The sequence below is a fragment of the Candoia aspera genome, chromosome 8 (genome assembly GCF_035149785.1).
Source record: "Candoia aspera isolate rCanAsp1 chromosome 8, rCanAsp1.hap2, whole genome shotgun sequence".
Lineage (NCBI taxonomy): Eukaryota > Metazoa > Chordata > Lepidosauria > Squamata > Boidae > Candoia > Candoia aspera.
Genome location: NC_086160.1, coordinates 16,417,986 through 17,571,418, shown reverse-complemented (window position 1 = coordinate 17,571,418; position 1,153,433 = coordinate 16,417,986). Strand labels below are relative to the sequence as shown.

The window sequence follows — 1,153,433 nt, the reverse complement described above, 5'->3', positions numbered from 1 at the left end:
AAAAGAAGAAAAGGAAAAAGTCTAAAGAAGAAAATATCTAAAGAAGAAAAGGAAAAAAATCAGTACAAAAAATAAGTGAAAATGGCAAAATCAAAAGAAAATGCCTAGTTATGTTGTAACAAAGAAAACAAGACAGAGCTCCTATTTTGTTCAGTATTCTCCAACAGAAATGATTGTGTTCCATCAGGAAATTGGATGAAGGGACTGGAATGAAGCTTGAGACTGAGAAATATGGCCAGGGAATACCCTCATTTAAATAAAGAGACATCATAAAGAGATCCACCAGTAAACAATGCAGTAATTAGCAAGAGTGGCATGAATATGTCAAAAACAAACATTGATGCACTAGCCTTGATACATTGTGAGAGTGCTGCAGACATAAACGCTTGACTTCAGCCAAGCATTTAATAAAGTACCCCATGACATGCTGATTAATAAGCTATTAAGTGTGGCTTGGATGGCATGACAATTAGATAGATACAAAGCTGGCTGAAATATCCTATTCAAAGAGAACTCGTCAATGGTTCTTCATCACACTGGAGAGAAGTGACACAAGGAACAGTCCTGGATTCATATTCATGGCTTGGATGAAGGGGTGGAGGGAATGCTCATCAGGTGTGCAGATACTACAAGACTGAGCAGGACAGTTAAAACTAGAAGGCAGAAATAACGTTCAGTATGATTTTGATGGAGATGGCCTTAAGGGAAATATTCAGAAGCCGTTACAAAAACAAAAAGGGCAGAAGGAGGTAGTGTTAGGAGGAGGAAACTCTGGATGGGCTCTCTGAGGGAGGGGAGGAAAAACACAGCCAGATTTGAAAGATTCTGTTACTATAACCCAGTGTTTCTCAACCTTGGCAACTTTAAGCTGTGTGGACTTCAACTCCCAGAATTCCCCAGCCAGCAATACAGCACCATATGTAGTGTTCTGGTGAGTTTGTTTCCTGGTCTGGACAAGCTTGAAGGGCTGACAGTGGGTTAGAAAAATGGACCAAAAGAATGAAATTTAACAGAGGCTAGTGCAAAATCTTCACCTAGGAAAAAAAGTCAAATGTGAAAGTATAGACTAGGGCAGCCTTTCACAACTTTTGACCCTGGAAGAACCCTTGAAATATTTTTCAGGCCTTGGGGAACCCCTGCACATTCAAGCTCACATATAGGCCAGAAGTTACAAAATTATATTCATTTCATGTGAGGCCTGGATATATGCATTAACAATGTTCTTAAACTAAAAATAAAGAATGAAATTTAGCTCTTTAATGTGAAGTTGCCCAAATTTGAATTTTTAAATAAATTGTGATCTCCCAGGTAACCCCTCGTGACTTCTTGTGGAACCCTAGGGTTCCACAGAACCCTGGCTGAGAAACCAGGGCATACCTGGCTTGGTAATGGTACCTATGAAAAAGATCTTGGCACAGAAGTTTACAGCAAAGTGCATGTCAGCCAGCTGTGTGACATTGCTTCAAAAAAGAAAAACACAGTGTTATACTATATCAACAGATGCAGAAGAGTTTCCAAACAATAGAAAGTACTTATTTCACTTTATTCCACTTGAGTCAGATATCATCTTGATTACTGTGTATTGGAGACCTTAAAGGATTCAGAGATTTGTTGTCTTTCATCCTGGGGTGCAGAACATAGAATAATGGATTTAAGTTACAGGAAAGCAGATTCTGATTAAATGTTGGAGGGAAAAACATAACATGAAGAACAGTTCAACTGTGGAGCCAGCTGGCCAGAGGATTCCATTTCATTGATGTGCTCCAATGGAAGCCAGATAGCCATTGTCTGGGTCCTGCTTTAATTTGAATTCCTGCACTGAGCAGAGAGTTGGACCTGTGGGCTCAAATGACCCCTTCCCACTCTGTGATTCTAGGATCTGAACTGCTCTTCAAATGTTTATTATTGTTCTTCCCGCGTCTCATTTTAGACCAGGTAACTGAGCTTAGTGCAGTTTGCGTTCTTCCAGCCTGCCATGTTGATGTTCTGATTCATCAACAAGATCATTTGCATAATACTAGGAAAAAGTAATAATGTTCTGCTTCCTACCCCACCCTTTTTTTAAAAGTCAGCTTGTTCTGCAGTATTGCCCAGTGACTGCAGAAATGATAAAGCTGACTATATGGCAGGGCCTTCTGGGGCAGGAACTCCTTTGCCAGATCATTCTTATTTTCAACAATTAAGGAGACAAAAGGCAGCTTGTTAACAGGCCTGCTTTTGCGGCTGGCTCTTGTCCGGGCCAGACTCCTTCAATCAGGCTGTCTGTGTGGTGCCCCTAGCAGGCCAGGAAAGAGAAATCGTGACCGAGTCAGGAGCAACAAACAGGAGGGGAAGAAGTGTGGGGAGAGTAATGGGAGGGGTCTGCCTCTTTTGTGTTTCCTGTAGGTTCCTGAGAGCTTTTCCCATTCATTTCTCCTGCCCCACTCTACATTGCCTTGAATGAGATTTTGATCACCAAGAAACACAGCAGATGCACAAACAAAAGACTCTCCCCTCCCCCTTCTCAAAGCCAATGGAAAAATGTGTAGTTCAGTTCCCTGCCCCTGACCATATCTGCAGGGTATGGTCAAAAAAGTCAAGATGGCAGCTACAGTGGTGCAATTGAAGCTCTATGCAATTCACACAAAAAACAGAGCATTGATCACACTGTTGTGTAGACCCGTAACTAGGGTCAGGGCAAACATGGATTCCGCGCCCATTTTGGCGCCCCCCCAGTGCTCATTTTGGCGACCACCCCAGCGCAGCGCCAGGGGGAAAAGGCCCACTTGCCCCCCCACAGTTGTGGCCCTGCCATTGTGGTTACTATCTTGACTTTTTTGACCCCTGGCAGCATTGGTCCTGAAAAGCACTATTATATTGCTTCCAGATGGAAGTCTCCCAGCAGCTATGTGGAGCTGTGCCATTTTTTTTCTTCCTAACCAATGATGATGATGATTTTATTAGAAGAAAAGAACAGAAGAAGCGGTAGGCAACAGAAGACCATCACACATGGAAGCTGATGTTCTCTAGACACCTGTGAATAGCAGTGAATGCAAGGCAGGGTGATGGAAGGGTAAAAATCATATCTAGAAACACCTTTAGACTGGTCCCTACACAGAACAGCAATTTCATGGTCTTCTGCTCCATATCTATCAATTGCACGGAGTTGCTGAGTTTTGCTATGGTGCCCTAACTTGTATACCATAATAGTATTTTAGCCTTTTTGGAGTGAAGAACACTTTCCTTGTTTTGTGGAATGAACTAAGAAAGCTATATTATCAAAGAATTCCAGATCAAGTGCAAATATTTCCTGAACCAGCCAAAATAAGGAAGGAATCTGGCTGATGAGCTGTTGGGGGCACTAAAGCTGGGGAGAGGTATGTTCTGAAATGGCAATTATGGGACTGACAAGATGGAATTCTAAATGAAACACTCAAGCCTGCAAGATTTTGATGCAAAACCTGCCTATAGTCATTACACAGAGAAACCATCTGAACTCATTAGAACTGAGTTTATTTCCACACCGTTCATCAAGATGAATTGGAGTATATGCTTAATGCACATTAATCCCATTATTAGAAAAATATTGATTTCACATTTCTTTTGTAAAATGGGCTCATGAAGGCTGATCCCAGTGGGTTGGTTAAAATTCTTTGAAATTAGTTTGGAAAAACTTGAACATTAGCACAGATGGTGTCCAGATCAAGACTGATTGCAGACATAGACATACATGCCCATGCATACATACATACATACATGTGTATGTGTTGCTTTCATTTGGCTGAGACTCTGAGAACAGGTTCAACTATTTTCAGTGTTACATCAGCCTTAAGCTGGGGTGCCACAAAGTTGATAAATTATAACATTAACTCTTCAGAAATAATTTGATCAGGTGTTTTGAGAGGTTGGCCAAGCGTCGGCCTCACAAACTTCTTTGCACCACAAAGTTTGCCGTTGCCTATTTAATATCTCGTCATCTTATGGATGCTTCTCTCTGTGAACTCAATTTTTGTTATTACGTATCCTGTTTTTGATCTTTTTATATTGGATGTACTTCTAGGTATAGGTAAAGGTAAAGGTTTCCCTTGACGTAAAGTCCAGTCGTGTCCGACTCTAGGGGGCAGTGATCATCTCCGTTTCTAAGCCTTGGAGCCGGCGTTGTCCATAGGACACTTCCGGCTCATGTGGCCAGCATGACTCACGGAACGCCGTTACCTTCCCGCCGAAGCGGTACCTATTGATCTACTCACATTTGCATGCTTTCGAACTGCTAGGTGAGCAGGAGCTGGGACGAGCAACGGGAGCTCACCCCGCCGCGCGGTTTCGAACCGCCGACCTTCCGATCGGCAGCTCAGCGGTTTAACCCACAGCGCCACCGCGTCCCCATACATGCCGCGTCCCCCCACTTCTAGGTATAGTATGATGTTTATTTTTTATGATAGATTTCATGATTTTATTGTCATGAGCAGGAACAGGATGCAAGTGGCAGATGAATAAATACAGGGTGGGGTCCCTGACAAAACAGCCAGTTATTATGATAAAGAAAACTAGGAGACAAATGTCCCATCTTTCCTCCTACAATGGTCGCATAACTATACACTACTATGGCCTGATGTTAAACCTCAAAACCATCTTAGGGCAGAGAAGGCAAACTGCAGGACCCCAGAACCTATGTTTTGTTTTCTAAAAACCCTATTTAAAAAGTGTGTTGGAAAGAGCAGGCCAGTTGTGTCCTTGAATGAAGTGCTCTAAGGCAGTGTTCCTCAAGCTCAGCAACTTGAAGGTGTGTGGACTTCCACTCCCAGAATTCCCCAGCCAGCATTCCCAGAATTCTGGGAGTGGAAGTTCACACACCTTCAAGTTGCTGAGCTTGAGAAATGCTGATCTAAGGAGATGGTCTGCTGGGTTAACTTTTTGTCTTTCCTATAACAGTTCCCTGGCCTCAGACAAAAAACTGATTCCCCAATCCGTCTTCCTTTCATCAACCTATTTTTCTGCTGCCTCCTTAATCGCTGTGCCTGCTGAGAGAGCGAGAACTGCTCTCTGACCTCCAGCAAATCACTTGAGCATCTATTAGAAAACGACCTGGGAACTCAGGCCTCCAGGTAGACCCCAGGGACAACCTAGAGCCGGGCCGGGGGCGGGGCTTCCCTGCCAAGCTCCTCCCGCTTCCGAAACAAGAAGCGCCGCGGCCGAGCGCGGCTCTGCCGGGCTTCGCTGGACAAGACGCCTCTCGCCCTGCCGAGGGAGCGAACGCGCCGCCAGGGCTTGGCGCTGCTGCTGCTGCTGCTCCTCTCCGCGGCGGCTTCGGCTGGGGCGCGATCCTCAGAGCCCGCCGGAGCTCCGCTGGGACCCTCGGTCCGGCTCCTGCGCCGAGACGCGATGGAGTTCGCGGCTGGAGCGGGGCTGTTTCTCGCGCTGTGGTTCGCCGCGGAGCCCTGCCTGGGGGATTCGGGTAAGGGGCGCCCGTGGGCATGATCGGGGTTTGGGGGGGTGCGGGGGAGGCGCGTGTCAAGCTAGGAAAACCACGGCGGAGGCTCGGTTCCTTCTGTCCCGCTTGGCGATTAGCTGGATCCAGGGGTCGGATCGGTCCGGCTGGATTGAAATAGATTCTCCCGGGCCCGGGGGATGGCAGCGGCAACCTGTCGCCCGCAGGAGGAGTGATTGGTCTTCTCCCGCAGTCTTGGTTTTTCTATGTTTTTACTTTTATTTGTACTTTAGTTGTTTTAATTACGGTTATGCTGTTTTAATGATCACTGTGGTTGTACGCCGCCCAGAGTCACGTCCTCTGAGATGGGCGGCTATATGAATTTGCTAAACAAATAAATAAATAAAATAGATGCAGTGAAGGGACGGGAGACCCCGCAACCGCGTTCAGCGCGACAAGGGCGGCCGGCCACAGCCGTCGCGCATCTGGAGGGCGCCAGGTTGGTGGAGCTGGGACAGAGAAAGCTCCACAAAGGCTTATATCGTCTCCTGGGGCGGGGATCGGGGATGGGGAGGTGAAATGATATGGATCGTGAATTATGGATCCTGTCGTTGTCGTGGTTATAGGGGAGTGAGGGATTCAGATGTTGGGCTTGATTCTGGGAGAGCCAAGTTCAGATTCCCTCTCAGTCGTGGGAACTCACTGACTTTGGGGCAGTCTCTTTCTCTTTCCCAGCCAGTCTACCTCACAGGGTTGTTGTGGTGGGGACAGAGCTGCCCTGAACTCCTGAAGAACAGGCGAGATATTAATCTAGTACATAAAATAAATTGAATAAATAGCATAAATAATAATACTTGTATAATTAGAGTCAGAAACCCCCCCTCAAAAGCATAAACAAACTAGCCTGAGATTCATGTCATGCTTGACAAATAATTAACATTTAAGTCATTTTCTTAATAGTAGGGATAAAAGCAGATTAAGTGTTTTAGCTCTCAATATGTCTCAATTGTCTCCAAGCTGGTGCTGTCAGAGGGACTCAATGGTGAGATGGCTGTTGGTGGATTTCCAGAAGTTGCATCGTTTCATTTTAAAGGAATAATCAACTGATAACGGATAATGGAATAAAATGAGCATTTATAACGGCATCATTTGCCAGCATTTACAATTGCTCAAACGGAGAAACAGTGTGTATGTGGGTGTTTCAGCCTAGGGATCCACCCTGGGCCTCTTTTGGGCCACTTTTTGATATTCTCCCTGGGTTGCAAAACCCCTTTTCCTTCTCTGCTGTGAAATAATGCTAGCATTTTAGCACGGTCCTGCTGTAGCCAGAGAAGCAAGTCACAGGAGATGCCACTTGCTCTAGATTTTGGCCTCACGTAGGAGTGTAGCACACATGACCACTTAAAATGGTTTTTAGTCTATATTTTATACTGGAATTTTATTGTAGAGTTATTGTTTTATGCTGTAAACCACCCAGAGTCCCTCCATTCGGTGGAGATGGGCGGTGACAAATTTGATAAATAAATAAATAAATAAAAATAAATAATGCATGCGATCATCCCGGTTTGTAGATCTAGACATCAGAATTCCCACGAGGTTGGGGGCATTGGTCAAGGGACCTGTCGGGCTGGCAAAACTCTCCATGGGGCAGTCTGATCATCCATATGGGATTTCAGAAGTTTTCAGTTTATGGTACTTGCCAAGGGATCTTTGGAAAGGAGATTGACTTCCGTCCTTTTTAATGGAGTAAACAAGGAAAAGTTTCCTCACCTACAGGAAGCCAGATTAGTTGTGGCTGAAAAGTGACACACTTCCTGTGGTATCTCCTCCAGAGCCAGAGACAAGTTGGAGGTAGTGGATGGAAGGTGTAAGGAAGGGAGATGTTCCACTTTGGGGTTAAAGAAAAGTGGAGAGGCTTTGGATTGTGACTTCTTGGGAAAAGGTTTTCTCTCTCCCTTGCCAAGCAAGTGGAGGCACTTCTGAAGCAATACAAGATAAAGAAAATAATTAAGATGGCGATACGCCTCATCTGTAAATAATATGGGTGTCTGTTGCAATGGAGGTGGAGTTGCACAAAATACCCTGGGAAGCCACTGCTGGTTATTTGTGGGACAAGCGGGAGCACAAGTAAATGTTGTTTAGGCCAAATATTGTTGATCAAAATCTCATATCATTCCCATCATGCTGTGAAATATGGGAGTTGTAGTTTAGTGCATCTGGAGTACATCAGATAGGGGAAGGCTTGCTTTTGTTTCATTTCATTTGTGGTTTCAGACCCATAAAACCAAATACAAAATTTAAAATACGGGAAAACAAATGCATCAACAAACATGAAACAATTAATAAAGAGAAAAGGATATTACCTGGTTTCTGCAAGCCATAGCTACTGCTAGAAACTTGGCAGCCTTTGTAGGGGTTGTCCTAGTTAGGTCTTGCAGAAGGAAGATTGTAATTTTTTATTCAGAAAGATTAAAATTTCTGATAATTGGGTTTATAAGTGCCAGGCGCCACGGGTGGTACTATGGGCATGTAACTGTAGATGGGTTACTGATCCAACCTCTGTTTCTGAGCAGGCACGGGTATGATTGCCATGTGGGAGACTGGGACACTTGCTTATAGTCCCCATAATACAGTAAGTGGTGTGTCAATTCAAGCCAAGGTAAACATCTCTTATGTGAAATATGTAGGATGTTAGAGAGGTAGCTAGGAATTGTCCATGGAGAACCTGCAAATGTGCCATAATAGGGGTGGATGACTTTGGCCCTGCCATTTTGTAGATCTAAATTCCAAATCCCCTGCTGAAGTTCGATTAAAGGTTTATCTGGGCTGAGAGACGATGTTGCCTGGAGTGAGAGAATTCATTACGCTAGGTCAGAGGGCTATCATGGGATACCTCTTTATAGGAAATGCATATTTTATGACCTCTATTCAGTGAGTTCAACTCCTGTCAATTCTGTCCAATGGAATTTTTCCCAGACTTGGAATTTCCAGTTGTCTTCAGTTCCCAAAAACTTGACAGTAACAAAGAGAATAAACAAGTGCATTGTTATTTGCTCTTACTAGATCCTGAACATACTAGGAGATAAACATGTAAACTTCATAATGACAGTAAGAACACCAGTACCCATAGTCCTCATTTCCAATGAAATAAAGGCTGATGGTATATGCTGCCAGTCATTGGAATCACAGTGAGATTTGGACCGTGCTGTAGTGGAGCAAACTGTTTTATCCCTGTGCTTTAAGAAGAATCCATGGGCACAGCCTGGTAGTCGTGGATATCTTGATGACTGCAGGTGGTTTTTAATTTAAAATTATTCAGGCTGAGGAAGAAGTAGGTATTGTATGGAAATAGCAAAACTTTGATGCTGCCAAGAATTTGAAAGACTAAAGAAAGTTTTCTGTGCATTGGGTAGCGACTAATTATGCTGTGTAGGAGAGGTATCGTTTCTTAGCTTGGTGAGTAGAGAATCAAGGGTCTGTGAATGCTTGTCTTTCCAAATTTTCTTACTTGCAAAATGAATAATGGAGAGGAGGGGCCTCTTTTTTTATTACTAGAATCTGGAGACCCAACACCCACTTGGAATGAAAGAGAAAATTCTGAGCCAGATCAATATTCTACTGCCAGATTAGCATATATAGACTGTACCTGCACATGAGCCCCACTGAAATCAATCAAATCAAGTCTTTATTACAGTCATAGACCAGCACAGTGAAATCAATGAGACATGCGTCTGCTCATACGTTGGAGTGGCTGATAGTTATTTATGACAGATGTTCAGTGGGATTTGGAGCGACTCTAAACATGTTGAGTTCATTGGGGCTTCTTGCTGAATAAGCAGGCATTGGACTAGACTTACATAAGTAAAAGCCAAGAATATCCAGCACAGAATAGTTTATTTTAAATAATTTTCACAAATACCCAGAACAGTGTTTCTCAACCTTGGCAACTTTAAGAAGTGTGACCTCAACTCCCAAAGTTGTGATCCTATCACAGTTGTGATAGGAATCCACTTAGCGTATGCCCAGAAATGATGATGGTAATTCCAGAACTAAGCCCTAGTCAGAAAAACAAATTCAAACAAACACTTTTTTTTATTGTTTCCAACCCAATAAAATGTTGGAAAGAAATTACATACAGGTGGTTAGGAATCTCTCTGTTGGTCAGCAAGATACCTCTCCAAAAACTGAATGGAATGGGACCCAAGTTTGAAAATGGGTCAGATCTGACCAAAAGCCATGGGGGAAAAAATTGGAACATTTTCCTGTAGAGCTTCCCTAAAGAAAAGGAAGTTGGACAGTGGCTCAGATGCTGCCAACTATTCTTAAGCCTGCTCCCTCCTTCTGCCAGGTCACATGACCCAGAGTGGGGCTCCTGTTGAAGGGTTGAGAAAAATTCCTTGAGCCATACTATGCAAGCTTGCCCTACTTTGTTACTGAAGCTGTCCAAACTGGGTTATTAAGAATATTCTGCTTCAGTGAGAAATTAAATGAATTGCTTCCAATTTTTCTGATCCTAGGAATAGAAACCTGTGTGTGCCTACTTATAAGCCAGTCCCACTGAATTCATTGAACGTACTCTAAAATAAACATGTTGAAGATGTAGATGTCTCTCCACATCACTGATGCCTGTTGAGGAAACTACAGAGGTTTTTATAGTGTTAAAGAGAACATGGAAAGCTGGTTCATGACACTGATATACCGTTTAGGTCAGTGAGCCCATCTTGCTGAGTCCTGCTTGCAGTAATCATCTTTCAAACAACTTTTCAAACAGGAATCTTTTCCAGATCTACCTGGAGATATTGGAACTAAATGTCCCATATTTTGATAACACTTCTTGGTTCCCAGAAGACACCAGTGTGGTGTCATGAAAGAACAGAGTATGTATCAAGGAGGAAGAGAAACACTTTTTTCATTGAATGTTCTAAGGGAAAATCAGTAGATGAAACTAGATGTATTTCATGGAAAAATGCCTGTCAGGACTAATTGTCTCATAGAGGAACATGGGTTGAAAGTCTAAATCAGAAGTAAAGTCTCCTTTGGAACTCCTGGTGATTTCATAGACATATCTACATGGTTTTCTCTGGAACAGTACTAAACTGGTCGGCCACTGCTTTCTTCTGAGATTTTTTTTTTAATTGCCCGGTCAAGTTCTGGGATGTTTTGATGGTCTCCCATTCAATCCCAGCCAGGTTTGACTCTATGTAGCTTTTTGAGGGAAGTCAAGGTTGATTAGGTGCTACCAGCTAGATGCAGGGCCTCAACTAGGGTCTGTGTCACCCAGGGCAAACATGGATTCCATGCCCATTTTGGCGCCCCCCCAGTGTGGTGCCCGGGCCACATGCCCTGCTTGCCCCCCCGCCCCCCAGTTGTGGCCCTGGCTAGATGGACCTCAGTCAAAACTGACAGTTCCACAGAATGCTTAGAATCCATCTTTGCTCACAGTCTGCAAACCCTTAATATAAGGCTGTTTTTGCACAACTTAAAATAACAGATTTCATTGTAGGCTTCTAATAATTCTAGGCTGTTGGGTGACAAAAAGGAAACAAAATTGAGCAACAAAACTAGGTCAAAACTTCTGATTGTCTTTTGCAACGGTAGCCAAGAGAGTTTCATGAACTGCCGTTCATTTAACAGATGCTCATTTCCTCAACAACAGCAATCTCTCTCTCTCTCTCTCTCTCTGTCAGAGAGTAACCTGATCACAAAATCTAACAATACCAACTGATAACAGTTTTCTTAATTATGAAATGTTTTCAGAATCAAGAAAATGACCACTCTAAAAGTATTTATTTCAGAACACAATCATTACAATGTTGCAAAACACCTGTAATGGGATACAAGGCAATTGTCTCTTCTCAAGCCTGAAGGGAAAGAATCAATGGTGTCTACAGAGTGGTGGGTCAAAGTTGGCAAGATGATGAATGGAGGATTGTGATGCAAGCCTCACCTCTTTTGTATGGCATTGACATCACACAAACGTTCAAATGGGGTGGGTCTTGCATTGCGATGCTCTGTCCACCATCTTACTAATCCCCACCTACCCACTGGTGGTTGCTGCTGGAAAGCATCATTCCCTCCCCTCCCCTCCCCTCCCCTCCCCTCCCCTCCCCTCTTTCCTTTTTTCTTTTTATCCATTCAGTCGTGTCCGATTCTTGGAGACTGCCTGGACAAGTCCCTGCAGTTTTCTTGACAGGTTTTTCAGAAGTGGTTTGCCATTGCCTCCTTCCTAGGGCTGAGAGAAAGTGACTGGCCCAAGGTCACCCAGCTGGCTTTGTGCCTAAGGTGGGACTAGAACTCATCAACTCCCGGTTTCTAGCTGGACACCTTAACCACTACACCAAACTAAATAGAAAAAAAAAGAAAAAGAATAAACAACATTATAAAAGAAAAAAAAAGCTAAAGAAATAAAAAAAACCTACAGGTCATATACTTACAGATGTACCTATACTGTATGTATAAAGCTGTGTAGTAAACATTTCAATGAAAGGAAGAATCAATTTTTTGATCACTACTGGTCCAATTGTTCCACACTGTCCTGCAAAGTTCTGTTGTTACAGAACGGCTGCTTTCATTTCAGTAGCATAATCTTACATGGATATATTATGTGGAACCTTTCCAAGCAAACTTAATTAATCTGATCAGGTTGCAAATTACGTTTTTTTTTTTTTAACCAAGGGAAGATTTAAGTCATGCCTGAGAAAAATGAGACCATTATTAAAACCAAGTTCACTGTATTTCAATGCACATATCCTTTAGCTAGACCTTGAAGTTAGAAGTGCAACCAAACAGGAACTCCACCCTAGCTGTATGAATTGTAGAGCTGACTTGCTAGCTCCTGACCATCTGCCCATTCTTCCTGTTATGATAGCACTCATGAATTTCGGTGTCATGTGTTTCATTCTTCATAATTTAACCCTTTCAATGGACAAGTCCTCTCCTGTCGGAGTCAGAATTCCCCCTTGCATCCTGTTATTAGGCATCCTCCTAAATTTATTTGCTGGCTTAAGTTAGCTAACAAGTTCCGCATAGCAGTGGATAAAACCTGCCTATCAGTCTCATCCACAGCAGCTTCACATGCTTTCAGATACAATTCAATCACAACCCATTGCTGCAATAAAAAAGCAAAATATATATTTTTTCCTAGCTTTGTAGGCCACTTTCCCAAACTTACCCATTTTGTATGCAGTTTTGTAATTCTGAAATGCAACATTCAAAAAAGCACGCAGTCCAAGGAATAACTATATTTTGATCCATATGTTAGTCTAGGATGTGCAGGTTAAAACACTAAAAAATACAGCCCAAAATAGTTTCCTACTGTGTATTTTCCCATTTTTTTGGAATCCGTGGCTTTTTGCACATTCAGTTACTCATACATGTATATGTGTTTGCATTTTACAGGTTCATCTAGTTCATTGGATCCACCATCTCTTAGTATCCAAAAACATATGATTACTATAGCTGCAAATGATACGTTACAGATTACATGCAGGTAAGGAAGGAGCCTCAGGATGATTATCATTGGTATTTAATGCACTTCCTTGATTCCTTTCCATGATACATGACTTTCTTGGGGATATGAACACATACAAGATAGTTACAAAGAATGAAGATATAAATAAAGAATTTTAATGTGCCCCAAACATTTCCAAATGTCTCCCAGCTCAAGCATTTAAAGCGTTAGCATTCAGAAGAACAAAAGAAAAGACATCCTGTTGTCTGAGTCTTCTAGAAATTTACAAGGATGAGAGATTTTATTGACTTGGACTTCTGCTGCTGTCTTTAAAAGAGCAAATGTTCAGGCACTCCATCATACTCGATTGGCGCTTTCTATCTGTCCACAGTAGATCTACCTTTATAAACCCAGATTGTAATGTGCCAGAAATAGACAGCAGGTAATTCCAGACGATTCCTTCAAGTGATAAAAAGGCTAAAGCCGAGCTTGATTCCTGGTGGCTGCACAGATACAACTATGTAATTTTCTTAGCGACATCATATAAGTGCTTTGTTGTGGTCTTCTGAGATGTTTTCAACTTCCTGATAGAAATTCCCATCCAAGAACCAGGTCTGATCCTCCTTTGACAGTGCTGAACCAATACTGTCCAGGTTATGTATTTCAAGGAAAGGCAAAACCTTTAACAGAAGCAATAGCAATTTTTTACTGTGGAAAACTACAATTCTGCTAAAGGAATTAGGCTAAGGATTTTGTCATTGGTTATCTACTCCTGTTTTGGACAGTTTGCCCAATTCTGCCCCCCTCTGGCACCCAATTGTTATGGGGTGGTCAGGGTGACAGCACTGCAGTTGTGATGCTGTTGCCACAAATGGGAAATGGGGGCCCGTATTTAGCAACCTTCATCCCCAATTTGTAACAATCTGCCATCAGATGCTGATTAAGGAGCTTGTGTTTAGCAAGAGGACTGTCAATATTGGATATGTCCAGGTTGGCATCACATAAGTTTAGATATCTGTGTTTCCCATCTCTTGTTCTAGCATTAGTCTTCTTCCCCCTGTGTATAAAAAGGGAGGAGTCACATTTTTTATTTTTGGAATATTGCATAGCACATCTGAAATGTGGGCTTCCTGTGTAAATTGCAGCAGCATCTAAGGATACTAATCGTGCTTTCTACTTCTTCATAAAAAGCAATGCCATATATGCACACAGAAATATTTTTCATGAATATGGTTACTTTGGCCACATCATGAGAAGACAGGACACCCTGGAGAAGATGCTAATGCTGGGGAGAGCGGAGGGCAAAAGGAAGAGGGGCCGACCAAGGGCAAGGTGGATGGATGATATTCTAGAGGTGACGGACTCGTCCCTGGGGGAGCTGGGGGTGTTGACGACCGACAGGAAGTTTTGGGGTGGGCTGGTCCATGAAGTCACAAAGAGTCGGAAGTGACTAAACAAATAAACAACAACATGGTTGCATAGAAACTGACTTGATCCAGTGCAATTGTTTTAGTCATAGCTGATTTAACACCCTTTGATTTTAATGGACACACTCTAAGCCTAACTCAAACTAGACACAATCCAATGATCCGGTTTTAAAAGTTCAGATATTTCAGCTAAGGAGTCTAAGGCAGTTTAACAAACTATGGTTAGGCAAGCTTAAGGCAGATTTGGGCAGTTCACAGCAAGATCAGTAAAACAAACAAAAAAGGTAAAACAGCAATGCCCTTTATCAGCACCACACTGCACTGCATTGTGCCCCTAATAATGCTTCTACCAGTTACATCCTATATTCAATGGATTCTCTTGACTTAACCCAACACCTAACTCTTAAGACCTGTCTCTGTCCCAGGCCTGGGGTTAGGGTGGTGTGGTGGCCTATTGAGATTTTGCATATTGGGTAGTGTGGTTGTGGCCTGGGCAATTATGTGGTTTTTAATATGTTTATTAACCTATGTATTAGAGTTGTTGGAGCTAGGTGGCCTTAACAAATCAAATCAAATCAAATCAAATACCAATAACATAAAAGAGCCAGCTCTTCATGGCCTTCATGGAAGGGTAGGGGCTTTCTGGATCTTGGGCAGGGGGAAATGTTTAAGTTGAATCAGCTGCATTCTTTTTTATTATTTTTACTGCTTCTTTATAAAGACCTCCCCCAACAAATTAAACAAAAACATATATTACATATGGAAAAAATATTATTCAGCCCAATTTTTTTAAACATACCATTAAAAGTTGACCTCATGGAATAATATTGATCAGTATTTCCAGTAGACAGAAAAATAGTCATAAATAGAAAGTGAACACATATAATTGACCTCAAATATTTATTCTGAGGTCTCCCTAACTTCCCAACATCATAAAGTAATCCTTCTTGTTGCACCCTATGCTAAGCAAATCCATAATTCTTCATATAGTAATACATTCCAAATTTTGATATGTAGTTGAAGCACATTTTGATCTGAGCAATATTGAACACAGAGATGTTAAACCAAAATGGAACAATAATGACATAAGCCCATGCCATATGCAGTAAGTGTCTCTTTGTTTATTTTACATTTCCAGCATAATGAGGATATCAACCAACCCCTTTGAACTTTATCTGAGGAGTCCCAATACACATGAAAAAATGTCCATCTTTTTTTGAATGAGTCTTATCTTAAGATCATAAGACACAATTTTGTATTTTTCAAACCAATAATCACTGATATGTTAATATGGAGTATTCCAACTCTTTATTCCAGAATCCTTGGAGGTAGTTAATATTTACAATACTCTTTGTTTATAAATAATACTGTAGACTTAAAATCATCCCAAACACATACCAATATCAAGAGCAATTCATGAATTTTAGATGTTGCTAATGCGTCTGGACCCAACTATGAAATCAGAAGGTGTTTTAATTGTTTATTTTGCAATTTGGGGCAATCTAAATTTCCATGCAGTAACTCAAAAAACTCTAAATCAAATTCAGATTCCACTTCTACAAAAGTTTCAAAAAACAGCTTCAACAGAGTTAAGTTGGTCTGAGGTAAGAACATTATAAGCTGCCCAATTTATCTGCCCTCAGAAGGATTTACTTAGTATTCTTAAACTCAGATTATCCCATAATGTAAACTTTTCATAGCTAAAGGAATTTGAACTGTCTGTGCTACAACATCTTCCCGATATATCTTGTTGCATTAAGATTAAGTTGCAGACATTTCTGCTCCTCCAGACACCATTGCAGTTTGGAAATGAAAGAATTAGACAGATAGAAAATCATGCTAAGTTTCGAAAGCATGATTTGAATTGTGAAATACAGTTGTAATATTTAAAGTGAGCACTACTATTTTTGAAAACAAGTTAAAAACTGTAGTCCATATGTATGTGTACCTCATTTAGTGGATCTCAGATACATGTGTGAACACATTTCCCTAAATATTACTGTATTTGTGATGGATTCATTAAGTGATAAATGTTTGATAAATGCACCTTTGTGAATCATCCCTTAACAATGCTGATGCAGACCATTAGTATATGCTATATGGCTCAAATATCCTTAAATAGCTTACAGATTTCACTTTTTCCCCCCAGTGGCGAGAGGGCATTGGATTGGCTTTTGCCTAACAACCAGACAAGCACTGAAAACCGAGTAGCATTGACTGAATGTGCCAGTGATACCTACTGTAAGATGCTCACCCTGACGGACGTAATAGGCAATGACACAGGGTCCTACAAGTGTTTTTACCAAGACAACCATACATCATCAAGCGTTTATGTTTATGTACAAGGTAGGTGTGTATTGGGATAATGCACTTTTTCTCTTTAATGGGGAAAATGCCTTAATGTTACGTAAATGTGAACCACTTTGGATCAGAACAAAAATCCCTCTGGCCCACTGTCTTGTTCTCACCATGGCCAGCTAAATATCATCCGGAAATCCACAAATGGCCATGAGCACAACAGTCCCTTCTAACTTGTGTTCTCCAGCAATTGGTATACAGAGACATTCTCTTCGAGTTCGAAAAATATCTAACCTTTATAACAAATTTCCACTGATAGTTTGTTGATATAATTGGCTTTAAGAACCACTCAAATTGGTGGGCATTACGATAGCTTTTAAAAGCATTACCCACATTTACTTCTGGACTTCATGAAGGAGAACTTCCTTTTATTTGTTTGTTTTATTTGACTTGAATCTTCATTCAGATTTCCTGGATGACCCTGGATTCTACTAATATGAGAGAGCGCGAAAATAATCTCCTTATGCACTTGTTCAATACCATTTCCTCCCTTATCCTTTTCCAAGCTTAAAAAGTCCCAAATGTTGCAATTTTTCCCAAACAGGAAGTTTTGATTACTCTTTTCTGTAACTTCTGCTCTGGGTTTTTTTTTTTAAGTGAAGCAATCAGAATGACACACTGTGTTCCGAATGAAGTTGAATTACACGTAGATTATTCCTGGCAGCTCTACCTTCAGTTTCTTCCTAATTATCATGAGGATAATCAGGTTGTAAGAAAGTGAATTAAAGGGCCAATGGAATCTTTCAAAATTATTACCTTTTAAGATAAAAGAAACTGCTCCAGTTGCTGGGTTTTTGGGGGGGGGGGTTCTCAGCACCAGCAGTAATGCAGAAGGGTCATAGTTCAGCAGAAAACCATGGTGAGGAAACATGGATAATGGCTGGAATTAGATCTCTAATCAATCTCCAGGCCATTTGGAATACTTGCTGTCTTCAATGGTGGTACAATCTTAAAACATGTGCTGATTGGTTTGAGCATGCTGTTGGACTAGAGAAGTGCTGTGTGGTATTAAATGGTGCATGCTAGAACTCTTATTTGGCTGATCTATGGGTTTGGGGAGCCACCCCATGTCACAGTCCATCCCTGGTGGCATCAATGTCCAATCTACTATGAGTTCAGTTGGTGGACTCCAACTTACTAGGATAGAATGCTGTAAATGAATTGCTTTAAATAAGAGATTCTTGAAATTCAACGATATTTAGATTTTCTATGTTCTTCAGATTACAGATCTCCATTTGTGATGTCAGTCAGTGAGCCTGGGGCTGTATATATAACTGGAAACAAAACTGTGGTGATTCCGTGCCTTGGATCCTCATCAAACCTGAATGTATCTCTCCATTCAGTAAGGCAAACTTCTCATAATTCCTTTTGCCAGTGATTCTATCTTTTTTTCATTTTCATGCTGACATTACATATTTTACATTGGAGGCAGGGGGCCTGACAATAAGGCACTGTGTAAAAGAACATAAATAGAAAGGCGAATTCAGAAATTCTATAATTTACTAGGTTAGAGGTGCATAACCTGTAGCCCAGTACTAGATCTCTCTTCCCCAAAGTCTTGATGTGACTTCCAAAGCTCCTCCAAAAGTGATAAGTAATTGTAAATTTTAATTTGGCAGAGTAAAAACATTATTAAATGTATGGAGAATAGTCATTGCATTGCATTTAATTACTTTTAATTTTTATGACATTTCAATTGAAATTCAATTTAGGTCTTGTCCCAGCTCTATTGATCTCTTGGACTGTGACCCCTTACATGCCAGTCAAAGGTCAAATGGGGCCTTTTAGTTCTGTACCTAACTCCTAGACTATTTTAGAGAACATCAGAATTAAAGTTATTTTTGTTTTGTTGTTCATATAGAAGTATCCAGAGAAAACCTTTGTTCCTGATGGAAAGTCAGTTACATGGGATAATCAAAAGGGTTTCACAATTCCCACTAACATGATCAGTGATGTAGGAATGGTCTTCTGCAAAACTAAGATAGATGGTGAAAGCTATCAATCAGTGATGTACGTCGTGGTGGTTTTAGGTAAGTGATAGGCTTTCTTTCTTTCTTTCTTTCTTTCTTTCTTTCTTTCTTTCTTTCATTTATTTATTTGGGTGCTTATAAAATAACTATTTGGGAAAATGGGAGCTTAAAATGCCACAGTAGATTGATAATCAAAAGGGGAAGATAAAGTCCCACTCACATGGAACTTAATGATCTGATAGCTGGGACCATATTTTTTTCTTGGTACCACTTTGCTATTGCTTTTTTCTAGTATGTTTTCTCTCTTTCTCTCTTTTAATGTTTCAGTCTAATTTACAGCTGTAAGATTTTCTGGAGATTTCAGACATCAATATTTATTTTTAGACTTGCTATTTTGAGTTTTATCAATTCTAGTTAAAATGTTTAACTAGCCAATTAAGCATTCATCATCAAGAAGAAGTGCTGTTTCCATGTCCATTGATAGGGCAGGGAGTGACGCTTCAGTGTCTTTCTCCTAAGTAGCAGAACTAAATAGGGTGTGCACTATTTGCATTTTGGGACAAAAATACTGATTGTTTTACTTGTTTCTGATAGCCCACTTCCCCATATCATCCATTTATCTCACAATTTGAGAATAGGAACATTTATATATTTTCTATTTGGCTTTCAGTGGAATTTCTCTTCCGGTTTTGTCCCCCCTCCATTTAGGATATAAAATTCATGACCTTAGTATGAGCCCTCTGCACCAAGTAGAGCTGGCAGCAGGAGAGAAGCTATCCTTAAACTGTACAGCAAGGACTGAGCTGAATGTGAGAATTGAGTTTCAGTGGGACTACCCTTCAAAAAAGGTAAAGAAACCAGGAAGCTTTCTAATAAAAGAGGAATGTGTTGGACTCCAGTCCAAAGGGACCCTGTTGTATGCTATTTTTCTTTTTTAATGTTCCAAATTGCATTGATCAAAATGATCAATTTTGGGTCATCAGTCTAGTCCTTAATCAGTTGATGTCTGATTATTAGTAGCTACAGAGTTGGTTGGGCTGGATCACTGAGAGTCTGTTAGGAGGTTCCCAAGTTTCCACTTGACCAAGATTTGGTTCTACTCCCTCCTCCCCCTCTGTTTTCTAGAGACTGATGGGTTACACAAAACTTACATGAGGGCCAAGGCCATGAGAAAGACGAGAGAAAACCCTAACCCTCCCCTACCATGCGAGGGAAAGTAGGGAGTGCTGGGATGGAATGCTAAGCAGGGAAAAAATCTGGGGCGTGGCACATTAGGGAGCATGTCCTTTTTTATATATAATTTTTATTAAAGATTTTAAAAAAGGAAGATAAAAACTAATACAAACTAATATAAAATAAGGAAAAGAAAGAAACCAAAGAGAAAGCTAAAAGTGCAAGAAAGGAAAAAAAAAAGTAATAGAAAAATAGAAAAGAAAGAAAAAAGATAAGGTAGTCCTTGCTTAACAACCACAATTGGGACTGGAATTTCAGTTGCTAAGCAAAGCGGTCATTAAGGAAATCTGATCCAATTTTACAACCTTTTTTGTGGCGGCCATTAAGCAAATCACCACAGGCATTAAGTGAACCACATGGTCGTTAAGTGAATCATGTGGTTCCCATTAATTTTGCTTGCCAGAAGCCGTCCGGGAAGGTCGAAAATGGCAATCTTGTGACCATGAGACACTGTGACAGTTGTAAGTGTGAGGACCGGTTATAAGTCATTTTTTTCAGCACTGTCATAAGTCTGAACCATCACTAAAAGAATGGTTGTTGAGTGAGGACTACCTGTACAAAGAAGTAGCTTCCAATCTTCTTTCCAGCAGTTCTAAGTACAACTATAAACATATCTCTTTACTCTACGGTTACAACTTAACTCTCTTCTTTCTATAATCTATCCAGTCTAATCATCAGAACCATAAATCATTAGTTTATTTTTTTCTGTTTTCCACACAAAGTCCATAAGGGGTTTGTGCATTGGGGAGCATGTTCATGGGAGAACTCAAAGGGCAAATTGATTGGAGCCCTCTTAACCCTTATAGTACCACTGAGTTGCAGGCAAAGAAGCATTTTTATTTTCCTGGAGAGAACTGCTGGTTTTAACTCTGGTGCAATGGAAGAGAAAGGAAATTCATGGGACAGGAACCTCGTGAGCAATTGTTGAATGGGTACCTGCTCATCTGGTGTCAGAGGCTGGTGCCATTCTCTGCAGAGGGTTGGTGTCCATCAACTTCAGTGGCTACATCAGCTGAGTCTGATCCCAGTAGTCTGAGATGCCATGCTAATAAATGCATATTCCCTGTTTTCTTCCTCCTGGTCTAAGTGCCAGATTTTAAGTTAGTGGGCGAGGACATCTGCAGGGTTGTGGATCTGCAAGATGGCGGACATGGCATTGTGATGAAGCCTTGCTCTTTTGTGCATACATGTACAAAATGGGTGGGCCTTTGATTGTAATGCTTGCCCACCATCTTCACCTGAACCACCCGTCTATGGGTGAGGGAATGCCGAAAGGATGATGCTGAGTGAATGCCCTTGAACTCTGTTGCAGAAAATGAATGCTGCATTCAAGGAAGCCATGACATCCCTGGGCAGGGAAATGAAGAAGTTTGTAAGCACCCTCACCATCGAACACGTGACTTTAAGTGATGGGGGTCTGTATAGTTGCACAGCCTCCAGCAGCCAGATGACAAAGAAACACAAAATTAATGTCATTGTTCATGGTAAGGCATGAGTCTGGACGGATTTGGGCTTTACAGTCATAAAATGTGAGATATTGGGAGAAATCATGAAAATAATTGCCCACAAAATCAAGGCAAACAGGTTGAGTCAAAGTCTCTTTGATCTTAAAAATGAATCCTATAAGCCAGTGTTCCTCAACCTCGGCTGCTTTAAGATGTGTGGACCAACTCCCAGTATTCCCAGCTGGGGAATACTGGGAGTTGAAGTCCACACATCTTAAACCTGCTGAGGTTGAGGAACACTGCTGTAAGCTAATAAGTGTCCTTCTTTGTGAGGATGGCCAAAAGTAAAGTGCATGTATAGTCTATAAATAAGTGAAGCTTGTGTCTGCATAGGAAAAGAGTGCCTTGTTAGGTCACAATTGAATGTTTTCAGAAATACAAGACTTCTGTTGCAATAAATTCTTCCATCTTTAGCATTTCTCTTCAATTTGTTGCCTCGCTGCTCTGAAAAAGGTTTGCCAACGATTGGAGATAGCTCCAATCAGCGTAACATCAAGAGTCAGTTAAAATATATTAAAATGCACGAATGTCAATTTTAAATGTATAATATCAACAGTGAGGTGTACTGTAGTGGTTACAGGGTTGGGCTAGACTGAGTGGAGACTGGTTTAAATTCACCCGTAATCAGAGAACCTGAGATGGTGTCCTGGGGCCAGTATCTCTCTTTCAAGCTAACATATAGTTGCTGCTGGATAAGAATTGGAGGAGAGAGTACTATCTACATAGCCTCAAGCTCCTGAAGCAAAGGTGGAATAGAACTTTAACAAATAAAAAATGACTAAAAATATGATCTGGAATATCGCTACTTTCCCAAGTTCCTAGGCTTAACAGAAAAGCACAAAGTGAGCAGGGATATTCAGAATGAGAGTCAACAGAAGTACCATCAGCCTGAAGTCCCCCTTCTATCGAGCTTTCCTAGCTACAACTCCCATCATCTTATTTGTTTATTTATTTATTTATTTATTTATAATCACATTTATACGGCCACCCATCTTGCACAGAACTACTCTGGGCAGTGTACAACCAATCAATAAAACAACAAATACATGCAAATGAAAATACATAAAAACGGTCCTTATAAAAATATAAAAAGTCATGATTAAGAATAAGAATATTATCAAAAATTAAAATATACAAACCACAAGGAGAGAGTAAAAAAGTCAACCATAGTGGAGCCACCTAAAGAGGTTTCTGGGTCATGCTAGAATAAAGAAGCTACAGTACCTTTAAATATTAATAAGATTGATTTTGTGAGCATCAAATCTAGCTGTTGTCACTCATCCACCAACTGTGATGACCTTGATTGATAGTTGTGTGGCTTTGATGAATGGGTTCACACATATGGTAGCTAAGCTGCTGGGTCTTAGCTTAGCAGGAAATGAGAACCATGCTCCTCTGGTTTGTTTATCTGTTCAATTGTGTCCAGTTCTTGGAGACTGCCTGGAAAAGTCCCTGCAGTTTTCTTGGCAGCTTTTTCAGAAGTGGTTTGCCATTGTCTCCTTCCTAGGGCTGAGAGGGAGTGATTGGCTCAAGGTCACCCAGTTGGCTTTGTGCCTAAAGTGGGACTAGAACTCAGTCTCCCTGGTTTCTAGCCTGGTGCCTTAACCACTACACCAAATTGGCTCTCACTCTGGTTTATAATCCAAGACATATGGCTCAGTGCAAGTGTAACCAGGCTACTGTGGCTTGTTCCACAAACTATGGCTTAGCGGGATGCCTGAGCACCTCCATATTGGTCAATTCAGTGTTTTTTGTTTTTTTTACTATAGAAAGTGAGTAAAAATAAACATCATGAAATGATTGTTTTGAGAAGTTAAAGGCTGGTTTTGGTTTCCAGAGTCAATAAGCAATTTGAAAATTGCATTTCTTACTGGTGGTATTAATATCCATTATATTATTAATATTATTAACCATATCATCCATTGTTTTAAATGATTATCTTTTAAATTTTTTGACAGAAAAGCCTTTTCTCTTTTTGGGCAAAATGCCACTTTTGGTGGAGACAATTCTGAGAGAACCAGCTAAAGTGTCTGTATTATTCAAAGGGTATCCACCCCCTGAAGCAAAATGGTAAGGACCAGTGCAAATTTTATTCTTTTTTAGCTTCTCTCCCTTTCTGTATACATTGTACAATGACCAACAACATAGCAACACTGAAGGCTTAAAGGAAAATGTTGGGTGACTTCTTTGTGAGCAGCTGAAGAAGGGATAAGCCAAAATAAAGTTTTATGCTTTTGTTGTTTTTATGACGTTACTCACTGTAATTAACTATATGCTTAGTGTTTAACGGCGTCTTTTTTCTCTTCTATTTTTTTCAAACAAATAAAAATCCCTACTTAACAATGAAATTCACTGAGAGTTGCAGACAGATAACTCTTTTTTTCCCCCAACTCTAATCTAATCTTAGGAATATTGTGCAGGCAAAATTAGATTCTCTCACTGCAATGTACTGAACTTTCCAGGAGTGTGGAAAGCAGAGTGTGGTTAGATGCAAATGTATTATTTTATCTGTTCTATATCCACATCTTTCAAGCCACAGAATCGACTCTGTTTTGCAGGTATAAAAATGGAGAAGCTATAATTGCAAATCGGACCGTGAAACTTGGTTACTCCTTGATGATTGCTGAAGTGAGCGAAAGAGATGCTGGGAATTACACTGTTGTGCTGACCAATCCCATTAACAAGGAGCATGAGAAGCATACATTTCATCTGGTGGTAAATGGTAAATTCTTGTTGCCATTAAAAAATGCAGTTGCTAATAAATTGGGGGGAAGCTGGCATATCATTCTCTATTTATGTTAGAGAGATTGTTTCTAAAGTATCGTTTTCAGATAACAGGTACATGTGAAAGGGCCTACTTATCAAAAGGGTAAAGCAGGCTTAAGAGATACAGGTAGGTGGCCAAATGAAATGAAGGAAAGAGATGGAATTCAGTGGGAAGGGTTTGAATATGGAACAATCTTCTTCAGACAGTATTGTGAAGTTGCTGTGAGGATGAGAAACCTTGGGAAGGTCATTGCTAGGCCAGATCGGCCCTTTATGTTTTCCCATTGCTGTTATGGGCCACTCACCATTTCTAATAGTAGTTTTATTAAAAATTACAGTTACAACAATAAAAAAAAATCTAATGCAAACTAAAAAAAGAGAAAAGAAGAAAAAGAAGAAAATGGAAGGTGTAGAAAGGGAAAAGAAAATAGAAAAAAACAGAAAAGAAAGAAAAAATAAGAATATAGTAAAGAAAAAGAAAAGAAATATATAAAGAAATAACTTCTCCCTTCATCACAAGTATAAACAAGTTTAGTAACTTATCACCTTTATAACTTTCCAAAATCAAAATTCTAATCACCATTTTGCTGCTTATCCCCCCTCCCATTTTTTTTTAAGTCCTTAAATTTGTATTTAAAACTTCTTCTGCTAAGGATTGAAGGAAACTCACCCGGTGCTGTAAAACTTGTCAATCCAAAGGTTCCTAATAGCTGAAAAGCAGTTAACAAACGATTTCTGAAAGTGATTAGTAAAGGAAGTATGGAACCCAGTATCCTTTTGAAGGCGCCAACCACAGTTTGAGCAAGATGGCCGTTCCTTTGTCTAAATCCGCCAGAGACGCTGTGTTGTGGTCCCGTCACAAGGAGCAACTGTCTGGAGCACTTGTGGGTGATCTCAAGTCCTCTCCTTGTCCAGAGAGGAATTATGAAGAGCCGGTCTACTTGCCGGCCCTTCATTCTGCTGTGATCGTCGGAGCCATCATCAGTTCAGCATTTCTTCCCCAGAAGTCTGACCACCCACTTCTAGAGTGTGGAAGTGAACAATGTCACCCTCCATCCTTTCCTAGTCCATTGCAACTACAACCCCAGCCCATATTTTTCATCCTGAGCATCTCAAGCTTTTCTGAATGTTGGTCTATTTGTTTTCATTCCACTCTAGACGTATCCTCAGCTCTGATTGGCTACAACACCAAGTCACCCCCCACCCATCCAATGGCTGGTCACTGTCCTGTACAACTATTTCATCCAAGGCCAATGGGCTGTTATGTTCACAGCTGGGGAAGGGCTTTTTTTCTTCTTCTAGTTGATCCAATTATGGCCCATAAAGACCATGCAGTCCGTTGTGTTTCCTCATCATGTTTTCTGCCAGCTTATATCCATTCCATTGTATAATTCCCAGTGGGACTCCTTCAATTCTGGATGAAGCACATTCTCCTTTATTTCTCACCTGCACTTGTTCTGTTTCCCTTAGGAAAAAAATCATTACATTGCAACATAGGCATGTTGGAACAAAGGTTCAGAGTTTCAATGAATGGTCTTTCTTTGCTTCTATGAACCTGAGCCACAAAGTTGCTATGGACCCATAGTGGAACAAAGGAACAACCAGTTCCCTTTGTTTTAATTATTGTAGCATCACAACAATGATGCTAGAGTAAGGTGAAGGGGGGCAGGGTAAGCGCCCATGTGTGCAAAGCAAAGAAAAGGCCCAGGGACTAGTGAGGAGGGAGCAGTCCCTAAAAGGAAAAGGTAGTCACTAGTAGACTGATCTGCATGGATGGGAAGGGCAAGAGGCAGGAGAATGACCAGTTCAGGCCTGTAGTGGCCATAATCTGGACTAAATACCAACTTGGCCCCATAGCTAAACCACTGCAATCTGGACTTGAATTTAAGTTGGCTTCAGGAACAGCCTGGAGCAGCAAAGAAGACTAGCAGCTTAGGATGAAGTGCAGAAGAGCCCTTAGTCTGGTAGACGAGGGTCAGAAAGGCTGTGCTCACAGACACAGGATGCATGCAGGAAGACCAAAAAAAGTCTCCAGCTACCCTAAATAAAATAATTGGCTAAACTCTTGTGAGATTGTAAAATCTAGTTCTGGGATAAAAAGGCTAAAGTCTCATAATATTTTGGTGTTCTCATATGAGAAGTCAGGACAATTTGGTGGTCTCACCCAAGGTTTTACCTGGGATGATCAGGGCTGGAAAATGTATTAGAATCCCATAGTAGACTACATTGAACTAGGTGGCACAGACTTTTTATGACTGCCTTATTTGGCAATTGAGGAAATTAGTTAGGACAACTTTGATTCTGTGGGGTGATAGATGGTAGGGCATGTACCTTGATGGATTTTTCAGAATAGGCCAGCTCCATTGTGTGGAACACAGTCCATCAGCTGAATGGCCAAGCCAGTCACCTGTATTGCTCATTACGTTTTGCCAAAACAATAAATTGTGTTATGGCTTAGAATAATGTGGAAAACTAGCTTGTGGTTTAAAAAAAAACAATTTATGGCTTAGTTTTATGTGTAGGCCAGATTACAGTGACTCATTCAACAAACTAAGGGTAAAATAAATCATGGCTTAATGGAGGTGAGGGCATGGCATTCCAGCCTCCAGAGCACCACAGATTCTACTGCTGAAATTTGATGGCAAAACTATTGATTTTCTGGTGGCAACATTTTTGTGGGCTTTGTGTTTGATAATAATCAGGTACAACCACAAAAATTACCATCCTGATTTTGCACTGAAACCCACTTTTTTTTGCACTGTCACTGCCATTGTTTTGTTCCTCTTTCTTGGGTGGTATCTCCCAAAACAGCCATCATAACCTTTGGGATCCTTAGATGCCGGAAAAACAAATGTGGAGCCTGACTGACCATATAAAAGTTGCCTTCCATTGACTTAATGTCAACTCAGGCAGGACATTTTCTGTTTTTCAGTGCTTTGTTAGAACATGGATTTTTATAATCAGAGGCAAGCAGCACAAACAATAGGTTGATGCATGTATGACCAGATGAGTCACCATTCACTGCATTCATTTTGCTTGACTTCAGCAACCTCCTCTGTTTATTTGTTTTTGGGTGAATGGGGGAAAGAGGCAGACTTGTGAAAATCCAGTTTTGTTACAGAAAGAATGTTGTTTTCAATCTGCTGTATATTTTGGTTTGGGCTTTGTGTCCTGGTTTTTTCCTGTCTTCATGCTTCTTCTTACTCCTGGCTCACAGTGGATACTTCCCATTACCTCGCCCATCCTTCCTGCTTTCTGTTCACTGTCCTCTTCAGCTTCACCCTTTGCATTCCTCTTCCCTTTGCATCCTCAGGAAACTTCCTCATCTTTTGCTTTAAAAATAGCCATGGGGTGGAGGTGCAGGGAGAACAGCATCCTACAGTTAGCAACCACCATATCCAACTACTGCTATGGAGTGATGCTGGTCCCTTCATAAGAAATGGGTGCTGCTGGCTGAACCAATGTTCATGAGATGCTTTTGGATGGTAACAAGGAGCAAAGGGTAATCCAAAGGATAAATAAGGCAGTTTTTCACTTTCAGAATTTGACTGCACCTAAAGAAGAACCAAATATTTAAATGCCATGAATTATTGTGTGGTCATTTAACTACAGTATGTGCCAGAACAGGGCAAGGGAGCAGATTTTGTTCTCTCTGCCCCAGTGAATTCTTGTGCAACTTTCTGTCTTTTCTCCTAGAAAGGAACTAACCTTTCACTTAAATTGGAGTAAGGGAAGACAAAGACTAGTAGTTAATTAGACAAAAGAGCCATTGGTCTGGTTGGCATGTAGCACTAAGTCATAATGTGGTTGCTTATTTTCACTTAGTGTGAAGTGCAAACCAAACTTAGTTTAGCATTCTGGTTGAAGATTGAGCCCATTGTCCTGTTTTTATTCCCTAGCAATTGGTAGTTAGAAGGGTGTTGCCTCCAAAATCTAGAGACTTCTGGAGGCCTCGTAATTAGTAGCTGCTGATGAGTTCTCCTACCATAAATTTGTCAAATCCCATAGCTAACAATCTTCATCAGATCTTCTTGTAGCACAGTCCATTAATGCATTATGTGGGGAAAACTTCCTTTTTCATGTCCTGAATCTCTTGACTCATCCAGAGTTGGTGGACATAAATCTTTCCTACAATGAGACGACTTCAGTAATAGAAAGGGAACTCTAGACATTGTTTTTTGTTAGCCAGTGAAGGAGCAAAAAGGGGAAATACTGGTGACCGGCACTGGTCAAATAGATTTCTATCTGAAGTTGTGGCAATGAATGTTCCTCAAAGTTCTGAATTTCAAAGGATGTCCATCTCTTCTCTCAGAATTACTTCCTGCTGACTGCTACTCATTTATCTATTTTCTTCTCTGGCAGTTCCACCTCAGATTGGGGAGAATGCTCTTCTGTCTTCTGTGGATTCTTACAAGTATGGTTCCACCCAAACTCTTACATGTACGGTATATGCTGTTCCAGCGGTGAGCCACATTCAGTGGTACTGGCAATTTGAGGAAGAATGCACTTTCAATCCACAGTAAGTAGAACACAATTTCCCAGTTATTTCTTTTTCCACGTTTGATTTGGTACTAATATATTGTGTTAGTGATTTGTTTAGTCTCTGTCCAAATCAGTTTTTGCTGGGTTGGCTCCAGGATACCTAGGGTTAGCATTTGGGACTCCAAAAATCTAGATGATAACTAGGTGGCAGCAAACAGACTCAGAAATGCTAGCTATTTGATTCCATCTAGTGGTCATCTGGATTTTGCGTCCAGATATATTAGATCTGGACACAAAAGGGATGAACGGATCTAAGTCCCTCCAGGATCTCAAAGATCAGATGCTACAGAAGAATTAAAATTCTCAGTAGCTGCCCTGTAATGTGGATTTCCATATTTTGGATCTGTCCAAATTCATCCGCGACCATTTTTTGAGAACAATGGACATGTAATTCAGTCCTCAGATTTTACTATATATTATCCACTTAGATGGTCAGTTCAGAGGAAACCATAATTTTACGCTAGCTAATAAGCCATAACTGACTCTAGATCTCCTTCATACTTGAGATCAGAATCCATTTCTGGTTTGGGGCTAACCACAGAGTCCTCTTTGAGTTGTTTAATTAGTTTTAGGATAAGTCAGGATCTGATATTAGGGTTTGATCCTGGCTTTTTCCCATGAACCACATTTTAAACTATCAAGATGTGCTAAAATTCAATTCCAGCAGCACCGCTGTCCAGTCATTATGGGAATTGTATAATATATATTTTTTTGTTTATGGCCAAAAGACCTGAATAACATTATAGGAGTTGAAGACTAACATATCTGGGGAAGTGGGAAGCCTGAAGAAGGCTAGGTTCCACAAAAATACTATGAAGATTTGTCATTGATTGAAAGCTTACAGAGTTGTTCTTATTGATGGAAGAAGAGGAGCAAGGAATGCTTTCTTCACATACTTTTGATTCCTTTACACAATAAGAACCTCTGATTTCCAAGTATTTCTGACCTGGATCATACTTAAGTCGGCTAGAAAATTTCCTTAAACGAAACTGAGATCTTGAAGATCTGAATTCTGTATGGAGTGATCAGTTTCAAGTCTTGTGTGTGAATCATCACCAAATGAACCTTTTGATGCAAAAGAAAGCTTTCAGGGAAATTTCTTTCCCTTCTTGCCTCTCCTATTGTTTCTTCAAACCCGTTTCCTGCCCAGAGGTGTCTGCAAAGGCAGGCAAATGATGGAAGCAGCATCATGTGTACATGACACTGCAGGCATGAAAGGGGCAGAGTCTGCATCATGTACCTGCAGTGTTGCTTCTGTCACTTCGGTGAGAGCCACTGATCCTGCAGATGCCTCTCTTCCTGCCCTTTTCAGTAACTGCTGCTCTTTTTTTGTCCACTTGTTTAAATCATCCTGCGGGCAACCTGATCCCACCAAATCAAGAATCACGTTAGCAGCAGCACATAGCCAATTCATAAAGCTAATTCAGAGTGAAGGGAAAACATTCAGCCCTGGTTCTGAATGGATAATTCCAAGCAATCTCTGAGCATTTTGGCAGTCCCTCAAAACGAAGCCCCATCCACATGTATGTCATGGTCTGCTACACTTTGCAGCCTCCCCAAAGGGTTAAGGTCACTCTTTGGCCATTGTGGGTTATAGGGGATATATAAAAATACTTACTTCCATCCTTCCTGGCTGGAACCACAACTTCCTTCCCTCTCATGACTTTGTCCTTGTAAAGGCACTTGGGAATTGGATCCAGCAACAATAGGTGTTACAAACATACACAAATGACAGGGGATGTCGTCTTCTTGCCTCCTACTATGGAAAAATGTCTTGTAGTGGCAAAAGTTCTCCTCTGTTAATGATATCCATTAACCTGGATTGTATTTAAAACTTGTTTCTCTGTTTCTGGTGATTGTGTGAATATTTTTGATAATGTGGCGTACTCTGGATTGGCTGGTTGATTGAAATTAATATATATCCTACCTTTCCATTCTATTCAGACATATCCAAGATGGATGGATGGGTTGGATAGATGGAAGGAAAGGGGGAGGGGAGGGGAGGGGAGGGGAGGGAAGTCTCCTTTGAATTGAGCTTGATTCCTGGTGACTTTATCGGTATGTCCATCTACTTTCCCTTGGGAATGATACCCAAATGGTTTTCCGTTACCTTCTTCAGGGATGTTTTGGATGTTCCAGTTGTCCCTATAGCCCTGGGATTTCTGGTGCACTCCCTTGCCAGCTACCATGAGATTTGCCAGGCTAACTTGTCTAAGTCAATAAAGAAATAAAGAAAACTTTTTCTGCCCTATAACTATTGTTTGCTTTTCTATAGCCAGTTATGCAATGAGTTAAAACTGCTCAGCTTCCCTGACATTCACTGGGCTTTTGGCAGTTTAATCGTGTGCCAGATTTTCGCTGTAGGTGGCTGCTGGCTCCTAGCTTTGAAAGTTTTTATTGTTGTTGTTGATACATATGACAGATCTGTAGTCTTCTCCCCCAATTTCCTACTCTAGGGCAAACCAGGGCTTCATTTGGCTGGGTGTCTTATCTCTGTGAAAGTGCATGACAGAGGAAGCCCCTTAATTGATGGGAGGGAATGATAGAGAGAGCTCCTGACCGAGGGCCACTTCGCTTCCCTTATCTGAATTTTGCACAAGAACAGACTTCCTTTTAGAGTGAAAAAAAAAAGAAAAGAAAAAGGGGCCTGTTTTCCTGTTGTTGTTTTTAAAATAACTTCCACTGTCTTCTTCCTTTGGTGCCTAATCAACCTTCCTATCCAAGGTTCAGTAGTCCAGAGAAATATATTAGAGAGCCCAGTGATTTCCATGTTAATCTTTGTCTTTCTTTGAACAAAATTAACTCCGACTGTTGATTTTATGAATACCTTTGGTATCTAACTGGGCTGAGCTGGCCAGAATAAAGAAAGATTTTACCTTGAGGGCCTGAGAATATCTCTCTGCACATAGCAGCAAGGACTTTTAGGCATCACCTGAGTGTTTATATATTACCCTAAAATAGGAGCCACAGAAAAATATTGCAGTGTGCAAGGAATTTTCCTGTTCAGTGTTATACCCGACCAGTTGAGGATACTGTCCAATAATACCCTGGATAATTGTCTCTCTAATTGTTATGGAGAATTCTTGGGGTGAATGTTGCACAGCTGGAGGGCACAGAAGTTGAGAACGGTTGTTCTACAGAATCAGATATTCTCATTCAATCACTATGTTCATCAAGCACACATAGGCAACATCTATCCCCCCAACTCCATCTTCAAGCTGTAGAGCTCCTGTGGAGCTCAGCTGATCAGTTAGCTGCTGCATGTTGGAGGTAAGATCTTAATTAGACTCACTGGGGTGAGATGGTTTCATTTCCCTTCTCCAGATGATTCCCACAAAGCTGAGATCCCTGGCACATAGTCTTTAACCTCACCTCCCTGACAGTCCTAGCGCACTGGAGAAATTATGCTCCATGATGATGAACATTGCAACATTGCAATGGGAAAATTGTAGTTTGCCACCTGCTATTAACAGCTGTGAAACAGTAATTTTGTTATTAAAGCATACAAATAAAAGATGAAATTTCTTTGATTTTTCTCAGCCAAGCTAGAATGGGGAATAATCCCTATGCGTGTCAGAAATGGAATACCATAACAGACCGAAGAGGCGGAAATCAGATTGAAATCTTAAAAGATCAGTTTGTTGCTATTGCTGGGAAAATGAAGGTGAGACATTGATTTTCTTATTTGCTGTTTGAAAAACTGGAAAGTTTGGTGTTTGAATCTAAACTGTTGGCTTATTTATAAGATATAATCAAGAGCCTATGATCCGAAATAATACATCGCAATTCTCAGTGTGCATAAACAAAATTCCCGTATAAATGAAGAAACTGTATGAATAAAACAGAAAGTCACATAGTCCAGTGACAGAAAACTGGGGGATGATTATAAATTCCCCCTGTGCTCTAGAATACTACCAACTGGTCTCAGGTATCTCTTAGTCCCAGTAACTTAGTTGGAATATGGATTTGATAGCATTATACGACAAGCTAACAAGCTTGGCAGGTATCTTTCTTTGTTCTTTTGTACCATTATTAATCATCCCTAACATTTGTTATCATAAATGCATGCATTGAAATGCATAATTTAAAAGGGTTTACAGAGGGTTTATGCAGAGCAAAATCTAAAAGATTTTGAAACTTAGCAGTTAGGTTTGGTTAGAAATGGCATTTTAACTGTTATTGGAGGTTTTTAATATGAGAAGCAATATAGAAATGATGATGATGACATCATGGTGATGATGATGACAGTCCTATGTGTGCTTACTTGGACTTAAGCCTCATAAGATAATGGCTTTTTTCTAGTAAGTATGCAGTTTGGTTTATAGCTTCAGGCTATCTTAAGCAACATTATTTAGTGTTAATTTCCTCTATTTATATTACAGTTCTTAGGTCAAGGTATCACTTCTTAGCAGGAAAATCATTCTGAACTCAAGGGGTCTAAGTTTATATAAATCAGGGTTAAGCCTGATCAGTGGGATATGGAAAAATTCCTGGAGAAAATGTTGGTTTTTCAGCTTCACTTCATCTCTGGATTTTTATGGACAACAATAAGCTCTCTATTGACTATTGTTGCAAGAGAGTTGAGGAATGATAAACAGTTTTAACTCTATCCACCACAGAGGGTAGCCAACTGGTCGTGTAAGTTTCAGGTGCAAATAGGATACATCAAACAAGGGTGGGTTGTGTTGCAGTAGAATTAATAGCTTGGATAAACTAACATGGCCACATGTTCCATTGACTCATTTTGTGAGAGACCAGTTCAAGCCTTTAGCATTAGTCTGGCCTTAAACCACTTCACTTTTTCTCTTGTAGACTGTTAGCAGCCTCACCGTTCAAGCAGCAAATGTGTCCACCTTGTACAGATGTGTAGCAAATAATAAAGCTGGAGAGGGTGAAAGAGTCATTTCCTTTCATGTGACTAGTAAGTCTTGCTTGCCTGTGCGTTCCCACTGAACACATCTGCCTCAGTTTCTTCAAGCACATCAGGGGCATTCCTGTTCTGTAACTGTATAGAAATACGTCCTAAATGAATGTAAAAGATCATAGTGTCATCAAGGAAGAGCAGGAGGGGTCATGATGTCATCATACAAATGACACAAATGATTATTTATGTGATGACATCATGACAGGCATGATGTCATCACACAAAAAACCACTTGTGTCATTTACATGATGACATCATGACCCCCTTGCCCTCTCCTGAGGACACTCATGGTTTCAGGCAGATGCCTTTGATAATAGGGCTAGCTTATTCCTATTGCAAGTTCAGAGTAGATTTAAAAAAAGTATGCTATTTAAAAGAAATAGTGTTGTGTAATGGTTATGAAAGAGGGAGTTATTATTTTTTAGAAGTAAGTTTTAAACAGAGTTTGGGTGCTGTGTAATCTCCCTGTTTGTGGGAAAAAACCCTGTAAGTTAATGTGTAGATTTATTGTATATTTACTGAGGCTTCAAAATGATCTGCAGGATCATTCATTCATCCATTTCAGGGACTGCAGACAGCAGAGCCATCCCATAATTTAAAACCATGCTGTAATTTTCAAGGTTACAAAAGAGGAAAATTATTAAAATTTAAAATGATTAAATACTGAGGAACTCATTGACCTCTGAGGTACTGTACTTTCCAGCTCCATGCTTTTATGATTCTATGATAATCGTGCTAGCTGAATTAAATTATATTAACATGTGCATTGAATTGAATCAAATATAATTTTTGTCCTGGCTGTGCCCACTTTTTTGCCTAGCCAATAGTGATGGATGTTGGAGTTTGATTCAACGACATCTGAAAAGACATAGGGCTTAATCCGTAGCATAGGATGGGCAAGTTTCTTGGGACCAAGGAACACCCAGTCTGTTCAAAATGGGAAAAATCTTTGAGATTTGGGGATGATGCTTCAGGATTTGAAATGGATGTCTTGGGTCTCTGTGAGGCTTATGGCACCCATCCTTAAAACTTTCCTCAAAATGGGTGGAAGGTAGAATTCCGTCCACTCTGGTTGAAAGAATATTTTATGCAGCCCGTGTCCCATTCTTGAAATAGCAAGTGGAACTAGAGTCCACTCATTTTCTCAGTGATAACAGTTTCAGGAGAGTCAAGAAAGTCAAGATGGCAATCACGATTGCTTGATCAAAGCCTTTTCCCTTTTTCACACAGGTAAAAAGGGTGAGGCTTTGACTGAGTGGTTGTGGATGTTCTTGACGGATGCCTCTGAAGAGGTCTCAGAATATTTCAAGAAGAGGCCCACCAAGCGTTATTCTCTGTCAGAGCATGACAGGTGATGGATCTCTGATCTTTTCCTTTTGATCCTTTCTGACCCTTTTCCTTTTATTCCCAGGAGGCCTTGAGATCACTCTCCAGCCTCAAGGCCAGCCCACCAAGAAGCACAATGTAACCTTGCAGTGCACTGCAGACAAGCACACATTTGAAAACCTCGCCTGGTTTAAGTTCAGCCCTCGCGTTTCGGGGACTCGCCTGGACCGACTGCCTATGCCAGTTTGCAAGAATTTGGAGGCCCTCCAGAAGCTGAATGGCACCATTGCAAAGGCCAATGGGGAGAACATTACCCTGAGTCTCTTTCTCCACAATATTACCCTCCGAGATAGCGGGGAATACATGTGCATTGCTCTGGATAAAAAGAGCAAAACTCGACACTGCCTCGTCAAACATCTTGCTATTCAAGGTAAACCCTATGCTGTCTGGACAGCAAGGGGAAATATTGCATAATTTTATTCAGTTGTCACCCAAACTGAATCAATCCAACAATCAGGCAAAAAATATCAGTGTTTCACCTATGTTTCTATATATGCTCCCAGCTTTAACTGTAGTGTCCCCCTAATCTCTCTACAACAAGGATGGTTTATCCTTTTGGTAGGCAAAAGGACTGTATATGGTGGTCACAGAGAGCCATCAAGTTTTGCCCAATGCCAAGCTTGGAAATTACTCCAGAGGTTTTATGCATTTCCCAATCTTCAAATGACAGGAAATTGTGCAGTCAGTTTTCTGCAATCACTGTCTAAGGAGGCCATCCTAGAGCAATTTAACATTTAAGCAGTAATCATGATGCAACGCAAGAAAATACAGAGCAAGATGTAGCATACACAAATAAATATATTTAAGATTGTTTCCAAAGTGTGTGTTTTTCTTGCAGTTGTATTCACTGGGTAAAACATTGGTCATGGTGGTACTTCTTCTGGGCCAAAGACTATATTGGGACCTTAATGATGTGCAAGAGATCACGCTCCAAAAGCAGTGGATGGAGCTAGGGCAAAAACTGGATTTGATTTCATTAACAATTAAAGTTAGTGAAAATCAAGTTGAGTTATTATGACTGAGTTCCAGATTAGTTCCCCGTTCTTTTAGATTAACCATTAACATGTGATCATTTTTGGAAGTATCTAGGGGCTGTATTCAAGACTCCCATTGGACACGTGTTTTAGGTTGTGCACCTCTGATCTGATACGAATGGAGAAAAATGATCAATATAAATTCTGCTCTGTCACATGTAGGTGATCTTTATGTCATAAAAATCGGCATAGTAATGTTCAAGGGTCTATGAATGAAAAATCTAATTGGTAGAAACAAATTCTGTCTACTTATGCTGGAACATGTTTGTGTTCATTCTGCATCAGAGTGTTTAGGAAAGAGCTCCTAGCAAGGGTACTAACTGTTGTGTTCCTTCCATTGATTATAATGAAGCATCAGTTGCTTTCAGGTTTGCCTTTCTAGAGGGGCATTTTTCAGATCTGGCTCCTAATGTTTTTATTTCTTGCAAGCAGAACCAGCGGCACCCACAATTACAGGACACCCTCAGAATCAGACAACAAACATTGGTGAAACAATAGAAGTAGTTTGCACAGCAAGCGGGATTCCTCCTCCACACATCACTTGGTTTAAAAACAATAATTCCCTTATTGAAGATTCAGGTGAGACCCTACAGTTCTGGGTGCCAAGCTGCTTAGGTTAGATTCCCCACTGAAGTTGTAATGCTCAATGTCTTCCTTATCCAGGAATCACAGTTTCTGCCATGTCTCTTGAATGCTCCTATCAGTCCATATTGAACATTCAGTGAACAAAACTGGGATGCCATTAAGGCAGTAGGCTCTGCCCCTACATTAATTTCATGCCCAATTCTAATTCCAATGAAATCATCAATTTTATTCACAAGGGGCATTATACAATGTATTTATTACACTGAAAGGTTGCAGCATGAAAACCACTGCCAACTGATTTATTTTTTGTGATTAAACAAATCGTAGCATAATATAGCATCTGACAAAGATACAGCTCCATCAGGAAAAATAGGTGTCCAAATTCCATCCAACTATCGGTTAGTTTTACGTACAGATGTCAGATTGGTACTGAAGTTGTGCACTTTGATTGGAAGCCCCTACTAGTGCTAGAATTGCGTTGGGCTGGTTTCAGTCATATCTTATCTCCATGATCACGGTTGTATACTGTATGTCTCAGGACTGAACCTCATCACAAAAAAGTCCAGAGATCTAATCCAGATAACCTCGGGTTCAGATAAATGCTATATCCAGCTCGGTAGTTCAGTTATTCAAGAAGAAAATGTAAAGTGGAGTTTTAGAATGCCCCAATTTAGTTTTCCTACATGTTGAATGAGATGGAAGTCCAAAACTAAAAATGCATATACATCAATACCTTTATTTTAACCATAAAGTCAACCAAGTCATAGCAAAAGAAGTTATTCATACTTCTTGTGTCCTCTACAAGGTATTGTCCTGAAAGATGGGAACCAACGGCTCACCATACGAAGGGTGAGAAAGGAAGATGAAGGTCTCTACATGTGCTGTGCCTGCAATGTCCTAGGTTGTACAAAAGCAGCTGCATTTTTTGGAGTGGAAGGTTGGTGGTGATATGTATTTCCAGAGTGATTTTGGAAACTCTTACTTTCTGTGTCATTCCTCCTTAGAATTGTGTTACAAGATCTGTGGGGCAAGCCTGGATGATAGGAGATGAACTGATAGTTAAACAAAAACAGAGCTGAAGAGAAGCAAGCTTGCCAAATCTGGGGCCAGACAGGAGTCCAGAAGCTGGATGGCAGCCATGGGAGAAGTGCCAAAATCTAAGTGGAAGCGAAAAGCTTGGAATTTAGGAGGGATGCAGATTATACTACATTTACATAATTTCTGAGTGGCTCTTTTAGTTTGGGCCAAGTGTGCCAATTACTTAAATAATGCCAAAGGTCTCTCTATCACATTGTATTGAATAAAGCTATGTAGTACTTTGGGTTCTATTCAAAAAAGATGTTTTGAAGCACATGGCAATGTAAACATAATACCTGTCCTCAACTTTTTAAAGCAGCTATGTCTTTCTTGAGATTGTGCAAGATTCTGCAGCTGGCACATGATCTTAGGAAAAGATACAGCTGCTTGAGAGGGTTGCAGATGAGTGAAATATTCAGGCCTCTGCATGCTCCAAAGCATCTTTCTGGTACTGAAACCAAAGCGTTGCACAGCACTGTGATTTAATGTTTATATGTTAAATGTTAATATACTATCCCTCTATATAGTTTTTCAAAAATACTGGTTCAGTGTCACAATTGATTGTGGTTGTTGTTGTTTTTTCAAACCAAGCGTGTCAGAGTTATATCCTCTTATTCTTACAGTCTCCAGCATGAGGTTGTGCTAGGCAACTTCTTGTTGGATGAAAAATGTCTGTAAATAATCGTTTGTGCAAATATATAACATCAGTTATTTAACAAATAAGATTTGTTTCCCTAGAATCTAGCATGTTTCTTTTCTTTTTTCTTAAGTGGAAACAATTGAAAATTTTACTATATATATTGAATAGTGAACTTAGTATTAGAAATGATTGTTCACTATGGAAAATTTAATAATGATTTTATCACTAAAGTGATAAAATCCCTACATGTGGCAGGGGCAAACACATGGGAAACTTTCTTGCAATAACTCAGAGTCCTTGTTTGTCTTTTTTTAGCATTGTCTATGGTGGTCCCATCAGGGGCAAAATGCCCAAGCACAACTCAGAATGGAGGGTCCTTAATGCAGCAGTGATGCTTTACTCATTTGGAAATGAGTATCCTCAGAGTTGTTGACATTTAGAAAGGTGGACCACTCTCTACATAGCCATTTAGACTAAGACCCTTCCCTAAATAGCATCAGTGCTTAGGTCCAGAGGCTAACATCACCTGGTTGTACCAATGACAATGGACATCAGGCATGGGAAATTGGTCTTGAAGGGCCAGATTGGGTGATGGGTCAGCAGGGCAACCTTTCTGCCCTTTCTGGAGCTGATGGGTCATTGGGGTGAGATTTGCAGCAGACTTTGCATGGCTTGTTGAGACCCACACCCTAAAAGGAGGTAAAGCCAGGAACCCTTTTGGGTGATTTGGGTGAATTTTAAGGGGTAAAAGGCTACCATCTGACACCTTAATCCCACCAAAACATTAACAATAAAAATAAAAACTAGAAGCAGCAGTAGGAGGATGACATTTAATGTTTGGTTCCACCCACTCTGAGGGTCAGGTCCAGCTTAACAAGGTCAGCTTTTACTTCTAAAAAAATACTAGAATGGAATTAGCCTGTTCTGTTGAGTCTGTCCCTCATCTAACTTCATATAGGATGAGCTACAGAGTTTCCTTCATTTATCCCTGCCTGCCTTCCCCAACCTGACATGCTCAAGTGGTGTTGGAACCATAAATCCCAGAAGGCCTATTGGCTAGGAATGGGGACTTGCAATCCCCACAGATCTGGAGAAGAAGAGTTTGGGGAAGGCCAATCTATGTCCTCTGTTGATTAAAGCCACTATGTATTTGTTTATTTGTTTATTTATTTAATTTTTATCCCGCCTGTATTATTTTTATAAAGCCCCTTCTCGTTCACTTTCCCCATTCACGTTCTGTCAATAGGATTAGTTTTTCTGTTGGAGCTGGCTTATCATCTGCCTCAGCTGGATTATACCTTTTCTTCAGCCTCTTGTTTCCGATGAAATGATCCATTGCTAGCTCCTTGGCGTGTTCCATCTCCTTCATGCAGCCTGAATCTCTCACTGATATGCCTTCAGAAAGATTAGAAAACTGTCACAGTTTTCAGGAGCTGTGCAAATCTTACTGGAGCTGAGAGATTCGGGCCAACTGAAAAACCTTCTCCTGTTGTTTTAAATGGGAAAATATTTGAACATTGAATTAGATCCAGGCATGCTTTGGTTGGTTTTTATTTGTTGGTCCTTATCAATAGGTCACTATTGCTGCCATAGCTATGTGAATCTCTGGCTTATAGTTGAATAGTGAAGAAGAACTTGATGATACATTTATGACCAATCTTTGTGTTCCGTTTTTGTATGGTATAGGAAGGGGTGGTGGTGGTTGCATTTTGTGCTGAAGAAAGATATCCTGTTTTCTTGACATATTTGTGTCTTAGACTTGTTAGGTGTTGGGCATCTAAAGTTTTTCTTCCTTGGACAAGAGTGCCCTTTTAGTATTTCAGCTGATGACCTATCCCAACAGGCTTTGCATCCTATCAGTGAATCATTTCATTGTTTCTTCCCAGGCACTGATGAGAAAACAAACCTTGAGCTCATTATTCTTGTTGGAACCGCAGTCATTGCCATGTTCTTCTGGCTGCTCCTCGTAATCATTCTCCGGACTGTTAAACGGGTAATGAAACGAACTCTCCCACTGTCCTGTTGGCATTAGTCTTGCATAACAAATGGAACCTGACGGGCATTCTTTTGTCTGGTTCTTGGCTTTGTCTTGAAATCAGCAGAGGCTTTCCCCCCTTCTTGGTGCATCACATTCCTGCAGAGCACTGAAGGCATGTAAATATTTTGCTTTTAATTGGTGGAGAGAAAAAAAGTCCTCTTTTCAGATATTAATAAAGTACATTTCTAATGATGGTTGATGGGTGCATGCCCCATGAAGCAGTTATGGGAAACAGCATTCTTGCATTTCTGGAGAAAAAAAAGGACAACTACTTCAAATCTTAACAAAGGTAGTAAATGTGAGAGATGGCAAATTGCTCAATAGTAAGGATGACCTACTATTGCTGATAATATATTTCTTTCAGGCCAGTGGAGGAGAACTAAAGACTGGCTACCTATCTATCATTATGGATCCTGATGAAGTCCCTATGGATGAGCAGTGTGAACGTCTCCCTTATGATGCCAATAAATGGGAGTTTCCCCGGGACAGGCTGAAGCTAGGTGTGCTCTCTTCCTTTGGACAAATAAGTGTCTGTCCTGATAGCCATGAAACTAGAATTTTTTTGGGTGCACATTGGCTTGGGGATCACATGACACTTAGAAAGTCAACACATTTGTGCTTAGAACTTCCACTGGGAAAATTCATCAATGCAGAGAATGTGCTGGCATTCCTGAGGCTAGAAAGTAAACTTGTAGACGTTGTAGATTGTTTATAGGGTGCGTTTCAGGGTATCCTTTGTCAACGGGTTAATGTTTGAGTTTCCCAGGAGGGTTCATGGGCTTTAATTAGCACTGGAAGCCAGCCAGCTCCCAGGCTTTAGGGGAGGGAGGTCATCAGACAGTCAAAGAGAAGTGTGGCAGAATACAGAAAAAGACATGGCACATCATCAGTGATATCCACCATTCCTGAATGGTGAAGTCACTGGTAGTGTATCATGTAGAGCACTGAAATCTCAGCTGTGGCACAGCCCCAGGGAATGTACTGAAGCTATGGCTGTTGGAATCCATCTCTTAATAATGCCATTGGCCATAAAACATGCTATGAAGTAATAAAAGAAACTCTCAAGAGAAACAGAATAAACACCTTTGTCACAGAGCGGCCTGAACACACACTCAGCTTTATGCAGACGGCAGGTAGGACTTTCTCATCAGAGGAGGGCAGCCCTTCCTGGCACTTCTCCTTTCATAAAGTGACATCAGGTGGGAAGTTCTTGAGCATCATGTTTCTAATTCTGAACTATTGGGGTTGAACAAGATCATACCATCAGCTTTGCTGCTGCTTCAGAGGAGTTAACAAAAGAATGACTTTGTAGAACGGGGGCTAAGGGAATTTATTTATTTATATTTATTTATGGTATTTTAACGTTTTATCCTGGTTGTAAACTGCCCAGAGTCCCCCCTTTGGGGGGAGATGGGCGGTGGCAAAATCTGATAAATAAATAAACAAACAAGCAAAGAAACGATCAGGATATTTGTAGCTCCCATTTTGCTATAGCCACAAACTCACTTGGTGGTCCCAGCTTCAATCCCCCGATGCCATAGTACTATTGGCTGACCTCACAGGAAAGTTACCAGGGTTGTAGCTAAATAATAGAGGCTCAGTTAAGGCAAGGTCTTGGGCTTATATTCCTACCTGGGTCTCCTGAATTGGCTGCCCTCCCTAGACCAGTGGACCATAGAAAATAATCTCATATACTCAAGAATAATACTACCTTATATTTGGTTTGGTGAGACAATTTCGATGGCTAGCATAGAGATATATTTTCAGGAATCACCAACTAGCAGGCGTAATGGCTAGATTCTTCTTTTGTCTGACTGCTTTCTCTGTACTGGTGGCATTCTCAGATTCCTTCCTCCCTTCTTCTTCCTCCTCCTCAGTTGTTTTTTTTCAATGGAATGGGTAAATTTCTTTCCTGCATTTGGGGATAAATATCACTCTTTTCTTTTTCCTATGCATCCAGGTAAGCCACTTGGTCGAGGAGCATTTGGTCAGGTTATTGAAGCAGATGCATTTGGAATCGACAAAACAACTACTTGTAGAACCGTAGCAGTCAAAATGCTGAAAGGTAAGAATCAAGAATCTAAAATCACTTAGCGAGGAAGTGATGGTAAGCAAATGTAAAAGCTACACCAATTATAACTCTTGGATCGGAGAGTTGGACTGTGTTTAGCTGATGTTTAGCAGCTTCAGGGATGAAAGATGCTCTCCTGCTTTATTCTGTGGTCTGGACAATTGTGCATATTCACCAAAAGACAGCTATTGTGCACAAACTGACTGCATCAACAGATGCATTTCTGCATTTCCTGGCTAGTCTGGATAATCACTAGCTGTTGCTGGACAGTGTTTTCACATTAAGTTTTACACATCACACATCTGTCAATGTTAGCAAGCATGCATCATCTGAATGGAAAGAATACAGTTGTTTTCTGGCCAATGGACAAATTGCAGGACTGCCACCACCCCAGTCTGCACAGACTTTACTGGGAGTTATACATGATAGCCATGCAATACATCATATTCCTTACTCATGGTATTAGTATATGTAAATTCCGCAGGCCTCTTTCACATGAACTAGTGCCTAGTTCTTATGCAATTATGCACATTCTCTATGCAATTTCTAATAGCAACAAATCTCTACTAAGTTTGCCCCACAAATCTGGACAAAACACTATATTGCTCTCTCTTGTGGTGTGCCTCAAACAAAGAGCCCACCATTTAGACTTGTCTGTATTAGAAAGAAACTCAACCCACTGACAAGAGATGTTAATTGCTCCAGGTAAAGTCCAAAAGAACTCCTGGTGGAGTGGCCATTCCTATAAAATGCTTTAATAAATGTGACTCAGGGTTTAGAGCAGACTTTCAAGGGCCCCTTATGTTACTGCAAAGAAGCCAGATAGACCTTAGAGATTTTGTAATTCTTCTCCACCTTTTGGAATGGAAGTTGGCAGCTCAATTAACTGGAGGCCCTCCAGATAAATTGGACTACAATCTCCAGAATTCAGTTTGTTACTGCTACTATTTGTGTTCCTTTTCTTTTGCAGAGGGTGCAACACACAGTGAACATCGAGCGCTGATGTCTGAACTCAAAATTCTCATTCATATTGGCCATCATCTCAATGTGGTCAACCTACTTGGGGCTTGCACAAAACCAGGAGGTTAGTGTTGCTACTTAAGAGAGAACATCTCTGATTTATCTTACAAACTGTGTTAATTGATTTTACTCTGAGAGCCAACCATGAATGGATTTCGGACAACTCTTCTTGTAGACCTTTCTGAAGTTCAGCAATCAAGAAAAAGAAGCCACAAAATTAGAAATATTTAACAGAAACCTTGTAGAGGATTAGTCAGCAGGGCAGGTTGATGACTGCTTAATAACTTCCCAACTCTTGACTCTTCATATCTTAAGGCATATAAATTTCTGTCTGATGATGGTTGCCCTACTTCCATTTTAAAATTGGACATGCTTTGGTCTATTTTCATGATCTGCCATTTTTTCCCACTGTACTTTGTTCAGGTCCACTCATGGTGATTGTGGAATACTGCAAGTTTGGAAATTTGTCAGTGTACTTAAGAAGCAAGCGAAATGATTTTGTTCCATACAAGGTGAGATTTCACAACTTGGAGAGCCCTTTGGTGTCTTTATGATGAGATCTGTTGAATGTTGAGTGGTGTAGTGGTTAAGGTATTGGAATAGGAATAGAAGATTTAGGTTCTAGTCCACCATCAGCCACAGACCCTTCCTGGGTGACTTTGGGGCAGTCATACTTTTTCAGCTCAACCTATTTTACTTGGTGGTTGTTGAGGGAAAAAAAAGTAGTCTTGTACCATGCTTAAGAATAAGCACACACCAAATAAAAACACTAAGTGTTCCTAACAATGCTTCATGAAACACAAGCTTCATCAAGTTTATTGGCCTCTACTTTTGGTAAGCCCTTTTCACACTTCGTAATTATTAAGTGTACAGATGTGGAGAGCAATTCCATTCCTATTCTTTTCTCACTAGATTATACATTTAACATTTTCATCATGATGCCATTGACTAATCAGGATACAGCTTTGGGCCTCTTCCCATGTTATTCAGGTAAAATAGCATTTGCTTCCTTGTGGCTCTCTCCCATATTACTCAGTGGTCCCAAGTCAGCAAAGATAGTTATCACTAAGAGTGTAACCCTCTACTGTACATGTAAAGCTCAGACATAAATACATAGGACTGATTTCTGAGCAGAGCGATGCACGAACATTTTGCTGCCTGAGGTAGAGAGCAAAATGGTAGCCTTCCATGTACACAAGCCATCTTCAGTGTTGATGGTGGAAGAGTGTTGTCTGGGCTTGAAAACAGCTGAAGGCAGGGGTACCCCACTTTTGTTAAACCGAGGGTTATGCTAACCCTTTGACAGCATTTCTAGGCTGCGCTGCTAAAAAGGGAAAAACCACATTAAAATATGGGGTGAAAGTGACATTAGTTAAAGGGAATGATGAGGATGATTTAGATCAGATTTATAATCTTGCCTTTCATTCAGGAGCCCAAGGTGGTGTACATAGCACTCCTTCCCCTAATTTTTATCCACAACTACCCTGTGAGTAATTTGGGCTGAGAAATGGTGACTGGCCAAAGTCGCCCAGTGAGCTTCTTTGGCTGAGGGTAGACTAGAATATGGGTCTTCTCACTTCTAATCCAACAGTTTAACCCCTAACTGCACTGCCCTTTTTGCTTTTAATTAGTTTAATGATAAGATGTGGCCCTTGGACTGCAAGTTGTATACCTAAGGCTTAACGAATGAAGGACAGATTATGTGTCATAGCTGTGTCCTCTAACATCTTGCTGCCATCACTTTCCCTCTTGTCATAGAACACAGGGGACCAAATTAGTCATACTACCTTGCTCTAATACTTTGTGTACTATTTACCCACAACTTGTTTTAGCTGGAACTGCTATATGGGAAATCATGTGGCACAAGTAAGGAGCACAGTTCGTTCCCATGCCTGCTTTTGGGTTTGATTTAGGAGTTATTGTAACATTGGCTCAGGTGATTCCCTACACTAGAAGCTGCATGAATTACAGTATGTTAGATGGAGCTACCGGTAACCAGCATCCAAACTGTTCATTGCCATCTAAGAACTGGCTCCTTTTCTTCTTAGTTCAGGGAAATATCTAATAGTATCATTCCACTTACACCACTCCATGCCACAGCACAGTCACGAGAACAATGAATGAACTATGGAGAAAGTGTTGTACTTCGAACACTGATCAGATGGCCTTAACCAGTGGTATGGGATCTTTGCACATGGAAAGCAAATACATAGCTGCAGCAAAATGGGTGTTAATTCTTTCTCCATATTTTGTTGCATCTTCTGTTAAATAGTGTCCATTATTTACCTGTAACTAAAAACCGTGGGGTTGCACCCCTTTTTCTTTGCCGTAATAACAGAGAATGATACGAATTTTGATTGCCTCTTTGTTTGTTTTAAATGGCATAGACCAATAACACCAAATCTGGGCGGGGACACTGTGATGTCTCTGCAGACCTGAAGAAACGCTTGGACAGCATTACAAGTAGCCAGAGCTCAACAAGTTCAGGGTTTGGAGAGGAGCGATCCCTCAGTGATGTGGAAGAAGGAGAAGGTGAGATCTGCCTTCCATGATAGTTTAAACTCTTCAAATTTTAAGACTGAAGTTGAAATGAATAATAAATACATGAAATAAAACCATCTGTACACCCAATAATCCTAAGAAATTAACTTCTGCGAGGAGAAATCTGCTAAGGCAACTTAATAAGGCTGTTAATACTATTAATGGTATTTTCTTAGCTCCACCACCACATGGTCAGATGCTCTCAGGGTATTCATTGACTGTTAATATTTTATTAATCTGCAATGAAGTTTTTCTTACAAGTCTGTTATACACAAATAAATGTACCTGTGATCTAGACAAGGGTAGTTCCCTCGAGAACATTCCATTATGATAATTCAGCTGATGGGTAGATACAGCCTTTAGCAGTTCCCCTGGAAAATATTCCATCATCATCAGAGGCATCTGTGTTTGTTCATGTTGCTTGTAAGGTTTTATTGATCAGTGTATATTCAGAGAAGTTTGCCACTGGTTTCAGAGAGAAGTATGAACAAACACTGAGGTTAATTATATTATAGGACTGCAAGCCGAGACTGAGAGCCTGCTTTCTGAGACAGACTAACCTGGGCAACATCTTGTATTAGATAGCCTTATTAATTAGGGGGTTTGTTATTTGATGCTCTGAATATAGGCCATATCTCTTATCCCTGTGTGACATATTGTGCACCATAACACACTGATTTGTAGGTATTGGGAGGATGCTTTACAATAGCGTCCCCCAAGCTGTTGCCCTTCCAATTGGTTGGACTTCAACTCCCACAATCCTTAGCCAGACAGCCATTGGCCATCTTGACTAGGGAATATGGGAATTGACCCAATACATCTCAAAGGCATCAGAAGAGGAAAGGCTGCTCTATAGCAAAGCAGAAATTTGATGAGCTATCTGTAAGAAAAGCTGAATACTCCATAAATATAAAATTACTTCCTGAGTCTGACTGTGGTGGTCACTGTTTGGTTTACCTAACTCTCCATAAAATCATAAGAAGAATTCTGTTGGATCAGACTAAAGGCCCATCTCACCCAGCATAGTAGCCAGCCAGACCAGATGTTTTCAGAAAGCCCACCATGAAGTCATGAAGGCAATAAATATCTCAGTGATTGAAAGACTCATTTTCAGATCTAAAATAAGCTAAACCATCAATTAATTATTAATTATTGATCAAAATGAGTATTTGAAGTTCAATGTGTTTTGTGATATACCTATACAATTTAAAATTCTAAATAATTATTAAGTATGCACTAAATGGCCAAGATTGGGAGCCAATTAGGTGTAGTGGTTAAGGCATCAGGCTAGAAACCAGGAGACCATGAGTTCTAGTCTTAGGCACAAAGCCAGCTGGGTGATCTTGGGCCAGTCACTCTTTCTCAGCCCAAAGGAGGAAGAGGCAAGGGCAAGCCACTTCCAAAAAACCTTGCCAAGAAAACTGCAGGAACTTGTCCCTACAGTTGCCAGGCATCAAAGACTGACTCAAAGGTGTGCGTGCACACACACCCACACACAGCCCCACACACAAATGGCCAAGATGTTTACCTGATTTCCTTCTTCAAATCAATTCTCTTCCCCTTAAGGATTCTACAGTTATTCTCTGAACATATATTGGCACTCAGCAAAGCTTTTATACTAGTAAAAAAATGTATTGAACATACCACTTCCAGTGTGAGTTATTTCTTTTCAAATGCCCTTTTTAAATATAGCTTTTATGCTAGTTTTTCTCATTCTGATTTGCTTTTCCTCATTAGCAGCACAAACATGTATAGAAATTCTACTCAATTTCTATCCACTGAGTTTAGGAGAACATAAAGGTAAAGGTAAAGGTTTCCCTTGACGTAAAGTCCAGTCGAGTCCGACTCTAGGGGGCGGTGCTCATCTCCGTTTCTAAGCCTTGGAGCCGGCGTTGTCATAGACACTTCCGGGTCATGTGGCCAGCATGACGACTCGGAACGCCGTTACCTTCCCGCCGAAGCGGTACCTATTGATCTACTCACATTTGCATGTTTTCGAACTGCTAGGTGGGCAGGAGCTGGGATTAACAACGGGAGCTCACCCCGCTGCGCGGTTTCGAACCGCCGACCTTCCGATCAACAGCTCAGCGGTTTAACCCGCAGCGCCACCGCGTCCCTGAAGGAGAACATAAAAACATACAAATAGCTTCTGCAAGAAACTAGGATTACACCTTGAATCTCTCAGGGTAGTTTCTGTTGTATAGCTCCAATGGCAAGATCTTATAGAAGAAAATTGGAGAATGGGTCTCCTGTGTACTACAGTTTTAACCATGTTGATCAGGATGTGCAGTAGAGTATGTATTGTATATAAATCCATCTTTTTTTTTTTTTACAGTAACATCAGAAGATCCTTACAGAGTTTCACTGAGTCTAGAGGACCTTATCTGCTACAGCTTCCAGGTGGCTCGAGGGATGGAATTCCTGGCTTCCCGGAAAGTAAGGAATTTTTTCTATGGAAATGACACTTGTCAGATGACAACATCCTTCAGGAAATAATTGTAATAAGGATGATGCTTGGTGGAAGGAAACTGTAATGTTTGTGTCTGGAGTTCATTCAGAAGTTTAGAGCATTCCTAAGCTTAAGCTATTAATATTCCTAAATGCTTTGATAAAGATGTCAGCACTTGTGAATTCACCAGCAACATTCAAACACAAGTTGGAAGCTTCCTGTCCATTTCCTCTGCTCATATAATGGATCATGTTTTATTATTTATTTCATGAAAGCACACGTGCACATACATATCTAGGAGTAAGCCCTACTGATGTCATGGGACTTATTTCTGAGGAAAACTGTTGTAATGTTAATACATTTATTAAGAACCACACATTCAAACTAATATATAAGAGTGCCTTTGCTTGGAACAAGAGCTAACACCACAAGGCAGTTGGTGATAGATATCCCTGTGGGGAGGGAAGCTAAAGAGAGATCTAATGTGGTGTAGTGGTTAAGAATGTTAGACTAGGATAGGGGAGACCCAGATTCTAGTCTACCCTCAGTCACAGGGTGGTGGTTATAGAAAAAAAACCCAGAAGGAATTGGTTTATGTATGCCACCTCAAGCTCTTAAATGAAAAGCAGGATATGAATCTAGCAAACAAACAAAGGATACCCCAGCTAGAGACACTCAGAAATGTCCTCTGTTAATGTATTTGGCTCCTTCTTAGATTGGGCATAAGCAACTTTTTTAATGGGGGCCAAATTCCCTCATAGGTGGGCAGAACTAAAGCAAGAAGTGGGTAGGGCCAGAGTTTGAACTCACTGACTCCATTTCTCTTTCTGATATCCATTCTTTTAACTTGTTCACAGTAGTCTTTTTCTTCTGACTTCTTCCCTTCGTTCTTCTAATACCTTCTTCTCTTTCTACCAAGCTTCAGGAAAAATAGAGAGAACCCTTTCCAAAGATCTGACCAGATCTCTTGCAAAGGGTTTTAAAGTTAGGCTGAGGTCAACATGAATTTAGACAAAGGGCTGTATGTGATCCTAGGGCCACCTGTCATCCATATCTGTGCTGCATCAAAAATACAGTCCACTTGCCCTTATGAAACTTATCTAAACCTCTTTGGTAGCCACTGGAGCACCCCCGAGTCGGAGGAGTGAAGAAAATGTGTATTTTGTAGCTTAAGGGCAAATTTCCAGGGGTAATAGGGTTGCTTCAGGTCTCTTCCTTTAAATGGGAGAGATGGGTGGTAATAGAACTTCAACAAGTAAGTAAGTAAGTAAGTAAGTAAGTAAGTAAGTAAGTAAGTAAGTAAATAAATAAATAAATAAAACGGGACCTCAGCAGTGCACCTTCTCAGTAGCCACCCTGCCCTTTGGAATATCCTTCTCCCAAGATCCAGCAGGTCCCTACTCTCCTAGTCTTCCCAAAAGCCTTAAAGACCTGGTTTTCCCACAAGCATTGGGGTAGTGTGAAGCTGGAACCCACAAAAGTTCCTTGGGGATATGTGGAGGTACATTGTGGTGGGGGCACTAGGAGTATCTGTGTTGTTGTTTTTTTCATGTTTTTTATTGTTGTTTGTGAGCTGCCCAGGATTATGTTGCATAAGATGGGTGGCTATATAGGTTTTTTAAATAAATAAAATAAATATGGCTTCCAAGTCTTGCAGAAGCTTAAGACACCCATTTCTTCCTTTAAGAAAGTGCCAAACCTGCCAAAACTCAAGCCTACTTTGTGTCCTGACTCTTGGGCTGTGGCCCTTAATATGCTGAGGCACAGCCCTTTTGCTGCTCAAAATTGCACATACAGGATTTCTCATAAGGCTCTACTTTGTCAAGATTTGCTTGTTGGAAAGCATTCAAAATCTTTCCACGCTTTGAATAGTTAAAATCAAGCCTTCTCCCTGACATGTAACTTTTCTATCTGCAAGGAATTATAGGCATCAGATGGCTTTCCCTTCATCTGTGCAATATTTTGAGAAACCTAAACCTCAGTAGAAACAGTATGTGCAGACTGAATTCTTCAGGAATTCTTAAATGAGGGAGGAGGAGAATGAATAGGTTAGCTCAACCCCATCTCCATTTATGTTTAGGGAACTTTTGAAGCAGAGAGCTTCTGTTCTTCAATGAGATTCTCCACAAAACAAAGAGCCATACTAGTCTGAAGTATAAAGTCTGACTTGTCATAGAATCTGCTGGACTAAGTCATTGCTAAACCAAATTTGCTGTTGTGTAACTTGTAAGAGGGCCTTCTTTGGTGTGGAGTAGAATATAGAGTGGAACATGTGGAACATGAGTGCATGAGCATCTCCATGAGTGAAGGAAAAAAGTCAAGATGATGGCCATGATAGAGCGATAGAAGCCACACCTCTTTTTTACACATGTCACATGTGCGATGCATGTGAAAAGAGGTGGCTTAACTGTCATTTGGATCCTGGGAGGACAATCTTTTACTATTAGTATGATGTCATGCACAAGGAACTGAGACTTACAGAGCGTATAGCTTTTAAGATAAGGTTAGCCAGATTTTCTGGAAGAATTCAGACATCTATTGTTTATCTTGCTTCAGTGTATACATCGAGATTTGGCTGCTCGCAATATCCTCTTATCGGAGAACAATGTGGTCAAAATCTGTGATTTTGGACTGGCTCGGGACATCTACAAAGATCCAGATTATGTCAGGAAAGGAGATGTAAGTTCAGTATCTGAAATTTTGAGACATTTGAAATTGATGCTAATCATGACATCATAGGTACCTAATCCCTCCTTCACCTCATTGTTTGCAAATGTTTTGTAATTAGTTTACTGCAAGCTTTGAAGTTTTAACTTTTATGCAAACTACTATGACAATAATTTTCTTGTTATTGATTGGTGGTATCTTGTATATAATATATTGTTTCTTAAATATTTAGGCTAGACTACCTCTTAAATGGATGGCCCCAGAAACCATTTTTGATCGGGTATACACAATTCAAAGTGATGTGTGGTCTTTTGGTGTATTGTTGTGGGAGATATTTTCATTAGGTAAGTCAAATGTTGTTGCTGGAGAATTCTTCTCAGAATTTTAACATTAAAACTACTGCAATGTAATCATGTTTGTTTATTTTTAATACCCTGTCATAACAAATGTGTGGCTCTTGAGGAAAGAATATAGATTTCTATTTCTCCACCAGTGTAGAACAAGAAAGTGAATATTTAGTAGGCATTTAAGTATTTGGGATATTTTCATTTGTTGGTCCTTAATAAGACCCAAGTCCCTTGATAAGGCCCAGTTATGCTCATCAGTTTGTTTCCTGTTCATATTACTGATAAAAAGTTCCATGGATTGTAATGGGTCTGGAAGATGTAATAGGTATGTAGATGGTCTTGCCATTTAATATTGGAGGATTCCCCTTATCCCCCTACACCCCATTTAGCTGGGTCCCCTGACACCCAGGAAGCTGTTTCAGAAGATGGAGGAGAGAAGGCATCAGTTTTTTTAGACCAAGAAACCTTTCCTTCAATCCAGCCCTTAGAAAATAAATTGGTTGGACCATGATGATAAGTAATTATTGCGCTTTTTAAAATATACTATTACAGTACTCACATATTTTGGCTGGAAAATGTATCCAGACATTTTTTAAAAAAATGAATGTTGTCCCACTAGATTCATTATGGATTCTTTCTGTGTTGGAGATAGCATATTTCAGCCTTGTGGTACCTATATGCTTTTCAACCAGAAATCTGAGCTCTACCAGAGATCCATTAGAGTTGTATGCAAAAGACATGCATCTCAAAATTTAAAAATTCTGAACATAAGAGTTTGTTTGAATCCCTCCAGATGTTTGTTGTGGAATCACTCTGTTGTTCCCATTATTAAACTATTCGAAATCTTGACATTCTTGCTGATCCTCTCCAAAAGAATCAAGGGTTTACCTGCAGATTCTGATCTGTCTCCTGCCCACCTTTGGCTAAAGTGATGTCTTAAATTTGTAGTATTTTTCATATTGGAGAAATGTAGGTAAGCAGAACAATGAGACCAGAATTTTTAGCAACTTTCTAAAAGGAAACCTACTATTTTAGGGGCCTCACCATACCCGGGTGTAAAAATTGATGAAGACTTCTGTAGAAGACTGAAAAAAGGAACGAGGATGAGGCCACCAGATTATACAACACCTGAAATGTAAGAACTTTGGCTGCTGCAAACACGTTTTATAGTAGAAGTTGATCATTCATTCATTCTGTTCCATTCTATTTCATTTAGGAACACTTCAACATTAAAAATCACATTCATTAGTTGGCCAATGGGGCTTTGAAATTAATGGGAATAGAAGAGGAAACACAAAAAGGCAGATCTATTTTTTCCTGTTCTTCCTTTGTTTCTTGTAACAATAGCCATCACTAATTAGCTGAACGGGTTTAATTCTGGGGCATATTTATTTATAGTAGGTTTAATTCTCCAGGTACCAGACGATGTTGGACTGCTGGCATGGGGAACCCAAACAAAGACCTACCTTTTCAGATTTGGTGGAGCGCTTGGGAAATTTACTGCAAGCAAATGTTCACAAGGTAGAGAAATGTTCCACAGGCTGCCACCAACCCCCAGAATATTTTTTTGACTCACGCTAGCCATGCATACTGAAAAGTAAACCTATTTTTGTCTGCCTTTCACACCAGGATGGTAAAGACTATATTGTCCTTCCCCAAATTATGTTGTTCCACATTGAAGAGGATTCTGGACTCTCCCTGCCAACTTCACCTGTTTCCTGCAAGGAAGAAGAGGAAGTATGCGATTCTCAGTTCCATTATGACAGCACATCACAAACAAGGTTTGTAATAGCTGGAGCGTTCCATTGGGAGTGCTCAACAACCCCTTCCCAGAATACTTGATGAGCAGGGAGATTTAATAGCAAGGATGAGAAAGGCATTTGTGTTGCTTATTATTTCTGTGCAACCTAGTGCGCTAAGTTTGTGTCCAACCCAAGACATGAGGTGACTAATTTACGAGTAAACAGTAGATGATTGATTGTGTACAATCTCAATTAACTTCCCAGAAATGCCATCACAGTCCATGTAACAGAGACATTGCTGCTACAAGGGCCACGTTCTTTCCACACACTGAACTTGTAACAAGGGATACACCATCCTCACATTACCACAAGCACGACCCACTCCATTATTGTCTTTTCTCAGGCAGGGGTAAAAAAACCTCTGACACTCTCACAGCCCGTTTGATGAATGCAACCTCCATACAAAAGGGAGGAAGACCACTCTACACCCACCCATAGTACCTTAGGCAGGTTATCTAAAGGAAGCACATATTTGACCTCTCTCCAGGAAATGGGTTCAGGATTGTCCCTGGGAGAAAGAAACCGTTTGGTCAAGCAGCCGAAAGGGTGGATTATCTAGGAAGTACAAGAAGCAACCTTCAGGGACAGAATAGGGGGTTGCTACATGTGCCCATAATTCTGATATTGTGGCCCCTGAAGTGGGTTTTTTTTGTGGGGGGGGGAGGGGATAGCCCTTGGAGCCTCTGAAGAGCATCCAAGTTTCAAGTCCCCCAAAATTGGTAACATGGTTTTTGGCAATTTTTCATTGGAAAATTCACCAAAAATAAAAACAAAACCTGATTGCATAATTCTGTTAAAACACCCACCCACCCACCCACCCACAGAAAACCACAAAATAACTTTCAAAGCCTAGGATACCAGTATTGTCCTGTTTGGGTCTTTTCTTTTCACTACTGTGTTCTTCACTTCAGCCGTCTGCCTCTCTTAGAAAATGAGAGCAGCTACTAGTCATCTAGGGACGCGGTGGCGCTGCGGGTTAAACCGCTGAGCTGCCGATCGGAAGGTCGGCGGTTCGAAACCGCGTGGCGGGGTGAGCTCCCGTTGCTCGTCCCAGCTCCTGCACACCAAGCAGTTCGAAAACATGCAAATGTGAGTAGATTAATTGGTACCGCTTCGGCGGGAAGGTAACGGCGTTCCATGAGTCATGCTGGCCACATGACCCGGAAGTGTCTATGACAACGCCGGCTCCAAGGCTTAGAAACGGAGATGAGCACCGCCCCCTAGAGTCGGACACGACTGGACTTTACGTCAAGGGAAAACCTTTACCTTTACCTACTAGTCATCTAAAAGTTGCTCCCTTCAGACTAAGTGTTGGCGAACAGGAAAGGCTCATCAAGAGAAAGAGACGGCTGGAATAGTGTTTATGGGAATCCTCATGATTAGAAGGAAGATCGATGCTTTTGAACTGTGGTGTTGGAGGAAAATTCTGAGAGTGCCTTGGACTGCAAGAAGATCAGTCCATCCTCCAGGAAATAAAGCCAGACTGCTCACTTGAGGGAATGATATTAAAGGCAAAACTGAAATACTTTGGCCACATAATGAGAAGACAGGACACCCTGGAGAAGATGCTGATGCTAGGGAGAGTGGAGGGCAAAAGGAAGAGGGGCTGACCAAGGGCAAGGTGGATGGATGATATTCTAGAGGTGACGGACTTGTCCCTGGGGGAGCTGGGGGTGTTGATGACTGACAGAAAGCTCTGGCATGGGCTGGTCCATGAAGTCACGAAGAGTCGGAAGCGACTGACTGAATAAACAACAATCTAATTGCACTCTCAGCATCTTGGTAAAACCAGGCCATTTTTTAAGGTCAAAAGCAAGTTGTTGAGAGAACATTGAAGGGGTGTGTTCTGGTTCTCCCTTTGCAGCCCTCTTGCTAATTTTGCTCTCCAAGCCACATTTTCCTGTTATTTTGGGAATCATAAAAGGGGAAAGCCAATGCTATCCAATCAATTACCTTTTCAATAGGATCTTGGGCTGCACTTTTTTTGAAGTCAGATGAGAAACAGTCAGGAAGGAAACAGCTGCCAGATGTGTCATTATTAATTCAGTTCTAAAGCTCCTCAAAGTATCTGGCACTAAAGAGCCTACCAAGAGGCTTAATGGAGTGTGTGAACCCTCCTTGCTTTTGAATGGAGGTCTTTCTCCAGAGGCCACCACGGCCTCATCCTAACCCTTTTCTTTGGATGTCCTCCCTGTTCTGGATTCCCTCTCCAAGAAAGGCTACCCTCCAATTCTACCCATTCTGCCAGAGGCACACCCTGAATCAGGTTGCTTCTCAGTGTAATTTAACTTTTCTCCCATTGGCAAGAAGCTTTGGAGGCCCCTATCATGAAAATACGGTGTGTGGATTGACACAATATTAGGAACATTTCCAGCTCATCTGATTTTCTTTGGAAAAAAGCCTTTGGAGAAGGGGGGAGTTGTGAAATACACAGTGCAAAATCCAACAGGGGATATTTGGTGGCTGCTGCCTCCAGTCCAGGCCAAAGAAAAAGGTTGATGTGATTGATCCAACCTCCTTTGTTAACTGCTTTGAAAGAGAAGTTTGCAGGATTAAAAATTATGGAAAATGGAACTATATGCTTATCTCATTTCCTTTTTCAAAAGCAAAAAAGTACTCTCTTCATTCTTTTTAGACTAATTTTTCGCTACAGAAGAACAAGGACTCTATGTCAGGATTAGCTACTACTTTCCTTCTGACTGCATTAGAATATGCATGTGGGAAATGAGTCATCTGAAGTCCTTACCCTAAACAGAAGCCACCATTCAACCCCTAATGTATGTTTATTTGTTTAATTTACATAGCCACCCATCTCAACAAGTGACTCTGGGCGGCTGTAGAATGGATGTGGAAAATTGTGGGTCTCTTCACTCCAGACAATATGGCTAAATCATTCACCAAAAGCATAATCTAATACAGAAATTTTGGATTAGATTTTTCATATGAAATTCATGTAGATTTTGAACTCAGACACACACACACACATGCAAACACACCCTTGTACAAACCATTCTCGTAATCCAATACAAGTTGCAAAATCCATATAGCATCTAGGTGCATCAAGAGGTTGACTGTATCTACAGGAAGTACACATTTCTTCTGGATAAAATAAAATTGTAACCATCCAAATCACATGAGATTCTGGCAATTTTTCAATGATACCTGGAGCCAAAACTGATGATGACCACAGCTGGGTGGGATGCTCGTTGTACAACCTGCTGTTGAATAATAATTGCAAAAGGCAAGTGAAGTTCTGAATATCCAATCTTACTAGCTTTGGCACACTAACAAGACAATCTATTTCTTTTCTAGTCAGCATCGCACAGGGAGTAAAAGAAACAGCCGCCCTGTGAGTGTCAGAACCTTTGAATCTGTGCCCATAGAACCAACCATAAAAGTGGTTCAAGATGTAAGTCCATTTTACATCTTTATTCTCTGTGTGTGTGTGTGTGTGTTTCTACTTATTGACCAAACTGAGACCATTTTTTTCTGGGGTCTTTCAGGAAAATCAGACAGACAGTGGGATGATTCTCGCATCTGAAGAACTAAAGGCATTAGAAGAGAAATCTAAACAACTGACATTGCCCTTCAGGTACATCTGGAGAAAACAACCATTATGCCATGCCCACTTCGTAAAAAAACAAACAAAAATCAAGATGGCTTAGAGTAAAATTGACCACTTGAAAGGAAAAAGCTAGAGTTATCCACTTCTCTTTTAGACAGATTTATTCTTTTTACCCAGTAATGTTATCCTTCATTCAGTGATACCGCACTCTTGGGCTTTGCTGGGAGCTGGTGAGAAGGGGAAGAAAGGAGCCTGTCAGTGCACAGTGCCACAAGCTAAGCTTGAAATTGTCCATCAACATTTTGACTTCCTGAGGTTCCAATGTCACTTTGGGAATCACAGGTCCAGTTAAATCCTGTGCTTATTTATTTTGGCATCCTCACTGACTCCAGCTACCTTCTCTTGGCTAAGCTTCCTCCTTCTCTTTTCCCTGTGGGTGAAGTTCCATCAATTAAAATGATGATGGCCAGCAACTGTGTTGGGTATCAGGCTAGCATAATAAAGCACATCCTGCCCTTGTTGTCACCTGTCAAAGAGAAGTTTGGATGCCCTGCAGGCTGCACAGCCCCGTGCCTGCACCAATGTCTGGCCCTAATGGGACTGCTGAGTTTAGAAGAAAACACTTCAGGACTCCAGGGTAGCTGGTCTTTCAGCAGACCAGTGGAGCAGGCTCAACTTCCCCTCTCCATGAGTCGTAACTCTATCTTTATTGTAAGGTTACATTAATGAAATCTTGCAAATTCTGAAAGTATTCCTCCCCTCCTCTCCTTTTACTCTCCGGAAAACTAGGGAGGGCCCCTTCTGAAATGCTTCCCATGCCTCCTTTCCTTCTGTGGGCTGAGACATCTTATACATGACGGTTGTCCTATCCACGGCTTATACATATTCTGAATCCTGGTGCAAAATTAGCCATTTTTATTTTTATTTTTCAGTGGGCTGGTTTCCAGTAAAAGCAATGAATCTGTTATGTCTGAAGCTTCAGATCCAACCAGTGGCTACCAATCAGGCTATCATTCAGATGACATGGACATCACCATTTATCCTAGTGAAGAAACAGAACTCTTAACGCTCAGGGATGATGCTCCTCAGACCTGCTACATTGCATACGGCCCTGCTACCTCTCTGAGTTCACAGTCTGTTTAAGGACCTCTCCAAAAATGGGAACGACTGGAACTTGTACCAAACATTGCCTTTTCCTGAAACCCATTGTATTCGTATCCAGAACATAGGATGGGAGAAAAAGATGAATTTTCCTACATCTTCTATGATAAAAAGGAGACAAATTGCAATAAGGGACCCTGGAGGCAATGTCAGTGTTGGAGAGAGCTTGAAGATGCATCAGACATTACTGAGAGTCATGCACAATCACGTCATCATCAGTTTGAATATAACAACATTTTAAAATCTGTTAATGAGACCATCTTTCTATGCAGTTGTGTGAAGATGGAAAAGGGTTCAGTCAGAATCCTTTGGATTTAGGGTTTGGTCAGCAATGAAGTTTCAGCAGCACTGCTGGTGGATCCTAAGAGAGACTCTGACAGTACAGTCCTCTGCCTTTACTAAATCCTCTTTCCCTTTTATCTCTTCCATTGAAGGAACCTTCAGTCTAAATCTTGCTGTTGAAAATAAGCCACTGAATGCTGCTGAAGAGCAGAGCAACTGTCTTCTGAGAAGCTCTGTTCTGGTCACATAGGCCTTGATATACTGTGAGTCTTTCAAAGAAGGCTTCCTCCTGAAATGACTTTTATAGGCTTGACAAATCCTTAAAAAAATAGCTAAATGATCCTGGAGTTTAACCACTCTTCACCAAACTTTGGTGAACTTTGCTTTATTTGATCGATGCTGTAAGGTTCTTAAGACCCATACTACTTCTTGGAAACAGCCATCTTGATAAAATAACCCATTGTAATGCAGCCAAGCACGTTGTCCATAAAACCACTTGCCTCACTGACATGTTTCATAACTAGCCACTCAGAACGTTCTGAGATCTTTCAAATGGAAAGATTTCCAACTTGGGTCACCCAGAGCTCTAGCAACATGTGATATACACTGAAAGACTTTTCTTTACCAAAAGTATCATGAAGCTATTTTGACTAGTGTTGTTTTGGTTACTTTTATATTTTTCATTCATGGTTTTGTATTTTGTTTAATATTTCAAGCATAGCAAATCCATGAATTAACAAAAACGTAAAAGGCACAATACAGTATTTATAGTCTGAATATGTAGAAAGAATTGTAATATATTATGAAAATAAATAACTAAATAAGTAATATAATGAAAGCTAAGTGGGACTTACTCTTGAGTTCGCTGGATATTTGGCTCATAATTAAAAATGACTGCTGATCCAAAGCTCTCAACTGAACATTTTTGAATGTGGGTGATTTTCTACAGTAGCTAATGTGCAAGTTCATCACTTCACAGCAATCTTACAGCAGTCACAGCCCCAGTAGTCTGTCATGTGTATATTTCCAGTCTCCAGCATTTTTATCCAATGGACCAATAAATCAGTTCTGTGTCATTTCACATGGTCTATATTACTACATTTTTATTAGAGATTTTTTCCCCCTGCAAAATATGTTGGAAGCATTTCTGATCAGCAAAAGAACAATCCCACACCTGTTTTTGGAAAAAAAAAAACTTCTGACCTTGTTTGTTTCTGTTTGTTTTATTTTTTAATCTCCAGGAGCATGTCAGGAATCTGTTGCTCTATTAGCACTACAGTCCTTTTCTTAGAAAAACATCTGGCCTTTCAAAAATATATATTCAGTGTAAGCATTCTTGGCAAAATACCAGCTGGGTCACATCTGTTTTAGCAGATGTCAGACTACACAATATTTTAATGACACAGTAAATGGAGATGACTTTTTACACCTGCACACACATATATCCAGTACTTAATGTATATCATTAGCTTTGGGGATTTGGATGCTGAGTTTTGGGAAATGTGTGTCATGTCTCACAGCCCTGAACAAGTCTGCTTGGAAAAAAGGCCTACTAAGTGTGTTTGTGACTTAACTCCTATTTAGTTTAATGCATACAATGGCAATTTTAGTCATTAAGAGATAGTCAAATGTATCAGTGGCCATGCATGGGGTCAGCTTAGATTTAAGGGTTTCATTACTGCACAAGTGGTCAGGTCACACATTCTTTGCAAATGAATAAAGCAGTAAAAAGAAACTTAAAAGTCATTGCTTTTCCTAGATCATGTCATCCCTAGTTACAAAATATTATTGAATGGATCCTATGTCCAGTTTGGAACTTTTCTGATTTCTTCTCCTGTATAGGCCACTGCTTGATTGCCCACAAGTCAGTACCCTGAATATTAGGTATGTGTAAAAGACCTTCTAGCAGAATCACACTTTAGATCCTTTCCCCAACATTTCACAGTTGAACAAATAAGGGTATGCATTGAGTTTGACCAAGAGCCAAATGAAAAATTGCTACATTCATATTGAGGATAGATTGCGTGGCTCTTTGGAATCCTTTCGAAAGCCACCAAAACAGTATCTGGAGCTTTCTGAAGTCTGTGACTATTTTGGTCCTCTGCTGGTCTATAGAAAGGCTGTACATCTTTCTCTCTCTTCTTACAATCCTAAACGTTAAGATACTACATAGAGCAGGGGATAAGGAAGAACTTCAAAAAAGTGGAGGGCTGTATGCTCATTTACATGCCCAGCTGGTTAAAGATAACATGTTACTCAAGTCCCCAGGGATGCTGAGCTTTAGGCTAAATGTTGCTACTAAATGTGATTTAAATCCCACTCTCTCCAGCTTTTCAGATTGATTTAAGTACTGGAAAACATCATTTGGGGGTCATTTGGGGGAAGAGTAGGAGCCCTTTAACTTATGCTGCTGATAAGCATCTAAGAGAAGAAGTTGTTTAATGGTATTTGAGAAGCTTGTCCTTTGTTACTCTAAAGCTGGGCTGTGTAAAGCATAATCCACAGATGTCAACCTTCTTAGGTTCATTAGAGCCAAACCATAAACTGCAGACTATTCAGACTAACTTTGAGCATAAACCAACAGCTATTTTTGGCTGCCACACTGTATACAATATCTGAAAGCTTCCACAAATGCCAGAATTAAGAAATCTTTAATTAACAATCTAAACTGAAAGCAGATTTAACATCCTAGCCCTATGAATCACTATTCTAAAAGCATAGTCCTATTTTGCCTTTGGAATTACTGATAGATTGGGTCTGCATATCTGGGAAAGTTTCTTGGGATATATGAGCACCTTTATTTGGATGGATGGATGGATGGATGGATGGATGGATGGATGGATGGATGGATGGATGGAAGGAAGGAAGGAAGGAAGGGAGATGGAGTCCTACCACTGTCCTAAAACTGTATGGGATAGGGTTAGTTCAGAGAAGACCTGCAGTCATACCTGTATGCAAACACTGTCCATTCACACTCAATTTACCATGAATCATATGTACATATAATTTGAGATGGACATCATAATGAGCACCTTTCTCAGAAGTATGCCAGGCACTTCCATGTACCAAAATTCATTAAGTGTGATGGTATGTGGGAAAGACCTTGGGAGACTGGGCCAGGAGATGCTGCCAAGGGAACAGTCAGATAAGAGACAGCATAGCCTGCAACTGGATACTGAGTGGGGCAAGAGGCTCAGAAAGGATCCTCCCTAGTTTCTTGGGCTGTAAAGGAGACGGAGGGGAGGATTGTACTTTCAAACTTGCAAGATGGATGTTGACCTCGCATATAGGAATCACAAGCAGATGAGTTAATTCTATTTTATTGTCATGAAGAGTTGGAAGTGACTAGATGAATAAACAACAAAACATTGACAGAATCTTGCAAGTCTGATATCTGTCTCATATCTGACCGTTCCCTTGGCAGCATCTCCTGACCCAGCCTCCCAAGGCCTTTCCCACATACCATCACATTACGTGAGCTGCTGCTTTCCCAGTTATCCGACAAGTAATATGGACATTAAACAGCCATCTTAGGTTGTTTAAGGGTGCAGGGGCTTCTATCATCTTCACTGATAAGCCAGATGCACCTTTTCCTGGACTAGAGAATCCTATGTGCTGGTACCTTGACTGTTGTCTGCATCAAGCTGAATAGCTAATCTCTAAAGCTGTAACATTCTGCTGTGGACACTTTAGGAAGCTGGGAATTGGGGAAAGAGCACAGGGCCAACCTGAGACTCTTGGCTGCACATAATATCCCCAAATTAAATCAACTCATTTTGGCATCTGAGACAGACAATGTTGCAAGTATCTTTCCTGATAGTAAAAAGTCAGTACGACATAATGGTAAAGTCTTTTTCAAATCAGGCATGACTTCTGGTGACTTCAGGGACCTGTCCACATCATATTCTTCACAAGAATGTAGAAGTGGCTTTGCCATTGCCTTCTGCAGGGATGGTGTTTCTTCAACTTCCCAGTTTAGACTATACAGGCCTGGCATTCTGTAATGGCCTTCCATCCACATACTAACCAGACCAGATCTTGCTTAACTTCCACACCAAGCTAAAGTCAGCCAATTGCTGTTATTTGCTGAGACTAACCTACTGATTGGGCTGGCCATTCAGGCTGGAAAGAGAGACATACTTTTCTCCCCTGTCAGCTGTGTGGGAAGAATGGCAGAAGGTTCTCCTCCTGCACACATAAAGACAGGATGATTCCTACAAAATCTACCTTCATGCTTGTTCTTTTTGATAAATTCCCATGATAGGACAATTCAGACTGGGAGGCATAAACAGAATGGAGGAATACAGCCCTTAATTTGTACCAAAGATTATTTAATGAACTTTTGTTTCATGGCATAAAATGTGATGTTATGTGTGAACCTTCAGGGGATAATTGTACAATAACAGCTCTTTGGATGCATTTAAATGTTTAGTTTTAAATTACAGTCCCCAAGACTTCTTTACATTTTCTGATAAAACTATTAAAGTGCCAGTGGCTGTTAAGTGTCACAGCTTGGTTAAGTACTAAACCAGCATGCCATAAGCAGAAAAGGCAAATGCAATTATCAACACAAAGATCAGTCATATTATTAAATCAATGGCCTTTTCAACCATGTTCTCCCATTTATTTGGCTATTTCCTTGATGAAGATAATTAGGTTTTATTAGCAATTTGCAATTCACATTAAGTTTATGGCTACTGCAGATAGCACCATAGTATAATAATGTTGATCTTTTTTCCACAATAAATATAACCTGCTTTTAATATGTAGATCAACTTCCCCTGTCTTGTGCTTTCAAGTGTATTAGATTATGGCTCCCTTTATTTCCACCGACTGGCTGGGAGTGATGAGAATTGTAGTCCTTCATACCTGCAAGCTCCCAGAATGGGAAAGGTGCCTGTAGATTGATGAAGAACTATTGATGCTCTGAAAGCCAAAAATTGGTGGTGGAATTAAATGCTGAATGCTCCCCTCCAAATGTTGCAGAAGCCTTCAAAAATGGGGATATTCCTACATGTTCTTTTCTTTTCTTTCCTTGTGATGCTTTGTTGTTCTTCAACATTATACTGATTGACATGAGTTACAATATATGAAAAGTTATCTGGTTGCTTCACCTGTTCCACTGCAGTAAAAGCTACACTGAGATGACAGAGACCATAAACGTATTTGGCACAGTATGACTTACAATTTCAGGAGCACATATAAAATGCTTATTGCAAAGGGCACAGTGTGAATTAAATAAATTATGGAATAGCAACTAGGAAGGAAAGGCATGCACACACACACACACCATCATTATCCTGAATGTTTTATGCTGAGGAAACTATTTCCCATCTTTTTGAACAGGGGAAGAAAGTTACAGGAAAAAGAAAAGGGTTGGTTGATGGCTGATCAACCTTTGTTTCAGGTATAAGCAAGGAAGTCAAGGTGGCATCAAAGGTGGGACCTCCAGCATAATGGTCCTGCTTTTAAATCCCTAATCCCAGGACAAATGCTGGTGAAATATTTGTTATTCAGGATTTAATCCTGGATGAAAGCACTGACCTGGTTAGATTACAGAGACTTATCTGAGAGGAGAGAGAGAAGTCATTGTCACTTGTTCTATCACCCGAGTAGTCTGTGGTGCAGCAGCTTAGGGCTGGAGGTTTCAGACAACTTGTGGATGTGGCCTATAGCACTACATCCTACTGTATAGGGTTATAAAGTCAAAGTTATAAAGTCAACATAAATATTTTGTCTTGTAAATTGATGATTTTTTTGTAAATGCTGCTGGTCTTCATCTCCTTTATGTCAGATATGAACAATTCCAGGCCCTTTCCTGAAGTCACTGGTATAGTTTTCAATACTTCTCTAAATGTTGAAATTAATTTTGAATATCACAGGAGAAAATTATCAAATACAAAGGGTGTAATCATACTGAGGCTAAGATTCCCCAAAGTCAAGCTTGATTCCTGGTAATTATATGGCAATGTCTGTATTTTTTATAACTTCCCAGTCAAAACTGTAGGCCCATTGATTTACATCAAGGTAGGAACCTGATCAAATCATGTTTCAGTTTCTTGAGGTCAGCCATTGGCTAGGGGCTACCATTCACTATAATCTATTATAGTTAACTATGTTTGTTGTTTATTCGTTTAGTCGCTTCCGACTCTTCGTGACTTCATGGACCAGCCCACGCCAGAGCTTCCTGTCAGTCGTCAACACCCCCAGCTCCCCCAGGGACAAGTCCGTCACCTCTAGAATATATAGTTAACTATATTTAAGTAATTTTAAATTTCAGACTTAGGCCTGCCCTCCTTTTGGAATGTAGTAAGCACGAGATTGATTCTTAGCCCAAGAGAAGGTGTATGCTTCTATATGTTCCTTGTATGCATCTGTCTGAAACTCAAATCTAAAAGTTGAGAAAAAGGAAGGGAGATATTTGGTATAAAATGTATGATATGTATAATGATATTTAGGAACAATTATGAAGTCAATTTTCCTGACTGATGTGTAGAAACAGCTATGGAATAATCTTGGCTGAAATGCCCATGTTGACTACATTTGAAGGCAATTTCTCTACTCACTTATGGAATCCCAATGGAGACAGCACAGAATGAAATGTTTTCTCCTCAATTAGAAAACCACTTTTCCTAATCTGGCTGCTTCCACATATGTTGGGATTACATCCCCAAGAATTCTCAGCCAGACATCCATACAGATTGAAAAGGTGCCCTAAACATGCTTCAGTGTTCTCTGCAAGGCAGAGGGAAAGTTTGAAAACCATCAGTTGTCCATGACTACGACTTAACTCTGCACCAGCAAATGGGCCAATGAGCAGGAATGAGATATTTCTACAAGATTCAGCTGAGTGGCTCCCATATTTATTTATCTATTTATCAAATTTGTCACCGCCCATCTCCTCCCACTGGATGTCTAATTAATCTTTGCTTTCTTTGTTTCTTGTATCAGCTATATCATTTAAAATATTACTGCACTTGAATTGTAAATAATGCAATCTTAATATTTCAAAGAGGCAAGAAAGGAATTGGGGCACCAGCAACCTTCAACAATTGATGTAAAAGGAAATCTACTACAGATTCAGGAACCAGCTAAGTAAGTTTCCCATGCATTCTCAACAAGATGAGGAGGCGGCAACAATTCTAATTATAGATATCCTGTCCATATCTACGGTATTGGTAATGTTGTCTATTCTTAAGGGAGAAAAGAAGACTGAAGAGGAAAAAACTTAAATGTTACTGAATGAAGAGTGTAGACAAATTGCACTGCTATTTATCCTGTTTATTTGTAAATTTTAGATATAAGAAATACTGACACATCCCTCTGTACTTCGTGGCATGTGTATTACTTAAGATAGGGAATGTATGTATCTTTTGGATAATACAAACTTTTATTTCGACACACACAAACACTTTTTCAAAGATCCTCACTTTATTGGATTAGTTAATATCAGAATTAGTATTTATATGATGTTTTTTATAGGGGTACAGTGTGATCCACACATCTTCATGCACCACAGACATTGAATCCAGTTCTAAACAGGGAGCTGGACTAGATGATCGCCAAGGTCTTTGCACATCTAATATTTTATGATTCTCTTATTCTAAAATAAAGGAAGAGAAAGGGATGATTCCAACTGTCAAGTACATCTGGGGGGGTCCTCTTCTCCCTGTTTGCTGGTTATCTCCATTTGAAAGCTTTGTCATGTTTTAGATTTCAATAGTTAAGAGGATACAGAACCAGATTTGCTTCAAATTAACAAATAAATTGACACACACATGAACCCCACTTTAAATAGAATAGTTCCTTAGGTGTGAACCAGTTTGGTGTAGTGGCTAAGGCACCAGGCTAGAAACCAGGAGTCAGTGAGTTCTAGTCCTGCCTTAGGCACCAAGGCAGCTGGATCACTTTGGGCCAGTCACTTTCTCAACCTAGGAAGGATGCAATGGCAAACCACTTCTAAAAAACTTGCCAAGAAAACTGCAGGAACTAGTTCAGGCTGTTGCCAACAGTCAAGACCGACTTGAAGGTGCCTGCACGCACACACACACACATATCTCTGGGCACATCCACAATTTAATGACTGACAGACCAAATGGTGACTTAAATATATGACATTCATCATAGATCAAACATGAAAAACAAAATATATCAACTTCCCATAAATGCAAAATTTTCTGTTGGAATCAGTCTTTGTATCCAGGTTTTTAGAGATGAAGTATTCACAGCCTTTCCAATATGGTGGCTTCTAGAAGTATAAGGACTACAACTCCCAGAATTCCTTGCAGATGCTGGCATCTTTAAGTCAAATGGGCATAGCTAATGAAGATATCATAGGAGGGAAAGATCTTGGCCACTATCTTAGGAAAGCTGTGGCCAGTCAGAGTAGATAATACTGGCTTAGGTGAATAAAGAATCTAATATCAGAGTTCTTTATCACTGGAGTTTTAAAGAAGAGGTTGAAGAGCGGCCTCTCAAGAATGGTTATAATTGGTTTTCCTGCACTTTGAAGGAGGTCAGACTAGATGATCCTTGTGATACTGTCCAACTGTCCAATTCTATGATTCTATGACATCATACATGCTGGCTTTCTCTATATTGAAGCTCAATGAAACAATTTTTAGTGCTCCCAATCAATAACACTAAAAAATTGTAGTGCTCACAATCAACCACTTGATTCCCTTGAGCCAAGCACAACTCTTGATCATTTCCTGAATGCAACCCCAGAGTTTTATTGGCAACAATATAGAAATAATTTGCCATTGCCTTCTGCAACCTTTTTTAAAGTCAAGTATACTTCTGATCCTTCAGCAAAGGATCGTTACCTTGTCGTGGTGCTGGAGCTTGAGCACCTCAATGATGCCATGAGCTAAACCGTGAAGGGCCACCCAAGACGGGAAGGTCATGACAGAGAGGTCAGACCAAATGCGATCCCTGGGGAAGGTAATGGCAACCCACCCCAGTATTCTTGCCGTGAAAACTAAATGGATCAGTACAACCAGAGATATGTCGGTATACCATCGGACGATGAGAACCCCAGGTCGGAAGATGGTCAAAATGCTACTGGGGAGGGACAGAGGATGCTCAACTAGCCCCAGACGTGATGACGCAGCTAGCTCAAAGCCGAAAGGACGGCTAGCGGCCGACAGTGCTGGTGGTGAACGGCGAATCCGATGTTCTAAGGATCAACACACCATTGGAACCTGGAATGTAAGATCTATGAGCCAGGGCAAATTGGATGTGGTTATTGGTGAGATGTCAAGATTAAAGATAGACATTTTGGGCGTCAGTGAACTGAAATGGACTGGAATGGGCCACTTCACATCAAATGACCACCAGATCTACTACTGTGGACAAGAGGACCACAGAAGAAATGGAGTAGCCTTCATAATTAATAGTAAAGTGGCTAAAGCAGTGCTTGGATACAACCCAAAAAACGACAGAATGATCTCAATTCGAATTCAGGGCAAGCCATCTAACATCACAGTGATCCAAATATACGCCCCAACCACAAATGCTGAAGAAGCTGAAGTAGAGCAGTTCTATGAGGATCTGCAGCACCTACTGGACAACACGCCTAAAAGAGATGTTATTTTCATCACAGGAGACTGGAATGCTAAGGTGGGCAGTCAAATGACACCTCGAATTACAGGTAAGTATGGCCTGGGAGAACAAAATGAAGCAGGACATAAGCTGATAGAATTTTGCCAAGACAACTCACTCTGCATAACAAACACTCTCTTCCAACAACCTAAGAGACGGCTTTATACATGGACTTCACCAGATGGACAACACCGAAATCAGATTGATTACATCCTTTGCAGCCAAAGGTGGCGGACATCTGTACAGTCAGTAAAAACAAGGCCTGGAGCTGACTGTAGTTCAGATCACGAACTTCTTCTTGCACAATTTAGGATCAGACTAAAGAGATTACGGAAGACCCACAGATCAGCTAGATATAAGCTCACTAATATTCCTAAGGAATATGCAGTGGAGGTGAGGAATCGATTTAAGGGACTGGACTTAGTAGATAGGGTCCCAGAAGAATTATGGACAGAAGTTGGCAGCATTGTTCAGGAGGCGGCAACAAAATACATCCCAAAGAAAGAGAAAACCAAGAAGGCAAAATGGCTGTCTGCTGAGACACTAGAAGTAGCCCAAGAAAGAAGGAAAGCAAAAGGCAACAGTGATAGGGGGAGATATGCCCAATTAAATGCAAAATTCCAGAGGTTAGCCAGAAGAGATAAGGAATTATTTTTAAACAAGCAATGCGCGGAAGTGGAAGAAGACAATAGAATAGGAAGGACAAGAGACCTCTTCCAGAAAATTAGAAACATTGGAGGTAAATTCCAGGCCAAAATGGGTATGATCAAAAACAAAGATGGCAAGGACCTAACAGAAGAAGAAGAGATCAAGAAAAGGTGGCAAGAATATACAGAAGACCTGTATAGGAAGGATAACAATATTGGGGATAGCTTTGACGGTGTGGTCAGTGAGCTAGAGCCAGACATCCTGAAGAGTGAGGTTGAGTGGGCCTTAAGAAGCATTGCTAATAACAAGGCAGCAGGAGATGACGGCATCCCAGCTGAACTGTTCAAAATCTTGCAAGATGATGCTGTCAAGGTAATGCGTGCTATATGCCAGCAAATTTGGAAAACACAAGAATGGCCATCAGATTGGAAAAAATCAACTTATATCCCCATACCAAAAAAGGGAAACACTAAAGAATGTTCAAACTATCGAACAGTGGCACTCATTTCACATGCCAGTAAGGTAATGCTCAAGATCCTGCAAGGTAGACTTCAGCAATTCATGGAGCGAGAATTGCCAGATGTACAAGCTGGGTTTAGAAAAGGCAGAGGAACTAGAGACCAAATTGCCAATATCCGCTGGATAATGGAAAAAGCCAGGGAGTTTCAGAAAAACATCTATTTCTGTTTTATTGACTATTCTAAAGCCTTTGACTGTGTGGACCATAACAAATTGTGGCAAGTTCTTAGCGGTATGGGGATACCAAGTCATCTTGTATGCCTCCTGAAGAATCTGTATAACGACCAAGTAGCAACAGTAAGAACAGACCACGGAACAACGGACTGGTTTAAGATTGGGAAAGGAGTACGGCAGGGCTGTATCCTCTCACCCTACCTATTCAACTTGTACGCAGAACACATCATGCGACAAGCTGGCCTTGAGGAATCCAAGGCTGGAGTTAAAATCTCTGGAAGAAACATTAACAATCTCAGATATGCAGATGATACCACTTTGATGGCTGAAAGTGAAGAGGAACTGAGGAGCCTTAGATGAAGGTGAAAGAAGAAAGTGCAAAAGCTGGCTTGCAGCTAAACCTCAAAAAAACCAAGATTATGGCAACCACCTTGATTGATAACTGGCAAATAGAGGGAGAACATGTAGAAGCAGTGAAAGACTTTGTATTTCTAGGTGCGAAGATTACTGCAGATGCTGACTGCAGTCAGGAAATCAGAAGACGCTTAATCCTTGGGAGAAGAGCAATGACAAATCTCGATAAAATAGTTAAGAGCAGAGACATCACACTGACAACAAAGGCCCGCATAGTTAAAGCAATGGTGTTCCCTGTAGTAACATATGGCTGCGAGAGCTGGACCATAAGGAAGGCTGAGAGAAGGAAGATCGATGCTTTTGAACTGTGGTGTTGGAGGAAAATTCTGAGAGTGCCTTGGACTGCCAGAAGATCAAACCAGTCCACCCTCCAGGAAATAAAGCCAGACTGCTCACTTGAGGGAATGATATTAAAGGCAAAACTGAAATACTTTGGCCACATCATGAGAAGACAGGACACCCTGGAGAAGATGCTGATGCTAGGGAGAGTGGAAGGCAAAAGGAAGAGGGACCGACCAAGGGCAAGATGGATGGATGATATTCTAGAGGTGATGGACTCGTCCCTGGGGGAGCTGGGGGTGTTGACGACCGACAGGAAGCTCTGGCGTGGGCTGGTCCATGAAGTCACGAAGAGTCGGAAGCGACTAAACGAATAAACAACAACATACTTCTGATCTTACAAAGTAACACTGTTTGCTTTTTCATCTCTAACCAAATGGCACAGGGAACAGAAATAACGGATGTTTCATGGAACATCAACACAGACACATCAAAATTTGGTTCATAAAACATAAACTTTGGGGCCATCAAAATAATCCCTGACTTATAAAACATCTTGGTGCAAAAAAAAAGCTCTATGCTTTGTTGTTGTGTCAAAGGAAATGATAAAAAAGGTTTAAAAAATGATCCTAGGAAGGAGATGAAAAAGCACTGAGTATATATGAAAACCAGGTTTACATGGAAACAAAAATGCTAAAGTGTTGCCCACTGGATCATTCATTTTTCAGGTAGACTGCACTGAGTGACCATGACTGGCCCTTAAGAAATATACTGAATATGTTGTGAGGCAGAGATAAAAAGTTATCTTCAAAGAAAGCTGGTGAAATGATGATTAAAAAGATCTGGTCTATCTTCCATCCTTCTTGCTGTAGGATTTTGTCCTTGCCTGAGAGAGTATTTTGAACTTGCTGGTAATCACCATCTTCTAAAATAGGATGATCAAGGCAGATCTTTTTTCAGTAACTCTTGGTTTATTTGTAGGATTTTAGCCTCAGTGCTGCGAAATCCTCAAGAGACTTGATTTTTGGCTGGAATCTTGAATCGTGCCCTCCGACTGTTTGTTCTGAAAACAAAACTGCCAGCAAAGCTCTCCAAGAGGAGAGCCATGGATTACACAGTCACTTGATACTATAACCCAAATAAGTGCGCTTGCTGGTGTTAATTGAGGTCATCTTTAAATGCATTTGACTGGTTTCTCCAGATGCTGCTGTCCTGAACCACTTCCACTGCTGGTGCAGACATGGGCTACCAACTTTGTCACCGTAATTTTGTCCTTTGCAGGCAAAATGGGTGGGTGGGTGGGTGGGTGATGAAGGTGCATCTCCATGCTGCATAGTAAAAAAGGACACAACCTTATGCCCACTTTATTTCTGGCGTAAGATTCACCTTTCCAGGATTCCCTGCCTGCCAGGATCTTAATTTTTCTTCTTCTTGGAAAACTGGAATCCAGAATTATCTACATTAGAGTGCTTTTTGTGTGCAGCTCTGCTGGCCCTTGGCCTCCAAGGCCTAGAGTTGCAATTCTACCTAGAGCTCTGCAAGTAGATCAGAGCAATGGTAACCAATACAGACAGGATATAAACAGGAAATCCTTCATGCCAGCAAACTACCTGTTCAATATTACCTGTCCAACTGTAATGGGAAGAAGGAATGACCTTGAGGGACTGGAGGAAGAGTCACCACCAAAATGGTCAGATAAAAGAAACTTGAGTCCAGGGCAGAACTGTAATCTGAGTAAGCATCTCAGGACCCTCCCTAATTCTCATGAAGATAAAGGGAGGAAGGGAGAAGCACATTCAGACTTGCAAGATTCTGTTACTATAATGTTATATTAGAAGTAGAATTGGCCTGCATGACTTTGGTTTCCTGTCTGGTCTACCTTGAAAGGCTGACATCAACACACTCTCTTTCTCTCACTTTAATGGCTTGCCATCAGCCATATTGGAAGGAAGTATAACAGTCAAGTACAAATAACTCCCTTTGCAGCACAGACTTGCCCTTGTGATTCTGCACAGTCTAGCCCGTAAGTTCCTTCAACGTCCTTTTTATAACAACCTGCACCATACCTTCAAAACTCCGGTAGCTAACAGAAGTTCTGCTTCCTCTGAGGCTAATTTTCGTTCTTTTCTATGACTGGACCAGAACCTGGAGAGAACAGTCACAACATTTCTTACAGCCGCCATTGTTTTACCCAGGAAAATGCTGCCTTAATTTCAAGATTTTATAATTAAGTTAAATAAAAACTGTACACTTTTTAATGTTGTTTCATGTGTTTTTCTCACATGCAGCCAATCACTGATCACAATAAAGTTATACATACATACACTTCTTTATTTTGCATTTTATACTTGTTTTTTTTTAAGGCAAAAGTTCAGTCCAGACTGTCTCCTTCTGCTCTTTTTTGCTTCTGCATCATGGTATACAGTATGGATGAGGATTAAAGTTTTATGATTTAATTCTGTCACCTGTGGCCTTAGTCAAGATACCATGGTTTAATCCCTCTACAGGTGTTAATTAGTTTACAAATGGCTGGAGCTTGTGCTATCAATGCTGCATCAAGAGGGTCAATGTACAGTATTTATTTTATCTTAGACACTTCAGCTTTAAGCTAATTATCACAGCTTGTTTGCATTTCATTTCTTTTTTTTACTGATCTTTTCCCCCTTCTGTCTAACTCTCTGTATATATGTGCCTGTCACGCAAGGCTAACACTTCACTGATGTTGGCAAAATAGGTTTCACTCTGTCGAAAAAGGTGACATCTCCCTCCAGTTGAGTTGAACTCCTTGTGACTTTATGGGTATGCCAATTTCATTTACTTAGCCACAATATGGAAGTGGTTTGCCTGCTGCTTTCTTCTGGATGTAATTTTTTTAAAAAAAACATCCTGATCAAGCCTACAGCTGAGGATTTCGTAGTGGTCTCTCATCCAGTCCCAACCCTGCATACTTTTCAAGATCAGACAAGGCTGGCTGGATGCTGCTACCTACTGTAGGGACTGAACACCTGCCTAATTCTCTTTAGCTCACTTTAATGTCTTGCCATCTGCCATATTGGAAGGAAGTATAACAGTCAAGTATAACCCCTTTTGCAGCAGTCTTGCCCTTGTTTAAAAATATTATTAAAAACACAGGCTGACATTAGAAGAATACAATATTTCTCCTCCCAACAGCTTGGTGAGGTAGATGGAGCTGATTAACATTTTCCTCTCCAGTTACTACTGAACTGTAACCAGCTGAAGAACATAGAATGGAACCAAGCAATTTCTACAGGTGAGTCAAAAACTGAACTGGATCCCATGTGCGATGTTCTGTTATCAACTATGAAAGAAGAATTGTTACCAAGCCCAGGCGATAGAGGTGGAACTCTATTCTGCTCCCCGCCAACTTCCATTTCATAATCAGCAAGTCATTAATCCAGCCTTCTCTAATCCAGAGAGGCTGGTTGGAAAAAAAAGTCTGATTAATTACATCAATTTCCTTTCTGGCCACCTTGCTATCCATCTGCTGCTTTTTACTCATTTCCTGTTTTTTCTTCAGAAGTCCATCTCTTTAAGTTTGATGGAATGTGCATTAAATTTAGCCTTTAATGTTCAGAACTTTAAAAAGCAAATATTATAATGCATTGAAAGCATGGATACTTACACCCTGCCTACCATGTACACCTTTAAGACAAACCACATATTGTATTCTTCTGATGTCAGCCTGTGTTTCTAATAATATTTTTTCAGAAAATATTTTGACTTGGCAAAAGCTGAACTCATGCCAATGACAAATGATTCCCCTCCAAAATTAAGCTACAAATGTTTCAAGATCAGGTCCTTTACCCTCAGCTTGTTGACAGATCCTTTTAAAGGGAGATTGTTGTTTGCCTTTAGGGTTGTACTTCTCTTACTGAAGTTACTTGGAAGATCATCTTTCTGTAGGTAAACAGACCTATCTTAGAAACCCCTTTAGCCAGTGTTTGTCTAAACTAAAGGGGCAGGACCACACCCCATGATTTCATGGAATATTACCCTAACCCTGTAATCCTATAAACCAGGGTTTCTCAACCAGGGTTCCGTGGCACTCCAGGGTTCCATGAGAGGTCACTAGGAGTTCCCTGGGAGATCACAAGTGATTTAAAAAATTATTTCAAATTTGGGCAACTTCACATTAAAGAGGTCAGTTTCATTCTTTATTTTTAGTTCAAGAACACTATTAATGCATCTATGTAGGCCTACACATGAAACGAATATAATAATTTTGCAACTTCTGGCCTATATATGAGCCTGAATGTGCAGGGGTTCTCCAAGACCTGAAAAATATTTCAGGGGTTCCTCCAGGTCAAAAGGTTGAGAAAGGCTGCTATAAACCAAGAAGGTTCTTAGTGTCGAGTACTTCAAGCCACCGTAGAAACTGGTATAATATTTTTTAAAATATTAAGTGATGATCTGCTTTAGTTTTCTAAATAAAAATGTATTAGGATTATGAACCACCAGTGCATGAATAACATTAAAAGCAGTGCATTAGGATAACGGAAGTATATTCCTGTATAGTTGTAGGACAAACAAAGGTTTTCTTCCTGCTGGGTCACCTACGTATAGGGCTCCAGATGTCATGAAGTCATCACAGCAATGATGTGTGACTTCATGACATCTGGAGCCCCATATGTAATATACAGCAATGATGTGACATGGGGGTGTAATGATGTTCTTGAAGCCAATTTAGTGGCCTGCTAGAACCACTGAAATGGAGCAGAGCTTATAACACAGCTGAGAAGCTGGCACAGAAAAAGAAAATTATCTTAGATAGCTTCAGTGAGTATGCCAGAGAAACACAGGTTACGGATCTTACACATTCAGCCCTCCCAAGCATAAAGAATCACATGCTTAGACAGATTAGGTTAAGATAAGTAAAAGAGGGTTTTTACTCACTTTATTGTTATTTCTGTTACATCCACCTTGGTGGAAAAGATGAAGTTCCTTTGTTCTTTTCTTTCTAAATACTTAGCTTGCCCTAAACTCTCAGCCCTACAGCTGCCAAGAGCTGTGTGGAAGAAAGGAGCAGAATCCTTCATCGAGGCTCGAGCACATGGCCCTGAGGAACGGAGAGCAGAGCAGCATGCTTGCTTCTCCCTGGGTAGAAGAAGGAGAGAAGAGAGAAAGATAGGAAGTGGGAGTGGCAACAAGCAGCTTCCTCAGAGTTGCATTGTGGGACAACTCAATTTACCTGCTAATTCACATGCTAATGAGGCATGATGGATTTGCCAGGACTTCCAACAGTTCTTACTCTTGTAACATCCCTTGTCCCTATTGTTCCTGTCCCAAGGATGCTTACATAAAAGAACAGAGCTGTGGATTTTGCTTTGGGTCTAACAAGTTGCCATTTCTTGCACCTGAAAGTCAGGTATTGCTGTAGGTGGGATGTCCACAGGTGAATATAGTACACATGTTGGCTTTCTATGCAGTTAAGAGCCTTCTAGGCACCCTGTGTCTAATACATTGCATTGGGACACAGCTAAAGGGTTCAGGCAGCCAACTGTGTCCAAAATACTGGGAGAAGCAAAAGAGCCATGATAGCTACTAATGTTCTACTGGGAGTTGCAGTGGTACAAGAAACTGTATAACTGGAGGCACCCACCATATGGAGCACCTATTATGGCAACTCTGCTACAGTAACAGGGAGGGTACTAGGAGACAAGAAGCACGTCCTCCATTTTTACAGATAATTTTCAGATGATGCTTCCTCAAGTTCCTTAGTTCCTCTGGGGTTTACAGCAGACAAGGAGAGCAAGAAATGGTCCTTTAAGAAATGGGTCACCTAGGTGGATCTCACCACTCCACACGGGAAGGGCTCTCTGCTCACAACGTGTGCCCCCCCCCCCCAATCTAATAGTTGTTTAACTGAATGCAAAATCTCATGGAAAAATCTAGAAGTATTGTGAATTGGTGGTGTTGAAGCGTTGTCTGGCTGTATGTTTGCCATCCTCCACAAATCAATTCCTTAGGTATTTGGGATGCAACCCCCCTCCTCCAATCTTGGCTCTCTTTATACAATAAACCATAAAGAATCCTACCTGCCTCTTTCTTTGTCATAAGTGCCTGCTGTAATTGCATTCTTCTACTCCATCTCACTCTGATGCACAGCATCAAAGCCTTTTTTTAATTAAATGTCGCCTACTTAACTGTAAGAGGTAGCTGAACTAAAGCAGAAAGCAGTTCTGCCTGGGCAGAGATTCTGACAATAATTAATTACCTGTATCGTAACTGGAATATTTCCCCATTCAGTCATGGGAAGCAAGTAACCATGACTGATGAGAAATAAAAGCTGAGATCAGTTCCGAACTGCAGCGTAAATCTATTTGTTGCTCCTGCTGAACATACTTACATGTTAAGATTTCCAGCAAGGTTCTTTAGGAAAGAGATCAGCCTACTGGTAAAGCACAAACTTACTTTGGCTTCTCTCTCTTCCTTCAAACTCCAGGAAATAAGCTATTTCTTAGGCTTAACCCTCTAGATCCCAGACTCTTTTATGATATTTGATTATTGCTGTTGGCCAACCCATCTGGGTTTAGACTGTAAGGTCCTTGGAGATAATGGCCTAACAACTATGGCAGTGAGCTGGGTGGTGGTTCTTAGTTAGTAGACCTCCATCAAAAGGTCACCAATTGATTGCACAATCTTCTTTTTAATTAATATCAACAATACTTAGTTCAAAAGATTTGCTCCTGAACTGTTGAAACGTCTTCACCATACCAGGACAACCATTTCCTCAGTTTCTTTTTGGATTGTTGATTAAATTTCCCTAAGTTTGGGTTGAAACACTGTTTTCTGTCAGCTCTAGCAGTGAGGCAAGTATCATAAGCAAGGACAATCGTGCTGTTCTTGCGACCGTCGCTCCATATATTTGTAGGGACAATGCACTATTCAGATACTAGAGGTAAGCTTCTCCAGGGATGGCCTGAGATGTCCCCATTTTGCTGTCCTGCATCTTGCAAAAAAGGCCACTATGCTTTTGTGTGTGGCTATGTTCCAATCAAGACACTCTGGGACACCTGGAAGACAAGGCACAAGCCGACAAATAAACTCTTAATTGTCATTTCCCCATTGTTTGTACTTGAACAGATGCTACAAAAATGAGAAGGTATCAAAAAAACTGCCACATGTTTTCCTTTGACTTTTTGGGGGAGGAGGGTGGTGGCTGAGAGCTCAGTGGACAAGGGGTGTGACATGATGATGCCACATCTCTGTTGTATGGCAAATAGCCACTGAATTATGGCACCATGATTTCTGGAAGCTGTGAAAATTTGAGTGCCACAGATTCTGCAGGTCTATAGATGATCCATGGATGATCTATCCCAGGTAGAGTTGGATGACACAGTAAAGCAGTAAAAGGTAGGACACAGTGGATGAATGCTGGAAGGAGGCAAGATGGAGAAGCAGCAGGAGGGGATGGCATTTTTTAAATCACAGCCTTGGATAGTGAGCTAGGATGTCGGGAACTTACTACATATTCAGAAGTAAACCAAGTAAAAAGGCCAATTTTTGACTGAATGCATGATTTGTTAAGAGTGAATATGTAAGAAGAAGAAAACTAGGGAGCTGTTTCAGAATTGGATATAGGAGTATTATCCCATTTCCAAAGAAAAGCTCAATGAAAGTAGTAGTAATAGCAATAGTATGCACTTTGCTAGCAGGAGAACTGTAGCTGTAAGAGCCAATGCTGTGATAATGGAGACATCTAGTGTTTGAGAGGAAAACCTAGTGCAACTGCACAGCACAAGCTGCCCCCCACTTGTGAACTTCTTCCATGGTAATATAGATATTAATACTGAACACTGAAATGTTAACTTTTTTTGTAGCATGCCCTTTTAATCTTGCAGTCATGTTTCACACATTAATTTTTGAAAATCAAAGTTCTTCTTGTGCTTATTAAAAAAGGATTGGGTTGTGCTTCCATCCAAGAAATCCACTGGTTTTAAAGCCTCGGGAGACTTTTATTTGGTATGTTAAAGTGAGATTGTACATGCCCAAGGCTAGCCAGTCAGGGTTACGCTGGACTTACAGAAATGAAAGTTTCCACTGTCAATTATTTCAGTAATATGGATGCAGATTCTGCTTGTCTCCTTCCTTTACCTTTCTTAAGATCCTTGGAAAAAATTGGTGAAATCTTCTAGCGCTGGACAGAGGGGGATGTTGGGAGAAGAAGGACATGACTGAATTTCAACCTAAGTAGTTGAAACTACTACTCCTTAGCAGTTGAGGTAGCTGCAGAGAGAAATCCTGAAACATTTTCCATGCAGCTGAGATAACATCAAACCAAGCTAAGAACGACAACACACAGCATTCAAGGAAGATGCTAAAAGACCCTGCAGGTCTTTTTCTCTGAGGACTAAAGATGACTTAGTCACAGCAGGACAGACAGGTGTATAGATGACATGTATAATTCCATTATTATTTTTTTTATCAGAAGAAGGAGAAAGAGGAGTTGTTTATTAGAACATATTACAAAGACAGAGTTTGCATCTGTTGTAGTGGCCTTGATCCTCCTAATTTAATCCATGGATATCTAGACAACCAGAAACAGAAGCTCTGCCTGGCATAGAAATAAATATCAACCAGCTTATCCAATAAACCTTCAGAAGAAATTAGGGGTCCCAGTTAGGGGAATGGATTAGGTCATCCATTCCGTGCATGCTGATTTGTTAAAGGACTTCTGGTTTGAAGAATTTGAAACCCAACCCTCTCCTGCCAGGACACTTTCTATGAAGACATCACAACATATTTTCATATTACAGCTAGGTCTCGATTAGTGTGGATAATGAATCCCATGAAGTGGGTGTGTTATTCAAATTCGTACTATTCGAAGTTGTAATTATATATAAAATATGGCAATTGGGTCCAGTTTGATGGAAGTAGGCCATGAAAAATATTAAATGTAAGTTTTTATAAAAATAAAAATCTGTACTTAGAATTTATAAGAATAAAAATATGTACTTAGAATTTAAATTGTTAACAATAAATTTAAGTCACAGAGTAATTACCGAAAGCAAAATACAAATTCAGGCATTCTTACCTCTTGTCTATTTTAGAGTTGCTCTGACCACATTCACGTTGTTCAATCACATAAAATTTTTGCTCTAATGCAATACCGAGCCTCTTCTTTTTTGCCCTCGTAGTGGTTTATCGGAAGGAATCTTCATTTTGTCCGTTTTGCACACGCTAAAATGAACAAGCGTCAACTGACGTAGCAGCATCTAAAACCCCAACAGTAACCCGCTAAGCATAACTGCGCATGGGCCAGCCTTGCGCTAACCGAATTTTGGTTTGCATTAAATGCAACCTGGTAATCACTGTAAAATTTGCACCAAATCGGATGCCGCATAATTGGAACTTGCACTAATTGCAACCTAGCTGTCATTTTTAGTTGTAGGGAAGTTTGTTTCCAAGAAGCAGATCTACCATGATGGATCTTCTCAGGAATGAAAGTTCCCTAAATAAAGGTCTGAGAAATCTCAGGTTTTTGGATATGACAGAATGGGTCATCTATCATCTACAGCACTCTTACGGAGCAGAAGGCTGTTTCACATAATACACTGTGCTATCGGATTCTCTGACCAAAAATATCAGGTATTGACTCTGAAGCCTGCTCTGTGTAAAAGACATGTACGCAGAGTGAACAAATGCTGCACGATGCTATCATGATGATACGCTTTATTAGGGGTGGGTAGGAACCAAATCACTAACTTGCAATTTACAATAAACTACGCTGTCCGCTGGAGGGCTCCATTTGCCATACAAAGACGAAAAAGATTTGCCAGTTGGCCAGCCTGTCACATCCTAGTTAACTTGCTCCTATTCTACCAGAATGCTAAATTTAAATAAGAAATAATAGAAAAGAGAGAACAAATATTGTAGGTTAGGAGTGGTTAGCAGCATGCATGAACTGCAGCTTGGGCACAGATTGCAGAACATCAAGCATCATTCTGCCTTTATTAATATGTTATTTACGAGTCTGCCTTCCAGCAAATCAGCTACAGACTTAGAAAATGCATAGTAAGAACCATCAACTATCTGCAGAATCCTTGGTTTTCAGGGTATAATACATCTGTAATACATATAAAGCGAAACCGTATCTATTCATTCTACTATATTAGAATGTTCTCACTATAGCAAACTAATTAATGCACACATTAATTAGAATCTCACATTGTTCTGGATTAAATTAATTATTAACTTTGAGGAGAACTTTTCTCATCTTCTGAAATGCTGTGTTGTTCCTGTGTTGAAAAAATCTGACCCTATTGTTGGAAAAGAAAGTTCTCCCCCACCTGAGTTACGCAAAACATACACAGCAGGGATCCCAGACAGCTTCATCTGAGCCAGATCTACTAAGTTCTATTTTAAAATACTTGATTGCTTCCAATTCTACTGCATTTCTTCATGCCGCTTAAAGCTTCATCTGATTATTTCTGTTCAAGCCGTTAACAGACAGGTTTTTGTGCCTTTGCATTTCCTAGAAGTCAGATGAATATAATAACCTTTCCTGCTATGAAGTTACCGGCTACTTTGACCAGTAGGAGAGGCCCAACGTTTAATTTTAATTCCAATGGTAACTATTCATGTTGTTTTAGTTTACATTTTGTATTTTCTTATTTCTGTAACCCCCGCTTGATTGTTGAAGAAACAAAAGATATGGTAGAAGTTCAATAAATAAAATTTGAGGTATATGCAGAGTATCTTATCCAAAAGTATCTGTGGGGAGGGTCAAAAAAGTCAAGATGATAGTGTCTGATTGAAGCCCCACCTCCTTTAAAGCCCCATCCCCTTTTCTAGCCAGTTTGGTCTACCTTATTTGTAATTTCCCTCGCAACCATAGCTTGGTCTATCACCACAGAAGAACTATGCAAGATAAAAGGAGCAGAGCTTTGATTCCATAGTTATGCTTGCCATCTTGACTTTTTTGACCCACTGTAGTTGCCCCTGATCTCATCATTGAGTAATCATAGCCATTTTATACATGTTTGCACTAGAAAATAGAAGGGATTTATGCCACATAAGCATTTTCCCTATAGTCCCTACATTGAATGATCCCCATGTTCTTCAGCTGTGGGTGCTATGAGAACTCTGCTGCATTTTATTCGTGGAAGAAAGGTGGAAAATATATTTAATATATGAATGAATGATTTCCTTAAGGAACCTCATCTGGGATAATTTCTGAGACTGTTGGAAACTGTTTTGGTGTTAGGGTATCTGAAACCATAACAAAGAACACCCAAACCATAAGCAGAAGGGCTTTTCCTATACCACCAAGGAACAAAAACTACTCCATTGCCCTTGATGATGGATTTCCAAGTACGTTTGAGCCTGTTTTTATATTAGAAATTAAGCACAATGTGAGAAGCATGGAAAGAGGAGCAGGAGGATCATCAATGATTACATCACCAATTAGCTAATTAAAGTCAAGTGGAATTGCACAGTGTTGTTGTTTTTATCAAAGCTTCAGCTTCAAATGCATATGCATATAATTATATCTATTTATATTCCTGCTATTTCCTTTAATTTTCCCTGGGGGATATTAGTGAATGGCTTAGAAGCTGTGCCAACCCTACTCCACTATTAGGTTGTGCATTTTAATGGGCAGTGATACCGTGTCTTCTAGTAGCTGCACAACAACTTGACGTTAGCTGCTAAAACATCTATACTACAACTCAAGGCCAGAATGGCTTCACCTGCTGAATTGCAGTCTGCCATGCAGATACAGAAGCCCTGCAGAAAAAAGAGTTAGTAATGTTAACCAATTTGACCAAATCTAGCAGGTATGAAAAGAAGGGTGAACTTCTCCTGCAAATTTCAAACCCGCTACAAACTTTTAGACTTAATTTGCAAGTTACAGAAGGTGGGAGTACCTGGCCAAATCAAGTGCTCTGGAAAAAGTTAAGCAGGATTAGGTGTGGTTAGTACCTAAATGGTAAACCACTGTGGCATTTCAGGGCAATAAACTGGATTAGGAAGCTGAAAAAAATATTCCTGAAAAAAGGAATGGCAAACACTGCCATGTTGTTGCTTTGTAACCTGTATGCTCAACTTGAACTTTTTATCTTTTTAATGTAACTGAGTTTTAAAAGATGTCTGGATATTAATCAGCAGCACAGACAAGGAGGCACTGTATTTATGCCCAACCATGTACATTAATTTTTTTAGCCAAGGTAAATGTCTTCCAGGTCCATGCTCCCTTTAAATCTTCCTTGCACAGTTGATATTTCTTGCCATATATATCATGTGTCCTAAATACCAACATTTCCTTTCTTGATTGCATTCACAGTTTCCTTATTGTTGTCCATTGTTTGGAGAACTGTTTTATTTTGTACACATCCAGCCCATGATATTTAAAGCAATCTTCTGCAAATCCATGTTTCAAAGGTGTCTTTTCTCCAGATTGTCATTTGGTTCATTATCCATGCTTCTCCTCTGTACAAAAGAACCAGCAAGACATAATGCCAACAAAACGCTAGTCTTAAAGTCTGATAGCAAACAAATTCACCGATTAACATTTCCAGTAAATCTTGTTTTGTACTATTTTAAGAAATATTTTAAAAACGTGACACATCAAGCTTATCATATAGTGTTCATTGCCTTTTATTGTACTGTTTTAAGTAGAGTAAGAAATACAGATATTAGCTAATCGTCTGGAGTAATACATGTATCCTAAATTATATAGGTAGTCTTTGCTTAGCAACTGCCTTGTTTAGCAACCATTTGCAGTTATGACAGTGATGAAAAAGTAACTTTATGACCAATCCTCGCATTTACGACCTTCACAGGTCTGTAAAGCAAAGGAAAACTGAAGTAAGATCATAAGCACAATTGCTGGTCCCAATTGTGTTTGCTAAACAAGGACTACCTGTACTGAACAATTTTGTTAAAATGTTTATGCCAGGTTTATTACTTTTAATATTTTTGCAGAGACACCATCAGATCCCACCACCCTGCCATTCCACAATGCTTTAATTGTTTGTATTACTACTTCTCTATGTAAGGTCCAATATCTGCATTTGTATAATTATCAGGAAGAAAAACTGTTTTGCATACACTTCCCATGCATGTATGTGGTTTTCCTTTCATGTCTATTTTTCTCCATTCTTTATCTATTAGGACATTGGCGGTTCAAGTTCTCTGGGCACCTATGATTTCATGTATTTACTTGTGCGTATTGAAAGAACCTTATTTAACTTCCACTACTTCAGTTTCTTCATGCCTATCTCTTGCCCATTTTTCTTTGGAGATATATCTTGATATTAGACTGAGGCTAGCATTTGCAGCACTGGACTACTACTAGGGTCACAGACATGTTGTCTTGTCTATGACTCTTTGTTGCCATCTAGTGGTTGACTAGATTTTTACAGACCATATGATAGCCTGACAATACACCACACCTTAAAGTAGTTTGCCTGATCTGGAATCAGGGTGTTGTGTGAACCCAACCATGGTGATTGGTCACCACAGTTTATAGCTTAAAGTGATGAAGCAGCCTAAGTTTTGTCAAACAAACCATGATCTAACCAAACCATAGCGCAAAATGAGACTCTTGCAATGTAGATTCAAGAGAAGCACTCTGATATGGGGGATACTGTTAGGGTGATTTATTTGAACCCTAATATTAAGGGGACAATACTAGAGTACTTACTATATTTATTTTACGTTTGTGTGTGTGTGTGTGCGCGTGCGCCTTTGAATCAGTGATGACTCCTGGTGACTGCCTGGACAAGTCCCTGCAGTTTTGTAGGGAAGATTTCAGAAGTGGTTTGCCCTTGCCTGCTTCCCAGGGCTGTGTGTGTGTGACTGGCCCAAAGTCACCCAGCCAGCTTTGTGTCTAAGACAGGACTAGAACTCACAGTCTCCCACTTTCTAGCCTGTTGCCTCAACCACTACACCAAACCGGCCCTCTCACTTTACCTAGAACTGCATTGTTTTGATAAACAAACAGGTTTTTAGATAATTAAAAAAGCCATCACAGTCTATTAAAAAACCAAAATCCACAGTGGATATTTTTGAGATCTACTATTGAAAATATTACCACTGTGAATTTTGTGTCCAGATCTATAATTGTTTCATATGTCTTGATTTGATAATGACTACAAGGAATGAAGGAGGCATATTTTGATTGTGACACGTTTCAGGGAAGATCCTGCCACAGGGAGGCAGTCTCTACTAGTCTGAAAGCAAAGGGCACAAAAGTTCATTTCTGGCAGGAAAAAAAAAACCCTATATGAATGAGAAAATTCTGTTAAAAGTAAAACAGATTCCATGTGCTTTGTTTAAGCAAAAGTCTCTCATCTGTCTTGGATATTTATGTCTATATGTGTCATGCTGACACTATCAGGTTGTAGAATTGTCGTAAAGAAGTCAACATTCTAACACCCCAATCCTGGGTAAGTTTCCTGAAATTAAATTCCTTTTAACTGAGAGGAAAATTGCTTTGGGAGACTTGAGAGAACCTGTGAAAAACATTCCTCATCTAGACATTTTCCAGGGGCAGAAAGAGAAATAACCACATCCTCCTGTGGTTTCATGCCATCCTTCAACTGTGTATGGCACAAAATGGGGCAAAGCAATCAGAAGTGAAGTAACATTGGTCACTTACCCCAGGCCCATAGATCTTAAAACCTTTTCATTGTTGTTGACCTCCTTGAGCCTTTCTACAAACAGAAAGACAACTGGGTCCAGGAAAATAAATAATAGAAAATCCGACTGACATATTGGGAGGGATGTTGGCAAAATGTAAAAAGAGAAAAGAAAGGTTCAAAGCCTTGGATTGTTCAGAATGATCTTTCCATGATCCTGATATGCACCATTGTCTCTGCTCCTGGCTTTGATAGGAGAAAATGTTGGTTTGATTTGATCTTGAATTCCACACCATCCTATTGTCTTCTCCTTCTTTCATATAGTCTCTGTTTAGCACAGTTACAACTCCCCATGGTTCCTTGGTTTGCTACATCACAGAATCATTTCTTAAATATATATAGATGGTAGTTTCTCCCCACCTAGCCATAATCTGCAAGAAAGTTGATATTGTGCTCCTGGGTGCTTTGAGAACTTGCCATTCAGGCATACTGGCATCATTTGCCAAGAAAAGTTGGCCTGCATTCATGCAGTTTCTCGCTGGACAGATGTAAATGGCACTTGTGTTGTTAATTACTCTTCAATAGGCTTTGAAAAATAATGTTTCAAACTGCTTTTTATTTGACATTGCAAAGGTCTGTATTTAACTGTTCCTATTTTCAATTTATTTTTATTTTGTGTTGCTTGTAGTTTGTTTAATTTTACCCTGTTGGAAATGTCGAACTGCTTCTCTCATTATATATTTTTAGATTGTGGATTTGTGGACTGTTGGATGTTATCACAACATTTTATCTGTTAATAAGCTCTGACTGCCTTGGGAGGCTTAACCCTGAAAAGTAGCCTTAAAATATCACAATGAATAAATATTAATTAACCTGCTGACCCATCCGCTCAGATCCTAGTGGGATTTCTAAAAGCACGCTTTTTTTAAAGTTTGTTAAGAACTGATAAATCTATACAATAAATGTATATTGCTAGATCATGAGATGTTTCTGATGTAATGGGGTTCTGAATTCTAGTATTAATTAACAAGGAATAATGGAGCGCTCTCTTCTCTCCTCCACCCATTTAAGGGAGTTCATACATGTTAGATCTCAAATCCTATGTATTTGTACTTTTGTTTTTTTCTCTTAACATGACCCATTTTGTTCTTCGGCAACAGCATCAGAGCTAGAAGCTTGAAAGATTGCTAGGAACAAGCACAATGCCATAGAGAGCTGCAAAGAGGTCAGACCCTCATGGTTTCTGGGTATTAAATCAAAAAGAATTGCTTCCTCTGTTGGTGAAATAAAGGGAATCACATCTACAGAACTACCACTATATACAAATGCCTACATGATTATTTACAAATCATCATCCAACCCGCTACCCTATAAATTAGCTGAATTATATTGATTTAAAGACTTAGCAGGAAATATAACCAATCCTGAAGTTGCCAAGTCTCACCCCCAATCGAAATCTCATTTCTGTAATATGTATAATTATTTCTCTGTGATTATTTTTCTATTTTTTTAGTAAGGTTATTCCATACCCAAGTTAATTAATACATATTCAGGTTACTCATAGAGTCTTTGCAGCCAGGGACTCAGGAAAAAAAAAAGGTGACTGAATATACAATGAAGAAAAAAGACCTAGATATATTATAGTGATTAAAAAAATAAAACTAAATGTGATTAAAATAAACTAAATGTGACAAAGGAAAATCTAAGTAAAAGAAAAAATCCATATAGTAAGTATAGATAGCTATCTAAAGTTAATTCATCCCTTAAGCTTCTCATTAAATCTAGACAATATAACAACATTTTGCATTATCTTCTCATGTTTAAAATCAGACTATTCACAAGAAATAACCAACTTAAATCTTGAATCTATTCCTTAAAATCAGGGAGTATGTTTCTTCCCAGTTACATAAAATTATATTCTTTGCCACACCCCAGTCTTGATAGCAGGATGGCAACTGGGGGGGGGGGCAAGCGGAGCATGTGCCCCGGGCGCCATGCTGGGGGGGCATCAAAATGAGTGTGTGGGGGGCACCAAAGTGAGTGAGGAATCCATGTTTGCCCCGGGTGACACAGACCCTAGTTGCAGCCTGCTTGACAGAGCCAAAACTCTTAATAAGATGACAGATTCCATGTTTTAGGAATATACTTCAACATCACATTCCTTAAACATATTTCTCCCCAAAATTGTACTGACATATGTAGTAATTTAAAACCAAAACAAGGCTATAGCTGGACAAAACTAAATTATATGAGTTGAGGAATCTTAATTGATCCAACGCTTGCTCCAGAGAACACCCTGCTCTCTACCTTCATCCTTCGGTTGTTCTATGTGGCTTTCCAAGCAATTTTGGAAAATACGATGGGTCATTGTCTGGGAGAATGGCAAAGCCAATGCTATGCTCAACTGAAAACAAATAGTGAAGGTCCTATGGTGCCTTGCACTGATTTCAGCCATTGAGAGGTGATAGCCAAGGAACCAGGAGGCAGGACAAAGCAAGCCATTTAGACTGTCTTCTCTCAATTTCAATGTTAAAGCAGCAAAAGAATTTTTGCATCATTTTCTCTTGAGTTTCAGCTGAGTTGGAAGTTCATCAGCTCAGCTTCAGGAAAGAGATGATAGAATGAAAACAGTGCCAGTTTAGATTGGTGCAAAGTAATTATGTGGGAGGGGCCTACAATTAACTACTAAAGGCTGTTGTATACTTTTCCATTTCATCAAAATCTTTCATCCAAAATGATCTGATATATGGGGATTCCACCAGAGATGGCAATATGAATCAATCGTACACCTCCCAAAATCTAGAAAGATATTAATATAATGCATTTTTAAGGCACAGTAGTACCATTTATGAATTACCTTTATTGTCAATTCTTGACTTGCCAAAATAGATTTTAAGTGAATTTTATAACATAAAGAGTTCCAAGCTAACTAATCATATTCATATCCCAAGGCCTTTTCTCATACTTTTAAAAAGCTTTCAAGAGAATCTGTTTTACTTCATAATGGGTATTGCATAATTTTGAAGAGGTTCTTTTCATTTTTAAATGATGTGGATATATCTTTAAATGTTGTTAATGATCTTGATTGATAAAATTTCATGAATTTAGGAAGTGATTGTCTGATATGAAGCCAGGTTGAACTGCATTTTGGGGGGTGCTTTAATTATTTTGCAGAATACATTAAGAAGATATAGGTTTCTCATCAATAATCAGATATCTAATTCTGTAAAACTCCCATCTTCCCCACTGATAATTGATGATACTTATCTCTGTTTAAACCTTGGATGGTCAAGGAATATGATGACCCATGCTTTTTAAAAGCTTCATGAACCTGGAAGAATTTATCTGGAAGTTCTTTTCTATACAGTAAGGGAAGCTGTAGAACCCCTATGAAAATTCTCAGTGGCAGTTTTGGAATGAATGAAGGTAAATAATCTGAAGCTTAATTAAGACAAGAGAGAAGTGCTTTGGGTATGGAAAAATTCAGATCTGGTTACAGTGTTTGAACCAATATTGGATGAGACTGCATCTGGCTGAAGGGTTAAATCTGTAATTTAAGGATCTTCTGGGCTCACCCTAGATTGTGGAAACTCTCATGGCTGCAACTTTCACACCAAAACTATACCCCCAACTAGCCCCAAAAGGGTTAGCTTACATGCAACAAAGTTGTACCTTACCTTTCTTCACTGGAATTCCTTTGTATCTGATAGCCCCATAGGCATTTTTAGAAAATGATATATGGCTACAAATTTTAATTTTGCTTGAAAATGTGCTCACTAGCAAAGGAATAGGTCAAAGATATGAAATGATGGACATCCCTATGGAGTAATGGGGGATCAACCTCACTAATTTTCCTTGTGTAGATGGATGATTCATGACTTGCCACATCCCCTCTGAGTGTGCTTACTCATTATAGTAGACATAATGGATGTGCTCCCCAATTGGTTTAAAAGCTCCAACTGTGTCCACTATCCCCTATCCATTCTTGATGTCATCTAATAACTCCCTTATCTCAGTAACTTGCATATCCTACACACCAGGTGCACTCTTGTTTGTGGATCGTAGGTGGAATAGTCAGGGAAGGAACGTAAACCATCTTGAGAAACCGCAACCAGAATTCTCAAGCCGAGCTCAACCGTTCTGCCAGTTTTTAAATGTAGGTATGTATCAAAGTTGTAACTTACCCTTGATCTACCTATTTTCACTAAATGAGACTGTTGTGCCAGAACTTGTATCTATCATCACAGGCTCTTGCTAGATAAAGGAATCAAAACAGCTTGGGGCTGATTGTCTCTCTTGAATTAACAACTAAAAATTGGGAGACAAGAAGGAAACCTGAATACACAGCATTTTTCTAACTATTGGACCAATCCTAAGCAAAGTGTTTTATGCTCCTCTAGTTCAGGAACTAATAATTATTTTTAACCATTTATGTTCTCTTTCCCTCTTTAAACTTATTTATTCTTACCCTCTGGCCCACTATTTTTGCTAACAAATTGGAAAGTTCTGCCATTTCTATGCTGCCTTCATTCACTTCCTTATCCAGCAGATCCATTTTTCTTATCTCTATATGGGATATTAGAAATGTCCTATTACAAATAACAAGAGGGGTTCTTTCTTTTTCTTTTTTTAATGCAAGTACCTGTCAGTATGTTAAAAAATAGAGCTGGGTAGCGTGTATCTTCTAGATTTTTTTCTCTAGATATTCTAATTCAGTTTTATGCAAGAGAAATTGCTTTGGATTTAGTTACAAGGTCATGGAGGAATGTGGGTGACTATCCTTTCTCTGTGGTATAATCTTTCTGCAGCTTTGCTGCCTCCCTGGCTTCTATCTATATCCTAACATTGTGAAGGAACTTCTTCAATAGATCATATTTATATCAGGAGGCACAGGGAGGCTGCAGAGCAATGGGAGAAATTTATTAACCCTCCATACCCAACTAACAATAGCAGCAGCAACCTTCACATCTCACAATAATAAATCTCATAACAACTGTTAGGCTTACTTTAAGTTGTTTGAGATAATCTTCCTCCTGTTTATAAGTATTAATTCCCCACTTTGTTGAAGCCAAATGGATAAATCTGTCATACCTCTGGCCAACTTTCCTCATTCAAGCATCCATCTATATACACGTATTGAATGTGTGCATGTGTGTGGAAGAAGGAAATATAGTAGCATCCCACAAATGTTCTGTAATGTTGTCCTTTTTCAGAGGTGGCCTTGAGGATTGCCATTGGTACCCAGTTGAAAAACTCCTGATTCATTCCAGCTCAGAAATATTTTTCTACTTAGCAACAGGGCTAAAAAAAATATTGAGAGCCATTTTGGTGTAGTGGTTAAGGCACCAGGCTAGAAACCGGGAAACTGTGAGTTCTAGTCCTGCCTTAGGCCAGTCACTCTCTCTCAGCCAGAGGAAGGAGGCAATAGCAAACCACTTCTGAAATCTTGCCAAGAAAACTTCAGGAACTTGTCCAGGCTGTCACCAGGAGTCAACAATGACTCAAAATCACAAAATAAATAAAAAATAAAGATAATATCATGGGATCCAGGACCAAACCACTATTTCTGAGCCCCCTTTGTTTTGTTTTACAACCATCCTCCTTCTTATAATGAGAGGAGCCATTTCAAGACCATGGGAGAACTTTGAGGAATCCCTTCTCTGGAAACCGGGTTGACCAAGCCATGCCCCAACTTTTGGAAAAGGGTTGGTCAAACCACTGGGCAGTCAGCAGGAGAACCTGTTCTTAAGACAAGGGGTTTTTCCTATCTCATATCTTTCCTCTGCCCACTCCTCAGGTAAAGGACATAACTGAGAGAAGCCCTGGCAAGGGCACTCTCTGGTGAGATAGAGTAAGGCTACAACCTGGCTGTGCCAAATGTATCCCTCAGAAAGCAAGTAAAACTTACTTTTTTCAACAGTTTGGAGTTGAGTTAATCAGTTGCAACAAGAGCTTCTTGTAGAAAGCTTCCTCTTAGCCTCTCAAAACTTTGCTATTCAGCCATCAGCAGGTGAAGCTTTTCATAGCACAGAGCTGAACATTATCTGCTAATTGCAGCAGAACAAATTGCTACTAAAAGAACAGCTGCAGGTTGTTCAACATTTGGCAACCTTAGCTTTAAAGGCTAATGCAGCCTCTCCAATCTGGGTATTCTCCAAGTGTCTGATTTTAATTTTCAGAATCCCCCTGCAAAATGGGCAGAATTCTGAGAATTTCAACCCACACACCCACAGGGTCCTCAAATTCGTCCTAGAGTTGGAGGATCCTTGTAGGTAATTTAGTCCTCCCATTTGCTAAAAATGGGAAATTCAGAGCTGTAGCCTTATTAACAGGTGGCTGTTCAGTTTCTGCTAGAAGATTTCCAGAAAGGGAGAACCTGGTTTCCATTGTCAAAACACTTCTCGTACTATTCAGACAAACAGCCAATGGCTCTTCTGAGACTTCATTGTAGAACTCTGTTGCTGAGATGACTGCAGGTTCATTGAAGCAAAATAATCTTCAGGTTAGTGGACCAACCAAGTCAAGAAGTTACTCACTCCTAATGCAGACTTTTCTCATGGCTTAGCACTAAAAATCAGAGGCTATCTTTTATTTTAAAACGTGGAAAGAACAGTGGAATATTTTCCTTACGTCCTAGTGATATTCTTTAATGACTGAACCCATGAGGTCATCCTGGGCCATTCACAAGGGAAGGAATTCACAAGATTTCCACCTGCAGATCAAGGATTCTTTTTTCCTATCTACATACATGTGCCAATTAAGGTTATTCATTGTTTCAGAATACACAAGGAACAGTTAGCCTGTTGATGTCCACTGATTAAAAAAGAAAAGAAAAGGAATTAGGTAAATAAAGCTGCATACAAATTATCCCTCTTGGCAAACACCAGCTGCACAGGAAAGGGAAAACTGTTAGCCATCTCATACTGATGTGCTGTGCAGATCCAGTTGATGCCTCTTCAGTAATTACTCCAGGCGGCTGAAAGCATACTACTCAGCCTTGACAGGAAAGGACTGTGCAGGAAAACAAAGGCGGCAAAACAATGGTGTGAATTTGACCCCCTCTTAATACTGCCAACATCTGGCCTCCCAGAGATCCATTCATACATAGGCACACACATACACAATCTTCTACTAGATGACCAACTTCTCCAAATGTATTAATGCTTGTGTGTGAGAGAGGGGAAAGATTGTAGAACTCAGCTGATGGGTCCTTAAAAGAAAATAACAAAAAAACTTTTGTGACACTGGAATAGAATTCTAATGGGTGGGGGGCAAGTGGAATGGTTTAAAAAATTGCCAGCATGGTTTGCTTCTGTCCTGTGCCTTTATTAATAATTTAGTCTACGAAAATCAGCAGGTAAAGCTTTTCATAACAATGGGATTATCTGTCTGTTCCTATTTTCCTGCTTCTGTAAGGAACTGTACAAATTGGGTTCATTAGTTTAGCATGAACAAAGAAAAGTTCATGTACTAGTGCAGATGGGTTTTTTCTCCTGGTGTGTGTTTCAGAGAGAAAAGGAGGTGGTAGGAGTTCTGAAAGCAAGCTTTGGGATTGTTTTGGATGGGCAAAAAGGGAACAAGCTGAAGTTCAACCTGAATACGAGATAACTGCTGGTTGGGTATTCTGATCATGTGGGAATCCAGCCAGCCTGGGATGACAGAGCTCAGTGAAATATGTTTTTAGAGTCTATGGGCTTAAGTGGACATCTTTTAATTCTTATCTTCTGGCTGTTGACTGGGGAGGGTAGCATATGATGAAAGTAGTGTTACACTATTGTGATGTAAGCTTTGCTCCTTTTATATGTGTGTTGTGATATTACAGGCAAGTGCATCTTTCATCATGACAGCACGATGCTTCTAATATTTTGACAAAACCCTTCGATCTTGTGGATGCCCCTGGCTGTTGCGTACTCTACTAACATGAGGAATAATTGTGCTCTACACAAACTTGATAAAGGGTCTTGTAGGCCTTGAGTCTTGCCATTATATACCACCAAAGGTTTGCTTACTCTAGCAACAAAATCCCCTTACCTATTGAATTGAGGTAAATTCAATAAAGAATCAGTCCCTTTTGCTGACTGATCTCATTTCTGAGGCATATGTAACTTTAGCTATCAAGCAAAGTGAGCAAATCTGAATCCTAGATTTTTCTGAGCATATTTGTTATACAAATGCACATCAGATTTGCAGCTGTTTTATATCACACTGCAAAGAATCCTGGGAATTGATGTTTAAGAATTAATTGATAAAGTTGCCTAGCCTTCACTATAGGAGAAAGAAACGAATGGTTCTCTAGTAAATGCTGAACTCCCAGTATCATCCCTCTTGGACATCATAGCCAATTCCAGGGCAGATGGAATATGAGATTTGTGGTGAACAAATCTCTTGAGAACTGGAAAATACTGCTAAACCAGTTTATCCCTGTAGTTCAGTTGTGTTTTTAATCTCAACTTTGTGGGATACTTAGAGATGTTTTTAAAAATCTGCAGTATTTTATGAAACCTGTTCTTTCTGATAGACATATGCTAAAGCTTTCTTTGCTAAAGGGCCAGTCAGCTGACTTCCCCAAGAAAGATGAATCATTTTTTTTTGTAGCTGAGATAACAAAGCCTGGAAATATAACCATATTTATTTATTTCTCCCTAAAAAGGAACTTGAAAACTTTTCTCAAACTGATTATGTTACTGAGGTTTAGGAAAACCCTAAGTGTTTTATTATAAAATGTTTACTGCCACAGATGTCAAGGAATGGCTGACAAGTTTATTTTAAAGATTCCGGACTGTACAATTTCCCAGTTCTTGCTTCTTGTACGGAGTTGCTTCCTCTTTGCATACGGAAGGGATTAAGATAATACATTTCTGAGGACGTGGTCAGTTAACTCCTGGCTAGCAGTATTTAGGAAAATGGTATTAGTCTGAAAAAATGGATTTGAAAGCTTGTAAATATCAAAGCCAATAGGCTGCCATTGTATTTCACTTTATTTGGCTTTAACAGGCCATCTGGGTAAAAGAAGCAAGCAAAACAGTATTGAATTTCAGACGGCCTTTTTATAAAGATTAGCTCCATGTTTGAAGAGTTTCTCAAGCTTAATCTTTCCTTCATTCCAGCTGAGATTTATTTGAAACTATTGTTTTTAGCTACAATGCAGGAACATTTTAAAGCTTCCCTAAAGCTGCAAAACATGATGTGGCATTTTCATTTAACAGCCAATCATCTGTTTTCTATCACAAGCCCATTGTAGGGTTCTATAGTAATCTGTGGTCTCCAAAAGTTTTAGTTGTTGCCTCTAAAGGGACCTCCAAAGTTGACACTGAATTGTACTTCATAATGTCAAAGAAAGGGCAAATTATTACCCGTAAAGAGAAAAACCCTATCAGCTTCTTCTAATTTAATTTGATTTTTATTAATGTTTAATTAAGCAGGAGTAAAACCAGTTTTTATCTTGGCCTATCAGTTACTTTGTTCTGATTGCCCGCTTTTTGAATGGATGTTCCCAGAATGTCTGGGGTCTGAAATTCTTCAATGCCCCATTGGATTGATTCTAAACGTCTGGAAATGTGAGCCTGCCCTTAAAACAATGGCTAGAAAATGGGGAAAGTGGGCCTCAAGTTCTTTACATTTTTTGCATAGAAAGATGTTGAATCTGGGAATCCTTGCCATTCTTGCTCATTTCACAGGTTCAGATAATAATATACAGAAATGCAAAAATAAGATATTGCAAATATTAATTGCAGTTAACTCTCCAGTCCTACGCATGCTGTTCCTGGGAGTAAATCCCTGTGAAAACAGTGGGCTTTATTTCTGAGAAACATACTCTACAAATTCCACTAGTTTAATTAGCAACCAAGTCCGTTTTTACTGAACTCCCATCACGTATATCAGAAAGAAGTACACTCCTGGCAATTTTAAATACATACCACTTTTAGTTGGCATCTAGGACAATAGAATACTCTTCCAGAAAACATTACTGAGCATGTTACATATCACAGTCTTGCTTTGTTCCCCCAAAACCAATACAAATAACTCAATACACACCTTTTTATATCCCCTCCACTCCTACATGTGATTCACTTAGTAGAAAAAGTAGTGGAGAGGAAGGCAGGGGAAGAGAGAAAAAAGACAAAGGATGTAAGAAAAACACACACACAGAAACATACAGGGGCAACTTGTTTGTGTCCAAGCATTGTCTATTCTATTCTCCTACCAGGAACAAGTTACAAAATCTTCTTTTCCCAATATTTCCATTTGGTGTTTTTTCTGCCCCTGTATTAACTGTCTCTGAAAATCAGAATGTGTCTGCCTGGGTTTGAGAGAAGCATCTTGATGGCTGCAGCTGTGAAAGTATTCATTCATTCGATGTGCTGCAGGCAAACACGAAGACAGATTTCTGTGTATCTTTTGAAGATGAGAGAACACTAGATGAATAGTGGAGGGTATAACTCATGATGATGGACCCAGTGGTTTGTTTGCAGAGGAGTTCTGGTGCAATCCTTCATTGCTAAAAGAAAGATCTCTGTCTGGGATCCTGGAGAAATGCTGCTAGCTGGAATAGACAGAATTGGATTAGATAGCACAGTTTGGTTTGGTATAAAGCAACTTCCTGTGTAAATCATGGGTAGTGCATCTGAATTACATTTGTTGCCCTATCTTGATCAAGAATTCCAGCCCCTGAAACCTATTCTAACTTTTATGTTTAGAATTCAGCAAAGTTGCTAGATCTTAGGTTTGTTGGAATTATCAGGGATCAAGTAATCATTGTCTCATAAGCATAAGGGGGTCACTCCAGCAAATCGCATCTCTATTGTGCTTGTGGGATGTCACGTGGGTCACCTGACTTCCTCTTCCTCCTCCTTCTTGAATTTGGGGATTAACAGTCTCCATTACCCTTCTGGCAGACCTGCAAGCAGGAAGAGCTGCAGAATGAAGAGCTGCAGAATGCAGCTCTCCCCTTTTTCATCATCCAGTGATGATTAAGTGCTTTCTACTATGAACCTTCCTGTATCCAGATCTATTGAATAAAAGTAAGCTATCTCTATTTTTCTTCATCTAACTACAGTGTGAAGACCGAATTTATTTTCTGAATGCGATTAAGTTTAATGTGCAAGTTCTCTTTTGGTTCACGCTTCTACTCTGCAAGACTGCTGTTAGCTGCTTGGAGTTCTTTTATTAATGTTTAAAAACTCCATCAAGGTTTAGTTCCACATTTTCAAATTTGTTGTGAATCTTTAAGAGCTTGAAACAACAATAACAATTCAAATTTGTCTTTGCCTTTGATTATACACAGATTTCTTGATAAGTAGGTAACAGAAATAAAGAACAGCCTAGAAGTGTTGTTTCTATTAAGAAAGACATCATTTTGGACAAGTGTTCCCCAATCTTTGCAACTTCCAGTTGCCAACTTCCATAACGGCTGAGAACTTTAGGAACTGAAGTTCACACATCTCGAAGATGTGAGGAGGTGCACCTGAAATTGTTTAGAGAAAGGCTCCATTCACAAATAATGCTGAATTACAGTTTACATCCTCCTTTAGCCAGCATGGCCAATGATGAATTTTCCTAAGAATGGTAGTTCAATAACAGCAGCAGGGTCACCCACTGCACACTGTTACTTGGAGAGAAAATAATTACTGATGCACCATACAGGAGAGTTAGTTCTCGCTAAGTTACAAGAAAACAGCTTGCTGTCAGATTTGTCTGCTACCAGAACAAGAATCAGGTGGAACTTGAACCTCTCACCCAGAAAGAGAGGACCATCCAGACCATGGCAAAGCCTGACCAGGAAAAGGGAGCAAGGTTAAACAATGATTTCATTACAAATAATGCATTTAATACACAGCACTCACTGGAATATTTTCCTAATGGCTTCTTAGCTTTTCTATGATGAAACCACCCTGCCAGAAATTCCTGGATTTTTGTGTGGGTGTTTATCTCCAGAGAGAGGAAAATGTGAGACCTTCTTCAGAGTCATGTTCAAGAATGTGATTCCAACTCAGTTGATCCTGGACTGGTCACTGGGTTATAGGAACAACCCCTCCCTAATCTCACCAACCTCTAAAGCAGTGTTCTCAACCTTGGCAACTTTAAGATGGGGGGGCTTCAACTCCCAGAACTCCCCAGCCAGCAAGGTTAAAGTTGCCAAAGTTGAGAAACTCTGCTCTAACTTAGTGAGAGCTTCAGCACTCTTGGTGGCATTTGCTGTTCCCTTACTGAACATGTTTCAAAAGGTACGTTTGGAATAAACCTTTTCCCTCTTCCAAAGTGCCCAACCATTTCTGGCAATACAAAGAACGGATGTAACTCCCACTAAAGCCATTAGGAATCTTTCCAAGGAATTCAGTGGGACTTAGATTGGACCTGAACTGAACGATTATCATTGGGCACTAAAGAGGATTTTTGTGTGCCAAGCTTAGACAGACTAGGAAACAAATACCTGCTGTCAGTCTTTGAGGACAATTCTGCAATAATGCATATCCCTCAAGGAATAGCTCCTTTCCACAGTGGTAAATGAATGCCAGCACACTTAAGAGTATAAAATTACATTTATGTTCAGATGTGGAAGTAAGCTGTAACTGCTGCCCACTGTGGACTAAATGTTTGAACAAAAGAGTTTAGCTGTCAGATATCATCTGGCATAATAAAGCACAGTGAAATATTGATAGGAACATGGATTTTCAGTCGTACATACAAGAAGCGGAATATTCTTTGCTTCCACCTGGAACCATCCAGATGTCTTCAGACTGCTCTTCCCAGCACCTCCAGCTAGTGTGGAGTCTCAACACAATTGGAAGGTGCAAAGCTAAGGAGTGACAAAGGAATTGTATACATTTCTTTTCAAGAATAGTGTCCAGGTAAATGGTAGAGTACATCAATGGAAAAAGTAACACAATATTGGGATTTGAAAACTGAAGTTGAAAGACTTTGGAAGAAAAAGTCAAGTATAATACCAGTAGCAATTGGAGTTCTTGGAGCCATACCAACAGATTTGCCAATAACTGGAAGTTTTAAATTTACCAGACTTGACACCAGTGACTTTGCAAAAAACCACCTTGTTTGGAACTTCCTACATAGTACAGTGATACCTTCATAATTCCTAGGGTCTTGGTTGGAACCCAAATCATTGGAAAATACCCAGCCTAAATGCAGTATTTGTTGAATGAATAGGTAATAGCAGTAGTTATAATAGTAGTAACAAGAACAACAATGGAATATTCATCGTACCAAAAGAGATCAGGAGTATAAACACATAGAACAAACACAATTGAGCAAAGAAAGAAAGAAAGAAAATTTGGAAATTTTCTACCTGCTTTTGGATTGGAATTGCAATAATTCTTCTCTGGAACACAATAGATTTATAGAAGGAATTCAAAGGACCAACAGGCACAGAAGCAAAACTATAATATCCAAGATGAAAAGAAGACTTGCTTTTCTATCCATACTGGAAAATGTTACAGGATTTTTCTGCCTGAGAGTACAAGATAGCTGTAATTTTCCTTATCATCTCAAGCCACAGAAAAGGTTTTGATAGGGTCATAGAAATAGCTAGGGAAGAGAGGAAAGATAATCAGGTGGTGCAAACCTTGGTGATGTTCTGAGGGAAACTGTAAGGTGAAAGCTTAAGGGTAGGTTTAAATGGCACATTTAATTTTGGACACTCAGGAAAAAAGAATATTCAGTTTAGTGCATGTGGTTTTAGGGATGAACATGAAATGCAGTGCTTGCAGTTAACTCCTTTGATGTCTACCCACTCCTTGACATTATTAACTTTTAAAGACTCCGTTAATTAAAAGATAATAATAAATAGGAAAATGGTGTGCTGTAAAACGAAGCATCCTTTAGTATGTTCTTTATTTCAGGAAGAGCTCTGAACCCCACGCAAGCCTGACAGCGGGTTGGTGGTAGAGCAGGGTTTGGAAATGCCCCTTATACCCTGAAAAGCCCACTTTTCTTCCACTCCCATTTACCTCTGTATCTCAGCGGGCTATGGGGGGAGGCAAGTAGTGAGTTGCTGTTGGTGAATGGGTCTTTTGTGAATAGCAAGTTCCAATTATTTTTCAGTATACCCAATAAGGCTTTCTAGAATTCCAGATGTGCTGTACAACCAAAGGTGGTTTCTCTCTGAATTAAAAAATGCAGTGCATGGTCCTGAGTATCTGTCCAGAAAGCTGGGTTGATCACAGGGATTTGTTTGTTTGTTTGTTTGTTTGTTTTAATAGGGGTGGGGAAAGTAGATCCTTTTTAGTAGAGTTGCCCATCAGCTTTTAATGACAAGATCTTTAGCCAACTTAGCTAATTAGTCTAGGAATGTTCAGTGTTCCCAGTTGTTATTTTGTACTATTATACTAAAATGCATTTTAGACAATCACTTTGTACATTCATCTTACTTCACTCTGCATTCATAATTATTGGTGGATTAGTATGTGAGAATTAATAACCTATCTGTGGAGACCTTGGTGCTCCCTGAGCTTGGTTGTTTGCTTGCAGACGTTTCATTATCCAAGTAGGTAACATCAGCAGTGCTAGTGAGTGTGGGGTTTGCTCCCTGTCTATATACAGTATTGTATATAAGCAGGGAGCAAACCCCACACTCATTAGCACTGCTGATGTTACTTGGGTAATGAAATGTATACCACGGATCCTACAGTTCAAACCTGAGCTACAGACATTCTCTACTATTGTAATAACCTATCATCCATTTCATATAGTATTTCTTTTTCCTGTCTAGGAGCAATCACCTGCATATGACTTAATAGGAGATTATAAGGAGAGAGAGAAGAATGGAGAAGTATCAAAGCACTTTGACCAAAATCCCAAAATGTTATGGCAAGACAACAATTCTACAACCTTAAAACAATCATCACTGTCATTGTTAACCCACCAGTAGGATTACTGAATGTTTTTTCAGAATGACTTGATATGAAGAATGACATGATAAAACCATTTCCATGCCTCTTCTTACAAAAGTTAACTATATCCTGGCCCAAATTAAAAGTTAGGCCTAGGGAGAAGAATTTTGTTGTTGTTTATTCGTTTAGTCGCTTCTGACTCTTCGTGACTTCATGGACCAGCCCACGCCAGAGCTTCCTGTCAGTCGTCAACACCCCCAGCTCCCCCAGGGACGAATCCATCACCTCTAGAATATCATCCATCCACCTTGCCCTTGGTCGGCCCCTCTTCCTTTTGCCTTCCACTCTCCCTAGCATCAGCATCTTCTCCAGGGTGTCCTGTCTTCTCATGATGTGGCCAAAGTATTTCAGTTTTGCCTTTAATATCATTCCCTCAAGTGAGCAGTCTGGCTTTATTTCCTGGAGGATGGACTGGTTTGATCTTCTTGCAGTCCAAGGCACTCTCAGAATTTTCCTCCAACACCACAGTTCCAAAGCATCGATCTTCCTTCTCTCAGCCTTCCTTATGGTCCAGCTCTCGCAGCCATATGTTACTACAGGGAACACCATTGCTTTAACTATGCGGGCCTTTGTTGTCAGTGTGATGTCTCTGCTCTTAACTATTTTATCGAGATTTGTCATTGCTCTTCTTCCAAGGATTAAGCATCTTCTGATTTCCTGACTGCAGTCAGCATCTGCAGTAATCTTCGCACCTAGAAATACAAAGTCTTTCACTGCTTCTACATTTTCTCCCTCTATTTGCCAGTTATCAATCAAGCTGGTTGCCATAATGAAGAACTTTACAGAGGAACAAAGACAGCAAAAACATAGTGAACATAAGAATGTGTAAGTCCAGACAGCTATAATGCAAACATTACAGATATACTCAGAATTGGGCATCATAGGAAAAAAACTCTACCTCTCTAACATCTACAACAGAGATAGGCCACATGTGCTCTTCCAGTTAGAGTTGACCAAGCTTCCATTAAGCCTTGCCAATAGGCAATGGTGAAGAATGATGGAAGATGCAGCACAAAATCTGGAGGACCACTAATGGCCTATCCATCATCCTCAGAGTACCAGCAGATGCTTACATGTGCCACTGTTTCCATGTTGGAGCTGAAGTATATTTGAATGTTTTGGTCCAGTGTGATAAATAAATCTACTGCATTCATAATGCAATGTGGTAGAGGATGTTGGTGGATCAAATACTTACATTCTCCAAGAATATAGCATTTTGTCAAGTAAATGAGATGAAAGGAAAGACATCTGGCAAGAAAGTCACAACAAACTTGATGCCCTATGTTTCTTTGCCTGACATCTGGTAATACTCTGTCAACCAACCCAAAACAAGGAAGGATGCTGAAATATATGATATCTAAGTTATTAATTTATGTGTGATTCTTAGACAGCAGACCTCCAACATGCAACTGAATGTTGTAAAAAAAGAATAGAAAACAATCAGATCTCAAAATTCGGGAATATGATTTTTAAAATATTAATCTACCTTAAGAAAGTACAGGTTAATAAAAATGTTTGACACAAGAATATTATTTGATGTGAGGAAAAAAGTAGTATTATTTCAGTCTATCTGCTTATGCCTGTCAAACTGAGACATGAATTATTAAGGAAATAATTAGATTTAGGAAACGGATAAAAGAGAACTTACACAGAAACCAGTTTAGCTATCTGAAAAAGAAAGCTCAATTTCCCTTTTTTGTGTGGTTCATGTAGATCTGGTAAGCAGTTATTTTTATCAGCCTTGATGTAAAATTGTGTTAGTGATATGATCAGCAGGGTGCTATGCTACTTCATAATTTGGATAACTATGTGGGTTATTTTAATTTGTATTAGGCTTTTGTTTTAGCAAAAGAAACTCTTTGCCTCAAATTCTGATTTCACAATAAATAAGATTAAGGCATCAGGAAACACATACTCCAGGCAAGTTTGACTTACTCTTCAAAAATTCTAAATGTGTCCAGCTGTAATGGTATGTGGGAATGACCTTGAGAGACAGGAGGGAGAGCTGCAGAGTGTACAACAGGCCTGTAAAAGAGATCTCAGCCCATAGAAGGAGGGAGGGAATGGGAAGTATTTCAGAAGGGACCGCCTTCTTGTCTGGAGAGTGAAAGGAAAGGAGAGGGGGAATATTTTCAATCTTGCAGGATTCTGTTAATGTAATCACGAAGTTAGTACCCTTGGTTGTGTTTCTTGTCTGGACTACCTTGAAAGGTTGACATCAGCAAGGATGTCCATGGGGTCTGGCCAAAAAAGTAAAGATGGTAGCTGTAACTGAAGTCCTCTCTGGTTTATGTGTCGCATAGAAAAAGGGCATGGCTTCAGTCATGTGGTTGCAGCCACCATCTTTACTTTTTTGATATCTTTCCCACTGCATGGATGTCTCTAGGGCCCAGGAACTGGTAACTTAATGGCTTAGCTAAAACAAAGTCACATTAGCATTCCCCCCTCCCAATACCGCATAGAGCAATAACTCATAATAAGTAATGTAGGGATATTCATTGTAAATAAAGGCCAAATTGGGGCTCATCCAGTAAAAGATAATGAGAGAAAATCACATTATGGGTTTATGCTTCTACTAAGTGGCTATAGAGAACCAGCTTGGTCTGGTGGCTAAGGCAAGGGGCTAGAAACTGGGAGATGGTGAGTTCTAGTCCCACCTTGGGCACAAAGCCAGCTGGGTGACCTTGGGCCAGTCCCTCTCTCTCAGCCCTAGGAAGCTGGCAATGGCAACCCCCTTCTGAAAAACCTTGCCAAGAAGACTGCAGGGACTTGTCCAGGCAGTGTCTGAGAATTGGACACAATTGAACAGATTAAAGAAAAAAATGGCTATAGAGTATTCATCATCTCACCTAGCACCTCAGATATGGATGGAAGGGAGAGGAACTTTGCCACTTCATGAAGCTAAGTAACTGGGTGAATCAAATGATAGATTGGCTTCATCACACTAAAGCTCTTACCACATATTTCTGATGATAGCCAGTTTGCCTGTGGATTTGAGACCCTCCATGCAATGCAAAGGAACTGCATTAGAAGTTGCTTGCAACCATGATGGATCGCTCAGGCCAAACTGGATAGTTCTAAACCTGCCATCCGACACCAACTTTCAGTTTGCTATGGGCATTCTGAGATTGACAAGAGGACATTAAGTATAGAATTATTGATAGACTAGAAAGTAAGCAACCTGGAAAATGGAGGACTGAAGTGGGTGGGGCAACAGGAAGTTCTGATGGCCAGAAAAACATTTTAAACAACTACAGTAAAGGGGCATAAATGAAATATCTATTACTTGAACCTGTAAACATCTGTACAAATACAGTTGGACTTCTCAGCTCCTTCCCACCCATAGTAGCAATAAGTGTCCAACTGCAGTGGTATTGGTTGCCCAAAATAGTGGCTTTTCTAGTATTATTACTTTTGAGTGACAAGGTGTGTGCCTCTTGCACACATCACAAAGACCCGGTGGGTCTTTCCCTGTACTGTTTTTGTGTGCCTGCTGAACAACAAGTGTATTTTGCACAACAACAATCATAGTGGTATCTTCTGGACAGAAGCTGGACAGAAGCTTTTAGCTTCAACCAAGGTGGAGGAAAATAAAATGGAATTCTATTCAACATCTCATTTTAGCCTTCTCCAGCCTCCATAAGATCTCCAAAGCTCTTGGGAGGAAGGAATCAGGGGTGTCTTTGGAGTGAGCTAAAAAGTCAAAATTGTGGCAATGTCCCCCACCTTGACTTTTTTGATCTCTCTCCCCCTGCAGATGTTCTTGTTACTCCTACTTTTTTCACACACCAGAGGCTAAAAACCAACCTGATTTTAAGTCACAAAAATAGAGTTTGAGAACTCTTGATTTAAAGGAACAATAACCAGGAAAGTCAGTGTCCATGGGATAAAGTTAAGAGTGAGGGGGCTTAATTTCTGAACCAACAGCACAACATCAAACTTGGCTGAACATTCTTACTCTTTGGGAGAAATTAGGAACTTTTCAGTTCAGTTGCTCTCTACCCACTATTATTATTATTATTATTATTATTATTATTATTATTATTATTTTAATCAGCTTCCCCATTTGCTTGATCAGCCACGCTGATTTAGGACAAAAGCCCATTCACTCATTTATCTGCTTAGAAATTCTGACATGCCTCTTCCTGCCACATCAAATGAGGTCTCTGACCTTCCTGGCTGAGTAAGTCTGTTTCCTTCCACCCCCACCCCTCCAGCTTCCCAGTTCATTGCAAGAAAGTGAAAGAAAGACATGCTGAGAGAAAGGGGGGACAATACCAACTGATTCCATGCCTCTACGTCTTCGGAGTCCTGATGTTTCTTTTACAAATATCTTACCTGGGCTGCAAAATCTGAGATCATCATTAGATGGCAGCAAAGAGAAACTGAAGATAAATTTCTTCCCGCCATCTGGAGGTTGTCCAGATTTTTGCAGGCCATATTCAGCAAACCTGTTCTCTGCACAGCTGAAAATAACATGTAAGTGGTTCACGTGCTGCTCTTTTGAATGGGTGGCTTGCTTCTCTGAACAAGGACCTGGTATTAAGCAATGCACGAGTATCCCATAATGCTTTCCAACTCGGCCAACTCATTGCTACGTATTGCCGAGCCAAAGTGCCAGAACAGGAATGAAAAGCAAAGACCCTCTTTTTGAGACCGCTACTTATTTGCTTGGCCAGCAGCCAGTTCTGTGAAGACTGAAGCAGGAGTGAGTTGGCAAGAACGGTGGGCATGCAGAAGCTTTAGGTATAGATCTCTCTAATCAGAAACTTTTATTCTTTTCTCTTAGGCACAAAGTGTTCCCTGACACCTAATTATAGACTTCAAAGAGTTTTTACACAAACAGATAAAGATCAAAACATTGGGATATCCCAACTTCTCAAAAGTTTATTGAACTTGCAGGTATCTGTAAATTTGATAACTAAGTACAGGTCCCTGTGCAAGCACCGAGTCATGTCTGACCCTTTGGAGGGACACTGCTTTTGTGAAGTTTTCTTGGCAGACTGTAGCGGGGTGGTTTGCCATTGCCTTCCCCAGTCGTCACCTTCCCCAGCAAGCTGGGTACTCATTTTACTGACCTCGGAAGGATGGAAGGCTGAGTTGACCTGAGCTGGCTACCTGAGAATCCAGCTTCCGCTGGGATAGCTATGCTGAAACACCCGCTCCTAATGACAAAAAGCCATAGCTCAGCCTAGGGTAGGGTGCACATACTTTGCATATGGATAATCCCAGTCCCAGGCTCTGGCATTTCCTGGTAGCATTGGAGAAGTAAGTCTGTCTGATCCTCTGGAGCAGTGTTTCTCAACCTTGGTGACTTGAAGATATGTGGACTTCATCTCCCAGAATTCCCCAGCCAGCATCCCAAAGATGATAACACAAACTCTCCAAAAGGAAAATGACAATGCGAATAACTCTCCAAGCCACTCAAACTCTGCTTGAAATCTTGGCTTTGCTTTCCTGCTGTGGCATCATGGTATCCCCACAGTATTCACTGCACCCCTAAATAAATGGGAAAGCATAGATGACATTTGCAACAGTCCTTTCTAGTGTATCTTTTCTAAGATAGGTGGACTAATAGTCTGAACTGTTATAAGGCTGTGGCTATGCTGATTAGGAAATCTGGGAGTTTTGGAAAACACCCAGACTAGGGGCAGGAAGGCTAGTGTAAGGCACCACCCTAAACTTCTTGCATGATTGTTGAGAAGGTCCGCCATAAACTGCATAGCACTTCAGATTCAGAGGCAAAAAAGTGCTTTGAAGATCAGGGATCACCATGTACTACCTGTCTGCAACTCTTCAGAATAACTGTTTCTTTGTTGGCATAGTGCTGCAGCTGTAGAAAGCAGCTGGGTGAGCCCAGGAAAAGATGCAGCTGCTTTAAAGAGTTGCAAGCCAGTGTTATGTGAACATCTCCATGTGCTTCAAAACATCTTTTCAGAGACAGGGAAGCACCACTGTTGCAGTTTAGACCTGTGAAACTAGTGCTTTGAAGCAAGCATATTCTGGACAAATCATGAACCTTTAAAAACATGTAAAAATTGTGTGTGTGTATGTGTACACTATCTAAAAAAGAACCATCTGTGGATTCTTTAAAAACAGTAGTTATCCTTGGGGTTCAGGATAGGTATAACAATGAGTTTTCTTACTTCAATTTCATCCTAACTTTATAAGCCCATAATTGAGGAATCACAGAGCTTCCACAAAGACCCTCAAAAGATAAAGGTTTTCCTAAAGTAATCCTGGTTTGTTCAGTGAAATTGATTGCAGCATGGATGAGCTTTGTGAGCAGGTGTGGATGTTATCTTAACATTCTCTACCTCTTTTTTCCTTCTGATTTTGAATTCTATGCTTAATTTTCCTATCTTTTTCCTAGGACAGGAGTTTTCAAACTCCCAGGATTTCTGATCAAGAGGCAAAGCAGTGACTTGTCATGAGTACAAATGCCCTGGGGGGTGATGGGGGAGAGAGCTTTTGAATGTCAGCTGACAAACCCCAGCCTTTCTGCTATATCTTAGAAAAGTTATTGGATGCCCTTGACTGCATTCAAATGATTTTTTAAAATTGCCCTTTCATGGAACCCATCAAATTCTCATGGAGCCCTAGGGTTCTGTGAAATGCTGTTTGAAAAGCCCTGTTCTAGGATATCAGTCTGCTGATCTTCCTAGTGCAGGTAATGTAACAAAAGTATGAAGGGGATACCTATGCACGCATATGTAAAAAACTGAAATATGCAGATATTTAAAGGTCCACAGTGCGTTGTGAGCCATCCAGAGAGGTTGAGAGTTGGGCAGCATACAAGTTTAAATTAATGTTGTTGTTGTTGCTGTTGTTGTTATATAGTCAGCCAAATGTTTAGACTGGATTTGGCAGTTTTATCCACCTATCAAGTCCTTCCCAAGGACCTGGGACAGGCAGATGTTGTTGTTTAACAATATTAAAGATATTGTCGCAGGATGTAAGCTATTCCAAGTAAAGCTGCCTTTTGCAATTGACTAATGGTGATTTTGTCAATGCCGATGGTGTTCCAGTGGTGCTCCAGATGTTTTGGAATTGTACCCAAGGCATCTATTACTATTGGTACCATCTTTGATTTTTTGCCACAGTCATTCTACTTCTATTTGCAGGGTCTTTGTATTTTGTGATGATGATGATGATATTATTATTATTATTCTACTATATTACAGGGGTCTTCCAGAAACCTCAGGATAATAGTAGATGGGAATGACTTTGGGAAACAGGAGGAAGAGCCGCAGCAAAACAACAGTCTGATAAATGAAATTGGAGTCCAAAGGGTGGTGGTGGTGGAGAAAGCATCTCAGAAGGGACCCTCCCTAGTTTTCAGGAAAGTAAAAGTGAGGGACAGGAGGGGTACTTTCAACTTGCAAGATTCTGTTAATGTAACCTTACAATAAAGATAAAGCAAGTACTCCTGTGTGTCCTTGTCTGGACTACCTCGCAAGGCTGACACAGGGTCTCACCAGTGACCCAAGGCTGGAGCTAGGATGGACAAATGCTAAAGGCAAGGTGATAAGTTCATCATGTTTCTTTTCCTAGACCTTTTCAGACAATAAATGGCGGTGATGCTCAAGATAGCCAAAAGATGGTAGCCAAGAGATAGCTAAAATCTTATGTCTTTGCTACCCTCTGTCAGTGCCTGGACTTTACAGCCTTTGAGGAGACCCAGGTTGGAGCGGGCCACATATCCTGTGCTCCCCCCTCTCCTTTGGCTTTCTTTTTTTCACTTCCTCCATCCAAGGGACTGTTGCAAAAATGAGTAGCGTTTGGCTCAACCAAGAAACGTTTTGTAGCTTGGAATGCACTTGGGATTTGTGAGAGACAAGGAAGGCAGGGGGTTGGAGGGAGATTTTTGGCTGCTGAATGCTGCCTCACAATGTGATCGAAACTGACTGGCATGTGACACGGCTTGCACAAATTGGCAGGCCTGCCATATGCTCTGAAATCTGGTCCTTTCGGCACAAACAGTCCTTTTTCAAAAAGACAAGTTTTTGGCACTTAGCAATTTTCTTTCGCTGACAGCAACATTTGTCACCATAGACAACGCATGTGTCATGAGCACTGATGGTGAGCAGGAGGGGGCCCCTATCCAGGGGAGAAAATGCATGCGTAGTAGTGAGGAGTTGAGCAGCCATTCAAAGAGACACAGAACAGACCGGCCTTGACTTTTGGGGTTTATCTGTCTGGGTTTTCCCATGCTTCTTCAGTTTGTTAAGATTTTCTGTCTAATGTAGCAGTAATAAACACTAGAGACCTACTCCTCGTCTCAGCGTAGTTCCTGACTGTTAGGACCGCATGGCTTTGATCAGCTTTGGGCTCATACATGACTTGAAAATTGGGGAGGGGGGAATGCTCAGGATGAGATTATTTAATTGATTAATTCAACTTAGGTGCTGTCCAACTCCAAATCAACTTTGGCAGCTCTCAGCATAAGAACAAAATACCGAATATACAATTAAAATAAAAACATGCAATGTGAAACAATATGGCAAATCTTTAGTTGCCCCTAAATGAAAAGCATATGAATAACCCACAAGAAACATGAGATTCCTTAACTGCCCAGGTAAATTATTCAATTTGCTCTACATCTAGCAATGAATAATTGCTATTAGTGGAACATTACTGGATTAATATTGGAGCCATGGTTGCAATAAATGTACATTTAGAAAGACACATATGATATCAATATACCTTTCCAATATGGGCTCAACAATTCTTTACCAGAAATTGCCCTGAGTTTTCAAATTGGGATACAAGGGAAAACACATTCTTGGTTCTCATACCCTGCAGGTTCAAAAGCAGTTTCAAACAGTTACCTTGTTATAACTGTGAAAATATAAGGTGGCTCATGCTTAACACCTAAAAGCAGAAGAATATTGGAAAAATAAATACAGTGCAATAAATAAATAAATGCTTATACTTACCTATTGCCTACCTCTGCCAAAGATGAAACAAAAAATAAGGCTTTTTTAAAAAGGAGAATCCAGGTTCAATTTGAACTCACATCACTAAAATAATGTCATTTTTAAAAATAAAATGTCATTTTTAAAAATAATGCTTTTTTCTCCTTATTTTCTAAAAGCTAGTTATTACTTCCAAACATCCTGAATATTAGAATGAGAGGTTGCATACTATTACATTCTGGTGCTAAAATTAGTATCCACAGAGAAAGCAATGAAAGCCAAAGCCTTTCAAAAGAGACAGAAGGAACTGTATAATGCTCTTCTCCAAAAGCAATTTTTGAATTCCAATCCTGTCATTGTGAGGCCTTCTCAGTGGGTTTGTGAATGCTGAATTCCAGGTTTTTCTGGTTTATGGCTGCTTAAAATCAAACTTGGCTTTTAAAAGTCCACCTGATGTCTCAGACCAGGACTCAGAAATGGAGCAAGGCTAGAAACAATTTCCCTTGCTTTAAAGGAAGGATGTGTGTCCATCTTTATGAAGATCTGAATCTCTGGAACATCTTTATGAAGATCTCCCTACTCATAATGGGTAGGGAGGAATGTTCAATGGTAGGGAACATGTTTTATTTTGTGTGCAGAAGGTCACATTTTTAATTTGCAGCATCTCCAAATACAGCTGGACCACTAGAGCCCCAACCAGTCAAAGCTGGATGGAGCCATTGCCTGAATCAGTGCAAGGAACTGTTCCTAATATTGGTAGCTATGAAGAAGGGAAGATCCATGTCATACTGCTAAATGACCCCTATGCTGGTAAGGATAGGCATAAATGACCATGTAGAGGAAAGCTGCATTTATGGTGGGCCTGGTATTTCCATTATTGCACTCATTGGAAGACTTGTAACCGAGATTTGGAAATAGTCTGAATATTCATTTCCAATCATCCTGGAGAAAATCTATCTATGTGGTAACTAAGAGTTGATACTAGTATGATGGCACATAATGAATCAGCTCATGTCCAGAAAATGGGCAAGTTGGGTATTTGCCAAAGTGGCACTACCCCATCATTTCTTACTTGACCCAAAGGGCCCAAAAGACCAGAGAAGACTTTGGGTCTGTTCTTAATTAGTTATCACCAGTTTCCTCAAATTAATCCATAATCGTGTAGCCCATTACTTCTTACAATACTGCTGATACTACTTTGATGCAAATCCAAGACCTCCTTCCCGTGGTTTAGCGGTTGTCCCATAGGTTCCAAAGACTTTACAATCCCACCTTTGGTTGGTGAGGTCATGGTCAGCATGACCTAACTTTACAGAGGCTGGGCTCACAGATTGTACAAGACATGGTTTGTTTCCATAAGACACTGTGGCCAAATTCACATAATCTGCAAAGCTAAGCTAAGCAAAGCCAAGCCAGAACAGCCACATGATGGCTTAGTTTCAACAATAAATCCAGCTAATTCTCCTACACAGAATGATCAGGACAAAAGTTCAGTTGTCCATTTCCTATCCCTCAATTATAGTAGCAGTGACTGCACTGTTGGAAGACACATGGACAGACTTAACCATACTTTCAATGGGGAAACTGTGAGCATCCTAAACCAAGCCAAATCCCCAAACACTAGAGAATTCCTAGAAGCTTGGCACTCAGACAAAGCAGCCAGCAACAGACACATAGAGGTAAACAACATTTACATACCATTGAAAAGAGACAATAGAAAAGCCAAAAGACCAGAACACCTCCTCACCAGCAATCAACACCCACATATGCAAAGATTAACACTAGGATTAACACCAGTTGAACAATCAAACAGCACAATATACCCTAATGAAAGAACTATTAACTCAGTCAACCAATCAATAGCAAACAACAGCCTAATCAAGGAACTCCCAAGGAGAGAACAGCACCTCCACCAACACAAGCAGGACGAACTACGGTATATAAACAGAGAGCAAGGTCCACTCCCTCTTTCACTGAAGATGTTGCCTAGCTTGGCAATGAAACGTCTGCAAGAAAACAACAAGGCTCAGAGAGTACCAAGGACTCCACAGTTCAACCCTGAGCTACAAATTTTCACTTTGATTGGTACAGTTGGAAGCACTGAAAGACCAGGTTAGGGACAAATTATTATGGAGAAAATGTATGCATCTGGTGTTTAAGAGTTGACACTGACTTGATAGCACATAATCAATAAATTTGGGTAGCTACAAACATCTGGAGGACCATTAAGTGACAGCAAACAGGTAGCGTTTTCTATAGGCTTCCCTCTGGCACTTGTACAGGTTTTTGCAGCTTAGATCTGGTAGTCCTACATTAATACACCCAATCACATTTGATTTGGGGGAATATCTAGCTCCTTCTTTGAGACTGTGTATCTTATCCAGGCTGTTCTGGATTAGGAGTCTCAGTCTGCATTTGTTTTTCCAGTTCCCAGCTCTGATTTTCCAGATCCTCATCTGCCTGTGCTTTCTCCTGTCTGACCATCTGACCCACTGTGCTCTGCATCGTAACTATTTTTCTGAAGACATGAAATGAGGTTCATATTATTGTGGCTGGCTTCCCTGAGCTTCACCTTGAAAGGCTTCTTGCATTCATAATAGTTTTTCTTTGGAGAACTGAACTGGTCAACTGCTTTCAGAAGAAGTTCTGCTGATGTGTCTCTGTGCCATTATTCACATATACCTTCTAACTCTGCGTATCATTAGGATACAGCTTACTTCACAATGGGGTATCCCACTTTTTAAAATCATTGTCATTCTGTCCATATATATGTATAGTAATCCAGCTTTCTCCAACTAAGTGCCCACTTACAGTCCCCAGCCACTAAAGAAATACCCATCATACTGTATTTGACTGGGAAAAGCTGGATTCTATTATTTTAAAAGTGCTGCATCACACATCCATCAGCCTAAAATGTGTTGTTCACAAATGATACATAATGACAGAATCAATTATCTGGGGCCTATGATGAAATCCTTTTAAAAGCTCTACTTAAAAAAAAAAGAGCTGCTTTTGATGTTGGGCATAGTTACAGTATATGCAGTGGTTTGCCAAAATTACCTTTTTATTGATGGCTAGCTACCATTTGGGAGCATCTTGTCTTCCAACGTTTTCTACCCTTGTGTTGATTTTGGATCATCACTGAGCACATGCTTAGTTTACAGGATGCACACAGGAGGATTATGAGTGGTGCTCATCTTGAAAGCTTGGTTAGTCACTGATACTTACTATGATGCTCCGCAAACTACAATTTTGGCAGCTACCTCCAGTAAGCACTCAGTTTGGTACTCAAGCCAGAAGCTTCTCCCAAGACATTGTGCATTCTGAGTTTGGGGACTGGACAGAGATGTGGCTTTTTAAGGTGTCAGAGATGGTTTGATGGCAACCAACATTGTCTCTAGATTTTTCTTCCTGACCTTCTAATGTTCTGCTGAAATTAGGTGACAGAGATGGTTTGATGGCAATTATAATTACCTCCAGACTTTCTTTTCCTGACCCTCTAATGTTCTTCTGAAATTAGTCCCACAGATTGTCAGTAGATTCATGAAAAAAATCCCTTCTATCATGAAGAGAGACAAGGCTATCTCAGCTATTGTACAGCTGTTGGTGATGGCTGTTGGTGATGGCTGTTGGCAAGGGCCTATAATCTCACTGGAGCCTGAACTAGATTATACATCCCAGCAACCCATGAAAATACTATTGAAAGCATCAGCATCTCTATGGTAAATTCTCTCTCTTTCTACTGCATTCCTCTAACCTCACTTGAATCTAACTGCTTAGTTCTGCCTGAATGCAAAGCTCCTCCCTTACAAACCACAGACTGAGATCCTAAAGACCCTAGGGCCCCCTTCTAGTGTCTTTATCCTGATTGAAGGAGGACAATCTGTAAACAAAGCTAAAGATTGCATTGCAACCACAGTCTTGTCACACTGAGACCCACTTTGATGTTCTCAGCTTCTTATGAAACTTCAGAATAGCAAAAATGACCACGCTTGGGCTTCAGAATTCCAGATAGCCGCCAGATGGCAGCAATGAGCTAGGACTTTGGTATGTCTTTGTTGCCCTCCAGGGTGTCTGGATTTTTGCAGGCCAGATATGGCCTCCTAGAATAGCTATAATGCTCATTCCCTTCCATGCCGTACCTCCTATTTTAATGTGATGAGAAGTTTACTTTACAAGCATCCTTTTTTCTTGCTAGGCATTCTCTGCTTCCAATGACAGGGATCCTCTAAAATACTGCTTTTCTTTCTGCTCCCTTCTGTCTTTATCAGACAGACTTTCTGCCTGATACTTTGGGCAAAGACTTGAATTTAGAAGGGGACAGAAGGAAGAGCAGGTGGGGATTGCTGTGGGAGCCAACCCCATTATGAGCAAGACTGAATCTGAGGAGCATCTGGGCCCGAACATACTGGAGTGAGACTTCCCAGAGAACATGTCCCCAAAAAGAGAACCAGAGAAGAACACTGGTTAGATGTAAATGTAGTCTGCAGTACTGTAATTATATAGCAACCCTGTAATCTCGTCATTTTGTCTAATCGGGCCTGACAACTTCAAGACGGTCTGCTCTCCCTTATATAACTTTAATCTTAACCTGGATTTTAACTGGTCAGCCCTTGAAGGATAACTTCAGAGGTCTGTCCTCCTAGAGTTCTTTAGATAGAAGACTGCCTTGTACATTGAGAATCACAGGATGCTCATCATGGCAAGTTGGGCTCTGGGCGTCTGCTCCAAAGTCATGCCCCTGAAAGTGCCACTGTCTTAAACTCTGTTTGCTTATCCTTCATTTAATTTTATCAGCCAGATAAAATGACTCTATTTCTCTAAGCACTTCATAGCATCAGTTTCAAAGCTTTATGAGCTTCCTGAGTTTGACTTTCTCTGCTGCTACTTTAATCTTTGCTCTGCCAGGTTGCTGTTTAATTTTCTGTTAGACTGTTTTTTCTTTGTCTTAATGCTTTCATTCATAACATACTATGAAAAATATTTTTATGAGACAGAATAAATATGCATTTAAGGAACAAACTGTCCTCCTTTTTAATCTGTTTGTTTTGTTAGAATGATTCTTTTGGGATCGTTTCTCAGATTTTTTTGGAAAATTCTTTCGGAAATGTTGGGGATAGATGGTTTTTCTTCCATTATGCATCTCTTTCAGCACTGCAGCTTCTTGGACAAAGGAGGTCCCTTTCCTTGAGATTTCCTAAATGCATCCTTGGAGCCTGCAGACCACAAGCCAGTGCAAAGGAGATTGTACAGGGAAAGATAGGACAGCAATACACTCTTTTTGGACACCTCATAACTAAGGTAAGCACTCAGATCTGGACGTCATACAATTACCACCAAAATCCTCTCCTTTGAAAACGCATGTTTCCCTGTCAATTGGAATGAAGATAATTTATTTTACAGTGTTTATACCCACCCCCAAATCTGAGGGGCCAGCAGTACCTCCAAGAAAAGTGTTCTATAAAATGGGGGCCACCACGGAAAAGGCCTGTCGCATTCTTTTGAGAGAAATGCCAAAGGATTGTTCAACATAGCACTAGTTTTAAATATACGTACATACACACATGCACATACAAGTGACCTTGAAATCTCTGATGGCCATTCTTTAGCCAAAATAGCACCATCTGCTCATGTGGGAGAGATATCAGAATGTTTGGAGAAACCTAAAGGATTGTAAAACAGGCTAAACAGTCTTCAGGAAATGCCTCCATGGATAAAGACATTCCCCCAAATGACCCAGTGAGAACTAAGAATGTTCAGTGGATATATAATGTTGGGAAATAGGATGGAAAACTGAGGAAGAATAGAATGGAATATTGTGGGAAAGCAGAAACTTGAATAGCCAGATTCTACTCTGCTGTATCTTGTGATAGGCCTTTTTATAAATATCGCAATCATCATCTTAACTTTTTTTTTGTTTCTTTCCCATTTTATCAGGTTAAACTAACTCAGAATTTAACAGGCCTATACTAATATAATATAATATAATTTGCAGATTTTATTTCAAGAACTGAATAATAATAATAATAATAATAATAATAATAATAATGATTTATATGCTGCCTGACTCTCAGTAGGCAGTTTACAAATTATTAAAAACATTAAAAACCAGAAAACCACACAAAACAAAAAAGAGCAAAGATGACAGAGGTAACAAACCCAGATGGGAACAAAGAAAAAGAAGAAAAGGGGCTTCAATCACACTCACCAAAGGCCTGGCAAAGAGCTTGTAGCTTATAGCAGAGGGAAACGCCAAATCTAGCACCTGTCTGCACCTCTGTAAAGGTGCTTTCTCCCAGGATTGTGTGGCTTCTCTTCACAGCTGCCACACAACCCCAAGAAAAGGATTTGGCTTGAAGCGTTACAGGCAGGCACTACGTTTGTGCTCCTGTGGCTCTGAAGCACCTATTTGGAGTCACACCCAAAACATTACGCAGTCCTATTATGTTATATCTAGGCTACTCTTTATTTAAAATTACCCTCTGTTCTGAATCTTCCTCATATCTGGTTTGTTGTCAGTTTGTTTCCAGGTGCAGTTTGAAATGTTGGAGATCAACTTTGAAGTCCTGCATGGCTTGGGACCTGGCCATCTGAGAAACTATTTACTCCAGAGATAATCTGCCCACCCAAGGCATGCCTGCAGAGAGTGCTGGCTAGGATTCCCTATTCCTCACCCCCACAGAACAAAGGGGACTTGAAGGTGAAAATTTTCAGCAGGACTCCCCTCGTGTGAATGGTCTTCCCACCAGAAATTATATCCATGGTTTTATGACCAAATCATTGAAATGGCATAAAAGTATTCTGGTAGGTAGGTAGATGGAGGGGTGGATAGATGATAGACAGACAGACAGAATATAGACATTGTGGAGCAGACCTACATTCTCTGCTGGAAAAGACACTCAAATGGCTATGATATCTGAAAGAAACCTCGCATTAGAAATCAACATTTTTTACCATAATGTTTCACAGCTGGTTAGGGGCTGTGCCAAATGCAGCTTTGTACAATGAGAGGATGTTCTAGTATCCTTCTACTCCCGTTGAGTGATTGTAATGTAAAAGGACATTTGGGTAGAAAGTGTGATGTTTTCAAATAAAAACATCAATATCAGATCTTCTGGAATCTCTTGAAGACGTTCAATTGCATAAAAAGTTCATTTCCAAGCATCAATATCTTCTTTTCAGCTTTGTAGGGTAGAACTGCTAATCAAGTCAAACAACTGCTAAAAATAGATCATTGACCAGAACTTAGCTATATTTGGTCTCTCATAATTACAGTTCTCTGGGTGTGGAGGCTGTGGGATTGTGAATACGATAGGTAGAACGTTTAAATTGGTCATGGACGATTTAAGGAATGATGTTCTCCGTGTCACTTTCATTTATTTATTTATTTTATTTTATTTCTCAAATTTCTAACACCGCCCATCTCCCCCCGAATTTCCTTATTAAGGAAAAAAAAACTGTTTACAAGGGCCAAACTTCTCTAACTGCATCTCTCACATGGAGTGGCAGTTATGCACTGTTAATTATTTTATCCTTTCTTAAGATCCTCTGAGGTAAGTGGTTTGTTATGCAACAAAGAGTCAAATTGCCACATGCCACATGAGGGTATAAGGAAACCAGGCGATGCCTGAGATAAACTGGAATTTTGCTGGGTTACAGTTGTTGTTAGGCACATCAGTAATGAGACAACTCACCCTCCTTTTCTGAAAGGACAATATATTAGTTCAGAAGTTCCGTATAAGTAACCCACACAAGTGCCACATTTCCTGAGCATCTGTGCTTCATGACACCTCCAAACCTCCTGGATTTCCTTGTGAAGGCCTCCAGCTTCCTCCCTGTCAATTAAAAACCTAGAAAATGACTTACATTGTGCAAGATTGCAGAGGCCCCAGGATGAAATTGGATGGTTGCTACAGTTGGGCCGTATTTCAACTTGACGTAAACAACTAACATTCAGAATGTTAGTTGGTGGTGATGCTGAATCACAAGGGAGAGATTTGGGATAAGGTATGTATCAGGTCATCAATCTGGCCACTGGAGTATCTTGGTTCTCATGCCGTAGGAGGAGCACTAGAGTTGGTATCACCTTATGTGGCTTGGGTAGTAATGCTATGATTTCCAAAAGGGATGCCTTCAACTAAGTTCAGAACTAGCCCTACCATTAGACCAATTGAGGTGGTTGCCCTGGGCAGCAGTTGCTAGGGGCAACAGTGGTGGAAAGGTATTGAAGACCAGGTCTGTGTGTGCCATAAGGCACCCTGTTCTGCAACCCCAAAGCAAGTCAGTCAGTTGCTTTCCAGTGTGATAGAGAACACCATCATTTTACAGAATTGGATTCAGATGTTACTGCTAGTCAGCGCATCTTATCCTTATTTTCATGTATTGCTAATACAGCCTTAGAACTCTGTTGCAGATACAAGTCAGGGTCTACAGAGAGATGTCTCACAGCCAGTGTGGCGTTTTCTAGTAGGCTATTGAAAAGCTATTTTGGAAAATCGGGATCATCTCAAGTGGCATTCAGTAAAATGCAAGAACTTGCAGTTGGAATAGATGCATGCCTGCTCATCTGCTGTTAAGTAAACATAAACAGCTCTTTTGAGCCTGATTAAGAGCATGATCTGATGGATAGATTATTATAGATGGGAGACACATATTTAACTTATAGCTGAGCTGATGACTGAGTGGCTTGGGAAAAACAATTTTTGGTCTGTGTCACAGTAACACTTAGGAAGTTAATGTTCTTAGAAAAACAAACAGAGGTGGGATGTTGCTTTCAGTGGGAGTTTTGTGGTGAAGTTCCTGTTTCTCTCTAGCAGTTTAAATGGTATCACTTCTGCAAGATTGCATTTCTCATTCAAATGTAAAGATAGCATTTCAGTCAGCTGATAACTTTTTCTTAACTCTCACTGTGTTTACAAATTCAGCCTATGCAGTTATGAAAGGAGCACCACTGAGTTCAATGGAGTTGACTTCCAGCTAACTGTGTGTAGGACCACAACCCCATAAGGGATTTTGCAGAGTTCTTGGCTGTGGGTCTAGATGCGTCAATGGTAGGGTCAGGATGAAGGTTCAGCACCACATTCCTGATTTCGCACTGTGCCTGCTTATTAAATGCATCTTTGTCATGTGAATAATGTTAACTAAAGTCTATGTAGTCTTCCTGGTGGGATGGGTGGGAGCCATGTTATTCAAAGTTCTTTAGTGTGTTTTCTTTATAAGATGTGCTTTTATTACAGAATGTCCTTTCAGAATTCAGAGACAAATGCAAAGGAAAAAAGCACTCTATTTTGGGATATTTGTCTCCTAAGAAAGCTTAATTTATTACAAAATCATTTGCGTCATATATGTAGGACTCCAAAGTCAAGCAAGTTGATAAAGTCCATTTGCCTTTAAGCCTCTGAACTGTCCAAAGCCACACCCTTACAAATGAGACACTGGTGATATACAACATAATACATTAACAGTCTGGCAGGTATTAATTTTTATGACTGTCCTGGAGACAAGTCTAGGCTTTCCAATGAAAGAAAAGCACTGGCAAGTATCTGAAGTGATGGACATGAAGCAAGACATGAATATGGATGCAAACAGCATTGGCCAACTCTGAAAAACATGGGGCATAGTTTGAAGAGGGTATGGGCTACCTATGGGCATCTGCTGGGGGACAAGGTGGGCAAGAGGAATCACATGCACCATGATATGATGAAATGTAGGACATCACTGTGGCTTCTATTGGATGTCAATGCAACAGTTCCTACTGGAACTGTTTCCATCTAAATCTGAGTTGGATTGTTATTGAATTTCAGCTTCCATCAGCCTCAGCTAACTCTAGCTTGGTCAATGATTTGAGGATGCTTACAGTTGGAATCCAATAATATTTAAAAAATTATAAACTCCCACCTTCAATCTAAATCTAAATCCTCCCCCCTTTTAGGGGGAGATGGGCGGTGATAGAAATGTGAACAATAAATAAATACGTAATCAGGAAAGACAAACTTTTGGTGGCCAGAAAATATGTAGATATATTATTTGCAGGGAAGGCATCCATATTGGGCAATAAATTGGCACAAGTCAGTAAGTCTTGTAGGAGTCACTTGTTGAGATGGGTGGCTACAGAAATCAAATAAATAAATAAATAAATAAATACATACATACATACATACATACATACGTACGTATTTTCTCTTTTGGGGTGGGGGCTTGTTGGCATGAGATTGATATTTTTTTTTTATGATGGTAAACCTATTTTGTCTATGGCAGGTAGTGTCATGTGCGCCGTTTCAATGTATTCGATGCATCGTAACGTTTCGCATGTCATTAATTGGATGCGTGTTGCAGTTGTCTAGGGAGGATGGGAACGATGATATTTTGGCTTTGCTTTGGAATGTGTTTGTGTTATCTACTGCGCTCAAGGTTACTTTCCCAGGCTAGCAACTCTGACGATTGCTAGCACCTGTGCCGGGCGGGGCTGTTATGAGGGAGGCGGGATACGTTTGAAGCAAGGGTTTAAGTTTGTATTTGGCGCGCTTTTGCTCATTCTCAGCTTTCTCTGTAATTGCTTTTAGTACTCTAATAAATCAGATCTCATTTAGCATCCTCTTGTGAGTCTGAGTATTTGGGGCTGGGGCAATCATTACATAAAGCTGAGAATCTCAGTTCCTAACTCCGCTGGCCCCTGTCCAAGGAAGACAAGCGTCTAACTTGTGAGGGAGAGAGCCCGCGATGACCGAGCCCGAAATCGTGATGATGGAGGAAGGGGAACCGGACTCGACCGTGAGGCCGTCCGGCCGACCGTCCCAAGGAGGGGAGCTGTCCGCCATCAGAGAGGAGGCGAGCTCCGGGTCGGAGAGCGAAGCCGGGGGGCTGAAAACGGCCCCGGAGACCACCGTGAATTCTCCGGGTGAGCTGCTCACCTGGGATGAGACCCGAGGAGATGCCACAGCAGCGGGGGGCCCATCCTGGAGGCAGAGGTACCCTTTATCCCCCCACGTGGTGCAGGTGCAGCCAACGGAGGGCTCACCCACTCCGGATCGAATCAGAGTGCTGGAGTCGAAAATGGATTCGTTGGAGGCTATTCTGAAACAGCTGAGCTTGGATGTAACCTCGATGCGAGAGCTCCGGGAAGAATCCAGCCAGAGGCATTCAACCCCTTCCTCCCAGGGGCTGACCCCGGAACGGCGACGGGTGGTGCGGAGGCGCGAAGGGGACCAGTCGGTCCAGATGGAAATCGCAGCAGCGCCCGGGCGATCGCCCCGGGGCCCCGTGCCGCTCCGAGTCAGGGAAGCACCAGCCGCTGCAGCCCCGGTGGTGGGGCGCAGCCCGGCGGGAGGCGGTATGCGAGACTTCCCTGTCAAGTTTGATGGGGACCCGACCAAACTCTCGTTCTTCCTGACTAATGCGAAAGCTTATATGGAAGAATGGGGGGGGGTTTTCCAATCGGAGAAGGCAAGAATCATCACCATTGCCACCAAACTGAAGGGGAGGGCGGCAGACTGGTATGTCCAGATGTGCCAGTCGGAAGCGCCTGAACTGGAAAATCTCGAGGAGTTCCTCTGGGCGTTGAAGCAACACTTCGAGGACCCCTTAGCTAAGGAGAGAGCAAAGCGAGCCCTGAAAGAACTCAAGCAGGGGTTCCGATCAGTGGCCGATTATGCTTTGGAGTTTAAAGCGCTAGCTGGGAAGGTGGATGACTGGTCCCAAGCAACCATTATCGAGCTCTTCAAAGATGGCTTGAATACCGAGGTGCTGCGCTGGTCCCTGGGGAGGGACGACCCATACACGCTGTATGAGTGGATCCTGCTAGCAGGAAGGGCTGAACATGCCCAAGAGGTCTTTGCCCAGCGGAAGACCGTCAAGTCAGGGCGGGAGATGAAGCCCAGCCGCACATCGACCACCGGGGGAAAACCGGGACAGCGACCCTGGGACGAGGAGCGTGAGAAGCGGTATGCCAAAGGATTGTGCCTGAGATGCGGTAAGGAGGGGCATAGAGTGGCAGCATGCCCAAAGGCAAAGGTGGAGGAACGGCCCGGAAAACCGCCGGCGAAGTCCCCTGCGTTGCCGAGGAAACAGAAAGCTGCGGTGGCTGAGACCGAGGGAGACGATGTGATGTTCTACGAAATTGAAGGGGAGACCGAAATCCCGCAACCGGCAGGAAACGCCAGCCACCTGCTCTAAAGGGCGCCGCTGGGCAGGTGGTAGAAGACGGGCGCGAGCCTCCAGCGGTGAGTGGCACTTACCGCATACTCATGGTGAAATTGAAATTGGGTTCACAAGTCAAGACGGTGGAAGTATGGGCCATGATTGATTCGGGGTGTTCCCGGTGTCTGATGCACCCCGACGTGGTGGCGGCTTTGGAGCTCCCCACTTTTCCCCTACAAAGACCCATCGCATTTACTCAATTGGATGGGTCCATGGCAGGGGGCAAACCGGTCACCCACTTTACAGGGCGGGTAGCCTTGCAACTGGGCAGTCACCAGGAAGGGTTGTCTTTTGTCGTGGCTCCCGTAGGGGGCCCATTGGTGGTGTTGGGGGTACCATGGTTGGTGCAGCAAAACCCCCAAATCAACTGGGTCTACCGGACCATCACATTTAGGGATGGGTTTTATCAAGCGGCAGAGGGGAAGGGTGCCCCAGAGGAGATGGTGGGGGTTGCGGCAGCTGCGACTCCGCCTTACCCGGCCTCTCCTCTGGAGGGCTTGCCGGCCGAGTACAGGATGTTTGCTGATGTATTCGGTGAAAAGGAAGCTGACCAGTTGCCCCCCCATCGAAAGACGGACTGTGCCATAGAACTGCTGCCCAACACTCAATTGCCTAAACCAAAAATTTATTCCATGACGCAAAAGGAACTGTCTTTGTTGAGGGAATTTGTGGACAAAAATTTGGCGCGCGGATTCATTGAGCCGGCAAATTCACCCGTGGGGGCGCCGGTTCTTTTCCGCCCAAAAAAGGATGGGACATTGAGACTTTGTACGGATTTCCGCGGATTAAATGCCGTCTCAATTTCCAACAAATATCCCTTGCCATTGATAAAGGACATGTTGTCACATCTGGCCAAAGGCAAGATTTTCTCTAAACTGGATTTAAGAGAAGCCTACTATCGTGTGCGAATCAAGGAGGGAGATGAGTGGAAAACTGCATTCAATTGCCCGTTGGGAGCCTTCCAGTATAAGGTGTTGCCGTTTGGGTTGGCTGGGGCCCCTGGGGTATTTATGCAATTAATCAATGAAGTTTTGCATGAACATCTGTTTAAAGGTGTACTGGTGTATTTGGATGATGTATTGATTTATACGGAAACCATGAAAGAGCATGTAGCTCTGGTAAAGAAAGTTTTGTGTAAACTCAGATCTGCTGAATTGTATGCAAAGCTATCCAAATGTGCCTTCCATCAGACCCAAATTGACTACTTGGGGTATAGGATTTCTGAGAAAGGTATAGAAATGGACCCTGCCAAGGTACAGGCTATCATGGACTGGGAGAGTCCCCGTACCCGCAGGCAACTTCAAAGTTTCTTGGGGTTCAGCAACTATTACAGATTATTCATAAGGGGGTTCGCTGAGATTGCCTTGCCCCTAACGGACCTGCTTCGAACGAAAGGGGTGGGAGATACTAGGCGAGTCAAGAATCCCGGAGCGTTGTTGAGGTGGACGCCTGCCTGTCAGACGGCGTTTGAGCGGCTGAAAGCAGCTTTCGTCAAAGAGCCCATTTTACAACACCCTGATCCTTCAAAGCCCTTTGTTGTACAGGCTGATGCTTCCGATTATTCTATTGGCGCATTGTTGATGCAAAAAGACGAGGCAGGATGCCTCAAGCCATGTGCGTATTTATCCCGCAAGTTCTCCGAAACTGAGAGGCGTTGGCATGTTTGGGAAAAGGAGGCATTTGCAGTGAAAGCTGCATTAGAGGCTTGGCGGCATCTGCTGGAAGGGGCTAATCACCCCTTTGAGGTATGGACTGATCATAAAAACTTGGAGGCACTTAGTACCCCTCGAAAACTGAGCCCTAAACAGGTTCGTTGGGCTCAATTTTTCAATCGATTCAATTTTCAGTTCAAATTTATTCCAGGGAAAAAGAACTTCTTGGCTGATGCCTTGTCAAGGCAACCTCAAGACTCTGGGGCGGCGCCAGATGTGGTGAGCACCCTATGGTCGGCGCCCCAATTGGGCATGCAAGCTGTGACGCGTAGCCAAACGCGCGCGCAACAACCGCCCACCACAAGCGCTGCTCAGCCTAGCTCTTTGTCAATTCCCTCCCAATTGCAACAAAAGTTTTTAAAAGAATTAAAAACGGATACTTGGTTGCTGGCAAATAAAGACAATGTTACTTTTGACAGAGGCTTCGCTTGGAAATCCGACCGCCTCTACGTTCCTGAAAGCCTCCGAAAAGACGTGTTAACACGTTCACACGATGACAAACTCGCGGGTCACTTCGGTTTTGTAAAAACCTTGCACCTCGTTCGGAGGCAATTCTGGTGGCCCACATTACGTAAAGATGTCAAAGACTACATTGCTTCCTGCACTGTTTGTGCAATGTCCAAACGCAAGGTGGGCAAGCCCCAGGGGCTGTTGCAGCCGGTAGCAGCCCCCTCTTCCCCTTGGGAAGAAATCTCCATGGATTTTATTGTAGAGCTACCACCCAGCCAACGCAAAACGGTCATTTGGGTGGTCAAAGATTACTTCTCCAAACAAGCCCACTTTATTCCCTGCGTGTCCATTCCGTCAGCGCGTCAATTGGCCCGCCTATTCCTTGTACACGTGTACAGGCTACACGGATGTCCTTCCCGCTTGATTTCAGACAGAGGTACACAATTTACCTCTCAGTTTTGGCGGGCATTTCTCAAGCTGTTAGGCACGAAGCAAGCCCTCTCCACGGCTTGGCATCCTCAAACGGACGGGGCCACTGAGGCGGTTAACTCTACTCTAGAGCAGTACCTGCGCGCTTTTGTGAATTATCAGCAGGACAATTGGGTAGACCTTCTACCGTTTGCTGAAGTAGCTTACAACAATGCCGTGCATCAAAGCACTGGACAGACCCCATTTCGGGTGGCTCTGGGTAAAGACTTTGTTCCTATCACTGATCTCCCACAACCTCCGGCAGGTGCAGTCACTACAGATGATTGGTCAACACAACTAGCGGACTCTTGGCCAATGATTCAAAATGCATTGGCTGATGCTCAAGCGGATTATAAATTGTATGCTGATCGGAAGCGAGCCCCCCAACCTGCATTCCAAGTTGGGGACTCAGTGTACCTTTCTACCAAGTTTATCAAGTCATCACAACCTTCCAAGAAACTTGCACCTAAGTTTGTGGGTCCTTTCCCAATTGTAGCTCAGATCAACCCTGTGACTTTTAAACTTGATTTGCCTCATAACCTGAAACGCTTACACCCTGTTTTTCATTGCAGCTTACTCAAACCGACTATTCCTTCTGATCGTTGGCATCGGCAACCTCCACCTCCCACCCCCATCATGATTGATGGTCAGCAACACTTTGAAGTTAAAGAAATTTTGGACTCTAGACGCCTTCGCAATACTTTGCAATATTTAGTTCGTTGGAAGCACTTCCCTCATCCTGAGTGGGTCGCTGCATCAGATGTGGCTTCCCCGGTTTTAGTGGCCCGTTTCCACTCCGCTTATCCCTTGAAACCAGGTCCCTAGGGGTACTTTTGGAGGGCGGTATGTCATGTGCGCCGTTTCAATGTATTCGATGCATCGTAACGTTTCGCATGTCATTAATTGGATGCGTGTTGCAGTTGTCTAGGGAGGATGGGAACGATGATATTTTGGCTTTGCTTTGGAATGTGTTTGTGTTATCTACTGCGCTCAAGGTTACTTTCCCAGGCTAGCAACTCTGACGATTGCTAGCACCTGTGCCGGGCGGGGCTGTTATGAGGGAGGCGGGATACGTTTGAAGCAAGGGTTTAAGTTTGTATTTGGCGCGCTTTTGCTCATTCTCAGCTTTCTCTGTAATTGCTTTTAGTACTCTAATAAATCAGATCTCATTTAGCATCCTCTTGTGAGTCTGAGTATTTGGGGCTGGGGCAATCATTACAGGTAGCAGTACCTAGCAATCTTGTGTGCTCTTGAAAAAAGGCAAACCTGATTAGTACTTTGATAGAAGACCATCAGAGAATTCCAAGGCTGTAGGCTACAGTAGGAAGTTGATAAAGCATGCTGGAAGAAAACAATGGCCACTAAATTCCATCCTGTTACCCAGAATATCCATGAAATCATCAGGAATGAAGCTTGACTCAAAGAATGTTAGCTTTTAAAGATTATTTAGATTTTACACTATAGCTTCCATATCTATACAAATTGGGGAAAAGGAGACCAGCAGCTTTTAGTAAATAAAGATGGAGACAGCAGCATCTGTAACAAATCACAATGAAGTAAAAATAATGACATGCATGTGATGATGTCATCATGAAAATGACAACGTTATGTAGTGACCTGAAGTCTGATGCAAGTTCCTGATTCATGGCATTTGTATAATGGTGTAAACATGCATATGTCATCATTTGCCCCCTTTCAAAGATGGAGGGATCTCTGGACCTTCACACATGGACTTATCTTGAGAGTTCGGACTGTCATTCCTGATGCAAAGCCATTATCTAAGTCGTGGAGCCACCAAAGGATACTGTTTGCAGGAGACCAACACAGAGTTCTTCAGTTCTCATCTAAGAAAAACTCCCTTCATTGAAAAAAAATCACAGAACTGAATACTCAATAGCCTTGAAACTAAAGGAGTCATGTTGTTTGCTGTAATAAAAAGTAATATTAAGAAGCAGCATAAAAGCAATGTGTGGCTTTCTGCAACCACTTCAGAGCATGTTTGAACCTTATTTGACCAAAACCTTATTATTATCCATTTATTTTTCTAGAATTAAGGCAGCTGGTAGGCAATATTGTGAAACTGATTGCCACTAAATCACGAAATAGAACATGGGCAGAAACCCATGATGCATGTGGAAATTCATGTGCATTAAAGAGGCCCTTTGAAGATGATGCTTAGGACAGACCAATACCCAATGATGTCTATGGCCTGTGTTCTTCAAAGATCAAAGTCTGTGGTTTTGTTTTGTTTCAATTCTGTTGTCCTGTGGTAGGTGTATATAGTCATCAACCTGCTTATTCAATAACCTCATATTTCAATGAAGTGACTACACAGTGAAATGATTTAAGGCTAGAATTTGCATTCCTGAACATACAGAGAGGCTTCCCAGACTAATCTAAACTGGTGATCTTCTTCCCATGGTAGAAAAATGGGAATACATTTTGTGTATTATTCAAATCACACCTCACTTCTGAACATGCTAAACAGAGTCAGATTAGTCCATCCATGAGGCCGGCGGACTGAATCAGACCAGGATGGGCACTAGATCAAAAAACTCCACAGAATGCAGGGTGGGAAACAATGCCAAAGACAACGAGGTGACACCCTGTCTTCCAGATATTTCATGTCTTCTTGGTCTTCTTGGGCCATCCCTGAACTGAGGCAAATATCTGAGCAGAAATCAGATTTGCAAACTATTCCCCTTTTTTTCTGAAGGAAGAATCACTGCATACAAAAATTAGGACAGGTAATATTATGTACACCACCTTGAAGTCCTGGAGGAAAGTTGAAATATAAAACCAATAGCTCAATAGCAATACACACACACACACACGCACACGCACAGTGTGTGTATCTGTATCTGTATCTATATATCTATATCATCTATATCTATACCTATGTCTATATCTATATCTCTTTTGTGCAAACTTATTTTTTGAACAATAATTTTAAACTGCTGTATGTCATGAGAAAAGTTGAATTTACGAATGCAAAAAATGAGAAACAGGCTGAACTGACATAATCACCCAATCCTAAGGAGACACATTATTGGAGTAGAACGTTAGTCTGAACAGTTGGAAAAAACAAGGACATTTCTATGGTTTCATAGGACATGTTTCTACAATACCAGAGTTCTTTGTAAAAAGCAAGAGTGGCCACTGCAAGGAGGTATAAAACACTATAATAATTAGAAAGTGGCACCAGGGATGGTGGATCTAGCAGTGGTACATAAGTACGTGTTTAACTCATAAGTTATCCTATACACACACACACACACACACACACACAAACATACATACATACATACTGTATATATAAATTGCTGAGAACTTCCTTTGCCAAATGTTTCAGTTGTGGTGGGTTGGGGGACAATTCTTCAGCTAGACTGAAAAAAATGCATGAAGTTTAATTTATCAAATGAGGCCTTCAAAAAACAATATAGCATATAAAGGACCAGATGTACATATCATCATGTCTTAGTACATGTGCACATTGTCCAGCCTGCACAGGCCAGGCACGATGCATTCATCACCACCCATTTGCAAAGGTATCATACAGAGTTCCTGAAAAGTGAGAGAATTTTTCAAGGCTGAAACCAATGATTACAAAATTATACATATGAAAAAAACACATAGTTTTTCCTTATCTGATGCATTCATATACTTGTACTCTTTGCATGGTCGTCAATATAAAAAAACTGCAGAGTAATCTTGAGACCCAGTTTGGTGTAGTGGTTAAAGGCACTGTGACTGTGAGATCTAGTCCTGGTTTAGGTGCAAAGCCAGCTGGATGATTTTTAGCTAGTCACTCTCACTCATAGGAGAGATTATTTAGTTTGAAATAATACTTTCATTTGTATTTTTATATATTAAGAGTTAGATATTTTATGTATAGCGATGGATAGTAGTATTAGGGGTATATTAAGATGAAATTAAATAGATTTGGCAGAGAAGGTGAAACTGACTACAGAAATGTGTGACAATATTTAGTATAAATTTTTCCCTTTGGTAGAGAATTGCTTTTGGTTTTCTTTTGTTTGTAATTGAAAAAAATGAAGTTATAGTTTTGAATTTTGATTATTAAGTTGAAATGGACTATAGAAATAATGTTTACTATAGTTAAAACTGGAGTAAGAGATTGATGTATTTTTAATGCATATCTTTGCTGTAAAGAGTTGGAAGTCATTCTTTTTGTATCTTTTTCTATTTGTCTGTATTTTTTAGTTCTTTCCTTTTTTTTAGTTTCCTTTCAATCTTTTTCTATTTTTAAATGTTTTATCTTTACTCTGAAAATATAATAAAGTTTCTTTAAAAAAAAGAAACTTGCATGGATTTGTTCATGTAGTTGCCATGAGTCAAGACTGACTCAAAGGCACTAAATAAATAGTAATCTTATATATCTTGACTGAGAAATAAGCACTGTTGAATTCTATAGGACTTACTCTTAAGTTTATGTGTAAAAGATTGTAGATTTATAGCCCAATCATCTGTATATTTCTTTAGAAAACATCCAATGATGTTCAACAGGAGAGAGCCTCACCTGAAGTCTGAATATGGTTGCAGTCTAAATGGCTTTGTTTTGTTCCTCCTGGTTACTGGATTGCCTTTTCACAATCACCGAATTCCATTTCCCTAAAATATATTAGCAACACAGTACAGTACTAGACTGAACAACAAGGCCAGCCTACTTCTCTGCAGGAACAACCGCTTTCCCTTCTTCCTTGCAATGAACGTAACAGGTGAGGTTGCCTGTAACACCTGCTGAAACGTATCACCAGTCAGCCAAGAAGACAGGAGGAAATTAATAGCAGATTATAGTGGGCAATGGCAGGAACTTTTTCATTGTTTTGGGCTGGATGTGCTACTAAGCAATCATGGCTACACTGATATTCTGGGTTTCTGTTATTTTCTAGGGGCAGTCATAACTGCTTTGGTGGGACAGATTAAAAATTGGCTTGCAGATGAACCACAAAGTCCATTCTAACATTGCACTAGCTCAGTGTTCAGCATGGCAAATTGTACAATTTTATTGACTGAATACACTGACAATTAGAAAAAGGCTTCTTTCTCATGAAACGATTGGACAGAACAGAACCAAAGCTGTAGTACCAAGGTTGTAGTCTTTTACTATTACTTTTATTTTTTATTTTTTATATTCCTTGCAAAGCAAACTAAAAGATTAATCCAGAACTGATTTTCAAAGAAAAATGATAATCTAGGGAGATGCTACTTTGGCCTTCTTCGAGGAAGTTTAATGTGTGAATCATTTTTCATACATTATGCAATATATTTGTTTTTTCGGATTGACTGACAGTGCCACATGGATCAGCAGCCTAAAAAATAAACTCCCAAGAAACAGCATTAAAATAATGAATTGCTTTATATTTGATGCATGACACCAAGTATAAGATTTTTAACCTAAATAACTTAGGTTGCATTAGAGCTTTGGTATATGTGTGTTTGTGAGAGAAAGCGTTTTTGTGTTCCATCAAAGATAGCATTCATCTACAAGATGCTTGAAGCATTATTTTTGGGCATTTAAAAATGTGTATCTTTGAGTCAAGGTTCCCTTCTCATTAAACCAAAAACAGAGCTGGTTTTCTGTCAGTATAATGTAGAAACAGTTTTCTAAAGTATGATCCCTCCTCAGTTATAAACTGGGAGAACGTTGTGTGAATCTTTTCTTCATTCATTAGTCAGTTTATATTAACCAGATTACTGTCCCAAGAAGAGAATCTTCTTGTTATTTAGCCAGTAAGGGGTGGAAGGAAAAAACCATTTGGTCTAGATTTTCATATGAATATATCCATACAGCCTTGATATGAATAAGCCTGTTTGCTGAAGATGATGGGAACAATATTTGAATACTCAGGAACATTGTACAGTAGTGTTGCCTAATTGGCCATTACTGATGTTTCCTGCTCCAGTGGTAATATATGGTTGTGAAAGCTGGACATTAAGAAAGAAGGAGAGGAAGAAGACAAGTTCCTTTGGATTGTGGATTTGGAGATGTTTATTAAGACCATGGTCTTCAAGAAGAACCAATTAATCTGAATAGACTAAGTAAAGACTGACTGCTCTCTTGAGATAATAATCAGGAAATAGAAACTCATATACCTTGGGCATGTGAAGTGAAGTGAGTGGTGATGGACTAGAAAAAAAGGTTACTTGTACTTTTTTTGTACATTGTTGCACTTAGCAAGGATGAGAAAAGTAGAAGAAGGGAAAGAGAGGGATAAGGTGGATAGAAGAGTTCAAGGAGATCGCTGAATGATCCATGGAAGAACTACAGATTATCACAGTGGAGGTGGGCCTGATCCAAAGATGGGAACCTAACTAAATAACAAACTGATATTTCCTGCAGAGCAGACATAATGTCTCAGTGTGAAAAACTTTGCACTGAAATATTCATAATAAATACAAAGCTGGCCCATAAATGCATACAAACCATACATTATGGTTTAATCCAGAGCTGTTCTCTCTCCCACCCTTTCTTTCATCATATCCAAGTGAATTTTAAAGCCAAGTAGGGCAACATGTCTTTCTCATGTAAATTCATATTTGAATCTGGTTTATCATATGTGCCAAAAAAAATGCTCTCACAGATACTTGCCTCTCTTCCCCAAGGAATGAATATTAATAATGTATAACCATAATTTGAAGATAATGTAATAATTGCTTGCATGATTGTGTAGCCAAAAGAATCATTTCTGTGATGTTTGATTTCTACACGGTGACTGCATTTTGTATAATTTGGTGTATTTGAAGGGTAAAGACTTGGAGAAATAAAAGCAGATGCTCATCTATTTGTAATGGTCCAGAAAGCAACACTAAATTGAATTGGAACCACTTTAAATCTTTCCAAGCACCTAATTTTACTTTAAAAATAAGCAGTGTAAATAGTCTCCTACGACTTGGTGAAAATCTATGTAATGTAACGTTCATGGATGAACAGAACAATTTCCTCTACTTATCATTAAAGAATAATGTGGATCAAAAAAGAGAGAAATTTCTGAAGTATCCAATTTCCTCCCTTCAATAGTTCTTTTGGGATCACGTTATGCTTGTATTTAGTACAGTAGGAAGCGGAACCCCAGCCCAGAGGTCTAATCTGGCTCATCAAGATCATAAATTTCTCCCCTGTCAATGTTTAGTTAAAAGAAAAGATGCCCTGAGGTTTGAGGAAGTACCCTACACTGGAGCCGTACTTTGTGACATAATCCAGTGTGTAGATTATTTAGGGCTACCAGATGTGTGCTAAAATCAATATCTTCTAGGTGGCAGCAAAGAGGTGTAGAAAACTGTTTGCTGCCACCTAGAAGCCATCTGGATGTTTGCAATACAGATCTAGTAGCCCTATGAATTTTGGGAGACTGAAGGGAGACCTTAGGTGAGTTTTCCAGCCCTATAGTACAGGCCAGTGTTTCTCAACCTTGGCCACTTGAAGACACGTGGACTTCAACTCTCAGAATTCTGGGAACTCTGGGAACTGAAGTCTGGGAACTGAATTCTGGGAACTCTGGGAACTGAAGACATGTGGACTTCAACTCTCAGAATTCTGGGAATTCTCGGAACTGAAGTCCACACATCTTCAAGTAGCCAAGGTTGAGAAACACTGGTATAGGCATTCTATATAGTGAGTAACCCTAAAGATCTATGGATATGTAATACTGGATACTTAACTGGAAGTATCCAGTACTTAAATACACTAAGCTTACTTTGGATCAACATCTTCGAGAATGGGTTTTAAGGCTCAACATTTTCAATAAAGGAGGATGAAATGCACACCTAATTTCTGTCCCAGACCAGAGATGTAAAACACAGTTATCTTTAGTGTAGTTTATTGCAAGCAGTTCCTGTGTATTCAGAAGTAGTGTCACTTTAACCAGTGTGAAGAGAAGTATACATGGGACTGGAGCTGTAGGCAGCTTTGTCTCTTGAGGGAGTTACAATAGCTAAAGGCTAAAGAGAGAAGAGGCCACATTATATTTCACGATCAACCAGAATTTTTCAGAGTTTAGGATTTAGATAATATTTTGGTGTGCAGACCCCCACAGCTCTTTGCCTTGTTGTTCCTCTCGGCAGGAACAATGAACATGCTAAAGGAACCTCCATCTGCAGCTTGTTTAGCATGATGTTCACGTATGGATACATAGCTTGTTGTTTTCTTAACAAGCCAGAATCTGAATACAGGGTATATTTTAGGGTTCAGATTAATATTAAGATAGATTAAGATTTTAGATGAGCAATTTTTGAAGGGATCAGGACCTACAACTTAGTTTCCCAACCTTTAGAAGGCAGTGAGATGCCATCTGAAGACAGAGGAGTGGCCCATTTGGGGGAATTTTGTGGGATAATCAATCAAGGGGGAATGGGAGAAAGAGATCACCATGAGGCAAATTACTACCTTTCCCTCCATTACACCATCATCTAACCCTGAAAGTGGGTTCAGAATGATTCCACCATTAGAGCACACTGTCGTTCAATTTTGGCAGAACGATTTTGGATCCTGGCTTGAACCATAGATGGAAGATTCCTGATTTGTGTAGCCATAGGAGGAGGAATTTAGTAGGCTGTGTACAATCTGGTCCAATTACTTGTTACCCTACCTTATGATTTGCTTTCTGTTTTCTGCTTTCTTTCAGCAACAGCATTCAAGTAGAATAAAGAGCTTCATTCTGCCCTTTAGATGTGAATTTATGAGCTTGTCTTCTTCTAACCCACAACTGGAATGTTTTCTATAGAATGTTCTCATTTAGGTACCTGGACCTCAGTAAAGCCTTTGACAGAACATCTCTTGACATTTTCCTTCATAAAATGGTGAAAAACAATCTAGCACAGTGTTTTTCAAACTTGGCAACTTTAAGATGTGGACTTCAATTCCCAGAATTCCCCAGCCAGCATGCTGGGGAATAAGTAATTAAAAAGTAATGAACTCCTCACCTTTTTCAGTCTCCTAAAATCAGCTGCCTGGTGTGGCAGGACTGTTTTTCTTTCTACCTCCTGAACCATAAACAAGTCAAGTTCACACAGTCCCTGCCTCCCCCATGGTCACCTCTGATTACTGGCAAAAGGAAGAAGGAATCGGTACCAATTTTGCTACCCAAGCATTGTTCAAACCTCACAATCCTCTGACTGCCTTTTGGCTGCCAAGAGGATGAAGAATGTGAGAGGTGGAAGATTAAAAGCATAATTAAGGATGCATAAAAGCTCTGCAGTAATTAAATTCAGAAAAGGTGGTGGGGTTGTGGTTTAAAGGAAAAAGTTAGTTGCAGGAAGTGGCCAATCGAGTTTCATGAAGGATAGTTTCAAGTCTGTTGCTAAAAAGGGATTTGCACTGGAAATGAGAAGGTAGATAGAGAAACAAGTAATGAATTATTACCGAAGTTTGCAGGCTAAAGATAACATATGTCAAAAATGAGAGTTGATGCATCACAACTGAAATGTTGTTCTGAAACCCTAAAGCATTCCAGGAAGAGATGGTTAGAGGAAGGTACTCTGACATTTTGGGGGGCAATCCTGGTTCTTACTCTACAATTCCCTTTGGAAAGACACCTCCACAACCCCATATCCCAGAGAGACAGAAATCCTTTCCTTGCTCATTTTTTTCTGCTCCCACTTCCGCTGAACTGAGAGCCACACCAGGCTCTGTTGGGCTTATAGAGGGCTGCATTCAAAACAAGGATGGCACCAAGGGCCACTTGGGGAGGAAGAAACAAGTTATTTATTTATGTATTTATTTATCGCATTTCTTCACCGCCCATCTTGACAAACGACTCTGTTTCAATTTATGCCATGAAAACAGGATTAAGGCACTTATTTGCCATCTTTAAGCACCCCAGCTCCCCCAAGGAAATAAGTCACATTTTCAGACCCACCAACTCTGGCCAAAGTTTTGGAGCCACGAAAGGGCTGCTGATGGGCCGCACTTTTTTGAAGACATTGGCTGCCACTCTTCTAGCCCAAGGACCACAGTTAGCCTGTGGGATTGGCTTTGGCCTCCCAATTCTGTAGCTCACCAGCAGCACCCCCCTGGGGCGTCCTTCAGCCTATGATATGTGGGTCCTGTGCTGTATGAGCTGATGCCATTGCGTAAACAAGAATGGGCATTGTTGCTTCAGTTCTCACTTCAGCCATGAACTTGCTAATTGTGTATCCTACATATTTAGAGCAAAATATACAGAACCCTTAGTTCTTTTTCTGTTCGAAATGTTGGGAATATTTATGTATGTATTCAAAACATTTATATACTGCTTTGTGTTAAAAAAAAATCTCAGAGTAGTTATTTGTGCCCCTTCAGTTTTCATGATGTCTCTTGACTCTTCTCACAGCATCCCAACTTGTCTTTTGCATGTCAGTGTACTGAAACTGTTCCTCCCATTGATCATTCATCTGTATTCCCCAGGTCAAATCTTGTGACATACCTACTCTGTTTAATTTTTACATTTAACACTATATTTATGTTTAACCCATAGAATGCATACTGGCAGGAGAGGCACACTCTAGGTCCTGCTCATTGGGAGTGTTGCAAGACCCAGGAAGAGAGCCTTTTCTGTCATGACATCCACCTTCTAGAACACTATTCCCCTGGAGATTAGACTTCCCCTGACCCTGCTGGCTTTTTGCCAGGCCTTGAAGACCTGGTTTTGTCATTGAGCCTGGGGCCCTGATGGTATAGCATTAATTATGAATGATCATTAATTACAAATTATCATTAATTGTTGCTGTTGGTTGTTTTTCTCAGCTGCTATTCATGTTATTTATAGTTTTGCTGCATTGTTTTTATTCTATCTTTAAGTGATGTTAGCTGCCCAGGTCATGTACTTGAGATGGGCACCCCATTAAATCAATCAATAGATAAATAAATAAATATTGGGCATTGGTAACTAGTTAAGCATCCTGCTTGATTTCTCCATTTCTCCAATTATAATTTCATTCCAGTGTTTTTCATCCAGTAATGCCCGTATTGGCAATGTACAAAGAATTATCTTTGCATAATGCTATTAATATATCTTCTATAGTATCATTTATGCTCAACCCAAATCTTCTTGTAATTTCAAGTTCCTTCACTTCTTCAACTCTTACATTCCATCACCCAGTATTATACCATTTCTAGAAATTTCATTTAGGATTTCTTGCACTTTGCCATAGAATTCCTCAATGACTTCCACTATTGCTTATGTAGTAAATGCATATACTCGTATAACACTGACGTTCATGGGATATCCACTCATTCTAATAAACGTGACCCTGTTGTTTTTAGTTGAGTACAGACAGAGCAATGCCTTTTGAAAACCCTTGCCACTATCTCATGGCCTGAAGAGTATCTCATTTAATCAGCTGATTTAAATAGTCCACTCCAATATACCTAAGTTCATTTATTCCTAGAACATCCAATTTAGTGTGCTTCAATTCTGCTTTGATAATTTCAAGTTTTATCTGGTTTGTGCTTTTCACATTCTGTTGTATATATCCTTCTTAAAACACACACACAGTGAACACTCCTCTTCCACTAGTGGCCCAGTCGGTTGCCAGACATCCTTGAGGCTTCTGTCTATGTCAGCACCTCCAGATCATCCCATGAATATTCAGTGCTTTTCTCCAGTAATTAGAGCAGGATCTTCCAACCTGGGAATCTCATTGTCTGGTCACCCAACTCATCTGAATTTACAGCTATATCCACAGAATTTGTATGACCACCACAGAAAGCCATTCCTTCCTTCCAAACTGGAGTGTGAAGTTCTTCTAGGTCTCTCATTCATGCAGAGCTCCACCAGCCCTCAAGGGTGTTGATACTTGCCCTTAGCTTCACTCTCTACCTTTGATCTCACTAACAAGGGTGACCCTACCAGGACTTCTTTCTCCCATGGACTTCACTCTCTGGGTCACTGAAGCTTCTGAGCCCTCCTACATGTCAAGGGTGATAATCTCTAGCAGGGAAAGTCTTTAACATAGTTAAAACAAACACAAAGGAAAACCTATGAATCAAATAAACAAACAAGCAAACCAGAAAATCCTGCTTCCCTCCATGTGACTGACCCAGTTTTTCCTCCTTTGCGTCATTATCCTTGTGAGGAAGTTAGAATTCACCCAAAATTGAACCTATCCATGTGATGGGGCATTCCTTGTGCTATGTTAAATTCCTTTTTGTTCCAGATCATGGCTCAGTCCATCTGATATTAACCAACATAATTACCTTTTTTGTCACTGGTTCCTCATAAATGGACCACACAACCCTGGCCACTGCAGCCCACTTCTCAAAAGGTTAAATGCAGCCCACAGCCACCAAAAATCTATCAGCCTATTACAACATGGGCTGAGTATAGCTTCAGTGAGAAGACTGAATAGATGGGTTGAATATGTGTGTACATTCATTCATTCATTTAGCCACACATCCATTCAGCATGTACAAAGCTATACATGAATTTGCACAATATATATTTTCTTCTTGCCAGTTCAGGCGCATAAACTGATTGTCCTGTCCTAATGTATTGGAAAGGCTGAAATATAATAAAATATAAATATTTTATTAGATAAGATGTAACTTTAATCTAATAATTTTGTCCCCTGATCTGAGTTATTCTAAACCATGGTTTGAAGAAGATGTACATGATGGAACTACTAATAGCGATGGTTTCGTCACATGGATGTCCTGGTTTGCCTTTTTCTTTGAAACAAAATGTATGTCCAGCTGGCATAGATGGCTACTTTGATCCAATCATCTATTTCCAGTGGTTGCCAGCAAAAGCAGCAACATACAGGCTTATGACTCTGAAGTTGCCAAGCTGCAGTTACTTCTCGTACATTTCTTATCTATTTGCTAGTGTAATGGTTCATAGAATTGGGCCGCCAGCTAATGGAATTAATTGATTGAACAAGGCTGGTGAGAAGCATGGGAGAACTCCATTATTATAGCAACAGCAGCAAAAAGAAAAGCAATTAGGATGGGCACTATAGAAGAGATGCAGAAAATAATCAACCTAGATAATTATTTTCCAGTCACCTGTTAAAATTGGCTTCACTACCGAATAAAATCACAGAACAAGTATTAAAAGAAGGGAAAAAATATCAATAAGCACACAGAGGGGAACAAAATATTGGCTCAAAGGAATGTGTTGGACAGTAAACAAAAGGAACGTGATGGTGACAATCAATCATGAACTCCATGGAGATTTTGTACAACAGGGCACCAAGGATTTTTATTATTAATGAGCATAGACTTTGGTGTGAGCTGAAAAATAAAGGCCCCACATAGAGGGTCAGATATCATTGCTGGTAACACTGAGTCATTTAAAATACACCAAAAGGTGGGAAATGTGTAAGCATATTCATTAACCTTTACCTCCTTTGTAGATGATGATGATGATGATGATGATGATTTAAATGTGTATGCTGCCTGACTCTCAATGACTTTGGGCAGCTCACAACAACCAGAGAAATAACAATAAAATCAATAAAAGGTAAAGATAAAAAATGGCATGTGATGAAGTGAGGGCTCTCCCTCTCCCTTACCAAAGGCCTGGGTGAAGAATTTAGTATTTAACATATGAACATCAGTAGAAAATTAGGAAAAATGAAGATGATCCCACCATACTTTCTACGTTCATCTGCGCAGAAAGCTAATAGTTAAAAATAAGGAGGGTTATTGCACGAAATGAAGGGTCTGCTTTGCTTCAAGTCACATATATGCACACATGATGGGGCTCTACACACTAACTTGCCTCCAGAGTCTATCCATATTCCAGTCCTGCTCTCTGCAGCCCTTCTCTTCCTGTCTTGAATAAGGTCTTCAAAGATTACTTGAACAAAACTGGAAGACTTGTCCCTGTTGGAAACCCTGGTAAAAGTGGATTCTTAGACTACGAAGGTGAGTAAAAGACCCACACTCAGGGCTCCTGCTGAGTATGGAGGTGGCTATTTTGGGATGAAGATGTTATGTGTGGTCCTGCCCTTTTATGCTTCAACAATGAAGGTAATGATTATGATGAGGACATTAAAACCATGGAAGAAGGTAATAGTACTATTAATGTAATGCAATGGTGATGGTGATGATGATGATGAGGAGGAGGAGGAGGAGGAGGAGGAGGCAGCAGCGGCTAATAATAGTATTGAAGATGATAATGATAATGATAATAGTGTTACCACCTAGTCAAACTTCATCTTGAAAAAGCTAAGTCATGAAATGTGATTGGATGGGAGATCACTAAGATATTCCAGGGGAACAAAATATTGACTCAAAGGCATGTGTTGGACAGCAAACAAAAGGAGTGTGATGGTGACAATCAGTTATGAACTTGACTGGGAAATGAAAAAAAATCAGAAGAAATCAATAACATATTTATATTTTTGCCAAGAAAACCACTGTAATGATTGCCTATTCCAATAAAACGAGTCTCATCAGTGATTACTAGAGAAAACTAATTTATTGAATGAATAGTATGCAAAGTACGAAGACAGCTGAGAATGAGTAAAAGCGCGCCAAATACAAACTTAAAAAGCCTTGCTCCCGTTGCGAACCCTCCCCTCTGGCTAGCATAGCAACCACCCACCCCAGATGCTAGCAACCGTTAGAATCGGCCTGAGAAAGTAACCTTGAACAGCAGAGATAACCCAAACATACATTCCAGAAGATCACAAGTCAGCACAAAGGAAATTTACCAGCGTGGCCAGGCAGGCACGCAACTGCAGCTATGACATGTGAAACGTTACGAGGAACCAGAAACATCGGAACGGGAACATGACAACCACATGGAGCAGTCAATTTGAGGGCATCTCTACCTTTTACAAAATTAGAATAGTACCGATGGATCACCAATCCTTCACCCCAGCTCTGTATGCTTTTATTCAGCTCACTGATTTCTGGGTGTACAGATGCTGGCATGAGTCTGAATGCTGATGGTGATGCCTGGCCCAAAACAAGGTTGCTTATTTTTGTGGAACCCACTTATGGCATCCTGCTCAGAGCTCAAATTATGTCCTTCTGGCTCAGTCATGTATATGCAGAAATACCAAGCACATATGCACCATACTGTTTTAGAAAGCCTGGATCTGGTTGAACATTTGCCATCTTCTGGAAGACATGCCTTGGGTTTTTTTTTCTCTGATTGCTTTTCTACCTAGTCTTCAGATAGAACCTCAGCACCGTCTTATGACCAGAAGCCACAGAACTGAACATGGTTTGGCAAGCCCACAAGTGTTTCAGAGACAACATTGGAAAAAAGACCAGAAGTATGTACCCTGTAATGTACAGTATTGCCATAGAATAGTAGAATCTCTCTGTTCCATGTTCTGAGTTTTAAAATTCTTTTAACTGACTTTTCTTTGTGCTTCTCTCCATTAGGGGGTGCCCTGTGGCACCAAGATTATCTCCAGAGCATTCTGTGTGAAACAGATGAAGGGCCTGTGCCTAAGAGCATTGAGGGATGAGTTTGAAAGCTTTCCCAGATGTGGGGTGCTTGTGACTAAGAAAGGACCTTCCTTGAGAGAGTTGGAATAGATTGAAGAATGAGTACAAAGGAGGGTTCACACAGGTAGAGTCAGTCAAAAAAAAAAGACGAGGCTCTGTGCTCTGTAGGCCAGGAACTCTATACACTGGGAAAATCAAACCTGGGTTTGTATTTGATGGCTAACCAATGTACTGAAGTACAATATTTCATTGTTTGCGATCATTATTTCTTTCATGTCAGTTTCTCAGACTTTGCAGCAACAATACTGCTCCTCTCCTCATATGACAGTCATGTGCACTGATTATAACTGTAGCACTTTGATCTCCTGAAGCTTTTTTCTGTCCTTTCCTGGCATCAGGGACTTTCCCCCGAAGCAACTAGAGGCTGGGGTCTGGCCATATGATGGCAGCTTGGTCTTCTCATTAACCAATCCTTTCAAAGCCACCCCTGTTAGCAAGCTGCACTCCGGAAGCAATGGGAGAGGAGGAGATTGAGAGGGAAGGAATGGAGCGCCATTCAAACGATTTGGCATGAAAGGTTCCAAACCTGCTTCTTGTTTTCTTCTCCAACAACGTACTCTGACTTTGTTTACTATGACTTTTTCCATCCTTTGCAGGGTTGTGTGCCCAAAAATGTGAATAAAAATGTAGGTATGTGTAAGATAGATGAACTGTTGACCTCAGGAGCTTACAAATAGGATGAGCGGTAGCACCTTTTGGTGGCCAGAGGCCAAATATAAGATTGGGCAAGGGGAAATCAAGGAGGAAAGTGGGTGGACAGGACTGCATCATGCATATGGATGGAGCAAGGTCTCTCCCCACCCCAAGTTTGGGGTGAGTTTTTTACCCATTTTTTACCCATTTAAAATATATTTTAAAGCTTGTAACAAAGCTTATTAACAGTTTTTTTTAAACGTGAATACTCTCAATATATGCACTTCCACTCCCAGAATTCTCAGCAATGTCCATGCTGGCTGGGCAATTCTGGGAATTGAAGTCTCTGTATATCAAGGTACTTGCATCCCTGGAGAGGAAAATGGTTACGAGAGTAAATGGTAGGAAAATACGCAGTCAGTTTACAAGGCATGTGGGTTTTCAGGATGGACGTGAAGAAAGAGAATGTAGGCATTTGGGGACCATCAGAAAAGAAGAGGAAGAAACAAAGACAGCTGAGGCTGGTGCAGCTGAAGGATTGGAAGTCACAAGCATGAGTATGTTGGTACAATACTGCAAGAGTGTTGTAGTGGAGAGTGAGCAGCCATTCCTGGGGATGGCTAGTTTCTTAGAAGGACCCTGCTGTGCTTGCAAATCACAGAGAACTTCCAGCCATTGGGGGTTTTATCATATTTATTTTATTGTGTATTATAGTGTTTTACAGCTTTATATTTTTATTCAGGTTTTATTGTAAACCGCCCAGAGTCCCTTTTGGGAGATGGGCAGTGATAAATTTGACTGACTGACTGACTGACTGACTGGGAAAGAAAGAAAGAAAGAAAGAAAGAAAGAAAGAAAGAAAGAAAGAAAGAAAGAAAGGAAGGAAGGAAGGAAGGAAGGAAGGAAGGAAGGAAGGAAGGAAGGAAGGAAGGAAGGAAGGAAGATGGCAAGTCCTGAGAGCTTTAAGGCAAGGCTGAGGATTTTCTGTGAGATCTAAGACAGATGAAAGCCAGAAAATAGCCTAGGGGCATCTGCAAAGTCAATATAGAGGCTGTGGCCTTGCAGCCATGCCCCTTTTTTATATGTGAAGCCATGTAAAAAAAAAAAGGGGGGGTGTCAAGGCTTCAGTTGTGTGGTTGCAGCTGCCATCTTGATTTTTTTTTTTAATTCCCCTCCTCAGATGTGTGTAAAGTTGGCACTTAACAGAAAGCACCAGAGTGACCAGAGAAGCAATGAGATCTTTCAGTGACAAGATTTGGAGAGATGCAGGGGTTCAAGGTAGGGTGAAGGAGAAGGTGGGAGCAAATAACCAGAGTTTCTGCTGAGGAGGAAGAGCTGAACAAGAGAGAGACAAGACAAACTCCTCAAACTCCTGCTACAGTTACCCAATAAGCTCCTGTAAAGTGAATGATCAGCTCCTCCTAATTCACCTTCCTGTCTCCTCTTCCCCCTGAAATGTCTCAGTTGTGAATTTTCATTTCAGCCCTAGAAAGGCTGTAGCATATGGAATGGTTGTCTTCTTTTGCATCTACCTTCCTGACAACAGTTAGTGTCATCTGACACATCTGTAGGGAACGTCCATGTCAGGGAAGGCTCTTTTCCACATTCCTACCTAGATGGAAGGCTCTGGGTGCCTTGGCCAAGACTAGAGAGAGAGAGGCAGGTGCGAAGGAAAATGCCTTCTCAGAAGTCATAGGAGAACAAGTCTTCACAAAAGGTCACATGGTATTCTTGAAATGTTGTTTCATGACTAGGAAAAGATGAGAGAGCCAGTGTGGTGTAGCAGTTAAGGCACCAGGCTATAAACTAGATATCCATGAGTTTTAGTCCCACCTTAGACATAAAGCCAGCTGCGTGACCTTGGGCCAGTCACTCTCTCTCAGCCCTAGGAAGGAGACAATGGCAAACCACTTCTGAAAAAACTTGCCAAGAAAACTGTAGGGACTTGTCCAGGCAGTCACCAGGAATCAACTTTGACTTGAAGGCACCAAAAAAAAAAAGGGAAGATGAGATGAGAAAGAGGTCCTCTCCAGGTCCTGCTGGGAGCAAATGTGGATATTTCATTGCAACAGAGCCATGGTGTGGTGAAAGGTAATCACAATGAAGTCCAGCTAATGCTAATGGTTTCCATGATGATTTACATTTCTACTTCCTATGATTTTTTTTTTAAAAAAAATCACATAAAAAAAGGGAGGGGAGGAATTAAAAAAGATCAGAAACTTTGGTGACATCAAAAAAAAAGTTATTTCATAAACTTCACTGAGATGAATCAAGTTCTTTGTTTTAATGCCAAATATGGAATGAATGAATGGATGGATGAATGAATATATACATACACACACACACACACACACACACACACACACATACAAAGCAGCTCTGAAATACTATGTTCCCATGAAAGCAGCAGTGTTAGAGAGTTTAATTTGATTTATTGCTGACTTAGTAGTGGTATAGTGGAAACTATAGTAAAGTTTGATTTCACTTTTATTTTTTGTAGACACTGAGGCTTTGTTTCTCCATTAAAGGAAATTCTTGCCTCATCTTTTTTCTTGACTCTTTCTGGTCCTGTACAGAAAGATATAACTAGAGAGCATTGGTGTAATACTGCAACAGTGCAGACTAAAGAAGTGGGGGGCGGGGTGGGAGGACATTTTGTCAGATTTCACCTCTTCTTCAGTATGGGAACAGCCAACATGGAAGTGCCAGGGTACTATTCTTCCTTGTTCGTAAATACCAGAAGTTTGAATCACTGGATCATGTACTCCTTATTGTTATTTTTACTGAGACATTTATAATGAGCTACTAACACCTTTTCTTAGCCCCTTTCCAGATTGGACAGAAGAATTCTACGTGCAACTTCTTTTGACAGATAAAGATCGCAAGATAATTTCTGCTGTCACAACATTGCATTTCCAGCTTGTAGAATTTGTGTTTCCTTAATAACAAAGTAGATTTAGCTTGAGTACAGTCTCTTTTGTGATGGATGCTATGTTATATTTTGTATGATATGTTGTGTTTTCTTTTATAGAATATGGTCTGTGATCCATAATGAAGTTAAATTATTCTTCCTTGCTTTATTCTTTTCCTTTTTGTGTAGGATGAATGGATTTTTGTTGTTGCTGGACCTGCAGTAGCTCAAGGGGATCTAGTGATTTTCATGATTTGTTCTAGCATTTCAGGCCTGCAGGATGTGAAGACTATCACAGACCTCCTCCAAACCGCTTCTCAGAATTGGGCAGTAGCACTGAGGATAGTGTGCAAGTGCCCAGAGGAAATCAAAGCTGTACTGATCCTATAGAGTGTAAATAACTGAGAATAACAACCACGTTTTGTTGTATCAGCCTATTATGCACACAAGGTGAGGCTAAGTTTAAAAACCCAAATTCCACAACAGAAAGGAGAAAAAAGAAACATAAAAAATAAGAAAATATAGGAGCTCTGCATAGTTTGTGTAGATAATTATTTTCCCATCCCCACTGCTTCTCCTACAGATACCAGTCATCTAATTTTGGACCTTCTATTTCCTCCATTATGTTTCAGTACCAAGATGCCTTAGTTTTTCTCCTTAAAAATGACATATACCTGAGAAATTTTGTAACTGGACTGATGTAGTTCTAGCAGATTACCATTCAATATATGAATAGGAATAATAATAATTGCTTGTAATAGTCAGCAATGACACAAGGATATTAAGCAGGTATCTGATGTAGCAAATTCTCAATATTTCTCTGCAAAAGTGTATTGTTAACAGCCACGGTAAGATCACTACATCATTACTATAAGATTGCTTTCATTAGTTTTTCTCCATCAAAAAACTGTTGAAGTTCCTCCCACTGTTGTAGCCTACAAACCATATTATTGGGAGAAAGTTTGAAGGGAGACCGTGAAGTGAGATTGTTCTTAGTTTTTATTTAAAAGTGGAGAACATACGCTAACAAAATTAAAAGCCGTGAAACTGGGTAGATAGTGTCACTGATCTCCAGCTCAGTTCATTTTCTTTTTTTAGACCTCACAGCTAAAACAATGGATAGAATGGAACCGTGAGGCTAATATATAACATTACCAAGGTGGAAGGCAGAATAAAAGAGATAGGAAATGTAGTGTACTGTATAGAAAAATGAAGATTTCATTGTGAAGTTTGGCTCTAAGTGTTGGCTGGATCATTAGTATATATAAGCACTCATTATTCCACACATCCTTATGGTCTTGCACATATATTTTAGTGATGCCTAACATTCATTTAATTATTATTGATGTATTATTTTGTAAAGAAAATGTTAAATCCTCTGATATGAGAGATGTCTCTGAAGCATGTAGCTCTGCTGACATCATTGTAATTACAAGTGTCTGGCAGAAGCATGATGACATCACCTATGGCATGACATCATCACACACATTATATAATTCATGTCCTTTGTGAATCATTTGTGATGTCATGATGCCTGCAATGTCACTTACTCCCATTTGTTCCTCCTGTGGATGCCCGTCATGGAGATCATCATGATCATTTATACACTACTTTTCTGCCCAGCAGAAGAAAATCATGTTGTAACAGTCTACATTCCATCTAAATTCAGCAATGGAAGGATTGTCTTGAAATTTTCAAGTCATATTCCCCCCACCCTGAGAAATTATTTAGCATGATTCTAAGGATCTAATTAAGTTGGCTTGTTATTGTACTATACCTCTGTAGAGCCAACAAAGGAAATTCCATACTTATGAAGGGAATTGGACAGTTCAATCACTCTGAAGCCTCTGAAGAGTCTACTTGCATTCAAGGACTGGAGATACACGTTAGAACCACTTCCCTCCTCTTGTTATCTTCCATGTGTAGAGGACATTGGCAGGGAGTGCCTCCTCTAAGCTATGGAAGCTATCCATGCATTTTTCCAAAGATGCCTCTTGGGGAAGGAATTGTGGTGGCAGCCACGTCCTTTCATTTTTTGCAGAGATTTTTTTTTATTTCCCACCAATCTCCTGCTTTTAACAGAATCTGACTCCATTGCTGTATTCTCTTTTGAGATGACCTCCTGTTTCAGAAAAATATCCTCATCTTCCTTTTGGTAAATACTAGGGCTGCACAGCAGTAATTCAAAAGGAAAAAGGCATTTTGGAGAACACATGGATATGTATCAGCAACTCCTTAAACCAAATGTATCTTTTCCTTAGGTCATACTGGAGCCATGGAGGAGACCTATGAGGGTTCTTTGCTTTCCAGACTGGACACACCACAGTGTAGCAAATCTGTACACAATGCTTTATTGCAGCACACACCTTCCCCAACAATAGACTATTGCTCTCCACCCTTCTAGGACTTGCAAGGTGATGTTGCCATGTTAATAGGTCTTTAATATCCAGGCCTTTAATCGCAAAAGTCTGTAAGTCTGTTAAGTGGTATACAACTTTTGCTTCCTTCAAAAATTTCTTACACTAGTTGGGTTGAGGTGCTGCCTCAATGTGGTTGTTCCTCTTCTAGTTGCTACCAAGCTCCCAGCAAACATCTAGACAGGACTCCCACCAGGATATGCTACTCACTGTAGCTTGAGGTCCTGGCAGTTGACTAATAGTCCTCTTGCCTACTTGTAATAGCTGCCAATCTCCAGACATTGCCTCCGCTTCCCTGTCTGCATGCTGTTTACTTATTTCCCTTTCTCCTACACCTCCCCACTCTGTCTCAGCATTTGCTCTTATAAGCTAAGGGCCTGAGTAGGGTGAGGCTGCCTCTGGACATTGCCAAGTCCTTGAAAATGCCAGGGTGTGGCTCAATTATCACAGATAGCTGGAACACCAGCTTGGATGCTTGTGAGTAAAGTTGTGAGTGAATGAACTGAAAAAGTGTGAGAATCTTTGGTTTAAGATACTGGACATCCAGGTTCAAGTCTTCACTTCACCACTTTGCTCTCTGGGTGACATTGAACGTGTCACTCTTTCTCAACCCAATCTATGGGGGGATAAAATTAAAGGAAATTCTTACAATAGTCCCTTGAACTCTCAGAGAAAATGTGGAATATACAAGCAATCTATAAATGAATAAAATATTGGTACATTCCTACGTTGCACATGCAACATACCAATTAATTATTTTAGAACTTCACTGGTTACTTCTCCTTAGTTCTTACCTATGCATTTTTAGGCATTCACAACTCAAGGCGAGTATATATTGGCCTCATCTCCTTCACCACAGACTCCCCGAAAGAACTGAAGGTTCCCATGAAAACTGTAAATTAGCACAATCCATGCAAGTAAGTAGCTTCTGACGAAGTCCCCCCCACCCTTGTTTGGCTACAGAATCTGTAACTTGGGTTAGATGTATATCCAAATATCTCACAGAACTTGTGAATAAATGTATCTTATTTACACCTTTATTTAAACTTTTAAACAATACAACTTTCAAACATTCATGTATTTATACATACAGGCACTGTGCATATATTTATATATATATTTATATAAAAATATTTTTAACTCAGGAACCTAAGAGTTGAGAAGACTTTATTGCTACATTTTAGCATTTACATGAGACAACTGAACAAAACAGATCTGAAAGTCTCAAGCTGCTGCATAACTACATTTGAACAAAACAAAATTATAAAAATATAGCTTCTGAGACTCTTAAAAGAAAAAAAAAATCATCCAAGTGCCAATGAAGTACCGCTGTGCCTATAATTATTACAATTTTGTGTGTAACAGCTATAAAAGCCAAAGAGTATTTTTTTCTTGTTGTAGCTTTAGAAGGTATGGGAAGATAAAGTATGACACAAGGCCTGTTTTCACCTTTTGTACAGAAATATTTATTGGACTCAGGAAGATTTCCTGTCATCTCTTTATCTCCTGCACGTTCAACAAAACTGCTAGCCCTCCTTAGAGATTTGTCTGCATGAGTGATGGTTAGAAGATGGTTCTGTTCCTAGTCTTTCTCACCTCTGGGAGGTCTATAGGAAAGATGCACTCACATTCTACTTGAATATGAATTTTGCTCTGCTTGTAATTTGGGAATCTTTTTTATTGGAGTCCAAAATGGTATATACGGCTATATCCTTTGAAACAAATTGGGTAGAGCAGGCAGAATGTGTGGAAGTCAGGGAAAGTAGACTGTAGAATTCCATCTGCAGTCCCATCCTCTAGACCTCACATGAGGAACATGGCTGGAGAGTCCCTGTGAAGTGGTTCACAGAGGATATAAGCTGTATGCGTGTAGATTTTTATATGCGACTGGGAAATCTATGGGTGCAAGGTTTCCAATCATACATTTCCAAGCCTAAGAGTGTTGAGTTAACATAAGGAGGAGAGTCCCTTTCACACACCCTCTTATGGATTGGAAACTCTCAGCTGTTGACCACCATATGCCTTTTATGTGTACTGAATGTGAAACAGGGCTAATGACAGCCTTCTCCGGTCTGGTGCCATTTAGATGAGGTGGAGGCTTAGCTCTCCTAGTCCCCTCAGCAGGAATGGTCAATCCAATGACTCCACTGAATATGCAGGGTTTTGATGTACACACATACACTTTGTGTATGCAGAGGCTTCCCCATTCTCAGAATAGGAAGATCAGCTGCATATTGCAAGGAGACACCTAGTACTCATATGAAGCGTGTTCCCTTCACAGAAGAGAATGGGAATTCCCTGCACATACGCCACTTGGACCAAGCCACTCCCCCAAATCCTGGGAAAATTTAGAAAGGAGCAACAGCATAACATCTCCAGTGCAAATGTCTATAAAACTGGCTGACACACTTTTGTAGCTGTAACCCTAAACAACATAGAAGAAAACTTAATTATAGATCAGATTACAGAGCAAAGGCTAATGGCATTTAAGCTGAGGAGGACTTTAGGAGTGCATTTTAATTATCTTGCATTTGGAGAACTATTTAATAACATTGCAATAGGGCAAATAATTACTTCTAACAGAAACATATGTAAATGTAACAACACATTAAATGTAAATAACAGGATGTTGAGAGGGCTAGTGCATTCTAAATAAATAAATACTTTAGAATTTGTAGAAGACTGATTTAGAAGTCTTTTCTAGATATTTTACATTTAACAGAAAGATGCACTTTCAGGAAAAAAAAACAATGGGCATATATAACCATTGAATAGTACAACTGGCTTTTGAAATAATCAACTGCTATTTACCTACTAATACTCTGTTCGATTTTATCATGAAAATTAGTTATTATTTTGGGGATATCAATGCTGACATCCCCAAATACACAGTAACACAGATAAATAAGATTTTCCCAGATGTAATTAAGAAATGGTTTACCTCTAGTAAGTTTTCAAAGTATAGGAAAATGCACTCCTGACAATTTTTGTGGAGATTAACAAAACCATTTGACTGATTTAAATACACACAGTCATACATATACACAAATTTAACAAGTAAACCATCTTTTCGCTCATACCTGTTCAATCTACAAGAGCTACACAAAGAAATATATGACTATCTGTTTTGAAACACAAATAGACATATGTCTTCACCAGACTAGGAAATGGATTAGATGTTACATTTTCTTACACACTCTTACCGACGAAGGTATTTTGCTAACCCGGAAACCACCATATGACAGTCTATTTTTTATTCCCAATATCACTGTGGGAAACAATCAGGACTACTGTATCTGAGCTACAAATTCTGAACAACCACTAAATGGCAGCAAACAGATACAGAAAACGCTTGAACTCTTTGCTCACATCTTGTGGTTCACCTGATACTTGCCAGCCAGATACAGCAGCCCTAAACAGATACACAGACAAAAAAGCAACGAGTAAACACTATCAAATACAGAAAATACATGTGTAAGAATATGAACCCTGTAGAGAAAAATGAACCATGTAAACTCTCTTTTGTCTCTCTCACATTATCTATTTTCTGCCTAGAGTAGAAAATGTGGAAATACTGAACTAAGGGATAAGCAAGGTAGAACTGGCAGTTTTCAGTCCCCTAGCTCAAAGGTCGGGAATCTGTAGTCCTCCAGAAGATATAAGGTTACCATCTTACCATCCGTGACTAGGAGCTTGCTTCACAGCTATAAGTTCCTCAACTTTATGCTAGAAAGTGGCCCATAAGCTCTGATGTTCACTCAAGGTTTATTTCTCAAACAAGTGTTACATCCCTGCTCTTGGATTCAGAATGTCAGTTTTTGCTTGCACTTCTAACATTTTAAAGTTCGGGAAATAATAGAAATTGCTCAAATATTTGCCTTTATCCTTTTCCACACTCAATACATCAACTTTCTGGGCTCAGATCTTGATACCTTGTTTATGATGCTTTTTTAAAAAATAACCCCATACCCATTTTTTAAAATGCTATTTCCCACTCCCAAATCTGATTCTACACTACAAATGCCTATAACATAGCAATTATACAGATTCTAGCAAACAGTGTTAACAATGGTTTAACTGTCATGGGCAGTCTAATTTTGTATGTGATTAGAAATAAAACAACACATAGCAAGTACTGCAGTCCTCCTACTACCATTAGGACAACAGGTTGTCATTCTGAAACAGTACATTCTGCAGCAAGATTGGTTGAGTCTATTTTCAAACATCTTCATGCGTGAGTAGGGGCTGAGTAGATGAAGCACTGCTACCCACTGAGTTAATTCTTACTGAGTGATCTGTAGTATTTCCTTGACCACAAATGCCACTTGAAACATTTGAGTAAATCTGGAAAGGATATAAACTAGAGTCAGTACTGAGTTATTGGACACAGCACCAAACAACATATACATATTTTGCATCTAATCCATGAAAGTTAACTCTGTACTCTAGCCTTCAACAATCTGATAGAGTGTATTACAAAAGCTCAGGTCATTGTAATGTTTAGGGACTGCTTTTTGCTTGTTTAGAAGATTAATTCTGTTCACGATTTCTTTGCTTCACATACATATTAGTTTATCTGCAGGAATTTTATCTGCATTTTATGGAGATTTCAATTACCACATCATGAGAGGCAATCAACAACCACATCTCCATGTAGTTACTGTATTTCAGTGTATGTATGCAATGCTAATCAATAAGTGATGTTAGTTCATTCTGAGTGTGATAACCTCAATATTTCTTGATTTTTACAGAGGTAATGATTTACTTTAAGGATCTGTCCTCTTAGTTCTGTGAGAAGTACAGTTTCATCTATAAAATTAATAAATAAGTGTTTAACTCAAGTGTCAATTAAATGAGATTTACAGACAGAGAGATGGTCAGGGCCGAACAAATTAAGGGTTTTGTATTCACCTTTAAATACACATGTTTATATTTTGAAGTCTGTCATTTTCAGCTAATAGAAGGATATTACAAAAAACTAATTGTGTGGGAACTGGTCTTTTAGAGGGTATAAAGGCCAAGGAAATGCAAGAGTTAAAAGCCAATTAAATAAATTTATTCAGTGTATTTGGCCATCCATTCAGCATACAGCTCTGCAGAATATACAGGGAGTCCTCTGTTAATGATGGCAACTGGGACCGGAATTTCCATCACTAAGCGATGTGCTTGTAAAGCGCAATGTCGTATGACTGTGCCGCTTAGCAATGGCAGTTCCGGCACTTCCAGTTGCCATTTCTAAACAAATCCCATGATATCGTTAAACACAATGTCACATGGTCACCCTTTGCAACCTCCTGCCAGCATCCCCTGTGATTTTGCTTGTTGGAAGCTGGCAGTGAAAGTCACAAAGGGTGACCATGTGACCGTGGGATGTCGCAACATTGAATTGCAAGCTGGTTGCCAAGCTCCCGGATCATGATCACATGACTGCAGGGATGCTGCGGTGGCCGGAACTGGTTGTAAGTACCACTTGCTCAGCGCTGTTGTAAGTTCGAATGGCTGCTGAACGAGTGGTCGCTAAGTGAGGACCACCTATAGTTAAAAGTTTGTTTAAAGAAAACAAGCCTGAGTAAAGAAGCCAAGGAAACATGAAGAACATGAAACTGATTAGGAAGAAGTAAAAGAAGTAAAAGAATGGAAGCACATATTGTTGGAAATGAAGGTGATACGACCAGGAGGACAGTGAGAAACAGGGTAAATTGGGAATTCCACTAAGTGAGCTGGGCCAAATTCCTAAAGAAAAACCACCCATGTTACAGGCAGCAGGGGACGAGGAGGAAATCTTGGTGATCTGCAATAGTCTTTCTTACTCCCAACTAAGTGGTAATAGGAATGCTTTTCTAGATGTGACCTATATTTATTTGAATCTGCTTCACTGGCCATTTTCAGTCACATAAAAAAAAGCCATGCAACACATTCACACCAAAGGAAACTGTAACACTGGATCCAAACAAATTAGTGGTCAATTGAAGCAAAATAACCCAAACATGCATCCTTTCAATAGGATTCAGTTTGTTTTAGCCCCTAAACAACACCCAGCTTCACACTTTCTCCCAGCTGACTTCAAATCTGAAATGTGAAAAGTCACTGACACATCAAAACAAAACAGACAAAAACAGACAACCATGCTCAACCTGTACCCAGCTGAAATCTGTGCCTTAAGATGAGAATATAATCATACCAGCATCAGACAAAGGAGGAGCAAAAGTAATCCTTGGTAAATCAGAATATGACACCAAAATGGACAACCTAGTAAAAGACCCATTAACATTCAAGCCACCACCAAAAAATCCAGTCGACAAGACTGGGGAAGACATCAAATTGCTCATAAAGAAAATTGATTTGGAAAAGTCAGTAAGAATCAAGAATGACTGTAAGCCCCTATACCTCTATGGCCTGCCAAAAATCGACAAGCCAGAAGTTCCACTGCAGCCAATTGTCAGTCTACCCAGTGGCAAAACACCTGGTCAATATACTAAACCCACATCAGGAAAACACTGAAATCAGCCCTAAAGAACAGCAAAGGATTTATGGAAATGATAAAACCCGATATGAATAAGGCTAGGTTAGCAGCATATAAAAATGCAATAAAACCTCAAAGGATTGAAAAAAAGCAGAGTAGCTGAACACTGCGTAAAGTGCTGCTGAGCTGGGAAAACATGAAATTCCTAGCCTCTGAAGCCAGTAAACACAAAAGGAAGATCCAGAAAGCAATTTCAGTGGAAAGAACTAACTTGAAAAGATGTGGAATAAAGAAGTCCTTGGACGATTCAGAAACCAATCAGCAGGATTGATGGCATGGCCTGTCTACAGGGAATTAACCATTACTTTTAGCTTGCCTGATGACGATTAGTTTATTGCTGAAATGATGCACTGTTTTATGCTATTACGTGTGTTGTACATTAAACAATTGATTTTTTTCGTGACTGAAAATGGCAATGGAGGAGGTTCAAATAAGATTAACCAACAACCAAGCATTTCCTTCATTATTATGTGACCCACATTGCCCTCAAACTGTGCTAGGAGATAAAAGCCTCTTGTCTAATACAGTACCTAGAACTGTATACAGTTTTTTTTGCTGGAATTTTGCATAAATTATTTAATTTTAATCCCACCTTTTAATTTGTAAGGTTCTATGTAGCTTATTGAAATTTGAATGAAAATCAATTCCATAGTCCTTAGCACCTAGCATTACTACACCCAGTCATATTGGGAGTGCTGTATGTCACCTGGGATACAGCGTTGCTCTTGAATAACCACGAATCCCTAATTTGTGTTAGGCAACTATGGTGGCTTGTCTCATTTCCCTTCATCGACTTACTGAATGACTACACACACTTTCTTCCCTACTCCAATTCCTAAGATATACATTATTTGTCAGAGCAATAATGACAAACATCACACTAAGGCTTAAACTCTGTTATTCAATTAGTTGCTTACCATTTGTACTGTAGTGCAAAGAATCTACTTGGAAAGGAACTGTTTAAGTGCAAAGTGGTCTCTAGTTCTGTTAGTTTTTCAAGTCCTTGCTAGTAGACTAGTATATGCTTATAGGTAGTCCTCATTTAGCGACCACAACTGAGACCAGCAACTCAACCATTAAGCAAATTGGTTGCTAAGTGAAACCACGACTGTGCTTACAATCTTACTTCAGCTTTCTTTTGCTTCACAGACCTGCAAAGGTCATAAATGTGAGGATTGGTTGCGGAGTGACTTCTTCATCACCGTGTAACTGTGAACAGTTGCTAAACAAGGCAGTTGCTAAATGAGGACTACCTGTATTACCTTTTATTAAACACGCAGCATTTTCTCACTGAATTGAATGAAAAGTGTTAACTGCTAAGTTGGTGCGGAACTATATTGTAGTAAAATTTGCTGCCCTGTTGCCAATTCCTATCCTCCTTTTTCGTTTGCTGCCAAAAGGTAGTATCTTGATTTGGAGTGGGCAGACTGTGTTAACAGCAAAGGAATGGATTAAACCGTCTGGCTTTACTCTTTATCTTTTCTGAATGTCACTGTTGGCAGGAAACTATCTCCCAAAAAGGACAGTGATAAGGATGGGCTGGGGTTAGGGGATAAGTGAAGTTTGGGTCTGACAGGCAGTTGACCCATTATTCTACTTTAGTGCGCAAATCAGCAGAGGCAGACGGAGAACACATTTGTCAAAGCTTACCAACTGCTATGCCTGCTGAACAACTCTTTAGCAAGCATGGGGAAGCTGGTGTATTTTGACACTTATACCCTCCTGCTTTACTGTGTGTGCGGCAGAGCTGGAGAGAGTGGGTCCATTTTCCAATTCTCCAAGCTCTCAGTTTAGTGCTATTTTAAAGCTTTGCTAAACCCATACTCAATATTCAGCCTCTCCTCAAAGAATTCAGCAGGCATCAGAGGATGCTGAATAAAGATGAGGGAGCATCCCTCTTTCAAAATCCAGCCTTACCTGATGCTAAGTTTTGAAAGGGTCAGGTTCCTATTTTACCTGCAAGTTAACCAATTATCTTTTCGATGAGATGACTGGAGTGCCACACAAAACAAGATCTGTGAACAACTAAAACCCAATGTTTTCAGAAAGCTGTCAACTTTAAATCACTATGTCCTGTCTCTTAGCAAGAGCTATAGAAATAGGTTGAAAATATGCAAGAACAATATCTAAATATAACATACCTTCTTTAAAAATCTTATGTACTTAAGAAATATATGTGGTGTGGATGCACATTTGAGGTACATAACCACACTGAACATGACACTCATTGTACCCTTCGGAAGCTAGGCTGAAATGTTCAATACTTACATGATTTGTGGTATTGGAAATCTGCTGTTCAATCAGTTGCACAATTTGCTTAAAGGTTGGCCTCTTTACAGGATCAGCATCCCAACAGCTCTTCATTATCTTAAAGCTAGAGATACAGTTAGAATGAATCAAATTAAAAAAAAAAACATCAATCATAATGTTTGGAAAATTTTTAGAACTTTTAGAAAATTCAGATGCATGGAATTTGGTTCATTTTTCGAAAACAAGCCATTAGCTTAATAATAGGAAGAATGAGAATGCCTTCTCAAAAGAATTCTGAAAAATATTATGCAACATGTATCTGAAGTCCCAGCCTCGCATCTGCCAACAGCAGAAGACTTATCAAGATCGTAAATGCAAAAGTATGGATTTGAAAAGCCCAAAGAGACAGGTAAGTGATAATCATTGTGCTTTGAGAGTATACTCCTTGATAACTGAAATAATTCTACCATGGAGCTTGCGGGAATTGTTTTTGAATTTCCTATAACCAATGGGAATGAATGCTGGTATCAAAGTCTGCAAGTGATCTTATCTCCTTGAAATGAACTGTGAGGAACTCTGGAGGAGCTGAATTTTTTTAATTAAATACTGAGATAGGCATTCCTTTTTTCCTGGAATGCTCACATGATCATACAATGTTGTATAACCACATGGGCATTCTAGAAAGCGCTCCCATGGGGGAAAACAAATGAAACAGATTGACAAGCTTATTAATTTTACACACGCACTAAAATATACATACTTACAATACACATGTACAATTATAGCTCAGTTGGAAATGGATGAAACAATGATGTTTTATTTACTTTTCAATCCATTTCTGCTGACTTTTAGGAGAGAAGCTATTGACACTGGGTGAAAAACAATGAGCTACTCAATGCAAAAAAGTGCTTTGTCTCTAACATATAAATAGCACCATGTCTAATAATTGGAGAACCAATGATCAAGATCAATTCTTAAATTGATGAATTGGCTATATACAAGAGAAAACTATTCACATTGGATCATAGTGCAGTGGCCTAACTTTAGGACATAAAATTCTGTTTAACTAGAATGATGATGATGGTTGTTGTTTGTTGTTATCCAGATCACTATTTGCATAATGCATCATATAACAGCCATGTACTTTCCATGCATATGAGGTCACACACTGGGTCAATTTCAAGAGACTTGGATGTATGGGGCAATGCCTGCAAATGTGGACAAAAGTGGGATATTGACTGAGCAGGACCTGTGGTCACAATGGAACAAACAGAAGGTTCTAAGGCTACCTGTAACTCATTGCTTTTTCCTAGTATCAATTCAAACAGAATTCTACAAAACAGGCAAATACATGAAAATACAAGAAGGGACCTATGATTTATTCTCCTACTACAACTTTTCAAAGAAGAACATAAAACCAAACCAGCATTTCCATCAAAATCTGGTAATGGGTATTTTTTAACTTCAAAGAAATTCAGACTCACATTTCCGCAGGTGCAAATTCCGGACTAAACATTCTGTATCCTTCCTTAATGTTTTTATAGAACTTGGAATCCACAGGCATTCCGGGATAGGGACTGCTTCCTGTTAACCAAGATGCTGTCTATCAGTATATCGCTGTACGTATGTACGTATTTGAATTTATTAGCCACCCAACTCCAATGGCCTCTGTTTTAAATGGATTGTGTTTTAAAAATGAGAGTGGTAAAACATCCAGGAAACAAATATAAAGGATGTATTTGATTATCAGGAGCATTTTACCTAAAGAGAAAAGTTCCCAAAGCAGAATTCCGTATGACCAAACATCACTCTCAAAGGTGTACACACATTCAAAAATACTCTCAGGTGCCATCCACTTGACAGGAAGTCGTGCCTTGGTGGGCAAAGAAAGGACATGTTAAAAAATTAATGGATAAAAGATCTTTTCTTATACAAAGTGAAATTCAGCAATTATTTGGTAGCGCTTTCAACAGGCTAAACATTTAAGCTGCTCTTCAGTACATCAGCTGTTAATTAATCTTATTTTTATAAATTTGCATGTTACCAAATATTTCATGAATAAAAACAGTCACTCGTTGCTGGAAGGAACACTACAAGAATACTAAGAATCAAACTCATCCTTTGAACCCATTTGACAATTAAGAGACCAAGAGCTGCTGAGGACTTGTACTCTTTTCTTCTGGGAAGAACATCAGCAATGGGAAGAGCAGATTGGACCCATTTGTTGCCACACAAGCAATGGGAATTACTGTCTCTCCTCTCCTTTCAGAATGAACACATTTGATCCTGGACAGAATGGTCAGAAAATTAAAGATAGTGCCTAAACCTTATAAATAAATAAGGCCTTAAGTATGTTGTTAACTTCAAGCCCAGTGAACTAAAATTTAGCTTCTTGGCTTTTATTGATGAACCTACTAATGAACCCAATTAAAGCCTGCAGCTTTAATAATTATGCAGCAAACTGATTCCTATCAGATTGAATGCCCAACTCTAATGTATTTTCCATTGTCATACAATAGTAAACAATGCCAAGATACTGAAAGGAATGTTATTTCAAAAGCATTTATGAAACTTGAATCTGCGTAATAGAACTGACAATCTTCTTTTCATGAATCTGCTCTTGAATGCTTAGGATTCATTTGGGGAATGAATTCCTTTCCACGCTGTTCTTGTACATAGTTTCCTTTGAGATCTGACAATTTTGTTAAATCTATCTTTTGTATTTAGGGCAGGATAAACTAAAGTTATTTAAGACTAGCAATCCTGGTAACCCAAGAATACATTTAGAAATGTCAATAGAAAGCTAATCATATACTCAAGTAATCTTTATTTTGTTTAATTATTTAAACAAAAACTACACTCTATTCCTTCACCTGTCATGGTAGCTTTCTTAAAAGATGCCACAGCATTTGATCATGATTCAGTTTAATCGCTGTTGCATCTGAACTACAATGCCCAATTGTGTAGCCTTGCATATATTGGATTTAATTGGTCACAATCCTCCAGTTAAACTGACCAGACTTTAACTTGAGGAAAACCATTTCTCTGTGTCCTATGGTTACTGTTTTCATGTATCCCATGTTACATGCTCTGTATCTTTATTAAATTAAAATTCACATCTTCAGCCATTTGCAATTTCTTCCAAATGCAAGTCAAAATCCTGTAAGAAACACCTCTGGAATTTGGATTTGTCTAATATAGATCCATGAAACTTGTTCTACCTATAGGTTTAGGTTTTTATCACTACTATACAATTCATTTTCTTTGTTACAATTTCTATAACCAAGTGTTGATCTTTATTGTTGGCTTTGTCACAGAAGTACATGCTTAGGTTAATAATCACGCTATTTCAATGGATCTCAACATACATTTCATCCAGTGATGACCACTGCATGATACAAGAACCATAAATTTATTTTGAGGTTTAGGAATGTAATATGCATTACTGTTTCAACTAATTATATGAAGTAAAGCCTTTAAATTAGAGTGGTAAAGTTTAAGAGCTGTATCAAGAATGAATGGAATCATTCTTGCTAAAAGCCAAATGAGGTGCTGGCTACTGTCACTTTCAAGAGGGATCAGCATTTCCTTAACATCTGCTTTAAGTTAGCCCAGATACAGTGAAGGGACATCTTCTACCTTCTTAGATCCAGTTACAAATATGCTTTTCTGAATCATTCTGGCCCTAAACAGGCAATTCAAGATAGCAAAAGCTCGTAGTCTAGACCAATGAAATGCAATTTACTTACTGTCCACCTGCAAGCTGTTATCCTGCACTTTAGAACAACCAAGATGCAGATAATTAGCTGGAGGCTGGAACTTATATCTGATCTCTCCATTTGTTTATTTAGCATACACAGTTGCTATTAAGAGGCTTTCATAGACGAGTTTGCTTGCCTGCGTAATAATATTTGTTAGCTCCTGTCAAATGCCTACATCCCACTTTGAATTCTGCAGAGAAAAGCAGTGGCAGTAAAAATCTGTGCTAAAAGAAACACAGGCTTTCATGCTCCAGCCTCGGATAAGTCGGATCTTCATTATCACAGAAGACTGTTTCAACTGCATCCCCAATACACAGGAGGAGATTGCAAGTTTAATGAAGATATGATGTTGAAAAGAAGTTTATTTCAGGGGAGACCATTTGCAGTGAGCTAACGAAAGACAGGAGGAACCTCCTTCATACCTTCTGTTTGGAAAACCAGCCAAATCTCAGTGTCCCCTTCCCAAACTTCCCTGTCCTTTGAGAGAATTATTATTTACTGTAGAGCTAATTGGTGTGATTTCTGGTCCATAAACTAGAGTTTTGTATTACCCCGAGAAAGACAGATTGGATCAAACATACTTACATTCCCTTTGACTACATAATTCGAGTCATTCCTGATATCTCTTGCAAGGCCAAAGTCACAGATTTTTGTTATCCGTCCATGAGTAAGTAATATATTCCTTGCTGCCAGGTCTCGATGAATGCACTGAAGGGATAAATTTACAAAATGTACATGTAACAACAAATAAACAAAAATAATCATCAGCACTGCAAATTACTACTGTGTAGAATATGGTGGCAGCTTCAGTGGTTCACAGCAGAACTCAGGTTTTTGAAGATGAGAGTACAGGAATCCAAGAAAATACAAAGCAGGTGCATGGTGTCACAATATAAACGAGATCCTATGTTAAGAAGATACTTATTTTAATGTGGTACAAATTTCTACTCACAAGTCATGTCATTAAGATTGCAATTAGTAGTTATTTCCTTTCCTCATCCCTCTGATAGCTCAGAACATGCTTCAGAAGAATGTTCTGTAGAAACCAATGCTTCTATGTAAACATCAGGTTTGGAATGTGTTTATTCAGTGTTTCTACAATTAAAGTACAACTTATGGCTTCTGGGACAGAGTCCATGGGCCACAGAATCATTTGGTTTCCTCTTTCTGAGGTTGGAGAGAGGGTTCTGATCTCGGAGGAGTGATATCTGATTTCCTTCTCCTTTGTACGTCAACCCACAAGGCTGGACCTTGTTTAGGTTTGGAAGCCCTGATCTCAGAAATCCACAAAGGGAGTTATGGCAGATGCTGGAGAAGGGGGAATAGAAGGTGCCCTTCTCCATGCACCAACCCAAAAGACTGTTGATATCAACAGTTTTTGCTTACTTATTTCAAGCAACGTTAGGGTTCTCACAGCAAAACACTGCATTATTTGAGGCCAAGCATGCAATATAACATTTTTAGAAGTTATGTAACAGGATACACTGAAGAACTTGCAGATTTCCTACCTACCTTCAATGGGAGGTGCATTGTCAAAAATTGATGCTACACACTGCCTATTTGATGTACAGGCAAAGACTAAAACAACTCAGAGCAGAATTCCTAATGACTCTACAGGATAATAGTGGATTTTATTTATTTATTCATTTATTATTCAAATTTTGTTACCGCCCATCTCCCCCAAAAGAGGGACTCTGGGTGGTTTACAATAAAATTAATACTGTAACAATAAATATTAAAATCCCCCTAAAAAGTAAAAACAAGTTACAAGTATAAAAATACAATATAAATAAATACAGAATCCAAGTGGCTATAAACATTCCAATCCAGTGGGAGGGGCGCTAAGGGGTGACCCACCCCCAAGAATGACTACCCACCTTCCTGACCCAAGCGAGACGGCAGAGCCAAGTCTTCAGGGCCTTCTGGAAGGTCAGGAGTGAAGGGGCCTGCCTCATCTCTGGGGGCAAGATGTTCCAAAGGGCGGGGGCCACTGCAGAGAAGGCCCGCTTCCTGGACCCCGCCAGATGAAATTCTGTTACAGACGGGGTCCGTAACATGCCCTCTCTGCATGATTGGGTGGGGTGGGTTGATGTCATGGGGATGAGACGGTCCCTCAGGTAACCTGGACCCATGCCATGTAGGGCTTTAAAGGTGACAACCAACACCTTAAATTGGACCCAGAAGCAAACTGGCACCCACCCATGTTCCTTCTCTAAAAGATTTCTCAACAATGAAAGTACAGAGAACTTCATGACACTTATATGAACAGCATCTCTGGGAGGAAGTATGACAATCTACTATCTTTCTCTCTCTCCCTCTCCCTCTCTCTCTCTATACTGTATATATACTCTCTCTCTCTCTGTGTGTGTGTGTGTGTATAAATTCATTTTCCTGAGTTTCTACTTACATTTTTAGATGACAGAAAGCTCATCCCCTTTGCCACCTGATAAGAAAAACTTAATAGATCTTCAATATCCAGGGCCAGTTCATCATCTTCTAAGATGGCAACAGTGACATCCTGATTAGCCGATGATCCTAAGCACAACACGTGGGAACAAGACGTAAATGGGGAAATTATGGCCGCTTGGAAAGATAGCAGACTTTTTAGCAACGGAGCACAGCACCAAATTAACACCGAAATGCTACTCAAATACACTGCTATCAAGTTTAAAAAAACGAAACAGAACATACATTCGCCCAGCAAATGGAAAACCACAGAAGTGTTCTTTTAACCCAAATTAAATTTTAACTGGCCACACGTAAACAAATATTGAGAACTTCAGAACAAAAGTTCCCGCCCTTTTTCCAAATTACCTAGTCTTTTAGTGGGTTTGGCATGGATGACCTGAGAAACTCCTGGCTTCATGTCCATGTATTCATTGGTGGCATCACTGTGTGGAAAGCAGAGGAATTATGAGACTAATTCATACACTGGACTCTTTGCATCGCAAGCAGAGAACACTTTTTACAAGGCAAAAGGAAGCATGTAAATCTTCAAGTATTAAATAACTGAATTTCTTGAAAAGAAATGAAAATCTATTATTAACATGGTGGAAGGTAAGGATAGCTTTGTGACTGAAGACACCACTGTGAGTGCTGTGTTTGAATTCTGACATTTCACTTGAACGGATCTTAGAATTACCCATGAAAAGACATTTTGGATAATGGGTTATTTGGGTTGAAGCAGGTTAATCTTTTTTTAAGGAACCAAAACAAGTTTTCCCTCTTCTAAAAGCTATCTTGTTGCAGAAAATTCCCTTTATTAATTTACTGACCTCCTGAGAAATGAGTTATTGCTATCTTTGTTTGAATAACACAACAAATTAACAAAAATACCTGAACACAGAAAACAACACACTGTAATATATTAGGACTTTTTTGTGCACAGATAATTTTTTGTTAGAAGGAATAGTTTATCTTGACTTGATAACTTTTTAATCTTATTATTTAAACCTCCTGAAGGAATTTTTATTTCATATTGTAACACTGAGCAAAAATGATTTAAAAATTAGAAGGTTCTGATCTCGATTAGCTTGGAGCACCTGACCATAGCTATCTGCATCTTGTCTAAGCAGCTGACAGCACTAAGCCAACTTTGGCTACCTCAAAACGTTAAGATGAAATGGATTTTATTATGTATTATATTTATTCTATAGTTTTATATGTCATTTTTAATTGTGTTTTATTGTAAACCGCCCAGAGTCCCCCCTCGGGGGGAGATGGGCAGTGATAAATTTGATTGATTAATAAATAAATAAATTTGTTTAGTGCATGGATGGGAGACCATGTAATAGTAAGTATAGTTGTTGTGCCCCTGAATAATATGGGTAGTTAAATAGAATAGTATTCATGACCTGATGGTTATTTGGAAGAGATGTCCAAAGGAAATGAAGATTAACTGGACTGTGATTCCTACATAAATTTATAACTCCCGGCCTAAGCACACTGGTCACAATCCACTTCAACAAGATGCTTTGCTTTGCCTTAATACAAGGCACTCCACCTCCACAAAATGTCAAGAAAGGGCTGATCTTCCTTGAATGACCACTTCATTTTGCAAACTGTGGCTCTATATAGGCACAGAAGTCTTTGTTATCCAGCAAAGGGAAGCACTGGGGCTTCTTTTCCACTTAGAAGGGGGTCACTGCTTTACAAAATCACTCTGAAGAGGTGGTTCCCTGGAATTCCTGAAGATGCTAAATGCCCCTAGAAGACCTGTACAGCCCTGTGTATTCTTATTAACCTCTGATTACTGTGTTTAAGATATAAATACTCCCAGGTTGGGTTGCAAATTACTCAACCAGTAGTTTGTATTAAAGTGATGCGTTCCTAGAAAGATCTACTCCAGAGCTTCTGGCATCCCTATGAGGTAGACCAGATCAGGAAACCAACACCACAGGAAGACTATAGCTCTACTTTATCAAGAGAGGTTATAGTAACACACTATTACAGTCTGTTTGTGTTTTGCATTCCCTCCCTCTTATACCTCACTGATTCAGGGATGAGCCAGCCTGAGCCTCTTCTTAATTCTATCTCCTTTCTTACAATTTAAGGAATGCTTCTGCACATATTGTTTCTGTAACAGCTTCTGAATATTCCCTTCAACCCCATCTCTGTGGCTCTCTACATCTCGGCAAAGTGATAGTTACAAACTGCATGCAACCTCCAACTTTCTCTGCCTCCAAATCACAGCACTCAAATTTCCAAAGCTGTGTCCCACAAGTTTTCAATGAAAAATAAAGACAAAACTGGTGTGCAAGTTTTCATTCAAGCTTAACACACCAAAGGCACTCAAAAATATATTCCCCTGTCTGACCCACTCAATCCAGCTAAAAAGCTGACACCATTATACAACTATCTTGACATTACCTGGGCGCTGTGGCCCTCTACCACTCTCCCTCCCTTTTTAAAAAATATGGCACTTGGCCAGTGAAAGGTTGCCCAGACACAGATGAATCTATAGAAAACTTAATGATATTGTCATAAGTCAACCTGGAATAATTGAAACTTCCCATTAAATGGAAGATTGTGTGCTAGACTTGCACCACTAAATCCAGGACCTGTATCTTTGCACAGAAATCAGCTTATTCGATGGATCTGGACCCAGGCTATTTCACAAGGTTATTGTGAAGGACACGTAGAGTATCTAGATACAACCCTAAGGAAGAGTGAATTCAAACTGTATAAGTAAAAAGGACTCCCCCCTCCCCCCCAGCTGGCACACCACTCATAAGACAGGCACAAATTTGTAAAAGCCAAAAGCATACAAAAATGCACTGTGATTTCCTGGGAATAACTGCCAATTCTGGCAACACAGCCTTACTACATGTGTTCTTTTTGATAGAGAATGTTCTTGTAAACAGCAGTTTCTTCAGGCCTCGGGCAAATAAAGGAATCCCGTTTCCTCCTTAGGAAATTCAAAAGGTCACCATAGCAGCAATATTCAGTGATGACTAGAGTAGGACCTGCAGATGCAGAGGAAGTGTGAAGCAGTGGGTGAATTCTGCATTCTGGCTCAGACCTTTTTTATCAATTAAAAAAAAGATTATTTGTCTACATGTACAAAAATGGGTCTTTTCAAACCACACTATAGATTAGTGTTTCAGCTTGAAAAGTCAGAGCAAAATTACATCAGCAACATCTTTATTCAGAAGCTGGGTTTTCATCCCAATTAAAATGCTGTCATTTCCAATTAATTATTTCCACACATCAATAGTACTGCAGTGCAAACACACACAAACACACAAATTAAGTAAATCCTGTGATAATGGTGCAAACCAGATACATCTGCTTCATTTTAAAGTCCTTCCTGAAGGAACTTCTCTGTTCCCAATGCAAGCTTTTAACATTAATTCTTTTGATTTACCCTGATTACTATTCATATAGTAATGTTAGAAACAACGTTAAATATTATAGTTCTTAATGTAATAGGAAAAAAACACCCATTTGGACAGAACAGCCCATTAAGACTGAAAGGAAGATGTTTGTGACTTTTAGAAAGTATTAAAAATAATAAAAAAATAATGGCAGAATGTTGTTGTTTATAGTACAAAGTATTTTTATCTCAAAGATGTGCGTTCCCAATGCCTGGCTGCTAATAAAAAATTGGAATACATAAGAATATTGTCTGGGATTTTAACTATAGGATGCTGGTCTGGTGCAAGTAGATCACGATAACCCCCTTACTTATCCTAAAGCATATTTTAGTAACTAGACTACTAGAGTTTTTGTCACAGTAAAATTACTACTTGTTTATGTTGAGATGGATACCATAGTAAAGGTAAAGGTTTCCCTCGACATAAAGTCCAGTCATGCCCGACTCTAGAGGGCGGTGCTCATCTCTGTTTCTAAGCCGTTAGAGCCGGCGTTGTCCGTAGACCCGTCCGTGGTCATGTGGCCGGCATGACGACACGGAACGCCGTTACCTTCCCACCGAAGCGGTACTGCTCCTGATCAGTATTCTAGTCAGCCCAACGGATTCATTCTGAAAATACTCCATTTTTTTTCTCCACCCCACAAAAATTAGGTCAGCATTATATACCTATATAATGAGATCCCTCAGTTCTCCTTTGGATTGTTTCCCCAACTTCCATAGGGTTGCCCCCAATTGCTGTTTGCAGCTTTGCAAGTTTTTGTGTTACCTGAACATGCTGATGGCTCTCTTTTGTATTCAGATAACACTTTTTCTTTATGATACTTCCCAATCTTGGAGTAAAATCACAATTAGTATAGTATGCTGATTGGGTTCAAGATGAGGATCACTGATTTACTCAGGGACACACAGATGCTATGAATTCCTTGGGTCACCAGAGTAATGAACCCCAGAAGAAACGAAAAGTTTTCCCTCGATGCTTGGCACCAGATACATAGCCAGGTCCTTATTCTTAGAAACTCTGAAGTGTGAAGGGACATCCTTACTTCTCTTCTCAATTTACTCAAACACAAATCTATCAGAATCATACCTCCGACAGTACAGGCTCCAAGCAGATTCACAATATTAATGTGATTGCCAAGGTAACTCAGCACCTTCAGTTCTGACATCAAGGCTTCTTTTTCAGTGAAATGGGCACTGGCTAAAAGAGAAAGATGGGGCTCAGCAAATGTGAGAATAATGAGGGGAGTTGAAAAGTAACCTACTATGTAGTACTCCAATCGCCACGTGACACCCAGAAATGACAATGCGCTTTGAGACTGGCAAGATTGATGTCAGCCCTTTGAGGTATTTCAGACAAGAAACCATAACCATAAGTACTAACACTACCTTTATTGAAAAGTTACAGTAACAGAATCTCGCATTGATTTTAAAACCTTTTTTAGAGGCTCAAAAACACTGCAGACTGATCTTTATTTATTTTAGTGTCTGATTGTGTTTGTGAGCCAACTGCAACAAAATTTCATTTTATTATGCACTTGGTGTATAGTGGAATGACAATAAAGTAATTCTAATTCTATTCTTTATGTGCCTTAATTACTGCGATAGACACCACAACTTCAAGATGCAACCTCAGTTTGAGGTTAACAAGTATATTGACTGATTTTGAAAATGTCTTACTATATACTGTATTTTGTGCTTTGAAGCTCTTGAGGGGACAAACCTAACTCACTCCAACTGTCCTCCAGAATAAGGCAAAGATGATAGAAAAACGACCTTTCTGAGGAAATAACTTGGTTGTGCAAATTCTTCTCCAAGGAAGGTCTCCTAGCTCTTCTTTTATAGTTTTACAGAAAGCTAGTCCAGACCACCTTGTTTACAAAGGAATTTGATGCTCAAGGTGAGCTTCAGAGTTGTTGTTTTTTTTTTTTTAAAGAAAACTGAGTGTCAAATGGTTTCGAGAACAGTTGATATTTTACAGTAAACGTTGAGGGATGATGGTGACTTTATCACTTTGTCTTCCACAGGAAATAGAACATAAAACATTCTGGTTATCTCTGTCCTCCTCTTAAAAGTAAAAAGAACACTAAGAGATGTTAAGTAAGCTTCTTTATTCTCTTTGCTTCTTCACAGAAGCTTAAAGATTCTACATTCAGGATACCCAGTTTGGCTTACTCATGCTTTCAGTCTGATTACCTGTGTCCAAACATGGTCACATTCCATACAACCCCACAACTTAGGGGATGAAATGGGTGGGGTTTTTTGATATTCAGAGTTCTTCTGTTAATTGGGAACTCTCAGCAGCTTCACCTGGGAAGAAGGGAATCCTCCTTCTGAGAACAGGCTAGCTATTTCCTCAGAGAATTTTATTTCTGAACTCCTCCTGGCTAGGATGGGAAACTTTAGAGAAGCAACCTTCTTCCAGTATGGCCAATCACTGGCCTAATTTCAGTCTGTTTTCATGATTTCCTCTTTTTCCCCATTCTTCTCCTTGCCATCCAATTTAGAGACAGACACCCGTCCTCATACGGTTGCCAGGTTCATCTTCAGCCTCTGGGTCTTTGTACTACTGCCACCAACCAGACATCTATCTCTTGTTGATACCTGGCTCGGATTCTGCTAGTATTGTTAATGTCTGATTTGGTTCAGATGGCAAATCTCCATAAGAATACAGGGTTATATGAAGCTTTGGAAGCCCAAGGGAAGAGAGACATTTCAAAAATAAACAAACGGAAATCCAAGGAACTTACGCTTGAGCATTTTCACTGCCACTCTAATTGCCCCGTCAGGTTTGAACAGGCCATAGGCAGTTGCTTCAACAACTTTCCCAAAAGCTCCAGCTCCTAGAGTCTTGCCTAAAGGTTCCCAAAATACATAAAAGATAAGCACAAAGGTTCCACCAAACAGTTTATCAATAAAATTAACCACATATAAAATTGTGTGACCCAAAAGCAATTGCAGAGCTCTCTGGATTCCAAAACAAATCACCAATATGGAGTCCCACCATATCTGCACAGCAAAAGATTTAGAAACCACTAGACCAGAGTTTTTCAACCAGGGTTCTGCGAGAGGTCACTAGGGGTTCCCTGGGAGATCACGATTTACTTAAAAAAATTATTTCAAATTTGGGCAACTTCACATTAAAGAGGTAAGTTTCATTCTTTATTTTCAGTTAAGAACATTGTTAGTGCATATATACAGGCCTACCCATGAAACAAATATAATAATTTTGTACTTCTGGCCTATATTTGAGCCTGAATGTGCAGGGGTTCCCTGAGGCCTGAAAAATATTTCAAGGGTTCCTGCAGGGTCAAAAGGTTGAGAAAGGCTGTACTAGACAGCAGCAAAGAATTAGTTTTGGCAGCTCAGAAGCAGTATGCCCATCCTCTCTCCTCATTCCTTCAGCAGGAAGACAGTGGCCAGCAGTTATCTCTGGGGGGCTTCTTCCTCTCTCCCTCACACACACACACATACACCGGGCTTCCAAGGGCTGCAGTTCCAGTGCATACTATGGCTGCTGAAGTGATCATTGACTTGGAAGCAGCAATGGAGGAGGAGGTAGCAGGAGGAGCAGAAGCACCTTCCCTTCTGTTCTGTTACTACTACTACTTTTCTATTAGTCTACCATGCATACAAGTTTATTACTAGTACTATTAGTATTACTGTTACAATGATGATGATGATGATTGTGATGCAGGAAGCTGGACAATTATTGACATGCAACAAAAAGATACAAAAACTCTCCTCTTTGTTACTATTGAGAGGTCTTGCTGGTATTCGCAACTCAGATACGTAGGCTTACCATGACAGATCAGGCTACTTAAAGGCATGATGCAAGAAGTAGGCATCAAGAGACCACCCAGATGTTTTGTGCTACTTTCACTATATTTCACTCATGTGCCCTACTTTGATAGTTACTACCTAAAACATGGTTTCATGGGGAGTGTCCAGAATATTTATGAGGCCATTTCTAAATTATTCCATGAATTGCCCATAGGTGTGGGGGAAAAGGGTAGCCAAATCATAACAATTTTCTCTCAAATCCTTAATTTTTCATCTGATTGAATCTAGGACCGTGGAAGAAGTACAAACAGAGCAACTGTCTATGACTCATTGAAAAGCTGTGTCTCTTTCCAGGATCACAGGGCTACATTGGAGGCCTCCCTACAATAGCCACGTGACTCTGGAAAAAAATACGACTGCTTTAATGCAACAGAACTTACTCCTACAACTAATTGTGTTGGGGGCAGGGGTACCTACAGAATCCAGTCCTTCCATCAAAATGATAATAGCAACATCATTCTATCAGCTCTGCTGGTTTCATACATACATACAATATTAAAAGTGCATGTGCAAGACGTGGGATCTGGCACTGGGTTGGCACAATGGCATTTTTGTTATTTCCCTCCCCTTGACCTCATCCTGCATGGCAGATGCCTCTGTATTGGGATATCATAGTATGGATGCCCTTTTCTGGAATGAGCTGCTCAGTCAGAACAACAAGGAAAATTAGGTTAGGAAAAGAAGATATTTTAAAACTACGCCATCACCGATGCAAGGGTACTGAAAGTATTATTTAATTGCCAGCAAAATTAAATATATGCAAACTAACCAAAACTGAGACAGTTTCTTGGAAATTCCCATTTGTCATCATATGGAAGCTGTGTTGGATCTATGTATACGTAGTTGTTTCCATTTATTTCATCCACCACTTTCCACTGAACCTCATACTTGGGTTTCTGGAATACAGGGATAACTTTTTTAAGTTCTGGGAATGCAGTGGCAGAAAAAGTGCTGAATGGCATTCTAACCACACACACACAAACACAATTCTTACCTGGAGATACTTATAAATAAGGACTATGACTATAACACACATCAGTCCTGCTGCTACACCAAAGCCAATTAACAATGGTGTGAAAAGGCTGCGACTATTTTCTTGTTCTAGAGAGAGAGAGACACACACACACACATAAAAGTATGACTTATGAAATCTTATTAGCAACTTGAATCTTTTTTTATATACTAATTTTATTTATAAGCTGCCTTCATTCTGGCTAGTCTACAAAGCAACAAGCAAACTTTTTTTAAAAAAGCAGAATATGAACATTAGTAATATTAATTAAAACCAACACTAAATTGATACTTAAATGCTCTAAGAATTAAAAGATTGGTGAAAAAGATGGTCTTTGCAGATTTATAAAGCTGAGGCAATAGATGTCCAACATAGGTGCTGAAGGAGTGTATTCTATAGCAGTGTTTCTCAGCTTCAGCAACTTTAAGATGCATGGACTTCAACTTCCAAAATTCCCCAGCCAGCCAGCATAGGAATTCTGGAGTTGAAGTCCATGCATCTTAAAGTTGCTGGGGTTGAGAAACACTTCTGTAGTCTGAGAGTAACACAGGGAAGGCCCTCTCCAGTATGCCAGAAACAAGAGGCTTCTGACATCAGAGGCATCTTCAAAAAAGACTCTCCTTCTGGTTTTAACATTTGGGTAGAATTATTTACAGGAGATGCAGTCTCTTAGATAGTCAGACTTCAAGGCATTTAAAGTTTAAAAGATCAATACCACCATCTTACATGATGCCTGGGAAGCACCTGGCAACCAATGCAGTTTTAACATATGCATCATATGAGCCTTGTGTCTTACATTAATTTGCAACTTAAGTGCCATTTTTTGCATCAATTGCAACTTCCACTTCCACTTTCAAGGACAGTTCTATGTAGACCAGATTGTATGAATCACTATGGAATGTAACGGAGGTGTGAATATTCATTGTCAAATCCAACCAGCTCATGAAGGGTTGGAAGATGGTGCACTAGCCATAATTGTCTGAAAAAGTTCTTTGTTACAACTGCTACCTGTGAATCTTTGGATAGCTGAAGATGAAGGAGCCCTACCAGACTGTGAATCTACTTTCAGCAAAATGCAACCTTGTTGAAAACAAGTTGAACCTCAATCCTCAAAACAGTTTCTTATTTGCCAATACAATTCCCTCAATAGGCCTACTAATGTCATCCTTGGAAGAACTCCCCAATGGTTTCAAATAGATGTTGAATGGGACACAAGACTGAACTTCATGGATTACCGTAGGACACAAGCCCAGGTGCTGGACCATAGTCTCCCCAAAACCATATTCTAGATATGATCCAACAGGATAAACTCGAATCAATATAAAATAGTGTCCCCAGGGTCCAATTCTGCCAAGTGGTCCACAGACTACCATGGTTGATAATATCAACACTGCTGAGAGCTTCAGGAGAACTAACAGGGGCCTATTCCCCATTCCCAATTCTTGTACTGGTCATCCACCAAGGTGACCAAAGCAAGTACTATATCTTTTTGAAAGCTTGACTGAAATGGGTTTAGATAATCAATATTAAGATGCATCTGGAACTGCACAGCCATTACTATTTCTAGAAATGGAGTACTTGAGACAGCCTATAGCTGTACAGAATTTCTCTAGGAAGGGGTTTGTTTTTTCAATGATCTTGTAACTCCTGCTCTACAACATGGATACATTAATCACCTCTCTTAATCATAGGTGCAGCCCCTAAAAGTAGATTTAATTAGCCAGGAGAAGCAAAAGTTGAATGAGCAACTGCTATCCCTCATCTCTCCACATCTCTGACCGTATCCTTGAGATCTGATAAAAAAGATTCAAAAATAACAGGATGAGCAGATGTGCCAAAGTTTCATCTTCCTGCCCCTTCTAAGTCCAAATTGAGACAGATCCAACTGACACTGTCCACAAAGAATGATGCAAATCATTCACAGTGAGTCACTGACTCTTCTGCCTCCTCTCCTCACAATATCCTAATTCTGCAGTGTGGAAAACCAATGCTTCCCTGTTTTGTGCAGACACAACGGAGGCAGAGTAAAACACTCTTCACTGCTGCCACTACTAAAGAGCAGGATTTCAGACAAGCCCAAGTCCTGTGTGATCTGATCCATTCTTAGAGTCCCTTTACTTCTGCTTCAGCTGGCATCCAATTTGCTTTACCCTCTGCTGGCAAGTCAACCAAAGGGCTGATTGGGCTCAGGGAAGAAGGCACTTAAAGTGTTATGGTGACAATGCCTGCTTCTGTATTTCAAAAACCACCAGGCTATTGACAGTATTGCCAAAATATAATGTGGGAAATTCCCTAAATGTATTCAGGAAAGCACTCAGATCCTGGGTCAATCCATTTTAACTAGCACTCCATCCTTTCAGAGGATCACAGAAGTGATCAGAGGCAAGTTCTTCATGACAATGGGGTCATGTGAATTCCTCCAACTTCAGATCACAAGCTCCCCTCAAACAAAATACTGTGCCCTGCTGCCTCTGTGAAGCCAGGTACTAGTTAGGAAAGGTCAATGGCTGGCACAAAGGGTATGTTATCTTGAGTTACTCCTGCTTGGAGAACCTCACATGAACATGGAAATCCTCTAGGACAAGAAGCCTAAGGTTACCCAACACCACGCCCAAGATCAGCTAGCTAATTAAGGAAGAGGGACTGTCAGGCAGCGGGATGAATATTATACTAGCAGTGTTTCTACACTGTCTCAGCTGCCTAAATGCAGCAGCATCCATTCAGAATTTACTGACTGCTGAATGGAGTCCCTAGTCAGAGAGATGGAATTCTCCTAGACCATCTTCTGGCCCTCCAAGCCTAGCTTGCTGTTTAGAGAGTAGTCCAGAACTGGGAGAGATCAGTTCTTCCCTCTTCTGTCAGCCACGTGTCTGTGATATATACCAGGTCAATGCTTTCTTTCAGAATTAAATCCTTAGTAACAGAAGTTTTACTAGAAAACAACCTGGCACTGAAGAGGAGGTATTTTAAGTTGAGAAACTAACATTGTCACCTTGACTTCTTTGGTTAGATTGCAGCCAGAGATGAAGGCTCAGGCATCATCCTGCCTCTTTACCCTCCCTTGCCAGTTATTTTTTTAGAGCAGTGTTTCTCAACTTAGCAACTTCTAAGATGTGTGGGCTTCAACTCCCAGAATTCCCTAGCCAGAAAGAATTCTGGGAGTTGAAGTCCACACACCTTAAAATTGCCATGGTTGAGAAATGCCGTTTAAGAGTTTGTTCCCAGGCCATGTGACTTGCATTTCAATTTGAAGTTAAAGCAATGAACTTCCATGGAATACATACATACATGCAGACATCTCTACTTTTGACCAATACATCATTATCAAAATAAAATTCCTGTAACGGGAAAAAGAATCATCGCATTTAAAAGTGAATTTTAACATGTTTTGACTGAAGCATTTAAATACTGCTTTTCACCTCGTTCTGTAAAAAAGTCAAAATATTTATACGTTTCTTAGAATAGTTAATATAAAAAGCAAAAGACAAATACTGAAAGAAGTTGTGACAAAAAGGGTAAGTATGCATTTAGTTATCAGCATCATCAAGAAACTTGATGCTTTGTGGTTTAAGTTGAGAATACTACTTGTTTCCAACAGCTTACAGAATAAATACTGTATTCTGTTTCAGGGAATTACCTTTAATTGCAAAGTTAAAGAAAGCTGAACGTCTATCAACAGTATTGGAAGCCTCACATGTGATTGTGCTATTGTTCTTGAACATGCTGGTATCAACGGTACTTTCAACTATTATCTTTCCAAAAGAAGAAAACGCTGAATCTTTATATTTGGTTTTTACATCCGCTGGAGAAACATTTGGTGAATCTGGACACCTGGAAGAAACAAATAGTCTGGATGAAAAACAAGAAAAGGAAAACCGGTGGACAGGCACATCAGGAATTTTAATTTGGCATTTATACTTCAGCCTCATAATTTATTATGGTCTTAGGCCAGCATTTATGCCAAGCTTTTCCTCCTAGCAAATTTCCAGTTATGCAGCCATTCTTGCTGGCAAGAGAAAGGAAGTGACATGGTCAGGATACATCAGTATTCTTGCTTGGAAATTGTAAGTCAAGATTCTTGGGAATTCTAATTTACTGTTTCTGCTAATGCAGCCACTGGAGACTTAGTTGCTTTTAATCCAAATTCACTGAAATAGTCTTATGTTAATTGTGGCAATCTTAAGTCTCATTAATTTCATTGAGTTTACACTAAGTATAATTACATCTGGATCCAACTCAATATACCTCAAAGTAAATAAACCTGCTAATTTTTCATTTTAGTTCTTGTGAACTTAACCTAATTTCATTAATTTTCAAATATAAAGAAAATAAAACAATACTTGTCAGAAGCTGCTTCAGGCATATTGGTGAGGGTGGGGTTAGAGACCCTTCAAAGTGTGTGTTCTGTACCCCAAACACCATTATACATCAGCAAAATCTGTTGTGGGATTGAAAGGAAGCAGATAGTGCTAGGCATCTTGCTTGACAAAAAGTAACACAATTGTATAAGTGGTACAATTAGTAGGAATAGGATTGGGGTCCTCTTAACAACTGTTGTTTCTGGTATAAACATAACTTTGGTCACCCTAGGTACAGCTGGGAAAAATCTTCATGCTACTCTCATTATATGTCACATATAATGTCACAAATGGAGATCCTTTCAGGACTAGCTTAAGAAATGTCATGATTGCCACTATTAATTAAAAAAGCATAATTCATAAAAAATATGAACAATGTTTTGTATATGAAAAGTACTATAAACTAGCAATAATGTTCAAAACATCATCAGAATAAGCAAGTATTTATATTCCCATTTGCAAATGTGCTACCTGCAATGAAAATACATGCAATCCTCTTAGAAACGCGGGTAATTACCTTTGTAGTTAATTATTTTCATTTTTCCAAGCTTACAAGTCACATTTGCCATATAATCTACTGTGTGTAAATGGAAATCTAATTACCCTGTGTCCTGGGAAATTCTGTTATTACATGATAAAGCTGAGAGATAATAGCCAGACAGAGAAGCTATTTTGTAATTGTCATTCTATAGGGTTAAATAATTAGGGCCAAGAATATCCCAGCTGTAAATGGGTATAAATCGTGTGATGTCTCATTTGGCCCTTCATGTTTAGTCATAAATTACAATGACTCCTTCAAGAAACAAGAAGCAAGCCACAGAAACCCTTCCAGAAATAGGGGTCACTTCAAGAGCATGTCTTAGCCTAACTGCTTAGCCTAACTGTATTAGCCTAAATCTAATACAGAATGAATGAGACTAAGTGGTCTCCCAGTTGTCCACTTAAGCGCAAAAGAAGTTAGAACTGTTCAGATATATCTATACACACAGCCAATGAAGGTGTAAATGCAAACAGAACCTCACTTTCTACTACTATATAAATTCTTTTTATTGGTCATGGCCATGCATCTCCAATGCCCATGAATGCAATGCAAATTGGAAAGGTTCTTCATGGGTACTGTTTGCACCTGTAAGATTCTTCTTTGCAAGTAGGTGTAGTTATCAGGCAAGATCAGTGAACAGAGGTCCAGTCCCTTCTCCCATCTGCTGAACCTGTTTCCTCCATCCCATGTGAACCAAATGGGAGAAAATTATTTCTGTGAGAACAGAACTTACTGGCCATCTACAGTACATGGAGTAGGATGGAATTAAGACACCTCCTTCTCCAACCCACCTCTCACTTCTGATGGCAACCCCAAGAAATCTACCCTCCCATTAGGTTTCAAAACCAAGAAAAGAGCACACATTTGAACATTAGAGATGACTCTATTGATTTCTCATTCTTTACATTTAATCCGAAATCAAAATAAAAGTTTAGAATCTCTTACCTTTGCTCAGTGGCTGGGCAAACATACCAGTTTATAGTAGGAGCAGGATACCCAGTTGCCACACAGAGCAGCATGCCATTGCTAAGTCTTTCTGAAGTGACAATCTCTGGTTTGGCTAGAAGATGAATAAATGAATAATTAAAAAAAGATGAGGGGTCATTTCTACTTTGCTCACATTTCAGCACAATTCCATTAAAAATAGTGCACCATACCTCACGTTTTTTCTGTGAAAGGCTATGATCTTATGCACACTTACTTCAAAGTGAGGCTTCTTGAACCTGAGTTTGACTGTCATCTTTCTTATGTTGGAGATGCAACGAATTAGAAGGAACAGTAGTGCATACGCTCTGGACATGTCCACCAGTAGTTCTTTACTGGTTTAGATATTGCAATTTATAGTAAACCAGTTTATTGAGAGGAAAATAAGATGGAAAGATGTGAACGTATCGTTAAATTATATCTCCCCAAAATTGGTGTGTGTCTATTTATGAAGAGCTTTGGATTTTTCATGGTTGGACTGTTGCAAAAAAAGTGATCATGTATTCCTGGAAGAGCATGTCCCTCCTAGCTTAAACAGACTCATCAGATCTTAGCCTTCAATCTGGCTTTGTATCAGCAGAAAGGCAAGATCAAATAATATATTCTGTACGGACTATGCGTACAGTGTTTAAACTTCGAATTGTGGTGATTTGAATAAATATATTACTATTTTGATATTGTGGAAAAACAGTGAAATTTCAATTATAGTCTATTATTAGATTTTTTTTCTTGCTTTCTCATTTTTTTCTTCTTTCTTCTTAATCTGTATGGTTTAGCTTTCTAAGAATACAGCTTTTCTTGTAAAATTTAGAATGAAAACTGTAACTTTTGTTTTTAATTGCTATTCTACGTACTTAAAAAAAAACTCAGTAAAATTAGAATTAAAGAATTAAGGGACTGAGGTTAGCCTAAGCATGCATAAACATGCAAGCTGAGATCTAACCTTCTGCTTATCAAACTCACATTTTTCCCAGAGACTCAATGTGTTTGATACCCTTTCGCCTAAAAAGCCTTCTTAACAGCGCTTGAAAGACATGGCAACTTAATTCTGGCAAAGTCACCTTGCGTACTGAAACCTTGCACGCTGCTCTCTGTAATGCAGCAGCAAAAGAGAAAGAGCAGGCTGCAGTGGAACTAGTGGATGTCTCTTTCCCTCTCAGCATCAGATGCTTTTACCTCAGCTGGGGACCAGGTACAAGTTTTCTGGGTGTTTGGCACCCTGACTTAGGGAAAAGTGGCTTGCACAAGGGAATTACAGGACGGGGGGAAGAATTAAGTGCTCTCTATTGCTTTCCTCTTGCAAAACATCCCTTCATGATATTACTTTCTGATGCAGGAGCTGCTGGGCTTCAGAACACAAGGTGGTTATGAAACACACAGCCCAAGTCTAAGCAGGCTGATACTATTTTCCCCGTTTTAGCGAGAGTAGCTGAAAGCCAACAGTTTTCCTAAGGTAGGTTAGCGACATTTCCAGAGCCCCTGTCCAAAATCATGCCCAACTTCATGGATTTTACTAAGCTTGAGATACACCATTACTCCAGTAGATCTTGCATGAAAATACTAAATTCTCAAGACTGTTAACATCTTACAAGATTTAGTGATCTCCCAATTTTTCAGACTTTACAAAAATAGTAATACATTTGCTTTTCATATCTGAACTTAATTTAATGCTTGGGGCCGCAGATGCTGGGACAGGTGACAAATACTGTGAAATCCAAGGCTACCAATGTGTTGACTTCTGTCTTAAGGCCACTGAGCAGATCAAAGTTCAGGCGACATTTGAACAAGGGCCTCGCCTAACCACAGCATTGTGTTTGTTGTTTGTTCTCACATTAAAGGGATCTGGGATCACGTTAATACATAAGCCTCCTAGCTCTGCTTATCCTTTAGCTTAAGAGAAGGTTATTTAAAACATTTCAGGATCATCATTCATTGTTTACTGCTTTATTTAAAAGAGGTCTTCCATTAAGCAATAGGAAGACTGATGGCTTATTATGCTATTACATAGCTAAAATATATAACCTGACTTATTAAAGTTTGTGATATTCTGTTTCCTCTGCTAAGACATTACACTTTCCTGTATTACATTTCAGAAATCCCAACACTGTTGCATTTAAAAGATTATCATCTGAGCCCATGGGAAGACAGAGGCAATAAATAGGATTTGCAGACATTTACATTACCTGTCTTTGAAACAGTGTTCAAAAGAAACAGGTACACCAAGGAAGGCTTTTGACAAATTTTTCAGTAACATCCTGTAAGGATTTATTTAATGGAGCATTTGGACAGCTCTAACAGGAATCAGGGCCAATATAGTTTTTAAGTATCTAGGGATATGCCTTGACATTCACTGCCAAGTTCCCTCAGGTGCAGAAAAACAAGCTTTTAACTGTAGTTACTGTAGAGAAGAAGGACAGATGAATGTTCTGTTATTTGCCTGAAAAGGCTTCAATTTACTGTGGCCATTCCAGGTGAGCAACCACATAATGCTGGCCTGTCAGAGGTCAAGACTTACCTAGGACACAGGGTGGCCACAGACCCTAGTGCAGGGTTTCCCAAACTGTGAGGGGAGTTGTGAAGAACCTTTTAGTTGTACATTTTTATGTCTTTATTAAACATAGTTTTATTCTATTGTTTTCATTGTTCCTTTGTGCTCATTTTGGTGTTTGGATTTTTAGAAGAGGTGTGTACATTAAGATTACACTAAAGGGACGTGTGATGGTTTTAGGAACCCCTGCTCTAGTGGGGGTTGAGGATAAAGGGGGGGGGGGACAAAAACTCCTGAGAAGAAAACATGATTTCCACCAGGAAGTCTTTCTTGAAGGAATTCCAGTGGAAAAAGACATTCAGGCTTGGAACCGTCTTCTGGCACCTTCCCTGCCTTGCCCCAAATTCGCTTCTGAACCATTGAAAAAAGTGGGGAGGCAACCACAAGGGGTGCCCTGCAACTCCTCTCTGAGCACTGGGTGAGTATTTAATCTGAATTTTTTACCCCCATGAAGTTGAGACAAGGGAAGAAGCACAGCCCTCTTCCCCTCCCAGGAATATCCCTAAAAGAGCACTAGCTGTGAGCCAGGAGAGACAGCTTCAAAACTTATCTCATCCGTGAATTCATCAGATGTCCTTCCATAAGGCATTATCGGTGCATATGACACTTCAGAGTGTTTCTCAGAATCATTTTTGTTGTTATTATTTACGATGACTTTTTAAACAAAATGTTTTAAATATTGTTTAGCAGTGTAGCAGGTTCACTCTTTCGTAAGTGTAAAAATCCAAGTACTGTATTCAGATAATTAGTATTTGTGATTACTGAAACAAAGGAACTAGATACTGTGCCTATTCTCTATTCTTTTACCAGACATAACTGGTTATGTAGCAGGAACTGAAAAGAATATTCCTTTCTCTGTGTGTTTGTATTTACTATTTTGGTCAAAGCATCAAACCAAACAACCAACCTTTTGCAAAACTGCCCGTGTTAATTTGCAACATGACTCCACTGAGTGTAAAGGTAACACAGATCCTGGACAAGGCAGTGTCAGGTAAAACTGCTCTGGGCAAGTTTGACATCATTCTATTTAGCTCTCAAATAATTACAGTCAAGAACTAGCCTCTCCCCCGCCCCACATTCCCAATACTGTACTTTGACGCTCAAGAGTCCCTCTTTTTGGGAGTGATGGGCAGTAGCAAAAATTTGAAAAATAAAGAAATAGACTCCTGCAGCTGAATATGATAATGCCACTGTGAGAGTAAGATTATATAGACCATGTTAAGCATGGAATGATAAAACAGAATTCCAGAAAATTCTGGCTTACCTGTAATATGAGTAAATTTTAAATAGCCCTTCCACATGCAATTTGCTTGTCTTGCTTTGCTAGGGTGATGCTAAGCAAGAATAATTTCAACTGTGTCATCTGAACAGGGTTCTGTTTGCTATCTCCAACCAGCCAAGAATAATAAACCAATAACTCAAGAAGCAAGAATCCACAGTTCATACCATATGCTAAAAGTTGGAGTGATGTGTTATATGGTGATGTTGATAAGCCAAAATTCTCCAAAATTGTTTGATGTGAACATGACCACAGTCACTGCAAAAATAACCTGCCATCCACAATTGATTCTGTTGCTGCCATGATAGGATGCAATTTGAATCTGTTCTGTTCAACCTTTTCTTGCACTTCAAGTATTTCACGCAAGTCCTGTTCTGGCCTCCACTCCTGTTTCACATGCACACACTCTTTGTTATTACCTAAACCAAGTTGACCAACCCGTCATTAACAGCATACAGAATTCTGACAGGGGCACATCAAATTGTACACACCAATATAATAATTTTGGACTATAACAATGCAAATATTGCTAGCATTCCTGCCTTAATTTAGGGCAAGCTGAATCCATCCTTAGCTCTGCCTACCTCTTTAATGTTGGACCAAACCTTTTTCCAATGTAAATATATTATCTGCTGTTCTATCCTGAGCTAATCTAGACTCAGCAGCTTCATTCCTACGCCTCACTATTATCTTACTGTGGTTCCAAACGTTGAGAAATAAGCTTAGGAAATTGCACATTCAACATATTCTTACTTTTATCTCTAACATTCTGTATCTGCCCCATACTTGTTGCAAAGCAACTAATCACCATTTGCTCTGCACTAGCTTTGAAAACTGACCCAGGTACAGAACAGATTTTAAAAGCCCATTTTTTACTGTCAGCACTGTTATTGGTCAAAAATATTTACACACTCAGCCATTCCTACATTGTAACATAAGGTAGTGGGCACCAAGCACAGACAAGAGAGCGCTTGTTGGGTGTTTCTGTAATGGGCCCAAGCCATTATCTGCTGAAAGGGATTGTCTCTGTATGCAAAAGCCCAGCCACCTAAGCATTTCACACTCAGGTGGATGGCAATTTTGTTTAACGCCATGTTCAACATCAACTCATGCTTCTGGATCAATACTGCAAACTGAAGTCATGCTGGAACTCTTAGCCTTTATATCAAACATTAATGGGCATCTTCATTTTTGAAAATAGGTATGTGGAAAGGGCAGATCCATAACCAAAGGCTGCTGGGGGAGGGTTAAGCTTTTCCTTCTCTAATCCAGGTTGGAGTTCTTGTGGTTGCGATGGGATGGGGGGACTGTATTCATGGTCAAAGTAGTATAATATGTAGTTGGCTCTGTGTTCATAACTTGCTAGCAGGGAGTTCAGGGAAACAAATTCCCTCCAGCAGGAGATGATGGTAACATACCTACTGCCTCCATGTTTATTTGCTTCTACTAATTAGCAAGAAAAAAAGAACTGGTAATAAAAGCAATGCAAATCAACTCAATGACACTAAACTTGCAACTACTAAGAGAAGTGCAAGAGCAATTTTTTAAACCTCTCTTTAACTATGCTTGGAATCTGTCTCAGCAGCATTTAATAAAACTAATGAAATTAGAAATTTAAAGCATTTAATGGCAGATTATTGATAAGAGGATGGGAGTATGCAAAACAGCTTAATGAAACATTCAATAATTAATTGGTTGTAGTTGAAGCAGCGAGCAATATATAGCCATTAGCATCTCTTTCTTCCCTACATAATAGAGATAATTAAAAACAGTGGAGTGCTTCAAGCCCATCCTTGCAAAGCTGCTGCCAGGATAAGGTTTTGGGGTTCTTGTTAACACTGCCTGGATCAAGTTTTATCACAGTCCTTTGACTACAGTAGAGATGAAAATGTCAGCAAGGGAAACGAAGAGTCCTGGGAAATAGCAGGTTAGAAGTATTTCCATTCAAAACGTCGTTCATACAGAAAGCTCATCGTATGTGTGAGTGAGTCTATCCTAGCCAAGCCTACCTCTCAGGGATACTGTGCCTTAAAATGGAATAACCTAGTTCTTGCAAGAAGCTGGAGATACAAAGGCAGTAATGAATTATAAATATATGAAGCTGGATGTATGTGCTTTGAAATGTTTAAAGATATATAAGGGGTAGGCAATTCTTCCATGATGTAAGTATACCAAGCACTTTCTCCTTAATTAAAAAATCCCCTGTAATTGACAATCAGCGAAGTGTTCTAAAAATACTCTATACCAGGCGTGTCCAACCTGTGGCGCATGGGCCGCACGCGGCCCTGAACAGCTAGTAATGTGGCCCCCCAAAATCGTAAACTTTCAACACTATTTTGCAATTTTTTTTGTGACCGATCACAAGGCGCTCGAGCACAGACTGTGTAGGTAGAAACAACGGAACGCCGTGTAGGAGAGGGGCAGTGCAGTGCTAACACCGCCACCACCGCCTGCTACACATGTCAGCTTGTGGCGACTTGGCATTATATATAATATTTCAACCTACCTACACGTGTTCGGTGACGACAGGCGTTTATTGTTGTTGTTATTAAGTAGACATGTATGTTTTATTTGATTATTAAACCTAGCTTTATTTGCCTACCGAACAATTTACGACGGGCTTGTTGTGTTATTTCTTTAAAAATATATTTATTCCTAAATAAATTTATTCCAGCATGGCTTCAACATTGTTTCAACAGAAAACAGAACCCAAAAAAGAAAAGAAAAAAAAAGAAAAAGTGCAGATGAAGGAAGAGTATTCAACAAAAAATGGACAGATGAGTACTTTTTTGTCGAGACAAATACTAAGGCGCTGTGCTTAATTTGTAGGGAAAATGTGCCAGTTTTCAAAGACTACAATTTGAAAAGGCATTATATGGAAAGACATGCTGCCAAATTCGAAGCTGCTGAGTCTAGATTAGCTCAGGATAGAATACCAAATCATACCGATGTGTTAAAAAAAAATCAGACTGTATTCTGATTATGTCTGAATAGTAGTTCTATAAGTTTAGGATTTTTTTCCCTAGCTACTCAGTAGTAGCTTAATGGCTTAACCTCTCACAACCTTGTCTTTCAATGTGGGATATATACCTTGCATATAACACATCTTGTAGAGGAAAATGCTTTAGTATGTCAAATTTGAACTTTTAGTAGTTACACGGCCAGTGAAGATTTAAGACTGACTTTAGTAATTGCAAACTAAGGTATGTGTGTGCTTTGTTATTTATTCCTGATTTCTTTGGTACTTTTGAAATAATTTACTTTGCAAGTCACTTTGCTGAGACAAGAGATTGTCACAACCAAAGCAGGACTGATGATGAGACAAGAGGAGACTCTGGCAAACTTCATTTTGAAATAATGCGATTAACATGTAATGCTATTTACCTGTTAGTGCTAGCACATAACATTAAGACATGGTTCATGCGAAGGAAGTAAGACATGAACTGAAAACCCACTGTTTAAGGAGATTAAGTATGCAACATTAAAAGTGGGCACATATTCTTTTGTTTATTTAGGAACAAGGGACAAAAAAAATGAACCAACAAAGGTTGGTGTAACATTTCAGTGGCTCAATATTGGGGGATTTCAGGGGCTGTAAGAAAGTTGCTGAGGATCACATCCATTTGAATGATGTTGAAGGCATCTGTATACACACACCAGGGGCTAATCTGCAAATCATACTTTGTAGGATACCCTCTATTTCAGTCATTAAATCAATGGTATCTCCATGTGCAATTTGCTTTAGTTAAATGCAATGCCTGGCAATAAAAAAATATCACAGACTGCTGTTACTTACTGTTTACATAGACATTAAATGTTATAGAAGAGTTGGCATCTGAATTGGACATAAAAAATGTATAAAGACCTCCTTCTGTTTCCTTTAGCCGTGTAAGGTGAAGCTCACTGGAATATCTACAGGAAGAATAAGGCATGAACCTTCATTACTCACATCATGGCAGACAGTCTAGGTGTTTTTGTAATATACTAAAATTAAATAGATGGTTTTTGTATGGATTTGTGAAATCAGTTACAGTGAGGGCTGTAATTCTTGTCTACTTAGTCCCTTTGGATAATTTCAGTTTGCTGCATGGGAAGCTGTCTGAAAACCCCTAAACTAAAATACATTATTTTTGACAAGTCAATGTACCTCTACAATTGCACAGTTCATCTACACATTTCAGAGCATATCAGATTTAACAAACTATATGAAGTTCAAGTTCTATCCAGAGTGGAGTTTAGATCCAACAGTCCTTGTCACATGGGGCAAAATGAAAGTAACCTAGATCCTTGGCTACTGTCCAACATTTCAATGTCCACCAAACTGCCTCTGGCCCACAAAATGCAAGAGTTAAAGGGAAAATAAAATAGCATTGCTACTTCCTGGATAAGCCTCCTTTTAAACATCTAATGTCTCATACCTCTCAGGTGAAGAGGAAGAGTGGCCACCATACCATGGGGAAGAGAGGATCTATTAGGGAAGGGGGAGTTGGCAACCATTAGACTGCAAGAAAAGCAGGGAAATCTCTGCCCACCCAACTTCTGTACAGCATATCCTACAGGGAATTAACAGAATGATTCTGTGCCATTTGCCTTCCCTCTCCTTACATTGATACGTTGGTTGCACATCTTGCATTACCTGTTTTTGTCTATATTTGTGACTCTCACATAATGATCAGATGAATTTTGTAGTGTTTCATTCATGTACATCCACACTTCCTCTTCTGGCTTGGGATACGCTTCATACATTACTACCAAACCCAGATTTTCTCCGTCATTGACATACAGTGTTGTATTTGTTGAGGTTGATAAATTGACATATCCTTTACCTGGTGGAAAAATTTTAAAACCTCTCTTTAGAATCTTTGTATACTAACATTCCTAAAATGCTAAAATCAAGGTCAATGAATACAAAAGACCAACTAAATTGCAACTTGCAGAAAAGCAAACCTTATTAGTGAGTGCTAATGACATTTTACTGAATGAAGTGAACGAAGTAACTTCTCATGCTTCACACACAGAACATGTCCTTCTATACCATCATCTATATGATCAGCTACTGACCTCCACAAGATATTTAAATCAATGTATATTTATTTTTATATTTATCTCATTAATACAGCCTACTATTTGCCTATATTAGGTTCCCAACAAGGTTGGCAGTGCAAAAAGACCAATAAAAGTAAAATAATTTTTTTTTTTAACAAAAACTAGTTATCAATTACAAGGATACATTCATATTAATATAAAAGAACAATCAGTCAAATTAGGTCCAGGGCAGCAGAAATCATCCCATAATTTCTTAAATAATACATATCTACAACAGATATTTCAAAACAAATGACTATGTTGAATCTTCCCAAGAAATTTAGGGAAGGTGGTCGAGAAAGCAGTGGCACTGCAGCTCCAGAGGATCCTGGATGAAACAGATTATCTAGACCCCTTTCAGTCAGGGTTCAGGCCCGGATATGGGATGGAAACAGCTTTGGTTGCACTTATGGATGATCTCTGGCAGGAGTGGGATGGGGGCAGTACATCCATCCTGGACCTTCTTGACCTCTCAGCGGCTTTCGATACCATCAACCATGCTATCCTTTTGGGGTGGCTCAGGGAGTTGGGGGTGGGTAGTGTGGTTTTGCGTGGGTTCACCTCCTTCCTCCAGGGCCAGTCCCAATCGGTGTTGATAGGGAGCGAGAGATCTGGCCCACAGCCCCTCCTTTGTGGGGTGTCACAGGGCTCAGTGCTCTCTCCGCTCCTTTTTAACATCTACATGAAACCGCTGGCTGAGATCATCTGTTGCCATGGGGTGAGGTATCATCAATATGCTGATGATAGTTATACATCTCCATCCCAGGTGACGTAAGGGACCTGTGACCACCCTTTCTTGGTGCCTGGAGGCTGTAGGTGTCTGGATGGGGAACAACAGGCTTCAGATGAACCCTGGTACAACACAGTGGCTGTGGGTTGGGGGCTCCTGAGTATCCGGGAGTTTGTCATCTTTGGCTCTGGATAAGGTTGCCCCAGACAGATCTGGTGTGGAACCTGGGGGTTCTCCTGGACTCACGACTCCTGCCCAAAGAGCAGGTGGCAGTCGTGGCCAGGGGAGCCTTTGCACAACTTTGTGCTGTGCACCAGCAATGCCCTTTCCTGGATCAGGAGTCCTTCCGAACGGTCACTCATGCCCTGGTCATCTCCCACATAGACTACTGCAATGCACTCTACATGGAGCTACCCTTGAAAAGTATCCAGAAGCTACAGCTGGTGCAAAATGAGGCTGTGTGAGCAGTCTTGGGCGACCCTAGAAGGGCACATAAAACACTGTTGCTGCGCAAGCTGCATTGGGTGCCAGTCTGCTTCCGGGTCCAATTCAAGCTGTTGGTTTCACCTATAAAGCCCTACATGGAATGGGTCCAGGTTACCTGAGGAACCACCTGACCCCCTCTACATCCACCCATCCCACTCGCTCAGGCAGAGAAGGCATGTTACAGACCCTGTCCATGAGGGATTGCCAACTGGCAGGGTCCAGGAGGAGGCCTTCTCTGCCGTGTCACCCGCCCTCTGGAACAAGCTACCCCTGGGGTAAGACAGGCCCCCACTCTCCCGGCCTTTCGAAAGGGAATAAAAACATGGTTGTGCCTGGGATGGGAGGGGTGACAGCCATGCATGGGGGTGGTTGGCCCTGTGAGAGTGCCAGGATAAGATCTTATTTCCCATTTTGAAATTTATATTTTATATTCAATATTTATATTTTTATTTATATGCTTTTATATTTATTTTAATTCTTTGTAAGCCGCCCAGAGTTGTCATGTACGAGATGGGCGGCAGAGAAATTTAATAAAATAAAATAAAATAAAAATAAATAAAAACATTATAAAGATTGGAACAATCACTCTGAAAGTATCTCCTTGTTTTAGCTACCACACTTATCTTTGAAGACTGCAGAGTTAAAGCTCACAGGCTGATCTACATTCAAGGGGATCAGCATAAAATAGACAACTTTAGGGCTTTAATGGTAAAAATTAACATCCTGAATTTCTCCCAGGAAAAAAGAAACCAAAGAAGGTTTTTAACAATGAGGCATTCCTTTGTATTTCTGTAAATGTGCCTGTAATATTTACCGCTGATAACGAATTCAGTCTGATGGAATATCTCCATCCTCAAGAAATTCTGTAAGATGACATCTAGATTTTATTCATTTCCTATGTAAAATAATAGCATATAAGCAGCAGAGCAAGTAGGGGAAAAAACCCTTTTTGCCAATTACAGATAAAGACATGTTCAGAATACTCCTGCTAATTACAGTACATGAATATGCTCCTAATCAGTTTAGCACTTATGGTAATTTTAATATTTAAAAAGTACTACGTGTCACAGCAATCTAGCACTCTGGGTGCTTTCCTGGCTTTTCAGGAAAGCATGTTAATAAACAGCAGAGTGTAAGCACCTCTGATGGCTCCTGGCAAAGGGTGTGCAAGACACAATGGATCAAGCTTTTTAGTGAGCTCTGGAAACCAAATCTTTCACACTAAAATGAACTCTTTGGGCCAATCCAGTATAATATAAGGAGAAGCTTCTCCCACAGGTTCCTCTCTGCTCAATTACCAGATGAGGCTTATTTCATATGCTTGCCATTCTGAAAGTACATGAGAAAAATACTTTTTCACAGTGGCCACCATACATTTATAGCCTCTTCTCTTTTGTCTTCTCAAAAAATTGGACCTCAGCAACATCTGATACTGGAGGTAGTATACTGCACCCACATGACTACTAAGCACCTGTAGCCTTGTCCTTTAGCCAGTATCATCTTGTTTCTATTACTTTTTTATTATTATTCAAGGATCACATGAGTTTTTTGAGCGATGTGTCAATAGTCATGCTTCAAAGAGAAGGCAGAACCAAAACAAAAACTACTGGGGATGTGGCAAGGTCTGGATTTGAAGGACAAAATGTGATTAGATGCACATATAGCATCTGTTGGGAACACCTAGACCAGGTTTCCCAACCAGAGTTCCGTGGAACCCTAGGGTTCCACAAGAGGTCACTAGGGGTTCCCTAGGAGATCAGAGTTTATTTTAAAAAGTATTTCAAATTTGGGCAACTTCACATTAAAGAGCTAAGTTTCATTCTTTATTTTTTGTTTAAGAACACTGTTAATGCCTATATACAAGCCTACCCATGAAACGAATATAATAATTTTGTAACTTCTGGCCTATATTTGAGCCTGAATGTGCAGGGGTTCCCTGAGGCTGATAACTATTTCAAGGGTTCCTCCAGGGTCAAAAAATTGAGAAAGGCTGACCTAGACCAAACATATCTTTTCCTGGAATCACACCTCCATTGCAGAAGGCAGCCACATGAGCCCAGGAAAAGGAACAGCTACTTTCAGGCATTCATGACTGGGGCTATGTGCAACCCACCACATGCTCCTAATCGCATTTTGCCTTTCAAATCTGATTCTCTGCACAACCTAAAAAGTATATGTAATTTAATTTCCATTTAAATATTACTAGCAAGATTTATTTCCAGGTGTTTTAGATATTCCCCTTCAGTCACATTAAAAAACACAATTTAATGACAACTTTTAGAGAGACTCTGGGCCCCATGGGACCACATGCTGTTTTGGACCCTCAGGCTGGGCTCCTCTGAACTAGTTTTTTAAAAAAAATAAAACTATCTCTATTTTAAATCTAGTTCCTATGTCACAGAGCACCTTCTTTTGTTGTGGAAACACAATGTTATAAACATTAACAGATTCATAAACAAACCCCCAGCAGGAATTTCTTCACATAACCTATTGTTCTGACACAGCTCACATTCATCTCAAGGTGGATTTGAGATGAAGACCTTCCTGACTGCATCCCAGGATCAGATAAATAATAGCAAACTTTCAGAATTTCACAGAAGACACAGTACATTTCTAACACAATTACAGGTACTACTTTACACAATGTAATTTGAATGCCAAAGCCTGGGACAGTAAATAAACCTCACTGTACCTCTGTGTCTATACCAACAATTTATTCTATGTTTACAGTGTCCCATTCAAGGCTGGCCTTCTTTCTATAAAAGGAAAGTACACTTTGAATCTTCGTGCAGTATCATACAACAGGGTATATCTGGTGGAAAAAAATATGTAACATGGCAAAATACAGACCCACCACCCAGAGTCCTATTCTGCCAGTAGACTAATGAGATGCATTTATGGATTACAATCAGACTCTCTTTTTTTGGTCTGCTAAGCCTGTTTTTGGCAAATCCATGAGGCTAGCAATAGCATGGATTTTCACACCACATGAAGGTAATGTTAAAGCTAAGGGCAAAGACAAATGAGAAGGCAATTGCTAAACGTCACATCATTCTAGAAGTACTGATGTGGCCTTCAAAGGGACTTCAGCTAAAGGAATACATTCTTTATGGACTTCAAATTCTTCAGATAGGTACAGCTAAGAGCACGTTTCAGTAGCTCTGCAATGAATGGGGGGCATGTCATTCCCATTGTACATGTTTCCATGATGTTTGGGCCTAGTCCAGTTCTGCAATATGGCACCAGTATGACTGTAACAAAGCACATAGTTGGCTTCTTCACTGACAGTAGAAGCATTACTGTTAAAGGATAGAGGCATCTTTTACATGCAGCTTTGTCTTCGATCCCAATTTGTACTTTACATCCTCCAGAACAGATTTCATCTGAAAGAATTGCATGATGTTGGGATCCTGCTATCAAAATATAAACTAAGACAATTAACCCATCCTTTGGAATTGCACCATCCACAAATCCTCACATTCCAACTGCTGAGGAACTAGCCTGTCTTTCTTATGATTTAAACAGGACACTTTTTACATACATGAAAACTATGCAATTCCATTCTGAATTATTATGCACACAGTTACATATAACTCACGCAACTGTGTAAGTAGAAGCAAACAACTAACACTCAGCATGGAGGCATTTATTCCTCTAGATGGTTTATATCCCATTTTTCAACTTGAAAAGCTCTTAGGATGGCTTATCAATGAAGATCTGATCTTTGGTACTGGTTCTATGAGAAGATAAATAGGATCACCTATATTCAGAAATTTGGGATGTGAATTTCCACTAGTCCTCAGCACAAGCATCAGCAAAGGTTTGTAACAATGGCAGCTGAAAACATTTGGAAGTCCTACTCTTGCCCAATATGATCAAGTTATTTACAATTTCACAGGTGAATGTGTATGTAAATGGCACTGTCACAAGAGTTCTGATCCATTTACAATGATGGCACCATGGAAATATGACTATTACTACTGTATGATTACATACATGCCCAAATTCAAGGATATGTTCTTTTTACATGGACTTTGCTTTTACACAGAAATATATCTGTATTGCAAAACTGGAACTGAGAGGGTGGAGTTAAAAACATACTGTGACATATATCCCAACAACGTATACAGCTTTTTCCTTAGCCATGGCACTACATATGCCTGCTATATTACTATTTACCTATTACTTTCAAGGTTAGAGTGACATTGGCTGTTCCAAAAGCATTGGTTCCTTGGCACGTGAATGCTCCAGAATCATTAACTCCCACTGAACGGATGCTCAGTGTTAATTTTCGTTCATATTCATAATCACGCATATTCTTGCTTTTGCTGGAAAGAATCTGTCGGCAAGGGAGGGGAAAATTAACATCTAAGATACAGTGTACATAGCATCATTCTCAAATAAATTAAAAATAGATGTAATTATAACTTCACCATATTAATATTCATAACTTAAAACCAGAATAATAAGCCGTCATGACAAACCTGTCACTGGAACCTTTCCATAGAAAACAACTATATCCTTAAAGCTCTCTTTGGTGGGGTGGGAGGAGGAAGGAAGAAAAAATGACGAAGCCCGTCTTAGAACTGTTCTTATTCTCCTTGCCTTGCACTAGATTCTGTATTTTTTATGTCTGGTGGCCTTTTCAGATAATATACTCAGAATGAAATTTGTTCTTAAAACATTCAGTATCATGAGGTTCTTTCCAAATTAACTTTGCAACATGGAAGTCATCATAAGATGGGGGAAGGGGGGTGTCTGTTTCTTAAAACTGGTATGTGGATTTCTTATAATTGGTAGTAAGTGGTATTAGAGAAGAACAGAGGAAGTCCAGTAGCTTCTACAATGCTACTGAGGGAATTCCTACTGAAGGAATTCCAGACTTAAAATTGGGATTCCTGGTCAAGAAAACAGAGCTGTCAAACAACTGTGATTTTTTGAAAAGTCAACATTGGCCAATGGCCCCTACTGTGGAGGTAACAAAAGAAGAATGTTCTGTTCAAGGAAGGAAAGATCCTATTGAGTTGGAATATCTATTTAGAAACTAAGCTTTTGACTTCCTAACTGCATTCAGCAGAGAATCTGAATGTTACCAGCCTAGTGCTGAACGTATCTTCTAGATGTCAAGATCATTTTTTAATCATTTCCAATTTAGCAGGCTGCTCCCCTTCATGCTACTTCTTTTACACAATGTCAATTTCAACTCTAGCCAAATATTCCGATAGCTTTTTATTAACATGTGCTAAAGCAAATTTAGTTTTAAACAAAGCTAAAAGGAAGCTCCCAACTGAAAACTGATTTTTGAATGAAATATTCAAAATTATATTGGAACTGTTTCAAACCTCCCAGATGTAGGCCCTGTATGGACCACATACTACGGAGGTCTGCTTTACCTTCAGAATGGGTGACTTGGATTGGTCAATAAATAAGCACTTAAGAGACAGGAATTATGCCAGCACCAGTGGATTAGTGGAGAATGGCCTGTAGGACTCAAGGGACATATTATCCAAGACATATTTTCCTGAGGCTGTATAATTTCTCCAGCATTGCAACACTGCACCAGTCTTTTTCTATTGACATGAGCTGCTGATTATATATTTTAATCATTGCCATTACAGTTGTCAATTAAGACTGAAATGGTTGTACTCAGCGAGGTTAGTTGGACTCCTTGGGAGAATTTTTTCTATACAGATAAGTTTAACTATCTACAGATTTTTAAACTACAGGTGATTCAAGTCTAATTCAAATCCAGTCTAACTTAGGAACAAGAATGGCTATTATTATTAATATTTATTCAAAAATAGGCCCTTCATAGGTACCATATTGGAACTGGACTCCTTACATATATATCTTAGCCAAAAGGCCAAGCAGCCTTATTCCCTTCTGAGCCAACTCAAACTTGCCTCATGGTTGATTTGAGTTTGGCTTGGGTAACCAAATCTTTTCATTAAGAACTACAGACATACACATAAACACACACACGTTTCAGCTGCCCTACCACAAGGACAATCCAGAGCCATCAAGGCCAAGTCTGTCTTACCTATCCCCACCCAGATTCCTACCTGTATGTATTTTTTTTTAATCTGTTCAATCATGTCTTATTTTCAGAGACTACCTGGGCAAGTCCCTGCAGTTTTCTTTGTCAAGGTTTTTCAGAAGTGGTTTGCCATTGCCTTCTTCCTGGGGCTGAGAGAAAGTGACTGGCCCAAGGTCACCCAGCAGGCTTCATGCCAAAGGTGGGACTAGAACTTACGGTCTCCCAGTTTCTAGCCTGGTGCCTTAACCACTACACCAAACTGGCTCTCACCTGTATGAATACCCATCCTGAAATTCCTTTTCAGGATAAACAACATTATGCCAAGTGCTTAAAAGATGTAAGCAACAGCAAGCCAATGAAATTAAAGCTACGAGGTAGCATAGCTAAAGCTACTTTACAACAACATTCATTGGACTTCTCCAAACTTTGTTCACTTTGCAAATCATTCTTGCTTCCATTATGCTCCATGCACCACTTCATACGCTGCCTTTTGTTTTTTAAACTTCTCATATTTTTTTGAGGATCTTATCAGCTCCAGCCGGCCACAACTTTCTCAATCTTCCTTTTGACGCGTTTGCTCTTCCTTCACAAATTTGCTTTGGAATTAAATCCTCAATTATTCTCCATATATTTTCAACATACTTCTTTCATACTGGTCACTCAGTTCTGTATCCAATTTTCATCCATTAAATGAATCCAAAAATATTTCATCCAAAAATGAATATTTATTCATTTTTGACCTTATTTATTCTTGTTTTACTGCACACAGTGTTTGTTTCTCCTGACATACCCAACTCTCACTTCCATATACAGCAAATGGACAGAATGCCCTCTAATGAATGTCAAGATTCATTCCTTGAAACTGACCACATACTTGCCAGGATGCGCATATCTTAAAATTTCTGTACCCTTTCCCCCATTTCAGTAAACATTCTATCATTCTGTATTTATTTTCCCATTTTTGGTGTTTGTTTTACCAAGGTACACAAATTCATCTCCTTGTTCTACTTTTCCACCATTTATCTTTTGGGTTTACAACATGACATTAATCTACAAACATCCACCCCAAGACAGCTGGAATGTTGCCGCAAACAATCCTTATCCATAAACTCCTTATCCATAAATACATAACACAGTGTGTGGGATATGACATACCCTCATTTTCATTTTCTTGTACTCTTTCAATCATAATTCTACGAAACACTGTCCCAGGCACACTTAAGGAAGTTATCCTGCTATAGTTTTTGAATTCACTCTTGCTATCTTTCCCTTAATATAGGGAAACAAAAACAACATTCTTCCAGTCATCACCCAGAGCCGTTACCTGCACATATGCATTAAACAAGTCGTAGCCACTCTATGAGTAAACTACACCCAATTTTAATACTTCTCCAGTTATACCATCTCCACCTGCACCCTTACTATTTTTCAACGTTCTCTGTGTTTAGGACATTTTAATCATTTTTTTCTTGAATGCCAACATTTATAGCATTTATAGCATTCAATTGGGCCGCCCCCGGCAACTGATGGACCCAGTGAGGTTTCAGAGGGAGCTGGGGGTTATACCCGAGGATCTGCTGCACGGTCCAGTGGAGGCCCTGGCTGCTGCCTGGAATAGGGAGGTGGCCGGGGCCTTGGACAGGATCGTGCCTGTGCGGTCTCTCTTGCCTCATCCAACCTGACACTCCCCGTGGTTCACGGAGGAGCTGAGGGTTTTGAAGAGGCATAAGAGACGTCTAGAGCGCCACTGGAGGAAGACAAGGACCGAATCCGACCGAACACAAGCTAGAGCCACTATTAAGGCCTACCTTGTGGTGGTAAGAGTGGAGAAATGGCAGTATTTCTCTGCTCTTATTGCATCCGCAGATTGCCATCCGACGGCCCTGTTTAAGATCACACATACCCTTTTGGGGAAGGTGGGCCCAGTGACCCACCTACAGGGCCATGCAGAAGAGTTTCCTGAGCATCTGCAGGATAAAATCACTGAGATCCGTTCTAAGTTGGACTCCATGCGTGAAGCAGAGTCTGAGGAGATGCCGAGGGAACGTTTTAGCCTTGTTATCTGGGAGCAGTTTGATCCTGTTGGACCCGAGGAAGTGGACAGGATTCTCCAGATTGTGAATGGAACCACCTGTCAGTTAGATCCATGCCCCTCCTGGCTGGTGAAGGCAGCTCGGGAGGTGACATGTGGTTGGGTCCAAGCAATGGTAAATACATCCTTGAGTGAGGGAGTGGTGCACCTTGAGGAGGCACTGGTGCACCCCCTCCTCAAGAAGCCATCGCTGGACCCAACTGTGCTGGACAATTTTCATCCAGTCTCCCACCTCCCCTTTTTGGGGAAGGTGGTTGAGAAGGTGGTGGCATTGCAACTCCAGAGGATTCTGAATGAAACGGATTATCTGGACCCCTTTCAGTCAGGTTTCAGGCCAGGATATGGGACAGAAACTGCATTGGTCACACTTATGGATGATCTCTGGCGGGAGCAGGATGGAGGCAGTGCATCCATCCTTGCTCTCCTTCACCTCTAAGCGGCTTTTGATACCATCGACCATGGTATCCTTTTGGAACGGCTCAGGGAGTTGGGGGTGGGCGGCGCAGTTCTGCGCTGGTTCACCTCCTTCCTCCAGGGCCAATCCCAATCAGTGGTGATAGGAGAGGAGAGATCCGATGCTCGACCCCTCTACTGTGGTGTGCCGCAGGGTTCAGTTCTCTCTCCTCTCTTATTTAACATCTACATGAAACCACTGGGTGAGATCATCCGTCACCACGGGATGAGGTGTCATCAGTATGCCGATGATACCCAATTATACATCTCCATCCCAGGTGAGGTAAGTGATGCAGTGACTGCCCTCTCCAGGTGCCTGGAGGCTGTGGGGGCCTGGATGGGGAACAACAGGCTTCAGCTGAACGCTGGTAAGACGGAGTGGCTGTGGATTGATGGTGCCTCGCCTTCCGGGAAATTGTCATCTTTAGTTCTGGATGGGGTCGCACTGCCCCAGACAGACTCAGTGCGTAATCTGGGGGTTCTCCTGGACTCAAGACTCCTGCTCGAAGAGCAGGTAGCAGTCGTGGCCAGGAGGTCCTTTGCAGTAGTCTATATGGGAGATGACTTCGGGTTGTGCGCCAGTTACGCCCGTTCCTGAAACGGGAAGCCCTCCGAACAGTCACTCACGCCCTGGTCATCTCCCATATAGACTACTGCAATGAGCCCTACATGGGGCTACCCTTGAAGAGTATCCAGAAGCTTCAGCGGGTCCAGAATGCAGCTGCGCAGGCCATTTTTGGTGCCTAGGTTGGCACATATAACACCTTTGCTGCATGAGCTGCACTAGGTGCCAGTTTGCTTCCGGGTCCAATTTAAGGTGTTGGTTATCACCTTTAAAGCCCTACATGGCATGGGGCCAGGTTACCTGAGGGACCGTCTCATTCCCATTACATCGGCCTGCCCCACCCGATCATCCAGAGAGGGCATGTTACGGACCCCGTCTGTAAGAGAATTTCATCTGGCGGGGTCCAGGAAACGGGCCCCCTCTGGAACATCTTGCCCCTGGAGGTGAGGCAGGCCCCTTCACTCCTGACCTTCCGGAAGGCCCTGAAGACTTGGTTCTGCCATCTCGCCTGGGGCGGGAAAGTGGGTAACCATTCTTGGGGGTGGCTCGCACCCTAGAGGCCCTCCCACCAGCTTGGAATTTTACACCCTCTTGGATTTTACATGTATTTATTGCATTTTATAATAATTGTAATGGGTCTGGTTTTATGAGATTTTAACATTTCTGATTGGAGTTTGATTTTATTGTAAACCGCCCAGAGTCCCTCTTTTGGGGGAGATGGGCGGTAATTAAATTTGAATGATAAATAAATAAATATTTCAATTCTACTCTTTGACATATCACTAACATTACATAAACATTTCTAACATATTTCTTCCAGCACTTCATTTGTTTCATTCAAAATCATTTTATCACTTATATATTTATGCCAGAGACTCCTGTTTCCAAAACTATTAATTTCAATCAAAACTTCTCTGCATTTTCTCTGCCTCTTTTAATCCTGACCATTCCCTACATTCTTTGCAACTATCTTTGTGCTCTGTATACACATTATATTTTCTCATCATTTACTGCAGCAATTGTTTTCTAATATGCATCTTTTTCTCATCCACATCCTCTTTTGTTTCTTCATTGTGCCAAAAATTCTTTTTCAATTTCTTACTTCCCACTACTGTATTACTTTTTCTTTCTGCAGCTGTTCTTTCACTTCCATTCAAGATTTGTCACTGCTATTACTCTAGCAAATAATGCTTAGCATGAATATTACTTTATCACAGCTAATGTATACATCTCAGATGTGTTCCTGTGTTATTTTTCAATGTTCTTTCAAGTACATTGGTAAAGACTTACAGGGTATACTGAACTCACCGCATTGCCTTGAAAAATCCAATAAGCTTGCAGAGTGCTATCTATATCCCTGATTGTACATGTAACTTCAAATTCTTCACCTTCTTTGAGAAGCTGGTTCGTTTTGGATAAGGTGATGGATGGCAGGGATTTGTGAACTGAAAAACAATTCAGATGCACATTATTTTCATTATATGCAAAGCCTTCAGAAAAGGGGTTGAAATCACTTCCGGTGGGGACATGGTGGACTGAACAGCTATGCCCGCGGGCTCAGTGGGCAGAACTGACAATGCAGCAGTTTTTTCGGGCTCAGACAGGTTTTTCCTGAAGCCCAGGAGTGTTTTTCTAGAAAAAGGAAAACACTTGGAATCACCCCATCCATCCTGAGGATGGCTGCTTGCAGCCAGAAGATCACAAACAATGTTCGCATTTGACTGGTAAGAGCATCCGGGAGGCTGGGACATCACCATTTTCCAAGCCACGCTATAGCCTTAAAGGGACACTAGGACAGGCCACCCCATTTCAAAATCACCCAATTTATATTTCTTTTAAGTACGTGTACCCTAAGCGAGGCTTTTTACAGCAAGCAGAAATGGGTTCTCTTGGTGCTTATCGTTAGTTTTGGGGTCAATTTTTTTAAAAATTCTTTTTTTGGACTTTGTTTTCCATCCAAATATTAAGGAGGATTGAGAGTAAATAATTGTCTCCCTGTTATTATTTTTGTACTAAATTTGAAGATATTAGCATTTTCCTACACATTGAATCAGCTGTTTCGAACTTTCAGTTTTCTGCTTCCACTTTCCCTGGAGAACTGTCTGCTATCTCACTTTCACTTATGTAAACACATTTCGGAATTCTTTCACCTCTTTGACTTTTGCTGGTTAAGCTCTTAGGGGGCACCATAGTCTACTGCTTGAGACATGGAGGATTCTAAACAGACTTTCTCTGACTTCCAACAAGATTTTAAACAGATTCTTTCTGATTCCTACCAAGTTTTTATGCAAGGCATCCTCATGGACAACATGAGGTCTAAAATGTGTCATCTGGTTGGAGAGGTCATGGATGAAAGTGAGGAATTTAACAGAGACAGAAATGTCTAAGAGTGAGATCAGGACTTCGGTTGAAATGCTGGATGAAGATTGGATAGTCAAACTGAAGAAATTAAAGGGAGAGGTCTAGTTGCAAGCCACAAGTGAAGTTGATCTTCTGATGGAACACCATGGAAAAGAAGGGGTTATTATGTATGGGAGGTCTCCTGAAGAGAAGTTGGGAGTTTCTGAGGGGGGCAGTTGGGCCGTTTGATGCTTTAAAGAAAAAAGCGTTGTACGCATTGTGGGGATATGTAAATACACTGGTTAATTTTGGAGTGGGATAAGGGTTTAAGAATATTTATCTGGATTGCTTTTAGGGTTTGGCTGATTTCATTTACCTTTAACCATTTGGATTAAGATGATTAAGGTATAATAAAAAATAATAAATGTCTGGTTTTGGGTTTAATATCATTAAGATTATTAAAATTGTTTATTATTAAGTACAATGGCAGACAATTTATATGTTTTTTAGTTTGATCTTTATTATAGTAGACAGGAATGAATAGAGTAGTAGTAGGAAGGAAATAATTAAATAAATGTTATCTTTGGGGGGAAGTTAATTAGGAGGTGTGTGTTTATATACACACACACACACACACACACATATATATTAAGGGGAGGGAGCAACTGTATTTAGTGGTTTTTATAATGTGCCAATGGAATGATTTATAGAAATAATGTGATTTTGGTTTAATACAGAGTAAGGGATTGATTATGGAATACTGTTGTATATCCTTGCTGTTAAAAGTCGGAAGTCACCTCTTTTTGTAATTTTGAAAAAATTTTCTCTTGTGTTTCCTTTGTAGTTTTTTTTTCTGTAGCTTTTATCTTTGCTTGAAACTTAATAAAATTCTTATTTAAAAAAAGAGAAATGGGGTTGGAATCAACAGTTCCTAATCTTCCAATAAAGTATCAGATTGGCTAACAGTGTTTTAAATATCAGAACATATCACAGTCGTACTTTCATTCAAGTAGAAGTATAAAAACATTTATTGGCACTACGTAACATACACAGATAACCCTATCCTGTATTTAATCTTGCAAAGATTGAAGGCCAGTTAAAAAACTTCTTCTACTGCCATTTTATATGGCTATTATTCACAACCTTGACATCCATTGATGGAATCTGAGAATATCCATTAGCATGAAATAATTTCCTAATTCTCTTACCTTTATATAAACTACAGATAGTCCTTGGTTAATGACCATAATTGGGACTAGAATTTCGGTTGCTAAGCAAAGTAGTCATTAAGTGAATCTGACCCAATTTTACCTTTTTTGCAGCGGTCATTAAGCAAATCACTGCAGTCATTAAGCAAACCACGTGGTTCCCCAATGATTTTGCTTGTCAGAAGCTGGCCGGGAAGGTAGAAAATGATGATCGCATGACCATGGGATGCTGCGATGGTCATCATTGCGAACCAGTTGCCAAGCACCCAAATTGTGATCAGGTGACCATGGGGAGGCTGTGACAGTCATAAGTGTGAGCACTGGTTGTAAGTCATTTTTTTTCCAGCACCGTCGTAGGTCTTAATTATCACTAAATTAATGGTCATTAAGTGAGGACTACCTGTAGATATAGTTTGCCATGCTGTACAAGAAAAGAGATTGTACCTATGTAGTTATTAATATGACTATAATAGATATTTAAGTTCAGAAAAATATATTTTTACCTGCTCTCACAATAAGTGTTATATCTTTTGACTTTTTTTCAACTCCATCTTGTTGTGCCACACACCAGTAACAACCTAGAAATGATCTCTGTACATTTTTTATGGTGATTCCTTTCTGAGGATCAGGGACTAATGTCATATTTGCAGGCAGAGGTTTGAAATGACATCTTTTCAAAGTGAAATTTGTAACATCTGGATCTGTCACTGGGCACACAATAAGAGCATCACTGTCTTCCCTTCCAAATATTGTGGTCTTATGAAAGAACAGAACCTTTGGATCTGTAATAAAAAAAAAATAGACATTAAATCAGAGTAATTCCTGCAAAAATGTAATGAGCCATGTCTAGATTCATATGACATCTTGAAAAATAAAATCTAACATGGATCCACGTGTTTTTTTGTACATTTTCATGTTCTTCCATCATGCGGTGATAGTTGCATTAGAAGCAACATTTTTATATGCACATATTTAACATTTCATCCATATGGAGAATCAGTGAAATGACGTGAGAATTTTCTGGAAATTCTTCATTGACTTTGTGGTCTTGCAGAAAAGATCTCCCCTAGAGAAACAGTTCCAAGGAAGAGATAACTAAGCTAGCTAGCTAGCTAGCTTGCTTATGTATGTATGTATGTATGTATTTATTAATTAATCAATCAACCAATCAATCAAATTTAGCCACTGCCCATCTACCCCAAAAGAGGGACTCTGGGCGGTTTACAATAAAATCAAGCATGAAATACAGACATTATCTTTGGCAAATGAGGAGCAATTAGGAAAGTAAATGTTTTAACAAAGATAGCTTCTAAAATTTAGAAGAATATAGCTAACAATGCTACATCCAACTACCCACTCCTTTCATCCAGCAAGTCTTGCCGCTTTCTCTTAGCCATGCAGTGTGGACATTCTTGGAGTTGAGTCCCAAGGATGTGGGAAACCGTCATAGAGTGACTCCTCAAAAACACAGGGAAAAAAACCACTAAATGCAATAAGCAACCTAGGTGGAAAGCAGTCTAAAAAATGCCTAGATGTATTATGGTTCAAACCAATTTGGGAAATGATCTCTTTTGCTATACAGCAAGTCCCTGGTTTAAGCACATCTTGGTTTACGTAAGACTCCTAGTTAAGAATGGACTGCCACAAAACTATTAAACTAAAAATTTGAATTAAGTACAATGTTTCAAGTTAAAAACACAATACTACTTTGTGTATTATTATGTGTAAGATGTTTTGGTGTATTTGGAAATGTTTCTTAAGTGTTTTCTATGCATAAGAAAGGTAAAATGTATACTATATACTAAGACAGACATTTGGCTAATAGATGCTAAATAACTGTTCCGACTTACATACAAATTCAACTTAAGGACAGACTTAGGAATTGAACTTGTTCTTAAACCGGGGACCAGCTGTATAATTTATTTCAGCCAATTACTGAAAGCTTCCAAGGGCAGACTTTGCTTCTAGAATGCATCAAAATTTTCCTGGACAAGTGAAGGGAGAGAGGGAGGAGGGACTTGGATTGGTGGTAATATTGGTGAGAAATGGAGGACAGCTGAATGAACAAATGAGAGGGTACCAACATGAGAAGGAGCACAGAATGGAGGATTCTAGTTGGGGTGATCATGGAGGGAATAGCTATAGAACAAGGAAAAATAGCTTAAGGTGAACTAAATCATTGCTTACTGATAATTGCTATCTTATCTACTGTACCACTTGCAGTTTGAACGCTCTGGAGCTACCTTTCCTGTACAGCATCTTCATTTATATTGAGATCACAAAGCACCATACCAACCATTCTTTAGTTCTGAAGAAGTAACAGCCTGCCAGGTGCTGCTTTAAGGTTAGATCTGATTATCTTTTAGCACTCTGAAAGCCAGAGTTCTATAAATTGTGCAAATGTGAATCCCACTTGTTTCGGCAGTGCTAATGGGACATGCATTTGTTAAGTCTAACTATTACAACAGTGCTGAAGTGCCTTTTTTACGTAAAAAATATATAGGCAATTCAAACCTTTGCACACATACACATACACAATCCTCAACCAGTTGTTAATCCTAGTTAAAATCCTTCCTTTTCTAATTGAAAAATTGGGGGGGGGGGAAAAGTGTCAGAGCATGCCTTTTCTTATTCTGTCACCAATATATAACAAGCATAGTGTAAACATGCAGTGTTTGGGGAAAAATCTACAAGATATTTAAGGGCATTCTCCCCTACAATTCCCATAACTGTGTGCTCATTCATATTTGTGTCGTAGTTGAGCACACCTGGAAGCATTAAGTTGGAGAAGATAAAGAGGTTGATACGATATTTAGGAAGAAGGCTCTGAACATCTTCTCCAACCCAATGCCTCCCAGTGTACTCAATTACAACCAATGAGCAGGCTGGCTGAGAATTATGGGAATTGTAGGTGAGGATACTCCAATTCCACCTCTGTGATAATTTCCTGGTTCTCTGATCTCAGTAACAGGCTGTAGTTGCTGATTCATGTTTTGCTCAGAACCAGAAGATTCCATGGTTCTGTCTGATCCTAAAATTTTCCTTCTCTTAATATTACAGAGGGCTTATGTATGTATGCCATGCATATTTGCCAGCATGTAGGGGAGAATGATACAAACAGCACTATAATGTGGTGATGCGAACCCCGCCCCTTTTCTTCCCCAATGTCACAGCCTGCCCCAAAGGGTGGTGCTTTAGGATGATGCTGCCATACTGCTTTCTTCATTCTAACAAAGCAGAAAGACCTAGTAGAATACCACTGTGCATTGTCTTACAAGTCAGCCAGCTAATCCCTAGTCTTAAGTCTGAAAGTGTAATGACAGAAAGATCTCATGCAAATCTCTTGGCCACAATCAATTTTAAGTCCTATTCAGACATTAGACAAAGGATTAAAAGTCACCATGGGACTAGTGAAGATGAACCATCCCACTAACTTGAACTGGCCATCTTTGATTTTCAAAAGCATCCTCACTTTCAGCAATGATGTCCGCCAGAAGCAGGACGTACACAAGAGCCCCCCGTCGTGATAGTGCCATTCCATGTGCGTCCAGGTCCTGACGCAGAAAGCTGAAAGCAAAGATGGCTTTGAAGGTGAACCTCATCTGTGTCACTTTCAGTGGATCAGGCTTATCCCTGCTGCCCACATCCTTATGTTAACTCTAATGCCTGAGCAGTGTTATCTTTGGGGTCTGACAAGGGCTCTCAGTTCTCCGACCAGAAATCTGTCTGCTTTAGCAAAATGGGAGAAATTGAATGACTGCTTGTCCAAGGTCTGAGAAGAATTCCCACTAAGTGAAAAGAATCTATTAATGACTATGATTTCAGCTTTTGAATTTCAACAGAAATAAACGTTTTAAGCAGAGGGTGTCTTAGGTTGTTGCTCATGCTATGCCAACTCAAGATCAGAAGCAATACTAGAACTGTATCTTTCCTCTCCTAGAAATCAATGGGCCGTCTTGAACTACTACTGGGACAGCATCACAGATTAAATGGTTTGGTTCTGATACACACGCCCAAGCACAAGCAATTAATCATTTTGCTTCCACTTTTTAAATCATCCCAATTTGTCTGCATGCTCTAAAGGTGGTGGCAGGAAATAGGCTAAACATTCCCAACAAGGTTCAATTCCCTTCTGTCGGTTTAGACTTTGGTTAGAAATGTAGCCTACACAATAAAATTCACATTTCTGTACATTGCTATGAATAGATTTTTCCATTTCACAGATGTTTAATCCCTCCTTAATTGAGCAGAGCATTAATAGAATTTCTTAATTGGCAACAAAGTTGTATTCTATCTGACAAACCACTCTCTTCCCAACCCACAGCCTCAGGTTTTCAACAAAGTGCTGAGATCTCTTGTAATTGCCTTTATTATTTATTTGTTGGTTTGTTGGTTTGCCTGGGGTGGCGAGGTGGGACATGTATGTGTGCTTACTGATACTTTATACTTTTTAATCTAATTTGCACATGATTTGTGGAAAAGCAGTATAGAAATATTGTTAAATAGTAAAAAAATGGAATCTAGAACTTCTGTTAATAAGATTCTCACACTCATACATTTGTTTGACTGTTAACAGCCTTCTAGACTCAGCACCACAGACAATGGTTTTTCCTATGTTTTAATTATTCAATCAGCTGAATGCTATACCCAAGTATCGCCAAAGGGCAGTTTCCAATAGTGGTAAAAAAATGTCAGTATCAGAAAATATGGATATTCAAGCAAAATACCATCAGGTTCTCATACCCAGGAACTGCTAAATGATGTATTAACTTATGAGAAAAAAAAAAATCAGATTGAAGTCTACTAATAAATGTTCCAGATTATTTCATATCACTAAAACAATTTTTTTTCAGTGCAATCTGTTCATTCATTCAAAAGCCGATTACTGGCTGTTGAAGAACTGTAAAAGTGCACACATGTGCGGACCAATCGTTAAACTATGCCAGCAGAAGATTATGGATGTTTTGGCAAAACACAGAATTTACTTTTGTTGATGCTTCCAAAAATCCCTTTAGTACTATAAAAGCCCACAGAACAGCTGCCCACTGCCTCAGAGGACTCATCAGAAACCCATATTCCAGATCTTCTCATTTTTTATTTCATTCTAGTCTCAAAAGCCTTTGGCCTCACTGGGGCATCTTTCCAAGCCTGTATAGGGAGACAGATACAGTCTGAATGTCAACAAGAAGAACGAGTCTCAACAGGATCTTTTTGGAGCCACACTGCTCAAGGCAATTTTAGAATAAAATATTATGGACTTAGTTCCTTCTGGATGCCAGTATGATAACAAATGGGAGCTATGTAGTAGCAAGGGGAAGACATGCTACTCAGATGCATTTCTACAGTGGGCATCTAGTGGCACTGTTCCATGGGTGCCCCTACCTTAAGGGACACCCTCTTCCCTGGTGATCCAGAAGGCCCCCATCTGGAAGGCCATCAACACCTGGCTTTTTACCCAGGTGCTGAGGTAGAGTGAGGAAGTTCGGGGTTGGTTGTTGGGGCATCCCAAGGGATGACTGAGGCAGCAGGTTTCAGTTGTGTTTTTTGGTTTGTGATTTATAGGTTGGGTCTTTATTATTGTTGTGAGCCATCCAGAGTTAGGTTTTAAGATGGGTTTTGTTGTTGTTGTTTATTCGTTTAGTCGCTTCCGACTCTTCGTGACTTCATGGACCAGCCCACGCCAGAGCTTCCTGTCGGTCGTCAACACCCCCAGCTCTCCCACGGACAAGTCCGTCACCTCACCACCAGCACCGTCGGCCGCTAGCCGTCCTTTCGGCTTTGAGCTAGCTGCGTCATCACGTCTGGGGCTAGTTGAACTCATCCTCTGTTCCTCCCCAGTAGCATTTTGACCATCTTCCGACCTGGGGGTCTCATCTTCCGATGGTATACCGACATCTCTCTGGTTGTACTGATCCATTTAGTTTTCACGGCAAGAATACTGGGGTGGGTTGCCATTACCTTCCCCAGGGATCGCATTTAGTCTGACTTCTCTGTCATGACCTTCCCGTCTTGGGTGGCCCTTCACGGTTTAGCTCATGGCATCATTGAGGTGCTCAAGTAAACAAACAAACAGATCCCAGGACTCAGTCCTGAAATTTAACTTGGGTCAAATAACACCTTTCGACATCGTTGACAGAGAAAGGATGGGTGATCAATGTCAATAACTTCCCTTGCAGGGATGTGTCCTAAATAGGAGTTCCTTATTTCAGAATAAATGGGTTACTGGCTCATGTTCTTCCTACCTAATATATCAGTCCATTTTGTTGCTATTTGAGATAACACCACCTACCAGATTTGGCAGGGTAAATATGCTCCAGGTCCCTTCCTGAAACAGTGTAATCTTATGGGACCCAGGAGGTATGCCTTCTGTGTCAATACACCTGCCCTACAGAGCCCTCTGAGAATTTGGATGGCCCTGACTTTGTTGGCATTTTGGAAGGCCTTAAAAACCTAGCTCTTCTCTCAGGCTTTAGAATCAGGATATCAGTGGAATACAGTTTGTTTGTGCATTTTGATTGAGGAATCCAGCATTTTACCTGGCATCTTTTATTGTTCTTTGTATTGTTTGTATATGTCTGATTTTGTTTTTATACCTTTGTTAGCTGCCTACAGTTCTTTGATTAAGATGGGTGGCTGTATAAATTTGCAGAATCAATAAATAAATTGCAGAATCATCAGAATCTCTTCTGTGTCTTATTTGTAAGTGTTTGTGGGTGGAGGGGTTAGTGATGATACAAATGGTTTGTGCCCATGTCATTTTGTAATGTACAAAATGACACAAGTGCATAATTCACATGACTTGATGATGGTGATGGTGTCACGTTGCTCATATTGCTGTTTTGAAATCATCATAGCTTGCAATAGACACCGCTAGTCTCATTTAAGGTGTGGGCTTGTCTGATGGGCTGTAATCTTTCTCTAAGAATCTTTGAAAAATTAAAAACAAGGCTGACTTGTGAGGTAGTGAAAGTCTTATCTGAGATGGCAGATTTTGATTTAAAAACTGACTCACACTTGCTACTGTTTACATCTCTGGGCCATCTCCAGTGTCAAACGGCAGTTTCAGAAAGAGAAGATATTTTTATTAGGGCCATGGTGTAGAGCAAAAAGAATTAAACCGCTCTTCTCATGATCCTGAATGGAGTGAGGAAGACTCTTGGTTAGAAGAATATTTAAAATAAATATTCATTGTCACTCTACAATTTTCCATGTTATCTGCCTTCAATATCCAGAAAGAGATACTGTTGATTATGTTACAGATATTCACATACAAAAATACTTTCCTCCACACAGCACCTTGAAACTGATACCATCTTAAATCAACATTTTGCCAATGTATGCAACTGTGCAAGAAGGCATTTATCTTGCTTTTGGAGGATGGAGCTTCCACTAGAAGTAATGGCTATCTTTCCCAACCTGGTGCTGCCCAAATGGATTGGACTGCTATGACCATACTAGCTAGAACAACTGTGCAATCGAAGCTCTGCCTGCTTTTTATTTTCATGTAATATGCATAAGAAAGAGGTGGAATTTTGATCACACTGTCATGGCCATGTCTTGGCTTTTTTGACCATGCCCTGAGGACACCCCTGATGCACAGCTAAGCATTTATTCAGATATTCTGCTTACTTTATGAGGAAGAGCTACAGATAGTAGCTCAAAAGTATTTTATTTGACATGCTGCTTTCTTAGGATGTGGAAAAACACACTGTAGGTATTAATGGGATCAGTATAAATGTGAACCTGAACCTAGCCTTCATATCTGGTACATTTTAGAGGATGCCTTCTTGGGATTAAGAAAGGGAAAGAAAATGAATGAAAATAAATTACCTTTAACAAAAACATAAATGGAGCTGTTCAAGTTTTTTTTGTTCTTGCATATATAGGTTCCTGTGTCAGTAGGTCCTGCTTTAACAACACGCAATTCCTTATTTTTGAACGTCTTTAGCTTCACTGATGGGTCAGCACTGTAAAAGTCCCAGCTCACCGGGCTATTATCAGTACATGTCAGCTTAAGTTCTTGCCCGCTATTCACAACCAAACGAGATTCTGGTGGAAAAATGGATGGCTGTGTACCACCTGCCAAAAACAAAATGATATGATTAGTGATTTGTTAATCTCCACTGATTTTTAAAGAAGGTTTCAGACTTAGGCACATTTAATTTGTTAGATCTCTTTAAAGATGAGTAAGGAATAACAGTTTTAACAAGTATGGGCCAAGTGTATTTTCTTGGCTGTCCCAATATTTTTATCCTACTCACTATTTCTTTCAACCCAAACTGATCAAAATCTATCCAGCACAAAAAAGCACTATGCCTTTATGTGATGCCTTGACATATCATTATCATTCTTATATAGATCTCTAAACTCCTTTCAGCATTTCAGTAGAATTCCAAATAATTTAATCACTTTTATTGTCAGTTCCATTCACTCTGTTAGCGGCTCCTTGTTTAACATCTTCACCAATTCCAAAACAGTTTTTCCTCTGTCTCTTTTAATATTCACTATCCCTTTTTCTCTTTGACTATATTTCTCTTTACACTGTGTATAATATCTTTCTTTCCACCTTTTTTTGCAGCAATCATTTTCTTATATGCATTTTTTCTTATCCACAGACCCTTTCACTTCATCATTCCATCTAGCATCCTATTTTATAATTCAAGCATTTCCATAGCCTTTTTCCCTTCACCCACTTTCCATTTCCACGCATTCATTGAGAGAACAATCTCTCATCTAATGTTTTTGTACAGGGTTCATACCTTCCCATATGGAGTGGTCCTGCTTTCACTCTCATTTCTGTTCCTTCTTTCCTATCTTTTATGTTCCTCTTTCCACTAACACTATCAGGAAATGGTGTGCCTCATATTGGGAAGTTCTAAGTACTCTTGTCTCCTTATATTAATCCTCTCACATCTTTCATCATAAACAATTAACTGAATCATGGCTTTTAGATTTGTTATTATACTGTCATGCATACTTACGCTTAAACCACAAATTTGAAAGAAAAATACTTTTTTTTTCTAAGCAGACAATCACCAAACAGTCACCATTCTCATTCATTCCTGGGTCTCTGAATAGCTCAGTTACTTTTTCTGTACCGTCTCCTCTCATTCCCATCCATAAATTCATTCATTCATGTATGCATGCATGTGTGACCCCTAGCAGAGTAACTTTACCTCCCAGATCACATTCATTCAGAAAGTTGCAGTTATTCCCAAGACTCAACATCAGTTCTTCCGTTATCTCCATTCACTGGAGTAGAATATGCAATTATCACCAATCTATGAATTCCTATTTCCATAGATTCCCACAAGAACCAAAATGACACCAATTCATACCTACTGACATACCTTTAGCAATTTCATTCACAGTTAAGACTACATTTTCACTTCCCTGCAAATATTCATCAACTCCATTCCACAATACCAGACCACTTTAATTTAGCTCTAAAAGCCATACAAACTGCATTTTCAAAGCAGTTAGCAACTTTTGAGCTAAAGTGCAAACTGCTTGTGCATCTGCAAACATGATCTAACCTGCTTATGTATTATCTGTTTGTGGTACTTCCTACAAAGACCAACCACCTATCAGCATATTATGCAAATCCCGTTTGTTTATTCCAACCGTCTGTGACAAAATATTTTTCGACGTGTAGATATACAGTATTCCTACTTGATCGGCAATGAAGACAATGGAGAAGTATCACTCAATAATTGCTTACCAGTTACTGCCATCCAATGAGCACAGACATTTCTCAATTAATCATGGCTTAACTACTAGCTAGTGTAAGAATCACTGCCCCTCTTCAGTTTCACACTGCAAAACAGATCTGTTTCACGTAAGCAAATCCAACAGTAAAAGACTGTAGGCCTCTTGTCTCCCTGCCATGATGGCCTGCCATAGTGGCATGCATGACAGTTATCTGCTCTTTACTCAGCAAGATGAAGGAAAATGGGAGGGGGCAGGCCAGGCATTCTTTCCAATGACTGCAAAGGCTGCCTTGCATGGAACACTGTGGCAATTCATTTCTGCTTCTGCAACAATACTCAAAACCTCGCAACCACAGGAAGAGGAAGCTAGGACCAAGCCTCACTGGAAGTGCCTAACAGAATGCCAACAGGGGGATCAAATAGCTTTATAAATGGATCTCAGTTCTTGTCCAGTAATTTGTTTGTCCAACACAGAGAGAACAGATCAATTAATTCTTTCTTTCCAAAGCTGATTTTTCTCCCTATTAGAGACAAAGTCTACAAATGGAGTTTGCAGAGACAATAGCCCAGTCTCAGATGTATTACCTTACCACCTTAGCCACTCTTAAATACACATACTGTAGGTATTAAGAGGATGTCAGATAAGAATTTTGGATGGTGGGAAATCCAATGAAAGTAAATTACAGTAAGATGCAGAGGGAAGATCAGATTCTCAAAAGAATCTAATCAACCTAGTCAATAAAGGGCTTTTCAAATCAACAACCAAGTATGGCAAACTGTAATATAGTATATTGAATTTGGAAGGTTGGAGTTTAAATTCCAGCAGAAATATGAAATGCAAGAGGGCCCATAATACATTTGGTCCAAATGGAAAAGCCCCCAGTGTCACTGCGGCTTCCAGAGAAAGATAAATGACTCAGACACGCAACACTAATAACAGATCACAAGTAGCACCACCTCAAAATGCAAAGCAGGATGAGATCTGGTTAGTACTCAGAGGGGAATCAGCCAAGAAATGCATTCTGCTATTATGTGATGCATGCACAGTAAGAAAAGAGACAGAAGCATTGCTATCCAGGGCTACCGACTAGACCAGGAAGTCAAAACAACAACAACAACATCAACACCCTGAAGGAAAGCAACGACAGGCCATATCATTATTTTAACTGTTACCATCAACATTATTGTGCTTATAAAAAAATAACGACACTCTTGAATCTGGCTTGAAATTTTGGTTTTCTCAGCAACAATATGGAAGTGATTTGCCATAGTATTCTTCCAGGAGTTTTTTTTTTTTCCAACTTTCCAATCTAACCTACAATTCTTGTATTACCTGGAGGTCTGCATCCAAGTGCTAGCCAGGCCCAACTTTGCTCAGCGGCCCAGGTACTTCCAGTTACTGAGATAAATGCATCACAGAAATACAATTAAAAGGAATTACTGCAATGTTTCATACTTTCAAGTTGGTGTCATTCAAGAATGTATTCCTCTTGTTATTTCTCTATTAATATTAAACTTCTTCTAAAGAGCAGAATAGTTTGCCTCAAATGGATGCTTATTTTATCTATCTATCAATCAATCAATCAATCAATCAATCAATCTTCTATTACTGCCCATCTCCCCCCAGAGGGGATGCACATACTGAAAAGGTGCCACTGGCTTCTAGACAAGCAGTACAAACCATTCTATTCCACTGGATTTTTCATACCCCTTGTACTGTCACTATTTTAGTGCCCTTCTTGGATGTTATTGCATGGATTCTGTTTTGCTTTGCTTTGCTTTGCTTTGCATTGCATTGCTTGTGGAGAAGTTATAATATTGTGCTTTGCCCTTGGTGCATGTAAAGGCTGCAATAAAATAAATGTATGGATGAAATACACTGTTTTCTCCTGTTTCTACATATTCTTATATCTAATGTTTTAACAACCCATATGGAGCCAGCGTCTTCTTTTACTCTCTAATTTTCAAATAATACATTCAAAGATTACTATTCTGCTGGCAACAAATCTCCTCTTTCAAGTGAAAGTGCATCGCTAACAAGGTGCTCAACATAAACACACGTCTCCTAGTGATCATGAATCCCAAGTCACAAGACTGGGCTCTGTGTCTGCTATTAATCATATATCCATTGATATTGCTTGAGAAAGAAAGCCAAAAGAAACTATTCTAAACAACACAAGCTACCTATGAAAATTGCCCAGTCAAAACAGATTTCTGCAATCTGTGATTTAGCTTGAAACCTACATGCTATGTATACAATGTGCTACATCAACCAACTACCAAAAATTAGGAAGATTAGTTCCTTGCTTACGTTGCTCTGAATTAGCAGGATCAGCCCTCAGCAGAAAGGTGTTACCAGTGTTGAGTAGATGCCCATATTCACCTGACATTTGTTGCTGTGTGTCTCAGTGAATACATGGCACCATACAGCTGGCTGTTGGACATCAAAATACAGACTTCCTTCTTTTCCCCTTAAAGTCTCTAGATCAGCATTTCCCAACTTTCTGCTAAGGGGTGTTCAGCACCGGGATGGGTAAGTCTGCCTTAGTCAGGGATACACAATTTCCATTGATTTAAAGGCTATATCATGCTTGACATAGCATGTTGAGAGTTACATTCCAGTTCACTGGATTCAATTTAAAGATGATTTGATAGTCTCTGAATCAAATTGATTTTCTGAATTGTTAATCTGAATCAAATCAATTGTGCCTAAAAGATCCAATCATCAGATGGCCTTGTGTGCATTGGCAAAAAGGGGGGGGGGTTCTTTCTGAATCTACTTCCTGAATTTAATCAATGCGATCATCCGGTACAAAATCTAAATTGAACTGATTTGCAAATCCAAATCAACATTTTGAATCAGAGCTGATCCAATCTGTGTATCCCTAATGACTATGCACAGTTTTAAAGCCTAGGAGGTTTTTTGGGTGGAGGGGGGGGAACTGAACCAGCTTGTTCAATTGTGGTGGAACGGAAGACATACCAGAGAAACATTCATTTACTCACTAATGCTAGTAGCAGGAGTGGGCTTACAACTAAGCCAATGATATCTAAATCTAGGACTATATTTTCTCACTCACCGCAGATTCCAAGTTCTGTCCTTGCAGACAGCAAGAAAAAAGGGAGAATCATCACAACTTGCAGATGTGCAGTAAGGCTGGAAATGAGCTATGAACAGTCTTGGCTGTTTCCAAAAATAATATCCAAATTTAGGTTCAATGTCAAAATGAGCTAAATGGAGCCCAGCATTTGTTCTTGTACATACAAGGACTTGGGCATGACCAACAATGCTCATTAAGCTATCAACTCTCTAGCTCTTTTTAAAAGAAAAAGGAAAAAACCTCAAGGCCCATAATACCTGCAGAAAGGTTGCTGGCAGAGCATAACTGAACCAGCAGATGAGTCCCAGGGTTAGATATCTACAAAACTACAATATACACAAAATCACTGTTACATTAGTTACAATTTTGATTGAAGTATTATATCTTTAAACCGAAAAATGTATGTTGTAACTACATCACAGAAATGTAATGACAAATAAAGGAGTTGCAAGCCCTGATAGGACTAACGTAGTAAGTTGTAAATACATGCAGTCTTGCACCATGTAACTTAGTCATCTATTGGTCAAATAACACAGTGCTTTCCACCAAACCAGCATTTTCAGCTGTTCCCGAATGCCACAAGTTGGCACAGTTCTCTCCTCTCCTCTGCAGTAGCACTGCACCTGTGCTGCATTTTGCACATGACTAACCAAAGACAATGTTATCAGAGAGTGATTATCACCAGGGTTTCTCCCTTGAGCCAAGGAGGGGCTTTCTAAGATCTGGGCTTTGATAGTCCTTAATACATTCTCAGTACTGGTGAACAGGGACAACAAAGACCACAATGCCTCTTCACTGTTTATAGGGACATACTCCCTAGGAAGTCTTCCCTGAGAACAAAGCGCTCTGTTGCTAGTTAATAAATCAGGTAATTATCCTTTACAATTACTGTTCCCAACTATCCTAACATTTGCAGATCAACAGTGCTTTCTTTAGCAACTCTTAGGCAGGAAGAAGATAAAGAGACACTATTAACAAAAGCTCTGCTGTTTACCAAACAGGGATGTTTACGCCATTTGTGAAGGTAATGTGATCATAATCACACACACCCTCTTTTAACACGGCCTTTATCTTTAAAACTCTGAAGCACAAATGACCATATTCCAAATTACAAAACAAACAAACAAACAAACAGAGAGAGAAATAGAAAGTCACTGTCCTAACAACCAGGAAACACATTGAGACAATGAACTGGTCTCTAATATTTATTGCTAGTACTTAACAGGAATCCTAACAAACTGAAGAAGCATGGGAAAAACCCCGACATATAACCCCCCAGGGTTAAGGCGGTCCCGATCTGTGTCTCTTTGAATGGCTGAACAATTCCTCAGTGCTACGCATGCGCTTGACAGTCTGGATGGGAGCCCCCTGCTCGCCATCCTTACTCATGACAGTCACCATACTTGAGAATATCGATTTTGCAAACTAAGCTAAATAAAAATGATGGCAACTTAACTTGAAATCATCTTGAGATCTACTTTTTCCAAATTGGTACCCTCCTGATGTGTTGGACTAAAGCTCTCATCATCCTATCTGGATTAGACTTTTAGACCAAGATGTTTGATTGGTGGTGGGTTGTTGCCTTTGGTATGGTTGCTTAGATGGTGCCATAAGAGACCTTTCGTGTGTCATCAACACATAGAGACAGAAATAGGAGGCAGGCAGGAAGAAGCATCATGAAGAAGGGTAAGAGGTTAGGTGGCCAAAAATGCTATGGAACAAGAGGAGGTATGGCAAAATGATAGCAGCCTGAGCAATCAGTCCCTTGGAGTGGCTTGGATGAGAACAGCTGCCCAGAGTCATGTATATGAGATGGACAGCCTATAAGTAAGTAAGTAAGTAATAAGACTTTTCTACGTCACAGCTTAGGGATGACCTAAGGTTTCCAGAATGCTACATCTGCAACAGCTTCTTAGATTCCAGTTAGAATATTTCAGCTGAACAGAGAGTCTCCCCAGCTGTGGATAAGGAACAGTTCTACACTGATCACTGTCTTAGATTTAATTCAGTTACATCAATCCTCACCTCTTGTACATTTTGAAAGCATGTAAACCACCCTTTTTGGGGGAGATGGGCGGTGACGGAAATTTGAAATATAATAAATAAATAAATTTGTACAATTGAGAGGTTAAAAAAGAACTGCAGATACAGCAAAGTGGTTAGTAATATACCACTGATGGGTGTCTAGGTGTCCTTTGCACCCTAAAACTGGGTCAGCAGCCCATAAATTGCATATATACAATTTCACCACTCTTGCATAAAACAGCATGAGTTCTGACTACTAGAAATGACATCCAGGCATTGTGTGAGATAATATAAAGGTTCTCGACCTGATACATCATTAAAAAAATAAAAGGATGCACTTTCTGGTCTCACCAAGTCCACACATTCTACATTACACAGCAGTTTACTGCATATAAATCATAACATCTGGCTGAAAATTCTTCTGTTTATCCTAATGAGTGGATCTGTGGCTGGCATGAAACCAATATTTTATTTTATTTTATTAGAAGACAAAATTTTATCAACGTGCATTTGTCATGTGTCACAGGGACAACTTAATAAATGCCATGTATTTAACCCTGTGCCACTCTGTTCTCCTGTACTTTTAATGGAGTAGAGGACATGCTATGTCTGCCACTTGCATTTAATCGTTTAATTTTCATACTGATGGTTTAATATGATGACTTCTTTGAAATCTATCTTGAGAACATCAGGCCAAAAAGTGAGAAATAGGTAAAGAATCATAGATAAATAGAATGGAAAATCAAATGGAAAACTGCTTCATATTTTGCTTAAGCCCAAGAATTATATTAAGGGCACACTGCTGCCATATTAATTTTCTGGTCAATGCTAGTTAACTTGGTAACTAAATGTTACAGCTTATCCTCACCTCCTGGCAGAATTGCACATAATCAAGGTTCCTGCAGACCATCTTCTGAGATCTTGGGAAAAGTTAAAGAAGATCATTTCACCACGCCCGCTTGTCCATCTGTGTTCTTTTCCAAATGATCCTCCATATTCACTGGCCACTGAGTAGAATCAGTTCCCATCACGCTAGTGTGGAAACTTCAAAGTTCCTTCAGGGAAGCTGATTCATTTCTCACCCACACATTCTTACCTGCTGGCACTCACTACCTGACCCTGCTATTAAAAGAACAATATAGCAAAGAGATAGTGAATGTCTGAACCACTCAAGCAACATTTTGTTCAAGCAAGATTCCGCCTGCATAGAACAGCGTCCCATTTAAAACAAAGTTCATGTTGCTTTCTAAAATACACTAGGGTTTTTTCTTTTCTTTTAAGGAACTATAAATTAGGTAACTGCTCTGTTACCTTTTCATCCATTATATACTTAAATATAGAAAACATCAAATAATTAAATTAGATCAAATAAAACAGACCAGAATGCACCCAAATGCAAAGTTCAGTATGCAAATATGTTGGGTTTTTGCTTTTTCCATTTCTTATAACCTTTACTGGACATTTTGCTTAACAGTTCATTATTCCCCACTGTAACTTCTCTTATGAAACATTTTTAAAAGTCTATTTCCTTTTTATTTATTTCAATGGATGCACCAGGTGGATACGAAGTAAAAGTCACTAGATTTCTATAAGAAAGGCAAGCAAGAAAGCTGGAATCGACACAGCGTTTCCCACCAATGCCACCATTTGAATCCCAACCACTTAAAAAACATGGAACCAAAATGAACTGCAGCTTTCTTAGTAATATGAATGCTAATTATTTCAAGGGCTGGCAGCAATTTAATCAAGATATTGAAATTTCATTAAAGATATTCTGATAGTCTCCTAGATAAAGCCTGTATAAGAAGGAAAAATAGCAATAACTACATAATTATTCTACTGTTGCTATTTTGCTATCTCTCGAATTTTTTTTTCCACAGCAGTATCTCATTTCGAGAGAAATGTGACAATGAATAATACATGCAGATTAAAATAATCTACACAGCTAAATTGAGGACAAAAGAATGCTAATATTGTATCCCAAGTAAAATCGACAATGGGTGGTCTCAAAGAAAGCAACTCTATCACTGAGGCTTTCACAGCAGTAAAAAATTCAGAAGTGGGAAGTCATTAGGGCTGAGCAGTGCTTCAGATTCAATTCCTGACAGGGACTCCAGAGTGCATGGGGCCACAAACATAATACCTGTTGGTAGCATCTTAAAGCTGAGCATATTCAATCCTGAAAAAAAGATGCAGCTGCTTTAAACAGCTGTAAACAGGTGCTATGTTTGTGCTGCCACACTTTTTAAAGTGCTGCACTAGAAACTCTTCCAAGGCAGTTCATGGACCCATAGTCTTTCTAGAGCAGTGATCTTCAAACCTGAGGAATGCTTCTTACTGTGAAAAATCAGTGTGGAACCCACTAATACATACACCTCATGTAATACCTTGTCACAGACTTCATTTTAAACAAAACAAAGGAACGAATATCTTACCATTTCACTGTAATCGTAAGAGTAAGTGGAACCCCTGGATGATTTTCATGGAACCTGGGGTTCCAGGGAACAGAGTTTGAATGCCGTGGTTCTTGAGTATAAGAGTATCATACTGCCCAGGAATGTTTTAATCTGTAGCTCAGTGGCTTGGCAAAAGGAATAAGCTAGCACAGACTTGAAAAGTCCTGGATTCAGCAGCACAGGCTGAAGGCAACCATACCAGCAACTCAATCTCCAAACATGTCAGTCTAGAAATAAGCACCATTGGGGTCAATGGAATTCACTCCCAAATGGGTACAGGACTGTAGCATAGCTGCAGTAGCATTACTGTTGCTCAGTTTTCAACTAGGAATATGGATTACTCTAATTAGTAATTTAGGATGTATTGTGGACTCTAGCTGAGTGGTGCTTTGGATTCAAAGGCAAAAAGGTGTCCCAGATCATGTGTCTACAACTCCTTCAAGCAGCTACATCTTTTCCCAGGGTTCTATGACTGCTCTCCATAGCTTCCAAGCAATCCCAGGGAAAGAAATACTTGTTTGTGGCAGCTGTGGGTTGTGACCAAATCTCAGGAGGGTCACATTCATTCCTGCTCTGTCTAGATGTGGGTGACATTCACCAAGCTTCAGGGACAGGGCTAGGCCATATGAGGGATCCAGCATTGGTAATCTCCTTGAGTGGGATTTTTGCTCACAGCAATTTCTGCGGCAGCCCCACCCTGCTCCTAAGCATCACTCAAGGTGACTTGGCCAGGATTGAGGTGCTCTTGCCTAGTCTCAGCTTCCCCTTCTTCCAAGGATGACTGTTCCTGGGAGCATCATGCTAGATCCTGACACCAAGCCTGCATGCTCCTCCAAGCATCCAGAGCATGCTGGTCTCCTATCACAGGCATCTTCCTCCTGCAAGAAAAGAAGAGTTGCAGTGCTCAGGTTGCCATGAGCAGGCATGTAGGCTTAGTGTCAGGATCCAGCATGATATTCCATCAGGAAGCAGCCCAGGAAGAGCTGCCCTTGAAATAGGGGGAAGGCAAGGCTGGACTTCAACCTGGCTAGATCAACGTGGCCAGCACTCAGGAGTGGGGCTGTTGCAGGAGCTGTTGCTGTGAGCACAAAGGCCATTTAGCTGGGAGCAACTTCTAATAGCAATTCAATTTTGGGTGGGCCATGGTCCTGCTCTGCCTGGATATCCTATCCACTGGTTTCTCCAGATAGTGGGTGACTCTGGCTGACAGCAGGAGCTGTCACACAAATTTATTATTTTAGGGTTACAGAAAACACAGTGTTTGAGAACTGATTAAAGGAGCTGCTGACAGGTACTGTAAACCCCCTCCACAGCTCCAGAGCATCTTTGTCTTCGAATCCAAGTAATGCACAACCCTATTGGATACTAAATACCACTTCCATAGATTTTATCTCTAGCTCATGCTACGACTTTTGTCATAAACGGTTCTGTCCTGTTGCCTTGCATGCTAGAATGACTATATACTAGGAAGTCTGGAAATCTAGAAGTTCCAAAGCATCTGTATCAATAGTAAGGATGCCAGACACTGTGAAAATTACATGTCTAAGAGTTACTTGAACTAAAATGCTACTGAATACGTATCAATGCAATAAGAAACCCTGTTCTAGTACCATCTGGATATGATAAGGAATCAGCATGTCTCACGGGTCAGATGGCTGTTGACGTTGGCTGTAATCTGACACAATTGGAAGTTGCCAAAACATAAATGTTTGTTTCAGTCCAAGGAGTCAAAATATCAAAATTCTGGAAAATATCCAGAACACTGGAAGATGGGAAGCATTTTCAGGCATTCCTGGTAGTCATTCCAAAATGTTGGGACTGACGGGGGAAAAAAACCAAGGAATATTTCAATGTTTGGGATCAAGTAGTTTCCCAAGCCAAATGTTAGCCTGTTACAAAAGTAAGTTCACCCATCACTAGCCTCTCTGAAAAACAAGTCACTGGTGAAGATTCAAACTTAATAATTGACTGTGACATCACAGACACATACTGTATAACTGCATGCAAATGTTTAGGCACCCCTGGTAAATCAACAGATTTCAATGAATGCCTAAGTAAACAGAAGCTGACACAACCTCTACATGGTACAAAGTAAAACACATCTTTCTGCAAATTTGAGTTTATACTTACTATTATTGGGCAGTTGTTTACAGATTCAAAATAAGAAAACTGTGCATATGGCAGGTGATAAAGTTTGGACACCCTTTCAAGTCACCACTTTGTAGCACCTCCTTCAGCAGAAATAACAGCTTCTAAACACTTGAGGCTACACACTCTTGCTTAGAACCGTTGCACGGTTAACATCTCTCCACAGATTTTCAGTAATATTCAAGGCAGGGGACTATGAAGGGCATTCCAAAATCTTTATTTTTCTTTCCTACATGTATTTCATGGTTGATTTAAAAGTATGTTTCCAATTGTCTTTCTGAAATATCAAACCACTTCAGTTTCTTCTGCACTCAAATGGTATTTTTCCTTATAGAAGGCAAAGATAGTGTTCCCTTCAATTCCATTAGGGATTCACCGAAACATACAATCCAAGCAGGGATGCCTAAAGTTTTACATGCAACTGAACTATATATGGTTTAACATGGTTTCATGGTTATTATTAAACTTTTTAAAAAACATTTTTTTTCAGAGACATACATATATTCAAATGGGAGGTGCATTAAAAAATGCCTCTTGTGCTATGGTGCAATCTATCTTGGCAGATCTTGAAAATACCCTTCTGTAGAAATTTGTAATATTTACAGTACATCCCAAACTGGAAGATGGAATTTGGCTTAGCTGGTTACAAGTTTTGAAAGCCTGATTACTGGAATAAGCATGCCAAAGATGAATTTGACTCCTTCAATATGACAGCATCTAGAAACAGCTTCATCCATTTAAGATTATTATAACATTAAAAAAAAAAAAGGCTGCTGCGTTAATCTATCAAAGTAAAAAAAAAAGATGTTCAATAATATTTAATACTCGATTCATAGTTTGAGTTACAGAATGGACTTTCAGTGATCTTCTCACTGACATAACTAATGAAGCAGTAGACTTTGTGCATATATATATATTGCATTTGCACAATGTACAGGAACCACCTTTTTCAGTCCTATTGGTGTCTATTCTCCCTGGAAGGGCAACAGCCAGAAACTTTCTCTATGAAGACCAACCAATGAAAACATAATTAATTCAAATAGTATTTGAGCCAACCACGGAAAACATCTCTTTGTGAGGAGTCCCCCCATTTGATCTGTTTTTGTCACATAGTCAAAGGCTCTACTCTTATTTTGGGAAACTGACAAGTCATTATTTCTGGAAACAGTCAAGATAGTTCATGGCTCCTTCCCAACTTCACTGCACATCTGCAAATTGCAAAACTACTTCATACAATATATACATTGTGGGCTGTTTCCTAGGCACAAACTAGAGTAAATCTGGAGCATCCCAGCAAGTATCTCCAGAGGTGACTAGCTTACTTGAAGCACCAGTATCAAATGGGCTTTGGGAAAGAATGGCAGCTAGAAAAAGCATTTTCCAAGCTTGCATTTTTTATGGAAATCCCAAATTACCTTCTCTGTCTTCTGCCAACACCCACATTAATGCAGCAGTCTCAGTTAAGAATAAATAGCAGTACTCTCTTGCTTTCAAAAAGCTTGGTCAGAAAGCAGAATGATTCCATTCCATTCTGCACAGAGTCTAACATGAATTCTGGAATCTGCAGAAGGATGATCTGGTTCTTTTTGTAGAGATTGTTTTGTAAGGTAAAAAGATTAGCAAAATAATCCCTGTCTTAGCTGGACAGCTGCACCTCATGCACCCTGGAAGTGTTAGGAGAATCTGTCACTGCTATTACGTCGCAGCTCAGCAGGCAAGGTGGAGGCTTAGCACCAGTGGGGAATGGTGCTGAGTCGTGGTAGTTCTTCACCTTTGGTGCCATTTATGGGAAAAGCCCAGAATTTCCAAACCAATCCAGAAAGAAGGTAGGAAGATAAAAAGTTACATGAATGCAAAGTGGCATTATAGGCAGACATCATTAGCTGAGCCAAAGCAAATAAAATGTTTTAGAACATAATATGAGTCACTTACAAGGAGGGGCGTCAGATTTTAGTTTAGACGGTTGTGTCTTATTGGTGGTCAGAAAGAAAGAGAGGAAATTGCCTTATAGTCAGTCAGACCACTGGTCCACTAGCTCAATGCTGTCAAAACTAACTAGTAATGGCTGTTCTGGGCTTCAGATAGGGGTTTTCCCAAGCCCACCTGCAGATGTATCCTGTTTGTCAGGACACTGCACCTACCTCCTAGTTGGTGATATGCAGCAAGAGTATGCTGGCTTGAAAAGTACTTGTTAGATTATAGATCCTAACTTGCATAGAGTAGTGTGAACATGCTTTGAGTAAAACTGGCCTCTAGTTGTGCTTATGCAGACTGGCCAAAATGTGCCCAAACTGTCTTCAGTGTTAGCAGTTGTGAGAGATTGTGGGGAGGCTGCAAATAAAGGGAAAATAACACAGTCATAAACTGTCATGAGATAATGGGTTGAGTCAGTTGACAGCTTATCTCACAAATGGCAACTTAGCACAGGTGAAGAGAAACCTGGGAAGAACCCTTTCAAAGCAGTCATTCTGCTTTAATTAATCCATTATAAATGAGGTTGGGAAATTCCCATTACAGTTTCCAATATCCTGTATTCACCCCAGGCTAGTAGTAAAGATACCTCACTGAAATCTGTATAGTTCTTGCTTCCTTGACCTTGCCTAGCTGCATAGGGTTGTCAGCAAGGAATGCTGCACGTGGCACATGTACAACATAGTCTACACCTTTTTTATCTATTTATTTATTAATCAAATTTATCACCGCCCATCTCCCAAAAGGGACTCTTTTTACTATCTTCGTAAAAAGAATGATGTGACAGTAATTAGCTGATCCTACTCCCTTGATCTGAAAGTCATCTCTTCTCAAATCTATGAGCAATATCTTTGACAGCTATACACAACCTGTAATCTGACATACCCACTAACAGAACTGCTCTGACTAATCAATCAATCTGATTCATTATTTGGAAATGACTGCCTTATTTAATTATCCTTTAGCTTAAAAAAAAAGAAGTCAAATCATGTTGTGACTGGCACCTTTCATGACAGATATTTACACTTCAATGGATTCCTCATGAGCATCCTTTCATAATTTTATTCCAAAATGACGATACTTAGGCAGGTGGCTAGTAGGCAGCCCTTTTGATGAGGAAATGTACTTTGATTCATAAATGATGCCCAAACAGATGGAAAACCTCAGAACCTATAAACAGTTGGTTACATTAAAAGCGAGGCTTTACTCCACCTCTTCATATTATGTAGAAGTTTCAAAATCAGAAATCTTAAAGACATTGAGACAGCTATTGCAGAGGAAACATTCATTTTTGACACAGTATGTAATAAATAACAGCAGAAAATTTCAGACAGAAAACAGCAGACAGAAAATTTCATTTCAATCATGCAAGGTAGACAACACCTTATCCTATCAAAATTCTAAACTCCAGGAATTTTTCACCAATATTCTTTTTTTTTAAGTCTTATTTTGACACTACAGGCTGTAAACAACTACTATTCAGCCTTCAGCTGTTATTAACTTTAACTCATATTTCCTTGCAAAAAACGACTAAGTGCTCTTTAGATATGACAGTCAACTGGGTTTATTCCTTCAGCTCTGTGTTTCCATCGGGTCTTTGTTTGTAAGAGCATCAAGTGAGCTATGAGGAACATCCGTTCTCCGTCTGTCACAAGTTGCGAAGTGCCAAGCTGCAATTACTATCCACAGGAAAGAAAAGGCCCAGCACATCCGAATACCTTTGTTATCTCTCCTTCCAAACAGTGCAACTCATCTGTCATGTTTCCAAAGAGAAATGTTCAATAGAAAGGGAAAAAAACCCTTGAAGCTGCTAAGACGTGAAGCTAAATTCTTCAATCAGATAATTTTTCCTAATGTAATTGTAAGAATAAGAACACAGAAGTGATACATTAGTAGTGTGTTGATCACCGCTTCCTTCTTCAAAAGTAAACTTCAGATGCGTCTATGAGATCAACAGAATGTGGTTTTCCTATTGTCAAGCAGTTCAAACAACAGCTAAAGTGAAGAAACAGAATGGATCAACATCTGTCCAGTCTCATTGGATGAAGTTCCTGTTGCACTCTAAACAATCACACTGATTATGTAAAATTCAGAGTTGAAAATGCTAACCTTATTCTTTTAATGAAATAAACGTAATAAATTATGTTCACGATTGGTTTCCGTTACTAAAATAATTCTGACAGAATTGCCGTATCTAGAATTGAACCTTCTATTTACATTTAAAGAAAAGGTTTTTAAAAATCTTTTTATCTGTCCTATCATTTACAAAGATTCACCATATTGGTTTAGAAAGAGGAGGAATTAATTCCTTGGCGTTTATTACGCAACCTGGTTTTATGTAACCATGAAGGATAAACCCACAATCTTTCTTAAGATTTGCATTCATATCCTAACCACATCTATGAAATTGTCCTACTGATTTCAGAAAAGCCTTCTTTCAAGTTAAATCTAAATCTCAAGAATCACAGAACACTAGAACAGGCATGTGTCTTAAAGGGCATCTAGTTAACTCCTGCTCAGTACAAGATTCAACAGACATCTCTGACAGATGACTATTCAGGCTTTGTTTGAACACTTCTAGCAAAGGAGAACTCATCCCTATATATAGTAGCCTGTTCCACTGGCTGAGAGCTCATACAGACAGGAGATTATTTATCAGGTCCAGCCTCATCCTACTGCATTGTAGTTTTAATCCAGTGGTCCATTTCTGGTCCAGCCCTCTGGGACAATCAAGAATGTCTGTTCCTTCTTGTGACAACTCTTCAGCTATTTGAAGACTGCTACCATATCTCCCCTCAAGTTCCTTATGTAGGCTAAACACACCCAGATAATTTAACCATTCCTCATAGGGCTTGGCTTCCAGACCCCTCACCATTTTGGTAGTCCCATCTTCATCCCTATCCCTTTTGAACTGTGGTGCCCAGAAATGGACACTGTACTCTAAGTGGGGTTTGGAATGAAACAATTACTTCCTATGATCTGGACTGGCCATACACACCAAAGCATTTACTCTGGGGTTATGTTTCATTTCATTATGTTTCATCTGTGGTCAACAAAAACACCCAGATCATTTTCATATGTACTGTTGCTAAACCAGGTCTTCCCCTTCCTGCACTTGTGCCTTTAAAATGCAGAACTTTACATTTCTCCTTGCTAAGTTCCATTCTGTTCAGCTCGCTGATCAATTTTTGAATCTCCTCTTTCTCCTCTAAAGTTTTAGCCAAACCTCCCAGCTTTGTGTCATCTGCAGCGCCTTCAAGTTGAACTCAAATCTTGGTAATTTCAATTCTATGTCATTTTCTTGAGTTGTCATTGTCTTCCTCCAGGATTTTTGTTTGTTTTACTTCCAGTCTATCATATAACCCTAGGACTCCTTACCCTAATCATCTCATTCCCAAAGCCAAACAAGGACAGACAGGTGCTGCCACCTATTAAATATGAGTGTCTTTCTTTTATATTGGCAGCCTGTAATAATCCTTGTGTGTTTTCTACAGACATGACAGTCTTTCAAGAGAACTATTCCCTCTGACAAGTGTCCTCAATAGTCATATGATTTGTGTATTTCTGAGAAAACATATACAGTAGATAAATATTACTGGTAGCTTATGTTAAAGGAAAATGTAAGTACAGATAAATTTGCATCAGTGCCACGACCGCAGTTTTCAACGAAGTCTGAGCAGGCTTGCAAGATATAGTGCAGGATCACATGACACCTGAATCCTAGGCTCAGCTTTCTTCCAATTCTGACTGACCAGAACTGTGTGTGGTGCAACCCTGGAAAAAGTATTTTCCATTCCAGGCCTATTATGTTCTGGAGTAGAACAAAACCATCCTGACAATCTAGTATGGTGAGAAACAGTATCAAATACAGAAGACCCAAGTGGTGCTCTGCTCCAGGTTCAATTCCTGTCTGAAACACTGAAGAACTGACATCCCATGCAGAACAGAAACAGATCATCTAGTGCCCTTGCTTTGCATTTCAACTCACATCAGCAAGCCCAAAGGCAGATGACTGTGAAGTTCATTCATTTATATACTTATTTATGTTTCAAATTTCTATCACCACCCATCTCCCCCAAAAGGGGACTCTGGGCGGTTTAAAATAAAATCAGAATTAAAACATATAAATTACAATATAATAGACCAATAAATAAAGATAAAATAAATATCAAATCCAAGCGGTGAAGGTCTTATTCGTTGGGGAGAAATCTATGGTGCTAGCCACCCCCAAGAAGAACTGGTGCCCCCCCCCCAAGCAAGGCGGCAGAACCAGGTTTTATAGTTCTTCTGGAAGGCCAGAAGCGAAGGGGCCTGTCTCACCTCCGGGGGCAGAACGTTCCAGAGGGTGGGTGCCACTGCAGAGAAGGCTCGCCTCCTGGACCCCGCCAGGTGGAAGGCCCATACTGGCGGGGTTCGTACCATGCCCTTTCTGCATGACCGGGGTGGGATTGGTTGATGTTAAGGGGATGAGGTGGTCCCTCAACTGGTCCCATGCCATATACGGCTTTAAAGGTCATAACCAACACCTTGAATTGGACCTGGAAGCATACTGGTACTCAGTGCAGCTCGCGCAGCAGTGGTGTCACACATGCCGATCTTGGGGCACCACTAACTGCTCATGTGACTGCATTCTGGACCAGTTGAAGCTTCTGGATACTCTTCAGGGGTAGCCCCATGTAGAGTGCATTATAATAGTCTATGTAGGAGATGACCAGGGCATGAGTGACTGTTCGGAAGGCTTCTTGATCCAGGAAAGGGTGTAACTGGCGCACAACATGGAGTTGAGCAAAGGCCCTTCTGGCCATGACTGCCACCTGCTCTTTGAGCAGGAGTTGTGAGTCCAGAAGAACCCCCAAGTTACACACCAGGTCTGAACGGGGCAGTGCAACCCCATCCAGAACCAAAGATGACAAAATCCCGGATACGGCAGAGCCCTTAATGCACAGCCACTCCGTCTTACCAGGGTTCAACTGAAGCCTGTTGTTCCCCACCCAGACCCCCACAGCCCCCAGGCACTGAGAGAGGGCAGCTACCGCATCACCTCACCCAGGATGGAGATATATAACTGAGTATCATCCGCGTATTGGTGATACCTCATCCCGTGGTGACGAATGATCTCACCCAGTGGCTTCATGTAGATGTTGAATAGGAGAGGAGAGAGAACCGAACCTGCAGCACCCCGCAATGCAGGGGTCGAGGAGTGATCTCTCCTTTCCTATCACCACCGATTGGGATCAGCCCTGGAGGAAGGAGGTAAACCAGCATAAGACTATGCCACCCATCCTCAACTCCCTGAGATGACCCAAAAGGATACCATGGTCGATGGTATCAAAAGCTGCTGAGAGGTAAAGAAGAGCCAGGATGGATGCACTCCCTCCATTCTGCTCTCGCCAGAGATCATCCATAAGTGCAACCAATGCAGTCTCTGTCCCATATCTCAGCCTGAAACCTGACTGAAAGGGGTTCAGATTTCTCAACCACCTTTCCCAAAAAGGCAAGGTGGGAGACAGGGAGAGAATTGCCCCATGTAGTAAGGTCCAGGGATGGCTTCTTGAGGAGGGGGTGCACTAGCGCTCCTTGAAGGCAGCTGGAAACACCCCCTACCTCAAGGATGCATTAACCATCACCTGGACCCAACCACAAGTCACCTCCCGGGCTGATTTTACCAGCCAGGAAGGGCATGGGTCAAGATGTCATGTGGTTGCATTTGCAGTCCAGAGGATCCTGTCCACTTCCTCAGGCCCAACAGGATCAAACTGTTTCCAGATAACAGGGTAAATATGTTCCCTAGGCATCTCCCCAGATTATGCTTCACACTTAAGAGTCCAACTTAGAACGGATCTGAGCGATTTTATCCTGCAAATGCTCAGAAAACACCTCCACACGTCCCTGTAGGTGGATCACTGAATACCCCTTACCCAAGAGGTATAGGGTAATCCTAAACAGGGCCGCCAGGCAGCATTCTGCAGATCCAGTAAGAGCAGAGAAATATTGATGTTTTGCCACTCTTACTGCCACAAGGTAGGCCTTAATAGTGGCTCTAGCTTGTGTTCAGTCGGATTCGGTCCTTGTCTTCCTCCAGCACCGCTCTAGATGTCTCTTGATCCTCTTCAAAACCTGTAGCTCCTCCATAAACCATGGGAAGTGTCGGGTTGGATGAGGCAAGAGAGGCTGCACAGGTGCGATCCTGTCCAAGGCCCCGGCCACCTCCTTATTCCAGGCTGTGGCCAGGACCTCCACTGGACCATGCAGTAGATCCTCAGGTATAACCTCCAGCTCCTTCTGAAACCCCACAGGGTCCATCAGTCGCCAGGAGGGACCAGTCGAATGGGTCCTGCCTCCCTGCGGAGTGGGGCAGCACCAGAGAATCTCAAGGCCACCAGGGTGTGAAGTTGTAGGATAAAACATCTGGAGAGCATCAGATTACCTATCTCTATTACAGACAGTACTGAAATAGATGGATCAATGCTTTGTTTTCATATAAGGTAGCTTCTACTAGTCAATAACTCTGACTAGAAATCAATGGGAGATAAGGAAGAGGAAAGAGCTGAAGGCACAAGAAATTCACTATGGTACAGGCTGAACCCCAAGTACATAAACTTATTTGGCTTATTGTGTCAGTAATGAATTGACTGACACAAGAAGCCATCTAAATCTACGTTAATTCTGATCAAGGACTCCCAATTTAGAAAGCAAAAAGAGGAATAAACTCTTCAGACTCCAAAACACTGGGTTGTTCATAGCTTTCACTTGAGGTCATACTTGTGTGTCAATCTGAGCACAGATGGGGACCTTCTAGATTTCACCACAGTGATTTATACATAATGATTTCGTATACATTTTGTATCATCCCCCCCAAAAGAATAAAATATGAAAACACACGAGCAGTACATGAATTCTGTGTAACTCAGCTGCAACTCTTAGTTCATCATTTTTGTCACAATGATTATGTTCAGAAAGTTGTGAATTACACTCTTCTATTGCAATCCTAGGACTACCGCAGTCCTAGATCCAACCCCAGAGCACATCCAATTATCACTGTTAAGATAGCAGAACAAAAAAAAAAAATGATTTTAATATACAAGGAGTAATTTTATTAACAATTTTTAATTTATTGTAATTAAATTTCAATACAGCCTAAATTAAATCAAATGTGGGGTTTCTCTTGGACTCACTCATGTCTTTGTTAGAATTTCTAGTCCAAGGACCTGCATGGTACTGAAAACATAATATGGCCCTAGAATCAAAACCGGCTGCAAGTTCCTCCTCTTAAAATATACCTGTCTTTTGACCCAATTCTCAGCTGAATCAGAAATGTAAACTCTGGATAGAATTCAGAAGAAGCGGGAAACGTGTATTTTGGAAAAAAGAAAACCCAAAAGATGGTGTGGGAATAATTGCATTTCAATAAACCATGGACTGCATATTTTGTTTGTTTTTTTTAAAAGAAAGGTTCCTTTCAGGATATTAGAGATAATTTCCTCTTGTCCTTTTAGAATTGCTAAAAGGGACTTGAGGAAGTGAGTCAAAGTCCTGGAAGATGTTTGTACTATATTAAAAAGAAAAACAACATCTGTAAATTGGTATACAAATATAAAGAATAAGGCTGTGTTGGGATGGAGAACTGAAAACGATAGAAGAACAAGGAAAAGACCTGCTTGAAGTAGTTTATTATGCAATATTATACACAGATATCTGAAAGAAAATTTCACAAGAGCTCTGCACTTACAGACACATTCTTAACTCTGAGATATGAACATCTCCATTTATAAAATGTTTTCTGTAAATTAATAGTCCAATGGTCCATACATTAATATTCCAAAATGAGACCACCTGGAATTCAATCCCCTTGACTTTAAGGCTGAAAGCCAAAACATAAGAAAGTAAATTGTATTAAATATAGTGGGAGTAATTTTTGAATAAAATGGATGAAAAATGCCATATTTGATTTAAATTATTAGAATATTTTGGTACTGCTAAAGCTTTTATGGTTTATGTGTATATTTATATTTTGATTTCTGATCCTAAAACTGCCCTTACCCGAATACATCCCACTGAATTTAGCAGCATTGATTTCTGAGATGTGTAAGGTAACAGTTTTTTTAAAGATAGACATATCAACACACAAACAAACAGAGCTTTTAAAGGATTCATAAGAAAAGCAGATTCTATAGACCAATGGTGGCCAACCATTTTCTGGCAAATGTGCCAAATGTTGTATCTAGAGTCTATGATGGGAAATTCCTACAAATGCTACTCTACACACTGTTCCTGCAACAAAGCATTAAGACTGTGTGAAACAGCACTGCTTCACTTCTAGAGGTGTCTTGACTGTGATCGCTGAAGTGGTGTCAGAACCCAGAAATGCAAGGTGCTCTCCCGCAGAGGAAAGAGGGAGGCAAGTTCCTATGTTTTGTCCAGCCACTTCATATCAGCGGAAATTACTTTGGTTCATGGGCACAGAAACCAAGAAAGAGGCCGCTTTGGGGCAGTATATATAAAGAAGGGCATTGCTTTGCATGGCATTGCAGGAGCAGCTTGCTGAAGGCCAATGAAGCAGCAACTTTCCTGGAGAGCATCAAATGCAGCTAAAAGTCAGTAGTACTTTACTTTGCAGAGCTGCACTGAAGGGCTGCACAATGAAAGCAAAGACCCCCGTGAGGGCTTCACACAGGCTTACTACACACATAAGCAAGTTTAAAAACACAGAATTGAAACAATCATGTCATAGTTTCTCCGACTTCCCAAGCATCCACTTTCTTCTCCTGGTTCTGAATTTTAGATTGGAAGCCCCATGAGCCAAGACCGTTTTCCTGTTCTCTACAGAATGCCATGCGCTTGCTGCTAAAACTCTATAAAAATACATTATTAGGAATTATTATAGGCCTTGTGGATTTTGCATCTGCACTGCATTCCTACTATCACTGATCAAAGATTTAAGTACAACTCAGGGAAAATTCTCTTCTCTAAAGAGGAGGAAGTTATAAAACAAAGCAGCTTAAACAAAGACAGGGAAAGGTGGGAACTCTGGTAAGAAGAGAGTGAACTCATTATTTGCAGGACAGCTGAACTTCTTTCCTCTGAAGCAGCAGCTGCTACCTGGAGTCAGATTTTTTTCTTCCCCTTAGAGGAACTCCTCACATTATGGTACAAGTGACCTAAAGACACAAAGTGGATGAATTACAAAGGGAGAAATATCTACTCAGCCTTGATTCAAGACGTATTTTGAAGGCATAAGAAGGGATCACTAGATTATCTACGCAAGTGTTTCTCAGCCTTGGGAACTTTAAGATGTGTGGACTTCAACTCCCAGAATTCCCCAGCCAGCACGGGTTGAGAAATGCTGATCTAGACAGTGGATTTGCCTCTTTCTCTCTGCTCTACTCTTTCCCCTTTTTTCCTTTATCAAATTTTGTGTTTTGTCTTCCTGCATTATGGTGACTAACTAACTAGGGCTTCTGTTGAAAAAGAGGAGGCCTGTTTATATGTTTTCTCTCCTCACGGGTTTAAAATTCAGTGAGAAGTTTGCAATTATGCAGCAGGAATTACCTTAGCTGTCTCTACTTGTTGATGACAAAATACATGAACATACAGAGTGAATAAACCAAGATCCAAGGTGGGGAATACATTAAAAAAAGGCACCCACAAAAGCATCCATCAGTTCACAAATGGGAAGTATCTTTGAACTTCTGACAAGTTGGGTATCTGACAGATCTCTCTCTCCAGTCTCCCAGGTTCCCACATGCACCACGTCTTTGAGAATGTTTGGGAAAATGATAAAATTTCCCACTGTGTCCCAACATCCTAGAATTCAATGGAAGCAGGAGAAACTAGTAAAAGTAAAAATTGTGGGAAATATATGCCAGGTAAATATCTGAAAAAGTAGAGAGGGAAAGAAAATCAGTGATCATGTTAGGGAAATCCCAGATGGTTGGTTACGAGGCTGCCGGGATTGCCTGCATACTTGAAACATCTATTAAGCCTTATTTTTTCCACTGTCTTTTCCAATACCTTTCCCCCCCAATTTTCTTCCACTCTTCTGTCCTAGACTGTCTATCAGGCAACCAGCAAGGCACAGCAGGAGACACAAAGGATATAAAAACATGTCAACAGACATAAATTAGGTCTCCCTTGAGTTGAACTTGACTCCTGACAACTATATGGACACAATGTCAGAAGCTAAGCAGGGTCAGTACTTGGTTGGGGGAATTCCAGGGCTGTTGGCCAGACTGGAAAACTGGGAGGAAAAAATCAGAAGGTGGCAATGACAAGCCCCTTCTCTCAGCACTGCCAAGAAAACTGCAGGTAGGCAGTCATCAGGAGTCAAGCCTGACTTGAAGGCATCTTTACCTTTTTGCATTTTCCACAAAACTAAAATCCTTGCCTGCAATCATGCAGCACAGCAGGTAAGATGAAATAAAAATGACTAAGTGGGGCAAGTGGCAGCTGCCTCCAACCGACTCATGGTAATAGCATTCACAGAGTTTTCCAGCTTCATCAACACGACTACTGTACACTGGCAGGAATGAAGAGACTGTGCCTCACTCAAGGTCGCCCAGTGAGACACCACACAAGCTGGAAGGCAGGCAGAAGCTATAGTAGGATAAAAGGAAGCCCATGGAATGCAACCCTCCAGTGAAAGTGTAAACGGAAGGAATTGTATAGGAAGACCAGAAGTCCAGCCACCATGCCGTGTGAAGCTATTTAAAAAGGCAGCAAATGCAAAGCAAAAAGTACAACAGCTGAAAATCTGAACAACTCCATTTCACAGGAAGGCTATATCTGAAGTTCAGTCTGATTCCAATTCTCCTCTGCTGGAAAGAGTGAAGCAGAACAGTAAACAAAGAACCTAAGCTTTATGTAAATGTCTGTCTTATATTTGCTTACGTAGAGATCTATTAGAGCAGTGTTATCTCTTTTGAATCATGCTTCTCAGTACTAATAAATTAATCAAATGTGTCACTCTCAGCAAACAAACAAGCGTTCTCTTCTGTGGGACTCAAGAAGTCAATCCAACATTGGCATATAAGCAAACAAAGAAATGGGAGGCAGGAATAACTACTCCAGTAAACTCTAGTTTTTAGTACAATAATGAGTACACTAATGAGTTCTGATGAGTACACTAATGAGTTTTGATCTTCCAAAGAAGCTGTTAAGGCTGGACATGATTTCCCAAGTTTTCTCTGAACAATATCCTATGGAGAAATTATAAGGTAGCTAATCCTTCACTGGAAAATAAATCAGGAAGATATTTTTAATGCCTCTGACCTAAAAGACTCTGATTTCATCTTTACAATAATAAGCTATTATCAGTGGCAATAATGTTCTGAGAGAAAATATTCAGAAATGCATTAAAACTGATTTCAGAAGAGCCTCTGGAGCTTTCACCATGAATAGGGAAGTCAATAGATAGAAAGAACGAACTGAAGAAATCAACTATGTCTTATTTTCTTCTATGAACGGTTTGCAAGTATACACGAAGTCTCATTTGCTTCTTAGCCTCCCCTTCCTTCTCAGACAGTTCTACATCTCCCCTTTCTAGTATGAAGGTCAGACAGAACTTGGAGATTAGAAAGGGAAGGAAGGAGAATTCTAGCTCAGTGCTTTTCATCTTCTTGGAAATGACTGCCCAAGGGAATCAGCTTTTCCTGCATTCTACCCAAATTTCTTCTTAGGTAGCAGTCTTTGTGCAAAAGTAGATATATGAAGGTGGGATAAACCTGGTTCACAAGGCCACACAATTTGCATGGAAGAGCCACAAATGAGCACCTCTCTCATGCAAGGACATTGTGAGATGTATTCTTCTTAGCTTTATCCAAACTGGTGCCTTCAAGAAATGTTAGGACAAAAACACCAGGACTCTTAAACAAAGGCCATGCTGGTTGAGGAGTTCAGAAATTGTAGTCCCAACATACCTGGAAAGGCGCAAGTTGGGGAAGCGGAGACTAAATCCTAATTGGCATAATTTCACATATATCTCTCAAACTATGTCTGAGCTTCCAAATAATCCTAAACCGCAATATGGTACGTGTGTCTTATTTATATATATTGTGTGTATATATATATTAAATTTATATATTGTGGCTTATTTAACAAATGCATTCTAGTTAGTACTATGTGTGAGCTCATCTAGTAACTTGAAAATGCCTATTTTTTCATCATTAAAGCTGTAAACTGAAGTATGAGAACTGGAACATAGGATGGTACAACTTGTTGCACTGAGGAACTTGTACATGTAAAAGGAGATCTACAGAGAAAGACACAAACAGAGAAAGCCCTTCATTATGTAGGAATGCTTTCACAGCTTCTATTATCTAAAGCTAGGAAAACATTACAATTCAAGCCCAGAAAAGTTCAGATGTCTTACGAAACATCTAGGTGCTAAGCTCTATTTCGATGGATGGCTGACTTCAATTGGACTTACATATGTTTAACTCCTTCTCGTTCGTACTCTTGATTTGACTTTCACAGCAGTTGCTATAGCAGCCTGCTTTGAAAGACCAGATGTCAATTGTAATCTAGTCATAGCAGCTTGCTACAGTACACTGGATTCTCAGGGCTCACCTAACTGAAAAAACAGTGTCTAAAGACTTTCAAGATGCAACATAGGGAAGTCTTTCTCCTTATCTGTGGACTCTGCTATCACCACCCCTCATTTCTCCAGCTACCTCTGTGCTGCACAGATACTTTGCTCATTGCCATTATTTCAAGTGGAGCATAATATTTCTGCCTTCAGGTGCCACTGGAAGCTAATAAGCAGAGCATGATTGAGATTGTCTTCTGCCCCACAGAGATGGAATAGCTCATAATATGAGCCCACTTCAGTTATTCTAAACGCACGGATACCAAACATTGGTTAGTCCTACCCAATACACATTTGCCTGCAACTGGTAGCAATCTCAAGATATCCTCACATGAAAGATTTCCACCACAAGCACAAGAATCAAGGTTCTTGATCAGGATCCGCTGTACGGAGCCCAATGTACATACATTTTACACCTATGGAGTGTCTTTCAACTCAACCTTGCATTAACTGAGAGCCCAAGTAATGCACATTAGGGCTGCCCGGCACTTCAGATGTGAAGACGAAAAAGTGTTTTAGAGCATGTGGGAGCACTCAGGAAGCACCTGCCTTCAATTCCTTCAAGCAGCTGCAACTATTCCTGTCTGTCCTCGGATGATGATGCAGCACAATCCTGGGAAAAGATGCATTTGGCTTAAAGAGTTGGAGAGAGTTACTATGTCCACATCTTACCACTCCAAAATCTTCAACCACAATGCACTGCACAGCCCTAACGCACATCAATACATTCAGGGCAGAGCTAACTGATGCTTTTTTACAAGTGTCTTCACAACTCTGTAACTCAAACTTTGCAACACCACAATTCCCTTCCATGAATGAATTGGTATGATTCCCGGTCCATGAATTAAATGATGTTATTGTTGTAAGGGATAGGCAATAAATAAACCTACCACTTCCTTTTAATAATTACATTTTAATCTATATAACATGAGGTCCTCCAACTTTGTACTACAGCAACCGCCCACTCTGAGTCTGCCCAAGCAAAATGAGCTACAAAGTCCATAGTGCGTTTTGACAGTGTTCCTCTTTTGCCTGCGCAAGCCAGATCAAATTAAAAAAAGTTGTGATCCCCCAGTTGCTTGTGACCCCCCCAAAGGAATCCCAACCCACAGTTTGCAAGTCCTGTTATAATGGAATGTCTGCAAGTTCTGCTCTGCAGTCAGATTTGCTATCATCAACAGCTCTTTAACAATACAGGTTCCATGGGCTGGTTTAACTTTGGAGGAACAATGACCATTACTGCTAATTTAGTATCACTGATCTTTGAAACTGCTTGCACTAATGGTGCAAGTACACAAACAGTGGTGGTGTACTAGTGCAGCTGTTTATGCCCCCAGAGCTATCACAAATTAGTTTCAAACTAATGGCCCATAATTCTAAGAATTTATTGACCGATGGATTTTTGTGCTAAGAAATCACTCCCAAACTAAATAATGATACAGTAACATTTGGCTAGCGGAGCACAAATGATGTCCTCTTGAAGACCGGCTTGGTTTTGACCCAAAGCTGTACTTAAAATATGTGTACTCAGAATAAATAGCACTTTTGGTGTCTCTTCTCAACCCACATACAGACACGTGCATACAAAAAGGTGTCACATGAACCAGCTTCAAGAACGTGTCAAAAAATGGGTACTCAACGCAGTGCTCCGAAGGAACTGAGCCAAAAGATCTTTGCAAACTGGGGCCAACTGTGACAAAGAGGCCAGGTAACCTCACAGAACCATTAAGACATCTTTAATACTGGAAATACAGAAGCCAGTTACAAATTCTGCAGCCTCCATCATGTGCATTTTCATGGCTGTTATATTGCTTGGATAATCTCTTGGACCACAAAAACTTGACATACTGAGCGAGGGATACAGTGAACCTCAAAAACAGCCTGGGAAAAGATATTGGTACTCCCTCCTTCTGACAGAAGCATAGATCAGTTTGCCAGGGGCAAAAGAAAAAAACTCCCTAAGGCTTATTAGCATAGGCAACTTTACAACTGAATAGGAGTGATGAGTGTGAATGAGTAACATCTCCTCTTAGTGGCAAATTCTGAAACTGCAGTTACTATCATGCAGCTCACTGTCTGTCAAATACTGTATCTTTAGCAAAGGTGTTAGATGCCTGGGCAGTATTTTAAGGCACCCATTCATATGTTGGAAATAACTGAAGTCTGCAAGGTGATTGCAGAGTTGTTTTTTTAGGCAGACTACCCCAGAGAGATACAGTGCATGTGACTGTGTTTTGGGCACAAAGCAGAACACTACACTAAGTGCATCTTGGAGTTCTATAATGGTCCAAAGCCATTCCAGTTGTTTTTTTTATGTCTATCACTGAGTTTTGCTAGTAGCGATTTCTGTAAGAAGTTAATTATTGGAAAGAATCAACAATTTCACTGTACTATAACTAAAATAACTATTTTGTGGGGGCTTCAGACTTGTGCCTACCCACAGCAGAGTCTCTCTCTTTTTTTTAAGCAGATTGGATATGGTTAAAGGACAACATACATGGCCAATCTAGCCCTTGTGGATGACTTAAGAAAATAACTTGATGGAGGGGATCTAATCTATCAAGCCAGGGAGCCACAAGAACAATTTAAACATACTGAGCTTTGGCCCCCAGCAGTGAGTGGTACACAACTGCTGTCCTATGTATGGTCTCTTTTCAGCCTACATTGGAAGGCACTTGAAATGAGCTTTTGAGATGGCACACTCAAAGGCAGCTCTCGCATGGGACAGTTAATGTGCAGGATTAACCACCCATGGGCTGAGTGTTGGTGTGACAAAGATTTTTAAGCAGCACCCAGAGAGTGGTGTAAATCCACTCAAATTACTACCTCAATTCACTAAAGACTGTGTTGGTAAAAGTGACTGCTTTGCAAAGGTTAGCACAAAAAACCTTGCAAAACTGAAGAGACATGTAGTAGTCCACCTCAATTTCTCATGGGGTTACTCTCGAATCTTCAAAGCAAAGGTTTTCCACATTGATCCTTTCTTAAATAATGCCATCCAATTTATCTCCCATACCACCACTGATGTTTTCCATCTCTATTTTTTTCCCAACGGGGTCTACCCAAGTCACAGACTTTGAAAATCTTGATGCTTATTTCAAACCAACTCCACGGTTTTAATTGTGCGGTGCAATCCTATATTAGCCTTCTGAGAATTCAGTTTCACTGAATTAAATGGAGCATACTCCCAGCTAAGGGAGTAAAGGACTTTAAAGATATACATTTGAACAGAGGTACATAGGCTATATATTTTTAAAGTTTTACTAGAGCAGTAAAGCCATGCACTTTACACTTGGGTGAAAATATCACTAAATTCAGTTGTATCTAAGCTGCAGTCCTGCGCACATTTATCTGGGGGTGTGTTCCAATGAAATGAAAGGATCGTGAAGCTTAGTAGACATGCACGGATTGGAGGCATAGAATGGAGCTGCGCGGTCCCAATGATTTCAATAGGTCTTTCGTTTCCCTGCAAGGTATGGGCGTGTTCCTTCAACAAGTTCTCCACGTTTTCAGATCACTGGGACACGGCCCCCTGGTGCGATCCAGAGAAGCGCCGATTTGACTCCTCAAACACCACACTTGTCAAATCTCCCTCGAAATCAATGGAATGTAACTTAAAATTAACGCATTAGGCAACCCAAACTTCCAACCTCTTACTTGCAATCGCTTAAGGGATTTGGGGAGCGGAGCGTAAAGAAACACGCACCTCAAGATTGATCTGGGAACTGCACTCCCAGTTAAGACCTAGCTTAAAAATACAGTACTTCTGAATGGGGATGGGGGAGAAAATCATTCAGCTACCCAAATGCGAGTCGGCCAAACGTCTGAGAGAGAGGGAGGAGTGAACAGTTTCCACCTAAACTTGCGCCAACTCTACGGAAATTCGCCGCGTTCCAAGCAAACTGCACACGTTTTTTCACGTCCTCCTCCGCCACCTCGCTTTCTCCTTGCCCTCCCCGCCTAACCTGAGGCGGGGACCTATTTCGTACCCATTGATCCTCAGGCTTACTACTCCCAGGGCCATTCTGCAGGGAGAGGCGCAAAACCCAAGGACGCCTCGTGCGCCTCTCTCCTCCGCCGTTCTGAGCTCGGCTGCTCCGCGGTCGCGCCTTCAGCTTTCCAGGTAGCGCCGCGTGCGGGTTTCCCGTCCACTCCACTCCACCCCACCCCACCCCACCCCACCCACAAGAAGCCGCTCGATGCCCACCTGTTGGTGCGCCCAGAAGCGCCAGCAAAGCGAACCTAAGTGCCCAGCAGCCTTCCATGGTGGGGCGTCCCTCCAGACTGACCTTTCAGGCGAAGCCTCCCGGCTCACATAAAGAGCGAGCGAGACGCACACGCGTCAAGGCAGGCTCCGCGAGCGAGCAGCCCCGTTCCCCCCACCTCCCCCTCCCCCTCCCCCTCCCCCGGCCACGCCTCTGCCCCTCCTTCTCCTGCAGCCCGCTGGCTCCAGCCGCCAATATTCACGCTTCAAACGCCGGAGGCTTGGGGGGGGGGAGGGGTTGCCGCGAGCTCGAAGGTGCTCCTGCGAGCTCCGTTTGTCTTGAGCGGTTTGGCGAACTTAAGCCGTTTGTTTTCTCTGTACGAGTTACCGAAAAGCCAACCAACAATCCGAGCTGGCTCTGCCGTATCGCTCGTAGACTCAAGAAATAGAGTTTAATTACCAGTTGTTTTTTATGGGGAGGGAGAGAGACACCATAGTCGAGTGCTTCTCTTACTCCCCTCAGAACGCTGTGAGGAGAACGTGTATGATAAAAATGAAGGATTTAACCGTTTTTGTTTGGTAGTTTTTCAGCCTCAGAATCCAAAGCAGAAAAAGAGTTTTAGCCTGAAACAGAAGTTCCCTGGCCCTGAAAAGTTAACCGGCTTGACTTTTCTTTACGGAAATCAATGGTCTTTAAGGATGCTTAAGTTTGGTGGCTCGAGGCCATTTTTTTAAAAAAACCTGACGTTACTGTATTACTGACTTTTACTGAAGAAGTACCGGTGTTTAAGACCACCAGATCAGCTTGTCATTAATGTGTGTGGAGCCAATACTTTTGCAGAGCATCTGGCTTTGTGCGAGGAACTGGTTGTGCGTTGGGACCGTCCTCCTGAAGTGTTTTTTCTCATTGCCAAAGAAACGCAGGCAGGGCCAAGAGGTGACTTCACCTGCTCTCCCACACAGTTTGTGCAAGGAAACATCAAGGAAAGAAGTGCGAATCCATGGCTTTGTTGGCAGGGTCCTTACCCATGATCAGGTTAGACCTGGCCACATTGGCAGGATTCACCCAACCTGAATTGTACTAACATTGCACTGACTAGTTTGTGGCTTGATGCACTGTGTGTGCAAACCCAGCGTATGACTCTATCAAAACTCATTTGGAAAATCTGAAGGGCTTATTAATAAAAATCTGAGTATAGGCAAATTAAGTCTGATTATACACCTGGATATGGTTTACTTAATTGTATCCCAGTGTAATTTCGTAACACCCATCATCATTCCAATCTAGACACTTTAGGCTACAGCTCTCATCATCCATTTGCCAAGGAAGCTGGAACTGGTAGCAGTTGTACTTCAGAAGTAGGCTGGAGTAATAGCAGCAGCCATGATTAAACCTTTTTATTCTTCCTGATTTTTAAAAGTTATAGATTTGTGCAGTAAACAGGCAGCACACCTGACTGATAAATGCCTGGGCTTTGCCTCCCTATAGCTGCTCTATGCAGAAGTCAGTCCAGCAGAATTAAGTGTCATAGGACTGCAGCCATAATCAATTATAATGTGGTTTTCAAACTCTGTGTCTAGGAATACTACAGAAAGGATGACATTTTATTTGACATGATTGTTGATCTTCCTTATAACATGCAGCTACAGAGGGACAGTATACTGTACTCACTGCGCTACTTTAAGGTTCACTTTCAGCAAAAAGCATTCTGACAACACTACATCAAACCCATCCTAGTCTGTGATTGCAGACTAGGGTGGGTATTCTGAGCCCCTGGGCCTAATTTTATACGCTGTCAGCATGTGAAGGGTTCACTTTTCCGACAAGAACAATCTGTCACTCCCACCGCAGCCCACTGGTAGGAAGGAAGAAGGAATGAGAAAACAGATGGCCCAAAACAGAGAGAGGTGGAAGAGCATGTTATTAGGTATGGGCAACCTTTTTTCTGTGGATAAGTACATCCCTTCAGGCATAATCTTTTGGGGCTCTCATGTTAGGCAAAGCTGAAACGGGATCTAAAAGTTGATGGGAACGTTTATTATCTCTCTGACATATTCCTTTTTAACATCCTCTTTTAAGAGAGATCTGACTTTTTGGAAGGTGTTTCAAAATTATATCAAGAAGGACCACATTAAATCAACTTGAGAACTTCTTATGGCCCACTCCTGGCATATATTTTTCCTTCAGGATAATACAGACTGTGAGATATGCCAAGTTTTTGCATCATTTCATTTTTTTGGGGAATGAGCATCCAGGTTTGTTGTGTTAAGAATCAGAACTATAAGGCTCAAGGGCAAAGTAAAAATGGTTATCCCACAATTCCCAGTCAATGTTCTGAATGGTTTCAATAAAATATCTGGTAAACTTGGCTTAGCTGTCAGGGGAAAGTCATGTGTGGACGTTCCATCTTCTTGTCAGAAATATATCAAAAAGGGCCAATGCAATACCAGAATAAGTTAATATCCCTCTACTTTCCATTTTATTAAGAATATCAGCTCTAGGAAAAAAACTGCTGTTGGGATGAGTTTAGGTACTTCTGCTGTTGCCTCAAACAGCTATTTCCCCCCCAAAACCCATATCCACCATGGTTTGGCAAAATGAGATGAAAATCTTGTGTATGATTAAAATGGCCATCTCACAATTTCTTTGCTTGTTTTCATCCCTGACAGTAAATCTCCTTTGCCTTCTGGTTCCATCTTTTTCCTCTAAAAAGAATATAGGAACAGTAGATATGTTTGGTATAGTGGTTAAAGGCACCAGGTTAGAAACAGGCAGACTGAGAGTCCTGCCTAGGCACAAAGCCAGCTGGGTGGCCTTGGGCCAGTCACACTCTCTTAGCCCTAGGAAGGAAGCAAGGGCAAACCACTTCTGAAAAACCTTGCCAAGAAAACTGCAGGGACTTCTCCACTGTAGTCACCAGGAGTCAAGAGTGACTTGAAAGCGGAAAAAAAAATTACATCAAATATTTTATTTAAAAGCCCATTTCAGTTAGTAGCAGTCGCTCTCTTTCTTTTTTTCTTTCTCTCTCTCTCTCTTATTTTTATTTAGAAAAAAAAGATTTTGGGAAAAAGAATTGGAACTTCCCTCCCACCAAACCTATTTAATCACTCTCATTTTGTAGCTGTTTATTCTTGATTCTGCACAGTTAAGGTAAATTTATTCAGAATTAAAATAAATCATTTCAGCCTGTCTCCTGTGGTGTACAAGTCCTAATGACATGCATATCTTCCTTTTCATTTAAATCTGTGGTAGTATCATAAAATTTAGTTGTGCACTCATTTTTTCCTGTTATATAAACAACAGAAAAACTATAATAACTTCAAGCATTGGGGAGTTGGAAGCATCTGAAAGACAGCTGTGACTCAATCAAAATGCAACTGTAGATGGCCATTCCAAAGTCTCTCACCATGGCATGAATAAACATCTGGAATGCAAAGCCAATATAATGCTAGCAGGGTGTACCTGGAAAAATGAGGAAAGGGTGGGCCTGTCACCTGGCTTCACTACCACAATATTTGGGTGATGCCATGCATTCAGCTTGACAGGTCAAGCATGATGTGAGTAGAGTCACTTAAAGCCATGAAGAGCAGGGATATAGCACACCAGTGTGATGTCCAAATTAAGTAGGTCATTTAAATAGAAGGGATAAGTTAAAGCAAATATATACTGTAGTTTTTAGACTGGACGATCTCTCACCTTAGAGTTTTCTTCCCATTCTTTAATATATTATATATAGGGAAAACCCTAAGAGTTGGGGAGGAGAAGCCGCATAAAAACCCAACTTGTTTTGATACAGCACAGGCATTAGATTCATCCAAATATGAGACTCGCTCTTTTTAAACAGATATTTCCTTTTTCTAAGTATTCCTTCTTAATACATTCTTATTTTTCTTATTTCCTATAGAGTGATAGCCAGCAACTAGCTTAAGCGGGGAATGACTATGAGGAAGAAATGGAGCAGGATATGCCAGGGCACCATCCATTGGCCAAAGTGGATATATAATAACTTAATAATCCTGTTCATAACTGAGCCACTAGGGAACTTCTTGGATTGAGCCGCACATATGTCTTAGTAAACAAACAAGTCCATAGTTTCTCCAGGTTAGCACTTGGAGAATCCCAGTTGGCACTTTGTTCCTGGGATTTCCAATTCTGAGCAGTTCTGACTAGCCTGCTTCAGTTGCTCATCTGAACATATGAAAGGCTCAAATCTGGGTAAGGAATGGGGTCTATATGCTATGCGGCCCCTTTCTTTTCCCATTTTCTATAAACTCCATCAGGAGGTCAGAATGTCTGCTCTCCTGCTTTATTAGGGTCCCAGAAGATGGAGAGATATTCCCACATACAAGGCATGGTGAGTATAATTTCAGATATCACACCCAAAATTGTGGAGCATGAAGAAAATGGAGTTAAGTTTAGCATCATTGTCTACTGAATTTTAAGGCATTCACATGTAGGTGAGTGCATGAAGATAATTACTAGTTCTTTTCTGTACAGGACATTTCCAGACAGATTTGACTTCTGGTAACTTCTTTGACATGTTGATACAGTTTTCTTAGTGACAAAACAGAAGTGGGTTGTTGTTGCCTTCTTCTGAGCTTTCTTCTTCCTACTTTCCCTATGTAGCCTATAATTCTGTACTTTTCTGGTGGTCTCTCATCCATGTACTAACCTTGTAGTTTATTCGTTTAGTCGCTTCCGACTCTTCGTGACTTCATGGACCAGCCCACGCCAGAGCTTCCTGTCGGTCGTCAACACCCCCCAGCTCCCCCAGGGACAAATCCATCACCTCTAGAATATCATCCATCCACCTTGCCCTTGGTCGGCCCCTCTTCCTTTTGCCCTCCACTCTCCCTAACATCAGCATCTTCTCCAGGGTGTCCTGTCTTCTCATTATGTGGCCAAAGTATTTCAATTTTGCCTTTAATATCGTTCCCTCAAGTGAGCAGTCTGGCTTTATTTCCTGGAGGATGGACTGGTTTGATCTTCTTGCAGTCCAAGGCACTCTCAGAATTTTCCTCCAACACCACAGTTCAAAAGTATCAATCTTCCTTCTCTCAGCCTTCCTTATGGTCCAGCTCTCGCAGCCATATGTCACTACAGGGAACACCATTGCTTTAACTATGCGGACCTTTGTTGTCAGTGTGATGTCTCTGCTCTTAACTATTTTATCGAGATTTGTCATTGCTCTTCTCCCAAGGATTAAGCGTCTTCTGATTTCCTGACTGCAGTCAGCATCTGCAGTAATCTTCGCACCTAGAAATACAAAGTCTTTCACTGCTTCTACATGTTCTCCCTCTATTTGCCAGTTATCAATCAAGGTGGTTGCCATAATCTTGGTTTTTTTGAGGTTTAGCTGCAAGCCAGCTTTTGCACTTTCTTCTTTCACCTTCATCATAAGGCTCCTCAGTTCCTCTTCGCTTTCAGCCATCAAAGTGGTATCATCTGCATATCTGAGATAGTTAATGTTTCTTCCAGCGATTTTAACTCCAGCCTTGGATTCCTCAAGCCCAGCATGTCACATGATGTGTTCTGCATACAAGTTGAATAGGTAGGGTGAGAGTATACAGCCCTGCCGTACTCCTTTCCCAATCTTAAACCAGTCCGTTCTTCCGTGGTCTGTTCTTACTGTTGCTACTTGGTCGTTATACAGATTCTTCAGGAGGCAGACAAGATGACTTGGTATCCCCATACCACTAAGAACTTGCCACAATTTGTTATGGTCCACACAGTCAAAGGCTTTAGAATAGTCAATAAAACAGAAATAGATGTTTTTCTGAAACTCCCTGGCTTTTTCCATTATCCATCGGATATTGGCAATTTGGTCCCTAGTTCCTCTGCCTTTTCTAAACCCAGCTTGTACATCTGGCAATTCTCGCTCCATGAGTTGCTGAAGTCTACCTTGCAGGATCTTGAGCAATACCTTACTGGCATGTGAAATGAGTGCCACTGTTCAATAGTTTGAACATTCTTTAGTGTTTCCCTTTTTTGGTATGGGGATATAAATTGATTTTTTCCAGTCTTATGGCCATTCTTGTGTTTTCCAAATTTGCTGGCATATAGCATGCATTACCTTGACAGCATCATCTTGCAAGATTTTGAACAGTTCAGCTGGGATGCCATCGTCTCCTGCTGCCTTGTTATTAGCAATGCTTCTTAAGGCCCATTCAACCTCACTCTTCAGGATGTCTGGCTCTAGCTCACTGACCACACCGTCAAAGCTATCCCTGATATTGTTATCCTTCCTATACAGGTCTTCCGTATATTCTTGCCACTTTTTCTTGATCTCTTCTTCTTCTGTTAGGTCCTTGCCATCTTTGTTTTTGATCATACCCATTTTTGCCTGGAATTTACCTCCAATGTTTCTAATTTTCTGGAAGAGGTCTCTTGTCCTTCCTATTCTATTGTCTTCTTCCACTTCCACGCATTGTTTGTTTAAAAATAATTCCTTATCTCTTCTGGCTAACCTCTGGAATTTTGCATTTAATTGGGCATATCTCCCCCTATCACTGTTGCCTTTTGCTTTCCTTCTTTCTTGGGCTACTTCTAGTGTCTCAGCAGGCAGCCATTTTGCCTTCTTGGTTTTCTCTTTCTTTGGGATGTATTTTGTTGCCGCCTCTTGAACAATGTTGCGGACTTCTGTCCATAGTTCTTCTGGGACCCTATCTACTAAGTCCAGTCCCTTAAATCTGTTCTTCACCTCCACTGCATATTCCTTAGGAATATTAGTGAGCTCATATCTAGCTGATCTGTGGGTCTTCCCTAATCTCTTTAGTCTGATCCTAAATTGTGCAAGAAGAAGTTCGTGATCTGAACTACAGTCAGCTCCAGGTCTTGTTTTTACCGACTGTATAGATGTCCGCCACCTTTGGCTGCAAAGGATGTAGTCAATCTGATTTCGGTGTTGTCCATCTGGTGAAGTCCACCTATAAAGCCGTCTCTTAGGTTGTTGGAAGAGAGTGTTTGTTATGCAGAGTGAGTTGTCTTGGCAAAATTCTATCAGCCTATGTCCTGCTTCGTTTTGTTCTCCCAGGCCATGACGCCCAGAATGTCTATCTTGAATCTTGACATCTCACCAATAACCACATCCAATTTGCCCTGGCTCATAGATCTTACATTCCAGGTTCCAGTGGTGTGTTGATCCTTAGAACATTGGATTCGCCGTTCACCACCAGCACCGTCAGCCGCTAGCCATCCTTTCGGCTTTGAGCTAGCTGTGTCATCACGTCTGGGGCTAGTTGAACTCATCCTCTGTTCCTCCCCAGTAGCATTTTGACCATCTTCCGGCCTGGGGGTCTCATCTTCCAATGGTATACTGACATATCTCTGGTTGTACTGATCCATTTAGTTTTCACGGCAAGAATACTGGGGTGGGTTGCCATTACCTTCCCCAGGGATCGCATTTAGTCTGACCTCTCTGTCATGACCTTCCCATCTTGGGTGGCCCTTCACAGTTTAGCTCATGGCATCATTGAGGTGCTCAAGCTCCAGCACCACGACAAGGTAACAATCCTTTGCTGAAGATGTACTAACCTACTTAGCTTTTTGATATCAGCCAAAATAGATCAAGTGCTGCCACCTAACTAGGCTCCCTACATAGCAGAATTAGGCAAAACTTGGGCATATCTTCACCGGACTTCAAAACAGATTATCCTATCCTCATAGGAAAATAGTAGGGTATATTCTTCTGCAAGCAGAAAACTGCAGTGAGCAAAGTTTTTTACATTGATATAGCCACTAATGGAAAAATTAAAAATCTATTCTGAAATCTACCACTTCTTGCTCTGAATCTATGTTTTTGTTTCATGTAAAGTATGAAATCAGCAGGTTAGCTCTCTTAGAATTTGCAGACAAAAGTACATTTATAAGAACTGTGGAGGGAATTTTTATAAATAGATTCACATATGCCTGCAACTTACTCATAACTTTTGCTCATGATAAGCAGGGCTTTCTCATAAGCAGAAAGAAAAGCAGTGAAAAATACTTTTTATGCTGTTTATTTGCTTAGCTAAATCACACATGTACCTGGTAACTGCAACCATAAGGAAGTAATATCACAGCTCTAATATCAATTCAAGCAAATAGAAAAGTCAAACACAGAGCAATTGCTTAAAAAAAACTTATCACTATTCAGCTGCAAAGATGCATCAGACTAGCTTTCATGAATGTACAAACTGTATGCCTGTTGTTTGCAAGCTGTCCTGCAGTCTGAAAACAACTAAGATTCCAGGAGGCCAAAAATGCCAAGACCACTGGTGCTTGCAGAGAGAGCAAAAGAAAAATTAGATAATATGATATTGTTTGCAATATGGCATTATGCAATGCTTTTCAATGCTGCCTTTTGAATTTGTTGAGGATTTTGGTGTATACAGTACATTTAAATGGATCACTGAGTTTGATCAACTCTCTCTGGGTTAATAGTAGCCATTTGGATGGAATAAGTGGTAATTCACCCTTAGGCTGCTAATTTTTTTCAATTGCCAAATACTGGCAGAATGTTCGCTCTGGAACAGCCTACCCCAGCTAGGCCATGCAAAGGAATCATCTTGAGGAAGTCTGCTGTAGAGTCTCATATTGCTATTTATGGAACTGGTACTGCCAAGTGAAGCTGTGGTGAGTTGGTACCAGAACTGGTCAGCCTGAAGCCCAGGAGATACATGCAGTCCCCAAACTGCATTGTTAGTGGGGTTTTTTTTATTTTTTTGCTGTTCTGATTCCTGAAAACTATGGACTTGTATTTTGAGACAGGAAACACATGAAAACAGTGCTGTAAAGTTACCTACAATAGTTTTAGCAAAGGAAAGAAACCAGTGAAACTTTTCTCTAAAATTCAGGAGAAATTAAGCAATCCTGGTCCTGCCTGCAGGTCACACTGTGCTCCAGACTCTTGGCTCAAGTTTGTACTAGCCAGAACAGAGAAGTCTCACTTAAAACAAGTCTCTTGTCCAAAGGAATGCTTATTCTTGGTGCTCCCCAGAAAGAGTTTTGATAAGTTGAGCTTCACAATCTGCTGAGGCCAGTTTGCAGAGTGGAAAACATTTGGTGCTCTGTTTCAACCTCTATCTTAGCACAAAAGCCATTTCTGTGGGATTTCTTCCCAGGTCCTTTAGTGTCTTGTCCCATCTCAGAACTATGTAGATAAGAGAAGCAATGTTGTTGAGATGGTCAGCATGGAAAATGTGTCTGTTATTAGACTGACATGATGGGGGCCCCACATCAATTATTCATACTTGATTTCAGATTTCACTAGGTTTATGTGAATGAAGTCAAACAGTGAGTCTGGCATGTTGGAATGATCAGGGGTCAACTCAGCATTGTCTCATAAGCATAAGGGGATCTTTCTAGTAAACGCATCTCTATTGTGCTTGTGGAGTGTCACATGGGTCACCTGATTTCCACTTCCTCCTCCTCCTTGGGTTTGGGGATTAACAATCTTCATTACCTCTTGGGCACACCTGCAAGCAGGAGGTGCTGCAGAATGCAGCTCTTGTCCTTTTATCTCGCTTGCACACAGACATTTCTATTCCACGTAGAAATGTGTCTACAAAGAACCAGGGATGAATAAGTGCTTTCTACTATGAATCTACTTGTATCCAGATCTACTGAATAAATAGATTCAGTAGATTTTTATTTTTTTTCATCTTCATCTAACTACTGTGTGAAGACTGAATTATTTTCTGAACGTAATTAAGTTAAATGTGCAAGTTTTGGTTCATGCTTCTACTTTGCAAGATTGTTGTTAGCTGCTTGGAGTTCTTTTATTAACCTTTAAAAACTTCATCATGGCATAGACAAACCACATTAAGTACTGAAAGAATCATATGGGTCAAATTTATTATCAATCCCACATACGATATTTTACGGTCCTTAGGAGTGAAACGTGGCAAAATCTATTGGCCAGAATCTGAAACTAATTAGTTCATTAGACTTCTATCATGTGTTAGATTAACATTTTTTGTCAAATTCAGTCATTCTAATGCTATCTAGGTTCTCACTCTTCACTGCATTGTACAACAAATTTGGTTTACGTTGCTTGATATCTTGCTTTACTAATAACTTAATTCAGGATATGACTTGAATTGTATCATTTGCTGGCGTCTCATCACAAACAAAAATAAAATGCTTACCCCTGAGTTGAATGGAACTTTCATTAATCTGTAAGGAGAGGAAACCAAAATATCTCTGTGATCAAAATGCTTATCACTAATATCAAAATGGCTCACAGATTTTCATATTGCTTGGTTTGGCTAAGTAGCAGAAATAATTTGCAGTTCATGGCTAAGACTTCAAGGTTCAAAGGAAATAAGTATTTTTGTGGTGTGACACATCCACACTGAATGGCTTTTTTAATTATCCCGAGAAGCAGTTTAGAAACACTTAAAAAAATCCCCATGTGTCTAATTCCTGTGTCCAATCAAACCAGACAGCACTGGAAATTGTATGCCTTTAAAGTAAAGGAACATTCTGTGTGGTCATGACACATGAAAACAACCCGGTCTTCTAAGATAGGGTTCTGAAAAATAAGATTACTGCAAGATGATGGGTAAGACACTGAACACACAATTCAGGAAATTCAGCAGAATACTTCCTTCAACAACGGCTCGGTCTGTTTTCTTATTTTATGTGCTTGTAAATATTAGGTGTGCTTACTTATTAGGCAGAGGGAATGGATCAGCAGTGAAAAACATTACTTTTTTTAATTTCCTGACTTTGGTGATATTAAATGTTCAGCTTCTGTATTTCATATATACCATATTCCTCTTTGGAATTTAAAAGCAGCCTACAAAAGGGCATATCAGGCATCTTTCGAGTCATTCTAGGAGTTTGTGTAAGGGCTGAGCCAATGAATTTACTCAGTGATGTCTGAGTAACTGGTAAAGCCACGATGTGCATTAAACAGAGAAAAAGCAAGACTTTGGCTTGATGTGAGGAACTACAGTTGTAGCTGAAATTATTCAACCCCCATTGCAAATCAGGTTGATTGTCAAAATGTACAAACTTTCAGCTGTTTGCAATGAACAAATCAAACAAAAGCAATTGAAATAGCTCAACACAATGAATGCTTCAAGTGGTGTCCCCAAAGTCAACTGAAAATGCAATTTATAATGACTTCTCCAGTCTCAAAATTATTCAACCCCTTCATGGCAAGCATCTTCAGTACTTAGTAGAGCACCCTTTTGCTGTTATGACCTGCTGCAAATGAGATGCATAGCCAGACACCAGCTTCTGGAAGCATTCCTGAGGAATCTTAGCCCATTCCTCATGAGCAATGGCCTCCAGTTCAGTAATATTCTTGGGTTTGCGTGCTGCATCTGCCTTCTTCAAATCCCACCAGAGATTTTCTATGGGGTTCAAGTCAGGTGACTGTGATGGCCATTGTAGAATCTTCCAGGACTTCTTCTGCATCCAAACCTTAGTGGAATTTGAGGTATGCTTGGGATCATTGTCCTGTTGGAAGGTCCAATGGCGCCCAAGCTTCAGCTTCCTTACAGACGGCATGTCGTTTTCCCATAGGATTTCCTGATACTTCAATGAATCCATCTTGCCGTCCACACGCTGCAGGTTTCCAGTGCCAGAGGATGCAAATCTGCCCCAGAGCATCACTGAGCCACCACAATGCTTAACTGTAGGCAGAATGTTCTTTTCAGAGTATGCTTCATACTTCTTCCTCCAGATATAACGCTGATCCATCTGGCTGAAAAGTTCCAGTTTTGTTTCATCACTCCACAGAACAGAATCCCAAAACCTTTGTGCTTATTTATATGATTTTGAGCTTATTGGAACTGACTTTTCTTGTGCTTTTGGGTCAGTAGTGGTGTACCTCTTGGAGTTCTGGCATGGAAACCTTCTGTGTTTAGTATGCGCCTTATTGTGCCTTTTGCCACCAAGTCTTGCTGCAGATCTTTTGCAGTCACTCGAGGGTTTCTCTCCACTTGCCTTCTCAGAAATCTGGTTGCAGCCATTGACAGCTTCCTTTTTCTGCCTCGTCCAGGAAGTGTCACCACTGTTCCTTTAACTTTGAACTTGCAAACTATGCTTCCAATGGCGTCTCTAGGAACATTCAGTGCCTTTGCTATATTTTTGTATCCTGTTCCTTGTTTGTGAAGGGTGATGATCTCCTCTCTTACCTTTCTGGACCATTCTTTTGACTTAGCCATACTGTATTTCTAAGATGCAGTCAAATGTGACACTCAACAAACCCCTAGCCAGTTCAGGTATTTCATGTGTTCCAGCTCAAGCACACCTGGTGCAACTAATGAAGCCCTTGATTAGTTGCATCAGGTATGCTTGACACAACACCTGTTTTGCTTACTGCATGTGTGCTGTTGTGACAGATTCTATTCAGGGGGTTGAATAATTTTGAGACTGGAGAAGTCATTCTAAGTTGCATTTTCAGTTGAATTTGGGGACACCACTTGAAGCATTCGTTGTGTTGAGCTATTTTCATTGCTTTTGTTTGATTTGTTCATTGCAAACAGCTGAAAGTTTGTACATTTTGACAATCAACCTGATTTGCAATGGTGGTTGAATAATATCAATTACAACTGTACTTGCATTTCTTCTACTCCTCCTTCTCCCAATCTACATTTCTTTGTGTTTTCTACCCATGGACAAATATTAGATCTGCAGAAATAATAATTATTTCTGTCTGTCTACCGTGATGCAGCTGTAACAATGGACACATACAAAGAATAACTTCACAGAAAGCATGCTTTTGAATGGCATTGAGACATTTTCTAGCAACAGGCACAGACTTTCCACTTGCTGTGGATTTTGAATAAATTAGAAGCACAGCAAGACTTTTAAGCCAGAGCGGCAATAGCCAGAGAATACTCTTACACAATTAGTTTTAAAGGCAGTTGCACTGTGCAGATTTAGAGGCTGGGGTCAAACTATGCATTTTAAATAAAGCCCTATGGACATTATTTTGGTTTTGATCTCTAGAGTAAGATAAAATGGTGTTATTTCTTTGGACCTATCAGCTCCTCCTCCTCAATAGCATCAACCCCAAGGTGTTGTTGACAACTGCTACTAATGGTAAATAGAGGGAGACCATCCTGTCCTTTCAACTATGTCTTTTGTTTTGGTTTTGAAACTTGGTATCCAGTTCTTCTTAGTACCCAGAGGCTTCAGGGAAACTGGATGATCTTATTTCTTCCTTCTGAGTTACCTGGAAAAAGCAGGTCCTTTAAAAAAAACTATCAGAAAGGACAAACAGGTTTGTCTGATCTTAGCTTACTTTGAATTATACAAGGAACAAAAAGATCCTCACCCATATGCTAAGTAAGGCTAGATCTTCTTACTCTTGAGGTCAGGAAGAACAAGCCTGTTCTTTTCTGTGGAACATCATCCAAAAGTAGTATGAAAAAATGACCAGTCCTTTAAGTGGAAGCTAGTTGTTAAGGTGTTGGTTTACGAATAGATAGAATCAGATTCAAATTTACCCTTAGCCATGGACGTTTGCTGGATGATTTTGAACCAGTCACTATCTCTCAGCCCACCAACCTCACAGCATAATTGGTGGGGAGAAAAAAATGGAGGAGGTCATGTTATCTTCACAACTGTGAACTTAAGAAAGGCAGAATATAAATCTAGCAAATACATAAGAAGTAATTAAAATGTAATGTAGGCTGATCATTGAGATCAAAAAATTTACTGGTTTTCCTGTTAATCTTTTGTTTAATCTCATCATATTGTTTCTATTATAAATTTGTTATGTTTATATTTGCTGGAGATGAAAAAAGTTAAACATATTATTAATAATATGAGGAATTATAATATGCCCAGGTCAAGTGATGTTCTACAACATGGTAAAAAGAATTTGAAGATATTTTTGCTCCACAGCTTTTAATTTTATCAGAATATGTTTGGATCTGGTATTCTGTCAGCTTCTCTAAGCTTATATTATGGTACTTTTTAAACCAGATAAAGTTCATACATGCTGTGCTTATTATAGATATCTTTCATTAATGAATGTCAGTGTTAAAATAACATCTGGGATTCTTTCTAACCTCCTCCAGAAGTTCTAATAAATTTACTAACTACATGATCATGCAGGATTTATTCACCATAGATAAGCAGCTGACAATGTGAGATTATTAATACATCTTGCAGTTTAAATAATATTAAGGTGGATCCTGCTAATATCATTTCACTGGATGCAGAGAAGGCCTTTGATAAAATCTATTGGCAATATCTATTGTTTATTCTTTATTTTTTCTTCAGAAATGTTTTAAATGGATTACACTTTTATTCTTCTCCAAAAAGACAAGGAAGAATAAATGCGACTTTATCCAAGCCCTTTTTATTTAAGCTATATTTATTGCCACAATAATTGGGATATAATTGCATTTATTTGATGATATCACTGCAAAGATGTCATCACTTTGCTGTCACTGAGGTTTGATTTGTGTTTGGATCTTTAGCCTGTGCATTAGGAAAAGTAGTCAGGTTCATGGTTTGATATATAATGCAATCCTATTTACAGATTACACATTTGGCATTTCTTGATAAATCTGAATTTTCTACACTAATTACATTAATTGAAGGTTTTGGAGGCCTACCTAACTATAATGTTAATTGTATTGTTTGTGTCTACGCCATCCTTCACCATCAGCCTGAGGACGTATGAGATTGCTTTATGAAAATTTCAGTCTTATTACTCAGCTCCTTAATGCCAAGGAGTCTGTTTTGACCTAATCTCACACCCAAAGTACAGATTTCATGCCACTGGATCTATGTGAGAAGATCCATCTGTACTCATATTTGCAAAGCATATCGTATATTCAGCCACTTACTAAAAGGAAGACATAGATCTGCAAAACTGAATTAGAATGCTAATGGATGGAGAACTGGCAGGATGTAGTGGCTAAGAAACCACTGAAAATCGTTTTTTTATTGCTGTAGGATATAAATGTAATAAAACTAAACTCACTTCTGAATTTCAAGTCCATTTGGAATCTTGCTTTGGCCATGAGTTCACTAGGTGTCTGTTAAATAAGATACAGCCTCTCATCCCCAATTTCTCCATCTACAGGAGGGTGAAAAATAACACTGACAGGATTATTATAAAGATTACACTTGTTGAGTATTATTGGAGGTGCTATTTCTCTCTACTTCAAAATATGTAAGTTCTCAGAGGAGAGAGAGAGAGAGAGAGAATAACATAATATAAATGTAAACACTTTCTTGGAAGGCATTCTGAACTTTTCAGCATAAAAATCAGGAAAGTAAGTCTAGGGGCTTTTTCGAATGGCAGCCTTAAGCTCCTTGACTCCAGCACTGAAACTGGCTGGAAATGAAGCTGGCTTAAGAGATTGCTGTCCTCTTTAAAATCCATTCTTTAACTCTAGCAACAATGCTGACCAGGAGTTCTGTCTGAAAGGCAGTTACCACAGGACCTTGGTTTGTGGATTCTCCCACTTCCTACTTGTCAGGAAAGCAAGCACCAATCACTTTTCTTTCCATGGATGGGTCTTTAAGGACACCCAGTTTCCACTGACAGACTTTTGTATGAGACCCACTTTGTGATGCCTTCTTGACTTGATACCTTTCTGTCTGGCACATCTACCCATAGACTAGTGGAGGAAAAAAATGATCCAGAGAAGAAAATTATATAAAGCAGATTCTTCAACTGACCCACATTAGAAAAATGGTTAGTTTTCCAAAATAGATATCAATTTAAGGATCACATTTTTCTTATTTAAAAAAATGGTCTGGAGACCAGAATGTTCTAGTGAAATCTGCATAGTAAGTATCCAAGCTGAGTTCTAAAAGATTGTGAAGATCCTGAAAAAGATTTAGGTGAATAATGCTTCACTCTTTTCAATTTAATATTTTGGCTGCCCTTTTTCATTATTTCTGCCCATTTCTTATATTATTTATGAAGATGTTCAGTTTCATCACAACTGTAGCAAATGTTGTACAGAAATATTCATTTGCTCCAGTGTCATTTATAAGTGACACTGCAACTACTGAAGTTGTTTCAGATTGGGTACATTTTAAAATAGCTTTGATCATTTCACTGAACTAGTTTGGTCCCAGACAGACAAAGAATATTGGAGGTTGTAGTGAATTTTCAGACATCCTTAGACCATCAGCTTTGAAAAGTAGGTGATGAAGTGATCTCCAGAACCTGTTCTCTCTCCTCAAGTACTGGTGGTTCACTTAAAGTTACACGTTATGTGTGCTAAAAGGAGTCTAGATCCAGATCAAACCTGCAAAATTTCCCTCAAGATCCACATATCTGCAACATTCATATTAATTTTGATCAAGTTTAAAGACAACAACAGACTTCCATTTGTTCTCTGAAAGAATTAACAAATGGAAGAATACATGCATAACTTGAGCCAAAAGGACACAGATACATTATCTCAAGGGCATATTTGATTTTTCTTGTATCTTACATATTGCATTAATGACATTCACAAAGGTGGGCAGAAATCAAAGGTATTTTATTTTTTATTTCCATGTGGGATGCAGGACTGTCCAATGTACAGCCCTCCAGATGTTGTTAAACTACAACTCCCAGCATTGTTCATGCTGCCTGAGGCTAGAGGGCCAGAGGTTGCTTATGCTGTTTTTGCTACTCTTCAGCCAAACAAGCTCCCAAATGGCATCAATAATCAATTCAGCTTTCTCTGCAGTGGAGCTTATGTTGTAAAATAATAGGTCATGGGAAGTGAAGCAAACCTTATTACAATTTAGAAGGGGCTGAAAATGTATTTCTTCATTCCAGCCTTTTAAAGTGTTTTAGTTGGTGAGCTAAAAACTGTTATATCTGGCTTGCTTTTAATCCCATTTTTAAAGGTGTTTTGGTTGTGTTCCTTTTATTGTGCCCATAGTTTAGCATGGTGTGTAAATTTTCTAAAGAAAAAGATCCAACAGGAGAGGTGAGCTGATAGGATCCTAGTCCCAAGTTCTTTAGAGTCTTATGTGCCAACAAAAAAAGCTTCAACCTAGGTCAGGAGCTAACTGACAGCTAGTGCCATTGCTTCAACAAACACCTACGAAGTGCACGACCAGAGGCCGCACCTAACAAGTTGGCTGTTATATATTGGATCTGCTGCAGCTTCTGGGCCAAGCATCAGAAAGCCTATTATGAAGTTCACAACCCTCTCTCCCACAGAATGTCATCCCTCAAGGTGACCAAGTCTGGTTCTGTCCCTAAACTAACCTGAAGATTGAAAAGGGAGAGCTGTAGCATAAGCACTACCCTGGATCCCCAAAGCAATATTTGTTACTGGGGGTTAGTTAGTATAAACTTCAAGATCCAGGGAGGGCTTTTTCAGGAGCAGGAGCATAACTTCTTTAAAGTAACGAAGAATGGCAATTCTACCTTCATGGTACCTCACAAATTGGTGATACAGGCTTCTGAACAGTCCAGAAGATGACAACAAATGCTTAAGTGCTCGGCAGTCACTTGAGGCTGCAAAGTAAGGTGCACCTGATCAACCTTATGAGTGGTCTTAAACCACTTGCATTGTCTTTTTTTTATGGCTGGAATTCTTCAGAACACAAGGGGGAAGCCTACCTACTGCTAGGAAGAGGACTTAAGGGTGACAGTTGTGTTTCATTATTCCCTAGTTGAACAAGGGACTTAGTAGATCACTGTCTCTTGCTTCTGAGAGTGTTTCCCTTGAAGAATCTGCCAGATTCCATAAGGTTGTGGGAGCAGACCATCTTATTAGATCCCCCACTTCTACAGAAGGGGAATGAAGGTGTGGAGAGCAAACTTCACCAGGTGGTGGTTTGGCTATATTACCAAAGTAAAGTTAAACTCCCCCATATCAAGGTCTTCTTTCTCACAGACCAAAAACTAGGGGGAGACTTAATGTTGACCTGGCGACAGTATTCTCAGCAAGAAAGCTGACATTCCCCAAGAACCACCGTCCAGGAGTTCTCCAGTACTATGTGACAAATCACTACAGACAGTTCAGTCAAGGAGGCTATTCAGCAGCAGGCTGAAGAGTACAGCAACAGTATTCAGCTCGGTCTTGCAGATCTTTTGCTACATAAAGCCTGTTGTGGCCTACCCCATTTGGAGGGGTTTTCTAATTAGCAGTATCTCTGTGGCCCACTGCAATTCCCATGACTACTCATCCTAGCCAGGAAGCTTCTGGGTTACTGCACTTTAATTTTCCTAATAATACCTGTTATGGAAATAAAGCAAAGTCAAGGTTGGTTAGTATTTGGATTGAAGACTGCCAGGGAATACCAGGACTGTAGGGTAGACTAGGAAGTTGAAACCCTTCCCTGAAGAAGGCAATGGGAAACCATTTCAGTAGTCAAGAAAAATGGCATGCTGTATAGTATTGTAACCCAGAAACTATACAGTATTTAGTCTTGGGAACGTGACCACAATCAGGCTGAAGGAGGGAGAAGACTGCTAAAAGCAATTCTAGTTTGACTTTAAATACAGACAAGACAAAGAGATAGGGATGGGTGAGAATTTCATTTACATTTTGATATGCATTTATTAGAATTCATATATTTCAGTAAATAAATGGGTAGAATTTGAGATTCTTTTTGTAAAAAAGGGAATGTGACAGAAAGTGAAATTGACTAATTGGTCCATTCAAACAGAAGGCACTGAGGACTCAGCACTTAAGGTATGAATTCCACTTAAGGTATGAATTCCATCAAGGTTGCCATTTTTTTTCTAATGGACTCTTTTTTAAATTTTAGATTATAACAAGTGCAACAAGGTCATCTTCATGCTGGAAATAGTTGATCCAGCTAAACTTACTTACTTACAACGGATGGTGATAATTTTGTTTGGCTTGGGGTTTGTGTGTGTGTGTGTGTGTGTGTGCGTGTGCGTGTGCGTGCAGTTGATTTATTTTGTTTTGATGAGGAATGGCAATTTTCTTCAATGATATGGGAAGAGCTTGATATTTAAACAATTCTGAATGTGGGAGAAGCAAAATTTAGACAAATTTAGAAATTTGGTTTTAGCTGGAGTTAGCAAGACAGGAAACAATAGGAGTCATGAGGATTCAATTCAATTGTTTTGAGAATATAGTGCAGGCTTGGTGGTTTTCTGCCCATTGTTAAGAATCAGTTTTGGTTATTCTATGTTCTGCTTGTTAGTTTTGTAAACAGGTTAGATATTGTAAAGACAAACTCTCTTATTCAAAGAAATTAAGCTATCAATCTCCACCCATGATCCTCTCACTGTTTCGGGATTAAACCGTTGAGGGTTTAAGTATATTTTCTCTCATTCTGTACCTGAATAGAATGGTACAGAAGTAGGTAGACTTTGGATTTGCTAGATTTTATTTTTAAAAAAAAAAATATTTATTGCATTTAGTGCCTGCCGGACTCTAGACCTCTCTGGACGGCTTACATAATCAGATACACAACACACACACACACAGAGTATATTCATAAAAACATCCAGAAGGAAAAACAACACTCTCTCCAAACCCCAAAGAAAAACTGACAGGGGCTCCACAGCTACCCTACCCTCAGGCCTGGGAGCAAAGCCAAGTTTTCAATGACTTTCAGAACACGATCAGAGTAGGGGCCAGTCCAGAAGTGTACCAGGACTGACAGTACTGAAAGCTGCTGAGAGATTGTAATGGTATGTAGGAATGACCCTGGGGGACAGGAGGAAGAGCCGCAGATTACACAATGGTGAGATAAGAAGCAGCTGAGTCCCCAGAAGGAATAACGGCAGCTCAGAAGGGGTCCTCCCTAGTTTCTTAGTCTGTAAAGGCGAGGGGAGAGAGATGTACTTTCAGACTTGCAAGTTTGTTGTCAGTCTTGTGAGGCAGTCCAGACAAGAAGCACACCCAGAAGTACTAGCTCTAACATTAACAGAATCATGCAAGTCTGAAAGTACAGTAGGGAGGGTCCCTCCTGAGACTTTGCCACTCCCCATTCCTTCTGTGGACTCAGCTGCCTCTTACCTGACCATTGTTTAGTCTGTGGCTCTTCCTCCAGTCTCCCAAGGTCATTCCCACCTATCATTACAGAAATAAAGGAACACAAAGATGGACACACCACCCCCATACTGGGTCTGCCAAAGATCAGCAGCCAGCATGACCAATGCTGTCTCCATATTATACACCAGCCTGAAACCCACATGAAATGGGTCCAGATAATCTTCCTCCACTTCCTCAAACATCTTCTAACCACCTTCTGTGGTGGCACCCACCCTCTGGAATGAGGTTCCCCCTGAAATCTATGTTCCTTCTACCCTGATGGCAATCTGGAAGGCTTAAAGAACCTAGCTGTTCTCCCAGGCCTTGGGCTAGGGTAGATGGAGCCCCTTGTAGGATATTTTTTGTGTGATGTTGGCCACCATCTTGTTCTTGTTCTTTATTTTTCTTGCCCTATTTTTCTTGCTCTTAATTTATTATTCATATTGTATTTTATTGTTTTTCTATTGTGAGCTGTCCAGAGCCATCTGGAGTTGGGCAGTGCCAAAACTGAATAAATTAAATTAAATTCCAACGATCTTCCCTAAAAAAGGAAGGTTGGAAACTGGCGGCTAGTTGTTCAGAATTATTGGGTCCAGCAATGGCTTCTTGAAGACAGGGTGCATCACCACTTCCTTCAAGGAGAAGGAATCACCCCCTCTCTCAAGGAAGCCAGCACCACCACATGCATCCAACTACAGGATGCCTTCTGAGGCAGCCTTAACAACCCAGGAGGGCCTCTAACTAACAAACAGTCAGCTGAACTTGCAGACTGAAGATCTTGTCCATGTCATAGGGGGCCACAGATTCAAATTCGGTCCAGATAACCCCACAAGACCATGCCCCAGGCATCTCACTTGCACCTGCCCAGTCAGAGTCCATCTCCGAGCAGGTCTGAATGACTTTATCTGCCATATAGTTTAAATATTATTCACAGAAGCCCTGAAGGTGTTCCTGTGGCCTGTCCCTTCCCAACAAGGAGTGAATCACTCTAAACTGGGCTGCTAGACAGCTGCAGGGTGGAAAAGGGCACTGTGATGAAATTTTGTGATCCTTATTGCCACAGTGTGATCCTAAATGTGGGTTCTTACTCTTCTTCAGTCAGATTTGCTCTTTATCTTCCTCCAGTGGTGTTCCAAGCATTGCTTCATTTCCTGGAGCTCCTTGGAGAATCAAAGCGCACAGGGATTGGTGCACAGGGAGAAGCCGCATAGTAGCAATGCAGTTCAAGGCCTTTACTGCATGCCCATTCCAGGCTGGGATTAAGGTGTTGGCTGAACTGGCCATCAGATCTTCCAGAAAAACTCCAGGCTCCCTCTGGAACAGTTTCCATATGTCACCTGGGGTGGGCAGATCCAACATACCTGTTCTCCCCAAAGAGACGCGCTGGCTAGTAATCAGAGAGTGAAATGTCCACTGCAATGGACTGATGCTAATGTTCTCCAAAACCAGATCACCCTGCAACTGCCCTGAAGCAAAAATTTGATCTAAAGTATGACCTCCAGTAGGCTTCAAGCCTTCAGTGACTTGGGGCAGGTTCATGGTTGCCAGGTCAATGGAATTATGAGCACATTCTCACCCCAGAACTTGTAATTAGTACAGGAATTCATTTCTCCTCTTTATCACAAAATGATCCATTGCTAGTTGCTCCCCAAATGTTCTGTGTTAACAGCTACTTTTGTTGCTGTGCTTGTTTGACACTTAGGAAGCATAAATCCATGGGTGGTTCTGCAAATTACCCAACAGTTCTGGAACTACCTTCTGTCCACTTCTGGTCTATTATTGGACTACATTATAATAAATGCCTTGAAAATTAAAGCTTTAGTTGTCAACAGATGTTTTTACTAAGACACCAGGAAGTCATATAAATGAAATTGCTCTAAAATCCAAATGGAGGCATTATTAGCCATTAATAGTCCTTTCCTTCAACAGGCATGATGTCATATAACTTGATGCAAATGATTGTTTTGTTTGCTGAAATATCTGCAGTTCCTGCGCAATTGCAATCCATATTTCCATGATTCTATTTGCCAAGGTTGCTTCCTGCTTAATACTGGAAGAAATATAACACAAATATACCAAGCATAAAGCATGTTAAAGATAATCATAACACCATGTTGTATTGTGGAGTCCTTGGTGCTCTTTCAGCTTGGTTATTTGCCTGCAGATGTTTCATTACCCAACCATGTTGTATTCTCATTTGTATTCTCATTACCCAACCATGTTGTATTCTCAGAAATTCCCTTTGCTTCTAAAAGCACATAAACTAAGGAGGTATACCCTCATTTTCATTATCTTTGGATGCTCAGTGGACCATATTAATAAATCGTGCTCATGCTTGCTTCATTTACCATAGAGCATGCTTTATCTATCTATCTATCTATCTATCTATCTATCTATCTATCTATCTATCTATCTATCTATCTATCTATTTATTTTCCCACCTTTATTATTTTTTCCCCACAACAGCAACCCAAATAGAAAACATTTCACTTGAAAATGGTAGAAAAAAATGTGGAGAAACAAGATCCATAACTCAGTTAGGATCCTAGTGTTCTTGTATTTGGTGGTCCCATTTCCTAACATGTAGGCTGTTAGGAGATGACCAGCTCATTCCATTATCTGAGCTTTGGAAGTGAAAACCAATTAGTTTTTGGATGCCCATATCTTCTTGCTATTCTGAATTCATAAAACTGTCTTCCATCTACAGGAATGGCAGGCTGTTTCCTGATGGTGACGAGATGGAGGAGGATTCTGCCAATCCACAGAGACATCTGTTTGACTTGTAAATACAGCACAAGCTCTTTGGAAACTATCCAGGTAAGTCTGAAATCATGAAATCATACAATGTATGGACTGCTCTGTGTTTCACTGAGTTGTCCCATCCAGGCCCCATTAATAAGTCTGTACTGAGGAGAAGGCCATCACTGTTCTAAGCAGGCTGCTCTGCTGATGCTTAATATTGAGCCTAAATCTTCTTTTGTTTCATTCCAGTGCATTACTTTTGGTTCAAACAGAGAACAAGTCAAGATGTCTTGCATATGACAACCTTTCTGATAGCTGAAGAATTATATTTGATCAGCCTTCTCTTCTGCAGCTTAAACATGCTCATACCTTTAAGCATTCTTCATAGGGCCTAGTTTCTAGGTCTCTTAGCATCCTGGTAGCTCTCCTCTGAACCTCCTCTAGTTTTTCCATGTGCCCTGTGTGGTACCCAGAAATGTCTGTTGGAAAGATGCAGGGATCAAGTAGATTTCTGAGGAAAAAACTGTGACTTGAATTGGGGAAATACTCAGAGGACACTTAAATATCAAATTTCATACTGATGACAGGATGCCTAATCCTTTTTACATAAATAGATCATTTTGATGGCTTCATAAAATGGTCATCCAGAAAAATTCTCAGACTTCAGTGGAGGGGTCTGCAAGGAGTTTTAGCCCTTGCATTCATCTGAACATCAGGAACTTCCCCGCTCCCCCCAGCCCCATTTTGCCTTGCGAACTTTGGGAATATGGAGGCAGCTCCAGTTTCAAAGCTCCTTTCTTTCTTTATACGTTTCTGTAACATTGGGACTGGATTAAAATTAATTTGATCGTAAAATTCTCTTGCAAAGGGAAAATAGACCACACCTCTAGAGCTGAACTTTGAGCCCAAACTGCAGGACCACACACCCCAGAGGGTGAAAGGATGGATATTTATGCAGAGAGTGCCAAATGATGGCGCTGACAACAAAAAGGCCACTTCAAAGAAAAAAAACTGAAAAACCAAATACAGCATTTTATTGCTGTGTGTGACCATCTCCTCATGACTATGTTGTTCAAATTATCAAGGCTGTTTTATACATATATTAAATAAACTGCTTTCTTCGGAGTATGTGTGTTTTAATTAAATTTATTTTTCAACAAACCTCCATAATGTAAGGTTTAGTAACCCAGGATAGCCTGTCTTAAACCTTGATATGTCAGGTAGATTTGTTAATAGTACCTTGATAATAGATATGAAAACAAAGAATGCCAGGTCAAAGCTTACCTGTTTTTCATTGCATACTATAATTTTAATCTCAAAATGTTTTTCCAAAGAAAACAAACCAACCAGACAAGGGAAAAAACAAACTAACAGGGGAAAACCTCATGAATTTAAAGCCAGCCACACAATCTAGAAGGAAATATCATTATTTTTTCTCCTGTAGGCAAGCTGCTTTAATACTGTATGATTGCAAAATCATATTTAATGCACATTATCCCGAGTACTGACAAATTTACACACGCTTAGGGCATTGTTTATATAAAATTATGAATATTGGGGAATTATGTCCATTTGCATATGAACCAAAAGATCATCAAAACCTTTGAAGAAACAGATGGCTGGCCAAGCCACATCTCATGGCATAATCAGTTTGAGTCAAATTTAAATGTAACCCATAATGAGAAAAGCATACTTTTGCTCATTGTTTTTTCTGCCTTGTCAAATGAATTCTCAATAGACTGTAAGTGCATTGTATTTCTACTGTTACTATACAAATTGCCCACATTGCAGACTGCCTGTAATGCTAGGAATGATCATGTTATATTTACATAGTCTCTAAGACAAGGGGAGCTTATAGCTAAGATGAATCTCTCTAACGTTAAAGCAGACGTCCCCAATCCGGTTCTCCCGAAATGGATAAGACTTTGCTTACCCTAACCCTCAGTTGATATGGCAACTTGCTATTCATCATGGTTGAAAAGACACTACGAGGTTAATCACTGGCCTGACTGTATATCCAAGGATTCCTAGTACACAGCATTTAATCTCCTCTGATGCAAGATACTTCATGACAAGGAAAAGAAACCCTGCAGCTCTCCAAAAACAATATCAGTTCCTGGCTGCTCACTGCTGATGCAACTGACTCCTGAACTGGGAGCCATAACTGCACCATATAGTTCTGGTTCCTTGCTCACTGCTGGGATGAAGTGAAACAGGACATCACAATGATATCTCAGCAGATGGCAGGGCCTGGTTGACTTTGGGCTGAGAAGATAAGAAGGGTTGGATCTGCTTATGACTTGATTGGACACCTTCAGGAAATTCCAGGACTACATTGGGAAAAACATCTTGGAAGAAGGCAGTGGCAACTATTTCTATATTATATGGACATGGAGCAGGCCTGAGTTCAGCTCAAAGGAGATTTTTCTGTGTGTGTCATCATGCTATGTAACCAACTCGCTTTGGCTATAGCAGAGAAAGTAAACAAAAGCCTGTCAAAGGGAGGCCAATTCTTGATTTCTCTTTTGTGGCTACAACCTTAGAATTATTAAAAGAGAAAGCATATCTTGGTAGAAATGTCCACAGCTCTTCAGATTGTAAAAACATGTATTGAGCAGTCTTTAAAATTGTTGGGAGGAGGAGCATTTAAATTAAAGCACGAGCTATGCAATGGACTGTTTTAAGACATGGCTTCTCAAACTTTGTGATCCAGTGACCCCCAAACCATATATTAATTTCTGTGACCCCTCCCATGCATAAAATTAGTAAGGTGCTCCATAGCAGGCGTGAGTGTGCCAGCTATCAGATTAACATGATTTTGCTTCCTTATCCCATGCATTATCTCCTTTCTGCAGGCAAGGTGGAGCCGTATTAGAACGCGGTCCCACGGGCAGCATGTCCAGGCAGAACAGGACCAAATTCTGGTAGGAACCCAACTTTGCAAGTACAAGCCATCAGTTCTCCATTTGGCATGCAAAGCTGGCCTCACCCCTGAGAAACATTGCTCAGCCTTGCAACTCCTGTGTGTTGAACCAATTGAGGAGGGAGCACAGGCGTATGCTAACTTTCTCAGCCATCAGGCTTGTGCAGAGAAAGCTGGAACTTTGAAAACTCAGTTCCACTCTGCCTGATCAAGTAGGGACATAGTGACTTGTCATAATCCAATTTCATGAGGCAAATGTCCCCCAATTGTGACCCTCCTCACATTTGCTTACAATCATCCTCATTTAAGAACCTCTGGTTTTAAGGCAGGAGAAATAACAATAGCACTGGGGACAATGTTATCTTGAGATCAGTGGGTGCAAGATAATATTTTCTCCAGCGGTGAGCAGCGGCAGGCAGCAAGGAACCCTGGTTGGCCCCTTTGGACTGCAGCTTGATAGCAGCTACCTACCTTGATGGCAGCTACCTCTAACATCGTTGGAGGAGGAAGCTCCCTGCCTTTGCTGGAGCTTTTCCTCCTCTCCAGCCTGGCAGCGCGATGAGCAGCGGAGCAGCGGAGCAGCGGGCCAGTCCTGCTGGAGCTACTTTTGAGTAGCTGTGTGGCTCAGGAGCAAGCCCCAACGAGGGCCCCCCACCCAGGGGGAAGATCGATCCCAGCAGTGTGGTATGAGGAGGGCTGATCGGGGCAGTGTGACAAATGGCTCGACAAATGGTCGGCCCTGGCGGAGATGGAGCGGTAGACTGAACTGGTCTTGGCCACCAGATGAGCCCCGTGACAGCAATTTGGCTGGGTGTGGTGGAGGACGGAACCTGGACTTTGTCATTATCCTGGACTTTGTGGACAGCTGGCTGCATAGAGGGACTTTTGAGGTCTCTGTTGGCAACATCATGGACAACGCAGGGGAAACTGCCTGGGGCCTTTGACCTATAGACTGTAAAATCGCTAGAGTTTGGCTATCCCCTCCCAATTTCCTTATTCTTTCAACGGGGTGTGGTAGAGATTAATAAGGTCCCTCCAAGGTGAATGGGGGCTCCTTCCCTGTGTGTGAGAGACGGGGGTGGAGTCCGAGTGTGAATGCACTGGTGTGTTAGAGCACTCTGCCCCTGAGTGAGAGATGGGGGGGAGGGGTAGTGGATGTGATGCCCCCTGCTGCCTAGTGAGAGAGACTTGGGGGGAATAGTGAGTATCTGGGTGATGCTTGGGCCTATCAGTGCTGAGAGTGAGAGCTGGTGTGCTGGTGGGCCCACCATCCCCTCACGGTTGTGGGAAGTGTGTATGGTTGTATGATTGTGTGAGAGAATGAAGGGACCCTTACCTCAAACCAGGAATTCTAGAGGTCTAGAAATGGAGGCAGCTGGACTGGTGGAGCCTGGGGGATATAGGGCGGGACGCTCCATTGAGGTGGTGACGGGCAGGGGATGTTATGACAGGAGCCGGAGGGTGAGTCATCATAGAGGAAGACACTCCAGGTGTTTATTACCTGTGGTGTGTTCTGACCCTCCGGGCTTAAACCCAGGCCCTGGACAGCACACTCATAGGGGCCCTGGCCTCCGGCTGCTGCTTCTTAATGCCAGGTCAGTGAACAACAAGGCCCCCCTTATATGTGACTTGATCACACAGGAGGGGGCAGACCTGGTGTGTATTACTGAAACCTGGCTGGGCCCTGAAGGAGGAGTAGCTTTGTCAGAGATGTGCCAGGTTGGATTTCAGGTGTGGCACCAGCCAAGATGCCGGGGCAGGGGAGGAGGGGTGGCAGTTGTCATCAGAGAGTCTCTAGTGACCTTCAGGAGCCCAGCTCCACAAGTAGCTGGTTGTGAGACCCTGTTTTTCAAGTTGGGTGCCAGAGAGCAGTTGGGAGTGTTGCTGCTGTACCAGCCTCCCTGCTGCGTAGCAACCCCTCTGCCTGAGCTGCTGGAGGCGGTCTCAGGGTTGGCGGTGGAGTTCCCCAGGCTTATGGTTCTGGGGGACTTCAACTTGCTGTCCCTGGGGCAGGCCTCAGAGGCAGCTCGGGAGTTCATGGCCACCATGGCGGCCATGGGCCTGACTCAGATTATTCAGGACCCGACTCAAGACAGTGGCCTCACACCAGACTTAGTTTTCTTGTCAGAGCAGTGGCAATGTAATCTGAGGGGAGAGTTACATCTTTCCCCGTTGTCATGGTCAGATCACGCCCTGGTGACCTTGGGATTCTCATATGCCACCCACCTCTGCAGGGAGGCAGGACCTACTCGATCGGTCCGCCCCCGGCGACTGATGGACCCAATGCGGTTTCAGAGGGAGCTGGGGGTTATACCCAAGGATCTGCTGCATGGTCCAGCAGAGGTCCTGGCTGCTCCCTGGAATAGGGAGATGGCCGGGGCCTTGGATAGGATCGCGCCTGTGTGGCCTCTCTTAACCTATTGAACCCAACACTCCCCGTGGTTCACGGAGGAGCTGAGGGTTCTGAAGAGGATTAAGAGACACCTGGAGCACCGCTGGAGAAAGACAAAGACAGAACCCGACTGAACACAAGCTAGAGCCGTGATTAAAGCCTACCTTGTGGCGGTAAGAGCGGCGAAACGCCAGTATTTCTCTGCTCTTATTGCATCCGCAGAATGCTGCCCAGCAGCCCTGTTTAGGGTCACCCGATCCCTGTTGGGGAAAGGGGATCCAGAAAATCATCTACAGGGCCATGCTGAGGAATTTTCGGGTCATCTGCAGGATAAAATCGCTCGGATTCGCCCTAAGTTGGACTCCAAGCGTGGGATGGAGTCTGGGGAGATGCCTGGGGTGCGTACTTACCCAGTTATCTGGGAACAGTTTGATCCTGTTGGACCTGAGGAAGTGGACAAGATCCTTCAGACTGTAAATGCCACCACCTGTCAATTAGACCCATGTCCCTCCTGGCTGGTGAAGGCAGCTCGGGAGGTGACGTGTGGTTGGGCCCAGTCAATGGTAAATACATCCTTGCAGGAGGGGGTGTTCCGGCAGCCTTTAAGGAGGCGTTGGTATGCCCCCTCCTCAAGAAACCATCACTGGACCTACCGTGCTGGATAACTTTCATCCAGTCTCCCACCTCCCCTTTATGGGGAAGGTAGTTGAGAAGGTGGTGGCACTGCAGCTCCAGAGGATCCTGTAGGAAGCGGATTATCTAGACCCCTTTCAGTCAGGTTTCAGGCCAGGATATGGGACAGAAATTGCATTGGTCGCTCTTATGGATGATCTCTGGTGGGAGCAGGATGGAGGCAGTGTATCCATCCTTGCTCTCCTTGACCTCTCAGCAGGTCAAGGTATCTTCGATACCATCAACCATGGTATCCTTTTGGGTCGGCTCAGGGAGTTGGGGGTGGGTGGCGGAGTTTTATGCTGGTTCACCTCCTTCCTCCAGGGCCAGTCCCAGTCGGTGTTAATAGGGGAGGAGAGATCGGGCTCACAGGCCCTCCTTTGTGGGGTGCCACAGGGTTCGGTTCTCTCTCCTCTCCTATTCAACATCTACATAAAACCGCTGGGTGAGATCATCCTTCTCCACGAATGAGGTATCATCAATATGCTGATGATACTCAGTTATATATCTCCATCCCGGGGAAAGTAAGTGATGCTGTGACTGCCCTCTCCAGGTGCCTGGGGGCTGTGGGGGCCTGGATGGGGAACAACAGGCTTCAGCTGGACCCTGGTAAGATGGAGTGGCTATGGGTTAATGGCCCCTCTGCTCCAAGGAACTTGCCATCTTTAGTCTTGGATGGGGTGGCACTGCCCCAGACAGACCCGGTGCGTAACTTGGGAGTCCTCTTGGACTCACGACTCCTGCTCGAAGAGCAGGTGGCAGTCATGTCCAGAAGGGCCTTTGCGCAACTTTGTGTTGTGCGCCAGTTACACCCCTTCCTGAAGCGAGAGGCCCTTCGAACGGTCACTCATGCCCTGGTCATCTCCCATATAGACTACTGTAATGCGCTCTACATGGGGGTACCCTTGAAGAGTATCTGGAAGCTACAGCTGGTCCAAAATGCAGCTGTGCAGGCGATTTTGGGTGCTCCAAGATTAGCACATATTACCCTGTTGCTGCGCGAGCTGCCCTGGGTGCCAGTTTGCTTCAGGGTCCAATTCAAGGTGTTGGTTATCACCTTTAAAGCCCTACATGGCATGGGGCCAGGTTACCTAAAGGACCGTCTCATCCCCGTTACATCAACCCGTCCCACCCGGTCATGCAGAGAGGGCATGTTGCGGACCCCGTCTGCACGAGAATTCCATCTGGCGGGGTCTCTGCAGCAGCTCCCGCCCTTTGGAACACTCTTCCCCTGGAAGTGAGGCTAGCCTCATCTCTTTTGGACTTCAGGAAACGATTGAAGACCTGGCTTTGTCACCATGCTGGAGGGGGGAGAGGAAGAGCCACTCTTGGGGTTGGTTGGCTCCTTAGTCCTGCCGAGGTCGATCTTGCTCCCCTCTGGGTGGTATTAGATCTCCCATTACTTGAATCTCATTACATTTTATATTTATTTATTGATATAGATATTTGTAGATTAATGATATTATTATGATTTTATTAATTTATTAAATTGTTTTATGGTGAGCCGCCCAGAGTCCCCCATATGAGGGAGATGGGCGGTGATAAAAATATGATAAATAAATAAAATAAAATAAAATATTTGCATAAGTCAGGTAAGGCTTAAAGACAGCAGGATACTGTTGGATGTTGGTGGTTGGTAAAACCAGCTATGCAAATATAGTTAGATCCTGTCAACAGCTGAATAAAGGCCAATAACGGTAGTCTTTGTTTAACCTTTCCTTTCTCTCATAGTTTCTATTAAGATGTCACCTGTGGCATTGTGCTCCAAAATAAATAGATGGTGTTTGTCTATTGCATTTCTGTGATACGTTTCAGCTTCTTGAAGCATACGCATTAAAATTTTTATGAGTGCAAATCTTTATCACTGGGCAGGATAAAAACCTTACTTTCCAAATGGGAAAGTAACAGGATTCTCTTTCTTACTGCCTATTGTGGGATAGATAAATCTCCAAACCTGGTAGAGGGAGACTGCTGGTCAAAAAAATTAGATACCCTATAAGAAAGCTACATGATAGCAAAATTCAAAAATTAAAACGGGAGGAAATGTCTTCTGCCTAAATTCTTGAATTACCTTCCTACTTGTATAAGTTACCTCATGCTGTCTTTTGTATGATATCAGCAACTTTGCACTGGATCCGGTGCCTGGACAGCACCCATGCCCCAAAAGGAAATAGCACAAATATTTGCTTTTTTTTTTTTTTTGGTCCTCTCACAAGAATAGTTCAGTATGCCAGAGATCAAAAACTCATATTAAAAGGAAGGCTTCTCAGGCAGAAAACTTGCTCTGTGCTTAATCCACACCTTCAGCAAACAAAAGCCCACCCCTTTCCAGTTTCAAACAGTCTGTGCTATTAGAAAGTTTTCCCCAATATTTATCTGAAACCCACCTCGCTGACATTGTTGTCCCTTTATTCTAGTCCTGCTGTCTAAAGTAACAAAGAAATTACCATAGCAAGTAACATTTCAAAATGAATGCATGCTCTTTTCTATTAATGCTTAATGCTTTCTGTGCCATTTTATGATAGGAGAAATAATGATAAAGTCTCCTTCAAAGTAAGCTTGAGTATATTCAAACAGGCTGCCTGGCAGTGATATGGACATGATGCCTGCCTGCCTTCCTTCCTTCCTCCCGCCTGTTGCCTTCTGACTCCAAAGGGATCTTCATCCCAGTACTAACCCTTCTTAGTTTCCAAGATCAGCCAAGATTGCTTCAGTGCTGCCACCTGCTGAGGCAATAAAACATATGTATGTATGTATGTATGTATGTATGTATGTATGTGTGAATTATATAAATACGTAACTTTATTTTATGTCCTGTCCTGTACATATAAATCAATATTCTGACTTACTTTCATTTTCTTACCTATGGAAAAGTACACTGTCCATCTTCTATTTGACCTAAGGACTGAAAAAAACACACCTCTTCCTAAACAATTATATCCTTGAAAAGTAGATTTTGCATGTTTCAATGATTTTCCATGGTAAATAAAACTGATTCTAAACTTCTGCTGCATTCTGATTGAAGAACCGAATCTATGGGTTGACTTCAACAGGGAGAGCTTCTAATTTATTTAGTTCTTTGAAATATTTATGGACCACTTGACACACCAAGCATCCCAGGGTGATGTGGAACTTAAAAAAAATAATCACTAATTATTTAATATATGATCCAAATAACAATATAAAATAAATGATAATAATGCAGTCATAGACTTCCCTTGCCCTTGGGGCCAATGGGGGATTTCTTCCCAAGAAAGGAAAGTCCCACTGCAAGAGGCATTGGGGACAGGAGGGACTGCAGTAGGGTTAAACATTTCATTTCCTACCTGCTGTGATACGGATCATTCCCTACTTGCAACTGCTGATGAGCTATTTACATTTTTTAAAATGGTCCTAGTGAATACACATTGATTTTCCACTGTATTAAAACATAAGCTGTTTCTCTCTGGTTTCTTCTTCTTTTATATAGCTATTCATCTCCTGACTATTTTTTGCAGTCATGGGTATTTTAAGATGCAAACTCTTACGTTGCAAAACAACCAATTTTTCAATTTTCTGTTGGTTGTAATCAAAACGTTTTTCTCAACCGCAATACAAGATAAAGGCTGGCAGTTATTAATTACAACAACATATTAAACAATACAGAAGTGGTGCATTTACTTTCACCCCATGATGCATTTGTATATCTCAGGAAGCGTTGGTATAATTGGAAGAACATGATGTTTTCAGTGAAAGGCAATTTTGGCGGCCAAATGATTGTTGTTGTCTCGATTAGACACTGACAGTGTTCTTTTGGTTCAGATCCTTGGGACTTTGCCATAGAACCTGCCCTTTTGTGGATATTGGGCTGAAGCCTCATGTTGTTGTTTCTTCGTTTAGTCGCTTCCGACTCTTCGTGACTTCATGGACCAGCCCACGCCAGAGCTTCCTGTCAGTCGTCAACACCCCCAGCTCCCCCAGGGACAAGTCTGTCACCTCTAGAATATCATCCATCCATCTTGCCCTTGGTCGGCCCCTCTTCCTTTTGCCCTCCACTCTCCCTAACATGAGCATCTTCTCCAGGGTGTCCTGTCTTCTCATTATGTGGCCAAAGTATTTCAGTTTTGCCTTTAATATCGTTCCCTCAAGTGAGCAGTCTGGCTTTATTTCCTGGAGGATGGACTGGTTTGATCTTCTTGCAGTCCAAGGCACTCTCAGAATTTTCCTCCAACACCACAGTTCCAAAGCATCGATCTTCCTTCTCTCAGCCTTCCTTATGGTCCAGCTCTCACAGCCATATGTTACTATGGGGAACACCATTGCTTTAACTATGCAGGCCTTTGTTGTCAGTGTGATGTCTCTGCTCTTAACTATTTTATCGAGATTTGTCATTGCTCTTCTCCCAAGGATTAAGTGTCTTCTGATTTCCTGACTGCAGTCAGCATCTGCAGTAATCTTCGCACCTAGAAATACAAAGTCTTTCACTGCTTCTACATGTTCTCCCTCTATTTGCCAGTTATCAATCAAGGTGGTTGCCATAATCTTGGTTTTTTTGAGGTTTAGCTGCGAGCCAGCTTTTGCACTTTCTTCTTTCACCTTCATCATAAGGCTCCTCAGTTCCTCTTCGCTTTCAGCCATCAAAGTGGTATCATCTGCATATCTGAGATAGTTAATGTTTCTTCCAGCGATTTTAACTCCAGCCTTGGATTCCTCAAGCTCAGCAGGTCGCATGATGTGTTCTGCGTACAAGTTGAATAGGTAGGGTGAGAGTATACAGCCCTGCCGTACTCCTTTCCCAATCTTAAACCAGTCCGTTCTTCGGTGGTCTGTTCTTACTGTTGCTACTTGGTCGTTATACAGATTCTTCAGGAGGCAGACAAGATGACTTGGTATCCCCATACCACTAAGAACTTGCCACAATTTGTTATGGTCCACACAGTCAAAGGCTTCAGAATAGTCAATAAAACAGAAATAGATGTTTTTCTGAAACTCCCTGGCTTTTCCCATTATCCATCGGATATTGGCAATTTGGTCCCTAGTTCCTCTGCCTTTTCTAAACCCAGCTTGTACATCTGGCAATTCTCACTCCATGAATTGCTGAAGTCTACCTTGCAGGATCTTGAGCATTACCTTACTGGCATGTGAAATGAGTGCCACTGTTTGATAGTTTGAACATTCTTTAGTGTTTCCCTTTTTTGGTATGGGGATATAAGTTGATTTTTTCCAATCTGATGGCCATTCCTGTGTTTTCCAAATTTGCTGGCATATAGCATGCATTACCGTGACAGCATCATCTTGCAAGATTTTGAACAGTTCAGCTGGGATGCTGTCATCTCCTGCTGCCTTGTTCTTAGCAATGCTTCTTAAGGCCCATTCAACCTCACTCTTCAGGATGTCTGGCTCTAGCTCACTGACCACACCATCAAAGCTATCCCCGATATTGTTATCCTTCCTATACAGGTCTTCCGTATATTCTTGCCACCTCTTCTTGATCTCTTCTTCTTCTGTTAGGTCCTTGCCATCTTTGTTTTTGATCATACTCATTTTTGCCTGGAATTTACCTCCGATGTTTCTAATTTTCTGGAAGAGGTCTCTTGTCCTTCCTATTCTATTGTCTTCTTCCACTTCCGCACATTGCTTGTTTAAAAATAATTGCTTATCTCTTCTGGCTAACCTCTGGAATTTTGCATTTAATTGGGCGTATCTCCCCCTATCACTGTTGCCTTTTGCTTTCCTTCTTTCTTGGGCTACTTCTAATGTCTCAGCAGACAGCCATTTTGCCTTCTTGGTTTTCTCTTTCTTTGGGATGTATTTTGTTGCCGCCTCCTAAACAATGTTGAGAACTTCTGTCCATAGTTCTTCCGGGACCCTATCTACTAAGTCCAGTCCCTTAAATTGATTCTTCACCTCCACTGCATATTCCTTAGGAATATTAGTGAGCTCGTATCTAGCTGATCTGTGGGTCTTCCCTAATCTCTTTAGTCTGATCCTAAATTGTGCAAGAAGAAGTTCATGATCTGAACTACAGTCAGCTCCAGGTCTTCTTTTTACCGACTGTATAGATGTCCGCCACCTTTGGCTGCAAAGGATGTAGTCAATCTGATTTCGGTGTTGTCCATCTGGTGAAGTCCACCTATAAAGCCGTCTCTTAGGTTGCTGGAAGAGAGTGTTTGTTATGCAGAGTGAGTTGTCTTGGCAAAATTCTATCAGCCTATGTCCTGCTTCATTTTGTTCTCCCAGGCCATGACGCCCAGAATGTCTATCTTGAATCTTGACATCTCACCAATAACCACATCCAATTTGCCCTGCCTCATAGATCTTACATTCCAGGTTCCAATGGTGTGTTGATCCTTAGAACATTGGATTCGCCGTTCACCACCAGCACCGTCGGCCGCTAGCCGTCCTTCTGGCTTTGAGCTAGCTGTGTCATCACGTCTGGGGCTAGTTGAACTCATCCTCTGTTCCTCCCCAGTAGCATTTTGACCATCTTCCGACCTGGGGGTCTCATCTTCCAATGGTATACTGACATATCTCTGGTTGTACTGATCCATTTAGTTTTCACGGCAAGAATACTGGGGTGGGTTGCCATTACCTTCCCCAGGGATCACATTTAGTCTGACCTCTCTGTCATGACCTTCCCATTTTGGGTGTCCCTTCACAGTTTAGCTCATGGCATCATTGAGGTGCTCAAGCTCCAGCACCACGACAAGGTAACGATCCTTTGCTGAAGGAAGCCTCATACCAGCCCCTAAAGACTAGGGCTACAGATCTAGGCTGCAAAGCTCTGAGCAACTACTAGATGGCAACCCAGATATACTGTCAGCCTTTTGAGGTAGTCCAGACAAGAAGCACCAGGCATGATTACTAACCTTACCTTTATTGTAAGGTTACAGTAACAGAATCTTGCAAATCTGACAGCACCTCTCCCTTACTTTTACTCTTCCGAAAACTAGGGAGGGTCCCTTCTGAGACACTTTCTCCATTCCCACCCCTCCTTCAGACTCAGATTTCATTTATCACACCATTGTCTAGGCTCTTCCTCCCGTCTGCCAAGGTCATTCCCACATACCATTACAGATACGAATAGCTCTAACTCTTTCAACCTTCTAGTGGACATCTAGAATTTTGCAATCCACATCCTGGCTAATCCAGGATTGGGGGGAAAAGTCTGCCTGGAATCTTAGGTGATAGAATCTTCCCCATTACCAAGTAAAAGTGCTGTCCACCCATCCTTTCAAAGAACACTAGACCATGTAGAGGAGGAATTATGAGGAACATCAAGGGCTCCCTCTCTTCACTCTGTGCCTCTCTTCTGTGCCTCTGACTTGTCCATTTGGCTAACAGACATGGAGGAGTGTCTGTCCCAAAGAAAAAAAAAATGAAGAAATACATTTTTCTTTGGCACAGATTTCATGATATTTAAAACAATAGAGTAGTACTATCACATTAGTTTTTTCCCCTGTATTTATAATAATTTATAAAATATTTTTCTATAAACTAGTGATTTCAATACAACATTTCATATATGATATATAAGTTATATATTTAGATATGTAGGGTTTTTTTTTATTGTGGATGTGTTCTCTGTTCTGTTTAGGTTTTTGTTGTCTAATCGTTTTTTTTTTGGTATTTCATTGTTGTTTATCTTTTGTATTTTCATTTATTTTTGTTATGCAACATGGGGAAAAAACAGACATGGAGAAGGAGTGTGGGAGGAAGTGGAAGGGAAAGATTAAACGCCACTGGCAGCAAATGGCTATGGCTTGCAGTCCCTGGAATTAGTCCCTTGAGTTAGCAAAACTGCATAGGAATAAGTGAAATGGCACCCACGAGTCCCAACAAAATCATAAATACAGTAAATACAGCCACAGAAAACTCCTTATTGACAGAAGTAATGGAAGTCTGCAATGCACTCAGTGGTGACGGTAACACAGAACCAGCAGAACCTAGCCCTTCTCCCTAGTTTCAGTTGACCTTTGTACTATAGGAATGCAACCATGGATTTCAGATGAATGCCTCGCACTGATAAACAAACAAAAACCATGGAAATTCAAAGGTGATACACAGTATTGACAGATTAATGAGGAAGTCCGTACCAGTCTCAAAGCAGAATGGAATGCCTATTGGAAAAGCATTGCAGCAGAACTTGAAGAAGTTGTACGTTGCTGAGAGTATTGCAGTATCTCCATCACATTATGCCATCTCAGAAGTGAATTTCAGTGCTTGAATCACAACACCAGAAAGGCAGATGGCACTTTTGTGTGCTCTGAACAACTGAATCACTGGCGCAAGTACTTCCAACTCTTTTACAATGGCCCTGTTCTGGAAGACACCCCAGTAGAACCACCAACTTATGATGGCCCAGATGGAACCACTGAAGAACATGAACCCATAATCCCTGAAATAAAACTGCCACCCCTCAAATAAAAAGCTGCTGGAGCAGATGAAGTCACAGCAGAAGCACTAGAGGCTGTTAATGATTCACTAAATTTTCAGCTCCACTCACTCCTTCAGATGATTTGGCAGTCTGAGGAAATACCAAATTCATGAGAATAGGCAATAACAGTGTTGACTTTCAAGGAAGGAGATAATCAGAAATGCAAGAATCATTGTAGGATTAGGCTGTTGTGAAGTGCAAACAAGGTACTTATAAAAGTAATCCAACAAAGAGAAGAACACCTGGTTTCTGGCCTGGAAGAGGATGCTATGACCCAAGATTTGTACTATGGCAATAGCTCAAGGAACTCATCAGATACTGAAAGAAACTTCTCCCTTTATTCACTGACTTTGCAGCAGCATTTGACAGTGCTGAAGTGTGCCTGATAAAAAATCTGCCTCCTGCAACAGGAGGGATACGAGGGATCCTGAAGTTTTGTTTAAGTTAATGGTGAAATGTCCAAAGATTTCCCTGTGTTTACTAGTGTGAGGAAAGGCTAAATTGCATCTCCCTTGCTCTTCAACACTATATTTGATGCAAACATCTAGAAAGTTTTGCTGGTCAGCATGGTGTTAAATTTGAACATGAGGTTATGGCTGTAGAAGACTCTGGATTTAGTTTTGGGTCGGATTAATCTGACTGAACATTTACTGTGATGGTTACTATTTTGTTCAGCATAATATCCAGAGCCATAGGAAACGTTTATGCTATGCTCCTCTTAAATGACTATTTGTGTATTTATCCAGTAGCCTGAGAGCAGTGGCTGCTTTACAGAAGTGCCTGTTTGCTTTTCATTTCACTGGAGGATTGTCGCCTTTTCTAAATGCAGTGTAAACACTATAATGTGGCTTCAGAAAATGTGTACAAAGCTAGACTTGTCAATTGCTTAAAGCTGTCTATAGAAAAGAACCAGCCCTGTTAGCCAGGAAAATCACAAGACCCACCACTCTCGTTTCAAAGACTTCAAGTGTCAGTCCTTTCTCTTGATTGAGTTATCTTCCTAAATGAAACATCTGTTTTGCTTTTAATGACATACAAATATTCTCCCACACCAAAACCTAGATATATGACTCATCCTCCCTCCCATGGTATCCTCACAACAACTTGAGCCTAAAAGCTGGTGACCAGGACACTTCCAGATGAGGATACCCTACCATTTTGAAAAAGCTCTGGACCTCTGCACTATTATCAGAACTGGAGAACTGAGCTGCAAAGTTAGATATAATTGAAATTACTGAAAAGCAGAGAGTTTTTAAACAGATACTGTAGTTTTTTCTCACCATTGGAGGGAATTCTTGTTTCATCTCCTCCCAACTCCTGACCGTCAGGTGCTATAAGGGAAATGCAAACTTGCTGGCTTTGCAGCTCCCTTTCATAGCCAAGATTGGTATTGTCCATTTTCACTTCTCTTCCACAGGGAAGGAGACAAAGCTCCAGATACTGGGATTGGATTGGATTGGATTGGATTGGATCAGATCGGATCAGATCTGTTCTGCTCTGCTTTGGAGTAGGAAATACTCATTGCTGCAGAATTTACTTCAGGACTCCATGGAGCACTTCAGGACTCCATGTTCTCAGAATTTGTGAGTCAGCAAAAGGGAAGACAATCAAATATTGCCTTCAAAATGCTTCTGAGGGTTTGGGCAATGGGAGGGCTTCTTCCGACTTCATCTCCCACTGCTGCTGCACAAACCCCATTTTAAAACACAAGTTTGGAGTTCTTCTGAAACAACACTAAACACATGTTTAAACTCCCAAACCTGACAGTGCCTCAGGCACCATGTGGGAAGAAGGATTTCTCTTGCTTCTGCTGGGAGGGGTAGTAGGAGAGTCTGTGGGGGTGAGGTAATGTTGTACAGCACAACAGGAGAGGCTTCTCCCTGCCAGACAAGATCCAGGTAGCAGAGGACAGCTTCCCCAAATGCCAAGTGCTGGACTTTCATCCAACCCATGGAGTGGTTTAGTCAGACGCCTAGCCCGCCCCACAGATTAGCTGCAACTCCTATCAGCTAATATTAGCTGAACATGCAAAAACTTGCCCCAAACCAGAACGAGCCTTGACAGACAGCTAAACCCACCAAATTGCCATTTCCCAAAATTTGCGTCTCCTCAGCCTCCACCCTACCCCATTAAGCAGAGTGATTGGTGGATGGTTTTCCCACTGGCTACTGATGCTTGGAGCAAATATAGCAAATCAAGGCAAGGGAACCACTAACCATAGGTGTCAGCAGGGAAACAAGAGGGAACAAACAACAGGTGTGTGATGACATTTGGAATGTGCATGATGATGTGGGACATAACAATGGAATAGCAACATTCATATGATAATGTCATGACATGCATCATCATTTTGACATCATGTTGCTTCCATCAATCACCTTCTTTAACTTGGCCTAGTTAACGATGGGGTGGTATAATCTATGAGGGACATATTTTTCTTCTGGCTCAAGTTGGGAGAAGGGGATATTAACATGGCCATGAAGAGGCAACCTTCATTTCACTTTCCAACTGTGACATCCAGTTGGCTAGTTATACTGACCGATTCCCTGTTGCTTCTCTTGCATCTACATTAGATACTGAGTAGGTTTTGGGAGGGTGGATTTTCTCTTTTTGAGAAGGAATCTGCTTACGAACCTTGATTTTTGCTGGCCTGAATCTACAGTTGGTCCTTGTAGATTTTTGCTTTACTTAAGCAGTTGGAGGAAATGAAGATGTAAAAGCACTCATTGTCTGCTTATCCTTGTGACTTAACTATTTGCCAAAAGCCCTGGAAGGCTTAAAGTGAAACACTGCTGTCCAATGAGCCTTTCACAATTTTTACATTTTATGGTTTCAGTGCAGGATTTAGAGACATCAGCTATTGCAGAAGGATGAAAGGAAACTAATGCAAAACCACTCAGTACAAGAGAAAAATCCATTAGTCGGTTTAGACCAAAATTAGACCCACATTGATATTTTGTGACCAAGACTCATAAAACCAAAAAGCAAAAACGTAAAGTCAAGACAGAGATGCCTGGCACAAAATCCACACTCCAATCCTTAAGATACCTTTGGGAATCAGATGTTTTTACATATGCATACATGTGTGCATGTATCTGCAAATGCTAGCACCTGGCTGACCTCTGGGCTTGGAAGCTAAGCAGGGTCAGGTTTGGATGGGAGAGTATAAGGATATCCCAGGGCAATAGGCTAGACAGAGAAGACAAAAACACATTATTCATTCCTAGTGAACCACTTTTACCACAACTAGTGCAAAGGCCTTCTGTCCGTATTGCAGACACCAAAAGCTTTAGATCAGACTCTAATTTCTACTCAGAAAACAGTATCTCTCTGTCCAATTCCTCTTGGGAACCCCAATTTCAATCTCAGTTCATAAAGCTAACTCTCCCATGATTATAATTAAATATATTTTTTTACATAATCAGCTGAAAGCTTTGAGAACGGGAATCCTTTTATTAGAGGATGAAACATTATAAACATCAACAAAAGGGTGCAAGGATCTCTGTCTTAAATACTTTTGAATTTAGATTTTTTTAAAGTAGTCTGCTGATACCTTTTAAAAAACTTGCCAGAATTGAGTGAAATTTGCTCACAAAGTTGAATGGGTCTTAGCCTGCTACAGCCAGCCAACCAACCAACCATTTCATCAGTTTTGCCGGAGTCTCAGATTAATGGGAATGTAGCAAACAAGTTCAGAAAGGAGAAATAAGGGATGGTAAAGGAGGGAGAAAAGGAAAGAAAGAGAATGAATGAATGAATGAATGAATGAATGAATGAATGAATGAATGAATGAAAAAGGAGTCTGGAAAGAAAAAAAGGAAGCTAACATAAATATTACAGTAGCAATGAGTGCACCACTGGAAAAGCTGAAGGGCCAAGTTAGGGACAGATTATAATGGAAACAATTTATCTATGTGGTCTCTAAGAGCCGACAGCGACTTGATGGCACCTAATCATGATCAATCATGATATAGAGAACAGATGGCAAATGGAATGAAGACAAGGATATCCCATGCAGTGAAAAAAGAGTGTAAGGGGTGCAGAATGAACCAAAGTGATCTGTGGAAGAACAGAACAGAAGAAAAGAGGAGGACAGAGATTTATTTATTTATGTTATTGCTCACATTTATATGGCTGCCCATCTCACACAAGGCAACTCTGGGCAGCGTACAACAATGAGATAAAAACAGTGAATAAATAAAAATCATTATAAAAAGATAAAATTATTATTAAAAGAATATTATCACAAAGTTACAAAATATACCAACCCCACGGACAGAGCAAGAATGTCAGTCATAGTGGAGCCATCTAACAATGTCGCCCATTCCCAAAGACCTAACAACATAACCAGGTCTTGAGGGACTTCCTAAACGATAGCAGGGAAGGAGCTAGCCTAATTTCAGGGAGGAGAATGTTCCACAAGGAGGGAGCCAGAGCAGAGAAGGCCTGCCTCCTGGGACCCACTAAATGCAAGCCCCTGGCGGATGGAACCCGTGACATGTCTTCCCTGCTTGATCTAATGGGATGGGCTTATGTAATCAATGATGGGGACTTACCTGCAACTGTGCAGAGAGAAAGATGAGGGGGTATAGTGAAGTGTTAATGCAGTACAGGGGGTACAGAGATACCTACAGCTGCATGGAAGAAAATTAGATAGACTTCCTTCCTTGTTTGCTTCCTTCCTCCCTCATGGGTGTAACAGAGAAAATAGGACTCAATAGAGGATTAATTAAAAATAACACCTGCATTAAAGCAGTAACAATCATATTTAGCCAGGCTGATCTAGCCAAATGGCATTTTTGAGTTTAAGAAATTTAATAAACTAACCCCCAGAAAATGAGTTGTATTTCCATGTTTTACAGAGGCCACTGTAAACTAGAATAGTATCTCTAATACAAATGTGAATAGGAAGTCACTGACTTGAACACTCTTAGTGTTCCAGATAGAGAGTCCAACACATCTAGAGAACAAGAGGATAAAGCAGGATAGATTACCTTCCTGTACATCCAAGCTATTTTTAAGTAATACAGGTCTCTAGTCATGTCCTATTGAGAAGGCAAAAAAAGTAGCCAATGAAAAAAAATCCCTCTCCTACCAAAACATTAGAGCAAAGGTGAACTTTCAGTCACCCTCCAAGTCCTTTTCATTCTTTCTCAAAGCCCCCTTTGACTGTCTGCCAAATTTGGGTACTAAAATGGCTGAAAATTAGCAATGTAATTTTCTGCCTGTTGAATTGGTGTAGAGAGTAAGGAAGATGACCTTGACAGAGATATGCAGGTGCCATTGCCTAGCAAAAGGGGCTAAAGCATTTTTAAGTCCAGAATGCCCCTATAATGTTCAGAAGCAGCTGAGACAGACACTTCCCTAATTCACAGAACTATAAAAAGGAGGAGCAGATACAGCACAATCAGACTCTCAAGATTCTGCTGTTATTGCCACTCTCAATAAAAGAAGTTTTAGATGTCCTAGGAGTAGATTTCATGGTCTGGTCTACCTAGAGGAGCTGACAGATGAGAAATACATAAAAACTAATGTAAGTTCTCTAAAACTAAGAGAAGGTCAAACTGGGTAGTTCTTGGATGGAAAGCCACCAGCAAAATTCAAGGCAGTAGCCAGCACTAGGAAGTTAAAGAAAACAACTTGGAAGAGGGTGATAGATGATAAAGTGCATTCAAACTATTGCCAAGAAAACTACATGGGCAGGGATGCCCTCGCTGCCACAACCCTTATTAACAATTCTTCCTCTTCCTGGAAAACTAGAATCAAGAATGGTCGATGTCAGAGCTGCTTTTCAAGTCAAGCTTTGCTGGCCTTGGGGCTCCTAAGAGTTAAAGCCACAATTCTATGTAGAGCTCTCCTGGTAGATCATGAAGTATCCTATCCTATCCTATCCTATCCTATCCATTCCATTCCATTCCATTCCATTCCATTCCATTCCATACTGGTAGCATATAAACTGGAAAGCCTTCAGGTGTAGAGAGTAAGAGAGGTAACTTTGACAGAAATATGCAAGGACTGTTACCTAGGGAAAGAGGGATGAAACATTCCTTAAGTCCTGGGAAACAATATTCAGAAGTGGATCAGGCAAACGCCTCCTTGATTCACTGGAGTATAAGAAGGAAGGAAAGTACAGCACACTCAGACTTGCAAGATTTGGTTATCATAGCCAATCTCAATAAGTGTAGTTCTGGTCTTCTAATGGAGTTGATCCTCTGCTCTGGTCTCCCTAATGTGGCTGACATCACACCAGCAAGTTACATATTCAATATCATGTCCAATACACTGAAGAGTTCTTTCTTTGGGCCACTTTAATGTCTTGCCATCTGTGATATTCCAGGGTAGTATAACAATATCTCTTTTGCAAAGCAAATTTGTCCTTGTGCTTGGGAGGAACCTGAGACTAGCCCTTTCTATAACAGTTATCCACTACTCTCGTCACTCCACTTGCTCACCAGTTTAACCTCTTCTGAGAATAATTTAATTTTTTTATATTACTGGTCTAGAACATTAATGTCTCCAGAACAGTCACAACATGTCTCACAGCTGCAGGAAAATGCCTTAATTTTAGGACTTTTTTTGGGGGGTCACACGTGACTGGTCATTGACTGCAATATAAGTTGTGGTCATGAAGTCATCAGTAATCAAGCGGAACTTGCGGGAATTTTTGCTGCTGCTCTTTTAAAAATAGGCTTAATGTGGTTTAAAACAATGAAGGAGAAAGCTTACCCATTCAACAACCACCCCCAAATCCCAATCCTATAAATAAGTGAGACAAAACCCATTATTCATGATCTTCCCTCTTTCCCCAAAAAGTTAACCCTTGCCCTAGCACTTCAACTTCATGAGACCACAAAGAAGAGACCGGGCCCATTCTCATTTTCCTTTTTTTAAAAAAAAAAGTATTATTTTTCTCCTATGATCTAAATACACTTTAGATGCTGTCTTAAAAGCACTTAAAAGCGGCGTGTCTTCATTTCCTCAGTGAGATGGACATGGGTGTCAGAGTCAGAACTTGATTCTCTATGGATGATTTAAACAGAGGCTGCGTTGTCCTTTTTCACTGAAAGCACAATATTTTTTTTAGCTGTTGAACTTAATAGCTGAAAAATATTCTGAACTGTATTTATCATAACGTATCTCACTGTATTTCTTGCAGGCATGTTTTGCCTCATATAGAACTGTTAAATACATAGAAATCTGTTGAATTAACAAAACTGTCATCTCTGAATAAAATCAAGGAAAGATCGCTTGGAATCGTTAATACGTTTTGTTAATGCATAGGATTCTTGCCTTGAGTTTGGTGAGATGGATGACCAAGCTGAAAAAAGATGTCCTGTTGAATAAAGGAAAACGAATGAGTGTATTATCATATCATCCAGCAGATTCCAAGGTTCTGTGGTTTTGTTTACAGCTGTAAAAGATGGATTCAAACCAGGGAGAAATTTAACGCAGCCATATCTTCAAAGCTGTTTTCCTTATGTAAGTCGAGACATATTGTTTTCCCTCACAGTGGTGGTTGTGTTTTAAAGATCACACTGTTTCAGACTTCCCTAATGGAATTTTTGTACCAGTGCAGATTCATAAAATGCTTTTAGATGACACTTTAATTACGTAATTCTCCTCCTGCTGCTGCTGCTGCTTTCCCAAAACTTTACAGAGGGCAGAGTTTTAGGCAGGTGTCATTAACTTCTGTTTCCAATGCTTTTTGACAGCTTCATTTGGCTTTTGCTGTTGCACACACAGACCCCCAAAAATGCAAACAACAGAAATAATCCCCCAACACCATTTGATTGATAGCTTCGGAGCAGTTCAGCTAAGAGCATCCATTGTCTCCAGTAAATTTAGAACTCATTTTACAAGAAAAAGGAAAATGTTCCTGTTCCTCATTTTGATACTGGGCATTCATTTCCCTTGCCTCGTTCATATACATGACAAACGCAAACCATGTTACTAACTCGCAGTTATCCACTCTCCATCTGACACTGCATATAATTAAAAAGTGTCAAGATTTCGGAGCAGCAGTCAAGGCAATCCATTGTAGCACCTGGACAAATACAGGATTTTATCTTATTTGTTTGACGTTTTAATGTTTCTCTGGGCTTTGCTGCCTTTTGTGGAAAAATTGAGGATATCTTCCACTTTTCTCTTTATATGCCAGACTTCAGGTTTTGAATCTTTACTTTTCCAGAAATTCAAACCACATTTTGAAACTTTAAGTACTTGATATTACAAGCTAAGTTCTTTACTGCAGACAAGAGACAAGTCATATAAATGCTGAGCATCTGCCTCCCACAGAACAAAGAAATCAAGAAGGGTGTGTGTATGAGTGCCAGGGTTTAAATGCTAAAATGTTTGCCCCTGCCATCTCAAGCCAATTGGTTCTTGGCTGTTCTTTTCCCAGCCTGAGATTGGAGTGCACCTACTCCTTGCTTACACAACAGTTCTGCCTGGCCTGAGCACTGCTGGTTCCCACCTCACCAATATCTGGTTAATATTATCAGTGCCTCACTGAGAAGGACTTTTACATCCCTTCGCCTGCAAACCATGCCTTCAGCATATCTTGAAGGGAGGTTTTGTAAGCACCCTATTAAACAACATCTCTGTCCTTGTGATGTTGGTCAAGTAGAGGACATTATCCAGTGTGTCCTCCACTGCCCCATTTACAATGAGATTAGGGCCATATCATTGATAGTAGGTGAACTCAAGGACTTGGACCTCAAAAAATTCTTAGTTCCTAAAAAGTTCTTAGTTGTAGGTCTGGCTTTATCTTGTTTTCTTACATCAGATACTCTTTCTTTTTTATTATTATTTCATTTTACTATTTCATTTTATTTTATGGTATGTTATAGGTTATAACCTGTGGTTACAACAATAAATTTACTTACTTACCTCACCAGCTTTAGCCCTTTTCAATCAATTTCCAAAGCACCAATTAAAAGTTCACCTGGTTCTCAAACATCCTCCCTGTTGGAGATGTTAACAAATCAGCATGCCTCAATTAGCATATAGTGAGTTGATCCCATGATGCAATTCTCTATGTGTAAGGAAGCTGTTTCTTGCCACTCCCACTTCCTCTCTCTCTCTTCCTCCTTCTTCACCATCTGGGAAGAAGCATGCTTTGCTTCTCTCTCCATCCTGGGCCTAAAGCCATGTGCTTGCCCCTTTCTACACACAGCTCTGAGCAGCTATAGGGCTAAGAGTTCATTAAGTTTAGGGGAAGAATAGAAGAAACAAGGAACTTCATTTTTCCACTGAAGATGGATGTAACTGAACCAAGAATAAAGTCAGTAAGACTCTTTTTACTTATCTTAAACCTACTTTGTCTAAGTGTGTAATTCTTTATACTTGGGAGGGCTAAGTGTGTAAGATCAATAACCTATGTTTCTCTAACATGCTCATTAAAGCTATTTAAAATAATATTCTTTTTCTGTGTGCAGCTTCCCCACTGTGTTAAGCTCTGCTCCATTCAGTGGTCCTAACTGTCCACTAATGGCTTCATTCCCATCCCTATCAAAATGGCTGTTGTGGCAGCTTGTACCTTAACATCTCAGTCTTTCTGGATGCTTCTATGATATTAGTACACTTCTGATTTTGTGGGTGTCACTCACAAGAGGAAGGATTAAGGTTAGGAGCTGAAATAACCCCTTGTAGAAGTGCCCTGACAGACTGCTTAAAAATACCTGGAGCTCAGAGTTTAATCTGGTGGCAAAATACTCAGCTATTAATTATTGTGGAAGTCAAAAAAGAGATAATTCAGTGGAAAGAAAAGAACCATCAAATGTACAATCACAGAATGAAACAACAAAAGTAAGAAGAATTTTTAAAAGATGTGGAAGGAAAAAGAAAAGAAACAGTCTTCTGAAGACAAGAATGGTGGTTGAATGGAATCTGAGGCAGGCACAGGAAGGCCTAAGAGAAGGGAAGTGTGGCTTTCCTTCAGTTCTACAGCTGATATGGAAGCAGGGCAGCATTATGGTCACATGTGATGGTATATTGGATAGCACACTGGTTAAGTGTGCTATCCAATATACTGGTTACAAGCATGCTAGGAGCAGAGGGACAAAACAAAAGGGAGAGAGAGGGGGAAAGGGACAGAGAAAGATCTTACAACCTGATGAGCAACAAAGGGGGGTACTGATAACCCTGGAGGTATTCCAGTTGGAAGGACTTTTTTGTGTGATGTGGAAACTGATGTGATCTGGAAAGCAAGAGCTGTGAAAGTGGCAAATGTGTGTTGGTTTTTGCTATCAGATCTGCAGCTGCCACCATTATTGAACCTCCAGCCATCATCATTAGGTAGAAGTGGTCCATTGCAATTCTGAATAAGTGGGTTGCCAGGCGGAAAAAGAGATGACAGCATAATAGGAGGGATGAGTAACAGCATTAGCCAATTGGAACCTCCTGCCTCGTCACAGATTCTGGGCAATTTTCATCCATTCCCCAATTTTCCTTTTCTGGGTAAGATTGTTGGAAGGTGGTTGGACAATGGTTTCAGTCAGCTTTAAAAGAAGTAAATTATCTTGACCTGTTTCAGTCAGGTTTCAGGCCAGGCCATAGTATGGATATAGCATCAATCACATGTCTTGATTACTTTTTGCAGACCCAGAGTGGGGGTGGTGGATTCTCTTTGCTCTCAGTAGCTTTTGATACCATCAAACATGGTATCCTTCTGGATCAGCTACAGGAGTAGAAGGCACGGCGTTGTGGTTCTCCTCCTTTCCCCATGGGTGGTTCCAGTGAGCAATAAGTGGGGAGAGATCAAGTCTCGTATTTGGGGTGTCTCAGGACTCAGTGCTCTTGTCCCTCCTGTTTAACATCTACACAAAAGCACTGTGTGAGGTCATTCATTGACATGGGGCCAGGTGTCATCAGTATGTTGTTGATACTCAGTTATCTCAACCCCAGCTAAGAGCTTTTGTTGAGGTCTTGTCCCACTGCCTGGAGGCTGTTCATGTCTGGATTGGGAGGAACAGATGTAAACTCAACCCTGACAAGACCAAGTGGCTATGAGTGCATGGTTACTCCAGTGCCAGAAATTCTCCATTTTTGGTTCTGCATGGGATGGCACTTCCACTTACAGAACTGGTGCACAATTTGAGGGTTCTCCTGGACTCAACATGAAGAACAAGTGCCAGCTGTGGCTAGGAAGATCTTCACACAGATTCATTTGATGTGACAGTTAAACCCCTTCTTGGACCAAGAGTCCTTTCTCATGGGCACTCATGCCTTGGTTGCCTCACTTGTGGATTCTTGCAGTGTGTTTTATACCGGGCTGCCATCAGAAGCTACAGCTGGCCAGACAGCAGTGGCAGAAGCAGTTATGGGCACATCTCAGTTTGGCCATGTAACATAACTGCTATGCAAGCTGTACTGGTTACCAATGAACTTCCTGGTGCAACTCAAGCTGCTGGTTATCACCAACAGTATAAAGCCCTTCATAGCATAGAGTCTGCCTGTCTCAGAGACCACCTCTCTCCCATCAATTTTGGGCTTTTTGACTGCTTTAGACATTGGGCATGAACATAGTCCTTATTTTTGCTGATCCTTCCTCACCAATATGTACCCCATCACCTGTACCTTCATCTGAATACCTGGGACATCTCAGCTGAAAAAAACAGGGGAACAAATGTGACAGTTTTATATACGTAGGGCCAGAGTATAAAACAGGATAATGATTTGTTTATCTTTCCGAAAGAAGACATCAGGCCAAATATTGTCAGAAGAATTAATACTGATGTAGCAGTTAACTTAGCAAGATATATTTTTCTGGCCCATCATTTTATACAGCATTATATGTCTAGCCAATTACCAATCAGTACAGGCAAACTGTTCTAACTTTAAGTGATGTGGATGATGTGGAACTTAGCTTATTATCTTACGAAGCAGTGCAGTGGAAAGTGGTGGGCCATGTTGTTTTACACTGAGAAGTCATAATCTTTCTGCAGTTCAAAACAATCCCACCACATGTTTTAAAACAAATAAATATGACATTTTGACTATTTAGTTAGGGTAAAATGCTGTCACTCCATGTAGCTCCAAGGAGAACTTTATCATGCAATAATGGTGAGATGAAGTGGCATCAGTGTGCAGTTAAATTGCATTGTCTGTTCTTAAAACTTGTGCTAATTTGCTCAGAAGATGCTGGAATCTGTGTTGCCAAGACCAAGTAGTGCTCCCCCAAAGGCAAAGAAATATATCCTTGTTAAAATGCAATAAAGCAGATTTGAAAATAGCAGCAGCAGACAGGAATTCGAACAAATGAACACACACTTTTATTATGGCCACTAACCAGAAGTTCTGGGCTATCATATATATTGTGTGAGCTTCCATTCTTATATTTCTGGAGTGAGAGTCAGCTTGATCGCTGTGAAGAACACTGGGCTTCTACTTGAGGACAGGCCATCCTAACAGTGCCCTCACTGTCAAAATAGGCAAGGTAGCAGAATGTCATAATGCAAGACCCACCCTTTGTACATCTGTTGACATCACATGTATATTCAAAAGCGATGGAGTTTGTAGCACAATGCTCCATTTGCGTTCTTCGGAGTTTCATTCCTCTCTGTGGTTGCTGCTAGTCCATCCTTATTTTACTAAGTATAAAGGTTCTACCTGACCTACCTACAAAGTTAGGGAGGAAAAATCAAATATGAGGAAAGAAAGTTGACTATGAGAGGCAAGGAGCTCTAACAACAGGATAATATGTACATATTGCACAATGGCACAGAATGTAGCCAGCCAAACGTTACTAGATTTTATGAAACCAAGTAACAAATTCCTTTGTCTACTGAAATGCGTGGATATTGTTGAGTAAAAGAGTCAACAAACAGCAGAGCTTCAGTTATCTATCCCTGCACCCACAGCAAAATTAAATCACATATAAGGCCAGAACTGAAGAACAATCAACATAAAAGAAAACAACGCCAACACAGAGTTCAGTTTTTCTTGGTTCGGAATCCGAATTTTCCAATGGTAAAACTACATTCTATTTCTGTGCTTGATTGCTTTAACATAAAGAACACATGACTCTACTTAAGAGTAGCACCATCCTCCAATACACGAATAGATATCCATTACCACTTCCCTCTGTCCATCATACCTTGAATTAGTCCACAGGGAAGTGGAAAGTGCTTTATATATTTAATAATCTCCTCTCCCCTTCATCCCAGCAGCTTTCCTCTCCCTCCAATCTTTCACCTCAACCAATCCTTCATTATTGGTTTTCCTTTATGTCCAATACCTCATTTATGTTTTCTTAATTGCAACATTTGCATCTGCTCTTTTCTATTGTGCCTAGTGTTCACGCTAAACAAACATATCAGCTGCACAGATACATTTGTATGAATTTATTTTTCATCGCTAAACTTTTTTTCTCAGGTCAGCAGCTGTTTCTGTTACACACTTTTCTGGATCTTCCATCTTTGATGATTTTGTTTCCCAGAAATTTGAAAGCATATACATGTTCAGGTTTTTCCAATATGTCATAAACGGAAGTTAACTTGTCACTAACAGACCTGTATTATTCTCATTTATTTCTTGGCCATCACTGTGGCTGTTTGGGGGATCTATTTTTTTTCTAGCTATAAGGTGGATTTTTTTTAAAAGACAAAATAATTTATCACTATTTCACAACATTTTTTTCACTTACAAAACATATAGCACAATCCTGTGTAGTCCTCTCAGAAGTTAATCTAACTGAAAATATAAGATAATGAATACATTTGACTAAACTTACTTCCAGGTAAATATATGAAAGATTGCAGATATAATTTACAGTATTTACCTATATTTTCAGTATGTATCTTTAACAGGGCAGGGATCACTCATATGCATTTTGGAATTTTTTATTAATTTTGGCTAGAGATGTTCAGTAAAGTTCATATTCCTGTCTGGAATATGAAGCTCAGCAATTAATAATGCTTGTTTTCAGTATGAATTATGATTCTATAATTGTTCATAATTTTTAACAGAGCCAAGCAAGAAACCTTTCCATGTTCCAAGCCACTATGTTCCTCCATCATCAGCGTTCCCTTAAGCCTAGCTATGTTGTTTTGGGCCATGGTTATGTGGATTACATCATGTCAGTATGACAGCTGCCTTAGTCATGGAGGACATAATGCATGCTCCAGCTATTTCTCTTTTTCAAAAATGTAGGTATTCTTTTTCCGTGACTGTTTTTTCTGACTTGGGTCTTTCAGGCAATCACAGCCTGAAAACAAGATAGTTAGGGTGCTATTAGTTTTACTTGTGGGACTCTGCTAGGGAAGAGTACATACAAAACCTGGGAAAATCAGGTAGCAGAGTTTATATTGGCAAACAAAGTTTTCAGTTTTGTGCAGTTGACTATAAGTGCCAAGGTTGCTCTGGAAAAGAGGGGGCCTTTCTGTTCTCTTACTGGTGGGCAGGAAAGAATTGACTTCTTTCAAACAACCTACTTCCAATGAGCAGGAACAAAGGGATGATGGTTCAAACCTGGGCAACTGGATTAACTGGATTAAACTGGATTAAAAATAAATAAGCAAATGTGGCAGCAATTTAAACCTGCAACTTGAACCTACATTGCAGGAAGGAGCACTAATAGAGCTGCCAGCTGTATTCAGCCAATAGGGATTCTCTGTCTGGCCTGTGGCTTCTGACTTTTTCACAGCATCACAGTAGAGATAAATTGGGTGTGTGTGTGTCATAGGTAGACAGGATCCCGTTTACTTCCCAAAAGCTGTCCTGCTTTTGTTGTCACAAATAGCTTTTTAATGTCTCAGGAAGGAGTTTAGGGAAAGGGAAAAATGAATTACACTTGGAGGAAAGAGTTAACTCTTCTTTCCCCACTGTAAGCTCTGTGAGTGTCACTCCCCACACAGTCATTGGCATCCCCAGGAATTTTTCCAGGAAAGAGTAAATCTGCAATAAGGCTGAGATTATAGTGTATACCAATACAACAAACACATCCACACACCACATTTCTATGTGTGCTATGGGATATTTTTGGATAATACCACTGCTTTTTGTCAATCTGAAAACATTCTACAAAATGAACATGGGAAACTGTCTTGTACTGAATCAGACTAAGCCCAGTGTTTTCAAACTTGTTAACTTTAAGATGTGTGGACTTCAACTCCCAGAATTCCCCAGCCAGCATGTTAGACCAATATTCATGGACTGGCAGCAGCTTTCTGGGTGTTCATAGTGTGATCTTTCCCAGCCCTACCAGGAGAAAGTTGGATCTTCTGCATGGAAAGCAGAGGCATTACCACTACGCTTCATCTTAGAAACCTAGATGGATATTCTGCAGAGGGAAGCAGTAGAGTTTGAGGGGAATGTATTTTGCAGTAGAAACTGAGAAATGGGAAGAAACAGAGAAACGCTTGGACAGAGTTTGGACTTGGCTTCTCTCTGCTTTTACACTGCTGGTCAGTTATTTTCACCAGCTAAAACAATTCACTGTTTGCATGCATTAATGTGCTGCTTGCATGACCTGAATTTTATATTACATCAAAAACCTGGAACTTCATGCTTGTTCCTGGAACTGCATCTTTTATGTCTGGTTGCAGGGTTTTTTTTTTTCTTTTTCTTTTAAGGCCTGATAGCATAAAGGAACAGATCTTCAGTTCTGTGACAGCTTGAGCTGGCAAGGTGGGAACTGACCATACATCAGGCAGGACCAGTGTGTAGATACAGGTCAGGTGCAAATAGAGGGACAGATGAGAAGTGGACTGCAACCAGTCCATTAGAAAAGGGCAGGAAAAAGTATCTTAGGATTCTTGGGATAGCACTTGGCAGCAACCTTCTAACAAGTTCTCCAGGACTCCTGGTGACTGATCAACCTGGGCAGTAGGTTTTACCCAGGTAGTCCGATCCTGACAAATTCATAGCTTAGGTCTGTTTCTTCTTTTTCAATGGGTAACTTTGAATCTGGATTGTATTTTTCCATCAGTGGCTAAAACCCTCCAGAGTTGAAATCCAAAGATATTGTTCAAGTCTTAATTTTGATGGTCTGGAAGATGGAAAAAAAAATAAATTGCTTAGAATAAACAGCTTCTCCTGATCAGTCAAAATACAGATCAGGTTATAGGTGGGAAAGGCATGATCTAAACCTACTCAGCAAATGAATTCTGGCTTCCTTGGCTTTCTTCAACTGCATAATACAAGTCAGTCTAGCCTGCTCCTAAGCTTTGCTTGGTAAACAGCACAAGGGATCAGGTTACCTTCAATACACAGTATACAGGAAGATACTGATTTCTGGGCAGCTCTGTGCCAAATTATCTCAGCACCAAGGCCTGTTCCAAGAGTGAGGGAGAGGCCCTACTGAGGAGATGAGAGAGAGAATGAGAGAGAGAGAGAAGTTCATACTGTACTGTACATATACAGGAACAAGCCCTTCCAGTCCTTGATAAAATTCATCGCTACTCCATCCAACTTCAATCTCCACTACTACCACCACCATGAGCACCATATTTCTCAAAACACGCACACGCACATGCACACGCACACACACCAGACCAGAAAGAGACTAGATAACAATCTTGGATTACTCTACAGGGTTGTCATTGTACATTATTCAATCCATCCCCTTAATATTTTACTAACCTTCAGTACCAGCATAACTCGTTGTCTCTCAAATGGACTTTATCTACATTCATTAGCAGAATAACTTTTAAAACCATTTAGATTCTCAAATAAATGACCATGCATTCAATCATCTGGGTTAGAAATATTACAAATTTCTCTTTTGACTCCTTTCCTTTGTAAAAGATGGAGTGTGCAGTGCCAGTAGCTACATGACCTTGGCTGATTTCAGCACCTAATCCAGAGTCATGTACTGAGATAGGCGACTATATAAATCGATTACATGAATGAATGAATGAATGAATGAATGAGAAGGTCAGACCAGGTTAGTATTTGAATAGGGGATTGTAGGTAATCCCAAGTCTGAGAAGTAAAATCCTTCTCCTTCTCCTTCTCCTTCTCCTTCTCCTTCTCCTTCTCCTTCTCCTTCTCCTTCTTCATTCTCCTGGAAGAAGGACATGGCAAAATACCTCTATAACAATGTCAAGAAAACTGCATGGATGCAGGCACCAGGAATCCATGGTCATCTCTTACTGTTCAATCGCAGCTTCACCAAAAGTCTCATTTTCTGAATTTAAGAAGCAATCATCATTTCCCAAAATGGAGAATGAAAATCCTCCTGGTAGGGCTGGGAAAAATTGCACTCTAAACACCTGGAGAGCTGCTCCTAGTCCATGAGTATCGGGCTACATCAGTGTTTTTCAAACTTGGCAACTTTAAGATGCGTCAAGCATTGTATAGATGGCTTGCTCCTGAGAAGAACTGTTAAAAAGCAGGCTTTCTTTAGAAACTGGGCAGAGCAGTGACTTCACCTAGGCAGGCTAGAGACTAGCTCTTCTTCTTTCAAGAACAGCTGTGAATCTGGAGGTGGCAGATCAGGGGCACAGGACACGTGTCCTCTTTGTAGATGCCTATGCTTAGAGCAGTTGGGCTTTAAAAGCAAGCTTGTCACAGATGTCAGTGAGTGGCTACTTTCAAGTCTATTTGCTGTGAAAGGAGATTATTTGCATTTTTATCTATATGTGTTATGGGTGAGAAAGGGTGTGGATGGGTATTTTTAAATATGTGTTTGGATGTGGAGAATGAGTGTTTTTTCAACTTATGAGAATATGCAGTCTGCAGGATAAATGCAGTTTTCAGAAATGTCATAAATCATAGAAATTTGTGGAAGCTATAATTCCAGTTGGAATGTGACAAAAAAGGCAGACTTCCTCAAAATGCAAAAGATGACAAAGTATGTTTAGCAGCACAGATCCCAAGTCTTCCTTTTGATCTAGCACAAAGCCATGCAAGGCAGTTTTAGCCATGCTCAAATTAATGGCCTTATTCACCTAGAATTTGGCTTGCTAGTAGATTAATGAGTTGAAACTTCTTTACATTACATTATTGTATTGCATCATGTAATTGCCCCATTTCTTGTCCTCCCCCTCCCTGCAAATGTTGTGTCATTAAGACCAATTTGAAATAATGGTTTGATGTGAGTTTGCTTATTGCCATTTTAGTGTTTAACTATCTAGCATTCTCACATGTTACACAGATCGCTCCGTGGTTCATCTCAGTCACACAGGGAGGATTTCCATGGGAGCTTCCTTTAATGTGAGGCCCCCTGGAACAATATTTTTCCAAAATGCAATTGCTGCCCAAAGAGGCATGAGACAAAATAGGCTGCTGCATCTGCTCTATTTAATATGCGAGCACTAAGCAGACACCACGCAAAGTGTCCTAACTGTGGAAGAAGCAGAAAGTGCCAGAAAAATCATAGGAATGTATAATCGTTTGCACAGTGATTGCTTTTTCCAATGGCTGCTGTATTTGTTTTCAATCCAGTAGTTTCTGCAATTCCGTGCAACTAAAATATTTAAAGGAAACAATCCACATGTGTTTGAATACAGTATATTTGAATTCCGCTTCTTCATATTTTAAATGCCACCCCCCAGGTCCACTTATCTCTTCTTCCCTTCTTGCCCTCAATCATACTAGACATGTTTCTTCATTTTGTTAGTCCCTTCTCAGCAGCCTTCTCTGTGGCACTCAGAAGAGAGGCAGCTTTCTTAGCTCAACTAAATTCTGTCCCTCCAGCAATCTTCATCACAGATGCCATTCCTACCAGGCAGTTAAAATTCCAAGGCCGGGAAAACTTTTCCCAGCAGCAGACAGAAGCTTCAAAGAATCATCATAAAAGCAGGCAAAGAAACAAATGTTATCTCCAGAGAAATAGTGCCAGAATGACAGGTTGGAGAGTGTGTCATATGCATGGAGAGTGAGATACTGTAGATGTCTTGATGCCAGGATAGAACACTTTTGTAGATCTACCAACAGGCACAGAAGTTGCACTCCCACCACTTCCAAGTCCCCAAGTGCAGTTTTTTAATCTTCTCAACATGAGAAAATAGAATTTTTGTAAGGTTAAGTCATTCTTCTTATTCAGTTCAGTCTGTAATTCAAATAACCTTTACAATCACAAAAGAGCCCACTCAGAACCTTCCTTTCTGCTTAGTGCTTGCCTTCCATTGTGTAATTCTTGGATAGGCACCTTGACAATCACCCAAGGTGTTCTCCTCTGGTCCCAAGCCAATAAGCATAAATTGTAATACAAAGAATCACAGGGATTTCTTCACTCATTATTTTAAAAAAAATACAGTTAGGAGACTTGTGATAATTATGTAGCATTCTTGCACTACATCTTCATTCTTTACTTACCATAAAAGCAGCAAAGTCATCCCCTCTAACCTGAAGATGGGTCATACCACCTGAGCTCCAATTTAGGAGGAAATTAAATGAGTATTTTGAGCCCTTCATTTCTTTTTGATCTGTTCACTTCAGGGATTATTCTAAGGGACATAATGTATTTCTCCCCCAAATATTTCCCATTTCCCCATTCATCTGATTGGGACTTTTGCCAGAGTGTCCCTATCCACAAGAAGCCAAGGTTGCTAGGCTGCTATGCATAGAAGAACTCTCCAGGAGCCAGAGCATCATCTGATCATCCTTCTTGATCAGAAACTGGTCTGGATGGGTCCATAGATAGAGGGGCATCCCTTTATCTATGGACCCATCCAGAATTAAGATGTACTTCTTAATCACAACAGTACAGGAATTCTACGTCATATATAAAGGAAATCAACTAACAATATTCATTATTTTACCCTTATAAATATTTAATGGGTAGTGAGATTCCCAATAACATTTTAACTCCTTCTTTGTTTCCCCAGCAGAGTCGTTGTTGGTTCAGCTGCAGCTTTTAATTATAACCATTGGTTTTCCTTTTGAGTTGTGAGCTTTCCTCCGGGAAGCAGTGAAATAGTGAATTGCCAAATTTCTTCCCTGTCTCTGGACCTCAGAAATCCTAGAACCAGCAGGAGAAAAATGATGGCCCTTCCCAAATCCCTCAAGAAGATCAAGAGATCAGACAAATCACACAGAGGTTAAGAGCTAGTTTCAAGGCACTTCAGCCTAATTGCATTCCAGCAAAGCACTTAAACCTCATGCTTAACCTTGAGTTTAAAGAGATGACATATTCTCAAGTCTGAACTTCAACACATGCTTCCTTCTTGTTCCCTGAGCAAATAAGCCTATTTACTTTATTGTGATGACTAAACGTTTTGTTGCCAAGGAGTTTGGCTCTGCTGTCTTTGAAGAGCACTCTTTTCACCTTGAATCTGAAGCCCGTATGGGCTCAAGTGAGTCAACTCAAAAAGGAGTTTGGAGATGCCAGGGCATGACAGATCAGCATAATGTAATGATTCTTCAGCTACAGTACACTTAAGCTGTTCTTGGTTGACAACTCATACAAAAGCCTTCACCTTTCCATCTTCCTGTGTTGGTGGCTATCCTTGCTTGCACCATGACCATAATCCACTTTATACATTGTCTTTTGTCTTCCCATCTTTCTCTTTTTGAGAACCTCATCAACTCTATCCGATCACCTCTTTTCTTCTACTCTTTCCTTATATATTGTTTTGTAGTGTTATCCTCGTTCATTTACTCAATACAACCAAACCACATCAACATACTTCTTTCATACTGGTCATTCAGTCAGCACCTGATCATTCGAGCATTCACACATACACAGTCAGGAGGCTGGGATTCGTTTAACTGTTTTAATGAAGCGTAATGAACGGTACAGAAGGCAAGCTGCGAATAAAGATTTCCTGCTCAAACCTCATTTAAAACTACATCCCCTTAGTTAGTCCCCTTTCCCATGAAACACGTCACTCCCCCTTCCATCCAGATGGTATTCCTGGCATATCTCAACCTCGTGTCCTTGATGTGCTCCATAGCCATAATAAACCACTTTACACTCCAACTTCACACCCTCCTCCCATCTGGCAACATGGGAGAATGAAATGATGGGAGATGCCCTGATAAGGGTTTCTGTGAAACCTTTGATTGGGGGATCTCACACATCTTGGTGTTCAGTTCACATTCCTTCAGCAGTTCATTTTTGACCCACTTCTTCCTGTTTTACCACAACACACATACCTTTAAGTATCCCATTCATATTACATTCAACTTAACATTATGCTTTTCCTGACATACCCAGTTTTCATCCAGTTTCTAATACTTTTCATACAGGACTCATACTTCTTTTTACTGTAGGACTCATACTTCCTTTTATAGTTTCACTCTCATTTTTTTCCTTCTTTCATTTTCTTCCATATGCATTTTTCCCAAGATCCACTCTTGATATTACCAAATAATGATCCATCCCACATACAGAAACTTTCATTATCACTAATTGTCTAAATCCTTCATCATGAACAATCATGCTTTTAGATTTATACTCATTTCTTTGCCAACTGTATGTCTGAACAGAATTCTGCTTAAATCAAAAACTTGAATCAGAAACATTTTTAAGTGGTTACTCAGTAAATAGTTTAGAATTTTTAATAAATGGGAAAAAATCCTAATTGTTTCTGTGGTACATTGACAGTGTTATTGTAGTTCCATGGTGAGACAATGAAAGATGTTTCTGCCCATCCCTGTGTTGTTTTTGTCAGGGGGTGCAGGAGATGGATTAAACTGCTGAGTGCTTCAAATATGGGCTTTAATTTGGCTTGTATCACTTTTTCCTTTTGCTCTGTCTTTATTTCTTATTACAACCCAGAGTTCACACTTGAGGTACAAATGACCAGACTCAAATTATCTTACTTCAAACACATTATGTGAAGACTCAGGTCTCTGGAGAAGACTCTAATGCTGGGAAAGGTGGAAGGAAAGAGCAGCAAGATGGATGGACTCAGTCACAGGGGCAATGGGTGTGCCATTGGAAGACCTGACGGACCAGGTTAGGGACAGATCATCATGGAGAAAATTTATCTATGGGATAATTAAGAATTTACACTGACTTGATGGGACATAATCAATCATTTGACTTGATGGCACATAATCAGTCACTGACTTGATGGCACATTGATCAATCATTTCTTATTAGTTAGTAATTTGATGGCAAATTACTAACCAATTAGATAATATTATCATGCTATCTAGCTTGCTCCAAAGCACGGCCCTGAGTTAAAACTCCCCACTAAAATATTCTTTTAAAAAGTCCTTGAACTTACCAGTGAACAAAAATGGTGCTTGCTTTCTCCTTCACATTTCCTTCCATCAGTGGGAAAGACAGAAGATCCAGCCAGAGTTTTTCTAGTGAAGAAACCCAGAGCCCAACTGGACATGGAAGTGAGTCAGTCCAGAACTAAATTAATTATATGAGATGTCAGTGAGACAGTGATGGGAAAGTACTGAATTTCCAGAAAGAAATATTATCCATGAAAAGCAACCATTCCTTTCTTATGTGCGACTGAGAGAGGCTAATAACAAGTTGCATAATATATTAATAATGAATGGCTATTTTGTGAAAATGCAAATACTCAGAACCAAGTTATGCTAGCAAGGACATAAAACGTATCTGATATGAACTTAATGATGCTAACTAAGACATTTAATGGTTTGATGCTAATAATAATTAGGGCTTTAATGAGAATTAATAAATATGAAGATACTTAGTAATAACAAAATCCATCAGATATAAATGTAATGATGACATGTGATATATTAAATGGTGAAGAGGAAGCAGAAGGAGAAAATAGTGACTATTATAGCCCTAAATACTAACTCTTTTTTCTCCCAAGACCCATTCACTTTTCCTCCCAGGCTCCATCCATTTCATGCAGTGAAATCCTGAGTTTTCCGAGACGATCAGAACATCCAGTACAGAGCCCAGTTTGAACAAAAAAACAATCCCCTCTAAGTAGTCATTTCTAAAAAAACACTACAAGAAAATTGATTTTTTATATTGATGTGGACTATAACACAGTATCCTCTACATCAGCCTCTCCAAAACCGATGTGTTCCAGCTATATTAGGACTGTAAGTTCTAGATTTTCCAATGTGCAGTAAAACTGCATTGTTGTTTTGTTGTTAGTTGCCATCGAGTCGCTTACGACTCATGGCGACCCTACGTATAACAGAACGAAATGCTGTTTGGTCTTGCACCATATGCCTGACTGTTCCAATGTTTGCATCCATTGTTGCTGTGATTGTATCAATCCATTGCATCGAAGGTCTTCCTCTTTAGGGTTGTCCTTTTCAAGCAATCGGTCTTTCCTGACGATGTGCCCAAAGTATGATAGTCTAAGCCTAGTTATCTTCGCCTCTAGAGAGCATTCTGGTTGTGTTTCTTCTAAAACTGATTTGTTTGTTCTTCTGGCAGTCCATGTTATTTTCAATAATCTTCGCCAACACCACAATTCGAATGCATCGATTCTTCTATCTTCCTTTTTTAATGTCCAACTTTCTCGGGCATATGCGGCAATTGAAAAGACCATGGTGTGAGTCATTGCATTAATGAACAAAAAGTACAGAAGAAAACTATGGGCACATCTACGTTTACCATTTAAGATGCTTCTGTTTTCTGCTAAACTGGCTTAAGAAAAACCTGGCTGGCTGGCAACAAGTAACAGGCATTCAGTTTAGATAGCAGATTACCACATCCTCAGATTGGGCAATTCCCAATGGGAGTTGCTGTTTGCTTGCAAATTGTACTCTTCCTTCCTATTATACCCTGACTCTTAATTGGAATCACTATATTAGGGAGTGTTTCTGAAGTCAGTCATGTTTTCAGTGGTTTTTACTTTTCTTCCTTTTCTTTTTACTATATTAATAGTCCCTTTTTTCTTTAAAAAAAGAGAAATTATCCCAGTTTATAATTTGATTGTACAATTTATACTGGGCTGTCTGTTGATCCTGATATTTGAATTCCGTGTAGAGTTCAATCGTGATTTTGGGGTTTTAAATTATATTTCAGGTATTTTTAATCACTTATTGAAATGTTGAACAATTACAACTTTATCACACTTGTAAATCTCTTGATTATTCATCTGATTGTATTCCTTTACCTCTATTTTTGTTTTGCTTTATTTTATTTTTTTTCCTAAATTGTTCAGTCTAAAAAAAGACAATTCCCTGTTCCCACCAATAGTGAATTACTTTCCTTCCTGTGGGTGGGTCTTTCCGGATATAGATACTTTTATGTATAACCACGTGCAGTATGTTCAAAAAATATATCAATACAAAGTAAAGTTACATTTTATATACATAATGAAAACATCAGAATAGATGCAGGCTTACCTAATTGCCACTCTTAGAAAAAAAATTCCATTCTTTTCACTCTAGTGAAGTCTAGATCTTCTCTTTATCTTTAATGCTATAATAGAACAGTGACTGACAGTTTTTGCCTCCTATGCAGGATGGTGTGCATAAAAATCCAGTAGAAATCTTTTTTTTAAAAAAAACAACCTTAATTCTCTTTCCTTTTTTTCTTTCTTTTGTGAAAGCTAAGGATAGTTTGTTAGCTTTCACAATTCAGCTGAAGGTCTTTTTTTTTTTAACTATTTTACTTCAAGTCACAGAAGAAAGAATGAAACACTGGAGCCCTGCACTTACTATACACACAGATAATGTATATGCCTATGCATATAACCCTCAGCTAGCTAAGAAAGGAAGCTAACTAGCTGAAGGAAAGGAAAACTTTTTTTTTTTGTTGGCCAAACCAGCAAGTTACATATGAGCATGGCTGGCTGGGGAATTCTGGGAGTTGAAGTCCACACATCTGAAAGTTGCCAAGGCTGAGAAACGCTGATCTAGCTAGTAGCAGAAGCTTCCCTGATACAACACAAGAGAAGCTACTTTATTGCAGACAAGAAAGAATATATATATATATATATATATATATATATATATATATATATATGCATGCATGCATGCATGCATGCATGCATGCAAACACATACATGTTTGTGTGTGTGTGTGTCACACAAGCATATATGCTAGCCCCAAGATTTAAATCCTATGGCTTTTCCTCCCATGTTTTTTGAGTCAGCAGACTTGGGCTGCTCTTCTCTCAACCTTGTGATTAGTGGGTAAGAATTGATAACGGGCACAGCCAATTCTATCATGCCAATATAGATTTCTGCTAACTCAAGGAAGGAAGAGCACAGCATTATCTGCTTCCATATGGGGACTTTTGAGCCCTCTAAAGCAGTAATTTTATCAAATTCATCCAAATACATTTGCCTTGTCCTTCCTGCTTTTCATTAAGTGCTACTGCATTGTACATGAATCCCACCTTTGGATTCTCTTTTATAATGGACCTAGAATTCATCTGGTTTCTTTGTTGAGCTTAGAGCTTATTGACTACTAGCAACTACTGTAGACATGAAGTATGAGAAATCAGCTGAAATATAATGAGGGAAAATAAGTTTCTTCCAGAGTAGTAGATAAATTAATATACATTTACGGTATAAAATGACCCTGGTGGTTTGTCTTGTCTCTTAAAAAATTTGTCACTTGCATGATACATGTCATGATCACCGTTGCGATGCTTGTGACATCGCAACGGCTCGCATGACAATGCAGGGAAATGGGTCCCTGGTGGATTAAGGGAAAAGGCAACTAGGTAACAAAAGAAAGCAACAGGTGCTGGCAACAAAGTATCAACTCTAGCCAGCGGCACGGAAGAGAAAGATACAATGTTGCAAAGAAAGCAATTGACAAGACCAGACCAAGAGGCGCGCCCAAGCTGTCAAAGAGATTACGAACCTGATCGCCCGCAATGAACCATCACCGGCCAGGAAAGCAATCGAGGAAACGCCCGGAGCACAGGAGGGGCTCCACGACCCCTCACCTACCGACGACGGAACCGGCGGGGCTTGGGGGTGCACCCAGAGTAAGGAGGGGTGGAGCGCTGACCGGCGCAGGCTATTTAAATCCCGTTCCGGCGCGCTCCACTCACTCTCAGCTTTCTTAAAGGGCACGCATACTGTTACTCAAATAAATCCAGAACCTAAGCCTACACTAGCATCTGTGTTTTTACTGGGTAGCAGGCAGAGCCTGACATAAAGCTGAGAGTCACCAAACCAAATTCGCCAAGCTCCACCGGACGAAAATTTTCCGCGGGAGAGATCCACTGGTGATAACGGAACCGTTGGAGCCATGGAGTCAGCACTTCGCACCAGAGGCGTGAAGGACGGCCCGCAGGAGGCAGAGACGACCCGACAGCTGCTGGAGGCGGCGCACCAAGATGGGACACGGGCACCCTCCCTGCCCACACTGCACCCCAGTTCCAGACCTGGAGCTCCAGCCCAGATGGGAGAGCCGCGACGGAAGACGAAGTCAGGGGCCAACAACTCCTCACATGGGCCGGCGGAGCAGGACCCCAGACGGGAACACCCTGCTCCACCTGGAGGCTCCACTACCCCCAAATTCCCGAGCAGGAAGGCGCAAGACTACAGACCGGACAGCATCTGGCAGCACCGACGTCGGATGACCAGGGCACGCCAGACAGGGTCACAGCCCTGGAAGCCAAGGTACGAGATCTGGAACACATGCTCCAGTCCCTGACATTGGCAGACCAGGGCACGCCAGACAGGGTCACGGCCCTGGAAGCCAAGGTACGAGATCTGGAACACATGCTCCAGTCCCTGACATTGGCAGACCAGGGCACGCCAGACAGGGTCACGGCCCTGGAAGCCAAGGTACGAGATCTGGAACACATGCTCCAGTCCCTGGCATCGATAGTAGGCGAGCGCTCAAAGACTGAGGTGGCACAGGGGGCAAGAGAAGATTGGGGCACCCTACCCACCCCGTCAACAACCCCGAGCGGAAGGGGCCAAGCACGAGACTCTGTCACAGGGCTTCGTGGCCCCAGGCCAGTGGGGGCCATCCCTAACCACCCACAGGTAGGGGTCCCACAAATTGGGGGGTTCGCCAAAGACTTCCCCATAAAATTTGACGGAGACCCCACGAACCTGTCCTTCTTTCTTACGAATGCGAGGGACTACATGGCCCAATACAGCCATTCCTTCAGCACAGAAGCAGCCAAAATCTTGGCAGTGGCCACTAAGCTCAAAGGCAGGGCTGTGGACTGGTACTTGCAGATGTCCGAGTCCGGAGCCCCAGCCTTGGCCAATTTCCACGACTTCCTAGCCGAGCTGAAGCATTACTTCAAGGACCCCCTGGCGAAGGAAAGGGCCAAGAGCACACTCAAAGCGCTTCGCCAAGGAAGAAAAGTGGCTGACTACGCCCTCGAGTTCAAGGTCCTCGCAGGCAAAATCCCAGAATGGTCTGAGGCCACCTTGATCAACATGTTCAAGGGTGGCCTCAACCGGGAGGTGCTACAATGGGCACTCTACAGGGACGACCCAGCCTCCCTTCATGGGTGGATTTGCCTAGCCGGAAAAGCGGAGCACGCTCAGCGCACGTTCCTGCTCATGACCGCAAATGACAAAATCCCTCCCAGCACAAGAGGACCAGTCCCACAGTCGGGCCCGACCTGGGATGCAGACCAACAACGGAGGCTTGCCCGCGGGCAATGTACCAGGTGTGGGAAGATGGGCCACCGAGCAGCGGACTGTTTTAAAGACAGGACAATGGATCACCCGCCCAGACCAACACCGAAGACACCGCACAAGCCATCCAACCCCCCCAGACATCTGACAGGAGTGCTAGCAACCCCGGATGAGGAAGCGGACGCCTACCTCACAGGGGACGCGATCGACGCCCAAGAACAGCTGGTGGAAAACGCCCCCCACCTGCTCTAAGCAGCACCGCTGGGCAGGTGGTAAAGAAGGGGCGCAACAACCCCAGGGTGAGTGACGATTGCTCCATCCTGGCAGGGACAATTGAACTCTCGTATGGCCCTAGAGCCATTGTGGTGGAGGCTCTGGTGGACTCTGGGTGCTCCAGAAATCTGATCCACCCAGACATTGTCGCCGCACTAAAACTGCCCTGCTCCCCCCTCCCTAAACCGCTGGCGTTCCAACAACTCGACGGCTCTACAGCGGGGGGGGGGGACCGGCCACCCAGGGGACCAGAAAGGTCACCCTGTCAATGGGCACCCACAAGGAATCCATAGACTTTGTGGTAACCCAGGTAGGGAAACCCATAGTAGTGCTGGGGATCCCCTGGCTAGCACGCCACAACCCACACATAGATTGGAGGACACGCTCCATCACGTTCAAAGACGGGGTCTACCAGGCACCGACGCTGGACAAATCATCTGCTCTGATGGTGGGGAGGGCAGAGGTCATCGACCAAACCCACGACCCCCCCACCCCAGAAGGACTGCCGGAGCAATACGTGGACTTTGCAGATGTCTTCGGAGAAGAGGAGGCGGACCAATTACCCTCCCACTGCAAGACGGACTGCACAATTGAACTGCTCCCAGACGTCCCATTACCCAAGCCCAAGATCTACCCCATGACCCAGAGAGAATTAGCGGCGCTGAGGGAATTCTTGGACAAAAACCTCTCCAGGGGCTTCATAGAACCAGTGAACTCGCCGGTTGGAGCACCCGTCCTATTTGGTGAAAAGAAGGACGGCACCCTGAGACTATGCACCGATTACCGCGGATTAAATTCCGCTTCCCTATCCAACAAATACCCCCTACCCCTCGTAAAGGACATGCTGGCACACTTGTCAAAGGGAAGGGTGTTTTCCAAACTCGACCTCTGCAAGGTGTATTACAGAATTCGCATCAGGGGGGGGTACGAGTGGAAAACAGCATTCAACTGCCCCTTGGGCTCCTTCCAATACAAGGTACTGCCTTTCGGTCTGGCGGGGGCCCCGGGGTTCTTCATGCAACTCATCAATGAGGTACTGCATGAACATCTGTTCAAGGGTGTACTAGTATACCTGGATGATGTCCTCATCTACACGAGGACGCAGAGGGAACACGAGAGGTTAGTGAGGCAAGTCCTCACTAAACTCCGGAAAGCTAAACTTTACGCCAAGCTGTCCAAGTGCGAGTTCCACAAGTCGCGCTTGGACTACTTAGGCTACAGAATCTCTGACAAGGGCATAGAGATGGACCCAGCGAAGGTTCAGGCAGTTTTGAGCTGGGAGCGCCCACACACCAGGCGCCAGCTTCAAAGCTTCCTTGGGTTTGCAAACTTCTATAGGTCGTTCGCGAGGGGGTTCACGGAAATTGCCCTGCCCTTAACTGATTTACTGAAAACCAAAGGCGTCGGGGAGACGCGCAAGGTAAAAAACCCAGGGGCCATGCTTAATTGGACTCCCGCCTGTCAAACCGCGTTTGACAGGTTAAAAGCGCTCTTTACAGCAGAGCCAATTCTATCCCACCCGGACCCCGAACGGCCTTTTGTAGTGCAGGTGGACGCTTCCGACTTCTCCATAGGGGCCATCCTGCTGCAAAAGGATTCTGCTGGAAACCTGAAGCCATGCGCCTATCTCTCCAGAAAATTTTCAGAGACAGAGAGGCACTGGCACGTGTGGGAAAAGGAAGCCTTTGCAGTTAAAGCAGCACTGGAAGCTTGGCGCCACCTGTTGGAAGGGGCAACCTGCCCATTTGAGGTCTGGACAGACCACTGCAACCTTGAGGTGCTCCGCACACCCTGACGCCTCAGCCCCAAACATATCCGCTGGGCTCAGTTCTTCAGCCGGTTCAACTTCCAGCTGAAGTTCATCCCAGGGAAAAAGAATTTCCTGGCAGACGCACTCTCCTGACTGCCACAGGATGCGGAGCCCATCTCCGACATCGTGGGGACGGTGCTCTCTGATTTCCAGCTGGGTCTGGCGGCGGTCACCTGGGGGCGCGCTCGGGGACAGCCTGGCCCCCCCTCACGAGCAACCCTGGCGCAACCCACCCCTAGACGCAGGCAACCGCAAATGCCAGGTGGGTTACGGTCCGATTTTGCAACGGCGTTAAAATCAGACCCCTGGCTCCTTGCCAACCCCAACAAGGTCACTATGGACCAGGACCTCGCGTGGGCAGAGGGAAGGTTATACGTACCCGACTCTCAATGACAGGTGATCCTCAACAGATCGCACGACAGCAAACAGGCTGGTCACTTTGGGTTCTTGAAAACCCTACATCTAACTCGGAGGCAGTTTTGATGGGCCTCGCTGAGGAAGGACGTCAAGCAGTATGTGGCATCCTGCCCAGTGTGCGCAATGGCCAAGCGGCCAGCTGGCAAACCCCAGGGGCTGCTGCAACCCGTGGCTGAACCCTCCTGCCCATGGGATGAAATCTCAATGGATTTCATTGTGGACTTACCGCCTAGCCAAAAGAAAATGGTCATATGGGTAGTAAAAGACTACTTCTCAAAACAAGCCCACTTCATCCCCTGCGCCTTGATCCCATCAGCACAACAGCTGGCAAACCTGTTCCTAGTTCACATGTACCGCCTACACGGCTGCCCCTCCCACTTGGTGACCGATAGGGGCACACAATTTACCTCGAGGTTCTGGCGGGCTTTTTTAAAACTGATAGGTACCCAGCAAGCCCTGTCAACCTCCTGGCATCCCCAGACAGATGGATCTATGGAGATCCTTAATGCCACACTGGAACAATTCCTCCGCTCCTATATCAATTACCACCAGGACGATTGGGTAGACTTACTCCCGTTTGCAGAGGTCACATACAATAGCGCGATACATCAAAGCACGAGACAAACCCCCTTTGGGGTGGTGTCGGGTCGGGAGTTCGTCCCCATCCCCGAGTTACCCCAACCCCCATCCCCAGCAGTAGCCGCCTGTGAGTGGGGTACAAAACTTGCAGATTCCTGGCCGATCATCAAAGACGTGCTTAAAGAGGCACAAACCGCCTACAAAATACAAGCGGACAAACACCGGCGCCAACAACCAACGTTTCGGGTGGGGGACATGGTCTACCTATCCACCAGATTCATAAAATCACCGCAACCGTCCAAAAAACTGGCCCCCAAGTTTATTGGGCCATTCCAGGTGACACAGATCATGAACCCAGTCACGGTGCGCTTGGACCTGCCCCATAATTTAAAGAGACTGCACCCGGTGTTCCACTGCAGCTTACTCAAGCCAGCAAGTGACCCCTCCCGGTGGCACCCGCGCACGCCCCCCCCACCAGTGATGATAGACGGGCAGCAACACTTCAAAGTAAAGGAGGTACTTGACTCCCGCAAGCTACGGGGCTCCCTCCAATACTTAATCAAATGGAAACACTTCCCACACCCTGAGTGGGCTGCTGCCCGCGACATCCAGGATCCAGACCTGATCCGCACCTTCCATGCCGCCTATCCCTCCAAACCCGCGGCTTAACCTTCTCAAAGGGGGGCAGCATGTCATGATCACCGTTGTGATGCTTGTGACATCTCAACGGCTCGCATGACAATGCAGGGAAATGGGTCCCTGGCGGATTAAGGGAAAAGGCAACTAGGTAACAAAAGAGAGCAACAGGTGCTGGCAACAAAGTATCAACTCTAGCCGGTGGCACGGAAGAGAAAGATACAATGTTGCAAAGAAAGCAATTGACAAGACCAGACCAAGAGGCGCGCCCGAGCTGTCAAAGAGATTACAAACCTGATCGCCCGCAATGAACCATCACCGGCCAGGAAAGCAATCGAGGAAACACCCGGAGCACAGGAGGGGCTCCACAACCCCTCACCTACTGACGACGGAACCGGCGGGGCTCGGGGGCACACCCGGAGTAAGGAGGGGTGGAGCGCTGACCGGCGCAGGCTATTTAAATCCCATTCCGGCGCGCTCCACTCACTCTCAGCTTTCTTAAAGGGCACGCATACTGTTACTCAAATAAATCCAGAACCTAAGCCTACACTAGCGTCTGTGTTTTTACTGGGTAGCAGGCAGAGCCTGACAATACAGTTCAGTGGACACTAATGGCAGGCCATTTTCTAATGGTTTTCAATGGTCACTTCTAGAGTTTCGCAGAATAGCTGTCATGAGTAAGGATGGCGAGCAGGGGGCTCCCATCCAGACTGTCAAGCGCATGCGTAGCACTGAGGAACTGTTCAGCCATTCAAAGAGACACAGATCGGGACCGCCTTAACCCTTGGGGGTTATATGTCTGGGTTTTTCCCACGCTTCTTCAGTTTGTTAGGATTCTTGTTAAGTACTAGTAATAAATATTAGAGACCAGTTCATTGTCTCAGTGTGTTTCCTGGTAGTTAGGACAATAGCAGGTTGTGATGTCCAGGCTATTTCTGTTCAGGAGTGCCACACCAGTGTATCTCTTTTTTATGTGTGTTGCTTACCCTACCAACATCCCTGTTGTGAGGAATAAATGATGAAGCAAATGCTAATAATAGCTGGTAACCTTTTTAAATTTCCCAACCACTGAGCAAATAGAACTTGCTTCTGTTTGTCTGTTCATTTGTTTCTTGAGTGTGTACATGGGCTTTTAACTATGTTTAATTTGCCATGGTAATTTTACCAAAAGGCAGCCAGTTTCACTTTAACTTCATGCTCATTTTGACATTAAAACAAACTTAATAAAGTCCTTCTGAATTTGGTTTGATAGCTAATATAAATAAAACAGCACTTTTAATCCCTCTGAAGCTGATGAACCAGACTCCCTCCCCAATAAGGCTTTGGCGTTTTAACAAACAAGGTCGTCTAATTACAGCTTGTAAATAAGATTATGGGGCTTTGAAAAGGCTAATTTACAAGTTTCTGCATCTGGGAAGAACAGCCTTTCTTAACTGCTCATTGTGCTGTCTCCCAGCTATATCAGGGATCCCCTATTCTCAGAATATGCATGCAAACTTTGGAAAAGGAAAAAAACATGTCAAATTATCAAAGATACATGAAATCTTTTTAAGATTTCCATCTGGGATTTAACTAAGCATAAATAGATATATGCTTAGTTAAATGCTGGTTTTCTTGTTGTAATGACTGGTTTGTTAATAGTGATTGAGACTGGTATATTATTAATCTATTTAAGTTGATGAATAGTGATAATGATGATGCTACTACTGTTACTACTACCAGAAATAATATGCTATTATAGAACTTTGCACACAGAAGAATGAAATCAAACACTAAACTACTAATAAATGAAAAAAGCAAATAGTCAGCTTCAGCATAGTAATATAAAGGGATACACCAGGCTTTGAAAATGTCTAATTCAATATTCAGCCACTTCTCTTCCAACATGAACAAATGGCAGCTTTGATTAAATGTGCTGCATTCACACAATATTCTTAACCTGGTTAATCGATTAATTAATTAATTGGTTTTTCTGGGTTTCTGGGGAATACATGGAACTAGAAACTAATCAAGCAGGATGGATTTGCAGTACATGTTAGCTGCTAAAACAAAAGAAATTCTCAAGATTCATGATAACTTTCTGTAGTATTTTGATTACGTGTAAATATGTTGTGTGAACATAGACAGTGGTTTGTCAGGTAGATTAAACAATAATTTGGTTTGGTTTAGTATTTAGTGTGAACTTAGCCATTCTGGTTTGTACACAAAGGCTTAGCATGATTTATCCTGTTGCATAAATCCAGTTGTAAACTTCATTTCAGAGTCCAGTCCCTCTATTTTATGGAGTGATAAAACACAGTCTGGGTTCCCTTTGTTTATTCTGACAAGAGGACAGGCACAGAGCTGGTGTTTTCTTCAGGGCCACAGAGTGTGAGCAATTTTGGTGGCTGGGTTTTGTGTTAATCGGTCAAGTACTGTCACTTGTTAAGGCCAAAGTTTAGTGTTGGCCTTAACAAGTGACAGTACTTGACTGATTCCATCTGGTTTGGATACTAAACAGTCTTGGCATTGTTAGGAGCCCTAGATAGGTTGGGCCTAAGGTCCTGGGAAACTGAGAGTTGAGGGTTGTAATGATTGCCTATTCAAAATCAGTATCAGACTCACACAAGGCTTTCATGGGTATCTGATTTAATGATGAACAGTATGCAGGATCACAAGCAAAGGTGAGAATAGTGAAAGTGTGAGATGTCTCCCAATAAACCCCCAAGCAGCTTCCAGTCCCTCCCCCCAAAGCAGTACAATTCCATTCCCTGCAGGTGCCCCTAACGGTTCCTGCCAGTCTGCGGGAAAAGACCTTGACCAGGCAAGATAACCCAAACATGCGTTCTCCACTCCTCACATCGCAGCCTGGTACAAGGAACAGGAGCAGCCCCCTCCTGTACAGCAACTCATGTCAGCCCCATGGCATGGGAACCTGTTACGATGTTTTCCAGGAACATTGGAACAGGGACCATGACATCAGTTAGATTAGGAAACAGAAAAAGAGTCCAAAACAAGGCAGGGGCAAACCACTATTGCCCAGAAAACTAAGCTTATGAAATCATCCCCTTGGCAATATATACAATTAAAGCCTATCTTGACAAAACAATATGGGCTGGATGTCTTAGGAGTTTCAGAGATACCTGGAATATTAAGAACTTTAGGAGACATTATGTTTGAAGTGACACCAACAATCCTTTTTATAAGAAATATTCTAAAATGCAATACTATATTTCTCTGAGGTCCATATTTAATAATATGTTGAAGAATTGTTGAATGATTGACTTGTTCATTAATCATAGGCTGGCATAGGATTGATCTACTTATGTATTCATATCACATAGGTCTCTTTTTTTATTTCATTCTTTCCTTCCGCCCCCCATGTTTTAGTGTATTTTAATCACTATTATGTATATTTTTATTTGCATATTTTATTTATATTGTATGGTTGTTGTTTTAATCGATTATTGTAAACCGCCCAGAGTCCCCTGATGGGAGGAGATGGGCAGGGACAAATTAATTAATTAAATAAATAAATATTTCTATTGTGTTCTATAATACAGTAATAATTGTATTAGGACCCTTTTTTCTTTTCTCTTCTTTTAGAAAATTTATGTAACTGCCCATCTTGAATACATAACTCTGGGTGATGCACAGTACATACAAAACAATATAAAAACCCATAACCAATTAAAATAATATAATAGAAGAAAAAATAACTAAGGCACCACAAAATAATTTCATAAACATACACACACACACACATACACACACACACACACACACACATATATATATATATATATATATCCTGGCCCTAACACTTGTGGGAAGAGGGACGCGGTGGCGCTGCGGGTTAAACTGCTGAGCTGCCGATCGGAAGGTCGGCGGTTCGAAACCGCGCGGCGGGGTGAGCTCCCGTTGCTCGTCCCAGCTCCTGCTCACCTAGCAGTTCGAAAACATGCAAATGTGAGTAGATCAATAGGTACCGCTTCGGCGGGAAGGTAACGGCGTTCCGAGTCGTCATGCTGGCCACATGACCCGGAAGTGTCTATGACAATGCTGGCTCCAAGGCTTAGAAACGGAGATGAGCACCGCCCCCTAGAGTCGGACACGACTGGACTTTACGTCGAGGGAAACCTTTACCTTTACCTAACACTTGTGGGAAAAGTCTAACAGCCATCTGGAAGGCCAAGAGAGTTGGGGCCATCCAAATCTCTTTGTATTTATGTGTGTATTTGTTATATTTCACTAATACAGGTGAACCCGAACTGGGACCAGCAACTCTGTTGCTAAGCACTATGGTCATTAAGCAGAAAATCATATGACTGTGACATACTTATGACACTACTTGCCATTCAGTCATTAAACAAGTCACTGCGGTTGTTAAGCAAAACATCACATGACTGTGACTTGCAATTTTACTTCTGCATTCTACATTAACTCTGCTTGTCGCAAGCCAGTTGGGAAGCACGCAAACGGCAGTCACTCTCTCTCAGCCCAACTCACCTCAAAGGGTTGTTGTTGTGGGGAAAATAGGAGAAGGAAGGAGTATTAGGTATGTTTGCCACCTTGGGTTATTTATAAAAATAATAAAGTCAGGATAGAAAATAAATAAATAAATAAATAAATAAATAAATAAATAATCACATGGCTGGGGCACTGCGACCGTCATATATGTGCACCGGATGTAAAGTGCCTGAATGGCAATCACATGATTGCGGGATGCTGCAATGGTCATAAATGTGAGGATTGGTCACAAAGCTGTTTATTTACACCGTCATAATTTTGAACAGTCACTAAACAAGGCAGTCGGTAAGTGAGGACTACCTGTAATTAAAAACAAAATTAAACTATTTGGATGTGTCTATGAAATCACAAGAAACCGAGCATGACCTGAGGGTGCTTTACTTTTTACCTAATATACCTAATTTATTGGGGTTTTCCCCCCTTGCCTGAATATGGCAGGAAACCAGGCCACTGTAACTCACTGATTCCCTTCCAAATTTTTGGAGTGTGGTAGTTTCCAGGGCTACAAAAATAGATTGTGATCCATGGGTGCTTACTTTGGGTTTATGGCCTGTCTATGTAAGGGATCACTTCTTTTGTTATGAATCTGCCTGATTATCAAGATATCCAGGGGAGGCTTCTTTTATGTGCAGAATTGTAAGAAAGTGTTTCTTCCCTGCTTCTCCCAAATAATACACGGCATTCACTTCCAGATGGCAATTGGCTGCTTCATTCTCTGCTTTTAGAAGAAAAGGGAAGACTTCTCTTTTTCACTCTGGTCTTCTAAACTGTTCTGATGGCTTTATTGCTGTTTCTAATGTTGAAGGATGCTTTTATGCTGGTATAATGATTCTTGTTACTGTTTTTTTAAACTACCTGTGTTTGATAGCTGAGTCTGTAAAGTGGAAGGCTAGAAGTCTCAAACTGCCTTCCAAGAAGCCCTCTGTTTCTTTTTTCACCCATTGCAATTACCTATTTTCACAGGGGAACCTCTTCTGGTGCTCACCCCATTTTCTCATAATCTGTGCTGTCTTTCTGATGATTTAAAGATAAAAATGCTATTATTATTATTATTATTATTATTATTATTAATATTATTTCAGTAGTGCAACCTGCTAGCTATATAGCATAGAGGCATGTGACTAGGTGATACAGCCCTTCCTTCCCTCCATGGAAAACAGGCCAATCTCACCTGAGACAAAGAAAACCAAATTTATATAAAAAGGTAAAACATTATGTACTTCAAATATAAAATGCAGACATTCAAAGAGGAAGAGCATAGAGTCATGCGTTTGGAAAGGACCTTGGGGGGTCTTCTAGTCCAACTCCCTGCCCAGTGCAGGAATCTTCAGACCCTCCCAGACAAATGGCTGTCCAATCTTTTCTTGAAAACTTCCAGTGATGGAGCACCCCTGGTTCCAGAAGGCAAACTATTCAACTGCTTAATAGCTCTCACGGTCAGGAAATTCCTCCTTAGTTCAAGTTTGGATCTTTCAATGTAAAGCTTCTACCCTTGGTTCCTGTCTTACCTTCTTTTAAAAAGCTGTTTAAAAGAAACATATAAAAGGAAATGAAGTGCCACAGGGAGACTAAAATATGTGGTGGTCTGCTACAAATCATCATTCTTCTCCCCAAAGTCTTAAAATGTTTCAAGTTAATATTGCAAATTAGAAGAAAATTATAAGGAAAAATCTGACATCTTCCTACACGATACCATAATTTATACAGAGTAATAAGAAATTAGACTTGTGCAACACAGAAAAATACAGAAGTGCTTAATGCATGTTCCTGGTTCAACTTTTATGTATTTCTGCTAAAATAGCAGTAACTGAAAGATCTCTTGCTCTGTTTCAATTTTCTCGCACTGCCCTTTTCTCAGAAATGCCAACCCTTAACAAGAGGCTGTGGGGGTTTGGTAAACACCACTCTTTCTAGTGTTGATCCACTACTACTCTTGAGGCACTAGTGCAGTGTTTCTCAACCTCGGCAACTTTAAGATGTGTGGACTTCAACTCCCAGAATTCCCCAGCCAGCATGAAGTCCACACAACTTAAAAGTTGCCAAGGTTGAGAAACACTGCACTAGGGTTTTGTTTTTTTCCCACAAAGGAAAGGACGAAGTAATCTCTCTTCCTATGTGACTAGGAGCCATGTTTCGCTCCTGGGAATACGGACTGTGGCTTTCTGCAGTCTGAACAAGGGGATATGTATATGCCAGAGTATACAAAACTACCTTGGGGGTGTGGGGGGTTGTTTGCTTGTTTTGCAGAAAACAATGTAATTTTTTCCTTTGGCATTAAAATAAAATCAATTTTCTTAGCTGTAAAATCAGTTTTAAAAATCCCCCTTATTTTAAAAACTGAATTCTTCTTTCCTAGTTACACTTAGTTTCATTTTATGTGTTAGACTTTAACTTAAGTCATAAACAATGAAAAACAAGGAAAGGTATTTTAGATATTTCCGGCATTAAAACACAAGTGAAGAGGGGTTTTTATAAAAGCAGGTTGATATAATTTACATTAAGAAGTGTTAAAATGCAAGGCAAATTCTGAGGTTCTTTTGTACTTTGCTTTTAGCAAAAAAAGAGACTTGAAAGCCAAATAACTTTGCAAATATATGGAAAGAATTAGCCAAATCAGGTCATTTTGTTGTCAGTATACCATTTAGTATAAAGATATGGTGATCCTTGTGGTTTTCTTAGGAAAAAGTAGGCCTCTGTTTTGTTGATCAAGTAAAATGTCAAATCTAATTATTCAAACTGATATCCTACGGAAACCTTTATGAAAATTGGGATTGCTCTGCAGGTGGGCATAATGATCACATCTTCATTTGCAAGGCCAAATGTGGCTCAGGCTCCTAGAAATGCTCAGCTGATGTCAACTGAATTGTATTAACAGAATTAACCCTATTGTTCATTATGGGTTTGTGTAGGATTGGACTAGTATATTATTATTTTAAAAGAGTATATGCATATGACGAGCCAGTTTTGTATGGTGGTTAAGGCACCAGGCTAGAAACCAGGAGACTGTGAATTCTAGTCCCGCCTGAGGTATGAAAGCCAGCTGGGTGACCTTGGGCCAGTCCCTCTCTCTCAGCCCTAGGGAGGAAGCAATGGTAAACCACTTCTGAAATCTTGCCAAGAAAACTGCAGGGGTTTGCAATCGCACAAAATTGTGCACATATGAAAGGCACAAAAATATATTATTATTATTATTATTAATGATAATACTAATAATTTATTAAACTTGTATGCCACCCAACTCTCAAGGAAATTACAATCAAATCAATAAATCATAAAAGGTAAAAATAAAATATGGCAAGTGTGATGAAGCAATGGTCTCACTCTCCCTTGCCAAAGGCCTGGGTGAAGAGCCAGGTCTTCATGACTCTTCTAAATAACAGCAGAGTGGGCACCATCCAGATCTCGAGGAGAACCTCATTCCAGAGGGCAGGCGCTGCTGCAGAGAAAGTGCGCTTTCAGGGTCCCAATAGATGACACTGTTTAATATAAACTGTTTTGTATAGATGTTTTGTACTGAAACTGTTTTGTACTGAAACTGTTTTGAATAGATCATCATCCTTGCAGAGATCGTTCTTCTCATTCAATACTCAAGATAACTTATCTCTTAACTAACAGTCTGTGTCCTGGATCATTAATGTGCTAGTTAAGCTAATTTGCCTGCTGTCAGCCTCACTGGGTAGACATATGAAATCGGCTCCCCAGGACGGCTAAACTACTTTTATTGAGATTGGCTATAATAACAGTATCTTACAAATCTGATTGTGGTGTACCTCCTCCTCTTTCTTATACAACTAGTTTGCGATTAATGCAAGTTCAAATAATGCAATATTTGATTTACTACAAATTGTAAATTGCTACCAGGTTGCATTTAATATGACCCAAAATTCAGTTAACGCAAGGCTAGCGTGTGCACAGTGGAGGATAATGCATGTGCAGCTGTGATTGGGGTTTTAGATGCTGCTAATCTTCATGTGTGCAAAATGGGGAAAAGGAAGATTTCATCAGAGGAAAACAGTACAAGCTCAAAAAAGAAGAGGATTGGTATTACAGGAGAGCAAACATTTGATGTAAATGAATGGCATGAACATGGTTATAGCAACGCTGAATAGGCTGAGATGTTGGAATGCCTGAATCTATGGTACGCAATATTTTAAAACATGCCAGGGAAATAAAATAACAATGTAATGTTGCATCAGCTTTTTGTGGTTTCAAACATGTACAAGGAATAGAAGTATTACAATGATAGAAACAGAGCATCTTTTGAGGATTGCAATCCATATTAATATTTCATTAAAATACATATAAACATTTACGTTTAAAAAATTCCATTGCCTATTTCTATCAAGCTGGAACCAATTACTGTATTTTCCATAGAAATATCACTTTGAATAGGGTGAATTCGAATAATGCGACCATTTTGTGGGATTCATTATCTGCACTAATCGAGACCTATCTGTGGTTCAGTGAATTAGGGAGGTGTCTGTCTGAGCTACTTCCTAATGTTATCTGGATGTTCTGGACTTAAAAAATGCTTTAGCCCCTTTTGCCTAAGCAATTGTACCTGCATATCTCCATCAGGATGACCTTCCTTACTCTCTACACTCTCTACAAAATACAGAACCTCTCTTGGTGCTTCTCAGACTTGCTACTCCACTTGATCACTCTTTTTAAAAATAGTTAAAAACTATTTTTTAATAAAAACTCCTCCAATAGAAGAATCATGCTACAAAATAGCATAGCAGAGGAACAGGAATAGGAAATGCCGTTCCTTCTGTATGCTATTAAAAGTAACCAATATAGCAGTGTGTCTCAACCTCGGATATGTGGACTTCAACCCCCAGAATTCCCCAGCCAGCCACCCTGGGGTAAGCATTTACAGTTTGACATACAATCAGAAAGATGGGAAACAGTCCTGAGAAAATTAAGTATCTCCCCTCCACCAAAGATTCCTCTATCCTGTTTCACAGGCAGATGTCACAACTTGGCGGCCTACAGTTAGCTTATTAACAACATGGACAAGAGGAGTATCCTTCTCAACTACAACCATTTGTGAGCACAGACTATGAGAACCGGATATGCTGAAGTGGTGTCCTGTGTTTTTAGATGTGCTTTTTCCTCAAACCAGTTCATCTTGCTGGCAAATTATCTATCCTCAGAAGAAATTTCCATCATCCTGGCCAAGCGGGAAAGAGGCTTGAGGTAGAAGGTGTATAAATATTTATTTTATTTGCTAACAGTTGCTAATTCTGCCCTGTTCTTTCCTTTCTTGCAGCTGCGTATCTAATTCACTGGACAGACAGGTGAAGAAACCTTTGTTGCTTGATTGGAGTATGCGTAAGTTGCATTGAAAATATAATTTTTGAAGTTCACTGTTTGCTCATAGGTAGCAACAGAATAATTTAGGACAACAAATCAGTATTGATTGTATATAGCTAGCATCTGCCACTGAAGATGAAAGAAGAAATGCTATTGAAATTGATTATATCATATTATTTTGACGTTGCTAGATTCACATTGCCCTTTTTACCCACAGATTAAATTATTGGGCTAAGCATTATTTATAGTAAACTTGTATTTTATGTTCTCCATCTTTCCTCTTCCTAGAAAGGGCAATGGTCTTAGAATTCCTAAACCTCCAAAACCTCAAGCTGAAAAGCAAATAAACGAATACACATGAAGTTTCCAACCATGTTAGAGAGAAAAGCCAATTGAAGAGATGCAAAGCCTTAATTAAACAAGAAGAGCTTGCTTGCTTAAACTTTGGTTATTTAATTTTTTAATTCCAAGTGTCAAGTATTACAAGGCTGTGCAGTTTATACATTTTGATGTGCATTAAAAATATTCTCTTTGTTCCTCTAGTGCATTTCTATGGATAGGCACTAAAATCTAAGAATGAGGATCTCTTCCTTTTACACTTTTACAATATTAACTATTGGTGTTTTCATAAACAAATATTTGCTTATTTTTGTTTTTGTATTTTATTGCTTTTTGTTTTGTTCTTGTACATCACTTTGAAATTTACTATAAGGAAAGTTAGTACATATAACTTCTTACTACATGAGAAAGGAAGTAAAAAATCCCAATTGAGCCATGCAAAACAAATGCTACAGAAGACTGTGATTTTGAGTTTTTATTAGGGTTAATGATACAAAAAGATTAGGAACAGGGGAGGGGGGGATTCCAGAACTGGACAAATGTGACCATGAAGTTGCAATTTAGGCTCACATTGAAAATGGACACTGCAGACTGAAGGCCTATCAACAATGCCAGGTTGTATCATCATGAGTACAGGCCCCTAACAAGGTCTGGAGGACAGGCACAGGCAATGTCATCTTCTCCTTTCCCACAGCCCATGTGAATATGACCTCCGTCCATGATTTCCTGCTCCAAGTTGAAAGTATTGTAGTATTTTCTGGTTTATGCCAGCTTAAGGGTCACTGCCTGGTTTGTCTGCTGAACATTACTTTCTTCTAGGCAGCCTGTTGCTGGTGGGTCGATAGTCACTTGCCTGTAGCTCTCCAGTCTCTGCAGCAGCCAGTGTTATCAATGGTATTCCAGTAGCATAACAGTTGTAGCCCTTGACTGACATGCAAAACATCACAGGTTCAAAATCTGGCAGTTTTTTTTTAATTACTATTTTTCTTTTCCTGAGCTATCTACTTTACTGCTGGGCTTCCTTCCTTCCTTCCTTCCTTCCTTCCTTCCTTCCTTCCTTCCTTCCTTCCTTCCTTCCTTCCTTCCTTCCTTCCTTCCTTCCTTTCTCCTCTTCCAGTTTTTGTTAAGACATATTAGACGTGAGACCCACTTGAAGGGAACAGATTGGGACAGGACTCTATCTACGTAGATTGCATACTTTTTGTTTTGTTTTGTAGACAAGAAATTTTTAAAAATCACTAACAACCATCCCATCTTTGAAGAAGCAATCCCATTCAGTCTTGAGAGGATGGGCATATGGGTTTATGAAAGAAGCTTTACTATTCCTTTTCTATGGATGAAAAATAATGGCCCTTCCATGGGAGCAGTCCATTTGAAACAAAGCCTTAACATAAAAAGATTTAACACACAAGTTTCTAACTTTAAATATTTATAGGAAAATGACACCTGCACTGTATCAGTAAAACATGGTATTCCATTCAAGTTTATGAAGGAATTCATCAGCTTGTTTCATTCAATTATTTAGGGATCCTTTGAGGAGCTAGTTTATCTATTAATATGGTTTAGATATTTTTTTCAGCTTCGCAGAACAGCACTGAAAGCAGTCAAGGATTTTTGTCTATATTACATGACATAAGGTTACAGAAGGAACAGGAAAGGATGTGTATTTTAGATATTGCAATCTGGTTTATATCTGATGTATTTTTAGATGTTAATGCTAGTGTGCTCTCAATCAAAAACATGACTGATATTTAACATTGTGAAAAAGAGTAATACATGCTCCAGCCAGCCGATAAGACAGTGATTTGAACATAATGCTTGGTTACAACTTAGAAGAGGGTTAGCAACTTTTAGAGTGTCATTGCCCAATACTGTGCAACTATGTCAGATCCACAGCATAAAATTTAAAAATAAATTTAAATAAAAATATTTTTTTTAATTGCTGATTTAGTGAGGTTTAAGTAATCTTACCTATAAAATCACATGTGAGAATAATTTCAGGCAAGAACACCACAATGCTTTGGGAATTTAAATTATCATTATTATTATTATTATTGTTATTATTATTTAAAGTTGGGATTCCATTTATACAATTGAGGGATGCCAGAGGCAGCTTGGCATTCACAAGCATGGTATTATTAAGCCCTGGTTTAGTAGTATGAGTGCAAGAAGTACCAGGCAGATTCCTGAGTGAAACTTCAGGTTTGAATACTTCTCCAGGTTTCCCCAACACATCCAGAAGGACAAATAAACCAAAATTTAGTCTTGCTTTACCCAATTCTTGGCTTGTTGATATGTATGTTATATGTTTTCCATTTCCACTATTCTATTTTTCACAATTCTCACCTCCCCTGTATGATGAGGAGGAATATTTGAAGTGAAGCAGGCAGCTTCTATGAGCCTGAAATGACATCCTTTGGCATCCATCAAATTCTCCATCTCACCCAACTGTAGTTTTTTTTTTTAAAGGTGGAAAGGAGAAAATTGATGTAATACTAAGCAAAGTTCTAATTTCCAGGATTGTTCTTATTTCCAAAAATTCCTCTGGGTTTAATGTAGACCCTATCAGTAAAAAATAAAACACATTACTATAGATTTGCTCAATGCTTTCTTTGAAGCTGTGCCCACCACCTGCCCAGAAAAATGCCTAGAGTCCATCAATCCATCATTTGGTGGTGGAAAAACCTCATAAATAAATAGATAAAGGTAAGCACACCATGGAAGCCTAGATGATATGCAGAAAAGCAACCCAGCAATATAATTGCCTTCTTGTATTTTGTGAGAGTGCTCATGACTTGCTTTAAAATAGTAAAATGTGTGTATCAGTCCAAAAATGTTGCCCTCTTTTGGTCTGAAGTGTAATCATGTTCAGCTGAATGTGGTTGTAAGCCACTGGGTAGTTAGCAAGCTTGGTTAATTTCCAATCCCATGAAGCCATAATGTTTATATCATAATGAAAGTCTGTGCTGCCTTCAGGTACTCATGACTCTCTTGTTTATGAGTAACTCAGGAAACTCTCTGGAAATTAATGTTAAAAATTCTGCATTTATTGAAATCAAGAATATGTTCAGGGAACATTCATCAATATATGGATGGTCCTCGTTTATCAACCACTCTTTTAGTAACCATTTGAACTTATGATGGCACTTAATGAGCGATACTTATGACCAGTCCTCGAAGTTCTGGCTGTCACAGCATCCTGCAGTCACGTGATCACAATTTGCGACCTTCCCTGCTGGCTTCTCACAAGCAAAATCAATGGGGAAGTCAATAGGAAGTCAGTAGTTGCAGTCATGTGAGGTCCTTGCTTTACAACCAGTGGTGATTTGCTTAATGATGGTAACTGGGGACCGCAGGGACTGTCGTTGCTAAGTGGTGCAGTCACATGATGTGCTTTACAATGCATTGCTTAGCGATGGAGTGGCTGGTCCCAGTTACCATTGTTAAAGAAGGACTACCTGTAGAATCATAGAACAAAAAGGTTGGAAGAGATATTGCAGATAATTTAGCCCATATAATCTGACTTGCAAGAGAGCCAATTTGGTGAAGTGGTTAAGGCACTGGGCTAGACACTGGGAGACTGTGAGTTCTAATCCTGCTTACCTTGGGCCAGTCCTTCTCTCTCGGCCCTAGAAAGAAGATCATGGCAAACCAGTTCCAAAATCTTGCCAGGAAAACTGCAGGGACTTGTCCATGCAGTTTCCAGGGATCAAAAACTGACTTGAAGACACAATAAATAAATAAATCTGACTTGCAGATTATGTAGTCTATCTAGTGCAGGAATCTTCTATTATAAAGGATGCTGTAAGATCCTTTAAATCACCAGTGAGGAAATGGCTATTGTCTCATTATATTTTTTATTTATTTTTCCACTTTTTCTAGTTCAGACATTGTCAGATATTTAAAAACAAACATCATTACTGTTCATAACAGGAGGTCTTGAAACACATGGATTGTTTAAAGAAAGCTTGAGCTAGCATTACATCTTGTTTTTCAGCAAGCCACGTATGGCACAGTAAAGGCACTGCTAGCCATGTTTCAGATGCCTCTTGCTTTTGCTGGCTGTTGAAGGTCAGGGCAGAGCAGACAGGGATGGCATGTTAGCAGCCCGGAGAATTTTCCTTCACTATCAGGAGTCTCCAGTAGTGGCAGGGAATGGATAATGTGAGTTACACAGTTTGAATCAAGGGATCCAAAATCTCTTCCTGAGCAAGAGATATGCAGCAGAGCAAAACCCCAAAAAACAGATTTAATATAGGATTTCTGCAGCCCAGGTCTGATACTCCTAATTTCCTATGTGCCCATTGTCACTCAGATCTGTCAGTTGAATAACTGAGCCTCACAGAAGGAGCACATCATTTGATATACTGTACAACACAATGCATTCTGTCAGGGCTAATATATAGTTGGTTGAGGCATTGGCAAACAGGTAATAGAAGGGGGAACTACTGATAAATAGTTATAAGGATTGCAATATTCTGTAGTATCTATAATAAAGATATGTATATTGCAAAGGAAAGAAGGAGAAACAGAGGGCACAGATTTCCATCCAATTGGCAGCCATAATTTAGGGCTAATTTTGGTGGCTGTAATAATTAAAGCTGTAGAGCCATTAAAGGAACAAGCAACAGATACATTTTCTGAATGAAAATAGTTAAAATATATAATGGCTGTACTTTAGAATCCTATGGTTCTTAAGGCTAAGCTAAGTTTAAAGGGAGAACTTTTGTGGGTGTATCTGAATCAAATTTCCTCCCTCATTCTTTCTGCTTCATGGTCTACATTACATATAGGAGTGTTGTGTGTTTTTCAAAAACTTCTTCAAGCCCATGTTTGTTTTTTGTTCTTTGGTTCCTTACTGTTCATGTTTTATGATCTTGAACTGTTGGGACTCACTCACTGCTACTTTAGGAGCAGATGAGCAGCAGGAAGTTTGAGCACAGACTTTGCTGATACTGATTATTATAATATTTGATCGTTTGAGATAGTTAATAATCTTACAGGAAGTCTGAGTAGAATTACATGCATTGGAGACACTGAATCCACCACGTAACAGTATTTATTTTCAACCTTCTGCTTTAATCTTTGGGTTGATTTATGCTCTGCAGTATTTCGTAGCAAGTGCCACAACTGATACGGTCGCCCAAGGGAAAGGTCTTTTAAAGAGATAGAGGTTTTCGGTTGGAACTTGTAACACAAATCAAAAGTTGTGTATTTCTCTTGAGAGTGATTCTTCTTTTAAAAGATGCCAGCAACACATTCATGAAAGCAAGAGGCAGAATGTAAATGCAGTAGAAATAGCCCATAACCATCATTAGAAATTCATGCTTGACTATTTAGCAACCATAATGATTAGCACTGAGCACAGGTTCTCTTGCCTAAATATATGACTGCATGGAAAGTAAGAGAGAATATTTGTGTCCCATTATTGCTACAAACATGCTCTTTTAAATATTGATAATGATTGTAACATCTGCTTACTAAAATGCACTTATAAGTCTTGGCAGAATAATTCTAAAATAATTAGAATTTAGAAGAGCTTTGTGGATCTCATAAGGTCTCCATTTAGATATAGGCTTTGATTGATCATTTACTTCCATGGGGACAGAAGTTGGCCACAGTTTCCATCCAAATTTCACCTATTGGTGGAGCATGTTTGTCCGTATGATAAACTGCAATACAACAGCTTGTAGCTGAGTTTTCTGGATTCTTTGCATTTATTTACAGAACAACTCTATGTAAGTTGACTCAGAAAAAAAACTCTACTGAAGTCAATGGGACCTATTCCCAAATATGTGTGCATACAATTCCATTATTATTATTATTATTATTATTATTATTATTATTATTATTATTATTATTATTATATAATATAAAGAGATCTGACTTAGGGGCTTCCAGGATCATGTTGTTGTTGTTGTTAGTTGCCATCGAGTCATTTATGACTCATGGCGACCCTATGTATAACAGAATGAAATGCTGTTTGGTCTTGCACCATATGCCTGACTGTTCGAATGTTTGCATCCATTGTTGCTGTAACTGTATCAATCCATCGCATTGAAGGTCCTCCTCTTTTCTGCTGGCCCTCGACTTTACCAAACATGATGTCCTTTTCAAGCGATTGGTCTTTTCTGACAATGTGCCCAAAGTATGAGAGTCTAAGCCTAGTTATCTTCGCCTCTAGGGAGGATTCTGGTTGTATTTCTTCTAAAACTGATTTGTTGACAATCATATAGTATACTGTGCTGGGAATGAAAAATCAAAGAGGAACAGTGTGGCATTCATCATTAAGAAGAATATTTCAAGATCAATTCTAAAGTACAATGCCGCCAGTGATAGACTAATATCTATACGCCTACAAGGAAGACCAGTTAATACTACTGTTATTCAAAGTTATGCACCAACTACGAATGCTGAAGATGAAGAAATTGAAAACTTTTATGAAATGCTGAAATCTGAAATTGATCAAACATGCAGTCAAGATGCTTTGTTAATTATTGGCGACTGGATCACAAAAGTTAGAAACAAAGAAGGATCAGTAGTTGGAAAATATGGCCTTGGTGACAGAAACGACACTGGAGATCGCATGATAGAATTCTGTAAGACCAATGATTTATTTATTTGCAATACTTCTTTCCAAGAACACAGTCAACAACTATACACATGGACCTTGCCAGATGGATTACACAGAAATCAAATTGATTACGTTTGTGGAAGGAGAAGATGGAGAAGCTCCAGGATCATAACCTATACTAAAATAAGAAAATGTTGTTGTAAGAATTCTCAGTTGCTGCTATGGGGGTAATGTATAGCATTACTTATTTAACTCTATTTTATTGTAAGCCGCCCAGAGTCCCTCCTTGGGAGGGAGATGGGTGGTGATAAAATTTGATCAATAAAATTTAAAAAAAACTTGATCAAACTTACGACTTTTAATAATTGCTGTTTATTTCAATACTTAGGCCAAGCCTTATATCTTAGCTAGATCTTCTACCTCCTTTTCAAGGGCTAGCAGATCCGTGCTGCCAAAATCTGGACAATCACTAAATGGCAGCAAAGAGATACCAAGGCCTCTAACTCTTGGTTGCTATCAAATGAGCATCCAGATTTTTGCATCCAAAATCTGGTAGCCCTAATCAACTTCTCTCTTTGTGGCAGTTGGTAAACTGAATATGATCTGTATCCATGAATTTATCTAGGGCTACCAGATAAAGGCTCCAAAAATCCAGATACCATTAGATGGCAGCAAAGAGTTAGATCCCCTAGGGATCCAGAAGAGGTCACTACGGGTTCCTGGGAGATCATGCTTTATTTAAAACATTATTTCAAATTCAGGCAACTTGACATTAAAGAAGTAAGTTTCATTCTTTATTTTTATTTTAAGAACACTGTTAATGCATATATGCAGGCCTACACATGAAATGAATAAACTAATTTTTTAACTTCTGGCCTATATTTGAGCCTGAATGTGCAGGGGTTCCCCAAGGCCTGAAAAATATTTCAAGGGTTCCTCCAGAGTCAAAAAAGTTGAGAAGGGCTGAGTGAGAGTCTTTTTATCTCTTTGCACCCTAACCAGGGCTTCATCTGGTGGGAAGAATGCTTTCTTACTTAGGTGAAATCTAAGTCTTTTAAAGACAATTCTTTATTGCACAAGGAAGGTCTCAGTTAATCATGTTGTTGCTTTAGGTCAGACATGTTCCTTTGCTGAGCATTGCAGTAATGGTCATTCCTGAAGAATACAAGAAATTGATGGTTAGGGCAGAACTGACAGAGAAGGTTTGCACACACAGTTAGCCTATGACAGTGTTTTTCAACCTTGGCAGCCTGAAGATGTGTGGATTTCAATTCCTGTAATGATTGCCTATTCCAATAAAAGGAGTCTCATCAGTAATTACTAGAGAAAACTAATTTATTGAATGAATAGTATGCAAAGTACGAAGAAAGCTGAGAATGAGCAAAAGCGCGCCAATTACAAACTTAAAAAGCCTTGCTCCCGTTGCGAACCCTCCCCTCAGGCTAGCATAGCAACCACCCACCCCAGATGCTAGCAACCGTTAGAATCGGCCTGAGAAAGTAACCTTGAACAGCAGAGATAACCCAAACATACATTCCAGAAGATCACAAGTCAGCACAAAGGAAATTTACCAGCGTGGCCAGGCAGGCACGCAACTGCAGATATGACATGTGAAACGTTACGAGGAACCATAAACATCGGAACGGGAACATGACAATTCCTAGAATTCCCCAGCCAGTGTTGCTGGCTGGGGTATTCTGGGAATTGAAGTCCACATATCTTCAAGTTGCCAAGGTTGAGAAACGCTGGCCTATGGCAACAGTGAAGATGCTTCCAGATGAAACTTTCATTATACAATTGATATACCTTATTTATGAGATTTTATGCAGTAGGAGGAGAACTACAAGGGTAACTGCTCATGCAGTTCCTTCTGAGCTTCCTGTCTTGGTAATCAGAGCAATCAGACCACATAGTCAGACGGAGCCCCCAGAATACCCTGCCCCAGGAAATGCTGTCACATAGCTGACAATCTTGAAAACTTCTGCAGGTAGAATGAGAGCACAGTCTTCTCCTTTGCTTTAGTGAAGAGAACGGCTGTTTGATCGACATGGAGGCAGGAAGTAGAAATAGCAACTGAAAAATAAAATCCAATAAAAGAAGGAACTGGCACACCAAAGCAGCCATCTGCAGACAGATCCATGTTGGACCAGGAACGGTTCACACAGACTGAATTGGGATATACATTCAGCTGTGCACCCTTCCCATCTGTTTGTGCCTGCAGGTACAAATAGACTTCCAAATCCATCTGTATGTTAGGATATTCATTGTATTTGTTGCATGGGACAATAAAAACAACAACAATTGGGGTCAGCAAGTTATCTAATCCCTTGGAAAAGAACATTTCTACCAAACACAGGCTTTGGGATTAGATAGGAAGTCTGTGTGCTGAAACATATATTTCATTTACTCATAGTTCACAGCAGCAGGTGAGAAGTAAACAGGAAGAATAGTGTTTAAAATATACTCCAAACTTCCTCAGCTTTTCTGTATCTCACTTTATACATGTAAAATACATGCCTCAAGACTATAAATGTAGGGGATATAGGCCAGATATGGAAAGATTCCAATTAGCAAAAACTAGAGCTTGACATTTTTAATGAAAGGAAATACTCATGATTGTTTATATTTTCAGGATATGGTAGTTGAGAATTAATTTTAAGAAATATATAGTTTGGATCTATCCCAAGCAGGGTTAATCTTGCATAAACCCTGTTGAAAACAACTGCACTGCTGTTAATCAAAACTAATTTGACCTACTGATGTATTACGACCTGCAAAATATTCATTCCAGATACAGAAATAGGTAAGGAAGATCTGTGAGTTTAGATGGGATTCAACATGCATATATCTGCATATGTGGGAAGTCTTGACAGATTTCAGCAAAAGTGACTGGCAACATCTGGAGGGCTACATGGGATGTCAGGGGGCATTGGGTTCATTCCTAATCCTGCGTTCCATGTATTTCTTCCCATATGGAATGAATCTTTTCACCAGGGAGTTGGTTCAAAAAGTATTAAGACCTTTGTTTGCAGAAATCACGCATTCACTGAAAAGAAGGATGAGGACTAATATGTACATATTTTTTGAGGATTCTCTAGGTTAAGGGTATGAGTAGGCCACACATACTCTGAACCATAACGATGGAAATACTTGCTGGTTGTGCTCATACAACTTACTGAACCACAGTGTGGTTTGCTTGGTTTTAGTTTTCCATGTCATGAGAAGATAGCTGTTGTAGTTTATAAACCAGAGTTCATGGCTTCATGTGTGGTATGAACCCAGTCACAATTTTATTCAGTAAACCATATTTAAAGGAAATAAGGGATTTGTGCATCTAGCAGTTTAGGGAAGCTTCCCACCCTTACAAGTAAAAAAGCCTACAAAGTAATGTATATAAAAGAGATTTCCCAGTAATGAGTAGTTTGGATTTAAAATCTATTAAATGATTTATTTCTTGATAAGCATGAAAAAGCCCAAGCTGCGTGGATTAATACAACTGTTACATTGTTTGGATGTATTGTTGCTGCCATGGGATGGGGGTACAATGGGTTTTGTATTTGGGATTTTAGTTTTGTAAGCCGCCCAGAGTCACCGTGAGTTGGGTGGCCATATAAATCTCTTTAATAAATAATCTTTAATAAATAAATGTTTACTCATGGTTATTTAAATCCCGCACATTCCAAGGTATTTCTGCAACAGAAATCTCAACCCCCCCCCCCCCCGATTATTTAAATCATGCATTCACTCAATTTTCTGGTTGCACAGAACACACAACTGAGTAAACTGATGCTATTGGCACAATTTGCACAGCATGCTAGCTTATAATGTGGTTGGTGCCTTGGTAGTTTTGAGGGCCATGTGAACATGGCAACCATAGATCATCCATCATCATGCAATATCTTTTCTTGAATACATTCCTTTTAAGCAGTGACTGCTAGCTTTTAAAAACTAAATTGTTCAATTATTTTGCACTAACTTCCATCAACAGCTCAGCTGAGGATCTGGTAAAATAGAAAAAAATAGTTCTTTGACTTCTTAATCGGTTAAAGGGCAGTGGCTTAATCAACTTCAAAAATCTTTTATCTGTTGAAAGTCTTAAAGCGTATGTTGACTGGAGAGAAATTAATAGGCTGTATAAAATCTTTGATAGCTGTGTGTGCTCTCTGTCTTTCTTTTTCATTTAAGAAACCAGTACATTGGTTTCTGATGAATAAAGGAGACTTATCTTAGACCTAGACAGTCACATGGTTTTCATCAAGGAGAAGAAACTGCATCTCCATAGAGACACACTATGGCTTAAAAGGTATAGAAATCAGAATAAAGTCTACTCCAGCTGTGTCTTCTGTAGCAGTATCAGTTTGTAGGCGAGTGAGTCATTGCTCCGGCAGGATGGATAGAGAAGGAGTTCAAACCAATTTGGCACATTGTGAGGGCCTCTGCAGGTTAAATAAAAAAGACCACAGGCTGGTGGTAACATGGTCCTGAGATTTGGAAAGGCGTGGACACCGCAAGCATTTTGCTAGATGTGACGTTTTCATTCTGAAGCAGAGCAGCCCTTTGTTGCTATACAGTTTTGTTGTTAAGTAAAAGACATCTGACCACAGACTTTCTATTTAATTTCTAAGTTATCTACCATAAATGTAGCATTTTATGCAGAACAGAAAAATCTTCAGATCTGACCCAGCAGGTTCTGCCCCCCTTGCTGTAAGGATTATAGAGCATGTTGTATGAAATATTTGAACATGCTGATCTTGTTCATACAGCATGTTAAAGCATGGCTGGTTTAACCATGACTGAATCAGCCAAAATTGGCTGGGTTTGTGTAATACACTCAGTCATAAACCATAGTTTGTGAGCCATAATTCATACTCTAAGCTACAAAAAAGCAAGTAAGTGTTTGATCTAACATGTTATAGAAACCAGGCTTTAGTGGTTCTATGAGGATGCTATTCTAAGAATAATAATGCCATATATTGGGAGGTGTAGGGATATTTTTAAAAAGGCTGAAAAATGGGGAGGAAAACTTACTTGTGCTACCCCAAATTCTTATTTGAATTAGGATTATATTTTTCTTTCTAATTCTCTTATATTTTTCCTCTGGACCTCTACATTCATAATATAAGTACCTTAAAAATAACTTGCGCAACACTTCTCTGATATGCATTAATTAACGTGGCCTGTCATTTTCCAGTGTGAGCCTTGGGTGGAAAAAAGTTGCACTGTTTTAAGAGTTGCAGTGATTGACTCTTTAAAGCAGCTCTATTTTCCAAGCTCACAAAGAAAAATTTCATACTGCCTTAACAAATATTGGGGAGGTGCTGTGTTGATGCAGGACAAAATACTTCTACCTAATTGGTTTTTAAGCCTGCACAGCCCTCCTTAATAGTACAACTGCAGACTGTGTCTGCGTTAGCCTTTGCTCATCTTACGGGCTTTTAATTCCTTGAAATTCTTTCCTCAGTGCAAACTGAGCCCACTGTTCTTTCCTTTTGAACAGCAACCTTATTTAATTCAGAATATATGTACTCCTGTGGTAATAGAGGAAGACCAGTATTTTGTCAGAAATGACAGCACTGGTTCTCAGATGACATGGAGACCACAGGATGGCTGAGTAAAGTTAACTCCCACACTGCCATCAACTGATTTAGAAACTTGAGTCAAAACAAATTTATCCAGCATTGTGTGCAAGTTGGCAATAAGTCCATGTCAAATAAAAGAGTGAACCATTAGGGAATGTGGGGCTCATATAGCATTTTTCACTATCCTAGCGAAAGATGAAGGCATAGAAACCTTTAATAAAAAACTTATTGCCAACTTGCACACAATGCTGGATAAATTTGTTTTGACTCAAGTTTCTAAATCAGTTGATGGCAGTGTGGGAGTTAACTTTACTCGGCCATCCTGTGGTCTCCATGTCATCTGAGAGCCATTGGATAGATATAAGGTTGGCTGGTTGCTAATAGAGTTGATAAACACCTGTGGATTGATACCATCTTTGGGAGAAAATTCCATTAAATTTACTGTAGCTGGTTTATGAGTAGAGATGCAAAGGAACGCACATCCAAACATTTTTGAAAGTGCCTTCCCTTTAGCATGTAGTGAATCTTCTTACATCTACATCACACACTTGCCAGGCTACCTCAATCAGTGGCATGTAACATGCTAGGACTCTCTGCCTAGTAGTTGAAAGTTTAGCAGAAGATATTCAGTCTTGCTTAGTTTGAAGGCCACCCTCCACATTAGAGTGAGGTGCCAGGGGCCACCTTCCCCAAAATGGGTTGGGCTAGAACAGGAAAATAATTGAGTCTAAACTTCTGATTAATGAAAAATAACTAAAATGTAGTTCATAGGATTGCTCACCTGGACTTAACATCTTCCCTGTTTTCCCATTAAATATTACAATTTGGAAGCACATTTTGGAGCTCTTGGGGGTGAGGGTATGTGAAATTTTGAGACTTCTGCATTTGCAGTTTGAGAAGCACATGGGTACAAGCCAGTGGGTTGTTGGGTGCAGCCAATGCCCTTGAAATGGATCTACCTTTGAGAAATTAGCTTAAACATTCAAAGAAACCCAGCCAGATAAAATATCATCCTCCCACCCACCCACCCACCCACCCACCCCTTTTTTTTTTGCAGTATTCTCTTAGTGCTCTTTTTTCCAAACATTCAACCTATTCTATTCTCTTTCCCAAGAAGTGTTACCCATTCTTCTGGCAGACCATACCATTGTGCCTTGCACAGCAGCTTCAGAGGTTGAGATCAGAAAGCAATTTAAAAGAAAACCTTTACCTAAACATTTACTACTAATACAAGGTAGGAGGAAAGCTGTATTAGTAAAAAATCAGGAGGAGTCTGGTAGCACCTTTTCCAACCAACACATGCTATTTAAAGGCATAAAATACATTTGGATTGGAAGAAGGAGAAATAGTATTGTATTTTGTACAATTCAAAACAGTAGACGTAATGCTCCTGCCTTGTATTTTTGCCACAACAACTTTGTGATAGGCCCAAAGCCGCCCAGCTGGCTTTCATGTCTAAGGGAAGACTAGAACTCAGTACTTCTGCTTAATGTTTATAAATCATCTGGATTTATCAGTCTGGGGTAGCTCAGTGAATACTAATGATAGGGAATCGAATGAAGCTTCTAAGAAAAAAAGGTGGGGGGGCATATCAGTATGGTTAGAACTCCAGTATTTGTGGGTGTGCATGCATGGGTGTGTAAACACACATGCTTCTGCATGCGTACAAAAGGAACTGACCTCACCCCAAAACGGATCTGCTCAGTAAGGGTTGAGCATTTTCGGTAGTCACAGACCATTGAATAAACTGGAAAACGAAAACAGACAACTGGGAATGGAGTCTGCTGTAGGTGGGCATAGCTAGCAGGCAGGACTTTGAATAATACAAAGCTTTCCTTTTTGCAGTGAGGATGTTTTTCAACTGGGGTGTATGCATGTGTGTTTTGTTTTTGCTTTTGCAGAATCCAATAGTTAATATCTTATTTCCTCTGAGTCTGGTGGAAATTTCTCAAAGATCATAACTGATGACAGAGTGGAGCCCTTTTTTAAAAAAAAAATATTTGCCTTCACAACAATCTGGTCAGAGAGATGCATTGTTTCATTTTCAAAAAAAAAAAAAGAGAGAGAGAAAGCTGTCTTTAAATGCTTTTTGAAGAATGGATGGGGCCAATTTATGGATTTGGCATACAAGCGCAGAAATTGTTTTGCAGATCTCTGGAGTCCTCCCCACCACCCACCCAGCACGTGCTTGTGTGCTTCTGCTGATTATTTACTGAAGTCCCTTCTGAAAATCATCCCCCTCTGCTGGGCTGATCTTGAGCCAGTCTGAATGCCACGTTGAAGCAGCTGAGCCCAAGCAAAGCAAACAAGACATTTTGTTGAAACACTTGTTTTCTGTAAGCCAAGGGATCTCTGAGGCATTCACCCTGGACTTTAAGGGGAGCGAGTTGGCATGGAAGAGGCAATGGCTTTAGTACAGCTTCAAGGCACTGACAGTGTGTTTCCCACACTTCTGATAGCCAAGAAGGCACATATTTTGTCTAACTTGATATTCATTCTGATAGCTGGGGGTGGAAAATGCTTTTGATCAGTGTTTCTCAACCTCAGCAACTTGAATGGGTATGGACTTCAATTCCCAGAATTCCCCAGATGGCATGCTAGCTGGGGAATTCTGGGAGTTGAAGCCCATACCTGTTCAAGTTGCTGAGGCTGAGAAACACTGCTTTAGATTTATCAGGTCTGGAGTTAGAAAATGGGCCAGGCATACAGTAGCTTGGTCAGGGCACTCAGTCCTTTTTGCCTGTTAGCCCAGTGCTGACCGGTTGCCTCTTCTGCCCATTTCTCTGGCTCCGGGTGCAAGGCTTTGCATGCTGCTAATTGGTTGGCCCTTATGTCAGTCATATTCTCAACTTCCTTCCCTTGGAGCATTTTTAAGTCTTGCATAGAACTGTGCAAATGCTGACAAAAATAAAATTACAAGCTGAACAAACATTTGATCAGTTAGCCACAGCAGGCAATAAAAAAACTAAAGTAAACAAACATGCTTACAAGCACGCAGCTTACCCAAAGCATGGCTAAGCACGGTGCTTCCTGGCCCTTTCCCAGAGAACAGGAGAGAATGTCAGTTTTATGTCTATGTCTGTGTTTCCAAGACCAAAAGTGAGATAGTAGTGAAGAGCTCATTCCACAGCCCAAAAAACACACATTCCATTTCTGTTCATAGCCTTCGTAGGTACATCAGTCTTCCCCCTAAAGCAGTGTTTCTCAGCCTTGGCAGCTTGGAGATGTGTGGACTTCAACTCCCAGAATTCCCCAGGCAGCAAGACTGGCTGGGGAATTCTGGAAATTGAAGTCCACACATCTTCAGGCTGCCAAGTTTGAGAAACCCTGCCCTAAAGGATTAACCATCTCCAGTGGGTGATGTTGTGCATTTCCTGATTGAAAGGACAGCTTGCCTTCATGTATAGATGCAAAGGGACACCTCAGCGGGGAGCAGTTGTGCGGCATCTTTAGGCACTGGATTTTACTCTCTTTCAGGGTTAGTATTTTTGACCTGGGGTAAGCCAACTGAGTTGTGCTTGAAATCATGTTGCTCATTCTTCTGGGCAGGGCTCAGGAGAGCAGCTATCACTTTCACACTCATTTCTTGATCAAGCCTTCTTGTGCAACTGTTCTTGTTGTTTGCTACATCAAAAGAAAATCCTTTGGGGTATAGAGAAGGCCCTTAGCTATCCTAAGAGCTCTTTCGCCCCCACCCCCGCCACCCCCAGAGAAAAGCTCAGATCCTTGGAAATATAAGCAGCCTTCAAATCCAACTGATCTCAGCTATTTTGCAGAAAGAAGAAAATATTCCTATCTAAGCTTCTAGACCACTCAGATCTGAAGGCTTTCAAGCAAATACCCTCATATTCTTCTATTACAGTCATTTTATGCAAAGCTTTTAAAAGCATGCATTTAGGAAAAAGGTATCCTGTTTTTCCTTTTTCCTTGGGTTTCTTTGTTATTTTTTTGTATGATTTTAATTATAGATCAAGTAGTTGGAACAGAGTTTAAAAAAAAGTCCAAGTTCATGGATAGACTGCAATGTTTTGCAAATGTATTTGGAAATAACCACCATTTTATTTAGTGGCTCTTTCTTCAAATAAGCATGTGTGATATCTGGCTTATTTAACTCTCCCTTCTGGATTCTCAAACATTGGTAAATATTATTGAATATAGGATGCAAACTGTCTAAAAAGAACTGATTATGGATTTACTGAAACTTTCAGTTAGCGAACTACTTAGAGAAAATTTTAAACGTTTTTTTCCTTATAGTTGATCTTAACTAGGAAGTTAGTCAAAAGCAAATTGGCTTTAGCTATATACTTTCATATAAGGTTTTTATGAGTTATGAGACAACTCATGGATATCTAGTGGTGTGGTAGGAAAGAGTGAGGTAGGGTACAAGTGAGAAAGGACAGAATCTATCAAGAGATAAAAGGATTCTCAGAAGAAGACTTCTGAGTGCCAGCAGCATCCATGGTGGTGGTGACTCTAAAAATATCTGAAATAGACAATGACTCATTCTCCATATGCTGAACAGCTGACAGATGGTTTAATGTCCATTTCATTACTGTTATTTGTATTGGCAAACTGGTTTGGCTCTGCGCAGCTGATATGCCATCTAGTCTCTTATTATGGCTCTGTCTCCGCTACCACATTTAAATAAAATTATCCCTCTTTTCAGTTTAGAGATGTGAGGGTACAAGAGCCATTGGATAAATATGACATGTACTGGCTGAGGAAGAATGACTAGTTCCTAGAGCCTTGTGAGGATCATGGGGAAAGCAGGGAGAACAAAGGACAATGCAAGGGCTTGTAAAAACGATAGAGGGATTTTTCATCACCCTTGATGGTCTTTGCTGCCTGTCTTTCAGGAATAATTCATATCCTGTCAGGCCCTCCCATCATTTCCAGCTGTTAGTGATGCTGCCTGGAGATCTTGGGTGGTATAAACTGGAAGCGCACAATTTCTTTGAGCTTCAGGTCTATAGCAGCCTTTGCACAGCACGTTGAGGGCTACACTAAAAAAGGGGTGGGCCCAGGGCTTGTTCTTGGATTTTTTAAGAGCAACGGGGTCTCAAGCATTTTCAAGGTATAAGGCATCAATATGGCTCCTTAGTTTCCACCAAATAAAAAAAGGGGACAATTCTGGACTTTTTTTCATCTTTAGAAACCATCATGTGGAGAAAACTAGTGAAGTCCTACAGGCATTTCATCAGAGGTCTCTTTCAATCCTACCAAGAGGACAAATAATGGAACTTTCTCTCTGTAGGGTACATACTTAGTCTTTGAGCTATAGATCTCCCCTTGAACATACAGTATACAGTGTGGCAATTAAAAACAAAAATTAAATTGGTAGAGCATCCCCCATCTCAACCTATTGGCAGGAGTGGCTTAATGTCTCTTGTTGTTAATATGGCTTCCACAAGTACAAGATCTCTATGAACCCAGAAAAGATGTTCGTGCTAGGTATGGACATCAGTCCTAACAGTGGAACTTGAAGCTTCATTCTGATATTACCACAGTACAGTGATACAATGGTGGGAGTAATTAGTATATTGGCAAGCTATTCTTTGGGGAGGAAGGCAGTGCCTTACTCTTCTCTGAATGAGAAGCTGGCGTTCTTGAAGAGGCCAATTTTGGGTAGAAATAAACTAAAATCTTCAACCCTTTTCAAGTCCATACCTGTTCTGGGAGTTGAGTCCATACCTGTTCAAGTTGCCCCACCTCCTCTTAGTAGCTTTTAGACCATCATCTAAATATTACAACAAACCCTTGATGAATTTATTCTAAGGTCGTGGCTTCAAAACTGGAGGCTGTAGCTGCTATCTAGATTTGATCTTCAGCATTTTTTTTTTGAAATCATTGAACTACCCACATATTTGCTGAACTTGTTTGGATTTGGGGTGAAATGAATAGTAGAAAGGAAAACTTGTTCTGCCTAGATGCATTTCCTAAGATTGCTGGCTTAGCTTCAGTTTCTACAGCATGTCAAGCTAGATTCATCCAGACTATCTTGTAGTTCAACTGGAGAGAAAGTCAAAGATGTTGATTACTGTAAACAAGACTTAAAGAAATGATCACCAGGAATAGTTGGATGCAAAAAGACAATCACATTGCAAGAACTGACCACTGTTCACACAGATACTTTGTCCCAATCTGATAAATCTAAACAGTAAATTTTTGCTATCTGAAATGGGGGGGAGTGAGAAGTGACCAAGAGCAGCTCAGTTTAATTATGAAGAAGCGTGAAGGATAAGGCTTTAAAACAGAACGTTCTACATCTCAGTCACTGTCATACCAGAAAATAGGATTTACTTCAACATGTTTATTTGACCAAATATTTAGGAAACAATTTGCATGTACTAAAATACCCATTTTGGCAAGATGTCTGTGACTTTAAGGGCTTGCGGTCTCTCTAATTATTCATTTTCTTTCTGATTGAAAATAAGAGTGACCACTTTGCTTGCTGTCAAGGGATAACTGACTTCTATTTGACACATTAATTATTGGCAATTGTTTTAGATTACCCATAAGCAGATGTACAATGCCCATCACACTATTTCCAGTAAAGGTACATATGAATTAATGCTATATAAGATTAGTCAGTGGGTTTTTTTTCTTTCTTTCTAAAAGGGGGAAGGTGAAGTTATTAAGATAGGGACATCCCAGCCTTTAAAGTTCTGCAGTAGGATAATCCTTCTTAAACTAAATCTTCACTTATTTTGGGAGCTGGGGATCCTAACTATGATCGGGCCAGTATGCATTTCAGAATTGCAAAAAATTGACATTAGGTATCATTAAGTATTGTTACTGTTGTTTTTTTGCCCTTCTTCATAAATCATGAAGCTTCAGACCTCATACACATTCATTTAATGTCTTAATTGGTAAAAGAAGAAAATACCAGGATTGGGGTGAATTAAGCTGTTGCTTTTTCATCATTTTTGGTGGAAACTAGAGATATCCCTGAAGATAACCCAGTTTGGACTGATTTCAGTGGTGTGCTATCCAGATCAAAAGGTTTTGTGCAAGAAGAATATTTGGAGGTTTCTCTGATCATGTAATGGTTCCTTATGTAAGCTCATGTCTTAACCAAGATATTGGTCATGCCATCTTAAGAGTCTGCTTCAATTATAAGGAAAGAATTTGGGGAATATTTCTATAATGCAGATGTATGTCAGTTCATACCAGTTCTACTGCTTTGGTTTCTCTTTTAGAATCTTAGCAGCTCTAGTAGACTGAGAGTCCTGTGGATCTCAGTGGTTACAGTGGAGCAGGACATGGGATAGTACAGTAGATTTTTAATCATAGCAACAGATGGCCATAGGAAAGGAGGAGCCATCATTTCTGAAGAAGAGTTAGTGTTTTTCTGACTATGTTGAGACTGCACGCCCATTGTTGAATGAGTCTAAGTTAGAAGTTTGATGAGATAACAGAGGAAACTAGGCAATGGGAAAAAGAACCATTGAGTTAGTTGCAAGAGCTGAATGTCCAGTCCTCTGGAGAAAAAAAAATGATAATAACAAATGCAAAGAGAATGACAAATGCAAAGGTCAAGCTTGATTCTTGGTGACTTCACAGCCACATCCACAAGGTTTTATCAGCAACAGTATGGCTTGCTGTCGCATTCTTCCAGGATTTGTTTTAACTTCCTAATCTAGCCCTGGGATTTCTTGATAGCTTCCCATCTAAGATCTGACTCTACTTTGCTTCTTTGAGATCAGTGAGGTAGAACCATCACTGTATGGAAAATAGCACATACAGGTTCTGTAATGGTAAGGTCCACTGCAGGAGACAGAAAAAATGTGGACAGGGGGACAAGAAAAAATATTTTTCTGTAATTTGCTTGAAAGCCTGGAATCAAAGCCTTTACATTTCTGTGCAGCAGAGTCTTAATGTTTATTTATTTTGTCTGAATCAACTGTCAGTCTATTGGCCTTTTCAACCCCTGTTTCAGAAACTCATGCTTCCATTTGAAAATGGGAAACTAAAATGGGTTCATGTTGGAATAAATCATTTTTCCCATGATTTTGTGGGTATCTTGAATTCTTGAACAATTATCTATATGCCTGGGTAAAAGGAATTTCAGAAGACTAAGCAAACCAGGATATAATTTCTTGGTTGTGAACTTGTTATTTTCCAGATAACTACCTGGAATTGTGGGGGGGAGGGGGGAGTAGAAAAAACTAAGTGCTTTAAGATTAATTAATTCTTGTACAATAGCTCCACCATGTGGGTGATGAAAAAGCAACTTATCAGCGCTGCAGATTTTTTAAAGGTTGATTAGGACACAATAGGGGAAGGATCAAGAAATAGCTCAAAATCTACAACTGTCCCCAAAGGAGAAAAAGCATCTCATTTATTTATTTCTATATATGCATCCAAAATAAAATAAAAACACCTTTCTTTCTATGTATATGAGATTCCTCCTCTTCTCTATTTTTCTCCAGAATAGCTCTGTAAGGTCAGTGAGGTCAGTGAGCTCTGTAAGGTGAGACTGAAAGAGCAATTTCAGTGCTTAGCACCGGGATTCAGGAAATCAGATGGGTACTTTGAAGGTCTGGTTATGTGGCTGAGGTCTGCCATCCACTCTAGCCCAAAGCCTGGGGAAGAGCTGTGTTTTAAGGACTTGTTTAAATAAGACCCAAGTAGATGCCACACAAATCTCAGGGGGAACATTGTTCCAGATGGCAGACACCATGATAGAAAAGGCCTGCTTTCTGGGTTCTATCAGATGACTCTGTCTAATCAATGGGACCTGGAGCACACCAATTCTGTCAGATCATATAGGACAGGCAGAGATAATCGGATAATCAGTGCCTCAGATAATCAGGCCCTATGCCATGAAGCGCTCTGTAGGTGATAACCAGCTCTTTGAGCTATACCTGGAAGCCTACAAATAACTAGTGCAGCTCACAGAACAGAGATATTATATGACCATACCCCAAAATGCCCATGCTACCACATTCTGGACCAGGAAGCTTCTGAGTGATCTTCAAGGGCAGTCCCATGTACAGCACATTGCAATAGCCCAAGCGTGAGGTGATCAAACATGAGCACCTGTCCTAAGGGTTTCCCAGTCCAGGACTGGGCACAAGTGGTACACTAGATTAATTTGTATGAAGGCTTTCCTGGTCATAGCTGCCACTTGGTTCTCAAGCAGGAGCCATATGCCTAAGTTATGCACCAGTTCTGAAGCGGGAAGTGCAACCCCATTCAAGATTAAAGATGGAACAATTCCAGACCTGGCTGGTCCAGACACCCACAGCACTTGGTCTTGTCAGGGCTGAGCCTAAGGCTGTTCCTCCCCATCCAGGCATTGAAACAAGACCTCAACAGCATCACCTGGTGGCCTGGGTATCATCAGCATACTGATGATAATGGATCCTAAACTGATGGATGAACTTCCCTGGCAGCCTCATTTGCATGATAAAACTGGAGAGGTGAGATCTTGTATTTTACCAGACATCTTAAAACCCTGTCTTGGCTACAATGCAACTCATACTGTTTTTATGCTCCAGGAGTAGTCATACTGAAGGCTGGAATATAAATGTTTAAGATAAATAAATAGTAAAAGGACAATCCTGTATGCTCTTGGGGAATGCTGCATCAATCACAAGATTTACCTCCGAGTTAATATGCACAGGAAATCAAGGATCAAGTTGTTCAGACTGGAGCAAATTGGTCTATTAGCAAATTACTGCTATTTTAGAATAAATAAGGTGAATCAAATCGTGTCTAGCACCAAAGTAGAGGAAATGGTGGATTGCTTTGAGTAAGAGTAAAAACTTCTTAGGTATCTTTAAATTATATATCATTTATTGAAATATAAAGATCTTAATTTACATGTTTTTAAAGACAAAAATAAGAAAAGGGGCATTTGTATTACATTTTGTACCTTTAGTCACTCTTCCAGCTTCTTCTTCCCAAACATTTCCCAATACTACCATCCTGAACACTCTTATGCGCTTTTATCATTCTAAAATACAAATTTTGGACATTTAAAAGTGCAACAGTTTGCGTGCCTGTGGAGTATATCACAGTAAAAAAATATTAACAAAGGCAGTGATACAGCTTGTCATAAATGTTTTGGCAGTACTCCTCAAAATTGATATAAAAATACATATATACATATTGATGTATAACATCACCTTATCTTATGTCCTTCATTATATCATAGGACTGTTTTGTATAATTGCAGACAACATCTTAAGGAATAGGTAAGCCATTCAAACTGAGAAAGTTGTGTTTCACAGGCAGATTTGATTGTCATATAAATATGGAACAGATAGAAACTGGGCATTTTTTTCTAAAAGCTTCTTGAAACTGAGCCATAATGTAGAAAATAGTAGGCATGATTTTTCATCAGTTACTACAGTACTAAAATCCAATGCAATCCTAAACACATCTATTAAAAAATAGCTCAATTTAATTCTATGGAGTCTACTCTCACATAGAAGGGCATAGGATTGCAATCTAACTGCAAAAAGTAGCTCTTGGATTAAGGTTGACTTAAGGTCTTTTGAATGTGCAGTCCATTGCAGTGTTTGAAGCTATAATTTTCAGAAGATTGTAAAGATAAGAAAGATTTTGGTCCATATCTAGATCTTGATCCCATAACAAGTATTGCCAAGAGGTGTTAGGCATGGCTAGCAAGAGAGAGCAGACAACAGTATACATTCCCATTTGCGCTGTAATGCAGAAAGGAATTAATATCAACACAGACACATAATGTGTAGCTTTCTGGCAACAGCACAGAACTAGTTCACCATTGGCTTCTTCAGGTTCTTTTCTTTTCTTTTTTTACTTCCAAATCTATCCTACAACCCTAGTATTTTATGGTAGCCTCCCATCCACGTATTAACCAGGTCTGACCCAGTGCAGCTTCTGAGCCCATGTAGGCCAGGTGCTACCTCATAGGATGTGAGAGCAATGTGATCTGTCCACAAAATAGCAAACTACGCACCTTTTGGATTAGGGCACATTTTGTGAGATAAAAAAGAAAGGCAAGACTATTACCATTAACAAGGCAAGAATATTGCAGCCCGTTTAATGCTCCGTGAAACATGAAGGTCTGTGGAACATAAAAAGACCCAAACCATATTTTTATCATTTATAGAATTTCTATCCCACTTTTCTGCTCAGGATGCAACTATGTGCAGTAATGCATGCGAAATCACTTGATGAATGCACATGCTAATAAGATATTTGGGCTCTCCATCTTGTCTCAGCCCACTTGTAATTAATCAGAATCAAGAGACAAATGCCAGTGCTAGGTCACTAGAAAGTCTGGGTTTACTTATTTGGTATAATGATATTGGGCATATCCAGATACACAAAGGAATATTTACCATTACATCAGCCATAGAAAAGCACATTGAAACCTCTTTGATTTCCATGGGACACCCTTCAGCATGCATGCTACTATCCCCTATTGAAATCAACATCTTTCAAGAACTTAACGTTGGCTGAATCATGCTTGGTGTTTGAAGAGACTGCTTATCCCACTGAAGCATCACTTGGCATTTCATGTAATATTCAGCCTCAAGTGAGTAGGTGTGATGCTGAATCATCAGTGGGCCAGCCCAAAGCACTGATTCACATTGTAGATTAATCTGATTGGGTGTTTCTCAGCCACTGTGATCAAATACAAAGCTTAGCATTAACACAATACTGTCTCTAAGACAGCCTCTGCCAACTCAGTGCCTTCTTTATATTCTGGTCTTCAACTTTCATAAATTCTGGCCAGAGAAACTATTGACGTATTGCTCCAAGTGATCACCACTCTGGGGCCTTTGCAATATGTTTAAGGGTACCTAGGGAACACAGACTTCACAGGAGATCCATCAGGCCTTCACATTGGCACATATGCAAGATTTTCTTAATGCCAAGTCTCTGCTCCAACTACTGGTTTGGAGCCTTGCAGTGAGTGTAATTATATGCCAAATGCCTCTCAAAACATGCCAGGTTTCTTTGCTTTCACTGTTGAGCAACTTCAGCAAGTTGCACATATAGATACCCACACAACTTGGCTTTTGGAACCAAGAGCAGATTTTCTAAGCAAGTTTGCCTTCTTATATTTCTCTTTGCAGGAATCATGACTGGATTTTTGATAATTAAAGTTATGGAATTTCTTCTTGTGCACCATATGCTCCCAGCCTTTATTTGTACAGACTGATTCCAGTTTATGATTTCCATAGATTCTGTGACAAAATCACAGCCTAAAAGCTACAATCCTATACACACTGATCTGGAAGTAAGCCACAAAACTTATTGGGGCTTACTTTTAAGTAGGCATAAACAGGATTCCACTATAAATCATAAAATAATTTGACACTCTATCACACATATTAAGAATGCAAATTAAGAAAGGAATAATATTAAACTTATTTCAGAATATATAAAAAAAGAGTTTATGCTACCTGATTGACATTTTACAATTGTAATGACATACTTTTCCCACTAAATGTACAGGAATTAGGCAGACCTGTGTTTTAAGTGTAATGCAAGGAAAGGTTTTACTCTTAATTCAATGCCCATTGGAGTAATTGCAAAAAAAAACAAACCATACTAATTTTTAAGGAAAATTTGTTTAGAACAACAACAAAAAAAACCCCTACATTTTTGCACAAAGTAGCTACATACTTAATTGGAAATTTCAGGCTCAGAAAGAAGCTTTTTCAGAAAGGCAATTGGTGTATCCAACCTAACCAGTCACTTGTACACCCAAAAAAACCCTTTCGAATGTGCACCATAATTCTTCAATGCTCCAAGCAGCCTTACTGATTGATCACCTATATCTATTATACAATAATTTGAGAAGCTTGGTTGTAAATTTATTAAAAATACATTTCAAATTTCTATATTTTGCAGAATCAATTCTGCTAGTGAAGCTCCGCTAGCATATCAACCCACTGTATTAAAAAAGCTCTTCTCCCAAGGATGGAAAATTACATCTGGATGCCTTAGAAAACATTTGCTAGTCCTATTTCCTAAACTAGGTTTAATTCACCAAAACAGTCAAACAGAAGAGATTTTTGTGTAAATATTTAAACCCTAAAATGATTTAGTTTGTTAGTAATGACTTAAGTACTGTGTTTTAACAAAGGACAAGAAGTAGTTATAAACTATACTTAGTAATACTGAGAACAGTAGATAAAGGACTATTCCTCTAGGTTATGAAAAATCTCATTTGATTTAATAAACGATTGAATACATTTTGGAAATACCTATCATTCCCTTTTGCTTGCATTATCTGTAAAAATAAAACATTACTTAGTGTTAATCCATTTCATGCTTTTCAAAAGTGGTTTCTTTTTGATATGTAATTCATCTCAGGTGATAATCCACCAGCAGCTTATATAAACCTAAGGAAGTAAATATGCCAAAATCTTAAGTGGTCTTCTTTTTAAAAAATCCATAAAATATCCTGATAGGAATAGGTATTTACACAGTCACACTGACAATGATTCACCATGGTAGAAATGTTATCCATCTGAGTTATGAATGCCCTTGAAACACAAATTGAACTGTCCATGGCCTTTTCCTTTATTCCTCCATCGACTGAAATGGCAAATGATATTGAGATGCTGTCGAAGTACTTCAAGGAATGATGCTTGAAAACTGGCTTCTCGAAGTCTTTCATTGACCAAGGGAGATTCTGAGGCCACTTGCTGAGACATGAGGCATTGACAGGTCTTTACCATCTGCTTTGAAGTGGTTTTCCTTACAGAATTGGAAGTCCATGAGTTATATCTTGAGCTTCCCTTTTTTTGTTTGTGACATAGCTCAAAAGATGTCCACTCAATCTTCCAGAGTTACAGGAAGCTGTCCTCAACTAGTTCTGAGGAATCCATTCCGATATCATCAATAATGTCAATGTCGTCAATGGTTTCACCTTCTCGCTTCACAAATGTAGAACTGCTGGATCCGGTTTCAATGGCACTTTCCTCAGATGTCTGAGAACTGTGTAAGAACACAGAAGAAAAAAGTTAGGAAGATAACAAAGCACTGCAAGGAACACATTATTCAGTTCTACATAGTGGCAGCAGAAGGACTATAATGTAATCTTGGAATCTAAGCTTCCAGATCTTTTAAGTTTGCAGATGTAGTCACAGATTTCTGAGGCTACTGCCTGCTAATCCAACAATGAATCAAGTAGCTCCATTCTCAAAGGATGTTTAGTGCAGTGGATGTCAAGCTTCTAAACTCCAATAAAAATTTTCATGTTGACTTCTCTTGGATGCCTCCCTGTTCATTTCCCATAACTTGTCCTTTAGCCTTGCAAAACGGATTTTTAACATTTCCTTGTATAGGAATGAAGTAATTCTAGCTCCATTCTGCATCTGATCAGAAATCTGGGCAAAATCATAATGTGTAATAATGGCAAACAGGAGCCATATTTAAAGACCGAAAACAACAATAAAAATGAGTTAGTTAACAGTAACTGCAGAGCTAAGCTGAATGTACTACCTCACATGACCAAAAGTAACAACATGAAGTTGTCTTCTATGTTTACCTGTGCCTGTTCCTTTTCCCAAGTTCATCTTCTGATACAGGGTCAATATCAGGCAGTGGAATTATGTAGCCACTGTCTGCACTGAGTCTTTGTTCATCAAATCCACTCTCCCTGTCTTTCAGTTTGTCCTCATTCTTGTAAGTGACACCAATATATGCATTGTCACAGTCCACTCTCATGCGTGTGACAGCAGGATGGTCACTCTTTAAGAAATCCAAGTGAATTCTATCATAACTCTGGAAAAAAAAGTTTTGCAAAAATTGGTTAGAACTCTCTAACATTCCTCCTTACTGTCCTGGAGCCTTCCTATAAATTGTGCTGCAGTGAGGTTTCCTTTCGTTATTCAAGGTTCATGCTTTACATGTAGGGTGTTTGCAAAGAAAAAATAATTCCAGAAACGATCAATGTTTAGGTCTATTAATTGAAGCCCTGCAGCAGAAATGGCTATGAAGTTATAGCAGGCAACAACAGCAACCTTTTCAGATATTGTCAAGAATTTAATTAGGGATCAAGGGTGGCTCAACACTTTTGGAAGCCTGAAGAATTAATACTAAAATTATAGTCCATAATGACAATAATAAACCAAACAACCTATGAACTTCAACAGCATTTCCTAGATCTGCCATTTGATATATCATCTCTCCCTTTTAGTAGAGGTGGCACAAAGTAGACAGTACTCTATGGAAAGGGGCTAAAAGGCATGTATGTTGTCCATCCTACTGTAACATTTGTCAAATTTGTCCCAGGCATCTCAACTGTTTATCTCCACACTGCCATCTTTCTCTAGAACATAATTTTAAAACACATAATTTACCCCAGAGATCATAAACAAAATATATTTTTGAAATCCTAAAAGCAATACCCAATTTCCGAAAAGACTAACCTTCTTGTATTCACCAGGCAACAAATTCTCAACTATTTCACTCAAGTGGTAAAAAGAAGGTCTCTTTTCAGGTTCACTATTCCAGCATTTCACCATGATGTCATACCTGAGAATCGTACAGGAGAAAATTGCTTCATTATCTGAGATTGGGAAATTTCATAAGTAAATTAATGACAAGATATAAGGCTGATGAAAAATGGGGGGACAGCTAATGACAAATATGCATCTCAATAAAATGAACATTGATTCAGCTATCAGCCTTCATGCTTCAGCTAGGTTCTCTACTTTATACTTAAAAGTATCTCAGGAATTCATGATTTCCATTAATTTGTCACCTAATTGTTTTATCAAATAGCATCTTTTTCTTAAAGTGCAACACTGTTTTTTGGGAGGAGTAATATTGCAGGGGGCAGGCCAATCCATAGCTAGAGCTCTACTGCAAATTTCAGAATTCAGCCTTGAAATATTTTGGACTGAACGTTGCGAGAACACCAGCTGAAGAAGTTCACTCATGTTATGTGAAAGCAGAAATGTTATAGAAAGAAGATACAAGAGAATACATACACCTCAGAGGTAGCATGATCTGGTTTTGCCATCCGATAGCCACTTTTTATTTTATTATAGAAGGTAGAGTCAACCATCATGCCTGGGTATGGGGTGCCACCTGAAAGACAAGAGCAGAGAGTTGACCTCCCATTTTCTGGTTCAAGAAGCAACTACAAAAAAACTTTTAATAAGTACCAAGCAGTATCTTACAAAGTACTGTAAAGTATGACTTGTTCAACAGATGTCAAAGATAAAAGTCAAGTACTTCCCCCCCACAAACATTTTTAGAAAGCAGGTAAGTCAAGGTAAAGTGGGGGAGATGGGTGGTAATTAAATTTGAATAATAAATAAATAAATAAATAAATAAATAAATAAACAAAGTGAAGTTATGATCTGGTCACATCCTTCAAGCATTCACATAACTTCAGCAGCTGCACGACTTCTAAACAAGTTACATCTTCTTCATAAATATGTGCTTTCAGCGGATGGGAGAATCAGTCTAGGCTGGAGATTCAGCATGCTGTGGGTATCATCACTCTAAATATTTTGAAGTCTATAATAGTATACATAAATCACTGGCTAAGGATGGGGAGGATTTTTTTACAGATATCAAAATATATAGGAAAATATATGTTTTACTGTAATCCAACTATAAACCCACTTAATTCTGTGGCATAAAGTGAATCTGGAGTTACTGGTTTTCTGATCAAATATCTATATCAAACCACTTACAAAAGATGTTCTGCTGGTGACTGACTGTCCAATCATAAAACTGTGTTTATATATTATTTAAAGGAATATGTGGATGCACAATTTCTTTTCACTTAAGAAATAACAATTAAATTGAGTATTACACATTGCTAATAAGCATCAAAAACACAGAATTATGGATCAGCGTTGGAGAATGTGAAAATGAATATCCTTTACAAAATTAACCTATGAGAATTCTAATTATAAAAATTCACACAAAATTTGTTATAATTTGTGAAGTTTGGAAATGATCAATTACAGGATACAACCTTTCCTGTAATGTAGCTGTCAGCAATGTATACTTGCTGATACTATGTTGTGATTTTTATGATTGTCTGTACCACAAGTACATACCAAATAAAAATACTAATGCTGCTACAATTTTGATTAACATGCCTCTAAACACAAGTTTCAACCATAATGTCTTGTAGATGTCTAATTATTTATCAGGCTCAATTCTTTCATACACCAAAAAAATTAGTTTGCCTACCAAGAGAAAATATTTCCCACAACAGAATGCCATAGGACCAGACATCGCTTAATGTAGTGTACAGGTTGTCAAAAATGCTTTCAGGTGCCATCCATTTCACTGGAAGAAAGGTCTGAAAAATCAAAGAGTTAATTAGAAGATATGCAAGAGTTGTCATAAATGAAATATTCACTACCAGTGTATCTTTCAACTTCATTTGTACACACAAGAATTTGGGTAGGTAGCAAAAACATTATAGTTGGCCATCCAAGGCCATTTTTTGAATGCTGTGGATTGCTTCTCACCTACCCCATGCAACTAGCATCCCCAATTAAAAGCAACAATAGCAATACATACACTGCCTTTGGATACATAGTTTGAATCATGCATGATGTCTCTTGCAAGCCCAAAGTCACAGATCTTCACAATTTTCCCTTGAGCTAGGAGGACATTTCGTGCTGCTAGATCACGGTGTACACACTGTAAAAATCATACATTCTGTTAATAATGTTTAGAATAATACTGTGCCTTCAGTATATACAGCACATGGCTGCTACTAGTAAGCAAAACTGCAATGATCCCTAGGCTAAGGGGTATACATTTGAAATGTTAAAGGTGGAAAAGACATCTAAGAGAGTGGAGGAAAGGGGAAAGGAAGGATGATTGTAATGTAATTCTGCATTAACAATGAGAAAACCAATCATCTAGCCCAGTGTTTTTCAACCTCAGCAACTTTAGGACATGTAGACTGCAACACTGAGCAGGCTGGCTGGGGAATTCTGGGAGTTGAAACCCACATGTCTTAATGTTGCTGAGGTTGAGAAAGACTGATCTAGTCAACTCAATCTGATATGCGTAAACTGGTTATTAATTTTTCTCAGTTTGTCCTGGTTTCCTTCTGGACAGCCATTATGCTAGATCCTGCTGCTGATCCTAATGCTCCAAGGATCCCTAATGCTGTGCCTCCTGTGCCTCTTCCTTTTATTGTAGGAGGATGACACTTCATTATAGGAAGCTAGCCTGCTGGCAATGTGGAATAATAATGCTTTTATTAGGTGGCATGAGAGCTTTCAGTCCTCGTATAATAAAGCAGTGTCTCTCAACCTCAGCAACTTTAAGCTGTGTGGACTTCAACTCCCAGAATTCCCCAGCCAGCCCTGGCTACACTGTAATAAAGTGTAGGGCAAGGATGCAGAGAGAAGAAACTGGAGCTAATCTTTTGTGTTCCTTGGTGGTGGAAATAGAGAGAGCAGAGCCCAGTGACTAATTATTGTTGGAACTGGTCATTGCCTAATTTAGATAACACCCCTGTTACTAATCTTGCTAGGGAATGGCATTAGTGTAATTTTTGTTTTCTAGAATTTAATAGGAAACTTTAGATCTAAATATACTGGATTTATGAGAGAATTGGCTGTTTGTGTTTATGCTTTTAGTGTGATTGCCTTGGAATGGACAACTGTGTGGAAAACGCCAGCTGTCTCAAAATATTCATACAGTATAAATAATCCATTTTCTCATGCACATTCTGTTGATTGTTCCTTTTATAAGACGTCTCTGCAAAGCCTCAGAGATAAACATTGTTTAAAATGAAGCCACCCTTCATGCCTTTCCACTCACATTTTTTGAAGCCAGGAACTCCATTCCTCGTGCCACCTGGTATGTGAAGCTCAGCAGATCCAACAGACTGAGGCCTTCTGAATTATCATCAGAAAGGAGGTTCTTAACATCTAGTTTCATTGAGAGGAGGAAAAATGAAAAGAAATGAAAATTCTTCTGCTACATCCTAACACCAGAGGAATAAATCCACCAGCCAGTTTGAGTTTGGCATCACAGTGAAAGGCCTTTGAACAGGTTGTGTCTTTCTGAAGGAGGCAGTATCTCCAGCAGTCTGATTTAACTATGAAAACCCATTTCCCTGCATAAAATTCTTATTTCAAACTTCCTTAGAGGCAATGTTTTTCTACCCAGCTGCTGCTGCTGTTTCCCTTTACCAAATGCAATGGCCTTTCCTCTGCATTCCATGACATTGAGTTGACAGCTATACCTCCAAAACATTTCTGCAAAACAAGCTACTCATACATTTGTATCCATCAATAATAGACAAGAGTATTTTTTTTAAAAAAATCCAAATACTAAATATAGTTTTATTTCTCCTTTAATTATAGACATTTTTCCAAGAAATTGCAGGATTAAAGAAGTACCACCTACACATTATAGGCTTGTTGTTACTTTATTCCAGTGTGGTTTAAATCAAAAGCCATCATTTAGAAATGGCATGGAGTCATCCACTTGTTTTCTACATATATCCATTTTTCTCCTGTTTAGCTTTGCTAGGCTGACTTATGCTCTTTGGTAATGGGGGCTACCCAAGACTGTCAAAGGATCAATGGGTCTACAGCATGGGTCTTATTATGCTCTGAAAAATGACAGCGGCAACCGGCCTAAAATATAAATATTTGGTTGCTCATTGACCCAGTAAAGCTATAGTGGACAGGCCTCTGCCAATGGAATTGGGTCTGGAAGAGAATCAGGTTCAGGGACTAAGAATCAGGAGAGAGCAAATCTGCTCTATAAGCCATGGATCAGATTTCTCTTTAATAGTACAGTAAAAGGATGGCCCTTCACTAACCGTCAATTTGGTACTCTACAAATCACTTCTGTTTAAGGCCAGTTAACTCCTTGGAATGAATCCTAATCTAAGAAAAAGCACAGACAAGGGGCTCAAAATCCAGCTAAATACAAAAAGATGGAAAACCATTTGTACCACCTATGATACTGGCTCTCATTAAGCCTAAGAAACACCATCGATCAATTCTGTGGATAGAGGTAAATGTTGGCATTATCATGTGCTGTGTAGAAGAGGATAAAGAAAAGATAGAAAATCTTTCATTCCAGAGGTCATCCTGAATACCTGCCTCATTTTGAATTATAAATAGCAACTGATGCTTTCTCCACCAGCTTAGGTAATTAGCTGAATTATAAGAAACAATATAATTGTTGTTTGCAGAAAGAAAGGCTCCACTGGGTGTATTTTTGCCTTCACTGTACCCTGAAGTAGGAAATGTTACATCTAATATGACTCTGCCTTTTGTAGCATTCTTCAAGATACAGAAGCTTTCTGAGACTCCATATTTGGGAATCTTATTAAGAAGTCTCTATTTGCATAGAACATTCGAATTGCTTTAATGCTGCATTTTCAATTCTTCCTAAACCCAGAGTGTTCACTGAAATTGAACCTAAATTATTACCAAATAGTGTACAAAATGTCTACTAGTGTGCAAAGGTGCTGCAATTCATATCTGAAGTGTGTTAATACTATTTGGATTTCTCATTATGCAAAAATGTAGTTTTAAGTAAAGACTCCCTTGAATTGAGCTTTATTATGGGTTACTATATGGATACATCCATGTGTTTTTCTGGCAGCAGTATGGAAAGTAATTTACCACTGCCTTCTTCCATATGTTTTTGACTTTCCAATCTACCCTATCCTCTGGGATTTCTGATGGTCTCCCATCCAAGTACTAACCAGATCCAGCCCTGCTTAGTTTTGGGGACTTGCTTTAAGTTACCTAGATGCTATCGTGACCCAGCTGATTTTACAGAATGAAATACCTTTTGTTCTTGATCAAACAGTTATAATTCAGATTATAATCAAGGAGGTACCATTGTAATATTTCAGAAATTGTTTCTCTGATCTCCAAAACCAAGCTGAAATACTTCTATTTTTTGGAAAATTAGATGCCCAAATGGCCATAAGCCCTGGCCCTTAACCACCCTTCTGCACATAAAGATAACTGAACACAGGAAGAATAGACCATTGCAATCAAGCCTGAAAGACACAAAACCTAAGGTTGATTACTTCTGCCATGAACTTGAGCATAAAAGAACTAAACGGTGTAGATGTTAGGGACAATGCAGAACCACATCTCCCACAGTATAGTCAAAACCATAAAAGTTATGGAACAGAGAGATGACCAGAGCCATGGCACAAAATCTTTGACTTTTTCTCCTGCAAGATTTCCAGCAACTTCAAATTATTTTGGTCAGAAATAGTGCAGGGAGAAAACTTAACCCATTCCTTTAAGTGAAGCATTCCAGTTTGGAAAAAGTCATTGGAAAATCTAGTCTGATCCTTTCCAGAATAAAATTACTTAGCTATATATTCTAAGACTGATACACACATACAAGTGGACTTACCCAACACATATTTTTTCTTATATGAAGCAGGGCGATCATACAAAGATCTTTGGATGTCAGAGTATTTTGACCTGTCTTTTCTTTCTAACATGGGCACATACTGAGTTGTCTCTGCTTGTTTCATATCCATATATTCGCCGTTATTTTCAAAGGACAGGATGACATAGCTGGAATTAAAAGCATAGTGGCAAAGTAAAAAAATAAGTGCAAAATTGGGATTTGCAATACTTACTTAACATACTGATCTCTTGTTTGTTGAGTATAGAACAGAGGATGGATATTGTAGACATCACAGTAAAGTCTGGGCAATTTGTGGGCCATTCCCAAAGCTACTCTTCAGTGATTTTCTGATTCACTGATTCTTTAAAATCATGATCAGTAAATCTACCCTGCACTTCTTCATCCCATTAGAAACCTTTTTTTCTTTGTCCTTATGAAAAAGACACCATGGCAGATTATCTATAAACTTTCCACAATATTATTAAATACACAGAGCTATATGATAACTCAGATGGACGTTATGTCTTAGAAGTGAGTTTTGGCAACGTACAATACAGTAGTAAGTGTGGCTTGGGTAACAATCTGTAAGCCTTCCATCCAAGGGAAGCTATGATGCTCACCATAAAAAGTTCCTGCACAGCATAAATGGTGGCCTCAAACCAACTTTGGGAAAATGAGGGTGAGGGGGTAACATTGCTGCTAGAAGTCACTTGAAACCTAGAATGCCATTCCTATGGCATTCACATTTACCATTTTTGCAGCTAATTCTAGATCTAAGAAACTGAATTAAGTACTGTACAGCTTTATCTCATTAATATATTAAGTATTTCCAGCGTGGCCTGGGAGTATAAAGAAGAGTCCATGCTGAACCAGTTGGAAGGATGGACCTACTAAGCTCTAGGGTAGTTTCCTCAGCCTCATGACCTCCATATCTGAGTATCATTAGATTAATACTGCCCCTTCGATTACTTTATAGCTAAAGCCTACCTTCTAGTGTTTTCATCTGCAGAGTTCATACCAAAGATGTCCAGGTCCTTCTTGGCCTTTTCAGGATGTCGGCTCAGAAAGTTATCCCTATTTTTATGCAGGTAGTTCACCAAGTCTCCATAAAAGCAGTATTCTGTTATGATGTATATTGGGCCTAAGGACAACAGGAGGGGGGAAAAAGCAAAACTATACTTAATGACTCATGGGAGTCATGTTTGGAAACTAATTAGAGACCACTGTCCCAGTGATAGTGATTGCATCCCAGTAATAATGCTGCTTTCTCAGTGCACAAACCCCAGGAAGTATGAAGAAATTGTTTGAATTCATCTTCCATCTTTGTCAGCTAAAGCAAACCCCTGAGAGTCCTAGGTGCTCTCCTGGATATAAGATCTGCCTTTTGAGGCACACTCAGTGGTCATTAGAGACTTTTCTACATTGAATCCTACACATAAACACCATGTCCTTACAGGTTGTTAGAAGGGCTCTGAAACCTGAAAGAACGGCGAATGATAACTTGCCAGGTTCATAACAACCCTTCTGCACTTGGAAGTCCTTTTTGGATTCTTTCTATGGCTAAAGAGGCTGCATTTGGTTTAGCAGGTCTTAAATTATGCAATCCTGATAATACAGATTTGCAATAATTATAGAATAATTATGGTGTAATGCTACCTCCTGAACTTGGCGCCTTCCAGATGTGTTTGCCATGCTGGTAATTCATGGAGTTGTAATCTGAGCAGATCTGGAGTTGTAGCACCAGCATATCTGAAGAGCATCATGCTGGGAAGGCTTGTGTAATGAATCACAACAGTGATAAGAGGATGACCACCATTTGATCTGTTTTAAATTATAGCCTAGCCTTCTAAATACTAGCTCAATGGGAACAACCAGGCCAGCTTATCCCTTTCTTTGTTTCAGCAGCTGAGAAAGAAGACTGCTAGAGAAATTTACCTGATTTTGTGCAAGCTCCTAAAAGGTTGACTATGTTCAAGTGGGGACCGAGATGAGTCATTATCTTTAATTCAGACATGAGAGCCTGCTTTTCACTGGATCTTGCAGTTGCTGGTGGGAAAATACATTACATGGAGAATTAGAGTGTGTTTTTCTAGAAATCCGCACAGTATTGAAAAGAACTGACCCACAATGGCCACTACTTCCTTGTGACAGGAGTCTTCTGTGGAAAAAACTTTTCAAAAGAAGGTCTGCTCGGGAAAGAAAACTCTTTTCATTTTATTCACTGATTTATTAACTAGGACACACACCTTGTTTAACAAATAAAGCAACCGTCTCTTCATATAGTGGGCATTTGTTTGAATTCTTCCCAATTTAGATTGCTTTCTGAATCAGACTGTTGGCACTTAAAAATTATTATTTTGCACCATTTTGGGATCAGATCCAGAACGGATTGAGCTCATCATATCACTTGTTTAGAGGAAATGACTTAATTTGCTGTAAACCTCAACAAGCCAGCCATTACTCCACATCATTCCACAGTTTCAGCATCTTCTTCTTATCTTATTTAGAAAATATCTCTCCTCTCTTCACAGTCTAGCTGACATGCTACCTTGTTCCACTTTCTGTGAAAAGCACCCAGCTGCAAATGGCCAAATTTTATCATTTTGCTTTCACAATTCACAGGGGCTTTTAAATGCAACAGAGGAATGGTGCCAGAGCAACCATTTGGGTGATTTCTTACAAATCACCATACAATCGCACCTAAATATATATGCTAGAAAGCATGGAGAAAGGCACAAGCAAATTATTTTATTTTCTTCTCTTGGAGTGGCAAAGTATTTTTCTCTGTATTTTGAGATGGACAGAACTGAAGGTGATCCATGGGTGAGATTCAAACTACTTTGGGAGGCAGCAGATATAAACCTGCTGGTATGGAAGTGTCCTGTGTTATATTCACTGCTCATGCTTTGTTTATTTCACACAGTGTTAATAAATTATAATTTGAAACTTCTTGAGTACTTAATGGTCACCAAATTTGATGGCAAAATACTGCAATTAAATAATTACAGATTTTCTCAGTTCTGCTACTATTGGACTCAAGCTGTTAAATTATAAACGTGTAACTTTATCCAATCCTTTTTTTAAAGGTACCTCGTCACATTAAATATTAATTTTATAGGAAATATACCGAGCTAATTAATTTTTTTTTCAAGTTCAAATGCTAACGGTATGGCATTAAAGAGAATGATGCAGTGCATTAGTTGTAAATTGAAAAATGCTTACGTTTCAGCATTTTCACAGCTACTTTCATCACTGGTTGTGACCGGCTTAATCCATATGCAGTTCCTTCAACTACTTTCCCAAAAGCTCCAGAACCAAGGATTCGGCCTATGGACAAGAGAATATGGTTACTGAGAATTAAGTCATATCTTAACTCATTGGCTGTGGAAATCTTTATATAACTGCACTGAAATGCATTTCAGAGTGAACCTAGTAAACTGATTTGGTCATCTAATTAAAACATAATTTTGCTTTGCTCAATGTAACCTATTTCCCCCAGTGAAGTAAATAGGAAATAAGAATTAGAAAAAGAGCAACATGAATATAAATCCTAATAAGGACTTTTGGGGAGAGGCGCCTTCAAGTCAGTCTTGCCTCCTGGCAACTGCCTGGACAAGTCCCTGCATTTTTGATTGGCAAAATAAGAAGTGGTTTGCCATTGCCTCCTTCCTAGGGCTGAGACAGAGTGACTGGCCCAAGGTCACCCAGCTGACTTTATGCATAAGGCGGGACTAGAACTCACAGTCTCCCGGTTTCTAGCCTGGTGCCTTAACCACTACGCCAAGTTGGCTCAATAGTGACTACAAAGATAATAAAACAATACATTAAGATGCCAGTTCAAATAGCCACTAACATCCTTCATGGAGATGCCAGTTACTATGCTTCTATATTTGATTTCTCTGTGTTTCAGCGAAATTTTCATTAATTTCATATTTATACAGCCAGATCAGGTCATAAAAATTAAACAGTTCTACAGTATTCATCTACCACTATACCAGTCTCACAGTACAATTTATGTTTACAAACAAAGCTCAAGAATTGAGTCGCAATTCAGGAATCAATACAACCTTAGAAATCTTTCTGCAAATTCTGAATTATGCTCAGAAGATTGGATTAATATTTATTTCATTAAAGCATTTCGTCAGCTCTAATGATGAACCTAGGAGAAGCTTAACCTAATTTTTCTGCATTATTTAATTGGCTTTAATGGAAGCACAGTTGTATCCATTATCAAAAAGCCCACAAAGTAATTTTCTACAGTTCTTTGGCAAATAAAACTGTGATCTGGCTTCTTGATATAAAACCAGGATGAAGAAAGCCCGTGCTAACCAAAGCCCCGAAGCTCTTTGTGACTTAAGATCTGTGGACCATGTGGCAGGATGCAGCTCCTTTAAAGATTTGTTGGTGTGGCTTGATTTAGTCATCATTCAGTGCCCATATCAGTGTCATGATGATGTATCTTCAACATGAGAAATACTTCCTATTTTGTTTAATCTGCTGCTAAATATGTGCAGAGAACACTGAGTGAACTTCCTGAGAATCAAGGATTTATCACTGAATTGTCTATTTCACCCTTCTCATGTCCTTTGAAGGCTGTGTGTGTGCGCGTAACATTTGCAGATTAAATGTCTGGAATAAGATTAGTATATCTTGTTTCTGCAGGCTACAGCCAATCTATATGAAAGGAAAAAACTTTGTATATTATCAGATACAGTCCTCTCTTATTAGTCTAAATCCTCTAAGGCTGTCAATAAAAATTGAAATAGGATTCAGTGCTGAGCTCTGCAGAAAGGTTTCTATAACTTTTTTCATACTTTCTAAAAATATGTGAAAGAAAATAAATAAGCCAATCATTATCTAGCAGTTGCCTCTCTCTAACTTGGACCTTTGGGACTACTGTTCTAAGCAAATTAGATGTTGAAATGGGTTAATGGATTGAAACAAGTTGATTCGTTTCAGCTTTGCAAGAATAGATCATATAAATACAATTTACAGTAGTTGCAGATCTATAATTAAAACTCTGTTTTTCCATTAGCCCATAAATAGTAGCAATATCATTCACCTTGACTGAAAACTAGATATCCTTTAGCTTTTATATGATTGATGGGATATTTTCCCATTGTACTGAAGATAACTAAAGTAGTTCAGGTTACATGGAAATCAAAGGGCCTTTGGTTCTTTGATTTCTTTCTTTCTTTTTGTTATCAGAAAGAACTCTTGAAAGATGAAAGCCAGCTGGGGATATGATGTGGAGGGCAGTAATATACATGAGACAGTTGATCATCTGTCTGACTACCTACCTACCCATTCATTCATTTATATATGGCTTTATATACAATGGGATATGCAATGAGTGTTGCAATGTACAGTTCTTTAGTTCTAGATTCATCCAGCCTTATCTTTTTCCAGGACACTCTATTCCATGCTGGCTGGGGAATTTTGGGAATTGAAGTCGACACAGCTTGAAGTTGCCAAGGTTGAGAAACACTGCTCTGTTCCATTCAGTTGGCCATCACTCTGTGACAGTGAACCCCATCTGGGATTGTTTCTCCTTTTTAAGAGTTTTTCTTAAAAAATTGAGGTGGATACTTCTGTAAACCTTCTAGTAAAATTTACTGATATCTCCATTCTTGAGCACTGGGACCCCTGTTTTTATTATACAAGGATTCAAACTCAGAGAAAATGTTCCTGCCCAAATATGATGCAGGATGCCCATCTACCTACAGTCTGAAGTAATGAAGTTGAGAATTCTACCACCTCAAATTATTACTTTAGTAAAGTAAGCACGAGAATACAGTAGGTTGGTAGGAAGATGCCCTGAGCAAGCAGGAAAGCCCCAGTTCTCTGTTTTCATCATATCACTATCAACTATTTCATTAGTTCCTGGCCAGGGAGTAGAAACAGCATGAGCTGCTCCAGTGTTACTGGAATTTCTCATGAAGCCTCATAAAAGAAGAAAAAAATACTTTCCATGCCACTTACATTTCACCACCCTAAGAACCATCATCCATGATCTGAGAGGCTGTAGCAGTCACACCTGTAGCATTTTGAGCTGTTTAGGATGAAGGCATTGTTGCTAAGAGGAGCAAGACCTTTTCTGGAACATAATTAATTAATGGTGATAATAATTCTGAGGTTCCCTATGCAAACATCAAGACTCCTTTCTTGGCAGCAGCAACAAACAAAAGCCTCTTTTTCATCCTTACCTAACACTAATCCATCTCTAGGAAATTCCCATCTTGAGTCATAGGGCAGTTGCATTGGATCCACGTAGATGTATTCATGGCCATCAGGACTAATGGACTCAATGACTCGCCATCTGATCTCATATCTGGGTTTCTGTGCAATAGAAGACATGGAAGTCAATGCATCAGCCCCATCCTAACTAAGTAATCATGCGGAATTTGGTTTAGAAAAATGAATTTCTCATTACCTGTTTCCATATGATTACCAGGACGATCAATGCAATTATGACAATCACAAGGAGTACCAGGACAGCAGCTGCCACAGTTAGTTCCGATCTTAATGCTGTTAAGGAGAAGCACATAGGATTCTTTCATTTCTTTTTTTAAGCAAAATAACTTTTTCATTATGATTTGCTGTGAGATATCACTGGCACTAACACAGGAGTAAGGCAGAGACATTGAAATTAATCTGTAAAAACTCATGTAATCTTCCTGTAATGTGGATTGCACGTCGGCAAAAAAACAAAACAAAACCCAATAGTTCCAGATTAAGCCATTAAAAAAATTCACTATATGGACCACGTCTCTTCTGTTTCTATCCTCTGTAATCCTTGTTAAAAACAACATCAAAGGAAATGTGTGAGGACAATCTAGATGAAGTAAAAGAGAAGACAAACCCTCTATTTTCTAAGAGGGTTATATTTGCTACTGTTTCTTTGGCAGATGCATTGCAAAAGAAGAAGACTGTCATATCTAAACATGCTTAGTTTATTATGTTATAAATGCTAGCCTTGGTCTAAATATGTTTTTATTTTCAGTGTATATTTATTTTCAGATATACAGTATGTGCTACTTCAAATAGATTTTTTCTAGTTTTAATGATATCTTCTTAAAAAATCTGAAGTTGTTTTGTTTTGGGGTTGAGGAAGTACTTTAATCTTTTGTTCTTGAATGTTCTCGTTAAGTTCAGTTGGACTTATTCCCAGGGAAGTGTACAGAGTATTGTCATCTTTGCCCCATTGATTCTGATGGAAAAGTTAAACATGAACGTGTTTACTCAGAAATAAATCCCAATGTGTTCAACAGATCTTCCTTATATACAGTTATCTCACAGTAGATACCATGAACTCAGTAAGGTCTACTCGTTCTGGAACAGAATTCTCTTCATCATCCTATTTGTTTGTTTGTTTATTTATTATTCAAATTTTGCTACCGCCCATCTCCCCCAAAAGAGGGACTCTGGGCGGTTTACAATAAAATTAAAACTATAATAATAAACAATTAAGATCCTATAAAAACAATTTACAAATATAAAATACAATATAAATAAGTATAAAATCCAAGAGGTTAAAAAATGTTAATCAGGTGGAAGGGGCTCTAAGGCACGAGCCAACCCCATGAATGGTTGCCCACCTTCCCACCCCACGCGAGATGGCAGAACCAAGTTTTCAGGGTACTCCTGAAGGTCAGAAGTGAAGGTGCCTGCTTCATCTCTGGGGCAAGATGTTCCAAAGGGCAGGGGCAACTGCAGAGAAGGCCCTCTTCCTGGACCCAGCCAGATGAAGTTCTCTTACAGACGGGGTCCGTAACATGCCGTCTCTGCCTGACCGGGTGGGATGGGTTGATTAATGGGGATGAGACGGTCCCTCAGGTCCTTTTTATTACAGTAGGAAAGATTTAAGAGAGAATTCTGTTCCAGAAGTAGTACTTAATTTTAGCTGAATAATTAAGTACTTAATTTTCATAATTATTTAGTACTTAACTTAGTAATAATTCGGTACTTAATTTTAGCTGAATTGAATTCTCATTTTTTATCTGTGTACATCCACCTCTTAACTATGTTGATGCTCTGTTTGAGATTAAAGTCTCATGTCAATATTTTTTCTATTTTTCTTTAAAAAAAATCTGAGGTTCAGCTCAACTTAGAAACTTCATTACCAGCTAAAGTTTCAAAAGTTTTATAACAACATAGATATAAACAGCAGTCAGAAGTTGTTTTCAATCTGTCATCCAACTCTCTGTCTATTCTTGTATACTTTTTTTTTTTAGCAAATACAGTTTAGCTCCACTTGGGAAATGAAGAAAATTATTGAGATATTTTTATGGCCTACAAGCATGTGTTTGTGGAAGATATTTTTCTACTTTCCTACCAAAGAGTGTTCAAAGCAGCAAATAAGCAGTAATGAAGACAAGATTAAAAGAGAACTGTAGACATTTAGAAAGCCAACGAAAAGATAAAAATTATCAGTCAACTAAGACAGCTTGGCAAAGGTAATGGAAAGGAGACAGATTTTTCCCTTTTACCATAAAACTGAAAAAGTTATCATATGGAAATTAGCCACAGTATAGGAGTTGTCCCTCAAAAAGTGGAGATATCAGACTGGCTTCAGATGAGTAGTACTGCAATATTTATAGTACTTATAAAAACTTCAGTGCACAAAATATTTTATGGCACTGCTTTCTTTGTGATATGTTGTTAACCTTCTAAATATATAATAGAGGCATCATGCATTATTACAACCTCACACACTGGCTTTGAATAATAAATTGTTATTACATTAATATATTTGATTTGGTGTCTGTAATAGGTGAATGTAAATGCAAGCTGAACTAATGAAACAAAATCAAACCAAGTTAACTTACTAGGAGCCACAAGCTTTAGTTCCCTTGTAACAGTACGGAGGTCATTCTTTGCCATACATCGAACAGCCATTATTTCTTCCACCTTTTGAAAAGTCACCTGGCTGGCTACCATGTTTCTCTCATCAAGGTAAGTCTCCACCGTAACATCAGAGATATTGTTGGTCAGGAGAGTCCATGAGGTATCATTGTTGCATCTAGAAAGAAGTAGCTTTTTGATTGATCATGCCAAAGAATCTTCTTTTACTGAGAACTATTTAGTGAACAAATACCTTTATGTGCACCAGTGTCATGTTCGCCGTTTCAATGTCTTTGATGCATCGTAACGTTTCGCATGTCATTAAATGGATGCGTGTTTCATCTTTCTCGGGAGGATGGGAACGGTTATCTTTTGGCTTTGCTTTGGAATGTATTTGTATTATCTACTGCGCTCAAGGTTACTTTCCCAGGCTAGCAACTCTGACGATTGCTAGCACCTGTGCCGGGCGGGGCTGTTACGAGGGAGGCGGGATACGTTTGCACCAAGGGTTTAAGTTTGTATTTGGCGCGCTTTTGCTCATTCTCAGCTTTCTCTGTATTTGCCTTTAGTACTCTAAATAAATCAGATTTCATTTAGCAGCCTCTTGTGAGTCTGAGTATTTGGGGCTAGGGCAACCATTACATAAAGCTGAGAATCCTAAGTTCCTAACTCCGCTGGCCCCTGTCCAGGAAAGACAAGCGTCTAACCCTGTGAGGGAGAGAGCCCGCGATGACTGAACCCGACATCATGATGATGGAGGAAGGGGAACCGGACTCGACCGTGAGGCAGTCCGGCCGACCGTCCCAAGGAGGGGAGCTGTCAGCCATCCGAGAGGAGGCGAGCTCCGAGTCGGAGAGTGAAGCCGGGGGGCTGAAAACGGCCCCAGAGACCACCGTAAATTCTCCGGGCGAGCTGCTCACCTGGGATACGACCCAAGGAGATGCCACGGCAGCGGGGGGTCCCTCCTGGAGGCAGAGATACCCATTGTCCCCCAACGTGGTGCAGGTGCAGCCAACGGAGGGCTCACCCACTCCGGATCGGATCCGAGTGTTGGAGTCCAAAATGGATTCGTTGGAGGCTATATTGAAACAGCTGAGCTTGGATGTGACCTCGTTGCGAGAGGTCCGGGAAGAATCAAGCCAAAGGCATTCAACCCCCTCTTCCCAGGGGCTGTCCCCAGAACGGCGAAGGGTGGTGCGGAGGCGCGAAGGGGACCAGTCGGTCCGGATGGAAATCGCAGCATCGCCAGGGCGATCGCCCCGGGGCCCCGTGCCGCCCCAAGCCAGGGGAACACAAGCCGCGGCAGCACCGGTGGTGGGGCGCAGCGCGGCGGGAGGCGGCATGCGAGACTTCCCTGTCAAGTTTGATGGGGACCCGACCAAACTCTCGTTCTTCCTGACGAACGCGAAAGCCTATATGGAAGAATGGGGGGCGTTTTTCCAATCGGAAAAGGCAAGGATCATCACCATTGCCACCAAACTGAAGGGGAGGGCGGCAGACTGGTATGTCCAGATGTGCCAGTCGGAGGCGCCTGAACTGGAAAGTCTCGAGGAGTTCCTCTGGGCGTTGAAGCAACACTTCGAGGACCCCTTAGCAAAGGAGAGAGCAAAGCGAGCCCTGAAGGAACTCAAGCAGGGGTTCAGATCAGTGGCCGATTATGCTTTGGAGTTTAAAGCGCTAGCTGGGAAAGTGGATGACTGGTCCCAAGCAACCATTATCGAGCTCTTCAAGGATGGCTTGAATACAGAGGTGCTGCGCTGGTCCCTGGGGAGGGACGACCCATACACGCTGTATGAGTGGATCCTGCTGGCGGGGAGGGCTGAACATGCCCAGGAGATCTTTGCCCAGCGGAAGACCGCCAAGTCGGGGCGGGAGGTGAAGCCCAGCCGCCCATCGACCACCGGGGGGAAACCGGGACAACGGCCCTGGGACGAGGAGCGGGAGAAGCGATACGCAAAAGGCTTGTGCCTGAGATGTGGTAAGGAGGGGCATAGAGTGGCAGCATGCCCGAAGGCAAAGGTGGAGGAACGGCCCGGAAAACCGCCAGCCAAGTCCCCTGCATTGCCGAGGAAGCAGAAAGCTGCGGTGGCTGAAACCGAGGGAGACGATGTGATGTTCTTCGAAATTGAGGGGGAGACCGAAATCCCGCAGCCGGCGGGAAACGCCAGCCACCTGCTCTAAAGGGCGCCGCTGGGCAGGTGGTAGAGGATGGGCGCGAGCCTCCATCGGTGAGTGGCACTTACCGCATACTCATGGTGAAATTGAAATTGGGCTCCCAATCCAAGACTGTGGAAGTATGGGCCATGATTGATTCGGGGTGTTCCCGGTGTCTTATGCACCCCGACGTGGTGGCGGCTTTGGAGCTCCCCACGTTCCCTTTACAGCGACCCATCGCTTTTACTCAGCTGGATGGGTCCGTGGCAGGGGGCCAACCGGTCACCCATTTTACAGGGCGTGTAGCCTTGCAACTGGGCAGTCACCAGGAAGGGCTGTCTTTTGTCGTGGCTCCGGTTGGGGGGCCATTGGTGGTGTTGGGGGTACCCTGGTTGGTGCAGCAAAACCCCCACATAAACTGGGTCTACCGAACTATCACGTTTAGGGATGGGTTTTATCAAGCGGCCGAGGGTAAGGGTGCCCCAGAGGAGATGGTGGGGGTTGCGGCAGCTGCGACTCCGCCTTACCCGGCCTCTCCTCTGGAAGGCTTGCCGGCCGAGTACTGGATGTTTGCTGATGTATTCGGTGAAAAGGAAGCCGATCAGTTGCCCCCCCATCGAAAGACGGACTGTGCCATAGAACTGTTGCCCAACACCCAATTGCCTAAACCAAAAATTTATTCCATGACGCAGAAGGAACTGACTCTGTTGAGGGAATTTGTGGACAAAAATCTGGCGCGCGGATTTATTGAGCCGGCGAATTCACCTGTGGGGGCGCCGGTTCTTTTTCGCCCAAAAAAGGACGGGACATTGAGACTTTGTACGGATTTCCGCGGATTAAATGCCGTCTCAATTTCCAACAAATATCCCTTGCCATTGATAAAGGACATGTTGTCACATCTGGCCAAGGGCAAGATCTTCTCTAAGCTTGATTTAAGAGAAGCCTACTATCGTGTACGGATCAAGGAGGGGGATGAGTGGAAAACCGCATTCAATTGCCCGTTGGGAGCTTTCCAGTATAAGGTGTTGCCGTTTGGGTTGGCTGGGGCCCCTGGGGTATTTATGCAATTAATCAATGAGGTTTTACATGAACATCTGTTCAAAGGTGTACTTGTGTATTTGGATGATGTATTGATTTATACTGAAACCATGAAAGAGCATGTAGCTCTGGTAAAGCAGGTATTGTGTAAACTCAGATCGGCTGAATTGTATGCTAAGCTGTCGAAATGTGCCTTTCATCAGACCCAAATTGACTACTTGGGGTATAGAATTTCGGATAAAGGCATAGAAATGGACCCTGCCAAGGTGCAGGCTATCATGGACTGGGAGAGTCCCCGCACCCGCAGGCAACTTCAAAGTTTCCTGGGGTTCAGCAACTATTACAGATTGTTCATAAGGGGATTCGCTGAGATTGCCTTGCCCCTAACTGAGCTGCTGCGAACCAAAGGGGTGGGAGATACTAGGAGAGTCAAGAATCCCGGAGCGCTGTTGAGGTGGACGCCTGCTTGTCAGACGGCGTTTGAGCGCCTGAAAGCAGCTTTTGTCAAAGAGCCAATTTTACAGCATCCTGATCCCTCCAAGCCGTTTGTTGTACAGGCAGATGCTTCCGATTATTCTATTGGGGCATTGTTGATGCAGAAGGATGAGGCAGGATGCCTCAAGCCCTGTGCCTACCTATCCCGCAAATTCTCTGAGACTGAGAGGCGTTGGCATGTTTGGGAGAAGGAGGCATTTGCAGTAAAAGCTGCATTAGAAGCTTGGCGGCATCTGTTGGAAGGGGCAAATCATCCCTTTGAAGTATGGACTGACCATAAAAACTTGGAGGCTCTTAGTACCCCTCGAAAACTGAGCCCCAAACAGGTTCGTTGGGCTCAATTTTTCAATCGATTCAATTTTCAGTTTAAATTTATTCCAGGGAAAAAGAACTTCTTGGCTGATGCCTTGTCAAGGCAACCTCAGGACTCTGGGGCAGCGCCAGATGTGGTAAGCACCCTATGGACGGCGCCCCAATTGGGCATGCAGGCTGTGACGCGAAGCCAAACGCGCGCGCAGCAGCCGCCCACCACAAGCGCTGTTCAGCCAAGTCCTTTGTCAATTCCCTCCCAGTTGCAACAAAAGTTTCTAAAAGAACTGAAAACGGATACTTGGTTGCTTGCAAATAAAGACAATGTTACTTTTGACAGAGGCTTTGCTTGGAAATCCGACCGCCTCTACGTTCCTGAAAGCCTCAGAAAAGATGTGTTACTACGTTCACACGATGACAAACTTGCAGGTCATTTCGGGTTTGTAAAAACCTTGCACCTCGTTCGGAGGCAATTCTGGTGGCCCACATTACGTAAAGATGTCAAAGACTACATTGCCTCCTGCACTGTTTGTGCAATGTCCAAGCGCAAGGTGGGCAAGCCCCAAGGACTGCTGCAACCGGTGGCAGCCCCTTCTTCCCCTTGGGAGGAAATCTCCATGGACTTTATTGTCGAGCTCCCGCCCAGCCAACGCAAAACGGTCATTTGGGTGGTCAAAGACTATTTCTCCAAACAGGCTCACTTCATCCCTTGCGTGTCCATTCCGTCGGCACGTCAATTGGCTCGCCTATTCCTTGTACACGTGTACAGGTTACACGGATGTCCCTCCCGCTTGATTTCGGACAGAGGTACACAATTTACCTCGCAATTTTGGCGGGCGTTTCTCAAGCTGTTAGGCACGAAGCAAGCCCTATCCACGGCTTGGCATCCTCAGACGGACGGGGCCACTGAGGCGCTTAACTCGACTCTAGAACAGTACCTTCGAGCTTTTGTGAATTACCAGCAGGACAATTGGGTAGACCTCCTACCGTTTGCTGAAGTGGCTTACAACAATGCAGTGCATCAAAGCACTGGCCAAACCCCCTTTCGGGTAGCCCTCGGTAAGGACTTTGTACCTATCTCTGATCTACCGCAACCTCCGGCTGGTGCAGTTACTCCAGATGATTGGACAACACAACTGGCTGACTCCTGGCCAATGATTCAAAAGGCATTGGCAGATGCACAAGCAGACTATAAACTGTATGCTGATCGGAAGCGGGCCCCCCAACCGGCATTCCAAGTGGGGGACTCTGTGTACCTTTCAACAAAGTTTATCAAGTCATCCCAACCTTCAAAGAAACTTGCGCCTAAGTTTGTGGGTCCTTTCCCGATTATCGCTCAGATTAACCCTGTGACTTTTAAACTTGACTTGCCTCATAACCTTAAACGCTTACACCCTGTTTTTCATTGCAGCTTACTCAAACCGACTATTCCTTCTGACCGTTGGCATCGTCAACCTCCACCTCCCACCCCCATCATGATTGATGGTCAGCAACACTTCGAAGTTAAAGAAATTCTGGACTCTAGACGCCTTCGCAATTCTTTGCAATACTTAGTTCGTTGGAAACATTTCCCTCATCCTGAGTGGGTCGCTGCACCAGATGTAGCTTCCCCTGTTTTGGTGGCCCGCTTCCACTCTGCTTACCCCACAAAACCGGGTCCCTAAGTGTATTTTTAGGAGGGCGGTATGTCATGTTCGCCGTTTCAATGTCTTTGATGCATCGTAACGTTTCGCATGTCATTAAATGGATGCGTGTTTCATCTTTCTCGGGAGGATGGGAACGGTTATCTTTTGGCTTTGCTTTGGAATGTATTTGTATTATCTACTGTGCTCAAGGTTACTTTCCCAGGCTAGCAACTCTGACGATTGCTAGCACCTGTGCCGGGCGGGGCTGTTACGAGGGAGGCGGGATACGTTTGCACCAAGGGTTTAAGTTTGTATTTGGCGCGCTTTTGCTCATTCTCAGCTTTCTCTGTATTTGCCTTTAGTACTCTAAATAAATCAGATTTCATTTAGCAGCCTCTTGTGAGTCTGAGTATTTGGGGCTAGGGCAACCATTACAACCAGGACACACTGCCCAAGCAATATCAAAATTCTCCTTGAACATTAGCCTATTTGTATTACAATCAGCACTTCAGGAGTATTAATACCAAGCACATGGAGAAATCTCAACTTGTATCCTTTATTCCAAATTATTTGATGGATTTATACTGCTTTTCACACAAAAACTCAATGCCTTCTCCCATTTTCCCACAATAACAACTCTGTGAGGTAGGTTGGGCTGAAAGAGAGTGATTAGCTCAAGGTCACCAAGTGACCAAGTTTCTATAGCAAAATGTAGACAAGGACCTGGGTCTTCTTGATGCCAGTCCAACACTTTTTTTTATACCACACTGGCTCTCAGAAAAGTATTATTCTTGTCTTGGTCCCACATGTTTTCAAATTAGGAAAATTTAAGCTTATAAAATATTGTTAGATACATTTTATAAGGTCAACTTATTAGCAACAACTAAATTTGAGTTTTAAATTATATACTGTATAACTACAACATACAATGGGTTTCCCGCTTCTTTCAGGAAGCAAATAACAGCTCTGGAGGAGATACCGTGTAAGAGAAAATGGTTAACCATTCCTGTTGGTCCAGCTCTGATTAAGAAATCTCATGGCTTGGGTTGATTAAAGGTAGAGGCATCCACACATTTAACAATACACTGATTGCACCTAAGAGCCAGCATTAAAAATTCAAGAGGTATTTTAATCAACAAAATCATATTTCCACTCCCAAATCTGAAAACTTTACACAAGTGGTCTCAAACCTATTTTCAAATGATTTCAACACCCATAACCCTTTAGCCACTCGCCATTCTGACTGCCCAATACCATTTTCTATTATTTATTTATTTAATTTTTATCCCGCCTTTATTATTTTTATAAATAACTCAAGGTGGGGAACATACCTAATACTCCCTCCTCCTCCTATTTTCCCCACAACAGCAACCCTGTGAGGTGAGTTGGGCTGAGAGAGAGTGACTGGCCCAAGGTCACCCAGCCGGCTTTCATGCCCAAGGCGGGACTAGAACTCTCAGACTCCTGGTTTCTAGCCCAGCACCTTAACCATAACCCTAAAACTAAAGTAATAATATAATAATACAGTACTGAAAAGAAAGAGAAACTAAAAAGCAAAATTTAAAACATTTAACATCTAATTAATAATAAAAATAAAAATAAAAATAATAATGAAATAATATATGAGAGTAGAATACATATATGAAGAAATATATACATTTCTCTAGAGGAGGAATGGAAACAATTTAAACATCCATATTCAATAAGTTTATCCAAATTGCCATTCACCCAGGTAAGGATAATCTTTTAAGAAAAACATTGTTAATATTGCTAATAAGTGAAGACCAATTTTGGAGTTATGGGAGTTGAAATCCAATACATCTGGAAGGCACCCAATTGAGGAACATATATATTATGAAAAGCATAGTAAGCATATTATTATACCATCCAGCTAAAGCCACTCAAAGGCAGCCAAAATCAAAGACCTTACTTTTTAATGTCCTTGCAAACCAGCCATTCCACATCGGGGAGGGGTGTCCCTTCTGCCAAACATTTTACTGTCTGCCCAGCAGAGCCATGGTGATTATCTACCAGGTCTCGAATTAAAGCTGGAACTGGAAAGGAATAAATTGCGAAGAGCATGTAAGAGGTCTGTGTACTGGAGATGGTTTCTTCAGAGCCAGACTATTTCTGAATTCACATCTGCCTGGCAGACACAGTTGTTCCTTGAGGAAACCCAGCTTCAGAAACTGAGGCATTTTTTGCATGTTTTCCCTGAGACAGGTTAGTCTTCTGCATTATATGAATTATCTATGCCTATTTACCTGAAATAAATTTCTCTTAATGAGATGAACTTTAACTAAACAGCCATAAGATTAGACTGTAAGCTGCAATACTATGAATGCTTGCCTAAAAGTGAGAGTAATTCAATGTAACTTACTTCTAAGTAAGAAGACTGCATTACTAGAAGGCAATACATTGCACATTTTCCTGGAAGGACCTCCAGCTAAACTCATTCACCAGTTGCATAACACAGCCTTCTCAAATCTGGTGGGTTCTGGATCTGTTGAACTTCCCTTATCCTCAGCCAATATGGCCCAACATCCAAGGTGCTTGGGAATCATGAGAATTGAAATCCAATATATATAGAAAACACCATCATGGATCCAGCTGGTGTAAGATCAAGCTACTTCTTCCTTTTCAGTAGGAACTAATAGTTTACAGGTAGTCCTCTTTTAGCAACCAAAATTGGAACTAGCAACTCAGTCATTAAATGAAGTAGTCACTAAGTGACACCACAACTTTGCTTATGATCATACTTCAGCTTTCCTTTGCTTTACAGACCTGTGAAGGTCGTAAATGTGAGGATTGGTCATAAAGTTACTTTTTCATTACCGTTATAACTGCAGTCACCAAACAAGGTAGTTGCTAAGCAAGGACTACTTGTACTGACTGCAGTGGGAATTGCACCTTCTTAGTTAGCAATATTCTGCTGTTGGATACAGAATACCTGGGACTATTCTGAGTGTTGTACGCCACCCAGAGCCACCTTCTTGTGAGATGGGTGGCTATACAAATATGATTAATAAATAAATAAGATAATAATATAGGCAGCTGGAAAGGAGATTATGTTTAACAGATCTTCTGCACCCATGTTTCTATGAAAGAAAAAGTGATGAATCAACTCTTCAATTGACTATTTCAACTTAAAATTGGCTATTTCAATTTTAAATCTTAACAAAGCACTCCTTATCTCAGAGCTTAGGCTGCGAGTAGTCATTATTACTTGATAAACCATCTGTCAATTAAATTATGTAAATCATTTGACATACAGTATTACCAAAACTTCAGTATAAGTGTCTTCAGAGGAGAAAGTTTTTTTAATCCGAAAAAAGAATTTTCATTCTCTATCACAGTGGTATAGCATAGTAAATATATCTTCTTATTTACTAATTGAAGCTTGCAGCACTACTTCAAATATTATCTAAATTGGGAGTTAGTCCCATTGAACTCAGTGTAACTTACTTTTTAATAAAGGTTCACCTAGATTTACCCAGTTACTAGCTACAAATTGAGAACTTTGCAATACGTCCAACCAGTATGAGTAGCTAATGACCCTCTTATTACCAGATTTCTATCACCAGTCAGTTTGTCAATCAGTTAATTTTACAGATGAATAAATTCAATAGTTCAGAGGCAAACTGGTTTTAGTTAAAGCACTGTGCATTGTTATAGCAGACCCTGTGATAAAAAGCACACACTCCACTCCATGTCAAAGAGAAGAAGGAAGAGCTCTCCTAAAACAGCATTTACCATCTGCAGTTATTAAAGAAGTTGTATTAAAACATTTATAATCTATGACCCAATCAACTGAAGCCCTTTTTAAGGATACAAGTAAATAAAAAAGTATCTGATAGCACTGATGAAAACCAGATCTGTATGAACTCTTTCCAAATTTCTTCCTTAAAAACTCACTAAACAATGGTCATCAGGATAAGTTCTCCACTAAATGCTTATTTTGTTCTGTGATTCCTTATCCCTTTAATGTGCCCCTTCCCCTTCCTCTCTCCAAATTAAATCCATATGGATGGGACCACTTCTGCCTTTCAGCCAAGCACAACAGATGTTTAAGTATGTCGATTGAAATAATCCCCTGACTATCATCCACCGATAGCAGCAAGCAAGCAAGATTTTCCTACATAATTTGCCATATTACTGGCTGAATTTCAGAGGTATTATTCATACCAATGCTGCAACTTGAGAGAATGTAAATGTTGAATATATTAATAACAAATGGCAAAGCTGAGTTGTAACAGTGAGGATGTAGATGGAGGCAAGGTTATTTATACTACCAAGGCCCTACAGTATAGCTGAAACCATGTGGTTCTAGCTATCTTAAGGTTGACTTTCACATATGGAATGAGGTGGTAAAACTATTCCTGGGCTACATCATTTCAGGTTACAGGCAGAAATGGAATCATATGGCTGGATGCTCCCCATCAGTAGCCTCACATAAAGAAAAAGCTTCATTACAAAGAAAACTAGATCTCAGCCAGACAGGTTCTAGTTTAACTTTCCCCTTGACTTGCTTGTTTCCCATGATCAGGAATTGTGTTTGTCATGGGGCTGTGTTCAAGTCGTTGTATCCCCAGAATGGTGTGCTTGTATGCTGTAGTCACCATTATTGTTTTACTCACTCTGTAAATCAGAAGTGCACGTTCTGCCGCCTATAGACTGCACTCCAAGAACCCCCAAAGATTTTATTTGTTTGTTTATTTATTAAATTTATATGTTGCCCATCTCACTGTTTCAGTGACTCTAGGCAGTCACTGTATAAGTGACTTTTGCTACTGAAATTTGGCAGATGTCCAGTACAGCTTGCTTCTTCCAAAAACCTTTGTGCTCTCCTCTGATTCTTGCTCTGTGCTCACCTGACCCTGTTCAACTCTTTCTTGCTAGCAAGACAGTTTGCAGTGGAGGATATAAACTTCCTGTTTTCTCATTCAATGTCTTTGCAAGATGCTCTGCCTGCAATGAGCCATTCACATCCCCTCTTTTTCCTTGAGATCTCCTTGCTTATGGTCACTGAAGTTTGCACTGAGGAGAAACAAATGCCTCTCATTTTTACTTTCACATTATTGCCTCATTAATTCTGATCATCTGCTGTATTCCATGTTCTTCCTTGTCAATGTTACGGTCCACAAGGAAATGGAAGATGAAAGGTAGTTCCTCCTCCAGACAAATTTCTTCTGGATAAGTGTGTCTGAGTACCAGAGTGTCCTCCAGTAGGGCACTTAGACTCAGGGATCACAGGTCAGTTGGCCAAACATCCTCAAATGCAGGTAATGCTTTCTGCTTCCATGCAGAATGTGGTGGAAGAGTACGTGCACATGATTTATTGTGTGAGGGGATGGTAAGTGATAGGTCAATGAGATATAATAATTAACTTATCTCATGGCACATGATCTGAATGGGGGGAGTCAGTTGAAGTTATTATTGGTGGAAAGGTGCAAAGCGAATCTATTTCACTCATGAATTGATTTTACAGCAGCCATTTGATGGGAGGAAAGGCAAACTATTCTGCATTACTATTTATTTTTCTTAATATGTCCAGTTCATCTGTACACATCTACTTTTACTTTTCTGACGTACCTACTTCAACGTGCTACTAAACCAATTTGGTAAACAGAAAGTAAGACTTAAATTCCTCTTCAGATATGTTGCACATAGGAGTGGTTTCCCTCATTTTATCATCAAAAGAACTTTGTGAGATGACTTTCATAGCTGATCTAGAGTTTGAAATCACTGGCTTTCATAGCTGATCCGGAGTCTGAACCCAAGTCTTCATAATTTGGGCATTCTAAACTGTTCCTTGTTATTACATTTACATATTGGACTTGATGTTATATTTACACCTCATGTGCTTTCCACGTAATGTATTATAATATTGGCTTGTCCCATTTTACAGGCTTACCTTGTATGAGCAGAGAGAAAGTGTATCTTTGAATTTCATCTTCATTCTGTGCTACGAGTGTATAGTATCCACTGTCTTCTTCCTTGGCACGAATTAATTTTAATATACTCTGATATCTGTGGAGAATAGTAAAAATACTGGTAAAAATAGTTCAGCACAGTAGGAAGCAAGTAATTCCTTTAATGGAAACCAAAGTGTATGTATCAGAAAAGACTCATTAGACCAAAATGTCACAATTCTGAAGTAATTCTTCTCTCTGATCCTCAATCAATTTATAACATTTATATCCTGTTTTCCACTGACAGAATTAACTGTCAGTGTGCTTAATCACTGTGCTTACTTCTCTTCAACCAAAGAAAATTGGGGGTGTTGGGAGCTACAATCTGACTCATCAGAAGATAGGCAGCAGATAGATTACACAGAAAGATAACCATGCAAGTGTGCAATTCTGAACTCATGAGATTTAGAACTGGTTTAATTACTGTTACAGTGAAAGATGTAGCAGAAGAGGAAGAAAACAGGGAGGGCAGGAATGGAGGGTCCAGATTATAAACATGTTGCAAGTATAGAGCCAATATTTTCAATTGATTTGAAAATGAAAAGGGTTAATATTTTGGGAAGGAAAACACAAGAAGCTGCATGTTTTTTATGGAGTATCTACTTGACACTGGCTGACAAGAAACAAGGAATAAACCAGAATCATTCTGTGTTGTGTTCAACCAGCACTTCTTCTTTGTCAAATGATATGTAAGGCATGACAGAATGATAATGGAAAGTTTTTAAAAACTGGTCAAAATAGAGTGGAAAGTATAGACTGAGAAAACTAGAGAAAGTTTTCAGAAAGGTGCATCATGGAATGGAATTATTCAGTGGGGAGAATGAACAATTACTGAGGAGAAACCTTGGTTCACGAATGGAGAATTTAGAAGTGAAGAAACCCATCAATACTATGCCAGACTTTTTCCTTTACCTCGTTTCTTGGATTTGCTTGGAACTGGTGACAATCTCTGTGAGATTCTCCATCAGAGTGACATTGTCTTTCAGCCAAAACAGTTTTGGCTCTGGGTATGCATAAACATGAATTACAAAGTTTTTAACTTCATGTAGATTGACAGCTTCTGTGGGCTTGAAATGGGGTTCCAAATGAATGAATCCTTTATCTGTAGGAAGACAATGATTCCATAAGTACCTCTGTTGCCATTCTCGTGGGCAATAGTGTGAAAAAAGAGAAACAGATTCTACCATGAACATAGATGACTATTCTCTCAGTTTTCTTAAAATCTTTGGTCACATGTCGAACAGAACATTCATAATCTCCACTGTCTTTCACTGATGCATCTGGAATGGTTAAATTATAAATCAGCTTCTGGGCTGGAACCTTGATGTCTTCAAGGGTGATTATTCCTTTATTCTTCTGCATTTGGGAGAGAGGGAGTGAAATGGGTAGTCAGAAGAGAAATCTTTTTAAAATAAGGTAACTACAGAAAATATGATTATCTCTTGTCAATCTTTATGTACACAAGGATTTTCAGAGGAAGTCCTATTCTGGATTCCATATTTATCAAAGGTGTTTAATTATGCAGGTTGGGGAATATGAAGTCCAAACCTTTTGGGAGAGACCTGGGTACAGAAGGCTGCTTTTGATTATGAATTTGAAGACATTTGTAAATAATCATACTCTTTCATCAACACAAGTGTAACATGTGAGCAACTATACAAAAACCATTGTTGTTGTATTATATTTTCCAGGTTTGTGGAAGTATTATTACTTTCCTGTCCCACTTCCTGTCAAACTCATATGTTACTCATCTCCCCCATAACATCTTGCAAAGCTCTGCATGCTTGCTAACTATTAATCTTGACTGTTGACCAAGCAAATGCAATTAACAATTGGACTTTCTTCCAAATGTCTTTATCCCAACATTTTCTTTTAAAAATAAGGAATTAAAGCCTCACCCACTGTATTCTCCAGTCATTTAGTCAACAACAAAAAGGGATATTTACCGCTTTCCCTGGATAATTCCACTCCAAGTTCACCACTTCATTATCCAAGACCACACAAGTAACAGTAATGGTTTCTCCTGTTTTATACACAGTCTTGAGGGACTCAATTTCAACATGAAGGTATGATGGAGCTGGAAGAGGATTAAACATCTTTAGGAAATAATATGCGTAGAACATACGTTCTTTATTTTTCTCTGTATATTAAGGAGAACATCAACCATAAATAAGTGTGGGAAGAAATTTATCAAAATAAACCATAGTACTTTCAAAATATGTCATTCACAGGGCTGACTCAAGACATTTTGCTTCTTGAGGTGAAAGAAGAGATGGTGTTCAGCATCCCATTCTACATAATTAAACTTACATTTGAATCTTAAGAAGGATGAAACAGCGTTCTCTTTTGCATTCAAAAGCAGAAATCTAGCTGCAGATGTAGAATAGGACACACTGTTGCCTCAGTTATTCTCCTGGCACCTGCTGCCTGAAGTGTCCTGCTCAATCTGCCTGACAGTAGGGAATGCACAATCTTTTCCAGATAAAATTCCATAAGAAACATGTTGCAATATGTTTCTTATGGAAACTTATTGCATATAGGATAGGCAGAGGGGGAATGGCCTTTGTCAAAGTGGGAGTGGTTAACATAAACTAAATTTACCAATAAATTGTTCTCTGAACACAATCAGGTTTGTTAAAGACTTGCATTTGAACAATAAATTCAGTGTACTGTAGTTAATATTAACCTGGAGCATGAGGCTTGGTATGATATGTGAACCAAGCTTCTTTGATGAGTTTATAGGTCAATGTATTGTACAAACATAGAAAATGAATTAATTCAGTAACCAGGTTCAGTGGGTTGTGTGATAACCTTTCTTACTGTTTTTGATGGCTTTTGTTGATATTATGGTTTATCTGACAAGATTTCTATTGAGATTTTTGTATACCACCCAGAATCATGAAATTGGGGCAAAATAACAATTACATTCATAAGCAATAAATAACGCTGTCCTTGTCCCTCTCATTTAAAAATTGATTGATTCCCCCTCCCCAAAGATGTTCAAAATAAATTATTTACCCAATCTATCTTGAAACTGTTAAATTCTCCAGTACAACATCATTTTCATTTGTACGAGCTGTCTGAATGATCACTGAGTTCTAACTATGCCAACTATAGCATCTAATGAATGTTTGTCAGGCACATTCAGAAATTAGGAAAAATGGAAATTGGGGATTAGGAAGAAAGGAAGGATCTGCGCCTGTAGTAAGACTGGAAAGCAGTAGGGAGGAAAACTCACAGGCATGAGAGAAGGTTAGGGAAATCTTGATGCCACACCCAAGGTTTTAGGAAGGGCTGGCTGTGGTCTGTGGGTCTCTGGTAGCCCTAATCACATGGCTAATCCTACCATTAGACCAGAGATGAACTATTTATGCCTCACAGACCACATGACAGAAGACTTTTTTCTTGTTGGGCTTTAATTGGTAGACAGGACTGGAACCAACTAGGCAAGTTCAAAGAATTTCAAGACTTTTGATAAGTACCTTTTATTGAAGTAAAGTTAGAAATCCATAACTAAAGAATTCCAATGGCCACAGTATTTCAAGTACAAGGCCTTTCTATAAAATAAATATTCAAACCTTTTTGCACCTCTTTCTCTTCCTCGCCCTACATAACAGGCTGCTCAGCCTCTCTTTTGCACAGAAGTTCCCATTTCCATCTGTATTTTGGGGGGGGGGGCTAACAGTTGTTTTCCTCGGACCATGTGAAAACTAACTCTCACATTTCCAATCTGTACTGATATGATGACCATATCTTTGACTAGAAGCAATTAGATCCTTTCCACAGGGCATTTAAGAGACTCAAGATTGTTATTTATCCATTTCAGTTAAAAAGCACATAGAGCTGTACCTTTGTAAACATAGATGAAAAATTCACCAGACTCGAATTCTACTGCTTTGACAGTGGTCTTGCAAATATAGGACCCTGAAGAGAAGTTTCCGATGAAGCCGAGCCTATTGTCATAAGAGGCATATGGGACTTTTCCTTCACTGTTCATTAGAGTGACTTGAGCTTTAGGATCAGTTGTGCGACATGGGATAATTGAAGAATTGTCTTCCTCACTGACAACAATGAACAAATCTTCCGGGGAGGTTGGAACAAAGGGAACAGCTGGATCTGTTGAGAAGGAGATACTCTGATGTATCAATAGGGTTAGAGGAATATATATTTATGTTAATAGATTCAGTCTGAAGTCTGCATTCCATGTGTCTAAATATGGGTTATTCCATTTGGGCCTTCTCTTACCCAGACAAGCTGATGCCACCCAAAACACACTGCTATTTTCCAAGGTCTTTGAAACATAGCCAGGAGAACGTAGGTGTCACAGCCAGGTGGATCTATTCAAGGCCACATGACTTGCTCCACATGACTTGTCATGTAGATCCAGGGCTGTTGCAAGAGGCAAAGCAGCAAACAGCTTTGTTTCCGCAACCCCAACAAATTAAGGTGGGTACTACTGAAGGGTGGTCAAGTTATTTTAACTACTGCAGGAAGAAACTTCAAAGATTCTTCTCTTGTTCCTTCCTTAGAGATACTAAAATTAGTAAATGAAACACTGGTGATTCAGGACCCTTTCATGACACCCAAAATCTTCTGCTCAAGGTTCTGTATTAGATCTTTACTGGAGGAGGAGGAGGAGCTTTCCTGGGAGAGAAAGGTCAAAGTGAGATGCTCAGCAACTCCATATACTGGGGTATGTTTGCATATGCATCTGTTTGGGGCTATTGATAAACATAACACAGATAACATACATCATATATACATCATTTTAAGTCAGCAGTCCTCAATATATTTGAAAATAGGTGAGCTTCACTGAACACAATGGGACTGAATTGTGAGAATACTGATGTACAGAACCATCTTGTCAAATGGTAGGCATCTCTGCTGCTAAACTGTTCACTTATATTAATGAAATGGGACCTTATCCAGAGGGCTGGAGGTAGGGTACAATAGAACCTATCTCCAAAAAAAGAGATGCATATAAAATGCAATAACCAGGTTTGGAAGGCACCACTGGGGAAAAGTGCAATAGATCAAGTCATGATAAAGTTGTACACAAACAGAAGATTAAAAATTATGTCTGATGAGACACATTCCTGGGCAAAGTTGAATTTATGCTTTAATAAAGACTACATTTCTTTCTTATCAATAATATTTTCTGTCACTTGGTGAATCTGGCTAACATGATATATATAATACAAAAGCATTTTTAAACTCAAATAATAGCTCCCATAAATCCCATAAAACTCTTTTTGTTCCATTCTATGTTCTGTGAGGTATCCATTAGTCTGTTCCTGAAGATAGGAGTCATTTAAATGACTTTCATTGGAGTTTAAAAATGCTTTTGTATGTTATATACATTCTCAATAGTTGCTCTCCATGGGCACCATAGAAGAATACCCCATCTGGACTCGATTTCTGGATTGGCCTCCTTTACAGTAGAATCCAGAAATTGTGGCATTTTAAGAAGAAAAGAAGTGAGCAACTGGACAAGGCAGGTGGAAAGGATCTAAATTTAGAAAAATCTAAATTCAGCAATTGTTGATATTTTGAATTCAAGGTTTCAGAAATCATGTGGAAGTTTATTTTGCTTTTCCAGAGGAGCATTGAAAATGTTATAAAATTCAAATTCCCACATAAATCTAATCCTGAAAAATATCAGTTTCTTCTGTTTTTCTTCTAAGAACAATTTTCCAGCCACATTGGCAAAAATGGTTGCAAAATGTATGCTTAAACGCATGTTACTATTTGCATAAATACACTTTTTTTGCTAGTTATGAACCTTGGGAACAAGGAGATGGTTGATCTCCAAGGTCCTCTTAATCAGTGCAACTTTCTGCCAAATGTGTCATCACATGGTGTCATCAACATCCTTTTTATGGTCTCAGGAAGGGGAACCAAAAATTGCACGCACACCCTTTTTTTTTGCATTAAGGGTATGGACTTTATTATTCATCCACTGCTTCAGTCTGGATGAACTCCAGATTTACAGATACTAATAACAACAGTAAAGCAACATTCCAGCAATTGATTAAAACTAACATAAAATGAATATATTGTAGGTACTAATAATTCCAGAGCCTTTTGGAACAGCTTGATTTTTACCAGCTTCCAGAAGGCCATGAGAATCAGGACCATCCTCACCTTGGTGAACAGACTGTTCCACAGAAGGAGAGCTCACAGAGAACACCCAGTGTTGGCTCCCTCCTATCACAATTAGAAGACGGGGTCCCTTAATAAAGACACATGGATCATGCAGGCAAAATCTACCTGGGAGAGGCAGTCTGTTAGATATCCAAGCCCTGAGCCATACTGAATTTAGAATATAGTGTCCAGGACCTCGAACTGTACTCAGAAACACAGTGGTAACCAAAGCAGCTCTCGTAACAGCAGTGTAATGAGGTAATACTGTGACTGGCCAGTGAGCATGCCAGCCATTGCATTCTGACCATCTGAAGTTTCTGAGTGATCTTCAGCAGTAGTCCGGTGTGGAATGAATTTTAGTAATCTAACCAAGAGATGACAAAGGCATGATTCTGTCCTTAGCACATTCTGTTCCAGGTAAGGCTCAACTGCACGCCAGCTAAAGCTTCTATCTGCTCTTCCACCTACTCCTTTAGTACAAGATGGGTATCCTGGAAGATCCCAGACTGTGAGCCTATGGGAGCACAACCCAACTGATAATCAAAGTTGGAAACTTGGAACAGTCATGGAATCTGAATTAACAGCAATTCTGTCTTGTTTGGGTTGAGTATGAACCTGTTTTTCCCCCATGCAGACCTTGACAGCCTCCAGGATTTCTACTATGTCTCTCATTGGCCCCAGGATGAAGATATACAGCTGGATATCATCAGTATATTGATGGTACCTCATTCTAAACTGACAGATAACTTCTCCTTTCCTTCTCACAGCCTCCTGGTTTCTAGCCCAGCACCTTAACCACTAGACCAAACTGAGAATGTACCTGGCACTATTTTCTTCCCCAAGAACCCCCAGATGTTCATTAGAAAGAGGACAAAATTAATTAATGCTGTACAGCTGCAGCATTTAAAAAGTGAGATCTTACCCAAATTTTGCTCTATTACATTTCTATTTGGGTCAGAATTAGTCACAGTATCTTTTTTTCCACTGCAGGATTTGTGCATCTATGTAAAGGTTGGTGATTCCAGTTAGGGAAGAAATGGCATTCTAACTTTAAAATCAAAAGGCAAATTTAAAAATCTAGTTTTGATAATGTTACTACTGTATAATACCTTCTTGTAAAAGGTGTATCTGCTGCAAAATTGGGATGTGTGATAGGGGAAAAAGAGGTCCAGAACTCAGCCAACAAAAGAATGTGTGAGACCCTGTAACTATCACTCACATATAGCAGCATATGAACTTGCATTCCATAAATGAATGCGTTTGCTTTCCTCCCGAAGAGATTTTGATAGCTCCTATTTCTCCCATTCCCCAACTTTCTGCTTTGGAACTGATTTAGTACGTGGACTTTAAAAGCTTTCTGCTTTTAATAAAGAAAATGGCTTCCACCTGTGCTTTCAAAATTCTTTGAGAAAATAATACCTTCCTATAGAGATAGACTGTTCATAATGAAAAAAACCACCCACCCCTCATTTTCATTGGAATAATAAAGAATGAAATAATTTAAAGCTTGCCTGTCTGCCAGCTAATTCTATAATCCACTGAGAATGTTTCAAACAAGGGATCAATCATGCCTGTGGTCAAATAAAACTGCCAAAGTACAATTATTTTATTAAGCCATGGTACAAAAGCAGTATGGATTTTAGATTGGTGCCCTGCAATTAAAAGGACCAAGCCTTAGACATTTTAGCTGGTTCTGTCAATCAGTAATGATTGATTGATTGATGTTGATTATGTATTCAATTGCTCTAAGTCACAGGCATCCAACAGAAGCTGCAAAAACACCACACTTGTCTCTCTAACCGAAAGCCTTCTTGGTGACCTGCCAGAGATAGGATGAACTCAATCAACTCACCTGGCACATAGACGTAGATCTCTCTCCCCTCAACCTCCCCATCTTCTTCTTGAGAATGATTATAATAACAAATGTATAATCCAGTGAGAGAAGCCGAAGCGTTTGCCACTTCAAGGACAGTCACAAAAAGGCCACTGTTGTTCTCTTCATTTCTGATGATTATAGAATGGTTGCCTTCTGGGACTGGATGCTGCCAGCTCACTTCACTGTCTCCAGAACATTTCAGAGTGAAGGGGGCATTCAGCTGCACAACCATTTCCTCTTCATTTGGAAGAATAATGGGAAGCAAAGACTGGCAAGAGATTATGCATGACCCTATGAAAATAAAGCATGATGTGTTACCAGGAAGAACAAGTTTAACCTCAACTTCTCAAGGAAGTGACGATCAGCTCCTTTGGACCATTTCAAGCACTACCTCTCTAAAAGAAATCAACAGGAACACTACCAGCAAGAAAAGGGAAGGAAGTTAAATATCCTTCCAAGATAAAGGCTTCTGGAATCTGTTCAGGTTAGAGAAAATTTTCAATATTTGCTTGCTGCAATTACAAGTAGTTCAGAAGCATTCACAAGCAACATAGTAAATACATTTCTTTGGGAGCACTTTATACATTTGGGAAGCTTGGCTTTTCTGTCCATCTAAACTTTGTTTTTATTATATTGTTCCTAATAGTTTTTGTATAAGTCAAGCCCAGGGTGGTAAATGATAATCATTTGTTTCAATAAACAAAAAATAAAAAGAGAAGTTTTGAAATTTAGTGTTATTTTGTGCAAAGTCCGTCTCCCGATGCTGCAAGTTTCAAACTGAATGTGGCAGTAGCACATTTCTCATATTGAAGAGATGGTCAGGTCCTCCCCAGAACCCAAGGAACCTACTGTGCACTCTCTATGAGTTGAGAGCCTGCCAAAGAAATCAATACATATTTTACCCCAGGCCAAACTTAGCTATTAGCTTCACCTTTCTCTAAAGTTCCTGGTGGAGCTTTTCCAGCCCTGGCCAGGAAAATGTATGAAATTCCTATCTTGTTGTCTTTGAGTCTGAGTGGGACATGCTTAACATTCTTGAAGATCTGCACCCATAATCTCCCTTCTGGGAAGAGAAATAATAGATGCATCATGATAAAAATCAAAGCAGCTTTTTTCACGCAATGTCCATAGATAAATACATTTCTGATGCTGTTTCTGTGATCAGAATCACTGTACAAGAAAGAGAGCAAAATGAATTGAATGTTTCCTCAAGCAATAGACTAGAACCCTGGAATGGGACAGCTCTCACAATTCCCCACTGACTGGAGGTGCTGGCAACTGAGATCTAAAGTATCTGGAGGAAGCATCAGCCTGCCTACTCCAGGTTTAAGCCGGGTAGGGTATAACCAAAGAGACTATCTTGACAAATGCTGAACCTGGCAAAAATCTTTAATTGAAGATAAATCTTACCTGCAAGGAGGTAACCCAAGATCAAGAATTCTTTTCGGAAAGGACCCATAGTAAAGGTCAACTGAAAACAGAACATAAAATAAGAAAATAATGATTGCATAGAAAACGCATATGACACATCTGCAATACATGTTAGTATGCTGAAAATATCTATTAATGATCTTAATTATTCTCGGCTGCCAAAATGACAAGTAATCCTGTATACCTTAAACTCTGGCCTGTTCACCTTTATATTCAGATCTATAGTATGTATCCCAAGAGCCAGGTTGATGTAGTGGTTAAAGCACCAGAGCCAGCTGGGTGACCTTGGTCCAGCCACTGTCTCTCAGCTCTAGGAAGGAGGCGATGGCAGACCACTTCCAAAATCTTGCCAAGAAAACTGCAGGGGCTCGTCCAGGCAATCACCAGGAGTCAAGGCTAACTCAAAGGTGCACACACACACATAATAAGTATCCCAGGTATTATGTTCGCATGAGGATCCTGTGTTTCAGAATACCACTTAAATTCATCACACATAAAATGACTACTACTGCAAATGCTCTTAAAGGTGTAGAAAACAACACCCTGCATGATGAATCAGATAACAAGTTACCTTGGATACCATGGCCATTAATTCAGCATCATCAATAGTATGGTGCAAAGGTCTTACAAATTCCAAACATCAGTGTCTGAATCAAAATCTTAAGGGAAAAGAGGTTATATGCAGCTCTAGAAGTCATCAGTAGTGTGAAGTAGGAAAAGAATAAAAAGGGGGAAAGATTCTGAGATCTTGATTAGCCTGTCTCAAAATTAGCACCATTTGGTGATACTCTTCTCCAGATGTCCTTTGTTAGTAACGAAGACCTTAACCTCAAGATACAGGAATTTCTTGTAAAAATAGATAAAAATAAATACCACCTATGCTTTGACCTAGTTTAGTTCAGTGGTGAAAATCTAGGGTGAAACAAGAAGTAGCACTTACAAGAAGTAACATTTCTAAACCTCTGCACACAAAGCTGAGATTAATCTTGAAAGAAGGAAGACAAATGGCATGCAGAATTTAAAAGTTGGCAGAAGACAAACATCCATCATTGAGAAGGCTAAAGTCTACATCAAATCTTAAGGTTCTACTACAATAATAATTAAGCATTTAGTTTGTTCAAAACTCTTCACATACATAGTCATATTTTTAATTTTATTGGGATAGCAGCTGGTAAAGTGAAAATTAAACCAGCCCTGCCTAAACACTGTAGCCCTGCCAGGTATTTATTTGTTTGCTTTTAATTTACATGGTTTCCTTCAAAGGCTTTTGATCTGCATCTAATTTGACTCTGAGAGGTTCATTTAACACTCTCTAATGCATCAATTGCATTAACAGATTTAAAACTCTACTTTTTTATTAAAAGAAGCCACTCAATCAGCTTTCAGATAAAATATTTTCCACTTTGAAGTCTGAATTTCAGATATGTAATTTCTGTTCAAAATATGAATTTTGGTAGGTCCCATTAAAAATAAACCCTCACTTTTAACTTTGCACTTTGCCAGACAAGAACTGCATACATGAAATATGAACTGATATGGAAATTTGCATGGGAGACATAAATCCTAGCATTAATATGAAAGCCAGTTTGGTCTAGCAGTTAAGGCAATGGCTAGAAACTAGAAGTCTGTGAGTTTTAGTCCTGCCTTAGGCATGAAAGCTGGCTGGGTGACCTTGGGCCAGTCCCTCTCTCTCAGCCCAACTCACCTCACAGGGTTGTTGTTGTGGAGAAAATAGGAGGAGGAAGGAGTATTAGGTATGTTCACCGCCTTGAGTTATTTATAAAAATAATAAAGGCTGGATAGAAAATAAATTAAAAAAATTTAAAAATATATCTCTTCCATGTCAGAAATGGTACTTAGGTTGGGCTACACACCACAGTTCAGTTTCTTTACAAATGCAGACATTCTGTTACGCAGACTTCCCCAACCAGGTGCCCCCCAGCTTCAGGCTGGCTTGAAATTTTGAGAGTTGCGCTGTAGTTGAATGTCCCAGAAGCCCATCAGGTAGGGAAGGCTGATGTTGCAGACTGGTTATCTTGTAGCAATGCATTTGCATTATGGGAATGAAGTCAAAGGTCAGCCTTTACAAATGGGGTGGGTAGGCAGCAGCATGTTTGCAGGGTGTGGTCAAAAAAAGTGAAGATGGCAGCCACAGCAGTGCGATGAAGGCACTGCCCCTCTCCCCATTCCTGAAGGCAAAAAGATCCCACTTAATATGCCCACATTCTTAAATGCGATCAAGTCATTCTTGGACCCCAGTTGATGACACTTTGCTAAATATCACAATTCCTAGGGACCTCAGCAGTCAACCAAGGTAACAGATGGCTTAGAAGCAATGTGGTAGCACAGTTGCAAAAAGTTAAGGAACATGGCCTTTCAACTGAAAACTCAGTACACCTCTCCTTATAGCTACGTCCTAGTGAAAAGGTGCATTGCTTTAACTCCAGAGGCATCCATGCAAACATTCCTTGTCTTGCATAAGCTCAGAATGCTATAGCCAGTGTAGCAGTCAAATCTTAGGGCTACTGAAGCTTATTTCTTAGTATAGGAATGGACAGAACATCTGTTAGATCTCTGTGTGTTTTGCAACAGATCATCATCCTTTTCTGACTTCTACTTGTTTAAGAATACCAACAAGCCAAGGTCTATTCTATCCCTCTCGCACGCCCACTAAATTATATTGAGGAAATGGAAATAGTCTGCAGTTACTGAGTGTCCACTTTTCTATGGACACTGTAAGGATTGTGACCTGAGTCCCCAGTATTCAGCAAGCAGATACCAATGTGGTCAGCCACCCTTGGCAATCTTCCATGCTCCACAGCTATCTAGTTTATTACTTTATATAATTTATATACACAACACAGCCTCAAGCCTCATAATTTTGGACCATACATTGATCTCTCTCTGGGACACCCCTTGGTAAATAAATAAAAATGGTGGGTATGCAGGCAGGTTTGCAGGGTATGGTAAAAAAAAAAGGTAAAGATGGAAAGCACTGCCTGTTTTTTATGTGCAACACAGTGTAGAAAACATCCCAAGGAAGCTAAAGGGGGTAACAGGGAGCATTTTCTACAAAATATGTGGGTTCACAGTTTTTAAATGGTACCAGGCTATGGTTGGTGAATCTTTAGCTGCTAGAAAAAACAATGAGATTTTGCAGTTCTGAAGGTTCCTTTGCCTAGTCTTGGGAAATATATTTAGGATCCATTGCCATTCTACTTTTTACAGTATCATATGCAAGGGAAATCTTGCATGTTCCAAGCATGCATCTATAGAACTGCTGCCTATGTTTTTATGTAAATGCCCACCAAACCTGTTTGTTTTTAAGGGCTGGGAATTCTGGCATTTTTACTCTCACGAGCACCAGGTTGAGAAATCTGCGCTAAAGTACGCACTGTTACCATCTGTGGGAAACAAGTTTTAGCTGATGTAGCAGCATGGACAGACCATAATCTGTGGGCCATACTGTCTTGTGAAGTTAAAAGCAGAGCAATCTGGAGTCTTAAATTGGTCTATAGCAGGACCAGAAGGAGTGATTTACTGACTAGTGGCTGGCAGGACCTCAACTGGGCTGGCTTTTTATAAGTGGGGAATGAATCACTAGCCCCATTCCACCACCAGGCCTGACAAACGATTAGCAAACAGGCACCAGCACAGCAACTTCAGAAACTCAGCAGATGGCATTCTTGCAGAAACAAGTCATTTGCCTTGGTTTTTCAATTAGCAATAATAGCCATGTGTTTATGTAAGTGCCTCCCACTGATAACAGGCTCTTGGACATCAAAGCCATCTTCCCTTCCAGCCTTCTTCTTCACCCCTTTGCCCCCTTTTTATCACAGTTCTATCCTGTATTTTTTTTCTAGATAAAGAATCCTCAGTGCATACGTCTTTCAAGAATTCCTGTACTCATCTTTGATTTGTCGGCCTCAAATGTTTCTAGCTGCTGCTGCCCTCTATAATTGCAGGCTGGACTTCATGTTTTCTTAACAGGAAGAATTCAGTGAAACTTACGCAGGTCAGTGCCTTAAGAATCCCAAAGTCATCTTTAAAAAGAACAAATAAAAAGAAGCAGAGGTTGGATGAAAATGGGAAAGCAGGCTGGATAATTAAAAAGAAAGAGATGTCCCTGGGTTCTATGATAGAAAGCAAGCAGGAATGAAGTCTGCCCAGAGTCCCCCTTTCTTGGGGGAGATGGGCGGTAATAGAAGTTTGATTGATTGATTGGATAGATAACCCTCTATTTCTGATCTTCAGTCTGTCAGTACAATACATGGTGCTATGAACTTGCAAGGGAAATTCATCAATAAGTTGGCAATTTATACACATTTTAAAAAGAGAAAGAAGCAGGACAAGAGTAAATTGGAGCAAAAGGGGACTTTAATTGGTGAAATCTTGAGCAGCCCAGGTTGCAACATTCAGTTGTTGATCCCATTTGTTTAAAATGCATCAATATTTGGAATACCTGTTCAGATGCCATATTTGGGGGGAAAGGGGACAACCAGATTTCCACAAATAAGTGAATTTATAGGGAGAGGGAAAATTACTAGGATGGAATAAGAGCTTTCAAACAGTGATTTTTGATGGGCCCGGTTCTGTTCAGTGGGATTTACTTTGTTTTACTTTGTTTATTCTCTTTTGCATGTCAGTATCATATTTGCCTCAAATAGCTAAGAGCAGCGTTTCTCAACCTTGGCAACTTTAAGATGGGTGGACTTCAAGATGGCTGGGGAATTCTGGGAGTTGAAGTCCACCCATCTTAAAGTTGCCAAGGTTGAGAAACGCTGGCTTAGGGTGACTGAGATCATTTAGTCCTAATCAAATTAACTGATGTATTTGTCCTTCTGGTAATCATTATAATGATACTGTAAAATAGCAAAAACAGATACTTCCTAATCAATGTTTTTCTTCTTCAAACCATTCTATAACATATAATTATATTTCTTATTGGTTCTATTCACTATGGGTTGTCCAGGAAGCTTAAAGTTGATCTGCCATCTGCCAAGTCTTGTTAAAGAAGAATAAAACTGGGTGGTGGGGCAACAGTATCTTAGTATTAACATTGAAAAAATAATAACTCCACAGTGGTCACATTGTAATTTCTTAGAAGAGAAACCATATCTTCTCTTATGCATTTATCTTATTTATTTATCCAATTTGTCACCGCCCATCTCCTCTGAACGGAGGGACTCTGGGAGGTTTACAGCATAAAACAATAACTATACAATAAAATTCCAATATAAAATATAGACTAAAACAATTTTTAAAACTACCAAATATAATAAAATCCTGATGGCTATGGTCTCATTCAATCCTTGTGTAGGAGGGGCACTTCAGGGCACTAGCCAACCCCAAGTATGATTATTCTCCTCCCTGCCCCAAGCCTGATGGCAGAGCCAGGTCTTCAATTCCCTCCGGAAGGCTAGGAGCGATGGGGCTAATCTCACCTCTGGGGGCAAGATGTTCCAAAGGGCGGGAGCCCAGAGAAGGCCCACCTCCTGGGCCCCACCAGATGGAATTCTCTTGCAGACGGGGTCCGCAGCATGCCCTCTCTGCATGACCGGGTGGGACAGGCTGATGAAGCGGGGAAGAGGCGGTCCCTCAGGTAACCTATAACTTATGCACTTATATTCCCAAAGAAATACTTATTCACAAGTGAACTGCTGCCATCATCCAAATATCCATAGGATTGCTCGCTATGCAACCTTTTTTGAAAGGAAGCCCCATCGAACTCAACGGGACTTTCTTCTAAGCTGAACAAAGAATTGGGCACTCAAAAGTATTAATGATTGTTTTCTCTCAGGAGGATGCATCAGTTATAGGAACCTAATCTCTTTAACTCATGATTAAATCTATATACTACTACAACTATCATTTATTTATTTATTATTCAAATTTTGCTACCGCCCATCTCCCCCAAAAGAGGGAGTCTGTCTGTTTGTTTGTAACCTTTAACTGGGTGAAATGGTGCATCATAGGACAACAATTTTTGAACCAAGGTGCCTCCAGTGGGCTTACATGCAGATACATATCCAAAATCTGGGACCCATGACTCCCAAAGAATAGCAATTTAGCAAATTTTTATAAAACATTTTATGACTTAAAAATTATCATAAAACATTTTATGACATAATACAAAATGTCATAAAACATTTCCTGTGGTTAGCTCCTGATGTTTGACTGGGCTATACAGTTCAACATTAGCTACTTTCAAGGCAGATACATCTCTGAATATCTCCCTGAATTTTTAAGAACTGTTCCAGTGAACATAGTGCATTAGAAGCTCTGCCATCATTGAAGGCATTGAGGAATCTGGTAAGGAAATATCTCTGAAATGATGACCCAACAGGTCATGGGTTGTCTAGTTATATCTATTTGCTGTCTTCTAATAGCAACATTGAGGGACGCGGTGGCACTGCGGGTTAAACCGCTGAGCTGCTGAGCTTGCCGATCAGAAGGTCGGCGGTTCGAAACCGTGTGATGGGGTGAACTCCCATTGCTAGTCTCAGCTCCTGCCAACCTAGCAGTTTGAAAACATGCAAATGTGAGTAGATTAATAGGTACCGCTTCGGCAGGCAGGTAACGGCGTTCCGTGTAGTCATGCCAGCCACATGACCACGGAAGTGTCTACGGACAAACGCCGGCTCTTTGGCTTTGAAATGGAGATGAGCACCGCCCCCTAGAGTCAGACACAACTGGACTTGATGTCAAGGGAAACCTTTACCTTTACCTAATAGCAACATGATCGATGTGATGGATTATTAGTCAGAAAAATTGACTTGGGAAGTGGGGAGAAAGAACAGAATAAAGTTGAGGATGATAGGTGGGTACAAAAAAGCACATGGGAAAATAAACTGTATTTTTCCTTCCCAATGGTACCACCCTTCTATCCATCCTCTAGAATTTTATCAAGAAGATCTCTTGTTATACATAGCTTTCCCATCCCCCAATTTGATATGCATGCATTTATTCCAACAGATGGCAGTGTTGAACCACACAAACGCAGGACATTACTAACTGAAAGTTTTGTCTAGAGGTAGCAGTCAGTTTTTGAGTGGATCCAGACTACCTAAACAACATCTGCTAGAAAACTGCAATTTTAAAATGGAAATCATTCATATTTCTGTGTGGCTCAATCCTGCAGCCCTAGAACAACCCTGGTATAATGACGATTTAAGAGAAAACTTTTTTTTCATTTTCTGTTGTGTAACAGCAATATGGTCCACCTTTGCAGGGACTGAAATGTTTACTGTAGTTCATAGTATGTTAATAAACTGATCCTCCCAGGGAAAAAGGTTTTATGGAAGCCTAGTAAAAAAACAGAAAATAGTGTTAAAGAAAGCTGTGTGCTTTGCAAGCTTAATTCAGCCATATGGACAAGGCCTTTGCAGATTTCAGTGCCATGGGCTCTTTTCCTTTACAAAGTTCCACCCAAAAACAAAAACACCCTGGGAGAATTTGCAGTTTAGTTTTGGAAGAATCTGCAGCTTGTAGTAGCTTTCCAAGACAGAGAAGCAAACATACAATACTTGTTTTGCTAGAAACATTTTAAAATAGGAATCGCTCAAGGCTGTTAAACCCAGAGTGAGTTACTGAACAAAATATACCATATGGGTTTAAGACTTAGTTTTTTCTTGAGTTAGTGGACATCAATTGTCCTTCTTAGTCTGCCACCCCCTGCAATATTTCACTTGCTGGAGGCTATGCCTGACAAGGAAATGTTGAATGGGCAGGCGTGAAAAAAATAAATCCTTCTCTCCTGCCTACTTCCTTCAATGCCCCATTGCAAGGAATCCTTGGGTGCAGAGCTCTGTAAGTGCACAAGCTGATTACCAGAGCAAATGAGAGCAGTTCTGAGTTACACATCAGCTTTCAAGCTTTCCACCTGAAGTTGAACTGCACGGAGCATGGGTGTGACGTGCAGCATTGAAACTTCCTGAGGAAAGAATAGATTTTTTTATGCACAAAGTTGCTCTCCTGCTTTTTAAATCATCCTTGAACATGAAGCATCTAGCCAGCCTTGGCGGAGTTTGAAAAAGCTAAGCAGAATAAACACTTGTAATACTTGGATTAGAGACTACAGGAAATCCCAGGTCTGTAAACTAGATGGGATTTTTTGTTTTTACATCCCTGTCTAGCTTTTAAAAGAGACTTGCCCATAACACAGGGACTTTGGGGGAGGGGAGCAATTGCCCTGCAACTCACACATGTAAGAATCCATATCTGAAGTACTGTACAATTTGGTATCTAAAATGATTAGATGGATGAATAATATTCATTCGAGGCAGCAAAACTAACTCATTGAAGTATAATTAATGGCAAGAAATATTGCGCTATTACAGGTTCCCCCACATTTCTAATTAGTGAGTTACTGACTTTTATGTCCTCAAAACAACAAAGAGGAAAAAAATGCATTGAAGAAGGAAGCAATGGGAAGAAAGTGGGTAGGAGAGATGCACTTCAGTGAAAATGTCCTTGGGCCTCTCAAAGACTTACATATAACATCAGCTAGCTTTGATTAGTGTCACTGCATCTGGCCTGCACAAATGCAGACAACCACTAGATGACAGCAAAGAGATACAAGATACAGATTCACTAATGGCAAGGGAACCAGAATTTCAAGTAAGTTAAGTAGCAGTGAAATAGAAATGGAGTTATTTAACCAAACCATCATAATATTTTAGTTATAGCAAACATCCTCCAATGAAGACAGCCTTTCCTAACCTGGTGTTCTGCCAGAGATCTTCCAGAGGTGCTGCACCACTTTGGAAAAAGGGACATTGGGATATATCACAGAGGAAGAAAGAAAGAGAGTTACAGCAGGCTGGAAATTCTGCTGGAATTGACAGTTTAGGCAAGCAGAACGTTATTGTTGTGTGAGCCCCACAGTAAAGCAAAAATATTCCAGAATCAATAGTCAACTTGGCCTGGGAGGAAACCATTTTTATTCAGCCCTGCACACTGCATAGTCAAACCGACAGTAGAAGCAGAATTTGTGTAAAGGTGTGAATATGCACAATGGGTACATTTTTGTTTTATTTCATAGCATATTCAACTTTGTTTCCTTCCCCATTGTTGCCTTCCAGTTAATGGCTGTTTTGTGGCTGGTCAAGATCACCACTACCATCATACTTAAATAAGCAAGCCCCATGGCAGCCATTTTGTGACAGCACCCCTGACATGCTCTCCAAATTCCAAATATTCCCATCCTTTAAAGAGCATGCCTTACTCTGAATTAGGGAATTGACTAGAATTTAGCAAAAGTTCAGGGACTGCAAAATGCCACAGTCCTCCAAATACTTAAGTATTTACAGGAAAAGGCTCCCCAATCTGTACTACAAAAATCCAGAGAACCACAAGATGGCAGCAAAGAGATGCAGAAAACTTTTTATTGCCATCCAGTGGGTGACTACCGTTTTGCAGCCCCAATCTGGTAGCCCTAAATCGATTTTGCAGCAGGCTGGCTGGGGAATTCTGGGAGTTCAAGTTCATACATCTTAAAGTTGCCAAGTTTGGAAAATACTGGTGTAGGGCTTGCTTCTGCTCAAGGTTCCCTGGTGCATGCAGCGTTTAAACGAGATAAATTCACTAAGGCAGCAGTTTTCAAAGTGTGGTCTGGGGACCCCTGGGGGGTCCCCAAGACCCTTTCAAGGGGTCCACAAAGTCAAATAAATATTTTAACATTTCCCACTTTTAATTTCTAATACGGTAAATATTTCTAATATGGTAAAGATATAACCCCCATAAGGCAAAGCTCTTTGGGGTCTTCAACCATTTTTAAGAAGTCCTGAAACCAAAATGTTTGAGAACCACTTGGCTAAGGAAACCTCATGCCGGGATTCTCTTCGACTGTCAGGCGCAATGGACCTGCTATTCATGAAAACCATCACTTGGGGGCGGCAGAGGACCGCGAAGGCGACAGGCTGACCTGACCCAGCAGTTCTCATTTACAAGTCTCTGGCAAGATCCAGATTATCCGCCCCGCCACATCACACAACCATCTCAGCAAACCTCAAGGCATCTAGGTTCCTCCATATCCAGCGCCCTACATTTCTGGCCGCTCAGCAAATCAACGAATCAGCCCCTCTCGCCCACCCCTAATCTGCCAAGGTCTAAGAAGCGGGTGATCCCCAATCTCGGCGGCCCCTATTCCTTGACATCTTTGCCACGAAACCTCCCGGGTCTTTGCTGGCCCGTGCAGGCGTTTACGCCGCGCTCTTCCCCTTGGAGAGGCTCGGAAGGAGAGAAAATTCCCGCAGCGTCAACATGTTTTATTTGAAGAATATGATTATAGTGCCAAGCTAACCACATGCAGTAGTCTCTGCCAGCCCCGTCTCTGCTCAGCGATTTAAATACCGTTATTTTCCATCTCCCTGGGAATCGCCAGGATCCTGCGTCTGCGTAAGCAAAGCAAAGCAAAGCAAACGTGGAGTTTTCTGCCTTGGCCCCTCTGAGCCCAGCACAAACGGGGGCCAAAGGAGAGCGCATTTTATCCTGGGGTCTTTCCAAAGAGCAGCATGGAAGGGTTTCCACGACGCACATTTCTCTTGAAACCATCAGAAGAGTCCAATTCTGTTGTATGGCAGGGTGCAAGATCCTTACGGAGCATTCTTGCTTCCAACTGATGAATCCATTTCCAAATTCCGTCTCTCCCCACCAGCTTGTACTGCGCTTTGCTCCGGTTTCAGGACCAGAGCTAGAGGATTATTCATTCTGAGAGTTGGCTTCCCGCCTTTCAAATATTGAGAGAAGGCAGACTCTCCTACGGCCTGAGTCAATGCAGGCCACACCTCGCAGGCACGACTCTCCTGCCTCGTCCCCGGCATAATCCCGAACAGGACTCAGCCCTCTGTTCGGGTCCACACACTCTTCTGAAACATACTTCCCTTCAGCCATCCTTCGTTGCTCAGGCCTTGGGCTAACTAGATGTGGGTTCACACTACATCATAGCTTCGGAAGATTCTGAACCCATGCCATCCCGGCGCCTAGGCAAAAAGCCACGCATTTCCCAGGCCCTTCACCTCCCAGATTGTTTGCAAAAGGCCTGAGAAACGGTTCCAATGTAAATGTCACAGCGCAGCTATTCTGCCCCCTCTCCCCCCCCGCCCTTTAAATAATGCTCTGTGTCAGGAAAGCACCTTTGAAAAAGCTAGCAAGGATTGCAAATCGAAACACCTGGAAAACTCCCTCCCTCCCACACAACACGCCTGCATATCGCGCCACAACCGCGGGTAGACAACGCTATAGATTGTGCTCACACGCGCCTCCCACGCTCACCCGGGTGCAGGCGCTCCTGGCTCTCGGCTGGAAGAGCTCCGAGCCTTCAGCCCCCGGCGCTGCAGCTCAGCCTTTCTGGAAGGAGGCCAAGGGCCCGCTCAAGGTCTTTTGCCCCAGCAGGAGCTCCGAAGGAAGGCAACGAAGGCGGAAGCGAAGATCCCACACCGCTGGCAGCCCTTTTCGGGGAAGGGGCTCTTTTCAATTCCAGAAAACGGCTAGGTGGGCGGTTCCCCCAGAGGAGGGACACTTAATACACCTGGCTATCCAATCACCGAGTCAAGCTTTCTGAGATCCCGGAGAGCGTAGAGATCCCTCCAGGACGCTTGCTCTAAGGGTGGACTAGATCCCAGGGACCTGCGAAGTTCCCTCCGCTGCAGGTCCAGACACTAATGGGCGTCGTCTGTCGGGGTCAGCTCCATCTCTTGCGGGGGAAGAAGTCCAGAGAGGTATTTGGGCAGCGTCGCCCCACCTCGCGGATCCAGAGAAGACGCGCGTCCCCCCAACGTTGCAGCTCTTTCAAAGCCGGGTCTGGGACGGCCCCATACCAAGATTAGGAGGAAAAGAGTGAATCCATCCGGAGAAGAGGACGTCTCCGCCTGCAAGAGGGCCCTGAAGGGGAGGCTGGTGCCGAGCCTAGACCGACGACGAGGGCGGCAATCTCAGGGGCTGCCCGACTCCCCGCTCTTCTCTCCTCCCCGCTTCCTGCCCTCCGGACACCAGAAGCACTGGTCGTTCGGCCCAGAAGGGCCGCGCAGGCGCTTTGGGAGGGGGCAGCCGGTCCACTCCGGAGCGTCGGCTCGGTGGAGAGTCGCTTCTTGACTCCGCTGGAAGCCCTGCTAACAAGCCCGGGGGCGGTACTCCGGTCACTTCTCGCCGCCCTGCCTCGCTGGACTGGCGGGGGGAGCCCGCGGGAGAGTCAGGAAGGCAGCCCTCGGCCGTCTTCCGACCCGCTCCCGCCTCCCTCCCTCACCCTCCCGCCTTCTGGTTGGGGCTCTTTCGATCTGGATAATCCCGCTCCAAGGCAAACGGCGGGCCCCCATCTAGAGCCGTCCAAGACTTTCCCAAGACGGCGTCGGCAAGGAGGCTGCACCCCAAGAGGCAGCCCTCTGCCTTTTCCCGCAGCAACCACGTCCATTCTCCCATCCCTGCGTCCCTCCAGCTTCCCTGGTGCCCCGACGGGCAGCCCCAGTTCTGGGCGCAAGGCCGGGCTGGGGAGACCCGGGAGGGCGGGGGGGGGGGGCGAGAATGTCTTCGCTGTCCCCAGAAGGTGGGTCTCCCCCGTCTCCGGGACAGGTCGGGTCCCTCTGAGAGCAGGTAGGGCGGAATCTGAAGGGATGGAATGGGGAATGGGCGGGAAAGAAGGCGAAGGAGCAAAGATCGAAATGGGGAGGAGGAGAATTTGACGGGGAAGCGAGAACATTGGACTAAAGGTGTGTGGAGGGAGAGAGAGCAGAAAGGAGGAGGGACAGACTCGGGTTCGAGCAAAGCCCCCTCTTTCTTACCTTTCTTAAGAAGCTCCGAGCGGCAGTTCCCGAATTCCGACCTCCCAGCCCGACGCCTCCTGGACGCCGGCGAGCCCGAGAGGCGGCGCCTTTCCCGTTCGGCGATTCATCCGCCGCGGATTGCCCTCTCGCAAGAGAGACGCTCCGAGGGGCTTCCCTCCAGTTTGGGGCAGGCGCGCAAGCCCTCCTCCCCACACCGTGGCCCGCCCGCCGTCCCCTCCTCCCAGCCCAGCTGCTGGAATGCCGCACCGCGGCCCCTCTGCCAAATCTGGTTGTCATTAGCGCAGCCCGAGCAGGCAGCGGCTTTCCGCCAGCGCCTCAGCCTCCTTTCAGACCCGAGTGAGCTAACGGTCTCCCGGGGAGCGACCCTCGGTTGCAAGCCGAACTCATCTCGCCCGCTGGGCTGCCGGGCGGCGGGACGGGCACAGACGGGCACTGGCGTTCGCTCCGCTGGGCAAGAAAAGCGCGCCCAGCGCGGGTCCGCGGTTCTCTCCCGCAACACCTCGATCGCAGCCTCGGGGCTGCCCCACAACCTTCCCGATCCGCAAGCGCTGGAGGGCAATGCGAGACCCGACTCCCCTGGCAGGAAAAAGGCTCGCGGTTTCACCCTCTCCGGCGGGGACCTCGGGACGAACTCCAGGCTTCCCTGCGTCCTGAGATGGGAAGCCGATTAGCTTGGTAGTGAGCCCTCGAGATCGAAGGAGGGGTTACTTCTGATTAAACCAAAAGAAGACCGGATTGTCAAAACTCGGAGCCGGGGGAAGCCACCGGGCCCTTGTGCCTGGGTCCCGGAGGCTCGTTTTTCTTATCTCTTCCAAAGGCTTTTGCCGGACTCCAACTTCGAAAAATTCCCGACGGAGAGAGAAAGAGAAGCAGAATAAATACATAAAGAGCTCCCTTCCTTTACCTTCCTGAATCTTGGTTAATAATCCGCAACCGCCAAAATAAATGCAATTTTAAAAATCCAACAAGGGAACCCAGGTCTCCCCTCTTCGGTTTTCCTCTCTGCGACGGCCTCAGAAAACGACTCCCGTAACTGATTCAACTCCAGGATCCATCCTGCCCCGACGAATCAACGGTTTCAAGTAAATAGTTGTCAGGAAATGGTCCCCCCACCCATCTCCAGCTCCAGCTCCTCCACAATAAAAGCCTCTCTCGCTGATTTGACGCCTGGGGCCCTCGTGCCAGCCTCTTAAACTGGCGGGGGGTGGTCAGACAAGCCTTCCAAACTTCATCTGGAACGGGGGCGGGGAAGTGTGCGTGCGCTCGTGCGTGTGCGCGGGTGCTGGTGGTGGTGTTGGTGCTGGGTAGAGCTTGACCATATGGCACGGACTGGGGAGGGGAGGGGTCTCTTCCCCTGAAGGGGTGAACTGATTCCTGTCCCCTCCCCCCTTTCCAATTGATCCCAATCTCAGCAATGTCCCCAGAGAGGGACGCTGTCTGCCGCACAGACTTGAGCCCATTGTGGGATCGCGGCTGGGGTGTGTGTGTGTGATTAACATTGCCACCGCTTCACTCGCGGCTGGGCTGGGGGACCTCGGCGTAGAAAGAGAAGCGGGAATGGAACTGACTACTTAACCCCTTTGGGGAGTACTGGGGACTCGGAAAGAGTAGCCTTCCCCCAAGCTGGAGCCCTCTAGGCAGCGTTGCCCTAGAACGCCCAGTCCCTACGCCCACCCCCGGTGGCGCTGATCAGGGCATCTCTGGGAGGCACCGCTTGCGCCAGGTATGGCCGGAAAAAGGAGAAAGGCGCTGTTCTCCCTTGCTTTGCAAAAGAGACCGGCGCATTGTTTTCGGTTTTGCGAACAGTACGGGCGCGACAAACGTTTCCACCGGAAAGAAAGGCGGTGAGGGAAAGGCGGTGAGGATGGACCCCGTACAAGCCTTTCCAGGGTCCAAAGCAGAACTGGCCGGGGAGGCAAGCGCCACCGGGGCTCCGCTTTGGCTTCTGTCCTGGCGGAAGGCGAGCGTTGAGGCTGTGCCCCAGAGGCACTCTAGGAGCCCGCGGGCGCTGCAGTGCAGGAGAGAAGAGAGGGGGACGGGGTTCGGGGTGTGTGGGGAGGCTCAAGGCGATTTAGGTGGGATGCCAGGAGTCAAGAGGGGCTGCTGTTGATTTTCTGTCTAGTTTGTAGGAAATGAGGCATGGAGCGCGCGCAGCTTCTTGGACCTCAGAGCTGTTCAGCTTTGGGGGCCAAGGGGGCACTCGAGCTCCAGGAAAGAAAACAGCTCGACTGCGAGGCGCAGCTGAAACTTCCAGGAGAAGCAGCGAGAGAGCGTAACCCGGGGCCAAGGAGAGATGCGCCCAGTTCGCTTCGGCTACCTTTCGCTCGCCCTTCCGTCCACTTCTTCCCCATCTATAAGAAGGAGCGGGATGCTTAGGATCCTTCACCAGGCGGGGTTCCATTGCTCCCCTGCCGGCGTCTTTGGCCGATCCGTCTGAATGCAACGCCGGGCATTCAGCACAAGCCCGTGAGGCACCCGGAAGCTTTCCGGCGGCGGCAGCGGCGGCAGCTTTTCCTTCGCGCTCCAGATAGGTCGGGAGACGCCCTCTCTCCCCACAAACCTTTCGGAGTAGCCCGCCTTCTGGGGACGGAGGAAAATGTGGGGATTCTCCCCCCGCCCACTCTTGCTCCCGCCACGCGGCCCCCCTAGAGTCCGCCAGGGCGCTGAACCGAGGTCCCTCGGAGTCGGGGATGAAACAGAGCACGGCGCGCGCGGTTGGTGGCGCTGGCGCTGCTGCCGCTGGCCAGCAGTCCGCTCGGGCGCCGTGGGGATCTGAGCTCCCCTCCCGCCGGCCTTCTTTCTGGGATCCCGCCGCCCGCCGCCTTTCGCGCTCACTTTCCCCTCCCGCAGCTTCAACTCGGCCGAGCGCGCAGCCCCGGCTATTGCTTCCATCTGTTTTTGCCGGAGGCCGCGCTCGGGAACAGCAGCCCCTTGTTCGGCCGGCGGACGGGATACCGTAGGGCTTGGACGCGAGGCGCAGCCGGCAAGGCGGCGCGGCAGAAAAGGGGCCCCGCGCGCTCACCTTGGGGAAGGGTGCCAGGAAGGGAGGAAGCGGTTTCTCCTGCAGCCCCTGACTCGACCAGCCCGCGGCGGGTTGTGAATGGCGGCCGAAAGGAAAAACTTGGGTGGCCAAACGCGAGAACCGGGTTGACAGCCAGAAGGCGTCGCGGGCATTAAGTCTGCACTCCTCCTTCGGGTTCCTTGTGAGTAAGCCTCGAGGCTGCTTGCTTCTGGGGAGGCCCAGGAAGACTGGCTTTCGGGGGCTGCGGGAAATGTCGTCCCCTCTGGAGTCTTTCCCGTGCGTTCCCCCGGCCGCCCAGCGCGCGGGGTCCTCTTGGCCCCGCTTGGGATGAGTGGCGTTCGACCTGCCCCATCCCGGGGGCTACGCTCGGGGACCACGGTGAACCTCCCCCCGCCTATGAGGAATCGGAGAGAAAGCGGGGGCGGTGGCTGCTCTTGCCGATAAAGCCTGGAAGCTGATAAAGGGGAGTTTTGTTCCCGGACCGCTCGTCAGAGCCAGATGGAAATTAACTCCTGCTCTGGAAAACAGAGCGAGGAAGATAAGCAGGAAAGGGGAAGAAAGGAAGACGGGACGGGAGGCAGGAGAACTGGAGAGAAAAGCATCTTCTGATTGTAACTAGATCTCGGGTTTGAATAACGCCTTTGTGACGATCCAAAAAGGCAAGTCTAAACCGGGAGAGCGCCACGCGAATACAGACGAGTACGCAAGAGTACGGAAGAGTGCAAGTTGATGCAGAAAAGCGTGCAAGCTTCCCGCTTCCCCGTAAATCTGAATAAAGCGGGAAGGGGGATTGGAAAACTGGCAACTGTCTGGCGTCCCCTTGGTTGGTCCCCAATCAGGATCCGATGCACTGGGAAATGTGTTAGGGATCCTGATGAGCCACAGAGCTGAATATTCTCCAGGGGAATTGGGACAGAAGGGTGGTCCGCCACCATTCTGCGGCTGTTGATGTCGAGGAGAAATCGGGGGGGAGATGGTATGCTCTAGAGGGGAAGCTTGCCTGCCCCGGGCCCCCTCTGCTTCTCTGCAAGGCTTTCTGGGGAAGGGCAAGAAACGGCGTTGGGGCCAACCTCTGTTCAGAAGATTCGACAAGAAAGTGCTGCCCCATGATGAGCGGGGGTGGGGGAGACCACCTGTGTGAACCTTAGGAACAGGACGAGCATGTCCTTCTCTCCCCTTTCCCCTCGCCAGCCTGGCTATTTGTTTTTTGCCTTATCTGGGGAACTGGAAGTTGATAGAAAGCAGGGAATATTCGCACCAGATGTGCCTTGGGCGGGAGAGTCCCGCCCGCCCTCTTCCCAGCATACAACCGTCGCCTGGCCATTTGCTGGGAGAGGCACCCCACTGGGGGGAAATTAACTACCCTCCCCGCCCACCCTCCTCCCCATCTCGCCGCGAAGGAAAGCCGCTAGGTGCCCTTTCTATCCTGGCTGGAGAAGCGAGGCAAGAAACCCCAGAGAAGGGTAACCGGACCGCCCCCCCCGCAACCGGTGGGAGGCGAGGAGCAGGGGGGGCAAGTTTTTCGAGGACCCCACCACCCTCGCTCTCTTTCCCTTCCTCTCTCTCCGAAGGAGGTTGAAATCCCCGGAATATCCCCCTTGAAGCTCCACCCACTTGCAGCTTCAAGAGCTGTCACCTGGTTTTAGCCCAGCCATCCCAAGGAAACTAGGAGCTGCCTGAGGTGAAGAAGATGTGCTTGTTGGATAGGCGGTTGCCTAAAAAAGTACCGAGGGGTCAGCCCCAATCCTTTTTTCTGGGGAGTCGGGGAGACCATCCGAGCTTAAAGTAGGTCAAGACTCTTCGAACAAGACCTGTTAGTGCAGAAACGCGCATCCGTAAGTCAGGCTTGATGACCCTCTCAGCTGAAAAGTCATACACGGCTCCCCAGAATTACTCAAGGGTAGAGCTGAGCTTTTATCCATTCTTGTCATATCGATGCCTATAGATTTTCTGATAAATTGCCACTGACAATTTAGTTAGAAACCATCCCGCTGAGGCTGATATGCCTATTCTTTGAGGGCTCATTCACACGTGCACATTTTGATACGTTCAGACGCGTGAACTCCTGCAACCGTCTATAGAAGTGCCTCATACAGTTTTAGATACTGGCGATTGTCTTGATTTTTTTTCCCCCTGCCATACTTGAAGCTATTCTTTTTTTTTCTTAAAATATGGATCAGTTCCTCAGAATTCATGCCTCTCATTTGGAGTAGATATTAGTCTGAACTGCTGTAGAAAAGTGTGCAGTGATACAATACTGACATTCTTCAAAGGAGCTGTTTACTTCCTGATTTGTAATGCAAATAGAGATGTCCCCTCTCTTACTATATCTCTGCAAAATGTTTTTTTCATAGAAATATAATAAACTGATCTTTTCTATGAAGTGACTTCAGTTCTTTTTGGTTAATTACTGTATAAAGCTACATTCCTATAAAACGCTACTGGGGATTAAAAACCAGTAAAGTCAGCGGATCTTATTTCTGCAATTATTAGGATTACGATGTAGTTATTGTACAGTCCTCTATATGCCTCTCAGAAATCAGTCCCAATGAGACGGATCTATTCCCAAATTGAATACATAAGTAATATCTCTTCTTTAGTTCTAGAATGAGGAACTTGCTTGGAATTTTGCAATGGAACCGACTTGATATGTGCTGCCAAATACATGCGACGCTCTTGGGATCACAGCAAACTCCTTTAATAGTCAAGACTAATTCCTATTCTTCCCCTGAACAGAACTGTTTTCTGTCTAACAAGATTCGTTGTCCTTACAGATTTTTTAAAAAAAACTTAACTACCAAACGGTACGAGTGAGGTCCAAGACATTAGGCAGATTTTAACACACCGAACTGGATCCATTCAGTCATAGGACGAAGGCTGGTTTTAAACCTGACCTTTCAGGCTTTTTACTGGCAAACGTCATTTTCAGAAGAGCTGCATCAGATCAAAAATCCATCTGATCTCACCATTTCCGTCCTACAATAAACAACCAGGGGGTCATACCAGGTACAATTCCCAAAGATGCCCCCTACATCTGGAGAGCACCAGGTTGGGGAAGCCGAATGTATATCATGCAGCATTCCCCTTGTCTTTGAGCCCGCTGGAGTTCGTGTGGTGGGGTGGCCGTTAATGTTTCGAAATCTGGGACGGATCGAAGGAAGATTGGAATTAATCCTTTCCAGACGCCCTTGTAACTTCTTCCTCTGCCCTGCCATTCATTTAACCACATGCTCCATTTTGGCTCCGCCGGTTGCCTCGCCGTGGATTCACAGCAACGCTTAGAGTCACCCCACCGTCGCTGTGGCGAGATGAAGTTTGTCTCCGTTGCCGTTATACCGCAACTACAGTCCTTGGACGATGCAAGAAAACGCTATCAGTCTTGGTGGCCCATAACCCAGTGGGTTTGCGTATTCTGGGCGGGAGTGGACGCCTCCCTTTGCAACTTCGTTTGAGGCGTCCAAAAGGACTCCGTGTCCAGCCACGCGGGGCGGAATAAGAGGGAAAGGGGAGGCAGACCAAGCGGGGCGTTGACTTGCCCAAAGGCTCAACCGCATTTAGTCCCGCCCCGTCCTTAACTTTATTTCCCGTTCATCTTAACCACCTTTGTGCATCTAACTCAGTTCTTTTAATTTTAAGGCGAAGCACGGAGGCAGCGAAGGAGAAAGGGGGTTCCCAAAAAGCGGGTGAGGGGCTGCAGGCGGCTGCAGTCCAGCCCCAGGGGCAACAGGAGGAACGGAAGCAGGCAGGAGGCCAAAATAAGCGCCTCGCCCGCAATCCGAGCCATTCCCAATTCCCGACTTTTTGCCGGCCATGGCAGCCGTGCAAAGCGAGTATAAGTTCTCGCTCACGTTCTTCCGAGAATGTCGAGGAGCTGGGCCGGGCCTTTTTTCCCCATGGACCCTTCCAGTCGGAGATTTGCCTCCCGGACGCTGGCCTGGATTGGTAGCTGCTGGGAGAGACAGATTCAACTTCTGCTGCAGGGCAGATATGTTGACTTTACCTAATCCCCAAGGCACATAACCAAAACACTACCTATATAGAGCAGTGTTCCTTTGCCTTGGCCGCTTTAAGATGTGTGGACTTCAACTCCCAGAATTCCCCAACCATGGGGAATTCTGGGAGTTGAAGTCCACACATCTTAAAGCGGCCAAGGCAAAGGAACACTGCTCTAGAGACCTCTTGGTCGCATAAGGCTGGAGTAGTCAAACCTGTCAGGTAAGGGGGCATCCCCAGATAGCATTTCCTTGTTCATGATTTCTAGTGTCACTAACATCCCTTTGCTCATATGTCAGCAAAGAAGACAGGGTGGTGTGTCACAAGAAAACAGGCAGAGCTTCACTTGCAGCATTGTGTCTGCCATCTTGACTTTTTTTACCACACCCTGTTGACCCCCTGCTTTAGGTACATCTTCAGGTCCCTCCAACCCAGCTAACTCATTCTCAGCCTGCAGCAGAAGGAGCTTAAAGCCCCCTTTAACTGTTCCATTTTAAGAGATGTTGTTCATCCTTTTTGGGGGGCTGGGGCACCCTTCACTGATAATGTGGTTGATGGTGCACTTAGGAATTGGGATCTGCCTGGTTTCTATTGGCCATTTTAAGGCACCCCAGCCTAGTCCCTGGGGATTAAAAGACTGGATTCAAGCTTCTGTAAAGGCCTGGATCCAGCACTTCCTGAAGTGCTTGTGAGATGTTGGGGGCTCCTTACATACACAGGTATAGTGTTCTTTTGAAAGTGTGGTAGACTGGTGTTTGATAAACAGGTCCAGCACTCTCTTGAGACACTGCTAGACTTGTGTGGCGCACAAGGTTGATTACACTGAGAAAGAGATGTCCAGCTATGCATTGTTAGCATTATGACTATTAGGTACATTAGAAAGTTTCTGCTGCTTCTCCTGACAAAGAAGTTCACATGGCTTTCTTTTAAAGTAGGATTTTATTAGTACAAGTAATTAGTGGTTGTTTTGCCAGCTAGCTGGTAGCACTCAGTGGGATGCAGGGGAATCTTCTAAATGCCATCCTTAAGGTGAGGGCAGCACAATTTGCCAGCATCGTTCTTGAATAGGTCTCAGCTGCTGGGGTAACACAATCTGCTGCCCCCTCCAGGTTTGTTAACTCTTTAACACAGCTAGGACTACTTGCACCCATCTCATTGATGGTTTGGCAGTAAGACAAAGACGAAAACGGGGACATAGTAGAGAAAAAACATTGCCAGGGCATCTGTGTGCAGTGGTTGGATTCCAACAGGGGAAAAGCACCTGCTGAAGCAGCCATGAAAAGCAAGCAACAGCAACTTCCTGACAGTCATTGTTTTAGCAGTCAGTGGCCACTATTTTGACCAGGGTTTCTCAGGCTGGACCACTTGAAGATGTGTGGACTGCAACTCCCAGAATTCCTCAGCCAGCCTTGCAGTCCACACGTCTTCAAGTGGCCCAGGCTGAGAAACCCTGATTTAGACAATGTCTCAGGGCATAAAGAGGCAAATTTCCCAAAGCAGCACCTTCCAGCCATGTTGGACTACAGCTCCCATTGGGGAGTGATGGGAGTTGTAGGCCATTATGTCTGGAGGGTGCCAGAACAGGGGAGGGGTGGAGGTGTGAGGAGCCCACTCTAAAGGGAGGGAGAAGGCCTGATGGCCAGCAGCAGTTTCTTTTCTGTGACTGCTCATTACAGTCTCTGCTGTTTATTGGGTTGAGGGTCTTCGACCAGCCCACTCCTGGAGCAGGTTTTGTTCCCTGACATTGAAATATGCTCCCCTCCCTCCCATCCTAGTAAGTGAAGCTAGCACATCTGAGGCTGCCTCTAACCAGTTTGTTAATTTAGGGCTCTTTTGTTTTGACTGAGTCTGTGGCAAGGCAAGGGAGGCGTTGCTGCATTTCCTTGGAGGGGCTGGCCTTGAGTTCAGAGCCCTCGCCCTCCCCTCCATCTTGATCTCACCTTCCTGACATCACTGATTAATTTTTATTAACTTACTTAATTTGCCAAGGGGGGAGGGACGGGAGGGTGTTGGAGATAGAAATGAAGGGAGGCGGTGCGGGTGGGGGGGGGAGGCCCTGCTCTGCAGACAAGTCCCTAAGGCAAGCTGGAGTCTTTTGTCTTGCTCCGTGGAAGGTCTGGCATCAATTATGGTGGGGCCTGTTTATGCATTTTTTGCAGCAAATAGATTTGCACACTCTGGTTTCTCTGAAAATCTTGCTCCAAGTTCCTCCTCTATGTTCTAGAGAGTCTCTTTCCAAACTGGCTCACTGTTTCGAGGTTAACCGGACAACCTTTCAGCTCTCCTCCCCTCCCCCACCCCCAGGTCAATTAGGACAAACCGTGAGGAGCCTCTTCATGTAATTTGCCTCCTTTCCTACCCCTTTTCCAACACTCTCCTGTAACTGGTGTCATTAGGGCTGGGGGCAGGGGAGCAAAGAAGGAGGGAGATAAACATCTTGGAAACCTAAAGGGTATGTAGTATTTTCCCCTCCCATTTAGAAGAGGCACCATTCTTCTCCTGAGGTCTAGTGGTCTTTCAGAAAGGTGTGAAAGTTTTCCCAACTCCCTGTAAACATCAAAGAGAAAAAAAGGAAGCCTTTCCTAAGTGATTCCTTATCATCAGAGTGAACCTACCTAGCAGCACGTTCCCTGGGAGCTGGCTAGAAAGAACATAGTTTGCAGTTCTTGTTCTTTTTTTATCAAGAGGCAAAAGATGGCCCTAATGGATAGGGGATGGGTAGTAAGGGACGGGCCATTAATCTGCGCATTCTACCTCTTCCCTCTCTCCAACTAGCAACTGAAGATTGGTCCATACTATCATTTAGAGTCACCCTTTGGATCTCACAATGTATATTCTATGTGGGAATTGTAAATAGATAACAGAGCCAATAACAGTTTGATCTAGTGGTTAAGGCAACAGGCAAGAAACCAGGAGATTGAGAGTTCTAGTCCCGCCTTAGGCATGAAAGCCAGCTGGGTGGCCTTGGGCCAGTCACTCTCTCTCAGCCCAAGAGCCAATCAGGTGTGGTATGAGAGTTCTAGTCCCGCCTTAGGCATGAAAGCCAGCTGGGTGGCCTTGGGCCAGTCACTCTCTCTCAGCCCAAGAGCCAATCAGGTGTGGTATGAGAGTTCTAGTCCCGCCTTAGGCATGAAAGCCAGCTGGGTGGCCTTGGGCCAGTCACTCTCTCTCAGCCCAAGAGCCAATCAGGTGTGGTATGAGAGTTCTAGTCCCGCCTTAGGCATGAAAGCCAGCTGGGTGGCCTTGGGCCAGTCACTCTCTCTCAGCCCAAGAGCCAATCAGGTGTGGTATGAGAGTTCTAGTCCCGCCTTAGGCATGAAAGCCAGCTGGGTGGCCTTGGGCCAGTCACTCTCTCTCAGCCCAAGAGCCAATCAGGTGTGGTATGAGAGTTCTAGTCCCGCCTTAGGCATGAAAGCCAGCTGGGTGGCCTTGGGCCAGTCACTCTCTCTCAGCCCAAGAGCCAATCAGGTGTGGTATGAGAGTTCTAGTCCCGCCTTAGGCATGAAAGCCAGCTGGGTGGCCTTGGGCCAGTCACTCTCTCTCAGCCCAACCCACCTCACAGGGTGGTTGTTGTGGGGAAAAGAGGAGGAGGAGGGAGTAATAGGTATGTTTGCCGCCTTGAGTTATTTATAAAAGTAAGAAAGGTGGGATAGAAATAAATAAATAAATAAATGTGTTGCCCTTGATAGGCAAATGTTGTGACTTTCCAACCCCCCCCCATATATATATATATATATATATATAGTAAACTGTGGGATTAAGCCCACCCATCTACCTCCACCAATAACAAAAATGCAACATATTCCGTCTTCTTTCTTTTCCTCCATCTGTGGGGCACCAAAAAAGGCACTTCTGCTCCCTCTTTCTCATATACATGCAGGAGTAAAAGCCAACAGCCAGGCCAGTTACAGATGCATCCCCCACAATGTTAGCAGGTCAGCAGTAGGCACGGAAGGGTTGAGTGATACTGTGCCACAGTGTTCCGAGTTAAGCAGATAAAAATCTATTACGTCGCCCACCTGCTTTTGTGGGTCCTCTAATATTGCATACACTCGAGGGCTCTGCCTATTTAGAAAGCTTGCATGCTCTTTCAACAATGTCACTTGATTCAAAGAAAAATGGTATCTGGTCTCATTTTATTTATCAGCTCTCATTCCATGAGGCAAAGATGGTGGATAAAGAAAGATAAAGGGATTAGTTTTAGCATAAATTCACTCTAGTGATAACCATCAGATTGTTGCTGAGAAACAATGAAATCATGTTGACAAACCCACCCAGTTCTGCTATTACTAAAGAGGTATATAATAGAGTCTCTTTTCTTAAGGTGAATTACCCCACTCTCCCCCAAAAAGCTTCCTCCATTTTAACCCTCAAAATTATTTTGGAATTTGACGTTCATTTTTGAATGCCCCAGTTTTACCTTCTGGGTGTTCTTCAAAAGCAGCCCCATGTAGAGTGAATTGCAGCTGCTCAACCATGAGGTGACAAGGGCACGAGTGGCTGTGCAATACATCATGCATTTTCCTGACTCGTCACAACTACTAACAGCCACTGCTGCCAAAGCTATTTTCTGCATGTTCTGTTTCATCCTGAAGCTAGAATGCTGCCAGTAACTCAGCATTTGGAGAAAGAAAGACTCTGTTCTGTCTAGAAAATATAATAGGTTCCCTATATGTCTATTTCATTCATTATAGAATGTATCTCTGTAGATTCAAGCTACTCTTTAATACAGTTTTGGTTTCCTTCAAGATGCTTTAAAGTAAAGGAGATTCTGGGAAGGACCTGAAATTGGGGAAGTGACAGGGCGAGTGAACAGAACACCAGCTGGGGAGCAGAATGGTATTGCCATAGACTGTAGCCTCTTACAGCATTCTGCAGCGGGACTTCTGTGGCCAGAGAAGGACAGGCTGTGTCTGTAGACTGGTCTATGGCCATATTCCAGCACTTGCCATGCTAGCTGAGACTTCTGGGGGCTGCATCCCACGACCTCTGAAAGTTGCACCCTAAATCCTCACTAATACTAGATAATGTCAGTTGTACTTTGTTTAATGGTACTTAGGATCTAGGAAGACAGAACAGAATTACAGGCTCCCTTTGTTTCCTACGCCATTCATTATAAATCACAGAAAAGATTTAAATTCTCTTGTCCTAAAAGGAGAATTTTTCCTATTTTTCCTTAGATAGCAAAGAGACTAAAAAGAGAATGTTCCTATCTTTGCCTAGATAGCAAAAAGCCTAAGGAAGCTGCTTTGAAGTTGTCTAGATGATAATTTTGGTTGTTAATGCTGTTGTGCTATGAGTCCATTGTCCTTTCTGCTTTCAATGGGGCTTTATGTTCTAGGATCAGAGTTTACTGTGGACTTTTTAATGTGGTTCCACTGTACTCCTGGTAAGCTGTCATTAGATTGTGGCAGGGTACAAGCTCAGCGATTAATTAATTAATAAAAGTAACATCTGTTATTCTAATTTGTTCTAATTAGCAAAAATGATTGCTTGCATTTGTTTGAGGCAGATCTCTTTTTTAAAAAATGTGTTCCTTTAAATGAAACAATTATTGCAATTACTTAATCCCATTTGCAGTACACCGTGAGAGAATAACTTGGCAGAGCATTATCTTTATTTAATATCAGAGCTAAGGTTGTGTGACCGAAAGCCATCGCTGAAAGCAAAGGCTAACCCCTGAACAGGCACGTACTATGATTTGTAGTGTTAAGCAAATTTGCAATTTGTGCTTCATTTCTTCTGTATATCTACAACTTTTTTGGGGGGCGGGGCAATGTTTCAGGTCCAAATTCCGATAGGGAGTACTGTAGTCTTGTGCCTTGAACACTTTTTCTGTGCAGTTGCATTCATAAGAAAAAAAATATCAAAATATCAAATATTTTTGTGAATCTGGTACAGTTCTTGGACAGCATGAAGCAGTTTGTTTCAGACAGCACTGGGAAAGGTAGTAATACTAGGTATTCCCATATGGTGCTCAGTGGCACGAATATACCCATAAATGCTTCCCACAATATCTGCTAAAGCCCTGGTCCAGCTGATCTTAATTTTTTTATAGAAGCTTCTTTAAGAAAATTTAAAAATGGTGTCTATGTGGGTGTGTGTGATATGCAAGCCACAAAGCAAAGTGCCAACCTCCAGTGTGATATTTATTTAAAAGAATGCTTGGGGCCACACATAGATGTTCTTTAAAAGTCAAGCTGGCAGTAGCATAGTGGTTTACTAGAAAGTGTTTCTACCTGCTTAGGCCATAGTTCAGATGCCTTGGGTTACCACTGTGTACCTTTGCTAGAAAAAGGACTTTAGGGATATCCTTATTATCTGTCTTAGGAGATATGTTATTTGCCACACTGTCCATCTTGAAATGGGGAACAATGAATATTTTTTCAGTTTTGGGATTCTGTGCAGCTGCTTGTGCTGTTCTGGGCAGGAGGAACCGAGGGATAATAACCTGTCATCAGAAATGCAACATGGCTATGATAGACGGAGGCTTGCAGATGTTAGCACAGAAAATTTTATGTCAATGTCATCCAATGTAAATTCTTCTGGAAGAACAAAGACAACATCATTCACTAAGGGACAATGGGCACTCCCTTATTTTAATTTGGACATTGTTATTCTAAAGCTGACACCAGCATCCCAGTGGTGGCTGGAGAAAGGTGCGCAAAAGAACTTAATCTCCTTGTTTTCCTTGGACACCCTATTTTGACAGAGCGAAAACCAGGGATGTTTGTTCGGACAGGATACACAACGGTCAAAGCCTGTACGTGAAATTCCCAAGCGTGCTCTTCCCAGAGAGACCCAAAGCCCTGGCCTTTGTGGAGGCAAATGAACCGAAGAGCCAGGACCGCTCCCCATCTCAGCCATCAGCAGCCCAAGCCTGACAAGGTTGGGCAGCTCTTTTGCTGACGTGCTCACACAAACAGCCTCTTCCTCTGCACCAGCCTCTTCATTCTGTTTGCTCAACATAATTTGGCTCTGAATAGCCAGACTCCAGCGAGGGGAGGGAGCCCAGAGAGGAGTCCACTAGAGACAAAAGAAGTTAAAAGTTAGTTTTCCCACCCCTTCCCTCCCCCTCCCTTTGTTTTACTCACAACATTGCTGTTTAGCTTGGCGTAATTGATTATGTTCTTTGCTAGTTTTACTGTGCCTGCAGTTGCAATCTCAAGAGAGTTTTTTCTTCACTATTGTTGCTTCCCTGGTCCCCCCACCCCACCCCACCCCACCCCTTTTGCTTCACTTCTTTTCTCCCCTCATGCAAGTTCTCTTCTAAAAAGTTAAACATGGCCATTTTTGTTTTCCTGGAAACAAATTTAGTTCTCTTGAGCTCTGGAGTTTGACTCTTCTGGCAACCAGCGTACCTCAGGCCCTTACAGCTGACCTAGCAACTCCCGTTTGGAATGCAGTCATAGAGCCAAATGCTTCATGTTACAGCTGGAGTTCTGAGTGTGCACATATTTATGGATATAATTGTACACGAGTTTGCAAGCATGCGGTTGATTATCAGTGGCCCCCAGTCAGCTCAAAAGCCTTTAAAAAGGGTCCACATGTATACCTTTCTCCAATCATTCCCCTTATCATAATTCACAAACTGCAGATTAGTATAATCTTAGTTTAGGTGGCAATCCATTGCAAAGTTATGAGATTGCTTGACACATTCTGTCCCCTGAGCAATAAGAAGTTCCCACACCTGTAAAGAGGCTGTTTCCTTGTGAGCAAAAAGAAAACATATGTGGCAGGCTTTGGGTGTTTTTTAAGCAATTTATATTCAGATTAACACAATGGGAAATAAATGAGCATGTCGTCAACCATATGTCCCAGACATTATGAATCCAGCAGCAGCCTTGGATTCTAAAAAAGCAACAGCAAACCTCAGATTTGTTCACACATTACATTAAGCCATAGTATAGTTTGCCAGTCTAGGCTTAAGTGCGTTGTGTCATCCTAGTTATTAGGTTTGTATATAATGGTTTATGACCTAGCAGAAATCACAAAAACCAAAGCAGAAAAAAATGGATTCCATAAGGGCCCCTCCACTCTCCTCATTGCCTAACCTTCCCAACTATAAAGTGAAAACCCCAGTGCCGTTCCTTGTATTTGACCCTTAGAGCTGTCAATAATTTCAGCAAATGGCTATAGAGACAAAGGTGTCCTTGTTTTCTGGCACAGAAAACACACATAAAAACATGGGTTGAGATGGATCATGAGGGCAGAAATTGTGTTGATTCTATTCATTTAACAAATACTCGGATTACTTTTGAATTATTTTGTGACTCATGGACAATCAAATAACGTACTACTGAACTGTAATTATTTTGAAGTCCTCAGCTTTGGAGAGCATCAGGCCATGTAATTCAAGTATCTAAATATGGGGCTTTATTGATCATATTTATATATACAGTAACAAATCTGGAAACAAAGGGAGTATTTAGCTTCAGTGTAAGCATATCTGAATTCAAAAGAGCATTTATGCATCATTCTAGGGTAAGTCCTATGGAGTAGAGTGGCACATGCTACTAGGTAGCCCTGTGGGCTGAACTTTGCACAGACTGTGCTAACTGTTTTTGTTTCCTTGTAACAAACAATAACATTTAGCATGGTTTGTGCAATGCTTAACCCACCAAGTAGAATGAAAGTGACCTACCATCTCTCTTGAATTGGCAAGTACTTAACTATCTCCATTGTTTCCAGTCTAAGGCAGGTAGTAAAAAGAAGTTCATTGCACTCATCCTGAGTCATCAGACATGGTGTAGCGTGTAAGCTATAGTCATAGAAAGTATGAGTTGGAAGGGACCTTATAAGTCGTCAGGTCCAATCATCTACTCAGTGCAGGAATCCACTAAACTAACCCCAACAAGTGGCCCGTTAGAAAACCTATATGAGAGTAAGTCTACTACAGTTCCAGGCTTAACAATTCCACTGCTTAACAATTCTTATGATCAGGAAATTCCTTCTGAGTGTCCCTCTATACCAGTGTTTCTCAACTTTGGCAACTTTGAGGTGTGTGGACTTCAACTCCCAAATTCCCTAGACAGCATGGCTGGAGAATTCTGGGAGTTGGTCAACACATCTTAAAGTTGTCAAGCTTGAGAAACACTACTTTATACTGAACCAGGAAAAAAATTCCAGGGCATAAGTATTTTTCAGTTATGGAGATGCCTCTCTGCATGTACTGTATACATATTCAGTGCAGCCTGGCAATATCAGTACAAACCTGTATCTGCCTTATGCCTACTATGCTGAAAGATTTTGGAATGTCTTTCTTCTGTGAGCCGAAAGAATGAGCAGACTTTTCTGAATGTTAATAAAGAGAGAAAGTCCATTACAATCCTGATTGCCTCAGCTCAACTGTCACCACTATCTGTATGGGCTTGGTGACTGTAATAGATATACTGTACCTCTTGAAAGTGTCAAGGAAAGCCCATGGGCATGAAGGAAATTGATGTTTTGCAACACAAAAAATAACTGCTATTTTTTGTGTTGGTATAAACAAACTTCTTATGGTAACTCTTGTGGAGCTTAGTAAGTGGCAATGTGAGAGAACAGAATTTTACTTGTTTAAAAAATCTTATTTGATTTAGTCTTATGTGGCTATTTTTTAAATAACTGCCATCAAATGACTGTATAGCCTATGTCTTAATGCTGCCAACCTGTAAATCATAGAATCGCAGTTAGAAGGGGCCTTTTGTTTTTTATGTGCATTGCCATTTTGACTTTTTTGACCATATCCTGGTAATTGGTTAAATTGCAGACTTGCTCTTAGTAGTAGGAAGCTTGATGTTTAAGACACTTGCTCAAAGTGCTTTCAGGATGACCATGGAAGAGGCAGAAAGCAGACCAGATTGCTAAATGAGCAGGCAGGAATGCATGTGTGTATGAGCCACAGCCTAATATTGTCCATAAAAACATTTGGATACCAAAGCCTTCTAGGTGATTTTGAGCTTGGGGCATTAAATCCTAATCATTGGGGATAGATTGCTAGTCAGCTAAAGAATTATTAATATCCTTTGCGCTCTGAGGATTTCCAAATGTCACTACACAAACATCTGTTCAGTGATGGAGGGCATGGGGAAGGGAAGAGAGACTTCCTCTGCAGATTGTGCTGTTGGCTCTAATGTTGCACAATGTGGGCCGGGTTTGGTTGTTGTTGAAATAGTTTGGTTTGCTATGGCGCTGTTTGTGCGCAACCCAGAAGAGGCCTGTCTGCAGTTTCATTAAAAACAAACACACACAGATTGCTCTGCCACCAATACAGTCACATAGCAACACCCTATTGCTTTCCTAGCAAGCAATTTAAGAGCAAATGAAATATGGAAAAGTTTAAACTAACACGGAACAATTGGGGAAAAAAAATTCCTGATGGCCTTGAGTGAAGCCACTAGGAGGCACTCAAGTCCAAGCCAGCAAAACTAAATTATTTCAAGGCAGCTTGGCAGGAGTCCAAGAAAAATCAGCTGAACTGGGGACCAAAGTATTCACATTTCACCTCTGCAGAAAACATGCCGCCCCGTTCAGTGTAAATGTGTCTCTGTGTTGCTTTTGTAAACTTTATGCAATGAAAAAAAAGACTCCTATTTTTTTTATAAATCCCCCAAACCTTAGAGTGAGGGTAAATGCCTCTCATCTCCAGCCAATTCCATTTTATGAACATTTTCTATTTACTGTCTCAAAGAACACTGTTGATTTTAGTTAACCTCTGCAATGTTAAGTATTGGGGAATGGGAGAATGTCACTGGGGAGAACGAGACACAATTGCTTCCAAATGTGCCCCAGTTTTCCTCAAGTTCTGTGATCTACAGCCTTGTCTTTTTTTAATCCAGCAACTTATAAAAGGTAAAGTGTTAATAACAAGAAGCTGCTGGTTCATATATAGCAAATTTTAAAAGAAGCTTGCATAACTTACGACCTGAGAGACCAAACATTGTTGGGGGGAGGAAGAGACAAAAGAGGGGGGGAGGATAATAAAATACCCAGAAAGTCTGGAATGTACATCTGCTCATGGAAAGCTATGCCTTGCCATTAATGTAGTTATGTGAGATTGCATCATTTTAGTGCTTAATTTAATTTAATAAATATGTATATATGCTTCAGGAGCTCCAGCCCCGTTAAATGCCATACTGTCTGCCTTCAATTCCTGAGCAGAACTGCAGGCAAAATTCTGCCATTTTTAACATGACTGGCATATTATACTGGAAGAGCCACAGCAATAGAATTTTGCTGGTGTAAAATTAAGATGCATTGTGTTTAGATAAATCCAGTGGTCTGTCTTGTAAACACCGAAGCCTCTCTCATTAGAAATAAGCGCCTCACAGTTTGGTCACACCTGTTGGTGTCTTATGTGGTCACAGCTTCTAAAAGTCCTCCAGAGATCTCTTCCATCTGTTGGGCTTTTTTCTTCTGTTTGAACAATCCCACTATTTACTCCAGGAAAAAAAGGAAGTTAAAAGTAAACTTTTCTTTTGTGGCAAAAATCTGGCAGACTTTCTGCCTCACTTGGCTTTGAGATATTGGAATGATAGCATCAAGTTCAGAAAAATTTGATTGTCCCAATAGAAGTGAATGGTCTAAGAGTGTGTTTCTCATCATGCTGGCTGGGGAATTCTGGGAGGTGAAGTCCACACATCTTAAAGTTGCCAAGGTTGAGAAACACTGGTCTAAGAAAGAAATGCTGTTGTGTAAGCAGCAAATCTGAACATTGAACACAGACTTAAATTGTAAAGAGAAAATACCTTGAATTGGGGTACATGACAGAACTCTTCCAGTAAATTATTCCTTAAGAATAAATTCACTCCCTGAATGGAAATTAAATCTGGACTAATGAAATAATTCACCTTGGGTTAAAACCTTTGTTCTCATCCTGGATTCTGTCATTTATTTCAAACTATAGGGAAGAGAATTGTAAGTCCTGAATATATCTCTCTATGAACAAGAATATTCGTCCATATATAAAATAAGTAAGAGAACGAGCAAGATAGATGTCCCTTCTCTTGACTACATCACTTGGAAACCTGAGTCTAGAAAATTTCAGTGACAAAAACTGAGGCATGGAGAACTTTTTCCTGCCAGCCAGCTAATCAGTCTAATCAACTGAATGGCAGGACCCTGTTTTGTTGGTTTCTGGCCACCTTCAGATTTTGACATGGAGGAAACATGTTAAGAATCAGTGAACAATCATATGATTCCATATCCAAAGGAGTCAGTCCAGTCTGAACAGTTTTATCTCACGATGAGCTGTTTATCTAACTGTGTGAGTTAAGTTGGACTGAAAGAGAGCGTTTATCCTGAAGTCACCTAGTGAGATCCATGGTTGAATGAAGTCCTAGGAAATCTGGATCTCCTCAGTCCACATCTGACAATTTAACAGTATACTATCTTGGCTCTCTCTGATTATCTCTGATTTGGGCACAAATAAATGAAGGTTTAGTCAAATGGCTTAGAATTAAGTTTTTTGGAAGGATGAATGCAGTTAAGTTTAATTACAGTAATTCTACAGTTGATTTATGTTTTAATACACATTCTATTTTTATGTCTTCGTTCTATTTTAAAGATGTTTACAAGCTATTGGCATTGTCTTTGACCAGTTCATTTTGTTTGTTGTTTGGACTTGTTTTTCTCTGATACTACTTGGATTTTTACAATCACAGATATTACTATTATCTTTGAATTACATGTTTGTTAAAAGTCTTGGAAGACATAGTGGAGAAATTGAGGGAAGTAGATGAAATTGATATTGTTTCTTTGTTCTTTGGAATAATGAAAATGTAAGTGATGTTTTCCTAAAACCATCTAAATCAGATTGTTTTAAAGAATCTAAAACTAGCCTCTTGATCGTAGAATACTTTTAATAGATCAAAAAGTCTTGTTTGATCACCATACTCTTACAGATACATGTCATGTTCACCGTTCCGGTGTTTGTCTACATCGTAATGGTTCGCTTGCCAAGGTGCTGATACGTGTGCTGGCTGGGAGGGTGCTGCTGAGAGCCTTGTACAGGAGACGTGCTGGACTGTGCCAGGAGGAATGTGTTTAGGCTATCTCTGAAATGTCAAGGTCTTTTTGCCCGTTGATCAGCAGAGCTCGTTAGGAGCACCTGGGAATGTGGGACGAACTGTATGTGAGGGAGGGGGTGGGGTGTTGTTTGCAAAGACGCTATTTAGTTTGAGTTTAGGCGCGCTTTTCTCATTCTCAGCTTTTTACCTGTTTGCACTCTTTTCTAAATAAATCCAGAACCTGAATTGACATTTTGAGTCTGAGAGTTTTATTTAGAGTAAGGCAATCATCACATAAAGCTGAAAATCATTTTTCAAACCAACCTCACTACTCTTTACTGGAAAATTTTCTTGTGAAAGAGGAACTAGAGATGGCTGAAGGGGGAAAGGATCCCACGGAGTTCAAGGAGCAGGTGGAACAACTCCCTGAGTCGACGTTCCCGAGCAGGGACCCAAGCCCTGTCCCAGCCCAAGCCACACCTCAGTCGGGGGACTCCTACTCTACTGCAGGGTCGAAGAAACCCCCGCCAGACAACGTGGCAGCACAGGAACAATTTTTATGGGATGCCCTGGTGGACCCCCGACCAGGCACGTCCTGCTCCACATGGAAGCTCCGCTGGCCCAACACTCCGAGAGAGATGCGACCAGATGTATCAGGGAGCCCACCGCCAGAAGGTCCAGCGCTGGAGGACTCCGCTACACCTGACAGGATTAGGGTCCTAGAGTCCAAGATCGAATCCATGGAACACGTCTTGCATTCCATGTTGGCTGCCTTTGGGGACCTAGTATGGATCGTCCAAGGTCCTGAGGCAATGAGGCCACCTAGCCTCCCACCTTCCCCCTCACCGGCTACTGGAGGAGGAATCCCACCACGAGTTTTTCCACCGGGTCCACATGGATCCACTCCCATAGGGGTGACCCCAAGGCAACCATCAGGGGGGGTCCCGCAGGTTGGGAGAACCCCCCGGGACTTCCCGGTGAAATTTGATGGTGACCCCGCTAACCTGTCCTTCTTTCTCACCAATGCCGCCAGCTTCATGAGATGGCATGGCCACCTCTTTCCTTCGGAGGAAGAGAAGATAGCTGCAGTGGCCATGAAGTTGAAAGGCAGGGCTGCTGACTGGTATGTACAACTGTCGGAGATTGGGGCCCCTGCCCTGGACACATTTGATGCTTTTTTGGCTGTGCTGAAGTGCTACTTTGAAGATCCCTTGGCTAAAGAGAGGGCTAAGGACGCTCTTAAAGAACTGGTTCAGGGACAGAAGCCTCTTGAATTCAAGGTTGCACTTGAATTCAAGGTTTTGGCAGGAAAAGTTCCTGAATGGTCTGAGGCCACCTTAATTGATCGCTTTAAGGATGGACTCAATTGCGAAGTTTTGCACTGGGCACTTGGCCGGGATGATCCCAACTCATTACATGATTGGATTTGCCTTGCTGGTAAAGCAGAACATGCCCAGCGCACTTTTATGATGGCCACCAAAGAAGACAAGCCTGTCTCCACTACCCGAGCTCTGGTTCTTCCGTCGACCTCTAGATGGGATGCGGAGAAGCAACGCCGCTTTGTCCGCGGGCAATGCATCACCTGTGGAAAACCGGATCACCGTGCTGTTGACTGCCCCAAAGCTAAGGCACCGGATCGTTCCACAAAAGTGCCTCAAAAACCAACCAAAAAACTGACCAACCCTCCTCGTCGGTTGACGGGGGCGCTGGCTACTGCGGACGACGATGATATCTACACCCCGGGAGATGAATTAGAGGCTTTGGAACAGCTGGCGGGAAACAACTTCCACCTGTCTTAACCGGTGCCATGGGGCAGGTGGTTCGATCCGGGCGCAATCCTAACATGGTGAGTGCTGATTGCCCTATCCTCGCTGTCAAAATTGAATTGGGATTTCAATCCAAATCCCTCGAGGTCTGGGCTTTATTGGACTCAGGCTGTTCTCGATGTTTAATCCATCCTGACTTGGTCAAAGCATTGGATTTGCCCTGCTTCCCTCTCCCAAAGCCGCTGCTTTTTCAACAGCTTGATGGCTCCACAGCGGGGGGGGTGGGGTGGCTACCCAGTTTACTGGGGAAGTCACTTTGCGTATGGGGTCCCATTTCGAACTCATTCAGTTCATCGTGACCCCCGTAGGGAATCCTTTGGTTGTGTTAGGGATTCCCTGGTTCTCCTCGCACAAGCCCTACATCAATTGGCGGTCCCGCTCCATTACCTTTCAGGATGGCTTCTATCAAGCTCCCCTTCTGGGCCTTGCCATGCCTCTGATGGCTGGGCAAGCAGAGGTTGTTGATTCTCTGCCTTCCCCATCCCCCTTGGAAGGTCTTCCAGCCACGTACTTGGACTTTGCCGATGTTTTTGGGGAGGAGGAGGCTGACCAGTTCCCCCCCCATCGCAAGACTGACTGTTCCATTGAACTTCTGCCGGACGTCCCCTTGCCGAAGCCAAAGATTTACCCTATGACTAAGAAAGAACTTGCTGCTTTGTGGGAGTTCATTGACAAGAACCTGGCTCGGGGCTTCATTGAGCCAGCGAACTCGCCGGTTGGGGCTCCTGTTTTGTTTCGGGAGAAGAAGGATGGCAGCCTGAGACTTTGCACGGACTACTGTGGATTAAATTCCGCCTCCCTTTCCAACAAGTACCCTCTGCCTCTCGTCAAAGACATGCTCGCACATCTGTCCACTGGCAGGGTTTTCTCAAAGTTGGATCTCCGTGAAGCCTACTACCGCATTCGCATTCAGGAGGGGGATGAATGGAAAATGGCTTTTAATTGCCCTTTGGGCTCTTTTCAGTATAAGGTTCTACCTTTTGGTCTGGCGGGGACACCGGGGGTATTTATGCAGCTGATCAATGAAGTTTTGCATGACCACTTGTTTAAGGGGGTTTTGGTGTATTTGGATGATGTACTCATTTATACTAAAACCTTAAGGGAACACGAACGGCTTCTTAAACAGGTTCTTACCAAGCTGAGGGCTGCCAAACTTTATGCTAAGCTGTCTAAATGTGAGTTCCATAAGTCTTGCTTGGATTACCTTGGTTACAGGATTTCCGAGAAGGGCATTGAAATGGATCCTGTTAAGATTCAAGCTGTGCTTACTTGGGAACGACCCAGGACCTGGCACCAACTTCAAAGTTTCCTTGGGTTTGCAAATTTTTACAGATCCTTTGTCAGGGGGTTCGCTGAGATTGCCCTACCTCTTACTGATTTGTTATGGACTAAGGGGGTGGGGGAGACCCAAAAAGTTAAGAACCCGGGGGCCGTGCTCAATTGGACTCCTGCCTGTCAGACTGCATTTGATCGGCTGAAGGCTCTTTTTACTGAGGAGCCCATCCTCTCCCACCCTGACCCTGACCTTCCTTTTGTCATTCAGGTTGATGCTTCTGGTTTTTCAATTGGAGCTATTTTGTTGCAGAAAGATTCTGCTGGGCTTTTAAAGCCCTGTGCATATCTGTCTCAAAAATTTTCCGAGACAGAGAGACGCTGGAATGTTTGGGAAAAGGAGGCTTTTGCTGTTAAAACTGCCTTGGAGAATTGGAGGCATCTCTTGGAAGGTGCTTCCTCCCCTTTTGAAGTTTGGACTGATCACCGCAACCTCGAGGCGCTCCATACACCCAGGCGCCTCAGCCCAAAGCAGATTCGATGGGCTCAATTTTTCAGCCGTTTTAATTTCCAACTTAAATTTATACCTGGCAAGAAGAATTTTCTGGCTGATGCCCTTTCCAGGTTGCCACAAGATGAGAGCCCTGTTTCCGATGTAATTGGCACTGTCCTCTCGGGGCCGCAACTGGGTTTGGTGGCTGTCATGCGTAGCAGCGCTCGGGGCCAGCCCCCGCCTCCTTCCTCACTGGTTCGCAAGCCGCCTCCATTGTCCGCGGCTTTGCACTCTACTTTTGTTTCTGCGCTGCGTTCTGATCCCTGGCTGCTTGCTAATCCTGACAAGGTGTCCATGGAGCATGACCTTGCTTGGGTTAAGGGGTGGTTATATGTACCTGACTCTCAACGTCCTGCTATACTGGCTCGTTCTCATGACAGTAAGCAGGCTGGTCACTTTGGGTTTTTGAAGTCCCTACATTTGATCCGAAGGCAATTCTGGTGGTCCACCCTATGTAAGGATGTCAAAGCCTATGTGGCTTCTTGTCCTGTCTGTGCGATGTCCAAACGTTCTGTTGATAAACCACAGGGACTCCTACAGCCGGTGGCTGACCCTGCACACCCCTGGGATGTGATTTCCATGGATTTCATTGTAGACTTACCCCCCAGTCAGAAGAAAACTGTCATTTGGGTGGTCAAGGACTATTTTTCTAAGCAAGCTCATTTTGTACCCTGCGCTTCTATTCCCTCCACGCAACAGCTAGCTAAACTTTTTTTGGTACACGTGTACCATCCTCACGGCTGCCCCTCTCGTTTGGTGACTGATAGGGGCACACAATTTACCTCGAAGTTTTGGTGGGCTTTTTTGAAATTTATTGGCACTGAGCAGGCTTTATCCACCACTTGGCACCCCCAGACTGACGGATCCACTGAGGTCCTTAATGCCACTTTGGAGCAATTCCTTCGCTCTTATATAAACTATCATCAGGATGATTGGGTTGACTTGCTCCCTTTCACTGAAGTGGCTTACAATAATGCTGTTCACAAGAGCATGGGGCAAACCCCATTTCACATTGTTTCTGGTAGGGATTTTGTTCCCATTCCAGAGTTTCCCCAGCCTCCTGCTCCAGCTGTTGCCGCTTGCGATTGGGGCTCTAGGCTGGCTGATTCCTGGCCCGTTATTCACACCGCTCTTCGTGAGGCTCAAGAGGCTTATAAACGGCATGCTGATAGGCATCGCCGCTGCCAACCGGCTTTTCGAGTAGGGGATTTGGTCTATCTCTCTACAAAGTTTATAAAGTCCCCTCAGCCCTCTAGGAAGCTGGCTCCTAAGTTTATTGGGCCATTTCCAATTACTGCCGTGCTCAATCCTGTCACTGTTCTTTTGCATCTGCCTCATAATTTGAAGCATTTGCATCCTGTTTTTCACTGCAGCTTACTCAAGCCTGCTCAGGATTCAGCTCACTGGCATCCCCGCTCGCCTCCCCCTCCACCGATCGTGATTGATGGCCAGCAACACTTTGAGGTTAAAGAAGTGCTCGACTCTCGCCAACTGCGTGGGTCTCTGCAGTACCTCGTTCGCTGGAAACACTTTCCCCATCCTGAATGGGTTGCTGCACGCGATGTTCTTGCCCCTGATTTAACACGTGCTTTTCATATTGCCTACCCTTCCCTCTGATAAGTGATTTTTTTTAAGGGGGGTGGTATGTCATGTTCACTGTTCCAGTGTTTGTCTACATTGTAACGGTTCGCTTGCCAAGGTGCTGATACGTGTCCGGGCTGGGAAGGTGCTGCTGAGAGCCTTGTACAGGAGACGTGCTGGACTGTGCCAGGAGGAATGTGTTTAGGCTATCTCTGAAATGTCAAGGTCTTTTTGCCCATTGATCAGCAGAGCTTGTTAGGAGCACCTGGGAATGTGGGACGAACTGTATGTGAGGGAGGGGGTGGGGTGTTGTTTGCAAAGACACTATTTAGTTTGAGTTTAGGCGCGCTTTTCTCATTTTCAGCTTTTTACCTGTTTGCACTCTTTTCTAAATAAATCCAGAACCTGAATTGACATTTTGAGTCTGAGAGTTTTATTTAGAGTAAGGCAATCATCACAATACAATTCAGGAGTTACAACATTTACTCACATGATTTAGTTTTCTTCTGCTATTGGCCATAGTTTGTTCTGAATTCATAGAATTCCTAACAAGATTTTAGAGTGACTGATATTTATCAAAGTCTTATATGTCCCTCTTGGCTATATACCCATTATTTGGAATTTATCAAGGCATCAAGAGTTATGGACTCTGTATGAATGAGAGTGGAGACTGTATGAATGTGTTAAATTATTCAATGAATAATTTAACACATTCAGAAGATATATCTAATTTTATGTAGATTGCTGATATACGCTACATGTCTACATTGAAACAGTATTTTTGCTGCATTGTTTTATCAAAGATAAATGTTCAAGCTTTCTCTCTTATTTATTTCAGTTTCTACTGCATGTATTATTTATACTATTGATACTATTTTGGTTAAAGTAGTTATACAAATAACATTAAAAAATGAATATGACATTGTATTTTTTGTTTGTACCATTATCATTATTATTATCAACATCGTTATTTTGTTGGTTGTTCATTAATTTAAAAAAGGATTCTGTACAAACCTAAGTGGGTAAGTTTCACTTCATTATGTGCTTCCAAGACAAAAACTACTCACCAAATACACTAAGTCCTGAACTGTGTCAGCAGATGCATTCTCAGAAGTTTCATATTATATTAACTAGAAAGAGTTGCATGAGTATAATCAGACTTCAGTTAATCTTATTTAAAGTTCCGGAAACCCAAGTGTTTAAATGTGCTGATTTCTAAATTAAATACATAAATAGGTGATAAATAGATAGGAATTGTGGTACGAAATTATAGTATGTAGTATAGTATGAAAATTTCAGAGTTTTAATGTCTTATATGGTACTCTTCTTACATACTTATTTACAAAAAAGTCATATGGATATTTAACCAAATGTACTTTCTTGTGATTTAGGATTTCTGTGTTACTCAGTATGACCTTTTCAGTTAAATGGATGATTTAACATCATTTAAACTCATTGTATAAACATAATAGTTTGAGTAATACATTGCTAGAAAAGCGTGTTGCAGACCTGCTGTTAGTTGGCTGACTAGGTTAGCTATGGCAGTCTGATCCAGAAAGAGAATGTATCCCATCAACAAGATACAATGCTCATTATTGAGTACATTGCCTTGGTATGTTATATCACCTAATTTATTATACGTTTCTTCTACCATCCAGCTTTTTGAAATTCTAAAACATTCTTGAAAGTATACAGTGTATATTGAAAAAAAAGGGAAATTGCAGAGATGCATGATATAATTTCATTGTACTTGGGTTTTGGGGAAATGCATGAGAAAAGAGAGGTGACAAAAGATAAACCACTATGATTGTAACAGAACAGCATAATACCATACAATGGAATGGAATGATAGAATCATGAAGTTGGAAAGTGACTCCACAATAGCTGTCTAGCTTCCATTTGAACACATCCCATGACATGTCACCCATTAACTCTCTGGATAGTGGGATCATACTATAATGAAGGTTTTCCTAACCTTCAATCAGAAAGTGCCTTTCTATGCCTTGAATTCCATCCCTATATTCTGGGCCAATATAAAGCAAATGTTGACCTCATTCATCCTTTCAATTTTTAAAAGAATGCTGTCATACTTTTCTTCACTCTTCTCAGGGCAAAATATATACAGCTCCCTAAAACTTGCTTCATAGGACTTAGTTTCTAATTCTCTGATCACCCTCATTGCCCTTCTCTGAACCCATCCTAGTTTCTTTGAATCCTTAAACTATAATGTTCAGAACTAGGCACAATATTTCAGATGGGATATAACCAAAGCATATTTTAAAAGTCATGTAGCATTCATACCAAACCAAGTTCATTTCAGAGTTTCCAAACAATTCAGTAATTGAGGTTGTATATTTTTAAATATATAACATATTATTAAAATATTTCTTTTTGCCAGGTAATTAGGAATTTCTCAATATAAAATAAATTTGACAAAAATAAAAGCCAAAATGATTTGTTTATTGCCCAGCAGAATCTTTTTGAATACTTTGAAAGGTTAATCAAAATTAAAACAAAAATAAAATGATCTTGTAGATATAGTTAATCCTTCAAAATAGTTTTGATATATTTTTTATTAATGATGTGCCATCAAGTAAATGTTGATTCTTAGCAACCACACAGATAGATTTTCTCCAGGAGAATTTGTTCCTTCCACTTTTCCCATCATTATAGATTTTTCTAGAGAACTAGGCCTTCACATAATGTGTCTAAGTATGATAATTTGAGCCTGGTCATTTGTGCCTCAAGTGAGAACACTGGGTTGTTTTGTTGAATGACCCGTTCATTTGTTTTCTTGGCTGCCCATATTATTCTCCAACTCCAAAGTTCAAAAGCATCAATATTCTTTCTATACTGCTTCATCAAAGTCCAATTAGAGCATCATAGGGAAAACTATTGCCTGCACAGTTCTGATGCTTGTTGGTGTGGACATAATCTGGCACCTGAATATCTTTTCCAAGGCCTTCATGGCTATTCTTCCAAATGGTAGACTTGAGATGAATTCTTGACTGCTGGTTTCTTTACTGTTGATAGCCAGTCCGAAAAAGCAGAAGCTATCCATCACTTCAGTATTTCCATTATCAGTTCTAAGGCTGGTTGCTGTACCTATTGGCATTAGTTTGGTCTTCTTTATATTTAATCTTAGTCCAATTTTTTCACTGTGCTCCTTGACTTTCATTACTGAAGCTTGCTGATCATTTGCTTTATCAGCTATCAGAACTGAGTTATCTGCATAGTGCAGGTTAATGATTTTTCTTTCTCCAATTTTAAAGCCACACATCTTCTTCCAATCCAGCTTCCCTCACTATACAGTATATTCCATGTATATGGGGAGAATATACTGCTTTGCCAACCTGGAACCAGTCTGTTTCACCATGTTCTGTCCATACTGTGGCTTCCTGATCTGTATATACAGTAGGCTTTGCATGAGGACAATAAGATGTCCCGGGATTCCCATTCTTCTAAGCACATTATGCAGCTTGACATGTAACGGCCTTTCTTTAATCAATGAAGCACATACTGATTTCTTTTTGGGACTCTTTGGCATTCTCAATTATCCAGCATGCATCAGCAATAATGACTCCTGTTCATCAACCTTTTCTAAAGCTAGCTTAAACATCTGGCATCTGATTTTCCATGTAGGGCTCCAATCTGTATTGGATGATCCTAAACTTTATTTTGCTATCATGTGAAATTAAAAATATTGTACAATAGATTACATACTTTGTTAAATCTCTTTTCTTTTGTATTGGTATGTCAATCGACCTCTTCCAATCTATTGGCTACTGTGTAATTTTTCAGCTTGCTTAGAACTTTCACTGATTCTTCCTCTGTTGCTTGACATACTTTTGTAGATAAATTTCTATAGCCTTCTGACTTGGTAATGACTAGAGTGCTGCCCTAATTTCATCTTCTATTACTAGAGGTTCTTATATGTAGGGAATATCTTCTAAGATGTCTTGGATATTGACATCTCTGTTGTACAGAATTTCAGCATACTCCTTCCATCTTTGTTTGATCTCCTTTGAATCAGTTACTATCTGCCCATTGCCATCCTTTAGCATATCAATTTGAGGTTGGAACTTCCTTCTGAGTTCAGAAATGTTTTGGAAGACTTTACTTGTTTTTCTATGTATATTTACATCTTCAGCATCTTTACAGATGAGGTTGCAGTACTGCTTCTTGTCTCTTCTAATAGCTCTTTGAAATTATTTGTTAAGTTCCATCCTGAGATCTTTGTTTTTCTTGGGTTTTGGCTTCTCTTCTCGGCAATTTCTATGGTTTGTTCTGACATTAGTTTACTTTCTTCTGTGTCTTCATCTTTGGCAGTCTGTCTTCACATCAATCCTTAACTTATTTAAGTTCATTCCACAGTCTCTTTGGTTCTCTATCAACGAAGTTCAAGACTTCAAAGTGATTCCTGATGTTCTCCTTGAAAATGGTGCATGTGTACTCAGTATGATATTGTGGAAACTGACTGGCTTTCTTCTTCTGCTTTAGCTTAACTTAGAACTTCCACACAAATAATTCATGTTCTGTTCCACAGCCAGTTTGATTTCCATGTGCTCTATGTGGCAATGTCTACGTATATTGGCATCATTTTGATTGTTTGAAAACCATGTTAGCAATGAAGAAATCATTGGATTGGCAGAAATTTATAATTTGTTCTCCTGCTTCATTTAGTTTCCTAGGCCAGCTACATTTTCCACTTAATATTTCCAACTTTGGCATTCCAGTCTCCAACCTCAAGCAGCACAAAAGGCTTCTAAGAAAATTTGGTCTACCCTCTGTCTCCCTCCGTCTAACTTGATTAAGACTGAACACTTTCATTTTCAGAAAAAAATATGAATGAATTAAAGGATGCAGTTCTCCAGACATGTATGTATTTCAAAGAGAAAACTATTCCTCATGGAAATTACAAAGAATAGTTTTTAAAATGTAGTGTATTCAGAACAAAATTTAAAATAGGTGAGAAATGTATATGTGAGATTAGTTATAATTAGTATTTTTGCAGTCCTTCGTTATACTAATGAAGCAACTGAGCAATTGCTTTGGAAGTTCTAAAATGAGATGGCTAAGTTGGCTCAATGAAATACAGAGAATAGAGGTTCAGTATATGAATGAATATTTGGTTTTACTCTCCAGTTATCTGAGCTGGTTCTGTTTAATTCTAGTTATTCCGGGGTTCCAGTGAAAATTCTAAAGACAAACATTTTAGCATCATAGCAACTGTTAGAAGTTCTTCAAAGATGCCAATAGGAAAAAAAGAAAGAAAATAACAGTGGTTTCAGATTACACAGTATTTTGAAAAGTCATGTATACAGAATAATTAACTATGGAATCCTCAGGCTCATAATGTTACTGAAAAGCAGATGTTTATGTTTGAGAAAACCATGAGCAAATTATTTAATCTTGCTGTATTTCAAGAATGTCCACAGCAGAAAACTATACAGCCCCAAATTCCAGAAAGCAAAATGCAACATTCCTCTGTCAGGTCCTAAACACAAAATCCTGCAACTTCTGTACTGATTTCAAAGCCAGCCGCCGTTGGTACTCTGCTGAAATCATCAAGTGATACGGTGCTTGTCAGCATTTTAAATGAGTTACACAATTACATCAAATCAGTTATTGGGCATGATTATTTATAATGAAAGGCAGAGACAACAGCTGAAAGATACAAGGATGATGAGAAGTTCTGAATGTGGGACTGACCACTTTTGGGAGTATCAAGAATGAATCTTTGGGAAAAACTGAACAGGACAGGAAAGGAAAGAAGTGAAAGTAAAACCACTGCAGGAAGCAAAACTACTAGTATTGTATGAACAAGTATTAGAGAGTAGATTAATATTTAACTGAATGAATAAGGAAAAGATAGATAGATAGATAGATAGACAGACAGACAGACAGGAAAGAGGACATGGAAACTGCTGCTATTAAACAACAAGCAATCTGGATCCCACCAGCCAGCTGATCATCTGAGTGGCAAGGACCATATTGTTGATTTTCCAATGCTGAGGGTAAAAGGAAACCAGCAATATGAACTTGGTTGATGGAAAGTCCTGAAAGGAGATGATGTGTGGACTGGTGCATGGGCATATGAGGCTTTGACCCAGCAATCTGTGGAACTCTTAAGGACTAAAAGAATCCCTCTCCCAGTAATATGGAAGATGCAAAGAAAAAAACAACCCCACTGTTCAAGATCGATATGCATATGAATTGATGGGGGATAGAATAATTTGATTGCAAACTGTATTCCAGAAGGACATCTGAAGGCAATAGTGTGGAAACTGATACAGCTTTTAATTACTGAGTTCTAAGTGCTTACTTGCAGCTTGCCTACTTACCTGCAGTATTTATGTTCCATTTACCAATACCCAGCCAAATTTTATTTGAAGCCAAAGGCTTGCCTAGAGGATCTGTCCACTAATCTACATGTATCTGAAGTTTCTCTATATGATTTACTGTATTTTTCAGATAAGAAACTTTAGCCATATGTATCGGACATTGACCTAACGTTTATTTGAGATGCTGATTCTGTTTATGGTCAGCAGTACTTAAAGGCTGCTATCTGGTCAATATTTAATGCAATAATTACTTACCTCCGTTCCATTAAAAGAGGAAGGGACATAATGTTGCTTAACTTTGGATTGCCTTAAAAGTCATTTTCACATCAAATCCAATTGAGGAGTTATCTCTTTAAGAAAGCAGCTATTTTTCTTGGGTTAGGAAACAAAAACATGACTCAGACCATTGGAGAACTAAAATGAGAAACTCAATTTATAATGTTATCTGCATGGAAGATAAGAGTACTGTAACAATCCTCTGTTCTGTGGTTAATGGCAGGCTCAATTTTTAAAAGATGGTAGAAAAGAAAAAATGGAAAAGCCCATGAGAACCTGCATAACAATGGAGTGCATGCTGAAGAAGCAGTATTCCTGAAATTGCCTGTTAAAAAGAGTAATCCCTTTGTAATTCACATATACTGTGTTGTTTATTCATTCAGTCGCTTCCGACTCTTCGTGACTTCATGGACCAGCCCACTCCAGAGCTTCCTGTTAGTCGTCACCACCCCCAGCAACCCCAAGGTCGAGTCCATCACCTCTAGAATATCATCCATCCATCTTGCCCTTGGTCGGTCCCTCTTCCTTTTGCCTTCCACTTTCCCTAGCATCAGCATCTTCTCCAGGGTGTTCTGTCTTCTCATTATGTGGCCAAAGTACTTCAGTTTTGCCTTTAATATCATTCCCTCAAGTGAGCAGTCTGGCTTTATTTCCTGGAGGATGGACTGGTTTGATCTTCTGGCAGTCCAAGGCACTCTCAGAATTTTCCTCCAACACCACCATTCCAAAGCATCTACTGTATCTTCCTTCTCTCAGCCTTCCTTATGGTCCAGCTCTCACAGCCATGTTACTACAGGGAACACCATTGCTTTAACTATGTGGACCTTTGTTGTCAGTGTGATGTCTCTGCTCTTAACTATTTTATCGAGATTTGTCATTGCTCTTCTCCCAAGGATTAAGCGTCTTCTGATTTCCTGGCTGCAGTCAGCATCTGCAGTAATCTTTGCACCTAGAAATACAAAGTCTTTCACTGCCTCTACGTTTTCTCCCTCTATTTGCCAGTTATCAGTCAAGCTGGTTGCCATAATCTTGGTTTTTTTTGAGGTTTAGCTGCAAACCAGCTTTTGCACTTTCTTCTTTCACCTTGATCATAAGGCTCCTCAGTTCCTCTTCGCTTTCAGCCATCAAAGTGGTATCATCTGCATATCTGAGATAGTTAATGTTTCTTCCAGTGATTTTAACTCCAGCCTTGGATTCCTCAAGCCCAGCATGTCGCATGATGTGTTCTGCGTACAAGTTGAATAGGTAGGGTGAGAGTATACAGCCCTGCCGTACTCCTTTCCCAATCTTAAACCAGTCCGTTGTTCTGTGGTCTGTTCTTACCATTCACATATACTGTACATTCGGGGAAAAAGTGTGTATTTATGAGGCCAGTGAAATTGCATGAAGCTGTGGTTTGTTTTGAACATGATGTTTCAGTTAGCCATAATGACTAGGCTTATATAATCCTAAGCTATAAATATCAGCCCTTCAGGTGTCCCTCATGGCCATCCCCTTTTCCCTCTACAATAAATCATGATTTACAATTAAAATGAAATAAATCACATTGGTTTTATATCATGCTTAGGCATGATTAGTTTAACCAAAGTTTATTAAATAAACCACAATGGATGAGGTTTATATAACAACCTAAGCCATAAGCTATTGCTTATAAATCATAATGGCTAGAATCACAGTATACCAAGCTAAAACAAACCACAATCTGTTTTGTTGTCACATGTGAACCCAGCATAGAAAATGTGGCCTGGCTATCCTTTCTGCAACCCTCATACTAGTAGGAAGAGGGCAAACTTTTGGGGGCCTTTTTCTTCATCATCTTTGGAATTCAAAGGTTGGTGAAGGGCAGAATATAAGAGCCAGTCTGGTGTAGTGGTTAAGGCATCAGGCTAGAAACCAGGAGACTGTGAGTTCTAGTCCCACCTTGGGCACAAAGTCAGCTGGGTGACCTTGGGCAAGTCACTCTCTCTTTCAGCATTAGAAAGAAGCAGGCAATGGAAAACCACTTCTGAAATCTTGCCAAGAAAACTGCAGGGACTTGTCAGGGTAGTTGCCAGTTATTAACACTGACTTGAAGGCACAAAAAACCAACAAACCAAACAAACCAAGGCAAAATACAGTCCCTCATCCTTGCAAAAACTATTTATTAAATGTATATTCTACCTCTCTTCTCTATAACATTCATAGTGGCTTTCAGCAATTACAAATACAACTTAATACAAACATAAAGGCACAAACAATATAGTTAAAATCAAGGCAGAGTTAAAGGCAGCATAAGTAAAATCAAAATAAATTTACCTCCCAATTGAAAGCTTGGTGAAAGGGATGGATTTTCACCATATTCCTAAATCCTGGAAAAGTGGGGTCACTTGGGAGTGCATTTCATAGCAGGGAGAAGAAAAGGGAAGAGAAAGAGAGGTTTACATAGAAGCATGGGTGAATAGCTAGAGTTTGTTGTATTATTATACTCTGTGTGTTTGTGTGTGTGTGTGTGTGATACGTGATATGAATGATGACAAATTGAAGTTGGTCCTCTGTTACAAAAAAGAATTAAAGTTAAAACTAGATTTGAAAAGGTTGAAACTTTTACTGCTTTAAACCATATTTTAATTCATTCTACAACAAGAGGTTTGTAGGAAAAATGCAGTGTTATTAGAAAAGATACTTGTTCCATTCTTACTCCCTCTGATTTTCTGTTTTGCCCAACAATCTGAAATTTAGATAGGAATCTCCCTCTGTTCTCCAGTATGAAGTCCCACTGTATCAGTGGGTAGAGAAAAACCGATGCTGCCATTGATGGATTTTAACTGGAAGATACTAGCTGTCCCATCAGATGTTCTTTCCACACCCCAACATGATTTGACCATGTAAAGGTGCTGTTCTCCATAGAGGTTGGCCCGATCAAAGAACTCTAACTTAGCTAGCAAGCGGTTGCTGTAGTCAACAGGAATAGAACCAGAGCTCCTGTAGAAAGCAGACACCATGCCATCTTAGCAGAGAAAACGTTAGGAACTCCAGAAGTCCAATATCTGGCCAGAAGTCACCTTCTCAAAGACAGATATGGCACCCTCTGATCACCAGAAGTACATAATTTTGAACATTATTTCAAATAGCCAATGCTCTGGCAGAGAGCAACATGAAGTGTATGCTACAAACAATCTTCCACCATCCATTGGATAACACTTCCAGAGAATGTTACCTGTGGCAATAGCACCTACGCTCCAGACCTATGTCAAAGGAGAGTCCAGGTAGAGAAAGTCATGTTGGACAGCATACCCCAAGAAGTATGTGTTGGCAGAGTGCTAGGAAAGCATTTGGCCCAGGAGAGATCAGAAAAGTCACACACTAGGCATTTCTATAAAAATAATTTGATTTACAGAAAGCAAACATATTTAAAAGCTTCTGCATTCTTACAGGCTCTCAGTGAGAGCTGCTTAACTCTCTACATGCCTACACAGAAGGGAAACTGAACCTAAAACAAGTCCAGGCAAGTTCTTCTCCTCCCTCCCCCAGTGCAATAATTAACAACTGAAAAGGGGACAATTAAATTCAACCTCTTCACTGGCCAAAATGATTAGTTACCATAGTAACCTTAATCTGTAGTAGAAAACATTAACACTCCCCTTTTATACTACAGAATAAGATGCAAACCAATTTTCTTTGACAACTCTGTATGTCTTTCCATTCACAATATTTTAACATTATCTCTCCTTTGGTTTAACAGAAAGCTACCATCCTTCTTCCTGTGTATTTCCAAACCTAGGTAATTTGTTACAGTTCCAAGGCTTTTTAATGTGAAATGGCTTTTCATGCAGGCTTCAAAATCAAGCCTTTGTTTTTCTGTTGGCGTGAACAGCAGCAAATCATCAACATAAATGCACAGATACATACAGCCTTGTTTGTCTTTCTTCACATATACACATGAATCTGCTTTTCCTTTTTCAAAACCAAAATTCTGCAGTTTTTCATCTAATTTTTGGTTCCAGGATCTAGCAGCTTGTTTTAACCCATAGATTGACTTCTGCAGTTCACAGACTAGATTCTCCCTTTTTTCGTAGCCAGGGGTTGCTGCATGTATAATTTGTGGTCTAAATCACCATAGAGAAATGCAGTTTGAATGTCATAGTGGTGAACTGACATTCCTTTGAGTGCAGCAATTTTTAACAGTAATCTAATTGATTCACCTTTAGTAACTGGTGCAAAAGTCTTGTCAAAGTCTAAATCTTTCCTTTGAGTGAACCCTTTTGCAACCAACCTTGCTTTATATTTTTGGATTTTGCCATCAGCATCCTTTTTCAGTTTGAAAACCCACCTGCAACCTAGACAGCGTTCATTGGGAGGTAGATTTACCAGTTTCCATGTTTTATTTTCTTTCAAGGATGCTAACTCCTGTTGCATGGCAGAATGCCATTTTTGTGCAATCTCAGGTGGTAAAGCATTCACTGGTTCTAAAGACTCAGGTTCTGTGAATATGTGAAATGCCTTTACTGTTTCAGCCTGAAAACGTGATGGAGGAACGCCTTTATTACTTCTCTGAGATCTGCAAGGTAATACAGGGCTTAAATTTTGACTCCTATCACTTTCCTGAGAAGCATCTGTCTCATCAGACAGATCTTCAGTTTGCTTTTCTGGTTTAATGTCCTCATCAGGCAAAAGATCACCATCAGCAAGTCCTTGCTGTTCTCTTGTGGTGGTCAGATCAACTGGAGAGCTAGAATTTAATCTCCCCCAGTTCTGTTCAGCAAAAGAAGCGCTTTTGCTAATTATTAATTTCTCTCCCATTATGAACCTGTAGCTCCTTTGGCTTTGTTCATAGCCAACACAGATGGCTTTCTTTGTTGTGGGGCCTCCTTTCCTTCTCTGTTGTTTTGGTATATGAACCCATGCAGTGCTACCAAACACTCTAAGATGGTTTACCTTTGGTTTCACACCATAAAACAAGTGGAATGGAGTGTCCTGAATGACAGAGTTATACAATCTGTTTTGTACATAACAGGCAGTAGATATTGCTTCTTCCCAATACTTAAAAGATAAATGTGAATCTTTAAGCATGCATTTCATTGCATTTTGCAAGGTTCTGCCCTTTCTTTCAGCAACACCATTTTGCTGAGGGGTGTAAGGGTTAGAAAGAATTTGTTCTATCCCCTTTTCTGCTAGGAACCTTTTGAATTTATGAGAAAGGTACTCTCCTCCTCTATCACATTGGAGTGCAGATACAGGCCTAGGGAATTTTCCATTTGCCCATGTCACAAAACCTTTAAATTTCTCAAATGCCTCATCTTTATGTTTTAAGATGTAGATAAATGTGTATCTTGAGAAATCATCAGTGATGGTCATTGCATACCTTGCTTGTCCAAGACTTGGAGCAAAAGGACCAATAATGTCAGAGTGTACAATTTCCAAAGGTCTAGTTGTAACTCTGTCACTGTGCTTACTCACAGAAGCTTTTAGTGTTTTGCATTCTTTGCAAACTACACAATCTAAGTATTTGTCACAGGGTTTTATCTTTAGGTCAGCACACAGCTGTGGCATTTGTGCTATATACTTGAAATTAGCATGATCAAATCTCCTGTGCATCAGGTGTACACATTGGTCATCATATGGCATGTTGCCAACTGCAGCCTTGCAGCCTGGCTTCCTTGCATTTTGCACAATGTACAAGGAGTCTTTTAATATACCAGTAGCACACAATTTCCCATTTTTACGTATCTCACAACCATTTTTCTTAAATGTTATGACATACCGTGTTGCAGCCAATTGTGCCACAGATAAAAGGTTTGATTGTAAATTTGGCACATACAACACACCTTTTACAGTTTCTCCTAAGCAGGATAAATATAAGTCACCTTGTCCCATAATTTTGGTCACAGACCCATCAGCCAAAGATACACTTTGTCTTTCAGTTTTAGACAGTGACACAAAAGAGCTTTTACAATTACATAAATGACAATTGGCCCCAGAATCTAACACCCATACATCAGAATTACCCTTCTCAGCAACCTGTGCAATTTGGGTTGTCTGAAGAGCCTTCTTCTGTGTTGTCCTTGTGTTTTTCTTCTCTGTCTTTCTACTCTTGGGTCTCAAGGCACAGTCTTTCTGCAAATGTCCAGCTGAACCACAAGTGAAGCATCACTGGCTGGCTAGCACTGTGGCCTCAGCTTCTTTTCCCTTCTTTTCCCTTGTTTTCTGGTACTGCAGCTTTCCAGAAGAGATGGGGGGGGGGATCTTTCCTCTCTCTTCTCCCATTCAGCGAGTAAGCGCTGTGTAACATACGATGGGGTGAGGTCTGCTTCAGGCATAGCCTCCAGGGTACAAATCAGTGTGTCCCACGATTCATTCAATGAGGACAGGAGGATATAGGATTTTGTGAGAGGTGTAAATTCCATTCCTCTCTCCTGCAACTCAACAAACAGCTGCTGAATATAATGCAGGTGCTCAGGAAGGCTATCTCCTTCTGCAAGGTAGGCTTTGTACAGCTTTTTTGTCAGGGTAACTTTACTCCCTGCTGTTGCCTTTACATACAAGTCTCTCAAAGCGTCCCAAAGTTGCTTTGCAGACTGCATATCTCGCACGTGGACTAGCTGATTGTCCTCAACTCCCAGGATAATGGTGGCTCTAGCCTGCTCATCCTGTCTCAGCCATTCAGCACTGGGATTTTTTGGGGGGTTGCTCACCAATTGGCAGCCAAAGATTCTCTCTGCGAAGATACATCTCCATCTTCAGGGCCCAATTCAAATAGTTGGTCTCTGATAGGCACTCTAGAGGCATCGCTGAGGGCTGGGAGGTAGCCATGGCTTCTTCCTTCTTTTGCAAGTCACCTCAGCTGGCTTCTTTGTCCTGTAGACTGGGAGTTGCTGGAAAATCTCCAGGCAGCTCCAAAGAAAATCTTCACAGGTCTTTGCTACCTGCCTTTAAATTGTGCATGAGGTGTGGAGCTGATCTCTCTTTTCTCTCTGGGTTTTACTGGGTTTACTGGGCTGCTTACTGGGCCCATAACCTGTTGGCAGAGTGCTAGGAAAGCCTTTGGCCCAGGAGAGATCAGAAAAGTCACACACTAGGCATTTCTATAAAAATAATTTTATTTACAGAAAGCAAACATATTTAAAAGCTTCTGCATTCTTACAGGCTCTCAGTGAGAGCTGCTTAACTCTCTACATGCCTACACAGAAGGGAAACTGAACCTAAAACAAGTCCAGGCAAGTTCTTCTCCTCCCTCCCCCAGTGCAACAATTAACAACTGAAAAGGGGACAATTAAATTCAACCTCTTCACTGGCCAAAATGATTAGTTACCATAGTAACCTTAATCTGTAGTAGAAAACATATTAACAGGATGCCCAACAGAGATCAAACATGACGTGGAAAAGAAGAATGTTCCTCACAACAGCCTCTGATCAAGTTGATTCCTTTCTCAACAAAGATGGTTCCTTTGGAAAAGTGCAACCCCCAGACTATCTGAAACCTTAATCTGCTCTATAATGGCCTTACTTTACTAAGCATTACACTGCTTCACTTAGTAGGACTTGTAGCAGCATGACACATACAGCCATACTGTCATGTTAGGTATTAGCAATATTGTTCATCGTGTTAATTGTAACCAACATGGTATACAGTATATGTGGCAAAACCACACAACATTTCAAATTCCTGTTGGGGGAATATTCTGCTACTGCATATCTCTTACTGCACATGTTATTTCAGACCTTGTAATCTACCCTTGCCCTGTTGATAGTAATAGCTGTGACCAATCCACATCTCAGCCACTTAAATCCTAAAATTCTCCAGTGCTAAGCTAATCCTGGATGCAACCTGATCCAAAGAGTTTCCAGAGTGCTCTGTGTGCATTCGCTAGGTGTCCTGGAATCCTCCAATAGTGGGTTGTGTTCACCCGGGACAGAAAGCTGTCCATGCCTGCTAAGCTACAGTCTCTTTTTACTTTATCATTCTTTCTCATTTTACCACCTCTTGCCTGTCCCTTTATCTGAAGCAATCTGCAGCTGTTATGGAAAGAGAAGATTTCCATTTCTACTGTACTGTGAATCGAACTCCTTCTCTTTGGCTTGTACTTGCTAAAAAATACTTTGGACATTAAGAAAACCTTGGAATGATATGAATTTTGTGCTGTCTGATTAACAAGATTCCAAATCCATATTCTCATGAGAACAGAATAAGTGACTTGGCAGCTTTTTAACCTCCCCACTCCCACCCCCCGAAATTACTCTGATTTTCTTTTTAATTTGAGCAGAAAAATGCACAAAACATGGATAAAAATGGAGGGTGCAAGTGAATTATTTCATTTCCTTCAATGAAAGGAAAGAGCACAGAGGGCATGTTACGGACCCCGTCCATGAGGGATTGATGATTGGTGGGGTCCAGGAAGAAGGCCTTCTCTGCCATAGCACCTGCCCTTTGGAACAAGCTACCCCCAGAGGTAAGACAAGCCACCACGCTCCCGGCCTTTCGGAAGGGAGTAAAAACATGGCTATGCCACCTGGCCTGGGGTAAGAGGGGGGACAGCCATTCATGGGGGTGGTAGGCCCCATGAAGGTGCCAAGATTAAGAGCTTCCCATCTTGAATTGTATATTTTATATGCTATATTTTATATTTTAGACTTTGTATTTGTATTTTTATGTATTTATATGGAATTGTTTTAGTGATTCCCTACTTTTAGTATGTGTAAGCCTCCCAGGGTCATCGTGTGTGAGATGGGCAGCAGAGGAAATAAATAAATACATACATACATACATACATACATACTAAATTCTTGTTCATGGAATAAGACTTTTCTCTCTCCCCCTTCCTTCTGTTGCTCCATATGCTTCTCCAAAATACACTTTTCAGATTGGAGGACTCTGAGAATAGAAACAATAAGCTAACAAAAAAAGAAAAAAAATTGAAGATACGTTTCCTCAAGTCTCTATTTAATAGCATCAAGGTGCATGTGCTCTTTCTAACATCTATCAACATCTTACTGAAATTGGTTGCATATGGAAACCCTGACTGTAACTTATTTGCCATTTAAACCTCATTCCCAGGACTTACTTTCCCTTTCAGTTGTAGTTACTTCTGAATCATGATGTTGATTGCAGCCTTACTCATTGAGTAAGCTCTAGTTTCAGCTATGGAAGAATTAGTACCCCAAACTAAGCTGTCTGTGCTTTAAAAATACAATAAAATACATTTGGTAATTGCAAACTTTGATTGTGCAGACCCAAGCTCCTTATATTGGGACTTATTTGCGTAATCAGTACAGACTGCCCACGACCATATTAGACCCATGCCATGAGCCCGGGGGGATGTTCTCCCCCCCGCTCTCCAGACAAACAAGGGTGCATTTTGCAGAGTCCTGAGTGCCGAGAAATGAATCTGCCATGATGAGTGCCTCTTGTTAACTCTGATATCACTTTCATGATGCTGTAATAATGTGGCCGAAGAAGTTTACTGATCAACATCCATTTGATTAAAGTGGGAGCTGATAGCCTTTAAACGTGAATCAGAGGTTGCTAAAATGCAGCTTGGCGGTGATGTATAGCATGCACTTGTTCTGCCAAAGAAACCCAAAGGTTGTACAAAATAAAGAGCAGAAGGGTATTAGGCCATCCAAGGAAGACCACACAAGATTACTTTATTGAGGCTGTAATGGGTTACCTTTGTGCCGTTCCCATTCTCATTACAATCAGTGCCACTAGAATGGATTCACGTTGTGCCATTTTCTGCTCTAGTTGCACTAAGAATGAAGTATTTAAGCCCACATACAATCTGTGATTGGTTGATCACTCCTCCTGTACTCTCTTTCATGAAGGCCTGGCAGCTTGAAATAGTGAAATTGTCAGAGGATCAAAATGCACATTTGGGAGGGAAATTTTCATTCTTTGTTTTCTTTTCTTTTTCCCCCTCCTTTTTTAAAAATTCAGTTTTTCTGTTCACAATATCTCCAAATGAATTTAAAAAAAGCCAACTACTTCCCCTTAATTATGTTAATATTACTTTACAATTTCCTGGGTGGAACTGTTTTACAGATTGCATGGTGTGTATCAAGTGTTTTCTCCCTGTCCACTAGAGGGCCTTAAGTCTAGAAAGGAAGTTCACTTGTTCTTCATGCCCTTCCCACCACATTGCTCCACAGCAATCATTAGAGTTGAAACAAACGGGAAACTTTTTTAAACAACTTTTTGGGAGCTCAACACCAACTGACCCTTCTCTATATCCTACAACTAAATGAACCTTTGGCAATTATTTAGGGACTATTTTTAAAGGGGCTGAAAAAGTTTGCTCACTCAGAGTGAGGAGAACTTTTCTGAATTTGTTTTGCTTGTCCTATATTTTATTGGTGTGCAGCCAGTTCTGGTGTAGCATGTGTTCTCATGATAGCATCTTGTTCTGTACATGATTTCTGCATGATCATTCATATGATTAAACCAATTAGAAGAAAAATGAAGGATAAAAGTGCCTTGGAAGAAAGTAGGGGTGCTGCAGAATGGGGTCAAAATTCTGTGTACCATAGTGGCCAAGTGCTTCCCAGTAACAGGTATTTTTAGGACATAATACTAGGATTAGTAGCCACTAATAACTCTATCTTCCATGAAATTGTCTAGATTGCTTTTAAAACTGTTAAATCAATGGCGGCCATGGTCTTATCCAATAGCAGCCAATTCCATAGTTCTGTGGCATGTGTTCTATGATTCTTCCCCTCATAAGTTCTGAATTTCACTAATTTAGTTTTCATTGGATGATCCAAGATTCTAATATTATGAATGGTCAGAAAGAATTTGTTCCCATTCCATAAATGATACAAAATTCTTTTGTCTTACCTGCCTTCTTTCTAAAATGTTGCAGTTATTCTTTTCAGCATTTTTCCAATCCAGTAGTATTTTTTTAGCTGTGTCGATCAGAACAATATATAATATTGCAAGTGTTGTTGTACCATAGATTTATATAAGAGTATTATTATATTCATCTTTTAAAAATCCCTTTTCTCATTATTCGTCTTCGTTTTTGTTTTTGTTTTTTTACAGATCTCACACACTAGATTGACATTTCATGGAGCTGTCCACCATGACTCCAAGGTCTTTGTCCTGGTCAGTTACAGCGATATTACTGTATACCAAGTTTCTGTTTCTTTTATTCCAATCTGTACCACTTGACTTTTTAATGTCTGTTCACCCTGTTTGAAGAGTTATTTTTCATTCTCTTTCATCTTTTGATCTTTTACTCTGGAGTGGGTATCTGTTAGGGTCAGACTGACATTGGCAGACTCATGCTTTTGCAGTGCAAACCTTGCTCCCATTCTACATGCATCACCACATAACACTCATGGCCAACAATGTCAATCTGACAAAAGCAACAAATTCCTGTGGATGCCCCACTTATTCATAATGTTAATAATTTGGTGCCTCAGCAAAGCTGGCTGTTTCACTGCTAACCCCTAAATAAGTTAAAAAGTACTGGTCTCCAAACAGTGGGGAAAATCACTTTGTATATTTCTCTGTTGTGAAAATTGCTCTTTCTTTTCCTTCTCTTTTTCCTATGGTTTAATCAGTTTCAAAACCATGTGATGTCACATCCCATGGCCCCTGAATTTCTTCAGAAGCTTTTGAGTGAGGGAGTTTGTCAATTACTTCTTAAAGATCCAGATATACAGCTTTTGGATCATCACTATGAATAGTGTTTTTCTTCAATAGGTCTTACTATTTTGTACACTTAAGGTATACAAGATCAATAATACTTTCTCCCAATTTACCTCCAGCCAAAATATTAGACAGTATTTTCCCCCTCAGTCCCTTTTTAAAAAACAGATTACTTTGGCCCTTCTATTCTTTGGAATGAATGACATTTAGAGAGTTTTTCATTTGTGTTATAAACTCAGCAATTTTATATTTGTGTTCTGAAAGAACTCAGATGGAATCTATCTAGAACTAAGATTTATTTTTATTCTTTCAATAAAGCCTATACTTTAATCTCACCTTCAGAGTGCTCACCTTGAAAAGCCAGATCAGGTGTGGACATCTGCCTTAAATCTTCAGCAATGAAAACCAATTATTCATTTAGCTTCTCTGCAGTTTCCTTATCCTTCTTTAGCATAACTTTAACACTTATCACCCAAAGAATCAACTGTATTTGACTGGTTTCTTGCTTCAAATATATTTTTATTCTTAAGCATATGAAAAGTATTTTGCTGTAAAGTCTCCATTTTTATTTTCAGTCAGTCAATCTTTGTTTTGGTCAATGATCAGCATAAAATAAAATAAAAACAGAGGTAGTCAAACAAACATATAAAAGGAAAAACACATCAGAGATTATTTTAAGTGACATCCTAGATATGAACATATAATACTCTAACAAAATAATGTTAATACTAAAGATATAATTCTAAAGTTAAATGTCATAATATCATTTGAAACTAAAGTTATAACCCTAGTCAAAAACCTGGGAAAACATTGTATACCTTTGTTATCCTTAAGCATATGGAAAATCTCTTGCCATAAACTCTTCTTTTTCTTTTTATTCTCCTCATGTGATTAAATTATCCTCTTTTTTACCTACTCATGAGCTTCATTAACATCCACTTAGATACAGTGACACTTTTCAAGAGTATAGCTGAGATTATCCATATGACCCTCAAAAGTAAAAACAAAGCCCCAACCTTCTGTCGATGGTGATTGAAGAGAACTTGGCACCATTCTTGGAAGTGTTCAGTGAAAAGTTGGAAGTAGGAAGTGGATAATTTCAATTCCTTAACTTAATGCTAAAGTGATAAGTCTTTTGCTGCTTGGTGCCCAATTTTGGGCTTACTTTCTGTCTCAGAGCTTTTTAATCAGATTCAAACGAGGAACTCTGTTATATAGCATTAATACTTGAACTGGCTTATGTGTAACAAAACAGGCTTAAGATCTTTCAGGCTTCACAAGCATTTTGAACTGTGCATCCCTAGCTAGACTGGCAGCCAATATAATTATCTGGGAACTGGTGAGATGTATCCTTGTGTTAGAAATCTTTATTGTGTACATGTGATGGTTCTAGAAAGTCATCAAATAAACTGCAAATCTAGCTAAATGGTTACAGCATAAGTCAATCCTGACCAAGCTATCAGTCTTCTAACCCAGTCTTAGTCAATTAATCTTATGGTAATCACATTCAGGTTGGACTATTTATTTGTTAAATTGATATTCCAGATTTCCTCCAGGAACTCAGGATGGCATAAATAGCACTCCCTTTTAGCATTCAATTTTTAATAGTTTTGGGGAGATGAATTTCTTCAAACTCTGTGAAAACGGTCAGAAAATGAAAATATAGCTCTTGTAAGAATGGTGAAAAATTACAGCAGGATGGCACAAAAATTCTGCATCTTCGTTTCTCTCTCATACATATTATACAAGCAGCAGATGAAAAATATCTTAGACACATTCAAGTTGTTCAGTGGTTTTGAATACAAAAAGAAGACATTTGAGAAAGTACCAGTTTCTCATCAACACAAACTGGTATAATGTTGACCGTAAAGATTATCTGTTAAAGAGTATGCTTTAATAATACTGCATATACAGACTGAATCTGCTATAGTCATATTAGAATCTGTAAAATAAAATTCACACTCAACTTGCACAATAAAGAAAACCACACAGCACAAAGTTTACAGTGAAAGAATCCCAGAGTCATTGGGAGTCAGATGGCATATAAATTCAGTAAATAAGGATAATGGTAATAAACTACTATATCAAATTACACACAAACACACACACAGGTGAGTGAATCCAGTATTCTCAGATCTCAAAATAAAGCCAAACCTATAGAATTAGGGTCGAATATGTGTGGTGGGGGAGAGGGGTAGTGGACGTGGGAAAGGAAGGTGACTGTTCTTGTCACTTTGGTGAAAATATCTCTGAAAAAGACCAGCTTGACTATTGCTTCATGCTTTGCTTGAATTCAGCTGTCATCTCTAAAAAAAATCAGCCACTTCAAAGCAAAACCCAGCCTCTTCTTTTTAGCTGGTTATAATAAGCATAAACTTCAAAAAGATATTTGTTCTGCGTAAGGGAGAAGATGATAGCAATACTTCTTGTAATTGTGTTCTTACACGAACAACATTAATGCTTATTTGGAAGAGCACCTTTTTAATAGTTTGTAATTTGGAGAGAAGGAATTGTGGCCAGACGTTACCTCCTATTTCAAAGAAGGCTTTATCCACACATGGGAAATGTTGCAGCCCTACTAGTTACCCTGAATTTTCAAGCGTTATGATGAAACAGACTGGTTTCTGTCTTGAAGAAGCCATGGCAGAAGGGTGTAAGTGCAATGAGATGCACACATAACTTGACAGCGAATCCTTTCTAGCATTGTCAGATATTCTTTTTAATAAACATGCAGGGAGCGGGGGCTACACATTATGGAATTAAACCTCACAGTTGGATCCTAACCATCCTGTCTGAAAGCCAGCCCCTGTTTAAAGGCATTGTCACTGGTGTAGGAAAAGTGGCTTGGTGTTCATCCCATTTTTAAGGCTGACATCTTATTCATTCTTAACTGTCCTGAATAAAATGGGGGCCACTTCTGTATAGACGTCCAGAGAATAACTTGCTTCTAATAGTAGCACATCCTTAGATTCAACATGTTACCTACCTAGAAATAGGTGCAACAGCACCACTACTTCCATATTTCTGTGCACCCTGATCTTTTCCTTTTCAGCCAAATCCTCCAAATGTTCCATAAGATAACTTGATGTAAGAAGTCGCTAACAACCAATACATAATTGGGCAAGTTAGGGAACATCTCCATGAGGGCTTGTTGGGCAAGACAAGGCCGAAGGTTCCAAATAATTGAAAAACAGACGATTTTTTGTCTACCTGGAAAAGCCTGTGCGGCGCAGTGGTTAAATTGCTGGACTTCACTCAGACACGGACGGCCACTGAATAACTGTCCAGCTACTCATCACCCTTCAGCCCAGCCTACCTGACAGGGCCGTTGTGGTGGGGATAAATTCGCTCTCTTGGAGGAAAGGCGAGTTATCGATCAAAGGATCGAACAAAAGAAGGGGGGACGCAGGCGGCGAAAGGCGTCCTCGGCGCGTTTAATGGCTCCTCTTGTGCTACTGGGGGACCCGGCCCAGCTCCCCGCCCCGATCCGAGCGAGCGTCATTCCGACGCAGCCTCGCGTTTCGCAGAGCAGCTCCTCAAGCTGCAGCCCGTCCATCACCTGCCCGGCTGCGCCGCGCCGCGCCCGCCCCCTCCCCGCTCCAGGCCTTTCTCCGAGGCTGACCCACGTGCGGGGCGGCTCTGCCTCGCCTCCTGCCCCCGGCCCCCCAGGCTCCCCTCCCTCGCTTCTCCGCTGGGCGCCAGGACAGTTGCGGCCGCGGGCGGGAGGAGAGGCGGGCCGGGGGCGTGCGCTGGCCTGCGGGGGCTTTTGACTCCGCACCCTCTGAAGCCGCGGAGGGGGCAAGGGGGGGACGGTGTTCCCCTCCCAGGAAGCGCCCTTCCGCGGGTGCCTTGGCCGGGAAGGCAGGCGGCCGGCCGGCTTCGCGCGAAGGAGCCTTGATCCGTGACGAGCGCGCCCTTCTTCAACGTGGGAAGGGGCGAGATTGTTCTCGGAGAGCCCTCTTCCTCCCCCTCCTCTTTCGGGGACGGGAAACTTTTGCCCCCCCCCCTAATATATTCGCGTTGCCTCCCACTTTCCCAATGGGCTACCAGCTGCAACGCTCCTGAATAGCAAGCTTAATTGTGTTTTGTCATGCAGAATACTTCCCTTTTCTCTCCGCGGGACAAAGGGGCGGGAGGGCCGAAGCAGCTTTGGGGCGATTTGGCTAAGTTCTTTCGCGGCTCCTGCAGCTGATTTGCACGGATCGCCTCTTCGCCTGCCAGACCCAGGTACCTCTTCGGAGACGGCGCCGTCTCGGGGTCCCGGAACGTATTTCACGAGGCTGGTGATGTTGAGAGGTTTTTAAAGAGACCCCCGTTTCAAGCCGCTTGAAAGGGAAACGGAAAGCGCTGCCTCTCTGGGTGTTGAAGTCCTTTTTCTCACAGGAGAAATCCTTTTCAGTGAAAGGAAAATCCCTGATAAGCGTGTGCGGATGCACATCCACACTGCGGGGAGATCGGACACGCATTCCCCGGCTCGCTTGCGCCCCTTCAGACGGGCGCAGGAGTTCGCCTCGCCGGTTCCTGGCTGTCGGATCCGGCGCGCACCGGGGGGCCCAGGGCCTGGGGATCCACGGGCGGAGACTCGCCGCTAACCATCCTTGGCGGGTAATAATCAGCTGCCACCTGCTCCTCTTCCTCCTTTCCCGCCCGTTGTGCGGACGCCTGGAGCCAGGACCGTGCGGCGGACGCAGCTCCTGAATGCTCGTGTAATTGTTGATCTGCCTTCACGACCGCAGGCCTCGGGGAGGATAGACTTTTGCACAATTCTCCCCGTGACAGGGAATCACGCCATTAATAATCCCAGCGATGTATTTCAAGTCAACATATTCACGGCCAGGGATTCCCAACCGCGAAGGAGCCCGCCTGACCCACTGCTTCCACCTGCCTTCCTGGCTCGAAGAGGCGCCAAATTAACCGTGGGCGAATTTTATTTCCTTTGCCCGGCTGGTCCTCAGAAATCACCGCAGGATGCGGGGTTGAAGCGGCCCCAATGCCACAGCCCCTAAACCCCTCCGCCGCCCGCCCGCCTGCCAAAGAGTCCCTGAAAGCCGCTGGGGAGGGGGGGACACACCTGGCTAGAGGATGCCCCTCTCTGGAGCACCCGCCGCCTGCGCAAGGAGCACTTTCTCTCCACACGCGCGCGGAACTTTCTCTCCTTCCGGAGCTAGTTCTCACTTTCTAATTCTCGGCTTAGCTTCCGAAAGAAGAAGCCAGTGCCGTTCCCTCGCTTGTTCCTGTTCTTTCTTCGCGGACAGTCTTTCTTAATTGCGTCGTTTTTACTGCTGCCATTAACGACGTCCACCCTCCGCTAATACTGGTTTCCTCTGCTCGGCTCACAACATCCTTCTCATGTGCTCCTTTGCACTCGCTCTTCCTCACCTGCTGTTCCTCACCCGCCCTTTCATAGTCTGACACATGCAGGTTTTTGCAATGGAGGCCGGGAGCTCTGTTCATGCCACACACCCAAATGCTGGGCCTAGACACACAGGCTAGCTTCACCCTTACCTCTCATCCATGGAAGGATGTGTGAACTCAGCCATCCTAGTTTTTAAACTGTGATCCACTGCTTAGCATGATCAGTGAACTCAGCCTTTGTGGCTTGTTCACAAACCACAACTGGAACACAATTTAGCACAATGTGTGAATCCATCCATTTCTCACAGTGGTCCTTTCATTCCTATAGTGCTGCTTTATTCTGAATGCAGAAAAGCTTGCATTTCTTCTATTGCTGTTAATTAGAGATAAATGTGGTAGACAATTACTCCCATGATATCTTTTCTGCTCAGGAAGATGGTGAAGGTCCATCCTATCTGACTGCGGAAAGATGAAGTTTAGCCTAAAGCTTTACACACACACAACTTGCTTCCTTGTGTGGGAATATCTCCTCTTTTCTCATCAGCACTGATGCAACCTTTTTCTCATTAGCACTATCTTTCACACACTTCTGCATAAATTCATTCGTTTTCCACCTTCCACTTCCAGCATATTCCCCCCTGCCTTTGGTGCATCCCCATACATTCACTTTGCACCCGGTCCCAAGCCTTGGACTAAGCATATTTTGGCCATTTCCTCACTAGCAATTTATGGCATCTTCTGAATGCAGCAGCACTGATACAGGCAGGTTTTATATCTCTCCAGTGATGACCAGGTGTTGCTCTATCAGTTATGATGGAGGAATGACCTTGGAATCCAAACCTGAGAAGTGGGAGGAAAGTGTGAGTGAAATCAACCAACCTGGGCACCTGCCTGGGAATGACAGAAGGTGAAGAACAGAAGTGCAATACATTCGAACTTCTTTAGTTTGAGGAGGGAGGGAGGGAGGGAGAAGGAAGCAAGGAAGGAGAAATGCTCCTTTTCGAGTTTAGAGTTAAAAGGCCCCCATGAACAAGAGAGGAGAAGTGAGAAAAATCCAAGCTGCAGGTCTCCTTCCTTGAGGCCAAACTTCCCCCAGAAACACTGTTTAGAGGCACCTTTGGGGTTTGAGAAAAGCACAAGAGCACATCTGATCTCCCTAAACCAGTTGAGCCAGGCTGTGTGCACTTCAGGCAGCCTTCCTTCCCAAACAAAGGCAACCCTACCTGCTTAAAGGCAGCATTCGACCCCTGCTTTCTCCAAAGCCATCCTATAGGGCTGAGTGACTTAAGGGTTTGCATCCCACTTTATTGTTCAACTCTGAATCCCTGCATTTTGTTTGACTTTGGGAAGCAAAACTAAATGAAACCTGCAGGTCAAGTCCCCCATCTGAGTCCTTTCTTTCCCTAAGCGGATTTTCGTCCTGGAGTGCCCTGGTTAAGGCAGCTTCGCTTGAAGTGTCATCCCCTTGAATTGCCTTTCAGCTCTAGGCCTCTAGGGAGCCACGCAGGAGTCACTTACTGGGAGCCAGGATGCTTAATACAAAGTCATCAAAGCACTCCTCTGCTTCTTGTCTTAAAGTGACAGGCCTCTTTTATTGGCCTGTTTGAAATACGCCTCCTGCCTTTCAGGGTCCCTCTATCCATCTTTGTCTGCTCATCAGGGAAAAAGCAGACATTAAAAAGCAAAGCCTCGGGCAGTGCCAACTCTGGCTCCCCAGCAGATTGAATTTGTCACCTCTTCATTAATCTGGAGTGACTTCTTTTCCACAAGGTGAAAATGTGTGTCCTGGGTGGGAGGTTCTCTCTGAATAGGTAGATTTTGCAACACACATTAAAGATGTTTATTAACCGAGCTAGTGCAGGAGACCATAACTGGCTGCCCCTGGAAACTAAGCAGGATCAGAGGTCTGATTAGTGCTTGGATGGGAGGTGGCCCAGGAACTGCAGTCCCTGGGCTAAACTGGGAAGTCAGTATAAATGTGTGTGTGTGTATCCCAGAATAAAGCAAAGGTAAAACACTTTCATGTTGCCACCAACAATGCTACATGAAATTGCCAGGAGTGGAGTCTCCTTGAAGGAGACTTGACTTTAACAATGACTCCATAGGAACTAGAATGATTCATTTTGGTACTATAATTCCCCCTTCATCCACAAGTTGTTCTCAGTATGACAGGCTCATAAAAATCTGAATTGCAAATACAATTTAGCATTTGCATGGCTGCATTCTTAAACCTGTTGGTTACAGAGGACCGTTTTCCAAATAGTATAAACATATTTAGGAGCCATCTAGATTTCAACTGGTTCATTTGGACCGTGGGTAGGGATTTGTAAAAGGCTCTCCATATGATTCAGAACATCCAGTTAATCAAGTGAGTGATCTCCTATCGAAAGGTTTCCTTTCAAACTGATTCAAAACCAGCTAGCACATTTGGATGCTTGTTTCTTCTCAGTGCAGTGAAGACAGAGACTAGAATCTATGCAGTTAAGGTTCTCTGCGTTGTTAATGAGGTCAGCCTTTTCACCCAGGTGCAGTGCCTGTGCAGCTGAAATCTGCTTTTTCAGGGAGATCTTCCTTTTAAGCATGTTTAGGAATCCTTGCAGCAACTGATGGTAACTACTAGAAGCCGCCTGAAATTTGTAATTAAATTCAGCATGGAGTTTCATAACTGTCTTCTATCTGAAAGTATTTTTATATGCGGTGAGCAATATAAACTGGAGAACCCTTTCAGTAGTAAATCCAAGCTACACTTCCTGTAACTTTTATTGCTTTCAGAAAGAGAATCAACCATCTGAACAATCTCCAATTGAAACTAAAGGCACTGAAAGTGTTTGATTATGGCTAATGGGTGTCAATTATAATCTGAATGATTTATATTAGGGTTCAACAAACCATAGATTAAAAAAGTGGATACAAATTGAAACTTGTTTGCACGTCAACCCCACTGACTTAGTTACATTTTGTCACTAATAACGTTACAAATTATTAGAGAAAAATAATTCAAATAATAGAGAAAAACTTCTTTGAAGATAAATGCCTGCATAAAGAGTAGCCTTAAGTTATGAGCTGAATTAAATTTTGTGAAAGCTTTTCATATATATGAAGCTCCCCCCCTATATCTATTGTAATTAAGTTATAATAGGTAATTAGTTGTCTGCTGACAACCTCTTACCAGAGTGGGAATGTGATTACTATTTAGAAAAGAGTTTGGCAACTAGAAAAGAAGTTCACAACTCAGACCATGAGACAAAAACAACTTTTGGATGTATGCCCAGGGGCAACTAAATTGGCTTTCTAATGGTGAGAGATACAGAGAATAGCTGCCTCCCCATAACTTGCTGGTAACACATGTTGAGGCTGGAGATTGAGGGGTTGGACCACCATCCTTCTTTCTCAAACTGGCCACACAGGAGTTCTTGGACATGGTGCTAATTGTTGCCTAAAACTTGGCCTTCTCGTTGATGCTGGACTAAATTCTCATCCCTATTCACCATGCTGGCTGGATATACGGACTGCAACAAGATCAGGACTGCCGCAGGCTCCTATCGTTGAATTAAGGTTTTGAAGAAAGGGTCTGTGGCTCTTCTCAGGGATTCTAGAGAACTAATTCTGCTCTGATTTTAGAGAAATGATGGCAAACTCAGAATAGCAGGTTGGAGGTTTAAGGAAGAGGAAGCTAACGCAAAATAAGAGCCAGTTTGGTTCAGGGGTTAAGGCAATGGGCTAGAAACCAGGAGACTGGGAGTTCTAGTCCCACCTTAGGCATGAAAACTGGCTGGGTGACCTTGGGCCAGTCCCTCTCTCTTAGCCCAACTCACCTCACAGGGTTGTTGTTGTGGGGAAAATAGGAGGAGGAAGGAGTATTAGGTATGTTCCCCGCCTTGAGTTATTTATAAAAACAATAAAGGCGGGATGATGATGATGATGATGATGATGATGATGATGATGATGATAATAATAATAATAATAATAATAATAATAATAATAATAATAATAATAATAGACTAGCTCAGCCTTCACTGCTCTGGTGCCCTCCAGATTTAGAAAAAGATAATCTAAATCTAGCTTGGCTTATAGATGTGATTAGATGCAATTATACAGTATGATGGCTTTTTTGTGAACGTAGTAATTTCTCCTTCCTGTCGTATTAGACATTCCAAGCTGGTGGTAGCTTTGTAGGGGGAGAGGCTCTGGGGGCACACCATACTTTTGAAGTGTCAGTTCCACTTGTCTTGAAAGGGAGCCCCCACATGGTCTGGGAAATGGGGACAATGTAGCATGTTTTAGCAAACTCCGCTTGCACGTTGAATCAAAAATAGGGGGGGACGGGGAGAAACACATGATATGTTCGAAAACGTCATGAAGGTGGCCACAACAGTGTGAAAGAACCTCTGCCAGGGTTTTATGTGCATAAAAAGCAACTGGAGCTTCCATCAGACCATCATGCTTGCCTACCATCTTGACCTTTTTAAACCACCTCCTGCAGACACCCCTGAATTAAGCAACTTTGTACAGTTCTTAAGTAGTTTCTGATGTCCAGAAAAGGCAGACAAAAAGTCTCCTGAGTATAAATTACTTGAACAAATGAAAATAATGGCCTTTGTGGCTAGTAGTCACCCCTCGATGGAAGTGGATTCACTCCATGAATTTGGCTAACTTGGAAATAGTCTCCTTGGGTAAAGAACAGGGAGAAGTCTGCAAAGTCTTTACAGCAGTGTTTCTCGACCTTGGCAGCTTTCAGATGTGTAGATTCCAACTCCCAGAATTCCCCAGCCAGCTCTGGCTGGAGAATTCTGGGAGTTGGAATCCACACATCTGAAAGCTGCCAAGGTTGAGAAACACTGCTGTAAAGACTTCTCTACAAAGGCCAGTATTTCCCACCTTTTGTTTTACAAAGCTGCCGGCTTAGGGTACCTTTCTTGCCCCCCTTTAAAAAAAAAAGCAGATGCCACCCCCACTTCTGGTCCGACCTCATTTATTTAAATAAATATAAATATACATTTGATATAAAACTATTCCCCTACAAACCAGAACATTCAAGCGGCCCTCCAGAGGATTCTTCACCCCGCCCCACCCATTTCGGATAAAGATCGGTACAAAAGAGTTTCAGTCGAACTTTTTCTCTTCTACTCTTTGATCCCTCTAAATCTTCTCTCCTAATTTTGGGGTGGAGGAGGCTGGGAGCGCTTTCCCCCGCCGCTGACGGGGCAGGGGGGTGACTCGGGCTGTGGGTCTCGCGGGCTTGGGGAGCAACAGGAAAGGCTGCTGTTTGGGGTACGAAAAATACCGTGAGCTCGGATCAAAACAACCGAGCCCGGAGGAAAGGGGAACTTTTTATTGTTTTCGTCTTTTCGGAGTCCGGCAGGGCTCTGGCCTTCGTGATCGTCCGCGGAAGCCCAGGGCAGCGGAGCGCTTCGAGTCCGGCGGGGCCCCCTCACAACGGGGAGACCTCCTTGTCTTCGTTCGCCGAGGCCGGAGAGAGCGACTCTTCGTCCTCGGATCTGGGGAACCGACCCGGGTTGCCGGCGCAGCTGCAGCCTCCGTGCGTGTTCCGCTGGGCGCCCTTGCCTTCCTTCTTGTGCTTCACCCTGCGGTTCTGGAACCAGATCTTCACCTGCTTCTCGGACAGGTTGAGGTACGTGGCGATCTCGATCCGCCGCAGCCGCGACAGGTACATGTTGGCCGAAAATTCCCGCTCCAACTCCAGCAGCTGCGTGCTGGTGAAGGCCGTGCGCATCCGCTTGCCGTTCTGCAGCTGTCCGGCGCTGTCCGAGCCTCCTGGAGGGGAGCCGAGAAAGGGCCCGGTTAAACCTCGACCAAAGCTTAAATCAGCCTTCCCCTCCACCCGTCCTTTCTGGCATCCTGGACCACAAATCCCATCGTCCCGGCAGGGGCGGGACACTTCCTTGGACGCGTTCTGCTTCCACATCCGCCCACCTCGGCCAATCAGACCCGAAGGCCGGACCCCACCCCCCAAGTCTCCCGAGGCTGCTTCCCAATTCCTGTCAATAACAGCGAGAGTGCCTCTGAACATGGAGGCTTCACCCAACCTTCTTGGCTGGTCGCCGTTGTGGAAATGGAGCTCTGCGGTCGATGTGGCTACGGCCCCCTTCTCCGCCATGGAAGTTAGATATTACTCGCCCGTGGCCTGAAGAAAGACTTACGCCCGGATCTCACATCCACCGCTCCAGTGTGGAGGGTGCGAATTTTGCTCCGGTGCACCAGGGAGGGGAAGTATCTATTTCCGTCTTAGATTCACCCATAGCTTCTCTCTTTTGCCAGACGGAGATGGCGAGCAAATTCTCTGATTCCTTTATTTATTCCAAGAAGAGAGGCCCCACCTTAAGCCCCACCACCTTCTTTCTCGAAAGCTAGAGTCTGGAGTTGTTCGATGGGAAGCAGCAAGACACGCTTCGTTTCTTAAATCTTCCAGCAGGTTGCCTTCGGGGGTTTGGGATGACAACGCCCGAAGTCTGCACGTCCTAGGATGGCTGGGGCTATGGAATTTGAAATCCAAAAGATCTGTTCACCTTTCCTCGGTTCAGAGGGGCCCTGCTTCCGGGTAGTGATGCTCTTTGTGGAACTGGCCAGGGATTATTGAGCGGCAGCTCCGGCCGAAGGGAAAACAGGAGCCCCGAGCCGCTCCTCCGCAGCCAGCCCCTTTGCCAGGCTCCCTGCTCCCCCGGGACGTCCCGGTGAACTTCGGCCTCAGGTTCCCAGGATCTCCACGGAGCACAAGGGATCCCAAAGGAGCCCGGAGCAAAGAGGTTCTCCTTAGGACAAGGACCCCTCCGGCAGATTAACGGGCTAGGAAGCGAAGAGCGGGAAGTCGCGCCAGTCCCTCCAGAGACGAGGCCCTGGGAGGCGCGACCCTTCCGAGGGGGCAGGGCAGCAGGGGCATGGCCGTCGGGGCCCGGGGCCCAGGTCCCGAAGAGCTGAACGAGCGCGGATTGCCCACCCTCCCTCCCTCCCTCCCTCCCACATCCCGGGGGAGGACCTACCCAGGCCGAGGCAGTGGAAACGCCGGGGGTCGCTCATGCCGTAGGCTGCTGCTGCGCAGACAGGTGGGTGGGCCAACGCTTGAGCCGCCGCCGCCGCCGCCGCCGCCGCGGATGCCACCGAGCTGGGCGGTGGTTGCTGCTGCTGCGGGGCCGGCTGCTGCTGGGCATGGCTCATCCGGGGGCAGAACTGGCCCTCTCCTCCCGCCGCGGCGCTGGCAGGAGCGAAGTGGCCCTTGAGCAGCGGGAGGGAGGCGGCGGCGCCTCCTCCGCCCGTCGCGCCCGCCCGCGCCGAGGCGTGCAGGTGCGAGGTGACACAGAGCGGGCAGACGCAGAAGGAGCCGCCGCTCTTGCGCGACGGGCAGGCGGGCCCGCCGGCTACGGACATGACCAGCGGCGCCGGCACGCCCAGGGGAATGAGGAAGTCCTGCCCGGGGGGCGGCGGGGGCGGCTCCGGCATGGAGGGCACCGGCCGCGCCGCCGCGTCCTTGACGATGAGCGAGTCCACATAGAAGGAGCGCGACATGGCGGGCAGGTGCTCGGGCAGCCGGGCCGGCTCCTCTCTGGGGCCGCTCGCCTCTGCGAAGTCCCTGGGGCGAGCTCGGAAGGTGCTTATGGCTGGGAGGCGAACAAAGGGGGGCTCGCGAGAGGGCTGGTCTTAAAAGCGACCCCCCTTTCTCTTCTCGCTAGACCTCCCCTGGATCTCCCCCCCCCCCATCGCCTACTCCGGTGCCGCGATTTATAGTAACTATTTCACGCACGTGATGCCTGGAAATCGACGCGCCTCCAAAGCTGCTCGGGCTGCTCGTTCGGAGCCCTTTCAGAGGATCCCCCTCCCCCCCTGAAACAAAGCGGAGGAAGGAGGGGGGCTTGGCGAGAGGCGGGTGTGTGTTTTGTTAATTCACTGGGGCTCCCGAGGGGCGGCCTCCCCGCCTCTGCCCTCCTTTGCCCCTGCAGAGCGGCCGGGAGGCGGCCAGTTCCGACTTCGCCGCTTCCTTCAGGAACGCCGCCGGCCCCAGCGGGATTCGAGGCCGGAGGCGTCTCCTTCCACGCCCCCCCCACCTCCCGCTTTTCTCCCTGCCCTCTTCGGTTGCCTACCTTGTAGACCGGCGATCGCGGGCGCGCTCGCCTTAGCTACTGAATCAACCACACGCCGCACCAATTCCGCCACACGCCGCACCATACAGAAAGGAAAGCGACTGGGTTCAGTATACTAAGTCACCCCCCCCCCAAAACAAATCCTAATCAAGTGAAAACTAACCAAACTTCTCGTCACGGGCCGATGCGGCCACCACGTCTTTAATCGCCCGCGATGTGTGGTGGCCGTTCCCTCAACAGCGCCGCTGTGTATACTTCAGAGGTGCGGCTATAAGTTCCCTCGCTAGAATGTTTCTCGGTCTGATTCCAGGGTGATCCAGCAGAACTCACTTTGCCGTCCAACCCACCCCCTTACCTCGTATCTTCTCTGCAAGGGGGCGCCGTGTCGAAAGAAAGTCAACCTGTGTTTCCAGGGCTGCCTTTCCTACCAGGGTGCTGTGCTGAAGGCGAAAAGTCCTCCAGTTCAGCTGAGCACCCAATTCGGAAAAGCGGTTCCGGAAAGCCCAGCCTCGCGCGTGTTCTTCTTTTCGGCCCGCCGCGCTTTCGGTTGGTGGAGTGCCCTGGCTCCGGGCGAAAGGCCTCCCTCGATACGCGGGTGCTGCGCTTGATTACACCGCGGTAGGGAGTCCATATCCGCGCCCATTGGGAACAAGCCCTTTTGATTTCAATGGGATTTACTTCCGAGTAAACTGCATAGGATAGGCTTTGTGCGTTCAGACTGGACGTTTCCAAGAGTAGCCCAGAATAGGGTACAAAAGTAGCGATGATCTTTTATCGCCACAGTAAATTCAGAATATCATTCTGAAGATGTCACAATTATATGTAATTTCTTTCATTTTCGAAGTTAATAAAGTTTTTGTTTTTTTTAAAAAAAGATATCATTCTGAAGATGTAAGGGATACAGCTCTTCCTTGCAGGTAATTCCGAAGCTCCTTTGCTCGTCTTGACACGCGTTCACACCCAGAGTTCACCAGCGAGCTAGGCGCAAATGAATGCCTTGCTCCTTCCTTTTCTTAGTTACCCATTGCTTTTTTTCAGCATGTGGCAATTAGCTCTCATGAATGCAGTGCAAGGCTGGAACCTTATTCCCTTTTATTCCGGAGTGGGTCCCGTTCACACTGACCTCTACATCGGAGCAAATGTAGATAAAATCAGCGCGAGTAGGATCCGCTGTTTGAAATGATCAGATGGATCACTGTTTTTCATTCAGGGCCAAAAGCATATAGAAAAAGGCCCTTCGCAATTAAAGGATAATCCCAAGAATTACTTCAGTGTATAGGAGTCCTCACATTCTCCGGTTTACTGGAAAATGGACTTCAACGGGCAAAAAGAATTGACTAAAACCCAGCGCGAGGAACGCAAAGATAGACACCCAGTTGATTCCCGCTGACTTCCTGGATGCAACCAGAGAGTTTTCTTGACAACGGTGCGGAAGTCGCTTCCACTGTCTTTATTTGGCCGGACCTCCCAGCCTTGGCTCCAGATTAGCGCGTGGTCTCCCATCCATCTACCGCCTAAGTCAGTTTCTCAACCTTGGCAACTTTCAGATGTGTGGATTTACTGGCTGGGGAATTCTGGGAGTTTCACGTATCTGAAAGTTGCCAAGATTGAGAAACACTGCTCACCCTTGCTTAGCTTCAGAGTTCAGACAAAATCGACTGGGGGCTGCGACCTGTTGACGTGGAGGGATCAAATGCACGGTTGGCTCTCGCGCCGCACCCTCACTGAAAGGCTAAAAACTTGTTCAGACAAGTCTGATGGAAGACGGTAAAAGTTATGTGTGCTTTAGCATGCTTTGCTTGCACATTCCACAGGGCACCGTATTGCCACTTGGTGTAGCGAAGCGATCCCTTGAAGAAAAACTGGATCTGGTTATAGCTCTAAGATTAACCTTAAGAGGAAGAAAGCCGCACGGGCAGAGAAGGGCCGCAACCCAAACCTGCCCCGTAAACCAAGCGCCCAGAGACTCCCTGGAGATCAGCGCAGATCCTCGCAGCCCACAAGCAGGCTTGAGAAAGGCGGAGAAGCACGTTGCGTTCTGGGAGAATTGCTGCTCAGCCCAGGGAGGGTTTGGGAGTCCAGGCCGAGGGAATAATTGCAGCGGGCACGATCCCCTGCATATTTCTTCAGCAGGAACGGAAGGAGGCTTATTTCCACCGTGGACTAAGCCTAGCCAACCGTTTCGACAGAAGCTCCTCCCGAAACGCCCATTGCATTGCGCCATTTACTTTGAAATTAATCCCAGGAAAACGAGCCTGGGATTGAACCTAGGAATCGGCCCGAGTCCCCGGAAAGGTGGCGTAAGCCTTCTTTCACACGCATGCATTAGGCGTGCAGGCGCACGAGTTTGTAGGGCCAGGTTTAAGGCCTCGGAAGAAAGGCGCAAAGTAAGAAAGAGGCGGCATCCGTCAAGCGGGCCATTCGTTCCGCGCCCGGAGCCTCAACTCCTCCTCCCTCCGCCGCTGGGCCCGAAGACGGCTCTCCAGGCAGAGGCTGGCCCGCGCGGATTCCGAAGACTTCCTGCCAAGAGACAGTCAGCGGCCGCCCGGGCGATCCGGCCGAGGGAGCTCGGCTGAAGGGCGAGAAGGCGGGAATTCCAACCAGGAGCTTCTGGCAAACGCCCCGGCCAGCTGCCCGCCCCGCTTCTGCTCGACTCGGGCCCAATCTTGGCCAGTTGCTTTGGGCGGCGTGACGCCGGGCAGGAACCTCCGGCTGGAAGAATAAGCCCAAGGCGGTTGAGGTCTTGGCGCTTTTGTTGGGGAGTAAGTCCCCTTGCGTGGAGTGGGGCTACGTGCGAGGCGGTCGGGATGTCGGGAAGAGTTTCGCAGGAAGGAGACACGGGCCCCTCGCTCTTCTGGGGCCATCAAAGGCTTTTCCAACCGGGGACTGGACCTTGGAGCTCAGGTCAAGGGCCCCACGGGCCCCTGCAGTTTAGGAAGGGCAAATGACCTAAGAGCTGGAGTGCTGGGGCTACTACAGCAAATATTCCAGCATCATACCTGTCTGATCAGCTGATTGTAAATGATCCTTCTAATTACCTTGTTCTTCCTTCCAACAGAACCCCATTATTTCCAACTGGCTGTGCACTTCTAGTTGAAAAGTTACTTATAAATGGCTGTCTAACGGTTGGGTCCCCTTTAAATCCAAAGTCTAAACTTACCTAATTGCATTACTAGTCCTATATTAGGTTACTTGGAAGTATACTGCATTGATAGTGTCCACCCAACACAGGAGCCTGGGGGCAGGGACAGCAACATCTGTGCCATGACATCCTGATGCAACTAACATGGCCTACATTCTTGTGTCAGATGTTGTGCCACAAGTACAAAGTTGCATCCTTTCCACATTATGTCACATTTACATGTCATCACTTTGATGTCATCATATATCAAGTTACCCACACTGATTGAACTGTGATTTACTTAATCTAGTTGCAGGATGCACTGAGCCATAAATGAATCATATTGGGGTTGGCACAATACAGTATTGTGAATTTACACAATACTGTAAGTCCTAAACTAGTGTTAACACAATTGCTATGTTCATATAACACACAATGGCCAAACAAATCAATTATATTATTATTGTGATAGCTGGTTCAAATGACTTGTTAAACCAACGATAGGGTTTGCTTCTACATGTTGAACCACAGATTACCTAAAGCCATTTTGGCTTAGCATAGCATGTTGTGTGAACCTAGCCAAAAGCTCATGGCCTTTTTCCAGGTAAATGCACATAGAATGATAACCTGGTGAACTATATTTTAAGAGAGGTAAGACTGGGCTGTCAAACTTTAATATGCAGCTCAGTTCTCAGTTTGAATGTTTGTCTTCTTTTAATTGTGTAACTGCATCAAAATGAGATCTATTTGCCTTCTCCCCTAGATGGATCTGCAGGTTCACACCTTTCTTTTCCTTCCTTCTGTAGGTAAGCAAAAATCATATAGTTGCCAATGATATCAACAGGCCATGAAACTCACTTGGGCTTCTATAGCAATGATGATTCTAGGGCAGTGTTTCTTAACCTTGGCAACTTGAAAATGTGTTGACTTCAACTCCCCAGAATTCCCCAGCCAGCCAAGGTTGAAAAACACTGCTCTAGAGGCACCTCCAAGTTACATACCTGTTCTTTGTGAGGGAGTGAGACCTTATTCGGATCAAATAAGCTCCCCAATTCCTGAATCTGAGGACCACCCATTACAATATCTCCATCTTATTGGGATTCTCAATCCGTGCACTCACTGCAGTCTCCTAACTTCACATAAGTGACAATGCCTAACAGGTTTAGCCACCTTGAGCGTATCTTTGGATTGTTTGGGAGAAAGCAGGAGAATCTACTTCAATATCAGTACAGCTAAGGGTGACTTAAGACTGTCTCACTTAAGGCTCAGGGTATAAGATGAATGCAACCTTCTGAGACACATCACAAGAAAGAGGTTGCCAAGACATAGTGGTGCAATGGTTAGATACAAATGGGAAATGGCTTGAAACTAAAGGTACTAGGGAGAGAATAAGATCCAAACCACTGGTATCTTACGTATACACAGAATTCTCCATGTAAGTCCTGTTTAAGTCAGTGGGTTGTACCATTATATCTAAGAGTGAAAATGGTGGCTGGATCCACATGAAATACTGCACCACTAATAGGCTAAACACATTTTATCTTATTGTGTGGTGACTACCCAGCCAATGAAATTAGATTAATGTATGTCCTGCAAACTCAGAAAATTGGGTTAAGTAAGCAAAAGGATGCAAACACTGGAACAGTCAGGCATATGGAGCAAGACCAAACAGCATTTTGTTCTATTATACATAGGGTCTCTGTGAGTCGTAAACGACTCGACGGCAACTAACAACAACAACAACAAGCAAAAGGTGGTTCAGTTATCCATGGATAAGAATGTAATAGGAACAGAACTAGTGAGTGTAGCTGATTTGCCATTCACTCCTGAAGAAGAGGCCCACGTGTGAATGAAAAGAAAAAGGCTAAAAGCCAAGTGGCATTTATAGAGGGAAGCAAGTAAATGTTCTCCAGCTGGAATATCAGGTATTACTTTTTCCTCCTTGACTTCCAAGGAGTTCAAGACAGTTTACATGATATTTCCTTACTTTTCTCTTACACAGCAGCTCTATGAAGCAGGTTAGGCTGAGAGACAGTAAGTGGCCCAAGAATAGGCAATGCGATGTCCTCCAGGTTTTGCAACTATAGCTCTTACAATCTCTTGCTACTAGCCATGCTGCCCAGGGCTGATGGGAGAGTCCAAAACCTCTAGAGCAGTGTTTCTCCACCTTGGCAGCTTTAGGACGTATGGACTTCAACTCCCAGAATTCCCCAATCAGCATGCTGGCTAGGGAATTCTGGGAGCTGAAGTCCACACATCTTAAAGTTGCCAAGGTCGAGAAACACTGTTCTAGAGGTTACCAGATTGTTTATCTTGGTTGAGATGTGATCAGAACCAGGGCCTTCCATGTCCCAATCTAACATCTAGCCTTGCCAACACTTCTTCTTTTGCTCACATTATACTTTTATAATACATTAAAAAGAAACATTGGCCAGACTAGATAGATTTTTAAAAACCATTAATTAAAAGTAGGTAAAAAGGAGTTGGTAGCTTGGTTAATATTTGATAGGAGACCATCAGGAAATCCCTGAGTTTTAGGCTAGTTGAAAAATACATTCAGATGGCTGTCGGGAAAACTGCATTGATACATCCCTGAAGTCACCTGGAATGGTGCTCACATTGGAGGAGATGTTACTTTCTTTTTGCATTCTTTTCAACCCAACAGAACATTGGAAAGAAATTATTTACAGGAACTTTGTCCATCCATCGGCATGATAATTCTCTGAAAACAGAAAAGAACCAAATTTGGTTTGGAGAAAGAAACTGAGAAAAGAAATTTTGATTTAAAGAATGGGCTAGATCCAGCTGGGAGCTGCAAAGAAAACATTCTGGGGAAAAATCCCCCCTCAGTCCCTAGGGGGGAGGTAGTTGGGCATAGTCTCCTTGCTCTGTTCTTAAGCCTCCTTCTTTTCCAGATATATGACCCTAAGCAAAATGGCCATTAAGGGGTTGGGAAGAATTGCAGAAACTGTGCTCTGCCTGTTTTCCATATCTTGTTTTTGAATCACAAGGTGCAGCTCTTTTTAGATGGAAGTCAGGCTTGACATTTGAGTGGCATTTAGGGACTCATTACAAATACTGGACAGGGAGGGACAAATCCTTAATCTACAGTAAATGGAATTAACATGAAATGAGTGAATTATAGTTCAGATTCCCCATCTATTTAATGTATACCCCATGTATTAAATAATTGTCGTCTTCTGTCACCTCAGTAGTGAAGTATGGAAACTGTTGGGAAGGGCAGAAAAGGGTTCTGGGGAGGCAGCTAGATTGTGCACCCCATTTTAAAAGTTCAGGTGCTCCAGCCTACCATGAGCTCCTAAAGGAAAGTCAGGAGATAAATGTAATCATCATCATCATCATCGACATCATCAACATCCTCTGAAATGAGCTACCTAAAGTAGGGCCAGATGACAACCTATCCATTGCAGGCTGCAGTCTTCTCAGAGGGTTGCTCAGCATCACAGAAGTAAGCAATCCCAGATCCTGGATTATTGGGATCTTACTCCAACCACCTAGACCCTGTTATGACACATGGCCAGTTCAAAATCACTCTGGAAACTCCCAACTTGCCCATGCCTGGGCGACCCCAGCACTCACTCGCACCCAAGAGAAGGAGAGCTGGGTCATTGAACGATTTATGGGTGGCAAGCAGAGCTGGATGCCAGACCGCTATTCGAAGGCAATTAGGATACAATTAGAAAAGGATTCCTGGACGGTGGGGTCCCTGGAGGGTAAACAGGCAGCTATTCCAGAAATGTGCTAATCCCAGGTCTTGTGACAACCATCAGGCCAGCCCAGCAGCACGGATCAGCCAGGGTGAGCCCAGCTGCGGCTTGCAAAGCCCACACGAGACCAGCCAGAGGAGGGAGGTTTTCAGCCCATCAGTCTCTGTCCCTCCTTAGGCTTCTTCCTGGTATAAGGATAGCACGTATTGCAATTGGGTTTTCATGTCTGGGTCAGCCTTATCGATATTCCTTTAAGGAACCTGGGCATGAATGCGGTACATTCAGCTGACCAGAGCCCGTCCATCTTAGGGAGACAAAATTGATCCTTGCAGGTGCAGTTAAATTACAACTTCTGGATGTAATCCCAGGCCCCAAAGGGATGCCGTTTCTGAATCCCGACTCCTCTGAAAACAGATTCAGATGTTCAGTTCATGCAGCCCCACTTCATTTGGACCGTCTTCCAAACTAAATGCCCTGAAAACCTTTTCTGCAGACCCATCGGGTCCAGCAAATGGTTCAGGGTGGTTCGTAAACAGGGTCTCAGCAGCTGTTCCCTTCCACTCCTGTTCCCTGTACTGGACTCACCCATAGAGCTCCTTATACAACAAAACCCCCAAATTACTCAATTCTGCAAGAATGCCTTTAGACCTTCTATTCTGGATAGCATTTCTAGTTTTTGTAGTATAGCGTTTCACTTGTTTATAACAGAATGTATTGAGGAGAGGGGAAATATGGACATTTAGCTTACAGGAATTGTATTTGTGTAAACTGAATTCAGGGGGATCAGCAGAGAGGTGCCCATTTCCTTGGAGAATTCTCAAAGGCAGCAAGAAATGTGGATCATCAGCATTTGAAGGTGTAATTGTTCTGACAAACCAAGTGCAGCGAGCAAAAGAGAAAATAGGAACCAGCCCAAGATATTTCCAACCCAGGCGGAATGATGTAAGGCGTGCGCCCGCATCACACTGGCCTCCCCATATTTTTATTTTTGAAGAATTCTGTCCGATAAAATTTCATTGTCCATTAAGTAATCCCCGAAACGAGCCTATAATGAGCTCTAATTGCTACAACTAGTCGAGCCACGTGGAAGGATTTAGAAGGTATTAAGGCAGTTGGGTACAGAGCGCCGGTTGTTACCTCGCCATTACTTTCATAATTCAAGGAGAAAATTAGTCCTTTTAAGGGAAAATCCTTTGATTCCCCTTCATCCTGCTCGGGGTGACAGAATATAGCTTTGTCTGCTTTCAGTTCAAGACGGTGTAACAAATGAGAATGTAACAAAATCTCTCCCCTGTTTTATCACTAAAAGAAGAGAGAAGAAGAAAAGAAAGAAAAAGAACCAGAGCTGTTTAAAAGGAACATCAGCAATTCCTGCATTGGCTCATTCACACAAATCATGTTGTTTCTGGGAAAAGAACAAACCGACAGCTGGCCTGGAAACTTATCTCCTTATGAGCAGGTTGATGGGGCTTCCCAAAGGGATCCATGGAGGGATATGATACTTCTGGGATGGATGTTCAGTGAAAATATGCAAAGAAAGAAGAAAAACTTGTCCAGGCTGTTGCCAGGAGTCCAGAATGACACAAAGGCACAAAAATAAAATGAAATCATCAAAGGAAGCAAGCACAATCCAACAGGCATGTATGGAGGGGAGTCAGTCCACTGACTCATGAGGATCTCTTTTGAGCGTTGTTCCCTCCTCAGTGTAACCCACTGTTTTTCAACCTTGGCAAATTTAAGATGTGTGGACATCAACTCGCAGAATTCCCCAGCCAGCATGTTGCCAAGGTTGAAAAACGCTGGTCAAGGTTGAAAAGTTGCCAAGTTGCCAAGGTTGAAAAATGCTGGTCTAACCTAACCTTGGCACAAACATGCCCTGGTGACCACCTGGTTCTGCCATGTTCCCATTGCCTTCACCTTATTCGCAGCTTGTGACTAAGTCAGCCTTAACTGTACCAGTGCTAAAGGAATGTTTTGCTCCCATGCTGATACCATCCAAGGACAACCTCCAGATGTATAAAATCTGTCCCCATTATCTTGGAGGAAGGCCAGAGAATTTGAAGCAGAGGCAAGAGGGGCAGGATGGAGATTGTCAAGGAAATACCATGCCAGTATTGTTCTCAGCCAATTCAAGGACAGGCAGAGGCTCTTCAGCTATTGGTGGTGGGCTCAGCTTTTATTGTAATGCCATAAAGTCTGTCCTCATTTATCTAAGCATAAATTTCCCTCAAGTCAAGCCAGACTCCTGGTGACTTGCAGGGATAAGTATCTTCACATGACACAGAAATGATTTGATATTGCCTTTTTGGATGTCCCAATGTATAGGATGCCACCTATTTCTAGTGAGGAAATGACCTTTGAAGGAGGCCCCTTAAGGGTGGGGCCTGGGACAACTGTTCCCATTCTCCCATGGGTGCTCCTATTGGAGGGGGGGGCATGGTTCTGGAAAATATTGCACAGGTAGAGAAGATCAAGTGGGAGCTCCCACTCACTCCCCAATTACACATGTGATATGCTTGTGTATCCCATTTGCTAGCTCCACATGATCTCCTCTGATCATATGTACTTGAAAGAAAGGTCAAATACAGGTTGCACTGAAAGTCAGGCTCCATAGGCCAATCACAATATGCTTTATTATTTTTTTTTCCTGAGAAAATATTACTGTACTCAGGAATGATCAAAGGTCATGAGTCAAACAGGTAAGGAAGTGTTCCAAATAAAATGGCAACCAATTCAAACATTTAATGTAATTTATTAATTACATTATAAGTAATACATTATAATTGTCTATAGGGCCTGACTTTTGACACACCCTGTTTAAAAGGGTTTATCTCAAGCAAGGAAAACTCACAGTCCCCTTCTATCAGCCCAACCTACCTGCCAGGGTTGCTGTGAGAAAAAAACAGAGGAGAAGCACTAAGTATGCAACCATTAGCTTTTGTACAGATGACAGGATATAAATCAGACACTATAGATGATGATGATGATGATGATGATGACGATGATGATGATGGATAGATGATAGATGATAGATAGAGGTGATGGATAGATGTCTTCAGTATGAGCTCCAGCCTTCATCTTCTTCAAAGAAGTCTCAGGGAGAGGATGTCATTAACAGGAGCTCCAGAGCTTTCTGTCCCATTGAAAGAACCCTATCTCGGTTAGCAGGATCTAAGCTCTTCAAAGGCCATGGTTTCAGGAATGTGTAACTGTGCTCAGAAGAAACAAGTCTGACTTCTAGTATGTGCTTGGGAATTACATTTTCCAGCAGGTACCCTCCACCTATATTGGAAGTACAACTCTCAGAATTCCCAGACAGTTGGTAATGCTGGCTAGGAATTTTAGGAGTACAGAGCACTAGGTTATAGTTATATATTGCTTTGTTTCATTAGTTTTCTAAGGACCTATCAACAAGACTAGCCTTACCATCAACCAGACCACTTGGGCTGCATTGGCAGTTTCCAGGTTAGTCCTTATAAACTCTTCCGCTGGGGAGCAGAATTCTGTATTATCTCATGACATATCCTGGATAATGCTAAACTCCCCCCCTCCCATTTCTTATTTGGATGATCAGTACAAGGAATATAATTGACGTATTATATATATGTAATATTTACATAGGAAAATTCTGAGAGTGCCTTGGACTGCAAGAAGATCAAACCAGTCCATCCTCCAGGAAATAAAGCCAGACTGCTCACTTCAGGGACTGGTATTAAAGGCAAAAATGAAATACTTTGGCCACATAATGAGAAGACAGGACACCTTGGAGAAGATGCTGATGCTAGGGAGAGTGGAGGGCAAAAGGAAGAGGGGCCGACCAAGGGCAGGGTGGATGGATGATATTCTAGAGATGATGGACTCGTCCCTGGGGGAGCTGGGGGTGTTGGCGACCGACAGGAAGCTCTGGCGTGGGCTGGTCCATGAAGTCACGAAGAGTCAGAAGCGACAACGAATAAACAACAATATTTACATATAGTCTGCACCTCAAACCAAGAGTACCATTCTGGTTTTGGTGATGCTAGGTGCATGATGATGACTGTTGTTATTACACATGAGGCAATCACAACTGTATGTTCTTCATGGCCATCCATTGGCTGGGTCCAAGTTCTGCCAACCATGAGGTTAGAAATGCACTCTTTGGTCGCTTGCTACCAGCATTGGCTTTCCCTTGCAGCCCTAGTCAAAGATGGAGCTCACTCAATTGCTTTTTCCTGCTTTGCTCTGCAACACCTCCACACCTGTGACTTGGCAGCTGGGCTATTTCTGAAAAGTGGTTTAGCATCCATAGGCATTAAGGAGCTGTGCAGGAACATTAAGAGAACTCCCTCCTACTTTACCCCACACTTTTTCTCCACATCTGTGGCCTGTCAGTTAGGCTATTTTTGAACAGGGCTTTAATACTTTTTCAGAAGAGCTGTGTTCAGAAGTAGCTTCTGATATGTAATAGGCATGGAGGAAGCAAGCTCTGGCCCACTTCCCCATGTGTCCACCCCTTTTGCACCTGCCATCTGATACTCAAACAATGTGACAAGTGACTAAATCCACAATTTCAATCACCTGCCTACAGTTGTCCAACCCTGTCCCACCACACATCTAGGAAAGTAGTAGTGGTTGTGGTTGTTCTTCCCACTGGAAGCTGATGCTTGGTGAGAGGAGAGAAGAAGCAAGGGAACTGACCAATCACTTTTCTTAACTTGGCCTACATTAAGTCAGAAAGAACCACTCCATTTTGTTGGCCTTCTTATTGTGGTAGAATAGGGATTGGCTATGGAGGCAGCCCAGTTTATACCAGCAGATATTTTTTTTTGATAGACCAAGGAATGCTGGATACACTTAAATGTGGCCCTAAGCACCAACAGTCCTAAGTATAGGGCTACGTATCTGCGTATCCTATTATCTCCCAGATAGGAGTGTTTTCCCTAGCAGAGAAAGCTTGCTTTCTCACTGAAATCATTTTTCCACAAGACAAAATTTGGCCTGATAACCACAAATGAAAATTACAAAGGAACAACTGGAGTTTACAGGTCACCAACTCTAATTGGGAACTTTCCTGCAAATAAGGACTTAAGAACTGGTAAATGTTGACATTGTCTCTCTCGAACCTCCAAGGATTTGTTCTACTGGAAGTGCTGCAGTAGGAGACAATTGCCCATCTGCAAGACAGGATTGTAGAGGATCCCTATAGATCCCCTCCACAGTGCCTTCCAACCTCATGATTCTATGATCCCTCACCTGGCTCAGGTGCCAAAAGTTTTGGGGTGAACAGGTCAGGCTTGCCTGTGGTCTGCAACCCACTCAGGTTAGTTGGTTCCAAGATCCAAGGGGGATCTTGGTGGTGCACCCTAGAAGACCCTACTGCTTTTATTCCCTGGGTGGGTGTGATGGTAGTGGTTTTATTTTTCTTGTCAGAAAGTTTGCAAAACTAGTAGCTGTCTCTTCCTCACTGCACTCCTCCTGGTGTGTATTGTGTGTGTGTGTGTGCGTGTGTGCGTGCATGCCTGTGCACCCGCTTGCCCCACCTCCCCTTAATGAGGCCATTCTCAAAGCGTGAACAAGCCCCGGAATGTTTTATTGAATGCTCATAGTTGACTTGTAGCCATCCTTTTTCTCCTAAGCGTGGCATTGTGATATGGCTGCTGTGGCACCTCTTACCCAATCTAGCCCCCTGATTTCTCCATTCTCCGTAACCAGGCAACACTTTCTGAATACCCAAAATTGAAAAGAACCGCTTAGTCTTCAAGAAAGTCCTCAATAATAGTGGGGAAAAGAACAAAGATCCAGGAGACAACAAAATGCCACAGGGGTGACTTTTCAAGAGCAATTATCTCTCATTAATCAGAAGAACAGCTGCAATATTAATTTTCTCGCTTTCTTCCTCGCTTTTCAAAGTGTTCTCTCCCCTTCCCCCCCAGCCCTCCCGACATTTGAATAATCATAGATTTTTGACTTCATAGAGAAGCCACAGTTTCAGGGGCTGCAAACTGCATGGCCAACATTGAAGGAATAGTTGGAGGCTTTAAGGTTCGGGAAGGGAAAGACAGTGAAAATATTACTCTCACCCCCCTTTAAAAAAAAATGCTTTGTATAAGACCTATCCCTTCTTCTTCCCCTTCCCCTGCCTCATTTTTGCCCTTTTCAAAATGAAGAAATGAACAAACAACCCAGAGGGAAATGGCAGTGCAGGGTCTCCATGGGTTCAAGCAAGCGTGGGAGTGTAAGTAATTGTGCTGTCCATTTCACTTGCAGCCTTTGAGGAAGAAGCTGGGTACTGTCGATCTCTCCAGAGGGACCTTCTTGGAGCAGGATGCACTGAGTGACACATCAAAAGGTCCACTGTGTCCTGGGAAGTGGGACATTCATTCAGCAGAAAGTAGAACAAGAGGTCCTCTTCTCTCCCCTCGTCCTCTTCCCCTCCTAGATTTCTTTTTTAAACTGTGTAAAAAATGTCTGATGTTATGCTCCAGGAGATGAAACTGGAGATGAGTAACAAAACAAGGGGTCCCCCTAAAGAGGAGGCAACATGCAACGTTGTGTGAACAAATGTGTTTGTGATTTATGGATTCATGCCATGCCATGCCAGTGATTTTCAAATTAAGGGCTGTTTCAACATCCACTTATATCTGCTAGGTGCCAAAGGACTAAGAGCTCATTATGAACATAAAAATGGGAAGTGAGAAATTGGGATCTATATGAAGTGTTAAGAAAACAATTGTAGCATCAACCTTATTTAGTGAAGTTACAGGTAACAGGGAAGCAGTGAGGCAAAATCCAATTTAGAAAACACATAAAGGATAACAATAATTGAATGACAATAAAGATCAGAATAATGAAAGCAGTCCTTTTCCAGTGACAGTGTTTACTGAAAGAGTGAGAGAAATAAGGTAGAGGCTGTTGAATGGCACATTTACAGATGGTTAGTGGCAATGCTTAACAGAGACAGAACTTCACTCCATTGCTATCACCACTTTTTTGACCAGTTCCTGTGGACACTCCTGTCCAGAGTTGAACCTCACTCTAATGGAACTAATTAGAACCAAAAAAGCCCAGGATGTTCATGGATATATTTTAGCGCCTACACTTCACTTGCTAGTCTACTAAAGGGCATTTTTAATAGAGAGCCTAAACTAATATTCTCCCTCAAACAGAGAGAATTTTTAAGATTGAGATACTTGGGGGCAGAATGATCATTTCAGTGTCCCCTCATACAGACTTTCTTCTCGCATACATCATACATCCTATGTAGAGATGTAATTTTTACCATATATCATACATTCTATGTACAGATGTAATTTTTTCCCATTATTTTCTTCCCATTGAGGTTAATGTTCCACTAAATTGGAATCTATGGGAAAACTCAAAATAATGAAATCATTTCTGGGATCATATTTTAGCTGAATATGTTTATTGCCTTAAATGAAAAGTATTGATCTACCTGAACAGATTCCGAATCATATTTTACAGTAAGTAGATCAGGGGATTTTTTTTTTTTAAAAAAAGGATTGGTTCCAAGCATTAATAGTGGTGAAGAAGGGATCTTCTAAGGAAATTGGTCCAAAATTTTCCTCTGAAGAATTTCTTTGAAAACAGCTGTTTTGGAGTGACAGAAGGGTTGACTTCACATCATTTGGGTTTTCACTTGATTACTAAATTGTCAGAGAGAGTAAGCATCATCCCTCTAATTTCTTAAGAAATATAAGCTAATGTGATCTTCCAGATGAATTAGGATGGGTATAATACCTGGTAAAGATGGGAACTGTAGTTCAACTGCATCTAGATGGCACAGGTTTAGGGAAGCTTGAGCTATTTTTTTTTCTTCACAGTGACAAGGAGAAAATTTAATATACCTGTTGACTTTGGGCCTAGTTGAGATTTGAGCTGATCTGAGGTTCATGGAAGAATCATGTTTATGAAATAATGGGATGTTTCACTTTTATTAAGAAATGAAGGAAAAATAGGCATTTATTTATAAAGGTATATTCTGCCGTGCCCCAAATGGCTCTGGATGAGTTACAAGAGATCAGGTTTAACTATTGAATAATCCACAGCTTATTGTTTATTCTGTAAATCTGAACCCACCTCTTCACTGCTTTTGAAGAAGCATGAAAGCTAATTGGTGTAAATCATATCTATGTTGTTTTACTCAGAGCTGATGCCAAGAGCCAATATAACAGGGCATCTGCTGAGGCCATACCTCATATCTGTGGGGGAGAATTATGACTAGAGGAAATGTCTAGTTGTTCCCTTTGTTATTGCCATCTATTTCCCTCCTCTATCTGGCCAGAGAAGCAGAGAAATTAGCAGTTCTGGATGACAGCTGCCTCTCGCTCACTTTTTTGCCCTTTTTCTTTGCGTAGTAGTGGGTTTCACAGATGAGAAAGGCAAAAAATCCCTTTTGTTTCAATACTCCAAAGATCCAGAGGTGGCACTCCTTCTGCTCTTTCAAGGTTGTGGAGCTTGAAATGTTGGGTTAATTGTTTTCTCATTGTTTACATTTTGCATGATGCATTGACATTTACAGATAGCAAGATGTGTTATCAGTATATGTAAGCGTTCTGTTTGCTCATGAATTTTAATCTGGGAGGAGGAATGAAACAGATGTTATTCAGAGAGAGGATCCCAATAGAAACCAAGTCAGTAATAATAACCATATCAAAAATGGAGCCAAGAGTGGCTCAAACACAAATTCTACTTTTTTATTCGGACTGTGGTGGCTTTTTACACTGTACCAAGCAATAACGCAATCTGCATCCTTTTGGTTAGTATGTTATGCAAGACACTGTGATTTATGACACTTACTCAGTGAAAGTATCAATAAAAAGACTTCAGTAGGCATCCAAAAGATTTAATAATAAATGCTTTATAGATATTGGAGGAAGAATGTTTCTGAGAACAGGTGCCACCATGGAGAAAGCCCACCTGCAAATAACTACAAGACCTTGTTCTGCCAAACTTTGCCCACTAATTGGATCTCCTCAAGTGATTTAATAGAATGGCAAAGGTGAGGTGATCTGTCAGGAATCCTGGCCTCAAATTGATTATGTATAAACCATCAGCAAAACTATGGACTTGCCTAAGCAGTGCAGTTGTTTCTACAGAAGTGAAATATGTATACTGTATGACCAGATGCAATGTGGCTGCTGTATTTTCGACCAAGGGCTTGAATTGAGGAGTGGCTGTCTAACCCTAGGATTCCACGCTGAGGCAAGATTTTAGTTTTAAGATTTATCTATCTATCTATCTATCTATCTATCTATCTATCTATCTATCTATCTATCTATCATCTATCTATCAAATTTCTATCACTGCCCATCTCTCCCGAAAAGGGGACTCTGGGCAGTTTCTTAGTTTTAGTTTGACTCTGACCAGGTAATGGCATGCATGGATAATATGTTAGGAGACAGAGTTCAGCCCTGTTCATTCTTCTTGCTCTCTTGGCAACATCTGACACCACCACCTTAGGATGGGCTATCAAAAGGAATTCTGAGAAGGTGCAATCACAGAATGGTGATGGGAGATTGCCCTATTTGAAATTAGTCTCCTTCTTGCTTTAAAGAGGACTGGAGAATACACAGCTACAGGGCAACAGGTGACCCCTCCCCCACACACACACACAGTTTTTTTGTAGTTTCAGAATCCTCCCCACTTTGCCTTTCCTCAAAAGCCTTGAAATTCATCATCAAACTGCAGAAAACTGATTTTTTCCCCAGTTTTAGGTTGGACACCATAAATTATTATTCAAACAGAGAATATGCTTAAAACAGGCAACACACTTCTCAAACGGAAAATATAAAAATGTTCAGAGAATCTCATCCCATCCCCTTTCATGACACTGACCTTTCTAGTTTGTATCACCATCCTGTTCCTTTACATGATAATATTTTATTATTTCCACTGATCACTGTTTGGGTCGGACCCGATTTCTGATCCAAATACTAACCAGGTTTGATTGATCTTAAGCTTTGGATCCACACAAGAGTATCTTTATGCTGTATGCCATACCTTTAATTCAACTCCTTTCCTGCTGTTTAACTTCTTACGGCTTTTATTATTATGCCTTTTTAGCTGCTGTTTTGAATTTTAAATTTTTAGCTTAAATTTTAAATTGTGATTCTAAGATGGTAGAAGCTGTCCTGAGAAATGTTTGCTTTGAATGGTAGCAAATAATTTAAGTTAAAAAATAATCACTGCAGCTAAACACGCCAAAAGGAGAAACAGAACCACCATTCCCCAGAAATGCCACCCCCCCTCACCATTGTTTTAACGGCTACTACACTAATATGGGAAAAAGGAATTAAGTCTGCACAATAACAAAGTTCCTTTGAGCATGCACAGAAGGACCTTATGCTAAGTCTCCACTGGAGTGCTGGTGCAGTTCTTCCACAGCTTCAGCTGTCTGGGATCAAGAATTTCTAGTGTAAAAGGTGGGGGAGGGGTTAACTGGACTTTCCCTTCCCCTCCAGCAGGCTTTAAACTTAAACCAGAATGTCGTAACTTGAATTTCCTTCACACATAATTTAATTATGCATTTAATTTAAACATAAAAGTCCAGCATATTGAGAAACAGTTCAAACTGCAAATCGATGCCCTTTTTAATAAAACAAGAAAATACAGGTTTGTCTGTCTGGGAGAATTTTGTCAACTGTTTCAGAAAATACAATTTAATTAGGGGATAAAAATGGCATAGATTTAAAGGGTACAGATATTTTCCCCACCATTAGTAACAAAATGAAGCTTATGACAAAGAGCAGATGTGATTGTTTTGACACTTTTGAAATAAGTTACCTTTTGTGATTTTCTCAAGGTCAAAATTTGTCATAGAGGAAGGGATAAGAGATATATGATGTAATCTTTCTTCATTGTGACAAATGCATGGGGGAAATTGATTGTTCAGTGTTCAGTGGAAAGGACCCCCATAAAATACAAGTTTTTACTTTAATAAGGCAAGGTAATTGGCAAGTCTCTGGTGATTTAGGCACTACCTCTGATCTGTAAGGCCAGGGGGACATGGGTGTCTGTGCGTGGAACAGTGACATCACAGACATCAGTGCACAAATGATGTCGTGTGGTGTCAGTGTGGTTTTTACTGGACTCCTATACAGGTTAGCCCAGGTGAGTTGCAGCCTGAAGCCTTCCCTTCAGCCCAGGGATACAGTCTTATAACTCAAGGCCCACAGATAGAAAATCCTGGGAGAAAAGAATGTGCTAACAACAATTATTATTTAAATAGTCAACACTAATTTGCCTTGCCATGTATATAGAACTGCCTAGGCCGTTCTTTGCCTCATGATAGGCAAGGGACCACCTTGGTAAAACCACAGCTTAATGTGGGGTATAAAACCAAGGCTTTTCTTCTTCTTTTTTCTTTTGAGGAATGGTGAATGCTCTCTGGACAGTGCAGTTCTCTTTAAAAACATTTTTAATAAACAAAAGGAGAGAAACATTGATCAAATACATGGGAAATAAGTAAAAGGAACATTAAAAAAGAGAAGCAAAAGGAAAAAAAACAAAGAATCGCAGAAGAACCCCAAAACCGATGAGTCAAAGTCCCTTCAGAAATAGCAAACTGCACCATTCCCAGCTTGAAACCCAACCCTTGCTACACATTCCTTGGGACGTCCAACAAAAAGAACCTTTTGTTGAGTTAATCACATTTTAAGATAACAGGATATAAATTTAACATTTTTTAAAACTCTAGCCCATTAATTTGTTAAAACAGGATGTTCCAGCTCTTTATTCCAGCGTTCTTGCATGGTTCCCATTTCTTAGAAATATTTTTCAACTGTTAACTGTAGATTTCGAAACCCACATACCTTTTCTCAGTAATAGTGTAATTTTGGAGCTTCAAACACTGCTCATGCATGGGACGGTTAGGCCGAACTATGTTTTATTCGACTATATTGTCATTCAGTAGTTCTAGGGAATCCAGATTATTTTTGTAATATATCAAGTGTTTTTAAAGACTTTGATCAAGTGTTCCAATAGCAGCAGCAGTAGTAATTTCATTTAGTTTTAAGCGCAGTATAAGGTAAATCAAATTTATATGCAATCTAAATAAGTATTACAATAAAATAATATAATTCATGTAAGACATTTCCTAATATGTTTACTATATTGTAAGCAATTAACCAATACCAGCACAATGTTAGCATAAATCTACAGTGAATAATGAAGATTATCCCATAGCATCAATTTCTCATGGGAATTAGGATCAAATTTAAGCTTTCTTCCCAACATCATCCCTGCGTGTTCTGATCTGTAAGGACAGTGGCCACTCAGAAGCAAGCTCAATTCAGACGACTGTATCTAATATCCTTTTGACTGTTATAAAGCTCCAACTAAAGGAATGTCATTTGCAGAATGGGAAAGGTTTGAGTTTTTGTCTTTTGCAGGGGTTTTGCTGATCTTCTCTATGGGAAAGTCTAGGAGATTAGGTGGAAACCTTCAGTGGTAGGTAGCTAAGTAGATTGATTGATTGATTGATTTACAGGACTTATAAGGCCACCTATCTCATATGATGACTCTAGGCAGCTCACAACAATTCATAACAAATATAGCTAAAAACAGAAGTACCCTTTCCCTCAAGTGCCAGACCAATCATCCTCTCAGGTCAACCCCCATCCTAGCCCAATGCTTGCGGGAAGAGCCAGGTCTTCACAGCCCTCCGGAAGGCTAAAAGGGGAGAAAATTTTGCCAAAAATCATCACAATACCGGTAGAAACAATAAACCTTAATGATAAATGTCACAACTAAAACTCCTTTAGGTTATTAAGAACTGCTTGTGATTGGGTAACTGCAAGAATGGAAGTAACATGTGAGGACGTCTCTCTCAAAATGTTCAGTTTATTATAGTTTCAGGAGAAATAACCCAGTGCTGCTTTAAAATAACAGACAAAAATCTCTCCCTTTCAGAATGGGCAGCACAGCAAATAATTAAGAAAACCTTCCACATAATTGCAACCTTATATACAAAGGTTCTCGGCCTTTTGGCAAAGATCAAGTGTAGTATATAAGGTTGAGAGCCAGTTTGGTGTAGTGGTTAAGGCACTGGTCTAGAAACTGGGGGACCATGAGTTCTAGTCCCGCCTTGGGCACAAAGCCAACTGCGTGACCTTGGGCCAGTCCCTCTCTCTCAGCCCTGAGAAGGCAGCAATGGCAAACCACTTCTGAAATCTTGCCAAGAAAACTGCAGGGACTTGTCCAGGCAAGTCTCCAAGAATCAGACACAACTGAACTGATTAAAAAAAAACAAACTACAAAAGTGATTACAAGGGCAGAGGGTATTGTTTAAAATCTGATTTGGGAAAAATCAGTGCAAGATTTTTGTAAAGTCACTCTACAATGATTTGTTTTTACTGAAAATTACCATATGAATAAGAACCAAAATTGGAGTTCCCATCTGGAGGAAGGTGGGGAGATCCTTGGTTGCCTATTAACATCTGTTGGATGTTACTTGGGATCGTTTCTCTTGTTTTATTTTTCCCCTTTGCTTTGTTGTACATTGCCCAGAGTTGCAGTTTTTGAGTTGGGCAGCCCAATAAACAAACAAACATCACAGCCCTTTATTATATCGTGTTCATAAATCCAGTATCTCAGGCCAAGGTGAGAATTATCTGCCAAAAATGGTTTCCACGCCCAGATTCAGCAGCCACTTTGGCTCATAGATTACAGCTTGCTCTCTTAGTCACTGGGCATCTGGCTATATTTATGAGATGGTCAAAGTCTGGATAATATTAGATTTCTAACATATAATAATATTGTGTTAATTCGATATGTTGTTGTTTATTCGTTTAGTCGCTTCCGACTCTTCGTGACTTCATGGACCAGCCCACGCCAGAGCTTCCTGTCGGTCGTCAACACCCCCAGCTCCCCCAGGGACGAGTCCGTCACCTCTAGAATATCATCCGTCCATCTTGCCCTTGGTCGGCCCCTCTTCCTTTTGCCTTCCACTCTCCCTAGCATCAGCATCTTCTCCAGGGTGTCCTGTCTTCTCATTATGTGGCCAAAGTATTTCAGTTTTGCCTTTAATATCATTCCCTCAAGTGAGCAGTCTGGCTTTATTTCCTGGAGGATGGACTGGTTGGATCTTCTTGCAGTCCAAGGCACTCTCAGAATTTTCCTCCAACACCACAGTTCAAAAGCATCGATCTTCCTTCGCTCAGCCTTCCTTATGGTCCAGCTCTCGCAGCCATATGTTACTACAGGGAACACCATTGCTTTAACTATGCGGGCCTTTGTTGTCAGTGTGATGTCTCTGCTCTTAACTATTTTATCGAGATTTGTCATTGCTCTTCTCCCCAGGATTAAGCGTCTTCTGATTTCCTGACTGCAGTCAGCATCTGCAGTAATCTTTGCACCTAGGAATACAAAGTCTTTCACTGCTTCTACATTTTCTCCCTCTATTTGCCAGTTATCAATCAAGCTGGTTGCCATAATCTTGGTTTTTTTGAGGTTTAGCTGCAAACCAGCTTTTGCACTTTCTTCTTTCACCTTCATCATAAGGCTCCTCAGTTCCTCTTCACTTTCAGCCATCAAAGTGGTATCATCTGCATATCTGAGATTGTTAATGTTTCTTCCAGAGATTTTAACTCCAGCCTTGGATTCCTCAAGGCCAGCTTGTCGCATGATGTGTTCTGCATACAAGTTGAATAGGTAGGGTGAGAGTATACAGCCCTGCCGTACTCCTTTCCCAATCTTAAACCAGTCTGTTGTTCCGTGGTCTGTTCTTACTGTTGCTACTTGGTCGTTATACAGATTCTTCAGGAGGCATACAAGATGACTTGGTATCCCCATACCACTAAGAACTTGCCACAATTTGTTATGGTCCACACAGTCAAAGGCTTTAGAATAGTCAATAAAACAGAAATAGATGTTTTTCTGAAACTCCCTGGCTTTTTCCATTATCCAGCGGATATTGGCAATTTGGTCTCTAGTTCCTCTGCCTTTTCTAAACCCAGCTTGTACATCTGGCAATTCTCGCTCCATGAACTGCTGAAGTCTACCTTGCAGGATCTTGAGCATTACCTTACTGGCATGTGAAATGAGTGCCACTGTTCGATAGTTTGAACATTCTTTAGTGTTTCCCTTTTTTGGTATGGGGATATAAGTTGATTTTTTCCAGTCTGATGGCCATTCTTGTGTTTTCCAAATTTGCTGGCATATAGCATGCATTACCTTGACAGCATCATCTTGCAAGATTTTGAACAGTTCAGCTGGGATGCCGTCGTCTCCTGTTGCCTTGTTATTAGCAATGCTTCTTAAGGCCCACTCAACCTCACTCTTCAGGATGTCTGGCTCTAGCTCACTGACCACACTGTCAAAGCTATCCCCGATATTGTTATCCTTCCTATACAGGTTTTCTGTATATTCTTGCCACCTTTTCTTGATCTCTTCTTCTTCTGTTAGGTCCTTGCCATCTTTGTTTTTGATCATACCCATTTTGGCCTGGAATTTACCTCCAATGTTTCTAATTTTCTGGAAGAGGTCTCTTGTCCTTCCTATTCTATTGTCTTCTTCCACTTCCGCGCATTGCTTGTTTAAAAATAATTCCTTATCTCTTCTGGCTAACCTCTGGAATTTTGCATTTAATTGGGCATATCTCCCCCTATCACTGTTGCCTTTTGCTTTCCTTCTTTCTTGGGCTACTTCTAGTGTCTCAGCAGACAGCCATTTTGCCTTCTTGGTTTTCTCTTTCTTTGGGATGTATTTTGTTGCCGCCTCCTGAACAATGCTGCCAACTTCTGTCCAGAGTTCTTCCGGGACCCTATCTACTAAGTCCAGTCCCTTAAATCTATTCTTCACCTCCACTGCATATTCCTTAGGAATATTAGTGAGCTCATATCTAGCTGATCTGTGGGTCTTCCCTAATCTCTTTAGTCTGATCCTAAATTGTGCAAGAAGAAGTTCGTGATCTGAACTACAGTCAGCTCCAGGCCTTGTTTTTACTGACTGTACAGATGTCCGCCACCTTTGGCTGCAAAGGATGTAATCAATCTGATTTCGGTGTTGTCCATCTGGTGAAGTCCATGTATAAAGCCGTCTCTTAGGTTGTTGGAAGAGAGTGTTTGTTATGCAGAGTGAATTGTCTTGGCAAAATTCTATCAGCCTGTGTCCTGCTTCGTTTTGTTCTCCCAGGCCATGCTTACCTGTAATTCCAAGTGTCATTTGACTGCCCACCTTAGCATTCCAGTCTCCTGTGATGAAAATAACATCTCTTTTAGGCGTGTTGTCCAGTAGGTGCTGCAGATCCTCATAGAACTGCTCTACTTCAGCTTCTTCAGCATTTGTGGTTGGGGCGTATATTTGGATCACTGTGATGTTAGATGGCTTGCCCTGAATTCGAATTGAGATCATTCTGTCGTTTTTTGGGTTGTATCCAAGCACTGCTTTAGCCACTTTACTATTAATTATGAAGGCTACTCCATTTCTTCTGTGGTCCTCTTGTCCGCAGTAGTAGATCTGGTGGTCATTTGATGTGAAGTGGCCCATTCCAGTCCATTTCAGTTCACTGACGCCCAGAATGTCTATCTTTAATCTTGTCATCTCACCAATAACCACATCCAATTTGCCCTGGCTCATAGATCTTACATTCCAGGTTCCGATGGTGTGTTGATCCTTAGAACATCGGATTCGCCGTTCACCACCAGCACCGTCGGCCGCTAGCCGTCCTTTCGGCTTTGAGCTAGCTGCGTCATCACGTCTGGGGCTAGTTGAGCTCATCCTCTGTTCCTCCCCAGTAGCATTTTGACCATCTTCCGACCTGGGGGTCTCATCTTCCGATGGTATACCGACATATCTCTGGTTGTACTGATCCATTTAGTTTTCATGGCAAGAATACTGGGGTGGGTTGCCATTACCTTCCCCAGGGATCGCATTTAGTCTGACCTCTCTGTCATGACCTTCCCGTCTTGGGTGGCCCTTCACGGTTTAGCTCATGGCATCATTGAGGTGCTCAAGCTCCAGCACCACGACAAGGTAACGATCCTTTGCTGAAGTAATTCGATATATACTATTTAATTCATATCCTGTAGTTAAAATAAATTACATTTGGATATTAAGAATGATATAGTTCTGATATAGGTTGTATAGTTTCCTGGGGGTTTTATAAAGTGGGTTTTCACTAATTGATTCCCCCAATCTTTTATATATTAGGTAAGTAAGAGGGTAGGATACTTATGTCAGAAACTTCTTTTCCAACTCTTCATTCTTTAATACAAACATTTGGTATCCATAAACTAGGATAAATCAGCCTTGGGTATTAGTAATAATTCTAGCAAGTTTAGGACTATGTCCAGAAGACCATGAATGTTTCTTATACTAGGAGGGACATTTCCAGAAAAATACTGTCTCAGCCAAGCCTACTTAACTGTTTTTGTACGGATCAAATGAGATGTACATCATCTGGAGTTCTCAAGAGAAATGCTGAAATGTAATTGCAACAATAAATAAATAAAAGCCAGAGGTAGGACGGAGAGAACACTTAGCATTAAAATTCAGCTGCAGCAAGATTTGCTTCACAGGCATTGGAAGTAGACCCACGGTAATCCCTGCATTCCCACCCTCCCTATAGCGTTTCAGGAAACACCTTGGTTTCTTTCCTTAAACCAGTGTTTCTCAAGCACAGCAACTTTTAAGATGTGTGGACTTCAATTCCCAGAATTCCCCAGCCAGCGTGGCGTTGAAGTCTACCCGTCTTAAAGTTGCCAAGCTTGAAAAGCACTGCTCCAGAAGAAGGTAAAGGCAAATTGTAATACTGCAGTCAAGTCCACGAAGTCACCCGGGCTGAGCTCGACGCTGGAGCAAAGCTGGCCGGGCTCGGCTCCACTGCCAGGATTGCCTCCCAAACGAAGGCACCGAGAAGCCCGTCCGAAAGAGCCACTCGGGGCTCGCGCTCAGAGCCCGGCAAGGCCGAGCCCTCTCCCAGCCCACCCTTACAAGTGGAGTCGCTCTCTTCCTTCCCCCTCGCCGGCCGAGCAAAGAGCGGCGACTGCCCCCTTCCCCACTGGCCCAGCCGGCGCGAGCCGGCGCATGCGTGCAGGGGCTTCCCTTGAGCAGGCGGGGAAGAGGGCGGGGCCTGACGGCCGGTGCTCCTCAGCCAGTGGCTGCCGCGGCCCCGGCGAGCGGATGTTGTGATTGTGGCTGTTCCTGTCCGTCCCCTTCCGGGGGATCTCGACGGGCGCTTCCTCCCGGCGGCTGTGAGGGGAGACTTCGGCGGCCCTTTCGGCTGGGGTGTCGGCGGCGGCTTGGGCGCCTGGGCTGGCCGACTCCCCCGCCTCTCTGTCTCTCCTTCTTCCCGCGGGTGCTCGGGAGCGTCATCGTGGCCCGGCCTCGGTCATGGCGGACTTCGATGAGATTTACGAGGAAGAGGAAGACGAGGAACGGGCCTTGGAGGAACAGCTGCTGAAGCACTCGCCAGACCCGGTGGTGGTGCGCGGCTCCGGCCATGTCACTGTGTAAGCAGGACCGGGGGGAAAGGGCAAGGGGGCGGGCAGGGGCAGAGGGCCGGGAGCCTCTCTGGGGCTCGCCCCACTCTTCCCTTCCCGACCTTTAATGCGACTTCCTTTAATCCGGCTTGGGGAACCGTCCTCTCACTTCCAAACAAGAAGGTTCACAGTGGAGAACCACCGTCCCGCAGTATGCACGGTCGCCTTCCGTTGCAAAGGCTTATAGGCTGCATTTCGGATTTCCCCGAGTTTGCCAACCATTTCCCTTTTGCTTCAGCCTCTTTACAACTCCTCCATTAAGCGAGTCCGGTGCCATTATTCCGGCACCGGATACGTGGGAGAGGCTAAAGTGGAGACCTGACTAGTGGTTTGGTCTTAAGGTACAGAATAAAACCTACACGAAGCGACATTTGAAGGAGAGACGTCTTTATCTTCTCCCTAGTTGTTACGCTATGTCAGCGTCTGTGGTGTTTTGTAAGATCTAATAAAAGGTGTGAGAGAATGTCAGTGTGTGTGTGTGTGTGTGGAGTTCCTTTGAAGAATAGATATTTATTTCATGAGAACAGGGAAAATAAATTTAAACACTAGTTTGTATAGTATTTTTTCCTCTGTTATTGATGGGAAGTAAGGCATATTTGATTCCTTTTTTACCGTAGAAGATGAGGAACTGAGATGAAGAAATTGTGTTGCAAGCTTGCATTGTAGATCCAGGTTTGAAGGAAGGCAGGTCTTGAACGTATAGTTTTAAACTCTTATCTTGCCCAAGTTTGTAACAGGTTAATTACTCTGAAGAGTATCCTTGGGAATAAAGAACTTTAACTTATTATATTACGTTCCAGTTTTATTCTTAAGAACTTCATGTTTGCTTTTTTCTTCATCTCTTCTTTTGAATTGTTGAAATAAAACATAAGATACTCTAATTATGATTTGCTGAATCTCTGTCTGTTCCTCTCTCCGTCCCACTCCCTCTTGTGGTTTTAGAGCAGGTAAACCAGATTAGATCAAAATATTGAATATTGTATTTACTCCATATTCAACATTAACTTACAGTTTATATAACTTCAAGTGCACTGTGATGCACAAATACTAGATAGTTTGTTCCTTATGCATAGGACTTACATATTTCTCCAACAGATCAAGTTGGATACTCTGTTTTGGAGTACTCTTCAATTAATGTATTAAATATTGGGCATGAAGACAAAAAGTTCTTTGCTATGAACTATCTTGCAATCCTGGGAAAAGGTGTTTGATTTAAGGAATTGCAGACAGGTGCTATGTTTCATAGACTACCTTTTTGCTATTGAATCCAAAGCATTATTTCATATAGCTCATGAAGACTTAAGTAGCAAGTTGCAGGATCTAACTGACCTGGGCTGATATTGAAAAATCTAAGCAGCATCAGACTAGGCTAGAACTTGGGTAGAGACCACTACGAATCCCAGAGTTGTAGATTAGAGCGAAAAGTTTTTTTTAAAAATCTGGAAATCTGGAAGAAGGCAATAGTAAATCTCTTCTGTATTGTTGAATGTGTCCATGTTGAATTTGCCTTGAAGGAAACTACTTAAAGAATACTTGTGTCATTTTGTTTAAGATTCAGAGTATATAATGTGTATGCCTGTGTACACTTGCATTCTAATTGTTCCCTCTGTGCTAAGCCTTAAGAGTGACTGTATGATTTATCTGATTGTCTAGAGTAGGCTAAGGAATATTAGGTTCCCCTTTATTTCCTCAAATCCATTACTACCAGATTGAGTTCCTTTTTTTTTCAGTTTTTGTTTCTTCACACTAACTAGGGCACAGTGTCTGGGCCAACAAGGAAATTCAGCTACTTAGATTAATTATGACTAATACCAACATGTAAAGTATTAAAACAAAATAATGATGACTTGTCAGGAAGTGGAATGCTTGGAATCAGTATATCAACAGCAGTGCTATAGCTAAATGTAAGAAGTTAATGCTTCTGTTAATCACAGTCTTGACCTACTCATGTAATAACAAGTTTTACCTTTTTGCTAAGGTATGAAGTATTCCCTTTAATATACAGTTAGTAATTAGGACATGCTTGGTTAGTTCAACATGATTGCCCTTATTATATGGAATATAATGTGTATAACTTAATCTGTCCTTTCTTTTAATTTGGACTCATTTCTTGTGGCTTTATTAGTATTGTTTCCCATGATCCTTAGCTGAAGCACTTCCAGGATGTTAAAAGGTATAAGAAATAGTGCATAATTATAGTGGTAATAACTCAGTGTGGGTTGCTTGAAATTATTCTGGAAGATGACTAATTTAAATTTTTAGTTTAAATCATATTTCTAATACTTTAATTTCTGAAATAGCATTGGTTGGCATCACAAATAAAATATAATGGCTTGCATCTAAACATGCCCTTAATAATATCTAGGAACACAGTAAAATATTGATTAGGCAACCCATTTGCTTGTGCACTGTATAAAGTATTTGTGGAAATGAGTTTGGGGGATTACACTAAAATGTTTTCTGTTTTGCTGTGTATATATATAGTGACTAATAGCAAGAACATGTATTTTTATCTAGATCATTTAATTTATTAAAAGTATAGGAACAAAAATACATTATTGATATGCAGTCTCATACTTCATTTGAGAGTTCAGTTCTTATCAGAACTAACACTAACTAACACGATCATTGACTAGAAATTGTGGGTAATATAGTCCAAAATTAGGTTATTTGCACCAGGTAGTGGGGAAAGAGAATGTGTATTATATAACTTTAGTTTTAGGAAATGGACTAGGAGGCTAATAATGAAAACAGGAAAATCATATATTTTTTTAAAGAAGAAACAAGAATACCCAGGAATAATAACATAGTCTGATGGAATGCTTGCTGGAATGAAAATATCTTAATGAGGCAACAAAATTATATGAAGGAAGTTTAAAGTCAAAAGTATTTCACTTGGATACAATTGGCCAGCTGGACTGTCCTGAATCCCACCAGCTTCTCCCCATTGATTTTAGAGGCAAGCAACGAGGAAACAGGAGGGCCGATCTTCCAGGTGAATAGAGTAGAATTTTTATTATGGTCATTGACCAGAATTGCAAACAAACACATTAAAAATAAATCTTCCAGGTGTCATTTTGGGTTTCTAACATAATCACCAGAGCTTTAGATGAACTCAAAAACAGATTGGTAATTGGGAAAGGACTCACTCATGCCAGAGATCCAGTCATCAGAACTTTTGTTGCAGCGCTTTGCAAGCCAGAACAGTTTTCATGATAGTAGTCTGACCTTGAGGTAACTGAGATACGTTTCACCCTAGCCATGTCAGCCTTTGTGAAGAGTAAATGCATTTGGTGTACCTTCCTAAACTTAATATCTGAAATTCAGTAACAAGAAATTAACTGATTGCAAATGTGTTTTCAGAGGGAGTGCTACTGCAATTTAAAAAGGCTGAAAAGCTATTCTCTGATCTAGTTTCTACAACAAGTTTTCTGAACTAGGTTTGATTTATTAGTCACAGCACCTTTTCTTGATATCAGAAACTATTCAGATCCTGGATATCCAGCTTGGGAAAAATGGGAAGAATAGATTGAGTGTCAACAGTTCTGGGTGACATTCTTTAGCAATAATTTTCTGGTTTAGGCTGTACAATCAGATATTTAGAAGTTAGAATTGGGTGTTTGAAATCCTGCTCTTTCACATTTGAAGTGGACTCTTTATCATTTTGGATGCACTGTATTTTGAGCTGAAAAAAATCCCTGATTATAAATATTTTGCATTCTAGTAGTAGTACAATTTTCTAAGGTGGAAATGCTTCAGTATCCTGAATAGCTCTTACAAAGGCCAGAGTATTTGCTCCTTTTTCTTATATTGAGATAAATATACATTATTTGCAAAGTCTATTGTAAACCAGAGTATTTTTAAAGTTATATTTACTGCATTTGAAATACTAAAACAACCCTTTTATTACCCTGTTGCTGCTAGATTATTGTGTCTTAGAGCACAACTATATGTTTCTGTGGACACTACTACCCTTAAGTCTCCATGGAATGCAAATATACCACAGAAATGCTCTTGTACTATTCTATAGCATGGCTATCTTCTGGCTGTTTGGACAAAAGGAATTGCAGAGGTTGCCCAAAATTCTGCCAGCAATAAGGGAAGTGAATAGAAAAAAATAAAGGTTTGTAGTGTATTCATGTACATTTGTACAGTTCTGTCCAACACTAATTTTATACATTTTCTCTTTATTTTTCTCTGACAAATGTGTATCTTGATTCCTTGAAGTTGACATGGAAAAAAATACCTTGAAGGCCTTAAGCAATAGTTTTCTAATTAAAACCCTGTTTCTATTTTCTTAAGAATAGATAACACATACCATGTTTCATGAGGGACGCGGTGGCGCTGCGGGTTAAACCGCTGAGCTGTCGATCGGAAGGTCGGCGGTTCGAAACCGCGCGGCGGGGTGAGCTCCCGTTGTTAATCCCGGCTCCTGCTCACCTAGCAGTTCGAAAACATGCCAATGTGAGTAGATCAATAGGTACCGCTTCGGCGGGAAGGTAACGGTGTTCCGAGTCGTCATGCTGGCCACATGACCCGGAAGTGTCTATGACAATGCCGGCTCCAAGGCTTAGAAACGGAGATGAGCACCGCCCCCTAGAGTCGGATTCGACTGGACTTTACGTCAAGGAAAACCTTTACCTACCATGTTTCATATATGATTTTCCACTGCTAATACTATATACTGAATCATGATGCTGGGCTTTAACGGGCAGGGAAATTTTGAATTACAAGATTATCGTCGTCATCATTATCGTGTGTAACCCCAAGAATTCTGTACAGAATTTACTAATCCCTATGTTGGAGTTTCAGTGTAGGCTGAGAATAGAGATAAGCCACTAAGCAGTATACTTGTTCTGAAAGTTGCCATTGATATAAAATATAACATTTGTCTTTGGGGGAATTTGTCCTTAGAACAGCTTTACAAAGTCATTTATATTCTAAACTGTTGCTTATAAATTGTTGGAGTATATTTTGGAGCTTATTTCTTTAAAAACTTTTTGCTGTTCTTTCAGCTGAAAAAGGTTCTCCAAATGCCTTATAACAGTGACATCTTTGCCCTCAAGCTTACAGTCAGGGTGACCTGGGCAAAAGTAAAAGGCACTGAGGAGGAGGAAGAGAAGGCAGTGTTTTTAGTTACAAAATCCTTGTAGCAATCAGCTTAAATGGCCTGGCTCTGGCCTTGCAGTGCAGTCATTCTGCTTTCCTGTCCTCCCTCTGGTACAGCCTTATGACGTGGCCGCTGCCAGGAGACTGTTGCTGGAGCGGAGAAGCTGGCTGCTTTGCAGGACTAGTGCTGTGGCACAATTCCCTTATTGCAGTCTCACAGATTAGCAGCTGCAAGGTTTTGTCACTGATTCTGTTTGACCTCTTCCTTGATTGCTTAGATCTCTGCACCACAGTGCTGCTGTAATGTTCTACGGGCAAAGACCTATTCAGATTCCCAGTGTCTCCTGTTACGGCCTGGTCCTTGTCTTCTACTGTCAGTATAAATTGTACCATTTTGGCAAATTCTGGAGAGGTAACTGTGATGGTGTATTATAAGTACAGTAAACATACATATGCCCTGCAAATATAAAAGATTGCAAATTGCTGTAACTTTTGTAGTCCACCTCATGAAATAGGTTTCTTTTCATTTGGCAAAGTTATATATATACACGGAGGAGAAAGTATGGAATGTTTCATATTTCATGCCTTTGGGCCATGCTGTTCAGTCCGTAAGAAATTTTTGCATAGCTCAGTTGTGTGTAAAGTGCAGCGAGCATGTACAGGAGTAGAACGTGGCAATATTACATTTTTCTAGCTCTGATGCTATTTTAACATCTATAGTAAAACAAATGTTTTTTTCCTCCCTCAGTACTGATCCTTTTGCAGGATTAGAGTTATACTTTGAACAATTTAAAGAAATGTGGAAATATAAGAAATACAACTGCAGGTCAAAATTATACTCTAATGTAAGTATAAGTGGTACCTCATCAAATTGGAGAGACCTATCTATAGGTATGCCTCAGTTACCAGTCCTATGCCTTATACTTTTCAATAATTTTATGAATGATAGATAAAAGAAGTGAATGAAATGCTTATCACATTTGCAGATAATAAAAATTGTGTGGGAAAAAATGGGCAGGATAGCTAATATCCAAGAAAACAGAAATAACATTCAATAAGATCTTGCTAGGTTGATGAAATGGGGTCACTGTAGCAGAATGAAAGATAACTGGTAATAGTGGAAGAAAAAAACTTGAAATATCAGTTGACTGAAAGTTGATGAGCCAGCTGGGTGATACGGCTGCAGAAAAAAATCTATTATTATTCCACTTTATTCTGCTTTGCTCAGATCCTACCTCAAATATGTGTTCAGTTCTGGCTACCACATTTTAAGTAGGATTCATAGATATTGGAATATATTTCAGATAAGGGTAATGAGGATTATTGGGGGAAAATAAATTAAATCTTAAAAAGTCAAAGAAAGGATATGATAGCACTTTTCATATACTGTACCTGAAGAGATTAGAAAATCAAGAACTTTGTTCTGGAGTGGAGGACATTGAATAATGGATTTAAGTTACAAGAATGGAAATTCCAGTGGAATGTTAGAAAAAAGAAGTCCTAACAGTTCTCCATTGTAATCAATTACACAGAGAGGTGAGGGGCTCCCTTTCATTGGACATATTCAAGAGGAGACGAGTGAGCCATCAGTTTAGGATGCTTTAATTTGGATTCTTGCATTGAGCAAGGGTTGGACTTGATTGGCTAAATGGCTCCTTCCAACTCTGTGATTCTCTAATTCTAAAAAGTGTACCATATTCATTAAGGAAGGCTAGTGAGGGCCATTGCTTGCTGCCTTCAGCAGATCACACTGGATTAACAGAGTTAGTATCACCCCTGTATTGCTCAGCAGAATTGCCAAAGGAAGTTGCATTCCACTATGCACCAATTTATTAGAATTCTATCTGCCACACTTTTTCTTACTGTCCTCTTCCTATTTACCCTTTTTATTTTCTGAATGGATGCACATATTTCCAAACTCTGGCTGCCCATTTATTTTTTATATCATAAGGAAGCTTGAAGCCATTTGTGGCTGAGATATTATTGTGGCACGTAACCAGTAAGTTCTATGATTCCAAGACAATAGGCTTATACCATGATAAATGTCAAAGATTAAGTATAGTTTAAGAGAGTTATAGTAGAAAAATATACATTCCTTTTGCATATCAGGAACCCTAGAAATGACAGCAAATGGACCTTCTGAAGCCAGCTGGCTAATTGTAGTGTCTTCCCATGTATTCTGGTCTATGCCGAGGTTCAAGATACTTAGGAGGTCTTGCCATCCTTTATACTTTCTCAGACTGGGTGTTTGTGTGTATGTGTAAATAATACAATACTTGGGGATGCTTTGATGATACATCCTGTTGATAGCTTGGATGAAACCAAAAGTTTTGAATAATTGTCAAGAACATTCCAATTAAGATATCATCCTTGATGTACATCTAGCTATCCTCCTGTCTTCATTTTTTAATTAAGGAATATATGTTAGGATAAACATTATTTCTGCTTATTTTGTATCAAGTCATACAGATATGACGTGCAAAATATAAATGCAGAAATAAAAGTGGTAAGACTTTTTTGGGGGGAAATACAATATATAATTTTATAAAGTTCAATATGTAACCTTTTATGTATACAGATATAAGGAATTTATACAATTTTACGTGTGCAGAGGGAAAAACCGGACCACACCACTATGCCTCCTTCCCATTTCTTCCGCTGTAATACTACGGAGGTATTTTTAGAAATAATATGTGCTGAAGCCTGTCACTTTGCTCTATAGCATGACAACAGCTTTTTGCTTTTTACGTTAAACATTTTTAATGAAAACTTTTGGGAAAAACTTGGAATTGGTGAGTACTGACAGAAGTATTGGGCACAATTGCATCCCTGGATGCCAAGTTGGGTGCCCAATTTTAGGTTGTTTTCAAGCATTATAGCTTTGTAGGGTTACTTGCATAAGGTATAACAGGAAGGGAAGATCTGTTTGCTGCTGGTAAATCAGTCATATTTTCTGATTGGGAGGTTGTAATGCATGGAGTGAAGTTCATTCCATTACATTCAAATGCTGAAAGAGTTGAAGGAAAGCCAAAGCTTTCAATCCAGCACTGGACAGAGACACCTGAAACCTGGGAAAGTCAGACTCTAAAGAACCAGTCAAGAATGGGAGGGTTCCCCTCTGAGGAGGCATTTTAAAAAGAAGAAGATCCTCTTTTGTCTTTCCCCCTTTGGAGATTTCCTTCATAGTAGGCTGAAAGCCTTGTTTTAAAAAAAAGTGCCTCAATCTTCAGATACCTGGTTGGAGATTAGGAAATTTGGTCACAGTTTAGGAAGACTAAATCTGGATGTGGTATGGATTTTGCTTTATTTTATGGACAGTGACCTGGGTTCTTGTGACTGTGTGTTTGGGGCAGTAGGGTGGAATCCTGGACTGATGGAACAGCTGTCTGAGATAATGTCCTCCTTTTTCTTCTTGTTTTCCTTTTTCTTTCCAATTTGCTCTATTTATTAAAGATTTTAACTTTTTAATGAATTAGTGATGCTCATTCTGGGAAAAGGGACTAGCCTTGAACATATGCTTTTTTTTTGTGGTCAGGCTCCTGAAGGAAGAAGGATCACAACTTGCCTTCTCATGATGAAACCAGTGACCAAACCAGAATTTCTCTAGATAAGGTGGCTGGTGTCACCATTACAAGGTTGGCTTTTCCCAAGAATTTGGGGGGTGGGTGCCAGACCCCACCATATCCATATCCCAATAAAGAAATAGATATCCTAATGCAGTACAGGACTGTCCTATTTTTAAGCTATTAAAATGCAGCAGTATTGTTCTGAACAGCTGTATTATTTGAAGCCCCCTTTCTATTTAATTTAATCTTTTCCCCCAGGACAGTAAGATTTGAAATTTTCCTGCTGTAAGGTCCAGCTGGAATGAGGTCTTATGAAGAAGCTCAGTATATTCCCAGTCATCATATGATTTATAAGGCTTGATATTAGCTTTGGAGCTGAACATAAATGTTAAATGTTTTTGCAATTTGAATTCTTTGCTGAGGTTTGCAAGACTTGTTCCTCCTAGGAAGCATTCTTGTGAACGTTCCTTAAGAAAAAAAGAATGGGGTGGGGCTTTATTTATTTATTCTAGGCTCATAGTTTGGAAAGTACAAGGCACTGTTGATAACTTAGACCAAGTTGCACTTGAGTTAATATGATTAAGATCCTGTACAATCCTAACCATGTTTACCGAGAAGTAGGTCATACTGAGTTCATTAAAGCTTATGCAGCCTTACTCTAGATGCAATCTATTTATGTTTTACCATAAGGCATGAAAAATAAGTAATAAAATAACATTATGGATTCATAAAATGGAGTTAATACTGCTTGCTATTTAAGGAGTAAGGGTGTGCTGTTATTCAGCACAAACTGAAAACAAAATGGGACAATTTGGAGTGGTTGTTAACTCAATGGTTGTGAAAAGCTTAATGTGCTATATGGAAAGGCAGCACCGTGTGCCCCTGAAAAGTAAAAAAATAGGATGTTTAAGTATGATCATTTAGTGCTTCCTAGCTTGGTGTGTCCGATTCTCAGAGACTGCCTGGACAAGTCCCTGCACTTTTCTTGGCAAGGTTTTTGAGAAGTGGTTTGCCATTGCCTCCGATTGAACGGATTTTTTTTTCTTTAAAAAAAAAAAGCTTGGTGTGTAGGAATATTGGATTCAGTGATTTACTAATCTGCCCTCACATCTGAGTGAGCTTTGTAATCAGATAAACAGGGTGCTCTTTTCACAGCATCCTGGGTATGAATGTGGAGACAACTTAAGAAACTATCTTAATTTGACCATTACTTCACTTCACTGTCTCCCATCATCTATCCTTAGAATTTGTAATAGCTTATATACTTGATTGGCTTAAGGACAGTATTTTGTTTTATGGAAAAACAAGTATAATTCTCCTGTTCTCTACCCTGTCATCTCCAATCTTCAGCCTCTGTTTTAATTTGCCATAGATATTTCTTATTTTTGCTATAGATTTCATTACATTGTCTCAAAATGTAAAACATATGCACATCTCTCTAATAGAATCAAAATGTAAAGGAGCATACTTTGGAAACCTCTGTGTTATTGTGTTTCCTCAATAGTATTTTAGCTTTCCAGTACGTTAAGTTCCATTTTGTTAAAAAACAAAAAGATTGTGGGCATTTTAAAATTGTGTAGCTCAAAAGTCCCTGAACTGATTTTTGTTCGATTTCTTCTATATACAATATAATGTTCTGGCTCCCTGTATATTTCTTCTTGTTCTGGTTAAAAACTTACAGTTGTTTATTTATGTTTTCCACATGCCAGATAAAGGGAGGGCTTCAGATTTTTCAGTTAATGCCTAAGAACTGGGGATAGGTTAGGATGCAGTGCTCCAGAACCAGTGCAAGGTAGATTGGGCCACTTCCTGAGCTGAGTACCCAGCTGCAGACTGGCTCAGGCAGTTGTACATGCATACCAGACTTTTGTTGGCGTGCTATGGTGCATATAGGAAGTTGACCTTTGTTCAAACTTCCCAATTTATTTCAGATTATATCTCGAGCCTTGGAATGGCTGAGGTCAATACAGGATGTGGCACTGGAGTGGTGACTTGTATAGGCAGTGTCTGCTAACAGTTGTCACCGTCCTTGGATATATCCTATTTTAAAAGCTGTTAGGTAGAGATCATTCTTCTAAGTAGCGTTCCAACATCTTTTAGTCATGTTAGTATAGCTTTTTCATGCACGTGTACTAATAAAATGTACTTTCTCTAAACATCAATAACTTTCTAGATACCCTTTTTTAGAACTGGGGAATTGCTGGTGTGAGAAACAGGAATGTACTAATGATCTCTCTTGATTGGTTTTCACTGTGGAGTATTGGCTACTGTATAGAGTGATTTTAAATAAGATTTCTTGTTTTGTAAATTATACATTCACTGAATGAATAAAATATTGGTCTGAAAATTATGTAGCCTTCCTACCATATAAGAAATCAAAATATTTTATTGCTGTACCTACAGCTATAAATACTTAGTGAAAGTGAAGCAATTATAAAATTGATGATTTGGAATTCATGTAAATCAAGTACAGTTTACTTGTACTTTACCTTTACCTTTAATCCATTCAGTGAAATTCTGTAGCTTGTTCTATTGATGGCTGCAATAGGAAAAAGTAGGTGGGACTAGAACAACTTATGAGAGGACAATGTATGGAGTGGCTGTGATAAGATCTCGAGAACTCCCGTTTCCCTCACTCACATTCATTCCCCTTCTCTCCCTCTCTCGAGTACAGATTATTTCTGAAGTAGATCTTGGTTAAATGTTTCAAAGAGTACACAGTTTGACTTTCCTCCTTTTTCCCCCCTTTTTCCCCTTACCCCCCTCTGTTTCATTGAATGCATCCAGACTGCATTAATCTAAGAAAGCAAGAGAGATGGGAGATAGGCAGGTGTTTGCAAGAGCCTGGAAAACTAACAACAAAGCATAATTATAATATATTTCTGAAGGATGCTACGCAGCTCTGCCATTCAGCTTGGCTTTCTGAACTCACATGCTCTTGGCTGCTGCTCTTTTATTCTCTATGACAGTGGAAGCACGTGGATATGTGGATGTTTAGAGGAGTGACCACAGTAGCTAGAACATTTTTTGAAGGTTCATGGTTGTGCCTGCAAGTTTGTGTGCACATCTGTGTACTTATTCTGAAGACTGACTGACTGTTCATGTGGCATATCTTTCTCCATGTTCAGTTCTATTCTTTGTAAGGTCCTCAACAAAATGTTTCTTATGTGAGGAATCCGTGTAATTCTTCAGTAATCTGCATATTGTTTTGCATCTCTCTTCTTCAGAATCGGCATGTCCACCAACCTTCCTATCTCTAGGCCACATGTTCCATAATTGTTGATGTTAGAATTGTAAGTGCTTTAACTGCTTCTTCTCCTAAAGCTTTAAAACTTCTGTGGATATTTCTTCTAAGCCTGATACTTTCCTCTTTGATAGGTAGTTTATTTTATTTTCTAGTAAAGTTGATTACTGAATATAGATGCACTCTATAAATGATTGTATCATTCTGTAATTCTGTTTGTAAACTGGTGCAGTACAATCTTTCCTTTTCCTTTAGCCTCATTTGTCTCTATCTTATCTAATCCATTATTTCTATCTTACTTGGAGTTTCTCATTTCTGATTAAAAATAGATCTTATTTTCCTTTTCTTATTATTTGTTAACATTCTTGACTGAAATATTTTTCACTGTCTTTTCTTGTTTGATTATGCAAGTCTGGGTTCATTCATTATACATACATCTTACTGCCCAAGGCTGTTGTCCTCTGTCTTTCCTGGCTATCATGATAGCTTGCTCTGAAAGCACTGGGATCTTTTCTCCTTTGAAATGTTAGGAATAATCACCTCCTGCTTTGAATTTTCACATGGACTCTTATCTATTCCATATCACCTCAGATTCTCTTTCATATAAGTTTAGTGCAGGAAATAGGTTAGTAATACTTTACTGCCAGTGCTTTGAGCAATGTAAATGCAGGTCTTACACATCACTGGATGGATAATACTGGAATTCAATAAACTGTGTAATAGAAAGTAGAAAATTATGAAGTTCAATCTAATCAGCCAGGACATACTCATTTGAAGATTGTGGAATATACCATAAATTATTAGTGTCCAATACATAGATTGAACTTAGAAAGATGGAATGTTCAATAGATGTTGATAAACTCAGGTTTAGAAGTAAATAACTTCAGCATTACATTTTAAGACCAGTTGGCTTTTAAACATCACTATATACATATCCTTTTTAAAATAAAAAATAGGACTTTTTAAGTGATTGAGATGTATTAGGTTTTCTATATTGTAGAAGCTTTTAATACTTCATCAGTGACACATGAGTTGCAACATGTATTCAAAACTTGAAGGTATTGAGCCTCAGTTCTTACAGCATGAAATTGCTTATAGTCCTTAAAAGCAGTAGTTGTTCACTGAGTCTGGGGATAAAACAAAAATGATAACAAAAAAATAATGATATGGTAATGCAGCACCAGTTCCTGAGCTCTTGCTCATATTTTAGTATTTTGCAAAGCACTTATCATAGTTCCTATGTTCTTATTCTCAGCACGGGACTTATTAGTGGCTAATTATCAGGCCATCATGGTTCATTATGAATCTTTTATTATGGTATAATCTCTTCTCCACAGTTAATTGTGTTCTTGGGAGCAAAAGGTCAGCCTTTTTTGCCTACTAGAAAAAGGGAGGTCAAGATGAGAGAATAACACATGCCCTAAAAGCTTAAGATACTTCGAATGAAGTTGCTTGACCTTGCAGAGTCACTTATAGTTAAGGATGACATGATTACTTCCAGAACTTCTCCTGAAGTTCCTTGGTTTATTCTTTAGATACTCTCTTCATAAGCCTGATTAACAGCTTGGGTGGATATGATTTAAAAATATGCTTTATTTTATGGAGCTTTGAAAGAAATGTAAACTGTACAATTACAATACTGTAACTCTTTTCATCTCATTTAATATTTTTAAGACTCTCGCTTGTCTCTGTGTTTGAACACTGTTTTCAGAGGCATTACAATTTTTCAGAGTTCGCTGCCCACCCACCCCTGCAGCTGTCCTTCATCTTTACAATTTTTTATGGTGCAAATATAATGAAGAATTTGCAAACTGTTTTCTGATTTCTGAGTTCTGTATTGTCAACTGCAGATTTTCTGCCTTCTAAGGGAGTCAGCAAGCTATACTTTTTTCCAGGATACGGTGATCTCTAAAGGCTCCAACAAGCCAATTTGCTTCCCCCTCCCTCCTTTTGTGTGTGGGGGATGAGGCTTTTTTTTTTAAACTAAGTAGGGCTAATCCTTGTTAAACTGTGTCTTGGTTTCATCCCCATTAAAAAAAATGTAGTGCATATCTTTGGTCTAGGTTCATCTGAGGCTATTTCTATCTTTTTTCCTATTTTGTAATGATCCCACTTTTTCCAGTTATATTAGGACTCAACCACCTGAGTTTGCTATTATAGGGAAACTAACTACACAGGAGTACTTTAGACTCTATAAATACGAGTGGAAATATTTTCTGAGGGTCTGATCTTATAAGTATAATAATCCCAGACTTTTGAAAGCTGTAAAGGAGATTGAGCTGTACTCTGAGCGGAACTGAAAGCTAAGTAGAACTGGACTGAAAGTTTAGTGCAGTTGGAAGTACTCCTGGCTTCCTTCTCAGTATGCTAGGCACATGTTGGGAAATTGTACTTAACTAATAGGTGTTGATCATACACTTGCTGAAACAAGACTCCTTATCCAGCGTTCATCTTATCGAACGGCTTAAATCAGTTATTTCTGCTTTCTTGTTTGTGATACCTTGCACAAGATTGATTTACTTTTATATTGCTGCACTCCACAAAGACACACACACTCTATATATGTAGAAGTCCTTGTGGAGTGTAGCAGTGTATACAGGTAAATGCATATATTTCAGCATAGCATCATCAAACAAATACAACTATAGTAAAGTCAGTAAACCCATTAAATATCACCATCATCGATTCCCAGCTGTTAAGATGTTAGGCATCTTAATGGCCAGATCTTAACTAAAAGCCCTTCTGAACTCTGTTTTTATTGCTTTTTTAGGAGTGAGCAGTGATGGTGCCATCCAGATTTCTGGTAGAAGGCTGTTTGATAGAGTAGATGCTACCAGAAAAACATAATCATCGTATAGCTGCTGGACTCCATCCTGCTGGTTGCTGCTTCACTTGAGACTATTGCTCAGGGCCATGGTCTTTCAGTAAATAACACTATATAGTTGTTGAGGTGGTGAGGTAAAAATGTTTTCAACTTGAGCTTCACTCTGGGTGACTACACGGTCACATCTCTGCTGTTTAATTGGCAACAATGCAATGCAGCATGCATTTGTTTCGTTCTTTGTTTTGCTTCACTGCATCGCCTACAGCCAGTGGCATCTGCAATGAATTAGAATGACGTTATCATGCAAGTGACATTACATATACTGTATACTCTGAAGTCATAGAATATTTCTGATCCTGTTGTCACATGTTCCCTCTTCCCCAAAGCTCCTTCCTATAGGCCTGTTACTCTCTTTTGATTTCCCATCCACATACTAACCAGACCCAACCCTGCTTAATTTCCCAACTCATGCAAGGTTAGTTAGGTGCTTCCACCTTTTGAGACAGGTCCAGCAAACACAGGCGAACTTAGCAATAAAAAATTAGCTAGCTGGATGAGATTTCAAGCTATCACATTAGCTAATGAAATATGGGAAGAGTTATTTATGCATAAAGGAACATGTAAGAACATCCTGCAATTATGAGGGTTGAATGAAAAGTAATGTTTCCTCATTACAACTCATCAACAGATGGGAATCTCGATGCTCTAGAGCAGTGTTTCTCAACGTTGGCAACTTGAAGATGTAGGGACTTCAACTCCCAGAATTCCCCAGCCAGCATGAGAAAGGTTGATGAACAGGTTAGGTACAATTCAGCAAAAGGACGTTGATGTCAAGTTTGGCATTTCACAGGAATGCATGCGTGATTTTTTTTTAAAATAAATTTATTAATATTTCAAAGTAAAGTTAAAATACAAAATATAGAGTATAGAAAAGCTTGAATATAGAACTAAAGAAAAAAGAAAAACTAAGAAAGCATAGAAATAGAAGGAAAATATAAAAAAGTGACTTCTGACCTTCTCCAACACAGATATAAATGCTTATTATATAAATTTAATCTCTTACCATTAGTTAAATTTTTGCTAACATTATTTCTATAAAACAAACAATTTAATCGTCAAAGCCCAAAATCAAAACTTCATTTTTTTTCCATTTGTTGTTTATTTGTTTAGTCGCTTCCGACTCTTCGTGACTTCATGGACCAGCCCACGCCAGAGTTTCCTGTCGGTCGTCAACACCCCCAGCTCCCCCAGGGACAAGTCCGTCACCTCTAGAATACCATCCATCCACCTTGCCCTTGGTCGGCCCCTCTTCCTTTTGCCCTCCACTCTCCCTAACATCAGCATCTTCTCCAGGGTGTCCTGTCTTCTCATTATGTGGCCAAAGTATTTCAGTTTTGCCTTTAATATCATGCCCTCAAGTGAACAGTCTGGCTTTTATTTCCTGGAGTATGGACTGGTTTGATCTTGCAGTCCAAGGCGCTCTCAGAATTTTCCTCCAACACCACAGATCAAAAGCATCGATCTTCCTTCTCTCAGCCTTCCTTATGGTCCAGCTCTCGCAGCCATGTGTTACTACGGGGAACACCATTGCTTTAACTATGCGGACCTTTGTTGTCAGTGTGATGTCTCTGCTCTTAACTATTTTATCGAGATTTGTCATTGCTCTTCTTCCAAGGATTAAGCGTCTTCTGATTTCCTGACTGCAGTCAGCATCTGCAGTAATCTTCGCACCTAGAAATACAAAGTCTTTCACTGCTTCTACATTTTCTCCCTCTATTTGCCAGTTATCAATCAAGGTGGTTGCCATAATCTTGGTTTTTTTGAGGTTTAGCTGCAAGCCAGCTTTTGCACTTTCTTCTTTCACCTTCATCATAAGGCTCCTCAGTTCCTCTTCGCTTTCAGCCATCAAAGTGGTATCATCTGCATATCTGAGATTGTTAATGTTTCCTCCAGCAATTTAAATCCAGCCTTGGATTCCTCAAGCCCAGCATGTCGCATGATGTGTTCTGCGTACAAGTTGAATAGGTAGGGTGAGAGTATACAGCCCTGCCGTACTCCTTTCCCAATCTTAAACCAGTCCGTTGTTCCGTGGTCTGTTCTTACTGTTGCTACTTGGTCGTTATACAGATTCTTCAGGAGGCAGACAAGATGACTTGGTATCCCTGTACCACTAAGAACTTGCCACAATTTGTTATGGTCCACACAGTCAAAGGCTTTAGATTAGTCAATCAAACAGAAATAGATGTTTTTCTGAAACTCCCTGGCTTTTTCCATTATCCAGCGGATATTGGCAATTTGGTCCCTAGTTCCTCTGCCTTTTCTAAACTCAGCTTGCGCATCTGGCAATTCTCGCTCCATGAATTGCTGAAGTCTACCTTGCAGGATCTTGAGCATTACCTTACTGGCATGTGAAATGAGTGCCACTGTTCGATAGTTTGAACATACTTTAGTGTTTCCCTTTTTTGGTATGGGGATATAAGTTGATTTTTTCCAGTCTGATGGCCATTCTTGTGTTTTCCAAATTTGCTGGCATATAGCGTGCATTTCCTTGACAGCATCATCTCGCAAGATTTTGAACAGTTCAGCTGGGATGCTGTCGTCTCCTGCTGCCTTGTTATTAGCAATGCTTCTTAAGGCCCATTCAACCTCACTCTTCAGGATGTCTGGCTCTAGCTCACTGACCACACCGTCAAAGCTATCCCCGATATTGTTATCCTTCCTATACAGGTCTTCCGTATATTCTTGCCACCTTTTCTTGATCTCTTCTTCTTCTGTTAGGTCCTTGCCATCTTTGTTTTTGATCATACCCATTTTTGCCTGGAATTTACCTCTGATGTTTCTAATTTTCTGGAAGAGGTCTCTTGTCCTTCCTATTCTATTGTCTTCTTCCACTTCCGCGCATTGCTTGTTTAAAAATAATTCCTTATCTCTTCTGGCTAACCTCTGCAATTTTGCATTTAATTGGGTATATCTCCCCCTATCACTGTTGCCTTTTGCTTTCCTTCTTTCTTGGGCTACTTGTAGTGTCTCAGCAGACAGCCATTTTGCCTTCTTGGTTTTCTTTTTCTTTGGGATGTATTTTGTTGCTGCCTCCTGAAAAATGTTGCAAACTTCTGTCCAGAGTTCTTCCGGGACCCTATCTACTAAGTCCAGTCCCTTAAATCTGTTCTTCACCTCCACTGCATATTCCTTAGGAATATTAGTGAGCTCATATCTAGCTGATCTGTGGGTCTTCCCTAATTTCTTTAAGGTAAAGGTAAAGGTTTCCCTGGATGTAAAGTCCAGTCGTGTCCGACTCTAGGGGACGGTGCTCATCTCCGTTTCTAAGCCTTAGAGCCAGCGTTGTCCGTAGACACTTCCGGGTCATGTGGCCAGCATGACGACACGGAACGCCGTTACCTTCCCGCCGAAGCGGTACCTATTGATCTACTCACATTTGCATGTTTTCGAACTGCTAGGTGAGCAGGAGCTGGGACTAGCAACGGGAGCTCACCCCACCGCGCGGTTTCGAACCGCCGACCTTCCGATCGGCAGCTCAGCGGTTTAACCCGCAGTGCCACCGCGTCCCTAAATCTCTTTAGTCTGATCCTAAATTGTGCAAGAAGTTCCTGATCTGAACTACAGTCAGCTCCAGGTCTTGTTTTACCGACTGTATAGATGTCCGCCACCTTTGGCTGCAAAGGATGTAGTCAATCTGATTTCAGTGTTGTCCATCTGGTGAAGTCCACATATAAAGCCGTCTCTTAGGTTGTTGGAAGAGAGTGTTTGTTATGCAGAGTGAGTTGTCTTGGCAAAATTCTATCAGCCTATGTCCTGCTTCGTTTTGTTCTCCCAGGCCATGCTTACCTGTAATTCCAGGTATCATTTGACTGCCCACCTTAGCATTCCAGTCTCCTGTGATGAAAACAACATCTCTTTTAGGCGTGTTGTCCAGTAGGTGCTGCAGATCCTCATAGAACTGCTCTACTTCAGCTTCTTCAGCATCTGTGGTTGGGGCGTATATTTGGATCACTGTGATGTTAGATGGCTTGCCCTGAATTCGAATTGAGATCATTCTATCATTTTTTGGATTGTATCCAAGCACTGCTTTAGCCACTTTACTATTAATTATGAAGGCTACTCCATTTCTTCTGTGGTCCTCTTGTCCACAGTAGTAGATCTGGTGGTCATTTGATGTGAAGTGGCCCATTCCAGTCCATTTCAGTTCACTGATGCCCAAAATGTCTATCTTGAATCTTGACATCTCACCAATAACCACATCCAATTTGCCCTGGCTCATAGATCTTACATTCCAGGTTCCAATGGTGTGTTGATCCTTAGAACATCGGATTCGCCGTTCACCACCAGCACCGTCGGCCGCTAGCCGTCCTTTCGGCTTTGAGCTAGCTGCATCATCACGTCTGGGGCTAGTTGAACTCATCCTCTGTTCCTCCCCAGTAGCATTTTGACCATCTTCTGACCTGGGGGTCTCATCTTCCGATGGTATACCGACATATCTCTGGTTGTACTGATCCGTTTAGTTTTCATGGCAAGAATACTGGGGTGAGTTGCCATTACCTTCCCCAGGGATTGCATTTAGTCTGACCTCTCTGTCATGACCTTCCTGTCTTGGGTGGTCCTTCACAGTTTAGCTCATGGCATCATTGAGGTGCTCAAGCTCCATTACCAGCAAATAATCCAAAAGCGGTTTCCAAGTAGAAACAAATTCAGTCACGGTATTTTCTCTTATCAATGCTGTGAATTTTGCCGTGTGTGCCAGTTCCATTAGTTTAACCATCTGCTCTTCCATTTTGGGAATTTGTGCATCTTCCCATCTTTGTGCATATAAAAGTCTTGCTGCTGTTATTATATACAAGAACAAAGTCCCATATTGTTTCTCAAACTGTTGGCCGATCAAACCCAGAAGAAACAGTTCTGGTTTCAGGAGTGTGTGGGTGACATAATTGATGTTCTTCAGCACTGGAAGATTTGGGCAAGATGGGACCCTCACACACTGACAGCAGAAACGAAACCTTCAAGAGCTGAAGTTTACCAGCAGTTGTTGTTACACTACAAGAATGAAGATGGGAAATCCCTTCATAGCTTCATGACAGTTGATGAACAATGGGTTCATCACTATGATCCAGAAACAAAGCATCAGTCCATGGAATATCATCACAAAGCTTCACCTGTAGAAAAAATGTCAAAACCTGAATTTTCTTGAACCTGTGCACCATTGTCAGCTCAGAGCACTACATTGCAACACTCAAAACTTTGAAACAATGACTGAGCAAAATTCAGAAGCACAAGAAGGAAATTTTGCTGCAACATGATAACGCTAGGTCTCACACTTCGTGAACCAGGTTGGATCTCATTATCTTACCATCTTAGCACACAGTCTAAACTTAGCAACATGTAACTTCTACCTTTTTCCAGAATTGAAAGAATATCTTCATGGGCATCTGACTGAAATGAAGAAGTGGAAAGGACTGTCAAGACCTGGTTGAAGAGGCAAAGTATGGAGTTCTTTCATGATGCCTCTAAAAAACTTGTCCATCACTGGCAAAATTGTGCAGTGAATGGTGGTGATTATGGGTAGAAATAAATACAGGTAACATAAAATCTCATTTCAATTTATTGTGTGTGTGTGTTCATGTATGTATGTGTATGTATGATGCTGCCTATATTGCTATAAAAACAAAACGCCGAAGTCGAATGGTCTGTAAATAAAAATAAACAGAAGCAATTGGTTGTTTAAGGAGAATTCTTCAGCAGTTTATAGGACCCAGCATAAACTGAAGCTGGTCTAATCTACTGGAACAGCTCTCAGATGCTGCCACCATCTCTGCATGCCTGAGGAATCCAACTGCTGATCTTAAAGGACGGAATGATTCACACAGGAATAGGTGGTCCTTTAAGTAACCGAATTCCAAATTATTCAGTGTTTTAAGAGAAAAAAATACCATATTAAATTGTACTCTGAAACAAATTGATCGTTCCTGCAGCTGATAAGTGGGTATATATGATTCTAGTATTTCTTCCAATCTAAAGATAAGCAGCAACAGAGTGTATTGCAAATAATCCAGCCAAGGTATATCTAATGCATTCAGGACCGTTTTCAAGTATGTCTGCAACAGGTCAGCTGGTGCATTAGCTGGAGCTAAGCCAAAGCCCTTAGGCTGCACGTGTAAATTTTTAAATTAAGGTTTTGTTTGAGAAGATGTTCCATTTAGAATTGCTTCACAATTTTATGCATCAGTTGTGTTTAATAATTGCACTTGCTGCACTAAGATACGTAAAGTGTGCGAGAAGGCAGACGTCTTCCCTTGGTTTCCTGTTTGGGTAACAGTTTATACAACGTGGTTCCTTGGCAGATGTTTTCCAAATATGTCTTGGGTATTGCCATAAATGCCAGTACGCTAAAAAAAAAATATTAAGAATCTCTTTGTCCCAGCATGTGGAGTGAAAAATATGTTTATTTTGTTTGTAGGTTTGGGCTGAGCAACAAATTTGAAGCAGAGTTTCCTTCATCACTGACAGGAAAAGTAAGTATCCTGGAAGAATATAAGTTAATAAAACTCCTGACTTATTACCATACATTCAATTTGATGTTGCTTCTAGAGCAGGAAAATGGTTTCTTAATGCAAATCAAGCATTAGAAATATATTTACCATCCTGCTTTCTGGGTTCATTCTTAAAGGTTGCACCTGAAGAGTTTAAAGCCAGCATCAGCCGAGTGAACAGCTGTCTTAAGAAGAATCTTCCAGTTAATGTCCGGTGGTTACTCTGCGGCTGCCTTTGCTGCTGTTGCACCTTAGGCTGTAGTATGTGGCCTGTGATTTGCCTCAGTAAAAGAGTAAGTTAGACCCCACTTATTACTGTAAATGCCCTAGACCATGTGATTGCTTTAATGACTGGGAGGTCATGAGCAACTCTGTGTGTGGGGGCGGGTGGGTAGGGGTCTTTAAACCCCAATCAGCCTTGCACAGGCAGAGTGCAAGCACTGTAAAAATGTGTCCCTGGCTTAGCTCCAGACTCTGCCTGTCCACGCTCCAGTGAGCAGTTGCAGCACCACAAAATTTGATATAGTTTAAAATCTAATTATTAAAAGTAAGTAGTATATTTACTTCTTAACTAACCCTGCTGTGAAATTTTTAGTTTTTTGGGGGGAGGGTTCACACATTTTCATTTATTATTTTAGAGGGGGGGTGCAGTTTGAAAATCCTTGCCCTAATGAGTTGTAATTTAATCTCTGCTTTTGTTACTAGTATCTTTTGCACCTTTTTTTCCCCTTGCAGGGCAATTTTCTAAGTAAAAACAAACTAGAATAACTGTCATTTGCTTAATACTGTATTTGGTTAATATTTCTGAGGCTGGAATCCAAGATAGTGACAAGAAAATTGACCTGTACCTTTAAATCCCCCTTCCAAAAAAGAGTACTGTATTTCAGAGTTCCTTCAGTTTGATTTTGTAACATACAGTATCGAATGTGGTCTAAACCTTGTTATCTGTTCTGTGGTGAACTGCAAGAGTATTGTGATGTACACCATTTTCCTAGGTTACAGTCTAATGTTAATAATTAATTGCTTGTAATTATACTCAGGATCAGGTAAAGTTTGTCTGCCACCATTCCCTGTTTACCAGATTTTTCTAGCCACATGGTAAGCACTGTTGTTCTTAAGATAATCACGAACAATAATCAGAATTAAGGAGATAGTGTAGTAGGGTAGTGTGCAGGATCAGATTCTCTAAAACAGGCATAAGCAAACTTTTGATGCCCAAGGGTGTGTGCTCAGATATCAGCTCAGATCTTCAATGGTGCATCTAAGAGTATTCATGTGCATATGGTCTCACTCAATTGTGCACATACAGATACACACAAACACTCAAATAGATACATAAAATTTCCTTCTTTATCCATATAGCAAGATTACTCTGTTCTCTATGAACAGATGCACACACACACACACACACACACTTCCCATTATAGACACACAGACATTTTTCCATGTAGCACTAAAATTGCTGCATTGTGCAGCTATTGGCAAGGCAGTTTTGAGTACCATCCTCCAGATATTCTGCCGATTTTGATGGTGCCCTTCCTTTGGCTGTCTTCTGCTATCCAGCTTATGCTCTCATTGCTTAGCTCTCAGTGAAGCCCAGTGGCTGCTACTGCTGTGCCCTCTGCTGCATCAGCCATGTTTTCTCTCCTTCACCACTGCCACATCTTTCTCAGTGGTGGTTGTACAAACCAAAAGTACATTATCTGACTAGTCCAGTTCATGTAGAAAAAGGCCCATGTGCATTTCTCAGAATATGTGTCAGGCAGCTGGCATCAGATATCCCCTCAAGCTATCATCATTCTTGGTTGCTGTTTCCGATACTGCAGTCAGAATATCCTCTGTGATAGTCAGCAAGGAAGGACCTCTCTTCTGATGGACAACTTCTCAGGCTGTGAAACCTGTCATTGTCATATCATCCTGTGGCAATTAAATAAGACCATCTTTTCAGTGGTGTAAAATTTAGTTATTATCATTTGTTATTATAAAAATAATTCACATAGTGCAAAATACGCTACTTAAGATTTGCAGCACTTAATGTGTTGAAGTTACACTTTCTCAAATTTTGCTTCCTTAGTGTTTCATGGTATCTTATCCCATTTTACCATAAGGTAGTCAGGTTTTTAATGTTCAGAATATACTTCTGGGTTCTTGATCCATGCTTGATGACAAATATGTCAAGTTGTGGGAGGCAGAGAAGAAGTTGAGAACATTGGGTTAAATGCAAACTAAATGTTCTGACTAAGCAAGAACCACGCCAAGATAAGGAAGAAGTCTCTAATGCTTTATCAATGCTATTGTAGACAGGAAATCCTACCAAACTGAAGAAGCGTGGGAAAACCCAGACAGATAAACCCCAAAAGTCAGGGCGGGTCTGTTCTGGCTTTCTTTGAATGACAGCTCAAAGTCTCTAAACTACGCATGAGTTTTCCCCCCTGGATAGGGGCCCCCTCCTGCTCACCATCAGTACTCATGACACTAAATGCTTGAATGTACTTCCAGTGGTGTAGTAGACATTTCTGTTTGCTCCTCCCCACACACCCACCACATCTATTTTGGAGGATCCCCTAATTCATTGATGTACCTACTAGTTCATATACTGAAGGCATATTAAAAAAAACACTAGACTAAATTAATGCAGAACATTTAATTGTTATACAGTGTAGTAAATTGTGTATTGTGTTTGTTCCTGTAATCGACAGCACTAGCGATGAGTGAGCTAATCTTGCCATATTCATGACTTGCTTAACTAGTTACAAATACAACACTTTAAGGCTAAGTTCCATTTTAGAAGATGTTAAAATTATTAATTTAAGGTAATATCCATTGGTCCATGGGCTTTCAAATATTTTTTTAGAAAATTATTTTCTAAAAATATTAGAGGAAAAAACCTTTTTCCCTCTTTCAGTACAGTTCATGGAAAGAGTGCCATGATCATCTTTCTAAGGAATAATTTTGACTCCAATTGAAAAGGCACAGCGGGAGTTGCTGCTTCAAACATCTCCAAAAGGTCCCTGCCTTTAATTTAAAAAATAGTCAAAAAGTCTTCCTAGCACATGTTATTACTTTAAAGTTTACAAGGAAGCCTTTCTCCCCAATTTAGTTAAAACTGCAAGAGTTTTCAGAGGTGCAGAATGAGGGCTTTCTATGTCCAGTATTTTCTGATAGAGAAATAGTTCAGATGTATAAAAACAAAACTATAGCACACATATAGTTGTTCCTATCATCAGAAAAAATGTGGTGCAATTTTACAGATGTGCTTATCCTCACACACCCATACTTTCCATTAGTCTTCCAGGCCCAGATCCAGATTTGAAGGGTATAGTGTTTTAGACCCTAAATTGACAGCTTAATATTTATTTATGAATGAATCATCTTCAAGATAGAATTACATTTAAACCAGCCCTTAACATTTTTATTGTATAATTTTTAAACTGATTCATTAAGCTTCTCTGAGTAATAGAAAATTTTTGAAGAGGAAGAAGTTGCAGTCCATTGTACACAAACCAGGGAGTTACTTCCACTGAACTCACTGAATTTAATCCTCAGTAAACCTGCCTAGGATAAAGTGGCTTCTGTGTTGTGATACACTGTAGGCCTTTTATTTATTTAAGAACTGTCTTTCCTATTTGGTTGAAGTGGCTTACATAAATAATCATACCTTGTCCCCGAATAAGTAGTATTAACCTGGCTAAATACTGGTTTTAAAGAAAAACATACTTGACAGTGTTAAAGATCTGCCTACTAAGTTCTCTTCCCCTTCCCCTGTGTTTTGTGTTACCAAATGTTCTTTGAATGTTTTCTGTATGCCTGTGATTGAAAATCTATGGGGTTCTCATCCTAGTGTGGCGCTCAAATCAAGCGCCCCTCTTGGGCTGTGAATGTCCTCACCTGCTCCTCACTGTAAACCACTGAGCTGTCAAGTACCATGATTAATTAAGCTGCACATGCAAGTCTCTTTTTTCACCTGTCAAATAGACAGAAAGGAGATTTGGTCTAAGAACCCGGTGATGCTCTTTAAGTCACCTTCTCTTCCTCCGCCTGAGAGGTATTTGCTAATGTTTATTTAAATGTTCATTCACCTTTTGTTTAGCAGCCAGGGGCTGAGGTTTGACTGAGCAGGTTTAAATACTGCAAGCTTTAAGTAATGATGAAATTATTTACAAAAAGGAATGTTTTTATAGAGGGGAACTTCGGTGCTAGCTACACTGAACCTTAGGATGGGATAAATTGACATAAAAGTATAAAAACAAAGTTTGTTTTCTACATATTTACTGCTGGTTTAATGTTAACTATTTAGGTTTTTTTTTTAAAGGGCTTATATGTTTCTTTAAACCCGGGACGCTGTTCAATTTGTGCTTAAGACTTCCTCCAAACAAGAGTAACAGTAATTAAATGTTAAATTTGTTTCTTTGAAATGTACAGAAGGCCCCTTTGGAGTGTTGTATTGAGTCTTCCGTATTCAGTTTTCTATTTATAATGTAAAGTGTTTAATTGTACTAGTATTTGGGAAGCTGGTTTCTTTGCCATCTTTTCTCCTTCCCCTCCATGCAAGCAATGAAATTTAAATTGTACCGCAGTCGTAATCTATTATTTAAAAGGCTCTGGCAAGAAAGATTACAAGGTAGCTTCACATTTTTGAATCGGTTTTGCCATTGGTTTAGCAGCGGGTGGGCAGGCAGATGCCTGCTCGGAGTAGAACCTATTGCCATTTTTCACCATTGATAGAGTAGCCTTTCAGAGTCAATGAGCTCTGTCAATGTGAGCTTGTCAAGGCTACAACTTCATAGACCTGAGAGGCGGTTTGAGAGGTCAGCCCTTTTCAGGTTTGCTGTGATGCAAATGAGCTTTAATGCTTAAACAACTATTGGAATTTTTATGTCTGCTCCTTGTTCTTTTTTCTTCACAAAGTCATTGACGAGACATTCAGTGCTTTTTAAATTGGAAGTTGCATTGTGCTAAAGACCTAGTACAGATTTACTGAGGGCTGAAAGCAGTTAGATCATGTTCTTTTCATGGTGCGATTAGAATCAAATCGATTTCCCTACAGCCTTCAGCATTCAGATGGCAATTTTAACAAAGCTTAGGGGGCTAGACAAGGGACAAAACGACTGAACTGAATGTTAATTACACTCTGCAGCCTTATTTTCTTTTGATTTGGAGCTGACTGGCAACTAAATTAACAAAAGTGTGACCATAACTGCTGCCCTATTTTCATTTAAAAGGAGAGCAGACTCTAAAAGGCTATCTTTACAAAGAAACAAGAGAGGTCTGCTGATCATTGTTAGAGGGCAGGGACTGTCTTTCACAAAATAAAATAAAAAGTATTAGCCAAAAGTAACAGAACTTCAAAAACTACAATGCGGTAATTTAGTCACTGCTATTAAAAGGTGACTCAGAGTTCTTGGAATCCCTTCTTTTTAGGAAAAAGATGGTGCAAAAACTTAAAATTCATGCGCAATAGTTCATTCTTTCATGTAGGCACAGCTGAAGTTTATGCCTTTGTGTTGGTTGGAAATGCCAAGCATCTCTTTTTTCTCCTTATATTAGTGTATGTATGTGTATATATGTGTGTGTGTGTGTGTGTGTGTGTTCACAGGTATGTGTGTATATAAGTGTGTATTTGTATGTGTGTATGTATGTATAAATGTTTGTGTGTGTCTGTGTGTGTGTATATATATATAGCAATACATGTACTATTTTGTTTTTTCAGTACATTCAGTAAATTTGGGGAATAAGTTTAAATAAAAAATCTTAAAATCTTGCTGGCCCAGGATGCAGTTTGTAACACCTCTTGTTTAGCTTCAGTTGAAGTGCAGGATGCTTTCCACCCCCCTTCTCCCTCGCCTGCCCGCCCCCCTGCCTTATAAGGAAACTGCAGCTGTACAAAGTTGAATTTGCCACAAGGCTCAGTGATCCATGCCTTTGCACCTGCAACACTGGTCTCATCTCAACACCTGGTGTCATGATTTATCCTTCCTTATTCATAAAGGCTAGTAAATCCCATCTCATTGCTGTGTGGTTGATGATACGGCAGTCAAGTGACCATAAACAGCAGGATGTATTTCTGGCATAATATAACTCAATCAGAATGCTTACTGCATTTTTAAAGCGGCAGGTTTACTGGAAGATTTAATTCTCATGTTTAAAACTGAGAACTTAGATGCAAGCGGTTTAAGGATCCATCAGTTTCAAATGTTTTTGCCATATTTTTACACGAAGTGTTAAATGAGAAAGCATAGATTTAGGACTTCATATATTTATATATTTATGTATATATTTTATGTGGAAATTCCTATTGTTGATGTGCAGGTTGCTTGAGAGTGAGTCCCGTTAGATTCAGTGGGTTGTGAATGAATGACTCTGTTCCTAAAAACTTTTGTTAATCTATAGCTTCATAAGTTTTCCAACTATTTAGGTATTTCCTAAAGTTGCTTTGCTTCCATTTTACTCTCTATAAACACAGATACCTCTTATTACTATGACTCCAACAAGTAAATGTAGAGTGCAGCAGACCACCCTTTACTGAGTCCCCCTCCTTTGCTTCTTTCCACCAAAATGGTTTCCACATCAAGGCAGCTGCAACACAAACTTTTTTCTAAAGCAACTCGGGAGTAAAATCCTTTTTATTTGCCTTCTAGACACGAAGATCGATTGAGAAGTTATTAGAATGGGAAAACAATAGATTGTACCACAAGGTGAGTACCACAGGGAGCAGCTTCGTACTGCTGGGGCTAGAGTTGCACAGTATGGAAACAGATGCTTTTGTTGAACGCAAAATATGAAAGGTGGACAAATGGGGGAGTCTCAGCACTGGCAATAAAATACGGCTCATTTTTCTCCTTCCCCTTTCTCCCTGTTGTCTAGCTGTGCTTGCATTGGAGGCTAAGCAAAAGGAAATGTGAATCGAATAACATGATGGAATATGTAAGTTAAAGGGCTGTTTTGTGCATTTCGCTATTAAATGATCATTTATTTTGCTTCTGATCTTATTCTTTCCACGATTATTAATCAGCAAAGGTGTCAGGAGGCTTAATCGCCTGAGTGGCAAGGATTTTCTACGGTTCACAGATGTATGGTTTCATGCACAGGGCTGATTTATAAAGTTATGAATGACTTGAAAACAAGGCTTCACTGTGTCCCTGAAAAAATAATAAATTAATTGCCAAGATAAAATGGCTTGCACATGTGCTGATGGAGTGTGAAATTTTCAAATGCTGTATCAAAAGAATAACTGCAACTTTGGTTAAGCAGCGAATTAGACGTGGGCTGTTTTATATAATGCTAATCAAGCCTTGGCGTATGGAAAAGACCTTTCAACTGAGCGGCTGGAGCTCAGGAACTCTAAAGACTTTGTAGATTTTAACTGCTCTCATACCTCAGCAGCCCTGAAAGTGCTGGCTTCACTCTAACGGTTTAAAAGCCTTAATTGTAAGAAAGGAAGTTTAGGTCTTCTTCCTGCTGCTGAAGCAGAACTTTGTGATTTTTATAAAGACGTGTGAAGACGCACAAGTTCTTCCTTTTGCAGCCTTTGTAATCCAAATCATTTTGCTTTGTTGTTCTTTGTATTTTTCTGGGGGGCACAGGGGAAGGGACTGTCTTGTTTGCTTTCTAACAAATACACTATTGCAAAATATACCAACATTATGAAAATTTAAGATATAAGCAGGGGTTAACAAATTTAAGACTCACCTGCAGAAGTATCTTGCTCTAGCTATTTCTAACACATCCATGCCTTTTAATTATATATCTTGTCTATTATTTAACACAATGCACACATTATAGACAGTATGTTAGAAGATTGATTTAAAACAGTGCTTAAATAGTTACAAATTATCTTAAAATCATCTTTTCTGTTAGCACTGAAAAAAGAGGAAATACTAAGGCCTATATCTAGCCTAAAACATAAAAGACTGCCTAAAATGCCCTTTTTACAGAGTAGCTCTATTCAACAAACTGTTTCTTTTTAACATCTATTATACTTAACATGTTAATTTATGATCATCTATTATAGCGAACATGTTAATTTATGATTGCAGACACATGATAACTTTGCAGTAATTGAAGGCAAGAAAAGAATTTTGGCACTGGTTTTTAAGATTGGCTATGTAAAGAATTCAGCACTTTATTTTAATAATTACTTCAAGCTTCTGGCCTTTATAAGGCCATAATGAAAAATCGTAGACTTTTTGCATGCTCATATAGAGAGATACTGTGATTAAAATTACCATTTTCCAGTAAGGTGTTCAAAGGGTAATAAGTTAATATTATAAACCTTTAAGTCCATTGTAATAGCATAAAGCATACAACAAATTCCAGGTTTATTTCCGTTTAGAAAGCAGCTATGCAGAACTTCAGATTTGAAGAGGGAAAAGGTGTTTTGGGGCACATGAGTGTACATGTAGCACCTGATGGCAGCTCCCTTAAACCACACACACATTGCACAGGATCATGCTGCAGTGGTGGAGGCAGACAGACGATCCTGGGAAAAGATGCAGCTGCTTTAAGCAGTTGCTGGAAGGTTGTATGAGGGTGCTACTATGTGCTTCAAAGTGCCATTTTCCCTTTGAATATGAAATGCTGCACAGCTTTAGTAGTTACCACTGCATTTTAAAAAATGAGAATATAGTGAATGGCACAAGTCATTAATTTTTATATTGGCATAACGTAGACTGCACATTTACTACACATGCTTCCCTGGTGGTCACATATATTTGTACCCCAAAGTATGTGTGAATGGCAAAAGGAGTCCTGCTTGTAGTGGGACCTGTTTCTATGTAACCTGTGATCCAGTAGATTGCTTGAGATGACCTACATGTTTCTGCAACTTCCCATGTCATACAGTTGGTTTGCAATACTTAAGCAAATTATTCTCAGATATAAAAATGATTTCAGAAGCTGAAATATTTCAACTTAACATTAATCTTTGACAGTATCTTTAAGTATAGTAAACATTCTAGTCAGACAAGAGACTTACAAGAGCAAGTTTGTTGCAAGGACATAGGACAAGCATTCCATGATGTTTTGTAGCCTTCCATAATATTCTGTAGTTTCCAGAAACTTGTACTTTCTCACTTGGGAGATAAAATACACTGAAAGAAGCAGATTACTTGGCCTCTTTAGGAAGTATGAATGGCTTGTTAGACATAAATATTGTTGTCTTAACAATTAAAATTAATTTTGCATTCTGGTATAAACTTTTCTTTGTACATTACAGAACAAAACCACCTATATCTGATGGCATACTGTATATTTTTAACAATGCAACCCTTTCACTAATCTAAGTTGCAGGTATATTTCCAGCCCTCCCACCAAGCCACAAACTGAAATTCTTTTGGATGAAATGCCTCTCTCCCTGCTATGAATAACTTACTATTGAAAACTAGCAGGCTTTAAAGACCAGTTTGGAAGAGAAGGCAGGAGTGAAGATGAAAATATTGATGAAAGCTGTTGCAATTTAGTTACTTTGAGCTAAATGGCAATAGCTTTGATATCGGAACCACTTTTTTTCATATTAGTCTCCCTTCAGAATTAATTGCCCTGAAATGATTGGTAGTTCTTTGGCAAGGAGAGACCTGCTTTTAGGCATTGTAAGATGGGCATGTACACACAGCCGGCATTTTCTGTCTAAGGATGCCCTGTCCTGTTGCAGCTTTTATACATGGAACAGTTTGGAAGCACTTTGACTCTCTTCAAGGGCATGTCTTGTTATGACCTTGGCCAAACTTGTTCAGAAATGATGAAGGATGTAGGCACATCTACTGAGTTTTTTTTCTCTGTTTTGACATTCCTTTCAGGCATAGAAAATATTTCTCACGTGGCATTGGGCATTGCTCTTTGAAAAATACAAAACCAAACTCTTTTTGGCCATATAGGATTAGCTGCATCTTTCTTTGGATCAAGGCCTGCAATGATATTTTTGTATAACTATCCATGTGTGTTTTTATCTGAGTAAAACCAATGAACCAAGCAATCGGTTTTCTGAGAAATGCATATGCATGTAGCGTGTCGTTCATTATCGTGGCTGCAAGGAACAGGACAGCTATTTCTGAGTGTCCAAATAAGGCTTGGAACATACGTTTCTCAGTCTTTAGCCACATATATCCAGGGAGTTCACAAATTTGGGATTGCCATTATCTCAGCTTTCCATTGGACACTGGAGAAAGGAGAAACATTTCACCTATCATAGGCAACCAGTGGGAGGGGGTTATAGTTACTCCATTGGGGGAGATGGGCGGTAATATAAATTTAAATAATAAATAAATAGTTGCCAAGTGGGCAGCTAGCACCGATAGCTGGGTAGCAGAGCTCATGTGCTGTATGCATGAGTCCCAGGTTCCTTCCTTCTATTTCCAGTTAAAAGGATCACACTGGAATTGTAAGAATGTAAGATACATTCCAGGGGCCTTGGAGAGATGCTGTCCTGCTGAAAAAATGCTGGGATAGTTAAACAGAGAGCCAGTTTGGTGTAGTGGTTAAGGTATTAAGCTTGAAACTGGGAGACCCTGAGTTCTAATCTCACCTTAGATATGAAGCCTGCTGGGTGACCTTGGGCCAGTCCCTCTCTCTCAGTCCTAGGAAGGAGGCAATGGCAAACCACTTCTGAAATTTTGCCAAGAAAACTGCAGGGGCTTGTCCAGGCAGTTGCCAGGAGTCAACGCTGACTTGAAGGTGCCCCCTCCCCAGTTAAACAAAGAGACTAACTTAGGTAAAAGTAACTACCTTTGTTCCTGACTACATATGTATCTCAGTTGCCTATATATAATGGTAAACATGGTTTTAAACTGGGAGGAATTTAAAAAACAACTGCTTGTGTGGCATAAGAGAGCAGCATTTAAAGGAAATTAAAAGCTCTCCTGGGTTTGCCTGAAGTTTGGATTCTGGCCATGGGTGATTCCCTTATCATACTGAAAGCTTTTGCTGAGAAACTTTGAAATTAACAGTGCTGTCCATAACTAATTCTTTTTCTTTCTCTTTTAACAGGTCATTCTTATAGAATTTTTACCAAAGACACCAATTTTCCAACCAGATTAGCATTTGCTTTACATAGAGACTTCCTGAGTATGTTTTATTTCCAACGGTGCCTTGCTTGGTGCTCTCCTCGTGATGATACAGAGTTGGTTCTACAGAATCTTGTGGTGTTCTTCGTTCTTTTCTCTTTCGCTCTCTCCGGTTTTGTTTGTTTTTTTTTGAACAGCATGTTCAAAGTGCATTTTTGTCAAATTTGGCAGATAACATTTTGTGTGGTTTAAATTATTACCTTCCCCCTTTCTGTTAATGAACCCTGGTTTTCAGAGTCTTGAGGTATGGGTATACGTGTGGGTATGTGTTTGAATATGCACACACAGACATACAGGCGTGTGTGTTTATGTATATATACATATATAGCTATTATATACAAATGAAAATAGCTATAAGTATTCTAACCCCCAGATAGACATGTGAAAATTGGCAATCATTTTAACCTATGCACTTGCATCTTGTCTAAATCTCACCATATTTGGCTGGTGATGATAATCTGTTTATCAGATTTTTTCCCCCTCCTCCTCTCTGGGATGTAAAATCAGCCTCTTCTGAGCCAACAAGCAGTATTCCTTCAAAGCTCTAACATCCATTCCCTTTCTACTTTTTCCTGTTTCTTGAAGAAATCCTGTCTGCTCAGAAGATGTTCCTCCTCCAGAAACTTGAACATGGATTGCTGTTTCTCCACTGGAAGACTCAGTGGCAGATTTGCGGGTGTCCAATGGCTAATCCTGCTCAGGATTGTAAAATTGACTAGTATTTCCTAAGAGGGCTGGTGCACGTATAACAGTGGGTAATTTTCCTATGGCTAAGAGATTCGAAGTGGCCGAATAGAACCTAGGGTTTTACAGTCTACTCCTAATCTCTTAATCATGGTGAAAAAATAAAGTGATATTTTGTTTATACCAACTCCATATGTGTTTGTATGGGTGCTTGTGAGGGGGGGGAGTGAGTGAGTGAATATGTGTATGTTGGTGTGCAAGCCAGCATGTATTGTGGTTCATGACATGTAACAGCTTTCCTGTTCCTACTGTTTACCTGATTGAATAGTACACAAGGATGCAAGATGCACAGAACTATATTTGTTAATATTTCAGTAGTTTGAGTTATTGAATGTTACAGTGTTTGGCTCCAACCCACAGAAAGCTGTATTTAAATCCCATTAAAATCATTGGGCTTCGTTAGTTGTTGCTACTGCTATTAAGTTCTATTTATTTCATTAGGGCTTAAGTGCAACTAATATTCTCCTTTCTTTATTTTGAAGCTTTCCCTTGGGTTGGGGCCTTTGTGTGTAAAACATTAACAGCATTGTACCAGAAGCTAGCGATGTGTTGTTAATGTCTTGATTTTTACATCTGTACATCAGATGGATGAATTTTAAAAATGGTTATTTGAATTAATAGTTTACTGAATGTCTGGAGTAAATACTTACTGCATTCTAGCTTCTAAATTTTTTGTTTACATGGTTAGCTTTCTGTTTCATTTTTATTATTTGCACAAGGAAACTTTTTAAGAATATGAATATGTAATAATACGCTGTGGTCAGGCCAGTTTTTAGTTTCTTGGCTGTGCATATCTTCATGTATTTAATGCCTGTTGAATGCAGTTATTTCTGAAACATTGTTTCTGGATTTTAATGTAGGTGAACTATAACATATTTTAAGGGCCTGTTCTTCATGTAGCAGAGCAATAATGTGAATAGCCAACAAATACAGTTTGCATAATATTTGTATTAATGAAATGTTTATCCCACTACAAGAATATCAGTTTTTTTCATTTAAATATGTGTTTTGCTTTACTGTCATATACAGATATGTTTATTGTGTATTTGCCAATGTTTGCTACTCATAGCAGATCGCTAATATATTTTGAATATATTTTGAGACAATTTAAAGCTCTGTTGGCATATCACACCATATAGTGGCTCCAGTACTGTACTTTTATTGGTTAATCTTGTCATGATTCAGCCAGAGTCTGGCATTTTTGAATCTCACTGAGTTCAATGGGAGAGAGTTGAAGCATATGCTTAGCCCCTCTCTGTTACAAAAAACAATACAACTGGCTTTGATTGGATGACATGCATTGTTCTTTGCTTGAAATATGTATCTGGATTCTTTTTAAAATAGGCTAGGTTCCCCTATTACTTTAAGCCATAATATAGTTTGCTTGATTGGGCTGAGTGTGTTGTGCGAATGAAATCATGGTTTGTTTTAGGGCATTAAACTATAGGTTGAAACCATGGTTTATTGTCGGCTTACTGACTACAACCATGGCTTTGTGTGGAAAATGACCAGGTATATATGGATGGATGGTTTCCTGATTTATTTTTGGTTTGATTCTGTACCCCACTGAAACCTTTAACCAGGCCTCAGAAACACGAGTAGACGAAAACAAGGAAAACAAATCAAAATTGCCCCAAAAGCTAAAATTACTTTGCCCATCTAACTTGGTTAAGAAATCATAGTAGGACCATCCCATGGTTGATTACAATACATGAATGCAGCCTATGAAACAGCTTTAAAATGTATATGTAGTTTTAGTCAGGTATTCCAAAACTATTTCCTATCATTCGTGATCTGCTTTTTTCTTAACAAGAGAAACTGTAAAGCGTTTTTCTCCTCTTCTGTGAATGTTCCATAATGTCTTAGAACATATGCACTTTTTAGACACATATTTATAATAAAGACTTGGGCGTTCTCCAACACAGTGCACTTACTGATTTGAATGGGCTTAATTGTGCCTATATCTGTGTTGGCATGGAGCCTTTAAGATAAGAACACACACAAGATGTAAAATTCACTGTTGTTCCTAAATGGAGAGAAAATTGCTGTTAACCCTTAGCTTCTTAGGTCTATCTCTTCACTTCTGTGAAGGTAGGACCTCTTTCCAAGGATCTCTTTTGCATTGTTTAGTTTTCCTGGGGAAAGAAATGGGTAACTCTTTCCGTGTGCAAGAGCTTGGCCTGCATGCTAGAGCTCCTGTATGTGCATATAACCGCTGAATAGATTGAACGTTTGATTCATTATATTAGAAAACTTGGCTTATAAGTATTTTATTCCTCAAAGTTTTTGTCAATCAGAACTTTACATGGACAGTTTTACAGCCTACTTGCAATAGCATAGATGTTTTTGTGATCAGGCCTGCATATAATGCTCATTAGGGCTACAAAGACACTAATGAAATGAGGAGTATGTCAATATTATCCTTCCCTCTTAGTTAAGTGTTGTGTCTGATATAATTTGGGTAATCTGTTGGATGGTAGTACAGCCCCATAACTACTTCTGTGAGTGATCTACTTGTTGAGCTGCCTATTCTGAGAAGAAGGGTTTAGCATGACATGGCAATTCCTTCTTTAATTCAAAAGTCATGCACAGAATTGCAGACGTTGCAGGAAGAGAGCCATGGTAGTCTATGGCAGTGTTTCTCAACCTTGGCAACTCTAAGATGTCTGGACTTCAGCTCCCAGAGTTCCTCAGCCAGCATGGCTGGCTGGGGAGTTCTGGGAGCTGAAGTCCAGACATCTTAGAGGTGCCAAGGTTGAGAAACACTGGTCTATTGTGGCAAAAAATTGAGAATATAGTCACACTTTTTCCAGCTAGCAAGTTTTATTAAAAGGCATAAGCTTTCATGAGCTGGGGCTCACTTCGCAGATGCATAGAGTCACTAGAGTGATGTGGGATTTAAATAGGGGTGAGGTGATGATGTGAAAGATCTTGCCTTTTAAAATTGCTCTAATAAATAGACTTTTTGCATAACAGTGATTTACCTGAATCTAGAAACTGAGGTTGGCTGATCACCCTCTAAATCCATGGATACCTTTGGCTAGATTCACAACGATTTATACAACTGTGTTATTTGGCAGTCTTTTTAATAAGCATGTCCACTCATTTGATTTGGGTTGCTTTATATACATTTACCACCATATCTTTTCTCTTTGGGATTGGTGGGCTGGGTTGGATTTACTTGAGTTACAAGCACAAAACTAAGAGATTGCTAATTTCTTCGTGCATGTCTATGTAATTGATAACAGATTTACATCCCACATGGCGGTGGCATCATGTATAGTAAAGCTGATAATAAAAATGAAATGCGAAGAGTAATGAGGCAAGGAAAAGTATAATATCATTATTGTTCAGATCTTGCATCCACAGAAAGAGTTTTCAGACAGAATTCACATTTATTCAGTTATGAGTGTAACAGAATTACAGCTGGTCCTCAAAACATTGCTTTGCATTTACATTGCTCATTTAAAATAATCGTATGGTTACATGCCTCTATATATGCAAATTACTTGATGTTCTTCCTGCTTGTATATAATTCCCCTCTGAACCAGAGGTACTTGAAGGTACTAAAAGTGGCAGGAAACCCACCCTAACCACGAAGGACTTGTCAGTGCCCTTGTTTTTGCAGTATCAGACAAGTAGCAAAAAGGGTTTCACTGGTTCCTTGATGGGCCAGTATATGGGGCTGATTTTTTTCATCCTAAACTGAAACTATTTTATAATTGTGCAGGTCTACATTTAGAAACGTGTGTTCTTTATGAAATTATCAAAAAAGTTTAAGGCTATACGTACCAAGGTTAATCTTACTAAAGAGTAAGCGGTCCTGAACACATTTAGTAAGCATAAGACTGTAATGTAACCCTAACTTTTTGGACTGCTAATAAAAACAGAACCTCTTATGAGGATTAAGAAAATGCAACTCCGGTTAATCAAGCATTTGTGTGTGTGTGTGTGTGTGTGTGTGTGTGTGTACACACGCGTATCTGTGTATGTGTATTACTTCAAGTATATTCTTCACTAACTGATGATTCAGTCCAGAGACTGAACACCATTCTGCGTCACAAAATACATGTTAGAGACCTACAAATAAAGAAGTCAATAAAATGCTACACGAACAAATAGACGAACAAACTTTTGCATTGGACACACTATCTGCTTTTAGTTTAAAGAAAATTGTAACCCTGGCCATCTTTCCAAATTAATTTTAAATGCTATCTAGATTGTTCCTCTAAGATAGGAGATCTAAGAGTAAGTTCTGCTAAAAAAAAGTCTTGAGTCGTGTCTGACTCTAGGGGGCGATGCTCATCTCCATTTCAAAGCTGAAGAGCCGGCGTTTGTCCGTAGACACTTCTGTGGTCATGTGGCCAGCATGACTAAAGGGAACACCGTTACCTGCCCGCCAAAGCGGTACCTATTAATCTACTCACATTTGCATGTTTTCGAACTGCTAGGTTGGCAGGAGCTGGGACTAGCAACGGGAGCTCACTCCGTCACGCAGATTTGAACCGCCGACCTTCTGATCGGCAAGCTCAGCAGCTCAGCGGTTTAACCCACAGCGCCACCATGTCCCTTGTCTATATAAAGGAGATAGCAAATAATATTTTTAAAAATTTTGGAGTAATTCTTCATTTCTGGGTTCATGGCATCTAGCTGCATTTGCTAATTTTGAATTTAGCCATGTGTTTCAATTGTACCTTTGAACAAAAATAGACCTTTTTAAAAACTCAAATATACTGACAAAATGTCCTTTGAAGACATTTAAAAAGCTTAAGTTGGTTTTAGAATTGAATTGTGTAGTGTTTGATTAATTCCTAGATTATCACGTAATTAAACATCCTTAAAAGGATATTAGGATGTGTTCTTAGTCTGTTAAAGTGCATACTTCTGTAAGAGATATTTTTCACAATATGACTTCTGGCTTGACATCAAGATTTAGGGGATAATGGCTCTTAACCATTTTGAGAAGTTTGTATATCAGAAGTTTCACCAGCATCCCATGATGAATTATATTAGTTTTGTAATATGGCAAAGATGTTACAGTAAAGCTGAAAATTGATTTTTAGCATTCAGCATCAGGTCTTGACATACTGTAACTTTATTCCTGGTCATTTCATAAGGTGGTAGTGGAACTATCTTAGCAGAATTATCTAGACTAGGAAGTTTTAGTTTGGCACCACAAGGTCCTGAAGGCGCACACCAATTCTGCCCAAATAAATTCTGAAATACTGTGAGTTCATTTGAAGTGGTTTATGGTGCTTCAGGCTGGAAAAATGCTGTTGACTGCATTGTTTAGACTCGTGTTTCTTAACTGTGGCAACTTTAAGACATGTGGACTTAAACTCCCAGAATTCCCCAGCCAGGATGGATGCCTGTGACCTCTCCACCAAAGAATCAAAGTGCAAGGTGGCCTTCCCAACAACCATGAGTATTGTAACCTCCCTGAAAGACAACAGGTTGGGAAATGCAGCTGTTACATGATTACATTTTCCACCCCATTGTTGTGCCCAGTTGCGCTTGCCTTCCGCTCTTTTTCCTCTCCATACTTACCCATGAAAGCAGATCCTTTAATTCTGCATATCACTGGTAAACTGCCACTTAGCAATCTTTTAAGGGCATTCCCATGACAAAGAAACTGGGTGAGTTGCCAGCTAGATAAAGGCAAAAAGTGGCAAGTAAGAACTTGGGTAGTTCTTGGAATAGAAATAAAAGAACAGAAGCAGCAAATCCTTGGCAGCAAGGATAAATTAGGAAAGTGCTTTCTGGTTAAGATGTTCATTGCACTGGAATATTGGTGTATAATTCCAGAAACTTGGGAGTATTAACAGTTAAATATACTAACATAACACTTCTTTTTAAAGTGCATTCAGTAGAACAGTAATCCCATGCAGGAGTTGTTCACATTACTGCATGGGAATACTGAACACAGAACTCACTATAAAGCCCTTTAGGCTGATTAAGGTTGGATTTTAATGCGATTCAGAGAGCCCTTCATTTTTCCAGATTTCTTCATGTATGAAAGAGTCTCATCTTACTATAGATACATTTCAAAGAATCTAACTTGTCAGTTCAAGAGCAGCCTCCCATGTCATACAAAATGGCAAACACTTTAGAAATAGAATTTCAAAAACCATTTCTCATCTAGTATGGTGGTCTGCTATTCAAAGAGAACTTTTTAAAAAGGCATATGAATGCCCTTGGGCATGCCTAAAGTGGTGGGTGGGTGGGTGGGGTATGGTGGTGTTTTCTTTCTGGATCTCAGCCATGCTGTTTAGCCTTGTCTTACCCAGCTAATGGGAGCTCTACACTTGTGGCCTTTTGGATTATCATCATTGTATGTCACTGTTGATTTTTCTAGATAACTGATAAACAGGGCACATTTGACTATTTGTGGAAAATCATTTTAATCTGGAATTAACCTTAATGTTCCAATATATTTTAGAGCATAGATATGAAATAATGACGTCTCTCCTTTGCCAATAAAATGCTTAGCATAAAAGATAGGGTGAATCAGTGCTATTGAAGTAATACATTTTAGCTTATTATATGGAGGCCTGATAAAATTGGATAAGGACGTCTTAAGAAAATACGAGTATTTGTTAATCCCTTTTTCTCCTGAAAAATGCTTTTAAAATTCTTTAAAATATGTAGCTGATAATGTGTATATATTCAGACAAATGGAAAGGAGGATTAATAGGGTGGGTTTTTAAAACACACAAAATACACACATTTTAAAACAAATATGATATGGTTGTTTTAAATTGATCCACTCACCAACATTTCATAACTTTGCCTAAATATCAAATAACCATTTCCTGACCTGATCCAGCCTTAGAATGTATTCCACTTAGAAATCTCTCTAGAAAAAAAATGTATGTGTTACAAAGGAATAAAATTGCAAAGCTATCTTATAAAGGCTTGTTTTCCTTTCCTAACTGAATGAACTTTGCATGATTTCACCAGAATGCTTTTAATCGACAGTTTTATTCTTTAGCAACATAGGAAGTTTTCTTCTCCTCAGCTGAGTCTTTAGTCCAGGTAATTCAGTATAGTCTCGCTAGAGCTCTGCATGGCTTCCCAAGCTTAATGAGATGCCAGAAATTGAATTAGAGGCTCTACCACCGTGCTGTGGCCCTTTTCTGGTAGAAAGGTATCTTACTGACTTGAATGACAGGCTATGCTCTTGGGAGGCTAAGCCTTGCTGAATTCGGCGGTGATTACTTTGAGTAGCTACCCACAGGGTTGCACTACCTTATGGTTAGCTGTATAGCATGGTAGGGAACTAAATTTAATGCACATTAATAGTGGGGGGCGGTAAGTCTAGCTTAAATTTTTAAAAATAGGTTGAAAAATGTGTTATGGGCATATGCTAAAAATTCAGAGGATATTCTGATTGGGTGACGGTGTGAATAAAGTTTCTATAAGCAAACATCTTCATACTTTCTCTTAACTTCCTGTTCTTTTTAAGCATAGGTTTCTCTGCATGCTGCCTGACCTGTTCAGAAAAACAGAAGGAACTTTTGATGAAGAAGGTTCTCTTATATGGAATGGAATGCCTTAACAAACTTTTTGCATGCAATTCGTGGGAAGCTGGGGGCAGCAGAGGGAAATCAAAATTATTTTAAAAGTTAAAACTTTTGAAGGATTGAATCAACTAGAGCTGAAAAACCCTGATATGATGCTCAGCAAAATTGTGTGGGAAATTTTTTTTTAGAAGAGGGGTAGAATTAATTCGCAGATGAGAGTCTTCCAAATTCTGTCTTCCAAGCTTAGGTAGAAAAGCATGAGTAGGTATGTAATCAGACATAAGCCGCAACAAGAGCTTTATCGCCAGTGAAATATGTAAAACATTAGATCACGGAATGTTTTTAAACACGGGGAACTCCTATTATTAGCGAAAGTCCAAGAGCATCTGAAATTGGGGTGTCTGCAGAATTCCCAAAGTCTAGCATTAAACTCTTTGTGTACATCTTTCCCATTTTTAGAGTCTCTTTAGATGTGGTCTTCAGAAAGCAACCACCAAGAAAACCCTGCTAACAGTCTCTTTATATGTATAATTAAAAAAAACCCTGGAGCTGCTCTGAACCATGCAGGCTGTTGTAATTTCAGTTTGCAAAGCAGTATGATACAATGTTGCTGAGCAGAAAAGATAGATTTAATGTAGCCAATTGTGCACTCCTCAGAAAAAGAGTAACTGTTCAGCGTGAGTTAATTTTGGATTTTTTCAGCATCTCCCTTTTAGGCTTTGTGCCACATTCTTCCAGACAAATGTGTATTCCGTGCGGACCACTGTTCTGCTAAATGCTCTCAGTTCTCCCTTTGCAATCAAGATTATGTTGCTAAGGAGATCTTGCTTTTATTGGTGCCATTGATTTGTGTTAATACGTTTTGAATACCTCTTGGTATTCTTCCGTAGACAAGGCCAAAAGAAAAACTTCCCCGAGTTTCCCAATTTACATGACAAATGGAGCGGTGGTGTAATGAAGCCGATATAAAGTGGGCAGTTGAAAAGCAACCAAAGAAGGCCACTCAAGTGAGAAATGAAGAAATGTGCCGGGTACAGTCTGGCCTGCCTTTGCTCCAGCTGCAGGAACTGGCTTGGGCTCCAGCAAGATGCAGAGGGCGAAGGGAGAGCGCCTCCATCTGCAAAGACCACCCACTTCTGCAGCCCCGGCTTTCCTTGGATTACCTCACTGGCTTAATACAAACGATCACAAAGCAAAGAGTCTAACTGGGAACGAAGACTCTTCCTCCTTGGGAAAGCGGAGAGAAGCCATAATCTTCCTCATTCTCTTCCTCCAGGACCGTCCCAGCTTTGAACTTGAAGCTAAGCCCTGATGCAGTCCTTGAGAAGTATGAAGCAGTGACGGTGGTAGGGGGATATGAAGCGCAGGTTGAGTTAGACCCACCTGTTCTTCCAAAATGGAAAAACGGCCGGTGCTCAGCTTTGGGACCACTTAGTTCTGATCGTTAGCTTCATTTGGTAGATGGGTAAATGATTGTGATTCTGCCTGCTATCTAGAAGAGATGATTGTGTTGTTAAGTAGTACCGGTTATGCAGGAATACGGCTCAGTTGTAACTTGCAGGAATCGCTACCTGGGAGAGAGGAAACGTGTACCTTGTGCCAGAAAACACACAAGGAACATACATCTCTAAAAAGAGAAAAGGCCGGGGGAGGGGATCATGTAAATTTACTCTTTGTGGGGGACTTCATATGTTGTGAGAAGGGAAGGATTTAGGCAGCTCTGACCTTGCAGAGGCCTGGTGAGTATGAAGTGAGACTGGATAGCATATAAAAATATCTCAGAGTACTTCAGTTGGCATAACAAAACAAAACGGGGGACGATGGCTCTTTTCTTTTGCTTATATGTTTAAAAATAACATGCACTTAAATAATGAAACATCCCAAATAACATCTCACAACATGAGCTAACCCCATGATGCAGCTGCTAAAAAAAGGTAAATGCTATTTTGGGATGTATTAGTGATCCTAGAGTCCAGATTGAAGGGGAAAAAATGGTCCCACTCTGCCTTGGGGAGGCTCTACTTGGAAAAATGTGTCCTGGTTGGGATCAACTGTCCAGACAGGAGATTGACGAACTAGAGTGAGTTGGTAGCGCTCCCAAGATAGCAAAGGGACTAAGAATGAGGTCCTATGAATAATGATGAAATGGTTATGTTTGGCTTTCAGAAGAAAGGACTGAGTTGTGACTGTAGTCTTCAACTGTGTAAAGGGTTGTACAGACGAGGGAACGGACTTTGGAAGTACCAATACCAATGGGTTGAAACTACCAGGAAGTAGTTTCAGATTAGTTATTAGAAGGAATTTCCAGATTATAAAAGCTGTCAATCCACCAGTAGAATAGGTTGTCTCATGCAGTGGTCTGTTTGCATTCACTGGAGGTCTTCAAGAGAGTCTGAAATGCTTTAGTAGGTCCTACAGGGAGCACGAAGTGACCTCTGAGGCACCCTTCAATTCTATGATCCTACTTGGTATCATTCTTCTAATATAGGTGGCGAATTAAAATCCAAACACAAGCATTCTTGAGCTTTTTTTTTTTTTAAGAAATTGAGTTCTAGAGCCAGGTTCCACCTTAATTAACACATTCAGATTAACATGGCTGTACTTTGAAAAAATTACCACTTGGGGCTCCAACCATGAAACATGTCAGAGAAGTGTTTAACAGGGCTCTTTAATTTGCCAGGGAAAATGAAATTTAAGCACTGAAAACTTTCATGACTATGGTGAAAAATAGGCCATGTCAATGAAACTGCAGGTACAATTCTCATTTTATGTTGACATCTTGTTCCAAATGTTGAAGGTAAAAGATAACTTCATCTGGTATGCCAGTGAAGTGTGGAGGTTAAAGTGTTAGAGTTTATCATTTTAACAGGAGGGGGAAGATGCCCAAGTTGCAATGACCCTCAAACCGGTCATCTGACATGAAGATCAATTAAACAAGGGGAAAAGGTCTGTAGAGAACAGGCAGGATACAAACATAAAATTAGGATTTTTATGGGCGCATTTCTAACTAGCATGCCTGTGGGCTTTATTAAACCCTTTCCTAAAAGTAAAATAATATACTGGCTGCTTTTTCTTCCTGCTATAAAAATATTCCCTGAAATAAGGTTGAGGGACCGGACTTGCTTTTCAGGAAATAGTGTTGAGACGTATAATTTACTGAAATTTCTTGTAATTCATGCAATACAGTTATAGTATGATAGAAATGCATCCTGAGTAAAACTTTTGTATGGGGAATTCAGTGCATGATACAGCTACATAAGGAACATGTATACTGTAATGCCCTTGACATACATGCCTTTCTTTTTCCTTAATAATCTGGTAGTATCTAAATTTCCCTATACCAAGTGGCAAGATTTTTCAAACTCTTATCTTGTTGAGCTATAATCTTTCTTTTCTGGTATGTATGACCTTGAAGTTTCCACACTCCAGTTAAGAAATGTAACATCTGGACTTTCTAGAATATGGGGGCGAGTCTATAATGCCAATAGATCACACTAGCTATCTATATATAAATTTCTGAAAGTAGTCATTTTAAATGACTCATCTGATTTGAACAAAAGGCAAAGAGGTAAATGTTCCATTAAAAACCACTGCCAACGTAATGTTACCATTAACTTTTATTCTCAGCCTTTATTCCACCCTTTCCATTAGCACGTTGATTGCCTTAATTAAGGACCTTCCCTTCCATATGCAGAGATAATCTTTCTGAATGGCTTTCAAAGTACGTGAAACAAAGTCTGTTGTGCGCTTTGAAGATATAAATATATATTCTTCTCCTCTTTCTAGAAAAGGCCTGATCCTGCAATCACAACATTGCTTGCAAGTGATTTCAGTGGTTTTCTTCAAACGAGCAGTTGCCAATTAAAACTTAAACTGTTGTAAGACATTAGAAAAACCAAAGCAAGCAGTAGGGAGTGGCAACTGGACAACTGAGGATCAAATCTGGATTGGATCTCTTAGTATCTCACTAGGACAGTGGGAATGTGTGACATACTACATACTATCCATTGAAGCAATGAGGAGAAGAAGGGGCATGAGAAGCTGAAATAAACCATTAGGGCTTTTGGAAGCCATAATTGTCCCGATACAAACCATTTGAAACACTTGGCACTTGACTAATTGCAGAGCAAAGCATTCACATGACAGATGGAACTATTCCAGAGCCAACTCTGTGTAGGATTATACATTTTTCCTAGCTGTCCCAATTCAAAAGCCTTGTTTTCATCCCAAATAGTACAAGACAAATTGGAAGTTTCTCTTTTGAAATGTTTTCTTTTTGCTAACTATGTTGTATGTGTCTCAGTTTTGAATATTCTTATGCTACTTAAAAAAAAAAAACTACTTGTTTGCCTCTATTCTTTGAAGAAAAACTGTCTACACTTGGGAATGGATTTTGTATGTAGGACAGCAGACTTCTCCAACTGGGTGCTCTCCAAATATATTAGGGTTCCAACTCCCTGACCTCTTAGCCAGGACTGGTCCAAGTCTATGCATGGAGATGGGGCAGCCCAGCACAACTGGAAGGACATTGGAGGAAAGAAAAGACTGCTTTTATATATTTGTATATTTGCATTTGTTTTATGTTTTGTATATTGATGTTGTCCTGCATTTTGATAAAGTCAATTGACTAATCAAAGTGAATGGAATGGACTGCTTCCACCTACTACACGTTGAGCTTAAGGCAGCTTTCTCAAACTTCTGGGAAATTACAACCAAAGGCATGCTTCCTTCTTGTACCTAAGAACGTTTAATTTTAGACTACATAGAGGAAAGAATTACCCAGCTTCAAAAGAATTCATCCTTGTCAGCTGGGAAAAAGAAAAGGAATGGGTTCTTTCCTCCCTCCCTTTGGGATTCTCTGCACATCAATGAGAAATGGGCCTCTACACATGCAGTCCACCTCATAGGGTGTTTTTTTTTCTTTATTGAAGATCCGTTAAATAAGTTCACAAAATGAAAGTTCCTTTGTCCATCCCATACTTTCCCCATAAGGGTTTTCTGAGGGTTGGGAGAACTTTTCTAAATAAAATGGGAGATGGAAAATTTCCTCTCATTTGGGATAGTTCTGCTGTCTCTTCCCACATTTTTCAAGAGAGCCCCTAGTGTCTGCAGTGTAAATCATGGAAGCCAGAGAAACCAGCTAAAAGCTGCATTAGCCATTGGCAGAACAAGAAGACTACTCCTGGCACCAGATTTTGGAAACTTTAGTGCAGAAAGACGATTGATGATAGGGTTGTGTGTCTCTCAAGCTGGTCCCTCAACTCATAGTACCAGTGCAATTTGTTTAACAAAGTCTCCCTTCTACTCATTTAACCCCAACATTTAGCTGTCTCCAGCATTTAAGTAAGATGTTGCTTCTAAAAATGTCTGTCCAAATGTGCGAGCACCCTTGACAACCAGCAATAGGATGGAGTCCTTTGAAGGCAACTTCAAATGCCACTGAGAGACAGAGAAGAAAGCAAGATTTTGAATTTTCTTAGTGATGCTTCCATCCAGTTCCTAAGAGAAGACTTAAGAATGCTATCAAAAACCACTCAGAAAGAGTGCCACTTCCCAAAGAGATAATCTCTGGTATTCTTGTCCCTTCACCCCACCTCCAAATGTTTGTTTTGACAAATCGGTTCTTTTCCTTTATCTCTCTTTAAACAAAAGAAGGTTTTAAAAGCTTAGAAGTCTGAGCCCTCTGAGAATTCAAAAGTTCAGGCTTTGGAACTTGCACTGAGTATATTTATCAAAGATTTATGACAAATCCCCTAGAAGTAGGGAGAATGCTAAATACATTTCAAATAGGCTGGAATTTAGCTAAATAACTATGGATCTATACCATCTCTAGTTCCTTGGCAATAGACATCGCTAATCTCAACAAGAAAGGAAAAAAGTGAAAATCCTGTCTTTCCCAGGATGAAAGTGACATTTCAGAAGTTAGGCCGCACACATCCAAAGCTGTTTTCTCATTCTTTTCTCAGCAACTTTATTCCTTGTTATTTTCCACAATGAAGATTCCATCTTTACCAGTTGTGCATTGTACTTATACACGTCCTCTTGTTTGAAATGTATAGGCTTGAGATGGTAGAATTGGCATGACTCTAATAAAACACTAATTTTTACCAGACTGCCAGAATTGTAGAGAATTGATATTCTCATATTTGAAGCACAAACCATACACACATGTACATCTCCATGTTCTAGAGATCAAGAGCTCTTTTCCCAACCTACTTTTTCAAAGAAAAAGGAATCTCACGTATCTGCCCCACTATGTAATTTTAAAGTCTCCCTGGGTGGGGGGAATTAACTGATTTTTCTGTGCCCCCATTTTCTCCTTGATTAGTTGATTATGTGCCATCAAGTTGGTGTTGACTCCTAGTGACTACATAGATAGATTTTCTCCAGGTTGATCTGTCCCTAGCCTGGTCTTTCAGGTCTTCCTATGGCACACCCATTGCCACTGTGACTGAGTCCTTCCATCTCGCTGGTCATCCTCTTCTCTTTCCTTCTACCTTTCCCAGCATTAGAGCCTTCTCCAGATACCTGGGTCTTCTCATAATGTGCCAGAAGGGGGATAATTTGAACCTGATCATTTGTGCCTGGAGTGAGAACTCTGGGTTGATTTGTTCAATGATCCATTGATTTGTTTTCTTGGCTGCCCATGGTATTCTCAGGAGTTTTCTCCAACACCAAAGTTCACATGCATCATTACTTTTTCTATCCCACTTCTTCAAAGTCCAACTTCCCTTTCCATAGAGAATACCATTGCCTGTGCTATTCTGATTGTTGTAGGTATAGACACATCACGGCAACTGAATATCTGTCATGTTCACTGTTTCAACGTACAGTATACATCATAACGTTTCACACGCCATGGCGCTGACACGCATTTCTGTTTGGGAAGGAGCCGCTGTGAAACCTTGTACCAAGCTCTGTATCTGTATTCATTACAATGGAATGTGTTTGGGTTATTGTTATCTGTTCAAGGCCTTTTCACGCAGACCATCAGAAACCGTTAGGAGAACCTGGGATTGTGAACGTGGGAAGATTCTACGGGGGGGAGGGATTTCATTTGCACCGAGGGTTTTTAGTTTGTATTTGGCGTGCTTTTATCATTCTCAGCTTTCTTAGTGATCCTGCACACTATTCTTTAATAAATCAGATATCTTTGAATTCCTGCTTATGAGTCTGATAGTGTTCTAGAATAGGCAACCATTACAATAACTTTTCCAAGGCCTGAATGGCTGCTCTACCAAGTGCTAGCCTGAAGTATATTTCTTGACTGCCGGTTCCTTTACTGTTGATGGTTGATCCTAAAAGGCAGAAACTACCTACCATTTCAATATATTCACTGTCACATTTCCCCCTTACAATGATCATTATTTCATAATGGAACAGCTAATCCAGTTTGTAAACATTTCCCTATCTTGCTTATATCAAGAAATAACCTCTTGTGGACTCATTGTGAGAGAACTAGGCTGAATAGGCAACCTGAAAATGATAATTGAGATCAACCAGTATAGCTTCTAAAATCCTGAAGCACTTCCCTCTGTCAGTTATTTATAATAGCTACTATTGAGACTGCTACATGCAATCAGGACTTCACGATCAACAAGAAGAATTTTATCTAAATCCATAGATTATGCTGGTGTCGGTGCTTAATTGTAACACTTTGGTCTTTGAAGAGTTGCCATTGTAGTACAGCGTTGCCATCTGTAGAACATATTTTTGTAGCATGCTGATAATCAGTGAATGTTCAGGTTTTTCCAGTCTAGCAGATGTTCTCTTTCTTTTCTTTTCCATCACCAGAATTCAAGCCTAGTCAAAAATCTCTTTACTGAAGGCCCAGTGGAGAGGACATGTTAACCCTGCCACACCCAAACTATGTTTCTATAAATGTCCTTCTATGTAATCAGTGGCACCGTTCAAGCAACCAAAGAGCACATTGCCTTATAACAACAGCAAAACTCTGATACACTGACTCTCTTACCCACTTTCTTCTTTTGCAATCACAAAGAAGAAATTAAAAGTCCTCCATTTTTGCCTTTGTTTTAACCACAAGGCACTCTGATAATTGTCTATTCAGTTTATGGCTGTGATAGCTCTTGGAATCTCATATCATCCATCTGTAGAGAGCTAGTAATAAATGCTGCAATAAATGCTGCAAAGTGAGGATCAGTGGCCAAGATGGACCCAGGGGTTGCTTGTGAAGCCAAGTAGGGGCCTGCTAGAACCACCTAATGGAGCAGAGCTTAACACAAGTTCCAAAGTAAAGTAAAAGAATATCTTACTCATTTTCATTCTTGGTTGTTACACCCATCTTCAGTGGAAAATGAAGTTCCTTGTATCTTCTGTTCTTTCTAAACTTAATTCACCCTAAACTCTCAGCCCTAATTGCGGCCAAGAGCTGCATGGAAGAAAGTGGGAATTCCAGGCCCACCACATGGCTCCCAGAGATAGAGAGAGAGCAGCACACAGCTGTGTGCTTTGCTCCCAGTGGAGAAGGAGGAAGAGAGAGAGAGGAAGTGGGTGTGGCAACAAACAACTTCCTCAGAGTTGCATCGTGGGATGAACTCAATTTCGATGCTAATGCACATGCTAATGAGACATGCTGGATTTGCCAGGACCTCCAACAGCTTGTAGGTTGCTTGTAGACTTACTATAGGCAGGTCACCTTCCTTGATAGTTGCACCTCCATGTATCCAAGATCCTAAAATCTGAGGTAACCCAGGAAGGATATAAGCAGGCTGAGTTTGTAAGTGGTTTGGACCATCTCTGGTGCAACTATTTGATTTAAGATGCTTTCATTCTGCTGTGGGGTGGCTGGAATGGACAATAGGATTCCCTCCTGGATTTATACTAGCCTGTCATGGTGAATATTTTCAGTTTCTGTCTGGGGAGGCTCCTTACCATTAAGGGTTCCCAGGCAGTCTGATACTTGAATGTAGAGAAACAGTGGTTTGTTGAAACTCTCAGAATAAGAAAGGGAATAAGAAAAGATCTGAACTTAAAGTTTAATTCTGATTCGTTCTCAGCAGCCATGGTCTAGGCAAACCACCCTCCCCTCAATATAGGAAACACAGGGAAATATTGTTTATTTTGAGAGTAAGTACTTAGTCCCCCTTCTGGTGGACAAACCATGGTTTCAGGATTGGGAAAATGTTCTTTTTAGAGGTTGACATCTTTTCCACTGTTCTGAGAAAGTGGGTGGTGGTGGGGACCCTGAAAAAGAAATGCTGCATTTGCCATGTTATTATAAATTTGTCCTTTTAGTTACAAATAGTTTGGTAGTACACAAAGATGAAATTTCAGTGGGCTTAAGCTCCACAGGTAGAATAACTTGCCTTTAGAATAGAGAGATTCATAGATAAATAAGAAAAGCACATAATTCCACTAACTAAAATAAACTACACTGATCTGAGTTCAGTACACCAGTCCCCACAAGCTTGGCCATGTCATATGTCTGTTTCACCTTAAGTCCCATGTCTGACTGGTTCAATGCATATCAAGTATTTATTCGGCCACGACTAAGTCATGTGACTGTGGTGCACAGTATAATGCTGATAAGTCTTGAAAAAAATGTACTCATACAACCAAGGCCACATTTCTTCCAGCTGAGGCTCAGCATAGATCTGCTGAGTATGCATAAGATACAAGAGTCCAAGATCCTGTTTATTAGATATAAGTGGGTCTGATTTGGATGGGTGGGAACATGGATTCAACAGTCCAGTCACTCACAATCCTAAGGCAAAGGAAGCCCATACAAGTAACAATTAGTTAGAGGGAAGTGAATTGTTAAATGGTTTATTGTTGAATGAATATATTTTACTTGGTTATGACTGTTCAGGTAGAAGGTCGTAAGGTCAATTTTTTTTAATCAGTTCAGTTGTGTCTGATTCTCAGAGACTGCCTGGACAAGTCCCTGCAGTTTTCTTGGCAAGTTTTTTCAGAAGTGGTTTGCCATTGCCTCCTTCCTGGGGCTGAGAGAGTGTCATTGGCTCAAGGTCACCCAGCTGATGTTGCGCCTAAGGCAGGACTAGAACTCACAGTCTCTGGTTTCTAGCCCAGTACCTTAACCACTACAACAAACTGGCTCTCAGTTTGTCAACAGTCAAAGGCTTTTGAAGTGTCTCTGAAAAGATCCACCAAACATGGCCACGCCTTGTCTCTAAGGGAGAATGGGAAGGGCAATCTCTTTGCACTTCCGGTGTGTGGTAATTTGTGAGATTTATGGAACCGTGCAAAAATGAGTCACTGGTGAATTAGGAGAACTCTAATCCTCCTAGCTCCCAGCAGAGAAATTAGGAAGACAGTTGCACTGAGTAGCAAGCACCCCAATATCTCCCATTTTGCATTTCACCTGGGGATGGGTTGCCCAACTGAAGGGAAAAAAATACTTTGAAATAAACATTTCCAATAGTATTACAGTGACTTACTAATATTTAGGCACCCACTGTTTTCCTTCCTGGCTTCAACAAACAGTATTTGGCAAAGTTCTCTGTTTTTCTGAAATTGATAGGAAGTTAAGAAATGATAGAACTGAGGGCATCTGCAAGGACGGGGGTGGTTTAAAAAAAGTCAAGATAGTAGCTGTGATGATGCAAGTGAAGCCCTGTCCGTTTTTAACATGTGTCGTTTGTGCTTCAATTACACAATCACAGCTACCATCTTGACATTTTTTATCTCCCCCGTTTGGATGTCCCTGAATAGGTTATTTATCAAAACTGTCCCTTAAGGAAAACTGAAGTGAATATATTGGTCTCTAGCCGATAAAAAGCTATTCTTTTGCCTACCATGTATCTAATTTTTCAGAGGGAGGTAACAAGACTCCCTGCTACTACCAAGCACCCCAGGAAATGCTTGACAGCCTAGTGGCAAGGAGTTTGCAAGGGGATCAAGTCCCCGTATCTGTAAGAAGAACCTTGAAGAACAGGAGGAAGAGCCATAACCAAGACAATGGTCAGATAAAAGAAATTTGAGTCCGAGGCAGAAATGTAATTTGAGAAAGCATCTCAGACTTGACCCTCCCTAGTTCTCGCGAAGATAAAGGGAGGGAGGGGGGAAGCTTATTCAGACTCGCAAGATTCTGTTACTGTAACCTTATAATAAAAGTAATATTAGCATTCATAACTTTGGTTTCCTAGTCTGGTCTACCTCAAAAGGCTGACAGTATCCCATTATCCTTACATGGCCTGACTGCTTGCAGGTATGTAGTGATTAGATTCCCACCTACTGCCCACGGCATCGTCAAGCCTAGATGAGCTTTGCATGGCACTGAGATTATTGGAGGTATTTTGTTAGAATCTGGGCTGACATTTTTTAAGTGCTAGGTTCAAGGGAAATAGCAAGCTTTTAATTTGGATTAACTATTTTTGGTTTTACATCAGCCTGTAATCTAAATTTAGCATGCTTTAGCTGAATGGCTGTTTTTTGCAAAGAAAGGGGGGCCCGCTCCCACCCCAGGCCAAATATTTCTGATATTTCTCATTCAAAACAAGTTGAGCTAGTCTTTGTTAGTGAGGGGGAAGCCTGCCTAGTCTGCTTCAGTATTACTGAGACTGGATCTGGAGTAGATTAAGCTAAAATTGCATCCCTGCCAGGATGTGGCCTCCTTCAATCAGTGCAAATTGCTGAAAGGGTGGGGTGGGAGAGATTAGGTCACTGCAAGTGATCTGGGTCCTGATCCAAAGCAGTGTTAGTGTTAGTTGGGAGAGGTGGACAATCTTGTGCCTGACCCATCTGTTCCACTTCCATTTCCATTCGGCTTCGTTCCTGGGATTTCCCACTATAACCTAAAGGATGTAGAAAGAAGAAATCATACCAAATATGTACAGTCACTTCATGTGATTGGCTGGGCAGCAAGCCTCTGAAATCTCTGGAGGCTTGTTAGTCCTGATGTTAGAGGCATTTCCCCCTCTGCTTTGGGCAGGCAGCCCGCAAAGTAATCTCTAGAGACACCCTTGAAATTGGTGGTCACTTGCATGTCATATGGCATGGAAGTAAACTTGTGGTTAAAGCCTCCCTCCTGGGATCAAGAAGGTCCAAAGTTGAAAATAATGATCTTCCATAAACACAACACAGCAACTGCTTTGATTAAGAAAACATGTGTAGTCTTCAAGTGAAAGCAGATGGACATCAAAATGGCAATGGTAAATGTGATCAGTTTTGAAGCAACCCAACCAAAAGTCTTGGCTTGGGTAGATTGAACTAGCTTTTTCCATGCTTTAGAGAAAGTAAGGACAAATTTGTTTTTTTATAGCTGGGAATCCTCCAAGCGCATGCGTGCACATGGACACACACACACACACTCTGTACTCTTGCCAAACTTTAGTTAACAGAGATGAAAACAGTAATTAAAGTATTCTGCTATAAACACCAGAAATGCAAAGCACCTATACTTGCATATTTTCATTCTGACTCATTGTTTTCCAAAACAAAGCATCATTTTACAAAGCAAAGCATTGTTTTTCCAAAGCAAAGCATTGTTTTTCCAAAGCAAAGCACCACAAACATGAAGAGCATTGTTATGTCACTACTTTTTAAAAAAATAAAAGTACTTCACAGAAGGTGTGGCTTGATTTTATTTACATATGTATTGATGTTTATATTGTTGTTATCTACATGGTCTTCCAGGAGGTTGTTGTCAAATCCTGGTCTGTGTGTGTGTCTGTGTATGTATGTCTGTGTGTGTGATTCATCTATCATGGTGAATAGAGTAGATCAGTGTTTCTCAACCTTGGCAACTTTCAGATGTGTTGACTTCATCATTCCCAGAATTCCCCAGCCAGCAAAAAAACACTAAACCTTTTATTTTCAGAAAAGTGTTGACATTTGGCAATGTATATTGGTGAATGGAAGAGGTGATGAATGTCTGAAAAGCGGCATGTCTTCTCTATCTGAGGCAAATGGATAAACTTATGATGCTGTCTTAAAATGATTTGGCAAGAGCAGTTCACATGAGGGATTCCACATAGATCAAAAGGTCTTTTCTCTGATAATCATTCAAACTTAAAAAGCAATAAATGTTCTGTTTCAGTTAAACCTACTTACAGAGGTGTGTGCAGACCATCAAATCTGGTTTAAAGACATGGATCTGGAATTCAAGAAACAGACAAATTCAAACTGGATCATTCCAGAGGTAGCCTGATCTCATTCAAAACCCCAACCCATTGTTTTTCAACCTTGGCTACCTTAAGATGTGTGGACTTCAACTTCCATAATTCCCCAGAATTACCTTGCTGGCTGGGTAATTCTGGGAGCTGAAGTCCACACATCTTAAAGTAGCCAAGGTTGAAAAACACTGGAGTACATGATCTACTATTATGGTGAAACTTCTGAATTTCCCAGTCTATGATGAGCATTTTACTGTGACATTTCTCCCCACCTTTGTAGGCTGGCTGAAAAGGACTCCAGGACTTTCCATCCTTGTCTATCATCTACTAGTAGGCAAAATTAAAAGTGGGAATGGTCTTAGCAGGTGAGGGCAGAGAATCAGTAGAGTAAGAGATGAGGACTTCTTTGTTCTGGGCCTTTAAGCAGTTCAACTGTTGCATACAAACACATGGATATAAAGCAAGGAGTATATCCTTTCCATCTGGTGGGTGGGTTGTAGAATTTCCATTCCTAAAGAGGAGACTGTTGCCCCAAAATTTCCAAGACCTGAAAAGAAAAATTCAGACCCTGGACTAAGCCCAGCTTGAGTGTAGAAGCTTTGTGATCATGACTCAGAGACAAGAGGCAAATCTGGTTTCCTGTTTGTTAGTTGGTTTCAATTTATATGTCCACCCATCTCAAATACATGACTCTGGGCAGCTTACAACAGTGGTTAGTACAGTCAGTCCAGGAGCTGCTCATCAGGAACAGTGGCAGTGGCAACTTCCTTTTTGGGTCACTAACTAAAAGAGGGCATTCACACCTGGTCTGTTTCTGTCGCTTAGATGGCTCTTCTTCCTACTAGGGTTGCCTGTAGACTAGAAAAAAAATAAAAATCTTGCCCAAAGGGATGAATGTGTGCTGGCATCAGTAAATAAATCACTTTTGGAGCATGGAGAGGGGTTGGTGAATATTGGACCAGATGGGGATTACTGGGCAAAACAGTTTGTGGGAGGAGAGCTGTGTCAGTCTATGATGGCAAAAAATCAGGAATCTGGTAGCACTTTTTCCGACCGACAAATTTTATTATAAAACTTTTAATAAAAGGTGTCTGTTGGAAAAGGTGCTACCAAACTCCTGGGCAAAAGACAGTGGACTAAATTTCAAGATCAAAAAGACAGAAAACTTAACAGATTCCCAGCCGATTTGTACGTTGCCAACTTACCCTATTGCATGTTCATCCCTTTGATGACCCAGAATACTGGCATTTTGTAGCCTTGTTATGGCTCCTTACAGGGGTGCAAACAGAATAATCAGATTTACTTGTAGCCTTTCTTCTAGGAACTCCAAGCTGCACATGTGGTGACAGGCCAAAGTCACAGGAAGGCCATGGCTCAGCTGAAATGTGAAGTTGGGTGTCCATGCTCCCAGACCAACTCATAGAAGAACATTAATCAAAGATGCACCTTTCCCTTTCCCAAAACAACTGAATTCCCCTTTTATTTTGGAGGGCTTCTCAGTAGGGGTACTAATATGAGCAGAGTAAGCTTGCCACATTCCTAGATGGTGTTTGTGTTGTTGTTTATTCGTTTAGTCGCTTCCAACTCTTCGCGACTTCATGGACCCACGCCAGAGCTTCCTGTCGGTCGTCAACACCCCTGGCTCCCCCAGGGACGAGTCCGTCACCTCTAGAATACCATCCATCCACCTTGCCCTTGGTCGGCCCCTCTTCCTTTTGCCCTCCACTCTCCCTAGCATCAGCATCTTCTCCAGGGTGTCCTGTCTTCTCATTATGTGTCCAAAGTATTTCAGTTTTGCCTTTAATATCATTCCCTCAAGTGAGCAGTCTGGCTTTATTTCCTGGAGGATGGACTGGTTTGATCTTCTTGCAGTCCAAGGCACTCTCAGAATTTTCCTCCAACACCACCATTCCAAAGCATCGATCTTCCTTCTCTCAGCCTTCCTTATGGTCCAGCTCTCGCAGCCATATGTTACTACAGGGAACACCATTGCTTTAACTATGCGGACCTTTGTTGTCAGTGTGATGTCTCTGCTCTTAACTATTTTATCGAGATTTGTCATTGCTCTTCTCCCAAGGATTAAGCGACTTCTGATTTCCTGACTGCAGTCAGCATCTGCAGTAATCTTCGCACCTAGAAATACAAAGTCTTTCACTGCTTCTACATTTTCTCCCTCTATTTGCCAGTTATCAATCAAGCTGGTTGCCATAATCTTGGTTTTTTTTTTGAGGTTTAGCTGCAAGCCAGCTTTTGCACTCTCTTGTTTCACCTTCATCATAAGGCTCCTCGGTTCCTCTTCGCTTTCAGCCATCAAAGTGGTATCATCTGCATATCTGAGATTGTTAATGTTTCTTCCAGCAATTTTAACTCCAGCCTTGGATTCCTCAAGCCCAGCATGTCGTATGATGTGTTCTGCATACAAATTGAATAGGTCGGGTGAGAGTATACAGCCCTGCCGTACTCCTTTCCCAATCTTAAACCAGTCCGTTGTTCCGTGGTCTGTTCTTACTGTTGCTACTTGGTCGTTATACAGATTCTTCAGGAGGCAGACAAGATGACTTGGTATCCCCATACCGCTAAGAACTTGCCACAATTTGTTATGGTCCACACAGTCAAAGGCTTTAGAATAGTCAATCAAACAGAAATAGATGTTTTTCTGAAACTCCCTGGCTTTTTCCATTATCCAGCGGATATTGGCAATTTGGTCCCTAGTTCCTCTGCCTTTTCTAAACCCAGCTTGTGCATCTGGCAATTCTCGCTCCATGAATTGCTGAAGTCTACCTTGCAGGATCTTGAGCATTACCTTACTGGCATGTGAAATGAGTGCCACTGTTCGATAGTTTGAACATTCTTTAGTGTTTCCCTTTTTTGGTATGGGGATATAAGTTGATTTTTTCCAGTCTGATGGCCATTCTTGTGTTTTCCAAATTTGCTGGCATATAGCGTGCATTTCCTTGACAGCATCATCTTGCAAGATTTTGAACAGTTCAGCTGGGATGCCGTCATCTCCTGCTGCCTTGTTATTAGCAATGCTTCTTAAGGCCCATTCAACCTCACTCTTCAGGATGTCTGGCTCTAGCTCACTGACCACACTGTCAAAGCTATCCCCGATATTGTTATCCTTCCTATACAGGTCTTCTGTATATTCTTGCCACCTTTTCTTGATCTCTTCTTCTTCTGTTAGGTTCTTGCCATCTTTGTTTTTGATCATACCCATTTTTGCCTGGAATTTACCTCTGATGTTTCTAATTTTCTGGAAGAGGTCTTATTTTCTGGAAAATTTTGCATTTAATTGGTCATATCTCCCCCTATCACTGTTGCCTTTTGCTTTCCTTCTTTCTTGGGCTACTTCTAGTGTCTCAGCAGACAGCCATTTTGCCTTCTTGGTTTTCTCTTTCTTTGGGATGTATTTTGTTGCCGCCTCTTGGACAATGTTGCGGACTTCTGTCCGTAGTTCTTCCGGGACCCTATCTACTAAGTCCAGTCCCTTAAATCTATTCTTCACCTCCACTGCATATTCCTTAGGAATATTAGTGAGCTCATATCTAGCTGATCTGTGGGTCTTCCCTAATCTCTTTAGTCTAATCCTAAATCGTGCAAGAAGAAGTTCGTGATCTGAACTACAGTCAGCTCCAGGTCTTGTTTTTACTGACTGTATAGATGTCCGCCACCTTTGGCTGCAAAGGATGTAGTCAATCTGGTTTCGGTGTTGTCCATCTGGTGAAGTCCATGTATAAAGCTGTCTCTTAGGTTGTTGGAAGAGAGTGTTTGTGATGCAGAGTGAGTTGTCTTGGCAAAATTCTATCAGCCTATGTCCTGCTTCGTTTTGTTCTCCCAGGCCACGCTTACCTGTAATTCCAGGTGTCATTTGACTGCCCACCTTAGCATTCCAGTCTCCTGTGATGAAAACAACATCTCTTTTAGGCGTGTTGTCCAGTAGGTGCTGCAGATCCTCATAGAACTGCTCTACTTCAGCTTCTTCAGCATCTGTGGTTGGGGCGTATATTTGGATCACTGTGATGTTAGATGGCTTGTCCTGAATTTGAATTGAGGTCATTCTATCGTTTTTTGGATTGTATCCAAGCACTGCTTTTAGCCACTTTACTATTAATTATGAAGGCTACTCCATTTCTTCTGTGGTCCTCTTGTCCACAGTAGTAGATCTGGTGGTCATTTGATGTGAAGTGGCCCATTCCAGTCCATTTCAGTTCACTGACGCCCAAAATGTCTATCTTGAATCTTGACATCTCACCAATAACCACATCCAATTTGCCCTGGCTCATAGATCTTACATTCCAGGTTCCAATGGTGTGTTGATCCTTAGAACATCGGATTCGCCGTTCACCACCAGCACCGTCGGCCGCTAGCCGTCCTTTCGGCTTTGAGCTAGCTGCGTCATCACGTCTGGGGCTAGTTGAACTCATCCTCTGTTCCTCCCCAGTAGCATTTTGACCATCTTCCGACCTGGGGGTCTCATCTTCCGATGGTATACCACCATATCTCTGGTTGTACTGATCCATTTAGTTTTCACGGCAAGAATACTGGGGTGGGTTGCCATTACCTTCCCCAGGGATTGCATTTAGTCTGACCTCTCTGTCATGACCTTCCCATCTTGGGTGGCCCTTCACAGTTTAGCTCATGGCATCATTGAGGTGCTCAAGCTCCAGCACCACGACAAGGTAACGATCCTTTGCTGAAGTAGATGGTGTTACTATCTGGGAATATCTTAATTAACCTGGTTTTAGTGGCACATTTACAGTAGCTCATTCAAAAGTTGGCAACCCTCATCAATCGGGTTGCCTGTCCACTGAACCTTGAACAGGGTGATGTGCGGTCTGGCGGAGGGAGGCTTAATGCCCCTCTGCTGCAAATAAGCAGCCAAGGTCAAGACATAAAATTACCATCTATTATCTTTTCACCTGCTCTTGCCTGGGGGTGGGTGTCCTTTGGTTGTGGGGAGGAGCGGCCAGCTGCTAGGACACTTAGAAGTCAAAATCTTCAAAGTTGTCCTCTCCCTCTTGCCTTTTCCTGCTTAAGGTCCCTATTTCTAAAATGTAAGTGGTCAAACATTGCAAAGAAAAATTCACGCAGACTAAGGTGGCCTGATCAAACTGTAACAAATTTCCCTGAAGTGTAGCCAGGCCTCAGTAGACTTCTTATATTTGACTGCAAAATAAGATTGCTCACTAAGAATTCAAAGATGCTATTGAAAGAGAGAGGGAATATTTCGCAGATCTGTATTCTTTGAGCTTAAACTGAAAAGCCACCAATTAAGCAATATAAAGAGCAAAGAATAGTAGCTATTTGTTGCAAGCTTGTTATATGGCCAGCTACCAAAGTCTCTATATAATCTGCAACTAACATGATAGGTTTTGAATAAGTGGCTCTGACAGGGATGTCTGCAGGGTGTGGTTAAGTCAAAATGGTGCCCATGATGATGGAGTCAAAGGTCCACCTGGTTTTCAATGTGTATCACACCATCATGATCACTTTTTTAACTTTTTGACCATTCCTTGTGGACACCTCTGCATTCTGTTAGAAAGCCAAAGTCCTTTTATCCCACAGAGCTAACATTTGGGATGGGACACCCAAAAGACTAACAACTTTAATCTTGGATCTATGCAAAGTGAGCGTGATCCTCCTGGGGGCTTCACTTCAGGTGTCATAGGTGATCTCATTTGCCTTTGTGTGTGTGAAGTGAAGCATGAAAGGCAATGCCGTCTGTTCCATGCGGTGGAGAGACAGAGTTGATCCACCTTGGCCAGCTGCTTCCCTTTCAGGCAAGTGGCTTCTGTGCATGTACAGAAAACCACTCAAAGATCAGAGAAGGAAAGAGAACTATAGTAGCTGCTCCATAAGTAACCCCACCACCATGTGGCTCTGCAGGTATGCTTTGATGGGGTGATCTGATTGATAATTGTGCTGCTGTTTGCACAGCTTGGTTTATTAGAAACTTCTGATTCACAATAAATACCTCAATATGTTTGCGGATCTTCAGGATACTGTGAGATTCTCTTTTTGCTGCAACAGTACTCTCAAACAGGCCAGATGCTCAATGTGTCAAGAGCTCCTGGAAATCTCCTGATTCATATGTCGAGATGGTGGCTGCAATTGCATGATCAAAACTTTGCCCCCGTAAAAACAAGAAGGACTTCACTCATGCAGTCATTAGATGCCATCTTGACTATTTTAACCCCTCTGTGGAGGCTTCTGCCCTGAAATTACAAATGTTGTTCTAACTTCTGCAGGCATCAGAGAGTCTTTGCATGTCCAGCTGCACACACCTAACCTTTTTCCCTGTAGACTTCATTTGACCAATGTTGGCAGGGATGGAATATAACTGGAATGCTCACCATAGGATATCTTCAGAGTGTTCCTGCTCTTCTGGTGGTGTCTCCATTAAAAGAAGCGTCTAGGAAGGGAGTCTAGTGTGGGTGCATTAACTCCTCTATGCTGGGACCCTGTAGGATTAGGACAGTTGGCACAGATTGCTAATTTTATACCCTGGACAACAGTCTTTCAGAAGCTTTAAAAGGCCCTATATATTATGTGGGAACAAGCACACCAGCTTGTCCTGGGAAAGAATGATATATTTTTAATAGTCCTAAAACCATGGCAAGCAATAGCTTTTAATTTGGGGAGAGTCTGTGTGAGGACTGGGAATTAGAACTGTCAATCAAAGCATGGTAATGCAGGGCACTTCCTCCCAGTTTATATTCCAGAGGGAGAGGGAAGTGAGGGAGGGAGCTGGGAGCTGTGGGGAGAAGGACAGGTCTGATGAAGCTTGGAGTCCTCACCCTAGGAAATCCTCCATCTGTCAAAGTGACAGGTTTATGACTGTATATTTAGTGCCAGGAAGGCAAAGACTGACAGCCTACAGGTATGCTGTAATATTAAAGGGACCTCTTCGTGGCAAGATTATGATCCAGGAAAGGCTTCAACGGCCCACAAGAAAGAATTGGGCAAAGGTCCTCCTGGTTACCTGCTTTTCAAACAGCACACAAACACCACCTTTGACTTGTCATGAGGGATCCCTGGTTGACTTGGCCCTGAACTTTTCATCTAAGATCCAACCCTGCACCATCAGTTAGAGGAGAGGCTACTCAAGGTCATTAGGTTCCCACCTACTGGGATCTCCATGTAGCCATAGTTGATGGGCTGGAATTCAACTAGACTCCTGCATGCCCACTGATGACTAGGTGTTTGCTGCTTAGTTGGTCAAACTCTTTGTTTTTTTCAGTACTGGTACAACCACCACAGTATTATTTTAAATTTCACATAATCTGGTTAAATTCAATGCAGTTTAGGCCTCTGCATTCAGACCTGTATAACCTGTGAAGCATCAAAACACAACAGTATACCCAGTCTGCAAAAGTGGGAGATATACAGTACCTCCCAGCTGCAATGCAGAGATATCCTTCTGATTGCCTTCAGGATTTAATTTGTTGATTTGTTTGATCCATTTATATTCAGCCACAGGAATCCTTCTGTACAGTATGGGCTTCTATATGCAGTCAAGATGTAGTAAATCTCCAGATAAACAGCTTCCTATTCACAAAGCCCTAGCAAGGAAGTCTCAGGTAGGACCCTTATCGCCTCATTATTATAGCTTTTGACATGCACAGAGGTTTTCATGGATGACCGTTCACCAGATCTAGGCTTCCTATGCATGTTTTAATGAGCTTGGGAGAGGCAGAACAAACTGCGATTGGAAATAATGGTTTGTTTACTTGTTGCATTTATAGCTCACTTTTCCTCCAGAAGCTCAAAGCAACAGAGAGAGAACACCTGTGGGAATCTGGGAGATGGGGGAGAGGACAAGTGACAACATATGCCACCACACAAATGATGCAAATTACATACTTTGTGTTTATTTTTGTGATATCATGATCTGGGTAGCATCATTTTGACCTCCATGGGATGCCTATGAGGACACCCCCTTAAATTTCATTCTCACACAAATCCTGGGAGGCAGGCTGGTTCATGATTTGTGCTGGCTGCCTTATATTTGTGAGCTTGAGATCTTGTTGTAACACTTAGCAATAAGTTAAACTTATTCCAGCTGGACTGAACGTGTCTATTGCACGTGTACATCTGTACTTAAGACACTCCACTTCTAATTCCACTAAGTGTGGGACCACTTTAGCTACCAGTAATATGCTTTTATTACAATAGTAATTAATTGCTGAGGGATGAATTGAAGCACGTTATTTAATTCTTCTTTAATAATAGCTAATTACATTGTTGTCTTTGCATAATTTGTATTTAGACTGTACAGCAAATGCATTTGTTGACAACTTGGCTTTATTTTATGCTGGCCTGACCCAATTACCCTTTTGCTGGTTATCCTACAGGAATAGACTGGCCTTGAAATCTATGGCACTTGTTCACAGGTACATTGCAAATGCCTGTGACTAACATCATAAAGGTTTATCATTAGTAATATGGATTCCCTGGCGGTCAATCCATTTTGGTTTAATAACAAGTTCATTGCGGAAGGAATGATGAATAATGCAAAATGCAGTGTTGTTGATAGCAAACTGGATTCTGTTTTCTTTGACCCTCTGCCAGATCCTCAGCTGCAAAATTATAGTACTATCCATCTTCATAAAGGATTCCTTTGAAAGCATTATTAAACAGCAGGGAAGGAATGCAGCACAACAGTTTCATTAGGAGGTAAATCTGACCAATTTCCTATTGGGAATTCCTCACACACTTCCAAACAATCTTGTATTGCTTGGTTCAACAAACAACAGCAAGCCTTTGGAGATGACTTCATCCTAGCCCAGCATGGACTTCATGTTCTCTATTAAATCTTTTTTTTTTTTCCAAATTACTTAATCTTTAAACTTGGATTTTAGAGGCACTGATACTATGTACGTTCCATATGTGTGAAGGACCATCAACAAAACAGCTTTTTTCCCCCTTTGCAATCAGCCTCTGCTGGGGAAAAGCCACCCCGCCATCACTTACAACAAGGCAGATACCTAAGGCAGCAGTGATATGGAGTGGTAGAGGAATGGAGAAACATGAGAACAGGACTAAGGGTGTCATATACAATCTGTTCTACATTTCTTAAACTAGCTTGCTACTTTGAAATATGGCCAGAGTTACCTGGCAGTCTAATTTCTGTATATAGAATTGGGATGAAGATTGAGGTCTCCTTAACCTTTATCTGATGCTGCGCAGTATCTTGCACTGGTCCAAGGACTTGGATAATATCTATATTTCTGTTATAGCTGGATCATTCAAGATGCAGTAGAATTTCTGAGAGTCCTTTTTAGAGCAATAATCCACACAGGTACTATTCCTTGCCAAAATAGGTAACCCCTATTCAACCTTCTCAAAAGCATCAGTAATAATGTTTGCTAATTTATTTCAGGGAGAAATCTTAAACCAGTAAAAATACAGAGCAAAGCCTTCTTCACCAAGATGCTGAAAGGGGGGCATGGGAACATTGACATCTCATGTTGAAGTTTAGCATCATTTTTGTGGGTAGTGTTTAAATCTGTTTAAAATTGGATTTAAAATAGTGTTTTGTGGGTAGTGTTCAGATCTGTTTAAAATTGGATTCCAGTGTTGGGACAGGTCAGTGTTGGAATTATCAGGGGTCAACTCAGCATTGTCTCATAAGCACAAGGGGGTCTTTCTAGTAAACACATCTCTATTGTGCTTGTGGGATGTCACATGGGTCACCTGATTTCCACTTCCTCCTCCTTCTTGTGTTTGGGGATTAACAATCTCCATTTTTACCTTTTGGCACACCTGCAAGCAGGAGGTGCTGCAGAATGCAGCTCTCATCCTTTCATCTCGCTTGCATGCAGACATTTCTATTTCCATAAGAATGTCTACAAAGAACCAGTGATGAATAAGTGCTTTCTACTGTGAAGCTACCTGTATCCAGATCTACTGAATAAATGTAAGCTACCTTTTTTTTTCTCTTCATCTAACTACTGTGTGAAGACTGAATTCTTTTTCCGAATGTAATTAAGCTTAATGTGCAAGTTTCTTTTTGGTTCACACTTCTACTTTGCAAGATTGTTGTTAGCTGCTTGGAGTTATTAACCTTTAAAAACTCCATAAAGACTGATATGACCTTGGCAAATGATTAACCATTTCAGGTTGAAGAGCTTAAGGCGAGTTCTTCAGAGGTGAAAGATTCCAACCACTTACTCAAATTTTGCTTTTCCTGGCTGAAGTCACCCACAGTAGAACTGGCCCCTTGGGTCAAAGTAATTCCTCTTTGCAAAAAAGAAATGTTACTGATCACTAAAAGATTTAGTTATAACATTTTTATTCAATAAATTTTTCTTTTACTCCAATGTACAGAGCAATCATAACCCCAGTTCAGAAAGTTTATTTCCTTTCAAGGCAATTGAAAAAATGGGCAGCTTTGCACATGTGGAAGGAACTGATTTTCAGCATCAGTTACAACTGAATTTGGGAGACTATCCTGATTTTCTCTGTGGTGCCTTACTCCCAGATCTGGATGGAGGAAAAACAACATTTTACAGTGGTGCTTAAAAGTTTGTGAACCCTTTTGAATTTTCAACATTTCTGCATAAATATGACCTAAAACATGACCTGTTCTTCACTCAAGACCTGAAATGAAATAAAGAGAACCCAGTTAAACAAATGAGTAAAAAACTTTATATTTGTTCATTTATTTATTGAGGAAAATGATCCAAAGCTATGTATTTGCATGTATGTAGTTCTCAACCCACCTCACCTGAAGCAGATTCTCCCAGGCAACAAGAAACAACAGAACAATGATGCCAACATGGGAACCTACTTTGCCCCCACATCTACACCAAAAACACCATCACAGGCCCCAACAAGAACACCCACAAGATTAGAAGTGACTTCACACATGCTCTTCATCCAATGTGATACATGCCATCATCTGCCAGCAATTTCCCTTTGGATTTCACACAGGAGAAACAGGACAAACTTTGCACAAAAGAATTGATGGACACAAGTTTCACCTCAGGACTCAAAACAAGGGCAAAGAAGTAGCAGAGCATTTGAATCTCCCAGGACACTCCACATCAAAGCTCCAAGTGACTGTTTTAGAAAAGCAGTGCTTTAACCACACTGTCCAGGGAGAGATTGTTGAACTCACAGACATAATAATAAAGGCGGGATAGAAAATAAATAAATAAACAAAACAAAACAAAACAAAACAAAACAAAACAAAACAAAACAAAACAAAACAAAACAAAACAAAACATTTCCGGCAATCTCAGAAGGACTCAACAAATACATTGATAGAATTGATAACTGATAAGGCACATGTAATCTGCATCTGCATAACCAACTGGTCTTCCTCTCCTCCCCCTCCCCCTTTCCCACTTCACTCCAGTGTAAATCCTTTTTCAGTCTAGCCCAGGGTTTCTGAACCTCAGCAACTTTAAGATGTCTGGACTTCAACTCCCAGAATGCCCCAGGCAGGCTGGCTGGGGCATTCTGGGAATTGAAGTCCACACATCTTAAAGTTGCTGAGGTTCAGAAACCCTGGGCTAGCCACTCTGTGCGTCTGATGAAGTAAACTGCAGCTCATGAAAATTTATGCCTTTTGATAAAATCTGTTAGCCAGAAAGGTGCTACCAGACTCCTGATGTTTTGCCACCATACAGCGCTCCTGCAATTAACCACGACAGAAGTACTTCTATGTTTCATAAAGCAAGGGAGATTCCATGCATCGGACCAGGTAACCTTAAGAAAACTAGAAGCACTGCCAGTATCTATAAACTTCGAGCTAGGTACAGTACAGCAGGCACTCCTGATCTGGCACCCCCAGATGTACTGTGATGATGGGGCAGTACGTGTTTAAACAGCTCCCTCTAGCCATAACAGCCTTTTCCCAGAGCAGACTAAATCATATGGTGGACATTTGTGTGGTGGGAGGTCAGACTAAAGCATATCACTAATGTGGACTGGCCTTTATAAAGTAGCTGCTTCTTTGCTGACTTGAGGTCCAAAAGCTCTTATTCTGTTCCAGCAGTTGCTTGTCAGCTGTTGTTTTCCACTGCATGGGTACATGGTAGCCATGCCCCTTAGCTGCCCCAGTTTTCTGAAAAGAAAAGGACCAGCAGTTCCATGCCTTCCCTAAAGAATGTTGTTTCTAAAAGGAATGGAGCATCTGCTTTTCTCATCAATATTGCCTTCCCCCCCCCCATGTTTGGATGTGCTCCCATCTGCTTTTCAGAGGAGAGACATCAATCAGTGGGAGCTGATGCTTCAGAGCCCAGCAAATCATTCTGAGGCAAAAGACCTGTTGAATCAGACCACAACCAACTTCCTGTTTCTCCCCATGACCAGCTCGACACCCAAGGGAAACTTACCAGCCAGACAAACATATACCAAGTTAAACGTAAACCAAGTTATACATAATATTTTTAAAGTATGATATAACTGGCTAAGGGTGTTAAATACTATTACATATATTTCTTTATTTTCAAAACTTTTATTTCCTCCTCCTTTTTGAAAAAAGATTTCCATTATTTCAAAATTTCAAGAAATTTTACATCTCTACTATTTACTTGAGTTCCTGGGAAGAAGGTAGGATATACATCTAACAAAATTTTAGAAAAACAAAACAAATTCGTTATGGCATAAAGATGAAGATTTGATAGGAATTGTTATAGACCTTCAGGTTTTGAGAAGGCTTGATTGGTGCAGACATAGTGGACTATCATTTTGTAACCCATCCATCCATTATCTCTATATCTATCTATTTCTATCATCTATCTACCTGGCTGGGGAATTCTGGGAGCTGAAGTCCGCACATCTTAAATTTGCCAAGGTTGAGAAACCCTGTCTTAACCACTCCAACTGCTAATGGATGATACATCTGGATGGGGAAGAATCAGGTGGTGGCTGATCCTTATGGGTTGATAGAAAGCCACCATTCAATTTTCCCCCATCCAGATCTGTCCCAGTTGGCTGCAGGCAAAGGGGCCTGGCCCATTTGGACATGGCTGATGCTATCAAAACATTGCAGGGCAGAACCTTGTGTTTCCATGTGTGACCCTCTCTGGAAACAATCCACTCAGTATGCTCAGCTTTTGATGGGACCACAAAATCTCCCTTTGAGGGCTGAAGTGATGAAGTACAGAACCAGCCTTGTACTGATGGTGGGTGTGACTGTTCCTGCTCTTGGATTTCTCCATATGCTTCTCCTTTTTGGCAGGCTTCTGAGCAAAGGTTTCCCATTTTGGAAATGGGTTTGAAGCCTTTCCAAATACCAGCCGTGACAAGAACTGATGGCACTTGAGATAAGGAGGTGTGCAAGAAACCATTTTTTCCCCTGTAATAAGTCATGACCCTTTGAGAGCAACATAAAACCCTTTGGAGAAGAGAATGTGGAAAGATTAACTGACTGAGGTGACTGATATTGCAAATGAGTGAAAAAGCCATTTTGTTGCACCTCATTTCTTTTCAATGTACGTTCTTCTTCTTTTGTCTGTGCAGCATTTCAGCTGAAGTATCTTTCTGCCATTTTGGCTTTTTCCTATAAAATACAGAACAACCCCGGTGAAGAAATTATTAGCCCAAGTAGATATCATCACAGCTGTACCACTAAATCTTTTCTAAAAACATTAGAGGTTTTGTTAAAACAAAGGCTAGTCTTTTGGTATAAACTTGAATAGTATTTTTTTTTAAAAGGGTTTATATTGTACTGTAAAAAGGGGCAGGCAGACCTGAGTGAGAAAAATTAAATCCAAATGCATGAGGAAAAATATTTTCCCCCCACCTCATCCTGACAACAACCTTGTCAGGTAACTCTGACTTAAAGGTAGTGATTCTTTTAAAAACACCCAGTAAATTTAGTCTTGCAGCTCTAATCTCATATTTTAACCACTCCATTATGTTGGCTATCCAAAGAGGCAAATAAAGGAGATTTTTATAATGTATTGATGTATTGATATAAATATAAACCTTAAAAGAATACAGTCTACTTTATATCATGATTTTAAGCCCCTTTCTTTGGTAAGAACTGGAATGCTAGAATGATAGCACTTATAAAATAGCATGAAACAGAACACAGTTTTAAAACTGAGATTGTACGCTGTGCGGACCAACCCTTGGTTTACTTCAAACTAAGTCCCATTGCATTCTACGTGGCTTATTTTCAGGGGTGGGCAACCCACAATCTGCCAATGAGGGGTACCCACAGGGAGGGAGTCACAGAAATCAAGATGGTGGCTGTGCCTGCATGCTCAAAACCTCACCCTTCTTTTTATTGTTTGGTATTTTAATTCTTGTTAAAATTGTTTTGTTTATCTATTTTTCCTTTTATTAATGTGTATGTGTGTGTGTGTATATATATATGTGTGTGTGTATGTATATAGTAACAACACAATGGAGATTTTAACACCAAGTAATCAGCTGAAAACTTGAAATACAACAAATCCTTTGATGCAATCTGCATCAGGTTTTTTTTCCTAATGTTAAACTCAACTCTGGATAAACAAGTCAAATAATTTTATGCTTGTAATATCAACATCCTAAATTTTAATTAATATTGATAGAATACTTCTTTCTCTTTTTTCTATTTCCAGTACTCTAAGTTACCAAATCAATAAAATGTCAATAATGTTCATCTGATAGTGTATAAATATCATTGTATTGAAATGATACAATATATTAAGATTTACAACAACATAATAAGAAGGAAAAAAACCCCACCCTTCTTTATGTACATTGCAGATGCTTCCCCAACCCCTTTGAATTTCTTTGCCCCTCGCCCCCCCCTTTTTTTTAATGTTTCCTGGGCCTTCCAAAGGCTATACAGAATTATTGTGTGCTGCCAAATAATGGTAATATAATTTACATTGAACTTTGGTGAGAAAATAGAGAAAATGCTAGTTGCATTAAGCCTCTAATAAGCTCGGTGGACTTAAAAATTGGAGGGAAAACCCTAAGAACCCTTTCTCACTATTTTATTATTTGCATGAAACAGATTTGCGTGAAATATTTGGAAAACTACTTGGCAGATAATGTTGCCTGGACCTGAAACAGTGAAATAGTGCAATGTCAGAATAGTGGAACAGCACAAAAATGAAATAGTGTAGAAGGCCAAAATGGTGTTCAGTAACAGCAAATGCGAAGGCCAAGTTTTCCAACCCTACCTTCTCTACCCAACATAGAGGAATCTGCAGATTGGCAATTGGTCATTATATAGAAGAAGAAAAAGGAGGGGGGAGAAATCAGAAGTCAGTGTTCTCTCCAAGAATGGCTGCCAACAACTTAGTTCATTCAAAAAAATTTTCCACACTTTATCTGGGGTTTGAGGCAAAACAGGGTCTAGAAGAGGGTCCTAAAGATGCCTGGCAGAATCTCGCAGGTGTCAGTCCCACTCTTTTCCTGCTGCAGACTTGTGATTGATGGATAGTTTTCCAGCTTGCCAGTAATGGTGGAAGGGCAGCAAAACTAGAAAACTTGACCAATAATTTTGCTTATCACACACTGTGCACACAGAGTCAGGACAGGACATTCTGGCAATAAATGGGAACAAGGCATTAGAGGTGGGGCAAGGATCAGCAGTGTGGGACAGCAAGTTTTCCTGTCAGCTCAAAGATGGGTAGAGAGAACTTTACCACCATAGTGGGGAAAGGCCACATGTCCAAGGACTTACTTCTGAATAAATATTTATTTATTAAGAGGAGTTCACAATAGATTAATGGTGGGAGCTAATTGTGATCATTAAGCTCTATTGCAGCAGGGTATAAAAGTGATAGACGAATAAATAAATAAATACAGAAGATACAAAGAATCATCCTGGTTTCAAAACATATAAACAAATGAAATTCTATATGTGCTTGGTTCTTCTCGGATGAAAGATTTTTTAAAAAAATAATAGAGAATCTTTAGAACAAAATGCTTGGTTGTATAAAAGGATAGTAACCACTAATGAAAATGTTATTCTCTGGCTTTATAAAAAATAAAGAAGCAGTTATATATTGGGCAAAGCTCTAAAAATTATACAGGACAATCTTAATCTTGGAACCTGCTGTGATGTTATTGGAATTAATTAAGAGTGGTATAGAATTCAAATCCCTGGTACTTACCCATGATCCTCATAGCAGCCAATCTAATTTTGGCAGGGAACTAGGAAAAGAGATATCTAGAATTATTAGACAGCTGTAAAAGAGTTGAAATATTACCTATACCAATACTGTGGGTTTTCAAAAGCAGGTCACCTTTAAGCCCTTCAATGTAATCAAACTTTATGTTGATTATTGTTACAAATACTATGAAGAGTGTAAATCCACCTTCCTTGACTGTGTGTCTTTCAGAGGTCTTGGACTACAATATCCTTAAGTTACAGCCAGAGCCCTGGGAGATTACCTGTGGAGAGGCGGATTACCTAGAAGGAGGGAGTGTGTTCTTTTCCAACCTAGCAGATCTTTCTGCAACATTTGATGTCCTCAACCATAGTATCCTTCTGGGCTGCTTACAAAGTGGGGTCTAGGAGACACTGTTCTGCGCTTCTTTCTAAGTGGGTGGTTCCAGTCAATGGTGATGGCAGATAAGCAATAGACCTCTTGGTCACTCCTGTATGGATTGCCACAGACAGGGCTCAGTTTTTGCTCCCATGTTGTTTAACTTTATATTAAACCCCTGGGAGAGGTCATTTCTCATTTGGTGGGAAAATATCATCCATTAGATGTTCTAACACAATGTCTGGAAGCTGTAAGGCTTTGGATGGGACAAAGCAAGCTGAAAAAGGAATCCCAGAAAGACTTCATTGTTCTGCCCTAAACCACCTGGTGCCCTGATGGCTTCACTCTCCCTGAAGAACTTGGGGGACACCTGGATTCATGGCTCTCTTATTGGATTATCAAATGGAGTCCATGTCTGGGGAGCCTGGGCCCAGCTTTGACTGGTGTGCAAGTCACAGCCTTTTTAAGAGTGGGAGGTCCTAGTGACGGTGACATGCCCTCATTACTCTGAGACTGGGTTACTGCAGTATGAATACCTAGGGCTGCCTTTGAAGACTACTTGGAAAGTGGCAGCTCAAATCCTGCAGGGCAAAATCTGCTTCAACAGTGTGATACTTATATTGTGGATGCTGCATTGGTTGCAAATATTTTTCAGGGTAGCTCTTGTATGGCTTGGTTCAGTCTTATTCACTACACTGACTTCTCCAAATAGAGCCTGTATCTTGGCAAGTGATGTTCTGTGGCTGCATCTCAGACAGTATCAGAGGGATGGAAGCTCAGAAACAGGCCTTCCCTGTGATAACCCTGGCTTTCTGCAATAATTTATCCCTTGAGTAGATCCAGGTGGCCTCCATACTTTTAGGATTCAGGACAGGGTCAAAGAGTTAAGGGCCAGTTAAGGGCCTGAGATTCCAGCAGTTAAGGGCCTGAGATGTCTGTCTTCTTTATGCTTTTATTGAGCTGTCTTCTTTATGATATTATAATTGTACGTGAGCTGCCCAGAGTTCATGCAATCTTGAAGGGATATAAGCTATATAACTAAAATGAGTGAATGCATGAATGAATGCATGAAATGACTACTTTGAATTGAAAAGAGTTCTAGTGAAGAAAAGAGCTCTAGAATTCTAGAAAAATTCTGGCCCTCCATTTATTGATGAATTACAACTCCCAGAATCCTTCACCACTGACAATGCTTAGAGTCATATTCAGCAACATCTGGGAGGAGAGGAAAGGCTTCTCAACTCTTTGGAGGGCCAGCCAAACTATTTTTAAAGGAGATGCTCCTTGATTGCCAAGCAGTGATCATCACCTCGAAGCTATTTCTAAACCAGTGTTTCTCAACCTTGGCAACTTGAAGATGTGTGGACTTCAACTCCCAGAATTCCCCATTCCACACATCTTCACGCTGCCAAGGTTAAGAAACACTGTTCTAAACTATACTGCAAATCAGAAACTGGGCATTAATGTGTTGCCTTCATGGTTTGAATTAAAAGTTAACTACCTTTCAGTCATAATCCTTTGGGAATTGTCTCTTTGTATATCCATAGCCCTCTTCAGTTTCATTCTGTGTAATTGGGTTGAGTGTGTTGGTTACAACTTTTTTCTTTTCTTTTTTTCTGTTTTGGTTAAGTGCCCAGGTGAAAGCTGAGATAGCTAAAAGAGTTACTATACCTGGCTTGTGTCCTGTGCAGTTCTGTAATTCATGCAGCCAAGATTCCCATTGCCTGGCTAGTCCTTGGGGTCAATGAATGACTTCAGAGTGATGGGGCATGCCAGTTACAATGGGTGTTGCCTCTGCATATCCAAATTCCCCATTAATCCTCCAACTCCCTGGTGGCCAAGTTATTGTAAAATGAAACCATGTGTCTTTTATTAAGAGAATGCTGCCAAAAGCTTAGAAAGAAAGAAAAAAATCCCAATTTATATTCAGAACTGACTTCACTTTCCAATCTGGTAAGTGAATGAAAGTCACAAACATACTTTCACTTGAATGAATCAGAACCTTGGCCTCAATAGGTATGGCATGCGTCAGGGACAGGAACGGATACATTTTACCTTCTTGTTCAAAGACTGACTGAAGGTGCAAACTTATGATCAGGAGATGAGGCAGTGGGTATGTCTCATAAGCCATTATACTGAAGGTATCTGATACAAGTACAGGTTTGCTATGAGTTGCCACTGATGAGCTAAATTTTCTAGATGTGCAGTGCTAGCCAAGGGCAGCCAATTAATAGTTCTGTTCCAGAGGAGTGGAGCACTGGGGATAAGAGGCACTTGACACACTAAAATTTGCCAGGTGGTTGGCTTTGTTGAAAGCCCATTTCCTAAACCTGGGTGGTTCAAGTAGGTGCCCTCCAGATGAATGGGATTTCAATGCTGCCTCCCAATCTACTGGCTTGGCATTCTGGGAATCGCATCCCGCCACATCTAAAGAACACACCTTGGGGAAAGCTGACTGACCTAGAAATTTGGATATACCTTTTGTTCATTTACAACACCTGCTAGGTAGGTCCAGCATAAAATGGCTGTAGATCGTGGTTTGTGACAAACAGGCAGTCTTAAAAAGAGGGCAGCCCATGAATGTGCAGCCCATGATCCTATATAGACAGATGGTTCAGCAGGAGAAAGTTTACGCTACCCACTCTCTAGCGTGGAAGAATATGCACACAGTGGAGAAAACAGGCTCACAGAGTTTGGCTGATCTTTGGGCACACTGATTTTGCGAAGTATATGGAGTAATATCACTTGCAGACAAACAATGCTTAAATTTCCCTCTATATGTGTTTACAAGCAATGCAATCCCTCTTCTGTCGCCAATCTCCATGTAACTTGACTCTCATTATCTGTGAGACAAATAAAACGTATAACTCTGGAGGCGCTCCCCCCACCCCCGTCGACCCCCATCCAGTGCAGCATCATAAAAAACACTGAATCAAATCACCTACCGTGTGCAAAACTTTAATTGAAACCAGAAATCTTGTTTTGTCTAGAAATGGGATTTTTGACTCACATTTGGTGAATGTAGCACTAAATATCTAATCACAAACCCACTTCCTGCTTTATGAAATGCTGGAAGCTGCACAGCTTGTAATTGCTTTTATTATTTACAGCCTCTAGCTTTAAGCCAGCTTCTCTCCTAGACAGAAAGCCAAACAGCGCCCTCTTTTGTCCACACAACCTCTTCGGGGTTCTCTGCAAAAAAGGTGGATGCCAAAGATATTCAACAGGAGCAGGGTTACTTCAGAATGAGAGATGGGAGTAGATGCTGGGCAATGCTCTGCTTTGTGTCAGTTTCATGCCCTTGTTTAAAATATTGCCCCATTAATTGGTTCATATGTTTTATTTATATACTGATGTAACAATTACTAGTTTTAATCAGAATTGTTGTGAGATGTTAATGATGTTAGGATGTTATGTTGGTATCTGGTAAAGATGTCCAAATCAGTAACTTAATTGCTACTCAGACATTAAAATTTGATCAGGGGAAGGGAATCATAGCAATGTGATTCTTGAAATGAGTTAGTCTTAAACAGACTTGTTTGAATGATAGATACACACACACAACACCTCTTTCTTCTTTTTGGTACAATCCAGTTAGTCAAAGAACCCCTCATTAACTATGGCTTCTTGTTATGAGCAGACAGAGATATAGTTTCCAAATTTGGAGCAAGCAAAAATCTTGAAAAATTGCTTGAAGTTGTTTGATAACTTGACTGGTTCAAAGCTTTTTAATCATAGATTTCTGCTTCACATATAATTGTAAATTAGGGTTTACTGAAGTTCTCTTGGTTTATCCCAGTGCTTTGGGGAGAGGGGCAGTGTGAGATAGAATATGTTGGCAAAAATGTATGCATTGTGGTTTATAAACTAAGTTTTAGCATTATGTGTAGCGTGCACTATGGCTTGTGCAGCAAACTATCCTTAAAACTAACTGTGGTCCTGAAGAATTTGTGAATGCATCCTACATAGCAAATAGCACTTGGTATTTCTGATTTTTTAAGTCACCATGTTGTTGTTGTTGAACTTTGCTCTGTGAATAATTAATTACAGGAGTGAATTATGTTGTTTGATTCTATCTTTTGGAATAACAAGGGGCTTGTTTTAGAACCTTGTGTAAAAACACAACCTGAAGTCTTGACTGTAAAATGTGAGTTTTAAACTATGCAAAGTTGTGCTTCAGCTTAACATTATCTGGCTGGCATGTGGGGCAGCTTGGAGCAAAAGTGTGAGTTTTGTTAAAAAGTTATCCAATTCATGTGATTGGATTAGTTCCATTGTTTGCTACTCATCTTCTACAATGAGACAGATAACAAATAATGACAGTACAATGGCAGAACTTAAGACTTAAGCTGTAGTAAACAAACGTTGAGTAGCAATGTTGACCGGGAACAGATTGCTCTGCATTTGTCAAACAAGGAATACAGATTGAAGTCTTGCAAGTCAACTAAGCTATCACCTCTGCTCAAACAGATCCTGCCATGCTGGGTGCAGCTTAGAATCTTCCCTTCAATTCAGAGAATGCATGGACAATCTAAAAATATACACTACTAGATAACCAATATACCTATATTACATGTCTTAGTTTATACTACAGCTGCCATTACCTGAGCTGCAAAAATCATTAGAGCTAACTGCTGCCACTTAGTTGCTGTCCATATTTTTGCAGCCAGGAATGGAAGCCATAGTTCACACATTAAATCAAAATGTAGTTTGTTTTTGTTTGCATAGTGTGTGAACACAGTCACTTTAGTCTGTAAGCCATGGCTGACAGCTTGCAAGCTGAGTGAAATCAAGTAATATATGGGCAGAGTAATTAAAGTTGTATTTCAGTCTTCTCCATCGTGGTGTCCTCCAAATGTCCTAGAAATATAAAAGCCAAAAGTTCCAACAGATGGGGAAAGTCTGTCATAACTCATATATGTTTAATTTACTGATACTTAATCTGTTGTACTTCAATCTGGTAGCTTTAGCTGAATTTTGGTTTTGATCACTCTTGCTTTCTTGGATGAATGAAGGCGAAACAATATTTATATATTAGGGCAAATGTGGAACTGGCAAGATGTAGCCCTGAAATGTTTCTGGTGCTCAATCCCAGCTGTAAAACAGCAATAAAGAATGCCTTTGTATACATGGACCATTTATTTTGCTCCTACTAACATTATTATAAACCATCTCTTCTGTGCAGTGAGATTAGGCTAAAGGAAATGCTAATTCTATCTAAACTGATAAACTAGCTAGGCTTGAAACCCAGAAGCCTCTCTTTTAAACAGAAGGACTGCTAATGATGAATAATGCTGGCTGGTTAGTTCACTTAGTACGGCACTCTTCACCCTGGCTTAAATTCCTCAAGAGAATCAGACAGTTCCTTCTTGCAGACTTAATTTTTTTAGAAAGAACAAAAAGGGGTAAGGAAACAACTATGCCATTTGAAATTAACCCAAACCCACTACCAAAATTCAGCAAAACCTACCAAATTGTAGAGGTTCAACTTTCAACTGATTTTTGGATGGGTGTGATAGAAATGTTGAAAGCTTTCAGATGGACAGGATGCATCAAAATAAATAACTCTCATAAACACCCACAAGTCTGCCAGAAAATCCATCCCCATTGACTGGCAGAGATGCTCAACTGATGGAATTAAGTCAGGCACTCAGGTGACTGAACTACTCATCCAGCAGGATCAATAGATGAATCAATAGAGCCAGATCGATCCCCAGGGAGGACCTACTATAAGACAGAAAGCCACAAGAAACAGAACAACAGAACACTTTTGGCTGTCGCTTACAGCTGCCAGCTCCCTCCCTCCCTTCGTTCCTTTCTTTCATGGCCACTCATCTCATATACATGACTCTGGGCAGTTAACAGTTAAAAAACAGATTAAAATGTAGTAAAAACAAGTTTTAAAACAACAACAATAACATAGCAGCACCTGCTTCTATGCTCAGCCATTGAAGAAACACCAGAAAAATGTGAAAGTGAGCCCCATTCAAAATTATATTTAGATATATTGTGAATGATCCATACTTATCCCACCCATTTTCTCAGCTTGTTTCTTGCTGCTTTGCATTTCACATGTGAAATACAGCATGAAATGTTTGTTTTTTCAGGAGCACATGGGACAGAGTAGATCCATATCTGGTAATATACACAATAAAACAATAAAATTAAGATGCACATTTTTTCCTACATAAGTAAAGATACGATATCCATCTCTCCACCTTGATGGGCAAATGAGAGAAGAGGACATGTTCTTGGAAGTCATCTCCATTGTCCTAAAACTTTTTGGCCTCTTTGACACTGATATTTTTGGATAACACAGCTAAATAACTATTTTCTTTATGTTTTAGTAACTGTGTAGCTATGGCCCAAATAATAACAGAAATATAGGTCCAATAAATACAGGTTTCCCTTAGCCACCTTGCCCCAGAGTCTGTGCTAGTTTTCAAGTTTTAGTATCCTTTTGCCAAAATATTTGGCTAGTCTTTCCCTTGCAGTCTATGCCTTGCCACAATAAAGATATGAATAAAGTAGCATCTGTGAAAGAGTAAACGTTAAATCTGGCCAAGCGTAAGATGAGTCATTGGATACTGAAAGCCCTCTGAAGCTCTAACAGCAAGCGGTCCCATCTGACTAAACAGATTTTATCCTCTGACTGTGAACTTAATGGCCATGAGCAGATGGAAGAGTGTGGGAATATGAGCTCTGAAGGTGAGGCCTACCTTGCCCCTCAGAGGCTGATGGACATTTTTGGTTCTGCACTTCAGCCGTCGCAATTTACTTATTTATTTATTAGAGCTGCCCACTCCAGCAGACTCTGGACAGCTTTGGCAACAGGGAACCTTCCAGATGCCCTGAAAGTTCTTCAGAACTTTGCATCATTCAGCTCATATTTATATTTTCAATGTTTAGTTGCCTTTCCTTTGCCCACAACAATTTCAACTTGGGGGGGGGAACCCTAAAACTAAATACATTGCAGGAACTGTGGTCAGTGCTGTGGAGATTGGTGAACCACTATAAACTATCCAGAGTACAATAGTTTTGAACTTTGAGGATTTAAAAAAAAATGGGGGATATGTCCTTTGAAGAACAGAACTATGTCTAGGACATAAACATATCCCACATCAGACAAAAGCATTGTTCGCTGAAATGGAGTTCCCACCTAGGGGAATGTTGGGGTAATAAATGGCCCTTAAAGCTGGATTTATCAGGGCTTTCTTGGCCAAAGAATGTTGATACAGCTGCTGTATTGCTTGGGTGTTATCCCCACAACTTCAGAAAGTTTGATAAAATCTTTTGTCTGGTCCTCACCTCTCTTGCCTTTAATCTTTATTCATCTTCTCAAACTGCATGCGCTGGGTTTCCTCTCTGCTGCTGTTTCTGGCAGCTCAATGGGGCAACCTGAAGGAACCCAAAAATCATACAAGACCCCTTATGGAACTTTTTGGTCCTCTCCCCAGGGCTGTCCATGGGAGGGGGTTCAAAAAAGTTAGGGTGGCCACCACAGACATGATGAAAGCCCCACCCCTTTTTACATGCATTACATGGGGTGAGGCTTTCATCACATGGTTGTGGCTGACAATTTGACTTTTTTGAACCCCGCAGACACCCCTACCTCTTCCACATCAAAGCAGACTGCTCCGACCTTTCTAAATCAGCAATGCCACACTGGTTCTGTAGTCCTCAGTGGTCTGAATGCATACTCATCATTATATTCTCTGTTATCTCCCCTGCTTGTGACATCTTATCATGCCATCAAATATGCCCAGAGCTGCGGTTGATATTAGTTAGGTTCAATTAATCAGCTAAACATCTTTTGACAGAATAAGGCTTTGATCAATCTTTTAACCTTGTAATTTCAAGAATAACTATAATAATGCCATGTGTTGCCTTTGGCAAGCTCTTCTTGCTCATGGAAGAAGAATAGGCCTCTTGTAATATTTTTCTTGTTGTGTTGAGTCCAACAAGCACCACCCAGGGCCAACACACAGTACTCTTGTGCATATGAAAACTTAAGGAAATTTGTAGCACAATCTCATTCATTTCTACCTAGAAGTCTCACATGGTTCAATGGAGTTTACTGCCAGGGAGGGACATATATGATCACTGCCTTCACAAACTGAGATGCTTCTGACTCACTGAAAGCTCCTCCTAAGCTGATGGCTATTTGCCCATTCTGGGGTGGGGGGAAGTTGCATTGGATTGCAATGTTTCTGATGCATTTTTCAATTCTGCATAGGGAGTTTAGTTCCTTTAGTATCCCACACTTTAGTGGATTTCTTTCAAGTTAGGAATATCTTCCTGCTCCTTTGTGCATTAGACATCACAGCTACTATGACCAAGTCCAGGGGCATCTTCAGGGCGGTCTGAAAATGGCATCCATGACCATGTGATCAAAGCCCTGCTCCTTTTGATGTGCTTTATGTCACATGGCAGTTGTGACTTGACCATCAAAGACCCACCCCCTTTTCACACACACCCCTGTGGGTGCCCTGGCCATGTCTCCTAATACTCCACTATTGTAAGAAGATCCTCATAGAGATTGGCCCCTTCTTGATTGTTCCCAGTGATATGTGGACTCTCTGAGTTCTCTGACTCTGAGGTATGTCTGTTTTAAAACACTTATACGTTGTTGACCTTCAACCAATCATGTTTCAGAGTTTTCGTTGTAGAATTCTGAGCACTACAACTACCTGCTTTGTGCCTTCCGTAAGAGTTGCAAGTTACTCAGACCTCCAGAGACATCTTGAAACCAGGTCGCAATATGTTAACTCTCCCTTGATGATTTAAACAAATGAACTATGCCAAAAGTGCCAGCTGAACTTCATGGCAGTAAATCACTTCCTCTCCCTCTTGTAGTGGAATTATTATCTTGATATATGAGAATAGCCATGAAATGTGTCATTTTTGGAAAGATCTGGCAGACTTAGAGCAGCTTGTGAGGAATACAGCATTGCCAGTATGTTTCCTTATTAACAATTTGTTTGTCCAATACAAAATACTTGCCCATATTATAATCCTGCTGTGAAAGCTATAAAGTCTCCTCAAAGCTGAACTCAATTTTTGGTGCCTTCACAGACACGGATGTATTTTTCTGGGCAGCAATACAAAAGTGGCTTGTAAAGCACCAGCGTAGAAACTCATAAACTGTGAATTCTAGTCCTACCTTGAGCATGAAACCAGCAGATTGACCTTGGACCAGTCACTCTCTCTTGGCCCTGGAAATGGCAAAACAATTCTGGAAATTTTCCAGAGAAAACCACAGGGACTTTTCTAGGCAGTTGCGAGGAGTCAGGATTGACTCAAAGGCACAATCAATCAATCAATCAATCAAATAATTAAATATATCTAGCCTAAAGCCCTGAGAATTCCTGGTGGCCTCTCATCCCAATACTAACAGGTCAGACCCTGCTTAGCTTTTTGAGAACAACCAAGATTGGCTAGGAACTGCTCACTAGCTAGGCAACTGTAATGGTATGTGGGAATGACCTTGGGAGACAGGGGAAATAGCCACAGCCAGGGGAACAGTCAGACCAGAGGCATCTTAGCCCACAAAAGAAATCTGAGCCTGGCAAACATCTCAGAAGAGACCCTCCCTAGTTTCTTGGGCTGTAAAGGTGACAGGGAGAAATGTAGTTTCAGACTTGTGAGATTGATGTCAGCCTTGCAAGGTAGTCCAGAGAGGAAGCACAACCCGATGGACTAATTCTACTTTATTGTAAGGCTACATTAACAAAGTCTTGCAAGTCTGAAAGTACATTTCTCCCCCGTTGCCTTTACAGCATTCCTTTTGCAGGCTAAGCTGCCTCTTGGCCAACTGTTCCCCTGGCTGTGGCTTTTCCCCCTGTCTCCCACGGTCATTCCCACAAACCATTACAGCAACAGCCAGGCTTAAATAGCTACTGTGGACTGGATTAAAAAGGACAAAATAAATAGTACTTTTTCTGAAAATTTATGAAAGCAAAATGCTTTGTCATCGAAGACTGTTAACAAAGTTGGATTGTTTATATGCAAGATGGGTTAATTTAGCTGATTCAGTCAAGCCATTAAGCTGATTTGTCAAGCCATTAAATGTTGCATGAATCTTCTTTGGACCCTGGAAAACTGGCTTTAAAAGTGATGGATGAGGGTCTTTGCCATTCTTTGAGTTCTGTCAAAGTTCTGCTCCTCTTTCCTTCTCTTTTTTTTTCATAATTTTTATAAAAGATTTTAGTTACAAAGATAAAAGCAAACTAAACTCAGAAAAAGAAGGAGAAACAGAAAGAAATAATAAAATATGCAGAAAAAGAAAAAAGTAGTGTTATAGTGTTTTGTGTTATTTTATAAATCCCCATACTAACTGAAAACCAAAGGCAAATGTACATCGTTTTTCCCCCTTTTCCTTTTTGCCTGGACACTTTAGTCCCCTCTAGTGTCCAATTTCTGAAATCGTAAAATCTCAAGGTTCTATTTTGACTTCATATGGACAAAACAATTTGGTTCTCAAGAGATGCCATTTATTTTATTTAATTATTTCCAAAATCTTATAGTAAAAGTCTCAGTGTTCCAAATTTGTCTGGACCCTTAATTCATGTATAACTTTCTTAGATCAAAATCTTATTTAGTCTTTTGCCATTTATTTCCAAGTCTTTAAATGCTTAAGCTTATAGTTAATTTTCCTTTTGTTCAAGAAGGAAGGTAGACTCTACAGGTGGCTTTTCAAACTTGTTGTTCCAAAGATCTCTAATAGTCTTAGAATAGTAAATAAGCCATTTCCAAAAGTGATTAGAAAGTGAGGTTAGCAAACTCAGGGCCCTTTAAAAGGCTCTGCGGCAGTGTTGATATGATGGCTGATCCCTTTATCTCCCAGCACTCAGACCCATGGGAGACCACTATCCTGCAAGTGGGCAATCTCCCATCCTCTCCTTGTCTGGACAGGTTCTGAAGAACCGGGCTACTCACCGGGTCCTTGGGCTTTGCCACAGTCATCATCTCTACTCTCTGAGGAGATGTATTTAGTTCACCATGCTTCCCCTGGAAATCCTCCTCAATCTTTCCCTATCTGTTCCTCTCCATCAGACTCTTATATAGCACTTTTCAGATGTGTTGGACCACAACTCCCATTATTCCCATAATAGGAATTGCAGCCCCACACAACTGGAGCATGCCAAGCCTGACAGACTGCTGAATAAAAGCAGCCGCAATTGTAGTGATTTCATTTCTCATTAATTATATGGAACGTTTCATTCATATCATGATTTCCTTCTTCAGATGATTTCTTGGTTCACGGAGGAAGGGAAGGCTAGGCGAAATTTTGTACCTTTTGCTTGCTGAATGGTTTCTCCTAATGTCCCCAAAGAGGCTTCACTGATATAATAGTTCAGGGCAGTTTTCATATCTTAGCTAAGAAATAGACGAATTATTACCTGCAAGCACAAATCTGATCACAGGCATCTTCTTTGATCGATAGTTATGATTTGATTCTTACAGAACAGGGAAAGACCTAGGTATAGAAGACATGAAGGGATGAAAGATGAAAAGATCAGAAAGAAGAAGAGAAGGATGGAAAGGCAAGAAAGGTATTCATTGGCTCATGAGGTGTCATGAGTTCCAGCTGTTGTTGGCTCTAGTACTTTATTCCATATGTATTGTTAGAAAACTGCCCAATCTTCTGGAATATGCCCTCTTTTAATAGAGAAACTCTTCATCCAGGAAAATCGGTATCAAAAGGGCAGCCTAAATTTAATCCCAGAGCCTTCCTTCTTCAAGTCACAGTGTTGTTTTGCTGTCACCCCCTGCTGACTGATTTAAACTCTGCGGCCTGCTTAGTGCTGAAAAACACTTCCACATGGCAGTTACTCCATGCAGAGGAAAAACATCTGAGAATCCCTTTTCTGTGCATCAACCCGCTCGGGATAGAACTGTGTCTGCAATTAACCTTAGGAAGATCTATTCTGTGCCACGTGAATATGATTTTCCTGTAAAATGAAGCCACATATTATGTGCATTTAAACTATAATTAGGATTTTTTCAAGCTTTCAGTGTTTGTTTTCTCCATGAAAATCCATGTTTATTTTGTGCCTATTATGACTCAACCACTGCCTGACTGACTGGCAATTCTTATTTTTCTCCAGTCTAAATAAGCTTACTATTTTCTAACCCAACTGTTCAACCTAGTAAAAAAAATGTTGGGGAAATAAAAGTCACAAGGAATATAAGAATTCCTCTACTCTCTTTTTAAAATCCTTTCTTTAATTATGTCAAGTTATAAAAGTTATTTCAGGCAAAAATAAATATTTAGACTCCTACCCCACAGATCCACAGTAGTATCTAACCTGCAAATGCACAGATGGTTCTACAGCATATAACAAATACAGACTGAATGAAGTTAGATTTTATAGCACCAATAACTTAATTGTGGGACACATTCTGGAGGTCTAGGTTCAGCCCCTCCCTATTTCTCTAAACACTTGATTGGCACCATTCAATCTGAAAGTCAGTGTCAATGGCGGAGCATGCCATTCCATCATGTTAAGCTAGAACTTTGAATTTTCTTCTCCAAAAACTAGGATCCTGCTTTCTAGCAATCCTATTCAAGATTATGGAATCACAGGGTCAAAGAAATACATTCCATGGCTTCTTATCCTTCTAGTATTCTGAACATACCCCTTTGGGATAGCCTACTTTCAGAACCTGTGCTTCTGAACAGGGAGGAAGAGGGGGAAAAAACTTCCATTTTGCTACACTGAAGAACTCCACTGTTCTTGTTCTTTTGCTACTGCTCTAAAGGTATTACAGGCTCTTTGACTCTGTGAAATAGGGTGCTTGTAGTCTGGGATTGTATGTCACGGAACATTATCTCCTGTATACATTACAGTAGACCAGGGTTTCTCAACCAGGGCTCCATGAGAGGCCTCTAGGGGTTCCCTGGGAGATCACAATTTATTTAAAAAATTATTTCAAATTCGGGCAACTTCACATTAAAGAGGTAGGTTTCATCCTTTATTTTCAGTTTAAGAACACTGTGAATGCACATTTACAGGCCTGCCCATGAAACCAATATAATAGTTTTGTAACTTCTGGCCTCGATTTGAGCCTGAATGTGCAGGGGTTCCCCCAGTCCTGAAAAATATTTCAAGGGTTCCTCCAGGGTCAAAAGGTTGAGAAGGGCTGCTGTAAACTATCAGATGTATTAATCCACTCAAGTAATTTTCTAAAAAATAGTTTAAATTGGCATGTCCTTAACAGGTAATCAACAGTTAGGAAATGCGACATATGCACAAAGTTTGCCGAGGACAGAAAAACTACCTTAGCAGAACTAACTAGAATGCCATATAAAAGAATCCTTTGAAAAAATAAATAAATAAAACACGCAAGTTCTAGCGAGCGAGAAGCTCTCCAAAACGTTAGCCTCCACCATGTATGCACCACCAACTGACGGAAATTACAACAATTTTTCTACACTAATCTCAAATAGCATTGCTGGATTTGATTTGTGTTACCAAAAGAAAGTAGGAATGAAAACGCTAATATTATGTAATGAAAAATAAGCAGTCAACGTGTTGCATCCATATCAGTTAACTACTGTACTTTCTAAGTTTAATGGCAAGGAAGTATTTTACTTTTCAGAACATCTTCTGTAATTTACTTCTCATGCTTCCAACATTTCATGGATGAAAATAGGAAGGGGGCATTCTGGGCTGACTCTTGAGTAGAGAGTTGCACAGTGGCAGAGGGCCAAAATTACCCAGGAACTAGTCTGAATAGCCAATGTTTGCAATGCTAGCTGAGAAGTCTTTTTAAGAAATAGTGCTACATTATCTGTTTGTAGGTACCCAGCCTTCATAAGGTTACAGCCTATGTTGTAGAGCATCTTGCCCTCCTCATGCAAGAAGAAAGCATTCCTTGCATTAGTCCTCATGATATATGAACCCCCACACACACCATTTTTCACCCCCTTTCTCCATACATTGATCTCATGGTTGTGTCCATCCTCCTGACTTTTTGCACCCTTCTGCAGGTACCCTTTGAAGCTAAGAACTGGGCCTGGTTAGTACACGAAAGGGACAGTGCTAAGAAATGCTATGGTTGTTTGCTAGAATGAAAGTATAAATACATCCTGGAAGTAGCAAATCGTTATACTGTGGTCAAGAAAATAACATGGGCTTCAAGGTCACCCAATCCTTCATCCATAACAAATAACAGGCAGCAAAATACAATTTCAAATCAGGCAAACCTAGACTTCCTCATTCTTTGGCATCTTGTAACAATTTATATTTGATTCTTGGTTTCTTCCCTTGACAAATGAACTTAGAGATATCTTTCTGCCATTGTTTAAATGGTAGATCTATTGTCAAAATTGGTATTCTGTTGGTCTTACATTTTGCGTTGTGTGTCTTAATTGTATCTTCAAAAATTAATAATTAATTTTTTAAAAAGGAAAACAAAAGAAGATAACTTGGACTTATTTTTGCCATTGCCAGGAGACCTTATTTTTATTCTGTTAATACTTACATCTCTTACTCTGTAAGTACTTGCAATGGGAAAGAGGATTTGGATACACAGTGTAGAATAAACTGTAGCCTGAAACTTTCTGAGCAAATCAGAAGTAGTTATGGGTACTTCAGAAATTTCAGCCTTCAAGCTCGGCTTCCAATAAGTTCCAAGTGATATAAGCACTCAAACTAATATACAAGATGGTTATATAATCATTTAGGTGGAAAAAATGCCAACTTAAAAAAGTTCATTGTATCTGAACATCAGATCATGGAAGTCAATATGATCTTTCACCCATGAGCTGGGGTGCAGGCAATCAGATGTCAGATCCTATAAGGGCAAACGAATGGGCTTGTGCAGCATTTTAACTCCGCATTGGCCAGTAGATTGCAAACACAGGTAAGAAGGGACCTAGAGTGAAATGGCTAAAAAATATGAATTTTGTGAAGGATCTAATCCAAGAATCAAAAAAGCAAGCCCTACTTGCAATGGCTAATCTATATAAATCAACCCAGGCCTCATTCACATCTAGTAACATAAATATGCAAAGAGAATTAAAGGATCAACTGAATAGTTCTGGATATGACCAAACTACAACCAGCTACACTTTTGAGCTATTCCAAATAAGAGTTTGATAACTAAAAGCAATTGCATTCTAAGAAAAAAAACATTTTCTTTTTTCTTTTTCTTTTATTAATTTTCAGCCCCTTGAATAACATTTGGTCATGCTGGTTAAAACTGATCGTCCTGAACAAATCTGTAGGCTTCAGCTGAATAATGTGCATTTTTAAACTGATTAAGCTTTGCAGCTCTACCTAGGAAATGTTGCAAGTATTTCACTGGGTGACCTGGTTTTTTTCTAGTAAAGTATGTTGTGCTGATTTTATATATGTGTCTGATAACATATCAGTGGGATTTCTTAAAAGAACCAGGAGAATTAAGCAACTGAAGCCTTTGTATTTTTAAAAAGCTCATTGGTATGTTGTTTTTTATGATCTTCTTGACCACATCCTGATAAGATGTTTCACTGAATTCTTCTTCATATTATGGATTTGAATCATCAGCTGTGCAATGAAAGGAATTTTTTTTTTTAACATACCAAACTATGTTAATAGTGATTTTTAAAATAATCTTGGCAGCATTAAACCAATCAGCAGAGCAACATCTTTTAAAATACAGATTTGGACTTTGCCGTGCCAGTGGCAAAGTCCCTGCTGCTTATGGTAGACCCATCCCGTTTGGCAGTGGGCACAAGCAACAGCAAGCCAGCTTTCTGTATACAGAAGAGTATTTATTGTGTAATTGAAACAGCTGAGGAATCTCCACTGCCAGATGTCAGTAATTGCTTTGAAAACCAAAGCAACTACATAATTCAACATTATAATTTCTCTGTATGATTTTCAGCCTCTGACCATATACTGAGAGGGAAATGGTGGAGTCAGCCCCATCATTTATTAGGTAGGGTACAAAAGCATATGGTAAAGTACAGAAGCTCTTTTGAACAGAAACAGAAAAGCACACTGTTCAAATGTACAGAAATATTGTTCTGGGAAAAACTCTGCCATGGAACCAGAAGTAAGATCAAGCAATTCAGTGTCAGAGGTTTCTGAGGCAAAGGGCCACACTCAGCCTTGGAGTAGCATCCTTAGACACGGTCTCCAACTGCTCACAGTTACTCATGCTCTGGTCACCTCCCAAATGGACTACTGTAGCACACTCTACATGGGGCTGCCCTTGAAGATTATCTGAAAGCTTCAGCTGGTTCAAAATGAGGTGGCACAGGCAGTTATGCATGACCCTAGATGAATACATGTTACACCTCTGCACCTGAGCTGCACGGTTGCCAGTTTGCTTCCAGGTCCAATTCAAGGTGCTGCTTCTGACCTTTAAAGCCCTATATGGCATGGGGCAAGGTTAACTGAGGGACCGCCTCTTCCCAATGACATCTACCCATCCCATCAGGTCCAGCAGGAGGGGCATGCTGTGGGTCCCGTCTGCAAAGGAGTTCCATCTGACAGGACCTAGGAGGCGAGCCTTTTTTGCTATGGCCCCTGCCCTCTGGAACATCATCCCTCCCCAGGTGAGGTTAGCCCCAGCCCTGATGACCTTCCAGAAAGCCCCTAAAATGTGTTTTTTTCCACCAAGCCTGGGGATCCCCTGGTAATTGGGAGCCGGAGTGCTGGCTGCATTATGTGTAATATCTTTTCTCTCATGATCTTACTTTATTTGTTCTTATTGCTTTAATGGGTTTGTGCAATGTTTTGATTCCTGGTTTTATTATACACCCCCCAGAGTTACTTCGTGTGAGATGGGCGGCCATGTAAATTTGACAAGAGAGAGAGAGAGAGAAGGACAGCTCCCCATGTTTTTAATAATTCTTTTCTTCTGCCATACTACCCATTAAAACCAGGTGGCAAGTTTATAATGGCAGTGGAAGCCACATCCAAGGTGTTGGGGAAACCACACGCACAACTCTGCACTCCACCTCAGGGTAGTCTCCCTGGCCACCAGCCCTGGCAGCAGGTGTGCATTTTGACATTATACTGTACATTTCTTTACGCACAACCCTGTTTCCAAAGATCTCCAAACGGCTTACATATGGCTTCCAGTTGTTTCCAACAAACGCGGCTTTTAGGGTGAGATTTCCTTTAATGTAATTTCAGATTCCTCTCGTGATTCCCTGCAAGCCCCATGTGGCTTTGTGAGAATCCTGGCTATAGATTCAAAGCTCTGGTGACACAGCTGCGAAAGAGCAGAGAGGAACGTTCATTTGGGAGAGAAAGAACATTTCAAGACTAGCCAAAAAGAGCTACATGAAGGCCTGTGCAACAGCTTAACCTCTTGAAGACCCACCTCAGAGCGTTGTATTTACTCTAGTTGAATCTATGACCCTAGACAACCCAACACACTTGAAAAGTTGTTAAAGTTCAATTTGGTTCAGAGAGAAAGGGCTCAGGTATTTTTTTTTTTCCTTTGTGGGGGTTGACAGAATGACATCTGCTCGGCATGACTTGCTGGGTTGGCCACACAAACCGTTTTAGTGCTCAAAATACTATAATAGCTTCTTTGATTTGTTGCTGCCTTCCACACCTGATTTAATGGCAATCAACTTTCTACCATGATTTTTTTTTCTTTTTGTGAAAAAAAAGCGCTTAAACATGTCTAATTCTCAAAGTGATTTCATTTCACTGGCAGCAGTAAGTATTTCTTTTGCACAATTTCCAAAAATGCTTAAACTTTCAAAATCCTCTTCATGCCAGCACCCTGACATTTGAAAAGATATTAAATGCCATTATGGACGAGTGTGGAAAGGGGGCTTTTCCTACTCCGTTACTGCAGAGTGGGCTTTTATTGTTTATCCTCATGAATATGATGCTTGTTGAGAAACTACTAATATAAGGAGTCATGAAGACCATTTAAATTAGCTGTTGACATGGTAAACCTCTGATCAGTTGCTTGCACGTTCATGCAATTACCTCTCCTTTTTTAGCAACTGGACCTCAAAATTAAGTCAGGCACTTATCCATTTCATTTGTTATGTGTTAGGAATGCATTGATAACCTCCCTATTTTATGAAGGGAGCTGATACTGAGGGTCTCTGGATGTCTACTTCTTTCACTACAGGTAGTCCTCGACTTATGACCATTTGTTTAGTGGCCGTTTGAAGTTACAATGGCACTGGAAAAAGTGACTTACGATTGGTCCTTGCACTTAAAACCATCACAGTGTCCCTGAGATCAAGTGATCAAAATTCAGGCACTTGGCAACCAGCTCATACTTACAATGGTTGCAGTATTCTGGGATCACGTGATCACCATTTGCAACCTTCTGAGCCAGCTTCCAACAAGCAAAGTCAGTGGGATAAGCTGAATTCACTTAATGACCGTGGTGGTTTGCTTAACAACCACAGCAAAGAGGTCGCAAAATTGGGCATGAATTACGTAACAACCGCCTCGCTTAGCAACAGAAGTTCCAGTCCCAGTCATGGTCATAAATCAAGGACTACCCATATAAGCATCCTTGACTAGGTTCATTTGAAATATCCCAGCCCCACAGCTGATGGCAAGCTGTCAGACATAAACACTTCCTTTCTCCAGGGTACAAGTGTAGATCTTGCTAACAACAACAAAAAAATGGTTTGAGTATGTATGTGTATATATGTGTGTGTAAATACACACACACACACACACACATTGTGTGTGTGTGTATTCCTCAAGAGAAAGATCACATTTCTTTCAGTATTTTCAAAAAGGGATCTCTATTGAGTTATTGGCAAGGCCAAAGCCAAGTTGAATTTATTTGGCTTTCAGCTGCAAGCAACTGAATTATCTTTAATGAGCTGACAGCCCTAATTTCAAATAGATCAAGTTTTCTGGGGTTATTTTAGTGCTTAACATAATGGGCTGATGTAAAATCCTCATACTGTGCGGTATTGTGTTTCATTTATAAGTCTAAAAACAGACACAACCAGTTAAATTGATTAAGGTCTGCAGTGGTGGTGGGAATTCTCTTAAGACATACTAGCAACATTCCCAGGGGGGCCATCAATTGCATTAGATCAGCCCTAACTCTTTTTCTTCCCCAGTTGTGTATGTAACATACTAAAATCTGCTTAAATGTCCTTTCTTACTTATTGGCCTCTTAATGGCTATTTCACAATGAGTCGATCAGGATTTAATTTATGCTTGCTTGCTATCTATCCCAACTTTAAGGTGATTGTTCCCTAGAACTAGAAAAGCTCACATTCCCATTCCCCCATTGAACAAATATCACTAAAACAGCCATAGAAAGGGGAAACACAGCAACCATATGGAGGGAAGAACATGGGAATACAATTTGGCTCCAGAATCACATCTTTCGGCCTTTGCTGAAAGGTCAACACAATCTTTGCGATGGGGAGAAGGAAGCTGGCACACCATCCTTTTTGCGAAGAGTAAATTGGCCATTTAGGTGGGTTTACATTGTTGGAAGAACTGAAAAAGTGGTTTTCAACCAGTGGATGTATCCTCACACAACAAAACTGCCTCTGCAATACTTAAGGCTTTAGATCAATGTTTTTCAAACTTTGCCACTTTAAGATAGCCTCAAGGAGATCCAGCCAAGTACAGGATTAAACCAACCCCATCCAATCAATTGTATTGTGGGAAAACCCACATTCAGTCAATTAGCCTATTTTGCATATCTGCTGTAGTTTTCCAAGAGTAAGAAACTGACTAAGCAAAACCAAGTAGATTTCTTAAGTTTTGCTGCTGAAATTAAATTCCTCCAATTCTCTAATAGCCTACCTTTTCTTTAGCTTCAAAAGGTCTTCATAATTTGTTGTGGTTGTAGAAAATCTTGTCAGGGAGACTTGGAAATTAACAATAATTGACTGAGACAGTCAATTTATTCATCACTTTTTATAATGCTAATTTTTATTTTATTATATATTTATTTTTAGATCCTCCTATACTCATTGTTTTTCTGTTTGTTTATACACACACACACACGTGTGTGTATATACAGCTCTATTATTGGATATTTTATATCTGGCCTTATGGCTGCAATAAACCGGTTTGATTTGACTGAGCAAGTCATTACTGACCTCACTGCATGGAACACTGAGTGGCTGCAGTAGCCAGTCTACAGTTACTGCTGCCTATCCGGCCAGGGTGGAAAGGACAGGGGTTGTAATGAAGCCTTACCAGTCCTCTCTTACACATACTAGGCACTTCCTGGAGACTCTTTAATCCCCAGATGGCACATTTTGATCTGGTTGGTATGATAGTGTACCACCAGAATAACCAGTAAGGTAATTTGCCTGGGTTACTAGCTGACTAGGTCAAGTGTGTAATGGGAACAAAGCTGAGGAACGTTCTTATGGGCTAAAACCTACTTCATTATCTGGTAATGATATTAGTTCATGAAAATTAAGACGTTCATTTCTACAATGATCATAGTTTGTTGTCTTTGTATAAACATTTTATAATACTTGAAAAAGAGGGTTAAATAACAAGCATTTCTTTTAAAAAATGATCACCTTCACGTGGTAATTTTTGACTCAGGCTCCCTCAGCAAAAACAATTGTTTTCTTTGAAATAATCTTGGAGGTATCCTTTATCTTATTCACCATAGGAAGAGGTGGTGAATAAACTTGGCACAAGGGAAACCAAATCACTTTTGTGAAATTTCTGTGAAATTGATCTTAATTTATTTAACCCGCTGAAACTCCCCCTGTGCTCATTGGTTGTGCATAATCTTAGGAAGAGTAACACTGACCTGGCATTAAAATGAAAGTAATGGCATGTCATCATGACAAGGAGCAAGCCCACCTTGAAAGCCATGACATTACAGCCACACCACTCATTCACTTCTGGACAAAGGAAGATGTGGTTTATATTAGTGACCTGTAGAAGGTTCATGCCCTCTGGGAAGGGTTTCTTCCAGGGAACAGCGGTGTGATTAATGGTTTATTTACAGCCCTGACATCCAGGCTGTCAGAACCCTTCATCGGCCTTTGATGTAGAACACGCTAAAAGGTCCTCCGTCAGTCTTATCAGCTCACAGGAGAAGAGCAGCAAGAGAAGGATGAGTCGATATGGTTAACATTCTGGTACTGACAGTCTCCCCTCCATGGACCATAATGCAAAAAAGCTACCAGGTCACTTATCCATCACTGCTCTGAGTGGTAAAAAGATATGGCTGGAGCAGGCAATGCATCATTCCTTCTGAAAGCATTATTGCATCTATGGCAGAACAGGAGGTGCTGATATTATGATTTGAGAAATTGGCACTGGAGCAGGGCCAAACTACAGGAGATCTTCAGACTGTTGGTCCATGGCCTCAAAAACATCCTGGGAAGCAATTATTGGGAACTATTGCCCTGCATTGATCACCAGAAACCACGAGGGAGAAAAACCCTCAAGGTTCATGCTTTCGCTATTGTCTATCCCTGAAAATGACTAATTGCTCACATTCTTGGCTAACAGTGACTCTAGCATCTGGCTTTTATTGTGTGTCAAGAGGAGCAGTGGCTATGTCAGGAGAAGTGCCAGCACTGCTGAAGCCCATGTCTTGGACCCAGAGGTCCTTATCTGATGGATTTTCTCCAGGGCTGTATTATGCCATAGTATTTGATACTTGAGTAACTTTCTGACTAATGATGAAACAATAGCTGCTGTTCTTAGCCTTATTCCCATCTTCCTGATGTTCTAGTTGGATTCTTCATCTCATTCTTTCTTCTGAGTTGAGCCACATGATTCTGAACTGCTGCCAAAGTGTTATTCCCCGAATCAGCTTAGTTCAGGAACTTTAAAAATTCTCAGTAGCTGGCAGTAGTGGTTCCATGGCGGCCTGTAAAGCAGAATGTGGTCACAAAAGAGTACTGTACATGCCACTTGAAACCTACATTTCAGTTTTTGCCCTATGTTGGATAACCTTTTGATGGCTGGGCCAAACACATGTATTTGGGTGGCTTGGGTGAGGTGATGATGGAAAGTGTGTAGGACCAAACATTTTCTTGAGGGTGTTCTGTGAACTTTGGAGAAATTTAGGGGTTATGGTTTGTTGCTCTCCTAAAACAAGTCAATCCTACTTTAGAATTACTAAAGTCAATCCTACAATAAAATTTATTTATTTATTTATTATTCACATTTCTATCACCGCCCATCTCCCCGTAAAATTACTATTGATAGCTTAGCTTTCTACCTTTTTGAGATGACAGATACTGGAGTATCTGCCATCTCAAAAGATAGGAAACTAAGCTATCAATTTTCTATTGTAGTCAGAGGAAGCTCTGGGTAACATGCAGCCCAGGTCTTCTGATTATCCATCCCCACTCCAGGGTCCACACCCTATTTTAGAAAAGTCAGGTGGTGTCCTATCATTCATCTCTCTTCCTGCTAACTTGATGGATAGTTAATTGGATCTCTCCCCTTAATTTTGCTATTGCCTTTAGGAAGAAGAACAACATCCAAGGTTCCCATAAAAAAGACACTACTTTACTTTTTAAAACATATATTAGGTGCATGTTAAAGGGCCCAGTCCAGTTGGAAGCCCTCTCTGTGTACTTCCTACTCTCCTATCAAATAGCATGCATGCATGCATTCATGCATTCATTCATTCATTCAATCAGCCATCCATTCCAACAGGATTGAATCCTGGTGAGTTGAGCAACAACAAATTTAATTTGAAACAGCTGGTTTTCTAAAATGGCTTTACTCTCTTCCAAACAGTTGGGCTGACTTATGACTAACCCTCACTTTCCTGGCTTGAGGTAGAATGACTGTGATTAGTTCTCCCAACTGGGTCATCATAGTACATGCAATTCCTTCTCAAAGCTGTGTGTTTTGCATTACAAATCTTTTGCCCAACAACTTTTTTCATGGGGGTAAAGTTGATGCTCTGGCTAAGAGTAGCTGGTTCATTTCTATTTTTCCTGAAGTTATTTCATAATAGGAGAGGCTAAGAATTCTCAGCCTAATTCAAATACCTGAAAGGATGTCATACAGAAGAAGATGAAATTCTGTTCTCCATTGTCCTAAAATGCAAGAGCCAGAATAATGAGTTGAGGTTAGAAGAAAGGGGATTCCAACTGAATGTTAGGAAAATTAACCCCCACATCTTAACAGTAGGAGCAGTTTAAGATTGCAACAAATAAATATGGGGAGGGGGTGGTCTCCCTTTCATTGCATGTGCCAAAGTAGAGACTAGACATCTATCTGTCTCAGATGCTTTAATTTGGATTCCAGCCCTACACGGGGGATTGAATGCAGTGGCCCAGTGGCCTCTTTCAACTCTATGACTGTATAATTCCAGGCCATTCAATGAACACAAAGAATTTGCCACTCACTTTCTATTAGAATTTGGGAATTATTGAGTACAATTGATAGTGAGTTCTGAATGGAGAAGGAAGAAGCATTTCTTCACATAGTGTACAATTAAGGTATGGAATCTACTACCAGAAAATTGGTGACAACCATGAGCTTCATTAACAAAAAAAGAAGTTTTCAAGGCATTCACCTTAAAAAAATAGCTGAAAGGGGAACATGCTTTGATATTGACATTGGTGAAAATCTCCTCCCCTCCAAATTTTAATCAAACATTATGTAAGATATTTGATCTCCATTCTTAGCTGCTATGCATTTAATTAGCACTGCTTTCTTAGCCAGACTGAAACTTCCCCTCACTAGGAGCTAGAATAAGAATTTATCTCTAGCCAAAAACAGATTTTAAAACGCAGTTCTCACATTTTATGTTACTATGCTTTGTAATCTGTTTACCTGACATGATCCTGTTGACTATATAACCCAATTAGCATGGAATGTTTGCAAATCAGCTTTCCATGTAACTGCATTAGATTAAATGATGTGGCAATACACATTTTCCAGCACAGACTATGATGGAAGCTAGCCAAAATGGGAACAGATCTATGCTATTTAGATAGAGTGAATGTAACTTCTAAAATGCTACTTCTAAATCTGAGGCAGCAGATATCTCCCTTAAAAAAGAACACTAAACCTTTTATCTTCAGAAAAGTGTTGACATTTGACAATGTATATTGGTGAATGGAATTGCTGATGAATGTCTGAAAAGCGGCATGTCTTCTCTATCTGAGGCAAATGGATAAACTTATGATGCTGTCTTAAAATGATTTGGCAAGAGCAGTTCACATGAGGGATTCCACATGGATCAAAAGGTCTTTTCTCTTTGCTGGTAATCATTCAGCCTTAAAGAGCAATAAATGTTCTGTTTCAGTTAAACCTACTTAATAGAGTTGTGTGCAGACCATCAAATCTGGTTTAAAGATATGGATCTGGAATTCAAGAAGCAGACAGATCCAAACTGGATCATTCCAGAGATAGCCTGATCCCAGCCAGCCATGCTGGTTGGGGAATTCTGGAAGTTGAAGTCCACATATCTTAAGGTAGCCAAGGTTGAAAAACACTGCCCCAACCCAAGGCAAGATTCTCCATTCTCCAATAGTGCACTTTTTTTAGCCATGTTCCTTTAACAACTCAGACCTTTTAAGAGCCACAACGCTTTATATGGCTTTACCTATTCAGTGGTTTGCAGAACTGATTAATATAGATCAGCTATGGATGACTGTAATAAATCATGGCTTCAGGTTATTGATGTTGGTAAATACGTATCTTGTATGCTTTTATTTTGTTTTTTGTTTTTTAGCTTTTTCTTCTTTTATAATTTTGTATATTTCTTTTTCCTTTCCTTTTTTTTTAGTCTAGTAATTCTTAAATACCTATCAGGAAAATAAGAGTCACAAAGCTTTCTTTAGCACAGAATTTGATGCCACTGGTAGTGATGGTAGCCTTGCTAATGGGAAACCCCTCATGTCAGATTTCACACAGATACGATGGAGATACTTTTGGAAAAAAAAGTTTGTAAGGAATTATGCTCTTTACTGCATGAGTTGTAGCAGATAACAGGAGCTGCAGCAAATACAAGGGATGAACTCATTTAACTTTTCCATAAAATAAATCAGTAATTAAGACAGGCTGCAGTTCAACTGGTTGTGATTATGACCTTGGCAACAAGAGTGAATTTTAAAACTAAATATCTCTCTCAAGTCCCATGTTCTCTCAATTTACAAGATGCTGTGATTGGTTTAACCAATTACCATCTCCTTGCTAGGATTGTTCTTATTTGAGGTCAGCCCTGTCAATCATCCCCACCCCATCATCATTCCTTTCCCATTATAGCAATTTACATCAGCGATAAATGTAGTTTTTGTTTCATTGTGGTGTTGTAGGCAACACAAAACACCCCATTTCCTAGCATATCAAAGACCTGGAGAAATGGATTGGGAGCAGAGTTTTATGGACTTCCAGGACCAGAAAGGAACAGATTCAGACCTGTCCATTCTAATCAGAACAGATGAAAAAAATACATATTTCCATTTTTCTTCTCTGCATTTTGTATTATCCAGAAAACCAGTATCCAGATAATAGGTAATGACCCTCTTACCTTAAATGTAATTTTTCTCAGTTAGTTTGTGCATTCAGCTGGGTCACTCATCAAATGCTGAGAAATCAAGCAGGGCTAATATGTGAGCCAGTCTTTATTTTTTGAAGACTCAAGGCTGGCCTGCCCCCCCACCCCTGCCAATCCCCACTCCCATTTGTTTCTGCTTATTTATTTTGGCCATGGAGAATAAAGACCATTATGCTTTTTAAGGCAGACTTACTAGGACCATTTCAAGATGTCGCAGTACAGCTTGGACCCAACCTTTGTCCAAATTTAAGGTGCTCTGGACTGGACCAGCACTCATAATATGTGGGAAAAGATAGCTTGTTTCTCGCCTTCTGCTACAGAAGTCGTTCCCTGAAGAACTGTGCTGTGTATATTTTACGTAGAAATGAATGTTAAGCGTACAGCCCCCCACCACATTTTTGACTGTGTTCAGAAAGACTGTAATCTGATTGTCAGTCCAAAAGTTTGGGTGCAAAAATAAATAAATACAATGGATGAGGAAATGTGACATGTTAAGCATAGTGCTTTTTAATTAATTACCAAAAGCCACTGACCTTTTATAAAAAAACAGAAAAAGGAGAATATTGTATATAGCCAATAACTATAAACTCATGAAAAGTTTTGTATATTTTTGTCTTCAGATGTAGTCACATGCCCTCAGTTTTTGGTCCTTTCCATTGGCCTTTTTTTTAAAAAGAAAAATAAATTACAATAAAGGAAATGGACAATTCATATTGAAAAGGCTAGAATTTCCAAAGTAATTTCTATCTGCTGTTTCTGCTTTTTTTTTGTTTCATCCTGGGTTAAGGGTTTTTGCTGTTTTTAAAATGAGGGGTTTTTAAAAATAGTTTTTCAAATTATGACATGGTTTTACTGCAAATTGTTTTAATTTGCTGTATCCATCCTTTGGAATTAGGAATGAAAACGGCTGATAAATGTTATACATAAATAATAATGCAACTCTCCAAAAACCTCTATTAAAATCTTGTCCTGCAGCAATGATCAGCTATAAGCTGGAACAAACACTGAAACCAAGGTTACGGTGACTTTTTATGAATTTCCCCAAAAGAGGACATATGTTACCGAAGACACCTGAAGAAGATAACAGATTTGCCTAAAGTTTGCTTATGTGAATTTATAGGATCTCATGCAGAGTTAGAACAAATGTCTGTAAGAGTAGTTTGATAGACATCTCCATAAGAAGAAAGACCAAGAGTTTATTTATTTAGAGTGTTTATATGGCTGCCCACCTCAAACAAATGACTCTGGGTGGCATACAAAAATCACTAGACAAAATAGAAAAGAAAAACAGCACATGCCACTCAAGGAAAATAGGACAATTAGGTGGCAATCAGAAACTAAAATTTATTGAACATCCCCCTCCCCGCACACACACACACACACACGATAGGAACTTTGCTCCTCTTGACCAATATGCCTGGAGAAAAAGCCAGGCCTTGACTGCCTTTCTAAAGACCTGCAAGGTCAGGCCACCCATATATTAATCTACATGTCTTCTCTGGTTGCTATTCACATGCCAATTTTTGAAAAGCACATTAAGCCGTGGTATTCCCTGTGACACTTTATGGAGTATTGACACCTTTGAACTTTGGTGTTTGAGAAGACTTCTGAGAATAATGTGGACAGCCAAGAAAGCAAACCAATGGATCATCGAACAAGTCAACCCAAAGTTCTCCCTTGAGGCACAAATGACCAGGCTCAAATCATCCTACTTCAGACACATTATGGAAAGACCGAGCCCTCTGGAAAAGGTTCTAATGCTGGGAAAGGTGGAAGGAAAGAGAAGAAGAGGATGACCAGCAGCAAGATGGTTGGACTCAATGAGTACACTGTTGGAAGACCTGAAAGACCAGATTAGGGATAGATTATCATGGAGAAAATCTATCTATGTGGACACTAGGAGTTGAAAATGACTTGATGGCACATAATCTATTAATTATGTTCGATGCACCACCAACTCAACACTGTCTGGATCTGGCCTTAGTATTTGGATGGGAATTCCCACAAGGGAATTCTCAGGGTTGTAGGCTGGGTAGGGAAATTGAAAAATAGTCCTGGAAAAAGGAATAGCAAACCACTTCCATACCATTGCTAGAAAAACTACATAGCCACACCCTTTATAGACACTAACAGTCATACCAGCTCAAGAGCATCTTTACGTTTAAATTGGACACACCAAAGGCATTCCAGTAAGGATGCCTTCGATAGATGATGGTACTCTAACAAGATATTATTGTGAAATAGGACAGTTAGCTGATTCTTTACTCATTTAACTACATATCTGGCCCAGTGGCATTGCTGTTGAGTAAAAATGTATAGGACTGTATCATAACAGTAGCAGGTATGGTCAGATGGTTCCTTTTATTGGTCTATCTCTGGGTGATTAGCAGAGTTGTCCAAGAATCCCAGATTGCAAGATATTTAATAATGAAAGCTAAAGAATATACCTGCCCCTAAATTCTGCTGCTGAAACAAGGAAACATGGAATAATCAGGAATGGAATTTTAATGGGTGAATATGAATGATATTTGCCGACTCTTTAGCACCTTACAGCTTACTGTGGAGGAGGAGGAAGAGGAGTGGAGTGTCTTCAAAACAACTCTGGCTGAAAATGACTGTTCAGAAATAATACATATTGTAAAAGGGGTGTATTGCCTGTCTTGCCCCAAAGTAGTTGCTTCACAATATTTAACAGGCATTGAAGATTAGCTGTGATCCTTTGTCTGGAGAACAGCATTGCAGATTGGGCAAGAGATCATAGCTCTGTAGTTGCATTTGCAAAAAAAACCCTGCTTCAATACCAGCACCTCCAGATAAAGAAAAACCATAATAATTCCTTGGCACTCTGGAGAGCAGCTACCAGTATTGTCAACTGGGGTTTATTAGAGGTTTTCATTCTACAGCCCAAGGTGGCATGTTGAAGTAGAAAAGATGCAAAATGCAAAGAATAGAATAGAATAGAATAGAATAGAATAGAATAGAAAACTACATTGTCATTCCACTATACACTATACGCCAAGTGCATAATAAAATGAAATTTCATTGCAGTTGGCAATGCAGTAGGGTAATCTCTCTAATAAGAAAGCCAGTTTGGTGTAGTGGTTAAAGGCATCAGGCTAGAAACTGGGAGACCGTGAGTTCTAGTCCTCCCTTAGGCACCAAGTCAGCTGAGTGACTTTGAGCCAGTCATTCTCTCTCAACCTTAGGAAGAAGAAGGTAATGGCAAACCACTTCTGAAAATGTTGGTGAGAAAAGTGCAGGGACTTGTCCATGTAATCACCAAGAATCAGGACTGACTGGATGGTACCCCCTCCTGCCCCCAAAAATCTCTAGTGAAGGAAATATACCTTGAAACCTCAAGCAAAAATATTGAGAATCAACCATGTAGTATGTAACCCCATAAACCTTGCAAGTGGTCTTATGACTGACTACTGCAAACTTTGCCCCCTCCCATTCCCCAGCTATCAAAACTTATCCTAAACCTGAACAGTATAGACCAACATCCTATGTTGTTTCAACCAAATATATCTATGCTGAAATAGTATATTCTTTATTTAGTTAAATTTAAAAGGCCATAAGAACTCTGGGTGAGGTACCATAAAGTCAATCCTAAAATGCAATTAAAACCCCAAAAGTCTGGGGAAAAAACATTCAAAAACAATAAAGCACACAGGGTTAAAAGAGGATATAAATAAGTAGAATCAATCATGCTGGCAGTTACAAGGTCTTTTGGATTGTGGTACCACCCTTTTGTGTATAGAATTTTGAGCAGGCTGGCCAGGAATTCTGAAAGTTGTAAGTTTCAAAATATCTGAAGGGTATCAAAGTGGGCAAAACTTGCTGTAAGATCTTGGCCTGGTTCAAGAAAACATTAGGGAATACTAAATCTCATAGTTTGGCAGGTGTGGTGTAAACCAGATGTGCAAACATGCTAGCAAATACTCCAGTGGGAGTTCTAATTCACAAGAGACCATTGCATTCTCCAGCAAGGATCCCTCTGGAAAAATCTCATCGTCTGTTCATGACCGCAGAGAAACATACTTCTAACCCCTGCAACTTTACTAGTCCCAGATTCTAATAAATCTGAGACAAGCTCCCCAAAATAAGATTGGTTTCAAGTTAATGAAACTTGAAATTAAATATGTTTGGTTTGTATTTGGCTGTCACTTTTGGAGTGTGTTGTCCCATGTCAAACATGGTTCTGCATCATCAAATTGTTACTTAAGTCAGCTGGGTGTGGGGAATTGTGTTCCAACATCCGGCTGAACTTGTGCACAGCCACCCTTCCCCAAATCCTTACTTCTATTAGTAGAGCAATTAGGTAATTTTAGAATCTGTGTTTAATGGTCTTCTGGGCGGCTTTCTCTGGCCCTGTCAGAATTCCCCTTCATACAAGCCAGCTGTACTCATATTTAGTTCCTTCTATCTCTTTTCAGATGTTTTCAGGCAGGACACAAAACTCTACATTGAACAGTCAGAGGACTATAGTTGCTAAGTCTACTTGGACTGGGTGGAGAAAGCCACAGCAGAGACAAGATGGATGCTTGAGGTTCTAGCTGATCAGGCCTTGCTCATAGCCAGCAACAAACAGGCTCTCACCACTGAGGCCTTTCCTCAAAGAATCCATTGTTTGCTAAGAATCAGTCTACTTTTGTCTTCCTCTTCAATTACTTGCTGCATCCCAAGCAAGTCCATTAGGCTGGATAACTACAATGCTCTTTCATGAGATGGCCCTGAAGTAGGCCCACGTGGCCTTGATCATATCTATTCTACACCTTTTCTCTTAGATCACTGGCAGGGTGACTTTTGCAGATCCAACCTTCTAAGATCAATGATGGATTCTGATTTTTCCATAGCAAAGTCTATAAAAGGGAAATCACTGCCATTGGAGAAGCAGGCCCACCGTTTATTAGAACACAGGAAAAGCCTGAACATGTATCTCTGCGCATGGCCCTTTCAGAGTTTTATTTCATTTTTATGGATTTTATGGCTGTGATAGTAGATTATATTTTTGTTAAGATGCCCATAGTGGTTGAGGTTGCATGGCCTATACATTTTTGAAACAGACAAGTAAATAGAAGACCAATCCATGAGAAAACTCTAACCATAAAAATTTGCAATTTTTAAAACCTCTATAACAAATCAGCATATGTTACAACTCTCCAAAATTCCTTCCTTCACTAACTGTAAAACATTCTTATACATTAACAGCATAATGGTGTTCCATCCCCAGGTAAGAATTCAGTGGCCATCAACCTAAGAACACCCTCTTTTTGAGTGAAATAGACTAGCTTCCAGGCCCCTTAACTGGAAAACCTAGTTAAACAAACAAGCATTTCTGCTGCACTGCCAACATGAACAGCTATGACTGTCCTGGCAACCTGGCAGACATTTAGTTTTGGACTTCCTCAGAAGCCATAAATAGCAACTGTTCAGCCCCAAAAAATTAGAATGAAAAAAGACACTGAGTATTTATCTAGAACAGAGGTGTTTGTGGGGAGGAGAAATCTTTTGCATACAGTTTGGATGCTTTCTTCCAACCTCTGTTACCACTTTATTTATTTATTTATTTTCTATCCTGCCTTTATTATTTTTATAAATAACTCAAGGCGGCGAACATACCTAATACTCCTTCCTCCTCCTATTTTCCCCACAACAACAACCCTGTGAGGTGAGTTGGGCTAAGAGAGAGTGACTGGCCCAAGGTCACCCAGCTGGCTTTCATGCCCAAGGCGGGACTAGAACTCACTGTCTCCTCGTTTCTAGCCCATTGCCTTAACCACTATACCAAACTGGCTCAAGGCCATGTGCATCATTATCTCCATCCATATTTTGCTTTTGGTCTTCAAAAATACTTCTTTTGGGATATCGGAGAAAACACCCATGTGACACTATTCATGATATAGTGCTGCTGTTCAAGCAATAGGTAACTTAGAATTGTCAGATGTGACCCATCCTGCTTTGTTTGGTTGCTTATTTCATTTGATGTCTAACTTGATTGCAATACTACATCATCGACTCACAAAATTAAAACCCTGGAGAGGAAAAAAGAATATGGCATAGTACTACATAATATAAGCTGACTCCATATTTTTGTGCAAAAATAGTGTGTCATTGTCAGGCCCTCATGGCCTTCTGTCTGGACTACTACACTCCGCTCTATATGCGGCTGCCCCTGGAGAGCGTTCAGAACCTTCAACTTGTGCAGAATGTGGCAGCACAGGCAACACCACTATTCCGTGAGCTGCCTTGGTTACCAGTGTTCTTCTGGGTGTGATTCAAGGTGCTGGTTGGCCTTTAAAGCTCTTCATGGCTTGGGACTGGTTACCTGAGAGACTGTCTCTCCCAGTTATTTCTACCTGTTCAATCCGGTCAGGCAGGGTGGGCTTGCTCCAGGTCCCATTGGCCAGGAAATTCCAGCTGGTGGAGCCTAGAAGAAGTGCCTTTTCTGCCATAGCACCTGCCCTATGGAACATTCTCCCTCTGGAGATCAGGGTGGCCCTGACTCTGCTGGCTTTTGATAGGTCCTTAAAGACCTGGTTCTGTGCCTGGTCCTGGGGCCCTGAGTGCATGCAGGGACCCGTTTCTTGGTTATATTAGCCATTATGGTCTATGATTTATTCTCAGCTGTTATGTATTTTAATTTTTGTATTATTGTGATTGTTGTCATTTTCTTTTTAATCTTGTTCACCACCCAGAGTCACTTGCTAAGATGGGCCATATAAATTGAAGATGGACAGATGGACGGAAGGAAGGAAGGAAGGAAGGAAGGAAGGAAGGAAGGAAGGAAGGAAGGAAGGAAGGAAGGAAGGAAGGATTAAAGTTGCCATTCCCTCTCTCAAGTCTACTCAGAAGGACATTACTGCATGATAATTTTGTGGAATGTGGAGCTACCTACACAGATGCAACAGTGTCCTTAACTGAGCTATATCCAGACATTAATGCCTTGGATCTGCTAGGACTTTTTGATACTAAGGCTTTGCCTTCCACTTATAACCAAGCAGAAAATAAAGGTGAAATATGAGTCAGTATAAAACTGGCTGCAGTCCAAGTTGCATAGTTCCTTCAACATATGCAGCTGGATTCAGCTGAAATTCCTGCCTGGTTAGGACCTAGATTGCTTTGCAGAAGCTTGTATGAGGCCTCTGTGGTCCAGTGAGCGATAATACAATAACCGCAAGAGTTGAGGTCACTCAAATCTGGCATTTTGACTGTGACTGATGCACTAAGGCGATCTACAACAGCTAATGGCAAGATGCAGCTACGGTTAGGGACTGCAGTTGTCCTATTCAGTACAAATTTTGGAATGAGTCCTTTTGATATGCAAAATGCACTGACATTTCACCAGAGCAAGAAGGTGGTAGATTAAGAGCTGAGCATCCACAGGTGTTGCTGGATATGATAAAAAGAGTCAAGGTGACAGCTAGGACGGTGCGATCAAAGCACCCCCTGTTTTTAATGGGCAGCATCTTCTGTGAGCATTGATGGAAAAGTTCATTGCTAGGTTCACACATTTTCACAGTTCTTCTGCTGTTAACTTAGTTATTCTGCTATGTTAGAATAATTCAAAACTTTCTTGAGAGAATGCTTTATGTCCAAAATATCAGAAAATGCTCTATGTTCCTTCTTTCATTGTTTTTCTAGTTATAGCAACGATACTCTTATCTATGCAGCCATGGTTTCTGTGACATCCTATTCTGAACTAAGCCAGCTTCTCCTATCTGATGCACCTCCTCCTCAAAGCAAAATGCCCAAACTGAGATAAGGCCAGAATTCATAAGCAGAGTCACTCAAAGAAAGGTTAGAGAGGAAATCAAAGTCATTCCTGAGCAAACTAGGAAAGTTAGATGATGGCATCAGGAGGAAGTTACCCAAGACAGAACACGGTAGGCTGAGAAGCTCCGTCAAGGGTGTCCATGGATTCAAACAAGTCAAGTTTGTGGCCACAACAGTGTGATCAAAGCACGTAAAAACCAAAGTGGTGCTTCAATCACACCATTGCGGCTGCCATCTTGATTTGTTTGTCCTTAACCTGCAGACATCCCTGGAAGCTGTCATGTGGCGTGCTTAGCCAATCAGAAAAAAGCAAGTGCTGATGACCCCTAAAACTTTCTGCTTCTTTTCTTGGTCCGTCCCATCGATACAACTTTGACATTGGACCTGCTGAAACTTTAATTCCATTCTTTTTTTCATATTCCACTGCTGGCCCTTGATGGCTTGCATTCACTCATGGGTGAGCCAACCTTGGGAATCAAGTAAAACAGTAGCCTGTTCACTCAGTGGCAATTTTCCCTCTTAAAATGGTGAAAAATTATTCTTCACTCCAATAGAATATCTTTATGGCACGTGTCCTGTGCTTCCCCAACTGTATATTTATCCGAGCTTGGTCTGTGCAGGATGGAAAGGGTCTTTCAAAAAGACCCAGAGACATAAGTCATAGCTAAGAGGAAATAACAGTTTTGGGTTCACCATTTCATTTATTATAAACAAAAAGATACAGTGAAGGTGGGAGTCGGATAGACAGCACCTAAACTTAAAAAAAAAAGCACGGTAGTTAAAATGTTCTTTTGGAGTATCTAGAGTAGCTCCCATAAATATTTGACTTATACAGATACCACTAATAAATCTGTTTAGAATGCTGCTATATTGTTTATACAAAGGAAAGCAATGGACTTTCTTTGTCCAGATAGTTCTAAGTAAAAGGAATCCTGCTTTTTAGCACCTTACATAAATATTTGCAGTGCCTTTATACAATCAACCTAACCTTGCCTGCGTTTAAGAAGATATTTATTACTTTTAAAATATCCATTGCCAGATGTCCCCTGTTGGGACTATAGGGCCATTTGAATGATGAGCTTACACATTTGGAGGTCTCTGTGGCCCAATGTTGTGCCAGCAGCAGAAGATTGCAGTTTCTATACAGCCTTGTTGTATATCCATAGACAACGTTCCTCCTATTTTTTCACTTAAAATGAGATGGATTTGGCACATAAGTTGGATGAATATGAAATCAAATCTCTTCTAGGAGATACCCACTGTAAGAATCTCAGAGTTTAACACAGAATCAGCAAACCACTGCAAAAACAGAATACTTGTGGTAGGGGTGTCTGCAGGAAGGGTAAAAAAAAAAAGGCACCATAAGAAATATTAAAACTCTACTTTATTGAGACAGGCTATCATAACAGAATCTTGAAAGCCTGACAGCGTTTCCCCTTCCCTCCTTCTTATATGAAAGAGAATCAAGGAAGGGCAAACTTGAATTTCTTTCTCATATTTTCTTGTTTTCCTGGGCTAAGCTCAAGTTTTGCTAATGGTCCCTGCATACCTTCTCCAAGGTCATCTCCTCTGCAGAATCAGGCCATCACATTAAATCATAATGTGGTTTATACGTTTTGGCTTAGCTACGGTGGTTTGTTAACCAGAGTCATGGTTTACTGTACTGTGTGAATGCTGCCATACATTTGGCGTTGTATCTCCTATCCACTGCATTATCCCCCATTCTTGCTAGTCATCTGGGCAATATAACTGCTTCCATTCTTTAGAACACATTGTTTGCCAACAAACATTGTTTGCTGCAACCCATTGATCAGCTCACTGTGTTAATATCACTGAAGTCTAGCATTCCCATACCTAGTACTCTAGCCTGGGTCTTATAGCTAAAATAGCTATTTCATTATGGATGGTAGCAACTTGAAATCATTGTAGTATGACTTTACATGCTTTGAAAATGTTTTAGAAGAAGTGCTTTGGATTGCATAAAAGCATAAACACAGCATTTCTTTAACTCAGCTGCATCTTTTTCAGGTTTCCATGTAAGCCTAAAAAAAGTCACATTCATTTTAATGGACACATTAAAGACATAGCCGCTTTAATGAGTTATGTTAAAGACCCAGTGTCTTTTTCTATCCCATACAGCTGTTTTAAAGAAGTGCTATGCTTGCATTCCTGCACATTCTAAAGCACCATTTCTGAACCATTTTAGAAGACATCTCACCATACATTATAGCTTCTAGTTTCTCTAATACACAGCATGCCGCTCATAAGCATCATTTCCCACATAACATGGCATAAGTTCAAGTTTAAAAGAGGAAGGGAATTCAGTATGGGGGAAGGAAGCAGTGATATAAGGATTGTGCTATTTACTGAACAAGCAGTACAAATTATAAAGCTTGATGCCTTCTGCTTGTGAAGCAACTTAAGGAGGAAAGATCATCTGGAGAGGGAAAATTTGTAGAAAGAAGTGGAGGATGTGAGTAATCCTTTCCTCACATCCTTTCTTTCATTTTCTTTTATCCTTGCAACTCCTTGATCCCCATGTTGCTTTCCTCCAAGCGTTGAAAGGAAAGGCAATGCCTAAGCACTAACATGACCTTTCTACAGTTCTACAAATCACCCCTTCCTAGAACTTCTTTGCCTACTGGTACCATTGAAGAAGTAAATAGGGAATTTACAGCACATGGTTCCACATAAAATGTAGCTCAGGCCTGGGGGATTGGGTTCTGGTTGAGGCAAAGGTAAAATGAGACAGAAAGACTCAGTGTTTATTTGCAACGCTACCTTGATTGAAAAAAGGAGTACATACTGATATAACTGCCATTTCTGTTATATTTTCATTCTTAGAGATAAGTCTGAGGGTTAATGGCAGGGTATGCATGCTAAAAGAGAGGGCAATATAGTTCTTTTCCAAAAAAAGAGGTGGGAGTGTATGTCCTCCAAAATACTTGATCTTCATTATCTACTGTCTGAAAATTAATCCGAAACTCAAGGTTCTTTTGTTGTTTAAAGAGCCCTTCATCTGCCTAAATCTAAAGAATCAAAGCTGCTTCTTGTGGGCTAAAGCCTCACATCTGGACCAAGGAGAGAAATCTCTCTCTTTCTCCTTCCCTCTGTGTATGCGCTTCTGTGTGCATATATGTAACGGATGGTTGGCTATGCTCTAAAGCAGGAAGTGGTGACTCTGTATTCTGGAAAAACACTTCCAGTCTCTTCCAAATCGATTTGTCCTATTGTGGGCAGGATCAAGATAACCATGAGAAGGAACACAACAATATTATGAAAGGGCAGCAAACTGTTAGTATTTAAATTCCTTATTTCTTCTTCTTTTTTTTTTTTAAAAAGGTGTATATTCAAAAAAGATAATGTCTATAAATGGACAGATAATTACTGAAGTTATACAAGTAGTGCTCAATATAACATCAGTAAAAGATAAACCATACCAAGCAAAGTTCACTGAGTTGTTTTCATGATATAAAAAATAAGCCTAAATTTTTGAGCTTAATGTCAACATCTCCACTATAGTATTACCTGTAAATGTTAAAAAAATGAAAAAAGAAAAAGAAAAGAAAAGCACCCCTTAAAATAATGTAGATGCTGTATATATTTAATTTCTGATTTCCCCCTTCTTTGTACTCTATCCAGTTTGCAGTACCTATTTGCGTAAACTTTAGAAAACATACCCTAAGTGTTTGTATTTACCTTGCTGAATAATATATAATATATATTGAAGCCATTCTTGCTTAAATTTCGTTCAACTTCTGTTATGTATATACGGTTAGTTTTGCCATTGCTGCATGTTCTCCAAGTTTAAGCTCCCAATCAGATATTGTCAGCGCTATGTCTTGTTTCCAAAATTCCTTATTTCTGAATTGTTACCAAGAAGTATGAGCAAAGTTCCTTTTGGCGTTTTCTGCCTGTTGTCTCAAAATAACTTGATTGTCTTTAAGTCTTAACAAGGGTGGGTAGAAGGCTGGAAGGTCCCATCTGCTACTAGGCCTTGGGCAAATTTATCTGAAGGTCTTGATATGTGATGTCAGTTGCCACTGTGTCTTGGGGGTCTTTCCATCTTTGCCCTCTCCCTCTTCTTTTACTTCCCATGGGGTGATGTTGGAGACTACTTGGCTAAAAGAAGGTAGAAAAAGAGGGTGGGTGAGAGGACCAAGAAAGATGGTAGGTTCAATGGAAGTTGCCTTGTTAGATGTCTCAGCACATCTAAATTTAACTTTGTAGCCTCTAGGCAAAACATTGTCTAACATTGATATACTGTATTTCCACTCATCCCTTTCCCACTGTACTACGTAAAGAATCACCATAAAATAAATGCAGCATAAAAATGGAGTATACTAGTCTGCAAAAAAAAAAAAAAAAGCTGATGCTAATTTATACCTGTATGGGCACATTCAGAAACAGTAATGAGAACTGGCAACCTGCACTTCTGTCTCTATTCATCTGACTTAAACTGGACTGTGTAACTCTTCAAACAGAGAATGCTATCAAGTAAAATACTGTCCTATATCTATCTCTCTATCTCTCTATCTTTATCACTATCTACCAGCATGTATCATTCATCTATCTGTCATCTCGTCATCTATCTGTCATCTCGTCATCTATCTATCTATCTATCTATCTATCTATCTATCTATCTATCTATCTATCTATCTATCATCATCTATCTCCATCCATCCATCCATCCATCCATCCTTCCATGTCAGGTAGGACATGCGGTCACCCTACAAGCTACCATAAAGGTAACACATCCAGTCTTTCATTGAGCTCAATGCACAAGCCCCACATTTCCTACACATCATAGTGAACATTTGGTATTGATTATCTTTCAGTGTTGCTGTTTTCAAAATCTATAACTCTTTAGATTCCCACTCAGCTCCTAGCGACTCTGTGGCCAGACCCATGTAGTTTTCATGGGCAGCAATTTGGAAGTGGTTCGCCATTGATTCCTTTCAAGATTTTTTTTAAAAACATCCCTGTCTAGTCTCCAACCCTGCAATTTCCTGAGATCAGCCAAGCCTAGCTAGATGCCACTGTTTTAGGAGCCATTTAATATTTAAATGAAAGGATTAAAATGATTTTAACTCTTTGTTCACTATCAGAACTGTGAACAGCAGCATCCAGAGCAAGCCACAAGCCAGAATGATGGCATTTGCAAAAGGACCCCATCAACAAATCCACCGTGACATAGTTGTTGATGTCTGATGCATGTATACAAGTCATAGTGTTTGTGCAATGATAGCATCACTCATCATCTTGCAGGCCTATGAGTATAAATAAGTTTTAAAAATCATATTATATTTGCCTGAAATATTCAGAAATCTATTGATAATGCCATGGATCTTCTAATACCAATTGGGACAATGGAAGCCAGGGTTCCCCTACAAAGAGGTAGGTACAACAAATGCTGGGATAGGGACCTTGAGAGAAGAACAGCAGCTCAGAGGTGTCCTTAAAGGAGGTGGTCAAAAATACAAAATGGCAGTCATGGCTACCATCATAACCTTTTTCAGCCCTGCTCCCCTCCCCGGACCCCCTTGCCAGCAGCTTGTTGACTTATACAAGCATGTTGAAGATTCAACAAATATATTCTGTATAATCTGAAGTTTGCAAGTAATTGTCACAGTTTTGGATCATCTGACCTTGGCAACTAGGATTCTCTTCTGCAGCACCATCATCTTTCCCTGCATCTTTCCTATGCCTTTATTTTGTTAGCACTTTACAGCATCAGCCACTAGATGTCGTAAGTATTGGTACAGCGCCCGTGAAGGGAACTGAGAAATATGAGCATTTTGTTCACAAAGAAGAGGAAAGGATAATGAGAGAATGAAAACCAGATGTTGTAGACAAACAGGAGACAGTGACTGCTTCCATGCCCTGCTCCCAAACTTCCCAGAGTCTCTGGCTGGCCACTATTACAAACAGGATACTGGATTAGACAGGCCCTCAGCCTGAGCCAACAGGACCCTATTGATGTTCTACTAAACATATCTGGCACAGTCAGTATATTTCTGAAGATTTCATTGCTGAGTGAATGGGTGGAATCACATTTTTAATAGCAAACCAAACCAAACCCAGAAATGCAGAGGCCCAGGTCCACATTCTCTGACTGGAGAGTTCCCTCTTTTAATCCTGCAACAACTATTAGTGACTTCTAAGGGACCACTCTGTGTGTTTGCAGGTGCTAATCCATGGTTAACTGGACCATGGTTCACTGAATTAACCTAATTTGTCTGAGTTCATGCAAGATGCATAACCACAAATCAGCCATACTAGCTGGGTTTCCACAACACACTAGCCAGCCAACTACATTTTAGCCTAAGGTACTGTACATACCCAATGTAGATTTCAGCAGAGAGGCCTAAGTTCTTGTTAAGCCAGGCCTTTTCCTCTCTTGTTAAGCCTAATGCTACAGATAAAGGGTGATTCAAGGCAATTTGCATAAAGAATAGAACTTCAGCCTGTTAAAACTGGGGGAATCAACCTGTTAAACTGTTAAATCAACTTCAGCCTGTTAAAACCGGGGGATATCATGTCTTATGTTGATTCTCCTTCCTTCCTTCCTTCCTTCCTTCCTTCCTTCCTTCCTTCCTTCCTTCCTTCCTTCCTTCCTTCCTTCCTTCCTTCCTTCCTTCCTTCTTCCCCAGCTTCTCATCTGGATGGAATCATCTATAGTCTATTTCTTATCCACTTGATGGATAGTTTCCTGAATCTCCTGTTGCAAAGCAATCTGGGGAACAGAGTTTCCCCCTGGAGAGGCAGCCAAAATGTTTCATTTTTCTTAAACGGAATTACATAAGAACCTTCTCTGCTGCCCAGTGGGTTAAGCTTTTATGGCTGCTTCCCTTAGATCCTTCCTCCACAGTCTGTGCATTGCCAACTTTCCAGGTGCTGAGGTTTCTTTTGTTTTGGTAAATCCTCCAGACAAATGGTCTTGTTAGAACTGTTTACCCAACGGAGATGTTGCTGGTGTCATGCCCGAGCTCTTTGTATATAATGTAGCTTCTCCCCTATGGACAAGGCACTGCAGAGAAGAAACTGTAGTTAAACAAGTATTCATTTCTATCGTTAATTTGGCTGATTTCCATGATTGCATCTGTTCTTTCTGGCTGCAGTACAACCTCAAGCCTGCATGTATGATAGAGATCTGGATGAACTAATTCTATCAGACTTTCATCTCAGTCAAGCTGCAGAGATGATCATGCTCTCCCTGGATGACCTGACACTTAGCAATGCATCAGTGAGTTGCTATATTTGAATGTTGCTTTTCAAATAATAATTGTTGCCTTCAAAGTGGTAGATTCTCAGCTCTTCTCGGAACTGTTTGAAGCTTGGGGAACGGATGGTCTAAGTGATGTCAAAATCTGATATGCTGTACTTGGAAGTAAATTTAATGATTTTTAATGGTGCTTATTTCCTGATATGTATATAGAATTGCAGCCAAAGATGCTTTGTAGATCCCCTTGATATTATGGGCTGGCTGGATAAAAGTGTAGCCATTAAGTAGACTAACTTAAGACCTATTGATTTCAATGCTTCTATGCTAAATACAATGAAGGGCTGTTCTACACAACCAGCTTGTTCCAGTACATGTGTGGATCACTGACCATTTCTCAACTCATCATGCCATCCCCTATCTGCACCTAGCTCACCAGAAGGCAGCCCTCCATCTTTTAGCATTATGTGTTGAAAGTAGTATTTTCTGATATGGGCTGCCTTAGGTGTACTGTCTGCTGTACTTCATTTCATTTAGGCAAAGACCTCCATGCCAGTTGGTTCCTGTGCAGTGGGCAGGAACCCTCCCTTCCCTTCAGTCACTGGTCCTGTCCATTAGCCATTTTCACTGGTGGAACAGCACAAAGCTGGGCTTGATCTAGGAGAGGTAAACAAGCAGGGGAATCCACCAATGAGAGGCTGGAGTAAACATGGTCCAGACAGGATATCAGGCCATCACTGACAGGAAAAGGTTGAAATCCAAAAGGGATTTCTTAAGCCAGCTTCATTTTCAGGGGTTTTCATATGGGAGACAAGCAGGGTTGTAGAAAACACTGTCATCTTGCGGGACCCAGGAAGCATGCCTTCTTGGTGGTGGCCCCTGCCCTTTGGAATGACATCCTCCCGGAGATTTGTACTGCTCCCACCTTATTGACTTTCTGGAAACTGTTAAAACTGTTATTTCCTTTTAATTGTGAGCTGCTCAGAGTCGTTGAGGACTCTGGCAGCCTCAACGTTGAACACAATAAATAAATAAATAAATAAATAAGCAAGCAAGCACGCACTCAGTTCAGTGGCATCTGCAAGGGAGGTTCACAAAAGGCAAGATGCTGAAAGCCTCACATCCTTGAACAACTTGTACAAAAGGGGTGAGGCTGCATCACAGATGCTGCTTCTGCCACCTTGCCTTTCTTTAGCACCCTCCCCCACCCAACACACATGTTACTGCCTCTACCTAGATCTAACTGACTTGGCCACTGAAGCTTTTTTTTTTTTAACAAGTTCCCCATTAAAGCAGACACTTGGCTTTGAGAACTAAGAAACATGTGTGATGCTCATAAGAAAGGATGGGGCTTTAGTCACACAGTCATGACCACCATCTTGACTTTTATGATCCCTCTGTGGGTGCCCCTGAGCAGGTTAGCCTCTAACTTGCTCTCAAGCCTTTAACATAAGAGGTAGTGATTTGAAGTCAACTGTATCAGTAAGTGACACAAATCATAAAAAGTCTGTTTGAAAAGTCCTAGCAGCTGATTGGAAATGGTCATGTTACAAGTTCTCCAGTAGAGAGGATGTTCTAACTGCTTCCTACAACTTAGGGATGACCCCACACACACACACACACACAAAGAAAAACCTTTCAGGAGGAACTGGTGGACAGGTCAACTTGCATTGTCAGTGACACAGACACATAAATATGAGTCAAATATTGGACCCCTGCTAGCTCCATGGGCTGTTAGAATACACAATAAAACTTTGGTACTCTTTGGCCATCATAATCAAACTAGTACCTGGGACCATATGTCACATTAAGCCACATTGTAAGCTGCTTGGTTTTGGTTTAGCAAGCCATGGTTCATGGTGCTGTGATGAGAACAATCTGCCTTAGTGCAATGTGTGACTCCAGTGTTCAGTGTGCATAAGCATTGTCAACCCCCTGCAGGTACACCATAGCTTTCCCACTCCCAGTGGGGCAAAACATTCAGAAAGGTTTTATTTAATTGCAAACTGGTTTTCTGTTGATTTGTTTTAAAGAAAGCTATAATTAAGATTACCGTTGTTGAGCAGGACAAGCTCAGATTTAAAAAACTAAGCACAGAGCACATCAGATCAAGACACATTAGGTCTTTCTGCATGCCAGGTTTGCAGTGTTCTCTACTCATCCACAAGCCAGCAGAACACTACACTGGCCTAAAATTTGTGGTCCACACTAGTAAGCCTTAACCTGCCTTTCTTGCCTCTGTTCCCAGTCACTTCCAATCACTGACTCCCCTCCAAAATGACAAGGTAGATTTTTTTGAGGTTATCTTTGGATGATGTTGGAATAAGGGGGGAAATTCTCCTTTAACATGATCCAGTTAAGGACAACTTAAGTCTATCCTGAGAGCCAGTTTGGTGTAGTGGTTAATGCACTGGTATGAAACCAGGAGACCGTGAGTTCTAGTATCGCCTTAGGCATGAAGCCAGCTGGGTGACCTTGGGCCAGTCACTTTCTCTCAGCCTTAGGAAGGAGGCAATGGCAAACCACTTCCGAAAATCTTGCCAAGAAAACTGTAGGGATTTGTCCAGGCAGTCTCTGAGAATTGGACATGATTGAACGGATTTAACCCCCCCCCCCAAATCTATCTCACTCATGGTTTAGGGTTAGTTGCAGGTGGCCCCCCTGGGACATTTCTGGCTGATTTGTGTCATACTTACTTGGTACAGCTCTCAGACCAATCTGTAAAGTCTTCTGCAAAAAGCAATTCAGACTTCTTATAAGAGTGACTAGTCATTGTTCTTGTCCAAAGGGAAAATTGAAAGGAAGGGGAAGAATGAGAGACAAAGGAGTATGAGAAAGGGAGAAAAGAAGGGGGAGGTATCTGGAAGAGTCAGAGGGTTAATGGGGGGCCCTTCCTATTCCTGGTGCTGGCCACACCTACTGCTTGCTTCAGCCCCGCTGGTCACTGGGTCATGCTAAGTGGGACTCAAGAGAAAAAGGTTGCCCTAAAGGTTGTGGAGCAAATTTCATAGCATCTGTTAAATGTCACTGACATTTCTCAACTTAGATAATAAATCCATCACTGAGGGAGTTGAGGAAGGAATTCCTTCTACCTCCACTTTTAGGAAATAAACAGTGATCCCCACAAGTTTCATGTTAACACAGGAGTTCTATTTTCTAAAGTAAGCTATCTATTCTAAAGTAAGATATCTCTAAAATAGTCAGTAAATGCTCACATTTGTTGCAGTAAACCTAGAATTATTGTTATACTGTGAGAATCACTCATTTCTAACAATCTTGGATGGGATTGCTGAAAATATCAAGTTATATAAACAAATACTGCATAAGAACCAATGAAATTGTAGACTTCCTTGGGAATATTCAGCTTTCCTCAAAAATTAATAAGGAGAGACATATCCAGATCTAGAAATTGGGAAAGTGCTTTGGTCCTGCACCCAGACCTAATGTAGAATGGCTGAGAATTTGCTACAGCCAAATGGTTTCAAGCAGTGACATAATGGCCCACTTGCCAAGGTTAAGTGGTAGCTAATCAGAGTTTGACTTGCTGAAAATTTGAATGAAAGATTACCAGGAAATTCCAAAGCTATAAGCTAGATATCCTAGAACAGAGTTTCTCAATCTTGGCAACTTTCAGATGTGTGGACTTCAACTCCCAGAATTCCCCAACTAGCAATTCTTGAAGTTGAAGTCCACACATCTGAAAGTTGCCAAGGTTGAGAAACTCTGTTTTCCATATTGTGATTAAGAGAACTTCATGCACGTGGATCTTAAGTTGAGGGAGCCTTAGCGGCATACTTAATTCTGAGAGGTGCATTTTGCATTTCTATTTTTCTACCATAAGCAGGTAAATTAGCCAAGATTCATCACATCACCATCAGTGGTCTGCTTTCTTGGCAAATGGAGAATTTTATGTCACCAGGTAGATGTGAAAGCCTTGGTTTCATAACAGGTCATCAAAGTTATTGAACAACTGACCTTCAAAGAGGTTTTGCTCAAAAAAAGCAGAGAGAGAGAAAGCTCTTTAAAAGCCTTTTAAGACAGTGTTTCTCAACTTCAGCAACATTAAGATGTGTCCACTTCAGTTCCCAGAATTCCCTAGCCACATTCTGGGAATTAAAGTCCACACATCTTAAAGTTGCTGAGGTTGAGAACACTGTTCTCTAAGGAATAGATTCTCGTGTGTACTAGAATCAGCTGCTTCTATGTGATATCCCAATCCATATCTCTGGACCAGGATTTCTCAGCCAGGGTTCCATGGAACTCTGAGGTTCCGTGAGAGGTCACTAGGGGATCCCTGGGAGGTCACGATTTATTTAAAAATTTATTTCAAATTCAGACAACTTCACATTAAAGAGGTAATTTCATTCTTTATTTTTAGTTTAAGAACACTGTTAATGCATATATACTGGCCTACACATGAAACAAATATGATACTTTTGCAACTTGTGGCCTCTATTTGAGCCTGAATGTGCAGGGGTTTCCTGAGGCCTGAAAAATATTTCAAGGGTTCCTGCAGGGTCAAAAAGGTCGAGAAAGGCTGCCTGGACTATACCCAGTAACCCTGACCCACTCCATTTTACGAGGGTTATCTGAGGACTCACATCAGTGAATGGGATTAAGATTAATCTGGTTACTCACAGCAGGCCTCTCTTCCCCTATTCCCTCCCCCTTTCCATCAAATTTAGGGTCCCTCTAAGATGAGCAAGGGCAGAGTTCTTGCTTATCTTTAAACTCTCATCACAGATAAACAATTTGCTACGTTACCTGGGCAAACCTTTTGCCATTCTGAAGCAGCTCATTTTCAAGCCATGGGAGAAAGCTTTTAAAACTGAATATGATACCAGCTTTACTAATCAGAGCTTGGTTAACAAGATTTCTGGTGCTATGCAGAGTTGATTTCATTGATTGAAATTGGACTCAAATCTGTCTGCAAACGATTACAGAAATGAAAGGAGCAAAAGGGTGTATTACTTTGGATTGCTACAAATAATAATCCAAATTGCAGTCATTTTAAGATGAGCAGGGTAAAAGACTATTAAAGTTGTGCAGCTGGTTTATATCGTGTGTTTAGCCAACATACATAAAGGGCTTCTTTCACTTTATAATCAGTTTCCCTGTTTATGAATCACAAATACGGAAAAAGATTCTTGAAAGTAAAAGAGCTCTTTATGACAGCAACCATATGAATATTTATTGGGATTACAGTCCTGCTACAGTATATTTCCAGGGATAAATGCCTATAGTTTGGCAGCCTAAATTACATAATCATAGACTCAATAGAAACTTGAAATTGGATTTAGATTGAACCTGGACTGTTACATGATATTTTACGTTTCTTTCCTAACTGTTCTGCAATCATGTTTTCTTTGTTTCCTGAAGAGTTCAAGAAACGGTATTTTTGACTAATTACAAGTCTCATGCATCCATCTTAATTTCTTTTTTGTTTGTTTTAACAGTAGGCATCCACAGGGGGAGGATCGAAAAAGTTAAGATGGTAGCAACTGCTTTATCAAAACCCTATCCCTGTGTGTTGCATGTGAAAAAGGGGTGGGGCTTTGATAGCATAGTTATGGCTGCCATCTTGACCTTTTTGATCCCCCCCGTTCCCCAGGGGATGCTGCTGCTACTGGAAGGAAGTTTGAAGCGAATTACCAATGTACTATGAATAGGGGTCCTCACTGTTAATTTGTCCTTCTACCTACAGCTATTGCAGAGGCTTAAAAGGCCAATGATTCCCTCCCACCCTACTGCATAAATCGGAATGCACAGTGCACAGGACTGTGAGGCATATTAAACAAACATCAGCTTTTCCCACACTGAGACCCAGGGCATCTAAGAGAAAACCTTTGGGTACCCACAAGGTGCTGGATATGTTATCCTTGCCCATCAAATTATTCCTTTACAGTGTGGAATAGAGAAGAGATCACCTGGTGGCCTACATTCCAACTCTATTTGGTTATTCCAGCTGTAACTCTTGTATGTACAGCTGGAATAAACAAAGGCCACTCTCTTTGGGACTGTCCATGCTAATTACCCACAGTATTGTTGTCAGTGGCATTGGAAAGTTGTGTTCTTTTGATAAGTAATATTTTACAGAATACAGATTGTTCTAAGTCCTCTTTCCTTTTTTATGTCTCCTGCCAGTTTTTCATGTTTCTCCCTCACCCTGTTTCTGTCCCATTTTGCCCATTAACTGTTTTGAAGTTTGCTGATGTTTAATAAATAAAGATCAAGTGGTATTTTTGGCTAGCCGTACCGAATTGTATGAGTTGTATGCTTGCTCTGATCTGGATACAAGGATCGACTGGGAGTGAGCTGAGTGCAAGATAAACTGGGAATTACCCGCAGGCACTTTCCAGCCGGCGTGACTGGAAGAGCATTGCTAGAAACCTGCAGCTTGCCCGAGTGAGATAAGAGCAGTAGCAGGAGAAATGCATCCTGGTTTTTATGGAGATTAATTTGTTAATGCCTCTAAAGAAGTTTAATGATGGAAATGGCACATATTTAATACAAGCAGATTTACGTGACTGATGCTCCTGCCAAACTGGGGAGGGGGCGTGCAGGAGGCTAAGGAGTAGATCTTCAGCAAACATGCATAGGGTAGCTCTGTGAAATTTCTTCTACTAAAATCAATACGATTCAGCATTTAATTTTGGCTCAATGTTGTCATTTGCGTTAAGGAAGAAAAATCAGGGAAGGTGTCCACTTTTATCCCCGGCAACTTCATTCACATACCTGTTTTTCTAATCACCAGGATGAGACTTGAAAGCAATTCAGTCTAAATGGGGACAAGAGTTATTTCCTTCTGACTATCTAGAACAGTGTTTCCCAACCTTGGCAACTTTAGGACGTGTGGACTTCAACTCCCAGAATCCCCTGGGCAGCCTTGCTGGCTGGGGAATTCTGGGAGTTGAAGTCCACACGTCTTAAAGTTGCCAAGGCTGAGAAACACTGGCAGAGAATGATGAGAACCAGTTTGGCTAAAGCACCAGGCTAGAAACCAGGAGACCATGAGTTCCAGTCTTGCCTTAGAGATGAAGCCAGCTGGGTGACCTTGGGTCACTCCTCTCTCTCAGCCCTAGGAAGCAAGCAAGGGCAAACTACTACAAAAAACCCTTGCCAAGAAAACTGCAGGGACTTGTTCAAGTCAAGACTTGAAAGCACAAATGTCTGTCTGTCTGTCTGTATGTTTCTGTTTGTGTACAATGTTGTGAACACTGAGAGAAAAACTTGTCTTAAAGAAATCCATATCTGTGAAAGCTGATAAATGAATTGGATGCCCAGGAATTTAAGCATACTGTTTTCTGATCATACCAAAACATTCTTGGTTTACAACCAAGCTCCCTGTGTTTTATATTTTATTCTTTTAAAACAGGCTGGACAATTATTTTTGGAGCTGGGGGACTCGCTTTCTGTTTTGTAAACCTCTTTTGGCCTTCAGTGATTGATGGGTGACCCAATGATTTCTCTGGAGGGATTTTGCCCTTCACTCTATCTTTAGGAGGTTGCAGTGAACTTAAGGTATTAGTCCAGAATCAGGTCGATCTAGCTTCAAATCTTCAGCCAGACGCTCACTGAGAGATTTTGGGCTAGTCGCTAATCCTCAGCCCAACCTATCTCACAGGGTTGCCGTTGTAAGGAAAATAGGGGAAAGGGCTGCCTAACCCTTTTGGTCTTGGAAGACAGGCAGGGTATTGAATGAATGAATGAATGAATGAATGAATGAATGAATGAATGAATGAATGAACGGTGGAGTCCTTGGTGTTCTCTGAGTTTGGCTGCTTGCAGACGTTTCATTACCCACCTTGGTAACAGCATCAGTGCTGGTGAGTGTGGGGTTTGCTCCCTGTTTATATACAGTGGCTGCACTGCCAGTGTTGGTGGGGGTGTGGTTTTATCCTTGGTAGTTCCTTGATTAGGGTATTGTTTTTTGTCTGATTGTTTGTCTGGTGTTAATCCCTGCTTATCTGGGTGTTGGCTGCTGGTCTTTTTGTTTCCTTCTTAGCTTTTTTTATTGTCTCTTTTGAATGGTGTATAAATATGGTTTATATCTATTGATGGCTGATTTGTCTGAATGCCAGGCTTCCAGGAATTCCCTAGCATTTTTGGATTTAGCTTGGTCTAGGATGCTGACAGTTTTCCAGCTGAAACTATGGCTGAATCTGTCCATGTGTTGTGAGATAAAGGAGTTTTCATCATGTCTTCTGACTGCTAGTTGGTGTTGATGGATGCACTCTAGAAGACTAGCAGTCTTCTGCCTGTCGGCCCTACATAGTGGCTGTTACAGTCCTTACACTATATGTTGTAGATGACTCCTATTTTTTCAACACCAGATAAGCAGGGATTAACAGGGAGCAAACCCCACTCTCGCTTGCACTGATGATGTTACCTAGTTGGGTAATGAAACGTCTGCAAGCAAACAGCCCAGCTCGGAGAGCACCAAGGTCTCCACAGTTCAACCCTGAGCTACAGATATTCTCTTCTAATGAATGAATGAATGAATTAGCCATGAGGCTCCTTAAAAATTAGCCATAAGGCTCCTCATGGAGCCTTAACACACCTATCTTGCATTTTGTGTTGCTGTTTCAATGTGGGAAAACCACGCCCAAGGTGCTGCAAAATTTCAGCAGCCCTGAAAAACTTCACTAGCATGAAGGATAACAGTTGGAATAATAGAATAATATGAGCTCTCAGCACATTTATCAATAAAAATCACAACCAATCACAATGTGATGCCATGTACAGTAGATTCAGTTCTCAAAAGAGTAGGTGATTCTGCTGTTTTCATTGCACCAGATTACCCAGCTATTTTTCTGGGGCCTCACCAATATGATGGAGACGGTCAGTACATTGTCCTTGTCTTACTTTGCTGAGCCATCCAGTTTCTCACAGGATCGTACTTGCAGAGATACAGTCAGATGGAGGCAAGGTGGACTGGGTTGTATGTGTGGGAAGTAGCAGTCATTTTCCGATTTGTGACTAGATTTTTGAATCACAATCGTAAGATGGCTGCTTACTCCTGTCTTTCCCCATTCGACCAGTCGGGTCTCCATGTTACGAGCCATCGGGGAGTTTCAGCAAGTCAAAGTCTCAGTTTTGCAAGCCCTGCGCTCAGATGAGAAGTCAACCTGTATCCAAATTTCACAGGGGCTCTTAGGAGCAATACGACAAGCTGGGGTTCCTGTGGAGAGATTAGTTTTTAATACAGCAAAACATTTATACTTGTTGCTAGTAAACCATGCTACATGATTTATTGCCTGACAAATAGTTTGGAGCACCTCCTCCTAGATCTGCAACCTGCCTCAACCTATGCTTTTATGTCTCTCTGTTACTCTGCTGTTTTGCTAGTTGGATCATTGATTTCTGAATGAAAGAGAAGACAGATGTTTCCGATTATACTCTCTGTAAGAGGATGAGTCTGGGGAGAGGGAAGAAGAAACTTGGCATTGCTTGCTACCTGAAGCTGTTACCAGATGTCCCCCCACACAAAACCATACTGCGTACGGCTGTTCTTGCTAGCAGTCCTCAATAGTGCTAGAACCGATGATGTATTTTTCCACTCAAGCCCCAAAATACAAAGTAGTTTGATAAATTTCATGGAGCTGGGTTGGGGATTTCAACTTGAAAGAAAACACATTTTCTGATGAATGATGCCCAAGAGGATTGCTTTCAGGAGGCCATACCATTATTAAGGGTGTCCTAGGTTTGGCTCAAAGTCAGTTGTAGCCATCTGGAAGTCCTGCTACGTACCCCAGACCAGGGTGAAAGGTTAGGCTGCAAAATTATAGAGTGACTTGGAAGGAGGGAGAGATGAAGGGCCAAGGGCAGCGGTGACTAAGCCAATTCTGGTCTTTCAGAAGTGGTCTTCACTCTCATGCTGCTTTCCTCTGTGACAGTGTTTCTCAACCTTGGCAACTTTAAGCTGTGTGGACTTCAACTCCCAGAATTCCCCAGCCAGTGTATGCTGGCTGGGGAATTCTGGGAGTTGAGGTCCACACAGCTTAAAGTTGCCAAGGTTGAGAAACACTGCTCTATGATATTTCTTACTGGAAGAACCCCAGACAGCCAAGGCACAAGCTGACCTGGAAATCATAACATCTGACAATGTCCAGCTGCTGGTTTGCGATTAGGAAATTAAAGAAATAGGAAAGGGAGATTGCAGACACAACAAGGACTCTAGGAGGAGAACTTTGCCCTCTATCCTGAGGCCAATTTCTTAAGCAAGTGGTCTCTTAAGTATTTTGTTATTGGTGATTCTGACCTAGCCAACCATTCGTTCACTTCTTTCATTGTTGCCTGAGGACAGATAAGGACTAGAAGAATGTACTCAGCGAAATAATGGTTTATTTAACCATGGTTTATTGAATAAACCATAATAAGCTGGGTTGATGCACAATTCAGCCAAAACTGAACAAACATACCATAACTGATAGAGTCATACATCATGCTGGCCAGGAAGACTGTCTAGTCATAGTTTATATTTGTAACCACCTTCTGTTATGGCTACTCCTAGCCAATGCAAAGCATATCAGCTACAGTAGCCAGCCAAGCCATTCTTATCCAGGCAGGAAATGGCATGTGTGCAGCTTATGGACACCAAGATTCTGGAGAGATAGATAAATCAATCAATCAAAGTCTAGGGCATTCTCTCTTCTTCTTACATGGATGTTGTTTGCGCACAGCTATCGATCTGGTCCATACAACCTGCTGACACAAAATGTACTTTGTTTTGTCGTGTCTTAGCATATTATGTCAACCTACCATTGTGGTTTTTAAACCATGATTTATGACTTAGCCTGTTGTGCAAACCCGGCCCATTGCATTTATTCAGTGAATCATCATTAAAGAAAGCATGGCTTTATTCAGTGAACCCGGTCATTATCTGTGCTTTCCCAGCAAAAATCGCTGTACTCCCCTGTTCTTAAAGTTAGCTAAACATTTCTCATAAGTCAAAAGTTTCTCCCCTGCAGGGGACGTGTATTAGTTTAAAGGTATTTGAATTTATTTTTCTATTCATATACTGGAGGATCTGTGGTTTTACAAGGCAAATCTATTTCTTGTAAATCTGTTATCTCTGTAGCATTGCCCGTTGGGCCATTTCTCTCTGAGTTGAAGAAAGAACATCTGTGGATGATTATATTCTGATGGGGTGGGGGGAGTAAGAGTCTGGCATGGGTCAATGGGGAGAAGTTTTTCTCTCTTGAAACCCTAGAACAGCATTTCTCAACCCTGGCAACTTTAAGATGTGTGGACTTCAGCTCCCAGAATTCCCCAGTCAGCGTATGCGTAGGTTGAAAAACTGTCCTAGAATCAAGGCTCCCCAATGAAGTTCTTTGGAAGGAGTTTTACAACAGACAAAAGAAAGTCCTTCTTCACCCAGTACATAATTAACCTGTGGGGTTTAGTGCCACAAGGCATTATGATGGGTACCTGGGGCCTGGGGGGAAGGGGACCTTTGTTTTTAACTATGTTTTATGGATTGTTGTGAGCTCCCTAGAGTCATTGGACGAGATAGGCAGCCATATTAGTCCTATAAATAAATAAATACTTACATACACTAGGACAGTGTTTCTCAGCAAGTTTAAGATGTGTGGACTTCAACTCTCAGAATTCTGGGAGTTGAAGTCCACACATCTTCAAGTTTCCAAGTTTGAAAAATATTTTTAAAATCTTCGCTCCTCATCGAAGTTACTAGTTGGGGGTAAACTGTATTCAAACAGCTCTAGAGAATGCTAGATAGGGTAAGATTTACCCAAAGGGTTATGTTTTGTTTTGTTTTGTTTATTGGCAGAATGGGACAAACACATTTTCTCCTTAATTTTTGGTTCAGCCTAAAAACAAAAAAGATAGTCTGCCTGATGCTTTTTCACCAGTTGATTTGTGATTTGTCAATATAAGGATAAATTGAACATGATCACAGGCTTTTTTATTTGGTGTGTTGCCTTGCTTTTTCATTGGATGGGTCTGTGGCCCATAATAAAGATACCTACTTACTTCCTTGCATAAAACAGGGGTACCTGATTTCATACTACAGTTCCTAAAATCTCCAGCCAAGATGGAATTTGGAATCAATGGGGCAATAGACTCAAACAATGGAAAGGAGGGGGAAGGCAGATGTCCTTTCTCCTGTATTGTTTTCTCCTGCACCATTTTACCACCTCTCTTCTACTGGGCAGCTCAGCTTATTAGCATTTTGAATTCAAAACACACATTTTAAATTTAAAAGGCCCCACTCTGAATGCAAAATGGCTGTTTCAAGAGCAGGGTGAGCTGCTTCAAACATTTTGGAAGAGTTTTGATCTCAAAACAGCACGTTTTCCACTTGAAATAGTGTTTTGGATTTGAATGTGCAACTGAAGCCCCACCCCCTTTTCCCATATATTGTGGCACACATAAGAAAGGAGCAGAGCTTTGATCAAGCAGTAGTGGCTGCCATTTTTACTTTTTGGGCCCAATCCCCAGGGATGTTTCTGCTTTATAATAGCTTCCTTTTACTCTGGTTTGTACAATCTGGACTGGCATGTTATATAAATGGCATAAAATCAATCAATCGTGCAGTGCCATGGTTTTAATTCTGCTTGGTTGAACACGCCATAATGGTCTAGTCCACCCCAATGCTATATTACAAACCATGACTGGAAGACCATCTTGTCTGGATTCCAAAAATACATCAAGCCCACCCAACCAAACCACATTTGGGTATCTTATACTGTATGAGCCAAATTCAGTGTTCAACATTCCATCTGAGTAGCAAACAACTGATTTGTGTAACTCTGACACATTTTTACTCAGATGTTCATTCTACAAAACATGTGGAATTTATCTGCAAGTCAAACTACAGAGGACTATGGTTTTAAATATATGGTAAAGGATATTAGTAGAAACAGGTTGCAAGCCTATGTATGCCATCCTGGTATGATGTCTTTGTTGAATATAGTCACTGTTAATACATAATTAATTAAATACAGTAGGACAAATACATAACTTGGGTTAAGTCATGTCAGAAATAATTATTTAGAGGTGTTTTGGAGGCCAAAATTATTACTGCCCTGTGAGGAATGATTATAGCACAGACATATGTGATATCCAACCAACAGGAGTTTAAGTCAGTGATTTCAATTCATCATGGAAAAATCAGCCATTGGTGTCTATTTTAGGAAGTTCATGATCAACATCCAATAACACTGAGTGAAATATAGACTGATTTCTTCTTTCATTTTAATTAAATGTGCAAATTGAGTTTGATATGGAAAATAATAAAGCAGATTATTCTGAGTCACACCCAGTATAGTATCTTGGAAGAAGCAATAGACTCTGTTCAGTTACTTGTGTTACATGGCTATGATACAAGTTGTTAGACAAGATGAAATCCATGAGAAAATTTTGAGTTCCTCCATTTTAATCACAATTCCTCCTCTACCTTCAAGTTTCTAGTTCATGCTGATACAGGACAAATCTAAAGTGTGATGGGGTAGTACTGAAAAAATTGGTTAGATTACTTAAAGTCAAGATGGCACATTGTAGTCTAAATGGTTCCAAGATTTTCTTAGACGAAGTCAATTGAAAACTATCCAAATAACTAGAATCAACAGGTGCTAAGGCAGGGAACAGCCTCCTTTTTCATGTAACAAGTATCACTGCACAATAAAGCAATACACCACAATATTATTTTAAAGCAAAATTAAAAATTATTTTAAACATTGAAGCGTCCAATTTCTATTCTGTAATTTGGCTTATTTTATAAACATGGAGCCAGTTTTCATTTTTTAGAACACCTGATTTTATTTTTGAGCTCATTGCTGTCCCTTGTTCTAAGGAGATTTCAACAGACTAAGCTAATTGGTAGTCTTAGGTTCAGATCCTGAGGCTAGGATTTTTAAAGGATTTCTGGAAACAAAGCGAAGAATTTGGCCTCACTATCCTGGGTATGATAGGAACGGTAGGACACCAGATTGATTTAACTGCTTTGACAGTTTGAGTGGTCTGGGACTTTTTTTTTTTCCAACAGCCTAGAATAGGGATGTACAGATTCTCCAAAAATGGTGTTATTTGTACTTTCCACTTTGACAGGACAACTTTTAGTCTAGCATTTAGTCCTATCTTTTAAAAAAATGTTACAGCAAACAGTGGCAGATGTGGGCTGCACTTAGAAGTAGAAGATGGCTAAAAGATGCCTTCCAGCAGTGCTGAATTCCTAAAAAGCCTCTTTGCAGAAGCACCCCTTCCTTTCTTCGATGATCATTCCAGGAAGCACTGGAGAAGACAAGAGGACATCTAGAAAAGGTACAGGATTGCTGGAGAAGACCTGGCGTTTGAAATTAAAGAACCTCAAAGCAAGAGGACTCTGGGCCATTTCCCCAGTCTTTACAGTGACAAGGATTTGGCCTGGCATGGAATTCTTTGGGGCGAAAGACCCAAATCTGCTCTCCAGAGGAATTGGTGATGGCATTCTTTTATAGTCCTAACACAGAATTTGTCTTGACCTGGGAAGATCTCTTGAGCTTCCAGACAGCTTCCTCCCACCATTGGCCGATGCTCAGTGCACAGCTGCTTCATTAGGTAGGATAAACAAAGAAAGTGGTCTTTTGTCCATTATTTTACCAACATGTTCCATATAAGCCAAATAGTCATCTATTACAGCTGCAAGGCACAGTAATGAAACAGAGTTCAAGTTTGGGTGGATCATCTGGCGGTTGGCCAAGAGGCCCAAAGACAAGTGGGTGGATAAAATAATATTTTCTCTTACAGTAACCCTTTAAAAATGTACTAAGTTTGCCTAATTCCCTCAGGTTCAGACAAAAATGCAAACTGTTCCAATTGCCAAGAGTTTCTCATTCTATGTTTATTTCAGTTAAGTTTCCTGCCAGGCATCGCCACTACAGTTCCTATGGTAAAGAATAAAATTCCATTCTACTTTTTCACACTGAGTTGTAACAGACATGAAGAAGTCCTACTGATTCAAGATGGGTCGCATATGAGATATTGCTCAACATGAATACAGAAAGAAAGAAAGGTCCTAGCATTTACTGGTAGTAGATCCAAACCACAGAGGTAGCAGATCTGGTCCGCAACACATTGGTGACCACTAGATGGCTGCAAAGGGATAGAATTGTATGCAATTCTTTGCGGCCACCTAATGGCCACCCAAAGAGTTACAACCAAGATATGGGAGTCCTAACTTGATTCATGCTCAGTGTCATAGGATTCCATGGCAGGGTTTCTAAAAATGATCTCTCCATCATGATGAAAAAAAAAATAGAGATTAAAGTACTATGTGCTCTTTCGTGGATACACCCCAAAGGAACTATGGCTTTCTAACCCTAGTTGTACTTTATTATCAACTATTTTTTCTGTCTCTGAACCCTATAAATTTCTCCTATGAAACAGCTGCATCAAACAAGAGAAGCAATTCAATAAAGACTCTCTCCTTAAAAATAAAATAAAATTGTATGTGAAAGATGAAAAAACGAAAAGTAGATTTTATAGACAGTATAAAGTGTTTGTTTGCCTCTGTGTTTGCTTGGGTATTCCCTGTATTATAAAAAAACATAGCTTTAACATTCAAGTAAGTCCATAGATTATGAACAAAATCTTAGTATGTTTTATTATGTTTCTTGTTTGCTTGTTCTATGAATCAAATCTTTGGAACAAAGTTAAGGGTATATTGTTGATCATGTCTCCCAGGTCTATTTTTAGAAAGGCCATCATATTTTATATACAATCTACTCATCAACACTGGGCATAGATTCCTTTTAAAATGATTTATTTATTGACTTAATTAAGTGCTTTTGTAGCCTTTCTCTATGACAGCTAACAATATATGGTCCTAAGAAAGTCAGTCCCATAAATACCAAAAAATCTAGCATTTTAATTTGTAAATAGCAACTTCAGGGGAGGTATGCTGACTCAACCCCTATACAGAAACAAATCTTGAATGTTTGAATGCTTAGTTATAATTTTGCTGGAAAAACTTATTTCCTTCGAAGTTCCAGGCATGTGCTAATAATATAGTGCTCTGAGATTTTCCAGCACCTCGTGTTCCATAAGGGATGCACATCCACCCACACGGAACATAATTAAGATGACATGTACAAGAGTGTGCAACGAAGTGTTTGTTTTTAGAGCAGAGCAAAGAAGTTAGCAAAGAGGTCTGTTAACTTCTGAACAGTTTAATATTGAAGTTTATCTGGCCCTTTTTCAAAATGGTCCTCACCATCATATATTTTTATAATCATTATGACATGTTTCCTGATATGCTTGTGTCAGCTCTTTCAGTGTTGTGTTGAGGCACGATGCATCACCACTTTAGGTTTCCAATTTTCTATCTCAACCTAAGGTGAAAGGACTACAAGACGGTTAAAACGGAGGTCAAATATGGTACAGAAGTTCAATTTTCGGGCCAGATGGGAAGACCTATCCGTGCAGGGATTGTAAATCAACCTTGCTGAGGAACATGAGAAGAGATCTAAGAGAGAAATGCAGCCACCCTCTTGACTTTTTGATCCCCACCAGGGATGTCCACAGAGGGTGGTCAAAAAGTCAAGGTGGTGGTTGTGATGGTGCAATCAAAGCTCCAGGTGGAGCTTTGATTGCACCATCACAGCCACCATCTTGAATTGCTTTTTTACCATACCCTGTGGATACCCCTGTCCCCCATCTACAAACACCACTAGAAAGAAGTGTAGGCTACCAGAGAGTAAAACCCACATGATCTGCCAGCAAATTAGTTGAGATACCTCTGTCAGCCATTTCGGAAGTAAAAATCACTTCTCCCAAGGACGCTTTCTAAAGCAGGGAAAGTTGCATCAAGACTTCATTATATCTGGCTGTAATATAAAGCAGTACATGATCCTCTGAAGTTTCTATATTCAGGATGAATCTCTGCCATATTTAGCAAGTTCTACTTCACTTAATGTTCCCTGCCTTAAACTTTTCTTTCTTTCTGTATCCTTTTTTAAGCAGAATGACTCCCTGCACTTACAAGCCACAAAAGCTGAAAACCAACAAAACCTTTTGCAACCAATACAACATTTAGGAAACATGGGGTGTAAAGTAAGAGCTAGGATTTGATTACCCTTTTAGGCTGATGTGCATGTAAATCTTCAGATACCTCCACACAGAGTCTTTTGCAGAAGATGTTTATTTCTGTGTGTCATCCTTGTTCAGGGCCCCACTAATCTCTCGATCGTTCCAATTTTCATGTATATGCTGCAGAAGTGAGTTCTAGTTTTTGCTGGACACTATCATAAAATCCATAAATGGCAAATTAATGGGACTCCAAGTGAGCTGATCCACACCTATAAATACTTTGGAGGGCTGTTCCACACCTCTTTAACTTCGAGCACACATCTTTCGTACCAGGCTAGTGTGGTCCAGCATAGCTCCACAGCTGTGAGATTCTTTTCATTCAAAGGGAGCTCATGATATCCCTGCAGCCTCTAAGCAAGGCTGTTCCTCGGCATTTTTATGATACTCCAATCTGCTCTCTGACCAAGTTCACTTGTCTTGAAGTTGTTCAGACTAAGTTGATTGGAGCCATTCTTGCAGTCCCCAGATGTATTAAGAATGCCGTTGCACATTTGGAGATGGGTTTGGTGTCTGTAGATGCTAGAGCTTGGTTCCTACTCTTCAGTTTTGAGTTAAAATTAATTCTCTTCGCTATAGGTTTGATCCCCTTGGTCCTTAGTGACCACTTTAAATCTACACAGCTTAGGACAGCTATTGACAAAATCCACTCACTGGGTTTCTATTTAGGCTATGAAAATGCCAGAAGTGCTCTCAAGCAACAGATCTGGGATACTGAACTTCAAACCAGTCTAAGCCTAGTCCTACAATTTGGGGGATTCTTCCAAAAGAGTTTGTACCTGCTGCCTCCTATTTAATGCAATCCATTACAATACTGAAATTTCTTAAGGCCTTTCCTTAGCCAGGCTAAACCCACTGCCCCCAAGAATGCTCTTTGGACACTATAGGGATACACCTGTGTACCAGTGTCTATGGCAGCATGAGGATGGCGCAGAAGAGTCCCTGAGTCATACGCTCCTTTGTTGTTCCCTTTACAATGACTCTCGAATGACCCTCATCTGCCCCTCCTAAAGAAGTTTCTGGGAGACAGCCCAACTACTATTAGTTGCTCCTGCTCAGAACTCAGGAATATCCTCCCAGGTTGCCCGGTTTTGTGCCTCCATTTGTTCTACTCATCTTACTTGTAACTAAAGGTTTTGACTTCCATCTACTTACTTGTGTTTTTTGTTATTGTACTTTGCTATTACTGTACTCTTCATCTTGTACTCTTCATATTTTTATCCTTTGCTATGTATTTATTTCTTGTAAACTTCACACACACACACACACTGTATATACTGTATATGTGAGTGTGTGTATTTGTTGATTTTATATTGCCATTTTCTGGCCTTGTGGCTGTAATAAATGATTTGAGTTGAGTTAATTTCCAGTTCCACACTTATTTATCTGAAAGGAAAGCAAAGTTTTAATTTGCAGTGCTCTAGTGCTACAGAAAAGGTGGGTGGTTCATTTTCCCATTGGTAGGAACTTATATCACCCTGCCACTTGGGCTTCATCCACCTCTGCACTATTATTTCTCAACTCTTTTAAGAGAAAGGCAATGCTTTGCAGCTCTCCCTTATAACAATAGTTCTTTTTTTCCCATTTTGTTTTGTGTACAATCGATCAGATGTACACAGAATGTGAAAGATGGGAGTTCCGTTCCTCCAGGATCTTCAAAAGCTTTGGTTGACGTCCTTACTGAAGACTGTTTCTTTACGCTCTGCTTCAAAATTTCAAGACTGACTGAAGTGAGGATGATCACAAGTCAGCTTCAAACTGCTTTGGAATGAAAATGGTAACAACATGCTCCAATGGAAGAATGATGACAGGTGATCACTTGGAACCCAGGGAGAACTTTGTGGGAAGTTCTGTCGCTCTTTTATGATCTGCAGCATGAGCAAGTTCAAAATCAATGCATGCCAACCTCTAGGAATTTTCATCAGCTTATTAGCTATTTTTTCCTGGTGGACAGGGGAACCTTCATGATCAAATCTCCCAGTACGAATTTTTTAATCTCCATGGCACAAGTTCTTGATTCTTTCTAAACTGCAGGTAATGCAAAGATGTCTCTGAGAAAGGAACTGAGCCAAGAGGGAAGTCTCTTTGTTCTCCCTTTCCAAGCTCAGTTTCATCCAGATATGTTTCACTTCAAAACCCATCAACCCCAGCAGCACATATAGTTGGGATCTTGTAGTCTAAACTGTCTGGACAGTGCCAGATTAGAAAAGCTGGTATAGCATGGAGGACTGGTGGTTGATCCTATTGATGCTTTATCACTTTTTGGTTTGGCTGAAAGGGAGGCAACAAAGAAGTCTGTTTTATATTTCATCACACAATGTATTCTGTTTATTCCTCACTTAATAATAAAGAAAACTTCTCCTTGTAATGTGGGAATTCCCAAAGTTTCCAAATCCTCAAATAACTCTTCCTGAATGCTTAAGCGTTTCCATATTTTGTTGATGACAAAAATTACATTAAAAGGCCTACATTATGTTGCTAGAGGAATTGCTACATTTTATTATTTATGTGTTCCAAATATTTTTCTGTTGCCTTTTGAGACATCTCATCAAGCCAACAGAAAAACATTTAGAATAACTGCAAGAGTTAAGACAAGATAAAATGGATGCTCCACTTATTTAAAAGCAGAGTGGAACAGCCAGGTTTTTAAGAGCCTTGTAAAAACATCCTGAAGCTATGGGATCTACAAGGCATCCGCCATCTTGCTTGCTTTGACACACCCCACCCCCTGCACACGTCTGGATGGAACTTTGTTCATAGCTGCATAGATATTGAGGTACTGTCTAGTTTAGAGCTAGAAATTTACAGTATATGCTACTTGGGTTGCTCAAATTATGGTCTAGCCCAGTCTTTAAGATAAAAAAGGCTTCATGTCACATGATAATGTGCATACCAAATTCAGCAGTAGTAACTCCTTCCAAGAGAGGCTCATTAAAATTCAAGACAGAATATTTTCTGCATACACCGGAAAATTTTAAGTCTTGGCTGAAAAGAAGAAAAAGAAGAGAACCAGCAGAAAGGTGGATGGACTTGATTGCAGCAGTGATGGGTGCATCTTTAGAAGATCTGAAGGGTCATCCTGGAGAAGGTCTGTCTATGTGGTTGCTATGAGTTGGCACCAACTTTGATGGACATCATCACTTCCTGAATTTTTCTGAATTCCTTGGGCAAGTGAAGGGGAGAATTCCAAGACTGTTTCTGCAAAGCAGGGGGTAGGATTTCTCAACTCTTACCTTACTATGAGAAGGGTTTTTTTTAGAGAACTTTATTAAAACATTTTCAAAATATACATAAAAACTAAAAAGATTGAAATAAAGAAACCTACAAAGAAAAAGAAGCAGAACTAAAAAGGTGTGAAAAAAAACCCACAAAATGAACTACTACAAAGTGACTTCCAACTTTCTACAGCAAAGATATACATGCATCAATATCACTCTCTTACTCCAATTCATATTATGGTAAATATTATTTCTATGAAGCATTTAGATTCTCATTATTCTCATTATTATTCTCATTATTTAAATTCTCATTATTCTCATTATTTCTATAAAGCATTTAGATTCTCATGATTACATTCCCTTCTAAAACAAGATCACCCTCCCAATTAAAGAAAAAGATATAAAACCCTTCAAACATAATTTGGAACCTAATATAGTAACAAACACCATCCTTCTTCACTATAATTTGCTCTTATCTTTCAACTAAACTAACACTGACCAAAAATATAAGGATTATCCAAACAGCATTAACATTCATCTAAAACCTTAAAAAACCATCCTGATAACCTCATTTAAACAATAACTTAAGCATTTGCCAAAAACGTAGGACTTTTCAAAACAGCATAACCATTTATCCAAACCTTTAAGAAACCGTCCTGATAAACACATTTAGACCATTATCCCACTTCAAAGTAAACCAAGGCATTTACATGTCTCAGTATTATGTACAGAGCTTTCTTCTTGTCAGTTCCAAATTCTACAACCTGCTTTAAAAAGCTCTAATGTTTGTCCAACATCTTCCAGCCTCTAGAGTTTAATTCTCTTTCTTGATCGTGGTGTGGTGGCAACACAGTCTTCCTATCTCCAACTTTCAACAACTCAAGTTTCCTCTGATTATTTAAACGTAAGTCACCAATTCTCATCTTTTTCTTTGGAGAACCACTTTACTCTTAAGGTAATTTTCAGCCTTATCAGTTTCTCTCGATTCTTGTGACACTTTGGACTCCACAGATCTGAGAAATGCTCCAAGACTTGAATAACAGCATTGTAGAGATCTTTAGATATCAAATTAATTTCCTCCATATTTCTTAACAGTAAGATAGATTGTGGCACCCTCTAGTGCCTCAGAAAGGTGAAGTCATTAATGCTGTAACTGAACACTCTCTTCAGCCTTTTTATCTCCAGTGTGGCCAATCAGGAAAATAAAAAGTAATAACAAACAGCATTCCCATCGGAAGGTGAAAGCAAATAGATCAGAACTCCAATCTGCAGATTCAACGAAGAAGAGAAAGTTTTATATTCCTCAAAAATCACTCTAATAAAAAAATAATTAAAAAAAACCAAAATTCTTTAAATCTCAATTTATCAAATTATATATAAAAAGCCAAATTACCAAGTTAATAATTCTCAAAAATAATGAGAGTCACCAAGAGATGCCACATTTCTTTGTTGTAGAAAGCCTCTCTTTGGTAAAATTCTAACAAAACCCCCCAAATGCTATAGAAATGGGGTGGGCAGCTTTAAGATCCATTTTGGCTTCAGAGAGGCTTGGGAAGAAGATGATGGCCCCACCTCCCAGCTGATGGCTTACCAGTCGATCGCAAAACACCATTCTGCAGTCTTCTGGCTGTGACCAGCCATCTGGAGAACACGTGGGGTGATTCCTTGGGTTCTCCTTAATCTGGAGAACACTTCTGGGCTCCAAGGAAGCCTGCCTGAGCTCAAGAAAAAAAGCCGCTCTGACAGGTCCATCTGCAGACAGCGGAAGAAACCAGATCAATCCGCTACTGTCCCCACGGAAGTCCTTTATGAGAAGGTTGAAGTGAGGGAGTGTCTTTGTTTTCTGTAAAATGCTTTGTTGCCTTCTTGAGGACTTTGTTATAATAGAAAATCTTCATGAGTATAATGGTACATCACGTTCTGCTTACAAGACTGATCATATATCTAGCATTGTCCTACAGCTCTTCAGATGGTAGACTTCAACTATGGATTGTGCCTTTAATCTCAACTCAACCCTCAATAATTTATGACTTAATGCAATGATGTGCAAACTCAGCCAAGTAGCATATGCAATAAACCACAACGAAGCAAATCATGTCACATGTGAATTAGGCCTTGATTACTCAGGGTGATGCATCATTCCTCTCTGGATCTGCTTGATGGTTTGGCATGGCTGCTTTGCAAGCCCCCTTCTCCCAAAGTCTTATATGCCTCAGGAGAAGGAGGATCTCCCTGATAGCTCTGTAGCTTTGAGAAGTGGATCTGGCCATCCTCAAATGATCACAACCGGACTAGTGTGAACTCAGTTATGCTAAACCATGGTTCCTTCAATCATGCTTTGTTGAATAAACCACAATTAGCTAGACTTGTACAACACGCTACGTCATAAATTACAGTTTATAATCTAGGTAAATAGTTCCTTGGGACCCAGTTTGCGAGTTCACATAATCTGTTAAACCAAACCTAGACAACATTATGGTTTAATGGAGTATCTGAATCCAACCAAAGAGTTACGTTGTGACAGCACTTATTCTGGCATATTTTGGCATCATAATGTCAACTCAAATGCCATGATTTATGTATACAGGGACATAAGTATGTAATTTCTGCCTGTGTTGTCACCATAGAGTGTTGCGATCATGCTGGAAAAGATCCAGCTTTGATTACAAAGCTCACTGGATCTCTTTAGACTAGGCACTTTCTCTCAATCTAATCAACCTCACAGGGTTATCATGGAGATAAAATTAGAGGACGATCCCATGTATGCTGTTTTGCTCCCAGGGTAGAGATGGAATAAGAAATGGAACAAATATACATCTCTCACACATACACACATACTGTACATAAGCTTGACTGAAGTCCAATTCCAGACCTGGGTGCATTTCTTCACAGCAAACTCCTTCGAACTTTGTAATGAATGCATTTTGGATGGAAAAGTCTGTTGAGAAAAATGTTAGCAGCATTGTTCATGTCACAAAAATGATTCATAGTTACAGAGGAAGCAAAAGCTTATTTTGAAGTTGATTCAAAATGTTTTCTGTGCTTGTTGTCATTCAGTTAATTGGGCTAATTATACAGTTCCCATGGTATCTCTAGGAGTGGTGCACTTGGAATGACACTGAAGTTAGAACTACCATTTCTAGTATATTTGTCAGATTTGTTTCTGTGATTAATTTTTTTAGTGTATCAGTGCTTAGTTGATAGGATATATACATGTACTCCTGATTCTGTTGTCACAGCTGATTGTGCTCCAGGAACACTATTAATTGTGAAAAGAAAAATCTGCTGCCTGGTGACGTAGACACCAGGATAGTGCCAGAGTTCATGGCCTCCATGGCAACCATGGACCTGTGTCATCCCATCAAGGTAATCCAGACCAGAAAACCGAAGTTATGAATGCTAATACTAACTTTCATTATAAGGTTACAGTAACAGAATCTTGCAAGTCTGAATGCACCTCTCCCCTCCCTGCCTTTAAGTTCAAGAGAACTAGGGACAGTCAAGTCTGGGATGCTTTTTCAAATTACATTTCTGCTTTGCATTCAAATTTCTCTTATGTGACCATTGCCTTGGCTGCAGTTCTTCCTGTTCCTCAAGATTATTCTCACAAGTTAGCAATGGCCCAACACATAGAGGAGGTTGAACGCTCAATCTGACTTTTGTCTTGGGGCAGTTGCGACATGATCCAATGGTGGAGGACATTGACATCAGTCCATTGCCATGGATAGATCACTTTGACTGCTTTCTGGCTGACTGGTGCCAACCTCCCCTGTAGGGAGATAAGGTCTGTTTGATGGACCCTATGGGGTTCCAGAGGGAGCTTGGAGTTTTTCCTGAGGATCTGGTGGGTGGTTCAGCTGAGGCTGAGTCACTGACTGGAATGGGTAGGTGGTTGGATCCTTGGACTGCATCACCCCTATGTGGCCTTCCCCAGTGTGCTGATCCAGGGGGTATATTGGTTTACTTAGGAGCTCCAGGAGATACCTGGAGCACCATTGGAGAAAGACTTGGATGACTCCCACCTTGTTGGCATTGGTGAGATGTTTTGGGGTTTTCTGGGTTCTTCAACTTGCTCTTCTCTCTTTTAATTTGTCTGAGTTTGGTTTTGCTTTGTTTGCTTTCCTTTTATATTGCTCTTGTGTGCTATGAGCCACCCAGAGTCGTTTGGAATTGGCTGGCATCAAATTTAATAAATAAATAAACATCCTATCTTTTCAAAAAGTTATTTAAATACCTCTTGAAAGGATCCAGTTTTATAAAACAGAAAAACAAGATATTGACTTGTTTTTCAGACAATCTGCCAGTTTAATGGATGTTTGGAATAGTTGTGAGATGTATTCACAGCTGCAATATTGTGTAAGCTTCGTGGAAATTAAGCAAGATAGTCTGGAAAATAAGGCTAAAGAACTTTGAGTATATGTACAAGACAAGTAATATCACTATTATATCAAGATTTGGTCTGCTAAACTGGAGCTTAATTCCCGTTATGCACCTGATATTAACTGAGGCTTATACAGTAAAGCTATTGGAAATGAGGGATACATTATTGGTACATATAATAAATTATTGGCCCCTCAACAGCAACAACAGCTTAGTATCATTTCTATTATTAAAGACCAAGTTGTTTATCTAACTTCAGCTTTATGTCTTCAGATAACTTTACTGTATGCTATTACATCTAGCAAAGCAGTAGAAGTTGCCAATGACTATCCTACTTAGTGGCAAATCTTTCTTATTTTTGCTCTAGTCTTGTTGCAAGTTTGTAACAATGCTTTTTTGAATAAGGCTTTAATGAGGTTTACGTAACTATGACTTTGAAGGCTGCTATTGCGAAAGCTGAATTCTTTGTTAAATGATAAATATTAGATCGTTAATTAATACTTTAGATTTACATTTTAAAAACCTGGAATTAGCAGTGATGGTTTTGTCGGACATAGAAAAGGCCTTCAGTACAATGGAGCAATGGAGTCTTAGATTAATATGGTCTTCCTTCTTTTTATTAATTGGATTATGAGTGTATTACAAATGGAATTATCTTATATTTAATTTGATGTTGGAAACATTAGTTTGCCTTGTTAGGCAAGCGTAAGACATTCTGAGCTTGAAAGCAACTGGACCTGAAGACAACTGCTACTATATGTTGATGATATATTATGTATTATTAAGAATTAAAAACATTCTGCTTCAGAATTTATTTACATCTGATTGGTAAAATAGATTTCTTAATTAATTGGAGTAAGTCTCACATACCTTCTTTAGGCTTTATGGAAATCTGTAAAAATTAATGTTTCTCTTGATGTTTTAATTTTTTGAAATATCTTGGAATAAAAATCCTAAGAAAAATGTTATGTGTAGATGCAAATATTTCACTGTTTACCTCAGATTAATACTGATATAAACAGATGGTTAAAAATCCCAATGAACTAATGGGAAAAATGAAGCATTGTAGAAATGAATATTACATGACTAAAATATGCACTTAGAGAATTCAAGTATTAATACTTTTAAGGTATTTCAAGCAGATTGATAAGAAATGTTTATAGGAAGGATACATTTCTTGATTTTTTAAAATCTAACAGTTATCATATGATAATAGGGATTTTAATGTTTCTGACTTTTAGCTTTACCACTGGGCATATGTTTTGACTTCTACTTCTCTATGAAATTCAAGGCATCAGGTTAAATATTATGATGGGACAATTAGAAAGTTATTATGTGACCCCCTTGGACAATGTGGTTGGGGCCTGGCTTCCATTTTAGCCATCATTCTGCAGGGTTTTTAACCCATTATTAAAAGCTGTGAGGCAAATTTGAAAATTATGTTGGAATGGGAACACAGTTTTGATTCTTGTTCATCTGATAAAGTTGTACTTTGGGATAATCCCAATGTGAAAAGAATAATTCTTTTTAAAATAATGGGCTAACAGGGATTTTAATAGTTTGAATCATCTTACTGCCAAAAAATCTTTTCAGTTATGAGAGTTATTGTAAGAAAATTTTGGATTATCTAAAACTTCAGAATAGCAGTGCAATCAAATAAAAGATGTTGTGATTTTACACTGGGCCAGATATATTAGCCCAGTGTAAAATCATTAATATTGAATGTTTTTAAATCTACAGTTTTTTTTACATACAGATTATATTAAGGTGGACATAAATTATTTTCAAGAATTTTGCAATAAAGACTTGGAATCCCCATATTAGCAAATCAGGGATTAATGGACAATAATTTTAGGTATGTTTCTTGTGATCTTAAAATGAGATTAATCCAACAAAAGGTTTTTTTTTCTTGTTTATTGTACACATAAAGGTATGTTTAAAAAGCCTAGCTGTCAACTTCATTATGCTTGGCTGCACTTTTTCCCAGTTGTATTTTATGCTGGTCTATGACTGAAATAAATACTTGATCTGATTTGATTCATGATGCTGGAAGTGTATAATAATGGTGGGGATACTTACACATATGATACGAGTTTGCCCCACAATTGTTCCATTTTAGTTTAATATCCATACGTTTGTTAATATAGTTTGTACAGTTTAATGATGTGAATGTGACTGAGTTACACAGACAAAATTTCAAACTTATCAAACTATGGATTTGTCAAGTCCAGGGGAAAGGAAAAAGGTAACGCTTTTACAGTAGAAAAACAATGCTACCCCAAATGCATAATCCTGGATTGATAACATGTGATGGTTCTCTGCTTCTGAACAGGCTTTTTATTGACAGAAGGGAAAAACTGATCAGTAACTCTGTGTGATCAGGCTTAGTGCATTGTTTAAAAACTGAACGGTTCTGTTTTATGTCTCTCTTCTGTGTGTAATATATACATAGACACATGGATGTACTTTGTCTCTTTTTGCTTTTGATTATTTGTTTCCTCCTTATCTTTTGTCTTCTGTTTCCCTTTATTTAAAGCAATGCAAAATAAAATAGAAAAGCTTTCTGTATCTGGACTGCAACATTCCAGATGAGCGGAGTTAGAAGGTTCTACGGTCCTCCGTTGCCCTGTAGCGGGTGTCTGTATTTTTGCAGCTCAGATCCAGTAGCTCTAACAAGTCCTGGACCCAAAGTCCTAGGGGCTATTTGTCACAAAAAGGAATACCATCAAGTGTTGGAGGAGTGTGTGTGTTCTTATTTTAATTCATCTATTTCAGAGGAAAGAGTAGAGAGCCAGCAAGTCTTTTGCTGCTTATTCAGTGACAGCATTATCTGTATTATAGATGGTTGAAAATGCACACTCTCTCTCAGGGGGACTGTATTTCTGTATTTCCGGGGGATAATGAGGGATCTCTTAGTGGTAATTCTTGGCATCCACATAAACTCAAGCTAAAAGTCCAGTAATTCTTGGAAGGAAGTTGTGACTATAAATTACAAACAACATAAGTCGGTCACGCAGATAAGTCCGTTGTTGTGAAAGGAGGCCTCTCCAGAAGAATGCTTGATACAACACATCTGCCATTCATTGCAATCTAGACAGAATTTTGTGAACCTCAACAACCCACATTATGTCAGTACCACAGCATTATGGAACTCCTGCTTGAATTGGCTGACTCCACTGACAGGAAACTCAACTTCTTCTTTCCATGGCTGGCTTTGTTCTATTTGGCAAGGACACTGGAATCAAATTGGCGGGAGGGTTGTTGGGTTGCTGCTATTTGAAGAGGACTAATACATTAGGAGAAGATAAATCAACATTCAATAAAACATATTAAATAAAGAGGCAGAAGGGGAAAAACTTTCTTCCAGTGTTCATACTACAGTAGTGAGGCCTTAATCAGTTTTTAAAAGGGCCTAAAACGTGCTATAGTAATTGCCTCCTGAATTTCTGAAGAGCAGTCCTGACCATGGACCATACCACACTGAAGTGTCCTGCCTGCCAGCAAATGGCATTCAGCTGTTCTCAGTGCACCCTTTGAGGGGCTCAGTGACCAGAAAGGTCTATAATGGCGAAGTAAGGTTAGGTTAAAGGGACGCGGTGGCGTTGCAGGTTAAACCGCTGAGCTGCTGAGCTTGCCGATCGGAAGGTCGGCGGTTCAAATCTGCGTGACGGGGTGAGCTCCCGTTGCTAGTCCCAGCTCCTGCCAACCTAGCAGTTCGAAAACATGCAAATGTGAGTAGATTAATAGATACCGCTTCGGCGGGCAGGTAACGGCGTTCCGTTTAGTCATGCTGGCCACATGACCATGGAAGTGTCTACGGACAAACGCTGGCTCTTCAGCTTTGAAATGGAGATGAGCACTGAATCGGACATGACTGGACTTAATGTCAAGGGAAACCTTTACCTTTACAAAGGTTAGGTTAGGTTAAGTTAGGTTGATCCAATAAGAAGCTTCTGGCATGTTCAAGGGAGATTTTGACGCAGCAAATAAGTATCTCTGCACTTTTCATCTTGATTCCTCCATTCTAAACTCAGTCTACTTTCCAAGGCCTGATTTGTTAGTGGGTATGTGGAAACAATTGGAATCCATATCCTTTTATGTCTAAGAATTTATAGACTTGTGTAGATAAATGATTTCAGCAAGTCTGCTATCTTCTTTCACATATTCTTTTCCAGCAGTAAGGCCATGCTAGTCAGGGTGCAATAAATAATTCATAGTTATTGCACAAGTTGGGTAACTGAAACATAATATATTGTCTTTTTATTGTGCTTAATTTTATTATTTGTTCAAGGAAGAATAAAGAACAATAAATAAAGGATGAGCTTACAAAGACATGTCCCACTCATAGCGTACTAAATTAGTCTTACACATATGCTCATAATATATGATACATTTATCTGTTGATATTTAAGCCAGTTTGCCTGGCTTTACAAGAAAAAAATGGAAAATTAAACATATAAAATAGTTTAAGCAGATCAGATTCATCAACCATTCTCCAGCGGAGACTTCCAGTGATAGAAAACTTGTTCAAACATAGAAAAAGAGGTAGTTTCTCAGACAGGTTCATAACTGATGGGAAATAGCTATCCTTCTGTCCTTGTATTGTTACTGTCACTACATTATTTCACAATCATAAGAACAAGAAGTATCCATTTCCTTTGTCCTCTTGTTAGCTCCCACATGCATTCAAAAGATAGCTATCCACAAGACCCAACAAGTCTTCCAAATGAAGTGTTGGAAGTAGAGTGAATCCTAAAAATGAGGGTAGACGTAAGTTTCCACCAGTAGGAAATTGCCTTTCCTTACAATTCCAGATGAAGAGTTGCCTTTGGTTGTAGCCTCGTGGCATCATAGGACAAGCAAAGATGCCACCACTAATCTTGGATTGGTGTGTCCTTTTCATGTGGAGTGGATAGTATGTTCCCAAAATACAATGATATAATGAAAGATGTGCCTTAGCATTAAGCTGTTAATATCTTCTTTCTGCTCTGTCCTTTTGTGCATGTGAAAAGGCAGTAATTGAAATCTTGTGAATCACCTTTCAGCTGAATAAGTATGAGCTCTTCAAGCTGAATTCACATTTTCATTGGCTTTCATCATTTATGTTTACTCATGTATTTAATCATGTATTTGGGACTACATATCCACCCCAACAGAGTGGGCTTTTGCCATGCAATCATATAATGCATTGGTCTTTAATAAACTTTTTTATTCAGTAAGGTAATCGTTCCTTTTTTTTCAGGGTTTCCTCTGAAGGTGATGTGGAAGATTATAGAAAGTAACCTTCAGAATAATTGGATGATGTTTACAGTAGCCAGGCCAACCACCAAAGTCATACGCCTATCCTACTGTGCAAATGCTAATCAGTCCTATATTTCCATACCACTGTCATGTGAAAATAAAATGATCCCAGTTTAAGTGTTAACAATTTAACTCAATCATTTACATTTTAAACCTCCTAATGGCCAAGGAGCATGCAAAAGGAGATCTGAAAGTTGAGCTTTTGTCAATCCTGGCTCATTACAGAGTGACCAGCTCCCAATGTGCATAAAATACCTGTGATTATTTCAGAAGGGTGGTGAAAAGCAGACCTGACATGAAAATATGGCTTGAGGGGAGAGAAGAGGCATGAACATGAATAATTTACTTTTGTGCGAAGCCGTACATGCTGTGCTTGCTATAGTTTGCCATTAGTTATGGCAACTTCCCCTGACCTATTCTTTCTAATCTTTTGGATTACCACAGACGTCATCACTAGACTGGCACAGTCATTGATCAAGTTGGCTGAGGATAATGGGAATCAATCTGGAAAAGGCTAAGTTAGAGAATTTCTTTTCCTTGGCTGTGAGATAATAGAGCTTGTATATTTATTGTGTATTTATCTTGCTTTTACAGTATTCATACCTCAGTTTCCTGTCTTCACTCTTTTTTCAATTAGAGGACAAGAGTAAATAGGAAGTTTTTCAAGGCTAATGAAAAAACAATATATACTACTCTACATTCCAGGACCAATGGCTTCAGCTTGCAAGTTAAAGAGCTATGCTTTACAAGTTTCACTCAGGTTAAAAGCAGAATTTGTCAATGTAGAGAACCCTGGGAATTAGATGTAGCTTCATGCAATTCCAAATCTGCCAATCTCATTGGTTAGTAAGATGGACATGGAAGCCAGGCTGTTAATAATTGCACTGGCCATATTACCCATCAGCCTTGGATATTAAAGCAGTGCATCTAGGAAAAGGCTGAGGTTTAACATCAGCTGTCACCATCCCTCCCTATTACATTTGTTAGTAATGAGTTGAACATTATGAGGGCAACTTAGTACCGTTGGTGTCTGGTAGAAACCAGAGTGATGTCGCATATGTCATGACATCATTAGGCAAATGATGGGAATTATGTAATTTGTGACAGTTGTCCAATGGTGTAATGATGGGTGTGACATCATTTCTTCCTTTCTACCTTGTTTTGGATATGCAAGTTTGTAGCTCATCCCTGTTCTGAGGACTAATCAAGTTCTTGCCAGAAGTCCTGCTGCTAACACTGTCAGGTTAATTTGGGTCAGGAGAAGAAAGGGGATGTTGCAAGGTTGGATTGATGGATAATTCAAGACCTATTCCAAACCATGGTATCAGTGGTTTTACATTATCCCCTGTGGAGTCCTTGGTGCTCTCTAAGCTTGGTTGTTTGCTTTCAGATGTTTCATTACCCAATTAGGTAACATCATCTCAAAATCTGGAACACACAACAGAAGCTAGCCACAAACATCAATACATCACATTCTCTTAGAATGTCCTTGTTGCAGGAAGTCATCTGACATGTATGTTAATGCAAGGTTTCCAACCTTAAAAGGATATACTTGAAGAAGGTATTTCAAAAATTTCAATTATTGCTTCCAGCCTAGAATGATGTTCCAGTAAGTGGCTGCTTCTAACATCTACCAAGAACCCATGCATTTCCTAATGAGCTAGTAGCTTAACTCCAGGTGCTCCAGGTTGTGAGAAACTTATAAAGCAACTGTTTTATTTTCAATTTTTGAGACATTTAGAAAATGCCATGAAAGTCCATGAATATAATGCTGTTTTTCCATTGCATTTTAATGTGATATTTATTGTTATGAGTAGATTTCCTACAGCTGGGAACATTTGTATAAGCTCATTACTTTCAGAGTGAATACACTCAAGAATGGTGTACTGTGGACTTTAATTTTATTGCTAAATTAATAAACTCATGAGAGCACTTAGCAAGCAAGAAATGGATAAAATTAGGGCACTCATTTGTACTTAGAGCAATTGACGGTGTTGCCTTCTTTTCTTCTTTTTCACTTTTGATGCCAACTTCCATAACTCCACAACTAAGAATGCTTTATTAAAAATGGATTGAGGTATTACTGCATTTTGTAACGAAAGCTGTGGGATCAGCACAATGAACTGGAGCAATACCAAACACGTGTCTCCATTTCTAGAACGTTACGGCAACAGAACAGGAAGTTTTTTTATTAGCAGAATTAAACGCTTAGCCCAATTTCCCTGGGTGTCCACAGACAGGCTCAATATCTGCAGGATGGTAGACTAACCCTTACTTGACCCCCCCATCCTCTTTCGAAATTATACTGCCTGCTTCATTATAGACGCTTTTCATATGCATGTTTTTGAGAATGAATATGTATATTGATGTGTTGGAAAATACAAAGACTTATAGGACCTGTCATGAGTAAGGATGGCGAGCAGGGGGCTCCCATCCAGACTGTCAAGCACATGCGTAGCACTGAGGAATTGGGCAACCATTCAAAGAGACACAGATCGGGACCGCCTTAACCTTTGGGGTTTATATGTCTGGGTTTTTCCCACGCTTCTTCAGTTTGTTAGGATTCCTGTTATGTACAAGCAATAAAACATTAGAGACCAGTTCCTTGTCTCAGCGTGGTTCCTGGCTGTTAGGACAGGATCCCTGGGAATAGTAGAAATAGAGGATCTATTCTCTAATCAAAGCTGTCAATTTCTCTATCTCTTCCAACTCCATTAACTTTACCGTCTGTTCTTCCATTGTTGATAATATGGAGTCTTTCCACCTTTGAGCATATAAAAGCTGCGGTTATCTTATATAAAAACAAAGTTCCATACAATTTTTCCAATTGTTTATCCATCAGTCCCAAAAGGAATGTCTCTGGTTTTGATTGTATATTAATCTTTAAATCTTCTGGATTAATATATGTATTTGAGTCCAAATTTTTTAATCTTTTTTACACATCCACCAAAGATGATAAAAAGTCAAGAGTTTATTTTACAGTAGTTGGCACATGCAGCAACAGAGAAGGCAGACCACTTAGGCCCCAAAGATGGCACCTGGAGCATGCCCACCCTGGGTGGCCTGGTGGGATGGACAGAGTCAACTGGAGAGAGGTGGTTCATATATATTCCAATATCAACATTGTAAAATATACTGGGGTATATTTTTACATATAAAAATGTAACATGTACTGTGTTTAATGTTCTTTTTCTTTTTTAAAACTAGGATTAAAAAAACGTATTTTTCCTGATCTTCGACACTGTTCACCCTGATATAGATATACACTATACACATAGTATTCCAGATTCAGCCCTGGATTAACCATTAAGCCAAATAATCACAGGGTTAGGGCACTAAGGGAAGAGGGGCACCACAGAGTTTTTTCCCCTAGTTATCATGCCATTAACTTTTTCACTGCCACGTTTGTTCATCCCTTATTGAGTCTGAAAGTCTTGTCAGATTCACAATGGAAGGGCCGAGGGGCACCATTGTTGGACTGTGCCTAGGGTGTCAACTGGCCTTAATTGGGCCCTGTCCAGATTACATTCTTTCTGTTTCTCTCTCTCTCTTGATCTAGATCCTGATCTAGAGTAATCCAGATCCTAGGCATACCCCTCAATGACAAAAATATGGCTTTGAGGCTGCTATAGCTTGCTCCTTCCTGCTTAAGAAATAGACGAGGAATTGATAGTGAATAAGCTACCTTTACCAACTGGAACCAAAAAGAAGGAAAAGAACGCAGTACAAGCAGAAGGAAAGAAAAATTCATTTATTTTATAAACATAACCTTTAAGGATTTCACTTTTACAGTGGAGTATACTTGAAATTCTCCTGGTTACTTCCAGAGGTCTGTTGAAGGAAGTGGGGACCATCTGTCTTCCACTGAAGAAACAATCATGGTGACATGACCTAGGAATTCCAGTGACTTGGGGAAATAAAGAACAAAAATGAAAAAACTCCAAAGGGGGTCATGTTGTTGACAGGTCTTGAGGGAAGTGTCATTATTCTGAAACGTCCTAATGACTTTTGCAGTGGAATCCCAAGGAACTTGGAAATTTTATCCAAACAAAAGCCACTTTTGTAAAATATGATGAATAAAATGAAGATAGTTCTAAATTAGGATTGGGCGCTTGACCTCACTGGATTATTTATATAACTGGTGGAAGTTTGAGGTTCAACTCTAGATGTGAAGAACCATGTTTTAGCTGCTTGCTCTATCAAATCTCTGGCAGTGGGAATGGAAGTTATTCTATTTGTGCATGCTATGCTATACTTTAGATTGTTAAATTACAAAATAAAAGAACCAGAAATGCTTGTATTAAAAAAAAGACACTGCATGCCAACCTGTCAATTTTCTATCTAGCATAATGTAACACTGATGATATAACACTCCCTTCTGCCCTTTGTTGTATCCTCAATTTGTTTTGCTCTGGTTATTTTATTTCTTTATTTTACTTCTACACTCTACTTAGAGTTTCTGGACAGCCCTCTAGAACAGTGTTTCTCAACCTTGGCAACTTTAAGATGTGTGGACTTCAATTCCCAGAATTCACTGCTCTAGAAGCTATAACAATGTCTATAAGGATAGAACCATAGACTAATTCATTTTAACTAAAAGGAAGACAAACTAAAATGCCTTCAGTACCTGATTCTTTTAATCTGAAATACATGTTTGGGGGGAGACAGTTCCAGAGCATATAGCCATCAATGGAATGGTATATGGGAAGCCATCGATGGAAAAAACTCTTGCTATATATACACAACCAGCAAACTTTTCCCTCCCATCCACTGATGAAATTATCTATTCTGGTAATGCAGGAACAGCTCGCAGGGCAGCATGAACCGCAAAATTATGTCCTTTATATCCTCAGGTTTATTTATTCTTATTCACAGGAATACAAGCAGAGCCTTGTATGTAGTTTGATGGAGCTTGGTCCCAGACTGTTAAGAGCTTTAAACATGAATACCAGCATTAATATGAATTGAATGTGGAAGTCAACAGGGCTGATGCAGGGTTGGAATACTGTAAGTCACATCCTGCCTAGCATCAAGGTAGTTATTCTACCTCTAAATTATCTTCAAAACCAACTCTCAAAGAAAAGTGCTGCAGGTAGACAAGCCTTGATGTAACCAGCATGTAAATGAAACAAGTTCAGTTGTGTCTAAATACAATATTCAATCTACATTGATTCTTCACCCATCGTTCTGGAACCTACCTTTTCTTGTTCTATTAATAATAATAATAATAATAATAATAATAATAATAATGTGCCTTCAAGTCAATCTTGACTCCTGATGACTGCCTGGACAAATTCCTGCAGTTATTTTGGCAAGGTTTCAGAAGGGGTTTGCCCTTGCCTGCTTCCTAGGGCTGAGAGAGAGTGACTGGCCCATGGTCACCCAGTGGTCTTGTACCTAAGGCAGGATTAGAACTCATGGTCTCCTGGTTTCTGGTTAACAACAACAACAGAACAAGAAAAGGTAGGTTCCAGAATGATGGAGACCATGATGCCTTAACCACTACACGATACTGGCTCTGTTTTACAATACACGCTTAAGTAGCATATGCCTACTGCATTCAACTTACTTTTAGTCTGCTCCTGATATATCCAAATCTCCATTCCATATAACTAAATGGGCAGAGGTACACTCTTATACACAGCCAGTTTTGCTTCTTCAAGCAACATCCATTCCTCACAACTCCCATGCTACTCACCACACTTCTACCCACATTAACATTTCTCCATCCATTATCCTATTTTTCTACCAAGGTACACAAATTCATTTACTTGCTCTGTTTGGGCATCTTGCCCCATAAAATTTATCTAACATTTGCTATACTTCCTTTGGGTTCTCAGCCAACAGCACAGCATACAAAATTCTAAATGTATTTATGTCCCTAACTAACATAACTCTAGCATCATTACATCATTTGTAATGGTGTAATAAATAAAATTATTTATCTATCTATCAATACAGTTATCAACCACAGGAACAGTACATGATTTTGTCTTGCTGTCTGCTCAGTGTCGAACCATTTGCTCAGCATTCCATTTAATTGCAGGCATGCTTTACTTCCATCACATGCCATTCTTACTGCATTCAACAACCAACCATCAACTCCATATTGGTGCAAAAGTTCCATTAGTTGAATCTGTTCATGTTATCAGATGCTTTCTCTAACTCAAATTTACAGTACACTTTCTCACATACCTACATTTTCTCAATGACTTGCTGTGGAGTAAAAACCCGTGTCTGAGGAGAAAGCAGTTTTGCTACTGGTGCTACCAATCAAGACGTTGTACAAATACTGTCCCACCTTTTCCTCATCAATGGATGCATGTTTGTAGCTAGATTTAAACACTGTCCTAAGCCACACCGCTTAGGAGCATTCAGGCTTGTTCCTCTATTGCTGGCATGTTCACCTTCCCGCTTCTAATTAGCCCAACAATGTGTGGCCTACATGCAATTCCACTAAGGCATTCTTGAGAGTGACTCACTCAAGCTGTAACTTGATGAATACAGATGACAATATGAGGCACCCAGATGGCATGTTCTGTTGCATAAAAATAAAAGAAAGCAAACAATCATAGAACTATTATTTATACAAGCTTCTGATCTGTCTAGGCACAAACATCCTTAGGCCTTTGTGGCAGCAATTTATGACTAATGGACCCAGTTCTTTAACTGATTCACTATGAGCCAAATCAGCCCTTGTGTAACTATTTCCACCTATACAAGGTGAGTCAGATACACCCAATCAGTACCATCTATTTCTGGGAACAAGAGAAAGAAAGAAAGAAAGAAAAGAAAGAAAGAAAGAAAGGAAGGAAGGAAGGAAGGAAGGAAGGAAGGAAGGAAGGAAGGAAGGAAGGAAGAAAGGAAGAAAGGAAGAAAGGAAGAAAGAGGGAAGGTCGGTCACAAACTACTGGAAAAATATCAAAAACCAACATTGAAAGGTGTTGTCATGGAATAAAAAAAGACTTTTGTTCATTTTTTCCTCTGGGCTATAAATTTACTATGAAATGCTCTTTGCAGAGAAAACTGTCTGGCACCTCTTTTAGTGTTTTCTCAGAATTTGAAAATAGAGCCAGCCCCCCACCCGCCGCCTCCCCTTTCTTTTATTTTCCCAGGCTTTTGAAAACATGCTACAGCTTTTAACACAGTTCTAGCATTGTAATTTCAGTTCTCTCATCTGTTTCCTCCAGTCTCTAAAATCTTGTGGCCTTCTAATTAACAGTGTGCTTTTAACTGCATTTTGTGACGTTTGAGTTGTTTTCAATTTTTTATCATAATTTGGTGACTAGCAAATTTTATTAAAAGGCAAAAGCTTTTGTAAGCTGCAGCTCACTTCATCATCAGTTCATCATGCTGCAGCTCACAGAAGGTTATGCCTTTTATTAAAATTTGTTAGAAAAGGTGCTACCAGACTCCTGATTTTTTGCTACTGTGGACTAACACGACTCTCCCTCTACAATGCATGAATATGATCGTTCTATCTTTGATCCAGTAATTATATACACCTTATTTCACTATCAAAAGATATCTCCCCCCACTACCAAGTCAGCTTGCATTAATTTCTCCCTGCCAGCTCAGAACTGATGCACCCTCTCTCTTTGGTTAGATGAAATAGTGCTTTGGTTTATGCAAACTCTTGTTTGAATGTGGGCTTTGCAGCTTTGACCTGATGCACTGCAGTGTCCCTGGCAATGGGCAGTCATTTTTAACACAGAATTAATTATATGATAAGGCCCTGGCTCCTGCAAGCTAATTTCTGTTATTCTAATCTTTGTTTGACCTTGCCAAACCTGTTTGACCAGAGATAACAATAGGGTGAGTGCACACAATTCTTCTACCTTCAACTCTCTCCTTTGCCTTGTTAGGACTTACTTCTGTTGCAAAGTTCCACTTCAAACTTTCTGAATGAACAGCCCCTTGGTTCCTGGTTATCTGATTTGTTTTCTTTGCAGGAGAAGGATACTCTGGTGCCCTCGTCCTCTTTTTCTCTGCTGTGGAAGACTGTTCTTCTAGACCCAGGAGTATATCAACAGCTCCTGGAAATGTACAGGACTGAAACCAATTTAACCAGGGCAGCAAGGTACGCTTTATGCTGTTCGTCTGCTTTAGTCATTTCTTTGGCATTTCGTTTCTGAGAGGGCAAGTTAACTCTGTCCTTACCAGCAGCTATGTATTGCTCCCTTTCCTTTCCCAGGGTTTCATTAGAGCCAGGGCTAAATTAGATACTATAAATTAGGGGTCAACTTCTGCTGGCATCCCTGAGGGCAACAGCAGATTTCCAGAACATTACAGATTGTTTATTTATTTATGTGTTAGGTTCATATCCTCCCTTTATTTCAAAGGATCAAAGTGGATTACATGGGTTTTATCCCCCCACCCCACCCCACCCCACCCCAAACAATCCTGTGCTGTGAGGGAGGTTGGTCTGAGAGTGGATTTGAGTCTGAATTTCTCCAGGCTCAGTCCAACCCAATCACTGCATCACACTGGCTTTAGAAGGGATTTAAAATAATGTAACCTGCCAAACTGTTGTGAGAGAGTTAAGGATTTTGTGTGAAATTGTATGAGATTTTGGCATTCTTGCACAAGCTCTAACAGGAGTAGAATGGTTAGATTGGGATGAGGGAGACCCAGATTTAAGTCCCCAACACAACCACCAGGCTCAGTGGGTGATGTTGGGCCAACCACTTTCTCTTACCCCAAGTTGTCTCACAAAGTTTTTGTGGTGAGGATAACTGGGTATGCCACCTTGTATTCCTCAGAGGAATGGTGGGCTATAAAAGTTACAAATATATAAACAAAGGAACAAACAGGTAAAGAAAGTCTTATGAGAGTTTGCAATCATGCAGACTTTCTGGGAATCAGGGCCATTGCTTGAGAATGCACAGTGACCACTATGCCAGGAAATGTAGTTGACCCCCCTGGTAATCAGTTTCCTGCAATATTCTCTTAATGACCTTTTAAAAATAACCAAGGAAAGTAATTTTGGATGAGTGAAATCTGGAGTAGAAAAGAGAGCTTATTCCTTAATCCTTCTCCACTTGTTACTCTTCTACTTAAAACCACTCCTTCCTTAGAACCTAATAACATAAGCTGTGCCCCACTGGATCAGTCCCCTGGCCCATCTAGTCCAGCAGTCTGCTCTCACAGTGACCAAGGACTGCATAAGGAAGCCCACCAGTCTCTCCTAGCAAAAGGTCTTCAGAGGCAGTCCCACTGCCGTCAAGGCTAATAGCCTGTAATGGTATGTGGGAATGACTTTGGGAAACTGGGCAAAGAGATGCTGCCTAGGGAGTGATCAGATAAGAGAGAACATAGCCCGTAGCTGCATAGTGGGAGGAACAAGAGGCTCAGAAGGGACCCTCCCTAATTTCTCAGGCTGTAAAGGTGATGGCGGGAGAATTGTACTTTCAGACTTGCAAGATTCTGTTAATGTAGCCTTACAGTACAGTAGAATTAGCTTACCTGGGCGTGCTTCTGTCTGGTCTACCTGGTAAGGCTGACATAGCCATTGATCCCCAGGACTTTCCATGAATTGGAGCAACCCCTTCTAAATCATCACTATCACAGCAGTTTAAAAAACCTGCATATCTGTCTTTTACTACCTGGCCTAAGAAAAATAGAAAATATAGATCATTTCTGAGAAGGAAAATAGTCTGGAGAAAAACATTTCTGTAGTGCTGGACCGCAGCTTCCAAACATTTACTTTTGGAGAAAGAGGGTAGCATTTACTCTCCAGGTATAGTCCTGGTCAGATGGACAGCTAGAATGTGGATATTTTAGTCTCAGCATTTTGTTAATGGCCCAGATGATCTCATGCTAGCCCCAGTGCAGGGGTGGGCAAAACAGATGTGCTCAGCATTTCAAGGCAGTTTGAGAACTGTTGTGTGGATGGGGCTTGCTCTTAGAAGGAGTTTGGTGGCTTTATTTTTCATTTTTCTTTTTTTTCTTTGCATTCGTCAGATACCTATTTTAGGGCTTGCATGACTACTTTCACTTGGCTCCCACTTCAAAATGGCTGAAAAATATACTATCAGTTTTTGGCCATCATGATCAAAAGGGAAAGTTTGGCTCATTCGTTCGTTCATTCATTCATTCATTCATTCATTCATTCATTCATTCATTCATTCAGCGACTCCTACATAATCACCACTGAGAGCTCACAACACATCCTGAGATTGCATAGTAAAGGTGAGTCAGTGAATCACTACCTCCTTATCAGTGTGTGTGTGTGTGTGCATGTGTGCACACACCTTTACAGTTTGCCTGAACATGGTAGTTTAGCTTGATCCCTGATGAGTTGGGAAGAACATGCTGGCAAACTCTACCACTGGTTCTGAAAGTCAATTTGCTAAACCCCTAAAATCAAATTATGTGACCTTTGTGCCTTTTCGATGGTGTGCTGAACCCCTGCTAGTTGGCACCGCTGGGTCACCCAGCCTATCTGGAATGCATGCAATTTTTGTGGAGACCCTGGTACATATATTCTCTTCTATTGGATACAATTTTTACATTTGTCACAAAGTTCTGCAATATCCCACACAGATTGGAATCATGCAGATCCAGTTCCATTTTGGAATTCAAACCTCCTGAATGGGTGTTAACATGAAAATAGTCCAATATCTTCCTTTTTCTTGTGTAACTTCCTCCTTTGGGTGTAAAAGTAAAGTGTACTACTTTCTTAACAGAATGGGGACATACATCAAGTCAGACTGAAAGGAATTTTCCTGCCTGGGTGTAAACCTCTGTCCCGATGACTATAAACACTGAATTAAGGAAATAAACTTAATCCAAATCCCCACCTCAAATAATTGCATGTGTTCCATTTTTTTCAATTTCTCTACAATTTTCAACATATAGGGCTGACTTGTATAAGGCTGTCAGCCTTCCGCTTGACACAATGCAATTACCTTCTGCAGCATTATATTAAATGAGAGGCAGACAGCTTGCAGATAACAGCATGCCAAATCACTTAAATCTATTTCTGACAGGTGTTCTAGTTACTAACTTGGTAGTAAAATAGATATGCAACAATAATTATTATGGGAAATAAAATGGTGGCAAAAATGTCTGTTGCATTATGAGAATGATAGAAGTGTCTGTTTGAAATAAAACATCAGGGGTATCTTAATGTGGGCGAAAACTCAGATCTCTGATAGCTTTCAGAATGTACTACAAGAAGAAATGAGGCTTCAAGCCTGAGTTAAAAGACAGCCAGGATAAGGTTGTGGTTAAGGAACTGGACTTTGAGTAGAGAAACCCAACTGCAAATCCACCCTGAAAACCCACCAGGTCTCAGCCCCACCCTATCACACAGGATTGTTGCTGTTGCAGCAAAACATTGGAGGAGAGAATTCAATATGTCCCTTACGTTTCTGGAAGAAAGCTGAGTTATCTATTTTTTGCACAAGCAAACAAATCAATATTAAAATGGTGGGCAAAATAATTAAAATAATTAAAATTAATTGCTATTAGTTAATAAGTTAATGTGGAGTTCTAAAGTTGCCATGTCATTATGCAAAATCTAATTTTCTCCCTGTTTTTCTTTTCATTGCCTGTCTTTTTCCAAGGAGTTGGAAGGCATCTACATGGCTTTCTCCTCTTTCTTTTTATCGATGCTTATCCTACAGTGTGGGTAAGGATGAGAAATAATGGCTGGCTTGAATCAGGATTTGGATCACTCTAAAACAACCTCAAGTGATACATTACAATAAATCTGCTTTCCCTGGTTTTCCACCCTGCCACTGGGTTGAGTGGGCTGCCTGACAATTGTGATCATTATTTTTTGTCCCAACCAAACTTCAGGAGGAGATTGGTTTGCTCTAAACCAGTGTTTCTCAACCTTAGCAACTTTAAAACACGGGGACTTCAACTCCCAGAATTCCCCAGCCAATCCTGAGAGTTGAAGTCCCCACATCTTAAAGTGGCCAAGGTTGAGAAACATGCTCTAAACAATACAACCTTGATTAATGTATCTGTGATGGCCAAGGAGTTACTCCAAGGATGTGTGATATTATTTGATTTATTAAATTTATCACTATGCTTAAGGAAGGACACAGGCTGCAAGAATGACTGATATTAATATAACTACTATAAATACACAACTATGATGTACACAGATGCTCATGATGTCTTGCTGAAGAGCAATTTAAGTTTATAGAATGGGGCAACAAGTCCATTTACTTACGCCAGCATTTCCCAATCCTGTGCTTTCCACATGTGCTGGGTCTATCAATTCCATTGTGCCCAAGGGCAGAGCATGAAAGCAGTAATAGTCTAACCATCAGGAACACATTAGTGTAAGGTTGCCTTGTCCCATATCTTACCCCTGTCCAGTGTCATCAGCTTTGCATAGTCATCCGTGTTGGGAATAGCGCCTCTTAATCAGTTCCAGGGTTAGAATTTACTCAGATTCAAACAAATTGCTTTCTCAGTAGGCCATTTCAGGCAGGATGGATATCATTAGTTGTAACTGGCAACTTGCAGGACTACAACATAATGTTAGTCTTCAACAAGATGATGAAAAACAGATATAGGATGAGTTGTTTTTCCCGCTAAAAAGTTTTCTTCCAAGATCCTGCTCCCTCCCAGTGACTGTAGCTGCTGTTGCCTTGGGATGTTATGACAATATTCCAGCAGAGTTTTTAAAGAATCTGTACTTTTTGCTAGGTTAGTTCCTGCCCAGGGTGAGACTTATTCTCTAGACCAAAAGAAGCTCTTTTCTGTAACACTGTTGATTGAAGAATCGATAACTGGCTTTGGCAAAATAGTTGTGAAACTGAAGGAAGATTTCATAAATTTCCTTTTTTTAAAAAGGAAAGAAACAGTTACTGCCAGCTGATTTTTTCCCTTTCGTCCACATCAGATACGAATGGGAAGAATCAACCCCTCTCCCCTTCCAAACACTGTTCACCAGAGTGCCTGGTTCCAGCTGGCTGGTTAGCAGAGTGTGAAGAAAAGTCCATCTGTCTTTCTGATTCTAAAATAAAACCATACTTTAAGCCAGACTCCAACCAGAAAAGTTTTCAAAGAACAAACCACTCTCAAGCTGATCCTTGAAAACTGGTAAGTAAATGCACTTGGGGAGCAAAGCCAAGACAAAATGCATGTTATTTTCTTTTTGACAAAACAGAGAACATGCATTTTGTCAAGCACATGAGACGTCAAATTGCGCAGTTGTTCAAAAGGGGTTTCGTCTACTCTCCTCCATGCACATTCAAAAAGAATGAGAAAGTAAGGTGCTGTCTTTTACCCACTCAGACAACAGGATATCTCAGAGCTCACCACCAATGTGACTTCTTCTGGATCTCTGGATGGGAGGAAAGTGGGTTGGTATACTCCTGCTCCCACCACTGCTTACTCAGATACAAGGTTGGTTAGTGGCCTGAAGTTGCCAAGGTTGGTTAGTTGGTTAGCTGGAAGTTGCCAATACTGGTTAGTTTCAGGGCAGTGCTTGGTGGGGTCCCTGCTGGTTCCCCCCTCTCTCCCTGCATCACCATTTGATTCCATAAATTAGAGAGATCAACACCTGGGCAAGCAAGCCCTGCCATGGGAGTTAGGGCTGATACTCGTGGACTCCTTTTAAAAAAAATTAACCAAAGGAAGTTACGTTCCAATGGCTAAAACTTTTCTGCAATTTCAAGCCCTCCCACCACTCCATTGCCCTACTGCAGAAGGGCAGGACATCAGGGCAGATTCTCCTTTCACTCAGCAAACTTCACTTTTACTTCCATCCACATCTAGGCAGAGTAAGCCCGATCAACATCACCCTCTCCTCTTACCCCTACAGCTTGTTTTCCTCCTTTGGAAAAAGGCCTGATTGGGGGAAGGGGGAAATTGTCCAGGCAACCCAGATCCTACCTAGAATGGGAATCAGGAAGTGCTAAATTAGCACTTGACCTGCCCTTTTTGCTGCATACATATTCTCCCAGTGTAAGCTCTGCAGAGCAGTGTTTCTCAACCTTGGCAACTTCAAGCTTCACTCATGCTGGCTGGGGAATTCTGGCAGCTGAAGTCCACCCAGCATGACGTTGCCAAAGTTGAGAAAGGCTGCTCTGCAGAGTTCTGAGAAGAACCAAAGGGCTGCATCTGTTGCTGCAGCAAATGCCATGGGCACCCAGCTTCGGGGCTCCTAAACCTCCACAGAGGGAGGAGAGAAAAAAAGCTCATTCTGATCAATGGACCAGGCTTACACAGAAACAAAATGCTACATGTTTAACTGGACACGTTGTTCAGTAATTCAGACAATCCATTTCTTTCCTTTCTATTCATTCCCTCTTCATACACCCCTATTGAGACTAGCAGCAGACAATATCTTGAATTTGCTCTGTATTATTTTGCCATGCTGAGTCTGAATCTGGTGCAACCTGCCACTGAGGACTCTCAAAATGCCTTCTCTCTGGAAGACCTCTTATCAGAGGGTTATGGCCTAGCAGGATCTATGCAGGAACTTCCTAAGGATATGTGTAAGTTCTCTGGATTTTTGAAAGTAACTTTTTGTTCCTTCTACTAACAAGAATTCCCCCTCTGGGATATTCCTTTTACTTGCTGCCGTTTCAGCAGCCCCTGAGGGTATAACAGGATGCCAAGTATGGATTTAGACTGTGTTCAAATAAAATGTCATGTTTGTTTGTTTAATCTTGTTAAATAAGCCCCAGTTGGCTGGGTTTACATGGCACAATTTATATAATACAATAAGCCAATCATCACCATCATCACCATCTATTAGTATGATTTTCTATCTAGGTAGCAGGATTCATACTAAGTCAAAGATAAAACTCATTAAAGTACAGAGTGTGAACCAGACATTACTATGGCTCTGGAGTCCTTAAGATTCAGAGGCTCAAAGATGCTTCAAGTGGTCACTCAAGTGGTCAGCTTTTTAAACCAGGTAACTCTTTTCCCTGGATTGGGGGAACTGCCATCCCTGGAAAAGATGCAGCTGCTTTAAGGAGTTGGACAGTGATGTTGAATCAGCATCTGTCAAGCACTTTATGCCTTCACATCCTAAGTCTTGGTCCCTGGTCAGGTTTACAGTCAGAATGTGGTCAAATTCATTTTGTCCTCTTCCTCTGTGAAATTTATGGGAGAAGTTAATTGTAGCCAGTTTAAACGGGTCTTAAATGACTAACTTTCTCAAATTGTGAAGTACAGGTAGTCCTTTACAACCATATGTTTAGTGACCATTAAAAGCTATAACAGTACTGAAAAAAGTGACTTATGACTTTTTTCAGTACTGTCGCAACATCCGTACAGTCACGTGATCAAACTTTAGGTGCTTGGCAACCAGCATGTATTTACAATGGTTGCAGCATTCCAGGGTCACATGACCTTCCCAGCCAGCTTCTGACAAGCAAAGTCAATGGGGGAAGCTAGATTTGCTTAATGACCATGGTGATTCACTTAATGACCATGGCAAAAAAGGTTGTAAAATCAGGCATGACTCACTTAACAGCTGCCTCACTTAGCAATGGAACTTCTGGTCTCAATTGTGGTCGTAAGTCAAGGACTACCTGTAATGGATGTTAAATGTTTGCATTTCAGTTAAAAGGCTGCCCCAAAGAAGAAAGATGAGGAACTGTGTATGAATTGTCTTTTGACTTACCATCTCATATAATGGCAAGCCACAGAGAGATTGTGGAGGAGATACTTTAATCCTGAAAGATCTTTGGTAGTCCCAGCCTTGGTCATCTTCAGAAATGAGGCCTTAACCATTTGTCTCCCCATGAAAGAAAACACATTCCTACTCTCATACAAACAACCAAAGAATTACTAAGAAAAGGAAGACAGCTTTACCACATCAGGAGCTCTATATGAGATCAAATATACTTTAGCTAGAGGCTCAGCAGAATGAGAAAGAGAGCTTGAAATATTATTTTAGGGATGTGGTATAGATGCCCTGAAAATGAAAAAGTAAGCTTTCTGTAATTTCAGACACGTCTGCTCAAACTGTTTTTGTTAATACTTAAGTAAGCAAATTGAATGTTTTTTTTTATTGGAGAACTCAAGTTCTTACTTCCTTAAAAGAGAACCATTTAAAAAGGAGCCATCATATAGTTCCAGCTTCGGGATGATATTGTTGCATAAGAACTTAATTTGCAACAGTCGTCCTGGTGCCATGATTTATGTTGCTGCCATATACAGTATTTATTATGGTTACCTATTAGCTTGACTGTATAACAAAAACTTCATATTCTAGTTGGGGCTGGGGGCCAGATAGGGAGAGAGGGGAGATGGTCGGGGAGGGCATTGCAATAGTGATGGGCACGGGGAGGCATGGCAGGAGACAGGGGGCAGGCCGCTCTCGGGGAAGGTGTTTAATATCAGTACCGCATTCTGGTCCCCTGTGCTCGGCTCCAGGATATGGTTTCTGGAATTTTCGTGGCTCTGATCTCCGGCTGCTGCTGCTTAAAGCCAGGTCGACCTGCAGTAAACCTCAGCTCATCCACGATCTGATTGTGGCAAGCTGACCTGGCTTGTATCACTGAGACCTGGTTGGGCACTGAAGGGGGGGAGGTCCACTCTCTGAAATGTGCCCTCCTGGGTTTCGAGTATGGCATTAGCCACAACTCCAGGACACAGGTAGGGGTGTGGCGATTGTGATTTGTGAGTCTCTGGTGACCTCCAGGGGCCTTACCCCAGACATCACTGGATGTGAGACCCTCTTTGTGAGGCTGGGCCGTAGGGATCGGTGGGGACCGCTGCTCACTTACCTTCCTCCCTGCAGTGTAGCTGCATCCTTGCCTGTGCTCTTGGACTCTGTGTCTGAGCTGGCTTATAGCTCTGGGGGATTTCAACCTGCCGTCTCTGGGCCCGGGGTCTGAGGCAGCACAGGAATTTATGGCCACCATGGCAGCCACAGACTTGGTTCCACTTATTCATGGCCCAACTCACATGGGGCCACACACTGGATCGGGTGTTTGCCTCAGGGCAGTGGCATCGTGATCTGGATTTGGGGGGGGGGGCATTAACATCAGTCCCAACAGGGATAGACCACTCCCTGTTGGCCCTGGAGTTCTCAGCAGCTGCCCCTCACCACAGGAAGGTGGTGCCTATTAGATCGGCCTGCCCCAGGTGCCTGATGGACCCAGGGCAGTTTCAGAGGGAATGGGGTTTTTGCCCCAAAGGTCTGGCACGCTGTTTGGCCAATGCCCTCATTGCTGATTGGAATGAGAAGGTGACAGGAGCACTGGACTGAATTGTGCCTGTGTGGACTCTCCATGTGTGCGGATCTCATAGAGCTCCATGGTTTACCAAGCAGATCCGAGAGATGAAGTGAAACAAGAGACGCCTGGAGCCCCGCTGGATGAAGACAAAGAGTGAAGCCAACCAAGCACAGGTAAGAGCCTATATTAGGACTTACCTTGTGGCAATAAGGGTGGCGAAGTGTACTTATTTCTCAGCCCTTATTGCATCTGCAGATTGCTGTCCAGCACCCCTGTTTTGGGTGACCAGGTCCCTCCTGGGTAAGGAGGAGCTGGGCATGCTCCTGTGAGGAATATTCTTGGCAACTGTCAAATACAGTTGCTTGACTTTGCTCGGAGTTGGGCTGGGAAGTGACTGAGACATGTCTGAGCCCTGTTATCTGGGAGCAGTTTGAGCCAGTTGATCCTGAGGAAGTGGACATGGCTGTGAGCTTGGCCACATGTGTTCTGGACCCATGCCCCTCCTGGTTGTTTAAGGCCTCCCACGAGGTGGCATGTGGCTGGGTCCAAGAGGTAGTTAATGTCTCTTTGCAGGTGGGGGTGGTGCTGCCTGCTTTGAAGGAGGTGGTGGTGTGCCTCCTTCTCAAGAGGCCATCCTTGGACCCAGCCGTGTTAGACAACTCTTGTGCAGTCTCCAACCTTCCCTTTTTGGGGAAGGTTATTGAGAGGGTAGTTGGCACACAGCATCAGAGGGCCCTGGATGAAGCAGATTCCATATCTGGGCCCTTTTCAGTCTGGGTTTAGGCCAGGGTATAGCACTGAGGCAGTGTTGGTTGCGCTTGCTGATGACCTTTCAAGGGCTCGGGACAGGGGTGGTGCAACTGTCCTGGCTCTCTGGGACCTCTTGGAGCTTTCAATACCATCAACTATTGTATCATTCTGAACTGGCTCCGGGGGTTGGGAGTGGGAGGCACTGTTTTACACTGGTTCTCCTCCTTTCTCCATGGCCAGTTCCAGTTGGTGTTAGTGGGAGAGGAGAGGTCAAGCCCTGCAGTGTGGGGTGCTTCAGGGCTCAAGTCTCTCCCCTCTCCTCTTTAACATCTATGTGAAACCACTGGGTGAGGTCACCTGACAACATGGGGTACAGTATCGTCAGCATGCTGAGGATACCCAGCTATACATCGCTACCCGTCTGGGCAGATAATGCTGTTGCAGTGCTGTCCAAGTGCCTGGAGGCTGTAAGAGTCTGGATGGGGAGGAACCAACTTCAGATCAACCCTGGAAAGATGGAGAGGCTCTGGGTTTTTGGCCCCCCAGGGTCTGGTGACTTGGATGGGGTTGTGCTTCCCCAGACTGAGCTCATGTGCAATTTGGGAGTCCTCCTGGACTCCTGGCTCATGAGCAGGTGGCAGCCATGGCTATGGGGGCCTTTTCACAGATCTGTCTTGTGCACCAATTGTGCCCTTTCCTGGACTGGGAGGCTTTGCTCGTGGTCACTCATGCCTTAGTCACTTCCCGTTTGGATTGCTGCAATGCACTTTACATGGGAGACCACTCAGAAGTTACAACTGGTCCAGAATGCAGTGGTGCACACAGTATTGGGTATTCATAGGTTTGCCCACATTACAGCTCTGTTGTGCAAGATGCACTGGCTCCCAGTGTCCTTCCGGGTGCAATTCAAGGTGCCGGTTATCACCTTTAAAGCCCTACATGGCATGGGATCTGGTTATTTGCAGGGACGCCTTTACCTAAGAATATCTGCCTGTCCCACTAGATCAGATAGCGTGGGCCCACTCCAGATCCCATCCCTGAAATTCTGCCACCTAGTGGGACTTTGGATGCGTGCCTTTTCCATGGCTGCCCCTACCTTATGGAACACCCTCCCCCCGGCGATTTGGCATGCCCTCACCCTTTTAGCCGTTCAGAAGGCCATCAAGACCTGGCTTTTTACTGAGGCGCTGGGATAGGGTAGGGTAGGGTAGGGTAGGGTAGGGTAGGGTAGGATAGGATAGGATAGGATAGGATAGGATAGGATAGGATAGGATAGGATAGGAAGAATGAAATGAGGGTACAGTAATTGGAGTTTGCTGCGGGGCATCTGCAAGGGATGATTAAGGTGTAGGGTTTTTGGTCTTGTTCAATTGTTTTATGGCTATGTTTTATACTTGCTGGTTTTACTGCTGTTGTGAGCCTCCCAGAGTTGTTTAAGATGGGTGGCCAAATAAACAAACAAACAAAGGTATCTTTAAGAAAGTCCCATTTCACTCAGTAGAGTTACTCCTTAGTGGCTATGAAAAGAATTGAAATCCTATATCAACTAAAATTGAAGGAACACACCTTGAGTTTAGTGGGGGTTATTTTAAGACAATGAGCACAAGATTGCCCTGGAAATGAATTTGTCTCTCTATAGCATTCACTTATTTAAGTTTACAATTTTCCAAAAAAACCCTTTCAACTGCCTATATGCTGCAATTTGCAGTTCCCATGGTTTTACATCCAAGTGAAATAATCTCACTTGTCAGCTGTGCTTCATTCTTCTTAAACTTTGTAATGAAAACACAGCAACTCTTCTGGAAATGGTTAGCATAATAGTCCGCATTCTCCAGATGTGTGGGGACTACATTCTCCATCATTCACAGCCGGAAAGACCCCAAAACATCTGGAAAGCACCTGGTGAGTGGCTGCTTCTGAATACATTTCTGTCAAAATAAATTTTGAGGCTGTCGAGAGAACTCGCATAGGAGCCCTTAGATCAGCTTTTTAGCTAACAAGTTGTGATGCAAAAATTAGCATGTTTAAGATTGCATTTGGGGGGGGGAAATAGAACAAGTAGGCGTGTTACATTTTTGGTCTGCAAAATAATCTCTCGGTGGCTCCTCTTTTTAAAGGAAAAGAGCAGTTTGCCCTTTTGAGCTACTCCCTTAGGGTGTCATTTTGTTTCTGCTATAAAAGATGGATCGATCTGGCCTTTAATCGGTCACCTCTAGCATTGGATAAACAAGCCAAATCAATAGCTCTTTCATGCATTTTATCTCTTAAGGACCAAGGCAACCTCTTACAACCTTCCCAATTGCTGTTGTCTTTTCCACTGCCTGTCTTCATAAACGTGACAAATGATTCTTTGCCATACATAACTCGTTCTGTCACATTAAGTGAATCTACAGCCAGAATGGTCTTTGCAGAAATATTCCTGGAAGTGATGGCTATTCTTCGAGACAATGTTTTGGTTTCAGCCTTTTGGAACCAGGAGTTTAAAACACAACTTCTACAACAATTCTGTGTTTGAAGTGGGAATCATAGGATAAACAAAGGAGATCTGAGTCCTGAAAAGAATCACAGCAAACATACAAGTAAATCTGCAACAGTTATTAGAATTAGTTATTAATAGAATTCCAGCTAGTCTACCTAAGTTTATATTCTTAGGTTAAAAGGAGGAGATGTACAAGAATTCCTTAGTGATCAGCCCAAAGATCCCAAAGCTTCTTTTGTTGGATAAGCTGGAGCAATGCCATTCTCTAGAAAATAGGCAGAATTGGTAAATTATGACAGAAAATGACTGTATTGTTCCATAAGATGTACTGGGACTCAGTGTTCATCTCTCTGTCCCCAAATCTATTCATATTGAGCTGGGGAAGAACAGAGGGGAAGACTCCGTGTTAGCTTAAGGGCCGATTATAGTTTTCCTTCTGATTAACAGATGATGGTGGTGGTGATGGTGATGATGATGATGGTGGTGGTGGTGGTGGTGGTAACAGTGATTGTGATGAGCTTTGATCAAAGACTAGATGGGTTACAAGGATCAGCTGGGTTGCTGTGAGAAATTGTGGGGAGCTGGGGAAGGGAAAGAAAAGAACACCAACATAAACCATCAAGGGATGGCAGGCAAGTCAGCTGACTGCTTATCTCATAAACTCAGGCCAAGTGGGGGGAAATTTGAGAAAAAGCATTTCAAAGTATTCAAAGGGGCTCTACCCTAATTAACTCACTGCAGATGAAACAGGAAATTCCTATGATAGTTTCCAAGATTCTGTATGTACCCCTGACAAGCGTTATTGGATTGAAATTTGGGTAGTGTTGCTTTCTTCCAGTTGTATAGGGCTTAATATCTGCTTGTTTAGGTGCTATGCGTGGCGATGCGCAGGAACACATATGCACATCCCACATCTTTGTAGAGGGGTTGCCGGGGCAGAGAAGGAAGACTAGTTTTACATCTTGCAAGTGATTCTGATACAGGGGAGGGTGGGTTAGGTCATTGATCTTACCCATTGATCCTACTTGTCAGGCCCCAAACACAAACCACAATCAAGGAAGCAAGAATCACAGACTCCAATAAGATGTTTTAATGTAAGAATTAGGGGTGACGTTCAGAATCTTGGAAGCTGAAACAGCAATCTCCAGCCCTTATTTAATTGTGAACTCACTAATGGAATTCTCTCTGAATGTTTGGAATCTCTTCTTCCTGGGCATCTTGCAACATAAGCTGCTGTTTACGAGATAAGCTACTAACAAACTCCTCTTCCATCTTTGGTTGTTCATGCCTAACAAGGTTCCATTACTCTCCAGTTTCCTCACAATCTCTCACCCTACTTAATATTGCTGATTTCCCATTGCCAATAACAGTCTAAAACCAAGGACCATGGTCAGAAGTTCTCCCCTTTTTTTCAAAGAGCTCTGATGCAGATTGCTGGTTTCTTGCTAGCATCAGCAGGAAACCAGTGATTTCCATCAGGAGCAGTGGCAGCAGGAGAGCCACATCATTCCCCATCACTCCCAGCGATCGGTCTTGTGGAAAAGGAGCAGTCAACTGCTCAGCTGGATGGAGAAGAAAAGTGGGTGGTGCTCTCAGGAGCCCCTCAAAATGCAGCCTAAGACACCTCGTTGTACACAGTCCATTGACTGGTCATTCATTAATTAAACCTTGTTGCTTTATTTGATAAAAAGAAAAGGGGTTGCTGAAAAATCCAAGGGTTGATTACTTTATCTGTGTATTATTTCAGCAAAAAACAGAGTTGCCTTGGCAAGATCAGTGGCAATATAATTCAAATTCATAATAGTAGTCGTAGTAGATTAGCAATAGATTTAGGTTTATCAAAAAGATTTAACTTATATTGTGATTATATTGTGGCCACCCTTCTCTTTTCCTATATATTTGGGTCAGAACATTTGATTCATTTTTTTATCCTACAGCTTATGTAGCTTATCTTCAAAATACACTGTATTTTACATAAAGTACATATTCTGCATCAAATTCCTTTGGCCCCACATTTGGCCCCACATAATACATAAGCTGTTTTGGTTTGGTTTGTTTCTGTACTTAGCTATAGGCTGATTATATTTTGGTTTCAGATTCATATGGCAAACAGAGAGCTTCTAATTTGTCTCATTATTTTACTGCTGATATATTTGGGTGGGTTCCAAGAAACTGAGATTCCATCCTCAAGTAAAGCCATACGTAGAGATTCTCCTAATTTTCCCATGAGAAATACATCTAAATATACATCTGAGGATCTTTGTATATGCCAGTCAGAAGGGTGTATCCCTGAATTTAATCCTAGGCGTGTCATATTATGTTTTAGTCTTATATATCTTATACGAGCAGAAAATGTATTTGTCCTCCAGGAGAATTGTGGCCTGTGGTTCCTGAAATGTAGAGGATTGCCTTTATTCATCAATTCTGGTCCTCAAAGTACCTTCCAATAAAGGGGTCATGGTGTACCAAACAATAATTCAGATCAGATGTCAAGATCAAAAACAGCAATTTGCCTTTGTTTTCATAATGTCCAGTGGGAGGAATTCTATAAATAGAGTGTATTTTTCTGTAAACAATGTTTTAGATGCATGCACAAACTACCATCATATCATTCTCTAGTTTTCATCTTGTAGTTAACTTAAACTAAATATATTTTATACTGATAACTTTTTAATCCAATACCATTATTGAACCTCACTTAAGTCACAGCAGCTTGAACAATGTCAACTGTGCCTACCCAACAGAATCCTCAGCGAGCCACCAAAACACCAAAATAACAACGTGCATCCAATGACACCAATATGCACATGTCACTATTATATATTTGCTTCCTGATATCTGACAAAAGTATCTAAGTTGTGACAGTTGCATGATGACATTGTCCTCCCCCCTTGGGCCCAGCATACCCCTATCTACCTACACATAGTCTGAGCTATAGTTAGCTTCCTCCAGGATGCAAAGTAGCTCTGTTTCATTACCCCATGGTACCTTCAACAATGTGTAAGTTGGCTGAAGCCCCTGAAACATGTGGAGAGTTGAGATGAGGTGGATTGCACAAAGGCATCCATATTTAGAAATAATGCCACAGGCTCATCTTTGGTTGTTCACTGGTTCTTGTTAGCAGTTTACAGTAGTCTTCTTTACTTTATATTGTGTCATTAGTCATTGTAATTTAGTATGGAAACAATGACAACAACTCTACATATGTCTGATACAATCTTTAACATTGTAGAGTTATTGATGTAAACTGCTTTATTGCCCAATGTACTTTTGGAGGTCATTAACATGCTGCCCAGGAGGACACCAGCATACTCCTGGCCTTGGTTTCTGCCAAGCTTTAGGCCACATGTGATACTTTACATTAAAAGAAAATAATTTTAATTAAGAAAATAAGAAGCTTGCATGGGATAGAGAGCAATGCCAGTTTCCACCATCGTTCTTTCCAAGAATGCCCCTAGTCCCAAATGGGCCCCATAAACCTGCTTCAAAAATAAATACTATGGACAGCTGCAGATCATTGTTTGGGTTAGAAATGTGTCCACTTGCCAGCCACAATTACACAGATAAACAACAGAGATATAAAGTGTTTTGCAAGAGCACTCACAACAAGATTTTGGAAATAAACACCCTTTCCCAACAAGGTTGAGAATCACCAGGTTGAGATAGAACCATCATAAATAGACTTGCCCACCAGATGCAGAAATAATTCGCCATCCAGAACTGATTCACCTGAGTAGAGAGAACATCATATTTTTCTACTCTCATCACTAAAGAACATAAGGAAACCACATTTAAATCAAAATGAGCCTTGTTGGTCTTTGTTTCCCCCACTAACCAGTATTTAGAAGCATGGTACCTCTTCAAAGAACCATGCAAAGTATAGCCTTATCAGGATTAACAGCCTTATATCCAGTGAATTTGTCCAGTCCCCTTTTAAACAATCTAAGATGGTGATGATTTTAGGCTTGGGGTGGTGTTTTCCATGGACTAAACACTGAGTGAAGCAATGGGGGAGATGGGCGGTGATATAAATTTAATAAATAAATAAAGGCTCTGGATGAATTCTAAATGCAGAATCAAATTTTATTTCTTATTTAATTGATAGGCTGCCTGACTCTCGAACAACTCTGGGTGGCTTACAACTAAAAAGCCAACATTCTTAAAAGAAAAATATAACAGACCGGAATAGCACAGTACAAAGAACCAAAAACAAAACATTTTTTTAAAAAAGGGGAGGTGCCAAAATTACCCTGTCCCCAAGGCCTGGGAGAACTTTTGGAAGGAGAACTTAATTAGGCTCCTTCCAAAGCTTTGGGAGCAATTTTGAGTTTCAAGATGCAGAAGTAGAAGCTATGCATCTGCAAATCCCACTTCCTCAAAGCTGTGCATATAAGGAAAGAGGAGAATCAGAGGGGGCATAGCTTAATGATGACTTTGTGATGCACATCAATAGCATATTCTCTTTTTGTAATCCCCCAAACACTTTAAGGACAGGTCAACATTCCTACTCTGAAATTTCACAGGCTTCATCTTCTCAGACAAGGCAACTATACAGCACTTGCAAATTTAATCTTATTCTGCCAAATTGCAAAAAGCAAAAAAACTAACAAGAGCCCCATAAATTAAAGCTGAGAATTTAAAGATTACACAGATGAAAAAAGCCTGCTTGTATTTATCTTAAATCTGCTTGTTCTGAATCCCTACTTTCACTGAAAGACCTTGAATTTCAGGGCTACAAAAGAGGGAGTAATAACCCACTTTTTCTACATCATACATTCATTTATAATGTTTTGACATGTCTTTCCTTGCTGACATTTTTTCTTAAATTAAAAAGTTCCAAACGTTACAATCTTTTCTCATGAGCTACAACTCTGATTATTCTTCCTGTGTGCGATGTTGTCACTCATTCAAATGCAGTGCTTTATAGAAGCCTCCAGAATAAAATAAAAAGGGTAAATATAGACACTTACTTTATTCTTCATACATTATTGTGAAAATGGAAAAATACAAACAATATATTTATACTTCTATTAATCTTCCCCCATATAGACAGTTAAAAGTACTTCCTGTTAATTAAATTAAGTGTGACCATGGGTTGGATCAAGACTTAGGCATACTGAAATGGATTCATTGAAATAAATGGACTTAAGTTATTTATTATGAACTAAAGTATCAGAGGTTTTAACAGGGCAAACTCAAGACAGTGTGAAATCTGAGGAGGAATAGCTATGTATATCCCTTCCTAGTTACTAATTCTTGCACAAGTATCATTTATTTCAGTGCAGCTTCAACGATACAGAGAAGATAACAGTTTATTGAGGTTTTGAAAAGATTACTGAGATAACCTACCTGAAGCACTTAGAACATTTGACGTGCTATACATAATTTTTAGACATTAAGTGAGTTGAGGTGTCTCCAGTGTGGGATCTTAAAGACATTTCATCCATCGGGCTTTTTGGAATCTTTTTGTAGTTTGGGGAAAACATGAAAAAAGCAGAGAATCTTTCCAAAAATGTCAAGTATTCTGGTGTGCAAGATATATCCTTGATAATCTAGTAGCCTGAACAGCGGATGGATGGATGGAATTGATGAATGTACTTTTGAGACTGGTATCCCATTATATGGCTTTAAGGGAATTCTCAGAGAAACTCAATCACTGAGAACTGCATTACATAGAACTTTTTGGAAAATACACATTCTCCCTCTGTAGAAGTACACGTCAAGCATAAACTTTCTAATCATCTATTTGCTCTACTTTTAAGTTGATTCTCTCTTATTTTCCTGAGGGTTTTTTTGTTTTATTTTGTTTACATTGTGCCTTTGACATTCTCTACCTCATCCCCTCTTCTTGTTTTCCTTTACTGTATCCTGTTTTAATATTCCCTGTGGAAAGTCTTTTGTAGAGTATTTTTATACAGATTTTTCAAAACTTCCTTCCTGGCCGTTGCATCCTCTCTTCTTATGTCAGAATGAGAGTCCTTTGGCTAAACTTCTCAGGAGATGAGCAGGACTTTGCAGTCCCACACATTTTACAAACCAACTTCCTTTATTTGTGATGTATATAAAACCGCATGTGTTAATAAACAGTACCTTACTGTTTGCCATTAATGAAGAGAGGACATTAATAGTCAAGAAAAGCTTTTACAAGATTGACAGCATTTACAGATTGGTTTTCCCAGTTGAAAAGTAGACCAAGTTTCCAAGTGGTTTGGGGTAATCTGACAAACTCAGAATTTAAATGAAAGTGTAGAATGCTCTTTTTTATAGCTTTTCATTGGAATGCATTTTATATAATATTAATTAGTGTATTACAGAAACAGAATCAAGTGGATTTCTATGGCTGGTGGATGGAAGAAGAATTACATTTTTAAGCTAGATTCTCTGGGAATTGTTTTAAAGAACAAGGAGGGGGTTATGCAGTAGATTAATTGTAGGAGGAGAGCCGTGGCCAAAAATAAATAAATAAATAAATAAAATCAGAAGCAGTCTGGTAGCACCTTTTCCAACCAAAAAATTTCATTATAAGGCATCAGCCTTCATGAGCTTCAGCTTACTTCATCATCACTTCATCAGCTGGAGCTCACAAACACTTAGGTCTTGTAATAAAATTTGTTAGTCTGAAGAGATGCTTCTGATTCAGTGGATTAATGTAACTCCCTCACCTGGGCCTACCATTCTCCCAGACTATCCCCATGGGTTTCCACTAATCTTATCTTCCTACTAGTATTACTACTACGTTACCCGTTCCCTTTGCAATATGTCAATGTAGCTTCTGCTATTTAAATAGCACTGAGAGTTCCATAGAGTTCCACTTAACCAAAAGCTCTTTGGTTAAATCATGTATCTTCCAGGTACATGATTTAATATTTTTATTTAGTATACACTCATTTCTAAGTGTAGTAGAAAACCTACTACAAAACAATTCCCATCGTACTTAGCCCCAATGACTATTGGCCAGGGGTGATGGGCATCTTACATGTGTGGAGAGCACCAGGTTGGGGAACTGAGCAACCAGAATAAACTTTCACAAGTATTCACAATCCCTCCCACACCCCACGCACAATTATTCCTTGGGCTGGAAACAAAGCATAGGAAAATTAAGCCCCGAAATAAATTGTTTTCCTTTCGAAACTCTTTTGATCTCTGTGGGTTGTTGTTGTTTTCTCTGCTGCCTGGTGGAGTTTCAAAACCTTCAATACTCCAGCTGTGTGTGTGTTTTATCATACTTGAAGTCTGGAAGTGGTGTTCATAGATAACTATAGGTCACTTTTCAAGGTTTTTGTTCATGTTTAACCCCCAAGTTTTTCTTACAAAGGTGGGGGGGGGGAACCATTTTCCCAAATGTGTTCCTGTGTGAGAATGAAAAATGCCTTGTCCCTACAGTCCAGTTCTGTTCTCCCTTCTACACCCTGAGTCAATAGCCTTGAACCCTCTCAGAGTCCCTCTTTGGGGGGAGATGGGCAGTGGTACAAATTTGAGAAACAAACAAATAAATAAATAAAATAAACCCAAGCTAGCTGATGGCAGACATTCTTCCACATGATTGTCCTCAAAGGCCAGATTTAAAATTGTCTGTAGCTGGAGAGAAAATGGCAGAGGGAGGGTGGTCGGGGAGATGAGTCAAAATTGGTAAGATGGAGCTTCGCCATTCACTCCCTGTCCCTTTTGGGCATGCACAATGCACGTACAAAGGGGGCAGGGCCATCTTGCCAATTTTGATCCTTCCCTCTTCTATACACTGCTGTATTCAGCTTTCCTATGTCTTCATCTTGCTACCCACGCACCATGTCCCACTGCAAATATTTACCCAACTGTAGTATGGTAGAAGAAGGGGTCAGAGATACTGCACTGTAAACATTTTCCACATTTATAAAGTGTGTGCATCTTCATGAGCAATATGTTTTATTAAAACCAGATGCGACGTGCCATCATTATTATTGTGGTCAGCCATTCTAAAGGAAACAAGGCAAGGAGGCGTTAAAATGAAAGACCCACAGAAATGCAGCAATGGACTTTTCCATGCAGCCAATAAATGTCAAAATAGTTTCTCAGAGCATCTTCCCAGTATCCTTGCCCATTTTGAAACCTAAAGTATGTAATAGAGTTTTGTTTTGTTTTTTGAATTTCAGTCAGGATTGAATCAAAGGGGTTGGACCACTTTTAATTAGTCCAGTGCAGAAGTGTGATTTGTCTGTTCATAACACAGTTCAAGGCAATTCGTTCTCAGTGTTCAAACTGGGTGGCTGTCCAGGCAGACTGTTTCGGAGTCATTGGGAAAGACAAAATACCACAGGAAATGTGATCTTAGTTAACCACTTTTGGAGTCTATGGGGTTTAGTGAGTTCTGAACATAGCTGGAAGCAAAAACAATGTATTTAAATAAGCATTAAGCAGAGGCTGCTTTTGGAATATGTTAACAATTGTTTTGCATTGCATGAATGTAACACTTTTCATTAAATGTTTTGTTTCCTGGAATCCTGAACCCTTTCCACTGTTTTTATAAATGGCAGATGAGGAGCAACCACAAAGATATTAGTTGTATAGTAATGTGTCAGGACGTATCAGGTAAAAGAATGTTTGCCTTTCTCCTACAATTGTCCATCTGGATTCACCCAAGTCCAGGGCCCTCTACTGACTAAACTATATGATAGCAGTATTCACAGAGTCTTTTGGAAGTGCTACAGGGGGGAAAAAACAGGTCTTTTCAGTAATTATATTCAGCAGGAAACACAGAGGTTGGGAAGACTCACAAGGCATAATTTATTGGATGATGACCTGTGCAATAAACTAGATTTAATGAGCACCTAGTTCACAATATTGGAGTGCCTTGTAACTTGATAGATATAGTCTTCCATATACTAACCTTTTATGCTCCCCTAGACCCATCTAAACTCCTAGCCCTTCCTTTAGGTTTTTTTAGATTCTTATTTTTATACTGTATATACTTTGTTTTTAATTCATATATCTTTTATATCTTCTAGCTTTTCATATATTCTTTAGATTTTTATTTTTACTCTGATGTATCCTCTATGCTTTTTTAATGACTGTACCCCACCTTATGCTGGTCTTTGACCATAATAAAGATTTCATTTGAATTTGATTTATGTTATGGAGATTATCCTGAACGTCATTGCCTACCAATTTATTTTTGATTTCCAGTATAGAACTGCCTTTAGATTCACTGCTGTGGGCATTCAATATTTTTGCACACAGAGATAAGAACAGAGAAGCAGTGGGGTTTCACATAGGCATCTATTTATGAATGCCTTCTGGTACACAGATGGCTGAAAGACCAGCTTCATTTTTTCCTGCCCTTTCACCAGCCTTCTTAATGAAATGTTTTGGAAACTGAAAGCTGTTTATAAAGCTTCCATATTGCCTCTTTATATTTTTTTTACTTTTCCCATCTCCTATGCTTTTTAGAGTATTGTTATATCTGAAATATGCAAAGAAAAACATTGTTATTATTACCAAATGAAACTCAAAGGGCAAATCACAAAAGAGAGCAGTAAAAGAGTCCTATGAAATCTAATAAAATTAATATGAAATCCCGTCATCCTGGGCGTAGCTCATTTCTGACTAGCATCAACTCAATTCAAAAGGGCAAGGCAAGGTTAATAATATAAAATAGCAATTAAAGAATGACAATTACTTTGCAGTGAATCTGCCACTCCCAAGATTTGTGTGTTCAAGTTGCTCACAAGTACTATGCACTTTGTATAGTAAGTGACACACCTGCTTGCTGTTTGTTGCAGTGCACAACCTTTGGGACTCAACTAGTTACTGCTTCTTGAACTTGCCCATGGTATTGTATCCTTGAAGGTAAATGGTGACTACTAAATGCATCTGATCAAGTGGCCCTTAAGAGCTTATGTTGTCCTTAAAGTTTCAGTCTTTACTACACAGCAAGATAATTTGTTGCAAGGTTATCTCACCTGAGGTTCTTCAGAAGTTGGTCCCCTCTCTTTGGAAGTAAATTGCACGTACTTTTCAGATTACCTTCTTTTTGGTGGACCTGTTTTTCATCTAGGCATAGTCTTTCAGAAAAAAAGGGGCATTTGGGGTTGAGAAAAGTGCCAGATGTGTGAAATCCATGTAAAAACTCTTCTTTTTAGCTCTTCTTCTAATACATTTCTCCTTGGCACTTCTCTATAACAGATTTGTTTTTCTTCACATCAGCTCTGACTATATGTTTGCACTGATGATGATGATGATGATGTGCCATCCAGTTGGCATCAACTCTTAGCAACCACATAGATTTTTTTCAGGAGGTTCTGTCCCCAGCTTGGTCCTTCAGGTATTCCAATGGTGATATTTGCACAAGGCCCGCAACTAGGGTCTATGTCACCCAGGGCAAACATGGATTCTGCGCCCATTTTGGCACACACACACACCCAGTGCTCATTTTGGCATCCCCCCAGCGCAGCGCCTGGGGAACATGCCCCGGTTGCCCCCCCCCCCCCAATTGCAGCCCTGATTTGCACTAAAGAAGTCCAAATAAGAGAAAAGTTACAATTGTTAGGCAACCATTTTCTAAAACTAAACTACTTCCTGGTTAAAACTAAGGGATGATTGGTTTACATATTTTTTAATGGGAGCCACATCTAGAGATGTTTTCTTGAACATCAGTTGATGTGCAGGCTTCAATCAGAAATCAGTCATGTCCTTAGTTCACACATCATACCAAACCATGCTTTATTTTTCAAAACGTTCATGGTTTGATAAGTCAGTCTCTGGGTTCACACATATGTGTGGGTTCAAGACACATATATGTATATACTTGGCATGGACTTTTCATCACTCATGAAAATACAGACTGCATCATGGCATGTTACTTTCATAAATTATTGAGCTGATCCCAGATTTTTATGGTGTCATCCTGTTAGTCTTTAGTTTAGTCTTGCCCATTCCCACTTAGACTAAACAACTTCAGTTTATTCCTTCAACTGTCCTTAATCAGCAATCCTCAATGTTTTTCTGAACTAAAGGAGAAGAGTAGAAAGCACAGATTGAACATCAAACCAAATTTAGCTCTTGGCTTGTTGGATTTTTCAAATATGTTATGATCAGCCTAAATTCAAAGAAATTCAAAGAAAGACACACCTGGTCTCTGCACTGATGCCCTTGTGGCAATTCACCCAAACCTGGAGGTTTGAAGAATTAATATTTCTCCTATAACCAGACCTTATACATAAGATCATGCTTGGATACTTGGCTGTCCTATAGCTTACACTAGACTTCCTCCAGTCTAGTGTGGTAAACAGCACCCCCTTAAACATTTCTGTGGCTTTGTTCATACAACCCAATGAGCCACACACTAGCCCGTGTGTGTGAACCTGATTTATAACAAATTTGTACTACTTACAGCTAAAGAGTCTGCAGGAACAGCCAACTTACTTTTTTTTGATGAATTTTTAGCATTTTCCAAACTATGTCAGCGAGTATACAGTAAAAAGTTACCCCATATCCTTGATGAGTTCTAGAAGTGCTTCATACTTTTGCTTTTAACTGTTGTTAGGAGATGATCCTTCTCTTTAAAATCTGTGGGACGTCTTCATAATCACTCGAGATAAAAGATGATAATGAAAATGTCTTGCTTGAAAAATAAACTTATATGTGATGTGATTGTATACATTGCTGGCAAGTACACACAGTGTCTCCTCCCTGGGAGTCATGACAGATCAGGTGTGGCCAACTGCTGCTTTAAATCACTCAGGTGAATGCAGCAAAGTTTGTCTTTCCAGCCATTTGTGATGTCACGCATTTCCTTGAGCCGAACGCCCAATTGAAATTTTCTTTCCTGCAAGCATCAGATTAGAAGCTGCATGTCGGGTTGAACATCTGTTAATGAACCCTGGTTTCTTTTTCTCTTCTTCCCCCCCAACCCCCAATACAGTGGTTGGGAGACATTCTATGTCTTCGTAAATATATGCAGGAACTAAGAGTTTATACAGATAGCAAAGGTGAATTAAGCTGTTTTGTTCTGACTTTCACTCAGCCTCACAGAGCCTCAGGCGACTGCAAAGAAGCAAATCCACAACAGAAAGAAGTGAGTTGTCCTGAACAAATATTTGCGTGTTTTTAAAAGAATGAGATAATGGAAAAGCTTTTATCGCTACAGCAGTTCTTTACCAGACATTCTCTTACGGTGTGAATGTATGTTTTTTTTTAATGGTTGGAAGGGCATCAGTTTGAAAGTTTATAGCACTTGACTGGAAAACTTAATTCGCTGAAGTTGGACACGGCTGTTTGCGTACTGATGGGAGAAAAAAGACCAATGAATTTGTACAGTATCCCATAAAAAGGAAGAGAGCAATGTTCATACAGATTGATCTGCTAAAGTCCAGATGAGAATATCTAAATTAGTATGTGATTTAAGACCTATTTGAATGCATCTGGAATGTCCATATTTTCTAGGGATAGCTTTAAATCCTCCTTTATGAATTAAGTGGCATTTTTCTGGATACTAGCTATAATTGCTTTGTCTATTGTTCCTCTTAGTTGTTAAAAATAATTGGTTTGCTGCACATAACTTACATCATGAACCTCAGATTCCCAGTGATAATGTTTTTCTGTTTTCCCCGTTGTTATATGTTAATCAGTGAGAACAAGCCCCCTTGAGTCCTTAGACTTACTGTATGGTATAAAGAGTTATATGAATACAGATTGCCACAGATTGTAAAGAAGTATTTATAGTACAGTTGCATACTTTTTCAGAAGACAATCACACTATGTTCAGTGAAGTCAACTCCCCAGGATGTTTAGAACTGCAGCTTGAGATTCTGTTTGTCGGTTTTGAGAATGGCTTATTCAGGTTGCGGTGGCTGTTTCGTGATAGAGTGGCTGTAACAAGTTGGTGTGCCAGTCTGATCAAACCACTTTTGACTCTTTCTTGGCTTTAGATGGCTGCTGTAGGCATCCTCAGCAAACTGAGATTACATCATAATGGTGACACTTTTTTTTTTTTGGCCCAGTATACGTGTGTCCCAATATACTTGTCCCAATATACTTGTCCCAATATACTTGTGTCTGATGCAGAACATACATCACAAGCAGATGCCAACGTTGGCAGCAAAAACTATGTAACAAGGCTAAACAGCTTGTGATCCAGGACATTTAATCCAGCCATTTATAGGCTCTTTGGTGGCACTGTTTAACTCTGTTTTTCCTTGCTCAGCTGGACACTGGTGGGTTTGGTAGGCTGTTAATTGTGCAATTAAACAGAGCTGAAAAAATAAGTTTCATGATGGAATTTTGCAAAGCGTCTTCAGAGGTATTGTTATTCAAAGTGCCTTTTGTCAAAATAATTGGCAGTTTCTGAACTGCCAATTATACTGATTTTTTCACTGATCCAATGTTGTAAAACACACTTGAGTGATTTGTGATGGGGATCAAAGGAAACCCAATTAAATCATGATTAACAATGCACATGCTTATTTTCAAAGGACTCCTATTTAATCTATAACATTAAGTATTAAGGATGAATGTTTAAAGTGGAAGTAATGTCTTCCCTTGTAAATTCATCTGCATTCCTGTGCTTTCCCTTTCAGCTTAAGTGCAAGTAGGCAAACTTCATCTTTTGTTGTCTTCATCATCAAATTGTTCTGATTGTCTAATACCTTATCTTCAAAACCAAAAACTTTGTAGTATTTTAAAAACTAACAGATTTATTAAGGCATTAATTTTTCTGGTCTAGAACACACTCTATCAGCTAGTTTCACCCTGGTGATATAATATGATTATCATTATTATGCTAGGCAACATATCTTAAAATCTGTGTCAAGGCAGAACTGTTGAATTGTGAAAGGACTTTTGATCATCTCAGGATATATCATAAGTATGCAGCATTTTTTTCTCCGTTATCTTTAGGATTAACAAAACATTACCATGGGGCTGTGTGTAAGGACACACAATGGAGCACGATGGACTCGCTATTTTATGGCCGGAGGATGAAATGAGAGTTAAGAAAAAAGTATTATCTCTATATTGCTTTGCATTCAGTTGTGATAGAAATGTTTGTGTGGTTATGTAATCTGTTAATAGATCAGTATTTTGTATTTTAGAGAGCCAGTTTGGTTCAGTGGTTAAGGCATCTGAAACCGGGAGACCGTGAGTTCTAGTCCCACCTTAGCCATGAACCCAGCTGAGTGACCTTGGGATGGTCCCTCTCTCTGAGCCCTAGGAAGCAGGCAGTGGCAAACCACTTCTGAAATCTTCCCAGGAAAACTGCAGGGACTAGTCCAGGCAGTCACCAGGAGTCAACGCTGACTCAAAGGAACAATTTTGAAGATTTAAACATCTTCAAAAAAGTAAACATCCAAACCAGCTAGGTGTGTGGATGTCAATATAAATATGAAAATATACCTATTTAAATTCCTTCTGCCAATATATTATTTCCATTAGTGTGGTAATCTTCTCCTTCTCTTTCTTCTTTGTTAGAGTTTTTCTGGATCCATGTTTCTGGGTCTTATACAATTTATGTTAGTTAGATGATCCTCTAAACAGTATATGGTTATAGAGAAATAAAATTTATGCTTTATTACATTATATGAGAACTCTGAAAAAAAGCACTGTGACTCCCCACTTTTTTAAAGAAGAAATTCTAATAACATGGATATGATAAAATATTAGATTCATTCTACTGGATTAGAAAAATGTATTATGTAAAATGTAACCCATCAAAATCCAAGAGTTTTTTTCCAGATGAGAAATATAATAAAAAGGCTCTCCCAACTAAGATGTCCAAATTTTCTGTTCCTGCTTGACCTTTCCACACTGCCAAGTGCACAATCCTTCTCATTATAAAGATATCCCATTTGTAGTGATGCACGTAAACACATAGCATATTATATACTTCTAAAGCTGTTGTTTTTTTTAAGAAAAAAATGCTCCCTTGTAGCAAAAGAACTGGACTGTCCTGCCTAAATAACTTGGATTCCACTTGCATGGAACACTTCATTGGGCTGATTCCAAGGTAAAATCAGTTGAAGACAAGTCCATTTGATCTAAGTTTCTTGTGTGAATATTAACCAGGAGGGGAGAGGATTGAGACAAAGAGAGTAACTGACAGTACAGGTAGTCCTCGCTTAACAACCATTCATTTAGTGATGGTTCGGACTTACAACAGAGCTGAAAAAACAGACTTATGACTGGTCCTCACACTTAAGACTGTTGCAGTGTCCCCACAGTCACGTGATCACGATTCGGGCGCATGGCAACTGGTTCGCATTTATGACCATCACACTGTCCCATAGTCATGTGATTGCTGTTTTCGACCTTTCCAGCCAGTTTCTGGCAAGCAAAAGCAATGGTTCGCTTAATGACCACATGGTTCGCTTAACGCCTGTGGTGATTCACTTAACAACTGCCAGAAAAAAGGTCGTAAAATAGGGTTGAATTTGCTTAATGACCACTTCGCTTAGCAACCGAAATTCCAGTCTCAATTGTGGTCGTTAAGCAAGGACTACCTGTAACTTACCATTTTTCCCTTGGGACTGGTTAATAGGCAGTTACTAATTATAACTCAAATATTAGGAATGTGATAGGATTACATGACAATTTATTTATATTCTGTTCCTTAACTCCCACGTATTGTTGAAATAATCAGATTGCACCATAGGGGCTAGATTTTCAGGACAGATTTCATGGAGTTGGACATTAACTTAACATATTTTGGTTGATTCCAGACAAGGGACTGATAGCAAAAGTAGCAGTCAGATATCATGGCAGCTATTCTGTCTTTCCCTTCTTAATGGATTTTTTGTTTTAATGAAAAGGGAGGATGGGAAGAACACAGGAGGGTTATGAGTGAAAGTCATGGTTGTCTAGACCCTCCATAATGTTTTGTGAATGAGGCAAAACGATTGCACAATGAAAGCTGTGTTGGGTATTGTCTCGTCCATCCATTAGGAGTTTGCCACTTGTGCCAGACAGACACTAAGAGCTTTCTTCAGTATGAGTATCATGAGAACGTATCAAATGCTTTGCAGTCCAAACACTCTCACCAAAATGAGTAGTCTGACTCCTGATGACTCCATGCACATCCATGGAGTTTTCTCAATGCAATTATGGAGGTGGCCCCTGCCTTCATCTGGCGTGTGTCCTCATCTTCTGAGTACAGACTACAACCCTGACCTTTATTACTCATTTGCTTATTTATTTATTTTTATTATGGCCATCCATTCCAATCGACTTTGAGTGGTAATATCCTGGTAGTCTTCCATTCTAACATGTCCAGTCCTACTTTTTAAACAGCCAAGATCGACTCAGTGCTCTTACCTAATACAGAAAATAATGGCAGTTATGTAACACTGTTTACGAAGGGTTATCAAGCCATTGAAGTGTGTGTTGCTATTTGCAAGCTAAAAGGTGTTCTGGATGGATGAGTTTACAGGTAACCTTAAGAGGAGATGCTGCTTCCTTCTTGCACAAAGCATTCTGTGTTATACCTGGGCAAATATTATTATTATTATTACAGCTATACACCATCTTTATTTCGTAATGCTCCTGCCTCCTACTTTCCCCGCTACAGCAATCCTGTGAGTTGGGTTGGGCTGAGAGAGAGAGACCCACCCAAAGTCACCAACTGGCTTTCATGCATTCGGGACAACTAAAATTCACAGTTTCCCAGTTTCTAGTCCAGCAAACTGGCTCTCACACCCATGCAAATAAAGCAACACCCTATTTATTAGAACAATGATTAGGCAGTGCTGATAATCTGATTTCACAATACAAATCCAGTGAAATAAACACATGTTTAAGTTTACTCAAAGCCACAGCAGCAAACAGTGCACAGATCAATGGGGTAAAGGAAAGTGGTGCTTCCCAATGGACAACTTCTAGTGCTACTGATCAAGTGTTTGTGGCTCTTCAATTTTCCATTCCAGGTTTTTCTGAGTTAAGGAAAAAGAGGAAAGAAGATGTGAAATAGCAGGAAGGTTAAAAATGGGAAACAATGGAATTTGGAAAGTTTCACTGGCCCTTGGTAGAATTCCATGTTTGCCCATGTTCAATAAAAGCTGTATCTGGAAGTACCCTGAAACATCAGACCATGTGGATTGTCCACTTTGTGGCTTGATGTCACTTTGTGAGTTTCCTCAGCTACGGCTCTTCATGGCATGGACAGAAAGCTTTTTAGATTGGACAGATGATCCACTAGCAAGTCGCTCTCCACAAAAATGATTTCAAGTGTGCTGTGTCATTATTGCCTGTAGTTGGAGCGCACATTGGTCATGATTGTGTGGGAACAATAATCTTGTTATGACAGCCACCCATCCTCCAAACTCATCTGCAGAATTTCTCCATGCATCTCTGCTCCATAAAATCCATATATTCCCCAAGTGATTATTTAGGGTATTATGATCTAATACAAATATTCCCAACTATTTCCATCTTCCCCAGCAGAATTCCGGCTCACCATCACCTTCTTTCACCAACTATTTCACGGTCATTTAAAAAATGGAAAGATGCTCTTGAGTTGATTTCTTCCATGCAATCTTTTGGCAGGAAGTGGTTACAGGAGTAGTTTGCCCTTGCTGCTTGGCAGGGTAGTTCTTGACTTCCCATAAAGTGAGCTGCATGGGGTGCCAGTGTGCTCCCGGGTCCAATTCAAGGTGTTGGTTATCACCTTTAAAGCCCTCCATGGCATGGGTCCAGGTTACCTGAGGGACCGTCTCATCCCCATGATATTGACCCATCCCACCCGATCATGCAGAGAGGGCATGTTATGGACCCTGTCCGTAAGAGAATTTTGTTTGGTGGGGTCCAGGAAGCTGGTCTTCTCTGCAGTGGCTCCCACCCTCTGGAATATTCTGCCCCCAGAGGTGAGGCAAGCCCCATCACTCCTGGCCTTCAGGAAGAACCTGAAAACTTGGTTCTGCCGCCTCGCTTGGGGCGGGAAAGGGAATAGTGGTTCCTGGGATGGCTGGTGCCTTAGAGCTCCCCTCAGCAACTTAAGTCTTATAGCCACTTGGATTTTACATGTTACATTTATATTTATTCTTAGTAATTGTAATTGTGTTCTAGATGTTATTTATGATTGTTGTTTTAATGTCTTGGTCTTATTGTAAACTGCCCAGAGTCCTTCTTTTCGGGGGAGATGGGTGGTAGCAAAAATTTGAAAAATAAATAAAAAAAAAATAAAAAAAAAATAAAAAAATAAACCTTAAGCCCTCAGGAGGTCCCCCATCCAAGGGTTGGCCCTGCTTTATTTCTGAGCCCAGAAAAAAATGTGTCAGGTGCCGCCATATGCTAAGTCAAAGAAAATGAAACTGTCACCCTTGGCTTTTCTTTAATTACTATTTATGATAAAGATAAGCAAGTCTTCTAAAGCAAGTCTTAGGATCTTACTGAGGAAGTTGCTCCACAGTGGACGCATCCATACATTTCCGCAGTTCTTTTGGCCGTATTACTTCTTCCAGACAATGGTGTGTATTTATTTCTAGCCTACAGTCCTGGGATTATCATCCAAGTACAAAATCAGAGTTGACTCTGTTGAAGTTCCCAAGTCAGCCAAGATCAACTGGTGTCACAATTCCATCAGGCCATGGCAGTGAACCTGTGTCTAGAAGCTCAACCAGCACTAAGAAGGGAGCAGTGGAAAAGTCCAGGACAAACCATGGATAGATAACTTATTCTTATGGCTGACACAAGAAGCCTTAATAATGAAGATCAGCTACTGCAGACTAGCAATAGCAACACTTGGGCTTAAAGCTTGCTTCTTTCTTCTGCCTGAAAGTGGAACTGGAGTTCTTGCTACTCACTTTTCAGCCTCGAATGCGGAGGATACCTGCACCATGTTTTAATAATGGTCCTGTCTGTTCTTATGTTCTTTGCTTCTCTTCTTGACAGCTTCAGCTGCTGTAGCTAGATGTTGCCTTTAATTCACCCCATTTATCAATTGAAAGAGAACAGAAAAAGTGTGTGAACTCTATCCGGAACTGCATAATTGAAAAGTAGGCCTTTTCTTCCCACTCTTAAGATCATTTTATTCCCCATGAAAGATGAAAATCTGAGGACCAGGTTTGGGTCATCTTTAGTTATAACAGGGACTGCCATCAAGATGAAAAGATGGAACATATGCTATCCTTGTATTTATGCTAGAAAAGGTAGATACAACGATCCATCATGTTCTTGATTTGATGAAAACCAACTGAAAAACCAGGCTATTGAAGGCGTGTGAGATAATTAAGGCTCTGAACTGAAAAATATATTTCTTAAGCAAATATACTAGAAAAGGGAATATAATTCAATCTTTTGCAGATAGATTCCAGGTTTAATACTGAAGTAGGCTTTTGGGGTGGGGGGGACAGAAAGCCCTGTCTGAAAACTTGAGTTGCTGTCACTCATGAAAAACAGTTCTGAGACAAACTGATTAGTGGCTGGCTCAGCTTCCTATGTTCTTGTTCACTCAAACATGTCTTAGTCCTACTAGACAGTCATCCAGGAATATGTGATTATGGAGTATGCATCAGATGGAGCACACAGTTGCTGATCGGTGAGATTAGTTGAGATGTGACAGCATAAAGCTTCATGTAACAATACTTAGAAGCCTTTAGATTAAAGGACAGCACAGCCCTATTGTATAATTAAAAGATAATATGGTAATTGCTGTACAATTAAAATACGTTGTTAATAATCACGTCTTGAATTATATAATCAAGCTGCTGAATAATATTGAAGGATTGTGTCACAGTACTTCTGAAAACTGCCCATAGCTTTTTACCATTGCTGATAGTAAGCCTTACAGTTTTTCATCTACTTGGTAGATGGGAATCAGCCATAGCCGTATAAGAACAAGATTAATTTAGAGAATAAACTGCAGGGTTATTTGTGTACTACCTTGTTAGCATTTTGTGTTGGAAAATGATGTATGGATTTCTGAGAGAAAATCCATCTGCATCTTTCTGGAACACACAGAGATCTATAAGCAATTGCCTGGGAATAACTCATATTGAATTAGCCTCTGAGTAAATGTGCATAGGATCAGCTTACAGAAGCCCTGGGATCCGAATAATCTTAATGAATTGGGAAGGGAGGAAAGATGAAAGGTTCGGTTGCTGACTATATGTCAGCCGTCTTACGAGGCTGGCAAGGAAGACTTTTTCCATTCTTCCTGATGTCCAGGAGTACTGATGCCAGGTAGGACAGCATTCTTTTAATAGGCAAATAGAGAAAGTCCCCACAAAAGGGGTCTGATTCCAGCTGCTTTTACTGGGATGTGAGACTTTACCACGCTGCAAACCTGTGTTCCTTTGCCATTATCCCTGCCGTCTAGCTGAGCCACAAAAATTCCCAGGTTTTAGCTTGCAGTGCGGAAATCTGTGGAGGTTGTAGGTGAGGTGTTTTCCCGGTAGCAGGCACACCCTTCTTACTCTGCCTCCTGGATCCTTAGCTATCTTCCTTGCAGCTGGGGAGCTATCGTAGTGTGACCGTAAGCTCGTACCAGGCACCTAAACTGATCAGAGGGATGGCTTCACAGATCCCCTAATTGTACAGCTACCCTACTGGGGCTACAACACTCTGGACGAGCACTACGATGCCACATCCAGATCGCAAAGGTCTGTTTGCTGCCATCTCTGTGGTTGTCTGGGTTGCAGCCTAGATACAGGAGCCCTGGCTCGTGGCCCCTGCCTTTTCTTTTTATTCCCTGTGAAAACAAAGGCAGTGAAATAAGGGCAGGACTGGAATATGGCTGCTGCCAAATTCAGTGCTCCCTGTCTGGTCAGCTGGAAGAAGAACTGATCGACTTGGAGGGAGTTGCGAGGATGGCAGCGGTGAGGACGTTTATGGAGCAGCTCAGGAATGTTTTTGAGACTGGGTGGGGGGGATGAAGCCAGTAGACATACTGTACAGAGATACAATTTTACGCCCCAGAATTCTTCCCACGCTGGCTTGGAATCAGCTCCCCTTTGGCTTTTGGAAATCATTCTGAGTCTGCCAATAACCCTTTTTGCTTTTGGCAACTGTAGAAAGGCTACAGTTCATTGGACTGAAATTACCTATTCTAAATGTGGCAACAGACATGGAGCCACACAGCTGGTTTATGCAACACAGAGAGCTACAAATTAGCCAAGTGCATTAAGTCTAGCCCAAGTCCTTCCCATTCTACACCATGGTTTTCAAAGCTGTGGATTCTCCTGGCCAGTAGGCACAGTCTTGCTTCTTTCTTTTTCTCCTCACAGCTTTATCTGGGTCCAGTATCCCATAATTCATTTCAGCTGCAGCAAAACCTGTTGGGTCTCTTTCTGCTTTATGTCCCTGTTTCTCTGGAGATCATGTTTTCTCTGGCAGACCAGCCTTTTTCCTCCAACCATTATACTTTCAACCATTATACTTTCCAGTTTATCACTCAACCGTGGTGTCGTGCCATAATTCCCATCTCTGCTACACTGCAATATGCATGCATTACTTCAAAGCGCAGACAATCCTCAACAACCCTGGCCATAGAGTCCAGCTTCCTGAGAATTTCTGGATTTTGCAATACTTCTCACATAGAGGAACGTCAGTTTGAACCTGCATCCAAAAAATCAATTTGTCTGAATTGATTCTAGGGTGTGCAGATCAATTCGGTATTACATTAACTGTAACTATTAGAGTCCAATATGAAATTTACAGGCTGGGGTTACCATAACAGTTAGGATGTTAGTTTTTCTTAGCCCAGAATTGTTGTTTGTTTAGCCTGGCTACCCAAATCAAATTAACCAAAGGGTTCAATTATCAATTAAATGTCTGAGGAAAACTACAGTTTTTATGATACTTGAGTTCCAGGAATATAAAGCCTACAGTTGGGAAACCAGCTGAACCAGTTGGCACTGAAAATAAAACTGCTTCTGGTTAACGTCTTACCAAAAAAGAAAAAGAAATCATAGTTACATGTAATGTATCCCTCCCCCCCCCCCTCACTGGAAGAGAAGCCTTCCTTTAAAGGGCCAACAGAAAAGTTATGCCACCCACAGCTACACACAATAATTGTGTCACATATTCAGAACAGTTACTCCTATGACTTACCGGTTTTCCTTTCAAATTTGTTCCTTCGGCCCTCCAATATCTTTCTCACAGCACAACACCGTCAGCAGTGTTAAATACGTAATAAAAGCTTAAATCCTCTGCTCTGGGATGAACACTTAGGTTATCGTGTGTGCAGTCTTCTCTCTCGATTATCAAGTTCAGGAGGACCAAATTTTGCCCCACGGAAGCAGGAAAGCTGTGCAACGTACAGATTGGTTGGTTCCTACTCCATCTCTACCCAGAGCAACTTGTCAGTTTAGAAGAAAGTGCTTTTAGAAAGCAAAACAAGTTAGGAAGTGTAAATAAGCAATTGTATATTCACGCAAAGAGAAAGTTCAGAATTTTTCAGAAATGGGAGGTGGAAAATGTTGAGGAAATCTGTGGTCACTATGGCGATACATAAATATATATATGTCAGTCATGGAGCAGAAATAAGAGAAAGCTCAGCTTCTCCAATGGACATAAGTTGTTCTTTGGCTCCTGTTTTTCTTACATCTGTTGCAGTTGGCTTTGCTAAACTGTTGGATAGGGTTTTTTAAACAAAAAAGTTGCAATTTTATAAATCTGGATTTGATTCAGCTAGAACTGAAGGAAAAAGAAAACTTGTAAGAGACAATGAACTCATCACTCAGAGAGGAGAATGATCCCATTTTACCTGCAGGGAGACTCAGTTGCCTACAGATCTCATCTTTCACTTTAAAACTTCCCTGGCATTGGCAGAGTCACAGGAAAAATTTGCAGACTCAAATTCTCAAGAGAGCATTTGTCAGAGCTTCCCACGGTCAGGTTGGTTGTGTATCACGTGACATGCCTACCACAATTAATTTTATTGTGTGGTATGGAGTTCATCCAATTTTCTGCGTTTGCATAATACCTTGCACCATAATGTACCACACAGACTGAGTTCTCACAACACTCAGCCCTAAAATATGGTTGACTAGCTTGTAGCATTCAGCTTTGGAGTCCATCTTTGTATTTCTTCCATCCCATGGGAAAAGGTTTCTGATTTACTTCCCCTTTTTTCTACATCTGAGGTTGGCACCTTTCCTTATTTTGTACCACCTTGCTTTTTTAATAAGTTTAGTTTCCTGTAACTTCCATCCCAAGTAGTAACTATTATCATTGGAAATCTTCTTGACACACATATGTGTACATTAACTTCTAATTGATGGAGTTTTTAATTGTTAATAAAAGAACTCCAAGCAGCTAACAGCAATCTTGCAGAAGAGAAGTGTGGACCAAAAAAGAGAACTTGCACATCAAGCTTAATTATGTTCAGAAATAAATTCAGTCTTCACACAGCAGTTTGATGAAGAAAAGTAGAGGTAGCTTACTTTTATTCAGTAGATCTTGATACAGGTAGGTTCATAGTAGAAAGCACTTAATCATCACTGGTTCTTTGTGGACACTTTCTATGTGGAATAGAAAGTCTGTGTGCAAGCAAGATGTCAGAGGACAAGGCCTGCATTATGCAGCCCTCCTGCCTGCATGTCTGCCCATGAGCTAAAGATGGAGACTGTGAATCTCTCAGACTCAAGGAGGAGGAGAAGAGGAAATCATGTGACCCATGTGACTTCCCACAAGCACAATAGAGACACGCCAACAGATAAGCCCTCTTACTATGCTTATGAGACGATGCTGAGTTGATCCCTGATAATTCCAACACTAATAACCTATTATAGAATGTACTGTAGAATGTACTCTAAAATCTTTAATATTGTCCTTTGCCTATTTCCTCATGCCTCTTAACCTCCTGTTGGATAAGCTTAAAGCAATATCATTCTGATTGAATATCTCCCTCCTGAGATATCCTCCTGGCTGAAGAGAAAGCTGGCCACCTACTGAATAACAGTCATGAAATAACAGTTCTGGGATGTGCTACAAGCTACCAGCAGTCACAGTTTTGCTTTCAGTTTTGGTGGATGATAATTTTTTTTAATTTTTTAATATATAATTTCAAGTAAGAATTTTGATTATAATAGTAAAATCTAATACAAACTAAACTTAAAGAAAGAGAAGAGAAATAAAGAGTAAAAAAAGTGCTAGGAAAAAGGAAAAAAGAGAGAGAAGAAAGAGAAGAAGGTGAAAGATGTAAAGAAGTGACTTCCAACCTTTATCACAAGTATAAACAAATTTAGTGACTCTTCACCCTCTCTAAGGTTACAGTTACCTCTTCATCCCATGTCCCATCCCTTATTTTTAGGCAAATCTATAAAACATCATATTTTCAGTTCTGGTGTCAGCAGAAAGTCCATAAAGGGTTGCCAGAAGTAACAACAGCTCTTGTTTTAACCTTGATCAAATAAAGCAACTTTATATTCCTTCCTTTTACTTCAAAGAGTCTTAATCTTTAGTTCATTGTAGTAGTATCTTAGGATTTGATTTCTCTTCATTTCTCTTTTATCCCACGGCACCGAGTTCTTCAGGTCTTTAACAGGCCTCTTTTGTAAATCCAATATGAAAAAATTGTATAGATCACTTTCACGGTTTATCATTTGTACTTCCCTTTTGATTTTTAAAACATCAGCCAATTTCTTTTGTATATCCAGTGAGACATCCTTTTCAAGTCATTCTTTTGACCTGTCATTTGTAAATCCACTTTTGGCACCATCTGTCTTGTCCAATAAAATTGGTTTCTCATCTGTCATTTCTTCAATAACATCTTTTGGACATAGTCTATCTGTCGAGGCAGACCTCATGACCAATACCATTGATATTGTGGCTACTAATTTCTGGCTCCATTCTTCAAAACCCTCCTTTAATATTTTCAATGTTATAACATTTTGCATCATTTTATTAATCTCAGTTAATTAACACAAAAGGTAGGGTTGTGTTTCTTTTTCTATGCCTAGAATCTTTAGTCCCCTCTAGTGTCCACATTTTAAAATAAAAAAATTACTTATCTTTGTTATGTCTTGCAAAAACCAAAACAGATCTATTTCCCATCAGAAGCTGTTTGTTCTTTATAAATTCCAAAATCTTATTTTAAAAGTTTCTATGTTCCAAATTTATCTAGACCCTTAGTCCATTTATAACTTTCCAAGATCAAAATCTTTTTTAGCTTTTTGCTGTTTATTTCAAATTCTTTAAATTCTTAAGCTTATTATTAAAATTTTCTTTCAGGATTGAAGGCAAACTGTCCCGTGTTTTCAAACTTGGCATTCCAAAGGTCTCTAATACTTTAAAAGGAGTTAATAAGCAATTTCCAAAAGTGATTAGAAAGTGAGATCAGCGAACTTAATGTCCTTTAAAAGACACCGACTGGGGTTACAAGCAAGATGGCTATTTTTATCTCCCAGTGCTCACACCCATAGGAGACCACTGTCTTGCGGTCTCCTCCCAAGGAGCAGCTATCCAGAGCACCTGTGGGCAATCTCCCATCCACTCCTTATCTGGAGAATTTCCAAGGAAATATCTACTCACTGATTCCTTGGTCTTTGCCATGGTCATTGTCTCTGCTTGCACGGAGAAGTCTTCACTCCACCATTCCTCCCCTGGAAGGCTGGTGGCCAATGAATGTTTGTAGTAGCTAAGTTAGTTAGGAGAATGCCAGGAGCAAAACTCTAAAAGCTCAGATGTTTTTATTAGCCTCCTGCCTTATCCTATTGAGTAATTTTTTGTAGCCAATGAACTGGGTAAAGGTAATGAGTGTATTTTATTCCAAGTTTGAATTCTCTTCCAAATTTTGCAGATTTAATACTTAAAGATGTGATGCTTCTGTAACTCTATATTGGGGAGTATCCTGCCAAGGGACATTTTTGTGGGCTGTACGGTCTCATGGGTTCAGGATATACACTTCTTCCCACCACTAAGTATGGTAGATATACAGCCCAGTCTCCAGTAGATTTAGTTGGAGGTCCAACTGAGCTCAGTGTATTTAGCTTTCCATATACATAGGAGGGTAAAGAAGCTGTTCTGCTCCCTGCCCTCCTCACCCACCCGTATAAAATCATCACAATAAGCATGTTTTCTGAAAGGTTGTTTTCTGATGCTTAGAAATTGGATTTTACTGCTCCTTTGGCTTTCACCACCCATAAATGTGATTGCCAGAGCAACAGTCTTGTGAAGTAATCATTCCTAGAGACAGTGCCTTGTTCAAAGCCAGAAACTCAGTGAGGATTTGATGCAACGGGTTACTGAGAGCCGATGTAAGACACCCTGAGGCTTTCAAAACTTTTGCCCACAAAGGGACTATTAATTACCAAACGAGTGTGCCGACGGTTCGATAGAGCCCTGTCATTTGCCCTTTAGCAGCTGACCCACCTGTCTGAAAAAGAGACATTCAGAGCTGCAAGCATTTATAACTGTCGCCACTTGCATAATAAGATTGATTACATGCTGTGCCACTGCATTTATGAGGGCAATTAGGAGCAATGCATATTTTAAGGACTGGTTCAGGAGCAGTGGGGCACCTGATCTGCTTCATATGCATGACTGTCTCCGGATGTATAGAAGAGAAGCCTGCTGGCAAAGCAGTTCACCTCGAACCGCTGCCATTACCTGGTGTCTTGGCTCCTGAATCTTCCTCCTGGGGATTAGCCACAGACATAGTTCTCCCAAAGGTCAGCATCACTTGGTACCAAATAGTTGGAAACTCCAGTAGCTTTTATTTGGGGGTGGTTTGGAAAGGGATGGGGGTTTTGGTGGTGGGGGAGAACTGGAATACTGTGCAGTCACAAAATTCTCAGCATCCGAAACCTCCCAAGGCATTACTGAAGATGACTTCTAGTGCCAAGGTAAGCTTTTTCACCTGTGACACGCAGGATATAGCCGCAGACTTAAAAGTCTGGAGCATGTGGAATACAGTTGAATATGCAAGTTGCTACGTGCACAAAACTTGTTTCTATAACCTTCTAGAAAGCACACATAAAGTTTGCTGCTAAATGCTTCTGTGTATATATAGCATCTTTTGTTCTGGAGCAGGTGCACTTCCAGAAGTATACATATAACCAAATTATAAATTAATGGCTGGTCCTTCCTTCCTTCCTTCCTTCCTTCCTTCCTTCCTTCCTTCCTTCCTTGCATCCAGTAGTTCTATTAATATATCAAGACAATTTTCCGGGGTGGAAGTTGTATCTGTTAATGGAGGCTGCACTGCATTTTCTTAAAATAAAAACACTAGCAGATTTGTAATGTATGTATAAAAAATGCATTGTTTTCTGAACTAGGAAATGCTTAATTTCTGGTTCTGTAGATTAATATGTAAAAGGGAAGGGGTATATTCCACTGTGTGTGGTGGTGCTGATGGACCTGTGTCATGCAGTTTCTTTGAAATGAGGCCCAGTGGGACTGGCTGAGAAGAAAGTTGCATAATATTTTAGTTAGAATGTAAGATGTGCATATTTTGTCTTTCAGCATATACACAACTACTACAAGCCCTTGGTGTTAATTTTATTATAACTATTGCCAAAATAAATGCATGAAGTGCGGAAGATTTATAGCCTTTTTCAAATCCAAGCTCTCTGCAGGAAAATAACTAGATCCCTCCAAGTTTAAGTATATGCATGCTCATCTTCTATTTTTAAAATTTCATAAGAGAAAGGAATGAAAAAGTCTCTCTACACCTTTAATAGTAGGAAAACTACCTCCCAAGCAGCATAATGATGCTGGTCATTTCAGTTTAAATCAGAGAGAGTGTGGGAAAATCTGTGTGTAGATAGCTGGTGCTTTTTGTCGTAAGTAAATACTGTAGATTTTCACCTGGTGGAAGATACAGTTTGGAAGGGCCTTTCTCTAGTCAAACTACAAATCACTCTAGATAGGCACAATCTACTTACTTTAAAGTGGAATAAAACATTATCAACATGATTCCAAAACCTAGAAGAATATAATGCATGAGACATCTCTTAATATACACTGGAGGGGGATAGGAGACAAAGACCTAATTTAGACTATTTCGAAGGCTTAAATCAGTGTTTCTCAACCTTAACAACTTTAAGATGTGTGGACTTCAACTTCCCAATGCTGGCTGGGGAATTCTGGGAGTTGAAATCCACACATCTTAAAGTTGTTAAGATTGAGAAACACTGGCTTAAATAATGGAAAGGTGAAACAAATCTACTAAATAAATGAATAAATTAGTTTAAAAATAGCTCTCAGGATTTGCTGAAATACTTTTAGGCCTTTTCTCAATGCATTTTACACTTGACATTGCTTTGAGTACTTTAGTGATCAAAATGATAAAGGTTGCAAGCTTGTGCATACGTATTTGTGACTATGTTCTAATTGGACTTGGTGAATTTTATTTGTGAGTGCTTAAGAATGAGCATGTAACGTACTTAGGCAAGAATTATGGCTATTTGTGAATAGAGAGATAAGAATGGTTTAGAAAACATTGCTATAGATTTGAAAAACATTGTATACCATTGTATAACTTTCTATTTAAATGTCCCATAAGGCAGGGTTCCTTATGGTTCAAGCTTTGCTGGCTGGGGAATTCTGGGAGTTGAAGTCCACACAGCTTAGAGTTGCCAAGGTTGAGGAACCCTGCCACAGAGCACAGAGGTTTGTTATATATCTTTGCTTAATTTATGTAACTGGTGTTAGCACTGGTCCAAGAACCTTTTTTTTTTTTTTAACAAAAAGGCAAATTGCTCTGCTTTTCTTCTTTGATATGTAAGTTTAGTGCAGGCCTTTGAAATCAAAATCTCCCTTGTAAGTTATTTTTTAAAATGTAATTGCCGCTGTGTTCATGCAACTTTCTATAACATATCCTTTTTCAAGTGCAGCTTTAGGTGGATTTTTCTTTGGGGCAAGTGGTTGTTTCATTTCAAAGTCTGGTGGGAGTGGAACATCCAAATGTACCTACAGTGGCACTCAAGGCAGACTTCTTTTATGTAACTGCCTTCAAGTAAGTCTCATAAGGACACAGAGCTTACTTCTCTGAGTAAGAATTAAATGGTTAAGTATATCATTATCAGTAATTGTAGGCCTGTAGCAGGTATATGTTTAGAGTACGACCATTTATGACATGGTTTTCAAGGTATGAATTGCAGTAGAATGACTTTTCTATGGGGCTTTATTACTAGATACCTGGCTTCAAACAAACTTAAGTAGCCATTTCTAATATTTATTTGTTAGAATGTCACGTCTTCTTCTGAACTGTTATACTTTCTCCAGTGGAATTTTGATCTCTACTGGACACCCCATTTAGCTGAGTTATTGTCTTATTAAAGTTACCATCATAGCTAAGATTAGAGAGACAGAAGGGGGACCTTTTGCAGTTGACTAAATGCTTAAAATTCCAACATCTTCCAGTTATATATGAACTCTAGACTGAGGTGCTTGTTGTATGTACAAGACTGTGGGAATGTATTTATTACCACAAGTCATCACAAAGGAGGATTCTGTTGCTCTATTTAGACTTCAGACAAATGTAAGCAGCATATAAATAGAAAACCAGCTGAACACAGCTTAGTAATGCTTCAGTGTTAAAACCCACAAAATCACAGTATGATCAGGCAAATCAAGATGCTCTTAAAGTCTTTCACAACAGCTTGTATGATACAGTTACAGTTAATTAGATATGGTTTTGTTTATATTTTTTTAGTGGCTAAGACCAACAATGCCACCTTCTAAATAACAAGACAAATTGAAACTTTCTGAACATATCTGAACTTTGCTATTTCATAGAAAGTCCAGCAGTAACATATTATTGAGAAAAACAATGATTGTGCTCTGTACATATTTAACTGCAATTTTGGGAGTAAAATTCATTGAACTCAGAAGTTATTTCTGAGTGATCAGCCATAGAGTTGAGCTGTAAGGATGCAATCCTTTGTACATTTCCTAGGGAATAAGATCACTGAACAAAGTAGAACTAGATTTTAAATAAATATGGGCTCAGGCTGAATGGGGTTTTTTTAGACTGAACTTGAAATATTACTATCCTGGCTTCTCATGGTTTGTGTAATAATCACACAAGTCTTTAGTCTGGTGCCATTCTTGGGCATCTGCAGCAACTAGAGTCCTCTTCAAAATAATGAAACATGCATTGTGATGTCATGATGTAGGCTTATATATTTGCATGTTATGTCACAATGCAAGTACAATATAGGTGAAGTTTGGGGTCATGACATGGTGACAACCATTTCATCATTTGCCCCCTTCTGACATCCAGGATGTCACTGAATCAGATTTATGCTTGGTAAATGCACCACCTCACTAAGCTTTCTAAGATATTCCCATAGATCGTTCTGACTGCTTCCGTTCAACTTACTGTCTTTCCCTTCACTCTCTCTGTCTTCAGTGACTATCTTGAAATATATACCGTAGTGCTGACTAATAAACTCATTAACAATATTCAGTGAAACAGACTACTAATGAAAACAACATTTGCATTTTCTTTAGCTAGCAATAAATATAATATGAATTTGCATGTTGGGCTGAAACCCATTTTTCATGCCCCCTCATCCCAGTGGTCCATAACGTGCATGTGCTGTATGTATAATATGCAGAATTACAACCATATATAATTTTATCATAGTAAAAAGAGCTGTATTCCCAACTGACTTAATAGCCTTGTTTTGGGGAAAAAAACAAGGAAAACAAAATTCCTTAAATTATTAGAAAGAGAAACTGCCTTTCCCATACTAAAGTTATGCTAGGCTACCACCTTCTTAATGGCCATTTTGGGAAGATTTTTTTATTCATTGTAGCATTTGTTTAATTGGAAATATTTTTTGAAAAATGCCTGTTATATCAGCCTGCTTTGTTTTGTATTTTATCTATTCTGTCCTTGAGTACAGGGACATCAGTGGGGTCAAGATGGTAGCTGGGACCATGTGATTAAATCCAAGATCTTGACTTTTTTTATCCCTCCCCCAATGCCCCAGTTAGTTGCCTTGAATAGTATGTTTGTACTAGTAAGGAAGGATATAAATTAATACGCAAGTAAATAAAATACTTTTTCTCTATTGACCAAGATCACATCACAATTATTTCTACCCATAATTCTATAGTATTTGAAGAATTGTTAGTTAATTTGCCAAAATAGTACCATTCATTCACAAGAGGTAGATATTCAGGGCTAAGTATGCAGGTATTAAAAAAAAGAAATAGAAAATTGTAAAAGAGGCTCCAAAAATCTGGAACCTTTCAAAAGATGAAGAACTTTGTTGTTGTTTATTTGTTTAGTCACTTCCAACTCTTTGTGACTTCATGGACCAGCCCACGCCAGAGCTTCCTGTCAGTCGTCAACACCCCCAGCTCCCCAGGGACGAATCCATCTAGAATATCATCCATCCATCTTGCCCTTGGTCGGCCCCTCTTCCTTTTGCCTTCCACTCTCCCTAGCATCAACATCTTCTCCAGGCTGTCCTGTCTTCTCATTATGTGGCCAAAGTATTTCAGTTTGGCCTTTAATATCGTTCCCTCAAGTGAGCAGTCTGGCTTTATTTCCTGGAGGATGGACTGGTTTGATCTTCTTGCAGTCCAAGGCACTCTCAGAATTTTCCTCCAACACCACAGTTCAAAAGCATCGATCTTCCTTCTCTCAGCCTTCCTTATGGTCCAGCTCTCTCAGCCATATGTTACTACAGGGAACACCATTGCTTTAACTATGCTGGCCTTTGTTGTCAGTGTGATGTCTCTGCTCTTAACTATTTTATCAAGATTTGTCATTGCTCTTCTCCCAAGGATTAAGCATCTTCTGATTTCCTGACTGCAGTCAGCAACTGCAGTAATCTTCGCACCTAGAAATACAAAGTCTTTCACTGCTTCTACATTTTCTCCCTCTATTTGCCAGTTATCAATCAAGCTGGTTGCCATAATCTTGGTTTTTTTGAGGTTTAGCTGCAAGCCAGCTTTTGCACTTTCTTCTTTCACCTTCATCATAAGGCTCCTCAGTTCCTCTTCGCTTTCAGCCATCAAAGTGGTATCATCTGCATATCTGAGATTGTTAATGTTTCTTCCAGCGATTTTAACTCCAGCCTTGGATTCCTCAAGCCCAGCATGTCGCATGATGTGTTCTGCGTACAAGTTGAATAGGTAGGGTGAGAGTATACAGCCCTGCCGTACTCCTTTCCCAATCTTAAACCAGTCCGTTGTTCCGTGGTCTGTTCTTACTGTTGCTACTTGGTCGTTATACAGATTCTTCAGGAGGCAGACAAGATGACTTGGGATCCCCATACCGCTAAGAACTTGCCACAATGTGTTATGGTCCACACAGTCAGAGGCTTTAGAATAGTCAATCAAACAGAAATAGATGTTTTTCTGAAACTCCCTGGCTTTTTCCATTATCCAGCGGATATTGGCAATTTGGTCCCTAGTTCCTCTGCCTTTTCTAAACCCAGCTTGTACATCTGGCAATTCTCGCTCCATGAATTGCTGAAGTCTACCTTGCAGGATCTTGAGCATTACCTTACTGGCATGTGAAATGAGTGCCACTGTTCGATAGAAGAACTTTGGACATACCAAATTTGAACTGTTGTGAAAATGGTAATTATGTACTCATGGAAGAATTCTTGCATCTCGGACTCTAAAAGTTGGTCTCACAAAGTTTGTCATTGGATGTAGGGTTGAGCTGGAGGAGAGACAAGAGTGGACAATGAGGTTTCATATGGTCTAGGTTTAATTCATTGTTTAAAAATGAATCATAATGTTGAACTTCAAGGAAGTTATGTTATTTTTTTATTTTGATATTTTTTTTATTTTGCATTTCTCTTCTTTAGGGAGAAACAAAGAATTAGGTCTGGTGTAGACTTTATTTCTTTTTTCTTTTTGAGTTTTTCATTCTATTTAGTTTTTAGGTTTTTTATTTATTTTATAAATTTTATTGCTTTTTGATTAATTAAAAAAAGAAAAACAAAACACAGTAATAATAATAAATACACATACACTATCAAGAAGAAGAAGAAAAATTAAAAAGTGCTATTACAAAAAGTGAAAAAATACAACAAAGGAAAAAAAAACTTGGCATAGTATATCGCTATAACAGTTAACAGTTACAAATTTATATATATTTACGTTTCGCAGGATGACTCTGTCTCAAATTCTCCTTGTAAATCCTATTTAGAAATTCAGTTTTATATCTATAAAGGCATAATGATGGTGAACATACAGTGTATATGCATAAACATCTTAACTACCAGTAACAAACATGTTGGCTTCACTAAGGATGGATCTGTTCCATATGGACAAACTCCCTGGGAACAAGGCTAAGGCATATGATTTCTTACCATCTTTTATGACATCTAAGAGCCCAGCTTTTCCCCTCTGCTCAAGCTTTGCCATTGCTTTCCCCTTCTCTTTTGGATATACAGTATACAGTATCTCCCCAGAAGCTGACTCCCACCACCAGGGAACTACCAGCAGCTTTTCCCCCTCCTTGCTAAATCAGTTCTCCATTGTTCGCCCCAGAATAGGAATTGTTGTTTGTAGTTCACAGAAGCTGTGATTATCTAGCAGGATACACAAGGTTAGCCAGGAGGTTCAAGGGGAATCTGCCCCCTGTTTCTGCATCTTCGGCCCAGGCCCTCAGCCAGAAAACCTTACAGTCCACATTCCATGTGGCTCAAACATACTGACACATCAATTTCCTTTTGACAAACAGCAAAAAGTGGCCTGAAGAAAGAGGACATGTTAGACTGCAAATTGTAGAACAGAGAATCATACGCCTGGTGTCAGTTGGATAAAGCACTCGGGATTAGAATGAAGTGAATCTGCATCTTGTTCCACCCCCCTGACACTGACTCATTAAGATGACTGTCCAAATAAGTATGAATGCTTTGCATGTCCAACATCCTCTCTTGCAAAATGGTATTGACATTTAGCAGCCTGTAATAAATGTTGATGAGTTTTTGGACAGCTCATTGGAATCATTTGAAGCCTCAGGAATGAGCATGTGGATTGGTTCTGCATGTTCTCCCTGGAAGCTTCAGCTGTTGGAGGCTATGCATGCTTATATATTTGGCTAGACCTGACATGTCAGATTATCTTGGAAGAATATTAGCATAAGTTATTAGAACCCTGCTATAACACAAGGTGCCTTCAGGTTCTTTTTTCACAGATCCAAGGTAGCAGGAAGGAATGATTGAAATTCAAGCTTGCAGATAGTAAAACGGAGGGTCTGTAATTCCTTCTTCATGATATAATTACGATAATGCCTATTTTGTTCAACTTGCATTCAATATTGGTCAAAACAACAAAAACTCATCGTGCACCCTATTCAGTATTTAAAAAGAAGAAGAAAAGTAAAATCTCTTGCTAAGTTGACTTCATAAATATGTCCATGTAGTTTTCTTAACGACAATAAGGACATGGTTTGCCACTGCCACCTTCTGGGAAGCTTTTTCCAACTCTCTGTCTAGTCTACAGCTTTGGTACTCTCTGAAGATGTCCCATCCAAGTATGAATCAGGACCACTCTGCTTAGCTTCCACACCCAGGTAAGATCAGGCAAGGACTGCCACCTGCTGAGACATCCAGTATTTACAGTGGCAAATAGTTTGTGCCTCACCACTAACAGTGCCATCAGGACCATCTTCTCTCGGGACGTTGTCCTGTCCACTTTGTCTCCAGGTGTCTCCTCTTGAATTCCATAACCTTTCCCTGCCGTCACATGTTAAGTTCAGAACTATTTCTTTAATTCTGGACAGCCATCCCTTGCTTTCAGTGGAACCACAGTTTCTATAAACCATTTTGTTTGCAAGCTACAAATGTGGGAAGTACAAGAGGAAAGAATTCAATAGACATGTTTAGGCTGCACTCCCAAATATGCTTAGTAGATCATAAGATCACTAAACCCACTAGGAGTAAATTCTGAATAAATACAATCCTTGTTCATAACTTGAAACCAATGTGAAGAAGCATTGGTAGAAGTCTTCTCCTTCTCAATATTTAAATATGTATGCAGCAGAATTACATTTAACAGCGATGACAGAATGAAGTACAGCATACAGAAGTTACTTCCATTATAAACACAGGCTGTGGATAACATAAATATATTTTGACCCTTATCCTTCTCTGTCTTTCTCTTGTACTGGATATATAAATGGTATATCAAGAGAGGATTTCCCCTGCTCCCTCTTTCCCCACCCACTGAAATTAATGAAATTGTCATGTAATCTTTTAGAGTTTGGATAGCAATGCTTTGCCACACATAATCCTGACTGTTCAGAACTCAATGTCACCCAAGAGAAATGAGTCTATAGAGAACCAGCAAGCACTGATTTTTAATTTTATTGTTTGTTTGTTTGTTTGTTTGTTTGCAACAAAAGGAGTTGTAATGATTGCCTATTCTAAAACACTCTCAGACTCATGAGCAGGAATGCAAAGATATCTGATTTATTCAAGAATAGTATGCAGGATCAGAAAGAAAGCTGAGAATAATAAAAGCGCGCCAAATGCAAACTAAAAACCCTCGGTACAAATGAGATCCCTCCCCCCGTAGAATCTTCCCAAGCTCACAATCCCAGGTGCTCCTAATGGCTTCTGATGGTCCGCAGGAAAAGTCCTTGAGCAGAGCACATAACCCAAACACATTCCATTGAAATGAACATAGATACAGAGCTTGGTACAAGGTTTCACAGCAGCTCCCTCCCAAACAGAAACGCGCATCAGCGCCATGGCATGTGAAATGTTACGATGTACATTGCACATTGAAACAGTGAACATGACATACTGCCCCCCCAAAAGAAAGAAAATATTAAGCAGCAGGCTTCAAAGGGTACGCCAAGTGGAAACAGCGAATTAAATCAGGAGCATTAACGTGGCGAGCAGACACCCATTCAGGATGAGGAAAGTGTTTCCATCAGACCAGATACTGGAGGGTGCCACAAAGCTTGTGAGAATCAACAACCTCCTTGACTTCAAAGTGCTGCTGGCTATCAATCATGATCAGAGCAGGAGGAGGAGGTTGGGGATGCCAGCAGGAAGAGTGGTGGACAGGCTTGAGCAAGCTGCAATGGAAAACAGGGTGCAAGCATTTCAAATTGTGAGGCAGGTCTAACTTAACAGTGACTGGATTGACAAGACCAACAATAGGAAAAGGACCAATGAACTTGGGAGCAAGTTTTTTTGAGGGTTGTGGGGACTTGATGAATTTGGTAGATAGATGATCCCCAATCTTGAAATCGTGTTGCAAAGAACGATGCTTATTGGCTTGAAACTTGTAAGCAGCCTGGGTGTCTGCCAAAGCCTCTTGAATCACTGGCCAAGAATCAGCAAGCTTAACAGCCCAGTCAGAGGCAGAACATGTTTGTGGAGGGGGTTGTGGCAGCTCAGGGATGGGAACAAAGTCGTGACCAGAAACCACACGAAAAGGGGTTTGCCCGGTACTCTGACGGACAGCATTGTTGTAAGCCACTTCAGCAAAAGGCAGCAAGTCCACCCAATTGTCCTGATGGTAGTTAATGTATGCTCTAAGGAATTGTTCAAGGGTGGAGTTCAAAATCTCAGTAGATCCGTCAGTCTCAGGATGGGACGATGTGGACAGCGCCTGTCTGGTGCCAATCAACTTTAAAAATAATTTCCAAAACTGGGAAGTAAACTCTGTCCCGTGGTCACTGACCAAACGGGATGGGCTACCATGGAGATGGTAGATGTGGATGAGAAAGAGGCGCGCCAATTGCAGGGCCGACGGGATGGATGCACATGGAATGAAATGGGCTTGTTTGGAAAAAAAATCTTTTACAACCCAAATGACAGTTTTCTTCTGACTGGGAGGAAGATCCACAATAAAATCCATAGAACTCTCGTCCCAGGGACGGGACGGGCTGGCCACAGGCTGCAGAAGCCCCTGCGGTTTCCCCCCTTTTCGCTTTGACATTACACAAACAGGACAGGAAGCCACATAGTCTTTTACATCACGTCTCAAGGTGGGCCACCAGAATTGACAACGAATCAAATGCAATGTTTTAACAAAACCAAAATGCCCAGCGAGTTTATCATCATGGGAACGCTGTAAAATGTCAGGTCATAAAGTTTTGGGTACATAAAGGTGGTGTTGCACCCATGCCAGACCGTTTTCAAAAGAAACATAATCTTTATTAGCTAGCAACCAAGTGTCAGATTTCAGTGCCTGGAGAAAGTCTTTTTGTAATTGGCAAGGAACTTTCACTTTCCGCTTCCCAGAGTGGGCTGGGGGCGGGGATGCCTGTGCATGGGTCTGGCTCTGGGTGACAGCAACTAAGCCCAGTTGTGGTTCAGTGAGAACAGTCCCAACCACATCTGCCACATGGTCAAGGTCCTGAGGTAAACATGACAAAGCATCGGCCAGAAAGTTTTTCTTTCCAGGAATAAATTTTAACTGGAAGTTAAAGTGACTGAAAAATTGAGCCCAGTGAATTTGTTTAGGACTGAGATGCCGGGGGGTGTGGAGGGCTTCCAAATTCCTGTGATCGGTCCAAACCTCGAAAGGGCATTTAGCGCCTTCCAGGAGGTGACACCAGGCTTCCAAAGTGGCTTTCACAGCAAAAGCCTCCTTTTCCCAAACATGCCACTGGCGTTCAGTTTCAGAAAATTTTCTGGACAAATAAGCACAGAGTTTTATGTGATTTTCAGAATCTCTCTGTAACAATATAGCCCCAACTGAGGTGTCAGAAGCATCAACTTGGACCACAAAGGGGCGTTCAGGATCGGGGTGCTGTAGAATAGGCTCAGCAGTAAAGAGGGTTTTTAACTTCTCAAATGCTGCCTGGCATTCAGGCGTCCAATTCAGCACTGCCCCAGGGTTTTTTACTTTGCGTGTCTCCCCCAAGTCCTTGGTACGGAGTAAATCAGTGAGGGGCAAAGCAATCTCAGTGAACCCCTGGATAAATTGGCGATAGTAATTACTGAACCCGAGGAAACTTTGCAATTGCCTCCGGGTGCAGGGATGTTCCCAACTTAAAATCGCTTGAATTTTTGCAGGGTCCATTTCAATGCCCTTGACAGACACCCTATAGCCTAGATAGTCAAGTTGGGTCTTGTGAAACTCACATTTGGAAAACTTGGCATAAAGTTTGGCATCTCTCAGTTTGCTTAACACCTGTTTGACGAGGCGTTCATGTTCCTCCTCGGTTTCAGTGTAAATGAGAACATTGTCTAAATAAACCAGGACCCCTTTAAACAAATGATTATGTAATACTTCATTAATCAATTGCATGAAGACTCTGGGTGCCCCTGCCAACCCAAAAGGGAGGACTTTGTACTGAAATGAACCCAGTGGACAGTTAAAAGCAGTTTTCCACTCATCTCCAGCTCGTATGCGGATGCGGAAATAGGCTTCACAAAGATCGAGCTTGGAGAAAATCTTGCCCTTAGACAAGTGAGCTAACATGTCCTTCATGAGCGGCAGAGGGTACTTGTTGGAAACTGAGATGGAATTTAACCCCCGATAGTCTGTACAGAGTCGAAGCGTGCCATCTTTCTTTTCCCGGAATAGCACGGGCCCTAACTGGGGAATTTGCAGGTTCAATAAACCCCCTTGACAGATTTTTCTCAAAAAAGTCCTGTAATGCCTCAAGCTCCTTCTGAGTCATTGGATAAATTTTCGGCTTGGGCAATTGAGTGTTGGGAACCAACTCTATTGCACAGTCAGTTTGCTGATGGGGTAGCTGATCTGCTTCCATTTCCCCAAAGATGTCTGCAAAGCCTTGGTATTGATCGGGCAAGCCTTCTAAACGTGCCAAACTTGGGTGCGGCGTGGCGATTGTGGCCCTTCCAACCCCCGCACATGAAGCTCTCTCTGCTGTAGGGGCTTGGTAAAACCCATCCTTAAAAGTCAGAGTTCTGTGTTCCCAATTTATATGTGGGCTTCGATAGGTCAACCAGGGGATCCCCAGAATTACCAAGGAATTGCCAACAGGTGCCACTACAAATTTTAAAGTCTCACAGTGGCTGCCCATTTGCATTGCGACAGTTCCAATGAAATGGGTTGCCGCCGCCCCCCCCTCCCCCTGCCGTTGAACCATCCAACTGTGTAAAGATCAAAGGCTGCTGGAGGGGAAAGCTAGGCAGGTCCAAAGCAGCAACCAGATCAGGGTGAATTAGACACCTGGAACACCCAGAGTCAACTAAAGCCCAGACCTCTGTAGTCTTTGTGCGGGAGCCCAATTTCACTTTTACTGCTAAAGTGGGACAGTCAGCACTCACCATAGCATCCTCGCGCCCATCCTCCTCCACCTGCCCGCAGGCGCTCTTCATGGCAGGTGGCTGGCATTTCCCACTGGCTCCTTAGGGTCATCTTCAGCCTCTCCCGAGAAGTAGAATACTTCCTCAGCGTCGGCTGCGCCCTTGGCTGCTGTCATTCACAGTGAGGGGGGGTGGCAATTTGGCCAGCAGCTTGCCTGCTCGATCTCCAGCCTTGCTTTTGGGCAATCAGCTGCTCGAATCCCTTCCTTTCCGCATCGGAGACACTGACCCCTCGCATGGCGCCGATCTCTCTCCTCTTCCCAGGCTCTATAGCCTGGCTGGGCAGCAGTTGCGGCACTTCGGGGTCCCCTCGGGGGCTGGTGGTTTTTCAGGTTGTCTGGTTTGCATGAAGGTATGCTGGGCGTGCTCAGCCTTGCCGGCCAGACAGATCCATTCATACAATGACTCTGGGTCATCTCTACACAACGCCCATCGTAGGATGTCCCGGTTGAGTCCCTCTTTAAACCGTTCTATTAAGGTTGACTGAGTCCAGTCGGGGATTTTCCCAGCTAAAGCTTTAAACTCCAGGGTGTAATCAGCTACAGACAGCTGGCCCTGGGTAAGATCCTTCAGTGCCTTCTTAGCTCTTGCCTTGGCCAGAGGATCCTCAAAATGCAGCTTTAACACCCCCATAAAGTCCTCGAAATACTCCAGTTCAGGGGAGTCAGCCTCACTTAATTGAACATACCAGTCAGCTGCTCGACCCTTCAACTTGGTGGCAATGGCAGTTATCTTAACCTCTTCGGAAGGGAAGTATGCTCCAAACTGATTCATGTAACTTTTAACATTGGTTAGAAAAAAAGATAACTTGGTTGGATCCCCATCAAACTTGATGGAAAAGTCTTTCACCCCCACTCCTGTTGGAGTGGAACCAGCAGCTGCTTGAGTGGTTGGGCCCCAGGTTACGGTAGTTGGTGCTCTGCGCGGTGGAGATTCATCCCGGAGCCATCTCGCCGGCAGTCTGGGTGGGAGGATGGGGGATGGTTGTGTGAAGCTGGGACCTCCGTCGTGCCTCCCCTGCCCCCCCAATGATAGAGACAGGTTTCTTAACATGTACATCACTTCTATTTTGGCCTCCACCACTCTTAGCCTTTCAGGGGTTTGAGATTCCTCCCTCCCTTGCGTGTTAGGCTGTCTCTCCGTTGATACCGTGGTAGATTCCACGTCTGGGGTCAGCGGGAACCGATGCTTCCAGGACGCCTGGGATGTCCCTGGCTGGGGTTCTCCCATTGCATCCCAGGTGATCAACTCTGCGGGCGATTCGCTGGGTGCCAGTTGCTCTAGTTCTCCCCCATCGTTAGATTCCTCCACCTCAGAGCTGGAGCTTGAATCCTGCCTGAACTCTGACGGTTCTGGGGTGAGGCTCAGTTCTCCATTCTTGACCGTTGACTCAGGCATCGAGCTAGCCGGCTCCTCAAGTCCCCCGGTCATGAATTTGGACTCGGCCATCGTTAACTATTTTCCCTCACAAGAAATTGATCTTGGTAGGAGCTAACGGTACAATTTTGGTGATTCTCAGCTTTATGTAATGATTGCCTATTCTAAAACACTCTCAGACTCATGAGCAGGAATGCAAAGACATCTGATTTATTCAAGAATAGTATGCAGGATCACAAAGCTGAGAATGATAAAAGCGCGCCAAATGCAAACTAAAAACCCTCGGTACAAATGAGATCCCTCCCCCCCGTAGAATCTTCCCAAGCTCACAATCCCAGGTGCTCCTAACGGCTTCTGATGGTCTGCGGGAAAAGACCTTGAACAGAGAACATAACCCAAACACATTCCATTGTAATGAACTCAGATACAGAGCTTGGTACAAGGTTTCACAGCAGCTCCCTCCCAAACAGAAACGCGCATCAGCGCCATGGCATGTGAAACGTTACGATGTACAGTGCACATTGAAACAGTGAACATGACAGGAGTACTCCAGAATTTAGGAATGATAGGAGGACTTTTTAAATTTTGTTTTTGGATTTTGCAGCATGGGGGGAAAGGTTGAATGCCCTTGAAATTGTGGTGATTGCCTTAATGTTCTCCAAGTTCAATGGTTACACATCAGTCAGTGTTCTCCAATGTGGTGTTTTTTGGACATGTTGGAACTACACTGGGAGTTGTAGTCCCCACATTTCTGTAGGAAGCCAAGTGGAGAACAGCTGCCTTCAAGAGTTTTTAACAGGCATTTCAGATCAAATCAAAATTATGATTATAAGGCCAGCTGTTAGAAAAAAATTAAAATGGAGCTGTAGAAAACTAAAAAGAAGGAAAATTAATACCAAGTTTCCAGATCAAGGAGAGATGGATCATACATACAGAACTATGCAGGTCTGTGCAGAACTGTGCATACTAAAAGGATATACTCCCCCACCCCACCCCAAAATGGCCAGAGAGGAGAAAAGGCAAAGAGAAGTCACCACCACCCTTAGTGTTAGAGTTGAGAAGAAGACTGCATGTGGCTTCTGCAAACTTTGGCTCCTGTCCTCCAGAATCTCTACAAATTTCCTGCCAAAAGGAAAAATTTTAAGTACATTCATGAGGAGTCATGTTAAAGGAATTTAATTTCTGAGTGTAAATGAAATCAGATGTACTGTAGGTTTCACCCTGACCCCGCCTACCACTTTTCCCTAAGGTTATAGCTTGGTGCTACTTCTAAAGCTGTATTCCAGGAGAAAGATCTTTGAAGAAGCAGACAAGAACTGGGATAACTATTAAGGTGGTACATCTGGCTCATGTCATCCTTACTTCAGTGGTCTTTAAAGTCAGTGTTCTTTCACCAAGGTAATAATATGGATGTGGATCTATCCTTGTAGGATGAGAACATCTGTCCATTCATTGATTCCCAATATGGACCCCTGCTAGATCCTGGATGGTTTCACTCTGATAAATGCCAAAGCTTTTCTGGAGTGGGCCCCTGCTTTTAAAAGCTGCACAGAGAGCAAAAAAGCATCAAGTTAAGCTTTTGGAGCATGGATGTACAATGATATGTCAAGCTTTACCTGCAGCGGAGGTCAAAACAGTAAAAATGGCAACTGCAACCACACCTGAATACCCATATTTACTTGCTAATTTCAGTGTGCAAGAGCAGATCAAAGGCCAATGAACATTATCAGGGTTCCTATGCTCTGCATATTTTACTCACATTTTAATGCATATTTTAATCCTGCCAACTGTTTCAACTGCAAATAGAGATACTTCCCACCCCCAGCACCCCCGTTGGTCAGCAATTTTGTGAGAATGCAACTACATGCTCTCAAAATTTCAAAGGCAGTCTCTAAGCCTACAAGGATTGCATGTCCCAGGGTCAGACTAAGGGTGGAGAAAGCTGAGATTCTTATTCAGTCATTGGCTGACTTTATATCAGTAATTTTCAGAGCACTGGAACTTGCAAAGATCATGTGTCCATAAAATGAACAGGGAAGGGGAGTTTGAGCTTTGGGGAAGAAGATCAAGATGTACCCCTAATACATATTACAATATTGCAAATCTCCATGTTAGAAATGTATTTAGTAGTAATAATTACCAATGCATGCAGCATATAGATCCTATAATACTGTATGAACTAAAAGAAGAGAGGAATGGAGAGGTATATATCAACAGTCTTCAAAAAACACCATTCAGTGGCTAGGTTCACACATCACATAAGCCCTAATGTACTGTAGTTCATTTGGGTTTGGCTTGATAGATTGTGTGAACCTAGGCTTTATGGTTTATAAACCAGGGTATATGGCCTAGCTTGTTTGTTTGTTTGTTTGTCAGATTTATCACCGCCCATCTCCCCCTCAAGGAGGGACTCTGGGCGGTTTACAGTAAAAAAACAACCACCATGTAATATAAATACTATACAATAATATAATATAAATAAGCTATAAAATATAAATATACTAAAATGTAATAGAATCCAGATGGCAAAGTTCTATCTCAATCCATAAGCAAAACAGGGCAATTCTAGGGACCTAGCCATCCCCAAGGGGAGCTGTTCTCCCAGCCCAGGCATGATGACAAAACCAGGTTTTTAAGTTTTCGTGGAAGTCCAGAAGTGAGGGGGCTTGTCTCAACTCGGGGGGAGAATGTTCCAAAGGGCAGGAGCAGCTGCAGAGAAGGCACGCTTCTGCAACCCCACCAGATGGAACTCTCTAGCAGATGGGATCCGTAGCATGCCCTGTCTGCATGCCCAGGTGGGATGGGTCGATTTAATGAGGATGTGACGGTCCCTCAGTTAGCCTGGCCCCATGCCATGTAGGGCTTTAAAGGTCATAACCAACACCTTGAATTGGACACGGAAGCAAACTGGAAGCAAAATGTTGCAGAGATCCAACCATTTCCAGTTTATTCAACAAACTGCAGTTCAACCATGGCTTAGTGTGACATGTGGATTGAGCCAATGTGTCCTTTAGTTTAATCCAACTCTGTCTATCACACTTCAACTTATTTCCAACCTGGTGGTGGTACATGTGTCTGTGGCAAGTGAGTAAATATTGTAGAAGCCATTTTTATTTAACTTTCTTTATTTCTTTGGTACACAGGTGATTTATATAGCACTTGAGAACCTGTATTTCTTTGTTCTGTTATGCTAGCTATAATACTTTCCTGAAGGAGAAATTCCTAGCATCTTCATACAAGCTTGGTTTTCTCTTAAAAAGGATGTAACTTTTTGAGATGTTTGCATTTCAGTTGTTTCACACTAGGGTTCTGTTGTGTGATAATATTGCCTCACTCACAGAATTTTTCTTAGGACTGGTCTCCTTTGTTACTATGCTGTTTTTTCACTGCTTCATCCATCATTTTTTCTTTCCAAGGAAAATCTACTGATTGAAAGAAGGAATGGCTGCATGCTATTTTTTGGCTGATAGAAACAAGATTTTAGAAGCATATTGCAAAAAAACCCAAAAGTGTTTCCACTGGGGAGAGATTGAATCCATTTTTTCCTATTAATCATTACAGTAATCTGAGTCTTTCAATATATTTCATCCTGGTTTATTGATTTGTGCAATAAAGTTTGGTTGACTGTTGGGTGCTATATCATGAAATGAACAATATAGCATTTGAATATCAACACAGATTTATTGACCTTTGTGTGGCTTCCCTCCAGGTCTGAAGACTCTCAGGAACAGCAAACTCATAATTCTAGATAGAGATAAATTCTGATAGAAACCGAGCATCCTCTCCTCTCTTTGGTGACACGGGAACATACAATTATGAATCCAAAAGATCCATTGGAAGAGACAGAAGGAAGCTCCGTTTCATTATGCTTGGTCTGTGGCCAGATGCATTTTCCAGAAGAGAACCATATATACACCTACACGGAAGATGTGGATGATGACCTAATCTGCCACATTTGCTTGCAGCCTTTGCTTCAGCCTCTGGATACACCCTGTGGACATACGTACTGTACAGTTTGCCTTACAGATTTCCTAGTGGAAAAAGACTTCTGCCCTATGGACCGCAAAACTCTCGCTCTACAGATGTGCAGAAAGTCAAGCATCCTAGTAAATAAACTCCTGGATAAGCTAATGGTTAGCTGCCCTTTCACAGAACACTGTTCAGAAATTCTGCAACGCTGTAATCTTGAACATCATTTTCAAAATGGGTGAGTCCTTTTGGTCTTGTTTATGTGCCTGCCTGTGTTTTGCATAAGGCAAAAGCTGGATAACGTTTTCAACAATACATTCTCATTCTTCCTTATGATATACTGTAAATAAATCTGGTTATCAACTTGGTTATTAAATAGAAGGTAGACTTCTAGTAGCTTTATATTCTATGATATTTTTGTTGAATGTATCCTCCACCTTTCAGCTACATAAACACTCAAGGCAGCTTACAACAATAAAACCAAATTCAGATGCTTCCTTACATAAGGCTTCATGCAAATATTTCCATGAGGCATACCTAAGATGCATAAGCATTTGCATTATGCACACAGTATAATGTAGTATGGGATGCTAGTAAATAGGTGACTTATGCAAAAACCGGGTTATGCAAAGCTTTCTGGAATAGAATCATTATATAAGTTGGGGAAGGTTGTAAATCGTGACAGTAGAATCAATACAATGAAGCCACCACTGACATTAAAATCAATATCATTAAGTTCAATTAGCAGTTAAAAGCTTGATGCAAGAGAAGAGGTTTTGCTATTTTTCTAACGACAGGGAAAGTGGGGGCCTAGGTGATGTCCTGGGAGCCTCATAGGGTGAAGATCTCTTTGCACAGCAGATAGCTGCACTTCTGGCAGAAGAGACATCTTCCAGGGGACCTTGCCTGATTTAAGTCATTGGGGAAGTAATTGTTGATTTAAGTCATTGAGAAAGTTCATAGCAAGGAACATAGTCTGGTCCTAAGCTGTTTAGAGGGCTTTAAAGTGAATGCCAGCACTTTAAATGACCAGGGTTTAATTTTGCTTCTTTTCTTGCTTCCCAAAGGGAAAAGTTCAGGTGGCAAAATTTGACTTCTTCATTGAATCTAAGGAGGGGAAGAGGACATTATAGTGCGGTGAAAAATACTCACAGGAAAATGTATTTTGTTAAGTTTTTAACCTGTACATGCTTTCTCAGCTTGCTTAAATCTTAGAATGATACTCAGCATGTAGAGGCTGAATGTAATATATGACTAATGGATGACAAATCTGTCTAATTTATAGCAAGCTACGCATTTCCCATTAGATACCCAAATGCTGATTTTACTGAGGGATCAGGTGATCCTAAACCCTTAAAATGAAGTGATTCCAAGTTATAACCATGAGCATGTCAGAAATGATTTAGATATACTGTAATAGTTTTGATGGATTGGAAGGCAATCTCAAAACATCATGAAGATGCTCGATTTATCTCAGCTGGGTGGGAAACACAGTTCCTATTAGCCAAATCCTACTATGACATGATCCAACTGTAGAAAGGAGGAAAATCAATCTTCAATGATTTTGCCAAGTGGTTGTAAAAGCTAGTAAAATAAATAGCTTGCAATAACAACTCCTGAAATAGTTTTGGTTTTATTCCTATGGTGCTATTGTCTTGAAGCCTATCCAGTCTTTAGATCACTACTGAGATAATCTTGGAGAATAAATGCAATAGTTAGCAAAATGATTTAAGGCCAGGAAAAGAACAGTAGCAAGAAACTTAAATTGTAGCTATATATTTACATGTACATAACTATGATGATTCAGAGTAGGGCTTTGGTTTGCTTTCCATTACATTTGAAAAGTATTTTTGTAATGTCAGGTAGGATGGAGAACTTAAGGAGCATGGAGAGAAGCATCTATCGCCAAGTTCCTGTACACTGCCTGCCTGGTTCCATCTAGAGCAATGTTGAGTCTACCAGGAGTTGCACTACTCAATATTTTTGGAGCAAGGCACATCATTTTTTTCTCTTCTCGAAAGAGTGATACAGAGAGAAAATTCATGACAGACAGTATCATTTCCTTGTGCCTATATCTGAGTGATTCACAAAACCTACCACTTCACCACACGTATAGGTGCAAGACATTATCATTGCCACTGGAAGCTGTTGACTTAATGGGGAAAACTGAGTAAATGCATGTATTGGTGATTATAATCTTAATGGCATTTACTCAAATTGTAAAACTGGAGAGAAGGACCTGCCTATACAATTTGTCAAAATTCAGTCAAGTTTTCATCACCAAGAGCTTTAATATTTCATGGCTTCCCACTCCCCTCCGCCCGGTTGAAACCGATCAAATGGGATCCTGACTGAAAAAATAGTCTCTGTTCATGATATATCTAACATTAGCTGCTCCCAGCCTGCATCCCTTCTGCTGCATTCAGATTCCTTCCTTGCCTCTTCTCTTATGCAGCTCAGCCCATCACCTGTCTGCCTTTCTGACCAATGATGTCAATGTATCAGCTGCTTCTGAAGAACCATTCTGAAGAGTGCAGAAAGACGCAGGTCTCACTCCTGTGTGCATCAGCCTGGGCTTCTTGCTGTGTTTTTTCTTTTTTCCAGCTCTAAGCACTGCTCTGCCTCACGCTGCTCTGCTCTCCCTAAAACCCTCATATCTAACCTTCACTGGAAAATCAGATCAAATCATCTTGCAGGTCGATGAGCTTTCTTCCAGCATAGCTTCATTTAAGTGACTTCATTTGTTCATAATATTCTCTTGACTGTGTTGAAAAGGAAAGGCTTGTAGAAAGGAAACAGGGAGGGGAGGACTAGAATAGGCTGACATTAAAAAAAAAAAAAGGAAGCTTGAAGTTCTACATCCCATCACAGAGAAGCTGAGACAGAGAGCAAGGGGCAAAGAGGAGACTTAGGAGCAGCTTGAAAACACACGCTTGGAAAATGAAGGCTCTCCTGTTACTGGTCCTTCCTTGGCTAAGTCCTGCAAACTACACAGACAGTGTGGGAAATCTGCACTTCCTGTACTCAGAGCTGTGAGTACTCGCAGTTGTGTTTTGATGGTGTCTCTGTCGTGTGTCTGTGGCCTCTTTTAAAAATGGGCACTACTTGTTGTTACTTCACTTTAGTGCCTCTGCTGTGGGTGTATTTGTATATATAAATGACCAAGTTTGCTAAACCTATGTTGTTCACCTGCACTGAAATTTGGAAAATAGGAATTGACTTCTCAGTGCTGGAAACAGCTGAGATAAGCCTGTTATTTTTAGTTTTCTTCTCTGGTCCCCTTCTTTGAGTTTAAATGTGGGGTCAGGTTCATTTCTAAACAGACACCCTGTAAATGAACAGGTGTTAAGTCTCCCTGCTGTCTGAGTTCTTGAGGACTTTTTCACAGTGTATTGTTTCTGCAAGAGCTTGAAAATATAAATATCCTGTTTCTGGCCATCCTCAGAATGGTAATATCTGTATTATATGAAATATAATTGCAGAACTGTCATTTTGTTTGTGTGAAAATATGAAAGCCATTTTCTATTGGTTGCAATTATTTTTGCCAGTATAGCATGTAGATAAATGTTCACAGGATGAGCTCACCCATGTTGTCATGAATAGCCTTCAGAATGCAGAAGATATCCTCTAAAGTTTTTTTCTTTTTTTAATACCAACCCATACCCTGTAAAATACATTCTGAAGTTTCAAAAAAAGTTAGTGAAGCAGGTATTTGCAGGGTGACAAATGAAGTAGATGCATATGGTAAGCACCCAATTTGTCTTTAAAATAACAGATAATAATGGGCTGTGAAGAGGGTAATTGAATAATTGGTATGCTTTTTGGGTGTGGGAATGGGGATTGCCTAGCAAGTTGCTTGCTGGAATGGGTAAAATTTTAAGAAAACCATGTTAAAAAGCTTGAATAGTCAGAAGCCTTTCCACCATCAGAACTCTACCTCGAAAGCTCCCTCTGGGTTAGCATTCTCCATCCTGATGCAGATGTGTTGGCCTAGAATTGGCCTGCACCAGCACAGGTGGGTGGGAGTTGTAGTGCAAGTCATCTGAAGAGCAGGAGACTAGAACATTTTGCTGAAGGCAGTATGCTTTCTTTTCTCCTCAAAAACGTTCCAAATGAACTGGTCTAAAATGCAGGATTTAACTATTTATTAAATTAAATTAACTATTTAAGGAGTATCTATAGAGAATCATAAGAAGAGCAGGAGTCTGTGACCACAAATGACAAAGTGAGCACACTCAGAGCAGATACAGTTTCAAAATTAAGACAATGGCTACTGGGACATCCAGTTTCCAGAAGAACAAACAGAGGAAATTAATCAGAGTACAAATGCAGAAAACCACCCATTGTTGCTGTTTCCTGAACATTCTGATTCATTTCTCCTGCGTAGTGAATGCTACGATGCACAGTAGCTATTCAACTTGAATTGATTTTGCCCTCTAACCTATGAAACTCTCAGCTGCAGTTTGATTGCTATTCTTGTTGACATGCTGTTTACCCAATTGGTTTGCTACTGGATGTGCTGCTTCTGCTATCAGCAGTATAAAAATCTGTTTAGTGGTCCATTCTCCTGGGGGAAGGGAGGGGAGCAACGATAACAAAAGCATTACATGGAATTGCCTGTGAACTGGGTCAGCGCATCCAAATTAGAGCATGAAATCAGCAGATGTGAGTTGCAGCAGTTTTCAGTCAGTCCATGATGGTTAAAATGAGACACTTTATCTCCTCCTCTTCCCAAAGGTTTGTTAATTCTCATAGTTAATAGTTACAGTACAAGATGAACGCAACAGGCTAATCCATTTTGTTAAGCTGTATTTGATTTGTTTTGAGGAGAATATGAGGCACCCTAGAGAGGTGTGTGTGTTTTAATTTGCTGCCTTTGTTAAACAGCAATGCCTGAGATATAAGCATGCTTTGTGAAAATCAGTGATATGTAGAGCAGGCTAAAATTAGTAAAGGCTCCCAGCTACAGTAGCGGCATCTCTCTAAAGTTGAATGCAAAACATCTTCTCTATGTTTTCCTACCAGACCACCTTGGAGCTAGCAATGGCAGAGATTGCACTGGGGAACATGTATCCTGTCTTGAATGGTTCTTCTCTCTTCATTATGAATCTAGAACAATAGCAAGTTGATCATAATATACATTTGTAGAAATTTCAGATGTTGCCCAAAACTGCTCTGCATGATCCAGATGTACAAGTGCAGTGTTTGCTAAGTTGCAAACTCTTGGATCAAAAAGCAGTTGGGATTAATACAGTTTTAATGGAGACTCAGTTGACTGATGGCCAGCTCTGGGAAATCCTACATTGTTTGCGTCTAAACTCTTAAGCAAGAGAATTGCACTTGAGGAATGTTGCTCAGCAGCTGTGTAGGACCTAGGAGAGCTCCCAGAGAAGATCGGTTATATGCCAGAACACATGACGTTGTCCTCAAGGCTTAATGGCTGCCAAAGGGTCCCCTGTCAACTGAAGTTATAAACTATCTGAAGGAAGATGCTCTGAATGGGCTGGTCAAAGTGGTGGGGTTAGATAGACTTGCAAGGTGTTTTCTACAGTGTGCACAATGCACTGAGAAGACTCAGGCTACTCATCTGGTGGCCCTGGACTTCCTGTTTGTTATTTGGAGCTTGACAACATGTTGTTGTCTTGAACAGTTCTGTTGCGTAAAGCTCTGGAGGGTCCTCTGTCATTAAATCTTGGCTCCCTTTGGCTCCAAATCATTATCTGAAGGGTTACTGTGGGAAAAAATGAGGGGTTGAAACACACTTATTATGAGCCATAAACCTGTGCATCCCTAGAATAAGCTCAGGTGGCATTTGATATTTAAGAATAAGCATTATTCATAAAAATAATTTTATTTTTAATTTAACTTAATATTAAAATTGTAACTCTAATGTTAAAATTTTATCTAATTGTGTTTTTTAATTTTGACATATAATTTAAACATTAATGTTTTAATTTTTAAATGTACGTAATAAATTATTTTTAAATTTAATTTTTTTAAATGCAATTTTAAAACTTTAATTTTAAAGTTATTTTTAAAATGAATTTTAATTTTTTAAAAAAGAATTCTTTAAATGCTATTTAATTTTAAAAAACATTTTAAACTTTGTTTAAAATAATTCTATTTCTGTCCATTGTTCGTTGCACTGGAGCTGAATTTTAGAATATATGCATTTAGGACCATAAAGCTTTTTATCTTAATGTCATAAAAAGTAAAGCTATAATTGCTTCTTTGTATATTTCTTCAGAAGTAATTTCTATCTTGGTAAAGTATCAAGATAGACTTGTATATGTAAACAGTCCTGAAAATGTTCAGATGCTCCAGTTGTCCACAGGGAAGAAACACTGGGCTCATTTCTCCAGTAGTTCTAGTAATCCAAATTAATAAGAGAGAGAAAAATGTATAAATTAAAAATTGTAGAAAAACTATAATCAGTGTCTACTCCTCCCCTCTCTGCTTTGCACTGTCTATTCTGTGAGATAGGATCAAGCACACACTTCCTCTGCTCTGTCAACTCATGGTATACGCTTGCTGGTGAATCCAAGGGTTGCCATGTGGCTGCTACATAAATCTGTGAACCCCGAAGCTTTTCTGCAGACAATGGTCAAAATAGTCAAGATGGCAGCCGTGATGGTGCAATCAATGAGCAACACACATTTTTCTGTGCAATGCACATAAAAGGCAGAGCTTCAGTCATGACCTTTTTTTTTTTACACCATACTCCATGGACACCCCTGGTCTGCAAGGGACAGGTAAAGAAAGAGTGTCCTTTGGTCATTCAATCCAGCATTCATGACTTTCTGAATTGGCTTTGTCATCCTTATTCCTGCACTTTCAGCTACCAGGCAAAGGAGGAAGTGAAAAACTGCCCACTCAGAGGTAATTTCTTCTTTATTAGTCCTTCACGGAGTCCAAGTTGAGTTTTAGGCCTGGAAACAGCAAAGGATAGAGTATTAGCATAAAGTCCTCAAAATGACACTGGCAGTGGTACCCATTTTATCACACTATAAATGCCAGTTGAATTCTGCCCGTTCATGATGAAATCAACTGTGAACAATGTGCAATTATAATATGGTTGCATTTGGAACTCAACTCTCATTCAAGGCTTTGCAATTAGGCTGAGAGTTAGGAACTGACCTATCACGTTCTTTCATAGAAGTCAAACTGTATTTCCTTAGATTATTTGTATTTTTCCTCCCTGACAACTCTATTATGATATTCTTTGGCTTATGTTCAAAGGAGGAATGTTGTGACTAATGCCATTTAAATGATAACTTTTTAAAAAAGTAAAATAGAAATCTTCCATGAACAGAATAGGGCTTGACTGTATTCCATTTTACATGTCGTATTTGCTCATGACAGTGTTCTGAAACACAACCACAACAGAAAGTCAATTAGAGTCAGAACTTCAGTAGTAAACCATCAGAACTGGCAATGAAAAGTTAAAGTGCACCAAGGTAAAAAGTAGTATGCTGACTATGGACTGGCACAAAAAGTTTCTGTTGCATTTATAAGCAATCCTTAGATGTGTTTAAGTTTTGTGACAGCTGCTTGAAGAAAACTGCCTCTCCTGTTTTTTGTCTAGGTAACGTGACCAGAGGAAACTTCTCAATGCAATTGTGGAAAGCATGTTGATATAGAATAAGGGGATATCTGCTAAACTCTTTCCTTAATCATGAAACTCTATTTATTTCAGCCTCATCTGTTTTCTAGGCTGTGGGGGTAATCTTGCCTACGCTATCAAGACTAAGGGTGAAGTAGGGTTTTTTTCCATTTGTATTTTGATAAAAAATGATCACATTCCCACTTTGTGAATTAATCTGTGTATCAGAATATAGTAAACTTTCAATACTGATACTTTGCAAAATATTGCAATGCAAGTACATTAGAAATGCCCTGGACAAAAAAAAAATTATGGAAAAGAACACAAAGAAATATTTATACATTTATATTTATGCAAATATATTTATGCATAACTAGTGGAAATAAATATATTGGGGTTCTGAAAATAAAATTAGAAAAATGCAGGGGGTATAATTTACAAATAAACATTTTGCATTAATAAAAGCAAAAAAATAGATATGGAGAAAGAAATAAGGATGAAATTTAATATGGATTTCATGCTGAGAAAGACCAAAATTAGTTCTTCCAACTCTGGCTTCCAATTCCCTGCAGAGAAAATGCAATACAAGTGTGCTAAACAATTTGCAGTAAGCTATGTTAGAAAGGAAAGGATTGATGGCATTATAAAGAATAATTAGTCTTCATGGAAGTATTTGTGATACATAATCCCAGTATCCCATTTATTAAAAGCATGGGAAAATCTTGAAAGGGACAGAAAATATGAATGGTTGATGTAGATAAATCTGCATCTTTTCTCAGAAGGAAATCCTATACAACGTTCAACTTAATCTCAAAGCGAAAGATTGCAGATTTAGGCTCAGGCAGAAAAGAAATCTGGAAATATCGGTAAGACTTTATTTTGCCAAATGCCCTTTTACCATGCCAGTTCAATCCTTGCTGTAGTGAGCAAGATTGCTGATGGAACCTGGGTCACGCTGGCTGCATAGACTGCTAGTGAATGATGTGGCTTTATTTTTATACCTGTCTGCCACATTAGATTCTCTCTCACACATACACATTTTCACAGCCTGACAAGATTCTGGCAAGAAGTTAAAAAGAGCAGCATACTGTGGAGTCCTTGGTGCTCTCTGAGCTTGATTGTTTGCTTGCAGACATTTCATTGCCTGAGTAGGTAACATCATCAGTGCGAGTGAGGGTGGGGTTTGCTCCCTGTTTATATACAGTAGCTGCCCTGCTAGTGTCGGTGGGGGTGCGGTTTTCTCCTTGGTAGTTCCTTGATTAGGGTATCGTTTTCTGCTTGATTGTTTGCCTGGTGTTAATCCCTGCTTATCTGGGTGTTGGCTGCTGGAGAGGATGTGTTCTAGACTCTTTATCTCCTTCTTAGTTTTTTTATTGTCTCTTTTGAATGGTCTGTAAATATGATTATTTATTTATTTGTTTGTTCGTTAAATTTATATTACCGCCCATCTCCCCTGATGGGGGACTCTGGGCGGTTTACAATAAAAGCAATAATAAAAACATCTAAGTTTTTATTACTGCTTTTATTGTAAACCGCTCTGGTTATGTCTATGTGTCTGTTGATGGCTGATTTGTCTGAATGCCAAGCTTCCAGGAATTAGCATAAGGCAGGCCATAACCCCTGTCAAGCCAGGTCATAAACTCAGAAATCTGTCCCTAGCCTTTCATCAGTACTGCAAGGGCCAGGCAGTGGCAGTATCCAGAACTTCAGCAAACAGTGCAATGTCAGAAGCCCAAGGGGTGAAATGCAAATTGTGGTCAAGTCAATCTATGTTTAGAAGAGAATGATGGAATACCAGATAGGTATGAAGTGAAGCAGGGAGCTGGAGATTGAATGCATTGGACTTGACTTGAGCTATGATGGAGAATGATATGATGTCATAGGTTTTCAGTTTCATATTTGAGCCATCCTAGGCAGATGCTTTGCGGATAGTCAGATCTCCTAGCCTACCTGAAGGAATGGGTCTGATTGCTCACGCACACATGAACACAAAGACATCTAGACAAGTGCTTAGTCAGAGAGAAGAAGAAGGCTAGAGTAGAACAAGAATAATGGGAATTATTCTGATACCAGGGGACTTACTTTGTTACTAAAAGCCTTTCTGGACTGAACCTGAGCTACTTATGTCAGCAACTCACCCAGCCCTCCCTCCCCCGCTATATTACAATTAACTTAGTTTGGCAGAAACACTCCTAGATGTTGCCATCTTTGCTTGAAAGCTAGCAATAATTGCTTCCATATTCTCCCAACTTCCAACTCTCCCCAATTTATCTATAATAGACCAAAGGAGGACTTGATTCCCAACCCTTGAGATTGCCTATAGGTCTGACCTTATAATATTGAAGCATGCCATCTAGGTTGTTTATTTTTCATAAAACATCTTTGACATTTCTCTTGAATCTGCCTCCAAGCTTCTAGGAACGGAGCAGCTGGTGCCTGTTTAGTGACCTTCACCATAACCTATTTTATCTTTTGAGTTGATTCTCTGCATCTTGGCATATAGCTGAGTTTCCAAAGTGTTCCCCTGTGGGTTGTGCACGTGTGTGCCTGTGCAGACACAAACAAAAGCACTGAGAATGCAGACCCATAACACTGCAGTTGCCTGATGTTTTTAAGTGAAGTCTGAATGAGTGTATACCTGGACCTTTGTTAAGGTAACAAACAGACCTAAGAAACTTATTCCTAGATGCCATCAGCATCACCAACCACTATAAGCAGCAAATACAAACTATGGGTGTGCCATGAATGGTAAATTGAATCATAATTTAAAGTTAAGTTGGACTGATCTTTTGATGCAGAGATATTTGACTGTGGAAATAACTCCATATTATGGCAGACAGAATCAGGAGGACACAGCAAGCAAACTTACCAAAAGCACCTTGAATTTTCTCAGACCTTTGTCTTCTATGAACCACCATCCTATTCCTCCAAAAGTATTACATTTTGGAGAAAAGGAGTGACATGGCCCACCAGATGTTGTGATAGACAGACAGCCTTTATGTCAGTCACTGACCAGCTTGGATATTGCTGAACATCTAGCATCTCTCCCTGTTGGCCCTGCTGGTTGGGACTGCTGATGTCATTCAGGAACAGCTGAAAGGCCATAGCTCCCCCATTTCTGGTGTATAAATCCAATGAAACTGGAGGCTCACATTCAACTGCCCATAATGAAGGATATCAAGGCTTGGTTACAATGCTGCTGATTTCCTATCAGGAAATGACGGTATCTGTTGGAGTTGGAGGAACAACCCATTGGATCTTCCCATTATATATCTGAACTCTCTGTGGATTAATTCTGCTTCTTTGTAGTTGAGTGTTCAGTTTTTGAAGAAGAGGTAGCTGGAGCTGGCTGGCATTGCCCTCTCCAAGTACTGAACGTTTTTTAAGATACTCCACAAGTGTCTGGGACTGTGAGGACAAATAGAACTCTTTTGTGGATTTATTGCTCAATGAAGGAAGGTCCAGGAGGAAAGGAGGGATCCCTCTATCCACTTTAAGTCTTCACACATTTCCCAGAACATCTTAATAGGATTTATGTCTCTTGTCTACAGGGGAAATCTCCCTGTTAAGGTTACTAATTTGGTTTTTTTTTTTTTTTTTTTTACAGAATGTACACATTGAATATGTTTACACTTTTTGCTGGAAGGGGGAATAGCTTAATTATTTGAATGATACAATTTGAGTCTCCAATTTAGTTGAAGAAATGTAAAAAATATGTGTTGCATTTTTCAAAGATTTTTTTGTTTCAAATAATCAGATTGTTTTGAACTCCTCTTTGTGCCAAAATACGTGATTCTGGCTTGCCAGGAAGCATTCTAATATTTCTGATACTCTCAAGAGTCAACGAAGCTTTACCAGATGTCTGTAAGGCTGCTATATCTCCAGGAAAGAAGCAATAGGATTAATTCTTTCTTTCCATATATTATCTGAAGCAACTCAGTTTGTTCCTGATGAATATCTGCAAACATTACTCCTGTAGCATCAACAACAGGAGACAATTATTTTGGGTGGGGAAGGAAAGAAACATCTGCAAACTATCTATGCTCAAGAGCTAAATGCTCATTCAGCCTTGATATGCACCTATAATGATTAAAGATTTCCAGGTCAAATGCTTTTTCATTTTATTTTCATAACCTGTAAGATCCCCTTCTTAGGCCAAATCCGAACAAACACACAGGAATTCAAGCAGAAGGAAAACATGATTTTATGTGCTGTATGTGCCAATTTTTGGGGATCACTCTTTGCACAAGACTTAAGAGATGCCAGGCAATGATCAGGGAATGTTGTGTTTATCTCCTTCCAGGACCCAATTTTTTCTCATACTAACCTTGATATTGTATACATGGAAAACATTGTATTGGTCATGCTTTTTCTTGAAACGAATTATATATAAGTTATTTTGACAAGTGATCCAAAATGCCAGAAAAGGCAAGTCTGTTGACATCTTGTTTGTGTGATTTGAGATTAAACAGGAAACATTACAACTGGAGCATCATTCCAATGTCAAAAATTGTATTGTGGGTAGGGGCCTCTATATGAGGAATTTTTAGAAAAACAAGAAGATGGCAGCTGCAAGATGAGCAAAGCCCCACCCTTCTTTCTACTGTATGCTGTGCATACAATGCTTGTAAAAAAGGAGTGGGCTTTAATTATGCAGCCACCATCTTGACATTTTCAGACTTTCCATGCCCCTGATTAGGGATTTTCTGTTTGTTCTAGGAAAAAATAGTACATGTTGAGATGTAAATACTGAAGTCTTTAATATCATTTTTCTATATTAAGGTTACGATTGTAAAAATTAATCCTTCTTATCTCTATATCACAGTTTTGGAATGACCTTTATGATCAGAGGCACCGTGCTTCTGAGGACCAGTTGTTGGGACAGTAGTATACTTCCCTGTCCTGTTTCTGGACCTTCCATAACACCTGGTTACAATACAATAGTTTATTGCGGTCTTAGACCAGTACAAGGATGATGCTCTGTGAAAGTATACATCATCTGTCTTAAAATGATAACAGTCTAGAATAAAATAAAATTAAAAGTTAAAATACATTTATAGAACTACCTAGCTAAACTCTATGGCTACAATCTAAGGTGCAGCCTATACTAGATGATAATATAGTCACTATAATTATGTTAAATATAAAATGTAAAATGTAGCTATCTAAAATTACAACTATGTTAATATATAAAAATTTAAATGAATTACTGTTAAATAAGGTACATTACAAAAATTAGCCCATTGGGGTCTGGCGAATCTTCGCTGCTGCTGTGCTTTTCATCTGTAAGCAGCATTTGAGTATAGCCTGAATTGGGGAGACCAGGATATTTTCTAATCAGAGGTGAGATGCGTCTGGTTCGGAGATCTCTGTAAAAGATGGAGTGAAGAAGGACATGGTCTGTGGCTTCCACCTCTCCGGAGTCACAGGGACAGAGACTTACGGCCAATGGTATTTTATATTTGCCCTCCAGTACTGCAGAGGGGAGAGTGTGGCATCAAGCTAGAGAAAAGGCTTTCCGATGGCTGGGTGTTTCGAGCTGTGTGATATAACATCTGGTTGGCCACCATGGGAAACAAGTTCTGAAGTAGAAAGTCCTTTGTCCCAGGGAGTAGACATTTCACGGTCACATCTATCTGATGTAGTGGCTAAGATGGCTAAACTGGCTAAGCTACTAAACTGGCACCACAAAGACCCACATTCCCATCCACAAAAGTTCACTGGGTGATTTTAAGACTCTCTCTGTCTGTCTCTCAGCCAACCTACTTCACCGGGTCATTGTTGTGGGGAAAAGCGGCTACATAGTGGCCTTGAATTTCAAAACTCTAGTGGGTGAAGAGAATTCCTAAGCCAGCTGGCTGGAGAATTCTGGGAGTTGAAGTCCACACTTCTTAAAGTTGCTGAGATTGAGAAACACTGCTGTAGAGGAAAGGTGGGGCAGAATTTGAATTAAATAAATAAATTCACCCTTGTGTGGAGAAGAAGATGCTTTGAGTGACAACATCCCTCAGATAAAATGTAACTAGTCAGGAGAGTTTCATGTGATATTCTCCAGCCTTCGGTGAGTTTAGATAATGTAAAGATAGATACAGGAAGGACTGTGTTTGTGTGAACCCATGAGGCTCCATGTGTGAGACAGAGAGGTGATGAAAGAGTGACCCCAAAGCATACATTTTATCCACAGTCACACTAACCATGTTTGTTTATACAATCCACCCCTGGGATAGTGAAAAAGTGAGTGTGGGTGACAAGTCTGCGAAACAATGCCCATCAAATAATATTACTTGGAGATGGGCTGTATGCATAATCCATGCAACGTTTCTTTCAAAACTGGGGTGGGGGATCCACCTTTCAGGCATACAGGACTGTGCACGGTGAAGCTGTCTCAGTCACATTATTATTTGTATTGTAATTTGTGTAGCAGAACAAGAGAATGAGTTGCAAATTACAGTACAACCTGTAAGGATGCTTGCATGACACGAAGGCAGTACATCTTGTTCTCTTTGCTATTTTGCTCAAAATGCATCTCACAGAATGTAAAAGCAACAGCAGAAGTGTCTCTAAGGATGAATATATCTGTCAGTGCTGTTTGTCTCGTGTTCTCTGTCTTCTATTTAGTTCCAATATCACGAGTTTGCCATTTCTGAAGCTGGGCTGAAAATTCACAGAACCTTCACATGCATTCTCCTAAAATATACATAAACAGTTTGGCTTGATGTATACTTCTTTTTTAAAGCTATTTTCCTCTAACAAAATGCACTGCTGTCCCAAAATATTTTGCTGCCATTAATTGGGTCATCGTACAAACCAAGTCATGTGCCCCAGAGTCCTCTGTAAGATAGCAAGAAGTGTTGGGTTACAGTTACCAGATGAGATGCTCCTTAACTGACAGCCCAAATGGGTTGTGATTCTACCTGATCCCCTGCTGTTTATCTGGGCCATGTCTGAATTAGAGAGGCTTTGGGGCTGCATTTGTAGTGTCTGTACACTTAGAAATTTAATTTCTACAAACTTTGTAAATCACTTACTGTATTCCTTTAGGCATACAAAGTGCAGCTGTTCCCAACAGCTGTGGGATTGAAGAGACAGCTACATGTTCTGGCCATGTCAAGTACACGTAACTCTTGTGCCTTGAACTTTGGTCTCCATGCCTGAAGGTTCTCCAATACCAGCTGTTTTCGTGCGTTAGAAGCCAAGAATCTAGACCAGTGTTTCTCAACCGTGGCACCTTTAAGATGTGCAGACTTCAACTCCCAGAGTCAACTCCCAGCACTCGCCATGCTGTCTGGGGAATTCTGGAAGTTGAAGTCCACACATCTTAAAGTTGTCAAGTTTGAGAAACACTGATCTAGATCAGAATGTGTGTCTTTGATAATGTATGTGGCTGAGAAGATCCTTTTTTCTCAACTTATATGACAGTGTATACATTTTGGAGGATTGCTTAGCTTTAAAAATTTGGAATGTTGCTTAGCTTTAACCCTTCCACCATCACCAGTGAGTCTTTTCTTGCCCACCTTTTCTCCTCCCAAAAGAGATTAAATTATAGTACATTCTTGCTTTTTCCCTTCCAAGACAATAATAGGTTGCATAGGTATAGTTGCTACATTGCACCTTGTGTCTGTCTGCACGTACTTTGTTTCTAACAATATGTTTCTAGATTCAAGCACCTGTAATTTTTGAAAGCACTTCAAAATTTTGAAGGCATCACAGGTTTTGAATTTGAAATAAGCTGAACTGAAGAGAGTACTTGATGAGAGTGTATGCTCAAAGTTGCCTTGATTACACCTCTGACTCATTTTCAACCATCGGCAAGAGTAATTTCCAGGCATTTTATTATCAGAGGCTGAGTAAAACAGGATGTTTTCATTCTAAAGAATGCAACTGCAGGGGGTTTGAGCCATTGCTATTTTTCAAGCATGGTGACAGAGACCTCCAACTAACACCTCCAGTTGCTCACCCTGCGAACAACAACTGAAATGGGGATTTATTTCCCTTTTCCTGCTGCATATACGGAGCATGAGTGATGGTCACTTTGAATCTGCATGCCAGTCACCTACGATACCATTCACCACAATAATGGGAATACACTGTTAAATAGAAAGGGATGTTCTGAACCCTGAAAAAATACTTACAGAAGCAGGTCTGTCCTAAGTTAGGCATTGGTTAAGAGTTACAAACTATAATTCAAACCAGACACTTCAGGAATGCATTCTCCCTTTCCCCAAGACAATACTATGCTGGCTTCTTTATGTTATCAAGTTTCTTCATTATAATTCATCTGCAACATCCTGGCTTGGGTAGCGCTCTTTGAAATATCTGAAGAGGTCTTTTGCTGATACTTTTGGTTTCAATAAATGCCAACTATAGTTAGGGAGGCTTTGTTCCCCTCCAGCACCTCATACCTCTTCAAATGTTTCAGCTGCTCAGTAAATATATGTTGACAAGCAATTTAAAGATCTATTCTCTGGGATGGTCCTCTGTGCCCCATCATGCCACTGAACACCAGAGGCAGTCTGCAGACAGACAACTGTGAGGATTTCTGTTTAATGGAAATAGACCGCTTGGTGTGTCTCTTGATGTGGAAGGCCAGGACAACCAACCAAAATAGCATTTGGTGTACATATAAAATTTTACCACTTCAGAACAGTTTGTAAACATCAGTTAATGCTTCATAACTCCTCTTTTACCCTCACAACTGTGGGTGCAACATTTGTTTATCTTTTGAATAAGAAAAGATGCAAGAATGAAACCAAAAAGGGACTCTGTTGCCTTTGAACAAGGTCTGGCAGTTTCAAAATGTTGCTTGCAAAAGAATAATTAAATTATGGACATATCTAGAGGCTCAGAATGGTTGAACCAACTTGCCCACATCCTAAATAACTCTGGGATTGCATTACTTTGAGCTATTAGGTGTCATTAAGTCAGGCAAATGCATGAAGAAATGCATGGGCAATCATTTGCTCTGTTGACCTGCGTCCAGCAATAATTTAGTTTTTCCAAGGACGTTTCTGTATTTTCTTTGATTCTATCTAGCCACCTCATCTGTTAGCTTTCCTTTTTTTTTTTTTTTGCTTTCTCTACTTCTTTCACTCTAGCCAAGAACAGTTGTTTTTTTTTGTCCATCATCTGCTTCCATCACAAGCCCAAAGGATGTTAATTTATGCTTGTTAATCATCATCTCAAGGGAGCAATCAGACTTTTATTTATTCCAGGCTTGATGGATTGGTGGTTCCTTCAATCCATGATATTCTCAGTAACTGTCTCCAAATCCATAAATAATTTGGAAGTATCTTTCTCAAAGTCCAGCCTTCACAACCATACATTACCACTGGAAAGACCATGTAACTTTCTGATTTTTGTTGTCAAAGACATATCCTTATTCTTCATGATCTTGTCTAAGCTTGTCATTGCTTTTCTCCCTAGGATTAATCTCTTCTATCAGTCCATCTTTATCAACTCTTTTTCCCTTTTCCAGTCTGCACAGTCTTGTTCCATATTTGTGGACCTAGGGATGTTTCACTGCCTCTTCTCCTGATGCTTTGAACAGATTAATCAGCACTTTCTATGTCCCAGGAGACTTTGCTATTGAAATCTGGTCTGTTGCTGCCATCCCCACTTTCTACTGGAGTTTGTTCCTGAATCTATTTGCTCCTTGCAAATATTTTTGTCGTTCTATAGCCTTATTTGTAAAGGACTTTGGTGTAGTCTTTGCATCTTCTTTTAATCTCATTTACCTCTATTAAATAGATTTCTTCCAAGATTGCTCCTATAAGCTATATCTTACAATAGCTTTAAACTTTCCTTTGATTTCTGTTTTCTTAAAAGGAGCTCTCATTTTCTTTTTCTGGTAATTTCCTCTGTGGATTGACACTGCTGGTGAAACACCTTTGTTCCATTGTTGTATATCCTTCTTATTGTCTAAGGGTTTCATTTGCTGTCTTTTTTTGGTTCACGTGAGAACCAGAGACCTGTTTTTTCTAAAAGGAAATCTAAGTTTCTCAGAGGAAGCTTTCTTAGTTGAGACATTACAAGGCACAGTCTTTTGCGGTGTCATCTTTGTTTACTGTACAAACACTGATCATTTTGTAAGAATTAACCGTCTGTATTGATGTACTCTTACAGCACTATTTACAAAATACAAGCTGGATTTATTTTGAACATTCTTCAGCGCACCCATTGCTTGATGTATGTGGTGTGTAGAGAATAAGAATAAAAGCACAAATGAAAAACCAACAACAAATGCTGTCAAGGATTGGCCTGCACCCATGAATGGAATAGCACTCGAACAGTAGTTGAGGGTACTTGGTACATTGTGAACCTCAAACATATCCTAGGTATAATCAGCCTGGTGTTCCCCAGATGTTTTGGATTATTCCTTGCACAATCCATTGCCAGGTGCCTAATGGAAGCTGGAGTCCAAAACATTTAGGGTTACAAAATTGTCTATCCCTAATCTTAGCACTGTTTGGAAGAGAGGCCTTTTATGAGACCTATATAAACTGCTCTGCGTTCCCACAGCATATATGTGTACATACATATAATAAATAGAGTAGAATTGTTGATTTTCTGAATAGCTTTGCTCACTTGTGAAGCTTTTCAAATAAACAGTCATAAGTACTTGAGTCTGCAAGACTTTTCATAACCATTAAAGAAGGAGCACTTTTTTGTATTGGTTTTATCCCTACTTTTTATCTTTCTTTTTACTTTGCTTAGTAAAGCCACCAAGAAAGCAAGTGAATGTATAAAATGTGTACAGTATTATGCCTCACAACTACACAGGAGATACTGAAACTGAGTAAAGATCTATAAACTTTAAAAATGGGACACAAGAATCTAATCATGCCAAAGAGAAACTGATCTTGGATTTCTTATCTTGAAGATCTTATCTTGAAGATTGCTGAAAATTATAGTTGGGCTTGTGTTTTTTGGTAATTTTAATATGTGAATCTATCAGAAGAAGACTTACAGGTAGTCTTCACTTAATGACCATTCATTTAGTGATGTTTCAGATTTATGTCAATGCTGAAAAAAAAAAGACTTATGACCAGTCCTCATACTTATGACTGTCACAGTGTCCCACGATACATTATCACAATTTGGGTGCTTGCCAACTGGTTCACATTTATGACCATCACAGTGTCCCGTGGTCACGCGATAGCCATTTTTGACCTTCCCAGCTGGCTTCTGGCAAGCAAAATCAATGGGGAACCACGTGATTCGCTTAACAAACATGTTGTTCACTTAATGCCCACAGTTATTCACTTAATGACCACTGCAAAAAAGTCATAAAATCGGGTCAGATTTGCTTAATGATCACTTCGTTTAGCGACTTTAATTCTGGTCCCAATTGTGGTCATTAAGCGAGGACTACCTGTACTGCTGGCCCCATTTGGATAGTCATGCAGTATTTTGGTTTTATAAGCAAAGATAGCCACAGTGCTCATAAGCATCTAGAAGAAGCCACAACGACATGGAAATGATGACACGCAGGTTCATGACCCCTGTTGTGCAAATGACACAGTTATGTAATTGCATCATGATGCAAGTACGTAAGTTACATCATTTGCAAGATAGCATCACAATGTGCATCCTATCCATCATCATCCTCCCTACCTGTGCCTCACAGATACTTGTAATGAAACCTAACCTTGTCCTTACGTGTTCTTTCCTTTCCTCTTGAAGTGCCATAAGAAGCCAGGATATTTTCAGTTAATCATCGTTTCTTATTAACTAGTCAAAAGTGGATTAAATAAGAAATTATGGTCACTTGAAGGCCTTTGAGTTTAATTGCAGCAAGTTTTGAGAGTTGTGTGCTTAGGCATGTGACAAGTTCATGTCCCAGTTAATTCATCCTAATTAACTAGGTACCACCTAGTCAATGATAACTCGCCTGTGAGATGAAAAAAATAGTTCAGAAATGTGTTTCCTATCTAAAGCCAACCTGTGCCCCTTTGATAACATCTGCAGCCTATATGGCACTGTTTAGATGATTATTAACTGATTGCCTTCCCTCTGACCAATATATAGAATTATACTGTTCATTTTTGCATTTGGCCATAAGAACTTTGATAGGTGAAATGCAAACACTTCTTCAGACATTTGGCAAAACAAAACGTGTAGAGATTGTAATTCATGGTACTTAGTGCACCTCTTCTGCATGTTTTATTTTTGTTCAGTGGCCTTCACATTTATTGATATATTTGAATGTATAGCCTACCCATTCCAAAGGCCTGAGGAAGATAATGAAAATAAGATAAAAGAACCCATGGTATTATCAAAACAAAAGATACTTTCATTAAACTCTTCTAGCTCCAAACAGTAGCACAAACTGCTACGTTTTATTATATATACAGGTTTGGACTTCAGCAAGTCTGATTGCATGGTAGACTATCCTAGCTGAACAGTTAGGTATTTCCATCTGTTCTCCTCCTTTATTCATAAGCCTTAACACATAGAGGATTCTCTCTCAAAGGAAACAGGTTGATAGGAGAACATAATACAGCAAGGGCATCCTGTCTCTGCTCAGTGCTTTGGTGCACCCTTCCTGCTCCATCATCCAGACCAACTTTCCTCAGCTTCTTGAGATGTACCCTGATAGAGGTAAACTGCAGTAGACTGTGCTCATAGACTCAGCTGCTTTAGTAATGTAAAGGTTGACCTATAGCAGTGTTTCTCAATCTTGGCAACTTTAAGATGGGTGGACTTCACCTCCCAGAATTCCTATGCTGGCTGGGGAATTCTGGGAGTTGAAGTTCACCCATCTTAAAGTTGTCACAGATGAGAAACACTGTCCTATAGATTCGTACAGTCCAACAAATCTACTAAAACCATGGTTGTTTTATTCATCTAAACTAGAATGAGTTATCTGGACAAATTTTGGGGCAACATGGTATAATTTTTAAAAGGCAATGTTCAAGGCAAAACCATAAAGGCAAAGAGAAACTTACTCAAGTATGATTTTAAGGTGCAGTCCTGAGTCCACTTAGGGTGCATTCTCATGTCCTTAGGAGTGGAACGGGAGTCTACTGTTTTAAGGCCTCCAGTGTGCTAGTAGTGAGGTCTAGAAAAGTCAGCTCTGAAAACCAAATATAAGTGAGACGGGGAAATGACTTCTAAGCACACCCCACAGTGTCAGTGTTATAGGTACACCCTGCTTTTCATTTTTCTTCTAAAGATTCTTTACAAGTTGTGAAAGGTCAGCCTGCAAATTTAACAGGTCAAAAAGAATCACAGTCCATCTTACTGATTCTTTTTCTGTTTTAATTAGAAATCTTTCTTTCCAATATTCCCTTTCCATCCATCTAGCATCCTTCACACCAGTAACTGGACAAATGACTGACCTCTTTTAAATTTTTAACAAACCCCTGGCAGAATTTAATGTGGTTTCTTTGGACTGTGCGGATTATTTACTGCTGGTGTCTCGTCAGGATATGCTGTCCATTGTAATGTGCATACCTAAAAGAGCCAGTGGGTGATTAAGGTCTGAGGCTTTTAGGTCACAAAGGTCAGAGTTAAATGTCAGTAAATCCAGACTTCTGGGAGGCTATTAACACCATGTTCCATCAAATACAGAGGTGTAAAGACAGTGTTCAATTGTTTTCAGTGATCAGCCTTAGGCGTCTCTCAGCATTCTCAAGGGAGCAAAGCCAGGCTGTCAATGGAATCTGGAGTCTCACCTCTAAAATTCCTCAGGCCCAAAACACAGCATTTTAAGCTGTTGGGTTTGGTTAACAATAGCTACTCCAGGAGTACTAAGGAGAATTTAAAGCTTACATGGCCACCACAATTTTTCCCAGAAAGGCAATGGGAATCTGGAAGGAAAGAGTGTAGCTTTTCTAATGGGGCTGTGCATTGTTCAAAAATGATTTGGAGCAAGTGCTTTAGATATTATTCTATTTTAAGTACAACAACTCTGTGCTCCACTTTTTTCAGTGCTGCTGCTTTGAGAGACCCATTAACCTTAATAAATAGATTCCTTAAAGCATCTGCTTCTTCTTTTCTGGTTTGCTCAGAAGTTTGAAAGAGTGTGGTTACGTTAATGCATATAGAGAAATATTATGCTTGTGCAAAGGAAATTACAGTCCAACTAGGTTACCAGATCTGGACTGCAAAAGTCTAGATGCCCACAAGGTGGCAATGGAGAGTTCACAACTTATGTATCTCTTTGCACCCATCTAGTGGCCACATTTGGTTGCCTTACTCTTGAGTGTAATTAGTATTGTAGCTGCAAAATACTTCTGATAATATAATGGTGCTAGTGACACTAAGTCAGGGAATAAAAATATGGATATTAACCTTGGGCTCAAGTGCTTCCCACTCTCTTCTCTTCCTCCGCTCAAAATATCAGAATAATCAAAATATTTTACCTTTACCTCTCAACTGTAAAGTAAGCTAATCTGAACTGTGGTTCAAGGAAAGAAGCCAATTCTATTGGCCTGAGTTCAGACATAATGATTTACTTTTAAATATAGAAGTAAATGCATTTGGCTTTACAGATGCACTGGAAGAAAAGAGGCAGCCACACAGGGGCCCAAAGCTTATGTATTTAACACTAATTGATTGTGCATTATGGACAGACCAGATCAATAGGTGGTGGGTTTGTGGATGGTAACACAATTAAGTATAGGATTATAGCTGTGGCAGCATCCATGGTGACAACCCAAAGGCCTTGGGCACACATGGGACTTTTGACCTTTTGAATAGTTTCTTTCTCCACATCCTGCAGTACAAATTACTTTTAGAAACTCTTGCTCTCTAATCTGAAACACTTTCAAGTTCTGTTTCTTTTGCTGGGTGGATAAGTTGGCTAGATCATGCCTTCATACAAAATGTTTAGAATTAGTAGCACCATCTCTCTGGATTGCAGAGTAAATCATTTAGCGTTTTGGATGGGCTCCTCCCCATCCAGAATAGTTCTATTCCCCACCCCACCTCAGGGATTATCTAACAGCACAGCTTCATGTCCAAACATGCATAATATTAAGAGCCATCAAATTATATTGGCAATATATTCTGGAAAGAAAGCCATGGTATTTTAAGAACAATTGTTTCAATATCTCCCATTTCCTATTCTGCATAATAATTGTGGAAACATTGTTACCATAAGCAGACACACCTAAGTGTATATGTCTTCATTTTATTTTTCTTATTAGTAGTCTCTTGCAAATATATATCTAATACATCAGTTCTTTAACTAGTAAGTTACAGTTATCTTCTGAAAGACAACATGGAAACCCATAAAGAAAGACAGAAAGAATGTTGCCATAGTCTATAAAATCAATGTATAGTGTCCTGGGAATTTCTGAGCCACAACTGTATTTGCATATTTTTAGATGTTGCAAATGAGAGCAGTGGGCACCCCCTTTATACCATTCTTCATAAACAGAGTCCTGCTGGGGTAAAAGTTTAGTGCCTTAACAAAGAAAATAAGGAACCCCATATGCATGCCTGTTTTATAACTTCAGTATCTTATGCACACTGTGGAGATAATATTACTAGCAGACTTAATAAAAGCCTCACCCAAATTGGTGTTCTCTAAATGTATTGAGACTAGAATTCCTGGAAATTTTAGGAAGGATGAACAATTTCTAGGGCAACAGGTTAAGGAAGGCTACCTTGTAAATGAGAGGTGAGATGAACCTTATCAGGGACACTAAAATTTCATTAGAAAAACCCTAGTGGTCCAGTGATGAGATCTTGCTGAGAATGGTATTAATGCATTCAGATTTCACAGTCTTATCAAGTGAGAAATCTCCCACCGTCCCTATTTACTGCCTGAGTAATTAAGGCAGGCCCTTCCTAATTTTCTTTCTCTGGCTGTTATTCTGTTGTGGACTCCTCCCCCTTTTATCTGATCATTCCCTAGGCAGCATCTCTTCCCCATCCTCCTGTCTTCCAGCATTTCACACTATGCCTTCCATACAAAAAAGCAACTTTGTCCTGTTACTATTTCATGTTGCCTTCCTGAAGGACATTTATAGAAGTCATTGGCTAATCTTAATCAATGGAAGAAAGTACAGCAAGCCCATTAGAGACTCATTAAAAAGCAGAATGCACTATAAGCAGAAAAATGTTTTGAACTTCTGCACTGGCATAAAGGAATTGGTTCTGGAAACAAGGGACAGGCCATTTTTTCAGATGTGGTTCTCACTAGGTGTACAATTAATATTTAATGTTCCTCATAGTACAATAATCAGGAACTCCTTAGACAGACTGTGAACAAACTGACTGTAAATGCATGTGCTACGTGAGCCATTTTGCAGTGGAGATGTACATAATGAATTGTTTATTTGCTATGAAACTACCAAGAAGTCCCCAGGGCTGTAGGTGTAGATTAGGAAGTTAACCAAACATCTAAGAAGAAGGTAATCTCATTGTACTTCTGTGCATCCTGTTGCCAAGAAAACTGCATGATCATATCCATGTGGTCACCAAGAATCAAGCTCAACTCTAAGGTGTATTAGTTTATCATCATTGTTAATTTACTCTGAACTCTTTAAAAATAGAAGGTAACAAATGAAGAATACGTGAATTAATTCAAGTAATAATTTGTGAAAATTGCTGCATTTTTGCCAAAAAAAAAAAAAGAATTTGCTCCACCTGAGTTACGTTATACCAGTGTGTTCCCATTCTTGATAGAAGGCCCTTTGCACATTGGTAGATTATAAATCCTGCAGCCTGGATTTAACCTTTTCCTGTCTAAGTAGCTTCTGTTCTGGAATTAAAATTATGTGGTTCCCAGAATTTTAACCATCGTTGTTCGACTTAGGTTAGGGCAAACAAAGAGTCAGACACAACTTAATGACTGAACAACAACAACAACAAAAGTAATAAAGTTACATTACATTACATTTTATATTTATTGATATTGATATTTATGGTTTAATGACATTATTTGTGATTTTATTGAATTTTAAACTGTTTTATTGTGAACCACCCAGAGTCCCCCATATGAGGGAGATGGGCGGTGATAAAAATATGATAAATAAAATAAATAAATAAAGTGTACCATGTATTTTCTGTTCCAACCCGGAACCAAGTAACTGGTATGGTCCATTAGGTGAAAATTATCATAGCTAATAGATAGTAGATAGTAGATAGACAGTAGTTTCTACTAGATTACCTTGCTATCTTTTGATGCTGTTCACTTGCTGCTTATATATCTACCTGTCAGCATCCTAAGAATATTTATACTGAAAGTTGTTTATATTAATGAGTGAGTGTGCAAACATTGCCCTAAAATTGTGTTCAGGATCCAAGAATCTGTGGGGGAAAGAAGAATTGGGGGGTGGGGTTAAGTCAGCAACAAAAATGCAAGCCTTGCACTTGAATCGCCAGAAACAGAAGCATGTTTTAAAAGCAATGATGACTGTGTATATTTTACAGCTCCCAATAGATGTAGAAGCCTCATGAAGAACAAAGGTTGTGCTTTGAAAACTTGAAAGAAGTAAGAAACATAAAAATAAGCATCTGAGCTCTGGAAAAGGGGTTGGACTCTACACGAGGGTCCTTTGTTAGCTGGCCTAAATCTGCATCCTAATTCTGCCCAGCAAACAGATTTATTTCCAATTGTTTCTGGAAAAGTCTTTTGGAAAGGCACTGGGAATCCCAAACGTGGTGGGCAGCTGTCAGGCCCCTGGTGAAGTCACGGCTGTTATGACAGTCCCTGTTTGTCATGGTGGGGGACTTGGCGGCCCCCGATATGAGTGGCTTTATTCTTCCCCCCAAACATCAGCTGACACAATCAAGCTTCGTGCCACACATTGCCCTCTTTCATTAGCCGGAGACAAAAGACTGATTATAACCCTCTTCTTTGTTTGGATCAGTCACCTGCCAGGCTAGCTTAGTCTCTCTGTTTCCGATCCAGTGAAACTACAGCCACAAATAGGCATGTGTTCACCGAATCGATCTCTTCACTAAAAGGAGGTTTTCGGTGTGAATTAATCATTTAATTCATTCTTGCTGGACCTACTGTACCTTTCCCTGTTCTTCCACTCCTGCTAAAGCCTAGGAAACGATGCCATGCCCTCCAGCTTTTCTCCCATTCACTGCTGGCTATCATACATACGTGCTTTTCATAGGGAACAATGTTGTGCAAAGTGCAGAGAAAACAGTGCAAAATAAATAAAGCAAAATAAAGGAAGGAGGGACATAAGAGAAAAAGGAAATACAGCTAAAACTAATTTACACCAATACCCCTTCATATCTTGCCATCCTTGCAAACCATCATTGCTTCTACTACATTAATGCACTGTTTCACAATTTGCCTTTTGTTCTTTAAACTTCTCACCTCTCCCTTTTTTCAAGATCTTGGCAACTCCATTCAAGCCCAACTTTTTTAGGCTTTCCCTTCTTTTTTCTTCTTGACCCATTAATTCTTCCTTGCTTCATATATTTGTTTTGCAATTCAATCCTCAGTCATTCTGTCCATATGATCTCCATGTACTTCTTTTGTACTAATAGTTTCATAAAATAAATCAGTGTTGTCTGCTAGACTTCTTAATGCTTCTTCATTTGGGCACTGTTTAGAAAACTGAAAATGGGAAACTAATTTAGTCTTGTTTTCGAAATTTTGACTTTCTGAAAGAAGTTTCCTGTCTCCATTTATTTTAGCAGTTTTGTTTTGTTTTGTTTTGAGTTCTGTCATCTTTACTTTTCCTTAGGTGCAAAGGGGCATCTCATTATGGCTTTACCAAAGAGAGAAAGAGATGTCCACCAGCTGGTTCTCCTGATTCAAATGCTACTTTAACAGTATCTGCTGTTGGATCTGAGTTCTCCGCTGCTGCCACAATTGCCTTAATGACCGATGAACCGGGGCTAATTAATCCTGCCTTCAACGCCACATTTGAGGACAGCCCACCAGGAACCAATTCCACCAACCTTTACCGAAACCACCAATCTAGAGGTAAGAGCAACAACAGGGAAGCATTTTGGATGCAGCAGGCCTGGTTCTAAATGGCCACTTTCTGTTAAATTTGCAGGCCAGAAAACATTTTGTGCTATTTTTATGCAATGCAATACATTATGAATGTGCCAAACGCAGCTTTTCAAAAAGAAAAAAAAAAGAATCAGGAGGAGGAAGTAGTTATTCACGAAGAACAAGTATTTGGGATCAAATTCTTATAGCCATGTGTGAAAATTACTTCAAATATTATGATTTGGGGGTGCTTAGGACTATAAATACATCACAGTAATTCTATACATGAAGCAAGATCCAGGAAATGTTGTGCTGGACTGGCAGGGTGTGAGTAATACACTGCTAAAACTCCTTTCGTGTGTGTGTGTATGTGCCTTTGAGTCAGTTTTGACTCCTGGCAACTGCCTGGACCAGTCCCTGCAGTTTTCATGGCAAGATTTTCAGAAGTGGTTTGCCATTATACGTAATCCTTGGTGAATGACCACTCATTCAGTGACCATTTGAAGTTATGATGGCACTGAACAGGGGGGACTTACAACCATTCCTCATAGTTGCGGCGGTCGCAGCGTCCCCACAGTCACGTGATCGCGATTTGGGCACTTGGCAACCAACTCGCAATTAAAATGGTCACAGCATCCCACGGTCACATGATTGCCATTTGTGACCTTCACTGCCAGCTTCCGACAAAGTCAATTGCTTGTCAGGGAAGTTGGCAAGAGGTCGCAAATGGCCATCATGTGCCTGCATGACGTTGCAACCGCACGGGATATGCCTAACAATGAATCGGGGACTGGGACTGCTGCAACTGCCATCGTAAGTCAATGCAGTCATGTGATGTTGCATGTTATGACCACGTCACTTAGCGACAGAGTTGCCAGTCCCAATTACCATTGTTAAGCGAGGACTACCTGTACCTTCTTCCTGGGGCTGAGAGAGAGTGACTGGCCCAAGGTTACCTTGCTGGCTTCATGCCTAAGGTAGGACTAAAACTCACAGTCTCCCAGTTTCTAGCCTGGTGCCTCAACCACTACACCAAACTGACACTTACATTAAAACTATGTTAGAAGCTTTGAAAGAATATGTCTCCTCTAACCTTTCAGACCGTACAAATAAATTTACATTCACTTATTTGATTTCCTTTTTCACTCTTCGCTCTACATGCTTTCCATTTGACATCTAACAATATAAAATACATTTTTTTAATTTATTCAGGCCTAGTGTTAGCCATCATCACATACCACTACATCATTCTCTCCAGCTTTCTACACAATCTAAAGTTGGCTTATAGGCTCATATGGTGTTGTGGTTTAAGAAATTGGACAGAGTAAACACACATTTAAATTCACCCTCATCTGTGGAAATTCACTGAGTGACTTTGGGTTAGTCACTCTCTCTTAGCCCTAACCATTTTCCGAGGCTGTTTTGAGAATAAAATGAAGGAAAAACCCCATGTAAGTACCTTGAACTTTTGAAGGAAAGGTGGGATTTAAATATAACTACTAAAGAAATAGATAAATCACTTGGAGTCCTCTCCTTCTGTTTATAGCCCCTGTGGTCTTCAAAACCATGCTCTAGGAGGTCCCACCTCTCTTCCAAGTTGATTTGTTGCATATACAAAAGCCTGGAAGAAACAGAAAGTTTATTCCAAATGCCACTTGAAGTTCAAATTTTTATTTGCATGTTGTTATTTCTCTGAGCTGAGAACTGCCTTCCAAACCTTGGACAAATGCAAAATGCAAACCAGAACTGCATTCTAACCCTGCAGATCTGATCAGTTCACTTTGAAATGCAGACTGGGCAGAATTCTTGAACATACATAACGATCACATATATTATTTGAAAAATAATATTGAAAAGCATGGAGATGTATTATAATTTGCTGGAATTATTTTGAAGGATAAGGGGATATTCCAGTGCATTCTTTCATATGACCTTTCCTTAATTTAATATAATTTAAATATATATTAGGGAGCCAGTTTGGTGTAGTGGTTAAGGCACCAAGCTAGAAAGAGGGAGACTGTGAGTTCTAGTCCTGCCTTAGGCACGAAGCCAGCTGGGTCACCTTGGGCCAGTCACTCTCTCTCAGCCCTAGGAAGGAGGCAATGGCAAACTACTTCTGAAAAACCTGCCAAGAAAACTACAGGGACTTGTTCAGAAAGTCTCCGAGAATCAGACATGATTGAATGGATTATATACACACGCGCGCACGCACGCACACACTAGGAAACTTTAACTGTAACATATACTCCAATCATATTCCTGTTTATTGATGATGGCCAAAATAACATTCTACTTGGTCATTGCAAGATATTACTTTTGGAAATTACTGTGTAATTTATTTATTTATACATTCATTCATTCATTCATTCATTCATTCAATTTCCTCAATGCAGTTTTATATAGTACTCTCCTTCAATTTTGTGGCTCAGGAGGGAGATACGTTATCCTAAAAGACATGTATGGCTTGGCAACACCCATTGAGTTTCAGTGAATAAGTGTTGATTTGAACCTACTTCTTGTCCAAGTCTAATACCCAAACTACTTTGCCATGCTGACTTTCCACTGGTTAACATATACCAAGGTTTGTATGCAATGATGGAATAAGGGTTAAAGCAGACAGATCTTATTTCTAGGTTATCTTCATTTAGCAGTTCTTGGAATAAGTAAGATTTTCTGGTGGTCCAGCCCAAGCCTAAAAATTCTCTGTCTTCTTCCTCTTCAGCCACAGTTTCACATTTTGAGCGTTCTACTGTACGAAATAGGTCTTTTAAAAAGATAAACAGAGCTCTCAATGTTCTTCGAAGGACAAAAAGTGGCAGTGCTGTTGCTAACCATGTTGAACGGGAACGAGAAAATGTTGAAAATCTGATAGCTTCAGAGGCAGGTAATCATTTTTTCTCAGCTTATTTATTTATTTAGCTTTTTTGAAAATAAAATCATAAAGTCTCCCATGAGCCAGGCTTTACAGCGGAGGACATATTGGACCCAACCAGGTAGTTTTCTGCACAGCAGTTCAGAAATGATTCACCCCTCCCTTCTACTGCTTGTTTGTTTTACTTCCCAAGCTAGCCTACAAACCTAGAACATCCTTACAATCATCCAAGATCAACTAGGGGTTTCCACCTTATTATGGCCCTCCTTTGAAACTTAAATGCTATTTAATTATATGTTTTAAAATAATTCCTTGCTTAGTTTTAATTTTTTAAAAGCAATTGTGTGATTAATTGAATAGGAATTTTACCAAAAATAAAAGTAAAAGAAAGAAAACAATCCACTGAAAAATTCCAGAAATAATTTTCTTCCAGGCATTGAGCAATTAGTGCATTCATGCATACACTCAACAGTTAATTGTATATATGCAGAGCAGGATGTATGGTCTTGATTTACACCCCAAGGCCTATGAGAGCTTTATGTCAACTTCATGGGCAACTTGCACATTGCTACGAAATTGGGCAAACAAGTTGGGCAACAAAGTGATTCATAGGAAGACCAGAGCTTTCCTCAGATCCATACATTTTGAATGTTTGACTCCTCAAGAGAATGATACATGTTGCACATCTGCTATGAAGAATCAATGGCAGATCAAAACTGGGCCCCATTATAGCTGCACTGTCTGCACAATCTATGGTTTTACAGAGGGAACTCCTGTTGAGCTAGACTTTGAAGAAAACAATACTTAAGTAGGGTCCAAATGCCTTTTGGCTGTCAGCTGTTATCATCTGGTTTCTGGAGTCATCTGCATCCATTATGATTGGTATTCATTTAATCCTGTCAAGGTTCAAGAGTAGGCTGTTTCTAAAATTATATTTCCTATTTCATGTTTTCACTGAGGTCAGCTGCAGTTCAAATGGTTTAACTGCCAGTATTATTTTAACTTTCCTTTTGGTAGCTGTCAGCCTAGTTTCAATTTATGTCTAGACATACATCATCTGACACTAAACATATATTCAAAGCATAAAAATCCAGATTCATCCTTTATATCAAGGTCCATATAAAAGGGAGAAACCACCAAGGAACAAAAACAGTTCAAGATTTCTTAAGCCATTGTCCAACCTAAGAAGTCTCCATGTCAGACCAACCACAGCAGAGACTATTGTTTGTTTCTAAAGGTAGCCCTGTTCAATTGTTTAAAACAATCTGGAAATCATCTGTTCATATTTTGTGCAACTGGAAATGAGAAAAGTAGACTCACAGTTTTGGGTCATTCTTGCATCCATTGCATAGCTAGAGAAGGTTCTTTGTTACCAATATTTGCTCTTTATATGTGGAGGGTGGTACAAAAGTGTTACTAGCACTCTTATAACTCACTGTCTTTTTTGCAAGTAACTGTTGCCGGATTTAAGAAAAGTCCATTTGAACTGAGTTTAACTTTTGTTAACTTCATGGACATATCCATATAGGTTTTTGGCAACAGCTTCCATTGTCTTCTTCTCAGATGTTTTTCAGCATCTCATTCTAGCCTACAGTAGAAGTTCTTGGTGTCCTCTCACCCAGTAACTAACAAGATCTAACTCTGCATACCTTTTTCAAGATTAAAGTTCAGAAGATACCTACCTGGGCCTTGCTGATCTCATGATGACTAAACATGATTACATTTGTTTGGGAAAAACATAGTCCTCCCTCTACCATCTTGATCTTCAGCCTGGCTTCATTCTGTCTGCCACTGTCATTTTACAGATCACATATTCCTGATTAATTAGCGGACAACCGGTGCAAAATATTTCTCAAGGAATTGCATTGATGAGAGTTAGTCTATTGATGGAAGCCATGTTTTCGCTCTATTATGTCCTCATCACAACAAATGGCATGTGTTTTTTTTAATATCCTGCCTTCTTTCAAGAGTAGTGCTACATACTCTGATCTCCCTCCACTAATTTTATCTCAAGAAAAATTTAAAATAAATTAGTCTGAGAAAATAATTAGCCCAAGTCTATTCCATGGCTTTCACAACTGAGTGAAGACTGGAATGTGGCTCTTTTCAGCCCATCTTCCAAACTCCAAACACCACATTGTTTCTCATCTTTGAAAATGTTCCTGATTTATAATGGACTCCACGAAAGGAATTGTCAAGGCAGGTATCAGTTACCATTCTTGGACTGATGGAAAGCTGTTGTAGCAACAGTAGTGGGACTGACAGAGGTGAGCCTTGTCCAGTATTGTCTACCTTTTGGCACTAGGTGAAAACCCACATTTTTATTCTCGTATTTGGGATTTAGTGTCTGTGGTCTAGCCCTACTCCCCCCTCCCACCCCCCCAGCACCTTTCTGGCATTGCTAAGACTACTAACGTATGTTTCTTTTACTTGGTTTTGCTATTTTATCTTGCTTTTTATTCTTTCCAACCCAAAAGAATTTTGGTAGGAAAATTATGTAAAGAGGCTTAAGACTCTTGTCTGTCTGTCAGCAGGATAGTTCTCCAAAGGCTGAATGGAATGGGGCAAAATGTGGTAAGGAGAGAAGACAGTAAAAGAAAAGTCAAGTTTGAAAATGGGCCAGGTCAGGCTGGGGACTGTGAGGAAAATAATCCAGATAAAGTTACCTCAGTGCATTCCTCTGGGTAGTAGATTGGAAGGCTGCTGAATCCTCTACTCTAAGTCCCCTTCACACCTCCTTTCTGGGTACACAGCCAGAGTGGAGCACATGCAGCTTGCTGTGTTTCTTAGTGCATGTTTACACTGAAGCCAATTTAGTGGCCTGCTAGAACCACTGAAATGGAGCAGAGCTTATAACACAGCTAAGAAGCTGGTACAGAAAAAGAATATTATCTTAAAATAGTTTCAATGAGCATGTCAGAGAAACACAGGTTATTAATCTTACACATTCAGCCCTCCCAAGCATAAAGAATTACATGCTTAGACATATTAGGTTAAGATGAGTAAAAGAATATCTTATTGACTTTATTGTTGCTTCTGTTACATCCATCTTGGTGAAAAGATTTATTTATTTATTTATTTTCTATCCTGCCTTTATTATTTTTATAAATAACTCAAGGCAGCAAACATACCTAATACTCCTTCCTCTTCCTATTTTCCCCACAACAGCAACCCTGTGAGGTGGGTTGGGCTGAGAGAGACTGGCCCAAGGTCACCCAGCCGGCTTTCATGCCTAAGGCAGGACTAGAACTCACAGTCTCCTGGTTTCTATCCCATTGCCTTAACCTCTATGAAGCTCCTTTGTTCTTCTTTTCGTTCTAAATACTTAGTTTGCCCTAAACCCTCAGCCCTATTTGCTGCCAAGGGCTGTGTGGAAGAAAGGGGCAGAATCCTTCATCAAGGCCCGAGCACATAGCCCTGATGAATAGAGAGCAGAGCAGCATGCTTGCTTCTTCCTGGGTGGAAGAAGGGGAAAGAGGAGAAAGAGGAAGTGGGAATGGGAATGGCAACAAACAGCTTCCTCAGAGTTGCATTGTGGGACAACTCAATTTACATGCTAATTCACATGCTAATGAGGCATGCTGGATTTGCCAGGACTTCCAACATACACACTAACGCACACAGATACAACACGAAGAGAGACCCTAAACAGATGTACACAAGCAACCCATATCACTCATCTCGTCCCAATTAGACCCTCATGCACACAAACACACAGAGACAACACATACAGTATGTGCACACTCTGATGAGTCCCTGGGAGGCAAAGTGCGCATACATTTACACAGATGCAATGCATTACTTTGTTACACAGAAGAAAATGCAGACAGCTCCTATGGCCCCTGCTGGTAAGGGGTTTGGAAAGAATTCCAGAAACCATGCTCTGCAGGGTTTTCCTACCTTGGTATGGATTATAACCAACCATGAGATCTTTTAGATAACAATCAGGTTATAAATATTTCAACCAACCAACCAACCAGATGTATTGTTCAGTGAGAACTTCCCGGGGGATCTGGCCTATATCCATTGGGATGGGACAGGCTGAACTGAGAATATCCCAGTGCATCTTGAGAATGAGCACTGCAGGGAATTATTTGTCACTGTTTTATCTTGGTCTTCTAGAATCAATGAAACATCACATTTATTTCATTGCAACTGTATGGTTTATTTTATTTTTACAAATGAGTGGTAAGAATATGTGAATGAGGGTGGTAAACAAAAAGGATAATGAAACCTAAGAATCAAAAATAGAGCAAACCTGATGGTTTATTCTAGGGACTCATCAAAATAGAGGCCACCAGAGAAGGCCTGTGGAGATAGTTTTAATTCTGAATAGGGTGTGCAGTCCTAATAAGGCAAAACTCTGCTTGTAGGAAACCTCGGTCAAGCAGGCAGATGAGTTGGTGATAAGAAGAACATAAATAGCTAGATAAGTTAACTTCGTGGAGAGATCTGGTTGGGTTTCCGCTGTGTAATATCAGTCATTGATTTAGCTTGTTTTTACAAAGCAAAGGAACAGAAAAAAGAAGGGATGTAATTAGTGAGCTAACTACTTTTAATTAAAACTATAAATAAAATTTTAGCCTATCATAGTTCTCAGTATGGTGTGTTTAAAACTGAACTCTGGAATTAATAAAAGTAAAGAAAATGAAGGCAAACATTAAATAATATCTTACTCAAATAAAAGAACAGTAACTTTTAAGCAATTCTAGCAAACTGTTTTCAAAAAAACAAGGATATCAGTGGAATGTATCAAAAATGGAAATAGCAGGATCCTATCGTCACCCCCCTGGAATCCACTTCATATGAGAATTTGGAAATAGGCATAGTGTTTTCCATGCCAGCATAATAGTTGGCAATCTTTAGGCAAACACAGTAGTAAAACTTCCTTCCAGAAATACAAATGTGACTGAATAATGTCAACACAAAGGCTAAATTAGTATAATCTCATATGTGGGGGCTTATTTTACACGTTTGGTAGTTTTTTCTCATTGCTCACCCCTTGTAATACTCCAAATTCAAGAGAAATCAGGAAAAGATCATGATTATTCCTGATCAATAAGCAGGATGACATACCACTCTTCTATCTTTGTAGAGGTCTGCCTTCAAATAAGGATTGAAATAATGTAAGTAAAATGTTACACATTCTAAAGCCAGAATCAGAACTTTTGAAGATGTTGGTAGGTTTTTTTAAGTGATTTTTATTGGTGAAATATAACTAAGAAAAAAGTAAAAAAGGAAATTCAAAACTAAGGCTGAAAAAAGATCTGCTGCTTTCACAAATAGCAGAGATGCTGTACTTGTGCAACTTTGAAGTGCTTTTTCCAAATCATTTTTATAGCCTGCACAAACCTAGTGTTTTCTTATTACTGTTGACAGATCCAGCCATCCCACACCCCTCCCCCTGAAAAAAACACAAATGTGTGCAGAAAATGTCTGAAGTAAGATTAGGAAAAACAAGAGAGAAAAAATACATCTAGGCCTGGCATCTGCAGTTTATCACTATGTAAGCAGTGGAAGTTTAAGGAAGAAAATATGCAACGGCCAGGATGTTGCTTCCCTGGAAAACTTTGGCAACAAGATATAGTAACTGAAGAGATTAGAAGACCAGATACAGGTAGATGAGGGTGCTTTGGATAGCATCTAGGGCTTAAGACTGTCTCTGGCATTGGGTAAGAAACTCAACCCACACTGATCTGGTGGTCATGGCAGCACAGTTTCATAGTCAAATGTCAGAATGACTACACTGAAATTAATAAGAGCAGTGGTTTTGAATTTGGTCGTGAAATGCCTTCCTTTTCATGTGAGAACTGAGTCACGCATGCAGCATCTTGAAGCTCCTACCAGGGTCTCTCTTTTCAGCAGATCCATTGCTAATATCTTTCTATCCTGAGTGCTGACTCACTATTTTAATTTCCCACAGTGCTGCTTTCAATCATTGGGGGAATTAAAATGATCATTCTGCTGTTACCAGAGGCTCTTCAGATCCCCCCAATATCAGGAGGAGTCCCAATACACAGCATTTTACTGAGGGTCCCCTAACCTATAGACACCACTTTTATTTAAATTTGTTCCTAAATCTTCAGAGTGGGAACGTAGAAGACTTCAGTTGCCAACACGCTGACCACAAAGAGATCCACTCATCAAAAAGACAACTCTTAAAAGATCAACTCTGATACGTTGTGCAATTGAAGGCCAGCAAATTCATCTTCGCAGCCACATAATTTGTTAAATGATTCACAGAGGCAGCTAATGGGAATCATATTGATTGTGACATCTAATGGATAATATTAGATGATGCAATGTGTATTGTTGGTACAACTCTGATAAAATATGCTGTTAGAACTATAGTCCAGCTTTCCGTCCTTTAACAGGGGGACGGTTGGGTAAGGATGAAACTAATTGTCATAACTCTGGGGTTTCAAATTAATAACTGGATCCCAGTAAGATAACCAGATTTTTGAAAAGGCAAGGCAGCATTAAAACCAAAATGCAGTGAAATGAGTCTATTAACGTTAACATTAATATTAATACTAATATTTCTCGTAAACCCCTTTGCATTTTTTTTTCTGAATGAGAAGTGGCATACCAATTATTCAAATAAGCAAATAAATTAAAACATTCTAATCTATTATGATAGGAATGCATAATAAAATTCTGTAGCCAGGCATGGATAGCAGAAGAAGAGTAAAAATATCTTGAAATCATATTATGGTAACAGAAGGAACTGGTTTTGCTCCCGCTAAATGTGTTCTGTAGACCTACAGGCAGGAAATTGTGAAGTAGAAGGAATTTTAAATTATTTTTCCTCTTCAAAAAGTAGCTTTATTCAGCCTAGACAGTAAACTATGAATTTCAAAGCTTTATTCTGAATTACGAGTGTACAGCTCTTCATTTTTCTTTCCCTCCACCTCTCTTCTGGCTTTGGAATAAGAAAAACATTCCTTGTGACAACATTCAGAATAACGTTCTTCAGAAATACGATCTTTTCTTGGAAAGCTCTTGAGTTTAAATAGATCATAAGTGGGCAGTTGATGTTCTTCAGCCCCTCATTCTGCAATATTCTACATAGCCTTACCCAGGTTTCTCTACTGCAAGAATATCCCATTGGGATAGGGGTATTACTGATCTGGGAAAGAGCAATCTGGATCAGGATGGTTGGGGGAGGCTTTAACCTTTCCTCCCCGTAATACCATTTGCTAAGAAGGGACCATGAGTGTCCATAGGACGTGGTCCAAATAGTCAAGGTGGTTGCCATGATTGTGCAATTGAAGTTCCACTTTTATGCAAAACATCTAAAAAACTGGCAGAGGTTCAACACACTGTCCTGGCTATATCTTAATTTTTTTTTTACTGAACCCTGTGGACACAGCCGAAAAGGAGTCTGCATGCCTGTAAAAAGTACGTGTGTGTGCATGAATGTGTATATTCAGTAAAGCGTATTGTTTGATGAAAGTTTGTGTGTTGATCTTATAAGGGGAAGGAATGCATGTTCCTACCCCATTTCCCCACTCATCTGTGGGTCCTCCAAAGGATTCCACAGCCATCAAGAGAGACAGAAGGAGAATAATCCTGTAAGAAAAAAAGTGTAAAAATGAAGGATCATAACTCACCACTGATTAATTAGAAATAAAATGAGGCTTCTTTTAAAGCACAGGTATTCTTGAATAATGAAATGTAGACAGAAGAGATCTAGTATTATTTGGGCTACTATTTAGCCAATAATTCCCATGAATTTTGGTGTCTCTGCATTATTTCATATATTCTTTGTTGGCTAGATTTGTTCCCAGGGCCATTTTTTACCCTCTCAAAAAAAACTGGGGAAGCACGTAGGAGCAACCAAGAACCTGGAAAGATGAAGGATATATTTTACTTGGGCTCAAAATCCCAATCTCAAAAATGAGATTAAATTGTTTTAAATTATTTATGGAAACTTGCATCCTATTGTTCAAGACTTGTGAGATTTGCCTGATGTATCTGGAAGATGTGTTGGAGAGAAACATTTGAAGGATGCTCATCATGGAGACCGAGTTTGGGTGCAGTGGTTAAGGCATCAGGCTAGAAACCAAGAGACCATGCGTTCTAGTCCTGCCTTAGGCACAAAGTCACTCTTTCTCAGCCCTGGGAAGAAGGAGGCAAGGGCAAACTGCTTCCTAAATCCGCCAAGAAAACTGCAGGGCCTTGTCCAGGCAGTCACCAGGAATCAACACTGACTTGAAGGCACACGCACAAACATCATACAGTTAGAACTGCCAGCAATATTTAGAGGCCCAGGTCTTTCTCTAGAATAGAAAACATACTCATAAAGGACTCTTCATTTTGAAAGGAATTTCAATGAACAGCTAAGAAAGGGGAAAAGTAGTATGGTAATCCAAGGCACTGATTCCAGAAAGAGTAGAAGGTAATGCTTCATTGATAAAATCTACAGGGATAGCAATTAATATATGCCTAATGTAGTTCACATATTGATTTTCAATGGAATGTGAATTTTGAACAGGCCATGAAGTTGAAAACAATTTCAGAACTACCCAAGACCCCAAGCATAATCCTACACCTTCATAGTTATGCTGTCTGGAATGGGGTTACCTAGGGACAAAAGAGGCCCTTGCTTTGGCTGTTTTGTGTGGTTTTTTTTTTTTTTTTTTAATCAGGCTCTCTAGAACAGTGTTCCTCAACCTTAGCAACTTTAGGATGTGTGGACTTCAAGGGCTGGGAGGATTCTGGGAGTTGAAGTCCACACATTTTAAAGTTTCTGAGGTTGAGAAACACTGCTCTAGGGTTAAAGATACCGATAAGATCATGTCTGTACCAGCCTTTGCTAAATAAAGAACATTTACTGCTCAATTTTAGATTACTGAAGGCATTTTGTTGCAATTTTTCCAGAAGTTATGCCCTTTATCTAAATCACTGTTTAGATAAAGATTTAATATCTATGTGTTTTTTTAATATGGTGTTATTAAAATCTTGAATATTCTTTTGATTATATAGCAGACATTTGGACCTTAATACTATATGAAGAATAATGGATTACATTTGGGTCAGCAAAAAAAAAATTACTCTCCAGGGTTGGAAAGATAATACAACCTCAGATTTGCAATAATGGATCACCAATATTTTGCTTTCTGGTTATGAGTCATATCTCTATCAACGTCATGAAAAGAGCAGATCAATATTATTTTGGGTGGTTGAGGTTTTAATAATGTATTTAAAAACTAGGAATTATTTTGTATATGTAATACTTGATGTTTACTGTATATTGTTCCTTTTTTCTGTTGGTTTTTGTTTGTGTGTTTCTTTTTCTTTGTTCTCTTTTTTTCTACATTAAATCAACACAAAACTTAAATATAACAAGAATCACTGTGGGAATTCAGTTGTGCTATGCCCCATGAAATTATCATTTTAACATGAAGGTGTTTTACATCATCGTACGTAACAGAAGAAAGAGTTGATGTTAAAAGTATAAAGATTCACATTATTGCTTTTAGCTTTCGAAAAACTAAACTCTTTCTAACACCACCAACAGGGCATCTCTTAGTCCTTTTGATAAGTACCATGCCTCTCAAAATCTAGCTCTAACAACTCTGGAAATGTATCATGTTTTGTGTTTTTGTTTAAAAAAACCCCTCCATTTCAAATCCAACCCTTTTTTTCATCGGTTTCAGCCTTTCCAAGGTTGCATCACCTCATTCCAGATGGAGAAATTACCAGCATTAAGATCAACCGCAGCAATCCCCACGAAGCCCTTGCCATTAGAGTAGTTGGAGGCAGTGAAACACCGTTGGTTCACATAATCATCCAGCACATCTATCGAGATGGGATCGTTTTCAGGGATGGAAGGTTATTGCCGGGAGATATGATTCTGAAGGTAAAAGCTCAAGAGAAGTGGGCATGAACGTAAAGGGGCTTCAACAGTTGAAGTTCTGGCACAGGTTTCAAGAAAGGTCTCTAATGTGATCTGAGATCATGCTTGGAAAACAACCAGCTGAGGCTTTACGAAGAGGAGGTGACCGAAGGTAAAATGGAAGGAGTGCGTTTCTTTTTTGACAAGCTAATTAAGATAGACTTGTTCTGAAATCAAGCATACAGAGGCCTTTTCAACAACGATCTAGATCAGTGCTTCTCAACCTTGGCCACTTTAAGATATGTGGACTTCAACTCCCAGAATTCCCCAGCCAGCCATGCTGGCTGGGGAATTCTGGGAGTTGAAGTCCACATATCTTAAAGTGGCCAAGGTTGAGAAGCACTGATTTAGAGCCAGGCTATTTGCATTTAAGTTGGCTTTCTTTCTGCTGTCTCTATAAAAAACAAAGTTCATTTTCTATGAAAATGAAAAAATTCTATTCAGCAATTAAGGCTTACATGTCCAGTCTACCACCTACATGGCGACCAGTGGCATAGGCAATGGAGGTTTGGGGTGTGAGTGACCCTAAGCAATGCTGTATGAACACATTTGTAATCAATGTTGTGTGAACACATCAACTGTTTCAGAGCTTGGAAGGGAGGCAGTGAGCAGAAGGGTAAATAGAAGAATCAGTCCACTTTCTAGCACTGAAACATGAACACATTTCCTTAGGATTAACAGACTTTAGGAACACTCTGTCTCCAACATCATTGCTGAAACTTCCTTACATCTTTTTTTTAATTCTAGAGTAGAATAACTTTAGTTGCCGGGGAAAAGTTTATGTTTGACAGAACCTTTTTAGAGAGTTAATTGCTATACCATGAAACTGTATCGCTAGATCTTTTATTTATTTTTCTTAATAGCATTGGAAGAGGTAGGGCACATATCCTAGCAAACCATATGAAAACAGCTTAAACAAATCATGGATATGAAATGTTTTGGTTGGGAGCCATTTCAACTGTATGTGACTTCCTGAACGTTTAAACCCAAGACCTTCTGCAAGGTAACACCCACGCCCTCACTCCGGCGTCAGTTCCACTAGTTGTCCGGTCTGGAAACCAAAAGAAGCCATGGACCCCAATCGGCACTCACAGTGCCTTTTTATTTTTAGTTTAGAAGACTGGTAAGCAGTTCCCATTTAACCCAAATGACATTGAGTTGAGAGATTATATATGTACAGATACAGATACTAGAGAAAAAAGGGGAGAGAACACAGCATTCTTAAGGAAGTACAGGTAGTCTTCACTTAACCACACTTCGGCCTGGAATTTCAGTTGCTGAGTGGAGCGGTCATTAAGTGAGTCTGACCCAATTTTACAATCTTTTTTGCGGAACTCATTAAGTGAATCACTGCGGGCATTAAGCAAATTATGTGGTCGTTAAGCGAATCACGCAGTTCCCCATTGGTTTTGCTTGCCAGAAGCTGGCTGGGATGGTAGAAAATGGTGATCACATGATCACCAAATGCTGTGAGGGTCATAAATGTGAACAGGTTGCCAAGCACCCAAATCGTGATCATGTGTCTGTGGGGACACTGCAACGGTCATAAGTATGAGGACCGGTTGTAAGTCGTTTTTTTCTGGCACTGTTGTAAGCCTGAACCATCACTAAATGAATGGTTGTTAAGTGAGGACTACCTGTAAACTCAAAGTAAGACAAGTGAGGATCTGTTGGACTAGTCTAACGAAAATAAAAAATAGCCATCATAACCAGCAAGAAAGGAAGAAAGCAGTGAGGGAGGGGTGTGTCAGAGAGAGTGCATTGTATAAGGAGAACCTGGTTTGTGTGATGGAAGCTGTCACTGCAACAAGAAGTCATCTGGGTAGACAGCATGGCAGTGTGCAGTTCAGCCTCAGTCATATATGGCTGACTTACGGTTCTGTCTTCCAGGTCAATGGCATAGATATCAGAAATGTGCCTCACAACTATGCCTTGTTCGTCCTGAGACAGCCTTGCCAAGTTCTCCGTCTCACTGTGCTCAGAGAGCAAAGGCACCGGTGCAGAAATTCTGGACTTTTTCTTGATGTTCCCTGCCACAGGGATGAGAACTTGCACATTATTCTGAACAAAAGCAGCCCAGAGCAACAGCTGGGCATCAAGTTGATCCGTAAGGCCAATGAAGATGGAGTCTTTGTGTTCAACCTGCTGGAAGGAGGCATTGCTGCCCGTGATGGGGAACTTCAAGAGAATGATAAGGTTTTAGCAATTAACGGGCATGACCTACAGTACGGAAGTCCAGAAGGTGCTGCCCAGTTGATACAGGTATGTTGAAACAGCTTCCTCAGAACAGTTCGGAGAAATGGTGTTGAGATTTGGTTGAGATAAGGAGCGCATATCATCATGTCTGCACAGAAAGGGAAACATCTGCCATACTTTTGTTGTTGCCAACTTAGTTATGCTCATTCCCTAAATTCAAACCCTTTGTTCATATTGCTGGACAAGTGAAGATTTAAAAAAAAACCCAAAGGTGATCACCACTTCTAATGTCTGCAGACTATGACGATTATATTTCATTTGGCTGAACGCAATTATACTGTACTCCCATTCAATACCATATTCCCCAGGTGTAATAAAGAGTTCTTGAGGATGCAGTGTAGAATTTTATGGATATAAAAAGATTGGCTTTGCTTACAGGTAGTCCTTGTTTAGTAACCACAATTGGGACTGGCAGCTTGGTCATTAAGCAAAGCAGTTGCTAAGTGAAATAGCAACAGTGCTTATAGTCTGACTTCAGCTTTCCTTTGCTTTCCAGACCTGCGAAGGTCATAAATGCAAGGATTGGTTGCGAAGTTACTTTTTCATCACTGTCGTAACTGTGAACAGTCGCTAAATGGGGCAGTTGTTATATGAAGAATACTTGTATGCGCACAGCAGAATTAGCATCCTCCGTGCTTGGAAGCAGACTAGAAGACCTGGGATTAGAGCCACAGGTAGTTTTAAAAGAAGATCAGGCAGTTTCATGGACGAGAAAGCTTTTATGGATAGTGCCAGGATTATAAACACCAAACCTCTGGACATCTGTTCTTGTGGATGTCTGCAAGAGGCCCAGGGAAGCACATGTCAATGCCTGTGTGATAATGTAATTACGCTAATGCCAGAACTTTATATTTGCATCAGATATCCTAATATAGATACATAAACATGACATTTGCATGATTAAATAATGACATGTCATACAGGGATCATCATGGATTGCTGTGAGTGCCACTGCTGCAAAATAGCAAAGAGAACTGACTCTTTCTTTCCTGTAAGCCATATTGACCTCTTTTACGCTTGGGTTGATCACTGTGAGAAACAGAATGCTGGAAATAGGCAAATGTATACACTTTCCTTATGTAGCAAAGCAGAGCTTTGATCCACTGAGCATGAAAGCAGATGTCCTGATGGGCAAGGGCTCATCAGGATATCTTTAGGTAAAAAGGGGGTGGGGTTTCGATCATACAATTGTGGCTGCCTTCTTAACTCTTTTGACACACACACCCCCACAGACACCCCTGGCTGGAATCTTGCATTTATGCTTTTTAATAAGCCCTCAGCCACTTACAAAAATCTAGCTGAAGGAAATAAAAAAGTGAGTTTTGGGAAAAATAAAACTGTTATGTTTTGAACTAGCACCTCCTGACTTAGGAAGCACAATTGTTTGGAATGTGCTATTGCAACCTTGGTGGTAAAAATGGGAGGTCTGGACTTTATTAGAGTGGAAAAGAACTAGCATATTTTATTTATCTATTTACTTATTTATGCTGGTTATTTATTTTAATATTTATTTTAAAGGTGGTTATTGGGTGTGTCTACATATATGTGTGTCTTGATGTTTTAACTTTATATATATAACAATTTACCTTTTGTTGTATCGATATATTGTTATCCATCTGGACATATATATTGAACACATATAACAGTATCCATGTCCTGGAAAGCCCACATACAGGAAGGAAAGTGATTGGTCATTGCTTTCCTGGAACAGAAAGGTGGGAGGGCTCAGCAGCAAGGAATTGTCCAATGGGAGGGCATGATAGCCTGCTGTCCAGACAGGATTTTCTTAAACCAGTTTAGAGTCAATCTGGTATGAGCACAGCCATTTGTGAATGTGTATTTCTCAGCAAACTGAAAATTCGGTTTTGCAACCAATTAACCAGGAGGGCTTCCGTCTGTGTCTCAATATGCAGGCTAGCAAGAAGCAAGTTCACTTCAGCATTTCCAGGCAAACCAGGCGACAGACCCCAGATATCTTGCAGGAAACTGGCTGGGATTGCCACAGTAGCCATCTGCCCTTCCTTGCTCAGAGGAACAATCCTAACAAGGTAAGGCCTGCGCTCCTCATCCTCATTATGGTTTATATAGTGAAAGGGAAGAAAAATGGGTTCTGGTGCACACTGACTAATGTGTTAATGTCTCTGAGTATGATCTCTGGACAGTATCGCCCAAAGAAACACATTTTAAGTTTGCAGTGTAAACACAGAAACGGTGGTCTTCATTGTTTATATACCTTGAGGAAGCACTGCTGTCTTCTGGATGAGTAGTAGAGGGAGCGCAGCGGAAAGAGAAAGCAATGCTGGAGGAAAAAGATTCAGAGCAAAATGTTTTGTATATGTGTGTTCCCTCCAGGGCTCTGGGCTTTCCAGCAAAACACAATCCATGTTAATAGTAATTTTAAACATAAGAAGCTAACCTGCTATCCCTTCATCTGAAACAAAATATGAAGGGAAGACTTCAGAGTGGCTTCAGAGATTCCTGCAACCTGGCAGAAGATTAACAGGATTATCATCCTGACTCTCAGTTTAAGGTTAATGATAATCAAGAGAGGGATGTTAGGTTGGAGGGTCAGTGGGCTGCCAATGTTTTGCATTTTTAACAGCATCTAAAGGACACCACTGCTCTGATTTACTAAGTGCATCAACAGAAAGCAGGAAAGGCTCTAATTCTTTAATGGCATTGTTGCACTCCCCTTTTTGGACTCTGAATTATAGCTACGACTGAAAGTCAACAGAGTTGGGCCTCATAAGGCAATACAGTTCCCAGTGCTAAATTCATCCTGGCATCTTAAGTGTGACAGATAAGGGTGAGGTTGCGGGTAGTAACCCAACTAGCACAAGGGTTCCTTGTCTGATTTCTCCCAACCTTCCTTTTCAACAACAGAATATTGATGTCTGCTGTCATCTTTTCTACCATAACATCGAATCACTATAAAGCAAGACATGGCATTACACCTATTAGACAAACTCTAATTTTTAGGCACTTAGATTCTCTCTCTCTCCAACCATCCATCCTGCTCATGGCTAAACATTTCCCAGAGCTAGCTAGTAGCTTAAAAACATAAAGCCCAATCCACATATAAAAAAGCTGCAGAAAATTTCACCAAGCCAGATTTTAAATATTCAGCGTATCAGAGGCCTGGGCAAATAAAATGGTCTTTGCTGATGCTGCAATGATATCAGATACCAAATACAGTATTTCCACAGCTTTATTTTAAGCTTTGCTCTGCTTGGGACAGTGGTACCAGTAGGATATGGATTGTCTGGATTAGGATCAACCACACATGCTCTTCCCTGACCCACCGACATGATGGTTGTTACAGACCATCGGTTGAACTTTGAGACCTACCGTAGTGTCTTCTCCCTTTGTTTATTTTAATTTCTCTAGGGGTTAATAGCTTTAGCTCCTTTGGCACTGGAAAGGGTGTTTGTGCAGAATAATGAAAGCAAGGTCATGCCATTGCGATACAAACCCCACCCCTTTTGTGTGAGTGTTGTGATGTCACGTGTGCATAGAAAAGGAGCAGAGCTGGTGGTGGGAAAGCTGCAAGATCCTGCGGAGGCCCATGCAGTGATTTTTCCCCCCTTTGTTTTCTTGTGTTTTATTTCTATTTTACATTTTAATCTCTTGCTATATACTTCCTAAATCCATACAACAGAAATATGGTTGCATTTGTAGTTCAATGGTACCTCTTCAGATGAACTCAATATTCCTCAAATCCTGAGATTTGAGAGACGTTTAGGCTCATTAAACTGAAGTAGTTTTTCAGTCGATTTTGTGACTGCACAATGACAAGTTAATAGCTGGTGCTCCATCTCTATAGAAGAGTTTGCCTTAATTTCCCATGTTTGCCTTATTGAACTAGAAAGAGAAGAAAAAAAGATCCTTTTTCTACTGCTCACAAATGGATCCCCTTTCTGTTTATCTGCGGCACAACTCTGTGGATAATGCGGTAGCTTTCTTGCCTTTTCATCTTTCTGCAGGTTGCTAAAAATCTGCTTTGGGGAATCTGCAAGAGGGCAGGCTGATGTATGTAACGATTTTCCACTTTCCTACTTGAAGTGGCACCCACAGGGGTCAGGGATCAAAAACATCAAGATGGCGGCCACAACCATACGATGAAAGCCCCACCCCATTTTACATGTGTTGCATGAAAAGGGGGCAGGGCTTCAATCACACAGTGGTGGGTGCCATCTTGACTCTTCTGACCTGCCTCAGCACACCTCTGCCAGCCAGTGTGCCTCCTTTTTTTAAATTGAACACTTTAAAGACAGTATATAAACAAATACAAGGAAGAACATGAGAAAAGAATAAAAGAATACAAATGAATAAACCAGTGGTTGAAACATGTCATGGAGGTTTTAACTTTCTGGACTGGCTTAAAAGGTCTGGGGTGGAGACATTTCTAGATTGGCAAAACAAGCTTGGTGGCACCAGATGGGATCAAAGACGTTGTTTGCTGTTATTGCTGATGTTATTAATATATCATTGGCTATTTTGGGATTATTGTTAGTAATGGATTATGGTTTCCTGTGTCTCTTTGCTGCCACCTAGTGGTCATGTGGATATTTACCGATCTAGCAGTTCTGTATACAGATCCTGCCTGAAAACGTTATAAATGAAACTATGAGACAACTGCTAAACAAATTGATGAATAAAGCTGTCTCGGGACTTTTCAACAGCTCTCTGCTGATCTAATGCATATCATCTGATGGCTGCTGGAACTGTGTAGGGAACTCACTATGTGTATGAATTATTTTCTTTACACTGTTACCTGAAAAAATCTCTGCTCTGCTCTTTCAAAATTGCTTGAGTGTGAGTTCTTTTGAAGGGATTTGTTTCACAGTCATTATGTATTAGATCTTATCCCAACTTTATAGGGTTTTGGGGAGACTTTAGTGCTCCAGATCAAAATGCCCTACACTGAGGCATTGGTCTAATGAAATTGACATCTGTGTGATAGAAGCAAAAAGAAATTGATTGCACAATCCATACTCATCACCTCCAGGTCATTATATAGGCCATTATCATGTTTAATATTTCCACTCTGTAGGATACTTCGATTTAAATGTCCCCATCCCTCTCTCTCTCTTTTAACTTTGAGGGCCAACTCTCTGATTAGAAATTTCTAGGACACAGATGTAAATGTGGGGCCATATCGCTTTCAAGTTTCTAATATCCAGTGCCAAGAATAAGCTTCAGCCTTCAACATCATTTGTTATTATAAAGCAGTTCAGCCGTCCCTTTCGGCGATGAAAACCTGTGACATCCTGCCTCTATGAGGAAAGAGCCTGACTCTGAAGCCAACGACAATTGTAAACATTGGCCTGTCCAGTGCCAAAGATCAGGGAAGCTGGGAGGCACTCAAACGATTGCAATTCCAGAATTCATTAACTCCCATTTGGAGTGAATTGTGCAATGTCTGAAAGCAATCGGACATTCTACGCTGTGCATGAAGCAAGATGCCAATGGATCAACTGAAGGGAACCTTAACATCATCTAACATTTGCATCTGCAGGTGACCTTCCCAAGACACTCCCAATAGAATGTCTTGCTTAACATCCTTAATTCCTGTTCATAAACAGGGCTGTGCAGAAATCTGGATTTAAAGGGCAAAATGTGATCCAGAGCTGACTTGGGCATGCATGTAGCATGTCGGGAACACCTTAAAGCAGCTGTATCTTTTTCTGGGCATGGGTGGCTGCCCTCCACAGCTGACACATGATCTTGGAAAAAGATGGAATTAAGGTATTACTGAGCCCTCCTGCAATCACATATGGCCCTTTAAATCCAGAATGCTGTACAGCTCTAGTGTTCAGTTTAAATCAGCTACTAATTGTCCTTTTTTCAAGTGTCAGTGTTACTAACACTTGGTGCTCCTGAGTGATGGAGTGGTAGGATCCTGGGATGTCATTAGGAAGAATTGCCTAATGACAAGAGATGTCAATCAATCAAGTGGACTAGGTTGCCTCATGAAGTGGAGGTCTTTCTTTTACTGGAGGTCTCCAAAGAGAAGCTGGATAGCCATCTGTCTGAAATACTTCCTGAACGGAGCAGGAAGTTGGACAAGTGACCTCTGTGGTCCCTTCCTACTCAGTGATCTATGATATTTTTTCCAGTCTTCAAAGACAAGGGCTTTAGTGCTGAGGAACACAAAATTCCTATAGTTGACAGAATAGCTTCAGATAATTAAAACTCTACATTGCCCCCCAGACAGCCATCAGTGCATTAAACTAAAAAGAAACTGCTGCCAATATTTACCTTACAATGAATATTAAAAAGGAGGCAATCTGTTGGGATCTCCCTATCAGTGGAGCCCCCGTGGTAATGTTATAAACCTAGATGGAATTGGTTATTTTAAAAATACCACCACTAAAAAACATTTCTTTGTAACTGGTGGCCTTGGTTATCAGCAATAAGACTAAGTAAAGCACAGAAGACATTTCAGTTTCTTCCACTTTCCCCCACTATCCCCATTTTAAATGTTACTTTATATGTAAAAAGAAAGGGAAAAAAAACTATTCACAAGCATCCTTTTTGAGCCTTCAAGGTTGCTTTGTATTTATTGCAACCTAAATGAGAAGTCATTCCGCTGTATCTTTTGAGAAACTTCTGAAAAGGTTTTGCTCATGACCTAAGGAGAAATCTGTTATTTCCTCCCTCTCCTAACAGATGTAGTAGGTGACAGCACTTCAGTCTTGAACAGATCAACATTATCTTCTTTGTAGAAGAGTTTTTAAGAATAGCCTACTTTAGCAGCCACATTACTGATAAGTGAGACAGAGGAAATAGAATTTGCACGCTTAGGTTCAAAGTCAAAAGTTTGCTGACTTGCAAAAAAGACATTTCCTTTCAAACCAGCACACTTGCCAGTGAGAAGAATTGCAAAAATGGAAATGAAGTCAGCTGGATTACTTTAATGTTAAGGAGGTGAAGAAATTGCTTCCTGACAAGAATAGCTTAATCAGCACACAGAATCCTTCCACACAGGAGTATCTGCAGGTGTGATCAAAAAAGTCAGGATGGGCAGCCACAATAGTGTAATCAAAGATCTGCCTATATTTTTTGTGCAATGCACAGAAAAAACTGGCAGGGCTTTGATTGCCCTGATGCAACCACCATCTTGACTTTTTTGACCACACCCTGCAGCCACCCCTATTCCACAAGCATCTGGGATGTATAAGAATCCAAGAGGATTTGGGCTTTTCACTGCAACAAGCAAAGTTCCTGAAACTCTAGATTTTGGTAATTTTGCTCTTGCAAACAGGTATTTTGAATCTTTAAAAAAATCATCAAATATATTTCAGCAGTTACAGAGGTCCTAGCTTCATGAAACTGGTTTTCTGTACATTTCCTGGAATGGATCTATTGATTTTATTAATCTTCAACAATCTTAACCTGGGTCTTGATGCCTGACTGTGAGAGTTTACCCCCAGGTACATGTGTCCAAAAATGGAACAGTCACTAGTAACAATACGTCTTGCAGCCAATTATTTTGTCCATAATTTAGTGTGCAAAAGACATGCCATCATTATGGACTGCTTTGTATATATCCATGAGCTACTCTTTCACAAGAAATGTTCTTCATAGGCTCTTCAAAGATAAAGTGCATCAACAAATGGCTGTGAAGGCCAACATGCCCATCAGCAAATACGTCAAGCAACCAATTTTCAGCTTTAGTTTTAGCTGTAATTTTACTGCAAGTATTCTTTTTAAAAAATCACATTGGATTAAACAACATGTTCTATGGCCCAGTGTGAGAGATAGTATTTTTGGTATAAAATACACAGTTCCAAAGTTCTGCTTGATGATTTCTGTTTCTTTATTATGTGTGGTGGAACTTTTCCCCAACTATATGGCACAGGTAGTGAAGGAAGTTAAGTTAAGAGGGTGTACAATGAAACAACCAGTGAACGAATGACCAACTGGTCATAATTAACCTATAAGAGAAGTCCTTTGCCCAGTGACTGAATTTATGTTTGTTATTTCTCCTTTGCAGAGTGCCCTCCATGCAGTTACCTGTCATGAAAAAGTAGTGATTGTCCGAAAAGATAATGCAGAGTCCCTGGGAATGACTGTGGCAGGAGGTCCATCCTCCCACAGGGAATGGGATTTACCTATCTATGTTTTAAGTGTTGAACCAGGTGGAGTCATCAGCAGAGATGGCAGAATAAAAACAGGTGCTTCCAGCAGAGTTCAGAGCATATTTTGAGATGGGATTCCATCTAGCTCAGCTCAGGGCAACTTCAACTTTCTTCCCTTACTGTGTGGTTGAGTTAAAAAAAATGTTCTTAATACTGTTACAACTCAGAGAAGCCCAACAGTACATTAATTATATAAATGCTACCCAAAGAATAAGATGGCATGAGGCTGCTATCTTCAGACATTTGGCAGGCCTATTGGACTTTTTGATGTTCTGTTTGAAGCGGGGGCGGGGCAGGCATAGGGACCACATTTACTTTAAAATGCAATAGAGTTCATTAACTCTTCATAATACAAATGACTTTTTTAGATTTAAATAGCAACCACTATAAATTTCCCTGTGTGATGCCAAATGGGCAATTTTAAAGAACTCTAATCTGAATTCATTAACCAGCCTAAGGAAACAATGATTCATAGCTTTATCTCATTCCATATAGTGGCAGCTTGAAAGAATCCTGTTTTTCAGATGGGGACTAATAAGGAAATAGGTTTATTGTGTGAAAGACTGCAGAATCAGCAGTATGGTCCACCTCCTACATTTACTGGCATGGTCGAACAAGGTCTTACTTGACTAAAATTGATAACAGCCAGATGTGGCCCAAGGGAAATGGAGATGTTTCCTGGTTTATTAGAAATAAAGCTCCTGAAACACCAGTCTCCACTCACTCCCATCCACTTCTAACCTAGCTTCATGGCATTCATTTCAATCAGGAGTTTATTTCCCTAATGCTCCAGATTTTTCCCATGAAAAAAGGGAAGTCAAAAGCTGGGGAAAAAAATGAGTCACTGTGTGTATAGTGATTAGAGTTTTGGATTAGGTCTATGGAGACCCTCTTTCAAATCCCCATTCTGCTATAAAACTAATTGGGTACTAAGTGGTCATTCACTATCTCTCAGTCTGATCTTACCTCAAATAGCAGCTATAAAAAATTGCCGTAAGCTGTGCTTTTATACTTCTGAACCATGAGGCAGCGCCACTGAACTCAATGGAATTTAATTTTGAATATGCATACATTCTGCTATTATTAAAAATAATATCTGATCTTCCTGTCAGCTTTTTAGCTTTATTTTTTACCCTGATGTCTACATATGTTACCCAGCTCCAGCGTTACCTATCCCCAAGTGGGAGTCACCATCTAAAATGGCTGAAGATAAATTGAGAACAGAGAAGAAACGACCTTATAATTTGTTCCAGATGCCAGAAGTATCTGTAAAAACTTGGCACTTTTTTCTAGGGTTCTCCCTGCTTTCAGACGTGTTTTCAGTGCTCACAGATGTTAGCTTTGTACACTGTTCTCATGATAGCTTGCTATGAATTAGCCACGTTGACAACATGGGGGCTTTAACATGCAAGATACCTCACTCCTTCAGCTATATGCATATCGTCTTTCAGTGCAGGATTGTGAATCCTATTGCATATTTACCCTTAAACTATAATTAAATATGATTAACAACTTGATAATTAAAATTATCTCTCTTTTGGGGGAGATGGGCGGTAATTAAATTTGAATAATAGATAAATAAATAATATGGAATACCCTCTAAAGGATGTTGGCCCTTCTCTCATCCCAAATACATAGGAGATGTATGATTATATACCAATTAGCTCATACTCATAGTCTTGCATATGTTAGTCGGGACAGGATTGTCTATTCAGCATTAGACCCTTTAAATATTTAAGACCATATAAATATGATAGATAGATAAATAGTCAACTACTTGTTTAATGGATATAGGATGCCAACCATAGAGTTCTTTTTGATTTTCTGTTCAGTTATTGCCAGTGACAGCATATGGAGGTTAGTGAAAACACTAGACAGCTTAGCTTTATATATTTGAATTTTTCAAACCTGATTTTTTATTTGTGGATTAATTGGCATTTGGAGGTTAGCACTTCCCAAGAGCACACCAACCTAGAATTAGTCATGATAGTACTAACAATGGATTATAGGAATATTCAAAAAGGAACGGGAAGAGGCAAACCAGTGAAGTTCACAACTACTTAATTTTCCATTTTTTTCCACACATACATCTGCATGCACACTTACACACATTTTGTTGCGATATTCACAGGGCAACAGATATATTGTCATTAACTCCAGATAGCAGGTGCATCTCCTTTGCCCAAAACAATTGATTTTCATTTTATAGATCAGTGTTCCTCAACCTTGGCAGCCTTCAGATGTGTGGACTTTTTGAATCCACAAGCTGGCTGGGGAATTCTGGGAGTTGAAGTCCACACATCTGAAAGCTGCCAAGGTTGAGAAACACTGTTATAGATGGTTGACTGAAGCCCAGAGTTAACAAGATGTCCAAAACTAAGTTTCTGACTGACCAGGAAACTAAGTGTAGATCCATATGCAGTAGCCTATCAGTTGCTCTGATAGTACAACTAGAAGAACTTAAGCTTCCTGGTGGTAGTGTTGTTCTAAAAATGGGTTTCAGGGCAGAGTACATACAAAACCCAAAGAAAAATGTAATATTAATATGCGGGACTAGGATCTCTCCTTAAAAAAATTATCTGAGAGCCATGGTCACATCCGATTCATAAAACAGCCTGAGTTTGTTTATTTATTTAATTTATTTTTAATTTTTATCCCACCTTTATTATTTTTATAAATAACTCAAGGCAGCGAACATACCTAATACTCCTTCCTCCTCCTATTTTCCCCACACAACAACCCTGTGAGGTGGGTTGGGCTGAGAGAAAGTGACTGGTCCAAGGTCACCCAGCCGGCTTTCATGCCTAAGGCGGAACTAGAACTCACAGACTCCCGGTTTCTAGCCCAGCACCTTAACCACTAGACCAAAGTAATGAGTACAGCTCTGAGTGAAAAACTGTTCCACTATTTTGTTTTCCGTGTCCACTAGGAGATATTCTTCTCAGCGTGAATGGAATTGATCTGACAGGGGTGAGCCGTGGAGAGGTGGTAGCCCATTTGAAAAATGTCTCCTCTTCGGTTGTATTCAAAGCACTAGAACTGAAAGCATGTGGGACCACGGAAGGAGTAAGTGGGGACCTGTTGCGTGATGCCAACTTGAACCCATCCAGTCAGAATGAGTGGTCTCCTTCCTGGGTGATGTGGCTTGAATTACCAAGGTGAGTAAGAGTAAGGCAAAGGGTCCTGAAAGGAACTGGGAAGGAAGGTTTACAAAACTTATGTGACTTTGCTCAGCTTGGTGTATTGCCCAGATATTTTAATTAAATTCAGGCTCTTTCAAATCTCTTCTGCTTTCCCCATACACCATCTGAAGTAGCTAAAGATATATATGGAGGAAGGACATACTGATCTGGTTTAAGGGACCAAGAAGATCCTGAGCAGCCCCCCCCCCCTTTTCTTTTTTCTTTTTAATGTGCCCAGCCATTTACACCAGTAAGGAAAACCCCGCATGAATACCTAGCTTTAGAATCTGGGTCACCTTGTATCCTCACAAACAATCCATGCAGTTTGCAGATTTCACAGGCACCATTTTAGTTCTGTGTTGTTTTAAATTGTTTGTCTTTGCCCAGATGTTCAAAACCTCTGCACACAGTGGTGGTGAAATTGTCCAAACTGCTTTCCCCTTCACCCTCAGCCAGTCTTGAAAATTGTTCTAATGGGCTAAAAGCAGCTGTGTTGTATGTTTTTGTAGGAAGAAAGAAAAAAACCAAACAAAACGAAACCGCAAAGTACATAGTTTGTCACCCACTCACATAATGCATTTAAATGTCTTCTTAGGATATGATTTCTGCCTCATTGCAACATTTGTCTCAACCTGAATTTTTAAAATGAGATATTGCCAGGATGACACACTATTAGATTTACCCTCAGGCTGAACCTTAGCAGCCCATAAAATAAGGAAAATCAGTTACACAAGACTCTCTTGAACAGATTTGCCCACAAGCCTCTTGTTTTATTTAGTCTTATTCATATTTATCTAAATACGTAAGATTATACTCAGTCTTGTGGGCTAGAATGCAAGTATTTTTTTTTCCGGTTGTACATTATATGTATGCAAGGGTTATTTTTCAAGCCATTTTCTGGGAACACTGTATGTCCTCAGAAATTTTTCAGGTATTCCTCAAAAAAACGTCAGAATTGGCAAACAGGCAGAGAAAGAAAAAGAAAGAAAAGCTTGTTCTTCCTTGTGAGAAGTTGCAAGGTTTGGTTGGTGTGTCCTACTTAGGTGAATCTCCAATTCATCTCAGGGAGCCTAATTGGTTTTGAAAGCTCATGGAGAATAAGGCTCTCAGTGTCTGCCTATAGTAGCATGATAACTGTAAATTATTTCTCACATTGCACATATTTTTTTAAAATCCCTGTTGCTGGGGATGAAATAGGAGGATCCAGTAGCACATATGTCCTGTTTTGGGGCTTCTAAGTAGGGCCAAATATAAGCAAAAAGTGGTAGATCAGCTTTTGATCTGATTCAGCATAGGTCTGCCTCTCCAAAATGAAGTCCAATAGGGTTTGCTTGTTTTTGCAATAACTAAATGTTTACTCCCCAATACTTCATCAAAGCCATCCTGCAATTCTGTGGCATATGCATAGAGTTCAGGAGCAGACCAGTTGACAGAGAACATTTGGAAATAGTTACAACTGTGAACTGTATATTGTGATGAGACAATTGAGATACATTGGAGTAGACTTCCAGTGACATAATGCCCCCAGACTGATTTCGGACCTCCCCCTACAGTATTTATAGATAAGGAGTTTTACAGACGTTTCTTGCTTCTTTATGAAGCCTATCAAGCTGAAGTATGAATAGAATTTACGCTATTCATTTCCCAGAAATAAGGAAGAGATTTTAAGCAGAGTCAGACCTGAGAAATTATATGACAAAAGCTGGGGTCAACTCAGAGGATACTTAAGAGATTGTAGATTCAGCAGCAGTGTTTCTCAACTGTGGCAACTTTAAGATGTGTGGACTTCAACTCCTAGAATTCCCCAGCCAGCCATGCTGGGGTATTGGATAGAAGGATTGGAGAGAAAAGAGTCAAGCACAGAGTACAGACACAAAGGAAGAAATGTTACACACATGAGTCCAGAGAGGCCTATAATAGTGTTGAGCAGAAATGGAGAACCTGTGGCCTTTTAATTATTAGCAAGCTTACCTTTAGTCAATGACTGAAGTTGCTGGAAACCTTAGCTCAACAACAACTGAAGCTTCACAGGTTCCTCACCCCAAAATATGGAGGCATGAGTGTATGTATTATGGGACACCAGAGAAAGAGCGAGGTCAGCGAGAATCAGATTAAACTGTTTAAATGCTGGCTTACATTTGTAACCAAAAATGTGGTCCTCAACATCCATCATTCAGACAGGAAATGTGGTAACGCTCAGTTAGAACATTCTCTATCCTCTTTATCTTATAATAAAGAAACAACACTACCATATTGCTTTCTGGGGAATTTTAACAGTTGCATGGTATTCAGCAATAGCATGGCAATTGTTGAGTCACTTGCTGAGATGGGCAGCTATAGAAATTAAATAAATAAAAATAAAATAAAATAAAATAAAATCACTTTCCTTATTCCCGCCTTATTGGGGTATGAAAAGTTTCACCTACTGAATTGCTCAAAAGAGGGCAACCTTTGCCTGGCTTATTATTATTTTGCACAGAATTTGGAAACGGGGTGCTTTAATTCCTGTGTCCTCAAAGAAAGATTTTGCTTTCTTAACACTAGCCGCAAATTTTACTGGGACTCCTTCTTCCCATGCTAAACTATACATGTACTGGTTTCTCTATCCTTCCCCTTTCTCTATGGCCTCTTTTACTGAAGGAAAATTACGCACCATGTCAGCAGGTTTGGAAACAGGAAATTCATTGTAATCATATCTCCAGCTGCAGCATCACTCACAGAAAGGGACCACAGTGTATATGAAAACCTAAGGGAATTAGTATGCTGAACTAGTACGTTGGTCTTCAAAAGTTCAGATTAAAGGGGAAAGAGGCAAAAGCTGATTATAATTGACAGGAACAGAGGTGTATTTCTTATTAGTGCTTGCTTGTTTGGCAAGGCACTCAGAATTCAGTATTTGGATTTACTTGCTCAACAAAACAGATTATCACATACTTCAATCTTGCCTTGTGAGTTGTATTGACTGCCTTATTTTTCCATTCTTGCCTTTCTGAGCTTTGCGTGCCACATCTGGAAGCCCTTTAAGCAGGTCCTTTCACCAGAATATGCATCACATTAATACACATTAACTCATTTCCCCTTCGTCTAAGAATGTAACCTCTTAGGACCAGAGTTCCCATTTGGTGCTAGGAAGGGCAACTAACTGTCCAGCCAAACCTGAAGAAGGGTTAGATAGGCCTCAAGGATATTTTCTTTTTTCTCTTGTTATTAAACTGTCTTGGGAGAAATAAGGATCTTATTAAATGTATATTTCAGGCTGGAAATCTTTTGTGAATTATTTAACTTGGGTTGATTGTCTTTCCAAAGCCACCTTCAAAAACAGTAAATAGTTCTTAAGGACAAATCCATGCAAGAAAGAAAAATTTGCAACAGAGAGGACAGGGGATGGAGAAGGCAATTTAGAAGAAAAAGGAAAGGGCCCTGTTGCTTCTCTTATAGCTTGTAGCAGTATCACTGGAACTTCATATACAGTCAGCTGAAGGTTGGTAACAGAAATGCCATTGCTTAATGCAAATTCAAGGCTGCACCACCACTAAAGAACTGTAAAAGAGAAGATCCTCATAGACTTACGGCTCCTGCTGGAAGAGCAGGTGGCAGCCGTGGCTAGGAGGGCCTTTGCACACCTTCGGGTTGTGCACCAGCTGCGCCCATTCCTAGACCGAGAGGCTTTGCTCACAGTCACTCATGCCCTCGTGACCTCCTGTCTGGACTACTGTAATGCGCTCTACATGGGGCTGCCCTTGAAGAGCATTTGGAAGCTACGTGAGCTGCATTGGTTGCCAGTGTGCTTCCGGGTGCAATTCAAGGTGCTGGTTGTCACCTTTAAAGCCCTTCATGGCTTGGGGCCGGGTTACCTAAGGGACTGCCTTCTCCCAGTTGTTTCTGCCCATCCAATTCAATCTAGTAGGTTGGGTATGCTGCGGGTCCCATCAGCCAGGGAGTGTCGGTTGGTGGGAATGAGAAGGTGTGCCTTCTCTTCTGTAGCACCTGCCCTCTGGAACATCCTCCCTCCAGAAATTAGGATGTCCCCGACCCTGTTGGCCTTTCGTAAGGCTGTGAAGACCTGGCTTTGTGCCCGGGCCTGGGGCCTCGCGTGTGTGGATGGTCCCGTCTCTTGGCTGTATTAACATCCATACATTGCTCACTTGGCAGCCATGTATATTTATTTTGTATTTATTTTATATTTTAACTGTTGTAATTGTTGTAATTGTTTTATGGTTTTATTGTTGTAAGCCACCCAGAGTCACTTGCTGAGATGGGCGGCTATAGAAATCAAATAAATAAATAGATAAATAAATAAGATGTTCTAAAGCAGCCTTTCTCAACCTTTTGACCCTGGAGGGACCCTTAAAATATATTTCAGGCCTCGGGGAACTCCTGCACATTCAGGCTCAAATATAAGCCAGACGTTACAAAATTATTATACTTGTTTCACGTGGAGGCCTGTATATATGCATTAACATTTTCTTACACTGAAAATCAAGAATGAAACTTACCTCTTTGATGTGAAGTTGCTCAAATTTGAAATAATGTTTTAAATAAATTGTGATGTCCCAGGGAACCCCTCCTGCCCTCTCGCGGAACCCTAGGGTGCCACGGAACCCTGGTTGAGAAACCCAGGGTTATAGAGTCAAAGTACTAGTGAGGCACACATAATTGAGAATTCAATAAAAGCCAGCTATAGAAGCAAAGCTTTTTTTGTGTGTGTGGTAATCCTGACACTTTTTTTATTTTTTGACGTCTTGCACTTCAAGAGGCAAAGAGAAAAGTAACACTCCGTTAACATAACGTGGCCTCTCATGGAACCCTAGGGTGCCACGGAACCCTGGTTGAGAAGCGCTGCTCTAAAGTATCACACTGACCCTTCCTCAGGCCATTCTGATCCATCTGCAATTAGGCTGGAGCTAGTGATTGTGAGTAACAGCTAGAGCTGCTCAGTATACTTCACAGATTTGCTAGATGGTATTTATTTCAATTTGCCCTTTCCAAACACAGCTTTTCCCAGGGGACCTTTAAAACTCCAGTAGGGAAAACAACCCATTAAAATCCCCCAAATGTTCATTATAGAATTATAAATTAAGCAAAATTATCAAAATGACAGGAACTCACAAATGTTACTAATAAAAGAATGGCAGTGCTTTGGTGCTAATGTCTATCAAATGATGTATTCTTCCTGTAGCACTATGGGAGCTATTTATAAATACCTGCCTTAGCCTTTTCTGAGTAAGTGATTCTTTTCCCTGTCTTTCTCTACTTAACCCATTTCGCTCACCCAGCATCCAGGGAAGCAAAGTACAGTCTCCAGTATGAACACTGACAATGTTTTGTAGCAGCATTTATTTTACCCATGCTAGAGGGAGGACAGGCAGTACTTCACTTACACAATACAAGAACATCTAAATAATGACTCACTAAAGACCAGTTGAGACATTCCATCCCAATGAAACTTCTGCCTTGAAGCCATGCAGGCACCAGAACCATTGCCCAAGCAAGTTCCAGTCCTGAAAGAGCTAGACTTTTGTCATCTCCAAAGCACATGGACACAGGCTCTGGGTGTGTCACTGCTCTGATTCATTCCAACTTTCCTGGAGTATCTAAAAGGTTTTCAGAGAGACCATGCAGTGGTGTTTTGCTTGCTTTTCACTCAGTGGAAGTGACTCATGAGTCTGCTGGTCTTTCTTTTCACCTCATTTATACAGAACATAGAAGTTGCACATGCACCCATCTCTCTCTCTCACCAACTTGCTTTTTTGTGACGTGGGAGAGGGCTGAGGCCAGGAAGCATTGTTGTGCTTTGTTGCCTTCTCAACTGAATTCTTCAGAGGTCATTTAGAGATTGAGGGGTGGGTGTTCTCTGTGTTTAATGCTGCAGGTTGTTTACATTTTATTGTGGACTTTTAATGTTTTCTTACTGTTTTATTGTTGTAAGCAGCAGGGAGTCTGGAATAGTCTGGCAGCATACAAGTCTAATAAACACAGTCCTTTGTTCTCCTCACTCTTAAGATTAAGCCTCAAGATCATGTAGGGGTGGGCCTCCTTGTAACCTCTAGAATTGTTAGTGTTTCTCAACCTTGGCCACTTTAAGATGTGTGGACAACCTCCTAGAATTCCCCAGCCAGCTATGCTGGCTGGGGAATTCTGGGAGTTGAAGTCCACACATATTAAAGTTATTGGTCAATGACCAAAATAAAGTTTCATTCAATCATTCATATCTTAAAGTGGCCAAGGTTGAGAAATACTGCTTTAGATTATCGTGCATAGATTGTCTATCAAATGTTCCGTAGCTTCCAATTTTAATAAATTAAAACACACTGTAGTTCAGAAAATACAATAAAATACTAAAACACACATCTTGTGATTAGATGCAACCTGGTGACTTCCTAGTACCAAAGTGGCTAAGAGCACTACTTGTCAGCCAAAAAGCATTTACTTAAAATCTATTAAGCAATTATTGTGAGCACATTAAATGCACTATTTTAACACACACAATGACGGTAACTGTGAAACTGTTCAGGTGTAGGCTGTTTCACATGCAGTAGATGTGCAGCTTAGTAATAGCTATCAATAATGAAACCCTGGCAACCTTGGATCATGACCTTGGTAAGCACTGTTAAACCTGGTGCATTTACAACTGTATGAAAAACGGAGTTCAGAATGCTGAAAGCCCCATACAGATGGTAAACTAATCAAACCAGAGCCACGAAGAAGAGCCAACAGGCACCTGCTTTTCACATTAGGAGCCAGATAGCTATTACACAAACATTTTACCTTATATTCTGCCAGCAGGTGAATATTTGTAGTTCTCAAGGGCCTAATCTAGCAGTACTATAAAAATCCTGCAGAAGAACAGAGCAAAAATCTGTTCCCTTAAAAAGATGTTTTCATGTCTAACTTACTCCTCCCAATTTAAAGAAAAAGCCCTGAGTGCTGCCAGTATTAAAGAACAAAAATAGAAATGTGAATGGGGAAGTTTGGTTAATCAGTGATGTTGACAGTGCAGTGCTACAAGTTCTGAGGTGCACAGAATCTTTAATAAGCTTTAACAGCACTACTAAATGTATTTTAATCTGTATGGCATCCAAACAGATGATTTAAGGCATGCTGTGGGTAAGAAGCAAGCAAGCAAAATTAAGTAGTGAACATCTATAATTTTAAGGTAGAAATGGGACTTAAGGTCTTATTTTTATTAGTCCCTCCTGTGGGAGGAGATGGGCGGTGACAAATTTGATAAATAAAATAATAAATACGTATCTGATAATCTTTTCTTCTAGGTCTTTGTACAGTTGCAAAGAAATTGTATTGCGAAGGAACACAGCAGGAAGTCTTGGCTTCAGTATAGTGGGAGGTTATGAAGAAAACAGTGGAAACAAGCCATTCTTTATCAAATCCATTGTTGAAGGGACACCGGCATATAATGATGGAAGAATCAGGTAATAAAAACATACTGATAAAACGTGAACTCTCTCTTACACACGAAGCTGCCTTTCATCAAATTAGGCCCTTGAAGCATCTCGCTCTGTACTGTCTACACTGAAAACTGTTTTCCGAGGTTGCAAACAAAAACATTCCGTTTTTACTTGCAGATTGTAGGGATTGGATCTAGGAGCTTTTGTATTCAAAGGATGATCCCCTTAACATCTGCACCATTTCTGAGGGACATATTTGGTACATTGCAAAATTCGTGGTCTGATCTACAGAAGCTACCTCCTTTGATTATAGTGGTGAAAGTTCTCTCACAGTGTTACCAAACAAGGAATGGATGGAAACAGTATATCTTGCCCAAAAGAGAATCACTACTAGCTCTTTATGTAGGGCTAGAGAAAGACAATAAATTCAACATTGATTTTAGTGTAAAAGGAATTCACATTTTATACACAGCAGTTGGATTCTTTTGTAACAACTTGTTTTACTGTAAGTCTGCTTACCTGAGCCTTTGTTTCCTGGGAAATACGTTTTTGCCAACCCAAGAGGTAAAACGATAGTTTACACTGGCCCATAGTGAGAATACATGCCTCTGGGAGCAAAGTAGTGTCCTCCTCCCACAGGAGCAGAGGGGGGCTGAGACTCAAAGGAACTGTTGCTCTCGGATGGTCCCTCCCCATCAAGGCACAATTAGCGCTATTGCTAAAGTCTTCCAGAAGCCACTTAAGCTACGGGAAGAACTGTGACATTGTCAGAAGTGTGTCATGTGATTCTAATTTAAACTTTACCTCACTGCAAACAGGTTGTTGTTGTATTTTATAATTGTTGTGAACTGCCAAGAATCTGAGGAAGTGGCCGTTTATAAATGAAATACATAAATACGTGTGACCTTACTTTGCATCTCCTGAATGGTAGTGTGTGAGTCTAAGGTTCAGGCATATCTTCCACAATCGTTTAACTCACCTGGATGGTGTGTGAATGAGGCAAAACAAACCATCTTATGCTGCTGGGTATCATCCTCCAAGAGCAAAGTATCAGGCATGCTGTGACAGGGCTTCCAATTACATGGAAATGGAAGTGACTTAAAGATGAGGACACTGACCCTGTCCAATGGCTTCAACAGGGATAAGATCCTCAAGGAATGATTATGCATCAAAATAGGTTCAATTTTATACCAGTGCAATAAAGAACATCTGAAGCAATTCTTAAATAACAGCTGGGTTCTCGTGCAAGCTGGAGGTGATCAGTTTTGATTAAATACCAGTAGAAAAGCTCCTTAATAAATACGAGAACTTTGGCAATACAGAACTCCAAACGTTTGCAAAATAAAGTGGTATTAAGAAGTAGGACCCTTACTTAGGTGCATTGTTAGAGAAAGTAATTTAAAACATTATGTAAGAATGCATGGCCTATGTTAACTGAGTGATACTTTTCTGTTTGCCTCTTGAAGTACAAGATGTCAAAAAAACAAGTGTCAGGATTACCACAAAAAAAAAACAGCTTTGCTTCTATAGCTGGCTTTTATTGAATTCTCAATTATGTGTGCCTCTTTAGTACTTTTGACCCTATAACCCAGGGTTTCTCAACCAGGGTTCCATGGCACCCTAGGGTTCCACGAGATGATTCCCTGGGAGATCACGATTTATTTAAAAAATTATTTCAAATTTGGGTAACTTCACATTAAAGAGGTTTCATTCCTGATTTTCAGTTTAAGACCACTGTTAATGTATACATACAGGCCTACACACAAAACAAATGTAATAATTTTGTAACTTCTGGCCTACATTTGAGCCTGAATCTGCAGGGGTTCCCCGAGGCCTGAAAAATATTTCAAGAGTCCCTCCAGGGTCAAAAGGTTGAGAAAGGCTGCTATAGCCTCTCTGCAGAATTGGCAAGGAAAACTCCTGTCCTGAAATCGCAGATGTGTCCATAACTAGTTTTATTTGTTCCTCCCTCCCCTTACCAGGTGTGGCGACATCCTCCTCGCAGTGAATGGCAGGAATATCTCAGGAATGGTACATGCCTGTCTGGCAAGGATGCTAAAAGAACGGAAGGGGAAACTTACTCTCACCATAGTATCTTGGCCTGGCACGTTTTTATAAAGATGCGTTTCAACTGGAAACAAATGAATCATCTACCCAGACACTTCCTATGTACTTGTCCGCCCCTCCCCACCAAAAAGTAGAGAAATATAAATGTGCATTACATAAGCAGAATAGTCATAAAAATGCTCCATGGTATGTGTTTGAGAAAAACATGCTCTTAAACTATGGAAAGCTACCAAGGTAAATTAAGGTACACAACTTACTGCATTACGTTTCATGTTTGTATTTTTATATCTATGTTTCACCTGCTCTTTGTATTAAGGAAAAAACTTTACCTAATTTGAAAATGATTTCAGAAACCTTGACGTGATATAATACTTTTCTAATGATTATGCCCACAGCATCTATGCAAGACATGGGAGGCTGCCTGATGAATCTATTAAATTCCTTTTTGTGCTCAGTAAAAGACAGTTTTTCAAAACATTTTTCTTCCTATTATAATTGTGCATTTTCTTTCTACTATTAAATTAATTGTCATTTGTAAAGCCCGATTAATTTAATTAAAAAAGGACAAAAATACTCATTTTGCATGCAACTTTCTACTTCATGGAATCAACCATTTAATTTGAGTGTTCTGTTTTACTCAGTTTTCATCCTTCCATTCGGTGTTGGGCTCTTCTAAATCAGCATCCTAATGACAAGAATACGGTGCAGTGATTCACCTGGATAAGCAAAGAATAAAGCAAGAAACTGACTGGTTTATCTGCACTGAACTACCAATAAAAAGGCCAGTCTGATCTAACACAGGAGAGCATCACATCTGGATGCTACTGACACACTATGGAGTACTAGCCAAGATACACTAACTTTTTATTACAGTTATTGTATAAGCAAAGGAAAAACAAGTTTGTCATATGGAAGTTTGCCTTTTAAATAAGAAACAATATACATTTATTTATCCGAAGGGCTAAACAAAATTCTGGTTCCAATTCATCCTTCAGAGGACAGTCTGTTGAGTGCCCAGAATAACTGCAGCGTGTGAAATAATTATCTTATATGAGAAGCCTTTGTATTAGTTCTGCATTTTCCACTTTAATTTCTTCACTGTTCCAATGGCATAGACAAGACAAAACAATCTGCTTTAACATGAAAAAATTCACTCTCTTTATTTTCAAAAATCCAAATTAAATGTAGGCTTTTCTACTAACAGAACAAAATTAAGAGCAATATTTTAAGACCCAGAAAAATAATTAGATTTAGAGCAATCTATTTCTGGCATTAATATAAGCAAGTAGGCAAAAACATCACATGCCTATTCTGCAGGGGCAGCTTCAGTGTTTTCCTGTTCAGGGGCAGGTTCACCGCCACCTGTTTCTTTTCCTTCTTTGCTCTTCTTTGACTTTTTATGTTTATGCCTCCTGTGGCTGTCTCCCTCTTCACTATCATGGCGACGCCTGCTGTTACTAGGGAGGGAAAGGGGGGTGGGGGGAACAGAGACAAAAAGATTTAACAGAGTCTCAAACTGAGTGCCACCACCCTGCTTCTCAAGCTCTTCGTGTTATAAAACTAATTATTTAGTCTATGCGGTGCTGTCATCTCCCAAGCCTCCCTCATCATGGGCAAATCAGAACCAGAAAGGGACTGAAGAAACACTCTGCTGATAATAAGCTTCCCCGGGATTTTCACCTGCCATTGTTTATTTTGAGCAGAGACTGGCAGCTCATTTAACATCAATAACTGCACTGAAATTTAAGTACATGCCTGCAATGAAGAGGCCAGAATTTTTCTGCAAATGGGAAGTCACAGTTTTAACAGGATTTTCATTTACAAAGATAGACTTAAAATAGTTCTACAGCCATGCTCTTGAGAAATTTTTGGGATTTTTCTTTTTTGTTTTTAACACAAATCTGTTACATTATCACAGGCCTTCAATAGGAAATGCTCTTGACAGAGCAGGAGCGTATGAGTTTTTCACAGAGCCACAATAAGCAGGGACAACTATGGCTCTCCTGACCAACTGCAAGACCTGTGCCAAAATTGGACAAGGCAGAGGTGAAGAAGTGGGCAAGATCTGGCAACTGAATTAAGCAATTATAGTTCACAGAATTTCCCCCCTTGCATTCAATCTTTCTATTGCCTTCAAAATGACAGTTTGGAAGCAACATTTGGAAACTTTCTGGAGCTGCGCCTGGGCAGGAACTGCATATGGCCTTGGGGTCTCAGGTTCTTTGCTCTGGCTGTGCAGTAACTGAGAGCAGTCAGTCCAGGCTTTTAGTTTCCGTTCCTAACTAATATTACTGGCTAACTATCCGACACTGGGTTTTTGCCACTGTTATTGTTTAAATAGCCCTTACGTGATCTTGCTGTCTTCAACCCTAAAACCAAGAATTAGGGGGCAACTGAAAAAAACACTTCACTTGCTGGCCTCCGCTTTACTTCTGGGAAATAGATATATTTATTAAATAGAGGCGAGCAAGTGGAGATGTTTCACTGGGCAAGTAAGCAAAGGACATTAATAAGGCTGCTGCTCTCTCTGCCCTTCTCTGCACAGAGACAAGGAAAAGGAGCGGTACCAGACTTTTAGGTGAACAACAAATGGATGCTGCTGCTAAGAGCAGCCCACACTCCCTCTCCCCCAAGGACATCACCGCCCAGGGATCGTGTCTGCTGTAAATGGCCCACCGAGGCAAATAAACAGAACCTTTCACTAAAAAGTTCAGATGACTGATCTAAGAATTTTAACGATTCTAACTATCACCTACGGTCAGAACACTTCAATGAGCTGAAACTTCTTTCTACTTTGGGCTCCATTTTTCAGCAGAAATTCGGGGGGAGATATTACAGGTTAGCCAACATTTTCATTTGACACTTCTGCACAACCCATAAAAACCCTTTGACAGCTTACTAAGCAGCTGACCTTCGTGAAGATTTATGTCTCGTCTCTTCCTTCTCTCGGTGTCTCCTTTCTCGGTGCCGTTCTTCTTTCTCTCGACTTGTCCTGTGTCGCTCATAGCCTCTGTCTGCATATTCTCGGTATCGGTATCGTTCCTCATCACTAAGAACAAAAGAACATTCCTCCAGTGCACAAGTCAAGCCGAAGCAACATTTGCAACCCTTGGCTTCTCCCACATACCCTAAAGCACAGAGAGAAGACTGTCAGGAGTCTTTTCTTGACTTTCTGCGTTCAGCAAAGAATAATTCTGAAAGGCTGATGCAAGCCAGAATGTATAACCTAAGGATACCACACAAACTATTAGTAATAGCTGGCACCGTCAAGCTCATGGCATAAGCCAACGTTCCAGCATCAAGAAGCTGAGATTTAATTACGAGCGTGTCAACATCCTTTTATACTGCATGATTGTTCAACTGATCGGAAGAGGATCAATCAATCAACCCTTAAGAAAGGGACAGTATTTATGGGCAGTCTTGAATGTTTCGGCAAATGTACTGTTAAGCCATTAACTGAACACTAAAAAATAAGAATCAAGACAGAGAAGTATGTGTGTGTTTTTAAGTAATGCTCATTTGTAAGTTTTTCTATACATAAACATAAGGGTATAAAAATAGCCCCTGGAGCAGTGTTTCTCAATCTCAGCAACTTTATGATGTGTGGATGTCAACTCCCAGAATTGTCCAGCCAGCTGCCATAAAGAAAGGAAATCGATCACTACTTTATTATGAATTTTACAATTGTGTGTGTTTGCGTGTGTGTGTGTTAATCTGTTCAATTGTGTCTGATTCTCAGAGACTGCCTGGACAAGTCCCTGCAGTCTTCTTGGCAAGGTTTTTCAGAAGTGGTTTGCCACTGCCTTCTTCCCAGGGCTGAGAGTGTGTGACTGGCCCAGGGTCACCCAGCTGCTTTGTGACTAAGGTGGGACTAGAACTCATGGTCTCCTGGTTTCTAGCCAGATGCCTTAACCACTACTCCAAACTGGCTCTCGTAACTCAAAATATTAAGGTATTATTAATAAACACAAAACGATACATTTATTCTTCTGCAATTGGTATCTGTGGAGTAGTTCAAATTGTCCACTAATACTTACTGTGTGGCAGTATAATCTGTTTATAAAATGATTCAGTTCAATACCTTTTATTGCAAATCACAAAAAGTTTGGATGTTTTGGCCTTCAGAAGGCAGAGTAAAGGAAAAGCCTCCTGGCTCTTTCAAGACATGGCACTCTTTCCAGGGTTAAACTAGGGCAGACACCACACAGTGAGCTTTCGCTAAGATCTTGTCTGGGTTCAGAAATTAAGGAGAAACAGGTTGGTTAGTAGATGGACAGGAGGAAATCTCAGGTTGTAGGTTATTCTAGGTAGCTGGGAAAAAAATATCCCACAATACAGCAATAGCAAACCACTTCTGTAACCCTGCCAATAAAGTTACATGATGAGTCCACAAGGTCACCAGCGTTGAGTTGGACTTGACCTTTTTACCAGAACAAAATCTTAATACCCGCTTACAGTGCATGGCCAGTCATATAGGCACAAAACGGTATTTTTCCATCTGTTGGATGCATTTTCATAAGCCACTGAAAAATTGTTAAAAGACTCATAATATTGTTCAAGAATATTGTACCTGAATAATTTGTGACTCCCGAACTTCCCACTTTCTCTATTATTCCACAAATCATGGTTTTACTTCGCTAAGGGCTTCCTGGCTCTTCACACTGTCATATGGCAGCAGCTTTGCTGCAGATGTCAGATAATTTAGTCACATTAAAAAAAAGAAAAGAAAAGAGAGAAGAAAAACTTTCTTCTCCCTCCTTTTCTGATAAGTCTGGCAGCAACAAGGAATCCTCCCTAGGCCTGGAAATCATTAAGGTTCATTTCAGGCACCCTTGAATGACCAGAATTTTTTGTGCTTTCAATCAAGGTGCCTAAGAAACAGATGTTAAATTGATCTTAATGCCTAAGACACTGACCCTGTAATTTGTAACACAAAACATACAAAGTACAGAACATTAGCACAAAGCCTCTATAAGAACAAACATTATGGTAATATATTTAAAACTCAGTTTAACACTTAACGTATATAGCATTTTGAAGCTGAAGAAATAATTATTAAAAATAGCACAATTCTCTTTACCAATTAGAAAAAACAGGCCTCTGTATGAATATTTTGAAAAGGTGATTCTACTCCTTTCTGTGACTTAATAAAATTCACCATCTTAGCAAAGTTTTGAGTCTTTTGCGTGTAACTATTTATTTTTGCAATTCTGGTTTGAATTTGAATTAGCTGGCTAGCTTTCAGCAAGAAAACAAAAACAAAGCCCAACCCTTGTCCCCTAAGAATATACAGCTGCATGTGAAGTTTGAAACACATTTCTTAAGCAGGCCCTGAACTCTCTCTGCACAACCTTGGATTTAGCCCCGATACCCACCTATTGAACACACTCGTAGTTGGACTGTGATCCCGTTCACGCTCTCTGTCTCGGGTCCGCTCCCGCTCTCTGTCACGATCTCGATCCCGTTCTCGGTCTCGATCTCTTTCACGCTCTCGGTCTTTCTCTCTTCTGGAATAATAATCCCACTGCTTGCTTGTGTCCATGAGACTAGTCCATGATGGGGCAGAACCTGTAAGGTGCGGAAAGGTGACTAAAGAAAAAAATTCCAGTATTAGAAAACAAAAAAGTTTGAAACATTTGAAAAGTGTAAAAAGAATCACACTGGGATTATTCCCTATTTTATAAATTTAGCAGCCTAGGAGGTAATGTCAACGGTAAAACCCACTTTGAATGATGATTTGAATAAAACTTATAAATTAATTGCTTCCCCTTCCCAGTTGTGAATTCCACATCTAGTTGCAATTTCAAAAGTAGTCTCAATATCACTGGTTCCGTTACGTTGTTTTATTTAAAATTCATCTTTGTATTCTTTTGTAATTGCAGCTGTACTTATTTACCTCACAGAGTAAATTGTTACTCTGGACTTTAAAAGGATAAAAACAGAGAGCCTCAGATGTCTGCAGAACGTTCCAAGCTTGGCAGATGTGTTTAAAGTGTTCTGAGCTAATAACAAAACATCTTATGTTCTGCAGTTTCGACTCAAGCCCAGGACAAAATGGGTTTTTTTAATTCATGTTGTTTCGAGTATTCTGGCATCTGGCAATTAGCATTTGCTGGCTAGGCAGGAAGAGACTGGGAGAATCCCATAGCCCATAAAATGCCAGGAATAGCATCCACTCCTGCTCCATTACTGGAGCTGGCTGAGGGGAGATGGTGAGCAAGAATGAGGGAGAGACAATTAAGAACCCATTAAATGAGAGAGCCATTTTGAAAATAAGACAACTGCTGTCTCCTGGCAAGCAAGTTTATTGTTGGATTTAAAAACTTTGGCATGGAGAAGTTGTAATTCCCAGACTGCAATGTAGTATCACTGTCGCTGGGTTCGCTAAGTGAGCCCCCCGCAAACCACTAAGTCGGCTGCATAATAGCAAAAGGGTGCATTTCAAACAAGCCTGAACTCAAGGATTGAAGGGGTGTTAATTTTATTGTTGCTTACAGCCTGTGTTGAAGTGGATCTATTGCAGCTCTTTCAAAACTGAGGCTGGCTGTGCAAAGAGGCTCCAAAAAGGATGCTCATCTGTTTCTTCCATTATTTGCTATGGGAACTTTGAAAAGGTTTAATTTTTTTTTTTAATACATATATTCCTTGACCAATTTTTCTGTAGGAACAGTGGTGGGCAGCACTCAACACAAATGATCATCTCACCTAGTTGTGTGGTTTTAGGACAAAAACCAGATACTTATTTTGATTTCTTTCTGTGCCCTAAGGAAGAATCTGGAAACATTTTTTTTTAGTTTCTCCTGCCAGAACTGACTTTATTCAAAATATTCCAAGTTGCTTTGCTCTCAAGCTTGGAACAAAACAGGTTTTTCATTCTGTACTCACCCAAACCAATTTACGAGGCACTGAGTATTTAAAACCAAAACAACACACTAATAAAGAGAGGTTCTACTCTAGGTCAGGGTTTCTCAACCAGGGTTCCATGGAACCCCAGGATTCTGTGAAAGGTTACTAGGGGTTCCCTGGGAGATTGCAATTTATTTAAAAAATTATTTCAAATTTGGACTTCACATTAAAGAGGTAAGTTTCATTCTTGATTTTTTAGTTTAAGAACACTGTTAATGCATATATATAGGCCTACCCATGAAACAAATATAATAATTTTGTGACTTCTGGCCTACATTTGAGCCTGAATGTGCAAGAGTTTCCCAAGGCCTGAAAAATATTTCAAGGGTCCCTCCAGGGTCAAAAGGTTGAGAAAGGCTGCTCTAGGTTCTGAAAATGCATGAATATACTTAGATGGGAAAAAGTTACTTCAAAAGTAATTACATCACATTTGTTAATTTTGGCCTTATTGTAAGAAGAAAAAAGTGATTTTGCTTTCAGAAGACAAAGTAATTCCTATTATCAGGAGTTTGTGGTAAAATATGCATTACTGCAAAAGGCAAAATGTATCCAAGCAAGGATACATATCCCACCAAAGCAGTTGGGTCCTACCCGCAACAGACCTTCTTTCTATGTGCAGAGAGGCATTTTTGGATGCTGCCTGATGCTCTGAACTGCTGTAGATCACTGCTTAACTGACATCACTACTGGGTCACTGAAAAGTTATTTGCATACAAAGCTTTTCAAATTGCTGACTGAAATTGTACCAAATACTAAAACATGTTTACAGCATCATGTTTACCTAAAAGCAAATACCAGCCTTACCTAAAATGGAAAGCAATGAACTTATTTCCAAATGGCACGAACCTGAGGTGTCCAGAAGTTGTATATAATAAAGCATTTGGATTTCTTTTTACTATTTCACTTTAGCAGTCGCACTCATAAAAATGCACACAGATAATCATCCTGACCAATGTGTTTAGGACAAAGCCATTAATTAAAAGCTACTGAACTTTCTCACAAGACATCTCCCTAGCAGTAGAAAGTGAGTTTGACAATAGTTAAACTAAGACAAGGAAAGGAACAAGCCACTTGTTTCTTCTGTTTGAAGGACAGGAATTTCTGAACACCAGGAATTTCTAATTGCTTAGAGTGCAATCCTTGTTATTCAATTAGAAACATCACTATTACAAAATAGGACAGCACCAACAAAGGATTCTTTCTAATGCTATCTCAGGAATGTGGCGAGGTTCACAAGTCTGAATGAAATGCAATTGCCCAGAAGAACTATGTTTAAAAGAAAAAGGGGGAAAAAATCTACATCGGAGATTATGATGGGAGCTACATTCAGGAACTGCACTTGAAACATTATGAAAAGGCATTAAGCGATTTACCTGTAACAACGAAAGTTAAAAAAACATACTGATGATGCGTAAAACAAAAATTGCAAGAACACTCATTTTTTTACCTCAGCCTTACCACCATTAACCACAAGAGGGGAAAAACATTTAGGTTTAAAGAGGAGAGTAAAGTGTTTTTTAAAAAATTAATCCTGAGAGAAGTTCAAGGAATAGATAGCTTTATGTTACTCATATATCCACAGTTTCTTCTATTATTAAAAAAGGCATCAATTCATAAAATATGTATTACAGATCTTTGTACTATATAGTATTGAATCAGACTGCTCAAGGTAACAGTTCTGAATTCTTCTGTCAATAATCCAAAATCAAAATGGAGTAACAAAATAAAATTTTGAATTGTAGATATGCTCAGGTATATATTTGCGTGTGTGTGTGTGTGTGTGTGTGTATATGCATGCAAATATCTAATTTTGAAAAAATTTCCAGGTAGGGAATGTGATTTCTATTTAATGCTACTTCTTTTGGACAAGGATTCAAAAATATCCTCCCAAGTTGCCCAATTTTGTGCTACCATCTGTACAATATGCAGCACATTACTTAGGTTTAAAATTTCTTAAAATAGTATTTTATTTTGATTTATTTTAGTATTTTTATTCTTAATTATTTTTAGCTCTTATACTTATTGACAGATTGAGAGATAGACAGACAGACAGATATGCATGCATGGTATTATTAGATATTTTGATTGTATCTGGCCTCAGGGCTGTAATAAATTTGATGATGCAAATCCTGCGTGTCTTCTTATGTTATAATGAGATTGGTAACAGTCTGGTTCTATTTTTATTCTAGCTATTCTTACCAGATTAGTAATGAGCTAGCTTTTAAATATATGCCTCAAGTTAAATCCACAAGATTAGAATTTGCCACTCTAGAGTGCATTACATATTCTGAATCCTCAAACCTTGTACAGTCTCCTCTTTGAAAAAGGTACTAAAGAGGAAAGCAAGGAAGGAAATTGCTTGACTAACATACCGAACAGGCCTTTTCTGCTCCAGATGAAGTAAGTTATACATTTCTCTATCAAAAGCCATTTGCCAATAATGCAGGGTGGCAATCTACAGTATACTATAATTTACATTCTACTCTTTCCAAATATCTTGTCAAAAACAGATTGTGTTGAATTATGCAAGCTAAAGAATTATAGTGAATATGCCATCGTTTACTTGCAGTATCCCTCTCATGAAGAAGAATCTAATTTAAGCAGACCATTATCCTTTCAAAAAGATTCTGGGCCAGGCTATGCTACAATCTTGCCACAAGGGCATTTTGTTTTTCCACATAACAATCAGCATTCACTGGAAAATATAAAACCGAAAATCCATGTACTCCTTGTTTAAAAACTAGTTTATGTTTTCTTTCTGATACAGACATTTAATTTAAGGCATTTCACCTTCATTTTCATTACCCCATTCCTTTATCTACATTCTCTAGACATAATCTATCCATGAGGTCATTTAGAGGTGACACAAACCTGATGGCACTTAATAACTACATGGATATTTTGGATGAAGGAAGAAGAGCATTATCAATGTTATCCTATGGCTGGCCTCAGCACTCCCTACACTGGGTTTATTTAGCTGTAACAGTTTAACTTTTGAAGTCTGAGCAGCCTGTATCCGAAATTTAAAAACATATACAGATTGTGGCAAGAGATGACTGAATAAAGAATTTTTAAGCATGTTTATTAGTCATAGACATTATGTTTGCACTATTTTCAGTAATGTATCATATGGTGAATTTTCTGCTATGGCTGCAAAAAAAGATTGAAAAGATATTCCCAAAACCATCTGTAGTTAAACATACTGAAATAGATACACTATAATGTTGCCTTCCTAACAGGCCGTCAACAATGAATCAGATCCACTGAAAACTTTAAGAAATGCACTAGTAGTAGGTATTGCTTACAATTATTTTCAGATGTGCTAAATCTAAACTCTTGTTATTGGCAGTCTCAAAGCATAACAAACAATTAAAATATTGCTTTGATCAATTTAACTATTCACTCGTAGAAAGGTTTAACCAAATTCCTAAATATTTTACGAATTTTAGGGATTAAAATTGCACAGAAGCCAGTAGGCAAACTTATACATCAAATTTAAATTCTCTAGCAGAACAGTATTAAAAATCAAGCCTCCCTTTGGCCATTTTCTTTCTAAATTTAAATCATCACAAGGATTAAAGTTGCATCTCCATATGATGAAAGGTTTTTTTTATAGTGCCATCTTATGCAAAAAAATATGAATAAAAAGAATCTGAAAAAAAAACCTATTTAAACACTAACACAGATATTATACCATTTTCAAATCCATGTTCTTTGAATTTTTTTTTCACATGAAATTTGTGATAGGCAGATCTGAAACAATACTGACAATATGTTTAAGATCTGATTTAAGAATCTGCAAGAATATTTTTAGAATATTTCTTCTTGCATTGCAGAAATTTTATTTCAGAAAAAAATAAATATTTGTAACCAACTGTGGTACATGGTACATGTATATAATTCCACTTAAACTATTAAAGATAATTTTGTACTATTCCAGTTGACTTCTGAAAAAGTTCAGTTTCCAAGGGCTCACTTTCAGCCAGCATGTAAATGAAAGAAAGACTGACCATAATACCTTGTCTGAGAAGGAGAACAAAAAGGGCAAGACCCACTCAAACATGCAAGAGGAGGAGGACATTTAAGAGACATGTGCTTATACATGGATCAAGAATCTGCACGGTCAGACACCATTCAGCAATGGGGCCACCTTAGAAGGAAGACAATGTTTTTTACTGGAAATTGGTGCCTGCCAATGCATGCTTGACAAACGAAAGATGCCACACATAATAGATAAATTTAGGAAACCAACAATATATTAAGTTATTAGTTTTTCTATGGGCAATAAGAAACTTTAGATCACATGAAAATATAGCAAGCCAAGTCACATTTTCAAGCAGTGAATTGAAGACACTTACCACCACCATATGGAAATGCACGAGCAGAACGGCCATCATAACCAGAGGAATGTCCACTGTTGGGAAATAAATATAATCAAGCCTCTTTCCTACTCAAGTTTCTGTTCAAAATAACCAATTTCTATTGCATTACGGATCCAGTTACCGTATTGTGTGTTTATGTTTGCAAACATATAAAATGATTAATCATCAACATGCTGTATTAAATCAGTGTTTGCTGCCACTGTGAACTGGATGGCAGGGCCGTGAACATGCTATGCCTTCATGTCTGCAGCAATGAATTAAAGCAACTAGCCACCTGGTCCATCTTGGCATGTGTACATTTAAAGAGGTTTATTAATGTCTTCTATGCTCCCTGTGATTAGCTTCATGTAAGGAGTGAGGGTCAGAAGTAAGCCTGTTTGGGTCCTTCATGCACAACCTTGTTGGTTTTGCACCCTCTATACATTCTGCTGACATTCTGCAACGGAAAGCTTTGGGAAACTGCACGTTAAGACAAGCAATATACCCAAACCTCTGCTTTTTGTTTACACTACAACTTGGATGAATTTACCTTTGACCTATCAGCCCAATAAGACTCCTTCCTCTTCCAAATTCCTACAAACACTACTGTCCTGCTTTGCTGATATCCTGCCTTTCCATCTTACAGACCAGACTGATGCAGTCAGCTATACTAGGAAGGTAATCACCAGACAAAATGGTTATCTACATGGAAAGGAACATGGGAAAAACAGTTCTTCTATTAGAAAACTTTTAATGTCAGGAGCCTGGACACTGAATCTTGCCCCTGGTATCATCTAGCCAGTCATATGAGGTGGAAAAGGTAGATCTGGCTTTTTGGCCAAATCCAATCTTCCCACTCCTAAAACACAGTAATACCATGCCATTCTAATTCAGATCAGAATTAATGTGTGTAGTTTGGGTTAAACCTTTCCCCACACTGGCTGTTTTTATTCAGAATTTCCCACTCCCATCTATTCTAGGTAGTGTCTATTATTAATTCTAATAGTGATTGAGGAAACAATAGAAATGGAGGCAAAAAACGATCCACGGAGAACAAGGGAGGTATGAACCCTCAAGGCGGTGAATATCCTAACATTCCTGCCTCCTATGTTCCCCGCAACAACAACCCTGTGAGGTGAGTTCAGCTGAGAGAGTGCTACTGGCCCAAAGTCACCCAGATGGCTTGCATGCCTAAGGCAGGCCTAGAACTCAGAGGCTCCTGTTTTCTAGGCTAGGACCTTAACTGCCACACTAAACTGGCTCTCTAAATGCCATAATATGAACCCCATGAGGACTGAGGATACTGAAAATGTTGAGCAGTCATTAGGAAAAAAAAAAACTGAAAAAGAAGAAAGGAAATTAAACGCCCTGCCCGATTTCCTTTGGGCTTTTTGTATCTTAGCGAAGATTGACAGGAATTCTGAACAAGAACATCCCATATGGAAGTTATAATACTCTCTGTCCCTCTTTTGTCTTGCTCATTTTTGCATATTCTAAGGTTAGTTCTTTAAGCTGAAAGGGGGAAATGTTTTATCTGGAAAATTATATAAATACAATTTAAATCAATGTCCATAACTTTTGATATATCTTCTCACTTGCCATATAGGTTGAATTAATTAAAGCTTTCATCATGAGATCAAATATGCTATTGCCTCCTTGAAAACAGCAGGTTGCTTAAATAAAACATTTTTGGATCAATTAGATTTTATAAACAGGATAATGAAACGCCTAATAATGTAAATCAGCCACTTGGGACAGTGAAAGCCTAACATGAGGTAATAGGATAACCAAAAGCAAGGAAGTTATTAGAATGTATTCAGAGCTTAGAATTCTTAAGAAAAAACAAAACAAAGCTAAAGATACTTTCATCTAACTGAAAATACAGCATGCAGAATAAAAAGTACCATACTTGGAGGGTCCAGCTTTCTACCAGCTGGAATCCAAAGACCTTCCAGAACAACAACAAAAAATCCAAACATCTGGAAGGCACCCAAATTACCTATTCCTGAATCAGAAATATACAATGATTAAATGTCATATACATGGACAGGTTGTTATTATCTTGTTTAGACCTTTTCCAAGCTTTTTTCACCAATAAGAGGGAAACAAAATGCGTAAGAATTGCTCCACTGATCCCTTGCTTCAGACCTCAAATCTCACTTGCTGTCCTCAATAGTTTTATCTTTCCCCATCCCTATCCCATTCATCTCTACAACTATTCCAAGTAGCCCTGCTTTTCATTATACCTACCCCAAACTGGCCACTGAAACCACAAATTTATAAAGCAGGTTTTTGTCTAGTTCAAGGAAATTAAAACAGTCAAAAACAGTCAAAAATACATTAAACGGTATTTTTGTTCAAATTCACATCACAGCAATTATTAAAATAAAGAAGGTCCTTGTGATGTTAGATTACTATACAAAATAAAATTTACCTTTCTATAGTTGGTATGAGGGAAGGCGGTGGTCCTCCAGGTGGGGGAGGAAAGCCTGAAATATTCAATTAAGAACCAAGAGGTTGGTTTAAATTGAAAATGAAGTCAAAATTAAGTTAATGCACATTAGCTGTGTCCCAGCAGTAAACCAATGCAGCAACTTTTAGTAAACCTCTGCAGCAACAAATGACAGAATAATTAAACAGCGTGCGTAGCTTATTTTTATAATCTTGTATACTTAATATATTCTAAGGTATTCTTCAATTACTTTGAGCAAGTTGGCAACTCAAATCATTCTGACTATTAATGATGTCCTCCAAAGAAAACTGAGTGCATTTTTTAAAAAGTGGGATATACTCAAATGTCCCCTATACCAAAAAGGAATTCACAGTAAGTTTCATGCTACTTTTAGAATAAATAAATGTACCTGGCGGTGGCACAGTTATTGGTATACCTAAAAACAAAAAAGATGCACCCAGTCATTTCAGTAGTGAGTTTATATTGTCTCATTCCCATATTACCAGAACAGGCACTATGGCATCCATGCCAACAACATATTATTAAACAACCAGTAAGAACTGGCAGTGAGTTAATTTCAGCTACCACCAATCCATATTGGTTTCAGTCCAGAAAGGTTCTGAGTGTAAATCTACACAAACAGCAGAACCTGATCATTTGTGGCCATGTCCATGCAAATAAATAAATAAAAAAAAGCTCTACGGCATGCACCCACGTTAAAATGTGTGCCCAACAGATCTGCTGGCACTGTTTCCATATTAATAACCTTAAATCTTTTCTGCAAGAGTAGATGATAACATCATTTAAATAGTAAGGTCACAATACAATTAGAATCTTCTGATTATATTAAAAGAAGACTCTCCATATTTATGTATCATTGAACTCCAGGACCCATATCATCTGGATAGGAAATTATGTTACCAATAATAAACATGTTACAAAAAAGTAACTCTATAAATATCAGTTTAAATAGCACCTTAACCAATTGTTCTTTTCTTTGTAAGAATACACATGCACATTCCAATGGAAAAAACCCACCTGTGCCTTTATATCCTCAATGTTAACAGACAAGACAGCAAGTTCAAAATGTAAAATGACAGGTTAATGTTAACTGGGCCATACGGTTCTCATTAAAAGAACTTAAAAAACAAGAACTTAAAAAACAATCTTCCTATCGATACACCATACCAATCATGGCTTTTGTATAAAATTAACTTTAGTAATGTTGAAATGCCTGACCTCTTACTATTTATTTTACTTGAGAAAATGGGAATTAGACCAGTAGACCACATTCATATTAGAAAATATGTCATTTGTAAAATAGGAACAAGTACATTAATATAGTTAATTTAATTCCTGTCAATTAAATTGTTTTGCCCATTTTGTTCGTAAATCCTGAAAAACATAGTTCAGTCATTCCTCTATACCATTCAGTTTCAGCAACTATTCTCAGAATATTCTCTTTATATTTTTAAACAACAATGTTTCTTTTGGTCTCCAAAGGTATTTCCATCACAAATGGCTAAGTGAACACAGAACCAGAACTTCAAAGTAAAATCCCTTTTCAAAGGATCATCAGAAGGATGTTTTATATTTGAATATATAAAAACCTTCCGGGCAGAAGTTCCAGTTAATATTGGCTAACGAGAAACTAATAAGAAACTTCTCTACCCCAACAGAGGAGGAATGGGCAGATTTTAATTTTGGTTTGTGCTTTAAAGATGAAATGCTGGCAGAGGCGCCATTAAAACAAACCTGAAAGAGCCAGAGCTACTAGGACCCACAGTTACTTCCGAATGTATGAAACTACAAGTGATACAAAAGGAAATCCTCAGGGCAGACTCACGTCATAAACCTGTGCATCTCTCTTCTGCTCTCACCAATGTGCTTGACTGAATTATAGCACATGCAGATGTGACAACACTGAACTTCAGTGAAAATCTGACCTCATGCTGCCTAAAGTTTGGTATAGTGTTTTATTCTTCTCATTCCTCCCACCTTCATGAAGGTAACTCATCTCAGGTTTCATCAACCAATTACAAGTGCAGACGTAGTTATGCCGTGACCACCCTCTCCGAGTGTCTGGGGGCTGTGGGGGCCTGGATGGGGAACAACAGGCTTCAACTGAACCCTGGTAAGACCGAGTGGCTGTGGGTTAAGGGCTCTTCCGTATCCGGGACTTTGTCATCTTTGGTTCTGGATGGGGTTGCACTGCCCCAGACAGACCCGGTGTGTAACTTGGGGGTCCTCCTGGACTCACAGCTCCTGCTCGAAGAGCAGGTGGCAGCTGTGGCCAGGAGAGCCTTTGTGCAGCTATGTGCTGTGCACCAGTTACGTCCCTTCCTGGACCGGGAGACCCTTTGAACAGTCACTCATGCCCTTGTTATCTCTCAGATAGACTAGTGCAATGCGCTCTACATGGGGCTACCCTTGAAAAGTATCCGGAAGCTCCAGCTGGTCCAGAATGCAGCTGCACAAGCTGTTTTTGGTGCCCCCAGAAGGGCACATGTAACACCACTGCTGCGTGAGCTGCATTGGGTACCAGTTTGCTTCTGGGTCCAATTCAAGGTGTTGGTTATTACCTTTAAAGCCCTACATGGCATGGGCCAGGTTACCTGAGGGACCACCTCTTCCCCATTACATCAACCCATCCCACCCGATCTTGCAGAGAGGGCACGCTACGGACCCCGTCTGTAAGAGAATTTCATCCGGCGGGGTCCAAGAAGCAGGCCTTCTCTGCAGTAGCTCCCGCCCTGTGGAACATGCTGCCCCCAGAGGTGAGATTGGCCCCATCGCTCCTGGCCTTTCGGCAGAGTCTGAAGACCTGGTTCTGCCACCTCGCTTGGGGTAGAGAGGGGAATAGATCTACATGGGGATGGTTGCTATAGACCACTCCTCCCACACTTGGACTCTTTTAGATTCTTCACCACCTGGATTCTTTATTTTTATTTTTACTTTTATTTATATTATTTATTATTGTATTTTATTCTGTGTATTTTATTGTCTTTAATCGATTGTTGTAAACCGCCCAGAGTCCCCCGATGGGAGGAGATGGGCAGGAACAAATTAGATAAAATAAATAAATGTACTCCCTCAAATATCATTATTGTTCAAGTTCAAAAGATTCCATGTGCAATTATGTGACAAGCTGGTTGTGTGTTAACTCCGCAATTATGTTTGCAGAAGACAATTACAATCCTAAATATCAATGCTACAAAGTAAGTGCAATGAATTCAGTGAAGTTCATCCTGAAGTGCACTTGCTTAGGATTCTACTTAAGAATGTGTGCAGTTGTTCAATTTTGCGCAGCTTGAATATATTTAAGCACACAATGACAAAAGCTACTTGCCATAGACAAGTCAAAAGTGTCAGAAATGGGAGGGAAACATTTCCTGTTTGGAGAAAAACAGGATAAATAACAAAGAATGGAAAATATATATTGGTAATATTTTAATCTGTATTTTGGGGGGAAGAGCATGCAATTATTGGGGATGGAGGGGAGAACACAGGCAAGAGAAGAAACACTGAATGATCTCAAGGCTATTCTTAGGCAACCTCCCTAAGAAGCTTTCAAGGGTAATAATTCAACGGTCACAGTGATCTTTTTAGAGGGTACCAGTGCCAGCACCTTCCAAACACATCAATTCTGTTAAACACACTATGCCAATAATTAAATGTCATCACATTATTGTAGACAGACTGTGGTTTATAGTTGGTGTAACTTTCATCCTTCTATATTCTAATAAATTATAATTTTTGACTAAATATCTGCATTCATTGTACATAGTTAATACTCAGCTGTTTTCTTTCTGACCATTCTCCACAAGCACTTTTCTACCGTTCTACAATTTCTTTTATTCATAGTATAGCCTTAAGTTCAAATCAGCATTCCTCAATAATAAAGTTTGTAATACAACCTTAGTTTCAGACACTAACTACAAGTGAAAACTTACTATTATGTAAATATTCATTTTATGAACGCTAAAGAGCTTATTTTACTTCAAAAACCAAACATATAGCAGATTATATAATTGTTTATAACAATGTTGATTCTTTTAAATGAAATAATTTTAAATTTTATTCTTTCTTACTTTCCAGCTCTCAGAAAATTCTATTTCAGCTACCAGATATGTTACTGTTGTAGCTATGGTGTGAACTATAAGGAAAGTATACTGTATTCCACTAATCAATACTCTATCTGATGTTAACTAAATCACCCATATTGATCTGGAGCTCTTCTTCAAGTGTTCCTGCCAAATGAAACAGGCCAGATAACCACAAAAAGTGGTTTCAGTAGTGATTCCTTGTTTGTAGAACACTATCCCTAGAAAGGCTCACCTGGTGCCACATACATTATGATCTTTCTAGAACCAAGCAAGTATCTTGTTTCCTAGGCACATTCTATCAATTTGGAGTATTACTAATTTACTGGTTGTTTTATTACAAGTTCAAGTGCTCTGTTGTTGTTTTTTTGGTGTTGTTTTTATAGGTTACTGTCTCTGATATGCTGCTGTTTCTGCTTTATATTATATAATTTTAATTAATTTGTGTACCAAGAATATTATGACTGCTGGATTGTCTGAAACTGAAACAAATGACTAATAAAAGACATCCTGCAAATACCCACAGTGCATAATACCTATTCATCAAGGGCTAAAATGATTCAAAATTTGCAAAAATTTTTATGCTGTCCTGTTTTAATTTTAAGGTGGTGATCGGAAGATGGCTAGTCTAATAACCTTATTTGTACTTTTGTAAATTCAACTCCACTTGAAGCAAATTACAGCTGAATAAAATTCCCCCAAAGACAAGACATTTACTTCGAAAGGAGAGAACACAAATAATTATGTTTCAGGAAAAGAGGGGAAATGTAACAACTACTTCATAAATGAGGAGATACTGGTACCCTTTGAGAGAAACAATTATTAGAAGCCACACAGAATATTAAATAGTTTCCAAATAAATTGAATTTTGCTGAGAAGAACATATCTAATTCTAAATAAACAGAGGCACAACTTCATGATTTCAGGTGCAGGCAAGGAAAATAAATTGCAATTGAAACATTGTCCTTTTTTCCACTTTTCTTTTTACCTGGAGGAGGAATTAGAGGAGGAGCAGTACTGACTGATGGAGGTGGTGGAAGGAATGGAGGTGGAGGAAGATGGGTGGGAGGAGCTCCTGGAGGAAAAAACGGAGGCGGCTTGGAAAAACTGTTGTCTACATCACTGCTGGAGCGTTCAGAAAGAACCTACAAATAAAACCAATTTTATATTTGCCTTTGGACAATGAGGAGTGGAAAATATAGTTTCCTCCCCTTAGGGGCTTTCTACATCTAACTAGCATTTACATTTGTCCTCTTACATTCAATGGATTAATCAAGAGCTGGGGGTGGGGGACAAGCAAAGTTTTGTAATAAAAATTAGAGAAAGATCAAATTAGTTTATGTCCCACAAATCATTGTTCTTTTTGAAATTTCTACATTGCATAAAGAAAGCCATATACCTTTGGGGACGGCAATGATCACATGGGATACTTTCATGAAAGATTCCTTCACTAGAAGCAGACTCATCTTTCAATTTGAAATTCTCTCCAATTTCTTCTATTCAATATACTGGATATTATGAATGGCTTGATCATAAGTCATATTTGCTGTTTTTTTTTTTAAATTTTATGCATCAACTGTAACATATAGCGTAATTTCAACTCCTGTACTAATGTAAGATGGAAACATATATTTGGGATGGGGGTGGAGATTATTTTTTCATTTATTAAACAAACCTGAATATTGCTATTCTCATTGGCACGCCGTCTTCCCTCTACCCGGCTGATTGTGATGGTCTGCCCAATCACATCTATTGTCCCAGATAGCCGTCTGAAAAAAAAAAAACTAAGTGCAAAAAGTATTTCTTAAAACACATTTAGAGGAATTTAACCATTATACAGATAGGATTCACAAGGATCTTATCTTGGCTTATGAAAGCACAGGCAGTATAGTTTCTCTAATGGAGCTACTCAAACTTGGTGCCCTCCAGATGTGTTGGACTTCAATCTCTCAAATCCTTAGCCAGCACTGCTGGATAAGAATTTGGGGAACTGAAGTACAATACCTCTGAGGGGTACCAGGTCAGGGAAGGCTGCTATAATAGGTAGTATGAAATCCCCAAGAAAAGATAATGTATGTATCTGCTTCAATCAGGATTGTTACCACCAAAGAATATTATGTACTTGCTAAAGTGGAAACATTTGATCTATTCAAGTATTTGCTTATGTATTGACAGGAAAATTCTTGAAATTCAAGGTTAGGTAGGGACCTAAAGTGAATTTACAGAATATTATTTAAGAAAGCAAAAAGGACAAAGTGAATAACCCACTGATGAACTAGTGTTATTCTGATCTATAGGCAGCAGATAATTTATATAAAAGTGTATTAATTAATTCTTTAATAACATAGGAGTGCAAATGGAACAAGCCATGAACTGCCTCCTACTGAATCCTTCTGGCACTGTGGACAAGCACGGAGTCTCAAAATGTAAGAGTCGGAAGGGATCATCTAGTCCAACGGCCTGCCCAATGCAGAAATGTACTACTACAATGACCTCAAGAGATGACCTCCAAGCTTCTTTTAAAATGCCTCCAGCAAAGGAGAGCTCACCACCTCTCAAGCCAGTCTGTTCTATTGCTGAACAGCTCTTCCAGTTAGGATTTTTTTCCTGATGTCCAACCAAAATCTACTCCCTTGCAATTTAAATCCATTTGTCTATTCAATTTTACAGCTACCCACCTGCACACAACTTTTGATCTGTGTTCTGGAACAGCTCTGAACAATTCTGCCCCTTTTTCTACATAACAGCTGTTCACAGCTGACATGTCAGAAGCATGTTACTGCTCCCAAAACCACTTTTGACCCAAAGTAGGCAAGTAATTCATTCTAGCAAGCCAGATTCAGTTTCCAACACTTGGTTGCTGATTTCCATTCAAAAACTTAATTGTAACAACCCCCCATTATTTCTAAACAAGAGTTAGGGAGAACCTTTCTTGAACTGTCAGTTATGCTTCATCTCCAAATGATTTTGATGCAATGACCGAAGAATTTTTCCACAACTGCTGTATTATACCCTTATGACAGACACACAAAGGAAGCAAGCTCTAACTTCTACTGTAGATAGTTCCTCTACAAAATGCTACAGCTTCCATCTCCCTAAAACAAATGGCAAGAATCCCATACTTTTTTAACAGGACTGTATCTCATTTAAAACAAATAATAAAATACTATTCTTTCTTTTTCTCAGGAATTATTCTTACCTCCCAGTATTCAGATGGCTGGGGTTGAAATAGCAAAGATTTGAATATGCTGATATATCCATCATAAAACTACATACCTACAATTTTGTGCAAATTTTCAACTATTAGTCCTGACTGCCATTTAAAAATCACTATCTACCTTTGCATTTCTAAAGCTGAAGAAATGAAATATTTTGGCAACAACAATGTAGGATTTTAAAAGCATTAAAACAAAGAGCAACTAATCAAAACATTGATTTCATGCAAAGAATCATGCAACTGTTGAATACAAAGCTTAAAACATCTCAAATTTTTCAAAAACATTTCAAATAACCATGCAACGAACTTAACTCAGAAGATAAACACAATTTTTCATATAGCTGTTGAGATGTTAGAAAAAGATCTTTAGCTTGTCATATGGGATAGGCAACACTAGCTAGAGAAAAGATTAAACTGCATTCTTCCACCAGCAACAGCCATGGAAAAGCAGCAAGCATAAAAGGCAGACTGTATATTAGAAAGTTTAAGCCATTATTCCTAACTCTATAATTATTAATTTTGTGTGAAATTCATGAAAATCAACATAAAAACAAATTATGTCTGACTTAAACTATAACACCATGGATCATACTACTACTCAACATGATGGCAAGATGAGCCATTGCCCTCTGGAAAATCCAATAAATTCCACCTTCCTCCTATTTGTAGCCAATATTTATATCTACAAGACAGAAACATTATAATATTTCTCTGAGCACATCAAGAATGACTTTCCTTTTCATATAGTAACTGATCATCCTGAATCAGGCACATCAAACTTTGTTATAAGCCGAGGCAGACTTTTTTTTTTCAGTTGGGAATCGCTCTTTCTTCAGCTTACAAGTGCTCATCTGGGACTCCTAGTGACATCATCAGGAGTGGGCTGGTACTAATTTTTGCAGTACTTTTTTGTTCTTTCTGGGAAGGCTGGGCATTAGGGCTGAATAGGCACATTAAGCCTGGCAAAGGCTTTGCAGACTTATTACAGCTTTTATTTAATTAAAAATTCATCATGTTGATGCCAAGTTTCATCAATGCAATCTTAGGAGGTTCTGGGGACTGCAAATTTTTATTTTTATTTTATTTGAAAGATTTGTAATTTCCCTTTTAAAAAAATCTTTGGTCTTGGGTTAACTCATTCCTACTGTAAGGTATCAAAGCACATAACCCCTAGCTTGCTTCTTTACAAAGGCTGTTTGCTCTCACTTTGCTCCTATGCTTTTGTATAAGGCTGGGTATCACCAGAACACAGAATGCAATGAAGCAACTGCACCCAGTTCCACTGGCACTTGCCATTTTGGCAATGTAATCCAAAGTGGAGCTTTGGAAATGATGTGCAACTTTTCTTTAGGTCTAAACCATACAAGAGCAAGAAGAATCCCAAATCTTCTGCTGCTTTTCAGCACCGAAGTACTAGGCCAAGGACAAGAGCCTGCCTTTTGGAAGAGACCATCAAAGCTAGCTAGCTTGTGGGCCCCGTGCAAAACAAATCTGAAGCAAGCACCAAGGAACCAAATAGCATTTTTTCCCCTGGAAGTCACAATTCAAACTAAGCTAATCTCTGGCCTGCAGCACTTGGCCTAAGAAGCAAAAGGACTCCAGTACAAACTAACAGAGCCTAGAGACCAGCAGAATGACACATCTGTATTCACCTGCATTTCCCTCCCATGGTAAATCCTCTCGGAATCAATTATTTCATTTGGAAAGCAGGAGAAATGTATGCCTACTATAATAGCACTTATAGTAAGGACACAAGTAGTTACTTGCAGAGCAAGGATCCAGCCCATTAGCAACTGTTGAGGAAAAAAATGGCATCACAATTTTTAAAAGGATCATGTCCTTTAAAATTTTCTTACCTTAGTTCAGGTGACTCAGCCCTCCCATATCGATCCTGCCACTTCCCGATGCCTGAACTGGTTTTTCTGACTGCAGTGCTCGTCTGCGACTGAGAAGAGGCGCTGTTTCTGGTGAGATAAATGTTCTAGGTCTTTCTTTTCTTATGTTTCTACCTTTTCCTATTATCAGACATTATTTTCTACCCTCACTCTCTCATATTAATTTCCCCCCAGCCACCCTATCCAGGGATACTGGCAGGCAGGATCATTCTAATAATGGTCTGGAGATACCCTTAACAAGGTTCGCTAACTGGAGTCTGCATATGAAGTCATGCTAAGCGAAAGCACAAACACACATCACTGCTGACTTCTCCAGCAAGATGCAGTTAACCAAATGGAGATGTCTCTATCCATGATTCACTCAAGGTACCATGCAAATCCAGGACTCAGAGAAAGAAGCTATGATTTGCTTTTGGCTTATTCCTCTGGCTTGTTCAAGAAAAACAATCCAGATTCCCTGGTTAACCATTACCACAAACACAGACAAAGCCGCTCAAAAGCACACTTGAGAAGTTAAAGGTAACAATTATATATATTAATGGTGAAACAATCTTAATGTTTAAAGACCAGGAACTAAATATATTGATCACTGTTTTAAGTTGTTGTTTAAATATCTACATCCTACATAACAAAGTTAGTGAAACTGCCACCATTTTCAAAATCATATTCAAAGTTGTAACAACTACACAGCAAGATTTTCCAATTTAAAGACTTTGGAAAAAAAATAATCCAGAATACAGTAGTATCTATAAAATTATTACAATGTGAATGAAAATATACATTATATAAAACTATTCCAAAGCTTAGCTTCCTCACCTCTTCACTCAAAGAAACGCATAATGGCCCAAAGAGGACCCTTACTGTACTATTCGTATTCATCTGTGGACTTAAAATCTTTTACAATAATATACTGTCAAATAAAAAGCCATTATTTCCCATTTGAAAATCCCATAATATTTTTATGTCAGTAGAAATTGGTATTCCCCCCCTCCCCAGAAAGTGACAATATATAAAATGATGGCCAGTGCTTTCAATATTGGTAATGTAATGCAAAAAAATAATCTTGTTTCTCTTACTTATAGAGACAGAAAAATCTAAGATGTAATCTTATGATCATCTACTTGAGAAAATCGAAATGAATTCAGCAGAGGCCAACATTGATCAGATAAGACAGGACTGTTAGCTTTCAAGATTTCAAGCTTGTGATCAAACTATCTTGCTAGATAATAATTGACAAGAATTTCAGCAAAATCAGTTAGTCTCAAAGCATCTTGAAAGAGATTAAGCAAGTTGCAAGAAAATAATGGATTAAAAGAAAAACAACAATATAATCCTAATTACATTTTTCTCTGATTGTATTATTTTGCCTTACCTAATATTTCATTCAGCTACATGTGCAATACATATTGATTGTATATATATGGCCAATGATAGGCAAGTCTTGTCCTAACAGCCAGGAACCACGCTGAGACAAGGAACTGGTCTCTAATGTTTTATTGCTTGTACATAACAGGAATCCTAACAAACTGAAGAAGCGTGGGAAAAACCCAGCCATATAAACCCCAAAGGTTAAGGGGGTCCCGATCTGTCTCTCTTTGAATGGCTACCCAATTCCTCAGTGCTATGCATGCGCTTAACAGCCTGGATGGGAGCCCCCTGTTCGCCATCCTTACTCATGACAAGTCTTATGGCCTCTTCAAAACTAAGTTTGCTATTTTTTAATGGATCAAATACAAAAAGAGCCTTGGCTACAGCCTACTCCAAACAGGTCTGATCCAACCACAGAAATTACCACTGTAGATATTTAAGTTGAAGGTGCCAGACAACATTCGTTTACAGATATATCTGCTTAACAATGTATGAGTAACACTATGGAAGTCAAATTAGTCTACCCACAACAAAAAGGCATAGTATAAACCTTAGTAAAAATATGTAATCAAAATCATCTGGCTTCTAAACATACTTAAAATACCATCAATATGTTATTTAGATGTAGAACATCCCTGTCTACTACCACTGAGTACCAACTTGGAGGTTTTGCAAACCAGTGATTGCCACTCAATCTCTGTACCTCAAATTATATCATGATTTACAACCAAAGGATGAAAAACACAATGTATGAGAAGATGAAAATTTACTTTGTTCAGTTTTAAAAAGAGATGATAGCAACCTGGAAACATTTTCTCTCTATAGCAATTCAAAAGTGTGATTCTCCAACTGACCTGTTTGATGGGATTCCTGTCTTGAATAAGGGTGGGGGAGATGTAAACTCAGCTTTGGTTGGTGGCAGTGGTATTTCTTTCTCCATGTTTCCAGTTCTGCCCTGCTGCACCTTCAGAATAAAGTTTCTTCATTAGCATTACCTACGCTAAAATAAAGGATCTCTTCCAATAAATTATAGAAAAAAACAATAACAACATCCTATAACTCCTAAAATAATACAGATGCTCACACTACCAAACTTGCATAGAGATATTGTGGCTTCTATGCAAAGACCCTCCCTGTTTCATTTATTCAAGGAAGTGTCATTTCTCAAAAGTAAGTCCCAATGGCCAACCTCAAGATAAACTGTCTTCAAAATAAGAAAGGAGACGACAATTTCAAATTTAGTCTGTAACATGGCATGAGGACTTACAGAATCACCAGCAGGAAAAAAAAAATCAAAGTAACACTTTGAATCCCCCAAAGATTTGTGTTGTTATGCTTCAGCCCCTACAAAGCATTCAGTAAAAGTGTAGTTCCTCAATATGGAAGCAGTCCAACATGGCATGTCTAGGGGGGAAAAAAGCTAAGTATCTGGAGCTCTATTTCCATCAATCCCAACACCACTTTTCTGAAGCATTAGAAAGGCAAAAGTGTAAAGAATGAATACTTTAAAAATCAGTTATTAAGCAAAGTCAATAAAAATGTAGACTAATATTTTCCTGCAGACTGATACGGTTCACATTTTTTTTTTACAAAAAGCTTCTACTTGCTATTAAGCAAATTAATAGCATATATACAAACATATGTAAATAAAGAAACAAAAACTATGCAATTGACAAGGACATTAGTCACCTGCCTAGGGAAACCAAAAATTATTGCTCCCCAGGTGAGGGGGGAAAAAAGCACAGACACTGCAGTGCTATAAGCATAGTTTCTGGGTTTTTTTTTTTAAGAAGGAATTGTTTTGGATAGGACTGGCAAAATATCCTGTGCTAATGCTAGCTGGGGGAAGAGTTTCACACTTCTTTCTCTATGTTGAGAAAAAACATTAGAAGCTATAATAATGTTCTTTTCCAGTCCTTTAAGAGCACCAGACTTGTTAATCCTATGCCTATTTTGAAAAAGCATAAGGTGATCAACAGATTATGATGGACCATTAGGCTACGTAGAGTTCTACTTCTATCTAACAAAAATTGATAGGTTTCATATTTCTCATCAGATTATATTGGTGAAAAGCATGAGTGGGCATTGCAGCATTAGAGAATGTTACAGAAAAGCATCACAACTCTGCTTATATACCCTATATTGGTGATAGATCTGGAGCTGAATGTAGGAAATGTAGGTTCAAATCCTCCATTATGAGATAGCCTTGATCAACGAGTCTTAGGTAATAGTGCATAGGTACAAATAAAAAAGTAGTACATAGTACATGATTTTGAACAGCAGGGTTAACAAAGGAATAAGAGGAAGCCAACTCAAATCTTCATATTAGCTTTGTTTAGATTTTGCTTAAATTCTTCAGTATCAAATGTTGAACTTCACAGTGATTAAAACCGAAAAACTTGGCTTCCCACCCTAAATTTCTGTACATATTCCCCCATAAGCATAAAGTATGTAACCTGGGCAAGAAGGCTACAGATGTTAAACTGACTGATGGTATTTACATCTCTCCTAATAAAAGGCTAAAATACTCCAACCTATTTCAGGGAGGAGAATAAAAAAGAACAATTGTTTTGCAAAATAGGAAGTGTCACATGGCAGCCAACTACGTGGCAGATCCACCCTACAACACAACCTCTACCAGGTCCCTTTTCTGCCATTTCCAATGAAATTTCATTAAAAAAACAAAATAACTGAAGTTTCTCTTCATGGAAAAATAAGCATATATGCTATCTATTAGTGTAAAAAAAACAAAGCATCAGCATTAAGGCAAAATTGAGACAATTTTCTCAAAAATACATTGATTTCTGAGTACCTACCCACTTCTTTATACCATGTAAGTGAGACCATATATTCACTTATGTGCATTTCCTTCCTCAGGCATTCTCAAATACAGTTGTCAATGGTAACCATATATCCAGTTGGTAACTTCTTACACTGGCATGAAGCAGTTCTCAACACAGCAGAGAATTCAAGTCCTGCCAGAACAAGGTCTTTTCTGGACTTGCTTCAGCCTTAGAGGGACTCAAGAAAAAGCTAGAATTTGCTGCTTCATAGCACCACTGACCTAACAAAATGCTTCCCCTCTCCCTAGAGTCCCCCAGGCATATTAGAGGTTGGTAATGACTATACATGGCTGATAAGCAAGTTTGTGATCCTGATTTCTAACAATAGTCTGTATATGAAGGTAGGGATGTGCAAAAATATTTGGACATGAACTGTTCATGGAATAGCTAGTTTCAGGTGGTTTGTGTCTAAAACAAAATGTGGGTAATTGATTCAGCTATGTAGCACAACAGGGCTGTTTTGGTCTGGATATGGGCTGAAACAGCTGTTACGGAAAAAAGTATTTCAGGCAAGGAGGAGAAGAGCAAGAAAAAGCCAAGAACATCAACAGCAGCTCAGGGGAACAGAGGAGGGAGAAAAATGAAGACATTGCGGTGGGGAGGGCACAATGGGATATGCAGCAATGCTAGCTGCTTGAAGGCAGGAGAGAGAGTGTGCCACACATCAGCCTTGTCCTACCCACTCTCTAAAATCACTCCAGGATCCCTGTGCATTTTGTTTCAGCAGAAATAAAGAATAAAAGAAACATTCCAGGTTGTGTTTCCACCAAACTGTGCCCCCCTCCACCAATATTTTGGCAAAACTTTCAGAATGTTATGGTAGCTTGTTTCAGATTCAAAACTACACACATTTTCAGTTTCGTGCACATTCTTACATAGGGAATAATTTCTTTAGGCAGCAGAATTTTGCCTGAACCTCATTTCTGAGTCAGGCCGCCGAGAAAGAGGAAGTGGAGGACATAAATTAATCTGATTATGCGCATATTCTGATACTTGATCAAATACTAGACCAAGAATGATATATGAAATTTGTAAAGGAGTAACACATCTCACTGAAGGAATGCAGCATACACATTAAATAACTGTCACAGCAATCATTAGTACATTAGGCCATCAAATCACAGGCTTGCAACAACAAAGATAAAGTAAGTGATTCTACATGCATCTGGAGAATATATTTTTTAAAACTTGGAAAAAACAGCTATGTCCACTTTTGTGTTTAGACTCAAACTTGGAAGTGGTATGGCAAACAGTAATTAGAGTGACTAAGGAAAGTTTACCAACATTCACCTTAAAAAGACTGTATGTGCCATCTGGAATCTCTGTCCCTGGCGTTACTTCCATAGCAATGTCTTCGGCCTAAGTTAAATAACACATTGCCCATTAAAACACCACATTATGGACTGATGGGCTACATCACAACTAACAACAGGTTACAAGCTAGTTGTAGCTTGGTGGTTCCACATTATCAACACAAAGGCCAACAAAGAAATGGAGCAAAATGGCTGGATGACGGGAAAGAGGAAGGAAGGGAATGAACTTTTGAACCACACAAGGGTTTCTAACACTGTGTGTGGAATCTAACTTTTGAAGGAAAAGCATTTCTACAATTGTGAAATCAGAGATTCTCTTCATTACCGTAATTTTATTTGTAGTTGAGGTAACAGGCAAAATTTCAAGTCCCATTCGTATCCGCTTTTGTTTTTCACAGTATGCTTTCCAGGTGTCTTCGTTAAACCCATAATTGAAATAATCTGAGAGATCCGCACCTTAAAAGAAAATAACAAATATTCTAGGGGTTAAATGCAACTACTTTAAAAATATGGAAGAATCCTACCCTCCACAAGGCTTTCTAGCTACTGTTTTTCAAAAACAGCTGAATAACCATTCTGAGAAACACCCTTTTCTGACAGCAGTCTCATCTGTTTACTTCCCACAACCACTTAGCTGTGATTACTTAGCTGTGCTTCAAAGGGAAGGAAACTTTTCCCTATCTTAGATAAGCCAGCATAGCTAAAAAATCAAAATATTCCTAGTAAAAAATTTAAAAGGCAAAGATGTAAAACATGCAATTACATATTCTCATGCATCAAATCCAACTAATACTTATATTTTGTCTATCTACTGGAGGCAGCTTTTTACAAATAATATTGTCTATAACATGCTGTGAACATTTAAATTTCTTCTGAAAATGGAATTAGGCATGCATGTCATGTACAGTAAAAAATAATCAAATTTCTGCTCACCTGTGGAGTTTTACTGACAAGTTTTTACAATGACATACATTTCCGTGCAAAATTTTCTACCTGGTTTTCTCCAAGGTTTATCCTCAAAGGAATCCAAATCAACTTCTAATAGCGGAACACCATTAATGCTTCCTGGTGCATCAAGATCAACTCCTTTCACCTTTGCTCCTATAAAAAGGAATACTTACTTCATGAGTTCACAATGAGCGACATATCATTAAGGGTTTTTACACTGAAATTAAAATGCTTATTTCCTGTACACTGGCCCTCATGAGTATGACAGTTACTGTTTTTCTAAACTTTCTCTTATACTGTAACCATGCAATATAGAATCTTATGAGATAATGCAGTACAGAACACTGCATTATTTTTTCTGATTCTGTCTTTGAGCTCACAGTAAATGCTTACCAGAGGATCCGTAAGATCGTCCTCCTGTTTTAATATTGAGATTCACTGGTGCTGCTCCATACCTAAAACATAACATTTTAATAGTAAATGGTAAAAGATGAACAAGAGGGCTGAGGAAAGCATTCAAAAGTGCAGTGGTGTGAGCCAAGCATCTCTCACTGAAGTGTCAAGCTGCTGCAACTTCTGGCTCAGCACAGATACCTCAAAGCCTTTCCCCAGTTGTCCATACATGCACATACAGGTAGTTAACAATGGCAATTGGGACCGGAATTTCCATCGCTAAGCGCTGTGATTAAGCACGATGTCACGTGACTGCTGCTTGGCAGTTCCGGCACTTCTGGTTAAGCAAGGACCACCTGTACATGTGCAACTGCTTCACGTTGCTGAATGTATTTTGGAAAAATGGTCACAATTTCCATCTTGTTTTTTAATGAGGCAAGTCAAATTGTGTCTTTTAAAGTTATTCAGATCAAATCCTTTTCTGTTGTTAATATTTGTGTATGGTCCCAATAGAAGAGAATATCTGTAGCTCAGGTTGAACTGCAGAGTCCTTGGTGCTTTCTGAGCTTGGCTGTTTGCTTGCAGACGTTTCATTACCTGACTATGCAACATCATCAGTGCTAGTGAGTGTGGGGCTTGTTCCCTATTTATATACAGTAACTTGCCCTGACAGTTTCCCATGACCAGAACTGGCAGGGCAAGCTACTGTATATAAACAAACCCCACACTTACTAGCACTGATGATTTATGTATGGTGTCTATCTACTTCATTTACATTCAAAGAAATTTTATTATTAAAGAAATATCAACTGTGACAAGTACTGCTAAAGTATTAAAAAGCTTAAGATGATTTGGGATATAAAATAATTAGTTTAGCATTCTTTAGAGCATAAAACTTCCTTCAAATCTATTTCAGCAAAGTAAACAAAAATTAATTGTATAGACAGTATCAGACTTCTCTAAAAGTGACATGTTAATTGAATAATTCTGAATTCCACTTGAGGATACATTTTACTATGTATGGTAGCAAAGCCCATTTAATTATTTTGTCTGAAATTTTTTGAGGAAATTGGGAAAATTACTTAGTAAACTTTGGTAATTAACTGCATTGTCAGGAAATATAGTAGGAATGAATACAGAAATAAAGATTAGTTTAAGCATGCTGGAAAAGTACTTGGCAGGATTATTAAAAGGGCTCTATCTGTATATATATGGTACATACATCTATATAAAATATATACTTATTGCATGTGTGTTAGTACAATTTGGGCATTTTGTTATAGCTTTACAGGTAGTCCTCAACTTACAACAGCAATTGGGATTGGAATTTCTGTCGCTAAGCGATGTGGTCATAAAGCCTGACGGCACTGCTTAGCAACGGCAATCCCTGAAGTGCCTGTTGCTGTCGTTATCTGAATTCCATGGTCATTAGGCGAGGCAACTTCCTGCTGGCTTTCCACAACCAAGTCAGTGGGGAAGCCAGCAGGAAGTTGCAAGTCCCAGGCCCACAGCCAGGTAGGTGACTGCTGCTGGGTGGGGGAAGGAGCGAAGGGTGCGAGAGGGTGGGTTGGGGTGTGTGTGAGGTGTGGTGCAGGTGCATGAGGGTGTGTGAGAGGTGTAGGTCAGGAAGTGTGCACAAGAGGAGCTATGCAGGTCAGGGAGGGTGCACAAGGGTGCGTGCATGAGGCGCAGCATAGTTTGGGGTAGTTTGGGGAGGGTGCACAAGGGTGCGAGGGTGTGAACAAGAGGTGCTGTGCGGGTCGGGGAAGGTGCATGAGGGTCTACAAGAGGCACTGATTGGGGAGCGTATGCAAGAGGCTGCATGGGTTGGGGAGGGTGTGCAAGAGGCACCATGCGGGTTGGTGATGGTGGACAAGGGTTAGAGAGAAGTGCTGTGCAGGTTAGGGAGGGTGACCAAGGGTACAAGGCAGTGGCAGCGAAAGAGGGAACATGGTGGTGCATGAGTGGCCAGCACGGTGTGAAGGCAGAGGGGTTGGGGGAGGGTGTGCGGGTAGGGGAGACTTATCCCAGCAACCTGCGACCTTCCCTGTCAGCCTCCCCATTGACTTTCTGGGGAAGCCAGCAGGGAAGGCTGCAAATGGCGCTCACATGATTGCAGGGCGCTTGGCAACTGATCATAAGGACTCCTAGGGCCTGTTGTAACCACCATTCGTTAAGTGCCGTTGTAACTTGGAACGGTCACTGACTGGTCATAGGTTGAAGAATACCTGTACGTCTGTCAGAGGTGTCCTGATCAATTCACTGAGAAATATATGAATGGGAAAGGGAATGTTTATTGCATGTTTGTTGATTTAGAGAAAGCACGTGATAAAATGAATAGGCCTGAATTATAGAGTATTTTGTACAAATATGGAATAGAAGACTAGTTTCAGCATGTGATGAGGGCAGTATATGCTTGACAAAAATCATTGACAGAGGATATTTTAAGGTGTGCAAATGCTGGTGGAAAGGACAATATTTATTTGCTTATTAGTTCAAGTTTTCTTGCACTTTCTAAAATGTAGCTTACTCCAAAATGGAATAGAACGATACCTATTTTCATGATTTTTGTTTTTGCTCTTTTTGCTTTTAAGGTATAGGCTTCCTTAGCTGGAAGCAACTGTTACTTGCCACAGGTAACAAAGGAAAAGACTTTTCACAAGTCTGCTTTAACTCAGAACCTGAAATCCAGATGATTGGGCAGCAGACAACTTACCCATACTGCGGTGCTCCTGTTTTAATGTCACCAATAGTGACCTGAACATCATCTTCATCATCATCACTGTCACTGTCACTGTCATCTTCAGCCTCTGTCACTTTCTACAAGGAAAAGGCTATAATTAGGAATTACATACGATTCAATTAAAGTACAAGTACCTTTCTTGATACTATTTGAAAAGGCAACTATATTATTGTAAATTTACAGCATTTCAAAATATGTGGTATATAATTCAAATTTATAAAGAGTCATAAAAACAAAACACACCCACCCAAAGTATTAAGGGGACCATAAGTCTCCACCATTAAAATCAATGTTAATTTTCAGTGACTTGCAATTCAGTGGAAACCAATTTGTATTGTACATCCTCATTCACTCACCACTATGAAATTAGTGAACCACAACAAGAGGCAAAGTTTGAGCGTAAGTTCAAAATACATAAAAATATTAATAGGCATAAACCCAAAACGGTGTCAGCATCCATTATTAAGTTAATTTTTTTTAGTTTTAGTTTTCATACCATGTACCTAAATAAAACCTTTAGATGAATTATTCACAGATAATCTTTTCAACACTGGTGATTATTTAAATCTTTCAATTTAGCTCTAATGGTTGATAGGAAAAAGAAAAGTGTCTATTTGCCACAAACACATCTGCAAAAAACCCCCAAGATTAACTACATGTGGTTTTTTCCCCCCCCTTTGAATCAAACTTGACTCCTTGCTACTACATGGACAAGTCCATATACTGTAGTTTTCAGGCAGCATTTTCAGAAGTGGCTTTCCAATGCCTTCTTAAGGCTGACAGGGAACCATCTGCCTAATCCAGCTGTCTCTTGTGTCTAAGGCAGAACTAGAACTCAGATGTCCTGCTTTTAATCCAGCACCTCAACCACTAGACCAAACTGGCTCTCACTTGTTAAGATATAATTGTGCAAAATACAGCCCTGATAAGCATTTTTTTAAGCAAAAAACTTAAAAGCAGCACTGGAATTATTTGCACACAGAAATGGAAAATAGGGAGATTGCTTAGCTGTTTCTCTGCTTCAAATTGTACTCTCAAGAGATCTGAAACACAAGTAGATATGTACAGAGGTGCTTAAAAGTTTGTGAACACTTTTTTTTCAATATTTCTGCATAAATATGACCTAAAACATGATCTGTTCTGCACACAAGCCCTAAAACTAGATAAAGAGGACCCAGTTAAATTACTAGATAAAAAAACTAGATAAAGAGGACCCAGAAATATTGAAAATTCAAAAGGGTTCACAAACTTTTAAGCAGTACTGTACTTAGAACACTACTGTCAGGGAACACCGAGTGAACAGCAAGCTGCCAGCAATCTGGAACGATAATAGCTATTGGGGGAAGTGCTGTATTCTTTTCTAGCACATCATTTAATCACTCAGAATTAGCCTTGCAAAGTTATCCTCATACTCTCAAGGCTGAGGACAATTTCAGTATCATTAACATTTGTGTTTTGGAATTAATTTATCAGATAGTTAAGTCTCGTAAAATAACAAATTAATAATAAACTATAGGAATGTGCAAAATATTCCATTTTGGGGACAAAATGTTCCAGGGAAATAAATAGATTAGTTTTTCTTCTGTACTATGCCAATCTAGGGATGGCCTGAAAGTTTTTTGAACTGCCTTTCAAAAGGGGAAATGATGCAACACAGTAGTATTGCAGGCATGGAAGAAAATCATAATGTTTCCCAAAATGTTCTGTTTCCAAAATAGACACACCCCTAACAAATTAGCACACCCAGTGCCTATAACCCATTGGTCCTCAGAAATGGCTTGCTCAAAATCAAAGAGTACATATAGATTTCTATAGTGCTTGTTTTATAAGTAATACCATTTTCACTACACCATTTTCAGCTGCCGCTTCTTCTTCATTTCCCGTTGGGGGTGGAACACTTAAAGATAAAATAAAAGGCATTAGCTGGTTGACAGGCACTGGTATTGGTTTAAAAAATAAATGTAATTTAAATTTATTTAATAGAAACTACTGTTTTATCATAATTATGGTTTTGCTAGGAAAAAAGCCAACTTTTTTTTTCTAGCAAAACCTTTATTTCTGGGAAATAAGGATACATCCAGTAATTAAGCAGAGCAATACTTCGTTTCATTTAATTTGATTTCTCAGTGTTATTATACATTATTTGTTGTACTGTCTTTCATTATCCCCATTATGAAAGTAAAGTAACCAGGATAAAAAGCTTGCAGAGCATATATTTATTTTGAGGTATACAACCCAGTGGTGTTTTATACACTATATATAATTAACCTAATGTTAGAAATGACACATATTTTAGTTTTAACATACATGATATATATTTTCATTTTACCATACACAGAAAATTATAGCACATGGTATTGAGATATTTAGAAGATAGTCATAAACAGGGTCATGGATAAAATCTATCTATATGGTCACTAAGAGTTGATGGCACATATTCAATCAGTCATGAAGAGGGTACTCTCCTAACAAAGCCAGAGTAGAATAGGATTTTAATCACATTGATTTATCTTATTAATTACAAAAGTAAATCAGAAAAAAACTCATTAAAGTTCTTCATTTTTTTTCAGCCCATAAGGATCCAATTCAGCTAGGTTATGAAATAAAATTAGCATAGATGACATTACCTAGTAATTATTTTCAGCTGAATAACAGCTCTAACAACAAAACATGCCATCCCTGAGCTATGCATGTGTTCTACTACTGCAAGTATATATAGCTGTGAAATTATTTAAACTACTTCCCCAAAAATGTTCTCAACAAGAAAGTACTATTAGAACAGCACTACAATGATGCACAATAAACTCTCCCTTCAAAGTCTATTGAAATCATGTTCCTTCCTTTCATACTCTATAAAATGATGATCTTGTACCAAGTTCCTTGTATGGCTATCTATTTACCAAAAAACCCTGTGAAACAATTAATACAGAATCAAGAATATCTTTGTAACAAGAAACTTCCAAAGGACATTATTATAATCCAGCTACACCAATTCACACCCAAAAAGCTTATGAATATGTAGGTTCTGCTGGACAGAATGACAGAATGGAACTATGAAAACTAAAACATATTTTACATTGCATATGTATTGCCCCCTGCCAATATTTTTGAATGAACTATTTAATAATTTCACATATATAACACAATATATTTTGATGACTGTGAGTTCTACTGTTATCATCTGGAAATGGTTAACATTCCTGAACACTGTCTGAATTTAATGACAGAATACAAGCTCAAGTTAAGACAGAAGTATTAGGTGCCAGTAGAAATCTTTTACTGAGATTCAACCTGATCCTATATTTGTATCAGATTCATAGTCATGAGTGTGGCTATGCTATCCCTGGATTCCCCTGGACAAAGAATGTTTGTAGTCACATTCAGCATTCCCATCACACTAAATACCTGACAAATACAGATTAAGTAATTTCAAATTTCATGAAGTAAATGATCTTCCATAGTCCAGTTCAAAATGTTCTTATCTTTTAATGACCTGGACAACTCCTATCCTGGGTATCTGCCTTATTTGGACTTTTAGGAAATCCTTCATGCACACCTGCCGACTGAAAAAAGATTTCACCTTTGTGACTCCAAAACTGATATTTGTTTCTTTAGGAAGGTTCAATGGATGCCACTCTCTCCTCTTTCAGAAAGGGTGTTAAGACATTTCTTATAGCTTTACATCAACTTATTTGCATTAACTTATAACTGGTTTAACTTATAATTTTAATATTGCAATTATTAAATTTAATATTCATTTCTTATCAACGACTTGGATGTTTTCAGAAAAACAGTATAAAAACAGTTTAAAATAAACCCTAAAGACAAGTGCAGAAAACTTGGTTCAGCTGCTTCCAGACGTTCAATTCAAAACTGGACAATAGGAATAATACTGACTCCACCAACCTCACAACTAATGTTACAAAAATGCTCACCTAACAGGCGTTTCCTCTGGTCTTTCTTCTTCATTTTCATCTTCAAGAAATGACAAAATCAAATCAAAATTCTCTCTCAAAACAGTGGTATTATCAACAGGAATCATTTAACATTCTGTAGAAAATACATCCATTCATTTTCATGCTAATTGAACAGACTTTGCACAGTTTCAGTATACTTTCAACTCTATGGCTCCTCAAATTCCAAAAGAACTTATATTCCAACAGAAGGACACAAATCCTTACTGTTAATCCTTCAAAGAAAGTTTTCCTGGACATCTTTCCTTTGAACATGTAGTTACTACCAGGAAACATCCTTTGCCGCTAATTTAGAATCTGGGCTGCATATACTGACATATACTTAATTGCCCTCTCTAAACACTATACAACTTAATACAACCTATATTCCCCTTTTCATAACTTTCTCTTCAGCCTCATGAATTATACATTTCCCTTTCATCTTAACCCAACACATCTTCCCATACTAGGTTTGCAATATCTCTAATGAAAAACACAAATCCACACAAGATTCAATAAACAAATATATTTAGAGTGGGGTGGTCTCTTAGGCAAACAATGAGACAACCCAGACAGGTGAGGAACTTCCCAATCTCCCCCTTACCAAAAAAAAAAAAGTAACACAGGATTACCACTTTTAATTTCGGGGCCGGTCCAAAGCTTTTGCTCACCGCCTCAGAAACAGGGACTACGCTACACAATTGTAGATAATGGGGGAAGGGGGGATGTCAAAAATCTACCCGCCATTCCCTTCCAAGGACATGACGCCTCAAATAGGCCGTTTTCTAAACCCCGAAGCTGCCTAATAGGCGTCCAGGCCCGCCCTTGGTGTCACCTGAGCCCCCACCCCGCAGCGCCCCGCAAAGGGCCCTTTCTTGGGAAGGGTCGCCGCTTTCAAGGGGGCTCCATCTACACACCCAAGGGTTCGCGCTCTAGTAAGGTGGCCGCAGGGAAGGGAAGGGAAGCGAGCGAAACCTCCCCCAGACAGGGAGAGGCGGGCTGGGAAGAGAGGAGGCTAATCGAGTCGCCGGCTCCGCGGCCTGCTGGGGGCCCAGAGGCCTCTCTGGAGAAGCGGGGCTTGGCAGAAGCAGGCCCCGGGCAGGCCTTGCCCCCAGCAGGCCGCCGCTGCGCCCCCCCAGCCGAGGCCTGGCCCGATTCTCCAACCGGCCCGGCCTCAATTGCTTCGCGCTCTGCGAGAGAGACACAGCGCGACACACACACACACACACACACACACAGAGGTGGAGGGGGGGCTCGAGAGCGTGGGAGGCAGCGGGGAAGAGAGCCGTACCGCCATAGAGCCACTCCTCTTCTTCATCGCCGGCGCCAGCCCCGCTCAGGTCCGCCGCCAGTCGCTCCACCTCACCGCCCGCCGACATGGCCGATTCCCCTCCCTGTACACGCGCTCCACGGACCCGCCGCGCGAGGCCGGGCTACGCAGCGCGCTTGCGCACAACAACAACACCCACAGCTCCCGCGCGGCAGTCAGAGGAGCTGAGCAGAGGGGCGGCGGGGGGAGTCGTGACGGCAGAGTGGCCTCTTTCCTCCGCCTCGCGTCTCTGCCTGACAGGGGCGGGCGCTGGAGGCCTCCGCTTCCCCCGAGGCCTAGAGGGGCTGTAGGGAGAACAGGCGACGCGACGAATCTTCTTCCGACCCTGAGACGACTCGGCGCCGTCCTGAGCGCGCCGGCACGGAAGCCAGGCCCAACACGTTCAGCCTTCCCCAACGCGGCGCCCTCCAGGTGCGTCGCTCCACCCGCCCAGCCCGAAGCGGGGCATTCTGGGAAATGCGTTTCCACTTGGCTGGACGGTCTGTCCGGGTCCGCTTAGGCTGAGCCTTCCGCCTGAAGTTATTTCGGTCTGTGTCTTAAAGTATTAAGGAAGAGGTCCCAGAAAGCATAAAGGTTTCTCGCCTAATTCCCGTTTCAGAGACTAAAAATAAAACTTCCCAGGCTGTAGCCCTAATTCCGATGATGATAATATAACAGGGTCACCAGCCACAAGTTACTATTGGATTTATTGCAACGAAGATGAGCATGTTATTCACTTGCTTCTACGCAACACACCTAAACGGACATCCCACCGGAGATAATCAGCTCTCCAAGGATGTTTGGCCTCACACCCAAGAAAGATGCTCCAGTGCAACTGGTGCACAGGTCTTGGATTATTAAATTTCTCAACCCTAAAACCATTTTAAAGTTGTTCTCTCCCTGCAAAAAGAAAAGGAGAAAATATTGGGGACTTTCTGGCATAAGTGTTTTTCTCTCTTAACTTGAATAATACAATATCAAAAAAGTTTTTCACTCACTAACAGCTCATAATTCCCTTACTATTTATGAGGCATCAGCATGGTATTTTGCAACTTCTGATGCTTAAGACCAAAGTTGTCACTTTATCTTACCATTTTTTTTCACATCACAGACATAATCCCTTAGCCTTTAAACATTACCTTTATAACTTTTCATTCTGAAAGTCCCTTCTGTATACTGCTGCTCGTCTGTTTCTTTCTCCCTGTCATTATCTTCAACTTTCCATGCTGCTCAGTGAAACTAGATCACACAGGGTATATAACTTTTGAAATCAACTGTTCTTTTCTAAAATGAGAGGAACAGAACGCAAGACTGCCAAAAAAGCCTGATTCTTTGGCTTTGAAAGATCTCCAGGTGTGTATGAGTTGATTATGATCAGGTCACAATGAGTCAGTAACATTCTGTGTATACTTACATTCCCTGTATAGTTTTATACTGTATAGCTTTCCAAGACTGAACCCTGGCATTAAACATAGTTTAGCCTTGGTGAATGACCCCTGGATCAAATAAAACTATTTCTGTACTAGCAGTCTTGCACCAGTCCCTTATAAAAGAATGTGGAATCTGGTTATCTTTACTAAAGACTATTTTACTGTAAATAAAATACGTAAGCTACAGTGTTTTAGAGCCATGCTGCCTAATCTTGGCAACTTCCAGATGTGTGGGCTTCAACTCCCAGAATTCCTCAACTGGCATGGCATTGCTGAGAATTCTGGGAATTGAAGTCCACACAGTTAGAAATAGCTAGGAAATGCTAGCAACATTTAATCCCAGACTACACACCACTGGCCATAGGTGCTTTGTAGTATGGTGCACTTTGCCTGAGTGATCTAGAGCTATGGATTATCATACCTGTTCTTTAATTTGCATGTGTTTGGCTCACCTAGACAGTTCAGACTGAAATCTATCTAAACTTCATGTCTCCTTGACTTGATAAATATTTTGCACTTGTTACTTGTAATAATATTCTCTGGTCTATAAAGATGTATGCACTTACTTTACTATGTTACCTGATTTCCATGTCAATCTGTTGGGGGTAAAAAAACCCATAACCTAGTCCTTTCTTTTAAAACTCCCAAACCTCCAGGTATCATTTTTATTATGTAAGTTTTAAAAACAATCTCACCAATCAGTCTCTTGGAACTGTAAAATAACTAATGATATAAGTAAAATAAAATCCTTAATTTTATCTATTAAAATAATCTTCTCTAGAAATGAAGATATCCAGCTTTCGTAATACTGAATAATGATGATGGTGATATTCTACATATAAGGAATCTGTAATACAATAATTATTTGGAGATTAATCCCACGATCAGACCACAAGCAATCTTCTGACGTTGTTATTATCGCTGTATCATTATCACCACATAAAAACAACTAGCTATTCTATGTTGTGCCAAGTTTTAGATAACCATTACAATATTAATTCAGATTTAGGAAGCGGAGGTTTGAAGTGAAGTGGGAAAGTATCGAGATAGAAAAAAAGCCTTAAAACAAACAAGAGAGCAAGGACAACGAGCTGCTCCGAAGTCCTGTCCGCACCACACATGTTACAGTCTTTTATTTCTCCCTCACTCTGTCCGCGAATTAAACGGTTAAGCTTCGGGCTTCCAAACTTCCGACACCTGAGTCCGTCCTCGGCTCACCCTTAAAGAGCCAATCAGCGGTGGGCCCTGGAAAAGGGTGACGTCATCTCTCCGCGCCCGCCTTGCAAATAGGAATGCGTGGATGTTGTGGCAGGTGATGCTGGGTTCTCCGGGTCACCCCGGCTGCGCTGTCTTGCTCGAGAGGCGGTGGTCTTCTGTCAGCCTGCCCCCCTCCCCCGGGATTTGAGCCCGACCTGTTTTTGTTGCCAATCTCGGCGAGCTCCGCGGTGGCGCATAGTAACAAGTTTCCTGAGCAATGGAGGTCAAAGGGCTTCTTCCCCCGCCTTACTGCCTCGCTTGCTAGCCTGGGGGTGCCCGCTTCCCGGGGGCCGTTTGACTGCTGCCTTTTGAGGCCTGAAGGGGGATTTCCAGGTGTTCCGGCTCCACGATGTGTGCAGCCACCGCCCTTCCTAAATCCCCAGCTGGGGCGTCTTCTTTTTGCCAGCAAGCTTGGGGACAGGTATTCACTAAGGTCAAGCGAGCCGTTGTGTTCATGGACTCAGCTTGTGCGGAAAGCCTCCACTGGTCCTGTGGCGGAGTTAGCCGGCTCTTACAGGCCGGGGCCCTCAACGTCAAGGAGTTCTCCAGCTTTGAGTCGGGGGAGGCCAAGCAACCCAAGGCAGTCTTCGTGGTCAGCACCTTGTTGAAAGGCTGGACTGTGGACGTCATTCGTGACATTGTGAGCCTCAGCAATTTCCAGTACTGTGTGGTTTTCACTGGTGTCAACCACACAGTGCACTTGCAAGCGTATAATACACCCAACAGTGCTGAGACCGAAAGCTCTGGCCAGGCCGTCTTCGAGCAGTTTGAAGAGAAGCTTTGCCAGTGGATGGGCAACATGAACTACACAGCAGAGGTGCACCATGCTGCTTTGTTTCTGGCGCCCATCTTACCCCACCTCTTTGTAACACCTGCCTTTTCCACACTTTTCCCTTTGATGGCTGAGGATTTGACTCAAATCAATAGTGCTAGGCCAGAGAAGAAAAAAATTGCTCACTTGAGTGATGTGGACTTCTCCTCTCTGCCTTCAGACTTGCAGCTTGAGATCAGATCACTGGTGTCTGATCTCAATACCTTATTTGAGTATCTTAGTGTTCGGGAGGAATGTTTTGCTATTGGACCACTGAGCAAAATTATTGCAGGGGATCTGGCAAATTATTTTCAGGCCAAGATCAGGAGGAAAAATGCACAAAATAAAGCTTCTGTCATTTTTGTGGACCGGACATTAGATTTGACAGGTAAGAATCCTGAAGTTTATTTAAAAATATTGTCAGGCTGATCCAAGAATTATAATATTTTATTAACTGCCTATTATGATGATTTAGGAGGTTTTTTAAAAGATTAACTAGATAGAATCATTATTTTAAAAGCACGATCATAGGATAGTGACACTAAAGCTTTCTTTGGAAGTTGGGCCTAAAACAACTAAATACCAGTGCTTAGTAGGCAGACCAGACTCCCATCAAACATTGTGCTGGGAGTGGAGTGTCTTTTTTTTAAAGTTTTGCTGAGCACAATGTCACTGTCAATGCCTGAGTGCTACTTGGCTTATGTACTTCGAAATCATACCATAAATGCTATGGATGCTTCAAGGTTGAAACCATTACATCCACACTTTGTCATTCTTGTTCAAAAGTAAGAACTTTGAGTCGTATACTGTATATCAGGCCTCTAGTCTTTTGACAGAGTTATCAAAAATATTATTGAGGCTCTACTAGGCTGTCTTGCTTCCCTGAGTCTTTTGCAAGGTTTTAAAAAGTATTATTAAGCAGTGGAAATAATGTTTCTTTCAAACAGAGTTATTAGATTTTGTCTTCCTATGGTTCCTCCATATGTTAGGAAGCCACGGAATTCAGCATGGCATAAGTCATGATTTATACTGATTGTATTGGTAATCACTGATCTCATCTGGTATCTAAACTGTATTTTTTATCAATATTGCAGATGCTTATTAGCAAGATATGAGGTAATATATAATGCACATAAATATTTTAATAATCAAATTAAATTAAAAACAAATAAAAATAGCTGAATCGCTAAAGGGAGAGAGAAAGTAATATGTTAATATGGTATAAAATTTGGACAATACAAGTTTTTACCCGTAGGCCCTGGACCTCAAATCCAGACATTGTTCATTATTAAACTGTATCTGCAGCAGCATGCTGGCTAGCAATCTGAATAGTTTAAAATATTTGGTGGATGCTTCTGTATGTCAGAAAGAACCTGAGTTTTATACTCATGGCTGCTAAGCAACAGTTGGTTACCGAATGTGTAAAGTTGGTCTGCCAGGAGAAGTGAGGTATATAACTCATCTTCTCTACCTTTTGGAAGAAGTGTGATTAAGCAGCTGAAGCATGGTAAAACATGGGCTAGCTCTTCTCTTGCATGAGACGCACAAAGGCAGAAATATTCTGAAGAGGGGGACCTACTATATCTACCGCCAATAGCAGCTGAAGGTAATGCATCAAGCCAGACTAAAGAACAGGTTCTGTGATTTCTGGCAGTCGTCAGCTGGAGAGCTACTGCAGGAGTACGTTGACAATTTAAGTTATCTTGGGTCAGTACTAATCACTTGGTGCCACTTTATATCCAGAATCTTTTGTTTCACAACTTTTCTAGCTTGCTGGTATCCCAGCTATCATAAACATCCAGGAAAAACCATAAGGAGCCATACGTATCTTTAATGACTGTCTTCCGTGATGGACAGAAACTGCCTCTTCTTATCAGGACAACCAGGCAGATTGTACTAAACATCAGTTCCAACAAGTAACTAAAAATAGTGATTCAAATCTGGGCTCCGATCTTGTGATGCCCAATTTCAATCTTAGAGCTCTATTAGAAACACATTTGGATGGCTCTGACCCTGTTGGCCTTCCAAAAGAGCATGAGAACCTGGCTTTAGCCTCAAGCCTTAGGGCTAGGCTGCTAATGGAGCCTGATATGCGTATTTTTGGGGTTGTGAGTAGTTTGTGATGTGTCTTAGCTTTTGTATTCTATCATGATTACTTTTAATTGTACATTTCTGTTCTGTTTATTTTTAATTTTTGTATTGTTATTAGCCCAGAGTGATTGATTTAAGTTGGGTGCCACATACATTTTCTAAATAAATTTGGTGGCTTGCGAAATTGATCTCAGCAATTTTGATTGCTCCCTCTCTACTGAAATGAAGTTGGAACTTATTTGCACATCATATAATAACAATGCCTCAAATCATTTCTGTGCAGTAAGGAATGTATTATCTTCCCTTGGTATAGAAAAGGGTTAAAATAGCTGTAGCACTTCCCTGTTATACATAATCTGAATGAGCGTTTCTCCACCCAGATGAATGGAAGGTTATCCCCAAGTAATTAAAATGTTTGTCCTGCTCTAATTTGTTGCCGTTAATAATCCAACTACTGTATACTCTTTCACCCTCCTGGTGAACTTTTAAAAAAAATAAATTTTATTACAAATTATAAGGAAGAAATGGAAAAACAACTGCACTAAACCTTCCCCCCCACACTCACAATTAAACTTAGAGAAAAAATAACTAAAAAAAAGTTTAGGAAAAAAACCCAAACTAAGAGACAAAAGGGGAAAAGTCTAGTAGTAGTATAAGTACCATGTACGACTGTAATATTTTTAAGGGCATGAATCCATTGATGGGGCATTATCAGATATTCCTGTCAGAACTTTTAAGTTTTTGATAATTTACTGTATTAGCAATTTTTGATATTCACTATATTGGACAAGGGCTTTTAATGTTCTTCTCAAACCAATAACTGACCATGGTAGAATGGCTAAATCATTGGCTTACAGAAATACCAAAATATGCCCCTCAGGTAGCTCAGGGAGGTGGAACTTCTTTAATTAATGTGCCATACCTCTGTATCTATAAAGACATTAAATAATAATGGAGTAAGGAGTTATCCGTGTTCTACTCCCTGTATTACAGAAATTGGATCATTTAGTTGGCTGCAGGAATAACATCTGACTCTCATACCGGGGTTACTATAAAACTTATACATCAATAATAAGAATTTCTTGTCAACAGTAATTGCTGTCAATTTCTTTCATAGATTCTCTCTGGAGACTGAATCAAATGCCCATTTCAGGTCTACAAAGGCTACATGAAATGGATTTTTAAAGCCATGGGTATATTTCTCTATAAAGTGATATAAAATATTTGCTTGATCTTCAGGAGAACTACATTTCCTAAATCCAACTTGTTCAACTGCTAAAATATTGTCTTTTGTCCAGATTAGAAGTCTGATAGCATCTTTTTCAACTAACATATTTTATCAAAAGGCATAAGCTTTGGTGAGCTGCAGCTCATTTTGTCAGTTGCATCTTAAAAATGGAGATTACTGCCTGTAATTTTAGTAAGGGTTGTCTAGCTACTGGGTCTCATGTAGGTTCCATCATAAATTTTGATCCTCCCTCTTGGAAAATATATTTACAGTGGGAGTGGTAGTTAGGTCAGAGGGAGATGATCTTGCTTTTGTTCCATTTTATGCTGTAGGGAGGAAGTACGTTTTAGTAATTGTTGTTTTTCAAGTGGCTTGAAAGTTCCAGTTCAATAAATCATGTTTATTGAGTGCATATGAGTTTTAAATTTCTACAAGTTTCCTGTTTGGCAGATGATCATCCACTTTTGTTTGTTTCTTGTGTAGGATGATGCATTTGAGTTTGTCTTTATCTTTTCTTTTTCTTTCCCATTCTTATTTTATGAACTAATTCACTTCCAACAGTTGTTCTTTATAACACTTAAACCTGAGAGAACAACAGAGAAATGTTCCCTTAGATATGCTACTTATGAGGGTTAAAAGAGGAGAAGAAAGTTAAAAATATTTAATCTCTTCAGGAGAATACCAAGGAAAGCATATGCTTGTTGCCACTTTGCCCCAGCAGTGGTGCTGAGATCTCTAAAGATTTTAATTCTGTTTGGGGCAGGTTGGGATTTCATGGTTATCATGACAACTGTGGACCTACCTCAACTTCTATTTGGACCCAAACATTTAGTTAATGCAATTTATTTACTGCCTGATACCTGCTAGATTCTAGGTGACGTACACAGTTAACAATATCAAGCACAAAACACAAAACTGTTAAAAATTAGCTAAATAACAATATCCATTATCTAATCCATAAATAAAATGCATCAAATGAAATGGAGGCAGAAGAAGAACCCATCTCTGTTCAGGCCGTGCAGCTCCAATCTCTGATACTGTGAAAGTAAATCTGTAAATCTGGCCTTGGGATGGGGGAAGAGAGCACTGAACCATTATGGGAGTAGAAACAGCAATTAGTCCTGAGAAAGTAGAAATCTTGAAAAAGAAATTAAAAATAATCCCACTTTGATTTTGTTTGGATATAAGATGGGACAGAGAGAAGCTCTGTCAGGCTTTCAAGATTCTGTAATCCAACCGTATCCTAATAATAAAGGTTATTCCTACATTCCTGCTGCTTCTGTTCTTGACATATCTTAAAGGACTGACAGCCACTGAATCCTAAAGAGTCTCACCACTCCTGGGTGAAGGAGCAGAGAAGTACCAGAAGGCAGTGTCAGGCTCCCTAGGAGAAACAATGATAAGTACTAGTTGAGGCTGGGATGCTTGGGACCTGAGTCTATAAATTGTTTTCCTAGGTATACTGACCTCTTCAACCATAATCATTCATCTAGTCTGATCCTTTTTATATTCAACAGAGTGCTCATTGACTTTCCCAATAAAAGTCTTTGTCTCTGGTGCTCAGTAGGACTGGTTTACTCAGTAGGACTGGTTTACTACTGAGCACCAGAGACAGACTCTTATTTTCCTCTTGATCCCTATACCTCCATTGGTCCTCAGTTTGTGTCATACAGGAGCAAAATTACCAGATATTTATTTTTATTTATTTTTGTTCATTTTTATTTTATAAATTTATTCATCGCCCATCTCCCCCTCATGGGGGGACTTGATATTCATCAAGTGCCTTATGTGCCTCATATGCATCAACTCACAACTTAGTTCTGGAAATTCAGTCAGGACCAGAAATATTGGAACAAGGATAACTGTTTTGGCATTTGGCCTCTGTACACCACCACATTGAAGTTGAAAGGAAACACACCCAGATGGGAGCGAAGTCAGGACTTTCAGCTGTAATTCAAGGGGTTTGACAAAAGTGGGGCACTAACCATTCAGGAAGTACAGCCAGTGGTGTACACATACCCCCATCGTTGGTGGCTTATAAGTAATGGAATGAATGACTGACAAGCAGCTGCATGTCCAGGTGTGGCCTGTTTCCTGTGTACCCCATGATCAATCAAGCAGATAAAAGGCCTGGAAGTGGTTCTGAGTGTTACATTTGCATTTGGTAGCTGTTCACTGGAACGCTCAACATGAGGTCCAAAGAGGTGTCCATGCGAGTAAAGGAGGCCATCACTAGGCTGAGAAAACAAACCCATCAGACAGATAGCAGAAACATTGGGAGTGGCCAATACAACAGTTTGGAACATCCTGAAAAAGTAGGAATTAACTGGCAAGCTCAGCAACAGCAAAAGGCCTGGAAGACCACAGAAGGCAACTAAAGTGGATGACCGCAGAATTTTGCTCATGATGAAGAAGCCTTTCACAACATCTAGCCAGGTCAAGAATGCTCTTGAGGCAGGCATGTCACTGTCAACATCTACAGTCAAGAGATGGCTTTATGAATGTAAATATAGAGGCTTCACAACAAGGTGCAAATAACTGGTAACGCTCAAGAACAGAAAGGCCAGATTAGACTTTGCCAGCAAACACCTCAAAAAGCCTGCCCAGTTCTGGAATAAGATTCTTTGGACTGATGAAACCAAGATTAACTTGCACCAGAATGATAGGATAAGTATGGAGAAGGAAAGGAACAGCCCATGATCCAAAGCATACCACATCATCTGTCAAACATGGTGGAGGCAGTGTTACGGCATGGGCATGTATGGCTGCCAATGGAACTGGGTCACTGGTGTCTCTTGATGACCTGACTGCTGATAAAAGCAGGATGAATTCTGAAGTGTATAGGGTTATACTTTCTGCTCAGATTTAGCCAAATGCTGCCAAACTGATAGGACACCGCTTCATATTGCAAAACATACAGCAAAAGCTACCCAAGAGTTTCTCAAGGCAAAGAAGTGGGATGTTCTTCAGTGGCTAAGTTAGTCACCTGATCTCAACCCAATAGAGCATGCTTTTTACTGATTGAAGGCAGAAAGACCCACAAACAAGCAGCAGCTGAAGGCAGCTGCAGTAAAGGCCTGGCAAAGCATCTTTAGGGAGGAAACTCAGCATTTGGTCATGTCCATGGGTTCCAGACTTCAGGCAGTCATTGACTGCAAAGGATTTTCATCCAGGTATTAAAGGCGATCCTTATGTTTGTAATGATGTTGGTTTGTTCCATTACTTATGAGCCACCAACGATGGGTGTGTGTGTATGCCACTGGCTGTACTTCCTGAATGGTTAGTGCCCCACTTTTGTCAAACCCCTTGAATTACAGCTGAAAGTCCTGACTCCCATCTGGGTGTGTTTCCTCTCAAGTTCAGTGTGGTGGCATACAGAGGCCAAATGCCAGAACAATTATCATTCCAATATTTCTGGTCCTGACTGTATTTGTGTGACTAACAAAGGTCCCAACAGCAGAGCTGTTTTCTTTCCACTGGAATTTGCAGTAAAATAACATCTACTGGGGCTATGGACAATCTCCAAATGTGATATTTCACAATGTGTGAAAGCATGAATGAAGCACCAGTCATTAAAGCAACAGTGTCTTTTGCAAAGTTCACACAGCGCCTTTGAAAACTGCTTCTGACTGTCTCTGCGTATGTGTGAGTGCAGTGCCACTTCACTTTCTTCCCAGCACATGCCTTATGCATATGGAAACACCTGAGGGCAGTCTCTGAAGCAGCCTGTGAAGCTAGGAAAAGATGCAGCTGCTTTAAGTATTCAAAGAGAAGTGCTTCATTTGTCTTTCCATGTGTTGCAAAAGATTTGCACCATCCTATTACCCATCAATATTGGCATTATTCCTTACCACATTAAATAGAGAATACAGGTGGAATGTCTTTACCAAATAAGATCCTGCATAGATCTCAAATGGATGGCATTTCAACATGCCATGGTGTGACAGTCCCTGGTCTGCTTTCTTTGTTAGAATCAGACTTTTATTTAGAAATATAAGCCTTATTGCAGAACTTAAGTTTAGAAGGAAACTACCTAATTATCATCCATCTGCAAAATTGCTGACCAGTTTAATGAATGAAAGACAGACATTTAGTGGAGGCATTAATTTTGATTGCCTAACATTTTAAAAGGTCTTTCAGATGCAATAAACGCAAACCATATGAATGTATGATTTATGGATCCTAAGTTATTTAGCAGTGAATTTTTGAGATGTGGTGACTAGTAAAATTGGTGGGTTCTGTGATCCCAATTCTTTTGTAAAAGATTTGTAGCAATAAAGGTTTAGACACCTCAGAGTAGTTATATTGCTTATTGCTTTTCCATTGTTTAATAGGTATGTGAATTTATTTTACATACTTATTATACTTAGCATTACTTTTTAGGACAGAACTAAAATACTTTCTTTTGAGATTTATTATTTTATTCTTATTTTATTTACTATTACAGTAAATAATTACAGTGGGATTGGTTTTTAAAAGCCCATTCTAAACTCTTTTCCTTTGTAATCAGTTGAGATCAGATTATTCGTAGGAAATATTCCACTACCTTAGAGAAATATATGACTACTTTTCATTGGGATGGATTTTTTTTTTTTCAGGAGCAGTTGGGCATCATGGTGACAACTTAGCAGAGAAGATTCTCTCGATACTTCCGAAGCTACGAGGTCATACAAATGATGTGATGGTCAACATGGTGGAGCTCACAAGCCTGCACACTAATGAGACAAGTTGCAATATTATAGCGCCAGGCTGCTTGGCACAACCAACGTAAGACTGCATCTGTCAGAAATGTGGGGTGGGGAATGGAGGAGATGGTTATGAGGATATAGTAATCAGAAGTCACACTTGTTGTGAAATTCTTTACTTTTACTTTAGTGTAGCGTGAGAAAAGTTTGCTTGGAAGTGTTATATGCAGATACCCTTGCTAATTGAAACCTCAAATGCATGCATCTGCACTGTGATTCTGACCATACTTTATGCATTTGTTTGCTAGAGATTTCAAGTTTCTTATAGATCTAGTATGGGATTGATCATTTAATAATTTGAACGCTGCTGTGGGAGATAGTTCTTAAAATGTCAGAAGCAAGCAACAGTAGACTAATTCATGTTAGCACCGCAAGGTGGGCAGAGCGAAGGAACAGACAAGGCTGGGATTCCAGGAATTGTTCGTTGTTGTAAGGTATATTAATGGTATCTTGAAAACTGGTCCAAAACCTTGTCCACTGCCTCTCTCCTTTGTCCTCATATTTCTCTCTTGTTCTGTTACCTTTCTGCCTCATCTTCCCATAAGGAGGTGCCCAGTTAACCCTTTGCTTATTTTTGTAGAACACAAGCAATTTATAACTGCAGCACACAAGGTTCCATGGCTCTATCTAGATAGGCTTGGAAGGATCCTGTATCTGGAATCTAGAGCGCAGTTGCAGGCTGGCATAGACAATACTTAGTTAAATGCTCCAATTGTCTGGTGCATAACAGTAGTAGAGAAATATACTGGGTGCTGAAATCATGCTCACCATGATGCTTGTTGCTTGTTCTTTATCCAAGAGAAAGGTTGAGTTTGTAAGAAGAAGAACAGCCTTAGCGAAATGCAGGTATTAAATGAGATGACGATGGCATGAATTTGTGAGAACAATGTCTGTGCAGACCGGCTGGGATAATTGGGGACATCTTCAATGCATTTCTGATATCTGGAACAGTGACCACTCTGCCATCAAAACAGCTGGAGTTTGGATGATGGTGAATGATTTGGTCTGCCTCCTGTGCCAAGCCTTGTTTTAATGCTAGATCCTCAAATGCGATGTCTGCACGAAGTTATGCCAAACATAAGGATGAAGTTATTGATGGGTATCTATGACAAGTTCTTCCAGTACTGTGACACAGAATTTGGCAACTTCTTCTGTTCCCAAGAAAGAAGAAACTGCAGATAGTGACTAGTTGATTTGGCAGGTTAAGTAGAAAGTTGTTACTGTCTGAGATCAAGAGAAGAGCAGATATCAAAGAAAGAATGAGAAAAAGAAATGGTTACTTAAGGAAAGGAGAAAAATGGGTCTGAAGAAGCAGCAGACGGGGGAAACAAGAGCCAAGGAAAGGCTGTTGAAAGAGGAGAGGTCTTTCCCCATCTGGTAGCCTTCTGATTTGTCACACTATATAATGCCTATCCTTTCTAGTCAGTATGGCCAATGAACGTGCTGGCTGGAGATGATGTGCCTTGTAGCTCAACTTGTGTGAAATGTACAATATTGGGGTAAGATCATTAAGAAGAAAGATGGGACTAGTAGAAGATTTGCAAGAAATCTAAAAGGGTAAAGAAGAGTGAGAATATGCTGGGATTCACAATACCAGCAAATGAAAGTTTAAATTTCAGATATTAATTTGAAATCACTTGCTGAATGCTTGGCTGCAACCTCCTCATTACATAAGATTGTTAAAATGGACCTGAATTTTAAACATGATTGAACAATTGTAAAATGTAATTTGCAAAAGGAAGTCCATTTATATAAGGTCAGAAAATATTTGTTTTCAGCAGTAAGACTTTAGAATTAAGGGGGTTTTCTTCCTTTGAAAGTATGTGTACTATACTTTCAGTCAATTTTTTTTCAATCAATGATGAGATTGTACAGAAAAATCAAGTTAAAAAAGAGTTGTAATTAAAATGTATAAATAAATTAGGGGAGGAAGAACCAGAACATCCTACATGGATAAGCCTAGCCATAGGCTAGGCTTGTTCTAATCTTTTGTGGTATAGTACAGTGGCAATAAATAAGAATGCAACTCTTCTAGTGATCTCGGGAGGTGGATATAATCCTCAGGGCTGCAACTAGTGGGGGGCAACCGGGGCATGTGCCCTGGGCGCCGCGCTGGGGGGGCGCCAAAATGAGTGCTGGGGGGGCGCCAAAGTGGGCGCGGAATCCATGTTTGCCCTGGGTGACACAGACCCTAGTTGTGGCCCTGATAATCCTTTGTGTTTTGAGGTCTGTTAGATACAAGGGGAGTTATAAGGTCTGAGCATGAAATCTTACAGAAATGGTAGCATAGAAGAACATGAGCTCCATTTCTTAAACTTCAGCAGGGCACAGTATCTCTGAGATAGGAATGTTGTGATTCCTTCACTCTAGTACCATCAACAGTGGAGCATTAATGTCAGCTAGGGAGAAAACGTTGTGGTGGCTTAATCATATAAAATCATATTTGTACTTTGCCATGACGAGCAGCCTTCTATTAATTCCTAGCCTGCAGAGGCTCCCTCATCTCTTTGGAGATATAGTACCTGGGATGATGACGATGATGATGATGATGATGATGATGATGATGATGATTTCAATTGTGGCCCTATCAAACCTCAGTGGAGAAATTGCTCAAAAAGCTACCTTGACAAATATACTTCTGAAGCAGAACCTTCCAGTTGATTTGAAATTATCAAAGAGAATCAGAGCAGTTATCTTTATATTTCTAGCAAAATTTATTAATCCCTAGCAAAATTGATTTGGCAAGTACAGGCCTTTTCAACAAGGGAAATCAACCTAGATAGTAGATGTGTTTCCATTAGATTTAATTTTTTTGTAATCGTGAATCTTTTAGTAGTTTAAAGTAACATTTGTTAAATTTAGTAATATCTCAGATTTTAAGATGGCTTTTTCTTATTTATATCAGAGGATATAGCTGATAGAAAAAGGTGACTTCTTTCTACAGCTTTACTATGTTTAACTTTTAAAAAACTGATTTCTATCTAAAACATCTGGATAAAAAATAGGCTTAATGAATATTTATGACTGGAATAGTGATATAAAGCAGAATCTTTCCTTAAACCCAGAAAAACAACAAACTGTGATGAAAAGTGCTGAATGCTTTTAAAGTTATTGGAGTTTGAAGACAACCACATAACAAAGAATGAAAGAATATTGTTACATTTCTAATATTATTAGTTAGAATTAGAATTGCTAATACACTGTTCTTTGAGGAGAAATGAGTTGCAGGCAGACTTGTTTTGTTTGAAAAAGTATTTTAAAATGCCTTTCTTCTTTAGACAAAACTGTTTATAATTCTGACCTTAATAAACAACCAGTGCAATGTTGCAGATACTGATTAAGTAACTTTTACATAGCTATGAAATAATATGATGGTAACAAAACTGACAATACATCTTACATGGTGGCCTATTCAGAAATACTGCTAAGTCAAAATGTGGAAGATCATGCTAAATCAAAAACAAACCTACCATATTATAGTTTAGCATGATGCGTGTGCTTCTCTTGATCTTAACTATTATTCTGTTTGTATTGTTTGTGAATCCCATACTCTATTGTTCCTGTAGGACACAGATGGGCAACATGTGGCATTCTAAAGTTAATGAACTCCAACTTCTAACTCAGCATGGTTAGGGATGGTATGAGCTGCAGTACAAAATCATCTGGGGCCCAGTTCTGCTCTTCAGTCTTCACAGCTGCTTACATATACTTTCCATGCAATAACCAACCCAAGCAGTACAAAGACCAGATCTACTTTTACTGTTAGAATCTGCTATGTGCTTTCAGAAGTTATATTCTAGCTCCCCTGCTTCTGATTTAGCCAACTGGAGTCTCCTCTAGCATTATGCCTTGGAAACCTGTTTATATTTTATCAGCTCCATTTCCCCAAAAGTGTTCAAAGCAAGTACAATATGTATTATAATACAAAAATATTAAAATGTGAGGAATAAAAGACACCTGACAAGGTATTAGTAAATCAAGCAAATAGTTTTAAAATCATAAAAATAAAACGGTGACATTAGTAATTTGGGATGAAGTAGAATGGTTATTCTGATGAATTGAAAGGTATATCAGGGAGATGACATGTACCAAGGCCAGCAGGGTTTTCCCATTATAAATAACTGATTGAGAGTGTGCCATCAAGTTGGTGTCGGCGCGTAGCAGCCACATAGGTACACCTTCAGGAACATCTGTCCTCAGCGTTGCCCTCCAGGTCTCCAAATGGTAAACCCATTACCACTGTAATTGAGTCCATCTACCTTGCTCTTGGTCATCTACTTCTTCACTTTCCTTCCACCTCTCCCAGCATTAGGGACTTCTCAAGGGAACTGGGACTGTGTCTAAAAGGTGATAATTTGAGTTGGTCATTTGTGACTCAACTCTGGATTGTTTTGTTCTGTGATCAATCTAGTGTCATCACATAGCACAAGTTATTCATGTTTCTTCTTCCGATATTAAAACCACACCCATCTTCTTCCAGTCCAGCCTCCTTTAATATATATCCATCACTCAGGTTGAATAAGTAAAGAGAGAATGTACAGTTTTGCCTAACTTCTCTGCTGACCTGGACCCAGTCTGTTTCAATACGTTCCGTCTGGACTGTGGCTTCCTGTTCAGTATATAGCAGGGTTTCCCAAACTGTAAGGTGTAATTCCCACACACAGGGAGTGTGTGAAGAACCTTTTAGTTACATTGTTACAATCCACCTTTCCCAAAGTTTCAATGTAGTGTTTTCATTGTTCATTTGTGTTCATTTTGGTGTTTGGCTTTTTAGGGGAGGTGTATACATTAAGTTTAGAACTAAAGGGAGGTGTGATGGCAAAACGTTTAGAAACCCCTGGTATATAGGTTTCACAGGAGGACACTGAGAAAGTTCTAGGACTTGCATTTTCCTAAGGACATTCCACAGCTTGACATGGTTGGCACATCTGAAGGCTCTTTTGTATTCAGTCAAGTACATATTGACTTCTTTGGGGTATTCTTTGGCTTTCTTAATTTTCCAGGGTGCGTTAGCAGTAATGTTCCTCTGCCTTTTCTGAAACAAGGTTGAACATCTGGTATCTCCCTTTCCAGGTAGGGCTATAATTTGCATTGGATGATCCTGTTATTTTGCTAGCATGTGAAATTAAAGTTATTGTGCAATAATTTGCACACTTTGTTAAGTCTTCTTTCTTTGCTATTGGTATGTAGACTGACCTTTTCCCATGTGTTAGCCAGTGTGTTGTGCAGTATAGTGCAATGTATTTCTGTACTCCATGCCTACATCTCTTCATCCCTTTGTGTTGATAGCTGATGTTTACATTAAAACATTACTGCTACTACAGAGAGGTTCTCTCCATTTTCTTACTGTTAATAAAGACAATTTTTAGCCAGTCTTTTGGTAGAACCTTTAGAGTTAAGAATCTGTATTAGGACTGTTTCCAAAGAATCTTATAAAAAAAGCCTGTTTGTAATGGTTCTCAGCATTCCCCTTGATGCCTTGTGATTTGAACCTCTGAATTCATTCTAATTCTGTAGAAGCTTTGGTCTGGCTGAAGCAGTTATCAATTCTGACTGGTATCTCCTTGAGAAGGTTTGTATTCTTGCCCTGCTAAGCTTCTCTAGAAAGCAGAAAGGAAGCAGAAAGGGCTGTGCCTCTTTTCTCATTTCTGAAGCGGCTGGGTGGCATATCCAACCTTCCATGTAGTTCTTTAAGCTCAGATCCCAATTTGCAAGTCATGGGAAATAACAGTAGATGTTACGAAGGCAAATGTCTTCCATGAAGTCAATTGCACAAGTGGAGATTGAAGGAGCAGGAGGGCACTAACTTATTCCCAGTGGGATGGACCATAGTTTGCCAAACTAGGATCTTAGCTCAGAACTATTAAATTCAAATCTTGAAGTCTTTAAACTAATTATAAAGGCACAAGTTCATTTTTGTTTAATTGTAAGTAGGCTGCTTCTTTGTTCACTTTGCTTTTAATTACTGCAAGTGTATTAGTTCTATTCTCATGCTCTTATTAAGTATATGATGTTTAAATACATCTATGTGTTCATTAGATTTGTATCCTGCCTTTCCTGTGTCAGTTCAAGGCAGCTTATATAGTACTTCCTCTTTCAATGTTATTTCTATAACAACAATTCTGTGAGATTGTTTGGGCTGTCATAAGTGGCCCAAAATTTCTTAATGAACTTCCATATCTGAGTGTGAAACAGGGTCTTCCCAGTCCCAGTCCAAGACCCTGGTTACTGCAACAAATATTTGTAACAGTTTGCTATCAAAAACACTGATAGTGTTCATAATGTGTGATGGATATGTCATTCAGTATAGGTTGGGTATACAAACAGGTGAAGTAAATTAAGCTACACTGTAGAGAAGAAATGGAAGGGGTCAAGGAGTTGTGCACCAAAAGACCATTCTTTTCAAATTAAAGATATCCAAATGAAATCAGAATTTTTGTTTCAATTTTAAAAATGAAAGAAAGCAGTTAGAAATAAAATTTGCCTTTACTGAATATAGAATCTCTGAATAGAGATTCAACACCAATCATGTGCTCTTTCATCACTTTTTCTTTCTGTTAAGTTTGTATTTTTAAAACAAAGAAATAGAGTGATTGATATAACTCATTATATATGCAATATATGTTTTGCATATATAATGAATTATCAAGTAAACTTGTTACAAGGATTAGGACTTTATTGTAACTTGATTTTTACAGCATTCCATAGGGATCCCTAATGACAGACAGTGTAATTCTTTAATCAGTGGTCTAAATCTAGATGCCAGTTTAGAGCCAGTGTAGTTAAGGTTTTGGACTAAGAATGGAGAGACCTAAGTTCTAGTCCACTGCCAGCCATGGATTTGGATGCAAGCATCTACCAAAACAAAAGTGCTACTATTGCTAATTGGGCAGAGGCTTGCAAGGTAAGTGGGGTCACATCTTATAATGTTAAGTGGGATTTTTTGAGCTTGTGGAAGCTGAGGAAGTAGATAGGATGTACGAGCTCTGATGACTTTGGGTTGGATGATCTAGAGGAGTGACACCTAGGCTTTCCAAAAACATTCATTCTGGTGATTGCTTTTGATAGAGATTTGGGAGTCCTTCTGGATTTGTAGCTCCTGCTTGAATCCGGTTTGAAGACACAACCGGGAGTGGAGGCCTTTGCCTGGCTTTGGTTGGTTCTCAAATTACAGCCTTACCTGGTCCAGGAAGCCTTGGCAGTAGCCACTCACATCGTTATCACCATGCATCTGGACTGTTGCAGTGCATTTTATGGGAGTTACATTTGAAAACAATTTAAAAACTGCAGCTAGAACAGAATGCAGCCACCAGACTTCTAGTGCATAAAATCTGCTATTGCAGGACAATATTTATTCTACAGTTGGTGCGCTGGTTGCCAGTAGGCTTCTGGGGCCAATTCATAGTGCTCATTATTACCTAAAAATTATTACCTTATATTGCATATTTTGGGGAATACCATATCCAACATGATTCTGCCTACCCTGTGAGGGCTCTAGAAAGGTGCTTCACCCCTTACTCTTCCATGTTAGCTGGCTTCCATGCTCAAGATCCTGACTTAGTGTGAGATGGGAACAGCATGGACCAGAAGGCATTCTCAGTCATTGAACCTCATTATGGAATAGGCTTCCCCCAGAGATGCTCCAGGCCCTTTCAATTCTGGAGGTCAAGGAGATATTGAACAACCTTCTTTTTAAACAACATTTAACTCCTAGCATTGAGTCTTCAGTATATATGAAGGTACTATCATGAAATATGTCTTTTTTAGATCTCGGCTTGATTGCTACAAACACATGTATATTTATTCAGTCAAGATAGTCATCAGCCATGCTCCCAGTGGCCTCGAAGGCTATAATAATAACAGCAAAAATGTTTGTCTCCCAGGCCAAAAAAGCTTACTTCTTTTCTTTTATATAGCAACCCAAACCAATTCCTGTTATTCTAAATCACAGTGTCTTTGTCCATCAGCTTACATCTCAGCAAGGCTGGCCAACAGTTACCCCAACCTCACACTTATCTGTCCACTTTTATTTATTCATTTGTATCTCTCCTTTTTGCTTATGGTTTTCACCCAAAATTTAAAAAACCAAAATTGAAAGTACCAGCAAAACCAAGCACAAGTTTTGTTTTGTTTTGTTTTTAAACCCATGCGTAGCCGAGAAAAGCAGGGAAAAATAGTTCAAACATTGAGACAGGCTGTTGATGAAATACTTTCAGATGATAAAGAAATGTACGTAGGAATACCAATGATGGGGCAGTGGTGCCCACCAATGGAGTAAAGGAAAGTCAGTTTTTGCTTGTTTGTAAAGCTATGTTAAAGATTTATAAGGCTGTGCTTTTATTGCATTCACACATTTCTTGCTTGAAAATAGTGGCAAATACTGGAATTATTTGCCTTTTTGGAGCTCTTCACTGTTTCATGAGTTTGGTCCCATATCACTAAAATAATCTGGGGGATTTTGGAGGGCCAATTTGGAAATGTTGGAACAGTTCCACAGTGGCATCAGATATGCTAAAGAGATCTCATAGGAATGTAATACCATCCTCAGGCCACAAACAAGTTTAGTACCTGAAACACTTGGGGAATCTCTCTCTCTCTCTGTGGTTATTTATTTATTATTCAAATTTCTGTCACCACTCATCTCCCCGCAAAAGCCACAACAAACATAGAAAGTACTGAGAAAGAGAAATGTAATACACAGGTAGGCTTTACTAGTAGTTTGCAGATTACACCAGGAATAGAAAGCCACTCACCCACACACTTTCTGAGCTCTTATCCACTCATTTCATTCTGCTGACAATACAATATTGTACTGCCATCCATAACCTGACACCAGCCATGCCATTTAACTCTTCTCTCTCCTTGTATAAGGAACAAAAGACCTTACAGCCATTGCGCAGAACATAAATGGGCAAGTGTTGTTCCCAGATGGAGAGCTAATTGTGTGTTCATTGGGGAATGCTGCCACCTACTGAGAACGGCAACACTCTGCAAATAAAGAAGACTATTTAGCTGTATCCTGATATCTCTAGTTTGCACTTCTTAACATTCTGGCTTTGCAGATTTAAAGTCGGATTTTCCTTAGTGGATCATATCCTACAGTTGGGTTAAACACAAGTCCTGTATGCTTATCAATTTCCTTGGAACAGTGGGTTGGTTAAAAGCTTGTGGAGAATAGGGGGAAGGAAACAGAAGTGTTGTAGAGTGTAAGGAAGGATCTAAAAAAGTTGAAGATTGTTAAGTTAAATGACTATTATCAGTTACATTTCCTAGGTTTAGGGCCAGGGGAGATTCTCAAGACCGGCTGTAAGAAGCAACTGCTAATATTGGGGAGTTTAGTAGACAGAGGTGAAATATTTTTCCTATGTGACCATTTTGTTTTCTGGGCAGCTGAGTTATGTTTCACACATTCCACAACTAAGTATATAAATGTCTTGTTATCACGGACATTAAAGTGTGTCTTAAAATTGCATATGGTATTCTGAATCCAGAAAATATTTTGTGATAGTTTATCTGAATTGTGTATATGTGTGTATATTCATTTTAAGTCAGAGTTAAATAGTCTTCAGATACTTGTCCTTTGCTGCAGTCTTACAAGATGTTGGGTTGCAGGAAATGCCTGCTTCAAGTTTAAGATATGTGTTTACTTTTGTGGGTTTGGCAAGTTAAAGTACTACTTTGGACAATGGTTGACCACAGCAGGCAGGCCTGTGTGCATTTTAGGCGGTCTGACATCTCCAGCTGTTCTGTGTGCATCTCGTCACATTTAGGTTACCCAGAAACCTAATTCTTGGCGTAATTCCTATCATCTGACATGCGTAAGCATCATATCCCATCTTTTTGTAATTAAGATTTATTTTGCTATATGTTGGCTCACTATTTTGACAAAAATTGAGTGATTTAGAGAGTGAATTTGCCATTTCACTTGCCATCTTTGTTATGGAAAACACTTGTCTTCTGTATGTAACAAAAGCAGTGGTTCTCCATTTCTGACTGGAAGCTAGAAGAGGACAGAGATCATTCCTGTAGTTGTTCTGAGCTTTTGATGATTGATGTTTACTTCAAATCTTAAGAAAGCATCTATCCTTCCTGGTCACAGCCTTACACTAAATATGAATTAACTGGGTTTGCTCAGCCACAAAATAAGCAAACAAAACTTTCTCCCCAAAGTGCAGGAGAAATTTCACAGTTGTCTCCTGAAATAGAGCACAGATGCAGAAATCGTATTTGCTTATATCTCTTTCTAGTTACAAAACTTGGGTGTCAAGGAGGGAGGAAAATGTAGAGGAGCACAGAGATCACCTTGGAGAAGGTATGTAGAGACCATTAGTAAAACTTGAGCTTAGCCCAGGAAAACAAAGTGTGAGAAAGAAACCCAAGGTTGCTCTGCCTTGACTCTATTTGGTATAAGAGGGTGGGAAGGGAAAATGCTCTCATGCTTTCAAGAGTCAGTTATTATAGTCTGTATCAATAAAGTAGAGTTTTAGTATTTCTTGTGTCTGTTTCCTGACCTTGCCTACCTCGAAGGGCTGACAGAAAGGGATTGTGCTTGACCCCACAGTGTAATGCAGCATGCAGTCAAATAACAGGAATCCACAGTTTTTGGCTGGTCATCACTACCCATCAGACAGGTATCTTTCTTCCCTGATCGCCTTCCTTGCTCCTGAGCAGGAAAGATCTATTGGCATAGTAATTTCCTAGCTTGTTTCAGTAATCAGAGAGTGGTCCCTATTGGGACAAAAGGAGAGTTCGGGTTCTGTGAAGCACAAATGTTGGCTTGTCTGCCAAGAATACTCAACATTTAAGAGAAATTGTGTGAACTTTATAAATGTGCAATTCCCTCCTCTGGTGTTTGTTTGAAAGCATATTTTCTAGAGAAATAAATCACAGTGCATCAGTATAACTTAAAGAAACAGGCTTTTGCTTTATGCATCCATTTTTACCTTCCACTGAAAAAAGCAATACTACTTCCCAACACACATGCACCCTCCCAAACATACAAGCTATTGTTAGCACTTGGGTCTGGAAGAACTCCAGGAATGTTATATAGCTTAGGGATATACCCAGATGTTTTCAGTTGAAAACCCACTGTCTGCAAACACCAAGCCCTGGAAACATATGTCTTAACCATTTTATGCATCTGTATTTTAAAAAAAAAAAAGTGTTACCCTAGAGAAGAAATTGAGGCCACTAGATATTTTAAGACCAACTGATGCAACTCCCTTTTGCTTCTTGTAAGCATCTATTGACATTTTTCCTTAAAACTATTAATAAAACGTTGATCACTGTATCATTGACCTGAGAGAGAGAGATCAGTAAGTGATCATGTATCTCTTTCCTTTCAGCAAATGAACTTTTTAAACTATGAAGGACAGTTACAGCTATTAATCATTGAAATCCATATTAAACCTGTCAGCTTGTTCAACCAATTAAGCCAAAAATGTGCAAGATTGTGCAATCTGTATTCCCTTCTGAACCATAATATTTTTTGCTTGTTTGCAAGAAGCTCTTTTTGCAAGATTAGTTTTATCTCTAAGAAAAACTATATCCTTGGCAAAACTGATCAGTTCAACTGATCCTTAGTGTGTAAGATCAAGGTAGCGTCATTCTTTTGCCCATAAAATATCTTAGGTAACTTGTCATTTCAAACATGCTTGATAACGCAGCAAATGTTTTCAAAACTTCCTTACAGTTTCTGATCTTTTTAATTCAAGGTCATTGAATTAGAATTAATTAGTGACAAAATACTGGTGGCACTTTATTGTGTTGTTTTCATTTTGTAAGCTTGTTTTGCAGTTTATAAAGTGTCACATCTATAAATAGTTTTAATGACGAAAAATAAATATTTGTATCTTTCTTGAAAATCTCTTTTGGAAAAATGATTTTATGTAGTTCTAATTGAAAGACTTGCTAAGCAGTAAAAAAACAAACAAACAACCCTCTATGTAGAATTAAACATGTATATACCAAAAATTAGTTTGCCACTTAGATCTAATTCTATGACTAGAAAAAAAATATTTAAAATTGGAGGAACCAGTATTGTGCTTCAAATATCTCTCAAATTAACTGTTGCCATATCAAACTCTTGATAATCTGTATAAACAAAATATGTATTTTTCTGTAATCTGTAGATAATCCGTACTTAAAGTACCTATATTTGCATATATTATTTAATCCAAGGTAATTACTGTACTCATGGACAGGCCTTCTACTGATCTACTGTGAATAAAGTTTCTTAACAGTTTCTTATTAACTGTATCACAGATAGTGGAGGCAGGTAGACTATTAAAAGCTATTTACGAACTAATATCTTACGAAATAATTTGCACAGCTGAACCAAATAAAAAGCTTCTCCAAACCTCTCAGGGAGAAAGACTGAAACCATTGCTCTGATTTTGTGCTATAACTCTTTTTGGCATTTGAATCAGCTTATAATCACAAGCTTCTGAGTGTGCCAAAATACACAGCTAAAGATGAGTCTGCTATCAAAGTAGTTTGAGGGGTTAGAATAAAATAGGGAAATAAGCTTAAGTTACTGAAAAAAAAAACCCTTACATTCTTTAGTGTTGACTGTCTGGTTTTTTAGAATATGGATTTGCATGTTGTGTTTTGTAAGATTGTGGGGATTTAAATACCATTGATCATGAGATGATAATGTGTTGTGAATGAGAAGCTGGAAAATGTTTGCTGTATCAGGTTGCAGTTTTTAATGTTTGTGAAAACAATTCCATCAAATATTTTCAGTCTCTTCTTTTGTCCTTTTCACAATGGCCATTGTCATGGTCCTAAGTCTTTAATACCAAAACATTCTTCATGTTTTGTCCGCTGCACTGGCAGGTTATAACCTCCCTGAGATTCTGGGTGCTGGCCCATTATATCCAGGCTGGTCGCCTACCCATTGCATGATGCAGTGGGAGTCTCCTCCTGCTACACCGCGCAACCTCTCCCCTGCCTGCCAGCTGACAGACCTCAGGAGCTTGTGCAGCACAATGGGAGAGGAAACGTCTGGTGGCCTGTGGGGTCTCCCTTCCCAGGTTATACATTACAATGGAGTCTGAGTCTCCCTGCTGCTGCAGCACCCAATGAGCATCCCCATGTACTTGGAAGAACTGAACTCTCCAGGTGCCGAAAGCAGAATGGGCATGCAGGACAGCTCCCAGGGGCAACAGTAGAGGGGATGTGCCCACAGCATCTTAATGTGGCCAGTGGGAGTTGGGCTGATCCCACTCCCTAGCAGTCATTTGACTATGCCATTGATGTAATAATGGTCAGTGAAGCTTATCAGAATGTATCCACGCCATAAATAAGAGTGAAAAGTCTACTATAACCTTGATACAGCTAAAGACGATTTAACAAATAACAAGGAGGATGATTTAAGGTTCCTGAGATACAGGGTTGAGATCAGACAAAGCCAAAATCATGGGGAAACGGCAATAAAAATAGATTATTGCAACATGTTTGCGCTATGGCTAGATAATGCTTGTTTGGTTGCATCTCAGGATATGAGCCAGGTGAAGGTGGTAACCCTGGCTATAGTATATATAAAACCTACTGTCTTCCTACCCAAAGCAAATTTTACCATTAGGCAGAGGTAAATACACAAATTAATCCAGATTTCTGAGACCCTAATTTGAATTAGGTGCTACTGAATTATTGAGTTCAGTTCAAACAAAGAAGCAAAGCCTTCTCTGCCCAGATACATAATGGTGAATGTAGCCATATATAACGCAGTATGGAAATGTTGGGAAAGAAAAATCTATCACCAGCTCAATCAGTGCTATAAAATTTGTGTTCTAGATTAGCTGATATCCTGAATAAGCACACAGCATTAGTAGCTGAGGGTACACTACACATTTTAAAATACAACATTTAAGAAGTACAAATAACGATGCTTTATTATTCTAACTTTATCATGCATTTGTGAAATAGGTTACCATGCCACAATTTTATAGATAATAATTTTTTCAATCTCTCCAGTAGTTTATACTGAGGTTTATACATATGCATATGTATTTTGATTTAACCAGTTAAAGGAGATAAGTAATCAGTTCCATCTTCTACAGCCCTACTTTGCTGAGATTACCTCTGAGCAATTGCTTGGGCATTGTTTTATTGGAAATTCATCCAGAGTTTTGTGATCTTCCATTGTAACTATAAAGCTACAGCCTGCACTGGGAACAGTTACATTAACCAGAAAGGGAAAAAAGGAAGGGGCATGGGTATTTTCAAAGAGATGCAGGTTGAGCTAATGAACAGCCTGTCAAATTCAACAAGCCAGGGAGAGGACGGAAGTTCCACTCTTTCTCTACCCCATTTACATTTACCATCATGCTGAAGTGAAGATTTAGTACAACAGTGTTCTGACAGATTATTAATAAATGCTTAGAGCAGGATAGGCAAGCTGATGTTCTCCAGCTGGTTTGAACTACAATTCCTACCATTGTAAATTGTTGTGAGACTGGAAGTAGGCAGCATGGTAACTTTTTAAATCATCATCTTTGTCTTCATCATCCCTTGCCTTGGTTGGCAAAACATCTGGAAGGCAGCAGGTTGTCTACCTCTAGGCTATCAAACGTTCAGCTTTCTCCTCATAAGGCAGGTATATCTGGAGCAAAGGCCTCTATATTACCTTGGCATAGAATAGGTTTCTCCAACCTGATGTCCTCCACATGTGTTGGGCCTAAATTCTCAGTTAGTGTGACAATCTGGAGGGTGCCTCCTGATGGAAGCCAGACTGCTTGCTGTCAGATTGTCAGCACGTTTGATGCATTGTCACCAATAAAGATGACATAGACAGATGGTCCAGTATTCCTTTGAGTATTTTGTGTAAGATAAATGTGATCAAGATGAATTTAACATCCAGGCTGATTTTTATGTTTTAAGAGGTCTTTCTACTTTTATTTCTGCATACCATTTCAAGCTAATTGTATAGCATTAAATTACTTTCTCTGGAAGAAGCATCCCTTAAAATTGTATTGCGTAAATTATCATCACCTTTTAGGAAAGGTGGTTTTCATTTTTCATAATTTCGGGTTTGTCACTGGGTCTTATTTAGCTTCAGCTATTGGCTGGTATAAGGAACTTCAGAATTCAGCCCCTTTGTGGGCTAAACCTAAAAGCTTTTATGTAACACCCACCCACCCCAAAATTCCTGACAAATATTGGGGTTATTTACTTGTTCGGGGATCACACTTAATATGGGATATACTCTAAAAAAAGGAAATGACTTGTGGTGACTTCAAAGACATGTTTGTGTCCTTCACTTGGTAACAGCACAGAAGCAGTTTGTCTTTGCCTTTTGGGACGCTTTAACTGGGATGCTTTATTACCTTCCCAGTCTAGCTTACAGCCTGATATTCACTGGGTCGGAGTAGTAATGAGCCTTAAGCCTTCACATCCCAGACAATGTTGACCCAGTGGGGCGACTGCTGACGTTATATATATTAGGCTATGGAGAGAATTGTGATTCTTTTAGTCATGAAAAGCTGGTATTAGAGGATACTCTTGTTTAAAAATAGCTGGTAAAACTGTTCTTTTGAGTGAATTGGCCTCTCACAACTTTGCTGTTTTGGACTCACTTAGTTCTGATGTGTTTTAAAACACTTTATATAATTTAAAGTTTTGTTTACCTGAGAGTGGGCAGTTTTTTGGGGGAACGTTACTCAACTTGACCTTTTAGTCAAGATGCCATTGCTGCCTCTGAAGATCCACAGTTCTTGAGGCTCTGTAGGCTCAAATTTCCTAAGCTGGAAATTTAGTTTTGTAAGAAATTGAAAGAAATTTACAAGAATTCAATTTACAAGAAAATGTTTCCATTTTACAAGAAATTCAAAGAAGTTAATTAAATTAAAATTGACAATTTATATGAATGTTCTGCTAATCAGCTTGAACATTCTGGGTTTTTTAATCAATAGGTCAGTATAAAAACCATGACATTTTTAAAAAAGTTAATCTTAATGAAGTTAATACACCAGAAAATTCTATTTTGTATATCTTGAACATGTATATTTAACAAGGGCTCAATGGCAGTTGCCATATCCTTGATGGAGTTACAGTTTAGAAGTTAGAATCCTACTGTTGCTATATTTGGGGCTGAAATCCCTACAGATACATACATATCCTTCATATATACTGTTCATGAATACTATATTATGGCCAAAGGCCAGAAGCCAAAAATATTACTAAAAACAGTAAGATAAAACAAAAACATTGGATATCCCCAAGGTGGTCAGCAAGTAAACTGTGTTATAACTATGGGAGGCCTTGCAACAGACTGATGCCTCATTTTTGCTGCCACTGATCAATATTTTGCTACAATTCAAGTAGAGAGTGTAAAATCATCTGTTCTTCCATTTTGCGGACAAAGTGGAGCTAAGATATAGGCATTATATCTGTATTCATAGTACAGTAAAATATCACATGCTGGGTGGCTTTCACATTCCTAGTTCTACATGGGTTTCTCATATATTTCTCATATGGGATCTTAGAATATTTTTGCATGTAATAATGCTGAGGGCAAAATATTATGCCTAGCCCAGACAAAGTTTTCCTTAACTTTAGAAATATAAGTAGAGAGAATAGCTGACCACTTTCCCAAAACCCTTTGTCATACAAGTCCTGTTCCTTTGTGCCAAGCTGTTTATTTCTGTCTAGAACTCAGGATCATTTAATCTTTGTAAAAATAAGTTTGCCATGATCATTCTCCAAGGATCATACAAACTATACGTTATTAGTTTTTGTTCTGTGACATTAGCCCAATGTACTGTTCCATGCAGAATGCATATAGGGCTTTAAAGGTGACTACCAGCACCTTGAATTGCACCCGGAAGCGAACTGGTAGCCAAAGCAGCTCACGAACCAGTGGTGTCACATAGCGTATGCCGAATAACTGGGACCATTAACTGCCTGTGCCTCTGCATGCTGCACCGGCTAAAGCTCTTCAAGGGCAGCCCCATGTAGAGAGCGTTGTTCTAGTCCAAACGGGAGGTCATGAGGGCATGAGTGACTGCGAGCAGGGCCCCCTCCAGGAACAGGCACAACTGGCGCACATCACAAAGTTGTGCAAAGGCCCTCCTAGCCATTGCTCCCACTGGCTCTTCAAGCAGGAACCGCAAGTCCAGGAGATTGTGCACTGGCTCTGTCTGAGGCAACGCTACCCCATGCAGAAGCAAAGACTGAAGGTCTCTAGAACCAGAATGTCTAAAGACCCAAAGCCATTTGGTCCTTCTTGGGTTTAGCCGAGCCCTGTTGTGCGCCATCCAGGCCCCCACAGCCTCCAGGCACTGAGATAAGTGTTCAGCAGCATCTCTCAGACATCCTGGGGTAGAGATATACAGCTGGGTATCATCAGCATACTGATGATACTTCATCCCAGACTGTCGGATCACCTCATCCATTTTTGCCATTTATGAGTAACTCATATTTTTTTACTCCATTTCACCTGTCAAGCACTATTACCTTCAGTATATTACTTTTCAAATCCATCTCATTGCATCATCCAGTATATAATATTAGCTGGAAATGACCTTTCTTCTCTGCCAGCAACTCAGCATTTTCTCCATACAATACAAACAATAATTGTTGTTAAGTATATTTAGCTTGTCAGTATACCCAAGCATTCTGAAATTAACAAGATACCAAGACATCAAGAATGATGGATCTTTTGTGCTTAGGGGATGGCCAAAAGAATAAGTATATAACATTGGGAGAACATCTGACTTGCAGCAATAGATTACTTACATTTGTGAACTGTCAACTTTTGTTTGTTTGCAACAATGGTCGAAGAAGAGGACTTTCAAGCAATTTGATCAAATCTTTTGAATCTGTACTTGAGGTAAAAGGGGGGGAGAGTAAACATGGGTGCTTTGTTAACTTTTTAATGTATGTATTTTTCTTTATGTAATAAAAATATGTAATAAATTTATGTAATCAATGTAATTTTTTTTCTAATGATTTTATCCAATAAAAAATGTTGCTCCCATTTCAGTATAGATCCCAAAGAAATAAAAAGCAATCATTTGCTTTGATTGGTGAAATTAAAAGCCTATACTTGCGGGTCACTTTGATGCTTGGTCTGAACCAGCTTCGTTCCTTTGTTTGCTAGATTAATTAAGAATCAAATCTGTTTCTAAGTGGGAAGTTCTGTCTTTTATTTGTTTCTTGGCTGCACTGGAGCTTGACAGAATATTGGAAATGTATATGCAGAGACAGTGCTGTATTTTGATATTTTCTTATCACGATCCCTTTCTTATCTATAAGTTTGACTAAGACATAGATTTATTATGCAAATCTGTAAATGTGTCAAGCCCATGCCAGAAATAAGTAATCATATACTTACTGCGTCTTTTGGGAAGGTTCACTTCACAGGGATGTGAACATATTTCCCTAAACAATTTTCTATTTTACATTTAATTAAATCATAATCACTGTTCAGCACATAACTCCCTTTTACATTAAAACAGCTTCAGTTTATCATAAGATTAGGTTTCCTGTTAGTTTCCAGGGAACTCCAGTTGACATTTAGTTCAAACCAGGATAAATTCTAGTTAAGATGCTATTTGAAACAAAAGTCAAGTTGGCAAGGGAAATAATCTGAAATAAAGCACAGGACAAAAAGCTGATCTAACATATTGTAATCTTCAGAAAACATCTTTAAAATATTTGAGAATTATTCACTATCATTTGCTAAAATGTTAATTCCTGGACTGAATCCCTTTTATCTGGCTAAGGACCTCAGAACTTGGCAATTGTACTGAAAAATGTCATTTCTGTGCTTTCAGAATTGTCCTTTGAAAGCTTTCCCCAGTTTGATGTCCTCCAGAATTCTTTTATAGCCAAAGTGCAGTCAATCTGCTCCAGTAAAGTCAATCAGAACACAAATACAAGGTCTTTGGGTCATTTAAACCAGGCTGGGTTTATCTAGATGGTTGCTAAAATAACCAGATCACATCTAATAATGCAAATGGAGTTTTCTAAGACATCAAGAGTTGAGTTCAAGTGATATTTTCTATCAGACTGTTTCTTGTCAGTTTTGCAGACAGTGCACTTGGAATGTGCTGTTTGTGAGAGCTGAAGTTGGCAAGGTGGGAAGCAAAGAGATGTACATGTGCATGTCTGCATGTAAAGATGGTGCACGTTCCATTCTGGGAAAAGCACAGCCTAAACTCTGTTAGGTAACTCTGTTACCCCAAAACAGCAGGAGACCTAAGATTCAAGCCAGGAATTGACAGACACACATACTGTACAGCTAGAATCCTGTATCCTGTAGTAGCTAATTTTCTGCATGGATACGACTGTTCCTAGTTTCCGGTAATGCTTTTATCTAATCATGCTGAGTCCATGAAGGTTCATGGGATGAGGCAAGTATCTGCAAAGTAATGAATCAAGTGGTGGGGAAAGCATTTACCTAAATGGTAAAAATAGCTAGCCAAAATCATTTAACGTATTGACCACAGACCGTACAAATCAACACAGAAGAATTGCTGGAAATAGCTGGTTAACTCAGAATTAAGACTTACTGAGGTCTATGGGGCTTATTCCCCATAGCTGTATATAGAATTGCTATCTTAGCAAGTTATCTAAAGCAGATAGAGATCACTGTAATTGATTTATTAAGAGTTATTGCAAAAAGATGTCATTATGGTGATACTATTCAGTTCAGAGTGGTCACTGTAATTGAAATTAGTATTCCTTGCTGGAATTATTTTCCTTTCAAATATTCTTTGTGGAATGAAGATGTTGCAAGGAACATGACATGGTATTTTGCCTTCTGGAATAAAATGGAAATTGAGATGGATGTGTATTGCAGTCTATTCATCTGACTAAAAGTAAATTAAGTTATAACAATCCTTTAAAAAAACCCCATGAGGTAAGACACTTTATTTGTTCAAACAGGGACTGACATTTGCTGTTGAGTCAAGAAGTTAAGTGTGAACGTCTGTGACTTGTTTTGTAAGCATGACTGACTTGGATCCCTTCTCAAATTCAGTTTCACAGGATTGCTCATGTCTTTGAAAAATGAAGACAAGCAAGAGGCAAATCAGTTTTTTGAACCCATTTTATATATAAAAACCAAATGTTTCCTGGAAAGTTTTTATTTGCTTTTTCACTGTTCATTAAAAACATTCCAGAAAGATCCTGGCCCTAATCCTCACAATGTGATGTTCATGCTTAAAGCAGCACATATACATGCTGATTGCAGTCTGGTATATTTTCATTTTCAAACCAGAATCCTTAAGGAAGTTCCTAGAAATTTTGGTGCAATGTAAATCAGGAAAGCAACCAGTCTTCAAATAGTAAGTAGAGGAGGGATAGTAAATTAGAAACGCTGGTCTTCAACCTGACCTTGGTCTTAAGTTGCTGCTAGTAAATGCCCCATTTGTAATAAAACTATGCTTATCTGCTAACCATGTTATCGGTCCCTAGATTCTTACAGACAAAAGCAGGGCAACTATTATTTTAAAAGTTGGACAATATTTCTACACTTAAAAATATATAGGCATACTATTCAATTCAGTTCAATTGATTTTATTACAGTCACTGACCAGTACAAGATACAATTCTATGAAAATGTGCACATTAGCCATTAGCCATAAAATATGAGCATCTAAATTAAAATAATTTTAGATTTGAGTTTACAAGTTCCAATTAAGTGTTAAAATACGTTTGGATCACAATGTAAATGAGCCCCTTAATCAAGTTTAAAAACCATCTTATTAATTTGCATTATCATGACTAATATTCTATCAGGTATAAGTGTCTATAAAAATATATGTAAAATATTAAAAGGAGTGATAAAAAGAGTAAAATATCATATATAAAATGTGTTATATAGACCACAAAGTTATTACAAGGGATGCATTACTACATTTTTCCAATCATAATCTGACGTATCTTCATAGCAGCTGCGCAGAATCTGGCTACTTGCGCCGTGACAGTTGGATATTCATCTATAAGTAACATTTGCATACAATCTATATCTTTCCATCTAGGGCATTTACTAATCAGAGGTAATATTAGTTTACTCCTGAGCTCTTTATAAAAAGGACAACGGAGAAGCATGTGGTCTGTAGTTTCTATCTCTCCATTGTTACAAGGGCACCGCCTTGCAGCTATTGGGATTTTTTTCTATCTGCCTTCCAAGACTGCAGAAGGGAGTGCATGGCTTCGAGCTAGAGAGAAAGCTTTCCGCTGGCTAGGAATTTCAAGTTGAGAAAGGTAGTTAGCAGCATTGACAATATATTTATTATGCTCTGAAGATAGGAAATGAGGGGCCTTCTGTAAGTCCATTTGTGTCTCTGTATCCTTTATCCTTTGCTTCAGGGTCAATTTTTCCTGTTTGTAATCCATCCTAAGAATTGAATCTGTAGAAAATCCTAGCTTTGCGAGGCTAAATTCAGTGTCCTTTAACCAAGAGGATTGGAAGTAATCTTGAAAAATGAGTGGTGCTAGATCTTGGGGATAATGCTTGAGTTTTAGCCAAAGGTTCAGGACGCACTCTTGCCTCGACTTTTATCATGCCGACTTCCAATCGAAGTTGAGCGTTTGTCACACATTTGGGCAATTGCAGTACTGCTCTAATAAATTTAGACTGTACTCTTTCCAGATGTGTAATGCTTGAAGTCGGAGAACCAACGCAGGACCCGTAAAGGAGCTGGGCTAATGACTTCGCCTGGAAGAGCTTAAGAGCTGCTGGAATATAGTGTCCGCCTTTGCTTCGGAAAAACTTTAGAATGGCATTGGCTGATTTTTGTCCAGAATCAGCTGCATAATCAAAGTGAGGTTTCCTAGATCCAGTGGCATGCACAACTACCCCTAGGTATTTGAAGCTTGTCACTTGCTCTATTCTGTGCCCATTTATATGCCAGGAGAGAAGTTTCGGCCTTTTAGCGAAGGTCATTATCTTTGTTTTCTGATAATTTATTTCTAACTGATTATTAGTACAATGTTGGGCCAAGGATGTCAAAGCTCTCTTGAGACCTATAGGAGTCCTAGAGAGTATGACCGCATCGTCTGCATACAGCAGCAGGGCAATACTTCGGTCCCCTAATTTAGGAGGATGAAAGTCTGGGTGACTTAGGCATCTTACCATATCATTAATGTAAAAGTTAAAAAGTAGGGGAGCCAAAATGCAACACTGTTTCACCCCCTTATGTACTTTAATTGGCTTGGACAGTGACCCAGATCTATTGCACCTGACCTTCAAGGCCGTGTCAGAGTGTAGGGCACGTATTAGGTAGAGAAGCCTGCTATCTATTGAGGTGGCTTCCAACTTCTCCCAAAGCTTAGGCCTAGATATAGAATCAAAAGCTGCCTTTAAGTCTATGTAAGCAGCATACAATGATGTTATCTTGTTGGAACAATATTTTTCAATCAAGTGTTGAAGAATCAGACATTGTTCAATCGTTCCTCTGCCCTCTCTAAAGCCAGCCTGTTTGTCTGCTATAAGGTTTCTCTGGTCCAGCCAGTCTTTGAGTTTTCCTTGCAAATGTCTAGCATATAGCTTGCTAATTATATTCAGTAGACTAACAGGTTGGTAATTGGCAGGATCATTTCTCTTCCCTTTTTTAAAAATCGGGACTATAATAGCCAGGCCCCAATCCTCTGGGATTCTCCCCGAATTATCAATATAGGTAAAAAGTGATGCTAAAATTGGGGACCCCCATTCAACATTATTCTTTAATACTTCCGCTGAAATAAAATCCATTCCCGGAGCCTTCCCTTTTCTAAGTTGTCCAATAAGAAATTTGATTTCAGCCATCAAGACTGGGGGCCACTCGGTTAGACCTTCGTTCATTTGTGTCAACATCGCATTGTTAGGATCCTCATACATTTTCTGGAAATAGTATTCCCACACCTCTGGTGAAACGTGAGAGTCTAGAATAGTAGATGATCTGACAGTCTGACTGGATAATAGTTGCCAAAAGAGAGAGGCGTTCTTCAGTTTGGCAGCTTCAATAAGACGTTTCCACGTGGTTTTCATGTCCTGCTTCTTCTTATCAGCCACCAGTCTCTTATACTGTTTTTTGCTAGCAAGGAGGCGTTCAAGAGATTTTGTATTTGCATTGATAATAGACTCTGTCTCAGATTTATATAAGCGATAAGCTGCAGTGAGGGCTTTCTTAGCTTCAACACATTCTTTGTCGAATCATGTCTTAGAGAAAGTCACAACCCTTTTACTGTCAGGATTAGTAATGCGAGTCAATACCGGTTGTAATTTTTGTATTAAATTTTTATACAAAATCAATGGGTCTTGTAAGGTATTGGGAGACATAAACGATGATTGAATTGTTTGTAAATCATCCTCTGCCAATGTCTTCCTCACCCTTTGATCAAGTTGTAAGGTCCATCTGGCACGACAGCTTACTTGTCCTGCTGGTACAATGACGGGTAAAATATGTCTCTGGCCGCATCTGACTAGTAGGTATCTTCAAATGGAGACATAAAGGAAGATGGTCATTTTCTAGATGCGGAAGCACCTTAAAGGACTCCACTGAATGTAATGAGTTAAGAGAGACTAGCATATAATCAATAGTACTTTTCCTAGTTCCAGCCATAAATGTATATTCTCCTGGGTGATCACTTTTCATGGAGCCATTTAGTATGTATAGATTAAACTTGTTTGCAAACTTGGCCAGACAAATCCCAGCACAGTTAGATCTTTTATCTTTGAAGAGTCATACAAGAGTGGCATCAGGTAAATTAGGAGCATGGGTTGGCTGATACTGCTGAAATTTAGAGAACAGTGTTTGGTCATCAGGACCTAGTCTGGCATTAAAATCCCCCCCCCCCCGAGTAGTACCAAGGCACTAGGATATTCCAAAAGGAGGTTATCCACGTACTGCTCTAGATCTGACCACATTGCCTCTATTTCAGCTCTTCTTTGTATTGGCGGGAAATACATTAATAATTAATAAGGAAATATTTCCCAGATCTAAGAGTACAGCCATAGTTATTTGATTAAGTGGCTGAATTGATTTATGGCCTACTCTCAGAGCAGTAGAAATAAGAATTCCCAGTCCACCTTTCATCCGCCCTGGCCCTCTGCCAGTGGTTGCCTCCAACTTGTACGAATAATAGCCATTGAATACAAGATCATCGGCTGTCCAAGTTTCCTGAAGCAAAAGGACATCTGTATCTAACAAATGATCTAAATGGTTAAGGCCTTTGTTACGATACCATCCGGCGATATTCCACGAAATAATTTTCAGGAGATTTATCTTACACTGGTCTGTGTACCGTCAGGCCATATGCGTTAATATCCTTGATCTAGACAAACCCTCTTTATGACCCAAATGGGTCCCATCCATATCCCCATCTTCTAAAGAGCCAAGGTTGGAAATTTCTAAGGGTTGCTCATGAACTTGGGCCACTGTAATAATTTTTGTTTTAGTTGTTTCCATTTGCTTCTGTGTGATATTAATACTTGTAGTGAGATCCGTCTAAAGCTGCCTCTGGCTGGTAGCCAGTCTGTCTTTTGTAAATCCACAAATCATTTCTCACATCGTAGTAACTGACTTAATGATTGCAGTATAGCTCTTTTCGACACCCATTTGTCTCCATTAATTCTATTAGTTTGTATTTGAAGGGCTATCTTATTGGGTTGTAAGTAACATTTCCCTAATACGGGGTTTTTACCCTTTTCATCCATTTCTATACAGATGTTTGTCATTTTCTTATCTTCCCTTTTAGCTCCTAATATAGGGTTAACTTCAGAGGTTGAAACTTCCTTTCCTCCGCAGCCTGACTGAGAGGAGCGGTGCAGGTGTAAGCCCTTAGCTTTATCAGAGGCCTCAGTTTGATTTGCAAGACTCGTGCCAAATTCAACCAGGGAGTCTCTTAAAGAATCACCTTGAGTTTTGATCATAGTCAGTAAATCAAAGATTGAGAGAACTGTCTGTGCCGTCAATAGACTGTGTCTGGTTATAAATTCCAATGTGTTTTGGACTTCCAAGCTTTTATGATCAAGGAGTCCTTCCTTATTTAATTGTTCAGCAGCTGTGCAGACAGTAACAGCCTCTGGAGAAGAAGCATTTTCTAGCAATGAAGAAGAAAACTCCAACAATTGCTGACTCTCTATCTCAGCCTGTAAGTCCCACTCCAAAGAATCCTTTCTATTCAATAAGTAAGTTGGGGAATCATAGTTTACTGACGAGGTTCGCTTACTTGTAACAAATCTGTCCACCTTCTGTCATTTCAGCGGTTTAGAAGAGGGTTGCGTTGCCGAGGGAGTACTTTGTCTCTTCCTCCTTTTCCCCATATCAAGAGATAAGTGGTATAAGTAAAATATAAATAAGCAAGGGAGGCTCCGTAGTAGGATAAAAAGTTGGATGGTGAGTTTAAAATGTGGTAAAATAAAAATAAAAGGAACTTGTTAGAGGAGCTCATTACAAGACGTTGCAAGTAGGAGGCATTCCTATAGGCATACTATTATATGGAAGTCACTAAGCTTGGAGAAACTTGTTTGATTTTAACAGATGTTTAGTGTAAACTTAGCCACTTTTCCTTTTTTTTAACAGAGATCCAGCTGCTAGAGCTCTGTGGGAGTCTTTAATGAATCTAAAACAGAAGGAAGGCATGATGGAAGTTAGAAGACACCTAGTGGAAGCCGCAAGCAGAGAAAATTTGCCAATCAAGATGAGCATGGGTGAGCCCATATGCCATTAACTAACTCTAATGCGAAATCTGCTATCGTAGCATGACTTCATAATGGTTATCCATTTGATAAGTTGAATTATTCTCATTGGGCAAGAAACTAGATTTTCTGAAGTCATTTGGATTTTAATGATCATTGTTGTTACATGGAGCCCATTTCTATGGATTCTGCAGCCCTGTGGTCAACAACCAGTTTTATTTTTTTAATGGAATTAGAACAGTCATGCCGTCGTATTAATCTGCATGATTAATAATATGCTGAAATAAATGTATCATATCAGCTTGGGGAATTTGTATGATGAATCTTTTGGCTGGGATATACAATCCTAAACCACTTGAATTTTTTTGAAGGCCACTTGTACCTGCAGTTTCCCATAGCAACGTTCATAGTATTTATGTTGATTTCTTTGCTCTCTATCTCCAATATTGTAGTAGCATGCAATTGTAAAAGAGCAAACTGGATATCATTTCATGTGCAAGAATGGGATTCTCAAGTGTTTTGTACTTCTACCTTAATGTTTCTGGCTCCAGACACCTCGCCACCCCCATTAAAAATAGCCAAACCTTCATGTGCAACTGCCAAATATTATTTTAATTATGTTAAAAGTTTGAAGTAGTATTGCAGGGAAACATTTTTTAGGTCTAACAGAGACCCTGTTCCCTGCAAGTATTGCACTGATATCCCCTAATCTAGACATATGGAAATTCATAACACTACCTCCAGATGGAAGAAATGTGGGACTCTATTCTGAGAGCAATGTATGGACAAAGAGGAAATACAGAATCTTCACACATCCTATTTCTGTAGGTCTTCTAAGAATACCACAAGATCATTTCCTGTCCATGTTTCAGAAGATTAAAGAGAGTATGTTTCCATAATTATTTTCTAACAGATAAAGAGGATTATATGTACCCAGTGGTTATGACTTATTGATGGTTTTGTCCTTTTTATTTATCCACTATTGGAGAGGGGAAACTGTGGATCCAGTAGAGCCTTAGATTCTTCTTCAAGCCCAGAAAAGAATAGCAATATGCAGTGTTGGCTCTCCCTGTTGGAAGATAGTATGAAGTCTCTTAATTGGCCAGTGCAGCTTCCTCTTTTTCCTGATAAATTGAAGATTGCTTTTCTTTGCAGTACCGCAAGCTTTAGCATCTTTTAATCATGCTGATGTTATAAATTCCTCTTGATGTCAACCTCTATAGCCTGAAGAAAGTTGAGGCAGCTAGAAATAGAAAATGTATTTCTACTGATAATATAACTTGAGACAGAATATGTTAATAGATTCCTCTCTTCCAGATGTCTTTAATTCATTCATAATAGTACCCAATACCAATATGATTGTGAACATGGAAATGAAAATGTTTAGAACTCTTTGATGGCTGAATGTCTGTCCTCCCAGTTATTCATTCTACAACACTATGCAAAGGTGGGCAACCAAGGAAGTCCCCTAGCATCCCATCCCATCCAATGTATCCCTAGCATTGCCCCACTGAAATTTAGTAGCAAAAAGCCAAATTTCAGCAGCACAATTTTACCCTTTTGGAGATATTTTAAGGATGGGAATAGAAGTCATAGATTTACAGAGATTTCAATTCTAGGAATAGAAAAACAAAAGCTCTTGTATTGGATCAGTGTAGATCCTTGCTGCTTCCAGAGGCAACTATTTTTTTATTTATTTATAACATTGATTACCCACTTTCCATCATAACTGTGATAATCTCAAATTAAGCATACAGAATCTAATTAAACCTATAACATTATAACATCTGAAAACAATAACAGGTTCTGCTGGGAGTGACATACTATCCCAGTCTAGTATTGCCATCCAAATAGTTTGGTAATAAAGCTTCCCAGGAATCCCAGTTAGCATAATCTTTACTAGCTGAACTTTTTGAGACTTGTAGTGACAGACTTCACTGATCAAAGACTTGTGTTACGACATAAGAGATTGCACAGCAGAAGCCTTAGAAGGATAGATGAGGGCTGAAAGATGAGCAGAAATAGATCGTGTTGTCAGAAGGCATCTGTCCCTCAACATGTTTAGCAATTGTACAGACTTTGTTATTCAACAATTGTTGAATAACAAAGCTGAGCTGTGAAGTAGTCAGGCCATGTGGCACTCCTACATTAACTCAGTCTTCCCTGAAGATAGCTAATGCTAACTGGGTTTGTATTTTCTGAAAGTATCTTTGGTTTTTTCTTTGGCTGTTGGATTGTTGCTTCTTATTTTTCAAGCAGCTTTGAGTGGCACAGGACTTTTGGCAGCCAGTTCTAGTTCTAGTCCTCTTTGTGGCAAATAGTTATTACAGTTTTACTTCAATGTCTTAAACATAGTTTGTAGCATTAACTAACATATTGACTGTTCATAATTTTGCTGTGAAAGCTGCAAAAGAACCAGAACTCTCCAATTAACATTTTAGCAAGAATCACATAAGGTGGATTTCAGTATTTGGTTTTTGAAAACATCTTAATGCCTGAGTTTAAAAAGTATTTACATTTCAGCTGACAGTTGGTGAACATGGTTAGAGGGAGACTAAGCTGGTAGGTGATTCTGGCCTTGCCAGCTGAGTGAATGAAGAAGCTGGGTATTGAGTAGGTGAGCAGTATGATCTGTTCAGCTGATTGATGGTGAATGCATAGAAGTTGTGGCAGATCACCTGGTAGATCTCCAGTGGTCAGTGGACCACAGGCTGAACATATCCTTAAACATATCTTGGCCTCCCTTGGAACACCCACCTAGAGCTATTAGTGGTATATACATTTATAACCACAATATGGCTTAAAGAAGCTGAAATCATCAACGTTACTGGAGGAGGTACAGTAACTATTCTCATGTAAGGAGCTGAATGAGTTTAGACGTGTTCATTCTCCCTGAGCATTTATTTTTTTGCTCCTATACGAATGGTATGCATTCCGATAGCAAAGAATGAAGTACTGTACCTGGGTGTTCCACTGAAATTGGAAACCTTCGGCCATAATTTCAGGAACACCCAGGTACAGTACTTCATTCTTTGCTATCGGAATGCATACCATTCGTATAGGAGCAAAAAAATAAATGCTCAGGCAAACTGGAAACCCTGCACCATAATTTCAAGGTCTTTCTGGGTAGAACATTATGCCCCTCCAGAGATCCTCACAAAATGTACTCTCCTCTGGATACTGTCTATAAGGTCTGACTAGCAGTTAACTTCAGTCTGAACACAGCATACATATATATTTTATTGTAAGCCTCCCAGAGTCCCCCCGTTGGGGAGAGATTGGCGGTGAATAAATTTATAAATAAATAAATAAATAAAATAAAATAAAATAAATATTGAAATATGAGATTAGATTACTATTTCCCAATTAGATATTTAGCATTTCAGACAATCAAGATGGTCACTTTATAATATAGAGTCAGTTAAAACTGGTTTAGGTTTTATCGTTTTTATGCAGTAGTCCCTTTTTTTTTTAAGGAACTACAATGGACTACCTCCCTTATTTTCTCCCTGCATTTGACCACTTATACCAGGGTTTCTCAACCTTGGCAACTTGTGGACTTCTTTAAGCATGTATGCTGGCTGGGGAATTCTGGGAGTTGAAGTCCACATGTCTTAAAGTTGCCAAGGTTGAGAAACACTGACTTACGCTATTTTTAACATAGTTGAGGACATTCTTAAAACAAAGAAGTGGTGTTTTTTCAATGGGAGTGCTGCTGCTGCTGCTTTACCAGTCTTCCCTTTCTTCCCATCCTCTTTTGGTGATCCGATGCATATCTCTGAAAGCTTCTGAAAGTGAAGATTCATAATGCTTTTGTTTGAAGCTTTGCTATTAACATATTATTGGGCAACCAAAGATACTATGCCACCAATGTCATAGTTTGACTTCAGAAATAGCCTGCCTTGCTTGGCAGTTTTAACAGAGGACAGTAAATCTGAATGGAGCCCGAATCCTTTTATTATGTCCCTTTATTGGCATGTTGAATTATAAAAGCTGAAACGCCAGGAGGGTAAGAGAAACAAATGCTCTCTTCTATTGCCCCACTCCTCCACTAATGGAAAAGAGCCTCCTTCGTTCTTCCTTAGTAAACTATGCAGAATGAAACGTGAATGGCTAAAGGATCTCATTAAAAAAACACAAGGCAGATCTAGCCTACAGTAACAATATACTGATACAGCAGCCTTTGTTGAAGAGGCCAGAGTAAGGCTACTGTAAATCCTTTAAACAGTGTTGTAACCACATAGGGGAAAAAACTTCAAAGGAAAGAACAGATTTATTGAGATAAGGTATGTCTGAACTTTGTCCAGAACATGAAAGAACATCCAAGATATGAGAAAAGGCAGAAGTGTGACCATCTTTGGACATTGTGAAATGGGAGAAATGGGAAGCATTTATATGTGCCTCATATTCCCAACAGTTTTATATGTTTGAATTGGAACTTAATTATCTCTGTATACAGGATGTACCACATCCATCATGAGGAAATACATATTGGGAATTTAGATTGAATATTACATAAACCCTATTTAGGCATTTCTTTATAAAATGGGCTTTGAGAGTGAAATAAATGTCCCTTTAACCTGTATGCTCATTGACACTATGAAGGAACTGTAAAGGATTGCAGTAGTGAGACTTGTCTTTGCAGGAGTCATACTGATTTTCCTTCTGCCAAGTTTGATCTTCTGACTGTGAGATGGTATCTGAAATCAAGAAGTCTGTCAATGCATTAAGAACATATTCAAGCTAGCAGGCATATAATTTCCCAGATCCTTTAAAAAAAAGCAGTACATGGACTACTTTCTTGTTACAGAGCATATTACTTATTTTGGTTAAATTGATAGTTCCTTCAGTATTTTAGTGGCTGTCATCTGAACTTTGATTGCAATTGGTCAGTAAATTCAAATGAGCACCTTACGTTTCCCCTATTTGTCCCTGAAACTTCCTTTCTAATAATGCTAGTTAACCATTCTCCATGGTTTTACTATTGTCATTTTGTATCATTTAATTCACAATTGTTCTTCAATTGTCTAAATACATCTCTAGAAGTGGACTTGCTTGATTACATTTAAAGAATTTTGTAAATGCTAGGCTTCATATTTTTAGAGGCATGTTCTTCAAAAATTATTTTTCGAGCATTTTTTGGTGCAGGTTTTTGTTCCTTTCTGTTTTCTAATACTTTGCATTTTTTAACATCTGATACTTCTCTAACGGTGAAGTATGATAGCTTAACAGAGATATGGCTGCCACTGAAAACAGCTATCCCATATCTCTCTCCCCCTCCCGCCCCATCCATAATACTTGACAAATAAAAATATGTGCTAGGATATCATTCTACTGGGTTGCCCTGGCCTCACAATTGGCAACTCAAAAACTGAAGGCAGAAAAACTTTCTGGTGATGTCAGGTCATGTGGTTTTATTCACTAGCTTTTACTACTGCTGTTTTTGATGGCAGTCACGGTCTCGTGTTAATGTCTATTCTGTAAGCTTCAAGGTCATGTCCCTTTCTGCTTTAATCTTGTACTTGTTGGCAAGAAAGTATGGAATGCAGTACATTATGTTATATAAATGCTTAGCTTTACTTAAGCTTTATTTATGGTCAGAGACCAGCTGTTAACAAAGTATAGCATCCGAAGAAAGAAATAGAACAGTTGAAGAGTTAAAAAAATAAAAGCTTTGGAAGGGTCTATAAAAATTCTTAACTTCTTATGTGGCATGAAAGAAATTGACATTAATCGTTATTGACTGATTAATAATTATCGAGAAAGCCTCAATCTCTTCTAATGTTCTGGAAGCTATTGAATATGGAAATTTTCTCAGGAGTATTTGGTTGAATAGCTTACTCTCACAATCTTTAATTTATTCCACTTTTAATTGCTTACATTGATATATTTCTTGATATCACATTATTTGGTTTTGTTATGATTTGTTTTTGTTAGTTTTCATTATCACTACTATAATTTACCTTTGTATTGTTATTACTTTGATTAGTTACTGGTTGTTTTGATTTATTTATATTTACTCTGGATGTTTTATATTGTAATGCCATGAGTCCATAGTAATTCAGTGATATACAAGTAGAATAAATAAACAGTCCCCCCCCCCCTTCCATGACAATAATTGCCCAAAAGTTGGTTACCTTTCTAAATATTTAGACAGACACATTGGCTGAAAGGAGACAAGTGCTTTCCATAGCAGACCAACCACACTAATTTAATAGCAGTTGGGTTAGGGAGCCAAGTTGTGTAAAATGGGCATTGTAATAAGTGGTACAAAACAGACTGAAAATCCTCAACAGGCAAGGATGCTGATTGGAATGTTGTTGAATCTTCCTTCGGTCAACATAGACGGCAGGGTTTTAATCTCAGTGTGGAGAAAGGCTTTCCAGTATGGCACACATGTGATGTTGTTTGATAATTAAGGTGGAATAAATAATCTTCCATCCAGACCACCACCACCTCTCCATAATAGGGAGCATTGTGCTGCAATTGCTGTTGAGATCAATGTAAAGTTTTTTTTTTCAATATAAAGTTGGTTCTTTTGAACTTTAATTGGACCAAATTAAGGCCATAAATTTGATGTTTTTTTCCAAGATGACTGGAAACTATTCAAAGTGTCAAGGAGGACAAAGAGTCCTAATCAACAGTCAGTTTTGCCCAGTATATAAGGAGGCAAAGCGTCATACCAGCTCCTAAAAGGACAAGTCCTGATTCCATGGGTAAAAAGGAATTGGATACATTCTGAGGCACTTGGAGTGTAGTTCTTAAAAATTTGCACTGCACTGCTTCAAGGGGTCCAGGGTCTTTATAGGAGCAACTCTGGGAGTCATGAAGCAAATGAAGTAAAATAAGGGTCCATACCAGCTCTCCTCCCTTTTAATTTTTATATCAATTCGGTAATCCATGTTTTGGAAATTAGTAAATTTAGACCCTCCTAAACAGGCAAATCTATTTCAGTTGTCTTTTATATTAGGTATGTTCGCCACCTTGAGTTATTTATAAAAAATAATAAAGGTGGGATAAAAATAAACAAACAAATAAATAAAGATGACACAGCCATCCTCACCACAACCTAAGCAGTTGAGGCAGAGCCTTCACACTTTTGCATTGTATTGTGAAGAGGAAATACTTAATATACTGAGACAGAAGTAAAGGTCTTCATATCCCTCATTGGGAAATAACTATAGAACAAACCAAGGACTTTAAATATCTGGGAATTACTTTCAGTCTTCGGTGAATGCTGATGCAATAAATAGCATAAAACAAATTGTGTGGTTGTAACAGAATTTAGTAGCAGTGGAATACCAGATTTGTGCCTCTAGTTAAATCATCTATGACTTATCCTTATATACCATTAAAAAAAAAAAAAAACTAAAAACACTACTATGAAAAGGGCCATGCTGTGAGACATTTATAAGCCTTTATAGTACACTATGTTTACATATCAAATTATGTTGGTGAAAATACTATTTGGCTGGCTTTAATGTTATCAAGGAAAATTATTGACAGTGGCCTTTCTGTATGTTCACGTGTAGCTTTTGGGATGATGCTGTAACTCTAGTCAAAACTTTTGTTAGCAGCAGGAAACCTACATTCTTAAACATGAATTGAAGTCCAGGTATTTGACTGGCTGTGATTATTTATTTAAACATTTATTAAAACATTTAATATTTAAGCAATAAAGTGGAAACTTTCTTTTATCTTGAAAAAAATCTTTTAAATTATTTAACTCACGTTTTCTATGTATAGAACAGTAAAAAACAAAAATTAGTGAGCTGCATCAATAAATAGTACAAGAAAGAAAAACAAATGAAAATAAAAATATACAGTGAAGCACCTCTCTCAGCATAATGGAGACATGAAAATTAAATATTTGGTGGTCTTGTAACTTTGCAAGTACAGAAATCTGAGCCCATTATTTGCTTGTTAATGAACATCTGTTCACATTATTAGTCCTTCATGAAAGTGCAAAGATTATTCATAATATTAAAGTGATGATGGTGCTTGAGTGTTCTTCATAATGCTTTGTGTTAATAGTATCTAAAGTTGTGTTAAAAACCACAGTTATTAGTGGAAAGATCTTCATAATTCCAATATGAACTTGAACCATTTTAGGTAACTTTTTATAGCCATGTGATTTCAGAATGTAAGTGTTCTGTGATAATGGAATAAAAATGCATGGCTGGGCAGTAACAGAGCCTGCAAATAATTATCTAATTTAGGAAGGGCATAATATGGAGGCAGAAGTTCCATGGCAGCTGAAGTAGAGACAAAATGAATGTGAGAAGCAACAGAGCTTCCTCTTATCAAGGGAAAGAGAATTACTGCCTCGTTCTTCTTTCTTCATTCCATTTCTTAGATCTTTGCAACAATTCTTCAGTGACTTGTTGACTAATTGTCCTGTTTATTTGTTTTGTATTCTCTGCATTCATGTGTAGAAAAGGAATGCTGTGATATATGAGTATTGTGTGGTGGAGCTCCACTGCCATGATCAGAAATGCAGAGGACTTTTCCACCACCTTGGCACCTAGATGCCATTATGAACAGTGTTAACTCTCCAGTAGTATTTATTATCATGATAGCATTCCACCAAGTTCTACTTTCAACTTTGCAAAATCGAAGATATCTGAGGCAAACATAAGGAATCACTTAATTTGAAAGTCAGCTGAAAGCTGGGGATTATTGCGTTCAAGCACCAACAAAAATTGAACTGAATTCAACACATTTGGCAAGACTTTCCTCAGAAAAGGGGCTATTGCATTTCTCCAAATTTGCTCCCTATGAATTGATCCCAGAAGTCATCATGAATTAGAAATAAGGTCCAGAAAACTTACAGCTATTCAAACACCTTCAGCCGTGCTCTCTTGAGATTCTGTTCATCCTTAAAGTTTAGAGTAAAAAAACTGTGCTGTGGGATAATGAATTTTAGAGACACTACATTTTTAACACCAATCTGTCAATCAATCTCAGAGCTTATAGTTTTCTGGTAATAATGTCTGTCCTATGGGATTAGGAGAAGGCTACCATGGAAATTTAACATCACAAGGGTTTTTTGCATTATGATGAAAGAACATGAATTCAGTGTGCATTTTCCCGAATGAGGAGTATGTTTCAAATGCAGGTTTCAAAATATACTCAGTCAAAAATGCAGAAACACTCATGGCCCACTATTTTGATTTTTTTTTTAACTACAAAAAACAGCCTCATTTACAACATCCCTGTGTGCCATTTGCATTTAATTGAGTCCACATGTTTATGTATTTAGAAATTCAAGCTCAAATAAGAGGTAGCTTTTAGTAATATCCCTTTAAAAATATTAGTAAAGGAGCAAAGATTTTTATCTTGGTTTTTCCCTTTGTCTTTCTCAAGACAGCACACACTCACTCACACAAACACATTTCAAGAGAACAGAATTTTTGCAAATCACCTATGACCCCAGTATGGTGAAAATGTATACGATTCACCTCATTATTATCCACAAATTAACAAGGCAGAAGTGTTTGGTGGACATTTTCTTAACATGTTTTTTCCCTTGCTGTTTTACAGTGAATTTCCTTAGAAGAGCTTTATGAATATCTTGCCCAGACCTCTAGTTTATGTAGGATTGGTGTGTTCGAACCTGGGAATTTGTGGCCAGCTGAAACAGTAGACTCTAAAACCTGCTGGAAGTGAGAATAAATTCAGATGTAACCTCATGCAGTCTTATTCCTCACTGGACAAGTTTAACTCTTAAAACCTGGACGTGCCTTATTTTTCTCTGCATATAACTGACCTCTGGGAAGATATTCTTCTGTTGTATGGAAACAACAGACCAAGAAAGTTTCATCATTCTGAAGCTGATTTCCTTTCCCCTTTCCCCTTTCCCCTTTCGTTTCCTTTCTTTGGGAGGGGGGAATCCAGAGTCTTGTGAACAATGGGAAATATCTCTCATGCTAGGTCTGTTAAAAAAACAAAACATCCAAAGATGGGGCTTCCTATTCTGCAGGAAAGAGAATTTGATATTTACTATATTTATTGTTGTTGTTGTTATTATTATGTATCTTTGAGTCCATCTTGACTCCTGGTAATTGCTTGGACAAGTCTCATCTCCATATATATAATGCTACAGTATAGTAATTATAATATTGAGACTATTTTAAACATAAATGCAGTACAGAAATTGCTTATCAGTGTTTTAGCTGTAATGATTGCTAAATCTATTTTTTTAGTTGCATTTGTTTTCATTGTTCATAATTTGCCTGTGTATTTTGCTTGTTTCGAAAAACAAATGGTGAGCAGCATTCCAGTGTTAAAACAAAGGAATAAAAAAAAACCCTCTGAACGGTTGCATAAATATTTCCGAAGTAATACTAGTGCCTGTTTTTCTTCTTTTCATAATTGATCAGATCCAGCCATTATATTTGAAGGAAAACATTTCTGAACACTCAGTTTGAAGTTCAAAAGAAAAATTCCTATTGTAGTGTCAACAAGAGTGGTATCTTTTTTGCATTGTAGTGAGATTTGGAAGGATCTGGAGAAATCACTTCCCAACTACTGTATACCCATGCTGCAGGAAGAGGATATAATTATTATATACAATTCCTTCTTTTAGATATGGGATTTATGTATCATCTGTATGGTAGCTAAATTTTGATTTGCTGCAGTGAAATCAGTGCAACAATGGAATACTATTGTTTTTCTTTTAAAATACGTTTCATGTAATTTTCTGGTTCTTGAATGAAATAACGCCAAATGGAATTCTGTAACCAAGTGTTGTGGGATATTGTTCATCTGCCCATATGCAAATGAATTCAGTCCTTCTCTCTATGGTCTCTTTTAACTGGACTGTGTTTCGTATTGTAGATTTATGCACTGCTAGTTTTGCTATTTGTAAATTAGCCAGTTCTAACTCGAAAGTGGGAGTAATTGGGTGAAGGAGTATGGCGGCAGGACGAGCACTGTGAGAGCTCGAGATTTTCAGTACAGCGCGGAAAAGAGGTGGTTTTGCGGAGTCAGAGAGACGAGCAATCCGCGGAGACAGCGCTAGAAGAAGAGCGCTGCCAGCGAAGAGCTTCAGCGGCTTTGGAGGGGCAGGCGAAAGCTTCAATTTCTTCTACTTTCACCATAACAAAAGCAGTGTTAAAGGTTAAAGGGTTTTTTAATAGATTATTTTACCCAAGCAAATAAAAAGATGCAGGAAATTCACTTTACAAGAAGAAAATAATTTAGTTACCATGGTCACTATTCAGTATGTGGACTGGTACTTCCCTGTCGATTACCTGAAATTAAAGATAAAAAAGATGTAGAGAAAGGAAATTGTGATCATTAAATATGGAATGGAAGGTGGTGCTGGAGAAATTGATTAATTGATTGATTGGTTATGTGCCATCAAGTCACTGTCGACCCTTAGTGATCATATAAATAGATTTTCTCCATGGCAATCTGTCCCTAACCTGGTCTTTCAGATGTTCTAACAGTGTGCTCATCACTGCTATAACTGAGTCTATCCACCTTGCTGCTTGTTGTCCTCTTCCTCTCTTTCCTTCCTGCTGGGGAAATATTGGGGTTATATGTTGGAGTATTAAAGGGAAGTTTGGGTGCTAGTGAAGACAAAAGCATAAATCCAATACAATAGATAAAGCAGATAAAAAGAAATACAGGAGAAGCACTGAATAACCGTATCTTGTATGAAGTGTTCTACAAGATGGCTTTACTTTTTGACAATTCAAAGGAACTGATGTATACAGCACACTGTTTTTGAGCTAAAATGTATATGAAGCTAAATAAAGTGAAGCCTGTAGAGATATACTCCGTAGCTGTTTGGGAGCCAAGAAGCAGTTTTCTGTACAGAATTCTGTAACAATGATGGAGACTGTGGTAATGTAATGTTTGCCTACCCTAACAAAAGTAGACTCACAAGTAGAAGCTTAATGATATCTGATTTATTAAAGAATAGTATGCAAATACAGAGAAAGCTGAGAATGAGGAAAAGCGCACCAAATACAAACTAAAAACCCTCGGCACAAACATAATCCCTCCCCTCGCCCAACCATTTCAAATTCCCACCCCAGGTGCTGGTAACAATTTCTGCTGATGTCCTGGGAAGAAAACCTTGAACACACAAGATAACCCAAACACGTTCCAACCCTGCTGAATACAGATAACATCCCAGGCAACAGAGTCCTCCTCCCCTCCCAACCGAAACACGCATCAGCCAAATGACATGTGAACTGTTACAATGCACTTTAACATTGAAACGACCATGACATACCGCTCCCCCCAAAATAACCAACTATCAGGGAGCAGGTTTCAGAGGATAAGCCAAATGAAAGCGTCTAACTAAAACAGGAGAATTAACATCACGGGCAAACACCCACTCAGGGTGAGGGAAGTGCTTCCAATGAACCAGGTACTGTAAAATTCCACGAAGCCTGCGAGAATCAAGGATCTCCTTCACCTCAAAATGCTCCTGCCCGTCAATCATGATCAGAGCAGGAGGTGGAGGCTGCGGATGCCAACGGGACGAGTGGCTGACAGGCTTGAGCAAACTGCAATGAAACAGGATGCAAACATTTCAGATTGTGAGGTAAATCCAATTTAAACGTAACAGGGTTCACAATCCCGACAATGGGAAAAGGACTCACAAACTTAGGGGCCAACTTTCGTGATGGTTGTGGAGACTTAATAAATTTGGTGGACAGATAGACCTGGTCCCCAATTTTAAAATCAGGCTGAAGGGCTCTCCGTTTGTCTGCATGCAGCTTATAGGCAGATTGAGCATCAGCCAACGCCTGCTGAATCACTGGCCACGAATCAGCCAGTTTAGCAGCCCAATCCGAAGCAGAGCAGGGTTGGGTAGTAGGTTGTGGCAACTCAGGGATAGGCACAAAATCCCTTCCAAAAACAACACGGAAAGGGGTGTGCCCTGTGCTCTGATGGACAGCATTGTTGTATGCAACTTCAGCAAAAGGCAGGAGATCAACCCAATTGTCCTGCTGATAGTTTACAAACGACCTTAAGAATTGTTCAAGGGTCGAATTAAAAACCTCTGTAGATCCGTCAGTCTCTGGATGCGACGCAGTGGACAGCACCTGTTTGGTGCCAACCAGTTTCAAAAATGCCCTCCAAAACTGGGAAGTAAACTGTGTCCCGTGGTCCGTGACCAAGTGGGAGGGGCTACCGTGAATCCTGTAGATGTGGATTAGGAAAAGACATGCCAATTGTGGGGCAGAAGGAATGGAAGCACATGGAATGAAATGGGCTTGCTTTGAAAAATAATCCTTAACCACCCAAATCACAGTCTTTTTCTGACTAGGAGGGAGGTCCACAATAAAATCCATTGAAACCTCCTCCCATGGGCCAGAAGGGCTTGCAACAGGCTGCAAAAGCCCCTGTGGTCTACCCCCCTTCCTCTTTGACATGGCACAAACAGGGCAAGAAGCAACATAATCCTTAACATCACGCCTCAAAGTAGGCCACCAAAACTGGCGTCTCACCAAATGTAACGTTTTCACAAAGCCAAAATGCCCAGCCAGTTTATCATCGTGAGACCTGGTCAAAATTTCCTTTCGCAAGTTTTCAGGCACATAGAGTCAGTTTTGCATCCAAGCCAACCCCTTGTCAAAAGTAACATTGTTTCTATTCGCCTGCAACCAAGTATCAGATTTCAGTTCCTGGAGAAAGTGTTGTTGCAATTGAGAGGAAACTGACATTTTCCTCCCCGCCCGGTTAGGGCGAAGCTGTCAGCTGCTGCACACGGGTTTGGCTGCGAGTGACAGCTTGGAGCCCCAGTTGGGGCTCCATCCACACAGTACCCACTATTTCAGCCGCTTGGACTGAATCTTTGGGTAAGCGAGACAGAGCATCAGCCAGGAAGTTTTTCTTGCCTGGAATAAACTTCAGCTGAAAGTCAAAATGACTAAAGAACTGAGCCCAACGAATCTGCTTAGGACTGAGCTTGCGAGGGGTGCGGAGCGCTTCTAAATTTTTATGGTCAGTCCAAACCTCAAAAGGGCATTTAGCCCCCTCTAAGAGGTGACGCCAGGCTTCCAAAGCTGCTTTGACTGCAAAAGCCTCCTTTTCCCAAACGTGCCACCTCCGCTCAGTTTCAGAAAACTTCCTGGACAAGGCTTCAACCGATTGTCAGAATCACTCTGCAGCAGGAGCGTCCCAATTGAAAAGTCAGAAGCATCCACCTGCACCACAAAGGGTCGCGTGCTGCAAAATGGGTTCAGCCGTGAAAAGGCTTTTAAGTTTGTCAAACGCTGCCTGGCATTCAGGAGTCCAATTGAGTACCGCCCCCGGGTTTCTCACCTTGTGTGTGTCACCCAACCCCTTGGTGCGTAGTAAATCAGTAAGGGGCAATGCAATTTCAGCGAACCCCTGGATGAACTGGCGGTAATAATTAGCAAAACCAAGGAAACTTTGGAGGTGCCTTCGGGTACGAGGGCGCTCCCACCCCAAAATGGCTTGAACCTTCCCAGGGTCCATCTCAATGCCCTTGTCAGAGATCCTGTACCCCAGGTAGTCAAGCTGAGTCTGATGAAATTCACACTTAGAAAGCTTAGCATAGAGCTCAGCCTTTCTCAGTTTGCTAAGCACCTGTTTCACCAAGCGCTCATGTTCCTCTTCCGTTTCAGTATAAATCAAAACATCATCCAAATAGACCAGTACACCCTTGAACAAATGTTCATGTAACACTTCATTTATCAGTTGCATAAACACCCTGGGTGCCCCCACCAACCCAAAAGGTAAGACCTTATACTGGAAAGAACCCAGTGGACAATTGAAAGCGGTTTTCCACTCATCCCCCTCCCATATGCGGATGCGAAAATAGGCTTCCCACAGATCTAATTTGGAAAAGATTTTCCCCTTTGACAGATGTGCTAACATGTCTTTATTAGCGGCAAAGGGTACTTGTTTGATATGGAGACCGCATTTAATCCGCGGTAATCTGTACAGAGTCTTAGAGTCCCATCCTTCTTTTCCTGGAACAACATGGGGGCGCCAACCGGCGAATTTGCTGGTTCGATGAAACCCCTGGCCAAGTTCTTATCCACAAAATCCCTCAATGCCGCAAGCTCCTTCTGAGTCATGGCGTAAATCTTCGGCTTAGACAGCTGAGCGTTGGGGACCAACTCAATTGCACAGTTTTCCGATGTGGCGGGAGTTGGTCCGCTTCCATCTCACCAAACACATCTGCAAAGTCCTGGTATCTCTCCAGCAAGCCCTCCAGTGGTGTCACATTGAAATGCGGGGTAGCTGCCGCAGCCCTCCCCACCGCAGAAGACGGCACTTGTTCCGCTGCAGGAGCTTGGTAAAAGCCATCAGAAAAAGTCAAAGTCCTGTGGACCCAATTTATGTGGGGGTTTTGCTGGACTAACCAGGGAATCCCCAAGATGACAAAGGGATGACCTACAGGTGCCACCACAAATTGTAACCCCTCATGATGACTGCCCAATTGCAACGCCACTGTTCCCGTGAAGTGGGTCACCAGTTTCCCTCCCGCCATTGAACCATCCAATTGGGTGAAGATCATGGGCCGCTGCAATGGGAAGCTGGGTAATTTCAAAGCAGCCACCACATCAGGGTGCATTAAACATCTGGAGCACCCCGAGTCGATTAACGCCCAAACCTCAACGGTCCTGGTGCGGGAGCCTAACTTCACTTTCACATTCAGCATGAGACAATTTGCACTCACCGAAACATCTTCGCGCCCATCATCCACCACCTGCCCACAGGCGCTTTTTAGAGCAGGTGGCTGGTGTTTTCCGCCGGCTCTGTTAGGTCGTGTTCCTCCTCTCCCCCGAAGTATGGAACCTCCTCCGCCTTGGTCTCTGCCTTGGCTGCCTTCATTTTCCTGGGCAGTGATGGCGATTTGCCTGCTGCTCTTCCGGGCTAATCGTCTGGCCTGGGCTTTGGACAAGCAGCCGCCCTGTGGCCCTCCTTCCCGCACTGAAGGCACTGCCCTTTAGCATAATGGCACTCCCTCTCCTCCTCCCAGGCACGCTTCCCGGGTTTTCCAGTTGTGGTAGTGGATTTGGACCCCTTACTGAGCGCCGCATGTCTCAACGCCTTCCTACTATGCGCAAAAGTCTCATGGGCATGTTCAGCCTTCCCTGCCAACTGTATCCATTCATACAAAGTATTCGGGTCGTCTCTACCCAACGACCACCGCAGGACCTCCATGTTCAGCCCGTCCTTAAACAACTCTATTAAGGTGGCCTGGGACCAGTCCTCAACCTTTCCAGCCAAAGCCTTGAATTCCAGAGCGTAATCGGCTACAGATCTTTGCCCCTGGCTGAGCTCTTTTAGAGCCCTCTTCGCCCTTTCCTTGGCTAACGGGTCCACAAAGTGCAGTTTTAATGCCCAGAGAAATTCTTCGAAATCGTCCAGCTCAGGGGCGTCCGCCTCATTTAACTGGACAAACCAGTCAGCAGCCCGCCCCTTTAGTTTGGTGGCAATAGCATTGATCTTGGCCCTTTCGGAACGGAAATACGGTCCGAATTCATCCATATAGCTGCTTGCATTGGTTAGAAAGAATGACAGCTTAGTTGGATCCCCGTCAAATTTGACTGTAAAGTCTTTGACCCCCGCTCCCGGCGGGCCCCTCGCCCCATCTGGGTGGTCTGACTTCCTTCTGGGTACTGGGGATCTCCGCTCTCGAAGAGGAGACCTCAAAATTCTCACTCTGGGAGATTCTGGCTCAGCCCTGTGCCGTCTCCTTTCTCTTTCCACCGATCAAGGAGGGGAAGAAGGAGACGAATCCCTGGGGCTGTGCAGTTGTGGCTCCCCCTGGTGCCTTCTCCTGCCTCTTTCCTCCGAGCGAAGCGGAGGAGGAGAAGGGGATGAATACCTGGGGCTGTGCAGTTGGGGCTCAGCCCGGTGCCTTCTCCTGCCTCTTTCCCCTGAGCGAGGAGGAGGAGGGGAAAGGGACGAATACCTGGTGCTTGATTCTCCTCTCCCCCTCTCCCAAGGACCCCAGTCCATTGACAGTTTCTTTAACATATATTCCATTGACTCAAATTTGGCCTCCAATAGTCTTATCCTGTCAGGGGTTTGAGAATCCTCTTTCCCTCCCCCGTCCTGCCTCACAACAATTGGGGACGTTGGATACCGCTGCTTCCAAGATGTCTTTGACGTCCCTGGTAGGAGTCCCCGTGCTTCATCCCAAGTTATCATCTCGCCCGGCGATCCTTCGGTAGGCTCAGAAGCTCCTTTTCCTCCAACCAACTCTTCTTCCGGACTGGAACATGACAACTCATGTATCACCGATAATTCTCGAGTAGGGACCCTCTCCGTTCTCCTCACCGTGGAGTCAGGTTCTCCATCGCTCGGGTCCTCGCGTTCCCCGGTTTGGGGTTTTGGTTCAGTCATCGCTAGCACTACTCCCTCACAAGATAAATCCGGAAAGGGGCTAACGGTAAATTTTTTAAGATTCTCAGCTTTATGTAATGTTTGCCTACCCTAACAAAAGCAGACTCACAAGTAGAAGCTTAATGATATCTGATTTATTAAAGAATAGTATGCAAATACAGAGAAAGCTGAGAATGAGGAAAAGCGCGCCAAATACAAACTAAAAACCTTCGGCAAAAATGTAATCCCTCTCCTCGCCCAATCATTTCAAATTCCCCACCCCAGGTGCTGGTAACAATTTCTGCTGATGTCCTGGGAAGAAAACCTTGAACACGCAAGATAACCCAAACGCATTCCAACCTAGCTGAATACAGATAACATCCCAGGCAACAGAGTCCTCCTCCCCTCCCAACCGAAACACGCATCAGCCAAATGACATACAAAACGTTACGATGCACTTTAACATTGAAACGATGAACATGACAGGTAAATTCTTATTAGGGATTTTCCTGTTCTTCCTTGAAGCTTGATTAAAACAACATGAAAATTACCCAATAGTTACATTTGGCAACCAGTCATGCCAAAATATGGAACTAGCAAATAGACTCAGTGGGTAGGTTATCAGAGAATTTATTTATGTATTTGCTTGTTCATTCTAGCAGTTTGGAGGGTGCCTCCCTTTTGACTCTGGGTAGCTTACAATTGAAAAAGCAAAAACAATACCAAAAAAAAAAGTGGCCTAAGTCAGACATATAAACAAACCCCCATTCAACAGGGCTCTACCCTCAGCCTACAACCCGGCCTAGGAGAACAACCAGGTCTTCAATAGCTTCCTGAACATCATCAGGGTGGGAGCCATCCAGATCTCTGGGGGGATATCATTCCAGCAGGCAGGTGCTGTGACAGAGAAGGCTTGCTCCCTGGGTCCTGCTAGGCAACCTTGCTTAATTGATGGGACTCGAAGCATGCCCACTCTGCCCAATCTCATCAGACAGGCAGAAACAGCTGGAGACAGGTGCTACCTCAAATAAATTGGCTCTGTGCCATGATAGGCTTTATAGGTGATAACCAGTACTTTGAATTGTACCTGGAAGACTGCTAGTAAGCAGTGGTTCGCGTGAGCATAATGAAGCATGCACATCACTTCCCACACCACTGCATTCTGGACCAGCTGTACCTCTCAAGTGGTCTTCAAGGGAAGCCCCATGAATAGCATATTACAATAGTCCATTTGTGAGGTGACCAGGGCATGACTAACTGTCTGAAGGTCATCCAGGAAAGGATGCAACTGGCACACTAGATGTGCCTATGCAAAGGCCTTCTTGGCCATGGTTGCCACCTGCTGCTTGAATAAAGTACTCAAGATCTTTCTCAGTAGAAATTATGTGAGTCAATAAAAGAAGCAAAGGTTCTGATCTGGAAAGATGAATTACTACCCAGTTTATGGCAAAGGAAATTCTACATAGATTGAATAGGAACTAATGAGGGAATGCCAAGTCAGTTTCTTAAGCCCAGTGTGTACAGGTTTGGGCAAGGCATGGGTAAGAAGAGAAATATTAGAAAAAGACCTTATACCCAAGTGGTAGTCACAGTTTTTTGAAAAAAGGCTTTAACAAAGGACTTAATAAGTCTGTACTGTATTCAAGATTGGTCCAAACAAGGTTAACTTAGATACAGTACATTGTGGGTACTAATCCTTCCTCCATGAAGTTACTTGTTCCTGTATCAGATAGGGTTTGCAACCCATGAATGAAATTAGCATTTCAAAGGTTTTCCTTATGATTTGTAGGCAGGTTGGTTGCTTGTGCTTAGACAAAATTTGACCATAAACAAACTCTAACTTAATTAGTAGAAGAATGCATACCCTTGTCTTTAATTCAGTCAATAGAAATATGTAAGCTGTAATAATTGAGACATTTTGTTCCTTGCAATCTTACCAACTTTTCCTAGTTGGGCTGCCAGACCAAAATGAACTTTTTAAGATTTTGGGTAGTATTTAAGCAAAATAAAAAGCAGTAAAATACCAGGAAACAAATCAAACATACATTCCTCTGTAACATGGCTTTGGATTTATTTTGTCCATATTGGAGCACCCAGAGCAGTTACAGGGTTCATACTTCTTTTGTCCTTGGGAATCATCACTTAAGTTATAATGGGCTCACAGATATACTGCTTTCTGTTGTTGGCCTGTTCAATAGAATCAGTGTGTGTGTGTCCCTCCCTCCCTCCCTCCCTCCCTTCCACTGGTGGCGAAGGGATTTCAGGGGATGTGTGCTGATTTACATCTTGAAAACCATCTGATGATTATTGAGGAATTACACTTTTATAAAGTGTCAGAAGAGGGCCATGAAGAAAGACTTATATTGAATAAATGAGAAATATTATTTTCTGCATGAAAATTATTGCCTAAGTATATTTGGCCATGGGTGACATTTCCCATTTGCTTCATCCATATGCTCTTGAGAATGACTGTGATGTATTTTTTTCCCCCTGCACCACAGGGAGAGTCACCCCAGAACAGCTCAGCTCATATATCCAGCTCTTCAAAAAGAAATTTGATGCTCTTGAAAGTCATTGTGGGATTCTGCAGATTGCACTGGCTGTTGTACAGACTCTAAAAGACCCTCAGAATGCCAAATGGGACAACTTCTTAGCCTTTGAACGGCTCTTTGTACAGGTACAGTATAATCTGAACTTTATAACATTTTAGGAGTAGATAATGCTTATCTACTATCCACTATCTTATTTTCCTACTAATGTGTAGGCAGTAATTCAGGCTCTTATTTCTTTTCTTCCTTTAAGTAGGCAGTACTTAAAAGTCTCACTTTTTAAATACTTCTTCACACACACACCAATTTTCGTTCTTGCACAAACTCAGAGCTCTTCAGCACCACCAGTTTTTCCATTCCCCAGCCCTTAAAAGCCGAAGTGGAGATGGCCTGAGTTGCCTACCTCAAAAGGGAGAGGTTAAACACCACAAAAAGCCAGAGGAGAGTCCCTGCCAATGGTGGATGAGAAGTAGAATGACGTAAGAGTTCCTGCCAGTCCAGAATGGATTACAGTGAGGTTTTGCAGAGCTGCAGCACTTCAGGGAAAAAAAATTAGCTTTCCTGAAGTTTGCATACACTGCAGCAGATCTAATGATAACTGGGGTTATTCTGGATACTCTGGAGCATGGTTTGCCTGAAGTCCTTCTCACTCTCTGGAATAAGAGGGCAACTTAATTCCCAGACTTTGCCAATATTGTGAGAACGGGCTGGTCCAGACTGATTTCAAACTGCCACAAAGACCCATATAAAAATACTCTTGGAGAGACAGTCTATCATCAAACACTGTCCAGTTCCCAAGTTCGTTTCTGTAAGATCTTCAGTATTTAGAAAAATCACTGGGCTCAATCTCATCTAGGTAAATCTGTTTGAAGTCCAATTAAACTCAGTGGGAGAGTTAAGCTTGTACTTAAATCCCTACCACTAAAATCCATCCAGCTCATCCTGCAGTTCTATATTAAGTACTTTTGAACTTAACAGAGCTTCTTTCCAAACATTCATGCATAGAATTAGGTTGCCTGGCTTTGGCTGGACCATGCTAATGTTGAAGCATGAGTATTCTGTTTAAGTTTTATTTGAACAAATGTGAACATACAGTACTGTGTAAACAACTCATTAAAAAAAACCCAACAGCAGTGTTTTTGCATTTACAAGTGAAGAAAAATACAGAAAAAAGAAAAGTAGTACCAAATATTTTCTTAATCATCTGTCTCTGGGTTTATACCCATTATGTTTCATTTTTTTTAATAGGCCAGGAATTGCAACTGAAGTCAGCTTTCCTATTCAGCATTGTAATTACCTCCTGTGTACATGTTCATTTTCTTTAGTCAAACGTTGCATTACATGATTCATAAGGCTTGCAATTTTCTATGTTTTGAAGTAGGACACAGCACTATTTCAAGTCTAGAGTAGGGAAGCGTGTGGCTAAAAGGAAAAAAAAATCAAGCTTAGTAATTGGATAGTCCATCTCTAAAAAATTCTGGGTCATAGAAAGCTTCCTTATGAATATAAACTGTTAGCAGGAGCAGTGTCAGCAGGGAAAAAGGACATATTGATCAATATTGTTATTATTTTGTAGGATTGTTATCTTTAGTATTAATATGCACTGATTCTTGTAGTTGCCTTGCACAAATTTGGTTTCGTTATTTGCCTTGAATATAGTGATGAAGAAGCAGGGTAATCATAATGGTGCATAGCATTTATTTGTACAAAATTTTGATACTGCTCCACATGAGAAAATTGAAGGTGGTGCTGTTACCTCTTTACATTCCTTCCTCTTGATAATTCAAGAAGAAGAAGAAGAAGTGATAAACTTGGTAATTCCATAACTAGAACTTTACATGAGAAGATGCATGGCCATCAATCATTCCAAATTCTGGTTTTCAAGAAAGAAGAAAAATTATATAGAAAGATCATGGTGACCAGGGAATCACTGGAAAAGTAAAGCTTGAGTCAGAAATAGAGCTGTCATAGCCAGACCCTAGAGTCCAGCAGAAAAATCTGTTTTTAACAGAGTGCTGTATTCAAAATGTCACAAGGTACTTTGGAATAGCACTCATCAGAATTTGAACTAGATGATATCTGAGGGCTTCTAAGTTATATGGACATACCTGAAAGCCATACAGCATCTGGCAGCAAGTATCTTCTTCCCTTCTTTAGTATGAAAGAAGCCCCAGTTTGGCCTTAGCAATGTTGTTGGCCTTATCAGAAAGATACTTAATTTGTTTGTGCCAGTTTCCAGAGGGTTTTTATGCAACGTCAAGATCCTTGAAGGAGGAAACTGGGTCTGTATGATTATCTCTTTGAGAAACCATGATTTGGGTTTTAGAATAGTTAGTTCTGAGCCTTTCCTCCTTGCGGTAGTCCATTAGAGCCCACAGGCTTCTAAGACCAACCTAAATTAAGGAGTGAATGGCTGCATGGTCAGCATAGAGAAGCACAGCCAGCCGTTTATTGTTGAGTTTAGGGGGATGGAATTCTGCTTTGGTTAAGATAATGACCTCTGAATTGACCTAAATATTGAAGAGAAGAGGGGCCTGTTTCACTCCTTTCTAAATTGAGATATCAGCAGAGATGGCCATTACTACACATCTAAACTATGTAACTGTATTTTTGTGCAACATACTAATTAAGTAAAATAATGTTCAATTTATGGGTGAATTAAATGACTTCCATCAGAATATTTCTCCAGAGGTAGAGTCAAAAGCTGTTTCTAAATCAAAGGCAAAAAATAAGGCATGGTGGGGGTATATCTCAACTAGGAGCAATAAGAGCACATTGATCTATAGTTGACCTGCCCTTCTTAAAACCTTGGATCCTGCTAGGTTTATTGGCTAGAATTTTTTTCTGTTCTTGCCAGCCCTGAAATGTACAGAACAGAAAGTGTGCATATAGTTTGCTGGGATTGCTTAGAAGATGGATTGGGTGGTAATTGGAAAGGTTCGTGCTGTTACTCTTCTTAACAAGTAGGAAAATAATTGAATGTTTTCAATCTTTAGCCATTTGGAATGTGTTGTTAATATGTGGGAATAGGAAGGCCAAAGCGGAATCTACCAATTGATGATATTTTTCATCAGTTCAAGAGGTAACAAATCACTACTGGAGGCTTTACCATTTTTAATTGATTAATTTAACCACTTCCAGGTGCTCAGTATATGGATTTGTATCACATCCAGAATTTGGCTTCTTTCTGCATAAAGTCTATGTTTCAATTGTATAGGACTTCTAAATTAGAACAGAATTCAAGTAGTATGGATAGGATTTATTGTAATTCATATTTATACTGCACTGACCGTGTTCCTGATATTTATGCTTTGCTTAGAGTTTAGGATTTTCAGGCTTTGAAATTATCTCAGTTATTCACAATTAATTAAAGGTAAAGATATACTTGAAAATTATCTCTATGACATTTGCTTTTTTATTCATTTGTATCCTACTTTTTATCCCTTTCTTTTGTTCTTTTACTTTCCCTGTTTCTATATTTTCTGTAAAATGGCTAAGACTAGCATTTGAATGTTTCCAGAAATGTATCAAGAAAGAGAGCTTTCCAATTTATCTGATCCAGCATTCATTAAAAAAGCAACCTACATGGGGGAAGGCAGACGTTTGTAATTAGAATGTTGTATCCAGCTAGGTTGAATCTAGAAGCTAATGCCATGTGCTGATATGACTCCAACTGGGGACAATAAATTGTTTGATATCAGTGTTCAAACACCAGGCAACACTCCTTGTGAAATGGAAATAGCATTAATGGAGTGTGTCAAATAACCTTATAGTACTGGGAGCTGTGGAGACCAAGTCTTCTGTAACAAAATCAAATCATGTTTGTGAATTAAGTCTTAGAAGTTACAATTGTCATTTTTGACCTTCCAACTAGTGATGTTCCAAGAAACAAAGGAGCTCCCTCTTTGGTCCCTCAGTGAGTCTGATGGTTGACTGCAGGATTGGACCAGCAGTTGAAGGAGGTTAGGCCTGTTGGGGGTGAGATGAATTTGTCATTTGGGCACTATGGTCCACTTTAGATGGGGATTGAGGCCCATCCAGGTGATCCTTATTGGTGGTAGTACATGAAGTTGGAGGTGTAGAATCCATCTGAGGGGAAGAAATGGTTTCAAGTTGTGATACAGTATATCTAGTGGGAGTCCAGGCCAGTAAATGGCAGACATTATTCAGGTGGTGAACATTTTCCCTGGGATCCTCAGTGAAACCAGCTTGAGAACTGTGTCTAGTATCAATGTGTCTGGAGCTGGAATTTGTCATAAAAAAGAATACATCACATGTGGAGGAAACACCAATGTTTGTAGAATGTCTAAGATTTTATTTGGATTGATTGATGAAACAGGTTTGGAGGCATAAGAGGAAGGAGAAGAATCTGGCGGGCCAGAGTTGTGGGTGTTCTGTGATAACACATCCTGTTCCCAGCTGTTCGTTCTGTTGTGGCAGGTTTCCAGTGATGTAAGCATGCTCACAGGATAGCTGGTGCCAATGGAATTGAGAGGACACTGACGGATAATTCAGTGTCCTGTCTTTCAAGGACATCAGATGGGGAAAGGCAGACAGCTTGCATGCGGTTGTTAGGCAAGATGTCAGTCTGAACTTCCTGCCCTGGGATTGCCAGTACCCATCAAAGTTGTCCTTAATTGATGGAGAAACAGTGCCTTTGGAGTCTGGCCATTTCCCTGTTGACCTTAATTGCCATTCTGTGTTAAGGGCAAGATCAGCTGCTTCATTAAACAGCAGGTGGCATTGCTGACTTGTGGATCAGGTTTATTAGCAACATGTAGTTAATTAATAAGTACCTTATAATTAGTATTTAAGAAGGAAAAGCATTAATTCTGCAGGTGGATAGTCTTGAAAGGCTAGAAATTTGATGGTCTTAAGAAAGAAAAATTAATCTGAATAATCAGCTTTACTATGTGTATAACCTTTTTTTAACTGGTTAGTATCATATACTAATTCTATTACAGTCAAGCTTCTAGACACATTGACTTACAAGGAATAGACACATGTGCATTACATCTGGGAAACATCTAGTGACTTTTGGAAAAAAAAAAAACCATTACATTTTTATGCTTGATAGTGTGTACTAATGCCCTTGTGTTAACTTCTACTGCAGATAATAAGTTGAAATGGCAAAACTTCCAGAGATAACAGAAATATGTTTTACATAATTAGGAATGACTGTCTTGCAGCAAGTCATGTTGTGTTTTTGTATCTCTGTGTGGATGACTGTTTGATTCATGCTTTGATTGCCATTCCCATATTTGTAAAGGAGATGCAATGCTTTTTCCTTTGATCTGGATAGATATTAATTAAGCTAATACTGCAGTCCAAAATACATTCATATTAGTTATCAATGGCTACTAATAACAGAATATAGTTAAAGACAAATTATTTCTTTTTGCAACAATGTAACAGCACATGGAGTTCCAGATTAACTGGCATGATAAACTCAACTTGATACCATAAAATACGTATACAAATAACATTCAACAACTAACACAATAGACATATCCCATTTCAACTGTTCAGATTCCTCTACTTTCCATAAACTACAAAACAATTAAATTGATAGGAAATAATGGCAGTCCTTCTACTGGCATCAAATAATAATATTTTAGCTTCTTTTAGAAATTTTATTAACTCGAAGTTTAACTGATGGGCCATATCAGTTCCACAGAACTGGCACCAGGTACCTGAAAACCCAATGACAAGATATTGCTGTCTTGGTGAATGGAATGAGAGTATCTTCTGATCTACTTACCTGGTTACTTGTCCAGGCAGATAAGGAATCAATAAAAGGTAAGTGTAGAAAAGTGCTTGTACAGGAAACTGGAATGCCAAAAATGAAGTCTAAATTGGATTGAAAGCCATGGAGCAATTGCCTCAAAGGAGAAGTTCAAGGAAAGCAGAAAATATTCAAAACAACTTTCATAGCACTGTTTTTGACCCAAATCAGAGGGCAAAGAGCAAGACAGGAAGCCCATTGTCCAGATGTGGAATAATCAGAGCATGAATCACCTGTTTTGCAGTCTGAGAGGTCAGAACTGGCAGATTCAGTGAATGTTCCTATGTTGGACGTTACAGATTTTTAGATAGTTTTGGTGAGTGGTTTCTTAATTAGTTTTTGTCCATCAGAACCCCCAGATTTCAGTTCCCCAGAATGCAGACAACTGAAAGCAAAAGAGCAGTAAACAACAAAAAGGCAGAGTGGTAAAGATTAAAAAAAAATCTTCATCTTGTCCATGTTGAGTTTAAGCTAGTGGGATGACATTCGAGCCAAGATGTCTTGCAAAGCAGTCTTACAAAAAGTTCATTGGGCCATATCATCTAAAACAGGAACAGAGACGTTCAGGTGTCATTGGCAAGGATGCCTAAAAGAAGAGTCAAGAAGACCGAACTTTAAGGAACATTAATTATTAACAGAAAAGAACAGGAAGTAACATCACACCAGCTGATGGAAAAATGCAACCTGAAAGGCAGTATTGAAACCATGAAAGTGAACAATTCAAGTAAAACAACAAACTGTTGTAGTCCAAAGCATGAAAAGCTGCCAGAAGATCAGGCACAGATGATCAGTGATTCACCTTAGATGAATCATTTAAAATACAAGATATTGTTGACATAGTTGAATGTCCCATTCAAAAACCTGACTGCAAGGTTATTGTCAGGAAAATGAAGGAGCAAATGAGAGAGTGCAATTCTGTGAAGAGTTTTGGAAAGGAATGAAAGTAGGGGCACTGGAGAAAACCTGGAGCACAGAGCAAGTTCAAGAGAGGCTTTTAAAAAAAACAATAGAGAGAACATAGAGAAACAGGCTGTGGAGTGCCAGAGCAGCTTAATCCCACTGCTTCTTAAAACCTCATAATCTTAACAGTAAAATAATAAATCAAAATGACCTGCAGTAAGAGAAAGAAGTTTCACAACAATTTATGGAGGATGGTGGTACTGGAAGAACTTAAAATGGAAAAAAAAAAGCTCATGGTATAGTCTACTTTGCAGAGGGATAGTTTTCCGTCATTGGGTACTGCATGTCATGACTAACCAGATGTGGATGGATGGATGAAGATGCTTAGAAGGTATTTGCTTGACTGTGGGAAGAGTCAGTGAGCCAATTGCTGACTTGGTAGCCAGGTTAAAGGAATCATATTCTGCTAATTCTGCTGTCCCTCCAATATTAATATCTGACAACTATAGGATTGCAGGCTATGCCAAAGATGTGGAAGAAAATTGAATTGCTGGCCATTGTATAAAATATCAGAGGGGATGTTGATAACTGTTGGGGGGAAAATTGAAATGCTGTAAATAAATCTTTAAATTTCAAAATCTTATAAGACCAGACAAGATTCAAAACATTGCCTTGTTCATGTGTTGGGGTGGCAGAGAAGTTCAAGAAAAGTGAAATTATTAAAAGCTAAAGAGCCAAAAAAATTCCATCCAGACTTAATGGTTCTTGGATTTGGGCATACTAAGTGGTTCTAGACAGTCAGACAATCTTTTTTGTTTTGCTTTTTTCTGCATCAGATATTTGCAACACAGCTTGTTTTTTAAAGCCCCAGTTTCAAGGACAGTTTACAAGTATGGTAAGTAGAGGAGCACTGCTAGATACAATATAGATATAGATATAGATATATAGTAACTAGAACTGATTATGTAGTGGGCTTCCTTCTTCTCTTTGGCTTTCTCTCTTGTTTGCATTTTGGCCATCTAGAAGGTAATGACAAACATCTTCCATCTTGTTGCCAAGAAGACTACATTAATGTATCCTTAAAATAATCAAGGGCCAAATTCCATTTGAGCAGACTTTACAAAATGTTCGAACAGGAGAGGATTAGTAAATCCTAAAATAATGTCTCTTCTTCCATAACACTTTGCTTGTAGTCAAAAATTATACTATTGTGCTGCATTTTTAAAAACTGTTTTGTTTAATTTGCAAGGAAAATCACATGCATTGGCCTCAGGCTGAAGAAGCAAATTTGCTCATTGATGGATTAATGTTGAGAGTACAATTTTGAACTTGAGAGAAGGAAGGATTTACAAAGACTACCTTGGTAACAAGAAGTCATTAACTTCTCCTAAAACTCCTCTTAATGGTGAAGTAATTCCTTCCCTTCCACCCTCACCCCAGAGTAACATTCAGAGCCTGGAAGAACAAAATAAGTGAAAGCAGACACACTTGCAGGGGAGTATTGACAGATGGCTAGAGGAAGCTCCTCTATCTGCTAATTGCCTCATGTAAGAGGTCCTATGGATTCCCTTATAAGGTCATTTGCTTTGTCTTTGCACTGAAGCTGTTCTATCCACTTTGAATTGTATATGCTGCAGGTATGCTAGATATCCACTTGTATGTACTTAGGTATTTAAATAATGTTACTGATTTTAATTTTTAATCGATTTATAGGTAACACCATCTTATTTGGTGATTCAGAATGTTAAAAGCATGCTTGATTATGGTCATATTGAAGAAATGATCAGGGGAGAGAACTTCTTCCTGATTTAATAATAATTTAAATTCCCTTTTGCAACCTGACTTTTGACACAGCAAGGAGTCCAGAATGAAAATCAGAGTGGAAAGAAGGTCTTGACAGAAATGTGTGTTTAATTAGCTCCTATAAAAGAGCTTTTTCAGGTTAAAAAAAAAATCAGGTTGAAAAGTTCACATAGAACATCTCAGTTCTTCTAGCTTGCATTTGGGATCTTGGTATATTCAAGCATCCATTTCTGTACAGTTAATGTCAAGGGCACCTGTTAACATAACTTCAGTAAACTAAACCACTTTCCAACATTTAATTTATTGCATCTCTGCAGTTTGGGTGGCAAGACACTTCAAGAAGCTAGCCAATGGAAAACATAACGTTTCCCTCTTTTTCATGTGGGCATATATAGACTTCGAACAATATGTACTGTATGAATTGTATCTGCTGAATACAAAAATATAGGATACAATTAGTGTAGCAGTAATGAATAGCTTTATTGACTTTACCTGTAAATTTTGCAGCAAGGACGAAATAGCTAGTTGAGCAGGGAAAGAACCATAGTTCAATAGTACAGCTTAAGTTCCGGCTGCAATATCCTTACACAAAGCTGGGGGAAAAAACTTGTCTGAAATCCTGTAGAGCTGATCCCAATAAATGTTGACCATGCTGGGCAAGATGGGCCAATTATTTCATTCAGTTTAATGTAGTACATTCTATTCATAGGTAGCTATTTCTCCTTATTTTGGTCTGTGCATACTGTAAAATGTGAGTAATTAAAAGTATAGGATACTATATTTGTTGTGCGTATACAAATGGACCATCCCTCTTGAGCAGGGTGTTGAATGTTGCTAATGCCCAATTTGTCAAAGTCTGGAAATACACATTAGATATTTTCAGCTGGCATTTTTAGCTGTATGCCCAGTATATGACAAATTGCACAGTAATCTCATTCATTAAAAAGACAATTTGAACTTGTTTCTCAGCTTTTATCCTCTATCATTATATCCAGCTTGCTGGCTTTGAAAAGGAGGTGTGCTTCAAAAGTTTGTTGGTAATGTGATGTCTGAAGGGGATAAGTTGAAAAGCTTACGAGGCAAACATAGTATGGCACTGTCGCTGCCAAATATAATTCTTCGGAATTAGGCATAGGTGGTTTACTTCAAAGGGATAATAGACCTGAAGAGCTTGTGGGTGTAGATGTAGAAGAATTTTCCCTGGGCAGACAATGCTACATGCTGTCACTTGTACAGTATTTCTTTTATTGTTAATGAGTTGGTTGCAAGGTATCCTCTCTGAAGGATTCATGCTTATTTATTCAACATTCATGTCAGAGTTCAGGAAATTGTTGAAGATGTAGAACACCATAAATGAAAGGTTCAGATTTTATGGCCTGAGATTTGTCTGAATCTCAGATATAGGAGAGAGCATAAGGAACCCTTGGGTTGTATCCCACTACTTCTAAGATAAACTCTTTCCCATGATCATAAAATAAGTAAGATTTGTTTTATTTAGCTGACTAATTGTGCAAGAAAATGCTGCACTTTTTTAAAAAAAGACTTGAATAGAACCACAAGGGAGTAAGAGGTCCTTGAGCTCTGAATTTCTATCAAGTTCAGTTTTCAGTGCAAGAATGTTTTAGGGGAGAAGCATCCAATATTGCAAAACTCCCTTATCTTTTCCTCCGTATACATGTTTACAACTCAATTTCAACAGATTTGACTTTAAAAAGAAATTCAAAGAGCATCTTCAGCTCATGATCCCATTCAATCAGTGATTGCAGTATGACTATGACAGTGACAACCCAGGGATAACTATCTAGGGTATCATTTAGAATCCATGATTCCACCATTCTTTGCATGAATGGGAATCAAGAGGGAAAGAATCCCTGTTGTCTAGATAGCTGTGCAAATATGCCTCTCTTGAATTACTATCCTTGCAGGACACTGTATCAGGGTGTTCATTTAAATCCTGCTACTAATTTATGTAGTTGAACATGACTGAAATAGAAAATAGGAGAAGGGAGTGCTATTTATGGTATCTTCAGCTCCTGAACAAAAGAGAAGATACAAACCTAGCTAGCAAGCAAGCAAGCAAAGAAATATATAGATATAGATATATAGATATATAGATATGCATGCATGCATGCATGCATGCTTTTTGTCACCATAATAATGACTTACAACTACATTTGGTTGCATGCTCAAATCTCATGTTTTACCCCCATTAATTATGTGGGACTGAGTAAAGAAGCATTGACAAAAGTTGCCTTGGCAATGGTACGTATTGTCTTTCCTCTGACACTTATTCCTTTGTAGTTGTTCTGTGTATACTTTATTTATGGTCAAAAATCAGCTATCCCTTAAATATTGCATACAATTAAAAAGAGATAATATTAAAAGAAGAAAAAAGATAGCATAATTCAGTCAGTGTAGTAGATTAGGTGGACTATTCCATAGCCTAAATCAGTGTTTCTCCACCTTGGCAACTTTAAGATCTGTGGACTTCAACTCCCAGAATTCCCCAGCCAGCATGCTGGCTGGGGAATTCAGGGAGTTGAAGTCCACACATCTTAAAAGTTGCCAAGGTGGAGAAACACTGGTCTAGATGGTGTGTGTACTTCCAGGATATGAGAAGAGCCAAAACTAGCTGGACTGCTTTTCTGTGGTAGTGCCATTGCCTTGGAATGCCCTTCCCTTGGAGATCAGACCAGCCCCCTCCCTGCCACCTCTCTGGAAATTATTGAAAACCAAATTATTTTGGAGGGCTTATTATTGAAGTACTGCATTGCACCATTTTGACTATTTTTTTATTTTTCTTGGACTTTCTTGTGTTTTTACCATGGCTGTTTTAGTTGTTACTATGTTGTATATCTTGTAGGCTACCAAGAGTAGCTTGATAGCAGCGGGATATAAATTTAATTAATTAATGGAGGCAGAAATTTGCAGAATGTAATGGAGTACGTTTTAAGAAAAGTGCTTTTAGGGCTTATGGGGGAGGGCAAAACATTTCTGTACCCGTGTTCATTATCATCACTTATTGACTAGACCAGATGCATCTTTTTGATGCCAGTCTAGAAATTTGTGGAAAGTGGGACAGGTTAAGATAAAGACAAGTTGCCCACCATTGTTGGAGAAAATCAGTGAATTTTTGGCTATACTCATGATAATTGAATGCCTGTTTTGTTTGGAATTATAAACACACACAGTGACACACAATCGTTTAAAAAACTTTTTTCTCCTTAAATTATGTTTCTGCTCTTCTGAACTGTTTTTATGTTCACAAAACTTTAATTGGTTTATATTTTGGGTTAATGGTACAATAATTAATTCTCCTTCATCCTCCCTACGTTTCAGAGAATCCAAGAATGGAATCCGAGAATGAGAAAGAGGAGAGCAATTAGCCCTGCAGAAGTCAAAACTAAGCATTACTGTTTGTGCTAGAACATATGCCCTTTGTCTATTATACAGATTCATCAGTAGACTGATTCTAGTATCCAGACGGGGCAATGAGGGATTTTTTTCCCTTCTCAAAGGGAATGAAAAGCATTTGTGATGGCAGTGCTTACTAATGCCAATTCGTTTCCTTACTTGACACTTCTGCCAAGGGACATAAAACATTAAAAAAAAACTCTGAGGAAGAAAATTGTGGCACTTAAAAATATTTGCCTGTGCAAAATCTTTTGCAAACTCCTCCCACTTCCCTTAAAATATAAAGAACATATTTTATTTGAAAGATTACATATGGAATGTATGTGTGTGTACTAGAAATAATTCGTTTCCAGATTCTTACTGTTATGTGGCTGGTATTAGTCGTGCACACACACTCACACACATACACTCCTTCTGACTAATATCAGCCACATAACAGTGACTAATGCCTTTTGCCCATTATGGTTAGTCAAGCTCTACAGTGTGTAGTAAAGAGTTAATGAAAGCAAGGGGGGAAAAAAAGAATGCATTCCTGCTGAAATTTAACATCAAGTTTATTATGTCTGGAAAATTATGCTACAACAGAAATTTAATATAAAGAAATATTTTTCCTTCATTGAGCTTACTTTGTCATGGGAGCAACTTGGTGCAACACTGCCATCTCCTGACTTCGTTCTTTTTAAGGAAGACGAAAGATTCATTCACCTCTGAATGGGGTTTTCGTAACAACCACACATATTTCACTTGCAGAAAGGGAGAATAGGTATGTTTTATTGGAAAAAGTTAAAGAATGCAAGAAAACAGTACTGTTGTTAATATAACTTGCACTCCATTACACACATGTGCATGATGTGCTAATGTGTGTAATTAACTGGTTTGGGGGTAATCCTTTTCAGATAATCATTGTGGAAGCAACAGGAACAGAATGGCTAACAGTACAGAAAACTGTAATTTGATTCGCTTTCCCTTGTACTCGTTTGTGCTTTTCTACAGGAAAAAAAAATAGAGCTGCGCAGAATGTTACACAACTACTGCCAAAGCAAATAAAGCCATTTGCAAAACCTTTTGTCCTGTTTCTCTCAAGACTACAAGTCTTAGTCCTGTATAAGAGTTTTAGAATTATTTTGTGCATGCAACGTAGGTTCCTGATATTGTGCTTTCCGCTTCTGTTTTGAACGAGGATTGTTTCCCTTTCAACAACCATTGATGGCATTTTTGTTGGCGATGCATCATTTTTGCAATGGCAAAACAAGCCAAACCCCACTTTTCACATGAATCATTGTTAAAGTCAGCAGTAATCCACTGTGTAAAATCTACTCATAAAAGCCAGGAGGAGGGAATGAGGATCAAGCCTGGAACACATTAAATTAGTTCCAGTGTGTCCAGGGCAAGGCTCCGCGTTACTTGCTCGAGCAGGCGAAACGGAAACAGGCAGTTTATAACAAGCAGTCTGGTTCAAGAACAGTGGGGTTCATTTGAAAAAGATTTATATCCCTCACTTACATAAACATGACAAATACAGGCTGCAAGGACGAAGGCAAATCTTCATCAAAATCTCTCTTAAGAACTTTTTCATAGTGAATAAAGGACAACACGTCCTCTTGTCTGAAGAGTCGCCAGTATTTGCACAACAATCTGTTTCAGAGTGCTTGGCTAATTAAAACTTCTTTTTTTACACAGTGATTGTGGACCACCCACTGCTAATTTTATTCAATTGCTGAAAATATTCACATTTGACAGCAGAATAGGCAGAGAACAGAGATAGCAGTTTTGCCCGCATGGTAATTACATAATAGAAATTATTATTATTATTATTATTATATAAAAAGAATACGGTAAGTGTGCATATGTATCTCACATATTCTCAGCTATTAGGCAAAAGGCGGTGCATTTGTTTACTGTTAAATGGCACTAAAAGAAAATCTGAATTACCTGATTATGGGTTGAGTAGGTGGATTATGAGCCTGGAAGTCTCTGGTTGCAATTTAATCTCTTACATGAAATCTTTAGGGTGAACATAGGCAAGCCAAGGGCAATCTCAGGGAGGGTCAAAAAAGTCAAGATGGTGGTTGCGACCATGGAATCAAAGCCCCATTTTTATGTGTGTCATATAAAAGGGAGCAGGGCTTCAACTTGACAGGCATAGCTGCCGTTTTGACTTTTTTGACCACCTTTCCCATTCACGTGACTCCAGACAAGGCCCTACCTTATAGCTGCTGTTTTCATATCTGTAATAGAGGTGATAATATTTTGAACCATCCCAAAGCAATATATTGCTCCTATGTTCTTTTTATCAAAAACAATACCATTTCCTGATGACTTAGGTAGGCATAAAATATTTTGTAGGGTCATGCTATCTTTTTTAACTTGATACTTATTTCTAGAAATACTCCTTATCTCTCGAGATCTGAGAAGAGAGATGTTGGTTGCCAGGATCAGAGTAGGAAAAAGTCTTGCCAATGAAAGATGCTAAACGTTGGAGCTGAAATCCCTTGTGGCTTCTTTGTTGCCTATCCCACCAGTCCTCTGCTTTATTCCCACCCACCATCACTAATATTTGCAGTGTACAAGCTGAGGATTTTAGGGTGCTGTCTTGCTCTTCTCCCACTGCCCCATCCCCTAGGGAACATATCTGGCTTAGTAAGTGTGCAGAAAGGGGTACATCAGGGATGTATTCTTGCCCCCACACTTTTTAATCTATACATTAACTCCTTGATTGATCTTCTTTATAATCTGGATTCCCATCCTCCCAATCTAGCACAGCGTAAAGTACCAATACTTCTTTATGCTGATGATGCCGTTATTATCTCACCCTATTGGATTGAAAAGAGCCATAGCAGCAACACTAAACTACGGGAGACAAAACAATTTGGCTCTTAATTTTGACAAATCAAAAATCCTAGTCTTTGCTGAAAGAGCTGTTCAATATTCTTGGAGAGTAGGAGGGCGTAATTTAGAACAAGTTAATGCATTTAAATGCCTTGGAGTGATTTTTCACTCGAAAGGTACTTGAAATGCTCATTTGAAATATGCGGTGCAATCAGCCCTTAGGTCCTCAAATGCTATCAAACGCTTTTTTTCCACAGGCAGGGGACAATCAGTCCCTGCAGCCTTAAAACTTTTTGAGGCCAAAACATTGACACAAATTCTCTATGGGGCACAAACAGGATTTTTTTTTTTAAAGAAAGAATCACAGGAAACTCTACAAACAAAATTCCTGTGATCAGTTTTAGCTGCACATAGTGGAACATCAAATGCCCAGTTGAGACTAGAAACAGGAATGCCTCAAATTCAGGTTAGGACCTGGAAGCTGCTGCTAACTTTTTGGTTGAAAATCCAATTCTTTCCAGTTGGCTTGACCCCTCTAGTCCTGACTGATAACTTTTCCTCTTCCCTGGAAACAGGCGATAGAGCATAAGCTGGCTTTATATGGGCTTTCCTCATTATTCTTAAAATCTCTAGGTTATGATCAAGCCGAGCAATTGGTTATGGATAGAATAAGAGATATGGAATTCCAGTTAGAAGTTAATAGGGTACCTCTGCACAGTAGAAATTGGATAAGATGGGGTACATGGGAACCAGCAAGTTATCTGAAAGACCGAACCTTTCCCAAGATTGGAATAGCATTTTTTAGAGCTAGATTTAATATCCTTCCATCAGCACTCCTGCAAGGCAGGTATAATAAAAAAAACAAAACCCTTAGCAGAGAGAATTTGTACATGTGGCAATAAGGAAGCTGAAAACAACTCTCATGTTTTATTGTGCTGTAAATATGACAGGGATATCAGATTAATATACATTAACTCCCTAATAGAAAGATTTCCAGGGAGACCAGACAGTTTTTACGAGAACCATCTTCTTCAGGACTCAAAACCAGCCATCACACGTGCAGTAGCTAAATTTTGTGCTGCCACAATGATAATGAGGCAAAACCAGTTAAAGAAATTGGGATTTTTGCTTACTTTTCTATTTTTATCAATATTTTGTTTAGTTATCTTTTAATAAATTTTTGAGGATATATTTTACAATATAGTATTACAATATAGTATTAATATATTGGATCTACTAATGTTTAGGTAAAGGTAAAGGTTTCCCTTGACATTAAGTCCAGTCGTGTCTGACTCTAGGGGGCGGTGCTCATCTCCGTTTCACAGCCGAAGAGCTGGCGTTTGTCCGTAGACACTTCCGTGGTCATGTGGCCAGCATGACAGTCACAGAATGCCGTTACCTGCCCGCCGAAGCAGTACCTATTAATCTACTCACATTTGCATGTTTTCGTACTGCTAGGTTGGCAGGAGCTGGGACTAGCAACGGGAGCTCACCCCGTCATGCGGATTCGAACCGCCGACTTTCCGATCGGCAAGCTCAGCAGCTCAGCGGTTTAACCTGCAGCGCCACAAATAAATATGTCATTATTGTAATAGGGAACTATAGATTATATTATAATTGTTTTAATTTCCTGTTGTCCATATATATATATAATTGTACTCCCCCTGCCCCCCCCTGCTTTTTTCCTAGTATTTCCAAAATAAGCTTCTGCCTCATTAAGAGAACTGAAGGGGAAACCGGCTTTTCCAGAGGCCTATTTTTGGTACACTAAAAGCATTTTCTCTTGTGTTGCTCCCAATGCACTTCCTTCAGAATCACAATTGGAATTGCTTATAGACATAGATTATATGTGGATGATCTCAATGAAATATGGTCCTCCTTTATTGAAGCATTCATATAAAATTTCCTATATAAGTATGAGAAGGTCATATGTATGTATGTATGTTTATATACTGTACAGTATGTTTGAGAAACTCATATATGTATGTATGTATGTATGTATGTATGTATAAAAAAAGAATATTAAAAAAAATTCCCTCCTTATCCTATGGGTGGTATGTGTCCTCTTCAACCTTGGGTCCTCTACCAGAGGCCTGGGAGTTTGAGGGTTCTGCACAGTATCTTAGCTGTTCCTAGCATTGCACTCTTCTGGACAGAGAGCTCTGATGTTGCTCCTGGGATCTGTTGGAGCCACTGTCCCAGTTTGGGGGTCAAGTCCCCGAGTGCCCCTACCACCACTGGGACCACTTTGGCCTTCACTTTCCACATCCTCTCTAATTACTCTTTATCAAGGCAGATAATGGCAAAATACAATAATCCAATATAGTAAGTTATTAGAAAATGGCACAGTAACAATAGCTGATATTCTTGTAGGATTTTTATCCTTGAGATAGTAAATAATTGGTGGAATACATAGTACCATTGTAATGACCAGTGAAACCATAGATAGTAAAGGTAAAGGTTTCCCTTGACATTAAGTCCAGTCGTGTCCCACTCTAGGGGGCAGTGCTCATCTCCATTTCAAAGCCGAAGAGCCAGTGTTTGTCTGTAGACCCTTTCATGGTCATGACTAAACAGAACGCCGTTACCTGCCCGCCGAAGCGGTGCCTATTAATCTACTCACATTTGCATGTTTTCGAACTGCTAGGTTGGCAGGAGCTGGGACTAGCAACGGCAGCTCACCCCATCACACGGATTCAAACCGCCGACCTTCCGATCGGCAAGCTCGGTAGCTCAGCGGTTTAACCCGCAGTGCCACCGTGTCCCTATGAAACCATAGATACCAATGAGTAAATCACAAAGAAGTATTATTGGTCTGTTAGGATCACTGAAGTAGTTTCATGGCTGCTTCACTTCCAGTAAGGTGTTTCCACACCATCTGCTATACCCAACAGTGTATATAATGTATATAATAGTGTATATAAAGAGTGTATATTATGGAATTAGTTGATAGTTCTACCATACAATCATGCTAATAAAATACTTTGATTTGGTTGAGAGTAAGGACACTATGTTTTATCTAACAAATCCAAATCAAGGTTTTTACACTGTTGAAATACAGTCAACTTTCCAAAATCTGTAAATTTTAGCAGTAACTAAAATTCTGCGCCAAGGGGCAATGACATTGCTTTATGGACAGCTAATTCTCCTGGTCAGCCCACCTAATGCAGAAGTTCTCTACCTGTCAGTTCAATACATTTTCCGCTAAAGTAGGTATTACTGCTCCCTGACATTCTCATGGACTCAGTAATGGTTACTTTGTGCCAATTGTTAAAGGTTTATAAAAGTAAAGTCTCACATAGTTGAGCTTTACTCCTGGTTATATGAACACATCTGTGGAGTTCTTTCTAAGTTGGACTTACTGCTTAACATCCTTTTTCTGAAATGTCTGCCTTGGATTTTCAAAGGAACTGACTAAACTGCTGTAACTTTTGCAGATATTCATGTTATAATATCCAGTCTTGTGTTATATGTTTCGGGTGCTGCCTTAACATCCTATTTTTGTTGGCCTACCACCAAGCCAATAAAACAGCTGAAGCAGCAAAACAGCTGAAGAATTATGTTTGTTTGGCCCCAAATGTAATGATAGCCCAGCTTGAGAAGCTTGGTGGATTGAGTGTGTGTTTATATGACTTGGTACTTGGCAATTATAGGTATCTAATTTGTTATTAGAGTTGGGTCGTTTTTGTTTAAGCCTTCCTTTTATGGCATAATAAAATCAACAGCAGAATCTGACAAATTCCATGGAGAAGAAACCAGAGCAATCAAATGGCTGAACGTTTAACTGAGGCAGGAAATCGCCTTTCAAAAGGGAGGATGGATCCTGAGGAGGGTGTACATAGCTGTTGGGCAGAGGAAAGAAATGATGAAGGCTTTCTGTAGCATCTCCATCTCTGAAATAACCCAGAAAATGAGAATTAAACATTTCTGATATACACACTTGCTGAGATTCTTGTGGTCTCTACTTCACTATTTGAACACCCATTTCAAGAAAAACACATTTTCATCTTTAGAATAAACTAGACTTAATTTAGGAACAAAAATTGATTTTACTGACTTATTAATTTATATTCAATCCTGTTTTTAAAACAGGCAGTAGGAAATATAACTGACTCCAAAATCCACCTCCATTTTCTAAAGTTATTTGAATTTCAAAGTAATCTTGTCCCTCGTGTATTTTAAAAAATTTAAGGATATAGAAGATACTGTCTTTTTCATATGGCTCAAATCTTTTATTTCTTTCAGCACATTCTGGTATGATACTATAATAAAGTTAGGTCTGAGGGATATTTTAAGTAGTTATGTAGAATTTTTATTCTTAATCGCTGAAGTGATTGATTGATTTTCAGCCAAAATTCTGTTCTGAGTTATTTAATTTTAAGCCTGGAAAATTACAATGGGCTGTCAGCTCCATAGCTTCCTGTCTTAAATTCTTACTGAAATTTGTTTTGGCGCATACATCTTTTATTGTTTTGAATGAAGTGCAAGGATATCTTATAATTTAATTAAAACACTCATATTAAGAGTAGTGGATGGACACATTTGCATGGAAAGTAACAATTCAGGAATCACTCTAGCTTAAAATAGTAACTTGAACGTTCATGTAAATAAATTGACACAAATGACCAGCTTGTACAGAAAAAGGAAAAAAGACAGTAGTTGTTGGGAAGAGAGAAGGGTGTAGGTCTTCTCTCTCTAGCAAGTTATTTAGTTTTTATTTAGAAAATACTAGCTTGCCCAAGTGCAATTCAGTGCGTTTACCTTCATTCAGTTTTTGCTATGATTGCCAAGCTAATACTTAAATACAAAGCTGTGCAAGAATTAATACATTACCAGTGGGATAGGCAAAGGAGCAAGCACTTATGTTTATATTAATAGAACAAGTAGGTGTGGATTAAATATGAAAAGTATGAAGTATTACTTTAGTTACAAAGTACAGTGATTGATTGATTGAGGTTGCAATAATTGTAACCCACCGTAGTTGAAAACTGCTGTTTAGTACACAAGAAATCAGATCACGTCAACCCATCCTAGATATCCATCCCCACAATGAGTTAGTGATCTTAATTTGTTTTTAGGTACAGGGTGGCCTCAAGTACAACTTTATCCTTTATACTGGAGTCCATGGCATGGTTATGTTTTATTTCATAATATAACTGTTTCATATTTCTAATACTGTTCACAGTTAGAAAATTTGTGTTCAGGTGCCAGGAACAGAAATACTCCCAAAGCGACCTTTCTCTCTGATGTTTAATATGAATTCCTTCCCCCCTCCCCCAAGTGAAAAAGCAGGCAGTTTTTAATCATATAATGTTGAACCTCTGGTGTACTTTTTTGGCATAAACTCTTTGTCAATGCTTAATTCTAAATTACATTCTGCAGAACTGAAGGGAAACCACTGTCTTAATCAGAGTGGCACATTAAGCGCAACGTAGGCAGAATTATACTACTTAGGAAAATATGTATTCATCTTCTTTCCTTTATACCTACCAACTGGCCAAAACAGTCTGCAGAAGTCTGCAAATTGACACCACCAAATTCACAGATTATTCTTTTTTTCCTCCAATATAACACATACTGTACAGGGAGAAAGAAAGGGGTGGCATCTAGGATAAGAAAGAACTACAAGGGGAATTTTCTCTCCCTTTCATTAGCAATCTTACCATGTGAAGACAATGCTAAGATAATTAATGAAAGGGAGAGAAAATTACAAGAGGTTGCCTGCGAAGACAAAGGGATAGAGTGGTCTTCTTTGGAGCCATCTTAGGCAGTCCAACTGTTTTTGTAAGCATTTTCAAAAGCTCAGAACTGAGATATTTTTTTATTATTTTTACTGGCCCCCTTGATGATAGGTAAACAAGTCTAACCCGAGGCCAACATAACCAGCAGGAAATTTGAGTCATGGGTGGTTTCTTTTTCAAATCTTGTGCTTTAAGGGCTATTCAATCAGTGTAATTGATTGATTTGTAATTGCACCGAGAGCCCCTAAATCATTAGAAGTGGCTAGTTAATGACAAACCGCTAGATGGGTTTTGTTTGAGGCAAATTTCCTAACTCTCTGTGGTGTTCAACGGCACTCCAAGAGAGCTGCCTTATTGACTGTTTTCATTTGTACTATAGCCCAGCGGGCTTATTCACATAAAATACTTCTCCCCACAAAGCACAAAAGGGAGAAGAGAAGGACAGCCAGCAATAACAGCGACTAAAACCAAAAGAGGAAGAGTTCAGGACCTTAATATTATGAAGAATCCTCATTATCCCTGCTTGATTCTAGGTCAATGATCAAAACGTGGGGCCTTCATAAATATCATGGTTTCCCATTCACTTTCTCCGCTTCTCTAGTTCTTCTGCAAAAGCCAATGTAATTGTCCTTCGTTAGTTATATTCCTTACGTACTCTTTTGTTTTAAAATAGAATCCGAAGCAGTTTGATTCCTTTTCAGTTGAAAGAAGTGTGAGTTTCTCCAGTGACAACTGCCTTGGTAATGAAGGGTGCTCAGCACTAATTCAGAAGAGTATTTGTTTAATATGTTAGTTTAATTAATTTGTTTATTTAAAGAGTTATGAACATCTGAAAAAGATGTTTTAGGCATCTGAGCTGCAGGAGCCTTTATTTTGTTCTGAGAGAAAGATGCTATTGATTTAAAAATGATAACCTTTAAACCAGATTAGAGTCTACAGCTGAGGCTCTTGTTCTTTCTTCTTCTTTTTTTACTTTTTTACCCACAGAAGATGATCAAAGTGCAAGGACTAAGGCAGTGCTTATAATACAAGCTCTTTATCCTGGTAACCTCTTTGATCGGGCAATAAAGCAGATTCTTATTTTCTCTTTTAAGTATATACTAGTTTTAAAGAAACTGGAAGTTGGAAATAAACTGGAAACTACCACACTAATGAAACAACTGGCTTTGTCTCCCAGTCTTCTCCCGCCTGGCACCCTCCAGATATGGGTTGGACTAGGGCTGTGTCTGCTGCCACTGGGTTAACAAAGAATTCTTCAGTCACAAGTGGCAGTGAGGGCAAGAAAAATTCATCCTGTTTTTCTCTCTTTCCTGCTGTTCATCTGGAACCAAGATGAGGGAGATGAGAGTGATTAACACCACCAGGCAGCAATACGCCTGCCCTTGTTTAGGTCTCCCACAAGCGCTCTCTCTCTCTCTTTCTCTCTCTCTCCTGCCTGGTGTCCCTATGTTTGATCAAGCTGCAAGCCATGTTACATCTACCTTAGTTCTTCCATTCTACCAGATGCAGCCAATTGTGAGCAATCCTTCCTGGTGCTCCTTTCTGCCTTATCTCACTACCCTCCATGGTCTCGACATTACATTTTATGGAATTAATTTTTTTAGCAAGGTGCTATGATAATCCCACCCAACTTTAACAAAGGGTTCCTGTGAGTTTCTTCTAAAACACCCCTGTGTGGGGTTGCATTTGGTGGGGTTCTCCAAGTTGGCATACCAGAATACAAGCACAACCAAGTTCCAATATATACAGGAAGTGCCGTTTGGGGAAGACTGCTGGTTGGATCTATCCTTTTTTTTTTGTTTTCCACTGTATCCAGTTTGCCAATAAGTCAGCATTTTTCCTTGAAATAGATCCAGCATCTCAGAGGGAAGGGGGCAGAGTCAGATTACAACTCTGATAAATTTATCTTTAATACTGTGGCTTGACAAAAAAGCTAGACTTTTAAGGAGGTGGTAGTGATGGTACTTATTATAAATAAATACACAGAGAGAAAAGACATGCAAGGAAAGGAGACAGATTTGTTTTAAGGATATTTTCTCTGCCAAATGTAAGTATTTTCTGTGTGCATCCATTAAAAAATAGTCACAATTTCAAACAAATCAGACCCCCTAATTATAGTCCAGTTTGGCTGAAGCCCCATATGGAAAACATTATAACTCAATTTTTATATCCAGTCTCCACTAAGTCATGAGGCTTCAGGAAGATTTGCCCTATAATGTTATATTTAAACACTATCCTTGAAATAGTTAAGAGAATGTATAATGAAGTTATTTTATGAATGGACTTGGCAGCAATGATATAAAATAGCACGCCCCATCCTTGGGCCTGGCCTCTGTGAAATCATTTTGCTGGGGAAGATGGGATTTATAGATCAATGTGTCTGGCTGTAAAACCCAGTTACATCCTAGAATGTAAGAAGAATGTAATCTAGAAGGCTCTCCTAGAATGTTTATGTTCCAAGGCAATAACTATTAACTTTAACCATTGATCTTTCTGGCTAGGGATGATAGAAATTGCAACACTGTTTGGAAAGGGTTACCATACAGTAAAAGGAATCCAGCTCTGTAATAGCAGTGTTTGAATTTGTACCTCCTAAAATCAGTTGAAAATGTGTAGGCCTTTGTCCCATGATTCATCCTTGACTTACTCTTTGTAAAAAGTGTTTATTTTATACTGTGAAATTAAAGAAAATTTCTTTTGTTTTCTGTTTTCAGAATATTGGTGAGTCAACATTATTTAATGCACTGAACCAACTGCTACCTATGATCAAGTCTTACAGTAACAGGACAGATGATGATTATACTCCCCAAGAACTGCTTCTATTATTGGTATATATTTACTCCATAGTTGGAGAAGTCAAAACTGGAAAAGAATTAAGTGAAGCTGAAAGTCAAGTGAAGGAAGCCCTTGTCCAAGCTATTTGTGATGAACCAGAGCTACCAGCTTTGCTGCAGAAAATAATAGGTAAGTGAACACTGCATATACCTCCTACAGGGGTAATTCCTTTTTAATTCAAGTAGGCAATGTTTTCAGATAGGATTTCAATACAGAATTCTACCGCCTAAATTAGACTTAGTGTGCTAAAGCATGCAGGATATGCATTAAGATTTATGTTGGTTACTCTATGGTTATTAATGTAGAGAAATAAATATAACAATAGCAAGTGATGGGTACAATATGTCCATTTTTCAGGCAAGTAAAATACATTTAATAAGACCTACTTTTCAATAAATGTATGAATGATTGTGTTGTAAAAAATAAAGTAATCCTAGCCATGTCTGTTCAGAGGTAATTTCTTTCACAGAGTTGCTATCTGTGTGGGACAGCAACCTAAAAAGATTTGGTAATGTATTTGAACTTTAAATATGTGTATATTGTTAAAATGATGAACAGAAGGAATGTTGTAATCTTACTTGTAGTGCATTAATTGAGGTAGTACCACTAATAAGCATTAGTCGCTTTTTTGCTGAAACATTCACAAGCAGAGAAAAGTGCCTCCCTTTCTAGCCATTTTTAAGGAAGGCTACAAATATAACGAGGATATTGCCCTCACTTGGAACTGAAATGGTAACTATGACTAGTTGCTAAATCAGATTGGCTACAACAAGTTTAAGAAGCAATGGTGGATACAGCATGAACCTGTATCACCAATACCTCTACCCTGAAGGAAAACGAAAAGTTAGTGGTATCTTTTGGACACGCTCACAGTCTGCCAGTTTGCTTGGAGGAAACTCAACACAAGCTGTTTACAATTAAAGCAATATGATGGGGTGGTATATGGTATACGGCACAGATCTTTGAACCTGGTTTGGTGTTTTAATTTGATATTTGAAGAGGTAGGTGAGAAACTAAGCTCAATATACTATTTTGTTACCTTACCAGCCTGGTAAGTTAATTCTGCAGAGAACAGAAATAAAGATAAGAACTGTGAAGAAAATTGTGGGCTCCTGGAAAATGTGGACTCTTTGGACTTCACCTGACTGTAGGATTGCCCTCCAGGGAGGGAAAAACATTTGGAGATATCCTGATATTTAAAAGATCCGTCAAATAGGTTGCTTACTGGAAAAAAAAAATGGATTTTTCAAGTACAGAAAATAATGTGATCGAGAAGTCTTATCGTGGTTTGAATGTGGATTGAGAGGTGTTTCGTGGGGATGGTTGGAAAATTTAAGCTTAACAAAGCAGCTCTCTTGAGTAGAAAGACTCTTGAACTGTTTGCTTCTTTTAAAATATGATAGGTAAAATCAGGTGATGAAAGAACTTGACCAATTTTGTTGCTTGTTGATTCCCCCTACCTAAAGTAGGGGCTCTAGTAGAATAAAATACTCTAGTAGAATAAAATACTTTACCAGTATGTTATAATACAACAAAGTGCTTTACTCAGAATTGTGTCTACTTCTACATCTGTCTTCTCTGGCACTACCACTAAAAACATGTCTAAAATAAACATTTTATCTATTTAATATGAGTGTTAGCTAATTAAAAGGGAAGCTGCACTAGAGCTTCGTCTACGTTTTGGTAATTCCTGAGATAAGTCATGTGAGGCAGTGTAGTGTCATTAATCCAGTTTCATTCGGTTTAAAGAACAGAACAGTGCAGTAATATTGAAGTTAGCAGAGCCCTTGTAAGTGGACATTGTGTGTCCATACTCTCTGTAGAGATGGTTAGTTTTTTCATGCAACTGTGGTCTGCTCTTCACTTGGAGATCCATCAGACTTCTTGTATAAATACTGGTAATTGAAAAAGTTTGCTGTTGGCCTGCTTTGGTTTGCAATTTATTAAGGCTTATCTTTCTACTCAACGTACATTTTTATTAAATTCTGGTTAGATAACATAAATCTTTGAAGGAGAGATGGAAAGTTACATAGTCAAGTTTACAAGCAGGTTTTACATGTGCATTATTACAGATGCTTTAATTTAGGAGATGAGACAGCCTATGACAAATAACACCAATATGCCCTTACTCAGTTTTTCCATGGGAATAGTAGATGTTCATTTGTAAACTTGTACATGTTGCCAGGACTGAATAAGACAGCATCCAATGAAGCTGTTTACTGTATGCAGAACGTACAAAATAAACAATATTTAGAGAACACGGTATAACTTGATTGTTTACATCATGATGGAAAAAGCTGATGTATTGGAAAGCTAAAATACATAGCTATCATGTATTAGTTTTCTGATATATAGAATGATTTTTTTCCTATTGTGCCTGAACAGGAGATTTCACAATACAAATTAAACTCTTCCTTTGTGATTCATTTCTGCACATCAGACATTTATAGATGTTACCCTCATCAAGATGTAAGTGCACATTACAGAGAAATGCAGATGACAGCCTCATACTGAATTTGTCCTTTCACCTCCATAAATGTCTGAAAAAGGGTTGCTCTCATTAGCACATTTCTCCATCCCCCTGCAAGCAACAGCCAGTGATGAGGAACCAATTGGAGAAATTGGCTTCCCAATTAATGTGGGACACAGATTAAGTTGAACCAGCTGTACTTTTAACAGTATTTAGGCAGTCTCCACATTTTTGTATGAAAAAAATAATGTGCAGTGAGTTCATCCTGTCACATGCACTGCAAGGCTGTCAATTGGCAACAATCTTCAGACAAAAAGGTTTATTAAGCCTTCATTGAGCAGTAATAATACCTGTTTTCACTTGGTGAGAACTGTGTGGAAACTTGTCGGGTCTGTAAAATATTTTAGTGACAATATCGGGAAGACCCTTCATTTTATCCTGTTAAAGTTGGAGTTATGCCTCCTCACCACATAGCCATCTAGAAGGAAAAAAAATAGTAAGTTCAATTTCCAATATTTCAGATAGCCTCTTAAGTAGCCAAGGCTGTGCTGCTATAGCCCTCCTTAGCAAATTAATCATGTTCTAGGAAGCTGGAAGTAGCCTGGATTATCTGATGGTGATTATATGTATGCATTGTGTTAAAATAACCCTTAAATGAAATCTTCAGAATACAAATTGTCCTCACACACGGGCTAAAGGCATAACCTTTATTGCTATCTGCACATAAAATTCAGTTGGATCTCTTTAAAATAGGTATGTGACTCATAAGGTTCTAAAACACCTCCCATAGCTAGGAATTACAGAGTTGTATTTTCCTGGAAAAACCAAGCAGGGTTAGACCTGGTTAGTGCATGGTTGGGAAACTTCCAGGAAATCACAAGGCCATGAGTTAGACTGAAGAGAAACCATTTCCATAATGTTATCAAGAGAATGACATGGATATGCTCATGAAGTCAATGGGAGTCAAGCTTGGAGCAAAGGACACATCTAGGCATTCCCAGACCAAACACTTTCCTGAATCCATATTCCAAAATGATTTTCCCATGACTCAAATACAGTATATGCTAAACATTAGGGATATGCAAAACTCAACTGGTTTTGAAATGTTCTATTCCAGAGTATTCCAATTTCCCTCCAGTCCAAGCGTGAGGGGGAAGTTTGGAGTTTTTCAGAAATAAATTATGTGAACCAGGAACATGCACAGTTATTCTGAATACATGCAAATGTGAGTAGATTAATAGGTACCGCTTCGGCGGGCAGGTAATGGCGTTCCGTTTAGTCATGCCGGCCACATGACCACGGAAGTGTCTACGGACAAATGCCAGCTCTTCGGCTTTGAAATGGAGATGAGCACCGCCCCCTAGAGTCAAACACGACTGGACTTAATGTCAAGGGAAACCTTTACCTTTATCCCTGGAGTACAGGTAGTACTTGCTTAACGATGCTAATTGGGACTGGCAACTTCATTGCTAAGCAACATGGTTGTAAAGTCAACATTGCATGACTGTGTCAACTTATGACGGCAGTTGTGGCAGTCCCAGTTACCATCATTAGGTGAATCCCATGCAGTCGCAACGTCCTATGGTCACATGATTGCCATTTGCAACCTCCTGCTGACTTCCCCATTGACTGTGGAACAGTCATAAGTCCCCTCATTCAGCAACATCGTAACTTTGAACGGTCGCTGAATGAGTGGTCCCTGAAGGACTACTACCCGTACCTGAAACTGCTTCTGGAACACCATCTAGGTCAGTGTTGTTTCAAACTTGGCAATTTTAAGATGTGTGGACTTCAACTCCCAGAATTCCCCAGCCAGCATGTATGCTAGGTCACATATGGTGGCAGTGTAAAAAGGGTCTGGGAGCCTATCCTACTTGCAAGATTGGAGCTCAGCCCCCCCCCCCCACACACACACACAACACCAGGTTTTTTTACTGACAGTAATTCTAGTCTTCATCACAAAAACGATGCTTTATGAAAGTGGGAATAAGGATCAAGGCTTCTCCTTATAATTTGCTTTTAGACTTCGTTGAAAAGCTTGGCTTACAAGACTAAGAAATTCCAACTATCAAGGACAAAAAAATCAGAATATATTGCCTTGAACTGAATTTCATGGTCGGCATTCCAAATGGCCAATGCATTCAAACAGAGGAATTTTCAAAACAAATATTTTTTAGCACAATGTCAGATATTCTAAATATGCATGCTAGAATACAGTTTCTGGTACCTCAGAAGCTCACATCCTCCATAATGACAGCATAAGATTTATGGTTCTGAAATGAAAGTATTTAGGAAATTGGCAGCTCCAAAAGATTCTAAACTTGAATTAGAGATAAAACAGTAGGATGTATTTTCTCTTTGTAACCACATCAGTTTGAGAGCTACCGTATTTTATAGAGGATTAATTTTATTGTTCAGCAAAGCAGATTCTCCAGCTTTTTCATACATAGTCACATCTGCTGGATTCTTCTTGAAAATGATTGTCCTGGTATTTTTAAAATTATATAGGGGTGTATGTGTGTGTGCCTGTGCGTGTGTGTTTGTGCGAGAGAGAGAGAGGGAGAGAGAGACTTAACTGAGAAAGAACAGTCTGAATATGCTGTTTTGCCTTACTGCTTCTGAAATGTAACCCTGTTAGTGTTATAGCATGTTTCACAATGTAACAGATGGTCATTCATCATAGCTGCTAATGCACTAATTGAATCAGGAAAAGCATTACTGCCTGCAGTATTATTTGTAAACTGCTTTGAGGTGGACCTGGACCTGGCTTTCCTCAGTCCCAGTCCCACACTTTAAAAACTGTACCACATGGCTTCTTATGCTGCTGTGCTTCATCAGCTTCTGGATTAGATTGAGGCAGTACGATATCACTGTACTGGATTAGACTGAGGCAGTACTATGCCATTATTGTGGTTGTCACTCCCCAAAACAATTGAGAAATGTAGTTAGGCAATTCCCTGGCCTTTTTGGACTGACAAGCACATTTTGAAATGTGAGAATCTCTTGTGGGCACCACCACATAATAATTGTTATAGCAAAAGTTGAATCACAGGCCCAGATAAGAGAATATGAGTCAGGTATGGGGTATGAGCCCAAGTGCCAAACTTCCTATTCAACTTTGCATAAACGAAAGAAAATAACCATTGGTGCCCAGCATGCCAGCTGGCCCTTTGGATGGCAGCATCTACATTTCTTAGCAGGAAAACTGAAGAAGAAAATTGAAGAAGCCAGTGCAGGGAACCAAGTATAACGCTGTTTTGAATGTGAACATCTCCAGCTTATGCCCGTATCTACTTATGTAAAACAAGTCAAGTTAAACTTCCACCCTGTTCAAGATAAGCCCCACTGCCTTCTTTTACCTCTTAGCTTACCATGTATCCTTTTCTATGTCTTCTCATGATAAGGCAGCTTGGTTGACAGCACTGGAAAGTAAAGAACCATCTGCTATTGATGATTCTCTTCTTTTTATTTTTAAAATACTGTTTCTAGTCTCTGCAAAAGTCATAGCTAGGGCCATTCATAAAGAAAGAAACATAGCTGGTGATTGGAAGCTGAAACTTGCCTTCAAAAGGTTTGGATGGATGGATGGATGGATGGATGGATGGATGGATGGATGGATGGATGGACAGACGGATGGACAGATGGCTGGACAGACTATATATATGTATGTGTTAAAGTGAGGGATGGCAAGGGAGACTTTGGAATTTATTTACTCTTACTTAACCCTTATTGCATGAATTACTACTGATCAAAATAGACCAAATAAATAAACTATAAATGTGCAACCTGCTTATCAGCCAATTAATCAGTTTTGATTGAAGAGCCGGGGATCAAACTATTCTTTGAATTTCTATGTAGTATTGTTGAGTTTGTTCTGAGTGATTTTTCAGGGAGGAGGGCAAACAAAACAAAATGGCAAAAGCAAAAATTAATCTTCCACACAACACCCTAAGTTTCTGAAATGTTGTAAATCGTGGCACCTTACTTGGATGCAAATGATTGTATTTTTGTCAAATGTTTACTAGCACCAGGAGCAACTGCAGAAAGCCAATATTTGGTCAAAATGACCAAATGAGCATCATGACATCATGATGCAAGGTCTGCCCCTTACGTACTTCTGTGTAACAATGCAACACAAGTACAGAAGGGGTGAGTTTGTATTGTAACCTCATGATGTATGTTTCATTATTTGCCCTCCTTGCCCCCTCACAGGTGCCCATAACTAGGGCTCTGCCAAACATACCAAACAGGAGCTTCACTACGTGTGCAAACCTTGCAAAAGGCCCAGCTGCTTTAATAATTTGAAGGGACAGCCTCTCTTTGCACTCCTCTGCGTTGCAAATCGCCTCTTTCAAGTGCCTTGCACAGCTGTCACATTTATACTTCCTATAGAAGGTCGGATAATTCAGCAATTAAAAATGACAACAATGTTGCTAGAGTCTGTTCGGTAGGAGTTGCTTCACTATCATGGGTCAGTGTGGATACATTTCCACTTTGTGCTGTATTTCTGAAGATGATTCAAACCATGGCTAGGAAATTAGGAACATTATTTATTTAATTTTATTAAAAAATTTATCCGTCTTTATTATTTTTTTATAAATAACTCAAGGCAGGGAACATACCTAATACTCCTTCCTCCTCCTGTTTTCCCCACAACAACAACTCTGAGGGGTGAGTTGGGCTAAGACAGAGTGACTGGCCCAAGGTCACCCAGCCGGCTTTCATGCCTAAGGCGGGACTAGAATTCTCAGTCTCCTGGTTTCTAGCCCAGCATCTTAATCACTAGACCAAACTGGCTCTCCTTTTATGCTCTTATCATTATGCTCTCATCATTATGCTCTCATCAGGCTAATAATTGGTAATTGGCAAGGTTGAGTTTGTCAGTTCAGATGTGGAGTGGGGGGATACTTATTCTGCTTTCCTAAAACGTAGCCTTATACCCCTTCACTTGTAGCAATTTGTGTTTTTTCTTTAGTATTAATGTTGCATGTGAGCAGCATTATAAATCCATATTAATATTCCTGATTATAACATGGAATAAGATACCTTTTATTCCGATATCTTATATGAAGTGTATTTTATTTTTTGTTCTTAAATGAATGATGAATGCAAGCTTATCAAGATGTTTTATATTGCAATTTTAAGGTCTCAATATCTGAAGTTGCATACTTTTAGCTTGGCAGTGTGAGAACCTATTAAAGCCATCCCAGATGTTTCTCCACTTATAGCCCATTGCTATCTAGTCTAATAAAGCTTTGGCCTTTGTGTTAAAAGATATATCTGGGCTACAGTCCAGAATACTCTTTTAGGTGTCACTAAGGATTTATACTGTACATGCCCTGTGTGATTTGCTCTGAATAGCATCTTCTGATGCTATTATCACAAACTTAATTGAAACTCACATTACATTTTTTACATGGGTTGTTAGTAGTAAAGAGCAATGTGCAAAGAGTAAAGATCTCTTGGACATGCAGAGACAATTGTGCTATTTGTTGGACTATAGCTCTGGAACAAACATAGGAAATCTCCATCTAGTGGCTCATTTCTGCTGTATCCAAAATTATGGGCTATGGAAGACAAGTTTCCAGGCTGCCTTTAATAACTGTTTTGAGAAAAAGTAGCATAAATAAGTAGAGGTTGTTGTACTTCAAGGTCTTAGACTAAAACAAGATTTACATGAAAGGAGGATGACAGTGTGTGTGTGTGTGTATAAATACATACATACATACATACATATATACATACATACAGTACAGGTAAAAAACCTATACAGTACCCAGATTTCCTTCTCAGAGATGATTCAGATTGGACCAGTTGCTAAATTCTGTTAAATAAGTCTAGAGTGGCCAATTCCTGTTGAAACCAATCCTGGAATTTTTCTTCTTCCCAACAAAGGGTTTCATTTATCTTAATTTATTAATCTAATCACCCCAGCTTTTGAAGACAGCCAAAATCTCCACAATGTCATGGGAAGTGCAAGACTAGCACTGATTTCAGATCAGCACATTGCTTGAGTGTAAAAGCCATTTTCGGCATAATTCCCACTGCAAATTACATATTTATGGAGACAGAGAGTCTACAGTTCCTGCATGTCATTTAAACACATGGCTGTGGAACCTGAATGGCATGTTGTGTGGAATACATGGTATGGGAAGAGTATTTATCCCCACTGTCTAGCACTTCAAGCAGCTTTTGGATGAACCAATGGGAATATTAATTACTTGGTACCATGTTGTATATTATTAATTGTGCACTTAAGACACTTTATGGAAGTAACCCACAAGAGCCTTAGTGTGGACATTTAAAGTAAAGTAAATAGTACTAATTTTCTGCATACCAATTGTTTGGTTAACTGTTCATTTAACAGATCTAGGATTTTTGAATGTTAGATTTATTACACTTCTTTACCTAAGCCAATTATTTAAATATTTCAGAAGTGAAAATTGTGAGATCGTATTTGCTCTGGAAATATTCTATTCTGATATAAAACAAGTTGGAATAAATCCATTTTTCTAGTTAGAAAAAGTTCTGAGATGGGTTTATTTTTGTTTGTTTTTTGCCATTTATGCAATATGTAACTACTGTTAATATGTAATAAAACATAGACAAGAAATGAAATATATTTTCTTGCCAGTGTTACTTTTTTCTGACAGTAGCACAATACTATATCATGGCTATCTGAAAGTTTATTCAAGATTTAAAATGATTAGTATGGTAATCAACACTACAGTTAAAAGATCAAACTAAAAAATCCTGTTAGTTAGACATTGTTTGCTGGTTTAGATCAGCTGTATAGTTCATTGGATTTTATGCAGGCAGATTTTAAGAGAAGCAGCTTAATGTTATTCTGTGAAACCTAAGAAAAATGATGGATGAGCTAGATCATTTTCTGTATGCTCTGCTACTGTCCGGACAGTTTTAATACACAACTTTCCAAGAACCATGATTGGTGGTTCTCTTGGCTGAAATCCCAGGACCTCCCCACATCATCCACCATAAGAAAACCTACTTCAATTGATGTGCACAATGCTTTGGTTGCTCTGTCCACTGCAATTTTCTTTTCTTTTTTTCTTTCTCGTTGTACCATTGACTGATTTAGATGTAGATTTTTAATGTCTTTTCTCTGACATCTACTGGTCATCCAGATTTGTGCAGCCAAGATGCTTCTGTGGATGTGTTGTTGAAGAGATAGCTTGAGAAAGGGGGTTAGCTGTGGGGATTTGTACAGGAACTATAAACTATTTTAAGAATATGTGGGGAGAGTAGGCAAGGACGCAGGGCTTCACTGCCAGTAGTGGCCATTGGGAAGGGTTGTAGCCAGGCAGGCTATAGAATTACCATAGCCAAACCTTTCAGTTACATGCATTAAGCCAAGGATGGACTAGTCACTTTTAGTCTACTCTCAAACTCTCTAGATTAACCTGTCAACCAACCCATTTGAAAAAGAAAAAAAAAGTGATTGCAGAAGCTGGCGTTCTCGTTTTCTTTGCAGCTAAACCAGCAATGCAGAACAGGTGCTGAGCTCTGGGACAGGACAGATGGGGGCAATCCGACAGCAGACAGTCTATAACAATTGGGGTTGAACAAATCACCACCTCTGACTACATCATCTCAAACCTCCTATTCCATGCTCCGTGGATTGTCCAGATGGAAGAACTTGAGTCAGTGTAAGAGGGAAAACACCACTTACCAAATGGAGCACCTAAAGCTGTCTTCAGGCTACCCAGCCACAGGCTAATGATGAGATAAGGCAGAAGCATGACATGTCCTCTTGAATGTTACTGAGACATCTTTGCCGTGGGCTAAGGAGGCTCTGTGGATGTAGTCTCCAAGGTGCCATATCAGTATAATAACAATGAAAGTTCCTTTTCTACCATAAAAAACAGTTTGGACTTTGGTACCTAAGTAGTTTTAGTACATATTAGTATAAATTCCTAAAATCATATATAATGTTCCTCAAAAAAAAATATCCTTCTTTCAGCTTCAGTTCTCTTTTATTCAAGTTAAATCTGTAACAAGATGTGACTAATGCAAGACAGACAAAGAGAGTTTATAAGGGTTTAAAAACTTTTTTTTTCTTCCATTACAAAGACTGATTGATAATCACATATGTGTTTTCTTAAGTTGTATAAATCAATAATGATTAACCATTTTACCACAAAATAACAGGAAAAGGAGGGGGGCAGCTATCTATCAGGGCTGATCCTTGTTGTATAAATAGAGTTAAGATGTCTCATATATAACTTTGATGTATTACTTTAAATGAAAGATTAGTAAGATGTGTCTAGTAGAGTAACAATTTATGACACCTTTTTTTAAAAAAAAACTGGTTTGGATTACAATTCCTTCCCATACTTTTAAATCCTATTGAATAGAAATTAAACAGTCTGCCTACACTGTACTTTAAGCCTGTATAGTAAACCAATGGCTGAGTGTACTTTTGTGAAAGAGAATTCTCTCTACTCCCATCTGCCCCACATCTGAACAGAGTGGGAAGAGGGCACTTCAGCTGGAATATGAACAGGTGATTCATAAGCCCTAGATCCTCCAAAGTGGTATCCATGGGAAACATAGCATCTACATTCCTAGATTGCACCCAATGACACTATTCTTAAAAAAAAAAATTAAAATAGCCCAAGCTTTCAAAAAAAAACCCTTTTAATTTATATTTTATTTTATAATATACCTCTTTGACATATAATATACCTTTTTTTTGTGCCGCTGCTTCAAAGAAGTTATGCGATAGTGCCCTCTAGATTAAGAAATGCTGGGTACTCTATATATCCCTTTGTAAAACATCACTTTATTGGGAAATAGCTGTGCCAAAGATACAGTTGCAATCGAAATTATTCAGCCCGCATTGCAAATCAGGTTGATTGTCAAAATGTACAGACTTTCAGCTGTTTGCAATGAACAAATCAAACAAAAGCAATGGAAATAGCTCAACACAACGAATGCTTCAAGTGGTGTCCCCAAATTCAACTGAAAATGCAACTTAGAATGACTTCTCCAGTCTCAAAATTATTCAACCCCCTGAATAGAATCTGTCACAACAGCACACATACAGTATGCAAAACAGGTGTTGTGTCAAGCATACCTGATGCAACTAATCAAGGGCTTCATTAGTTGCACCAGGTGTGCTTGAGCTGGAACACATGAAATACCTGAACTGGCTAGGGGTTTGTTGAGTGTCACATTTGACTGCATCTTAGAAATACAGTATGGCTAAGTCAAAAGAATGGTCCAGAAAGGTAAGAGAGGAGATCATCGCCCTTCACAAACAAGGAACAGGATACAAAAATATAGCAAAGGCACTGAATGTTCCTAGAGACGCCGTTGGAAGCATAGTTTGCAAATTCAAAGTTAAAGGAACAGTGGTGACACTACCTGGACGGGGCAGAAAAAGGAAGCTGTCAATGGCTGCAACCAGATTTCTGAGAAGGCAGGTGGAGAGAAACCCTCGAGTGACTGCAAAAGACCTGCAGCAAGACTTGGTGGCAACAGGCACAATAAAGCGCATACTAAACACAGAAGGTTTCCATGCCAGAACTCCAAGATGTACACCACTACTGACCCAAAAGCACAAGAAAAGTCAGCTCCAATATGCTCAAAATCATATAAATAAGCCACAGAAGTTTTGGGATTCTGTTCTGTGCAGCGATGAAACAAAACTGGAACTTTTCAGCCCGATGGATCAGCGGTATGTCTGAAGAAAGAAGAATGAAGCATACTCTGAAAAGAACACTCTGCCTACAGTTAAGCATTGTGGTGGCTCGGTCATGCTCTGGGGCTGCTTCGCATCCTCTGGCACTGGAAACCTGCAGCGTGTGGACGGCAAGATGGATTCATTGAAGTATCAGGAAATCCTAGGAGAAAACCTCATGCCATCTGTAAGGAAGCTGAAGCTTGGGCGCCATTGGACCTTCCAACAGGACAATGATCCCAAGCATACCTCAAATTCCACTAAGGTTTGGATGCAGAAGTAGTCCTGGAAGATTCTACAGTGGCCATCACAGTCGCCTGACTTGAACCCCATAGAAGATCTCTGGTGGGATTTGAAGAAAGCGGTTGCAGCACGCAAACCCAAGAATATTACTGAACTGGAGGCAATTGCTCATGAGGAATGGGCTAAGATTCCTCAGGAACGCTGCCAGAAGCTGGTGTCTGGCTGTGCATCCCATTTGCAGCAGGTCATGACAGCAAAAGGGTGCTCTACTAAGTACTGAAGATGCTTGCCATGAAGGGGTTGAATAATTTTGAGACTGGAGAAGTCATTATAAATTGCATTTTCAGTTGAATTTGGGGACACAAAGCATTCGTTGTGTTGAGCTATTTCAATTGCTTTTGTTTGATTTGTTCATTGCAAACAGCTGGAAGTCTGTACATTTTGACAATCAACCTGATTTGCAATGGGGGTTGAATAATTTTGATTGCAACTGTAATCCTGAAGCCAGTGCAGGACGGCTAATAACTAGGAAGTGTTTCATTTGATGTTTCTTCTGACCTAAATGATATGCATAGACTTTAAATATATGTTTTGTTTTTTAACTGCATATTTCATTCTGAAAGCAAATTCAGAACTTTGTGTAGTTTGATAAGAGCTTTTTACACCATCTTGCTGAATATTGAATTACAGATTAACATATCTTTCTTCAAATAGTAGAACTCAACTATGTATACAGATAGTCCTCGATTAGCGATGGCAATTGGGACCAGAATTTCCATCAGTAAGTGGTGCAGTCATAAAGTGTAATGTGACATGACCACATCGCTTGGGGACAGCAATCCCAACACTCCCCATTGCTGTTGTTAAGCGAGGACCACAGGTCATTAAGTGAGTCCCAGGTGGCTTGCAAACAGGGAGGCAGGTAAGGTATGGTGTGCGGCGCAAGCATGGTGGGACCCAGGATGGCTGTTGCCTGGTGGGGGAGGGTGCAAGTGACTTACCAGAGTGACTTGTGAACTTCCCTGCCAGCTTCCCCATTGACTTTGCTTGTGGGGAAGCCAGCTGGGAAGGTTGCAAATGGCGATCACATGACTGTAGGATGCTGTAACCGTCTAAGTACGAGCCAGTTGCCAAGTGCCCTGATTGTAATCACATGACTGCGGGGCTGCTGTGTCAGCTGGAACATCGAGGACCGGTCATAAGTCCCCTTTTTCAGCATCGTTGTAACTTCAAAAGGTTGCTGATCGAGTGGTCGCTAAGTGAGGACTACCTGTATATGCTTCTGAATGTGTGCTTGCATATATAGACATTAGTGCTTTCATAACAGAGACTCCATAGCTTTCAGTCATTATGAGATGCCAAAGTGACCTTTAAAGCAAAATAAAACAGAAGTATATATGTTCCCCAAAGTACTGTAATTCAACTTTAATTTTGGCAATAAGGTTGCCTGATTGACAAGTTTATTGTAGTGTGGGTGTCCTTAAAAAAATATTTCAAACATTGTTTCTGCAGAACGTCTGACTTTTTTTTGAAAAAAAGAAGGAATGTCTAGGCTTCCTTCATATTTTTTGTGGGATTGTCTTAAAAGTGTCCCCTCATAAGACACCAAAGAAAAGATGATAAGGACTAAATATTTTCTACTGCAAAAGATGTGTATAATGGAAAGTGATGTTTTCTTCTGTAACTATTCTTTAATTGGTTTTTATAATTCCCTACTAATTGTTTTATTGTTGTTTCATTCTTACATTTACATTGAAAGGTGAAATATAATTTAAATAAATACCTAAAATAACAGAATATCTGATGCAAAAATATAATGCTGTTATGAAACAGCAAAAAAAAAAAATTTGTAAGCCACCCAGAGTCGTGCACGAGATGGGCGGCAGAGAACTTGAATAAATAAAATAAAATAAACGTTGCTTTTCTGTTGTATAGCTATTCAAATGGCTATCTGGATCCAAAGGGGGGTTCTTGCTATTTACAAATGAGACCATTTGAGAGCTGGATTTGAATATTTGGAGTTTGGAGGTCAAGCCAGATAGCATCAGGTGACCCTAACAAGTTGGCCAAAATGGTTTAGGATGTCGTTGAATGCTTTTCTTCTATTCAAGCTGAATGTCCAAAGGAGCTGTCTGATTTCTGAACACTCATCCCACTTCCCATTCAACAGGCAGAAGCTTTTCCAAAGAGATTTTCCACAGTTCTTTCTTTTTTATGTTGCTTGGTTTTGCAGTGAAGAGGCATCTTGATGCTTTTGAATATTTGTGAGTCCAGATCAGTGAGGCCAGCCTATATGGCTGCACCTTATTTCTGCCCCTGCTCCAAAATCCCAGCAATTAATTTCAGTCGCACCTCGACACGTGACGGTTGCAAGAGCCGCAGTCTGGGCGAGGTGCTTGCAAGCTCATGGGCTGAGCAGCCGAGTTCTTGACAAATGGCCAAGTTCAGAGTCTTTCCATGAATAATGACTTAACTTTGTCAGTTGTTTTGGCCTCTGCTGCACAGTTATATGTTTCCAGAACAGATGGAGCAGCTCTCATATGCCATTTTCTGTCTTTTGAACTTCCTGTTCGGCGGTATGGTTCTCATCAACACAGATTCTGCTGAGAGCACCTACTTTTTAATACCGAAATATCTGGTCTTCCCCCTTCGCCAGAGGCAAAAGAATGGAATTTTTCTCTAATGAGCGGCAAATGCAAAAGTGCTTGTTTTTCAGCTGAAAAATGTGTCCCCAAGACATGGGATTTTAATTGATAGCAATTAGAGATCGGGCAGGACAAAAACAAGGTTTGGATTTCACTGCCCCCCATTTTTTTTTTCCTTTTAATTGCTTTGCAGTCACTTGCTGATCAGGGTATGTCAGCAAGATACCAAGCAGACTGGAAGGTCAGACTTCTGTGTAATGTGGCAACTAGCTTTACACAGTGGTGGAACATTACCTGCATCTGCAGGAAGACAAGCTCAAACCCACAACCTTGAGAGCAGAAAGGAGCTTAAACTATGATATGCAGCACACCCTAAAGAACACCTTGGGACATTTACGCAAGCATAATATCATTAATGAGCTGAGCAACAGCAGCATCCCATCACCACCAGTATTTTTCCCCCTCCTGGACTGTTTGCTAATCTCCTCTGCTTGCTATTATGCAAATGAGCTTTGCAGGTTGTGCTGCACAAAGCTGACAGCCTTTGCAGGTAGGACAAAATGTAGTATTAAGACTCATACTTCCCTCCTCCTAAAGTGCAGTTGGAGTCTGCTGTTTTACTGTTGGAGCCACCCTTTGTGCTGCATAGACAAATAACATTAAACAGGCCCCTTGAACATTGACAAGAACGTCGCAGCTTTTAAAAACTGTCCCGTGTATGAAGCTGCAGCAGTGAAGGAATGTCTCTGGATAGAGGGCAAGGGGGCTGGGGAAGAAGAGGTTTTGCTAACTAAAGCTCTGATAGAGGCGTTAAACTGAAAATACGCTTCTCAAGATTGATGGCCCAAAAGAGCACAGCATATTTTTAAAACAGCATATCAGTGCATCAGGGATATTTGCAACTAAAAATTCCCTTCATCTTCATCATCGTCTTTTGAAGAAAGCATTGTGATGGAAATTGTTGTTGTTACTATTAAACTTGTATACTGTCCGACTCTTCAGTGACTCTGGGCAGCTCACAACAATCAAACAAGGGAATTACAGTAAAATCAATAAAAAATAAAGTTAAAAAAAAGCAAGCGCAATGAAACAAGCGGGTCTCTCTCTCCCTCTCTGAAGGCCTGGGTGAAGCACCAGCTCTTCACAGCTCTTCTAAACAACAGCAAAGTGGGGGCTACCTGGATCTTGGGGGGGACCTCATTCTAGAGGGCAGATGCTACCACAGAGAAGGCACACTTCCAGGGTCTTGACAGATGGCATTGTTTAATCTAAAATCTGGAACGTGCCAACCCTGCAGGATCGAATCATCTGGGCAGATGTTATGGGAGACAGGCAGTCACTCGGGTAACCAGGCCCTGTGCCATGATGGGCTTTATAGCGAAAGACACACAAAAACTTTGGTGCAGTTTTCTTTTAAATGTTTATCATATCAGAACTATTTTAATTCCTTCCCCCGCATTATATCTGGCATTAAATGAAGGATTCACAGAGCTACCTAGTCATACGTGCTTGGCTGGAAGTATATTGTAAAAAACTATTTACAAAGCTTTCCATCATCCCTTGCTACTTCATCATGATGTTTATCTCCATTTTTGGGACAGTGGGGTGTCAAAAAAATCAAAATGGTAGCTGCAACCACGCAATTGAAACCCAGCCCATTTTTTTACATGCTGCACATATACATTAGCAATTTATATATACTGGAAACAACTGAAAAAGCTCTCAATAACTCTAATACTCTTTCATTTCATTATGAGCTGGCAGGCAGTTTAAATCATCTTAAATCTTGGAAGTCAGTTCCACTGATCCTGATTTACTTTACCTCCAAGAAGGGGTAGTTCCTGCAGTTGTTTCAGGCCAATCTGAGCTTATTTCAAAATATTTTCCTCTTTCATTGCCTGGATTCTTTTCAAGTCGGTCTGTTTTCTGTGCAACCATATATTGGAATTTATTTTGACTATTCTGTGAAAAAAAAGTGCTGGAATGTGACAGTGCTTGAACCTAAACCCATGACTGGATATTGTAGACTTCTTCAATCCATAGGTTGTCAGAGAAGAAGTAAGCTGGGTGTAAAAAAAGACTGAATAAAGGACACAGATGGCGCTGGCTCATGATAATAAAGTGAAAAATACCCATGTCAGTCACCTCTCTGCAAAATTTACTAGATCTTGTGTGCCAAGCTGGTTATATATAAAGCATGCCTAAATCTATTTAGGATGCAGGTACAAGGTCAGGATATCTGCATAACATTGTCTAGTTGCCCAATGTGTATTTAAAATTTAGTTTTCTCTTCACTCATCAACATTCCTATAAACCTCAATAATGAAACAGAAGCACTCACAAGAGGGGCATTTTAATCATTTGATTTAGAGTGGCAGTTGCTGTTAATTTGTATCTAAGTATCTGTGATCTTTCCCACAGTGTAAAAATTCGCCAGTGCCTTTCCTAGTGAATCAGTCAACCTCTTTGTTCCCTGTGAAGAAGTGAACACACTGGCTATTTTAACCGAAGCCCGAGCTTCCCCTTTTCTGGTTTACCCCCACAGATCTTTGGAGATGAATCTGCTCGTGAAATAAAGCCACTTTTTATGCTTCTTAGTACAGGCAGAGCATTTGCCAAAGAAGTATCTGTGAACTTACAGGGAGACAGCATCCTCCTCTTCCCCTGTTTCCTGTTCTGAATAGCTAAAATTAACGATAAACTGCAGTGCTGCTCAAGGTAGGAAGAATTCTCTGCCAGAACCTATTTATCACTTCACTGGCTTTGTACCATGAGCATCCGTCTGAAGTTAAAGGGAAGGCACAGAAGAAGAGTTGACTATTCTCTCTTCCTTCAACTCTGCCAGCAACAGTGTCTTGTTTAAAGATCAAAATAGATGCTCAGTGTTTATCCATTAGATTTTCCCATCTATCTAAAAGGCAGCGGACGGGATATTTGATTTCGGCTCAGGTGCTTGCTGCTACTTAGTACTAATATTGGTCTGTCCATTCAGACAAGAAAACAAAGGAGACTTAAGCAGCTGATTTGGAATGTAAAGAAACACTTTTTGCTGGGAGTTTTTAAATGGTTTCTGAAAGATTGCAGCACCATTACAGCCCAGGAATGCAGATTTATATTAATGTGGCTTATCTGTTTCATATCTGTTTTGAACCTGGTTTCCATTCCACCTAGGAAGCAGAACTATAATCGATCATATTAAAATAGTAATATTATTGATTAGAGAGATTAAGGCAAATACTTCTTTATTTCTAACCAAAAAGCATACATTTGAAAATACTGTAGTAGTAATTATATCCCATGATAAATGGGAGAATTATTGTTTTCTACACAGGAGGAACCATTCATACAGTGGTTCATGCATAGTTATTTTACTATCAGGAAAAGCATAGCCCTTCTACCTTAACAAATGTTGGGATTATAAAATCTACTTTGGTTCATTTGCTGGACTGTCACCAGAGACTGAAAGAGTAGGATCTGCATATGATTCCCACATTATCATAGGAATCTGTAGACTCCTCTAATAACCTGTTCAATATCAGGATGCAATTCTTAAGGGGATTTTTTTTAATAGTTCATAATCATCCTACCAGATTTTAACGCTATATAGAACCACTAGCTGTTGCATATAGGATTCAGTCTTTCTTCAGTAGGGTAAGGCAGGAACAGAAAGTGGGCATTTGTAGCAGAGTCTGCCATCAAGGGGGCCAGTTTGAATACCAAATCCATTTTCTTACAGAAAACCAATAAACTATAGGTAGTCCTCGTTTAGCGACCACAATTGGGATTGGCAACTTGGTCATTGAGCAGTTGCTAAGTGAAACTGACTGGGCTTATGATCTTACTTCAGCTTTCCTTGGCTTTACAGGTGGTCGTCGCTTAACAATGACTTGTTTAGCAACCGTTTGAAGTTACAATGGCAATGAACAAGTGGTATTTACGACCGGTACTCAAAGTTCCAACTGTCAAAATGTCCCCATGGTCACGTGATTACGATCTGGGTGCTCGGTGACTGGCTCTCAATTACGATGTCGCAGCATCCCATGGTCGTGTGATCACCATTTGTGACCTCTAGTGCTGGCTTCTAATAAGCAAAGTCAATGGGGAAGCTGTCAGGAGGTGACCATGTGACATCTCACTTAACAACAGTGTGGGATTTGCTTAACAATGGCAACTGGAAGTACTGGAACCGCTGTTGCTAAGCAGCGGAGTCACATAATGTCACACTTTACGACTGCATCTCTTAGTGATAGAAATTACCCAATTGCCGTTGTTAACTGAGGACTACCTGTACAGATCTTTGAAGTCTTAAATGTGAGGATTGGTTGTAAAGTTACTATTTCATCACTGTTGAAACTGTGAATGGCCATGAAATGAGGCAGTCGCTAAATGAAGACTACCTTTAAATTGAAGATCATGCTTGAGAATGCTTATGCAGTCTAATTTTCCTGAATCTATAAAACATTGAGAATTTTTGGTATTTGCTGAAGAAAATTAGAAGTAATTTTAGAACAGAAAAGGCAGAATTTTGAATATCAGTGGTTGGCTCAACCCTCCTCCTGCTCAGAGATGGACAATATTAGCATTAGGATCTTGTAGTTCATAAGATAAATATGTATGTCACTCTTTGTGACATGCTGCCTTGTGAACTACAAGTCAAAGAATTGGTTGCTTCTGCTAATGTCTCCTGTGTACAAGAAGGAGAAATCATCAAGGTTTGACAGCAGTAGCAAAGGACAAGCAGTATAAAATAATTGATGGTATGGAAAGTGGGGACCAGAATCTCACTGATTAATAGAAGTCCTAGCTTCCAGGCATACATGAGTTGATGAATTAGACTCTGCCTTCAAAAGAATGTAGAAGATAATGCAGTCGACTCCAGGGACAGGAAGAATGCCTGAAAGGAATGTGTCAATAATTGAATGTGTCAATGTATAATATACAGACTTGGTTTTACATATCACGCTAAGCCATCATTGCCATCAACTTCCTTACTGATGTATCTCTGGAGCGAAGGGCAGAAGGGCCTTCCCCACCTCCAAACTGCCTTGTGAAGGGAATCCTACTTAGTAGTTTGTTTTTAAATAATATTGATTATATATTTTTTTTAATTTTTATATTGCTGTAGGCACTTTGGATAGAATGTTATTCTAAAAGGAAAGATATAAATGTGATAAATGAATTAATAACTAAATAACTTCAGTTGATATTTATTTGGGAATAAGTCCCATTCAACTCAGTGGAGTTTGCTTATGAATAGGTATGTATAGCATTGCTGTAAACACATTTTACCTAAAGTTCAGGGAACTGCACGAGGTAGTTATAGTAACTATTTAATGAGCCTACAAGATGAATTAATAAAGAGTAGTGAAATTGTGTCTTATAGCAGTATTTTTATATTTATGTGAGGATGTGAATAATTTCATAAAACGATCATGACCACATTATTTTTTGGTATTTCGCAGGGATGCTGGTAACTGGCCTTGAGATTACTAAATTATTCTGACAATTTAGCAGTCCTAAACTGGGGGTGGGGGTGTTATAAAAACATCCCTCTACATCAGCAGATATGACCAAGTAGAGTTGGCTTTGTGGAATCCTGAGCCGCATGTTCCCCTGTTCTACAGGGAATCTTGGATGACATTCATCTATCCAATTCTAAAGAAATACCCTGGCAGAGAGTGTGAAGACTATTTGTCGCTTCTTCTGTCTGACCAGGACTCTGATGTATTCTTCCAGTTTGCTTGATTTTGTAGCTCTCTTAGTTCTGTTTCTCCCACATACCGTAGGCTGTAATAAAGATTAACCATTTAACGAATAGCTGGATTGCACCATGTTGGTTCAATTAACATGTTTTCCCTCAATGATTCATTTTTTTATTTCACCTGATAGAAGCTTTTCATTAAGTAAAAACATAGATCTACCATGCTAGAACATAATAATCTCCCTCCCTCTGTTTTGTTCTGTTTTTTTTAACAAAAAGTTCATTTTTATATTATTCTTGAGAAGCATCAGAAGTTGTTGGTCTCAACTTTTTCTTTGATACAGGAAAGTTTTATATGAATATATTTTGGTGTGAAAAGCTTGTCATAAAGAAAACATGTTCAGACAGTGAATGTTTGCTTCTTTTCAGTATATCTTTTCAGTATTTGCTTTTTTTATTCATACTAACGAGATTAAACAAATACAGTAGCACAGAAGTCAATGGAAAACATATGTGGTTACTCTTGAGTTCAGCTCAATGTTTTTCATCCAGAACTTTTTAATTAAGACTATAATCCTATACTCAGTTACATGGGAATAAACCCTATTTACTTTATTGGGGCTTGTGTTTCCATCAGAATCTATAGGGATTGCACTGTAATTTATGAAGCCATTTAATCTGAGCAGTCATCTATACAGTTATATATGCCTCTTTAAGTTCTATTCATCCCATGTACAACTGACGATTAGTGCTAATCTTGCTAATTGCCACTGTTATTTATATTAATTTTATTAGAATATTAGAATATTATTTTGTTGTATATTATGCTAACTTTTCATTTGTATCTATAGATTTTAGGGGTGTGTGTGTATGATATGCATATATAATATATATTTATTGTGATCAAAGGTCATAATAAAGAAGAATACAGCTATATATAACCTCAAAAAAACCAAGATTATGGCAACCAGCTTGATTGATAACTGGCAAATAGAGGGAGAAAATGTAGAAGCAGTGAAAGACTTTGTATTCCTAGGTGCAAAGATTACTGCAGATGCTGACTGCAGTCAGGAAATCAGAAGATGCTTAATCCTTGGGAGAAGAGCAATGACAAATCTCGATAAAATAGTTAAGAGCAGAGACATCACACTGACAACAAAGGCCCGCATAGTTAAAGCAATGGTGTTCCCTGTAGTAACATATGGCTGCGAGAGCTGGACCATAAGGAAGGCTGAGCGAAGGAAGATCGATGCTTTTGAACTGTGGTGTTGGAGGAAAATTCTGAAAGTGCCTTGGACTGCAAGAAGATCCAACCAGTCCATCCTCCAGGAAATAAAGCCAGACTGCTCACTTGAGGGAATGATATTAAAGGCAAAACTGAAATACTTTGGCCACATAATGAGAAGACAGGACAGCCTGGAGAAGATGTTGATGCTAGGGAGAGTGGAAGGCAAAAGGAAGAGGGGCCGACCAAGGGCAAGATGGATGGATGATATTCTAGAGGTGACGGACTCGTCCCTGGGGGAGCTCGGGGTGTTGACGACCGACAGGAAGCTCTGGCGTGGGCTGGTCCATGAAGTCACGAAGAGTCGGAAGCGACTAAATGAATAAACAACAACAAAACAGCTATATATGTTAATTTATTTCTGGTATCTACAATTGAAGAGTTCAAGTTTTAATTAAGCATTATTTGAAAGTTACTCTTATGTAATACACAATGTCAGAACAGTTTTGTTCCACAGCTCCCAGAATACCCGTTTAACACTTCCATGTATGTGCAGTCCCAACAATCCTAGGGAAAAGCTGCATCACATTTTTGTTTATAGTGGCTGCCAATTTCTTTTGCTGCCCCTCTAGGAAGTCCGTAATCATCTATGAAGGTGGAACCACCACTCCCAACTTGGTAGTCAGCAAAAAGTTGAAGATAGTATTATCTAAACCACATAGAAATATCTTCCCCTTCTTCATCATTAGCCATTAGCCATTGGATGAGGATCATATCATTCTTTCTCATCAACCTTGGGGCCAAATTCCAGGGTCCTATAGATGAGGCTGCTAAGGGAACTGTAATGATGGAAGTCAACAGCAAATAGGCCTGGGGTCAATTTATGAACTGATGTGGATTTGTGCACAGCTTTCCTCCTTCCCTCCCTCCTTCCTGGTAGATGTGTACAGTACACAGAACACTTACTATATTACTTTAAAATTACATTTTGCACTCTAGTGCTTATTCCCAAGTAATGTACGTAGCTGCCTAAAGACAGGCAGCTTGCTAGTTTAATAATAAATATGATTAAAAGGTTGTCTCATTACATAAGTGCCCTTGTCAGGGAAAAAAGAACTAGTAAGGACATCCTGTGAATTGGCCCCACTTCAAAGACCATAGTTAGAATCTTGAAGTATGATTCCTTTGCTATTAGTAGTGCCCTTTAGTTAAGTACAAGAGTAAGAAATGAATTGGGGAGAATATCCAAGAAGTTTGTGGTTTTTCCCGTGGTGGTCCCTTTTTTGCTAAGTATTTATTATCCTGTTTATAGTTTGACCAAAGAGATAGGTTTATTCTGATGAACATGACTTTTAAGTAGGCACAGATAATATACTATCCCTTGGAATCACCAAAAATAAATGGTCTTGGGCTTCACTCTGCCAGTGTAGTTAATAGTTAGGTTCCCATAACTAGTGTTTTGTTTCTTTCAAAGCTTTTATAATTGGGCTGGCTGTGTGTTTTTCTGTGGATGGTGAAGGTTTTTATGGACCTGCTCTTTTCATTTGTGGTTTCTTGGCAGCCAGGATGGATGGAGCTGTATAGGTATGGCTGGTCCTGGCAGGTTAGTTTATATATCTAAAGCATATTAATGCTATTTAATCTAAATCAGTCTTTTAATCTAATCTAAATTATGGATCTGTAGGGAAACATGTAGGTAGCTCTTTGGATGATCACCATCTTAAAGCACATCTCCAGCTATAGCTCTCATCAGACTCTAAGAACCAACTGCCTAATATCTCAGTTGTGCTTTCAGGAAAATCTTTTGTAGCAAGCCATGATACTTAACTTTTTTGCTTGGATGTACATGTATTTCCAGGAGAGATGGGTCACTTAAGAACACAAAACAGACCATACAATACCAATGTAGATTATTTAATTTATAATATGATGTATATATTATTATTCTGTTCAACGGTATGTATTATCTTCAGCTGGGAGGGTGTGGCTGTTTTCAATATATGTAGGGGAGAGAGAGAGAGAGATAATAGTCTTTGTGATGGCTATACAAGGAGTGAGTTGAACGATGCTGGAAAAATTACACTTAAAATCCTAAAAGAATTGACATTGCTGGAACTATATTAAAATTCCATTTTCTTGTCTTCTAAACATTGACGTCAGTCTGATGTCTTAACTGATTCATACTTCTGTTGCTCAGCTGTTCATTTCTCAGTTTCTAGACCTGCGGTCACCCATATTGGTATAGTTCCTTTAGCTGATTTAAAGTGAGAGCTCTACAATCAGGGAACTGAACAGGTCCAAATGGAAGAACTCACAAGCAGCATCTTGATAATGACCAAAAAGCTTGGAGCAGAAGCAGAAGCTGATTTAAAACACATTTTGTAGTTGCACAGACTTTACATTTAGATTTTAAAACCGATGCATTTTAGTCAGAATATTGCTGCCCAACAGCATCTCTGGATTCATCCAACCACATTAAATGCTCCTGACCCTAGCTTAAGTAATTTGTCTTTTTCCTCTGTCATTTTGTAGCTACATGAAAGACTATTGTTTTATATGCTTAACATGATAGAATGTACTAAAATTACATTTTGCTTGTCCCAGTAATAAATGGCTCATCAGAATGTAGGGGGAAAAAAACATCTTTAGCCAAAGGGATCTGAAGCACTGGCATAGTGGCTGCTGCTGTTGATGTTGTTGTGGTTCTCTATGTCATATTCCATATTCCAGGGCAGAGCTCTCCATGCGAAAATATACATGCAACCGAAACAGACTTTTTAAATAAGAAGAAAAGCCTCTATATAAAATAAAAGATTCGGTATTATAGTGAGTGATAAATCCTGGGCCTTTATTTTTTTGTCTGTCTTCCAAATAATTAGGCAGGGTACAGTTTGGCAGCTTGCCCTGCAACCATTGGTGAGTTAGGTAATTTAGATAGCAGTGTGTTCCCTGCTTCATCAGCGGGTTGGAACCGATTACCTTTGACCCTTTCTGTCTCTTTAGTCCCTCTTCAAAAGGTGTTGAATAGCCTTGGTTTCTTAGAGGTCCTCCTATTCCTTTTGCTGACATATAGGCATCTTTTATGGAGTGTGAGATTTTTGCTTGTACTTTTCCTGGGAGAGATAAGGCTACAATATGTGTAGGATATGAAGTACAGTCAGAGAGCTACAGATTCAGTGGAAAGTTCAGTTTGTAATGAAAAGCTTGGAACAATATAATTGAAAGACAGGAGTTAGACATGGGATAGAGTGGGATTATTATGAATAATAATACAAAATATTCTGAATATTTAATACTGCGAGCCAAGTTGTTACAGAAAAAGCTGAATTCTGATCTTGGGCCAGTAACAGTTTTAAAAATGTTCTTTCTTCTACTGAAGGAGTTGATAATTATTAATGGAAATATCTTGTGAGATTTCTCTTGATGAAGACTGAAACTATGTGCTGTAAAAATGAAGATTCAGCGATTCCAACTTCAGTGTGAGAAGAAACTCACTGTGAAACATATTAGTGTAGTGCTGACTAATTTGCAGGGAGCAGTACAAATGCAATTCATGGGGGAAAAGAATTGGGATAATGCATCTATTTCTTTTTCTAAGCTATTCTATATTACATGATGAATTTCTAGGCTCCAGTGTTTTGCAATGAAGAGGGTGGATAAACATTTTGGGTTGTTGGGTTATTTATCTGTGAAAGAGAAATGCAGGAAATTATGAACAGGCTTTCATATATGGGGACATAACTTAGTCAGATGTATTTAATACTAAGTTCTTCATGATCTGAGAGATTGTGGGGAGGCTGGGAAAGGAATGGGAAAGAGGGCAGACGTAAACAATCAAGAGATAGTGGGTGAGTCAGCTGATAGCTTATCTCACAAATGGCAGCTTAGTCTAACTGTCAAGAAATGTGGGAAGAAGGATTTTAAATCATTCAAAGAGAATCCACCTTGATTAACTCACTATAAATGGGTATTTACCCCAGACTAGCAGTAAAAGTACTTTATTGAAGTCTGTATTGTTCTTGCATTCTTGATCTGGCCCAACTGTATGGGGCCTGATACATGACCGTGGCCATCTAGCACAGGCCACCTAGAGCACATAGGCTTTGTTGCACCAAGTTCCTAGGCTTGAAGCTGACAGCATCCTGTTCCTGTTGACAATGCAACCCATGTCTGTCTTGTTTTTATCATCTCTTCTTATAAACATTATTTCTTTAAACAATATTTTTTTAGCTTATCTTTTCCAATTTATTTTTAGATAGTTTCTCTCCAGTAAAAATAAGCTGGAGGCTCACATGTTTAAGGCATATCTCTTTTTTAAGGCTCAGGCATAGTTGCTTTCTTGAGTTTTTATTTATTTGTTTATCTATCCTATTTTTACACCGCTCATCTTGAAAACGACTCTTTGGAGTTGTCTGGCTTATTACATTAAATTCATTTCTTATAGTACTTAATAACATTGCCCAGAATCCCAGAATAGTTATAGGGAAAGAAGTCCAAGAGGATCCAATATTAAATACAAAATTAAGTTTGAATGGGATATGTTCTATCAGTTGTACAGAAAGTAGTCAAACAGAAAGTAGTCAAACTAAGAAAGCCTTCCCTCATTTATTTATTAGTTAGTTGGTTAGTTTGCATGCCACCCATTCCCAAAGGCCCTATTCAGCTCACAATAATCACACACAAAATAATGCCCCCCCCAAAAAAACTCAATTACATATAAAATAGAAAGATAAAAACCAGAAGATACACCTTGAATCTCACCCAGAAGCCAGCTGGCAGCCAATGCAGATCCTGAAGCAGTAGGCTGATCCTCATATATCAGTATGTACCCATCACTGGCTAGGCCACTGCATTCTGTATCAGCTGTAGCTTGTGAACAGTCTGAACATTTTTCGAGGGTAGAAGTGCATTATTGTAGAAAATAAGGAAGATGACCTTGACAGATGGGCCAGATCCGTTAACAAAATGACAAGGATAAAAACATGACTTAAGCCCAAGACAAGAAAAAGGTATGCACAAGCAACTCAGGCAGATACCTCCCTAACTCACATGAGTATAAGGGGTAGGGGTGGGGAGTAAAACACAGTCAGACTTGCAAGAGTCTGTTACTATAACCAATATTAATAAAAGTGGACTTCTTGTGCAGTTGATTTCTTGGTGTGGTCTACATAGTGGGGCTGACAGTTACAGTACTGTAGTCCAGATGGGACATGATTAGGACATGAATGGTCACATTTGGCACACAAGATGTAGCTGTACAAAAGCCCTCCTACCCTCAGCAGCCACCTGCTCTTCAAGCAGGAGCCATGAGTCTAGAACTCCTAGATTGCAGACCACCTCTGTGTCAGGCCATCCTGTTTAGTCAGAGATGGAATTTTACTGGAATCATTAGGCCCACAAATCCAGAGCCACTCCCATATTGGAGGGATCTAGTCCGATTCTGATTTTCCCAGTCCAGACCCTGACAACTTCAGACACTACATTTCCACTGCATCATCTGTTTACCTGGGGATAAGATGTATAACTGGGTATCATCAGCATATTGATGATGCCAAACCCTATGGAGACAGATGACCTCCCCCAGAGCTTTCATGTAGATGTTAAAAAGGAGTGGAGAGAGGAAAGAGCCCTGAGGCATTCCCTGGGCAGATCTCTCCTCTTCCACCATCACCAGCTGGAACCATCTCTTCAGGAAGCAGCGTACGAATTTGATGAATAAATCAATCTTTCCCTTTTCTTTATCAGTCTTTCTGCCACTGTATTCCAGGGGGAGGGCAATCCCAAGTTCTGTCTGCTTCCCCTTCCTGAATTCATCTGTCACTGAGCCAGAAGATACATGTTAGCAGAGATATGTTGGGGGACGTTTGGAATGGCAGGAATGGAGAAGAGGAGGACTCCAACTACGAAAAGGCCCAAACTTAGTAGGACCCTTGGGCCTATGACAACCAATTGCAGGTTGCGTAAAACTTACTACAGAAGAACCAACAAAACCAACCAACTTTCATCCCCAATTCTATTAACCTTTTTACCAATTATAGCACTAACATTTGCACTAGTTACTTGAGACCCATACCAATGCCATTTCCACTAAACTCCAAAATTTATGTTAAATGATGTGTTATAGTGGATAATCTGGGTTTACTCTCAAAGAGAAGGACTTTCCCATTTTCTTAAAACATGGTAATTCTGGGTATGCTTTCTGTACACATACAGGTACATGTAGAACAGTTCAGTGAAACATTTATTCCTAAATACATTTATTCAAGGTGGAGATATATAGAGTTATAAGCTTAGTAAAGAATTAAGTTCCATCTTGCTCCAGGAAAGTCACAAAGTGGACACTCCTTAATTTTTGGTAGAATAATTTGTTGGCACTTCCATGACAAACAACAAAATGGTTCTCCTTGGAAGTTGCTACAGAAATCCTGGCAGCTACACTATCCACTTCTGTAGTACACAACGCTTCGCAGAATGATAAAATTATTTTATTTGGCCATAAAATTGTTTTTGGCAATTGGAATACTGAAAAACCTCAATAAAAAGAAAGGAATGACGCACTGTGGGTGTGAAGTTAAAAACAAATTTATTTTGGAAATGAGGCAAACTTGAATTGAAGAGACATTTAAAATATTGCTTGAACAGTAAATCTTATCAAGTAAGAAAAAATATGCAGGACATTCTTATTTGAAGATAAAGTAGTACTAGAAGTGCATAGGGTGAAGACGTTGAAAGAAAATTACCAATTCGTCTTTTAACTATTGAAGAAAGAAACAGAATTCCTAATTATATGGGTAGAAACTTCCTGGAGAGATGCTTTCAGTAGCATAGGACACTCATATTGTGGAAGGGCACGTTGCAGGTCCCATCCACAAAGGAATATCATCTGATGGGACCCAGGAGGAGAGTCTTTTCTGCCGTGGCACCCACCCTTTGGAATGTCATTCCCCCTGAGGTCAGATTGGCCCTGACCTTGTTGGCCTTCCGGAAGGGCCTGAAGACATGGCTTTGCAGTCTAGCCTGGGGATCTGGGAACATGGGTATGGGCCTGCAAAGTGGCTAAATTACTAGGGAAACTGTGCTCTCCTTCAAATTATGTTGTTTTAATGGTTTTTAATGTATTTTATTGTTTTCAATGTTCTTTAAAATGATTTTCATTGCATGTTTTTGGTTGTTCTGTTATATTGCTTTTTGTGTTTTTTTACCTTTGTATAAACTAAAAGGGATGTGGTGGCGCTGCAGGTTAAACCGCTGAGCTGCCGATCGGAAGGTCGGCGGTTCGAAACCGCGCGGCGGGGTGAGCTCCCGTTGTTAATCCCAGCTCCTGCTCACCTAGCAGTTCGAAAACATGCAAATGTGAGTAGATCAATAGGTACCGCTTCGGCGGGAAGGTAACGGCGTTCCGTGTCGTCATACTGGCCACATGACCCGGAAGTGTCTGCGGACAACGCCAGCTCTAACGGCTTAGAAACGGAGATGAGCACCACCCCCTAGAGTCGGACACGACTGGACTTTACGTCAAGGGAAACCTTTACCTTTACTATACCACCCAGAGTCACATATGTGAGATGGGCAGCTATCTAGGTTTACCAAATAAATAAATATTGGGGGGGGGGGAATCAACATTACACATTTAGATTGTATTCACATGCACAATAAGCCTGAGTTTGTCAACATTTTGGCTGAGACGAAAACAGCCAGTTTCTCTGTGTGCTACTCTAGTTCTTCACATTAAAGGTCATGTCTAGTGCTTTAATCTTTTCTAGAATTGCTAGAAGAGGAATTGTTTCACGGTATTCTGAGAATAAAATAGAACATTGACTGAGTTTCGTACATCTCTAGCAAGTACTGGACTGTGCAAGGTATAGGACTCTCATAAAGTGAGATCCAGAATTATGCATAGAGCTGTACGCGTCTTTAAATGAACATGGTGGTAGCATCTCTTCAGATCTGCCAACTGAACTGTGGAGGCCAGGGAGAGTAGGGAGATGATGCTGGAAGCTGGTGCTTTGTTTTGTAGCCTTCAACTTGTATTAATTGAAATGGCTTTTAGAAAGGTAAATAGTCAGGCGGGGTGGGATACTTGGGGCAAGGAAGATGTCTATCAGCTTTCACTGGTAGACCAGACAGGAAACACGACCAGATGAGCTACTTCTACTTTATTGTAAGGCTACATTAACAGAAACTTGCAAGTCTGAAAATGCAAGTCTCCCACTGTCTCCTTTACAGCCTGAGAAGTTAGGGAGGGTCCCTTCTGAGCCTCTTTCTCTTTCCATTATGCAGCTGTGGGCTATGCCCTCTCTTATCTGACCGTTCCCTAGGCAGCATCTCCCCGGCACCCCCATCTCCCTAGGCAATCCCCACATACCATTGCAATGTCCCAGGGCACCGGCGTGGAGAGTTGTCAGAAAAAGTGAAACACTTCCCATCTTCATATGACAGTCTTCTACATATTAATAAACAGTTAAGGAAATAGTGTACAAACGGAAAGATACAATGATAGACATGGCAGAAAAAGTAATACAAAGAACGCTTGAGCTTCGGATGACAATCGAGTTACACAGTTTACCTATTAAAAAAATAAAACAGAAAAAAGTCCTTACACTTCAGAGGTGAAGAAGAAGTTGAAAATCTAGAGTCACACATGGAGTAAGAAATCTCAGGAGTAGAAAAGATTACTCTTGGAAGGGACTTGGAGAGGTCAGTGGAAGAGGCCAGATCTCTCTCAAAAGAGGGCTGAGGAGGACAGAACAAGATGGGGCTGCTGGCCACAAATTCCCCTGGTGAATGTTTTTCACTGGAATTGTTTGTTTTCATTGATCTTTGGAAGCATGTTTTGCCACTGTTAGGAGGGAGACTTTATGAATGGTTTGTTCCGCTCGTCTGTGGGTGAATTCAAGAGACCCTGCAGACTACATAGTCAAAATATCTAAACATTCTTTTAAACCACATAAATAGGCATTTAAAGCTGGCTTCTTTGTTCATATACCATTTTGATCACTCACATTATTATTATTATTATTATTATTATTATTATTATTATTATTATTATTATTATTTCTACATTGTGATTTATGTAACTCAAACTTGTAGGTTTACTTCCAAGAGATGATTAAGCTTAAGATACTAGCCATGAGAAAAAGTTTAAACTACATGGTGGTGATACAAAGAAAATTAAATTGTTTCTCAAACGGTTTCTGAAAATGTGGTAGAAATAGATTCTGATGTCCAGAGCAGGAGCATTTGGGTGCTTCCATGCAGTGGGTTCATGATTCAGTCAATTAAAAGGCATTGTGCAACTATTTCCTGTTTTCTTCCTTAGTGGAGTTTTTTCTTCTCTCTCAAGAAAAAATGTGGATGAAAGAGTAGGAAAGCACAGAAAAGTTGCAAATCAAATGATGTCTAGACTCCCTGTAAAATTCTACAAATGAGGCATTCATAGATTACAGATAAAAGCCACATCTGGAAGAATTGTATAATTAAGAAAAACATAAACACTAACTTCTTAATTTTTTTTATACTTCTTTGGTATTACAATCTGGCAAATTCACATCTCTCTCTCCAGCTTCAGATGTTCATCACACTTTAATATAACCAGGACACTGGAGTAATTTTAGCTGAAGAGGTATATCTTGACATAAACTGTACCATTTATTATGGTCACAGACCAAAATATGAAGACATAAAAACCAAAAATATGCTTAAGAAATTATGAAAACATCTAATAAAACATTTAAAAGAGGTACATGGAGGAGATGGCATCTTCTGGAATTATGTTCCCTTTGGAGTGAATGCCTTCCAAAAAAGGAGGATCTTGACCTCTGGGGCAGAACATGAGCAAAGGAATGCCAACATGGTCTCCAAAGGGCTGGAATTCCACAGTTTAGCTGTAATAGTTGAGAGTAGCTCAACCAAAGGTCTCTCTACCACATGAAGAAGGGCCTCTCCATCAGATCTTATGGAATGACCAAGCTACTTTGGGAGAACCTCGGCCTTTTAAGTCATCTCTAACACTTTGAATTCTGCCTGAAAACCACCTGATAATCAGTGAAGCTCCTGCAGGACCAGTGGAAAATTCTTTTCTGAAAGCACCCACAAACATTCTCACCTCTGCATTCTAGGCCAGTTAAAGTTTCCAAAACGTCTTCTAAGTGACACCAAATAAAGCACCTTCCAGTACTGTAATCCAATTTGTTTGTAAGTAAAACGTGTGTTACTGGAGTCAGGTTTGACCTCATCAGAAGCAGATGCAGTTGGTGCCTCAGTAGGCAAGAGCAAATTCCTGGAGCTTCTGGGAATAAAACTAATCCTAGAAGCATTCCTAGGCTATATGCTTGTGGTTGCTAGCCATCCTAATGGGGTAAAGAAAGTATTTAATATTGTTCTCCTATGAGCAAAACCCTTCCTCTATCAGGGCCGTCTTCAACTTAGTGTTTCTGGAAGATACCAAGTTCCTGGTGTACCAGGATATCTGGAAGATAACCAGTAAACTGCTCAGTAGGGTAAGTTCACCTTAATAGGAAAGGACTGTAGGCTGAGTGATAGAGCACATGTATGGTATTCAGAAGGGTCAGCTTCAGTCCCAGGACCCTTGATAGGGCTGGAAATTTACTACCAGCCAAAGCTGATAGTACTGAGTTAGATGAATCCATGGCTTGGTATGAAGGAAAGTTCCTACTGTCAGGAATTCCACAGAAAGTATGGGGATTATGCATGTGTTTTCAGGGCTCAAAAACATGCCAAGTACCTCCCAAGAATTTTAGTGATTTTTAATTGAGCAGAATAACTACAGTCCTAACTTTTAACTCCCATGAGGCTGCTTCGTATTTGTTTGCTTCCCTGCTGTGAATCAAAAGCATTCCTTAGGAAACTTTGATCAGCTACCTAGAGTTGAGTGCTTGAAATTACAAGTTGCACACCATTGTTGTTAGTCATGCTTTTTCTTAAATTTGTTTCTCTGCATAGCTCCATGTTTGCTGGGATGGCTTGGAAAACAAGAACTTTGGGAGTACTGATGGTAATTCTCTTCATAATATTGTAACTGCTTCTTTAAGAAATAGACTGCTTTCCATATGTGGTGAGACTTGTATAAAGACACGGATCAGGCAACTGATGTTTCTAAATTTAACTATTTTATGCCTTGTCCAGGGCAGTCAATTTAGAGGATTCTATTGGACAATATTGTTTTATGAGGTGATCTTGATATCCCTCAATATAAACAGACTTGGCATTGGCGATATTCATGAAATGTGAGCTCTCACAGTAATAGTTCTTGACCCATGTGCAAGCAAGAGTGCTTGCTTTAATTTAATTTTACTTGAGACTTTCATAACCATTGCCAGGGAATTTACTTCCCAGATTTACTCTGAATATGCAAAAATAAAACAATGGTTATTTGTGGATCCTTTTTTTTTTTTAATATGTGGCAGTGCTGAGAATGAAAGACAGCTTTGCAAGCATATTTATATTTGGCTGCCTGGTACTTGATCGTGGCTCCTGCCAGAAAGCTGAATTACTGATTCTGTGAGGCAGACTCTGACTCTTACGTACTTGCATGGGATGTCACAATGCAAGTAGGGAAGGGGAGAGCTTGTATTGTGATGTCCTGATACACCTTTTATCACATTGGTGCCATCATCGTTTGGAACAGGCAGGGATGCAATTTGTTAAAAAACCTCGTGCAGGATAAATCTGATCTTTACCTTAAGAACTCACAGTATTTCTTCTTATTAGGTACACTTGAAACGCCTAAGTGGTCTCAGAAGAATTCTGTAGAACGATGGTGGGCCAAATTAGGGTTTAAGAATACTTAGTTTGCTTGAGGAAATAGCCACATTAGCAGTGCAGTAGTAACAACAACAACAACAACAACAACAATAACAATAAATTAAAAATGTATGCTACCCGACTCTCAATGACAATAGGCAGTACAGGGTTCTTATTCTTCCCCATTGCTAGATTTTGAATGAACTTAAAAACAAGGAAAAAATCTGAAAGTCCTATAATATATTTATTGTCTTAATTTTGGAGGAAAAAACATGACATACAATTAGGTTTTACTATTGCATATTCTTACATCCCAGTTTACCTGGTTTTCTTAATATTCATTCAGCCTCAGTCTCACTTTTCTGAGTACATGAGGTAAGAGCTTTTGTTTGAGTGTTAGAAGAATGCAAGATTAGGCAAATTTCCAAAAGTCACCAAAATGGCTTTTAAATAATGGACCCTCCAGCCTGCAAAGACATGTTAGTTCGTGTTTTATACAATACATTGTCCTTTAACCTTTCTTTACTTTTACCATGGGATCCTGGCAAACAAGTGTTTAAATAGCATTGTCCCAGTTCTGTAATGTGTTCCATCTGTTGACTTGGCACCATTATCTAAAAGGTGTCACTTAGTTTCTGTGTGTAATAGTTCACAAAGCCAAGACTGGGGACTTTGCAAAGGAGTAGGCTATCCATTTCATCTCTTGGCAAAGTTTATTTTATGCTAGCAAAACAAGATTGCATTGATTTATGGGAAAGGATGGTGTCTGTATATATTTTAAATAACAGGACTCTCATGCACACTTTTTTTTTGCGTACTCAAGGAACACAGCATTATAATGCAAAACAGTTGTACAGCACTATTATCCAAAAACAGAGACTATATCTGACTAATATAATATTGGATTAAATGGAGTAACTTTATTTCATGGTGCAGTCAAGTCTTTTATCTTTTTACAAATAGCAGAGCTTCAGATTTTGATTGCTACTGTTGAAGAATCAACAGTAGTACTAAGAGGAAGCTTCAATATTTCTTCTGGAAATCAACCTACTTTGATGTCTTGCATGAATAAATAATCTGGGAATGTTAAAAGTGTGCTGCTTGAATTTTATTAGAATAAATGGAAAAATGTATTAATATGATTATTTCATGGTTAACATTAACTTACTTTAAAAGATATGTATTTCAGTTTTCCACCAATGATTCCCTTGGGTATTTTATATTTGAAACAATAAAACATAATATAGAAGTAACCTTATTAACAAATTTAAAAAGACACACAGAGTGTAGCACTTATGCTCTTAGAGAAGCCCAAGAGAATAAAATACTTTTTTATTTGATATCTTATAGTTTGTTCCAATCTGTAAATTTCGAGGTGGAGTTAATTAAGGCAGTGCAATAGAGGAAAAATATCCTATTCCAAACTCTGAAAACCATCTTCAAGTAACTAGCTATAGTTTCAGACTATTTGACAAACCTACCACATTAATATCCTTAGTGCTTTTTGTGTCGTAGACATCATAGAATAAGCATTTGATCTGTTATATGTGTCAGGAAGACCCATAACTTTCAAGGCAGTCATTAATTCATGAGTCATCTCTGATAAGGGGGATTCAGCATGAAAATAAAAGTCCCCAAAACTAAAAATATGGACTACTGGCATTGGCAAGCAATCTTAGGCAGTGGAATAAATATTAAACTTGAAAATATTCCATGTTTCTAAGAACAAGAACTGACACTACAGGTTGGAGCACTGCCATTCAGTGAAGTTCAAGAGAGAGATAGAACAGCAATTCTAAATTTCTGACCATTGAATTTTTGCTAATAATGCCCCCCTCACCCAAATCTGATGGGTGATAAGCCATAAGATCTTTATCATAAAAGCGTTGTTTCCATGTAGTTTACTATCTGCTCTGATTGCCAGCAGCTCTTATTCTAACCTTATTTGAATATGCTGCAAGTTAAATTAAGTCAGTGGTAGAAGGTCTTTATGTCCTTTCCCAGAATGTGGATAATTGAGTTAGTATTAAATATAAAGAAGACGAAACTAATAATAACAGATACAGCATCAAGCTTTAGAACTACCAATGAAGCTTTTGAAGTGGTGGATAGCTTTTGCCTTTTAGGATCAACTATCAACAATAAAGGAAGCAGCTGTCAAGAAATACCCTGCAGACTAGAACTTGGTACAGTAGCCATGAAGGCCTTTGGAAAAGATATTCAAATGCTGTGCTGTATCTTTACCTACCAAGATCAGAATCATGCAAGTATTGATTTTCCTTGTGACATTCTATGGAAGTAAAAGTTGGACTTCAAAGAAGCAGGATAGAAAGAATATTGATGCTTTCAAATGTTGGTATTGGAGAAGATTCCTGAGATTCCTGAGTTGTTGTTTGTATTATGATGAAAGTGTCATCTACATACTGGATCCATACTTTGGATTGTATGTATACAATATACAACCCAAAGTATGGATCCGGTATGTAGATGACACTTCTGTCATAATACAAAAGAAACAACTGGAAGAAACCCACAAAACCATCAATAACATTTTTAATGGAATAAAATTCACAAGGGAGGAAGAAAACAACAACTCACTACCATTCCTGGACATCCTCATCGGTAGAGGAAATGACAGTAAGTTAGAAACACAAGTCTACAGGAAAGCTACCCACACCAACCAAGTGCTCCACTACCAGAGTAACAATCCAACCTCCCACAAGAGAAGCTGTGTAAGAACATTATTCAGATGAGCACCTACACACTGCAGCAACCCAGAACACCAGAAAAAAGAAAAAGATCATCTGCACAGCATCTTCCAACAAAATGGAAACCCGCTCAACTTTATCAAAAAGTGCCTCACCACCCAACCCACTACAACCCAACCAATGGAAACTATGAAAAGGATAACACTGCCATACATCAGAAACATCTCAGAAACCACCAACAGACTGTTACAACCACATGGCATCACCGTAGCACATAAACCAACTAAAACTCTTCAAAACATATTAAGCAACCCAAAAGATCCAATAGCCCAAGAAGAAAAAACAGGAGTTATTTACAACATACAATTCAAAGACTGTAACAGCCACTATGTAGGACAGACAGGCAGAAGACTAGCAGAGCGCATCCACAAACGCCAAATAGCAGTCAGAAGACACGATGAGGACTCCTTAATCTCACAACACATGGACAGAATCAACCATAGTTTCAACTGGGAAACTGTGAGCATCCTAAACCAAGCCAAATCCAAAAATGCCAGAGAATTCCTGGAAGCCTGGCACTCAGACCAAGCAGCCATCAACAGACACATAGAGGTAAACAACATTTACATACCATTCAAAAGAGACAATAGAAAAGCCAAAAGACCAGTATGCTCCCTTGCCAGCAATCAACAGCCAGATATGCAAAAATCAACATTAGGATTAACACCAGATGAACCATCAAACAGCACAATACGCCCTAATCAAGGAACTATTAACTCAGGCAATCAACCAAGCAGCAAACAACAGCCCAATCAACTCCCAAGGAGAGAACAACACCCCTACCAACACAAGAAGGGCAAGTATATAAAATGAGAGCAAGGCCCACTCCCTCTTTGCACTGAAGATGTTGCCTAGTCTGGCAATGAAACGTCTGCAAGAAAGCAACAAGGCTCAGAGAGCACCAAGGACTCCACATTCCTGAGAATATCATGGATAGCCACGAAAAAAAAGCAAATGGATCATAGAAGAAATCACAGTTCTCACTTGAGGCACAAATGACCAGGCTCAAATGATCACATGTTTGATACATTATGCAAAGACCTAGCTGTCTGGAGAAGTCTGTAATGCTGCAAGAGATGGAAAGGAAAGGAAAGGAAAGGAAAGGAAAGGAAAGGAAAGGAAAGGAAAGGGGATGATCAGCAGCAAGATGAATGGACTCAGTTAAGCGGCAATTGGTATACCATTGGAATATCTGAAGGACCAGGTTGGGGACAGAATGTCCTGAACAAAATCTATCTTTGTGATTGCTATGAGTTGACACTGACTTGGTGGCACATAATTAAACACAGTCAAAAATGTGGTTCTCTTGTGTTGGAAGGCAGCTGTTTTTCCAGAGATCAGGAATAGGAAGCCTGTTGCTGATCAGCTATTGCTGAAATACAGCTTCTAGCATTTTTCACTGTCAGTTATGGGACTGGGAATTGAAGTCCAACTACATCCTTGCTGTAGACTGAACTGGCAATTTAACATCAACATCCTCTCAATGATTTGCTGATATCATAATCTTGACTCTGTGAGGGAAAGACAATAAATAGGTGACCATATTTCTCCTTCTGTTCTGAACCCATTGTATGAGCTATTGGAACATCATCCCTCAAAATCAACATACTGTATGCTCTCATCTGTATGAAGTCCATAAATAGTGACAAAACAGTGATCCACCACCACTTTTTGAAAGATAGAACACATAATGATTATGTGCCATCAAGTTGGTTGAGTCCAACAACTACATAGATGGATCTTCAGCAGGATGATCTGAACCCAGCATGGTCCTTCAGGTCTTCCAATTGTGTACCCATTGCTACTGTAACTGAATCCATCCACCTTGATGCTGGTCATCCTCTTCTTTTTCCTTCCATCTTTCCCAATATGGGGCAGGTGTATGTATGCATGTACAGTATGTATGTATGTATGTATGTTCAGAGGAACTGGTCTTTGTGTAATGTGTTCAAAATATGATAATTTGACCCTATTCACTTGTGCTTCAAGTGAGAACTTTGAATTGATTTGTTTGATGATCCATTTGTTTTCTTGGCTGTCCAGGGATTCTCAAGAGTCTTCTCCAACACCAAAGATCAAAAGCATCGATATTCTTTCTATCCTGCTTCTCAAAATCCAACTTTTACTTCCATAAAGTGTCATAGAGAAAACCATTGCCAGCACAAGTTTGATCTGTGAAGGCTTAAACATCTTACAGCATCTGAATACATTTTCCAAGGCCTTCACTGCCTCCTGCCAAGTGCTAGTCTGCAGTGTATTTCTTAACTACTGCTTACTTTACTGCTGATAGTCTGTCCTAAAAAGCAAAAGGACAGGCAAAAACCAGATAAAACCTTTAGAAAGGTAAAGAAGAAGAAATGAGATGTATAACCTTCACTACCTATTATCCTGGCAGCTGTATTCTGAACAAATTTATTCTAACCCCATCCAATGTTTTAAGTTCCACAGTGGAACACAGATAGTACAACATGCTATTTTGCTTTAATAAAAAGCCACAATGGACTTCGTTTACAGTTCTGTCCTGAATTAGTTTGGCTAGCTTTCAGCACTAAGTTTCCTTCATGTCATATGGCCATTAGTGAAAAACATGAAGAAATAACAAAAATAAATAAAACTGGTTCTGGCTTGCCTAAGAAAGCATCTGGAAATTTCTCAGGATGTCCCTATAGATCTTATACTGAGTCAACCATTGATCCACCCATGTCAGCATTGTCTACTCTGTACATAATGATAAGCAGGGTTTCAGTCAGCAGCTTCTCCAAGGTTTATGTGAAGAACCACTGAAGTATGTGTATGCGTGTGTTTGTGGGGACACACACACATGCAAACACACATACATATAGGAGGATATGTGGATTGCAATAAATTTAATCAAATTTAGTACCCATTTTGCCAAATCTTCACTCCAGCCAATTTCTATCCAGATTTTTAATAAAAGATCTGGACATATTTTTTTTCATCCATTTAGGGAAAGAAGCAGGTTGTTCTTACTTTGAAAAGATACAAGTTGGCTAGGGTGCTTTGCACTGTTGCATGATGACACGGTCATGTCTGTTGCAGAAGAGAAGTAGCCTCTGCTACCTAACAGAAACAGGACATTTTTAATGTGAAAAGAAAGAAAAACCCAAGTATCTATACATCTCATACATTTTGAAAAGTAGATCCATTCTTTTTCTGTGAAAAGTCAAATATTAGATAGATTACCTCCTCGCTAGCCTTTATTCTGCCATGGTTCTGCTGAGAGCAAAAAAATAGAAATTCAGTCCCACCAGAATACATGGTGAAATTCCTTTAGATCCCTCACTACATCAAGTTACAGCTCAGTAAATTTTAATCACACCATGGAAGTAACTTGATAGGGCTTTTGTTATTCAACTGGCTACTTTTGGGTTTAGGCTTAGCAGGGTTTCACTTTCAGCTTGGCAATCAAACCTTTTTATAGACAGACAGGCATTTTATTTCCCATTTTTGTTTTCCAAGTACTACAGTCAGGGTGTCTCATTGGAGTTCTGTTCTAGTCCAGTTTTTTTTATTTGATCATGCTTCTAATTTGCTAAAGGCTGATGCAGCATTTTTAAACAGGAGATATTGTGATGAATGCGCAAAACCAAAAAACATCACCTCATGAAGACCTAACTGTTTTGGAAAGTCTTCAGAGATTGGTTGAGGTTGATACCCAACATGGTCGTTTTTAAATGTAAAATAGTCGTACTTAACATAATACCTTTATTATTCATTGATATATTTTGCATTCATATACAGGTAGTCCTCAGGTTACAACAGCAATTGGGACCGGCATAGCTGTCACTAAGTGATGTGGTAGTAAAGCACAACATCATATGACCACATCGCTTAGCAATGGCAATCCCAGCAGTCCTGGTGCTGTCATAACCCCAGGACCGCCTGGGTCATTAAGCGGGAAGAGGCGGGAGTCCCTGGTAAGGAGCGCAGGGGTGTGCAGCTGTTGCAGGGGGTTAGGAGAGGCATTAGGAAGTGCGGGTGGCCTGACAGGCTGCAGGCAGGCCACTATGGGTTGCTTTGGAGTACGAGATCCCTGGGATCTCGTACTCGGTACTGGGGCTCCTGAGGAAAAAAAATCGACAGAAGCAAATTATGGGAATGGCTTGCGACCTTCCCTGCCAGATTCCCCATTGAGTTTGCTTGTTGGAAGCTGGCAGGGAAGGCCACAAATGGTGATCATGTGACCGTGGCTCACTGGGATGTCGTAATCGCAAGCCGGGCGCCCAAGCATGTTATTGCTCTAATTGTACATCACTGAGAATTGTTCAGACTGAAGCAGTATATTAATCTTATCAATAAACTACTGAATAAACTAAATTCATAAATAAATTCATGAACTTACAAATCACTTTCATTCAAAAGTGGGAGTTACTTCATAAACAGTAACATTAAGGATTGATGGATTAAGTGCCACCAAGTTAGTCTTAACTCTTAGCAACCACATAGACGGACTTTTTCCAGCATGATCTGACTGTGCCATATGTGCCACACTCTAGAGTGGTGAAACCAGCGCAATTATTAGCAGCACTTGAAGATTCTTAGCTAATTGTTTTTTCTACTTATACTTCTGGTATGTCGGGACCAGGACAGCTTTTCACTCACATGGGCCACATATAGCCTCAGGAACAGGTTGAAATTATTCCTGTGCTCTCCTGATATATTTAACTCGTGGTTTACTGAATTAACCTAATGGCCTAAGTTTGTACAGTATCTGAACCATAAACTAACCATATTAGCTGACTTCACAGGTACTAAGCCAAAAATTAATTGTGTTTAAGTTTAACACGTTGTGTAAATTTTGTTCCAGTTTGTCTTTACCTGAATCTAGATTTTGAGGATGGATTCTCCATCTTAAGGTCAGTGAAATTAGTTTTGAGGACCAAAAAAAATAACCCACGGGTGCTGAAACCTTAATGCAACTTTGTAAATCTGATCATGGCAGAAGTTCTCCAGGCTTGACCAAGAATCCATGCTGTATTTCCTGTTCCACTCAGTAAATACTACATTGCATCTAGAAAGTTTTCAAATAGAAGACATCCATTCTTTGAGTTTAAATATTAACCCATATATGCTTTGCTACTTTATGCCCTGGCACAATTTTATCATTGTATTAGTGTTCAAAAACATGCATGTCTTTCACATTTCTGCTCATATCATAATATACATTACAGATACTTCTTCTGTTTCCAGGGCAAAAAAACAATAGTTCATTCAGAGCTGATATTACAGTAAACATTACCATAAAGGCAGTGTAGCTTAGCTGAACAAAAATTAGTAGTATAGGGAAGATAATTCAAGTCAAAACACGTAACATTATCAAAGCTATATGGGAAAGTAATGGTTGCATAAACTATTCGTATTTTATTTGTCTCTGTTATGCACTCTTCCTAAAGTTACTAAAAATCTGTTAGCAAAATAAGCACAAGAATAGCACTAAGTTTTACCCTTGTCCAGTGATCTGTAAACAGCTGCTAAGCGTGTAAACTGTATCTGACTAGCATCTATTCCAGAGAGGCTAATTATTTTAACATTATTAGAGAAGGCTCCATATATTTTACAGAAAACTGCATCAAGAGACTCATTCAAACAAGATGTGTTCGAATTTTCTTTTTTAATCTATTAGTGTAGGGTGCCTTCTTGTGGCCATCCTGGGTTGATACTACTTTGAAACATTATCTACTTTAAAACAACAAGGGTTTCCTTTTTTTCTGTTAAAACAAAAAGCAGTCTTGTCCAGATCTAATAATATCAGAGCACCTACCATGTGAGCATTCTGGATAATACTGTATTGTCTACCAAGGAATTGGTTTTCCTGAACATGTGGACATTTGCAGGAGGAACATCTCGTTGATAAAGTGTGGCAAGCACGCCAGTTAAGATGATACTTGAAAAGGGGTTAGGATTCCTCCTAATGTCATGAAATATGTCAACTGTGTTTAAGGAGATTATATTACAATATAAAAAGAGATTAAACATATGTTAAACTCTTAAGGTAGTAATATTTGTAGTATCGTTCACCTTCTGAGATATTTGTTTAAAGTGCAGGTGTTTAAAGGAGGTTCTGTTCCTTCTAGAGTAGTCAGTCGTGGCAGAGACTGGGATGCCCCCTTGCTCTAAATCACAATGTGATTTGCTTTTTACAGCTTAATATATTGAGTTTATAGACCTGACCATCTCAATCCAATTTATAATTTAGAATCCAATCAGATTTTATTTAGTTTATGGCTTAATCCATATGTGAACTTGAACATTGTGGCTTAGTTAACAAGCCATGATTAAATCATGCATTGCCTGTTGCATGAACTTAGCCATAGATTGCATCTAGCTTTTTATACACTGAAGCGCTCACCTCAGCTGTCTGCAGACAGTCAGGTATTCAGCTACATTTGTCTGCAGGAAGAAAAATTTTACGTGCCTGGATATACACACCTTGGTTCCCTATGAAAAAGGAACCAGTAATATTAGGGTCTTCTTTCATGTGGAAGGTAACATGTACAACTGTACGCGCAAACCTTCTTCTTCAGGCATTCACACTGAACGTCCAGATGCCTACAAAATGCTGATATCATTTATGTGATGGAGGAAGGAGGCTTGACACGCATGCTCACATGATGAGCACCCTTAGTTATAGATTGCCATACAGGGCTTTTATGTAATTGAAAAGTTGCCAGGGTTTCTACATATTGTCTCAAATTAGGGTTTCCTGGAGCAGAAGTCGTGCTTTCTGCTACATCACTGCCGACTGTTTTTTAAAATTATTATTACCGAAGTGTTGGATCCAGCACCAGCTTGATCAATCCCTTTTCACTAATTGGCTTTGAAGTTAACTGCTTTTGGTTTTGCTCAAACAGAAGCCGGATCTTCAGCAGTGTGGAATAATCAGCAGTAGAGAATACAAAATTCTACGTAGTGTGAACTAGTGTTCATCTGTACATCTATGGAGATTGTTAGAAGAGGAACTCTGGGCTTTGATCTCCTTTCCTTACCTAAAAGGAGTTACCCTGCATGTCTTTATATACCTGTTGCTTAGAGTGAAAGTCTGAAGGCTTCATCCCTTCCTCCCTCTCTCCGTTCAGTTCAGTTTAATGGTTTTTCTCTTCTGTCTCTTCTGTCTCTGACCTGTGCAGTTGAGTTGACTCATTCTCTCCATAATGTAGGAGAGCACAGTCCAGCTTATGAACGGTACATAGGCGTCAGGCTTTTCTCTTAGTAAGTTATTTCCTACATAAATGTTATTACTTTCACACAAGCCCCAGTCTCAGGTAAACTTTTTTTTACCAAAGTTATATTCCTCACTTTAGTGCTTCTTCCTACACTCATTAATTCGCTGAGCAAAGCTGCCTGCTAACCAACACAACACAATGCCCCATTCTGGTAATAAAGAAGTTTGCCAGTATAGGTAAACTTCTTTATTATCTGGAAGTGCCAACCAACATAAGGAATATGTGCTGCAGAAGGAAACTTAAAGTAAGTGGGAGTTCTCAGTTCAAATGTATTGCCACCACTTCTGCGTTCTGCTCAAAAGCATCTCTGTCCATTTGGCATACCAAAGGATTTTTTCCTCTCCATAGATTTTTTTAATCTGTCAGTTGCAAAGATAAGACTTCTATTTGAGAGTAAGTTTCTACAGATTTGCAGCTTTTCTCATACTGCCAGTATGAGTCCAAGTGTGTTGGAGTTCAGGCCTCTTCCTGTCATAAATAAGATCACTTTCATTTTACTTGCGCAGTGCGTTATTCCTCAGAGTAATGAATTTCCTCTGTGCCTTGCAGCACGTAAACGTGGTTTTCATTAGGATTCTCTTGGAGGGGGAAGTGAGAAAGCCCAAGAAAAATTAATAAGATGACAATTAACTCCACAAACGCAGATGTGTTTTTACTGTACAGCTGAAACAGGCAACTCACTACTTCATGCATGCAGACTAAACAGCAAATAGAAGGAAGTGACTCTTCTGAGATCTGAGCTTTTTCTTTGAAAGGAAGAAAAAAATCTTGCAAAATGTTACGTGTAATCATGTGTTGGGGGGGAAAAGAATATAGCGGTGGAAAAGCCACTTTTTTCATTCCATATGTAGATCCTGTGAATATTATAAATCAGTTAAAAAATGGAATTAAGGCTGGCGTGCTGTGAGTGCAATACATTCAGACTTGAGCCATGAGACTGTTATTTTGTTAAAAGGTTCTGGTCAGAAAGTTATTTTTCTTGATCTGCCTTTTAGCCTGTATGGCCAGCATGATTGAGTCTTCCAGCTTGCTTACCACACTTTTAAACTGCTACATGGGGTTTGTCCTGCTCATGGAAGAAAGGCGGAGCAGCCTCAATTGAATGAGAGATACAAACTAAATTCTGAGTGACAGTATATCTAATCAGAGGGTATATTTTGAATTGAGTCAGCACTGATGGCCTGGTACATCAGTGCTCCCAGCTGCAAGGACTTAAAACACAGCCAAATAACTTTTTAAGTCATTGGTTTCTAATGCTTGAGTCAAATGAGAATGAGTTAATACTGTTAAATACTGGTAAGATGTGTTGAACACTCCTTTACTTGTGTCAGAGTATACTGCTAAGAATCCTAGGAAAGATGATCGGATGTCCTTGATAACACAATGAAATTGAAAATTCCTGCTGGCCAGATTGAGCCTTTGAATGCTAATAAAGAAAAAAAAACCTATTTAAAAAAGAAGCATGGGGCATGAATCAGTCTTAATTTTCAACAATTTCTGATGAAGGGGAAAATCCATTGCTAAAAGTAATCCATTAAAAGTGACGGTATCAGAAATCAATACTTTGGCTGCCTTCATTTTGCACAGTCATATTTGAGTTACGGAGAATAGCGTTCTAACAGGCAGACCGTCTTTTTGCACATTTTCAGCTCTTGAGTTTGCTGCTGTTAAATTCATTACTCACGTCTCTGATTGTCTCCATCGTTAGTTCAACTCACTAATCAGGAAAATGTTTCCAGTTCTAAGTGAGAGATGATTTTAACCCAGGCTAGTTTTATGAATATGATCATTTTGCGGCGTAAGGACAGCATTTCATTTGGCGTTAAAGAACATTTGGTTTTTATATAACATTGTAACTAACATGGTTTAAGGGGCCTTTCTTAGTGATGGGACAAAAGTTACTGAATCAAAAACTCAGCAACAGCGGAAGAGACATTTAAATTCGCCTTTCGATTTCCTTTGGCTTGGGAGCAAGGACCTAATTTTGTTATTGCAAAGGAACCACTGCAGATTAAAATTTCCCTGCCGTTTCTCTGTAGCATACTGTTCTCTAATCAGACCTCTCTAGACTGTAAATCACGCTGACTGTGTCACTGTTTTGATTGGAAGCATGAGCTGGACCGCTGCAAATCTCTAAGGAGACGTAACCTTTGCAGCTGTGGAAAGTTGGAACTTTTGGCTGCTATTATTAAAAGATCTGGGGAGTGCGTGGAGGGGGAACTTGGGTAAAGATGCAGTGAAATACACAAGGTGCGCAGAAACTTAGTACGAAGGTTTAATTACTAGCTAGCCCCCAATGATGCTGAGATGGTAATGCAGATGGAGTGCTTCTCCTTGTCAAAACAATAAACATGACATACTAGAACTCCTTTCCTTCCCCTTCCTTTTATCTTGGGAAAAGCAAAATGGAAAGAACCAGACATGGTTTTTAAACGTCAAATATTTAGTAAGACTACTTTGAAGTAAAAATATTCTTATGGAAAAGCTGTGTTTTCATTGTTTTCTCTAGGGCACGACATGGAATCCTTTTTGTGTCCTATGTTCACCACGACTTAGGAATTGCTTTGGCAGGGGGGATGGGATGGGAATTAACATACGGTTCGGGATAGTCAAGTTTCAGGGCAGTTTTATGCATGTCTACTTAGAAGTAAGCACTACTTATTTATGGAGTCCTCAGTGCTCTCTGAGCCTGGTTGTTTTCTTGCAGACATTTCATTGCCAGACTAGGCAACATCTTCAGTGCAAAGAGGGAGCGGGCCTTGCTCTCAGTTTATATACTGTGGCTTGCCTTGCTTGTGTTGGTAGGGGTGTTGTTCTCTCCTTGGGAGTTCCTTGCTTGGGCTGTTAACTCAGTATATAAACTGAGAGCAAGGCCCGCTCCCTCTTCGCACTGAAGATGTTGCCTAGTCTGGCAATGAAACGTCTACAAGAAAACAATGGACTCCACAGTTCAACTCTGAGCTACAAATATTCTCTTCGATTGGTACTACTTATTTAATCAGACATTTCCAGACTACCCTGAAATTTGTAGGAATTGCAATCTACAGACTGCATATAGTCCTATTGGAATGTATTTTTACTTTGATTCTAAAAGATAGGTTAAAAAAAAACCTTACTGCTCAACCCTATATGTGTCTTTTCTGAATTGATTCTCATTTAGTTCAGTGCAGCTTACTTCTGGAATATAAAACCTGGCTTTGGTCCCAGGCCTGGGGTTGATGTTTATTATTTGTTCAGTGGCCCCCATTTTGTTCTGTTGATTTTGTTATTTATTAGATTATTTTAGTCTGGGCTGTTTGATTTAATATTTTAGCTGGGTTTTTTTTGTTTTGCTTTGCTTTGCTCTGGTTTGCTTTGTCTTGTTTTGTTTTAGTTTTAGTTTTGTAAGCCACCCAGAGACCACTGGAGTTGGGTGGCCAATAAATTTAAATAAAATAAAATAAAATAAATAAAGGGTTGCAGCTGCAATTTACAGTGTTTTGCATACTGCTGCAAGTTAAAGTTGATTTTCAAGGAAAAGAAACATCTAAAACATCTAGCAAGTCCTTTTCTTTGTATCTACGTGTAGGTAAAGGTACAGGTAAAGTACAATTATGGATAAAAAAACTGAGTATACTAGTGGCATACAAAACTTGCTAAATGCAAACCATTTCAAATTTTGGAACAGTTGGTTTGCATTCATAACAGCTGTTTCAATCATTTTGGAAGTTTTTTGAGCAAAAACACTTCCATGAAGGCTGATGCAGCCTACTTACAATGCTAAGCAGTTGTTTCGGACCTGAAATGAGTTGTTTCAAATTTGAAATATTTCTGATTCAAAATGTTTTGCATATCCCCAAGGCATGTGCTGCACAAAGAAAATAGAATGAATGGTATGAGCATAAAGCATGTACCATCTGCAGCCAATACTTAGAATTAAGTATTTTCAAGTCTATCTTAAAGTATGTTTAAGAAAATAAATTGGGAAGTGTTGCTTGCTATTTGAATTTGCAGTTTATGGTAACATATGGTCTATTGGTCTAATTGAGGATGCTTGCTTTAGCATATATTTTTTAAAATTCTTATGTGTATTTTTTTCAAGGAAGGAAAGTAAGAATAAATTTTAACTGTTAGGTGAATACAATCCTCAATTTTACATGGTACTTCCCATCATCTTTGTTTCTTATTTTCTCCAGTATTTTTTTTCATTCCACACACTTAATTTCTTGAACTGATCTGTTCCCTTCCATAATCTGCTAGCCTCCCTGGACCAAGCCAAATTACAATATATCTTACATGTGCCTTTTCTAGTACCCCACCCAAGGTTAGATGTTCTTATTGCCCTGAACAGTTGTTCCTGATCTCACAAGGAAGGATTCCATAGATTCAGGGCAAGCACAGATTCAGGATCCAACATGTTAAAGTCCAGATACTGGCTTTTTGGGGGGGTGGAGGGGAGGGATGCGGCTTTTTTTTTTTTACTAGAACGAAAGGATTGTGCAATGGACATTTGATCAACTCATCTGTTTTATGATGATGCATCTTTGTGTGTATTGAACCACCCTCAGTCCTTGTGCACTGTTCTAGGCCTTACTAGTTCAAGATCTCTGACTCATGTTTTTTTGTACTTCACAAAATCCCTTTAGGGCAATTACAGTAAAAGGATCTCTCTCCAGAGTTCATGGTAAAATCTGCAACTATTCAATTCTACTCGAATTTGAACCACATGAGCATCAAGGACAGACAAATCACTCTTTTAGGCACCAGTAGTATCACCAATTCCCTGGGCCTCTAAAGTCCACCCACTGGTCAACTTCTAAGCTGCCTTTAAATAATAGGACTCTCAGACAGACAGGCAGCTCAAAAACAGGCACAATAAAATCATAAAGACAAGAACTCAGAGTCACAAAAATGGCCCCAAACCACTAAAATTCAGCAAAATTTGGATTGGGAGGGGGGAAAAACCCCTTACCAAGGATTTCAGGTTATGTTCACTGTTTCACTGTTTTGTTTTGTATATCGTCTATGTTGCTTTGAAAAAGAGAAAAAGAAAAGAATACAAATTTTTTTGAAAAAAGTGTGTGTGTATGTGTGGTGTGTTGGACTATGAGGACGGAGACCCACATTCTAGTCCACCGTTAGCCATGGAAAGTTTCTGGGAGACTTCGGACTAGTCCAGAAGGCTAATAGGAATAGCAAGTTCTATATAAGCCACACTGAGCAACTGAATAAAAGGTGGGATATACATCTAATGAATAAGTAAAGCATATTACAGGAGAATCCTCCTTTAGCAAAGAATCCCCATATACCTGTCCCTCTACTCTTTTTCTCAGAGCTGTTTTTCAGGCTGCAAATAGCTCCTAAGTGGGTGGAAGTATTTTCTCCCCAACCTGAAGAGTGATCAATTGAACAGTAGGACAGTCTATACAACATCAGAGTCTCTGGTTCTGTTTAAAGGTTGTGTGTGTGTGTGTGTGTGTGTGTGTGTGTGTTAATTCCAAAGTGAGGCTGGTTTAGAAAAGGGAAAAATAGGAAAAAACCCAGGGTATTTATCTGGATCAGTTAAAATATAACAAAACAATGGGCAGCTTTTGAGTTCTCCAGAATTCTTCATTAAGGAAGGCTCTAAAAATCAAGGCTTAGAAGAATCCAAAAATTTGACCAGGTGCTGTTGCTATGAAGTCTACTGTTTAGAGTCACTCTGTAATTAATATCTTGGATGGCAAGAGGTTCATCTGAAAATGAAGCAGTTTTCAGAACTAGTTAACTTTTACTTCTTCATCCCAAAATACTAGGTGTTGCTTGATATCCGCAATACCTATTTGTGAATAATGTGTTTAGTCCATATTAAAACCACCTGTAAGCTACAGGTTTCATAGCTACATTCTGCCTCCTCGCCATCTCCTGATTTTCGTGATGGATAGTGAGCTATTCAGCTATTCCCTCTCCTGATGTCCCTCCTAGATGAGTTATAGCTTCCATCATCCATGTAATTGATTGTGGTGTCTGGGTGATGAAATTGCAGTACAATTAAACTGTCAAAAAATAAAACTATGGCTTCAATCTCCATATCTGCAAGTAAATAAACCTCATTCAATTCAGTGACATTTGTTTTGAACAGACATAGTATAGCAATTTTCATCAGTTGATTAACATAGCTTTTTATCTATTTAATTACATTTAAATAATTTTCATATGATGAAAAATGCCACAGATGCATTTCTGAGGTATGGAAGAACACCATTCCTCAATCCTGTTGGAAAAGGAGACAGTTCAGGGATTAAAAGCAATAAGAAAAATCCAAAGTATTGCTGGCACATTTAACCATTGCAATCACAAGTGGGGAGGGGGGGCATAAATAGATAATTTAAGGAAATGGTATAGGATACAGATGGATATAGAAGCAAATTAAGCAATTTGTAATAAGCAAAATGTAGACCTCATAGAACCCCAATTTTGATTGGAAGTATTGACAAGATATACCATGTTTAAAAGCATGATTTTCACAGTCACTTTGTGATTAGGATGGCATACAAGCTGATAGTTAGGCAAGTAGGTAGATGATTGAGAAGGGGGTTATTCATTCAGTTGCAGAGGTCAGTTTGGGTGTGTTCACCTTTAACAAGATAAAACGCTCATGTATTTTTATTGGAAAAAGTCATTCAAGTTCTCAGCTGATGTCCCATCACACCCACATAATGTGGGCATACAGTAGTAATCATAGCAACAACTGCTATATTGTTTACAATTAACATCCCACTTAGTTAAAAACATGACACGTGCAGTTAGAGGCCTTATCAGGTAGTTTCAAGATCATTTGTCTTAAAACCTCTCCTACTGTGCTAATGGCAAAAACTGGGTAGACAAACAACTAATTGGCTGCCTACACCCAGCCTCTGCTGGCAATCTGTTTATAATGTGTAGAAAAGTGTTCTTTCATTCCCTTTTCCTGAAAGGAGGAAGAGTTGACAACTTTAAGATAGGGCTGGGGAATTCTGGGAGTTGAAGTCCGCCTATCTTCAGTTGCCAATGAGAAACACTGCATTAAGGCATCCACCGGAAGGAGAGGGGGAGCCCAAAAGTCAGAATGGTAGACACAACTGCACAACCAAAGCCCCATTCCTATTTTGCATGCTTGCAATGCACGTTTAAAAGGGGTGGGACTTTGATTGCGCCATTGCATCCACCATCTTGACTCCCACCCCACCCCATGGATGTCCTTGTTAGGCATTGGTAAATGTAGAAGTTATTTGTATTGCAATTTGAATCTCAAACTTATGTGATAAGGAATTGATATCTTAAAAGTTAGTAGCTTAGTGTGATCTATTCATGTCTGATTTCTAGAAAAGTACCATATTATCCACAAGGGAACAGGATCTATGTGGGAACTAAAAGGAGGAGTAAGGTCATTTATTTTATAGTACTAAGGAACTTCAATCATTGCATTTCATTTTGTCATTTTTTGACGTTTTCTATTTTACTCTGTTAAGAAACATACACACCATGGGATTAGCAGGAGTTTGGTTTCTGCAACTAAGCAGAAGCTTTGAGCCTGGAACAGTATCACCTTGTTCACCCAGCTTTGAAGCACAGCACTCTTTAATGTGGTCTAGCTTATTTGAAATAAATATAATTGGAATTTTTTTTTTTACTTTATTTGTCATAAACTTTATCAGTTCCAGTGCTTCTCAGAATTGTAAGATTTATGTCCAGACAGCAGAGGTCACTATTAGTATTATGGGAGAAGAAACCTTATGTCTGTCTAGCATTTTGAAATGTTAGTATGACTGTCACAGACCGTCATATATACACAGATGTATGTATGTATGTATGTATGTCTTGGTCGTTCTTAACCGGAACCATTTGCAATAGCGTATTTCCAGGAGATGTTTGCAGGCCTAAGCATCTGGCTGACATTTCTTTGTTCATGCTTAGAAGAATCATGATGCCATATCATGATGAAGATGAATCAATAGCAGCAGAGAAATGTGTGCACCCTCTAGAGAAATTTGGAGAACCATCCACTCAATTCTCTGTTCACAATTATGGTAGAGAATTTTAAAAAGACTGGGCACACTTCTTTTTGTAATAGAGTCCTTCCCCCTGCCCCCGTGCATTACTAGTCTCATTTTTCTTTCAACCAAAAGAACAAAATCTCTAAGCGGGAAAAGCTAGAATAGTTGGGTAGTGCTTTCTGATCAGAAGTATTAGGAGCCTTCCATCTGGAAGCACTGTCAGTCTCAGAGCAATACTAAGTAGATGAGGCTAAATGTTATGGAGTTCAGGACTGATAGATCTCTGCTCTTAATAAGACAGGCATTAAGAATTGTGTGTCCATCTGTTTTAAAAAAAATAGAACAAGTAGTGGGAAGATACTAGTGACAGTCAATGTTACTGGACCCCTCTTAAAATTCTATGAATAAGGTAGTGTATGTACGTATGTATGTATATCCTGCCCCATTGACAAGACTCTGGGCAGCACACACAAAGCTGCAAATTCATAATCCTCAAGCAATGTTAAATTCACAAATCAGTTAAACTCATAATTAAAATTAACTTAAAATTGACCTAAAAATGAAACCTAAAAAAAAAGCTGCCTTGGAGATCACTTGTTAAGCCCCAGACACTTAGCAGAAAAGCCTAATCTTTGCCTAATCTTATGAAATGCTGGAAATGTGGGGGCAGTTCAGACCTTGCCGAGGGCAGAGGGTCCCAGAGAGACAGGGCAGCTGCTGAAAATTATATGGTGAAAGCCTTGTCTGGAAACCGCTGGGTGTCTTGATCAGAGAAGGCGTACATTTTTCAGACTTTATGGTGCAAAAAGTTCCATACACTTCCATCTTCCAGGAGTTAATGTACAATTTTAAATACAATTTTGAACAATTAAGACTTGATATTAAGTTTCATACCAAAGAGCATACTTTGTTTACTGTTCTGTCTTGGTTTAATTATACATGCATGCATGCATGCATACATATAAAAATTCCCTCCTTACCCTATGGGTGGTATGTGTCCTCTTCAACCTCGGGTCCTCTACCAGAGGCCTGGGAGTTTGAGGGTTCTGCACAGTATCTTAGCTGTTCCTAGCATTGCACTCGTCTGGACAGAGAGCTCTGATGTTGTTCCCAGGATCTGTTGGAGCCACTCTCCCAGCTTGGGAGTCCCAGCCCCAAGTGCTCCTACCACCACTGGGACCACTTTGGCCTTCACTTTCCACATCCTCTCTAGTTCTTCCTTCAGGCCCTGGTACTTCTCCAGCTTCTCATACTCCTCCTTCCTGATGTTGCTGTCACTTGATACTGCTACATCTATCACCACTGCTGTCTTCTGCTCTTTGTCTACTACCACAATGTCTGGTTGATTGGCCAGTACCTGCCCATACATACATAGGTAAAGGGTAAAGGTTTCCCTTGACGTAAAGTCCAGTCGTGTCCGACTCTAGGGGGCGGTGCTCATCTCCGTTTCTAAGCCTTAGAGCCGGCGTTGTCCGTAGACACTTCCAGGTCATGTGGCCAGCATGACGACACGGAACGCCGTTACCTTCCTGCCGAAGCGGTACCTATTGATCTACTCACATTTGCATGTTTTCGAACTGCTAGGTGAGCAGGAGCTGGGACTAGCAACGGGAGCTCACCCCGCCGCGCGGTTTTGAACCGCCGACCTTCCGATCGGCAGCTCAGCGGTTTAACCCGCAGCACCACCGCGTCCCTCATACATACATACATACATACATACATACATACATACATACAATTTTATTGGAAGTTTTAAAAAGGAAGATAAAAACTAATACAGACTAATATAATGTAGGGAATAAAAAGGAAAGAAAACAAAGCTAAAGCTAAAAGTGCAAGAAAGGAAAAAAGAAAAAGAAAAATAGAAAAGGAAGAAAAACGATACAAAGAAGTGGCTTCCAATCTTCTTTACAGCAGTTATAAGTATGATTATAAATTTACCTCTTTCTCTAAAGTTACAACATGACTCTCTTCTTTCTGTAATCTATCCTAACCATTAGAACCATAAATCATAAGTTCATTTTTTTCTGTTTTATGCAAAAGGTCCCTGAGGGGTTTTCAGTCAGCAGTAAACATAGATATTGTCTTCTCTAATCAAAGAAGGCAATTTGACCATCTCAGCATGTTCCATCATCTTCACCAACCATTCCTCCATTGTAATTGCAAGGGAAAGAGCTTTCCCCCCTTTTTTTGCTCTACTTGTACCCTTAATACTTTCATCTCAAATGGCACTCTGTAGTTACAGTCAGCATCACAGTCTGGCTCATATTACCTTTATCTTTTGTTTGTAAAATCCACCAATTATCTGCACTCTTTAATAGTGAACAAAAAACATTACCACGAAGGTCTGGTTCATTTGTCTATTTTAATTCCAATTTATTCAAAAGCACTTTCACCAAAAAAAATCTTTCAAAATAACTATCCCTTTTATCGCTTTTAAACTTTCTTATATCTACTCCTTGTTGAGTTTTTTGCCAAAAGTTTTTAAATCTTTGAAACCCCTTTTTTCCTGTTACTAATTGAGAAACAATGTTGACTCAACAAGTGGAATTCTCTTATCCTGACACTCAGAAAATCTCTCTTCAACTGTAAATTAATTACATCTGAAAGTGTATAAGAAATGAGGCTTGTGCGAACCTTGTGTCCATATAGGCTGCATTACAGCTGTGAGCTTCATTGAAATCCCTCGACTCCCAGCTACTCAACTCACAAGCCAACTGCAAAAACCTCAGTTCCTGCGGTCTACTCACGAGGAGCAGCTGTCCGGAGTGCAAGTGGGCAATCTCACAATCTCTCCTTTATCCGGAAAGACTGCGCTGGTCAGAATTCACTGTCTGGCTGCCAATATCCGCCACAGTGCTGCCCCACTCCTTCAGGGATGTCTAATCCGCCATAGATCCTCACCCAGAAGCCTCAGTTTAATATTTGAAACCTGCCATTCTTCACTAAACAGACAGATTTTCAGTGTTAAACGTAAGATAAATACTGGCTCAGTTTGTACAGTAATAGAGATCCAAGATAAGCATACACACTCTTGGATCTGTTAACTGTTAATTGTTAACCTTGCTGGTTTCTCACTAATTAATATAAATTGGGGTGAATAAGTCATAGTTTCAGACTTAAGGAGCCAGCTGATTTGCCTCCCAAGATAAAGTCTGGAATTCATAATGGATTCTGGGAAATTCAGAACAATGTATTACCTACACCAGATACAGGATCATGATCCCATAAGTTTTGTATATTGATTGATTGATTGCATGCCATCAGACCAGTGTTGGCTACATTCAGAATAGAAGCAACAGAATCCCTTTGCTGAGGGACTGAGTTTAAACATCTCTCTTACTAAGGCTTCTCTTTTTTGCATAACCCTGATTACTTAAGTTAGCTCCACTAAAGGAGTGGAATGGTTTACATACCAGTTGCTATTTTACAAATGTACATTAGAGGGCAGTGGAGCAGTGCTTGTCTTTTGAAAACAATATACATCTTTGTAAGAGGGGAATGTTAGGAAAGCTTGGCAGAGAATTTGAGAATTAAGCTTGCATCTTTCATCTCTGCTTTAAAAGATAGTAGTAGTGATTTCAACTCCCACAAAGCTATTTTCTGTGGCTTCCTAGTTCTCGATCTGATGGTAAAGTTCAGGACTTGAGCATTTTAGGCCTTTCAAGGGACAAATGCCTGACGAGGAACCGATTTTTTTCCATACCAGGAGGAAAAGGAAAGCTTTAATATGATATATATTTGAAACATATGAAACATGGTAACAGAAGTTCCAGTTGTTTTGAACTACAATATATTATTTCAGTTCCAAATCCTTGTTCCACTTGCATTTAAATTTAGCAAAAAACTAGGAGGCGCAATAAGACTGAACTTGTGAACTCTTCCTTAACTTTGGAATAAGCAGACGTAGGGTGGCCAAGTCCCAGATTATACCTGGAAACCATGGGTGGTAATATGGGAGTCTATTCTCCAAACCCAGAAAAAGGTGAGGCTTACTAACTGGGGAGAGAGATTCATTGTCCATATACTGTTTTCAGAACTGAATCTTCAGATGTGCCAAGAACTTAGGTTTTGATTTACACTTACCCATGCCTGCAGGTCTGTTGACGTTTCCTACAGTCAACAGTACATTGTTAAGTTTGCTTCTGCCCCTTCACCCTTTGATTTTAATATGATGGGATTTATCTCTGGCACAACTGAAGATTCAGTTTTGAAAACAGCATATGGACAATGAAAACTGAAGATAATTGGGACATCAGAATTACTTATCTCCAAGGTCTCATAGGTAGCAGAGTCTGAACACCAGTATTCATAGATAGCAACATTTAAACAACAGCAGAATATTTAGCTCAGTATTTTATAAGGAAATTATTGTCAGCAAACTGTCAAATAATCTTGCCCACATCTGGTGCATATTGTGGAGTAAAGGATTTCTAGAAATAGTTCCAAAGTTTTTCTGGCAAGCCCTTTAGAAAAATACTTTTGATTGTTTCACCTTAATTGGTACATGTGGCTAAGATTGCTTAACAATTGTGTTAAGTCATTGTTTATACGTCTCCTTTGTTTTCCATGAAAATATTCCACAGTGGTGAGTTTAACCAGAAGTAACCACAGGAACCAAAGGAATAACAGATGCTCCTGAACATTTAGTATTCATAGGTTGGTGAGCCGCGTAAGAGCAACTGGGTCAAGCTAAGATCCAAATTTAGTCTCCAGACTTGCCTGCAAACAAGAAGCATTTTTCACCCTCAACACAGAATGTTACAGTGCAGTGTTTCTTGTCTCCAGCATTTGTAAAGGATTGTAAAGGATATGAATGTAAAATGGCCAAGGAGGACATAATGCAGTCCACTCAGCCAGACCCCATTTACAGTGTCCCTGCCATACACCAAAGGCCTTCTCCCTCCATAGTAAGCAAGGTCAAAGAGCCAGATGTAGGCATCCATTCCCTGCCAGAGTAACCTTTAGTATTCAAAATTTATATTGGAATTAGTGTAAAGGTAGGGGTTGAGTTAAACTTCCTTGGGCAAGGAGGTTTAAAATGGTGTGAGAGTTATCTTTCCAGCAAGCTTTTATGATCAGTGGCAGTCTAACAGTTATTTTACATGGGAATGGCCTTTCAGGGTAGGCTGACCATACGTCCCGTTTTGAATGGGACAGTCCCTTTTTTTAACATTTCTAGACCATCCCATCGTTTTAATATAAATGTCCATTTTGTCCCGTTTTCTTAAAAACCTTACTTAAAAATTTGAAAGTTCCTGCAAACCTGTCAGAATGCAGTCTGACTTTGAGTAGAAGGAGGGGGAGCTCAGTAGAAACGGTGGGGAAAAAGCCGCAGAGCTCAACCTGGCAGGAAACTTAAAAATAAAAAAACAGGATCAGCTGATAGTCAGTGATCAAAGGGCGAGCCGATTGGCTCCTGCCTTGAGATGACAGGAAGAAAAGCACGTAAAAGCACAGCCAGAGGAGGAATGGCTTGTTAGGGACAACTGTTCACTAGACTATCCACCCCAGCCTTGCCTCTCACAAACAAAGGAATCCGAAGATTCCCAGCCTGAGAAAACCGGAAAAGTTCCCGCCTGCTGATCCAGCCTGTCGCTCAGCCCTACCCCGTTTTGCCAATGTCCTGTTTTTAACCCCATCTCGTTTTGCCATCCCAATGTCCCATTTTTGTCTCAAGGAAATATGGTCAGCCTATTTCAGGGTAACTGTTAAGGTTAAAAATGAATTTTTGGGATCAGGGTTCCTTGACTTCTTTGGTTAAATGTAATTGGTAGATAGCTTTCAGGTAGATCTTAATGATGAGAGGTAGTCCTTTATTTATATCAGTTGGAACCACATTCCAGCGTACAGGCTAAAAAATTATATTGGCCTTAGGGTGAAATTAGGTTAGGATTAGCTCCCCTAAATGTGCTTGTTAAATTTAGTGAGAGATTTAGCTTTCAAGCAAGTTTAATTAATAGTAACCTTAGATTCATATTATGTTGTAATTCTAACATAATTAGTATATTAGTACATCATTTAGGGTTAAAAATGTATATTGGAAGCAGGGTGAAGTTAGAGTTAGGCTTCCTTGAAGTTTGTCATTAAATTCTGTCACAGCTTTGGCTTTCAGATGAGATTTTATAGTTAGAGGTGGTCTTAGATTTACGTTATGCGTGTGCAGAATGCCTGCTGGGGTAACATTCAGAGTTAAACATTTCCACTGTATTTGGCGCAAACAGGGTTAGGCTTTCTTGAGGTCTGTGGATCAAAATATAGTGAGGGATCTTGTGCAGATGAATTTTCATGAATAACTGTAGCCTCTCAGTTGGTAATGTCAGGCATAATTGCCAAGAGTAACTTTTAGGGTTAAAAATTTCTGTTGGATAAAGGTAAAGATAGCATCAGCATTAGGCTTCCTTGAGTTTTGTGGTTAAATTTAATAACAAGGTTAGCTTTAGGGTGAGTTTTTATAGTTAGTGGTACCCTTAGAGTTGTGTTATGTGGGGACTGCCTACCAGGGGATCTTTTAGGGTTAAATATTTGCATTACAATAAGTGTGAAGTTTGGATTAGCATTAAGCTTCCTTGAATTGCATGCTTAACCCTAATTGCAGGGTTTACTTTCAAGTGACTCTTGCGAGACAGTGGTAGAGTTATGTTGTGTGGGGGCTGCCTTAAGGCTAACTTTCAGGGTAAAAATTATTTTAGGATTTAATGTGAAGAAATGGTTAGAGTTAAGCTTCCTTGGGGTATGTAATTCAAAACATAACGGACAAGTTTTTATGAATAGTGGTAATATTTGAATTAGATATGTCAAGAATGCCATATATCGATCTTTAAGGCCCCTGCAACTCAAAACCAACCCTAATTGCAGTGGGGCTAGCAACTGGCACATTCCTGACTACCTACTAATCCTATAATAGTGCACCAGTCCATAATCTTCCTCTTCCAATGACCAGTTGTGTAAGCAGTCCCAACAGCAGTCCAGCAAGCTCACTCTGTGAGCAGTGAATAGAAAATTGTCCTCCAGGGTGGCAGCTACAGACAGGACCCACGCTGTACACATGGGAAGCCAACACCTGGACATTTGCAGGGCTCAGGTGACTCCAGCACTCACACTCAGTCATACTCCCATCTCCTTACCAGAGCACCACCAAAAGTCTGCATGTTCCAGAGGACCTGTACAGCTTTGAATGGTCCTCCATTACCATGATGAGCCAGACTCCCTGATGCCAATAGAAACATGCCAAATGCAGCCAGATGCCTATCTGAAGGCCAGTCTCTCCATCACTGCAAGGCTGCCGATCCACTCTCACCATGCACTGACTTGAACTTGCTCTAGAGCACAATCCAACATTCCAGCACACATATGTCTTCCAAAATCTGTCCAGACTTGTCAAAACAAAAATCAACCTACAAACATTGACTAATCTAGTGCCCAGCAGCATTTGACTCCTCTCCCACCCCAATAATCTTCTTGGGGGAAAAATATATTATGTTGGGATTGCCTTTACGGGTAACTTTTTGTGTTAAAAAATTGTATTGCAAGTACAGTGAAGTGAGAGCTAGGCTTCCTTGAGGTCTGTGGTTAAATTTAATGGCAGGGTTATCTTTTAAGTGAAATTTTATGTTTAATATAGCTGTAGAACCATATTATCAGTGGAGTGCCTGTCAGGATAATTTTTAGGTTTTTCTTATTATTTTTATTGGGATGAGGGTGAAATTAGGGTTAGGTTTCAGATTTCTTGAGGTTTGTGGTTCCTTATATAATGAAAGATAGTTTGTGGTCATTTTAAGAATGGTGGTAATGTTTGGGCTGGTTATATAGGGAATTTCTACTCAAAATATCTTTTGGATTTATTGGGTTCTGCTTCATTGATTTTTATTATTAGATATAATGGAAAGATTAGTTTTGGGGTTAGTTTTTATAGTTAGTGGTAGGGTTAAAGTTTGTTATATTGGGGTTACTTTAAAGTAAACTTTTAGGGTTAATTATTTGTATTAGGAGGAGGTTGAATTTAGACCTAGGGTTAGGCTTTTCTAGATTTCTGTGGTTAAATCTAATAGCAAAGTTAGCCTTTAGGTGAATTTTTAGGGTTAATGGTTGCCTTAGAATTGTGTAATGGGGAAAATTTATTTATTTATTTATCAAATTTCGCCACCACCCATCTCCTCCCCCCCACCCCGAGAGAGGGACTCTGGGCAGTTTACAATAGTGCTAAAAAATTAAAATACAATAAAATCACAATTAATACATAAAATACAAATATAAATACAAAATATAAGTATAAAATAGAATCCAGATGGCAGTAAAAAGTTTAGAGTGTGAAGGTTTCTATTAGATTTACTCTTAGGCCCCCTCAAGGTTTTTGTATGAGTTTGAGGATTTGCTTTCAAGAGAATGTTTATGGTTTATTTTAGTTCTAGAGTTACATTATGAGGGGATTGCTAAATGTGGTGACTCTTAGTGTTAAATGTTAGTGTGGATTGGAATTAGTGTGGAGATGAGGTTTGGGTTAGGTTCTCTTGAGGTATCTGACTGAAAATGGTTCAAGACGTGGCTTTTTTCAAGTTTTTATTATTTGTGGTTGTGTTAGAGTTATGTTATGTGGGGATTGCTTTCCAAGGTAAATTTTAGGTTTAAAAACTGACATTGGGGTTAGGTTGAAGGTAGGATTACGTACATAGGCTTCCTTGAGGTATGTGATTCAAAATGGCGGTGGGGTCAAGTTTGTATGGTAAGTGGTAGTCTTAAGGGTTGGTTATATAGGGATCGTTTTTCAAAGTAGCTTTTAGGGTTCAAATCTTATCTGGGTGATTAGGGAGAAATTAGGGCTAGGCTTGGATTTCTTTGAGGTCTCTGGATAAATGTAAAGGCAGGGTTAGCTTTCAGGCACATTTTTATGAGCATTGGGCCACACCTCTTTCAAAGGTTCTTTGTAACCTTTAATGCACGAAATGCAATAGGATGATGTCCCTGAATGGGGCCAAGTGCCAACATGCTATCAGAGATGTCACATTATAATGTCTAAGCCTAAGGATCTGTGGAGAAAGATCTGGAAAAAATCATTATTTTCTTTGGTTTCCATTCAGGAGTGTCTCCACTGAAAGATTGCTTTTAGCCTTGTTTACCAGCTGTACCCTCTTTATAGCAAAAATGCAACTTCTTCAAAACAGCCTGAAAACCTGAATTGGCTAGATGAATCACTTTCTAACAATAGTTCTATATATCTCAATGTATTGGATGTCTTCCAGTCTTGTGTTGAGCCTTGGCTTGGAGAATACCTGCTGACTCACTTTAAATTGACATCAGTGACATTTTAGTCCGTATCTCTGATTTTCTCAATGACTTTTATGCATTGCCGTAATGTAAAGGCAAGTTTTGTTGTTGTTGTTTATTCATTTAGTCGCTTCCGACTCTTCGTGACTTCATGGACCAGCCCACGCCAGAGCTTCCTGTCGGTCGTCGACACCCCCAGCTCCCCCAGGGACGAGTCCGTCACCTCTAGAATATCATCCATCCATCTTGCCCTTGGTCGGTCCCTCTTCCTTTTGCCTTCCACTCTCCCTAGCATCAGCATCTTCTCCAGGCTGTCCTGTCTTCTTATTATGTGGCCAAAGTATTTCAGTTTTGCCTTTAATATCATTCCCTCAAGTGAGCAGTCTGGCTTTATTTCCTGGAGGATGGACTGGTTTGATCTTCTTGCAGTCCAAGGCACTCACAGAATTTTCCTCCAACACCACAGTTCAAAAGCATCGATCTTCCTTCTCTCAGCCTTCCTTATGGTCCAGCTCTTGCAGCCATATGTTACTACGGAGAACACCATTGCTTTAACTATGCGGGCCTTTGTTGTCAGTGTGATGTCTCTGCTCTTAACTATTTTATCGAGATTTGTCATTGCTCTTCTCCCAAGGATTAAGCGTCTTCTGATTTCCTGACTGCAGTCAGCATCTGCAGTAATCTTTGCACCTAGAAATACAAAGTCTTTCACTGCTTCTACATTTTCTCCCTCTATTTGCCAGTTATCAATCAAGCTGGTTGCCATAATCTTGGTTTTTTTGAGGTTTAGCTGCAAGCCAGCTTTTGCACTTTCTTCTTTCACCTTCATCATAAGGCTCCTCAGTTCCTCTTGACTTTCAGCCATCAAAGTGGTATCATCTGCATATCTGAGATTGTTAATGTTTCTTCCAGAGATTTTAACTCCAGCCTTGGATTCCTCAAGCCCAGCTTGTCGCATGATGTGTTCTGCATACAAGTTGAATAGGTAGGGTGAGAGTATACAGCCCTGCCGTACTCCTTTCCCAATCTTAAACCAGTCCGTTGTTCCATGGTCTGTTCTTACTGTTGCTACTTGGTCGTTATACAGATTCTTCAGGAGGCAGACAAGATGACTTGGTATCCCCATACCACTAAGAACTTGCCACAATTTGTTATGGTCCACACAGTCAAAGGCTTCAGAATAGTCAATAAAACAGAAATAGATGTTTTTCTGAAACTCCCTGGCTTTTTCCATTATCCAGCGGATATTTGCAATTTGGTCTCTAGTTCCTCTGCCTTTTCTAAAGCCAGCTTGTACATCTGGCAATTCTCGCTCCATGAACTGCTGAAGTCTACCTTGAAGGATCTTGAGCATTACCTTACTGGCATGTGAAATGAGTGCCACTGTTTGATAGTTTGAACATTCTTTAGTGTTTCCCTTTTTTGGTATGGGGATATAAGTTGATTTTTTCCAATCTGATGGCCATTCTTGTGTTTTCCAAATTTGCTGGCATATAGCATGCATTACCTTGACAGTATCATCTTGTAAGGTTTTGAACAGTTCAGCTGGGATGCCATCATCTGCTGCCTTCTTATTAGCAATGCTCCTTAAGGCCCACTCAACCTCACTCTTCAGGATGTCTAGCTCTAGCTCACTGACCACACCGTCAAAACTATCCCCGATATTGTTATCCTTTCTATACAGGTCTTCTGTATATTCTTGCCACCTTTTCTTGATCTCTTCTTCTTCTGTTAGGTCCTTGCCATCTTTGTTTTTGATCATACCCATTTTGGCCTGGAATTTACCTCAAATGTTTCTAATTTTCTGGAAGAGGTCTCTTGTCCTTCCTATTCTATTGTCTTCTTCCACTTCCACGCATTGCTTGTTTAAAAATAATTCCTTATCTCTTCTGGCTAACCTCTGGAATTTTGCATTTAATTGGGCATATCTCCCCCTATCACTGTTGCCTTTTGCTTTGCAAGTAGTTGAGCAATAATTCCTCAGCTCAGTGGCATCTAAAGGGGCAGAGGAGGGTCGAAAAAGTAAAAATAGTAGTCATGGTAGTATATCCATCAACATCATACCACACCTTTTGTGTGGTGATTGGGCTGCTGCAACCACCATCTTCACTTCTTTGACTCTCTGCCACTGCCCCAGCTCTGCCTCCTGGAACCACCCATCCAAATAGGAAAGGGACCGTTGCAATGCATATCTGTGCAGAGGGATGCAAGGCTAGATAGAACTGACTTGCTTTTGAGAGAAACAGCGAGTCACCAAGATTTCTGTTCCAACAGTGCATTAGAATAATTCTAGAAAATCAGGTTCAACCTAGAATTACAGGAGATGCCCAATAGCCAACTGTGTCAACCATTTTCTTAAGAAGGGGTGTTAGCAACCAGCTTGAGTTGTTCATATCTTGGGGTGTTTTTTTTGCAAGAGACTGACTTTATATTTACACAACCGCACGTTGTACTGATAGTGAATTTAAAACAATGTTTTCAGCTCAGCTCTCCAAAGTAAAAATAGCTTGAGAGAGTTATAGCATCTATAAAAGTTCAAATAAACACTTACACAGTATTGTTATGAAGAGACCAGCAATGTTCTGACTTTGTTTTCAAAGACTAGTTCAAACTAGCCAAAGGCTGCTGCTGCTGAATGGTGGTGGTTCTGTTTCTGTCCTGATACATGATTCAGTAGGTTGCAAAGGTCCTGGGCAGTCTGAACATTTTAGTCTTATTAGTTGAAAGATGTCACATGTTAGAAATAATGGCAGAAAAATATCCTCACGCAGTGCTATTTTAACATTTCCTCCCCTTCCCACAGTTGTAACATAAATACTTGGGTTGTTGATATGGTGACAGGAAAGTGATGATTCTCAGGAAAATGGCAGATGAACCACTTGCTGCTGGCCCTTAACTTTTTTTTTAATACTGGTGAATACATTTTAATGATCTGAGCTATGTGGGTTGTCTTAGTATTGGCAAGATCTGCCTCTGTACTGTTTCTGAATTGAAAGTGGGGGTGAACTGTTGGATTAAGGCAGCCTTCGTCAACCTTTTGACCCTAGAGCAACCCTTGAAATATTTTTCAGGACTGGGGGAACCCCTGCACATTCAGGCTCAAATATAGGCCAGAAGTTACAAAATTATTATATTCATTTCATGTGCAGACCTGTATATATGCATTCACAGTGTTCTTAAACTGAAAATCAAGACTGAAACTTACCTCTTTAATGTGAAGTTGCCCAAATTTGAAATAATTTTTTAAATAAATCGTGATCTCCCAGGGAACCCCTAGTGACCTCTCACAGAACCCTAGGGTGCCACAGAACCCTGGTTGAGAAACCCTGGATTAAGGGAAGGGAGCATTTAAATAAACAATAGAGCAAACTCTATAATGCATAATAATACATAACAGTAAGAGAGAGAGCAAGCTTTGTGAAGAGAATACATGGAACCAAATTTGCTATCAGATCTTTGATATGAAAGTACTAAATCCCATGTAAAAGAGATGTAGTAATAGTGCTGTAGTTTTTTTATTACAGTGAAAGACCAACACTATATAAATCAGAAAATTAATAAAATCATTAAAATTTACAAGGTCAATAAAACATGAATAGTAGTTGACTGTACAAATTCTACAGACAATATAGAAGAATGCAGTGACAGTTAGAGAAATCAAACCTTTCTGATCTGATAATAGGTTCTGAGGATTAAATAAGCTTGAGCACCCTGAAAAATTAACTATTAATGGAATTATATAACATGGATGGATGTCCTTATAGAGAATACAATATAAAAGAAAATAGGATATGGCTTTAATAAGACTCTCCTCACATGAATAGAGCTGGTTTTCATATGGGATTTTCCTATATTTCCCATCCAGCACAATTGTTAGTAACACATTAAACATGCTAATATTAAAGAGATGTGGGAAGACAGATGATGGAGTATGTGAATTAGTTATTTTAAAGCAAGAATTGCAACTCACATAATATGAGGTGTAATAAATGCATTGGCTCTATTAAGTAAGATCTTCTCTGGAGGAAAAAAAAAGATGGGAAAACATGGAAGCAAAAAATGCTGGGAGATCTCTTACAGCTGAGCATTCCCATCATGTCAGCCTCCTTTCACAGCTTAAGCTGATCTTTTTCCAGCTCCAAAAGATTTGGTCTGAGCCACTGCTTTTTTATGATTTTTTCAGAACTCTTAGGTCACCTCTCTGAATGTGGAGCTCTCTAATAGATTATCAGTGAACCTATCTTGATACTTTTCTAATCAGATTCACAAATCCTTGCAACAAAGCTGCTAAGCTGGCTTTTCCCTGCTGATATGAGCAGCATGCACCAAAGTATTACTTCACCTTTCTTCCTAGGCTTCCTTCTTCCCATCCCACCCCACCCCACCCCACCCCACCCCACCTCCCATGAGAAACAGAGGCTTCTATGCAACCTTCAACCATAATAGATGCTGTAAGGAAAAGTGTCAGGCTCCATAACTATGGTGTAATGCGATCACCTCAGCTTTCAGTGGAACTTCAGATAGAAAAAGCATTTAAAAAATGGGTCTTGACAGCCAGGGAGCTTTCCTATCATAACAACTTGGATGTTAGTTTTGGCTCATTTTGCAAAACAGTCAGTGTTGGTCAGTTGGAGGGGACACTGATTGGCTCATTGCATTCCTTGCCTGACTTAAGGTTCTGAGTTCAGCAAGAGAGAACTCAGTGAAAATGATTGCATGACCTACTTCTGTTATAACTTACCACAATTAGAGCAAAACATCAATCACTGAGTTGGGTGTAGTGGGCAAATGTTTCTCAGAAGATACCTGACTCCTCATAGATCCAAGGCAGGAGAGAGGAAAGAATCCACAAATTTGATGTTCATGCAGTCTTATTTTTCTAATGACAACAGACATATCATCAGGCCTGGATTAAAATCAGGAGGCTGTCTGGGGAATTGGATCTGAGAGGCAACTGAGCAATTACCTACTCAACAGATGTAATAGTTGGATGCCAACTGTTAGAAGATATTGTCATCCTTGGATCTGGCTGAAGACTTGCTTCTCCAGGTCAGCCACACAGCTACCTTCTTTCCTGGCTGGCTGGCATGACTTCTTTTTAACCTTCTAACGCTGACCTAGCCACCCCACCCCAAATATCTTATTTTCCATGCAGGCTCTTACTTGCAGTGAAGACACAATGGTCTCTGTGTCAGCAGCTGCTTGTTTATGAAATGCTAGCACACTGTGAGAAAATCTTATTGTTCAGAACCTGATCCCCAATATTATACCTTTCCATGTGTAGATGGTTTGGGAGAAGGGGGAAGGAAGGAACTTAACGATGTGATTTCCTATCCAATGTCTAAAAAGTATACTATCTATAAAGACCATGAGGTTCCCAATCTGTGAGATTTCAGTTATGAGGATTATGCCTGAAAGTGAGCTAAATAATGAGGCCTTCTAACAATTCACATGTTTTAATAAATTCAGACAGATGTTCATTGCCATCATGCATTTCTGCATTTTGCAAAATGCAAGTTCTAGTTTATATGTATATGGATGTTAAATCCACTAACTTTATTTCAGGGTTTATGGTATCCTGTTTCAATTACCTTTTTAGACTGTCATCTTCTGACACACTAAATCATGATAAGAAAAGCATATACGCTATTTCACTGTTCAGAAATCTTTAAAAGGTTTACAATGCATTAATAGCAGGTACATATTTGCAATTGTTTAAGCGTAAGTGTTGTATCATATTTTCTGAGATCCACTTCATACTGGCTTTTCCCCTTAGCTCTGATAAAGTGTTCTCCTCCTGTCTGTGAGCCAGCTGAAAACTAAACTGGAATTGATTGTGTTGTCTCCATTGCCAGTCCCAGTTGCCTCTGTTCAGGCTTGCAAGGATAGTGTCCTCATTTCCTGTACAGAGAAGGTTGTCTCCCCCACCTTCTCAACATCACCAGCCTAGCAGGAAAACCACCCATCCATTACAGCAGAGAAGTTTTAACAGATGGCTTGACTTACGAGTTTAGTGATCTGTCAGAACATTTCTTCCCCCTTCCCCTTCAGATCAATTGCCCAGGCCAGAAAAGGTGGCTTTTTAATCTGCTAGGTCTCCAAGCCAATCCCTAACTAAGACGCCCAGATCATCCTGAATAGCTCAAATCTCTGTCAATCATTTCAAAGCCCAATCCTCCTTTGACACCTTTTGTTCAGGCTGGTTTTTCGGGAAAGGGCACTAAACCTGTGTTTAGTAGCACCCAATACATGCTGGAATGGAGTTATGCTGTAGAATGGCTCAGAGAGGGAGGGAGGGAGGGAGGGAGGGAGAGAGAGATCATACACACACATTTCACCATGCAGCCTCCATGGCTGAGTCAGGTATCAACTTGGAAATCTCTCAGGTATAGGAGAAGAACACAGTTTGAAAGCCACAAGTGGCCAGCAGGTGCCATGTCAGTTTCAACTCCTGTGGGTCACTGACAGTCCAGAGACAAAATGGTAGGTGAAGCATTTCAGATAACACCCACAGCAAAACTATTTGGTTGACTGCTAACAGTGGGACAGCTTAAACCTATGGCTGGGGACAGGAGGACAGCAACATCGTAAACAGAAAAAAGAGGTTGTTGGCACGTAGTCATGCCATGGTTCAGAGGAAATGGAGAATGGTCCTTAGAATTTCAGTAATAGCAGTATTTAAACATTAGAAGTGCAGTTTAACAAGATTGGCTCCAGAATATGGTAATACTGTAATTTTGTATGAAGGAAAAGGGCATATATATTTCATAGACTTACTGCTTGATATAAAGAAGCCTATGAACTTGCCACAACTTGTTCATGATTATCAGAAAATAACATCAGAATTGCCAGCATAATCCCTGAGCCTGTGTTACCCTTTCAAAACTGTACCTAAAATAAAATGCCCTTCTGTGTTCTCTGGGAATGCAAAACCTTTCATTCTTGCTACACGAAAATTACTGTTCATTTTCAGGGCATGGGTAGTCATAGTGAGGGGCGTGGTCATGAGTTTTGAACCTTGCTGTTGAACATAAGGTTACAAGATACTTCAAATATGCTCTGGTGTCTCTGCAAAATTAACCAGCACTGCCAAATTCGTTACCTTAATTCTTAGGTACAATTCAGGGGACAGGTTTTAAGGCTCTAAAAATGTAAAATACATTTGAAGCAAAAATTGAAACCAAGCCTCTGGAATGAGAAATCCATTCTTGAGCACTTGTGATCCATACCTCATGAGATATTGCACAGATCACACTTCTCAAAATTCTTATGTTGCACTTCTCATCTCAAAATATGTACCAACACACTATATAAGGGTAAAATAAATTGGTCAAATTTACTTTATGGGAAAATTCATTCAAAAATACATATTTAAGTAGATGTTCAGCTGTGAATTTTGGTAGATTTTTAAAAAATCAGTGGCTGATGCAAAAATGGGGCAGAAAGACCTTATGAATGTATGTGTATAAGACTGTTAGACAAACTGGGGTCTAAAGAAAACTAAAATGTCATCTGTAAAAGGTATCAGATTGTGCCTTTCCTCAGGGTAAAACTCGTGACGTCTCATTTCTGATAACTTAAATAGATGTCAGTTATCTTTTCTTAATTTTTTGTAGCTGAAAATATAAGCTGGTGATTCTTTAAAAATTCTCTAGGCAAAATAAAGAGATTTGTTTCCACTCTGTGCCATAACTTATCAAATGTGGTGTTCAAACTGATTGTTGGCTTTCTTATGGAGTTTGGCAGGTTTGCCAGACCCCAGCAGGAGAACAGAGAAAACCCCAAAAATATTTAAGTTGTATGAGCATGCCAGCTTTAAACAATTTCCCTCCAACTCATCTTCCCTTTCCTCTTTGTTTTTTTTTTTAACTCAAAGAAGTTAAAGTTATTTGGTTTTATGGAGTAAAGGTATTTCTGCATTGTTTCAGGCGGTGAGTCTTCCATCAATGTTACATTTCAAAAAGCCACAGCTGCAGTGAATAAGATCTTTAAGAGCCTAAGGGACATTACAACAGCTCGGGCACAGATGAAACAGTTTAATTCTGTACATATCCCGGGAAGCCACAGCCAGCAGGCAAGTTGACATGTGTTTTTCTAATCAGTTTTCATCTTTTTTACTCTGGCACGCAACCAAATTTACATTTTGCTGAACGTGACCAATTGTGTGGTGTTCAAATATAAAATACATTCTGCTCCCCATAAGTGGGTTTTTCTTGCCTCCACGTGCCATCACATTTTTTTTAGAGTAATTGCTTAAACTGAAGTAATTGATTTGAATGTTGGCAGCTTTACAACTGCCATCCAAGCAGCATTCCCATAAACTTCTGAAAGCATACAGATTAAAGAATAAAATCTTTCTTTCTTTCTTTCTTTCTTTCTTTCTTTCTTTCTTTCTTTCTTTCTTTCTTTCTGTTTGTTATACCTTGCCTTTCTGCTCTGGTGAACACTCGCTGTGACTTCAGAACTAAAAATGAAAATGGAACACTAAAAGTTATATTTATTTAAACAAATAAAAATTAAAACAAAAGAGATGTGTCTGTACAAACGTTCTAAACCCTGAGCAAGTGAAAACCACATGGGGGAGAGCCTTCTGAGTAACAGAGGGAAGAACCCCTCCCATCTGCCCAAAAGACAGATCTCTCACAGCAGGGGCATCTTCAGAAGGACCTCTCCTGCTGATCTTAATAACAGTATAAGTTCATAAGAAGAGAAGTGGACCAGGATAGTCAGGCCCTAAACTATTCGGGGCTTTTGAAGCAACACCCTAACTTGTGTCCAGGGCAGATCTGTCCCTTTCCCCAGTTAGCAGCTTTCTGCACAGACTGAAGGTTCTAGGTACTTTTCAAAGGTAGTCCGTGTAAAACATGTTGCAGCAGTCAAGAGAGGATGGAAATCAGATGCAAATGATCTGATTGGCTCAGGAGCAGACGCACGTCATGCATCAGGCATAATTGTATGAAAACACCCCTTGTCACAGCTGCCATATGCAGAAACAGCTACAGCTGAGGATCAAGGAGTAGCCCAGACTGCAAAGCTGCTCTTTTGGAAGAATTGTAACCCCATTCAAAGCAGGATGAACCTAAATCCCCAAAGTCAGCCTCCTGCTTATCAACAGCACTCCCATCTTTTTTGGATTTAATTTCGGTTTCTTCTCTCCCATCCAGCCCATTAGAGAATTTAAGCAGGGTGTAAAGGTACCAATTGCTTCCTTGGAGTTTGCTGTCAATGAATAATAGAGCTGGACATCATCAGCATATTGATGATACTCTACTCCAAACTGTTGGATGACCTTTTTTAGTGGTTTTATATAGATTTTGAACAACATGGTGGGCATGATGGAGTCCTGTGGAACAGCATAGATCAGCACCATCAGTGTTGAATATTGATCTTGACCCCACCTCTCCAATGATGTCACTATGTTTGCACCTTATCCCCTCCCAGCCCTTAGAGGGCAAAAAAATAAATTGCAGCATAAAGCCAGAAAAGATAACCCACCCTGCATTACAACAAAGGCAGAATATTTTATGCTGTCACCTTGATAGGGTGGCAAATTCCAGGTACAGAAGCTTCAGGTGAGATTAAGCTGGACCAAAGGTGATAAGATTACTTTAATTTTAGTATAATTTATACTCAAGCTGTATATGGAGCATGTGACCATCCTTAGTGGATCGTTAACCAACTGTTGCAGGAACTGAAGCCTCAGTGATAAATCACTGCTAATATGTTCCATTTGTTAAATAGGACTTACTTTTCCAAACAGTTCTTCATTATATCACAAAAACTAGTTGATGATTCTTTTTCATTTCATACATTTGCTGTTTTGGTATCTTGTCCAAATGCCTCATATTGCATCAATATGCTTCTTACTGAGTTTACAAAACAAACACTACAAAAAAGATTTGCATCCCCTAGGATGAATGTAAAAATGTGTGCATCATAGAAAGTTTTGGCTAGTGCATCTAAATTTTTATTTCTACCCTGGGTAGAAATAAAAAAAAGATGTCAATGTTCTAAGATGCTGGATGAGGAAGTAAATTTTGATGGCCATATTTGTTTTTGAGAATGATTTTTTCTTCAAGTTGTCTAGATTAAGCGGTTAGTTTTTCATTTGCTTTTCATTTCTTTCCTCTAAGGTAAGTGGCACTTCCATTTATAATTTCCACAGCTTGAGCCTGCATTTTTTTTTCTAAGAACACTAGAGAGGGGCTTTCTTGGAATAGCAAAACTAAGAAAATGTTGCCTCCACTAATTTTTCTAAATCATGAAGCTTCCTACTTAAATTATTGTTGTTCATTGTTTAATATTTTAGATTTACAGTACAGTAATTGTATAAATCCATAGAACTGAATAAAGTAGCTTTTTTCATTAAAAGCTTTTAATTATGTTGCAATTTAATCCTGCATCATTCTAGTAATGTTGTGTACATTTATGTCACTACAGATATTTATTTTAATCATGGGTATACTGCTGTTCAAATGTACAATCTTCCACAGTGATTTTCAGGGAATTTAAACCATCCAGCTTCAGTAATAATTAATACAGCACAATTGAAGAATATTACAAAAGAAGAGCATTTTGTAATCATCAGTGAAATTAATTATCTAGCAACCAGCTATATTATATGTTTATAATTAATGGATGTAATCCCTTATGGATGATGGAGGAGCTGCAGAAATGGGTAGGCAGTCAACAAATTGGTCAGAAGGCCAGATTTCCTCAGCCTTTTGTCTCAACTAAATGGCACAATTTCCTATGATAAATGAATAGACACTCCAGATGTGCTTCTGTTTATTTCAGGATAATGTTTTCACATTTAATATCCCTTTTTGGAAGAGTTGGGATGTTCAAGTAAACAACTCTCAAGAGAAAGTGGGTGATTCCACTAGCCTTGAAGGAAGTGTGGTATGCTCCCTCCTGAAGAGGCATCTCTGGACCTAATCATCCTGGATAGTTTTTGTCCAGTTTCAGACCTTCCCTTTTAGGGAAGGTTGTTGAGAAAATGGTCTGGTTTTAGTTACAGAGGATGTGTCATGTTCACCGTTGCAATGTCTGATTTACATCACAACGGCTCGCATGCCATGGTGCAGACGCGCACTCAGGTGGGAGGGAGCTGCTAGGAGACCTTGTACCAGGCTGTATGTCTGTTTTCTTACCGAAGGAATGTGTTTGGGTTATCGTTGGTGTCCAAGGTCTTTTACCCGTTGATTAGCTGAACTCGTTAGGGTTGCTAGAACAAGCAGGTTTCAAGTCTGGACATAGTACTGAGATAGCATTGATTCCAATTGTTGATGACCTATGGTGGAGCTGGGATTTTGCTGGTGCAACTATCCTAGATTTCTCAGAGGCTTTCAGTACCATCAATCATGGTATTCTTCTGGACCAGCTGCAAGGAATGGGGTTATGGTGTTGTGCTGGTTGTCCTTTCTCCACATCTGGTTCCAGCTGGTGTGCAGGGAAGGAAGTCAAGCCCAAAGCCACTGATTTAGAGGTGCCTTAGGGGTTGACACTCTCACCCTTTCTGTTTAACATCTACATGAGGCTACTGGGAGAAGTCATCCATAAATTAGGGGTCAAGTATCAGTATGCTGATCATACTTACAGTAGCTGGCTAAACCAGGCGATAGTGTCAAGGTCTTGTCTAGTGCCTGGAGGCTGTTAAGAATTTGGATGGGGAGAAATAGACCCAGACAAACCATAGCAAGACCAAGTGGCTGTGGTGCTTGGTTATCCTGGTTCTTGGGACCTTCCATTCATTAGTCCTGAATGGCACTTGACTGGTATATAATCTGGGGGTCTTCCTGGACTTTCAGCTCCTGCTTGACGAACTGATGGCAGCTGTGGCCAGGAAAGCCTTTGCATGTGTTCAGATTGTGAGCTATTTGCACCCATTCCTGGATTGAGAGGCCCTAGTCACCTCAGTAGACAGGTCCAGGAGACAAAATGGCATTTAACTCATATTTAAATTTAGTTTAATTTTATTTGATTTGTCCCAATGAATTCACTATGCTGCCAATAAGTTCTCAATAGATTAATGATTTTCTCTTTCTATCACTTTAAAAGATTTAATAATTTTCCTCTAGCCCTGGAGGGTCCATCCAATTGTTTGTGGGGGGGAGGTTAGGGGGCATACACATGGCCCAGGATCTGCAGGTTGTATCCTGTTACTTAAAGTATGAAGAAATCTGAATCTCCTTGATTTAATACAGATACTGAGTATTAAATAAGAGGATGATGGCCAGGCAGAAGTTTTTTCAAGGGGTCTGTCCTGAAGCAGTTGCTTCTTAGCGCATGCTTTGGCAATATCTGACACCTGTCATTTATACTTGTTAAACCCTGAATATATAATTTGAATATGAATGGTATTCAATCTCCTTATTGCGTAAACACATTAACTGATGTAATGGATTCCCATTCTTGGCAATAGGAGGCAAACTGACTCCAGTCTTGCATAAGCCTGGAATGAAATGAATGAATGCTATTTCAGACCTATTGTTTGAGCAAAGGCAGCTATTTCAGACTATATTCTTTTTTATTCAGTTTTTCCCACTTCAAATTTCACCTAAGTTGAAAGGGATAACTACATTTTCAGAGAAGCTCAACAATCACATCTTTTATAGAGCCACCTACTAGAAATGAACATTTAGATTGATACTTGGAGGTGAAAGGTGAAAGGTCCCCTGTGCAAGCACCAAGTCATGTCTGACCCTTTGGAGGGATGCTGCTTTCGCAACGTTTTCTTGGCAGACTATAGTGGGGTGGTTCATTGTCAGTTAGAGATTGAATTTTTTTTGCAATACAGGTAGGAGAATAAATATGAATTAGTTTACCTCAAATTGGAAGCACAGTTTAAACATCTGTTGGGAGCCTACCCTCTCTGACTCACTATCTTTTCATTAAAAATACTAACAAGGCACTATCCTTCAATTACTTAGATGAAAACAGTCTTCTGTTTGTCCATTTGTTTAATAGTTTTCATGTTTATCTTGAAAAATGTAATACATTTAACAAGTAGGGGTGATTTTTTTTAAAGGCCTCTTATAGACCATTGATGAAGCAAGTGGTGGAAGAAATATATAATCCTGATCGACCTGACCCTGCTGATATTGAACACATGTCTTCTGGGCTTACAGATCTCCTGAAAACAGGATTCAGCATGTTTATGAAGGTAAAGCAACCATATGTATGATCACAATGACATTTTACTAAAATGTGCAGCATTTTATTAAGAAGCAGATAAAACTATTTACCCAGCTCTATTTATTTCCTAGCTGAAATTTGTATTTTTGGGGTGACATTGCAAGAAGATCAGTGATAAAGTATATAACATTATCAGATGATGATCAGTGATGGGAGTGGAGGGACTCACTCCCTAATGGCCCAACTTCTACATCCTGCGTCTGGGAGTTGTTGTTTTTCGTTCCTTTAACTAATAGAATTACAGTCGTCTATTGGGTATGTTGAGAATTTTAAGAGACATATTACAGGTAGTACTCACTTAGCAACCACAATTGGGACCAGAATTTCAGTTGCTAAATGAAGTGGTCATTAAGCAAATCCAACCCACTTTTACGAGCTTTTTTGCAGGGGTCGTTAAGTGAATCACTGCAGGCATTAAGTAAACCATATGGTCGTTAAGCAAATCACACAGTTCCCCTTGGTTTTGCTTTCCAGAAGCTAGCCAGGAAGGTTGAAAATGGTGACCGTGTGACCATGGGACACTGTGATAGTCATAAGTGCAAACTGGTTGCCAAGTGCCCAAATCATGATCATGTGACCATGGGGATGCTATGATGGTCATAAGTGTGAAGACCAGTTGTAAGTCAGTTTTTTCAGCACTGTCATAAGTCTGAACCGTCACTAAATGAATGGGTGTTAAGCGAGGACTACCACTATTGGAATTAAATGTCCACTCCAATATGCTCTGTTTTCCTCATATCTACCTCAGCTCCTAGAAGAAAGATGAGATACAAATCTAACAAAGAAATAAATAATAATGATTTTATACATTCACATTTCCATATTGTAATTAACATAATTTCACTGTTTTGTAAAAATGAGTCCTCATTTTTTTCTGGATTGAAAAATAAAGCAAATCTGCCATTTTCCTGCATCATAAATATCAAACCTCTTAGAGTTCATCAGATTCCATCTGTAAAGTGGCACTTAGGCTGCTTCCTGCAGCTTACAGGTGGCGGTAGGTTTTCTCCTTGTCATTAAGTGAGAGAAAGCACTTCACTTCCCAAGTACTATTTCTCTCCATGAATTGAAAGACAAGAATATTGGGGGGGGGGGAAACCCTCAAGGAGATGTCCAGGTACCTCTGCATGTTTTGTGATCTAGATTATTTTATTGAAAGATTAGTGAATATATGTTATTTGCAAAATGGTACCATAAATTTCTTTTGCACTAGAAAAAAATGTTAATTCCTTTTGCTACGCTGATGTCCACATGTATTTCCCAAATATAAATGTATAGTTTTTCGTTGTCACATTTGCTACCCTTCAAGTTGAATGTTGATGTGGAAAGTTATACTAGGTTGTCAAAATGTGAAAAGCATTCCTTGTTCTTTTTTCAAATCTTGCACGGTGGAGACAGAGAAGCATAGTGTTGAAAGATTCTTCTGTCTTCTTCCTTCTCCCCTGCTTCCTTCCTCCCAAAAAACAGGACAAAATTTGTGCGCATGCATTTCATCTATGTCACAGAAAATACCCCAGCACCACAGGACAACTGTGACCTGCTGGAGTGAAAGAAACTGCAGTGTATTTTAAGCAGTGCATATTTTAAGCAATGGTCATATATATGAAAAGGATTTAAGCTTTTAAGAACAGGCATAGAAGATAATGAATTATACAGTGAATTGTAAGTAATAATGACTGTGTTCAAAAGATTTCTCAAAATAGCTTCCTGAGGAGAGAAAAACAAAATCAAGCATAACTGTTTCTAAATTAGAAAAGAAAAAGTTATTTACCTCTTAGCCAATTGTGAATCGCTTACTTTTCACTGCCTACACTAGTTATCTTCTCCATACACTAGTTATCTTCAAGAGGTATGCCTTTTGGGACCAGAAGAAGAGCATTAGGATATGCTGCCCTTTCAGGTTATGCACCCTTTGAAAATTATTCACAAGTGCTTCCAAGCACAGCTTTGCTGATTGTCAAAGTAGCCTATTTCCTTGATGCTTCTGCACAAGCCAGAAAAAAAAAGTGCTGTGGATATTTTAAGAATCACATTCACTTTAACAAACTGATTCCTTAAAACAGTGCCATCTATTTTCAGGCTTGATTAGAAGCTTGAAAAAAGTTGGGCTACTTTCATGAAGACAGAGCCAGTTTGGTGTAGTTGTTAAGGAAGCAGGCTAGAAACTGGGAGACTGGAGACCGTGAGTTCTAGTCCTGCCTTAAGCATAAAACCAGCTGGGTGACCTTGGGCCAGTCACTCTCTCTCAGCCCTAGGAAGGAGGCAATGGCAAACCACTTCCAAAAAACCTTGCCAAGAAAACTGGAGGGCAGTTTGTCCAGGCAGTCGCCAGGAGTCAAAAACTGACTCGAAGCCGCCTCCCCCCAAAAAAACTTTCATGAAGAGCAGAGATGGGTTATAAGCAGAAACATCTATGGGGTGGGGGGAGTGTCAAAGAAGTCAAGAGGACAGCCATGACTATGCAATTGAAGCCCCACTCCTTATTACATGGTACACATTTCAAAGTGGTAGGGCTTCAGTCACATAGCCATGACCACCATCTTGGGGTTTTGGAACTCTCCTTACCACCATCATGGACAGCTCTAGTTGTGCAAGATCAGGAGCACTTTTTCTGAATTATTTGACAAAGTATGGATAGTCTTACACTCCAAACTCTCAGTTGACCTTTAGATCCTCACACAAAAAAACAGAAGTTCATGGAAGGTGGTGGTAGACTTGACTCATAAGAAATCTTTTAGTACAATATTTCTCTGTTCCGGATATGGAATGCAGAAGAAATTCCAACTTAACTAATTTGCACTTCCTGAGCTGACTTGCACTTACACTGTATTTTTAATTCTTAAATGTTCCAGTTGTGTTCCCCAGTGAAAATAAAGTAGCCTACAAAAATGCATATGTTAGTGGGAAGCATGCAGAAAATCTCATTATATTATTTTATTTATTCAATTTATTATGTATTTACTTCATTTGTTTTATTTATAAGATCAATATCCTGTCTTCTTATTACTCCAGAAAACTAATGCCAAGAACCGTTGAAGCAAAATAAATTTAAGGCTGGAAAAAATGAGAAATGGAGCAAAATCACCATTCATAGATTTGTCTCTCTCTCTGTCTCAAGATCCTGTAATTGTATCCAGCTGTTTTTCATTACAACTGTAGTCAAAGTTTCTCCTGAGGCCAGATCCAGGCTGTGTTTGTCTCCCTCTTTTTGAATCCAAATAATGAGAATCCACTCTATGGTATTCACAAGGCAAGGTAGAGTGGGGGGGGGGGAAACATGCTGCAGAAATCCTTCTCATCAGTCTGGATTTCATTCCAAGAACACATACCTACACCCAAAGCCATTGTTTCTAAATATGACTTTTTTTCTTAGTGAACTTGAATTTAAAATTAAGGGTGGGCAGTGCCTAGGATGTAAAATATTCTTATTTTCTAGCTACATTGCATTTCACAAAGCAATGACTATCGTCTGTAGACTAAATATTCTTTAATGCGGCCTCAAAAATAAGGGGCAAAATTATTGGCCTACAGAAAAAGTATTAATAGTAGATGGATGGGGAGATCAACCTAATTTCCAGCATTTCTGTTATTGCATGCGGAAGAGACACTTCCTTCCAGCTACAAAAAAGATGCCTCTTCTGGCAGGTTGTGGGGTTTTTTTAAAGATTTTTTTATCCTGCCTTTATTATTTTTATAAATAACTCAAGGCAGGGAACATACCTAATACTCCTTTCTCTTCCTATTTTCCCCACAAGGGTTTCAAATACAGTTCTCTTATTATTCAGTGATGAAGATATTCTTATTTTAAGTTCTATCCTGACAAGGATATACTGTAGGCACTGAATTTTCTAGAATACTTTGCATTTTGTAATGAAGCAGTGATTTTCCTTTGGTGGCAGTTTACAATAGGCTGAAGATTCTTGGACGGACTTAATGCCAGGGATGGGCAATTTGGAGGCAGTAGAGATGACATTCGCTCTTTTGAATCATGTGGGCCATATTCCATGAATTGTGTGGGACCTGGGTGAAAAGTAGATGGGCATGGTAGATGGCCATATCAATCTATAGATGATAAATTTGACATTCCTAAAATAGACTGGTAGGTGATATTTAGTTACTTACTAGTTAGTTAGTTAGTTAATTTGTGTATCCATCCATCCAATATATAAATTGGTTAACTGCAAACCAACTCAAGGCAACATATAAAAATTTAACAACACATCATAAAACCAAACCAAGAGAGACCAATCATAATAACAATACCTCACATGGAGGAATTAAAGGATCACATATCTAATACAGAGTCACAAGTTACCCTGCCCCAGGACAGCTGGAAAAGCAGGGATTTATATCTTTCCTGAAAGACAGCATGGTCAGAGATCCAGAGGAGTGCTATTCCAAAAGGTAGAGCTGGTGACTGAGCAGGCACATTTCCAAGGTCCTATAAGATAGCGTAGTTTTGTTGATGGGATGTAGAGCAAGCCAATCCTACCAGATCGTATATATTATTTACATACAGGTGCTTTCAAGCCATTCTTGACTCCTGGATAAATCCATGCAGTTTTCTTGGCAACATTTTGGAAAGTGGTTTGCCCTTGCCTTCTTCCCAGGCCTGAGAGAGAATAACTGGCCCAAAGTCACCCAACTGACTTCGTGCCTAAGGCAGGATAAGAACTCACAGTCTCCCAGTTTCTGGCCTGGTGCCTTAACCACTACGCTAAACTGGCTCTCACCAGATCTTATAGGATGGCAGAACCAACTAGAGAGAGATATTCCTCTAGTTATCCAGGCTTTATAGGCAAATCCACAAAGGGCTTTATAGATGAAAACAAGCAACTTGAATTGCACCACCTGGTAGCCCATGCAGCCCACAAAGTAGAAGTGTCACATGAGCAAACTGAAGTGTGCCCATATCTCCTTGGACCACAGCATTCTGGACCAACTGTGGCTTCTGGATGGTCTTTAAAGGCAACCCATGTAAGACACATTGTAATCATACAGACAGGGGTGACCATGGCATCAATAGCAATTAGAAGAGTTCTCCCAAGTTAGGAAGGGACATATTTGAAGCACAAGATAGAACCATGCATAGATGATATCAAAGATGATATCAAATGATTGGTAGTGCCACCAAAATTCACTAATAATTTCAGAGGGACTTTAGAGGCCAAATAAAACATTTCAAGGAGCACATGTTGACCATGAAGTTGGGGTATTGAAATCAGGAGAGCATCAGGTTGGAAAAGACTGGTTTGTGAGATTTAAAAAATTGCATATATTCTATCCTGGGACTTTCCCATTCCTGTTAAGCTTGCTTGTGCTCCCTTGCTCCCTTACAAAGATTATGTGTTGTTTGTTTTTCCCTTACATGCCCCTTATGTATTGCCCCATACACACACACACACTTTTGCTGTGGAGTCCTTGGTGCTCTCTGAGCCTTGTTGTTTTCTTGCAGGCGTTTCATTGCCAAACTAGGCAACAGCTTCAGTGCAAAGAGGGAGTGGGCCTTGCTCTCAGTTTATATACCATGGCTTGCCCTGCTTGTGTTGGTGGGGGTGTTGTTCTCTCCTTGGGAGTTCTTTGGGCTGTTGTTTGCTGCTTGGTTGATTGCCTGGGTTAATAGTTCCTTGCTTAGGGTGTATTGTGCTGTTTGATGGTTCATCTGGTATTAATCCTAGTGTTGATTTTTGCATATCTGGGTGTTGATTGCTGGCAAGGGAGTGTACTTGTCAGATCCCCCCGATCAAAGGATTCACAGAACCCCTTATCAGAGAATCTGCCATCATTTGCTTGTCAATGATGTAGACTCTGTGTCACCAGATGGGAGGGGGTGTGAGGTTGGAGTGTGAAAAGGATTATTATGGCTATGGCAGACAACAAGGACAATGGGTTGAGATACACCAGGAACACCACCTGGATGGGAGTGTGTGTGTGTGGGGGGGGGTAACATGCTTTCATGGGAAAGGGAACAAACTAAGGGAATGTAGTTTTAAATCTAGGCTTGAGTGGGAACTCTCCATTCGCAGCTTTACTTCTGTACCGTTCATTTTGCTTCATTAAACAGTTAAAGGAATCCCAGCCTCTTGACTGTGATTGTGTGAATGCTCGAATGACCAGGTGCTGACATTAAGCTGCGAATCTCGTTTTGTTTGAAAACTCTTCCTGAGAAAGTAACTCAGTTGAGAGTTAACGGATCATGCCTAAACATGGAAAATCCCAAGCCAAGCAGCCATCTCCTCTACCGTCATCGGAGAGGACAGTGCTGTACGCCAAGGTGGAAGAGGAAAAAGTTGAGTCAGAGGAGAGCTCCGGGAGCGGGGACAGCGAGTGTGAGATGGAACCCCAGCTCAACACTACGGAGTTGGAAAGTGCTCTTCTCTCCCTCAATTTCGAGAGAGCCTCAGACATCAAGCGTGATCATAGAAGAGCCACCGCAGTCCGGTGCCAGGGAAGAGGGAGGAAGAGCTCCTCCACCTGTAGAGGCACAAGTAAGAGTGCAGAGCCTGGGATCTCATGGGACTATCTCAGACCACAATGGGACTCCACAAGAAATGTGAGGTTTGGAGGCGAGGATATCTGCCATGGAAGTGGTGTTGCAACAAGTGTCAAAAACCCTTGAAACCATGACATACCCCTTAGCAGAGATCTTGACCCAGCTCTCCAGAGTGGCATCGCCGGACTCGCGGGGAAGACAACGCACCCTAACACCGACCCGGGACTTCAAATCCCCAGTGAGGCTCCAGAGGAGTGGAGGCCACCAGGAGAGACAAGGCGAGTGGGGGACAGCTGCACTCAGCGAGGTGATGCCAGCAGTGACCCCGAAAGAGATACAAGTTAAATTCAGTGGCAATCCATGACAGCTGGCGTTCTTCTTGACCAACATGTCCATTTACCTGAAAGAATATGGGTCCTGCTTTCCCACTGAGTACAAGAAAGTGAGCCAGGTGGGTGCCAGGCTTCAGGGAACTGCAGCGGAATGGTTTGTGCAACTGCAAGATGCCATGGCCCCGGAGCTGAACAACCTGCGAGACTTCATGAGAGCCTTGAGAGAGCAGTTCGAAGACCCACTCAACAAGATGAAAGCGAAGGCAGGCATCCAGCAACTTAGGCAAGGGGGGAGGACCATGGCGGAGTATGCCATGGAGTTCAGAGCCCTTGCCGGGAAAGTTGTGGACTGGTCGGAGATCACCAAAATTGACTATTTCAAGGGGGATTTGCAGCCAGAGATCCTGAGGTGGGCACTATGCCGCAGAGGCCCCCCTACCTTAAAAGAATGGATTTGCCTAGCATGGGAGGTCAAGAACACTCAATACCAATTCTGTAGGCAAATCCGAGTGCAAGCAACAGGGAAGAATACCAGAGCCCTGGGGCAGTTTCCCTTTGCCCAGCGGAAGCTATTCCATGACAAAGAAGACTTAAAGAACTACACCTGGAAGAGAGGCAGCTGTTTCAAGTGCGGTAAGGACACCCACCAAGCAGCAGAATGTCCCCACAGAGAGCCCGATGCACCTAAAGGAGGAACCAAGCTGACTAAGACCCCACCAACCAGGCGCAAGGCGACCGCTGCATCAGCGCTGGCATGCCAAGACCCAGATGTGAAGCCCCTAATGAAGTCAAGCAAAGACTCTGACCAGGAGGAGCAAAAACCGGCGGAAAACGACTTTCACCTGTTCTAAATTGAGCCCGCGAGCAGGTAGAGACTTCTGGGCGTAACATGCCTTCATCGGAAGAAGAAGACAAAGAAGACCCTTTGGTGAGTGATGATTGCCCCACCTTGTTGGTCAAAGTAGAGATAAAAAACTTAAGAACCGGACACAAAGCCAATTTGACAGCGATGTTAGACTTGGGGTGTACAAAATGCTTAATACACCCTGCTTTAATTGACATGCTGAACCTCAAAACTAAGAGACTTAAGCAACCAATTGTTTTTACCTGGATGGTTCTATTGCCCACGGGGTCCTGTTGAATTCTGAACCGAGACTGTAGCCATGAGGTTGGGGGGGCATAAAGAAACCCTGCAATTCATTGTTGCCCCTATTGCCAACTATTCCATCATCCTGGGACTCCCTTGGCTAAAGAGTAGGAAACCACAAATAGACTGGGAATCTGGTGCCTTTTTGTTTAAAGAAGGCACCAGCAACCTTTTCTCTGTGCCATGAAATGGACAGAATGTAGCGGGCATTCTCCTCAACCAAATTCCAACAGGGACACCTGATGCCCCCTTAGACGTTCCATCCGATTACTCCGATTTCCTTGATCTGTTTGACAAAAAAGAATGTGACCAACTGCCTCCTCACAGGAAAACCGATTGTGCCGTTGAAATTGACCCGAAAGCTAAGCTACCCAAACCAAAGATGTATGCAATGACAGAAACGGAGAAAAAGGTTCCCAGGGAATTTATAGACAAAAACTTGGAGAGAGGTTTCGTTGAGCCTGCTAACTCTCCCTTAGCCACCCCACTACTTTTCTGGGCAAAGAAAGATGGCTCTCTTAGACTTTGCACCGATTACTGTGGAATAAATGCAATCTCAATAAGCAATCAGTACCCTCTCCCCTTAGTGAAAGACATGCTAGCACATCTATCAAAGGGAAGGGTGTTCACCAAACTTGATCTCAGAGAAGCCTACTTTAGAATCCAAATCCGGGAGGGGGATGAATGGAAAACTGCCTTTAACTGCCCTTTGGGTTCCTACCAATACAAAGTGCTCCCATTTGGATTGGCTGGGGCCCCTGGAGTATTTATGCAATATATTAATGAGGTCCTCCATGAGCATTTGTATAAAGGAGTCTTAGTTTATTTGAATGACATCTTAATCTATTCTGCCAGTTTGGAGGAACACATTCCTTTTGTTAGGAAAGTCTTGAAGAAGCTGAGAAATGCCAAACTATATGCTAAGCTCTCTAAATGCGAGTTTCACAGGTCCCAGTTGGACTATTTGGGCTATCGTATTTCTTGGCATCGATATGGACCCTGCCAAAATACAGGACATAATTGGGTGGGAACCCCCTAGTACAAGGAGACAACTTCAAAGTTTCCTAGGTTTCACCAACTTCTATAGAAATTTTATTCCCCAATTTTCGCAAATTGCTTTGCCCGTTACAGACTTGCTTAAAACTAGAGGGAGGGGAGAAACAGGAAAGATCAGCCTCCCCGGGGGCTAAACCTGCCTGGACTCCTGATTGTCAAAACTGCTTTAGACCGTTTAAAGCTTCTTTTCACCAGAGAACCTATTCTAGCCCACCCAGACCCAAGCCGCCACTTCATTGTTCAGGCTGATGCCTCTGACACAGCTGTTGGGGCCATCTTGGTTCAAAAAGATGAGACCGGCTTCCCCCGCCCATGCTCATACCTCTCGCGCAAGTTCTCAGATTCTGAGCGCAACTGGCCTATTTGGGAAAAGGAAGCTTTTGCTGTAAAAACTGCTCTTACACAATGGAGGCATTTGCTAGAGGGAGCTGAGCATCCCTTTGTAGTTTGGACTGATCATAAGAACCTGCAGGCTTTACAAACTCCTAGAAAATTAAATGGCAAACCAATTCTCTGAGCTCAATTTTTTAGCCATTTTAATTTCACCCTGTACTTCCTCCCTGGGAAGAGGAACTTCCTTGCTGATGCACTTTCTTGCCTTCTGCAATATAATGCTGTACAGACTGAAATTGTAGACACAGTCTTCTTTCAAAAACAGCTTGGAATGGCATGTGTAACACGCAAACAAACAGTAGCGGAGAAAGTGAAAGTGCAGACAGACCTGAAAGAGGACTGCTTCAGGCGCTCCCTACGATCCCTGGCTACAATGTAACAAAGTCCAATTGACTGAAATTGACAATGTCTGGTATTGCAACGGTAAGATCTATGTGCCTGAGTCTCTTCACCAGACGATTTTACAACGTTCCCATGATGTTAAATCTGCAGGGCATTTTGCCTTCACAAAAACTCTATACACTTGATGAGGTGCCAGTTTTGGTGGCCCTCCCTTCGCTCTGACGTACAGTCCTACATCACCTCATGCCAAGTTGGTCCCAAGCAAAGAAAAAGGGGAGGAAACCGCAAGGACTGTTACAAACCATCGCCTCCCCCAAAGCCCCATGGAAAGAAATCACCATGGATTTCATCATGGATTTACCTGAGAGTAAAAATAAAACAGTTATTTGGACTGTGATTGATTTATTTTCCAAACAAGCTCATTTTATACCTTGCACCAAGATCCCAACTGCTCAACAGTTAGCAAAATTATTTCTCACTCACATCTACTGGATCCACGGGTGTCCCATGCGTGTAATTTCACATAGAGGCATCCTGTCATGAGCACTGATGGTGAGCAGGAGGGGGCCCCTATCCAGGGGGGAAAACGCATGCGTAGTAGAGAGAATTTGAGCTGTCATTCAAAGAGACACAGAACAGACCCGCCTTAACTTTTGGGGTTTATCTGTATGAGTTTTATCCTGCTTCTTCAGTTTGGTAGGATTTTCTGTCTACTGTAGCAGTAATAAAACACTAGAGACTTATTCCTCGTCTCAGCGTGGTTCCTACTTGTCAGGACACGTCCAATTTACTTCAAATTTTTGGCGAGCATTTTGAAATTAATTGGAGTCCAACAGTCCCTCAGCTTGTCAAACCATCTGGAAATGGACGGAGCGACTGAACGAGCTCATTCTACTCTAGAGCAATTTTTACTTTGTTACATCAGCTTTCAGCAGGATGATTGGGTTGACCTCCTCCTGTTTGCTGAAGTTGCTTATAATAATGCTGTACATCAAAGCACTGGCTTTTCCCCATTTCATATTGTGTATGGCCAGAACTTTGTTCCCATTCCGGAACTTCAACTGCAATCTTTGCCTGATTCCTCCGTGGCTGACTGGGCTGCCCAGATCGCCACAAACTGGCCTGTCATTCGCAGTGCTTTGGATCATGCACACGACGCCCACAAAAAAATTGCTGATCGCCATAGGCACCCAGAAAAGAAATTTAAAGTTGGGGACTTGGTGTATTTGTCCACTAAATTTTTACTCTCCCAACAACCTTCTAAGAAGCTTGCCCCTAAATTTCTTGGACCGTTTCCCATCACCAAAATCATTAATCCTGTGACTGTACAATTACAATTACGTCCCACTCTTAAGCAACTGCATCCTGTTTTTCATTGCAGCTTGCTTAAACCTGCCCCGGAACATTCTAAGTGGCACCAGCCTGCAGCAGCCCCTCCACCCATCATGATCGATGGCCATCAACACTTCGAAGTTAAAGACATTCTCAGTTTTTTTGCAAATCTCTACAGTATTTAGTTCAATGGAAACATTTTCCAGATCCTGAGTGGGTTGATGCATGTGATGTTAATGCTCCTATTTTAACAAGAAAATTTCATTCCAGATATCCTGCAAAGCCCTCACCTTACTAAACATGTTCTTATTTTGCCTCCATTTATTGGTCTTTTGCCTTTTCTATTGTCTCTTTTGAATGGTATGTAAATGTTGTTTACCTCTATGTGTCTGTTGATGGCTGCTTGGTCTGAGTGCCAGGCTTCCAGGAATTCTCTGGCATTTTTGGATTTGGCTTGGTTTAGGATGCTCACAGTTTCCCAGTTGAAACTATGGTTGAGTCTGTCCATGTGTTGTGAGATTAAGGAGTTCTTATCATGTCTTCTGACTGCTAGTTGGTATTCGTGGATGCACTCTACTAGTCTTCTGCCTGTCTGTCCTACATAGTGGCTGTTACAGTCTTTGCACTGTATGTTGTAGATAACTCCTGTTTTTTCTTCTTGGGCTATTATTGGGTCTTTTGGGTTGCTTAATATGTTTTGAAGAGTTTTAGTTGGTTTATGTGCTACGGTGATGCCATGTGGTTGTAACAGTCTGTTGGTGGTTTCTGAGATGTTTCTGATGTATGGCAGTGTTATCCTTTTCATAGTTTCCATTGGTTGGGTTGTAGTGGGTTGGGTGGTGAGGCACTTTTTGATAAAGTTGAGCGGGTTTCCATTTTGTTGGAAGATGCTGTGCAGATGTTCTTTTTCTTTTTTCTGGTGTTCTGGGTTGCTGCAGTGTGTAAGTGCTCATCTGAATAATGTTCTTACACAGCTTCTCTTGTGGGAGGTTGGATTGTTACTTTGGTAGTGGAGCACCTGGTTGGTATGGGTAGCTTTCCTGTAGACTTGTGTTTCACTTTTGCTTAATCACGTTCCCTTTCCTGGCTAATGAAGTTCAACAACTTATGGGAATCATTAGCAAATCAAGTCCAGGAAAATGGCAGGCAACAAATAGTCATACATCTTCCAGAGCTTAGCCCAGTTTTTACTTTGTCAGCCACAGTTTATTTAGAGTTGAACTGCACTAGAGAGACGAGAAGGAGGAAGAAGTTGATGAAGAAGGATGGTTACCACTGTGAGCAGTACAAGAGAACCCACAAAAGTGTATTGTAGTTAGAAAATTCATCATTAATCAATATACAGCTATAGATGTTATCCAAGGTTGAAGAAATGTATTTTGCTTGAGCAGACACCAACAACTGTCAGGGCAGGAAACTCTACCAATAAATTACTATAAGTTTAACATTTTAAAGCATCCCCAAGAGATATTCTGCAAACTGTGTTCTCAGCCACTAACAGAAATACTATGCCTTCATGCTGCTTCATGTTTTGTGGATCAGTTGGGCTCCTGACTGGAAGTTGTCTCCTATCCGTGGTCTTTCAGATTCCTTCCTTTTTTATCCTAATGAGTCCTAAGTATAGACTAAATAATGTTCACGAGTACAGCTCTTACACTGGAATTGGAATTCTCAAAAAGAGCTAACCTGGAGCCATCTTACCAATTAATAATTTCATTTTGTGTTATTTCTATTTGAAAATAGTAAATCAGTATTTCTGAGCAAGAGAAAATGTGTTTCACAATAAATTGCTTTTACTTCTCACCTGTATTGGTGGATTCTCCTCTCTCCTCCAACGATTTGAAGTTCTGCAATCAGAAGCCCATTCAGATACAATTCCAGATGTTCTCAGCACAAGTGATTTGTGTTGATTGACATTTATAAATATGTAAGTACACATTCTGGCAAGCTAAGAAATAATCATGGAATCAGAAACTGATTGGGTTAAGACATCATTTTCAAATAATGGAGTTACTTTTAATCAATTTTTAAATATGTCATCCACTCCCAAATGCCTCTCTCTGTGTGTATTTGTATATATATGTGTGTGTGCATCACTTTGGATTTGAGGGGGAAATGCTGCTTTGGATGGGGGTGGGGAGTGGCTCATGTAGCCCCTGTTCGTAGGTCCTTAAAGCAGATGCATGTTGTGTGGTGTAGTTGTCCTCTGCACCTACAGTGTGATCCGAGGGGGGGAGGGGACACAGGTTTGGAATCCACCCATATGCATTCCAAAACATCTTTTTCCCTTGCACTCTAAAGCACTGTACAGCCCACATACAGACATGTATGAAAAGCATTAAAGACCTGGATAAAAATTAGATTTGAAGCCTCCTTCTGTAATAAAGAGAGACCTCTCAATTCCAAGGGTAGTTTGAACCATATTAAAGGGCTTGTCTTGGATAACACTCTCAGTGTCAGGTGTATCCATGGCAGGACCTGCAAAAGGTGCCCATTGAAGACCTGGAAGTGTGGCATCAATTTCATGGGTGTAAGCAGTCTTGTGAATTGAGTTGAGCCTAGTCCAGTGTTCTGTTATTTCTACTGCTTTCCAATATCCACAACAGACCTCGCTTCCACCAGTCCCTGCCATCTCCTTTTATAGGTGATATCTCCCACTTGCAGGCCAGCCAAGATGGGATGCCGCCAGGTCAGGCTCAGTAATTCCTTGGTGAAGGGCAAACAGGCTCTGCTGGGGAGGGTAGTCTTGAAAAGGCAGCTTTTATTGCCAGAAGGAAAACGTTTTTCAGACTGATGAGACCTCTCTGCAGTTGAGATGGAAGGATGCATGGCAAACCCAACTCTCAACTAGCTTCTTCCAGCCATAAAACAGTTGACAATTCATAGCACACACAAACCTGAAGCAAAGCAACCACTCTTTGCACTTGGAGGCCACTATTGTAGCCTTAACACTGCCCGTGAAATGATGACATCACTGAAATGAATCATGCCAAAATTCTCTGGCCTTTTTTAAGAAAGGTTGGGGGTTTTAAGGAGCTAAATTCATGGCTTAAAGCTAGCAGAGGCTTAAAGCTCTCATTTTGATTTGGGCCAGATGTGTCTAAAAACCATGCCCCTTAAAGTTAGCTCAGTGTTGAATTTTAGTAGCATGATCCAGGACTGCTCTGGGAACTGCAAGACTGATTCTGGAATGCACGCAATACCTCATTGGGCAGGGAGTTGCCAAGCCCTGGCTTAATGCAATGTGTGAACCCAGCTGGTGCATAAGCTCTTGTTTGTAGTCCCTTCACTCTCATAGTAGGGCACACGTAATCATGTTCCTTATCCAACATCAGGCATTGCAGAGCAAAAAGTTGCCTTTTTGCTTTATCCTCTCTCTTCCTCCTCAGCCACTATCCTTGCCAGCCATCACAGATGGATGTGAAACAGCTAGAATTACTCACTAATTGCTAATGTGTATAAAAAGTTTAGCACAAAACGTCATTCCTCTGTTTGAACCACAAAGGCTTGCTATGTAAATGTTGAAGTAGGTCTTAGTAATGGATTTGCAGAAATGTTTTTCCCATTAGGAGGCACATACTTTCAAAAATCAAGCCCACATGAAATTCATAATTGGTATTTTATTTTTTTGTTTATTTATTTTTATGTCGAGCGGCCCTGGAGATCTATTCACTGGTGGTTGTCAGTACCTGAGAATCACAGCTGTGTAGGAATCTGGAAGGTCTCAAGATTCTTACCAGTAGCACCGTATTTGTGCACATCAGAGAAATAAGGTGGCATTTTGACATAACATTAATCTCTACTGTGTGGAAGGGGGAGAGAGAACTTCTTTGTGGCTGAGGCCTGCATTTTTTTTTTTAAAGTTAGCCTCAGAGTCATAGGAGTTCATGCTTTGGAAACATGCATTTCGGATTTAATGCATGTTACCAGAGACAGCAGGGGATAGAGAAATGTGGGTGGGAGGTTGGAAGTGGGAGAGTTATACACTGTAATGTATGTATGTATGTATGCTTTGAATCCCAAAAGAGAGAGGGGAATAACACCACTGAAATTGCTTATTTTGCCAGCAAATTTTAGAAGGATGATCAGCGAATTAGGGGCATAAAAAATTAGGCTGAAGGTCATTTGTAATCCTTGAATTGCATGTTTTCCACCCCTAATGTAATATCAGGTTCTCAGATTTCACATACTCTCCTGCTCCATCCTCCATTGCAGCCATGGATTGGAAACTTTTATTTCTGTTAAGATTATCCCTTATTGCTCCAAATTTATAATACATGGCAAGCTGCAGTTAATCAAAATGAAGAAAAAAGTATCAACTCTCCTTATAGTCACGTCAGAGGAAGAAAAAATGGGGAAAGTGTATAGGCCCAAAACTCATTATAGTTCACCCTTATGACATTAAGCTATGGTTAATGTTACATCTGATCAGTCTATATCAGGAGATGAAGTTGCTCCAGTAACTTATTCCAGATGGTATCTGCTAACATTTCTATTTTCACTCAGTTTTAAAGGAAATCTAATTTATTACATGTATTTTTACAAGTAACAGAGTACTATTGAATCAAGAGATTTTCTAATTCAGTGATGGGGATCATAAGTATATCAATCAATCAATTAAATATATCTTTATTTCAACATAGACCAGGGTAGACCATATGTAGGCAGCTTTTGGACATAATGCTAGAAACAAGAAACAGCCATAATTCTGCACATGTTTATTTGGTAGAATGCCCCATTGAAATGACTGAATGCTGTATCTGTTATATCCTTTCATAATGTGCTGGAAGAAAATTCAGCTGGAAGAAACTTGCAGAGAATTACATGTATACAGTATGTGCGTGCACACACACATACACACATGCATGTGCATATTCTTATCTCTTACCAACTCACACTACACCAGCATGGTAGATTATAGTCCATAACTTTTAATGAAGAGGTCTCCATCTTGCAGTTTATTGATTCAGGATAACAACAACGTCATCTCTTTAGGCCCAGAAGCCAGCTGATTATCCCTGGGTCAGTCAATCTCTCTCAGTTGTAGACTGAGAAGTCAAGAAAGATTGATCTATCAGTCTGTACTGGACCAGTATGATAGATTATGCTCCATAACCTTCAAGGAAGAGGCCTTCATACTTCAATGGATTGATTTGGGATACCAACTATGATGATGATGATGATGATGATGATGATGATGATGATGATGAAGAAGAAGAAGAAGAAGAAGAAGAAGAAGAAGAAGAATCACTTTATTAAAGCTACTACTGTAGTGACAAGAGTCAAATGAAAACTCAACCTCAAGTGATGTGTATGCAACAATGAACAGTGGTGAATGTTGAACACTAATGGTAGAACCAATGTTGGAATCAGAATGTAGATAGAATTGGGTATGATCAAAGAAGTGTGTTCTAAAGATGCAGAACTCTGTGCTGTATTGAAGCTTGTAGCTGTACTTTTATTTCCAGATTCATTACATTTTAATTCTGACCTTCCTCCAAGGAACTGAACCCAGAACAGGTAGACATATCTCCACACATGGATCTGAATATTGTTTTTCCAAACAATACATCTGTGAGGTAGTGCTACAAACATATTCAGTGCACTACATTTGCAGGTTGAGTAATACTGTTTAATATGAAACAAATTCTACCAATAATTGGGCATATTGTATTTAGTAAGAGAGGATGGAAACTGCTCAGAATAGCCAACGTCAATAAATGCAACATCCCATTGTAGCCTCAACGATGATAACAGATTTATAAAGTCTTGCCGCTGAGGATCTGATTTCACTGCTCTGCATGGAAATTGTTGCATTTATGCACATAGAGAAGGAGGAAGATTTGCATGATACATTTAGATGCAAACTTATTTTGGGCTTAGACTAGTTTCTATGTTAGTATGATCATCAGTCAATCAATTAAATAATATGTTTTCCTGCCTTTTCATTTGGTAGCCTTAAACCCCTTTTTTCAATGATACATACATATCACTGTTGGGATTTCCAGTGCAGTCTTCTGCAGTAGCCTTTACTCAAGTGATTTATAAATTCATATATATATTTTAAAAAGAAAAAAAATGTATTCAGAAGAAATCCCTATTGGATTCAGTGGGATTTACTAATACTCTTACTGAACATGATTATTCAGAAGTTGATTAAGTATTAGATTTCTTGAAGCCTTTGTGAAGTCTCTCCAAAATCTACAAATAATAATGGCTACAACCGTTCCTGTAGAGCTGTATATAACTAAGGCCTTCTCTTCATTAAATATCTACAGCATCTTCATAACACTACCCAGCCATCACTGGAGTGATACAAAACCTAGTGTAATGGTATGAGAGAAATTCACACCCTGACCATGCAGACATTCCACTTTTATCAGTTAAGAAGACAGCCTCCTCATCATTTCACACAGGGACCATGAGTAAGATACTGAGAAAGTCTCCATCTTAAGAACCTGGGAGATTAATTGGGAAAGACAATTTAGTTGCAGATATTTCTGTCGTGCTGTTCGTGTTAAAGAAACCGTGGAAGAATCTTGCTTTCTGTGAAGGTGGGCAGCAAAGAACATGACACCTCTTCCCATTCTAATTTTGAACAGTGAAGATTGGACAATTCAAGAAGATGCTACAAGTCATTAGTGGGGAAATGTCCTAAGTTAAAAAAAAATCTAGAATCTTTGTTTGAATTCAGAAGGATCCAGCTTCCTTTTAGTATGTATTTTAAAAGCTGTGCGTGCACTCAAGACAGTCCTCCAAATAAATCTGGTAGTGTGTTAACAGAGGACCCTAGATCCAAGATAAGAGCTATTCCGTTAACCTAACTAGGACATGTTTTTGAGTTTCTTAGGTTTGGAATGTAAATTTGCATCTGAGCATATGCTCCAGGAAGTTATATAAAAGAAAATACGATTTTTATAGTTACATCATTGTAATATTGATATTGACTTCAAATGTACCTCTAGAGAATTTTCTTGTAATTTACAGTTCCAGATAAAAAATTGTAATAAGAATACAAAACCTAAACCAAATACTTATCCTATTGATTCAAATCTAAAAGTATTAATATAGTCCTAATTATAGGAATCTTTATTTCATGCATCCTCAACAGAGAAGCAAATATATAAACCTCACTTATGAAGAATTCAAAATGTCATCAAGACCTATAGTCATGATTGTTGCCTCCTGCAGAATTCATTTAGGAAAAAATATGGGAACAGAGACAATTGCCTGCAATTAATAGGCTGAGAAACTGGCACATCATGGGAATGAATACGCTTAGATTCTAAAACTGCCTGTGGGAAGGGTGGGACTTTCTCAGGAGATTTGTTCTAAGAACACAGCCTCCTTTCATGATGTGCTGGAAGAGGGTTCAGCTGGAATAAAATCTTAAGATATTTGCTATAAATGATGACTTTGTGAGAATTGATCTTACACATATTGAATTACTTTAATGCTTTCCTAAAAATTAAATAAATTGCCTGATTGAAACTTATTCATTGCACACTATTTGAAACTGGCCCTGTAGAGAATTAAGGGTATGCTATGGATCTGGCAAATAGAGGGAGAAAATGTAGAAGCAGTGAAAGACTTTGTATTTCTAGGTGCGAAGATTACTGCAGATGCTGACTGCAGTCAGGAAATCAGAAGACGCTTAATCCTTGGGAGAAGAGCAATGACAAATCTCGATAAAATAGTTAAGAGCAGAGACATCACACTGACAACAAAGGCCTGCATAGTTAAAGCAATGGTGTTCCCTGTAGTAACATATGGCTGCGAGAGCTGGACCATAAGGAAGGCTGAGCGAAGGAAGATCGATGCTTTTGAACTGTGGTGTTGGAGGAAAATTCTGAGAGTGCCTTGGACTGCAAGAAGGTCAAACCAGTCCATCCTCCAGGAAATAAAGCCAGACTGCTCACTTGAGGGAATGATATTAAAGGCAAAACTGAAATACTTTGGCCACATAATGAGAAGACAGGACACCCTGGAGAAGATGCTGATGCTAGGGAGAGTGGAGGGCAAAAGGAAGAGGGGCCGACCAAGGGCAAGGTGGATGGATGATATTCTAGAGGTGACGGACTCGTCCCTGGGGGAGCTGGGGGTGCTGACGACCGACAGGAAGCTCTGGCGTGGGCTGGTCCATGAAGTCACGAAGAGTCGGAAGCGACTAAACGAATAAACAACAACAAAATGGATCAGAATATTTTTGTTTTTTCTCCATGGTTGCATAAAATAAAAGCTTTAAAATGGGATAGGATAGAGAGCTTGAAGGACTGCAAGATTGGATGAATGGACACATAGCAGCAGAATAACTATCATCAAAAGTATGTAAATGTAAATGGTGGCAGGATTTTAATAATGTAAGGGCTTCCACTATTTCAAAAATAGTTATAGAGTTATTCATTATTGCTTTCTGTGACTGTGAGAGTTTTGGTAAATTTTGTTTATTCAGATATTCATCTATCTTTTCCAAGGAAACATTGTTTTTTTATACAAAGAAAAAAACTATGACATTATTTCTTAATCCTCTCATTATCCAATCATTCCAATCCAATCCAATCATTCCAATCCAATCCAATCCAATCATTATCCATTGACCCAGGAGGTCAAAAACGTCAATATAGCGGCCACTGCTGTGCATTCAAAGCCCTATCTCTTTTTTTACATGTGTCATAGGTGTGACGTGTAGAGCTTTGATGTGTGGTTGTAGCTGCCATGTTGACTCTCTTGCCCTCCCTTATATTACCTCCTGGGTAATAGGAAGATCTGAATAATGTGCAGGATTGACCATATTTAGATGATGGTTGCTCTAGATTTTATTGAGAACCTTAGCTTAGGGGATGATTCTGATGGTATCATTCAAAGCCATATTTAGACTAAAGACCTCAGGCTTCTGACCTCTAGATCAGATATTCTAGCCCTGGTTTTAGTATCTAATATTTATGTTTATAGTATTCATGTCTGTAAGTGTGTAAAATATTCTTAAATCTATGTCACTACAGTATACCAAGGCACTGATTAGTACATTGCTTTATGTTTCTGTACTGCATAGCAATTTTAGAGTCTCATTCGACCTACTTTTGTATGTGCCTACCTAATTAAGGCCTCTTCTGGACTGTATGCTTTTATATACACTGTAGAAAAATTACAGTTCTTGCTGGAACAATTAATCAAGCTAATGCTGCTATTCCATATAGCATTTTGCAGTGAAAATGACATAGAAGGCAAGGGGAGAGCAGATGTAGATCCTTGAGCTATACTTTTCAGAATGTTCAAAGTCATCACCAACACTTCGGATGCTTCACATCAAAGATGGATTTCAAAAGGACAGCATAACAGGAACTGTATTTATAGATCTTACGGCCGCATATGATAACATCAATCTCAGGAGACTGAAGTATATGATATGACTAAAGATTTTAAACTTACAATCATCATCAGAAATCTGCTTCAGAACCATATGTTTTTCGTGGAGTTCCAGGGAAGACGAAGTAGGTGGAGGAATCAGAGGAATGGCTTACCACAGCATAGTGTATTAGCCCCAACTCTTTTCAATATTTATACCAATGATCAGCCGCTTCCTGCAGGCACTAACAACTATATATATGCTGATGATCGAGCAATGGCTGTACAGGGGTAGAACAATGCCTAACTGAAGCCCTAGAAGAGCTGGATCGATACTATTGTGATACCCAGCTAAGGCCAAACCCAGCAAAAACTCAGGTATGTGCCTTCCATCTTCGCAATAAGCAGGCTGCTAGGAAGCTGCAAATTACATGGAAAGGAGTGTTATTGGAGCATTGCTACAACCCTAAATACTTAGGGGTTACTTTAGATAGGGCCCTAACATATAAACAGCACTGTATCAATACTAAATTGAAGGTCAGTGGAAGAAATAACATTCTCAGGAAATCAACGAGTTCTATTTGGGGTGCCAAACCAAAGGTCCTTAAAACAACAGCATTAGCCCTTTGCTTCTTGGCAGGTGAATATGCCTGCCCAGTTTGGTACAAATCAGCTCATGCTGCGAAAGTAGACATTGCTTTGAATGAAACTAGCAGAAGTATTACCGGATGTCTAAAACCTACCTCTCTAGATAAGATCTACCACCTAGCCGGCATTGCCCCGCCTGCTGTCCGTAGAGAAGCAGCAGCATATAGAGAGAGGCTTAAATCATCACTACCCAAACAACACCCTCTGTATGGCCTACAACCAGCTCCTCAGAGATTAAAATCCAGGAAAAGTTTCCTTAGGTCGACAGAAGATTTTGATGAATTTAAAAGTAGAGTGGACCTATGGAAAGCTACAAAAAGCCAACACTGGATGGAACCAGCAGAGGAGCTGGCACCTGGGTCTGTTGAAAGTTGGGAAGTATGGAAATCATTGAACAGACTGCGCACAGGCATAACAAGATCCAGAGATACTCTGAACAAATGGGGCTATCCGGTAGCCTCTGCCCTTTGTGACTGTGGAGACATGCAGACGACAACACACATGTACACTTGTCCTTTGTGCACATTTGAGGACCTCATGACAGCATGACAGAATGCAATTAATGTTGCCAGTTTCTGGGCAAGATCTGTTTAACTTTTATATATATTAACTTTTATATTTTAAATTCTATGTTTTACAGTATGCCTTATTTTAATTGTGATGCTTCTGACACGAATAAATAAAAATCACCAACACTTTGACTTATAACTGGGGGGAAAAGAAACTAGCATTTTTAACCATTTTTAAAATCAATCTATGATGACCTAATCTGCACATCACACAAAACGTCTCCAATCTGGTGCCCAACAGGTCCCATTCTAATAATTTATACTTTTTTAAAAAGTTTTAATTTTAAACAAAATTTAAAAGGAGAATGTCATGCAGCTCACCAAGACATTAACTTCCAAAAGGAGGTCCATGGAATTCATGCTATAGAAGTTTTTAGAAACACTGTGGTTAGTGGCTGAAGCCAGTGCTTGCTTTGTACATTTGTACATCTGCCCAGAAAAAAGAACAAAGTAAGCTGAAGATTCATAATAAGTATCCTGGAGAGCTAGAGATCACTTTGGTTTACTTCAGCCATCATTTTTCTGTAAAGCAGAATTTATCATAGGTTCAGGTCCAGATTTATGGAAATGCAAAATAATGGCCATTTAGAATTTCAGAACATGGTAAGCCACAATACAAATGAAGCTTTTTTATATACCTTTTTTTTTTTTTTTTGCTATTGAACACTGACAGTACTCCAAAGCCAACTGAGATTTTAGTTTTGATAAATCTTTCCTCCTTTCTCCTTTGTCTCCCCCAGTGTAATCAGACCGCCCATATAATCTCTAAAGTTATTATACAAAGATTTTCCATTTCTTTAATGGATTTTAATGTGAAGGGGAAAAATGGGAAAAGCATTGGTAAAACACAGAAGGGTCACAAAATTGAAGGCCATTATTTTACAGACCGAGAGCCCTGTAAAAATCCTAGAGTGAGACACAGTGACTGCACACATTTCAAACATTCAGCCTTAAGCCAGCAATAGAGTCTCAATATGGGCAATTTATATCATCCCTGCCTTAGGCCATGGTTACGCGGATAATCACATTGAGTTTCGGATGGTATACAAGTTTACGTTATTATGGTTGATTGCACAGTCAGCCAGATGTTTAGACTGGATTTGGCGTTTTTGTCCATCGAGTCCTTCCCAAGGACCTGGGATAGACAGATGTTGTTTAATAATATTAAAGGCATCATCGCAGGATGTAAGCTGTTCCAACTAAAGCTGCCTTTTGCAATTGCAATATTGCAAATTATTATTATTATTATTATTATTATTATTATATAGGGCAAGGGTAGATATCAGTTTGCCTTGTGTCTTGGAGATAGACAAGAGGGAAGTATTTAATGTTGTATATTATAACTGAATTTTGTTAGGTTTAGTATTAAAAAAAGGGAAACACAGAGGAATGAAAAATGCTTTCATATTATCTACCCTTCCTTCCTGCCCAGTAAATTGCCAATCAGGTTTGTTAATTTCAGACTCCATAGGAGTTCGAGAGCTATGCACCTGGAATGATCACTTGACTGGGACTTGCTAAAAACAATACTGTCAAGAGACCAAAAGAGGGGAAAAAATTGCTGTATGAACCCTTTTTTATTTTAAAGATGGCAATTAGCTTTTGAGGATCATGAAACAGAAAACGCAAGGACTGACCCTCAGGGGTTTCAAATGGATTTGTCTGTGGTAGGTAGATTTTCAGTGAAACCCTGCAAAAGTCAAACTACATTGTGATTTTATTTAGCTAGTTCAACCACTCAGTCGCACTATTATTTGTAAAGCATAGGAAATAAGGTACATGTCTTCCTCTGCAACCTGCTGCCCCAGATAAAGGCATCTTTGGCCATCATTACAGAAAGCATTTCATCCATTCGTGGAAGTGTTAAAGGCTTTTCATCTGTAGAACAAACCCCAGTGCAGAACTGGGGTAGTAATTGAAGTTTTCAGTATGTGTGGTAGAATCTGAGAGCCAGTTTGGTGTAGTGGTTAAGGCACCAGGCTAGAAACCGGGTAACGGTGAGTTCTAGTCCCACCTCAGGCACGAAGCCAGCTGGGTGACCTTGGGCCAGTCCATCTCTCTCAGCCCTGGGAAGGAGGCAATGGCAAACCACTTCCAAAAAACCTTGCCAAGAAAACTGCAGGGACTTGTCCAGGCAGTTGCCAGGAGCCAGCCCTGACTCAAAGGCGTGCACACACACACAAAAGATAGAATCTCTCTAAAGAGGAAGATGCCAGAGGAGTGTAGCTTTATCTCATCTTTACTTCTCTTTCTGTAGGACGCATTTGTCAATCTGCTCCACTCAGGCTGATAAGTAAAACTGTCATTGTCAGCTCAGTTGATGTAAACCTTTCATAACATAGCTTTTTCTAGTGCATACAAAATCTGAATATAGTCCAAAAAGCTGTACTGTTCTGGGGATTCTTCATGCAGTGAGTTCATAAAATAACTACAAGACATTAAGGAAGCAGTTGGCCATGAGGAAGTGTTTAGGATGACAGACATAGAAACTGAATATTTATGTGTGCATTAGGCCTCTAGCAATATCGTAGATGCAGGCATGCGGATGTGATGAAACAAGTTTGTTGTTTGGTTAGAATGCAAATAAAGGATTAGCTGGCCACTTCGTTATGAGAGAGGCATCCAGGAAGTTAAGAGAATGTGCAGTGCCAGGCAGTTAAGAGAGAGGGGGGCAATAGACAATTGTACAGAGCAAAAAGAAAGAAAAGGATATACAATCAGGACCAGAAATACTGGAACAAGGACAACTGTTTTGGCATTTGACCTCTACACCACCACACTGAAGTTGAAAGGAAACACACCCAGATGGGAGCGAAGTCAGGACTTTCAGCTGTAATTCAAGGGGGTTGACAAAAGTGGGGCACTGACCATTCAGGAAGTACAGCCAGTGGTATACACCCCCACCCAAGAGGGTGACCATAAACTAGGGCAGTGTTTCTCAACCTTAGCAACTTTAAGATGTGTGGACTTCAACTCCCAGAATTCCCCAATCCGCTGATCGCGGGTTACCAAATCTAGGGTGGCAAGACTCCAAATGACCATCAGATGGCCGTATAGGGTTATAGGCTTTTTTGTATCCCTCTCTAGTGTAATCTGGTGCTCGTTGGGATATTGGCAATCCATCTCCAGTAGCTTTATATAATCAGCAAATAAAAAAAATTAAAAAAGAGGAATACAGGTAGCCCTTTTGACAAACAGAGGGAAGGAGGAATGTTGTTGATGGGTCTCTTTCAAGAGAAATAAATGACATGTTACCTGTTCAGACAATGTCTTGTTGAAGTGTTAATTGTTCATAATCTTCTGACTGTATAAGAGAGAGAATGTAAGAACAGATACTTTAAGAGATAAGAAAGGAGGTAGCATCAACATAAAACCCACATTTCAATGTCAGAGCGGTCCCAAATGTATCGTTTTGAGGGGATGGCTGAGAGATTTTAAAATACAGTTATTTATCCCCAAAATAAATGTGGCAGTATAGGGCCACAAAAAAGATTTTGACAATAGAGATTATGACGCTTCCGATCAAATGAGCCCAGTTTTGCTGCAAAGGTAAAGATAGATCTTTTTGTCATTTTGCCTTTTTTTTCTGGCTCTTGAGATTGTGGGAAGGTTTGAAGAGGATTTTTTTTCTCTTTGACCTGGAAAGGCTGAACAAAGATAAAATAAAGAGATCTCTTCTACAAAATGGGTTAAATAATTGGCACATTCTTGAAATATCAACAGTGTGCTAACAACCCCCCCCCCCCACCTTGTCTGTAATTATAATCTTCTCTTCTGTGTCACACTTCCGTGCAGACGTTTACTGTTGTTAAGCCTTTTAAAATCAATAAACGGAAGCGCATGTAGGTCTGTATTGGATCTTAACCTGTGCATTATAGCACATTGTCATCTTTAAAGAAACATTGTAAGTAGGTCACAGTTATTCCCACTTTAGAAATGAGAGCAGATGCCGATTATGATCTTATCAGAAACACGCAACGTCTATACCTGAGCTAGTCTCCTGGGGCCATTTCTAATGTAGTTGTCCTCTGAACCCACCTAAGTTCTGGTGCCATATTTTTTGATATAACTTTATTAAGGTTCTGGTTCTGCTTCCAGGAGTTTAGTGTTAGCCATCAAAATACGAGAGAAAGCAGTCCAAGCTAAAAGTTCAAACCTATTCATTTATTTTTTAAAAAACAGAAAATATTAGCAGCAAAACTGAAGATTTGCCATTGATAATACTAGGCAACAGGATCATTGTTAGGTGTGTCCAGCCTAGCTTTAGGTTGCTCTATATCTTTATAGAAAGACAATATGAATTTTTCAAAAAAAGATTAGTTATTTTTAGTAGCTGTATATTGTGTGAATATCAGAAAGTTTTTAAATAAACCTGCCATATTTTTCACTGAAGGAAGTGAGCAAGCAAGAAATCCGCAAGCGAAAGACATTTTATTTAAATGTTTGCTATGTCTAGAGAATGAAAGGTGTCCTTGCTTTCTTTTGTTATTTAGTTTTCATCACCATGCTAGAGGTGAATTAAAAGATAGTCATGTGAGTGAAGGATAGCATCGTTCTCCTGTAGATCTGGCCAGCAGTTTTCGGACTAAAGCTACAAAAATAGCAATGATAGATAGATGAAAGTGGAAAGTAGATAGCAGAGTAAAATATTTTGTGATGTTAAAAGAGTAGCCTTGTTCTGAAATTCTTGCCTAGGAATTGCATTGAACAGGGGCAACATATTGGTGGTGGTGGGAACCCCTCAGTTCTTCATGCTCAGCGGGCTGCTAGAAGAGAGATGTCACCTTCAGTTCTCTTTTGGTGGTCCCCACCAGGCCAGAGAAAATGTTTTTGTGGGCTTAATGATCAGATTCTATAAACATGTTATTCTCTTTCTTGGTTAGGTGAGCCGCCCTCACCCAAGTGATCATCCTGTGCTGGTCATCTTCATGGTTGGTGGCGTAACAGTATCTGAAGTCCGAACGATAAAGGATCTTGTAGCGGCACACAAGCCTGGAGTAGAGGTATGGAACAGATGATAAAGTAGTAAATAATAAAATAGCTGGTATGAAAATGAGGACAATTGGTTTAGACTAGTGTTTCTCAAATTGGCAACTTTAAGATGTGTGGACTTCAACTCCCAGAATTCCCCAGCCAGAGGGGTTTAAGAAAGATTCAGGGCAATGCCACTCCATGTGGATGAGGAATGAGGAGATCTGAAGTGAAGTTATTTAGCAATATAGAAGAGACTATATTGCAAATTAGTTTCGTTGTGGGACTTTCAAGGAAGTTCTTTGAACTAGTGGTGCTCTCAAGCAAACCTTCATAGCAGAAGTTCAAAACCCTCTGAGATTAATAAAGCAGGTCCTGGGTTATCAGATTTGGAAGTGAAGTAATTCATGAAAGATCCTGAAAGGAAGGGTCTAAAATACATTAATGGTTTTGAACTCTTTGGAACTTGTTTGTCTGCCCTTAGGAACTTTATGAGCTGGACAGAGGTTGCTTGAGAAATCTAGTAAACAGCATGGCACTGTTTTTCAGGCTTCTGAGTGTGGATTGTTCAGCATTTTTCTTGTGTGAGGACCACTTTAGATATCTATAAACACTTCATATAAACACTTCTATATTTATGCAGAAAATATAGATATTTTCTGCATAAATCAGTGGCTCCAACTCTAAACCATCATAGAAAGGTGCTAAGAGTTTCCCATCTTTTTCCTCCAAATTCAATGCCGTCAGCAGCATTAGGAATTCAGATAGACACCATCCTTCCTTCCCACTTAAGCTCCCTTATTTCTTAAATTACATATACTTTACATATGGAATGCATCATAAAGCATGCTGCCCATTTTACTCACTTTACTTTTGCTAAGTAAAACTAGTGGAGCTGTTGCAGGAGGATCCACATAATGCTGAGTACCTACAGGCCTGGATTAAATGCCTTCTCTGTGTTAATGGCATTCTTGACTTCAGACCTCATTTAATTGTTCCTGAGATTTAAATGCCTTCTCTAGAAACACATTTTCATCTGATACCATGCTTTCTTTTTTTTCTTTTTCTTTTTTCTTTTTGCACTTAACCTCCCAATTATCTCCTTAGAGTAGTGAATCAACTTCTTTGCTGTCCAGGGCAGGCCTTGAATTTGTGGTACACTGATGGACAAGTTAATCCAGACTCCAAATGTATTACCATGGCTTGAAAGATAAGCAGAAGTTTAATGAGTGATGAGAGAGAAAATGGTGTAGCCAAGCTTTGGGCTTCCTATCTGAGAGGGATTGAGGTTTGACAAGGAATGACGCTGAATTGGCTGTTGCCTTGCTTGGGCTTGACCCTGGTGGTGATGGGTCAGCCTATGAGAAAAAGAATTCAGAACTCACTCGGTGGCTTTTGCCATCACATTTCCTCTGTACAAAGCTGTTACACTAGAGGCTAAAGAGCTTTAGAATGGGAGAGAAGAAGAATTCTGAAGTTTGTTATTTAAAACAAAAATAAATAAATATTTGCTGGGCCTTTTAGGCAAAAATAGTTTCAAAGTTGCCTGGATTTAAGCTGCGTTTCTCTAGGTCTCTAAGTATTTACATCCTGTTCAAGATGATGTTTTCAAAAAGCTAGGCGTTTTAAATATGAAGCAAAAAAGTTTATTATTAAGCAAAAAAAGTTTATTATTTATTTATATACAATACGGCTGCCCATCTTAACATATGAACTCTGGGCAGCTAACAATAATCAACAAAAACAATATAATGAAATCTCAATAATTCAGGCAAAAAAAATGAACTAACATAGTCATAATACAGGTAGTCCTTGGATTACTACAGCAGTTGGGACTGGAATTGCCATTGCTAAGCGATGTAGTCATAATGTGTGGTGTGATATGACCTTGTTGCTTAGCAACAGCAATTCCGGCAGTCCCAGTTGCCATTGTTAAATGAGGACCACGCGGGTTGTTAAGCAAGGACCTAACATCACCACGATTTATGACTTCCTGCCGGGTTCCCATTGACTTTGCTTGTGGGAAGCCAGTATGGAACATTGGAAGCTGTGACTGCAGGGATGCTGCAATGGCTGGAACTCCAAGGACCAGTCATAAGTCCCCCTTGTTCAGCCAGGTTTTCACAGCCTTCCAGAAGGCTTAGATGTTGTGTCCCACAATTAAGGCCAATGTCCCTTTAAACAGGAATTGGATTAAAGATATAAAACTGAAGTATTTTTAGCAAGAACTGAAACAGTTGTTGATAGATATAGATCACTTCCAATGTCTGACTGGAATGCAAGCAAATTATAACTAGCTGTAGAGACATAGAACTTAACAGTAATTCACATGATAGATCTGGATTCATGCTGATAATGTAAATGAACCATGTTTGTGACACAACTTTTTTAAAGGGATGAACACAATTCTTGTTGGTATTTCAGAGACAGAAAGAGTCAGCCTACAAAAATGGAAGTTATAATCTGATGATTATAGTAATAACTACAATGAGTTATAAATACATGAGAATATATTATATCTGTTGTGCCTTAGAACATTAAACACATCTGAATATTAATGTTAAAACTAATCAATAGACCAATGAAAATATTAGTTGATTAGTTGGTGTGACAAATTTTAATCAGAGAAATAACGGTACATTTTCATTTTTAGTTTTACATGTTGCTATGCTATTTCATATATTACTGTGATGAAAAATATTAAGTGTGGCTTTACTTTCTAGCAGCGAATGGGAGCTTCTGATTATTAATTCATGCATTTCTCAGGAATTATACTGAGATTTGATAATATTCAAAGTTTAATCAATTAAAAAGGAGGTCTTCAATCAACTAAAGTGCGTAATAGCTTGATAGCCTTACTGCATATATAAACAAAATCTTGATCATGAGTCTTTGAGCTCCGTATAAAGTATTACTTGATAACACTTGTCAAGGCAGAAGCCCTAATGCCAGGATCAGCCTGTGACAGATATTCCTCCCGGGGGTTCTGGATGGGGGAATGTGATGGCCCCTCTTTCTCAGTAGTGAATTGCCTAAATAATGGAACAGGTTGGAGCTGAAGAGAAGCAACAGCTGTCCAAGACCACCAGAAGCCTGTACTGCAGTGTTAGTATCTCTGTATGAAGGCTAAGCTAGATGAAGGCTCAGAGATGTCTAGTCTCAACATACATAGGCATCTATCTGGTATAAGCCATGATGGTCCCTCCCATTAATGTCAGTCACTGGCAGCCCTACAAGGCAGACCAAATCAAGAAACAAACACTGCATAGGTCTACAACTACCTTTACTGGAATGGCTATAGTAACAGAATCTTGAAAGTCTGAATGTTTTTCCCCTCTTCCCTCTTTTATTTTCATGTGAATTAAAGGGCACCCATCTTAGACATTTTTGTAAATCTCTATTTTTGTATGGGCTTAAGCCCTGTTTATTTGTTCATTGCCTTGGTAACAGATCTTCTCTCTCTCCATCAAGGCTATCCTCTATACTCTCTGCGGTCACAACTGATGCAAATTACATCATTTTTGTCATGCGTGCCCTGATGTTATGGCACACATGACTTCACTTGCATCACCTTTCATCCTCCTGTGTATGCTCGTGCCAGCACATTAGGAGGACATCAAATTGGCAGAGGCTCCCCTGGGATTTCTTTTTTTTACCAGTAGCAAGGATGGCATAGGAGATCACAAAGTGAATTTTCTTACTCAGATTCTACAACACTGAAAGCATATTAGAGAAGCAACATTGGCTTCCATCCGAATAGGAAAAGGCCGACATTGGCTGCCATCCACTGAGCACATGATGGGGAAAAACTGTAAGGGTAATCCATTAAAAAATAATAATAATAAACATCAACCCCTACCACTAACTTAGTGAATTATAGGGCAACTGCACAATGCTGATGATTGAAATGCTTCCACTAGTAGAAAGCTCACCTATAAATTGTATGCTGAGGACATAACCATCTTAGTTAGGCTGTATTTGCTCACAGAACCACACGTCTTTATCACTGAGAGTTGCCGTCACTAGTGGAGGTGGCAAAAGTTGGTCATCCTAACCATATATGTATATATCTTGCTTTCCAGGTAATTGTTCTCTCTACAACTCTCCTGACACCACTTAACATTCTGGAGCTGCTTTTTGCAACAGACCGTCTCAAGCCAGACATTGGTATCTGAAGTTGTCAAAGCAGGCATCTGGCCCAACTTGCGGAAAATACCCAAACCTCTCGCCTTCTGGCTTTCAAGACCATTCCTCTAAAACAGAAAGGCTCTGAAATTGCCCATAATGTTAATCTCAGGAGTAATTTTAAAATGGGAAACAAATAATGAGCTCACTTTTTGTGAAGAAAAGTACCTATCTTAGCAGATTGCTTCAAAGTCATTTCTTCAGGGATGTCAAACTGACCTTCCTCTCCCTGCTGAAATCCTTTACCTCCAGCTTATTAGCAGTGATGGTTGTTGCTGGCAGCTGCAGAGCATTACTGTACCATTGCCTGTAACAGCTTCAGAGAACAGTGTAGAACCATCAAGAAGGCCTCCATTTTTAGACTAAGCCTTAGCTGCATTTTCTTGAGCACCATTGTTCACAGCTTTTCTTTAGCAAGGGAGATAAAAGATGCCACTAGAAAAAGACATGATTCTATATGAGTGACAGATTTGATCTGAAATGTCCTGTATCTCTGGGAGGATCTATACTTCTTGACAAATTGTTATGGAGGTGGGAACAATGCTAATATTGGCAAGATTCAGCTGCATCCGCAGGGGTGTGTTAAAAAAGCAAAATGATGGTTGTGAATTTGCAATCCAAGCATTGCCCCTTTGTAAGTGCACAGGTAGGAAAGGGGTAGGACTTCAGTTGTGTTGTTGTTACTGCCATCTTGCCTTTTTTGATCCCCCTCAAGTCCACACTGGCTAGATTATATATTAATAGCCTAGTTACAAGGCAAAAGTCATCTCTGTGGGAAGGATCAAGAGGTGGGAATTTGAAGCTAAGTGGTTTTCCCCAAGATCTCCATTTTCCATTCCTCTAACATAAAATCACTGTCCTGTTCCCCTTCAACAGCGTGAAATATGTGACTCGCAACACCATTGGATTCCCACTTCCACCAGTCTCAGTCATCAAAGACAGCACTCCAAATTTGTCTGAGGTGCTGCAAGTTCTCTAACCCTTATTTTGAACTCGGTGCTCCATAAAAGTAAAGCCAAACTCTTCGATAAATAGCTGGTGCATTCATGTATTCCAAAATTATCCTGGGCCAGAGTACCAAAAATGTGTGAAATTGCTTCAGAAATAATCTAAAGAGAACGTCCGTATCATTGTCATGCAGGCCCCGTATTATAGCATTCCAGGAGGGAGGAATGTATACAGTCATGGTATGGCATCTCCTAGCATTTCCATCTTCAGCTCCAACTCTTCACTTAAAACTCAGGGTGTCAGGGAGAAGATGTTTGCCTAATGTTTCTGACGTGTTTTCTGTATGAAGAGTCTGATGGCATTTATTGGATAGAGCCTGCCCCATGTAGGATATTCAGAGAAGGATCCGCAGGGGAAATGTTGTCGTCCATTTCTTTAACATCACATACACCGACAAGACTCACACACACACTCACACAGTCTTTACGTGTTTAATGCCAAGGGCATGGCTAATGTTTTTCTTCCAGTTCATTTTCTGAATACTGCATGATTTAAGATCAGGGAGCAGTGCCTAAAATGTCAAGCCAATTTGTGACATGGTTTTTCTGATTTTGCTTCATCAGCCCTTGACTCTTTGTTTTCATAGTACTAGAATATAGCTAGATGCTGCCTTCTTCGATGTAACCAAATCCAGCAGTTTTGTCTGATAACGTTTTCCAAGGATGCGGATTCAGGTCTGCCCCAGTCTAGCAGATGCAGAATAGCCCTTTTTAAAAGACTCTTCATTTCATGGCCCCTGCTGAAGATCATCTAAATTGGGCTGCAGTCTGAGACTTCAGCAAACAGAAGGCAAGACAGCCAGTTTATGGAACATGCTTTGTAGAAAAAGGGCAAACTTCTGAGCATTTACTTATGATCATAATCAATGGATGAGCTGACAAGCCAGATTGATCTGCTATTTAATTGAAGCACTTAGAGGGGAAATACAGTCCCCATGGTTACCAGGCCAGAACTGTCACACTGCACTTATGGGCTAAATTCTCTATTAAATGAGGGATACCGGTATGGGCTTCCTCTCTCGTATACGTAACAATGGGAATGCGGGCTCAAAACTGGGAGTGCACAGCGAGGGCGGAATTACGTGGATGTTGTACTTAGCAGAAAGGTTGCACTGCACTCCATTAATGCAAAATTCCACACAGTGGTCACTTGCCATCTTTTATTGCCTTCATCAAAGTAGAAATGGATTTAGCCACCAGTTCAGAATTGTCCAAGCAGGGGAAGGTGTCAAAAAGCCAAAATGGCAACAAATGTTAAAAAGGGGGCAGACTTTGTCCATGCAGTCATGCCTGCTATCTTGACTTTTTTGCCACGCCCACATGGATGCCCTTGCATCCAGCTGTAGGTCTTGCTGCACAATGGAAGCAGAGCCTAACAACAAGGGAGGGTCTCTCCTTTCCTTGGGTACTACACCTACTGAGGATGCTCTGATGTTTTGGCTATGTTGTGCTAGATGGACTTTTTTGGGAGTTGTGGCAAAATAGCAATGCCCATGGGTACTTCTTTTGGCAGTGATGGGAGTGACCAGAGCCAGGGTGCAGTCAGAAAAGCATTTGAGAAGCAGGTGGCTTTGTACAGCTGTGCAACTGTTGGTAGTATAGAAATGTATACTTGCAAGACAGAAGGGGTTGCTGGCTGGGTGTGTAGCATTCTTGAAATCAGTGAACCTGCATCCCTGCATGATCCATTTGCCCCCCACCCCCGTAACGCTTGTTGTTTCCATGCTTCACAGACAATAGAAATCTTCCCATTTTTCCTATTCGCGCTGCCCAGAAACTGGATAGAAAAATACAACACATTCTTGAGAAAACATTGTTTAATTTAATGATGAAACAAAATACAGACATTGTATCCTGGTAATGTTGCCAACAACATAAAATAAATAAGTTACAGCTTAAGGGGAAAGCACAGTGTTGCTTTTTGTTAAACTGCATCAGTGTCATGTTTGCATCTCTTATTTTAAATGTGGTTTGCTTTATGGGACAAGCCTGATGGTTCAGCATTTGGCAAATTAATCACAAAAGGCAGATTTATGTAACAGTTGAAATGTCCCATGTGCCCTAGCTAGACATTCGGCTCAGCCACGAAAGACCTGCTCCCCACGCAGCAGAAAAAAGAAGTGAGTTGAAACAGTGTGAAGTCCAATCCATATTCAGGTCAGTTAATATGGATTGATCTGAAAGTAAACTCAGCATTGCATCAGATGACTGACCATCTTCAGAGTATCTCAAAACAGTAAACTTTATGCAGTTGTAAAAATTACACTGAATATTTGTGGCACAGCATGTCTCATCACAATCAGAGTCCCTTAATAATGCCCAGACGGTTTACACCAAAGACTGTTACTGCTCTATAGGAACAGAGATACTTGTACCTCGTGAACTAAAGAAAGAAATCAAAGGCTAGTGAGGTTTGTAAAAGAAAGCAGTCTTAATTCAATTGCGTAAGAATATATGTTTCCAATTAAAAAGGTGGCACTCTGAGTACTTTTCCCTATCTTCTTCTACAATTAAAGTGACAGGATAGCAAATACTAAGCTATCCTAATTCCATCACAGAATATGGCAACGTTTCGGACATAGTCAAACGTTCTGCTTTCAGCATAAAAGTACGTGATGTATCCTTTCTTTAGGAACTTACTCAAGTTTTTGCTGGAGTTCCTCCATTACACAATGCTTTATACTCACAACTATTCATATATCCCCTGAACACATACACTCTCTCTCTCTCGGATCGTGCTTCAGTTGCCGTGGTGTCCCCAGAAGGTTCCACAGTTGGAACTAATGGACTGTCCACTGAAAAGAGGCAGCAGGAAAACCCTTCTTCCATCTCTCAGACAGAGGTGACCGTTCTCACTTTGGCAGACAAGGCTTGCTTAAACCTTCTCTTCAGGTCTTGCATGTTGGGCGACTTTGGCCTTGAAATGAGAGAACTTCTCCGCTTCTCCGGGGTGCCACTGGTTTGTCGCTTACTGACTTCTTTGCACAAGCTGTGGAAGGCACAGAAGACCTCTTTGTAGTTCTCACTGACAGACACTTCGTAGAAATTACAGCCCAACATGCTGGCCAGCTGAAGTCCATGTTGAGGTTCCACCTCTTTAATATGGAGCAAGTCTGCCTTGTTGGCTACAATGACCACAGGCACTCGATTTCCCGGGTGCACCTGCCGTATGTGCTGGTGGAAGCAGCCAAGGAGTTCATAACTTTTATAATCTGTAATCGAAAAGACGACTACAACTGCATCCGCCCAGCGAAGGCACTTGTTCAGCTGTTCATTACAATGCAGGCTATGTCTCTGCATCTGTAAAAGAAAAAAAAGGGGGGGGGGAGAATGAGAAAATTATTTGGCTGCAAAGGATGAAATGAAGGCAGCGGAGCTTTGGGGCACAGCCCCTATTGAATTTTACTTATGAGTTTACACTGTCCCTGCTCATTATCCCACTCCCAAGTTTAATCTCTCTCCTTTCTGTTGCTTGGACAAACAAAAACTCAGGCTAAACTAAGTTATTCCAAAGTTTGCCATATTCAGGTGGAAAACTGACCCACATCACTTTATGTAAAGTAAAATAATTTGTGGTGCCAAAGAATGGGAAATTAACTGGCTAGACAGCACGTCGGGAATGGAGGGGGAAGAGAATAAAGGTATGAGCTGGAAACAGTTGGAGACTTGCCCAGTTCAAAAAGGCAAATTTTGACCTTACACATGTCTATCGGTTTAAACTCTCCATAATATAAAATCCACTCCAAAGTAATTTTAATGAGTACAGCTGCTGGTGCTGTGACTTTTTGTTTCAATTATGTGCCTATTAAACCAAACTTGATTGGGCTGCAGCAATAAAATATGAAAATATTTCTAGTGCACTTTGCTAGGGAAATAAAAACAAAATGTTTCTTAATTTGCCAAGAAACATCTCTGTACCCATTAGCAGCATTTCTGTTTTATTTAGAAAGGCAGCCTCCTTAAACAAGAGTGCTGCATTTTCAAGTGGACAAAAGTTTAATTGAAATGGTGGGTTGTTTTCTTTTACTGTCAGGAGACTATATACAGTCCATTTATCAAGCATTGACTGTTTACAACCATTCCTAGCACAAAAAGAATTTTCAATGACTCCACTGCCTAAAGCTGGCCTGCTTTTCAGCAAACATGTACAACCCTGGTCTTGAAAGTGAGTAACAATGAGGCTCCCTTTTAAATTATGGAATGCAAGGGAAAGCACTCACCTGTACTCCAGGTGTATCTTGTACTTGAATTGCAAACACCTCTCCATCAATTTCAATCTGTCTGCTGTACAGATTACCTAGCAACAGAAATGCACTCCATTATACTAAAGTCAGAGATGGCATTCTAACATAGGGTTTACAAAACTAAAAACACCTCTTTAAAAAAACTGGCAGTGAATAGATTTGCCATTTCTTACTTTGAAATTGGGGTGGGGGAAACCATTCTAACTTTATTAGACACACAGTTCCATTACAGAAAATAATTAGCAGCATAATCCTAGGCATCTTATTTAGTCATTCAGTGGGACTAAATTCCAGGTGAGTATGCATAACTTTATGTGCAAAGTTACAGGTAAAGCCAGGTGCAAGAGAATTTATTGAGCTGCCTGGGCCCTTTGTACAGGGCAATGTTTCCCAACCTTGGCAACTTTAAGACATGTGGACTTCATCTCCCAGAATTCCCCAACTGGCTGGGGAATTCTGGGCGATGAAATCCACACACCTTAAAGTTGCCAAGGTTGAGAATCGCTGGTACAGGGTAACAGGGCCCCTTGCAGCTAAAAGTAAATTTATTGAACAATTATACTGTACCAGGAGAATTAAGCATGTGTTTAGAATTTTCTTCCACAAGAATAAATAAGGATTGTAAAGGGCTGCACTTTGGTTGCCATGCTTCTACTTCGATGATGCAGGCTTTTATCTGCCAGTAAAATCTCTTCCATCCCATCAGCTATAAGAAAACCTTCAATTTTATTAATTTCCCACCTATATCACATATAGTTTTCTTCTTCTTTTGCCTTGGCTGCCAGGAAGTGGCTTATTTAGTTATGATCAAGACAAGGTTGCCATGGCATCAGCGGGTGGACACATCTCAGGTTTTGGCAAAACTATAGACTGGATTGGTTACTCTGGATGTTTAACTGCTTCACTTAAGCTTACGTTGTTGTGTTATTTGCGAGAAAGTGTGGAAAATCACATCTCTGCTTTTTAGCACTTTACAGTAGAAATCCAGTGGTGAAATTTGCTCTAATACAAACACGTTTTGCTGCAATTAGATCTATTTCTCTATTTCTAGTATTTTTAGCTTACTGGTACTACTGGATCAAATGTTCATGGGATACGCCTGTGTGCATAATTAGTGAATGAATGCTACCAGGGGTGTCCACTGGGCATGGTCAAAAAATCAAGGTGGAGGCCACAACAGTGCGATAGGAGCTCCACCTGTTTTGCCTGCAGAGTTTCAGTCACATGGTTGTGCTCACCACCTTGATTTTTCTGACCAGACCTTCTGAATGCTAATTAATCAGTATTTCCAGGGAGGAAGTCAGCTGCACCTTCCTGGTAGCAAAAGCTGAATTTGAGACTCCATCAGAAATATTGCTCCCGCCTCTGCCATGTATTGAAAGCTGCTTTTTCATTTGGTTTAATCTGCATTAGAGAGAATTACTCCCCAACACCTGCCATCAATTTACTTTCCTGCAGTTTCCTTTGCTTGTCTGCCTTTTCAGGAGAATAACCACTTTAGAGTTCAGTCCAAAGCCTATTTGCATAAGTACCTTGATTATACATAAAGATAGGAGCGGAACTGAGTGTTAGAGCTTAAAGCCACATCCTTTAACTTGGAATGCATTTCATGATGCTGATGCCTGTGGGTGGCAGAAGCCAAGGAAAAGATTTCAAAAGTCAAAGCGTGTGAGGGATTTGAGCCCCAGCTCGGGTGAAATGAGCCCAAAAATAGCAGAGGGCTTTTGTTCAAAGGCAGATTATCAATGACTGGTGTAAAGTAAGGCTGTGTATGAAATCTCTTTGTTCTCTTGCTAAAATGATGAATGCCCCCCTCCAACAGTGAGCACATTCACTGAGCTTGCAGGATTTCAAAGCCAGTTTGCCAAATGATGTTCTATTGGCTCATTGCATTGTAGTATTTAGCTTTCTGGAAGCAAAATGCTAAAGACTTTATTCCCAGGGATGAAAATACATTGTAATGCACTGCCTGAGAATACTGTTGAGGGAAAGCTATTATTTCGGACCATTTCTTACCTGCATTGCGTTCATAGTCTCCAATGAATCGCTTAGTGAGAAATCTCACTACGAGGGCTGTAATTAACAAAAAGATGCCATTTATCAAGAGGAGAGAAAAAGTCATCTCTATTTTAAGGCTCATTAAACCCCACTGCTGTCTGCCGCCCCAGTCCAAGAGAGGGTGTGTGTCTGGAAAGAGCCGCTTTGCTAACAGTAAGCAACAGATAGCAGATCAGTAGCCCAAGGGAATTCGGCACTTCTCCTTCAAGGAAAAATGCCTGGAAGCCAGGGTAGTGGCTGCAGGGTAAATAGATCAATGAAGGTAGAGGTAAATCTAAACTAGTTCCTTCCAGCTTTCTCCTTAAACCTCTAGGCCAGTGTTTCTCAACCTTGGCAACTTTAAGATGTGCGGACTTCAACTTCCAGAATTCTGGGAGTTGAAGTCCGCACATCTTAAAGCTGCCAAGGTTGAGAAACACTGCTCTAGGCTTAGATGACTGGGGTGCAGTTTGCTTCTGTCCCTCACCCAACTCTTAAAAACCCAGTAAGAATCAGCCTAACAACTCTAATAGAAGTGTGCCTAGAGTGAATGTGTACCTATCATCCTCTTTATTTGGGGGGGGGGGGGGATGTCAATTTTTTTCGGGCTTTGTGCCTTTCGGTGTCCATCCCCAATCTGGCAGCAGGTGCGTGTGGAACAGCGGTAGGATGCTACAGCCGTCTTCTTCTATTCAAATTGATATTAATTCAAATTACCATATAGCGCCCCCCCGTTTTGGAAATGAAATGCAGAGCGGGGGTGCCTGTTCGCTCCCTTTTCACTCTGAAGGGCGCTTTCTGCTGGAGGAGGAATCTCCTTCGCGAGCCACCGAAGTCGGCGTGAAAGGGGCCTAGTGAGGGGCTTCCGTCCCCCAAAGCAAAAAAAAAAAAGCTCCCTCCCCCACCAGCCGCCCACAACACTTACCGGTCTTGCCCACCCCGCTGGCGCCCACCACAGCGATCTTGATGAGGCGGGGGCGGCCGGAGGCGCAGATCTCTCCGCTGCTGGCGTTCTCTGCCTGGGGGTACTCGGCGATCGTCCCCATGTTCTGGATCAGGCGCATCGCAGCTGCTCCGGGGAAGGCGTGCAGAGCTTCAGGAATGCCGCCGGGAACGAGAAAAGCCGAGGGGAACCGAGGCGGTAGGCTCAGAAGCGCCGCCGCGAGTCGCCGACCGTGGCCAGCGGCTGCTATGCCCAGCCTCGCCTCTCCAGCACCTTTTTCTCCTCCTCCTCCCCCCACACACAGTTCCCGGGAAAAGCTCCGCCCCGCCTCTTTCCTCCTCCGCACAACCAATGGAGTGCAGCTGCCACGCACCGGCCGCCCCTCCACCCCACTTTTGGCCCCGCCTTTCGGCTCGCCTGGGCGTGCGTTAGTGCCCAGGTTTCGGTGTACGCGTGCGGTGCGGCTCCGTTGAATGGGGGCTCAGTGTGAGGGTCCCCACGTGATTGCTTTCCTTCCCCCCCCCCGTTCCTGCTGCCCCTTAAGCCGTCCCCACTTCCGTGCCCGTTAAATGGGACTTCTAACCAAGACTGCACCTGATTCCTAGCCGTGATGCGTGTACTTAAATCACTTAGCGCAGGATGAAATCAGTAAGAACACCGCCATCTGTTTCTGCCGTGGGCAACGTGAATCGTAGTTCCTGGGTGGGCAGGAAAGTTTTACCCAATCTTGGGCTCTTTGGATGCATGTTCACAATGTACCTTCTGCCATTTTCATCAAATTGCCCCTTTCCCACCCAAAGTACTGCTATGGGTGAAGACAGAAGGTTTTACAAGGCCATTTGAGATGTTCCCAAATGCTTTCATTAGGACATTAAAGGTCAGGTACAGCCTGGTCTTCTTTACTATCCTCACAGAAGGACTTCATCTCTTCCATACAATCTGGATAGAAATTAAGTACTTTTGTCAATCCTAGATGTTCACAGGGCTGTGTCTTGTGCACTTTGCATGTTAGAAAAGAAGCTAAATTCAATTAATACGCTCATAACATACCAATGGTTGTCCTGCATCAGCTCCAGTGACATGAACGGGAGCCAAATGCACACAGACATTTGCCTCTTACTTCCTGGGTTTTCAGAGTGTGCAGATCAGCGTTTCTCACCCTCAACACCATTAAGATGTATGGACTTCAACTCCCAGAATTCCCCAGCCAGCCATGCTGGCTGGGGAATTCTGGGAGTTGAAGTCCATACATCTTAAAGCTAGAAACACTGGTGTAGATCGTTTTCAAAGCCTGTCTGAGTTGTGGTGACAGAGGGACTGTTTCATCATGAAACCTGAATCCTCTCTGACGATCTACTATGTCCACCATGGATGCTGTTTTTATCATTGTGGCATACAGCACATTGTCCTGCTAGCAGGGCTCAGAAGTATCTAACCATCTATGTTGGAAGCAGATCATCCGGTGAAATCTGTACATTTTCAATGAGGACCGACAGACTTAAGTCCTTTTGGTTTAAAAGTATCATCTCTAAAGATGGTCAAGCCTGGCTCCAGCTTTGTTATAATGTTATTCTAATGCTCGCAACAACTTGTCCTAAACTGAAGCCTTTAATCAGCCTGCTGTGTTTGTCTAACAATGATTTCTACGTGGAGCTGTTTCATCTTCCAAAAGATGAGCAAAAGTTCAAAGTAGATGTGTCAGAGTCTCAGAGTCTCTTGCAAGGACTTTGTTGTTGAACCTCTGTTTTAATGGAGAAGCCAGAGGAACGGACCACACGTGGGCTGATTCCTCCTGTGTCATCCCTGGAGGGGCGGAGGGGGAAGGCTCCTTCAACAACCTGTAAGTTCTGTGCAAAAATGTCCAGAGTTGCAGCAGCCAGCCAACATGGGGATTTTCCGGCATCTTTCTCCAAGCTGAGCCAGATCAGAAACCACAGGCAAAAGCTGCTCTATAATTGCTGCTGCAGCAGAAAGCTGCTTCATTCAAACAACTGTAGGACAAAGAAGGATGGGAGCCAAAACTGAAAAGAACTTAAATACAAAGGAACTCAAAGCAACGTTGCTTTGTACTAGGGTAGATCAGCTGGTTGGCAGGGTTGAGCTTATTGTGCAAGATAAGATCTTCATTAGGAGAAGGGCAGGGGGGTGGAGGAGGGGGAAGGAGAGAGCTCAGGAAAACACGTACACATAAAAGCTGCTTGGCTCTTAAGGCAGTCTGAAAGCAGGCCTTTTTTCCTTCTCCTTTCCACAAAAAAGGCTGACTAATGTTCTGCAGCTACATTAAGATTTTTATCACTTTTGAAAGCTTTTGTGGCTTGCTCGCTTTATTCCCAGTTCCAATTTTCTTTCTTATGTAATACGTGTCTGTTGGGCCCGAGAGTGGCAAAGCTGGTTGGGCTCTTGCAGGCTGTCCAGAGAGACATCCATCCTGTCTTACCTTGCTAAGGCTTTGGAGGGAGACGAAAGCAGGTTTCCAAGTTCAATTTCAAAGGGAGGGAGGGAGGGAGGGAGGGAGGGAGGGAGGGCGGGCACTTTAGGGTGGACAAAAAAGGCCAACCTGCTATAAACTGATTATTGCCATCTTCATCGGCTCACCTCATGTAACCTTCAATCTCCGCAAATCTCAAATCTCATTCCTGGCTCTGAGTACCGTGTTAGATTGCTGCTGGAAATCAGCATACAGCGCAGCAATGTACAAACCTTAAAAAGAACTCATTCCTGTATCTATTGTAAGTTTGTTTATTTGATTTATCCTGCTTTTATTTTTGGTCAACTCAAGGCAGCGTATATACCTAATGCTTCCTCCTCCTATTTTCCCCCACAACAACAACCCTGTGAGGTGGGTTGGGCTGAGAGAGAGTGACTGGCCCAGCTGTCATGCCTAAAGGAAGCCAGAACTCACAGTCTCCTGGTTTCTAGCCCATCACTTTAGCCTCTACACCAGACTGGCTTTGGGCATATGGCTGGATCTTGCCTTATGCTTCTACTTCAGTTGATTTTCATTCCTCCTCTGAAGCAGGAAAGGAGTCTGGCTGAGGGTCTCAGTTGTGTCCAGTTAGTTTCATCCCATGTAATATTGCCTTGGAACATTTGTATGGTGTTGACTGTTTCTGACAGATATCCAGTTTTATTCTGGTTCTGTGGATTCTCCCACCTGAGGTCCTCTTTCTGACAAATTGCAACTACATATAAGTTGGGCTAATTTTCCTGATATGTATGTTACTCCTGTGCTTATTTTACTAGCAGGATTGCTCAGAGCCATCATTTTCCATATAAGAATTTAAGGGAGTTTGAGGGAGGGAGTACAAGACAACAGGAGAAAAAAAAATGGCTTAAAATACCAAGTAGAAGACAAAAAAAAAAACTTCAAAACATAAGACATTCAAAGGATTGTTCTCTTTCTCAGGAAACACTTAAAAGAAAACATTGCTTTCTGCTAGCACATGTCAAGCAAATATTAAATGTGTTTTTTCCCTAAATAACTGCATCTGTTCATTATAATCTTTTATTCCGAGAGGAAAGAATGCCACAATCCTTTCAAATATAAGATTTTCCATCATTATGAAGGGGCATCAGAATCTAATCCCTGCATAACCATTTTTTGATGAAAACCAGAAAACATACAATGGACAGATGGACAGAAATCATAACTTGTTTTGTTTTTCTCAAAGCGGCACAGGACACAGAGTCAAAGTTGTGTTATTATTTTAACACCTGAGGCAGAAAATGCCATAGTATCTTCTCCCGGGCTTAAAAATATACTAGTAATGAAAGGAAGGAGCATCATGGATGCCATCTGGAGCTCCTGAAGAAAAAGTGGGATGTCAGTCTAATAAATCACAAAGCAATAACTGACACTGTATCCAGAAGACAGCCACCTCATTGTCCCTAATTAAGATTGCCAGGCCAGAGAAAGGCTGTGAGAAGCCACAGCTATCCTTGTTTAATTGCTCCGAAGTACAGTATTCACTTATGGGAGTACCTGCTGGAAATCACTTTAAATGGCAGTTTTCCCCTCCCATACTATAAGTTGCTGGAATTTTCAGTGCTGTCACATGCAGAAGACATCAGTCCACATGGCTTTGGAGCAGAAGTGGGAAGCACCCCAAGACGTGGTCATGTGAGGTCAATGAAATCACACCAGGAACCAAATTGTTGCAATTCTATCAAAATCTTGGATGACAAACCCATATCAATGCAAGATCAATAAAGCCACCAGGGCCATCATGCTTTCTTACATTTTTGTTTGCTTAAACTGTGGGTTTGGATCAAAGACATCTGCAGATTTTCATCAAAAACAATGAAAGCAGTGTTGGGCTGCTGTGACACAAGCTCAGCCCCTTCTGTATATGCGTGTAACGTCATGGCACAGGGGCAAAAAGGGTGGAGCTTACAGAGGAATGCCTCTTTGTCACTTGTGCCCTTTACCCTGCCCACCTCCCAACCTGTGGATCCCTCTGGTCAGGGGTGTCTGCAGAGATTTAAAAAAAATCGAGTGGTGGTCAAAACCCATGTAAAAAGGGGTAGGGATCCAATTGTGGACTTTTTTGACACACACACACACGCACACTCCATAGATGCCCCAGCAGGTAGAAAGTTGAACATCTCCAGTTTATGAGAATGTATGCTGAGTTTCACCAAATTTTCTCCCATAGATGATAGATAGGTAGACAGAGACAGAGACAGAGACAGAGATAGAGATAGAGATAGAGATAGAGATAGAGATAGACTAAACAATTAATCATCTTTGTGTTGAGAGGCTTTGGAGAAGCAGAATGTCAGTTGCCCTGCTATTTTTCTCTATGAATATGTGCAGAAGCCATCTGTTACTTTGTTCTTCAAAACACCACTGTTTACAAGAGAAGGATTTGCACATACTCAGTATTTAAACTTGTTCACCTTCCCAGATAATCTGTCACTGTATAGTGTTTCATTCAAACTAGAAAATACGCCCTTATAACTGGAAGTTCCAGGCTTTGCCAGTTCAGTAAAATAATCTGATTATTAAAAGGAGTTGGCTCCAGACCAGAAGAGTCATTCTTGGTTCTAATGGTAAAGATACAGGTCGTAACAAAATATTCATACTATTTCCATGGGGCATAAATTCTGTTCCCCTACTCCTGCCCCAGCTCTTTTTGAATCATTCCTCCCACATCCTCCCTCTAGTGTTGCTCTTCTCTGGTTCCTGCAGCCAACCATGCAGATCCAAGGCCCCAAAGGCATTATTCTAAGAGGGTCCTCAGCACTTTACATTACATCCAAATATAAGGCCTGTTTTTTTAATTTGTTGACTTAATGCAGTTGCACAGTCATTTCTGAAGTTTCTTGTGTTTGTGCCTGGAAATGATAAATTTAGCAAACATAGGAATGCCATAAAATGTGACTAAGATTGCTTAGATTTACATTCAGGGGTATCCATGGGTTAAAAAAATCAAGATGCCACTGCACATTTTAATAGGCAGAGGTTCAATCCCAGCCATGTTGGCTGTCATCTTGACTTCTTTTTTTTTTAACTATACCTTGTAGACATCCCTGGCACAAGCTGAGGAATGTGGCAGAATATGGCATGGGGCCAGGCTACCTGAGGGTCCGCCTCTTCCCCATTACATCAGCCCACCCCACCCGATCGTGCAGAGAGGGCATGCTGTGGACCCCATCTGCAAGGGAATTTCATCTGGCGGGGTCCAGGAGGCGGGCCTTCTCCGCAGTAGCTCCCGCCCTGTGGAACATGCTGCCCCCGGAGGTGAGACTGGCCCCCTCGCTCCTGGCCTTTCGGCGGAGTCTGAAGACCTGGTTCTGCCACCTCGCTTGGGGTAGAGAGGGGAATAGATCTACATGGGGATGGCTGCTATAGACCACTCCTCCCACACTTGGACTGTTTTAGATTCTTTCGCCACTTGGACCCTTTACTTTTTTACTCTTACTTATATTTATTTATTAGAATAATTTATATTTGTATATTTTATTGTGTGGTTGTTGTTTTAATTGATTATTGTAAACCCCCCCGAGTCCCCCGATGGGAGGAGATGGGCGGGGACAAATTGAATAAATAAATAAGTAAGTAAGTAAGTAAGTTCTTCTGGGAGTCATGTTTGTTTATTGATTCAGCCCTAAAGTGAAGTTCAAGGTAGCCAGTCTATGAGTTTATGTATCTGATTGAGTGGTGCTCAACCCATGATGGAAGAGGTTATGTTCTCACTAATGATATGTTCAAATCTTGGGCGTGCATTTAGAACTAATTACCATTAGAGGCTCCAGTATAGCCAGCACATTTTACCAAGTGAGACTGCTAGCCCAGCACTGGCCCTACTATAACTTCTTGTTTAGATTACTACATTCTTTCCTACAGGTCCATCCTTGAACATTATCTAGTATCTTCAGTTGGTGGCTAAGTAAATAGGAGACTTCCTGGTTTCTCAGTAGCTCAGGGAAGAATGAAACTAACTAGATGCTTGTGAAAGCCAATGCAAATTCTTTTTTCTGTATTTCCTTCTATCTGAACTGTCTCTATAAGCTTGCTTAATCTCGTGCTTGGAGTCTTGGCCAAGGAAGCATGGCTAAGTACAGTATGTTCTTTATGGGCTTGACCAGACTCTACAAACTCTTAATAAAGGCACTGAAGACTTCATGAATTATGTCCTCATGGAGTAATGGGATGGACCTAAACCTCATCACTTAGGTGACTGAATAGGGAGAAGAGTGCTGAGGGAACTCAGACATTTTTCTCTAACACGTGCTGGTCCACCACAGTATCTGAAGAAACTCTTGAACTTCATCTGTGGAAACTTTGCTCCAAATACCTGGCTATGCAAAAGTGCAATTAGTGGCTTTTTCAGTGCTTCTCTGATTCTTGCACATCCTCTCAAAATAGCTCACTTGGTACCTACATAAGTGTTTCTTCAGCTCCAGGCAAACTTACATTTTACATGGCATTTTAATGTTGACTATTTATGCTTCTGTGGTGCTAAACCCTAAATATAATATACTTTTTCAATAGGGGTTTTAAATGGCTAAAATTTCACAGTATTCTCACTTGACATCTCACAAGATCCTAACATTGAGAACTGAGCTGCTGCTGCTGCTGCTGCTGCTGATTATTATTATTATTATTATTATTATACTTTTTATGCTGCTATTTGTAATTTAATTTTTTGTAATGACAGGTTTCTAAAAGTTTGCAAGCTGCCTTGAGAAAATTGCCACATAAATATTAAAAAAAATGAATTCATAAATAGAAAATATGGTACATTCTACTCACACGGACTTCCTGTATAAACAGGGTAATAAGAGCTGGCATGCATGATCTGACAGAGTTCTGAAAGGAGCCAAGCACTTTTTGAAGTCTATAGTGATTAAGGAAGCCACATGAAACACATGGCCTTTATTCTCATTGAATCTGTGCCCAGATAACTATTATTCAGACAATTCCTTACATGTAATACAAATCCATAGCACTCTCTTTTATGGACAAGCATAGGAAACTACAATCCACACCCCAGCTGGAGGCAGGCACATTAAGCACCCGTTTAACATGTGCATCAAATGAGAGAGCATTACATCAAAATATTTCTGCCCCGTATATTCTTTCTTAGCTTTACCATGCTGCGATCTCATAGAGAGGAATATCATGGTTTTAGATAACAACATGAGTCATATAGTCGCCTATAACTTGGGGGAAAAAAGCACTCATTTTCTATATAAAGAACAGACCTCATCCAAAAATAGAAGTAATGCTTAAAAGAATCCTGCTGCTGGAGGACCTGCAAATTCCAAACACCAAAAACACAAAGGTTGGAATGCAGGGTCATTTCTGCAGAGAGTATAGTGTGAAAACGCATTGCGTCTGGAATGTAAACTTAAGCAATCTTAACCACATTTTAAGGCATTCCTGGGTTGGTTAGTTTTATGATCTCCTCTATTCTTGTTAAGTTCATGATTATCTTGCTAAGGATTTCAGAATTTGTGCTGCATTGGCACAAACACAATAAACTTCAGTAATGAACATGCAAGTGTGTTAAATCAACACATTAAAAAAAAACACAGGCCTTGCATTTGAATCTAATTATAAATTAAGTAGGTGAACAGGCACTTTTCATCACATGGTCTTGCAGCCTGAATTATATACATGAACATAAAAGCCCCGGCAGCTTTTACAAGTATCAAGACGCTGTCAAAAGAAGAACAACATGTAATTAACTAGAGGTGTTGTCTTGCACACAGGAAAATCCAATTAGCAAACTGACATCATATACCATTGGCCTCTAATAGGAAAGCCTAATGTGCAACCCACGTTTATGCTTGCAGAGGTCATCCAGCAGAACAGAGGTCACCAACCTTTACCAGCTGGCCATCCCACTGTACACTGTTGAAAGTATGTGGTTGAAGTTCTCACAAAACACCTGCCTGTGTGGGGTTTGCACATTCCCCAAAGGGCTGCAGTGATGGGTATGGCCCGTTTATCAAAAGGGCTGCCTCCACCAACTCTGCAACCCTGTGGGATGCTTCTTACCAACCTCAGCTTAGCTTTGCCTTTTCCTCCGTAAAAGTGGGCATGCTTTCAAAAGTGTTAGGTTGGAGCCACCAAACACTTCTATTCTCTGGAGAGGATATTCTAGAGCAGGGTTTCTCAACCTTGGCAACTTCAACTCCCAGAATTCCCCAGCCAGCATGAGGAATTCTGGGAGTTGAAGTCCACACAGCTTGAAGTTGCCAGGGTTGAGAAACACTGCTCTAGAGATATTCGTGAGGAACAACAACAAAAAGGTAAATATTAGAGACTGGCATCTCATTTTATAGCTTGGAAGTTATTTCAATTAAAATGAGTTTTATTAACTCTAAGTAAAGTAACTTGAAAAATTTAATAATTGCAAAAATAACATATAAATAAAGTGGGGGGTTGCCTAGAGTCATCTCTGTCAATGGAGGCCCAAGTGGCCCATGAGACTAGGAGTGGCTGTTACTAGCTTTTGATGGTTATATTAATGACTCCCTTTCCTGTGCCAACTGTTCTCCACAGTTACAGTAATATTCCCACCATCAAGTGCTACTTTATACTTGATCCAGAAACTATATTTGGTGCCTGTTGAGATGCTGAGGCTGCTGAGTGGGACACCCAATCCTGCATGTCATCCTTTTGCTGAAGGAGCTGTGCTGGTTGCCAATAACCTACTGATCGAGGTTCAAAAGTTTGTTTTTACAGGATATGGTCCTAAATAACTTGGTACCAGGATCTCTGATAGACAACATTCTTCATTTTGAACTTGGACAATGCCTAGACCATCTGAGTGAGTCTGTCATTTGATATTTAACTTGCAAGCAGATACTTTCTGTGGTGGAACTTGCCATCTAGAATCTGAAATTTGAGAGGTGCCTACAGAAACATCTTTTAAGAGCCTATGGAAGACCTGTCTCTTCAGCCAGGCCTTCTCTGTGTGAAAGTTAAGGGTACATGATTTTGCTTTGTTTTGTTTTCCTTTTACTTCCCTCCACCCACATTTTAATTAGTGTCTTAATATTGTTTTAATTAACTTACACATCAAGTGCAAGAAACCAAACTTGACAGATTTGCAAAAATGAAAACTGATACAAGCCAAAATCCTTGATAGAATCACCCATTCTTACTTTGAAATATGTATTAGTCCTGAGGCATTTATTTATTTATATTTAATTTATTTATTTTCTATCCCACCTTTATTATTTTTATAAATAACTCAAGGAGGGGAACATCTCTAATACTCCTTCCTCTTCCTCTTTTCCCCACAGCAACCACCCTGTGAGGTGAGTTGGGCTGAGAGAGAGGGACTGGCCCAAGGTCACCCAGCTGGCTTTCATGCCCAAGGCGGGACTAGAACTCTCATACCATGCCTGATTGGCTCTTGGGCTGAGAGAGAGTGACTGGCCCAAGGTCACCCAGCCAGCTTTCATGACCAAGGTGGGGCTAGAACTCTCATACCACACCTGATTGGCTCTTGGGCTGAGAGAGAGTGACTGGCCCAAGGTCACCCAGCCAGCTTTCATGACCAAGGCGGGGCTAGAACTCTCATACCACACCTGATTGGCTCTTGGACTGAGAGAGAGTGACTGGCCCGAGGTCACCCAGCCGGCTTTCATGCCTAAGGCAGGACTAGAACTCTCATAACACGCCTGATTGGCTCTTGGGCTGAGAGAGAGTGACTGGCCCAAGGTCACCCGGCCAGCTTTCATGCCTAAGGAGGGACTAGTACTTTCAGTCTCCTGGCCTCCTAAGGCCTGGAGCCTTAACCACTAGACTAAACTGCTCTCTTTATAGGTCCGAGTAAATCACTCACTTCATTTTAGGTTTGCAAAATTGCCTTTTATTGATAAACCTAAGAGTAATGCAATCAGTATTACTGTTACCATTATTCAACCCAGATTTAAAAAAAAATCAGGAGAGCTTGATACAAACCAATAGGAAGGAGACATCTAAGAATCTGAGACCTGGATGGTATTTGACATTAATACATTTTAAATGGATTAAAATATGCTTTCATTACCAAAGGATATTTTAATCTGGGTTGACCTGAGAAATCTGTTAGGGGTCTGGTACAATTTCAGCTGATCTGCATTATTAAACTACTGAAAATCACGGAGATTAAATATTTAGCAAATTGAAAATAATGAGAGTATAAGGCAGGAATTTGTATAATAAGAAAGCATTTCTAATTAGGATGCTCACAAATGCACCAGCAAATATTTTGTCCTTGCTGTTTATAAGAACAAAAGTTAAAATTCACACTTTTAACCCCATGGAGCAGTGTTCCTCAATCTTAGCAACTTTAAGATGTGTGGACTTCATCTCCCAGAATTCCCCAGCCAGCCATGCAGTATAGAAAGTCAGTCTTCATTTATAAAGACAGTTTGACCAGCATTCTTTCGGATGGACACTTTTTTCAGTTTCTTGTAAGATCATCCATGTACTGTATGTATCATTTGTTTTTCCTACAGAACTTTATCAAGCCATTGCACTATCTAGGTAGTTCATACAGTACCAATAGAAGAGAATACACAGGATTGAACTGTGGAGTCCTTGGTGCTCTCTGAGCTTCTTTGAAGACCAGAACACATCTTCTCCAACAGCCAACACCCAGATCAGCAGGGATTAACTCTAAGCCGTCAGCCAGAAAACAATACCCTAATCAAGGAACTACCAAGGAGAAAACCACATCCCAACCAACACTGGCAAGGCACGCCACTAAATATAAACAGGGAGCAAACCCCACACTCACTCGCACTGATGATGTTGCCTAGTTGGGTAATGAAACGTCTGCAAGCAAACAACCCAGCTCAGACAGCACCAAGGGCTCCAAGGTTCATACAGTACTTCGTTCATGTCTTTTCTTTTTTTTTCCCCTCATTCAGATGCTTCAGACCAGTCACAATACAGGGGATGGTGCTAGTAGTTTTTTAGTAGCTTTCTTTAGTGTGTGCTTATGACTAAGTGTAGTACAGGTAAATCAAAATTATATCCAATATAAACCAACAGCATAATAAAATAATGTAATAATCTATATAATCTCTAATTGTGTATAATAACCAACATAAACAATTCCCAATACTAGTACTTTAGTATAAATCTACACTAAGGAGAAAGAAGGTTTTTCTAGCTCCATAAAGGTCCTGTGAAAAGAAGTATTTTAAGAGTTTTTTCAACCCCCAGAGACTGGACTACAGATGTAATGCAAAATGAGTTGGCTCCAGACAGTAGGAGCTAAATGGAAAAAGCCCTAAATGGCAATGAAAGTGCGACGAAAAGCTAATTGACCTTGTTTATACTAGTGAGCTGAATGCACAGGAATTTTTCTTAAGTGCACCCCAAGAGTTTCAAAAACTCAGTGTTCCTATATGCAGGGCCTGAAAGGTCAGTACCTGCAATTTTAAGGGATACTATTCCTGAAGACCCAGCTTTCAGACTCAGCCTAAAGACTCAGGCTTTAGGCATGAGAGAAACAGTAGAAAAACCAAAATGGACTAGCATTAAATAATCAACAGTGATTAAGATCACCCATGAAACTCTTTGTTTAATTCATTTCATGCAATTACATCTTTATTTGTATGTATGTTTGTTTTCTGGGCGGTTCTGGCTCCATTTGGCCCTAAAAATGAATCCATATTAACTAATTGGCTGTTAATTAGCGAACTGAATGTAATTGAGATTTGCTAGCAAACGAGTATAAAGTTAGGTATAGTTCTCTCCACTGAACAGCCTCCAAGTTGGAGGCTGGATAGTTAGATCTGCAAAAAAGAAGATGCATCTGTCGGTTTCTATTTGTGTGTTCTGAAAGGGCTGAGGTTTAATATGGTGAAAAATTGTTTGTTTATTTTTCAATCTATATGGCCACGCATCTCAAATTCATGACTCTGGGTAGCTAACATCAGTTAAAATGCCATACAACAACATACAGTATAACAATAAAAGTAATGCATATAATTGGCAAACAACCAACAAACAAATCACACATCCAGGTCCCCAAGCTTGGTGATAAAACCGTATCATATTACGTATTACATTTCCAAGTATTAAAAGTACTGCAGAGTGCCAATTTCATGAACCATGACAAAAGTAGTGTAAAACAGGTTAACTGCGGCAATGGAGTTAAGTGGTATGACTTGGTTAAATTAATGCAGATGCTGTGTTGCTATCCTTTGAATCTTTTGCAGTGTTTCTTACGCTTGGCAACTTTAAGACATGTGGACTTCAACTCCCAAAATTCCCCTGCCACTGTAAGGCTTCTCATCGGTACAGTGGATATCCAAAAGTGCATAACCTCCCTCCCCAAAGTATAGATGTATGGTGGTATATTAAAAAAAAATCCAGATTGGCCCCATCACCAACTTCAAACTTCAAGTAGCCAAGACCTCATAAAATTCCTCATTTGCTTCAGACTGGTTGAGTTCAAACAGTTTGCATTATTATTGCAAGAAACTATGCATCAGACAAGAACATCTGGAATTTTTTTATGCCTTCAAGTCAGTTCTTGACTCCTGGTGACCACCTGGACTAGTCCCTGCAGTTTTCTTGGCAAGGTTTCTCAGAAGTGGTTTGTCACGGCCTCCTTCCTAGGGCTGAGAGAGAGTGACTGGCCAGGGTCACCCCTAAGGCAGGACTAGAACTCACAAGTCTCCCAGTTTTTTAGCCTGATGCCTTAACCACTACACCACACTGGCTCTCTAATTTGAAATACCTTCTTGTTTTCATTAGCTAGCTGCTCTTTTAACACTTTTTAAAGCATATATAGTTTCTGCACTTTTAGAAAAAAAAAAAGTAAGTACACGTGTTGTTCTTTGCTCTGAGAAACCCAAAGAAAAGGCCCAAGTTAGTGTTTTCTGTTTTTGAAGCCATCGAAGTACACACTATCCAGGTTAGGACTGAAAGAAGAAAATCTAGCCCTAAACGTTGAAGACAAGGGTCTGCCGACTAATACAAAGCAGTCCATTATAAATAGAATGGCATAATATCCCGCTACTATTTGCAGATAGTATTGAATTATTCTTTGTGGGTTAAGAAAGAAATTATAACCATTTTCATAGGAAATAATTAATACAATTATTAATTATAATTAATGATTCCCTGTTCAATGCTACATACTGTTGTCAAAGGAGAAAGTGCTGTTTTTAGTTAGATTAAGCAATAAAGCATATTTTTACATCTTGGAAACTCTCCGGCAGATCATCTCTAATGTCTTGCCCTGTGAACTTTCCTTTGGAACAAGCTGTTCTGTATTAACATTAAGTTTTCAAAGGAGGACGTGCATTGTGTGTATCATGTTTTGCTGCTTTGCCAGAAATATGGGGGGTGGGAGGTGGTAGAAAACAACGGGCCACCTCAGAATATGACGAATGTTTTGTAAAACGAGACTGGCCTCGTTTTAAAAAGAAATTAATACAGCTACTATTTAAGGTAGCAGGTCTGTGGAACACTGTTTGTTTGTTCCTTTATTTATTTATTTGTTGGCTTTAGACGGCCACCCATCTCAAATACATGATTCCGTTCAAGATCTTAGGAGTATTTATATATCTTGGAATTCACTGGTTCTACAAACTTCTTTTTCTCCAAACTTTTATATATCTCCACATTGGTTTATTTATTAGTTTACTAAGATTTCTATGCCACCCTACTTCCAGTGGCCCAGAGCAGCATACATAGAAAAAAACAGGAATCTAAAAACAGGACAGTAATACACAGTAGTATGCATTATAATGGCAGTGACCAATATGGGTAGATACCAACACCAAATATGCCTCAAATGTTCTCTCCCACAACTACATTTTTACTACTTTACATAAACTCATTAGGGAGAAAGTATTTTGTATTTATGAGGACAAACTGTTCATAAGAGGAGTACCATGACGGAGAAGGCCCTGCTATGGGGTCCCTGTAGGTGGACCCCTCTCTCTCAGAGATGAGGCCTTCAGCAGGGCCACCCTTCCAGGTCTTACCAGATGGGCAGATTCACTTCAGAGTAGCTGGACTCAGAGATGATCAGGCTGTGAGCCCTGTGGGGCTTTAAAGGTCATAATAAGCAAAATACTAGTTTCCTTGATCAATCCAGACTGACTACTGTTAACAATTGAACTATTTTCAAGATGCTTATAAATCAATGTAATTATTTTGTGAACTGTTCTCGGCTCTTCCCAGTTATTAATGTCAGTATGTCTATTCTGTCATTTGCTGGATCTTTCTTTTCCACCTTCAAGAGATTTGCTCTCCTCTAGTTATCTGGCACCGCACCTGTTTTCCAGGATATCTCAATATGTAAGAGTTCAGTTAGACCTTCCGCTAGTTCATTCAGTACCTAAGGATGGAGGTTTAAACTCAATCAGAGTACAGAGGTATTCCTTCTGTTTCTGTCAGACTCAAGCATCAGTCCTACCACTTTCAGTCTGCTCTTCACCACTTCCTGGCAGAATACAACATTTTTTGCTGGAGGACTGACCAAAAATAAGGGTTGAATAGCTCTGCCTTTTCTTTGTTGCCTTTTAGCACTTGGCCATCTTAATGGAACAGCTAGTATATTCTTTTCCTTATAGTTTGAACATATCTAAAGAAGCCCTTTTAAGCATCTTTTTCTAACTTCAGTTCATTCTGAGCTTTTTCTGCTATCCTGATATCAGCTCTGTGGCTCCAGGATAAGCATCTGTACTGCTCATATATTACCTGGTCTTTTTTCCATTTCCTATATTCATTCTTTTTGTTCTCATATCTTCACTAAGCTTTTTGTGAAGCCATATGGGACCTTTTCTGCTGTCCTCCATTTCTTTTTCTTTATTGTTTACATTTAGGAACTCCCACTTACCTCTTCTGGATTCTCTTGTCATGAGATCCTACTTAACATTGCTCTGAATTTATTAAAATCTGCTTGTTCAAAATTCCATGATACATATTTGAATACACTTGATTTTATTTTCCTTTAAAATCAAATCTTTTATGGTGACTTTCTCACAATGTTTTTGTTACGTCCACTTCCACAATTAAGTTTTCCCTGTTAGTTAGGATCAAGTCAAGAATAGCCCATCTTTTTGTACCTTCTTCCACACTTTCATTACTTGGTGTGCACTTGGCAAGAATTCTTTCTTTATTTGTACATAATTGTAAAAAATATTAGGATCATAGTACCCATATAGTATAAACAAAAGGAAAGTTACATATAGCACACCTGAAACATTACATTTACATTTTTCAATTAAAATAATTCATTAATATTATTTGAGTCTCCAAAGATGCTTAAAGGGTACAAATGGAATTAATATTAGATGCCCAAGTAATATAATTCTTCCTAATACTAAACAACTAACATCTACTATCACAAATCCGTATTTAAATCTTACCTCAGAAACCTGGAAAAGATGGTCCCTGACCTTTCTCTAATTTTCCCATGCTTTGATCACCTGGTTTTTAAATGTAAATTTTTCTGTGCAACTACTTGCCATATCTCCCAAAGCGGATATGGAAGTACCCCTAAAGATCACTTAACCACATCATGGGAGCTTCCATATCTGAAGCCAACCACATGGGCTGTCCGGCTTGGGCACAAGAGGATAATTGAAACGAGACAGGAACCCTCTCCATCTTCAGGGCAGAAGCATGGTACAACAGTGAATCTCATCCCTTTTTTCCCATCCTCTTTTCCCTTCAGTTTCTATTCTGCTTTTTTTTAAAAAAAAGACTTGATAGAGAGAATGAGCTTCCAGCCTCACAGGCTTATTGCCCATAAATAGTGTCCTTCAATTTCAGGAAGATCATGTTTATTTGTAGTGGTTTTTGGCTTTCTGAAGTAGGAAGAACCAGACCAGAGATGATCCTGTTTCCCAATTTTACCTAAAGCAGTCAAAGAGGGGTAGGGGAAGACAATGCTGCATATTCCCATTAAAACCTAAAGATGAGTGAACGGGACCATAGTGTATAAATATATAGATGTAGCACTCATGTCCCACTCCCTGGTTTTGTGCTTATTTGAGGAAGCCAGAACTGAACAAGACATTTCTCATCCTGGGCAAACTGAAATAGTCCTAAAAGCAGTGATGGGAAAATAATGGAAAGGGGGAGTAGCTGTCATAATCCCCATCCTGAGGCCCTCCAGATGCATTGGCCTACAGTTGTCATTCTTCTCAGCTAGGAATAATGGGAGTGACAGTCCAATACATCTGAACGACTCCAATTGGGAATGCCAAATTATGCTTTCTCAGGGTCTTGCTTCTCTGGAATATAATTTATGCCACTACTTTTGTGCTGTTGCCACTTAAGACTTTAGTTGAATAAAACAGAAGTTGGCAACATCATTGGCTGTTGTATTTAAAGCTGGAGAAATGCTATACTCAGAACTGGCTCCCATTAAATACATTCAGTGTTAGGACTGTTTGGCTCTCTGAAGCAATCAACCAGAAAAATCTTTAAGCAGTTCTATTACATCACCAAGGGTAGGCAACCTAGAGCACTCCCTAAGCCAGACTTCCCAGTCAACTTGCCTAATGGCAAGGGAATTATAGTTGAAAATTGATGTAGGGTTCTATGTTACCCACCATTGCTAAAGGGTATATATAATGTTAGGCAACAGGCATGCCATCTGCATCTGCACGATAAGTTAGGAATTGTGTTTCTAGGTCAGTGTTTCTCAACCTTGGCAACTTGAAGATGGGTGGACTTCAACTCTCAGAATTCCCCAGCCAGCATGCTGGCTGGGAAATTCTGGGAGTTGAAGTCCACCCATCTTCAAGTTGCCAAGGTTGAGAAACACTGACCTAGGTTGTTTAAAAGCCTTATTTAGTATATGCTCTGGAAATAAAAACGGGGAAATGTGATTACACCAGGACTGGCTCATCTCTTGAACTATATGCCAAAGCTTTGGAATTTGACTGGTTATCAGGAATTACAACTGTATTGAGCATGGAGAATGGAAAAAAGAATCATACTGAGAAATTGGAAATGTGATATTATTCCAGATGTCAAGGAATGGTTGTTGGAAATGTGTGATCTATCTGTTTCGGAAAAGGCAAAAGTTTCTACTAATCAAAGGCTGCAGCAATATGTGTTTACCATGGCAGAGTTTTTGTGATAATTTACAATAATATTTTGTACTGTTCATATTATAGTAGTGTATTCATTAGTAAACCAGTAACTATTGATAAATATAAAATATAAGGTAGATTTTCTCTCTCTTTTTTTTCTTTCTTAGTTTGTATTTTTAGTTTGCTTGGGGTTGTCTCTTTTCTCTTTTTTATTTTTTATGTTTAAAGATTGTTTTGTTAATTGTGTATGCATAAAATAAATATAAAAAAAAAGACTGGCACATCGAAGCAATTTAGCTGTCACCCATTACTTAGCTGTTATTTTTTGGCTTAGCCTTAGCCTTAGGGAAGACAGTTACCACAGCCAGAAATACTTCTGTAACCCCAGATCCTAATGTCTTGGTCGGTTGGATTTATCTCTTTGCAGCTGGACTAGAAAGTGTATAGGGAAGAGGGGCAAAAAACAAACACCTTTTGTGCTGTGCTGTTTGCTTAACACACTGAACAGATCATGTCCCTTTTCTGATCCTTACTTGTTGGCAGACATGTTGTTGTATTGTTTTGTGAAGAGCCCCTGAACTTATTTCACAAATTGCTAAAACGTTTTTGTCCAATGGAGCCTTTCCAAGTCATACCATATCTGGGCTGGTATGCCCTGCATATATTGGGTTACGTCTATGCCCTACGTATTTGGGGCTACAGTTTCCATCATCCCCAGTGGCTGGGGCTAGCAGGAATTGTAGTCTATTACGTGAGACTGCTCTGTAAAGTTACACAGCAGAAGACTCAATGGCATTATGTTATTCTCAGTGGGAGAGTTGCCAGAATATTTTAAGGGTCACAATCTGAATTAGAGTTAGCATTCCAAAAAGGCCTTGCTTATAATTTCCAAATGGCCTTTGTTGGCTTGCCAAGTTTGCCTGCCTTGTGCTGCTCCACAGTCCTTTGTGAAGAAAGAGCGGCATACCAAGAGCCTTCTGGTGGGGCAGAACTAATGGATATATTTGAGACCTAGGAAAAATTCAGGGCACTGGGGGAAAGGAAATAAAAGTAGCTTAATCATCAAACATTTCAAATTAGTTTGGCAGACAAAAAGAACATGGGGAAAAAAGGAAGCTATCTTGGAATTGTGCCTGAATGTTTTTTGGGAAATGATGCTGGTTTTCCTAGCAAGCCTCAAGTGGGATGCAGTGAGGAATCAAAACAAGCTAAACACCACATGAACCAGGAAGAAAGACAATCTTGAATTTAGGGTGACCTAGATTGGACAGAAAGAAAAGTGATTGATAAACACACAACCCCCGCCCCCACCCCACATTTCTACAAGAAATCCCTGAAATACAAAAACAGCTTTCTACTTGTCTTTGGACAGATATTGCGCCCCACCCCAAGCTCTGGAATTCCCAGCATTATTAACTTGTAGGATATCACTGTATGATTGCTCTGCCCTCTGCATTTATTGGTGCCAGAGCCCTGCATAAGTGTTTTAGATGGGGCCTTTGGCCATCAAAAACTTGAACATTCCTCATCACTCTTGCCTAGCATTAATTCTGCTACGTTCTGGATCTTTCTACCCATTTTCTGCACTATGCGTTGCACCACCAATTCCATCAATAGCAGTAGCAGCGGCTGTGACACACGATCAGTGGGCACTCTGGCTCCACAGAGGGTGCCAAGGGTCACAGCTCTTCATTCTGCCATTTCAGTGTTGCATGTGCTTGACAGTAGGAGAAGCTCATCTAAGAAACTTGCATTATTCGACAAGTTCTAAATATGATAAACACAGACAAGGAATTAATTCTAAGCAAAGTTGCAGAAATGGGTGTTTGCAACAGGCGCTTTAATAAGTCTCTATATGCAAAATGTTTTAAGATCCTTCTTAGAAGAGTGATATTGTCAAGGAATATCAGAAGAGAAAAGGGATTCTAAATTCTGTTTAATTGTTAATGAACGTAGATTGCTAGGCTGTTGTAATGTGAATCCTTATGTCTGATCACTATTAGGAAATGGTACCGAGAAAGGGAAGATGGGCAAACAAACATCATGATAACAAGGCTTTTTACTAGCCAGAAATGAGAAGTCCTGGTGGTTTCAAAATTGACTCAAGAAGTACATAATGTAATATTGGCCATAGATTTTTTTTCTTCCCTGAACTCTATTTCGAAATTTGGAAACTCCCATCTCAGTCTTGATTACATCATGAAGAATAAAACCAGGACTTGCATTTCTTGGAAAGCTGCATGCACTGATGTTCCAAGTATTGACTTGGACAAGAGCAGAAATTAACATTAGAGAAGACTGTCATGGGAACAGAGGCTAATTTTGGACATACAGTATGTATGTTACGTATGTATGTGTATAGATGATATAGATATAGGTATTCCAAGTTATGTCAAGATTAACTTTGATGAATCACTACTCTAATTTCCAGATTAGGCAGACAAAATTCCTAGCCCGAAATCAATGGCCCTAAATTTCACTTTATCAGAATCAGTTACTACTAAGATGCAACATGAAGTGTGTCCATTTTGGTGTATGTGAACAGATATAAATCTTTACACATGAGGAATGTATTGCAAGTGTAGGAAACATTAATGTGTGACAGTTGCAAATACAGGTAATGATGGGTGTGAATACTGAGATTTTGTTAGCTGATTTAGCATGAATTAGTGTGCCGGCATTTTTCCACCCATGTGAACCTTTCTTCTTACACTTACACGCCTTGCCTCTGTTCATAAAATAGATGCCTAAATAACTAAAACCACCAATTAAGTCTTTGAAAGGGCTCCTTTGATGCTCTTGAACATTGATGAAATTGATGAAATCGAGCACTGATGGGTTGTTTAGAGCTGGCTGGGGAATTCTGGGAAGTGAAGTCCAGACATCTTAAAGGCTGAGTTTGAGAAATAGTGGTTTAGAGTATCACTGCTGGAAAGTACTGCCCCAATATTGGCCTAATTCAGCAACAGAACTGTCACACTAGGAGAGGCCTAGATGATCACTGCAGTCCTCATTTAGTGACTGCCTCATTCGGTGACCATTGTCAGTTATGATGGTGATGGAGAAGTCACTTTGTGACCAATCCTCGCATTTACGACCTTTGCAGATCGGTAAAGCAAAGAAAAGCTGAAGTAGGATTGTGAGCACAGTCACAGTTTCACTTAGCAACCACTTCACCTAACGACTGAGTTGCTGGTCTCAATTGTGGTCGCTAAATGAGGACCACCTGTACTCCTCCTCTTCCTCCACATCAGGAATATAGTCTTAATTTTCCTGCGCGATGTTTAATTTCTAAAGCAAATAATATTTGACCCTAAGCATGCATTTTGTGTAATGTCCTGGCTGTTACCAGTTTAAAGGAAATTTAATGTGGTCACTGTCATTACTGAATATGAAAGCTTCCTGCCTTTCCATGTGCATGGTCCATGTCTCCTTCCCTTGCTGGCCCTGACTGCACACAGCTCTAAATGGATGGCTATTCTGTTTCAGATAGTTCCCTTAAAATGCATATTAACATTCCAGGCTGGTCTAGCCCCGATCCCCTGTTATGAAAGCAACAGCTTTGGTATTGAAAGTTCCCAAAATCTGCTACCTGGGAGAGCACTGCCTTCAACTGAACTTTGGTCTCAAAGTAGTTTCGTGCATTTCACAATAGCTTTGCCACTTATTGCACCAGGCAACACAGAGCTGAAGCCAACACTGATGAGTGTATTTCTATGATTCATGAAGAATGTCTTGATATGAGACACATTTCCCTTCACTACAGCTATTCACGCTTTCAGATATAGCCACCAAGAGAGTCCTATTCTATTGTGGCAGGATATAAACGGAATGAATGCATGAATATACATCTAAGACATTCAGTGTGTGAATGTGAACATGGAACCCTGGACAGACTGTTTAGCCCTGTAATCTTCATGGTTCAGTCCACTTTAGTTTGATGCTACTTTATGTAGGCTTCAGATGGCAAAACTCTGAGAAAAAGAACATTCTCTCCTCCCAGTTTCCCTTTATTTTATTACACCATTTTGACAAGGGAGAATTTGTTTTTGGGATCCTCAAGCTGCTGGCCAAGTTCTGCAGCAGCCAATCACGTGCAAGCTTTCTGTTAGTGTGTTAGAACCTAGAGGGCTGGATAGCTGCATTCCAGTCCCCATTAGCATTCTAGGCCAGTGTTTCTCAACCTTGGCAACTTTAAGAAGTGTGGACTTCAACTCCCAGAATTCCCCAGCCAGCCATGCTCGCTGGGGAATTCTGGGAGTTGAAGTCCACACATCTTAAAGTTGCCAAGGTTGAGAAACACTGGTCTAGACATTACTTACAAATGGATGCTGTCAGACTCCATCGGCCTTCCATGCATGTTGCTGAGAGAGTCCCATCCGGATTCTTAGAATTGATGGTGACCTGGGCCTCACCTCTGAGGGCCCTCAGATCAATTACATGTCATGTCACTTCAGTCTCACCCTCCTCTGAAATCCTTTTACCTACTTAATAAGCTTTTCAGTTAGAAAAGGCAACCCTGTGACTTATTACAGTGTAAATATTGTAATAGGAGGGATGCATGAAAGGGTTCTATTGTGGTTTTAAAAAGTCTCATTAGTACATTAAAATGGGTAGGCAAAGAGTAATGGGATATTTGGGGAGACTGTTAACATGTATTTAACTTCAGGAAACAGGGGAACAAATGCATATCCATTTGAGTAGTTTAGCCCTTTTGGCCAGCAAGATCTAGGGTTCAACACCTTCCGAGGACAACATGTAGTGGGGAGGGTAGCAAGCAGCCTTAGGTCTTCCAGCACAGGTCAGTAACACGTACTAAGACAGGATAGGATTAGATACAAATCTACAAAGAAAAGGGAAAATAAGCTCACTATTTAGAAAGCTTGTGGTGGTAAAGCAAGGCAGTAGTGGGGAAAAGGTTCAACCAACCCCCCATTTCTTCCCTGATGGAAATTACATCCTGCTTTTCTGCTCACTACCATTATCTTCCCATGTCATGTATAATTCTGTCCTCAGAGTTAAGTACTTCCCGATAGAAAGATAAATGCTGTAGATGTGCAGAGTTCCCTGGGAGGGTAGATTCCCTGGGCAGAGTGACTGAATCACCTCATCCTGAGACTAGAGAAATACACTAGAGGAATAAAGTCCATGAATGGCTACAACCTTCAACATCTGAGCGACCCTGTGCTTGTTATCTGAAAGGTCTCAGACCTTGTGATCTGGCCCAAATGTATCAGAGCACAGATGGTACGGCACTGGCATCAGAACACGCTAACTTTGTAAACAGCATTAGTTTGGGACTTCTTTCTGACTTCATATACTGTAGATAGAATTGCAGGGTTTCAGTTCATGTGATTTATTTTCAGGAAATAAATAATCCTTTGGTTAATTGGATTTTCATCAAAATACACAGACAAAATTGCCTCTTTAATATAAGCAGCCTTAATACATATCTGTCTCAAAAACTCTTCTGGTCCTCAGTGAAATAAGTCTCATGACTGAGTGGCCTTACTTTAACTGTTGAAACCTCAATATTTGAAAGAACAATTTTAGAAGACCACATGCGCCTTCATTAGAACACGTTGGCCTTCTGTGGTTCCAACTGTGCAGTAATTTCCAGGCACTTGTATCCCTTTGAAATGTTACAGCTCCTATAATGTGAAATCCTCAAAAGTTTAGGTGGATCATGCTGATCCAATTCAGCGTTAACTTGTTTAAAGGTTGCAGCCTGCAGGCTATTTCACAGCAAGACCTCTATTAAGTTATTTTTGGATGACTTTTGCAAATAGGAACATTGGCTTGGAATAGAAAGGCTTTGGGTTACGTCGCTTGGGAAATACATTTCTAGGAGTCAATGCTTGCTTCATCTCACAATGGTTAAATAGTACATTAATGAGCATGGAAATATTCCTTAAAAACTCAAGAGTGGAGAGTCTGCTGCCACTGTATGCTGTTTCAGAGCTGCAGTCTTATGTGTATTTTCTTCATCTGGACTTAAACATAGATCTGATTGCTCTACATTTTAAGAAGCTATGCTGAATTATCAGTTTTCCTCTGCAGGAGCTCCATGCCTTTAATTTCTGTATACTGGGAAGAAAGTCTACTGCAATAGGAAAAAACTCCACATGGGGAAAGATCCATCAGTGGAGTCTTTGGCAGGAAAATCCATGACTTAATAAGAGGTCATATTATTTTTGCCAAATGGCCATAATTCTTTCAGCAGAAGGAAAAAAATATCAGCTGCTAAGGGTTTTGTAATTTAGCTCTATTGTGAAATAAAAGACATTTAAAAGATGCTTTGGCTCTTTGCTATGTACTGTATTCTACAAAGTAATTTTTACAACAGTTTAAACCTAATAAACATTCCCAGGGTGACTGATTTTCTACAAAGATGACATATTCTTTCCAATACAGGTGTCATCCAAAGAAAAAAAGAATGAAAGCTTCAGTTCAAAATCCATAGTGAGGGACTTCGGGAGGAAGAAATGGTGGACTGGTGCGACCAACAGAAGCGAAGAATGAAAAGCCAGTGAGTAGACCTGCCAGTGAGTAGACCTGCTCTTCGAAACTTCTCTGGACAAGGAGAGGACTTGAGAGCATCCACAAGTGCTCCAGACAGTTGGTCCTTTGAGGAGACCGCAAGACAGTGGTCTCCAGTGGGTTTTGAGCTCTGGAAGATGTGGGAATAGCCATCTTGTTCAAACTGCAGTCAGTGCCTTTAAAAGGACCCTAAGTATGCATACTTCCTTTTCTAATCACATTCACAGATTGCTTATTAACAATAGCTTTTCAACTATTAGAAACCTTTGGACCGGCAAGTCTGAAAACATTGGGTGAGTGTGTCTTCAATCCTTAATGAAAGAAAATTTTAACTACAAGCTTAAGAACTTTAAAAAAATGAAATAAACAGCAAAAACCTAATTAAGACTTTGATTTTAGAAAGTTATAATTTGATTAAGGGTCTAGCTAAATTTGAAATAAGATTTTGGAATTAATCATAAAGAATCCTTCCCATGGGAAAGTTGACTTGTTCTGAATTTTTTCTAAGACATAAAAGAGATAAACAATTTTAAAAATTGTACACTAGAGGGAACTAAATATTTTAATTAAAGGAGAAGAATCCATAAACCTGATTAATAGCCACAGATGATGCAAAATATTGTAACACTGGAAATACTGAAGAATACTTTTGAAAAATGGAATCAGAAGTTAATATCAAGTTAGTATCAATAGTGATGTTTGCTTCTATGGATAGACAGTGCCCAAAGTATGTTTTAGAAAAAATAGCAGGAGAGGAACACATTTTATCTGACAAGAAAGAGACAGAGTTGACACTGAAAGTGGATCTACAAATGACAGGTTACAAGAATGACATGAAAAAGAATGTTTCATTGGACACACTAAAGACATAGGTTGATGCTTTAAAAATCAAAAGGGAATTGCAAATAATACATCAAGAGAAGGACCCGGATAATTCTTTTATATTGGAATTAAAAAGAGGTTTGTTAAAACTTGGATGAAATTTGTGAGAAGGGGTAAAAAAGAAATGAAAAGAAATCAAGTTCATTGACATTACTTAAATGGACTGAAGATTGTTAGAAGTAAAAGAAAGGAATATAAAGTTGGTTTATTTGATCAAGGTTAAAATAGATATGCTGTTATTTCTGACAATGCTTAATGGACTTTTATTGACTCTAGGACTGAAATGACAATGCTTTATGGATTTGTTTATAGATAAGAGATGGGATATGGAAGAAGAGATAATTTGCTGTATTTTAAAGGAAGGTGATAAGTTACTAGAATTGTTTATACTTGTGATGAAGGTTGGAAGTCACTTCTTTATATATTTCTTTTCTCTTTATTATATTGCTTGCTTGCTTCCTTCCTTCCTTCCTTCCTTTTTCTTTTTCTTTCTTTCTTTTCTCAACATTTTTTCTTTTCCTTTGCACTTTTTACTCATTCTCCTCTTCTTTTAGTTTGTATTAGTTTTTACTACTGCAATTATAATCTTTAAAAAAATGATTTTAAAAAAATCCATAGCTAGGAAAGTCTGTGTTTCATACAGAAAGCCAGCCAAAATATTTTCTTTACTTGTTATCAGAATTTATTCATAGAATGTTTGCTAAATTGATAATTGCAGAAATAGCCAGTTTAGATCAGACATATAGGCACAATTACAGATTCAGGCACAATTAAAAAGATGATTTCCTATGCAAAGAGATAGGAACTGTTCAAATGCGTGATGGCATGAGACATAGGTGGCTGTGAGTCTTCAGGTGGATTAAGAACACTACTGGGCATTCCTTCTAGCTGGATAGACCACTGGGGATTAGCTATACAACAAATAATGCTATCCATTAAGAAAAATGCAAACAGCCCCCCATGCTTTTGAAATCTCTCACAGAAAAAGGAGAAATTTCTCCCATTTAGTTAACTAACTGGGGCATTTTTGCCAGGAAATGTACACATTGCTTTTTGTTCATCTGTTCTACTTTCTTATTTATGCTACTTCCACCTTTTTTGAAGTTTGGGACAGTACTGTATTTCCATCTCTCCCTCCTTGTGGCACCACATGTTCTCCAGGAATTTTCAAAAAGTATACACAAAATTTCCAAGAGTACATCTGCTAATTCTTTTGTATCCTAAGACACAAGTAGCCTGGCTTTATTAAACTAAAATTAACATAAGATAGCCAATTATTCCTGACCATTCCTGACCAGACTTATTACTATTTGAGGTTGCACCTTCAGAGAAGTTGATGGCAAAAATACTGTAGACGTCATCTGTCTTATCTTATTTTCTATTTCAGTTTGCACAGTAAATGTCTTTTCTCTTGTTGGGATGTATCTGAAAGTCCTAGCTGTAGCATCTTCATCAGATTCAGCTTTCATATATATATATATATATATATATATATATACACACACACACACACACACACACACGCACACGCACATACACATGCACATACATACATACACACACATACACACACACACATACATACACATACATACATACACAGTATGTATGTATGTGTGTGTGTGTATGTATGTATGTATGTGTGTATACACACACACACACACACAAACACACACATATATCATTCCAACATTGGAGTTATTCTTTTGCACCTTTTCTTCTATTTCTTATGTACGTCTTTCAAAAGATTAGCCAAGCTTTCTGATCTACCACTTGGGTTTTATGGAAGTTGTCAAGTCAAGTCTCCATCTCTATCTATCTATCATCATCATCATCATCATCATCTATCTAGTGTTCTTCATTATACTTTTGGAATGTCTTCAGGGTTCTAGCCATCTTGAAAACTTTCCCCATTAATATTGTATATCTAACTACATTTCTACTGAACATTTCTCTGAGCTTACTGCTTGTGTTTGTTTTTTCTAAATCTAATACTTGATCATGCTTACCTTTGGTTTTACATAAGACCACAAAGGCCGGAGTTGCAATCACTTTCCCCTCAAATTGCCAGCAATTTGATGCTCATTCATAAATCTTCTCTATTGGCTAACATCAAGCCAAAGCTGTGGAGAAGAAACAACCTAAGAAATGACTGGATGAAGTCATAAACCAGCAAACATTCCAACAGAAAGTCAAAATCATAACTCCAAAGGAAGAGAGGCAGCAGCCTAAGATTTTTGCAGGAACCAGGTGCCCAGCTATCTGGTTGAACAGTGGCTATGGGTTTATGGCCCCCATTTTTAAAAAAGCCAAAGGAGGAGAGCAATTGCCATAAAATGTGCACATGCTCCTGGGTATGTATAGATGCAAATTCATCAGTGCTATTTTAAATGGCAGTGCATCTTATCACAGCAGAGAGATGTGACTAGGCATGTCCGCTTAGTCTGCAGGATGGGTGTGAACTCTCTTTGGCATTTTTAAGACGCTAAACCTGGATGCTACAGGTATTCAAACTGAGGATGCCTTCAAATGGAGGGCTGAGAGTTCCTTTCTCTCTAAAGCTGCCTCTGGCTGATTCCAACTGCCTCCATTGTTCTTTCTAGATGTAGATTGCCTCCTCATCTGTAGCTAAGATGGGCAAAAAAATGGCATCCCCTTTCATCTAATATAGTTCTTGCCTTCCAAATGAGTCCTCATCTATGTCCTAGTTAGCATTCTGGGCCAACAATGGAGATAAAACAAGTATCTGGCTCCCTTCTGTCTAAATTCATTGAAAATGTCAGCTTGGTGTCTAGCTGTCATGAAAAAGACAAATTGCATATAGGAGATCATTAGGAAAGGAAATGAACATTATATGTGACTATGGATGTTTTCATTTGTTCTATTTATATTCTGTGTAAGCCACTGAAAACTATTTTCATTGTGATGGAGTAGAAATGTAATGGTAGATAAATAGACAGACAGACAGACAGATATGACTCCCAATATCATACATTTGCTGTTACACACATTTATAGTGCATAAATAAGTGAAACCGTATTACATACGTTTCTGATCCCAACATCTCACAAAGGTAAAACTGCAAAGGTTGCAGAATTGGGCTACCAAAATGAGAAAGGCACTAGAACAGTGTTTCTCAACCTTGGCAACTTTAAGATGGGAGGACTCCTGGGAGTTGAAGTCCACCCATCTTAAAGTCACCAAGGTTGAGAAACAGGGCACTAGAGTGTTCTTCTATGTGAGAAAAGCTTACAACGTTTGGAGATTTTGAGGTTATACAGTAGGCAGCTAGCAATGGAATACCATGATCAGTTGGATAAAATTATCCATAGTGTTGGGAAAATAAACATTTTTCTCTCCTGTTCTGGAGCACTATAATTTGGCATCATCCAATAAAGCTGGAAGGTGGAAGACTCAGTGTGGTGGTTAGGATGTGGGACTGGGGCAAGGCATCTGTGGGGGGGGGAGTATCAAAATTAGCAAGATGGTGGATGGAGTGTCACACTGCAAGTCTTACCCCTATGTGTATGACACACATACACAAGGGTTAGAGCATGCATCTGCACTATCTTGCTGATTTTGATTCCCCATCCCCATGGAAGTTGGAGATTCATGTTTAAATTCCCAATCTGTTGCAGAATACATTGGATGATTATTTTTAATCATTTCAACTCCCTGAGGTCAGTTTACCTCACAGGAGAGTTGCGGGGAGAACATTAAAGTAGATCCCCATATATACTGTCTTGAGCTATAGCAGGATCTATTAATTAATTAATTAGGGTGAGATAATATGTGCATAATTAATCAATCAAGCTTAGGAATTAGACAAATTGAAAAGCTCATAATGGTTAAAAATGTGCCCCATATATGTTTCAACAGGGACCGTGAACACGGGGTGGACAAGGTAGCCTTTTGTGTTTAAGTCCTCATATTGTAGTTTCATCTGCATCTCACAGCGCAATGTTAAGAACTCTACAGAGTAAAAGCCATTTGGTGCCATGAGTGCCCATGAGACCCACACACCCCGTCCCCAGACTCAAAGGGTGTACGAATCCATTTCAACCTCTTCCTGCTCAGCAGTGAATGTTACTCTGTGCAGACGCTGTATTGTTTTTCTACCAAGATGTTTTTGTTTAAGCCAACTGCTCGCCAGTTACCTTCTTCATCATGGAAAAAATAATTCTCTGCATGCATTATGGAAAGTTGCATGACTCACAGACAGAGCAGTGGCACTTGTAACCTTCATCTTTGTCATGCAATGCCTTGGCATTATATCTTTGCAACCTCAGTAGAAGCAGGATCATCTAAAATCTAGTAATAAAAATGTTCTGCTCAGATTTCTCTAAAACCAGTAAATTACAGTAGCAATTTGCCAGGGAAAAACTAGATGACAAAAACTCCCCGTTCATTTTATTAGCAAGGGTACATGGATTTATTCAAGAGTACAGATAAGCTTGGATCTTTATTTAGCTCCCTTTGAGCATCTGCTCACAATAGAAGATACACAACATATAAAAGTTCTCCAAGCTGAGGTTGACTCATCTCGGGCTGTCATTCAGAAGAACAGATGGTTTATATAAGACTTATGAATTATAAGCTAACAGTAGCACCAAACCAAGCTAAAAATGGATTGTGGGGTTCAGTGCCAACTATGAGAGAAAAAACAGTCATCAGCTCAGCAGAACATACTCTGAAGTAAGCACCTCCCCTTTCTGAGACTGACCTCTGAGTAGAAGATTTCATCAATTACCAATTAGAAGGGTTAAAAAATGAAATAAAAATGGGTGCCGTCGCTGAGGTTATGGCTGGCCCAACTCTGATTTAGTGGATTCTGCTGTAAGATTAATAGCATGGATCATTTTAGTGCACACAGACTATGATGCTGCCCTTTGCGGTCTTTGTACATTGTAAATGATAAATATTTGTGGGTTCTTTCAGTCATAAATCAGGCTTCTTTCTGTGCAGAAATGTGGTTCCTCAAAACAGTAATATTATCTTTATCGCAGTTATTATCATTATTAGAATCATGGACTTATGAAGGTGGGACCACAAAGATCAGCTGGCCCAAACTTCTGTTATGGCAGGAAAATCAACTCAGCCATCCCCTGAGAATGGCTTTCCAGACACTTTTTTAAAAACCTGTAGGTTCTGCCGCCATCACCACCACCACCACCACCATATTTCAGTCCAAACTACACATTATCATAAAGTAGCTTTTCTAAACTTGCTTCAGTCTTGCCAAGGAACAGGATGACACAGCAACCACTGTGAGGGTTAGATTAACGAAGTGCAACAAAATCCTTTCTTGTCTAAAATGTTGGCTCAAGCAACAGAAGTCAGAGACATCCTTTGGGCCCCTTCAGGCCAAATAATGTTTTGGGCCAAAATTGCAGGAGGGAACAACTGTCCTCATTCATAACCTGTGGGGTAGTAGAAATTTTGTTCCAAGTTGGGATTCCCATGCTGACATGCATGTTCAGGTGCAAGACAACCAGACATATTTTTCTTTTAAATATGCATGCAGGTGCAGTGAAGAATGTGCTTCTTCTCAGATAAAATGGCTCAGTTGATGTGATAGTTCCAGAGAAACATAGAAAATCAATGCATTCTGATCCATTCATCTCTATAAATAACATCATTCGCTGATGTAAAGTGGAACTTTTTTGATGCTTTGATTGTGTTCCTTGCCTTGCCAATTTTTTTTTAAATCTTACAAAGACACCATTGTTTAGCAATCTGTGAAAGAAACAGACTGTTATGACAGAAACAGGGAGAGACGAAAAGGGAGTGAAACTCTGTTCCTGGCATTAATGTGTGTGCACATCTGTAATGCTTACCCAAATTCCTTGGGAGCAGTTAATGAACACAGGCCAGATGGTTATGGTGGAATCAGGGTAGCATCAGGTAGACACAAGTTTAACTCTGCATAATTGTTTTCTCTAGTTCTAGTGCCCCTTCTGTGGTACTGTTATTTTCTTCAGTGGGAACATCAGAAATATTACAGTGGAGTGGCAGCAATTACAGTCCAAGCGTTCTGTGTATTCTGCAATGTTAATGCCAGAGCAGAAGGACCATACTAGAATGAATCTGTAGGCAGCTACTGTATGTCTGCAGCCCTATGGCCACACAAATGACACTAAACCCTATTCGAGCCAGAGACTTACTTTCCATGCATAGATATAACTGCATCTGTGCTTCCCATTTGCCTTCATAAGTGATCACAACTGATCCCTCCGGCATTACAAAGATGCATGCTGAAAGGATAGACCCACAGTGGCATTCAAAGAAAGATGGAAGACACTGCATTGCTGGGAGTGGCAGCACTACTACAATTAATAATAATTTTCAACAAGGTGTGTAACAACCAATTCACAGACAATTAAAATCTCAGAATATCCACTATTATATGCAAATCTTTACACATTAAATTACAAAGCAGAATAGCCTGATAAAACCCAACAATTTACAATCACCCAAACAGCATAGTCTATGGGCAACCCCAGGGGGAAGGACAAATGACAAAATGAACGTCACAATACAAATTCTGCCCCTTTTGTACATGAGTTGTGACATCACATGCATCTATGTAAGGGGCAGAGCTTGTATGAGACATCTTGGTGCACGTTTCATAATTCGGAGGAAATCTCTGGATTCAGTGGATGCCGTTGGCAAAACCCGCCAAACATGCAGTCCTGACCCTTACTATAAATGTCAAAATCAATGAAATAAAGAATCCATAAACTATAAAAATTAATATGGATGAGATTTTGCAATATTGCCTAAGTTATGGACAGATACTTTTTCTACCACCCTGGACGGAGATATTTATTTTAAATTGTTCTTAAAATTGGTGGTTGTCCAAAAAGTAATAGGGAATTGATTCCATAGCCTGATATATAAAGCTTAAATGAACCAACAGTAGCTTAGTAGACTTCTATTCTTAGTATGATTCATATCTGCAGTATGAGGGCAGATATATTAACAGGATGATACTTTCAGATTTAACTGACACCTTGAGATTTTTAGCCATGATAGAGTTGGTCCCATGTTCAGCTGGGGTCAAAATGAAAAGCTTTTTCTTTTGGTCCTTACACTTCTCTACTGGATTGGCAAAGCCAGTTTACTATTTGAGGGAGATCCTACCTAGGTTGCCTTCTCCAGGCCTTCTCCAGAGTTACCTGCTGCTGAAAGCCATAACAACGTCACTGCAATCTGCAGTGATGAGCCACCAGCTGTTTCTATTACCCATAGTGCTCCCAACCCAGCATCATTCTGGGGACAACATAGGAAATTAAAACTGCAAGGGAGACTCTGGATAATTAATATAATGAGCACCTTGGGAACTGAGACACCCACATGGCAAGTCTTGGCTGCTGCCCAAGGATATCACTTCCTGTTGTCTGGAGATCAACACAATCTTCACATGACTTGTACATTTAAACACACCAAATCAGCATACTGTATGTGCTGCTTTTAACTCCCTCTATACGGGAGAACTACAGAGGTGGAAAACTACTTTGCAAATTACATACATCACATTCTTGTCTTAATAATGTCTAATTCTGGTATTAAATATGTAGAATAAGCCCAGTAGAACACTCACTAAAGTTGTCTAAAGCAGCCTTCCCATACCTGTTGCACTGTAACTTCCCAAATTCTTAACCCACCCTACCAAAAGTTACCCTGGCTAAGAATTCTCAGGGGCAATTCTGGAGCATTCAGGGTTGGGAGAGGCTAGCCTAGAACATTTTGCTGGCAAGGGCTGGCCACCACCACAGGCTAGAACTTCTCGGCACTAGTGAGTGTCCACAACTGACAGTAACAGGGACTGCCATCTTGAGTCCCACTTGACTCCACTGGTTTGGATCAAAGGCAGCACATCCTGACTCCATCATGCCTGGGCTTTAGGCCAAGTAAGACACAGCCTGTTGGTAACCTTCAATGTGCTTTCCTTCCCACGCCTATGCTAATGAAGTTTTTTTCCCCTCACATCACATTTATGTTTGTCTTGTGGCTGCATCTTTCTGATGTAGAAGCCCAGTCCTCCTCCCACTTATTGTTCCACCCAGTCCTCACTGTCCTCTATTAGTCTTATATCCTGCGGAGCCATTGCACTTCACAACTTGAGGCCCAGCCCAGCAGATGGGTAGCAGGTGAGAAAGAGATGAATCATGTTATAAGGAGGCTTTTCCAAGCTGAGGACTATGCATGGAGCCTGAATTCTGCATCCTGTCCTCCTTTCGTGGCTTTTAGATTTAGCAGCTTATGCAACAAGACCAAACTCAAACACCATCACTTCCCCAGCTGTTGAGCACAGTTACCATCCCAAAACCCTTGACCAGTATACAAAAGGACTACAGGTAGTCCTCTCTTACCAACGGTAATTGGGACCAGGAATTCCATTGCTAAGTGATGTGGTCATAATGTGTAATGTTGTGTGACTGCACCGACTTACAACAGCAGTTCCAGCAGTCCCAGTTGCCATCGTTAAGTGAATCCTGCGCAGTCGCAGTGTCCCATGGTCACATGATCACCATTTATGACCTCCTGCCGGCTTCCCCATTGACTTTGCTTATTGGAAGCCAGCAGTGAAGGTTACAAATGGTGATCATGTGATGACGGCTATGACATCATCATTGCAAGCTGGTTGCCAAGCACCCAAATCACAATCACGTGACCACGGGGATGCTGCAATGACCGCAACTACATAAGTACCCCTTGTTCAGTGCTGTCAAAACTTCAGTTGGTCACTGAATGAGCGGATGTTAAACAAGGACTACCTGCAATGCCTCTCCTGCAGTCTGGTTAACTGCAGAATTAGTATACCATTGTCATGTCTATTGAGATATGTGACATAATTAACTCTACTAACGTATACCCCTGGGACAGCCCATGGAGAAGAAGAGAGGAGTCCATGCACCACTCCAAAAGTGTGCAAATATCAGTCTCTGTCATGAGCACTGATGGTGAGCAGGAGGGGGCCCCTATCCAGGGGGGAAAACGCACGTGTAGTACTGAGGAGTTAAGCAGCCATTCAAAGAGACACAGATCAGACCCGCCTTGACTTTTGGGGTTTATCTGTCTGGGTTTTTCCCACGCTTCTTCAGTTTGTTAGGATTTTCTGTCTAATGTAGCAGTAATAAACACTAGAGACCTACTCCTCATCTCAGTGTGATTTCTGACTGTTAGGACATCAATCCTAACAAACTGAAGAAGCGTGGGAAAAACCCAGACAGATAAACCCCAAAAGTCAAGGCGGGTCTGATCTGTGTCTCTTTGAATGGCTGCTTAATTCCTCAGTACTACGCGTGCGTTTTCCCCCCTGGATAGGGGCCCCCTCCTGCTCACCATCAGTGCTCATGACAGTCTCACTAGGTAGACCAGGCCAAGAAATCAACTCCATGGTAAGACTAGAACTGTATTTTATTGAGATAAACAGCCCAACTTGAGAATTCACAATCTCCATGCCAAATACTTATTTGAATTTGTTTCTATAGTTTTGATGTAAGCTTTGAATAATTATTTCAGTTGCTATGAGTAACTGAGTCACAAAATGACAAACCCTAAGTTTTTATCTTTGACACAACTTCAAGAATAGTCATTCTGTGTGTAACTCAAGAGTATTAATTTTAAAAAAAGACAAAGTTGCATACACACAGACACAGACACACACACACACTCGGACTTTCTAGCAAATTCTGAATGAAAAAGGTGATGAGGGAATTTGATGGAAATGCCCCCTACCAGGGCTTTGCCTCTTTTGTTTTGAAAAACACATCTTTGCTAGCTGTCTTTGAACAAAAGCAGAATATTATTCTCTCTCGATTCTCAACAATACTGTGTTTCAAGACAATGAGCTCAGTGATGTATGTGGTTAAATTAAGGCTTTTAATCATTCCTTTTCTTACATTTCTCCAGTGATTGACTGTTTCCAAGAAAATGAGGGAAACTGTGCATGATGAACACAACAAAACAGCCCTGGATTAACCATTAAGCAAAATAAGCATGTGCTTAGGGCACAAGGGCACTCCAGAGTTTTTTCCCCTAGCTATCACGCCCTTAACTTACTTTGCTTTATAATCTTTGGGAGGGTGACTAAAAATAGTTTTCAATACTTTTTTGTCATTGCACTTTTCCCTTATTCCCATATCCCCTTATTCCCCTTATTCCCTTACAATTTTATTTTAAAAGGCAGGAAAAAGTTTTGAAAATTTGCATTTTTTTTTCTGTTGCCCTAGTTATAAGTAAGTAATTTGCTTATATTACTAACTGCTATTTAGTGTTAAATAAACAAAACATTTTTAAAGGTTTATATTTAATATAGTTGTGGTGCCTGACCTGAGGGATGGCCTGGAAGAAAACTGAATTTTTAATCTTTCATTTCCCCTTCAGCACTTCTCAAGTCTGAATGTTTTGCCAGTTAAGCAATAGAATTGCTGAGGGGCACCATTGTTGGGCTGGGCCTGTGGCATCATCTGCCTTCCTTATTCTGGTCCTGTAACAAAGATTTAATTGCTCACAAAGGTACATTTCCCAGCTGAGGAAAAAAAACCCAATATAGGTAGACTTCATTATCTTACTATCTGACTTAGACTGGGATAAATTGCCACTTAGATTGCTCTACTGTAAAACACTTGTTTTGTCGAAGCTGGCTACAGGTGGAAGAAATCACCTCTTAAGATGATGACGTTTGCTGCAGAGTTTTCAGAGAATCTTCAAAGAAGAGAGGAGCAGTCACTGTTTCTTCTATTTACTGTAGCATCTCAGTTTTTGACTTGTTTACAATCCTTCCATCTATAGATTTTTATTGGCTGTAAATTGAGCACACACAGCTGTAGTTCTTCTCTGTCATTTATCAAACTTCTCATCCCAATTGTCTCTCTGTGTTCCTTTCATTATGTATGTGTGCCCTTTGTCTTTGTGAAGTCCCTTCACTGCTCCTGCAATTATAATTATAATTATATATTGTGTATATCTCTATCTCTATCTCCATCCATCCATCCATCCTTCTCACACCTATGGGTGGTATGCTTCAACCTCGGGTCCTCTACCAGAGGCCTGGGAGCTTGAGGGTTCTGCACAGTAACTTAGCTGTTCCTAGCACTGCACTCTTCTGGACAGAGAGGTCTGATGTTGCTCCTGGGATCTGTTGGAGCCACTCTCCCAGCTTAGGAGTCACAGCCCCAAGTGCTCCTGCCACCACTGGGACCACTGTGGCCTTCACTTTTCTCTTTCAGCCCTGGTACTTCTCCAGCTTCACATACTCTTTCTTCCTGATGTTGCTGTCACTTGGCACCACTACATCTATCACCACTGCTGTCTTCTGGTCCTTGTCTACTACCAGGATGTACTGCCATTCTTCTTGATCATGTAGCCAAGCATATCCAGGATTACAGCAGCTGTTGCGTATACCAGTTCATTGGTTTGAGTTATGATGGTAGTCGGGATTGTCATGAGGGGTCTATTGACATCTTCTAACATACTACTTCCCACTGAGCCTTGGTAATCAGTCTCAAGGGTTGACTGTAGCTAGTTTATCCATGATCTTGTGCCTCATATCAGCTGCTGTGCTCTGTAATGGAGGGGGTGGCACTGAAGTTCCAGCTTCAGGTATTGGCTGCACATCCAGTTGTTCTTCCAGGTCTTCTTAAGTCCAGAATGTAATGTGTAGTTGGTCTATCTCAAGTTGTGAGAGCAGCTTCCTCTTCACTATGTTGAAGCAACTAGCTGTCTCTCAGTGTGGATGTAGTCTTCCGTCCATCCATAGTTCCCTCATATGTTTCATATATATATCATATAACAGGTCTACTGTTGTGATAGCATTTCATCAGCTCCAGGTTTTCTTGTCTTGTCCATGTATGGTTTCTTCCAGTAGCCCACTTATTGTCAGACTGTCCTGGCTCCCCAACATCTGGTGTGGGCCTTGTTAATTGGGGCAACATCCAACCTGGGATGACTCTCTTAGTCTGTATTATTCTCATATCTGAGGTAGGCAGGTGAAAGGCCCCCTACTGGTAAGGTAGGTGCCATCCAGGGTTCGAACCTGCTCTCCCATGTCAAAGGGCAGCACTCTAACCATTACACTATCTAGCCGTGCAGGTGCGCACATGTGTACACACACACACACTTGTGCCTTCAAGTCAGTGTTGATTCCTAGTGACTGCCTGGATTAATCCCTGCAGTTTTCTTGGCAAGATGTCAGAAGTGGTTTGCCATTGCCTCCTTCCTAAGGTTGAGAGAGAGTGACTGGTCCAAGATCACTCAGCTGGCTTTGTGCCTAATTCATGGTCTCCCGCTTTCTAGCCTGATGCCTTAGCCACTACACCATTTTGGCTCTATAATAATGATGATGTTTATTTATTTATTTATTTACTTGCTTACTTACTTACAAAGCTGATGTATAGATCTCTTCCCTGCTTAAGTTTCACAGGTAAGACCACATGAAAATTACTGATGAATAATCACTACATTTACTGGGCAAAATTCTCATCAAGTGTATTACTGTTGATCAGGTAAGTACATACATTGTATGTGAAATACAGACCTTAGTAAGAATGACTCACCAATCATACCTGGCTAGTATTTAGACAGGAGGAATCAGGAAATCTTATGGCTATAAACTTAATTGGGAAGTAAAAAACCAGAAGGCATGGCAAACTACTGTATTTCCATGCTGTCACCATGCCAACTGTATGAGTCACCAGGAGTCAAACTCAGTTTGAAGAAGACTATACTATTGTATTGCATTTTTAAAAAAATACACATGCTGTTTTCTGATTAGTGGCTGCTTGTAATTGAATTTGTTGTCTCCTTTATCCCTACAAAAGCAGAGATACTTCTGTGAAGTCAAAATGTGAGATAAATATTGTAAGACATGGAGCTTCGCCATGTAGTTATTTATTTGTTTCACAGTGTTTGTATGTCACCATACTAAAAAAAACTCCAGACAATTCTTGTAAAATTCTTGTAAATATGTGTCTGAAACTATCCTAGCGGTAACAAGAACCATATTTCTCTGTACAGTCACAACTAAAAATTGTAAGTGTGGGGTATGCGTAGAATCATAGAAACAGAGTTGGAAGGACTTCAGCTAGTCTAACTCCCTGCTCAGTCCCAGGAGTTAGCAGTTTGGGCAGATGGTCACCCAGGCTCTCTTTGAGGACATCTAGTGAAGGTAACAGACCATTTCATGAGGCATCCTATTCCACTGATTGACAGCTCTGACCATCAGGACATTCCTCTCAATATCTCATCTGAATCTGTTCCCTGCACTTTCAACTCACTGGTTCTGGTCCTGCCTTCCAAGGTGACAGAGAGCAAACCCGCTCCCTTCCCCTTATGACAACCCTTCATATCTCCTTATGCCACCTCAACAAGGTAGGCCAGACTAAGAAACCAATGCCAAATAGATCAGGCTATTTTTATGGTAACAGTATATGAACAGAATCTTGCAAGTCAGAATGTGCTTCTCCCTCCCTCACTTTATCTTTGTGTGAGCCAGGAACGGGCTTGTCTGAAACATTTTCTCACATTGTTTTCTTGGCCCAGGCTCAAGCCTCCCTTATCTGGCCATTGCCTTGTTAGCAGCTCTTCCCCCTGTCTTTCCAAGTCATTCCCTATGCCTTCTACACCTTGCAGGGAGCTATTTTCTTCTGCAGGTTAAGCATACGCAGATCCTGTAACTGTTCCTCATAGGTCTTGTTTCCAGTCCCCTCACCTTCTGAACTTGCTCCAGTTTATGGATGTCCTTTTAGGACTGTGGAGCCCCAAACTGAACATGCTGTTCCAAGCAGGGCTTGTCTAAGGCAGAGCAGAGTCATTCATCATTTCATTAATCTGGATTCTGTGCTTCTGATAATACATTCCAGCATTTGCCTTTTTTAGCAGCTGAATCACATTGTTGGGTTATGTTCCACTTGGGATCTACTAGAACACCCAGATCCTTTCCCCATGCATTACTGCCAAGCCAGATCTTCTATACTTGTGCCTTTCTTTTCATTTACATTTCTCCTCTACTAAATTTAATCAGTTTCAGCAGTTCAAGCCTATATAATTCTTTATGAATTCTTTTTGTCTTCTAAAATGTTAGCATCTGCTCCTAGTTTTGAGTCAACTACAACTTTATTAAGCTTTCCCTCAACCTCTTCATCAAGGTCACTAATAAAAATGTTGACTGGCTCAAAGCCCAGGTAGAGCCCCCTGGCCTTCCATTGGATACTATCTCCAAAAAGATATGAAGCCATTTATGAATAGTCTCTGGATGCAGTCATTCAGCCAATTATGGATCCATCTAATAGTTCTATCATCTATTCCATACTGCTATTAGAGAAGGATTTCAGCTTTTATTGTTCCCCTGTGTCACAGTTTCAAAATAATTCCATTTTTCTGGTATTTAAATGGACAAATGTTAGCTAACTGCCAGATTTTTCAGACCATTTGTCAATTTGTCCTTCTAAGGAAGTTAGACAGCATAATAAATACTTCTGTAAATAACCATGCATTGCATTGTGATGTTCTGTTCCCCTGGAAAATAGTGGCCTATTTAAAATTAGTAGCATTTGGTAGCTTTTTGCATGAAACAGCACACAATGTACTGTTCTACATCTTTTCAATTAAATGAAGGCATCCTTTAAGAATTGGGTTACAGCTGAATTCACGTCCAGAATTTATATCCAGCAACTTTACAACTTCCTAAATTGAGTGATAAGACTCCATAGCTATGAAGATCTCAAAATGTGTGATGTGTTTGGTTGTTGTGCTGCAGTTTAACTAAACTGCCCAAAGTCTTGCAGGGACTTGAACTTGTTTTCTGCCTCACAACTCTAGCTGATGAAACACATTAAAGAAATAATATATGGGAGTCTGTTGGCTTAAAACATATAAAACCTGTCAACTTAAGGCTATTGTGTGACTGAACTGAAACCCACCAAAGGACAAAATGTTTCTCACTAGTTTAGGCCAGACATTTGACAGTAGGGTTGAGACTCTCACATTGTATAATATGAGGATTCATGTTTTTCTCCTGTCCTTCCATATGTTTGCAAAATCAGAAGCAAATAAAGGTGATTCAGTTAAGATACCCGTCATATTTTCTTGATTCTATGTGACTAGGTACACTTGTTTGCTTAATCTACAGGCCTCTTGGAATGGCTGACCACCATAACTCCTTAGTTGAGGACCTGAGCCTGAACATTTTGTCTACTTCAGTGACATGAATGACATGGTTCATACAGTGGTGGCATCACAACCTTTTTTAGAAATTCTCTTTGCTAACAGTGTTCCCAAGTCTCTACATATTTGTGAAGGACCAAACCTACTAAATACGCAATGCTCTTGCAACAGAAAAAGCATGTGTGTTCAATCTTCCTTTCACACACTCATTCTTTCTTTGAAAAAAACTAAGTTCATACTGTATCGGTACACTTTCAGATAGGAGAGAAATGCTTGCATTCATCTACAGAGGGACAGATGACACTGGGAGACTAAGAAATTTTTATTCAGAACTAAATTAAATATGTTAACAGCTGGTGATTGTACAGGTTTTGGTCCAGGCTCAAGACAGGAAGACCTTAAGAAGCTCCCTGGTATCTCATCTTGGTATTTGTTTAAATATATCCAGTTGGATGCTGGTGTAGAAATGTGCGACCAGCTGGCATAAACAGACTTCCTTGCTCCTTGCAATCTTACCAAAAACACTATGGGGCAGGGTGGAGGGACATCAGTGAGAATAATCCTTAGCAATTTACAGCTGTCTCTAAGGGCAAATTACCTTTTTTTTCACAGCTGAAATTTGCAGACTTACAAATTTGTCCAGTGATGATCTCGTCAAACAGGTTTAGGTGCTTGTGCATCCAGCTTTACTGGAAAAAAGCTTAAGAGCTGTATCCAGTTCAAGTTCAGGTTAAAAAAATCCTAAGAATGGAGATCAGAGATCCTGATTCTGCACCCATATAGTAAGCAGATGGCAGTTGTTTTTCAGTGTAACATGATACATTATATTTCTACTTAAATTGCAGAAATTAGTGGGAAAATAATTAATTTGCATCTATACACATAAATTATCCCATGCCAATTGGATGAAAATCTGGAGCTTTTTGAGTGGTGCATTTGGTATTTTTTTACAGTTAGATACTCCGGAATGATACCAAATTAAAAATGGTGAGCAAGAAGGGAATCTCTAAGGGTTGACTCTTTCATTTTGCCAGATTCTTGTCCCCATCATCCATCTGACTTTGTAAGAAATCTACTTGTGTGGCTTCTTTAAAGGCAGTGACATTCACAAAGATATTGTAATTCCTTTGCCTGTTCCTCAGTGACTGTGAGGACACCATCTTCTTAAGACACAGGTTCAGGTGACAAGAATATATTAGGGATATGCATCAGATTCAGTAGCAGGGTGATTTCCAAGATGGAGCAGTATAATTTGGAATAAACCTTCATTTACTGGAGGCAATCTGAACTCTTTTCATTCTACATTTGGCATCAACAAGGTTCTAGTCCCAGCCGGCATCTCAGAACCATCAGCACTATAGTATCATTGTGGTATTGTAGCAGTTGAACTCCCTGAAAGGAGAGGAAATGTTTGGAATTTATTTATATAATGTACCATGGTAGGGAAAGGGAAGAAACATAGTATTTGATTCAGTAATTGGCAGGTTGGTTCTTGTGATTAACCCACAATCAGAATGTTACTGGTCACTCCAGATGCAGTCTTGGATGTCTGCTCCTAAGGAGAGGAAGGTGGTTATCCGTACTTAAAATACGGAGACATTCTGGAAATCAGTGAAGCAGCTCACTAGTGTTCCTGGTGCTGTGATAATCTGAATCCTTCTTGGCCTGAGAACAGCCTGAAAACAAACCTATGAGTAGAGAAGAAATGATAAAAGTATTTGATGATACCTTGACAAAAAGCAATTTGATCTTTGGTGATGCAGTTATGGTAGCCCTAGAGGTCCTTTAAGGTAAAGGTAAAGGTTTCCCTTGACATTAAGTCCAGTCATGTCCGACTCTAGGGGGCGGTGCTCATCTCCGTTTCAAAGCCGAAGAGCCGGCGTTTGTCCGTAGACACTTCCGTGGTTGGCTGGCATGACTAAACAGAATGCTGTTACCTGCCCGCCGAAGCGGTACCTATTAATCTACTCACATTTGCGTGTTTTCGAACTGCTAGGTTGGCAGGAGCTGGGACTAGCAATGGGAGCTCACCAGAAAGATTTTGTTGTTGTTACTGCTGAGAGTCACCATAAGCTCTTATGCTGTATCACAAATGGATTTTGAATCTGTCAGAATTTTTAAGAGTTATTTTTTACAAAGAAACTACTCTTCAAAAACAAAATCAAAGTCTTCTGAGGTTCATCAACCAGCTGCACGGTAAGCAGCATTTTTGTCATAGGGTAGAAGAAAATCATACCTAATTCCAGTTCAGCTGCCCTAATAATATTAGCAAAGGTTGTCATTTCAGAACAAAAGAAGGGAGACAGCACAGTTATAGTTTATGGTACAGAAGCAGCGGCTTATCTTCCTCCAGGATTTGTTGCAGAAATCAGCTGCTTATTGAATCGCCTCCAATGAGGTTTGTCACAGTAGGGACTTGCCACTTAATAGGAGAGCAAGCATGAAGGAATAGTATGGTTTTCAGAAAACTTTGAAAGCATTCTTTAATTAAATATCAGGCTGGCCTGAGGGATTGTATAGTAATTCTCTCTTTCCAGGCAATGAGGCAAGGCATTCTGAAGATTTATTTTTCCCAACAAGAATGCAAAAAATTGCATTTTGGGTCCCTAATTATATAAAAAAAACTTTTTAAAAAACCATTCAAGTGGTAAATCTGATTTTGAGCTAATAAAAGCATAGATAACTAATTTCAGGGTCTGGCACAAAAAGAAATGAATGCAGCTCTACTGTTGTGCCTGTAACTAACGTAAAAAAGTGAAAACTGCAAACTTATCTCCAATTCTCTCCTACCCTATTGAGTGCTCAAATTACTCCTAATGTCATATAATCTAAAGTGGGAATCTGATTTACCCATTTCAAAGTGAACTATGTGAAGCATTCCAGAGTGTGCAAAGCAACAGAGGGCATTTTAAATGATTGCTGTTTGGCTGAATGGTGTTTCCATCAAGAAGTTTATATCAAGGTGTTGCATTGCTGCTGAAATTGATTCCAGCACCTCTCATGATAAGCCACACTTCCATCCTTACTATAAAGTACCCTTTACAGTAAGAGAGAATACAAGGAAATGGCAATGAAAAACATGAGGTGATCAATAATCAATAGGTCTTTGACTGCTGTTATATGGAGTCTGAGAAAAAGACTTGAAATTCAACTTTAGGTTGAGTAATTCCCCAATTCATAGTTCCTATTCTGCAAGATTGGGCACCAGCACTTTTGGCACCAAAGAATTTGGGCAACTGCTGTGATTAAAAAACTAAGTCTTATATATAGAGACATACTCTGATAGCCGAAAATGCAAAGGATCTGCAAACTCTGGAAATAAGCTTGCTCAAGTTCAAAAGTCAACAAGAGGAACCAAGCCCATGATCATATAAGGTTTATCTTTATGACTGGTTGATTATGTGCCATCAAGCCATTGTTGATTCTTAGTGACCACATAGAAAATAAGTGTCATTGCCCACAGAGAAAGAAAATTAGCCATACTATTGCATTTTAGAGTTGCATTGTATAAGCTCTCTCTGTCCACTAACTGAAATGATTTGCTACTGTAAACAGTCTTATTAAATACTTCTACACCATTTTTAGACATTCTTTGGGGAATAAAAGGCTGCATAGCAACATATGAACACACTTTTCTTAGCTAACTCATGTATTATTTAAAAAAGAAAATATTAGGAGATATATAATAATCTTCTTCCCAAACCATGCTGGGGGGAAAAATAATAAAAATGGAGAAAAAAAGGAAGTCTCAATTTTTTCTCAATTGTTTCCTTCACCTTCACATTTATAGTTGGCTTACATTCACCTTCCTTCCCTGATAGGTATTCGCCTACCAATGATCTAAATACAAGAATCTAATGCACAACATATTGACCGTTCCACATCAGAGCAAGGTTATTTATTTACTGTATTTTTAAATTTTATCCATTAAATGGATAGGCCGTCTGACACCATCATGATTCTGGGCAGTTTATGTTTTCCAACAACGCAATACAGTGATACAAAACACACACACACAGAGAGAAAGAGAGAGAGAGAGAGAGAGAGAGAGAAAAGTAACGGAAATTCAGACTCACCCATCATCCCTGCTGTCATGAGTAAGGATGGCGAGCAGGGGGCTCCCATCCAGACTGTCAAGTGCATGCGTAGCACTGATGAATTGTTCAGCCATTCAAAGAGACACAGATCGGGACCGCCTTAACCCTTGGGGGTTATATGTCTGGGTTTTCCCACGCTTCTTCAGTTTGTTGGGATTCCTGTTAAGTACTAGCAATAACTATTAGAGACTAGTTCCTTGTCTCAGTGTGTTTCCTGGTTGTTAGGACACCTGCAATGGACTAGGGGAAGAGCCAGGTTTAAGGGCTTGTTTAAATAAAGTCAATGTGGGGGTCATGTGAATTTCTGGGGGGATCTAGTTCTAGGGGACAGGCACTGTGACAAAGAAGGCCCACTTCCTGGGTCCCATCAGGTGACCCTGTTTAATTCATGAGATCCAGAGCATACTGACTCTCCAGATCATATAGCACAGGCAGAAATGACAGAAGGCAGATGGCCCCTCAGATAACCAGGCCGTTGTTTTACGCAAGCATCCAACAGTGGAAGTCCCAAACTGGATCTTTGACTCACAAACAAGCAGTTACAAATTGCTCCATTGCCCTCAGGAAATGCCCAAATTACATCCTTGAGGAGTTTAAGGAGTTAAAGTTGGGTTTGCAGTTGCACTTGGACTGGGGAGGTCCAGGGTGAGTTCCACCCTCAGCCAGGTCAACTATCCTGCAAGGTTGTTCTTGTGGAAATTCAGAAAAAGTTTCCCATAAAAGCTGTGTGAGCTCCTGTAAGAAGCTGCAGGATATTAACTTGTTAACTCAAGCAATAAGCCACCTGTGTTTTGCTCCAGCTAAAGTTAAAGCTAAAGTGGAAGGCAAACGGAAAGGGGCCGACCAAGGGCAAGGAGGATGGATGATATTCTAGAGGTGACGGACTCGTCCCTGGGGGAGCTGGGGGTGTTGACGACCGACAGGAAGCTCTGGCGTGGGCTGGTCCATGAAGTCACGAAGAGTCGGAAGCGACTAAACGAATAAACAAAAAGTTTTCCTACTGTTGAAAAAAAATGAGCTGGCAATCAAACATTTTTCTCTAGAAAAGTAACTGTTTCCAGCAGCATCCGAGCAATTTGCCGATTTGCGCAACACACTGAACTGGGACACTTAAGGGGTCAGCCTGTTGTACAAACCAAGGAATAGTGGGAGGCAGCCAGGTTGTGTGAACACGACCTATGAGGAGCCATACTACAGAAAACGATTGTTTGTATTGCAAGACACCATGTTACTAAACCACAGGATGATTTCTGAAGCTCAAGCTGGATGAAGACCATTTCTTCCCATCAAAGTCACCTTTTTAGAGTCCCCGTATAATCTAAATATTATTGTGAGTGTAAACACAGGATGACCACCACAAGAGATGGGTCTTTGCATAGGTATCGCTCAAGAAGCAAGAAAAGACACCGTTTTCGGTCAACTTTTCACAGTCTGCAACATTTCCTAACCTTCACCATCACCTCCACAATCAGTCTGGGAGGGAACCGGATGCCCTCTCAATGTTTAGCATTCAAACTCCCCCAGTCACTTGCCATCAAACCAGGCTGGCCATGGCTGATCAGAACGGGACTCCCATCTTCCAAGTCCTTCAAAAAAGTACTGTCACGTTCACTGATCCAATGTAGTTTATACATCGTAATGTTTCACATGCCATGGCGCTGACACGCGTTTCTGTTTGGGAGGGAGCTGCTGTGAAACCTTGTACCAAGCTCTGTATCTGAATTCATTACAATGGAATGTGTTTGGGTTATGTTATCTGTTCAAGGCCTTTTCACACAGACCATCAGAAGCCATTAGGAGCACCTGGGATTGTGAACTTGAGAAGATTCTACAGGGGGAGGGATTTCATTTGTACGGAGGGTTTTTAGTTTGACTTTGGCGCGCTTTCATCATTCTCAGCTTTCTCTGTGATCCTGCATACTATTCTTTAATAAATCAGATATCTTTGAATTCCTGCTCATGAGTCTGATGGTGTTTTAGAATAGGCAACCATTACATAAAGCTGAGAATCCCAAAGTTGTACCGTTAGCTCCTACCAAGATCAGTTTCTTGCGAGGGAAAATAGTTAACACTGAGTCCAAGCTCACAACCGGGAGACTTAAGGAGATGGCTAGCTTGATGCCCGAGTCAACGGTCAAGAGCAGAGAACTGAACCTCACCCCAGAACCGTCAGACTCCCTGGATGAATCGAGTTCCAATTCTGATGTGGAGGACTCTAACGATGGGGAAGAGCCAGAGCAACCGGCACCCAGCGAATTGCTCACAGAGTTGATCACCTTGGATGAAGTAGGGGAACCCCAGCCAGGGACGTCGGGGGCGTCCTGGAAGTATCGGTTCCCGCTAACCCCAGACAAAGAATCTACTACGGTGTCAACAGAGAGAAAGCCGAACACATGAGGGAGGGAGGACTCTCAAACCTCTGAAAGACTAAGAGTGATGGAAGCCAAAATAGAATCGATAGAGTACATACTAAGAAACCTGTCTCTGTCACTGGAGGGGCAGGGGAGGCGCGGAGGAGATCCCAGCTTCCCGCAACCATCCCCCATCCTCCCATCCAGACCGCCGGCAGAGTGGGACCGGAGACGGCTCCGGGATGAATCTCCACCCTGCAGGGCTCAATCACCAGTGTCCCCACCTTGAAGAGGGAAAGCTACTGTAACCTGGGGCCCAACCACTCAAGTGGCTGCCGATTCCACTCCAACCGGAGTGTGGGTGAGAGACTTTTCTGTCAAATTTGATGGGGATCCAACAAAGTTATCTTTCTTTTTAACTAATGCTAAAAGTTACATGAGGCAGTTTGGAGCATGCTTCCCTTCTGAAGAGGCTAAGATAACTGCCATTGCCACCAAGCTGAAGGGCAGAGTGGCTGACTGGTATGTTCAATTAAGTGATGCTGACTCCCCTGCACTTGATTATTTCAATGATTTCATGTGGGCATTAAAGCTGCATTTTGAAGATCCTCTGGCCAAGGCAAGAGCTAAGAAGGCACTGAAGGATCTTACCCAGGGCCAAATGTCCATAGCTGATTACGCCCTAGAGTTTAAGGCTCTAGCTGGGAAGATCCCTGACTGGTCTCAGTCAACCCTAATAGAACGGTTTAAAGAGGGACTCAACCGGGACGTCCTATGGTGGGCATTGTGTAGAGACGACCCAGAGTCATTGTACGACTGGATCTGCCTGGCCGGAAAGGCTGAGCATGCTCAACATACCTTCATGCAAACCAGAAAATCTGAAAAACCTCCCGCCACCATAAGGGGACCCCGAAGTGCTGCGACTGCTGCCCGGCCAAGCTATAGAGCCTGGGATGGGGAAAGAGAGTGGCGCTATGTGAGGGGTCAATGTCTTCAATGCGGAAAAGAGGGCCATCGGGCAGCTGATTGCCCAAAAGCCAAAGCTGGAGATCGAGCTGGGAAGCCACTGGCCAAATCGCCCCCTCCCCTCACGGCAGATGACAGCGGCTGAAGGGACAGCCGATGCTGAAGAAGTACTATACTTCTCCCAAATTCATTGGTCCCTTTCCTATTGTTCAGCTTAGCAATCCAGTTACTGTTAAATTGGACCTGCCGCACAATTTGAAACGCTTGCACCCTGTTTTCCATTGCAGCTTGCTTAAGCCTGTGCACCACTCCTCACGCTGGCACCCTTCATCTCCTCCTCCTGCTCCAATTATGATTGATGGCCAACAACACTTTGAAGTCAAGGACATCGTTGATTCCCACAAACTTCGAGGCACCCTGCAGTATCTCATCCAATGGAAACATTTTCCTCATCCTGAATGAGTGTCTGCTCACCGTGTTAACGCTCCTGATTTAGTTAACCGTTTCCTCCTTGCTTATCCTTTAAAGCCTGCTGCTTGATGTAATCTTTATTTTGGGGGGGGCAGTATGTCATGTTCACTGATTCAATATAGTTTATATAACGTAACGTTTCACCTGCCATGGCGCTGACGCGTGCTTCTGTTTGGGAGGGAGCTGCTGTGAGACCTTGTACCAAGCTCTCTATCTATGTTCATTACAACGGAATGTGTTTGGGTTATGTGCTCTGTCCAAGGACTTTTCCCGCAGACCATCAGAAGCCGTTAGGAGCACCTGGGATTGTGAATTTGAGAAGATTCTTCGGGGGGAGGGATTTCATTTGCACCCAGGGTTTTTAGGTTGAATTTGGTGCGCTTTCATCATTCTCAGCTTTCTCTGTGATCCTGCATACTATTCTTTAATAAATCAGATATCTTTGAATTCCTGCTCATGAGTCTGATGGTGTTTTAGAATAGGCAACCATTACAAGTACATTATACAGAAATAACAGTGTTGCTGAGCAGGCCTGGTTTCCGTACAAACGTCGCTCTTTTTTCGGGGGGGGGGGGGGGGGAGGGGGGAGGACAGAGCAATAGTGCAATATATTATATAAACTGCTTTGTCCGTTTTCCTCTGCTTATGCAATTGTTAAAGGGACTAACTATTTTCGAATACATACTGATCAATGAAATTGGCTACTAACCCCCAATCGAGATCTCGGCACCTGAAGCAGAGGAGGGATCTACTGTGGACCTAACAGGCAACAGCGCAGGAAATGAATGTATTTATTAGCAGCCGGCTCTTCCCGCGCCAAAGGAAGACACGCGACTTGCACTCAGCCAAGAAAGCGTTTCCCACGACAAGATCCGAAAGCGGAAACCCTCCATCCTGCCGCAGGTTCCAGGGAGGAACGCTGTGCGGGGCCTCCCCGTTTCTGTACGGGGAATGCAAAATTTAAGGGGCTCAGAAAGCGCGCCAGCGGAAAGGGGAGGCCCGCCCCGCTCCACCGCCCTCCCCGCAGCGGAGGGCAGCCCCTTTCCTTAGCCGGGGGAGGTGGGTCTGTTTGCGAGCGTTTTCTCTCTGCTCTTTCCCCGCCTGGTTTTGCCCTGGGAAAACGGAAAAGACGGGAGCCAACCCAGAGGCGGACCACCAGTCCCACGAGACGGCGGTGGCGGCCGCGCGCGCGTGCCGGGATGGAGGGAAGCGCCCCGAAGAGGCTGCCGAGCCGGGCGGAGGAAGAACCGGCTCTCCACCCGCCACTGCCTTTCCCCGCTGGGGCTGCGCGGCTCGGAGGCGGAGGGGGAGCGTCGGTCTCCCGCGGGAAGGAAGAAGACCTCGGGGCGGGAGCGCAGCCGGTTGCACCTGTGCCCATCCCAGAGCAGAAGCGGGTTCAGAAGGAGGCGTTGCTCCGACTCCGCACCTTCAGCGGGGAGCGGAGCAACCGCGAGGTGGGCTTTTATTTTTTTTATAGATATATTTCTCTTTTCAAAATAACGTGCTCTGGTGCTGTAGTTAGCCGGGTCGGAGTTAAACTCCAATTCGACGGTGATCTTCACCGTCCCTGGAGAGAACCCAGGCTGGAATCGGTACGGTGTTTGGAATGGAGGCGTTGCCTTCTAAGCAGTTGTAGGCTGCGGACTGAATTTGCAGTGGGGCTTCAGCAACTGTGTATCAGCTGGATTAAGCTTTGGACTTTGCTGGGATTTGGGTCCGTGTGGATTCTGGTGGAATCCTGTATGTAGATTTTTTAGCCAGACTGACTTGAAACACTGTCCGAGGCTTAGAAAGCGCCAGGACAATCCAGGCTCTGACACTTTAGGATAGCCTTTCTCAACCTTTTGACCCTGGAGGAACCCCTGAAATATTTTTCAGGCCTGGGCAACCCTGCACATTCAAGGTATTTAGGCCAGAAGTTACAAAATTATTATACTCCTTTCATGAGTAGGCCTGTATATATGCATTAACGGTGTTCTTAAACTAAACATAAAGAATGAAACTTACCTCTTTAATGTGAAGTTGCCTGAATTTGAAATAATTTTTTTAATAAATCGTGATCTCCCAGGGAACCCCTACTGAGCTCTTGTCGAACCCTAGGGTGCCACAGAACCCTGGTGGAGAAACCCTGCTCTAGGACATCAAGATGCTAAAGTCTGAATGCAAAACACATCAGATCTGCCTGCATAGAATAATATATTACAGTCATGGGTCCAACAGGTTTTGGTCCAGAACATTGATTTGGGTCATAAAACTTGGTGGATTTTCAAAGTTTTTATACAAAATCTACCGCAAACCATGGCAATGTCATGTTATTGGTTAATTGACTACTACTAACCAATGTTAACATTATTATTGTATTACATATATTTGATTAAACTAAGAGTGTTAAGGAGGACAAACTTTTAACCAGTAAATATATAAATGAATTCCCAAGGGATAGTCTTTTGCGGCAAAAATGACCCAAAAAAGTGTTTTAGGGTACCTCGAAGAGTAGCAAATTGCTATTCCATAACCTTTTCTCTATCAAACTAGCTTTTCCCAGGAAGGATTTGCTAAGGCAGCTGAAGCGCAGAAGATGGGAAGCAGGATGAGGCAAGAGTTCTTGCAGAAAATCCATACCGCTGTAGCATTTTGAAGAAAAAACTATGCCACAGCTTAGCCAGGAGTAGATTGGCTCACCTCTTAAACCCTGCTGATGTCATGGTTAATGAGATCCAAAGCTGCTGTCAAGCTCACAGAGATCTTACCCTGGTATCTCCTTGCCCGGGTGACCTGCTAACCATTTGCTGGGGATGTCGTCACAACAGAGTCTCCATCTCGGTGCCACTACAGCCAGATCAAAGGAATCCAGCAGGAAAGTGGTGTTGTCTGTTGGAAGCACACAAATGTTCTGATTCACATGGAAGAGGAACCTGAGGGAGATCCGCAAGCTGCAGGATTCCAGTTGGCCCACTGCAGGACCACCACCTGACCACATGACTCTGGGCCTCCGTAGCTGTTTTTGCTTTGGATGTCAGAACAGAACATCCCCAATCCAAGTCTTTTCTTCCTTTTAGGCTCAGGTAGGAATAGCGATCTTGTGGAAGGCATTCCTGAGGTTGGGGTTCCTACTGGTAGCCCCCTCTGCCACTTCCCACTTTCAGTCCCCATCTCCCTAGAGCAGAGGCCTGCCAAAGAGGAGAAAAAGCATCCCGGGTTTTCTTTGGCAAGCATGGCTCCTTCATACTTCCCCTTTAAGTGAGAACAGACATGTTGCTGGCCTCGTGTGGGGGATGGGGGGCAGTTTTCAAATTGTCATGTTTTCTTCCCATCTCAAGAAAAAGCCCCAAGAATGGAAAAGCCCATAGAGAAGTTTTCACCAAGTACTTGTATCAATTTAGCTTCAAGAGCCGTATCAGATGTCTTCAGACAGTTCTGCGTATGGGTTAACAGCACAGGAGGATGCCAAAGTCCCACCTAGCCATAATCTTGGTTTGGGACTTTCAGCAAGTCTTTTCAACAAATGATAAAATGGGATGACTCTGCACACACCATGGAGCCATGAAATAAATGTAATGAAAAAGAAAGCATGAATCCCAATTTTGATTTGGAACCACTGGTTCCTGCTAGTGCATGGATTTATCACTAACTGTATAAATACAGGTTTTATTACATGTTGAAAATAGTTCAAGTTCCCTTGCCTGCCTACATGGCTGTCACAGCAACCCACAATTTGACTTCTACAATGCCAGCGCTTTGCAATTAACACTTCTAGCTTCCCCTATTAAAAATATTGGAGGTAAGAGCAGGCAGATGCACTATATATTTAACAAGCCAGAGGCACCATTTTGCATTTTAATAATCGCACAGCAAAGATAATGCCCGTTTTTTTTTAAAATTTCTTAAAAGCCATTTTCAAACAGTTATTACACATCCCCCCTTACCAGATGTTGGGGTTGGGGGAGCACACAGATGTGAGAGCTTTGAAATTGGAGTCATTTCTTAAAAATAAACTGGCTTTTTCACAGATTTACAACCAGAGTAATTCACTTCTCCAAGGTGGATGATCACAAGGACTGATTCAAAGGCAGCACTCTAATCCCAGCTACCCTCAACCTCTTTCCGTCCTATCATTTGTTGGCATGTTCATTGCACACTGCATTTTGTCATTTTTCTGCCCCGGCTTCTTTTGACCCAAGTTGGCCAAGCCTGTGCAAGAGATGGCTATTCTGTAAGGGTGGAAGTGTGGATGGAACCTCTGTTATGAGTCCAGCTTCCCCCAGATGAAATATTGACTACTCATCCTGAGCATTCAGTCAGCTTTATGAAAGGTAGTTAACTAGCAGGTGAATAAAGGGCTATTTCAGAAGAACTCCAGCAAAGTTAGCTGGATGTGGAAAAAGAGCCCACGGGGTCAGATCACATTTTGTGGTCATCGACTTTAGCAGAAGCCAGACATATTTGAGCAAGCTAAAATTGAGGCCTGTAAGCAGGACCAGCCCATCCTCAGTACTGTATATGGATATTATTTCTGGATATTTATTTCATTTACTTATACTGGGTAATGGCTCCTGCCAGCCCCTTGAATTTAGCAGCCTTTTTCTTAGATTGCAGAGCATTTTTTTTCCTTTTAAGCGTTTTTCCCACTTTTTGCATGTTTTAGCATTTTATAGGGTAAGTGGCAAAAAACAAGATTATTTGCTTGAGAAAAAGAGTCATACTTTGTATTTCCCCAGTTTCAGTGGCTTTTCCACTGAATGGGTTATCAAAAGGATGACGCCACAGCTGCAATGTTATGCAAGATTTAACACCACAGAAGGCAGGGAACATTTTCTAACCAGCTAACGGCTATAATGAAGACAAATATTATGTACACAAGGAGAGCTGAGCTCTGCGTGCAAAGTCTGTCTCTTTGTGACTCTTTCTACAAAGGCACTAATTTACATTGGAATTACATCTTTATGAAATGTAATTAAGCAGCAAGGTAGGAAAGAGCCCTGCTTTATAATATAATCACACTCCAATGAGTTACTTAGGGGGAATTGAACTGACTGTAAAAGCTGCTGTAAATAATCTGGCTGTGAATGAAAACCAATCAATTTCTATCAGCATAATGGGTTAACCCATCTTGTGAATTTGGTGATAGCTTATTCAGTTTGATGAATATGAGCTGTCATTGTGACATTACAAACACTTGAATTTCTAAGCTCAGCAAAACTAAAAACATCCTTGGCAACTCTCCTTTAATGGGAGAAAATACTACTGTGAATCCCCATCATCTGAGGATCACTGTGGGCCTTTCTTAATTATTAGAGGTGGCAACAAAGTAGGTGTGAACAGTAGGAAGTACAATAAAATTGTTGTTCTAGGATGTAAAATAAAAGGAAAGTCTTCACTGAGTTCAGCTGGTGACTCCATGGATACACCCATATTGTTTTCTTATTGCAGGATGTTTTTCCAACTTTCTAGTCCAGCCTGCAACCCTTGGTCTCCCATCCAAGTACCAGCCAGGTTCAACCTGCCTAGCTTTTTTAAGATCAGCCAAGGTGGGCGGAGTGCTGCCACCTTTTGTGAAAGAAAAAATTCCTCAAATCAAGGCCAAACAACTGAGATATGTTCTTAGAAGTGTGACCAATGCTGAGTTCCTTTAAAAAAGGTAATTGAGGGAGCAACCCTACTTTTTCCTGCCTTTTTTTTTTTTACAAGCTCTATATATAACCTAACCAGATCCGCCATGCTCTTCTGATTTGTCAGTCTCTGCTCCTGGCCAATCAGGTTGATGGATCGATCGATTAGCGGGATTTATATCTTTTGTAGAGGCATCCTACACAATGCTCCCTCCTGTTTTTCTCCACAACAACCCTATGAAGTAGATTCAGGTTCCACCTAGCCTCATCCTGCTTGGTCAAGCTCTGTTGTGATTCGGTTCAGAGAATTGCCAGGCTGGGAAAGAGCTAATACCATTCTGATTTAAGTTCCTCCCTGCAAGGAAATCCTCTGCTTCTTCATTTGGAGGCTGTCTTTGTATACACACAGCACCATCACTTAAGGAATCAGAGTTTGGCCTTGCATGTTGTTCAACCTGTGTGGTTTGTTTATGGTTCAGTGTGTTTTATGAACCCAGAAAAATGGAGTAAGTCAACCGTGGTTTATGTCAGGGTTCCCCCAAGTGGTCAATATCGACCACCTAGGGTTGATGAGACTATCCAAGGGGTCGATAAATGGCTGGGGGTCAAAAGGGGGTCAGTAAATGGCTGGGGGTCCATAGATGGTTGATAAATGATGGCAGGTCAGTTGGGGTCAATAAATCATTTGGGGTCTCTGTAGAGCTCCACACCAGTCCCTAGCCCTGAAGGTGAGGTGGCTGGTGGCGAAACTGTGTTACCCAGGGTTGAATGGTCAGCCATTGGCCAGAGCGGCCTTGAGTTCTCTATTATTATTATTATTATTATTAAATTATTTTCATATAATAAATGTTTGGGGGTTGATGAGCTGAAGAGTTTGGGGACCCCTGCTCTAAACCCACCATCATGTACTTTCCAGATATATTGAACTTAAAACTTACGAAAGTCCTGGCTACTAAAATCTTTGGACGTGCTGGTTAAAAGGTTTGAGAACTGAAATCCATTCTGTCTGATTTCCATCCTTAGATTAGGGAAGGTTGCCTTATACTTTTGTCACATGTCCTCCACTCTCATTCATTCATTCATTCATTCATTCATTCATTCATTCATTCATTCATTCAATTTGTATAGCTGTCCATTTCAAACAAGTGACTCTGTGGTGAATAATCATAAATCCATGGTAGACAACTTGGTTTGCAACAGACATTTTGGACCACAACTCTCAGAACCTGTGACCATTAGCCAGTTGAGGCATCTTGGAATTACAGTACAGCCGAACTTATCAATGACCTGAAGAGTTTAAGGAACTCTGGTTTACGTTAACCCTGGTAAAGGTGTCACTTGAATTGATGGGGAGAGATGGCCTGGGGGTAACCTGAATGGAACAATAGCTTAATAGCAGTGTTAGTTAAGCTGGACAGCAGCCTAACTGTTGGAATTTCCCTCATCCACATAACAAAATGGAAAGTTTATGGTGATATTTGGTTGGCTGTATTGGCCACCAAAGGATCAGTAAACTACTAAAAGGAAATGCAGTGCCTTCGTTTGACCGTTCAATATAATTATATAAGCACAGTTGAGTTATAAATAGTTCTTTTGACCTTACCACCGACAGGAAACACAGGGCTGTTTGTCATGAAGGAATACAATGGGAACAATTGTTCTGTGTTCTTAGCCTCCCTATCCTTTCCCAGCATTCATTTTCCAACCATTAAAAGCGGGAGAGAGAGAATACATCCGTGTGATTTATACCCTGCCCTGCCTGTTTTTATTGTGACTTGCTATCTAGGGTATTCTTTTGCAACAAAACTTGCAAAAAGTTGAACTGCACTTTAAAAAAAATGAAAAAAAATTGATTGCTGTCCAAGCTGTTATGGATCCAAGTCCATTTTAATACTTTTGAGATAACAGTTTTAAAAAGTATAGCTTAGGGTCAGTGAAGCAATGCAGTTAAATCTGTACATCCAATCCTTCATGAGGGTTTGAAAAAGATACATAATTTAGGAAGAAGTTCTATAGCCACTTTTATTTTCTAACCTGGGCAGATTCTGGATAAATGGGCTTCAACTCTCCAAATTCCCAAGCAAGCATGACTATGTTAAGAATTCTGGGAATTGAAGTCCACATCTCTGAAAGCTGCCAGTGTTGGAAAATATAGTTCCAGACTTATCCAACCAAAAGTAATGAGAATTACCAGAAGATGCTGTAAGTGACAAGTGGGGGAAATGGCTGCAGACAGATTTCCCCATTGCCCTCTTCCAGGACATCGTATCCAGCATTCGTGATGATAAAAATCTAAACATCAGTGAAAAAAAGTCTGGGAGGCCAAATGAACAAAAATTGGATAAAAAGAAAATTTTCACTGTTGACAGCATGCTTGATAGCTACAGGTAAGAAGAAATTCCTGGTAACTGAATTCCAGGGAAGGTAGTGGCCAGACTAATAAAAGAAGGGGGCAATTTTACACCAGTCTTGTGCCAACTCAATGGCAGGTGCAGATTTTATTCTCCTGTTGGTTATTATCCAGGTAAGTATTTTGGGTTTCTAAAGGATATGGAGAAAAAGACTTCCATTCTGCTATGGCTGTCATGGAGGATATTGACTTTAAACAGGTTTGTTAAAAAGTAACTTCAGTGGACATATTTACAAGGCCAGTATAGAAAACAAGACAATAAGATTATTAAAAGGTAGATCACCTAGAGCAGTGTTTCTTAAAGCGTGGTCCGAGGACTCCTGGGGGTCCCCCAAGACTTTCTCAGGGGTCTGCAAAATCAAAATTATTTGCCAGATATTGAAGATATTTGCAAAAATTTAAAACTGTCACTTCTCATTTTTTATTTGTTAAAAATTATAGGGCTTTTCGTGAAAAATATTTTGAGTTAATATATAATGGGTTTAATATTGTTATTTTTACTTGATTCAATAAATATTCTGCAAATGTGTCAGTTTTAATTTTTAATATTAATAATATTAAAATATAAATAAATATAACCCATGCAAACAAAAGCTCTTCTGGGGTCCTCCATGATTTTAAAAAGTGGGAAGGGGACCTGAAAACAAATTGTTTAAGAAACACTGAGTAAGAATTCTATTTGCTTTATTTCTGCAGGTCATTTATCAAGATCTGTGGCATCAGTGGGGAAGCTATTGGAATGTTCAGGATGATGCATTAGGCTGAGCCAGAAGGACATGCAATTTTCATGGGGGGTGGGGGGCAGGCCTATCATCTTCCTTTCCCTCCATACATTTAGCTCTATACATGGAAAGCGACTTCAGATGAAAGGTTATATAATGGTAAAAACAAGAGTCATAAAGATAAGCATCTGTCAATGAAACAATATTTTAAGTTATTTATTTATTTAGCATATTTCTATGGCTAACGTAACAACCACACCTGCACCCCATATCAGAATGACTTTGTACCCAGCTGAATAGCCAGATCTTCACAGCCTTCCAGAAGTGAGAAACAGTGACGCTAGAAGGAAAATAAATGCAAATAAGAGACAATCTGTTTGCTTAAATACATATAAAATAGTTGCCATGCCCATTTACAAAGTAGTGCTGATGATGACACAAGTACTCTTAGTATGATAAATATCAACACACACCCCTCCCAATCTTCAATCTCTTATCCCTGTTCGGGCCAAAGATGGTAGAAATCAATTTCTCTGTTATTCAGTTTCACACTGTTCAAGAAAAGTCATTGCAAGAATTTTAAAAAATCAGACCTGGGAGATTGAAATATGCTCCTTCCTGTCTCTGAAGCTTTTCTTTTCTTTATTCTCTTTTAAAAGTATGTTATTGAAGTACAAATAAAGAATAAAAATAATATTTGTATAATACAATTTATAACCAAGAGAAGCACAAAGATTTCCAAAGCAGATTAAATCTTTTCTGATGTCAGATTCATATTTATTTATTCCTTTGCATAGATTGAAATACAGAAAAGTTTTATGGGTAGCATATCTTATTTTAATATCTCAGTTCTGGTGAAGTCTGTGCTCCAGTTCTACCTGTTGGACTGGGTGGAATGACTAGTAAAACATTTTATGTAGTGGAACACCCAGCAGGCTGAACTGACAGCATGAATTTACTCTTGTGGTAGTGAAAGCTGATGGCAGGTGGCCACAAATTGAAAGAATAAATGGAATTAGGAATCCCTGGTTATCGAGCACAACCCCAGTTTTGCATCTGTGTAATGGGAAAAGTATATCCAACATACACACACGCACACAGAGTTCCCATTTGGATTCAGGGACAGTCCCAGATTCCATTAACTTTAGAGCATAAATTGCTGATTAGGCAATGAAAATGTTGAAGATGCATTGACCAAATCGTGCATTAGTATTAGGCTGTACTGTAGGATTAGAACAAGGAAACGCTGCTCAACTGCAGTTTTAGGGAACCTTTACTCGAGAATAAGTATACCCCTATGAAAAACGAGCTGTGAAAACAACATCCAGAGAATTGCGCAGCAAGAGCACCATTCTGCAGACGCTTAAGACCTCTCCATTTGCGCACAAGATCAATAAAAGGCACAGCAGCTCTGGGGAACTGCCCAGGGCACCTGTATGCTGGTGCTGTCGAGAGAAAATCGTATTTACTTCTTGCAGCAGCGCTGCCTGGAATTCTTGTTACTGGAAAAGGTTGTGTGTGGCTAGTGTGTTTTTATAAGCACGCACTTCCCACGATTTTTCAGTCCTTGATTACGCAAAGGCAATTGCTCTAGAAGTGAAGCGGGGGAAAAGAAGTTTCTCTCGGGGAGAGGTCCCACCCCAGCAGCCAAAACTTCAGTGCCACGCTTTCAGGCGTGCATAAGGAGCCTTTGATGCATAGCTGTGTAAAAGCGTTGCAGCTTTGAGCAGGACGCGCGACCAAAGCGACTGCAAAATGCGCGACGCAGAGCCCCACTGCGCAGGGAGAGAACGGCGCACCCCAATCCGGGCGCCGCTTTCCGCGCCGCTCGACCTCCCCCCACAAAAAGGCTGGCCTGGTGGGCGGGACCGCCTTTGACTCGCCAGCCGCTGCATTGGCAGTAGGGCGCTGCCTTCCCGAGGGGCGGCGCGGCGATTGGTCGGTGGGCACGCCATGAACCAGGATTGACCAGCCCCAACCCCGCCGCTGTCAAAGTGGATCCCGGGCGCCGCGCTGCAATGGAGGGACGGGAAGCGGAGCGCCCGGCGCGGGGGAAGGAGGAGGAGGAGCGGGAAGAAGAAGAAAGAGGGAAAGCGGCGAAGTGAGAGCAGGGCGGTCCCGGCTGGCGGAGGCAGCGAAGCGCGGCTGCAGCGGAGCCCGCGTGCGCGCGCGTGCCGAAGCCCCCCGCCAGCCATGCTCTCCGAGGCGCTCTGCAGCTGATCCGACCCGCGCAGGCAACGCCGGGAGCCGGCCGATGCCCTCTCGGCGCCTGCCTGCTTGCCTCGCCCTCCTGCCTGCTGCAACCTGGGGGGCCGCCGCTCTCGTTCCTGCCCGGCCGCCTGCGCCTCTCCCCGGTCCTCCCGCCGCGGCCATGCCGGCTTTCCCCTTCTAAAGATGGCGGTGGGGAATCGCTGCAACCTTTAGACTCATGACTGTCAGAAACATCGCCTCCATTTGTAATATGGTGAGTGCCCGGCGCGGAGACGGGCCGCGGCTGGCGAGGGTGGCGGCCAGCAGGAGAGGCCGGGCGGCGGGGGTGGGGCGCCGGCTTCGCTGCGTGGAAGGGGCCCTCGGCGGCGGCGGGGCAGGGCTGGGGCCTGGGGGGCGCCGCTGCCCGGGGGGACGGGCTTCGGAGCGAGGGGCGTCGCAGGAGCGAGCCGCGGGCGCGTCGCGGGGCCGGTGCTTGCGCCAGAGCCTCCTGTGGGCGGAGTGGCGTCGGAGAGGGGGGTCCGGCCAAGTTTACCTCCAGCTGTTGTGCATCTGTTGAGATGGGGGTGGATCTGCATCAAGGAATTTGGGGGGCAAGGGGAAAGGCTGCGTTTCCGGGTTGGTCCAATGCAAAGGTTGCCAGGAACAAAAAAACAGTGAATTCAAATTGGACTATACTCTTTCCTTTTGAGGCTGCGTCTGCTGCAGAAGGAGCTGACCCCAGATCAGCAGTTGGAAGCAAGGCAGGAGGGGGGCTTTAACCCTTCTTTATTTTCTGAAATGGCTCCAGGCAGGGTTGGGCCGAGTTGTTTCGGTGCCACTGGCTCAGACTTTCAGTTCTGAACATCTGCTTCCTGGCCATCAAGATGCTCTCCTCTCTTTTTCACCCCTTTTCAAGTTAGACTCCTGAATTTGCAGCAGGGTGTCCAAAAGTTTTTTTTAAGGAAGATGGGTGGAATAATGAGTCAAGGATTGCAAGACCTGCCCTGAGAAAACTTGTCACTCTTTAATGACATGCAGAGTTTTGAATGGAGAGCGGAGTAGTGTTAAAGTGGGGCATTAATCACAATGTTGAGAGGATCTGTTGTGGTATTAGAAACTTACTGGTGTATCTAAATAACTTGGATGTAGAATGCTATTGCCCTTCTTTTTTGGGGGAGCACTGTTTCCCAACTTGAGCAACTTCCAGATGTGTGGACTTTGACTCCCAGAATTCCCCAGCCAGCATGTCTGGGGAATTCTGGGAATTGAAATCCAGACTTCTGGCAGTTACCAGGTTGAGGAATGTTGCTCTAAAACAAGCACATTGTAGCTGTCCTGGATTAGGCCCACCACATAGGGAAACTTTAAACCTTAACCCACACTTGATTAGCATCACCTTCTTTTACTGGTGTCCAATAATAATAGGAGAAGGCTGTGTGAATCTTTCGCAATGATAGCTGCATGTGATAGGACTTGTGTTTTGAGGCAGGCCCAGGCCCAGATGTCATTGCTAGTAGCCATGGGGCACAAGACTTGTAGTCTAAATCTTATAGAGATGCAACATTGGGAAAAATAGAAAAGGCTCTCCAACTATCTGTGATGCAGTTGAAAAGTGTATGGTGGAATATATCTATAATTAAAGGGACTGGTAGCATAAAACATGATTGTACATCGGGATCAGCATCACAAATATTTATAAACAGGGAGTATAAAACTCCATTCCTCCTCAGTTTGATTCACTATTGAGCCAATTCATTGATGACATTTTCCTATTTTTTGGCACTGTTGTGAATCATGGCACATCTGAATATAATGAAAAATATACTTTGGGAAGCTGAACCGTAAAAGTATTTACATAATATTTTTCCTCTGGGTTCAAACCTCTTATCTCACAGTAATCCTTATGATTATTTTAAACAATGGTGGCTTATGGCTTGCCCAGCCAAAATTTTCCCTTTCCCCTAAGTAGGCCTCTATTTAGATATATTATGACAGAAGCTTTCATAGACTAGAATCCATTTCATCACTTGTGTGGTTATGCTTGTTTGCTGATACACCTCTCCCTCTCTAAGTCTTTCACACATGCATGCACACATACATACACACACACCACCACTCATAAAAGGGCAGGAGGGGAAAAACATGGTCAAATGGCAGTGAAATATGAACAGGAAAATCTGCGAGATTGTGCGTAAAGCTGGAGATAAGCAGAATGACCATTACAAAAAGGAATAGATGGTACCTGCACGCAATCCTAATATCCCTAGTGGAACAGGCATGGAGGTTTTTTGTTTGAGCTTAAATGGGTAGAACCCAACATGACATAAAATGCAACAATAAATAAAAGTTCCTGCTCATTTATGCTGTAATAAAGGTATTATGGTTTGGCTTCCATTTTGCTGTTATGCCCTTACCACGGTTATGTCTCTGGGAGTTATCCCAGTCTTATAGGCCAGGGGGATATATACTTAATGTAATATAATTAATGTGTTATACAATTTTAGCTGTATGATCAACTGAAGCCAAGAGAGTACAGTAGACTCTAAGCCATATAGGTTTAGGGTATAATAAATGTGTTAGTTTTTAAGGGGTTGCCACATTACCCAAAGCCACTCAGAAATTTCATGAGAGGTTTAAATAGAATTACTCCGCTCTACTAGCTCAGCAGAGAGAAATCAGTTACCTCTGTGGCATTCTAGATTTGGTCTTTTTTGCCCAAGGCTCATGTATTGTGTTTCTGGTTGGGGAATTCTGGGAGTTGAGGTTCACCTATCTTAAACTTGCCAGGGTTGAGAAACACTGTCCTAGGGTGATGGATTTGATCATAGACCTGCTCCTCTGTTACTTACCCTTGTCTCTATATCAGTGCTTCTCAACCTCAGCAACGTTCAGATATGTGGACTTCACCTCCCAGAGTTCCGCAGCCAGCATTGCTGGCTGGGGAACTCTGGGAGGTGAAGTCCACACATCTGAACGTTGCTGAGGTTGAGAAACACTGCTCTATATCATCAGTTGCAAACAGCATAATATTGGTGACTTTGTGCTTCCCTGCATGTACTCCTTGTTGCGCCTGGAAGTTCAACCACAGCAAGAGAGTCACCTTTCTTCCTTTGAAGCAAGAGAACAAAACCTTGAAGCAGTAGAGGGGCCAAACAGGTCTTCAAGGCCTTCCGGAAGGCCAATAGCGTAGCAGTATATAAGGTTGCATGTATGTTTGAGTGGCGATACCGGGTAGTCAGAGCAGGATCCCAAGTATGATCTAAACTCTAGTATATATCATGCTTCTTCCATAGTGTAGTCCAGTGTTTGAAAACCTCAGGAACTTTAAGACATGTGGACTTCAGCTCCCAGAATTCCCCAGCCAGCATGCTGGCTGGCTGGGGAGGTCTGGGAGTTGAAGTCCACACAGCAGAAACGCCTTGGGGTAAACTGATCCTCACTTAAGAATTTTGTGGCTGACTGTGAACAAGCTGTTATTTCTCAGTGTTTCATCCCTTTATGCCTCTGTATAGTGGCACTAATTTTCTTGACCTGCCATAAAGGGTTGTATTAGGGCAGCCTTTCCGCACCCTGGTAGCATCCAGATATATTGGATCTATGTCTCCCAGAATTAATAAGCCAGGATTAATGAGATAATAGATAATTTCAAGGAAAGGCCTATTGAAATTAATTGGACATTATTAGGTCATGACTAAGATAGTATGTTGTGTTTCGGGGAGCTTAAGCATTGTCTTTCAATTTGCCCAGTGCATATAAAGTGGTGTAAGCACTGAAGAGAAGGACTGTGCAATTTCAGAGTGTTGTTATTGTTGGGCAGCCAACACAGAGTTATTGGACTCAGTTCCGTAGAGATTTTATTGTGCGTGAAGCAGCCTCTAGAAAAATGTTTATTGTCTACACATTCAACAGGAGGTGAGAAAATTACTGTTATCACCATTGTTTCGATTGTAAAATTTAGCTGGGAGAGGAACAAGAGAAATGCTGAAGCATGGCAAATATTGAAAGAGTTTAACCACACAATCAAGTATTACTGGTTTGAGTATCTGGAGAGTAGACAATTAATTCAGCATCTGAAAGCTGTCACTGTATTATATTGCTGGTCCTAAATTCCGGAGCTTAAATGCTTCATTTCTATTTGCGAAATACAATTCCAAAGATTTTAATCTTTATTAGCTTATATGCTTATATACCAACCTAGCTATCTGATGTTAGAGGGCCCAGTGGATGTAGAGGCTGAATGTTCCTCGGTAAACTAGAAGATACAGATCAGAAAGGCCTGGACCATTTTTGTCTCTTTTGGACATCTTTTGGAGACTTCGAGACGGATAGAGCAGAGGGAGGGAGAAAAAATAAACTTCCTAGAAGTGTTACACCAAACCTGGAGGTTCTTTTACCTACAGATGATGAAGATGATGATGATTTATTCAGTTTGTTATAGCTGTCCAAGAGACTCTGGGCAGAATACAAAACCAAAACCAACCAACCAAACAAATAAATAATAAAATAAAATAAAAACAATGAAAACATAAAGCTACACAGACAGCCCAGACTAAAATGATCTTAAAGGCAACACAGATCACAACAGCAGCACCCCCCCCCCCCAAACATTAATACATTAATCCCAGGCCTGGGACTAAGGCAGGTTTTAAGAGTTTACCGGAACCCCAAGAGAGTGGGTGCCATCCTCGTCTCTGGAGGGATGCTGTTCCAAAGGGTGGGGGCCACAACAGAAGGCAAGCTCCCTTGGTCCCGCAAGATGACGAAGTTTAATAGAGGGGACCTGGAGAGCACCTGCTGTTTTGGAACTCTTGGAGAATCCTGTATGAGATGAAAAACAGAGATTTCCAACTGAGAGTTATTTGATTTTGTACTGCACTCATTTTAAAATTTCCACTGTCTTCTTTTGCAATAAAGTTTAGGAGGAAAGCAAATAAGCAAGCAGATTAATGAAATAGCATGATGTCATCAGTGGCTTTTATAAAATGGAATCCAAGTTCAGAGACTTCTGTATTTATACTTACTGGTTCTCCACCAGGACCTGGCTGGCCCCTGTAGGAAGAGGATTAGAGAGTGTTTCATGTAGGACAATCTTCCATTGTTTCCTGATTGTCACCCAAATCCCCTGCAGTGCGTGTCTCTCCAGTTCATGCATAATCTCCCAGTTCACTTCTCACTGTGTTACGTGATTGCTGAAGTTCAGGGAAATTATATTTTACTGCCATTAATAATCTCCTCTTGGAGTAATCTGTCATGCCTTCCCCACTACCCTCTTTCCCAGGGTCCTGAACTACACCTAAAATCATTTATTGGAATTCAGTGTAAAATTTCAACCTACTGCATTGGCTTCTGATGGTATCTCACATGTTAGAGCTACTTGGAGGCTGAGATGATCCAATTGTCCAGCTTCCCACCAGGCACAGCTGTAAATCTCATCTCCCCAAACACATAATCCCTTATTCAAGACTTACTTTACTTGGCAGAAATCTCAAATGCTACTCAGCAAAAATTAGTCTCTTTACTGCAGACAAGATTAGAGCTGAATAAACACTGAAGATACTGCAGTACATAGAAGTCAAGGCCTATATATAGGACTGCACTATTGGATTTAAAATCTAAGATTTTTCCTTCCACCTTTCCAAGTCAAGAGATACTTGGCTGTTCTCTTGACGGCTTTAGAAGGCATCTCATCTATATTTCTCATCTGTGACCTAACAGTTTTTTCTACTCTGGGAAGCACTGATTCCTACCTCAGCAGCTTTGTTCCTACACAGGTGCTTGCCATTTCCTGTGATAAGAATATAAATAAATCCCATAATTTTTTGTACAGTGACCTAATGATGGAGTGTTGGCCGTTAGAGGTAGACCAGACTAGAGACCAAAGTTATGAACGCAAGTACTGTTTTTATTATAAGGTTACAGTAACAAAATTTTGCAAGTCTGAATACGTTTCCCCCTCACTCCCTTATCTTTGTGAGAACTAGGGAGGGTCAAGTCTGAGGCGCTTTCTCAAATTACATTTCTGCCCCAGACTTAAATTTATATTATCTGACTCTTGTCTTATTTGTGTCTGTTTCTCCTGTTCCTTAAGGTTATTCCTACTGCCCATTTTATGGAGCCTCTGAATTTTTCCAGTATTTGCTTTAGCCAACCTTGCAGCAGCCATCATGAGTTGAACAGTTATATTTTCAGTTCCTTGAGTTGTCTCACTAAATTATGACAGTAAGCTTATCTTGGGACCGTAATCATATTTTCCGATATCCATACTATTAATCTCTTACGGAAAATTATTGTTATGGAAAAATTGACATATAAAAGATGGGGGGTATTGGCATATATCAGAAAAATTACCTTTGATTCGGTTTGGGAAAAAAATGTCCTTTTTGCAAAACTTAATAGGCCGAATTCTTCTTTCTGTTTACCCTAGTACTTATAACTGTTGTTTTTGGAATCTTGATTTGTTCTTAGCTCTTTTTAATATGTTTGCTTTTAAATAAATAATGATTTTTAAAAAGAGGATAAATAAATTCCCAGCTGATCCTGCTGGGTATCTTCTATAGCAGTGTTTCTCAACCTTGGCAACTCTAAGATGTGTGGACTTCAACTCCCAGAATCCTAGCCAGCATGGGAGAATTCTGGGAGTTGAAGTCCACATATCTTAGAGTTGCTAAGATTGAGAAACACAGTTCTACAGTATTAAAAGCCAGTTTGGGAAATGGATGTTTTGTGTATGTATTTGTACAATGCCTGAATGTCAACTCTGATTGGTTCCCAGCTCCATTGACTATATCTGAAGCTAAGAGCTTTGGACCTGTGAAGTCATACAGAGCAGTGACAATTCCCCTAGATGCTCTACTAAGATGTGGGTTCACCCTTTTTTTCCGTGAGAGCAAATTTAGCATCACAAGAGAATGAGTGAGTTATTTGAGTATAAAAGGCAGAGGAGTGTTAAGAATGGCATATACCCACTGAGTCTGAAAATGGCAATGCCTTCCTCAGATTGGGAAGTTTGGAAACAAAAATGAATTCTGTGCATTACTAACCAACAGAATTGGAAAGTCACACTTGCTAGTCACTAGCCATTTGTTTTGCAGGAACAAATGGCTGTTGGTTGAAGAGATCATAGCCATCTGGTTTTTATGAGCTGGGGTAGTCAAGAAATTGTTTTGGTTTTTAATGGGATTTTATTGGAATTGTATTGTGTTTTTATTTGAGTTTTTATTGTATATTTATTCTGTGTTGTAAACCGCCCAGAGGAGATGAGCGGTGACAAATTTGATAGATAGATAGATAGATAGATAAAAAGAGTAATAGTTGGAGCTACAGAAATGTGTGGTTTAGTAATACATGAAGTCTCCCTCTTGTATGGAGTGCTATTTCTGACTTTACTGGGAAGTTGTGAAGGACAAGATCATCTAGGTTAGACACATTAGAAAAGAAAGGTTGAGAATATTTGTGGCTCTTTTTAGATCCACTGACTGCCAGGAAAAGCTTTGTGGGATAATGATGGGAATGTCGATTTTACTTTGGACATAATTTTAAGTAATCCATATGTAAATAAATTTCCCAATTTTTGTTAGCCTGCTGGGGACTGGCACTAAAAAGATGTACAGTTGCATGCAAAAGCTTAGATGCCTATGGACAAATTATCTATTTCAATGAACCCCTAAGTGAAACAAAGCTAATAACGCCTCTACGCAGTACAGAATTAAATGCAGTATCTTTCCATAAATTTGAATACATACTTACCATTTCTATGCAGTTGTTTACATATTCAAAATAGTGAATTGGTGAATATGGCAGGTGCAAAAGTTTGGATATCCTTTCAGTCAATATTTTATAACACATCCTTCAGCAGAAATAACAGCTTCCAAACATTTCCTGTAGCCAGCTAAGCGTCTTTCTGTTCTTGTTTCTCGAATTTTTCCCACTCTTCCTTGCAGAACTCTTCTAGCTCAGAAATATCCTCGGTTCTTCTTGTATGTGCTGCATGCTTGGAACTTCACCACCAAGTTTTTAATAATATTCAAATCTGGGGATTGTGAAAGCCATTCTACAAAGCTTTATTTTTCTCTCCTTTAAGTACTTCATGATTGATTTAGAGATATGTTTTGGATTGTTCTCTTGCTGAACAATCTTTTCAGCTTCTGTTCACTCATGGAATTCATGCATGTATACAGTTTTACCTTGGGTACCTAAAGTTTTGCATGCAACTGTATTTCTGCACTAACCGCAGAAGAGGGGTAAATCAACCCACCCTGGTTCCATCAGCCAACTCATTCACTTGAATCCCATTCTGGATTGCTTATATCTTCCAGGCTAGTATGTAAAAACAAAGCTCACTGTGATTCTTTGGAATTAGTGGAAAACATCAAAAGAAATGGTATTCCTAATTGCACACACACATCCCCAAAACAAGGACAAAACTATTTCTTGAAACTTCTTTCTCCTGCATTATAGTGCTGCAAGAGTGAAAAATGTGTTTTAAAAATTAACAATCAAGTCTATGGGAGATGTGTGTAGGTGTGTGTGTATGTAATATATTCATTCAAAAGAAGAGAAAAAGAAATGCATCCAGAAAGAGAACACTTAAAAGAATAATGCTGCAACTGATAAAAAGGATGAAATAGCAAGCTGCAATAACTGCAGTACCAGAAAGATAGCCAGCTACAATAATAAGAAAAGGAACAAACAAGAAGATAACTTGACTTAGATCTTGGTGTAGTTTAAGTTAGCCGATGATATAAATGGGACAGAAACGGAAGAAAAAGTTGCTGACATGGGATTCTGCTCTTAGGGTAGATAAAAATTTCCAGAGGAGTTGCCATAAAACTTAATTTGTTTGACTCAAGTTTTGGTAGATTAGACTCTGTCATCAGATCCATTACATATTGTCCACAGTTGATGGTTGTGAGTATGTCCTCCATGCCAAAAACATCAGAAAGCAATGGCACCAGTGAAGCCATTATGCCATAGAGATGCATTGTGGCACTTTTGAAGGTGGATCATTCTAGTAAATGCAGCAAAAGTTTATAGCAATGGCAGTTAGCCTAGAGGCATTAGCTACTGTTTTTACATTACTATTACTATTACTATTATTATTATATCTGCATTCAAAGAGCAACAGAACTTTTTGCTTTGCAGGGCTGAGGTGAAATCTGACAATAAAAACTTCATTATACCTACTATCATTTGAAGTTAAGGCTGTCACATCTTGGCTGCAAAAATCCAGAAGACCACTAGACGGGAGAAGAGCTTCATGTCTCCGTTACATGCCACCTAGTAGTCATGTGGAACATGGCAACCCAGATATGATAGCATACAGTACATGGAATCAAGCATGTGAAGAATATCCACAGTGGGCTGTTGTGGTATGATGCCAGCCCTTCTAGGTAGACCAGACCAAGAAATCAACTCTACAGGAAGGCTAAAACTACTTTTTACTGAGAATGGCTATAATAACAGGATCTGGCAAGTCTGATTATGTTGTACCTCTCCTCCTGCTTATAGTTCAGTGAATTAGGGAGGTGTCTGTCTGAGCCACTTCCAGATATTATCTGTCTGTTGTGGACTTAAAGTATGTATTGACCCTTGTCGCTTTGGCAACAGAGCTGGCACAACTCCATCAAGGTCATCTTCCTTACTTTCTACATGAGGCCAGGTGGGACTTCTAGTTGGCCAGGTGGGGCTCAGCAGGACAGAGAGCTTTGCTTGGCTTGAAGATACTCAGTAAAGGCTTTTATTTTCAATTGGAATTGCTGGAAGCAGGGGTGTCTGCTGGGTGCAGAAACTCAAGATGATAACCACAGCTCCACCTGGTTTTTTAATGTGCCACCAAGTCAGGTTTTTTGACCCTACCTTGTAGATGCTCCTGGCTGGAAGGAATGACACATATAAAAGCTTAGGTAGCCTAAATCTCACAAATATCTTCTGACAGCAAGATGAAATTTAAAGAAACACATGTAATGTTATTTTGAGCTCCCACCTGCATGCAAGTTGACTTTATTTTTTAAAGCCTGCACACTCTTTGCAATTATCTGGTTTCTCTCTCATTCTGGCATTCAACTCTCTGAAAGCATTCTCTTACTGGAAAAAAAAAATCAGAGTTTCTTTCTTAATCTAAGCAAGTGAAAAACATCTCATTCCCCTTTCTCTGCCCTTGCAACTTAGGCAAACAAAATAGTAGATAGGAAACAGATAAGATTGCAAAACTAAAACCTGGATAGCATCAGTAAGACTGAGGGAGTGTTTATTTTTGTAGGTTATTCTGGGAAATGGTTGATGGCAGGCTAATGGATTTGGTGGGGGAAGGCAAATAAACCGCCTTCCTTAGTGATCCATTCCAGCTTCGTTCTTCAAAAAAGAATGGATCCTGTGCTCTCCTAATTTACAGTCGCTGGCACTCTTGTGTGCTTTATGGTTATGCTATGGATAAAAACACCTTTTGTGAAAATTTTTTGAAGGCCATATTGTGGGGTGTCAGAGGGTGAGAGCATTCATAACCTTTGCATCAGCCTCATGCCACCAATGGCATAGAGAGAGGGCGCGGGAGTGCACAGCTCTGTAAAGCATCGCCTGGGGGGTCCACAGTGTGCAACTTTTGGTGAAGCTAGAAAGCTGCCCTTTCTGGGAACACATTTGTCCCTCTCTGGTCCTATCTGAATTTGCAGGAGAATAATTGGCTGTTTCTTTTCCCCAGGGCACCAATGCCTCTGCTCTGGAAAAAGACATTGGGCCAGAGCAGTTTCCACTCAATGAACACTACTTTGGGCTGGTCAATGTAAGTATTATTACTCCATTCTGCCTTCCCCAACTTGGGCCCTTCAGATGTGTCAGATGTCAACTCCCCACATCCTTAGCTAGCGATCTTTAGCCAAGCTGGGAGGAATCTGTATGCAGCATAACCAAAAGGCACCAGGTTGGGGAACGTTGATTCTAGAGATTATTGTCCTCTGCAAAGGATCGCTTTGCAGGTATGAAGGTTAAAATGGGACAGGCATCTGCCTGCAAGTTCAGGAATCTATTAAAAATTTGTAAACAGGTTTGACCGAATGTGGATGTGAGTTCAGGACAATTGAGACAGAGAGTGTAGATGTATATGCAAGTTGCATTTTCATGTCCTTGCAAGGAACATACTGTACTTACTATGAAGGTCTGAAAGGGCAGCAAGGGCATTTACCAATTCTTTAAGGGACCCTTCTGATCAAAAACAGAGAGCAACTTAATCGCCATTTGATTGCCAAATCAAATGGCAATTAAGACAGCCTGTAATCTTAATTCATTGATTGATTACTTGAGTAATTAATTGGCAGGGGTACGGTAATGAGGAGCAAGCCGGATTGATACTCTGATGTTGCACTACCCATTTCTCCATTACTTACTTATCTGTACACTTATTTGCAGTTTGGCAACACGTGCTACTGTAACTCCGTCCTGCAAGCCCTGTACTTCTGCCGGCCATTTCGGGAAAATGTGCTGGCATATAAGGCCCAGCAGAAAAAAAAGGAAAATCTTCTGACTTGTCTAGCAGACCTTTTCCATAGCATTGCTACACAGAAGAAGAAGGTTGGGGTGATTCCTCCCAAAAAATTCATCTCAAGGTTACGGAAGGAGAATGGTATGTGTAGATCCAAGCAATCCAAGCCAATGGTCGGTGGACCAACCCCCATAACTTTTCAGGGTGCTGGTCTGATACACGTCATAGTTTAGGTGTACCATATCTGAGCTGCAAAAAACTGGATGGTCACTAGTGGGAGGCATAGAGCTTTCTGAACCATTTTCCTCTCATGTAGCAGCTATTTGTGCTTTTACAGCCCAGGTGTTGTTTGTGCCTTCGAGTCAGGTTTTTGACTCCTGGCGACTGTAAGCTTTTTCAGAAGTGGTTTGCCCTTGCCTGCTTCCTAGGGCTGAGAGAGAGTGACTGGCCCAAGGTCACCCAGCTGGCTTTGTGCCTAAGGCGGGACTAGAACTCACAGACTCCTGGTTTCTAGCCTGGTACTTTAACCACTACTCCAAACTGGCTCAGCATTAGTGGCATACAGCCCAGGTATGCTTCTGATACTTGTGCAGTCTTGGCCAGTTTGTCCCGGCTTAGATCTCTGCCCCACCTAGGCCAGGGAACATGAGACAGTCAACTGCAGGAAGTGACTGCTCCTGCAAAGAGCTGCAGTACGCACCCTTCCTGTCTTTGGGGCCCTGGGTCCACTCTTCCCCAGTGCCCTTTGAGGAGAGCTGACAGAGGCAGCATTTTGCATTTCCCGTTGGGTGCATGCTGGAGCCCAGTCTTCTTTGCTGTGTTGCATACATTGGGATGTAAAAGAATTGAGCCACAGATTATGCTAGGACTGAATTTAGATCATCTTCTCTCATTGGATCCAAGGTGGGACAAATCCTAGCAGGAACAAAATCCTTTTTGACATGCATGAAGTGGCTTAGACATTTCTTCCTTTTGCTGTGAAAAATGTCCTTCGCCCAGAGGTTGCCTCACCCAACGCACTTCTTGGAAAACATCATGAGACCCCCATGGCATCCGTATGCAGAATTCATGATCTGCCATTGAGCCACGGCTCATAGGATCCTAAAGTTTGCCAACTGTCCTGGCTCCTGATGCCAGCCACAGCCTTAGGCACTGGGACAGTAAGGTTGGAGCCTGGGGACTGAAGAGATGAATGGGTATACAGGTCGTCCTCGCTTAACAGCCACAATTGGTACTGGAATTTCAGTTGCTAAGCAATGTGGTCATTAAGTGAATCCAACCCAATTTCACCACCATTTTTGCAGTGGTCACTAAGCGAATTACCATGGTCATTAAGCAAGCCATGTGGTCATTAAACAAATCATGTACCCCATTGATTTTGCTTGCCAGAAGCTGGCTGGGAAGGTCAAAAATGGTGATCACATGACCGTGGGACGCTGTGACAGTCATAAATGTGAACTGGTTGCTGAGCACCCAAATCACGATCACGTGACCATGTGAATGTTGTCACTGTCGTAAGTGCAAGGACACACCTGTAGTTATGGGTTGAGCACCTGGTTTTTCTTTATTTTATTTTTTTCCTTTCATTCCTTTCTTTCTGTATTGGTTTTATTTGTGTCTTAATCACTATTGTTAGCTGCCCAGAGTTGTGTGTGCTACAAGATGGGCGGCTCCATTCATCTTTTAAATAAATCAGTAAAAATACGCCCTTTCCTCTCCTCTTTTTTTTACAGATCTCTTTGACAACTACATGCAGCAGGATGCTCACGAGTTTTTGAACTACTTACTAAACACCGTTGCCGACATTCTGCAAGAGGAGAAGAAGCAGGAGAAACAAAATGGCAAACTGAAAAACGGAAACATGAACGAAGCAGAAGAGGACAACAAGCAGGAGCTCACCTGGGTGCACGAGATTTTTCAGGGAACCTTGACCAATGAAACGAGATGCCTGAACTGTGAAACTGTAAGCACTGGCAGGGTTAGCACAAGAGTTACTGGTGAACGACTAGATAATCTGCGCCTAGTCAGAGAAATCTCTACATTTATGAAGTCACTGAAATGCAGGTGGCTTTAGTTGGTGAAGTCAGTATTTGTTTATTCATTTCGTGTGTGTTTGGGGCCGTTTATCTAGTTCACTGTCCCCATTTATTGCAAATACTATTTTTAAAAGGACTGCTGATCTCCCAGTCCAGTCTCCTTATACATGCAAAGAGCATGTGCACATAATTTTAATATAAATATCTTTTAATATGCAAATATCTATGCAAACAGCATGCGTACATATCTTTAATATGCAAATATCTATGCAAACAGCATGTGTACATACCTTTAATATATCAGTCTACAACTTTGGAAAAGGTATATAGATTAAGTCTGTGCACACCGGAAAGTGCTTTGGAAGATGTGCCTCAGACTTTGCACAAAGGCAGCCCTTGTCTCCTGCTAAGTGAAGCAGCCATGTCTTTTTCAGGCTTCTGCATGAAAAGAGATGCCACCAATTTAAGAAGTCAACCCATTTAAGTGTATCTTAAGCAGAGTTGCCTTTCTTCAGGTGTTTGGGCAGTCTGAACAAAATTGTGGCTGCTTTAATCAGAGCAACAGATCTAAGGCAGCCGCTAGATGGCCACAAAGAGATATGGAGAAATCGAACTTTCTGATGTCATCTAGCGTTACCCAGATTTTTTTCAGCTCTGATGTGGCCACAGTGCTTTAAGAAGAGCAGAGAAGGGCTGTGTTTGCTTGAAGTTCAGAATCATTTCTGAAGTATGTAGCTTCAAATCCAAAGAACTTGTTTTTGCTATGACACTGGGCTGGCTTTGGCACCTGATGGAAAAGCAGACTCTTACAGAGCCACTCCTTTCTGTATGTCAGATACAGAATTAAGTTAGAATTATTTATCTTCAGTGAAAGTTGACTGAAAGGAATAATAGCCAGAGGAGTGCTTCAAATTGAAAAGCAGTAGGTATGAAACTTTAATGCTGTAATGAACTAACTTCTTGCCATTCCCTAGATCAGTGGTTCTTAAACTGGGGGTAATTTGGACATATCTCAGGGGTAATGAAGCAATTTGTAATTGCTCATTTATGAGTCAAAGACCAATTTGGGACTTGTGGTTGTGTGAAACAACAGAATCTGGGTGTTTATTTTAGAGGGGGGTTAATTACATTATTCAAGATTGGGAAAAGGGTTAATTGGGTCAAACAGCTTAAGAACTACTGCCCTAGACATTTCCTTTTATTTACTTCAGATCTTTTAAGCTATTCTTTCTGGTTTTGCCCTCTGTGAAGCAGCACACCAATATAACTTAACACAACCTATATTTCCTTAACCTGCTTCAGGATATGGCTTTATAGTCCTTCATTATGGCCAGTCAGTCATCATAACTGAAGGATTCAGAATGTAACATTCGGTCCTGAGTCACACTTTAAGCCATAGCAGGATTTATTTCTTTTGGGATGGATGGAATGTGGGAATCCATTTGTTCTGGCTTGAAGGAAGGAGAGCGATCTTGGCATGGCCTCTTAACTTCAGTGGGAAAAGGGGGAAAGGGGGATACAAAGGCTACCACGAGGGTGAGGCTTTAGGACCCGGGAATGGGCAACATTTTCTGGACCTCCAGAGAATTCAGTGTGACCTTTTCTTCAGTTTCTAAATCAACAGCGCTTTGGGATTTACATTGCACCTTGTTTTGGTTTCTGATCTGAAAGTGGCAGGGAATCATAGCACAGAATTTGGACGCATGGTCTGAGAAGGCTTCTGGTTGTGTCTGTGCTGCAAAAATCTGGATGAGCTCTAAACCACCATACTCTGGCTTGATCAGGAGCAAATAGGATAGATAAATAAAGGCCAATAAAAAGATGCAGAAAACGGTGTTTGCTGCTTACCTATCCCTGGCTGCTATATATACAGTAACCATACATCCTTGATTGTAAAGGATGGCCCTTTATTTCAGAAAGCTGTCCTTTAAGTTTATTTAATTTAATTATTTATTTTCTTGGTTTTGCTCATGAATTTTCCTTTGTAAAACAACGTTATAAATATAAACAATTAACTTTTTTTTTAAAACCCTTATGAACTTATTTCAGATTTGCCCCTTTTTCAGGTTTGTCCTTTATTTTTTCCAAGAAAATATGATCACTGTAGCTATATGTGAACCTCTATGGATGATGACGACGACAATGATGATGATGATAACAATGACTTTATCTCACCTTTTTTATATCGCTAAGGTGGCAAGCACACCTAATACTCCTGCCTCCTATTTTCCCCACAGCAACAACCCTGTGATGTGGGCTGGGCTGAGAGAATGACTGGCCCAAGGTCACCCAGCCGGTTTTCACGTTTAATTATAAAAGTATAAAATAAAATTTGGATTAGAGTTATGTTGAATACACAATTATAATTACAAAATCTGAACCATGGTTAGATGTTACCTCTGCATTGGACCACAAATACAAACCTGTGTCCCTAGAAATTAATTTGGTAATAATTTGCATTGGGAAAATTGCCTGCCCCACTGCTTCAGTGCTTCTGTAAGATTTGGCAAGCTCTTCCTGATGTATTGACAGGATGGGAATCATTCTTCTAAGATATCTACCCTTAAATTAAGATGCTGTAATGCTTTAAAATGCTATTAAATCTTGTTTTTGTGGCAGGTTAGTAGCAAAGATGAAGATTTTCTCGATCTATCTGTTGATGTAGAACAGAACACGTCAATAACTCACTGTTTAAGGTAAATGCGTTTTCACAATGGGGAGCATCTTTTTTGCTTCATGGTCATTAAAGATTTGCGGGATGTGAAAAGCAAAAAGTTATATGGTGTTTCAGAACAATGTAGCATAAGTCAAATAAAGAAATATAAATGAAGCTTTCCTTGGCAGGCAGGAAGTCAGAATATACATGACATAACAGAATATTTGGCAAAAGACTGATGCCTCTGTTATTGCTTCAGAGAAGTCCCATCAGCTGTAATAGGATTAGTCAGAAGCAAATAGTTTGAGAATAATATACACAAAAAAGAAACCAACTGGGAAGGTCATCTATTATTTGTAAATCCAAGAGCCTTCTATTAAATAATATAAAGTATTTGCTCCCAAGCTTTAGAAACTGTACTTATCACAGCATTTAATTATACAAAAAGTTCTTAGCATCCATTAAATCCTGTTGAATTAAATACAGCATTTAATTTATATAGATTTACCAGAGTAGTACTGACATAAGAAGAGACATGTTAAAGTCTTTCTAAGCTAAACACCTGTTTAAGTTTTCTTGTCGGAATCAAACTTGGGCAATACTAGTGTTCCTTCTTCCCAGTTGATCAATTGATTTTCCTGCTTGATTTTATTTCCCGCTTGATCAATTGCTTTAGCTCCTTGGGCAGGTAAGTTACCTGGCCTTATCTGAAAGGACACATTTTATTCTGGGCTTAATTGTGAATACAGTAGGCTCCTTCATCCAGATGCTTTGATGTCCTTAGGTAGGGTTGATGCATGATGCAATATTTGCTCAATCGGCTGCAGCTTGAAGTATTGATAATCTGGGACACTGCTTTGTCTAGCTCAGTGTTTTTCAGTGTTTAAACTTGGCAACTTTAAGATGTGTGGACTTCAACTCCCAGAATTCCCCAGCCAGCTAACGCTGGGGAAGTTGCCAAGTTTGAAAAACACTGGTGGAAGCCCTAAAACAGGCTTCAAGCAATTTAAAGAAACAAGCAAACCTTCTTCTCCCCGCCTCCCCCACCTCCAAGGCAAAACAGCGAAACAAAACAAATCTCTGAAATCTTGAAACTTACATAGGGGAAAAAATCACAGGAAAAAAACCAGGTGGTCTTTATGCTGCCCACACCTTACCATTCACCAGTTGACATTGCCTGTTTGGAAAAGACCACAGAAAGTGGTAAGCATAGCCTTTTTTTAAGGCCCAGTTTGGGAAATCATGGGCTGTAGTAACAGACTTCCCTTACCCCAGGAAGTTAAATGGAGACAGTTTGAGTTTCTTTCTAATGTTTTCTCCCTTCCTGGGCTTCGTTCATGCTTTTGTAACTGTTACCTCGTAGCTTCTCCTAGGCCATCTCTGGGGCTTTCTACAGTTTGTCAGTCTTGGGAAGATGCTGGCCATTTTTACCTGGCATCTTTTATTGCTTCTTACTGTTTTTATGTGCAGGTTTCTGTTTTATGCCTTGCCAGCCGCCCCAAGTTGGGTGGCCGTATGCATTTGTCAAATAAATGAATAGATAAAGATATTGCAGAAAGGGGGGGAGCACTTCTACCCATGCACTGGCATCTGTGTAATGGCATCCCAGCCTTGCTGTTGGTGTGTGGACAAGTGTTGAGTGACTCAAGGTAATTTCCCTGCTTAACAGCTGATCTGAAGCTACAGTAAAGACAGGCACAATAATTCACAACCAGATCTGTGCTATCCAAAAAGGTCTAAAAATTGTTACCTTTGCTACTTTTCAGAGACTTCAGCAACACAGAAACATTGTGTAGCGAACAGAAATACTACTGTGAGACCTGCTGTAGCAAACAGGAGGCTCAGAAACGGTACGTGAAAGATGGTTGTCTCATCTCTGTGCAGCTTAAGCTGCCTTCTTGGGGCAGATTTTAAAGCAGCAATTAAAACAAGTTGGAATCTTTTTGGCTTTAGATCCCTGCTGAAGAGAGAGTATTTTTACTGTATAGTTTCCTCGACAGATGTTGGAATAAAATTTCAGATAAAGCACAGTGCTGCCTGTTTTGTTAAAATAAAGTTTCTGTTTACAGAAAGGTTTTGTTTATTTCTGCCTGTATTCATCCAGAATCTCTTCCTGCTCAGCCTCTAAACACAGCTTGTTCCCGTCACACAATTCCCTAATCTCTTCTGGATCCTGGATCTCTAGATCTGTTACTTCAGATTATAGATCTAGTCATTATGCTGCACTCCATAACAAACTTTGCATACACCCAGAATGGAAGGTGCACATGATAGTCATCCAGAACCTCCGTTGATGCATTTACTGGTCCATGGACTGCAGTAAATGTCCATCTTGTTTTCTTCAGGGCACAAACACATATACAGTCACTAGAACTGCTAAATTTATAATTCAGCTGAGAACATGTTTTATAGAACACATTGGGTAGCATGTAAAAGTGATGCATTTATCTAAACACACATGGTTTAGCATTTTTTAGTATTCATACTATTGTATTCTATTTTATCTTTCTTTTTTTCATTCATCTTATCTTACTCTATTTTACCTCATCTTACTTCATTTTACCTTATTTTATTCTCCTTTATTGCAGCTGATGCCCATCCTTTCTTTTTTTTTAATAAGAATTTTATTAGTTTTCCATATATAATTCAAATACAAAATACAGAATATAGAACAAAGAGAGTACAGGTCTAAAGAAAAAAGAAAAACTATAAAAGTGCAGAACAGAGAGAGCAGAAACAGAAAGTGACTTCTGACCTTCTCCAATACAGATACGAATACATTTACAAGGATGCCCATTGTTTCTTGATATGCTCAATTGACTAGTCAAGCTATCCAATACGATACGATGCCAGTCCATGGAAAGTTGTAGGAGGAACAGAAACACAAATATTTCCTTCCTTCCCTTGATGGTAATAACTGGTCCATGTGAAAATCCAGCATATTTCTCCTTGCAGGTGGTTCTCAAAAGTTGGTTCTCCACAAACAGGAGAATGAGATAGTAGAGTCATAAAATCACAGTTTGCAGACTGGGCATACCATTTGACTTCCCCCTCATGCTAATGCATTTTCTTCAGGAACTATGTGTTTATGGTTAATTTCCAGCTCAAGTTTTCTTCCATGGATCATGCGTAGTTCTTTCTGCTCCCTTTTTTTTAATCCTCACATCCCTGTAAGGTAGGTTAGGAATGTTGCTGGTTCTCCTTGCAAGCAGAAAGCCAGCATGTCCAAGAAAGACTGGCCCACTCTCTCCTCATAGTGCTACCATGAGAGTCTTTTTTCCTATGTTTAATTTTGTAAACACAGGAACTTTCACTTAACAGTATCTTCCAACTATAGTGTGGAGCAATACAGTCCTTGCTCTGTTTTGGGGCTCTGCGATCTTATTCTCATCTTTGTTCTGCTGCATATCCCGAAACAGTTGAGCAGGACTCATCAGTTTCCTGCATAATGGATTCCCCAAAGATCTGTGCATGGATCCAGTTTCCCTACTAGGAACCAAGAAGCTGTTCAATCCTTTGAATGTTCAAGTTGATTCACATCTCTCATAACTGTGATCCTTTGTCGGGGGTGGGGGGATGAGGACAGAGGATAAGCATTTTATTGTTCTGAACAGCCATAGATTCTGTTTTAAAAGAAGTGGGGCAGGGGGAGTTGAACAACTTTTTCTAAGTAAAAGTGCTAATTATTATTGGGAGGAGGAGAAAAGAGTCAAGTTTGAAGTATAAGTTTAGTGACAGATAATTGTAAATTATTCCCCCACCCACCTGTAGAATAAAATGCTGTCTGTGTGCCCTCCAGGTATGTTGGGATTGCACCATTCAGAATTCCCAGTCACCATGCCCAGGATGCCTCATGGTTAGGGGAGTCCCAAGACACCTAGAGGATCTCCAGTTAGGGGAAGGCAGATCAGAGGGCACCATCCTTCATTCCGTATCCTCTTTTGCCTTTGTAGGATGAGGGTTAAGAAGCTGCCAATGATCCTTGCCTTGCACCTGAAGCGGTTCAAGTACATGGAGCAGCTACACCGGTACACCAAGCTGTCTTACCGGGTGGTCTTCCCTCTGGAGCTGCGACTCTTCAACACATCGGGGGAGGCCATCAACCTGGACCGCATGTATGACTTGGTGGCTGTTGTCGTTCACTGTGGCAGGTAAATTGCACTCTGTGCTCTGCCAGGAAGTAAACCTGACGTAAGGGATGAGGGATAGTCTTCTCTCTAAGGTTAAACTCAGCTGATCAAGTGCCTATCAATCTGGAAGCCAAATAAAGTTCCCTTTTCCTGCCCAGAAGAGTTTTTTTATATATCCAGGCATTCCTAAAGCATTCGAAAGTAGGCAATCATTGATTGATTGATTGATTGATTGACTATGAAAATAAATTGGTTGTGTAGAAAGGGAGAAAGAAAAGGGAATTAAGTTGCTCAAGTTTTCAGAAGGAGGAGATAAGGCTGCTGGATTGGTCTTTAAAAAAAAGTCCCATCTGCATTTTAGTGGGAAAGAAAGGAATGAGAAGGGTGCTTCTCTTTTCCACCTTCCAGATTCTTTTTCATCAGTATACGAATAGTCCCAACATATGTCACTGTTCTGTTCCTGGACTTTTGCATAGATGAGTCACCAATTTTGTGCATAGAAAATTGAAAAAGGAGACTGTGAGTTCTAGTCCTGCCTTAGGCATAAAAGCCGGCTGGGTGACCTTGGGCCAGTCCCTTTCTCTCAGCCCAAGAGCCAATCAGGTGTGGTATGAGAGTTCTAGTCCCGCCTTAGGCATGAAAGCCAGCTGGGTGACCTTGGGCCAGTCCCTTTCTCTCAGCCCAAGAGCCAATCAGGTGTGGTATGAGAGTTCTAGTCCCGCCTTAGGCATGAAAGCCAGCTGGGTGACCTTGGGCCAGTCCCTTTCTCTCAGCCCAAGAGCCAATCAGGTGTGGTATGAGAGTTCTAGTCCCGCCTTAGGCATGAAAGCCAGCTGGGTGACTTGGGGCCAGTCCCTTTCTCTCAGCCCAAGAGCCAATCAGGTGTGGTATGAGAGTTCTAGTCCCGCCTTAGGCATGAAAGCTGGCTCGGTGACTTTGGGCCAGTCCCTCTCTCTCAGCCCAACTCACCTTACAGGGTTGTTGTTGTGGGGAAAATAGGAGGAGGAAGGAGTAGTAGGTATGTTCCCCGCCTTGAGTTATTTATGAAAAATAATAAAGGTGGAACAAAAACAAAAATAAATAAAATACCCAAACAATTGCTCACCATTTATGTTACTTTCTTAACATAAAAACGCGGTCACATTAAACATGTCTCGTGTAACCCAAACATTACCCTCATATACTGTACCTGTAAAACGCTCAGGTTTGGAAATGAACCTTCTCATGGGAGTGGCTGATCTCTTTTGTACATTCCCCTCATGAAAGCATTGCATGGGGCCTTCTACCTAGTCCAGGAGCATGGCTTAGCTGATAACAGCTGTCAGAGAGATGTTTTCTTCATCAACTGCTATCTTATCTTTTAAAGGACTACAGACTGATTTGGTAAGAAGGAAAGAAATATTTGTCTGTGCCGGAGACAAATAGTTGAGGAAATAAACACTTATTTGTACTCTGTTTTTAAGCTTCGTCAGACAACTGATGGCTAATTGATAGGTGCAGAATGCTGGACTAGACATTCTGGTCTCATCCTGCCGAACAGGGGAACACAGCTATTTCAGTTTCTGAGCAGTTTGTTAATTTAGGAACACTTCTGATACTCAGTCCAAGATGTGTTACTGTATGTTTCTCCAGGTCACATTTTTTTATTGGCTGGGGTGGGGCTTAGGGGCTCAAGAGTTTTGCAAATTTGCCTCAGATGCTTTGGATAATCACCCGTGATGTTTGGTGTCTTTAATGGCAAGAATAAGACGGTGGAGATTTGAATTCATTAAGGGCCCTTGTTAGAAAATATGCTCCTGTGCATAAGCTGAGGGCTGAAAGAATAGTGAGGAATGAAGTTGCAGAACCTCCCATTAAAAGTAAAATAAAATGCTCATGATAATAGTTGATCTGGATGCAGGTAGCTCACCTATCATCCAATGGTAGCAGATGTTCATTGTATTCAAAGTAAAAGTAAAAGCTTTGAGTAAAAGGTTTATGAAGACAGAGAAAACTCACTTCTGTCTAAACTACATCTTGAGGAGAGACAGGACATTTCCTTTGGTTCTTAAATTCAGAGATTCCTTTCACTAGCAATAGGCCAGGTGAGAAATAGACACAGGACCAGCATGTGAAGATCCTGCCCTTGATCTGTCTCTCATCATTGGCCCTGTTGCCCCAAACAGCCCCTAGGTGCAAAGAGATTATTCAATCCCCACAGAAATAGGGGTTGAAACATAGTTTTTCAGTGAAGGAATTTTCTGTTCGTTTTAAATGTATAAGGCAATGTGCAGAAGTCCACATCGTCTTTTAAAGTGATCAGGAAGTCTTATGGCCTGCCTGCATGACATGGAAAATCAGCACCTGGGAGGGGGCCTTGAATTTTTTGACCGCCTTCCCTGCAGACACTCCTGGTGGTAAGCAAACAGTTGATAGAAATAATGAGAAAGTGGGGGATGCATTTGTTTTATTTATTTATTGTACAACTTTTCTATATCGCCCACTTAAACAACTCGGCGTTGAAGCACAACTGACACCAACTGATGATGGCCAACAGCTAAAGTGGCAAGAAGGTAGATTCTCCAAGGGAAAGGCCTGCGCAGGGCTCGTTGCAAATGCTAGAGCCGGCTCTGGGCGGAAAACAAGATTAACAGCTGAATCTGTTTGCAAATGGTTGCTTAGTGCAGTAGGAAGACTGGGAGAAAGCTGGCTTCACACTCTGGCTGTATACACTGCGTTTGAAAAAGGGTGGCTGAATATTCTATATAAAAATGTTCCACCATGCTGAAAACTAGATGCTGGGTGTCATGTTTGAAGATCAGTTTTTTTGTTTGTTTGTTTGTTTGTTTTTAGCATACCCAATCTGGACTGCACAGCAGAGCCCCCCTCTCCTTATTCCACTCAGCCTGGTAGGCAGTCCTGAAGCCGTGTGGTGGTGCTTTTTCCAGACCCTTGAAAAATGTTGATTCTAGCAGGAGGACCCTACTTTATGCTCCCTGCATGTGTCTGATATATTCATGGGACTGCTTGGTAGGCTTTAGTCATACAAAGTCCCAGAGAAAAATGAATCCCTGCCTCTTCTACCATCCCAGATCACTGCTGTCTAAACAGCTCTTTCAGTGTATTTAGATATCCTCTTTGTCCGTACGTTAACTCTATGGAGCCTGGAACTGAGGTGGAGGAAGAAAGGCGTGCCAATGAGAGCTCACCTCCTCTTGCAGGAGGGCAGCAGGAGAAGAAATGAGGTCTATAAATGCAAATGGTCTGGAGAGCCAGTTGGTTGTGGCTCAGGCACCAAGTTAGAAACCAGCAGGCCGTGAGTTCTAGTCCCACCTTGGACATAAAGCTAGCTAGCTGGGTAACTTTGGACCAGTCACTCTCTCCCAGCCCTAGGAAGAAGGCCATGGCAAACCACTTCCAATATTGCCAAGAGAAATGCAGGGGCTTGTCCAGGTGGGTGCCAGGAGTCAAGACTGACTTGAAGGCACCCATACAAACCACTTCCCACACCTTCCCTCCTGTGTCTTCCCTACTTCTTCCCTTTTTTGGTCCACTTGCCATTAGAGCATTGGTGGCATCAGTTGAACTTGGAGGCTTGCATGGAGAATGTTCACCTCCAGGACTCTACGCGTGTGAGGAGGAGGGAGGGAGAAGGGGCTTCACTGTCACCCTTGGCTTCTGCGACAACCTTCTAGGAAGAACAGGATGTCAGCGTGGATGTTTCTTACGTTACTTCTATGTTTAGGAAATTCTCCAGGATCTCTCCCTGTTTTTTAAATTTGTGGGTTTTTTCTTCCTTCCTTCCTTCCTTTTTAGTGGCCCTAACCGTGGACACTATATCACCATTGTGAAAAGTCACGGCTTCTGGCTTTTGTTTGATGATGATATCGTAGAGGTTAGTACACCGATGATTTTAAGCAAAACTGCAGAGCCTTAGTTCAGCCTGTTTATCTGATACAACATTTCACTTGCTGAAAGTAAAGTCTTCATTGTTAACTTTTAAGACATATGGACTTCAACTCCCAGAATTCCCCAGCCAGCATGGAAGGAAGTACAACAATATCCCTCTTTTGCAGAGCAAACTTTTCCTTGTGATTTGGAGGAACCCATGTCTTCCTTCCATGTTTTTTTCAGGGGCATCTTCAGGGAGTGATTAAAAAAAGTCAAGATGGCAGCCACAATAGTGCAATCAAAGCAGACACATATAAAACCCAGGTGGAACATTGGTCACACTGCTGTGGCCATCATCTTGACTTTTTTGACCAGGTAGTCCTTGCTTAATGACCATTCATTCGGTGATAGTTTGGACTTACAAAAGCACTAAACCCAACTTGTGAGTGGTCCTTGCACTTACGGCCGTCACAGCATCCCTGCAGTCACACAATTGCGACTTGGGCACTTGGCAACTGTTTCACATTTACAGCCATTGCAGCATCCCACAGTCACGTGATAGCCATTTTCAACCTTCCCAGCCAGCTTCTGGCAAGCAAAATCAATGGAGAACTGCGTGATTTGTTTAATGACCACCACAAAAGTGGTCGTAAAATCGGGTTGGATTCACTTAACGACTGCATCACTTAGCAACCAAAATTCTGGTCCCAATTGTGGTCATTAAACAAAGACTACCTGTACCATGTGGATACTGCTGGCCCTTTACAGCAATTTGTACATTACAAATTATAACTCCTCTTGCTAATGAAGGTTCCACCTCAGAAATTCTGAGGATGATTTTATTTGCTTTACATTATCAGATCACAATCTTAACATTTGCAGAAAAGCTGCAGAATTTCTTATGGCTGCTATTGCTTCACACAGGAAAATACTATCTTCATTTAAGGATTATGTAAAAAAATGCTTTTTGTGTTGTTTTATGTCTTTTTGTCACATGTTACTGACTGCATTAATGTTACCGAATCAGGAATCATTATACCAAGATGTTGTTATGAAGGGAGAAGAGGCAAAAGAAATTTATGCCAAGAATCAGTTGAATTCACATAAAAGAGACTTGGAGGAAACAAAGCTTAACGAAGCTTGAGTTGTAAGACTTTCAGACCTGAGACACTCCAGAGATCTCAGCTGATCACAATCTTTCCAACAGTGAGGGACAAATATATGCACACATTAAATTAAGTTTCTCTTAATTCTCAATTTCAGCAGTCTTGAACTTTTTGATAGCTTCTCTTTTTTTGTGGAGCCCTCGGTGCTCTCTGAGCCTGGTTGTTTTCTTGCAGACTTTTCATTGCCAGACTAGGCAACATTTTCAGTGCGAGAAGGGAGGGGGGGGTTGCTCTCTGTTTAATACCGTGGCTTGCCCTGCTTGTGTTGGTGGAGGTGCTGTTCTCCCTTGGGAGTTCCTTGATTGGGCTGCTGTTTGCTGCTTGGTTGATTGCCTGAGTTATTCTGTCGCAGGCATTCATGCAGAAAGAACAGCTGTTGTTTGGTCGAAGTTTGCATGCATTGCAGCTGTTCTGCAAAGTTTGCATTGCATGAATGCCTGCGACAGAATAACTCAGGCAATCAACCAAGCAGCAAACAGCAGCCCAATCAAAGAACTCCCAAGGAGAGAACAACACCCCTACCAACACAAGCAGGGCAAGCCACAGTATATAAACTGAGAGCAAGGCCCACTCCCTCTTCGCACTGAAGATGTTGCCTAGTCTGGCAATGAAACGTCTGCAAGAAAACAACCAGGCTCAGAGAGTACCAAGGACTCCATAGTTCAACCCTGAGCTACAAATATTCGCTTCTCTTTTTTTCTTTTCTCCTCCCAGAAAATTGATGCACAAGCTATTGAAGAATTCTACGGCCTGACTTCTGATATATCAAAAAATTCAGAATCTGGATATATTTTATTTTATCAGTCAAGAGAATGATTGAGAAGACTGTGACTTTCTCCGTACTAGAGGGGATCCTGACCAACACTGTTAACTGACTACTCCATAGACCCATCCAATACAGCCCATGCAGGAACATTGCTTAATTATTGACTCAAACTCCTAACTTATGACTGGAAAATTCTCCCATCCTAAGTTATCAAGAAGAAAGAAAAAATGTATAGAGACTCATTTCATCAGCTGAATCCCGCTGAATTGAGTTATAATGTTGGATAGGTGTTTGCATCACCATTAAGGACCATTTCTTCACTATTTCTGAAGCTCCATTCCTTTTCACCAGTGATTTGCAGACAGTCCTGTGTGGAGTTCTTGAGTTTCTTAGATGCTTCATGAGTGTTCCTCAACAATAAGATCACACATAATGAGAGCAATCTATAAGGTAGCTGCTAAGGTCCCTATCAGAGCAGGTGGCTGATCATTGATCCCCAGAAGGATGGAGAGAGGAAGGAAGGAGCGTTTAAAGAAGCAAGAATATGTTCCTCTGCAAGGAATAGGACCAGCTGAAGATTTTCACTCAAGCCACCTCTCCCAAATAAGAAACTATAATTGATACCAATTCCTTAAAGCAACATTTCTCAGCCTGTATACTTCTAGATGCTTTGGGCTGCAACTTCCTTCATCCTTGAACTTTTCACATGCTGTTGAGGGCCAGTGGGAGTTATTGCCTAAAACATCTGGGGCCCCCAGCTCAGGGAATGCTGATTTTTTCCATCTGATTTGCCCCATAACTATAGTACTGATTTTTGACTGAAGGTGTAAGTGTATTTTAAAGTGCACACATGCCGTTTTTAATTGCTGAATCCCAGTGAGCCTAGCCAGCACATTATATAAATGAGTTTAAAGGGGTCTTGTGCTAAGTGCTTATGAAAAGTGAGCAATGGATGCGAAAAGGGTTTTTGTGTCGTAGGAAATCTGAAATCACTGCTTTAAAGGTAACTGCTGCTCATGATAGGGGGAAATGAAAGGTAAACATTTTTCCCAGGTTTCCCGAACTGGGATTGGACGTGGATTATTTCACATGGTATCCTCCTTTAGAAAGCTGTTCTTCCCCTGATCCTTCTAAGCCTTGGGTTATTGGAAAAGAAATCGAATTGGCAACTTTAAGACATACCTTCACTCAAAGGGATTTTGGTCTTTCTTGAATCAAATCATGCTGTGGATCCAATTTCCCTGGATTTATTGTTCATTGTGGGACAGCACAGATGAACCAAGCTGGCCGTTCGGATTCTAACCTAATAAAAGATTTAGGAGATTTGGCACTAAAGAAGAGGAGAAGCTATTTCTCCATATTAGTTTCATTGCAAAAGTTACAGCTTTGTTCCTCACCCAAAGAGATACCCAAAATTTGGTTCTTGCTTGTTCAGATCTGTGCTTGTATCAGTGTCATGCACGTTGCCCAAGAGTTATGGTCCAGTTAAGCAATAATGATCACAATCCAAAGTTCCATAAGATTTAAACACACAAGCAGAATCCCATATGGGCAGGGATTTTCAGTTCTCTTTTGGAAGATTCAACAAGTGTGCATATGAGATCCTGCATGCTGCTAGATTTAATGGTGCTGGGTTCTACAGAGTGCTAGATTTCAATAAATTTCCTAGACTGCACAGAGGGCAAAATGGGATGGCATCTTCTGGAGTTTCCCAGGTTCTGTAGTATATTTCACATTTGCAGTAAGAGCCAATTCTTAGGTTGTCTCTTTGCATTTCTGTGTGACCAAGAAATTGAAATTTGGACAAGTAAAATAGATTCCAGTTTTGAATGCTCCCTTTCAGTTCAGTGTGATAAAGTAAATGGAGGATAACTGGCAAGATTGCTAAGGGAGGGACAGTACCACTGATACTTGAGTGCTTTTCAGTGCTAAAAGGTAAATTTAGCATCAATACTTTTGGTGTCCTTATAATCCTGCCTGAACTTTCTGTCCTAAGAACTAGAGGGCTGGTTTGCAGTGGTCCCCATCATGTTGTATGTCATAGAATGGGCTGCAATTGACAAGTGGGCTATGAAGATACAAAACTATCCTTCCTTCAAAACTATATGGTCACTACAGGTGCAGGACAGCTTTAGTTCTGACCCCAAATACGTTCCTGAATGAACCCTTGCACTTTCCTCCTGTAGACGTGAAGAACTGGCAATCAGATCCAAGGGAAAAATAAAATGCTGTAGTACCTTTGATGTAGCAGCTAAATACTGGGCTATCTTCATGCATCCCCAGCAGAACCTGTCATTTTTCTGATGTGATAATTAAAATCAGTCCTCTTTGCAGGGATGAACCATGATTAGAATCAACTGTCCTGAATATTAGCTACCACAAATTTGTGATCTTTTTATGATAACTTCCTTAATAACTATAAATAAATAAATAACTATAATAAATAAATAACTATAAATAAATAAATAACTATAAATAACTAAAGAGGAAAGGAAAGGACTTCTAGTTTGCTAAATTAATGGCTCTAAAATTAGGGTGTTGAATTGTCTTTACTGATAACATTTAAGTGGTGGTGTACTGCATACTAGGAACAGATGTTGATTCAAGCAAATAGGGGTGTCCATAAGAGATCAAAAAAGTAAAAAATGGCAACCACATAAAAATTGGGTAGATGGCTGCCACTTTGATTTTTTTGACCCCTTCCCCTGGATGCCCCTTCCAGCAAAATAGAGGACATAGAATGGAATCCATTGAACTCGCGTGCAAGAGGTCTGTTGGATTTGTGGATCTAGGTAGGGATCTATGTTTCAATTCAAGAGAAGAAATTCTAGAAGGGACACAAGCTCACAGCATTTCTTCCCCGTGGAAGAAAGTGCATGTAATTATTAGAAAACAAGACTGTTTAGCGCTTTCTGACTAGAGATCTAACGTGACTTACTGCTGTGCTGCTTATCCCCTCGTTAATTACTGTTGGAGTTTTCATCTTGGTTTGTCTTCTGAGAGAAAATCCTCCTTTGGTGCATGTAGTAGTTACCTTTTTCACATAATGAGGATTTTATAGAATTAGTTCTTGCTAGATCTTGCATTTTGAACATCAGAAGAATTCTGTGAAGCACTTTACTTTGGTGAAGAACCAAATCAGATACGTTTTTATCTTTAAGATCCAGTTAAATGTTTATTTCTCTTGTGATCCAACAGAAGAAAACCAAGTCTAACTTTCATTGGTTCATCCAGCTCTGCATACAGACACCAATATATTGTCATGAAATGGTGACTCTCAGCTCAATTCCAGGTCAGGCATAATGATTTTAGCAAGTATTGCACACATATTTCCCCAAATGTCCATGTTCAGAAGAACTAGAAATATATTTTTTCTGTTTCCCAAAGAACAAGCATATCTCATACTGGCATAATACTGTCGAAGATGCAAAGATAGCATATACTAAGTGTGGAATATAACTTACAAGCCCTAGTGTACAGCTGAAATAAAAAGACATATAGTATTCATATCAAAAAGACCTCAGTTTTTATCTGTAGCTCATAAGCCACAGAGAATCATCCATATATACAGACACATCACTTGATTATTCAGTGTTCAATTGCTGGCAGCTGAACATGTGAATGGACTCAGGCCTGCTTGAGATAAAATGAGAAACTAGGATGTCACGCTGTACACTTCAGGTTTGCATTCTTTTTTATTTCCACTGGGGCCAAAAGGAACAGAAAACGGGACCCCAGTTCCAGCTTAAACAAATCATAGTTCCCCAGGATATAAAACTCTTAAGAATTATACTTCATTTAAATTATAGTTAGGGAGCCAGCTAAGATGGTTTGATCCTGATTTGAATTAGAGTTTTAGAGAAATCACTTTCTGAGTTTGAATATACAGGGGAACTGTGGTTTGTTTAAAACCGAACACGGCCTTTGGTCTCCCCCTGCAATAAGAGAGGAGTGGGTGGGAAAGGGACGGGTTGCTCCTAAAATTGATCATGGCTCATTTACTTGGCAGGAAACTATGGTTTCCTGTGTCATCTACAGGCCTCTGTAAGCATTGTACTTGAATCTTTGATGTGAAAATTGTATATCTGGTGTCCATTCACACATGCAAAGAACCCCTTGATGTAGCAGTCATCAGGCTACCAGCAAGCCTGTGTAAACCAGTTCACAGCTAGTGTATTCCCGATCCACTTCTTGCATCAAAGGGCATAAGCACGATGCTGCTTCTTACGTAGGTACTGAAATGATAAACGATGATGACCCTGTTTCACCAGGAACCAGAATCAAGGAGGTTGTGTGCACCAAAGGACACCTGAGCGAACAGGCAGTGTAGCGTTGACCATGATGGGGTTGGGGTGTTGTCCTTTTGTGACTAAGACCTTTCGCTTGCGTTGCTACATTGCACAGCATTTTCTGAGATGGAGCCATCACTTTTCTGGCTGGCCAGCTCTCTGGTTGTGATGAGTAAATGCACTTTCTGGTTTGGTGTTGATCAATGTAATACAGATGTTTTGTATGCTGCAAAGGTTGCTGCCAAACATTTTTAGAATATCTGTTCAACAATTTTTTAAAAAAAATTTAAAAAGCTACCCTTGCTGCATAACTTGAATATTTGGAGTGGATGTTTTATGAACAAGTTTTGCATTACTGGAGTTTAAAAGAAGAAAAGGTGAAAATTGGGAGCCAGGGTACATTTGTGACTTACAGTGAATAAGATATTATTTTTGTGCTATATAAGAAAGCTAGAAGAGCGAAATAACACTTAAATATAATATACCAATTCCACGTTTGTCTTTCTGTTTCTCTGTCTCACAATTTGAGGATAATAAATTATGGCATTATTATTATTATTATTATTATTATTACTATTACTATTACTGTATTATTATTTCAGGAGTAAATTTGAAGTGCTTGGTTCCTCAGGATATACATGAACTTCCTGACTCTTGTCTATGAGCATGGGCTGAATTTTGTGATTCCCTGTTTGTGTACCTCAGGAGTGTAGGTGGATCTGACAAGTGGATCACATGGAAAAATCCAGTCCCTTTCCGCCTCAGTTACATCTTGTGAAACCTATGTCATTAATGTGCCCTTTATCAGAATCAGGGCACACCATTTCAGCTTCACCAGCCTGCACCCTGAGTATGGTTCCTCAAAAACTCATTCCATTCTCTCTGGTGAACTCACCCATCATTTTTGGTCACAGGGGAAGGTGCAACACATCCCCTGCTCTCTGAACAATGCTCTGGCTTCTTCCACATTGCTGGGTTGAAGGTTGAAATCCCAAAGAGAAATGAAGCAATTATCTGGCTGTATTCTGCCTTGGTCAGGCCTCACTTGAAGTATTTTGTTCAGTTCTGCACACCCCAGTTTAAAAAACAACGACAAGCTGGAGCAAGTCCAGAGAAGGGTTACTAAGATGGTGACAGGGTGGAAACCAAGTCCTACAGGGAACAGTTAAAAGCTGCAGAAATGCTTAGCTTGCAGAAGAGAACATCGAGAGGGGACATGATAGTTGTCTTCAGATATCAGAAGGGCAGTCACATTGTAGAGCAGTGTTTCTCAACCTTTGCAACTTTAAGATATTTGGACTTAACTCACAGAATTCCCCAGCCAGCATTAGTATTAGCTGGCTGGGGAATTCTGAGAATTGAAGTCCATACTTCTGAAACTTGCAAAGACTTGAGAAAAACTATCATAGAGGGTTAGGGCTTATTCTCACTTCTTCCAGAGGGTAAAACTAGAACTAATGGGATGAAGCTTCAAGGATGTAAATACGGATTAGACATTAGGTAGAATTTGACAATAGCAGCTCTCAATCAGTGGAATAGGTTACTGCAAGGAATGGTTTCTTTCTCTTCACTGGAAGTTTTCAAACAGGCTGGTTAGTCATCTATCAGGGATGATGTAATGAATCCTACAGTGTGCAGGAGTTGGATTTGATGACCTCTTAGCCCCCTTCCAACTATGACTCTATGTTTGACATGTTAAAAAACAAACATAGTATTGAGGAACTGATTAGCAATGAATTCTGAAAGTCTGTAGGAGCTTTATCCTGCTGTTCTTGCGGTGTTCCTGTGAGGGATATGTCTGTGTGTTTAATTTTCATCACCAGCCCTTTTGGTAGGCAGCCCAAACATTTATTCATAATTCTGCAGATTCATCTAAACTTGGCCTGTTTGCTAGCCCATGTGGAGACCGACCCACCAGCTTCAGGGACCAGTTTGGGTTCTCTGAGAATAATCCGCCCTGGGTTTGTCTGAAGGTGGTCTGTTCTGATGGATTGTTGCTGGGATGATTGGAACAAGCAGTCGTGAGAACAGACCTCAACTGGTCTTTAGAACAGTAAATTTGAGAGGGAGCTTTCAAGAGATTTCTAGATTGGGGCCTCAGCCCAAATATTTATTCTTTCCTCTATATCAGTCTTCCCCAATATGGTACTATCCAGATGTTTTCAATTTCAAAATCCATTATTCCCCATGAACACAGATAATGACAAGCTGGCTGGAGGTTTATAGGAAGTGATCCAAACCATTAACAGGATGCCAGATTTGTGCTGGATTTCAGAATGCAGGCAATGGATACTATTCTGTTGTGGCTTGAAAGCCCTTTTTACACTATTCTCTATGAACATGCATGGCCAAGTATTTCTGCTCTTCACTGTGAGATATGACTGTCACTGAGTATGCATTACCAACAACCAGAATCTCAGCCTGCATCTGTATGGATTGAGAAGACATAAGGAAACATTCAGCAAGAAAAAGAAATTGCATACATAGATATTTCATTTACAGGGGCCTAGGAACTTCAAGATGTTGATGGTTTGTAAATTCTGTCACCTCTGGCCATTGACCATGCTGGCTAGCAGTGATTAAAACCAGAATCCCACAGCTTCCAACAGATCTTTTCCCCTCCTGCTTGTACAGTAAGATATAATTGTGCCATTTGCAATGAGAGACATGTATATATGGAAGTAGAGGCTGTGAATGCTAGCAAAATGCTATAAACTGTTATGGCTAAAATAAAAAAGAATTTATGTGTAGGACATCTCTCTGCCAGTAGATGTGACAGACACCAGGTTCAGCTTCCTGGTTTGTATAATCCCATTGTTCCTAAGGAAACTATTCCCTCCACAGAACAACCCCCCACCCCACCTCAATCCTTTCCTTGCTGAAAAGAACGCATTGCAGAATAAAACTGACTAGAGGCAGTGGAGATCTAGCCCTGTAGGATTGTCTAAGGCAAACCTAATAAGGAAGAGACTATAATATAACTAGGCAGAACTGCAGACTGCACAGTCAGTTAAGGGCATGGACCTGATCCCATCAATCTCGCCACCGCTCATTAACAAAAGAATGGCTATTTCCAACACTTCTGTCCCCCCCTCCCAAAAAGCAGTTTTCCTTAAAAAGCAGTTTCCCTTAACAATCAAATTTATTCAGTTTTCCCTACATGGTCCCAAGATTCTGACTGGCAATCAGGGCCCTACAATTCAAATTCTTATAAAAGGTCTTACCTTTCTATTGGTCTCTCTTCCTTTTCCTCTGTAAACTGGAACCCAACAATCACTGGGTAAGTAATATATCAATGCCTACTCCTGCTTCTATTGCTACCTCCCACAGATTTGAGGTGCTTGAATGGGATTTCCAAAGAGCCTTCATTGTTTGTAAAATACAGATCGTTAAAAACAATCTGTACCAGGGGTGTCCATATGATTAAAAAAAGCAAAGATAGTGGCCACAACGGTGCAATTAAAGCTCCATGTGTTTTTTGTGTGCCTTGCATAAAAAGACGTGGCCACCATCTTGATTTATATTAACACACACTGTGTTTACCCCTGATCTCTACTGAGAACAGCAGCTCCATGCCAACCACCTGCCTATCTCAAGTTGTAGACTTTACCATGTACATTTGAATGTCAGGGTTCAGACACCCACTCATATATAATAGGATGACCCGTTATGAGTTGTGTTGGAATGGAAGAGCTCTCAGGGTGCATGCTGGTAGCTAGGTGCAGCCCCCCTTTTCATGTGCAGATAGTGAAGATGTGGGTTGGAGGGCATATTGGGAGGGTAGGACTAATTCATGTTGTCTGCAATCTCCCTCCTCTTACATTTCTTGCATTCCTTGGAGGGGTTCATCTGAACGTGTACAGTATACGTGGTTACATGGGGAACAATCCAAAGGAGAGCTCTCTAGGATTCAGCGCTTAAAAATCCAATGATTATTTTGCTAAGGTTTCTTTTACTAGGCAACAGCTGTATAATTTAAGCGCTGATTCTCTGTGTGTTTCTTTTTCATTTCTTCAAAGTTGCTTATAAAAAGAAATGTCCCCTAGCGTCTCCATGTACAAATTGAAACACCCCAGGAAATATTTTGCACTTGAGAAATGCTATTAAGAATGGTCCTGGCGCTTGCTGTATGTCATTTTATAAGGATGGTAATAAGGATCTGAAATTTTAACGATCATTTCCATACATGCTCTGAGCATTTAGCTATGGAATGCTTTTATCTTTAAGTGTGCACAGTTCATTCAATATTTGTACCATTTACAATAAACTTTGGGCATTTGAGACCTGATTCTAGGAAATGTTTACTTTTTATCAGCTCTGTAATCTATTCCTTAATGTTTGCTTGTGGTTTTGAGAGCAAAGAGTTTAAAACATCATTTAAAGCCAAATCTAATTTTATGTTAGATGTGTATTCTTTATTTACACTCATTTGGCTTTCATTTTTTAAAAATAAAATATTAGGATTTAGGAATATTTGGTTGGGTTCTATGACTGGTAAACTGACAATGATTATATTTTCATAACTATTTCTATGCCACTGAACTTTAGCTTTTTGAGTTTATAGAAAGAAAGAATGATATTCAGGTGGAAGTGTATCAGGAGCTAGTAGACTGGGTATTTGCTGAGATTGTAGCTGGATCCTACTAAAGCTATCAAAGTCTGTTTATTGCTCCTGCTAGAATACAAGTAAGATTGTATTCTGTACCATCGGTTCAAACAGAAAAGCCTAAGTCTCAGTCTAGGACAGTGTTTCTCAGCCTTGGTGACTTTAAGATGTGTGGACTTCAACTCCCAGAATTCCCCACCCAGCATGCTGGCCGGGGAATTCTGGGAGCTGAAGTTCACACATCTTAAAGTCACCAAGGCTGAGAAACACTGATCTAGCAAAAAAGATATTTGTGTTAAATGATCAGTTTCTTTGAACTATTTTCTGTGAGTATCAAACATGCCACGCTGGCCATAATTAACCCATTCAAACAATTTTAATTTACAGTAAAGTCTGTACTGGTAATGCTGCCTCACTATGGAGTTGTTCATGAGTCTTTTCTTCTGAAGCAATCTCTCTCTCTCTCTCTCTCTCTTTTGTTATCAACAGTTTAATCAATTTAAGAAACTAATAGTGGTATTTTTTGTGTTTCTTTAGGTTGTTCCAAAGTCATTAATGCAACAGAGGCAAAGCAATACTTCTGCCAAAAAAACTCCTCACCCAACAGAGTTTCTGGAATAGTTTGATTTTAGCATTGTTGCCTGCAGGGAGTATCAGATTTTTGGACACTATATTATAAGGCTAACACAATTAATACTGGACCAGGAAGGTATTTTCATTCATGAAACATGGACACTTGAGACATATCAGCCTCGGTATCAGTAATGGCCAACAAATCATGTCAATACATTCACTCATAATTTGATGAGCCATGGCTCATATTTGAAGTTCTAAAAATATTACACATGACATTAATGTATAAATGACATGTTAATACCTATCAGACATACAGTATCTTCAGAGGGACGTGGTGGCGCTGCGGGTTAAACCGCTGAGCTGCTGAGCTTGCCAATCGGAAGGTCGGTGGTTCGAATCTGTGTGACGGGGTGAGCTCCCGTTGCTAGTCCCAGCTCCTGCCAACCTAGCAGTTTGAAAACATGCAAATGTGAGTAGATTAATAGGTACCGCTTCGGCGGGCAGGTAACGGCGTTCCGTTTAGTCTTGCTGGCCACATGATCACGGAAGTGTCTATGGACAAACGCCGGCTCTTCGGCTTTGAAACGGAGATGAGCACCGCCCCCTAGAGTCGAACACGACTGAACTTAATGTCAAGGGAAACCTTTACCTTTATACAGTATCTTACACTGACTCAGAACCAGCCTTCCAGCTTGTTTTATAAATACATTTGCTTCAGCTCAACTTGTATCTCATATTTCAGTGCAGATAACCCCCTCCCTCTGTTGTTTTACCAAGGGATTTAAATAAATCCCAGCTCCATTTCATTCTTCTTCATGCACAGAAAACATTCAAAGAATTTCATTAAAATAGGTTTTCTCATCTTTTCCCCGGCATTACTTTTACTAAAGGAATCATAATTCTGTGTTGAGACATCTATCAGATTTATTTACTAGAGGTAGTGTAAATTGGAGATATTAAAAGGTCCCTCCAAAATGTGTTGATGCAGTCCCCAGCCTGTGAGTCTCCCAGATAAGAGTATTTCTGATAGTCACCTAGGTGACAGTTGCTATAGCATTTCTCAGAATGTCATTTTCGTTTATTCTTCAAAAGCCAGTGTTTGTACATCTCTGTGGGAAGCATGGTGTTCTACTAATGTCATATTTTATTGGTTTCACTGCTTTCTCTTCCAAGGTTATATATTGTTAGTACTATCCACCCACCTAGAGTTCCTAGCAAAGCAATAGTAGACCCTTCCTCTAAGAATACACCCTCTGCATGTGAATTACACCTCTTCCTCTACCCTATTTCTAATTCCCAGTCCATTTTATTTTTATTCCCAGGCATTTCCATCATTCTAATATCCTCCTCTGCTTTCTTTCTTTTTTTTTAAAGCACCTTTGTTAAAGTTTCAGCATAAAGATAAAATACAAAAAGATAGAAAAAGAGTAAAGACTAAAAGAAAAAAAGATAAACTAAAAAGTGCAGAAAAAAAATAAGAAATACAAAAAAAGGAGTGACTTCCAACCTTCTCCAGCACATCTACTAATAAAAAGTACATTAACAACTTACTCTAATTTTAACTATAGTGAACATTGTTTCTATAAACTATACCCACCTAATCATCAAATCCCAAAATCAAAACTTCATTTTTTTCAGTTACAAGCAAAAAGTCCAAAAGCAGTTTCCAAGTAGAAGTAAAGCTAGACAAGTTATTTTCTCTAATCAATGCAGTCAGTTTCACCATCTCTGCCAGTTCCATTAATTGTATCATCCATTCTTCCACTGTAGGAATCAGTGAATCCTTCCACATTTGCGCATACAAAAGTCTTGCCGCTGTTATCATTATAAAAAAAACGAAGTCCCAAATTTTGTTTCAACTTGTTTTTCTATCAGACCTAAAAGAAAACTTGCAGTTTCAGTTGTACATTCATCTTAAAAATCTTTTGAATTATAGTACACATTTGCTCCCTGTATTTCTTAGCTTTCTTGCAAGTCCACCAAAGGTGGTAAAAAGTACCTTCATCTTGGGAACATTTCCGCATACATTTGATACCCACTTACACATCTTTGACAACTTACCAGGTATTAAATACCAACAATACATCATCTTATAAAAGTTGTCTTTCAAACTGTAATTCAGTGTAATTTCAAACCTTTGTTCCATATGTTCTCCCATTGATCAAGCATGATATTATATCCAAAATTGTCCATTTAATCATGCATTCTTTAACACATGCATCCTCCAAGTTCATTTGCAATAATAGTTTATGCATCTTAGCAATAACATGCTTGTCATTAGTACATAGATCCACTTCAAACTGGGTTTTCTCACCTCTTCTGCTTTCTTGTTGCTTTTGAATGTAGGTTTACATTAAACCTGACATACAACCATAAGAAGCACTCCAGAAGCATTATATGGTAGCAAATATTATTGTAAACTGCCCAGAGTCCCTCTTTTGAGGGAGACAGGCGGTAATTAAATTTGAATAATAAATAAACAAACATAGGTGAGCCATTGAAGTCAACTGGAAATTCATCCAATTCCAGATCATTTACAAAGGCATTAGCATGAGGCATATGTTTGAAAACCTATTTTGTCACAGTCACATTTACATTTGGAGGATAACTAAAGCTGTAAGGATTGCCTACCCTAATAGACTCAGACTCACAAGCAGGAACTTAATGATATCTGATTTATTAAAGAATAGTATGCAAATACAGAGAAAGCTGAGAATGAGCAAAAGCGTGCCAAATACAAACTAAAAACCCTCGGCTCAAACGTAATCCCTCCCCTCGCCCTGCCATTGCAAACTCCCCCGCCCCCAGGTGCTGGTAACCATTTCTACTGATGTCCTGGGAAAGTAACCTTGAACACATGAGATAACCCAAACACATTCCAAACCAGCAGCCAACAGATAACAATCCCACACGATGGAATCCTCCTTCCCTCCCAGACGAAACACGTATCAGCCAAATGACATGCGAAATGTTACGATGTAACGGTAACATTGGAACGGTGAACATGACAAGAGCATCTTAAATTTATTGACTAAAACCAGAGAAAACAAAGATTTGATCTAAAATTCTTGAAGATAATCTACTCATTTAAAGGGAGATGGCCCAATGTTTCTTCAGTTGATTCTTCAGGTTCTTTATTTAGGACTATGTCCCACTGAAGCCAATGGGGCTCTTGGCTCACCATATATTGGATTCCTTCTTCTCTATCCAAGTATTACAGGATGTCCTTTTAAAACTTTGGATCTGCTTTAGAACAAGGCTTTGTTGGGGTTTTGCAAGGGTTCTTATTTAACTATAACACTAGAGCAATGTTTTTCAAACTTGGCAACTTTAAGATGTGTGGACTTCAGCTCCCAGAGTTCCCCAGCCAGCATGCACAGATCCCAGGTCTTTTCTGTTGTTTGCCATTGTAGCTGGAAGAAACCAGGAGATGCGCAGGGTGAAAAAGTACCCAGAAAAATTGTCAACTGTTAGGGGAAGGGTTCTCTTTGCTTGTCATATGGATTTGAAGCCACATCTGGTAATGCCCTAAACTCTGGAATTCTGTGGTAATCTAAAAAGAAAGTGGGAAGTGGGAAGCTGTTTTTACAAATAATCTTGTACCTCCGTTTTGACCACTGTCACGTCGTTATTGTTACAACATAGCCAAAACAGAGTTAAAAGGATCTGTGTTGACTTAGTACAGGTTTATGTACCTGAATTTTCCCGAGTGCTTCCCCTTTTTTAGAAAAAGTATTTCATTGGTAAAGATATTTCTTATCTGCAATGTAAAAATTATGGTGACCATCCACATCCTGACAATAAATGGAGCAACAGAGAGCACACTTCATGAGTTCCTAGGATACATATGTTGCCACAACAAAGAAAAAGAATATTTTAGCTCTTTGTTTAGCTTAGTATACACAAAAATAGAACCTTTCCCAGCACTGTCTTCTTCCCTTTCTTCTGGCATCCCTGTTGCATGACGAATTCCCATCACTCAGTAGAAAATGCTAAACTTTGCAGAGAATTCAGGGCCCAAAGTTATAAACAAAGTATAATAGATTTATTTTAAGTCTAATTATACAAGATGTATACCTTAGAAATGCCCAATAAAATGATACAAATACTTCAAGCAGGCATTAAGTGGTTATGAAATTAATAGGTGCACATAAAGAACTGGAGACAAGATAGTAGGCGAAGGCGCCATAATGGCTGTTTCATAGAGTTTTGCATTGTGACTTTTGATCCAGCCATATCGTATCTTTCTTCTTGCAAAATACAGACTTCTAAGAGCCATACTGAATATTATGAGGAGTTCATTGAGGACTTTAAATGAAAAGTATCCCTAGAGACTGCTAGAAGGGGCTTATGAGAGGACAGTTTGAAAAGGAAGAATTCACAAAAAGCTAATGCTAGGACATCTTAAACTATAAGAATCTCATGGAGCCTTCTTTCAATGGCCAAACCTGGATCTATTTTTAAGGGGAAAAGTGCATGAAAATTGCACTGGTTTCATCCAGAGGCAATAACAGGTGGGGGTCAAAACAGTCAAGACAGCCCAAACCTTGACTTTTTAAATTCCCTGCTACCAGATGTCCCTAGCATATAGGAAGGATTGGAATGTGCTTTTCTTTAGAAGATTGGGAAGATGGATGATTTCTTTATGATTACGTTTATTACATCCTTTTTGTCTTCTAAAAGCTCAAGAAAATACAGTGATGTCTCCCCTAATTTTTTTTCTCGCATAATAACTCTGTGGGGTAGATTGGGCTGAGAAATAGGGACAAGCCAAAGTCCAGTGAGTTCTGTCTCCCCAATCTATTCCAACTCCCTAACTGATAGGTTTCCCTTGACATTAAGTCCAGTCGTGTCTGACTCTAGGGGGCAGTGCTCATCTCCATTTCAAAGCCGAAGAGCCGGCGTTTGTCCGTAGACACTTCCATGGTCATGTGGCCAGCATGACTACACGGAACGCCGTTACCTGCCTGCCGAAGCAGTACCTATTAATCTACTCACATTTGCATGTTTTCGAACTGCTAGGTTGGCAGGAGCTGGGACTAGCAACGGGAGCTCACCCCATCATGCGGATTCGAACTGCCGACCTTCCGATCGGCAACCTGACACCATCCAGTTGTGTGGACCACAATTCTCATCATTGCGGGCCATTGTGGGCCTTTTGCCTGGGAATGTTGGATAATGTGGATACCCAGAGAGTGCTAGGATAGGGTAGGATGGTTTCTGAGAACCTGGGATCATGGACTGAGTTCACTGGGTTTGAAAATGAACGTTTAAGGTATAACTATGGTGCTAGTTTCTGTTTGTATTTGGGGGTGAGATAGCCGAGCAACAGAGAAATCACTTAACTTCATGAAAATTGGACATCCTGAATAATTGGTAGATCTTTTAGAATTTGTCAGGATAGCTTGACCAGAATGGTATAAGTGCAAAAAGGCACAAACAGAAGACTTTCCCCCTGCTTTTATCTAGTGGTTGAATATTGTGACTCATTTTTGCAGACTATTAGCTCCCCTCACGTTAATATGTCCTTTCCATCACTTTTCTCACACCTGTACATATTTTAAGGTTTAATAATATCCATTATTTGGTCTCTCTTCAGCAGCTGCACTTTCCTGATTAAATTAGCCCTCTGTATCCATTAAAAACTTATGGGGTTGGTTGAATATTTTCAGGTAACACAGCTTTCAAACCAGTGCATTGCGGAGTCTGCATAAGCTCCAGCTGGCCAGTTAGAGAGCATGCTGGCCTATGGTCCAGGTTTTATCTCTGGCATCTCCAGGCAGAGCTGGAACAGATGCTTCTCCAGAACCTTGGAAAGCAAGGGCCTGCCAGTCTGTGTAGATCAATGTTCTTCAAACTTGGCAACTTTAAGATGTGTCGACTTCAACTCCCAGAATCCCCAGCCAGCATCCTGACTGGGGAATTCTGGGAATTGAAGTCCACACATCTTATAGTTGTGGTATAGATCAAGACAGGCAATTGGTGCCCTCTTGATAAAGACTGAGGAAGCTGCAGTGGTGAAAGAGGAAAAAAGGATGGTAGGAAGAGACAGCAATGGCTAAAGAAATGGGACAAAGTAGGAGTCTGAAAAGCAGGAAGGTAAAAGAAAAACCAGATAGGACAAATGTAGGTGAAGAAAGGAAAGGAGAGCTGGCAGCTATATTCAAGAAGAAACCAAACAGATCCTGGAGAGGTCCAAGTGGAGAAAAGTTTGCTTAGTCTCGGCAGCCTTTACCGGAAAGATTCTAATATTTATCACTGCTGTGGTTACTGGTTAATATGAACCTTTGTGACTTAGCAGGCCCACAGGGACCAAAGTTTATATAATGATTTGCATAGGTTTGCTGTAACCCCCCCCCCCCTGCAAAGCAGAACATACATACTTATCTGGGGTAATGTCTTTAGCTGCCGTCCTTTCCTGCAAAACCCTGAATAAAACAAGAGGGAGATTTGCAAGAGTCTAGGAATACAAGTGGCTCTTTCACTGGGATTTGTGGAAAATTTGTCTGGACATTCTGCCCCTCCACTATCTGGGATATGTTCATATGAGAACTTCAAGCGGAGGTCACCTGCTGTTTCTACGGCAGGGTTTCTCAACCAGGGTTCCACAGCATGCTCAGGTTCCATGAGAAGTCACTAGGGGTTCCCTGGGAGATCACGACTTATTTCAAAAATTATCTCTAATTCAGGCAACTTAACATTAAAGAGGTAAGTTTCATTCCTGATTTTTAGTTTAAGAACACTGTTGATGTATATATACAGGCCTACCCATGAAACAAATATAATTTTGTAACTTCTGGCCTCTATTTGAGCCTGAATGTACAGGGGTTCCCCCAGGCCTGAAAAATATTTCAAGGGTTCCTCCAGGGTCAAAAGGTTGAGAAAGGCTGGCCCAGGACATCTGGTCCTTGTAGTTCTGCAGAAGGAGAGGCTACGAAATCTGTGAGAGTGACGTTAGACTCCTTACCAAGATACAGGTTTGAGGACTCTTTGACAATCTCATGGAGGTTGTAAGAACATAAACAAGATTCCACTTACACTGTGGTAGTTATGCTATATGAAGCCAAGCAGTATGAACCCAATCGATTTAAATGACTTCAATGTTTTTCCAGGCTATAAACAAGTCATTCAATTTCTTTGCTATTGCTAAAATAAAGAATTGCATTACCTGAAATGAAACTATAAAAGGCAACTCAGCAATGAAAAGCATATTTTCTGACACGGTTGAAGTGGAGTCTGCCACTGAGAGTTTAACAGGAATAACAGTATGGGTCCTTCCACCTTTTGCAAACACAGAATTTGCATAATATGTATCCCAGTTGTGGATTAGGTCATTCCAATACAACCTGATTATTTGCTTTTATGGTGAAATCAGAAGTTTGAAAATTGTTTCAACAACATCCTGACAATTGGCTGTCAAAAAAGCTTTAAAAAAAACAAAACATGATAGAATCGTTCAACAATGAAAAGTATATTTCATAGCACATCACTCTGAGGAATTCTTCAAAGTGTTCTTAGATTTTGGATTTGGCTTTCAACAGTGAAGGAACTTCATTAAAGATCAGTTTACCTACTACTTTTTACCATTGCTGAAGAATGAGCTTCTCCCTTACTCAGCTGGGCAGATTTCCCAAAGTAGAAGAAGGCTTCTTTAAAGAGACACACACATGAAGCCTTCCTCTGCTACACCCACATTTCCGTTAATATGTTTTCTACTACAGATTAAGGTTACTGTGGTAACTAATCATTTTGGCTGGGTGAAGAGGTTGAATTTAATTGTCCCCTTTTCACGTGTTAATGGTTGCATTGCCTAAGGGAGAAGAACTTGCCTGGACTTGTTTTAGTTTCAGTTTCCCTTCTGTGTAGGCTTGCAGAGAATATGCAGCTGAGAGAAATCTCTCCTCTCAGCAAACAGCCTTTAAATATGTTTGCTTTCTGTAAATAAAATTATTTTAATAGAAATGCCTGGTGTGTGACTTTTCTGATCTCTCCTGGGCCAAAGGCTTTCTAGCACTCTGCCAACAATTTCTATGTCTTTAGTAAGGATAAGAATTGGCTGGAATGCTAAGCAATCACTTCTGAATGTAGACAGAGTACTTTGGCTAACCACAATCTTTTAGATTGTTTCAGAATAAATAAAAGTTTTGAGCATTCCAATTACATAATTCTGATGTCATATTTAATTTAGACTTGGGAGATAGGCAAAAGAATTGAATTTTATACAGAAGCCAAATATGGTCATTCCTTGGTTTGGGAAACCTCATCAGATGTGTGAAGTACGTCAGCTTTAACAGCAACCATCACCTGTTTCTTCTTGTTGCACTTGATGAAGGATCTGCCATACTTACAATTCTAGGAATGGGATTTCTGATTATATTTCTACAATGCTGAAACTTGTTGGGCTTCTGAATAGTTTGATTAAAAATCAACATCTGCAACAGGAAGCATTCTGACCACCACAATCATCTATGCAGTTTAGGTATTTTAAGATTTCTGACTTTGTTATGAGAAAAATAAAGCTTTATTTTTAAAAAATAGCAAAGCCAAATGCTAAAAATACCCCTAAACCCTGGCAACTTCAAGAGATGTAAGTGAAATTCCAAATGTCAAAATATGTGTAATAAAAGGCCAAGAATTGACAGCATTGGAGATTGTGAAGTTTTTCAAGGCTTGTCACTTGTGGAATCTTCTTTGTGTTAATTCTCCATCTGAAGGTTTAAAGAAGTTTGAACCAAGTTCATCAAAGAATCACTCATCCTCCAAATTGGACTGGAGTTTGTTAAAAGAAAGATTTAATAAAGTCAGGCACATTGGGGTGATAGGTTATTTTCTACTTCCTCTTGAAAATGCTGGTACTTGTCAAATCACTGTTCACACTACACATCATATTAAAGTCTAGGTATGAGATCAAAAGCATCCCAATGTGCCTTAAGTCTGCAGCTACTGATGTCAGCAGTTAGACTCACATAATATTCTCACAAATGTTTGAAATGGATTTTTGTAACAGTTAATAGGAACACAGAAGTTTGTCCAGCATGTCCCATCCCCTTCACTTGCTGAATAAAACATCAAACCTTTTTTTTCTAATTCTATTAAAAATGGCAATGATTAAACTCCAAGCAGATCCAGAACATTATTATTATTGTCTTTACTACTGTGGCTACCTCTCTAGGCAGGTTTTCATTAAAAATAATAATGTGGTTTATCGAATTAAAAAAACGTAAAATGCAAGGAACTAGAAATAAAGCTATAAAAAACTTCTAGCTGCTGAAATTAACCAACAGGAAGCATCTCAGTAGGTGAAGAGGTCCATCGTGCTCAACAACACTGAACTGGGTGAAGAGGTCCACCATGCTCAGCAAATTGAAATGATGATTACAGCCATAGCAGAACTGAGCTCTAAGATGCATATGTCATAGCCAGGAAGGCCGTTGCTTGGGTTACCCCCAGCAATGTTGTAAAGTAAGCTCAAAAGAGGATCAGTGTAATATGACCCTGATCTTGCAAATCTTTCAATAGCCACATTATGGTCTTCCACCCAAGATGAACTTTCTGACCTAAGCTTTATATTGTAGGTACAGCAGCCTCCACAGGGTTGGTTCAAAAAGGAAAGATGGTGATTGCAGCAGCACGATCCAAACTCACTCCTTTTGTATGCCACAATCACCAACTTGCTGTTTTAACCCCCACCCCTGTAGACGCAGCTGAAATGACTTCTGTACCTGACCACCACTGGAAGAATGCCATTATCATTTTCCTTTACAAGGGGAAAGATGGTGCCATAAAACTTGTCAATCCAAAGGTTCCTAATAGCTGAAAAGCAGTTAACAAGCAATTTCTGAAAGTGATTAGAAAAGGAAGTATGTGAACCCAGTGTCCTTTTGAAGGTGCCAACTGTGGTTTGGGCAAGATGGCTATTCCCTCATCTCCCAGAGCACTAAATCCACCAGAGATAACTGTCTTGCAGTCTCCTCTCAATGAGCAGCTATCTGGAGCACTTGTGGGCAATCTCAAGTCCTTTCCTTGTCCAGAGAGGAATTATGAGGAGCTGGTCTACTTGCCAGCTCTTCATTCCACTGTGGTTGTTGGCTCCACATTTTGTGGAACCATCTTCAGTCTGCCATTTCTTCCCCAGAAGTCCTTAATGTGATTAAACAGTGGTCCATATATTAAGAGCAGTCCTGCTGAGACTCCCCACTGAAAGGGACATGGACCAGATGACAGGCCTCCTTCTCAGTGGTAGCCCTCACTCTCTGGAACATGCTTTTGCAAGGTGGGATGTCTAGCTCCTACCTCTCTGGCATTTGGAAGCAAATAAAACCTACTCTGTTCCAACAACTTTAGGCCCACAGCAGTTTAAATTATATTAACATTTATATTGCTTTTGTGTTTTGCTTCTGCATTTTTTGACATATACTTTCTGTTTGCTGCCTAGAGTCCATCAGGATTGTGGCTGGTTGCAAATATGGTTGAATGAATGTATGAGTGAATGAATGGCCAGCAATGGAAAGAAAAGGAAAGAGAGCAGATGGCATGTTCTCAGTCTAATAAAACATTAGTTATTAAACTAATGTTATTACAAACATAGAATCAAAAGGGGCCATTTAGGCCATTGTGTCCAACCCATGCTCAATGCAGGAATCTAAATTAAAGCATTCCCATCAAATGGCTGATTAGCCTCCATTAATCCGTGAAAGGGAGCTAAACATCTCTCTGGAAAAGGGTTGCACTATCAAGCTTCTTTTTTCTGTTAGAAAGTTTTTTTTTCTGATATTTAATTGGAATCTGCCTACTTTTAACGTAACTTCCTTCTTCCATATCCTGCACTTCGGACTGAGAACTTGACCACCTTTCAGGTATTTGAAAATTCTAGCATATTTGTAGCTCTAAACAAGTCCATCTCCTTTCATCTTTCTCCATTAATCCTATCTGCTCCCATTAGATCTAAACTGTCCTGATGGATCTTTCACAGCTACATATGCCAACTATTACGTCACAGATACCCTTGCTATTAATATTGTGCATTTTGAGCAAGCTAAGAGAGAGTTATTCTGAAGTGTGATTAATGTGACTTTGATGTACATCCACTGTTTTCCAAAATGTTTATTTTAAGGGCAGAAAATGTTCAAGCCACTCTCACACTCAAAAATCTATTTCAGTTTTAATTGCGCTGCTGTTTTCTAACTTGCGTTCTCTTGGTTGATGACTCGATTTTCTTACATTATTACGGGAGGGGGCGCAAAAGATTTCCAAATTATTACCCTGCTCTTTCCTGTTGCCTCAGCTAAACTTGGTTCTTTCTCAGCTCCAGGGCCACCTATTCTGAATATACAGGATTGCAAATGCTCTGACTCACTAAAAAGAACCTCAAAAGGTTGTTTTAGATAATTGCTTGAGAAAAGGTTCATCTTTATGTCCCCTTAACCACATCCCACACATGTCTTGATAAATATTTCTTTATGCCATGTCCTCATGAGGTTGTCTTTGCCTCATCTCTAGCTCCCAGCTTAGTTTAGTTGTTCCAGGCTTAAATAATGTTTTTCCTTCTTCCCTGACACAATTTTTGCTGTGAACATACTCTAGTAAACTTCATTGACAATGTGATTGATGCACAGTCAGGTCCTACGACAGCCTTTCTCAACCTTTTGACCCTGGAGGAACCCTTGAAACATTTTTCAGGCCTGGGCAACCCCTGCACATTCAGGCTCAAATAGAGGCCAGAAGTTACAAAATTATTATATTCGTTTCATGGGTAGGCCTGGATATATGCATTAACAGCGTCCTTAAACTAAAAATAAAGAATGAAACTTACCTCTTTAATGTGAAGCTGCCCAAATTTGAAATAATATTTTAAATAAATCGTGATCTCCCAGGGAACCCCTAGTGACCTCTAGCGGAACCCTAGGGTTCCACAGAACCCTGGTTGAGAAACCCTGACCTAGGATCTGCTCAGATTGTACTGGCCACTTTAAGCTTCTGCCAGGACACACCCTGAGTTTCAGGGCACTTCATGGGCATCTTGGTTTGTGCTACAGCAAAGCACATTCACCAAGCTTTCACAAAGGCAGCTGCCCACATACAGTATTAACTAATTGGCATTTTTTATAATGCTTGTCAAGTCCTACTCTTGCAAACCCCTTACAAATATGGGTTTAGTGCTCTTCTTATTTTGGTAACAGGGAGTGAAAGTCATTTAGCCTGCTCCACAGACCTCTTCCAGTTGCTGCCATTATTGCCACTCCCTTGCAGCACTAGTTGAGGACAGAGCCTTCTTGATTGCTTCCTCCTGCAGCCCTCTTTTGCATCTGTAATCTATTAGCTGGGTTACTTTTGGCTGTACTATATGGACCTTCCAAAGGCCCTTCTATTCTGGCTGATGCTTGCAACAGTGACTCCAGAACAGCTACTTCGGTGGAGCAAAGGTGTGGCCAAGAACAAGATTGGGGGAATCAAGGTGTTTGCTGTACCGTACGTTAAATAGAGAGAGAGATTAGATAGTTAAAATAAATACTTTTTATTTTATTTTAGAATACATATTTTTATTTTATTTAAGTATACATAAAATGCTTATTTATGTGTTTTCTTGATTCATCCAACAGGCCTGTTGTCAAGACAAAAAGCAAGCCTGTCTGCTATTTTCTTCAGATCAAGAGATGATGACAACTTTTTACAAAAAACACCTTTGTGTCCCTTAGCCCAGTGGTTCTCAACCTTGGCAACTTGAAGGTGGGTGGACTTCAACTCCTAGAATTCCCCAGCCAGCAAGGCTGGCTGGGGAATTCTGGGAGTTGAAGTCCACCCACCTTCAAGTTGTCAGGGTTGAGAAACATTGCCTTAGCCCATCATTTGTCATCCCGCTCCTCAGGTATGGAGTGTTTGCCATCTGAGATCTCTGGCGCACCATCTGTTTCTATGGGCGGCAAGTTGAATGCTGCTGGAGCGTTTGTTTCTCCCTGAGGCACAGTGTTTACTAAAAACCTCTCTAACCATCCATCATTCCTAGCCTGGCATTTTCAGACTAATTTAAAGCCCACTTAGAAAGGATGGTGTTCTTCCAATTGTGCTTTCCAGGCCATTTTCTTTTGCTGCTCAAGGTCAAACAGAAAAGACGGCCTTGAGGAGAGAGAGCTCTACTTAGCCTGCTCAAAACCGCTCATAGTGGTGGTGCTCAATATTGTCCCACTCAACTCTGTTCCTGGCTTGGGAAAAAAACTGCAGAGTTGGTCTGGCTTATCTGAGGCTGTTCTCTCTCCCTACTGCCTGCAGTCATCAATGAATTCATAGAGCCAGTTGGTCTTCCTCCTTCCTATGAGGTTCTAGGTGATGATACTTATTCCTCCTTCCTGAACATGATGCTGTGAACCTATAAACTCTTCTGAATCTCATAATTGCATTGTCTGGAGATCAGCAGGAAAGGAAAGATATATAACTGAGACCTTTCTCTGGGTAAGTGAAGTTAGAGAAAAGTAATATTCAGAAGACAGTTGGATGAAAATGTAAACAATTTTATGCTTGTTAACATCAACATTTCAAATCATAGTTAACACTGATAAAAAAGCTTTTCTTTTTTTCTGTGTTTAAAGTATACATTATCTAAATATTAGAGTGTTAATAATCTGTAGTCAGTACTGTATCAATACCACTATATCAAAATAATTTAATGTCTTACTTATGTCTTATAATAATATAATAAAACTTTTTTTTTTAAAGAGGGAAAACAAAAGCATGCTTACTCCTCTTTGAACAGCAGAATGAGTTTTTTTGGACAAAAGGATTAAAACTCTGTGTACATATGCCAGTTTGGTCTAGTGGTTAAGGCAGTGGGCTAGAAACCAGGAGACCAACAGTTCTAGTCCGACCTTAGGCGTGAAAGGCGGCTGGGTGACCTCGGGCCACTCACTCGCTCTCAGCTCACCTCACCTCACCTCACCTCACAGGGTTGTTGTGGTGGGGAAAATAGGAGGAGGGAGCAGCGTAAGGTATGTTCAACACCTTGTGTTATTTGTAAAAATAATAAAGGCAGGATAGAAAAGAAAATAAATAAATACAAATAGACATCTTCTGGATGCTTTCAAAAAGATGGGTCTGTCTAAAGGTGTGCTGCTATTTCATTTTTCTTTTTTAAAGAGATATTTCTGGAGTTAGAAGAAATTGGAGTTAGATTCCGCCAGGCTCATCCCGGCAGGTTGCCCTGACTACGTGGTCAAGAATTTTTTGATTTCTGGGCCAAACATTGTGCCATCACAAATCGAGCCTCCAAAAGAACCTCTAATCCATGAATTCCACCCCGAATCTCATGGCACTCTTCATTTTTCCATTCGACCTGATTACATCCGTTTCATCCCGGGAGGTTGGCCTGACTCCGCAGTCAAGAATTTTTCGATTTCTGGGCCAAAAATGGTGCCTTCCCAAATCGAGCATCCAAAACCACCTCTAAATCGTAAATTCCACCCCCAATCTCATGGCAGTCTTCATTTTTCTATTTGATCTCTTTCCGGCCAGCTCACCCCGGGAGGTTGCCCTGACTCCGCGGTCAAGAATTTTTTGATTTCTGGGCCAAAAATGGTGCCCTCCAAAATCGAGGATGCAAAACCACCCCTAACCCTTAAATTCCACTCTGAATCTCATGGCTGTCTTCATTTTTCCATTCGACCTGATTCCCACTGGATCATCCCGGCAGGTCGCCCTGACTCTGGGGTCAAGAATTATTTGATTTCTGGGCCAAAAATGGTGCCTTCCCAAATAGGGCATCCAAAACCACCCCTAACCCTTAAATCACACCCTGAATCTCATGGCGGTCTTCATTTTTCCATATGACCTTATTCCACCTGGCTCATCCCGGGAGGTTGCCCTGACTCCATGGTCAAGAATTATTTGATTTCTGGGCCAAAAATGGTGCCTTCCCAAATAGGGCATCCAAAACCACCCCTAACCCTTAAATCACACCCTGAATCTCATGGCGGTCTTCATTTTTCCATATGACCTTATTCCACCTGGCTCAACCTGGGCGGTTGCCCTGACTCCGTGGTAAGAATTTTTTGATTTCTGGGCCAGAAATGGTGCCTTCCCAAATCAAGCATCCAAAACCACCTCTAAACCTCAACTTCCACCCCGAATCACATGGTGGACTTCATTTTTCCATTTGACCTGATTCCACCAGGCTCATCCCGGGAGGTTGCCCTGACTCGATGGTCAAGAATTTTTTGATTTCTGGGTCAAAAATGGTGCCTTCGCAAATCGAGCATCCAAAACCACCTCTACACCTTAAATTCCACCCCCAATCTCATGGCACTCTTCATTTTTCTGTTCGACCTTATTCCACCCGGCTCATCCCGGGAGATCACCCTGACTCGGCGGTGAAGAATTTTTTGATTTCTGGGCCAAAAATGGTGCCTTCCCAAATCGAGGATCCAAAACCACCTCTAAACCTTAAATTCCACCCCCAATCTCATGGCAGTCTTCATTTTTCTATTTGACCTGTTTGCGCCCCGGTCATCCCGGGAGGTCGCCCTGACTCCGGGGTCAAGAATTTTTGGATTTCAGGGCCAAAAATGGTGCCATCCCAAATAGGGCATCCAAAACAACAACTAACCCTTAAATCCCACCCTGAATCTCACGGTCGTCTTCATTTTTGCATTTGGCCTGATTCTCCCAGCTGATCCAGGGAGGTTGCCGTGACTCCGGGGTCAAGTATTTATTGATTTCAGGGCCAAAAATTGTGCCGTCCCAAATCGAGCATGCAAAAGCACACCTAACACTCAAATTCCACCCCGAATCTCATGGTGGTGTTCATTTCTGCATTCGGCCTGATTCCGCCTGGCTCACCCAGTGAGGTTTTCCTGACCCCGGGGTCAGGAATTTTTTGATTTCTGGGCCAAAAATTGTGCCGTCCAAAATCGAACATGAAAAAGCACAACTAACACTCAAATTTCACCCTGAATCTCATAGCGGTGTTCATTTTGCATTCGGCCTGATTCCGCCTGGATCACCCCGTGAGGTTTTCCTGACCCCGGGGTCAAGAATTTTTTATTTCTGGGCCAAAAATTGTGCCGTCCAAAATCGAGCATGCAAAAGCACACCTAACCCTTACATTCCACCCCAAATCTCATGGCAATGTTCATTTTTGAATTCGGCCTGATTCCGGCTGGCTCACCCCGTGAGGTTTTCCTGACCCCGGGGGTCAAGCATTTTTTTATTTCTGGGCCAAAAATTGTGCCGTCCGAAATCGAGCATGAAAAAGCACACCTAACACTCAAATTCCACCCTGAATCTCATGGCAATGTTCATTGTTGCATTCGGCCTGATTCCGCTCAGCTCACCCCGTGAGGTTTTCCTGACCCCGGTTAAGAATTTTTTGATTTCTGGGCCAAAAATGGTGCCGTCCGAAATCGAGCATGAAAAAGCACACCTAACACTTAAATTCCACCCCGAATCTCATGGAGGTGTTCATTTTTGCATTGGGCCTAATTCTGCCTGGATCACCCCGTGAGGTTTTCCTGACCCCGGGGTCAAGAATTTTTTGATTTCTGGGCCAAAAATTGTGCCGTCCCAAATCGAGCATGCAAAAGCACACCTAACCCTTACATTCCACCCGGAATCTCATGGCGGTGTTCATTTTTGCATTCAGCCTGATTCCGCCCACCTCACCCAGTGAGGTTTTCCTGACCCCGAGGTCAATAATTTTTTGAGTTCTGGGCCGAAAATTGTGCCGTCCCAAATCGAGCATGCAAAACACACCTAACCCTTACATTCCACCCCGAATCTCATGGCGGTGTTCATTGTTGCATTTGGGCTGATTCCGCTCAGCTCAACCCGTGAGGTTTTCCTGACCCCGGGGTCAAGAATTTTTTGATTTCTGGGCCAAAAATTGTGCCGTCCAAAATCGAGCATGCAAAAGCACACCTAACCCTTACATTCCACCCCAAATCTCATGGCGGTGTTCATTGTTGCATTCGGCCTGATTCCGCTCAGCTCACCCCGTGAGGTTTTCCTGACCCTGGGGTCAAGAATTTTTTGATTTCTGGGCCAAAAATTGTGCCGTCCCAAATCGAAAATGAAAAAGCACACCTAACACTCAAATTCCAGCCCAAATCTCATGGCGGTGTTCATTTTTGCATTCGGCCTGATTCCGCCTGGATCACCCCGTGAGGTTTTCCTGACCCCGGGGTCAAGAATTTTTTGATTTCTGGGCCAAAATTTGTGCCATCCCAAATCGAGCATGCAAAAGCACACCTAACCCTTACATTCCACCCCGAATCTCATGGCGGTGTTCATTGTTGCATTCGGCCTGATTCCGCCCGGCTCAACCCGCGAGGTTTTCCTGACACCGGGGTCAAGCATTTTTTTATTTCTGGGCCAAAAATTGTGCCGTCCCAAATCGAGCATGCAAAAGCACACCTAACCCTTACATTCCACCCCAAATCTCATGGCAATGTTCATTTTTGAATTCGGCCTGATTCCGGCTGGCTCACCCCGTGAGGTTTTCCTGACCCCGGGGGTCAAGCATTTTTTTATTTCTGGGCCAAAAATTGTGCCGTCCGAAATAGAGCATGAAAAAGCACACCTGACACTTAAATTCCACCCCGAATCTCATGGCGGTGTTCATTTTTGCATTCGGCCTGATTCCGCCCACCTCACCCAGTGAGGTTTTCCTGACCCCGGGGTCAGGAATTTTTTGATTTCTGGGCCAAAAATTGTGCCGTCCAAAATCGAACATGAAAAAGCACACCTAACACTCAAATTCCACCCCGAATCTCATAGCGGTGTTCATTTTGCATTCGGCCTGATTCCGCGTGGATCACCCCGTGAGGTTTTCCTGACCCCGGGGTCAAGAATTTTTTGATTTCTGGGCCAAAAATTGTGCCGTCCCAAATCGAGCATGCAAAAGCACACCTAACACTCAAATTCCACCCAGAATCTCATGGCGGTGTTCATTTTTGCATTCGGCCTGATTCCGCCCGGCTCACCCAGTGAGGTTTTCCGGACCCCGGGATCAAGAATTTTTTGATTTCTGGGCCAAAAATTGTGCCGTCTAAAATCGAGCATGCAAAAGCACACCTAACCCTTACATTCCACCCCAAATCTCATGGCGGTGTTCATTGTTGCATTCGGCCTGATTCCGCCCGGCTCACCCCGTGAGGTTTTCCTGACCCCGGGGTCAAGAATTTTTTGAGTTCTGGGCCAAAAATTGTGCCATCCCAAATCGAGCATGCAAAAGCACACCTAAACCTTACATTCCACCCCGAATCTCAAGGCGGTGTTCATTGTTGCATTTGGCCTGATTCCGCCCGGCCCACCCCGTGAGGTTTTCCTGACCCCGGGGTCAAGATTTTTTTGAGTTCTGGGCCAAAAATTGTGCCGTCCAAAATCGAGCATCCAAAAGCACACCTAACCCTTACATTCCACCCCGAATCTCATGGCAATGTTCATTTTTGCATTCGGCCTGATTCCGCCTGGCTCACCCCGTGAGGTTTTCCTGACCCCGGGGTCAAGAATTTTTTGATTTCTCGGCCAAAAATTGTGCCGTCCCAAATCGAGCATGAAAAAGCACACCTAACCCTTACATTCCACCCCGAATCTCATGGCAATGTTCATTTTTGCATTCGGCCTGATTCCGCCTGGCTCACCCCGTGAGGTTTTCCTGACCCCGGGGTCAAGCATTTTTTCATTTCTGGGCCAAAAATTGTGCCGTCCTAAATCGAGCATGAAAAAGCACACCTAACACTCTAATTGCACCCCGAATCTCATGGCGGTGTTCATTGTTGCATTCGGCCTGATTCCGCCCGGCTCACCCCGTGAGGTTTTCCGGACCCCGGGATCAAGAATTTTTTCATTTCTGGGCCAAAAATTGTGCCGTCCCCAATCGAGCATGCAAAAGCACACCTAACCCTTACATTCCACCCCGAATCTCACGGCGGTGTTCATTGTTGCATTCGGCCTGATTCTGCTCAGCTCACCCCGTGAGGGTTTCCTGACCCCGGGGTCATGAATTTTTTGATTTATGGGCCAAAAATTGTGCCGTCCAAAATCGAGCATGAAAAAGCACACCTAACACTCAAATTCCACCCTGAATCTCATGTCGGTGTTCATTTTTGCATTCGGCCTGATTCTGCCTGGATCACCCCGTGAGGTTTTCCTGACCCCGGGGTCAAGCATTTTTTGATTTCTGGGCCAAAAATTGTGCCGTCCAAAATCGAACATGAAAAAGCACACCTAACACTCAAATTCCACCCTGAATCTCATGGCGGTGTATATTGTTGCATTCGGCCTGATTCTGCCCGGCTCACCCAGTGAGGTTTTCCTGACCCCGGGGTCAAGCATTTTTTGATTTCTGGGCCAAAAATTGTGCCGTCCCAAAGCGAGCATCCAAAAGCACACCTAACACTCAAATTCCACCCCGAATCTCATGGCAATGTTCATTTTTGCATTCGGCCTGATTCCGCCTGGCTCACCCCGTGAGGTTTTCCTGACCCCGTGGGTCAAGCATTTTTTCATTTCTGGCCCAAAAATTGTGCCGTCCCAAATCGAGCATCCAAAAGCACACCTAACACTCTAATTACACCCCGAATCTCATGGCGGTGTTCATTTTTGCATTCGGCCTGATTCGGCCCGGCTCACCCAGTGAGGTTTTCCGGACCCCGGGATCAAGAATTTTTTGAGTTCTGGGCCAAAAATTGTGCCGTCCCAAATCGAGCATGCAAAAGCACACCTAACCCTTACATTCCACCCCAAATCTCATGGCAATGTTCATTTTTGAATTCGGCCTGATTCCGGCTGGCTCACCCCGTGAGGTTTTCCTGACCCCGGGGGTCAAGCATTTTTTTATTTCTGGGCCAAAAATTGTGCCGTCCGAAATAGAGCATGAAAAAGCACACCTGACACTTAAATTCCACCCCGAATCTCATGGCGGTGTTCATTTTTGCATTCGGCCTGATTCCGCCCACCTCACCCAGTGAGGTTTTCCTGACCCCGGGGTCAGGAATTTTTTGATTTCTGGGCCAAAAATTGTGCCGTCCAAAATCGAACATGAAAAAGCACACCTAACACTCAAATTCCACCCCGAATCTCATAGCGGTGTTCATTTTGCATTCGGCCTGATTCCGCGTGGATCACCCCGTGAGGTTTTCCTGACCCCGGGGTCAAGAATTTTTTGATTTCTGGGCCAAAAATTGTGCCGTCCCAAATCGAGCATGCAAAAGCACACCTAACACTCAAATTCCACCCAGAATCTCATGGCGGTGTTCATTTTTGCATTCGGCCTGATTCCGCCCGGCTCACCCAGTGAGGTTTTCCGGACCCCGGGATCAAGAATTTTTTGATTTCTGGGCCAAAAATTGTGCCGTCTAAAATCGAGCATGCAAAAGCACACCTAACCCTTACATTCCACCCCAAATCTCATGGCGGTGTTCATTGTTGCATTCGGCCTGATTCCGCCCGGCTCACCCCGTGAGGTTTTCCTGACCCCGGGGTCAAGAATTTTTTGAGTTCTGGGCCAAAAATTGTGCCATCCCAAATCGAGCATGCAAAAGCACACCTAAACCTTACATTCCACCCCGAATCTCAAGGCGGTGTTCATTGTTGCATTTGGCCTGATTCCGCCCGGCCCACCCCGTGAGGTTTTCCTGACCCCGGGGTCAAGATTTTTTTGAGTTCTGGGCCAAAAATTGTGCCGTCCAAAATCGAGCATCCAAAAGCACACCTAACCCTTACATTCCACCCCGAATCTCATGGCAATGTTCATTTTTGCATTCGGCCTGATTCCGCCTGGCTCACCCCGTGAGGTTTTCCTGACCCCGGGGTCAAGAATTTTTTGATTTCTCGGCCAAAAATTGTGCCGTCCCAAATCGAGCATGAAAAAGCACACCTAACCCTTACATTCCACCCCGAATCTCATGGCAATGTTCATTTTTGCATTCGGCCTGATTCCGCCTGGCTCACCCCGTGAGGTTTTCCTGACCCCGGGGTCAAGCATTTTTTCATTTCTGGGCCAAAAATTGTGCCGTCCTAAATCGAGCATGAAAAAGCACACCTAACACTCTAATTGCACCCCGAATCTCATGGCGGTGTTCATTGTTGCATTCGGCCTGATTCCGCCCGGCTCACCCCGTGAGGTTTTCCGGACCCCGGGATCAAGAATTTTTTCATTTCTGGGCCAAAAATTGTGCCGTCCCCAATCGAGCATGCAAAAGCACACCTAACCCTTACATTCCACCCCGAATCTCACGGCGGTGTTCATTGTTGCATTCGGCCTGATTCTGCTCAGCTCACCCCGTGAGGGTTTCCTGACCCCGGGGTCATGAATTTTTTGATTTATGGGCCAAAAATTGTGCCGTCCAAAATCGAGCATGAAAAAGCACACCTAACACTCAAATTCCACCCTGAATCTCATGTCGGTGTTCATTTTTGCATTCGGCCTGATTCTGCCTGGATCACCCCGTGAGGTTTTCCTGACCCCGGGGTCAAGCATTTTTTGATTTCTGGGCCAAAAATTGTGCCGTCCAAAATCGAACATGAAAAAGCACACCTAACACTCAAATTCCACCCTGAATCTCATGGCGGTGTATATTGTTGCATTCGGCCTGATTCTGCCCGGCTCACCCAGTGAGGTTTTCCTGACCCCGGGGTCAAGCATTTTTTGATTTCTGGGCCAAAAATTGTGCCGTCCCAAAGCGAGCATCCAAAAGCACACCTAACACTCAAATTCCACCCCGAATCTCATGGCAATGTTCATTTTTGCATTCGGCCTGATTCCGCCTGGCTCACCCCGTGAGGTTTTCCTGACCCCGTGGGTCAAGCATTTTTTCATTTCTGGCCCAAAAATTGTGCCGTCCCAAATCGAGCATCCAAAAGCACACCTAACACTCTAATTACACCCCGAATCTCATGGCGGTGTTCATTTTTGCATTCGGCCTGATTCGGCCCGGCTCACCCAGTGAGGTTTTCCGGACCCCGGGATCAAGAATTTTTTGAGTTCTGGGCCAAAAATTGTGCCGTCCCCAATCGAGCATGCAAAAGCACACCTAACACTCTAATTACACCCCAAATCTCATGACGGTGTTCATTGTTGCATTCGGCCTGATTCCGGGCTCACCCAGTGAGGTTTTCCTGACCCCGGGATCAAGAATTTTTTCATTTCGGGGCCAAAAATGGTGCCGTCCGAAATCGAGCATGAAAAAGCACACCTAACACTTAAATTCCACCCCGAATCTCATGGAGGTGTTCATTTTTGCATTGGGCCTAATTCTGCCTGGATCACCCCGTGAGGTTTTCCTGACCCCGGGGTCAAGAATTTTTTGATTTCTGGGCCAAAAATTGTGCCGTCCCAAATCGAGCATGCAAAAGCACACCTAACCCTTACATTCCACCCGGAATCTCATGGCGGTGTTCATTTTTGCATTCAGCCTGATTCCGCCCACCTCACCCAGTGAGGTTTTCCTGACCCCGAGGTCAATAATTTTTTGAGTTCTGGGCCGAAAATTGTGCCGTCCCAAATCGAGCATGCAAAACACACCTAACCCTTACATTCCACCCCGAATCTCATGGCGGTGTTCATTGTTGCATTTGGGCTGATTCCGCTCAGCTCAACCCGTGAGGTTTTCCTGACCCCGGGGTCAAGAATTTTTTGATTTCTGGGCCAAAAATTGTGCCGTCCAAAATCGAGCATGCAAAAGCACACCTAACCCTTACATTCCACCCCAAATCTCATGGCGGTGTTCATTGTTGCATTCGGCCTGATTCCGCTCAGCTCACCCCGTGAGGTTTTCCTGACCCTGGGGTCAAGAATTTTTTGATTTCTGGGCCAAAAATTGTGCCGTCCCAAATCGAAAATGAAAAAGCACACCTAACACTCAAATTCCAGCCCAAATCTCATGGCAGTGTTCATTTTTGCATTCGGCCTGATTCCGCCTGGATCACCCCGTGAGGTTTTCCTGACCCCGGGGTCAAGAATTTTTTGATTTCTGGGCCAAAATTTGTGCCATCCCAAATCGAGCATGCAAAAGCACACCTAACCCTTACATTCCACCCCGAATCTCATGGCGGTGTTCATTGTTGCATTCGGCCTGATTCCGCCCGGCTCAACCCGCGAGGTTTTCCTGACACCGGGGTCAAGCATTTTTTTATTTCTGGGCCAAAAATTGTGCCGTCCCAAATCGAGCATGCAAAAGCACACCTAACCCTTACATTCCACCCCAAATCTCATGGCAATGTTCATTTTTGAATTCGGCCTGATTCCGGCTGGCTCACCCCGTGAGGTTTTCCTGACCCCGGGGGTCAAGCATTTTTTTATTTCTGGGCCAAAAATTGTGCCGTCCGAAATAGAGCATGAAAAAGCAGACCTAACACTCAAATTCCACCCCAAATCTCATGGCGGTGTTCATTTTTGCATTCGGCCTGATTCCGCCTGGATCACCCCGTAAGGTTTTCCTGACCCCGGGGTCAGGAATTTTTTGATTCCTGGGCCAAAAATTGTGCCGTCCCCAATCGAGCATGCAAAAGCACACCTAACCCTTACATTCCACCCCGAATCTCACGGCGGTGTTCATTGTTGCATTCGGCCTGATTCTGCTCAGCTCACCCCGTGAGGGTTTCCTGACCCCGGGGTCATGAATTTTTTGATTTATGGGCCAAAAATTGTGCCGTCCAAAATCGAGCATGAAAAAGCACACCTAACACTCAAATTCCACCCTGAATCTCATGTCGGTGTTCATTTTTGCATTCGGCCTGATTCTGCCTGGATCACCCCGTGAGGTTTTCCTGACCCCGGGGTCAAGCATTTTTTGATTTCTGGGCCAAAAATTGTGCCGTCCAAAATCGAACATGAAAAAGCACACCTAACACTCAAATTCCACCCTGAATCTCATGGCGGTGTATATTGTTGCATTCGGCCTGATTCTGCCCGGCTCACCCAGTGAGGTTTTCCTGACCCCGGGGTCAAGCATTTTTTGATTTCTGGGCCAAAAATTGTGCCGTCCCAAAGCGAGCATCCAAAAGCACACCTAACACTCAAATTCCACCCCGAATCTCATGGCAATGTTCATTTTTGCATTCGGCCTGATTCCGCCTGGCTCACCCCGTGAGGTTTTCCTGACCCCGTGGGTCAAGCATTTTTTCATTTCTGGCCCAAAAATTGTGCCGTCCCAAATCGAGCATCCAAAAGCACACCTAACACTCTAATTACACCCCGAATCTCATGGCGGTGTTCATTTTTGCATTCGGCCTGATTCGGCCCGGCTCACCCAGTGAGGTTTTCCGGACCCCGGGATCAAGAATTTTTTGAGTTCTGGGCCAAAAATTGTGCCGTCCCCAATCGAGCATGCAAAAGCACACCTAACACTCTAATTACACCCCAAATCTCATGACGGTGTTCATTGTTGCATTCGGCCTGATTCCGGGCTCACCCAGTGAGGTTTTCCTGACCCCGGGATCAAGAATTTTTTCATTTCGGGGCCAAAAATGGTGCCGTCCGAAATCGAGCATGAAAAAGCACACCTAACACTTAAATTCCACCCCGAATCTCATGGAGGTGTTCATTTTTGCATTGGGCCTAATTCTGCCTGGATCACCCCGTGAGGTTTTCCTGACCCCGGGGTCAAGAATTTTTTGATTTCTGGGCCAAAAATTGTGCCGTCCCAAATCGAGCATGCAAAAGCACACCTAACCCTTACATTCCACCCGGAATCTCATGGCGGTGTTCATTTTTGCATTCAGCCTGATTCCGCCCACCTCACCCAGTGAGGTTTTCCTGACCCCGAGGTCAATAATTTTTTGAGTTCTGGGCCGAAAATTGTGCCGTCCCAAATCGAGCATGCAAAACACACCTAACCCTTACATTCCACCCCGAATCTCATGGCGGTGTTCATTGTTGCATTTGGGCTGATTCCGCTCAGCTCAACCCGTGAGGTTTTCCTGACCCCGGGGTCAAGAATTTTTTGATTTCTGGGCCAAAAATTGTGCCGTCCAAAATCGAGCATGCAAAAGCACACCTAACCCTTACATTCCACCCCAAATCTCATGGCGGTGTTCATTGTTGCATTCGGCCTGATTCCGCTCAGCTCACCCCGTGAGGTTTTCCTGACCCTGGGGTCAAGAATTTTTTGATTTCTGGGCCAAAAATTGTGCCGTCCCAAATCGAAAATGAAAAAGCACACCTAACACTCAAATTCCAGCCCAAATCTCATGGCGGTGTTCATTTTTGCATTCGGCCTGATTCCGCCTGGATCACCCCGTGAGGTTTTCCTGACCCCAGGGTCAAGAATTTTTTTATTTCTGGGCCAAAAATTGTGCCGTCCCAAATCGAGCATGAAAAAGCACACCTAACACTCAAATTCCAGCCCAAATCTCATGGCGGTGTTCATTGTTGCATTCGGCCTGATTCCGCCTGGATCACCCCGTGAGGTTTTCCTGACCCCGGGGTCAAGAATTTTTTGATTTCTGGGCCAAAAATTGTGCCGTCCCAAATCGAGCATGCAAAAGCACACCTAACACTCAAATTCCACGCCGAATCTCATGGCAGTGTTCATTTTTGCGTTCGGCCTGATTCCGCTCAGCTCACCCCGTGAGGTTTTCCTGACCCCGGTTAAGAATTTTTTGATTTCTGGGCCAAAAATGGTGCCGTCCGAAATCGAGCATGAAAAAGCACACCTGACACTTAAATTCCACCCCGAATCTCATGGCGGTGTTCATTTTTGCATTCGGCCTGATTCCGCCCACCTCACCCAGTGAGGTTTTCCTGACCCCGGGGTCAGGAATTTTTTGATTTCTGGGCCAAAAATTGTGCCGTCCAAAATCGAACATGAAAAAGCACACCTAACACTCAAATTCCACCCCGAATCTCATAGCGGTGTTCATTTTGCATTCGGCCTGATTCCGCGTGGATCACCCCGTGAGGTTTTCCTGACCCCGGGGTCAAGAATTTTTTGATTTCTGGGCCAAAAATTGTGCCGTCCCAAATCGAGCATGCAAAAGCACACCTAACACTCAAATTCCACCCAGAATCTCATGGCGGTGTTCATTTTTGCATTCGGCCTGATTCCGCCCGGCTCACCCAGTGAGGTTTTCCGGACCCCGGGATCAAGAATTTTTTGATTTCTGGGCCAAAAATTGTGCCGTCTAAAATCGAGCATGCAAAAGCACACCTAACCCTTACATTCCACCCCAAATCTCATGGCGGTGTTCATTGTTGCATTCGGCCTGATTCCGCCCGGCTCACCCCGTGAGGTTTTCCTGACCCCGGGGTCAAGAATTTTTTGAGTTCTGGGCCAAAAATTGTGCCATCCCAAATCGAGCATGCAAAAGCACACCTAAACCTTACATTCCACCCCGAATCTCAAGGCGGTGTTCATTGTTGCATTTGGCCTGATTCCGCCCGGCCCACCCCGTGAGGTTTTCCTGACCCCGGGGTCAAGATTTTTTTGAGTTCTGGGCCAAAAATTGTGCCGTCCAAAATCGAGCATCCAAAAGCACACCTAACCCTTACATTCCACCCCGAAACTCATGGCAATGTTCATTTTTGCATTCGGCCTGATTCCGCCTGGCTCACCCCGTGAGGTTTTCCTGACCCCGGGGTCAAGAATTTTTTGATTTCTCGGCCAAAAATTGTGCCGTCCCAAATCGAGCATGAAAAAGCACACCTAACCCTTACATTCCACCCCGAATCTCATGGCAATGTTCATTTTTGCATTCGGCCTGATTCCGCCTGGCTCACCCCGTGAGGTTTTCCTGACCCCGGGGTCAAGCATTTTTTCATTTCTGGGCCAAAAATTGTGCCGTCCTAATTCGAGCATGAAAAAGCACACCTAACACTCTAATTGCACCCCGAATCTCATGGCGGTGTTCATTGTTGCATTCGGCCTGATTCTGCCCGGCTCACCCAGTGAGGTTTTCCTGACCCCGGGGTCAAGCATTTTTTGATTTCTGGGCCAAAAATTGTGCCGTCCCAAAGCGAGCATCCAAAAGCACACCTAACACTCAAATTCCACCCCGAATCTCATGGCAATGTTCATTTTTGCATTCGGCCTGATTCCGCCGGGCTCACCCCGTGAGGTTTTCCTGACCCCGTGGGTCAAGCATTTTTTCATTTCTGGCCCAAAAATTGTGCCGTCCCAAATCGAGCATCCAAAAGCACACCTAACACTCTAATTACACCCCGAATCTCATGGCGGTGTTCATTTTTGCATTCGGCCTGATTCGGCCCGGCTCACCCAGTGAGGTTTTCCGGACCCCGGGATCAAGAATTTTTTGAGTTCTGGGCCAAAAATTGTGCCGTCCCCAATCGAGCATGCAAAAGCACACCTAACACTCTAATTACACCCCAAATCTCATGACGGTGTTCATTGTTGCATTCGGCCTGATTCCGGGCTCACCCAGTGAGGTTTTCCTGACCCCGGGATCAAGAATTTTTTCATTTCGGGGCCAAAAATTGTGCCGTCCTAAATCGAGCATGAAAAAGCACACCTAACACTCAAATTCCACCCCGAATCTCATGGCGGTGTTCATTTTTGCATTCGGCCTGATTCCCGGCTCACCCAGTGAGGTTTTCCGGACCCCGGGATCAAGAATTTTTTGATTTCTGGGCCAAAAATTGTGCCGTCTAAAATCGAGCATGCAAAAGCACACCTAACCCTTACATTCCACCCCAAATCTCATGGCGGTGTTCATTGTTGCATTCGGCCTGATTCCGCCCGGCTCACCCCGTGAGGTTTTCCTGACCCCGGGGTCAAGAATTTTTTGATATCTGGGCCAAAAATTGTGCCGTCCCCAATCGAGCATGCAAAAGCACACCTAACCCTTACATTCCACCCCGAATCTCATGGCAATGTTCATTTTTGCATTCGGCCTGATTCCGCCTGGCTCACCCCGTGAGGTTTTCCTGACCCCGGGGTCAAGCATTTTTTCATTTCTGGGCCAAAAATTGTGCCGTCCTAAATCGAGCATGAAAAAGCACACCTAACACTCTAATTGCACCCCGAATCTCATGGCGGTGTTCATTGTTGCATTCGGCCTGATTCCGCCCGGCTCACCCCGTGAGGTTTTCCGGACCCCGGGATCAAGAATTTTTTCATTTCTGGGCCAAAAATTGTGCCGTCCCCAATCGAGCATGCAAAAGCACACCTAACCCTTACATTCCACCCCGAATCTCACGGCGGTGTTCATTGTTGCATTCGGCCTGATTCTGCTCAGCTCACCCCGTGAGGGTTTCCTGACCCCGGGGTCATGAATTTTTTGATTTATGGGCCAAAAATTGTGCCGTCCAAAATCGAGCATGAAAAAGCACACCTAACACTCAAATTCCACCCTGAATCTCATGTCGGTGTTCATTTTTGCATTCGGCCTGATTCTCCCTGGATCACCCCGTGAGGTTTTCCTGACCCCGGGGTCAAGCATTTTTTGATTTCTGGGCCAAAAATTGTGCCGTCCAAAATCGAACATGAAAAAGCACACCTAACACTCAAATTCCACCCTGAATCTCATGGCGGTGTATATTGTTGCATTCGGCCTGATTCTGCCCGGCTCACCCAGTGAGGTTTTCCTGACCCCGGGGTCAAGCATTTTTTGATTTCTGGGCCAAAAATTGTGCCGTCCCAAAGCGAGCATCCAAAAGCACACCTAACACTCAAATTCCACCCCGAATCTCATGGCAATGTTCATTTTTGCATTCGGCCTGATTCCGCCTGGCTCACCCCGTGAGGTTTTCCTGACCCCGTGGGTCAAGCATTTTTTCATTTCTGGCCCAAAAATTGTGCCGTCCCAAATCGAGCATCCAAAAGCACACCTAACACTCTAATTACACCCCGAATCTCATGGCGGTGTTCATTTTTGCATTCGGCCTGATTCGGCCCGGCTCACCCAGTGAGGTTTTCCGGACCCCGGGATCAAGAATTTTTTGAGTTCTGGGCCAAAAATTGTGCCGTCCCCAATCGAGCATGCAAAAGCACACCTAACACTCTAATTACACCCCAAATCTCATGACGGTGTTCATTGTTGCATTCGGCCTGATTCCGGGCTCACCCAGTGAGGTTTTCCTGACCCCGGAATCAAGAATTTTTTCATTTCGGGGCCAAAAATTGTGCCGTCCTAAATCGAGCATGAAAAAGCACACCTAACACTCAAATTCCACCCCGAATCTCATGGCGGTGTTCATTTTTGCATTCGGCCTGATTCCCGGCTCACCCAGTGAGGTTTTCCGGACCCCGGGATCAAGAATTTTTTGATTTCTGGGCCAAAAATTGTGCCGTCTAAAATCGAGCATGCAAAAGCACACCTAACCCTTACATTCCACCCCAAATCTCATGGCGGTGTTCATTGTTGCATTCGGCCTGATTCCGCCCGGCTCACCCCGTGAGGTTTTCCTGACCCCGGGGTCAAGAATTTTTTGATTTCTGGGCCAAAAATTGTGCCGTCCCAAATCGAGCATGCAAAAGCACACCTAAACCTGACATTCCACCCCGAATCTCATGGCGGTGTTAATTGTTGCATTTGGCCTGATTCCGCCCGGCTCACCCCGTGAGGTTTTCCTGACCCCGGGGTCAAGAATTTTTTGAGTTCTGGGCCAAAAATTGTGCCGTCCAAAATCGAGCATCCAAAAGCACACCTAACCCTTACATTCCACCCCAAATCTCATGACGGTGTTCATTGTTGCATTCGGCCTGATTCCGCCCGGCTCACCCCGTGAGGTTTTCCTGACCCCGGGGTCAAGAAATTTTTGATTTCTGGGCCAAACTTGTGCCGTCAAAAATCGAGCATGAAAAAGCACACCTAACACTCAAATTCCACCCTGAATCTCATGGCGGTGTTCATTTTTGCATTCGGCCTGATTCCGCCTGGATCACCCCTTGAGGTTTTCCTGACCCCGTGGGTCAAGCATTTTTTGATTTCTGGGCCAAAAATTGTGCCGTCCCAAAGCGAGCATGAAAAAGCACACCTAACACTCAAATTCCACCCTGAATCTCATGGTGGTGTACATTGTTGCATTCGGCCTGATTCCGCTCAGCTCACCCCGTGAGGTTTTCCTGACCCCGGGGTCAAGAATTTTTTCATTTCTGGCCCAAAAATTGTGCCGTCCCAAATCGAGCATCCAAAAGCACACCTAACACTCTAATTACACCCCGAATCTCATGGCGGTGTTCATTTTTGCATTCGGCCTGATTCGGCCCGGCTCACCCAGTGAGGTTTTCCGGACCCCGGGATCAAGAATTTTTTGAGTTCTGGGCCAAAAATTGTGCCGTCCCCAATCGAGCATGCAAAAGCACACCTAACCCTTACATTCCACCCCAAATCTCATGACGGTGTTCATTGTTGCATTCGGCCTGATTCCGCCCGGCTCACCCCGTGAGGTTTTCCTGACCCCGGGGTCAAGAATTTTTTGATTTCTGGGCCAAACTTGTGCCGTCAAATTCGAGCATGAAAAAGCACACCTAACACTCAAATTCCACCCTGAATCTCATGGCGGTGTTAATTGTTGCATTCGGCCTGATTCCGCCTGGATCACCCCTTGAGGTTTTCCTGACCCCGGGGTCAAGCATTTTTTGATTTCTGGGCCAAAAATTGTGCCGTCCCAAATCGTGCATCCAAAAGCACACCTAACACTCTAATTCCACCCCGAATCTCATGGCAATGTTCATTTTTGCATTCGGCCTGATTCCGCCCGGCTCACCCAGTGAGGTTTTCCTGACCCCGGGGTCAAGCATTTTTTCATTTTGCGGCCAAATATTGTGCCGTCCTAAATCGAGCATGAAAAAGCACACCTAACCCTTACATTCCACCCCGAATCTCATGGCGGTGTTCATTGTTGCATTCGGCCTGATTCTGCTCAGCTCACCCCGTGAGGTTTTCCTGACCCCGGGGTCAAGAATTTTTTGAGTTCTGGGCCAAAAATTGTGCCGTCCCAAATCGAGTATGCAAAAGCACACCTAACCCTTACATTCCACCCCGAATCTCATGGCGGTGTTCATTGTTGCATTTGGCCTGATTCCGCCCGGCTCACCCCGTGAGGTTTTCCTGACCCCGGGGTCAAGAATTTTTTGAGTTCTGGGCCAAAAATTTTGCCGTCGAAAATCGAGCATGCAAAAGCACACCTAACCCTTACATTCCACCCCAAATCTCATGACGGTGTTCATTGTTGCATTCGGCCTGATTCCGCCTGGATCAACCTGTGAGGTTTTCCTGACCCCGGGGTCAAGAATTTTTTGATTTCTGGGCCAAAAATGGTGCCGTCCCAAATCGAGCATCCAAAAGCACACCTAACACTCAAATTCCACCCTGAATCTCATGGCAATGTTCATTGTTGCATTCGGCCTGATTCCGCCTGGATCAACCCGTGAGGTTTTCCTGACCCCGGGGTCAAGCATTTTTTCATTTCTGGGCCAAAAATTGTGCCGTCCCAAATCGAGCATCCAAAAGCACACCTAACCCTTACATTCCACCCCAAATCTCATGGCGGTGTTCATTGTTGCATTCGGCCTGATTCCGCCCGGCTCACCCAGTGAGGTTTTCCGGACCCCGGGATCAAGAATTTTTTGATTTCTGGGCCAAAAATTGTGCCGTCTAAAATCGAGCATGCAAAAGCACACCTAAACCTTATATTCCACCCCAAATCTCATGGCGGTGTTCATTGTTGCATTCGGCCTGATTCCGCCCGGCTCACCCCGTGAGGTTTTCCTGACCCCGGGGTCAAGAATTTTTTGAGTTCTGGGCCAAAAATTGTGCCGTCCCAAATCGAGCATGAAAAAGCACACCTAAACCTTACATTCCACCCCGAATCTCAAGGCGGTGTTCATTGTTGCATTTGGCCTGATTCCGCCCGGCCCACCCCGTGAGGTTTTCCTGACCCCGGGGTCAAGATTTTTTTGAGTTCTGGGCCAAAAATTGTGCCGTCCAAAATCGAGCATCCAAAAGCAGACCTAACCCTTACATTCCACCCCAAATCTCATGACGGTGTTCATTGTTGCATTCGGCCTGATTCCGCCCGGCTCACCCCGTGAGGTTTTCCTGACCCCGGGGTCAAGCATTTTTTGATTTCTGGGCCAAATATTGTGCCGTCCGAAATCGAGCATGCAAAAGCACACCTAACACTCAAATTCCACCCCGAATCTTATGGCGGTGTTCATTGTTGCATTCGGCCTGATTCTGCCCGGCTCACCCCGTGAGGTTTTCCTGACCCCGGGGTCAAGCATTTTTTCATTTCTGGGCCAAAAATTGTGCCGTCCTAAATCGAGCATGAAAAAGCACACCTAACACTCTAATTGCACCCCGAATCTCATGGCGGTGTTCATTGTTGCATTCGGCCTGATTCCGCCCGGCTCACCCCGTGAGGTTTTCCGGACCCCGGGATCAAGAATTTTTTCATTTCTGGGCCAAAAATTGTGCCGTCCGAAATCGAGCATGCAAAAGCACACCTAACCCTTACATTCCACCCCGAATCTCATGGCGGTGTTCATTGTTGCATTCGGCCTGATTCCGCCCGGCTCACCCCGTGAGGTTTTCCTGACCCCGGGGTGAAGCATTTTTTGATTTCTGGGCCAAAAATTGTGCCGTCCCAAATCGAGCATGCAAAAGCACACCTAACCCTTACATTCCACCCCGAATCTCACGGCGGTGTTCATTGTTGCATTCGGCCTGATTCTGCTCAGCTCACCCCGTGAGGTTTTCCTGACCCCGGGGTCATGAATTTTTTGATTTATGGGCCAAAAATTGTGCCGTCCAAAATCGAGCATGAAAAAGCACACCTAACACTCAAATTCCACCCTGAATCTCATGTCGGTGTTCATTTTTGCATTCGGCCTGATTCTGCCTGGATCACCCCGTGAGGTTTTCCTGACCCCGGGGTCAAGCATTTTTTGATTTCTGGGCCAAAAATTGTGCTGTCCAAAATCGAACATGAAAAAGCACACCTAACACTCAAATTCCACCCTGAATCTCATGGCGGTGTATATTGTTGCATTCGGCCTGATTCTGCCCGGCTCACCCAGTGAGGTTTTCCTGACCCCGGGGTCAAGCATTATTTCATTTCGGGGCCAAAAATTGTGCCGTCCTAAATCGAGCATGAAAAAGCACACCTAACACTCAAATTCCACCCCGAATCTCATGGCGGTGTTCATTTTTGCATTCGGCCTGATTCCCGGCTCACCCAGTGAGGTTTTCCGGACCCCGGGATCAAGAATTTTTTGATTTCTGGGCCAAAAATTGTGCCGTCTAAAATCGAGCATGCAAAAGCACACCTAACCCTTACATTCCACCCCAAATCTCATGGCGGTGTTCATTGTTGCATTCGGCCTGATTCCGCCCGGCTCACCCCGTGAGGTTTTCCTGACCCCGGGGTCAAGAATTTTTGGATTTCTGGGCCAAAAATTGTGCCGTCCCAAATCGAGCATGCAAAAGCACACCTAAACCTGACATTCCACCCCGAATCTCATGGCGGTGTTCATTGTTGCATTTGGCCTGATTCCGCCCGGCTCACCCCGTGAGGTTTTCCTGACCCCGGGGTCAAGAATTTTTTGAGTTCTGGGCCAAAAATTGTGCCGTCCAAAATCGAACATGAAAAAGCACACCTAACCCTTACATTCCACCCCAAATCTCATGGCGGTGTTCATTGTTGCATTCGGCCTGATTCTGCTCAGCTCACCCCGTGAGGTTTTCCTGACCCCGGGGTCATGAATTTTTTGATTTATGGGCCAAAAATTGTGCCGTCCAAAATCGAGCATGAAAAAGCACACCTAACACTCAAATTCCACCCTGAATCTCATGTCGGTGTTCATTTTTGCATTCGGCCTGATTCTGCCTGGATCACCCCGTGAGGTTTTCCTGACCCCGGGGTCAAGCATTTTTTGATTTCTGGGCCAAAAATTGTGCCGTCCAAAATCGAACATGAAAAAGCACACCTAACACTCAAATTCCACCCTGAATCTCATGGCGGTGTATATTGTTGCATTCGGCCTGATTCTGCCCGGCTCACCCAGTGAGGTTTTCCTGACCCCGGGGTCAAGCATTTTTTCATTTCGGGGCCAAAAATTGTGCCGTCCTAAATCGAGCATGAAAAAGCACACCTAACACTCAAATTCCACCCCGAATCTCATGGCGGTGTTCATTTTTGCATTCGGCCTGATTCCCGGCTCACCCAGTGAGGTTTTCCGGACCCCGGGATCAAGAATTTTTTGATTTCTGGGCCAAAAATTGTGCCGTCTAAAATCGAGCATGCAAAAGCACACCTAACCCTTACATTCCACCCCAAATCTCATGGCGGTGTTCATTGTTGCATTCGGCCTGATTCCGCCCGGCTCACCCCGTGAGGTTTTCCTGACCCCGGGGTCAAGAATTTTTGGATTTCTGGGCCAAAAATTGTGCCGTCCCAAATCGAGCATGCAAAAGCACACCTAAACCTGACATTCCACCCCGAATCTCATGGCGGTGTTCATTGTTGCATTTGGCCTGATTCCGCCCGGCTCACCCCGTGAGGTTTTCCTGACCCCGGGGTCAAGAATTTTTTGAGTTCTGGGCCAAAAATTGTGCCGTCCAAAATCGAGCATCCAAAAGCACACCTAACCCTTACATTCCACCCCAAATCTCATGACGGTGTTCATTGTTGCATTCGGCCTGATTCCGCCCGGCTCACCCCGTGAGGTTTTCCTGACCCCGGGGTCAAGAATTTTTTGATTTCTGGGCCAAACTTGTGCCGTCAAAAATCGAGCATGAAAAAGCACACCTAACCCTTACATTCCACCCCGAATCTCATGGCAATGTTCATTTTTGCATTCGGCCTGATTCCGCCTGGCTCATCCCGTGAGGTTTTCCTGACCCCGGGGTCAAGAATTTTTTCATTTCGGGGCCAAAAATTGTGCCGTTCTAAATCGAGCATGAAAAAGCACACCTAACACTCAAATTCCACCCCGAATCTCATGGCGGTGTTCATTTTTGCATTCGGCCTGATTCCGCCCGGCTCACCCAGTGAGGTTTTCCGGACCCCGGGATCAAGAATTTTTTGATTTCTGGGCCAAAAATTGTGCCGTCTAAAATCGAGCATGCAAAAGCACACCTAACCGTTACATTCCACCCCAAATCTCATGGCGGTGTACATTGTTGCATTCGGCCTGATTCCGCCCGGCTCACCCAGTGAGGTTTTCCTGACCCCGGGGTCAAGCATTTTTTGAGTTCTGGGCCAAAAATTGTGCCGTCCCAAATCGAGCATGGAAAAGAACACCTAAAGCTTACATTCCGCCCCGAATCTCATGGTGGTGTTCATTGTTGCATTTGGCCAGATTCCACTCAGCTCACCCCGTGAGGTTTTCCTGACCCTGGGGTCAAGCATTTTTTGAGTTCTGGGCCAAAAATTGTGCCGTCCAAAATCGAGCATCCAAAAGCACACCTAACCCTTACATTCCACCCCGAATCTCATGGCGGTGTTCATTGTTGCATTCGGCCTGATTCCGCCCGGCTCACCCCGTGAGGTTTTCCTGACCCTGGGGTCAAGCATTTTTTGAGTTCTGGGCCAAAAATTGTGCCGTCCAAAATCGAGCATCCAAAAGCACACCTAACCCTTACATTCCACCCCAAATCTCATGACGGTGTTCATTGTTGCATTCGGCCTGATTCGGCCCGGCTCACCCCGTGAGGTTTTCCTGACCCCGGGGTGAAGAATTTTTTGATATCTGGGCCAAAAATTGTGCCGTCCAAAATCGAGCATGAAAAAGCACACCTAACCCTTACATTCCACCCCGAATCTCACGGCGGTGTTCATTGTTGCATTCGGCCTGATTCTGCTCAGCTCACCCCGTGAGGTTTTCCTGACCCCGGGGTCATGAATTTTTTGATTTATGGGCCAAAAATTGTGCCGTCCAAAATCGAGCATGAAAAAGCACACCTAACACTCAAATTCCACCCTGAATCTCATGGCGGTGTATATTGTTGCATTCGGCCTGATTCTGCCCGGCTCACCCAGTGAGGTTTTCCTGACCCCGGGGTCAAGCATTTTTTCATTTCGGGGCCAAAAATTGTGCCGTCCTAAATCGAGCATGAAAAAGCACACCTAACACTCAAATTCCACCCCGAATCTCATGGCGGTGTTCATTTTTGCGTTCGGCCTGATTCCCGGCTCACCCAGTGAGGTTTTCCGGACCCCGGGATCAAGAATTTTTTGATTTCTGGGCCAAAAATTGTGCCGTCTAAAATCGAGCATGCAAAAGCACACCTAACCCTTACATTCCACCCCAAATCTCATGGCGGTGTTCATTGTTGCATTCGGCCTGATTCCGCCCGGCTCACCCCGTGAGGTTTTCCTGACCCCGGGGTCAAGAATTTTTTGATTTCTGGGCCAAACTTGTGCCGTCAAAAATCGAGCATGAAAAAGCACACCTAACACTCAAATTCCACCCTGAATCTCATGGCGGTGTTCATTTTTGCATTCGGCCTGATTCCGCCCGGCTCACCCCGTGAGGTTTTCCTGACCCCGGGGTGAAGAATTTTTTGATTTCTGGGCCAAAAATTGTGCCGTCCCAAATCGAGCATCCAAAAGCACACCTAACACTCAAATTCCACCCCGAATCTCATGGCAATGTTCATTTTTGCATTCGGCCTGATTCCGCCCGGCTCACCCAGTGAGGTTTTCCTGACCCCGGGGTCAAGAATTTTTTCATTTCGGGGCCAAAAATTGTGCCGTCCTAAATCGAGCATGAAAAAGAACACCTAACACTCAAATTCCACCCCGAATCTCATGGCGGTGTTCATTTTTGCATTCGGCCTGATTCCGCCCGGCTCACCCAGTGAGGTTTTCCGGACCCCGGGATCAAGAATTTTTTGATTTCTGGGCCAAAAATTGTGCTGTCTAAAATCGAGCATGCAAAAGCACACCTAACCCTTACATTCCACCCCAAATCTCATGGCGGTGTACATTGTTGCATTCGGCCTGATTCCGCCCGGCTCACCCAGTGAGGTTTTCCTGACCCCGGGGTCAAGCATTTTTTCATTTCGGGGCCAAAAATTGTGCCGTCCTAAATCGAGCATGAAAAAGCACACCTAACACTCAAATTCCACCCCGAATCTCATGGCGGTGTTCATTTTTGCATTCGGCCTGATTCCGCCCGGCTCACCCAGTGAGGTTTTCCGGACCCCGGGATCAAGAATTTTTTGATTTCTGGGCCAAAAATTGTGCCGTCTAAAATCGAGCATGCAAAAGCACACCTAACCCTTACATTCCACCCCAAATCTCATGGCGGTGTTCATTGTTGCATTCGGCCTGATTCCGCCCGGCTCACCCCGTGAGGTTTTCCTGACCCCGGGGTCAAGAATTTTTTGAGTTCTGGGCCAAAAATTGTGCCGTCCCAAATCGAGCATGGAAAAGAACACCTAAAGCTTACATTCCGCCCCGAATCTCATGGTGGTGTTCATTGTTGCATTTGGCCAGATTCCACTCAGCTCACCCCGTGAGGTTTTCCTGACCCTGGGGTCAAGCATTTTTTGAGTTCTGGGCCAAAAATTGTGCCGTCCCAAATCGAGCATCCAAAAGCACACCTAACACTCAAATTCCACCCCGAATCTCATGGCAATGTTCATTTTTGCATTCGGCCTGATTCTGCCCGGCTCACCCAGTGAGGTTTTCCTGACCCCGGGGTCAAGCATTTTTTCATTTCGGGGCCAAAAATTGTGCCGTCCTAAATCGAGCATGAAAAAGCACACCTAACACTCAAATTCCACCCCGAATCTCATGGCGGTGTTCATTTTTGCATTCGGCCTGATTCCCGGCTCACCCAGTGAGGTTTTCCGGACCCCGGGATCAAGAATTTTTTGATTTCTGGGCCAAAAATTGTGCCGTCTAAAATCGAGCATGCAAAAGCACACCTAACCCTTACATTCCACCCCAAATCTCATGGCGGTGTTCATTGTTGCATTCGGCCTGATTCCGCCCGGCTCACCCCGTGAGGTTTTCCTGACCCCGGGGTCAAGAATTTTTGGATTTCTGGGCCAAAAATTGTGCCGTCCCAAATCGAGCATGCAAAAGCACACCTAAACCTGACATTCCACCCCGAATCTCATGGCGGTGTTCATTGTTGCATTTGGCTTGATTCCGCCCGGCTCACCCCGTGAGGTTTTCCTGACCCCGGGGTCAAGAATTTTTTGAGTTCTGGGCCAAAAATTGTGCCGTCCAAAATCGAACATGAAAAAGCACACCTAACCCTTACATTCCACCCCAAATCTCATGGCGGTGTTCATTGTTGCATTCGGCCTGATTCTGCTCAGCTCACCCCGTGAGGTTTTCCTGACCCCGGGGTCATGAATTTTTTGATTTATGGGCCAAAAATTGTGCCGTCCAAAATCGAGCATGAAAAAGCACACCTAACACTCAAATTCCACCCTGAATCTCATGTCGGTGTTCATTTTTGCATTCGGCCTGATTCTGCCTGGATCACCCCGTGAGGTTTTCCTGACCCCGGGGTCAAGCATTTTTTGATTTCTGGGCCAAAAATTGTGCCGTCCAAAATCGAACATGAAAAAGCACACCTAACACTCAAATTCCACCCTGAATCTCATGGCGGTGTATATTGTTCCATTCGGCCTGATTCTGCCCGGCTCACCCAGTGAGGTTTTCCTGACCCCGGGGTCAAGCATTTTTTCATTTCGGGGCCAAAAATTGTGCCGTCCTAAATCGAGCATGAAAAAGCACACCTAACACTCAAATTCCACCCCGAATCTCATGGCGGTGTTCATTTTTGCATTCGGCCTGATTCCCGGCTCACCCAGTGAGGTTTTCCGGACCCCGGGATCAAGAATTTTTTGATTTCTGGGCCAAAAATTGTGCCGTCTAAAATCGAGCATGCAAAAGCACACCTAACCCTTACATTCCACCCCAAATCTCATGGCGGTGTTCATTGTTGCATTCGGCCTGATTCCGCCCGGCTCACCCCGTGAGGTTTTCCTGACCCCGGGGTCAAGAATTTTTGGATTTCTGGGCCAAAAATTGTGCCGTCCCAAATCGAGCATGCAAAAGCACACCTAAACCTGACATTCCACCCCGAATCTCATGGCGGTGTTCATTGTTGCATTTGGCCTGATTCCGCCCGGCTCACCCCGTGAGGTTTTCCTGACCCCGGGGTCAAGAATTTTTTGAGTTCTGGGCCAAAAATTGTGCCGTCCAAAATCGAGCATCCAAAAGCACACCTAACCCTTACATTCCACCCCAAATCTCATGACGGTGTTCATTGTTGCATTCGGCCTGATTCCGCCCGGCTCACCCCGTGAGGTTTTCCTGACCCCGGGGTCAAGAATTTTTTGATTTCTGGGCCAAACTTGTGCCGTCAAAAATCGAGCATGAAAAAGCACACCTAACCCTTACATTCCACCCCGAATCTCATGGCAATGTTCATTTTTGCATTCGGCCTGATTCCGCCTGGCTCACCCCGTGAGGTTTTCCTGACCCCGGGGTCAAGAATTTTTTCATTTCGGGGCCAAAAATTGTGCCGTTCTAAATCGAGCATGAAAAAGCACATCTAACACTCAAATTCCACCCCGAATCTCATGGCGGTGTTCATTTTTGCATTCGGCCTGATTCCGCCCGGCTCACCCAGTGAGGTTTTCCGGACCCCGGGATCAAGAATTTTTTGATTTCTGGGCCAAAAATTGTGCCGTCTAAAATCGAGCATGCAAAAGCACACCTAACCGTTACATTCCACCCCAAATCTCATGGCGGTGTACATTGTTGCATTCGGCCTGATTCCGCCCGGCTCACCCAGTGAGGTTTTCCTGACCCCGGGGTCAAGCATTTTTTGAGTTCTGGGCCAAAAATTGTGCCGTCCCAAATCGAGCATGGAAAAGAACACCTAAAGCTTACATTCCGCCCCGAATCTCATGGTGGTGTTCATTGTTGCATTTGGCCAGATTCCACTCAGCTCACCCCGTGAGGTTTTCCTGACCCTGGGGTCAAGCATTTTTTGAGTTCTGGGCCAAAAATTGTGCCGTCCAAAATCGAGGATCCAAAAGCACACCTAACCCTTACATTCCACCCCGAATCTCATGGCGGTGTTCATTGTTGCATTCGGCCTGATTCCGCCCGGCTCACCCCGTGAGGTTTTCCTGACCCTGGGGTCAAGCATTTTTTGAGTTCTGGGCCAAAAATTGTGCCGTCCAAAATCGAGCATCCAAAAGCACACCTAACCCTTACATTCCACCCCAAATCTCATGACGGTGTTCATTGTTGCATTCGGCCTGATTCGGCCCGGCTCACCCCGTGAGGTTTTCCTGACCCCGGGGTGAAGAATTTTTTGATATCTGGGCCAAAAATTGTGCCGTCCAAAATCGAGCATGAAAAAGCACACCTAACCCTTACATTCCACCCCGAATCTCACGGCGGTGTTCATTGTTGCATTCGGCCTGATTCTGCTCAGCTCACCCCGTGAGGTTTTCCTGACCCCGGGGTCATGAATTTTTTGATTTATGGGCCAAAAATTGTGCCGTCCAAAATCGAGCATGAAAAAGCACACCTAACACTCAAATTCCACCCTGAATCTCATGGCGGTGTATATTGTTGCATTCGGCCTGATTCTGCCCGGCTCACCCAGTGAGGTTTTCCTGACCCCGGGGTCAAGCATTTTTTCATTTCGGGGCCAAAAATTGTGCCGTCCTAAATCGAGCATGAAAAAGCACACCTAACACTCAAATTCCACCCCGAATCTCATGGCGGTGTTCATTTTTGCGTTCGGCCTGATTCCCGGCTCACCCAGTGAGGTTTTCCGGACCCCGGGATCAAGAATTTTTTGATTTCTGGGCCAAAAATTGTGCCGTCTAAAATCGAGCATGCAAAAGCACACCTAACCCTTACATTCCACCCCAAATCTCATGGCGGTGTTCATTGTTGCATTCGGCCTGATTCCGCCCGGCTCACCCCGTGAGGTTTTCCTGACCCCGGGGTCAAGAATTTTTTGATTTCTGGGCCAAACTTGTGCCGTCAAAAATCGAGCATGAAAAAGCACACCTAACACTCAAATTCCACCCTGAATCTCATGGCGGTGTTCATTTTTGCATTCGGCCTGATTCCGCCCGGCTCACCCCGTGAGGTTTTCCTGACCCCGGGGTGAAGAATTTTTTGATTTCTGGGCCAAAAATTGTGCCGTCCCAAATCGAGCATCCAAAAGCACACCTAACACTCAAATTCCACCCCGAATCTCATGGCAATGTTCATTTTTGCATTCGGCCTGATTCCGCCCGGCTCACCCAGTGAGGTTTTCCTGACCCCGGGGTCAAGAATTTTTTCATTTCGGGGCCAAAAATTGTGCCGTCCTAAATCGAGCATGAAAAAGAACACCTAACACTCAAATTCCACCCCGAATCTCATGGCGGTGTTCATTTTTGCATTCGGCCTGATTCCGCCCGGCTCACCCAGTGAGGTTTTCCGGACCCCGGGATCAAGAATTTTTTGATTTCTGGGCCAAAAATTGTGCTGTCTAAAATCGAGCATGCAAAAGCACACCTAACCCTTACATTCCACCCCAAATCTCATGGCGGTGTACATTGTTGCATTCGGCCTGATTCCGCCCGGCTCACCCAGTGAGGTTTTCCTGACCCCGGGGTCAAGCATTTTTTCATTTCGGGGCCAAAAATTGTGCCGTCCTAAATCGAGCATGAAAAAGCACACCTAACACTCAAATTCCACCCCGAATCTCATGGCGGTGTTCATTTTTGCATTCGGCCTGATTCCGCCCGGCTCACCCAGTGAGGTTTTCCGGACCCCGGGATCAAGAATTTTTTGATTTCTGGGCCAAAAATTGTGCCGTCTAAAATCGAGCATGCAAAAGCACACCTAACCCTTACATTCCACCCCAAATCTCATGGCGGTGTTCATTGTTGCATTCGGCCTGATTCCGCCCGGCTCACCCCGTGAGGTTTTCCTGACCCCGGGGTCAAGAATTTTTTGAGTTCTGGGCCAAAAATTGTGCCGTCCCAAATCGAGCATGGAAAAGAACACCTAAAGCTTACATTCCGCCCCGAATCTCATGGTGGTGTTCATTGTTGCATTTGGCCAGATTCCACTCAGCTCACCCCGTGAGGTTTTCCTGACCCTGGGGTCAAGCATTTTTTGAGTTCTGGGCCAAAAATTGTGCCGTCCCAAATCGAGCATCCAAAAGCACACCTAACACTCAAATTCCACCCCGAATCTCATGGCAATGTTCATTTTTGCATTCGGCCTGATTCTGCCCGGCTCACCCAGTGAGGTTTTCCTGACCCCGGGGTCAAGCATTTTTTCATTTCGGGGCCAAAAATTGTGCCGTCCTAAATCGAGCATGTAAAAGCACACCTAACACTCAAATTCCACCCCGAATCTCATGGCGGTGTTCATTTTTGCATTCGGCCTGATTCCCGGCTCACCCAGTGAGGTTTTCCGGACCCCGGGATCAAGAATTTTTTGATTTCTGGGCCAAAAATTGTGCCGTCTAAAATCGAGCATGCAAAAGCACACCTAACCCTTACATTCCACCCCAAATCCCATGGCGGTGTTCATTGTTGCATTCGGCCTGATTCCGCCCGGCTCACCCCGTGAGGTTTTCCTGACCCCGGGGTCAAGAATTTTTTGATTTCTGGGCCAAAAATTGTGCCGTCCCAAATCGAGCATCCAAAAGCACACCTAACCCTTACATTCCACCCCAAATCTCATGACGGTGTTCATTGTTGCATTCGGCCTGATTCCGCCCGGCTCACCCCGTGAGGTTTTCCTGACCCCGGGGTCAAGCATTTTTTGATTTCTGGGCCAAACTTGTGCCGTCAAAAATCGAGCATGAAAAAGCACACCTAACCCTTACATTCCACCCCGAATCTCATGGCAATGTTCATTTTTGCATTCGGCCTGATTCCGCCTGGCTCACCCCGTGAGGTTTTCCTGACCCCGGGGTCAAGCATTTTTTGATTTCTGGGCCAAAAATTGTGCCGTCCCAAATCGAGCATCCAAAAGCACACCTAACACTCAAATTCCACCCCGAATCTCATGGCGGTGTTCATTTTTGCATTCGGCCTGATTCCACCCGGCTCACCCAGTGAGGTTTTCCGGACCCCGGGATCAAGAATTTTTTGATTTCTGGGCCAAAAATTGTGCCGTCTAAAATCGAGCATGCAAAAGCACACCTAACCCTTACATTCCACCCCAAATCTCATGGCGGTGTTCATTGTTGCATTCGGCCTGATTCCGCCCGGCTCACTCCGTGAGGTTTTCCTGACCCCGGGGTCAAGAATTTTTTGAGTTCTGGGCCAAAAATTGTGCCGTCCCAATTCGAGCATGGAAAAGAACACCTAAAGCTTACATTCCGCCCCGAATCTCATGGCGGTGTTCATTGTTGCATTTGGCCAGATTCCACTCAGCTCACCCCGTGAGGTTTTCCTGACCCTGGGGTCAAGCATTTTTTGAGTTCTGGGCCAAAAATTGTGCCGTCCAAAATCGAGCATCCAAAAGCACACCTAACCCTTACATTCCACCCCGAATCTCATGGCGGTGTTCATTGTTGCATTCGGCCTGATTCCGCCCGGCTCACCCCGTGAGGTTTTCCTGACCCTGGGGTCAAGCATTTTTTGAGTTCTGGGCCAAAAATTGTGCCGTCCAAAATCGAGCATCCAAAAGCACACCTAACCCTTACATTCCACCCCAAATCTCATGACGGTGTTCATTGTTGCATTCGGCCTGATTCCGCCCGGCTCACCCCGTGAGGTTTTCCTGACCCCGGGGTGAAGAATTTTTTGATTTCTGGGCCAAAAATTGTGCCGTCCCAAATCGAGCATCCAAAAGCACAACTAACACTCAAATTACACCCCGAATCTCATGGCAATGTTCATTGTTGCATTCGGCCTGATTCCGCCCGACTCACCCATTGAGGTTTTCCTGACCCCGGGGTCAAGCATTTTTTCATTTCTGTGCCAAAAATTGAGCCGTCCTAAATCGAGCATGCAAAAGCACACCTAACCCTTACATTCCACCCCAAATCTCATGGCGGTGTTCATTGTTGCATTCGGCCTGATTCCGCCCGGCTCACCCAGTGAGGTTTTCCTGACCCCGGGGTCAAGAATTTTTTGAGTTCTGGGCCAAAAATTGTGCCGTCCCAAATCGAGCATGCAAAAGCACACCTAACCCTTACATTCCACCCCGAATGTCACGGCGGTGCTCATTGTTGCATTCGGCCTGATTCCGCCCGGCTCACCCAGTGAGGTTTTCCTGACCCCGGGGTCAAGAATTTTTTGAGTTCTGGGCCAAAAATTGTGCCGTCCCAAATCGAGCATGCAAAAGGACACCTAACCCTTACATTCCACCCCGAATCTCACGGCGGTGCTCATTGTTGCATTCGGCCTGATTCTGCTCAGCTCACCCCGTGACGTTTTCCTGACCCCGGGGTCAAGAATTTTTTGATTTCTGGGCCAAAAATTGTGCCGTCCAAAATCGAGCATGAAAAAGCACACCTCACACTCAAATTCCACCCCGAATCTCATGGCGGTGTTCATTTTTGCATTCGGCCTGATTCCGCCCGGCTCACCCAGTGAGGTTTTCCGGACCCCGGGATCAAGAATTTTTTGATTTCTGGGCCAAAAATTGTGCCGTCCAAAATCGAGCATGAAAAAGCACACCTCACACTCAAATTCCACCCCGAATCTCATGGCGGTGTTCATTGTTGCATTCGGCCTGATTCCGCCCGGCTCACCCCGTGAGGTTTTCCTGACCCCGGGGTCAAGAATTTTTTGAGTTCTGGGCCAAAAATTGTGTCGTCCCAAATCGAGCATGCAAAAGAACACCTAAACCTTACATTCCGCCCCGAAACTCATGGTGGTGTTCATTGTTGCATTCGGCCTGATTCCGCCTGGCTCACCCCGTGAGGTTTTCCTGACCCCGGGGTCAAGCATTTTTTCATTTCTGGGCCAAAAATTGTGCCGTCCCAAATCGAGCAACCAAAAGCACACCTAACACTCTAATTCCACCCCGAATCTCATGGCGGTGTTGATTTTTGCATTCGGCCTGATTCCGCCCGGCTCACCCAGTGAGGTTTTCCGGACCCCGGGATCAAGAATTTTTTGATTTCTGGGCCAAAAATTGTGCCGTCTAATATCGAGCATGCAAAAACACACCTAAACCTGACATTCCACCCCGAATCTCATGACGGTGTTAATTGTTGCATTCGGCCAGATTCCGCCCGGCTCACCCCGTGAGGTTTTCCTGACCCCGGGGTCAAGAATTTTTTGATTTCTGGGCCAAACTTGTGCCGTCAAAAATCGAGCATGAAAAAGCACACCTAACACTCAAATTCCACCCTGAATCTCATGGCGGTGTTCATTTTTGCATTCGGCCTGATTCCGCCCGGCTCACCCCGTGAGGTTTTCCTGACCCCGGGGTCAAGAATTTTTTGAGTTCTGGGCCAAAAATTGTGCCGTCCCAAATCGAGCATGCAAAAGAACACCTAAACCTTACATTCCGCCCCGAAACTCATGGCGGTGTTCATTGTTGCATTCGGCCTGATTCCGCCTGGCTCACCCCGTGAGGTTTTCCTGACCCCGGGGTCAAGCATTTTTTCATTTCTGAGCCAAAAATTGTGCCGTCCCAAATCGAGCAACCAAAAGCACACCTAACACTCTAATTCCACCCCGAATCTCATGGCGGTGTTGATTTTTGCGTTCGGCCTGATTCCGCCCGGCTCACCCAGTGAGGTTTTCCGGACCCCGGGATCAAGAATTTTTTGATTTCTGGGCCAAAAATTGTGCCGTCTAATATCGAGCATGCAAAAGCACACCTAAACCTGACATTCCACCCCGAATCTCATGGCGGTGTTCATTGTTGCATTCGGCCTGATTCCGCCCGGCTCACCCCGTGAGGTTTTCCTGACCCCGGGGTCAAGAATTTTTTGATTTCTGGGCCAAACTTGTGCCGTCAAAAATCGAGCATGAAAAAGCACACCTAACACTCAAATTCCACCCTGAATCTCATGGCGGTGTTCATTTTTGCATTCGGCCTGATTCCGCCTGGATCACCCCTTGAGGTTTTCCTGACCCCGGGGTCAAGCATTTTTTGATTTCTGGGCCAAAAATTGTGCCGTCCCAAAGCGAGCATCCAAAAGCACACCTAACACTCAAATTCCACCCCGAATCTCATGGCAATGTTCATTTTTACATTCGGCCTGATTCCGCCTGGCTCACCCCGTGAGGTTTTCCTGACCCCGTGGGTCAAGCATTTTTTCATTTCTGGCCCAAAAATTGTGCCGTCCCAAATCGAGCATCCAAAAGCACACCTAACACTCTAATTACACCCCGAATCTCATGGCGGTGTTCATTTTTGCATTCGGCCTGATTCGGCCCGGCTCACCCAGTGAGGTTTTCCGGACCCCGGGATCAAGAATTTTTTGAGTTCTGGGCCAAAAATTGTGCCGTCCCCAATCGAGCATGCAAAAGCACACCTAACACTCAAATTCCACCCCAAATCTCATGACGGTGTTCATTGTTGCATTCGGCCTGATTCCGCCCGGCTCACCCCATGAGGTTTTCCTGACCCCGGGGTCAAGAATTTTTTGATTTCTGGGCCAAAAATTGTGCCGTCCCAAATCGAGCATGCAAAAGCACACCTAAACCTGACATTCCACCCCGAATCTCATGGCGGTGTTAATTGTTGCATTTGGCCTGATTCCGCCCGGCTCACCCCGTGAGGTTTTCCTGACCCCGGGGTCAAGAATTTTTTGAGTTCTGGGCCAAAAATTGTGCCGTCCAAAATCGAGCATCCAAAAGCACACCTAACCCTTACATTCCACCCCAAATCTCATGACGGTGTTCATTGTTGCATTCGGCCTGATTCCGCCCGGCTCACCCCGTGAGGTTTTCCGGACCCCGGGGTCAAGAATTTTTTGATTTCTGGGCCAAACTTGTGCCGTCAAAAATCGAGCATGAAAAAGCACACCTAACCCTTACATTCCACCCCAAATCTCATGGCAATGTTCATTTTTGCATTCGGCCTGATTCCGCCTGGCTCACCCCGTGAGGTTTTCCTGACCCCGGGGTCAAGCATTTTTTGATTTCTGGGCCAAAAATTGTGCCGTCCCAAATCGAGCATGAAAAAGCACACCTAACACTCAAATTCCACCCTGAATCTCATGGCGGTGTTCATTGTTGCATTTGGCCTGATTCCGCTCAGCTCACCCCGTGAGGTTTTCCTGACCCCGGGGTCAAGAATTTTTTCATTTCGGGGCCAAAAATTTTGCCGTCCTAAATCGAGCATGAAAAAGCACACCTAACACTCAAATTCCACCCCGAATCTCATGGCGGTGTTCATTTTTGCATTCGGCCTGATTCCGCCCGGCTCACCCAGTGAGGTTTTCCGGACCCCGGGATCAAGAATTTTTTGATTTCTGGGCCAAAAATTGTGCCGTCTAAAATCGAGCATGCAAAAGCACACCTAACCCTTACATTCCACCCCAAATCTCATGGCGGTGTTCATTGTTGCATTCGGCCTGATTCCGCCCGGCTCACCCCGTGAGGTTTTCCTGACCCCGGGGTCAAGAATTTTTTGAGTTCTGGGCCAAAAATTGTGCCGTCCCAAATCGAGCATGGAAAAGAACACCTAAAGCTTACATTCCGCCCCGAATCTCATGGCGGTGTTCATTGTTGCATTTGGCCAGATTCCACTCAGCTCACCCCGTGAGGTTTTCCTGACCCTGGGGTCAAGCATTTTTTGAGTTCTGGGCCAAAAATTGTGCCGTCCAAAATCGAGCATCCAAAAGCACACCTAACCCTTACATTCCACCCCGAATCTCATGGCGGTGTTCATTGTTGCATTCGGCCTGATTCCGCCCGGCTCACCCCGTGAGGTTTTCCTGACCCTGGGGTCAAGCATTTTTTGAGTTCTGGGCCAAAAATTGTGCCGTCCAAAATCGAGCATCCAAAAGCACACCTAACCCTTACATTCCACCCCAAATCTCATGACGGTGTTCATTGTTGCATTCGGCCTGATTCCGCCCGGCTCACCCCGTGAGGTTTTCCTGACCCCGGGGTGAAGAATTTTTTGATTTCTGGGCCAAAAATTGTGCCGTCCAAAATCGAGCATGAAAAAGCACACCTAACACTCAAATTCCACCCCGAATCTCATGGCAATGTTCATTGTTGCATTCGGCCTGATTCCGCCCGGCTCACCCAGTGAGGGTTTCCTGACCCCGGGGTCAAGCATTTTTTGATTTCTGGGCCAAAAATTGTGCCGTCCCAAATCGAGCATCCAAAAGCACACCTAACACTCAAATTCCACCCCGAATCTCATGGCAATGTTCATTGTTGCATTCGGCCTGATTCCGCCCGACTCACCCAGTGAGGTTTTCCTGACCCCGGGGTCAAGCATTTTTTCATTTCTGTGCCAAAAATTGAGCCGTCCTAAATCGAGCATGCAAAAGCACACCTAACCCTTACATTCCACCCCAAATCTCATGGCGGTGTTCATTGTTGCATTCGGCCTGATTCCGCCCGGCTCACCCAGTGAGGTTTTCCTGACCCCGGGGTCAAGAATTTTTTGAGTTCTGGGCCAAAAATTGTGCCGTCCCAAATCGAGCATGCAAAAGCACACCTAACCCTTACATTCCACCCCGAATCTCACGGCGGTGCTCATTGTTGCATTCGGCCTGATTCTGCTCAGCTCACCCCGTGACGTTTTCCTGACCCCGGGGTCAAGAATTTTTTGATTTCTGGGCCAAAAATTGTGCCGTCCAAAATCGAGCATGAAAAAGCACACCTCACACTCAAATTCCACCCCGAATCTCATGGCGGTGTTCATTTTTGCATTCGGCCTGATTCCGCCCGGCTCACCCAGTGAGGTTTTCCGGACCCCGGGATCAAGAATTTTTTGATTTCTGGGCCAAAAATTGTGCCGTCCAAAATCGAGCATGAAAAAGCACACCTCACACTCAAATTCCACCCCGAATCTCATGGCGGTGTTCATTGTTGCATTCGGCCTGATTCCGCCTGGCTCACCCCGTGAGGTTTTCCTGACCCCGGGGTCAAGCATTTTTTCATTTCTGGGCCAAAAATTGTGCCGTCCCAAATCGAGCAACCAAAAGCACACCTAACACTCTAATTCCACCCCGAATCTCATGGCGGTGTTGATTTTTGCATTCGGCCTGATTCCGCCCGGCTCACCCAGTGAGGTTTTCCGGACCCCGGGATCAAGAATTTTTTGATTTCTGGGCCAAAAATTGTGCCGTCTAATATCGAGCATGCAAAAGCACACCTAACCCTTACATTCCACCCCAAATCTCATGGCGGTGTTCATTGTTGCATTCGGCCTGATTCCGCCCGGCTCACCCCGTGAGGTTCTCCTGACCCCGGGGTCAAGAATTTTTTGAGTTCTGGGCCAAAAATTGTGCCGTCCCAAATCGAGCATGCAAAAGCACACCTAACCCTTACATTCCACCCCGAATCTCATGGCGGTGTTCATTGTTGCATTCGGCCTGATTCCGCCCGGCTCACCCCGTGAGGTTCTCCTGACCCCGGGGTCAAGAATTTTTTGATTTATGGGCCCAAAATTGTGCCGTCCAAAATCGAGCATGAAACAGCACACCTAACACTCAAATTCCACCCTAAATCTCATGTCGGTGTTCATTTTTGCATTCGGCCTGATTCTGCTCAGCTCACCCCGTGACGTTTTCCTGACCCCGGGGTCATGAATTTTTTGATTTATGGGCCAAAAATTCTGCCGTCCAAAATCGAGCATGAAAAAGCACACCTAACACTCAAATTCCACCCTGAATCTCATGTCGGTGTTCATTTTTGCATTCGGCCTGATTCTGCCTGGATCACCCCGTGAGGTTTTCCTGACCCCGGGGTCAAGAATTTTTTGATTTCTGGGCCAAAAATTGTGCCGTCCCAAATCGAGCATTCAAAAGCACACCTAACACTCAAATTCCACCCTGAATCTCATGGCGGTGTACATTGTTGCATTCGGCCTGATTCCGCCCGGCTCACCCTGTGAGGTTTTCCTGACCCCGGGGTCAAGCATTTTTTCATTTCGGGGCCAAAAATTGTGCCGTCCCAAATCGAGCATCCAAAAGCACACCTAACACTCAAATTCCACCCCGAATCTCATGGCGGTGTTCATTTTTGCATTCGGCCTGATTCCGCCCGGCTCACCCAGTGAGGTTTTCCGGACCCCGGGATCAAGAATTTTTTGATTTCTGGGCCAAAAATTGTGATGTCTAAAATCGAGCATGCAAAAGCACACCTAACCCTTACATTCCACCCCAAATCTCATGGCGGTGTTCATTGTTGCATTCGGCCTGATTCCGCCCGGCTCACCCAGTGAGGTTTTCCTGACCCCGGGGTCAAGAATTTTTTGAGTTCTGGGCCAAAAATTGTGCCGTCCCAAATCGAGCATGAAAAAGCACACCTAACCCTTACATTCCACCCCGAATCTCATGGCAATGTTCATTTTTGCATTCGGCCTGATTCCGCCTGGCTCACCCCGTGAGGTTTTCCTGACCCCGGGGTCAAGCATTTTTTGATTTCTGGGCCAAAAATTGTGCCGTCCCAAATCGAGCATCCAAAAGTACAACTAACACTCAAATTCCACCCCGAATCTCATGGCAATGTTCATTGTTGCATTCGGCCTGATTCCGCCCGGCTCACCCCGTGAGGTTTTCCTGACCCCGGGGTGAAGAATTTTTTGAGTTCTGGGCCAAAAATTGTGCCGTCCCAAATCGAGCATGCAAAAGAACACCTAAACCTTACATTCCACCCCAAATCTCATGGCGGTGTTCATTGTTGCATTCGGCCTGATTCCGCCCGTCTCACCCAGTGAGGTTTTCCTGACCCCGGGGTCAAGAATTTTTTGAGTTCTGGGCCAAAAATTGTGCCGTCCCAAATCGAGCATGCAAAAGCACACCTAACCCTTACATTCCACCCCGAATCTCACGGCGGTGTTCATTGTTGCATTCGGCCTGATTCCGCTCAGCTCACCCCTGAGGTTTTCCTGACCCCGGGGTCATGAATTTTTTGATTTCTGGGCCAAAAATTGTGCCGTCCAAAATCGAGCATGAAAAAGCACACCTAACACTCAAATTCCACCCTGAATCTCATGGCGGTGTACATTGTTGCATTCGGCCTGATTCCGCCGGCTCACCCAGTGAGGTTTTCCTGACCCGGGGTCAAGCATTTTTTCATTTCGGGGCCAAAAATTGTGCCGTCCTAAATCGAGCATGAAAAAGCACACCTAACACTCAAATTCCACCCCGAATCTCATGGCGGTGTTCATTTTTGCATTCGGCCTGATTCCGCCCGGCTCACCCAGTGAGGTTCTCCTGACCCCGGGGTCAAGAATTTTTTGATTTCTGGGCCAAAAATTGTGCCGTCCAAAATCGAGCATGAAAAAGCACACCTCACACTCAAATTCCACCCTGAATCTCATGGCGGTGTACATTGTTGCATTCGGCCTGATTCCGCCCGGCTCACCCCGTGAGGTTTTCCTGACCCCGGGGTGAAGAATTTTTTGAGTTCTGGGCCAAAAATTGTGCCGTCCCAAATCGAGCATGCAAAAGAACACCTAAACCTTACATTCCACCCCAAATCTCATGGCGGTGTTCATTGTTGCATTCGGCCTGATTCCGCCCGTCTCACCCAGTGAGGTTTTCCTGACCCCGGGTCAAGAATTTTTTGAGTTCTGGGCCAAAAATTGTGCCGTCCCAAATCGAGCATGCAAAAGCACACCTAACCCTTACATTCCACCCCGAATCTCACGGCGGTGTTCATTGTTGCATTCGGCTGATTCCGCTCAGCTCACCCCTGAGGTTTTCCTGACCCCGGGGTCATGAATTTTTTGATTTCTGGGCCAAAAATTGTGCCGTCCAAAATCGAGCATGAAAAAGCACACCTAACACTCAAATTCCACCCTGAATCTCATGGCGGTGTACATTGTTGCATTCGGCCTGATTCCGCCCGGCTCACCCAGTGAGGTTTTCCTGACCCCGGGGTCAAGCATTTTTTCATTTCGGGGCCAAAAATTGTGCCGTCCTAAATCGAGCATGAAAAAGCACACCTAACACTCAAATTCCACCCCGAATCTCATGGCGGTGTTCATTTTTGCATTCGGCCTGATTCCGCCCGGCTCACCCAGTGAGGTTCTCCTGACCCCGGGGTCAAGAATTTTTTGATTTCTGGGCCAAAAATTGTGCCGTCCAAAATCGAGCATGAAAAAGCACACCTCACACTCAAATTCCACCCTGAATCTCATGGCGGTGTACATTGTTGCATTCGGCCTGATTCCGCCCGGCTCACCCAGTGAGGTTTTCCTGACCCCGGGGTCAAGCATTTTTTCATTTCGGGGCCAAAAATTGTGCCGTCCTAAATCGAGCATGAAAAAGCACACCTAACACTCAAATTCCACCCGAATCTCATGGCGGTGTTCATTTTTGCATTCGGCCTGATTCCGCCCGGCTCACCCAGTGAGGTTTTCCGGACCCCGGGATCAAGAATTTTTTGATTTCTGGGCCAAAAATTGTGCCGTCTAAAATCGAGCATGCAAAAGAACACCTAAACCTTACATTCCACCCCAAATCTCATGACGGTGTTCATTGTTGCATTCGGCCTGATTCCGCCCGGCTCACCCCGTGAGGTTTTCCTGACCCCGGGTCAAGAATTTTTTGATTTCTGGGCCCAAAATTGTGCCGTCCCAAATCGAGCATCCAAAAGCACAACTAACACTCAAATTCCACCCCGAATCTCATGGCAATGTTCATTTTTGCATTCGGCCTGATTCCGCCTGGCTCACCCCGTGAGGTTTTCCTGACCCCGGGGTCAAGCATTTTTTTGAGTTCTGGGCCAAAAATTGAGCCGTCCTAAATCGAGCATGCAAAAGCACACCTAACCCTTACATTCCACCCCAAATCTCATGGCGGTGTTCATTGTTGCATTCGGCCTGATTCCGCCCGTCTCACCCAGTGAGGTTTTCCTGACCCCGGGGTCAAGAATTTTTTGAGTTCTGGGCCAAAAATTTTGCCGTCCCAAATCGAGCAAGCAAAAGCACACCTAACCCTTACATTCCACCCCGAATCTCACGGCGGTGTTCATTGTTGCATTCGGCCTGATTCCGCCCGGCTCACCCTGTGAGGTTTTCCTGACCCCGGGGTCAAGCATTTTTTCATTTCGGGGCCAAAAATTGTGCCGTCCCAAATCGAGCATCCAAAAGCACACCTAACACTCAAATTCCACCCCGAATCTCATGGCGGTGTTCATTTTTGCATTCGGCCTGATTCCGCCCGGCTCACCCAGTGAGGTTTTCCGGACCCCGGGATCAAGAATTTTTTGATTTCTGGGCCAAAAATTGTGATGTCTAAAATCGAGCATGCAAAAGCACACCTAACCCTTACATTCCACCCCAAATCTCATGGCGGTGTTCATTGTTGCATTCGGCCTGATTCCGCCCGGCTCACCCAGTGAGGTTTTCCTGACCCCGGGGTCAAGAATTTTTTGAGTTCTGGGCCAAAAATTGTGCCGTCCCAAATCGAGCATGAAAAAGCACACCTAACCCTTACATTCCACCCCGAATCTCACGGCGGTGTTCATTGTTGCATTCGGCCTGATTCCGCTCAGCTCACCCCTGAGGTTTTCCTGACCCCGGGGTCATGAATTTTTTGATTTCTGGGCCAAAAATTGTGCCGTCCAAAATCGAGCATGAAAAAGCACACCTCACACTCAAATTCCACCCTGAATCTCATGGCGGTGTACATTGTTGCATTCGGCCTGATTCCGCCCGGCTCACCCAGTGAGGTTTTCCTGACCCCGGGGTCAAGCATTTTTTCATTCGGGGCCAAAAATTGTGCCGTCCTAAATCGAGCATGAAAAAGCACACCTAACACTCAAATTCCACCCCGAATCTCATGGCGGTGTTCATTTTTGCATTCGGCCTGATTCCGCCCGGCTCACCCAGTGAGGTTCTCCTGACCCCGGGGTCAAGAATTTTTTGATTTCTGGGCCAAAAATTGTGCCGTCCAAAATCGAGCATGAAAAAGCACACCTCACACTCAAATTCCACCCTGAATCTCATGGCGGTATTCATTTTTGCATTCGGCCTGATTCCGCCCGGCTCACCCAGTGAGGTTTTCCTGACCCCGGGGTCAAGCATTTTTTCATTTCGGGGCCAAAAATTGTGCCGTCCTAAATCGAGCATGAAAAAGCACACCTAACACTCAAATTCCACCCCGAATCTCATGGCGGTGTTCATTTTTGCATTCGGCCTGATTCCGCCCGGCTCACCCAGTGAGGTTTTCCGGACCCCGGGATCAAGAATTTTTTGATTTCTGGGCCAAAAATTGTGCCGTCTAAAATCGAGCATGCAAAAGAACACCTAAACCTTACATTCCACCCCAAATCTCATGACGGTGTTCATTGTTGCATTCGGCCTGATTCCGCCCGGCTCACCCCGTGAGGTTTTCCTGACCCCGGGGTCAAGAATTTTTTGATTTCTGGGCCCAAAATTGTGCCGTCCCAAATCGAGCATGAAAAAGCACACCTAACCCTTACATTCCACCCCGAATCTCACGGCGGTGTTCATTGTTGCATTCGGCCTGATTCCGCTCAGCTCACCCCTGAGGTTTTCCTGACCCCGGGGTCATGAATTTTTTGATTTCTGGGCCAAAAATTGTGCCGTCCAAAATCGAGCATGAAAAAGCACACCTCACACTCAAATTCCACCCTGAATCTCATGGCGGTGTACATTGTTGCATTCGGCCTGATTCCGCCCGGCTCACCCAGTGAGGTTTTCCTGACCCCGGGGTCAAGCATTTTTTCATTTCGGGGCCAAAAATTGTGCCGTCCTAAATCGAGCATGAAAAAGCACACCTAACACTCAAATTCCACCCCGAATCTCATGGCGGTGTTCATTTTTGCATTCGGCCTGATTCCGCCCGGCTCACCCAGTGAGGTTCTCCTGACCCCGGGGTCAAGAATTTTTTGATTTCTGGGCCAAAAATTGTGCCGTCCAAAATCGAGCATGAAAAAGCACACCTCACACTCAAATTCCACCCTGAATCTCATGGCGGTATTCATTTTTGCATTCGGCCTGATTCCGCCCGGCTCACCCAGTGAGGTTTTCCTGACCCCGGGGTCAAGCATTTTTTCATTTCGGGGCCAAAAATTGTGCCGTCCTAAATCGAGCATGAAAAAGCACACCTAACACTCAAATTCCACCCCGAATCTCATGGCGGTGTTCATTTTTGCATTCGGCCTGATTCCGCCCGGCTCACCCAGTGAGGTTTTCCGGACCCCGGGATCAAGAATTTTTTGATTTCTGGGCCAAAAATTGTGCCGTCTAAAATCGAGCATGCAAAAGAACACCTAAACCTTACATTCCACCCCAAATCTCATGACGGTGTTCATTGTTGCATTCGGCCTGATTCCGCCCGGCTCACCCCGTGAGGTTTTCCTGACCCCGGGGTCAAGAATTTTTTGATTTCTGGGCCCAAAATTGTGCCGTCCCAAATCGAGCATCCAAAAGCACAACTAACACTCAAATTCCACCCCGAATCTCATGGCAATGTTCATTGTTGCATTCGGCCTGATTCCGCTCAGCTCACCCCTGAGGTTTTCCTGACCCCGGGGTCATGAATTTTTTGATTTCTGGGCCAAAAATTGTGCCGTCCAAAATCGAGCATGAAAAAGCACACCTCACACTCAAATTCCACCCTGAATCTCATGGCGGTGTTCATTGTTGCATTCGGCCTGATTCCGCCCGTCTCACCCAGTGAGGTTTTCCTGACCCCGGGGTCAAGAATTTTTTGAGTTCTGGGCCAAAAATTGTGCCGTCCCAAATCGAGCATGCAAAAGCACACCTAACCCTTACATTCCACCCCGAATCTCACGGCGGTGTTCATTGTTGCATTCGGCCTGATTCCGCTCAGCTCACCCCTGAGGTTTTCCTGACCCCGGGGTCATGAATTTTTTGATTTCTGGGCCAAAAATTGTGCCGTCCAAAATCGAGCATGAAAAAGCACACCTAACACTCAAATTCCACCCTGAATCTCATGTCGGTGTTCATTTTTGCATTCGGCCTGATTCTGCCTGGATCACCCCGTGAGATTTTCCTGACCCCGGGGTCAAGAATTTTTTGATTTCTGGGCCAAAAATTGTGCCGTCCAAAATCGAGCATGAAAAAGCACACCTAACGCTCAAATTCCACCCTGAATCTCATGGCGGTGTACATTGTTGCATTCGGCCTGATTCCGCCCGGCTCACCCAGTGAGGTTTTCCTGACCCCGGGGTCAAGCATTTTTTCATTTCGGGGCCAAAAATTGTGCCGTCCTAAATCGAGCATGAAAAAGCACACCTAACACTCAAATTCCACCCCGAATCTCATGGCGGTGTTCATTTTTGCATTCGGCCTGATTCCGCCCGGCTCACCCAGTGAGGTTCTCCTGACCCCGGGGTCAAGAATTTTTTGATTTCTGGGCCAAAAATTGTGCCGTCCAAAATCGAGCATGAAAAAGCACACCTCACACTCAAATTCCACCCTGAATCTCATGGCGGTGTACATTGTTGCATTCGGCCTGATTCCGCCCGGCTCACCCAGTGAGGTTTTCCTGACCCCGGGGTCAAGCATTTTTTCATTTCGGGGCCAAAAATTGTGCCGTCCTAAATCGAGCATGAAAAAGCACACCTAACACTCAAATTCCACCCCGAATCTCATGGCGGTGTTCATTTTTGCATTCGGCCTGATTCCGCCCGGCTCACCCAGTGAGGTTTTCCGGACCCCGGGATCAAGAATTTTTTGATTTCTGGGCCAAAAATTGTGCCGTCTAAAATCGAGCATGCAAAAGCACACCTAAACCTTACATTCCGCCCCGAATCTCATGGCGGTGTTCATTGTTGCATTTGGCCTGATTCCGCCCGGCTCACCCCGTGAGGTTTTCCTGACCCCGGGGTCAAGAATTTTTTGAGTTCTGGGCCAAAAATTGTGCCGTCCAAAATCGAGCATCCAAAAGCACACCTAACCCTTACATTCCACCCCAAATCTCATGACGGTGTTCATTGTTGCATTCGGCCTGATTCCGCCCGGCTCACCCCGTGAGGTTTTCCTGACCCCGGGGTCAAGCATTTTTTGATTTCTGGGCCAAAAATTGTGCCGTCCCAAATCGAGCATGAAAAAGCACATCTAACCCTTACATTCCACCCCGAATCTCATGGCAATGTTCATTTTTTCATTTGGCCTATTTCTGCCTGGCTCACCCCGTGAGGTTTTCCTGACCCCGGGGTCAAGCATTTTTTGATTTCTGGGCCAAAAATTGTGCCGTCCCAAATCGAGCATCCAAAAGCACACCTAACACTCAAATTCCACCCCGAATCTCATGGCAATGTTCATTGTTGCATTCGGCCTGATTCCGCCCGGCTCACCCAGTGAGGTTTTCCTGACCCCGGGGTCAAGCATTTTCTCATTTCTGGGCCAAAAATTGTGCCGTCCCAAATCGAGCATGCAAAAGCACACCTAACACTAAAATTCCACCCCGAATCTCATGGCGGTGTTCATTTTTGCATTCGGCCTGATTCCGCCTGGATCACCCCATGAGGTTTTCCTGACCCCGGGGTCAAGAATTTTTTGATTTCTGGGCCAAAAATGGTGCCGTCCAAAATCGGGCATGCAAAAGAACACCTAAACCTTACATTCCACCCCGAATCTCATGGCGGTGTTCATTGTTGCATTAGGCCTGATTCCGCCCGGCTCACCCCGTGAGGTTTTCCTGACCCCGGGGACAAGAATTTTTTGAGTTTTGGGCCAAAAATTGTGCCGTCTAAAATCGAGCATGCAAAAGCACACCTAACCCTTACATTCCACCCCAAATCTCATGGCGGTTTTCATTGTTGCATTCGGCCTGATTCCGCCCGGCTCACCCCGTGAGGTTTTCCTGACCCCGCGGTCAAAATTTTTTTGAGTTCTGGGCCAAAAATTGTGCCGTCCCAAATCGAGCATGCAAAAGCACACCTAACCCTTACATTCCACCCCAAATCTCATGGCGGTGTTCATTGTTGCATTCGGCCTGATTCCGCCCGGCTCACCCCGTGAGGTTTTCCTGACCCCGGGGTCAAGAATTTTTTGAGTTCTGGGCCAAAAATTGTGCCGTCCCAAATCGAGCATGCAAAAGCACACCTAACCCTTACATTCCACCCCAAATCTCATGGCGGTGTTCATTGTTGCATTCGGCCTGATTCCGCCCGGCTCACCCCGTGAGGTTTTCCTGACCCCGGGGTCAAGAATTTTTTGAGTTCTGGGCCAAAAATTGTGCTGTCCCATATCGAGCATGAAAAAGCACACCTAACCCTTACATTCCACCCCGAATCTCATGGCAATGTTCATTTTTGCATTCGGCCTATTTCCGCCTGGCTCACCCCGTGAGGTTTTCCTGACCCCGGGGTCAAGAATTTTTTGATTTCTGGGCCAAATATTGTGCCGTCCGAAATCGAGCATGAAAAAGCACACCTAACACTCAAATTCCACCCTGAATCTCATGGCGGTGTTCATTTTTGCATTCGGCCTGATTCCGCCTGGATCGCCCCGTGAGGTTTTCCTGACCCCGGGCTCAAGAATTTTTTGATTTCTGGGCCAAAAATTGTGCCGTCCAAAATCGAGCATGAAAAAGCACACCTAACACTCAAATTCCACCCCGAATCTCATGGCAATGTTCATTGTTGCATTCGGCCTGATTCCGCCCGGCTCACCCAGTGAGGGTTTCCTGACCCCGGGGTCAAGCATTTTTTCATTTCGGGGCCAAAAATTGTGCCGTCCTAAATCGAGCATGAAAAAGCACACCTAACACTCAAATTCCACCCCGAATCTCATGGCGGTGTTCATTTTTGCATTCGGCCTGATTCCGCCCGGCTCACCCAGTGAGGTTCTCCTGACCCCGGGGTCAAGAATTTTTTGATTTCTGGGCCAAAAATTGTGCCGTCCAAAATCGAGCATGAAAAAGCACACCTAACGCTCAAATTCCACCCTGAATCTCATGGCGGTGTACATTGTTGCATTCGGCCTGATTCCGCCCGGCTCACCCAGTGAGGTTTTCCTGACCCCGGGGTCAAGCATTTTTTCATTTCGGGGCCAAAAATTGTGCCGTCCTAAATCGAGCATGAAAAAGCACACCTAACACTCAAATTCCACCCCGAATCTCATGGCGGTGTTCATTTTTGCATTCGGCCTGATTCCGCCCGGCTCACCCAGTGAGGTTCTCCTGACCCCGGGGTCAAGAATTTTTTGATTTCTGGGCCAAAAATTGTGCCGTCCAAAATCGAGCATGAAAAAGCACACCTCACACTCAAATTCCACCCTGAATCTCATGGCGGTGTACATTGTTGCATTCGGCCTGATTCCGCCCGGCTCACCCAGTGAGGTTTTCCTGACCCCGGGGTCAAGCATTTTTTCATTTCGGGGCCAAAAATTGTGCCGTCCTAAATCGAGCATGAAAAAGCACACCTAACACTCAAATTCCACCCCGAATCTCATGGCGGTGTTCATTTTTGCATTCGGCCTGATTCCGCCCGGCTCACCCAGTGAGGTTTTCCGGACCCCGGGATCAAGAATTTTTTGATTTCTGGGCCAAAAATTGTGCCGTCTAAAATCGAGCATGCAAAAGCACACCTAAACCTTACATTCCGCCCCGAATCTCATGGCGGTGTTCATTGTTGCATTTGGCCTGATTCCGCCCGGCTCACCCCGTGAGGTTTTCCTGACCCCGGGGTCAAGAATTTTTTGAGTTCTGGGCCAAAAATTGTGCCGTCCAAAATCGAGCATCCAAAAGCACACCTAACCCTTACATTCCACCCCAAATCTCATGACGGTGTTCATTGTTGCATTCGGCCTGATTCCGCCCGGCTCACCCCGTGAGGTTTTCCTGACCCCGGGGTCAAGCATTTTTTGATTTCTGGGCCAAAAATTGTGCCGTCCCAAATCGAGCATGAAAAAGCACATCTAACCCTTACATTCCACCCCGAATCTCATGGCAATGTTCATTTTTTCATTTGGCCTATTTCTGCCTGGCTCACCCCGTGAGGTTTTCCTGACCCCGGGGTCAAGCATTTTTTGATTTCTGGGCCAAAAATTGTGCCGTCCCAAATCGAGCATCCAAAAGCACACCTAACACTCAAATTCCACCCCGAATCTCATGGCAATGTTCATTGTTGCATTCGGCCTGATTCCGCCCGGCTCACCCAGTGAGGTTTTCCTGACCCCGGGGTCAAGCATTTTTTCATTTCTGGGCCAAAAATTGTGCCGTCCCAAATCGAGCATGCAAAAGCACACCTAACACTAAAATTCCACCCCGAATCTCATGGCGGTGTTCATTTTTGCATTCGGCCTGATTCCGCCTGGATCACCCCATGAGGTTTTCCTGACCCCGGGGTCAAGAATTTTTTGATTTCTGGGCCAAAAATGGTGCCGTCCAAAATCGGGCATGCAAAAGAACACCTAAACCTTACATTCCACCCCGAATCTCATGGCGGTGTTCATTGTTGCATTAGGCCTGATTCCGCCCGGCTCACCCCGTGAGGTTTTCCTGACCCCGGGGACAAGAATTTTTTGAGTTTTGGGCCAAAAATTGTGCCGTCTAAAATCGAGCATGCAAAAGCACACCTAACCCTTACATTCCACCCCAAATCTCATGGCGGTTTTCATTGTTGCATTCGGCCTGATTCCGCCCGGCTCACCCCGTGAGGTTTTCCTGACCCCGGGGTCAAAATTTTTTTGAGTTCTGGGCCAAAAATTGTGCCGTCCCAAATCGAGCATGCAAAAGCACACCTAACCCTTACATTCCACCCCAAATCTCATGGCGGTGTTCATTGTTGCATTCGGCCTGATTCCGCCCGGCTCACCCCGTGAGGTTTTCCTGACCCCGGGGTCAAGAATTTTTTGAGTTCTGGGCCAAAAATTGTGCCGTCCCAAATCGAGCATGCAAAAGCACACCTAACCCTTACATTCCACCCCAAATCTCATGGCGGTGTTCATTGTTGCATTCGGCCTGATTCCGCCCGGCTCACCCCGTGAGGTTTTCCTGACCCCGGGGTCAAGAATTTTTTGAGTTCTGGGCCAAAAATTGTGCCGTCCCATATCGAGCATGAAAAAGCACACCTAACCCTTACATTCCACCCCGAATCTCATGGCAATGTTCATTTTTGCATTCGGCCTATTTCCGCCTGGCTCAGCCCGTGAGGTTTTCCTGACCCCGGGGTCAAGAATTTTTTGATTTCTGGGCCAAATATTGTGCCGTCCGAAATCGAGCATGAAAAAGCACACCTAACACTCAAATTCCACCCTGAATCTCATGGCGGTGTTCATTTTTGCATTCGGCCTGATTCCGCCTGGATCGCCCCGTGAGGTTTTCCTGACCCCGGGCTCAAGAATTTTTTGATTTCTGGGCCAAAAATTGTGCCGTCCAAAATCGAGCATGAAAAAGCACACCTAACACTCAAATTCCACCCCGAATCTCATGGCAATGTTCATTGTTGCATTCGGCCTGATTCCGCCCGGCTCACCCAGTGAGGGTTTCCTGACCCCGGGGTCAAGAATTTTTTGAGTTCTGGGCCAAAAATTGTGCCGTCCCAAATCGAGCATCCAAAAGCACAACTAACACTCAAATTCCACCCCGAATCTCATGGCAATGTTCATTGTTGCATTCGGCCTGATTCCGCCCGACTCACCCAGTGAGGTTTTCCTGACCCCGGGGTCAAGAATTTTTTGAGTTCTGGGCCAAAAATTGAGCCGTCCTAAATCGAGCATGCAAAAGCACACCTAACCCTTACATTCCACCCCAAATCTCATGGCGGTGTTCATTGTTGCATTCGGCCTGATTCCGCCCGTCTCACCCAGTGAGGTTTTCCTGACCCCGGGGTCAAGAATTTTTTGATTTCTGGGCCAAAAATGGTGCCGTCCAAAATCGGGCATGCAAAAGCACACCTAACCCTTACATTCCACCCCGAATCTGACGGCGGTGTTCATTGTTGCATTCGGCCTGATTCTGCTCAGCTCACCCCGTGACGTTTTCCTGACCCCGGGGTCATGAATTTTTTGATTTATGGGCCAAAAATTGTGCCGTCCCAAATCGAGCATCCAAAAGCACACCTAACACTCAAATTCCGCCCTGAATCTCATGGCGGTGTACATTGTTGCATTCGGCCTGATTCCGCCCGGCTCACCCCGTGAGGTTTTCCTGACCCCGGGGTCAAGAATTTTTTGATTTCTGGGCCAAAAATTGTGCCGTCCAAAATCGAGCATGAAAAAGCACACCTAACACTCAAATTCCACCCCGAATCTCATGGCAATGTTCATTGTTGCATTCGGCCTGATTCCGCCCGGCTCACCCAGTGAGGTTTTCCTGACCCCGGGGTCAAGCATTTTTTCATTTCTGGGCCAAAAATTGTGCCGTCCTAAATCGAGCATGCAAAAGCACACCTAACCCTTACATTCCACCCCAAATCTCATGGCGGTGTTCATTGTTGCATTCGGCCTGATTCCGCCCGGCTCACCCAGTGAGGGTTTCCTGCACCCGGGGTCAAGAATTTTTTGAGTTCTGGGCCAAAAATTGTGCCGTCCTAAATCGAGCATCCAAAAGCACAACTAACACTCAAATTCCACCCCGAATCTCATGTCGGTGTTCATTGTTGCATTTGGCCTGATTCCGCCCGACTCACCCAGTGAGGTTTTCCTGACCCCGGGGTCAAGCATTTTTTCATTTCTGGGCCAAAAATTGAGCCGTCCTAAATCGAGCATGCAAAAGCACACCTAACCCTTACATTCCACCCCAAATCTCATGGCGGTGTTCATTGTTGCATTCGGCCTGATTCTGCTCAGCTCACCCCGTGACGTTTTCCTTACCCCGGGGTCATGAATTTTTTGATTTATGGGCCAAAAATTGTGCCGTCCAAAATCGAGCATGAAAAAGCACACCTAACACTCAAATTCCACCCTGAATCTCATGTCGGTGTTCATTTTTGCATTCGGCCTGATTCTGCCTGGATCACCCCGTGAGATTTTCCTGACCCCGGGGTCAAGAATTTTTTGATTTCTGGGCCAAAAATTGTGCCGTCCAAAATCGAGCATGAAAAAGCACACCTAACGCTCAAATTCCACCCTGAATCTCATGGCGGTGTACATTGTTGCATTTGGCCTGATTCCGCCCGGCTCACCAGTGAGGTTTTCCTGACCCCGGGGTCAAGCATTTTTTCATTTCGGGGCCAAAAATTGTGCCGTCCTAAATCGAGCATGAAAAAGCACACCTAACACTCAAATTCCACCCCGAATCTCATGGCGGTGTTCATTTTTGCATTCGGCCTGATTCCGCCCGGCTCACCCAGTGAGGTTCTCCTGACCCCGGGGTCAAGAATTTTTTGATTTCTGGGCCAAAAATTGTGCCGTCCAAAATCGAGCATGAAAAAGCACACCTCACACTCAAATTCCACCCTGAATCTCATGGCGGTGTACATTGTTGCATTCGGCCTGATTCCGCCCGGCTCACCCAGTGAGGTTTTCCTGACCCCGGGGTCAAGCATTTTTTCATTTCGGGGCCAAAAATTGTGCCGTCCTAAATCGAGCATGAAAAAGCACACTTAACACTCAAATTCCACCCCGAATCTCATGGCGGTGTTCATTTTTGCATTCGGCCTGATTCCGCCCGGCTCACCCAGTGAGGTTTTCCGGACCCCGGGATCAAGAATTTTTTGATTTCTGGGACAAAAATTGTGCCGTCTAAAATCGAGCATGCAAAAGCACACCTAAACCTTACATTCCGCCCCGAATCTCATGGCGGTGTTCATTGTTGCATTTGGCCTGATTCCGCCCGGCTCACCCCGTGAGGTTTTCCTGACCCCGGGGTCAAGAATTTTTTGAGTTCTGGGCCAAAAATTGTGCCGTCCAAAATCGAGCATCCAAAAGCACACCTAACCCTTACATTCCACCCCAAATCTCATGACGGTGTTCATTGTTGCATTTGGCCTGATTCCGCCCGGCTCACCCCGTGAGGTTTTCCTGACCCCGGGGTCAAGCATTTTTTGATTTCTGGGCCAAAAATTGTGCCGTCCCAAATCGAGCATCCAAAAGCACACCTAACACTCAAATTCCACCCCGAATCTCATGGCAATGTTCATTGTTGCATTCGGCCTGATTCCGCCCGGCTCACCCAGTGAGGGTTTCCTGACCCCGGGGTCAAGCATTTTTTCATTTCTGGGCCAAAGATTGTGCCGTCCCAAATCGAGCATCCAAAAGCACACCTAACACTCAAATTCCACCCCGAATCTCATGGCAATGTTCATTGTTGCATTCGGCCTGATTCCGCCTGGCTCACCCCGTGAGGTTTTCCTGACCCCGGGGTCAAGCATTTTTTCATTTCTGGGCCAAAAATTGTGCCGTCCCAAATCGAGCATGAAAAAGCACACCTAACACTCAAATTCCACCCCGAATCTCATGGCGGTGTTCATTTTTGCATTCGGCCTGATTCCGCCTGGATCACCCCATGAGGTTTTCCTGACCCCGGGGTCAAGAATTTTTTGATATCTGGGCCAAAAATGGTGCCGTCCAAAATCGGGCATGCAAAAGAACACCTAAACCTTACATTCCACCCCGAATCTCATGGCGGTGTTCATTGTTGCATTAGGCCTGATTCCGCCCGGCTCACCCCGTGAGGTTTTCCTGACCCCGCGGTCAAGAATTTTTTGATTTCTGGGCCAAAAATTGTGCCGTCTAAAATCGAGCATGCAAAAGCACACCTAAACCTTACATTCCGCCCCGAATCTCATGGCGGTGTTCATTGTTGCATTTGGCCTGATTCCGCCCGGCTCACCCCGTGAGGTTTTCCTGACCCCGGGGTCAAGAATTTTTTCATTTCTGGGCCAAAGATTGTGCCGTCCCAAATCGAGCATCCAAAAGCACACCTAACACTCAAATTCCACCCCGAATCTCATGGCAATGTTCATTGTTGCATTCGGCCTGATTCCGCCTGGCTCACCCCGTGAGGTTTTCCTGACCCCGGGGTCAAGCATTTTTTCATTTCTGGGCCAAAAATTGTGCCGTCCCAAATCGAGCATGAAAAAGCACACCTAACACTCAAATTCCACCCCGAATCTCATGGCGGTGTTCATTTTTGCATTCGGCCTGATTCCGCCTGGATCACCCCATGAGGTTTTCCTGACCCCGGGGTCAAGAATTTTTTGATATCTGGGCCAAAAATGGTGCCGTCCAAAATCGGGCATGCAAAAGCACACCTAACCCTTACATTCCACCCCAAATCTCATGGCGGTGTTCATTGTTGCATTCGGCCTGATTCCGCCCGTCTCACCCAGTGAGGTTTTCCTGACCCCGGGGTCAAGAATTTTTTGATATCTGGGCCAAAAATTGTGCCGTCCCAAATCGAGCATGCAAAAGCACACCTAACCCTTACATTCCACCCCGAATCTGACGGCGGTGTTCATTGTTGCATTCGGCCTGATTCTGCTCAGCTCACCCCGTGACGTTTTCCTGACCCCGGGGTCATGAATTTTTTGATTTATTGGCCAAAAATTGTGCCGTCCCAAATCGAGCATCCAAAAGCACACCTAACACTCAAATTCCGCCCTGAATCTCATGGCGGTGTACATGGTTGCATTCGGCCTGATTCCGCCCGGCTCACCCCGTGAGGTTTTCCTGACCCCGGGGTCAAGAATTTTTTGATTTCTGGGCCAAAAATTGTGCCGTCCAAAATCGAGCATGAAAAAGCACACCTAACACTCAAATTCCACCCCGAATCTCATGGCAATGTTCATTGTTGCATTCGGCCTGATTCCGCCCGGCTCACCCAGTGAGGTTTTCCTGACCCCGGGGTCAAGCATTTTTTCATTTCTGGGCCAAAAATTGTGCCGTCCTAAATCGAGCATGCAAAAGCACACCTAACCCTTACATTCCACCCCAAATCTCATGGCGGTGTTCATTGTTGCATTCGGCCTGATTCCGCCCGGCTCACCCAGTGAGGGTTTCCTGACCCCGGGGTCAAGAATTTTTTGAGTTCTGGGCCAAAAATTGTGCCGTCCCAAATCGAGCATCCAAAAGCACACCTAACACTCAAATTCCGCCCTGAATCTCATGGCGGTGTACATTGTTGCATTCGGCCTGATTCCGCCCGGCTCACCCCGTGAGGTTTTCCTGCACCCGGGGTCAAGAATTTTTTGAGTTCTGGGCCAAAAATTGTGCCGTCCTAAATCGAGCATCCAAAAGCACAACTAACACTCAAATTCCACCCCGAATCTCATGGCAATGTTCATTGTTGCATTCGGCCTGATTCCGCCCGACTCACCCAGTGAGGTTTTCCTGACCCCGGGGTCAAGCATTTTTTCATTTCTGGGCCAAAAATTGAGCCGTCCTAAATCGAGCATGCAAAAGCACACCTAACCCTTACATTCCACCCCAAATCTCATGGCGGTGTTCATTGTTGCATTCGGCCTGATTCCGCCCGTCTCACCCAGTGAGGTTTTCCTGACCCCGGGGTCAAGAATTTTTTGAGTTCTGGGCCAAAAATTGTGCCGTCCCAAATCGAGCATGCAAAAGCACACCTAACCCTTACATTCCACCCCGAATCTCACGGCGGTGTTCATTGTTGCATTCGGCCTGATTCTGCTCAGCTCACCCCGTGACGTTTTCCTGACCCCGGGGTCATGAATTTTTTGATTTATGGGCCAAAAATTGTGCCGTCCAAAATCGAGCATGAAAAAGCACACCTAACACTCAAATTCCACCCTGAATCTCATGTCGGTGTTCATTTTTGCATTCGGCCTGATTCTGCCTGGATCACCCCGTGAGATTTTCCTGACCCCGGGGTCAAGAATTTTTTGATTTCTGGGCCAAAAATTGTGCCGTCCAAAATCGAGCATGAAAAAGCACACCTAACGCTCAAATTCCACCCTGAATCTCATGGCGGTGTACATTGTTGCATTCGGCCTGATTCCGCCCGGCTCACCCAGTGAGGTTTTCCTGACCCCGGGGTCAAGCATTTTTTCATTTCGGGGCCAAAAATTGTGCCGTCCTAAATCGAGCATGAAAAAGCACACCTAACACTCAAATTCCACCCCGAATCTCATGGCGGTGTTCATTTTTGCATTCGGCCTGATTCCGCCCGGCTCACCCAGTGAGGTTCTCCTGACCCCGGGGTCAAGAATTTTTTGATTTCTGGGCCAAAAATTGTGCCGTCCAAAATCGAGCATGAAAAAGCACACCTCACACTCAAATTCCACCCTGAATCTCATGGCGGTGTACATTGTTGCATTCGGCCTGATTCCGCCCGGCTCAACCAGTGAGGTTTTCCTGACCCTGGGGTCAAGCATTTTTTCATTTCGGGGCCAAAAATTGTGCCGTCCTAAATCGAGCATGAAAAAGCACACCTAACACTCAAATTCCACCCCGAATCTCATGGCGGTGTTCATTTTTGCATTCGGCCTGATTCCGCCCGGCTCACCCAGTGAGGTTTTCCGGACCCCGGGATCAAGAATTTTTTGATTTCTGGGCCAAAAATTGTGCCGTCTAAAATCGAGCATGCAAAAGCACACCTAAACCTTACATTCCGCCCCGAATCTCATGGCGGTGTTCATTGTTGCATTTGGCCTGATTCCGCCCGGCTCACCCCGTGAGGTTTTCCTGACCCCGGGGTCAAGAATTTTTTGAGTTCTGGGCCAAAAATTGTGCCGTCCAAAATCGAGCATCCAAAAGCACACCTAACCCTTACATTCCACCCCAAATCTCATGACGGTGTTCATTGTTGCATTCGGCCTGATTCCGCCCGGCTCACCCCGTGAGGTTTTCCTGACCCCGGGGTCAAGCTTTTTTTGATTTCTGGGCCAAAAATTGTGCCGTCCCAAATCGAGCATCCAAAAGCACACCTAACACTCAAATTCCACCCCGAATCTCATGGCAATGTTCATTGTTGCATTCGGCCTGATTCCGCCCGGCTCACCCAGTGAGGGTTTCCTGACCCCGGGGTCAAGCATTTTTTCATTTCTGGGCCAAAGATTGTGCCGTCCCAAATCGAGCATTCAAAAGCACACCTAACACTCAAATTCCACCCCGAATCTCATGGCAATGTTCATTGTTGCATTCGGCCTGATTCCGCCTGGCTCACCCCGTGAGGTTTTCCTGACCCCGGGGTCAAGCATTTTTTCATTTCTGGGCCAAAAATTGTGCCGTCCCAAATCGAGCATGAAAAAGCACACCTAACACTCAAATTCCACCCCGAATCTCATGGCGGTGTTCATTTTTGCATTCGGCCTGATTCCGCCTGGATAACCCCATGAGGTTTTCCTGACCCCGGGGTCAAGAATTTTTTGATATCTGGGCCAAAAATGGTGCCGTCCAAAATCGGGCATGCAAAAGAACACCTAAACCTTACATTCCACCCCGAATCTCATGGCGGTGTTCATTGTTGCATTAGGCCTGATTCCGCCCGGCTCACCCCGTGAGGTTTTCCTGACCCCGGGGTCAAGAATTTTTTGAGTTCTGGGCCAAAAATTGTGCCGTCTAAAATCGAGCATGCAAAAGCACACCTAAACCTTACATTCCGCCCCGAATCTCATGGCGGTGTTCATTGTTGCATTTGGCCTGATTCCGCCCGGCTCACCCCGTGAGGTTTTCCTGACCCCGGGGTCAAGAATTTTTTCATTTCTGGGCCAAAGATTGTGCCGTCCCAAATCGAGCATCCAAAAGCACACCTAACACTCAAATTCCACCCCGAATCTCATGGCAATGTTCATTGTTGCATTCGGCCTGATTCCGCCTGGCTCACCCCGTGAGGTTTTCCTGACCCCGGGGTCAAGCATTTTTTCATTTCTGGGCCAAAAATTGTGCCGTCCCAAATCGAGCATGAAAAAGCACACCTAACACTCAAATTCCACCCCGAATCTCATGGCGGTGTTCATTTTTGCATTCGGCCTGATTCCGCCTGGATCACCCCATGAGGTTTTCCTGACCCCGGGGTCAAGAATTTTTTGATATCTGGGCCAAAAATGGTGCCGTCCAAAATCGGGCATGCAAAAGAACACCTAAACCTTACATTCCACCCCGAATCTCATGGCGGTGTTCATTGTTGCATTAGGCCTGATTCCGCCCGGCTCACCCCGTGAGGTTTTCCTGACCCCGGGGTCAAGAATTTTTTGATTTCTGGGCCAAAAATTGTGCCGTCTAAAATCGAGCATGCAAAAGCACACCTAACCCTTACATTCCACCCCAAATCTCATGGCGGTTTTCATTGTTGCATTCGGCCTGATTCGGCCCGGCTCACCCCGTGAGGTTTTCCTGACCCCGGGGTCAAAATTTTTTTGAGTTCTGGGCCAAAAATTGTGCCGTCCCAAATCGAGCATGCAAAAGCACACCTAACCCTTACATTCCACCCCAAATCTCATGGCGGTGTTCATTGTTGCATTCGGCCTGATTCCGCCCGGCTCACCCCGTGAGGTTTTCCTGACCCCGGGGTCAAGAATTTTTTGAGTTTTGGGCCAAAAATTGTGCCGTCCCAAATCGAGCATGCAAAAGCACACCTAACCCTTACATTCCACCCCAAATCTCATGGCGGTGTTCATTGTTGCATTCGGCCTGATTCCGCCCGGCTCACCCCGTGAGGTTTTCCTGACCCCGGGGTCAAGAATTTTTTGAGTTCTGGGCCAAAAATTGTGCCGTCCCAAATCGAGCATCCAAAAGCACACCTAACCCTTACATTCCACCCCAAATCTCATGACGGTGTTCATTGTTGCATTCGGCCTGATTCCGCCCGGCTCACCCCGTGAGGTTTTCCTGACCCCGGGGTCAAGACTTTTTTGATTTCTGGGCCAAAAATTGTGCCGTCCCATATCGAGCATGAAAAAGCACACCTAACCCTTACATTCCACCCCGAATCTCATGGCAATGTTCATTTTTGCATTCGGCCTATTTCCGCCTGGCTCACCCCGTGAGGTTTTCCTGACCCCGGGGTCAAGAATTTTTTGATTTCTGGGCCAAATATTGTGCCGTCCGAAATCGAGCATGAAAAAGCACACCTAACACTCAAATTCCACCCCGAATCTTATGGCGGTGTTCATTGTTGCATTCGGCCTGATTCCGCCCGGCTCACCCAGTGAGGTTTTCCTGACCCCGGGGTCAAGAATTTTTTGATTTCTGGGCCAAGAATTGTGCCGTCCCATATCGAGCATGAAAAAGCACACCTAACCCTTACATTCCACCCCGAATCTCATGGCAATGTTCATTTTTGCATTCGGCCTATTTCCGCCTGGCTCACCCCATGAGGTTTTCCTGACCCCGGGGTCAAGAATTTTTTGATTTCTGCGCCAAAAATTGTGCCGTCCAAAATCGAGCATGAAAAAGCACACCTAACACTCAAATTCCACCCTGAATCTCATGGCGGTGTTCATTTTTGCATTCGGCCTGATTCCGCCTGGATCGCCCCGTGAGGTTTTCCTGACCCCGGGCTCAAGAATTTTTTGATTTCTGGGCCAAAAATTGTGCCGTCCAAAATCGAGCATGGAAAAGCACACCTAACACTCAAATTCCACCCCGAATCTAATGGCAATGTTCATTGTTGCATTCGGCCTGATTCCGCCCGGCTCACCCAGTGAGGGTTTCCTGACCCCGGGGTCAAGAATTTTTTGAGTTCTGGGCCAAAAATTGTGCCGTCCAAAATCGAGCATGAAAAAGCACACCTAACACTCAAATTCCACCCCGAATCTCATGGCAATGTTCATTGTTGCATTCGGCCTGATTCCGCCCGGCTCACCCAGTGAGGGTTTCCTTACCCCGGGGTCAAGAATTTTTTGAGTTCTGGGCCAAAAATTGTGCCGTCCCAAATCGAGCATCCAAAAGCACAACTAACACTCAAATTCCACCCCGAATCTCATGGCAATGTTCATTGTTGCATTCGGCCTGATTCCGCCCGACTCACCCAGTGAGGTTTTCCTGACCCCGGGGTCAAGCATTTTTTCATTTCTGGGCCAAAAATTGAGCCGTCCTAAATCGAGCATGCAAAAGCACACCTAACCCTTACATTCCACCACAAATCTCATGGCGGTGTTCATTGTTGCATTCGGCCTGATTCCGCCCGTCTCACCCAGTGAGGTTTTCCTGACCCCGGGGTCAAGAATTTTTTGAGTTCTGGGCCAAAAATTGTGCCGTCCCAAATCGAGCATGCAAAAGCACACCTAACCCTTACATTCCACCCCGAATCTCACGGCGGTGTTCATTGTTGCATTCGGCCTGATTCTGCTCAGCTCACCCCGTAACGTTTTCCTGACCCCGGGGTCATGAATTTTTTGATTTATGGGCCAAAAATTGTGCCGTCCAAAATCGAGCATGAAAAAGCACACCTAACACTCAAATTCCACCCTGAATCTCATGTCGGTGTTCATTTTTGCATTCGGCCTGATTCTGCCTGGATCACCCCGTGAGATTTTCCTGACCCCGGGGTCAAGAATTTTTTGATTTCTGGGCCAAAAATTGTGCCGTCCAAAATCGAGCATGAAAAAGCACACCTAACGCTCAAATTCCACCCTGAATCTCATGGCGGTGTACATTCTTGCATTCGGCCTGATTCCGCCCGGCTCACCCAGTGAGGTTTTCCTGACCCCGGGGTCAAGCATTTTTTCATTTCGGGGCCAAAAATTGTGTCGTCCTAAATCGAGCATGAAAAAGCACACCTAACACTCAAATTCCACCCCGAATCTCATGGCGGTGTTCATTTTTGCATTCGGCCTGATTCCGCCCGGCTCACCCAGTGAGGTTCTCCTGACCCCGGGGTCAAGAATTTTTTGATTTCTGGGCCAAAAATTGTGCCGTCCAAAATCGAGCATGAAAAAGCACACCTCACACTCAAATTCCACCCTGAATCTCATGGCGGTGTACATTGTTGCATTCGGCCTGATTCCGCCCGGCTCACCCAGTGAGGTTTTCCTGACCCCGGGGTCAAGCATTTTTTCATTTCGGGGCCAAAAATTGTGCCGTCCTAAATCGAGCATGAAAAAGCACACCTAACACTCAAATTCCACCCCGAATCTCATGGCGGTGTTCATTTTTGCATTCGGCCTGATTCCGCCCGGCTCACCCAGTGAGGTTTTCCGGACCCCGGGATCAAGAATTTTTTGATTTCTGGGCCAAAAATTGTGCCGTCTAAAATCGAGCATGCAAAAGCACACCTAAACCTTACATTCCGCCCCGAATCTCATGGCGGTGTTCATTGTTGCATTTGGCCTGATTCCGCCCGGCTCACCCCGTGAGGTTTTCCTGACCCCGGGGTCAAGAATTTTTTGAGTTCTGGGCCAAAAATTGTGCCGTCCAAAATCGAGCATCCAAAAGCACACCTAAACCTTACATTCCGCCCCGAATCTCATGGCGGTGTTCATTGTTGCATTTGGCCGGATTCCGCCAGGCTCACCCTGTGAGGTTTTCCTGACCCCGGGGTCAAGACTTTTTTGAGTTCTGGGCCAAAAATTGTGCCGTCCAAAATCGAGCATCCAAAAGCACACCTAACCCTTACATTCCACCCCAAATCTCATGACGGTGTTCATTGTTGCATTCGGCCTGATTCCGCCCGGCTCACCCCGTGAGGTTTTCCTGACCCCGGGGTCAAGCATTTTTTGATTTCTGGGCCAAAAATTGTGCCGTCCCAAATCGAGCATGAAAAAGCACACCTAACCCTTACATTCCACCCCGAATCTCATGGCAATGTTCATTTTTGCATTTGGCCTATTTCTGCCTGGCTCACCCCGTGAGGTTTTCCTGACCCCGGGGTCAAGCATTTTTTGATTTCTGGGCCAAAAATTGTGCCGTCCCAAATCGAGCATCCAAAAGCACACCTAACACTCAAATTCCACCCCGAATCTCATGGCAATGTTCATTGTTGCATTCGGCCTGATTCCGCCCGGCTCATCCAGTGCGGGTTTCCTGACCCCGGGGTCAAGCATTTTTTCATTTCTGGGCCAAAAATTGTGCCGTCCCAAATCGAGCATCCAAAAGCACACCTAACACTCAAATTCCACCCCGAATCTCATGGCAATGTTCATTGTTGCATTCGGCCTGATTCCGCCTGGCTCACCCCGTGAGGTTTTCCTGACCCCGGGGTCAAGCATTTTTTCATTTCTGGGCCAAAAATTGTGCCGTCCCAAATCGAGCATGCAAAAGCACACCTAACACTAAAATTCCACCCCGAATCTCATGGCGGTGTTCATTTTTGCATTCGGCCTGATTCCGCCTGGATCACCCCATGAGGTTTTCCTGACCCCGGGGTCAAGAATTTTTTGAGTTCTGGGCCAAAAATGGTGCCGTCCAAAATCGGGCATGCAAAAGAACACCTAAACCTTACATTCCACCCCGAATCTCATGGCGGTGTTCATTGTTGCATTAGGCCTGATTCCGCCCGGCTCACCCCGTGAGGTTTTCCTGACCCCGGGGTCAAGATTTTTTTGAGTTCTGGGCCAAAAATTGTGCCGTCTAAAATCGAGCATGCAAAAGCACACCTAACCCTTACATTCCACCCCAAATCTCATGGCGGTTTTCATTGTTGCATTCGGCCTGATTCCGCCCGGCTCACCCCGTGAGGTTTTCCTGACCCCGGGGTCAAAATTTTTTTGAGTTCTGGGCCAAAAATTGTGCCGTCCCAAATCGAGCATGCAAAAGCACACCTAACCCTTACATTCCACCCCAAATCTCATGGCGGTGTTCATTGTTGCATTCGGCCTGATTCCGCCCGGCTCACCCCGTGAGGTTTTCCTGACCCCGGGGTCAAGAATTTTTTGAGTTCTGGGCCAAAAATTGTGCCGTCCCAAATCGAGCATGCAAAAGCACACCTAACCCTTACATTCCACCCCAAATCTCATGGCGGTGTTCATTGTTGCATTCGGCCTGATTCCGCCCGGCTCACCCCGTGAGGTTTTCCTGACCCCGGGGTCAAGAATTTTTTGAGTTCTGGGCCAAAAATTGTGCCGTCCCAAATCGAGCATGCAAAAGCACACCTAACCCTTACATTCCACCCCAAATCTCATGACGGTGTTCATTGTTGCATTCGGCCTGATTCCGCCCGGCTCACCCCGTGAGGTTTTCCTGACCCCGGGGTCAAGAATTTTTTGATTTCTGGGCCAAAAATTGTGCCGTCCCATATCGAGCATGAAAAAGCACACCTAACCCTTACATTCCACCCCGAATCTCATGGCAATGTTCATTTTTGCATTCGGCCTATTTCCGCCTGGCTCACCCCGTGAGGTTTTCCTGACCCCGGGGTCAAGAATTTTTTGATTTCTGGGCCAAAAATTGTGCCGTCCAAAATCGAGCATGAAAAAGCACACCTAACACTCAAATTCCACCCCGAATCTTATGGCGGTGTTCATTGTTGCATTCGGCCTGATTCCGCCCGGCTCACCCAGTGAGGTTTTCCTGACCCCGGGGTCAAGAATTTTTTGATTTCTGGGCCAAGAATTGTGCCGTCCCATATCGAGCATGAAAAAGCACACCTAACCCTTACATTCCACCCCGAATCTCATGGCAATGTTCATTTTTGCATTCGGCCTGATTCCGCCTGGATCACCCCGTGAGGTTCTCCTGACCCCGGGGTCAAGAATTTTTTGATTTCTGGGCCAAAAATGGTGCCGTCCAAAATCGGGCATGCAAAAGCACACCTAACCCTTACATTCCACCCCGAATCTCATGGCGGTGTTCATTGTTGCATTCGGCCTGATTTCGCTCAGCTCACCCCGTGAGGTTTTCCTGACCCCGGGGTCAAGCATTTTTTGATTTCTGGGCCAAAAATGGTGCCGTCCCAAATCGAGCATGCAAAAGCACACCTAAACCTTACATTCCACCCCGAATCTCATGGTGGTGTTCATTGTTGAATTTGGCCTGATTCCGCTCAGCTCACCCCATGAGGTTTTCCTGATCCCGGGGTCAAGAATTTTTTGATTTCTGGGCCAAAAATTGTGCCGTCCAATATCGAGCATGCAAAAGCACACCTAACCCTTACATTCCACCCCGAATCTCATGGCAATGTTCATTTTTGCATTCGGCCTGATTCCGCCTGGCTCACCCCGTGAGGTTTTACTGACCCCGGGGTCAAGCATTTTTTGATTTCTGGGCCAAATATTGTGCCGTCCGAAATCGAGCATGAAAAAGCACACCTAACACTCAAATTCCACCCCGAATCTTATGGCAGTGTTCCTGGTTGCATTCAGCCTGATTCTGCCCGGCTCACCCAGTGACGTTTTCCTGACCCCGGGGTCATGAATTTTTTGATTTATGGGCCAAAAATTGTGCCGTCCAATATCGAGCATGCAAAAGCACACCTAACCCTTACATTCCACCCCGAATCTCATGGTGGTGTTCATTGTTGAATTTGGCCTGATTCCGCTCAGCTCACCCCATGAGGTTTTCCTGATCCCGGGGTCAAGCATTTTTTCATTTCTGGGCCAAAAATTGAGCCGTCCTAAATCGAGCATGCAAAAGCACATCTAACCCTTACATTCCACCCCAAATCTCATGGCGGTGTTCATTTTTGCATTCGGCCTGATTCCGCCCGGCTCACCCAGTGAGGTTTTCCTGACCCCGGGGTCAAGAATTTTTTGAGTTCTGGGCCAAAAATTGTGCCGTCCCAAATCGAGCATGCAAAAGCACACCTAAACCTTACATTCCACCCCGAATCTCACGGCGGTGTTCATTGTTGCATTCGGCCTGATTCTGCTCAGCTCACCCTGTGACGTTTTCCTGACCCCGGGGTCATGAATTTTTTGATTTATGGGCCAAAAATTGTGCCGTCCAAAATCGAGCATGAAAAAGCACACCTAACACTCAAATTCCACCCTGAATCTCATGTCGGTGTTCATTTTTGCATTGGGCCTGATTCTGCCTGGATCACCCCGTGAGGTTTTCCTGACCCCGGGGTCAAGAATTTTTTGAGTTCTGGGCCAAAAATTGTGCCGTCCCAAATCGAGCATGCAAAAGAACACCTAAACCTTACATTCCGCCCCGAATCTCATGGCGGTGTTCATTGTTGCATTTGGACTGATTCCGCCCGGCTCACCCCGTGAGGTTTTCCTGACCCCGGGGTCAAGAATTTTTTGAGTTCTGGGCCAAACATTGTGCCATCCAAAATCGAGCATCCAAAAGCACACCTAACCCTTACATTCCACCCCAAATCTCATGACGGTGTTCATTGTTGCATTCGGCCTGATTCCGCCCGGCTCACCCCGTGAGGTTTTCCTGACCCCGGGGTCAAGAATTTTTTGATTTCTGGGCCAAAAATTGTGCCGTCCCAAATCGAGCATGAAAAAGCACACCTAACACTCAAATTCCACCCCGAATCTCATGGCGGTGTTCATTGTTGCATTCGGCCTGATTCCGCCCGGCTCACCCCGTGAGGTTTTCCTGACCCCGGGGTCAAGAATTTTTTGATTTCTGGGCCAAAAATTGTGCCGTCCCATATCGAGCATGAAAAAGCACACCTAACCCTTACATTCCACCCCGAATCTCATGGCAATGTTCATTTTTGCATTCGGCCTATTTCCGCCTGGCTCACCCCGTGAGGTTTTCCTGACCCCGGGGTCAAGAATTTTTTGATTTCTGGGCCAAATATTGTGCCGTCCGAAATCGAGCATGAAAAAGCACACCTAACACTCAAATTCCACCCCGAATCTTATGGCGGTGTTCATTGTTGCATTCGGCCTGATTCCGCCCGGCTCACCCAGTGAGGTTTTCCTGACCCCGGGGTCAATAATTTTTTGATTTCTGGGCCAAGAATTGTGCCGTCCCATATCGAGCATGAAAAAGCACACCTAACCCTTACATTCCACCCCGAATCTCATGGCAATGTTCATTTTTGCATTCGGCCTATTTCCGCCTGGCTCACCCCGTGAGGTTTTCCTGACCCCGGGGTCAAGAATTTTTTGATTTCTGCGCCAAAAATTGTGCCGTCCAAAATCGAGCATGAAAAAGCACACCTAACACTCAAATTCCACCCTGAATCTCATGGCGGTGTTCATTTTTGCATTCGGCCTGATTCCGCCTGGATCGCCCCGTGAGATTTTCCTGACCCCGGGCTCAAGAATTTTTTGATTTCTGGGCCAAAAATTGTGCCGTCCAAAATCGAGCATGCAAAAGCACACCTAACCCTTACATTCCACCCCGAATCTCATGGCGGTGTTCATTGTTGCGTTTGGCCTGATTCCGCTCAGCTCACCCCGTGAGGTTTTCCTGACCCCGGGGTCAAGAATTTTTTGATTTCTGCGCCAAAAATTGTGCCGTCCAAAATCGAGCATGAAAAAGCACACCTAACACTCAAATTCCACCCTGAATCTCATGGCGGTGTTCATTTTTGCATTCGGCCTGATTCCGCCTGGATCGCCCCGTGAGGTTTTCCTGACCCCGGGCTCAAGAATTTTTTGATTTCTGGGCCAAAAATTGTGCCGTCCAAAATCGAGCATGAAAAAGCACACCTAACACTCAAATTCCACCCTGAATCTCATGGCGGTGTACATTGTTGCATTCAGCCTGATTCCGCTCAGCTCACCCCGTGAGGTTTTCCTGACCCCGGGGTCAAGAATTTTTTGATTTCTGGGCCAAAAATTGTGCCGCCCCAAATCGAGCATGCAAAAGCACACCTAACACTCAAATTCCACCCCGAATCTCATGGCGGTGTTCATTTTTGCATTTGGCCTGATTCCGCCTGGATCACCCCGTGAGGTTTTCCTGACCCCGGGGTCAAGAATTTTTTGATTTCTGGGCCAAAAATGGTGCCGTCCAAAATCGGGCATGCAAAAGCACACCTAACCCTTACATTCCACCCCGAATCTCATGGCAATGTTCATTTTTGCATTCGGCCTATTTCCGCCTGGCTCACCCCGTGAGGTTTTCGTGACCCCGGGGTCAAGAATTTTTTGATTTCTGGGCCAAATATTGTGCCGTCCGAAATCGAGCATGAAAAAGCACACCTAACACTCAAATTCCACCCCGAATCTTATGGCGGTGTTCATTGTTGCATTCGGCCTGATTCCGCCCGGCTCACCCAGTGAGGTTTTCCTGACCCCGGGGTCAAGAATTTTTTGATTTCTGGGCCAAGAATTGTGCCGTCCCATATCGAGCATGAAAAAGCACACCTAACCCTTACATTCCACCCCGAATCTCATGGCAATGTTCATTTTTGCATTCGGCCTATTTCCGCCTGGCTCACCCGTGAGGTTTTCCTGACCCCGGGGTCAAGAATTTTTTGATTTCTGCGCCAAAAATTGTGCCGTCCAAAATCGAGCATGAAAAAGCACACCTAACACTCAAATTCCACCCTGAATCTCATGGCGGTGTTCATTTTTGCATTCGGCCTGATTCCGCCTGGATCGCCCCGTGAGATTTTCCTGACCCCGGGCTCAAGAATTTTTTGATTTCTGGGCCAAAAATTGTGCCGTCCAAAATCGAGCATGCAAAAGCACACCTAACCCTTACATTCCACCCCGAATCTCATGGCGGTGTTCATTGTTGCGTTTGGCCTGATTCCGCTCAGCTCACCCCGTGAGGTTTTCCTGACCCCGGGGTCAAGAATTTTTTGATTTCTGCGCCAAAAATTGTGCCGTCCAAAATCGAGCATGAAAAAGCACACCTAACACTCAAATTCCACCCTGAATCTCATGGCGGTGTTCATTTTTGCATTCGGCCTGATTCCGCCTGGATCGCCCCGTGAGGTTTTCCTGACCCCGGGCTCAAGAATTTTTTGATTTCTGGGCCAAAAATTGTGCCGTCCAAAATCGAGCATGAAAAAGCACACCTAACACTCAAATTCCACCCTGAATCTCATGGCGGTGTACATTGTTGCATTCAGCCTGATTCCGCTCAGCTCACCCCGTGAGGTTTTCCTGACCCCGGGGTCAAGAATTTTTTGATTTCTGGGCCAAAAATTGTGCCGCCCCAAATCGAGCATGCAAAAGCACACCTAACACTCAAATTCCACCCCGAATCTCATGGCGGTGTTCATTTTTGCATTTGGCCTGATTCCGCCTGGATCACCCCGTGAGGTTTTCCTGACCCCGGGGTCAAGAATTTTTTGATTTCTGGGCCAAGAATGGTGCCGTCCAAAATCGGGCATGCAAAAGCACACCTAACCCTTACATTCCACCCCGAATCTCATGGCAATGTTCATTTTTGCATTCGGCCTATTTCCGCCTGGCTCACCCCGTGAGGTTTTCGTGACCCCGGGGTCAAGAATTTTTTGATTTCTGGGCCAAATATTGTGCCGTCCGAAATCGAGCATGAAAAAGCACACCTAACACTCAAATTCCACCCCGAATCTTATGGCGGTGTTCATTGTTGCATTCGGCCTGATTCCGCCCGGCTCACCCAGTGAGGTTTTCCTGACCCCGGGGTCAAGAATTTTTTGATTTCTGGGCCAAGAATTGTGCCGTCCCATATCGAGCATGAAAAAGCACACCTAACCCTTACATTCCACCCCGAATCTCATGGCAATGTTCATTTTTGCATTCGGCCTATTTCCGCCTGGCTCACCCCGTGAGGTTTTCCTGACCCCGGGGTCAAGAATTTTTTGATTTCTGCGCCAAAAATTGTGCCGTCCAAAATCGAGCATGAAAAAGCACACCTAACACTCAAATTCCACCCTGAATCTCATGGCGGTGTTCATTTTTGCATTCGGCCTGATTCCGCCTGGATCGCCCCGTGAGATTTTCCTGACCCCGGGCTCAAGAATTTTTTGATTTCTGGGCCAAAAATTGTGCCGTCCAAAATCGAGCATGCAAAAGCACACCTAACCCTTACATTCCACCCCGAATCTCATGGCGGTGTTCATTGTTGCGTTTGGCCTGATTCCGCTCAGCTCACCCCGTGAGGTTTTCCTGACCCCGGGGTCAAGAATTTTTTGATTTCTGCGCCAAAAAATTTGCCGTCCAAAATCGAGCATGAAAAAGCACACCTAACACTCAAATTCCACCCTGAATCTCATGGCGGTGTTCATTTTTGCATTCGGCCTGATTCCGCCCGGATCGCCCCGTGAGGTTTTCCTGACCCCGGGCTCAAGAATTTTTTGATTTCTGGGCCAAAAATTGTGCCGTCCAAAATCGAGCATGAAAAAGCACACCTAACACTCAAATTCCACCCTGAATCTCATGGCGGTGTACATTGTTGCATTCAGCCTGATTCCGCTCAGCTCACCCCGTGAGGTTTTCCTGACCCCGGGGTCAAGAATTTTTTGATTTCTGGGCCAAAAATTGTGCCGCCCCAAATCGAGCATGCAAAAGCACACCTAACACTCAAATTCCACCCCGAATCTCATGGCGGTGTTCATTTTTGCATTTGGCCTGATTCCGCCTGGATCACCCCATGAGGTTTTCCTGACCCCGGGGTCAAGAATTTTTTGATTTCTGGGCCAAAATTGGTGCCGTCCAAAATCGGGCATGCAAAAGCACACCTAACCCTTACATTCCACCCCGAATCTCATGGCGGTGTTCATTCTTGCATTCGGCCTGATTCCGCCCGGCTCACCCCGTGAGGTTTTCCTGACCCCGGGGTCAAGAATTTTTTGAGTTCTGGGCCAAAAATTGTGCCGTCCCAAATCGAGCATCCAAAAGCACACCTAACCCTTACATTCCACCCCAAATCTCATGACGGTGTTCATTGTTGCATTCGGCCTGATTCCGCCCGGCTCACCCCGTGAGGTTTTCCTGACCCCGGGGTCAAGAATTTTTTGATTTCTGGGCCAAAAAATGTGCCATCCCATATCGAGCATGAAAAAGCACACCTAACCCTTACATTCCACCCCGAATCTCATGGCAATGTTCATTTTTGCATTCGGCCTATTTCCGCCTGGCTCACCCCGTGAGGTTTTCCTGACCCCGGGGTCAAGAATTTTTTGATTTCTGGGCCAAATATTGTGCCGTCCGAAATCGAGCATGAAAAAGCACACCTAACACTCAAATTCCACCCCGAATCTTATGGCGGTGTTCATTGTTGCATTCGGCCTGATTCCGCCCGGCTCACCCAGTGAGGTTTTCCTGACCCCGGGGTCAAGAATTTTTTGATTTCTGGGCCAAGAATTGTGCCGTCCCATATCGAGCATGAAAAAGCACACCTAACCCTTACATTCCACCCCGAATCTCATGGCAATGTTCATTTTTGCATTCGGCCTATTTCCGCCTGGCTCACCCCGTGAGGTTTTCCTGACCCCGGGGTCAAGAATTTTTTGATTTCTGCGCCAAAAATTGTGCCGTCCAAAATCGAGCATGAAAAGGCACACCTAACACTCAAATTCCACCCTGAATCTCATGGCGGTGTTCATTTTTGCATTCGGCCTGATTCCGCCTGGATCGCCCCGTGAGGTTTTCCTGACCCCGGGCTCAAGAATTTTTTGATTTCTGGGCCAAAAATTGTGCCGTCCAAAATCGAGCATGCAAAAGCACACCTAACCCTTACATTCCACCCCGAATCTCATGGCGGTGTTCATTGTTGCGTTTGGCCTGATTCCGCTCAGCTCACCCCGTGAGGTTTTCCTGACCCCGGGCTCAAGAATTTTTTGATTTCTGGGCCAAAAATTGTGCCATCCAAAATCGAGCATGAAAAAGCACACCTAACACTCAAATTCCACCCTGAATCTCATGGCGGTGTACATTGTTGCATTCAGCCTGATTCCGCTCAGCTCACCCCGTGAGGTTTTCCTGACCCCGGGGTCAAGAATTTTTTGATTTCTGGGCCAAAAATTGTGCCGCCCCAAATCGAGCATGCAAAAGCACACCTAACACTCAAATTCCACCCCGAATCTCATGGCGGTGTTCATTTTTGCATTTGGCCTGATTCCGCCTGGATCACCCCATGAGGTTTTCCTGACCCCGGGGTCAAGAATTTTTTGATTTCTGGGCCAAAAATGGTGCCGTCCAAAATCGGGCATGCAAAAGCACACCTAACCCTTACATTCCACCCCGAATCTCATGGCGGTGTTCATTGTTGCATTAGGCCTGATTCCGCCCGGCTCACCCCGTGAGGTTTTCCTGACCCCGGGGTCAAGAATTTTTTGAGTTCTGGGCCAAAAATTGTGCCGTCCCAAATCGAGCATGCAAAAGCACACCTAACCCTTACATTCCACCCCAAATCTCATGGCGGTGTTCATTGTTGCATTCGGCCTGATTCCGCCTGGCTCACCCCGTGAGGTTTTCCTGACCCCGGGGTCAAGAATTTTTTGAGTTCTGGGCCAAAAATTTTGCCGTCCGAAATCCAGCATGAAAAAGCACACCTATCACTCAAATTCCACCCCGAATCTCATGGCGGTGTTCATTGTTGCATTCGGCCTGATTCCGCCCGGCTCACCCAGTGAGGTTTTCCTGACCCCGGGGTCAAGAATTTTTTGAGTTCTGGGCCAAAAATTGTGGCGTCCAAAATCGAGCATCCAAAAGCACACCTAACCCTTACATTCCACCCCAAATCTCATGACGGTGTTCATTGTTGCATTCGGCCTGATTCCGCCCGGCTCACCCCGTGAGGTTTTCCTGACCCCGGGGTCAAGAATTTTTTGATTTCTGCGCCAAAAATTGTGCCGTCCAAAATCGAGCATGAAAAAGCACACCTAACACTCAAATTCCACCCTGAATCTCATGGCGGTGTTCATTTTTGCATTCGGCCTGATTCCGCCTGGATCGCCCCGTGAGGTTTTCCTGACCCCGGGCTCAAGAATTTTTTGATTTCTGGGCCAAAAATTGTGCCGTCCAAAATCGAGCATGCAAAAGCACACCTAACCCTTACATTCCACCCCGAATCTCATGGCGGTGTTCATTGTTGCGTTTGGCCTGATTCCGCTCAGCTCACCCCGTGAGGTTTTCCTGACCCCGGGGTCAAGAATTTTTTGATTTCTGCGCCAAAAATTGTGCCGTCCAAAATCGAGCATGAAAAAGCACACCTAACACTCAAATTCCACCCTGAATCTCATGGCGGTGTTCATTTTTGCATTCGGCCTGATTCCGCCTGGATCGCCCCGTGAGGTTTTCCTGACCCCGGGCTCAAGAATTTTTTGATTTCTGGGCCAAAAATTGTGCCGTCCAAAATCGAGCATGAAAAAGCACACCTAACACTCAAATTCCACCCTGAATCTCATGGCGGTGTACATTGTTGCATTCAGCCTGATTCCGCTCAGCTCACCCCGTCAGGTTTTCCTGACCCCGGGGTCAAGAATTTTTTGATTTCTGGGCCAAAAATTGTGCCGTCCAAAATCGAGCATGAAAAAGCACACCTAACACTCAAATTCCACCCTGAATCTCATGGCGGTGTACATTGTTGCATTCAGCCTGATTCCGCTCAGCTCACCCCGTGAGGTTTTCCTGACCCCGGGGTCAAGAATTTTTTGATTTCTGGGCCAAAAATTGTGCCGTCCAAAATCGAGCATCCAAAAGCACACCTAACCCTTACATTCCACCCCAAATCTCATGACGGTGTTCATTGTTGCATTCGGCCTGATTCCGCCCGGCTCACCCCGTGAGGTTTTCCTGACCCCGGGGTCAAGCATTTTTTGATTTCTGGGCCAAATATTGTGCCGTCCGAAATCGAGCATGCAAAAGCACACCTAACACTCAAATTCCACCCCGAATCTTATGGCGGTGTTCATTGTTGCATTCGGCCTGATTCCGCCTGGCTCACCCCGTGAGGTTTTCCTGACCCCGGGGTCAAGCATTTTTTCATTTCTGGGCCAAAAATTGTGCCATCCTAAATCGAGCATGAAAAAGCACACCTAACACTCTAATTGCACCCCGAATCTCATGGCGGTGTTCATTGTTGCATTCGGCCTGATTCCGCCCGGCTCACCCCGTGAGGTTTTCCGGACCCCGGGATCAAGAATTTTTTCATTTCTGGGCCAAAAATTGTGCCGTCCCAAATCGAGCATGCAAAAGCACACCTAACCCTTACATTCCACCCCGAATCTCATGGCGGTGTTCATTGTTGCATTCGGCCTGATTCCGCCCGGCTCACCCCGTGAGGTTTTCCTGACCCCGGGGTCAAGCATTTTTTGATTTCTGGGCCAAAAATCGTGCCGTCCCAAATCGAGCATGCAAAAGCACACCTAACCCTTACATTCCACCCCGAATCTCACGGCGGTGTTCATTGTTGCATTCGGCCTGATTCTGCTCAGCTCACCCCGTGAGGTTTTCCTGACCCCGGGGTCATGAATTTTTTGATTTATGGGCCAAAAATTGTGCCGTCCAAAATCGAGCATGAAAAAGCACACCTAACACTCAAATTCCACCCTGAATCTCATGTCGGTGTTCATTTTTGCATTCGGCCTGATTCTGCCTGGATCACCCCGTGAGGTTTTCCTGACCCCGGGGTCAAGCATTTTTTGATTTCTGGGCCAAAAATTGTGCCGTCCAAAATCGAACATGAAAAAGCACACCTAACACTCAAATTCCACCCTGAATCTCATGGCGGTGTATATTGTTGCATTCGGCCTGATTCTGCCCGGCTCACCCAGTGAGGTTTTCCTGACCCCGGGGTCAAGCATTTTTTCATTTCGGGGCCAAAAATTGTGCCGTCCTAAATCGAGCATGAAAAAGCACACCTAACACTCAAATTCCACCCCGAATCTCATGGCGGTGTTCATTTTTGCATTCGGCCTGATTCCCGGCTCACCCAGTGAGGTTTTCCGGACCCCGGGATCAAGAATTTTTTGATTTCTGGGCCAAAAATTGTGCCGTCTAAAATCGAGCATGCAAAAGCACACCTAACCCTTACATTCCACCCCAAATCTCATGGCGGTGTTCATTGTTGCATTCGGCCTGATTCCGCCCGGCTCACCCCGTGAGGTTTTCCTGACCCCGGGGTCAAGAATTTTTGGATTTCTGGGCCAAAAATTGTGCCGTCCCAAATCGAGCATGCAAAAGCACACCTAAACCTGACATTCCACCCCGAATCTCATGGCGGTGTTCATTGTTGCATTTGGCCTGATTCCGCCCGGCTCACCCCGTGAGGTTTTCCTGACCCCGGGGTCAAGAATTTTTTGAGTTCTGGGCCAAAAATTGTGCCGTCCAAAATCGAGCATCCAAAAGCACACCTAACCCTTACATTCCACCCCAAATCTCATGACGGTGTTCATTGTTGCATTCGGCCTGATTCCGCCCGGCTCACCCCGTGAGGTTTTCCTGACCCCGGGGTCAAGAATTTTTTGATTTCTGGGCCAAACTTGTGCCGTCAAAAATCGAGCATGAAAAAGCACACCTAACCCTTACATTCCACCCCGAATCTCATGGCAATGTTCATTTTTGCATTCGGCCTGATTCCGCCTGGTTCACCCCGTGAGGTTTTCCTGACCCCGGGGTCAAGCATTTTTTGATTTCTGGGCCAAAAATTGTGCCGTCCCAAATCGAGCATCCAAAAGCACACCTAACACTCAAATTCCACCCTGAATCTCATGGCAATGTTCATTTTTGCATTCGGCCTGATTCCGCCCGGCTCACCCAGTGAGGTTTTCCTGACCCCGGGGTCAAGAATTTTTTCATTTCGGGGCCAAAAATTGTGCCGTCCTAAATCGAGCATGAAAAAGCACACCTAACACTCAAATTCCACCCCGAATCTCATGGCGGTGTTCATTTTTGCATTCGGCCTGATTCCGCCCGGCTCACCCAGTGAGGTTTTCCGGACCCCGGGATCAAGAATTTTTTGATTTCTGGGCCAAAAATTGTGCTGTCTAAAATCGAGCATGCAAAAGCACACCTAACCGTTACATTCCACCCCAAATCTCATGGCGGTGTACATTGTTGCATTCGGCCTGATTCCGCCCGGCTCACCCAGTGAGGTTTTCCTGACCCCGGGGTCAAGCATTTTTTCATTTCGGGGCCAAAAATCGTGCCGTCCTAAATCGAGCATGAAAAAGCACACCTAACACTCAAATTCCACCCCGAATCTCATGGCGGTGTTCATTTTTGCATTCGGCCTGATTCCGCCCGGCTCACCCAGTGAGGTTTTCCGGACCCCGGGATCAAGAATTTTTTGATTTCTGGGCCAAAAATTGTGCCGTCTAAAATCGAGCATGCAAAAGCACACCTAACCCTTACATTCCACCCCAAATCTCATGGCGGTGTTCATTGTTGCATTCGGCCTGATTCCGCCCGGCTCACCCCGTGAGGTTTTCCTGACCCCGGGGTCAAGAATTTTTTGAGTTCTGGGCCAAAAATTGTGCCGTCCCAAATCGAGCATGGAAAAGAACACCTAAAGCTTACATTCCGCCCCGAATCTCATGGTGGTGTTCATTGTTGCATTTGGCCAGATTCCACTCAGCTCACCCCGTGAGGTTTTCCTGACCCTGGGGTCAAGCATTTTTTGAGTTCTGGGCCAAAAATTGTGCCGTCCAAAATCGAGCATCCAAAAGCACACCTAACCCTTACATTCCACCCCGAATCTCATGGCGGTGTTCATTGTTGCATTCGGCCTGATTCCGCCCGGCTCACCCCGTGAGGTTTTCCTGACCCTGGGGTCAAGCATTTTTTGAGTTCTGGGCCAAAAATTGTGCCGTCCAAAATCGAGCATCCAAAAGCACACCTAACCCTTACATTCCACCCCAAATCTCATGGCGGTTTTCATTGTTGCATTCGGCCTGATTCCGCCCGGCTCACCCCGTGAGGTTTTCCTGACCCCGGGGTCAAAATTTTTTTGAGTTCTGGGCCAAAAATTGTGCCGTCCCAAATCGAGCATGCAAAAGCACAACTAACCCTTACATTCCACCCCAAATCTCATGGCGGTGTTCATTGTTGCATTCGGCCTGATTCCGCCCGGCTCACCCCGTGAGGTTTTCCTGACCCCGGGGTCAAGAATTTTTTGAGTTCTGGGCCAAAAATTGTGCCGTCCCAAATCGAGCATGCAAAAGCACACCTAACCCTTACATTCCACCCCAAATCTCATGGCGGTGTTCATTGTTGCATTCGGCCTGATTCCGCCCGGCTCACCCCGTGAGGTTTTCCTGACCCCGGGGTCAAGAATTTTTTGAGTTCTGGGCCAAAAATTGTGCCGTCCCAAATCGAGCATGCAAAAGCACACCTAACCCTTACATTCCACCCCAAATCTCATGACGGTGTTCATTGTTGCATTCGGCCTGATTCCGCCCGGCTCACCCCGTGAGGTTTTCCTGACCCCGGGGTCAAGAATTTTTTGATTTCTGGGCCAAAAATTGTGCCGTCCCATATCGAGCATGAAAAAGCACACCTAACCCTTACATTCCACCCCGAATCTCATGGCAATGTTCATTTTTGCATTCGGCCTATTTCCGCCTGGCTCACCCCGTGAGGTTTTCCTGACCCCGGGGTCAAGAATTTTTTGATTTCTGGGCCAAAAATTGTGCCGTCCAAAATCGAGCATGAAAAAGCACACCTAACACTCAAATTCCACCCCGAATCTTATGGCGGTGTTCATTGTTGCATTCGGCCTGATTCCGCCCGGCTCACCCAGTGAGGTTTTCCTGACCCCGGGGTCAAGAATTTTTTGATTTCTGGGCCAAGAATTGTGCCGTCCCATATCGAGCATGAAAAAGCACACCTAACCCTTACATTCCACCCCGAATCTCATGGCAATGTTCATTTTTGCATTCGGCCTGATTCCGCCTGGATCACCCCGTGAGGTTCTCCTGACCCCGGGGTCAAGAATTTTTTGATTTCTGGGCCAAAAATGGTGCCGTCCAAAATCGGGCATGCAAAAGCACACCTAACCCTTACATTCCACCCCGAATCTCATGGCGGTGTTCATTGTTGCATTCGGCCTGATTTCGCTCAGCTCACCCCGTGAGGTTTTCCTGACCCCGGGGTCAAGCATTTTTTGATTTCTGGGCCAAAAATGGTGCCGTCCCAAATCGAGCATGCAAAAGCACACCTAAACCTTACATTCCACCCCGAATCTCATGGTGGTGTTCATTGTTGAATTTGGCCTGATTCCGCTCAGCTCACCCCATGAGGTTTTACTGACCCCGGGGTCAAGCATTTTTTGATTTCTGGGCCAAATATTGTGCCGTCCGAAATCGAGCATGAAAAAGCACACCTAACACTCAAATTCCACCCCGAATCTTATGGCAGTGTTCCTGGTTGCATTCAGCCTGATTCTGCCCGGCTCACCCAGTGACGTTTTCCTGACCCCGGGGTCATGAATTTTTTGATTTATGGGCCAAAAATTGTGCCGTCCAATATCGAGCATGCAAAAGCACACCTAACCCTTACATTCCACCCCGAATCTCATGGTGGTGTTCATTGTTGAATTTGGCCTGATT

The 1,153,433-nt window shown here is 41.0% G+C and overlaps 10 protein-coding genes and 1 long non-coding RNA gene across 24 annotated transcripts; 5 read left to right on the top strand and 6 right to left on the bottom strand.

The window, feature by feature from the left end:
• The first annotated feature begins 5,314 nt into the window (after nucleotides 1–5,314).
• KDR (kinase insert domain receptor) lies at nucleotides 5,315–59,328 on the top strand. Its single transcript, XM_063309808.1, has 30 exons — nucleotides 5,315–5,434; nucleotides 12,806–12,896; nucleotides 16,434–16,630; nucleotides 17,863–17,984; nucleotides 18,504–18,672; nucleotides 19,321–19,460; nucleotides 21,158–21,329; nucleotides 23,309–23,420; nucleotides 23,909–24,072; nucleotides 28,479–28,635; nucleotides 32,199–32,322; nucleotides 33,471–33,579; nucleotides 34,994–35,338; nucleotides 36,435–36,581; nucleotides 37,393–37,524; nucleotides 40,191–40,297; nucleotides 40,707–40,842; nucleotides 42,303–42,407; nucleotides 43,384–43,497; nucleotides 43,857–43,945; nucleotides 45,821–45,965; nucleotides 48,310–48,410; nucleotides 50,980–51,102; nucleotides 51,323–51,434; nucleotides 52,473–52,572; nucleotides 52,853–52,958; nucleotides 53,067–53,218; nucleotides 56,552–56,648; nucleotides 56,743–56,831; nucleotides 57,737–59,328. Exons 1-30 carry the CDS (start codon nucleotides 5,362–5,364, stop codon nucleotides 57,945–57,947), a joined length of 4,041 nt encoding a protein of 1,346 aa, XP_063165878.1. The 5' UTR covers nucleotides 5,315–5,361; the 3' UTR covers nucleotides 57,948–59,328.
• An 87,124-nt stretch (nucleotides 59,329–146,452) lies between these two features.
• Nucleotides 146,453–234,786, bottom strand: KIT (KIT proto-oncogene, receptor tyrosine kinase). The gene is made up of 21 exons (XM_063310103.1): nucleotides 234,729–234,786; nucleotides 204,358–204,606; nucleotides 197,031–197,309; nucleotides 194,288–194,424; nucleotides 188,012–188,171; nucleotides 182,168–182,357; nucleotides 181,328–181,443; nucleotides 173,666–173,780; nucleotides 171,459–171,652; nucleotides 167,804–167,910; nucleotides 167,579–167,705; nucleotides 165,717–165,821; nucleotides 164,057–164,167; nucleotides 162,418–162,559; nucleotides 159,909–159,985; nucleotides 159,502–159,629; nucleotides 157,680–157,802; nucleotides 155,095–155,206; nucleotides 154,818–154,917; nucleotides 153,352–153,457; nucleotides 146,453–148,904 (listed from the first exon to the last, which is right to left on the bottom strand). Exons 1-21 carry the CDS (start codon nucleotides 234,784–234,786, stop codon nucleotides 148,779–148,781), a joined length of 2,862 nt encoding a protein of 953 aa, XP_063166173.1. The 3' UTR covers nucleotides 146,453–148,778.
• A 100,231-nt stretch (nucleotides 234,787–335,017) lies between these two features.
• On the bottom strand, nucleotides 335,018–390,349 carry PDGFRA (platelet derived growth factor receptor alpha). The gene is made up of 23 exons (XM_063310553.1): nucleotides 390,155–390,349; nucleotides 376,451–376,511; nucleotides 375,017–375,331; nucleotides 370,870–371,136; nucleotides 368,967–369,097; nucleotides 368,205–368,376; nucleotides 367,933–368,122; nucleotides 366,963–367,078; nucleotides 362,979–363,102; nucleotides 355,412–355,605; nucleotides 353,017–353,111; nucleotides 352,790–352,922; nucleotides 349,806–349,910; nucleotides 348,519–348,629; nucleotides 347,571–347,724; nucleotides 346,584–346,750; nucleotides 344,004–344,113; nucleotides 342,744–342,866; nucleotides 342,408–342,519; nucleotides 341,186–341,285; nucleotides 340,622–340,727; nucleotides 339,739–339,974; nucleotides 335,018–339,185 (listed from the first exon to the last, which is right to left on the bottom strand). Exons 2-23 carry the CDS (start codon nucleotides 376,497–376,499, stop codon nucleotides 339,038–339,040), a joined length of 3,258 nt encoding a protein of 1,085 aa, XP_063166623.1. The 5' UTR covers nucleotides 376,500–376,511; nucleotides 390,155–390,349; the 3' UTR covers nucleotides 335,018–339,037.
• Nucleotides 390,350–443,515: 53,166 nt separating this feature from the next.
• GSX2 (GS homeobox 2) lies at nucleotides 443,516–445,605 on the bottom strand. Its single transcript, XM_063310319.1, has 2 exons — nucleotides 445,083–445,605; nucleotides 443,516–443,859 (listed from the first exon to the last, which is right to left on the bottom strand). Exons 1-2 carry the CDS (start codon nucleotides 445,603–445,605, stop codon nucleotides 443,516–443,518), a joined length of 867 nt encoding a protein of 288 aa, XP_063166389.1.
• A 25,579-nt stretch (nucleotides 445,606–471,184) lies between these two features.
• CHIC2 (cysteine rich hydrophobic domain 2) lies at nucleotides 471,185–690,319 on the top strand. Of its 2 annotated transcripts, XR_010068431.1 has the most exons (7): nucleotides 471,185–471,475; nucleotides 492,718–492,772; nucleotides 492,928–493,083; nucleotides 499,429–499,485; nucleotides 499,655–499,714; nucleotides 503,771–503,959; nucleotides 690,300–690,319. XR_010068431.1 is itself a non-coding variant. In XM_063310570.1 (6 exons), the coding sequence occupies exons 1-6, from the start codon at nucleotides 471,357–471,359 to the stop codon at nucleotides 503,819–503,821; spliced, it is 498 nt and encodes a 165-aa protein (XP_063166640.1). In that variant the 5' UTR covers nucleotides 471,185–471,356; the 3' UTR covers nucleotides 503,822–508,524. The 2 variants fall into 2 exon arrangements, 1 of the variants encoding a protein (XP_063166640.1); XM_063310570.1 differs by lacking the exon at nucleotides 690,300–690,319 and having other exon boundaries at nucleotides 503,771–508,524.
• Nucleotides 676,702–739,885, top strand: LNX1 (ligand of numb-protein X 1). The gene is made up of 10 exons (XM_063310571.1): nucleotides 676,702–677,199; nucleotides 703,227–703,468; nucleotides 706,203–706,364; nucleotides 716,015–716,217; nucleotides 718,144–718,515; nucleotides 720,423–720,557; nucleotides 726,509–726,689; nucleotides 729,583–729,811; nucleotides 737,107–737,265; nucleotides 739,224–739,885. Exons 1-10 carry the CDS (start codon nucleotides 676,808–676,810, stop codon nucleotides 739,357–739,359), a joined length of 2,211 nt encoding a protein of 736 aa, XP_063166641.1. The 5' UTR covers nucleotides 676,702–676,807; the 3' UTR covers nucleotides 739,360–739,885.
• Nucleotides 739,886–740,442: 557 nt separating this feature from the next.
• Nucleotides 740,443–777,257, bottom strand: FIP1L1 (factor interacting with PAPOLA and CPSF1). Of its 13 annotated transcripts, none has more exons than XM_063310555.1 (18): nucleotides 777,095–777,253; nucleotides 775,786–775,825; nucleotides 773,687–773,747; nucleotides 771,824–771,927; nucleotides 769,108–769,169; nucleotides 768,760–768,867; nucleotides 768,092–768,222; nucleotides 767,744–767,812; nucleotides 764,465–764,574; nucleotides 762,204–762,311; nucleotides 758,806–758,899; nucleotides 758,119–758,275; nucleotides 753,437–753,463; nucleotides 753,010–753,064; nucleotides 750,573–750,628; nucleotides 744,684–744,876; nucleotides 742,220–742,357; nucleotides 740,443–740,765 (listed from the first exon to the last, which is right to left on the bottom strand). In XM_063310555.1, exons 1-18 carry the CDS (start codon nucleotides 777,180–777,182, stop codon nucleotides 740,615–740,617), a joined length of 1,752 nt encoding a protein of 583 aa, XP_063166625.1. In that variant the 5' UTR covers nucleotides 777,183–777,253; the 3' UTR covers nucleotides 740,443–740,614. The 13 variants fall into 13 exon arrangements, with proteins under 13 accessions (XP_063166625.1, XP_063166624.1, XP_063166635.1 ...); XM_063310554.1 differs by having other exon boundaries at nucleotides 744,684–744,897; nucleotides 777,095–777,251; XM_063310565.1 differs by lacking the exon at nucleotides 744,684–744,876 and having other exon boundaries at nucleotides 777,095–777,256.
• A 2,640-nt stretch (nucleotides 777,258–779,897) lies between these two features.
• On the top strand, nucleotides 779,898–965,430 carry SCFD2 (sec1 family domain containing 2). The gene is made up of 9 exons (XM_063310572.1): nucleotides 779,898–780,998; nucleotides 788,528–788,696; nucleotides 814,192–814,319; nucleotides 834,140–834,315; nucleotides 857,374–857,623; nucleotides 926,443–926,588; nucleotides 931,545–931,679; nucleotides 958,252–958,371; nucleotides 962,422–965,430. Exons 1-9 carry the CDS (start codon nucleotides 780,149–780,151, stop codon nucleotides 962,512–962,514), a joined length of 2,067 nt encoding a protein of 688 aa, XP_063166642.1. The 5' UTR covers nucleotides 779,898–780,148; the 3' UTR covers nucleotides 962,515–965,430.
• Nucleotides 965,331–971,010, bottom strand: RASL11B (RAS like family 11 member B). Its single transcript, XM_063310569.1, has 4 exons — nucleotides 970,738–971,010; nucleotides 969,792–969,848; nucleotides 967,752–967,828; nucleotides 965,331–966,831 (listed from the first exon to the last, which is right to left on the bottom strand). Exons 1-4 carry the CDS (start codon nucleotides 970,874–970,876, stop codon nucleotides 966,364–966,366), a joined length of 741 nt encoding a protein of 246 aa, XP_063166639.1. The 5' UTR covers nucleotides 970,877–971,010; the 3' UTR covers nucleotides 965,331–966,363.
• Nucleotides 971,011–1,029,812: 58,802 nt separating this feature from the next.
• USP46 (ubiquitin specific peptidase 46) lies at nucleotides 1,029,813–1,060,631 on the top strand. Its single transcript, XM_063310568.1, has 9 exons — nucleotides 1,029,813–1,029,961; nucleotides 1,040,384–1,040,464; nucleotides 1,041,088–1,041,301; nucleotides 1,042,894–1,043,123; nucleotides 1,045,816–1,045,892; nucleotides 1,047,619–1,047,702; nucleotides 1,049,806–1,050,003; nucleotides 1,053,778–1,053,856; nucleotides 1,055,733–1,060,631. The coding sequence occupies exons 1-9, from the start codon at nucleotides 1,029,926–1,029,928 to the stop codon at nucleotides 1,055,832–1,055,834; spliced, it is 1,101 nt and encodes a 366-aa protein (XP_063166638.1). The 5' UTR covers nucleotides 1,029,813–1,029,925; the 3' UTR covers nucleotides 1,055,835–1,060,631.
• A 5,750-nt stretch (nucleotides 1,060,632–1,066,381) lies between these two features.
• On the bottom strand, nucleotides 1,066,382–1,069,302 carry LOC134501809 (uncharacterized). Its single transcript, XR_010068388.1, has 2 exons — nucleotides 1,069,171–1,069,302; nucleotides 1,066,382–1,067,070 (listed from the first exon to the last, which is right to left on the bottom strand). It is a non-coding gene; the product is annotated as an uncharacterized LOC134501809 (long non-coding RNA).
• Between the last annotated feature and the right edge of the window lie 84,131 nt (nucleotides 1,069,303–1,153,433).

Coding starts and splice junctions, on each gene's coding strand:
- PDGFRA (XM_063310553.1), bottom strand. CDS start 376,499: ATGGGTCCTTTCCGAAAAGAATTCTTGATCTTGGGTTACCTCCTTGCA. Junction 348,630..349,805: donor AGCTGTGAAAATGCTGAAAC/GTAAGCATTTTT, acceptor TTTTCCCACCAG/CAACTGCAAGATCCAGTGAA. Junction 347,725..348,518: donor AGGAGCTTGCACAAAATCAG/GTAAATTTCTCT, acceptor TGTTGTCCTTAG/GCCCAATATACATCATAACA.
- CHIC2 (XM_063310570.1), top strand. CDS start 471,357: ATGGCGGACTTCGATGAGATTTACGAGGAAGAGGAAGACGAGGAACGG. Junction 493,084..499,428: donor TGATTTGCCTCAGTAAAAGA/GTAAGTTAGACC, acceptor TTTGCCTTCTAG/ACACGAAGATCGATTGAGAA. Junction 499,486..499,654: donor ACAATAGATTGTACCACAAG/GTGAGTACCACA, acceptor CCTGTTGTCTAG/CTGTGCTTGCATTGGAGGCT.
- SCFD2 (XM_063310572.1), top strand. CDS start 780,149: ATGTGTGCAGCCACCGCCCTTCCTAAATCCCCAGCTGGGGCGTCTTCT. Junction 788,697..814,191: donor GGCTGCTTGGCACAACCAAC/GTAAGACTGCAT, acceptor TTTTTTTAACAG/AGATCCAGCTGCTAGAGCTC. Junction 834,316..857,373: donor TTGAACGGCTCTTTGTACAG/GTACAGTATAAT, acceptor TTCTGTTTTCAG/AATATTGGTGAGTCAACATT.
- FIP1L1 (XM_063310554.1), bottom strand. CDS start 777,182: ATGTCGGCGGGCGGTGAGGTGGAGCGACTGGCGGCGGACCTGAGCGGG. Junction 773,748..775,785: donor CCAGAGGAAACGCCTGTTAG/GTGAGCATTTTT, acceptor TTTATCTTTAAG/TGTTCCACCCCCAACGGGAA. Junction 753,065..753,436: donor AATAACTGTGCCACCGCCAG/GTACATTTATTT, acceptor TGAATATTTCAG/GCTTTCCTCCCCCACCTGGA.
- KDR (XM_063309808.1), top strand. CDS start 5,362: ATGGAGTTCGCGGCTGGAGCGGGGCTGTTTCTCGCGCTGTGGTTCGCC. Junction 12,897..16,433: donor ACGTTACAGATTACATGCAG/GTAAGGAAGGAG, acceptor TTTTCCCCCCAG/TGGCGAGAGGGCATTGGATT. Junction 16,631..17,862: donor CGTTTATGTTTATGTACAAG/GTAGGTGTGTAT, acceptor TATGTTCTTCAG/ATTACAGATCTCCATTTGTG.
- GSX2 (XM_063310319.1), bottom strand. CDS start 445,605: ATGTCGCGCTCCTTCTATGTGGACTCGCTCATCGTCAAGGACGCGGCG. Junction 443,860..445,082: donor TTTCCACTGCCTCGGCCTGG/GTAGGTCCTCCC, acceptor GCTCCCCTCCAG/GAGGCTCGGACAGCGCCGGA.
- USP46 (XM_063310568.1), top strand. CDS start 1,029,926: ATGACTGTCAGAAACATCGCCTCCATTTGTAATATG. Junction 1,040,465..1,041,087: donor ACTACTTTGGGCTGGTCAAT/GTAAGTATTATT, acceptor ACTTATTTGCAG/TTTGGCAACACGTGCTACTG. Junction 1,050,004..1,053,777: donor GTTGTCGTTCACTGTGGCAG/GTAAATTGCACT, acceptor CTTCCTTTTTAG/TGGCCCTAACCGTGGACACT.
- LNX1 (XM_063310571.1), top strand. CDS start 676,808: ATGAATCCAAAAGATCCATTGGAAGAGACAGAAGGAAGCTCCGTTTCA. Junction 706,365..716,014: donor TCTGATAGCTTCAGAGGCAG/GTAATCATTTTT, acceptor CATCGGTTTCAG/CCTTTCCAAGGTTGCATCAC. Junction 720,558..726,508: donor AGAGGAACAATCCTAACAAG/GTAAGGCCTGCG, acceptor TCTCCTTTGCAG/AGTGCCCTCCATGCAGTTAC.
- RASL11B (XM_063310569.1), bottom strand. CDS start 970,876: ATGCGCCTGATCCAGAACATGGGGACGATCGCCGAGTACCCCCAGGCA. Junction 969,849..970,737: donor CAGCGGGGTGGGCAAGACCG/GTAAGTGTTGTG, acceptor TGTTAATTACAG/CCCTCGTAGTGAGATTTCTC. Junction 967,829..969,791: donor AGACTATGAACGCAATGCAG/GTAAGAAATGGT, acceptor TTCTGTTGCTAG/GTAATCTGTACAGCAGACAG.
- KIT (XM_063310103.1), bottom strand. CDS start 234,786: ATGGAAGGCTGCTGGGCACTTAGGTTCGCTTTGCTGGCGCTTCTGGGC. Junction 165,822..167,578: donor AAGAAACTGTCTCAGTTTTG/GTTAGTTTGCAT, acceptor GGGAACCTTTAG/GCAAGACTCTAGGAGCTGGA. Junction 159,630..159,908: donor CAAACCCACTAAAAGACTAG/GTAATTTGGAAA, acceptor TGTTGTGCTTAG/GATCATCGGCTAATCAGGAT.